This window comes from Planococcus citri, chromosome 4, assembly GCF_950023065.1.
Source record: "Planococcus citri chromosome 4, ihPlaCitr1.1, whole genome shotgun sequence".
Taxonomy (NCBI): domain Eukaryota; kingdom Metazoa; phylum Arthropoda; class Insecta; order Hemiptera; family Pseudococcidae; genus Planococcus; species Planococcus citri.
The window spans coordinates 14,874,400-16,009,491 of NC_088680.1; the positions used below are offsets into that span (position 1 = coordinate 14,874,400).

The window sequence follows — 1,135,092 nt, forward strand, 5'->3', positions numbered from 1 at the left end:
TGTATGATTACCTAAGTCTCGTTTTGAGAACGTTTGAAGCAAGCTGAAACCCATTGTTCGCGGATTTACTTCCAAATTATGGAATCGGTACTTCGATGCTACTAAATAGAAAAATTCCATCACTAACTTGGCTCAATAAACTAAAAGAATTTGGTGAACTGCTGCTACAGGGTATCCAACAATTCTGCTTACACTGTTTTTTTTTTTTTTTTTGTTTTTTTTGTATGTCAAAATTGACAACAAGTAGATACTTTTTTTTGACAAAATTACATGAGAGTTTTGCTGTTTTCTTCTGTTTCAATCAAACTTTAAAAATCTTCCATTTATTTTCTCATCTTTTCAGAATTTTGAGGTTTTTTTTTCATTTTTTATAGTCCTTCTCGTAAAACATAAATTTTTATTGGGAAGATGTTGACTCGCATTCATTTTTACCCGATACCCTTCCCCTCCTCCTCCTCCTCCATTTTCATAATGCTAAGCGATGTTTTGGCACCAAATTCGAGAAAGTTACCTGCACAGTTGTTTCCTTCAATGATGATTTGAAATTTTTAAAGTGATGCCAATTGCCAAATGTCCAAGGTGAGATCATGTTGATTATGCTATCAAAAGTTATTTCTAGTTGAATGTTCTAATTTACAAGAAATTTATTCGACTGCATTTTAATGAAAGTTGTACCTACCTAGGTTGTACTTACAATTTTATAGAATAAAAAAGATCAAGAAATGAGAAATCAGCTTCAAGTTGATATTTATACCTAACCTAAGTGAAATTACTAGTGTAGCAACCAATGCAACCGTCATTCAATATGGTAAAAGAAAATGCAAAAACTGTCTTGCAATCAGCGAATAGCTGCGATAAGCGATTGTTTTTTTCAAGTTTTTTGAGGTTATATAGTTCTTAAAAAATGAAAAAAATCAACTGAAAAATTGCGACTCGAATAAATTCTAATCCGGAAAAACATCCAGGTTTTTCATTTCCATAACTGTGTCGATATTGCCAGAAAATCACTTTTTCTGCTAAAACTTCAGTATGGTTTTGCTTTATATGTATTACATTTTTCATTCAGAACTTTCATTCAATCATTCTACCTTTTCTAGTTCCTAATTCAAAATAGGATAATTTCGATTTGAAATAATCTCGACTCGGATGAATTTCGAATTACGCCCCCACCCCACTTCCCATCCATTGAAACATAATTTCAAAAAAATTGTCGTTTTTAGCCAAAACTGTCCGAATAAGGGCTTGCTTTGTTCTCTATAAATCTTGGGAAAATCTCAATTTTTCTCTAAAATTGTAACGAAGTCCAATGAAGAATTCAGACAAATCAATTTTTGAATTGATGGTAAATGTCTAAGGGTAGATTATGTTGATCATGCCATCAAGATTTGTTGAAGAAACATTTCAAAGAATAAGTCAAGTTACCTTAAGCATTACAGCAGCCAATAAGCAAAAGGCAATTAATGCAAAAACTCTCTTGTAATCAGCGAATAGTTGATGGTCTATTTTTTTTTAAATAAGTGCTACTAATAATTTGATTTGAAAATAATAATCTTGATTTTTATGAATTTTTTTCTGATAAAGAGGTTTTAGTTTTCATTATTTTCCAAAAGTTGCGGGAATAATTTGAGAATTATTTGTTTCATCTTGATTAAAATGGTCGCGAAAGAGTAACTTTTTCGTTCAGAAACGACCTGTGTGACTGTTAAAAAAGAAACAACAACGATCTTACCTTTTCGAACTTGTGAAAAAGTTGTCGGAGAATGATTTGCCCAATCGGAGTCGAATATACATACCTACTTAATCATTTTCGAGCGATTGATAATTTTCTTGAAAATACACATATAGGTATTTTGAACAAGTGATTCGAGTTTTTCTGATCGAACAACTTGTGAAATGAATCACTAAATTAACAGATGACCAAACTGATCCGCGAAGAGTTCTATCAATGATTTGAATATAGAACTTCTACGTGGGAGTCTTTATCAGAAGTTCCTGGAAGTCATTTGAGGGCGTTTACATTTCAATTTTTTTGTTCAGGAACGACTGAACCTGAGCCAAATTGATCACTTGAGAACATCTGTGGAAGTTTTGAAAAAAAACTTACCTTTTTTAAATGTACACCAAAATGACCCTTCTTTGGCATTCATCACAGTGACATACTAATAGGTACCTGGTATGATCACTAAAATACCTAGAAAAATCGTTGGATCTACTTTCTATATTATCGTATTATTGGTAAATATACTTAACTACCTACTTATTGTTGCTAATTTGAACGATAGTCATACAACTGGTCCCGAATCATCAGCAAGAATTCTGAATCATTTTTTTAAATTCGACAAAATTCGTACCAGAAAACATATTTTTCAAAAGGAACCATTAGTCTGTGTTTTAACGAAACGACTTACTGAAAAAAAAAAGTTTGACAGGAGCAGTGTAACTTACCTACTCTCTTCTCTATCACATCATTGGATCTGCAGCGCTTCTTTTATCTTCAATTCAATTGATGAAAGTTCATTCGAAGCAGATACAATAATAGTAGTCAATCGTGTCCTTGACATTAAGCTTGAGTGAATCAAAATTGAAGATCTGGCAATTTTCCTTATCATAAGGCATCCCTCCAAGATTACAAAACGAAAAAAAAAATCGTCTCTCAAAAAATGTTCACTTCAAAAAAAAAAATTACCTACACGTTTTTCTAGTATCAAATAGGTATGCAAACATTTTTTTTTTTCTTTCCGAAGTGGAAATTTTTTAGAGATGGTTTTTTTCCATTTTGTAACTTTGGAGTGATGCCTCCATGATGAAATCATCAGATGTTTAATTTGAGTTTGCTCAAATTATGAGAACCTTGTAAGGGTTAAATGGTATCATGATTGTTTAAAAAGTGAGACATTTTACGACTTTTCCCCCACAATCTAGGATAAATTTTGACACGTCCAATTATTCAGTGGGAAATACCTATATGTTCGAGGTTGATGAAATTTTTGTTCGAGAACGACTGATTCAGAGTCGAAGCAACCGTTTAGGAACTTCTGTACCTACCAGAATTTGAAAAAAAAAAACTTACCTTTGTAGTAATAAACCATATGGTGATCTTTTAAAAGTTGCGAATATATATTTTTGCGAAGGATTTGTTTCTGCTTAAAATGTGAATGTTCGCGCGAGTGGATGAAATTTTAGTTGAAGAACGACTGATTCAGAGTCGAAGAAATCGCTGAAGAACTTTTGTACCAGATTTGAAAAGAAAACTTACCTTTGTTGGGCTTAACCGTGAGAATCTTTGCTCATGAGGCTGGAATGCAGTCTGCAGCCTTACCTACCTATTTTTGCGAGAAAAAAAATAAGTTCACTATAAATTCCGGTTTCATGCTCTGGCGTCTGAGTCAGATGCTGAAAGATCATTCGCGAATGACCGAAATGATTCGCAAAGGCTTCGAATGAAATTTCCCTGAGGTGATGGTATTTTTAGAGGCTGAGTAAATTATTTGTGAACAATTTGTAAAATCGAATGATACGAGTATTGTAGCTTGCGAATGATGATTCAGAGTCGAGGTGATTACTTGGGAATGTCTTTGGTAGATCTGAGAAGCAAACTTACCCTTCCAAGATTTAATGTTGATAGTCTTAGTTTCTTACCAATATTATGATGATATTTTCTTAGAAGTTGTGGAGATATTTTTGCAAATGATTTGTTTCTGTTTAATGCGGATGTTCGCCAGTGAATGAAATTTTAGTTCGAGAACGACTGATTCAGAGTCGAAGTAATCGCTGTATCATATTTGAAAAAAAAATCTTACCTTTGTAGGGGTAACCCGTGATCAGTGTTCTATCGGATTAAACAGTTGTCTATGCGGCGCTTATTGAACGATTGAATCAGGTCAATGAGAATCGTTATTTTTTCCTCGAACGACTGGAACGATCTGCTGCCTTCGGGCCAAAATTCCATTTGAAATTATGTTTTAAAGTTGGGGCAATGATTTGCAAACCATTGGCCTCAGCTAGTTTTGAATTTTCGCGCCTATAAGTACTGAATGAACCTTTTGTTCAAGAACGACTGATTCAAATTTAAATCAATATCCAACTTGGGAACGGCAATACTAGTTTTGAAAAAACAGCTCACCTACCTATTTTTGTGAGGAAAAAAAACAAGTTCATTCCGTTGATTGACATCAATGTTTCGAGCGGGAACGAACGTCTGAATTAGTATGCTAAAGGATCATTCGCAAACGACTCGAGTGATTCGTCGAGAAGTGTTCGAGGCTTCGAATGAAAATCCCATGCGAAGATGATATTTTTTAAGAGGCTGAGGAAATTATTTGTGAACGATTTGCAAGACCGAATGAAATTATAGCTTGAGAACGACTGATTCAGAGTCAAAGTGATTACATCTGAAAAAAACTTACCTTTTCCTAGAGTAATCCTTGTGCAGTAACAGTAGAGTAATTGTATCACTTACTTCATTGATGGGTTGATCTTGATCGTATAGGTACCTATTTAATTGGTTCACAACCTAGAACATTTTCTTCACTTGAACAACTGAATTGGATTTATGAGAATCGTTTCTTGAACGACCAAAAAAAATTTGCGTTCGCGAGAAAATTCTATGTACCTATCTACCATTCGATAAGTTTGAGAGCTGTTGCATTAATTCGCGATTCGGATCAACGACTTGAGAACAACGGTAGTTTTGAAAAAGAAACTTATTTCCTATAAGTTTTGCGAGAAAAAAAAGAAGTTCTGTGGGTTTATGTTGTTTTATGCTCGAACGTCTGAATCTGTGGAAGATCTGAAAAAAAACTTACCTTTCCAAGAGTACCAAATCGTTCATGCCCGAATTCTTTCTTTGGGATTGCTTGCGATTTTACTCGCGAATGATGAAATCAGTAGATACCTACCTCGATGCTACTAAATAGAAAAATTCCAACACTAATGGCTCAATAAACTAAAAGAGTAATTCTTTTGACCTGGTACAGAGTGTCCCAACAGTCTTGCTTAATGCTTATACTTTTTTTTCAAAATTGACAACTGAGAAAGATTTCTCTCAAGTAGGTAGGTACCTTACTTACTGTCTTTTTTTTTAGAACAAATTTTAATTTGGTTTTTCATAGATATCATCCTTTTCTTTTCCTTATCCATTTCTGCTTTGCACATATGCGAACCTAGGTACAATTTTATAGAATAAAAAAGATCAAGAAATGAGAAATCAGCTTCAAGTGTTGATATTTAGAAAGCGAACTTACCTGTGTAGCAACTACTGCAACCATATACCAATACAGTGAAAGCAAATGCAAAAGCTATCTTGCAATTACCTATTCCCTTCCATTGAAGAATTTCAAAAAATCTCGCTTTTGGCCAAAACTGTCATTTTTTGAATTCAATTTGATAGAAGTTGGGCCTCTATGTCTATCAACAAGACATGAAATGACAAATTCAAAAAATTCAAATTTTGAATTAATGGATGTTGATCATGCCATCAAGATTAATTGTTGAAGAAACATTTATTTTCAAAGAATATGTTACCTTAAGCATTAAAGCAGCCAATAAGCAATAGGGAAATGCAAAAACTCTCTTGTAATCAGCGAATAGCTGATGGCCTGTTTTTTTTTCAAAAGTTAGCTAGCTTTAATAAATGATTTGATAAGAAATGATCTTGATTTTTATGGATTTTGACCCCACCAAACCCTTCTCTTCCTCTTCCTCCCTCATTGAAGTATTCTGAAACCTTATATCTTAAACTACAACACTCACCGAAAACTATGGACTCATTTTACCTTTCACGTATCAGAATACTCTGAATTTGTCGTGGTGTATGTTCATGCATTGGTATTTATTTGAAGGGGATGTGATTTTATTGTAGGGGAGATTGTTGTACCAGGGACCGATTTTTCGTTTTTTGGGAATGGACTCCACCCATTAATTATTTTTGAAAATGTGAATAGGGTGCATCAAAGAATTGTCTTTTACAAAAAAAAACGAGATATTCACATTTGTTCAAAACTCATTCCCCTCCCCTCCAGAATTTTTTGAAAAAGTCACTTTTTTTTGGTCCATGGTACAACGGGTCGTGTACCAAGGACCAAAAGGAAATTTACCCTGGCAAATGCCTAAAAGTTGGCCGTGAAGGCATAAAGTTCACGTATGGATCATAGACATTCATTATACATATTTACTTTTTACAATAAGATCATATAAAATTTTGCAGAATTTTTTTTTTTAAATTTCATAAGTTTGTCATGTTGTACCACGGACCATAGATTTTTCCTCAAATTTCCACCAATTTCAAATAAATTTTGAAACGTTTTCAGATGCTACAATGTAAAAACTGTGTAAAGGGCATCCTGGCATCTGAAAAAGTATCAAAATTCGTGAAAATTAGATGAAAAAATTGCGGTCCGTGGTACACGATGAAATTTGGTCCCAGGTACAAGACCTCCCAAAATTTAGAAAAAAATTTCTACAAAATTTCACACAATATTTTTCCAAAAAGTGAATATGTGTACTTACACTTGGATGGTGTAGCTACACGTTGCACTAATTGCTTTGACAAATTTCAAATAAACAACAGGTCAAAATGAGTTCACAAAACATGGCAAAATGTAACTTTTCGTTTTAAAACCTGATAATCGTGTGCAAAATTTTCAAATGAAAACTTTATCGCCTATAGTTCATTTTGTGGCATACCCTAGTGATGCTTTAAAACGTAGTGGGGTCCGAATTCCGCAAGTGGCGTTAGTGAGGGAAAGGTCCCTGGTACAACAGGTCCGGGGTACAACAATCTCCCCTATCATTACCAACTGTATCTAATGTCCAGTGAACAATGTTACTGCATTAGGAATGCGCCATAATTTTACAAGATATCAGTAAATCATTTCGTACTACCTGGCTTGGTGGAACCAGGGCTAAACAATTTCACTTTGGGAGCGGCGCAATAAGAAGGTAAATTGTCAGACACTTACATTGTGTTAAATTTTCTGGCTATAACGACGGATTGCCTTTTGCCAGTGATAGGAAATTTGATAAAAATTCAGATGAAATAAACTCACCGAAAATTATGGAATCATTTTACCTGGTAAACAATGGTACAAGGAGCTTTTCTCAAAATCATACTACGGCGACCCAACTTTTAAACGACATTTTAAAAAAAATCAAAATGACCTGAGGCGTGTCGTTTGACAGGTCTTTGTGTTATGGTGAAATTGAACATCAAATTTCATTTCTGGATCTGGTTTTTATTGCCATATTGAAAGAGCAGATTGCTGATGGATTGGGAAAGCTTGGATATGGAAAATGAATTGAGATTGGAACTGCAGATGGCTTCTAAATACGTCAAAGAATGAAGCATCTTTGTATTGTTTACAACGTCAATGCTTTTCAGTATTTTTCGTCTCTTACTAAAATTTTGAACAGACATAACCACCATGGCTCTCTCTTTCTCTTCATGGGCATCCCGTTGCTCTGGCTAATTGTGATCATCTCTAATTGATTAGGATCTCTTTCCTTTCTGAGAACATGAATTGATTATTGAATGAATTAATTAATCAATGTGCAGAAATGAGCTTTTATTTTGTTGTGAAAGCACATACCTATCTACTGTACAAATGGGTTACCAAAAAATGAAAATTTACCATCCCTGAGCTTGTGAAAGTAAACATAAATCATAAAATGAATATGGTGTTAGTTTTCAATGTCAATTTGTCGATATGACAATTTGAACGATGGAGATTTGGAGAAGGTAGATCCTTAGAATGACATCTAAGCATGTTTGTGTAAACTTTTAGGATCTTTCATCATTTCCCATTTTTTCCCCGAGTATTTTCGAAAACTTGATTGATCAAGTTTTTCTTCTCTCATCGCGTTCGCTTCGTCATCCACAAATTCGAGATGGAATTTGCTTTAAACAGTTTTATAGCGCTGTATTCCTAGAGGTATTTTTATTATTTTCTAAAATGAAAGATAATACTAGCTGAGCTGGTTTTAAGAAGAAGAGGGGTATAAATGGGGACGCGCAGGTGGGGAATATAAGTGTGGGAAAGTTCACTCTTTTTTAGTGCAGTGTGCGAGACTTGGATTGCCGGATTTTCGCAGTTCTAGGAGCGTTTCAGCTCTTTGTGCTGAAAATCGTTCAGAAATTTGAAATATTGGTAAAAGTTAAAACTAGTAGGTATTTTTGGACATCTTGTTTTGGAGAGAAGTGATATTATTTTCACCTAATTTTTATCTACCTTATTTGAACTTTTTGTCAAAAAATAAATATATCCCGTTATGATGCCAGATTCCATTCTATTTGTTGATTTAAGCTGAGCAATCTTATCCAGAAGTAATAACGTCACTGTTTCTGTAAAGTTAGTAATGATTAACATAAGACCTCGTTACATCAGTACACTAGCACTAGCAGTGTATAAGCAATGAGAATGATTCATGAATAGCTTACTTATTATCGGGAACTATGTAACCATTGAATTTGGATCAATATAACGTCTTTTGGTTGGTATTTATAGCCGCCAATAATCTATATATAGTTTGAAGTTACAGATAGAACTTCTATTACTATGATAATATTTTTTAGAAGTTGTGGGGATATTTTTGCAAATGATTGCTTCTGCTTAATGCGAATGTTCGCGAGTGAATGAAATTTTTGTTCGAGAACGACTGATTCAGAGTCGTAGTAATCGTTCAGGAACTTCTGTTCCAGATTTGAAAAAAAAAACTTACCTGCGGTTATTTACACGATTTGTTTTGTCTTTCCCGGGTGGCTTAAGGCACTTTTTCAAACGAACGACTGAATCAGATCCATGAGAATCGTTCCTCAAACGACTGGAACGATCTGCATCCTTCGAGTCAAAATACCATCTGAAATTATATTTGAAAGTTATGGCAATTATTTGCGAACAAAAGGACAAAAGGCCCCAGCTAGCTTAAAATTTTCCTACCTAAATGAATTTTTTGTTCAAGAACGACTGATTCAAATTCGAATCATAATGACTTGAGAACGATAGCGGCAGTTTTGGAAAAAAAAACTTATTCTTGTGGGGGGAAAAACAATGTTCGTTGATTTATTACTTATTGTTTAATGCTCGAACGTCTGAATCAGATGCTGAAGGATCATTCGCGAAAGACCGAAATTATTCGTAAAGTATTTGAGGCTTCGAATCAAATTTCCCTGCGATAATAATATTTTTTAGGGGTTGAGGAAATTATTTGTGAACAATTTGTTTGACCGAATGGCAAATGAAATTCTAGTTTGAGAACGACTGATTCAGAGTCAACGTGATTGCAGTTGGGAATGTCTGTGGTAGATCTGAAAAAAAAACTTACCCTTGAGACCCATGTGCAGTAATTAAGCATTTGTGTATTGTGTTTTTCGTAAGTTGTTGATTGTATTAATTGTAAATTTGAATCAATGACTTGAGAACAAAAATGGTACATAGTTTTGAAAAAAAAACAACTTATTTTTGCGAAAAAAAAGTAAGTTCTGTTGATTTATTACGGTTTTATACTCGGAACGTCTGAATCAGATGCTGTGAATTACGATCATTCGCGAACGACCGAAATGATTCGCGAAGTGTTTGAGGCTTCGAATAGAATTTCCCCGCGATGATAATAAATTGTTCAGGGGTTTAGGAAATAATTTTTGAACAATTTGTTCAACCGGATGAAATGTTAGTCGTGTTTTCTTTCTGTTTCACTGTAAAAATTAACATCAAGTACTTTTTTGACAAAATTACATGAGCGTTTTGCTGTTTTCTATTTGTTTCAATCAAACTTCAAAACCTTCTATTTATTTTCTTATCTTTTCAAAATTTGGAATTTTTTTCATTTTTTATAGTTCTTTTCGTGAACGAGAAATTTGTACCAGAAAAATGTTGACTCGCATTAATTTTTACCTCTTCCCTCCTCCTCCTCCTCCACCTCCTCCTCCTCCTCCTCTTAAAAACCTGGAACATTTTAAAATTTTCGTTCATGCCATCAAGCGTTGTTGAAGAAATACTAAGTTATGGTACCTGAAACGCATTAAAGCAGCCAATAAGCAAAAGGCAAATGCAAAAACTCTCTTGCAATCAGCGAATAGCTGCATACGATGGCTTGTTTGATTTTCGATACTTCACATGGATTTTTATGGATTTTGACTCAATCGAACCTCTCCAGTCCTCTTTCTCCACCATCGAAATATTCTAAAATCTAAAACATTCGCAATTGAAAATCCTTCTTTTTGGTCAAAATTGTCGAGAAACTATGCTTTTTGTCAGAATTATCAAAAAGCGTCAACTTTTTGTTGAAATTACAAGGAATACCTAGATCTGCTTTTTCTTTTTTTAAGTATGTCTAGATACCTTACTTACTGTCTTTTTTTAGAACCAATTTTCATTTTTTTTTTCATAGATATATTTTTTTCTGTGTTAGTAGTTCTCTTTGATAATGAAAAATTGTAACCCCCTTCCTTTCCCTTATCAATGTCTGTTTTGCACTGTGTATCTGCTTCCCGAAATTCAGCGGAATTTCTTATCATCGCGCCCCCTCCCCGAAATCGTATTTTTTAAACTACAACACACCGAAAACTATAGAATCATTTTTACCTTTCACGTATCAGAATTTTCTGAACTTGAGAAATACAATTTCATTAGTACTTATAGTATTATTAATTAAAGGGGGTGTAATTTTATTATGCCGTAGCTATGTTGTGAACAATGTTGTGCATTAGGAGTACGGCTATAATTTTACAAGATATCAGCAAATCATTTCAGACTAACTGGCTTGGTGGAACAAGGACTAAAAAATTTCACTGAGTGGAGCAATGAGAAGATAATTGTCAGACACTTACATGCGTTAATTTTCCTAGCAATAGCGAGCCTTATGCCAGTGATAGAAAATTTGATGAAAATTCAGATGAAATCAACTCGCTGGAAATTATGGAATAATTTTACCTACCTGGCAAAAATCAGAAGATGGGTCGCTAAAAAATGAACATTCACCTTATCTCTTACACTTGAAACATCATGATGTTCAATAGATACCCATTACATTCTTGTATAGGTTGGTTATTCTGATTTTGAAAGCCGTTTGACAGCTCGAATTAGAAATTTAGCTCCCCAGAAGGACTGTTTTGGGCGCCAGGCCCCATTCTGAGGGTTCAGTTTACATTTTAAGGACGATCATGGTTATCAAATCGAGAATCAGCGTCTCTGAAAGCTGGGAATCTGACACCTACGAGCATATTGCATTTTTCAACATTTTGGGCCCCATTTTCATCTCCACCAACTCCCTCATCTAGTGGCTTTCTTCAAATTTTGGTATGAAACTGTTTCCAAAATCGAAATGAAACGCAACGTTTTCAAAAACATATTATAATTTGATACTCACATCACTTTTTTCGACATTTTGAAACGATTTCGTTCTCCTCCTCGTCTCTTTGGAGAGTCAATTTTTCGAAAATACGCAGAAAAATGCGAAATAGGATAAAGGATCTTTTAGTGAAGGATTTTAATTTTCAAAATAGGTATATATTTCGAGATGTAATCCTGGGGCACTCACTGAGTGAACTAGTGAAGCCAGGAGAAACCACTGCTATTCAACTTTTTGGCACCCCCTCCCCCTTCCACCAAATCTGGTCCAATTTTGAAAAAGAATACTATCGATGAGGGTATACCCCTCGGAATATAAAATTTCCGATTTAGTGGAAATTAATAATAGGTATGTAAAATACCTAAAAATGAATAAACTTACTTACAATTATTTCTCATGTTTTTTTTGATCATACGCTTCATACATTGTTTTTGTTTTCTTCTCCCGAAGAAGAGGAACTCGTCAATAATGTTTCTACCGGATAATTCAGTTGTATTTTTCCCACGACATATTACAGTTTTGTGGACTTTTTTTTACACCTCCTGTCTGCATTTTTTTATTTAATCCTTTGGAGGTTCTCTAGATTTCCATGCTGGCGAAACAATATAAATTGCTTTTAAAAGTGTAATAAGGTATATTTTGCCCCATTGTCCGAATCACAAAGATGTGAGCTTTCAAAGAGAAATCATTTTGGAAAATTAAGATTTTGATGAAGTTAAAAATGCTCCACACTTCCAACAAAACAAATGAATACCTATAAGTTAGAAATATTTTTCAAAAATAATTCAATAATAATATGATTAAAGAACATTAGTCAAAAGCACTTTCTGAAAACATTTTAAAAAAATTAATAAGAAAAAAAATCATACCTAATGTCGATTGTTAAAAGGGTCATCTGACAATTTCCATCGAGTTGAGCAAAAGTAAAAACTTGGTGAGAAAAATGCCTTTGTCCAAAAAATAAAGAAAACAAATTTCAGACCCCAAAGAGAGAATTTTTTCATCAATTCATAAAATCTTGTTGGAAATTGGACTCAATGACTTGATTAAAAATTCTCTCTTTAAGGCCTGGATTTTTACATATTTTCTTCATTTTTCGGACAAGGGCATTTCTTTCACCAAATTTTTATTTTTGCTCAACTTGAAAAATTCCAGCCATTTTATTGTTGAAAAATATTTTCTGAAAGTGCTTTTGACTCAAGTTCTTCAACTTGGCCCTACGTTGTTGAATTAATTTTGAAACAATTTGCCAACTGATTCATTTTGTTTTGTTGCAGAAATGAAGCATTTGAGCTTTATCAATACTTTCATTTTCCAAAATGATTCTTATTCGATAGCTCAACTTTTTTGTGAATTGGATAATTGAGCAGGGTGCCCTATTCCACCCTTCAAAGCAATTTGTTTCTAACATGGAAACCCAGAGACCCTCCAAATGGTCAACGAAATGAGATTCTCCCCAGGAGAATTTTCTTCATACCCTTAATTTCAAAGAAAAAGTGAATGTGGTGTGAATTTTTGATAAATTCGTCGTATTTGTATTGTACGAAGTGTGAAAAGCCAAACTGATAAACCTCATAAAGCACCTTCGAAATGAATCGACTTCATTTATAAATAAAATTCACTTCCTCACTATGTTTGAATAAACATCGGAATAATTCGAATAGAACCGTCGAATTCGTTCTTACTTTTTTTATGTACCTACATATTTTTTTATTACTCAAAGAAAAGGTAAAAAAACAGCTCACATGCGAATTTTACGTATCCGCATTCATTCCGTATGGACTTCATCTGGGGGCGCCAAGACGTAGGTAGTATTTAAATCATCGAAAAATAAAATATGAAAAAAACGACGAATTCCCCTTCTCCTCCCCTCGTTTTCCTTCCTCTCAAAAATACTCTCGATTGTGACAATGACAACACAGTCGAACGATTCGAGCTCACAAAATGAAACAGAAGAGGGGATGGAAAATCAGGGCACACCTGTACAAAAAGCAAGGAATTTTTCTATATGAAATACTTACTTAGAAATAACGAATTACACATACGTACGATTCAATGACGCGAAAAATAAGTGAAAGAATTTTTTTCTTAAAACGAGAGAAAAAAAAAGCACGAGAATGTTGTTTTGAAAATAAATACAAAATACGAACGTGAAAAATATGTTCTTTTTTTCTCTTTCTGTTCCTATATATGTACCTTACCTACCTACAGCTATAGCTTATAGTCGTCCTTCATGCCTCTTTACCTTATAGTACATATAGATGTAGATACATATGTAGGTAGTAGGTACATCATTGTTGAGCGTGCGAAATTTCATTCGTCAAAAATTTACTATACCCAGAGACGTTTTGAATATTACCCCAGTGAAAGCTGGAGAAAAGGGAAGGAGCGAAATGTACATAAAAAGATACAGGATACACGAAGAAAGAAAAAAGAGAAAAGATCCAAGCAGCCTACAATGCAACGTAGCTTCTACATAACCTATTCGTATTTGTAATAATAATAAAAATTCGAAGGGTAAATTTTCTCAATATATTTTATACTTCTGTGCTCCCTCTTCGCTGAGCTGCGTAGAGAGATACTACCTACCTACCTTTTTTTTTCCATCGTAACTCATAAAAAAACGTGCTCTAGGTACGTAGGTACTTTTGTACCCAATCCATGGCTATAGAGAAGTATAAGAGAGGAAAAGGCTGGCGAATAAATTTTCTCAACTGGTAATTACCCATTTTATATAATAACGCCGGTCATTCTTCTGCTTTATGCTGGGTATCCACGTAGCTGGTTTTATTCGACCATAAATCGTAAACATTTTATGCATTTTCCCTATTGACAATTTCAAGTGGCAGAATGCTAGCAACAGTGCTAGCATGACCATGCTAGCACTGGTTGCACCATTTTGAACACCTTTCCTAGCATATCTGCTAGCAAATTGTTGCTAGCACAATGCTAGGAAAATGGTACTAGCACCACGCTAGCAGCATTTTTCTAGCATTATGCTAGCGATGGTTTGCTAGCAGATATGCTAGTACAGGTGTTCAAAATGGTGCCATTGGTGCTAGCATAGTCATGCTAGCATATTTCTAGCATATGCTGGCATACAATTGGCATAATTCTAGCAGGGGGACTAGCATTATGCTAGCGTCAGTTTGCTAGCAGATATGCTAGTGCAGGTGTTCAAAATGGTGCTACTGGTGCTAGCATGATCTTGCTAGCTTTTTGCTAGCATATGCTAGCATGAGTATAATAAGTATAATGCTAGAAGAGTAGGTATTAATTTCTTTATAAAAGAATAGGGTAAGTATTTTTAATTAATGGTAAGTTTCCCAAAAATATCGAGCAATTGCCCCACAATGCTAGTTTAGAACTAGCATTGCACTAGCATCTTGTGCTAGTATAAACTGAGTGATTAGTTTGCCAACTTCACTCTTCTTAATTTAAACAGGAAACTGTATTGAGCTTATATTCGATTTGACTACATACTTCATCTAAGAGAAGTTAAATGTATCATGATAAAGAACAACGCTAGCAATTTGCTAGCATTATGCTAGCACTTGACTGCTAGCACCTGGATAATAATGTCTTTTAACAAAAATCCAGCACCATGCTAGTACTTTGACTGCTAGCTTTACCAAGGTTAGAATAGCGCTAGCAGTAGACTAGTGCAAGTTTACCTGTGATTGTATTTCTAGCATGTAACTAGCAGATTGCTAGCATGCCTTCTGCTAGTTCCACTCATGCTAGCACCATTACAGGGTGCTAGCAATGCACTAGCAATATGCTAGTAGTGACTGCTAGCTTTACTCGGTGGTTATGCTCCTAGCATGTAACCAGCAAATTGCTGGCCTGTCTTTTGCTAGTTCACCGCATGCTAGCATCATACCAGTTCTATGCTAGGATGAATTTTCCAATAAAATGTCTGCTGGCAAAGTGCTAAGTGCTAACACCATTCTAACTGGTAATCTGCTAGTTGATTGCATGCTAGCATTCTGCTAGTAAAATTGTTGATAAGATAATTATTCTGCTAGGATTAATTAGTGTATGGCTAGTGTACTTTTTACTAGCTCATAACATGCTAGCAACATGGTAGCTTTATGCTAGGAGAAACTGCCAGCATCGGTCGGTAATTATGATGATAGGATATAACTAGCATGTTGCTAGCATACATTGTGCTAGATCATCTCAGGCTAGTATTATGGTAGAATTTTGCTAGCAGGAGCTACTGGGATTACTTGATAATTATGGTGCTGGGTTTCAACTAGCATATCCCTGGCATACATTTTGCTAGATAATCTCACATTAGCGATATGATAGCATAATGCTAGCAGGGACAGCTAGCATTACTAGGTAATTATGAGGCAAGGGTTTGATTAGCACATTGCTCGCATACATTTTGCTAGCTCACCCCATGCTAGCGATATGATAGCATCATGCTAGTATGAACTGCTAGCATCACTTGGTAATTAAGGGGCAATGGTTTAACTAGCATATCGCTAGCATGCATTGTGCTAGCTCACCTCATACTAGATATATGATAGCATTTTGCTAGCGGGAAATGGTAGCTTCATTCGGTAGTTATGTTGCTAGCATGTAGCTAGCTCATTGCTAACATACCTCTTGCTAGTTTGTATCATGCTAGTAATAAGCTGGCATTTTGCTAGCATGTTATGCTAGTTCATTTCATGCTAGCATAACGCTAGTATCATGCTAGTTTCCTGCTACTCATGCTAGGTGGGTGCTACTAATGCTAGCATTCTGCTAGTAAAATTGTCAATAGGGTTTATACGCAAATAGATAGAGGTATCCTTACTAAGTACCTTTATCAGATGTACAAGTGGAAATTCTTCGCCAAATATGGCGTCTCTCTCGTTGATTTCATCGTTTTCATCGCCTGCAGACAAACTTACCTATCTACACTTATAATAAGAGTGTCTTTATTATTTGATAGTTTTTTTTCTTCTCCTATTCGTCGACTTTCTGTTTCGAAATATTGTGAAATATTGTACATAGAGCTTGTGAAAATGTAGGTACTCTTAAGTAGAGATAGGTACCTAGATTTCTCGTCTTTGTAGAATGATACTTAAATTTTCGTCGACTCGAATACAAGTACAACGACGCGACGAGGTCTCTGTCCCCTTCTCGTTGTGTTGTTTTTTATAATTAAAAAATTAAAACGTTTCGCGTTTCACAGACGACTTTTCTGCAGGTGCTTTTAGTTACTATATAGGTATTAAATACCGATGAGACTCGTGACTGCTGGAAATTACTCGTAGTAGATGGCGAAAAGAGATACTACCAGATGACTGTGTATAAGGTGACGGAAAAAAACAACAAGAAGGAGATGAATAATTCTCGCGATGAATATTACGTTTCCACTTGCTAACTGTATCGTTTTTCAATTAACGTTTCGTTGAGTGCGAATTTAATGTATCAAAAAAGTTTTAAACTCGATGAAGAGAGTTTAAAAATTTACCTGATATTCACAAAATTCAACAGAATTTATTGTTGTCCTCTTCTCGGGATGGTCTTGAAATTGGGGAATTTCGTAAATAAAATTTATGTAAGTACAGGACCATCGAAAGCTCATTCGAACCCATATTTGCCCCCCTCCCAATTTCTAGGGACGAAACCGTAATGTTTTTTTTTGAGAACTGGAGGTGGAGGGGGTGGGAATTCGTCTAAAAATTTCCAGACTAATATGGGGGAAAATACCAATTTCGCCGATTGATATCATAGATATTTATTTGTTCGTTATGACTTGTGAAAATTTTAATTTTCAGTTTTAGATTTTTGGGAGCTCAAATGCGAATTTTTCTATTTTAAAACAAGAAAAAAATTGTCTCGAACGAACCAGGGGCGAAAGTTTTTGAAAAATTGATTTCGAGAGGTCTGAAAACGATGGATTTTTTTAGGAAATTTATTTTGAAAAGAGAGAAGACGAGCTCAAGTGAACCTAGGACGAAAGCTTCCAAAAATTTACGTTCTGAGAGAACCAAAAACAATGTTTTTCTATTTGAGAAGTTTATTTTTTGACTTTGGAAATTTTAGAATTTGAAAGATTTTTTTCAGGATGTTAATTTTGAAAAAGGAAAGAGAACAAGCCCAAGAAATGAAGTTAAAAGCTCTTGAAAATTTGAATTTCTAGAGGCATAAAAACGATGCTTTTTAAACGAAAAATTCATTTTTTTTCACCTTCAAACTTTGAAAAATTGAATGAGATTTTTTATGAGATTTCCATTTTGAAAAAGAAAAAAATACAAGCCCGAGGAAGCGATGGCAGAAGCTTTCGAAAATTTGTGTTTTGACAAGTTAAAAAAGGGTATTTTTTTCATCACCGACCCTTTTTTTGGCGAGCTCTCGAAGCAAACTGCCCCTCTCCTCCCCCCAAAAGACTCTGAGACAACATGATTCCATCACTGATGCTAGTGTGATGCTCAATTTTATGGTAATTCAAACAAATTGTATATTGTTTTTCTTTAGGGAAAAATTTGCTACAAACATGAAGAACATTTGATACGACTCCCCCCCTCATTGCCCCCTCCCCTCAGGATGACCCTGGCCACATGATTTCATCACCGATGCTCAATTTTGTGGTAGGTAATTCGAACAGATGGTAATGTTTTTCTTGGGAAAAAAAATTTGCTACGAACAGAAGAATATGTGATACGAGTACGACTCCCCTTGCTCCTGTCTTCCTGCCATAATATGTACTTACAAATTGGTATAGTTTTCAATTATTTCATTTTTTCTTGAAACAATTTTTGGTTTGAATAATTCAATTTTTTGTAGATACCTATTTCAAACTACAGATGATGGAAAGGTAAAAAAATGAGAACTTTTTTCAAATTTTACTGAAATTTCGTCAATCTTTGCCTTCATTACATACTTGACAAAAATGCAAAAACTCTGTTGCAATCAGCGAATAGCTGAATGGATGGTTGGTTTATGGTACTGACGCGAATCTATTCCTATGATATTAGAATAACACGTGATACGACACTCCTCTCTTCTCTTCCTGCCATAAAACTTACAATCTGTATAATTTTTAATTTAAAAAAAAAACAATTTTTAGTTGAATAAAATTTAATTTTTCATAATTTGAACTACAAATAGTTAGGTAGAAAGGTAAAAAAAAAATGGTAATTTTTTGTTCCAATTTTACTGAAATTTTATCAGTTTTTGCCTTCAGTTAGTACTTATTGTCAAATGCAAAAACTCGCTCGCAATCAGCGAATGACTTTGGGAAATTCAAAATATTGTATTGCGTAAGACGAACTTTATTTTTTGGCCACGGTTAAAAAAGTTGTCGTCTTGCTACAGTGAAATAAAAACGAGCAAAATTGATGGCTTACCTGTTACCTAGTGACTGAAATTTTTTTCCCGCTGAGCTTCAATCAACTGGTGGCTGACCTAATGCTTGATAGCTGACAATTTCTTATGACCTGTGTCAAACATTGCTGCGCATGATTCGGTATCATTTGAGCTTTTTTCTCGACCCAAATGAATGAATGTTGCGAATTGTATGACGATTGTTGATATTTGCCTTTGAAAACTATTAAGGATGATTCCAACTTATTGTGGAATATTTTCAGCGAACCCTTGCATATGCAAAATCTCTCTCAGTTGGAGATTGAAACTTCCTTTCTTCCACTCATTCTCATCTTATGTCGTTAAATCTCGAGTTGTGTGAAATTTAGTGGATTGGTTGTGAGAAAAACACTCAGAGAGTTAACTCTTTCATTTTTTTTTTTTTGGTTCAAGAAACAATTTTTGGTTTGAAGAATTTAATTTTTTATGTTTCAAACTATATACAGATAGAAGGGTAAAAAAGGCAAGAACATTTTTCAAATTTTACTGAAATTTTATCAGTTTTTGCCTTCACTACATGGCAAATGCAAAAACTCTCTTGCAATCAGCAAATTAAGCAAATAGCTGATGGATGGTTGGTTCACGAAATTCGTGAGATTTCATTAGGGGTGCTCAATTTTTTGGTTGATAATTCAAACAGATTATATTGTGTCTTTTGGGAGGGGGGTCTGGGGGAAGGATTTGTTGCAAACAGAAGAGCATGTGACACGTCCACCTCCCTCTTCTCTTCCAGCCAAAAGACTTACAATCGGTATAATTTCCAAATTCTTTTTTTTTGGGGGGAGGGAACAATTTTTGATTTGAATAATTTAATTTTTTTTACATTTCAAACTACAGGTAGGTAGAAGGGTAAAAAAGTGGTAATTTTTTTTCCTTCAAATTTCTCTGAAAATTTCATCAGTTTTTGATTTCAGTAGGTACTTTGGCAAATGCCAAAACTCGCTTGCAATCAGCGATTAGCTTATGGCTTGTTTGTACATCGCAGCGCCTTTTTTTCATGGGTACGTCTTCTTCTGAAGTACTTTATGAAATTTTTGAACCATATTGGGAAATTCAAATATTACAGAATGAGGAATTTATCAATTTTGAAGACGAATTTTATTTTTTGGCTACCCATAATGGGTTGTCATCATGTCACAGTGAAATGAAAATGAGCAAAATTTGTGGCTTACCTGGTATCATAGAGACTGAAATTTTTTTTTCGTGCTTGAGTTTCCATTTTGAAAACTACGAGTATTAAGGATGATTCAAACTGATTGTGGAATATTTTGAGATCGAAACTTCCTTTCTTCCACACATTTCATCTTTATACTATATATCTTCAAGTAAATCTCAAGTTATGTGAAATTTAGTGAATTGGTTGAGAGAAAAACACCTCAGAGTTATTTCAACTCTTGATCTCATTGTCAGTGTGTTTATGAAGAGCAGAATATAAAACTCTTGTTTGCAAAACATTAAAAAAAATCATTATTAATTTTGGATTTTTATTTAAGTAGTAAAAATCACGCATCTTTTCACCGAGAAGTGAAAAATCAGTTTTTCAAAAATGAATGCCAAAATATGTGAAGTTATTTTGATCATGTTATTCGGAGTTGTCTGAAGAAAAATTTAAAACCATATAGAGCATTTAAACACCCAATAAGCGAAAAGCAAATGCTAATGTAAAAACTCTCTTGCAATCAATTTTAATTGATTTAAATGTTTTTTTAGTGTCCTGGTAACGTTTTTGTACAAATTGTTGTATGTGTAAAGTTGCCATAAAAATTGTATCACTTGAAAATGTTTTCGATTCCCTCATCGTCTTCAATTTTTTCAGAATAGACAAATGAGAAATTTGAAACAACATTTTCATTTATTTATTTTTTTCATTTTGGGCAGCTTCGACCACTCACCAGGTTAAATTATTACATCATCATGACAAAATTGGAAGGAAACGAAGTCAGATGTCAAGGGAGTTTTTTATTTTGAAAACATTTCGATTCGGAATTATTGAAATTTTAATCGAAGCTTACAAATTTGTATTATTTCAATGTATTTTTTCTTCATTTCAAAATCTAGAAACTAAATAATATATGTACTCTAAATCGAAACCTCCTCGACATTTGATCTCATTTAATTCCAACTTTGATCATGTTCTGACCTCATGCTCCTGTCTTCCTATCATAATAATATGTAGGTACCTACTTACAATCGGTATAATAGTTTTCAATTTTTTCATTTTTTTTTCTACGGTTTTTGGTCTGAATAATTTAATTTTTTATATTTTCAACTACAGATAGAACCTAGGGTAAAAAAGGCGAGAATTTTTCCAAAATACTAAAACCTCATCAGTTTTTGCCTTCACTACTTACTTGGCAAATTCAAAAACTCTTTTGAAATCAGCGAATAGCAGATGGATGGTTTTGATTATAACGACAGCAGATTCAATATTTCAATTAAGTATGTAGGCAGTAGGCACGAGTACGTTCTTTTGTTGATTTGAAAATCTTGGAAAGCAAAATGTACACAATTTTGATTTCAAAGATAACTTTTTTCTGAAAACTTCAGAAAGAGTTTTTAATCTGCTGTATTATGAACCAAACACATTTGACCGTACTGTAAATTAAAAGAACGTAGGTAATCTTATCAATGAGGGGAAAAAATCGCTTCCATGTGTTCATTGGGATGGTCAACTTCGATTAGCTATTTCAACACTGGCCGTCGGATTTTCATCACACCAGCAGATTTATACTCAAACATCTCCACCGGTGATTTTTTTAAATGAGTAGAATTTTCATTCTCACTATGTACCTAATTAGGTACTTTAAAAATCTTTGAAAAAAATGGCCACAAGTCTGGTATACTGATGGTCAGTTGAGCAAGAAAATGCTGAATATAATTTTAGTGTCCTATATCGTGGAGACATTTAGTCGAAATTCTACTTGAGAATATGTAGGTAATCTATGGCTGAAGAGAAAAAATCGCTTCCATCTGATGATGTACTTAATAATTTGAATTATTACCAAGGTTCTTTACGACCCCGACCTTCCTAACATCGTATGAATCAGCTTCAGAAATTGCTGACGTATCTTTTTCAATTCCCCTATCTCATCCTAGTTTCAATCGCCAGCGATTTGCTGTCATTTAATAGGATGCAATTCAAGACGGTTTGAATAGCTGTAGTTTTCCCACCTCTCGAGCCTTATCGCCAGCATTACAGCCAAAAGCCATACTTTTTGCAAGAGTGCTTGATACTTTTTCGTTTTCTATGCTGGATGTAAGCATCGGTAGGTAGTAGGTACTTCCAGCTTCAGAATTCAATGAGCGATGAGCAAAAACCTATTTGCAATCAGAGAAACTCATCGGTAATTTTTTACTGTAATCTAAAATGTATTGTTTGCAGCTTATCGTTACTTTAAAAAAGGGGGCTAGCTCGATAGCAGTAGTGGGTTATCATGATAAATAAGTATTCACGATAAAAAAGAGAATAGCACGATAGAAAAATGTAGGTATTTCACAACAACAAAATGTATTGCACGATTTGATAAAAAACGAACGATAAATTATTATAGGTGGTATCCACGATATATTACATAGAAAGAACAATAAAAAGTGAACAATTTCCACAAGAAGTTTTTGACAGAATAAACAATAATTAAGTGATGTCCACAATAAATCAAAATAAATGAACGATTAATGATCGATAAAAAAAAACCACTTTCAGAGTTGGAATTTGGTAAAATTTTAACCTGAGCCTAATACTAAATTTTTTTTTTTTTACCTATTCGATGGCGTTTGCATCCCCTTTCTGGGGCTCCATTCAGATTTCGAACCAAAATAACGTCAAAAGTGAATTCTGGAGCCCAAAAAACGTACATATACATTTAAACATCCAATAAGCGAAAAGCGAATGTAAAAATTCTCTTGCAATCAAATTTAATTGATATGGGTGCTTTTCTTTTCAATAGGGTATTAATAATTTCGTCAGTTTTTAGCACAATTTCGTTTCTTTTTTGTTTTCTAGATCTTGAGTGATTTTTATGGTTTTTTTTTTTTTTGTATCTGAATCATTTTAGTGATTTTCTGGGTATTTTTTGCAAGAAGTGCTAAGTTTAGTAAAATTTTACTTTTCGAAAATTTTCATGCGAGAATTGGATTATAATATTTAAAAATGAATTGGATTCGAGTCATGACTCAATGTGGGAATGAAGGGTTTCCTCAGTTCCCTCAAAACGATCAAGGTGATTTTCAAAGATAAATTATTGGAAAAATTGTAAAAAAGTTGCCATAAAATTGTATTACTTGAAAATTTTTCCAATTCCCTCTTCGTAATTTTTTTTTCAGAACAGACAAAATGAGACATTAGAAACATCGTTTAAATCATTTATTTTTTCATTTTGGGAAAGCTTTCACCACTCATAAACAGGAAAAATTATCACACGATGACAAAATTAGAAGGAAACGAATTCACATGTCGTGGGGGGGGGGGTTGATTTTGAAAACATTTCGTTTCGGAATTATTGAAATTTTGGTCGAAGCATATATGTAAATTTCTATTATTTCTATGATTTTTTTCCTCATTTCAAAATCTAAAAACTAAATAAGGTACTCGCGTATATGCTCGAAATCAAAACCACCTCGATATTTGACCTCATTTCATTTCAACTTTGATCGTGATGTGACCCAGCTGCTTCTTTCTTTTCTGCCATAATATTTACAATCGGTGTAGTTTTCAATTTTTTCATTTTTTTTTTTTTTAATTCAAATGCGAAAACTCTCTTGCAATTAGAGAAGCTGCTTCTGTCTTCCTGCCTTAATAAACAAATTGGCTTAGCTTTCAATTTTTTCATTTTTTTTTTTTGTTAAAATGCGAAAATTCTCTTGCAATTAGCGAATATGCTAAATTGATGGTTGGTTTAATTAAACTGGTAATGGACGGTCCGATTTTGTCACGGATGCTCAATTTTGTGGTGGATAATTCAAACAGATTGTATTGTTTTTCTTGGGGAAAACATTTTTTGGAAACAGAAGAACGTACGTGATAGGACCTCACCCCCGTCCTCTGTTCCTGCCATAAAACTTAAAATCGGTATAGTTTTTAAATTTTTTAAATTGTTGGTTTGAATAATTTTATTTTTTATATTTTAAACTACAGATAAAAGGATAAAAAAGTGGATATTTTTTTCAAATTTTACTGTAATTTCATCAGTTTTTGCCTTCGGTACTTGGCTATAATGCAAAAACTCTCTTGCAATCAGCGAATAGCGTGCTGATGGCTTGTCTTATATAAAATACATCATGTTATCGCCTTTTGTATGTACCTCCTCTTCTGCAATATTTATGAAATTTTTGAACAATTTTGGAAAATTCAAAATATTATAGAATGATGAATTTATCGATTTTGAAGACGGATTTTATTTTTTGGCCACCCCTTATGGGTTCTCATCATGCTACTGTGAAATAAAAATGAGCAAAATTGGTAGCTTACCTGTTGGTGGCTCACATAATACTTGATAACTGACTATTTCTTATGATCTGCGTCGAACATTGCTGCGCATGATTCGGTATCGAAGTCACAAGTCGACGGGGTTTTTGATTTTGAAAACTTTTCGTTTCGGAATTATTGAAATTTCGGTCGAAGCATATAAATTGTATTTCTATTATATTTCTATAAATTTCTTCCTCATTTCAAAATCTAAAAACTAAATATACTCGAAATCGAAACTACCTAGATATTATGTAGGTATTTGACCTCATATCATTTCAACATTGATTGTGATGTGACCCAGCTGCTCCTGCTTTCCTGAAAAATACTTACAGTCGGAACAGTTCTCTTTTTTTTTTTTTTTTTGTTCAAGAAACAATTTTTGGTTTGAATAATTGAATTTTTTATATTTTTAACTACAGATAAAAGGGTAAAAGAGGTGAGATTTTTTTTCAAATTTTACTGAATTCGCCTTCACTGCTTGACAAATGCAAAAACTCTCTTGCAATCAGCAAATAGCTGATGGATAGTTGGTTTACAGGCTTTTAAAAAAAAACCATCATTGCATTTTCTCCACTGATGCTCAATTTTGTGGTACATTGATAATTCAAACAGATTGTACTGTTTTTCTTGGGGAAAAAATTGGTTGCAAACAGAATAACAAGTGATACGATCCTCCTCCTCCTCTGTTCCGGCCATAAAACTTACAATCGGTATAGTTTTTCAATTTTTTCATTTTTCTATTGAAAAAACTTTTGTTTTGAATAATTTAATTTTTTATAGATATGTATATATTTTAAATTACAAATAGGTACCTAACCTACATAGAAGAGTAAAAAAGTAGAATTTTTTTCAAATTTTACTGAAATTCCATCAGTTTTTGCCTGTTGATACTTGGCAAATGGAAAAACTCCCTTGCAATCAGCGAATAGCTGATGGCTTGTTTTGTACTTGAATGAAAGTGATACCATACGATTTTTTGATTACTTCTTCTGCATGGTACCTACTTACGAAATTAATGAACGATTTCGTGAAATTAAAAACATTCTAGAATGATGAATTTATCAATTTTGAAAACGAATTTCATTTTTTGACCACTTCTCATGAGTTCTCATCGTGCTACAATGGAATAAATATTAAAAAATTAGGGACTCACCTTATCTAGTGATCGAAAGTTTTTTCCGCTGGTAAATACTTTTTCTTCCGAGCGAAACTATCTGCGACGAACACTGCTGCGCGTGATTCAGTAGGTATTATTTGAGCTTTTTTCGCAATCCAAATGAATGAATTTTGCAAATTGTATGACGAGTGTTGATTTTTGCCTTTGAAAACTATATTAAATATGATTCTTGCCAAAATACTCACAGTCGGTAATTGCAGTTTTCAATTTTTTTGATTTTTTTTTTGCTGTTGTTGTTGTTCAAGAAACAATTTTTGGTTTGAATAATAATTTTTTATATTTTATACTATACATAAAAGGGTAAAAAAAGCAAGAATTTTTTTCAGATTTCACTGAAATTTCATCAGTTTTTCCCTTCACTACTTGGCGAATGCAAAAACTCTCTTGCAATCAGCGAATTGCTGATAAATGGTTGGTTTACATTCGCGTGAATTACCATCATAAAAATAATTTAAACAGATTGTACTGTTTTGGCTTTGATATTTTATTTGAACCATTTTCGATGATTTTTATAATTTTTGAAAAATTGATTTTCGCCGGTTCTTAAAAAACATTTGAATTTGGAATTTTTTTCGAAGCAGGTACATATTTCGGAAATGTTATACCTAGGCGTAATAAGACGTGGTTATATGAAACGAAAACATTTATATTGGACTTATCAGTTGTTGTACTTCGCTCTTTTCGGTTTGTGTACTGTGATGCTGTAATGTTCACATTTTCGTGTTTAGAAACATCAGAAATGGTACCACCGATGAAAAAAAAAATGGACAGAAACTTTCTTGCAATCATTCAGTTCCGGTGAGATTATTTAAGAGTGAATATTTGTCTGGATAAAGAATCTTTAATCTAATCGAACAAATTGCAAATCTCAAGTTCATTTTAGGATTTTTGGTAAGCTGAATTTCGGAAAATTGCGGCAGATAATTCAAACAGATTGTAGGTAGGTACTGTTTTTCTTAGAGGAAAAATTTGTTGCAAACAGAAGAACTACGACCTTCTGTTCCTGCCATAAACTTACAATCGGTATAGTTTTTTCATTTTCTTTTTGAAAACATTTTTGGTTTCAGTAATTTAATTTTTTATACACACAGTAAGGTACTTATTTTAAACTACAAATAGGTACCTACGTAGAACTCTCTTGCAATCAGCGCATATTTAGCTGATGACTTGTTTTATACATACATGAATGTACCGATTTTTTATTACTTACCTTTTCTGCAATCTTACTTACGAAATCTTTGGACGATTTCGTGAAATTCAAAACATTCTAGAATGATGAATTTAACCATTTTGAAGACGAATTTTTATTTTTTTGGACACCCTTTATGTGTTCTCATCATACTACAGTGAAATAAAAATGAACAAAATTGGTGGCTTACCTGTTTCCTAGTGATCGAAATGTTTTTACAACCGCATTTTCTGAGAGCAGATGCTTGGAAAATCTCTCTCAGTTGGAGATTGAGACACTTCCTTTTTACCACACATTCTCATCTTATATCGTTAAATCTGAAGTTGTGTGTGAAATTTAGTGGATTTGTTGTGAGAAAAACACTTCAAAAAATTATTTCAAATCTTGATCTCAGTGTGTTTATGAGGAGCAGAATACAAGTAAAACTTGCTCGCGAAACATGAAAAAAATCATCATTTTTGTAAGCTCATCCTACTTATATATGCCTGTATAAAAATCAGGCATTTTTTTCTACCGAAAGTGAAAGATCAGTTTTTAAAAAATGAATGCCAAACGCGTGGAGTTATTTTGATCAAATTATAGTAAGTATATTGAATGTTGTCTGAAGAAAAATTTGAAAGTAGGTATACAGCATTAAAACAACCAATAAGCAAAAAGAAAATGTGTAAAAACTCTCTTGCAATCAATTTTAATTGATTTAAATGATTTTTTCTTCGACGTACAATAATGAATCGGATTCGAATCATCACTCACTTAAGAAAAAAAGGATTCCCTCAATCCCCTCAGAAAGATCAAGGTGATTTCCGAACACGACGTTTTATGTACTTACAATTGGTACAGTTTTCAATTTTTTAATTTTTTGTTTGAAACAATGTTCGATGGTTTGAATAATTTAATTTTTTATATTTTAAACTACAGATAGAAGGGTAAAAAATGTGAGAATTTTTTTCAAATTCTACTAAAATTTCATCAGTTTTTGCCATCATTACCTTGGCAAATGCCAAAACTCTCTCGCAATCAGAGAATAGCTGATGGATGGTTGATTAATTACGGACCATGTGTTTTTTTTCAGAAGAGAATAAGTCATGGCTTTGGAATTTTTGCGAAGCATGCTTGAATAAGTTGAAGCGTGTAGGAAGTATGTACTTAAGTATTAACTGAAAATTGAAAAAATTCTGAAACAAAGATTTGTTTTCCCAGATAGTAGAACTGTTCCTGGTCTTATAATGAAAAAGATGACGATGATATGTTATTTGAACCATTTTTGGTGATTTTTTACAATTTTTGAATATGTAATTGATTTTTGCTGAGTTTTGAAAACATTTGAGTTTGGAATTTTTTTCGAAGCAAGTATTTCGAAGACGTGTTTATGAAAACAAAACATTTTATGTTCTGCTGGTGATTATTTTTCTTGGGAATATTAGACTTATCAGTTGTACTTCGCTCTTTTTGGTTTGTGTACTGTGATGCTGTAATGTTCACATTTTCATGCTTAGAAACGTCTTCTTATCTTAAACTCCAGAAATGATACCACAAATGAAAAAAATGGACAGAAACTCTCTTGCAATCAGCCAGTGTCCAAAAAAGATATCTACTGTCTTTTTGTCAAAAGGTGCTGTTTTTTTTTATCAAAATCAGGTACATAGCCTATCTCGAAGTCTTACTTTTTGCCAAAATTGTTAAAGGTCGAAAACTCGCTGGAGGCCGTAGAATCACTAAAAAGTAACCGGTTAGATTATATCAAGTTAGGGGAATATCGATGTGAATTTTTCAATTCCACGTCGTTCGTTTCATTGAAGGACAATATTATTTCATGGAAAAAGTTGACAAAATTCGCCATGATTGAAATGTTTTTTTTTGAATTTTTTTTTCAAAAATTCAGCTTGCCAAAAATCCTAAACTGAACTCGAGCCTTGCAAATTGTTTGTTTAGTTCGAGTACATATAGATATAAATGATAATTTGAACTACTTTTCGATCAAATGTGAAAATTTCAGCTTCAAAGTTTCTTTATCAATCTAGACAAATATTCACTCTCAAAGATATGTAGCTATTTCTGAAGTTCTTTGCAGGTCTAGGTACGAGTTTATAAATTTTTGAGTGCCTTTACAATTCACTTGGAAATTTGATTTCAATCATTTGGTGGAAATTCTTGTTATTATTGAAAATGAAAAATCATTTAGAAAAAAAAATTAACAACTTACTTGTAAACTTATAAGTATTATTATTTTGATAATACGTTTCACGAAGTGTTCAGTAGTTAAGCTTTCGCTAAACCAAACAAATTGCGTGAACACGCAATCAAGTACCTACTTGATTTTAATCATTCCAATTTGATAACCAATCTTTTGAACAATTTTCAAACCTCTTGCAAGTTTTCAATTTTCCTGTGTAAATTTCACACTGCTTTGGAAGACCTGATAATGTTGGATTGGTTAATGAAACTTACCTTTGAATTGGCACACTTAAAAGTTCACAGTAATGCACCATTGAAAAAAAAAAAAAAAAAAAACTTGCAAAACACTCGAGCAAAATGTAAGGAAGCGCCAGCAAGAAATTATATATGGGTGCTGAAGGCAGTTTTGGCTCATATTGTATAAAATATGTACTACATATTATAAGTCTCTGTGGTGTGCTCAATTTGAAATTTCAAAATTTCAAAAGCGCCCAGCTTCAGCATTCAATGAGTGATGAGCAAAAGCCTATTTGCAATCAGAGAAACTTATCGCCAATTTTTTACCTGGATTTAAAGTAATTTGATTTGGAAATTTTACACTAAATTAATCAAGTTGAACCATTTTCCATTCCGATGGTTTTTCAAATTCAATAATTCGCTATAACGCATCAGCGCATGATTTCAGGCTTCCTTAGAATTTTCCAATGACTTGATATTTGTAAATTTCTAAAAAATTGAGTTTTTAAGAAAAATCTATTCTGTGGCGTTGATATGTATTTTTATGTAAAAGTGATTTTGGACTTCTTTGAGGTGAGGAGGAGTTGAAACCTCCTGAGTATAAGAATTTGTTCAGAAATCATTCCTCTCTCGTACCTACTTAATTTTAAGAGGATTGATAATCGGAGCAAAGAAACTGTCATTTTCATAAGCCTCAAAAAACTGGGTTAAAAAAGAAGAATTTGTGGTGTAAAGTTTTTTAGAACAATTTACTGTGCAGAAGTATCCAGAGTGCGATAATTTCTGCGACGTTAGGTCGTAAACGGTTCAAAATTTCGCATCTATGACTTTAACGTCCTCCTTCCACCCATCAAAAAAAGAAAAAGGCCACGGATTGCCATCTTGAGACAGCATTTTCAGATGGTCAATAAAAGGCGAGACAGCGTGTTTGGCGCGCCGTTAAATCAAGAATGCTGATCCAAAATGAATATCTTAACCTACTTACTTAAGACCTAGGTAGATATTTGTAATGAAGTATAGATATTTAATCCGAAATAAATTTCACAGTTGCCACCTCCAAAGAACTCAGCAGAACAAGATATATAAAGGACCAAACCTATATATGATATAAATTTGTTCCGCCTGATGTAGTCTTGAAGAATATTCAGGAGGAGGGATTGTAGAAATATTAGGCGATAAGATTTCATCACGAAGTTTTATCAACTTGGTCTTCGTTTCCTTCTGCATCTTGAAATTGATCTTTGAAAATCAACATATGATTGTTTTGAGAAAATTGATGTCATTCTGAATTTTTAAAGTGTGCGAATGATGACTCTCGAATTCAATCTTTTTTCAAATTTTATAACCTGATTTTCAGTCCAACTTTTCACATGAAAAGTATCGAAAGTTTTCCGTTGAATTATCTACATTGAGGCATTAGAGGGTTCAGAATTTGAGTATTCGAACTTGGAAGGGTGCTTAAACATTCCAAGCTGGAAAATATCCGGTTGCAAAGTGATTAAAATTGGAAAATTCTGAACGTGAAATCACATTTTGATCTCACTAAAAGGCATAGAGAAAACACGAGAGCTAAGAATTTTCATCAATGAGTTTTTAATAACAGCAGAATCAGTTTCCATGCTCCCATTATACGTTCTTCTGTTGATTTGAAAATCTTCGAAAGCAAAATGTAGGTAGGTAACTTGGTATACAGTTTTTATGCCTTCAAAGATGACTTTTTATGACACTCTGCCTCTGAAAACATTTGGCCGCAATGTAATTAAAACAACGTATAGGTAATCTTATGGATGAAGGAAAAAAATCGCTTCCATGTGTTCATTTGGATGGTCAACTCTAAGCACAGGGTAGTGGTTCTTGGTCAAGTTGTAATACCTACGGTATACTTAATAAGAACATGTAATCTACGGCTGAAGAAAAAAAATCACTTTCAGATAAATAGTACCTACTTAATAATTTGAATTATATCTGATCCAGCCGTTGATAATTTTGTATTAGGTACAATTCACTTCTCTCGTCCTGATTTTAATCGCGAGCGAATTGCTTTTATTCATAGGACGAAATTCAAGACGGTTTGAGTACGGGTTTCAATGTGTACAATAGATGACCCCACAATTTTTCTCCTTTTTTTTTTAGCTCATTCAAAATCGAGCTTGGAATTTGAATGCAAAAAATAATGTTTTTCAAAACCCTTAAAAATCGTCAAAATCAGCTGAAATTTGTCGACTTGACCAGAAATGATGAATTATGACTTTTTAATAGGAGAATTCATAGCTTTGAAATGTTTGTGAAGCATGCTTGAATAAGTTGAAGTGTTTAGGAAGTAGGTAAGTAAGTACTTATACATGTTTACTAAAAATTTAAGAAATTTCGATACAATGATTCGTTTTCCCAAGAAAGTAGAACTTTTCTGGGTCTTATAATGAAGAAGATGGCTTTGATATTTTATTTGAACCATTTTTGGTGAGTTTTACAATTTTTGAAAAATTGATTTTGGTCGATTTTTGAAAACATGGAATTTGGAACTTTTTTCAAAGCAGGTATTTCGGAAATACCTAGCACAAGTGGGATAAGACGTGGTTATGAAACCAAAACATTTACCTATGTTTTGCTGATAATTTTTTTGAGAATATTAGACTAGTCTTACTAGTTGTACTTTGCTCTTTTTGGTTTGTGCACTGTGATGTCTGTGTAAAGTTCACATTTTCATGTTTAGAAACATCTTCAATTCCAGAAATGGTACCACCGATGGAAAAATAAGGCAGAAACTCTCTTGCAATCAGCCAGTGTTCATTGCATCAGTGAGAATTGGTTATACTATGTTTTCTTTGTTCTCAAAATGAAAAATATTGGAGAAAAAGTCCAGCTTTTGCTCGAAATAACCCCAAAAAAAGATATCTACTATATCTATTGTTTTATGTTGAAAAGTGCTGTTTTTTATCAAAATTATCTCGAAGTCTTACTTTTTTGCCAAAATTGTCAAAGGTCGAGAACTCGCCGGAGGCCCTAACATTACCAAAAAGTGGCTGTTATCAAATTTGGGGAGTATCGATATGAATTTTTAATTTCATGTGATTCGTTTCGTTGGAGGACAAGATTATTTCATGGAAAAAGTTGAAAAAATTCGCCTTAATTGAAATGTTTAATTGAAATGTTTTTTTTTTAATTTTACAAATTTTCAAAAATTTAGCTTGCTAAAAATCCTAAAATGAACTTGAGCCTTGCAATTTGTTCGTTTAGTTCGAGTAAATGGTAATTTGAACTATACCTTCTGTTCAAATGTGAAGATTACAATTTCAAAGTTTCTATATCAAGACTAATAATCACTCTCGAAAATATGTAGGTACCTCTGAAGTTCTTTGCACGTCTAGATATGCATTTATAATTTTTTGAGTGCTTTTAAAATTCTCTTGGAAATTTGATTTCAATCATTTGGTGGAAATTCTTGTTATTATTTGAGTTCCCTGATTGAAAATGAAAAACCATTCACAAAAAAAATTAACAACTTACTTGCAAAATTATATTATTATTATGATATGTTGTGTTGTCTGCATAATGAAATTGAATATATCGGAAAGATGTGCTGTGGATCTCAGATGTCTCAAGAGTTGAAGGTATGAAATTTTAGGCTTGTTTCTTCAAGGCCAATTGGCCACATTAAAACATGCATTTTTTCAATTAAATTAAAAAACTAGACAGCTGCAAAGTGTGCGTAGCTAGCTGCCTTTCAACAGCTAACTCAACCATGTCACAGTGATGAGAAATAATAATATTTTCAGAATTTTGCATTGCTGCTGAGTTATGAAATTTCCAATCAATTTTTATCTGTAACGTCAAAATGAACATCAAGTTCCGAACAAGTTGGGTGAACACTCAATTAAGTAGGTAGGTACTTGATTTCAATCTTCCCAATTCGAAAACCAATCTTTTAAAAACAAATTTGAAACCTCTTACATGTTTTTGATTTCCCTATGTAAATTTCATATTGCTTTGGAAGATTTGATAGGCAATGTTTGGTTGGTTGATGAAACGTACCCTTGAATTGGCACACTTGAAAGTTCACAGAAATGCACCATTAAAAAAAAACAAAACAAAACTTGAAAAAACACTGTAACACTCGAGAAAAATGTAAGGAACCGCCAGAAAGAAGTTGTAGGTGCTGAAGGCAGTCTTGGCTCATCCAGAGTAATGCATAAGATATGTATACCTAAGTGTCTGTGGTGTGCTTATTTAGAATTTGAAATTTAATAATCTCAAAAACGCCCAGCTTCAGCATTCAATTAGGGATGAGCAAAAACCTATTTGCAATCAGAGAAACTTATCTCTAATTTTTTACCTTAATTACATTGATACGTTCACTCGATTTGGAAATTTTACACTAAATTAATCAAGTTAAACCATTTTCCATTCCGATGTTTTTTCAAATTCAACAATTCGCTGTAACGCATCAGCGCATGATTTCAGGCTTCCTTGGAATTTCCCAATGACTTGATCCTTATAGGTAAATTTCTGAAAAATTGAGGTTTTAAAAAAAATCTACTGTGAGGTGTTGATATTTTTATGCAAAATTAACTTTGGACTTGAAGATTAGGAGGAGTTGAACCCTTCTGAATACAATAAGAATTTCTTCAGAAATAATTTCTCTCTCATACCTACTTAATTTTAAGAGGAATGATAATCAGAGCAAAGAACCTGACACTTTCATAAACCTCAAAAAACTGTAATAAAAGGGAAGAACATGGTGTAAAAATTTTTAGAACAATCCATTTTTATGGGTAGAAGTATCCAGAGTGTGATAATTTCTGCGACATTAGGTTGTAAACAGTTTGGCAATTTGCTTCTATGTCCTTTACTATCCTCTTCCCACCCATCAGAAATAGAAAAGGGCCACAGATTGCCATCTTGAGACAGTATTTTTGGTCAAAAATAATTGAAGATGGTCAATAAAAGGCTGTGCGTGCTCGGAATGCTGATCCAAAATGAATATCTCAACTTACCTACTTATGTACTTGAAGTGCATCTGTTATTACGGTAGTTTATCACACTTGTTCTGCCTTAATAAATTTTATATTGCCCAGAGAACGGCGTAAATATCGTCCTCTTTTTTTTCGGAATCCTTCAACAAAACATGTGTCATAAGTAAATACTTGATTACAAATATCTATATTTTGTACATACGATATTCTTCTATATTAGGTACATACTAAAATTTCATTTTATCCGATATTCGTTGATGAAAATGGCGGGTCTTGATTAGTTTTATCGTGGAAAACATCATGCTGATCTCAAATGAATATCTTCACTTTCTTACTTAATTATTGTGTCTGCCCATACTCATACGTAAATTATTCATGGAATAGTGAGCTGTGCTCCGTTGTGTCGACTTCAAATAATTTTTTCCTCTGGAGGAAAAACACCTGTTGAAAAAAAAACCTTCAGAACAACCAGAGATTTTGAAACTTAGTTTTTCACCGTATTTCAAACCCATAAAGTGAATATTGAATACATATTTTTGAAAGATATTTGATATTTCATGAACTACCTAAGTCATATCTTGGTGTGTAAAATAACGCGAAAGTTGTTCGAAAGGTCTAAAAAAAAAAAATTCTAAATTAATACTTTACCAATTATTTCTGAGAATTTTGGCAGTTTTTGAGTTAATTTTAGGTAAATACAAAACAGAATACTTGATGAGCATTATTCCCTTTTTTTTGGGAGGCTTGAATTTGTACTTAGTTGAGTTGAAAATGGACATCTTACATTTTTGATTCAACTCATTTGTTTTGAAGCTTTGGTGAGATAAAATCAGGAAATGATAAGCAGAGGAAGATACTTGGTTATGGAACTAAAAAAATATTATGCTTGTAGGAAATGTATCCCTTTATTTTTGGGAATATTTAGCTCCTTTATAGTTGAATTTGGCTCTCATTTTTAATTTATGTACCTAGACTGATGAGCTGCACGGTTCAAGTTTGATCTTTAGAAGCACTATTGCCTTGTGCAATGGTACCATCATTGAAAAAAACAAAACAAAACCTCTCTTGCAATCTGTGAACTGGCTGGCTTTTATTGAATTAAGTTTCAACACTTATTCGTCGTGAATTCTTTTTCTTCTCTAAAATATGTTCGATTGTGCATTAAAATTAGTCAAGAAAAATTGCATTAAACAACAATAAAAGTTATAGTTATACGAGCTAAAACTCGCTTTCAATCCTTCTGGGGAAATTTTAGATTTTGCTGAAAAAGATTGAAATCTCACCAGAAACACTATCACCTTGCGCAATGGTACTACCATTGAGAAAAAAGCAAAACATCTCTTGCAATCAGCCAAGTGGCTTACCTATATGTATTGTTTGGATTTACAAGCTTGGCCGGCATCCGGAGTTGCCAGCGGGGCGGTCAGCAGAGCCCTGTTTCTGCTCGTACATAGTACTGCGAAATTGATAATCAAGTACCTGCTCGTAGCAAAATCATGTTCCAAAATTTCACTTGAAAAGAAAAGCTGAGAAAAATTCCAAAATGAAACCTTTTTAGAATCAAAAACCCCAACGATATTTTGTCCCTGTTTTATTGCAACTTGAAAAAAAATGGATGCTATGCTATTGTTTTCGAAGCATAAGTAAATTTTTTCTGAGAGAATTGAAAAATTCTCAAGCTATGAAATTTTATAGCAAATAGATCAATTATACTTTTGGAAATCCGTGTAAGTAGGTAGGATGAGTACTCGATTTGTGGAATCTTCCATTTTCCAAAAGTGAGGGATGACTGAAATTCATAATTTTTTTTTTCAAAATATTACAATCTGATTTTTCAAAACATTCGCACGAAATTTTTCTAATTCATATGTTGAACTTTTCAAGATGTTGAAAGGTTAGAGGAGAGAATTCTGGAGGTATTTTGAATCTTTTTTGCCTTTTTAAGACATTTGGTCTTGATTAGGAACCTGAAGTCTTATTGCTGAAAGAAAGCAATCACTTGCACGCATTTTGATTTGATCATTTAAGTACGATTTAGGTGTGTTTAGCATTCGGGTTTGTTTTGTAGTTTCCAAACGATAATAAAAATACTGGTATATGCTTTTTATGCTGCTTTAAGTATAAAGTGAGGAAATATGTATTTTCAATTGAGTTTTGGAAAAAAAATATTTTGAGGAAAATTTCAAAATGAAATTTTTTAAAAATAGAACCAGCGATAGGCTTATTTGTCCCTCTTTCATCCCAAGAAAGAAAACTTGAAAAAACGCTCAAGAAAGATGTAAGAATGCGCCAGCAAGAAGTTGTAGGTGCTGAAGGCAGTCTTGGCTCATCCAGAGTAATGCATAAAATAAGTCTCTGTGGTGTGCCTAATTTGGAATTTGAAATTTAATAATCTCAAAAGCACCCAGCTTGAGCATTCAATGAGCGATGAGCAAAACCCTATCTGCAATCAGAGAAACTAATTGATAATTATTTTAGTTTGTTTTTAATGTTCTCATTTTCCTTATAACGCATTTGGAAATTTACTCTAAATTAATCAACATAAACAATTTTCCATTCCAATGCTTTTTCAAATTCAATAATTCGCTGTAACGCATCAGCGCATGATTTCAGGCTTCCTTATAGAATTTTCCAGTGATATTATTGATCTTTGTAAATTTCTGAAAAGTTGAGTTTTCAAAAGGACTTGGAGACAAGGGGGAGTTAAAACCTCCAGAACATGAGAATTTCTTCAGAAATAATTTTTCTCTCATAATACTTACCTACTTAATTTTTAGAGGATTGATAATCGGAGCAAAGAAATTATCATTTTCATAAGCTTTAAGAAACTGGGTTTAAAGGGAAGAATATGGGGTGTTCAAAATTTCCAGAACAAATTTTTCTGGGTAGGAAGTATCCAGAGTGTGATAATTTCTGCGACATTAGTTCATAACAGTTTATCAATTCACATCTAACTATATCCTTCACATCCTCCTTCCACCCATCCAAAAAAATAAGTACGACTGATCTACATGTTTCGACAGCATTTTCAGTTAAGAATGATTGAAGATGATCAATAAAAGGCAAGACAGTGTGCTTGGCGCACTGTTAAACAAGAATGCTGATCCAAAATGAATGTCTTAACCTACTTACTTGTTACTGCATGATTATCTTATTATTAACATCTATGTCTTTAAGTTTGTCTGAGCAGGCAACCTGTGGTGTCGATCTCGAGTAATTTTTTCCTTCGGAGGAAAACACTTGCTGGAAAAAAACATTTAAGAGCTGCAGGAGATTTTGAAGTACAACCGGAGAAACTACCGCTTATAACTGGTAGTTTTTCATTGATATTCAATCCCATGAAGTGAATGCTGAATACATACGTATATTTTTGAAACATATTTCACGGACTACGTCATTATGATGTGTAAAATAACGCTAAAGTTGTTCCAGATGTTAAAAAAAATTTGCTAAATCAATCTTGGCTAATTTTTTCTGAGAATTTTGGCACTTTTCGTGTTATTTTTAGGTAAAAATTGATAAAATAGTTTTTCCTTCTGGTACTTTCGATGCAAAAGTACCTCAAATTTTTTGAATTAGGTATTGGGTCAAAGCAAACCATCGGGTTGGGTCAGTTTTTGAGGAATATTATTTTGTGTGATCGTAATCAAAACAGAATATCTTGATAAGCATCGCCCTGTGTTTTGGGAGGCTTGAAGCTTGAGTGAAATGAAATCCGGAAATGATGAACAGAAGAAGGTATGTACTTACCTGGTTATGAAACTTGAAAAAGTATTATCATTTTCAATTTATGTGTCTATTGAGAGCTGCGAGGTTCACGTTTTGGTCTTTGGAAGCACTATCATAAATGATGAAATGGTACCATCATTGAAAAAAAAAAGCAAAACCTCTCTTGCAATCAGTGAACTGGCTAACTTTGATTGAAATTGTTAATAATTTTTTTTCTCGTCTGACACCCTTCTTCTTCTCTCAAACATGTTCGATTACGCATAAAAATTATTCAAGAAAATTTGCAATAAGCAACAATAAAAGTTATAGTTTATATGAGCTAAAGCTCGCTTTCAATCCTTCTGGGGAAGTTTTAGAACTGATGAAAGAGATTGAAATCTCACCAGAGACACTATTTCCTTTTGCAATGGTAGCACCATTGAAAAAAAAGCGAAACATCTCACGCAATCAGCGAAGTGGCTTTACCTTATTTGTGTTCTCCAGATTCTGTCATTTCATAATTATGATGCCGATTTATCAATGCCTAAATCAGTCAAGAGAACTTGCGGTAAACAACAATTTTGAAGTTACATAGGAGCCAAAGTCCTCTTTCAGTCCTTCCAGGGCAATTTCAGAACTCCTGGAAAATGATTGAAAACTCTGTACAGGTTTATAGAATAATCAAAAATCGGTTTGCTTTCAAGTTTCATTTCATCTCACTCAACTGGTCAGGGTTGAGCTGAAGTGTGTATAGGTTTGAGTAGCTCCTTCGATGGGAATTTTTTAATATGGCTCAGATGAAAAAAACAAAGTACAAACTCCCTCGCAATCAATCTTACTTAATGAACGAGGTTAATACTTAAACCGGTTGTAAAGCTCGTGGATCGCTTAATTGAAAAGAGGGTTAGGGTTCAGGGGTTTCCAAAATGAAACAATTAAATTTTTCAAATAAAAATCACAAAATATGAAAAAAATTGACGTCGTCGGTTCAATTTCAGATTGGCGCATATTGGTGGTGTAGTTATAGGCGTTTTTCATGATAAGTATAATTATTATGAGAGATGAATATTTGTATTTCAACCAAAGTTGACCTTTTTGAGCCGGAGAAATCGTGCAAAAAATTAGTTTCTTGCATTTTTAAAAAGTCTCTCACCTGTATAAAAACTGCTGGAAAAAAATAGACTTTGTTGATACAGATTTGTCATAATAGGTTCGTATCTGCAATGATTTCCTAGAATATTCGCGTGGAAATTTTTCATACTTACTCATCTGTTGAACTTTTTAAGATGTTGAAGGGTTAGGTGAGAAAATTCTGAAAATGTTTTGAATCTATTTTGCCTTCAAGACATTTGTCTTAATTAAGAACCTGTAGTCTTATGGCTGAAGGAAAACAATCACTTATACGCATTTTGATTTGATCATTTACAATTATTAATATAACTTCAATATTGGATTGTATGCTGCTTTAAGTACATATGTAATTGTCGATGAAAAAACTGAAACTACTTAAGTACCACATAGGTATAGAAGGAAGTCCCATCTACGTAATGAAGGTTAGTACCTATGTAAATTTCTGAATAGGTAGGTCTCAGTCTCAATTTTCTCTGATTGCACAGTTCAAAAAATCCAATCAAACTACTCAATAGTTGAACAAATTGACAACCCGGAGTAAAATATATACTCTGAAAAATCTACTGACTAACCATCTAGAATTTACCCGAGGAATTTTTTTTCACCGGCTTTGCCAAAAAGCACCTTTTAGCCTTCTTATTTCTTGTTTTCACCTTCAATGTACATAGCTATGCTGATCCAAAATGAATATCTCAACTTACTTACTTATACCTTACTTACTTGTTAGTGCATGCCCTTCATTAATCTCTACCATTTTAAGCTAAAATGAAAAAAAAAAAAAATTAAAAAAAGAAAATTTGAAATCGAGATTCAAGACTGTTTTTGATTTTGGACTACTTTTCTAAATTCAAACAAATTCGACGCAATGACATGCAAAATTTTCAATTGAACACTGTGATTTAAAAAGTATAACCAATCCTGCAACTCAAAGAAGTGCTGCATGAAAAGGGCCCCAGGTGAATTGAAAATCATCACACTTAATAATTTCATGTACATACATACCTAGACCTAGTATCAAAACAGCCATGCTATTTCAAGCGATGGTGTGGTTAAAAATTATCAATAGTAATTCGTTGATGAAAATGGCAAGTCTTGGTGACTTTTATCATGAAAAACATGCTGATCTTAATTGAATATCTTCACTTTCTCTTGCTTAATTTTTTCTGCTCATACTCGAATTTTTAAATTAGGGATTATTATTTTTCCTGAGTTCAGCTGACAAAGAAAACCATCAGGTTGGGTCAGCTTTTGAGAAGTATTATTTTGTGCGTTCGTACACTGAAAACCTGAAACTGAACATCAAAACAGAATACTTGATGAGCATCGCTCCCTTTTTTGGGAGGCTTGAATTTGAACATAATGGAATTGAAAATGGGCCATCTTCTTACATTTTTGATTCAACTCATTTGTTTTGAAGCTTTGGTGAAATGAAATCAGAAAATGATAAGCAGAAGAAGATACCTGGTTATGGAAGTAAAAAAATATTATGCTTGTTGGAAATTTTTTCCTTTATATGGGAATATTTTAGCTCCTTTATAGTTGAATTTGGCTCTCAGTTTCAATTTATGTGCCTACAGAGAGCTGCGAGGTTCACGTTTCGGTCTTGAGAAGCATCAGCTATCGCCTTGTGCATTGGTACCACTACCACCATTGAAAAAAAAGCAAAACCTGCCTTGCAATCAGTGAACTGGCTGACTTTAATTGAATTAAGTAAAATTTACAGTTATTAGGTATACGAGCTAAAACTCGTTTTCAATCCTTCTGGAGAAATTTCAGAATTGCTGAAAGAGACTGAAAAAAAAGCAAAACATCTCTTGCAATCAGCGAAGTGGCTTACCTAATGTATTCTACTTACAGATGACAAGAGGTCGGTAAAATATTCGCAAGATGGATGTTTATCAATGCCTAAATCAATCAACAAAACTCGCGGTAAACAACAAATAAAGATACATGGGATCTCAATTGTCCTTTTTCAGTCCTTCCAGAGCAATTTCAGAACTTCCAGAGAAGATTGAAAACTCACTAGAGGTTCATAGAATGTTCGAAAAATGGTTTTCTTTTCAGTTTCTTTTCGTCCCAACCAATCTGGTTTGAACTGAAGTGTGTAGGTTTGCGTGGCTCCCTCGATGGGAATTTTCTAATACGGCTCAAATTGAAAAAAAAAATAAAAAAAACAAGCTCAAACTCTCTCGCAATCAATCTTAATGAACGTTAGCATTTCCAAATTCCAATAACAGTTTATCAATGACATATGTACACAGTAGGTATGCACTTCCATTTGGACGACATCGGGAATTTGTTTTGCATGATACAAGTATTTATATTGTGAGATGAATTTGTATTTCGACCAAAGTTGGCCTTTTTAGCCAAGAAAAATTCTGCAGAAAATTAGTTTTTTGTATTTTTAAATTTTGCCAACTTCCAAAATGTCCAGGGCGCAGAACACCCTGCCCTTGATTTTGGAAATTTTTTCTTTTTGGGAATATTTAGCTCCCTTATAGTTGAATTTGGCTCTCATTTTCAATTCGTGTACCGAGAGCTGCGAAGTTCAAGTTTTGATATTTATAAGCACTATCACATTGTGCAATGGTACCATCACTGAAAAAACAAAAGCAAAACCTCTCTTGCAATCAGTGAAGTGGCCTAATTCCTGTATGTAAGTTGTTTATCAAACATTTTCTGAACTACTGGATGAGATTAAAAACTCACTAGAGGTTCATAGACTAGTTGAAAAAATATATTTTTTTCTGTTTCTTTTCATCTCAACCAATCTGGTTTGAATAATTGAAGTGTGTATGTTTGAGTAGCTCCCTCGATGGGAATTTTCCAATACGAGTATTATGCTACTCAAAATGTTTCCAAAATTCCATTCGAGAGGGTCTTTGTTCTCATTTCTGCAATCAAGATCTGCAGTTGCCCAAATTTGGAGTTCCTAGATCCTAGCACGTGAATCAATGTGTTTGTACTGTTCATAAAAAGAAATCGAGCATGATCTAAACTAAATATTTTGCTTGCTTACTTGAATAGTCGTGAATTTTCTCAAATGTTAATTCCATTCAAAAGTTTTTCCATTTCCCTCCTGAATTTTTTTCACAAGAAAAAATAAATATTCACCATTAAACCTAGATTTGAAATGAAACTAGGTCAAATGCGGAGGAAGGGGGTTGGTTTGGAAAATTTTCAAATTGGAATTTTAAAATTAACAAAAGTGGTAAAAGAAATGAAATTTTAAAACATATTTCAACCATTAACACAATTTTGACGTTTTTGAAATTGAAAAAATTTCCATTTTGGTTAAAATAAAAATTTGTTCACAGAGCATGAAAAGTGTAAAAATTTTGAAAATTTGGAAATTTTTCGTGGACTTGAAAGGAATTGAGAAGTCATCAAATTTTCAAAATCAAATTTCAAAAAAAAAAAAGTTGTTAGGCAGCTGAACTTGTAATGATGAAAATAAAATTGTCAAGAGGGATCACCTTGGATTATTTACTCCTGAAGGTTACCACCTTCCAGAGATCCTCTTACCAATGATTTTTATGAAAGGTCCACATTCTACTGTGCAAAAAAATTACAGTTTGGCTTGTTTTATCGCTTGGGGTTGATTTCATCTACCGCCAAAATAGCTCAGTACTGTTTTGTTCTTCACTCAATCCGTCTTTGTTGTTTAAGACAGCTTTAAGTTCTACATTATGACAATCAAGAGAGGAGATATTTTTTTATTGTGTTTCGAAGAAAAAAAAAGGTTTGGGGAAAAATTCCAAAATGATACCTTACCTTTTTAAAATCGAAAACCCAGCGATGTATTTTTTTTCTGTCTTCATTCTAATCAAGCTTTCCTTGTGACCAAAAAAAAAAAAAAAAAAAAAAATGGATGCAATGCTATCGTTTTTGGAGCATGAGTAAATTTTTTCTAAAAGAATCGAAAAAATTCTCAAGCTATGAGATTTTTATAGCAAATGCATCAATTTGAACTGTAGTTCCCATTTGAATTTTTGTGTAGGTAGGATGAGTACTCGGTTTGTGGAATATTCTATTTTCCAAAACTGATGAGTGATGACAAAAATTTATATTTTTTCTCCCTTCAAAATATCATAATCTGATTTTTTAGAATAATTCTTACGAAAATTTTTCAATTTCATCTATTGAACCTTTCAAGATGAAGGGTTAAGTGAGAAAATTCTGAAGGTATTTTGAATCTCTTTTGCCTCTTCAATGCATTTGTCTTAATTAAGAACCTATAATCTTATGGCTAGGCTGAAGGAAAACAATCACTTGCACGCATTCTTGGTTTGGTCATTTTACTACTTTACATTGTCTTTTACTGGTACAATGGGTTTTGTAGTTTCCGAACAATAATGAGAATATTACCTATGTGCTTTTTATGCTTCTTCAAGAATAAAGAAACAGAGAGGAGAATTTTATATTGAATTTTGACCAAAAAAAAACGGTTCTGAGGAAAATTCCAAAATGAAAATTTTTAAAAATCGAACCAGCGATATTTGTCCCGGTTTCATTCCAATTTTATTTTGCTATGTAAATTTTTTCTTATGAGTATTCCATGTCACCCCCCCCCCCCACCCCCAAGAAAACATTGATGCAATACTATTGTTTTCTGAACATAAGTAAATTTTTTCTAAAAGAATCGAAAAAATTCTCAAGCCATGAAATTTTATAGCAAATGGATCAATTGTAACTTTTGTTCCCATTTGAATTTTTGAATTTACTGTTGGCAATCTGTGTTGGTAGGGTGAGTACTCGGTTTGTGGAATCTTCAATTTTCCAAAAGTGATGATGACTAAAATTTATAATTTTGGTTCTTCAAAATACCATATTAATCTGACGTTTTAGAATCCCCATTCGCAAGAAAATTTTTCAAATTCATCTGTTGAACCTTTCAAGATGTTGAAGATGAGAAAATTCTGAAAATATTTCGAATATCTGTTACCATCTAGACATTTAGTCTCAATTGAAAACCATGTAGGGTAGTCTTATGATTGAAGAAAAAAAATCACTGACATGCATTTTTGGTTTTGTCTTTGCTGACGACTTTTTTTACAGCTATGAAATTTTATACCTTGCAAATGCATCAATTGGAACTTTCGTTCCCATCTGAACTGAATCTTTGAATTTACTTTTGGAAATCCACGTAGGTAGCGAGTCTTCAATTTTCCCAAAGTGAATGATAACTAAAATAATTTAATTTTTTTTTCTCCAAAATATCACAATCTGAATTTTTAGACTATTCGTACTAAAAATTTTCAAATTCATGTAGCTAGATGAGTTATAGGTGAGAAAATTCAGAAGGTATTTTGAATCTGTTTTGCCTTCTCGAGACATTTGGTCCTAATTAAGAACATGTAGTCTTATGGCTGAAGGAAAAAAATCACTCGCACGGGGAATCATTTTTAATTTTGTCATTTAAAATAATAAGTCTTGCGTTTCAATCTCATCCTGGTTTCATTTACGAGCGATTCGCTATTATCTAACAGGATGAAATTTCGAAAGTGGTTCAAACTCCTCTCTCGAGCCCTCTCTCTCCCTTTCACCGATAGGTACCTACTTGAACATCTCGTTACTCTCATCATTTTAGAAGTATAACCATATTTCTTACAAGAGTAGGTATAATTGACACCTTTTTTGTTTTCTATGCTACTTTGAGTACCATTGCCGACGAAAAAACTAAAACTACTTACTACGTATTTATAAATTTTCGGATTGGTTGTTGGCATTACTTTTATCTGATTGTACGATTCGAAAAATCCAATCGAACGACTCAAAAAAATTGTCGAACAAATTTACAACCGGAGTAAGTAAAATTTATACTCTGACAAGATCGACCGATTAGTCTAGAGTTTACACGAAGAATTTTTTCTCAGCGGCTTTGCCAAAAGCATTTTTCAGCCTTCTTATTTCTTATTTTCACCTTCAATGTAACTAGGTATTCATATAATATCTAACGTTTGTATAAACACTACGCTCCGGAATTTAGCAGTGACAAGGGAGGGGGGAGGGGAAGGGAAAAAGAAAATTTTCCGAGGTAATTTTTAATAATTTCACACGCTAAAGCCATATCTATATAGCTACATATAGGAGACCAAAGCTCGAAGCTCGACGTTCGCGTTTCTGCCTAAGTCAAAAAAGAAAAAAACAGAAAGGAAAAAACGTGATGGATTAATGTAATAAAACCTTCTTTCGTTCGTCGTCTTTACCCGTCGTCGTCGTCATAGTCGAAAGGGGGCAATAGGGGGGCAGGCAAGGGAGTAACGACGATGATATTTTCGATAAAATTTTCAACGTGCGTAGCATCGAGCCCGACACCTTGTTCGTTTTAAAATATTGCTCGTAAAAATAAATCCAAAGTAAATGCTGGTACCTATACAACGGTATACGGTTGGAATGGATCCGTCCGTCGCCGTTGCTTGGGGGTTGGCGAAGAAGAAGAACACCACCAGCATCATGGTTATAGGCTTCGGGGAACGATATCATAAAAAGCGACCTTTAATACGTGTTAAATTGTCACTTAGAGCTGGCTTTTTTTGTTTTTTCAACCAACAAGGCGAAGCGAGGGCCACAAGGGGGACGATGAGCGTAAGGGATGTTATTACTCGCGTATTATAGGTACTCGTACATCAGTAGGTATATAGGTATGATTTTACTCTAGCACGATTTTGCTCGCGTGAAACGAGAAGATCCCAAAAAGGTATATACGAGTTATACTAGTGTAATATTCGTAGAATTCAATTTTCTTTTATGGCTTTTAAAACGTCGTAAATTAATAACCAGTGTTTAGGGAAAAGAAGGAAGATGATGTTTGTGGTACTTACACGAGACGATGTAAGTTTTTATTTCGTAATTTGTGATGTACGAGTACGACGAGTATATATGTAGGTTGGAGAGAAGGTCTACGTACCTTGAATGAATGTATGCGAATTTGCATTTAAAAGTACAATACACGAGACATGTTCGCTTATTTGTCGTCGTCGTCATTGTGCAAGTATTAATATTAAATACGTCGAGTGGTATAACCTCAGGATGTACTGGGTTTACTGCATTCGACTGCTGTGTTGTATTTTTTACCCATTATTTTTCCTCTCGGTGTGTTTCATTATTTACTACAAACATGACATACGTGGTATCTCTTAGATGGATGAATAGACTGCCACGTCTTGACTTAGCAGTAGCCCAGGTCGTTTGAATTTTTTACACGTGTATTTTCTCGTTGTTTTTTTTTTTTGGCTGGAGAAATATTGAGCAGTTGAAGTCGAATCGAGGTTTTACGAACTGAATTGGATTCTAGATTGAAATAAGTTGGAGGACTGCGAACACGATTTATGATTTAATTTTTTGTTCTACAATTAGCTCCGAATTCTGGACAAGAGTTAGTTGTCTGCTTACGTTTCAGAGATCAGAATTTCGGCTGAAAAATAAAATTTCATAAAGATCGATTTTGATTCGTGTTTTTTGAAAGGTTAAGGTCAAAAAATATAATGATTGCCTACTCACAAATGAAGCATACGAAACCATTTCATCCATTATAAATTTTTTTTTTTTTTGATTTACTCATTTGTATAATAGTAGTATCGTTTTGAGAGTCATCAATTTCAAATTTGACCAAAAAAATCATACCTATGGGTGGGGTGTGGGTGGAGGGTAAATTCAAAATTTGATTGTATGTTTCGAGGGTCATAAATTTCGAATTTGACCAACAAAAATCCTTAGAAGTGTACTACATTTAATGAAGTATGAGAGGGAATCTCCACCTCCTATTTGGCTGAAATTTGACCCTTTGAAAGTTCATTTCACCCTCACCTCAGTACCAAAATTTTAGCTATGTTGATTTTATGAATTTTGGCGAATTTTTAGGAATGGTTGAAATAACCCTATTCGTTGATAAGGTTTTTCATAAAAATGATAAATCACGACTCTTGTAAACCATCGGATTGGGTCAGCTTTCAAGGAATATTATTTTGTGTGATCACACCGAATACCTATAACTGAAAATCAAAAATAGATGGGCATCAGCCTCTTTTTGAGGAGGCGTTAACTGAACATTGTGGAGTTGAAAATTGGATATCTTCTTACTTTTTTGATTCTACTCATTTGTTATAATTATAATATGAAGCTTTGGTGAAATGAAATTGAGAAATGATAAGCAGAAGAAGATACCTTACCAACTCAAAGTTTGAGTGCCTTCCACTTCTTCACAGTACAAAATTTATTATTGGCACAGTTTTTTAATTCACGTTTTCAGATACCTAATTGGCTAAAGAGTGACATATCTTTTTTTCAAAAACATATCTCATTGGATACATGATCAAAAACCAGGAAGGAACTAGCCATATTGAGAAAAAAAACTAAAGTGGATCACAATAGTGAACACAACAGAGAAGCTAAAAATTGAATATTCAAAAAAAAAAAAAAAAGTACTTACTTACTTTTTTGAGAGTCACCAAAAGAATAATCTTGTGGTCAAAAAGGAGGAAGGAACTAGCCATATTGAGAAAAAAAACTAAAATGGATCACAATCTTGAACACAACAGAGAAGCTAAAAATTAATTATTCAATAAAAAAGTACTTACTTGCTTTTTTGAGAGTCACCAAAAGAATAATCATTGTCAAGATATACAGCAGTACTGATTTGCTGGGTCCTCCATTGAGCTGTTAAGTAAGGTATACTTTTCTGATGTACGTACCAATGAACTGTCCCTTGGAAGTTTTTGATGATACTCAAATAAAAAAGTCCAAGCAGTAGCCCTTGAGCTACATGTTACACCACCAAAATCTCAGATGCCACTTTTGAGTTTGAGATCTCTGGTAAGTAAAACAAACCATTGTTGGCAATTTTGAAACCAAAAAATGGTAAAAATTTTCACATGAAAAAAATGATTTATATCTCTAGACTTCTCAAGTCAAAACATGTTCCATTCAATTTTTAATGATTTGCAAAAAAAAAGTCTATGTAATATTTTTTATTGGGTAATATTTTGACTTGAGAAATTCATCAGAGGTGGTTACTTTTTTGTAAGCATCAAAAGTTGGATTTTTTTGTGTTGCATATGATTTGAAAATTACCAAATTACATGTAAATAGGTAAGTTTACTTTTGCTGAAGACATTGAATTCAGAACATGTTTATGAAATTTTGGGGGCATATAATAATTATGTTCATGGCTCGATGGCATTTTACATCAAAATCCCCAGTGGACAATTCAACAGGTTTCCAGTTAGGTCTACTTTTATTTCTTCTGAAAAATTTATGATTTAGAAGAAGAGGTTAACAATGAGTAGCCAACATTTCCAAATATGTATTATCAAACAATGAATTTTTCAGCACAGTTTCTAGAACAATTTTTTTGGTACAGATAAGTAAGCAGAAAAAATAGAAAGGCTCCATCATTTGAAGTTGTGGCACTATCACTCTCACTAATGATATTGGTTGTTTTTACATGATGTATTTTGTTTGAACATTCATCTACTCGTAAAAGAATATCAATCTGTTGCAAGTATTTCACCAATTTGTATGCCTACCAGACCACCTTAACGTATGACTTCCTGAGCAACGTTTTTACAAACTTGATATTCCACAATAAACTAGCCCCACCCACGAGACACTGGGACTAGGAAACCCACAAAAAAAAAAAAAAAAAAAAAGGTCTTACTTGGTTTGCTGTTATGACAGGAGTGTTTTCCAAGTCATCTACCCTTTGTTTGAGTCTTGTTGAGTTCATGGCAGATACAAAGGTATCATAACCTGGAAGCGTGTCGTTAGCAGTTTGGAAAGCAGCGGTGCCTGAAACACAAAATACTTACAAGCAGTTAGGTATAGGCTGTCTAGCCTACTGCTGAAAAACATTTCATTTATTACAATTAATTTAGTTATGGTGTATTCTATTTCTTTGTTTTCTGCAAAATATAAAGAAATATTAAAACATAGGTTGTAAAAATACCTACGAGTATATTAGGCAAGCCTTTTCCTTCGGATTGCGATCTTACCCTTAATTTCTGAAGTGAGGTTATTGAACATATCTACAATGCTCTGCAGTTTACTGTACAGACTAGAGTAATCTTGATTTTACATTTTGCCATGTCCACTTGTTTCAGCTCAAAAGACAGCAGGCTTTGTAAATTTTCACTGAGTTCACCTCCCCAAAACACAATGAAATTTTATTTGTTATCACATGGCAATAAAGTTGATATCCCCCTCAGTATATCAACTATACATGGGTACTTTATAATAATACAAATACAATTGATAAAATCATGATGAACTACTATGTAAGTAACAAAAACAAACACAAAATTACTTTTAGTATTAGACATATTATAAAAATGGGTAAACGTTCTAGTAGGTACTACATAATCCTACAATCTAGTTTCTCATGCAGATAACACCAGAACTCAAGGTTGGGGGAATACCTATAGCCAAAACTTATCAGTTTTAACTTTGATGAATTTGGTTTCAACAAATGTTGCCAGAATCATCCTCCCAACACTTTCAAATCTTCAATTAACGCAACAATAAGTTCTTTTTGAGTTCTTGGGTGGCCAAAGATGGGCAATTTCACCCAATGCTTACCTCTTAGCTTTGAAATCTCTTGATAAGCATAATCCCAGGTAATTACTAACTTACTTACTCGTGGATTTTTGCATAGAAGTTATATTTTGAAATGTATCATCTTTCTCCTATCACTGTTCTGGTGGAAGGTAGATGAAGAATTGCTGAATTTGAAAATGTTGCCATTTTTTGGGCTGGTTTTAAGTTTCTGAAAATAATAAGTACTAGATTGGTATGGTACATTTTTTCCAGTATTTTTTTCTTTCTGTTTGAGAAAATACTGATCAAGAGCTGTTTGTACCAAATAAGACTGTTTTTGAGAAATTCCTACCTTCGTCCTTTTTTATTCAGGGCACTTGAATATGTCTTGATTTTGTTACTTTGTTCACTGGAAAAATACCGACAAAGTGGAAAATTGGTGAAAAAGTGTCTTATCATGAGAGATGATTAACTGAGGTCATCTCTCCATGGGTTCTCATGTACAGATGTGTTGATAACATAATTGGCATTTTTCTTTGTTATCTCTGCTATATTTGACTACACTCAAGGACTCCAGGTCTTTATGTATCTTACCTGTTAACTTTGTACAACTTTGCGAATGAATACCTACTAAAACTGGGAATCTCATGAAGTGTCCTCTAGGGATTTGAATGAGAAGTGGTCTCAGTACCATTAAAATTTCAGCTTCCAGTTTTGAGTTGAACTCCCACAGTAAAACTTTGATTTTTAAAATTGTCAAAAATCGCTACCCCGACGCACAGGGGTTTTCCACGGTGTTATCGTGGGAAAATTCTGACCCACGCGCTTGTTCAGGAGACTTCTTTCATTTTCCCATTCAACTAAATTTTTCATATTAGGTACATCTTTTAAGGATTAATTCAAATTTTAATCAAAAATAAATAACTTGAATAATCTTCGAAAAATATAACGTGAAAAAAGTTGAAAGGCAAAATAAAACATACCTTTTGGTGGAGCGCGTGGGTTAGAATTTTCCCACGATAACGCCGTGGAAAATAAACCGAGCGTCGGGGTAGCAGTTTTTGAAAATGTAAAAATTCAAAATTTTACTGTGAAAGCTAAATTTAAAACTGGCTGATAAAATTTTAATGGTGTGGTGCTTGGGCCAAGGGTTAGCACAGAGACCACTTTCCATCCAAATTCTTGTGGAATACTTTATGAGGTTCACTAATTGACATTACACAAAAACACTCGAGTCTTGGGCAGAATTCAAACCTGTGGGTTCTGCGTATGTGGCTCTGGCTCAACCACTCGAGGTAATTAAAAGGTAACATGATACCATTGATACCAATACCTTCATATCCATAATTTGCTGTCTCAATATTTTTAAAACCCTCGTAAATATAATTTAAAAATATGAAACTAAGAGGTGAAATAATTAGACTCAAATATTTTCAAAAATTTCAACTTTTCGTTTCGATTTTCTACCTCGAAATTTTAGGTGTTCAAATTTTTGAGATTTTTGATAAATACTTACCTCTCTTGCAGTATACTTTCATGATTCACGCTGGAGTTACCGTAACCCTACATCTCCTTCTCTTTCCCCCATAACACCTGTTATCGTATTACGAGACCTGTATCTCTGTATAGGTAGGTACTCTCTGGGGGATAATTCGTATACGTACATTACATTACGTATCCCCTTATAATACGCGTACAATATTATATGTATTCTCGAGCATATACGTATAATGCTTTCACAAGTATAGGTACCTACAGAGCTGACTTCGTATGCTACATACGTCATTAGGAAAACATATCTGCTCCTGAACGTACCTCTAACCTACCTTTCCTCGTACTTTGGTCGTCCCCATCTGCACCTACATAAAACATCATCTCGTTTGTACAGCGATTATCTCGCATAATCGTTAATATTAACGCACGAGTGTGATAAATCATTTTCATGTCCCTTGCACCTCCTCTCTGGAGGGATTTTCTGGTGACAGGGATATCATATACTTACCTAGATATGCATACAAGTTTATACCTACTTACACTACTTCGTTCGAGTGATTTCCTTTTCACCTTCTTTCTGTATGTTACTTGGGGGGGGGGATGCAGACGAATTAATTCTCACTCTCGAAGCAATGATCGATTAAAATTTTAATACCTCATTTTGAGAGAGGAGAGGAGAGGCCCCTCTTCCGAATATTTATTTATGGCAAACTGACTAATAACACCATTAAGTAGTTCTCAAGTTTCTTTCGAATCTTAAACGAAAGAAAAAATTACACCAAATGACGCATCCGACTCGATGTCGTGTACCTACTTTACTTTGCGAACTAACGAAAGCTTTCAACTTTTTTTTTTTTGCTACAACTGCTACAAGCGACGAGTTCTGAATTCAACAGGTAGATATATCACGATTCAGCTGTAGTTAGGTACGTTGTATTCTGTGTGGCATCAATTACAACAGTATCTTTGGCTGGTTTCCTCCTCCATTAACCCTGGTCCTGGGTAAACGACAAACGTTTGTCGACGTTTCGAGTACCTACCCACCTATTTGACGATCCATTTACTACCAGTCTGACGACGAAAAGGGTTGCGTTATTTAGTAGCATTTATTTTATATTACGTATACAAACGTAGGTACCAATATTATTATGTACAACAAACAAAACACAACCCACCCTGCTCTAAGAGCTCTGTCATTTACACCCTTGTACCTATATCGTGTAAAAGCTTCCTTTTGATCAAAAGCTACCCCGCATGTAGCTTACAAGTGGTAGGATGAGGATGTGAGGGTGAAGATGGCGTCATTCAAAGTCGTCTGCGTCGCGTCATTCGAACGATTTTTTTGAAATTTATTTTCGTCCATCCATTGACATCCCTTTTTGCTGCTCTCTTCCCCCTCTCTATAACGTTGTTGTTGTTATTTTTATATGAGAACGTGCGTCGTGGTGTCGCGACTGCTTGTTTTTTTCATTGACGTAACATGCCGGTATCGTCAAAGAGATATAATAACTATGGACCCCTTCCCCTACCCCATTTAGCAGGTGTGCTTGACCAGAGTTCGTTTTTTTCGAACGATTGAAAAAAAAATTAGGTGATGTACTACGTTGGGATTCGATTGGGAGGAAGGGGGTAATTTGGATGTCATTGTGGGCAATTCGATCTTTGGATGTGAGTGGAGCATGGGAGGGAGAGGTAAAATGGCTTTAGGAACATTGGACGGTTGGAAAAAAGTCGTCACTGTCGTCCGCTGAATGGACTATAGTGTTGAATTTTATTTAGGAGGGGACAGAGAAAAAAAAGGCAGAAATTTGATAGGAAAAAAATCTACACAATACATTTTTCAGCTTGGGTTCTGGCATTATTTTTTTTTGAACTCAAAATGACCCCGTCATTGAAGTCATGGCACTATCACTTTCTTTGTTGATGTTGTCATATCTGTTCACTGGAACTTCTCTTGTACTGCTAACCTGCTAACATTAATATCTACTGAATAAGGTGAATTTTAGGTACCCCTGAGAAATGTAAAGGTAGTGTAGCCTGCTGAAAATATTTTTTCTGAGATGTGTGGTTACTGGTGGATAAACTACTTGTAGGTACTTGAACTGATTTGTTTTCAACATTTATGAGGTTCATCTTCTCGTAGGTTCAGTTGAAGAAGTTTGTGTTCTTATGGCGAACTGAGTGTGCAGTTTTATTAACACTGCCAACAATTGCAAAATATAAGTTTCTGAACGTACATTAGGGTGGAACACCCCTTCCCCCCCAAAAAAAGTCTGCGGATTTTGACCAAATTCAGTAGAAAACCTTCATTTTGAGATGAAACTTGCTCCAATGGGGGGGGGGAGGTGTTCCTAGAAGGGATATATGAGCTCTCAAAAAGGGGTCATTTTTGAAAGAATTATGCTTTTCTCGCTTGCCAATTTAAGTTTTACATTCCAAATTTTTTGAATTTTTTTTTCCATGTTGAGATGAAATGAAAAATTGTGTTAATTGAAAAAATATGTTACAATTGAAGAAAACTTACTCCTTATAAGCTAAAATGTAATACCCCTGATGTCGCGATGCAGCGTATTCCATCACTATACATACCTTAGGTACATTATAATGATTAAAATATTCCCCTTGACCTGATCTGTTCTCGATGTAAGATTCATCTTCTCGTTAGTTCAGTTTCGAAGAAGTTTGCGTTTTTACAGCAAACTAGGATGGATACCGTCCAAAAAAAAGTCTGAGGATTTTGACCAAATTCAGCAGAATCCTCTCCGGGTGGCCCTGGAGGGCATACGGGATATACGAGCTTTCAAAGAGGAGTCATTTTCAAAGAATTCATGCTTTTCTAGTTTGACAATTTCAAATACTATAGTTTTCTGAAAAAATTTGCTCTATTGTTTTGTTTATAAATGTAGGTATCTACTGATTTCACAAGGGAACTTTTTTAAAAAAATTGGTACGAAATATGCTCAAATTGCAAATCCAACTACCATACTTCAGAAAAAATTAATGATATCCTCCAAAAAATTACCTCACTGTAAAAAAAAATGGGTTTGAAAAAGAACACGGGAGAAAGGCTCGTCATCTCTTTTGAAAATCTTATTTCAAAATATCTCTTCCCAAAAAATGTATATGTAATTGAGTACATTAGGGTGAATATCCCCCACTCGCTCACTCCAAAAAAAAGTCTGCGTATTTTCACTAAATTCAGCAGGGGACCTTCATTTTGAGATGAAACTACATACTACATACATAGTTCTGGAGGTGGGAGTGACCCTGAAAGTGATACACAAGCTCTCGAAGAAGGGTTATTTTCGAGAATAAAATTGTGATTCTTTTGATTGCCAATTTTTAAAAAAATCAAGAACCTTACATCCAAAAATGTATGAAATTTTTTTCTTGTCAAGTATGTTGATAAGTAGGTAAAAATATGAAATGAAAAATTGAATAAATTGAAAAAAATATATGTTGCAAATTGATGAAAACTTACTCCTTATAAGCAAATGTGAATTCGAATTCGCGAGAGAGTTGTGATCGAATGTAGCATAAAATTAACTTTCATATGGTTTTAAGGTTTTTGATTGACGTTTGACTGACCATTACATCGAAGAGATTACAAGGTGTAAGAGTTAAAGCTCTCAAACAGGGGTCATTTTCGAAAAAAATGTGATTTTTTGCTTGCCAATTTGAAAAAATTAAGCATCTTACATCCAAAAACTTACAATTTTTTTTGGTATGTTGAGATGAAATAAAAAATTGAGTAAATTGAAAAAATATGTTACAATATTGAAGAAAACTTACTCCTTATATAAGCAAAAATCTAAATTCGAATTCACGGGGTTTCACAGTTGATTTCAGCGTTAATTAACGTCCACGTGTTTTTAAGGTTCTTGGTCGATGTAACCATTACATTGAAGAGATTACGAGGCATATGAGTTGGCAGTTAATGTAATGGGTAGTTCAGCACATTGTTACCAATCCTATCAAACAATCATGTTTTTTGAAATAACATTTACATAATATGGTTGCTCTGACAATGGAGTTTGTTGATATTTGTTGTAAAGTAAAAATATTTTACTTTCTCGAAGGTTGTTTGTACGGGGAGGCGGTTGGAAAAAATCAGGAAAATATGTGGATGAGTGGAGGTTCAAATCTAATCCAACACTCAACATTTTTTACCCCAGTTTTTGCGTTTTGTTTGCTGATTTCATTCAAACAAAGTAGGTACCTACTACCTACGTAGAAATTAACCAAAAAAACAGTGATCTGTAACATTTGAGAATTTTATAAAAATACTTTTCAATGCAGTTTTTCACCATTTGAACGTGGTTTTCTGAAAAAATTTGCCCTTGCTTTGTTAATAGAGACTGTTTTCACGAAGGAACTTTTTTTAAAAATTGGTATACAAAATATGCTCAAATTGCAAATCCAACTGGCACATTTCCGAAAAAAGTTGGTGATATACTCCTAAAAATTACCGATCAGTAAGAAGAGGGAGTTTTGAAAAAGAACACACGAGAAAGGCTCGTCATCTTTTTTAAATATCTTATTTCAAAATTTCTCCACCTAAAAAATTTATATAATTGTGTACTTTAGGGTGGAACCCCCGCCCCCATCCAAAAAACTGCGGATTTTGACCAAATTCAGCAGGGGACCTTCATTTTGAGATGATACTACATAGCTCTGGAGATGGGAGTGGCCCTGAAGGGGATATATGAGCTCTCAAAGAGAAAACATTTTCAAAAAAATTGTGCTTTTTTAGCTTGCCAATTTAAAAAAAAATCAAGAAACTTATGAAATATTTTTTTTGTTATGTTAAGATAAAATTAAAAATTGAGTACCTAAATTTAAAAAATAGTTTACAATTGAAGAAAACTTACTCCTTATAAGCAAAAATGTAAATTCAAATTTACAAAGTCTTTATTTGAATTAAGATTTATGGTCGATGTAACCATTACATCGTAGAGATTACATTTATGAGTTCTCAAAGAGGGGTCATTTTTGAAAAAAATCGTGCTTTTTTTGCTTGCCAATTTTGAAAAATCAAGAATTCCTCATCCAAAAACTTGTGGATTTTTTTAGTATAATTGCAGAGCACCTGAAGGTAAAACCTCCCTATAAGAAAAAACGTAAGTTCGAATCTATGAGTGTTTGAGTGTAGCTTAATCCAACGTCCTTATCTGTTCAGGGTTTTTGGTCGATGTGACCATTGCATGGAGGGGATTACGAGGCGTATGAGTTGGCAGTTAACATTGGTTCCAATCCTATCAAACAATCATATTTTTTAAAAAATATTTACACAATATGGTTGCTCTGACAATGGGATTTGTTGTTATTTGTTGTGAAGTAAAGGTTGGTTAGGCTGGATGTTCAAAATATAATCCAACACTCAACATTTTTTACCCCTCTGAGATTAAACTACATACCTCTGGAGGAGGGAATATACAATTTAATCTCTCAAAGGAGGGTCATTTGCAAAAAAATCATGCTTTTTTTGCTTGCCAATTTAAAAAAAAAATCAAGAACTTTGCTTCAAAAACGTATGAAATATTTTTTTGTTATGTTGAGATGAAATTAAAGATTGAAAATTGAGTATCTAAATTTTAAAAATATTTTACAATATTGAAGAAAACTCACTCCTTATAAGCAAAAATGTAAATTTGAATTTGCTAGACATCGTAATTCAATGTTGCGTTAATTGATATCCATGTGTTTTTAAGGATTTTGGTCGATGTGACCTCAGAGATTACGAGGTGTATGAGTTGACAATCAATGTAGGTAATGGGTAATGTAGCATTGGTGCCAATCCTATCAAACCATGTCGTTTTTTGAAATAACGTTTACACCTTATCATGGTTGCTCTAACAATGGGATTTGTTTTAAAGCAAAATTCTTTGATTGGTTAAAATATGCTTGAACTGAAAATTCAACTTGCACACTATAGAAAAAATTAGCGATACACCCCAAAGTACCTCGTGGTAAAAAAAAGGATTTTAAAAAATAACACAGGAGGGATGCCTGTTACTTTTTTTAATTTCAAAATATCCTCCCTCCCAAAAAATTTCCGTAATTGAAAAACAAAGGTCATAAACAGTAAGTATTCCAAAACAAAATGTTACTGATATCTTGGTAAGTACACACATACTTTGCAGGAAGTTGAAAAAACGATTGGCTAGTGAAAAAAAATCCCAACTTCTGATTGCTTTCTCAGATATGAATTATCCAACATTTATGAAAATATTCATAATCAAAGATTAGTCATGATTGGAAAGTGATTTGAAGTTAGGAATTTTTGTTTCATTTGTCAATCATTTTTCAACTCCCTGCAAAGTACCTATATACTTACCTAGATATCAGGAACTTTTTGTTTTGTGATACTGTTTCATGATTTTTTTTTCAATTACCTATGGAGATATTTTGGGATTAGATAAGTATTTTGAAATAAGATTTTTTCTAAAGAATGACCCAAGTCTCCTCCGCGTGTTCTCTTTCATTTTAATTTCAGGAAATGGGTGTAACTATAGGCAAACAAACGTAAAATTGTCGGACATGGAATTTTCGGAGAAAAAAAAACACCTGTGCCAATAAATGGCGCCAAATAATGTTGAGATACGGTTCCATAATTTGACACAGGTGTTTTTTTTCCTTTAAAAATACATATTCATACACTGTTATGGCAGGGGTGCGTTTTTTCAGTGGTCTGTGCAGGGTTAGTTTTTTCGAAATGTTCCTGAGGAAAAAAATTTGCTCTTTTCAAACTTCAATTTTGAATAATGCTCCTAATTATGTTAGGAAATGTCAGGAGATCCTTAACTTTTGACTTGTATAAGATACTTACCATTGACGAGATTTGTGGCATTAAGAAAGTAATTTTTTTTCAAGGAACTTAAATACTTAATATTAGCTCATGATGACAAGTTTTTTAAAAAAAATGGCTGGCAAAAATATTATCACAAAGATCTAAGACTTTTGAACACATCTTTCTCTCTATTTCTTCAGCTCTGTGCCTCCCACTACACATACGAGAGCAAACTATCATATCCAAAACAATTTAGACAAAATGCACTATTCCTTTTATAATGATTAATTGATCTGCTATGAATTGGGCAATGGGCAGATGACTGTAACCGAAGAGTAGTAGGTATAAGAAAACAAAAAATTGGTCCAAAAACAATACTGTTGCAAAAACATTTCAATAACATTGAGGAAACAAATCAAATTATCCATTATCCTTTAGGAAAACTAGGTCTTAGTGTACATATCATTAGTTCAGTGTACATAAGATAGAATTATTCACTTACCTACGTTTTGTATAGGTAATGCATAATATTCCATGCTGATATCTTTTTTTTTTTTGAGTTGGAGGAGGAGGAAGAAGAGAAAGCTCTTTTAACGTGCGCAAATAACATACAAATATTTACTTACTCAAGAATCAAGTTATTTGAAATAAATCATAGAGATTTGCAGGTTATAGGCATACGAATTGTCGTATTGTTCTAGTAATCTTATTAGTGGAACTGATTGCTTCAAAGCTCCCATTTAATTTTTTCAGATGATGAAAACAAACCATAATGTTTCACCTTCCCCTAATCTCATTTTAATAAACACTTCTTGACAACAAACCGGGTATGCTGGCTTTCAAGCTGCCATGCCACAAGTGTGTCGAACCATTCGGATAAAATACCCCTTCTCCCAGTATTTCCACCCTTCCCAAGCAGCAAATCTATCGCGTTCAATTTCCATCAGGTAGGTAGGTAGGTACTGCAGTACAGAAAATAGAAATATCGTTAATAAAACTAGCGGATTTCGTGCTTTCTCTCTCTGCTTCCTCTCTGGTTTACTTTTGTGGAGTAATTCGATACAGATTGAATTTTTATATCGTTTATTTTTTGCTATAGGTACTCTTGTATGTACTTACTATCAAGATTGCTAAAATTCTATAACCTTTCCTTATACTCTGAATTACTATACCATCTGGATGGATATGCGGTGGGTTTCATTTTTACGAGCCTCTCTCTCTACCCGCTCACGCAAATGCTCTTATGGTATAATACAGTAACCCTATACCTGGTTTTGATTGAACCGAAGATACCGCAAGCGACGACCAACGACGATGGCTAAATCATGATATCGTTACATTTTTCTTTGCCCCTTGCTTTGTTTCCTTTATATTCTGTATAAAAGTGTAGTTAATTGGAAAAGTTCAGTCTGCAAACGGTACCTATATCCGACGCTGGTGTACTTATGAATTGAAACTAAAAGGATACATAGGCGTTGACCTATGACCAAGACGACGTCTTGATGATCGAGTAACACGTAATTTGAACATTTCTCAGGTTTGTATCGACCTAGACCTTGTTAGTGAACGGCAAGTTTATCATAATTATAGAGTTTATGCGATCATGCTATGTATGTACATACTCTACTTAGGCATTTAATGGAGTAGGAAAATAGGCCATTGTGTTGGGGTGAAATTATTAATCGAATTTTTCAACAAAATTCGACACAATGTCTCGATTCAGGAATATTTATAGGTTCTCTCAGAAATTTGGATTTTCTAATTTTGTCAGTAGATGGTGTGCTTGCGTCTTTGCTGATAGAGATGAAGTGGTGATTCTTTGATGTTTTGGGCAGTTAGAGAAAATAATGAAACGAATGTTCGTCGAGTCGAGTCGGTATTCGATTTTTTCTTCGCATTTCCGAATTTGAGACTGCATAGCGAGATTTGAGCACAGGACTTGGTTAGCTTAGCATATGAAGCTCGTGACTTTACCCCTAAGAAAGAAACCAGTGAACTGGAACTTTGAATGTCATAAATCTTTTTAGCTGCATAGAAATGTACAATATATATTGAAAATAGATCGAATATATAGGGCTCATACTCGATTACTTTATTTACCAAAGTTTATGAAAGTAACTTGTAGCCGTTTCAACTTAGCCAATCAGCGAACAGTATTTCAATAAATAGCCAATCAGCGAATATCATTTCAATAAAGCCAATTAGAGATTAGGATTTTATTGCATATAATGCTTAGCAATATTTTGGCGCCAAATAATTCTCAGAAATAACCAGCAGTTGTTTGCGTCCGTGATGATTAGAATTTTGTTACTATATCCATCAAAAATTTCTACGTATTTTTTAAATGGCAATAAACTCATGAATTTCCAGCTTATATCCAATCAACAAACAGTATTTCAACATGAAGGCAATCAGAAATTACTGTTTATCAAAACCAAATTTGAGACTTATTTGGAATTCAATTTTCAATATTTTTTTATTCGTGTACGAATGATTTTATTTACTTAGTTGAATCACGAACGTTCTAATTTACAAATTTATTTGACTTCATTTTAATAAAAGTAGTAGGTCTAAGTACATTCTACTTTATAAATTATTTTTAAAAAGTCAAGACACGAAAAATCAGCTTTATGCTTCAAGTTGATATTTAAAAGCAAACTTGGCAACTAATGCAACCATCAATCAACCAATATGGTGAAAGCAAATGCAAAAACTATCTTGCAATCAGCGCATAGCTGATGGCTTGTATAACATTATGATAGGTACTATTATTGTCGTTTTTTCTTTTCAAAAAATTATGAAAATATTCAAATTTTATTACTTCTAAAATCACCCAAAAGAATCGCATTAGCAAAAAATGGTCAAAAAGTCTCATTTTTCTTACAAAAATATTATAAATAATTATTTTTTTGGCCAAGAAGTCCTACTTTTCCTAAAATTGTCAAAGTCTTGCTTTTTGGCAAAAAAACTTGAATCAAATATCTCCTTTTCTTTCTAAAAATGCCCAAAATTCTCGCTTTTTCGACCCAAATTGCAAAAAACCATCTTTCGTCAACAACTGCTCAATTGTCATAAAATCCAGTTTTTTGCTAAAATTGTTCAAGTCTCGCTTCTTGCAAAAAAATAACAAAAATTTTGGTAGCAAAATTGATAAAAAAAATATATTTTTTCCCAAAAATTCCGAAAAGTCTCCATCTTTTTTGAAGAAATTTTCCAAAAATTTGGCTTTTTCTACTGAAATTGCCAAAAATACTTTTCTTTGCTAAAATTGTCAAGTCTTGCTTTTTGCCTAAAACTGTCAAAAATTCTCATTTTTTGAAAAATTAATACTTACGAATTGTTGCTTTTTTAAGAACACGGCTGAAAATTATCTTTGTTTGCGGGGAATTCTAAAAAGTTTCGATTTTTTTCAACATTGTTCAAAATTCTCACTTTTTTGACAACTCTCCCCCCGCCCACCAAAAAAAAATGATAGATATAAAATCCTGCTTCTTACTAAAATTGTCAAAATCTTAATTTTTGTAAAAATGCTAAAATTGTTCACTTTTTCGCAAAAATTTCTAAAATTCGCTTTTTTTTGAAAAGGAATAGTCCAAAAGTTTGGCTTTTCGCCAAAAATTATCAAAAATCTTTTCCTTTGCTGAGAAATTTTTGCTTCTGAGCCAGCCAAAAAGGGCTAAAAATGTTGATCTTTTTACAGAAAATTTCATATAAAATATCTCAGTTTTCCAAAAATTGTCCAGTTTCATTTTTTTGACCTGAACTGTGAAAAAATATTGTTCTTGTCCCCCAATTATCTAATTAAAGTTTTTTTTTTCAAAAGTTGTCAAGTCTTGCTTTTTTCAACAGTTGACAAAATAATAACTTTTTCAAAATTTTTGAAAAAACTAGGTATCGCTTTTTAGAAAAATGGAAAAAAATTACCTAGGTATATTATTATTTTTTTGCTGAATATTCCAAAAGATCCAATTCTTTATCCAAAAGTGTCCTAAATTTTCGCTTTTTCAACCCAAATTGAGAAGTACATCCCCCCCCTCAATAATTATGATGAAGTCCTGTTTCTTGCTAATAAAATTGTCAAAATCTTGCTTTTTGCAAAAAAATTGACAAAGTTTGAAAAATGACAAAAATGTATACTTTTTAGCAAAATGGCTGAATTTTTGGGAAATAATTTTAAAAATTCACATTTTTTGAAAGATTGTCCAAAACTGTGGGCTTTTTTGACAGAAATTTCAAAAATGTTGGTATCAATTTCTGGTGTCTCAATGCCTAACAAAACTACAAAAGTTATACTGCCCTTTTCTAAAAATTTGTCAAAGTCTTGCTTTTTTACAAACATTTTTACGTTTTAACAAAATTGCTAAAGAGGTCTTTTTTTTTCAAGAAATCAGCCAAACTTGTGGTTTTTTGCCAGAATCACTTTTTTATCAATTTTCCAAGAAGTCTTGCTTTTTTGTCAGAAATGTCCAAAAATCCGTTCCTTTGGCTAAAATTGTCCAAGTCTTGATTTTTGGCAGTTTTTTTGCTTTTCAGATACTGTAAAAATTTGTTCTTAGTTGTCAAAAATTGCCAAAACGTAACGCTTTCTCTTTCAAAAATTTGCAAAATACTTAGTGCAACTTTTAAAAACATTTCAATTTAAAACGTTCTGGTTTTTTTTGTGGGGGGGGGGTCATTTTTCTCTACATTAGGTACCTACCTAAAACTTTTTTTTTCACGTTTTGTCACTTTTTTAGAGATTTTTTAATTACCTACATGTTAATTTTTTTTTGGAAAGAATTACAATTTGAGTATGAGCCTTGCGAATGTGATCGCAATCATGTTGCAGATCTATAAAATCATTTAAAAAGCTGTTCTTGTCATTTTTATCCATTTTCAAAATTAAAGGACCTAGTTAAAATTAGGTAACTAAAATTTTCAAGGTGCTCTAATATCACCTTAAATTTTGGTGCTTTAAGAAAAGGTTGCGTACCTATTCCTATTCATATTTTGCCAGTTTTGAAAATTCCAGGTGGTAGAACACTTTGAAAACTTCAATCAGCTCCGAGGATCCAACTAGATTTTTCGTCAAAGGATAAAAGGATTGACCAAAATATTTTAGATAAAGTTTTGGTAACTGATATTGTAAAAAAAAATACCTACCTATGTGAATACTACTGGAAAAGATATACGAGACTTTCTATTAATAAATAAAAAACGTAAATTAATAGTTCAAATTCAGATTTTTTTTTCTAATTGATACTTTTTAAGCAAAATTTTAGAAGCATCAACCAATATGGTGGAAGCCAAATGCAAAAATTATTTTGCAATCAGTGATTAGCTGATGATGGCTTGTTATGGTTATGTTTTGCAGCTCTTTACGACACAAAATTGTATAAATTTATAGTTTAAATTATTATGTACCTATTTGTGAACTCACGAAATAACCTAAAAGGTTGAAGTGAGTATAATTTCAAATAAATAAACAAACAATATGATGCAATCACATTCAATCTAAAGTACTTTCAAAATTCAAACACTCGGACAAATTCCCAAAATCGAAAACAAACGCCTTTCAACTCTGCCCCTTCAACTTCCCAAATAGGCAACCTAATTCACACCCGAGTAGTTCAAATCACCTTATTTCAGGTGAACTATTCGACACCTCAAACAGAACACCCAGTATATATTGCAGAAAGTGTAAACTTTCACGCTCGTTTGGTTAGTCTAAATATCCTCCAAAGAGGAGTAAAGTAAACGGTTGAGCTACATTACTCATCGAAATGATGGCGTTCATCCGGGGCACGAATACAGAGAAAGGCGAAACTTGTATATTGTATAATATGTCGCCCTTTACCCTTCGCTATATTATATAAGACAGCACCTTATAGTATGTATAGTGATGGTAGGTATGCTCGTCGTCGTGTAAAAATATGAATCTTATAAATTGCCTCGTCTTTATAATTGTTCTAGTTTATATATATAAGACATTGGCTCCGGTACCAAGCACAACATTGCTAAAGATTTTAACCATCATTTACGCACGTACCAAGTTACCCCCCCCCCCGCCACCTCATCCCTTCTTTGTTCGTCGACGAACACTGTTCCTCATCCATATACTATGTAACATCTTCCTTCTTACCCCGCAGATGCCAGGCAGGCGAGCAGGAGGTAAATTTATCATCGAAATCCTTTATAAAATATTAACTCAATTTCACCCTCGCCCTGGTTGCCTATTTTCGTCTCGCGAGGAGTCGCGACTCGCGAAAGCGCCATTTAACCGCCAAATTAAATCTCGATTTTTCCCCTGTTCGAGAAGTGCTCGCGAAAAGAGTATATTTTTCTTTCTCATTTTCGTGTTCTCCATTTAATATACGCGGTATATAAGATAATTATCGTTGTTATATAAAGGCGTGAGCGAGATAAATCAGCAGGAATAAGGAAAAATTGAGAAATATTTTTTTCCTCGGGTATTTTGTTAGTATTATTGTTGTTGTTGTTGTTTTTTTGGTGGTACATTATTATTATTTGTATAAAATGCAGCGACAAACGAAGCGCGAATTCAATTATACGAAACATTGTTACGAGCCACTGGTTAGGTACTCTTCTCTGCGATTCTCGCCCTCTCTTTTTTTTCTGCAGGTTTCGTTGATTCTATTTTCAGACCGAAATAATTCCATTATCTCGGAATGGAAAAAATTTTCATTCGATGAAAAACATCGTGGGCTAATAATAATAATGATGACGATGGTATTGTAAATTCACGATGAAAGGAAGTTTTGAAGCGAAGAGAAAGGGCTGGTATTGTCCCTATGTTGATAAGGTACATATGTATTAAAAAATTGGTATTTTTCCAGATGTACCTACGTCTATCTGGACATTTTGAATGTTGGATTAATGAATGAGAACGTGCGTGAGGTTTATTGTTGCATTCTTTCACAAATGAGGGTGAAAAAAAATGCAATATTGTAAGTTGTGAATTTGAGCCCTTTAGATGAAGGGGGAGGTGATCTAGAAAATTTTGAAGACGAAAAAACGCGATAATTAGTCTAAAAATAGACTTTTCTAGCTTTGTAAAAGAGTCAAATGAATTTGAAAGATTAAAAACTACGTATAAAAGGGGCCCCTGTTGCACGTTCGCTTTGTTTGTGCCAGATTTGGACTGTCTAAAATCAATTTGTGGTGTTTTGGAGTGGAAACTAGAAGGAAATCAAGTTGTTCCTTCTTGAATATGTGTAGAGTGAGGATGATCTATACCGAAATTAGGATGTTGGCTACAGTGAAAGTATTTACTTACATATTTATGGCTTTATTTTTGACCATTCAGTATTCGCTTTGGCTTTTACTCTGCGCTTCAAGGGTGAAATATGGACCTTAAAACAATCCCATTCATCGATTTCGACCGCTTTCGAACCATCAGAACAGGCGCCAGGTCATGAAACGCAGTAATCTTGAGTGGAAGGAATGAAATACATTATAATAGGTGTAACATGAAATGTGATGAACAGAGAAATATCGAAATTTCGAAGCATTCCTTCTCCCAATCCTCTCTTGAAAGATACAATTTTGAGCATCTTTGAAGAGAATAGTAGTGTATTTGACCTTTTAAGGGAAAAATGGTCTGATTTAGCGTTGACCTAGGCCATTTTTATCAAAATCCAAGACCACTTAATTACGATTCTACTGAGCGTTTGAAAATTTGCAAATCGCTTATTTCAGAATGAATTTGTGTTTTGAAATTATTATTTTTTTAATATTTCGCATGTATTGGGCAAAAAAATTGAAAAATATCATTTTTGAAACATTTGGCATTAGCGTTGGTTAGGCGATTGAAAATTAGGTATAAGAGGGACCTCTGTGAGACATACTCGTTGACTGCGCCAGATTTGGAATTTTTAAATCAATTTGGGGTGTTTTGAGGGCTGAAAACTAGAAGGAAATGTAAGTTTTTCCTCCTTGATTGGAGTGGGGATGACCAGAAATGCCGAAATTAGGATGTTGGCTACAGTGAAAGGATGTACTTACTTATTCATAGCTTAATTTTTTGACCATTACAGGTAGAAAGTTTTCCTCTTCTGTGTGTATTTTCTGTACCTTTCAACTTCGACTCTATCTACTTCAGGGCCAAATCTGGATCTCAAAACGATCCCATTCTTCGATTTAGACCACTTTTGAATTATTAGAACAGGCCTCAGGTCGTGAAAGACACGATTTTTAAACAAAAAAAAATGTTAGTTGAAAAAATTGATGCAATTCCAAATGATATTGGAGTAAGTTGAAGTCTTTCATTAAAAGTTGATTAATCATTTTCTTTTTTGTATCGGAACCACACCTTGTTGTGTTTCAAAAACGTCGGATGACGTAAAAAAAATTGGAGGAATTTGACAAAAGTTAGTAACCTTCATTTTGAGTTGAAAGTGACCCTGAAAGATTTTCATCTCGGGGGGTGCTCCTGATGGGGAGATATTGGTCTTCAAAGAGGGGGCATTTTCGAAAAAATGATATTTTTCGCTTTACCCCTACCGAATCTTTTTTCTGTAAAATGGTCCGGTGTACGGTGGTTTTGAAAAAAGAAAACAACTTACCTTTTTAACTACGCGTATAAGCCATTTAATGTTTAGATGTTATCGTTTTCGGAGCTGCCTGGGTAATCCGAGAGCCAAAATTTAGCCTTAGGTGCTTGGCCACAATTTGAATATCAATCCAGGATGACAGTTTTTAAAAGTTGCATCAGACTTTGGTAGTGGAAGCAGTGAAACCTAGTAGATTCTGCCTACCACCAATGCAGGTGGCTTCTTACTTTCAAAATCTGAAAAATTGCAAAATGAGTCATAATTTTGAAAAATAAACACCAGTTGGAAAGAGCACGCAATCGAGTTTATCATTTTTTTTAAATGATTGGTTTTCTTTTTGAAAAAAAAAATATTTCCATTTTCTAACTTTTTCGTTCAGGAACGACTGAATTGAGCCAAATTTGTCACTTGAGAACATCTGTGGAAGTTTTGATGAAAAAACTTACCTTTTTTCAAATGTACGCCAAGTGACTTGATTTAGCATATTTTCCAATTGCGACTTATTCGTGGCGGACGAGAGTCGCTTGAATCATTCGCAAACAGTTTGAATAAATTGATTCATTTCGCATCAATTGAGTGAGCAAAATCATCGAAAAATATCACTCTTGATTCTTGAACCGTCACGAAATATTTTGAAAAGCAGTGGTCCCAAGATTTTGGACGATTATTGCGAATTTTAAAAAAATTTGGAAAAATATCCAAAAACTTACTATGGTCATACTGATCAAAAATAGGCACCACTGCATTCTAAAATACGAATAGCCCAGTTTTAGGAATGATACTTCATGTTTCAGTGTTTTGGGTCGAATGTGAAATACTTCTTTCAAAAGGATATATTTTCAAAACACGAATTTGTACAAAAATAAGTGATTTGAAAATTTTCATCCGCTCAGTAGAACCTTAAAATTGGTCTTGAATTTTGATTTCAATAGTCTAGATCGACGCAGAATCTCAAATACTATCTTTTGGAACCGGGAAACTGGGCAATTTTTTCTAAAACAGGTTGGGTCAGCGCTGGAGCGAAAAAACTTCGATTTTTTTTGATAATATTTTCTCTTTGAAGACCCTTATCTCCCCTACAGCAGTAGAAAGAATTTTTCAGAGTAACTTTCAACTCAACATGAAGGTTTTCACTTCGATCCATAACCTAATAAATATCTTTACTTGCTCACTTTTTATCTCCTTATGGGGTCGATATCAGGGTGTGCGATGTCATTTGCCAACGAAAAATTATATTGTTGAACGCAAATCAGAATCCCCAATATTATTGATATATTCCTCACGATGACATCGATATTATGGCGGAAATACTGTGTGCCACACTCAAGAAATTTAAACGTTCCTGAAAACAAAATACCAGCATTATGTTAGCCTATATACCTGAGATTGTCTTTCGACTCATGGAGTCATCTCACCCAATTTTTAGAATTTGTCTGAATTAATTACTTGAGAACATGTGACAGTTTTGAAAAAAAAAACAAAAAACAACAACTTACCTCTTCAATTAAGATCCATTATGTTTAATATAAATCGCTCCGTGTTATTGATTCGCCAGTCTTCAGAGTTCGTTCAAGCCTTCAAATGGGATGATCTAAAAAAAAAAAAATGTTTTAAAACTTGTGAAAGTTGTCTGAGAATGATTCGCCCAAGGTTGTTTCTTTCGTTCGGGAATGACTGAATCTGAGTCGAATATAATAAATTAAGATTAATTGATAATTTACTTGAAAATATATAATTATATTTTGAACAAGTGCAGATGAGTCACTGCTTGGTCACAATTTGAGTATCAACCCAGGATGGCAGTTTTTCAGATCGGCATCAGATTTTGGTAGTGGAGGTAGTAGAACCTAATAGATTCTACCTACCACCAACGCAGGTGGCTTCTTAATTTCAAAATTTGAAAATATCTCACGAAATCTCCGGTTAAGGTCAACATCTGGATGCGTTAATTTGTTGCGTTTGTCAACGAAAAATTTCATCGTTGAACGCAAATCAGATTCCTCTTAACATTATTGATATCGAGCATTTGAAAATTTGGAAATCACTAATTTCTGAATGAATTCGTGTTTTGAATTTTTTTTCTCCTGAAATATTTTGCATCATTTGAGCAAAAACATCAAAAAATATAATTTTTGAAACCATCAGGAAATATTTTGGATAGCAGAGGTCTCAAGATTTTGGGCATTATTGCAAATTTTTAAAAAAGTTGAGAAAAATATCCAACAACTCGATAAAGCTAGGTTTTATGCTGTTTTGAAATTGGCCATACCTAGTGATCAAAAAATAGGCTCCATCGCATTCTAAAATAGTAACCCAGTTTTAGGAATGGTACTGTATGTTTCGATGTTTTGGTTTGAATGTGAAATATTTCAAAAATATAAATAAACTTTTGAAACACGAATTTTCTCAAAAATCCAAGTGTTTTGAGAACTTTTAACCGCTCAGTAGAACCCTAAAATCGGTCTTGGAATGTGATTGCAATGCAGATCGACGCAAAATTTCAAATACCTACTAGTATCTTTTGGAACCGGGAAACCGGCGGGTTTTTTCCAAAACAGGTTGGGTCAGCGCTGCATGGAACGAAATAAACTCGATTTTTTCGAAAATGCTTCTTCTTTGAGGACTCTTATCTACCCTTCAAGAGTACCGTGAGATTAAAATTTTCCTGGGTAACTTTCAACTCAACATGAAGGTTTTCATTGGACTTGATCAAAATACTCGTACATTTTTTTTTGCGATCCATAACCTAATAAATATCTTTACTTGCTTACTTTTCATCTCTGTATTATGGTCGATGCCTGGGTGGGCGTTATCGTTGCTTCGTGGCGCTCGCTAACGAAAAATAGTTCAGTGGCAAAATGTATATTTTGGGCGATAAACGGCAAATTATGATGAACAAGGATACCAAAAGAAAATTTTTAAGCCCGGGAGGCAATCGCCAAGTCCCATAGGAGAGAAATGGGTGATTTGGGGGAGGGTTCAACCCCCCATTTTTCCAAATGGGGCTAACGGGGCGATATTGGTGTCAATTCCATATGATTGAACCCCGCTGAGTTCGAAAATACCATTACTTTTAAAATCTGAGGAAGAGGCATGCCTCAAATTTGAGATTTTCTGAGTAAAGTTTTTGAATTTTTCTCAAAAATACCCCAAAATTACAGTTCTTTTTGGGAGTCTTTATAGGCAGTAGAACCTAGTAGATTGTGCCTACCATCAACGCAGGTGGCTTCTTATTTTCAAAATCTGAAAACTTACAAAATGAGTCATAGTTTAAAAAAATAAACACCAATCAGACAAAGCAATCGAGTTTTGTATTTTTTTCAAAAAATGATTGGTTTTCTTTTTTTTTTTTAAGCTAGAGGGTACCATTTTCTAACTTTTTTGTTCAAGAGAACATTTGTGGAAGTTTTGAAAAAAAAAAAACTTACCTTTTGTAATGTACGTCAACACCGAGTGAATTTCAAATACGGGGTAGCTTTCAATTTCGTCTTTTTTGTGGTGGACGAGAGTCGCTTGAATCATTCGCAAACGGTTTGAATAAATTGATTCAAACGTTCGCGACTGATAGAATTTTGCAATTCAGGTCTTGGAATTTGATTGCAATGTAGATCGATGCAGAATCTCAAATACTATCTTTTGGAGCCGGGGAACCAGACAATTTTTTCCAAAACAGGTTGGGTCAAGCTGTAGCGAAAAAAAACTCGATTTTTTCGAAAACATGCTTCTTCTTTGAAAGCTCCTATCTATCCTCCAGGAGTCGTCGTCGTCGTAGTCGCGCTCCTTTACAGGAGACAGCGTATATGTCCATCTATATTAGCCGGTATCTAGCGTATCTAATTGTTTCTTTCAGGGTCTTGCAGGGGGAGTTGGCCGGTGAGTTTGTTGTTAACAGTTCCGATCGTTTCCTCCCTCTCGTCGATCTTCCTTGGATTTTCCCCTGTACCGCTAGCATGAAAATACCGTTTTCTCGTATTTTATGAGCTAAATACTTTAGCTTTCTGTTTTTGATGTCTTCAACTACGACTTTCCGCTCCTCTCCTATTCTTGCTAGTACTTCCTTGTTGGTAACGAAGTCCTTCCATGAGATCCGTAGTAGCCTTCGATAGCACCACATCTCAAAAGCGGATACTTTCTTCTCGCATTCTGCACTCATGGTCCATGTTTCGCAGGAATACTTCAGAACGGTCCATACGTAGCATCGCATAATTCTCTTCCTCAGATCAATACTCATCGTTCGATTTCCCAGCACATTGGCAAGGTTGTTGAAAGCAGTCTTTGCCATTCCAATCCGTGATTTGATTTCTTTATGATCTCTAGCATCGTTGTTTATCAGTGCTCCAAGGTACCTGAATTGCTTTACATTTTCAATTTCTTGTGATCCGATGTTGATTTTGACCTCTTTATCATCTCCTTTCGTAAATCTCATCACCTTGGTCTTGCCTGCATTTATTTTCATTCCATATTTTAATCCAGCACTGTTGATTTGGTTGATCATTTTCTGCATCTGCGCCTCTGTCTCAGCAAGGATCACTTTGTCGTCTGCATAACTTATTTCATTTATTCTCTTGCCGTTGATCTTGAATCCCATTCGTTCGATTCGCGCTTCTCTCATTATTTCTTCTGCGTACACGTTGAACAACCTGGGTGAGAGGGGGCATCCTTGCCTCACACCTCTCTTTATTCCACATCCGTTCTCCGAGTACTCAGTTCCAATCTTGATGTTAGCGCTTTGCTCCCAGTACAGGTTCTTGATTATTTGCAGGTCTTTGTTATCGATATTGTATTTTTCCAGGATCTCCAACATCTTCTCATGGTTGACACGATCAAATGCTTTTTCATAATCGACGAAGCATTCTGCTCTCCAAGTGCGTATCTCCCTGCAACTTGGCTGCCATGATCCTTCCCAACTTTGGCATTGAAGTCTCCCATCAAAAACACAACATCATTGTTTTTCGAGCATCTCATCACTTCTTCTAGGTCGTTGTAGAAGTTGTTGATTTCTGCTGTACTGCTTTCCGCTGTTGGCGCATAAACTTGAATTATCACCATTGGTTTTGGCTTGACCTCCAATCTCACGAGTAGTATCCTCTCTGATTTTGGAATTATGGCACTGATTTTATCGCTGATTCTGGTATGTATTAATATACCCACACCTTGTTCGTGTGTGTCTTTCCCAGCGAAGATCATTTCATAATTCTCATCTACCCGGTATCTACCGTTTCCAGTCCATCGGGTCTCACTTACTCCTAACACGTCGATTTGCAATCTCCTGGCTTCTTTAATTACACTAGCAAGTTGTCCAATTTTATACAAAGTTTGTACATTCCAGGTTGCGACGTTGATGTTGTTCCGCCTTGTTTTAACTCCGCGTATTCTTAGCACCCTATCCGGCTGCCTTGGCGGATGAGGATCAGCCTGACGGAGACTTAGGGCCATTGCTAAATTGATGTCCATATAATTCTAGGGAAATATAATGGTGTTGGTTTCCCGTTGCCTTCCACCATGATTTTCTGTTGGGGTTTACTCCCTTAGCCGAATTTGCCAGTTTTTAGGCGCTGGTATTCGCCTACTCACTCTGAAGCTCTTGCGCTTCCCTGGGGCTGGAACGAGTGAGTTGTTGGTGTTCTGCAGCTCTTATGCATTCTTGTTTGTAATCCGGATTTATGTAGAGGCTTGGCCTTCGACTTGCCACTCCTCCCCGTCGTTCCACCAACTGGAGAATTCTGCTTTAGCCATGTTTATCGATTCCGAGTCCATCGAACAGCAACATGTTACCACTCCGCACGACGTGGACGCGCAGAATACCCCTGGTGTTGTCTTCGCCTTCTCATCTGTCCTGGGGGACTGGCTCCTCTTGATGATCCGAGCTACTACCTAGAGACTACCTCTAGCGACAACAACCTGTGCCCTCGCGGAGCCCTCCAGGAGTACCCTCAGAGATTAAAATTTTCCTGAGTAACTTTCAACTCGACATGAAGGACTCCAGTGAAGTTAGTTAAAATGCTCCAACATTTTTTCCCCCATAACTTAATAAATATCTTTACTTACTTATTTTTTACATTTCTCGCGATGTCATTTTATTGCGCAGCTCTCAGAAAGTTCAATGGTCCTGAAAACAAAATACTATCATTATGTTATATTTCTGAGGTTTTATTTCGACTCATGGAGCCATCTGACACAAATTTTTGAATCGGATTAGAAAGCGTAAACACAGAAGAAAAATATGCTCGGACTTGGATAAATACTCGTAACTTGTAAGGTATCTACAATATTATACTTGAATACAAGGTAAATTTAAAAATAAAAAAATTCAATTTCTCAAGAAACTTCCAATCATTGTACATAGAAGTTTTTCGGTACTTCAGAAAAAAAGATCAATATTGTCGTTTTTTAAATGAGGTTATTTAGAAAGATTTTTTTCAATTTGGTCGCATGACGTAAAAAAATGAAGAAATTTGACCAAATTTGCAAATTGGCAAATCGCTTATTTCTGATTGAATTCGTGTTTTGAATTTTTTTTCCAAATATTTCGCATAAATTGGCCAAAAGTATCAAAAAATATCATTTTTTAAACTTCTAGAAAAATTTTGGACGTTTTAAGACCAAAAAACGCGATAAGTAGTCTAAAAATAGACTTATTTATCAGTTATCTTTGTAAAAGTGCCAAATAATTAAGGTTAGAAAATTAAAATTTACGTTGTAATAGGGACCTCAGTGGGATGTACTCATTGATTGGGCCAGATTTGGACTGCATAAATCAATTTGGGGTGTTTCGAGAGCTGAAAACTAGAAAGAAATTAGGTTTTTCCTTCTTGAATAGAACGCTGAGGATGACCTGAAATGCTGAAATTAGGATGTTGGCTACAGCGAAAGTATCTACTTACTTGTTGACTAGGGAAATATCGAAATTTCGGACATTTTCTTCTTTCGCCTCCCCCCGAAAGACACAATTTTTAAAAAAAATGTTAGTTGAAAAAATTGATGAAATCCAGACGAGATTGGTTTGCGTTGAAATTTTTCATTAAAAGTTTATAAATCATTTTTCATGTAATAAAACTTTATGAAAAAAAAAAAACAAAAAAACAATAAGCGTCGAAAAAAGGAATGAAATTTTCGTGATACGATATTTACATTGACAAAATTGGTCTTAAAAAAAATTGCAGGAATTTGAACAAATTTAGTAGACACCTTTATTTTGAGTTGAAAGTGACTCTGAAAAATTTTTATCTCTGGGGGTGCTCCTGATGGGGAGATATTAGTCTTCAAAGAGGGAGCATTTTCGAAAAAATTGTATTTTTCGCTCTACTCCTATGTACAGAATCTTTTTCGGGGAAAATGGTCCGATTTTGCGTTGACCTAGATCATTGCCATCAAAATCCAAGACCACTTTGTCTGAATTAATCACTTGAGAACATGTGTGACAGTTTTGAAAAAAAAAACAACTTACCTTTTCAATTCAAGCTTATCTTTTTTACTGCTACCCGGCATTGTGAGAGCCAACATTTGGCCTTCGCTGTTTGGCCTTAATTTGAGTATCAATCCAGGATGCGTCAGTTTTTAAAAGCGGTATCAGACTTTGGTATAGTGGAGGCAGTATATAGAACCTAGTAGATTCTACCTACCATCAACGCAGGTGGCTTCTTATTTTCAAAATCTGAAAAATTACGAAATGAGTCATAATTTAAAATGAAACACCAATCAAAAAAAGTAATCGAGTTTTTTATTTTTTTCAAAAAAAAACAATTGTTTTTTTTTTTTAAAAAAAGGATACTTATACCATTTTCTTACTTTTTCGTTCAGAAACGACTGAACCTGAGCCAAATTGATCACTTCAGAACATCTGTTGAAGTTTTGAAAAAAAAACTTACGTTTCTTAATGTACGCCAAGTGACTGAAGTGAACTTTCAGGAAGTACATATCTTTCATTTTGTCTTTTTTTGGTGGACGAGAGTAGCTTGAATCATTCGCAAACGGTTTGAATTCTTGAAACATCGTGAAATACTTTGGAAAGCAGTGGTTGGGGTCCCAAGATTTTGAGGATTATTACGAATTTTTATAAAATTGAAAAAAAAAAATATCCAAAAACTTACTAAGGACTTATGGTGTTTTGAAATTTGTCATAATGATAAAAAAATGTGCACCACTGCATTCTAAAATTTTAAACCAGTTTTAGGAATGAGACTGATACATATGTCGATGTTTTGGCTTGACTGTGAAATATTTCTAAAGGATATATTTCCAGGTCACGAATTTGCCCAAAAATATAAGTGTTTTGAAAACTTTCAACAGCTGAGTAGAACCATAAAATTGGTATTGGAAGTTGATAGCAATGTAGATCAACGCAGAATCTCAAATACTATTCTTTTGGAACCGGGCAACTGGGTAATTTTTTCCAAAACAGGTTGGGTCAGCGCTAGAGCGAAAAAAACTCGATTTTTTTCGAAAACATGCTTCTTCTTAAGGACTCTCATCTATCCTCCAGGAGTACCCTCAGAAATAAAAATTCTCCTGAGTAACTTTGAACTCAATATGAAGATCTTCACTGAACTTTTGGTCAAAATAGTCCAACTTTTTTTTTGGCGATCGATAAGCTGATAAATATCTTTACTTACTTACTTTTCATCTCCGTATGGGGTCGATGTTCGGATGTGCAAAGTCGTTGCGATCGCCAACGAAAAATTCAATTTTTGAACGCAAATCAGAATCCCAAATATTATTGATAGGTACCTATCTATTCTTCGCGATAACGTCTTATTGCGGAAATACTGTGCCACACTCAAAAAATTTAAACGTTCCTGTAAATAATAATATACCAACATTGCGTTATATCCCTGAGATTGTCTTTCGACTCATGGAGCGACCTGACCCTATTTTTAGAATCAGATTACGGATTAGAAATCGTAAACATAAAAGAAAAATGTGCACGGACCGCCGGATGGTACTAAAAATGAAAAATTGGAAGAATTTGACCAAATTTAGTAAAAACCTTCATTTTGAGTTGAAACCAACTCTGCAAAAATGTTATCTGCGGAGGTGCTCCTGATGGAGAAATATGTATTGATCTTCACAGAGGGAGAATTGTTGAAAAAATAGTATTCGTCGCTCTACCCCTACCGAACCATTTTTTCGGGAAAATATACTGATTTACCGTTGACCTAGATACATAGATCATTTCTATCAAAATCCGAGACCACTTTGTTTGAATTAATCACTTGAAAACATGTGACAGTTTTGAAAAAAAAAAAAAAAAAACAACTTACTTTTTCAATTATGAGCTCAGTGTTCAATGTTGAACGATTCGTCAATCTCAGTGTCTATACTTGGAGATCGTTCGAGCCTTCAAATGGGATCTAAAAGAAAATAGTTTTTAGAACTTGTGAAAGTTTTCTGAGAATGATGTGTCCAAGGTATGTTTCTTTCGTTCGGGAATCACTGAATCTGAGTCGAATACAATAGTTTGCGAACGATTGATAATTTTCTTGAAAAATACACATATTTTGAACAAGGGCAGATTCGAGTTTTGTTGATCGAACAACTTGTGAAATGAATCACTGAATCAACGAACGACCAAAATGATCCGTGAAGAGTTCGTTCAAAGATTTAAATAGAACTTCTTTGATGGGAGTCTTTATCAGAAGTTCCTGAAAGTCATTTGAGAGCGATTTATACCGAAAAAGGAATGATGAGAGTATGAGCTTATCTTTCTTGTTACTTCCGGGCAATATGAGAGCCAAAATTTGTCCTTTGATGCTTGGTCACAATTTGAGTATCAATCCATGATGGCACTTTTTCAAAGCCGCATCAGACTTTGGTAGTGGAGGAAGTAGAACCTAGTAGATTCTACCTACGACCAACGCAGGTGGCTTCTTATTTTCAAAATCTGAAAAATTACAAAATGAGTCATAATTTTTAAAAATGAACAGCAATCAGACAAACCAATCAAGTTTTTTATTTTTTTCAAAAAAACGATTGGTTTTCTTTTTTTATAAAAAAAAAGGTGGCATTTTCTAACTTTTTCGTTCAAGAATGACTAAACCTGAGCCAAATTGATCGCTAGAGAACATTTGTGGAAGTTTTTTTAAAAAAAACTTACCTTGTGTCATGTACGCCAACGCCAAGTGAATTTCTAATAGGTGGACGAGAGTCGCTTGAATCATTCGCAAACGGTTCGAATAAATTGATTCAAACGTTCGCGACTGATAGAATTTTGCAATTCAGGTCTTGGAATTTTATTTCTGGGATTGTTTACAAGTATAGACCAATACTGTCGTTTTTTTTTTTTTTTTTAATGAGGTTATTTAGCAGGATTTTTTTTCAATTCGGTCGCATGACGTAAAAAAAAGTTAGAGAAATTTGACCAAATTTGAAAATAATTTGCAAATCGATTTTTTCTCAAATATTTCGCATAAATTGAGCAAAAGTACCGAAAAGTATCATTTTTGAAACATTTGGGAAAATTTAGGATTTTGTAAGACTAAAAAACGTGATAAGTAGTCCAAAAATAGACTTACCTATTTAGCTTTGTACACATAAAAGAGCCAGATAAGGTTAGATCTGAAATGCCGAAATTAGGATGTTGGCTACAGCGAAAGTATCTACTTACTTGTTCATACCTTCATTTTTGATCATTATTTAGGCGTTCAAAACTTATGTTTTGTAATATACGCCAAGTGACTTTATTAGAACAAACTTCCATTTCGTTTTTTTTTGTGGTGGACGAGAGTCGCTTGAATCATTCGCAAACGGTTTGAATAAATTGATTCGAACGTTTGCGACTGATTAAATTTTGCAATTTAGGTCTTGGAATTTGATTGCAGTGCAGATCGATGCAGAATCTCAAATACTATCTTTTGGAACTGGAGGAACTGGAAAATTTTTTCCCAAACATACTAGCTAGGTCAGCGCTGGAGCGAAAAAACTCAATTTTTTTGAAAACATGCTTCTTTTTTGAGGACTCTTATCTATCCTCCAGGAGTACCCTCAGAGATTAGAATTTTCCTGAGTAACTTTCAACTCGATGTGAAGGTTTCTTTAAACGTGGTCAAATACTCAACTTTTTTTTTTCGCGATCCATAAGCTGATAAATATCTTTACTTGCTTACTTTTTACATCTGACGAAATCTCGGATTAAACGAACAATTTTATCGTTGAACGCAGATCAGATTCCTTAACATTATTGATAGGTATCGAGCATTTGAAAATTTGGAAATCACTAAATTCTGAGTGAATTCGTGTTTTGAAAATTTTTTTCTTTTGAAATATTTTGCATCAATTGGGGAAAAGCATCGAAAAATATCATTTTTGAAGCATCGAGATGTATTTTAGAAAGATGTGATCCCAAGAGTTTGGGCATTATTGCAAATTTTTAAAAAATCGAGAAAAATATCTCAAAAATGACTACTTAAGGTTTTATGAAAAAGTTGGAGAAATTTGACCAAATTTGAAAATTTGCAAATCGCTTATTTCTGAAAGAATTCGTGTTTTGAATTTTTTTTTCAAATATTTCGCATAAATTGGGCAAAAGTATCGACAAATATCATTTTTGAAACATAAGGAAAAATTTTGGATGTTTCAAGACCAAAAAAACACGATAAGTAGTCTAAAAATAGACTTACTTATAGATTTGTAAAAGGGCCAAATAAGGTTAAAAGATTGAAAACTACGTACATAAGAGGGACCTCTGTGGGACGTATTCATTGTCTGCGCCAGATTTGGAATTTCTAAATCAATTTGAGGTGTTTTGAGGGCTGAAAACTAGAAGGAAATTGAGTTTTTCCTCCTTGATTAGAACGAGGATGACCTGAAATGCAGAAATTAGGATGTTGGCTACAGTGAAAGTATCTACTTACTTGTTCATAGTAGGTTCATATTTGACCATAAACGATGCCATTCTTCGTATTAGATTACTTCTGAGGAATTAGAACGCGCCTGAGGACGTGACATGCAGTAATCGTGAATTGAAGGAACTAAAAATCATAATTATATGCATAGATGTCATATGAAATGTGACCCGAAAAATGTCCGATTTTGAACTCATAATGTAGGGAAATATCGAAGTATCAAAATTTTGCACTACTCTTCCCCTCTCTCCCTATTTTTAAACAAAAAAAAAAATATTATACTGAAAAAATTGATACAAATTCCAAATGAGATTGGATTAAGTTAAAGTGTTTCATTAAAAGTTTATTAATAATCTTCTTTTGTATCAAAACTATATACCTTATTATGTCAGAAAACTTTGTGAAAAGAGCGTCGAAAAAGGGAATGAAATTTTCGTGGTAAGATATCTGCATTGATAAAATTGGTCCACGAGTGTGAATTATGGTGGATGGTGTAAAAAATTTTTGGAGGAATTTGGCTAAATTTAGTAGAGACCTTCATTTTGAGTTGAAAGTCACTCTGTAAAATTTCTATCTCCGGGGGTGCTCTTGATGGGGAGATATTAGTCTTCAAAAAGGAGGCATTTTTGAAAAAATAGTATTTTTGCTCCACTCCTACCGACTCTTTTTTCGTGGGAAATGGTCCGATTTGATTTAGCGTTGACCTAGATCGTGGCCATCGAAATCCAAGACCACTTTTTATGAATTAATTGATTGAGAACGTATGGCGGTTTTGAAAAAAAAAAAAAAACAACTTACCTTTTTAACTATAAGCCAAATGTTTATATTTATCGTTTTTGGCGCTTCCTGGTAATATGAGAGCCAAAATTTGGCCTTCGGTGCTTGGCCACAATTTGAGTATCAATCCAGGGTGGCATTCGAAACCTGGCAACCGCGTAATTTTTTCCAAAACAGGTTGGATCAGCTCTGGAGCGAAAAAACGTCGATTTTTTTTTTGATAATGCTTTCTCTTTGAAGACCCTATCTCCCTTGCAGCAGTATGTACCCCCAAGTTGAAAATTTTTCAGAGTAACTTTCAACTCAACATGAAGGTTTTCACTGAACTTGGTCAAAATACTCGTACATTTTTTTTTTTGCGATCCATACTTACCCTAATAAATATCTTTACTTACTTTCTTTTTATCCCCGTATGGAGTCGATGTCTGGATGCGCTATGTCGGTGTGCTCGTCAAAGAAAAATTCGATTCTTGAACGCCAATCAGAATCCCCAGTATTATTGATATCTATTCCTCGCGATGACATCTTATTGCGGAAATACTGAACCACACTCAAGACATTTAAACGTTCCACAAAACAAAATACCCGCATTATGTTATATCCCTGAGATTGTCTTTCGACTCATGGAGCCATCTGATTCAATTTTCAGAATCGGATTACGGACTAGAAAGCGTAAACACAAAAGAAAAATTTGCACGGACCACCGGATGACGTATTAAAAATAAAAAAATTGGAGGAATTTTACCAAATTAAGTAGGGTCCTTAATTTTGAGTTGAAACTAACTCTGTAAAATTTCTATCTCCGGAGGTGCTCCTGATGGAGAGATATTGGTCTTCAAAGATGGAGCATTTTTTTAAAAAAAATAGGTACCTAGTATTTTTCGCTCTACCCCTACCGAATCTTTTTTCGGGAAAAATGGTCGGATTTAGCGTTAACCCAGATCATCGCCATCAAAATCCAAGACCACTTTTTATGAATTAATCACTTGAGAACATGTGACAGCTTTGAAAAAAAAAAACAACTTACTTTTTCAATTACGAGCCATATGTTCAAAGTATCCGGTGATTTTGACAGAAGAACTTGAGAAAGTTGTCCAAGGTTGTTTCTTTCGTTCTGGAATGATTGAATCTGAGTTGAAAATGATAATTTGCGAACGATTGATACTAATTTTATTGAAAATTACTCATATTTTGAACAAGTGCAGATTCGATTTTTGTTGATCGAACAACTTGTGAAATGATCATCAGTGTGAATCAACGGAACGACCAAAATGATTCGCGAAGAGTTCGTTCAATGATTTGAATACATCGAACTTCATTGTGGAAGTCTTTATCAGAAGTTCCTGAAAGTCATTTGAGAGTGATTTATACTGAAAAAAGAATGATGAGTGTATGAGCTCATCTTTTTTGGTACCTACTGCAGAGCAATATGAGAGCCAAAATTTGGCCTTCGGTGTTTGGCCACAATTTGAGTATCAATCCAGGATGGCAGTTTTTAAAATCGGAATCAGACTTTGGTAGTGGAGGCAGTAGAACCTAGGAGTGTTGTAGATTATACCTACCTACCTACCTACCTACCTACCTACCTACCTACCTACCTACCTACCTACCTACCTACCTACCTACCTACCTACCACCAACGCAGGTGCTTCTTATTTTTAAAATCTGAAAAATTACAAAATGAGTCGTAGTTTTAAAAAATTAACACCAATCAGACAAAGCAATCTTTTTTTTCAAAAATATGATTGGTTTTTTTTTTTTTAAATGTGCCATTTTCTAACTTTTTTGTGTTGAGGAACGACTGAACCTGAGCCAAATTCATCACTTGAGAACATCAGTGGAAGTTTTGAAAAAAAACTTACCTTTTATTAATGTACCCCAAGTGACTTTTTGAGCATATGTCTTTGATTGAGATTTTTTCGTGGCGGACGAGAGTGGCTTGAATCATTCACAAACGGTTCGAATAAATTGATTCATATGTTCGCGACTGATAGAATTTTGCGATTCAGGTCTTGGAATTTGATTGCAATGTAGATCGACGCAGAATCTCAAATACTATATCTTTTGGATCCGGGCAACCGGGCAATTTTTTCGAAAACAGATTGGATCAGCCCTGGAGCGAAACAACTCGGATTTTTTCGAAAACATGCTTCTTTATTGAGGACTCTTATCTATTCTCCAGGAGTAATATAGGTTCCCTTAGAGATGAAAAATTTTTCTGAGTAACTTTCAAATCAGACAACGTGAAGGTTTTCTTTAAACGTGGTCATAATACTCAACATTTTTTTTTGCGATCCATAACCTGATAAATATTTTTACTTGCTTACTTTTTACTTACCTATCAAACGAAATCTCAGGATGAGCTACATGGTTTCGAATTAGATTCCTTAACATTATTGATATCGAGCATTTGAATGTTTGCAAATCACTAATTTCTAAATGAATTCGTGTTTTGAAATTTTTTTTCTTCTGAAATATTTTGCCTCATTTGAGCAAAAGTATCGAAAAATATCATTTTTGAAACCATCAGGAAATATTTTGGATAGCGGAGGTCTCAAAGTTTTTGGCATTATTGCAAATTTCAAAAAAAGTCAAGAAAAATATCCAAAAATTCAATAAAGCTAGGTTTTATGGTGTTTTGAAATTGGCCATATTTTTTTTGAAAATGCTCCCTCTTTGAGGACCCATATCATGTCCTCCAGAAGTATCACGGGGGTTAAAAAAATATCTGAGCAACTTTCAACTCAATGTGAAGGAACTTCCAACTTTTTTTTTTTTTGCAATCCATATCCTAATAAATATCTTTACTTGCTTACTTTTTACATTCCTCGCGATGGCATTTTACTCTCCGACAGCTAAGAAGTTGAAACGATCCTGAAAAAAAAAATCCAGCATTATGTTATATCCCTGAGGTTGTTGTATTTCGACTCATGGAGCTATCTGACCCAATTTTTAGAATCGAATTAGAAAGCGTAAACATGAAAGAAAAATATGCTCGGAATTCGATAAATACTCGTACTATCTAAGATTATATGTATGTAGCCTACTTGAATACCTACTAGGTAAATTGAAAAATAATAAAAATTTAATTTTTGAAGTTCAAGTACCTATCTAGGTAGACCAATATTTTCGGTTTTTAAACATGATTCGAGGAATTTTTTCATTTTGAGTTGAAAGTAACTCTGTAAAATTTTCATCTCCGGAGATGCTCCTGATGAGGAGATATTGGTCTTCAAAGAAGGACCATTTTCAAAAAAAATGTTTTTTTCGCTCTACCCCTACCAAACCTTTTTTCGAGAAAAATGATCTAATTTGACGTTGATCTAGATCATTGTCATCAAACTCCAAAGCAACCTTTTGGATTCAACAGAGCGTTCGAAAATTGTTCATATCGTTTATTTCTGAATGAATTCGTGTTTTTAAATTTTTTTCTTCTCAAATATGTCGCATCAATTGAGCAGAAGCATTGAAAATTAACCCTATCATTTTTGAAACCATCGGGAAATATTTTGGAAAGCAGAGGTCACAAGATTTTGGGCATTATTGCAAATCTTAAAAAAATCAAGAGTAATATCCAAAAACTTACTACGGTCTTATAGTGTTTTGAAATTGGCAATAATGATCAAAAAATAAGCTCCTCTGCATTCTAAAATCTTAATCCAGTTTCAGAAATGATACATTGATACATAGATACTTATGTTTCGATATTTTTGCTTGAATGTGATATAAGTTTTTTGAAAATTTTCAAACGCTCAGTAGAACCCTTACATTGATCTTGAATTTTGATTGCAATTGCCTAGATCGACGTATAATCTCAAATAGGTATGTCTACTATCTTTTGGAACCAGGCAACCGAGGAATCTTTTCCAAAACAGGTTGAGTCAGCGCTGAAGCGAAAAATTCGGATTTTTTTCGAAAATGCTACTTCTTTCAGGACTCTTATCTATCCTCCAGGAGTACTCTCAGAGCTTAAACATTTTTCTGAGTAACTTTAAATTCTATATGAAGGTCACTTTTAAAGTTGGTCAAAATGCTCCAACTTTTTTTTTGCGATTCATAACCTTTTTTTTTAAAAAATAAATATTTTAACTTTACTTTTTACATATTTTGTATCTGACGAAATTATATGAAAAGTTTATTTCGTTTTTTCAAATGTTTTATGAAGTCTTTTCAGAAATTCGATTTTCAGATAAATCTAATGGTATTCTCCTCGCTAGCATTACTGTCAAGCCTATGAAATATGATTCTAGTTGAAATGTGACCACAAGCGATGTTATTCTTGAATAATAATAATTTTCAATTAGTTTTTTTTTCATGCCCTTTCTGCAGCTTATTTAAGTTAGTACCAATGCAATTTTCGATTTTTTTCAGGAAATTTAAAACGCTATAGAATGACGAATTTTATTTTCTGGTCTCGTTATGGGTTCTCATTATGCTACAGTAAAATAAAATTGAGCAAAATTGATGTCTTACCTTTCACCTGGATTATTTGCTTTTGTATTGTGTGAAAAGTCGACATCCGTATATTCATTATACAAGTACATTTACCTACTAAATTAACAACTATGTACGCTGATACAATGATATGGTAACTACAATGTTGCTACATGTACGTAGATAATGACGGGCGGGGATTTACGGATACTATAGTAAGATTCTTTCCATAATTATTATTAACCTATCTTCAAATTTCAAATTTTGTAAAAAAGTGGATTGGTTGTAAGATAACTGAAGGAAATTGTCCTCTTACATTGGCATTGGTTGGGAGAATTGGGCACTTGATGTCCAGGTAATTCAAAAATTTTGTTTAAAAAATCAGAAAAGTGAAAAAATTGAAATAGGTAGGTACCTAATTTTTGATCCTGTAAAAAAGAGCAACCCTGTTCGACAAGTAAATAGGCTATTAGGTAGACCTACGAGTATTTACTGGGTGAAAATAGGTCATGAAAAAGTCATGACTCATGATTTTTTCTCTGGGAGTTTTGTTAGACATCCTAATTGAGTTTTGAGAATTTTATGGTGAGTTTCAAGTCTTGCTTTTTTAAAAACTATTACGGATGATTGTAACTTATTGTTAAACATTTTTTTTTTGCGATCCATAACATAAATATCGTTACTTACTTACTTTTCACATATCTCACGAAATCAGGCTATGCGTTACTCGGTGGCAGGTCTATTTTTTCCGTTTCAACTTTTGATCATTCAGCTTCATGTATGTAGTTTCATTCTTGAAAATTTATTCATTCGATTAATATGTGCCTTGTATCTGCCCTAGATAGACGCTACAAAATCTTAACAAGTTTTCGATTTTTTTTCTTTCTTTCTGAATACTGTGTGGTTAAACTTGAACTTGAGAGACGATTTCTTAGTGTTGAGAAAATGTGATTGTTTGCTTTAATTTGGTTCTTGCCTCTGGCTAATTTACCTATACGAGTTCCCTTTCTGTAACAGAAATTCCTGAAAAGCTGTGGTTCGAAATTTTAATTTTAATTTCTCACATCAAGACTGCAGGTTTTATTTCATTTTTTAAATCGAAATCCAATATTTTTGAAGATGAAAAAAATAGCTTGAGAAGTGGAGAAATTCCAGAAATTAGGCCAAATCAATAACTTACTTGTTTTTTCGAAAATGTAAAGGTATTCCGAGCGATTTGATCTGGCGCGTCGGGATTTTTTAAAAAAATTGTTGAGGTGGATTTTTTATTTTAAAATTTAAAAAAAAATAAGCAAAATAAAAATCAGACTGACAAAAGAGGAATTTTTTGGAGAACGAGAAAGAGGGGCAGAAATGTTCGTTCTGCCCGAGTTGTCCAAAGGTGCAAAAATGAGAAATCCGCTCAAATCTCTATCCATTTCTGTCGGTTGTTGCGATTTTTGGATGACTTTAAGGTAACCTTCATCTGAATTCTGATCTTCTAAACCATTTCATTGAAAATTACAGTACCAAATTTAAAAATTGACCCAGAAAATCGATACTGATTTGAAAAAAGAAATTTCTACAACTTTTTACAGGACATGATTCCAAACAGTTATTAACATTTTGACCATCGAAAAATTTCTGTTTGGGCAGCTATTAAATTTTCCATTATCTTCGAAGATGAAAAAAAGGAGAAATTCCAGAAATTAGGTCAAATCAATAACTTACTTGTTGTTTTTTTTTTCAAAAATGTGAGCGAATTCAGAGGAAGGGCTTTTCTCATCGTTTGTGATAGGTAGGGGTAACGGCCCAGTTTTTTTTACCCTCTCTAGTTTTTTTTACCCCCAAGAATTTTCTGAAAAATAAGCCTCCAAAGTCATGAATCAATTCGGAAACCATATTAACATGTTTCGTGCTTCTTTTGGAACACAGTGCCCTTGAAAAGCTGCATTTTCCATTCAATGTTCATGGTTCAGGAGACTTTGAAAAATGTGATGTGAGTTTTGGTCGATTTTCTTAACAAAATTTTAAGAAAGTGTATTTTGATTTTAAGGATTGGACGCGATAATTTCCACCAAAATGAGTTTGTGAGTACATCGCTGAATTCTATACACTCTGGTCTATTAGATGAGCTAGTTATTTTTCATCATAATGGTTTTCTAAAAAATTTTAGAGGGGGTAAAAAAATAGGGAATGATTCAAGCCCAGTTTTCTATTTTTTTTACCGGGTAAAAAAATAGAAAATCCATATTAATTTTTGTTCTCTAATTTGTTTACCCCCCTCAATTTTCAGAATTTTTGCTCGTTGACGACCTTTTAAAGGCGTGATATAAATCTTATTAATTTTTGGGGAAGTATTCGAATGTACGGCTCTGAACTTATGTAAATAATATCATCCAAAAAGCACTTTCTACAGTTGATTACATCAATGTAAAAAATCAACCAAAAAAATTGAATAAATGAACGATACCCCTCTAACATAGGTTTTCTATGAAAGCAAACAAAACAAAAACGGGTATCAAATTTGAAGACCTTGAATATAGCATTAACATGAAAACAGAAAATTGGAGCAGGAACTTTCACAGTAATTTTTTACCACCAATATCTGCAAAAAATTCCCAAAAAATAGCTTCTTGTGAAAAACAAAGCGTTCATCTGGTGGTCCAGGAATTTTAAAGCCCAAAAATATGTGTATTGAATTTTTTTGTTGAAAATTTGCTCAAATAATCTTTATAAATTTTCAGTTTTATTTTCAATTACGTTTTCAAGCAATGAATACACTAATGATTACGGAAAGGACAATTTTTGGCATGGTTAATTAATAATTTGTCAGGAAACGTCGAATTATGTTGTTACAATTGAAAACACAAAAAAATTGGGGGGTAAAAAAAATAGCGAATGGGGGTAAACGAAATATCGAACGGGGGTAAAAAAAATTGTGAACTCGTTTTTTTGCAAAAAATATTTTTTTTTAGCGAACGTAATGAAATTAAACTTTTGGCAAACACTGAATCTTGTCAACGAATGTTTGCTGATTTCAATGCGCTTTTCAGTTTTTCTCTAGCTTCATTAGGTCAAAAGAAATTGCAAGATATGTCCTTAGGGGGGTAAAAATATAGGGCCGTTACCCCTACATACTTCGGATGCTGATAACTTTGTAAATTTTAATCATTGGAAAAAAGTTGAAGTTGTAATTAGTAGTAAAATATGTTCACTTTTTTAATAAGAAAGTCCACTCTCCATAATGCTCTTAGCTCCTCGAATTTGCAAACTGGGCAATAACTAATTATGCAGATTCTGTTCACTTCTGTGGTTTTGTTTTGCAAATGTTGCTACCGTTTTTGGGCATAAAATCTGCAGCTAGTCAGCAAAAATTACTTTAAGCAGACCTTCGAAGATTTCACGGAATAGTGACCTGAGCAAATGCTGATCCAAAATAAAATATCTTTGCTTACCTAAGTACTAACCTGTATTTCCAGAGTATTTGAATGTGTATAGATAATTCATTATTTTGGTTACATAATACATACATAGGTACTAACTCCATTTGCGAATAATATCTCTGGTAGCTCTATTATTTTTTCATTGCAAAATTTAAAAAAAAATAATACGTTTGAAATGTTTTCACTTTTTTCAATAATTTTACCTTCTTTACATCACTTTTAAGTAGATAGAATGTTTTGATCTGAAATAAATACTTAATCTTTAATTACTCAGTTTTTTACTTCAGCGTATTTTTTCGATATTCTAGTATGGTATCTATAGGTATGATTACTCGTGAACTTTTCTTCTTTTCAAAAAAACTGTATTCCTAGAAGGTGCTATTTTCTGCGCTAATGTTAATTAGGTTTTGAAACATCATTTTAATTGAAATGTGACTAGAGACGACGTTTTTTCTTGAATAAAAATTGGTCATCTGATTTATTTTAAACCTTACCTGCAATATTTTTATCTATAATACTTATACAATTTTTGGGTCAGTTTTGGCAAGTCTGAAATAGGATGCTCGATGTTTTAATCTGGTGTATGATTTTTTTCACGTTCATTTATGGGTTCCATATTCCCCACCATGCTATGGTGAAATATGTAAAAAAAAAAATGAAGAACGAAAGTGATTACTTACTCGTACCTCTAAGAAAGGGATGTACATACGTCTTCAAATAGAGACGAATTTAATTCATCATTTGCTGGTTGTAAGAAAACTTGAGAAAATTATCCACTTGCATGTGCACACAGACAATTTTTACCAATTAATAACCGCGGGGTGACACATTTTCTACTATTGTCTTCATGTCAAAAAAATCGCAACTTCTGAGTACGGTATCCGCAGAAAATTGAGTAAACAAATTGAATATTTCAATGAATCCCCATTGAAAAATGCCAATCGAATGTGCTACTCATTTTGAAAATGAACCGGCTGCAGTCAGTTATAAAGGAAATCATTAAAATGAATTTCCAATCGCAAGAGTGGGTAATACTCGTAAATGGAAAAACAAAGTTTAATCGAGTGAACTTTTAAAAAAATTGACAGTAGGTACTTTTAAAAAGTGAGCCAGAAAATGGATCGTAGGTATTTTGAAAAGTGTAGTATAAATTTCACGCTTACAAATTTTTGTCCAAGATTCCTTATCAAGATGAAGACGTTATTATTATCAACGATTGAACTTTGTGGGTTTGTGAATCCAACCATCTCGGTTTTGACACCTACTTCTGACAGCAATTTAGTACAAATTTAAGTCTGAGGCTAAGATTTGTAGCAATGAAGATTGTTCAATTTTTATACCTATTATTTATTTCTCTGGTCATATCTTTTAAATTAGGCGACGATATTCTTTTACCTAAATTTATTCATAGTTCCGCCAATTTGAAGATTGCACGGAAATTTATCTAGGTACCTAATCTTTTGCTCACTTGGTTTGGCAAATGGAACTAGCCTCATTTTTGGATGAGCAAATCTGCAGCTAATCGGTGAAAATTACTTTTTCTTGGTAGAACTTTAAAAAATATTGGCAATTCGTGACCTGAGAAAGTAGCTATATATACCTATACTGATCCAGAATAAATATCTTCACTTACTCATTTTTTACAAGTAGACCAATACTGCCGAAGTATACGTATTTTAAAAAGGAGTAATTATTTTCAATTTGGTCAGATGAAGTTAGAAAAAATTGAAGGGAATTTGACCAAATTTGGTAGAAATCTTCATTTTGAGTTGAAAGTAACGGTATAAAATTTTTATCTCCGGAGGTGCTCCTGATGGGAAAATATTGGTCTTCAAATTTTTTTTGAAAATGCTTTTCTTTGAGGACCCACATCTCCCCTGCAGGAGTACCCCCCCCCCCGCCAGCTTGAAATATTTCTGAGTAACTCTTGAACTCAACATGTAGATCACTGAAGTTAGTCAAAATGCTCCAACATTTTTTTTTTTTTTTTATTTACTTTTTTCATATCTCATGAAATCAGGCTACGTGATAACGATAATGCATTGCCAGGGGGGCAATGCATTGCCCTCCGTCCTCCCATGGTTTAAAACGCAACGTTATTAGATTGTGATCGGATTCAGATTCTCTGTAAGTATAGGTAAACTAAATTTCCTCCTCGAGAAGTTTTGTGCATTTTTTCAAAGTTTCATAAAGTTCTTTGAGGAGTCGGATTTTCAGATACTTACCTAATGGTATTTTCCTCGTCAGCATCACTAGCAAGCCTTATTGAAACACGATTCTAGTTGAAATATGACCTCGGGCGATGTCTTGTTCAATAATAAATTGCAATTCGATATTTTTTAATGCCCCTTCTGCAATATTTACCTATGCAATTTTTGAGTAATTTTTTTAGGAAATTCGATACGCAGTGGAATGATGAGTTTTATTTTCTGGTTATGTTATGGCCTCTTGTTATGTTACAGTGAAATTAAAAATTGAGCAAAACTGATGTCTTACCTAGATTTGCTTTTGTAAGAGTTGTTTCCAGTGCGCATAGTTTTTGACGACAACCCCGTTCGACAAGTAAGTAGGCAATACAGATGTACCTGTTTACTGGGTAAAAATGTGAATTTTTTAAAATATAGAACTTACAAAATTTTGATAGTAAAAATTAACAAAAAAAAGACAGCAATTTTATTAAATTAAAATTTAAGAAAAAAAATTACCAAACATTGATTTTTTATAATCTCCACAGTCCACATTCTGGTTGAATTTCTCACTTCAGTTTCGCCGTTGCTTAAATGCAGTTGGATTTGGGTCCAAGTTGGAAACAATTTCGTAAATGTAATTGGTTTTTTTTTCATTTCCAACTGGGCGTTGGTGATGATGCCAAATTCTAACAAACTGTATGGTAGTCCAAATGTCAGATTATTGATGAAAATATTCGTAGGTCATGAAAAAGTCATGATTTTTTGTCTGGGAGCTTTGACAGACACTCTGATTGAGTTTTGAGAATTTGATGGTGAGTTTCAATTCTTGTTTTTTTAAAAGACTATTAGGGATTCTACTTATAACTTATTGTTAAACATTGTAAAAACTACCTACATGTAGAATTTCTCAGTTGGAGATAGCTTTACAAAATGAAACGTAGGTACTTGAAACTTCCAATCTCTCATGAGAGATCCATCTTATCTTAAAATTTCAAGTTTTGTGAAAAGTGGATTGGTTGTGAGAAAACTGAAGGAAATTGACCACTTTCATGGACATGGGTAGGACATTACGTTTACGTATTCTTATTCGGTTGGAAACATCTAGTTGTTTCGATACAACAAGTTATAATTTGCACATGCTTCGTGTGGAATACAGTACAGCTGTAAATTGTAAAACGAATCACATATTCGTCGCTAATTCCATTTTATTGTGTGTTTGAAGATCGATATTTTCTTTTTCAACTTTTTATCATTCAGCAATACACACTGAAAAATTTATTTTTTCGTTCAATACCTAGATAATTATGTAGATCCTACAAATCTTCAAAAGGTTATGTTTACTTTCTTTCTTTTCGAATACCGTGTTTGAACTTGAACTTGAGAAACGATTAGTGTTGAAAAAATGTGATTAGTTGCTTTAATTTCGTCCTTGCCTCTAGCTAATTTGCATACCAATTCCCTTTTAGTAATAGAAATTCCTGTAGAGCTGTGGTTCGAAATTTTAATTTTAATTTTTCTCACATCGAGACTGATTTGATTACTTACATTTTTTAAATCAAAAAGTTTCTGTTTGTGCAGCTATTAATAAATTTTCAAATATTTTTGAAGATGAAAAAAATGGCTTGAGAAGTGGAGAAATTCCAGAAATTAGGCCAAATCAATAACTTACTTACTTTATTTTTCTTTTTCGAAAATGAATACAATATCGGTATTGTTCCAAAAATTTGGTATGGCGCGTTGTGATTTTTTTTTTAAATTGTTGGGATGGATTTCTGATTTTAAAATTAAAAAAAAAAAAAGTAAGTAAATAAAAATCAGGCTGACAAAAGAGGAGTTTTTTAGAGTCGAAGGAGAAAGAGGGGCAGAAATTTTCATTCTGCCCGAGTCCAAAAGGTACAATAATGAGAAATCCGCTCAAATCCCTATCCATTACTGTCAGTTTTTGCGACTTTTGGATGACTTTAATGTACCTCTACCTATTAACCTTCATCTCAATTCTGATGTTCTGACTCCAGGAATACCATCAGAGCTTAACATTTTTCTGAGTAACTTTCAACTGTACACGAAGGTCTCTATTGAAGTTGCTCAAAATGCTTCAACTTTTTTTCCTCGATCCATAACCGTTTCTTTTTAAAATAAATATCTTTACTTACTTACTTTTTACATACCTCACGAAATTATCAGTAATTCAGTATTCAGGCTTTTTTTGAATTTCTTTTCTGAGGGGGACGCTAAATAGAAGTTGCAAGTTCCTAATTTTCATACACCCCCCCTCACCGCACTGTAAGTACATAATTTGAATTTTATACTTACCTACTCAATTTTAGAATTCTTAAAATGCCTGAAAGTAGCATTTTGAATAGCCCGAGCGAAGCGAGGGCTAAAGCATTAGAATACTTCTAATTCGAAAAGTAGAAAAACATCAATTTTAATGAAAGGATTCGATTTTTCTGATCCCAACATTTTTCAAAATTGATGGAATAACTTCAATTTTTCAGAGATTTTTGGATTCTTTGGAAATTTTCTTGCTTTTCGAAGGAATTTCTATACTACATATTTTCTTGCTTTCTTGCTACTTTCTTGCCAGTAGACACTCTGATACTGAGGTACAAACTTGAATGCTAAATTTTAGATTCAGAGAAATTGTTGAAAAATATGATTTTCGGCGATTCCAGGAAAGAGCACTTCACGTGAAAATACTTATAGGTACCTACAACATTAATATTAATCTACCCTAAATTTCCTATTGAAAAAGTCTTATGAATTTTTTCGACACTTCATACTGTCTTTTGAAAAATGAGGTTTACTTACTGATTTAATACTATAATTACTTGCCATTTTTTATACTCCTGGAATATTTTTGCAAGTTTTGAGCAGTTTCGGAAATTCAAACCTCATAGAATGATCAATTTTTCGATTTGTGGGATGATTTTTTTTCGAGCACGTTATGGGTTTCCCTTCATGCCACAGTAAATTGAAGATGAGCGAAATCGATGGCTTACCAATTCTATGTACATCTGACATAGGTAAGAAATTGTTAGTGGAGTATCGCCGCGTGTACCGTGACCATTGAGACCATGTCTGGGTGCTTTTCTTAATTCTTCCATCAGATCCAGTATCTCCTGTATCATCCGTGGTTTATGTGTTCTTTTTCCTTTGACTGGAATAGCCCTCTTTGCTGCTGTTTTCACCTTTCGCTGTCATGATTGCCACTTTTCTTCGATACCCTGCTGTTCATCTACCTCATCTTCATTTTGGTTTTCCAGTTCTACTTGGAATTTCTTCTTCACATGAGTGGATTTGATTTTTGAAATGTACAGCTGTGTTATTATTGGTATTGTTCTTTGGCCTTGTTTTTTTTTGCTTTCAAGACTATCTGGTATTTTGCAACCAGTAGTTTATGGTCAGAGTTATATACAATTAGTACCAGGATAAGTGAGACAGTTCTTAGCTGCATTCATATATCTCTTTGTTTATGGGTAAGTATATAATCCAACTCGTTTCTAACTCGGTCACCAGGACTGACCCACGTGTATAATCTTATTTTATGTTGTTGGAACCATGGTATTGCATATCATTAAGATTATGTTTTTCAGCAAAATCTATGAGCATTTCACCTCTCTCGTTCTGCTCCCAGATTGCGTATCTCCCCATCTACTTTGCTACCACGATTGTTGCCAACTTTGGCGTTGAAATCTCCCATCACAAATATAACATCGCTGTTTTCTGGGCATCTTATTACCTCTTCAAGGTCTCTGTAGGACTCGTTAATTTCCTCTGTACTGTACTTTCTGCTGTTGGAGCATATAACAAATGATTATGGTACACCACATATTTATTTTTATAAAATTTTGGGCTGTCCATCTGCCTCCTCTCCAACTCACTTTTTTAGGTGTAGGATGCTGGAACGAAAACTCAAAAATGTACTCGGTAGTTACCCATAGAGAGAAAGTTTTGAGCATTTTTTAGATTTTAAAATGGAGCTGAGAGAACCGAATAGAAGCTCAACTTCAAAGTTTTTTTTCATAAAAGCTCGGGATTTTTTCGAGCTTTTTTTTCGATGATGTCATTAGCAGCTTAACATCGCTGTTTGGGAATTATAGACTCTCAGAATTTGATAATTTCGCATTGGAAATCAACATAAAAAAATTACCTACTTACAAGCTCAAAATCGAACTAAAAATTACGTACTTGAAAGATAGTAGGTAGGTATCTATTTTAAGACACATGCGATGATTATCGAATATGTGCTTTTCCATCTTTTAAGAATGCGTCCCCAAGTATAGAAATCTTCCATCTGGTGTAAGCTCTTCTAAGATCTGATTGTACCATTTCTCTGATCAACATCGATTGAGATGGCATTGGCGCCGTGAAATCGCCGATTTAGCAGCACAGAAAGGTGTCCTAAGGGGCGTGAGGGGGAACAGGTAATCTAAAACGACGTATTTAAGGCTATAAATTTCGTCAAAAGCCTACAAGGTAGGTATACTGTACACAGAAGAGTACACACGTAGGAATGTTTATCTTGGCTAACTTTCAGCCTGTTGTGTGCCTGCCTCTATATATATATTCCATCGCAAAGGCCAATATGACGAGAGAAGGTGTCGGGGGGTCGTCCTCGTGTACGACAAGAGTCGTCTAAAGGTGAAAACTTTCTCTTTTTTTACGAGAAACTCTACTAGATTGGTACCTTATGCGTCTCGGTACCGCATATAGAGGAGCCTAAAGCTGCATGTGTCGTTTTACTCACGTGTGTAATATAATAAATAGGTTCAAAAGTACCTACCTAACCCAACCTACCTACCTGCTGCATAAGTAAAACGAAGCAAATAAACAATTAATCGTGTAATATGTATAGCAAAGAGAGAGAGAGAAAGAGTGATAGAGAGTGTGTGTGTGTCGAGTACTTGTATTATATGTGGCAACTTGAGCACTTCGTACAAGGACGCCATTAACCGAAAGATACCTACGTATTAACCCAGATATTATAGCGTTTGTTATTTTATAAAATGGGCTAAGAAAATCGCGAAACTTGGTGTCGTTGAAGCAAAATCGACCTTTTAATTACAATGAAGTATCAAACTAGATACTGTAGAGATAAATTAAAAAGGTGATAACAAGTTTTACGATACTCACCGTGTACGAGTATCGCAGAATTTCGCGAATAAATCCGGGCCAATGAGGTAAGCAAATGATGATGAAAGTTCAAAGGTTACTTACTCAAATGTATTAGTATCCAGAACGAATTTTAAGTTCTTTTGTTTGAATGGTAGACGTGTTTTCATTATAGTATTTGCATCTGCAAAGTCTGCCTATTTATGTGTGAGCTATTTCATTTTGTACTCGTACAATATCTATTTTTTTCACACAGCTTTTTTGAGTTTAAAAGCTTGAAAAGAAATTCTACCGAATGTTTTGATCGCATGAGTAGGTAAGCACGTATGTAGCATAAATATCGCCATACATGATGCTTATGTGTTTGTACTCGTATGTGTGCCCTGCTTAGCTTATGCTGAAATATTTTTCTGCCTATATTATGCATACTATACGTAGATAGAGAATATACTCGCCATAATATGTATACAGTAGATATTTGCCATACCTGCACACTTTTTTCCCCAACAACACAAATATGCGTACTTACATAATATTATTTTTTTACGTAATTTTTTTTTTATCTTTGTAAACTGAACCGTTGAGAAGTGATGGTCGAGATCAAAGCGAACTGTGTTGTAATTTGTCTTTTCATCGCCGAGCTTTAGAATGTACCTACACTATACGAGTATATCAAATATTCAACCTGCTGGCTAAACGAAAGAGTAAACGGCGTGAGAGAAGTTCGCGTCGTCGAGCGAAAATGAAATGATAGTAATAAAATTTTTTTCAAGCCTTTTCTTTTTCTTTTATTTCTCTGTTACGGTTAACTTTTTAATTTGGTTTTTTTAGTTTTTAGTTTTTTCGAATAAATGAAATGAAAAAAAAAAAAAAGGAAAAAGGAAAAAGAAGAGAGAAAAAAGCTCGACGGCGAGTTTATTTGGTTTAGAATACGTGCGACTGTGGCGTTTATATTATAAATGTGGAGAAAGACAAGGGGGTACGGAAGGGAGGAAATGGAGTGAATTATAATTTTTTTGAAAAAAAAAGAAAAGGTGAAGTACTTTTTAAATATTATTCATCGGTGTGTTTATTTTTAGACGGATTTGTACCGGAGAAGTGGTAAAATTGCCCTACCCCCCTCCCCCCGAATTGATATTTCTGATTGAGACATTATTTTTTTGAAGTACTCCTAATTTAAAACAAATGAGTACCTAGTTGCTAATGAAATGAAATAAAAATTAAATGAAAAACGAACACTTACCTACCTATTATTTTATGAAATGAAATAAACAGGGAAAACGGTAGTTATACTGGTGGTCTTGCTATCGCTGCTACTGGCAGGCAAAGGATCCTTATCTTCTTTCTTTAGAAGATTTGGCATTTTGAGTTCGTCAGCCAAGTTGAGAAAATTGCTCAAACGTGTGGCAGTGATTTCTGATTTCATAATGATGATTTTGGCGGTTAATTGTTTTAAAATTATACCAGATTTGCTAAAAATACATTATTAACGCTTTGGAAGTTCTCTAGGATTCCATATTGGGGAACAAATTACTCTGAAGAGTGTAATAGGGTACGGCGCCTAATTGATATACTTAAATCACAAAAAAGTTGAACTTTCCAAGAAAAATCATTTTGGAAATGAAAGATTTGAGCTTTTTTAAAACATCCACTTTCCTAAAAATGATTTTTCTTTAAAAAACTCAACTTTTTTGTGATTCGGTTAACTGGGCAGGGTACTCTATTTACACCCATGAAGCAATTTGTCTCCTCAACATGGAAACCTAGAGAACCTTCATAAAGGGTAATTGGACCAAAACTCATCAAAAATAATGCAGAAGGCATTGCAAGAAGTGAAACGTCACTTAAATTTTGCATTTCTTGGATTTTTATAGGAGATCATGGGGGTTAGGGTAGGGGAAGGAGGGGTTGGAGGGGTTCTATCAAGAAAATGAGCCGATATTTGAACTCGCCGTAGTCAAAAACATAACAAACGATATGTTACACGACATATTTATTTTCATAAAATTTTGATACGTGCATCACCCCCCCCCCCTCCTCACCCTAATTTTTTCAGGTCCAGGATGATGGAACGAAAACTATAGATACTCGTTAGTTACCCATAAAGAAAATCATTTTGAGAATTTTTCAGATTTTTAAATGGAACCGAGAGAGATTTTTAATAATGTTGAAAGTTACCATTTTCACGAAAAAACTCAACTTTCAAATTTTTGATTTTTTCTTTGTAAACAGCTCGGGATTTCTTTCGAGGTTTTTTTCGATGACGTCATTAGCAGCTCAATATTGCTGTTTGAGAACTTTAGAGTATAGACTCTCAAAATTGGATAGTTTTGTTGGAAATCAACGTAAAAAAAAACAAGCTCGAAATCAAACTTTTGAGGCGAAAGCTCAACTTTTTGTGATGAGTAAGTAACTACGAAAGTTGAAAGGTCTGGATTGAAAAATTGAAAAATTACTTACTGTAAAGATCCAAGTATTCTGAGGTGCTACGTTCTAAGTTTGTGGATTTTTGGACTTTTGAAGGGGTGAAGGGGAGCTAGAGCTTTCAATTTTGGCCAAAATTCGAAAAAATGTTCAAAGTCAAGTGACATATCGATTATTACTAACTCGACGACGCTGAGTTCGAATACGATCGTATTTTGCGGATCCAGTGCTTCTAAACCCCTCCCCTCCCTCACCGATGACCTTGAGCTGATCAATGGTATTGGCAAAAAATGGAAAATCAGATCTGATGTGTCATTTTCCTAATGTTTCTGAGCGTATTGAGATCGAATTTTCTCTCATTTTGCAGAAACGACTCTTCAGTGCCTTTCCACCCCCCTCCCCCTCTATTTTGAATGAAAATTTGAAATTATCAAAATTTCATGTGACATATCGATTGTTACTAATTCGATGACGCTGAGTTTAAATATGGCTTTATTTTTTCGATCCAGTGCCTCTGAACACCTCTTTCTCTGCCACCAGTGGCCTCGAGTTGATTATAAAATGGTGAAAATTACTTCTGACCTGACGTGTTGTTTGTAGAGATTTCAAGGACAGACGAGTTCAAATTTTTGAGTATTTTTGGATTTGACTCTTGAGGTGCCTTATTTCTCCTACCTCTTTTCCCAATTGGACATTCGGGCTCTTAGGGGAAAATATGACAATTGGGCGCGCATCCTTATCTTACTCGAGGGCAAATTCTTATCAAAACGTGTTGTGAGCAAATGAAATTAGACTTTCTTTTTTTCATTTTCCTCGGAAAGAAATTAGTTTGGTTGAATTTTTATTGATAGGTACCTGATTTAAATAGTATTTATATTTCCTATCAACTGCAGGCGTAAGATTTTGTGAATTTCGTGAACTAAATAAAAGTTTTATCGAACATTTTCCCTAATGGATTTTTCTGTACGTTAACTTTGAATGAAATTGACTCAGAATTTCGAGCGAATCTATTGATGTTTCATAATACAAAATACTTATTCAGAATTTTATTATTTTCAATATGGTTTGCAATTTGCAATCGTTCAACCACTCAATAGAACCCCAAAAGTGGTCTGAACCTCAAATACCTACTATTTCTTGGAATTGGGGCATTTTTTCTAAAAACAGTTGGGGTAGAGATTAGAGATGATGAACCAGGATTTTTTCGAAAATGCCCCTTAGGAAATGCTCTCCTACGGTTTAGGTGCATTTACTTTTCGAACAATAAATTTAATTAACTTGCTTATTTTCATTTTTAATAACCAAGTATGGCTATAGGGCATAGTCTGTAGGTGATGTATTTTCGGATTGTGACGACAAACTCACCGTCCCAACTCGAACACTCACATCCGGACTGTTACGACTAGGGCAAGCTTTATTCTTCCTTTTTTTACATCTTGCAATCAATACGATGACAACAATCAAACAATTTTTTTCGAAAACTGGGGAAATTGAAAATCTGCTCGAGGCTACAGAATGGCTCGAAAATTTCGACTATGTCAATTTGGTTACATTTTGATTTCCTCCCCCCCCCCCAATTTTTTGCCACAATATTAATACACCAATAATAGTTTAACTTGAAATTTGAGTGATTTTTATTCAAACTTGATCTAAACAATAAAAAATCCAGGAATGAAAATTTTGGTAAAACCTCCATCAGGGTATGAAATTCACAAAACATTACACCAATCGATAGGAAATTTTAATATACTTTCAATTCACGTCTACATGAAAATTCAAGCCCAACTCGTTCTTTTTCGAGAAAAATGAAAAAAACTAAGAAATTTTATGTGTTTACTATGAGAATTTGCCCTCCAGTGAGATAAATTTGTAGTGGGGGGAATGCTGTTCCCCTACAAGTTCAAATGTCCAATTTTTAATCAGAATTTCTATTAATTTCTTGATTTTGACCCCTCACTGTCCCCTCAGCTTCCTGTGATTAAAACAACGAGGGACTGGAGAGGGACGTTGGGATATTACGTGCAGGTCTTCAGTCGACCTTCTGAATATAAAATTTACTTTTGGCCAAAAATTATTCTCAATTTTAAATATTTGTTCTTATGCTTTTGGTAGGTACCTAATTATTTACGTATTATTTTTTGATTTGAAGTAAGGAAGCTGATGTGTTATCTCAAATCGCTGAAGTTTATTTTTTTTCTCTCTTAACCCTCCCCCTCCTCCTCACAGTACCATTTTTCTGCTGTGGAGAAAGAATTGATAACTTACTATTTCTTAATTTGAAACTGATTGTTACGTATCTTGAGGTCTTCTTCTTAAATTATTCATTGAAAATTTTGACAATTGTTTCAAGTTTTATTACATATCATGAAAAATATTCCACAAGTGGCTAAAAATCCATTGAAAATATGGTTAAAAAGACGTTTATTTCGATAAATTGACCGCATTACGAGGTATTTTCAAAGAATTCAATGTAATTTTTGCTGTTTGATAAAAGTGGAACCCTGACGGAAAAATATTCAAAAGTAACCAATTAGAAAAAAGTGTCGACCTTCTTGCAATCAACATCGCCGTCTTTCTGGATGATGAAAAAATAGTAGATCGCATTCGCATCTGTCTGCAAAGGTTGATTAGGTAGATGTACGGATGGTAACTAACGTTTAAACTACTGCGAGAAAAAAGATTATCTACTCGATTTAATAATTCACAAATTTACATACCTAGGTAGGTACTAGGTACCTCTACCTATGAGGATGAAAAAGAATAGCTCGACGAATCACTTCTCAACGTAGTTAGATTATACTTTCGTACAAAATATGCATTTTTTTTTCAATTTTCATTTCGTTGGTACTTACGTAACCAACGGACGAAGGTATGTAGCCATTTCTGGTATTATATATGGTGCTATTTTGTCACGATGCGCAGAAATGTCGATGTTTTTCTTCCGTCTACACAACCTGCGAAGAGAAGAGGAAAAGAAACGAAGGAGGAAAAAAGGAGGAAGCGGTCAGTTGACCAGAGATCCGAGTCCGTTGACCTTGGCGCCGAGTAGATTATTCGAAAAATCACCTGTTACGCCTTCAGATAGCTTGGACGAAATCGCTCTACAAATTCCCAGGTTTTTTGAATCATTTTTTTCCCTCATTTGTTGGCTTATTTTTATTACGGTGTTGGTGGTTAACTACATACGTATTTATATACTCGTAGGTAGCTTTATAATAATGTATGTATTTTTGGGCGCTTGATTTCGTAAGTACGTAACTTATCATCACTGATACGCTGAGTCGAGTAATTTTGAGACCAAAGTCGTCCTATTCGTTCTGGAAGAATAATGGTGTTACGTGTGGAAGGAATGAGGGGGGGAGGGTCGTCGAAGAGGATAGGTATTTTATTTATTCTACGAAAGGGAGCTATAGACAAGGACCGTCTGATAATCGTAATAAAATCAAGGTTGTTTTTTAAAGCTCGAAGCTCGAAGCTCGACTTCTCGACGACAATTTTTTTTCAGTGTGAACGAAAGTGTACGTGAGATTCGTTTCACACCTGCTCGAATTCTCCTATAAATGTGTCTTGCTATATATTGGAAGAATTTTTTCCAACTGCTGGTTCACTTCGACTCCGATTTCTACCTCTATCTACCTTTTTCCCGATTTTTTTGTTCGTATTGTTTGGAAAAATATTCGTTAATGCGACGTCGTTGGTCGAAAAAAAAAACTCCATTTAGTCTCGGTCAAAGTTTCCATGTTTACCTACAACATTTCGAGTATGCAAATGAAAGTACCTTTTACCTACCTACCTATACCTATATAGATAAAGAGGTACCTTTTGTGGAAGAGAAATTGAACCGATTAAAAAAAATGGGAAGGGGACGACGAGGGAGTCAGAGAAAATCTGGAATTTCCATTAGAATATAACACAACGACGACGTTGCCTAGATGTCCCTTATGATAACGATGTGACGAGATCGACGTATATGGTGAAAACTCGACTCGACGACGACGACGACGACGGCGTTAATTTTTATTGACATTTGAGATATAATTTTTAATACGACGACGAAGAGAATTTATAATGAAATATTCAATCCTTTGTGACAGGTTTTTCTCTACTGTTTTTTAACGAAATGAACGAACGAATGTAAATAGAGAAAGTTTTCTATCGGTTGGATTTTTCTAGATGATTTATAGGGTTTAAAAAGTAGTATCCGAACTGGGTCTATAGGGAGGATTAAAAGGAAAATTTGATGGGGGGAGGGGGAGGGAGGGAAGAAAGAAATGATGATGGAACTGTATTCACTTCGGGTTTGTGTGACAAGTTTTTTTTTTTTGGAAATATTAATTAATCGTTTCATGAATTTCGTTATGTGCATTTTGAAGGTTTTTAATTGAGCGATTCGTTCTCGAACGACTGAATCGTCTCGAAGTTGAGTGCGTGATGAAATCATTTGGCTGATGAGATATATTTACGGTGATAATGAATCATTTAGAAAAGGTTATTTCGAGTCGATTTCTTAAATAAATTCGTTCAGTTTTGTTCATTTTGAAGGGTCTTTGAGCATTTCGTTCTCGAATGACTGAATCATCGTGAGAGTTCGGACATCTGTCTGTCAACAAGAAATGGAATTGAAAAATCAAAAAAATCAGAAAAATCAAATTTTTAAAATGATGCTTAATGTCTAAGGTGAGACACAGCTGTTGATTTATGTCATCAAAAGTTGTTTAGTTGAATGTTCCAATTTACTAGAAATTTATTCGACTTCATTTTAATAAAAGTAGTCGGTAAGGCATTCTACTGAATAAATTATAAACAAGATCAAGAAATGAGAAATCAGCTTCAAGTTGATTTTTAAAATTAAAAGTGAATTTAGCAACCAATACTTAATATGGTGAAAGCAAATGCGAAAACTATCTTGCAATCAGCGAATACCTATGACTTTCGTTGGATTATTCTCAACCTCAATTCGGGCTTCGATGCTTTTTAGAAATAGTCGTTCGCAAACGTCTGAATCGTCGTGAATGTAAATATAATTATGAATTTCGACCAGATGATAAGAATCGTTCGCGAACATCTGAATCGTCAGGAGTTGAGGGTACGGATGACCTTATATAGATTTATGTTGCTAATTCGAGTGAATCGTATCGAACTTTGATTATATTTTTCGAACAAATCGTTCGCGAACGACCAAACGACCAAACGACCAAATGATGATCTTGAATTGAATTATTTTGGAATAAAATTGATTAAAATATGTAGGAAAATAGTCAATGCAGTAAACAACGATCTTGGTCTAAAATTTGATTCTTTCGTTCGCTGACGAACGATTTGATACGATGATTCATTGTTGTGAAATGTGAACGATTAATCAGTGATCAAAAATGGGAATTACTTTTGAAAAATGGTGATTTTGGACGATTTTTTTTAAATCACGTATTTGTCGAATTAGCAGAGATTTTCAAACCGCACGATTCAGTCGTTCGCGAACGAGTGGTCTGTTTGCTGTTGTCAATTCATGACAAATTTGCCTTTGTAGAGTGAGTTGCGCCTGTCTGAGAAAATTACCTGATTAGGTATTTGAAATCACCTCAATTTTTGGTGATGTGTTCTGAAATGATTCATTCGTTCGCGAACGATTTTTTCCATCAACGAATTATTTTACAATTCGCCTTTGAAAACGTTCGTTTTTCTGTCCAACTTACTTTAGTGAAAGTCACAAATTGTTTTAAAGTTAAGTTAATGATGATTCGGTTCATCTAAATTTGAATCGTTCGAGAACGACTTATCTTCTAAATAATTGATACAAATGGCGAAAATTGAAAATTATCTGCAAGAGACCGAGTGCCTATTTTTAAAGAAAATGATCATATTTTCGAGAAAAAGATTCGTTCATTTTGTTAATAGACCAGACGTTCGCGAACGATTCGATTGATTCATTCTGGAGATAATTTTAAAATTTCAATTATTATTGCATTTTTTTGATGAAAATTACTTGATAAGTATTTGAGAATAATATCTCAGTTTTTGGTGATGTCAGTGATGTGTTCTGAAAAGATTCATTCGTTCGCGAACGATTTTTTCCATCAACGGATCATTTTAAAATTTGTCTTGAGAAACGATCGTTTCCGTCCAACTTACTTTCGTGAAAGTCGCGAATTGTCTTGAAGTTAAGTTAATGATTCGGTTCATCTAAATTTGAATCGTTCGAGAACGATTAATTTTTTTAAATCATTGGTAAAAAAAAATGGTGGTAAGTGAAAATTATCTGAGGAAGATCGCATGTGCCTATTTTGAAAGAGAACGATCTTATTTTCGAGAAAGATTCGTTCATTTTGTTTATAGACCAGACGTTCGCGAACGACTCGATTGATTCATTCTGGAGGTAATTTTGAAATTTCAATAATTATTGGGTGTATTGATGATCGGGGAATAATTTCTGATCGATGAGAATCGTTCGAGAAATTCTGAAGTTCGCGAATGATTCACTTTCGCAGAACTTTGAATCGTTCGCGAACGATCACGTTCTCTAGCAATTCATTGATGGCAAAAAAACTGTTTTTCGGAAAACTAATGCTCAGTTCGAAAAAATACACGTTATGATTTTAAAAAAGTCAAAAATTCGTCCATTTTGTTTAAAGAAGTTCGCGAATGATTCGATTGATTCATATTCATTCCGGCGATTATTGTTGGACTCAGTTGACAATGTGAAGAATTGTGACTATTTCTGATCGGTGAATGGTTTGAACAGTGAATAGTTCGAGAACGATTGAATTTTTGAACAATTGAATAAGTATCTAATAATTGGTAAAAACCAAACAGATGATTTGTTGGAAGAAAATAATTTTCAATCGTTGAGGTATCTACGTAGATTAGATTCGTTCATTTTGTTCAGAAATTAGCGAACGACTGTATTGATTGAATTATTATTATTTTTTTTTAATAGAGTGATTATTTTTGAGCTTGATTAACAATCGGAAATTTCTGGCTGAGAAATGATTTCTGTGATATGATTTTTCAAAAAAAAGGTTCCTTCATGAATCGAGAAAAATCCTAAACTCTGAAGATCAAATATCTACTTACATTTTGGATTTTCGCATTCAGGAAGTAATGATCCAATTGTTGTCACTATTCTTCTCGTTCTGATTCAATTCCAGTGATTGTTTTTGAACTTGATTATAACGATCGGAAATTTATGACTGGGAAATGATTTCTGTGATATAATTCTTCAAAAAGAAGGTTCCTTCGTGAATCGAGAAAAAACCTAAACTCTGAAGATCAAATATCTACTTACATTTTTGATTTTTGCACTTGGGAAGTAATGATTTTACATCACAATTTGTATTCATGATTCAATTCCTGTGATTATTTTTGAGCTTCATTAACGATCAGTAATTTATGACTGGGAAATGATTTCTGTGATACAAGGTTCCTTCATAAATCGAGAAAAAACCTAAAATCTGAGGATCAAATAACTTACATTTTTGATTTTAATATTTGGGAAGTAATGATTTACCTACGTCACTATTTTCATTCAGATTCAATTCCAGTGATTGTTTTTGAGCTTGATTAACGATCGGAAATGATTTCTGTGATATGATTTTTCAAAAAGAAGGTTCCTTCATGAATCGAGAAAAAACCTAAAATTATCTCATTTCAACTCCACAATTTGACAACCATACCAGTTTCAAGCCATTTTGGGGCCTCCAGCGAGTCCTCAAATCTCTATAGAAATTTCAAATTGCACTGGAAGTGCCAAAAACTCTGAAGATCAAATATCTACTTACATTTTGGATTTTCGCATTAGGGAAGTAATGAATTGCGACACTATTCTTCTCGTTCTGATTCAATTCCAGTGATTGTTTTTCAGCTTGAATAACCATTGGAAATTTGTGACTGGGAAATTATTTCTGTTACCTATATGATTTTTGAAAAAGAAGGTCCAGATCGAGAAAAAACCTAAACTCTGAAGATCAAATATCTACTTACATTTTTTATTTTCCCATTCGGGTGATTAGGGAAGTAACAAATTGTGATGTCACTATTCTTCTCGTTGCGTTCAGATTCAATTCCAGCGATTGTTTTTGAACTTGATTAACGATCGGAAATTTGTGGCTGAGAAATTATTTCTGTGATATGATTTTTCAAAAAGAAGGTTCTTTAATCGAGTCGAGAAAAAACCTAAACTCTGAAGATCAAAATACCTACTTACATTCTTGATTTTAGCATTTGGGAGGTACTGGGTTCGGTATTTCGATTTCAAATGGTTCCTAAACGAAAACATTCGGTTTATTCTTCTCGTGGACGATTTTCTCCCATGCAGTAATCGATTCATTACGTCCACGAATCGTTTCCAATAGGAACGAAATAAATTTCGTTCCTATTCGATATTTTTAATACCTATTAATAAAAGTCAACCCACACACATTACCTAACGTTTGCAGGTATGTAAAATTCAATTTAAAAAAATTTCACCGACGAGAATTTGAATTATGATTCTAACAGCAATATTACCCACCCCCTTTGGCACGACTGCGACTCGTATGTCGATGTCGCGTCACTCGTATTACACTTTCATTCGGTTGAATTATGTATGGAAATTTCATTTGGACGTCATAAAAACGAGCAGCACCGAGTACGATGCGACGATGCTCGGATAAGAGTAATTTCACAAATACCTACGATTCGAAGCTCTGGAGACATTTTTAGGTCGTGGTCGTTTCGTTTCAAACGATGTTGGTTCATTCGTATAGGTAGAGGTGGGTACGTATTACCTACCTACGTATATCATTATTGTGTGAATACCTACTGTTGAGGTAGGGCAGGTGGATGAAGGAGAAAGTTGAGGGGGTGGGCGATGGGCAGGTATATGTATTTATAAAGGACGTTTGAAACGATGAACAGAACGTGAAAATTGATTTGTTTAAATTTAACTACCGCTTAGCGACTGATACATTCTGAAACGTGAATATCAAATTTAGCCTTCGCTTGGTGTTGGTTGATATTCGAAAAGTGAGCCATCTTTAACCATACGACTTTTTAAAGTACACATTGCCATTATGCCATATTTTCTCTTTCCTTGTGCTGACGAAGGTTTCGTGTACAAATTTGGATGGTCACTGGTCAGTATTTTACTCTTTCACTGGACGGCCATCGACTGTGCTGGGATTTTTTTGAGGGGGAAAATGCTGACATTAAAAGTGATTATACGTATTTGGAAAGTACATGAAAGAAGCTGCACAATTTGACTGTACTTTTCTGCTACATGCTGCTCAAGTGGGTTTAACAAAACAGGAATGGTTCATAAAACATCAGGAGACCCAAATTGACCACAAATATTTTTTTTTAAAATTTATTTAGGTGCATCAATTTTTTTATCTGCTAAAATAGTACAATATCTGGTGATCCCGGAGCACAGAAATATTATATATTATTTTAATACTAAATAAAATTGATGCACCTGAAAAAAAATTAAAAAAATTGTTATGGTCAATTTCTTCGACCTTTGGCATACATGGGTCCTGTTTTATGTGCCTTCTTCGTTTTGTCAGACCTCTTCCTTGGTCATAATAATGTGGCAGCTATGTTGCATCCAAGTGCAGTCAACTTGCAGATTTTTTCAACTACTTTTCGAATATACTGAACTCACAATCTTTGAATGACTAGGTACTTTATTAAATAATACACTTTTGACAGTAGGTAATCCTCTTTCTAGATTCGGCGATCCCTGTATAATAAGTTACTTACATAGAATCGCAATTTTTTGTGAATTCCTCGTGATATACCATATCTGGTGCACTGCAACTGTTGCAAATGCAGATATCGAGTGTTACTTTGGTATAACCACTTTTACATTTTTAAAATTACTGTATTTATGGCTAGACTGTGTAGGTCTAAGTACATTCAGTTGTGCTGTGCACCTTTTCATAACTTTAATATTGATACATAAAATGACCCTTTGCGTTTACCTAATTCCTCGACGCGTTTTCGTTGAAAGAAGTATCGCAGCGTATTTGAAACTTTCTTCATCATTTGTAATAAGGTTGATAGTTTCGAGTCTTCGATTCATACGTGAATAAGCTTACTTCCTTTTTTGGGTCTTTAATTTGTTGATCATTATATTCCTACAACTTTGGGGATGTGGAATGCTGAAAATCATTTTCATTCGTATTGTCGCATAAAATTAACCTTAATTTCTTAAAATAATTACTTTTATAATGAATTAATGATGCTGACAAAATGCTTCAATTTCGCTGTCACTTGATTTTTATAAATTTTTTACCTTTTAATTTTTTTAAATTAAATTTTTATCAATTTTTCAAAGCTTTTCGCCGTTTTGTGATGAATTTTTACTATATGAATGAAAATATTATTTAATTTATCTTCGAAAGTTTTTACATAAATGGTTTTCATTTTCTACGTTTCAGGCATTATATTTGTCAAAAATTCATTAAATTTTTCTGATTTCAACAGAGATCTTTTTCTGTAGGTACTTCTCATTACTTATTGAAATAGTCATTTTCAAAATTTTCATCCTCTTTTTGTTTTTGGCAGTTTATTGATGGTAAAAAAAAAAATACTTGCTAATGCGATATGAATGTACGTAATTCCTGTGCGGAACTTTGGTTATCGTGGTGTGTAAGCAGTCTTTCCTTAAATTTTTTTGGATTTTTCCCACAATATATTGAGATAAGTTGGAAGAATGAAAATCGCCCCGACACCGACAGCCTTTGAAAACGTGAGAAGTGTTAAAAAAAAAAACTATTAAAAAACCTGAATTATCAAAAATTTGCGATAAAGGGGTAAATAATACTCGTATTTTGAGAAGTTTCTCTAACATTTTTACTTTTTTTGAAGACTGGTGTGTGGTTTTTATCAATTTCGAGTTCAAATAGGTACCTACCTACAGGCTACATACAAAGTATTGAGTTGAAAAACGAAGTAACAAATTTTTTAAAACAAATCAGGAATTTCTTCTTCTTTTGAATTTTGGAGTTGGTTGAGTTTTTAGATAGGTATCAAAAAGTTGGTAATCTGAAATGATTAGCTCGTCCATTAAAAGCCTCCGTTTAGCCGCCATTCAGATCACTATACTTTTTCGATATTCGGAGCTGAGAGCTGGCAAATGGTTTTACTCATTTTTAGCCCAATCAATCATATGATCGTAAAAATGGGAAAAAATGGAAAAATATATTAAAGATGGTCTATTTTTTGAAATTTCTAGTAGCCATAGATCCTTATCTTTGTATTGTTACGGGTTGGAAGGTTTCGATACCTATATTTATTTGAGCGTGTTTGGCTATACTACTAAGCCTGCTACTTTCTCGAAATCCGATAAAAACACTCAAAAAAAAGTACTTACTTACCCCATAATATTTTCTCACATTTTCCTTTTAGTTTTTTGTCTTCAATTTTCATCTTTTTATCACTTTTGTGAAGGCGATTTTTCTTTTTAATACTTTCTCTTGGTCCGTGGTTCAATTATTAATACCAAAAATTTGAACGGAACCAAACTAGATCGAAATAAAGAGCATACTCTAAAGCCTCAGTAGACAAAATTTTAAAAACTCAGATACATTTTTGGATATTTTGCAACAATTTTGTAAAAATCTTGAAGAAAATGTGTTTTTTGGTGATTTTTCTCAACTTTTTTGTAGAATTTTTATTTCTTATTCATTTAATTTTATTTCTAATTCATTTAATTTTATTTCTAATTCATTTAATTTTATTTCTAATTCATTTAATTTTATTTCTATAGCGAATCAGGGTGATTTATCACTTCACTTCAATCGCTCTTCCCCTCCCTTCCACGGGTACGAAACCTTGTTCAAATGTTTAAGTTTGCTCTGGAAGGTCGCATCAGCCTCCAGAATGACCGAAAACTGATTGGGTTTCCAGACACCATGGGGGGATGGGGTGTGAGGAGGCGATTAGAATGGTGTGATTTACTTAAGTTGATGATTTTGAAATACAGAAACGTATTCTTTAAAAAGTTTCAGAGAGTCGTCCTTAGAATGGTATTTTTAAATTTTTTTTTTTTTTCAAAATTTCGCCAAAATAACAAAAATGAACTCGAACGATTAAAATTTTGTGTACTGAGGTTTGACAACGTGTTGTATCGATTCGTAGTTCGGTTTCGTCTAAATCATAGAATGTCAGTTCAAAAAGCTCCCTTGTTAGGAGTAGTCGTTTTTGCCTTTTTTTCCCCCCAAAATGTTATGAAAACGAGGATGTCTCTACAGTGGTGGTAAAATTGACTCAAATCAGAGTGCTGAAAATTTCAGACTTTCAATCCTTACAGATTGAAAGATTCAAGAATTCTGATTTTTTTAAATGGAAAAAAAAGAAGTGCTTACTCCAGTCTACAGAAATATTTGAACAGTTCGAATCAACGGGGAAAATCAGTTGCATTCCATGAAATCCCTATAGTGCAGTTCTTGGGACCACTGAGTGCAGTTTTTCTGAGTTTTTTGGTCGTTAATTTTTTCTCGCACGGTTGAGGCTTGGTTTTTATTTATTTTTATAACGTCATTTCGCTGTTACGTAATTTTTATAAAATTGTCAAGCTTTTTGCAGGTTTTTCGATGTTTATTATAGTTTTTCATCGTCTGATTTTCAACTTGTAACCAATTGCACTTCAAAATTACAAATTATTGAATTTTTTATATAAATTCAGTTATGACAGCAGAATACGATGACAGCGAAATAAGGAAAAAACTGTCTTGCAATCAGCAATTAGCCGATGCGATGGTTTGTTTGAAACATACGCATGACATTTTTTAGGCAATAGTTTATTCGGCTGAGAGAGAAAAAGTGTTTTTACGACGATTTGGAGGTTTATTGCCCGAGTGAAGCGAGGCAAATAAATCAAAATTTTCCAAAATCATTTTTGCCCCTGAGTTGGATACATTTTTTTTCGTTATGAGGGAGAAAAATGCCAATATTGACTTCCAAACGATCAGTAAAGCGGAAAATAAAGTGCACAGCTTTTTTTCCCTTGGAACCAAAATTTCATTTTACGTATTTTGATTTTGAATATTTTTTCAATTTTTGTTTTGCTTTTTATGTTTTGTTTTTTCAAGTATCTGGGTTCGTTTTTTAAAAATTGATTATAATTTTTGTGATTTCAACTGAGACTGTTCTCTGCTTTTTGATTCATTCGAATACTTATTTTCCAAATTTTCAATACTATTTCTGTTTACTTAATAAGTTTATCAATAGCAAAAAAAAAAAAAAAATACCTACTGATGATTTACATAGGTAAATAAGTTTGATGGAGAAATCTTATATTCATCGTAAAGTCGCTAATTTTCGAATTTTTTCTTCTAATTGAGTCGGACAGGAAAAAACCACCTATAGTAACCCTTTAGAAAAAAAATGAGAAGTGTTGAAAACTTCCAAAAAAACTGCATTATTAAAATTTGCTTCTCGATTGGGTAAATCATCATACTCGTATTTCGAGAGTCCACAGATTGTAGTTTTTTTGAAATTTTGAATAAAAAGATTGGAAATTTGAAATGATTGGCGCATTCATTTAACGCTCGTTTAGCCGCCATTGTGACCACTAAGTACTTTTTTCGAAATTCTAAAAAAAAATGCAAATAAGGCTCACATCCTGGTGCATTTTTTGATTTAAGCAGGTAGGTACCTACATAATTATATGTTCTTTGAATTATATTTTCTTCAAGTTTCTGGAATTTTTCCCCTTTCAATAATTACTTCTACTCTCTAAATTTAAAGCAGTCAAATTTCACTGCTTAGCAGTCACGACATTTTGCCTTTTTAAAGCAGTAGTTTTTTTTACTGCAAAACAGTGAAAAATTACTGAATTGGTCAGTTAAAATGATTTTTTACTGACCAATTCAGTAATTTTTCACTGTTTTGCAGTAAAAAAAACTACTGCTTTAAAAAGGCAAAATGTCGTGACTGCTAAGCAGTGAAATTGACTGTTTCAAATTTAGAGAGTACATTTTTTTGCATCTAAATTATTCGAAGTAGTTGGTAACAATTAAATTCCATCGCAATCGCTTCTCGTTATTTTTTAGAGCTTTGAAAGAAATAATCGATCAGTGAATAGAAAGACCATAAACCTTATTGCAATCAGCAAATGAAGTGATATTTAGGATTTAGCTGGGGTTCTTGAATTTATTGGCTTCTTTAATTCATACTGCGAGAGATTGCAGAATTTTGTTTCGTCGTATTTGACTTTTTTCGATTCAATAATATCGTCCAAGTTCACCATATTAGATTCGGATCCAGACGAATTACGTCTAATGATGTTAGTAGATTCGATCAGGCTCGATTCTGAAAGACCGTCAAACTGATCAGGGAACTCCATAAAGTATCCCCGAAGGATCTGGATAGAAATTGGTCTCAATGGTAGCCCTATAGGCCTAAGTACCACACCATTAAAATTTTAGCTGCCAGTTTTGATTTGAGCTCACACAGTAAAATTTTGGAGTTTTAAAATTTTCAAAAACTGATACCTACCCCGAAGCTCAGATTTTTCCAACGGTATTGTCGTGGGAAAATTCTGACCCACGCGCTTGCACAAGAGACTTCTTTCATTTCCCTATTCAACTAAATTTTTCATATTCCATCTTTCGAAGATTATTCAAATTTTCATCCAAAATGAAGAATTGGAATAATCTTTGAAAACTATAATACAAAAAATCCAGTTGAAAGGGAAAATACGGTAAGTCATGTCCCTTGGTCAAGCGCGCGAGTCAAAATTTTCCCACGGCGTTGTCGTGGGAAAAATCCGAGCGTCGGGGTAGCGATTTTTGAAAATTTTAAAATCCAAAATTATTTTACTACGGGATCTGATCTTACAACTGGTAACTAGCTAAAATTTTAATGGTGTAGTTCTTGGGTCAAAGGCTACCACTTGAGACCAATATCTATCCAAATCCCCGGAGGACACTTCTAGTGAGACATGTATCGAATCGGTATGAATAATCGCTTCGTTTCAACCATCCAGGCTCCATCCCTTCCTTCCCTTCCTCCCCCCTCTCGGCACGAAAACTTACAGTTTCAGGCTACCTTTCCTGGAATCTCTAGCGAGCATTCTATTTTGTTCAGAAGGTTCAAAGTCTCCAGAATGACCTAATAAAACTGATGGTCTTTCCAAGGAGGGGGGATGAGGAGGCGATTAGAATGTAGTCACTGACTGTATAGGTACTTTAGTTTTATTTTTTTGAAAAAAAGTACCTATTTTATGAACATTTTTGAAAAGTTGTCATAAAAATGAGATTTTAGAATTTTTAAAATGTTCAAGAATTCAAAAATGAACTCAAGTCGTTAAAATTTTGGTTATTGAGGTTTTTTGGCGTGTTATATTTATACCTAAGTACATGTAGATAACATGGTTTCATTCAAATCAGAAAGTGTTGGTTCGAAATGTTTCCTTGCTAAAAGAAGTTGTTTGTGCCTTTTTTAATTCCTCCACGTAGTCCACGTAGACGGTCATGATTGAGTCTCAGTGGTGGTGTAATAGACTCGAATTCGAGTTCTAAAAATTTTCAGACCACCAATCCTTACAGGTTGAAGGATTTGAGAATTCTGGATATTTTTTTTTCTATTTAAGAAAAAATGAGTTTTAGTTTGGTACTTTTTTAAGTCACATTATTTGCGCTTGAAATGAATAAAAACCATTCTACAGTCTTGAGAAAAGTTTGAAAAGTCGAATCAACTCGAGAAAATTGCATTTATTGGAAATTTTCTGCATTCGTCGATTGACTCATGCGTGTATTTTTGGAACCACTGAGCGCAGTTTTTTATGAGCTTTATGGTCTTTCGTACTATTCAGAAAGTCCGAGCTTGGTTTTTATTCGTTTTGTTATTTTGAAAATTTGAAAAAAAAAAGAATTGGAAACCCCAAAAATGCGATAGTTTTGTTAATTTTTTAAGCTGGGGATCATTAGCTTCTTAAATCGTTTAAGACCAGATACAAGTCTTTAGTATGCTCTTTTGAGTGTGAGTCTATTTGGTCGCCAATGTTACCATTAATGAAGCTACTTTTTCAAAACTCTGAAAAATAAATGAAAAACGACACCCTCTTGATACTAAAATGTTTGTAAAGCAATATGTGAAGAGCTAAAACTCTCTTGCAATTAGCGAAGTTTGAGTAGGTACTAGTTAAACATTCGTTTAACACGTCTTATAGCTTGAGTGCTTGCAATCGTTTTTTTGAGGCTCCAGATTTTGACATTATGTTTTGTATATTTGTGCAATACATATCCTTGAACATTCATGTAAACATTTTTTCATACCAAACAGATTCATTCATCCATTCATTCATTCATTCTTAGAACTTCAGTGGTAGGTATAAAAACTGAAATTAATAGTTGTAATTAAGTCTCAAAATACATGGTGCTGCAAAAATTTAACCGAAATGTACTCGAGGAGACGAACAAAAAACGTTATTACGACAAGTTGCTTATCTTGTAAATTGAAGGAGCCATGTGCTTTGCAAAACTCAAAATTTACTATAATTTTGAAGAAAAAATAAATCATCGAGAATAAGAAAATGTTTGAATCATTCAAATGATGCCCACAACTCATAGTATTCGAGTCGACGAACAAAAAATGTTATTATGACAGATTGACCATCTCCAAAATAGAAGGGGTAAACTTGATTCAAAATTTCCAAATTTATCGTGTTCTAGATTTTGAAAATTTTGAATTTTCAAATTGTATTTGCGCCTTCAATTTTGAAGAGAGGCAATTTGTCATAAAAACGTTTTTTATTCTCCTACTCAAGTCAAATACTATGAGTTAGTGAAGTCACTTAAAGGATCCAGACATTTTCTCATTTTTGATAATTTTTTTCAAAATGAGTAAATTTTGAGTTTTGCGAAGCACGAGGCTCCTTCAATTCACAAGATAGGCAACAAGTCATAATAAAGTTTTTTGTTTGTCTTCTCAAGTACTATTTGCTATTGAATTTTGGCAGACAACTTCTGGAACACCCTGTATTTGAAAAAATTACTCTCCTTCTACTTCCCTTTTTGCTGAAATATTTATAATTTTTCACCTAATTCCCCACTTACTAAAAAAAATATACCTTCGAAACAAGAAACACACCCCAAAAAAAAAACCTTTTCAAGCAGCGAGTAGCAAAGTAGTGAACCGCAAGACACGAATCAATATTACATATAAAAAATATATTATTCAACTCCTCCTCCCTCCTCCTCTTCATCCCCCTCTATCCTCCATCACATCGCCATTTCCTCGTCAATTCGGTTCTTTTTTTTCCAAATTCATTCATCGAAACGACGACAACACCGCAAGACTGACGTGTCAAATTCGTCACAATAATATTAAATACACGATCGACGGGGTGGCATGGCAGGTATAGTTATAAGTGGTACCTCTGCTAGCCTCATTTCGCCTTCATGCTCTCGCTGGGCGTGAATGAAAAAAAAATGTCAACATAGACGTGTATTGCGGATATAGGAATAGGATATAAGAGAGAAAAAAGCGTTCGAGTGAAGCCAAAGCCTCTTTCAGTGAGCTTTGGAATGAGACCCACCACCACCACGAATTGGTGAAAATTTATCATTACGAGAAGAAAGAGTCGTATTGTGCGATAAGATCAACAAGCCACACAGATTACGAGTTCGCTGGTTTTTAAAAGAAAACGACGACTCGTTAATACGACATCGACAGACAGACGATGAGATGAATAAAGGCAGCAGACGAGGAAAAATACACGTCGAAAATACCTACAAAAAACAATATCGAAGAATCGGAATGCAAAATTAATAGGGGGTGCAAAAGCAGAACACAAGCAAAGCACCCTCGATCGTATTATTTTCACGTAATTGAAAAGCATAATAAAAGTCACGAAAAAGAATAAAGGCGGAAAAAAGATGAAGAATCAAAGGAAAAGAGGACTGATTTAATGCGAAAATTCGACTCAACTCGATTCGAGCTTTTCAGATACATAGTAAAAAGACTCTTTTGTATGTATTTACCTGCAATACCACTAAATAACTCCCCATAAATAACTATATAGCCTGACATAATGTAAGTAAAATTATCATGTTGTTGTTGTTGTTGTTTTTTTTCAACAACGACCACTTTGACATGCGAGAAAATCGAATTTCCATCATGTACATGAAATTCGTATTCATTGCCAGCGTAGTTATAGCTTTGATGGTCAAACATACGATTATCCACTGTCCAGCTATTAGGGTGGACTAATGAACGTGTACAAAAGATCAGTGATATAGACAAACGATATTACCTAATAGAGGAGGGGGGTCAAGGAGGCTTGTATGTGTCAGACAGGCGCATTTATACACATGCTGGTGGATTGCTCGAAGGGTACAAGGGAGGAAATTTCACCCAATGGAGGAAAATTCGCTTACAGAGTCGCTATCTTGGCTCGATACGTTGAACTAAAAGAAAATATTGTGACTGCGTCGATGTGGATGTTTTCAAATAGGGAGGAAAAAGAGTTTACGTTCTCGTAGGTATGTACATATGTAAGGAAGAAAATCCCAACGTGTGGTTTTCAGAGATGGTTGCTGCGGTGGTGGTTTTGACAGTGAACCTATAACACCTCCCCCTGTATCTCATGCCTCGTCATTTTCATCGCACATATTCTCTCGTACCTATACCTTTGCTCTTGCGACGACGAAGACGAAGACGACGACGACGATGAGAAAAAAGCAATATAAAAATATGGTTTTATACTAAACGAGTTTTCCGTATTTTCTTACAGTAGACATTACGTGCGTGTGTGTAATGTGTGTGTGTGTATTTGTATGTATGTGTAGTTTTGAAAGACGCCGACAACACCGACACAGACGACTCGACGTTTTCGCGCTTCATTTATTTTCATTGTTCGAGATGAGGTTTTTAAGATGAGAAAGAGAATAACTCCGAGATGCGAGAAGATGAAGCTGCTCTTATATTGCTCTGTGCGTGAAAACTCGAAAACTTACCGTAAATTACCATCAGTCGTTTGTAAACGAGATACGTGTGCGGAGTGTGTAATTTGTTACAGGAGTGAGAAGAGGAAGGTTGGTGCGGGGAGATGGAGACTGGAAAATGCGTGGGAAAGGTGTGGGTAGTTTAAAGTGTATGATGGAAAGGTTTAGAGTGAGGTGTTAATAGAGTCGATGGGGTGGGAGTAACATCGAGTAGGGTGTTTTGTAGCAATTAAGGGTGTATCTAGTTTAGATTTCAAGTACAGAATTTATCAAGTTACCTGTAATTTACGACCAAAAATTACCGGAAATCTGGCATGGATTACTAGTATTGTCCAAAAATTTCCTTGCTATGCAATGTTATCTCAATGAATAAATTAAATACTAACTTAATCTAGTTTGACAGGTATTACCAGTAATTTTCCCAAAATTACCAAAAATTTATGTAGATTGCCGGAAGTTACCAGTATGTACCAGTAATTTACTGGAAATTACTGATAATTTACTAGAAATTACTGGAAATTTACTAGAAATTACTGGTAATTTACTAAAAATGAATGGTAATTTACCAGAAATTACCAGTAATTTACTGAACTGTACCAGAAATTACCAGTAATTTACCAAAAATTACCAGTAATTTACTAAAAATTACCAGTAATTTACCAGAAATTACCAGCAATTTACCAGCAATTTACCAGAAATTACCAGTAATTTACCAGTAATTTACCAGAAATTTACATGAAATTGTTGGGTATTTCACACAAAATTATCGAATTATTTGATTTCACCATTTCGAGATCAAAATACTCGTATCAATTTTTTTTTGAGACGACCAAAAATTCATTCCAACGATTATTTATCAATTTTTCCTCTGATTCCATGAAAATTGAAAAACTGTCTCGACTATTCGAACAAGCGTGAAAAACTCTAATTTTAAAAAATTACTTACATGCATAGATAACTCTACTTTATAATTCTTGAAACGTTGTTTCTTTTGAATGTGAAATCTCAACTCAAATTATTTTGAATTCAGATTCGACGGATCAATTCATTTTTCAAACAAATCGAATTATTAATATCCCAGTAAGCATGCTGTGGCATCAATATCACAGTGATGTAATTTTGTGATGTGTATAGGGACATTATAAAGCAATATTCTTGTGCTTAGAGCATATAGCATAGCTATACTATGTATAACGTACATAGAGGAATCAAGGTATAGGAATTTCCACTCGTTTCCCGGCCAAACATCTGATATCAGTGAGTGAGTAGTATTTCAGATATAAGCCAATCAGCGAGTAGATTTTTAATAATTGGCTACGTTTACATTTGTTTCTAAATTCCAAATTTAGAAATTATCAATAAAATCCGTTATCAAAAAAACTAAATTAATTCCGAATGTTTTAGACATAGATAGGTATAAATAACACAGTCAAATATTTCTGTTGAATGTACCTACATGAATGTCAACACTTGATCAATCAGCCAATTCCAAGACTGATTTAAAATTCAATTTTTCATTTTTCAGTATTAATGGCTTGTTGATGTCAAATGATTAAATATACCTAATATACCTATACCTTATATTAAGAAATTGATTCGATACCGTACCTACAAGACGTATTTAATATTTTGATAAAAATATTGTGTCCTATAAGTAAATTACAAATTATGTAAAACAATTCGAAAAATGCATAATAAGTAATTGAAATTAATTTAGAGTGTTTAAAGAAACGCAAAAACTCTCTTGCAATCAGCGATTAGCTGATGGCTTGTTATATTTGGCAGAATTTCGGCTAACTAAGTTCATAGTATAGCCTATGTCCTGCATTTTCAGCCCTACAAATCGATTAGTGGTGGTTTTGTTTGAACCCTTTCAGAGCCTCCAGTTGATTTTCAAATTTTCTAGACTTTTATTTTGGAAAAATTACATCGTGAATAAAGGCTCGAAATGAACTTCACACAGTATTTTCAATTCCAACGCAGCAAACTCCACGGATCTGCTGCTGAATGCTTCTATGAAATTACTCGAAATCACAATCAATTTATTCAAGAGGCTCGATCAAAAATGATCTAAACGAAATTTCCGCCTCGTGCTGTCTCAATTTTATCAAATTTTGTTACAAGGAAAAATAAATTAAAATTTTTTTAAAGTCACCAAAAATTCAAAAATCCAGGAAATTCTGCACCTGAAAGCGTGCCTTGATGGTTTAGTGGTACAGGACGAGTTTATATGCTCTTTCAATTTTGTTTCGGTTCAATTGAAAAAATTTCTGTTGACTTTGATTAATTTTTTGTGAAGGAAGAGTGGCTTACTAAAATTTACTTGATATTCTGTTGAAAAGTCCACATTTTTATTTTTACGAATATTATTGAGCGTTGAACTCTAAAGGGAAAAAGGCACGAAGCGAAAATCTTTTTGCAATCAGGGCCACCCTCACACAATACTATTGCTGTGTTCTGCGTTGCGATGAGGTCTTCGGGGTCTTCCACTTTTTTTCAATTTTGAACTCAATTTACCTACATTTGATGATATGAATCGTTTCTCATGCAATTTTATTGCTTCGTTTTTGTAACTTTATCTTTTTTTTTCAATTTTCAGTTTATTATACTCACCTACCTCTATTTTGATTGTTTCATTTGTTTTTCATTTGTCTATAATATGTACAAGGTTTTTCACAAATTGACAAGATTTTTGAATTGGATAAACTGTTGTCGGTTTCATGAAAATATTTGAAGCGCACAAACACCTTCCAATTGTAGTTACCGAGGTCAGTTTATTATTCTCCAAGGTCTAAAAGAAAACAGGAGAACAATAATTATTGGGGCAAAATAAATGTACGAGTAACATACATCCAATTTATAGAAGCTTCCTTCTCGCTGATTCAACTGAGTTTGTACGAAACTATCCCACAAGTTGGCATTTCTCATCTAGTGCTGATTTCAAAAATTTGCCTCGTAGCAAGGACTTCTGTAGTTCCTCTGGTGTCCTGTGATTCTTGATTGACTATGTTAAGGAACTAACAATGTCCTAAAAACAGAAACCTCCGTTCTCAAAAACCTGTGGATGTAACATTAAATGAAATAAATCACTTACTACAAATCTTATCCCTATCATTATTATCTCTTCAGGTATAAGATTGCCATTCTGCTCTTTGGTGATGAAACTATCCCACAATTTGGCATCTCTCGGTGCTGATTTCAAAAATTCGTCATGTAGTAGAGACATCTGTAAGCTTTCTAGCGTCTTGAAGGTTTTAAGTGACAATGTCCTAAAAACAGATACCTCCGACTCCGTTCTCAGAAACCTGTGAATGTAACATCACATGAAATAAAATCACTTACCTAGTAATCTTATATTTTCCGTGGGATACGTTCCATTCCTCGAAAGTTCTTGGGAGGTGAATGGATTTTTTTTTTGTAAATCGATGCGGAACGGTCGTATAATGAAATTACTTGTAAGTTCCCACAACTTCTCAATCTTGTGGATGGAAGCATTCCGGGGTACCTATTCTAAAATGTTCGGGGCTACTGAATACCTGTAGCCTGTATGATGTCCTACACTTTCAGTCTTGCAAATCGATTAGTGGTGGATTTGAACTCTTTTAAAGCTTCCATTAGATTTTCACATCTTCTGAATTTTTTTTGTTGGAATAATTGTTGTAACAAAGACGGTTTGAGAATGAACTTTACAGTATTTCCAATTTCAACTCAGCAAAATCCACGGATCTGCTGGAGTCTCTATGAAATGACTCAAAATAAAGAAAAGTAAATTTAAATGTTTTTAAAGTCACCAAAAATGCAAAAAAGAAAGTACAGTATCTGAAACTTGGCTTGCGCATGGTTGTTTAGTGGACAGGGCGAGTTTGTATGCTTTTTCAATTTTGTTTCGGTTTGATCGAAAAAATTCCTGTTCTTTGTGATATCTTTTTGTGGAGAAGGGGGAGTGGTTTACTAAAATTTACCTGATACTTATTCTGTTAAAAAGTCCATGTTTTTATTTCTACAAATATTGGGCATTGAGCACTAAGGGAAAAAAGGCACAACGCGAAAGTTGTCTTGCAATCAGGGAAACATGCAAATGTCTGAAAAGTAGGTCATTATCGAACTTTTAGCGTCTTGTTAAGTACTAGTTCTTGAATCACAATGTCCTAAAAAAAAGATACGTGGGTTCTCAAACACCTGTGAATGTAACATGACATGAAATAAAATCACTTACCTACTAATCTTATTTGCAATCCCTCTTCGTCTTATCAATGATTTTGTGTAAGAGCGGTTCTTTAAAATCCCTATGCGAGCATCTGCTTGCAACTCATTTAATGAAAGTTGGTAATACTCACATAAATTAAATTAAGACAAGTTATTCGTGGGTTAAAATTAGGGAATTGAAAAATAATGTTAAATCTAATGTTCTATCAAGTATAGGTATGTAATTTAAACGAGTATAGTGCCTTTTTAGCTTTGCTCGGCCTCCCTCTTTTCCCCTTCTGTCCAAGAGGCACATTTTTCGCTTCAATAGGCGCCATCACTTTCTGACGTTTTACTTCCATTCCTAATGTGTGCTTACACATCACATTTTTAGCGAAAAATGGGCAAGCACACTTCGAGATATCGGAACGAACATTCGTCGGGCATTCCCTTTTTCGCGACGTGAATTTTTCATGTTTGTCGATCAAGGTCTGTCGTTCAATGTTGTCGTTTTAACAACCAAAACAGTCGTTGAATCGCATGTCGTTCAAAAACCATCATTTTGTCGAGGGGTTGTCCTGTCGTGCAATTCACTTATTCTGTCGTTCAATTAAAGTTTTCCCATTATTATTGACTAAAGATAATTATATGTTCTATGTTTTTTTTTTCCATCGAGATTGTAACTTTTAGATACCTACAGTTCAAAATTTTTTCAAGTTTGAAGTTACAAAAAGTGAGCAAATCACAAGAATGTAGGTAAACAAGAGACATACTTTCACTTGGATCAGTCACTTTTCATGACATGATTTTGATCTGCAATTACTTTTGAACGGTAAAGCTATGTATAGAGTTTTGAGTAAAAAATTAAAGTAAAAGAGAACAAAATTGCGAATAAGTATTCATCTTTTTAGAAACGCTTACCAGCTCGCTGGAAATTTCTAGTAATTCCAATTCAAAATTCGATTTTTGTCAGCATTACTGGTTTTCACAATTTTGAGCTTTATTGACTTTCGAACAGTAGGTAAGTAAATGCTGACGTTTTGGGTGAAAGCTCCTTTTGTACCTACAGGATAAAACTGTAAACATTTTGATAAGTATTTTGAAAAATTTATGTGCTCACCAAAAATGTTGAGAAATTTCAATCCACATAACAGTCTGTTAATGACACTGGAAATTTCATTTTTTCAAAGAAAAAAGTCTTCGTCAAAATTTACGTAAATTCGCTTATTTCTACTTGAAAGTCGAAAAAAGAATAGGTATCTCCAGTATAACCAAGAACTTTGAAATGAAAACTGAAAAAAAATAAATAAAAAAATTCACTTACATGCAATGTATTTTGTTATCGTATCTTCAGGTAAAGATAGACATATTCTGCGTCTTTGATCACGAAACTATCCCACAAGTTGGCATCTCTCATCTAGTACGGATTTCAAAAATTCACCTTGTAGCAGGGACTTCTGTAGCTCTCTAGTGTATTAAGATTCTTGATTGACAATTGTCCTAAAAACAGATACTTCCGTTCTCAAAAACCTGTGGATGTAACATTAAATGAAATAAATCACTTACTAATCTTACCCCCATAGGTTCCTTCAGCCTCGATCAAATACAGTACAACTCCTCATTTCTTTGGGTAAAGCTAGCCATTCTTCGTCTTTGGCGACGAAACTATCCCACAATTTGGCATCTCTCGTTGCTAATTTCAAAAACTCGCCTTGTAGCAGGGACTTCTGTAAGCTTTCTAGGGTCTTGTAGTTTTTGTGTGACAATGACCTAAATACAGATACCTGATCCGTTCTCAGAAACCTGTGAATGTAACATGACATGAAATAAAATCACTTACGTACTAATTTTATTTGCAATCTCTCTTCTGCTGGAGTTTAATTACAGAGGGATCGGCTTCTTTCTGACTGAGCTGGTTCATTAGAATATTGACTTCCGAGTTTTATTTACTTGAAAAATTCAAGTCAATATTTTCAGTTGTAAATGCTTGGAGTAAGTACGGGCAGATCTGCCTTTTTCTAGGCTTTCCATTCACTTTGATGAAGGCGATCAAATGGCGCCAAAATTTTGGAATTCGGTTCTTATTTTTTCCATTTTCAAACTTTTTTTCATAGCGTTGACTTCTCCAGCTTGGATCTTGGAAGGGAGTAAAGTGCCATGAAAATTTTGAAAATATACATATACAAATCGAAAAGATTTTTAAATTGGATAGGTAAACTTTCGTTCGTTTTCAAAAAATATTTGAAACGTACGTCCTTCATCTCTAATCTTCTTTTGTCAACATTTAGCCAATCAGCGAGTAGTATTTTCAAAAAAAGTTACCGGCAGTTGTTATCTCATCGTCAATGAAATAATTTGAACTTTTTTGGATCGGGATTCATATCTAATATAAATGGTATGTGCATGCGATAAATTATAATCAGATATTCAAAAGCGAGCTTGGCAATCAATGCGATCATCAACCAGTAAGTAGGTACATGATTATGATGAAAGCAAATGCAAAAACCATCTTGTAATCAGCATCAGCGAATAGCTGATGGCTTGTTTTTTATCTCGATAACCGTTGGGTACGTACGTTCTGGACTTGGAAGGCAGATGGCAGATAGTTCGAATCCAAGGTCGTTGAATGTACATTATAAGAAGTTCAAACATGGTAGGTAGTCTGAAAGTTGGACTTTCTAAGTTGAAAGTCCCTTCTCGCTGATTCAACCAAGTTTTTTATTATTATTATGTACCTATTAATTTTGATTCTTAAACTCGAAAGCAACCGTTTTTCGATCATTCTGGAGCTTGAAACGAGCTTTAAATGTTCTCCAGGACTTTAAAATCTACTTTGAAGGAGCTGAAGTAAACTTCACGACAGATTTGATTGTACAAACCTCCTCGAATTTTTCAACGATTAGGTTATTTCCAAAATTTGTATTATAGGTTACTAAGCTTTTTCATGCCTGGGTTAGTAAGCTTTTTCATACCTATCACTACCTTTACTATTATTTTTACAACACCTGGAGCAATTTTGAAGTCCCAGTAAAAATCGACGAAAACTTGCTTGAATCTCCTGGTTGAAAAACGTAATCGTTTTTGAATTGATACACGTTTTGTGAAAAATTGAGAATGAAATATCACAAATTATGATTTTTAAAATTAAAAAATTGAAAGATTTACTTACTTAGAACGAACTTTTCATGAATGCATTTGTGTGGTTGCGGTTCTACTAGCAGTACTTGCTCATGCTGGTTGTTTCTGAGTGCTCAAATGCACTTCTTAAAACGATCTTCAAAATCTGGAATTTCCCCAACATGGCTGAAGACATCAGAACGGCTTGAACTCATCTCTAATCTACTTAACATGTTGAAATTGGAATTTTAAAGTCAATTTCAGCTTGACAGCATCGTCGGGTAAAATTTTGAAGGAATTTTAAATTGAAAAAAATTTCTGTTGAAGTTTCCAGAACTAGATTCTCAAAACTGTTCTAAAACCATTTCCAAACGATTTGAGGAGTCGAATATAAAATACCTACTTATTACTCGTATAATTTTCAGTTCTCGAGGTCAATATGATGAAATTTAAATTTTCCCGCCATAAGCTAGCCATTTTGCGTCCTTCGTGACAAAACTAGGTATTACATAGGTTGGCGTCTCGGAGGGCTGATTTGAATATCTCGCCTTGGAGCAAGGACTTCCGTACCTCTCCAGCGTCTTGTACTAGTTCTTGAATCACAATGTGCTAAAAAAAAAGATACGTACGTTCTCAAAAACCTGTGAATGTAACATGACATGAAATAAAATCATTTACCTACTAATCTTATTTGCAATCCCTCTTCGTCTCCTGCAAAATTTCGTAATATAGCAGCGGTTCTTAATATCCCTATGCGAGCATCTGCTTGCAACTCATTTAATGAAAGTTGGTAATACTCACATGAATTAAATTAAGGCAAGTTATTCGTGGGTTAAAATTGAAGAGCACAGGGAAAGAACGATGTAAGTGGTATTTTGCAAATTTTACAGGAGAGCGTTTTAAAGATTGAAATGTTTCTCAGTTTGAAAATAATTATTATTTGGCGTGAGTTTTGTTTCAGATATATTTCTAAAGTCTATTAGAACAATTCTGAGCATGAAAATATCATTCACGAGTCATCAGAATACAATGAGAGCATTTTTAAACTAACGCGCAAGCAACGTTTTGCTCCGAAAACCACTTACTTACATCGTTCTTTCCCTGTACGCGGCCCACTTACGTCGTTCTTTCCCTGTAAACAGCCAGGTTATGTCGTTCTTTCCCTGTATTTGCTTTTTGTGCAATTTTCAAGTCGTTATTCTGAGTGAAATAGAACAAATGTGCATTTTTCATGAACATTGGGTGAAAGTGCTTAGCTCAATGAATAAAATAACACCGAGAAAAAAAAAATTAAAAATTTTATGTTATAATTTTTTTCACCTCAAACTTTCGATTTTTCATCTCTTACAATTTTTTGTTTTTTGAGCAAAATAGTGCCGATAAAAATACTATCAACATAAACTACGTACACTACATGAAAGAGCATTCCTCAATGAACAAAATTTCACTAAAAAAAAAAAATTGAAAAAAATCAAGTTACATCGTTCTTTCCCTGTGCTCTTCAATTAGGGAATTGAAAAATAATGTTAAATCTTATGTTCATGTTCTATCAAGTAGGTATGTAATTTAAACGAGTAGTGCCTTTTTAGCTCTGCTCGGCCTCCCTGTTTTCCTCTTCTGCCCAAGAGGCACATTTTTCGCTTCAGTCGGCGCCATCACTTTCTAAAGTTTTACTTCCATTCCTAATGTGTGCTTACATAAATCACATTTTTAGCGAAAAATGGGCTAGTACACTTCGAGATATTGGAACGAACATTCATCGGGCATTCCCTTTTTCGCGACGTGAATTTTTCATATTTGTCGATCAAGGCTTTAGATCAAGGTCTGTCGTTCAATGTTGCCGTTTTAACAACCAAAACAGTCGTTGAATCGCATGTCGTTCAAAAACCATTATTTTGTCGTGGGGTTGTCCTGTCGTGCAATTCACTTATTCTGTCGTTCAAATTAAAGTTTTCCCATTATTATTGACTAAAGATAATCAGTACCTTGTTAGGACTTAGGATTGCATCTTGACCGGAATTAGAGCTCCTTTATGAGCCAGTGTTTACTGTTTATTTAGTTCACCGTTCGAAAGTTGTAAAAACCATGGGATTCGGAGAGAAAATCGAACTATGAATTGAAATTACTTACTTGAAATTTTCAGTGAACACGAATAAAGCAATAAGTATAAGTATGCGAAATTTTGTCCTCATTGCTATGTTTTTTTTTTTTCATCGAGATTGTAACTCTTAAGTATCGTTCAAAAATTCTTAAAGTTTGAAGTTGCAAAAAGTGAGCAAATCACAAGAATGTAGGTACACTGAGAGAACTGTTTAGTAGAAATTACTGTAAAATTTAGTAAAGTGGCCCTCTGGTCACCCTTTTTGTAAAATTTACTACATTTTCTTAGTACATACTACTAAAAAATGTAGTAGAAAAAGTAATTTTTACTATATTTCTTAGTAGTACATGACCAGAGGTCTCCTCTACTACGTTTTCCAGGAATTTTTACTAAAGTGATTTTTCTCAGTGTAGGTAAACTAGAGACATACTTTCACTTGGAGCAGCCATTTTTTATGACGTTGAACTGCAATTACTTTTGAACGATGAAGCTATAGAGTGTTGTGTGAAAAATTAGAGTAAAAGAGAACAAAATTGCGAATACCTATTCATCTTTTTTGAAAAGCTTACCAGCTCGCTGGAATTATCAAGTTATTCCAATTCAAAATTCGATGTTTACTCCGCATTGCTGGTTTTCACAACTTTCAGCTTTATTGACTTTTGAACGGTAAATGCTGATGTTTTGGGTGAAATCCCATTTTGTACCTACAGGATAAAACTGTGAACATTTTGGTAAGTATTTTGAAACATTTTCATGTGCTCATTAAAAATGTTGAGGAATTTCAACCCACATAACAATCCGTGAATGAAACTACGAGTAGGTAATCCGCTCGAAAACAAAAGAAATTGATACTATACGACGTGAAATTTCATTTTTACAAAAAAAAAGGTCCTCGTCAAAATTTACGTTAAATTCGCTTATTTCTACTAAAAAGTCGAAAAACAGAATTTCTCCGGTTTCTAAGAATTTGGAAATTAAAACTGAAAAAAAATTACTTACTGCAATCTGCAATTTATTTTGCCATCAGTTGATCTTTGTTAATAACTCTTGTATATCTTCATTTTGTGTGCTTTAAATGTGGAATTTTTTCATATTCCATGACTAAAAATAGTAGACAGGCCAGCTGGTCATTTTATTCAATTTGTTCAATACTGATGTTTCCCATCATTGGTTTCTATTCTTGTTATAACGGTATTCCCTTCCCTGAGGAAGGTCAAAAGTGGTGCCACTTCACCAAAACAAAATCTAATCATCTTGATTCATGAGCTTCGATTACTGGATGAGTCCACTGGTTCCTTCCATGGTAGTTTGATTTGAATAAAGTTCCTCGTGTCTTCTGGTAGGTAAGTAAAGCTAGCCATTCTGCGTTTTGGGTCACAAAACTATCCCATAATTTGGCATCTCTCATCTAGTGCTGATTTCAAAAATTCTACTTGTACAATAGCACGGACTTCCGTAGCTCTCTAATGTCTCGTGATTTTTGAGTGACAATTGTAATAAAAACAGAAATGAAATTTCTGTTCTCAAAAACCTGTGAATGTAACATTAAATGAAATAAATCACTTACTAATCTGATCCCTTCCATTAAGCTTCGATTAGACAAGAATTCCGCGTCTATTCCGGTAAAGCTAGCCATTCTGCGTCCTTGGCGTTGAAACTATCCCACAATTTGGCATCTCTCAGTGCTGATTTCAAAAACGCACTTTGTACTCGTAGCAGGGATTTCTGTAAGCTTTCTAGCGTCTTGTAGTTTTTGTGTGACAATGTCCCGAGTACAGATACCTCCGTTCTCAGAAACCTTTGAATGTAACATGACATGAAATAAAATCACTTACGTACTAATCTTATTTGCAATCCCTCTTCTGCTACTGGGTTAATTGACTTTTGAATTTTATTTATACTTAAAAAATTAAAGTCAAGGTTTTAATTGTAAGTACAATGTACATACATAAAGTAAGTATAGGCGGATCTGCATTGTTCGAGGCATTCAGTTGCCTTTGATAAAGGCAATTAAATAGCACAAAAAAAATTGGAATTCAGTTTTTATTTTTTCCATTTTTCAACTTTTTTTATAGCGTTGACTTTTCCTGCTTGGATCTAAAGAAGGAAGTAACGTGTCGTGAAAATTTTGAAAATTTACAAATCGAAAAGATTTTTGGATTGGATAAAGTTTTGTTGGTTTTCAAAAAACGTTTTAAACGCACGAACCCCCTTTCGTCATTGTCAACATTACTGATAGCTTGTTTTTATAGCATTGACTTTTTCCTATTTATCTACCTTGGTTTGGGCCTAAAGAAGGGATTAACGTGTCGTGAAAATTTTGATGATTTACTAATCGAAAAGACTTTTGAGTTGGGTAAACTTTTGTCGTTTTTATAAAAAAATTTGAAGCGCACATCCCTCTCTAGTCGACTTTTCCAAAGGTCAGTAGTTCAAATCCAAGTTGTTGACTGTACGTAGGTACAAACTAGAAGTCTGAAAGTTGGACTTGTTTTTTGAAAATTCAGATTTGAAAATATTGAACTCAAAGTTCGAAGTTCACTTACAAGCTAGCTGGAAATTTCAAGTAATTCCAATTTAAAATTCGATTTTAACTCAGCATTGCTGGTTATCACAACATTGAGCTTTATTGACTTTTGAACGGTACTTACCTAAATGCTGAAGTTTTGGGTGAAAACCCATTTTGTACCGACAGAATAAAACGGTAAGCGATTTGGTAAGTACTGTGATAGGTACATTTATGTGATCACTAAAATTTTTGAGAAATTTCAAAATAGGCAACTGCTCGAAAAAAAAAATGATACTTACCATAGTTACCTACGTCGAAAAATTTAATTTTTTCAAAGAAGAGTCCTCGTTAAAATTTACTTTGAATTCGCTTATTTCTTCTAAAAAGTTGAAAAACAGAATTTCTCCAGTTTCCAAGAATTTGGAAATGATAACTGAAAAAAAAACCATTTTACTTACAGCAATTTATTTTGTTATTGGTTGATTTATTGAAATAAATTTTCTTGAAAATTTCAAATTCAATGAACAAAAACTTCATTTTTTGTGTGCTTCAAATGTGGAATTTTTTCATATTCCATGACTAAAAATAGTAGCCAGGCAGACTGGTCATGATATTCAATTTGTTCAATATACCTACTAATGTTTCCCATTTGGTTTCTATTCTTGTTATAACGGTATTCCTTGAGGAATAAGGTCAAAAGCGGTGCCACCTCATCAAAACGAATCTAATAATCTTGATTCTGAGCTTCGATTACGGTTCTTCCATTGAAGTTTGATTCGAAAAAGTTTCTCATGTCCTCGAATCGGTAAAAGCTAGCCATTCTGCGTCTTGGTCATCTTGGGTCATGAAACTATCCCACAAGTTGGCATCTCTCATCTAATACTGATTTCAAAAATTAGCCTCGTAGCAGGGACTTCTGTAGTTCCTCTGGTGTCCTGTGATTCTTGATTGACAATGTCCTAAAAACAGAAACCTCTGTTCTAAAAAACCTGTGGATGTAACATTAAATGAAATAAATCACTTACTAATCGTACCCCTTTGGCGATGAAACTATCCCACAATTGGGCGTCTCTCAGTGCTGATTTCAAAAACTCGCCTTGTAGCAGGGACTTCTGTAAGCTTTCTAGCGTCTTGAAGGTTTTGAGTGACAATGTCCTAAATACGGATACCTGATCCGTTCTGAGAAGCCTGTGAATGTAACATGACATGAAATAAAATCACTTACGTACTAATCTTATTTGCAATCCCTCTGTCACTAGGATGTTCCGTGCTCGCGATTAGATAGGTGCAGGGAGCGTTTTTTTTTTTCTGACAGAGCATGGTTCGTTGAAATACTGACTTACGAGTTTTATGTAGGTAGGTACATACCTACTTGAAAAATTCAAGTCAATGTTTTTAATTGTAAGTACTTGGAGTAAGTATGGGGCAGATCTGCCTTTTTCGAGGCAATCTATTCACTTTGATAAAGGAGATCAGATCAAATGGCGTCTAATATTTTTGAATTCAGTTTTTATTCTTCCATTTTCAAACTTTTTTTTATATCGTTGACTTTTCCAGCTTGGATCTTAGGAAAGTGTTGTGAAAATTTTGAAAATATACAAATCGAAAAGATTTTTAAATTGGATAGGTAAACTTTTGGTGGTTTTCAAAAAATATTTGAAACGTACGTCCTTCATCTCTAATCTTATTTTGTCAACATTTAGCCAATCAGCGAGTATTATTTTAATAATGCTCAGCAATAATACATATGTATTTTGGCGCCAAATTCGAAAAAGCTACGGGCAGTTGTTATCTCGTCAATGAAATGATTTGAAATTTTGGAGTGGGATTCTTGTAAGTACTCATAAATGGTACAATAAATTATAATCAGATATTTAAAAGCGAACTTAGGCAACTTAGCAACCGCAATGCAATCATCAACCAGTAAGTACGTAGGTACATGATTATGATGAAAGCAAAATGCAAAAACTATCTTGTAATCAGCGAATAGCTGATGGCAATTGTTTTTTACATTCTGGTCATAGGGCGTGGAAGACAGGTGGCTGATAGTTCGAATCCGAGGTCGCTGAATGTACATTAAAAGAAGTTCAAAACTGATAGTCTTAAAGTTGGACTTTTTTATTGAAAGTTTATCTTTGTAAATATTAAACTCAAGTTCGAAGTTTGAAATTTAAACAATTATAGATTTATCGCTAGTTCGAAAATATCGTGCTTCTGAAATGGCCCGTTTTCTATTGGTGGGAATAACTTCCTCTCCTAAAAGAACAGACGAAAAATTGGGACAAAAATGTGACACTCATCCAATTCATAGAAGCTCCCTTCTCGCTAATTCAACCATTATGTATTAATTTTGATTCTTCAACTCGAAAGCAACCGTTTTTCGATCATTCTGGAGCTTGAAACGAGCTATAAAATGTTCTCCGGGAATTTAAAATCTACTTCGAAGAGGTCAAAATAAATCTCCTGGTCGAAAAACGTAATCGTTTTTGAGTTGAGTTGAGATGTTACAATGAAGAAAATTGATTTTCTTCATTGGTTTATTTTGTCGAAGAAAAAATCCACGTTTTGTTGAAAATTGAGAATGAGAATGAAATACTTATCACAAATTATGATTTTTAAATTGAAAAAATTGAAATAGTTACTTACTTAGAATGAACTTTTCATAAATACGTTGCTGCTCTTAGTTGAGGCTCCTGTATGCTTGTTCATGCCAGTTATTTCTGAGTGCTAAAGTGCACTTCTTAAAACAATCTTCAAATGTTTGAAAACATTTTTCGGAAATTTGGAATTTTCTCAACATGACTGAAGACATCAGAACGGCTTGAACCCATCTCCAATCGACTCAACATGTTGAAATTGGAGCTTAAAGTCAATTTCAGCTTGACAGCTTCGTCGCGTAAAATTTTGAAGAAATTTCAAATTCAAGAAATCTGTTGGAATTTCCAGAACTAGTTTCTCAAAACTGTTCGAAAACCGTTTCCAAACGGTTTGAGGAGTCGAATATAAAATATGTACCTAGTTACTATAATTTTCAGCTTTCGAGGTCAATTTGGTTACATTTAAATTTTCCCGCCATTTTTGTCCCAAATTTGATTTTCCGAAATTTGTCAAAAAATCAAAAAAGTTAGAATGCTTTTTCGATGTAGCTTCGTCTACTTCTGAAATTATTCTACCAGTTGGGATAGTTACGTTCCTCCTTGGAAGTTTTTGGGAGGTGAATGGATTTTTTGTCAATTGATATGGAACAGTTCATATTTGAAAAAAAAAAAAAAATCAAAAGATATGAAATTACTTACAATATTCTCAGTGTTAATGTTTTTTCTGATGTCGCATCAACTCGATTTTGATGTACTTACACAGACGTACCTGCATCCACCTACGTAGGTATCCAAATGGAAATGATTTCAATTAAAATTTTAATCGTCGCGTCTATAAACTGAACTTCGAAGCGAATGTTATGTTGAGGCGAGATTTTCCATAGGTGAACGGGTCAGGGAACTGAACCGAACTTTTGGTAGCTACCTAATATGTCCATTCGATGAGTAGATACCACAGGTGATGACAATTGTTGAAATGTCTCAACCATTCGAACAAGCGTGAAAAACTATGTTAAAAAATTTACTTACAGGGTGCCCAGAAATATCGAGTACCCCTAAGAAAAAGTTTCAATAAAAATATAGGTTGGCAACGTGAAATAGATGCATATGATTGGTGGAATGTTATCTCTCCAGTCCAACAACCAATCATGTGCTATCATTATTATCATTCACTGTGACCAACCGAAGTATTTTAGTGGAAAACTTTTTTAGGGGTACGAAATCTCAACTAGAATTATTTTGAATTCAAATTCGACGATCAATTCATTTCTCAAGCAAATCGAATTAATAACGTCGATAAAATAACGAAAACGAATTACATAACGAGAGCTCTGTTTTATTTCACAATTATTTAGATTTTGTAACTTGGCAAAATTCATATAACAAATAAACTTAGTGAAGTTCATCTACGAAAATTTCCAAAATGAAAAATACATGAGAGAATTCGATTCGCTGCAGAAACTAGAACAATAATATTAAATATCGAACACTGCCGAATCATATGTGTTTAAACCTGACGTGGTACTCATAATGTGCATCATTTTACAGAATGGAACAAAATGATCGAATGAAAATTGTATTTTATAACCTCAAAAAACATCAATCGTTTTGAAAAACAGAATGTACATACCTACCTATATTTTAAAATGAATCAAAATTTCTAAAAAATTCCTAAAACATTCGAAAATACATATATTTAAATTCGGAAGTACAAAAATTGATCAACCGAAAATTTTGTAGAAATAAATTTAAATCAGTTTTTCAAATTTCATGTCTTCAAAAATAAATTGCAATGCGTATTTTCAACTCGTTATACTTAGATAAATACACATGAAAAGTGGTATTACGCAGCCCATAGTAGATAAACCTCAGACTTTTTGCAGCCCATCTCGACTTTTTGCAGCCCAGTACCGGGCTGCAAAAAGTCTATTCTATTTTCACTCGCTACAGGCAATCAAAATCAAGCCAACCCAGTGTGTATATGAGGCAGAATACCACTAATGACCTGCATTATCCGATTTTATGAACTTGGCGTTACATGCACGAGCTATTCGAGTTCCTCACCTCTCTGGAAGTGAATGAAAACATTTTTTTGATGGTGGAAAAAGTCTGGGGAATATCTAAAAAACATACACTTGAGTGGGGAGCCCTCCCTAAAAATTGAAAATTGAATTACAAGCCTAAATATAAGTCTTTCTCCAACCTGATGGAGTATATATCTTCTTTTCATGGCCCAGCAGTGAGCTGCTTTGAGAACACATGGAAAAAATCAAGCGAGCTCCTGCTATTGCAAACCAAACATTGGTCCGCAAAAAGTCAGTGAAATGTCATGGGCTGCGTAATGTATGGGGGCAATCTATATATATACTTAGACTTACTTACCTACTCCAAAAAAACAAAACGTGATGATGTCACTGCATGGTAGTTTGCATTGGCACCGTAAAGTTTCTTGAAAATTTCAGCTGGAAAAATTAATTTTGACTTGTGGCTCAAGTCATTAGTACCACATGTGGATCACTTTATGGCCCCAAGCAGGCAATTCAAAGATAGGTATCTAGTACCTACTACCTACCCTGTGTTGAAAAAAGTTGGATTTTTTGTTGTTGTTGAATATCAACCCCAAAAAGTCTACTTACATATTCAGAGAGTAGAAAAATTTATTCAAGAGATGATTAAGTATGAAAAATTGAAAAACCAACAAAAAATTTGAAAAATTCAAAAGAAACTGATTACGATATCGATGATTACCTCGACGATTGCTGAATATTTTTATAAAAATATTTTTTCAATTACAAGAATATGAATTTTAAACTTATTTCTTATTAGGTCTACTAACGTTATCACTTAATTGAACCAGATTTTTTATTACCTATCTATGGATCCATCCAGATCCAATCCACTCCAACCGGATATCCGAGCATATTTTCACTCCTTTTCGATAAAGGGGAGAAATTAATTTCCTTCTTGAAAATTGTAAAATTGAATACTCATGTGAAAAATGGTCGTTTGAGTGATTCTTTCAATGATATATGTGATAATCTTTCGTTTTGCATTGAAACAATAACTCAAAAGTACATTATTTCAATTTTATATTCAATTTTTCAATTTTGACTTGTGTTTGTTTGAATCTTCCGTTCTGGAAATTCTTTTACCGTTTTCAATCTAAACCCCTTGCTGACAGTGATCGTTCATCAACGTTGCCATATTTCCAAAAGCTTCTTTCATATGATATTCGAAATCATATTTCATGTTGTTTTCAATTTTTTAAGTTTCAACATAAAGATTTTCCAAAAATTCCCAAAACAATCAGAAATATTTAGAAATATTTTTGATGAACTATATGAAATATGTGGCAATTAAACCACAATATTCTAATAGCAATTCAATATGTAAAAATGTACATTTTAAGGCATTCGAAACTATTCGAAATGTATGTAGTTAGGTAGGTATGAATAAATGATTACAATTTGACGATCAATCTTTGGTCAAAGATATCCAGGTACATAAACTGATCAAACGAAAACTTTGTATTAATAAATTTAATTCAGTTTTTCAAATTTCATATCTTCAAAAAATAAATTGCACTGCATATGGTTAACTCGTTACAAATAAATATACTTACCTACTTATGTACTCCAAAAAAACAAAACGTTGTTTTGGTTTTGTATTTTTTTTTTATGATGTACATATTACTTACCTTCTGTTCTTTATTTCTGTTACAGGTAAATATTATAGAGATCGTATTCCTACCAGATTTGTATCTTATCAAAAAAATCCGTCAATTTTATAAAAATGTAACGTAAGTCATTAAAATCTTAATTTTAAACGCGCTTATAATCAGCACATTGCAATGTCACAGGGGGCAGGGGGGCTCAATAATTTAGAAAAGGAAGAAAATGCAGAGAACAGTAACCTTCTTGCAATCAGAAAATAATACTACTGGTGTCATGTAAATCGCACTAGTGGACCCTACTATTTGGGTAGTTATTAGCCATGGCCTCATTGAAAATCCTAGTAAAAGTAGCCACAGAGCTTGATTATTGAACCTATATGTAAACAAAACCAAGGAACTTTTGCCTCTAGCTGGTAGAGTAGACATTCTTGGAAGTTCTTTCATTCTCAATCACCTCAAACACATCATTATTTTTCATAACATGATTTTATAGTCTGATATTTGAACAAAGTTCTTCATATTTGGTATTTCATATTTTTTGAAAACTTGATTTAACCCTTAAAAGACCCAGGCTAATCCTGAGATGTTGTGTGAAAATGCTTTCAATTTCCTGAATTAGATCATCACAAGCATCACTTTAACCCACAGTTTGCCCCCCAGCCCCTTAAAGCCGTCTCGTAAAAGCCGTACCAATTTATTTAATTTTCCTTGAAAACCGAGAAAGCAAAAACCCCAATGAGGTCAATCATGGAACTGAATGATATAGTATCATTAGGTGTACTGAATGAGTGAAAGCATATCCCCAAAGAACACCCCACCCCTTTTTGGTACATCTTGAAAATTGCTTGAGCAGAATTCGTTGTTTCCAATCATAATATTTCATGATGTTGAACTACACTATCAATGATCGAGGAGGGATAGTGACTTCTTCATGAATGCTTCAACATTATGAAATGCCAGAGACAGCTGCAATTTGACAGTGTAAAGCTTTTCAAAGTGGTAGATAAGCCTATTTTGATACTTCTGTAGAATGTGTGAAAATGCTTTCAATTTCCTGAATTAGATCATGACAAGCATCACTTTAACCCACAGTTTGCCCCCCAGCCCCTTAAAGCCGTCTCGTAAAAGCCGTACCAATTTATTTAATTTTCCTTGAAAACCGAGAAAGCAAAAACCCCAATGAGGTCAATCATGGAACTGAATGATATAGTATCATTAGGTGTACTGAATGAGTGAAAGCATATCCCCAAAGAACACCCCACCCCTTTTTGGTACATCTTGAAAATTGCTTGAGCAGAATTCGTTGTTTCCAATCATAATATTTCATGATGTTGAACTACACTATCAATGATCGAGGAGGGATAGTGACTTCTTCATGAATGCTTCAACATTATGAAATGCCAGAGACAGCTGCAATTTGACAGTGTAAAGCTTTTCAAAGTGGTAGATAAGCCTATTTTGATACTTCTGTAGAAAAACAATCGTACCACTAACCTTTTGCAGGATGTAACTATTTGTTGACAAATATCGAGAAAGAATATCAACTTCAGCAGGAATTTCTCAAAACATTCAAAAGTTCAGAGTTGTGGTTGAACAACAGTTGAAAGCTTTTTACTGAATCTCAAATCCCCTGAATCCTGTAGTCATAAGCTAGACACAATCTCATGATTGTAAACGACGACTTCTGCTCGTGCAATTTTCATGATGTAGAACTACATTATCTATGATCGGGAAGGGATAGTGACTTCTTCATGAATGCTTGAACATTATGAAATGCCAGGGAGTGCTGCAATTTGACTGTGTAAAGCTTTTCAAAGTGGTTGATAAACCTATTTCGATATTTCTGCAGAAAAACAATCGTACTGCTAACCTTTGTAGGATGTAACTATTTGGTGACAAATATCGAGAAAGAATATCCACGGAGTGATAAACAGATTTGATGGGTGGATTGTAGATTATCTGAACTTATGTGCTGTTAAAAGCATCTGTGTTCCTTTCAATTCTTGTTTCTGTCATTTCAAGCCTACTTGATAATATTTCCCATATTATGTACTTTGCGTATTCATGCTCTGTTTTTTCGGGTTTTTATCAAGACAAGCGAATCAAATTTTCAAAAAATCGCTCCGGTCCACCATTTTCACACCTTTCATGATTTCATTTTGTGAAGGGTCTACCATCAATATGTTTATCCAAAAATGGAGCATGGGTCCAATTTTTTTATCCCAACTTTTTTGAAAATTTGCCCCCCAAAAAGGGGTGGGGTGTTCTTTGGGGATATGCTTTCACTCATTCAGTACACCTAATGATACTATATCATTCAGTTCCATGATTGACCTCATTGGGGTTTTTGCTTTCTCGGTTTTCAAGGAAAATTAAATAAATTGGTACGGCTTTTACGAGACGGCTTTAAGGGGCTGGGGGGCAAACTGTGGGTTAAAGTGATGCTTGTGATGATCTAATTCAGGAAATTGAAAGCATTTTCACACAACATCTCAGGATTAGCCTGGGTCTTTAAGGGTTAAACTATCCCATTTCTCAATTCTCACAATTTTTATCGCTGCTCATCTCTTTAATACATGGAACAATAGGCTCAATGTGCTAATCTGCTACCCCGCTCCAGGCCAGGATTCCATTACTGAATGACTAAATGATATAATGCGTAATCAATTTTTATCATTGAGTTTCTCAAAAAAAAATCATTCGGGGAAATCTGAAGAGAGAAGTAGGCAGTTCCACATAAATAGCAAAATCACTCTATTTAATCAAATTTTATAATCATCCAATTTACTGAATTGTGAAATAATTTTTATTTGCTACCGGTACCTCAGAAAATCTGCTCGAATGTATACATAGTTAAGCCCTTTAAACAGGTCGACAATACGTCACAATTTGATGTCCAGCTTCTACGTCCCGGATCCATTTTGTGGCACTGGTCTGAAATTTATTCTTCAATGGGATGTGGTAGGAAGGGATAGGTACAGTGATTCAAAACTTTTCCATCGATTAGGCGGTCAAGTCTTGGGAATTTTCTTCAGCTTGGCGACTAAAAAGGTAGCATTTTTCATTAGGTAGTACTTACATGAATGACTCGGTAACAGTTGTCTATCCTGTACGAATTGAAAGAGTCACGTGCTTCGCAAAACTTCAAATTTACTAATTTTGAAAACTGAAACATCAAGAAGAATGAAAATTTTTCTGAATTATTCAGAAAACAGTAACACCAAAAATGGCATATTTTTGTCGATTTTTCAAGCTTGGGGATTTCAGCTTCTTGAATACCTAGTTTAAGACCAGAAATCTTCAACATTCTCTTTTGAGTATGTTTGGTCACCAATGTCACTATTGGCAGCTAGGTACTTTTTCAAAACTCGAAAAAAGAAATGAAAAACCGATACCCATCTGATCAAGCGAAGAGCAACATGTGAAGAGCACAAATTCTTTTGCAATTGGCGAAGTTTGAGTTATAGTGAAGCATACAGAGGTAATGATTTCTTGTTGTGATTCATTGCTTAACTCGACCATCTTGTTCTTGAGGCTACAGATTTCGACATTATTTTTAATATCTGTAGGGTCACGGGTGGTTAGTTGTCAAAAAAAATGTTTTTTGAAGTTTCTGAATCCATTATATGAATATTTCTTTGCGGTTAGGGCTCATTTGAAAGCTTGATTCTTTGCGCGTTTTTTCTTTTTTAAAAATTGAATTTTGGTTCATGTGATGAATAGTTGATGGTGGATTTAGTGAGGTACTTTTTTGTGACAACTAACAACCACCCCTGTTGTAAGTTGTCAAACACGCATTCACTATTGATTAAAAAAACTTACAATTCAATTTTCGAAAATTTTCTAAAAAGAAAACACGTGAGAAGGACTAAACTATCAGATAAGACCAAAAACTTGAAAAAATATCCATAAACGACTTCAAAATCATCAAAAAACTTTTTTGTTTGACTGGTCATTCTTTGAATTTTTTCTTGCGTAGGTAAATCGATCAATTCAACTTTTTTATTCGTTATATAGAATGAAAAGCAGAAAAAAAAATATTCAATAATGCAATAGATAATTTTCTGAAAATATTTTTCTACTTTATGATGCATATATTTGTAAACTGTCTCATTGACAACTAACAATATTCCCTTTTTTGACAACTAGCAACTTCTCGTTTTTTCAGTTTGTACCAAAAAATTTTATTCATTTCGAAATTTTTTGTAATTGAACATGTGATTACTGAATCGGTGATAAAATTTCCTTTAAATTGATGTATAATTTATTTTTACCTTTGACAAATTTTTGATGTTTAAAATCGAAAAGTTCCAATTTAACAAGTGTAACTTCGCACCTGTAAAATCACTTTTTTCAAAACTGTATCCCCAAATAAAAAGCTATGTTGCCAATTTTGTATGTTGGAACATTAGTAGGTAGGTATAGCATGAAGTTATTACGAAGGTTTCGTTTGGATAGCGTTCATGTATCTTTTTAAAAACGCAATTTGACAACTAACAATTATGGACAACTAACTACCCGTGACCCTAATCGTTTTTGAGTTGAGATGTTACAAAGAAGAAATTTTCTTCATTGGTTTATTTTGTCGAAGAAAAAAATACACGTTTCATGGAAAATTAAGAAATACACTAATTATCACAAATTATGATTTTTAAAATGATAAAATTGAAATATTTACTTACTTAGAATGAACTTTCGCGTTGTCGCGGTTGCTCTTCTAATTGCTCTATCTTGGTTGTTTCTGATCTGAGTGCTCAAATGCACTTCTTAAAACAATCTTCAAATGTTTGAAAAATTTTTTCGAAAATTTGGAATTTCCTCAACATGGCTGAAGACAGAACGGCTTGAACACATCTCCAATCGACTCGACATGTTGAAATTGGAGCTTAAAGTCAATTTCAGCTACAGACAGCTTCGTCGAGTAAAATTTTGAAGAGATTTTAAATTTAAAAAATCTGTTGGAATCTCCAGAATACATATTAGATTATCAAAACTGTTCGAAAACCGTTTCCAAACGATTTGAGGAGTCGAATATAAAATACTTACTATAATTTTCAGCTTTCGAGGTCAATTTGGTGAAATTTATATTTTCCCGCCATTTTTGTCCCAAATTTGATTTTCAGAAACTTGTCAAAAATTAAGAAAGTTAGCATGCTTTTTCGATGTAGGTTCGTCTAATTCTGGAATATTTCTACCAGTTGGGATAGTTACGTTCCTCCTTGGAAATTTTTGGGAGGTGAATGGATTTTTTTGTCAATTAACCCTTAAAGACCCAGGCTAATCCTGAGATGTTGGGTGAAAATGCTTTCAATTTCCTGAATTAGATCATCACAAGCATCACTTTAACCCACAGTTTGCCCCCCAGCCCCTTAAAGCCGTCTCGTAAAAGCCGTACCGATTTATTTAATTTTCCTTGAAAACCAAGAAAGCAAAAACCCCAATGAGGTCAATCATGGAACTGAATGATATCCCACGCGAAACAGTACCAGTGGTCACCAATGGTAATGTATGGTAGACCAGTGGTACTTCACTGGTACCACTGGTATCGAAAATCACCACTGGTATACTAAGTGGTTTTTACCAGTCGCATATTTTCACCACTGGTACCAGTGGTATTGCTATTGGTGATACCATTGGTACCAGTGGTGAAAATATGCCACTGGTAAAAACCACTTATTATTCCACTGGTGATTTTCAACAGGGATCGCGGAGCGGAGTGGAGGTGGAGGGTAGGAGCCCCCGGAGGGTACCTGTTTTTGGACTTGCTCCGGGAGCCGGAGGTGGAGGTGGAGGCACTTACAAAAAAAAACCGGAGCCGGAGGTATTTTTTTTCAAATAGCCGGAGGGGAAGGCTCTAACCCCCCCTCCCTCCACGACCTCCGGAGGCGGAGGTGGAGGGCAGAAGCCCCCCGGAGGGTACCCTTTTTTGGCCTTGCTCTGGGAGCCGGAGCCGGTGCAAGAGGTATTTGAAATTTTTCAAGTGGAGCCGGAGGTGGAGGTGGAGGTACTTATAAAAAAGCTCCGGAGCTGGAGGTATTTTTTTTTCAAATTTGGGAGCCGGAGCTGGAGGTGGAGGCACTGACCCCCCTCCCTCCATGATCCCTGATTTTCGGTACCAGTGGGTACCAGTGAAGTATTAACTAGTCTACCATACATTACGAGTCTGGTGTCTGGTGATATTGGTATTTATCATGCTGGATATTTCCAATGTAATTAATGAGAAACAGAAAAATTTAGAAAGGGAATAAATCAAATGCATATTCACAAAGCCCCTAATCATACTTCAAGAAATTTCTTTCAAATTTAAAATTTAGGATAATAAAAAAAATTGTATGTTTTAAAGTGATTTTTTTTATGTAACACATGCGATTTTTTGTAATGAAGTAAAAAAATTACCTACCGACCTTCAAAATTTGGCCTCATATTCGAAAAATTTAATTACGTGTACACTGTACAGGCAGTTTTTATTTGGTAAAATCATCTAACTTGAAATTTTTATTAAGTCCAGAATGCTGAAAAGCGCATATAAACGCTTTAAACACATAATTACTTCAACTTCTCCAGTGGCTCAATGGGTAAGGCAGGTGACTACAGAACTAGGGGATCTGGGTTCGAATCCTCCCTCAGGCATAAAATTTTTTTTAACGTTTTAAATTTTTTTTAGGAAGAATCCTTTGTGATAGGAGGGTCTGCAATGAAAAACAATACCCGGGTTGCCGTAAATATATTTTCAAAACAATTCGCAATCCAAAAAATGGTGACATTACCAATGGTGATATTACCATTGGTAACCAGTGGTAACCAGTGGAAATGTCACCAGTGGTTCTTGACGAAAGTACCAGTGGTAATATCCTTTGGTAAATACCACTGGTACTGTTTCGCGTGGGATAGTATCATTAGGTGTACTGAATGAGTGAAAGCATATTGCCAAAGAACACCCCACCCCTTTTTGGAGGGCAAATTTTCAAAAAAGTTGGGATAAAAAAATTGGACCCATGCTCCATTTTTGGATAAACATATTGATGGTAGACCCTTCACAAAATGAAATCATGAAAGGTGTGAAAATGGTGGACCAGAGCGATTTTTTGAAAATTTGATTCGCTTGTCTTGATAAAAACCCGAAAAAACAGAGCATGAATACGCAAAGTACATAATATGGGAAATATTATCAAGTAGGCTTGAAATGACAGAAACAAGAATTGAAAGGAACACAGATGCTTTTAACAGCACATAAGTTCAGATAATCTACAATCCACCCATCAAATCTGTTTATCACTCTGTGGATATTCTTTCTCGATATTTGTCACCAAATAGTTACATCCTACAAAGGTTAGCAGTACGATTGTTTTTCTGCAGAAATATTGAAATAGGTTTATCTACCACTTTGAAAAGCTTTACACAGTCAAATTGCAGCACTCCCTGGCATTTCATAATGTTCAAGCATGATTGGAAACAACAAATTCTGCTCAAGCAATTTTCAAGATGTACAACTTCACTATCAATGATTGAGGAGGGATAGTGACTTCTTCATGAATGCTTCAACATTATGAAATGCCAGAAACAGCTGCAATTTGACAGTGTAAAGCTTTTCAAAGTGGTAGATAAGCCTATTTCGATACTTCTGCAGAAAAACAATCGTACCACTAACCTTTTGCGGGATGTAACTATTTGTTGACAAATATCGAGAAAGAATATCTACTTCAGCAGGAATTTCTCAAAACATTCAAAAGTTCAGAGTTGTGGTTGAACAACAGTTGAAAGCTTTTTACTGAATCTCAAATCCCCTGAATCCTGTAGTCATAAGCTAGACACAATCTCATGATTATAAACGACGACTTCTGCTCGTGCAATTTTCATGATGTAGAACTACATTATCTATGATCGAGGAGGGATAGTGACTTCTTCATGAATGCTTGAACATTATGAAATGCCAGGGAGTGCTGCAATTTGACTGTGTAAAGCTTTTCAAAGTGGTAGATAAACCTATTTTAATATTTCTGCAGAAAAACAATCGTACTGCTAACCTTTGTAGGATGTAACTATTTGGTGACAAATATCGAGAACGAATATCCACAGAGTGATAAACAGATTTGATGGGTGGATTGTAGATTATCTGAACTTATGTGCTGTTAAAAGCATCTGTGTTCCTTTCAATTCTTGTTTCTGTCATTTCAAGCCTACTTGATAATATTTCCCATATTATGTACTTTGCGTATTCATGCTCTGTTTTTTCGGGTTTTTATCAAGACAAGCGAATCAAATTTTCAAAAAATCGCTTTGGTCCACCATTTTCACACCTTTCATGATTTCATTTTGTGAAGGGTCTACCATCAATATGTTTATCCAAAAATGGAGCATGGGTCCAATTTTTTTATCCCAACTTTTTTGAAAATTTGCCCCCCAAAAAGGGGTGGGGTGTTCTTTGGCGATATGCTTTCACTCATTCAGTACACCTAATGATACTATATCATTCAGTTCCATGATTGACCTCATTGGGGTTTTTGCTTTCTCGGTTTTCAAGGAAAATTAAATAAATCGGTACGGCTTTTACGAGACGGCTTTAAGGGGCTGGGGGGCAAACTGTGGGTTAAAGTGATGCTTGTGATGATCTAATTCAGGAAATTGAAAGCATTTTCACCCAACATCTCAGGATTAGCCTTGGTCTTTAAGGGTTAATATGGAACTGTTCATAGGTATTTGAAAAAAAAAATCAAAAGATATGAAATTACTTACAATATTCTCAGTGTTAATGTTTTTTTGTTGTATCCGTATTTACCCGATATCCCCAGCAATAAGTAAAAAATTGAAGTCTGTAAGGTTTTTTTCTCGGATAGGTATTGTTGATTTTTGGTTCAAATCCTTCGAAGTAGTTCTGTACGAAATTGAAATTTTCTTACATCATTAGACAGGAAATTTTGCGGAGCGAAAAATAATCTAACTTTGAATTGAAATTATTTGAAATTTTCAGCGAGTATGTAAGTAGCTTTTTTAATAAAGCAAAATTTGCAAAATGTTGTCCTATTTACTTTGTTTGTCTGTTTTTTTTTTTTCATCGAGATTGTAACTTTTACCATTCAAAAATTGCTTACAAGTTTGAATAAAATTGCAATAAGTGAGCAAATCACAAGCATGTAAACAAGAGAAATACTATCAGTTGGATTGGATCAACTACTTATAATGATTTTGAACTGCCATCAGGTAGAGGTACCTACTTTTGAATGGTAAAAGCTATAGGTACAGTAAAAAACTAAAGTAAAGAGAACCAAATTGCGAGTACCTATTTACTTTTTTTAAAAACGCTTACAAGATCATTGGAAATTTCAAGTGTAGGTATATAGGTAATTCCAATTCAAAGTTTACTTAATTTTTTTACTCCGAATCACTAATTTTCACAACTTCGAGCTTTATTGACTTTTGAACGGTAAACGCTGTAACGCTTTTGGTCAAAAACCATTTTGTACGGGATAAAATTGTGAACATTTTGGTAATCGTATTTTTAAACATTTGTGTTCTCTAGAAATGTTGAGAAATTTTAGATTTAAAAAAATTCCCAAATGAAATACTTACTATTTCATAAAATCGAAATGTTTTTGCGCGAAAACAAAAAGAATTTACACCCTTTTCAACAGGAAATTTCACTTTTCAAAAGAAACTTCCTCATCAAAGTTGATGTAAATTCACTAACTTCTAAAAAGTCGAAAAATAGAATTTCTCCCATGTAACCAAGAACTTGGAAATGCAAATAGTAATAAAAAAAAAATTATCTACTTACTTACAGCAGTTTACTTTGTTATCAGTGGAACCGATTTCTTCATTTATATTTTTCAGATAATCATATTTCAAGTTCGATCGAAGCGATGGCAATATTTTCTGGAAAAATTTTAATTCAAGGCATGAAAGTGAAATTTTTCATATTCCATGACTAAAATAGTAGCCTCACTGATTAACTCTGTCCCGCACAAAATCAACGGTGGCGTGCAGTACTAATTCCACCTCGCCAAAACAAATCAAATCATTTTGATTTTGAGCTTCGATGACCAGATGAGCCTTCCTGACTCCTTCTATCGAGCTTCGATTTACCGTAGTTGCGCATCTGTGAAGGTAAAAGCTATAGCCATTCTGCGTCCTTCATGACAAAACTATTCCATAGGTTGACGTCATCTCTCGGAAGGCTGATTTGAATAACTCGCCTTGGAGCAGGGACTTCTGTAGCTCTCTAGCGTCTTGTACTAGTTCTTGAGTGACAATGTCCTAAAAACATATAGGTACCTCCGTTCTCAAAAACCTGTGAATGTAACATCACATGAAATAAAATCACTTACCTACTAATCTTTGCAATCCATCTTCTTCATCCACGAGTCGGTTTTTTTCTGAATGAGCTAGTTCGTTAAAATATTGACTTCCGAGTTTTAACTTACTTGAAAAATTGAAGTCCATGTTTTTGATTGTGAGTACCTACTTGGAGTAAGTACCTATAGACAGATCTGGTTTTTTTTTCGAGTCATTTTATTCACTTTAATAAAGGCGATCAAATGGCGCCAAAATTCTGGAAAATTCAGTCTTTATTTTTCGTTTTCCAACTTTTTATAGTTTTTGTGCGATGCGCGAAAAAGCTATAGATATTGTTTTCACTTTCTCATCGGCGGTTTTCAACTTCTAGCCAATCAGCGAACAGTATTTCAATGAATAGCCAATCAGAGAATAGCATTTCATAAAGCCAATTAGAGTTTAGGATTTTATTAGGTATAATGCTTAGCAATATTTTGGCGTCAAATTCAAAGAATTAACCAGCAGTTGTTTGCATCCGTCATGATTAGAATTTTAGCACTGTATCCATCAGAAATGTCTGAGTAACTTTGGCAATAAATTTATGAATTTTCAGTTTATACTTACGTATGCCAATCAACAAACAGCGACTAATTTGAAATTAACGTAGGTGAATTTAATATTTATTAAAGTAACCAAAAACCCAAAAAAAAAGAATTCAGTACCAACCTGAAATTTGGCTTGATAGTTTAGTGGTACAGGACGAGTTTGTACGCTCTTTCAATTTTGTTTCGGTTCGATTGAAAACATTTCCGTTGGTTGTGATCTATTTTTTTTGTAGAAGGGGAAGTGGCTTACTAAAATTTACTTACCTAATATTCTGCTGAAAAGTTCACGTTTTCATCTTTACGAATACCTACACCTATTATTGTGCATTAGCATCATGGGGAGAAAAGGCACGAAGCGAATAATATGTTCTTGCAATCAAAGAACCATGCGACGAATATTGCAACTTCGCGAGGGCATATTCAATGAACAAAAACTTCATTCTTGATGCATTAAAAGTGAAATTTTTCATATTCCATGACTACAATTCAATTTATTCAATACTTATTTTGATTTCTATTCTTGTTACATATTAACATGTACCTATTCCCTGAGGAAGGTCAAAAGTGGTGCCACTTTACCAAAACGAATCGAATCATCTTGATTCTGAGCTTCGATTACCGGATGAGCCCACTGGTTCCTTCCATTGAAGTTTGATTCGACAAAGTTCCTCATATCTTCGGGTAAAGCTAGTCATTCTGCGTCTTGGGCCACGAAACTATCCTACAAGTTGACATCTCTCATCTGGTGCTGATTTCAAAAATTCGCCTTGTAGCAGGGACTTCAGCTGTAGCTCTCTAGTGTCTTGTGATTCTTGATTAATAATTCTCCTAAAACCCCATGTTTTCAAGAACCTGTGGATGTACTTACCTAACACTAAATGAAATAAATCACTTACTAAACTCCGCAATTCTGCATCTCTTTTGATTCTGCGTCTTCGGTCACAAAGCTATCCCACAAGTTGGCATCTCTCAGTGCGGATTTCAAAAACTCGCCTTGTAGCAATGACTTCTGTAAAAGTTTTCTAGCATCTTGTAGTTTTTGTGTGACTCATGTCCTAAATACAGATACCTCCGTTCTCAGAAACCTGCAATGTAACATGACATGAAATAAAATCACTTACCTACTAATCTTATTTGCAATGCTGAGCGTTGACTTTTCCAGCTTGGATTTTAGGAAGGTAGTAAAATACCATAAAAATTTTGAAAATATAAAAATTGAAAAGATTTTTTAATTGGATTAACTTTACTTTTGTTACTCTCCAAGGTCTGAAAAACAGACAAAGAATTGGGGTAAAATAAATGTAACACTCATTCAATTCATAGAAGCTCCCTCCTCCCTGATTCAACTGAGTTTGTTTGCCTTTATTGTTAACTTTGATCCTATGAACTCAAAAGCAACCTTTTTTCGATCATTCTAGAGCTTGAAACGAGCTTTAAATGTTCTTCGGGAATTTAAAATTAACTTTGAAGGATGGAAGGAGCTAAAGTTAAACCTCATGACAGATTTGATTGTATGTTGGAAAACCTCCTCGAATTTGTCAAAAATTGAGTCATTACCAAAATTTGTATTACGGATTACTAAGCTTTTTCATACCTATCTACACTTATTTTTGCAACATCTGGAGCAATTTTGAAATCCCATTAAAAATCGACGAAAACTTTTTCGAATCTCCTGGTCAAAAAACGTAATCGTTTTTGAGTTTAGATGTTACAATGAAGAAATTTTCTTCATTGGTTTATTTTGTCATAGAAAAAAATACACGGTTTGCGGAAAATTTAGAAATAATTATCATAAATTGGGATTTTTAAAATTAAAAAATTGAAATATTTACTTACTTAGAATGAACTTTTCACAAAACGCGTTCTGGCGGTAGTTGTTGTTGAAATTTACTGAATGATTATTGGTCACTTGGCAATCTTAAGCCACTCCTCCAGACATCGATGATATTCATACCTACTAATTTTACTTCTTAATCACGATTATGTTTTTAGTTCTCAATATACTATTGAATGAAACTGTGTTCAATTATTCAACAGTTGTTTCTGAGTTCTCAAATGCACTTCTTAAAATGATCTTCGAATGTTTGAAAATATTTTTCGAAAATTTGGCATTTCCTCAACATGGCTGAAAACATCAGAACTGCTTGAACCAATCTCCAATCGACTCGACGTGTTGAAATTGGAGTTTAAAGTGAATTTCAGCATAACACCTTCGTTGGGTAAAATTTTGAAGAAATTTAAAAAATCTGTTGGGGTTCTCAAAACTTTGCGAAACTGTTTCCAATCGATTTGAGGAGTTGAAAATAAAATGCTTACTAATTTTCAAATTTCTTGCTCAATTTAGTAAAATTTAAATTTTCCCGTAATTTTTGTCCCGAATTTAATTTTCAGAAATTCGTCAAAAATCGAAAATGTTAGCATTTGCTTTTTCATAATGTAGCTTATTCACCTAATTCTGAAATATTTCTACCTATTGGGATACGTTCCTTCCTTGAAAGTTGTTGGACGGTGAATGGAATTCTTTTGTGAATTGATGTGGAACGGTCCATATAAAAAAAAGATCAAAAGTTATGAAATTACTTACTTACTCGTATAATGAAATTAAGTACTCACATTTCCTCGATCTTGTGGATGGAAGCATTCCGGGGTATTCTAAAATGATCGGGGCTATACTGAATTCCTATTTCATTCTCTGACTATTGCCTACGATGTCCTACACTTTCAGTCTTGTAAATCGATTAGTGGTGATTTTGAATTCTGTTAGAGCTTCCATTAGATTTTCAAATCTTCTTAGCTTTTCTTTGGGGGGAAAATTGTTGTAAAAAAGGCGGCTTGAAATGAACTCCGCAGAATTTTCAATTTCAACGCAGCAAAATCCACGGATTTGCTGGAGGCAAGCTATGAAACGACTCGAAATCACCACCAATTTATTCAAGATGTCCAAAACTGATCTAAACGAAATTTTCGCCCGGTGCTCTCTCGATTTTATTAAATGTTGCCGCAAATAAAAGTAAATTTAAATATTGATAAAGTTACTAAAAATTCAAAAAAGGAAATACAGTACCTGAAACTTGGCTTGATGGTTTAGTGAACAGGGTGAGTTTGGTTCGATTCGATCGAAAAAATTCCTGTTGGTTGTGATATATTTTTTGTGTAGAAGAGGAGCGGCTTACTAAATGCGAAAATCTTCTTGCAATCAGGGAAACATGCGAATGTCTGAAAAGTACTTTCCAAAATGATTCGTTTTTCTCTGTTTCGTTTTGCCTAAAGCACAACTTTCATTTCATTCATAATTTCATACACATGCATATATATTTTTTGTAATTGTTATTTACTAAAGATGGATCAGTTTTTTTAGGAGTGCATTTTGTCCGGAATTGGAACTCCTTATTACCTGTAATGATGACGTCATGACACTATTTCTCACTGCTTTTTCCAGAGTTTTCATTTTCAATTTTTTTTATTCATGTGTCAGTGTTTATTTACTTTTTAATTTTTGAATAAGTAAATTTACCTAAATTTTGATGAGAACTGTTCTTAAAGAAAATTAAATTTCCTGTCTAATGATGTAAAAAAATTTCAATTTCGTGCAGAACCAACAATTTTATGAAGTATTTTCATTCGAGGATTGTTTTGTATTGTACACGTTGAGTTGAAATTACTTACTTGAAACTTTTGGTGAATGCATAGGATGTTTTAAAATATCAAGATGTGCAGAATTTTATCCTGCATGAAATGGTTTTTTACCCAAAGCGCTAGAATTTACGAAAACAAAAAAAATTTACACCCTTCGACGGGAAATTTCATTTTTCAAAAATATAACTTCCTCATCAAAATTTACGTATAAATTCACTTATTTCTACTAATTATAAAGAGTAGAAAAACAGAATTTCTCCCGTAGGTATAACCAAGAACTTGGAAATGCAAATTTAAAAAAAATTATCTACTTGAAGCAATTTACTTTATCTCTTCATTTACTACTGGCATTTTTTCAAATAGGTTGTTATATTTCAAGTTCGAACGAAGCGATGGCAAAATTTCCTTTGAAAATTTTAAATTCAATGCGCATAAACTTCATTTTTTCATGAAAAGTGAAATTTTTCATATTCTATGATTAAAATAGCAGGTAGCCTTACAGATTGACGCCGTCACCACACGAAATCGACGGTGACATGCAGCACTAATGCCACCTTGCCAAAACAAATCAAATCATTTTGATTTTGAGCTTCGATGACCAGATGAGCCTCCCTGGCTCCTTCTATTGAGCTTCGATTCAACAAAGTTGCGCATCTGTGAAGGTAAAGCTAGCCATTCTGCGTCCTTCATGACAAAACTATTCCATAGGTTGGCGTCTCGGAAGGCTGATTTGAATAACTCGCCTTGGAGCAGGGACTTCTGTAGCTCTCTAGCGTCTTGTACTAGTTCTTGAGTGACAATGTCCTAAAAAATAAACCTCCGTTCTCAAAAGCTGTGAATGTAACATCACATGAAATGAAATCACTTACCTATTAATCTTATTTGCAATCCCTCTTTTCCACCCCCATGACAGTTCCAGGTCGGTTTCTATCTGACTGAGCTAGTTCGTTGAAATACATATTGACTTCCGAGAAAAATTGAAGTCAAATTTTTTTGATTGTGAGTACCCACTTGGAGTAAGTTTAGGCTGATCTGATTTTTTCGAGAAATTCTATTCACTTTGATAAAGGCGATCAAATGGTGCTGAAATTCTGAAATTCGGTTTTTAGTCTTCCATTTTCAAACTTTTTTTTTATAGCGTTGACTTTTCCATCTTGGATAGGGTGTGAAATGCTGTGAAAATTTTGAAAATGTACAAATCGAAAAGATTTTTAAATTGGATAAACTTTTGTCGGTTTTAAAAAAATGTTTGAAGTGCATGAACCCCCTCTAATCGTATTTTCTCAAGTCAGCTTATTATTCTCCAAGGTACAATTTTTGTTTTGTTTTGATGTGTACATAGAAATAAATACGCAGGTAGTTGTAGCCTTGGAAGGCAGTAGTTCGAATCCAAGGTCGTTGAATATACAGACAAAAAATATGGCCAAAAATGTGACACTCGTCCAATTCATAGAGCTCCTTTCTCGCTGATTCAACTGAGTTTGTTTTTCTTTATTTCTAACTTTAATCATATGAACTTGAAAGCAACCGTATTTCCAATCATTCTGGAGCTTGAAACAACGAGCTTTAAATGTTCTGCAAGAATTTAAAATCCACTTTGAAGGAGCTATACCTAGTAAACTTCACGACAGATTGGATTGTGTATTGGAAAACGTCCTCGAATTTTTCATCAATTGAGTTATGTATTTCCAAAATTTGTATTACGGATTACTAAGCTTTTTCATACCTTTCTACACTTATTTTTGCAACATCTGCAGCAATTTTGAAAATCCCAGAAAAATCTATGAAAACTTGCTTGAAGCTCTTGGTCAAAAAAGGTAGTTGTTTTTGAGTTGAGATGTTCGAATGAAGAAATTTTCTTCATTGGTTTATTTTGCCGAAGAAAAAAATACACGTTTTGTGGAAAATTAAGAAAGGTAAAGTACCAGTTGTGGTTATACTTTTTTCAACATGCTCTGAGAAGCCCAAATTTCAACTTTTTTCAAATTTTTTTGATTTTGTTGTGTAGTGTAACTGTTGAACTACATAATACTTGGGAGGAAAAAAAAAATCAAGAATATTTCATTTCTTAGTAGAGAATCTTAAAAACTTCCAATTATCCGCTAACCGGGCCCCCTGGCCCGGTTGCGGACAAAGACTGCTCTAAATAGTACTAAATGAAATCAAAAATTCTCAAAAATATGCAGAGGTGGTTATTTCATCTTATTACTATCCAAAAACTTCCGCAGTTATGAAAAATTACATATTTGACTCGCTTTTCTCCATCATTGAAATTTTCCTTCTAAAAAATTTTAAAATCTGCATTTTTATCATTTTGAAACTTCAATGCTTTTGTACATAGACTTCATGGGTGAATTTTCATGTTGTCATGAATGCAAGGAAATGATTAAATGTTACAGAAAAAGATATGAGCGATAATTTTTTTTTTTAGCCCATAGGAACGATTATCCACAACCGGGACCCCTATCCACAACTGGTACTTTACCTAAATAATTATCACAAATTATGATTTTTAAAATGAAAAAATTGAAAGATTTACTTACTTGGAATGAACTTTTCATAAACGAGTTGCTGTCGAGCTGTTCTTCATTCTATTGCTCATGCATGGTTGTTTCTGAGTGCTCAAATGCACTTCTTAAAATGATCTTCAAATGTTTGAAAACATTTATCGAAAATCTGGAATTTTCCCAACATGGCTGAAGACATCAGAACGGCTTGAACCAATCTCCAATTGACTCAACATGTGTAAATAATTGGAGTTCAAGAGTGAATTTCAGCTTAGGTAATACATAGCTTCGTTGGGTAAAATTTTGAAGAAATTTTAAATTAAAAAAATCTGTTGGAGTCTCCTGAACTAGGTTCTCAAAACTGCTTGAAACCGTTTCCAATCGATTTGAGGAGTCGAATATAAAATACTTACCAAATTTTCAGGAATATAGCTCACTTTGGTGACATTTAAATTTTCCCGCCGTTTTTGTACCAAATTGGTTTCTGGAAATTCGTCAAAAATTTAAAAAGTTAGCACAAATGCTTTTTCGATGTAGCTTCGTCTAAGTCTGAAATATTTCTACCTATTGGGATACGTTCCTTCCTGTAAAGTTGTTGCGCGGTGAATGGATTTTTTTTGTGATTTTTGATATGGAACTGTCCATATTTGAAAAAAAAAAATCAAAAGCTATGAAATTACTTACTTACATATTATGAAATTAGGTACTCATAACTAAAGCATATGTTGGTGGGTGAACTCGTTCCGGGGTATTCTAAAATGATCAGGGTAACAATTTTATAAGTCGATAGGTGAGGCACCATTGTGATATGTACTTGCTAGATAAAATACATTAAAATTTATAAAGAATCAGCCTAATTTTAATCATAATCTACATAATTTTTCCTCTGGTGACCAAGATGAGGGTAAACAAAATCATTTTAAATAGAAAATTTTTACGAAGGTGTGACTGAAAAAAAAAAAAGGCCATCGTTCTAAACTCCTCGCTTCATCGTACTATTCTGGCCACAGAGACTGAAAAATTTCCACAGCACGAATCTAAGTATGTATAAGGGAGGGTTGATAATAAAGGCAAAAGAATAACCGAGTGATGGGGGGGGGGGGCAGGATCTTCAGAAGGAAGAAAATTTTTCGAAGCATCAACTTATTTTACCAACTTGTGTAGGTAAGGTACCTACTACCTACAAAAAGGTATAAATATTTAATATTTTAATTAGAAAGTAATAATTTAAGACGAGATGTTTGTCACGAAATATACCTCGCGTTTCCATTAAGGCGCCTTCGATGTCACCGCGTGTTATGCCTTATGCCTCCTTATATACCCTGCTATTTGGCTTACTCCTATATTGCTATTTCCACGTAGTTGAACACGCGACAACGACGACGTCGAGTGAAAAGTAACCCCAATAAAGGAAGGGTTTCCTTTCCTCGACGAAGATGCTTCGTAGATTGTATACCTAATACGTATAAAACGCCTTTCTTAATAATGTTAATTGAAGTCAACAACAACGTCGGAATTGAAATCATCTTTGCTGCAGATCGCTATACATATAGACTGCTTACAGCTTCGAGAGACCGAATTTCGTTAATTTGATTCGATTATCTCGAGAAAGAAAATGGATTGGTAACACTGATTGAATTCCCACGAGTGATTGTTCGAGATTGATGATTCGTTTGGAGGCAATTGACTCGCGCCGTTCTTGTTACTTTTATCATCGATTCGAAGGATCGATGCAGGAATTTTATATCAAGTGTGTTGTTTGTTTGAGTTTTTCATTTCTTTTGGGCCTTTCGTTGAATTCTTCTGGGCGCGGAGGATATCTTGTACGTTGAACTCGATTTTCATTGAAAGATTTACGAATCGTTCGCGAACAATTCTTCCAAAATGGATCGTTCGTTGTGTAATCTGCATGATCGTTCAATTTTTTGATTTTTGAACTCTGTAAACGAAAATCATTTCGTTCGCGAACGATTCATAATATTGTGTGAGTGGTTCATTTATCTAATGTTGATCACGCGAACCTCCTCATGAAATATTATTGTTTCCTGGACAGGGTTGAAAACAGATTTTTCGAGTAGTTCGCGAACGATTTCTTCTGAAAATGAATCATTCGTTCAATATTGTCATAATTTGCGCATGTAATTGGGATAAAAATTATTGAAAAATCGTTTTGAAATGTCTGGAATACAATTTTAACTGAATTACTTGCGATTCGTTCGCGAAAGATTTATTGATGTGAATGATTCAATTCAGTTATTGAAAGCTGGCTCGCTCGAGTGATGTAGCTGGAAAAATTGATATAATTATATTTTGTGATCAGTGATCATGGGAAGTGTTGGGATTTAAAATTCTTCTCGTGATCTCAATAGCGATCTGTTCTTCTTTCATTTCATTCTCATCATCATGATCTAATGGGGGTTTTCTTTGGTCAAGTGGCCTGCTCGACTCTTTCTCTACGACGATACCTGCTACACCACTAGGTTTGCCCCCCCCCTGTAAAGGGACCGGAATTACGTCAGTTGGGAACTAGCCCAACTATTTTTCTGATCTCTACCACACTAGCAGTTCAATATCCCACGGCTCCCAATCGACTCTCGAGGGCATAAATAAGTATTCCTACTAAGACGAGTATTATGGGTCCTGACTTACCCTTATTTTCTAATTTGTTTTTCATTTGTGCCAAAGCCCAACATTCATTCACTTCTTCTGAAAAAAAAAAGAAAAAATATTTTCGATCAATGAATACCTACCTATTTGTGCTACTTGAAAGTTGAAATTTAAATTAATAATCTTACTGCGTTCAACTATTAGGCACTTAAATTGCTCATTCGCTTCTGGCGCACCATTTCCTCAATTCCCTCATAAATTATTTTTTCTTCAAAAAAAAATGATATATATTTAGAGGAGGGGAGGTGGGAAGGAATATATATTTTTATGGCCGAAATGGGTGGGACTTTGGAGGAAATTGACTCGCGTTGTTCTTGTTAGGTACATAGTTTTATCATCGATTCGAAGGATCAAGGATCAATAGGTACAAGAAGTAATAGTAGGTAAATGAGTTGTTTGTTTGAGTTTTTCATTTCTTTTGGGTCTTTCGTCTGGAAGGGACTTAATTCGGGCTGAGCACGAAGCATGGTGCGCCAATTTTTGTACATAAAGCAGGGAGACCCCTTGAAATTTTACGTTTTTTCTTAAAAGCATTTTAATTTTCTCAATTAATTTTTGAAACATGTAAATTTCAAACAAATTTTGCCTAGAAATTATTTTTCTTCGTTAAATAATGTAAAATTTCAAGTGCTCTCCCGCTTGAGTCCCGCTTGCCTTATCACCATGCTCAGTCCGAATATCGTTCGCGAACGTCTTGAATGCAATTTTGATCGAAATATTTACGAATCGTTCGCGAACGATTCTTCTTATTTGAACGGATTGTTTGTTGAGTAAATCTGATCGTTCAATTTTCAAACTCTTTGAGCGGAAATCATTTCGTTCGCGAACGATTCATAATGCGTGAATGATTCATTTATCTAAGAACCAAATAAGAATGTTGATCACGCGAACCTCCTCATGAAATGTTATTGTTTTCCGAACAGGGTTGAAAACTGATTTTTCGAGTAGTTCGCGAACGATTTGTTCTGAAAATGAATCAGTCTTTCAATATTGTCATGATTTGTGCATGTAAAAGAATCGTTTTTGGAATTTCTGGAATACAATTTTACCAGATTTACTTGCAATTTGTTCGCCAAAGATCTATATTGATGTGACTGATTCAGTTATATTAGGAACTGGCTGGTTAGAGTGATGTAGGAAAAATTAATATTAAGTATACCTTTGTGATCAGTGATCATGGGAAGTGTTGGGAATTGAAATTCATCTCATGATCTCCATGACGATCTGTTCCTCATCCGTTTTATTTTCATCATTATGGTTAAATTTAACCTAAAATTGAAATTTAAATTAATAATCTTACTACGCTTAAGTATACTTGAATTGACAATCCTCTTTGGTATGGCCTCCTGGGAAAAAATGGATTAGATCTAATTATATAAAATGGTTAGATCTAACTAGATATGGAAAATGTCTCTATCTAGATAGATCTAACTGTATATAATTTGATCTAATTATATCTAGTTAGATCTAACCATGTTATTGGTCAATGTTCAGTTTTACTCATTTACAATAAGAAGTGTTTTAGTATAATTTGGATCCTCGCCCTTTAATATGTTGTCTCCAAAAAATGGGTAGATCAAATAATAATAATGAAAATTATAATTCTCAACAGAAATGTTCTACTCGATCAATTTTACTTAGATGGAACCATGAAAAGTTAATGTGAAAGTAGGGCGTGAAAAATTACATAATTTTGTTCAATTACACATACTTTGAAAACCGGTTCATTAGTTCACATTTAGCAACCAGTTTCTGACAATTACCTAAAAATTGAAGATAGAGAAAAAAGCTTGAAACAAAACTTGCAGAGCGTGAAAAACTGAAATATTTTTGCTAATCGGATTTTGAAACTGACTAATTAATTTGCAGCTAGTTATCAAAAGTTACCTGATTGCAAATTAATTGGCTGGTTTTAATTGTCAAAAACTGGTTGCCAAATGCGAACCAATGAACCGGTTTCAAAATGTGATTAGACAGAATTGTGTAAGTACCAGTATACTTGCATGTCAAAAATGAGCCGGATCCGGCTCCTACAACGCTCTACGTAGCAAAAAGAGTTGAATTTTCCATGGAAAAGATGAAGAAAGTCTCTGTTTAACTTGAATGGGTTCTTTTTGACTGATTTTGCTGAAATTTGGTGTGTGAGTATAGTATCTCTTCCTCCCCCAATATATCCCCCAGTTTTATTTTTCTATGGAAAAATAATAATTTATTAAGAAATTAAGGTAGTGGTACACTTTAGGTAGGTACACCTAGTTCCCTCCTGTGATTAGATGGACACTATATATTTATTATTTACATTCATTCATTCATTCATTCATTCATCATGGTTTGACGCTAAACTTGAAAAGAGTCGTTTTCTCATTTCTCAAGTCGTTTGCGAATGATTCACTCGAAAATGAATCGTACATTTGATTCAAACTGAGCGGATTATTTTATTTTAGAGTTTGTTTGAGCCTTGAGGTTGAATGTGAAAAAAGTCATTTTTTGATTCGTTCGCGAATGATTTGCTATAAAATTAATGAACTTACTTACTGCTCAGATCGTGCAGATTATGATCATGGTTAATTGATGCTGCTAAATGTGACAAGAGTCATAATTATTTCGATTCGTTTGCGAATGATTCATTCGAAAGTGAATTGGAGACTCGATCTAGACAAAGTTTATTATTTTTATTTTACAGTGTTGAACGTGAAAAGAGCGATTTTTCGATTCGTTCACGAATTACTCGTTTTTACTTACCAAGAAATACGTTGGACATTATTTCAAGTAAATTTTTCAAATCAATTGATTCGGGTTGTTTTTAGAACCATTATGTACTTTTGTACTTGTACCTACTTATCTGAAAACAGATCGGTTCGTTCGCGAACGATTGCTTTTTGCGAATAGAATTCAGTCAGTAGGTCATTTCTAAAGAATTAATTTTGTATCCGTGTGTCGTTTTTCTTTTCACGAATGAGTCTTATATTTTTAAAAATGTCATCGTTCATTGAATGATTCGTTTGAGAAGTATTTGAATCGATCTCGGTAGAATTTGTGCTATTTTTTGGGGGAGTGGGGGATAATATCGTCACATTGTCACTGAAAGAATCATTGCTGAAGAGAGATTTTTTCGAATCGTTCGCGAATGATTTTTTCCATGGGAAATGAATCGGTCATTCTGAATCGGTTAAATGAATGAGCTTACTTACGTTTGCTATGTGGAATCTGATTACATAGTCTTGCAAATTTGCACCTGTGCCAAAAATGAACCGGATCTGGCCCATACAACGCTTCTAACAAGACATGAATTTCCCTCTACCTACTAAATTCACCAATAATTCGATTTTTTTTTCAACAACATGAAATTTAAGAAAAATTGAGGGAGTAGTACAACTTTGAGTACACTTTAGCTTGTATACTCGTAGATAGGTATTAGGTATCTACGAGTATAGTCCATGCATAGGTACATATTATAAAGATATGCTCGCGACAGCGAGTGAGGCCTTTTTAATAAAAATTTTTCGGCTCAGAAAAGAAGGAAATTGAATTTTTGATTATAAGAATATAAAAAGGTTATTGGCAAGGTATAAGATCAATTTATTTAATACTTTTACTCACATGTTCATAATTCCGTATCGAAGTCGAAAGTTTAATATCTGTTCTTCCTTTTACTTTTATTTCCTTATTTTTTCCTCTTCTCCTTTTAGTTCCATATACCTAACTTGAGTATAAAAAGAATTACTACGAAAATCTTATCGAAAATATCAGTCATATATTACCTACCAACTCTAGCTCAATAAACCTATAATTGTAAAGTAAACGCGGAATATCCTACCACAAGCGTTTGTATTTGGCGAAAAGTTATACCTACTTGCAGGAATTCGTACTAAAATTTTATTATTATTTTTTTCTGTTCGAACGAAAGGCAAAGTACAGTGGGTACGTGCTGTAATGTAAAGTTCAGACGTTTTGATGGTGAAAATTTGCTCGAAAGAGATAGAATAATATAGTAACTTTCTCGAGTTAATTCGAAAGGATTAAATTTTGTTTTTTCATTTCCTAGAATGGTAGGTAGCTGCAGTGCGTGCTCTACTTTCGATTGCGGATTGAGCTAGCACAGTTTGGAAGTGAAGAGATGAAGAACGAGGTTAAATGGTTGTTTTACGAATAGAAATACTTTGCTGTGAAGAGAAGAGTGACTCAACCTGGTGTTCTATGTCTAGGCTTCGCTAGAGCCGAATTATTGCACTCTTGACGATATACGACGACGTATGTAGTTACTTACGTGGTAATCCGTTGCGGTGATAAATTTTATCGTGTGTTTTGCCTGATAATATAAACTAGGCTCTTTTCTAACTGCTGAGAATAGAGATGGAGACGACGAGAGACGAATATATATAGCTGTCGTGATGTTTGAATGTTACTTAGGTACTGTATTTATTATGACTGGCTGCCTTTCTTCTGAATTGAAGGAGCAACGTACTTTGCAAAACTCGAAATTGACTCAATACTTTCTTACTATCTGTGAATTGAAGTTACACCATTTTTGGAAAAAAATTTACCAGTTTTGAAAAATTCGTCAAAAATGAGAAAATGTTTAGATCATTCCAGTGACTTCAGCAACTCATAGTATTTGGAAGGGCAAACAAAAAAAGTTATTAAACAAATTCTCCATCTAAAAACTTGAAACGGTAGACACAATTTGAAAATTCAAAATTTTTAAAATTAAGTGCACCACAAATTTGGAAACTTTAAATCAAGTTTGCCCCTTCAATTTTGAAGATGGGCAATTTTTCATAATAACATTTTTTGTTCGTGCATTCCAGTACTATGGGTTGTGGACTACATTGGAATGGTTCGAAGATTTCCATATTTTTGATGATTTTTTTTTTTCAAAATTGGTAAAAAGCGTTTGTGAAAAAATTGATGTTTACTTACTATATGACAAAGTGATTTCCTGTCATCTGATAATTTCCCAGAATTTTGTCGCCTGTATGGGTATATTTCAATAGGGTCACATCCAGTGAAGCACAACTTCACCTTTTTTAAAATTACCGTGCTTTCCTCTACTTTCCTCCGGGGATGCTCTAAGGAGTAAACCCACGTAGGGGCAAATGTAAGGGGACAGTATGCCTTTACTGGCTAGACAGGGACACTTATCGTATTTCTATCAGTGTGAAAAAGGTGGAATTTTAAGATTTTTCCAGTTTTTGTGTATTTCAGGTACACACAGGACAAATGATTTAGATTAAATTTTGTTCGGAAAAAATAGTTCTAATTTCGAGAACTTTGGGACAAACGTGTAGGTTAAATTTCTACAGTTTTTTGATAATTTTTCAAGTATTATTGTTTGTTTGGAAAAAAGAGAAAAATCGTATCGTATATTATCAGTGCTCAAAACTAAATCACAAGTTTTTGTGTATTTTTGTATACACTTACACAGGGCAAATGTTTGTTCTCAAATTTTATCATTGAATTGGATTTTTAATTTTTTACTGAACAAAGTTGGGTCATGGAATATTGGATTTTTTTCGAAATAGATAAAAATACTTTTACTTTGGGATTTTACTGTGAATCGTAATAAAACGTTGAATTTCTTCATATTTTAATATTAGATACACAATCAATTTTAGGCTTGATTTTTTGAAGCGAATCTGACGGATTTTCACCATTGTTTCTGGGTATTACGTTCACGTTCAAAACGTTCGATTTTTCCGAATTTTGATTATTCATAAATTGAATTTTTTGAAAAGAATTTTGTTGGAAAATTAAACTATTCACTTTAGATAAACAGAATTTTTTCGTTTTCCACTTTTCGTTCGATTTTTAATGTCTATCAGAAAAGGTTGGGGTAAATTGTAATTTCTAAAGTGCTATTCGGTTTAGGCAATCTCAATAAAATATTTCAACCTTTTAGCTACGTGGGGTCAGGTTTTTACTTTGTACTTGAAAAAACGAGAGGTTTTTAGGCTTAAGAGCTTTCAAAAATTGTGGTTACTGAGTTGCAAAAAATCCAGCCATCTGGGATTTGTTGAATTTTTAAAGGTGCTGATTCAGAAAATCAATCACCAGCTAACTCTTAAAGTGAGAGTCTTCTGGGCTTGACAATATTTGTGTGAGTGAGTGGTCACTTCCTTGCAATCTGTTTTGAATGACGAAGCTAACTACATAATATACTTACAAATTCTCAATCAAATCACGGTCTTAAGTATTTGAAAAAATGCATTCTTTATCTCTTTAAGAATCGTGTTATTCTTTAGATTTTTTCATTGTTATGGACGTTAGTATACGAATGGGGGAGGGATCGAATGAAAAAATGAAACATCCAGCCGTTAAGAAGGGCAAATTGGCCTTCAGCAGGGATTTTGAAATTAACCATTGGTAGTATGTACTTGAATTTCAGATGGTTACATCACACCTAACCCCTATCAAGAAGAGTGAAATTGACGTTTCTGTTGAAAATTTCCATCTTTGGCATTTTCAAACAAATTTTTTCAAACTTTTACAGATGCTTTTGACATAACCAAGGGTAATTAATGGTAAATTCTTGACATCTTTTCAACTTATCTTCTTGGTAAAGCGTAATTTTTTAGTTTTCCAATGGCAGTTTTGGTAATTTACTCCAGAGGTGCAACTTAAAAAAATAAACAATTTTCTCAGATTTTTTTTACACATGTGCTTGACCTTAAAAATGCATAAAAAACCTCATTTTTCGCGAGTTTTCCCGCCTAAATTCGTTGATTTTAGTTGAAATATTTTCTTCTCAAAATATCTATATCATGAAATACCACAAACTGTATCATTATGGAAATAGAAATTTTAGCTGATATTGATCAACGAAAAAAATTACTTGCTGGAATAAATATTATCAAACGATTGTAAGTGTAAATGTACCGTTATTTCAAGTGATAATGTTTTAAATTAGAGTATTCTATACTTGACAATAATAGTAACTATATTGATGCTTATTTGTGTGGGTAGTCACTTCCTTGCAATCGGTTTTAAAAGACGAAACTAACTACATTCGAATGGTTCTGCGTATCGGATGTCTTATGTATTTGAAAAAATGCATTACCTATCTATTTCTTTAAAAATCATGTTTAGGCATTCTTTTGAATTTTATTGTGGTGGACGTTATTATGAGAAGGGAGAGAGATCGAATGAAAACATGAATTCTATGGAACATTCAGCTGTTAAGAAGGGCAAATTGGCCTTCTGTTGGGATTTTGAAATTAACCAATGGTAGTATGTCCTTTAATTTCAGATCGTTACATCACCTCTAACCCCCTTCAAGAAGGATAAATAAATTGACGTTTCTATTTAAAATTTCCATCTTTGGAATTTTCAACTGAATTTTTTCAAACTTGTAAAGATGCTTGAAATAACCATTGGTTGAGAATGCATTTTTAGTTCTTCAATGGCAGTTTTGGAAGCTTCCTCCAGAGGTACAATTTCAAAGAAAAAATTATCGTGTAGGTAATTATCTTACCAAATGTACACAATATATTTTTTCAGAATTTTTTTATGCAGGTGTCTATGCATTCTTTATCAGCTCTTTAAAAATCATGTTATTCTTTCAAATTTTATTGTAATGGACATTATTATGAGAAGGGGGAGGGATCAAATGAAAAAATGTTTTCGATAGAACATTCAGCTGTTAAGAAGGGCAAATTGGCCCTCAACTGGGACTTGGAAATTAACCAATGGTAATGTGTCCTTGAATTACAGATTGTTACATTGCTCCTAATAAACACCTTCAAAAAGGGTGAAATTGACGTTTCTGTTGAAAATTGCCATCTTTGGCATTTTCAATCAAATTTTTTCAAACTTGTAGAGATGCTAAAGACATAACCAAGATGATTATTGGGAATTCTTTTGAACTTTTTAAAACCCATCTTCTTGGTCGAGGGTGTATTTTTAGTTCTCCAATGGCAGTTTTGGTAGCTTCCTCCAGAGGTGCATACTTGAGTATTTTTTCAGAACTTTTCATACTATCTTAATTTGAAACAGTCAAATTTCACTGCTTAGCAGTCACGACATTTTGCCTTTTTAAAAGCAGTAGATTTTTCACTGTTTTGCAGGAAAAAACTACATGCTTTTAAAAAGGCAAAATGTTGTGACTGCTAAGCAGTGAAATTTGACTGTTTCAAATTTATAGAGTACAGATGCTTGACCTTGAAAATGCAAAAAAAAAGTATTTTTCACGAGTTTTCTCTCCTAAATTCGTTCATTTTGGTTGAGATATTTTTTTCTGAAAATATGCCATGAAAGCCAAACTGCATCATCATGGAAATAGAAATTTTAGTTGATATTGATCAATAAAAGAAATTACTTGCTGGAAGAAGAATATCAAACGATTTTAAGTAAATATCTAGTTTGAATCCATGTTTTGTTGAATTTTTAAAGGTGCTGATTTAGAAAATCAATCACCAGATAACTTTTTAAATGAGATTCATTCTTCCAAGCTTGACAATAGTATCGATATTGATGCTTATTTGTGTGAGCGAGTGGTCACTTCCTTGCAATCTGCTTTCAAAGACAAAGCAACTCAAAATATACATAGGGATTATAACAATTACTTAGGCTAATGGTTAACATGTAATATTTATCACAAAAACGCACTGGTATCTCAGTACATACTACATACATCATATTTTAAGGCAAAACTTGTAATTTTACAGACAATTAACCCCTCAACACCTATCAGAAACAAATTACTTAAAAGAATTATTTATTATTTTGTCATGATTTCAAAAAATGAATACCTATCTAGAGAATGATTGTTGATACATTTTGGAAATTTGTTCATTTCCAAATACATTTAGGACATGGTAACACTTTGTTTGAAATTCCTATCTTTAAATCCAATTCTTCCAGACCCTAGATGTCTTCCAATCGCTTGCTAAAAAAATTCTCTCAGTTCGGCCATCTATATATCTTGCTTGTTCCATTCATCTTCAATTCCTTTTAATTATGATTTCGCCAAACACTTCAGAAACGTCACCAATAAGAAATAGCTATACTTAGCACCATTTTTTTCGAGAGCAGAAAGGGAGAAAAATCAAATTATAGAAATTTTAGCTGATAATAATCAATGAAAAAAAATACTTACTGGAAGGAATAATATCAAACGATTGTAAGTTAACCCTATCGACGATATTTCATACGCGAATTCGCTGGCGTACCAGTCTCAGAAAGTCGCCTATATTTTGCTGACGAAACGCCATGCATTCGTTTCGCCCAGATTCAGTACGTAGCGCATTACTCGCGAATTCGCTTACGAATGATTGTCGAACCGCTAGCGAACTGTTGACAAATCACCAGTGATTCGCGAACACTTCGCTTTCGTTTAGCTAGGAAAAATTCCCCCAAAATTACGTTTTTTTTCATTTTTTTCATTTTATTAAAAATCACCAACCACTACAATCTATACCACACAGGTAGGTACACATCACACTAACCTCACGCAATCCCTCAGTCCAACTCACAAGCACTTGTCCCACTCAAACCAAAAATTTTCAAAGTCCTGACCTTGCCTTTAAATACCTGAAAACCCAGAGGAATTCCATAAAGGGTGTAGGGAAGCCACTGGCCCAGGGAGGAGGTGCCATGGCAAAACGTTTATTCTGTGAGTAGATAATTGGGGGAAAACATGTAGGTCTATGCACAATTTCATTTTTTTTGTCAAAAATTACTTTCACTACACACTTTTACACCACACATTTGCACTACACTTTTACACCATAGCACAGTACACTGAGTCTGATTTAAATACAAACAAAAAATCAACACTTGTATCCGAAAATCATATTTTTTAACACGCGTTCGCATCAACTCAACTTCAGAACTGACCACTGGATGTTCGTCACAACTACTGTAAAACTAGTTCGACACATCGACAGTTGGGTAATCAGTTGAAGAATGCGAAGTTATTTATAGATTATCGGTAACACCAGCGACCAACCGGATGTTGACGTCACTTCGCATCTCAAATATTGACGAATACTTGCGACGAATACATGGCGAATCGCTGCGAGATAATTTTATTGTTAAATCAGCAATAAAAAACAAGTTGGCGATCGCGAATTTTTGACTATTTGCTGCCGCCGCTAACAAAGCCATTGCGAATCGTCTACATTTCGTTAGCGCCTAACTGGTTCAGACTTCAGCGTAGCGAAAACGTTGCTTTTCGCTGCAATCAAGGCGGAAAGATGGCGAAAATGTTGGCGAAAGCGTATGCATCGTCGATAGGGAAGTAGCAAGATTTCTTATTATTTCAAGTTCCAAAAAATCCATCCATCTGTGGTTTGTTGAGTTTTTAAAGGTGCTGATTCAGAAAATCAATCACCAGCCAACTTTTAGAGTGAGAGTCTTCTAGACCTGACAATAGTTTCGATATTGATGCTTATTTAAGTGAGTGGTCACTTCCTTGCAATCTGTTTTAAATGACAAAGCCAACTACATCAGCATAATGTCCTTCCAATATTCTGCATTGCGTAGGTACCTATTTGAAAAAATGTATTAGGTAGGTATCTATCTCTTTAAGAATCATATTATTATTCTTTTGAATTTTATTGTGATGGACGTTATTATAAAAAGAAATTGTCTTCATGACCACACTTTTTCACGCTTTTATTCGATAAATATTACAAAAATACCGTACGTTTCGGCAATCTAGTTGCCTTCATCAGCGGCTAAACATGACTGAATAAAAATTACGTACAAGAATATGCAGTACAGAGATGAAAATACATACAACGATAAAATAGATAAAAACGAGATAGTAAAGACATGATAGAAAACGCATTACCTTAACCTATGACCAGACGGTAAATTTCGTTGAAATTGGATAAATCCGTTCTAAAATTGATAGCTTTTTTAGTTTTATTTATGTAAATACATTCTAGAATTCGCCTTTTTAGGGTATTTTTCTCAAAGGCTAAAATTTTGGTATTCTCAAAATCGAAAATATGCCCTGTAGTTTTGGAGTGTTCACATAGAGCAGTGGAAGTTTTTGAATTTTTAACATCATATTTATGCCTATACAGACGATTTTTTAAATAGGTACCTGTCTCACCTATATATACACTATCACATTGCTTGCAATTTATAGAGTACACAACATTGCTGCATTTTAATATTTCGTTTCTGTCCTTGAGCCTACTATAAAATTTAAATTTGTTATTTTTACAATTTTTGGCAGCAATTTTGGTACAATCAGTATTAACGATTTGTTTTATCCGTTCAAAGTAGACCCCAGTGTATGGTATAGAGAAGTATTTTATGTTTGGTTTTTCATTACTATTGTCAATATTATCGATGGCAGCATTATGGTTAAAATTATGGTACACACAGTCAAAAATTTGTTCAATTTTGGCTTTAGGAAAATTATTACCTACATTTTAGAATTTTGAAAAACTCAGCTTTTATATCAGTATAAAATTTCGGAGATGTAAGATTCAACATACGTATGAGGAGATTTTTGGCAGTGTTTTCTTTGTAATGCTTTGGTTGGAATGACAGATAATTTATCATCCGACATGATTTAGTGGGTTTTCTGTAATATCTGGTCAAAATTTTATTGTCTTCTACGTTTTTGTAGACAGTAAAATCCAAAAAATTGATACAGTCATCCTGCTCAGTTTCTAAAGTAAATTTAACACGCGTATGTACAGAATTTAAGAAATCAGAGACACAGTTGATTTCATTTTCCTCAATAATCATAAAACTATCGTCAACATATTTGGTACAGTATTTTATATGGTGTTTAAAATTGTCATATAGCTTAATAAAAATATCATCTAATACAAATTCAGCTAATATAGGAGACAAGGGGCTACCCATAGGCAAACCATTGATTTGAATGTATATCTTGTTTTGGAAACTGAAATAGCTGCCTTCATAACACAATTCGACAAGGGTGAGAAACTGATCTGCTGTGAGGTCACATATTTTGGAAATATCCTCCCATCTGTTTTTTATAGATGCAGTGACCAAGGTTTTGGGAATTGAAGTAAACAGAGATACCACATCGAATGATACCATCTTATCTGATGTTTCCAACGTCAAATCTTTGAGCTTTTTGACGACTTCGTTAGAATTTTTGCAATTCCACCTAGGGTCTCGTACATTACTCAATATTTCAGCTAGAAATTTAGCTAGATTGTATGTAGGCGAGTCGTTGAACGCAACAATACGACGCAAGGGAGTATTGTGTTTATGAATTTTGGGCAAACCATAGATTTTTGGCACTACTGCATTGGTGGTAGTTAAAAATTTTCTACGATCATCGTTTATGACTCCTGCCTTTTTTAATTCACTGGCCAGATTGGTGATTTTTCGTTGAATACGTTCTGTGGGGTCCTTATTTGACAGATTGTATGTTTCCGTGTCACTGATGAGTGTGGACATTTTTTCTACATACTCAGTGTGTCTCATAACTACACATTTTGCCGACTTGTCTGCCTCCAAGATGCATAAATCAGAATGAGTTTCCAAAAACTCTTGAGTAATTTTGGAACATTCCTTCAAGTAGGCATGAAAGACACTGTGATTAGTTGGAAGTTTGTAGTATTTTTTAATCAGGTCCGTAACTTTGTGTTTTTCATCCTCATTCCCTGTGGATCTCGTTTTCCGGAAAAAATACTCAACATCAGTAATCATCCGTTCCTTTTTTATGCGTTCACTTTCAAATGTAAATTTGGGTCCAAAATGTAACAAGTATTCAGTCTCCTTAGGTAGTTTTATGTCTGTCAGATTAGCTACATTGTAGTTTTTAACTACAGGAATCCACTTTCGGATGAGTTTTTTCAATTTGCGATCTTTTTGTATTTTCAATCTGGTTTTAGTCTTCACAGTCACATGATCTAGGTATTGCATTATAAACCTGAATAAAGTGTTGCTGGTTACCTTTTGGGAGATTTCATTTAATAGAGTTCTTCTAGCAAGATAGAGGGAATGCTTCTCATTTCCTTTGTGTCTGATCACTTTGAGTAGAAGTTTACGTTGCTGTGTGCTGAGGAATGAAGCACTACTTTGTGGACGTTATTATGAAAGGGATGTTTTCAACAGAACATTCAGGTGTTAAGAAGGGCAAATTGGCCTTCAGCTGGGACTTTGAAATTAACCGATAGTAATGTGTCCTTGAATTACTTATCGTTACATTACCCCTGATAACCCGTTTAAAAAGGGTGAAATTGGCGTTTCTGTTGGAAATTTCCATCTTTGGCATTTTCAACCAAATTCATTTCAAACTTGTAGAGATGCTTGAAATAACCAAGGTAATTATTGGGAATTTTTTTGAAATTTTTGAAACCCACCTTCTTGGTAGAGGGTTTATTTTTAGAGTTCTCCAATGGCAGTTTTGGTAGTAGGTATACTTCAGAGCTGCAATTTCAAAAAAAAAAATTTCAGAATTTTTTATACAGGGCCTGACTTTGAAAATGCAAAGAAACTCATTTTTCGCGAGATTTCTTGCCTAAATTCGTTATTTTTGACAAAGGTAAAAAGAACCTTTTAGCGAGAAGTTTGTTAGATTAGGAAGAAATAACTCTTGCTTCTCAGTTTTTACTATTTATTAGTGCAAAGCTTTTCAAACACCAAGTGTTCATCATCAGGCTTAAATCACTATTTAAGCCTGATGATGAACACTTGGTGTTTGAAAAGCTTTGCACTAATAAATAGTAAAAACTGAGAAGCAAGAGTTATTTCTTCCTAATCGTTATTTTTGGTTGAAATATATTTTTCTGAAAATATATCATGAAAGCCAAACTGCATCATCATGGAAATAGAAATTTTAGCTGATATTGATCAATAAAAAAAAAAAATACTTGACTGGAAGCAATTATATCAAACAATTGTGAGTAAGGTCAAATTTTTGATTATTTTGAGTTGCAAAAAATCCAGCAAACCTGTAGGTTGTTGAATTTTTGAAGGTGCTGATTCAGAAAATCAATCACCAGCTAAATTTTAAAGTGAGAGTCTTCTAGACTTGACAATAGTGTTGATGTTGATGTTTATTTGTGTGAGTGAGTGGTCACTTCCTTGCAATCTGTTTTAAAAGACGAAGCTAACTATTCAGGGTTTAATTGGTTTTCCTCAGCTTCTGTCTTGCGTGCCTATTTGAAAAAAAATGCAATATCTATCTCTTTAAGAATCATGTTATTCTTTTGAATCTTATTGTTATGGATGTTATTATGAGAAGAGGGAGGGATCGAATGAAAAAATGTTTTCAACAGAACATTCAGCTGTTACAAAAGGCAAGTTTGCCTTCAGCTAGGATTTTGAAATTAACCAGTTGTAGTGTGTCCTTGAATTTCAGATCGTTACATCACCCCCAACCCCTTCAATAATAGTGGAATTGACATTTCTGTTGACAATATCCATCTTTCGCATTCTCAACCAAATTTTTTCAAACTTGTAGAGATACTTAAGATATCCAAGGTGATTATTGGGAATTTTTTGAAAATTTTAAACCCCATCTTCTTGGTCGAGGGTGCACTTTTAGTTCTCCGGTGGCAGTTTTGGTAGCTTCCTCCACAGGTCCAATTAAAAAATAAGTAAATTTTTACAGATTTTTTAACACATGTGCTTGACCTTAAAAATGCAAAAGAAAAACTCATTTTTCGCGAATTTTTGCGCCTTAATTTGTTGATTTTGGTTGAAATATTTTTTTCTCGAAATGTATCACGAAATACGCCAAACTGCATCATCATGGAAATAGAAATTTTTATCTGATATTGATCAATGAAAAAAATTACTTGCAGGAAGGAATAATATCAAACGATTGTACAAATAGGTACAGTTTATTACATTTCTTATTAGGTACATATTTCAAGTCGCAAAAAATCAAGCTATCTGTGGTTTGTTGAATTTTTAAAGTTGCTGATTCAGAAAATAAATCACCAAATAACGTTTTAAATTAGAGTCTTCTAGACTTGACAATAATATCTCGGTATATTGATGCATATTTGTGTGAGTAGTCACTTCCTTGCAATCTGTTTTAAAAAACGAAGCTAACTACATACAATCACACTTCTTCATTGTGGCTGTCTTGGGTTTTTGAAAAAATGTATTACATACCTATTTCTTTAAGAATCACGTTGGGTATTCTTTTGAATTTTATTGTGATGGGCAGTATTATGAGAAGGGGGGGGGGGGGTCGAATAAAAAAAAATGTTTTTGACAGAACATTCAGCTGTTAAGAAAGGCAAATTGGCCTTCAGCTGGGATTATGAAATTAGCCAATAGTAGTATGTCCTTGAATTTCATCAGATCGTTACATCATTCACGCCTAACCCCTTCAATAAGAAGGGTGAAATTGACGTTTCTGTTGAAAATTTCCATCTTTGGCATTTTCAACTGATTTTTTTCCAACTTGTAAAGATGCTTGAAATAACCACACATGTTTTCAGAATTTTTTATACAGATGCCTGAACTTGAAAATGCGAAAAAAAAACTTATTTTTCGTGAGTTTTCCCACCTAAATTCGTCAGTTTTAGTTGAAATATTTTTTTTTCTCGAAATATATCACGGAATACACCTAACTACAAGTACATCATCAATCTGAATTTTGACCATAATCGTAAATTTTTTCCATATTAAAAAAAAAAATTGAATCACATCATTTTGGGAATCCCTGTCTCCCTTATCGTGTGACCCACACTGGGCTGAAATCTAAAATATCAACTCGAAATACATCACGTATGGCAATTTCAGCAGAATTGAACATCTTTAGAGTTTTCCTACTTGTAGTGGGTAGGATTATTTTTGCGGAAATAACTGTGCAATTATTGGAACCTATTACTAAAAGAAAAAAAAAAACTCACTTATTGTTGTCCGCCACGATTTCGATTATCAGAATATCAAATTTATTTTGATCACAATTGGATTACCACCTCAACTGTGGAACATTTTTAAAATATTGCACAATTTAAACGAAATATAAGCGATTTTTTAAATTGATTCTTAGCTCTATTACTATTATCGGTTATTCGAACCATTTTTTTTAAATCGATGAATGGGGATATCTGAGCGTATTTTCTCTCCTTTCCTTTTTGATAAAGGAGAGAAAATTCCCTTCTTGAAAATTGTAAAATCGAATTAACATATGAAAAATGGTTGTTCGAGTGATTATTTCAATAAAATGTGAGAATCTTTCGTCTTGCATTAAAACAATAACTCTAAAGTAGGTAGGTATATTACTTTGACTTTTATTCAATTTTTCAATTTTTACTTGTGCTTTTTTGAATCTTCAATTCCTCAGCCGTAAGTTGATCATTTTGAGAATTTTCGATAAGCTTCTGATCAAATTTTTCATTCATTACAAATCTTTATTTTGTGCTTTTATGCCATTTTAACGTGTTCAAAAAAACACATTTTTTATCCACTTTTTGTTAAATTTTGCTAAATTTCCGTGATTTTCTCCAGCTTTTGAAGATTAGTCAATTCTATTAACCGAACTCAATGCTCCTTTTCACTACAATAAGCGATAAAATTTACATGTAATAAGATGCAAGCGTTCAGTCCCAGCCTATTTTGATTTCATTATCCACATTATTCTATTAACCGTGACTACATTAAGCGGGGACTACTGTACCTAGCTAGGTACCTACATTTTTTTTTCAAAAGTTTTGATGATTCTTGAAATTATAAAATACAATTTTCACTTGAGCAGTTCGTTCTATTTTGCAAATACCTACTTAGTGTGTGTATTTCAGGAAATAAAACTCAACGATACAGCAATTTTTGTAATTTTACCTAGAATAAGAACATATTTTGGGCTGCCCTACGACTATTTATTAGGTACTAAAATCTTCTCTTCCCACAAATTTTTGTATTGCCCTAATAATAATATCTACAAGGACAGCCCAAAATAATATGCTCGTATTTGAGGTAAAATATTCAATATATTTATTTGGTTATTTGGGATGGAATATTGCTGAAATATTTGAGGATCTACCCACCCTAAAAATATTTGAAACTATGAGAATTCAATATACCTACTTAGGTAGGTATCGTTTTACTCGTCTTGCCCAGCATTACCCGAAAATTACTACACCATTGAGTTAAATTTTCTGAAACAGTTCCTATGCATGTAAGGTGCATCATTTTACAAAATGGAACAAAATGATCGAATGAAAATTGTATTTTTATAACCTCAAAAAACATCAATCGTTTTGAAAAATAGAATGTATACCTATTTTAAAATGAATCAAAATTTCTCAAAACATTCGAAAATATTTAAATACGGAGATACAAAAATTGATCAACCGAAAACTTTGTAGAAATAGATTTAATTCAGTTTTTCAAATGTCATGTCTTCAAAAATAAATTGCACTGCATATTTTCAACTCGTTATAAATAAATATACTTACTTACCTATTCCAAAAAAACAAAACGTGATGAACAATAACTCAAAAGTACATTATTTCGATTTTATATTCAATTTTTCAATTTTGACTTGTGATTGTTTGAATCTTCCATTCTAGAAATTTTTTGGCCATTTTCAATCTGAACCCCTTGCTGACAGTGACCATTCATCAACGTTGCCATATTTCCAAAAGCTTCTTTCATATGATATTCGAAATAATATTTCATGTTTTTTTCAATTTTTTAAGTTTCAACATAAAGATTTCCCAAAAATTCCCAAAACAATCAGAAATATTTAAAAATATTTTCGATGAACTATGAAATATGTGGCAATTATAGACCACAATATTCTAATAGCAATCAAATATGTAAAAATGTGCATTTTAAGGCAGAATGTTCGAAAATATTTGAAATGAAGTTAGGTATGAATAAATGATCACAATTGACGATCAATCTTTGGTCAAAGATATTCTGATACATAAATTGATCAAACGAAAACTTTGTATAAATAAATTTAATTCAATTTTTCAAATTTCATAACTATCTTCAAAAATAAATTTGCACTGCATATTGTTAACTCGTTACAAATAAATATACTTACTTACTCCAAAAAATGGTTTTGTAATATTTATAAATGATGTATTAACCTTCTGTTCTTTATTTCTGTTACAGGTAAATATAGTGATCGTATTCCTACAAGATTTTTATTGTATCAAAAAAAATTTGTCAATTTGATAAAAATCTCACGTAAGTCATTAAAATCTTAATTTTAAACGCGCTTATAATCCGCACATTGCAATGTCACGAGGGGGGGGCTCAATAATTTAGAAAAGAAGGAAGAAAATGCAGAGAACAGTAACCTTCTTGCAATCAGAAAATAATACTACTGGTGTCATGTAAATCGCCCTAGTACACCCTACTATTTGGGTAGTTATTAGCCATGGCCTCATTGAAAATCCTAGGAAAAGTAGCCACGGAACTTGATTATTGAACCTATAGGTATGTAAACAAAACCAAGGAAAAAGTCCGTCGCAATCTAGGGAAGGCAACAACACAGAGTCTACCTTATCGGTCCACCTAGGAGAAAAAGGTTGCTCCCTGTAAAACCGGTATTTACTATTTGTATTTCTTTTTTGTGCATTATTTAAGGAGGAGGTGCGGATTAATTCTATTGAAATCGTTTTTTACAGACGAAAATAAGAACATTTTGCGATGAAAGAATAAAGAATGACGAATTATTCATTATCTCAGAAGTTTGCAATAATTTAAACAAATACTCTTGCACTTGGCAATGTAGGTAGAGGAGATTGAAAAAAAATTTACAGGTGAAAAATTGCAGAAGTTTGCATTTTTCTCGAAATTCATCTCGAGGACCCTATCATTTTTTTACACCATAAGAAAGGAAATTTCATTCTCTTTCCAGTGATATAATTATTTTTAAAATCCGCATACGGGATCGCGTTGAAAAAAAGGAACTTTGAGACGAAAATTGCATAGGAGAAAAAGGTTGCCAATCAGGTGGATCGCGAGGTAGACTGAGAACTTGATTCGAGTTTTTCTCAAAATCCATCTCGCGGACCCTATCATTTTTTTACACCATAAGAAAGGAAATTTCATTCTCTTTCCAGTGATATAATTATTTTTAAAATCCGCATACACGATCGCATTGAAAAAAAGGAACTTTGAGACGAAAATTGTTTAGGAGAAAAAGGTTGCCAGCCAGGTGGACCTCTAGGTAGACTCAGAAATCGATTTGAGTTTTACTCGAAACCCACCTCGAGGAACCCACAATTTTTTCACGTCATATTATAGCAATTTTTATGCTCTTTTCAACGGTGTAATTTTTTTTGAAATCCTCAAACGCAATCGTGCTTAAAAACGTGAAAAACTGTTTAATTTTGAGGGAAAAAAAGTGGTTTGAGATGAATTAAACAATTTTTTCTCAAAATTCACCTCGACGAGCCCAACATTTTTTTACACCATATTAAAGCATTTTTTATCCTCTTTCCAGTGATACGATTTTTTTTAACATCCTCGGACACGAACAAGCTTAAAAACACCAACTTAAGAGCAGAAAACTGTGTAGGAGAAAAAAGTTGCCAGCCAGGTGGACCATCCTAGTAGACTCAGAGATATATTTGAGGTTTGCTCGAAAACCATCTCGAGGAGACCTCAATTTTTTACGTCATATTAAAGCAATTTTTCTCCTCTTTCCAGTGGTATCATTTTTTTCAAAATCCTCACAATTTTTCATCTCGTAAATTGCATATTTACGAGATGAAAAAGGATAAAAAGGGGCCAAATGGCCATTATTTTGAATAAAATTTAGTAAAATTCATTTTTAAGGGTACTGCCTGGTAGAAAATTTTTAGCACCATGCAATGGTACCAAAATGAAAAAAATCCACCAAATTGTAGTTCGCTCAAAACTGCAATTTTTCTATCTGAGCGCTGCATTTTTCATGAAAAAATTCAACTAGGTTTTAGCTAGAAATTGAAGAGCTCAGGTAGGAAAATTTGCAGTTTTCAACGAACCATTCGGCGGATTTTTATTATTTTGGTATCATTGTGTGGTGCTGAACTTTTTCTACCATCCTTATGCTCAAAAATGAATTTTGGTGAATTTTATTCAAAATAATGGCCATTTGGCCCCTTTTTATCCTTTTTCATCTCGTAAATATGCAATTTACAAGATGAAAAATTGTGAGGATTTTGAAAAAAATGATACCACTGGAAAGAGGAGAAAAATTGCTTTAATATGACGTAAAAAAATTGAGGTCTCCTCGAGATGGTTTTCGAGCAAACCTCAAATCTATTTCTGAGTCTACCAGGATAGTCCACCTGGCTGGCAACTTTTTTCTCCTACACTGTTTTCTGCTCTATGTTGGTGTTTTAAAGCTTGTTCGTGTCCGATGATTTTGAAAAAATTTATACCAATCGAAAGAGGATGAAAATTCCTTTCTTATGATGTAAAAAAATTGTAGGGTCCGCCAGATGAATTTTGAGGAAAATGGCTCAATTCATCACTGGCAACCTTTTTCTCCTATAATAGTGAACGCAGGTTTTAGGTGAAAAAATCCTTTTTTCAAGCAGGACCGCGTATGCGGATTTAAAAAAAATGTATACCAATGGAAAGAGGATAAAATTTCCTTTCATATGGTGTAATAAAATGATAGGGTCCGCGAGATGGATTTTGAGAAAAACTCAAATCAAGTTCTCAGTCTACCTCGCGATCCACCTGATTGGCAACCTTTTTCTCCTATGCAATTTTCGTCTCAAAGTTCCTTTTTTTCAACGCGATCCCGTATGCGGATTTTAAAAATAATTATATCACTGGAAAGAGAATGAAATTTCCTTTCTTATGGTGTAAAAAAATGATAGGGTCCTCGAGATGAATTTCGAGAAAAATGCAAACTTCTGCAATTTTTCACCTGTAAATTTTTTTTCAATCTCCTCTACCTACATTGCCAAGTGCAAGAGTATTTGTTTAAATTATTGCAAACTTCTGAGATAATGAATAATTCGTCATTCTTTATTCTTTCATCGCAAAATGTTCTTATTTCGTCTGTAAAAAACGATTTCAATAGAATTAATCCGCACCTCCTCCTTAAATAATGCACAAAAAAGAAATACAAATAGTAAATACCGGTTTTACAGGGAGCAACCTTTTTCTCCTAGGTGGACCGATAAGGTAGACTCTGTGTTGTTGCCTTCCCTATATTGCGACGGACTTGGAATTTTTGCCTCTATAGCTGGCGGGGTTAGGCCTTCCTGGAAGTTCTTTCATTCTCAATCACCTCGAACACATTCTTATTTTTCATAACATGGTTTACAGCCTGATATTTGAGCAAAGTTCTTAATATTTGGTTTTTCATATTATTTGAAAACTTGATTTGAACTATCCCATTTCTAACGTCTCACAATTTCTTTCACTGCCCATCTCTTTAATAGAGCAGTAGTCTGAGAAACGTGCTGATCTGCTATCTCGCTCCAGATCAGGATTCCATACTGAATGATCGGATGGTACATATAATGCGTAATCAATTTTTATCATTGAGTTTTTCAAAAAGTCATTAAGGTAAATCTGAAGAGAGAAGTAGGCAGAATAGCAAAATCACTATGCGATCAAATCAACGCGTCTAATTTTCCTACGGAATTGTGAAATAATTTTTATTTGCTTTTTTGATAAAAAAGATAATCACTGTGCGTCTATATGATCTTATGGTTTCGAGGGCTGAAGAAATTGGGCCAAATGTGCAGAATAAATACTTCATTCAATGAGTCGAGAATACGCCACAATGCAATGTTCAGCTCCCCAAATTCACTTCCACGTATCTTCGAGAAATTTTCAAGTTTCGTGGAAACCGAAAAAGAATGTTTCGAAATGGTGAAATTCGCATGTAGATGAAATAGATGGGTTGGCTTCAGACTCGATTCAGCCATGAATATTCTGAATCTGATCTAAAAAACGCACTGGAGGAGTCTGCCTGGAAATCTACTCAAATGTGGTTAAGCCCTTTTAAAAGGTTGACAATTTAGTATATCAGAATTTATCTATTTTGTGGTATCGGTGTGAATTCATTCTTCAAGGGGGATGTGGTGGGAGGGGATACAGTGATTCAAAACTTTTCCTTCAATTTGGTGGCCACGTCTTAGGAATTTTCTTCAGCTTGGCGACTAAAATGGTACCTAGCGTTTTTCATTACTATACATGACTTGGGGTAACACGAGGAGATGAACAAAAAACGTTATCATGACTGGTTGCCTATCTTGTACGAATTGAAGGGGCCACGTGCTTCGCAGAACTCCAAATTTACTAATTTTGAAAAAGAAACATCAAGATTAAGGATTAAGGAAATTGTTGAATTATTCAGAAAACACCAAACATGACATATTTTTGTCAATTTGTCAAGCTATAGGGATCTTAGCTTCTTGAATAGTTCCAGACCAGGAATCTTTAGCATGCTCTTTTGAGTGTATTTGGTTGCCAATGTCACCATTGAGGCAGTTATTTTTTCAAAACTCGAAAAAAGAATTGAAAAAACGGTACCCACCTGATCAAGCGAAGAGCAACATATTGTGAAGAGCACAAATTCTCTTGCAATTAGTGACGTTTGAGTTGTTATGAAGTATGACTGTGGTACATCGCGGTGGTTCATTTCTACCTATGTATACAATATTGTTCTTGAGGCTCCAGATGATGGCTTATAATCATAAAGCATACTGGACTCTTGTTAGAAATTCCAATCTTGAATCCAATTTATTCCAGACTCTTGACGTCTTCCAATCGCTTGCAAAGAAAAAATTCTCTCAGTTCGACCATCTGTACATATCTTGCTTGTTCTGTTCATCCTCAATTCCCTTCAATTCTGATTTGATTTCATCAAACATTTGAGAAACGTCAGCAATAAGAGGATAGTTATAGCACAATTTTTTTGAGAGTAGAAAGGGCAAAAAAATCAAAATATAGACATTTTAGCTGATATTGAATATTGATCAATGAAAAAAATTACTTGCTGAAAGAAGAATATTATAATCAAACGTACCAACGTACGTGGTCAAATTCGTGATTCTTTCAAGTTCCTTCAAGATCATTTTAGAAATCTTTCAATAATTTATAATCAACATTTTTCATCTGGGGCCATTTCATTTTTTTGGGGGTAGTAAATTTGAAATCTTTCAATTTTTATTTCGCATCAAAAATTAGATAGGCAGGTATACCTATACTGATATTTTGTAGAAATAAATTTGACTCAGTTTTTCAAATATCATGTCTTCAAAAATAAATCGCACTGCATTATTTTCAACTCGTTATAAATAAATATACTCACTTACTCCATAAAAAAAAAATATGTGATTAAGATTTCATTTATACAATATTGATGGTGGGCAAGCTTCTGGTTATTCTCTAGTAGTTCTCCCTCCACCCCTACCCACCAATAAAAAATCACCTCAGAAAGACATGATACATTACAACTAACGTATCTAAGAAATGTAAAAATCTGGAAGGGTTCAGGGTTCACCTGGTCGTAATTAATTGCCTATATGAGCAGCTGAATTTTTTTATCAACTTCTTGATCATCTTCTTGATAACTTTCTGACAACTCTATGGAGGTCCATCCATGCAAGTGTAGTAATCCTTCTGTGCGTTGTTTTAATTTTCTCACGAACAACCAAGCTGGTTGATTCCTGAACACCATCAAAAGACGTTCTTCACAAAATTTTTGACATGCGATAATAAATTAATAATGTATGATCTCCATAATTCATCAGTCTTTTCAAGGAAAATAGTGTCGTCTATAATACTTTTATGTGTGCAATTTTTAGAAGCACTTTTTTTTCAAATTGAAACATAAAACAGAGCAACATGATCAGAGATTGCAGGTGTCGTCAAAGTCATTCCTCTTTTAGATCTGCTTGTCCCTGAATGATCAGTAAGATCGTTACTTAACCCTTTGGAATGTTTCCATGTTCAGGAAACAAATCGCTTTGAATGGTGTAATATGTAGGGTATCCCCTGACTAATTGTCCAAATCACAAAAAAGTAGAGCTTTCAATGAGAAATCATTTTGAAAAATTAAAGTTTTTAAAACGCTCAAATTCTTGCATTTTCCACAAAACAAATGATAATTGAACATTTTTTTAAAGCCCAACTTGTATAATATTTGCTTTGTAGGAAATAAAGGATTTGAACTTTATCAAAACTTTCATATCCCAAAATGATTTTTCGTTGAAGCTCAATTTTTTTATGATTTGCACAATTGGGCAGGGTACATCCTATTGCAAGTCATGAAAGCAATTCGTTTCCTCAGCATGGAAACCTAGAGAACCTGCAAAGGGTTGAAAATGGATACGAAATACATCACTATGACACTTACCTAAGAAACATCATCTTGTCATAATAATGAAACGGCTCAAAATCCTTTGTTATGATGCCACCCCAAAAAGGTGGAAAATGCACTGGGATTCTTCGTTTCATGGAATTTGGACTTTAGCCTGTTGCCTCATGTGCCTCATTCATCACCTGTATGTAGGCCAAAGCCATGAGATGAAAAAAAAAAGAAACAGATTACTTACTTCCTCGATAGGTATTTTTGGTATTTTAAGTGTCCTTAAAGCGGAATCACTCTATGCAATCAAATCAACGTGTAATTAACTGAATTATGAAATATTTTTCATTTACTACCTCAGGTGTTGTCAGAAAAAAAAAAAGTTTAAAGGATACGACGTCATTATTTTTCGATCCATTCTGTGAATTTAGCCAAACTTTTTAGTCGCCATTCAATGTTAAATCGGACGGTTTCAAGGGCTGAGGAACCTACTGAAGCGTCCGCCTAGAAACTGGGCCAAATGTTCAAAATAAACTCGTTCAATAGGTCGAGAACAAGTCACAATGCAACCTTTCGATCCATTCCTTGAATTCATCAAGAATATTAAGGAAATGTTTGATGGAATCATTCAGAAAACACCAAAAAAAGGCATCTTTTTGTCAATTTTTCAATCTGGGGATCTTAGCTTCTTGAATTCAGCTACCTATTTGAAGACCAGAAATCTTTAGCATGCTCTTTTGAGTCTATTTGGCCGCCAATATCATCATTGAGGCAGCTACTTTTTCAAAACTTAAAAAAAGAAATGAAAAAAACGATACCTACCCACCTGATCAAGCGCAGAGCAACATGTAAAGAGCGAAAATTCTCTTGCAATTAGCGAAGTTTGAGTTGTAGTGAAGCATATAATTCAATGTTTAGTTATACTGCATTGTCCTTGAGGTTCCAGATTTCAACATTATTTTTCATACTGTGTACATATGTTCCTATTTATGCATTCTTGAACATTCATGTCAAGATTATTTTATACCTAATAAATTCGTTCAATCATTCTAAGAACTTACTTAAGTACCTATATGGTATAAAAACTGACATTAGTTCACGCAGATAGTACTCGAGGAGACAAACTAAAAGCGTTATTATGACTGGTTGCCTATCTTGTGCACTGAAGGAGCCACGTGCTTTGCAAAACTAATTTTTGAAAAAAAAAACATCAAAAATAAGAAACTGTTTCATTCAAATGATGCCCATAACCCATAGCACTTGAAAAAGTGAACAAAAATGTTATTATGGCAAATAGCCCATCTTCAAAATTGAAGGAGCAAACTTGATTCAAAATTGCCAAATTTCTCGTGCCCTAGATTTTGAAATTTTTGAATTGTGTTTGCACCTTTAATTTTGAAGAAAGGCAATTTGTCATAATAACGTTTGTTTGCCCACTCAAAAACTATGAGTTGGTGAAGTCACTTGAACAATCCAGACATTTTCTCACTTTTGGCGAACTTTTCAAAATTGGTGAATTCGACTTGAATAATCCATAGTGCTTTAATGGGCGAACAAAAAAAGTTATTATGACAAATAGCCCATCTTCAAAATTAAAGGTGCAAACACAATTTGAAAATTTTAAATCCTCGAAATTTGATGAATCTCAAAATTAAAAATTTTCTACCAAGTATAATAAATGATGAATTTTTTTATACTCGCATGGGTATTAAAAAGTAACATTACTTACAAACAATCAATACAAAATTACATACGTAGGCAGGATAGGAAACCCTTCTACTTCTGATTTTATTTTTTTTATCAGTATGCCAAGCCCACGAGAAGGACGCTTTAGGGTATAAAGTCGAATGTACACACCAATGTCCAATTAACGGGGGGAGGCGAAAATCTCACAACCAAAATGTAAAATGTGTAGAGGCAGAGAATGATCCTTGCCTGAACCAAAAAAAAAAAAAAAATCGCGAAAAACTCGAGGAATTTGCTATTTAGTTACACGAATTTCATCATTTTCTGAGAACTACCCGGCTGGAAATGGTGAAATTCTGTTCGTGAGCGTTTATATCAGTTTCAGGGCTAATTTTCATTATTTTTCCGAATAATAATGTGCGAATCGCTAAATACGGTGAATATTTTGGATTTTCGAAAATCCTCCAAAACTCGAAAAATCAAATTGGACAGCTGGAATTTTGGTAATGGGGTTCTGGACCTTGCTCCTTCCGAAAATTGCAGTTTTGTTTGAATCGGATCCGAACGCCTGGAGAGGTTACCTACCTTGTGAGTAAGAAGGGGAAAATACACGAGAAAGGTTGAAAATTAATAATTTACTCATACTCATTCTCCAATAAACAGGTACGTTTATTGCATGGCTTACTTCAAAAATCTGCGCCAGCGGAGTCTGCGTTCGTCTGATGGTAACACTGATTGCGCTAATAATAGGAACTATCAACCATACCCCTTCACTGTCCCCTAACCTGATTTTTCTACATTCCCCACTTGTATAGTTTTAGTGTTTTTGAAAATTTGCTGCCGCAAAAATGTTGATAGTTTTGAAATTTAATAAGGAAAATGTGATGAAAAGTGAAAATATGAATGTCTTTGTATGTAACCATATCTTATTTGAGTTTGAAATTTAAACCAAAAATGAAGGGAAAATCAAAATTTTACCAAATTGACCAAGAAACCTGAAATTTGGGATACATGTACCCTATTTTCAATGAGCCAAATCAAATGGAAACTGTTTCAAACCGTTTTGAGCAGTTTTGGAGTCTCCAGCAGATTTTTGAAACTCGAAATTCCCACAAAATTTCATCAAATGGAGTTGGAAAGCCGAAATTTTCTCTGCACTCCAATTTTTACACCTTCTGAAGACCACTTCAGGTGGGTTCAAGTCATTTTGGAGCCACCAGCGACTTTTTGAAAATAACTGGAGTCTCTACCAGATTTTTGAAACTTGAAATTCCCACAACATCTTATCAAATGGAGTTAGCAAGCTGAAATTTACTTCGCAAACTAATTTCAATACGATAAGTAGTCGACTGTATGGTGGTTTCAAATAGTTTTGAAGCTTCCAGCTACTTTTTGGAAATTTTAATTTTCCACAAAACGGCATTCAACCTTTCGAAAAGTCGCTGGAGGCTCCAAAACGACTTGAAATCCACCTGCAGTTGACTTCGTAGCGTATTGAAATTAGTTTGCAGAGTAAATTTCGTCTTTCCAACTCCATTTTGATGAAAATTTGTGGGAATTTCGATTTTCAAAAATCTACTGGAGGCTCCAGAACTACTCAAAACGGTTTGAAACAGTTTCCAATCAATTTGGCGTGTTGAAAATAGGGTATATCCCAAATTTCAGCTTTCTTGGTCAATTTGGTAAAATTTTGATTTTTTCCCTCATTTTTGGCCTAAATTTGATTTTTGAAAATTCACCAAAAATCGAAATAGGCACATTAGCTCTTGAAATTTTGATAGGTGATAAATTTTTGACTGATCTTTCGATCTACCTTTGTACGGTTTAAAAAATTTCGTGCAAGTCCTATGTTGGAACGCAAAATCTGCAATTTCGGCTGACCTGTCAAATAAAATGGCCGCCATTTTGTAGGTAGGGCCACTTTTTTTTTGAGTACAAGGGCTAGAAATGTTCCTTAGGACTCATCACCCTTTGAGAAAAAAGTTATCCCGGAGGATCGACGAGGGAGGGTGCAATATCCTTAAGCAGGCTCCCCGACTATATATAATCACACGACAAAAAAGTGAAATTACATATATCATGTCCCACATTCAATATCCATCGCCGTGGCGCATTATTTTCGTGATTAGGCCTGATATTTTCACCTGAAAACAAATAAAATATATTCGATGGTCAAGTATCTGTATCAATACATGGAACTTTTCCAGAAAACGTTTTCTAGTTTCCAACTTTCCATATTTCAAAGATATTCAAACATTTTTCCCACACTGGTGTTGTCCTCGCCGCGGGCATTTTATAGCCACGACGAGGACAATGAAGGTGTAGAAAATTTTAAAAATGTGATGTTAGGAAATATTTTCTGATGAATTTCCATGTTAGTCATCGAATGTATTTTCTTTGCTATCAAGTCAAAATATCAGTTCTGAAAGCAAAAAAAAAAAAAAAAAAAAAATGCACCACGACGATGGAAATTCTTACTCCAGTGTCCCAAAATCTTTGAACCATATCCCCCCTCCCTTCGGGAGATTATTTGAGGCCAATATCAAAAATTGAGTCTACATTTTGAAAAAAATTATTTCTTTTTTTTGTTTTTTATTAGCATTGACTCATGGCAAAGTGACACTCTCGCTTGAAAATTTTTATAAAGCGTTTTTTCGAATGCTGAACATTTCTTTTTTTTGGTATTTATTAAACGAAATTTTTTAAACCGCACACAGGTAGATCGACAGATTAAACAATAGTTCATCACCTGTCAAAATTTTAAATGCTGAAGTGCCTTTTTCGGTTTTTTTGTGAATTTTTGAGAATCGAATTTAGGCCAAAAATGAGGGAAAAATCAAAATTTTACCAAATTGATCAATAAAGCTGAAATTTGGGATATACCCTATTTTTAACAAGCCAAGTCGATTGGAAACTGTTTCAAACCGTTTTGAGCAGTTCTGGAGCCTCCAGTAGATTTTTGAAACTCGAAATTCCCACAAAATTTCATTAAATGGAGTTGGGAAGCCGAAATTTACTCCGCAAACTAATTTCAATACGCTATGAAGTCAACTGCAGGTGGATTTCAAGTCGTTTTGGAGCCTCCAGCGACTTTTTGAAAAATTACTGGAGCCTTCAGCAGATTTTTGAAACTTGAAATTTCCCACATTGAATGGAGATGAAAAGCCGAAATTCATTCTGCTCAAGTCGTTTTGGAGCCTGTATAGCGACTTTTTGAAGGTTTAATGGCTTTTTTTGGAAACTTGAAATTTCCAAAAAGTAGCTGGAAGCTTAAAAACCATTTGAAACCACCATACAGTCGATTTTATATTGTATTGAAATTAGTTTTCGAAGTCAATTTCAGCTTGCTAAATCCATTTGATAAAATGTTGTGAGAATTTCAAGTTTCAAAAATCTGGTGGAGACTCCAGTAATTTTCAAAAAGTCGCCGGAGGCTCTAAAATGACTTGAACCCACCTGAAGTCGTTTTCAGTGGGTGTTAAAATTAGAGTGCAGAGAAAATTTCGGCTTTCCATCTCCGTTTGAGAGTTTCAAGTTCATCTTACCCGAATTTTACAATTTTCTGAGAATTATACCCGTATGAAAATGGTAAAATTCTGTTCGTAAGCCTTGATATCAGTTTCGGGGCTAATTTTCATCATTTTTCCGAATAAAAGTGTGCGAATCGCTTGAAACGGTGAATATTTTGGATTTTCAAAAATCCTCCAAAACTCGAAAAATCAAATTGGGCAGTTGGAATATTGGTAATGGGGTTTCAGATCAGGCTTTATTTTGAAAATTGCAGTTTTGTTCAAATCGGAGCCAAATGTCTGGCTTGTAAGCATTATAAGAATGAGACATGAGAGAGATTTAAAATTAATAATTTACTCGTGTAAAAATATCTACTCTCGAGCTGTAATGGTCTTCGTCTTCACTTTTAAATTAGGTACTTAGTGTAATGTTGAACGGATTTTAAAAAAGAAAAACAAAACGGCAGAAATATTATCTACGATTTTGATTTTAAAAAACTCACCATAGGTACCTCAAGATTCAAGAACGACTAAAAATTGAACGAAAAACAATCGAGAATATAACGAAAAAAATTGAACGAAAAAGGAGGAAACTAGGTGTACCGGTAGGCGAGTCATAGTATGGGTGGATCTAGATCGGATGAGGAACTGTGGGGGGCGGTACGCGAACACCACAGATGGGAAAATTGCGCCGCGGAGGAGTGAGAGAGTAAGAGTTCGAGTGAGTGGTACCCCTCGCCGATGAAACGGCGCAGAACAGAGTCGAACGGCGATAAAAAGAGCGAGTGAGACAGAGCCGGGGGGTAAGAAGGCTATACGTAGACATTGACGACTAACTGTGTGTACGATACTGTGTAGTGTAGCGTCGTGTATATACGATACGATGACGAAAACGATGCGACGATGTAACCGAATGTACAAATATTTAGTATATACGGTGTGTTATGTCGAATACGGTAGCGCCTTCAACTCGTCGCGTATACTTACGTAAATTCACGTGGTATAAAAACGTACTTACGTAAAATAACTCGTACTTACTCGTTGTTGTAGGTACTTTTTTGTGTACAGTGCCCTTGAGTAAAAACGTGTTTTTTGGGCTGAGGGGGGCCTTTTTTAGTGAACGATGAAGCACGCATTCGCGTACCACGACGATGGACGTGGACGATAGTCGAAAGTGGTATCGGGAGGCCTTCTACGTCTACCTACGAGTACTCCTCATCGATGTCGATGCGGTCGTCGTCGTTGTTGTGGTTCTGCTGTTATTCGTCTCGAACGTGTGTGGTGTATTGTGTGTTGCCTTCGCCTTCGCGTGGTGTTTTGCTCTCTGATGAACTCAGGCGGTTATTACGACGACCACCGCCGGACGACGCCGCCGCCGATCACAACGACGACGACAGTAATAGCCGTGGCCGACGTAAATTCGGACGTGCTTGATACGCGGCCACGCGCCCCACAAAATCGTGCTCGTCGTGTCGAGGACGTGTCGCGTGTGCCGGCCGTGCCACCCGCTACTCTCGATTTAAAGCTATACTCGACCACAGCTGCAGCCACCTGCACCGTAGTCGCAGCATCCGGTACGGGGACCGTTGCCCCGGCCCCAATCCCAGCCACCGGTCTCGCCGCCGTACCCGGTACTAATATCGTGTTCGCGAACGTACCCTTGAATTCGGTGATAAGCAGGGGGACCGCTTTTGCCAACGCTGCCGCCGCCACCACTACCACAGTTAACTCGAATTTGGCCCCGTTGTGTTGTTCGTTTCCAATGGGATCGACGAGCCGGTACAGCTCGTATAATTGTCTCACCAGTTGGGATAGCTACGATCGTATACCAAGGTATAGTGAATTTTTTGATCATTTTTTTTAAATTCCTGGATATATGCACTTTTTCCCGCCAAATTTTATTCGCTGTTTTGGCCGATCCGGATTTGGATTTTTATACGTTTGGGGTTTTAGATGAATTTTTTTTTTTGCTGAGTCGAGTCTCAGTTGGCTATATTTGTTGGAGTTAGGAAAAAATTATCATTTTGTGAGCTTTTTTGGTGAAAAACTGAATGAATATTTTGAGAGAACGATCTGGTTCGTGTTCATTTGTGTATTTCTACAAAAATATACTGATTTTGGTGACCTGACCTTGAAGTGTTCAATGCTTGAACGAAGGTAGAGTCATGAATCTGAAGAAAAATTCATTTGTCAGAATATGATTTCCATTGGGGAAAAAAAGGAAAATACTGCTTTACCGTTTACTCAATTTAAGAGAGACAATAACTGGAAATTCTGGCCTGGGCTACTGTAAATTCAAGACGTTTGTCAAATACGAGTATAGTTGTTTTTCATAATGGAATACCTTCTTTTTTGTGAGTCTTGGAGGCAAATGTGAACTTGGTGGCATCACCGCGTAACCAATTTTCAAGGTTTATATTTATTCTACGAATAGGACCCTTAAAATTGTAATTTTCAAAGTCAAGTATATTTTAATTTCGTTCGATTTTTTTCACGCAAGATCTACTCATGGGATCACTGAGAAATACATTAATATATTTTTGAAAAATGTAAGCACTGATCGCGGTGACCTTGAAATGTTCACCATGTGGACGTGGAATGAGCCATCATCAAAATGTAATTCGTCGACAGTTGAATTTCACTAGGCAGATGATGGTGTTTTTGGCAAAGAAAAAAAAATACTGTCTTACCATTTTTTGAAGGCCTGTCGCGTTCATGAGTCATCGTCAATATAATATGTGAATAATGTCAATTTATTCAATTCAACTTTCACTCATAAACGACTTCTATTTGTATGTACTGAAATTGGTTTTCTATACTTTTTCATAGTGATTTGGAATTTTTAAAGGAAATTGAAAAATCGCTGGAGGCTTCAGTGTGGTCTCAAACTTATGTAGTATTTAGTTGATGTGCTGGAAAAATTAAAAGATATACTTAAGGTAGAGTGGGGTAATTGCAAAGCACTTTTTGATTAGTGACACTTTGAGAGGGCGCTGTGAGAAGACTATTGCACGGATGAAGCTGAAATTTGTGCCATTTATACTTCAGGGGGTTCTCTATCAATGGTAAAATTTTGGTGCAATTTTGTCCACAAATCGTGGAGAAAATTGCAATGGGGTAAATGCAAAAGTGGGCAATATTTTATTTTTTTTTATTTTTTTGCCTTTTCAACACACTCACTGTATTCTACGTGTCATTTGCTAACTTTTGATGTATTTGTGGTCTTGATTCGGTAAAAAATTCGATAACTTTTTCACTTCCCAAAAAAATTTTTTAGGGGAGTGAAAAAATGTTGAAAAATTATTTTTTTAAAAACTCGCTAAAATGAACAAAAAATCTACTATTGATCATTTCTGATATTTCTTATGTAAAAAACTCGTCATAGAAATACATTTTTCGTCAAATATATTAGTAAAACATTAAAAAAGAGCAATAATTTAAAAATTCAGTAAAACTGTTAATCACTTCTCTAACGTGTAACTCATCGTGTGACCGTGGAAGTTTATTTTTTTTTGTAATTTCGAACCATTTTCAAGTTATTTAGGGCAAAAAAATATTTGTAGTAAGTGCAAAAATGAAAAAAAAAATCGTTTTTGCAATTACCCCGAGTCGATTTTTTATGGAGGAATTGCAAAAACGCAATTTACGGTCAAAATGAAAAAAAAATTTCGAATTGCGATATCTTACCTTAAACTTCAATCCTTCATGACCCTAAATAGTGAAAATTCCAGATAAATCGACAGTTTTTTCTATTTCACATGCATTTTTTAAAAAAACACCTCTCACTTTACTTATGAGTGGTTTCAACATACTTTGATATAAGTGTTTGCTACGGAGCGACAAGTTGAACCCTGCGAGTTGTGACCAGGTGAATATTTCGGTAAAGGTTGTTGCTTCGACACCCCCTAGTTGGCATAACCAGAAAATTGATATTTGTTTGCATGAGGTCACAATTTTGCAATTACCTACCCCGTTTTTGCAATTAGCCCACTCTACCTTACATGAAAAATGAAAATTTCTTGTGGATTTTTTTGAAAAAAGTAACAGATTTTGACTATATTTAAAACAAAATTCACAAATTTCAGAGTTGTCAGTTCATCATTGAACATTCAAATTTGCCAACTCGCCAAACTTGTCACTCAAAATTGCCAATTTTTACCAACTCCAATATTACTGGGGGAGGACAAAGCCCCCCACCCCCTCGGTCGTCGCTCCTGCATTCAAAGCATCCAAACGTAATTTTTGAAGATTTGTCACTCTGGTCTAATGGTGGGGATGAGAGGAACAGGAAGAGGCAACAATATTTAAAGTAGAAGACCACTTACTACAGACCAGTGATGACTCATAGGAAACTCATCTTATGGTTTCTGAAATTTCACTTTTCATTAATTCGCGAATTTTTTCCGCCATTTTGTTTGTATTTTTCGGGATGGAGCCTTATTTAATAGATAAGGACCTACTTACATTCAAATTCAAATTCAAATTATTGCTATAGGAATTGGCTTTTTGCATTTGGGTTTTTTGATGTTGGCTATTTGTCGAGTTTTGGGATAAATTGCCATTTTGTGTGTTTTTTTTTTTTTGGGTGAAAAACTGAATGAATATTTCGAGAGGAACGATCTGGTTCGTATTGTTTGCGTATTTCTGAAAAATTTACTGATTTGGGTGACCTGACCTTGAACTGTTCAGTCAGTTTGAAGGAAATTCAATTTTCAGAACACGAGTTTCATTTGAAAAAAAAAATATAATAATACTGCTTTACTTACCGTTTATTCAAGTTGAGGGAGACTACGGTTAAAACGCGAAGTTGTTCCATTTTTTTTTTTTTTTTTTTTTTACCCCAAACATAATTCTTTTACCACCTAAGTTTTTCTTAAAAAATAAGCTAAAAACACATTTTTGAGATCATGCATTTTCTCGTGTTTCGAAACCTGATTTTTGAGAAAGTTTCCACTTGGTATTTTACGATTAATTAACGATTTTTATTCTAAAACTATGTATTATTGTTTGTGGGTTAAAATCGTAGACGTCTTTCAGAGAAAAAAGAAGTAAAAAAATTATGATATGGGGGTAAAAAAATTAAGTTACTCTAGTTTCAAGCAAAACAATAAACTTTACAAAATATCGAATTGATGAAAAATGAACGACTGATTTCAACGAGCTACCCAGTTTTTCTCTACAAGGTGATGAGTTATTTTGAAAATGAAAAATGTCCTTCCCGCCATATTTTATTCTAAGTTTTTACCAACTCAGATTTGGATTTTTCTTATGTTTGGGTTTTTCGATGAATTTTTATTTCTGAGTCGAGTTTTCGTTGGCTATTTGTTGGGTTCTGGAGAAAATAATTGCGATTTTGTATGAAAAACTAAATGAATATTTCGAGAGAATGATCTTGGTTCGTATTGATTCGTGTATTTCTAAATAATATGTGTATACTCTGATTATGGTGACCTGACCTTGAACTGTTGTTCCTTGCTATGGAGAATTTCGCTGTCACTTTTGTCATTATTCGCACCCAAAATTTATACTCTGATGTATTTTCTCGAAAAATGAAGTTAATTTTACCTAGATTAATAACCGCTTACATCTATTCTGCCGATTTTCCCTACAAATTGGCGATAGTCTATCCACATTGGTTGATCAAAAACTGCTGTTTCCTTCGTTTCTTCTCCAATTGTCAATTTGATTAACTAAAAGCATAAGTTTAAGATGCATTACGAGATAACCTTGTACGAAATATTTCAAAAGAAAAAAAAATTGAGATAAACGTGTTTTTGACCTTGGGAGTGAGTAGTACATTCATTGGGAGATAAACAAGTTTTGTCATTATGAATTTTTGCCCAACTTTGAAATTTGAAAGAGCCAGAAATATTTTGAAAGAAAAATAATATATTTTAAAACAAACAAATCTTTCTGACTACTTGAATTTCAAAGTTGGGCAAAAATTCGTAATGACAAAATTTGTTAATTTTCCAAATTACCTTACTAGTTACCCCATTCCTAAGGTTAAAAAACTTTTTTTCTTTTAAAATATTTCTAGCTCCTTCAATTTCAAGGCATTGAAAAAAATAATTTCTTCCTCTCCATCGAGTTTCGTTGTCCCCAATTCCGTTGCTCAAGTTTGACGACATCTAATTTTTGAAACATGGATGATTTTTGGGCAACTGTAAAATTTGAGTCGTTTGTCAAATAGTTGTTTTCCATAATGGAATATGTACCTTATTTTTTGTGAGTCTTGAACGGAAATGTGAACTTTGTGGCATCACCATAACCCATTTCCAAGATATTTTTTGTGCTGTCGTAGGGTGATTTCATTCTACATACGAATTCGATCCCTAAAAAAGGAATTTTCAAAGTCAAGAATTCGATTTCGCTCGACTTTTCTTACGCAAGATCTACTCATCAGATCACTGAGAAAAAATTAGTACATTTTCTAAAAATTTAGGCACTGATCACGATGACCTTGAAATGTTCAGCATGTGAACGTGGAAACAGCCATCATCAAATCTAATTCGTAGAAAGTTGAATTTCACAAGGCAGATGATGATGTCCTTGGAAAAGAAAAAAAAAAAATACTGTCTTACCGTTTTTTCGAATGCTCAAGTCGCGTTCTTCCTCAGCTTTTCTGCATGGTCTGTAGGTACCTACATATTTTATTATATTTTTGTTTTTTTGATGTAGGTACCTTGATTATGTATTTGTATATTTCCATAATTGTAAGATGTTCCCAAAAACTTCATTTGAAATATTTTAAAAATCAAAGGACACTACGAGAACTTGATTTTTTTTTGGATGGTGGTGGGGAGGGATTTGACGACATTGTCGCTGTAAGAAATTTTAGTTTGGGAGCACAAAAAAGCCCATAAGCTTTCTGGATTCTAGTAGACAGACACCCTGATTTGTGTATTTCTATAAAATATGAAATTGTACTGAGTATGGTGACCTTGAAGTGTTCAATATGTGAGCAAAGAAAGAGTCACGAATCTGAAAGAAATTCATTTGTCAGAAAATGATTTTATTTAAAAGAGAAAAAAGAAAAATACATTTGGACAGATGCAAGATATGAGAATGAATTTTATGTTTCTTTTTCGAGCTCCTGGAATCATGAAGATTTTTTTCTTTTAAAGAAACATGTCGGTTGTTATGAATTTTTTCAACGCTTATGTTTATTTTCTCTGATACTTACTTTCTATTTTTCCTTTCTCATGAAACGTACCAAGGAATCATTCAAGATGTGACGTCAGGCTCCAATTTCACTAAAGTTTGAACTTTTTGATAGTGTGTTCCAAAGTTCCTAAGCAATGTTTAAATTGCTTAATGATTGTTGAAGAATTTTTTGAAGTTTTGAAAATCGTCATTTTTCTTCGTCGAGAGGATTTTTTTGGAGAAAAGAAAGTATTTTTAAACTTGGTTAAATTTTTTACCTTAATGAGTAGGTACTTATGTATTGTTTGAAATTGTGAGAAAATAGAAGTAGGTTAGAAAATGACAAAAATGTTGGAGATTAGAAGACCACTTACTAGTTTGCCTACTGATAAGGCAATATACCAAATGGTCTAGTTTTATCAGTAATCAGTTTGATTAAAAGCATCGTGAAAAAATAATTTCTTCATCTCCAGCAAGCTTCGTTGTTCTTAATTCCGTCGCTCAAGTTTGACGAAATGACGTCTAATTTTTAAAACTTGGACAATTTTCGGGCGACTATGAAATTCGAGTCGTTTGTCAAACAGTTGTTTTTCATACGTATAATGGAATAAGTACACTTTTCGAGTCTTGGAGGGAAATGTGTGAACATCGTGGCATCACCGTAACCAATTTTAAAGATGTATTTTTTTTGTGTTCTCGACTTCTCGTAGGGTGATTTCATTCTACGAATTCGATCCCTAAAAAAGGAATTTTCAAAGTCGATGTCATTCGATTTCGCTCGATTTTGCTTACACAAGATCTACGTAGGTACTCGTTGGGTCACTGAGAAAAACATTGATAGGTATGTATATTTTTTAAAAATGTAGGCACTGATCACGGTGACCTTGAAATGTTCACCATGTGAACGTGGAAAGAGCCATCATCAAATCTAATTCGTAGAAAGTTGAATTTCACGAGGCAAATGACGATGTCCTTGGAAAAGAAAAAAAATACTGTCTTACCGTTTTTTCGAAGGCCTGTCATATTCATAGGTCATCATGCATTCGGTTTATTGGTTTTTTTTTCAGTTTCTTTTTAGATTTTTTGGTTAAAAATTTTTGATGTTTCAAAAACGTACCCATTTGTATATTTTCATCATTGTAAGATTTTCCGAGACCCCTTATTTTTTTATGCTGGGAGATTTAAAAAAAATTATTTTTGGGCTGTTTTTGAAAGTAAAATTGAGCCTTATGGGTTAATCCTGCATTTTGCCTGAAAATGAATGGGTTTGACAAGATCAGGAACGTTTTGAAATGGAACTCTTCGATTTAAACGAAACCAAGCTAGATTAAAAGAGCATGTCTTGAAAACATCGTGAACAAAATTTCAAGTGCTTAAGTTCATTTTTGGATTTTTGAAAATTTTAAAAATTCAAATAACCAGTTTTGTATGTGGTTTTTAAACATTTTTACGAATTACAAATTTATTTGAGCTACTAAGTGAACCAATGTGAATAATTTCAATTTCTTCAATTTAACTTCAACTCATAAACGAGTTCTATTTGTATGTACTGAAATTGGTTTTCTACCTTTTCATAGTGATTTGGAATTTTTAAAGGAAATTGAAAAATCGCTGGAGGCTTCAGTGTGGTCTCAAACTTTGTAATGATTGTTGATGTGCTGGAAAAATTGAAAGATATACTTACATGAAAAATGAAAATTTCTTGTGGAATTTTTTAAAGAAAGTACTTACTTAATTAGTTTTTGACTATTTAAAACAAAATTCACAAATTTCAGAGTTGTCAGTTCATCATTGAACATTCAAAGTTGCCAACTCGCTAAACTTGTCACTCAAAATTGCCAATTTTTACCAACTCCAAAATTACGGGGGGGGGGGGGGAGGACAAAGCCCTCCACTCCCTTCGGTCTCTTCGCCCCTGCATTCAAAGCATCCAAACGTAATTTTTGAAGATTTGTCGTTCAGGTCTAATGGTGGGGACGAGAGGAACAGAAGAGGCAAAAATATTTAAAATAGAAGACCATCTTACTACAGACCAGTGATGACTCATAGGAAACTCATCTTTTGGTTTGTGAAATTTCAATTTTCATTAATTCGCGTACTTTTTCCGCCATTTTGTTTGTATTTTTCGGGTTGGAGCCTTATTTAATAGATTTACTTACTTACTTTCAAATTCAAATTCAAATTATTGCTAGGAATTGGCTGTACCAACTTACTTACTCGTTCTAAAATGAATAATTGAATAAAGTATAGAAAAACGAAAATGTTTTCAAATTGCTCGCCAAAACCGTAGCTAACCTGATGTCGTTCTATGATACAAGTTTTGGAAATATAAAACCTACTCAACAACAATTTTTTCGAGTTAAGTTTCGCAAAGTTTCAGAGAAACTGAGATTTTGATTCGATTTAACAAACATCCTATTGGGGGAAAATACGTTTGTTCAGATGATTTAAAGAAAATACATTTTTCAGAACACGAGTTTCATTTGAAAAAAAAACTAGACAGCTAAGCAAAAGTGTGCGTAGCTAGCTGCCTTTTCTACAGCTATAACCGCTATTACATATCTAGGTAGTGCATAAGTGACTCAACCATGTCACAGTGATGAGAAATAATAATATTTTCGAAACTCTCATTGCTTCAAAATAATACTTAATTGTTTTTCAGTGTTTTCATATCTTCCAAATTACAATACCTACTTCAGAATAATTTCTAAGCTTGCATTGTTTCTAAATTAAGAAATTTCTGGTTGTTTTTCATAGCTTGCATTGTTTTAAAATTTACAAAATTTCAAATCAATTTCCCGAATTCCCCATTGCTACAATTTCATAAAGTTTTCAATAAATTTTCAGAATTTTGCATTGCTGCTGAGTTAGGAAACTTCCAATCAATTTTTAGAATTCACATTGCCTCTAAACGACCAAATTTTGAATAATTTTTCAGAATTCTTATTGTCTTCAAATTACAAAATTTCAAATTCAATTTTCAAGTTCAATTTAAAATACATAGAAGACCATACTACAGACCAGTGATGACTCATAGGAAACTCATCTTGTGGTGTGTGACATTTCAGTTGTCATTAATTCGCGTATTTTTTCCGCCATTTTGTTTGTATTTTTCGGGATGGAGCCTTATTTAATAGATATACCTACTTACTTTCAAATTCAAATTCAAATTATTGCTAAGAATCGGCTTTTTGCATTTGGGTTTTTTGATGTTGGCTATTTAATTGAGTTTTGGAAAAAAATTGCAATTTTGTGTGCTTTTTTGGGTGAAAAATTGAATGAATATTTCGAGAGAAACGATCTGGTTCGTATTGATTTGTGTATTTGTGAAAAATTCACTGATTTGGGTGACCTGACCTTGAACTGTTCAATGAGTGAGCGAAAGTAGATTCGTGAATTTGAAGAAAATTCATTTTTCAGAACACGAGTTTCACTTAAAAAAAAAATAATAATACTGCTTTACTGTTTACTCAAGTTGAGGGAGACAATAAAGTAACCGCCGCGCTGGATGACTTACAGTTGTATCAGGTTTTTTTTTACCCCAAACATATAATTCTTCTACCACCTAAGTTTTTCTTAAAAAATGAGCTAATAACATACTCGTATTTTTGATATCTGACAACACAGTGAGGGTCACTTATATGTAGACTTTGCAAAACACGATGAAGTGAAAAAACCACACTTTAGAATATTTGTCTCAAATTGGTAGAATTAAAATAATATGTTTCCATTTTCCCTTATTAAATTCGTAAAAAAAATTGAATCGCGTTGCTAAGGTTTTTCCAAAATACTTTTCATCGAATAACTTTTGTAAATATGTATATCATTCGATTCTAGAGCCTTTCCTCTATTCGCTGAACTATAGTCGTTTTCTAATATTAAAACCTTTTCTATAAGTTTTTATAGGGGGTAGAAACAGTACGTCACTTTCTCCAATCAATATCTTAATTTTTTTACCAGATAGAATATAACTTAAAAACAACTGTTGACCCCCTGAAAAAGTCATAAAAAAGGTTTCAACGGTAAACTAACGATCAAAATGTGTAAGAAAATACCAAAATATTGGCATTTTTTGACGGTACGAGGGGGAGGGGGAAGCTGCATATGATCTGATATATTTTCTCAAACTATGAAGTTCATAGGTAGGTACTCCTAGTTACATAGAAATTTTTCAAGTAACAGTATTGAAAATTTTAAAATATGATTTTGCAAAAACATGACTGGTGTAGGTAGATCAAAGTACTTTATTGTGCATTTTCTTATGTTTCGAAACCTGATTTTCGAGAAATTTTCCCTTGGTATTTTATGATTAATTAACAATTTTTATTCTAAAATGATTATTAATTGTGGGTTAAAATCGTAGACATCTTTCAAAAAAAAAAGAAGGGGGGAAGTAAGTGAAAAAATTATGATATGGGGGTACAAGATTTCGACGAGCTACTCAGTTTTTCTCTACAAGGTGATGAGTTATTTTGATAAATGCCCTTAGGGGGTAAAAAAAACTTACTTTTATGACCACTTTGGTCAACATTCTGCTGCAGGTGATTTTTCAAATGATGATTTGTGTTAAAAGCTTACGATCTCTGGTCAAAAAATCATCTTGATTGGCAGACCAATACTACATACTTCGTTGAGGCATCGAGCGACGTTTGGGGTTTTCGATGAATTTTTACTTCTGAGTCGAGTCTTCGTTGGCTATTTGTTGGGTTTTGGAGCAAATTTCGATTTTGTGTGCTTTTTTGGGTGAAAAACCGAATGAATATTTTTCGAGAGAATGATCTGGTTCGTATTGATTCGTGTACCTATTTCTGAATAATATACTGATTATGGTGACCTGACCTTGAACTGTTCAATGGGAGAACGAAGGTAGAGTCATAATGTTGAGAAAATTCATTTTTCAGAGCACGATTTCATTTGAAAAAATAAAAATACTGCTTTACCGTTTACTTATGTTGTGGGAGACAACGATTTCAGTTTTTCAACATTGCCAGTGTCTAACCGGTACATAAAATGCACGAAAGCTCGAAAATACGAGTAGTATAGTCTTCAGAAAATAAGCACGAAAATTTCAATAAAAATAATTGGCGCCATTACCAAAACTGTTGTTGTTTCCAATTTTTATTCAATTTCATTATTAGTTCCGTAGCCTACTTTTTGAGTTATTTTTCAAAAGAATTTGCCCTCGTTTCGCTCGGGCTACTTCTGTCTTTTTTTCGAAATAAATTTTCTGGAAAACCATGTCCTTCGAATACGAAAAGTTCAAGTCTAAAAAACCGATTCTCGTGTCGAATGATGTTTTTTAGAATTATTTTTCGACTAGTGTGCCTTATGAGCTAAAACTTGAAGCGTCAAAAACTTGGAGAATGAATTTTGAATTTGAAATCTATTTGCTTTTGTGTCGAGGAAAAATTATGTAATTAAGGAACTACATAATTATGTAAATAACAAACGTACGTACGTATTTTGTAACTTCAAAACTTGGAAATTTGCTGAGAGTGGAATCAAAATAAATTTGTTACCTACCATTCCTTTTTAAAAATTGATTTTTTTTATCTACTAAGTATATATGACACAAAATGTGAAAAAATTATGGTAAGATTCGCCACTTTGAATATGTTGTGCATTTTTTTCACTAATTTTTTGAAATTCAAAACTGTTTTGCAAATTCAACAGTTGTTTACTAAAGTTGTAAAAAAGATGCACAATTCATCCAAAATTGCGAATCCCCCCCATTTTCTCGAATTTTTTGCCATTTACAGTGATTCGAGAAAATACAGGAAAACGTTTTTCAAATCACGAGTTTTCTTTTGCCCTCGTTTCGCTCGAGCCACTTGGATTTTTTTCAAATAAATTCGCATTGGGACCGCCGAAAATCCAAAATATAACATGAAAATTTTTGTAAAGTCATATTAGTACATATGTTATCAATTGGCAAAATCGATATTTTCCCCTGGGCCCGAATTGGCTCTGAACGGATTTGCCTTTCCCCCCTCCCTCCTCCCGATGGTCTTGGTTGAAGGCCTCGAACGGGATCGACAAGTCAGTATCACTTTGAATATGTAGATACACTTCATCTCATCAATTTAAAACGTTCAGGTAGCTAAAGTTAATTATTGTGGATTACTAACCGCTTACTATACCTACATCACAATAAAATAAATTTCCCAAGAAAACAGGCTAGCCAATTAGGATAGGTAGAGGTACTTCTCACTTTCAAATCAGTCCCCAGCTAAGTATACCAAGTAAAATGTGTCAATAATCAATATTAACGCATTTTTACCATTTCTTTGGAACTGTTTCGAGAGTGATAAGTACCCCAACTCCCATAGGAATTGCACCAGCATGAAATTTTGATTTTAAAGTACGTTGTAAGAAATTGTTGTAAAATAATAATGTTGCTCGATTTCAAAACTTAATAGAAAATTTATAATTTAGTGTACCTATTGAACGATACCTATTAATTTTAATGCGAGGAGTTCATTTTTTCTATACCCATCGTTGGAGTTTTTCGATGTGGAGAAATAATTTTCTAGAAAGTCTCAAATTGTAAAAATATAAAAAGAAACTGGCTCGAGCAAGAAAAGGGCGAAAGGACTCAAAAAGTGTATGCCTTCTCGAAATTTCGTTTTCAATAGGATCGACGAGTTAGTGCAATTTGCACAGCAGTGTCTTATTACTAGTTAAGATAGCTGTGCTCACTTACCATATTTGATTTGACAGGTAAATGGTATACATTATTGATATATGTATAATTGATATTTACTTATTTGTTCCGACATATTTTATGGAGTTCCTAAAATTGTGAATTAAAAAATAAAATAAAATAAAATCAATCGTTATGAATTAAGATTTTACTCGTGGTATATATTTCTTTCTTCACATAAATGCTTATTTTCAATAAATCTTCCCATTTTCCTTTCTCTTGCAGTGTTTTTTTAAGCATACAAAGGGATCATTCAGGAATGTAACGTCAGCAAGATCCAATTTCAGTATAAAGTTGAATTTTCTTGAAATTAGTGTGCTCCAAAATCACCAAACAATGTCTAAATTGAATGATGATTGTTAACGAATTCTCAGAAATTCAAAAATTGTATAATTTTCTTTGTAAAGAGTCGAATTAAAAAAAAATTGTTACCTAACTGAGTATTGTTTGAAATGTAAGAGAATAGAAGTAGGTACGTCGGTTAGAAAGCAATGAAAGTACAAAATATAAACGTTCAGAATGAGCATTGAAATTTCTTCTAAATGTAATTTTTAAAGATTTTTTGTCCAATACGTAGGTAGGTACCTAGGTCTACTGGTTGAAGACTAGAAGACCATAAAGTACATAGGTAGTATAGGCAAAATATCAAAAATAGAAAACCACTTACTTATTATAATTTTGTCTATTTCTGTTTTAAGGAAACGGGGATCATGTACACTTTACCTTGCAGTAGAAGGCGTCGTTACTGGTATTTTTAGGAGTCACAAAACGGCTAAAAAAAAACCATCGAATTTTGGATTTCAGTACCAAGTTTCTAGCATCCCTGTTGAAAATGCATTCTTTCATTCAGATTGTATTCATCGTAAAATGAAAGGGGAATACCTATACCTACAATGAGAGAAACGTTTCAACTAGAAGAAGTAATTTTGTGGAGGAAACTTTTTGTGAAGGAATATTGCGAATTCATTCATCATGTTTCTTGCGATGAATGTGAAGAATTGACTCTCTTGCAATCAGTGAACCACTTGAAAATTCTGTATGCATTGCTGAATATTGAATATTGATGTGGTCATGTTTTCAAGAGCCAATAAAAAATCTGAAATTTAATTCAGTTTAAAAAATTCAAAAGTCAAAACCATCAATGTGTCCTTTACCTTTATATTAAGTTACTGTAAGAAGATATCGAGACATTCACTGTTGTGGAACATTTTGACAGATGCAAGATATGGGAGTGAATTTTATATGTTAATTTATCGAGCTCATGGAATTATGAAGGTTTTTTTTTTTAGAAATATGTCGGTTGTTATGAATTTTTTTCAACACATATGTTTATTTTCTCTGATATCTTCTAATTTTCCTTTCCCATGAAACGTACCAAGGAATCGTTCAAGATGTGACGTCAAGCTCCAATTTCACCAAAGTTTGAACTTTTTGATAGAGTGTGTTCCGAAGTACCTAAGCAAAGCCTAAATTGTTTTTTTTTTTTGATAAAAGTGCAGTTTTTTAAAAATTATTCTTTGTTACTTTAATGAGTTGGTAGGTATTGTTTGAAATTGTGAGAAAGTTGAAGTATAGATTAGAAAATGATGTAAATTTTTAGCATCCCAATGCAGTTTTGAAGATTTCTGCCCCAATACGGGGGGGGGGGGGGTCTAGAGTCTAGAGTCTAGAGGAGCAGAAATTAACAAAAATGTTGGAGATAGAAGACCACTTACTACTTTGCCTTCTGATGAGGCAATATACGTAGGTAGACTAAACTATATTAATTGATTAAGAATATTGTGAAAAAAATAATTTCTTCTTTCTTCTTCTCCAGCAAGCTTTTTTGTTGTTCTCAATTCCGTCGCTCAAGTTGGACGACCTCTAATTTTCAAAACTTGGATGATTCTCGGGCAACTGTAAAATTTGAGACGTTTGTCAAATAGTTGTTTTTCATATAATGGAATACCTTATTTTTTGAGTCTTGGAGGGAAATGTGAACTTCGTGGCATCACCGCGTAACCCATTTTCACGAGGTACATATTTTTTGTGATCTCATGGGGTCATTTATTCTACGAATTCGACCCCTAAAATTGTAATTTTCAAAGTCAAGTATATTTCAATTTCAATCAATTTTTTTCACGCGAGATCTACTCAATGGGATCACTGACAAATACATTAATATATTTTTGAAAAATGTAAGCACTGATCACGGTGACCTTGAAATGTTCACCATGTGGACGTGGAATGAGCCATCATCAAAATGTAATTCGTGGAAAGTTGAATTTCATTAGGCAGATGATGATGTTTTTGGCAAAGAAAAAAAAAATACTGCCTTACCGTTTTTTTGAAGGCCGGAGCAGAAATTAACAACAATGTTGCGGATAGAAGACCACTTACTACTTTGCCTTCTGATGAGACAATATACATAAACCAAACTGTTTTTTCTTCTTCTCCAGCAAAAGCTTCATTGTTCTCAATTCCGTCGCTCAAGTTGGATGACCTCTTATTTTTTACAACTTGGATGATTTTCGGGCAATTGTAAAATTTTAGACGTTTGTCAAATAGTTGCTTTTCATATAATGGAATACCTTATTTTTTGAGTCTTGGAGGGAAGTGTGAACATCGTGGCAATACCGTAACCCATTTCCAAGATGTTTATTTCTTGTGTTCTTGTAGGGTGATTTCATTCTACGAATTCGATCCCTAAAGAAGGAATTTTCAAAGTCAAGTCTTTCGATTTCGCTCGACTTTTCTTACGCAAGATCTACGTACTCATCGGATCACTTAAGAAAAACAATAATATATTTTTGAAAAATGTAGACAACTAGACACTGATCACAGTGACCTTGAAATGTTCACTATGCGGACATGGAAAGATCCATAGTCAAATCCAATTCGTAGAAAGTTGAATTTCACAAGGCAGATGATGCGATGTCCTTGGAAAAGAAAAAAAATACTGTCTTACCATTTTTCGTAGGCCTGGGGCGGTTTTTGAAAGTGCCATCCACAGAGCTTATCGGTCAATCCAGCATTATGCCTGAAAATGAATGGGTTTGACAAGATGAGGAACGCTTTGAAGTGGAACTTTTCGATTTAAACGAAACCAAGCTAGATTGAAAGAGCATGTCTTGAAAACACCACGAACAAAATTTCAGGCGCTTAAGTTCATTTTTGAATTTTTGGTGAATTTTTGAAAATTTTGAAAATTTGAATAGGCTGTTTTGAGAGTGGTTTTCAAAAATTTTTACGAATTACAAATTTTTTGAGCTAAGTGAACCAATGTGAATAATAATAATAATAATCCTTTATTAGCGAAGTAATGATAAAAATTCTTAGAACTAGGTTTACAAAAGATCGAGTAACTATAATTAAATAGAACCCAACTCCGCTAGGCCCAGAACTGGGCATAGGATTCTTGCAGTCTCTCCCACTCAATTCTATCTTGTGCAACTCTATGGAACAGTTTATGAGTTAAAAACTCATCAAGCTCATCTGTCCACCTAGCCTTCTGTTTTCCTCTTTTTCGTACTTTGTGCCCCAAAAACCAAAAAGTTGTTTTATATGTCCACCTATTGTCAGTCATCCTACTCACATGCCCTGCCCATTTCCATTTATTTCTTCTGACCCAATGTTTGAAATTTAAATTATTTTTTAGTTTTTTCTTAATTGTTCTTATTCTTATTTTGTCATATTTCTTAAAATTTAGCATGGACCTTTCTATAGAGTTTTGGGTTGTCTCAATTTTTTTGATAATTTTTCTTGTTAAAGTCCATGTTTGAGATCCATAAGCCAATGTAGGAAGTATGCATGCATTAAAAATCTGACTTTTTAGGTGGTTTTGAAAAGGTCCTTTAAAAATATTTCGAAGTGACCAGTATTTTTTCCAAGTTAGAGTTATTCGTCTGTTTACCTCCCTTTTTGTACTGTTTTCAAAAGATATAATCTGACCAAGATATATTGTTTCCCTTACTATTTCTATATTTTGATCTTCAATTTTTATTTCTTTTTCAGCACCTTTTGATAGAATTTTGGTTTTGTTATAGTTAATTTTCAACCCTGCAGTTTCTGCCGACTTGCTCAATTCTATAATCATTTGTTCAAGTTCTTCCATGCTATTGGCAAACAGTACTACATCATCCGCAAATCTTAGGTGACTTAGACGTTCCCCATTGATTATAATTCCCTTATCCTTCCAGTCATTTAGACCAAAAACTCTTTCTAGCCCAGAATTGAAAAGGATTGCAGAGAGGGGGTCTCCCTGCTTTACACCTCTCTCTATATCGAAATACTCCCCTACTACATCAGTAATTATTCTTGCCTTTAGATTTTTATACATTTCCTTGATTATTTTAACCATAGACTCTGGGACACCCTGTTCAAGGAGAGCTTTTTGCAGGAAGTTGTGTCTCAAGGAGTCAAAGGCCTTGGCAAAATCTATGAAGGCCAGGTGGATGTTGAGTTGGTATTCGTTGCTTTTTTGGATTATCATATTAACTGCATGTAGATGATCGATTGTCGAGAAATTTCTTCTAAAACCTGCCTGTTCGCGTTTTTGCTGTTGATTTAGTACATTTCTTATTCTGTTTTCTATGGCTTTTGAGAAAATTTTTGACATTGTAGTACTCAGAGATATTGGTCTATAGTTATTTACATCGTGTTTATCGCCTTTTTTATACAGAAGAATAATGTCAGAAAGTTTGAAGTCTACTGGTATGGTCTGGGTTTCTAGAATATTGTTGAAGTATTCTGTTAGCTTATTAGCCAAAATTTTCCCCCCAAATTTGAAATGTTCGTTAGATATTTGATCATGACCAGTTGCTTTTTTGTTTTTTAAATCTTTGATAATTTTTTCAATTTCTTCCACCATAAACTCTGGTTCTTTTTCACTTGGAACCCAAATGATTGTCTCTTCTTTTTCTGTTTTGTCCGAGTATAGCTGCCTATAAAAATCTGTTGCAATTTCGTTTATTTTCCTTCTATTGTACTGTTTTGAACCATTTTTATCAGTTAGAAAAATTGTCCATGTTTTACCCAACATTAGACTTTTTTTGATTGTTTTTGTACTTTTTGTTGATTCCAAAATACTACTTATTAAATCAATTTTTTTCTTATAGTTGTATTCTCTTATGGATTTTTTAATTAATTTACAGAGTACATTTAGTTCTATTTTATCTTGGAGTGTTTTCTTCCTTATACATTTCATTTTTTCTCTGTTTTTGATCATTTCTTTGATAGTTGTTGGTAATCCCTTATTGCTTTGGTTCTTTGGTTCTTGGATCATATTCTTGCTTACATTTTGGATAATTTCTGTAATATTTTTTGTAGGGTTATTGAGTATTTGAGTGTTTATTTCCGTTTGGTAAGCCGAAGCATTTTCATTTGTTACTTTATAATTTCGTTTAGGATTACAACGTTTAAATTTTTTTGTTTTTTGTAGTTTCAGTGTACAGGTAACTACTCTGTGGTCTGAGTAGCAACTAAAATTTTTTGCCTCGCAATTCGTTATGTAATTAATATCATTTGTGGTTAAAATGTAATCAATCTGAGCTTTGAACTCTTGATTAGGCGACATCCAGGTCCACAAGCGCCCTTCTCTTTTTTTGTAGAAAGTGTTCATTATTTTTAAATTGAATTCTTCACAGAACCTCAACAACCTCCATCCCCTCTTATTTCTTTTACCATACCCATATCTTCCAATTACACATTCGTCTTCGTTTTTGCCCTTACCTACCTGACTGTTGAAGTCACCCATAACAAAAATATCTTTCAAAAATTCCCCTTGTTGCATTAATAGTTCGCTTAATTTTTCATAGAAAAGTTCAGAATCTGATTCTGTTGCAGCTGAAGTAGGTGCGTATACTTGAATAATTCTAATTTCCTTTCCCCAAAAATTTATACTTAGTAGAGCAATTCGATCAGAAATTGGTCTAAATTCATTTACATCATATATCAAGTTTCTGTGTACTAGAAAGCCAACTCCTCTCTGTCCATTTTCGCAGCTTGAGTGTGCCAGAAGATGGTTATTTTTGGTTATTTGTAAAGTTTCGGTTGCGCGTCTCACCTCTGATAGCCCTAACACCTGGATGTCCCCCTCTTCAAAAGCCCCTTCCAATTCCATCAAGTTATCTTCTGATTTGAGTGTACGTACGTTAAATGTTGCTAATTTAATGGAGAGACTTGCTGCATCATCCTTACCCTTGGTGACTAGCCGTTCTGGGTAAGCGGAGTCCAGCCTCTAACTTCCTGAGTGCGTTCTAGATCTATTTCCAGATCTATTTCTCCCTCCCCTCCCTCGGTTAGACTTTGCACTGAGTTGCGACAATGTCAGTATCTTGTTGGATCGTAAGCGTTGCTTCACTGGAACTTCATTCACATTAGATGATGATTTAGGTTGCTCGTTTTCCTCCTGGTCAGGCAAACTCAGTTGGGAGAGGTTTGTAATCTTAGTGAAAGTACCGTTTTCCTCTTCTTGCACCAGTACCTTTCCCTCCTTCACATGGACTCTTGTTAAAACCTTCAATTTTTTAAGGTGTAGAGCTTGTCTATGGATTGCCATGTTACTTGAGGTTAAATGTTCGTTCACAAAGATGGGAGCTGCTGGCATCAGATTTATATCTTTACTATTTATTCTCAGCTTACGTGAATTTATTACGAGCTCCGACTTCTTATCTCTGTTGTTCAGGCGAACGATAATGGCAGGTATCCTATCTGGTTTACTAGGTAGGCGATGAGCTGTTGATATGTCGCATTCGTGTAGAGTTACGTTCAATTTTTCAGCTACTAACGTGACTACTTGGCGTATATTTTCGTCATCTTTTTGTGGAATCCCATTTATTATAACGTTTTCTATACGACTATATTGATCAAGATCATTTACCTTGTCTTGCAAATTATCACACGTTTTTTTCAGCTCTTTGTTTTGGCTTTCCACCTCATCCATTCTCTTTGTAAATCCAGCTAACTTCGCATCAGTATTGTTGACCGTGGTTTTAATTTCCTTGACATCTTTCATCATGGATTTGAGCTCTGCAATAAATTCATCGTCCATATTGACCAATTAAACTGGTAACAGCGACAAAACTATTCTGAGAACGAAAGCACTTCAATATGTTCGATCGGATGCGATAATAATTGATAACACTTGCAACACGAAATTATCTAATATGTGAACGCATGAACACGTAAACGCATAAACACACGTCTAGTATCTAACATAGATGTAACCGAACTCCTAATGTGAATAATTTCAATTTATTCAATTTTACTTTCACTCATCAACCACTCCCAGGTGCTGAAGTTGATTTTCTACCTTTTCATAGTGATTTGGAATTTTTAAAGAAAATTGAAAAATCTCTGGAGGTTTTAGAATGGCCTCAAAACTACGTAATTGTTGATGTGCAGGAGTTGAATTGAAGAAATTACCTACTCATGTTGGTTCATTTTTCTCAAAACAATTTACGTTTCACGAAAAAGTCCAATATTGCCTTTGAAACTGATTTTTTGAAGTTTTCAAATTTTTCAAAAATTCGCCAATAATCCGAAAATGAACTTTAAAACTTTGAATTTTGGTTACGAGGGTCTTAAGACATGCTCTTTCAATCTAGTATGGGGTTCGTTCAAATAGGAGAGTACCAGTTCTGAATATTCCATTGCGAATGTTGTTTAAAATTGTGAGGAAGCATGTTGGAATTGGGTTGCAAAGATAATGTCAACTTTCAGAATGGGCATTCAAACAGGGGCAAAGCAAACCGATTTTACTAGGGAGGGGGACACAGATCTTGAAAACGCCAACTACAAAATTGCAAATTTTCCAACAACTTGACTATTGTTACTGCTTTTATAACCAACTGAGTTGAATTCAACTTATTTTTTATTAAAAAGTTGAAAAAATTGAAAGATAACTATACTTACACGAAAAATAAAAATTTCTTGAGGAATTTTGTTTAAAAAGTAAGTAGTATCTAGTTTTTGACCATTTAAAACAAAATTCACAAATTTCAGAGTTGTCAGTTCATCATCGAACATTTAAAATTGCCAACTCGCCAAACTTGTCACTCAAAATTGCCAACTTTTACCAACTCCAAAATTACTGGGGGAGGACAAAGCCCCCCACTCCCTTCGGTCGCTTCGCCCCTCCATTCAAAGCATCCAAACGTAATTTTTGAAGATTTGTCGCTCAGGTCTAATGGTGGGGATGAGAGGAACAGGAAGAGGCAACAATATTTAAAATAGAAGACCACTTACTACAGACCAGTGATGACTCATAGGAAACTCATCGTATCGTTTCTGAAATGTCACTTTTCATTAATTCGCGTATTTTTTACGCCATTTTGTTTGTATTTTTCGGGTTGGCGCTTTTTTTAATGGATGATATACCCACTTACTTTCAAATTCAAATTCAAATTATTGCCATGGAATTGGGAGTACCAACTTACTTACTCGTTCTAAAATGAATTGAATAAAGTAATTATAGGTGGAGCATAAAACCTAATACTCAACAACAATTTTTTCGAGTTAGGTTTTGCAAAATTTCAGAGAAACTGAGATTTTAATTCGATTTAACAAACATCCTATTGGGGAAAAATACGTTTGTTCAGATGATTTAATCTCTTTGCCGAAGTGGCGAAAATTTAAGGTCGATGACTTTTTTCAATATTGAAAATATTACGACACGATATTGTTGTGATGATTTGCAAAAAGGTCGATTTTCAGATGACATATTATACCTATAATCGTGTTAAGAGTTTGAAAAAATGGAGAAAGGAATTGGTATAGATGACTTTCAATGGCCATAATCAGGATTTTTGGTTGGTCGTGTGATATCCATCTCTTGCTCAATTTTATAGTAAAATTATTGAAAATTTGTTGCCTTACTGAGTGGACATTGTTTTAAATTGTGAGAAAGCAAAAGTACATACTTACTTAGGTTAGAAAATGATGTACGAGTAAATTTCAAGAATAAATGCGTTCAACGTATCACAATGTAACTTTGAAGATTTCTGCCCAATACAGGAGAACTAGAGGAGTAGAAATGAACTGGAAATAGAAGACCACTTACTACATAGCCCTATGAATTATGAGGCAATGAAATAATGAATAACACAGTATGAATTTCACGGTAGACGATATATGTATTGTATGTACAATTGTACATGCATTTAATTAGAAAATATTTCGTTAATATTACACAGATTTTTCGATGATATATGTAATTTAAAATAATTTAATTTGATGGAAAATATTTCGCTGAAACATCGATAAGGCGATGTCCTTGGGAAAGGAAAAAAAATACTGTCTTACCGTTTTTCGAATGCTCAGGTCGCGTTACTGTTTTTTATCGTATTTTCAGCTTTATTTGTTGGAAATTTTTGATATTTCAAAAATGTTGCCAGTTTACAATATATTATTTCTATCGTTGTAAGATCTCCCCAAAAATTTTGGTGTTTAATGCTGGGAGATTTTTTTTAAATCATTTTTGGACTGTTTTTGATAGTAAATCGAACACCCTGAGTCCATCCAGCATTCTGGCTGAAAATGAATACGCTTTGAAGTGGAACTCTTCGATTTAAACGAAACCAAGCTAGATCGAAAGAGCATAATTATCTTAAAAACACCATGACCAAAGTGTCAAGTCTTGAGTAGACGGTTCACTGCAAATATACTTCTGAAAACTAAGTGTTGAATTAGCATAGGTAATTATGTTTTCTCCTAAAAATTTCAATTTTTCATTGTTGCTTCTTGATTGTTGAATAAGTAGGTACTAGAAAAACATTCATTTTTCTCCATCTCCAATTCTCTATGGAATTTTCTCCACGCAATTTTTCAACAATATTTGGAATTCCTAGGTAGTAAGTACTTCTTATTGGAATTCGACGATTTAGTGACCCACATGCTCCATGAAACTTAAAAAAAAAAAACAGGGTATGAGTGAAATAGGTAAAAAAAAAATGAATTACTTACTTAATTTCATTGAAATTCAGTCTACAGCTTGGTATTCCATAATATCATCCTCCGGCGGCGTCGTCACTAGACTTGTAAATTTGGAGAGGCACAAAAATCGAGGCGTTGGGGGCTGATTTATAAGAAAATGCTGTTCGGTGATAGAAAGATCCAAGGGGGGAGGGGTTAGGAAGGGGGCTAGTTTTTTTTTAACGAATTATTTAAAAATGAATACTCTTTGTAATTTTATACTCCTTCTATAACAGTTGAGAAAGGACTACGTACCTATAGGTAAAAAATAATAGGAAATAGAAACCTTCTTAATAGTTGAAAGAGTACAACATACTAACTTTAGGTCGTGTACTGTAAAAATGAAGTTTTTGACTAGAATTTCAAAAATATCAAAAATAATCCAAAAAAAGCCAATCTTTCTCACGAAAAAAAAAGTTGTTTTACTTCTGGATTCCCACATTTTCCAAAATTTCTACCTCGCTGGGCTCAAGGTCGATTTTATTTTCTATTCCGGAATTTAAATTTCTAAAAAAATTATTGTTCCAATTGAAAAAATGTCAAAGCTGAAAAAAATGAACTTATATAGTTACTAGTTAAGTATATCGCATCAAAAATCTTGAATTATTTTTTGAATTAGGTACCTGCTTACACTATAGGCAACTATTTTGAACTTTTTTTGGTGTTTGGGTTGAAAATGGGCTTAATCGATAGTGTAGATCCTAAAACAAAAAACGGAGTGAGTTTTTAAAATTTGAGTTGTTTTTGTGGTCAGGAGAGACTGTCAAAAAATTGGGGAAAAGATCAAAGACCTTTATTGTGCATTTTCTTATGTTTCGAAACCTGATTTTTGAGAAAGTTTTCACTTGGTACCATATTTTATAATTAAATAACGATTTTTGTTCTAAAATTATTATTAATTTATTGTGGTTAAAATCGTAGACGTCTTTCAGAAAAAAATAGGAAGTAAAAAAATTATGATGTGGGTATAAACAAATTAGTACCTAATAAAGAGTAAAAAAAAAAATGAAAGTCAAGTACGTAGTTTCAAGCAACAATCGACTTGACAAATATCAAATTGATGAAAAATGAACGCTGATTTCAACGAGTTACTCAGTTTCTCTCTTCAAAGTGATGAGTTACAAAATGTCCTTGAGGGGTAAAAAAAAACTACTGTATTACCCCTACTTACTTTTTCCGCCATATTTTATTCGCAATTTTCACCAACTATGATTTGGATTTTTATTACGTTTGGGGTTTTCGATGAATTTTTACTTCTGATTGTGAGTCGAGTTTTCGTTGGCCATTTGTTGGGTTTTGGAGAAAATTTCGATTCTGTGTGCTTTTTTGGGTGAAAAACTGAATGAATATTTCGAAATAATGATCTGGTTCGTATTGATTCGTGTACTCGTATTTCTAAATAATACACGTCTTATTATGGTGACCTGACCTTGACCTGTTCAATGAGAGAGTGAAGGTAGAGTCATTCATACTTAATGTTGAGAAAATTCATTTTTTAGAACATGATTTCATTTGAAAAAAAATAAAAAAAATACTGCTTTACCCTTTACTAATGTTATGGGAGACAACGATTCGTTTATTGTTCGTATGATGTGCTCGGCTCGGCTTACAACATTCTCCTAGGTCGTTGCATAGGTCGACATTTTTCAACATTATCACAGTGTGTACCTACCGGTACGAAAAATGCACGAAAATTAAAAAAAAAAAATTGCAGTCGTTTTATAAACTATTGTTGTTTCCTCTTGAATTATAGGTACCTAAATTTTCAAAAGAATTTGCCATCGTTTCTCTCTGTCTTTTTTTTCGAATTGAATTTTCCAAGTAAAAAACTACATCCTTCGAACATGGAAAATTCAAGTCTAAAATACGTAGGTACCGATTCTCGTGCGAAAAATAATGTTTTTTGGAATTATTTTTCGATCAGTGTACCAGAACCTATAAGGAAAGAAATTAAAATTTTGTTGGTCTCATTTCATCGAATTTTTTTTAATTAGAAAAATTAGTCCGAAAATCACAAAAATGTCTTGACTCGACAGGATTTCAATGAACTGTGCAGACCTTGTTAGCGGTTGCGTGAAATTTTGTTGACAATTCTCTCGTTCTTTTGAATAAAATGTTGGAAGTGGCAAAGAGAGGCGCGGGGAAGAGGATGATGAATCTTGAAATCGTATCAGTGGCGCAGCAAAGAGGGAGGCTAGAGAGATTGCACCTCCCTTTAGGGTTGAAAATTCAAAATATAATTATCTAATATGCAAAAATGGGTATTTTTTTCTTTTTTTTAAGCAATTTTTTTGTAAAATTTTCATGCCTAAAAATCAACTTTCGCCCCATTCTTGGTAAAATCCTGGCTATGGCTTTGAATCTTATGTGCCTTCGTGGAGAAAAATATCAAAAAAATCTCCCGTTCAAAATATTTTAAAAATCTGGAGACACTTTGAAGTTTGAAGACTTGTTTTTTAGGGGGGATGGAAGGGGATGGGAGGGGAGGGGAGGGGAGGGGGTGACTACGGATATATTTGACGAAATTTTCGCAGAGCGAGATTTAATTTTGAGAGTACGAATAAAGGCATTAAAAAGCACTGATTTAGCTTTCTGGTGATTATCTTTGATAAAGACCTTGAAGTACCTAGTTGAAGTGTTCAATATGTGAGCGAAGGGAGAGTCATATATCTGAAAGGAATTCATTTGTCAGAACATGATTTTCATTTCAAAAAAAGAAAAAAAAATACTGCTTTACCGTTTAATTCAAGTGCTCGTCTAATACTCAGAACTTCCTTGTGAGAGGGGTTTATGCAATTAAGTAGGTAACAAACAAAATTCGGAATTTTAAATGAATTATTGAATTGTGCATGTTTTTTACTACTTTCTTCGCTGCCAACTTTTCAAATTATAATTTTTTTTTTTTGCAAACTCAATAATTGGCTACAAAAGTTGTAAAAAAGATGCGAAATTTATGTACAAAATTGCGATTTTTCTCTCTGGTTTTCCCAAATTTTTTGCCATGGTGGTTCAAAAAAATACAGAAAACACCTTTTTAACATCACGAGTTTTCTGTTAGTTTTGCTTCGCTAGGGCCACTTGGCCTTTTTTCAAACTTTCTGAAAAATGATTGTTCAAAAACAATTGAGATAGGTAATACCTAGTTCTATAAAATCTTGAGTAAGAAAGAAATATAAATTTTGTAAGACTTATTGTTTCTATTTTTTTTCATAATTCAAAAAAGTAGCCCAAAAAGCACGAAAATGTCTTCACTCGACATGTGTTCAACGAACTGTACAAACCTTGTTGTTGGTTGCGTGAAATTTTTTGATGAAGTTTTGTTGCTGAGTCGAGTCTTACTTGCCTATTTGTTGCGTTTAGGAAAAAATTGCAATTTTGTGTGTTTTTTTGGGCGAAAAACTGACTGAATATTTCGAGAGAATGATCTGGTTCGTATTCATTTTTGAACTGTTCAAAGTGAGAGCGAAGGTAGAGTCATGAAGATGGGAAAATTCATCTTTCAGAACATGATTTCATTTTTTTAAAAAAACTACTGCTTTACCGTTTACTTATGTTGAGGGAGACAACGATGGGCTCATGCTAAAAAAGATGCGCAATTCATCCAAAATTGCGAATACCTCCCCCCCTGATTTTTTCGATTTTTTTCCACAATGGTTCAAGAAAATAGAGAAAACCCATTTTCAAATCGCGAGTTTTCTTTTGCCCTCGCTTCGCTTGGGTCACTTGGCTTTTTTTCCAAATTTTTTGAAAAATGATTGTTCAAAAACAATGAGATAATTTTTCAAAATCCCGAGTACATAAGGAAAGAAATAAATATTTTATAGGTCTCATTGCATCCAATTTTTCTCAATTCCAACCACTAGTCCGGGAATCACAAAAATGTCTTGACTCGACAGAATTTAAATGAACAGTACAAACCTTGTTAATATTGGTGTGTGAATTTTTTTTCTGACAATTGTCTCGTTCTTTTGAATAAAATGATGAAAGGGGCAAAGAGAGGCAGGGAGAAGGAGTTGAATCTTGAAATCCTATCAGTGGCGTAGCGAAGGGAGAGACATGGAACGATTGCTCCCCCTTGCGGTTAAACATTTAAAATGAAACATACAAAAATGGGCGTGTTTTTGTTTTTTGAACTAATTTTTTCGAATAAATTTTCATGTCTCGAAATCAGGTTTCGCCCTCCTCCTTGATAAAATCCTGGCCACTGAATCTAATGTATTAGGTAGAGGTACCTTCATGGAGAGAAATATCAAAAAAATCTTCTATTTAAAATATGCACTTTAAAAATCTGGGGACACTTTGAAGACGTGGTTTTTTAGGGCGGGGGGGGGGAGATTTGACGACATTGTCGCGGTAAGAAATTTCATTTTGGGAGTACGAAAAAGGCCACAAAAAAGCACGAATTTAGATGTCTGGATTTCAGTCTCTAGACAGACGCCCTGATTTGTGTATTTCTATAAAATATGTACTGATTATAGTGACCTTGAAGTGTTCAATACTCGTATGTGTGCGAAGGAAGAGTCATGAATCTGAAAGAAATTCATTTGTCGGACTATGATTTTCATTTCAAAAAAAGAAGAATAATACTGCTTTACCGTTTATTCGAGTGCTCAGAAACAGTATACTTTCTCCTTGACGAATGTGGTTTCTGCAATGTTCATAGAAACTGATTATACCTATGGCTCGGCTCGTTTGCAAAATTTTCTCTTGGACCATTGCATTGGTCACCTATTTTAACATCTCCTAACCCACGAATTAAAATTTTTTGCGATGTGATTTGTAAATTATTTATGTCGAAGGTAATACGCGTATTTTAATCGAATTTAAATCATCATTCTGAAATTTTTTACCTACTCGAGAAATTACACGGTATTGTTTTTAGTTCCAGGATCTCATTTTTTGTGTTGTTTAAACTGCAGAGCCATCGAGAGCCGATGCAGGCCTGGAGCAAATATCATGTTGGGTACCATTTCGAAAGCAAAAGCAATATTGAGATTTTTGAGGCGTGGGGGGGGGGGGTGTCGACTGATATGGAGAAAAATATCAATTTTGCCAATTGAAGGTATAATATTATTCATATTATGACTTATGAAAATATTTAAGTACCTATTTTAATTTTTTGATTTTTGTAGACCTTGAATGTGGAATTTGTTTGCTCTAAAACGAAAAAAACAAAGTGAGTGTGAAAGATTTTGAAAATTTTCATTTCGAGATGCCTGAAAACGAGTTTTTTTATGCGAAGACGAGGAATTTATTTTTTGGCAGTCAAAAATTTAGAATTTGAATCCTAATTTTTTTTTTGAAGGAAGCTGATTTTGAAAAAGAAAACAGAACAGATCTGTGATGAAAGAAACCCCTGTTTTTTTACTTCCCAAAACACAAATTTTCGATAGCTTTTGCCCCAGCGAATCATTTCTTTTTCAAAATTGAAATTGTTAACGAAAATATCATTCAACTTTTCAAGTTTTAAAGCGAAAAAATGAACTTATCGCGTAAAACGTATCGTTTTTATCGCTCTCATTATTGGACCTGTTCTCTTTTCTTTTTCAAAAATTAATATCCTAAAAAAAACTACTTTCAAATTCTAAAATTTTAAAAGCCAAAAAATAAACTCCTCGTATTAAAAAAAAAAACATCGTTTTTAGGCCTCTCGAAATCAAATTTTCCGAAACTTTCGCCTTGACATCGCTCCAGCTGATTTGTGTCTTGTTTTAAAATTTGAAGAAATCGCATTTGGTCCACCAAAAATCCAAAATATAAAATGAATTTTTAAAAAAAAGTCATATGAGTATGTTATAAATCGGCGAAGTTGATATTTCCTCCCCCTCACCCTATAACAGTCATCAAGTTTTCAGTCGAACCCCTCCTTCCTCCTTCTCTCGAAAAAACTCTCCAGTTTCGTTCCTAGAAATGGGACCAAATTATATTTTTACGCTGGGGCCAACATTGCCTGTGAACGGCTCTATGCCCTTTCCCCCTCCCCTCTCCCGACGGTCTTGGTTTAAACCCTCGAACGGGTTCGACGGGTCAGTTCCTACACTTTGAATGTACAGGTATATTTATGTATTTTGTCTCATCAATTTAAAGTAGGTAGCTGAAGTTATGTAATTTGTAGATTAATAACCGCTTACCATCATTTATTCGTCCGATTTTCTCGATATATGACGGTAGTCCATCCAAATTCGCTGGTCAAAACCTACTGTTTCCTTCGTTTCTTCTCATACTTATATAAGCATATGTTCAAGATACATACGAGATAACCTTGTACGTAATATTTCAAAAGAAAAAAATTGAGAAAAACTTGTTTTTGATCTTTGGAGTGAGTAGTACTTTGGAAAATGAACAAATTTTGTCATTATGAATTTTTGCCCAACTTTGAAATTGAAGGAGCCAGAAATATTTTGAGAGAAAAATATACCTATTTTAAAAGTAACAAATACGTATTTCTGACTCCTCAAATTTCAAAGTTGAGCAAAAATTCGCAATGACAAAATTTATTAATTTTCCAAAGTTTTGCCCATTCCCAAGTTCAAAAATACGTTTTTATAATTTTTATTTCAAAGCTCGCTTGTCCCTTAGTGATTGTAAATTTTTTAAAATGTTCTTCGATTTTAATTTTTTTTAGAAAATTTATAATACAGTGTACTTAACTAGGTACTTATTAACCAATAGGTGTGAGTTCATTTTTTCTATGCATATCGTTAAAGTTTTTCGAACTGGAGAAATCATTTTCTTGAAGTATCAACTTTTAAATAGAAAAAGAAACTGGCTCGAGCAAGAAAAGGGCAAAAGGACTCAAAAAGTGTATGCCTTACTTGATTCTCAAGAAATAGAACAAATTATTTTTAATCGAAGAAGTTGACTTTTCCGGCTTCAGTAAGTTATTTTCAAATTTGAACCGCAATATTTTTTTTTAGAAATTTCATATTATTAGAAAATAAAATTATAATTCGATCCGAGCAAAGGGAGAACAAAAGTTCTCAAATTTCGTTTCCAATAGGATCTTCGAGTGAGTGCGATTTGCACAACAGTACCTTACTAGTTAAGATGGCTGCGATCACTTACCATTAAAAAAAAATCAAGATTTTGTTGATTTTCTCGTGGTATTATTTTCTTTCTTCATACAAATATAAATATGTTTATTTTCAATAAATTTTCCCACTTTCCTTTCTCTTGCAGTGTTTTTTTAAACATACGAAGGGATCATTCAAGATGTAACGTCAAATCCAATTTCACTGTAAAGTTTAATTTTCTAGAAATACGTAGTATGTCCCAAAATCACTAAACAATGTCTAAATTGACTGGTAGTGTTGTTGAAGAATTCTCAAAAATTCTTGTGAAGAGTCAAATTTAAAAAAAAATTTGTTACATAAGTGAATTAATCTGTTATTTGAAACAAGTAATGGAGTAGAAGTAGGTTGATAAGAAAGCAATGAAAGTAGGTAAACTTTCATAATGAGCATTGAAATTACATACTTCTGAACGTAGTTTTTGAAGATTAGTTGAAGGGTTCCTTTCCAAGTCGGCCTAAGTCCATTTTTATCATTTTTGAGTTAGCAGCGCCATCTGCTGGTACAGGTCGGTTAACACCTTTATCACCTTGTCCCAACACCTAGCGTTACTTTTTTCGCTCAGGAGCGCTGTTTTGCCGGCTCGAAAAAACAGCTGATTATTCCAAAGTGGCCTAAATCATACATTTTTTAAGAATTTGTATACAAGTGCGGTTGTGCCGGTTTTTTTTCAAGTTTTTCAACGATTTTCGAGAGACGAAATTTGAAGGTGCTTCGAATGAAATTGTTTCAGAAATGTATTAAATTAATGATTCGTAAATTTTTTTTGAAAAAACGCGTTTTTCAGCTCTTTTTCGAAATTTTTAACATCAGATAATTCCAAATGGGCCTAAGTCCACTTTTTCTGACTGTTTGACGCGCTCTGGAGCTGAAAATACGCAAAATTAAAAAAATACCAATACGGTACTTTAAAGCAGAAAGATCAAGCTTCACAACCATATAATCACATCATTTATTATTGAAGCGGAAGGGCGAGAAAAACACTTATTTGTGTTTTTCTCGAAACGAAAAAAATGGACTTAGGCCGACTTGGAAAGGAACCCTTCAGTTGTTTAATTAGGTCTATAATAGTTGAAGACTATAGAGGAGTGGGAAGTAGCAAAATATTAAAAATTGAAAACCACTTTTACTGATTATAGAATATTGTGCTTTTATCAATACTCGTATGGTTGACAGACATTTTTTCGTTGGGAAAATTCCGAATACGCAACGACAAGAAAAATTTATTCGTGAATTCTCAAGTTATTTTCAAATTTGAACCGCAATTTTTTTTAGAAATTTTATACATATTACATATTAGAAAAGAAAGCCGATTCGACCCGAGCAAAGGGAGAGCAAAAGTTCTCGAAATGTAGTTTCCAATAGGATTGACGAGTTGGTGCAGTCTGCACAAGAGTGCCTTACCAGTTATAAGATGGATGGAATCACTTACCATATTTTGTAGACTATTATTTGACAGGGATTGTTTAGTGGACTGTAATTTAAATCGCGATATGGTAAAAACCAATCATAGTTAGAAAAAATAACGCCATTTAACGCGATTTCGCGCAATCACATCGATTTATTTACACATTAAAAACTTTACAGAAACAAGAGAGTGCATACTGCACCATAACGAGAGAGAGACTTATCAAAAACGAGATAAAAAAGACCTATTTACAATGTAGGCTTAACTTGCGCGAATAAAAGCGAAAATACACGAATATGTACATTATTTATACAATGTATTCGGAAAAGTATCCGAACAGGGATTGAAGGTAGTTGCTTCGTTTATTCTTTTTCGAGTTTCAAAAATTGCAAATTTAAAAAAAAAGATTTCAATCGTTATGAATTATGATTTTACTCATATATTTTCTTTCTTCAATAAACTAATTCAATAATTTTCTCGTTTTCTATTCTCTTGCAGTGTTTTTTAAATATACGAAGGGATCATACAATTTCGCTATGAAGTTGCATTTTTTTGAAATAGTGTGCTCCAAAATTACTACCAAACAATGTCTAAATTGACTGATGATTGTTAAAAAATTCTCAAAAATTCAAAAATTGTCGTTTTTCTAAGTGGTAAAGAATGCGACTTCGGGCTCCAATTTCACTCAAAGTTGAACTTTTTATGATAGAGTGTGTTGCAAAATCCTCAAGCAATGTCTAAATTGATTGATGATTGTTGCAGAATTCTATTGAGAACATTTGAGAATCGTTATTTTTCTTCGTCAAGAGGAAATTTTTTTTTCGTTTTAACGACAAATAAAATTAATTCGATCCGACCAAAGGGAGAACAAAAGTTCTCGAATTTCGTTTCCAATAGGATCGACGAGTACCTAAGTGCAATTTGCACAACAGTACCTTACTAGTTAAGATGGCTGCGATCACTTACCATATTGATTTGACATAACACAGAATTGAAATAAAACACAGGATTGAAATAAAACACAGAATTGAATTGGTAAATTGTAGTAATCGATTTTCAGTTATTTCGCCATCTTTTATAGAGTTCCAAAAAATTGTGAATGGAAAAAAATCAATCGTTATGAATTAGGATTTTACTCGTGGTATATATTTTCTGTCTTTCACATAAATGCTTATTTTCAATAAATTTTCCCTTTTTCCTTTCTTTTGCAGTGTTCTTTCAACATACGAAGGCGATCATTGAAGATGTAACGTCAAATCCAATTTCACTATAAAGTTGAATTTTCTTGAAATAGTGTGTCCCAAAATCACTAAACAATGTCTAAAAAGAAAAAACTTTCTTGCAATTAGTGAACCACTTGAAAATCACGAGTATGAGGGTTATTCTTCTTTTTCTCCTTTGTTTTCTTCAATATTTTCAGACTGAGGATTTGAGGGAAACGAACAGTTTGCAAAAATTGATTGGCTAATTCTCAAGAGCCAATAAAGAACTCTGAAATTAAGTAGGTACAGTTTCAATCCTATCGCTCCAATAAGTTGCGAAATTATCAACTGGACTAATTCTTGCACAATTTCTGATTTCTCCTGAAAAATGCAATACCATCAATGTGTTTTGACCTTTCATCGTGGGTAGATATCCTGACATTTTTTTCAAATAATTTTTCACTGTTGTAGATCATTTCGAGTTCTTGGAATTATGAAGATTTTTTTTAGAAACAATCATGTCGTCAGTTGTTATGATATAATGATAATTACTCGTGATATAATATTTCTCAATGCGTATGTTTATTTTCTCTGGAATCTATTTTTCCTTTCTCAATGAAACGTACTAAGGAATCATTCCCAAGATGCGACTTCAGAGTCCAATTTCATTCAAGATTGAACTCTTTTTATGATAAGAGTGTGTTGCAAAATCCTCAAGCAATGTATAAATTGATTGATAATTGTTGCAGAACTTTATTGAAAACATTTGAGAATCGTTATTTTTCTTCGTCAAGAGGAAATTTTTTTCCGGAAAAAGGCGGTGGTTTTTAAATTGCTCAATTTTCTAGTAAAATTATTGAACATTTGTTACCTTACTGGAAGTGGATATTGTTTGAAATATTGTAATAAAGTAGAAATACTTAGGTTGGAAAATGATGTAAATTTTCAGAATAAATGCTTTCAACGCATTCCAATGTAACTTTGAAGATTTCTGCCCAATACAGGTGGGCTAGAGGGGCAGAAATTGACAAAAATGTTGGAAATAGAAGACCTCTTACTTAATTTATCTACTGATAAGACAGTATTATATTAATGCACATGGTTCTGGAATAGCTATATGTATTTTTAGGTATATCTGAGCAGACAGGTTTCATTCTGAAAAGTGGGTCAGTTGGAGGAACTCTGACGCAGCGTGATATTGTAAATTTTTAAAAATGATTTTCGATTTTAAAACTTTTTAGAAAATTTATAATTCAGTGTATTACCTACATGTTAAACGATATTAATTTTAATGCGAGGAGTTCATTTTTTCTATATCGTTGGAGTTTCTCGAACTGCGAAGAAATAATTTTCTGGAAATCTCAACTTAGAAATAGAAAAAAGAAACTGGCTCGAGCAATAAGAAAAGGACAAAAGTACCTACTCAAAAAGTTTATTCCTTACTTGATTCTCGAGAAATAGAACGAATATTTTTAATCGGAGAAGTTGCGATTTTTCCGCCTTCAGTAAGTTATTTTCAGATTTGAATCGCAATATATATATTTTTTTTAGAAATTTTATATTATTAAAAAATAAAATTGAATCGATCCGACCAAAGTGAGAACAAAAGTTCTCGATTTTCGTTTCCAATAGGATAGACGAGTAAGTGCAATTTGCACAACAGTACCTTACTAGTTAAGAAGGCTGCGATCACTTACCATATATATGATTTGACAGCTGTAAATGGTGCTAATTGATTTTTAGTCGTTTCGTCATCTTTTATAGAGTTCCAAAAATTGTGAATTTAAAAACAAAAAAAATAAATCGTTACGGATTATGATTTTACTCGTGGTATATATTTGCTTTCTTCACATAAATGCTTATTTTCAATAAATTTTCCCATTTTCCTTTCTCTTGCAGTGTTTTTAAACATACGAAGGGATCATTCAAGATGCAAAGTCAAGATCCAATTTCATTACAAAGTTGAATTTTCTTGAAATAGTGTGCTCCAAAATCACCAAACAATGTCTAAATTGACTGATGATTGTTGAAAAATTCTCAAAAATTCAAAAATTGTCATTTTTCTTTGTAAAGAGTCGAATTGAAAAAAAATTTGTTACCTAACTGAGTATTGTTTGAAATTGTAAGGGAGTAGAAGTAGGTCGGTTAGAAAGCAATGAAAGTATAATCTTTCAGAATGAGCATTGAAATAATTTCTTTTGAATACAGTTTTTGAAGATTCATTGTCTAATTAGGTCTAAAACGTATAATGGTTGAAGGCTTTAGAGGAGCAGAAAGTAGCGAAATATTAAAAATAGAAAGCCACTTACTTATTATAATTTTGTAGGTACATTTGTGTTGGGTGTATTGAATTTTGGGTTGCCTAACTTACAGAATAGGGAGTTGTTAGTGGTTTTTTAGGAGTCACAAAACGGCTAAAAAAAAACATCGAATTTTGGATTTCAGTATCAAGTATCTACCAACCCTGTTAAAAGTGTATTCTTTCATTCAGATTGTATTCATCGTAAAATGAAGGGGGAATACAATAAGAGAAACGTTTCAATCAGAAGAAGTGATGTTGTGAGGAAAATTTTTGTGAAGGAATAATTATTTCGAATTCATTCATCATGCTTCTTGCGATGAACGTGAAGAATTGTAATACCAAAAACTGTAATTTATCGAATTTTAATCAGCATAGGTAATAGGTATTTATATCGGAGCAACAAACAAGTAAAGAAAAAAAAACTCTCTTGCAATCAGTGAACCACTTGAAAATTCTGTGTATATAGTAGATATCTATTGATGGGTACTTGATTGTCATGGCCAGCTTTCAAGAGCCAATAAAAAATCTGAAATTTAGTTCAGTTGCAAAAATTCAAAACCATCATGTGTCCTTGACCTTTCATTGTAGGAAGATATCGAGACATTTTTTTCAAATAATTTTTCACTGTTGTAGATGATTTCAAAACACCCCAAAAAAAAAAAAAAAAAAAAAAAAAATTTCGACAGATGCAAGATATGGGAATGAATTTTATATGTTTCTTTTTCAAGCTCCTGGAATCATGAAGATTTTTTTTTAGAAACATTTCAGTTATTATGAATTTTTTTCAAAGCATACGTTATGTTTATTTTCTCTAATATTTTCTGTTTTTCCTTTCTCATGAAACGTACCATGGAATCATTCAAAATGTGACGTCAGGCTTCAATTTCACTAAACTTTGAACTTTTTGATAGTGTGTTCGAAAGTTCCTAAGCAATGTCTAAATTTATTGATCATTGTTGAAGAATTTTTTGATGTTATGAAAATCGTTATTTTTCTTCCTCGAGAGGATTTTTTTTTTGAAAAAAGGCAGTATTTTTTAAAATTGCTCAAATTTGTTACCTTAATGTGTACCTACCTACTTAGATATTGTTTGAAATTGTGAGAAAGTAGAAGTAGATTAGAAAATGATGTAAATTTTCAGCATTCCAATGCAGCTTTGAAGATTTCTACCCCAATACAGGGGGACTAGAGTCTAGAGGAGCAGAAATGAACAAAAATGTTGGAGATAGAAGACCACTTACTAGTTTGCCTACTGATGAGGCAATATAAACGGAGAAGACCTTACTAGTCTGTCTTCTGATGAGGCAATATAAACTGACTGAATAATTTGAGTAAGACCATAGTGAAAAAAATAATTTCTTCTTCTCCAGCAAAGCTTCGTTGTTCTCAATTCCGTCGCTCAATTTGGACGACATTTAACCTTAATTTTTAAAACTTGGATGATTTTAGGGCACCTGTAAAATTCGAGTCATTTGTCATATAGTTGTGTTTCATAATGGAATACCTTATTTTTTGTGAGTCTAAAACGGAACTGTGAACTTCGTGGCATCACCATAACCCATTTCCAAGATATTTTTTGTGTTCTCGTAGAGTGATTTCGAAAAGTAATGGAATTATTACGCGTGACGAAGTGAAATATTGAAAAAAACTACAACACATGTCGATTTTTCACGTGAAAAATCGACATGTGTTGTAGTTTTTTTCAGTAGAGTGATTTCATTCTACATACAAATTCGATCCCTAAAAAAGGAATTTTCAAAGTCAAGTCTTTGATTTCGCTCGACTTTTCTTACACAAGATCTACTCATCGGATCACTGAGAAAAACATTAGTATATTTTTGAAAAATTTAGGCATTGATCACGATGACCTTGAAATGTTCAACATGTGAACGTGGAAACAGCCATCATCAAATCTAATTCGTAGAAAGTTGAATTTCACTATGCAGATGATGATGTCATTAGAAAAGAAAAAAAATACTGTCTTACCGTTTTTTCGAATGCTCAAGTCGCGTTAAATATAAAATGAAAATGTTTGTGCAAAGGGAGAGCAAAATTCTCAAAATTTCGTCTCCAATAGGATCGACGAGTTAGAGCAGTTTGCATAACAGTGCCTTACCAGTTAAGATGACTGCAATCTCTTACCATATTTGTGGACTATTATTTGACAGGTCGGTGTCTGTCCTTAATTGTTCGTGTTTCTTTTTCAAATTTCAAAAATTTCGAATTAAAAAAAAAAGATTTCAATTGTTGAATTAGGTATGTTTTACTCGTGGTATATATTTTATTTTTTCACATATTATGCTTATTATTTTCAATAAATTTTATCATTTTGTTTTTTAAACATACGAAGGGATCGTACAATTTCATTTTAAAGTTGAATTTTTTTGAAATAGTGTGTTCCTAAATCACTAAACAATATGTCTGAATTGACTATTAATTGTTGAAGAATTTTTAAAAATTCAAAAATTGCCGTTTTTCTTGGTAAAAAGTCATTTTTTCCAACAAAAATGTAATATATAGGGTCACGGGTGGTTAGTTGTCAATAATTGTTAGTTGTCAAATTGCGTTTTTAAAAGGATACATGAACGCTATCTCCACGAAACCTTCATAATAACTTCATGCTATACCTACTAATGTTCCAACATGCAAAATTGGCTACATAGCTTTTTATTTGAGGATACAGTTTTGAAAAAAGTGATTTTACAGGTGCGAAGTTACACATGTTAAATTTTAACTTTTCGTTTTTAAACATCAAAAATATGTCAAAAGTAAATAAATAATACATCAATTTAAAGGAAATTTTACCACGGATTCGGTAATCACATGTTCAATTACAAAAAATTTCGAAATAAATAAAATTTTTTGGTACAAAGATGAAAAACGAGAAGTTGTTAGTTGTCAAAAAAGGGAGTATTGTTAGTTGTCAATGAGATAGTTTACCAAAATATGCATCAAAGTGGGAAAATATTTTTAGAAAATTATCTATTGCATTATTGAATCACTTTTTTTCTGCCTTTCATTCTATAAAACAAAACAAAAATTACATTGATCGATTTACCTACACAAACAAAAATTCAAAGAATGACCAGTCAATTTTTGAGTCGTTTTTGGATATTTTTTCAAGTTTTTGGGTTTATCTAAAAGTTTAGTCCTTCTCACGTGTTATCTTTTTGAAAATTTTCGAAAATTGAATTGTAAGTTTTTTTTTAATCAATAGTGAATGCGTGTTTGACAACTTACAACAGGGGTGGTTGTTAGTTGTCACAAAAAAGTATCTCACTAAATCCACCATTAACTATTCATCACATGAACCAAAATTCAATTTTAAAAAAAGAAAACATGCGCAAAGAATCAAGCTTTCAAATGAGCCCAAAACCGCAAAAAAATATTCATAAATGGCTTCAGAAACTTCAAAAAACTTTTTTTATTGACAATTAACCACCCGTGACCCTACAGCTATGATAAGAATGTTTTTTTAGAAAATTTTTTCGAAAAATTTGTTACCCAACTGAGTATTGTTTGAAATTGTAAGGGAGTAAAAATACATAGATCAGTTAAGAAAGCAATGAGTTAACTTTCAGAATGGAGCATTGAAATTTCTTCTAAATGCAGTTTTTGAAGATTTGTTGTATCGGAGCAAAAAACAAGTAAGAAGAAAATACTCTCTTGCAATCAGTGAACCACTTGAAAATTCTGTACGTAACTTGGACTTGTGTTGGCCATTTTTTGAGAGTCAATAAAAAATCTGAAATTTAGTTCAGTTTCAAAAATTCAAAACCACCAATGTGTCCTTGACCTTTCATTGTAGAAAGATATCGAGACATTTTTTTCAAATAATTTTTCACTTTCTTTTTCGAGCTCCTGGAATCATGATGATTTTTTTTAGAAACATTTCGGTTATTATGAATTTTTTTCAAAGCATACATAATATGTTTATTTTCTCTAATATTTTCTGTTTTTCCTTTCTCATGAAACGTACTATGGAATCATTCAAAATGTGACGTCATGCTCCAATAAAGTTTGAACTTTTTGATAGGTAGTGTGTTCCAAAGTTCCTAAGCAATGTGCAAATTGATTGATCATTGTTGAAGAATTTTTTGATGTTTTGAAAATCGTTATTTTTCTTTGTCGAGTGGATTTTTTTTTCGGAAAAAAGGCAGTACCTTCAATTTCTCAAATTTGTTACATTGTAAGAGTAGGTAAAGGTATACTCAAGTATTATTTGAAATTGTGAGAATGTACATAGAAGTATATTAGAAAATGATGTGAATTTTTAAAATTCCAATGCAATTTTGAAGATTTCTGTCCCAATACAGGGGTTCTAGAGTCTAGAGGAGCAGAAATGAACAAAAATGTTGGAGATAGAAGACCACTTACGACCACTTACTATATAGTTCACCTACTAATACGGCAAAATATACTGGCTGGCCTAAACAATAATTTTAATTTCTTCTTCTCCAGCAATCTTCGTTGTTCTTAATTCCGTTGCTCAAGTTGGACGACATCTAATTTTTAAAACTTGAACGATTTTTGGGCAGCTGTAAAATTCGAGTCGTTTGTCGAATAGTTGTTTTTCATAATACGTTATTTTTAATGAGTCTTGGAGGGAAATGTGAACTTCGTGGCATCACGGCGTAACCCATTTTCAAGATATATATCTTTTGTGTCTACGTGGGGTCATTTATTCTACGAATTCGACCCCCAAAATTGTAATTTTCAAAGTCAAGTATTTCAATTTCGTTTGATTTTTTTCCTTGCAAGATCTACTCGTGGGATCACTGACAAATACATTAATATATTTTTGAAAAATGTAGACACTGATCACGGTGACCTTGAAATGTTCACCACATGAATGTGGAAAGATCCATAGTCAAATTCAGTTCGTAGAAAGTTGTTCACTAGGCAGAAGACGATGTATGTACTTGGAAAAGAAGAAAAATACTGTCTTACCGTTTTTTAGAATGCTCAGGTCACGATTCTTCAGGAACGTTGATACAATTTCCCAAAACCTTCAGTTTTTTTATGCTGGAACTCTTCGAGTTAAGCTAAACCATGCTAGATCGAAATAGCATATCTTGAAAGCACCATGACTGAAATTTCAAGTCCTTAAGTTCATTTTCGGATTCTTAATAAAGTTTTGAAAACTAAAAAAATTTTAAAAAGCTGTTTTGAGATTGATTTTTAAATATTTTCACGAAATATAAATTTTTTTGAGCCAAGTGAACCAATGTGAATACTTACTTCCAATTTCTTCAATTCAACTTTCACTCATAAACAACTATACTAGGTACTGAAGTTCATTTTCAGTCGTTCCAAAGTGATTTGAAATTTTTGGAGAGTTGAAAAATTGCTAAAGGCTTAAGAATGACCTCAAAACTGGTAATATGTAATTGTTGTTGATGTGCGAAAGTTGAATTGAACGAATTACTCAGATTGGTTCACTTTCCTGAAAAATTTCAATATCGCCATTGAAACAGATTTTTTGAATTTTTCAAATTTTCAAAAATTCGTCAAATTTCTGAAAATTAACTTTAGGACTTGAAATTTTGGTTACGAAGGTTTTAAAAGATGTTATTTCGATCTAGCTTGATTTCGTTCATGAACATTAGAACATTCCATTACGAGTGTTGTTTTAAATCGTGAGAAAGCTCGTTGGAATTGAGTTGGAAAGATAACGTTTGACTTTCAGAATGGGAATTCAAAGCATCCAAACGTAATTTTCAAAGATTTGTCTCTCAGGTCTGATGGAGGGGACGGACGAGAGAGGAACCGATAGAGGCAAACATATTTAAAATAGAAGACAACTTACTATAGATCAGTGATCAGTAACTTATTTAATGCGCTTTTCAATAATTTTTTTAATTATAGCTATTCGGTTCGCTGCAAATATACTTCTAAAAACTAAAGTTGAATTAGTATGTTTTCTCCTAAAAATTTCAATTTTCATTGTTGCTTCTTGATACATATGACGAAGTACTAGAAAAACATTAATTTTTCTCCTTCTCCTCCTCCATGGAATTTTCTCCTCACAATTTTTCATCGGTGTTTAGAATTCCTACTTGTTGGAATGCGACAATTTAGTGACCTACATTTTTCATGAAATTTTTAGAAAAATACGGTATGAGTGAATAGATCGAACAAATATATTAATTACTTACTACTTTCAAATTCAAATTCATTTCCTACTCTCGAACATGTTGTCTTATATTCATCACGAACAGACATCACGAACAGACATCACGAAAAATCGAACTAATAAGTTATTTGAAAAATAATTACATAATTTGCGAATCATTTCAAAATCCTCGTCGTCACTTTTGTATTTTACGAATACGATTTATTTACATATAAAATATGTACATCAAAGTTCACTACATACATACATTGTACATAGCTATCATTACGTAGTTAACGTAATGTATGGTAGTAGGTACAATAGGAGCGACACTACATGAACCATATTTTTTTGTGAACTATCCTTAAATGTGAGGTGAGGGTAGATCGTTTGAAAAATTTAAAAAAACTTACCTACTAATCTGGATATCTTTCAATGACAGTAGTCTTGGCGGTTGAACAAATCTGTCGCTGAAGTTTAATGACAACAATCTATTCAAAACTTGGGCAACTGGAAAATTCGAGCTGTTCGTTTGATTTCAATAGAATTTCCATTATCGATCCATTATTACACTGAATTATGATGCATTAATAGGTAACCAACTTATTTTTAAGTGAAGTCTTGTGATTTTGCTAGATTTTTTCCATGCAAGATCTACTCAAATCTTATCACTGAAAAAAACTCTGATATATTTTTCACGGTGACCTTGAAATGCTCACCAGCATATCGCACCTCGGGAGTTATAAGGTCACATCTCAAAAAAGTGAAATTTTACAGGAGAGTGATTTTCTTTTTTTTTTAAACTTGATTCATTATTTTCATCAACTTATAATCAATTGTGAGGAATGAATAGCATGTCATTTTGAAGATTGGGTATCCTACCTTCATTTAGCATAAGAATATTTTGAAAAATAAAATCTTAAAGAGGAAATATTTCAATGTTTGGAAAACATTTTGAGTTATAACCTTTCATAAAAAGTGATCTGGAGGCGAAAAAAAGCGTCCAAAAAAATTTTCATGATAACAAAATTGTAGAGAATTAAATTTCCAATCGACGTAATGTCGTTAGTTTTTTTCTAGAGTGCTTAGTTTTTGAGTTTTTCCCAAAAAACTAAAATTTTAATATATATGCAAATTAATTTTTCTGAAAAATGTTCTATTTTAAAAATTTTTTGTTTTGGAACAAACCTACAAAAAATACACTCCTTGTGATTATTTTACATCTTAAAAACATTCAACACTATCGAAACTGGTTTCTGACACTTTGTATATGCAAATTTTACTCAAAGAAAGAGGAGTTTTTTGAGATGTGACCTTATAACTCCTAACAACTTGCAATGTTGTAGAAATTTTGAGTTAGGCCCTTTGCATTTTTTACATGATCTAAGCAGCATACCCGACTCAAAGTGTTATTTTTGGTTGCAGGGGGTCATGCAAACCCCAAAAATGCAAAAACATCAAAATCGATTTTTTTTGAGATGTGACCTTATAACTCCCGAGGTGCGATATGTGAACGTGAAAAAGAGCCATCATAAAATCCAAATCGTAGAACGTTGATTTCACATGACAGAATGATGATGCATGTCCATGGAAAGAAAAAAAATACTGCTTTACCATTTTTTCTGAAGTCTGTCGCGTTTAATATTTATTATCTCGATATTCTACGCGTTTTACATGATGATGAACTATATTTTTCGTGGAGTCTCCTAAAATGTGGTGTGAGGGTAAATTGTTCAAAAAATCGAAAGAAACTTACTTACTTACCTGCATATCTTTCAATGACAGTAATCTTCGCAGTTGAGCTAATTTTTTGATGCTGGGAGATTTTTTTTTCATTTTTGGCTTGTGTTTCCTTGGGTCAATCAAGCATTATTCTGCCTGAAAATAAATGGGAATAAAATTGTGAAGCCCAAAGTGTTACCTAATTAACAAGAATACGTTATGAAGTGGAACTCTTTGATTTGAGCAAAACCAAGATAGATCGAAAGAGTATGTCTTGAAAACGCCACAACCAATATTTCAGGTTCTGAAGTTTATTTTTTGATTTTTGGTGAGTTTTTGCAAATTTTAAAAATTTTAGAAAGCTGTTTTGAGAGTGATTTTTAAATATTTTCACGAGAATTACCTACAAATTTTTTCAAGCTAATTGAACCAATGTGAATAAGTACTTCCAATTTCTTTAATTCAACTTTCACTCATCAACAACTACTAGTTGCGAAAGAGTTCATTTTCAACCTTTTCAAAGTGATTTGAAATTTTTGGAGAGAATTGAAAAATCACTGGAGGCTTTAAGAATGGCCTCGAAACTAGTGATTGTTGATGTACGGGAGTGGAATTGAAAAAATTGCTCATATTTTCATTTTGCTTAAAAAATTTATGTTTCATGAAAAAGTGTAATACCTATCGCTCTTGAAACAGATTTTTTGATTTTTTCAAATTTTCAAAAATTCGCCAATAATCCGAAAATGAACTTTAGAACTTGGAATTTTGGTTACAAGGATCTAAAGACATCTCTTTCGATCTAGCTTGGTTTTGTTCAAATACTTACCTACATAGGAGAGTATCAGTTCTGTACATTTCATTGCGAGTGTTGTTTAAAATCGTGAGGATGCATGTTGGAATTGGGCTGGAAAGGTAATGTCCACTTTCAGAATGGGCATTCAAAGTATCTAAACGCAATTTTTGAAGATTTGTCGCTCAGGTCTAATGGTGGAGACGAGAGGAATAGAGAGAGGCAAACACATTTAAAATGGAAGACGACTTTGTCGTCTTTTGGAGGATTCTTTGAGAACCATGGATCTTTTATAAAAGTATTTAACACCATGTAATAAATGACGACGGCATTTTCTACCGTTTTATTTACGAATTTAACGAGAGAACATTTCTGTTTTACAAAATCACAGCCATTGCTAAAATTACGTTTTGCTATATTTACAATAAAACGAACCGTGAATGTATCTTACTAAATTAACAACTGAACGACTCGAAGTAATATTGCAATTCGACTCACCGCACAACACTTCCCTTCAAATTTTGCTCATTATTATAATTATAAATTTAAACAGAAGGTGAATTAATTAATAACTAAGACAATGGGGACAACGCTAACATAATAGAATATAAAACCAGCGAATACATCGAATAGATAAAATATCACAGTAAAAAGAAAATAGATAAAATACGCTGAACATTGGCAAAAATACAAATGCATAGGGTGCATATGGCAATAAAACAGATTAAAACACATCGACCTTCGATAAATAAATACATACAATACATTCTATTAAAATAGAAAACAGATGGAAAAACTAACAAGAACAACGCATACGACATCCAAAAAACAACATACAAAACATCTGACACATCTGAAAGATACTACAAATACATAACTATGCATCCGAATATAAAATGATACATTACATCGAAGTTTAACAAACATAGCCTACGGTGGCAAGTTCGGGGGAGGGCCAGATTGATGAGATTGACCATGCGAATTACCACCAGTACCTTGGCCTTGGGATTGAAGACATAGTCGACATGTGGCTATTTCATGGTCATATTTATGACAATAGCCGCACCTTACACAATCACCTGGTCCTGGATACTTCAGACACAATTTGGCGATGTGGCCAGCTTCCTGGCAACGAAAACAAACGACAGACGAAGTTAGCTTTCCACTAGCCACGAGAGCAGAAGATCTTAATATGACAAGTTTCTCTTCAACAATAGGCATAGGTGTTATCTCTTGGACTAACAATTCACAAGCTTTATTCAGCATTACTTTTGTGACTTTGTCTTCGGTATTTAACAATGATGTGATTGAGGCGCGAGCTGCTGCATTCTCTTTCAGTCTTTAGTTTTTTGTGCTAGAAGATTTTATAAAATTTTTATCCTATTGCTCTTGAAACAGATTTTTAAAATTTTTAAAATTTTCAAAAATTTGACAAAATTCCAAAAATTAATTTTAGGACTTATTCATATAGGAAAATATCCATTCTGAACATTCCATTACGAGTGTTGTTTGAAATTGCGAGGAATTGCACGTTGGAAGTGACGTTTGACTTTTAGAATGGGGATTCAAAGCATTCAAACGTAATTTTTAAAGATTTGTCACTCAGGTCTGATTGTCGGGATGAAAGAACAAATAGAGGCAAAAATATTTAAAATAGAAGACAACTTACTATCTAGATCAGTGATCAGTCATAGGTAACTCATATCTTGAGCATAAGTTTTCGTTTCTCTTATAGCTATGTATTCTGTTCTCTGCAAATATACTTTTCACTAAAAACTAAAGTTGAGTTGGCATAATTATGTTTTCTCCTAAGAATTTCAATTTTCATTGTTGCTCCTTGATTGTTGAAGTACCTACTACAAAAACATTAATTTTTCTCATTCTCTGTGGAATTTTCTCCACACAATTTTTCATCGATATTTATGAATTCCTACTTGTTCGAATGCAACAATTTAGTGACCTACATTTTTCATGAAACTTTTAGAAAAATATGTTATGATTATGAGTGAATAGCTAGATCGAGAAAATATATCAATTAAGTACCTACTTACTTACTTTTGCTTCTTAATAGCATGTAATTGTACTTTTAAATTCAAATTCGTTTCACTTCTTGAAAATGGGTGTTCCGGCTTTCTTTACCTACTTGTTTTAAAATAAATCGAATAAGTAGAAAAAACAAAAAAAAAATCAATTTTCAACTTGAAAAAAAACAGATGCTGGTTTTCCTCAAAGTAGGAGACGTGTTTAAAAACTGTCCTGAATTTTACAATTCACAAAAACATTGCACAGTTTTCAAATTTTGTTTGCCAAAATTATTGTTTGCTTGATGTCATTCTACATATGATACAGGCTTTGGGAATATGATAGTTACCTAGGTACTTTATAACAATTTATTCATCCCAAAATTTCAATGAAACTGAGATTTTAATGTCGATGAATTTTTTCAAAAATGAAAATATTATGACGATATTATTGTGATGATTTGCAAAGAAGTCGATTTTCAGATGACATTATCGAGAAGAATTTGAAATAATGGAGAAAGGACTTTGTAGATGACTTTCAAAGTCCAAAATCAGGATTTGTGGTAGGTCGTGTGATATCGATCTCCTATGATTTGGAAATAGGTACATTATTTAGAAGATTATAACACAAAATGTGATCGATTTGGAGGGGAAAAAACTACGGAAATGGGAGAAACCATGAATGATGTAAGTAAATGTATACAGCTCACATTTCTGAGAAAGGTTAGGAAAATAACGATTTCATTTTCAGGATTTGGTTTCAAACACCACAATGGCCAACTAATATTCGGAACATATTCCTGGCGATGAGTAATCGTTTCCAATCTTTAGACACGAGCTTTTGAATTTCTGTGGGTTTGCAAGAGATTGCGAACACATGAAAACGGAGAGAAAGAAGTTCACTGAAACTGGTCTGTAAGGTGAAAACAACTGTTCTTACCTACTGGGATAATATTAGTTGAGAGTTTTCTCAATGTAATTTTTACTCAATACTTAGCTGTTTGCGAAAGTACTCGTACTTTGAAGATGATGAAGTATAGTTTTTGTGGACTCTCCTATAAAATGTGGGATGAGGGTAAATCGTTCAAAAAATCGAAAAAAAAAACTTACTTACTTGTCCGGATACATCTTTCAATGACAGCTTACACGTTGTGATGACATCTACCTATTCTTCAAAACTTGGGCAACTGGAAAATTTGAGATGTTTGTCTGATTTCAATAGAATTTCCATTATCAATTCAACACTCATTGCACCATGATGCATTGATCGGTACCTAGCTCATAAGTCAAGTCTTTCAATTTCACTTGATTTTTCTCACATGAGATCTAGGTACTCATCCTATCACTGAGAAAAACTTTTGATATATTTTTCACGGCGACCTTGAAATTCTCACCAGCATGTAAACGTGGAAAAGAGCCGTCATAATTATAAAATCCAAGTCGTAGATCGCTTCGTTAGTCGCCGTCGCGGATTCGTCTTCAGATTCGGATATCTCAAAATTAGAAAATTAGCTCCAGTCGTTTAAAATATCGTCATATAAGTGAAATAAATATTCGGCGAACTCAAATATCTCGGAAGTAGCGATAACTGTTTGATTTTGTTGATTGTGAGAACTTCTGATGAAAGTAATGAATCAGATTTATTCGAGCGATGATGTACTGAATCTGATGAAATTTTCAACGAATAATTGACAAATGAACTAGACTCGTTGATCTGAATACTTACTTGCGAGAAAATCAGTAGCAAACAGATTTGGAATAGTGAGATTGGTGTATCTAATTCGCTGCTAAATTCTATAATCTATATCAGGATTCACAGGATCAGGGATTGTTGAATTCTGATCAGAACTGGATACAAATTCAATGACAGTTGAATATCCAAATCCTTTTCGGAAACAATTTTTCAAATTCGAAAATAAACTTCTTCTTCGATTCGCAAATTTTCCAAACTATGTTGATTTTCACTATAAACAGAAATAACTTCTTGGAAAGGTTTCTTCTAGGATTCTTTGTAGAAATCTGCAGTTATTTTTGCAGCACAGGCTCGGCCACTTTTGGCGTTGATTTCTGCTTTGGGAATTGAAAATTCACATTACGAGGTTGTTTGCAATAATTACCTATTATTAGGTACTTATTCATTCACTGATAACAAATGAATTTCACTCAATAAAAAATTCAAAATTTCATGAAAAACGCACGAATGTGCCTATATAGATACCCGTTTTAAATGAAGACTGATGGCTAATATGTACTCAAAATTTGGTTCAGGTATGTTTTTCGAAAAATACACAAAATATTGACAATGTTGAAACGCATGAAAACAAATTGCTGGGATAAAAAAAGGATCGCAAATAACACAGTTGGGCGCCAGGATAAGAATATTATTCAATTTTGGCGGCAAAAATGCATTTTCATGAACTATTCATCTAATTTCTAATAACTAATGCTAAAAAGATTTTTTCACTAGTTCACTGAGACCGGTATTTTGAGTGAAAATAACTGCAATACTAGGATAATATTAGTTGAGAAATTTCTCCATGTAATTTTTTCACGATACTTAGCTGTTTGCAAAAGTACATCGAAAGCGATGATGACGATGCATGAATCATATTTTTTGTGGAGTCTCCTAAAATGTGGGGTGAAGGTAAATCGTTCAAAAAATCGAAAAAAACTTACTTATCTGGATATCTTAAAGGCCAGTCTTTCGATTCCACTCGATTTTCCCGCCCGAAATGTGCTCATCAGCTATCACTGAAAAAAATACTACATATAATGTTTTTGACCATGAATTTTAAATTTTCACCATGTGTAAGTGGAAAGAGCCACCATTAAATCCAAGTAGTAGAAAGTTGAATTTCACTTGACAGAATGATGATGCATGTCTATGGAAAAGAAACCTAGGTGCTAAAGTTGATTTTCTACATTTTTATAGTGATTTGGAATTTTTGAAGAAAATTGAAAAATCACTGGAGGCTTCAAAATGGACTCAATTTGTATCGCCCTTGAAACGGATTTTTTGGAATTTTTCAAATTTTCAAAAATTCGCCAATAATCCGAAAATCAACTTTAGAACTTGAAATTTTGGTTACGAGGGTCTCAAGACATGCTCTTTCGATCTAGCTTGGTTTCGTTTAAAATAGGAGAGTGATAGTTTTGAACATTCCATTGCGAGTGTTGTTTGAAATCGTGAGGATGCATGTTTGAATTGGGGTGGAAAGATGGGGCCTGCCAGGGCCCTAAAGAGTCGTATGTCATACTTGAAAGGTTGAGGAGAGGAGGAGGTTCGTGGACATCAAATTGAAAAATGAGCCTATATATTCAAATCTGGTCGTATGATGTGAACTCCCAATTCCAATTTTGATCGAATCCGAAGAGAATTTATCCAAGTTTGAAAATTCATTCGTCAGAATGTTCACCTTGTGAACGTGGAAAGAGCCAACGTTAAATCCAAGTCGTAAGAAGTTGAACTTCACTTGGCAGAATGATGATGTCCTTGGAAAAGGAAAAATACTGTCTTACCGTTTTTTGAATGATCATATCGATTTGAGTCTGCCGAATAAAATCGTAAGGCCTAAAATTGTTACTTACTTAATTAACAAGTTGAGGGGCGCTTTGTAATGGAACTCTTTGCCTCAAAAGAAAAACCAAGCTAAATCGAAAGAGCATGTCTTGAAAACACCATGACCAAAATCTCAGGTACCATTAATTTATTTTTGCATTTTTTCAAAAAAGCAGGTTTGAGAATGATTTTTAAATATTTTTAATTTCTATGAAGTGTAAATTTTTTTGACCCGAGTGAAGCAATGTGAATACTTTCAATCTCTTCACTTCAACTTGCAAACATCAAATTGCTATTAGGTTCTGAAGTTCATTTTCGACCTTTCCATAATGATTTTGCATTTTAAAAGAAAATTGAAAAATCGCAGGAGGCTTCAAAGTGGCTTTAAAACTATAGTAGCTTGGTAATGTGCGAAAGTTTAATTGAAGAAATTACTCAAACTGGTTCACTTTGCTCAAAAAATTTTAATATTGCCCTTGAAACAGTGTTTTTGGATTTTGAAAATTTTCAAAAGTTCGTAATACATATATCCGAAACTGAACTTGCGGAGTTGAAATTTTGATTACGAGGGTCTTAACGACATATCATTTGATCTAGCTCGGTATCGTTTAAATAGGAGAGAATCAGTTCTAAATATTCCATTCCGAGTGTTGTTTGAAATCGGAAGCATGTTGGAATTGTGTTTGACAGATAACTTCAATGTTCAGAATAGGCATTCAAAGCATCCGAACGCAATTTTTGGAGATTTGTCACTCAGATGTGACGGTGGTGACGAGAGGAACAGATAGAGGCAGAAATATTTAATATAGAAGACGACTTACTATTTTGATCAATGCTTACTCCCAGGTTCTGTTCGTGTATTAGTATTATGTGACTCAATTTGATTTTTAAATTCAAATCGTTCCACCGATTCCCAAAGAATGTCCATTGTCCACCTTCGATTTTGCTCCCTTTATGATCACAGAATGTATGTAAATTGTACGTAAGTGCTGGGTTGAAATTCATTTGTTTGAAAAACAGGTCAAGTGTGGATTAGGTAATTCATATAACCTGGATGATTTTCACTTTTAATTGCACAAATATCTAAAGCTCAAAAGAAAAACCAGGCCAGATCGAAAGAGCATGTCTTGAAAACATCATAACTAAAAACTCAGGTACCATATAGTTCATTTTTAGGTTTTTGGCAAATTTTTGAAAATTTGAAAAATTCAAATAAGCGGTTTTGGGAATGATTTTTAAATATTTTAAATTTTTATAAAGTGTAAATTTTTTTGACCCGAGTGAAGCGATGTGAATACTTTCAGTCTCTTCACTTCAACTGGCACACATCAACTACTATTGGGTTCTGAAGGTCATTTTTAACTTAGTGATATTCATTTTTGAAAAAAAATTAAAAATCGCTGGGGGCTTCAGGGTAATTGTTAATGTACGAGCTGCGAGAGTTTAATTGAAAAAATTACTCAAACTGGTTCTATGTTTTCATGAAAAAATTTCAATATCGCCCTTGAAACAGATTTTTCAAATTTTCAAAAATTCGTAAAAAAAATCCGAAAATAAACTTTAAAACTTGAGATTTTGATTACGAGGATCTTGATACATCTCTTTCGATATAGCTTATTGGTTACGTTGAAATAGGAGAGTATCAATTCTGAGCTGTCCATCGCGAGTTTTGTTTGAAATCGTGAGAAAACAGGTTGGAATTGGGTTGGACTGATAACGTCGACTTTCAGAGTAGACATTCGAAGCATCCAAACTTAATTATTGAAGATTTTTCGCTCAGGTCTAGAATAGACGAAAGGAATAGAGAGAGGCAAGCATATTTAAAATAGAAGACGACTTACTATTTTGATCAGTGATCACTCACTGGTAACAGCTAGATTCAATTGTAATCTTTTTTTGGATTCATTTAAAAATACGTCTCTACAACCTATTGAATAATGATTTTTTTGTGATGTATGGCTCCATTTCATGTGTTCTATGAGAGCCGACCAAAAAATTGAAGAAAACTTCCGCCCACATGTGAATGTGATGGAATTTTATCATAGTGTTTTTCGCGATCAACATGAAAAATCTCATCAAAATAATCACGATATGAATTTTATGGATTTTAAATAGCATTTTTCTACGTCGAAACAACCAACTTGCAATGAGCAAAAGGCAAAAACCGTCTTGCGATCAGAGAATGCGTGTAGGTAGCTGGTGGCTTTTGAATTGCGCTTTAAATTGGCACTCGCAAGCATGTAGCCATTCTAATATTTTTTAAGGAAATAAATATAGCACCTACATAATATGTAACATCCACATCGTGTTGAGCTTATTTATAATTTCTCTCTGGTTATCACTTTTGTGGGGTATTACCCAATCGTTTAAATAGGTAGGTAAATATTTGTGCAATTTGCATTAAATATTTTATAGGGATCGAAGAGGACTGAAAGGACAAAGTTTTCCTCACCCAACTATACACAGTTCGCAGAAGTCGATTGGTTGATTGATTTACAAGAGAGGAAGGGAGAATCATAAAATGAATGAAAGACGAGAATTGATCGTTTTTGCTCAAATTAGTGCCACTGTGGTGATGATTTATTTTTGAAAATGATTATAAGTATTATACAGTTTTACTCTCTTTAAAATTATAATACTCTCAAAATCGAGAATATCATTGGCAATTTCGACGACCGCAATTATACACACGAGAACTCATTCATTTAAACAAAAATTATTTATTGCTTAGGTAATAAGTTCTCAGGTTGAGTAATGAAAATGAATATTTTTATTCACTGAAGTTCGATGACATTATCTTTTTGAAACATGGATAATGTGCAAGTTTTAAATTCAAACCATTCCACCGGTTTCAAAAGAATTTCCACTTTCGATTTTGCTCCCTTCGCTGACCACAGAATGGGATGAATTTCTCAACCAAGTACATGTCTATAGAATTCATTCGTTTGAAAAAATAGATCCAAGTGTGGATTAATTCTTAGGTATAACCTTGATGATGAATTTTCTTCCTGCTAAAGTTGCGGTACATTAATAACTTACTTTTATTAAATTAAAAAAAAAAATACCTATGTAACTATAAGGGATGTGTTCTAAGACTGAGGATAGATCATTCCAGAATGATCATATTGCTGATATTTTGCCGAAAAGTTGTCTCATTTGTTTTTATTTTTCCTTCAGCATCTTTGATTTTCACAACGATCACATCTTCTTTTTAAATTCAATGAATTTTTTCAAAAATAAAAATATTACAACGGTATTGTGATGAATTGCAAAAACCATTATTTACCTACTCAAGGTCGTTTTTTAGAAGATTACCTACGTAGTTAATCGTGAAAATTTTGAAAAAATGTACATAGAAAGAAATTTGTATGCATGTAGATTATTTTCAAAGGCCAAAATCAAGATTGATTTGGAGGATAATAATAATAATGTAAAAAAACAACAACGGAAATGGGAGAAATCATAAGTGAGGTAATAAAATATACAGCTGACCTTTCTGAGAAAAATTAGGGAAATAACGATTTTATTTAGGGTGTGGTTTGAAAATTTCCGTCATTGTAAATAATATTTTCTCGAGAACATTATTTTTGATGGTGGCAGATTTTTAAAATCATTTCTGAACTGTTTTTGAAAATAAAATCGAGCTCCATGGTTCAATAAAGCATTCTGCATTATCAGAATAAAATTGTGAGTCCAATGACAAGCGGAGGGACGCTTTGAAGTGGAACTCTTTGATTTAAACGAAACCAAGCTAGATCGAAAGATTACCTCTATGTCTTAAAAACACCATGACCAAAATCTCAGGTGCCACTAGTTCATTTTTGGATTGTTGGCGAATTTTTAAAAATTCAAAAAATTTAGAGAAGCGGTTATGAAAATGATTTTTAAATACATATTTTCAATTTTTGTGATGTGTAAATTTTTTTGACCTACCTAAGTGAAGCAATGTGAATACTTTCAGTCTCTTCACTTCAACTTCCACACATTAACGGCTATTATGTGCTGAAGTTCATTTTTGACCTTTCCATAACCAGTGATTTTGCATTTTTGAAGAAAATTGAAAAATCGCTGTAGGCTTCAGAGTAATTGTTAATATGCGGGAGTTTAATTGAAGAAGTTACTCAAACTGATTCACTTTACAAAAAAAAAGGTATGCTTAGCAAAAAATTTTTATATCACCCTTGAAACAAATTTTTTGGATTTTTCAAATTTTCAAAAATTCGTTTAAAAAATCCGAAAATAAACTTAAGAACTTGAAATTTTGGCCTCAGGTCTAATGGTGGGGATGAAAGGAGTAGAGAGAGGCAAAAATATTTAAAATAGAAGACGACTTACTATTTTGATCAATGATCACTCAGAGGTACTTGCGGTCGCGATTCAACATTTTTGGACTGATTCATTTAATATCTCTAACTTATTGAATAATGATTTCTTGTGATGTATGACTCCATTTGATTCATTCTATGAGAGCCATTGTCGAAAAAGGACGAGAAAAATGTAGGAAATTTCCCCCAACATGCATTGTATGTGACAGAATTTTGTCATAGTGTTTCTCGCGATCAATACGAAAAACCTCATCAAAAAAATCACCACATAAGTTTTATGAATTTTAACTAGGTATCGTTTTTCTACGCCGAAACAACCATCTAAAAATTAGCAAAAGGCAAAAACCGCCTTGCGATCAGAAAATGCGAGTAGATAGCTGGTGGCTCGTTGTTTGATCATGCGTGGATTTATAGACAGGAAGCGAAGCCATTCTAATATTTCAAGAGAACTATAGCACCTAGCATCGTGCTGAGCTTATTTATGATTTATCTCTGGCTATCATCATTTTTGTGGAGAATTACCTAGTCGTTTGTACATATGTATTATGCATAAATATTTGAGAAAAGAACCGAAAGAACATATAAAGGTACCCTCACCATAACTATCCACAGTTTGCAGAAGTCGATTGGTTTGATAGATTCACCGAGGGGGGGGGAGGGGAGAATCATGAAAGAAATGGAAGACGAGAATTTTTCATATTGAAATATTGGATGAAGTCGCGTGACCACTTCTTTTAATATTTCACGGTGCCAGCCATAACTGTAGTAGGATAATATTAGTTGAGAGTTTTTTCAACGTAATTTTTCCTCGATACTTAGCTTGCAAAAGTACTTCGATGATGATGAACCCTTATTTTTCATCTCCTCTGTACTAAAAAAATGTTGGGCGGGGGTAAATCGTTCAAAAAATTCGAAAAAAAGCTTAGGTAGGTACTTACTCATCTGGATCTTCCAATGACTCGTGCATTGCATCTTTGTTTTCTTTCGGTCGTGTTCATATTTTTTCAGGAAGGTACCATTGGATACGTAGTGAGGGATCGAATCCAAGAAATAAATCGAGTTTGTAAAAGTCTACAAGTTGCAATACGCTTTTGTACGTATGTAATTTTCCTAGACTTTTTTGTAATGGGGCAGGATCGTGGTGGGCCCCTACGGAGTCGTATGTCATAACTCATTATTAAGGCAAGAGCCATCATCAAATCTAAGTCGTATAAAGTTGAATTTCACTTGGCAGAATGACGATTTGGCTTTTTCAAATTTTCAAAAATTCGTACAAAATCCGAAAATAAACTTGAGAATTTCAAATTTTGGTTTAGAGGATCTTAAGATATCTCTATCGTGAGGAAGCAGGTTGGAATTGGGTTGGAAAGATAACGTCAACTTTTAGAATGGGCATTCAAAGCATCCGAATGCAATTTTTGGAGATTTGTCGCTCAGGTCTAATGATGAGGATGAAAGGTGTAGAGAGAGAAAAACATATTTAAAATAAAAGACGACTTACTACATATTTTGATCAATGATCACTCACTGGTAGTTTATTATTATCCTTTTCTTAGTTTTCATTTAATATGTCTTTAACCTATTGAATAATGATTTTTTGTGATGTATGACTCCATTTGATTCATTCTATGAGAGCCATTGTCAAAAAAGATGAGAAAATTGTAGGAAATTTCCGCCAACGTGCATTGTATGTGATGAAATATCATAGTGTTTCCCGCGAGCAATATGAAAAATCTCATCAAAATAATCACAATGTGAATTTTATGAATTTTAAATAGCATTTTTCTGCGTCGAAACAACCAACTTGCAATGAGCAAAAGGCAAAAACCATCTTGCGATCAGAGAATGCCACTACCACTAACTACTATGCAATGCAAAAAACTAGTACTAAATCTTAGAACTTGTAGTAATTCTTTGAGGCAGTGATGTACCACTACAAGTGAAAAAATATCACTAGTGGTTTTTATAAATTACTGCTAGGAATCCACTTCATACCAGTAGTGTTGTTTGAAAAGCTACTAGTAATTTTGAAAAACCTGTAGTATTTTCGCAAAAACTACTAGTAAATTTGAAGAACTAGTGTTTTTTTTTACATGGGGGCTATTAAATCAAGGGTGTATTGCCAGAGGTGTAGCCATTCTAGGTATTTCAAGAAAACTATAGCAACTACATAGCATTGTGCTAAGCCTATTTATAATTTCTCTCTGGCTATCATAATTTTTGTGGAGAATTACCTAGTCGTTTAAATAGGTAAATATTTGTGCAATGTGCATTACATATTTTATAGGGAAGTGGACTGAAAGTACAAAGGTACCCTCACCTAAATATCCACACTTCACAGAAGTCGATTGGTTGATAGATTTACAAGGGGGGAGGGAGGACTATCAAATAAATGAAAGACGAGAATTTCTCTTGGTGACTGGTTGATCATATTTTTGCTCAAATTAGTGCCACTGTGGTGATGATTTATTTTTAAAAATGAATATCATTATGTATTATACAGTTTTATTCTCTTTAAAATTATGAAAGTATCAAAAAACCATTCCACTGGTTTCAAAAGAATTTCTTCCTTCTATTTTGCTCCCGTCTGATCACAGAATGGGATGAATTTCTCAACCAAGTAGATACATATCTATAGAATTCATTCGTTTGAAAATAGATCCTATTGTGGATTAATTCATAAATAACCTCCATGGATGAAGAATTTTCTTCCTTCTAAAGTTATGGTATATTAATAACTTACTTTTATTAAATTTTAAAAAAATATGTATAATATCCGCATTTTCTACGGGGTTATTCATTAACATTGGTAGATCATTCCAGAATGATCATTGCCGAAAAGTTGTCTCTTTGTTTTTATTTTTCCTTCAGCGTCTTTGATTTTCACAACGATCACATCTTCATTTTATATTCAGTGAATTTTTTCAAAAATAAAAATATTACAAGAGTTTTTTCAATGTTATTTTTTCCTCGATGCTTAGCTATTGCAAAAGTACCTACCTCTACCTACATTGATGATGATGAGTCATATTTTTCACGGACTCTACTTAAATGTGGGGTGAAGGTATAAATCGTTCGAAAAATTGGAAAGAAGCTTACTTACTTATCTGGATATAATTATTTCAATAACACTACATTAACATGCTTAGATTTACGGATTTGTTGTTTTGTGTGTGGCCTTTGCATTGGCCCATCCTCGATCATTCATACTATTTGTTCAGAAAGAGAACTCGGATAAGTAGTGAGGGATCTAATAAAAAAAAAAAAAAATTGAGTTTTTGAAGCTCTACAATTTGCAATACGGTTTTGTACCTATGTAATTTTTCATGTTTTTTTTTTTGCAATGAGGTAGGGGCCTGCTAGGGCCCTAGGGAGTCGTATGACATACTTATAAGAAATGGAGGGTGGGTTAGGGGAAATCAAATTGAAAAATAAGCCCATATAATATACTTATTCGAATCCGGCGTCATGAAATGAAATTTATTTCAATTCTGATCGAATTTGGTGACCTTTCATGCACCCTTTCTCCCAATTCCAATTTTGTTCGAATCCAAAGTGAATTCATCCAATTTTGAAAATTCATTCGTCAGAATGTTCACCATGTGAACGTGGAAAGAGCCATCATCAAATCCAAGTCGTACGAAAGTTGAATTTCACTTGAAAGAATGATGATATCCTTGGAAAAGAAAAAAAATAATGTCTTATCGTTTTTTCAAATGATCATTGATCAGTTTGTGGCATGTGAATTTCGATCAGTATAGTTCGTTTTTTTTGTTTTTTTTTTTATCAGAAATTCTTGATATTTCAAAAATGCACCTACCTACTTATTTGTATATTTTCCGTCATTGTAAGTAATATTTTCTCAAGAACATTATTTTTTGATGGTGGGAGATTTTTAAAATAATTTCTGAACTGTTTTTGAAAGTAAAATCGAGCTCCCTGGTTCAATCGAGCATTCTGCGTTATCGGAATAAAATTGTGAGACCAAAAATTGTAACCTAATTGACAAGATGAGGGACGCTTTGAATGTGGAACTCTTCATTGATTTAAACGAAACCAAGCTAGATCGAAAGAGCATGTCTTGAAAACACCACCACCAAAATTTCAGTGCCATAGGTTTTTTTTTTAGGGATGTTAGGTGAATTTCTGAAAATTGAAAAAAAAATCAAGAAAGCGGTTTTGAGAGTGATTTTTGAATATTTTCAATTTTTATGAAGTATAAATTTTTTTGACCTGAGTGATGCAATGTGAATACTTACAGTCTCTTCACTTGAGCGTGGATTAATTCATGTGCTCATATTTTTTCAGAAAGGTGCCTTGGATAAATAGTGAGGTATCGAGTCCAAAAAATAAGTCGAGTTTGTAAAAGTCTACAGGTTTGCAATACATTGTTGTATGTAATTTTCCAAGACTTTTTTCGTAATGGAGCCAGGGCCTGGTAGGGCCCTACGGAGTGGTAATGTCATAATTCATTATTAGGGCAAGAGCCATCATCGAATCCAAGTTGTATAAAAATGAATTTCACTTGGCAGAATGACGATCCCCTTGAAAAAGAAAAAAAAATACTGTCTTACCGTTTTTGTTTTTTTTTTTAATGATTTATAGATTACAGTAATAATTTTTGATATTTTAAAAATGTACCTATTTGTACATTTCCATCGTTGTAAATAATATTTTCCCAAGAACTTTATTCTTTGATGGTGTGAGATGTTTTAAATCATTTTTGAACTGTTTTTGAAAGTAAATCGAGCTCCCTGGTTCAATTATAATCATTCTGCCCAATTGCAATAAAATTGTGAGACCTACAATTGTTACCTAAATGTCTAGATGAGGGACGCTTTGAAGTAGAACTCTTTAATTTAAACGAAACCAAGCTAGATCAAATGAGCATGTCTTTGAAACACCACGATCAAAATCTCACTTGCCCTAGTTCATTTGTGGATGTTTGGTGAATTTTTTAAAATTCAAAAAAGCGGTTTTGAGAGTGATTTTTGAATATTTTCAATTTTTATGAAGTGTAAATTTTTGTGACTGGAATGAAGCGATGTGAATACTTTCACTCTCTTCACTTCAACTTGCACACATCAACTGCTATTAGGTTCTGAAGGTCATTTTCAATCTTTCTGTAATGATATGCATTTTTGAAAAATACCTATTTAAAAATCGCTGGAGGCTTCAAAGTAATTGTAATGTGCGGGAGTTTAATTGAAGAAATTACTCAAACTGATTGACTTTGCTCACAAAAATCTATGTTTCATAAAAAATTTCAACATCGCCCTTGAAACAGATTTTTTTAATTTTTCAAATTTTCAAAAATTCTCCAAAAATCCGAAAATAAACTTTAAAACTTGAGATTTTGATTACGAGGATCTTAAGACATCTCTTTCGATCCAGCTTGGTTTCGTTCAAAATAGGAGAGTATCAGTTCTGAATATTCCATTGCGAGTGTTGTTTGAAATCTTATGGAAGCATGTTGGAATTTGGTTGGAAAGATAATGTCAACTTTCAAAATGGGCATTCAAAGAATCCGAATGCAATTTTTGGAGATTTGTCACTCAGGTCTAATGGTGGGGATGAGAGGAATAGAGAGAGGCAAACATATTTAGAATAGAAGACGACTTACTATATTATTTTGATCAGTGATCACTCTCGTGTGGTTGCTCTGGTTCTTGGTACGAGTATGACTCCAGTTTATTCGTTCTATGAGAGCCACTGTCGAAAAAGATGAAAAAGTTGTAAAAAATTTCCGCCAACATGTGATGGAATTTTATCATAGCGTTTTCTCTCGATCAAAATGAAAACCTCATCAAAATAATCACAATAATTATGAGTTTTATGAATTTTAAATATATAGGTATCGTTTTTCTACGTCGAAACAACCAACTAACAACGAGCAAAAGGCAAAAACCCGCTTTGCGATCAGAGAATGCCAGTAGGTAGCTGGTGGCTTGCATGTACTACGTTATTTAAATAATTTATCTCTAGCTATCATAATTTTTGTTGAGAATTACCTAGTCGTTTACATAAATATTTTGTGCAATATGCAATAAATATTTTAGGGACTACCCGAAAAAGGATCGAAGGGAGAAAGGTACCTACCCATCCACAGTTCGCAGAAGTCGATTGGTTGATACATACATTTACAGGGGGGGGATCATGAAAGAAATGGAAGAGACGAGAAGTTTTCCTTTTGAAATATTGGATGAAGTCACGTGATCACTTGTTTTTATAATTCCACGGTGCCTGCTGCCTCGTTGAACATTGTGGCACACTTTGTTGCTGAAGTTCGATGACATTATCTTTTTGAAAGATGGATTATGAGATACCTAGTTTTAAATTCAAACCATTCCACTGGTTTCAAAAGAATTTCCACCTGCAATTTTGTTCCCTTTCTGATCACAGAATATATGTACATTTGTAAGTACTGGGTTGAGAAATTCATTCGTTTAAAAAATATAGATCAAGTGTGGATTAATTTATATATTCTGGATGATGTAGGTATTATCTTCCTGCTAAGTTGGGGTACATTAATAACTTACTCTCATTACACTGAAAAAGAAATATGTTATCCTGTCTTGCAAAATTTTGCTTGTTTTCAAATTCAATGAATTTCTTTAAAAATAAAAATGATTACGACGATATTGTGATGAATTACAAAAACCATTATGTACTCAAGTCGATTTTTAGATTACATAATCGTAAAAAATTTGAAAAAAATGGAAAAAGTAATTTGTGGATGACTTTTAAAGGTCAGAATCAGGATCGATTTGGAGAATTGAAAAAAAAAAAAAAAAAAAAACAACGGAAATGGGAGAAATCATGATTGAGATAATTTTTTACATGTATCATAAAAGGTCGAGCTTTCACCTTATTGAAAGCTCGATTTTGTAATTTTGTCATTTCAATCACTTATTTTGAATCTTTGGCCTGTTTTCTTGAAAGCCACATAATCACATTTGCTCGCGAAGTTCAATCAATCTTGAAACAGGAGCTTGTAAAGTTCCGCTGGTTCGCAAGAGATCGAAAATAATTTATTACCTAATTATCAAGAGGGTTCTTCGATTTAAACGAAACCAAGCTAGATCGAAAGAGTATGTCTTGAAAACACGATGACCAAAATTTCTAGAGCCATAGTTCATTTTTGGATTTTTGGTGAATTTTTGAAAATTTAAAAAAATTGAAAAAACTGTTTTGAGAGAGGTTTTTAAACATTTTCACGAATTGCAATTTTTTTTTGAGCTAGGTGAACCAATGTAAATACTTCCATTTCTTCAATTCAACATTCACTCATAAACAACTACCAGGTGCTGAAGTTCATTTTTGACTCCCTGGAGGCTTCAGAACTAGTACCTTGGTGATGTGCGGGAGTTTAATAATTGAAGAAATTACTCAAGCTGGTTCACTTTGCTCGAAAAAATTCATGTTTCTTGAAAAAGTGGTAATATCCGTCCTTGAAAGAGAAATTTTGTATTTTTTTAATTTTCAAAAATTCGTAAAAAATCCGAAAATGAACTTTAGAACTTGAAATTTTGTTTACGAGGCTCTTGAGACATCTCTTTCGATCTAGCTTGGTTTCGTTTAAATAGAAGGGTCTGAACAGTCTATTGCGATTCTTATTTAAAATCGTGAGGAAGCGCACGTTGGATTGGGTTAGAAAGATAACGTCGACTTTCAGAATGGGTATTCAAAGCATCCAAACGCAATTGTTGAAGATTTGTCGCTCAGGTCTATTGGTTGAGACGAGAGGAACAGAGAGAGGCAAACATATTTAAAATAGAAGACGACTTACTATATTTTGATCGGTGATCACTTTTAAGTAGGTTCGAAGTTGCACGCTGCAGTCACTTATTATACATTTTTGGTATTCATTTAATATGTGTCTCTAACGTATTGAATAATGGTTTTTTGTGATGTATGACTCCATTTGATTCGTTCTATGAGAGCCACTGTCGAAAAAGACGAAAAAATTGAGGAAAATATCCGCCAGCGTGTGATGAAATTTTATCGTAGTGTTTCCCACGATCAACATGAAAAATCTCGTCAAAATAATCACAATACGAATTTTGTGAATTTTAAATATGAGCATTTACCCATATTGCTTAATAATTTTAGACTTTCAGCTTGAGTGATGAAAAGGAACATTTTTATGCACCATATTTCCCAACATAAAGATGATTTTTCCGAACAAATTAAGAGCAGTACGAAACAATTGCCATCAAGGGGATTACAGAAAATATATTTATTTAATAGAAGGCTTCATTGTGGCACACTATGTTGCTGAAGTTCGATGACATTATCTTTTCAAAACACGGATTATGAGCAATTTTTAAATTCAATTCGTTCTACTGGTTTCAAAAAAATTTTCATTTTCGGTTTTGCTCTCTTCTGATCACAAAATGCATGTACTTGGTTGATTTTGAAGCTTTGGCATGTTTTCTTGAAAGTCACATTAATCATATTTGCTCGAAGTTCAATCTATTTTGAAACACGAGCTTGTGAAGTTCCGCTGGTTTGCAATAGATCGAAAATGCGTGAAAACGAGGAGGGAGTAGTTCAGTGAAAATAACTGTAGTGAGATAATATTTAGTTGAGAGTTATCTCAACGTAATTTTTCCAATTTTCCTTGATACTTAGCTACCTATTGCAAAAGTACATTGATAATGATGAACCATATTTTTCATAGACTGCTAAAATGTGAGGTGAAGGTAAATCGTTCAAAAAATTCTAAAGAAACTTACTTACTTATCTGGATTTTCAGTGACTGAGTCTAAATCTTTCTATTTTTCGATGTACTTACGTCGTTTTTGTAATGGGACAGGAGCCTGGTAGGGCCCTACGGAGTCGTATGTCATAATTCATTAATTGGGCCCAGCACTTTTGAATTCATTATCGTCGGAATTTTTTTGATATTGTGACCATGTTTGAGGGCGCTGATGGAAAGGTAAAGAGGGGGTTCGGAGACATGAAATTGAAAAATAAACCTTTATATTCGAATTCGGCGTTATAGGGTGAAATTTATTTCAATTCTGATCAAATTTGGTGATCTTGTGCCCTCTTTCTTAATTCCAATTTTGATCAAATCCAAAGTGAATCTATCCAATTTTTAAAATTCGTTTATCAGAAAAACTGCAAAAAATCTTCATTTTTGGTCCGAATTGATGCAAATTTGAGTGAATTACGAATTCAAAAAGTCTTAGAATTTTTATCGAATTTGGTAGAAAACTTAATTTTGAGTTGATAGTCACTCAGAAAAATGTTTAGCTTCGGAGGTGCTTCTGAAGGGAAAATATGGAGTTTCAAAGAGAGAGCATTTTCGAAAAAATATAGTGTTTTTACGCATTACATTCTACTTAACCTGGTTAGGAAAAAATGGCCCTGTTCCAAAAGATAGTACTTGAGATTCTGCATCGACCTAGGCTATTTTTAGGAGTCTGTTGATGAGCGGTTGAAAATTTGCAAATTGCAATTATTTTTTGGCAACTTGGCGATTTGCAAATTTTAAACCACTCAGTAGTACCCCGAAAATGGTTCGCCTGGATCAACGCAGAATCTGAGATACTATATTTGGAACTGATCCATTTTTCCCCAAACAGGTTGAGTAGAGGCAAGAGCAAAAAAAAAACACGATTTTCTTGAAAATTCTTCCGGTTGAGATTGAAATATACTATGTCTCCCTCTCCAGCAGGCTTCGTTGTTCTTAAATCCGTCGCTGAATTTCGATGACATCTATTTTTCAAAACTTGAGCAACTGTGAAATTCGACTCGTTTGTCGATTTCAATGGAATTTCCATTATCGATAATCGATTCATAATCACACTGAATTATTGGTGCATCGTCGCGTAACCCATTTTCAAGCTGTAAGTATATTTTTTGTATTCTCGTAGGGTCATTTCATTCTAGGAATTCGACATTTAAAAATGTTAATTGCAAAATTAAGTCTTTCAATCTCGCTCGATTCTTTTCACGTAAGATCTACTTACTTACTCGTCTTATCACTGAGAAAAACACCAATATATTTTGGACGGTGCTTTGAAATGATTACTTACCATGTGAACGTGGAAACTGGAAAGAGCCATCACCAAATTCAAGTCGTACAAAGTTGAATTTCACTTGGCAGAATGATGATGTCCTCGGAAAAGAAAAAAATAATGTCTTACCCTTGTATTTCAGTGATTTGGAATTTTTGGAGGAACTTGAAAAATGGCTGCAGGCTTCAGAATGGTCTCAAAACTACGTAGGAATTGTTGATGTGCGGGAGTTGAATTGAAGGAATTGCTCATACTAGTTCACTTTCCCGAAAAAAAAAAAGGTTGAACCTATCGCTCTTGAAACAGATTTTTTGAATTTTTCAAATGTTCAAAAATTCAATTCGAAAATGAACTTAAGAACTTGAAATTTTTAGTTACGAGGATCTTAAGACATCTCTTTCGATCCAGCTTGGTTTCGTTCGAATAGGAGAGTCCTAACCCACCGCAACTCGTGGTGTGAGAATTATTTATCTGAAATTAAAAAATTACTTACTCCTTTTGTCTCATGACGTAGTGCAACCTTCATATTAGGTAGCTCCGCGAATAACTGAAAGAAAATAAATTCGAATATACATATACTTAAATTGAAAACTAAACATTATACTTACTTATATTGTACAGGGTGTTCCAGAATAACCTTTCACATTTTGGTGAGCACTGATCTGCGTTCAAATGGTGTTAGGGGAATGGTAAAAGCGGTTCCAGGTAGCCAACACATGCCGAATTATGTTTCAGTATTAATTTTTTACCATGGAGAAGTGGGCGGCTGTGCAGCGCGCTTTTATTGTAAAGGCCTTTTTCAAAAATAATGACTCTTACATTAGTGCAATTCGTGCCTTCCGCAAACATTTTAAACTTACCGGTAAAAGTGAAGTGCCATTGAGGCCAACAGTGAAATTATGGGTAAAAAACTTCGAGAAAACCGCTCATGCTTGTAAAAATAAGCCTACAGGTCGGAAAAGATCAGTAAGAACGCCAGAAACAACGGACCGAGTAAGGCATTCAGTACAGACTACCCCTACCACTTCAATACGTAAACGAGCGTTAAATTTAAAAATCAAACCAACTTCTCTGCAACGAATTTTATCTGAAGACCTCAGTTTCCATCCATATAAGATTTTAATCATTCAAAAGTTACAAAAAACTGATTTTGTGAGAAGAAAATCATTTGCCGAGGATATGCTTACAAGAATTGATACTGGTGAGATTCCATTGAACTCGTTACTCTTTACTGATGAAGCTCATTTTTATCTAAACGGTGATGTGAATAAACAAAATATGCGCTACTGGTCGACAGAGAATCCGATGATAATACACGAGAAACCTCTACACTCCGCTAAGTTGACTGTTTGGATGGGCGTGGCTAAATTCGGTATAGTGGGACCGTATGTGTTTGATGAAACGGTGAACGGTGAGAGGTATCGCAAAATGTTAAACGAGTTTCTCATTCCTGAATTGAAACGCAGACACAAGTATAGAGTTACTTGGTTCCAACAGGATGGCGCTACCTGTCATTCCGCAACGGACACGATTTCTTTATTGCGTGAGCATTTTGGTCATCGAATAATTTCGCTGAACACAGAAATTTCATGGCCACCTCGATCCCCTGATTTTTCAGCATGTGATTTTTTTTTATGGGGTTACCTCAAGTCAAAAGTATATCAAGATGATCCTAGGACTCTGAAACAGCTCCTAGATAATATTATTCGTGAATCAAGACTGATTAGAAGAGAAATGCTCAACAAAGTGTTCAATAATTTTAAAAAACGTTTGGTCGATTGTGTCAAAAATGATGGAAAACATCTTGGTGGAATAATTTTTAAAACTTAATTTATAATGAAAACTCAAATATATGGTCTAAAAACGGCACATTTCTACTTCATTTTGGTTATAAAAAAATTTCCGTAACCATTTTTCTCTCAGAGCTACTAATAAAACAAAAGTGAAAGGTTATTCTGGAACACCCTGTATGAACATTAAATATGAACTTTAAAACTATCCGAATAGAACCGAATGGAAACAAAAACATTTTTGATCAGTGATCACTCTGAGGTAGGGTAGTTGTTCTGGTTTATCATACGCTAATCGTTTTTTGGTATTCATTTAATGTGCCTCTAACCTATTGAATAATGGTTTTTTGTGATGTATGCCTTCATTTGATTCGTTTTATGAGAGCCATTTGTTGAAAAAGACGAAAAAAATTAAAGGAAATTCCCGAAAACATGTGCTGGACATAAAAAATCCAATCAAAATAATCACATTTTGATTTTATGAATTTTATGAATTTTAAATACCATATCATTTTTCTACGTTGAAACAACCAACTAACAAAGAGCAAAAGACAAAAACCGCCTTGCGATCAGAGATTGCGAGTAGGTATATAGCTGGTGGCTTGATTCTAATGGTGACATCGACTGCTTGTTGAGCTTATTTATAATTTCTTTTTGGCTATCATCATTTTTGTGGAGAATTATCTTATCTAATCGTTTACATAGGTAAATATTTTCTGCTTTCGATGTTTTTTTAGTCGGATTTGCAAATCCGGCTCAAAGAGACAGATCTACTTTAATGTTGAGTAGGTTAATTTCGAAATGATTTTAAATCATCTAATCAACTTTGTACTATTTTTTCATGTTCCAGGTGAGTAAGAATTTATCTCGTTGAATTAAAGAAAATGCCCAAAAGTACGTGGCTGGGTAAGTTATTTTTCTGCTTGAAGTGTAATTTAGTCGTCCTCGTTGCTTTTTCGAGGCAAAGTAGATACCATAGAATTCTTTGCTTTTTTGGGCAACAGGAGGAGATGGGAGCAATTTGGAGGATCGAAAATTTCACCAGAGAGTTTTTAAACACACTTTCAGGCAGTTTTAACGAAAACTGAGATTTTTTGACAGTTATTTTGGCAAAAAAAAAAAACGAGATTTTTTGATAGCTTCAATGAAGAGGAAAAGATTTTTTGGTGATTTGACCAAATAATTAGAAGCGATTCATGAAATTCTGAATCCATGTGCAAAAGCTGGTGGCTTGCTTCTATAATGATTATTGACAGCTTGACGAGCTTTATAATTTCTTTCTGGCTGTCATCATTTTTGTGGAGAATTGCCTAGTTGTTTACATAGGTAGGTAAATATTTTGTGCAATTTTCATTAAATACTTATTTTTGGGAAGAAAACTGAAAAGAGAAAGATACCCTCACCTAACTATATCCACAGTTCGCAGAAGTCGATTGGTTGATAGATTTACAAAGGGGAGAGAGAATCATAAACTTTTAAAGTCAAATCGTTCCACTGGTTTCAACAGAATTTCCGCCTTCGATTCTGCTCCCTTTCTGATCACTGCAGAATGTATGAACTGGGTTGAGAAATTATTCATTCGTGTAAAAAATATAGATCAAGTGTGGATTTATTCATATAACCTGGATGATGAATTTTCTTCCTGCTAAAGTTGAGGTACATTAATAACTTACTTTATTTATTACATTGAAAAAAAAAATACGATAACCTGAAAAATCTTTATTTGCATTTTTCCTTCAACATCTTTGATTTTCATAATGATTAAATCTTCTTTTTGAACTCAAGGTCGATTTTTATATCACGTGTACTTAAGTAGGGAACTGATACTTTATCGTGAAAATTTTGAAAAAATGGGTCAAGGAATTTGTATTTGGCTGGTTTTCTTGAAAGCCGCATACTTAATCACATTTGCCCAAAGTTCGATCAATCTTAAGACACACAAGCTTGTGAAGTTTCGTGGGTTCGCAAAAGATCGCAAATACGTGAAAACGGGGAGGGGCAAGTTTAGTGAAAATAACTGTAGTAGGATAATAGTAGGTGAGAGTTTTCTCATCGTATTTTTTCCTCGATACTTAGCTATTGCAAAAGTAAATCGAGGATGATGAATCATATTTTTTCATCGACTCTACATATCGTTCACAAAATTATAAAGATTAAAGAAATTTACTTACTTATCTGAGTATGTTTCAAAGACTTGCGTTTGGAGTCTTCAAATAAAACCATTCTTTCTGAGACTTTTTTGTGGTAGGGCCCTACTGAGTCGTATGTCATAATTCATTAATTGGGCCCAGCATGCATCTGAATTCAGTATCGTCTAAAACCTATGAATAAAAGCGACACGCGTTTTTATTTTTATTTATTTTGTTTTGATATTGTGACCATAATTCAACGCACTGTTGGGAAGGTAAAGAGAGGGTTCGGGCACATCGAATTGAAAAATAATTGCCTATATATTCGAATTCGGCGTTATAAGGTGAAATTTATTTCAATTCTGATCAAATTTGGTGATCTTGCGCCCTCTTTCCCAATTCCGATTTATGATCAAATCCAAATGAATCTATCCCCAACATTGAAAAAATCATTCGTCAGAAAAACCGGATAAAAAATCTTCATTTTTTATCCAAATATTGTTACCGATTCGGGTGAATTACGAGTACGAATGAAAAAAAGGTGAGATGATTTTGATCCAATGTATTCAAAAACTTGATTTTGACTACCCATTCAGTCACGCAGAAAAATGTTTAACTGAGGAGGTGCTTCTGAAAGGGAAATATGGAGTTTCAAAGAGAGGACATTTTTGAAAAAATCGTTTTTTTTGCATTAACTTCTACTTGATCTGGTTTGGAAAAAATGGCCCCGTTCCAAAATATGGCACTTGAGATTAAAGTTTCTTTAGAAGGTGTGGAAATTAATTTGGGATCGAATTGTGGGTTTTCAGAAATGTACATTCAGTTTCAGGAAGTTGATCACTCTCAAAATCAATTTTCAGCAATTAAAAAACAAAAAAATCTTTGAAAGTGGCCAATCTTGAATTATTTTAAACACAAAAAGCTGAAATCTGGGTATAGAGGCACAGCTGACTTATGCTCTTTCCAAAAATTGTGGCCCGTTCCAGTGGGAGGTGGTCACCTCGAAAGCCCCCCTCGGAAGTACATGTAATATGAAAACCCAACTTTTACTGCAATTTACCGCACATTGACTGCACTATTTAATGAATTTAATTTAACATACATCATCTCGCATAACAAACTAATTTCAATGCGCTACGAAGTTGACTGCAGGTGGATTTCAAGTGGTTTTGGAGCTTCTAGCGACGTTTTGAAAATCACTGAAGCCTCCAGTAGATTTCTGAAACTTGAAATTTCAACAAAATTTCATCAAATGCAGATGGAAAGTCGAAATTTACTTACTTTTGTAAAAAAAGGACCACTTGTGATGCTTTGTATGTACAATTATCCGTCTTCACTTTATGCAGTGTGCATGGTATTCAATTTCAGATGATTCACTAATACTTAGTAATGGATGATAATAAATTGTGTGCGGATACTTATAGTGGTATGACGAATACGTAATCACGAAAGAAAAAAATGTCTTATTTGACCAGAGGAACGTTTTGAAGTGAAACTCTTTCATTCGAACAAAACCAAGCTAGATCGAAAGAGCATGTCTTGAAAACACCATGACCAAAATTTAAGGTGCCATATTATAGGTACTTAGTTGATTTTTGAATTTTAGGCGATTCTTTAAAAATTCAAAAAAGTGGTTTTGAGAGTGGTTTGCAAACATTTTCATTTTTTGACCTAAGCGATCCAACGTGAAAACTTACTTTCAGTTTATTCGCTTCAACTTCCACACATCAACTACTTACCATTGTGCTGAAGTTCATTTTTGACCATTCCATAGTGATTTCGTATAAGTTGAAGAAAACTGAAAAAATGCTCGAGGCTTCAAAATGGCCTCAGAACTAGTAATTCTTGATGTGCGGAAGTTGAATTGAAGTAATTACTCATATTAGTTCACTTTTCTCAAAAAAAAATGTTAATATTGCCCTTGAAACAGATTTTTCAAATTTTTCAAATTTTCAAAAAAACTCCAAAAATCTAAAAATAAACTTTTAAACTTGAAATTTGGTTACGAGGATATTAAGACATGTCATTCGATCTAGGTTGGTTTCGTTCAAATACGAGAGTATCCATTCTGAACATTCCATCACGAGTGTTGTTTGAAATCGCGAGGAAGCATTTTGGAATTGGGCTGGAAAGATAATGTCTACTTTCAGAATGGGCATTCAACGCATCCTAATGTAATTTTTCAAGATTTTTCGCTCAGTTATAATGGTGGGGATGAAAGGAACAGAGAGACGCAAAAATATTTAAAATAGAAGACAACTTACCTCTCTGATCAGACGATCATTTTAATTAACCGCTGGTTTTTTTTTTAATAATGTATATTTTTACAAGCTCTGCAAACCGATTTGCTCAAAAAAGTTGAGCCTGTTTTGAGAAACGAGCCCTCAAAATTTTGGCAATTTCGCAAGAGGTCGAAAATGCGTGAAAATAGCCAAGTTCGTTTCTTCCTCCATCCATCACCTCTTGCTGATGTGAGGTGCATGCAACTGTGCTAATTTTATCGGACCATCAGAAACGATATTCGTAAAAAATATGAGTTGAATGGTCCGAATTCATGCAAAGAGGGAATCGCGAATGAAAAAATTTCACAGGATTTTGATCGAATCCGATGAAAAACTAAATTTCGAGTTGATAGTTACTCAGAACAATTTCCAGCCTCGGAGGTGCTCCTGAAGGATAGATATGGAATTTCGTAGAGAGTGCATTTTCGAAAAAATTTTTTTGCATTAATTTCTACTCAACATGGTTTGGAAAAAATGGTCTCACTTCAAAAGATGGCATTTGAGATTTAAGTTTCTTTAGAAAGCGTGGAAATTTAGTTGGGAAGCTACAAATCGAGTTGTAGTTTTTTCAGGAATGTACATTTAGTTTCAGGAAGTTGATAATGATATATAACTCTCAGGACCAATTTCCAGCAATTAAAAAACAAAAAAAAATCTTTGAAAGTTGTCGATCTTGAATTATTTTAAATACAAAAATTCGCCAAAAATGAATAAACCCATTTGGGCAACTGAAATCTGGGTATGGAGGTATAGGACTTATGCTCTTTCCAAAAATTGTGGCCCTGTTCCAATAAGAGGTGGACACCTCGAAAGCCCCCCTTTGAAAGTACAAGTAATTTAAAACCCAACTTTTACTGCAATTTACCGCACATTGACTGCACTATTTAATGAATTAAATTTAACGCATAATGCAAACTAATTTCGATGCCCTACAAAGTTGACTGCAGCTGGATTTCAAGTAGTTTTGGAGCCTCCGGCGACGTTTTGAAAATCACTGGAACCTCCGGTAGATTTCTGAAATTTGAAATTTCAACAAAATTTCATCAACTGCAGATGGAAAGCTGAAATTTACTTACTTTTAAAAAAGGATCACTTGAAGTGCATAAATGACAACTTACTTCAACAGCGCAACGTTTTGAAGTGGAAATCTCATGTGCCACAGTTAATTTTTGGATTTTAGGCGAATTTTTGAAAGCTCAAAAAATTCAAGAAAGTGGTTTTGAGAGTGGGGCTGGAAAGATAATGTTCACTTTCAGAATGGGCATTCAAAGCATCCAAACGTAATTTTTGAAGATTAGTCACTCAATTATAATGGTGGGGACGAGAGGAACAGGGAGACGCAAAAATATTTAAAATAGAAGACAACTTACTTCTCTGATCAGATGATCATTTAAATTTCAGATCCAATTATCTTTTGAAAGCGTGGAAATTTATTTGGGAAGCTACAAATCGAGTTGTAGTTTTTCCAGGAATGTACATTTAGTTTCAGGAAGTTGATAATGATATCATTCTCAAAATCAATTTTCAGCAATTAAAAAAAAAATCGTTGAAAGTGGTCAATCTTGAATTTTAAATACCTACAAGAATTCGCCAAAAATGAATAAATCCATTTGGGTGCTCTTTCCAAAAATTGTGGCCCTGCTCCAATGAGAGGTGGACACCTCGAAAGCCCCCCCCCCCCCCCCGAAAGTACATGTAATTTAAAACCCAACTTTTACTGCAATTTACCGCACATTGACTGCACTATTTAAATAGGTACGGATCAATTCAACATAGTTTCGGTATCGTTATTGCCAATTTTTAAAAAATCGTAAAAATTTTGATAAGTAGATAAGTACCTATTACCTAAGTAAGTAAGTTTTTGGCTATTTTTCTCAACTTCTTGAAATTTAAAATAATGACCAGAAAATTGGCATCACTGCAAATTCCAAAATGTTTTCGCGGTTTTAGAAACTGCCATTATCTTTTTATGTTTTGGCATAATTAATAGGAAGTACTTATTGGGAAAGAAAAATATTTTCAAAACGCTAATTTACCCAAAAATAAGTGATTTGCAAATTTTCAACCGCTTAGTAGAACCTTGAAAGTGGTCCTGGATTTTGATGACTGTGACCTAGATTGACCCAGAATCTCAGATACTATTTTTAGAACTGGGCAATTTCTTCCAAAACAGGTTGGGTAGAGGCAAAGAGCGAAAAAAAAACACAATTTTCTTGAAAATGTTTCAGATTGAGAACTCAATACATATCTCTTCATCTGCGGTTACCTACAGAGCTAAAATTTTATTTGAGTGAGTTTCAACTCAACATAATGTTATCCTTGAATTTGATCAAAGTTCTTCGTTTTTTTTTTTTTTTAGCAATTCGGCTTGATAAAGATATATACTTAAAAGCCTGAATTTTAAGAATTTCATTCGGCTTGATGAAGATATCTACTTACCTAAAAGTCTGAATTTGAAGAATTTCGATCAGTCTTGTGGTTGAGGAAAATCTTTGTCTGAAGAACTTGAAAAACATTTTTTCAAATCATTCTTAAATTGGGAAATTTCCTGATCGGTAATAAATAATTTTACTTACTTCTTGATAACGTTGGATCAGAAAGATGTCTTAACCAGAATTATTTTGAGACACGAATTTGGGTTGTTACATGGATGTTGGGATACTTACTCCGTTTTCTTCCGCCTTCTGATTTGTGGTCTTCTTCTGTTATTTCTGAAGGTAACACTGTAAATTAACTAAATTTATAGAAAGTAAAAATATTTGAAGGGGAGACAGGAGGCCTACTTACGATTAGTGTTCTCCTGCTCACAAGTAAAATTGAAGCTCCAGTTTTCTGTGCCTGCATTTAGCGTACTTGTGGTTACTATGTTTTGTTTGTTTCCAAACTCCAAAGTACAAGTACGTTGATTAGTATTAGCGAGCAACTCTGAAAAAAAAATTAAAATAGAAAAAAAATAATAAAAAAAAAACACGTGAACAAAACTGCTTACTCAGGGCTTCGCAATCGTTTTCAAACTGATCACAGTGCTTGCCGTTACGACGGATGCGTTATCGTATACAAACATTAAAAATATTACGTGCAGCGGATACAGTCGGATGTTTTTGATCTGCAAAAAATATCTGTGATTACCACCCCAAAGTGCTATTCCGTAGCTCAGATTAGAATGAAATAGGCTGAAATATGCAAGTTTTAGAGTACATATTGTAATTTCACGGAGTTGTCATATCAAGTAGGTATAGGTGGAGAGTTTTTTGATTAAATGATCCACTTGGATATTCCATTTCAAGCCAGAGTCTATTATGACACCTAAAAATTTAGTTGATTCAATAGACCCATTCGCGTACGAGTGTTGTGTGAATATAGTGGGTGTCTATGTCTAAGCATTGTTTTTCTTATGCAAAAGTTGTCCCGGTGAACCCGGTCACACCGGCACAATAAAAGAAGAGAACCCTTCGACTACGAAATATTAGTTAAATTCACGCCGCGCCGTACCACCCATACACTTATTAAAACCGAATATCTCACCATGAACCGGTCTATTATACTGTAAGTTTCAGTTATAGAGGAAGGTACCTTCCCAAATCCCATGTAATGTGTTTTATTCAAGTTGAGAATCATTTTGTTTGCTGAAAACCAAGCTATCAAACCATTATGATGCCTTGAATCTGATCACTATCAACACGTTCATTAATTTCTAGAAGAGCTGTTGTATCATCAGCAAATTGTGTGAGACTGTATCCAAAATAAGGTGGTAAGTCATTGATATAAATAATGAAAAACAGTGGGCCTGATATAGATCCTTGAAGTACCCCTTGTTTAATAGGTTCCACATCAGAAAATGTGCTATTGTTGATTTTTACAATTTAGACTCTATCAGATAGGTAGCTTTTGACCCAATCTAGTAGTATTCCTCTAACACCATATCTCTCCAGTTTTTCTATCAGGATTTTGTGGTCAACCCTATCAAAGGCCTTGGACAAGTCACATAGAATTGCCAATAAACTTTTCTTATGTTGGAGACCATTCAATATCTCATGAACAAATTTATAGATTGCAGAAGTAGTAAGCCAAACTGGGATGGGTGGAGTAAGTTGTGTTTTTCAAAGAAACTGGGGTAATTGATATTGGTCTGTAATTATACCATTTTCAATGGATTCATTGAAGAGTGTAGCAAGGGGGTAAGCAACAAAAGGGGCAGAGAGCTTCAATGTGTTAACATCAATACTATAAATGTGATATGTTCATTTCTGCTCTTTCCTCATGTAAGAGTAAGTAGCAGTTTCAACTTTACGAAAATTGGAAAAATGTTGCCCACCATAAAAATCATCTTCCCTCAGTAAACAACCCCCCCCCCTTTAAAAAAAAACTATCAACTTCTCTTCCATCTAGAATCATTTTAGGAACTCCTTCGTTCGAACAAATAATACACGTAGGTACGAAAAGGCAAATAATGGGTATTTTAAATAGGGCGTAATTCAGCGAGTAATAATTTTCACTATGAGCTTTAGAAAGTGTAGGGTAATTCCTTCCATTGTTATTTTTTACTACAATTTAATCGTATACGATGATAATGATGTCGTTCCCTTGTACCTCGCATTACCCCTCCACCTTTCTCCTTCCACTATTATCTACGTCTGTCACACGTTTCAATGTCGTCCTCATCGTCCAGCTCATTTCCAAAGTAGGTATATGCGTGACCATTTTTTTTTGTTTTTCGTTCACCAAACCACGAGTATTACGATAGGTATACGAAAAAGTATCCGGTACATTGTGCAAACAACTCAGCACACGATTGTTAATGAAAAATTTTAATTAAAAAAAAAAAAAGCAAGAAAGAAAAATTCGTTCGCAGCACGTTAGGTATATTTACCTAAGCGTAATTATTATTCTATGGGAAACCAAATTCGAGAGATTAAAAAAGCACAACTCGTAGTAGGCAAATCTTTAACTTAACTCGGTTTTGGAGAAAGAAAAAAGCGTTACAAAAGAATGAAGAGAAAAAAACAAGTCGGAGATGTTTTCAAGACGAAAAAGTTGTAAAAAGTTGCGAAAAAATGCGGCCAATTACTCGGAAAATGCTATTTTTCTCGCTCCGTTTATTTCGTCGGTTGTTTTTCCGGCTGAAGGAGGCGAGATGATGATGATGATGATGGGAGAAACGAACGGAGGAGAGAACATGTTGATGGTGTATTTGCTAAAGTACGGAATGTTCGAGCTATTACACAGGGTGTTTCGTAAACGAGGATTTATGGAATTTTATCGTAGCGTTTATGACTACCTATATGAAAGTATACGAGTAAAAACATCGTGTTATGGGTTATATCTGGTTTAAAATTTCAAGAAGTGGAATTGGCATAATGATTGTAAAGGGTTTTCGGGGGGAGGGGAGGGGGTGTTTTAGAAGTGGCGTTGAACTTGAAATTTTTAAAGAGTGGATTGAGAACTGTAACTTTTGAAAATTTTATATTTTTTGAGAGATTCCATGTGTGTTGACCATTTTGAAATTCGAAAAGGGAAGCGATAAGAGTAACCTTACGAGGATCAGAGAAACGTTCGTGTTTTAAAAATTTTATTTTTAAGCAGAATGAAGTAATTTTTTGGGTAAAATTCGTCGTCAACCGAACGAAACAGTCTTGAATTGCTCAATCACGATGAAATTTGGATACGTATATGGCTTGAAAATTATCTGCCAATTACGTGCCCCATTCTCGCCTATTTTGTGGGCCGAATTATAACATTTTGGGTGTTTTGAATCCAGAATTGAGTACCTATTCGAAGAGATCTTGAATACCTGGGTATATTCTAAAACAAGGCCCTACCCCTCGGCTCCTCCCACTACTAGAAAAAAAGTTTTCCTTTTTTTAAATCGAAAAACATATAAATAACCTTGCTTACCTAAGATTCGGCGGGACGTACGGTTGTACACCGGGTGCTCATCCTTTGCAATGTGAATGTATACCTAGATGTGTAGTACTTACTTCGCCGAATTTCTTTTTTGGTAATTTACAAACTTCAAAATTAAACTTTTTTTTTGCCAATGTCTATCTTATAATTATCAAATGTGTGTCAAACTCAGGTGCGTGCAGCGTGCACTTGCACTCAAACTTTTGAAAAAAATTAAAGTTTCACATGTAAGGGGTTGGAAGGTCGAAACCGGCAAAAGGCACTTCGGGAACATCCTCTCATTGTACTGTGAAAATTTGGACCCTCTAGGTCAATTTGGAGGGCCTGTAGGCTTTCTTATACGTTCAAAAACACATTTGACCTTGGAAATGGGTCAAATAGGGATGGAAGGTTGAAACCTGCAAAATGCACTTTGGGTACATCCTCCCATTGTACTGTGAAAATTTGGACCCTCTAGGTCAATTTGGAGGGGCTGTATAGGCTTTCTGAAATGTCGAAAAACGCGTAAAATAGACCAAAAATCCATTTTTTGTGATCCTGGAGAGAGGTCAAATAGGGTTAAAAGGTTGAAACCTTCAATAAATACTCATGGGGCACCCTCCTATTGTATGCTGAAGATTTGGACCCCCTAGATAAATTTTAGGGGTGAGGGGGTCAAAAATAGGGGTCAAATGTGAGTTTTCCCACCTTAAATGGGGTGGGGATAACCTAGGAAGCTAAAATTTGGATATGTTGATCACAATGGTGGTGATGACGAATGGTATGATTTTGGACCATGTTCGCCCATTTGGGGCCATATTGTGCCCCTCCAAAGAAATGACCTTTCTGTAATTTTTAACTTTGACCCTCTTCACTGTAGGGGTCAACTTTAGGTCCCAGAAGAACCCCATTCCCTAAGTTTGACTTCATTTGATTGATTAGAACAGGTTCCATGGCATATAATGTAAAAATCACCATTGTGCTGAAACTTATGAATACTTAAGTACAAACTTATCTCGTTTGGCGCCATACGTCTTATCGTGATCAGCACACTTCAATTCGTCAAGAAAATCCACCCCACCCAAATCCTGAACCTTCATGACAAATACAATACCTGACTTTTCTCATGGAAAAGTTGGTAATTCAGCTTCATAGGCCGACAATTTGAATCTGTGAAAAAAAAAACACATTAATACTTCCCTACCTACAAATAATTAATTAGAAAACAAGAAATGACTGTACTGCTTTACCTTTTTTATTTCTTCCTTTATTTGTTTTAAAAATTCTTCTCTCATCTCTAAACATTTTTCGGGGTCCATCGAAATAAAATCAGATTCCAGACATGCCCAAAAGTTGGCAACCGCACTCCAATCTGAAAAAAAAAGAAAAAAAAACTTAAAAAAGTGATTTTGGCATAAAAGTTGAAGAGAATCAACTTTCTGCTGAGATACTCAAACTTGCATCTTTTTCATCTTGTTGTTTTCGTTTTTCTTCAAACTCTTTTTCAAAAGTTGCGTTCACTGTACAAGTTTAAAAGAGTATTTTAATTTTAGAGGGACATATCACAAGGAATCAAAAAAAATTCTTTTCTTGAGTTAATTACAATTTGTGTTCTGCAAATCAACGCACATTCCTAGAAGCGTGTCTGATTCTGGTGCTAAGTGTATAGACGACCCGGATGGCATAAATCCAATATCGAAATTTTCACCTACTACACAGTATATATTTACATAAAAAATTGATCAAATACGTAAATTAAAAAAAGAAATAAAATTACAAACAAAAATTCTTACTCGCAACTTACAGTAATTCTCTTCCGAATAAGATCGGACCATTGTAGATGCTAAAGATTGCGGGATGATGTAGATGCCACTGGGGAAAAAAGTTGAGATTAAATTGTAGTTTCTGTTGGTGGAGGAGTTAACTCTCTGATGATGATGGGAATCATGATCACTATCAGCTAATTCAGAATGATGAAATACTTCTAGTATGTTGGCAAGATGGGCTGATGAAATCGCAGTGATCAATTGTACAGTTGGCCCCTCATTCAGTATTGAGAATTTGAAGCTGTGCCAATGATTTCCTCTAGATATGACTTTTGCTTTGGAATTTGAGCGGTTACAACGCCCAAATGAGGGTTTGAGCATTAAAATCTCCTAACACATTTACAACCTTTAAAAAATAAATCATAATTTTTCAAAATTGAACAATAGGAAAGGTTTTCACAGCCTATTGTGTTCGCTTCTTTACCTCTTTTAGAATACGAACCACCACAATATTGATAAATTTGAAAAAGCGGCAATAAATCAGTCTTACAAGAAAATAACATTTGAATTTTCACTTTTTAAAATACATAGAGGCAATAAGCGAACACAATGGGTTGTAAAAACCTTTGCAATTGTTCAGTTTTGAAAATTCAAAATTTATTGTCTAAAGGTTGTAAATCAATAAAACCGATCATCCTATCAAGAAACATATTAAAGTCCTTAGGATTCTGAAAAAGGAAAAAATTATTGATTACTTACATCCGTCCTATAGCGTAGACATGAGCTTGCGTAGGGCGTTGAACCTTTCTTTCCATTTTTCAATTTTTTAGTGTTTTTGTGATATAATCTTATTAATTTTTTTGAGCTCCATTCATCTTGAAAATTGAAAACACAAATTTTTTAATAGGTATTCTACGGCGTCTACGGCCATGAAGTCGACTGCAGGTAGATTTCAAGTCGTTTCGGCGCCTCCCAACAACTTTTAGAAAATCACTGGACCACTTGTGATGCCTGAGTTGTGTATCTCTAGCGTAAAAAACGTTACTAAAGACTCGTACGACGTGTTATCTTTTTCACATACCGTATAGTATTCGGATAATTCATTATTATTACGAATGGTACTGGATGATCCTAAATTATGTGTGGATAATTAGTGGTCTAACGAATACGTTCGCTTCTGATAAGACCCTTTTCCCCATCCTTTTTTTGGTACAAATTTTCATAATTAATTGTAATTAGGTATACTCGAAAAGCTACTTGAGTAATTGCATTTAGGTATACCTACGTAATTACCTACAGCATTCCATGTCTCATGTTGTGCCACGTCTACTTATCAGATACGTATGTAATATGTATGTATTTCAACAAAAAAAATTGATCCATTCAGTGTAAAAGAACATTCGAGTCAATTAATTTTGCCAACTTTCGGACTGAAAGTAATACTGTGGCCTGTGGCTACGTACTTACACTAAAAACAATAAAGAACAACAACGAACCAATTTTCAGGGTCTCATATCAAAAAAGTAACTTACCTGTGATGAAATTTGAAATTACCCAAACTGATCAAAGAAACAAAGAACTGGAAATCACAAAAACTTCAATTTTCTTGAAATTAGGGACATATATTGTGGGGGAATGGGGTCTACTATTCTTATTTCGAAAAAATGAGTCGAATTTTGATACTGTATGGGCAAATCTAATACCCTGAGAACCCAATGAGTTCCTCGAAGTATTCAAATTTTTGAAATTTGAGGCTCATTTTATCAATTTACTTTTAATTTCAAAGTTTGACTTTGACGGAAAGAAAAAAAAACCTTTCAAATGTGATCCTGTCATGTTACAGAACCTTGAAAAGAACACAAAAAAAGGTCAATTTCCATATCAATTTCAGTCTAGTTTCAAAATTGCAATAAGTAGTTGAAATTGATCATAATTTTTAAAACATTTTAACGCTTTCTTTTTTTGATTCTGATGAAATATGAAAAGTACCTACTTACTATTTTTATGTAGCATAAAGTTCTACGTATAGTTAGTGTTATTTTGAAATTTATGTCGTGTGCAAGTATGAGAATTGAAGAGAACTTTTTTTGTGCTCCTTCTCACGCTCGGCCACTAGGCAGTCAACAGTTGTGCAACCTTGAAGCATCTACACTCAAACCTCACAATTCAGTTTCGAGAATTACCAACAAATTCACCCACTTTCAGATTTACTCATTTGCTTACCTCATCAGCCAAACCTCCTGTTTACCAGTTGACGCGTAAAGTAAAATGAACGAGTTGATTGGTGACGCTTTCAAACCATTCTGAAGCCTCTAGCAGATTTTTGCGTTCTCCAGTTTTTCAAAAAAAAAAAAATACTGTAATAAGCAGGATGAAATGAAATTCAGCACCAGTATTAAACTCGTATTTACCACATTTATGACAATTTCGAACTATTTATGCGAATTTTTCGAAATTTTTTTGTGCTGGTTTAAATCCAAAATTTTCTTCAATAATTATTTTTGAAAAAAAAAAATCATCTTTCGCAAATTATTTCTCTATGTGCTTAAATTGATCGAAGAAAATACGAGTTTTCAAGTGCTAGATTTCATTTTCATCGCACTTGATTTTTTTTTTTGAAATTGGAGAATGCGAAAGTTGTTGAAGGCTTCATAACAGTTCTAAACCATCCTTAATCAGCGATCGGGAGGTTGAAAATACGATGGAAATAATATTTCAGCTTTCTAGTTCAATTTGCTGGTCTTTTGATAAAGGCATTGAAAACACATTGATTAACACGAATAAATTGGGGAAAAAGTAGGTTAAAAATAACGATTGTCTGCGTAAGGTCATTTTGCGCGTAAAAATGGTAAGTTCGGAATGTGGTGTCAAAAGTATCGCACAGCGCCCTCTAGCGGTTTTTCTGGATAACCTAAAGGGTTCGGTATGCGCTCATTTTGAAGCTCAAGTCGACTGCAGGTAGGTTCAAGTCATTTTTGGAGCCTCCAGCAATTTTTTGTAAATTCTTAGAGCCTGCAGCAAATTTCTGAAACTTGAAATCTCTTCAAAAATGCATCAAGTGAAGTTAGAAAGCTGAAATCCACTCTGCCAATACTAATGTTCAATCCGCTATGAAGTCGACTGCAGGTTATCTCAAGTCGTTTTAGAGCCTCCTGGAGCTTTTAAGGAACTTCTGTTTAAAAAAAAAAATACCACGCAATGTGTCCGAATTAAACTCGAGCACATACTATGCAGAGTAAATTTCGTTTTTTTTTTACTCCATTTGATGAAATTTTGTTGAAATTTCAAGTTTCAAAAATTTACCTGAGGCTTCAGTAATTTCCAAGAATTCGCAGGAGACTTCAAAACTACTTTAAATCTACTTGCAGTTGACTTCATAGTGTATTGAAATTAGTTTACACTTTTACAGAATGAATTTTTATAGTTTGTCAATGAGATAACAGCAAATAATAATTAGTCTATACCTAAACATAAAGCTAATTGAGTTAATTTCGTAGAATAAACGTGGTAGGTCTACGTACCTTTCATGGTCTGATCATCAAAAGATGAGATAGGTGAACCAAGGCTGGAGGGGAACTGTGCACATTACCAGTGTGGCCATATTCTACCTCTCACAATATGCCCCTCTATACTTTTCATCTGATGTTTTTAGGAGATACTACTAGAGGAAAGCACAGCAAATATTGAAATGAGATCAACAAATCACAATATGATCAGAATGATGGTAAAGTTGAGCATATAATCAATTGAAAAATATTACGAGTACTTACTACGAAACCCAAAAAGTAACACGAAAATAAGAACAGAAAATAGCATTATAATAAAAATTACGAAAATTCTTTCCAAATAGGTATAGGTATAACATGGGAGTATCACCAAAAGTCAAAATACGTAACAAAAATAGCAAGCATAATGGGGACAATTACCTAAACAAACACATCATGAAAATATATTGGGGTAAAAAATCAAAGAAAAATGAATGTTGACAAATTTCAATAAAGTAGGTATCAACAACCTTTTGTAACAAATTCAAAAATGAAAAAAAATCAACAAAATGTAGAAAAAATGCAACGTGTAAGTATCAGCAAAACTGCATGTAAAAAACATCATAAAAAATATCAACAATAGATAAGTAACATATCAAACATTTTTACAAGTTGAAATTTTAAGTGCTAAAGTTCATTTTTCGATTTTTGGTGAATTTTTAAAAAGCAAATTCAGACCAAAAAAGAGGAAAAAAATCAAAATTTTACTCAATTGACCTAGAACGCTGACGTTTGTGATATTATACTAAGTCTACTTTCAACCTGTCAAATCAATAGAAAACAGTTTAAACCCATTTTGAGCAGTTTTGAAATTTCCCCAAAATTTCATCTGATGACGTTGGAAATCCGAAATTCACCTTGCCCTTCAACTTGAAACGCTATTAATGCAACTGTTGCTGGATAATAAATTTGAATTGAATTGAATTGAATTTTGGAGACTCCAGCGACTTGTTGTAAATTACTGGAGCCTCCAGCAGATTTTTTAAGGCTCGAAAATTTCCATAAAATTTTACCAAACGGAACTGGATTGAAATCCAAAATTTATTCTGCTCTCCAATTTAAACACGCTGGCAAGTCGGCTGCATATGGATTCAAATCATTTTGGAGGCTCCAGCAACTTTTTGAAAATTTTTAGTCGAGCCTCCAGCAGATTTTTGAGACTTGAAATTTCCACAGAATTTCATCAAATGAGGAGAGAAGGCTTTCCAGCTCCATTTTTGATAAAATTTTGTTGAAATTTCAAGTTTAGAAAATTTACCGGAGGCTGTAGTAATTTTCGAGAAATTGCTAAAGGCTTCAGAACGACCTGAAATCTACCTGCTATGTATTGAAATTAGTTTACGGAATGAATTTTGGCTTTCCTACAGCATTTGATGAAATTTTATGGAAATTTCAGGTTTCAAAAATCTACTGGAGGCTCTAAGAATTTTCTAAAAAGTCGTTGAAGGCTCCAGAATGAGAGCTTTTCTTTTCTTAATGCATCGTACTTACTGTTTTTCAAAGTTCTTTGGCAGTGAAAAACCTATAACTCCATTGGCTTTGGCATCACAAATTTTATTTGCAGCTCTTCTTATCCCCATAGGCTCCTAAGCGTCTCTAATGGGTCGTCTACAGGAATTTTATTGTCGATTATTTTAGTCATTGTGTCAACTGTGGAGTCTGTACATATAATGTTCTGTCTAGTTTTCTGATGCTTGTCAGAATGATTTTTCATCTGTCGGAGTTTTTAGCGAACCCGGTAACTCTCTGAAAATGTGACAGCGCATAGGTATGGTTGATTATTGTACCTACTATTCAAAAAAATGAATACACCTACTTACTTTTAGATGATTATTCTACTCACATAAGTCTTCGACTATGACTGCTAATGTTCTTGTGCTAACGTTAGCTCTTACTTTCATGTGCATTCTTCTGATACCTACCTACATTTGATAGATGCGATCAGTTTTTTTTACTGTCGTGAAGAACAAATTTCGAGTCAACTGGCAAATTAAAGTTTGTGTCAAATCTTCTCTTGACCCTTTCATTTTTGAGAATTGGCGAACAAATGCATACTTATGTCATTTTTATTGCTTTATTAATACTAACATTAAGGCAATTATTTCGCAGTTCTTTCAGAACACCCGGTATGTTGTTGATAATTATGACACTTCGCTGGCTGAATAAAAATCAACAAATTCTCTTTTTTTCTTTCTGAAAACAATTGATCAGCAGTTTAAAATAATCATTACTTAGTCCAATCTCGATTGATTGCTCATTTATTCCTTTATGTTTTTCGTTTCAAATTAAAAAAAATAAATAAATACACCTACTTACTTTTAGTGGTTCATCTTGTTTAATTTTTGTAACGTTTTGGTGAGAACTAACATAGCAGGATCTCGCTTCACGTTAGATCATCCACGCGTATTTTTATCCATCTGCAATATTGTAAAAGTTGTGTGAAGCACCTACTCAGCTATAGCACCTGAAAATTACAGAATATGTACTAGGTATATACTTATTAATAATGGGTATTTGTACAGTTTGAATATCAATGTACCTATATTTAAATAGAATGAAACTAGGCTCATTAAACGATCCTGAAAGAATACCAAAACGATCTTCCAGCAGGAAGAGTTTGCGTTCGGTTATTAAAATATCGTCATAAATAACTCTGGATGCTTCTGCGTTTCGTTCATTCATTTATTAAGTTGTCAGTGTAAATGTAGAATAAAATGAACATCCTGATGGTTTGAAAAATGAAGAAGTAAGATGGAAACACATACCTACCTACGATACGCGTGTAGTTTATAGCTACACTAATTAATCGATTGCAGTGAGAGAGTCAGGTGTGTATTTGTATAAGCGAATCGACTCAAATACGATGGAATTTTCCTACAAACTTGAAACTATACATTATACTTGTAGGTATACCTACTATTTGCTACACAGAAGCCAGAAGATAGGTAAAGGTATTTATAAACAGAACGTACATATGAAAACATACCAAACGAGTATCGAGAGAGAGATGAGTAAAGTATATACCTACTGCGAAGATGAATGCAGAAGAAAAGGGGTAATACACCCTCGATGAATTGTGATGCGATGGCTGCAGACACTTATCAAGCTCTTGCTGCCAGCGCTGGTGTGTTTAGATAGGCGAACGTACGTGACGAACAAGAATACGTCGAGTCGACTGAGCTGATAAGAATAAGAAGCGAGATGTGAGCTGCCAAGCTGCTGCCTATAGGCTGCCTGACGGACGGTCAAGTACTCCTAGCTAAAGATGCGCGAGAGAAAGCGGTGAAAATAATTAAATATTTGTGTTTGTTATTAATTAAGACTAAGAAAAGCTCATCGTACCAGAGTTGTAGGCGGATCTAAACATAAGTATGTGAGACGAAGAGGTGTGAGTAGAGAGGATAAATTCTCAACCGAAATGCTCCAAATTAGTATACATAGTAGCAACTACACGTGTGTGTGCTTTAACCATGAGTTTTTAAAATTCCTTGAGAGAATTTTTTTGGGGAATTTTTGATGTGATTGTGTTTGGAAAATAAGGTGTCTGGTGCTTTGGAAATATAGCAAATACGAAATATGTTATCGTGACTGATATTATTTCACAATTTATAAAGTGTGTAGGATTTTTTATCGCAACGAAGTGGAATTCGATGTGAATTTTTTATATTCGGCGCGAATTTACTCTTCGTGTTTGATCTCATTCGAGACATCAACATTAAGTCTATTTTTTATATTGCATATTGCATTGCCTTACGCGTGGGATTTGCCATTTCTATGTAAAAAAGCGTGGACGTAAGTGTGAGAAATGATTAAGCTCTGTGATTATGCTGAAAAGTGTACAGTAAATTTAAACTGGCGATTGGCTGAGAAAAATGACTACTTCCATATTTACATTTCTACAAAACACAGCTTGATTTGGTACATCTTATTCGCAGAGTGTTCGGTATGTGCGGTTTCATATAAAAATCAGTACAACTTCTTTCTCCCTCCCTCTCTAAAATTAATAATCAGTCGAGTTCCCTATAGTTTTTGAAATGAACCTACTCATGCAGTAAAGAAGTAAATTCATTACGAATTAACTGGAACCATAATTAAAGTTGGGTTTTATAATTTCTCCACTTGATATAGGGCATACTGCCTCCATCGCCTACAGGGGGATGATTTTATGAACCCCTTAAACTGAAAAGTTTGAGAACGTGTTATTTACGAAGGGTAAAATAGTTAGCAATTTGTCATCAATTAAATGACAGATTTATGATGACAAGTTAGGTCTTTGTATCGAGCTTGCGACTGCGAGTCGATTATTTAAATAGGGAAAAATGCCGACAAAGATCTTAGCCTTTGGTCACGTGACTATCTTAAAAAATTATATATACAAGTAGTCCGCGGCATTTTCTCCACTTAGTTCCGTTGCCTGCAGTAAGATGGTTCTTCGTCATTTAGTAATAAGTTTTTATTTGTTAACACCTCGCGTGTGAAATTTATATAATTTGATTTAGACAATCAATTGATCCGATGATCAATTGTATTGGAGTTCTTTTCGGTAGTTTGAGGTGTAACCGGTCACCTGTAAATTGTGCGAAGTGTTACGTGAAATCTCGTTTAGTTAAGGTGCCATCGTCGTCCTTAGTATTGGTAGGACCCCTGATAGAGATGGTCAATGTGGACAGTTTTCAGGTAAATGTTAAAGCGCATTTATCATCAAGGTAATTGGCTTATTACTAATTATTGTTATAGGTAGGTATGTGGAATCGGAGAATTCCATGCCTACCTAATTTTTATTAATGGTGTTTTGCATGACTTCATCGTGTATTTTTGTGTATAGGTTTCTTATTTTTCTACTTGTTAGCAATCCCTAAATAGGAGGATTGTTACGAGGAAATTAATTAAGTGCACTCAGTACTAGTTATAAATTATGCATTATACTTCCTTATGACGGATCGTAGTAGACGTAGGCTACCGATTGGTAGAACCGAAGTCCTATGTATAAATACGTTATAATAAATTCTTTAAATCCCTATCGACGATATTTGATGAGCGAATTCGCTGGCGTACCAGTCTCACAAAGTCGCCTATGTTTTGCCAGCTAAACGCCTTGTATTCGTTTCGCCAATCTCTTGGCGAAATGGTTCATAGCGAATTAATCGCGAATCGGTGACAAATACTCGATGAAATGCTCGCGATTTGTTGACAATTCGGCAGCAAATTGCCAACATTTCGCTTGCTTTTTTTTACCCTGGTAAAATTCCTAAAAATTGTTTTTTTTCTCAAGTTGAAAGTTGAAATCAGCTGCCACCACACTTTTTCACTCACTCTTTCACACTACACACTAACCTCACTTGATCCCTCAGCCCACCTCATGCACACTTCCTCTTATCAAACCCAAAGATTTGCAAAATTTCAACCCTCAACCTTGCCAAAGAGGTGAAATCCCAACGACATGAAGTGCTATGAAGCTACTGGCCCAAGGAGGGGGTGCCAGAGCTAAACATTTATTCAATTTTTTAAAAGCACTTGACAAAAAAAAAATCACGGTCACAAATTCGATTTTTGAAAACTTTACTTTTACACTGCCACAGCACATTTACACTACACTATTACCTACCTACGCCAAATAATTTTTTTTAAAAACACGAATCACCATAAGTATTTCCAAAATACATTGTTATAAGTCTACAGCACACGATTATTACTTAAAAAACGCGGACAACTGAACGTTTGTGATAGCTAACGTGAGTAACTGGTTCGTCTTCGACTGTTTGGCATTTAATCAGTATAGCTATTAATAGATTTTAACGTCCATCTCCCACAACTGCAACGGCCAAAATTGTGATTCCAAACTTATCCGATAAATTTTCCAATTTTTCGAGGCATTCGCGAATTTTCTCAATAATATTTGGCCGCGCTCGGTTTTTTGATTTTTGTTTATGTACTCGCTAAAAGTTTGTCTTTTTTTTTTCCATTCCTTTTCAATTCGTTGGTTCGTCAATGTACTTTATAATTTTTTTATGTACTTACGCAAATTCGCGAAATTTATATAATGTCTATTTGTTTCATGTACTTTTCATGTTTTCTTTATAAATGAATTTATCTAATGACGATTTCTACTTTTCGTATCGTCATGTTGGTTACATAAATGGGGGCCCGTCCGGGATAGAAACGAAACGGTTTGTAATTTCGTTTTACATATTATTTTGTTTTTAACTGTTTAAAAAAAATGTTTGATCCAAGAAGTGATTTGGTTGAAATTTTATACCAAAATATAAACATCTGTATCGTCTGTACGTATCTACAACTACTATCTACAACTACGTTTTCTCTGCGGAGTTTGAATATGCCGAATGCGTCGACCTTGATATTACGTCACTACCTCCGATTTCTATCAAATGAGTCTGCATAATTTGCCAAATTCGTTCAATTTTCTGCAATTATCGATGTCGTTTTTTCTCAACCTGAACTGCCAGCAACTTGTGTCAATTGATTGGTAATAATACTTCGCTGTTTTCGTTTATTTCGTTCAGCTCATCACCACTCAGGTCATCACATCATTGTTTTCATTTGGTATTCAAGTATACATGGTATTTATGTTTTGAAAAAAAAATACGTTTTTGTAATTTTTATGTATTCGTGATGATTTATTCGATAAATCACCAATTTATTTTCGCATATTTAAAACCCACAATATTTTGTAATTAATTACCTATCTTATGCTATTTTTTTAAAAAAATTGATTGATCAAGGTAAGAAATGGAGGAATTTTCAAATAATCCAAAATTGTTCAATTGTCTCCTTACATTAACTAAAACTCTGATAAGACTTCATAATCATCTAGATTTATCAGAAGGTAACAATATCCAAAATGCAAATCAGTTAAATTTCTTGAAAAGGTTTTATTACTCTGGTTTGTTAGCCCAAAACAATGAAAAAGGTTTTTGTCAGCCTTTTCCTCATCAATTACCTCAAATACCTGTGTCAAATTTTATAGAAACATTTAAAGGTAATGTTAATTTGTCTTCGAATAATGCAACCGATAATTATGATTCTACAAGCTCAATTCAAATTTATGAACAGAGTTATGGAAATTATCTCAATTTCAGTGATACAAAAAGATGTCTTTCCGAAAATAAGGAAATTAATGATTTTATTGAACCAAAAATTGTACCTGTTTCTCAAGTTTACGAACAAACTTATGGAAATTATCTTGATTTAAGCCATGTAGGTACGAGATTTTCTAATTTTCACAAAAAACCAGATCACGTAATTATCGATATGTCTTTTATGGATGATTTTTGTGAGGCAAAAGTTTCGAGCAAATCTTTGGAACTTGTGAATGAAAATACAAATAATTTCCAACTTGAAATTTTGAACTCAGACAAAAATCACGCATGTGATTTCACTCATAATTCTTTGAAAATGGAATTTAAAATCATTGATGATTTTCCCAAAGCAGAAAACTCAAATAATTTTTGTCCTGATTTTTCACCAAAGTTTGAAACTCGTGAGATCAAAATATCTGAAAAGGCTCATTCAGTTGAGAATTTTTCGGAGATTGAAAATATTAACATAGTTGAGGTATCTGAACCCCCAATTTTATCTCAAGTTTGTTGTGATTCAGAAAACTATGTTTTCAGTTCAAGTTTTTCTGAGTTTGATTTGTTAAAACTAGAAAATGAAATATTTTTTGAGCCAATCATGTTTGAGTCGTCTTCAAATAGTGTTACTAGACCACAAACTTCAAACTTGATAAATTTAGGATCACAAATTCCAAAAGTTCATGATAAACTAGTTTTAGATGTAACTATAAGTGAGAACTCTCACAAATCCAACGTGTCTGAAGATCTTGAAGTTGAAATCAAACTTATAAATCCTTTTTTCAAACTTGTCAATAATTTTGATACAAAATTTATAATCATCAGTATAACAAAACGTTATTTAAAAATGATTTTTGATAAAACCTATCTCTCTTATTTTACTGCATTTTCTCATGCAGGGGGCAAGTCTGTATCTTTTGTAAAACCTTTGCAGGATCATAATTTTTGTGGATATAATAAAATGTTCGATGATCAATTGATTTTGAAATTTATTTTGATTTCCCTGAAACGCAAAAGGAAAAAACGTTTTTTAGATCTTTATGGTTCGCTTTCCTCTGTAAATTTATTCGCTCAAACTGCTCGAAGATATTGATTTTTCTGATCAATTAATTTTTATTCTTGAAATGAAAATGATAAATTTTTTCTGATTTAGTGGCATTTCTATGCACATCTTTGTGATCAAATTTTCCAACTTTCCAGTTTTTCTTCCTATTTTTTCCTACTTATCTTTTTGTTTTCCTTTGTTTTCCTTTCCTACTCTCTGGAATGGGGTGAGGGACTTTTGTCCAAGCCTTACATTCCAGAGAAGGTGACAGACCATGGTGCAGGCTTGTTGTTTTCCACCTACGCAAGTCTCACGTTGGTGTCACTCTCTTCTCCTATTTTTTTATTTTTCCATGATGTCTCCCAATTTTTGTCTCTTTTTCCTCATACTTAATTATTGTCCTATATATTTTTTGTTTTTTTTTTTAATTTATTGTTTTGTTTAATTTACAACGCGATAAAATTAATTTAGGTAATTTTTGATTGTTTATTATTATTTCACAATTTTGTTATTTTCATCTATGTTCAATTCAATTTTCTCCAAGCTTGCTTTGAGAAATTTGAATTAGCCAGGGGGCATATGCAACGGCCAAAATTGTGATTCCAAACTTATCCGATAAATTTTCCAATTTTTCGAGGCATTCGCGAATTTTCTCAATAATATTTGGCCGCGCTCGGTTTTTTGATTTTTGTTTATGTACTCGCTAAAAGTTTGTCTTTTTTTTTTCCATTCCTTTTCAATTCGTTGGTTCGTCAATGTACTTTATAATTTTTTTATGTACTTACGCAAATTCGCGAAATTTATATAATGTCTATTTGTTTCATGTACTTTTCATGTTTTCTTTATAAATGAATTTATCTAATGACGATTTCTACTTTTCGTATCGTCATGTTGGTTACACAACCAACCGGATGTTGACGTCATAACATCTCAACATTTTTCGAGTGTCCGCAAATATGTAAGACGAATACAGGGCGATTCGCTTAGATATGATTTTTTCTGTTGGACAGTAGCGAATTTTAAAATTTTCGTTCATAATTCGCCACCGCCAAACAGATTTTGAAATTGGCGTAGCGAAAACTTCACTTTTCGCTACCATCATGGCGTTTTATGAGCGAAAATGTTGGCGAAAGCGTATGAATCGTCGATAGGGATTGTACTGTAGGTTGTTTTTATTTCAACGTTCATTACAAAGATTTTGCGTAGTTAAGTCAGGTTATTGGTTAGATAGAGAGTCTTGAGCTATATCCAGGCAAATAGGGAAATATTCACCCCTAAGGTGATATTTCTAAAACTCACTAGCATAGGAAAACAAATAATTCCTCCTCTCCTTCTTCGCAGTAATTCCTGGATTAACTATGTCACACTCATTTTTTTTTTATGACTTCTCCTTCGATGATCTCGTAAAATTACTGATATGGTTTCTTCGACAGTTTCCCGAGGGTGGGGGGGGGGGCACTGGGTGAATAAGAAGTTCCTAATTTCCACGTACTAATATTGGCGATTTTTTACAAAACAGTCGAACTTTGAAGCTTCCTTATTTCGAGGTCTCGTTTTTCAATACTTCCGACCTCGTAAACTTTGTTGTCGGATTTTATGAGGAAAAGTATTCCATATTTTTCTAATTTTTACACATGTCCAAAAAACCTGTTTCGGAAGCTTCCCAAAGTTGAAATAAAACCCAGCAATGGTGCTTTCGCAGCGATTTCAGGTATGTTTGTAATGTTTAGGGATGATAAATTTCCAGAAATGTATACTTTGGATACTTTTGGAAACTTTTCAGAAAGTTTGTGCAAATTTATAGCTCTTCAAAATATGAGGTAGGCCATACTGTCTTACTTGTACATATTTTGAAAAAATGTCAGTTTGAAAATGCCATTCATCAACTACACTAATAAATTTCTAATTATTTCCAAATTTTTGAAATTTTATTTTATTTTATCTTAAACAAGTTTATAGGTTTATATTTTGAAGGAATTGAACGGTTGTTTTTTTTTTAATTTTCTTACTATTTACAACCATTTTTTTTTCTCATAAATTTCACAAAAATTAGGTAAAATTTCGGTGGAAATTTATCAATAGATTTTAAAGTATCCAAAAATTTTCCCGGAAAATTTCCTATCATCTGTAGTAATGTTTGTATGATTTTTTATCCATTTTTCATCATGCTTAAATTTCCAGAAAGTCTAATTCATTCTTACTACATTACATCCATCAGTAGAGTTATAGTTTTTGAAATGAATACTTCTAACTTCATGCAGTAAAGAAGTAAATTATTCCACATGAACTCTGACCATAATTAAAATTGGGTTCCACAATTTCACCTTCGATTTATTTTTTTCACGACTTGCTTCGATGATCTGGCGTTTTTTCGACAGTTTCCCGAGGGTGGGGGGAGGGGGGGGTGAATACTAAGAGGTTCCTAATTTCCACGACATACTAATATTTAAACCTCCTTCCGTTCCTTCAGAACAATTTTTACCTTCGTGTTTAAAGCCCCTCGATATTATTGAAATAATCGAATAAAACACGGGATGAATTTTTCTCGTTGATGAGAAAAGTCTCAAATCGTGAATGCTTTTCGCTTGATTTTCACTGGATAAATATTGTAGATGACAACTCTGCAGAATTCTTCCCAGTTTTTTAAAGCCCAAAAAAGAAAATGTGAAAAGTGATTTTTTGAGAGTTTGATATAATTTCAGTGATTTATTGATTCCTCTCTTTTTGAGAACAGAGTACGATTTTCTGAAACTCTGAAGTGCTTTTGTACAAAAAGGGCCGATGATCACACGATGTTTGGAGGACCAGAGGAGGTTATTTCCCATCATGAGAGTACTAGGTAGTCTAGGTACATAAGCCAACGAAAGAGTTTAATAAACGAAATATTGAATTTCATTTTACCAATTTGTACCGGAGGGAAGTGGTCTGATTGAGAGTTCAAATATACATGATACGTGGTCAGTGATTGATTCCTCTCCCTCCCCCTCCCACTTCAAGTTCCTGTATTGTGAATGGTACTTATTCCAAGAAAATGTCTTACGTGGATTGCGTTTCTCACAATAATATTCGGGCAGCACACATACCGAACCATCTTTATTGGAGGCTTCTCTGTGCGTTAATTTCAATTCCCAATTAACGTGGTCGAGATTTTCGAATAAATTTTACAAAAAACTTGTAAGTTTTAGAAATCATAATCTTGATTATCTGCTTTCGAAGTAATTTTTATGTATGTAGCTGAATCGCGACAAAAAATTGTATTTGAAAATTCCAAAATTGCGTAGACAGATTGTTTTGAAAATTTTGGAACTATGAGGGTAGTTTTTTTCTTTAAAGGGAAGACTCCTTAATTTTATTACCTACTAGGAATGAGAGATTAGGGCATAATAATAAATCGCTCTTCAGCAACCAGACATTTACAACAATTTTTCATTTTGCTTCTAATTTTATTTAATGTGAAGCGAGGTTTGGAATCTCTATGACTGATTCTTTCATTATTTTTCCAAATAAGCTCATTTTTTGAGATAACTCGTCTCCCATTTCCCCAGAAACCTTACATAGATATAAAGTTGTGAAAATCAACAAAATAAAATATGTACCTAAATACTTAGAAGCAGTGTCGGTGAATATTTTGAAAAATTTTCTGCGATGTAACTCCCTTGAGGCGAAACCGCCTTTATATCTCATTTCTCCAAGTATAGTGTTTGCCCCCTTCGTAAAAACATTAGGCCTAAAAAAATTGGAAGAAGTCAAAAATAGACAAGAAAAAAGTTTCAATAACCGAAAATTGGAGTTTCATCTTACCTTCACTCATTGTCATTAAATTAATAATATATGATGGTTGAAGCATACGTAGTTCGCCGTCGAAGCAATAAGTAGGACGGATTCCTACACATCGTTTCCTCGACAGTTTTCCGAGGGGTGGGGAGATGAATAGGAGGTTCCCTATTGGCGATTTTTTTACAAAACAGTCGAACTTTGAAGCTTCGCGCCCTTATTTCGAGGTCTCGTTTTTCAATACTTCCAATCCAACCTCATGAAATTGTTGTCGGATTTTATGAGGAAAATTATTCAATATTATTTTTAAAATTTTTACCTGCGTGTCTACAAAACCTGTTTCGAAGCTTCCCGAAGTTGAAATAAAACTCGGAAACTGTGCTTTCGCGGCGATTTCAGTGATGCTTGTAATGTGCAGGGATGATAAATTTCCAGAACTTTATATTTTGGAAACTTTCGGAAACTTTCCAGACAACAATTCTTTTTTTTCATAAATTTCACAAAAATTACGTAAAATTTCCATGAAAATTTATCAATGGATTTAAAAGTGTCCAGAATTTTCCCGAAAAATTTCCTTACATCTGTAAGTAGTAATGTTTGTATGATTTTTTACCCATTTTTCATCACGCTTAAATTTCCAGAAAGAGTGATGCATTCTTACAACATCACTCTTACTATTTACAACAATTTTCTTTCATGATATCTATAAAATTTGAAAGTTTCCAGAAAGTTTCTCTTGAAAATTTCCTATCATCTCTAACAGTGTTTGTATGATTTTTTACCCATTTTTCATCATGCTTAAATTTCTAGAAAGTCTAATTCATTCTTACTACATCCCGTTTATTTGGAAAAAATATTATCTTTTTCTGCCGGGTGAAGTTGCGTGAATTTTCAACAAAAAAATTCTCAATTTTTGCGTCATAGTTTTTCCAAGCAACCCTTAATTTCCATAGGAAAACCCCTCCCAGTCTCCCATGCAATGTTGGTTCTTCAAACAGAGCCACCAAAAAAGTCAGTGAACGTTTTAAAAAATGTCTGCATCGTAATTAATCTAATTGGCCTAGGCAAATTGAAAAAAAAAAACAAAAAACAAAAAGCAGGACAGAATTAATTTTTAAAAACATAATAGTTTCTGTGCCATAAAATTGCTTCAAAGTATCCCCATTTCAAATGAATAAACCTCCTTCCGGTCCTTCAAAACAATTTTTATCTTCGTGTTTAAAGCCCCTCGATATTGAGATAATCGATGAATTTTCTCGTCGAGAAAAGTCTCAAATCGTGAATGCTTTTCGCTTGATTTTTACTTGATAAATATTGCAGATGACAACTCTGCAGGATTCTTTTTGGTTTTTTAAAGCCCGAAAAAGAAAATGTAAAAAGTGATTTTTCGAGATTTTTGTATAATCTCCGGTAGTTTATTGATTCCTTCTTACACCACCCCCCCCCCCCCCACCACCACCAGATCCTAAAAGCATACTTGATATCTAAAAATGTGCTTGAAAATGTAACTTGAAGTGTCAACATTTTGAAAGTCTGACGAAATGATGTGAAAGTACTAAAGTAGTAACTCTCTAAAAATTATCAGTATGTAGTAATATTTTTCAAATAATTTACAAAAAGTACTGGTAATTTACGATAAATTACAATTTTTTCGTAAATTACTTGCGGCTGAATTTCTTGTAAATTACTAGCAATGTTGGACTAATTATGTGCTTAGATATTTTTTAGGTAAATTAGCAACATTTTTTGGTGAATCTTCATCAAAGTGAAAGCACAGGGATACACTAAACAGTAAAACAACATTGGTAATAAAATTGATTTGTAGGACTTGTATTTTATATTTTGCACAAGTTTTGGAGCAAAATTAATTTACGAGTAAAATTTAAAAATTCCAAGTTTTCAGAGATAAAAAAATTAAAACGTGATAAGAAACCTTACCTAGTAATTTTTTTGATGCATATCGTTTGCTGAAGTGGGTCCGTATTTTCTTAAAGGTGTTTATAATATCAAGAATACTAGTATCTAAAATAGATAAAAAACTGCACGAACATTTTATTTGATGTTTTCTGCAGTATTTTTTGAAAAAAATGACTTTTTTCCATATCCGAACAGCTGCATTTATAATTTTTCAATAGCTCTTTTTGAGAACAGAGTACAATTCACTAAACATTGGTCAAATTTTTAGAAAATCATTGTTTTTTCAGTTATTCTGCGATTACTAAATAAAACAGTCACAAAAATGACTGATTCGAATTTAGAGAGTTCTATCGGTGAAATTCCTGTTTTTGATGGAAAAATTCTGTCGTGCATTGCCTTATATAGCAGTTGAAAGTAGATAATAAAATGTCGTGAATTTTTTGATTCGTCGTTTGATACATTATTTTGTCGTTGGAGTACCTTTTATGTCGGGGTAAGCTTTTTACTGTCGGGAATTTCCATTTTAGTCGTGGTAATGATTTTTCTAGCGTGAAAGTGCCTATGCTTGTCGTGCTGACGCCCTTTTTTGTCGTGGTATTAAATCACACCCATAAAAAAATCAAAACATTGATAATAAACCTTACCCATTCTCCACATCATTTTTGGAGTCGATGAACTTATTAATTCGACGACACAATTCCCCAATCTCAAATCTAACCGAATGGTGCTCCATGTCACCATATTTTTTCTTAATTACGTACCTACTTATTTGATTTTCTAATTCGAAACGTTGGCATTTCGTATTCAGAGGTACCCTCCCTTTTTTTGGGGAAAACTCGTAGGGATTGATCCAAAAACAGAACACAAAATATAGATGTACTTATAGTGTCGGTGAGTATTTGGAAAAATTGTTTGTGGCGTAACTCCCCTATGAATAACCTGTTCTTCAGACCGTCTTCTATGCCTCATTCCTCCAAGTAATGTTTGCCCACTTCGTACAAACTTTCACAAAATGGGAAGAAGTTGAAAAAATAGCAAAGAAAAGAGCATAAAAATCGAAAATTGGGGTTTCATCTTACCTCTACTAATTTACAATAAGTCATATTGAAATCGTAATACATATAAATGTTCTCTCCTGTGATTTTTTTCATGACTTCTCCTTCGATGATCTGGTAAATTTACTGATATCGTTTCCTCAACAGTTTCCCGAGGAAGGGAGATGAATAGGAGGTTCCTAATTTGCACGTACTAATATACTTAGGTGATTCTTTACAAAACAGTCGAACTTTGAAAGCTTCCTTATTTTGAAGTTTCGTTTTTCAATGCTTCCGACCTCATGAAATTGTTGTCGGATTTTATGATGAAAATTATTCCATATTTTTCAAATTTTCACCTGTGTCCAAGAAACCTGTTTCGGAAGCTTTCCAAAGTTGTTATAAAACCCAACAGTGATACTTTCGCAGCAATTTCAGTTGCCTATAGGTATGTTTGTATGTTTTTTTACCCGTTTTTCATCATGCTTAAATTTCCAGAAAGTCTAATTCATTCTTACCACGTTCTGTTTATTTGGAAGAAAAAAATATACATATTGGACATGTTAGTGTATATAAGATTGTTTACTCATATTCACGAGTAAAATACGTGGTTTTGATTTTTCAGGTCTTATCCGAATCACCCTGTATACCTACTTGGGTATTTTTTGGTAAATTACCAATTTTTTTTGGCGAATCTTCAATCTTCATCAAAGTGAAAGCACAAGGGTAGGCCAAGCAGTAAAATGAAATACATAATAAATCGATCTATAGCACTTGTATTTTATATTTTGCACCAAGTTTTGGGGCAAAATTAACGTAAGTACGAGTAAAATTTGAAAATCCCAAGTTTTTATTGATGAAAAAATGTAAACATTGATAAGAAACCTTATTAACCTTACCATGTAATGTTTTGATGCGTTAGCCTATTTGGTTTTGTTTGAGAATCGTTGGTAATTTTTTTTAGGATTCTTATATTATCAAGAATACTATAGCACCTAAAATGAATAAAAAAGTGCATGAACATTTTATTTGACGTTTTCTACAGTATTTTTTGAAAAAAAATGACTTTTTTTTCATATCCGAACAGCTGCATTTATAATTTCTTAACAACTCGTTTTGAGAAGAGAGTACGATTTTCTATAAAACTCCGAGGAGCTTTATACAAAAAGGGCCCACGATCACACGATGTTTGGAGGACCAGAGGAGGTTATTTCTCATCATAAGAGTATACTAGGTAGGTACATAAGTCAACGCAAGAGTCTAATAAACGAAAGATTGAATTTCATCTTACTAATGTGTACAGGGGGAAGTGGTCTAAAGGTAGCAACGAATGGTTGTTTTTTGCTTGATTTTTTCTTGAAAAATATCGTATACCTACCTATAGCAACTCCTACATGCAGCCATACAGGATTCTTTCTAGGTTTTAAAAACCCGAGAAAAAACACGTCGAAAATGATTCTTTGAGAGTTTGAAAATAATTTCAATGATTTATTGATTCCTCTCCCTCCCCCTTCCACTTCAAGTTCCCGTAGGTCATACCTGATATCTAAAAATATACAAAATTGTACTGTAAAATCGCATACTTGCGTACAGATTGCGTTTTACAAATTTTGGAACTTGAGGGTGAGTGTTTTTTAAAGGGAAGATTTTCCAATTATTACCTATTAGGTATGGGAGATTAGGGCATAATATCACTCTTCAGCAGAAAGATCATTTGCAACGATTTTCCATTTTGATTCTAATTTTATTTTTAGATAATATGAAGCGAGGTTTGGAATCTCTACAACCAACTCTACCAATAATTTTTCTAACCTTAACTCATTTTGTTTGCAAAACTCGTATCCCAAAAACAAAACATAAAATAGAAGTAGGTATAGTGTCGGTGAATATTTGGAAAAATTGTCTGCGGAGTAACTCATCCCCTTAATAACCTCTTTTTCAGAACATCTTCTATAGGTACCTCATTCCTCCAAGTGATGTTTGCCCACTTCGTATAAACTTTCAAAAAATTGGAAGAATTCAAAATATGGCCAAGAAAAAAGTCTAATAATCGAAAATTGGGGTTTCATCTTACCTCTACTATTTTATTGGCAATTTTTTACAAAAGAAACAGTGATAGTTATTCAGTTTTTTAATACTAGTACTTCCGACCTCATGAAATTGTAGTCAGATTTTAAGTAGATATATGAGAGACAGTATTCCCTATTTTTAAAATTTTTATCTGTGTCCAAAAAACCTGTTTCGGAAGCTATCCAAAGTTGATATAAAACCCAACAGTGGTGCTTTCTCAGTGATTTCAGTTATGCTTGTATGTTTTTTTACACGTTTTTTATCATGCTTAAATTTCCAGAAAGTGTAATTCATTCTTACCACATTCCATTCATTTGAGGAAAAAAATTATTGGCGTTTGTTGTCAGCTTAATAGTTCCCCGAGGCGGGGGGGGGGGTGATTAGGAGGTTCCTAATTTTCACATAGGCTAATAATACTGACAATTTTTTGCAAAACACCTAAATTTCGAAGCTTCCTTTCTTTGAGGTCTCGTTCTTCAATACTTCCGACCTCATGAAATTTTTGCCTAAAACCCAACAGCGGTGTTTTCGCAGCGATTTCAGTTATGTCTGATTGTCTACAATGTTTTTTTACTCGTTTTTCTCATCAAAATTTCCAGGAAGTCTAATTCATTCTTACCTTGTCCCATTTATTTGGGAAAAATCTATTTCGGAAGGAATGTATATCATTCCATGTTGTCTGACTTTGGTAAAAATTCTAGTTTTTTTCGCGATTCAATCCAATTTACATAGGTAGGTACTTATATGTAATGTTTTCAATGTATGTTCTTACTAACTCACATTGAAATTTAGTGTTTCTCGCCAAAAAGAAATGTTTCTGATACCTAAGTACTTTTGAGTTACTGCATTTCGTAATAACGCGAATTTTCAAAAAAGTTCTCAATTTTTGCGTCTGGTTTTTTCAAAAAACTCCTAATTTCTATAGGAAAACCTTTTCAAGTCTTCAATGCAATGTTGGTTCTTCAAACAGAGCCTCAAAAAGTGGTGTAAGTCTAATAAAACTTTTTAACAACTCACACTCTCCTTAGTTCCTCCAAAATAATGTTGGGTCCCCTTTATAGTGCCTCAAATACAAATTGAAGGACAACAAAATGTAGGATGAAACTAATTTTTAAAAATATGATAGGTAGTTTCTGTGCAATAAAATTGCTCTGAAGTATTCCCATTTCAAATGAATAAACTTACCTCCAGTCCCTTCAAAACAATTTTGATCTTCTTGTTTAAAGCCCCTCGATATTGAGAAAATAGAATAGAACATGGTGTGAATTTTTCTCATGATTCATCTAAAAAGCCTAATTTTCAGAACGACTGTCTTCTTTACTTTTCTTCAGATAATGTTAGGTGCCCTTTATAGTGCCTCAAAAGGATAATTGAAAGTAAACAAAAAGTAGGACGGAACTAATTTTTAAAAATATTTTAATCTTCCTAAAAGCTCCTCGATGTTTAGAAAATTGAATGGAAAACAGTAAGTGATTTTTTTTCATCGAGGACGAAAGTTTCAAATCATGGATGTTTTTTGTTTGATTTTTACTTGGAAAATATCGTATACGGCAACTCTACAGCCTACAGGATTCTTTCTAGGTTTTAAAAGCCAAGAAAAAAATTTCAAAAATGATTTTTTGAGAGTTCGAAAAAATTTCAGTGATTTATTGATTCCTCTCCCTACCCTCCGTCCATCTCTTCATTCACGTTTCCTTTAAGTCATCCTTTATACTTATAAAAATGTGCTTAAATGTAACTCGAAGTGTCAACTTTTTGAATACCTAAGTCTAACGAAATAGTGTGAAAGTAGCGATTCTCTAAAAAATTATCGGTAGTAATTTTTCAAACATTGCCAGTAATTCACAAAAACGTATGTACCTACTACCTACCGGTAATTTACGATAAATTACAATTTTTCATAAATTATTTGCAGCAGAATTTCTTATAAATTACTAGTAATGTTTGACTAATACAATATATTTAGGTATTTATTTTGGTAAATCACCACACTTTTTTTGGTGAATCTTCATCAAAATGAAAGCAAAAGGGTACACCAAGCAGTGAAACAACATAGGTACCTAATTGATCTACGAGTATAAGATTTTTATTTTGTATTTTGGACATATTTTGGGGCAAAATTAAAGTAAAATTTGAAAATTCCAAGCATTGAAGCATTGATAAGAAACCTTATCTAGTAATTTTTTGATATGTGCATTGTTTTGAAAATTGTTGGTATTGGTGATTTTTTTTATTTTCCCAAACTCTGAAGTGTTTTGTACAAAAAGACTCATGATCAATTGATCACACAATATTTTGAAGGGCCAAAAGAGGTTATTCTCATAATAACTCATAATAGTACTACTACATAAGTCAACGAAAGAGTCCAATAAACGAAAAATTAAATTTCATCATACCAATGTATTAGAGGGGAAGTGGTCTCTGTATGGTTTGCATTAACGTATTTCTTATCTGTTCTGCTGTATGACACTTTGGGAAATCAAATAACAATAAAAAATTGTACATAGGTACTCAAAAATCCCAAAATTGCGCAGGTACAGATTGTTTTAGAAAATTTAGAACTTGAGGGTAGGTTTTTTTGAATAGGAAGACTCCATTATCACTCTTCAGCAGCAAGACAATATGCAACGATTTTTCATTTTTGCTTCATAATTTAATTTAATATGAAGCGAGGTTTGGAATCTCTACGACTAACTCTTCTATAATTTTTCTAAATAACTCCCTTTTTTTTGGCAAAACTCGTATCCCAAAAACAAAACAGGAAATAGAAGTAGTGTCGGTGAGTATTTGGAAAAATTTTGTACGACATAACTTCCCAAAATAACCTCTTTTTTAGAACATCTTCTATAGGTAATTACCTCATTCCTCCAAGTAATGTTGGTCCCCTTCGCATAAACTTTCACAAAATTAGAAGAAGTCAAAAAAATAGCCAAGAAAAAAGTCTAATAATCGAAAATTTGGGCTTCATTTTATGTAAGCCTCATATAAGGAGACGAAGACTTTGAGAGACCAACATAGTAAGTATCTTATTTTACAAAAAAAAATAGCATTAGATAATTTTGTGTGTTGTGTATTGTTTCATCACCTGTTGGGATATTTTTTCTAATTGGTCAATTTTTAACATTTAGTGGAGACCAGAGAGGTTTTTTTCATCATAATAGTACTACCTACATGAATCAACAATAGAATCTAATAACCGAAATTTTGAAATTCATCTTACCAATATCTTCTATGTAGGTAGCTATAATGTTATAATTTAATTAATTTTTTTCCAATTTGGATATAGATTTTTTTGTCTAGCATGGTGTCTCAGGAAATTAAAAATCCGCATGGCAGCCTTTTTACAATAGACCAGTAGTTTACGAGAAAAAAATACCAGTAATTTTGTATGTTTCATTGTTTTATTACTTGAGAATTTTTTTTCCTTCTAATTGGTCAATTTTCAGCTCTTAGTGGAGATCGGAGAGGTTTTTTTTCATCATAATAGTATTGCACGAATCAAAAATGGAGTCTAATAACCAAAATTTTGAATTTCATCTTACCAATTATCCTGTTCATAAAACCCCAATTTTTGATCGTTTTTTATGTATATGTTGGTTTCTGAGTTTAGAAATGAAACTACTTACCCGTGTTAAAAAGTGTTTCCAAATTTTTCAAGTTCTGGATGCTCTTATTTCAGCAGAGGTTCTAAAACACCGTAGGCTACCTTGGTTTGTGATACTGAAATGGATACCTAGAGACCTACGAGTACTGATGTGAGCGTAGCTTAATGTTGAAAGAACTTCGTGTTTTTCAACACTTTCTTTAATATGTAGTTGGATTATTTCAACTTGCAAATTCAATCTAATGTAGGTAAAAAATTAACCCTTTCCTTTTTTCAAAAATCTTGACTGTGCCGCTAAAGCACATGCTACAGAATTATGGCAGAAATCAGTAAGGCGGTATATTCTTTGAGTGGGGGATCATCCAGAAAAATCGTGAGCTTCTCAGTCGTAAGGAAAATGTACCATGGATATCCATGTTACGGTAGAATAATTTTTGAAAGTATCTAGTCCTCTAACAGTGTTTTCATGATGGATAGATCACAAAAAAGACTAATCTTATTTTTATCAATTTTTTTGAAATTATTGAAAAAGTGGCGCTGGATTTAATGTGCATAAAACATGAAAAACAAAATCTAGCCTTTCTAGATGCGAAATTCGAAAGGTTTTACTTAGATATACATTAAAAATTGCGACGGATCGATCCTGTATGAGAAACGGCGAAAAGATGATGTGGCAGGTGTGGGCATTTTGCCTGGAACCAAACGAAAAATTAAACGTAAGCTATATGAATTGGAAAATGATCATTTTTGGTAAATCTGTGGTAGATTTTTTTTGTTGGAATTACTGGTCATTTTTTTTGTTGGTAAATTACTGGTCATTTTTTTTTGGTAAATTAGTGGTAATTTTTTTTGGTAAATTGCTGGTCATTTTTTTGGTAAATTACTGGTAATTTTTTTGGTAAATTGCTGGTAATTTTTTTGGTAAATTACTGGTATTTTTTTTGGTAAATTACTGGTAATTTTTCGGTCAATTAGTGGGTTTTTTTCAGTCTATCTGAAAAAGAGGTCATTAAGTAACATTGAAAATTATCTAGTGTGTCTATTTTTTTTTCAATTTCAAAGTTGACAAATTTCAACACAAGAAAATTCTAATTCTCTAAGTTGAAATTCGTATTTTCAAACGACACCATTAATTCTGTAAAATTTCAAATGATCATATTTTTGGCAAGAACAAAATCGCCAAGAACTTCGGTTTGTATCATCTGTCGTCGTTTGATGACCACAGTCTACGCACATGCAAAATATAACAAAAAAAAATCGATGACTCATCGGGCACGTTTTGTTTGAATTGACATGAAATTTCCCAAAAATGTTTTTCCATCCTTGACAACCTTCTGAGCTCAGTTTTGTTTAAGAAGGTATCACTCAAGAGCCGATTCGACAATCGTGACCTTCGACATTTATAATATCGTGCATTTTATTCTTTTTTTTTTTTCAACTCTATGGTGATTTATATGAAAGGTTTTTATGTACCTAATTTATTATGAGGGAGGCAGTTTCTTTGAAAAATTGATTTGTATAGCGCGGTTTTTATTGACCTACTTTATTTATTTTTTTCTAAATCTTTTGAGTTTTGTACAGGGTGGAGGAAGGGGGGGGGGTCAACATTGCTTGAAGATTTGAAAGAGATGGATGTAAAGAATGATTATATTTAAATGAATAATGAAGTATTAAAGTATCCAATAAGCAGCAAGCCAAAAGCAAGTATCCTATTGTAATCAGTGGATAGTTTTCGCTTTGAATACCTATCTACGCTTGACGCTTTACTTAAATCTGGTTTCTCACACTAATCGAGAAGGTTTCTCCGGAGAGGAGAAAAACGAGTTGAGTTGGTTCAAGAATTCGCCGGATGTGAAGCTTTTAATTTATGAAATCACAAAAGCAGTGGAAAAATTTCCTTGAAAAATTGGTTACCTTGAGTCGTTATTATGATTTTTTTAAATTGAAAAACACATTTTCCGAAGTATAGGCACAATTCATTACAGTCTTAAAAAGAGAGAAATGATTTCTATTTCAGCGGAGATATTAGTTGAGACCAATAAATTTTTTTATTAAAAAAAAAGTACGATGAACGACTCACATCGTCGGATTATGAAACACTGGTTCGCCTGATGCTGACATTAGATGATATTATATGTCTAAGTTTTGAGGCTGAAGAAGATGTCAAATTCTCGACAATTTATCAAGATCTTAAAAACATTAGAAAAAAATGATAAATTTTTCAACTTTTGATTCATGCCTATACCAAAATGGACTTTTAAGTTTGAGATACATTATCAAGTCTTGGAACTCTTAAGAACTTGGAAAAAAAGTAAGTAAGTGAAATAAGACCAAAGTTGGGAATATAAAACTCTTTAAAAATTACTTTTTGACATTCTGTTGTACATACTTAAGAAAGATTGGAAAAAGAAAAATTGCTAGGGAGGCTCTCTCAAAATTTTTGATAAATTACTGATCATTTTTGGTAGATATGTTGGTGAGATTGAAAATTTTCAAGCGCGTCTAAATGTTTTTCCACTCCGAAGTCAATAAAACAAATTCCAACTCAATAAAACTCGAGATCTCCCGAGTTGAAATTTTAATTTTCAAACGACTCTATTGAATTATTCGATTTTTTTTTGTTATCGTTAGTAGATAAGTAATTCAACTCTGGGGTGCTTTGTACGATAAGGCCCACGATCGCACTAGGTTTGGAGGGCCATATGATGTTATTTTCGAGAGGTCTGTCTTATCATAAAAGTACGACATAAGCCAACGAAAGAGTCTGATAACCAAAAATTTGAATTTCATCTTACCAATGTGTATTAGGGTGGGTGGCACATTATACGAGTAACTAAAAGCCAATCGCGAAATTTTCAGTTTTATTACTTACTTACGTTTTTTTGAAATCTTGATAGTAAATATATTGTCAATATTTCTTATGGCAGGTGTTTGGTTTTGGAAGCTGACGCTGTGAGCTGAATTATTGTTTTGTTGATTTTTCCCCCTGCATCATTTACAAAACTTGCAATTTTTTCTTCATTCGTTTTTGTGAAGATAAAAAATTAAAATTGCACCTCATCCACCCACGAGCTGAAAAATAGACTCCGTTGAGTTTGTGAGTGGATGTCAATACTTCAGATTTGGACACAACCTGGTATACTATGTACTAAAAAAAATGTTATGTGAAGGTGTGGCGGCCATTTTGAAAATTAAAAGGGGTAAAATCCAATTTTGACCATGGTAGTCACCCCCGAGTCGGTAGTACTTTGAAAAATGAACAAAATATATCTATCATGACTTTTAGCACAATTTGCAAATTGAAGGGTCTACAAATGGTTTTTAATTTCAAAAAAAACGCGATGAAAAAATAAAATCGGAAGTGAATATTGCGTTAAAAAATAAAAAATTTTGTCATGATCATTTTTTTCTTATTCTAACACTTAAAAAGTTTTATCAAATTTACAATTTTTGAGCTTAGAAAACTTTTTAAATTTTAGACTAAGAAAAAAAAGATCATAACAAAATTTGTTTATTATTTGACGTTGTATTCATTTGCATTTATTTTTTGATCACGATTTTTTGAAATTTAAAATCATTTGTAACCCTTTCAATTTACAAATTGGGCAAAAGGTCATAAAGTACTATCGACTCGGGGGCGATCACTCCCCTGGTCAAAATTGAATTTTGGCTCTAGGATTTTGAAAACGTATTTTGTCCCTTCAATTTTTAAGATAGGACACACCTTGACTTGACTTTTTTTCTTAGTCGTATTCGGTTGTAATATAGCCAAGGCAACAACATAAACCACTGAATGACGTGTAAGATGTATTTATGGGGAACGATGGCGTTACGAGAATCGTGTATCTAATAATTTAAGTACACATTTTATTACAATTTTTATTTTATTCAAAACGGTTTCCAATAATACATCACATAGCTATTTGTAGTGTAATCATACCTAATAATAGGTAACCTGTAATTTGCGTGGTAAAAGTGAATATAGTGTGCAAAGAAAAACACCATGGATAGAGAAAAGAAGAGCGTAATTACCCACGACGATGACCAATGAAAACGACAGGGTTGTCGTCAAGCAACCAACGACGTCCACCATCGTCTTCTTCTTGTGGTGTAGTCGTCCCACGTTATTTTCTTATTATAATATAAATAAACGTGCGGTGTAGGTCTTCCATATAATAGTTTAGTTGTACTATATTTGACTATACGAGTATTTTACTAATTTAGTGGATATTAGAGTTGTGTAAAATAACGAGTTAAAAATAGAACGATATGAATAAAAAATATATTGGTGGATGAATTAGGTAGGTAGTAGGTAACTCATCGTCTGGCTCTGTGGCCTTATTACTCGCTATAATGGTGTTCATTTTACCCTTCTTTTTTTTTTTTTTGCATGTCTCGTCTTTTAATTTGAGTTCGAAGGGTTGGAATGAAAAAATTATGAATGAAAAATTGATACGAGTGAACAATTATCATCATTTGCTAATGCTGTAGACTTACAAATATTTTGGCATACAAAGTCGTGACTCTTATCACTGTGCTACTGAATATCATGAATGTTCCGTTGATCAGAGTAAACAAAAACACGATAAATTGAAATAATGTAGTATAGGTACCTACCAAATGAAACGATTTGATCAAAATTTTGGATTTCGAGTTCCATTTTCAAATAATCGAGAAACTGAAAAAACAACCAAAATCTTTTCCAATTATTTCATTTTTTTTCTTCAAATTGGCAATTATTACCAAAAAATTAGCATCTTTCTATTCCAAAATATTTTCTCAGTTTCAAAAATAATATCATGGTGAAATATTTGAAAAGTGAAAGTATTTTCAAAATACAAATTAGCCTCCCCCTCCTCCAAAAAAAGCAAATGCAAATTGTCAACCGCTCAGTAGAGCCCTAAAAGAGGTCTGAGATTCTGATGACATTGGCATAGGTCGATGCAGAATCCCAAATGCCATCTTTTGATACTGAGCTATTTTTTCCTTAAGAAGTTAAAGTAGGGTGTAGAGCGAAAAAACACATTTTTTTTTGAAAATGGTCCCTTTTTCAGGGCCCATAATGTCCTTCCAGATACAACTCCAGAGATGAAAAATTTTCTGGACGACTGTCATCTTGAAATAAAGGTCTTGCCCGAATTTGGTAAAAATTTACAGATTTTTGTACATTTTTAAATACATATTGAATTTGAATTGAAGAACTTACCACCTGAAATTCGCGAGATGGTGGAATATTATGGTCATATTGTTTTCATGTTCATTGTTCAATTATTCTACATTTATTAAGACGTAAATACTGCGCGATTGTCTCGATTTTCTTAAAAAATACATTGAAAATAATAACGTTTCCTTCTGTTCTTTATTTCTGTTACAGGTAAATATGCATAGAGATCTTACGCAAGATTATTAATTTTTATGAGATCCAAGAATTCTGCCAATTTGGCGCTAGCATTACGTAAGTTATTAAAATTATGTATTTCGAACGCGATATTGAAATATTTAAGGATTTTTCATTTTCAGAGGTTTTGCTTCGAAACTGCATGAACCTATATATTGAAATGCCCTTTTCTCATTTTTAATATTTTTTTTATTCAAGTACCCAACAGTCAATCAGTCCAATCTAAAATCAGTTTTGATAAACTTTTCTAGCTCTATTTAGGAAGAAATCGCCGATTTGTCTAATCGGGGATTAATTCTGATAAAACTACTCGAGCAACTTCTGGTGTCATTAGTGAACTTCAGCAATAGAAAATTCAGTCTCGAAAAAGTCGACTTCTGTTGGAGCCTACGGGTTGGCTCAAAAGTGATTTCAATAAGTATTTTTGAGAGAAAGAGAAAGTCAATACGTTCTTAATCAGAGAGTACAAATATACAAACATAGGATGTAATTTTGACGGAAATTTACGCAGAAAAATTACAGCTTTTTAGGAACATTGTGATCATTTGAACCATAAATGAAATGAGAAATAAGATGGCGAAAACCCTCTTGCAATCATAACTCATGGTTCTATTCCGGAAATTATATGGGTTTCGTTTTTAATAATGCTCACTTTCTAAAGTTATGCCTAATGGAAACATGAGGTTTTTTTTTGGATTGAACTCAGAAAAATTGCGAGAGATGCCATACATCCACCAGCACAAATTTCAGCCTCTAAAATTCATTTCTCAACTAATTTTAGCAAATTTTGCGAAATTTCAAAATTGGCCAATTCCCCGTGAAAAACGCATCAAAATTATATTAAATTAACACGAGAGGCTAACAAATTGAGGTTATACCTATTTTCGATCACCCGAATCGATTAGTGATGATTTCAAGCTTTTTTGGAGCCTCCAGCAAAATCTAGGATACTCCAGTTTTCAAAAAAAATCCACCAGCAGACTCACAATGAAATTGATCATCCGATAAACTCTGATTTAACGTCTTCGTAATCGTGTTGATCAATTTTAGCACGTATTATCAAAATTCGTTTGTATGTGATTCAAATGCTAAATTTACTCCAGCGAAAAATCTGCAACTCACGTAGGTATAATGAGTGAATGAGGAAAGCAGAAAGTTGATTTATATCGTATTTTTGACCTTTTGACAACGAGTCGATCATTGGCGATAGTTTCGAGGTGATTCTAGCCAACAAATTTTTGGTTTTTGGTTTCTGCAGTTTTCAAAAAAAAAAGCTCACTCGAAAAAGTAATGTACGAACAAAATTCACCAATGAAGAACATTTTACATTTGAAACGAATGAACGGATTTTGTAAATATGTGCCTTAAATTGACTAAAATAAGGGTTAGAAAGACAATCTGATTTTATAGATGCTGAATCATTACATTCTGACTCCGTTCATGGCATGTTTTCCAAAACTAGCGAATTAAGTAATTCTCTAGACACTACAGAACTGCTCAAAACCATTACCCAAGGACATGGGAAATCGAGAACACGATATAAAAAAATTTCTGCATTTTATATCAACTTGATCAAATCTTGATTCGTGTAAAATGTGTCTCTGAAGTGTTGAAAAATGGTCAAAAATTGAGAAATTGGTTGTATGTACAAGTTATTATTTTGTTGGTGGTGTGAGTATTTCAGAGTTCTCATACAAATTGTCTCTGTTTGATGCGAAATATTTTGTGCTATACTTGAGATGTTTGGGAACTGGGAAGAAAAAGACAAAATTTAAATGAAACTGAAAACAAAAAATCTAATTGAAATTTATCAATTCAAAGCAAGTTAATAAAAATGTAGGTACCACAATGAATAAAATTTGTTGGAAAATATGACACATTGACTAAGAGTAAAGTTACCTATCACAATAAGACATAAATAAAATAGATAACTTACATACTTGCTTTGAGAAATGGTCAACATTGACAAAGTGAAAGCTGAAGTTTTGTCTTACTGTTTCGAATACAAATACATAAATAGGTATCACAATACATGAATAAAATAACTTACTTACTTGGAAAAATGAACAAAAACAAAGATTTCTGGATGAATTTGAGGATTTTTTGACATGTGGAATGGGTAATGTAAATATGGAATGTGCTGGTAACATTGGAATAAACTCGCTTCCATTTTTGCCTTTTATGAAATGTAATGCAAACTTGCTTCCATTTTTGTCTTTTATTCGTCCTCTGATTCCTGCGATTCAGCCAAAGAATACAACTTGTAATCTGGAAACACTTCGTTGGTATGGTGGGGTCCACGTTTGATCATAAATTTTGTTTACTCCACATATTTGGATACACTATGTGAAATACAAAGTAATAGTGTACTTACACTACGTGACTATATACTCGTAGTTTCATTTTGCACATTTGACAGATACAAAATGACAGTACCTACTTACACTATACAGTTTCATTTGGCAAATTCACAATTGAAAAATGTTTATTTGGTCATCAATAATGCCTTCACTTTCTGACTCAGATTCTCAGGATTTTGATTTCTTTCTCATTTTTGATCCCAATTTGTTTTTTTTTTTTAAATTCAGCAAAAATTGAAAGAAGTATACTTGAATCTTGATCTATCCAGGAGAGATCCTATGTAAAAAAGTTATCCTCTACTCAAGAGAGGTCAGATGATGTAATGAAGAATAATGATTGCTTACTCCTTCGGTTTACTATGTTAGGTATTGATTTGTAAATAAAAAGACAGGACATCTGGAGTGACCACAAGGAGGTAGATATCATGCACTCCATACATATTTATACTTAATCAATTAAGTGTGACAGCTTATAGGTATCTGTACATAAATACAATGTTCACGAGTCTTGATATTAATATTTTTTCTTAGACAAACGTTATAATATTATTATTTATGCTTAAAAATACCATCTTATAGATATGAATAAAGATCATATTCGCGAGTCTTAACATGGACTTTGTCATGTTTGGGACTACCTATGTGTATTTCTGACTTCTTCATCCGACGAATTATCAGAGTTATGCTGTGCAACTTTACTTAATGTTGAACTATCAGCTGATGTACTGTGCATAACTGCGTCTTCATTTAAGAGATCAGGGGATGTACTAGCTTCACTTGTTGAACTACCAGCAGATGTACTCTGTATAGCTACGTTTACTTAAGGAATCACACGACGATGTACTTGGTATTTCCTGTTCACGAGTGAGGGTGGGCGGGTGCAGATCAGTTTGATGTTTGCTTTAAATATATGTGCCTACTTACTACGTTCTTTACCTACTTACCACGTTCTTGTTTTCTTCTTTGTACTATTCTTTGGCCAGTTCTGTGAATTATTTTGTTTACTTGTATTTCTGGGGACTCAGTTGAAAATAATACCTATAATTAAACAACATTGGAATTTTTAGAAATTGATTTCTAGAATTTAACACATGTGAAGTAAGTATTAAAAATAAACATTAATCATTATAGGTTACCTGAAGTAGTTTGTCCTTCTGTGTTAGATGTTTCTGGAATTTGATGGAACTCCATCTGTGTCATGTGGATTGAATGTGACTGTATCTTGCAGATTGAATGGCGGTGTCGTCGTATCTTTCAGTTTGTGTGATGTTACTGTAGGTATCTCCTTGTTTGATTTCTTCATAGTAAGAATATTCTTCAATGAATTCTTCTTAGGATGGTGATGGAGTTTTTATTCAGTGAGGCGACCATTTATTGAGGACATTTCCTTTGCAGCTGCAATCCCACTTGTGGAAGGTTTACTTGATTTGAACGCAGAAATTGAAATAGAGTTAGAAAAGCTATCTTCATATAGATATGTGTACTTATGCGTATAAATATTGTGTTTTTGCAAAAACCTAACTGCATACCTGATGTTGCATTACATCTTAATTTTGCAAAATTCAACATTAACGCATCTCTTCACATCACTTTCATAAGACTGCCAACAAGTTTGTCAAAAAATCACGCGTGGCTTTCAAAATTTGCATAACCTGATTTTCTTGAATACTTTACACAGAAGTATAAATTGCAATTACTTTATTAGAGGAGTGGTCTTGTTACCACTGATACTAATGTTGGTCCTAGGTATGTCTTCTTCCAAAAGGTAGGTATACAAAAATATATACCTGTCTTCTCCACAGGTAGGTAATTCTGGGTTCTACCTCTTCACATGCTGGTAAAACTGGTCTTTTGACACAATTCTGGAACAGAAAATCAGCAAACCAGTTCTATTACTTATAGGGATGTGGTTTACATTGGGTTTTGGTTTTAGACAACTCTCAACCCTCATATCATAAGAGGAAGCATCCAGCCCTACTGCGTAGTAACCTCTGCACCTGCTATTCTGTTACGATAAGGAGTTAATCTGGTTAGGACAACTAAGAGAACTTGATGGAAGAAACCAGAGACTGTGCTGGGACAATGAGGGCTGTTAATTTTCCAGAATAGAGACAAGGATGTGTCAGAGAGGAAGGCACCAATTGCTCAATACATTATTCCTCTACTGTATGATCCACCCATTCCCTATTAATTTTCTAGGCCACGTCTGGCTTAGTCGTATCTAAGAATCTGGAAAAAACTACAATTACCTACTGAATGAAATCACCGTTTGTGAACACTTACTCCAGTAGTCGAACATTGTTATCATTGGTGATGATTCGTCTGTCATCAGTTTCAAGTTGTTACCTCAGGTGAGAAAATAATTCCCTATTTTTTATTTTTATCCTACCTGAAACAAAAGTGATGCCGGTGAGCCCTCAATTTGAGAAAATAACATGAAAAAATCAAAGTATCACACAAAATAGCATTGACAAAGTGAAAGGGAAAGGTTTGTTTTACTATTCTGAATACCTACATAATAATGTCGATGATAATACTTAAGGAGTGGAGGCTTTATGACTCATGTCCGGACTCTGTGATAGGAACCAAAGAATTACAGTGGGACGATTTGGGCTGTCAATTTTCAAGACTAGAGGTAGAGATGTGAGTTAGAGAAAGACCAATCACTTGAAATCCTAACCTCTACCGTATGATTCAACCAGGCCCTATCAACTTTTTGGATCACAAATACACGTCCTAAGGACATACATGTCTTTTTCATCTGCCTCAGTTTCATCCAATTGTAAGAATCTGAAAAAAATTAAAATTACCTACTAAATTGAAAATTATTTGCTTTTTGGTTATGCTGCGTTGTTGTGTCCTTCACTATTCATTATCATCTCTTTGTAAGATTTTTTTCTCTTTTTCGATCTTGACGTTCAATTTCCAATCTTCTTCCTCAATTTTTGCCTTTCACTCCCTGATTTTATCTTCGATTTAAATACCAGAAAATTTTTAAATGTTCTCAATATCATTGGCTATTTTGCTTGTTAAAGCGGAACAGTAGTCCTTTGGAAAAGCATTTTTTTCAATTTTTAAAATGATTTTTCATCAACTTATGGAATCTTTAATGATAATACGATTGTGATATGATACAAATTTCAAAAAAATAAAAATTAAAAAAAAATACATACTTAACAGAAATGATACAAGATCAATTACATGATATAGGGGAGAGCTGCCTAAGATGTCATAGTGTCTAAGATGGCATAGTGACGATTACTCGAAAACTACAAACTGAAAAAAAAAAGGTTTTCACTTAGAATGTTGTCAACACTGTGAACATTGAATCCCGGTATGTGACAAATTTTTTAATGGTGAAAGTAGAAAAAAAAACGACAAACAATATTTTGGGGGTTGTGATTTTTAAATTTCTGCTACTTTGGAATGAGATATTGGTTCGAAAAATATTTTGTTGGAAAAAAGTGGTTGCGAATACAAAAAGTATAAGAAAAAAGGTAAGTGATGAGCTAATAGTTATAATAATTGCATCACCTTATATGCTTCTAATATCACTCTGAAATTATCAATGTGTTTGCCCAAGATGGCATAGCATTTTTTGCCCAAGATGGCACCTAGGTACCAATAACATTGTATTTTCATAAAAATGTTCAAATTAGTTTTTTCTTCATTTTTGAAATATTTTTATTGGTATTTCAGCTTTTGTACTTGAATTTCGTAATAAAAGTCACTTTTAATCAATTTTTTCTTCATTTTTGAAATATTTTCATAGGTATTAAAACTTTTGCAATAAAACCCACTTTCCTTCGAGTTTTTCTTCATTTTTGAATTATTCTCATACACATTTCAGCTTTTGTACTTGAATTTCGTTATAAAAACAGCTTTAAATCGACTTTTTCTTCTTTTTTGAAAAATTTTTATAGGTATGCCATCTTATCCATACCTGTGTCCAAGATGGCACATTTGGAACTTTTTTTAAAAAGGCAAATTACAGGTACTAAAAATGAGTAAAATTTTAAAACCAGGGGGGGGGATTTGTAGCCAAATGTTCAAAGTATCAGATGGTGTATTCATTTTTTTCGGATAATTCATTATAGCGCCTTCCAGATCGCAAAATGTGCGAAGTATGCCATCTTAGGCGGCTCTCCCCTACATAAAAAGTAACTTCAGAATTGAGAAGTAGGTGACGTGTTTTTCCAATAAGCTAAATTTTAGATCAACCAGAATTGACGATTGTGAGTAATTTTGGTGTGCTGGTTTGAACTCTCCAAGAAATGGGCTAACTTTCCTTACTCGTCAGTATCGATATCGAAAACTCGTCTTATCGTGATCTCCGACAGATCCGATTTTTCCAGTATGGATGAAAACAAAGCATATTTGAATTCAATACCTTCAAATTAATTGATTCCTTGAAAAAAAAAAAAAAAAAACTCACTGAGGTTGTGAGATCTCTTAGCAGCTTCTTCTAGTTTAGCAATTTGCTGTTCATCCTGAAACAGAAAATTTTAGAATGATTGCCTATTAAGGAGCTTCAATGAAGTGACTGCAGGTAGTCTCAAGTCGTTTTGAAGCAGGGATGGAAAGCTGAAAGATAAAACTTTTGGCTTCAGGTTTTCAAATTCGTAAAGCTTTTTAACAGCTAGCTTTTAGCTTCCAAAAGTCATTTACGGGATGATTTCAAGTTATGGGTATAGTTATTAAGCATCTATTGAAAAAAAAAACATGTTTTGTTGTTGTTTCTTTTAACACCGATCTTCATAGAACTCATCGAGAAAAAAATCTGAATGTGAATTGTTTGTTTTTGAATTCATGGACCAGTTTTTTGATGATCTCTCAAAATTTCAGAATTGGCCAAAATTACCCATTTAAAAAAATGATCAAATTTACGTAAAATGCTGAGATTAAATTTGGTTTTCACTCTATTTTTGATCTTTCAAGCCCATTGATGACGGCTTCAAGCCTTGTATTCTCTACTTTGAAAAAAAAAAATGCAATTAAAAGAGTTAAAATAAAATTCAGCACCGATTTAACTCGGATTTACCGTCTCGTGTGACCCTGTCAATGAATTTTGGCACATATTTCCAAATTTTTTGTATCTTTTACTCGAAGTTTTTGAAAAAATACTTACCAATTGGGTCAAAATTAATCCAGAAGTTTTCTTTATGGGATATATTATCCGTTATCCTCTCACCAGGTTGAAAATAGGCTGCGAACAAAATTTCAGTGGTTTTTGTTCATAAACAGAATTTCTCATTTAAAAAGAAATATGTTGTAGTTAATAGGTACCTACTTGATAATTGCTTCAGAAAGTTTTGGATTTGAACCAGCCTGACTGGATTTTAAAAATGTGTGCTTTTGTCAAAAAAAGTCAGAAAGATGATAAATGCGAGCTTATTACGTGCCGAATTTCATTCGGACCTCATTTCTCGACAACTGGAGAAACCCAAATCCTGCGGTAGGATCCAGAATGGCTTGAAACTATCATCAATTAACTTGAAAGGTTGAAAATAGAAAATCCAGTTACACAACTTTTCACGTTGATTTGATTGAATTTTGATTTTTTTCTCAGTGGAAACAGTATTTCAAAAAATAGCCAATCAGCGAATAGCAGCTCAAAATGATTGAAAAATTGTTGGCTGTTTTCGTTTTCGTTTTCCCCTGGCCCTATTAATTTTCTAGTGTACGTCTGGCTTAGCCTTATCTAAGAATCGGGAAAAAACTACAAATTACTTACTGAATTGAAGATTACCAACTTTGGGGATGATTTCCCAAATGCTTCTTTCTCATTGGCTGGTTACTTTTAACATCTACATATGTCCATTTTTTTCACATCACTTGCAATTACGAGGTCATCATTTTTGTAATTTTGTAATTTTTTTTACTACTTCACGCAAATTATCTTTGATTTTGATCGACACTCATCATCAAAAAATGCAAATGCTATTGATTCTGGATTCAAGTACAATAAATAAGGTGTAAATGTTTTCAAAGCCACACCCGAAAGAATTTATTCAAAATCAAAATTTGGCGCTTTTTACTGTAATGGGAGCAGTAAACCAGGCTGTGGCATAGATATAAATAGTTACTTAGAGTTGAACTGATGAAAAACAAACATCTTAGAATCATGTTTTATCTCACATGCAGTCAACTTGAATTCACTTCGAAAGATGAATATTTTTAGTGAGTAATAAAACTCCACATTTTCAATGAAAATCAGCAAATTCAAGTCATCCAGGGGTGGGCTAACCCTTATTGATTTTAATCGAGTATAAGGACCGAATTGGAGTGTATATGCTTTCATTTTTTTAAAGTTTCCCTGATACTTAGGTATTTATACCTTGATATTTTTTTATATTATGGGAAAATTGAGGGGCCTACCGGAATCACTTTTTTCACCAAGGGGGAACAAATTTTTAGTGTATCATTTTCTGACCTGAGGTGACATTTTTGAGGAGTATGAGCGAAAAAAATAAATGAAAAATAAAAAAAAATTCATCATGAGTAAAATAAGGTACATCCTAATTAAGAAAATAAATAGTTCAAGGCGTGAAGACTTTATGACTCCTGAGCAGACTCTGTGATAAGAACCAATGAATTACTGTGGAACGATTAGGGCTGCCAATTTTCCAGGCTAGAGGCAGAGATGTGAGTTTGAGAAAGACCAATGACTCAGTATCCAAACCTCTACCGTCTGATCCAGCCAGGCCCTGTCCATTTTCTGGGTCACACACACACACGTCCCAAGGACATAACAGGTCTTTTTCATCTGCCTCAGTTTCATCTATTGTAAGAATCTGAAAAAAAAAAAATTAAAATTACCTACTGAAAATGACAAACACATTCCTATCAATGCTCATTTCGGATTTCGGTGAGTTGAATTTTGTTAGATGCTACTCCACAAGAACTGCAACCACCCGGAGGTATTTTTTCGATTTTTAGGATGATTTCAAGCTGGGTAATTGGACAATTTTAGGTATTGGGAAAAAAACATTATGTTGTTTCTTTTTTTTTTCAAACTCAGATCTCCACATAACTCATAAAAAAAATGTCTGAGTAGTTCAAGGTTTTACCAAAGTGTAGAAAAAATTCAAGTTTTTAAGGATTTTTCTGCGAAGAATAATTTTACATTATCTTATTGGATTCATAGATGAATCGAAAACAATAAAAAGCAGAAACCTTCTTGCAACAGGCCACTTCTTGTGACTAGTTTTTTTTATGACATAAAAATCCGATCTAGATAAGTCTTTATTATGACGAAAATCTTTGCACCAAATGGGGAATAGAAAAAACATTCTAAAATACACCATCAGCGCAAATTTCATCAGCTGGAATTCATTTTTTGATTTTTGAAGAGCTTTCAAAATTTCAGAATTGGCTGATTCCACATTTAAAAAGTGATCAAATTTACATAAAATGCCGAAATTTGGTTTTTACTCTATTTTTGATCGTCCGAGTCCATTGATGATGGTTTCAAGCCGATTCTGGCACCTCCAGAAGATTTTTGTATTCTCTATAGTTTAAAAAAAAAAATGCAAATCAAAGAGCCAAAATAAAATTCAGCACTGATTAACTCGGATTTACCGTCTCATGTGACCTTGTCAATGAATTTTGACACATATTTTCAAATCCGTTTGGGTTGGTTCAAATCCAAAATTTTCCCAGGCAATTAGGTATTCACATAATTATTTTGAAGAAAATGAAAAATTCAAGGTTGGTGAACGAGTAAATTAAGAAATCTGAAATTTAGTTTGTGTCTCATTATTTGACCTTCTGAAACCATTTCTGATGATTTCGAGGTGTTCCAGAACATACAGCGGGTTTTTGTATCTTTTACTCGTAGTTTTTGAAAAAATACTTACCAATGGGCTCAAAATTAATCCATAACTTCAAAGCTTGGATCAAACATTTTACAATTCGCCAGGTTGAAAATAGACTAACGAACAAAATTTCAGTGTTTTTCGTTCACGAACCGTGAATTTATCGTTTTAAAAAAAATGCACAGGTTACAGAAAATTTTGAATTCAAACTAAGCTGACTGGATTTTGAAAATGTGTACCTTTGTCAAAAAATTTAGAAGGACGATAAATCCGAATTTATACCTGCCGAATTTCATTCTGACCTCATTTCTCGACAACTAGAGAAACCGAAAATTCTGGAAGGTTCCAGAACGGCTTGAAACTATCATCAATGTACTTGAAAGGTTGAAAACAGAGTATAAATCCAGTTACAGCTTTTCACGTTGACTTGATTGAATTTTGATTTTTTCAGTGGAATGCCAAATTAGAAATTTACAAAATTCTTCAAAAATGAATAAATTAATTTCAGCAGCTGCAGCTGAAATGCGTCGGTGTTGTATTTTTGAATACTCTGTCGATTTCCTTCTATGTCTGACACAGACAATTTTGTATTACGATTAGAGTAGGTATCTCATCTCTATGATTGGTACATAAATACAAACTTACAGATTTGAAACTGTGATTCCACTTGGGTTCGAATCTTCTTTTTTTTACTTGTGTTTTGTACATTTTTATTTCGAGTTCCCGGACCTACCATTTTTCGAACTCAAATATAAGATCTTAAATTTGGAATTTCAGCTGATAAGCTTTCATAATCGTGGAACAATTCTCGCAGTCATTTGCCTCCTTCACCCCTCCTCCATTCCCTTACTCTTCTCCAACACTCGAGGACTTTTCTTTACGCGAGAATATTCAAGTAACTCATCACGAAAGAAAGAGGCGCAAAATTCGAAAAAATCACGTTTCAAAAACGCAAGCTTACGTAAATACAAATAACTGCGTTTTTCGTACCTACTTACAACAGAGACTGAGAGAAGTAAAAGCGAAGCTAAAACGAGTGACTTACAGCTTTTGACGTCACATTCGCGGCTCGACGAAAAGGTATAGCGACGAGATGAGTCAGCAGGGGATGAAAATAACAAGATGAAGGGAGGAGAGTGGGGAGGGGAGAGGAGAGCTCGAACGTGTAAAATCGCGATATTTTTTCCATTCGATTAGTCATATTTAGACGTGAAAGATGGCAGATTAATGATACCTACTACGTCTTTATTCGCTCACACAACGAGCGAATAAAAGGAGAAGAATTTGTCGGATTAAGTTTGTATTGTGTATTCGTTAAAATGTTGCTAGCTCTAGCTACTATACGAGTAATACAGTATAACGAGCCAAGCTCGACGATATTGTTAATGAAGCCAGCAGCAGCGAGCAGAGCAAATTCACCCGCGGTGACGGTAATTGCGTCCCGATATGACGGGCTAAGTTAATACCTCGACGTGGAAAGTAGGTACCTACTCTTTAAGAGTGAAAGAGAAAGAGGAAAAAAACATTGTGCTGTGTAGAAAGGAAGAAAAATAAGAGTGAGAGATGTGTGAGGGGTATCAGAAGTGAAAAATGTATCGTTACGAGAAGTCTCGAATGACGAGATGAGAGTCGAGTTTCGACGTTGCAGAATGTGCGATGGTTTTACACATTTTTTTATTCGTGGGTCGTTGAAATGTTTACATGCCCTATCCTTGATCAAAATGATAGGCAGGGGCTCCTTTTGAAATCAATTTCGAGTGACTTGAATGAGAGCTGGTCATCTTCAGGAACACCTCCGTGGCTAAAAATTTTTCGATTGATTTTCTACTTACTTACTCAAAATAAAGATGACCATGGGCACTGAATCAGAGTTGCCAACCATAGTGATTTGTCGCTAAATGAAGTGAATTTTAGCCATCGAAAAAAGTACATATGAAGTGATTTTTCAATTTTCAGACAAAATCATAAATGTATTGTGATTTTAATAATTTTTTAACAGTGTTGTTGTTTTCGATTGGTAAAATTATTCAATCAAAAATTCGAAAATCACAAAAGAATTTGTTTTTTATAGTTTTTTTATTTTTTCATCAACGTTGTTTTCAACTTAAAGGCAATCAGCGAATAGCATTTCAATAAAGCCAATTAGGAAGTTTCAGCACGATCGAGATTTTTACATTTTATGACCTGGAACCTGCTCTAATTGATCAAATCAACTCAAACTTAGGGAATAAGGGTTTTATAAGACCTAAAATTGACCCCTGCAGTTTGAAGGGTCAAAGTTGAAAATTACAGAAAAGTCAATTTTTTGGAGGGGCATAATAAGGCTCCAAATGAACGAAAAAAGTCCAAAATTATACCACAGGTCAGTACCTCCATTGTGATTAACATATCCAAATTTCAGCTTTCTAGGTCATTCCCACCCCATTTTAGGTGGGAAAACCCACATTTTACCCCTAGTTTTGACGACCTGGGTGGTCCAAATTGTCAACATACAATGAGAGGGTGCCCCTTAAGTGCTTTTTGCAGGATTCAACCTTCCAACCCCATTTGACCTCTCTCCAGGGTCAAAAAAGTGGATTTTTTCATCCATTGACATTTAGCCAAGCCTACAGCCCCTCCAAATTGACCTAGAGGATCCGAATTTTCACAGTACAATGGGAAAAGATACCCGAAGTGCCTTTTGCAGGTTTCAACCTTCCAACCCTATTTGATCCTTTTCCAGGGTCAAATGTGTTTTTTTGACGTTTAGGAATGCCTACAGCCCCTCCTAATTGACCTAGAAGGTTCAAATTTTCACAGTACAATGGGAGGATGTACCTGAAGTGCCTTTTTCCGGTTTCAACCTTCCAACCCCATTTGACCTGTTTCAGGGTCAAGACAGGTTTGTTACCACATTTTTTGAAGGAGGAAGAAGAGAGTTGGGCAAAGCCCGAAGGGGGGGGTCAGGGGGACTCCGTCCCCCCGCGAATATAAGAAGGAAACAGTGGAAGGAGAGAGTTGGGCGAAGCCCAAGGGGGCGGGGGGACAAAGTCCCCCCCCCCAAATACAGGCGAAACACAAGAGCAAAGCGAGAGTGCGAGTGGTTCAAGAGCCCTTAATGTTTCATGGCACAAAAATTTGGCTCTTACGTAGCGGCAGACTGCTACGACTTTTTTATTCATGTACGAATAATTTTATTCAATTGAATGTTCTAATTTACGAGAAATTTATTTGGATTCATTTTAATAAAAGTACCTAGTGAGTCTAGGTACATTCAATTTTATGAATTATAAAAAAAAAAACAAGAAATGAAAAATCAGCTTCCATCCGCTAGTTGATATTTAAAAGCATACTTAGCAACCAATGCAACCATCAACTGATATAGTATGTACTTAGTGAAAGGAAATGTAAAAACTATCTTGCAATCAGCGAATAGTTGATGGCTTGTTTTATTTTGAAAAAGCTTTATAAAACATAAGATTTCATTTTTTGGTTTTTTATCAGGTATTTTACGAAATGAATGAACGACATCGTAGTCCATTTTCTGAAAACTCTTTATAAACATACATAGGTATGTTCATTTACGTCATGTTTATTATTCATTTCATGGAAAATAAAAGAACATGAAATTATCGTTAAAGCGAAGCAAGAGCAAACATTTTTCTGAAAAACGAAAAAAACGCCCTTTCAACATGTTTTGCAGGAAAAATGATGAAAATATTGAATAACAAATACTGAGCAAATTTATTTTATTTTTCAAATTCGTAAAATAGGTAGATGGATTTCTAAAAACGAACAACAACGACTGACTAATCTTCCTTCGCTCAACCAGTGCCTAAACTTACTTAAGTACTTTACATACTTTACATACATGCTTCTACAGTGTTGTCTGGATACATGGTTCAAAGATAAGAAGAATGAGCGAAGCGAGGGCGAAGATTTTGAGAAAATTGTCTTCAAAACCGCCCAAAAATGCTTCAAAAAACAGAATAATGTGGGATAAAGTGAGAAATCTGAAACCGCCCAATTGGCGCAATTACGCCCAATCTGGCAACACTGAATTTTCTTTAGGCATCACTATACTGGAAAATGGTGTTGGTGATTTTAAATATCAGACTTGAAAAACTAATTTTTCTGGCAGGTCTGACATTTTTTGGAAAATTTATCATGTTTTCCATCGATTGCAATAATTTCAAGTTTGCTTGAATTGAAACTTGACTATGTGAAGTACTTTTGAAGTATTTTATAATAAAGGTTACTTATGTACATTACAAGAAATGAGAAACAACGCGCAGTAGATATGTTCAATGTTGAAAGAAAATAAGTAATACCTACCTCCCTATTGACAATTTTACTAGCAGAATGCTAGCATTAGTAGCACCCACCTAGCATGAGTAGCAGGAAACTAGCATGATACTAGCGTTATGCTAGCATGAAATGAACTGGCATAACATGCTAGCAAAATGCCAGCTTATTACTATCACGATACAAACTAGCAAGAAGTATGCTAGCAATGAGCTAGCTACACGCTAGCAACATAACTACCGAATGAAGCTAGCATTTCCTGCTAGCAAAATGCTATCATATATCTAGTATGAGATGAGCTAGCACAATGCATGCTAGCAATATGCTAGTTAAACCCTTGCCCCTTAATTACCAAGTGATGCTAGCAGTTCATACTAGCATGATGCTATCATATCGCTAGCATGGGGTGAGCTAGCAAAATGTATGCGAGCAATGTGCTAGTTAAATCCTTGCCTCATAATTACCTAATAATGCCAGTTGTCCCTGCTAGCATGATGCTATCATATTGCTAATGTGAGATTATCTAGCAAAATGTACATATGCTAGGGATATGCTAGTTAAAACCCAGCACCATAATTATCGAGTGATCCCAGCAGTTCCTACTAGCAAAATTCTACCATAATACTAGCCTGAGATGAGCTAGCACAATGTATGCTAGCAACATGCTAGTTATATCCTAGCGTCATAATTACCGAGCGATGCTGGCAGTTTCTCCTAGCATTAAGCTACCATGTTGCTAGCATGATATGAGCTAGTAAAAAGTACGCTAGCCAGACACTAGTTAATCCTAGCAGAATACTAGCATGGTGCTAGCATGGAATCAACTAGCAGATTACCAGTTAGAATGGTGTTAGCACTTTGCCAGCAGACATTTTATTGAAAAATTCATCCTAGCATAGAACTGGTATGGTGCTAGCATAAGGTGAAGTGGTGAACTAGCAAAAGACAGGCCAGAAATTTGCTGGTTTCATGCTAGCAGCATAACCACCGAGTAAAGCTAGCAGTCACTACTAGCATGTTTCTAGTGCATTGCTAGCACCCTGTAATGGTGCTAGCATGAGGTGAACTAGCAAAAGGCATGCTAGCAATCTGCTAGTTACATGCTAGAAAGACAATCACTGGTAAACTTGCACTAGTCTACTGCTAGCGCTATTCTCACCTTGGTAAAGCTAGCAGTCAAAGTACTGGCATGGTGCTGGATTTTTGTTAAACGACTTCTTATCCAGGTGCTAGCAGTCAAGTGCTAGCATAATGCTAGCAACTTGCTAGCGTTGTTCTTTATCATGATACATTTAACTTCTCTTAGATGAAGTATGTAGTCAAATCGAATATAAGCTCAATGCAGTTTCTTGTTTAAATTAAGAAGAGTGAAGTTGGCAAACTAATCACTCAGTTTATACTAGCACAAGATGCTAGTGCAATGCTAGTTCTAAACTAGCATTGTAGGGCAATTGCCCATTTTTGGATATTTTTGGGAAACATACCATAATTAAAAATACCCTATTCTTTTATAAAGAAATTAATACACTTCTAGCATTATACTTATTATACACATGCTAGCATAAGCTAGCAAAAAGCTAGCAAGATCATGCTAGCACCAGTAGCACCATTTTGAACACCTGCACTAGCATATCCGCTAGCAAACCGATGCTAGCATAATGCTGGTCCTCCTGCTTGAATTATGCCAATTGTATGCCAGCATATGCTAGAAATATGCTAGCATGACTATGCTAGCACCAATAGCACCATTTTGAACACCTCTACTAGCATATCTGCTAGCAAACCGTCGCTAGCATAATGCTAGAAAAATGCTGCTAGCGTGGTGCTAGTACCATTTTCCTAGCATTGTGCTAGCAACAGTTTGCTAGCAGATATGCTAGGAAAGGTGTTCAAAATGGTGCAACCAGTGCTAGCATGGCCATGCTAGCACTGTTGCTAGCATTCTGCCACTTGAAATTGTCAATAGGGCTATACTTGAAACGTTGAAAAATTTGCAATCAACAGTATAAGCTAAAACTGTCTTGCAATCATCGGTTAGCTAATGGAGGTAGTATTTATCTGAAAAATAAAATTGTTTAAAAATGTTGATAATCTCAAAAGAAAAAAAATGATTATATACATATAAGATTTTTTCACTTTTTGGGATTTATTTTGAAGCCCTAACCCTGCATTTCAAAAACACCACACAGGTTTGTGTGCAGTAGAAGTCAAAGCAGTCACCACATAAGATGTGTATTTTTCATTGGTTTTTGTTGTTGTTGTACAAAGTTGTACCTTCTTACTTACCAAAAAAATGAAATTTGAAAAAAATTTGTAATTTCTTGAGAACTTGATTAGGTAGGTATTTGTAATTTTTTGAGAAATTTTCATGTAATTTTTTGAGAAACGAAACTTGGAAAGTTTGCAATCAACAATAAGCCAAAACTGTCTTGCAATCATCGGTTAGCTGATGGAGGTAGTATTTTATCATTTCGACAGAATTAATTAATTGCTTTAGAATATTGATAATCTCAAAAAAAAAAGTAAATGTGTTCAATGTTGAAAAAAATACTTAGAATTTGAAAAGGTTGCAATCAACAATAAGCCAAAACCGTCTTGCAATCATCGGTTAGCTGATGATGGTAGTATTTAAATAAAATGAGGTCTTGGTGATTAGAATACCTGTCATCAAAAAATGTCGCCATCATAGGTTACATTTACTTTGGAAATCAAAATCGGGCATTCACGATTTTAAATTGGAAATTAGACTTGAAAAGAGCATTCGCCAATCAGATTTTTTTGTCCTTCAAAAGGTGAATGGCTGATGGCTTTGTTTATAAAAATCCAATTTCCATTTTTCCAATTTGAAATCTCGTATGTCCGATTTATTCGATTTCTAAACTTCTAAAGTGAACACAGCCCTGGTCCCCTGGTGTTGAATATTTTAACTAACGGAAAATGGGACGAAATCGGTGCTTTTTAGTAGAGGTGACAGTTGTGCATGATTTATCGCTAGCCGAATAAGAATAACCCCACCCCTCACACTTGTTGCGGGTGGTTTGAATGTCTTATCTTATTGTAGTTTTTATCGCACCGTTGAAATTCGAATCGGTTCTAAATCTAAATTTTTTACTATTTCGTCATCATGAATTTACTCGAATGATGTGTTCGTTCACGTAGAGGTATTTACTTCAACGTTCGGTGTCTGTGAATCAGAGTCTCATACATTTCAAAGAATTTTACTCGGGTGCGTTTGCATTGCCTATTATTCAGTTATACCGTAAGCATTTATTTCTACATTTCAACTATAACTACCTGCTGTGATAATTCTCGATCCATTTTTCTCGCATGTTTACTCGTATAAGCGATGATACAAATTCGTAATTCAACTGTCGTTACTGCAAATGCTTCAATTTCAATGCTACTCTGTGTTATTCGCGTGTGCTGATTAATGATTCTTTTCTGACGGAGATTATAAATAAGGTATGTTTGCTTCGAATTTACATATATACCACGTGTATTTTATTTGAAACACAATTGTTGCTGTTGTTAATAAGATAATACTCATGGAGGAAAAATAACCGCTTACAAACTTTGATTAAACTAAAATTTGGCATAAAGTAATTTTTAACAAGTTAAGTACTTACATGAGAATTTGTACCTACTACCTAGATACTTAATATGTATTGTTGAAATATCATTGTCTTCAAAAACTCAAGTCAGAATCCTCCAGACATTTGCTCTCACGATCTGTGCTGTCTTGTTTTTTTATTATGGTTTGAAATTGAGCCTCATTTGACTACCTACTCTAACTGTCAACGAGTCTCAGAAGACCGTATTATGATGTAAAATAATGAAATTAGCCAGGATCGATCGCGTTCGCATGCATGGTTCAATGTAATAGAATTTTACACATGTTAGTTAGTACTCAATCAATACCTACCTACATACATGAGATAGAATCGTTCATTTACCGGATTTTTATGACTGGCGGTTTCATTTTATATTCATTACCTTTCGGCGTTCTTTCACATTCATGAAAATCAATTGCCATATCGTATTATGATTTCTCATTTTGTGTTATCAGCATTTAGTGTTTTGGTAGTCCATTTTGGCTTGCAGATTCAGAAGTAAGTAAATTGAATCACCGACCAATAACAAATTTCCGTTAGTCCCCATCCTTACTGTTTTTTTTTCTGAATTGAAAATCGATTTAAATCCAAGTTTGCTTGAAAATCCTAAACGTGGATTGGATATACTCGCATCGCATTCTCATCCCCCCTCTCTCTCATCTCTACATTATTTCTCACATAACTAATTAGTAACTACATTGTACAAATATTACTTAAATACATTAAATTTAAATAAGATAGAGTTGAGTGTTATTCAAACCGAAGAAATGTAAAAATAAAATGCGTTTTCCTAGAACGTATTTGAAATTGGGACTTTTGGGTAAGGGACGTGAAAAATGATGAAAATACAATATAAATATCATTCCTTATAGGTTTTTATTGAGTTTTTTTTTCAAACCTGAAGGGTTAATTAATTATTTCTCAATAAAATTCTTGTATAATAGTCAAACAAGTATGTGGGGGGGGGGGTAGAAGCATGTTCGTCGTTCGATTATAAAGGGTAAGATGATGGAAAATGACATTCTTTCTTCTACAAAAATGGAGATGGAGTTCTTTCTGAAAAAGGAGGGAACTCTGCAGCATTTTCACATCTTCAAAAGTCGAAACTCGGCTGCATTTTTCCAAGTTTTCAAAAACCAGACAAAATGTTGGAAAGTCATTTTTACAGATTTTGACGTCATTCTTAATGTTTTTTCCAAGTTCTCGGGTGTGGTACTTGATATCTAGAAGTTTACTTACTTGAAGTGTTTAAAACTGGGACATTTTCTTGTAGTGCCATTTTTCTGTGATCAAGCATTCTTTATTCGAAATTCATTGAATTTTTATCCAAAAGTTATTAAAAACCGGACGTAATATTGGGAATTCAAACATCCCCCCTCCAAGTTCCTCAAGGCTCCCAGTAATGTGATTTGACTAACCGTTTACATCCTTAAAAGGTGACGAAAAAACTGTAAGATTTTTTACTAACAATAACTGACAAGAAATTTCTGCGAGGAGGGTAAGAGCGACAATTTTTTTAAAAAAGGGGTCAAAAAACAAAAAACTGCTTTTTTTTACATGTTTTGCAGGGAAAGTGATGAAAAATAAATGAATAGATTGTAAACTGTTGAAAATACCTTATCGGGTGAGTTTTCGTTGAAATCATTATAAGTTTCGAAACTCTGAATATTCGGCTTTGGATTCGGCTTTGGATTCGATTTTTTTTCAAATTAGCCTATTCGGAAACTTAATAATTATTCGATCAGCAACAACCCTGATTTTTACAGACAGAAAGATGATTTTTTGGTGAATTTTAGCACCTACTGAAAAGTGATGTTGGTAATTTTAAATATCAGCCTTAAAAAAAAAATTTCTGACAAGTCTGATATTTTTTGCAAAATTTATCATGTTTTCCATCGATAACAACAATTTTAAGTTTGCTTGAATTGAAACTTGACTCGACTATGTGAAGTACATTCATGGACTAAAAAATAACCACTTACAAATTTTGATTAAACGAAAATTCGGCATATTATTTACGTTGATGTGTAAAACGGTTTGTTGTTGAAGTACCATTTCTTCAAAAACCCAAGGAAAAGAGCTAAATCTTGGTCAAAGAGGGGTTAAACTTTGACCAAATTCTTATCATTGGCCTCCGTCGAAGATCATCGAAATTTTGCATCATTGCAGATAGGTTTTGTTTTATGAAACTTGGGGGGGGGCATTTTGTAATGCAGTGATGCCCATTTTTAGATTATCATTGTCATCATCGATTCCAAACAATCGAGAAGAACGCCAAAAACTCATCAAATTTTTTCAAGTTTTTGGAATTGACAATAATGACTTATTATTGTCGATTCCAAAAACTTGGAAAAATCTGATGAAGTTTTTATTTGTTTTCTCAATTTTTTGGAATCGATGATACTCGTAGGTAACGATAATAACCCAAAAATGAGTACCATTGCGTTAAAAAAATATTTCACGTGTTTCAAAAACGATATATCTTACGATGTTTTGACATTCCTAAGAACACATTTTTCGAAACACAAATTTCACCAGAAATACACGAATTGTATAAACTTACACCTATTTCAACCACTCAGCATAACCCTGAAAGTGGGATCTTCCTTCCAGGAATTATCTCCGACTTCTCCGAGACTTCAGGTTTTTTTGTTTCATTATGGTTTGAAATTGAGTCTCATTTGACTACTCTAACTGTCAACGAGTCTGAGCAGACTGTATTCGGAACCCATGAAATTGATGTAAAATAATGAAATTCGCCAGGATCGATCGCATTCGTGAGCAAAGAACAATTTAAAAGAATTTTGCACTTTTGTTAGTTAGTTCAGTACTCAATCAATACATCAGATAGAATCGTTCATTTACCAAATTTTTATGACTGGTGGTTCCATAAATGAGAGCTGCCTGGTTCCCAATTTGGTTACAGATTCAGAAGTACATCGAATCACGCAACCAATACAAATTTCCATTATCCCTCTTGCACGTGTTTTATTTTTCTCAATTAAAAATTGATTGAAGCTTAAAATTAGATAGCATTAGTTTGAAAATCCTAATCGTGGATTGGATAGTCACATCGCATTCTCATCATTTTTTCCTATTCTTGATAGAACTTCCCTCTCTTCTCTTCACATCGTTTTTTCCATAACTAGTATTTCAATATATACATTGAATAGGTATAAGATTAAGTTGAGAGTTATATTCAAACCGTAGAAACAAAAATAAGTAAATACATTCAGGATATTGTGTTTGAAATTGGTACTTTAATATGTATGAGGGGGTGAAAGAGGGAGGATAGAAGGGTATAAGGAAGGTGAAAAATGATGAAAATACAGTACGAATATCATTCCTAATAGGTTTTTGAGGATACTTTTTCCAAACCTGAACGATTAATTTCTCAATCAAATTCTTGCATGCTATAGTAGTCAAAAAAAGTGTGTGTGGGGGGAGAAGGGTAGAAGCTGCGGAGTATTAATCATGTCACTTTCGTCTTCGGTTATTGGTTGGATGGAAATACTTTAAAATTTTTGTATGTAAGTATTTGATTATCCTGAAACAGAAAATTTTAGAATTGCCTATTAAGTAGCTTCAACGAAGTTGACAGCAGTTGGTCTCAAGTCGTTTTGAAGCAGTGATGGAAAGCTGAGAGTAAAACTTTTGGCATTAGCTTATTGCTTCTTAAAAAATTATGAATCTTGAGCTTTAACATTTGGCTTATCAAATTCGTAAAGCTTTCTAACAGTTAGCTTTTAGTTAGCTTCCAAAAATCCGTTAGCTTTTGGATTTCATCTTGAATTTTTTTAATGAGGTGAATTCAAAGGAAAATAAAAATTCACAACCACAACGACAAAAATACGAGTCCGTATATGTATTACCTGTATCTTTCCAAAAATTACTGGCAGTAACTCACCGAAAATTACCTCTACTTTACTCAAAATTACCAATAATTGTACCAAAAACTTCAAGAACCTTACAAAAAAATCTCCTGCAATTGACGAAAAAATACCGGTAATTTCCAGTTAGTTTCCTAAAGTTTATCTAAAAATACCTACCTGTCATATTTATATAATACCTATTGTAATTTAATCAACCGCGATTCGATTAGTGATTACTCTGAATAGCTGATTCACATCAATACCTATTACAAGTACCTAATAATTCATCATGAATTATCAGGTAATAATTCACCAATGAAATAGGTACTGGTAATTTACTGAATTGTAATTTACCAATAATAGTTTTAGCCTACTGGTAATTCACGACAATTATCTGTAATTTTTTGAGAAATTTTCATGTAATTTTTTTAGAAATTTACATGTAATTTTTTGAGAAATTTACCTGTAGGTAATTTTTTTATAAATTTGCAATATGTAATTTTTTGAGAAATAACCTGTAATTTACAAAAAGTTACTTGTTATTCACGAAAAATTGTCTGTAATTTACGAGAAAATTTCTGGTAATTTTCGTAAATTTCCTGTAATTTTTGAAAAATTACCAATAACGTACAAAAGGTTACCAGTTTATTCCTACATAATGGAAATTGACAAAAATTTTCACAAGTTTTTGAAAATCTGAAAAAATATTGAGAATTTATCTGATTGAAACGATTTTACTTAGGTACAGAGTTTGACATAATTTTTGTTATTCATTGTTTTTTCCAAGTTCTCAGATGTGGTACTTGATATCTAGACGTTTACTTACTTACTTGAAATGTTCAAAACTGGGAAATTTTCCTGTAGCGTCATGTTTTCTGTTCGAATAGGATCCTGGAGCAGATTTTTAAAATCTGATATTTCCATAAAATTTTACACCCGATGAAGTTTAGATTCGAAATTTATTGAATTTTTATCCAAAAGTTATTATAAAAACCGGACGTGATATTGGGAATTCAAACATCCCTCCCCCCAACTTCCTAAAGGCTTCCAGTAATTTATGTAGAATTACATGTAAATTACGTAGATTAGTAGCAAACTACCTATCAGAAATGAAAAATTATCATTAGTTCACGAAAAATTACCAGTATGCCGAAAACTGCTGGTAATTTACTGAATGGTTACCTGCGTCGTAATATTTTAAAGACTATCAGTATGGTAATATTGCCCAAGATTACCTGTATTTTTCCAAACATTACTGGCAGTAACTCACCGAAAATTACCTCCATTTTACCCAAAATTCCTGATAATTTTTCCAAAAACTTCAAGAAACTTACAAACAAATCTCCTGCAATTAACGAAAAAATACGGATAATTTCCAGCTAGTTTCCTATAGTTTATCTAAAAATACCTACCTGTCATATTTATAGAATATTGTAATTTAATAACGATCCGATCCATAATTGGAGTTTATTGCTGATTCAGCTCAATACCTGTTACAAGTAAGTAATAATTCATCAAGAATTACCAGGTAATAATTCACCAATTTACTGAATTGTAATTTACCAATAATAGTATTAGCCTATTGGTAATTCACGACAATACGTAGATATTAGTACTTACTACTTATGTAGTAATTCATCAAAGTTTACCAGTAATTTTTCTAAAATTATCAATAATTTACCAATTTTGACACCCCCTAGCAGCCTTTAAAAAGGACTAGAGGGCTACGATTTGCGTCATTGTCCATCCCTTCGGAAGGTCATTCCACAGGAAAAATTTCAAAAAAATCGCTGACCCTCTCCCTTTCCACTTCTTGGTCGAATTGACGTGGAATGACCTTTTATGGAAGTGAAAAGAAGATAAAATTATCGTTCAAGCGAAGCAAGAGCGAAAATTTTTCCAAAAAAGGGGTCAAAAATTGAAAAACCGTTTTTTTACGTATTTTTCTAGGAAAGTGATGAAAAATAAATGAAAGAATACTTGAAACTTGAAAAGTTTGCAATCAACAATATACCTAATAGTTCAGTGGCAAACCGTAAGTAAACGGCAAATTATGATAAAGCTTTGAAATTTGGTATGGTGAACAAGGACACCAAAAGAAAATTGTTAAGCCCGGGAGGCAGTCGCCAAGTCCCATAGGAGGGAAATGGGGGTGATTTGGGGGATGGTTCGACCCCCCATTTTTTCAAATGGGGCTAACGGGGCGATATTGGTGTCAATTCCACATGATTGAACCCCACTGAGTTCGAAAATACCATTACTTTCAAAATCTGAGGAAGAGGCATGCCTCAAATTTGAGATTTTCTGAGTAAAGTTTTTGCATTTTTCTCAAAAATACCCCAAAATTACAGTTTTTCAACCCTAGACGACATGCTGACCTTCCATCGACTTTTTTATGGTCATTTTCGGATTCTACGGGTCAATTACAATGAGAATCGACCATTAATACTTTCGCATACCTCTACTCTGGGTGTACAGAGGGGTCTAAAGGGGTTAAAAAATGGCGTTATTTCGGTATTTTCTTGCAAAAATCTGAGTTTTTGAACTGTGCACCAGATACAATTTGCGGGAGAAGGTTATAATGTCGATTTTCGAATACTACAAAGCAAATTCCATCGAATAAGACTCGGAGGCACTTTTTACACCCCTCCTGGGAGGTAGTAGAAGGGGTCAAATTTGACCCTTATCTTGCTTAATGTTGAATCAATTTTAGAAATGTAATCAACGTAAGAGTACATTTTCTTACTACCGAAATAATGATGTTTGTATCAATGTTTTTTGTACCGTAGAACCCAAATTTCCAATAATTTTTTCGATTCCAGGGGGTGCAGTATCATCCCCTTAGCTTCGACCAAAATGAAAAACTGATAGCATTTCTGAAATCAGCGTCCTTGAAAACCTACATTTCGATATACATGTCGATTTTTTGTGAAAAATAGACCTACTCCCCCATATGGTCTCACCCCCCCCCCCCTGGAATCGAAAAAATTATTGGAAATTTGGGTTCTACGGTACAAAAAACATTGATACAAACATCATTATTTCGGTAGTAAGAAAATGTACTCTTACGTTGATTACATTTCTAAAATTGATTCAACATTAAGCAAGATAAGGGTCAAATTTGACCCCTTCTACTACCTCCCAGGAGGGGTGTAAAAAGTGCCTCCGAGTCTTATTCGATGGAATTTGCTTTGTAGTATTCGAAAATCGACATTAGAACCTTCTCCCGCAAATTGTATCTGGTGCACAGTTCAAAAACTCAGATTTTTGCAAGAAAATACCGAAATAACGCCATTTTTTAACCCCTTTAGACCCCTCTGTACACCCAGAGTAGAGGTATGCGAAAGTATTAATGGTCGATTCTCATTGTAATTGACCCGTAGAATCCGAAAATGACCATAAAAAAGTCGATGGAAGGTCAGCATGTCGTCTAGGGTTGAAAAACTGTAATTTTGGGGTATTTTTGAGAAAAATGCAAAAACTTTACTCAGAAAATCTCAAATTTGAGGCATGCCTCTTCCTCAGATTTTGAAAGTAATGGTATTTTCGAACTCAGTGGGGTTCAATCATGTGGAATTGACACCAATATCGCCCCGTTAGCCCCATTTGGAAAAATGGGGGGTCGAACCATCCCCCAAATCACCCCCATTTCCCTCCTATGGGACTTGGCGACTGCCTCCCGGGCTTAACAATTTTCTTTTGGTGTCCTTGTTCACCATACCAAATTTCAAAGCTTTATCATAATTTGCCGTTTATCGCCCAAAAAATACATTTTGCCACTGAAGTATAAGCCAAAACCATCTTGCAATCATCGGTTAGCTGATGAAGGTGGTATTTATAATACATAGAAGGTGTTATCTAGTATATCTACACAAAATACTTTAGAATATTGATAATCTCAAAAAAAAAATGATTTTGAGATTTTTTCACTTTTTGGGGTCCAACGACCCTGCATTTCAAGAACACCACATAGGTTTGTGTGCAGTTAAAGTCGAATCAGTCACTATAGAATGTGTATTTTTCATTGGTTTGTTGATTATATTCATTGTTGTATGTACATACAAAGTACCTTCTTACCAAAAAATTCAAAAATTGAATAGGTACTGTTTAGAAAAGTACAACTTGTCCATAGGTATCATAAAATTTTTGTTTCATGCGAGTAGCTTAAGTACATATCTCCAAAACCAAAACTGCTCATTCAAGGAAAACCACTTACTTTTTTATCAGTAATATCACAACAATATCAACACCACAAACTACAAAGACAAAAATGCAAGAATTTATTTCATTTTTCGAATGAATGACGTTTTAACGTTGGTTTAGTAAAGCCAAACCTGAACCATTGATGTGCAACACTACAAATGTTAAACCGTGGTTCAGAGTTGAACTTGGATTAGCTAAACCTTAACTTGAACCAATAATATAGTGCAACTTGCTTCGAGTGTAGTAATAGCGTCGACCGTATATAATGGACGAATAATTCAACGGTGAAAAAATGACAAAATGTGAAGCCTAGATTTTGGATGCAGAATCCTGGAAATCTTCTGCTCATGCGCCAAACATGACGCTTACGGTGCTGGTGGAGAGAGAGACGGTTTACTGGTTGAACGTGGGTTGAACCAGGGAACCGTCTCTCTCTCCGCCAGCACCGTAAGCATCATGTTTGGCGCATGTGCAGAACGTTTCCAGGATTCTGCATCCAAAATGTGGGCGTCATTTCCTGCCATTTGAATTATTCGTCCATTATATACGGTCGACGAGTAATAGAGAAAAATCACTATACTTTTTGGCCAAAAAAAGTGTTACCACAGGAAATTACCTGTAACTTTTTTGAGAAAGTACCTGTAATTTTTTGAAAAGTTACTTGTAACTTTTTGAGAAATTACCCGTCATTTTTTGAGAAATTACCTGTATTTTTTTGAGAAATTACCTGTAATTTTTTTGAGACATTACCTGTAATTTTTTTTGAGAAATTACCTGTAATTTTTTTTGAGAAATTACCTGTATTTTTTCTGAGAAATTACCTGTAATTTTTCTGAGAAATTACCTGTAATTTTTTTTGAGAAATTACCTATACCTGTATTTTTTTTGAGTAATTATCTGTAATTTTTTTTAGAAATTGCTTGAAATTTTTTTGAGAAATAACGTGTAATTTTACGATAACGACAAAAATGCTGGTGATTTTTGGAGATGACCTGTTTATTCCTGCATACTGGATATTGACCAACTTTTTTCAAGTTTTTGAAAGTGACATAATAGGTATTGAGAACTTATATCTGCCGGAAACGATTTTACCAAAAATAAATACTACTTTGTGTTTCATCTCTGCCCCCTGCCCCCTTCATCCCATATCTTCATATTGTGTGGAGTGAGGGAAGATGTTATTTCACTCTTGGATCAGCATACAATACGAATCAACCGAATAGAAATGGATTTATTTCTCACCAGGCAGTTGAAAGCGAGAGTGGGGGGGGGGGGGTAGAAAAAAGAGGAGGGATGATGTCGCTGATTTCAAATCCGGTGTTATTAGCCAAATTTTTGTAAAAAATGATGGCTATTGCAGTAGGCCCAACTTTGGATAAAAAGGTCGGGGATGAAAAATTTTGATAGTTCTCAACGTTTTAAGATAAAACTAGACGATTCCCGGTGTGTCAGTTTTTATATATATATATTTGCTTGCGACCAGACATGTCAACTATGCTTGGCATATATGCAGAAAAGTGAACAAAATTTTAAAATTGGTATAATTTCTGTTCTAAATCACTTATTAAAATTTTATTTGCACATTCAGTCTAATATTAAAAAAATGTATGTTTTGAAAAAGGTAATCAGATTTTTAGGCTAAATTTTGAAGAAAATTTTTGAAAATAGAGTCAAAGTAATTTGAATTTTTAGAAAGTTAAGACATCAAAAGAAAGCTTAAACAGCATAAAAATTTTTGATGTTTTTAAATTTTCCATAGGCCAATAAAATACTGAAAAATTGCAAGTCAAATTTGTTGTCGTGTACACTCAGGATCGATGTATTTGCATACATCTCCACCATCACATCACATTCTACTCACTACAAATTGACTTTAGAGCCTGCGTTCGTCCTTGCACCTTGATTTCTAAGCCATGCGCCCTTTGGTGGAAGTTTCTGAAAACTCATAGTTGACTTGTATAGTAAAATTAACCCATGACTTGTCAACTATAGTTGAGAAGTTGGTCAGTCCACTTGTATAGTAAAATTAACCCATTCAATAGTTGACATGTCTGGATACTAATACCTATATATATTTATTTATATATTTATTTATATAGATATAAGTTTCACCGAAACTTGAATTTTTACATTTTATGACCTGGAACGTGTTCTAATTGATCAAATAAGGTCAAACTTGGGAAATGGGGTTCATTTAGGACCTAGAATTGACCTCCGAAGTTTCAAGGGTCAAAGTTGAAAATTACAGAAAGGTCAATTTTTTGGAGGGGCATAATATGACTCCAAATGAACGAAAAAGGTCCAAAATCATACCATAGGTCAATATCTCCATTGTGATCAACATATCCAAATTTCAGCTTCCTAGGTCATCCCCACCCCATTTCAAGTGAGAAAAACCACATTTTACCCCTATTTTTGACCCCCTCACCCCTAAAATTGAGCTAGGGGGTCCAAATTCTCAGCATACAATAAGAGGGTGCCCCTTGAATGCTTTTTGCAGGATTCAACCTTCCAACCCCATTTGACCCCTCTCCAGGGTCAAAAAAGTGGATTTTTGCGTGTTTTTTGACGTTTAGCCAGACCTACAGCCCCTCCAAATTGACCTAGAGGGTCCAAATTTTCACAGTACATTGGGAGGGTGTACCCGAAGTGCCTTTTGCAGGTTTGAACCTTCCAACGCCATTTGACTTCTCTCCAGGGTCAAAAAAGTGGATTTTTTCATCGATTTTACGTGTTTTTTGAAAATTTTGACCTTTAGCCAAGCCTACAGCCCCTCCAAATTGACCTAGAGGGTCCAAATTTTCACAATACATTGGGAGGATGTATCGGAAGTGCCTTTTGCAGGTTTCAACCTTCCAACCCCATTTGACCCCTCTCCAGGGTCAAAAAAGTGGATTTTTGCGTGTTTTTTGACGTTTAGCCAGACCTACAGCCCCTCCAAATTGACCTAGAGGGTCCAAATTTTCACAGTACATTGGGAGGGTGTACCCGAAGTGCCTTTTGCAGGTTTGAACCTTCCAACCCCATTTGACTCCTCTCCACGGTCAAAAAAGTGGATTTTTTCATCGATTTTACGTGTTTTTTGAAAATTTTGACCTTTAGCCAAGCCTACAGCCCCTCCAAATTGACCTAGAGGGTCCAAATTTTCACAGTACATTGGGAGGATGTATCGGAAGTGCCTTTTGCAGGTTTCAACCTTCCAACCCCATTTGACCTCTTTCTAGGGTCAAATGTGTTTTTTTGACATTTAGGAAAGCCTATAGCCCCTCCAAATTGACCTAGATGGCTCAAATTTTCACAGTACATTTGGAGGATGTACCCGAAGTGCCTTTTGCCAGTTTCAACCTTCCACCCCCATTTGACCTGTTTCAGGGTCAAGACAGGTTTGTTACCACATTTTTTGAAGGAGGAAGATAGGAAGAAGAGAGAGTTGGGCGAAGCCCGAGGGGGGTGCAGGGGGGACGGAGTCCCCCCGCTAACATAAGAAAGAAATCGCGGAAGGAGTGATTTGGGCGAAGCCCATAGGGGGTGTAGGGGGGACAACGTCCCCCCAAACGCAGGCGAAGCACAGGAGCGAAGCGAGGGTGCGAGTAGTTCAAGGCGTCTTCAAGTGAAGCGCAGAACACGAAAAAAAGACAGCAGCAGGAGGTAATTGGGCGAAGCCCAAGGGGGGTGAAGGGGGGACAAAGTCCCCCCGCTAACACTAGAAAGAAAGCGCGGAAGGAGTGATTTGGGCGAAGCCCATAGGGGGTGTAGGGGGGACAACGTCCCCCCAAATGCAGGCGAAGCACAGGAGCGAAGCGAGGGTGCGAGTAGTTCAAGCGAAGCGCAGAATACGAAAAAAAGACAGCAGCAGGAGGTAATTAGGCGAAGCCCAAGGGGGGTGAAGGGGGGACAAAGTCCCCCCGCTAACACAAGAAAGAAATTGCGGAAGGAGTGATTTGGGCGAAGCCCATGGGGGGTGTAGGGGGGACAAAGTCCCCCCAAACACAGGCGAAGCACAGGAGCGAAGCGAGGGTGCGAGTAGTTCAAGCGAAGCGCAGAACACGAAAAAAAGACATTATGAGGAGGTAGTTGGGCGAAGCCCAAGGGGGATGCAGGGGGGATAAAGTCCCCCCAAACACAGGCGAAGCACAGGAGCGAAGCGAGGGTGCGAGTAGTTCAGGAGCCCTCAATGTTTCTAGCACAAAAATTTGGCTCTTACGTAGCGGCAGACTGCTACGACTTTTTTTTGATTGGTCTGTAGCATTTCTGTCAAGAGAAGGATGGCGTGAAAGTCTGATGAATGGGATAACCCGAATATTTTTTTGTAGCGTTCCGATCAGAAATGCAATGAAATCATTTTACCTTTCAGAAAATTTCCAATCAGATAAGCCCAACTTCATTTTGAATATTTTCAAATATTTTGCCCTAAAATGCATATTTTTACATATTATTTGATTGCGATTAGGCTATTTGAATATTTTTGTCTAAAGCGAGCTTAGCATCAACCAATCTGGTGAAAGCAAATGCAGAAGTTTTCTTGCAATCAGCGAATTGCTGATGGCTTGTTTGAATTTTCCATTTAGATCTTTTATTTTATGTGCGTTTACGTATCTGTAGCAGATTCTCATCTTATACGACTTCACCAAGAGGAATCGAGTAGGAAATATGACGCGAATCTGGAATAAATTATTAGGTCACGCGAACGTTATACTCAACCCTACCTATATGCAATATTTCGCCACAAGTTGGCGGCTACGATGACGACTTTGCTCGCTTGTTTCCACAATATTTTCTAGCATGATGAAAGTCTGAAAAGCGTCATTATTATTACGTGGGCTGTAGGTACGTCCGTCGTCTCAGTCTCGGCGAGGTGGTGGCGGTTATAGTACGTCGACGATGATGATAATTTGGAGCTATGACGTGACGAAGCAAGAGGTCCTGGTATAGAGGGTAGGAAAGAAGATATATAGAACGGAGGATCGAAGGCGAAATTTCATTTAAAGCGCACCTGTTTTCGCGATATTCCAGCGTATTCTCGTCGTATAAAAGTTGGCCGGCTTTAATAGAGAAAATTGTTGTTGGTGAAAAGTTTACTGCTCCCTGCGCCGCCCTATAGGATGATGAGGGGCTTATTCGACTATCTACGATAACGTGGTGGTGTGCTGCTGTGTGTGAAAATGGCATGGTGACTGAATGATGGAAGGAAGGAAGATTGCATCGAGTCGAGTCGAGTTTCCGGTTTGACTTGGCGTGTTTTAAATGAATGCATTTTATGCATAAGAGAGAAAGAAACAGACTTCGTTTGGGATGCTGACATCGTCGTGAGGAATTAATTTTTGCTTCTGGTTTTTACATTTGGACGATTGAGAAGGGGTAAGGGGAGAGGAGATGAGGGGATGGGAAAAGTTTAAAATTAACGAGACGAGAACGATGCAGGATGAAGGAGTGTAGCAATTCGTAATTCACATCACTCGGTGTACGAATTTCAACATTTCATTGCCAGCTTTGAAAGGAGGAATACCTACCTATAGCTAAGTATTTGGAGCGAATACCTAACCTGGCTGGTACCTTTTGGTATACCACCGCAACAATTTGAGGTGACCTAATGTATTATTTTATGCATATATGCGCGGAGATTGTGGTACATGTAGGATGTAGGAGTGAGCAGGTCGAATGTGTAATTTTTCTCTCGGACCACAATAGCCATAGCCGCGTATACAGACCGCGAATATACCGCAGTAATTAAATTCTCCAAAGGCGGTGATTTTTTTTCTCCTCGGTTTGAATCCCCTGCTGGTGTGTTTTAGGATGAGCTGCGGAAGAGAAGGAGGCAGCGAAGGATGTTTTAAAGGAATGCTTAAAGTATTAGATGTACTTTATCAACGTACCGTTTGTCGAATTGTTTTCTACTTGAAATTGAGTAATGTTTTTCGTAGGCAGCCGCTGCCATGCTGTACCTTTCTGTACGTTTATAAAAGGCTCGACTCTTTTTAAAGATTAAATTTCAGAGCGAACGAGGCGTCGAGCCAGACATTTATTTAGGCTTTAATAATTACATTTCGCGTATTTTACGATACGTATAAGGTAAGGTGATTTCCGGCCCTTTGCCTCCCCTTAACACGCTACTTAGCCTTTTTGCCTTTGGTCTTCTGCAGCGTACCTATTGTTGTGTAGCTAGGCGTCGTAATTAGTGTAGAACGAGCGAATGAGCGATTTTTTTCCTGCAGGGTTTTGTATTTTCGAAGCGTAGCTGTGTTTTTGTGTTTTTTTGATTTGAAAATACGGTACGATGAGATTCGATAAGGTTCGATTGAGTTAGAGAATAATGAGAAATGGGTGAAATTGAGGAAAGTGAAGAACGGAGGGTTTGATGAGGGGCTGTTTGAATGGATTTTTGATGTTGTGGTTGATTGTGTTTTATTCGATAGGTATAGCTAATTTGAAGTTTTTTATTTCTCAGCATGTGAGGTGGTCACTTGTGGATGACTTTTATGCATTATGGTGTTGAATTAATCAGAGGAAAAAAATTACTTCCTGGTTTGAAATGATTCGTTTTCATGTTTTCAACCACTATAAACCTTCTTCCGTTCTTTGATTCATGGGTCTTTGATTTTATTAAATTTTGGACTGCCTATGTTAGGGATCATATTGTTTTGGGGTGGAGGGGATAGCTCAGAACGTTCAGATCGAAAAGGTGAACCAACATTCGAAATAAATATGCAGCTGACGCTGACTTTTAAATATTTCGTTCAAAGATCAAAAATTGTTAATCGATGACTTTCGAAAAATTGCATAAATTATCGAATAAGTCAAATGACCAATTTTTATTAAAGAAGGACATTTCAGATCACGTTTGAATATCATGATCTTATTTAGGAAGGCCAATTTTGATTCTGGAAATATATTTTTGGGCCATATTTTAATTTCCGAAACGTACGTTTTGGGTCCATTTTAATATCTTCAATAATGAGCTGTTGAGCCAACACAATTCTATAAGTCCTCTTTTTAGGTCTTGCGCATATTTTATCTACAGCTGTACTTTCTATGTGAGTGAAAAAAAGTGATCATAGGATTTTTTTGGGGAAAAATGCTCTTGAAATTTCCAAAAATGTGCAATTGGACAGCAAATCTTCTTTCTAGGCTACATATTGAAATTTTTGCAAATTGGCCAAAAAATAAGGAAATATCAGTAAAACTCAATAATATTGAGCAGAACTTGCTTTTTCTGAACTTGAGTATAAAAGAATTAAAAGCCCTGTAAATTATCAATAAAACTGACAGCGTGTTTGTCCAAATTTGGCAAGAATCGCATGATAAAGTGTTGGAAACATGCTAAAATAATACCTACTTAAAAAGACGCCAACAAAAATAAAAAAAACGAACAAAATGATGAATATTACCAAACAGGTGATGAAATTTCGTAAAAATTGCCTGATAAAATGTTTAAAACATTTTGATGACTTAGATAAATTGATAAAGCATCTGCATCCATGAAAACGTACATCTTGTAATACTTGATGAAACTTTGATGAAAGTTTGCAAAAATTGCACGAAGAATTGTTAAAATTGCGGGTATATGAAAACAACGAAAGAAATCAAAAATAATAAAAATTACCTACTTGCCAAAAATAATAAAAATTTCCCACTATGTTCTGCATCATCTCCTTGTTCAGAATGAATAATACTTGGCTGGGACTGCTTCTAATTTTGTCGAATACGATTCCATATAAAGAGTACGCATATTAGATCACAAGGGAATCAATCTAGTCCGAAAGAGCATGTATTAAGAGCCTCGTATAACCAAAATTTCAAACACCCACCTACTCTAGAAATCTCAAAATATGCGATTGTACAGCTAAAGCCGTGAAATTTTTGTCTCCGAGTCATATTTCAAATTACTGATACGTTTTGAGGGCCTGCACGTTCAAGATGAGTGATAAAAACGTTTCTGAGCTGAAATTTTTTAAAAAAATGGACCGAAATTTCGAAAATGTGCGATTGAGCAGATACAACTTCAGAAATATTCTTTCTTGGTGTTGTTTCCAAACACCAATGCGTTTTCAGGATCTCTTTTTGGAAGAAAGGCGTTTAAAATAGTGTTTTTTGACATTTTACGTTTTTTTAAAAATGTTGCCAGCTAAAAATACCTACTGCATTTTTTCCTGAGCCTGAAAACCCAAACGAAAAATAATTAAAATTGTTAACCAGCTTTAGCTCAAAAATCTGAGCTCAGCGAATCTAAGCCAATTTTAGATTTCCGAATAAATCAGTTTTTTGTTATTCCTGAAAACTGCGAAAATGGACTTGGCTCCTTTCTGTTCTCACCGATTCCAGTAAGTAGCTAGTTTGTAGTTTTTCATTTCTCAGCATGTGAGGAGGTCACTTGGGAATGAATTTTATGCATTGTGGTGTTGAACTAATCAGAGGAAAAAAATTACTTCCTGGTTTGAACCGATTCGTTTTCAACTAAATGCCAATGAATCATTGCTGCAGGGTGAGAGGGGATGGCTCAAAACGTTCAGATTGAAAAGGTAAACCAACACTCGAATTGATGAGGGGTTGTTCGAATGGATTTTGATGTTGTGGTTGAATTTATTTTATAAGTAGGTAGCTACTTTGAAGTTTTTCATTTCTCATCATGTGAGATGGTCACTTGAGAACGACTTTTTTGCGTTGTGGTGTTGAACTAATCAGAGGAAAAATTACTTTCTTGATGGTTTGAAAACTAACATTCGAAATAAATATCCAGCTGCGACTTTTTAATGTTTCTTTCAAAGATAAAAAATTGTTAATCGATGACTTTCAAAAAATTGCATAAATTATCGAATAAATCAAATGATCAATTTTTATTAAAGAAGAACATATTTCAGATCACGTTTGAATATTATGATGTTTTGATGTTACTTAGGGAATCTAATTTTGATTCTGGAAATCTATTTTTGGGACATATTTCAACTTCCGCAATACGTTTTGGGCCCATTTTAATATCTTCAATAATGAGCTATTGAGTCAACACAGCTCTATAAGTCTTATTTTTAGGTCATGCGCATATTTTATTTACAGCTGTGCTTTTTAGGGTCAATTTTGACCTGTGAGTGAAAAAAAGTTGATCTATATTTTTTAGCGAAGTAACTTTTTTTCAAAGAAATGCTCTTTGTAAATTTCCAAAAATGTGCAATTGGACAGAAAATCTTTTTTCTGGGTCATTTTACCGCTACCAACGCATTTTGAGAACTACTTTCGATATCAGTGAAGGAGTGTGCATTTTTTGTCCATTGCTTCTTTGTTTGTTTCCTTTTTTTTAAAAAAATCCTATTATGGATTTTTTTTCTGTAAAAAATAGCACTTTCTTGAAAATAGGGGAATGAAGCGAAATTTGAACGTAATTTTCGTTCTCACCGATCTAAAAACAGTAGGGTGGTTCAAAAAACAATAGAAAAAACTTTATGCTTTAATTTTTTGGGCTTACCCCCTAGAAGTGTTCCATTTGGTTAGAAAACACTTCACAAAAAATTTCAGGGCAAAAAAATAATATTTAGAGGTCGCGCAGGAGAGTTTAAGGTTGAGTAGGTATGAGCGCGTCACACGAAAACTTCCCACGGTTGCGCGCCGGGGAATGCAGCGTTGCGTTCCCTAGTTGAATCGAAGCAGTATTACACAACGTTATCCCCTCTACAATTTATAATAAGTAAGGCCAGTCATTTGTGTGCTTTTCAAGATGTTATTAATGAAGAGTCAATGACAATTTTTCAAATCTGAAGCTCACTGAAGGAGGAAATACAAATGATTTCAAAGGTAAAGAAAAAAGTATGAATTTAAGGTTGTATTGCTACCTATTCTGTTCTACTTGGTAATCGAAGGGAAAAAATGTACATATAGGATAAATTTACGTTCAAATATGAATATTTCATAAGGTTCAGCACTTCAAGTTGATGTTTTATTGACTATTATTAATTTTAAAGCTGTTACTTTATGAAAATGGAATTTTTCAATTGATAAATTTCAAATTCAGGTTCAAATGAATTCTATAGCCAAAAAATCATAATAAATACTTTGGAATGGTTGTTGTAAAAGTCCAAGAAAAATTAGTGTCACATAATAAGTTGTGGTGGGGATGTCACTCTCAGTATAGTTGCGCCAAATCAACCCCGTCAAGCTTTGTTGCGTTTCCCACGGCGCCGTCGTGGGAAGTATTCTGCTTGCGCGCGCTCGTTGCTCTCAACATTCAACGCTTGTGCGCGACCTCTAAATATCAATATTTTTCAACAAAAATTTTATGGTGTCTTTTTTTCATCAAAAGGAACAAACTTAGGGGGTAAGACATCGAGATTTCAAAAAAAATGTTACATGAACCACCCTAAAAAACAGTTATAAAATGTTTTAAGAGATGCAATTTATTGAAAACAATTTTTCGACTCAAGTGGCGGAAATCTCACACCGGAAACGAATTTCTCAAACTGTTTTTGGTGAAGTATACGTATTAAAATTTCTGAAAATCGACCAAAACGAGGGGGGTTATCAGTAAAACTCCACAACATTGAGCAAAACTGGATTTTTCTGAACTTGAGTACGTACATATAAAAGCTCATGAAAAGCCTTGTAAATTATCAATAAAACTGACAGCATTTTTATCGGAATTTGGCAAGAATTGCATGATTAAGTGTTGGAAACATGGTAAAATAATATTAAAAGACACCAAAAAAATAAAAAACTTACAAAATGGCGAATATTATTACTAAAAACATGATGAAATTTCGCAAAAATTGCCTGATAAAATGTTAAAAACCTTTGATAACGTACAGATAGGCTAAATCGATAAAGCATCAGTAGGTATCTATGAAAACATCTTTTAGTATGTGCTTGATGAAACTTAGATGAAAGCTTACAAAAATTGCACGAAGAATTTTTAAAATTGTGTGTATGAAAACAACGAAAGAAATCAAAAATAATAAAAATTATGTACTTACTTGCCAAAAGGTGATGATTGCCTTTGTACATTCCTTTTGAACTACCGCTCTTCGATATGAATGAAATCAAGCTAGATCGAAAGAGAATGTCTTAAAAGCTTCGTACCTATATTTCTAAAATTTCAAGTGCTTTTGGAATCTGAAACTATGCGATTGGGCAGCTAATGCTGCGGAATTTTTGTTTTCGAGACATACACATATGTATTTCAATTACTGATACGTTTTGAGGCTTGCACGTTCAAGATGAGCGATAAAAACTTTTCTGAGCTGAAATTTCTTCAAAAAAAAAAAAAAAAAAACTCGAAATTCCGAAATTACGCTATTGGGCAGCTATATAACTTCGGGAATATTCTTTCTTGGTGTTGTTTACAAACACCAATGCGTTTTCGGGGTCTCTTTTTGGAAGAAAAAAGTTGAAAAAATGTTTTTTGATATTTCAGAACTTTTTTGAAAAAATTATGCCTGCTAAAAATAACTACTACATACATTTTTTCCTGAGCCTGAAAACCCAAACGAAAAATAACCAGAATTATCAGCCAGCCTTAGCTGAAAAATCTGAGCTCAGCGAATTTAAGCCCAAAGAAGCTTAACTTAACGAAACCAAGTCTAACGACTTATAAAATCGAGCCCAACGGAACTAAGTTTATCAACCTAAGCTCAGGTAAAAGTATTAATCAACACTTTACAAAACGTAAGGCCAAAGAAACTGAGCCCAATGAAACCGAAAAATTAAACCCAGCCAACTTAAGCTCAGAAATGAGAACCTAACAAAATCTAAGCGAACAACTCCAAGCCGGAAAATCTGAGCTCGAAAAAACTGATCCGAATAAAACTTAGCCCAACAAAACCAAATCTTCCCAAGCTAAGAAAGTTATATAAAGCCAACAAACTCAAGTTGGAAAATTTAATCATAACAAAAAACGACTTTTCTACTCTAACCCAAAAAAAATGGCTTACCTAGTAGTACCTGAGCCCAACGAACCGAAGTTAGAATAAGAGACTTCATGCCTGACAAAACAGCCCAAAAAATCTTGCCACAACAAAACTCAGCCTAAAGAAACCAATAACCGGCGGGCCTCAACGAAACTAACAAGCAACTGGCAGAACATTTTTTTAATTGGGAGAAGCTAAAAATCTAAAGAGCAGCCGAAATTTCAGATGGTTGAGTACATTTTTCCATTTTTGGGGAATTTTTAAAAATTAAATTTGAGCCAAAAATTCGAAAAATCAAAGTTTTACCAAATTAATCGAGAAAGCTAAAATTTAGTACGAGTCCCATTTTTGACACCTCGAATCGATTGAAAATAATTGTGAACCGTTTTTTAGCAACATTGGAGCCTCCTACAGATTTCTGAAAATTAAAATGTCCACCAAAATTTTACCCGCAATGGAGTTGCAAAGCTATGGAATAAATACTCTAATTTCAACGTGCTGAGTCGATTAGCGGTGTTTTTCAAGAGACATATTTTGGAAATTCTAGATTTTTCAAAAATGCTAAATACAAATTTTTCAGATTAACTTTGGCACAAATAAACTTGATTGGTGCTTGTTAATGATCTAGGTACATATGTACAATTATTGACCTATATCGAACATTATTTTTCCGAAATCGGTTTCTATCGATTTCTGATTCGTATCTTTTTTTTCAGCGATTTCATGAATAGATCTACGAAAATTTTTGGGTTCTGATCCGACAGAATCCAATTTTGGAAAAATTGTGAGTGATTAGTCAAGTGGATCACTGACTAGCGATCATCACATTTACGTGCCAAAATGATTCGGAAAGTAATTTTTCAAAGGCACATTCTGAAAATATTGGAGTTTTTGAAGTATAATTTGAGGCTCCAGAACAGATCTAAAATACCTCCAATATGAAATACCTCCTTTCCATCTTCATTGGGTGAAATTTTATGAAAATTTCAACTTTCAAAAATCTACTGAAGACAGCAGAATTACTCAAAGCGGTTTGAAATTGTTTTTAATCGATTCAGGAGGTTGAAAATACGGTACATGCCAAATTTTTGGTTTCTATTAGGTCAACATGACGAAGTTTTGATTTTTTTCCTATTTTTTTTTCTCTTTGATTTTAAAAAATTTATCACAAATCGAAAGTGCTCATTAGTTCCTGAAAAAGTTTAGCTAAAGGTGTATTTTTGCATGTTGTTTCGATTCAGTTTTGTCTATAAGCAGTTCAAAATTTTTGGTTAATATTATGATAGGCGCCTCCCTCGTAGATTATCGAAACGAGGCAGTACAATATTTTAGGGCAAGAATTATCATCCATAATTTGAAGCTTTTCTCGAAGAGGAGACTTTACACCCGTATTTTTTTCCCATCGGTTTTCGTAATTTTCAGACAATTTTAGAAAATTCAAAATCTATGATGGAACCTCGAATTTTCCATGTGAAGAAAAAAATGAACAAATTCGGTGTCTGAGTCTCCAAGAGGTTTTGTACCATAGAGCAATAAAAGTATAAAAGATGTGAAAAATAGTGACTTTGGCCATTTATTTCAATAAAAAGCAAAAATTTAGAAAAAAAATATTACTTACTTATCAAACATGATTGGCTCGGGAATTTGTAATTAAACTTCTTAACGAGAGCCAGTAGCTGATCGTCGTTTCTGAGACTGGCTTCACATTATAAACGCACTCACTCAAAATTTGAATTTGCTTTTCGAAGTTACGACGTTTGTAGAAGGGGAAAATCCCACCTGTTTTCCCTCTACGAACCCCTTAACCAAGTAGGTGTTTTATGTCGTGAATCCCTCAACCTACCGGTGTGAGGAAGATCGGGAGAGTAATGGAATGGAAAAAGGGCAATTTTATGACCCTGATAACATCAGAACGTGACATAATATGTACTTAATGGGCTTCGGCAAGTAACAAAATAAACTAATAAACAATGATGAGTCAGAATGTATATGTAATTTGAGTTCTGACCTGCCTATTAAGATGAAGAGGGAAGGAGTCAGGAAAATTCAGAATTGAATTTGAATCACTTTTGTAGGCTGGAGAAAGGTTTTTAAAGATGAGATGAAATCAAAATAGTGGAAAAAGATGACGAGTAGAAGTAAATGGTGATTGCCAAAGGGAAAAATATCCCTCAAAATACCATGTCCTTTGAAATGATTCAGATTTAAAGTAGTGTGTTCGAAATTCGAGTAATACTTAAATGTTTTTCTTTTTTCTGTTACAGGTAATTATACATACTAGATCTTATAAGAGATTTTTCTATTGATCAGAAAATCCGCGAATTCAATCGAAATGTCACGTAAGTTACCTTAGAATTACGAGTTTAATCGAAAAATTGAAATATATCTTACCTACGATTGTCCATTTCTCGTGAAGTACAAGGAAGTACTACTACTTCTTCTAAGATTTGAAATCAACATTATTTAGATTTCATGTCAATAATTGGGGTATTTCGTGTGATTTTAAATTGAATTATGGAAAGTCGAGTCTTGAGTCAAAATATGGATTGTTTTAGAAGATTTTTTCCGCTTTCTTTTTCATTCAAGTTTAAATTAAATTAACCATATCTCGCGAACGATTCGACATCACATGAAAGAAATCCAACCTTGGCTCTCATCCGACAAGAGATTAACGTATGTTGGTCAAAAAAACACACTCGAAGTGTCCGCCTGGAAATCGAGCCAAATGCTGGAAATCGAGCCAAATGCAGGAAATCTTCTTAAATAGGTCGACAACAAGTTACGATTTCATTTTTAGCTGCCCAAATTGATTTCTACTACGCCTTCTGGAGAAATTTTAAAATTCTGGAGAAATCGAAAATTACGATGAAGGTTCCAGAATGAATCGAAATAGTGAGTTTGGTTTTAAAAAGGATGAATAAATTCGTGCAAATTTCAAAAACTTTCTTTCAAACAGATGATTTTTGATTTTTAAAATTTTTTTCTCATAAATATTCTGGCTACTATTCGATTTTAAGCTGCATAAGTAAATTTTTTCGTCTTCTACAAAAATTTTGAAATTCTAGAGAAATCTAATATTACGCCGGAGGTTCCAGAATGACCAAAAATAGTGAAATTCGGTTCGTGGGGGTTATTATTAGTTTCAGAACAAATTTCACTTTTACTGTATAATTTTTTTTGTTTTTTGTTTTCAAAAAAGCATAAATTTTTTGAAAATAGTCAATTTTGAATTTTCAAAAATTCACCACAAATTGAAAAATCAATTCGAGAGGGTTTCTAGACGACACTCTTTCCAAAAATTACATTAGGAAGTACCCTTCGAAGCAGAGGCAAACGCCTCGATAGATTCTCTTATTGTAATCCACATTTCCTTCGAACTTCAGGACAGCCAACCTCTTTATTCTTGAATTTATTCTTCTCACAATTGATTTCACACCCAAATCTGACGAAATAATGTGGCTTACATTTGATGAGGTACCCTGCAAATAAGCGATTTTTGAAGACTAGCAGAAAATACAGACTTAACGAATCTCGTTAAACATGAGCTATAATAACTTGTTTATAGTCGAGATATTTGGAAGGCAGCTCTAGTCGTCGAATTCGACTTGGGTTTCGCGTTGTTGGTAAATTAATTAAAATTTCTAACAGATTTCGACTCGAGCGAATACTCGAACTCGTATTTAGTATACTTTCAATTTTGAGCAAGATTGACGATTGCTTCCCTTTTATTACCCAGCCTCTAATTCATGCCTTAGATTTACACTATTGGCTTCCCTCCTCACCTTTTTTTTTCGTTGTTCCTATTTCATTTGTTCTCTTTCTCAAGATATCCTACATCGTAGGTATAGGTAAAGTATGCTATATACACGCCACAACAACACGACGAAAGGAATTAATTGGATTTGAACTCTCGAAGATGTCGGTTTTAAACACACCATCGTAAGCTACCTACTCGTTTAACGTTCGCGTCTGTCTGTTGTTTCCCCTTTTGTTTTTGCTGAACTTAAACTTCTTAAAACATAATAGCGAATTGCTTATAGGCTATAAGGGTGAGAAAACGAGAGAAGACTGCCTGTATATGTTTGTCGTCTTCAGTATTCATCGTTGTAGCAGGTCTCGAATCTGCTTATCGAATTTCATTCAAGATTCTTCTTCGTTTTACGACGACGACGACATGACACTAATCGACTGTATATAACTTTGATAATTGAATTAATGCCTCGGTATCATCAACCTTTAACCGATTTCGATAGATTTACGTGGCATAAGCTAATGAGGAATTATTCGTATTTCGTTCTGGAAATCGAATACGAATTTTTGGGTCGATTAAGGTGACACGTTGAAGGATTTGTGGGATCCAGATTTTTGGCCATGTGTGTAAAAAACGTTTGCAAATCATTTATATTGCAGCGTTTGATATATATTGAGCAGACTTCTCCCTCCTCCTCTTCCACTGCAGTGCGAATGAAAAATTCAGCCATTCTCAGCTAATTTGCGGCCCCTAATGTAATATTTGAATTTTTTCGCTGAATTTTTTTGGAATGGTGTTCAGAGGCTTGGAAAATTGATGTGGATTGATCGTAATATTTTTTGCTTGCTCCAATCTGTATAATGTAAAAAACGATATAGGCGGCTATCTGCGAAATTCCAGGCCAGTCTTTCTAGAACACAAGTGCAAAAAATAATTCCGGCTTTAATGCTTTATCAATAGACCATTGTGAAAAAATGAGAACGAATGAATCAAATTTCAGCCTTTGGAATAGACTGAAGGAGGAGGCGATGGGGAGGATTTTAAGGCTCTGGAATTTTTTCAGCATTTTCGGGGCTCAAGTACAACTTTTCTATAAAGCTGAAAAAGTTGACGTGCCAACTACTTTTGATGAAAATCAACGAAGTAGGTAGGTTCTGATTTTTCTAGTTTTGGAGTACCTATTTAAAATTCTTCCTGCCTGGCGTTTCGGTTTCATCATGGGTCTCACGTGTTATCTATTTCTTGCAAATTATTCAAGTATGAGTTCGAAACGTTTACAAAATCTTGAAAATTGAATCGAGTTGGTCTAAATATTACTTGCTTCATTTTTGAACAAAAAAGTACTACATAACTATCTCTTGTTCCTTAGCTTCGTTTGCGTTGATGCGCTTTTTAATAAATATACTCCCATTGACGCATGATGGGCTTGGGATTGGTTGTAAAGGGGAGGGGGTGAAATGTTCTTCAATTTTTCAACATTTTTAGGGCTTGGTGTAGGTAACTTCTTTATTAAGCTGAAAAAGTTTACGTCGTACGTACAACGTGTTTGATGTAAATGAACAATGAAGTAGGTTAGGTTCTGATTTTTCAAGTTTTGGTGTATTTAAAACCTATCTTGACTGTCGTTCCTGCTTCATGGTGGGTCTCAAATACCCCTATCATATTTCCTCCAGATTATTCGTTTGGAAATTCGAATTGTTTTCAAATGCTTGGAAATTGATTTGAACTGGTCTACATATTATTACTTGCTTCATTTTTGAACAAAAATGTGTACTTTGGCGTGATGATTTTCCTTCGCACTAGACATTTTGAACCAGACAAAGCTTAATCGGAAGAGCATGCAAAACACATCGTTTGTCAAAATTTCAGGTGGCAAAAAGCATTTTTCAAGTTTCTCTGAATTTCTGAAAATCAAAAGGCCAAAAATGTGAAAAAGGCAGAATCTTACCAAATTGTCCTGGAGTGCTGAAATTCACTATATGCTCTATTTTCGACTCACTGAATCGATTGAAAACGTTTTCTAACTGGTTTGGGCCGTTTTGAAGTCTCCAGCTGAATTTAGAAAATTGGAATTTTCACATTTCCCCCAAATGATGTTGGAAAACTGAAATTTACCATAACATCCCAATTTATACAATAAGTATAACAATCTACTGGAAGCTGAAAAATTGCTGAAAATGGTTCAAATTTCTTTCCAATCGATTCGGGGTGTCAAAAATAGTGTAAGTTGCCTACATACCGAATTTCAGTTTTCTAGATCAATTTGGTAAAATTTTGATTTTTCAGTATTTTTGGCTCAACTTTTTATGAAATGAAGCTGAAAAAGTTGACGTCGTACTAAAAACGTTTGATGTAAATGAACATATGAAGTAGATTCTGATTTTTCAAGTTTTGGTGTATTTCAAACTCATCTTGACTGTGTCGTTCCAGCTTCATTGTGGGTCTCAAATATCCCTAAGGTTATCATATTTCCTCTTGATTATTTGTGTATGATTTCGAATTGTTTTCAGCTTGGACATTGATTTGAATTGACCAAAATATTACTTGCTTCATCTTTGAACAAAAAAGTGTACTACGAACTTGTGGGTATAATCTTCATCAGGAGTAGGCATTTTCAGCCGGACAAAGCGAAATCGGAAGAGCATGCAAAACACATCGTTTGTCAAAATTTCAGATGATGAAAAGCATGTTTCGATTTTCTGTGAATTTTTGAAATTATAGAAAGGCCAAAAATGCGAAAAAGTCAAAATTTTACCAAATTGACCTGCAATGCTGAAATTTGTTATGAGCCGCTCTATTTTAGATACCCCGAATTGATTGAAAACGTTTTCTAACCGATTTGAGCAGTTTTGGAGTATTCAGCTGATTTTTGAAAGTTGAAATTTCCACTTGACTAAAAATCATACAAATCCATTTCCAATCAATTTGGGGTGTCCAAAATAGGGTAACTTACACACCGAATTTCAGCTTTAATTATTCTAGGTCAATTTGGTAGAATTTTGATTTTTCATCATTTTTGGCTCAAAGATTTTCAAAAATTTCTCCAAAAAAATATCGAAAAATGCACTTGGGCATTTGAAAATTTGGCTGGCGATTTGATTTTGCTAGATTTTTCAACCTAGCTACGTCAGTTTCAAAAAATTTTCTGCTAGTTGGAAGCACATATTTCTCTTCTTGGAAGTTCCTCTACCTCCTGAGGCCGATGCCGCATTTCAGCTGCGAGCATTTCAGAATCGATTTGGAACTATGTGAAAATGTCAAAGTTGATTGCTACCTCTCCAAATAATCGATTCAAGTGTGCTGAAGAAATTTTTACTTTTGCTAGATGTTCCAGTAGGTAAGAATCGAAAGCTGTCGCAAATGACTCTTCACCAAAATTCAGACCAAAATATTAAAAAGTATTTAAAGACAAAAACTCTCTTGCAATCAGTGCATAACTAATGATTTATTGCGATTAAAAGGGCTGTTCTAATGTTTTAGTCAACTGGCAACTGCTCCTATTTTTTGCGGCGTTTCTGATCATCTTTAGGAACGCGAAAAGTTACTACTTCACAATTTTTTTTTGGAAAACTAGAAAAATTCGTTCAATTCGAGAACTTTTGATTTTTGAATTGAAATATGTAATTCAGTATGAGGCACGATGGGCTTGGAATAAGCTTCGAGATGGGAGGAGAGGGTTTAAATGTTCTTGAATTTTTTCAACATTTTCAGGACTCAGTGTAAGCTTTTTATAAAAGCTGAAGAAGTTGACGTGTCCACAATTTTTGATGATAATGAACGAAGTAGTTGATTTTTCAAGTGTTGAAGTATTTAAGATCCGTGCTTCCTGTCGTTTCGGCTTCATCATAGGTCCATATATATTTCCTGCAGATTATTCATAGGTATATCAGTTCGAATCGTTTACAAAAGCTTGGAAATTGATTTGAATTGGTTAAAATATTACTTGCTTCATTTAAAAGTTGACGTGCCAACAACTTTCGATAAAAATGAACAAAGTAGGTTCTAATTTTTCAAATTTGGGAGTAGGTAGGTATTTAAAATTCTTCCTGCCTGTCGTCTCGGCTTCATCATGGGTCTCGAATGTCCATATCTATTTCTCTGCAGATTATTCGGGTAATCGGGTATGAGTTCGAATTGTTTGCAAAAGCTTTGAAATTTACTTGAGTTAGTCAAAATATTACTTGCTTTATTTTTGAACTAAAAAGTACCAAACATAATAACCATATCTTTATACTTCGTTTGCTTTCTTGTTTCCTTTAATTAATACCTACTCAAATTGACGCATAATCGGCTTGGGATTGATTGTAGAGGGGAGAGGGTGAAATGTTTTTCAATTTTTTCAACATTTTTAGGGATCGGTGTAGGTAATCTTTTTATGAAGCTGAAAAAGTTGACGTAGCTAATAACAACGTGTTTAATTCTGATTTTTCATGTTTTGGTGTATTTAAATCCCATCATTCGACTGTCATTCCAACTTTATCGTGGGGATCAAATTTCCCTATCATAATTCGTCCAGATTATTCATTGTTTTCAGAAGCTTGAAAATTGATTTGAATTTGTCTAAATATTACTTGCTTCATTTTGGAGCAAAAAAATGTAGGTACTTCTATATTCAGAATATGTCGGCATGCGTTTTGAGCCGGACAAACCTTAATCAGGGAAGAGCAGGCAAATTCTAAATGTTGAATAGCATTTTTTGATTTTCTGGGATTTTTAAAAAATCAGAAGGCCAAAAATGCGAAAAATTCAAAATTTTACCAAAGTGACCTGTAAAACTGAAACTTGCAGTGTCCTATATTTGACACCCCTAATCTATTGAAAACGTTTTCGAACCGGTTTGAGCAGTTCTGGAATCTCCAGTAGATTTTTGATCGTTTAAATTTTCACAAGATATCACCCAATGATGTAGGAAAACTGAAATTTACCGTACCACCCCGATTTCTACACTATAAAATCTGTACGATGCTGCAATATTACTCAAAATGGTTTAAATTCGTTTCCAATCGATTCGGGGTGTCGAATATAGGGTAACTTGCATACCAAATTACAGCTTTCTAGGTCAATTTGGTACCTAAAATTTTGATATTTTTGGCTTAATTCATTTGAATTTTTAAAATTCGCCAAAAAAAAACGTAAAATGCACATTGGCATCTGAAAATTTGGCTGGCCATTTGGTTATGCTAGCTTTTCCAATCTATAGCGATGTCAGTTCCAAAAAACTTTTTGCTGGTTGAAAATATCTCATTTGTTAGAAAGTTCCTGTACCTCCCTAAGTCGGTCCCACATTTCGGCTATGACTATTTTATAATTGATTTGGAACCGTGTGAAAATATCAAAGTTGATTGCTGCGTCTTCAATGAGCGATTCAAGTGTGCTGAAGAAATTTTTTACTTTCGCTGGATGTTCCAGTAGGTAGCTAGGTACGAATCGAAAGCGGTCGCAAATGATTCTTCACCAAAATTCTGACCAAAAAATTTAAAAAGTTTGTAAAGACAAAAACTCTCTTGCAATCAGTGCATGACTAATGGTTTATTGCGATTATTCACATATGGAGAAGGAATTTTATTGGTAGCCTTGAAAAGGGCCGTTTTAATGTTGGTCAACTGACAACTGCTCCAATTGTTTCTACAAGAGGCTACAAAATTACTCGAAATGGTTCAAATCCCTTTTCCAATCGATTCAGGGTGTCAAAAATAGGGTAACTTACATACCGAATTTAAGCTTTCCAGGTCAATTGAGAGTAGAACTTTGATTTTTTAGCATTTTTGGCTCAAATTTAATTTTCAAAAATTCACAAAAAAAAATAGGTACTTACTAGCTAGTCTATGACAGTTCCACAAAATTTATGGCTTGTTGGAAGTGTGTAGATAATTATTTCTCTTGTTAGAAGTTCCTCTACCTCCTGAAGGTGATCCCGCACTTCGGCTGCGACCATTTTAGAACCGATTTGGAACCATGTGAAAATAACGAAGTTGATTGCTACGTCTTCATTGAGCGATTCAAGTGTGCTGAAGAAATTTTTTAATTTTTCTGAATGTTCCTGTAGGTACGAATCGAAAGCGGTCGCAAATGATTCTTCCTCAATAAAATTCTGACCTAAAAATAGAAATATGTGTACTCATGGTTTTTAAATGGTTTTCTACGAAGCAATTTTGTATCTTTTGTATAGTATCACTGTTCTTATTGAAGTCGTAAATGTATTTTAAAAAAATACATACGTTAAGACAAAAACTCTCTTGCAATCAGTGCATGATTTGCGATAAATCACATTGTGAATACAGTAAATTACATATGCAGCCCTGGAAAGGTTTGTTTTTATTTTATTCAACAACTGGTAACTCGACCTATCTAAGTTACTTATTGTTTCAAAACCTTTTTTTTTGATACCTTAACTACAAAAATTTGTCCAATTTGAGAACTTTTGATTTTTGAATTGAAATAAATGATCCAATATGAGGCAAGATGGGCTTGGAATAAGCTTTAAGGGGAGAGGTGAGGGTTTAAATGCTCTTGAATTTTTTCAACATTTTCAGAGCTCAGTGTAACCTTAGTTTTAAAACTGAAAAAGTTTACATTCCAACAACTTTTGATGAAAATGAACGAAGTTAGGCTCTGATTTTTCATGTTTTTAAGTAGGTACCTATTTAAAATTCATCCTGCCTGTCGTTTCGACTTCATCATACATATGTCTCAAATGTACATAGGTATCTATTTCTTGCAGATAATTCAGTTGAGAGTTCTAATTGTTAGCAAAAGCTTGGAAATTGACTTGAGTTGGTCAAAATATTACTTGCTCATTTTTGAACAAAAAAGTACTACATACAGATCGTTCTCATTTGCGTTAACGTTCTCTTTATTAAATACTCCAATTCACGCATGATGGGTTTGTGATTGGTTGTAGTGGAGAAGGGGGTGAAATAAAAATAGGGTAACATACATACCGAATTCAAGCTTTCTAGGTCAATTGAGTGGAACTTTGATTTTTCAATTTGATTTTCAAAAATTCACCAAAAAAAAAATCGAAAAGTGCACTATGGAATCTGAAAAGTTGGCTGGCGATTTGGTTTTGCTATAAAGTTTTCAACCTAGCTATGTCAATTTCAAAAAATGTTCTGCTAGTTGGAAATATCTCCCTTATTGTTAGAAGTTCTTCTACCTCCTAAAATTGATCCCGCATTTCGGCTGCGACCATTTCAGAATCGATTTGGAACCAGGTGAAAATATCAAAGTTGATTGCTACATCTTCAATGAGCGATTCAAGTGTGTTGAAGAAATTTTTACTTTTGCTTGATGTTCCAGTAGGTACGAATCGAAAGCGGTCGCAAATGATTCTTCACCAAAATTCTTACCAAAAAATTTAAAAATGTATGTAAAGACAAAAACTCTCTTGTAATCAGTGCATGACTAATGGTGTAAGTATTGCAATTACTCAGGTACTATGGTGAACAAATTTTATTGGTCGCCCTGAAAAGGTCCGTTTTAATGTTAGTCAACTGGCAACTGCTGTAATTTCTTGCGGCGTTTCTGATCATCGTCAGGAACATGAGAAGTTTTTGTTTCGAAAATTTTTTTTGGAAACTACAAAAATTCATACAATTTGAGAACTTTTGATTTTTGAATTAAAATAAATAATTCAATATGAGGCACGATGGGCTGGAATAGGTAAGCTTTGAGAGGAAAGGAGAGGGTTGAAATGTTCTTGAATTTTTTCAACATTTTCAGGACTCAGTGTAACCTTTTTATACTTGAAAGCTGTAAAAGTTGACGTTCCAACAACTTTTGATGAAAATGAAAGAAGTGAGTTTTGATTTTTCAAGTTTTGAAATACCTACCCTATTGACAATTTTACTAGCAGAATGCTAGCATTAGTAGCACCCACCTAGCGTGAGTAGCAGGAAACTAGCATGATACTAGCGTTATGCTAGCATGAAATGAACTAGCATAACATGCTAGCAAAATGCCAGCTTATTACTAGCATGATACAAACTAGCAAGAAGTATGTTAGCTATGAGCTAGCTACATGCTAGCAACATAAGTATACCGAATGAAGCTAACATTTCCCGCTAGCAAAATGCTATCATATACATATCTAGTATGAGATGAGCTAGCACAATGCATGCTAGCAATATGCTAGTTAAACCCTTGCCCCTTAATTACCAAGTGATGCTAGCAGTTCATACTAGCATGATGCTATCATATTGCTAGCATGGGGCGAGCTAGCAAAATGTATGCTAGGGATATGCTAGTTAAAACCCAGCACCATAATTATCAAGTGATCCCAGCAGCTCCTGCTAGCAAAATTCTACCATAATACTAGCCTGAGATGAGCTAGCACAATGTATGCTAGCAACATGCTAGTTATATCCTAGCATCATAATTACCAAGCGATGCTGGCAGTTTCTCCTAGCATAAAGCTACCATGTTGCTAGCATGATATGAGCTAGTAAAAAGTACACTAGCCATACACTTGTTAATCCTAGCAGAATAATTATCTTATCAACAAATTTACTAGCAGAATGCTAGCATTAGTAGCAGAATACTAGCACGGTGCTAGCATGGAATCAACTAGCAGATTACCTGTTAGAATGGTGTTAGCACTTAGCACTTTGCCAGCAGACATTTTATTAGAAAATTCATCCTAGCATAGAACTTTCATTTTTGAACCAAAAAGTACAACATTTATTCTTTATTAGATCAATCTTATTTTACGCGGTATGCCCTTTAATAAATACTCCAATTGACGCATGATGGGCTTGGGATTGGTTGTAGTATGGAGAGGGTGCAATTTTCTTCAATTTCTCAACATTTTTAGGGCTCGGTGTAGGTAAGCTTTTTATGAAGTTGAAAAAGTTGACGTGCTAACAAAGTTTGATGTAGTTGACAAAGTATAGGTTCTGATTTTTCATGTCTTGGTGTATTAAAAACCCATCTTGACTGTCGTTCCGGCTTCTTCGTGGGTCTCAAATGCCCCAATCATATTTTCTCCAGATTATTCGTGTAAGATTTCGAATTGTTTTCAAATGCTTGGAAATTGATTTGAATTAGTCAAAATGTTACTTGCTTCATTTATTTATAACAAAGGGATGTACACTTTGAAATTTCCGAATTATTAGTACAAGTTTTGAGCCGGACAAAGCTTAATTGGAAAAGCATGCAAAACAAATCGTTTGTCAAAATCTGTGGTAGAAAAAAACATGAAAAAGTCAGAATTTTACCAAATGCACCTGAAATGCTGAAATTTGCCACGTGCTCTATTTTCGACACACCGAATCGATTGAAAACGTTTTCTTACCAGTTTGGGCCGTTCTGAAGTCTGCAGCTGAATTTTTGAAGTTGGAATTTCCACAAGATTCCCCCCAATGATGTTGGAAAACTGAAATTCATCATACCACCCCAATTAAACACTATAAAATCTACTGGAGGCTGCAAAATACTTGAAATGGTCGAGCATGCAAAACACATTGTTTGTCAAAATTTCAGGTGGTTAAAAACATGTTTCGATTTTCTGTGAACTTTTGAAAAATGAAAGGCCAAAAGTGTTGAAAAATCAACATTTTGCCGAATTGACCTGGAAAGCTGAAATTTGCTGTGTCTTATTTTCGACATTCCGAATTGATTGAAAACGTTTTGCGAACCGGTTTCAGCAGTTACGGAGTCTCCAGCTGATGATTCTTCGCCAAAATTCTGACCACAAAATAGAAAATATGTACTTTATGGTTTTTAAATGGTTTTCTACGAAGAACTTTTGTATCTTTTATATCATCGCCCTTCTTATTGAAGTCATAATTGAATAAAAAAGTACGTAAAAACAAAAGTTCTCTTGCAATCAGTGCATGTTTATTGACTAATTCACGTAGGTTCGTCGTGTTCGAATATCCATGGCATCTATTTAGATGATAATTACAGATGGATACATAGGTCTTGTGCGCCTTACGTCGAATATCGATTCATTTTGTGCATTTTTTGCTCCTTCGACCGCATCGAGGAAGCGTCGAGTGTTCCTTTTCGTCATCAAAACGGATAGGCAGCGTGTCTGACAGTTGTATTTTTTGAATCAGTGAACATAATTCTAATATTTTATCAAAGAATTTTTCAATTTTGAGAATCGAAGAAGATACTTAATTCACGAGAAGTTATGTTTCAATTTTTATTTTTTATTTTTTTTTGAAAACTACGAAAATACGTTCAATTGAAAATTTTTTGATTTTTTAATTGAAATAAGTAATCCAATATGAGGCACGATTGGCTAGGAATAAGTTTTAAGAGAGTAGTAGAGAGTTTAAATGCTCTTGAATTTTTTTAAAACATTTTCAGGGTTTAGTGTAACCTTTTTATAGAGCTGAAAACGTTGACGTGCCAACAATTTTAATGAAAATCAACGAAGTAGGTAGGTTGGTTCTGATTTTTCATGATTTAGAGTAGGTACCTACCTATTTAAAAACTCATCTTGACTGTCGTTCCGGCATCATCGTGGGTGTCAAATGTCCATATCTATTTCCTGCAGATTATTTAGGTATGAGTTCGAATCGTTTACAAAAGCTTGGAAATTGACTAGAGTTAGTCAAAATATTACTTGCTTCATTTTTAAACAAAAAAGTACTACTTATAGTTTGATGCTACATCGGTGTTGATGTGCCCTTTAATAAATACATACTCCAATTGACGCATGATGGGCTTGGGAGATTGGTTGTAGAGTGGAGGGGGTAAAATGTTCTTCAATTTTTTCAACATTTCACTAGGGCTTGGTGTAGGTAACCTTTTTATGAATTCCTTTAGAATATTCGAGTAAGCTATCAAATTGTTTTCAAATGCTTGGAAATTGATTTGAATTGGTCAAAATATTACTTGCTTCATTTTTGAACAAAGAAGTGTGAAAATATTACGGATCCTCGTCAGCAGCATTAGACATTTTTGAGCTGGACAAAGCTTAATCGGAAGAGCATGCAAAACAGATCGTTTGTAAAAATTTCTGGTGGTAAAAATCCCTTCCAATTTTATACACTATGAAATCTACTTTCCAATCAATTCGGGGTGTCAAAAATGGGGTAAATTACATATCGAATTTCAGCTTTCTAGGTCAGTTTTGATAGAATTGTAATTTTTTAGCATTTTTGGCTCAAATTTGATTTTCAAAAATTCACAAAAAAAAATCGAAAAATGCACTTTGGCATCTCAGAATTGATTTGGAACCATGTGAAAATATCTCAAGTTGATTGCTACGTTTTCAATGATCGATTCAAGTGTGCTGAAGAAGTTTTTTACTTTTCCAGGATGTTCCAGTGGTATACGACAAATAGAGATATGTACGTTGTACATACATTATGGTTTTAGAATGGTTATATCTACAAAGCACTTTTTTATCTTTTATAGTATCACTGTTCTTATTGCGTCAAAAATCAATAACAAAGTATGTAAAGACAAAAACTCTCTTGCAATCAGCGCATGACTAATGGTTTATTTGTGTATCTACTTGCCGTGTGAATGCTGTCTTCAATAAAATTATTATTATATGTATTATATTATATTATTGCGATAAAACACATTTGAATGTGGTATAGAAAACAGATTTGTGTCCCTGATGAAAAAAGCTGTTTTAATGTTATTCAACAACTGAACTGGTAACTCCTATTTTCTGCGGTGTTTCTGTTTCTGATCATCTTCAGGATCATGAGAAGTTATTGTTTGAAAATTTGTTTTTGAAAACTACAAAAATTTGTCCAATTTGAGAACTTTTGATTTTTGAATTGAAACGAATAATCCAATATGAGGCAGGATGAGCTTGGAGTAAGCTTTAAGAGGAGAGGGGAGGGTTTAAATGCTCTTGAATTTTTTCAACAGGATCTGATTCTTCAATTTTTTAAGCACCTACCTGTTTAAAATTTTACCATGCCTGTCGTTTTGGCTTCATCGTGGGTCTCTTATGTCCGTATCTACTTCCAACAGATTATCCAGGTATGAGTTGGAATGGTTTACAAAAGCTTGAAAATTGACTTGAATTGGTCAAAATATTACTTGCTTCATTTTTGAACAAAACAGTACTACATAATAAATTTTCGTCTTCATCCCTTGGTTGCGCATGTGCACTTTATTAATCCTCCAATATGACGCATTATGGGCTTGTGATGAGCTTATTCTGAGAGGGGGAGGAATGTTCTTCGATTTTTTTTTCAAAATTTTTCAGGGCTCGGTGTAACCTTTTTATAGCGCTGAAAATGTTAACGTAATAACAACGTGTTTGATGTAAATGAACAATAAATAAGGTTCTGATTTTTCAAGTTTCGGTGTATTTAAAACCCATCTTGACTGCCGTTCCGACTTCATCGTGTGGGTATCAAATATTCCTGTCATAATTTCTCTGAATTATTCGAATTGTTTTCAAATGCTTGGAAATTGATTTGAATTGGTCAAAATATTACTTGCTTCATTTTTGAGCAAAAAAATGTATGTACTACTATTGGGGTAGGTGTTCTTAGCCGGACAAACCTTGATTGGAAGAGCACGCAAAACACATCGTTTGTCAAAATTTCAGGTGGTAAAATACATGTTTCGATTTTCTGTGAATTTTGGAAAATCGAAAGGCCAGAAATGTTGAAATATCAAAATTTTGCCGAATTGACCTGGAGAGCTGAAATTTTCGGTGTCTTATTTTCGACATCCCGAATTGATTGAAACCTTTTGCGAACCAGTTTGAGCAGTTACGGTGTCTCCAGCTGATGCTTCTTCGCCAAAATTTCTGACCAGAAAATAGAAAATATGTACCTTATGGTTTTTAAATGGATTTCTATGAAGAACTTTTGTATCTTTTATACTTAGTTTCACTGTTCTTATTGCTGTCATTAATGAATAAAAAAGTATACAAAAACAAAAACTCTTTTGCAATTAGTGCATGACTATTGATTAATTCACGTTCTTCTCTAGCTGGCATTATCCGTTGCATCTATGTAGGTAGTTGATAATTACAGATGGATACAAAGATCTGGTGCACCTTACGTCGTATATCGATTCATTTTGTGCATTTTTTGCTGCTTCGACAGCATTGAGGAAGCGTCGAGTGTTCCTTTCGTCATCAAAACGGATAGGCAGCGTGCCTGACAGTAGTATTTTTTGAAATCAGTGAACGTTTTTCTAATATTTTATCAAAGAATTTTTCAATTTTGAGAATTAAAGAAGATAGGTACCTAATTCACGAGAAGTTATGTTTCAATTTTTATTTATTCTTTTTTTTTTTTTTTTGAAAACTACAAAAATTCGTTCAATTGGGGTATTTTTGATTTTTGAATTGAAATAAATAATCCAATATGAGGCACGATGGGCTTAATAAGAGGAGAGGGTTCAAATAATCTTGAATTTTTTTCAACATTTTCGGGGTTTAGTGTAACCTTTTTATTGAGCGGAAAAAATTAACTTGTCAACAACTTTTGATGAAAATGAACGAAGTATCTGAGATAAGTTTTGATTTATCAAGTTGTGGGGTATTTAAAAATTCTTCCTGTCTGTCGTTTCAGCTTCATCATGGGCCTCAATTGTTCAAAATAAGTTCAAATCGTTCACAAATGTTTGGAAATTGACTTGAGTTGGTCAAAACATTACTTGCTTCATTTTTGAGGAAAAAAGTACTAGCTATCGTACATCCTACATCGCTTGATTATTCCTTCGCGTTGATGTGCCCTTTAATAAATACTCCGATTGACGCAAGATGGGCTTGGGATTGGTTGGAGAGGGGAGCGGTTGAAATGTTCTTCAATTTTTGCAACATTTTTAGTGCTCAGTGTAGCCAACTTTTTTTATGAATCTGAAGAAGTTGACGTCGTACCTACTTACAACGTTTGATGTAAATGAACAATGAAGTATAGGTTCTGATTTTTCAAGTTTTGGTGGATTTGAAACCCATCTTGACTTTGGCATCTGAAAATTTGACTGGCGATTTGGTTCTGCTAGCTTTTTCAACCTATTAGGTTGTAGATATGTCAGTTTCAAAAAATCATAATTATAGTAGGTAAACGTGCTCCAGTTTTGGCATTATAGTCGAAATTACTATTTAAAGTATAGTAAATGAAATCACTATAATTATGGTAATATTTACTATATTATAGTATTTTTTATCATAATTATAGTATTTCATTTATGTATATAGTAATTTCGACTATAATGCCAAAACTGGGGCACGTTTACTATAAATTTATTGTAATTTATACTATACATTTTTCTCAGCGTTCATTGAACGATTCAAATGTTCTTCATTTTTTTTCAACATTTTAGGGCTCAGTGTACCTAGGTAACTTTTTGATGAAGCTGAAAAAGTTGATGTGATGCTAACAACGTTCAATGTAAATGAAGAATAATGTAGGTTAGGTATGAATTATCAAGTTTTGGTGTATTTGAAACCCATCTTGACTGTCGTTCCGGCTTCATCGTCGGTCTCAAATGCCCCTATCATATTTCTTCCAGATTATTCCTGTAGGATTTCGAATTGTTTTCAAATGCTTGGAAATTGATTTGAATTGGTCAAAATATTACTTGCTTCATTTTTGAGAGAAAAAGTGTACTTTAGAAGTTGTATTGTACGTACGTGTACGGGTTCATCGGAAGATCATGCATAACATTGTCAAAATCTCTGGTAGAAAAAAACATGAAAAAGGTCAGAATTTTACCAAATGCACCTGAAATGCTGAAATTTGCTACGTGCTCTATTTTCGACACACCGAATCGATTGAAAACGTTTTCTTACCGGTTTGGGCCGTTCTGAAGTCTGCAGCTGAATTTTTGAAGTTGGAATTTCCACAAGATTTGATGTTGGAAAACTGAAATTTATCATACCACCCCAATTAAACACTATAAAATCTACTGGAGGCTGCAAAATTACTTGAAATGGTCGAGCATGCAAAACACATCGTTTGTCAAAATTTCAGGTGGTAAAAAGCATGTTTCGATTTTCTGTGAATTTTCGAAAAATGAAGGGCCAAAAATGTGGAAAAATCAACATTTTGCCGAATTGACCTGGAAATCTTAAATTTGCAGTGTCTTATTTTCGACATCCCGAATCGATTGAAAACGTTTTGTGAACCGGTTTGAGCAGTTACGGTGTCTCCAGCTGATGATCCCTCGCCAATATTCTGACCACAAAATAGAAAATATGTACTTTATGGTTTTTAAATGGTTTTCTACGAAGTACTTTTGTATCTTTTATAGCGTCACCGTTCTTATTGAAGTCATAATTGAATAAAAAAGTAACCTACGTAAAAACAAAAGGTCTCTTGCAATCAGTGCATGACTATTGACTAATTCACGTTTTGTGAATCCGTCTCATCTATTTGGTTGATAATTACCTACAGATGCATACAAATTCATTTTGTGCATTATTTGCTCCTTCGACAGCATTGAGGAAGCGTCGAGTGTTCCTTTCGTCATCAAAACGGATAGGCAGTGTGCTTTGACAGTTGTATTTCTTGAAATCAGTGAACATTTTTCCAATATTTTATCAAAGAATTTTTCAATTTTGAGAATTATTGAAGAAGATATCTGCTAAATTCACAAGAAGTTACGTTTCAATTTTTATTTGTTCTTTTTTTTTTTTTTTGAAAACTACAAAAATTCATTCAATTGGGGATTTTTCGATTTTTTAATTGAAATAAGTAATCCAATATGAGGCACGATTGGCTAGGAATAAGTTTTAAGAGAGTAGGAGAGAGTTTAAATGCTCTTGAATTTTTTTCAACATTTCCAGGGTTCAGTATAACCTTTTAATAAAGCTGAAAAAGTTGACGTGCCAACAATTTTAATGAAAATCAACGAAGTAGGTAGGTTGGTTCTGATTTCTCACGATTTTGAGTACCTACCTATTTAAAATTCTTCCATCTATTTCCTGCAGATTATTTAGGTATGAGTTCGAATCGTTTACAAAAGCTTGGAAATTGACTTGAGTTGGTCAAAATATTACTTACTTCATTTTTAAACAAAAAAGTACTACTTATAACTTCATGCTTAATCGGTGTTGATGTGCCCTTTAATAAATACATACTCCAATTGACGCATGATGGGCTTGGGATGGGTTGTAGAGTGGAGGGGGTAAAATGTTCTTCAATTTTTTCATCATTTTAAGGGCTGGGTGTAGGTAACCTTTTTATGAATTCCTTTAGATTATTCGAGTAAGATTTCGAATTGTTTTCAGATGCTTGGAAATTGATTTGAATTGGTCAAAATATGACTTGCTTCATTTTTGAACAAAAAAGTGCGAAAATATGATTTATTCTCGTCAGCAGCATTACACATTTTTGAACCAGACAAAGCTTAATCGGAAGAGCATGCAAAACACATCGTTTGTCAAAATTATTTCAAGTGGTAAAAATCATTTTTTTATTTTCTGTGAATTTTGAAAACTGGAAGGCCAAAAATGTGGAAAAATCAAAACTTAGCAAATTGATCTGAATAGCTGAAATTTGCAGTGTATGTACTATTTTCGACACCTCTAATCGATTGAAAACGTTTTCGAACCGGTTTGAGCAGTTCTGGAGTCTCCAGCTGATTTTTGAACACGGAAATTTCCATAAGATTTCAGCCAATGATGTAGAAAAACTTAAATTTACCGTACCTCTCCAATTTTATACATTATAGAATCTACTGTAGGCTAAAAAATTACTCAAACTAGTTTTTTTCAAGTTTTGGTGTATTTAAACCCCATCTTGACTGCCGTTCCGACTTCATCGTGAGGGTATCAAATACGTATCCGTATCATAATTTCTCCAAATTATTCGTGAAGGTTTTCAAATTGTTTTCAAAAGCTTGGAAATTGATTTGAATTGGTCAAAATATTACACTTGCTTCATTTTTGAACAAACAAGTGTGAGTTATCACAACTAGATACTAAGAAAGTATTGGTATAGACCCCAAACATAGTCGGATGAGCATGCAAAACACATCGATTGTCAAAATTTCTGGCAGAAAAAAGCATTTTTCAATTTTCTGTGAATTTTTGAATGTCGAAAAGCCAAAAATGCGAACAAATCAGAATTTTACCAAATTAACCTGGAATGCTGAAATTTAGTCTTTATGTCCTATTTTCGACACCTCTATAATAGACTGAAATGGTTTTCGAACCAGTTTGCGCAGTTACGGATTCCCCAGCTGATCGTTGAAAGTTGAAATTTCCACAAAATGTTACTCAATGATGTTGCAAAACTGAAACTTACCGTACCAACCCAATTTATACACTATAACAATCTTCTGGAGGCTGCAGAATTACTGGAAATGTTTCAAATCCGTTTCCAGTCGATTCGAGGTGTCAAAAATAGGGTAACTTATGAATACGGAATTTCAGCTTTCTATGAGGTCAAATTGAGTAGAATTTGATTTTTAAGAATTTTTTGGCTCATATTTGATTTTCTAAAATTCACAAAAAAATCAAAAATGCACTTTGGCATCTGAAAATTTAGCTGGCGATTTGGTTCGGCTAGCTTTTTCAACCTACCTAGCTAGTCTATGCCAGTTTCACAAAATTTCTTGCTGGTATGGAAGTATCTCTCTTGGCACAAGTTCCTCTACCTCCTGAAGTTGATCCCGCATTTCAGCTGCGACCATTTCAGAATCAATTTGGAACCATGTGAAAATATCGAAGTTTATTGCTACGTCTTCAATGAGCGATTCAAGTGTGCTGAGGAAATTTTTCACTTTTGCTGGAACTGGATGTTCCAGTAGGTACGAATCGAAAATGGTCGCAAATGATTCTTCACCAAAATTCTGTCCAAAAAATAGAAATATGTCCATTATGTTTTTTAAATGGAATGCTCATGAATTTTATCAACATTTTCAAGGCTCAGTGTAACCTTAGTTATATGAAGCTGAAAAAGTTAACGTTCCAACAAGTTTTTATGAAAATGAACGAAGTAGGTTTTGATTTTTCAAGTTTTGGAGTATTTAAAATTCTTCCTGCCTGTCGTTTCGGCTTTATCATGGGTCTCGAATGTCCATTTCTATTTCCTGCATATGATATGAAGTTGAGAGTTCTAATTGTTTGCAAAACCTCGGAAATTGACTTGAGTTGGTCAAAATATTACTTGCTTCATTTTTGAACATACGTACATACTATCTCTAACATTTCATTTGCGTTGATGTACCCTTTATTAAATACTCCAATGGACGCTTGATACTCTTGGGATTGGTTGTTGAGACGAGGGAATGAAATGTTCTTCAATTTTTTCAACATTTTTAGGGCTTGGTGTAGGTAAGCTTTTTATGAAGTTGAAAAAGTTGACGTAGCTACTAACAAAGTGTTTGATTTGAATGAACAATGAAGTAGGTATAGGTTCTAATTTTTCAAGTTTTGGTGGATTTAAAACCCATCTTGACTGTCGTTCCGGCTTCATCGTGGGTCTCAAATGCCCCTATCATATTCCCTCCAGATTATTCCTGTAGGATTTCGAATTCGAATTGTTTTCAAATGCTTGGAAATTGATTTGAATTGGTCAAAATATTACTTGCTTCACTTTTTAACAAAAAAATGTACTTCGAAATGGAGAATTCATAAATGTATGAAAAAAGCAGGTAAAGACAAAAACTCTCTTGCAATCAGTGCTTGATTGCGATAAATCTTATTAAGAAGAAATTATTAGTTGGCCCTAAAAATAGCAGTTTTAATGTTATTCAACAACTGGTAACTCCTATTTTCTGTGGTGTTTCTGTTTCTGATCTTCTTTAGGACCATGAGAAGTTATTGTTTTTCGAACTTTTTTTTTTTTTGGATAACTACAAAAATTTGTCCAATTCGAGAACTTATTTGATTTTTGAAATGAAACAAATGATCTACTGTAATATGAGATACAAGATAAGCTTGGAATAAGCTTTGAGAAAGGAGCGGGAGGATTTAAATTCTATTGAATTTTTCCAACATTTTCAGGGCTCAGTAAGTATAACCGTTTTATAAAGCAGATAAAGTTGACATGCCAAACAATTTTTGATGAAAATGAACGAAGTATGGTTCTGATTTTTCAAGTTTTGGAGCATTTAAAATTATTGCTGCTGTCGTTTCGGCTTCAGCATAGGTCTCAAATATCCACATCTATTTCCTCCAAATTACTCAGGTATGAGTTCGAATTGCTTGCAAAAACTTGGAAGTTGACTTGAGTTGGTCAAAATATTACTTGCTTCATTTTTGAACAAAAAGTGTACCATAAAGCATTTTCATTTCCAGCTGTTTATTTACGCTGGACAGAACTTAATCGGAAGAGCTTGCAAAACAAATCGTTTGTCAAGATTTCAGGTAGTAAAAAGCATTTTTCAAGTTTCTGTGAATTTTTGAAAATCAAAAGTCCAAAAATCAAAAATGTGAAAAATTCAAAATCTTACCAAATTGACCAGGAATGCTGAAATTTGCTATGTGCCCTATTTTTGGGACGCCGAATCGATTGAAAACGTTTTCGAACCGGTTTGAGCAGTTCTGGAGCCTCCAGATGATTTTTGAAAGCAGGAATTTCCACAAAATTTCTCTCAATGATGTAGGAAAACTGAAATTTATCATACTACACCAATTTTATACACTATAAGATCTACGGGGCTGCAAAAAAATTCGTCCAATTTGAGAACTTTTGATTTTTGAATTGAAATAAATTATCCAATATGAGGCAAGATGAGCTTGGAATAAGCTCTAAGAGGAGAGCAGAGGGTTTGAAATGCTCTTGAATTTTTTCAACATTTTCAGAGCTCAGTGAAACCTTAGTTTAAAGCTGAAAAAGTTTACGTTCCAATAACTTTTGATGAAAACGAACGAAGTTAGGCTCTTATTTTTCAAGTTTTTGAGTATTTAAAATTCTTCCTGCCTGATTCGTTTCGGCTTCATCATAGGTCTCAAATGTACATATCTATTTCTTGCAGATTATTCAGTTGAGAGTTCTAATTGTTTGCAGAAGCTTGGAAATTGATTTGAGTTGGTCAAAATATTATTACTTGCTCATTTTTTGAACGAAAAAGTCTTCTTCGGTTGCATCAGGGCTTAAAACCGCCAAAACCAAAACCAAATAAAACCACCACAACCATTGTTTTCAATTGGTTTTAACCACTACTACAACCATTTCAACTTCTTTCTGTACATTTCAAAAACAACAACAACAAAAAACCAATATGTTGGAAAAAAAATTGGATTGAAAAAACCAAAACCACCAAATAGTCGTGTTCTTTGGAGAAAACCACAACCACAAGAACCATTTCAATTTTCAAATGTAACCATAACCAATAACAACCAATTCATGAAATGGTTCTTTTTGGTTTCTGCAATTTTTTTCAATTTTTTCAGACCAGTGATGGAAATTTTCTGTTTTTTGGTCTCAAATCAGACAATACTCGTACCTTAATTTGTTTTTTGCTAAATTTATTTGAAAATTCAAAAATTTTTTGATATTAAAACCACCACAACCACAAAAACCATTTGAAAATTTGAAATGGTTTTTCATATCAAAAACCACCACTACCTCAAAAAAAAAGTATTATTACAAAACCAAAACCACAACCACACCATATTAAAAAAAAATTGAAACCATTTCAAAACCAGAACCAGAAAAACTGTGATTGAAAAACCAATTCAGAAACCATAACCAAAAACCAATATTTTTGAGTCCTTTAAAAACCACCTACCACAACAACCAATAAAATCCAAATTAATGGTTTTAAGCCCTGGTTTGCGTTGATGTGCTCGATCTATACTCCAATTGACGGATGATGGGTTTGGGATCGGTTGTAGAGGGGAGGAGGTGAAATGTTCTTCAATTTTTTCACCATTTCTAGAGCTCGGTGTGGGTAACCTTTTTATGAAGCTGAAAAAGTTGACATAACGTGTTTGATGTAAATCAATGAACAATGAATAAGTATAGGTTTTATATGATTGTTCAAGTTTTGGTGTATTTAAAACCCATCTTGACTGCCGTTATCCCGACTTCATTGTGGGTCTCAAATGAACCTATATGTATTATATTTCCTATAGATTATTCGTGTAAGATTTCGAATTGTTTTCAAAAGCTTGAAAATTGATTTAAATTGGTGAAAATATTGCTTGCTTCATTTTTGAACAAAAAGTGTACAATTAAACATCTCCAATACCAGCTGTTTTAATCCGGACAGAGCTTAATCGGAAGAGCTTTCAAAACAAATCGTTTGTCAAGATTTCAGGTAGTAAAAAGCATTTTTCAAAATTTTACCAAATTGACCCGGAATGCTGAAATTTTCTATGTGCACTATTTTTGGGACGCCGAATCGATTGAAAACGTTTTCGAATCGGTTTGAGTACTTCTGGAGTCTCCAGCTGATTTTTGAAAACTGGAATTTCCACAAAATTTCCCCCAATGATGTAGGAAAACTGAAATCTACCGTACCACCCCAATTTATATACTATAACAATCTACTGGAGGCTGCAAAATTACACAAAACTGTTCTAATTTGTTTCCAATCGATTCGGGTGGTCAAAAATATGGTAACTTACATACTGAATTTCAGCTTTCTAGGTCAATTTGGTAGAATTTTGATTTTTTTAGTATTTTTGGTTCAAATTTGATTTTTAAAAATTCACAAAAAAAAAAACAAAAAAAAACATGTTGGCATCTAAAAATTTGGCAGGCGATTTTGTTCTGCTAGCTATTTCAACCTAACTAGCTATAGTCTATGCCAGTTTCACAAAATTTCTTACTGGTTGGAAGTATATAAGTATGTCTTGTTACAAGTTCCTCTACCTGTTGATCCCGCACTTCGGTTGCGACTATTTCAAAATCAATTTGGAACCATGTGAAAATATCAAAATTGATTGCTACGTCTTCAATGAACGATTCAAGCAAAATTTTTTACTTTTGCTGGAGCTGGATGTTCCAGTAGGTACCAATCGAAAGCGGTCGCAAATGATTCTTCACCAAAATTCTGACCAAAAAATGGATATTATGTACATTATGTTTTTTAAATGGTTATCTACAAAGCACTATCTTATCTTTTATAGTATCACTGTTCTTATTGCCATCATAAATGAATTTAAAAAAGTATGTAAAGACAAAACTCTCTTGCAATCAGGGCTTGACTTGACTTATGGTTTATTGCAATAAATCACATGGTGGAATATTAAATATTGGGGCCTGAAACGGGCTGTTGTAATGTTATTCAAAAACTGGTAGTTACTGTAACTCATATTTTCTGCGGCGTTTCTGTATCTGATAATCATTTTTATAGGGTCATGAGAAGTTATTGTTTCAACATTTTTTTTGTTGAGAACTACAAAAATTCGTCCAATTCGAGAACTCTTGATTTTTTAATTGAAATAAATAATCCAATATGAGGCACGATGAACTTGGAATAAGCTTTAAGATGGGAGGTGGGGTTGGATTCTCTTGAATTTTTTCAACATTTTCAGGGCCCAGTGTAACCGTAATTATAAAGCTGAAAAAGTTGACGTGCCAACAACTTTTTGTGAAAATGAACGAAGTAAGTTTTGATTTTTCAAGTTTTGGAGCATTTAAAATTCTTCCTGCCTGTCGTTTCGGCTTTATCATGGGTCCCGAATGTCCATATTTATTTACTGCATATTATTCATTCAAGAGTTCTATGTAATTGTTTGCAAAAGTTCGGAAATTAACTTGAGTTGGTCAAAATATTGCTTGCTTCATTTTTTGAACAAAAAAGTACCACATTTCATTCGGGTAGCTTGATCCTTCGTTTGCGTTGATGTGCCCTTTAACAAAATACTCCAATGGACGCATGATGGGCTTGGAATTATGGTTGTAGAGAGGAGGGGGTGAAATGTTCTTCAATTTTTTCAACATTTTTAGGGCTCGGTGTAGGTAACCTTTTTATGAAGCTGAAAAAGTTGACACAGCTACTACGCAATAACGTGTTTGATATAAATGAACAATGAAGTAGGTTCTAATTTTTCAAGTTTTGGTGTATTTAAAACCCATCTTGACTGTGCTTCCGGCTTCATCGTGGGTACCTATCAAATATCCCTATCATAATTCCTCCAAATTATTCGTGAACGTTTTCGAATTGTTTTCAAATGCTTGGAAATTGATTTGAATAGGTCAAAATATTACTTGCTTCACTTTTTAGCAAAAAAAAAGTACTTCGAAGTGTAGAAGTCATAAATGTAAAAAAAAAAGCAGGAAAGACAAAAACTCTCTTGCAATCAGTGCTTGGTTGCGATAAATCTTATTTAGAAGAAATTAAGTTTTGGCCCTAAGAAGCGCTTTTTTAATGTTATTCAACAACTGGTAACTCCTATTTTCTGTTGTGTTTCTGTTTCTGATCTTCTTTAGGATCATGAGAAGTTATTGTTTCAATTTTTTTTTTTTGGATACCTAACTACAAAAAATCGTCCAATTTGAGAACTTTTGATTTTTAAATTGAAATAAATGATCCAATATGGGGCAAGATGGACTTGGAATAAAGTGATTTAAATTCTCTTGAATTTTTTCAACATTTTCAGAGCTCAGTGTAAAGCTTTTATAAAGCAGAAAAGGTTAACATGCCAACAACTTTTGATGAAAATTAACGAAGTAGGTTCTGATTTTTCAAGTTTTCAAGTATTTATAATTCTTCCTGCTTGTCGTTTCAGCTTTAAGTATATGTGTAATGGGTCTAGAATGACCATTTCTATTTCCTGCATATTATTCAGTTAAGAGCTTTAATTGTTTGCAAAAGCTCGGAAGTTGACTCGAGTTTTGGTCAAAATATTACTTGCTTCTTTTTTTTAACAAAAAATTACCTACTACATTTTATTTTCGTAGCATGATCCCTCGTTTGCATTGATGTGCCCTTTAATAAATACTCCAATGGACGCACGATGGGCTTGGGATTGGTTGCAGAGAGGAGGGGGTGAAATGTTCTTCAATTTTTTCAACATTTTTCGGGCTCGGTGTAGTTAGGTAACGTTTTAGTGAAGCTGAAAATGTTGACGTAGCTACTAACAAAGTGTATGATTTGAATTAACAATGAAGTACCTAGGTATAGGTTCTAATTTTTCAAGTTTTGGTGTATTTAAACCCCATCTTGATTGTTGTTCCGGCTTCATCGTGGGTCACAAATGCCCCTATCATATTTTCTTCAGATTATTCCTGTAGGATTTCGAATTCGAATTGTTTTCAAATGCTTGGAAATTGATTTGAATAGGTCAAAATATTACTTGCTTCACTTTTTAACAAAAAAATGTACTTTGAAATGGAGAAGTCATAAATGTATGAAAAAAAAAAACAGTTAAAGACAAAAACTCTCTTGCAATCAGTGCCTGGTTGCGATAAATCTTATTTAGAAGAAATTAATGTTGGCTCTAAAAAAGCTGTTTTAATGTTATTCAACAACTGGTAACTCCATATTTTCTGTGGTGTTTCTGTTTCTGATTTTCTTTAGGACCATGAGAAGTTATTGTTTTTCGAACTTTTTTTTTTTTGATAACTACAAAAATTCGCCCAATTCGAGAACTTATTTGATTTTTGAATTGAAACAAATGATCTAATATGAGACAAGATATGCTTGGAATAAGCTTTGAAAAAAGAGCGGGAGGATTCAAATTCGGTTGAATTTTTTCAACATTTTCAGGGCTCAGTGTAAGCTTTTTATAAAGCAGAAAAAGTTAACATGCCAAACAATTTTTGATGAAAATGAACGAAGTATGTAGGTTCTGATTTTTCAAGTTTCGGAACATTTAAAATTATTGCTGCATGACGTTTCGGCTTCAGCATAAGTCTCAAATATCCACATCTATTTCCTCCAAATTACTCAGGTATGAGTTCGAATTGCTTGCAAAAGCTTGAAAGTTAACTTCTGAGTTGGTCAAAATGTTACTTGCTTCATTTTTGAACAAAAATATACTACATATTAACTCTTCACTTGATCCATCATTTGTGCCGCGCTGTGCTTTTTAGAATACAATAAAACGCATGATGGGCTCGGGATGAGCTTCAGAAGTAAAATGTTTTTCAATTTTTTCACCATTTCTAGAGCTCGGTGTGGGTAACCTTTTTATTAAGCTGAAAAAGTTGACGTCGTACTAACAACATTTTTTGTAAATGAACATATGAAGTAGATTCTGATTTTTCAATCTTGACTGTCGTTCCGGCTTCATCATGGGTCTCAAATGCCCCTATCATATTTCCTCCAGATTATTCGTGTAAGATTTCGAATTGTTTTCAAAGGCTTGGAAATTAATTTGAATTGGTCAAAATATTATTTGCTTCAGTTTTGAATAAAAATGTGTACCTACTTTGCGAAATTTTCAAATCGTCTGTAGAAGTTTTGAGCCGGACAAAGCTTAATCGGAAGAGCATGCAAAACACATCGATTGTCCAGATTTCTGGTAGAAAAAAACATTTTTGATTTTTTGTGAATTTTTGAAAATCGAAATACCAAATATGCGAAAAAGTCAGAATTTTACCAAATGGACCTGAAATACTGAAATTGGCTACTTGCTCTATTTTCGACACACCGAATCGATTGAAAACGTTTTCTTACCGGTTTGGGCCGTTCTGAAGTCTCCATCTGAATTCTTGAAGTTGGAATTTCCACAAAATTTCCCCCAATGATGTTGGAAAACTGAAATTTCCCGTACCACCCCAATTAAACACTATTTATAACAATCTACTGGAGGCTGAAAAATTGCACAAAATTGTAGAAAATCCGTTTTCTATAGATTCAGGGTGTCAAAAATTGGGGTAACTTACATGCCGAATTTCAGCTTTCTAGGTAAATTTGATAGAATTTTGATTTTTTATCATTTTTGACTCAAATTTGGTTTTTAAAAACTCCCCCCCCCAAAAAAAAATATCGAAAAATGCACTTGGGCATCCGAAAATTTGGCTGACGATGAGTTTTGGCTTGCTCTTTCAATTTAACTATGTCAGTTTCAAAAAATTTTCTGTTGGTTGGAAATATCTCTCCTGTTAGAAGTTCCTCTACCTCCTTAAAGTGATCCCGCATTTCAGCCTCGACCATTTTAGAATCGATTTGGAACCATGTGAAAATGTCAAAGTTGATTTCTACATCTTAATTGAGCAATTCATGGTTATCTACAAAGCACTTGTATACCTTATATATTGCCGTCATAAGTGAATTAAAGAGTATCTATGCAAAGACAAAAACTCTCTTGCAATCAGTGCTTGGTTTATTGCGATAAATCTTTAGAAGAAAATATAGTTGGGTGGCCCTAAAAAAAGCTGTTTTAATGTTATTCAACAACTGGTAACTCCTATTTTCTGCGGTGTTTCTGTTTCGTACCTTCTTTAGAGGATCATCAGAAGTTATTGTTTCAATTTTTTTTTTTTGGAAAACTACAAAAAATCGTTCAATTCGAGAACTTTTGATTTTTGAATTGAAATAAATGATCCAATGTGAGACAAGATGGGCTTGGAGTAAGGTAAGCTTTAAGAGGAGAAGAGGGATTTAAATTATCTTGAATTTTTTCAACATTTTCAGAGCTCAGTGTAACCCTTTTATAAAGCAGAAAAAGTTAACATGCCAACAATTGTTGATGAAAATGAACGAAGTAGGTTCTGCTTCAATTTTGAACAAAAAAGTACTACATAATCTTGCCCTGTTCCTTCGTTTGCGCTGTGCTCTTTAAAATGCAATATGAGGCATGATGGGCTTGAGATGAGCTTCAGAAGGAGAAAGGTGTGTAAAATGTTCTTCAATTTTTTCAATATCGTAGGGCTCAGTGTAGGTAACGTTTCTATGAAGCTGAAAAAGTTGACGTGCTGACAACGTTTAATGTAAATGAAGAATAAAGTAGGTTATTCGGATTTTTCAAGTTTTGGTGTATTTAAAATCCATCTTGACCGTCGTTCTGACTTCAGCGTGGGTCACAAATGAACCTATTAGCCCTATCACCGTGATATATCTGGCATGGCTGGTAACCAAGTCAGACGAAAATCAACCTCACTCAAAACTCACAAACAACACAAAACGGATGGAAAAGAAACAAGATTGAAGGTGTACAATACCCTAGCAATACCAATGATGACGTATGGAAGCGAGGTATGGGCACTGAAGAAATCTGATAAAAGAAGAATAACGGCAGCAGAGATGAAGTTCATGAGGAGAACGGCAGGGGTGACTCTCAGAGACAGAGTCCCATCCGAGAAAATAACAGCAGATCTCGGAGTGAAGCCAGTCATGAAGAAGATAAAACAGTATAGGAAAGATTGGAGAAATCATGTCAAAAGGATGGAGGAAACAAGATCACCAAAACAGGTCCTCCAATATACACCAACGGGGAAGAGAAGCAGAGGGAGACCAAGGAGGAAACTCACGGATACCTCAGGCTCATCCTCAACAGGTTCCACACCGCAGCAGACAGGCCAATAGGCCTACCGCTTATAAGGAAACGACGATATTTCCTTCAGATTATTCCTGTAAAATTTCGGATTGTTTTCAAATGCTTGGAAATTGATTTGAATTGGTCAAAATATTACTTGCTTAGTTTTTGAACGAAAAAGTGTACTTGGAAATTTCCGCATTTTCAGCCGGGCAAAGCCTAGTCGGAAGAGCATGCAAACCACATCGATTTTCAAAATTTCAGGTACATAGAATAAAGCATTTTTCGATTTTCTGTGAGTTTCTGAAAATCGAAAGGCCAAAAATGTGAAAAAATCAAAATTTTACCAAATTGACCTGAAAAGCTGAAATTCGAAGTGTCCAATTTGCGACACCCCGAATAGATTGAAAACGTTTTCGAACCAGGTAACCGTGTTTGGGCCCTTCTGAAGTCTCCAGCTCATTTTTGAACGTTGCTCACCCAATGATTTCCCCCAATGATGTTGGAAAACTGAAATTTACCGCACCATCCCAATTTTTATACACTAAAAAATCCACTGGAGACTGTAAAATTACTCAAAATTGTTCAAATCCGTTTCCAATGGATTCAGGATGCCAAAAATGGAGTAACTTACACACCTAATTTCAGCTTTCTGGGTCAATGTGGTAAAATTTTGATTTTTTTAGCTTTTCTGGCTCAAATTTGATTTTCAAAAATTCACAAAAAAAAGCGAAATATGCACTTTGGCATCTGAAAATTTGGTTGGCGATTTGGTTCTGCTAGCTTTTCTTAGAAATATATCCTTTGTTAGAAGTTCCTCTACCTCCTTAAATCGATTCCGAACTTCGGCTAGGACCATTTTAGAATCGATTTGGAACCGTGTAAAATTATCGAAGTTGATTTCGACGTCTTCAATGAACGATTCAAGTGTGCTGAAGAAATTATTCATTTTTGCTGGATGCTCCAGTACGGATCGAAAACGGTTACAAATGATTCGTTCACCAAGTAGGCCAAGGTACCTCATGGATTTTAAATGACTTTCTACGAAGCACTTTTGTATCTTTTATAGTGTCACTGTTCTTATTGAAGTCATAAATGTATAAAAAAGATACGTCGTCAAGACGAAAACTCTCTTGCAATCAGTGCATGACTAATGGTTTAGAGAAATTGTTTGGTCAATAAATTTTATTGAAATCAGTGAACGTTTTTCTAATACCTTATCAAAGAGTTTTTCAAACTTGAGAATTGAAGAAGATACTTCAATCACGAGAAGTTATGTTTCAAATATATTTTTTTGAAAACTGTAAAAATTTGTCCAGTTCGAGATTTTTTGATTTTTATGAATTGAAATGGATACTCCAATATGAGGCTTGATGGGCTTGGGATTGGCAGAAAGAGGAGAAGGAGGTTAAAATGTTCTTGAGTTTTTTCAATATTTTCAGGGCTTAGTGTAACCATGTTATAAATCTGAAAAAGTTGACGTGCCAACAACTTTTGATGAAAATGAACGAAGTAGAGGTTCTGATTTTTCAAGTTTTGAAGTACCTGTTTGAAATTCTTCCTGTCTGATGTTTCGGCTTCATCATGGGTCTCAAATGTCCATATCTATTTTCTGCAGATTATTCAGGTATGAGTTCGAATCGTTTATAACAGCTTGGAAATTGACTTGAGTTGGTTAAAATATTACTTGCTTCATGTCTGAACAAAAAAGTACTACATAACTGACGCATAAGATCACGTGGTTATTGATTTGCGTTGATGTGCCCTTTAATAAACACTTCAATTGACGCATGATGGGCTTGGAATTGATTGTAGAGGGGAGGGGTCGAAATGTTCTTTAATTTTTTCAACATTTTTAAGGTTCGGTGTAGATAAGCTTTTTATGAAGCTGAAAAAGTTGACGCGCTAACAACGTTTGCTGTAAATGAACAATAAAGTAGGTTTTCTAATTTTTAAAGTTTTGGTGTATTTGAAACCCATCTTGACTGCTGTTACGACTTCATCGTGAATCTCAAATGAACCTATTATATTTCTTTCATATTATTCGTGTAAGATTTCGAATTGTTTTCAAATGCTTGGAAATTGATTTGAATTGGTCAAAATATTACTTGCTTGAGGTTTCGGCGAACTTACAGGCATTTCGTAATCCAATTCGTCTAGGCTCTCTGGGAACTCATACGATTCTCCGCGTTCGGCAAGCAGAAGGAGCTCCTCCTGCTCAGGTGTAGGGTCGAAAACCAAATCGTTACTTTCTGCACGTATAAAGGCTTCGAGTTCTTCAGCCATTTTTAATAGATTTTTCAATGATTTTTCGACGACGAGAGAGCGAAAATTACTCACGTATTTCAAAGACAGAAACAACGACGACAAAATAAAATATTTCGAAGAGGTATTTTATTTAAAAAAATTTTTCCAAAATTAACACCGTTTGCTGCTAGTTGCACACGCTAGAAATTGCACGAACGTATATGCTGCTCATACAAGAAACGTAGAACAAATGGTACGTTGCCGCATCTCGATATCATACGTGTTCAACTCGTTTGCTTGCTTATTGTTCGACCAGGTCGTTGATGGGGGAAACCTCCGATAGATAGGTACCTATCTTGTAAATTTCTGTAGCGTTTTTCTTTTGTCTAATTTTTTTCTACCTCTGCTATCATTTATTTTATTTTTATCAAGTACATGACCCTGACCTTTAGGATCATGAGAAGTGTTATTGTTTCATTTTTTTTTTTTTTTGGATAGCTACAAAAATTCATCCAATTCGAGAACTTTTGATTTTTGAATTGAAACAAATGATCTAATATGAGACAAGATAGGCTTGGAATAAGCTTTGAGAGGGAGCGGGGGGATTTAAATTCTATTGAATTTTTTGAACGTTTTCAGGGCTCCGTAAAACCTTTTTATAAAACAGAAGAAGTTAACATGCCAACAATTGTTGATGAAAATGAACGAAGTATAGGTTCTGATTTTTCAAGTTTTGGAGTAGGTATTTAAAATTATTGCTGCATGTTGTTTTGGCTTCAGCATAGGTCTCAAATATCCACCTCTATTTCCTCCAAATTACTCAGGTATGAGTTCGAATTGCTTGCAAAAGCTTGGAAATTGATTTGAATTGGTCAAAATATTACTTGCTTGATTTTTTTAGCAAAAAAGTGTACTTCACAGGTCCTGTTTGGAATAGTATACACATCGGAAGAGCATGCAAAACACATCGTGTGTCAAAATTTCAGGTGGCAAAAAAACATTTTTAAAGTTTCTGTGTACTTTTGAAAATCGAAAGGCCAAAAATGCGAAAAAATCAGAATTTTGCCAAATTGACTTGGAATGCTGAAATTTGCTATGTGCTGCTCCATTTGTGACACCCCGAATTGATTGAAAACGTTTGGTTACTGGTTTGGTCCGTTCTGAGTCCCCAGCTGAATTTTGAAAGTTGGAATTTCCACAAAATTTCCCCCAATGATGCGGGAAAACTTGAATTTACCGTACTACCTCAATTTGTATGCTATAAAATCTACTGGAGGCTATAAAATTACTCAAAATAGTTCAAATTTGTTTCCAATCGATTCGGGGTGTGAAAAATAGAGTAGGTAACTTACGTATTAGGTACCGAATTTCGGCTTTCTAGACCCATTTGATAGAATTTTGATTTGTTAGCATTTTCGGCTCAAATTTGATTTTCAAATTCCCTCCATAAAATTGAGAAATGCACTTTGGAATCTGAAAATTTTCCTGGCGATTCGGTTCTGCTAGCTTCTTCAACCTAGCTTTGCCAGTTTCAAAAAATTTTTTGCTGGTTGAAAATATCGTCCTTGTTATGAGCGATTCAAGTCTTTTATAGTTTCACTGTTCTTAACTGCCATCATGAATGAATAAAAAAGTATGTAAAAACAAAAACTGTTTTGCAATCAGTGCATGACTAATGTTTTATTGCGAAGAGAGAAATTATATGCAAGAAATATCCATTTTCTGCAAGATAATTCAGGTATGACTTCGAATCGTTTACAAAAGCTTGGACAATTGACTCGAGTTGGTCAAAAAGTACATATTTTCTTTGATTCTAAGAGGAATGCTGTGGTTTTTGAACTAAATAAGCCATAAAAGTTGAACGTGTGTGTCAAAAAGAAAAAATTCCAAAATACTCTACTTTCGCAGAAATTACTCCGGCGCGGCGTTTGTTTGTGACACACTTAATCGATGAAACATCAATTTCACAAATTTGGTTTCTACCGCGATTCTCTGATTCTGAAGCGTATATTTTTCAAACTATAATAAGTAATCAAATCGCCAAAAAATATACGAGTTGGAATTTGTGAAAATCGTATCTTGAAAAAATCTGCCAGAGGCTGCGAAATTACTCAAAAAGGTTCAAATTTGTATCCCATCGTTTTAGGGTGATGAAAATAGGGCACATTACATAGGTACCAAATTTCAGATTTCTAGTACACTTTGATTGAATTTTAATTGTTCAGCATTTTTGGCTGAAATTTAATTTTCGAAAATTCACAAAAAATCGAAAAATGCACTTTGGCATTGGAAAATTTAGCTGGCCTCTGCTTCCTAAAATTGATCCCGCACTTTGGCTGCGACCATTTCAGAATCGATTTGAAACCATGTAAAAATATCAAAGTTGATTTCTACGTAGGTATTCAATGAGCGATTCAAGTGTGCTGTAGAATTTTTTTACTTTCGCTGGATGTTCTAGTAGGTACGAATCGAAATCGGTCGCTAATACTTGATTCTTCACCAAAATTGGGACCAAAAACTTTTCGTAGCACTTTTGTGTCTTTTATAGCGTCACTGTTCTTATTGAAGTCATAAATGTACAAACAAAAGTACATAAAGACAAAAACTCTCTTGCAATCATTGCATAACTATTCACTAATGGTTTACACGTTTTGGGAATCCGTGGAAATTTTTCTAATACCTTAATTTTATCAAAGAATTTTTCAGACTTTAGAATTGAAGAAGATACTTCAATCACGAGAAGTTATGTGTCAAATTTTGTTTAAAAACAACAAAAATTCGTCCAATTCGAGAACTTTTGATTTATGAATTTAAATAAATAATATAATACTTATGAGGCACGAGGGGCTTTGGAAAAGGCTTTTGGAGGAGAAGGGGTTTAAATTCTCTTGAATTTTTTCAACATTTTGGGGGCTCAAAATGTGACCTTTTTATAAAGCTGAATGTTTTTGAAATCAGTGAACATTTTTCTAATACCTTATCAAAGAATTTTTCAAGCTTGAGAATTGGAGAAGATGCTTCAATCATGGGAAGTATGTAATGTGTACTTTTTTTTTTTTTTTTTTGAAAACTACAAAAATTCGTCCAATTCGAGTATATTTTTGATTTAAAAGGGTTGGTTTAGGTATTTAAAACCCATCTTTACTGCCGTTTCGACCTCAACGTGGATCTCAAAAATGTCCCTATTATTGATTTCCTCCAGATTATTCCTGTAAGATTTCGAATTGTTTTCAAAAGCTTGGAAATTGATTTGAATTGGTCAAAATATTACTTGCTTCATTTTTGAACAAAAAGTGTACCATAAAACGTTATCATTTCCAGTAGTAAAAAGCATTTTTCAAGTTTCTGTGAATTTTTGAAAATCAAAATGCCAAAAATGTGGAAAATTCAAAATCTTACCAAATTGACCTGGAATGCTGAAATTTGCTATGTGCCCTATTTTTGAGACGCCGAATCGATTGAAAACGTTTTCGAACCGGTTTGAGCAGTTCTGGAGTCTCCAGCTGATTTTTGAAAGCTGGAATTTCCACAAAATTTTCCCCAATGATGTAGGAAAACTGAAATTTATCATACCACACCAATTTTATACACATATAAGATCTATTGGATGCTGCAAAGTTACTCAAAATGGTTCAAATCAGTTTCCAATCGATTCGGGGTGTTACAAATAGGGTAACTTAGGTACATACCGAATTTCAGCTTTCTAGGTCAATTTGATAGAATTTTGATTGTTTAGTATTTTTGGCTCAAATTTGATTTTCAAAATTTCACAAGAAAAAATCGAAAAATGCACTTTGGCATCTGAAAATTTGGCTGGCGATTTGGTTTTGCTAGATTTTTCAACCTACCTATAGCTAGTCTATGCCAGTTTCACAAAATTTCTTGCTGGTTGGAAGTATATATCCTCTTGTTAGAAGTTCCCCTGCCTCCTAAAATTATCCCGCACTTCGGCATGCGACCATTTCAGATTCGATTGAAACCATGTAAAAATATCAACGTTGATTTCTACGTATTCAATGAGCGATTTAAGTGTGCTGCAGTATTTTTTTTTTCGCTGGATGTTCCAATATAGGTACGAATCGAAAGTGGTCGCAAATGATTCTTCACCAAAATTTTGTCCAACAAATAGAAAATGTACATTATGGTTTTTAAATAGCTATCTAAAAAGCAGTTCTTTATCCTTATTGCCGTCATAAATGAATGAAAAAGTATGTAAAAACAAAAACTCTGTTGCAATCAGTGCACGACTAAAGATAAATCACTATACGTATACTGGGAAGAAATATTTTGTGGTCCTGAAAAGTACTGTTTTAATGTTATTCAACAACTGGTAACTCCTGTTTTCTGCAGCGTTTCTGTTTCTGATCTTCTTTAGGATCATGAGAAGTTTGTTATTATTTCAAAACTTTTTTTTTTTGAAAACTACAAAAATTTGTAAAATTCGAGAACTTTTGATTCTTGAATTTAAAATGAATAATCCAATATGAAGCACTATGGGCTTGGAATAAGCGTTTAGAGGAGGAGTAGAGGGTTTAAATGCTCTTCAATTTTTTAAACATTTTCAGGGCGCTGTGAAACCTTTGTTATAAAGCTGAAAAATTTAAATGATCGAAGTTAGGCTCTGATTTTTCAAGTTTTGAAGTATTTAAAATTCTTCCTGCCTGTCGTTTCATCTGTATCATGGGTCCTGAATGTCCATATCTATTTCTTTGTTTGCAAAAGCTTGGAAATTGACTTGAGTTGGTCAAAAAATTACTTGCTTCATTTTTGAACAAATAAGTACTTCATAATTGAGTAATTATGTATATTGTATTGATCTTTCTTTTGCACTGCACCCTTTAATAAATGCTCCAATTGACGCATGATGGGATTAGCATGGGATGTAGAGGGGGGGGGGTGAAATGTTTTTCGATTTTTCCAACATTTCTAGGGCTCGGTGTTAGTAACCTTTTTATGAAGCTGAAAAAGTTGAGACAGCTACTTCGTAATAACGTGTTTGATGTAAATGAAGAATGAAGTAGGTTCTGATTTTTCAAGGTTTGGTGTATTTAAAACCCATCTTGTTTGTCGTTCCGGCTTCATTGTGGGTCTCAAATGCCCCTATTATATTTCCTCCACATTATTTCTGTAAGAGTTCGAATTGTTTTCAAACGCTTGGAAATTGATTTGAATTGGTCAAAATATTACTTGCTTGATTTTTGAGCAAAAACGTTCACTTGGTACCTAATCAGAACATACTATTATCTGTAGGTATGCATTTGAGCCGGACAAGGCTTAATCAGAAGTGCATGCAAAACACGTCAGTTGTCAAAATTTCTGGGCGAAAAAAGAATTTTTCGATTTTCTGTGAATTTTTGAAAATCAAAAGTCCAAAAAATGTGGAAAAATCAAAATTTTACCAAATTGACTTGAAAAGCTGAAATTTGCAGTGTCCTATTTTCGACACCCCTAATTGATTGAAAACATTTTCGAACCGTTTTGAGCAGTTTTGTAATCTCCAGCTGATTTTTCGAAGTTGAAATCTCCACAATATTTTACCCGATGATGTTGGAAAACTGAAATTCACCGTACAACCACAATTCAAACGAAAATCCGGTATTTTTGAAAATATGCTTGATGGCTCCAGAACGGCTTAAAACCTTCCTCAATCTTCTCAGCATGTTGGAATCGCAGTGTCGAGAAAATTTTAGTTTTGCAATTTCATCGAGTAAAATTTTTTTTGAAACTTCAACCCGAAAAAATCTGGCAGAGGCTGGAAAATTACTCATAATGACTCAAATTCGTTTCCAATCGATTTAGGGTGTTGAAAATTGGCACATTATATTTTTTAGCATTTTTGGCTCAAATTTTTATTTTTTGAAGATTACCAAAAAATCGAAAAATACAATTTTGGCATCTGAAAATTTTACTGACGATGTGTTTCTGCTTACTCTTTCAATTTAACTATGTCAGATTCATATAGAATTTTCTGCCAGATGAAAATATGTAGGTATTGCCATTGTCAAAACTTCCTTCACCTCCTAAAGTCTATCGTACGCTTGGGCTAGAACTATTTTAGAATCGATTCAGAACCATTTAAAAATATCAAAAAAATTTTCACTTTTGCTGGATGCTCCAGTAAGTACGAATCGAAAGCAGTCGAAAATGATTTTTCACCAAAATTCTGACCGAAAAATATACATAAATGGTTTTTATATTATGATTTTCTACGAAGCACTTTTGTAAGTATCTGTAACAGCATAATTGTGCTTATCAAGGTCATAAATGAATAAAAAAAAACAGTAGGTACGTGAAGACAAAAACTATCTTGCAATCGGTGCATGGCTAGTGGTTTATGGCAAATTTGCGCCAGTTAATTTTGGTCTGCGAGAGCTTCGTTCATGGGAATTGTAAATTCATATTCGTTTTTTCAAATTTTCATTCTTATTAATCAAATTAAAATTCAATTTCTAGTCCACGAAAATTACCTACACAGAAGAACAAACAAGATAATGTGTATTCACATGCTGCAGAATATTTCTATAATCAAGTAACTGCGAGAAAACATCCCTTAGTACCTGATCACTTCATCCTTGACCATAATAATACAGAATATAATGTACAAGGTCGTCGAATCACACTGTGAAAAGGCCAAAAGGTCCCCAAGCTACACTGTTGTGACCCATTCGACGCTCGTTAGGCATCGAAAACCGCCGACAGTGCGTTTTAACGCCTTTGTATGTATGTCTATGTATACTCTACTCGTGCTTCTGTTTCTACACAGTATACATGTCTCCTATAAGGTATAGAGTTCTTTTAAAACGTTTCTCGTGTTTCGTTTTCGTTGATATTATTACTCGATGAGACATAGGACACAGAGGTTACTATAATGTACCTACTTCTGGTACCCATATTCTTTATCACCTTATAATACTCGTACATAAGAGAAACACAAGCGAGATACCGTTGGTTGTGCTATGTCAGTAAAATGCGTACATTGGCATTATTTCAGTCCAAGGTCTATAAGCTTTGATGCTGATAGGATCTCAACTTGCAGCCAGTGTTACTCTGATCACCTAAAAGTATAAATAGGTACCTACCTACCTATACCTTCACTCGTAGAAATACACCTTAAAATAATATGGTTTTTATGCCATTATACCTTCCACACTCCTCCTCTTACTCGTGTAAACCCTCTTTATTTGTTGCCAAAGGTGGTTCAGTGGTCAAGTTGAAGTGTTTTTTCATCACTTTTCATCTAATAGCCAATCACTGAACAGTATCTATTTTAACATATAACCAATTAGCGATTAGTATTGCAATTAAAGCCAATCACAGATGAGGACATTATTGTAATGCTTAGTCAATAATATTTTGGCGCCAAATTTGAAGCAGTAATGTGTTCGTGATTATTAAAAATTTTAGCACTATATTCATGAAAAACTTCTACGCAATTTATAAATCGTAATAAATCATTTTTTGATTTGCTAATTCTACATAAATTAGGCATAGTTATTTCTATCAACAAGAAATGAAACGGTAAATTCGGAAAATCTATTTTCGAATTGATGGCAAATGTCTGAGGTGAGATTATGTTGATCATGCTATCAAGAGTTGTTGAAGAAACATTTTTAAAACTATAAAACAAATCGAAGCACTCAATTAGCTAAGGCAAATGCAAAAACTCTCTTGCAATCAGTGAGCTGATGGCTTGTTTTCTGAGTTATAATGTGATTAAAATCATTTTTCAGCTTTTTCGGACTTTTTCGTTGACTGGTGTGTTTTTTAGTTAGTTTATAATGTAACAAGAGGAATATTGTGTTTCTCATTTTTTTCGATCGATAGATAATGAGTAACTTTGCTTACTATTTATTTTATAATTTAGACTGAACGTGTGTTTTAAGTAAATAAACACTTCATCACTACTTCAGCCTCTAGCCAGTAAGTTGCAGTATGTATATGGCTCATTAAATAAAATAATAATAATAAGTAATAAAAAAAAAAAAAAACTAGAGAAGTACCTACTTTGAACGCTTGCCTTGAAAAATTTTCAGCAGTGGCCCATAAATTTTATTTCGCTATCGGATGTAAAATTTCACGCCCGGTCAAATGGTGTAAACAGTTTCTTAAATCCGACCACCTTTTCCCCTTCAAATTGAAGATTTTTGAAGGTAAGTAGCTGGGGAAAAGAGGAAAATGAGAAAAGCATAAATTTAGAGGAGAAAATTTTAAAATTAACTGAGGAATGTTGACCACTTACTCTGATGATCTGATTTACAATTTCAATTTTATGCCTTTCTCAACGGTGGTACCGGTTTTCAGATCTGATCGACTGTTCTCATAAAACTTACAAGTTTGCTGTTTACATAATAATTTTAATTTTGAAAAATTGTAACAAATTTTTACAAAAATCCTCAATTTTAAGGGGAGGGGTCGAATTAAAAAACTGTTTATATTTTTGTCAACTTAATTTTATTGATTTTTAATAAACTCTCAATCGCAAGTTTCAAAACATTTTTTAAAAATGTTTCATACTTAGGAACATATTTCAAGTTGAAGTACTTTTAACAATTAACAGAAAATTATACAACACGCTCAGTTGAAAAAAAAATCAGTGTTGTATGTAACAAAAAATTTTTGTTACGAAATTAAGATTTTTAGTATTATTACGTTGTTTGCTAAAATGAAACACAAAGCCAGGCAAAAACTATCTTGCAATCAGTAGCTTAGGACTTGATTGAATCACTCAGTTGATCAAAAAGAGAGGCACATGTAACTAGTAACTAGTAACTACTAACATGTCAACTTTATGAACATCTTGACACTTGGTTTTTTAGTTAGTTTTTAATGGAACAAGAAGAATACGTTTCTCATTTTTTTCGATCGAAAGATAATGAGTTCCTAATGAATAACTTTGCTTACTTACTATTTTATAATTTAGACTGAACGAAACACTACATTACACAGAGAAGGTATCTACTATGAAAATTTTCAGCAATGGCCCATAAATTATTCCGACCACCTCTTCCCCCCTCAAATCGAAGAAAGATTTTTGTGGCCAAGTAGCTGGGGAAAAGAGGAAATCGGGAAAAGCATAAATTAACAGGAGAAAATTTTTAAAATTAACTGAGGAATGTTGACCACTTACTCTGATAATCTGATTTACAATTTCAATTTCACGCCCTTTTTCCAACGGCGGTATCGGTTTTCACATCTGATTGGCTGTTCTGATAAAATTTACAAGTTAACTGTTGAGGTAATAATTTTGATTTTGAAAAACTGTAACAAATTTATACAAAAGCCTCAATTTGAGAGGCAGGGGGGTCGGATTTAAAAACCGTTTATTTTTTTGTCAATTTAGCTAATTTTATTGATTTTTAATAAACTCTCAATCGCAAGTTTCAAAACATTTTTTGCTTTTATGCTTACGTATAGAAACATTTTTCAAGTTGAAGTACTTACAACAATTAACAGAAAATTTTACAACACACTCAGTTGAAAAAAAATTCAGTGTTGTGCATAACAAAACTTTTTATTTTCATTTTGAAATTTCGTTGATGTTTCGAAATTGAGATTTTTAGTGCTTATTATTTTCGCTAAAATAAAACACAAAGCCAGGCAAAAACCATCTTGCAATTAAAAGCTTGAAAAAGCGACTAAAAATATGTGATGTAGCGTCGCTTCATTTTTTACTCCAAAGTTAATTTGATCAATTATAGGTATAATTTAATGAACTGCAAATTTCAGCAAATATGACTTGATTGCTATCATCCGAATCGCCCAGTTTATCAAAAACAGAGGCACACCTGGTAACTGGAACTGCTAACATGTGAACTTTATGAACATCTTGACAATTGTCAAGATACACGTTTATGAATACAGCCCTAAGTATACCTACGTCGATAAATTGAATAGTATGGCCATTTGTTCGAATTAATGTGAAAACATCATTACGTGATAGTATCTCCACTAATACCTAGAATCGTGCAGCACCTCATGTCTCAGATTCAGTGGTTCATTTATTCAGAGATTGAGCGATTCACAAAAAAATTAATCTGATTTAAAATCAGCGGTTCAATGTTGCTATTTTTGCTCTACTGTTGACCTGAAATAAAAATTTGACATAATACTAAAATTATAAAATATTTCGGACAGATTTTGTGTGGCATTGTTTGAAAAACAGAAAATTGTATTTTTTTTTAAAATGGCAAAACGAAGCTCAATTCAGAAGTAATTTTCGTGCTTAACGTCAACGATCTCATTGCAGTCATAAAACGTCTTTCAAGACATGCAGCTTATTAAAAACACAATTTTTTGGTCCTAGTTTGAGCTTCGAAGTACCTAGATTACTTCCAATGCGAGGGAGCACAATGGTGGAAATCTCACACCAAAAACAATTTCTCAAAATGTGTTTGCTAAAGTAGTTTCATCCCGGAACCGAAACAATTTTTTCAATCCCAAAACGAATCCCGAAACCGAAATGAAAATTCAAGATGAATGAATCCAATCAAAAATCTGACGTCATATTCGTGTTCAGCGTCACCAAAAACGTGCTATTCCATGTGTCGCAAGAACAAAACACTTTTTTGAACTTTTACCCTTTTTGGGGAGGTGCTGGGGGCCATGGATTATCAAAAATCTGACGTCATATTCGTGTTCAGCGTCACTAAAAACATACAATTCGATATATCACATGCCCCAGATTTTCTTTCGAAAGTTTCAACCAAAATTGGGGGTGGGAGTGCTCCCCCCAATCAAGAGATCCCATCTCGAAACTTGAATGTTTCGAAAAAGCATCGAAAGGTACATCTATGGAAATTTTTTCAAAATTTTAAATGGTAGCTCCCACTCACAGCGCCATTTTGAAATTTGAACTTTCAATTAGAAAGTTCAACTTTCAACTATTGAAAATTTCAAAATGCTTAAAAAGTTTCAAATGCAATGCCCATTCGAACAGTGAAATCAGTTTTGATCAAAGTATCATAGTTTTGGAGGAATGGGCTGCTGAAGTTGAGTACCTCGAAACAATGTGAAAATAATGGAAGCCCCCCTCCCACCCACCCCCTGAGGGGGCTGGGACCGAACTAATTGCGGGGTTCTTACTTACTGGATGGATATATATTGTAAACATTTGAGCGTAATCTAAAGACATGACTCAGAAACGTTGGTTGAGTTGACATGGAATGACCCTTTTGTTAGTTGCAGAGAAGTTTCTAAAGATGAGATGAAATTAAAATAGGCTGGAAAAAGATCGCGAGTAGAAGTAGGTAGATGATGATTGCTACAGGGAAAAAAATCCCTTAAAATACCATGTCCTTTAAAATGATTCAGATTTAAAGTAGTGTGTTCAAAATTCGAGTAATACTTGAATGTTTTTCTTTTTTTCTGTTACAGGTAATTAGATCTTATACGAGATTTTTCTATTGATCAGAAAATTCGCGAATTCAATCGAAATGTCACGTTAAGTTACCTTAGAATCACGAATTTAATCGAGAAATCAAAATACATCTTACCTGCGATTTTCCATTTCTCGTGTAAGTATTACATACCTATAATTTGTATCAGGAAATCCAATATTTTCATGCTTTGAAATTAACGTATTTCGTGTGATTTTAAATTGAATTGTGGAAAGTTGAGTCTTGAGTCAGAGTATGGATTAAATAAAAAATTTAATCGAGAAATCAAAATACATCTTACCTACGGTTATCCATTTTCTTGTGTACCTACTTGTGACTTGTAACGAGATCAGTGTTGCTCTGTTGCTGGATGAAATTTTTGTTCAATGTTAGATTAAAGGAAAATGTATGCAAAATTATGCCCGAAAGCAAAAATAATTATGCTAGATTCATTACCTATGCTAAAAAATTTTCCATTCCTTACCAGTCTATATATTTAAAAATTAGCTCCTATCACACGCCATTTTTTGCAAATTTTCGCATCTTTTAGGATAAAAATTTATAAAAAGGAATGATGCTAACCGTCATGCTAAATTCTAAATTCGAAAATCATGGAAAATCTCAATGCTAAAATGTGAACTTGATTTGTGCTAAAACTTAGCATAATTATGCCAAAATGGCAACACTGAACAATTGAGATTCAAGAAAACCTATTTTTTCATGCAAGCATCAGTATTTTATAAAAAACATTTTCTAGTACTCGATGAAAATTTTATGAAATTTTACAAAAATGAGTATACTTAGGTATGAAAGACAGCGAAAGAATTCAAAAATAATAAAAATTACCTACTTACCAAAAAGTGATGAAATTTTGCAAAAATTCTTGATTGTGGATAATATATGCTGAAATCCGCACTTTCATCGATTTCGACGAAAATCACTCAAAATGTTAGTCTTGATGTAAGACCATCCCAAAAATTATTTGAGTTGACCATCCCATGCAACGCGAACAATGTGCCTATATGTGTTCAAAATTCAACATTTTCGTTCTCTGGGAGCCGGGTGGTCCAAAAATTTTGAATTTTTCACAAAAATAGTCACTACCCAAGTAAGTACTTACATATCTGCGCGTGTGAAATTTTTTTCAAAAAAAGTTCTCATATTTGGGGATGTTTTGAAGGGTTGAAAATTTCAAGAATCCGTGAAAAAAAACGGGGAATAAGGGGCCCTCCGCAAATTTTTTCAGAAATTTATAGTTGCACCCCAAAGTACCTTTAACATTATGTACTTATATTTTTTATAGATCTAAAAAATCAGTGCAACAAACTGAAAAATCATTTTTTTCCTAGTTTGGACACGAAAATGGCTATTTTTCATTTTTGGGCCTCAAACGTAATGTAAAAACAAAATAGCTATAGTCCAGTGGTAAATAGCAAGTGAACTGCACTCCATGATAGAATTACTTTCACCTCTCTCCTCCTCATTCTTCTTTTGGAAAGTTAATCTTCTTCGCTAGGTTATAACCGAACCAGGTTTTTAAAGCTTATTTTCAAAATTCACCTACCTCGAGTTGATTTATTTTGAACCACTCTCTCTGCAAAGCATTGGTATCCAGTGTCCAGCTAACAAAGGCTGCATCATTTGAACTGACACGGTCAGATTTGCATGAAATCGAAGTAGATTAATATAGAAAATCTAGAATAACCTCTCTTTATTAGAATTTTAAGTGCTGGAAGGAATTTTCGGATTCTTGGCAAATTTTTAACAATAATTCGAGATATGTATTTAAGGAAGCTGTCATATAATGACAATTTTTCAATTTTCAAATACCTACCTAGGTAAGTGGAACGCTGTTGAAAGGGTCTAAATTTTGTAAAATGAAACGAAAATTTTTCTAAACCATTTCATATTTTTTCGAAGCATAATCTCAGGTACAATTTTGGGCTGTTTTGTATGGATTTTTTGATGTTTTGGATATTCTATCTCTCTTTTATAATTCGTTATTTATGAGATGTTTTTTGTTTGTTGGGAAAGAATGTACCTACTTAGGGAATTAGGTACCTACATAAGAAGATATAATTATTCTCTCTCATTTTTTTTGCTCGGAATATTTATCAATTACCTTGCTTACTACCGAAGACTGAATACAAGTCATTTTTCGTGGGCTACATGTTTTGCAGTAGGTACCCTTTGTCTCACCGAAGGCGGTATCGTAATCACTAACAATTTTTTCAGACCGAGCTTAAAAATCTAAAGGGCATGCGAAATACAAGACCCCTTTTTTGACAATTTTACCAAAATCTGAAATAAGTACTCGTACGCGTATATCTAGACTAATAATCTGCGGGAGCTTCGAAAAGAGCTCAAAACTGTCTTCAATCTATATGTACCGAAGAAGATTAAATTCTGTCTTATAAATTTCTTCTTGGAAAATGGATCGTTAGAATGTTCTAAAATTAATCAAAAATCTAAAAATGAAAGTCAACTGGTAAAATTTTGTTTAGGGGTGTATTTTTGGATGTTCTTTCAGTTTTTCTTTCCTTTTTTTCATAGGACAACACTGCTTTTGATTTTCGCAACATTTTACTCGAATTTTGAGATGCTTTTATCATTTATGAAATTTATGAACTGATCTTCTAATTAAGGCCAGGTTCACTTCAATTTTACCTATCAAGTAATTTTTGGTTTAAAAAAAACACACTGTTTTATTGTGCTCTTTTCAATTCAAATAAGTGTTAATGATGTTTTGAGCCATTTTTGAAATGTTTTGCGCAATTACTTACTTACTCTGAAATTACATCAAATTTTTGGCAAGTTTTCAAAATGATTTTTATACCAATTTTACGGTTTTTGTGATTATTAATGTTATTTTTTCCTCAGTTTTATTCAACTCTGATGATATTTGATCGAATTTTCCTGATTTTCAGCGATTTATTTACTTATCAATTTAAACTGTTTTTATATCATTTTAACAACTTTTTAAGTAACTTTCGCAAAATTTCCCTAAGTCACGATGCTTTTATTTATCAATTTACCTATGGTAATGATATCAAATCGGATTCAATTTTGATCTCTACTTGTCTATGTTTTGTTTGAAGTGCACTGCATAAAAAAGAGAAAATTACAAAAGCTGGGTAAAACCAGACACGGAAATATCATACGTAAGTACACGAATGGCTAAAATAATTTTGGAAAAAGTATCCCTACAGAAATTTAAAAAAAAAAAAATCTACTTTTTTTAACAAATTATTCATATTACCTATGTTTCAATTTTTCCAATTTTTAGAAAGTTTTATTAATCTAACGAGGGAACTTTCTAAACGAACGATCTCCGATCTGAACGAAATCTACCTAGATTGAAATGAGCATGTCTTAAAACCCTCGTATAGTCAAAATTCCAAGTGCCAAAGTTCATTTTTGGATTCTTGGCGAATTTTTTTAGAATTTTAAAAACTTCAAAAAAGCTGTTTCAAGAGTGAGTTCAAACTTTTTCATGAAATAGGTATACAGATCTGTTTCAGCGAAGTGAACCGATGTGAATTTTTCTCCAGAAATTTCAAATCATGGACTGAAAACTAGAGTAGGTACTGGGAGTTGAATTGAAGGAATTATTCAAATCGGTTCGCCTTCGTTCGAAAAATTATAAATTATTTCAGAGGAAAATTTGATAATCGCTCTTGAAACATTTTTTGGGTTTTTAAAATTCTTAAAAATTCCCTAAGACTTCAAAAGTGAACTTGAGCGCATGAAATTTTGGTCATGTGGATTTTAGAACATATGATCTTCCGATTTAGCTTTGTTTCTTTCAAATAGAAGAGTGTCTTGTTTATAAGGTTCCTTAACTAAGCAATCACTTGCTGGAATAGGTAGCTGAAGGCACTAGAATGGTTTCAAAATCGAGTTGGAGTTCTTGAATAAAATGATTACTTATCAGCTTTGAATTCTTCCTTTTTTCAACGTTGGAAACCCATCCACAGGCAGTTTTAGGTATGTCGATTGTCGATGTTCGAGATTCTCGTTCTTTTATTCCAACTTGTACTGATCCAAAATAAATATATTTTGCTTGCTTCCTGCAAATCGTCTAATAAATGAAGTACATTGATGATACTATCAGTGTTTTTGCCTGCGGACTTATTCTTCTTCTTGCAATTCAGCAAAGGTTGAATAGTCAAAAAATTTTAATACTCATATCACTCTCGATTTTTCCCTACTCATTTTCATCAGTGATGTAATTATTTTCCAATTCGTGAAAATGCACCAAAATTAAGTGGAAAAGCCCCAAAATGTTCAATTTGCTCAACATAATCATCTTTCAAAAATCAAATCTCAGGCATCTCCCTACTCCTGTGAATTTTTTTTCAACATTTCATCTCCTTGTACCTGCCTAAATATAACCTTACAGCAGACATTTGGCACCTATATTCGATCGGTCCTCTTTATTACTTATACAAAACAATACACCAAAAACCAGGGTCAAACATACGTACTTAGTACGAGCTCATTTTAAATTTATAACGAATTACGTAGGTACCTATCAAAGCTGACGTACTAAAACATACCCATCAGATCACTAGCGAAGCCAGCACCAAAATCCGGGTTTTTTTCTTTATGTATACGTATTGATGGATCGATACGACGCAGATGATTTTTACGATGCAGGTTATTTGCATTTCGAGGTGTATAAAAAGTATAAAAAGCCAGTACACCGGAGGTAGGTAGAAGGATAATGATGGTTTGGGGCGAAAGTTGAACGTTATCGAGGAAACAGTGAAGGGATGAAGAGTCTATGGAGGGGAAGAGAAGAGTGATAGACTCGACTACGAATTTGCCAAACAAAGTTAAACATTTTAACGAAATTTCACCCCCCCCCCTGTCAGCCCTTTCAAATTTCAGTTTCAGCCAATAAAGCACTCTTCGTCATGACCGTTCTGCTGCTGCTGATGCGTTTCGGTGGTTATGGTTACGGGTACGGTTATTTTTACGTATTTTTCTGACACAGCTGCAGCGGCGGCGGCGCGTTTATGTGTGTACTCGATTGTGAGCGAAAAACTAAACGATACGCAAAATACGTCAACTTGTTAAAAAAGTTTCGACTTTATTATTATTACGAGTACGAAACGTGGTGCAGAGCTTGTTGGCCGGCGATCTTCTCCTCATCTTGCTCTGCGGCTCGGTTCCTGCCTTGATTCGTTGTGTATTTTCAGTCATCGCACGTCTCTGTCTCTCTCTCTTTCTGTGTGTGTATTTGACCTATCAAGTAAACTATAATCTGATGGTCGTTTGTTGGAAAAACGTTTTTTTGTCATTTAACTTGATTTTTGCAGCGTTCTCGCTGGACGATGCAATGTGCATATGATACCTGTCATAGGCGTTAGATTCCTGCCTCATCCAGTCTACTGGTGAGATATGTGAGGCTGTGTACTGACTGATTGCAGCGAGGATGTCGCTGTCGGTGTGTAGGTGTCACTAGGGCAAGATAGGGCATATTGTGGTGTTTTCATGTTGTTATAAATTTATGACAGGAGATGGTTTATGTATACAGGGTGTCACTATATGGCTCGTTGATTGCTGTTTTCAATCTCTAGGGTAGATTTGTGGTAGTTTCAAATCGTTTTGGAGGAAATAGGTTTGACGTGTTAGGTACTGAAAATTTTTGAAAACGTGTGCCTGAATTGATAGAAAGGGTCACAAATATGGTAAATCCGAGTTTATAGTTGCTGAATTTCAGTTTCGCTCTACAGTGATGTTTTTTTTTCGAAAACTGGAGAATTCGAAAATTTACTGGAGGCTCCAGAACGGTTCGAAACCATCACCAATCAACTCAGCTAGTTGGAAACAGGGTTCAAACCAAATTTCAGCTTTCTAGGTCAATTTGGTAAAATTTTGATTTTTTTGTCATTTTTGGATCCAAATTTGAATTTTTAAGAATTTTCCAAAAATCAAAACTGGAGGATTAAAAAATCCACTGGAGACTCCAGAACGGTTCGAAACCATCACCAATCATCTCAGAATGTCGAAAATATGGTTCATACCAAATTTCAGATTTCCGAGTCGATTTGGAAAAATTTCAATTCATAGATAAGTATTTTTATTTCGGGCCCAAATTTAAATTTTCAAGAATTCGCCAAAACCCAAAACTGCAGAATCTGAAAATCCACTGGAGGCTCCAAAACGGTTCCAAACGATCATCAATCGACTCAGCAGGTTGAAAATCGGGTTAAAACCAAATTTCAGCTTTCTAGGTCAATTTGGTAAAATTTTGATTTTTTTCTTATTTTTGAGCCCAAATAGCCTATGAATTTTCATGAATGAATAGGTACATAATACACGAGCTGATTTTTTTCAACAAAACAATAGAACACAAAAACTATCTTGCAATCAGCGAAAAATTGTTGGATTATTTATACTCGTCGTCGTTACCTAATTTTACTGTCGCCAATAGTTACTCGGTAACTAAGATTAGCGAAATTTTTACATGCTCTTTGTTTTTGAGCTTCTCCAGTACGCTGGAAATTTGAGTAAAGATGTCGTCGTTGAACGGAATATTTCTATGTTGGCAGTCTTAGGAGCTTGTTTTTAGTGTTGTTCGAAATACTTAACTGATATCTGTGCATACGTACCACAATAATTGTTACAGATTTGACCTTTTTTTTTCATGTTGAATTTTGCGTCACTGATTTTGTTTCACACACATTACTAAATGTCCGATTTTTTTGCATTCATCACAGGTCGCAGATTTGTATTTACAGTCAACGCCGGCATGACTTTTATAGCAACATAGATGACATTTAGTTTTGGTTTGTGCTCTTCAGTTTGGGAATCACTTTTCGAGTTTGAATATATTTTATTCTTCATAATTTTGCCAATTTTAGCTGATTGCTTGTTGATTGAAGTGTTTCTGACACCACCAGAGCTTTGGAAAATATTTGCTTGTTTTACTGCTTCGCCAGACATCAGTGTTGCATCTGGCAACAATGCAGTTTTTCACCGATTTCCGAGTCGTTTATGCCGCAAATAAATTAGGTATGGAGATGTGTTTCAAGCGTCGACTGATCACAATGTGGACATTTTAAATCACACTTTAGAACGCACCTGTACTTGAAATTACTTACTTCTTGGAATCGGAAACAATTAAGCTATGTATCTATAGTCACTATCAGCCATCAGGTCAAAAATAGAATTCAAACCAAATTTCAGCTATCGTGGGCAATTTGGAAAATTTTGATTTTTTCTCATTTTTGGGACCAAATTTGAATTTTTAAGAATTTGCAAAAAACTGAAAAATGAATCTGAAATGTTAGTCAAATGGTGTATTTTGGAAGCATCTATTAATTCCTTTTAGTTCGTGAAAATTTTTAAACGGTTTAGATATGTATTACTTACATTGTCAATGCCCCAACTGCCCCATACCCCCAATTTTGAAAAATTTGAAAAAATTATGGAAATGTGGTGTAACATATCGATTTTTACTAATTAGAGGTCGCTGAGTTCGGATATCTGCTCAGTTTTTGGATTCAATCACAGATTCCGTCCCCTTCCTCCAGTTCGAAAAATTTCAAAAAAAAAATCACGATGAAAGATATGATGTAACATGTCGATTTCTACTAATTCCTAGTTGTTGCTTGCAAATATCTATTTATTTTTTGGATTCGACCCCTCATGTCATCTGGTCACCCTTCTCTATCTTGTTTACGATGGTAGATATGAAGCTTGACACCAATGATGATGATGATAGTGATTTAATAAAAGATAACATTTTAGAATACCTACGTTTTAACGAACTTTTAACTGAAAAATTTACATAATACACAATTGCCTTTTTTCAAAGAAAAAAAGGTCAAAAGTTTTTGCTTTTTCAAAAATGACTACAATTTTTTATTTTTGGCTAAACTGCTGATAATTGTGTAACAGTCGATACGGATATTTTGGAAATATCGATAATATCACATTTTTGTAATTACAAGTAGTAAAAGTACCTATCAAAAAAAAAGAAGCAAAAACTATCTTGCAATCAGCGCTTTTTCGGCTCATAAAATTAACATTTTCGATATGAATCTCTATAATATGGCTCCATAAAATCCTATAATGGTCCTTGAGATGGTTCAAATGTTGTGACTGGTCAAAGTGTTAAGGAGGTTATCACTTTTAGTGTTTTGCATAATGACGAAATAAAGATCACTTTTACTATAAAAACACTATATTTATTACGAGAACTGCGACGGCCGTTTCGGTACGACACGTACCATCTTCAAGGCATGAGAACAGACTGATAAATTATTACATAATATTCGTATAGAGCTTAAAAGTTACGCGTAGTGCTTAGGATTTAGGGAGGGGGGTAGGTACATTCGTTTGTGTAGGTGGAAAGCTGTGCAGTAGGTTACGTTGGATGCTGGTTGGAGCTTTTACTACTTCGTTGAGAACATTGTAATTGTTTTTGATATGTTTGAATACTTCAAAATCCTCAAGCGCATCCAGCCGTTTACCTTTATTTTCCACATGGAGGATTTTGAAGTTAAAGTTGGAGGAGTGGTTTTCGGAGAGTAGGTGGTCAGCAAATGTAGAGATTCCTGGCTTTTTATTTTTCCAAGCTACGAGATGTTCGTTGATGCGGACTTTAAAAGCTCTACCAGTCTGCCCAATGTAGATAGCCTTACATGTACTGCATTCAAGCTTATAGACTCCACTTTTCCGATCACTAGGTATTTTGTCCTTATTATTACAGAGTAAATTAGCAACAGTGTTCTTACATTTAAAGGCAAACTTTACAGGCTTTTCGAGATTTAAGTGCTTAAGTTTATTGTTTAAGGAGTTTGTAAGCTTACAGGTGGTAGGACCATTATAGTTAAATTTTTTCCATACTATATTACTATTATCATCGCGGAAAGTCGTCACCTTAGCCTTAAATAGCGCATTTTTTCTCCTATACAGAAGTTTTCGGACCATTTTAGGGGGGTAGCCGTTATTTTTAGCGATTTCGCAAATGGTATGAAGTTCTTTGTGAAAATTAGGCTTAGACAGGGGTATACTGAGAAGGCGATCCACAAGGTAGCGAAGCCCAGCTTGCTTGTGGTTAGAATGGTGTACAGAACTGCTGTTGATGAGTATCTCCGAGTATGTGGGCTTCCGAAATATGTCAAAATTGAATTTTCCATGGTCTATAGATATAGTTATGTCTAGAAAGTTGATACTAGCACCGCCTACTTCCAAAGTGAACTTTATGGGGTCAAATATTGAGTTTATATACGTGTGGAATTCGTTCAACTGTGATATGGTGCCTGTCCATAAGCCTAACGTATCATCTACATAACGATGCCAGAAAGTGAGGAAGGAGGAGAGGGGGTGTGTCATGATTATGGATTCTACATGTGCCATGAAAGTTTCAGCCATATGAGGAGCGATAGGCGATCCCATTTGGAAACCATTGGGAAATTGGTAGAAGATATCATTAAATTTACAGATGTTATTGTGCATAACGAAGGATACGAGCTTTTTGAGTTGGTCAGATGTATTATGGTCTAATTCGGATGCGTCTATGAGATTGTAAACTATTTCTTCGCATTTGTCTAAAGGTATTTTTGAATACAAAGAAACAACGTCGAATGAGAAGAGTATAGCATCGTTAGGTATAGGAACGTGAATGATTTTACTGAGCAGTTCAGACGTGCTTTTGACCTGATAGGGAGAGATGAATGGAACATTCACTTTCAACATTTTATCAATGAACCTAGCGAGATTATAGAGCGGCGTGTTAATGTATGAAACAACTGGGCGAATTGGCATGGTAGGTTTGTGTATTTTTAAAAGACCATACAAGCGGGGGGGTTGGGGGTTCATCTCTATGAGGTATTTATGCCTATCTGAAGGTATCAGGTGAGAGGACTCTTTGATGATACGCTTAGTTTTAGCTACAATGTAGTTCATAGGATCTCTAATAATAACAGCGTGATTATCGTTTAGGAAGTCATTTACTTTAGCCGTGTATTCGTCTTTACGTATTATAGCGATGGTATTACCTTTATCAGCTTTCTTATAGGAGAAAAAATGCGCTATTTAAGGCTAAGGTGACGACTTTCCGCGATGATAATAGTAATATAGTATGGAAAAAATTTAACTATAATGGTCCTACCACCTGTAAGCTTACAAACTCCTTAAACAATAAACTTAAGCACTTAAATCTCGAAAAGCCTGTAAAGTTTGCCTTTAAATGTAAGAACACTGTTGCTAATTTACTCTGTAATAATAAGGACAAAATACCTAGTGATCGGAAAAGTGGAGTCTATAAGCTTGAATGCAGTACATGTAAGGCTATCTACATTGGGCAGACTGGTAGAGCTTTTAAAGTCCGCATCAACGAACATCTCGCAGCTTGGAAAAATAAAAAGCCAGGAATCTCTACATTTGCTGACCACCTACTCTCCGAAAACCACTCCTCCAACTTTAACTTCAAAATCCTCCATGTGGAAAATAAAGGTAAACGGCTGGATGCGCTTGAGGATTTTGAAGTATTCAAACATATCAAAAACAATTACAATGTTCTCAACGAAGTAGTAAAAGCTCCAACCAGCATCCAACGTAACCTACTGCACAGCTTTCCACCTACACAAACGAATGTACCTACCCCCCTCCCTAAATCCTAAGCACTACGCGTAACTTTTAAGCTCTATACGAATATTATGTAATAATTTATCAGTCTGTTCTCATGCCTTGAAGATGGTACGTGTCGTACCGAAACGGCCGTCGCAGTTCTCGTAATAAACCTAGTGTTTTTATAGTAAAAGTGATCTTTATTTTGTCACTGGTCAAAGTTTAGATTATGCTTAATATTGGATCAAGTAAATAGTCACTAGCAGGTCGAAAATAGGATGCAAACCAAATTTCAGTTTTCTATATCAATTTGGTAAAATTTTAATTTTTTTTTCATTTTTGGCCCCAAATTTAAATTTATAAGAATTTGCCAAAAACCCAAAAATGAATCTGAAATTTCAGCCAGATAGTGTATTTTGAAACCCTCTATTGATTCCTTTTAGTTCGTGAAAATTGTTGACCGGTTTAGATATGTACTTTCTTGTCAGTGCCCCAACTGTCCCATGCCCCCAATTTTGAAAAATTTGAAAAAATCATGGAAATGTGTAATATATCGATTTTTACTAATTCGAAGTCGCAAAGTTCGAATATCTGGTCAGTTTTTGGATCCAACCACTCAGATTCCGTCTCCTTCCTCCAGTTCGAAAAATTTCAAAAAAATCACGATGAAAGATATGATGTAACATATCGATTTATTCTAATTCGAGGTTGTTGCTTGCAAATCTCTATTTATTTTTTGGATTCGACCCCTCATGTCACCCCTTCATCACTATTCTTGTTTATGATGATAGATATGATGCTTGACACCGATAATGATGATGATTTAATAAAAGATAACATTTTAAAATACGTTTCAACGAACGTTTAATTGAAAAATTTACATAATACACAACTGCTTTTAAAAAAAGTAAACAATTTTTGCTTTTTCAAAAATGACTAAGGTGCACCGGGGTAAGTTAGAAAACTTGCTCTAGCGCCTAGAGGTTTATATCTGGCGAAGTGCCACTAAAGGTGACTTGAGGGTACTACCCCTACTTCATCACTGCATAAAAATTTTCGCGATTCAGTTTCATTTTAGATGTCTTTGGTTCAATTGTATTTTGTTGTTGTTTTGAACTTATTTTGAATTTGGTCTAAAATACAGACTTTCTATTTCTTAGTTTTTCGCATATAGCGGACGAACCATGCGTCCTAGTGAAAATCTGATGAGAGTAATCTCAAAGAGAATTAAATTCTCTACAATTTTGTTTCTATGCAATTTTTCTAGGACGCTCGGTTTGTGATCTACGCCTCTGCAAAGTTTAGCATGTTCTGACTTCCCCCAATTGGGGTAAGTCAGGACAGTTTATATTTTATTCCACTGAGCGAAAGCTACTGTGTCAATCGCGCTCAAATTTTTACCATAGGTTAAGAACCCTTATGGGAACCTACATAATAAATTTCATCCATATTGGTTCATTAGAAGGGGAGTAACAGCTGGTCAAAGTTGAAATTGTGAAAAATCATTCTGACTTGCCCCAGTGCACCTTACAATTTTTTTTTTTTTTTTGCTAAATTAGGTACCTATGTACTGAAAATTGTGAAACAGTCGATATGGATATTTTGACAATATCGATAATACCAGATCACTGTAATTAGTAAAAGTATAAAAAAAAAAACAAAAACTATCTTGCAATCAGCGAAAAATTGTTGGATTGTTTGTATTGTTCGTAGCATATTTCTCTTTAATAATAATTAATGTTTGGTATTTTTCAATTAGGTTCCTTATTCTTGAACAAGTACTGAACTCAGCATTTTATCCACGGTCCAATCTATTTTCAAATTGTTTATTCGATTTTTTTTTATCAATATAATCGATGCCAATACTCGATACCTATATTTGGGAAATTTTAACATGCTCTTTGTTTTTGAGCTTGTCCAGTGCGCTGAAGATTCGCGTAAAGATGTCATCGTCTGGAATATTCCTATTTTGGCAGTCTTAGGAGCTTGTTTTTAGTGTTGTTCGAAGTATGTACCTGATAGGCTGATACATATACCTACATTTATCACAATTGTCAAAAATGGCATCGTTATCAATCACGTTTAGTAGGTATACCTATGCATAGATTTTACTGCTCATTTTCCTTGCCAATTTTAGGTGATTGGTTGTTGTTTGAACTGTTTCTGACACTATGAGAGCTTTGAGAAATATTTGCCTGTTTTACTGCTTCATCAGGATATCACTGATGTCATTGTTGCACCTGGCAACAGTTTTTCACAGATTTCCGAGTCGTTTATGCCGAAAATAAATTGGGTACAGAGGTGCATGTGTTTCAAGCGTCGATTGATCACAGTGTGGACATTTGAAATCACACTTTTCCGCAACTTGCCCCGATCTGCCAATAAAATCGCTAAAACTTTCATTTTCTTTCAGCGGGAACTTTGTAAATTTGTACTATTCTGCAACATGATTCGGCTAAGGTTCATGATGAGCTTTTAAAACAGAAGTCCAGCCTGCCGTAGCTTTTATCCTTCGGCAATCTTGGTTGAACCAAGGTTTTTAAATAATGCTTTGGTGATAAAGAATTGATGAATACTGTGGCTATTATCTGTTTCTGGAATTTCTCGATATGAGATATGGTTTTCTAACCTTTCCAAATACGAAGAAAACGTTTCATCTGCTTGTTTAAATGGTTGAAAATTGAAAAGGTACCTAGTATAGTCCCAGTGACTGGTTTTCTGCTGAATTCCGTCTTCATGGTACTTGCATGTTCGGTTTTCCTAAGATAGGAGAAAATACTTAATCGATTCTCGTATACTTTCGTAGGTACAGGTTCTTTGAAGGCTGCTTATTCACGACATCACGAGTTATTATTCATGTAAATAGGTATGTTTTAAATTTTGTCCAGAACGCACCTGTACTTGAAATTACTTACTTACTTCTTTGATCGTTAACCGAGCTTTATAAAGGATGGTCTAGTATTATTCAACGGTTGTTATAATGGCCCTGAATCTGAAACAAGCCGATGATTCACGATAGTTGGTCTTAATTTTCAGATCATTGATTGATAATTTATAGCAGGTTAGCTTGACCAAGCAGAGGCACCTTGTAATATACCTACTCGTACTCGTACATACAATAAATATGTACCTACTTGTAAAATGGAATAGATTTCCTGGCCTTCGGCTCTCCTCAATGCATTCGTATAACCAGTCAATTGGGTATACCTACAGTGGAAATATGAAGTGAAAAATAGGTACACAACCGACGATGACGACTTCAATTCACGTACCTATCCCACATGTAGACGTTTATCTATCGATAGTAATTGAGTCGGACGTAACCATGTACATATTTAACCAACCTTACCATGTACCCGTCGATATCGTATAGAGATGGTGTATGATTTAATAATGATGATGGAATTTCCACATATCGTCGTGTAGTCAGAACTGCCGCGAAATTACCCGCACGTATATAGAGCTTAATTCGATGCTGTTGTCAGTGTCGCCATCGTCATCGTCGTTGTCGAGATTGTTGTGTCAAAAACCAAAACCGAAATTTGACACGAAACTTGAACCGTTTTATTGTTTATTCAACGAGTCGAGTCGGGTTTTATACCGTTAACCCTTTTATGCTGTCTGATTGCGAGTATTATACCGGGTGTCCTCGTCGTAAGATATCGAGTAATTCACTTGGTAATTATTCATTCTAATTCACGAGAGTGTAAATTGGTTTTCTGAGTGTTGAAAATGAAAGAGCAAAGTTGCACGATTTTTTTGAGGGTTGCATTTGGGGATGAACGTTGAAAGATGCACAAAAATGGTCCTTCTCAATGATTGATCTAATTTCAAAATTAAAGGAGCTGCAGAGTTAATGAAATTTTTGAAATGCTTTAGCACCTTGAACCTTGAATATAGGAAACAAAAATGATCATTATATGTATCAATGTGGATCACCTGGAAGGGGGGGGGCTTGAAAATTTGATAACTGGAAAGAAAATCAAACGGTCAAATTGATGAAATGTATTGCTATGTTGTATCACTATCAACTCCAAGATGAGTTTATTTCTTGAACTGAATTTGGGATTTTACCAAACTGAAAAATTCTCACGAAACATTGTCAACGTACTTAATTCGATTCACTTCGCGATTGCTTGATGTCTATATCTGTTCTCTTTCTTCTTGCCCTTAGTGCTTCGTCTCTTGGCCTGTTTACAAGGTGTGCCTAGCTCTTGAGAATAACTGCCACACATTTTCGTGATAAATGATCAACGCTTTTCTACCCGAATAAGGCGGTAATTTCTCAAATTCGGAGTCATTTTTTTCAGGTTGACCTGACCAGACTCAGTGGAGCAAATGGCTGAGTTTCAATAGAGTATTATATGAGAGTCTGCGTCCACCTGGATCTTCCGAAATTTTTTTTTTTTGGCTTCTACCCTATTTCATGGAGAGGACTTTCTATCAGAATTCGTGGAATAAAATTAATTTTTATTTTTCCGAATTTCAAGATTAAGTATTTCAAGGGCACATATAATTTTCATTTATTTTTCATCGCTTTAGTGTACTTAAAAAACAACGTTCTGATCAGAAATAAATACTTATGCTTTCTTACTTATAGGTATCTACCTCTACCTACCTACGACTATTAGGTTTCCTTCTTTCCTTGATGATAGTCTAGCGTTTTGGGTAGACTTTGAGTTATGAAAATAACAGAAAATCTCAAATTTTCTCGAAGGCTCCAGAATCACACGAAAGCATCACGAGTTGAATTAGATCATGGTCAAAAATGCAATGTTGATCCATTTTCAGAGTTTTTGCGCGAAACACGAAGATTTCTTTTGCAATCACCTGTTCAATTTCATGGTACTTTTTAGAAGATCCAATCAGTGAACAGCGTTTTGATCAAGCCAATCAGCGATAAGAATTTAAAGAAAACAAATAGGTACCTACTAAGTTAATTTGGGTTTTGGAAATGAAAAATTGTCGTCGTGATTGAATTTTTTTTCCTTTATTATTTTTATAGCAATTAGGCATCTTCCAGATTAAGAAATGATAAACTACCTACCTAACGAATTAAGTGAAATAATTTTTATATCAGCTGAAAATTCAGTTCTTTGTAAAAAGTATGGGCTAGAGTAGTGAAAAGCTATCAATTAGCTGAAATGAAAGCAAAAATTTTTTTGCAATCATGTAGACGTCCCTTAAGCACTCTTTCAAAGATTAATCCGCGGACCTTAATTTTTTTAAAATCAAAAATCCGTATTTTTATGATAAAGAGAAAAACAAGAGCAAGTTTTAAATTTTTTGTGTCTTGAAGATGACTTTTTTTGTAAAATAATGTAGTTTGCCTAGTGTATGTTTGTAATTGAAGTCAATTATCAAATAAAATTACCTACTTATGTACTGTTTTGTCAACTTTGCACTTATTGACCGTCTACCACCGGCCGTGGGTATTAAACCATCCTTGAGGACACCATTTTGTATGGTACTATACGATGACGGATTTTATCCTCTTTCTAAAACCACCGACTGAATTTTTTTAAATCCACAAAAAATCTTCTGGAAGAAAATGTCAATTTCATGAGCTGAAAAAGGTGCACAGATTCGTGTCAATTTTTTTGCACTCTTGAATAGAACTCAACTTTCGACTTGCCATAACTTTTATACCATCTCGTGAACCGTGCTTTTTTGAAGTCAAATCACCTCAAATTTTATTGAGATTGAATGTTCTTTCAAATGATCTAAAATTTATGGACGTTCAACGTTCACTCAGTATAGAGGTGTTCAGTTAAATGAATTGTGAAACAAATTGTGGAAATGGCCCTCGAATTTTGTGGAAAATTAATTAAACTGAATTTTCAATTGAAATGTGATGTATTTTCAAATGGTCTCAAATGTATGGACATCTGTTTAGTCTTTCTTCCAAAATTGATGTGTTCGGTTGACTGAAAATGTATTTTTTAAAAATGAGACAAGAAAAATTCAATGCACCTTAAAAAGGTACCCTTGATAATTTATTTTTACTCAATTTTCCTACAAAATGAGGTTCAGTTCCAGAAATTTTTTCACATGTCATTTTACCGAACACCTCAAATCTGAGTGAAAAAACAAAACAGATGCTCATAAAGTTTAAATCGCGATCGTTTGAAAGAACAGTCAAATCACAATAAAATTTGAGCCTATTTTTGATCCCAAAAAAGCATGGTTCACGAGATGGTATAAATAAGTTATGGCAAACTCGTAGTTCTCTTCAAGTGTACAAAAAAATGACGCGAATCTCTCTATGTACGATCTACCCTTTTCGGTTCATATAGGTAATTGGCATTTTCTCTCGAAAGACTTTTGCGGATTTTAAAATTTTGGATCAAATGAATAGTCACTAGCACGTCAAAAATAGGATTCAAACCAAATTTCAGCATTCTAGGTCAATTTGGTAAAATTTTGATTTTTTTACTCATTTTTTGGGCCCAAATTTAAATTTTCAAGAATTTGCCAAAAACCGAAAAATGAATCTAAAATTTTTGCTGATGGTGTATTTTGGAACCTTCTATTATCGATTCTGGTTCTAATTTATGAAATGCTTTAACATCTTGAACTTTGAATATAGGAAAAAAATGATTATTTTTATGTATCAATGTAGATCACCAGAGAGGGGGGGGGGTGCTAAAATTTGATTTCTGGAAAGAAAATCAAATGGTCAAATTGATGAAAAGGTAAATTGCGATGTGGTACACTATCAACTCCAAGACGAGTTGATTTCTTGAAGTGAATTTGGGATCTTACTATAAACTGAAAAATTCGCACGAAACATTGTCAACATACTTAATTCGATCCACTTTGCTGTTTGTAGTGTTTGTGGATGTCTATATCTGCTATTTGCGCATGTCTATATCTGTTTCTTTTCCGCACCGCCGCTTTTCAACCGGAACAAGGCGGTAATTTCTCAAATTCGGAGTCATAATATTTTTCAAGTTGACCTGACCAAACTCAGAGGAGACCTTCATTTTGAGTTGAAAGGTACTGAGAAAAATTGTCAGCTCCGGAGGTGACCCTTAAGGGAAGATATGAGATCTCAAAGAGAGGGTATTTTTGAAGAAAATCCATGGCTCAGTTTCAAAAGAGTATTGTATGAGAATCTGCGTCCACCTATCCTACTATTGCCATTCGAAATCCAATACCACTTTTGGGGTTCTACCAAGCGGTTGAAAATTTGCAAACCGCTTTATTTTAGGGCAGATGAATTCGTATTTTGAACATTTTTTTTTCACAAGTATTTTGTATCAATAAAGCCAAAATATCGAAAGATATCGTATCTGAAACTTGAGAAATATTTTGGAACGCAGTACTGTCAATTTTTTGTCACTGTTGCCAATTTCAAAAAATAAGAAAAAAATTTGTAAGTTTTTGGCTATTTTTTCTTGATTTTTTGAAAACTGGTGCTGAAAAAAAATTGGCACCACTGGCGCATTACAGAATGATTTCTTTCATTTTTAGAAATGCAGAAAACCTTTGGAGATGTTTTGGTGTAATCATTGCAAAATATTTGTGAGGAAAATTTTTCGAAACACGAATTGACCCAAAAATAATCAATTTACAGATTTTCAGCTGCTCGGTAGAATTGTAAAAGTGGTCTTGGATTTTGATGTCAATGGCCTAGGTCGACGCAGGATCTTAAGTAGAATCTTTTAGGGCTGGACTATTTCTTCCAAAAAGGGTTCCCCTTTCAGAGGCACCCATACTGAGCTAAATTTTTTTGAGTGCTTTTCAACTCGAAATTAAGTAACACCCTTGAATATTTCGTCAGGATCTTCCGACATTTCTTTTTGTCTTCTACCGTATTTCATGGAGAGGACCTTCTATCATAATTCGTGGAATAAAATTAATTTTTATTTTTCCGAATTTCAAAATTAAGTACCTATTTCAAGGGCACATATATTTTTCATCGTTTTAGTGTAGAAAACAACGTTCTGATCAGAAATAAATACTTATGCTTTCTTACTTACCTACGACTCTCGCCAAGTTTTTGTTTCCTAGGCGGTTCGACGGTTGTACAGCAATTATTTTTTTTACGGGTTTGTGCCTTGTTGTGAGACATTAGGCATATTTCAGATTAAGAAATGATAAACTACCCAACGAATCAAGTACCTACCTAAAATAATTTTTATATTGGATAAAAATTCAGTTCAAGTAGGAGTAAAAAGCTGTCAATTAGCAAAAAAGAAAGCAGAAAATCTGTTGCAATCAGCAAATAAGCTTCAAGCTTGTTCTTTTCATAATTCGGATAATACAATTTGAGCTTGTTTTCCCCTTCAAGAATTCTTTCAATGATTTTTCCTGAGAGATGATAACTAATGAGAAATGGTGTGTACAAAACCTCCTTCCATTTCGCGGTTACGTGTTTAGCAACATTGAAAATTTCAACAAGGTTGTTCTAAAAATAATAATTTAATGAAAGCTGGACTTCTTATACTTTTGCACGAAGCATATCTCAATATAATATCTGTGCTGGTGAGAAATTTCACGCCATATAATTCTGATTGCCCATATTCATCAAAAATCAATTTTTTTATGATAAGAAAAAAACAAGAGTAAGTTTTAAATTTTTAGTGTCTTGAAGATAACCTTTTTTTTGTAAAATAGTTTGCTTATGTTTGTAATTGAAGTCAATTATCAAATAAAATTACCTACTTTATGTGTTGTCTTGTCAACTTTGCACTTCTGAATTCGGTTGATTAAAATAAATTTTTAAAAAATAAGGTGAGGAAAATTTAGTAAACTTCTTAGAGCGTAATAATTCAATTCAATGCACCTTAAAAAAGTACCATTGAAAATTTATTTTTACTCAATTTTCCACAAAATGAGGTTCAATTCCAGAAATTTTTTCACATTTCAGTTTACTGAACATCTCAAAACTGAGTGAAAAAACAAAACAGGTGCTCATAATGTTTGGATGTTTGAAAGAACAGTCAAATCACAATGAAATTTTAGCCTATTTGACCCCAAAAATGCATGGTTCACGAGATGGTATAAATAAGTTATGGCAACTCGTAGTTCTCTTCAAGTGTTCAAAAAAATGACACAAATCTCTCTATGTAAGTACCTACCCTTTTCGGTTCATATAGGTAATTGGCATTTTCTCTCGAAAGACTTTTGCGGATTTTCAAATTTTGGATCAAATGAATAGTCACTAGCACGTCAAAAATAGGATTCAAACCAAATTTCAGCATTCCGGGTCAATTTGGTAAAATTTTGATTTTTTTTTTACTCATTTTTGGGCCCAAATTTAAATTTTCAAGAATTTGCCAAAAACCGAAAAATGAATCTAAAATTTTTGCTGATGGTGTATTTTGGAACCTTCTATTATTGATTCTTGTTCTGGACTATTTTGTATTTTTTCTAAAATAAGCCTCCCTTCCAGGGGCATCTACAGAGCTAAATTTTTTTGAGTGCTTTTCAACTCGAAATCGAGTAACCCCCTCGAAAATTTGTCAGGATCCTCCGACATTTTTTTTGACGACCCACCCTATTGATTATATTGCCTAAAAAATTTAATTTTGGTGCTCTTCGTATTCAATTGGTGACGAATTCGGGCCGTTGGAGTCTTCAATGGTACCTCTATTTTAGGTTTCAATGTAGTTTTGGACGATTAAGTATTACACTCTTGCACAATATCATTTTAATCGTTTTTGTGTAGCAAGCAACGTTCTGATCAGAAATAAATATGCTTTCTTACTTATGACATGTCTCTCGCAAAAGTTTTCGTCTCCTTGTTTTTTTGGCGAGGTGTACTTACCTAGGCGTATTTGGTAGACTTTGACTTTTGAAAATACTCGTAATAGAAAATCTGAAATTTTCCCGAATGCTCCAGATTCACTCGAAAATACGAGTTGAATTTGATGGTCAAAAATGCATGGCCAATTTTCTGAGTTTTTGCGCGAAACACAAAGAACTCTTTTACCATCGCTTTTTTCAATTTCATGATACTTTTTGGAAGATCCAATCACTGGGCAGCATTTTGATCAAGCTGCAATCAACGATATGTATTTATCAAAAATAAATAGGTACCTACGACGTTAATTATTTGAATACAGGTAGTTATATTGTTGATATTTTAATTTGTATTTTCAAATGCGTTCATCAGTGGAATATTAGATAATTATTCTTACTTATTTCGTGTACTGTGTTCTATGAACAAAAAATGAAATGATATAGTGAATTAAAATTCCACGTTGCTTTCTGCAAAAAGTGACATTTGATGTAAAGACAAGCATGCAAAATTATTGTCGTGATTGAGTTTTTTATTATTATTATTACCTATTATTATTTTAAATACCTATCGGTGCAAATGTGAGAATATTCTTACTTTATGCCTGTTATTGTAATATAATAAATCACTACTTCAAAGGGGAGAACTAAGAAATACTCCAAGGAGAATAACTTACCTGGCTAGCTCAGCAGGATGGCGTTATAAGAATAGACCACAAGTTGTGGATTAAATCGACACATTTGCATACACAAAAGGCATTTAATCCGATTAAACAGTGTCCCATTGGACGATTAACACAAAATAAGAACAAATTAACACAAGATTCACATAATTAACAAAGATTCACAGATTACAATGACGGTTGGTCTGAGAATATAACTATCAGCGCAATGAAGCGACCTATTTAACATGATAGTCCATCTCTCCGGCCAAAAGAAACAGAACTACACCGATCCACACGCTCGTAGCTGCGTCTAGGGTGCAGCTCCGAGTAGGACAACGCAGTGTTACCATAGGGAGTAATACATAATAGTACTACAAAGGCAGGTTAGGCATATGCGGATATAACACAAATAGATTTTGTTGCGGGTTTGTGGTGAGAAATTATGCATCTTTCAGATTAGAAAATAATAAACTAGCTACAGAACGAATTAAGTAAAATCATTTTTATATTAACTAAAAATTCAGTTCAAAGTTGTTCAAAAATCCCTGGATAGAGGAGTAAAAAAAGCTACCAATTAGCAAAAATGAAAACAAAAATTCTCTTGCAATCAGCAAAATCTGCAGGCTTGTTGTTTTTACAGTATATTGGCCTATGTCTGTATTCCGGATCAAGAATTCTTTCAATGGTTTTTCCTGAGAGATGATAATGATGAGAAATTGTGTGTATAAAACTTCATTCTCTCTCGCAGTTACATGTTTAGCAACATTGAAAATTTCAACAAGATGGTATCAGGCGACGCGGTAGCGTTGCCACCCCGCCCTCCCACGGTTCCAAACGCGCACGGAGCTATATTCTGTAACTATTTCGTAATGCAATTTCCCCGAGTTTCAAACGCAATTTTCTCAAAAACTATGCGTTCATTCAAAAAACGCATAGATACTTTTTTTCTTATTTTTCAAAGACCTTTCAGAATACTTATATAAGAATAATTTTTGTACGATAAAAATTCAAAAAGTTTCAAGTACCTTGTTTTTTGTCATTTTGGTAAAATTCTTCTTCAAGTTCCACTCAAAGTTAGAAGGATTGGCCGAACCAATTTTGATGAAATTTGGAATATAGCTTTGATTTGTCAACCATTACTGACTAAAAGCAAAAAATTGTAAATTTCTTGAAAATTGACCCTGCACCCCCCCCTTTTTGGGCCCCAAAAATTTTCAAAATTGACCCGAAATACCAAAAGGCACTTCTCCACCACAAACTTGATGTTCATGCAAAAATTGAGCTTTGTAGCCCAATTACATCAAGCTTGAGTGGAGTCTAAAGATGCTGAAAAATGACAAATTTTGAAAAAATGACTAGTATATTTATTAAAAGTGCAACCAAACAAAAGCTGAGATGGGTGTACGTGCATCAAAAGGCACTTCTATGATGTTCAAAGTATATTTGAACAAAATTTCAGCCTGATTTGTGTTCTATTCATAGCTGTAGCTTTGTCTAAAGAAACAGTTATTTTGTAATACTAATTTTCGCCATTTTTGCTTCTTTAGACAAAGCTACAGCTTCAAATAAGGCACCAATAATGCTGAAATTTCGTTCAAATATGCTTTGAACATCGTAGAAGTGCCTTTCAATACTTTCAAAATAATCAAAGCTTTGGTTTTATGCGCAATAATAATTATTATTGTGCATAAACGCTTAATATTAAAATGACGGTTGAATTTAAAGCACAACACGTGTTGGAGTTACAACCAGTGTTGTATACAGTTGAAATGCGCCCTTCCCAAGCAGCCGATGTGGCTGCATGGTGTAAGCTGCGGCTCGCCACACAGGAGTCCGTGGTCCGAACCCCACCGGAACTGAAAATTTTTTTTTTCATTTTTTGAGTCAATTTTTTTGAAGCGATTTTTATTTGCCAGTGTTGACCATTAAAATACCATTTCAACCTTTCTACCTAACTTTTGCATTATCTTTTATTTTGAACTTAAAATGTTTAATTAGAATTAGAAAAGTAAGTACATACCTACTTGTACCTATCCTTGTTACAGGTATTCAATTTCCAAAAATAAATTGTCAAGTCAAAAAAATATGTCTCATCACAAAAAAACGTTTTTCACTTATTAAAATACAAATTTTCTCTTGCCCTAGCTTGGTTTGGGCCTCTTGTGTTTTTTTTTCAAAGTGAACATCAAAAAAATTCCGTTACTCAAATTTTAAAAAAATATTTAAAACAAAATAATAAGATACACTTTTCACCTGCAAAAATTTTGTTTTTTTATTTTTCGAAATAACGTTTTGCCCTCACTTTGCTCAGGTTTGTTCGGCTTTCATTTTCAAAATTTAAATTTTTTAAACTTGACATGTAAATTCTAAAATTTGGAAGCCAAAAAAATGAACAAATTTCTGAAAATTACACAGATTTTCACCTCTTCAATTTTTGAACGTTTTTGCACTCACTTCACTTCGCTATTTTTTTTATCCCTTTCCTAAACTAAAAAATTCCATTTTGAATTTGAAATAACAATTTTTTATCAATTCGTATTCATCATTTTATTTAACGAAATTGGATTTTTTTCTTTTACTGATCACCAAATTTTTGATCACCCTTCCTTCCCCCACCTCCCTTGAAACCCCACTTGTTTCATTCCAGTCAGTTCAATGAAAAATGTCTGGTGATCTTTCAACTCTTAGAATGCTCCTACCTCCAATGCTATTTTCATTCATTGGATTAAACACTTCATCACAACATAGAAAAAAAAAGTACTGATATCCTCCCAAAAAAAACTCTTCAAAAAAGAATTACACCCCGCCCTCTCCCCGATTCCTAATGAACTTAACTTACTCCATAACCATAAACAAGAGGTAAAAATTTCAGTAAGAAAATGTTATGATATCATGGTGGAATCCGCCCCTGAGAAAAAATACCTACCTCTTCACCAACTTCATCAGATGGTATGAGACAAACTACATATGAAACAGCTAATGAGCCAAAAATTTGGGGCGGACAGATCCCTCAAATAAGTTTAATAATTTAACCTAACCCTGGAGTCTGGAAGATTTGTCAGCCCCCAAATTTTTGGCTCATTAGCTGTTTCATAGTTTGTCTCATACCATCTGGTGAAGTTGGTGAAGAGGTAGGTATTTTTTCTCAGGGACGGATTCCACCATGATATCATAACATTTTCTTACTGAAATTTTTACCTCTTGTTTATGGTTATGGAGTAAGTTAATACAATATACATAGGTACATACATCAAGATTCCAAAAATAATAATCAAATGAGAGCTGAGCTTTTACAACTTTTGCAGGAAGCATATACCTATCTCAAAATCAAATCTGTGCTAGTGAGAAATTTCATGCTCTGCAATGTTGATTGCTCAAAAGACCATTCGTTTACATAAGAAAAAACAAAAGCCTGTTTTAAATTTTCCGTCGTCGAAGTACTCTAGTGCCTTGAAAATAACTTTTTTTGTAAAATAGTTCAAGTGTGTTTGAAATTAAAGTCAACTATCAAATAAAATTACCTACTATTTCTGCGTAAATGATTATTCGTCAATTTTTTGTGGTATTCTTTCCCGAGCTTACATTTTGCCTGGCTCAGACAGTTTTTTTTGCCTGTATTTGCAATTTCAGGCGATTTTCTCACCTGAGTCAGGCTAATGACAAAAATATGTAAATCAGCTCGTAGGTATTTGATTTTTTCAAGTACCTTACACAGCAGGGGTGCTACCATGAATACGGAGATGTTGTTAACTTTTTAGTTTTGCAAATAGATGGCGCTAAAGTTTGACGCTAATTCGCCAGTTTTCGCCTGAACCAGGTGACTTTTTTGCCTGAAATTAAAGATTTAGGGTCCCTGAGCCAGGTAAAACGATGTCAGCTCGGGTTGTTTGAGGCTTTGGCCAGAACCTTGAGGACCCCATTCCTTTATGGTACCATGTTACAAAAACTTGTATCATTTTTCCAATAGTATTAGATGATAAATTTTTTGAGATCTGCAACAGTCTTCTGGGAGAAAATGTCAATGTTATGAGCCGAAAAAGGTAGAGAGATTTGTGTCATTTTTTTGTGCGCAAAAAGCGACATTCGATATAAAGACATTGTCGTTATTGAGTTTTTTTCCCTTTATTATTATTTTTTTTAAAATGTAGATCTTGTTAAGGGTATGTGCCTTGTGGTGGGACATTAAGCATATTTCAGATTAAGAATAATGATAAACTACTCGTACCTAACGAATTAAGTATACCTACCTAAAATAATTTTTATATTGGCTAAAAATTCAGTTCAAGTAGGAGTGAAAAGCTATCAATTAGCAAAAATGAAATCAGAAAATCTGTTGCAATCAGCAAATAAGCTTCAGGCTTAATTGTTGTTTTCATAGTTTAATAGATAATCCTTTGAGCCCGTTTTCCCCTTCAAGAATTCTTTCAATGATTTTTCCTGAGAGATAATAATGAGAAATGGTGTGTATTAAAACCTCCTTCTCTCTCACAGTTAAGGTACATATTTAGCAGCATTGAAAATTTCAACTTTTGCATGACGATCATATCTCAAAATCAAATCTGTGCTGGTGAGAAATTTCACGCTTTATACCTTAATTTTGATTGCCCATAAGACCGTTCGTTTTTTTTTTTCATAAAAAATCAATTTTTTTATGATAAAAGAAAAAAACAAGAGCAAGTTTTAAATTTTTAGTGTCTTGAAGATGACTTTTCTTGTAAAATAGTTTGCCTATGTTTGAAATTGAAGTCAATTATCAAAAAAAATTACTTACTTTATGTACTTACTGTCTTGTCAACTTTGCACTGCCGACTGTAGATATTACGAGTAAACCATCCTTGAGGACACCATTTTGTATGGTACTATACGATGTAGAATTTTATCCTCTTTCTAATACCACCTACTGATTTTTTTTTAGTCCGCAAAAAATCTTCGGGAAAAAAATGTCAATTTTATGAGCTGAAAAATGTGCAGAGAGATTCGTGTCAATTTTTTTGTACTCTTATATAGAACTTTCGACTTGCCATAACTTTTATACCATCTCGTGAACCGTGCTTTTTTGAAGTCAAATTGCCCCAAATTTTATTGAGATGAATGTTCTTTCAAAAGATCTAAAAATTTATGGGCTTTCACTCAGTTTTGAGGTGTTCAGTTAAATGAAATGTGAAACAAATTGTGAAAATGATGGCCATCGAACTTTGTGGAAAATTAATTAAACTGAATTTTCAATTGAAATGTGATGTATTTTCAAATGGTCTCGAATGTATGGACATCCGTTTAGTCTTTCTTCCAGTATTGATGTGTTCGGTTGACCGAAAATGTATTTTAAAAAATGAGATGAGGTGAGGAAAATTTAGTAAAGTTCTTAGAGCGTAATAATTCAATTCAATGCAACTTAGGTACCCTTGAAAATTTATTTTTACTCAATTTTCCACAAAATGAAGTTCAATTCCAGAAATTTTTTCACATGTCAGTTTACTATGAACATCTCAAAACTGAGTGAAAAAACAAAAGAGATGCTCATAAAGTTTAGATCGTTTGAAAGAACAGTCAAATCACAATAACATTTGAGCCTATTTGATCCCAAAAAAGCATGGTTCACGAGATGGTATAAATAAATTATGGCAACTCGTAGTTCTCTTCAAGTGTACAAACGAATTTTTCCAACAATTTTTATTTTTCCGAATTTCAAGATTATAAGTATTACACCCTTGCACATATCATTTTCATCGTTTTAGTGTAGCAAGCAACGTGCTGATCAGAAATAAATATGCTTTCTTACTTATGACATCTCTCTCTCCTAAGTTTTCGTTTCTTGCTTTAATGGAGGTGTAGGCGTATTTGGTAGACTTTGACTTTTGAAAATACTCATAATAGAAAATTCTGAGTTTTTGCGTAAAACACAAAGAACTCTTTTATGTACCATCGCTTTTTCAATTTCATGATACTTTTTGGAAGATCCAATCAGTAAACAGCGTTTTGATCAAGCCGCAATCAACGATAAGTATTTATCGAAAACAAATAGACGTTAATTATTTGAATACCTATTGTTATATGTATTTTTGATACTTTAATTTGTATTTTCAAATGTGTTCATCGGTAGAATATTAGGTAATTATTCGTACTTACTTCCCGTATTGTGTTCTATGAACAAAAAAAAATATGAAATGAGATAGTAAATTAAAAATTCACGTTGCTTTCTGCAAAAAGCTATATTCGATATAAAGATAAGCATGCAAAATTATTGTCGTAATTGAGTTTTTTTTTAAAATTATTATTACTTAGATATTATTTTTAAAATACCTAGATACAAATGGATTTTTTTCCGGTTTGTAGTGACAAATTAGACATCTTTCAGATTACGAATAATTAAGTAAAATCATTTTTATATTAACTAAAAGTTCAGTTCAAAGTGGTTAGAAATAGGGAGCTATCAATTATCAAAAATGAAAACAGAAATTCTCTTGCAATCAGCAAAATCTGCAGCTTGTTGTTTTTACTAAGGCAGTTGTCCGCGTTAGGCATTCCTTCACTGAGTTTTCCTGAGGGATGATAATGATGAGAAATTGTGTGCATAAAACCTCATTCTCTCTCGTAGTTACATAGGTATGTTTAGAAACATTGAAAATCTTCGACAAGATGGTATACTATTTACATACTTACATCAAGATTCCAAAAATAATAATTAAATGAAAGCTGAGCTTTTACAATTTTTTCAGGAAGCATATACCTATCTCAAAATCAAATATGTGCTAGTGAGAAAAGAAATTTCATGCTCTACAATGTATGATTGCTCAAAAGACCCTTCGTTTTTTTTTTCATCAAAAATCTTATTTTTTTATGATACTTACATAAGAAAAAAACAAAAGCAGGTTTTAAATTTCCCATCGTCGAAGTACTCTAGTGCCTTGAAGATAACTTTTTTTGTAAAATAGTTCAAGTGTGTGTTTGAAATTAAAGTCAATTATCAAATAAAATTACCTACTTATTTCTACGTAAATGATTAATCGTCAATTACTTCTGTAATACTTCTTGTTTTGAGGCTTTGGCCAGAACCTTGAGGACCCCATTCCTTCATGGTAGGTACCGTGTTACAAAAATTTTTATCGTTTTTCCAATAGTATTAGGTGCTAAATTTTTTGAGATCTGCAACAGTCTTCTGGGAGAAAATGTCAATGTTATGAGCCGAAAAAGGTAGAGAGATATGTGTCATTTTTTTGTGCGCTTAAATAGGTATATTGAAATATTGTGCGATGATTCGCCCCAAACGTTTTTAATTTTAGGTGATTGTATACATCTTCAAGCTGAGTACGAGTCCAAGCTAGGGGGGGAGGTGTAATGATGACGTTTTGGATCGTTCATCTGTTTTCCTTCTTTCCACATGTTCAAGTGGAAGACTGGTCGGCTGATTGTCAACTTCAGGTTACCTTGGACCCCTTTCTCACCGACAAACCTAACCGTATCTGGCTCCTGACGATGGTATAAAGAGTAGGTACCTAGTGAACGCGAAGAATCCCAAGAAATTGGGTTAACTTTCTGTGGATGCTTACCACTAAAAAAATTTTAAAAAATAATGTTCCAAAACGCGCTTTGTCCATTTTTATTGAAATTTTTTTAGCAGTATTTAGTGGATGAAATGTATACCTACACTCCTACATCATAAATCCACCCAAATAAAGTGCTAAACTCGCCTAAAAAGCCAATTTACCCGTTTAAAGGGAAACTGTTTTTCCTCTCTCCTGAAAAGTTGTGAAAATGGACAAAGCGAGTTTTGGAATATCACTCTTCATATTCAAAATCAGCCTTAATTTTTTACAAATAACTTACCTTTTAAATGTTGTAAAAAATTATGTTAATTTAGTGTTGGTTCTAGTTTCGCCGCTCTTGATCGTGTTCTGTTCAAAAAAATTTCAACTATACACTTTGAGCTTTTAAAATTCAGTTTATAATAAAAAATATCTATTTTCCTTGAAAATGTGGCAAGTTCTGTTCCCAGAAGAGGGAGGAAGATGGATACTTTCCTTAGTTTTCTTTCTCTATACCCGTGTTTCAAATCTTCCTCAATTGAAACTTGTGCTGCCCGAATTGATTATTCAATTTTTCGTGAATTTTTGGAGATTAATTTTCAACCTAGTAAAAAAAATATAATTTTGGGTGAATTTTTTCAGGAAAATTTACTGATTTTTCAGAATACCAGACCTACAGAATACAGAATATATGTTTAAGATTCATTATAGGCCCATAATTTTTTTCACGAATTTAAAACTTTCGGTTTTGTACAAAATACCTAATAAGCAATTCAATCATTTCAAAATTTCATTACTTAATAAAATTTTTCGAATTTTGAAACCCAGAGACGAGGAGGAAGGTAGGGAGCAAACAATTTTTCACTTGAAACAAAACGATCATTTTGAGCGAATTTTCTGCAGTTTTTTCACAAAATTTCGCATACAAATTTCTCCATTCTCGATTTTTTAATTTTGTATTTTTGTACTTACAAAATATGAGGTATACCTACCTAGTATGATTAATTAAATTCCAAAAATGCTCACTCCGTGAAATTCCAAGAATTTGTCCATTTTGAAGTTCACTAGGGAGGGGAGAAAGGAAGGGATGGACGCGCCTCTTCAATTTCGTTCCTCTCAAACTGCGTTTCTTGTAGCTTTGCGTTCGACTGAAAAATCAGCTCCCTAAATAAATTCAGACGTATTTATTTTCGAGGATATTTTTGGAAATTTATTTTGCTATCAAAAATTATTATTTTGGGTGAATTTTCCTAGTTCGTTTTTTTTTCAAGTCTAATTTGCTGATATCTCACAAAATTTTACCAATTTTTTTTTCAATTTTGTACGAAATCTTGGGCATTCATTTTTCTAAAATTTGCCCACTTGTTTGAAGTCCTCATAATTAAGACGATTTTCACATTTTTGGAAGAGAAGGAGGAGGAGGAGGAGGAGGAAGATGAAAAGGAGGTGGAAAATGAGGAATTGAGGAGAGTATATTAAAATCGACTTTAAGAATTAAAAATAGATAAATTTGCAAAATTTGAAAATTTACCTATAGGGATATAATATTGATTTTTGAAAAATTGATGGATAAAATTACATTTTTTTTTGGAAAATTGAAGTTGAAAAAAGACATATGATTAAATCGAAAAAAATTGTAAAATGAGGAGAGTCGATGTATTAAAATCGACTTTAAACATTAAAAATGGATGAATTTGCAAAATTTGAAAATTTACCTAGCCTACCGCAATTTTATTTATTTTTTTTTGAAGAAATGTTGTAATCTTGTAATATAGAATGTTGAAACGTTCATGTTTGGGGTATTAAAATTACGTTTATTTTTTAGAAAATTGAAGTTGAAAAAAGAGACATAGGTACCTAAGTATGATTAAACCGAAAAAAAATTTAATACGTTTTTCGAGGTGGTTTGAAGTGAATACGTCACCTAATTTTCACATCGAATCAAGCTGTTCTATTTCGTGATCGTCGCAATTGACACGTATACCAAAGGTACATATGTATAAAAGCCTCTTTACAAATAGGTGTAATTTTCACGCTTCACAAAAGTGATGAAAGCTAAATTGCTCGTAACTTAGTCGATATTACCTATATATGTGGTAATAAATTGCGATCTGCATCGCTGGGTAACAGATTACCTCTACGTATAGGGGAGAAAAAACCATTGTGGTACTCTTTTCAGACTTATAGGTATCAATCACGTACCTATACTATTTCTATTTACGATTGAGTGTTTCTTTCTTGAGACTTTGCATGGGTATTTGACGCAGGAAGGAACTCGTAACAACAGGTTAGGTTTAATCTCCCCCTTTCCTCTTCATCTTAGGCTATGCCAAAGTACAAAATACCCAAGTTTTTTTTTTAGACTTAGCATTCAGGCTTAGTTTTATCATTGTCAACACATGGCCAAATTTTTAAGATTTCTTCTAATTAGAGTTTTTGGGAGAAAACAATGCAACCATCAACATTAATAAGTATAATAGTGAAAGCAAATGCAAAAACTATCTTGCAATCAGCGAATAGCTGATGGCTTGTTCACCTATTATCCTTGCTTGATGATGGATGGTTTTGCACTCGAAACAATAATTTTCTGTTTCGCCAGTGAAGATGACTGGAATTTCATATTTTTAAGTGTGATTTTATTGGGTCACGTTCTCGTAGGCCATTTTCTCGTACATGCAAATCGATAGCATGTACACCTGTGTACGAATAGAAAAGCCTGCTGGTGAGTTTTCAGTTGGTTGCCTCGATCTGTGAGCTGGAAAAAACATACGTGACGTAATCGCTGCAGAGTGGCCTGAGGCGAAAGGCATAATTTTCGCTTCATTGTGTACGTGGATGGCGAAAAAAAGGTCGGTTTTGGTTGGTTTGGATGGTTCGTTGTGGTTGTCGCTTTGATGTGTGTAGATACAGGATACTTGATATGTAAGCTATATCGATGACGTATTCCATTTTCTGTGTGCTTATTTTACGTGAAAGTGAAGAAAAAATGTGCCAAGTCAGGATATGATATACTTACTTGATTATCGAATTAAAATATGTCCATTGAAGTAGCTTTCCTTTTTGTGTTCCTGGGACTCCTACTCGAGCACAAAATAAAAAAAAATAGAGAGCACTGTGGACAAAAACCTCGATCAGAGAGCAACGACAACGTCGAACGAACTCCTTAACCGATCCGTCAGACTAAAAGACCGTCACTTTGCTTTAGTTCAGCCTTAGAGAAAAGTTGCCATTCTTTTTCCATAGCCTCTTATACGTCGTATTAGCTCAGCACACGAATTGATCTGTCTTATTGCTGGAAAAGTACCCACGTAGAGCGAGCACCGAAAAAGAAAAGCCAAAGCTAGCCGGCGCGATTCGTTGTTTAAATTACATTTGGGATATGAGCGAAAGCATTACACGATGACGACGACCGAGACCGACCATGCTAGGCTAGCTCGTCTCTTATGACCTGTAGTATGTTTTTTTCGGTTTATTTTAAATTATTGTTGCCCCTTGTGTACGTAATGTATGTATGTAGATAGAGATGGTGGGTACGAGTACGAGTAGGTAGTATGTCTATATGACTGTGTACTGTGTAGTTTTCAAATACCTATATACCTACTTGAGGCTGTGCAGTTAGCCTCTTCCTCCTTTTTGCTGACCCCTTTGAGACTGTCAGTGTCTATCATTTGGCCAATCTAAGGTAAATTGGTATATGTCTGTGTAGGTACTTTTACCTACGCGAAGACAAGTTGGTATTTTAGTACTTGCACATCTTGTCTATACCTACCTACACAATTGGTATGGTGCTGTATTATGGTTTAGTTTGGTATTGGTACTTGCCATCAATCTCTTGGGAATTTCGTACTCGTATTATCGATTTTATAGGTGGATTGATGTGTACGGGTTCCTGTGTCTTATTTACTCCTGTTTTCTTCGTCCGGCTTGAATTTTATCTTTCCCTCCCTCTCTACGTGAAGTAATTCGTGGCGAATTTTCCCAAGTATATTGCATTCAGAGACAGTAAAGATATCACATTGGCACGCTATTTCTATTGTTTGTTCTTCCCTTGTAGATATAATATGATGAAAAAAATAGAGACAGGAAGTAAACTGTCTACAAAGTGCAAAATTCGGATTACCGATCGTGAGGCTTGAAAGAACACTGTGATAAAAAAAAAAAGAAAATTTATGGGGTTCTGAAAAATTTGAAAAAAGCTTGATTTATCATATGTAGTTTAATGAATGTTGTCAGTGTTTTGTTATTGAAAGGTCTACAGAAAAAAATTATTTACTTATTCTTCAGCTATTCCTCTGAAATTGGTATTGGTCGTAAGGATAATTGCGTGTGGCAATTCTAGCGCCTGCCTAAAAACTCTAAAATTACCTTCAGGGGATCCAAAATAAAATAAAATAAAAAATAAGTAAAAAAAACACAGTTGATCCTCAGCCCACTTTTATTAAGACAGAGAGAGAAATTTCAATCACTGCCTAGACAAAGAAAGGGTTTTTCAGTGAATCCGCCATTACATAGGTAATCTCGACAGATGCTACTTAACTAATCTCCTTGAATAATGTTGGAAAATCGTCAAGGTACTCAGATTGCTCATGAACTCGTGCCAAAAAGGCCATAAAATATAGGTCTTCCAAAATAGCACACCCATACTATGCTGGATACCTTCACACTCCCAGATTCATGGTAATGAGTTGGCTGATAAAATAGCTAAGCAAGCACACCTGCACCTCCCCCTTGCCAACATTCCAATCCCTCTATCAGACCTAAAGCTCCATTCAAAAACTTTAATGCATGAAGTGTTTCAATCTTCATGGTCTCTAATCCCAAGCTCAAATAAACTAAAAAGAATAAAAAACACTACATCTTTGTGGAAAACTTCTGAACAACTTCAGCGTAGATCTGAAGTTCTTCTCACCAGACTCAGAACTGGTCACTCTCTTCTTACTCACCAATTCATATTCCTCAAACAGCCTCCCCCATCATGCCCAGAATGCAACATCCCTTTAAACATTGCTCATCTACTAATAGACTGTCCTTCCTACCAAAATGAACGCTCCAGACTTCTAAATTCCAACCAACTTCAAGTCCTCCTTTCTAATGACCCCACTCATATAGACAATGTCATCAAATTTCTTTACTCTACTAAATTAGATAAAAAAATTTAAAAACCCAGGTAGCCCATTTCTTTGTACTGATTGTAACTTTATTTCTAGATATGTATATACCCTAATCATAAGTTTGTCTTAATATAGGGCCCCCTAGCCTAAGTTGCTGTAAATGGCTCTTAATAAATAAAATAAAAAAATATTGCTTCTTCACTAAAAGTGGTGCGAAGCCATGGCTCTACCTCTTTGGTTTAAAGTTCATCAACGTTTCTTTGTAAATTGTACCGGTTTATGTATGTACCTAATTATTGTTTCGTTTCTAGGGAGAGAATCTGCCACATTATCTCCAGTTCGCTAATTACTCGGTGGACAAACTAGAAATTCTCTCCCTAAATAACAAAAAATATATTATCCAACTGGTGATAGGTAAAAAATTTTCAACGATTTTGAATTACTTCCCTCTCTTTGCTGGGGAAATAACCTTCAAGATTAGGGCACTATAACAGAGGAGGAGTGTTGGTCAGCCTTTTTCTTGTGACAGCATATTTCTTATATACCTAACTCAAAAACTGTGACATTTACAAACATTTTTCAAGAGCCCTTTTTTGTAAGAAATGAAAACATATGACCAATTTCGCAAAAATTTTGAAATTTCATGCGGTATCTAGAACTTAAAATGTTGAAAAAAATAGAAAAAAATTATTAAAATTTTTTTTTTACATTTTTAAAAAATATTTCAAGTTTTATGGCCTAAAATTTCTAGATTTTTGCAGAATTGGTCAAAATGCTCTGGTTGGTTGGTTTATAACTGGTTTGAATCTCGCGAACTCCAATCAGCAAATCAGATGCTAGTGGTAAAATTTAGTTTCACTCCAGGCCGCTAGGAGGATAAAACACAATTTTATTTGTTAAGAGTCAGGTTACCTCCCTACCTACTTGAATAAAAAAAAAGAGTAAGAATTCAGTTGATTTAGTTTTTTAAAATTGTAATCGAAGACAAAATTTTTCAAAATCTTACTTGATTACCTTACTTGGAAATTTTATTTTTTTTTTACCAAAAAAAAAAACAAAACAAAAAAACGCCTTTCCTTCATTGAAACTCCAGAATTTGAAATACGGATAAGTTGTATACTGAATTTTGACTATTCGATCCGGAATTTGGAATACTGATTACATTTGCAGCAGAAATTGTTTTTACATACCTTACCTATTACTAGGCTAATAAGTAAGTTTACTTTTAAGAACAGAGTAGTTTTCAGCAAAAAAAAATACAGTTTCAAACACGCAAAAAAAAATCAAAACAAGTAGCTACCTTATGTTACTTCTTGTCAAAGAAAAAATAATTGGGCATATAGGTTACCAATTTTTTTTCAATAAATGAAAATTTAAAGAATGACGGAAATTATGTTTTAAGAAGATCCAAAATATTGAAATCAAGTAAACAAAATTTCTTTCTGGAGTATTAATTTCATAAAAGTCATTTCGGCATTTTAGATACATAGAATTAAAAAGGACGAGTTCCAAAAAAATTAAATTACTTACCTATGCGAAATGCATGGATAAAGTGATATATCAAGTAAAATTTCTGGATCAGAATTCTTCCAAACCTGTTGTGGTCCTCCAAACAACGCTGGTCTTCTCGTACAGAGCCCTCATTGTTGAAAAAAAAATCAAATAAAACAAAAAATTAGTTGACCTTCTTCTGAATAATTTTTCATTCAAGTGTTATAATTCCTCCAAGTGAAGAATTGACTAAAATATTCAAACACAATTCATCTAAAAAAAATTACAATTACTTACTCTAAAAAATGATTGAATAAAAAAACTCGGTATCAGGGCGGTTTTTAAAAATCTTTCAGGTGCAGATGATTCCCTTTTCAAGGTTTGTGAACGAATGGGTTGGAAAATTGAGGGCTGCAATGGAATTTTGAAATACATACGATCGAATAGGTATTGAATTTAGCTTTGTGTGTTCTGTTGAGGAGTGATTTAGTGTGCATGGGGTCGTTTGATCTGAATAAGGGAACACCTCAGTGAAAAAAAACTTTGATAGCTCTACAGTTCTTACCATGTACTAGTGGAAGAATTTTTGACAATTTTTTTAGCTGCAAAATTAATACTTAAGTGTTTGAGTAGAATTTATTTTTTTTAATTTTTTTTTTAAATTTTGATCCCAAGCATTAGCTAAACTAGAAAATTTCCCTCTACGTGCGATGGAGAGATAGAAGTATGGAAGTTGAATTTTATTAAATTTGGCACAACTCACTTCCCAGACTATACATCAGAGTTGTATAGCAAAAAGGCATCATTGCATCTTGACCATTCTAAGGATACTACATACGAGTATTTCACTATTTTTTTAATCACTCCAGTTCGCGAAGTCGTTGCTCTACTACTTTGCATCTTGACCATTTTAAATAATGCAAGTTCACCGATGAGGGTCATACTTTCTTTAAACCAACACAATTGATTTCTTTTGACCAATGGATTAATTCTATAGGTTGTATGTAAAACACTGAAAAAAATATTAATATTGAATAGCAAATACAATAACTTTATTGTGAATTATTTACAATGATTCATTACCTTTATAATTGCTCCAATGCTTTCATGTTTGTTGTCAACAACTAGCAATAATGTCATCGCATCACAGTAAAACTCATCCTAATAATGCCTAATTGGCAGAAACTGATCGTAGAACTGTGAGGTGCTCTCTAAATTTGACACAGTGAAATTTCACTGCTTAGCAGTCACGGCATTTTGCCTTTTTAAAAGCAGCAGTTTTTTACTGCAAAACAGTAGAAAATCTACTGAATTAGTCAGTCAAATGATTTTTTACTGACCAAGTTCAGTAGATTTTTCACTGTTTTGCAGTAAAAAACCACTGCTTTCAAAAAGGCAAAACGTCGCGAATGCTAAGCAGTGAAATTTGACTGCTTCAAATTTAGAGAGTGGCTGACTGAATACCATCAAGTTTCATGACTTTCAGCTAAAATTTTAGCAGCTCAAGTTCATGTGATGGGGAGACACTGCCAATTTTTGAATTCACGCATGTTAGCTAAACTAGAAAATTGCCCTCCGCTGGTCCAAGAAAAGAAACCCATTCTTATGTTTTCACTCTATCTGTAGGAACGTGATGAAGAGATGGAGTTGAATTTTGTTAAAGGCAAAACTTTCTCCCTGGACAACGCATTGATCTGTAGCTAAAGCCATTATTGCATCTTGACCGTTCTAAGGATGCTACAATTTCATTATTTTTTCAACGACTCCAGTTTGAGAAGTCATTGCTCTACTACTACTACCATGATATTCGTCTAAAAACCATTTAAAAACCAATTAAAACTCATTTGACTAGAAATTAATAACGCAACGAAAAATAACGAACATCTTTATTTGTAGAATACATAATACATAATAAAGTACAAAAGGGAAAATCTAAAAGTACAGCTTAGAGAAAAGCTAAAGTCGTACCTAAATTAAGTTCGATAACAGTACCATAACAAAAACGATATATAACGTTATAAGTACCTACAATCTTAAAACTAGCCTATTTACAGTTGGGCGTAATTACCCAGTAAATTACCTAAACTCTTAACACACCTCCAAATTTATTTTTTATGAACTAGAAAAAGAAATTTTCATTGTAGCGTTGGAGGTATATGGTAACACTGATTTTACACGAACTAGCTTACACGTACAACAAAACCAATAAAATTTTCTCAAGTAAACAATCGCAAAAGTTCGTTATTGCATCTTGACCATTCTACATACAGTTTTGCCGCTACACACAGGACAATTAGGCTTTCTTTAAACCAGCAAAAAATGGACGTCTGTAATATGTTTTATTTGAAATGATTTTCTGGAATCGTTCCAACTTTTGACCACTGGATTCATTCTGTAGGTTGTAAAACCTTGAACAAAATATTAATAGTGAACAAAAATACATACTATAATATCTTGATTGAGAATTACTTACAACAATTCATTACCTACCTTTTTTATTGCTCAAATGCTTTCGTTTTGTGTTTGTTGTCAATAAGTAGGTAGCAATATAGTAGTCACATAGTGGTAAACTTATTCAAATAATATTGGTTGGCAGCGACTGATCACAGAACTTTATTGTGACTGACAAAATAGGTACCATTACATTTTATGATTTTCAGCAAAAATTCCAGCTTCTCAAGTTCAAGTGGAGGGAAGACACTGCCATTTTTCAAGTTCACTCATATTAGCCAAACTAGAAAATTGCCCTCTGCAGGTCCAAGGAAATAATCCATTCTTATTTTTTCACTCAATTGTAGGAACGCGATGGAGAGATGGAGTTGAAGTTTGTAAAATTTTGCGCAACTTCCTCTCTGGATGGTATACATCGGTCTGTAGCAAAACCAATTATTGTATCTTGACCATTCTAAGGTTGCTACAATTTCATTATTTTTTTTAACGACTCCAGTTTGCAAAGTCGTTGCTTTACTACTTGTTGCATTTTGACCAATGCAGCTTAACTCAGGAGCTGTTGGACGTTTTCTTCAAACCGGCACAAACTTATGGACGCTGTCATATTTGAAATGATTTTCTGAAATTGTTCCAACTTTTGATCACTGGATTCATTCTATGGGTTGTAAAACTTTGAAAAAAATAGTAATATTGAACAACAAATAAGTACCATAACTTGATTGAGAATTACTCACCACAATTCATTACCTTTTTGATTGCTGGACTGTTTTTGTGTACCTAGTTGTCAAGAAATAGCAATAATGTCACCGCATCGCCATAACTGATCCCAATAATGTCAGTTGGCAGAGACTGATTGTAAAATTTCAAAGCGACTGATGAAATACCATCAAGTTTTGTGGCTTTCGGCTGAAATTTCAGCTGTTCAAGTTCATGTGGTGTGGATATACTGTAATTTTTCAAATTCACAAATATTGTCTAAACTAGAAAATTTCCCTCTGCAGGTCTAAGAAAAGAAGCCCATTTTCATTTTCTCACTTGTATGTATATGTAGGAGCGCAATGGGGAGACCGAGTTGAATTTTGTAAAATTTGGCGCAAATTCCTCCCCAGACAATATATTGGTCTGTAGCAAAACCATTATTGTATCTTAACCATTCTAAGGATGCTATTTCACTACTTTTTGAATGACTCCACTTCACGAAGTCGTTGCTCTACTACTTATTTATTGCATCTTGACTATTCTTAAGGAAGCTGCCTCGCAAATTTCTGTTATGCTTTCTTTAAACCAACACAAATTGATGGACACTGCCATATTTGAAATAATTTTCTGGTGTTGTGGCAACTTTTGACCATTGGATTCATTCTATAGTTTGTAAGTATGTAAAACCTTTAAAAAAATATTTATAGGTACATAAAAATAAACAGAAATACCATAACTTGATTGAGAATTAGGTACTTACATATGTACTTAACTACTTACAACAATTCATTACCTTTTTGATTGTGGGAATGCTTTCCTGTTTGTTGTCAACAACTAGGTAGCAATAATGTTGTTCATAACTCATCCCAGTAATATCCGTTGGCAGAGAGCCAGAGACTGATTGTAGAATTTTAAAGTGGCTGACGAAATATGATCATGTTTCATGGCTTTCGGCCTAAATTTCAGCTGTCAGATTCCTGCGCACTCATGGCAAATACCGGATGCTCTTGAGTCAACGGTTGTGGCAGAACCATCATTGCAAGGATGCTATATTATTCTATTTCACTACTTCTTTAACAACTCCAGTTTGCGAAATCACTGCTCTACTACTTATTGCAGTTTGACCATTTTAATTGGCTTCGGGTAATTTCCAGCATGCTCTTCAAACCAACACAAATTTATGGACACTGCCATATTTGAACTGATTCTCTAGAATTGTGTGAACTTTTGACCACTGGATTCATTTTATTGAGGTTTTCTTGCTGACAGAGGTTGGATTGGGGTTCTTTTGTTGTGTACATGTGAAGAGTCTAGATTTAACATTGTTTTTAAATTTGAAAGCTTGAATCAAGTTCAGATACTACTGCCATACTTTCAAAGTGAAATGTGCACCACTCAACATAGGTAAGGTAAGATTCATTTTTCAGAATTTTATATACCTACTTAAGAATGGAATCAGTTGCTTGGCAAGGAAGCTCTGAGCCTTTCATAACCCTTGTAGGTGTGATTATGGGGACATCTCAATAAAATAAGGAAACTTTGATAGCACCTAGTGTTGTTATTACTTCTAGTGGAAGAATTTTTCACAATTAATTTTGATTCCAAGCATTAGCTAAACTAGAGAATTGCCCTCTGCGGGTCTGAGAAAAGAAGCCCATCCTTATTTTGTCACTGCATATCTGTAGGAGCACAATGGAGAGACAGAGTTGAATTTTGTTAAATTTGGCTCAACTCCCTCCCCAGGCTGTACAACGGTTGTAGCAAAACCATTATTGTTTCTTGACAAACTGACCATTCTAAGAATGCCATTATTTCATTATTTTATTAACGACTCCAGTTCACGAAGTCGTTGCTCTACTACTTTATTGCATCTTAACTATTTTAAATTGTATGGTGCTTCTCTCTTTGGACCATGGTTTCTTTAAACCAACACAAACTTATAGACACTGCAATATTTGAAATGATTTTCTGAAATTGTGTCAACTTTTGACCACTGGATTTATTCCATTGAGGTGCCAGTCCAAGTTTCATTCCAATTGGAGATTATCATGTTGATGGAGGGGGTGAGGTTCCTTTGTTGGATATATGCGAAGAGTACAGATTTAAAATTGTTTTCAAATTTGAACGCTTGCATTAAATTCTGAAACTACTGCTATACATTCAAGTAAACTGTGCTCCACACAACATAGGTAGGTAGGAGGTATATTTTTTCAGAATTTTTTATACAGGTGCATTGTGCAAGACCATCAAAAATGCAAAGAACAGAATTTTTTGCGATTGTCTCCCCTGAAGCTGTGAAATACAGACAGTACTTTTCCTGGCAATATCTCATGAAAGATGCCTTAGCTACGCCATCAAACTGAATTAAGACCACATATTATCAATATGTTTTGAGAAAATTGAATTACGCTATTTTGAGACCCCCTGACCTCTTTTTCAATTTGCAATTTCAGAGAAATCAGAAATCTTAGATTTTTTTCTGTTCATTTTCATCACATGTCAGATTTTAATATTTTTCAATTTGGAGTATCAAGTACATGCCTGATGCGCCTGCTGTGTGTAGGAAAAAAAGTTGAAGACTTTTAATTTCTCTGAAATTGCAGTAAAACGATGTACATATTAATTTGGCTTTTGGGATTTTGCATGACGACGGTTTTACGACATGCTGTTTTGATCAATCTTCACTTCATTAAAATTTGGAAGTGAGTTCAAAAGGTTCTCTTGTCGGAAAAGGAATTGTGATGAAAATGGTACCTACTGATAGGAAAAGAAATGAAAAAATAGAATCAACTTTTGCTTCTGATGTAAAAAATTTGCAATACGCTCAGTTTGCATCTTGATTTGGTATTCTAAAGATGCTGTTTCACAGTCGTGAAGTCGTTGCTCTACTACTTATAGCATCTTGACCATTTTAAATGATGCACTCTCGCAAATTTGTATGAAGCTTTGTTCTATAAACCAACACAAATTTGGACACTGTCATATTTGAAATGTTTTTCTGGGATTGTGCCAACTTTTGACCACTGGATTCATTCTATGTACTTTTGTAGGTTGTAAAACCTTGAACAAAATATTAATAATAAACAAAAATAGGTACTATAACTTGACTGAGAATTACTTACAACTATTTATTACCTTTTTGATAGCTGGAATGCTTCTATGTTTGTTGACAACAACCAGTAGTGTTGCCAAACAACTGGGTCACCCGGTTGCACCATAAAATCTGCACCCAGTTGGTTGAGCAACCAGGCACCATGAAATTTCATTGAAAAAGTAAATAAATGTTGTGAAAATAGGAATGTCCGCGATTTTTATCAGAATCCAATATTCACTAAGAAAACCATTTATTCGACATTTCAGCAGTAGTTAATAATGTTAGATTCACGTCGTCTTTAAATTAAAATATCAACACTTCGCTAAATTTGGCTGAAAAATCTCCATTTTTCTTGATTTTTTTCATTTTTCATCAATTTTAGAGTTCGGACCCGGTTGTGGTCCGGGGACCTGGATCGTGTTATCAAAACATCCGGGTGCCCAAAAACCCAGTTGTTTGGAAACACTAGAACCGGCAATAATGTCGTCACATCGTCACAACTCATCCCAATGTCAGTCAGCATGCTCTTCAGCAGAGACTGATTGTAGAATCCCAAAGTGGCTGACAAAGTACCATCAAGTTTCTTGGCTTTCAGGCAAAATTTCAGCTGCTCAGTGCTCAAGTTCATGTGGTGAGCAGACACTGCCATTTTTTAAATTCACAAATATTAGCTAAACTAGAAAATTGCCCTCTGCAGGTCCAAGAAAATAATTCCATTCTTATTTTTTCGCTCGTTCTGTAAGAGCGTAATGAAGAGGCAGACAGAGTTGAATTTTGTTAAATTTGGCGCAACTTCCTCATTGGACAATACACCAGTCTGTAACCAAAAACATTATTGTATCTGGACCATTCTAAGGATGCCATTTCATTATTTTTTTAACAACTCCAGTTCCCGAAGTCGTTGCTCTACTACTTATTGCATCTTGACTATTTTAAGTGATGCCGCTTCCCCGATTTCAATTAGGCTTTCTTTAAACCAACACAAATTTATGGTCAATTGGACACTGTAATATTTGAAATGATTTTCCGGAATCGTGCCACCTTTTGACCACTGGATTCATTCTATTAAGGGCCTCTTTCTGGCAGTCCAAGTTTCATTCCAATTGGAGATTATCATGTCGATGGAGGGGGTGGGGCTCCTTTGTTGGATATATGCGAAGAGTGTAGATTTAACATTGGTTTTTTTGAAAGTTTGTATCGAATTCAGAAACAACTGCTATTCTTCCAAGTAAAATCTGCACCACGCAACATGGATATCTATCTCTTTTCAGAATTTTTTATACAGGTGCAAGATCTTCAAAAATGCAAAAAACTGGATTTTTCACGATTTTCCCCCTTTAAGCTGTTAATTTTGGCCGATTTTTTTACTCGCAATATCTCATGAAAGATGAAATCATTGTCAAAGAAAAAATAATTGGGCATACTTAAGTTACCAATTTTTTTTTCAACAAATGAAAATTTAATAAAGGTTGTTCTGATTTTTTAAGATCAGATTGAAAATATTGTGTTGAAAAAAAATCAAATAAAACAAGAAATCAGCTGACCTTTTCAATAATTTTTTTCATTCAAGTGTTATAATTCCTCTAAATGAAAAATTGACTAAAATATTCAAACACAAATTATCTTGAAAAATTACAATTACTTACTCAATAATCGAACAATAAAGAACATAATACCCAGCTCTAGTCATCTGCGCGATTTCTGGTTAGAAAATTGACGACAGCAATGGAATTTGGAAATACGATCGAATGTTCAATTTATCTATTTGTCAACTTTGAAACAAATCCTGATTCAGAAAATTGAATGAGTAAAGCTGTACATACTTACCTACTTCAAGAAAACTGACAATTTATTTCTTGTACGAGGAACCTTCCAAAACCACAGTAGCCGATTTGAACGATCCCGAGGCAGGTTGAAACGGTATGTCTTAAAATCCTCGGAACAAAAATTTCAGACGCAGAAATTCATTTTTGGAGAATTTTAGAAAATTTAAGAATTAAAAAAAAAAGTTTTTTGGAGGCGATTTTTATAAACTTTTTCATGAAAAATGATTTTTTCTGAAATCGCCTTCAAAACAGCTTTTTTTGAACTTTCAAAATATTTGACAAAAGTTTGAAAATGGTAACTCTGAGCCATGGGGTCCTATGATCCAAGGGGACATCTCAGTAAAAAGAAAAGAAACTTTGATAGCACCTATAGTGTTGTTCTTACTGCTAATGGAAGACTTTTTGACAATAAATTGCCCTCTGCGGGTCCAAGAAAAGAAGCCCGTTCTTATTTTCTCACTTTATTTGTTGGGGCGCGATGGAGAGATGGAGTTGAATTTTGTAAGATTTGGCGCAACTTCCTCCCTGGACAATACATCAGTCTGTAGCCAAAAACATTATTGTATCTCGACCATTCTAAGGATGCCATTTCATCATTTTTTTAACAACTCCAGTTTGCGAAGTTGTTGCTCTACTACTTATTGCATCTTGGCCATTTTAAATGACGTGCCTTCGCAGATGTACATCAGGCTTTCTTTAAATCAACACATATTCATGGACAATTGGACACTCTAATATTTGAAATGATTTTTTGGAATGGTGCTAACTTTTGACCACTGGATTCATTCTATTGAAGTCCTCTATCTGCCAGTCCAAATTTCATTCCAAAATAGAGATTATCATGTTGGGGGAGGAGGAGGAGGCATTCCTTGTTTTTAAATTTGAAAGCATGAATCAAATTCAGAAACTACTGCTTTATACTTTCAAGTAAGTATGTACGTATGTAAAATGTGCACCCAACAGCATTGGTATTTTTTTTCAAAAATTTTTATGCAGGTACCATATACCTTTGAAAATGCAAAAAACTGATTTCTTTTGCGATTGTCTGCCCTGAAGACTACAGCTTTTTCTGAACTTCTTGAATATCCAAAAATTTACCAAACATTCAAAATTGAAATTTGACTTTTGGAATTTTGCGTCACGAGGGTTTTACAACATGCTGTTTTGATCAATCTTCGCTTCGTTAAAATTCGGAAGTGAGTTCAAAAGGTTCTCTTGTTGGAAAAGGAATATGATGAAAATGGTACATACTGATAGGAAAATAAATGAAAAAATAGAATAAACTTTTGCTTCTGATGTAAGAATTTGCAATAAGTACATTGGTTTGTAGCAAAGCTATTATTGCATCTTGATTATTGATGCTGTTTCACAGTGGCGAAGTCGTTGCTCTACTACTTACCATATTGCATCTTGACCTTTCTAACGATGCGACTTCACCAGGGACGAAACTAGACATTTTCTGAGGGGGGGGGGGTATTCGACCAAAAATTTGCCGACTGATATGACAAAAAAATACCTATTTTGCCGACTAAAACAGTGAGTTTTTTAATGTGAAATAAAATCTGATGAGAAGAAAAGTTTGCCAATTGATATACTCAACACATATGTGGGTATTAGGTTATATTCATAGCCTATTAAGTATTATGACATAAAAATTTGCATGTTCATTTTTCAATTTATAAAAATGAAAATAAATAAACAAATTGACCCGAGCGTAGCGAGGGCAAAAGCTTTTGAAAATTTTTATTTTTATAAGTAAAAAAACAATGATTTTTCATGGGAGGAGGTTGATTTTTTCGGTTTGAAATTTCCAGGATTTGATTGATTTTTTTTTTTAGAAATTTCAGCTTCAAAAAAGAAAAGCAAAAGGTCCAAACGGAGCGAGGGCAAAGCTCTCGAAACTTCGTATTTCGAGAAGTAAAAATACATTTTTTTCTCTACGTGAGGAGTTTATTTTTGGATTCAAACATTTTTTAAAAGTTTGAATACATATTATGTAGTTGATTTTTAGATAGTTTGAATTTGAATAAAAAAACAACCCGCCTGAGCGAAGCGAGGGCTGAAGTATTTGAAAATTCATAATTTAAGTACTTAGTAAGTATACGTAAATTATTACTCTCTCACAAAAAGTTAATTTTTTAATCACCTACATTCCACATTCTTAATATTTAGAAGAGTACCTCTACCTAGAACCAATTTTTGCCCAGGTACAAAAATTTAGAAACAGAATAGTATTCAGCCCGAGCGAAGCGAGGGCAAAAATTTTTAAAATATTGTACTATTCCAAGTTCCATAAAAGTCGGCAAATAAGCCTCTTTATTAGGACAAACAATTTTTAAAACTTATCGACTTTGTCAAGTCTCAGCAAAGTCGGCAAATTTTGGCAAAGTCGACCAATTGTTGCCGAATTTGCCGACTATCCATAATGACTGGGGTGGGGGGGTGTTACAACCCCCCCACACCCCCCCTTAGTTTCGTTCCTGGACTTCACTAAAGTCTAGCATACTTACATCCTTTAAACCAACTCAAATTCATGAACGTTGCCATATGTGAAATGATTTTCTGGAATTCTGCAAACTTTTGACCACTGAATTCATTCTATGAGTTGTAAAACCTCGAAAAAAATATTAATGTTGAACAAAAGTACCATAACTTGATTGAAAATTATTTGCAACAATTCATTTTCTTTACAATCATAACTCATCCAAATAATGTCAGTTGGCTTGGCAGAGACATGATTGCAGAACTTAAAAGTGGTGGATGAAATACCATCAAGTTTCGTGGCTTTCAGCTGAAATTTTAGCTGCGCAAGTTCGTATGGATAAAGAGAAACTATCATTTTTTAAATATCACGCATATTAGCTAAACTAGAAAATTGCCCTCTGCGGGCCCAAGAAAAGCCCATTCTGCATCGGTCTGTAGCAACACCATTATTGTATCTTGACCATTCTAAGGATGCCATTTCATTTCTTTTTCAACAACTCCGGTTCACGAAGTCGTTGCTCTACTACTTATTTCGTCTTGACCCATTTTAAATGGGCAGCCGCCTCGCCGATTTTTATTCTGCTTTCTTTAAACCAACACAAATGTGTGGACGCTGCTATATTTGAAATGATTCTCATGAATCGTGCCAACTTTTGACCACTGCATTCATTCTATTGAAGTCTTCTTTCTGCCAGTCCAAGTTTCATTCCAATTGGAGATTATCATGTCGGGGGGAGGGGGGAACTCCTTTGTTGGAAGAGCGAAGAGTGTAGATTTAACTTTATTTTAAATTTGAAAGCTTGAATCAAATTCAGAAACCTGCTGTACCTTCAAGTAAAATGTGCACCATGCAACATGTGAGGTATATTTTTTTCAGAATATTTTATACAGGTGCAAGACCTTCAAAAATGCAAAAAAACTGATTTTTTTCACGATTTTCTCCTCTAAAGCCGTTAATTTTGGCCGATTTTTTTCTCGCAATATCTCATGAAAGAGGCCTTATAGCTACACTATTAAACTGAATTTAGTCCACACATTCGTCAATAGGCTTTGAGAAAAGTGAATATTTGTTTCTGCTCATTTTAGGGAACTATAACAGAGGGGTAATACTGGTCAGTGTTTTTCTTGCAAAAGCGTAGGTATTTTTTTATAATTGAAAAACTATGACATTTTCAAATATTTTACAAGACTTCTTTTATGTAGAAAATAAAAAAAATATCACCAATTCTTCTAAAATCATAAAATTTCATGCAATACATAAATGTAGAACCCAACATATTGAAAAAATTTTAAAAAAGGAAAACATTTTTTGTTTTTACATTTTTATAGATATCTTGAGCTCTACAGTATAAAATTTCTAGATTTTTGCAAAATCTGTCATGTTTTTTCATATTATACGAAAAAAGCAGTGTTGCAAGAGTGGAGTAAGAGTAGGAGTAAGGAGTGCAAGGAGTGAGAATTTTTGAAAGGAGTAGGAGTGGAGTTGGAGTGTTGTCAAATCAAAACTCTTTACTCCTCTGTTTTTCCCTAATTTTGTGACTAAATTACATCAAAATGTTGCTGTTACTCACGTATTTTCAGTATTTTCAATTTTTTTAGTTGTTTATTTTACTGTTTTTCTCATTATTATCATCAATGATACTATTTTATCAATTATTGATATACTTTTACCATCTTACACCTTTAATTTATGGATATAATCAATCACTCAATATCTGTAGAGTCAAAATTCCTGAAAAATAATGAAAAACAATGGGAGTAAGGAGTGGAGTAGGAGTGGAGTAAGAGTGTTGACATTTCCTTTGGAGTGAGTAAGGAGTGAGAGTAGTGCTGAAACCACCACTCTTGCAACACTGGAAAAAAGACTCTTTGTAATTTTTGTAAACGTAATAGTTTTTGAGCAATAAAAAATACCTACGTTATTGCTAGAATATGGCGGATCAGCATATCCTGCTCAAAATTTGTTAAAGATCACATTACCTGCGTAGTTGAATACTAATTTCATTTCGCGAAAATTATTAGGTACCTATTTAAATTTCTCAAGGAGGTAAAAAATTTAACCATATTGTAACTTGGAACAAAATTACCTCCTCAAATTCAAATCAGCTTAATTTCTCAGTGAACATTCTTCAGTAAAAAAATCTAAAAATTCAATTGAATTTATGTACTTGCTTACTTGGAAAAGTTCATTTTTCATTTTACAAAAAAGAAAAAAAAACACCTCTCCATTACTTTTTTTATAAGAAACTTCGGTTCTATACAGAAATTAAAAAGAAACCAGTATGTTACTTTTTGTCAAAGAAAAAAATAATTGGGCATTGGTTAAATGCCAACGTTTTTCAACAAATGAAAATTTAAAAAGTTATGAAACTTATTTTCTAAGAATATCGAAAATATTTAAATCAAGCGAATAACATTTTCCTTTAGTATTAATTTCATACAAGTCGTTTTAGCATTTTAGATCGAATTAAAAATGACGAGTTTTTGGAAAATCAAATTACAAACATACCAATGCGAAAATGCGTGGATAAAGTAGATAAATGTATCAAGTAAAATTTCTGGATTAAAATTCTTCCAAACCTCTTGTGGTCCTCCAAACAATTTTGGTCTAAAAAAATCAAATAAGTAAAACAAAAAAATCAGCTCACTTTCTTTTCAATAATTTTTCATTCAAGTGTTATAGTGTTCCACCAAGTGAAAAATTGACTGAAATATTCAAACACAAATGATCTTGAAAAATTACAATTACTTACTCAAAAAAAAATATTATCGAAACGTAATATACTTCACTGTACGCGATTTTAGCCCTCTGTGTTGAAAAAAATCAAATAAGTAAAACAAAAAAATCAGCTCACCTTTTTTTAAATAATTTTTCATTCAAGTGTTATAGTGTTCCACCAAGTGAAAAATTGACTGAAATAATCAAACACAAATTATCTTGAAAAATTACGATTACTTACTCAAAAAAAAATTATCGAAACGTAATATAATATCCTTCACTGTACGCGATTTTAGATTAGAAAATTGACAGCAGCAATAGAATTTAGAAATACGATCGAATGTTCAATTTATCTATTTGTCAATTTTGAAACAATAATCCTGATTCAGAAAATTGAATGAGTAAAGTTGTACTTCAAGAAAACTGTGAATTTATTTCTTGTACGAGGAACCTTCCAAAATCACAGTAGCCGATTTGAACGAAACTGAGGGAGGACAATACAGCATGTTTTAATATCCTCGTAACAAAAATTTCGGATGCAGAAATTCATTTTTGGAGAATTTTAGAAAATTTAAAAAGTTTTTAAAAATTTTTTGGAGGCGATTTTTATAAACTTTTTCATGAAAAATAATTTTTTCTGAAATTGACTTCAAAACATCTTTTTTGAATCTTATAAATAACTATCAATCAAAAACTTGCCAAAAATTTAAAAATGGTATTTGGCTTTTGGAATTTTGCGTGACAATGGTTCTTACGACATACTGTTTTGATCAATCTTCACTTCGTTAAAATTCGGAAGTGAGTTCAAAAGGTTCTCTTGTTGGAAAAGAAATACATACATATAATGAAAATGGTAGGTACCTACTACCTACTGATAGGAAAAGAAATGAAAAAATAGAATCAACTGTTGCTTCTGATATAGGAATTTGCAATAGGTACATCGGTTTGTAGCAAAGCCATTATTGCATCTTGAGTATTCTAAAAATGCTGTTTCACAGTCGTGAAGTCGTTGCTCTACTAAGTATTTCAAATTCAAATTCAAATTCAAATTTATTATTGTAAGGTACCACAAGCGGCATTTACATAGTCATTTACATCGATAGAGCCTACAGAGCAACTTTACAATGATTAACAATACAATAAAATGAAATGAATGATATAAAACAAAACAAAACAAAATATAATAAATAAAGTAATAAATATAAAAATGATTCAATAGAGGGTTATAGTTTGCCCAAGAACTCATCCACACAATAAAATGCCTCCTTGATTAGCCATTTTTGAAGGAATTTTTTAAATAACTTAGTATTATGAACATCTCTGATTTGAGGAGGGAGACTATTAAAGATTTTGACTGCCATAGTATCTATTCCTTCCCTGTTGACTTTAGTCCTCATCTGATCTGCAAAGATTGAGTTTATCCCTCGGGTATTATAGTTATGGGTCAGTACTGAAGGCTGAATAATATTCTTTTTTATCATTATTGATACCTGCAGTATATATAGGGATGGTGTTGTAATAATTTTTTCATCAATGAAGGTTTGTTTACAGGATTGGGTAGGGGCTAAGTTGAACATTGTCCTAATTATTCTCTTTTGGATAAGGAATGTCCTATCTAGAAGCGTTTTATTTCCTCCCCAGAATGCAAGTCCATATGACATATTAGAGTAAAACAACCCATAGTAAACTACTTTTAGTGTAGCAATTGATGCTGTTCTTTTCAATTGATAGAGAAGGTAGTTGTAAGATGATAGTTTTTTTGTAAGCTTATCTACATGGCTAGTCCACTTCAAGTTACTTTCTACAGTAATGCCCAAAAATTTTGCAGTGTCCCTGAATTCTGGTAAAGAGGAATTTCTAGGATTGTCCAAAGTGTGCTGTATGCCAGAGGTGAAGGGGACTATTACAGTTTTCTGTAGGTTCAGGGCCATTTTATTCATTTCAAACCATGAGGTGAGATCAGTTTCCATTCTATAAACTAACACAAATTCATGAACACTGTCCTATTTGAAATGATTTTCTGGTATCCTGCCAACTTTTGACCACTGGAATCATTCTATGTGTTTTTGTAAAACCTTGAAAAAAATATTAATGTTGAACAAAAGTACCATAACTTGATTGAGAATTATTTGCAACAATTCATTTCCTTTACAGTCATAACTCATCTAAATAATGTCAGTTGGCAAAGACTGATTGCAGAACTTTAAAGTGGTGGATGGAATACCATCAAGTTTCATGGCTTTCAACTGAAATTTCAGCTGCTCAAGTTCATGTGGATAAAAAGAAACTGCCATTTTTCAAATATCACGCATATCATAGCTAAACTAGAAAATTGCCCTCTGCGGGTCCAAGAAAAAAGCCCATTCTACATCGGTCTGTAGCAACACCATTATTGTATCTTGACCATTCTAAGGATGCCATTTCATTAATTTTTTAACGACTCCAGTTCACGAAGTCGTTGCTCTACTACTCATTTCGTCTTGACAATTTTAAATGAGCCGCAGCCTCTCCGATTTTGATTGTGCTTTCTTTAAATCAACACAAATGTATGGACGCTGCTATATTTGAAATGATTTTCTTGAATCGTGCCAACTTTTGACCACTGGATTCATTCTATTGAACTTTGAAGTCCTCTTTCTGCCAGTCGAAGTATCATTCCAATTAGAGATTATCATGTCGAGGGGACGGGGGAATTCCTTTGTTGGAAGAGCGAAGAGTGTAGATCTAACTTTATTTTAAATTTGAAAGCTTTGAATCAAATTCAGAAACTACTGCTTTACCTTCGAGTAAAATGTGCACCATGCAACACAATTTGTGGGTATCTTTTTTTTTCAGAATAATTATTTTATACAGGTGCAAGACCTTCAAAAATGCAGAAAACTGATTTTTTTTGCAATTGTCTCCCCTGAAGCTGTCAATTTTTGACCATATTTTTCCTCGCAATATCTCATGAAAGATGCCTTAGCTACGCCAATAAACTGAATTTAGACCACACATTCATCAATAAGCTTTGAGAAAATTGAATCGTGCCATTTTGAGACCCACTGACTCATCAATTTCAGAGAAATCAGAAATCTCTGATTTTTTTTCTACTCATTTTCATCATACATCAGATTTGAATATTTTTCAATTTGGAGTATCAAGTATGTACATACCTAATGCTCCTGCTGTGAATAGGAAAAAAAGTTGAAGACTTAATTTCTCTGAAATTGAAATAAAACGATCGTCAGGGGCTCCCAAAATCGCGCAATTAAATTAATTTAATTTAAATCAGGTAGATAAGTATAAAACAAAACAAAATATTGTGAGAAAACAAACTCGACCAAATTTGACGACTTTGAGGGAAGAAAATCGTGAAAAGTTCAGGTTTTTTGCATTTCTGAAGATCTTGCACCTTCGTATGTGAAAAATTCTGAAAAAATCTAAATATTAATTGCGCAAGTGGTACCTCTTTTGTACCGCTTATGGGAGTTGGGGATGATATTGCGATCTGAAAATTGTGTCACAGGGCTTCAGACCTCTATTAAGATCAACTCTCCGCGGGTTGCATGGTTTAAAAATATCAGCAGGTGACTTATTTACCATTTTTTACCAGCCATGTTCTCTGATTGAAAAAACTCACTCTGTTGCTTTGCATGAAAACTCTTCCTTTCTAAAAAAAATAAATAATCAATAGAATTTAAAACAGAATAAATGAATTTATTTACCCAGACACTTGTTTTTGTATTTCAAAACATTTGATTTAAAAAAAAAGTATCTGTTGTTTTGCAAGAAAACTCTGAATTTATTTACAAAAAATCATTTTCCGATCTCTGTCGTTTTATGAATGATTGGTTTTCTGATACCATGTAAAACATCTGTAGGTGCATTTACCTAATGATCCTCCAAAATGCACATATCTCCCAAAAGGAAAAATTCACTTTATTGAGCTGTAGTAAAAGTTCACTTTTTTTTGCTGATTTTGACAACACTCAACTCAGCAGAATTCGTAAAACAATTTTTGCCTGAAGATGTCCTTTCTGTGTTGGACCAATATGAGTTCTTCTCATGTGATTGAAGAAGGTACCTATCTCAAATTTGGTGAGATTGTACAAAAGTGAGAAAAAGATAATTGCACGAGTTTTATTCTAGATTAAAATAATGTGTTTCAGAACACTCAACTTTTCGTTCGTCTACGTATTAAAAATTACTCCACTTTGAGGATCTGTGATTCTACCCCTTCTTCCACATTCAACCCTAATTTTCAAGTTTTATCGGTGATGAAGGATATTTACTGGGATTACCTACTTGACTAATTTCAATTCAAAATAAATTTCCTTCGTAAAGGAAATTAAAATCCTGGATCTCGTCTCTGCTAGAGAAATTACTTAGAAGTTTCACAATGGAAAACCCTGTGTTACCTTTAGATATGGTCTATGAATTAAAAAAAAAATGCCTCCTTAACGAACTCAATTCCTCAAGCCAAGCCAGTTATTTCGTTATTTACTTCGTCTTATTCGCATAACTCCAGCCATACTCGAATTCTGAATAAATACTTACGAACGACATGTCGACATTACCGATTAACGAGAGTACCTAAAACTCATTGCGACCGAGACCTATCTTACTCCATCTACATTTATATATGCAATGCACTGTATAAGTGTATAATTAAAACGCCAATTTCCATATCAAATTGTTAATTGATTTTATACATCCGCCAACACGATATCCGTATTAACGACCGTCATCATCGTTCTCGTCGAACGACTCGAACCAAGCTCCATGATGATGATGAAGCCTGAACCGTCAAAATACATAAGTACCTACCTATAGCTATAAACAGCCTATTGGAAAAGCTCATCCGATTCTAGTGCTATATTTGACGTTTATCTTTCGGCGAAGGGGTGCAGGAGGGGGGGTTGTGGTGGTGTATTTTTCGAGTATAGGTACGTCGACCTCTTCTGTGTTATTGTTTGGCGTTTAAACGTCTGTGAAAGATGAATTTAGTAGGCTTAATCGAGTCTGTCATCTTGTAAGATGCGTAGTCAGGGTTGAGAAATTGAATGGAGCGTTGATAGGAGACAGTATTTTATAATAAAGTCATCTTCGGTGTGGTTTTGCTGCTTGGAAATGTGCTCTGTGGGTGAGAATTTTTGATGATATGAAATACATACTTACGTAGGGCTGTTTTTAGTTTGGATGAGATCATGATTTTTCAAATGAAAGGCATTTCTTTTTCCGAAAGGATCAATTCTAGAGAAATTTTACCCCGCAGTTTCACCATTTTAGTCTTTTATCCAAAATTGCTATTTTTTTCGTCATTGTGCCCAAATGTCTGCAGTCGAGTAATTAGCCGGAGTTTTGATTTAGAAATAGCGGGCAATAATTGTCTCTAGGGTATCTAGTACCTATTTTTTTTTCCGATTCGATAAAAGTTTCACATGGGCCCGGTCACTCGATAATTATAGTAATTTAGAAAATACGCCAGCTTGGTGATAGGTATTCGTAATTATCAGTAATTAAGCTGAAATTTCTACCTAAAATCAAACTCATTGCTGAACTTTTCCTTATAATTTCGGTGGAAAAAAACAACGTTATTATGTAGGTAACTACATCGATTAGTAGACTGAGCAGGAAAACCCAGCGTTGCGAAAACGTTATTTTATCGAAAATGAAAAACGAAACCAAACGATATTTTTTAAGTTTATCGAAACATAACGTTAAACAAAAACTTTGTTCTAATTTGCTTTCATTTTAATAAAAGTAGTAGGTACATTCTACTATATGTACGTTCTTATTTAAAAGCAAACGTAATAGCAACCAATGCAACCATCACCCTATATGGCCAAAGCAAAATGCAAAAACTATCTTACAATCAGTGAGTAGCTGATGGCTTGTTATACATTGCGAAGTCTGAAGAAGTTCGTGATTTTATGGAAACCTTAACTTGATGATTTATTATGTGATTTGAGTACCTATGGTGTTTTTGAGGATTTTGAGTGTTGGAATATCGCCTCATCTTTTCAATCCCTCTTCGCCTGATTTTCCTACCGGTAGTTGGGAAACTGAAATTCGTTTTATTCCATAATTTCTACATTCTGAGTCGATCGAAGGTGAGCTCATACCATATTGGGGCCTCCAGACATACTTTATTAGGAAATTCCAGATTTCCAAAAAGTGTCATGAAAACTGCCCAAATGAATTTTAGCACATATGAATGCGATTGATGCTTGTTAGTGACTCACTTGACGGAGTATGCCGTATTTTTTCCGAAATCAGTTTCTGTAGTTGAAATTTCCAATAGAATCTCTGGAAATAATTCGGCAGAAACCAATTTTGGAAAAAATTGGGGTCAATTGGTCATGTAGTAGACCATTAACAGGCACAAATCTTTCAGAGTGTTTTTTTCAAAAACTGGAATTTCCTAGAAATTGCTGGAGCCTTGATACCTGCTCAAAACCATCTCTAATTGACTCAACTTGTAAAAAATAGAGCATAAGAAAATAAATTTCAGCTTTTCAACTTGAGTGGGTCAAAGTTTATGGAAATTTCAACTTCAAAAAATTTGCTAATGAGGTTTTAGGTTAACTCAAATCAGATCTAAACCGTTTTCAATCGATTTGGAAGGACATAGATCAATCTGGCAAAATTCTGATTGATCTACATTTTTTGACATTTAATTTTCAAAAATTCCCCAAAATTTATATGTTTTTTTTGTTTTTGTTTTTGTTTTTGTTTTTATAAGCATCTGAATTTCTGAATAATTTTGGTTTGCGATGTGTTCTCGTATGCTCTTCCGATTCAGTTCTTACCGGTTTGATAAGGCTTTTGCCAGTTGGGATACACCTACTTCGTAGAGTTTAATTTCAGAGATTTTGAATCACATGGAAGAGAAGGGTAAGAGAGAGGAGGTGATTGGAGTTCTTACGAGTAAATGTCATGAAGAATTCCAGAAACGATTTGAAAAGCTACATCATTTTAATTTGATTTTTGTGTTTTTATTACCAAATTCTCTCCGATTTTCTGAATTGGAGGCTGTTGCATTTTTTCAACATCATTTTCCCCTATTGGCAATTTTACTAGCATAATAACCAAATTCTCTCCGACGGAAGCTGATGCGTTTACTTCATTGTTCGCAAGTTCAGTCGTGAAGTAGTGTTATCAAGGTATAGTGTTCGAGTAGTCCAATACTATACCCATACCTATGAAAAAATTAGGTATTGGGAAAAAATCAAAATACATAGGTAGGTACTTATACCCAACCTCAAATTTCACAATGAAAAGTGGCTGTGGCTTTTATAGTGCAGGCTTAACAACAATTAGCCAGAAATTTTCAATTGTTCGAAAATCTTCTTGTAGAAGTAGTCGTCAGCGAAAAACGACGGAGAGAAATTTTCTGTTCTCTTGTCGATGTTTTTTTTTTTTCATCTTTCAAAACCTAATAGGTTGCTATTGATAAGTTCAGGTTATTATGTATTGGAACGTTATTGCGGTGTTATGAGACATTAATTATGAAACAAAAAACAAAAACCCTCTTGCATATCAGTGAGTGACAGTGACTGATAAAATTGGTCAGTAACAAAAACCTTAGTCGTATTTCTTGGAGCTTTAATAACAAAATGAGAAAATGAAAAAAGTAGTGACAAAATTTAATTGGCTTTGATAGTCCTGTTGAGATGACCATGACCAATGTATTTGAAATATTTTCAATTTTTTCCTACCTTAGTTGGTGCCATTGTTCAATTTTTTTTTTTGAATTAAAAGTATCTCATCGTAATTTAATTTGAGAGCCTCGAGGGAAGATCAATGTAAGTTAGGGTGGATTGCCCCGAAAAAAATCAGCAGATTTTGATCAAGTTTAGCAGAAACTTTCGCACTGAGTTGAGAGTCTTTCAGAGAATATATTTCAGCTCCAGAGGTGCTCTTGAAGGAGATAAATAGACTTTCAAAGAGGATGCATTTTCAAAAAAATCCGTATTTTTTTACACTCCTATCGCTACCCAACCTGTTTTGGGAGAAATGGTCCAGTCACAAATGGAAGTATGTACCTACCTTATGTGAGATTCTGTGTCGATCTATGATATTGCCGTTAAAATCCAAAACCACTTTTAGAGTTGTACTTTAGGCAGTTAAAAATTTGCAACTCGCTCAATTTTTGATAAATTCGTGTTTTGGTCATTTTTTCTTCGCAAACATTTCGCATTAGGTAATTTGAAGAAAATATTGAAAGACACCAGTCCTGAAAATCTGGAAATATTTTTCAACTGAGTGGTTCCATTTTATTGGATGGAAAGCTGATGCGTTAACGACCAGGTTGTCCACTCAGGTTGTCCACTGGTTTAAATAGATACTTATGTTTTTTTTTTGTTTTTTTTTTTTAGTTAAACCTCGTCTTCTATTTTAATATGAGTCTCAAGGGAAAAGCAATGTAGGTTAAGGTGTGATGGACGATGGAAGATTCTTTTAGGCCCGTGGATATTTCGAAAAGTATTTACACCATTCAGAAAAACGAATACGACATTTTCTACTATTTTATTCGACAATAACGAGAGAACATTTTCTATTTTACAAATCACAGCCAATACAGAAAGATACATTTTGCTAAAAGCACAATAAAACGATCCTAGAATGGATCTTACTAAAATTACAACAAACGACTCAAAAGTGATGAGCCAATTCAACTCACCGCCCAACACTTCCCCATGAATTAGCTCATCATAAAATTAAAAAGTACAAGTTTAAAACAAACGGCGAATTAATTAATAACTAAAATAACAGCGACCAGGGGCGCCTACAGGGATAAAGAGGTCGGGCCGTGGCCCGACCTGCTGTGGGGGTGGTGTGGTCTAGCGGCAGTGGTAAGTGTCCTAGAAGTTACGAGTTGAATGATGAAAATTTGGGGGCAAAATCATATCGAAAGCAGAAGGAAAAAATTCAAATACTATTAGATTACTGTGTAGCCATTTCCTATGGGTAGGGTAGGATGTAGGTAAAGGTATACTCGTTATGTAAACACTCTGAAATGTGCTGTGTTGCAAAATCAAGAAATAAAATCGTCGCTCGATTCTGATAATTTAAGATTGAGTGAGTCATAGATAAGACATAAGGCACCAGTGACCAGTGGTAGAGAGCCTGAGTGCACCTGCTTAGTAAACGTTTATATATAAAAAAAAAAAAAACATATTCCAGCTATCAGCAGTCGATTTATTGATATTTCTACGATGGTCTTTGGCTATTTGCCTTCGGACATTTAATCCATTTGATTGAATACTTCATTGCGTTTTGGTGTTGCTTGAAGTGAGGAGCTCGTGAAAAAATACATTTATTAAAATATAATGCGATCAAATGCTTTGGTGTTCGTGTTTATGAAGTAATTAGTCAGTGATTTTCACATTTTAATGTTAACATTTTGAAATGGCCCCAACGAAGTGTTCGTACTGCGACAAAGTTAGAGGTAGGTTTGATAATCATACAAATTGGACCAGACATGTTGATGCGTGTAAGAAAAAATCACAAAATCCGCCAAAAAAACAGAAGAAAAAATTTTTAATTTCCATTTGTGGGAGGGGGTAAGGGTCTTTCGGGGGGGTGCACTGACCAAGGGGGTGTGTCGCCGCCCGACCTGTACAAGTTTTCTGTAGGCGCCCCTGACAGCGACAACGCTAACCTAATAAGATAAAAGAGTATAAACCAGCGAATACATCGAATAAATAAAGTATCACAGTAAAAACAATAGATAAAATACATCAGTAAAAATACAAGAACATACGGTGCATACGCAACAAACCACATTATCAATTTAAAATTAAAACTTACGCATTCGATTAAAACGATAAAAACACTTCGACATCGATAAAATACAATATAAAACGGACGGAAAAACTAAATCTAACTAGAACAATGGAACAACGCATACGACATCCGAACTCCGAAATACACCATACGAAACATCCGACAAAGACCTCCGACAAATCCGAAAAACACTACGATTACATAAGTATACATTCGAATACAAAAAACACTGATGATTACAAAAGGATACATTACATCTGAGTAAATTTAGGTTGATAATTATCAGGTACGCGCCCCTGAGGAGGTAAACCACTCGAATTCGAATTGACACTGGAACTTTGACCTTGACTCTGCTGATAAAGTCGGCATGTGGCTATTTCATGGCCATATTTTTGACAATGACCACACTGCACGCGATCTCCTGGAAACTTCAAACAGTATTTTGCTATGTGGCCAGCCTCCTGGCAACGAAAACAAACGACAGAGGATGTTGGCACACCACTAGCCAAGAACGCAGATGATTTGACCACTGGTTTCTCTTTGACAGTTGGCTTAGGCTCAGGCAAAATTTCTTGAACCAGCAATTCGCAAGCCTTATTTAGCATTACCTTCAACACTACGGCTTCCGTATTTAATAAAGCGTTCACTGAGGCGTGAGCTGCTGCGTTCTCCTTCGGTATTCCATTTAGCAGCCAGGCTAAGTGCTCCTCCAGTGAAATGGCGCTACAAGGGGGCAAACTCAAATTAAGCTCCATAATAATGCAACTGACTTCTTCGATGAATTTCTTCGGATCGTTTCCACAACCTTTCATAGACGTATTCATAAGTTTTACACGAAGCGAGATGCGTTTAACAGATGTAGAAGCACAATAAATTAGTGTTGGCCTGAGAATATTCTCAATGCGCATAATCTGAGAATATTCGCGAATATTCGCGAATATTCTCGAATGCTTGGAGAATATTCTCTCAAAAAAATAAAAATCATGTCTTTTTTCAAAAAATTTGAAGATTTTTCTACAATTTTCCACAGTTTACAAGTTTTACCACTACTTTTCTTTAAAAATTTCCAATTTTCCTTGATAATTTGAAACTTTTTCATGGAAAGTTTCCTATTATCTCTAAACTAAGCAATTATGTTCTATTTTTTGAAAAGAATCTGGGGAATATGCGCAAGAAAATGCGCATATTCTTGCGCATGCGCAAGCAAAAAAAGAATATTCGCGAATTTGCCCAACACTACAATAAATCGATTGTAATTTTGTCATCAAACCATACAGTTCAGTCTCCTCCAACACATGACGAATAGGATCTCTTCCTATCATTGAGACGATAATTTCCATCACTTTCTTTTTATTATCCGGAGAGGCATTGTTATCCTCGATTGTTTTTTCGACCTTAGCTGCTTGTAGGCGCATTTTTACTCGAAACTGCCATTCCAGAAAATCTTTGCCTTCGAAGATCATATGGGATCCGATCACACCAAACTGCTGAGCCATGACGACGGCAAAGTGAAACAATACAAGGATCAGAAGACGAATTACAGCGATATGAGATCAATCAACGACTACTACGACAAGCCACAACAAAATTACAGCATATAAATCTTCGAAAACGGAAACAGCATCACGTGTTTCATCAAAATACAGCGGACATGGACGGATACCTTTACCTCATCGCACTATCTTCGATACTTTTCTCAAAACCGACGCGATGCTACCATGATGGACAATGGAAGATTCTTTTAGGCCCGTGGATATTTTGAAAAGTATTTACACCATTCAGAAAAACGAATACGACATTTTCTACTATTTTATTCGACAATAACGAGAGAACATTTTCTATTTTACAAATCACAGCCAATACAGAAAGATACATTTTGCTAAAAGCACAATAAAACGATCCTCGAATGGATCTTACTAAAATTACAACGAACAACTCGAAAGTGATGAGCCAATTTAACTCACCACCCAACAAGGTGGATTGCCAAAAAAAATCAGCAAATGTTGACAAAATTCAGCATAAACCTTCACTTTGAGTTGAAAGTCACCCAGAAAACATTTTAGCTCCGGAGATGCCCCTGGAGGACATAAATAGACTCTCAAAGAGCAGACATTTTTCAAAAAAGTCGTGTTTTTTTACAATCATGTCACTACCCAACCTGTTGTCAGAGAAATGGTTCAGTCTCAAATGGAAGCATTTGAGATTCTATTCTGCGTCTATCTATGCTATTGCTGTCAAAATCCAAGACCACTTTTAGGGTTGTTCTAAGCAGTTGAGAATTTGTAACTCTCTCAATTTTTGATAAATTCGTGTTTTGATAATTTTTTCTTCGCAAACATTTGGCATTAGGCAGTTGAGAGAAAATATTGAAAGACATCAGTCCTGAAAATTCGGAGATATTTTACAACGGAGTGGTTCCATTTTTTGGATCATAAATGTCAATTTAAAAAATTCGAGAAAAAATATCTAGATACCTACTTGTAAGAAAATTTGATTTTTTGAAATTTTCAATACTGACTGAAAAATTGGCACCATTGCGTCCAAAATATTTCCTCAGTTTCAGAAATATACATTTCGACATTTTAGCTTAAGCATTGCGAAATATTGCAGAAGAAAAAAATTTTCAAAAAACGAATACTTAATTCATCCTAAAATAAGCGATTTGTAAATTTTCAACTGCCCAGTATACAACCCTAAAAGTTCCAAAACAGGTTGGGTAGTGCCAGGAGAGGAAAAAACCCCAAGACTTTTTCAAAGTTGTCCACTCTTTGAGGGCCAATTTTTCTTCTCCAGAGGCACCTCCAGAGCTGAAAATTCTGCTGAGTAATTACAGAATAAAAGTCTTTGCCGGATTTGTTCAAAATCTGCTGAATTTTTTTTGGAAGGGGGGAGGTGACCCACTCTAATGTGAGTATTTACGAGATGCTGTCGGTGTTAATAATGTACAAGTTTGAGAACCCCTGCTTTCCAAAAGCGCCAACGAGGCAACGATGAAAGCCGATCAGAGGTTGATTACACGAGTTTGGGAAAAAAATGTTGAACTAAATGAAGTAGGTACTGGTACACAACTCGTGAGCGAAAGTTGGATGAATTTATAGTAGAATGACCCTGTGGTTAAATGCCAAAATACTGGTACTTCCGGTACACGGGCGTATATGATTTTCCACCATTTCCGGGGACAGTTTCCGTTCTATTAGCATCGCAAATAAACCGTCATTGGATGATATATCGCCTTTGGTTATTTACTATCGTTAGATATATAGTCATCATTTTGTGTAAAAATATCGAATATTTAGATACAGATAGTTATAATCTCTCTGTCTCGGTCTCTTTGTCGTCTCTTTTTCATTCATCTCAGACTCCTCAGTTCTGTTGTTAATTTTTTTTTTTAGTCTATCTCTGGTAAAAAAAAAAGTACGGATTGTTGAATTTTTTGAACTTCCTTTCAGTCAAAATGAATTTCAGTACTCAAATGCCTTACGTGATGTTTTATTGAAATTGGGCCAAAAACCAGTAAGATGAAATCGAGAGAAGGAATGTCCAACGAAAAAAGTTACTTACTTAGTATGCCTAAAAAAATAGTCATGTAATATGTACTTATACGTTGAAAGTTGATGTACGCATTAAAAAAATGCCTACTCTCGCGTAAGTACCACATTATTAGAGCAAAGATTCAAACTGGAATGAAAAAGAAAAGGGGCCATGAAAAAGTAACAGAGAATAATAACATCTCTCTATTGTGTACCTATTATATAAAAATAGATACACACTACACCCAGTGATAAGCTTTTGTTGCAATGTTACGGCTTACTACGGTTATAAAAAATAATATAAAAGTGGCTGGATTTTTTCTTTCATTTCTGCTTCAAACCATAGACTGAAAAAATAAGCTCTTATTAGATGCTTATTTTTCTACGTATGTAACTATAAAGGGGCTCATTACACTAGCGAATTGAAAAAAATATGAACTTTGAGTCTAATCCAGGTTGGCAAACTATACAAATACGAATATCTCTGCAGTCTATTTTTGTTGGAGATTTTTTTGTTTTGGATTCTGAACAAGGTGTGTAAAAATAAACAGTAGATAACATCAAAGTCCCTCCCTACTTCTCGTTGTTTTTTTTACTGCAACAACGACGCTTAAAATTTACTCTCGCGAAAAGCGAAAATTGATCCGCGTGAAATTCGCGCAATATATAAGGCGAGGAGCGAGGATAGCGTAGTCGTTAAATGACGAATTCGAGTAACGTCTTTTTCGGCAGCACGAGTACGATGAAGGCGATTATGGGCGCAATAAAAAAGGCAACTCGGGTACCGCCGATGTTCGATGAGCGACGAAAAGCAACTCGAATATTAATTCGGGTTTTAATTCGCTATCGCTTGCTATACCTAAGAAATGAAGAGCAGGAAGTTACCTTACCTTCATCGCTGTATAAGTTATTTGGAAAACTTGGTCGCGCGTCAACAAATAGCTTTACGAATGACGCGTAATATTTGAAATGATTTTCTGAAATTGTGTCAACTTTTGACCACTGGATTTATTCCATTGAGGTGCCAGTCCAAGTTTCATTCCAATTGGAGATTATCATGTTGATGGAGGGGGTGAGGTTCCTTTGTTGGATATATGCGAAGAGTACAGATTTAAAATTGTTTTCAAATTTGAACGCTTGCATTAAATTCTGAAACTACTGCTATACATTCAAGTAAACTGTGCTCCACACAACATAGGTAGGTAGGAGGTATATTTTTTCAGAATTTTTTATACAGGTGCATTGTGCAAGACCATCAAAAATGCAAAGAACAGAATTTTTTGCGATTGTCTCCCCTGAAGCTGTGAAATACAGACAGTACTTTTCCTGGCAATATCTCATGAAAGATGCCTTAGCTACGCCATCAAACTGAATTAAGACCACATATTATCAATATGTTTTGAGAAAATTGAATTACGCTATTTTGAGACCCCCTGACCTCTTTTTCAATTTGCAATTTCAGAGAAATCAGAAATCTTAGATTTTTTTCTGTTCATTTTCATCACATGTCAGATTTTAATATTTTTCAATTTGGAGTATCAAGTACATGCCTGATGCGCCTGCTGTGTGTAGGAAAAAAAGTTGAAGACTTTTAATTTCTCTGAAATTGCAGTAAAACGATGTACATATTAATTTGGCTTTTGGGATTTTGCATGACGACGGTTTTACGACATGCTGTTTTGATCAATCTTCACTTCATTAAAATTTGGAAGTGAGTTCAAAAGGTTCTCTTGTCGGAAAAGGAATTGTGATGAAAATGGTACCTACTGATAGGAAAAGAAATGAAAAAATAGAATCAACTTTTGCTTCTGATGTAAAAAATTTGCAATACGCTCAGTTTGCATCTTGATTTGGTATTCTAAAGATGCTGTTTCACAGTCGTGAAGTCGTTGCTCTACTACTTATAGCATCTTGACCATTTTAAATGATGCACTCTCGCAAATTTGTATGAAGCTTTGTTCTATAAACCAACACAAATTTGGACACTGTCATATTTGAAATGTTTTTCTGGGATTGTGCCAACTTTTGACCACTGGATTCATTCTATGTACTTTTGTAGGTTGTAAAACCTTGAACAAAATATTAATAATAAACAAAAATAGGTACTATAACTTGACTGAGAATTACTTACAACTATTTATTACCTTTTTGATAGCTGGAATGCTTCTATGTTTGTTGACAACAACCAGTAGTGTTGCCAAACAACTGGGTCACCCGGTTGCACCATAAAATCTGCACCCAGTTGGTTGAGCAACCAGGCACCATGAAATTTCATTGAAAAAGTAAATAAATGTTGTGAAAATAGGAATGTCCGCGATTTTTATCAGAATCCAATATTCACTAAGAAAACCATTTATTCGACATTTCAGCAGTAGTTAATAATGTTAGATTCACGTCGTCTTTAAATTAAAATATCAACACTTCGCTAAATTTGGCTGAAAAATCTCCATTTTTCTTGATTTTTTTCATTTTTCATCAATTTTAGAGTTCGGACCCGGTTGTGGTCCGGGGACCTGGATCGTGTTATCAAAACATCCGGGTGCCCAAAAACCCAGTTGTTTGGAAACACTAGAACCGGCAATAATGTCGTCACATCGTCACAACTCATCCCAATGTCAGTCAGCATGCTCTTCAGCAGAGACTGATTGTAGAATCCCAAAGTGGCTGACAAAGTACCATCAAGTTTCTTGGCTTTCAGGCAAAATTTCAGCTGCTCAGTGCTCAAGTTCATGTGGTGAGCAGACACTGCCATTTTTTAAATTCACAAATATTAGCTAAACTAGAAAATTGCCCTCTGCAGGTCCAAGAAAATAATTCCATTCTTATTTTTTCGCTCGTTCTGTAAGAGCGTAATGAAGAGGCAGACAGAGTTGAATTTTGTTAAATTTGGCGCAACTTCCTCATTGGACAATACACCAGTCTGTAACCAAAAACATTATTGTATCTGGACCATTCTAAGGATGCCATTTCATTATTTTTTTAACAACTCCAGTTCCCGAAGTCGTTGCTCTACTACTTATTGCATCTTGACTATTTTAAGTGATGCCGCTTCCCCGATTTCAATTAGGCTTTCTTTAAACCAACACAAATTTATGGTCAATTGGACACTGTAATATTTGAAATGATTTTCCGGAATCGTGCCACCTTTTGACCACTGGATTCATTCTATTAAGGGCCTCTTTCTGGCAGTCCAAGTTTCATTCCAATTGGAGATTATCATGTCGATGGAGGGGGTGGGGCTCCTTTGTTGGATATATGCGAAGAGTGTAGATTTAACATTGGTTTTTTTGAAAGTTTGTATCGAATTCAGAAACAACTGCTATTCTTCCAAGTAAAATCTGCACCACGCAACATGGATATCTATCTCTTTTCAGAATTTTTTATACAGGTGCAAGATCTTCAAAAATGCAAAAAACTGGATTTTTCACGATTTTCCCCCTTTAAGCTGTTAATTTTGGCCGATTTTTTTACTCGCAATATCTCATGAAAGATGAAATCATTGTCAAAGAAAAAATAATTGGGCATACTTAAGTTACCAATTTTTTTTTCAACAAATGAAAATTTAATAAAGGTTGTTCTGATTTTTTAAGATCAGATTGAAAATATTGTGTTGAAAAAAAATCAAATAAAACAAGAAATCAGCTGACCTTTTCAATAATTTTTTTCATTCAAGTGTTATAATTCCTCTAAATGAAAAATTGACTAAAATATTCAAACACAAATTATCTTGAAAAATTACAATTACTTACTCAATAATCGAACAATAAAGAACATAATACCCAGCTCTAGTCATCTGCGCGATTTCTGGTTAGAAAATTGACGACAGCAATGGAATTTGGAAATACGATCGAATGTTCAATTTATCTATTTGTCAACTTTGAAACAAATCCTGATTCAGAAAATTGAATGAGTAAAGCTGTACATACTTACCTACTTCAAGAAAACTGACAATTTATTTCTTGTACGAGGAACCTTCCAAAACCACAGTAGCCGATTTGAACGATCCCGAGGCAGGTTGAAACGGTATGTCTTAAAATCCTCGGAACAAAAATTTCAGACGCAGAAATTCATTTTTGGAGAATTTTAGAAAATTTAAGAATTAAAAAAAAAAGTTTTTTGGAGGCGATTTTTATAAACTTTTTCATGAAAAATGATTTTTTCTGAAATCGCCTTCAAAACAGCTTTTTTTGAACTTTCAAAATATTTGACAAAAGTTTGAAAATGGTAACTCTGAGCCATGGGGTCCTATGATCCAAGGGGACATCTCAGTAAAAAGAAAAGAAACTTTGATAGCACCTATAGTGTTGTTCTTACTGCTAATGGAAGACTTTTTGACAATAAATTGCCCTCTGCGGGTCCAAGAAAAGAAGCCCGTTCTTATTTTCTCACTTTATTTGTTGGGGCGCGATGGAGAGATGGAGTTGAATTTTGTAAGATTTGGCGCAACTTCCTCCCTGGACAATACATCAGTCTGTAGCCAAAAACATTATTGTATCTCGACCATTCTAAGGATGCCATTTCATCATTTTTTTAACAACTCCAGTTTGCGAAGTTGTTGCTCTACTACTTATTGCATCTTGGCCATTTTAAATGACGTGCCTTCGCAGATGTACATCAGGCTTTCTTTAAATCAACACATATTCATGGACAATTGGACACTCTAATATTTGAAATGATTTTTTGGAATGGTGCTAACTTTTGACCACTGGATTCATTCTATTGAAGTCCTCTATCTGCCAGTCCAAATTTCATTCCAAAATAGAGATTATCATGTTGGGGGAGGAGGAGGAGGCATTCCTTGTTTTTAAATTTGAAAGCATGAATCAAATTCAGAAACTACTGCTTTATACTTTCAAGTAAGTATGTACGTATGTAAAATGTGCACCCAACAGCATTGGTATTTTTTTTCAAAAATTTTTATGCAGGTACCATATACCTTTGAAAATGCAAAAAACTGATTTCTTTTGCGATTGTCTGCCCTGAAGACTACAGCTTTTTCTGAACTTCTTGAATATCCAAAAATTTACCAAACATTCAAAATTGAAATTTGACTTTTGGAATTTTGCGTCACGAGGGTTTTACAACATGCTGTTTTGATCAATCTTCGCTTCGTTAAAATTCGGAAGTGAGTTCAAAAGGTTCTCTTGTTGGAAAAGGAATATGATGAAAATGGTACATACTGATAGGAAAATAAATGAAAAAATAGAATAAACTTTTGCTTCTGATGTAAGAATTTGCAATAAGTACATTGGTTTGTAGCAAAGCTATTATTGCATCTTGATTATTGATGCTGTTTCACAGTGGCGAAGTCGTTGCTCTACTACTTACCATATTGCATCTTGACCTTTCTAACGATGCGACTTCACCAGGGACGAAACTAGACATTTTCTGAGGGGGGGGGGGTATTCGACCAAAAATTTGCCGACTGATATGACAAAAAAATACCTATTTTGCCGACTAAAACAGTGAGTTTTTTAATGTGAAATAAAATCTGATGAGAAGAAAAGTTTGCCAATTGATATACTCAACACATATGTGGGTATTAGGTTATATTCATAGCCTATTAAGTATTATGACATAAAAATTTGCATGTTCATTTTTCAATTTATAAAAATGAAAATAAATAAACAAATTGACCCGAGCGTAGCGAGGGCAAAAGCTTTTGAAAATTTTTATTTTTATAAGTAAAAAAACAATGATTTTTCATGGGAGGAGGTTGATTTTTTCGGTTTGAAATTTCCAGGATTTGATTGATTTTTTTTTTTAGAAATTTCAGCTTCAAAAAAGAAAAGCAAAAGGTCCAAACGGAGCGAGGGCAAAGCTCTCGAAACTTCGTATTTCGAGAAGTAAAAATACATTTTTTTCTCTACGTGAGGAGTTTATTTTTGGATTCAAACATTTTTTAAAAGTTTGAATACATATTATGTAGTTGATTTTTAGATAGTTTGAATTTGAATAAAAAAACAACCCGCCTGAGCGAAGCGAGGGCTGAAGTATTTGAAAATTCATAATTTAAGTACTTAGTAAGTATACGTAAATTATTACTCTCTCACAAAAAGTTAATTTTTTAATCACCTACATTCCACATTCTTAATATTTAGAAGAGTACCTCTACCTAGAACCAATTTTTGCCCAGGTACAAAAATTTAGAAACAGAATAGTATTCAGCCCGAGCGAAGCGAGGGCAAAAATTTTTAAAATATTGTACTATTCCAAGTTCCATAAAAGTCGGCAAATAAGCCTCTTTATTAGGACAAACAATTTTTAAAACTTATCGACTTTGTCAAGTCTCAGCAAAGTCGGCAAATTTTGGCAAAGTCGACCAATTGTTGCCGAATTTGCCGACTATCCATAATGACTGGGGTGGGGGGGTGTTACAACCCCCCCACACCCCCCCTTAGTTTCGTTCCTGGACTTCACTAAAGTCTAGCATACTTACATCCTTTAAACCAACTCAAATTCATGAACGTTGCCATATGTGAAATGATTTTCTGGAATTCTGCAAACTTTTGACCACTGAATTCATTCTATGAGTTGTAAAACCTCGAAAAAAATATTAATGTTGAACAAAAGTACCATAACTTGATTGAAAATTATTTGCAACAATTCATTTTCTTTACAATCATAACTCATCCAAATAATGTCAGTTGGCTTGGCAGAGACATGATTGCAGAACTTAAAAGTGGTGGATGAAATACCATCAAGTTTCGTGGCTTTCAGCTGAAATTTTAGCTGCGCAAGTTCGTATGGATAAAGAGAAACTATCATTTTTTAAATATCACGCATATTAGCTAAACTAGAAAATTGCCCTCTGCGGGCCCAAGAAAAGCCCATTCTGCATCGGTCTGTAGCAACACCATTATTGTATCTTGACCATTCTAAGGATGCCATTTCATTTCTTTTTCAACAACTCCGGTTCACGAAGTCGTTGCTCTACTACTTATTTCGTCTTGACCCATTTTAAATGGGCAGCCGCCTCGCCGATTTTTATTCTGCTTTCTTTAAACCAACACAAATGTGTGGACGCTGCTATATTTGAAATGATTCTCATGAATCGTGCCAACTTTTGACCACTGCATTCATTCTATTGAAGTCTTCTTTCTGCCAGTCCAAGTTTCATTCCAATTGGAGATTATCATGTCGGGGGGAGGGGGGAACTCCTTTGTTGGAAGAGCGAAGAGTGTAGATTTAACTTTATTTTAAATTTGAAAGCTTGAATCAAATTCAGAAACCTGCTGTACCTTCAAGTAAAATGTGCACCATGCAACATGTGAGGTATATTTTTTTCAGAATATTTTATACAGGTGCAAGACCTTCAAAAATGCAAAAAAACTGATTTTTTTCACGATTTTCTCCTCTAAAGCCGTTAATTTTGGCCGATTTTTTTCTCGCAATATCTCATGAAAGAGGCCTTATAGCTACACTATTAAACTGAATTTAGTCCACACATTCGTCAATAGGCTTTGAGAAAAGTGAATATTTGTTTCTGCTCATTTTAGGGAACTATAACAGAGGGGTAATACTGGTCAGTGTTTTTCTTGCAAAAGCGTAGGTATTTTTTTATAATTGAAAAACTATGACATTTTCAAATATTTTACAAGACTTCTTTTATGTAGAAAATAAAAAAAATATCACCAATTCTTCTAAAATCATAAAATTTCATGCAATACATAAATGTAGAACCCAACATATTGAAAAAATTTTAAAAAAGGAAAACATTTTTTGTTTTTACATTTTTATAGATATCTTGAGCTCTACAGTATAAAATTTCTAGATTTTTGCAAAATCTGTCATGTTTTTTCATATTATACGAAAAAAGCAGTGTTGCAAGAGTGGAGTAAGAGTAGGAGTAAGGAGTGCAAGGAGTGAGAATTTTTGAAAGGAGTAGGAGTGGAGTTGGAGTGTTGTCAAATCAAAACTCTTTACTCCTCTGTTTTTCCCTAATTTTGTGACTAAATTACATCAAAATGTTGCTGTTACTCACGTATTTTCAGTATTTTCAATTTTTTTAGTTGTTTATTTTACTGTTTTTCTCATTATTATCATCAATGATACTATTTTATCAATTATTGATATACTTTTACCATCTTACACCTTTAATTTATGGATATAATCAATCACTCAATATCTGTAGAGTCAAAATTCCTGAAAAATAATGAAAAACAATGGGAGTAAGGAGTGGAGTAGGAGTGGAGTAAGAGTGTTGACATTTCCTTTGGAGTGAGTAAGGAGTGAGAGTAGTGCTGAAACCACCACTCTTGCAACACTGGAAAAAAGACTCTTTGTAATTTTTGTAAACGTAATAGTTTTTGAGCAATAAAAAATACCTACGTTATTGCTAGAATATGGCGGATCAGCATATCCTGCTCAAAATTTGTTAAAGATCACATTACCTGCGTAGTTGAATACTAATTTCATTTCGCGAAAATTATTAGGTACCTATTTAAATTTCTCAAGGAGGTAAAAAATTTAACCATATTGTAACTTGGAACAAAATTACCTCCTCAAATTCAAATCAGCTTAATTTCTCAGTGAACATTCTTCAGTAAAAAAATCTAAAAATTCAATTGAATTTATGTACTTGCTTACTTGGAAAAGTTCATTTTTCATTTTACAAAAAAGAAAAAAAAACACCTCTCCATTACTTTTTTTATAAGAAACTTCGGTTCTATACAGAAATTAAAAAGAAACCAGTATGTTACTTTTTGTCAAAGAAAAAAATAATTGGGCATTGGTTAAATGCCAACGTTTTTCAACAAATGAAAATTTAAAAAGTTATGAAACTTATTTTCTAAGAATATCGAAAATATTTAAATCAAGCGAATAACATTTTCCTTTAGTATTAATTTCATACAAGTCGTTTTAGCATTTTAGATCGAATTAAAAATGACGAGTTTTTGGAAAATCAAATTACAAACATACCAATGCGAAAATGCGTGGATAAAGTAGATAAATGTATCAAGTAAAATTTCTGGATTAAAATTCTTCCAAACCTCTTGTGGTCCTCCAAACAATTTTGGTCTAAAAAAATCAAATAAGTAAAACAAAAAAATCAGCTCACTTTCTTTTCAATAATTTTTCATTCAAGTGTTATAGTGTTCCACCAAGTGAAAAATTGACTGAAATATTCAAACACAAATGATCTTGAAAAATTACAATTACTTACTCAAAAAAAAATATTATCGAAACGTAATATACTTCACTGTACGCGATTTTAGCCCTCTGTGTTGAAAAAAATCAAATAAGTAAAACAAAAAAATCAGCTCACCTTTTTTTAAATAATTTTTCATTCAAGTGTTATAGTGTTCCACCAAGTGAAAAATTGACTGAAATAATCAAACACAAATTATCTTGAAAAATTACGATTACTTACTCAAAAAAAAATTATCGAAACGTAATATAATATCCTTCACTGTACGCGATTTTAGATTAGAAAATTGACAGCAGCAATAGAATTTAGAAATACGATCGAATGTTCAATTTATCTATTTGTCAATTTTGAAACAATAATCCTGATTCAGAAAATTGAATGAGTAAAGTTGTACTTCAAGAAAACTGTGAATTTATTTCTTGTACGAGGAACCTTCCAAAATCACAGTAGCCGATTTGAACGAAACTGAGGGAGGACAATACAGCATGTTTTAATATCCTCGTAACAAAAATTTCGGATGCAGAAATTCATTTTTGGAGAATTTTAGAAAATTTAAAAAGTTTTTAAAAATTTTTTGGAGGCGATTTTTATAAACTTTTTCATGAAAAATAATTTTTTCTGAAATTGACTTCAAAACATCTTTTTTGAATCTTATAAATAACTATCAATCAAAAACTTGCCAAAAATTTAAAAATGGTATTTGGCTTTTGGAATTTTGCGTGACAATGGTTCTTACGACATACTGTTTTGATCAATCTTCACTTCGTTAAAATTCGGAAGTGAGTTCAAAAGGTTCTCTTGTTGGAAAAGAAATACATACATATAATGAAAATGGTAGGTACCTACTACCTACTGATAGGAAAAGAAATGAAAAAATAGAATCAACTGTTGCTTCTGATATAGGAATTTGCAATAGGTACATCGGTTTGTAGCAAAGCCATTATTGCATCTTGAGTATTCTAAAAATGCTGTTTCACAGTCGTGAAGTCGTTGCTCTACTAAGTATTTCAAATTCAAATTCAAATTCAAATTTATTATTGTAAGGTACCACAAGCGGCATTTACATAGTCATTTACATCGATAGAGCCTACAGAGCAACTTTACAATGATTAACAATACAATAAAATGAAATGAATGATATAAAACAAAACAAAACAAAATATAATAAATAAAGTAATAAATATAAAAATGATTCAATAGAGGGTTATAGTTTGCCCAAGAACTCATCCACACAATAAAATGCCTCCTTGATTAGCCATTTTTGAAGGAATTTTTTAAATAACTTAGTATTATGAACATCTCTGATTTGAGGAGGGAGACTATTAAAGATTTTGACTGCCATAGTATCTATTCCTTCCCTGTTGACTTTAGTCCTCATCTGATCTGCAAAGATTGAGTTTATCCCTCGGGTATTATAGTTATGGGTCAGTACTGAAGGCTGAATAATATTCTTTTTTATCATTATTGATACCTGCAGTATATATAGGGATGGTGTTGTAATAATTTTTTCATCAATGAAGGTTTGTTTACAGGATTGGGTAGGGGCTAAGTTGAACATTGTCCTAATTATTCTCTTTTGGATAAGGAATGTCCTATCTAGAAGCGTTTTATTTCCTCCCCAGAATGCAAGTCCATATGACATATTAGAGTAAAACAACCCATAGTAAACTACTTTTAGTGTAGCAATTGATGCTGTTCTTTTCAATTGATAGAGAAGGTAGTTGTAAGATGATAGTTTTTTTGTAAGCTTATCTACATGGCTAGTCCACTTCAAGTTACTTTCTACAGTAATGCCCAAAAATTTTGCAGTGTCCCTGAATTCTGGTAAAGAGGAATTTCTAGGATTGTCCAAAGTGTGCTGTATGCCAGAGGTGAAGGGGACTATTACAGTTTTCTGTAGGTTCAGGGCCATTTTATTCATTTCAAACCATGAGGTGAGATCAGTTTCCATTCTATAAACTAACACAAATTCATGAACACTGTCCTATTTGAAATGATTTTCTGGTATCCTGCCAACTTTTGACCACTGGAATCATTCTATGTGTTTTTGTAAAACCTTGAAAAAAATATTAATGTTGAACAAAAGTACCATAACTTGATTGAGAATTATTTGCAACAATTCATTTCCTTTACAGTCATAACTCATCTAAATAATGTCAGTTGGCAAAGACTGATTGCAGAACTTTAAAGTGGTGGATGGAATACCATCAAGTTTCATGGCTTTCAACTGAAATTTCAGCTGCTCAAGTTCATGTGGATAAAAAGAAACTGCCATTTTTCAAATATCACGCATATCATAGCTAAACTAGAAAATTGCCCTCTGCGGGTCCAAGAAAAAAGCCCATTCTACATCGGTCTGTAGCAACACCATTATTGTATCTTGACCATTCTAAGGATGCCATTTCATTAATTTTTTAACGACTCCAGTTCACGAAGTCGTTGCTCTACTACTCATTTCGTCTTGACAATTTTAAATGAGCCGCAGCCTCTCCGATTTTGATTGTGCTTTCTTTAAATCAACACAAATGTATGGACGCTGCTATATTTGAAATGATTTTCTTGAATCGTGCCAACTTTTGACCACTGGATTCATTCTATTGAACTTTGAAGTCCTCTTTCTGCCAGTCGAAGTATCATTCCAATTAGAGATTATCATGTCGAGGGGACGGGGGAATTCCTTTGTTGGAAGAGCGAAGAGTGTAGATCTAACTTTATTTTAAATTTGAAAGCTTTGAATCAAATTCAGAAACTACTGCTTTACCTTCGAGTAAAATGTGCACCATGCAACACAATTTGTGGGTATCTTTTTTTTTCAGAATAATTATTTTATACAGGTGCAAGACCTTCAAAAATGCAGAAAACTGATTTTTTTTGCAATTGTCTCCCCTGAAGCTGTCAATTTTTGACCATATTTTTCCTCGCAATATCTCATGAAAGATGCCTTAGCTACGCCAATAAACTGAATTTAGACCACACATTCATCAATAAGCTTTGAGAAAATTGAATCGTGCCATTTTGAGACCCACTGACTCATCAATTTCAGAGAAATCAGAAATCTCTGATTTTTTTTCTACTCATTTTCATCATACATCAGATTTGAATATTTTTCAATTTGGAGTATCAAGTATGTACATACCTAATGCTCCTGCTGTGAATAGGAAAAAAAGTTGAAGACTTAATTTCTCTGAAATTGAAATAAAACGATCGTCAGGGGCTCCCAAAATCGCGCAATTAAATTAATTTAATTTAAATCAGGTAGATAAGTATAAAACAAAACAAAATATTGTGAGAAAACAAACTCGACCAAATTTGACGACTTTGAGGGAAGAAAATCGTGAAAAGTTCAGGTTTTTTGCATTTCTGAAGATCTTGCACCTTCGTATGTGAAAAATTCTGAAAAAATCTAAATATTAATTGCGCAAGTGGTACCTCTTTTGTACCGCTTATGGGAGTTGGGGATGATATTGCGATCTGAAAATTGTGTCACAGGGCTTCAGACCTCTATTAAGATCAACTCTCCGCGGGTTGCATGGTTTAAAAATATCAGCAGGTGACTTATTTACCATTTTTTACCAGCCATGTTCTCTGATTGAAAAAACTCACTCTGTTGCTTTGCATGAAAACTCTTCCTTTCTAAAAAAAATAAATAATCAATAGAATTTAAAACAGAATAAATGAATTTATTTACCCAGACACTTGTTTTTGTATTTCAAAACATTTGATTTAAAAAAAAAGTATCTGTTGTTTTGCAAGAAAACTCTGAATTTATTTACAAAAAATCATTTTCCGATCTCTGTCGTTTTATGAATGATTGGTTTTCTGATACCATGTAAAACATCTGTAGGTGCATTTACCTAATGATCCTCCAAAATGCACATATCTCCCAAAAGGAAAAATTCACTTTATTGAGCTGTAGTAAAAGTTCACTTTTTTTTGCTGATTTTGACAACACTCAACTCAGCAGAATTCGTAAAACAATTTTTGCCTGAAGATGTCCTTTCTGTGTTGGACCAATATGAGTTCTTCTCATGTGATTGAAGAAGGTACCTATCTCAAATTTGGTGAGATTGTACAAAAGTGAGAAAAAGATAATTGCACGAGTTTTATTCTAGATTAAAATAATGTGTTTCAGAACACTCAACTTTTCGTTCGTCTACGTATTAAAAATTACTCCACTTTGAGGATCTGTGATTCTACCCCTTCTTCCACATTCAACCCTAATTTTCAAGTTTTATCGGTGATGAAGGATATTTACTGGGATTACCTACTTGACTAATTTCAATTCAAAATAAATTTCCTTCGTAAAGGAAATTAAAATCCTGGATCTCGTCTCTGCTAGAGAAATTACTTAGAAGTTTCACAATGGAAAACCCTGTGTTACCTTTAGATATGGTCTATGAATTAAAAAAAAAATGCCTCCTTAACGAACTCAATTCCTCAAGCCAAGCCAGTTATTTCGTTATTTACTTCGTCTTATTCGCATAACTCCAGCCATACTCGAATTCTGAATAAATACTTACGAACGACATGTCGACATTACCGATTAACGAGAGTACCTAAAACTCATTGCGACCGAGACCTATCTTACTCCATCTACATTTATATATGCAATGCACTGTATAAGTGTATAATTAAAACGCCAATTTCCATATCAAATTGTTAATTGATTTTATACATCCGCCAACACGATATCCGTATTAACGACCGTCATCATCGTTCTCGTCGAACGACTCGAACCAAGCTCCATGATGATGATGAAGCCTGAACCGTCAAAATACATAAGTACCTACCTATAGCTATAAACAGCCTATTGGAAAAGCTCATCCGATTCTAGTGCTATATTTGACGTTTATCTTTCGGCGAAGGGGTGCAGGAGGGGGGGTTGTGGTGGTGTATTTTTCGAGTATAGGTACGTCGACCTCTTCTGTGTTATTGTTTGGCGTTTAAACGTCTGTGAAAGATGAATTTAGTAGGCTTAATCGAGTCTGTCATCTTGTAAGATGCGTAGTCAGGGTTGAGAAATTGAATGGAGCGTTGATAGGAGACAGTATTTTATAATAAAGTCATCTTCGGTGTGGTTTTGCTGCTTGGAAATGTGCTCTGTGGGTGAGAATTTTTGATGATATGAAATACATACTTACGTAGGGCTGTTTTTAGTTTGGATGAGATCATGATTTTTCAAATGAAAGGCATTTCTTTTTCCGAAAGGATCAATTCTAGAGAAATTTTACCCCGCAGTTTCACCATTTTAGTCTTTTATCCAAAATTGCTATTTTTTTCGTCATTGTGCCCAAATGTCTGCAGTCGAGTAATTAGCCGGAGTTTTGATTTAGAAATAGCGGGCAATAATTGTCTCTAGGGTATCTAGTACCTATTTTTTTTTCCGATTCGATAAAAGTTTCACATGGGCCCGGTCACTCGATAATTATAGTAATTTAGAAAATACGCCAGCTTGGTGATAGGTATTCGTAATTATCAGTAATTAAGCTGAAATTTCTACCTAAAATCAAACTCATTGCTGAACTTTTCCTTATAATTTCGGTGGAAAAAAACAACGTTATTATGTAGGTAACTACATCGATTAGTAGACTGAGCAGGAAAACCCAGCGTTGCGAAAACGTTATTTTATCGAAAATGAAAAACGAAACCAAACGATATTTTTTAAGTTTATCGAAACATAACGTTAAACAAAAACTTTGTTCTAATTTGCTTTCATTTTAATAAAAGTAGTAGGTACATTCTACTATATGTACGTTCTTATTTAAAAGCAAACGTAATAGCAACCAATGCAACCATCACCCTATATGGCCAAAGCAAAATGCAAAAACTATCTTACAATCAGTGAGTAGCTGATGGCTTGTTATACATTGCGAAGTCTGAAGAAGTTCGTGATTTTATGGAAACCTTAACTTGATGATTTATTATGTGATTTGAGTACCTATGGTGTTTTTGAGGATTTTGAGTGTTGGAATATCGCCTCATCTTTTCAATCCCTCTTCGCCTGATTTTCCTACCGGTAGTTGGGAAACTGAAATTCGTTTTATTCCATAATTTCTACATTCTGAGTCGATCGAAGGTGAGCTCATACCATATTGGGGCCTCCAGACATACTTTATTAGGAAATTCCAGATTTCCAAAAAGTGTCATGAAAACTGCCCAAATGAATTTTAGCACATATGAATGCGATTGATGCTTGTTAGTGACTCACTTGACGGAGTATGCCGTATTTTTTCCGAAATCAGTTTCTGTAGTTGAAATTTCCAATAGAATCTCTGGAAATAATTCGGCAGAAACCAATTTTGGAAAAAATTGGGGTCAATTGGTCATGTAGTAGACCATTAACAGGCACAAATCTTTCAGAGTGTTTTTTTCAAAAACTGGAATTTCCTAGAAATTGCTGGAGCCTTGATACCTGCTCAAAACCATCTCTAATTGACTCAACTTGTAAAAAATAGAGCATAAGAAAATAAATTTCAGCTTTTCAACTTGAGTGGGTCAAAGTTTATGGAAATTTCAACTTCAAAAAATTTGCTAATGAGGTTTTAGGTTAACTCAAATCAGATCTAAACCGTTTTCAATCGATTTGGAAGGACATAGATCAATCTGGCAAAATTCTGATTGATCTACATTTTTTGACATTTAATTTTCAAAAATTCCCCAAAATTTATATGTTTTTTTTGTTTTTGTTTTTGTTTTTGTTTTTATAAGCATCTGAATTTCTGAATAATTTTGGTTTGCGATGTGTTCTCGTATGCTCTTCCGATTCAGTTCTTACCGGTTTGATAAGGCTTTTGCCAGTTGGGATACACCTACTTCGTAGAGTTTAATTTCAGAGATTTTGAATCACATGGAAGAGAAGGGTAAGAGAGAGGAGGTGATTGGAGTTCTTACGAGTAAATGTCATGAAGAATTCCAGAAACGATTTGAAAAGCTACATCATTTTAATTTGATTTTTGTGTTTTTATTACCAAATTCTCTCCGATTTTCTGAATTGGAGGCTGTTGCATTTTTTCAACATCATTTTCCCCTATTGGCAATTTTACTAGCATAATAACCAAATTCTCTCCGACGGAAGCTGATGCGTTTACTTCATTGTTCGCAAGTTCAGTCGTGAAGTAGTGTTATCAAGGTATAGTGTTCGAGTAGTCCAATACTATACCCATACCTATGAAAAAATTAGGTATTGGGAAAAAATCAAAATACATAGGTAGGTACTTATACCCAACCTCAAATTTCACAATGAAAAGTGGCTGTGGCTTTTATAGTGCAGGCTTAACAACAATTAGCCAGAAATTTTCAATTGTTCGAAAATCTTCTTGTAGAAGTAGTCGTCAGCGAAAAACGACGGAGAGAAATTTTCTGTTCTCTTGTCGATGTTTTTTTTTTTTCATCTTTCAAAACCTAATAGGTTGCTATTGATAAGTTCAGGTTATTATGTATTGGAACGTTATTGCGGTGTTATGAGACATTAATTATGAAACAAAAAACAAAAACCCTCTTGCATATCAGTGAGTGACAGTGACTGATAAAATTGGTCAGTAACAAAAACCTTAGTCGTATTTCTTGGAGCTTTAATAACAAAATGAGAAAATGAAAAAAGTAGTGACAAAATTTAATTGGCTTTGATAGTCCTGTTGAGATGACCATGACCAATGTATTTGAAATATTTTCAATTTTTTCCTACCTTAGTTGGTGCCATTGTTCAATTTTTTTTTTTGAATTAAAAGTATCTCATCGTAATTTAATTTGAGAGCCTCGAGGGAAGATCAATGTAAGTTAGGGTGGATTGCCCCGAAAAAAATCAGCAGATTTTGATCAAGTTTAGCAGAAACTTTCGCACTGAGTTGAGAGTCTTTCAGAGAATATATTTCAGCTCCAGAGGTGCTCTTGAAGGAGATAAATAGACTTTCAAAGAGGATGCATTTTCAAAAAAATCCGTATTTTTTTACACTCCTATCGCTACCCAACCTGTTTTGGGAGAAATGGTCCAGTCACAAATGGAAGTATGTACCTACCTTATGTGAGATTCTGTGTCGATCTATGATATTGCCGTTAAAATCCAAAACCACTTTTAGAGTTGTACTTTAGGCAGTTAAAAATTTGCAACTCGCTCAATTTTTGATAAATTCGTGTTTTGGTCATTTTTTCTTCGCAAACATTTCGCATTAGGTAATTTGAAGAAAATATTGAAAGACACCAGTCCTGAAAATCTGGAAATATTTTTCAACTGAGTGGTTCCATTTTATTGGATGGAAAGCTGATGCGTTAACGACCAGGTTGTCCACTCAGGTTGTCCACTGGTTTAAATAGATACTTATGTTTTTTTTTTGTTTTTTTTTTTTAGTTAAACCTCGTCTTCTATTTTAATATGAGTCTCAAGGGAAAAGCAATGTAGGTTAAGGTGTGATGGACGATGGAAGATTCTTTTAGGCCCGTGGATATTTCGAAAAGTATTTACACCATTCAGAAAAACGAATACGACATTTTCTACTATTTTATTCGACAATAACGAGAGAACATTTTCTATTTTACAAATCACAGCCAATACAGAAAGATACATTTTGCTAAAAGCACAATAAAACGATCCTAGAATGGATCTTACTAAAATTACAACAAACGACTCAAAAGTGATGAGCCAATTCAACTCACCGCCCAACACTTCCCCATGAATTAGCTCATCATAAAATTAAAAAGTACAAGTTTAAAACAAACGGCGAATTAATTAATAACTAAAATAACAGCGACCAGGGGCGCCTACAGGGATAAAGAGGTCGGGCCGTGGCCCGACCTGCTGTGGGGGTGGTGTGGTCTAGCGGCAGTGGTAAGTGTCCTAGAAGTTACGAGTTGAATGATGAAAATTTGGGGGCAAAATCATATCGAAAGCAGAAGGAAAAAATTCAAATACTATTAGATTACTGTGTAGCCATTTCCTATGGGTAGGGTAGGATGTAGGTAAAGGTATACTCGTTATGTAAACACTCTGAAATGTGCTGTGTTGCAAAATCAAGAAATAAAATCGTCGCTCGATTCTGATAATTTAAGATTGAGTGAGTCATAGATAAGACATAAGGCACCAGTGACCAGTGGTAGAGAGCCTGAGTGCACCTGCTTAGTAAACGTTTATATATAAAAAAAAAAAAAACATATTCCAGCTATCAGCAGTCGATTTATTGATATTTCTACGATGGTCTTTGGCTATTTGCCTTCGGACATTTAATCCATTTGATTGAATACTTCATTGCGTTTTGGTGTTGCTTGAAGTGAGGAGCTCGTGAAAAAATACATTTATTAAAATATAATGCGATCAAATGCTTTGGTGTTCGTGTTTATGAAGTAATTAGTCAGTGATTTTCACATTTTAATGTTAACATTTTGAAATGGCCCCAACGAAGTGTTCGTACTGCGACAAAGTTAGAGGTAGGTTTGATAATCATACAAATTGGACCAGACATGTTGATGCGTGTAAGAAAAAATCACAAAATCCGCCAAAAAAACAGAAGAAAAAATTTTTAATTTCCATTTGTGGGAGGGGGTAAGGGTCTTTCGGGGGGGTGCACTGACCAAGGGGGTGTGTCGCCGCCCGACCTGTACAAGTTTTCTGTAGGCGCCCCTGACAGCGACAACGCTAACCTAATAAGATAAAAGAGTATAAACCAGCGAATACATCGAATAAATAAAGTATCACAGTAAAAACAATAGATAAAATACATCAGTAAAAATACAAGAACATACGGTGCATACGCAACAAACCACATTATCAATTTAAAATTAAAACTTACGCATTCGATTAAAACGATAAAAACACTTCGACATCGATAAAATACAATATAAAACGGACGGAAAAACTAAATCTAACTAGAACAATGGAACAACGCATACGACATCCGAACTCCGAAATACACCATACGAAACATCCGACAAAGACCTCCGACAAATCCGAAAAACACTACGATTACATAAGTATACATTCGAATACAAAAAACACTGATGATTACAAAAGGATACATTACATCTGAGTAAATTTAGGTTGATAATTATCAGGTACGCGCCCCTGAGGAGGTAAACCACTCGAATTCGAATTGACACTGGAACTTTGACCTTGACTCTGCTGATAAAGTCGGCATGTGGCTATTTCATGGCCATATTTTTGACAATGACCACACTGCACGCGATCTCCTGGAAACTTCAAACAGTATTTTGCTATGTGGCCAGCCTCCTGGCAACGAAAACAAACGACAGAGGATGTTGGCACACCACTAGCCAAGAACGCAGATGATTTGACCACTGGTTTCTCTTTGACAGTTGGCTTAGGCTCAGGCAAAATTTCTTGAACCAGCAATTCGCAAGCCTTATTTAGCATTACCTTCAACACTACGGCTTCCGTATTTAATAAAGCGTTCACTGAGGCGTGAGCTGCTGCGTTCTCCTTCGGTATTCCATTTAGCAGCCAGGCTAAGTGCTCCTCCAGTGAAATGGCGCTACAAGGGGGCAAACTCAAATTAAGCTCCATAATAATGCAACTGACTTCTTCGATGAATTTCTTCGGATCGTTTCCACAACCTTTCATAGACGTATTCATAAGTTTTACACGAAGCGAGATGCGTTTAACAGATGTAGAAGCACAATAAATTAGTGTTGGCCTGAGAATATTCTCAATGCGCATAATCTGAGAATATTCGCGAATATTCGCGAATATTCTCGAATGCTTGGAGAATATTCTCTCAAAAAAATAAAAATCATGTCTTTTTTCAAAAAATTTGAAGATTTTTCTACAATTTTCCACAGTTTACAAGTTTTACCACTACTTTTCTTTAAAAATTTCCAATTTTCCTTGATAATTTGAAACTTTTTCATGGAAAGTTTCCTATTATCTCTAAACTAAGCAATTATGTTCTATTTTTTGAAAAGAATCTGGGGAATATGCGCAAGAAAATGCGCATATTCTTGCGCATGCGCAAGCAAAAAAAGAATATTCGCGAATTTGCCCAACACTACAATAAATCGATTGTAATTTTGTCATCAAACCATACAGTTCAGTCTCCTCCAACACATGACGAATAGGATCTCTTCCTATCATTGAGACGATAATTTCCATCACTTTCTTTTTATTATCCGGAGAGGCATTGTTATCCTCGATTGTTTTTTCGACCTTAGCTGCTTGTAGGCGCATTTTTACTCGAAACTGCCATTCCAGAAAATCTTTGCCTTCGAAGATCATATGGGATCCGATCACACCAAACTGCTGAGCCATGACGACGGCAAAGTGAAACAATACAAGGATCAGAAGACGAATTACAGCGATATGAGATCAATCAACGACTACTACGACAAGCCACAACAAAATTACAGCATATAAATCTTCGAAAACGGAAACAGCATCACGTGTTTCATCAAAATACAGCGGACATGGACGGATACCTTTACCTCATCGCACTATCTTCGATACTTTTCTCAAAACCGACGCGATGCTACCATGATGGACAATGGAAGATTCTTTTAGGCCCGTGGATATTTTGAAAAGTATTTACACCATTCAGAAAAACGAATACGACATTTTCTACTATTTTATTCGACAATAACGAGAGAACATTTTCTATTTTACAAATCACAGCCAATACAGAAAGATACATTTTGCTAAAAGCACAATAAAACGATCCTCGAATGGATCTTACTAAAATTACAACGAACAACTCGAAAGTGATGAGCCAATTTAACTCACCACCCAACAAGGTGGATTGCCAAAAAAAATCAGCAAATGTTGACAAAATTCAGCATAAACCTTCACTTTGAGTTGAAAGTCACCCAGAAAACATTTTAGCTCCGGAGATGCCCCTGGAGGACATAAATAGACTCTCAAAGAGCAGACATTTTTCAAAAAAGTCGTGTTTTTTTACAATCATGTCACTACCCAACCTGTTGTCAGAGAAATGGTTCAGTCTCAAATGGAAGCATTTGAGATTCTATTCTGCGTCTATCTATGCTATTGCTGTCAAAATCCAAGACCACTTTTAGGGTTGTTCTAAGCAGTTGAGAATTTGTAACTCTCTCAATTTTTGATAAATTCGTGTTTTGATAATTTTTTCTTCGCAAACATTTGGCATTAGGCAGTTGAGAGAAAATATTGAAAGACATCAGTCCTGAAAATTCGGAGATATTTTACAACGGAGTGGTTCCATTTTTTGGATCATAAATGTCAATTTAAAAAATTCGAGAAAAAATATCTAGATACCTACTTGTAAGAAAATTTGATTTTTTGAAATTTTCAATACTGACTGAAAAATTGGCACCATTGCGTCCAAAATATTTCCTCAGTTTCAGAAATATACATTTCGACATTTTAGCTTAAGCATTGCGAAATATTGCAGAAGAAAAAAATTTTCAAAAAACGAATACTTAATTCATCCTAAAATAAGCGATTTGTAAATTTTCAACTGCCCAGTATACAACCCTAAAAGTTCCAAAACAGGTTGGGTAGTGCCAGGAGAGGAAAAAACCCCAAGACTTTTTCAAAGTTGTCCACTCTTTGAGGGCCAATTTTTCTTCTCCAGAGGCACCTCCAGAGCTGAAAATTCTGCTGAGTAATTACAGAATAAAAGTCTTTGCCGGATTTGTTCAAAATCTGCTGAATTTTTTTTGGAAGGGGGGAGGTGACCCACTCTAATGTGAGTATTTACGAGATGCTGTCGGTGTTAATAATGTACAAGTTTGAGAACCCCTGCTTTCCAAAAGCGCCAACGAGGCAACGATGAAAGCCGATCAGAGGTTGATTACACGAGTTTGGGAAAAAAATGTTGAACTAAATGAAGTAGGTACTGGTACACAACTCGTGAGCGAAAGTTGGATGAATTTATAGTAGAATGACCCTGTGGTTAAATGCCAAAATACTGGTACTTCCGGTACACGGGCGTATATGATTTTCCACCATTTCCGGGGACAGTTTCCGTTCTATTAGCATCGCAAATAAACCGTCATTGGATGATATATCGCCTTTGGTTATTTACTATCGTTAGATATATAGTCATCATTTTGTGTAAAAATATCGAATATTTAGATACAGATAGTTATAATCTCTCTGTCTCGGTCTCTTTGTCGTCTCTTTTTCATTCATCTCAGACTCCTCAGTTCTGTTGTTAATTTTTTTTTTTAGTCTATCTCTGGTAAAAAAAAAAGTACGGATTGTTGAATTTTTTGAACTTCCTTTCAGTCAAAATGAATTTCAGTACTCAAATGCCTTACGTGATGTTTTATTGAAATTGGGCCAAAAACCAGTAAGATGAAATCGAGAGAAGGAATGTCCAACGAAAAAAGTTACTTACTTAGTATGCCTAAAAAAATAGTCATGTAATATGTACTTATACGTTGAAAGTTGATGTACGCATTAAAAAAATGCCTACTCTCGCGTAAGTACCACATTATTAGAGCAAAGATTCAAACTGGAATGAAAAAGAAAAGGGGCCATGAAAAAGTAACAGAGAATAATAACATCTCTCTATTGTGTACCTATTATATAAAAATAGATACACACTACACCCAGTGATAAGCTTTTGTTGCAATGTTACGGCTTACTACGGTTATAAAAAATAATATAAAAGTGGCTGGATTTTTTCTTTCATTTCTGCTTCAAACCATAGACTGAAAAAATAAGCTCTTATTAGATGCTTATTTTTCTACGTATGTAACTATAAAGGGGCTCATTACACTAGCGAATTGAAAAAAATATGAACTTTGAGTCTAATCCAGGTTGGCAAACTATACAAATACGAATATCTCTGCAGTCTATTTTTGTTGGAGATTTTTTTGTTTTGGATTCTGAACAAGGTGTGTAAAAATAAACAGTAGATAACATCAAAGTCCCTCCCTACTTCTCGTTGTTTTTTTTACTGCAACAACGACGCTTAAAATTTACTCTCGCGAAAAGCGAAAATTGATCCGCGTGAAATTCGCGCAATATATAAGGCGAGGAGCGAGGATAGCGTAGTCGTTAAATGACGAATTCGAGTAACGTCTTTTTCGGCAGCACGAGTACGATGAAGGCGATTATGGGCGCAATAAAAAAGGCAACTCGGGTACCGCCGATGTTCGATGAGCGACGAAAAGCAACTCGAATATTAATTCGGGTTTTAATTCGCTATCGCTTGCTATACCTAAGAAATGAAGAGCAGGAAGTTACCTTACCTTCATCGCTGTATAAGTTATTTGGAAAACTTGGTCGCGCGTCAACAAATAGCTTTACGAATGACGCGTAAAATTTTCACGACTTTGAAAAGAAGCTTTTCGCGTCGTAAACGTGAACGACTAAACCTAAACGTGAAAAGGAAATGGCGAATGGATTCTATTGGCTGATGAGGGTAATTTTCGTCATCGCCAAAGGTTATACGTACGTATTTTGTACGAGAGATGAGAAAGAAAGGAGACAGGAGGAGGAGGAGAGAAGAGAACGAATTGTTTTCTAGATGTGTGGGGGTTTTTCGAGACGAGTTTTGTGGCGATTTTTGTTGTCGAAAGGGTTTTTGGTGGTTCTCTGATGGAGATTTACTTCGAAATGTGGTATTATTTGGAAGTTTTGGATTCTGACGAATACATCACTTTGAAATCTTAAAAACCGTGAAAGTGGAATTTGTTTTACAATCCCTAAAAATTACTTACTGAAAAAAAAACGAATTTTGAGTTTTATACGGCCAGTGAAACTTTGACGGAAATGTGCGAAAAAATATACCTACTCATACTCAAAACCCAATAGAATGCCATGAACAGAATTATTCATTCATTTATACAGTCAGGAAAATACCACGTGTCATCATCTGGAAGTTTTCAAGTTGTAATTAACGTTGAAATCTTGTTAAAATTACACATATTCGCTGCAGATTTTCAGAAAATTGAATAAAGTCGAGTAAAATGGGGCAAAAATTGAAACAAAAGTTAAAATAATTAATGATTATTGAAATTTCACAAAAAAGATTCACGCTCAAAAATTAGTAAAAATGCAGTAATTTGAACAATACATAAAACCAGTTTAGGAATTATGATTCTTGCTGTAGCTAATGTTTCCTATAAAAATGCCCCAAATGATCGAACATATTGTGTACTTGAAAACCCATCTTATGAGTGATGTCTTTTCATACAGGTAACGTTGTTTTTCAAAAAACTCGTCAAATAAATCTGCATAAATTTTGAAAACCACCTTATCTGTTACGGCCCACTTGACAATAGATTCGCCGCCCGAAAAAGCCGGTGAAAAAGCCGGCCCAAAAATGACAGTAAATTTGCCGGTAAAAAAACGCCAGCCAAAAGCGGCTGTTCAAAGTGGCTGATTAATTCATTAAAACGCCGAAAAATCTACCAAGCTACAAAAAATTTCTAGCCCAAGGTAGGATCGAACCCGCGACTCCTGCGTGGAAGTCCAGAGCGCTCACCATTCAGCTATCACAGCAACAATAAAATGTTCGTTTTCAAGTGGTATACATGTACCGCACTTCGTACTTTCCTTTAAATTTTTTGAAAATGAGTTCTGAACACAGGTTGCGCATGTGCATTGTAATCGGCAAATCAACAAAATAAAAAACTGCTGCTTAAAACGCCGGCTCAAAAGCGGCTGTTTTTCTAAAAGTGGCGGAAAGCGGCTGATTTAAATGGCTGATTTTATAAACTAGCCGCTTCTAGCTGGCGTTTTTTCACCGGCAAATTTACTGTCATTTTTGAGCGCCTTTTAAGTGGCAGATTTACAAAAATCAGCCGGCGTTTCGGCTTAAAGCGGCGAATCTATTGTCAAGTGGGGGGTTTCTATGCACCAAATGGTCGCATTAATTTAAAAAACCACTCTATGAGTTCCTATTCTCCCTATAGCTAAAATTGTTTTTCAAAAAATTACTCAAATAAACAAAAATCCAGAAAACCACCTTACGTGTTATGATTCTTCGTGTAACTAACATTGTTTTTCAAAAAACTCGCAATACCCAATAAATCTGTAAGTTTGAAAACCACCTTATGCGCTATGGTTTTCTATCCAGCTGACGCCGTTTCTCAAAATGATATTCTGAAGATGCTCATTTTTCAAAGCCCAGCTTAAAAGTCATGATTTTCCATCCAGGTAACATTGTGTATCAAAAATTACATAAAATAAATCTGCATATTTTGAAAACCACCTTACCTCTTATGGTTTTCTATCTGGGTAACATTTTTACCCAGAAATGCACCAAATGGTTGCATTAATTTGAAAAACTGCTCTTATGAGAACCTGTTCACCATATATCTAACATGTTTTTCAAAAAATAACTCAAACAAACAAAAAGTCAAAAAACAACGTTACAAGTTATGATTCTCCATGTAACTAACACTGTTTTTGAAAAATCATACAATACCAAATATATTTGTAAGTTTGAAAACCATTATATGCTTTATGGTTTTATATCCAGATAACGCTGTTTCTCAAAATAATATTCCAAAAATGCTAATTTTTCAAAGCCCAGCGTAAAAGTCATGATTTTTTTTATCCAAGTAACATTGTTTTTCAAGAAATACACCAAATAAATCTGTATACATATTTTGAAAGCCACATTATCTCTTATGGTTTTCTATCTAGGTAACATTGTTATTCAAAAAATGCACAAAATGGTCGCATAAATTTGAAAAACCACTCTATGAGTTCCTATTTTCCATATACTTAGCTAAAATTGTTTCTTTAAAAAAAACACGAATGAACTAAAATTCAAAAAACCACGTTATAATTGTGAGTTGTGATTCTCCATGTAACTAACGCTGTTTTTCAAAAAACTCACAATACCAAATAAATTTGTAAGTTTGAAAACCACCTTATGCGTTATGATTCTCCAACCAATTAATGTTGTTTCTCAAAATAATGTTCCAAAGATGCTATTTTTTTGAAGCCCAGCTTAAAAGCCAAGATTTTCCATCTGGTTAACTTTGTTTTTTTTTTTTTTTTTTTAATCACTCAAATTGACACATATATGTATTTGAGAAAACCACCTTATGAGTTGAGATTCCTCATCTTGTGAACGTTGTTTTTCAAAAAACTTTCAAAATACTCATCTGGCGGTTTTTTCAAAACATACATATTTAATAAAAAGGGAGTATTTTTGTAAAACAACGTTAGCTAGATGCAGAATCATAACTCATCAAGTGGTTTTACAAATATAATGCTTTTTCAGATCGTTTTTGAAAAACATCGTTAGCTAAAGTGATAGTCGTTTCTCTTTTAAGCTGGTTTTAATTCATTTGGAAGGTTTTTGAAAAACCGGTGGTATCTAGATTGAGAATTTCATGAGGTGGTTTTTCAGATATTATGCTTCATTAGGATTGTGTTTCTCTGTTCTTTTATTTTGAATAACAACGTTAGCTAAATAGAGAATCACTATTTGTATGGTGGGTTTTCAAATATTCGTGTTTTTGGGTGTTACAATTTTTCAAAAAAAAATCGTTTAGGTATCTACATAAAAAAAATCATAATTCGTGAAGTGGTATTTTTTGTTCAAATCGTTGGATATTTTTAGTGTTTTTCGTGGCTTTTTGATACTTTTTGAACATTTTAATCGATTTTAACAATCTTTTTTCGGTTTTTGTTGAACTTTGTTCGATTTTACTGAATTTTCGTCAATATTTCCTCTGCATATTTTCTGCAATGTTACAGCCTTTATTTCACTTTGTGTAATTTTTGCATTGTTTTATTTTAGCGTTGACGATACTTTTACCTACTTTTTGATCAATTTTTCTTTTTCATAATCTTTGATCATTTTTTTCTCATTCGAGGCAATTTTGCAAGATTTTTTTCGACTTTTGCTATGTTCAATCGACTTTCTATATTTTTTAAAATTGTTTTCAATTACGTTCTCATTGACTGATTAAATAATTTTTTTGGGGAGGATTTTGTTGACTTTGGTTCAACTTTTTAAAAATTGAATGAATTTTTCACCAATTTTCTGTGATTCTCATCCAAATTTTATGGTTTTTATTTCAAATTAAGCAATTTTCGCAGTGTTTCATTTGGTGTTGAAATGTTGATAATATTATCAATTTTTTATCATTTTTTTTTCTCATTTTAGGAATTTTTTTCAAACTTGCAATAGGTAATTTTCAATCATGCTCAAATCATTTTTTCGCAGATTTTTGAGCAATTTTTGAAAAATTTTACTATATATTTTTGTCATTGTTTTCATAAATGTTGCGCTAACTTTCAGTGATTTTAATGGCTCTGTCGTAGTCATTTTTGATTCAAGTATGCAATACTTGTAAAATAAAATTCATTCTGATACGAGTACATACGTAAGTTACCTTACTTACTCAAGTATTTGATTTTTGTATATCTAACATTACGTACAAATGCTTTTTGGAAACGACCTGCCACAACTTAAAACCCTTAAGAAACACATCTCCTTCCTTCAAGATGTGAATAAAACTCAGCTTATGCGTTTGAAAATCTTTAAAGTGTCATAAAAATCAAATGCTGAGTCAAATGCAAAGTGCCTACAGGGTGTTCCGTTCGTCGTATCGAATCATTCGCCTGATAATTCAGCAACTCCGTTTGCCGTGGCGGGGGGGGGGGATTTCGCCGATATTAAATTGCACTGATTTAATAGTTGTAAATGTAATTGTGCTCGATGGCCCATGAATATAAAAACTTGTGATCTTTTTTTTCTGCATTATCCCAGGAATTTTACCTTGACCTGTGGATTTTTTAACGAGGGTCTGGTGGCATCGGTGACTTCTGTATGCGATTTGGGGTGTAGGGGGTACACTTGAGAGTATTTGGTATTGATTCTTCAAACCTCAAGTTTGCATAGCCCTTTGAACATTGACGATGGGTCGATCTGAGGTGCTTTTCAATTTTGGTCTGAATTCATAATTAAAGAGAATATGATACATTGAAGCCAGAGCTGTTTAGAAATTTTAATCAAAAATTGTTTCAGTGTGACAGTTTTCTACCCTGCTCTCCTTCTCATCGCAGTCATAAACAGATTCTTTTCATTGAAGTGGAAGGAGGTGATGTCTTCTCAGTCGTATAATGCATCGCATTCTAGAAAAAAAGAAGATTACTTACCTTGCCATTTTTACAAGCAACAGAACTTCTTAGTCTGGTAGCGCGACTCATGTTGGTGGCGCTGCACTGCGCTTTATTGCGCATACCCTCTAGCTAATGTATCGTTTCCTCTCCTTTTTCACTCTTTTACACCCTTAACCATGCTTTGTTCCTTCGGTAGATTTTTGAAAATTTTCCATCATCGCTGGTTACTTCAATATCAATTACGAGACTATCATTTCTATCATGTACCATATTATTATTACTACTACACGATGTTATAAAATTCACCTACCTACCTTTTCTGCGGAGGTAGGGGAAGGTGGGGGGGTTGCGATATGCAATATTTTCACATTGACGTAAACCACCACCGACACCGGCGCGTAATCGAACCGAACGTGCTGCGGATACTTATCATCGCCCGAGACAGAGAGGTGTGACATTTTGTAAAATTAGAGAATTATTTCGACGTTTCGACATAGTCGAGGTATCAGGCTGGAAATAAACGATAAAGCTGCCAAGCGTATCTCGATTCGCGATCCACGTACCATACCATACCGTACCCGTCGTAATACAGAAACTCGTGTATCTGTGAAACAGGCCAAAGAGAGAAGAGAGTGAGAGGACGAAGAGGAGATGAAGAGACAGCGCGAAAGAGGATATTGTTATCTACGATATGCTTGGGGAAAAGTGCGGTCAGGCGCGATGTTACGCCTGCTCTGATGCCTGCACTACTGGGACTATTACGGGCGACTAAATAAACGCGCTAGAAAATCATCCCTCGGCCTTCATCATGGTTACGCGGACGGACGCAGCGTGAGAACCGACAATGGTGCGGATACACGAGAGAGAGTTGTGTTTGAAAACGAAATGTGTGTGTACGCGTAATGTTTTTGGATAGGATATATATATACAGGGTGTTTTGGACAAAATGTGGCATAATTCGCCTTGTGAGGCTGCAACCCAATGTACATAAGTGTAGATTGGTATGTTGATTGATGAAAATGAAGGGGGAAAAATAACTTGCCAGGGGAGTAACCGGTGTGTGTATTATTGGTGTTGAAGACAGCGGAATCAAAACAGATCTCCAAAATATTTCCGGTAGTGAAATTCATTTTTCGATTTTGTCGGTCAATTTTTGAAAATTCAAATTTGGGGCAAAAGAGAGAAAATTGAAAATTTGAACAATTTGATGTAGAAAGCTGAAAATTTGCTTTGTGTGCTGTTTTTGACCACCCGAGCCGATTTGTGGTGGTTTCAAAACGTTCGGATCGAGCCTCAAATCAATTTTCAAATTCATCAATATATATATAGAAAAAAAAACCAGTCGAGTGTGAAAATGAAATTTAGCGCCTGTAAATTCTAATTCACCATTTTTGTGACCCAATGAATCAAATTTAGGCAGCGTTTTCAGAATCTTTCTGTGCCTGTTCAAATCCCAAATTTCCCTATTGACAATTTTACTAGCAGAATGCTAGCATTAGTAGCACCCACCTAGCATGAGTAGCAGGAAACTAGCATGATACTAGCGTTATGCTAGCATGAAATGAACTGGCATAACATGCTGGCAAAATTCCAGCTTATTACTAGCACGATGCAAACTAGCAAGAAGTATGCTAGCAATGAGCTAGCTACACGCTAGCAACATAACTACCGAATGAAGCTAGCATTTCCCGCTAGCAAAATGCTAGCATATATCTAATATGAGATGAGCTAGCACAATGCATGCTAGCAATATGCTAGTTAAACCCTTGCCCCTTAATTACCAAGTGATGCTAGCAGTTCATACTAGCATGATGCTATCATATCGCTAGCATGGGGTGAGCTAGCAAAATGTGTGCGAGCAATGTGCTAGTTAAACCCTTGCCTCATAATTACCTAGTAATGCCAGTTGTCCCTGCTAGCATGATGCTATCATATTGCTAATGTGAGATTATCTAGCAAAATGTATGCTAGGGATATGCTAGTTAAAACCCAGCACCATAATTATCGAGTGATCCCAGCAGTTCCTGCTAGCAAAATTCTACCATAATACTAGCCTGAGATGAGCTAGCACAATGTATTCTAGCAACATGCTAGTTATATCCTAGCGTCATAATTACCGAGCGATGCTGGCAGTTTCTCCTAGCATTAAGCTACCATGTTGCTAGCATGATATGAGCTAGTAAAAAGTACGCTAGCCAGACACTAGTTAATCCTAGCAGAATACTAGCATGGTGCTAGCATGGAATCAACTAGCAGATTACCAGTTAGAATGGTGTTAGCACTTTGCCAGCAGACATTTTATTGAAAAATTCATCCTAGCATAGAACTGGTATGGTGCTAGCATGAGGTGAAGTGGTGAACTAGCAAAAGACAGGCCAGCAATTTGCTGGTTTCATGCTAGCAGCATAACCACTGAGTAAAGCTAGCAGTCACTACTAGCATATTTCTAGTGCATTGCTAGCACCCTGTAATGGTGCTAGTATGAGGTGAACTAGCAAAAGGCATGCTAGCAATCTGCTAGTTACATGCTAGAAAGACAATCACTGGTAAACTTGCACTAGTCTACTGCTAGCGCTATTCTCACCTTGGTAAAGCTAGCAGTCAAAGTACTGGCATGGTGCTGGATTTTTGTTAAACGACTTCTTATCCAGGTGCTAGCAGTCAAGTGCTAGCATAATGCTAGCAAGTTGCTAGCGTTGTTCTTTATCATGATACATTTAACTTCTCTTAGATGAAGTATGTAGTCAAATCGAATATAAGCTCAATGCAGTTTCTTGTTTAAATTAAGAAGAGTGAAGTTGGCAAACTAATCACTCAGTTTATACTAGCACAAGATGCTAGTGCAATGCTAGTTCTAAACTAGCATTGTAGGGCAATTGACCAATTGCCCATTTTTGGATATCTTTGGGAAACATACCATAATTAAAAATACCCTATTCTTTTATAAAGAAATTAATACACTTCTAGCATTATACTTATTATACACATGCTAGCATAAGCTAGCAAAAAGCTAGCAAGATCATGCTAGCACCAGTAGCACCATTTTGAACACCTGCACTAGCATATCTGCTAGCAAACGGATGCTAGCGTAATGCTGGTCCTCCTGCTTGAATTATGCCAATTGTATGCCAGCATATGCTAGAAATATGCTAGCATGACTATGCTAGCACCAATAGCACCATTTTGAACACCTCTACTAGCATATCTGCTAGCAAACCGTCGCTAGCATAATGCTAGAAAAATGCTGCTAGCGTGGTGCTAGTACCATTTTCCTAGCATTGTGCTGGCAACAGTTTGCTAGCAGATATGCTAGGAAAGGTGTTCAAAATGGTGCAACCAGTGCTAGCATGGCCATGCTAGCACTGTTGCTAGCATTCTGCCACTTGAAATTGTCAATAGGGTTACTCCTGGATTTGTTTTTTTTTTTTTTTTGAAAAATTGAAAAAAAAAATAGAAATCTGCCAGTGGCTTTTGAAAGGTTTGAAACCTTCATAAATTCAAATTTCTTTATTGTGTAGCTGACAGCTTTCGCTGTATTACAATGTCAGGGCAAGCTTGAACAAAAAAAAAACCTGTATTAATAGACAGAAATAAAGTACAGGCCATTTTATAAATATGTTATAAGCCCAGTGTGCTCCTTACACCATAGGAGTAGGTTGTATGATGTGACCATTTAGCAAGAAGTTTTCGAGAAGTACTAGACTTGACTTAAGTATTTATATTCAGGTCCCCTCCAATTACCAAGTTTCCCCCAAATTTTGAGAGTGAAATATTGCCTCTTCCATTTTATTAAAGAAGACATGCAAATTTTATGTAGGTGGCCTATACACAGAGAGTATATTAATACCACTACCTACTGGTGAGATTTATCCCACAGATTTCAATGTCTTCCCTCCCCATCCAAAGAGCTGACATACTTGATCTAGATTTTTGTTGGCAGTTCCAAGAAGAGACCAAGCTAAATTTCAGCTTTGTCGGTCAATTGATTTGAAACAACCCCGAATCTGTTAATTCATTTTTTTTTTAATGATAAGGGTAAAAATAAAAAGTCCTGAAATCAATTCTGGTTTTATCAATAAATTTGACTGTATACTATGTGGTCTCCTATCTATCAAAAAAAAACAAAAAACAATAATACCTTACCTTAGAATAACAATAAGAGAAAATTTATATGAAATGACTAGGGCTAGGATTTTTATGTGCTAAAAAACTAAAAATATACGCAATAAATATGCGCTAAAAAAAGGCCAAAATATGCGATAATATGCGCTATAAAACCCCATCGCATCATCAGGGGTATAAAAATATAGGATTTTTGAAGTGCTGTAAAAAAAGCAATTTGTTTAAACTTTTTTTTACTAATAAAAAACAACAACAACAATAATAATGCCTTACCTTTGATGGTGGATTAGATAGTAATACTAACATGAATACATAAGTAAAAAAAAAATCTGTGGTAAGATGAGAAATTTACTTACTTTATTGATTTTCTTTTGCAGGGGTTAAATTTTAATTTATCATATGATTGTAGTTTTATTTTGATGTACTGAAAGTGATTCAATATTCGGCTAGGTTAGAAACACATTAAATGATTACAACAAGAACAAAAAAACAACATGGATAGATCAACGTATGTAACAGGTAGTGAAAGAAGTGAAAGTAGTGAAAAAGTAGTGAATTTAGTCAAAAAGGTAATGAACAAATGAACTAATGGGTTCATTTGTATTGTTTTTTTAAAATAATTTTGATTGCGAAATTGAAAAATGCTTTCACATACCTACACAAATTTTCTTCCAATTTCACTTTTTTTGAAAATTTTCCCATGAAAAATTCGACTTTGTTGATTTTTTTGTATGTTAAGTGGGGGGAGGGGTGGTCGAGTGGAGAGCTTACTGAAAATTAGTTTTTAAAAAAATTCCCTTACTAGATACCATCATCAATTTCTGGTAATTTTCAATTATTGGGGAGGGGGGGATTTGACAAATTTTGTGACACTTTCTGCAGTTTTCATTCAATATTTGCCATGTCTGGGATTCCACTGATATTATCGATTGTTAATTGATTAATTTTTCCAAATTATTGAGATTATTGTGATATCACAATACCAACAACTTGCCATCTTTTCTGCAAGGATCACTATTGTGCAATGAGAAATTCACACTAAAAACTGGGGGGAGTGGGAGGCTGTTGTGTTTTGGAAGTAAGCTTCACCCACAGTTTTGACATGTGCAGTGTCCAATTTTTCATATTCACTTTAGCCATCATTGCGGAAAATATCGCAAGTTGTTACTATCGTGATATCATGATAATTGTGATAGCTCATTCATTCAATCAATCAATTCAATTATTGTGATATTTAATATCATCAGCATCCCTGTTTCATGCTGAAAACCGAATAGATAGTTCTTTTATAATTAAATATGAAACTCAACTCAAACGCTGTAAATTTCTTGCTTTTAGCTATAATCAAATTTGAGAGAAAAAAAGGAGAAGAAAATTAGCAAAAAGCAAGAACCATCTTGCAATCAGACATACGCCATACATACACACTTTTTCACATGAGGATTATGACAGGCTAAAACTCTCACTCAGGGTTGTTATGCTCTCACCAAAACAAATGTTGAGGAGCTTGCCTGGCTCCGATCTAAAGTACATATTGAACAAATAAATTTATAATAGGAAAAAAATTGAAAAAACACTAAAACAAAACTTACCTTCGGAATTCTACATTTATTGTAGATAATCTTGATCTTCTACATGGTTTATACAGCTATCTTTGTCTTTTTTTTCATACCCATATGGACAAATATTCATCGCCAACAAGTTTTCTGCGTTTTTCAGGTCTATAGATAGGCAGTGAAACAGTTTTACAGAAATGAGACGACCATGAATTTTTTTCAATTTTACCTTTTACCTACAGAAATAAGTAGAAAACATTGAAAAAAATCATACCATTTTCAGATGCAAAAAGGACATCTTTTGTGGGTGTTTGATATTCCAAACGCAAAATTTGATATGTATTAAAAATCAGCCAAAAATCTGAAAATGAATTTCAGCTTTTAAAATTTTGGTTGGTAGTGTATTTTGGGCTTCTCATCGATTTCCCTTTGTCTAGTTTTCACCAATCAGAGCTCCTTTAATTGTGATGTTAGGCTAAAATTGTTGAACCCCTTTTTTGTCATTTGGATGAGAATGGTGAAAATTCATTGTAATTTTTTTTTCATTGCTAATTCAAGTCGCTAAGCAGCATCTTCTTTCAGTCAGTTATTTTTTAACACTTGGGTAATATGACTATTCGGTAAAAATGATGTGGGTAACTACATACTTACAGGGTGTGTGCTAAATGAAGATTGTTCTTTCCGTCACTAAAGTGTGAGTTTCTTATGACAGTGTGCTTCACTTGTGCAGATGAGAGTGAATTTTTCTACCTACTTCACACAGAGGATTGTCCTTCGTACACACTGGATCTGGGATATTTGAAATTGTTCCAATCTCCAAAATATATTTGATTATTATTCATTGCATGCAAGTTAAAAATACGAAAATAAATTAGATTTCAACTCGTCCGTAACCTGAATTTGGTAAAACTGTGATTTTTTTCATAGCAAACGAATTGCTGCCTGGTCGAATCTTAATTTTTCTCAAAAATTCACCAAAATTCGACAATTTGAATTCAGTGTTTTGAATTTTGCTCGTTGGCGTGTTTAGATGATGATCTGATTTTACCTCATCCTGTCCAAAGATTTCTCTTGATTAGGCTACCTTATCCTTGTTCAGAGGGTACTGTACTTTGACTGGCACAATGGTCACCTTCCTTTGAAGATTTCACTGACGCTATAAAATTAGATTTTTGGAGGATTTTTCATTTTTATATAATGTTAAATACATACTTGGGTATCATTGAGAAGATGATGAGTCATGTTTGAATATTTCATTCCTTCTGAGTAAATGAGCATTTACATTTAGAATAAGAAAATTAGTTTAAAAAATGAAGTTGATAGTGTAGAGTATCAAAAACAGTCGGCAAAAGTCAAGAGAAAGTCTAGGAAATTACAGCGAGGGAGCTGGGAAAATTTTATCACATTTCTGGAGCGTGACACATACAGGATGGCCAAAGGTGTACATATAAGATCATAAGGAGAATTGACACAAATTTTAATGAAAAAGTGGGTTTGCCAAAAATAAAAATCCATAATGCAAAGGAATATTGTGAAGAACTCTGGAACTAGTGATGAAAATGCACAATATACCAAAAAAGAAGTTGAAAAAGGAGAAACAGAAGACAGAATATCATTTAAAGAGCTACAAGAAGCTCTGAAAACAGCGAAAAATGCAAAAGCTCCAGGAGAAGATGGCATACCAACAGAATTGTACAAATACGCAAGTGGAGAATTTAAGAGAAGACTGCTCGAATTCCTAAATAGGATGTATGTAGTCGTAAGTACCAAAAGAAGAAAAGGTACCTAAAGAATTGAAAACAGCAATTGTAATACCACTGTTCAAGAAAGGCGATGTCTAAATTCAACTTTCTTATTACTGTAAGTACATACTTATTCTCTTCAAAATCTCTCAACAAATTTTTTGCAAATTCAACCAGTCTTGAGATAAATGAGCGTTCAAAGTTTGGCAGTTTTGCAAGAAATCTCAAATGCACGACAATCATAAGTCTCCCTCCCCCCTCAACATCCTGAAAAGTCTTATCAGAAATGATAATGAGAACAATAGAAATTTGATAGCATCTTTTTCAGTAAAATTGGTCGATCCTACTTCACGTTTATTTCTTATCAATATGGAATGCACCCCCCCCCCCTCCCTACTCCTAGTGAATTCTCGAATGTCAATGCAATGATGACTTGTTTGGTGTTAATAGATTTGCATACCTGGTTCGCCGTATATACGTGAAAACGATCGAGTGGCTTCAATTTTCCTTATATCAACTCAAAAAAGATGAGAAGTCTGGTTCCTCGATTTTACTCAATTTTTTTATAATTTTGATTTCAACGGTGCAGGAAAAGTATCGTAATTTGCATAATATTTCAGTGTGGTGGAAAGGAATTTTGTTTCAACTTTCAATATTTTTGCGAAAACTAGTTTTTGAAATGGAATCTATTTTTTACCATTTTGACAACACTGGTGATTTTTTTTCGTCATAAGCTTTACAAAAATTGCCAAATGAAGCCAACTTTTGCACTTTACTCGAATGAGATGATGGCTCTGTGGACTTCGAATGCTTTCGTCACCTGGTGTGAAAATCGAAAACATCGAGTCGAAGCGTAGGTGGGATTTAAATGATCGACATTGACGTACAAAGTCTTGGTTCTATACACTACTTGTATGCATTATTGAGCGGTTTTTGTTTATAGATATTAAATTGAGTTTTCGTGATTTTGTAGAGGGTAAATTGAATATTCAAACTCAGTAATCATTTTATGAAGTTCAGGATTGAACTCTCATAGCCGAAGATGAAATTTCAATGTTGAATACAAATGTAAATTTTTAGAAAAATTACAATAAGACTCGTTGTTTCCCTCTTCTCATTAAATTGCTTTTCAAATTGTGATCTAAACATTGCTTAGAGTGAAGGGGATCTAAATTATGATCGAAATTCAAAGAGATTTTTATAGTGAAGTGTCGTTTTGATTGTACCATAACTCATTTGGAAACGCTGAGTTTGAATATTGGTTTATTTTTTTGATCCGACTTTTGGGAAATGGAAAACTGTATCTAAATATCTAATGTGAAGGAGTAAAGATGCCATAATTCTACACCTGTATTTTTAATTTTTCTACCATTTTTTGATGAAATTTGAACTCACGACTCTGACGTGCAAATCTATGGCTTCACCACTCTGTTAGCCTACTGAGCACTCACATGAGCTGGAGCTATTGTTGAATGTTGAGCTTGGGTCTTTCGGTGGTTTGAAAGCTCAAGTTTCCACACTGTGGAATTTCAGGAGGTAGGTATATGTCAACGCATAACTGAACACGATGGAGGCATATTTAAAATTTCAAATATATTCTGGAGGTCAAAAAATCTTTTTGAAAAATTCTAAAAATTGGGTTATGCACATTTGTTTTGAAAATCTGCACTTACATGACAGATTTCGTACCATTTGACCAAAAAATTTCCAAGATGGAGCTACATGCTAGTAGTGCAAAAATTTTCTTTTTTGGGGGGGGGGATATCACGCTTTGTAGGGAGGTACAAACTTTCTAAATCTGGAAGAGTTAAATTTCATTACTTGAAGAAGGCAAACTGTCATCACTATAGGATAAATAGTGAAAAGGTACTTACTGCTTAAATCAGTTATTTAAAATTTTAAATGGCTGTCCACATTGGTTTTTGATTGATCTATACAGTAAATAATTCATTTTTGACTGATTAATTCAGTGAATAATTCACTTTTTGACAGATCAGTTTAGTCAACTAAGAAGTATTACTAAAAATCCACTCAAAAAGTATTGTTTCAGCGGTAGTGATTCGACGACATTTTGGCTTAATACTTAATTGGCTCAGAAGTCATCTCATACCCTTGTAAATAATTTTTAAAAAATTTCGTAATTTTTTCATTTTACAAACAGGTTGAAAATTCACTTTAATTTGAACTCACACTCCTAGTTTTTTTTTTTGGTCACCATCTGAAACAGTTGAGAGATTATCCAATACATTCTAATCAATTTTGCAGAGACTGAAGGTCATTTTTAGCTCATTTAGAGCAACTTGCATTTCCAGAAAAAATTGTATAACCTCGCTGAAGGCTGCAGATGGCTTAAAACTTATTGTTCTCTAATGTTGAGTAATAATTTAACGAGTTTATTCTGTTAATATTTTAATAATTTTATTTTCAAAAACTTGAAAAATTGCCATGAAAAGTTTTTTTGAATTTTTAAATTTCCAAAAGTTTGCCAAATATCAAAAAATGAACTTCATCAACTAACATTTTGGTCAAGTGGTGAGTTTTAAGAATAGTGATTTTTCAATCGAATAGTTTCGTTTGAACTGAATGAGTCAGTTCAAAAGGTTCCCTTGTTAGATGGAATTTGAACATATAACTCTGACGCGCAATGTTGTGCCTCTACCTCTTATGCTACCGAACACTCTCAAGCATTAATTCTTCACCTGGTGGCTTCTCTACTTAAGCCTCAACTTGAACCTGCAAGTTCCGCAGTTTGTCAGCTTTTCAAATACGATCTTATGATCCACTCATCGTTTCAAAAGACATCTTAATATCAAGACAAGCTGCACTCACTAAAAAAATCTTACCAACCTGCTGTGTTATTTGCTCATCCGTAGCTGGCGTTTCGTATATCTATTTTGAATTATTGGTAATTTCTCGTGAACTGCTACCTATGAAGTAATGTTTAATAAATTACTGGTAATTTCTCGTAAATTACTACCTAGTGATTTTCTTTGCTGGTAATTTCTTCTAATTTACTGCATTTGTTCGTTGGTGAACAACTGATAATTTTTTTGAAAATTACTGGTAATAATTGACTTTTCTGGTATTTTCTTCCAATTCATTGGTAAGTAATTAATTTCTAGTCAATTATACGATATCTATTTTTTTGTGACTTTCACGGTAATTTTATTTAACGGTAAATTCTTATAATATACTGGCAAGTAATTTCTCATAGGTGAGTGAATAATTATTGGTAATTTTTTGTAAATTACTTACTGATATTTCTCATTAACTTACCTATGTTTTTTGTTACTGGTAATTTTTTATTCCTTGATTTCTTTGAATTAGGAATTTTTTAATAGGCACTGCTAATCTTCTCATTATTATCCAATTTACTGGTAATTTCCAGTAAATTTCTAGTAATTAATTTTTTGGTAAATTCTTAGTAATTTTTCAGACTGGTAAACTTTTTAAACTGGTGATTTTTTTGGTTAATTACTGGTTATCATTCGATAAATTAATGGTAATTTTTCGGTAAACTACTGATAATTTTTTTCGTTAATTACTGGTAATTTCTGGTAAATTATTGGTAATTTCTGGTATATTATTGGTAATTTTTGGTAAACTACTGGTAATTCCTGGTAATTTCTGGTAAATTACTGGTAATTTCTGGTAAATTACTGGTAATTTCTGGTAAATTACTGGTAATTTCTGGTAAATACCTGGTAATTTTTGGTAAATTACTGGTAATTTCTGGTAAATTATTGGTAATTTCTGGTAAACTACTGGTAATTCCTGGTGAATTACTGATAATTTCTGATGATTTCTGGTAAATTTCTGGTAATTTCTGGTAAATTACTGGTAATTTCTGGTAAATTACTGGTAATTTCTGGTAAATTATTGGTAATTTCTGGTAAATTATTGGTAATTTCTGGTAAATTATTGGTAATTTCTGGTAAATTATTGGTAATTTCTGGTAAATTTTTAGTAATTTTTCAGTAAATTGCTGGTAATTTCTCGTAGAAAAAAAAACAGCGCCAAGAGAGTGAAAATCAAAACTCAAAAATACAACGATATTGTCACTTAGCATACTATTGCGATGAAATATGGGTCATTGGACGATAATGTAAGGAACGAATCTCGTTTCTCACCCTCTATTGTCGTCTTCTACCAGCGTAAGATTTATTACAACGTGATAGCGTCAAGCTATCGTGCATATGCGATAATGTTGAACGCTATACGATTTCTCCCCTTCCTCTCTCCCTCGTCTGTCTTTTCGAGCTCGCCATCATCTGCTTCGCGAAGCTTTTACATACTGTATTATAACTTCCGACGTGTGGTTTACCGCGTATATACACAGAATGTTCGTATATAGCATGATAATAGTATGTTCATGGGAAAGAAAGAAAGAAACACCTCCAAAAAATGGAAATGTTCGAGAGAGGGTTGATAAAATTCCATTCCAGTCACGCGGATTCGACTGATGCTGCGTAAGAAGAGCCGAAGGAGCTGCCAAGAGGGAAAGAGTGGACATCACGTAGGTACTAGGTATATTGTGTATGTAGATTGTGGACGATGGTTTCGAGACATCGACCTAGTAAAGTAGCAAAAGGGGAGGGAGCTCGTTAGATTTATACGACGTGCTCTCGTATTATTATATGGTGTAGTGGCTTAGGTTTGTTTATCTCATTTTTTTGATACGTTTCAGATACCAAATGGTTCAGTAATATACGAATTTTGGAAAGAAAAAAAATATCTTGCTTGATTTTTCTTTTTTTCATTGATAGGTATGTTTTGAGTTAAGTATAGATGACGGTTTGATCATTTTTCCTCCACTTGTTCGATTTTGAGCCTCGAATGAGTGTGTAACTTATCCATCGTGGTGAGATTTTAAAAAGAACCAGGCACGTGGACTCGGATGTAAAACGAAACCATCCACGAGGTAGATTTTTAATTACCATCTTGGTAAATTATCGGCGTAATTTTTTATTTTAATAATATCTACTTTTTTTTTCGAACGTAGTATTCGACGATGGCGAACGTTCGGCGAAGTTTATTCGAGTGGAATAATTTTTTTAATTATTTTCCACCAGGTTGAGTATTATAAACGAGTAATCCGACAGTTATTAGTATTCGTAGAGTAAGTGAGCATGGTGGAAATATCTCGAGAACTTTCTATTATTTTTTTTCACATCGAAAGATGGTCAAGGTCGAATAGTTTCACTATAGGTAAGCCAACGGTTTTAAAATCTGAACGAATTCGGAGAAGTCTTGAAGAAGGGGGTAGAAGGGGATAGAAGGGTTATTGGATGTCATTTCGACGAACTTTTTTGATTTCGATGAAATTATTGTGTTTCCTGGTTCTACCTACAATTACCGAATGATGAGCCATTTTCTGATCTTCAGATTTTGGTAGGTGGGTAAGGGGAGGAGCTGAGAAATGTTTGGAATTAGTTTAACTAAGCTGGGCGATTTTTTTGTCCAAGTGTAGGTATGAATTGAAAGATTTCAAGGAGAGATGGATTTTCAAAAATACTCCAGGGTGTGGAACTGTGACTTTGCCACTTCTCGTGTATTATGTTTATGATAGATTCTGTTTAGTCTCTCTGTAGTTTTAACCAGCTGGAGCAGCGTTTGCCTCAGCTCTTTACTTTAAATTACGTATTTCGAAATTATTTCTACTAATTTGTCCGTGTTATTGTATCTTACTCGTACTTTGTTGGTAAACAGCGACCATACTATATTTTTCTTATACCTACCTTTACCTGCCTATTATTTGTATCGTGCTTTGTATACTTTTTAAATAAAAATACGCTTCCAGCTCTGTACGAGAAATCGTTATAAAAGAAACTTACAGTCTGGGTAAATTAAAATCGGCCTCGAATAAATTGGATTTTCTGAATCGATGAGTTTATAATTTCGTTAATTTTTGTTTTCGTATTTCTTTGAAGACGAAAAATAAGGCATTCGCGAAAGTTTATGAAAGGAAATAGTTCTTTTGCGTAGAAAAAGCGTGGACAAAATGATCGTCAAGAGTTTCATTTTTCAATTTAAGGGAACTTTTTGAATTGACGCCCCATTCTCCTGTCCCTCGAATTGTGGTACAAAATCAAGCAGCAAGCTAGATCGAAAAAAAAACATGTTCTGAATCCACCACGACGACAATTTTAAGATCAAAAGTTCATTTTTGTATTTAAAAAAAAAAAATTTAAAAAGCTGTTTTTAGGGTGATTTTTTTAAACGTGTTCAAAAAAATTATTTTCTCAAATTATACCCGTCATTCAAACCTCCAGCCCCCTTCTCCCTTACCCTGTACGAAAACTATCGATTTTTGGACATTCTGGAGCCTCCAGTGAGTTTTCAAATTTTTTCTGGGAATTTCAAGTCGCTCTGAAAGGACTTGAAATGAACTTCAGCATTATAACTTTGGTTGTTGCGCCCTGGATACCATCTCACTATTAATTTTAGGCCATTTTAGAGCCTCCAGTAGGTCTCCAATATTCTCCAGAAATTTCAAACTGCTCTGGAAGGGCCTGAAATGAACTTGAACACTTATAAATTTGATTGAATGATTATTGAACACTCTCTTGGCCGTTTTAGGAGAGTATTGTGAAATCCTGAATGTGTGAGTTTAGAAGTAAATTTTTAATAATTTTGTGATTTTCGAAAAAAAAATATAAAAAATCAAATTAAAAAAAAATATATACGAGTGTTTTTTTTAGATAATGTGTAATCCGATCAGGTACATAATCGTTCAACTGGAAAACAATTTCTTTCAAAAGCATTTTGAAGCTTTCCAGGGCGTTTTGAAATTTCTGGAGAGAAATTGAAATCGCTCTAGAGGCTCCAAAATGAAGTAAACGTTTTTGTTTTTGAGTTGAGCAATCATTCAATCATTCAACCAATAGGTAAATTATTCTTTTATTTTCGAAAAAAAAACACTCGTGATATGTCTTTTTTTGAAAACATGAATTTTTCTGGAATTTTACTGACGAATTACTTAGGTATAGGTACATACTTGGCACTCCTGGAATTCCGTGATAATCGTCTAGAATGGTCTTAAGGGTGCCCTATGAGCAGCTAGTGGACTTTTGGCCCTTCCAGAGATGATTTGAAATTTCTAGAGAATATAGAAGGTTCGCTGGAGACTCCAGAAGAGCCTCAAATTGGCAGATAATCTGTGAAATGGTTGCAGGAGAAGTTTGAACTGACGTCATTATTGCAGTGGTTGATTTTCCTATTTTAATGTGAGTAATGTTGGAAAATCGTCATAAAAACCGGTTTTGTGAAATTTTCAAATTTTCTAGAATTGGCCTAATATTCAAAAATGAACTTTAAGGCTTGTTATTTTTCTTTGGTTACGAGATTTGTATGACTTGATCGTTCGATATAGCTTGCTCCCTTGTTGGTTGAAATTTACTCGTGATTCTGGCGTGCAATGCTGTGGCTTTACCCCTCTGGTGTGCTGTACAGCATGAATGCTACATGAAAAGACGGTAAAAATATTTGGAAATGGCGATCTTAGTCTTTATTAGTTTCATATTTTAAATGTTCAAATGTTATTTTACTGGTATTTACCTAATAAAAATCAAGCCCACCAGTTTATTTCGTGACTCAAAAATTAGACCACACAGATTTTGTTTGCAAGAAATGTTTTACCTCAAGTAGGTATATATATACCTATGAGTAGCCAGAATGAGAAAAAATTACTTACTTCATCAAAGCACTAAGCAGCTCTTTCATTTCTAGGTTTTGAATATGAGTAGCCAAAATGTAAGAATATTACTTACTTTATCAAAGCAGCTCTCTGGTTTCTATGTTTTGAGTCCCCCATCCCATTACATCAATATGGCAAAGGATCTAAGAATAATATTATCAAAAGAGATCTGAATATCTGCTCGTTGAGGACTCTAACTAGACCCCTTTAGCATTACATCAATATGGCATTGGGTTATAAAGTAATATCTAATCTTAATGAGGATTGCATGAAATGGATTCATGCAGTTGGATTGGATTTATTTTAAGAATGGTACACTCTCAAAAGAGATATGAATATTGCTAGTTGAGGACTCTAACTTGACTCCCTTAGCATTACATCAATATGGCATAGGAGTAATTTAATGTTTAATCTTAATGATCATTCCGTTGCATGAAATGGATTCAGTTGGATTAGATTGGATGCAAGAATAATATCATCAAAAGGGACCTTAATATCTGCTCGTTGAGGACTCCAACTATGGACTTCGAAAATCAATCATAATCGATAATCGATCAATAAAACTATAAATTTGATGTATTTGAGATTAAAGACCCCATCCATCAAATTGTAGGTAGGTAATTTGCAATTTTTCAAGTTCAATTTCATTGTGATAGTGTGATACAAAATTAAGCATATTTCAATTTAACAATAGGAACGAGAAATGAAAAATATTTCGCATCCATGTAAAAATATGAAACTTGAAACTTCGAACTTTTGAAGGAAAAAATTCAGAAGAGACCATTAAACACGAACAGAGAGCAAAAATCCTTTTGTAATCAGCAAAATTACGTCAATATGGTGAAGGGTAACTTAAACGGATAAAGTATAATACGTATCTACTTAATCCTACAATGATCAGTCTGTTGCATGAAATAGATTATTCAGTTGGATTAGATTGGATCTAAGAATAGTATTATGAGAAGAGATCTGAATATCTGCTCATTGTGGACTTCAACTACCTGTAGAGAAACTTCAATAATTAAAAATGATCGAAAATCGATCAATAAAACCTCTATAATCGATCTAACTATTTGCGATTAAAGACCCCATCGACCATATTGTGAGTAATTTGCGATTTTTCAAGTTCAAATTTATTGTGCTGTAAAATTAGCTACTGCTACACATCTTTCAATTTAATGATGAAAACGTGAAATGAAAAATATTCCGCATCGTGTTTAAATATGAAACTTGAAACTTTGAACTTTTGAAGGAAAAAATTCGGAAGCTACCATTAAACACGAAGAGAAAGCAAAAATCCTTTTGTAATCAGCAAATAAGTAGGTAGCTTGGAGATTAATTTCTTGTATCTCGGGTGGCGTGTAAATTCAAAAATTACTGGAATTTTTGAATTTGAATTTTCGTCGAATTTATTGGTGAATTTTTTAATTCGATGGTTTGTTGGTTCTATTTTTCGCTTCGTTTAATTTGCATTACCTACATCAATATGGCAATAAGTTTGATTTAAAAGTAATAAAGTAATAATCTCAATGATCATTTTGTTGTGCAAAATGGATTCAGTAATCAGTTGGATTAGATTGGTTTTAAGAATGGTATTACTTATCAAAATAGATTGAATATTTCTGCTCGTTGAAGGGACTCTAACATGGACTTGAAAAATCAATTATGATCGAAAATCGATAAATAAAACACCAACATCTAATGGGTCTATTTGCGATATGCGAATTAGTAAGTGATTTTGTGATATCTGAGTCGTCTGTTATAAGCAAAAATTGTCTTGCAATCAGGGAACATTCCAGAGCGATGTTGAGTATAAACTCGAAAAACCTCTTTTGTCAATTGTTTGCTTTTTTTTCTGCCCATAATTTTTTTTTTCTTCCGAGATTTTTCCATTTTTGAAGACACCACTTTCGAAAAACGTTGACAAAGTCGAGAAAAACCTCTCATATTTTGCTCCTCGAATGGACTCGAGTCATTGATAATATTACATCCAGTGTCTAAATCCATTACTTTGAAATGTCCAACTTGAAATTCACTGAAAAGTGGCAATGTTGAAAAACCAAAGGTTACCTACTTTCCGATTGTCAACTGTAGACTGCATTATAGCTTGGGTTTATGCACATACTTGGTTTTTTTTTTTGTCAAGCCCTTTTTGTCAATGTAGGTAGGTACTGACTTTTTCAAGGTAGGTACTGTGAAATCCCGGATGTGCAGGCTCAGAAATAAATTTTCATTCATTTTGTGATTCTCGAAAAAAAATGTATAAAAAATGAAATTTTCAAAAAAAGTATACCCAAGCAGTTTTTTTTAGATAATGTTTAATGTGACTACATAACCGTTGAAATAGAAAACAATCTCTTTCGAAAGCATATTATTGAAGCCTTTCAGAGCGTTTTGAAATTTCTGGAGAAAATTGAAATCACTCTGGAGGCTCCAAAATGATGTAAAGGTTTTTGTTTTCGAGTTGAGCAATCATTCAAACAACCAATAAACCATTATTTTATTTTCGAAAAAAATACTCGTGATATGGCTTTTTTTGAAAACTTGAATTTTTCATGAATTTTACTGACGAATTATACTTACGATTAAAAATTAATTATTCACCATTCTATCCTGGAATTCCGTGATAACCGTCTAGAATGGTCTTAAGGATGCCCAATAAGCAACTAGTTGATTTTAGGAACTTCCAGAGTTGATTATAAATTTCTAGAGAATAAGTATTGAAAGTTCGCTGGAGACTCCAGGAGATCCTCAAATTGACAGATAATCTGTGAAATGGATGCAGAAGGGGTTGAATTGAAGTAATCATTGCAGTGGTTGATTTTCCTATTTTAATGTTGGTAAATGGTGAAAAATCGTCATAAAAACAGGTTTTGTAAAATTTGTAGAATTTTTGAAAAATTTTCAAATATCCAAAAAAATGAGCTTTAACGATTGAAATTTTGCCTTGGTTACAAGAGTTGGCTTCGTCGTTCAATCTAGCTTCTGTTTTACTCAAATTGAAGAATGCCAGCTCGAAGTGCTCCCTTATATTGTTGGTTGAAATTTACTCGTGACTCTGACGTGAAATGCTGTGGCTTTACCCCTCTTGTATGCCATACTACATGAACGATACACGATAGGCGGACGTGACGATACCAAAAAAAGAGTTGAAAATGATGATCTTATATAATCGCTTTATTATTTTCATATTTAAAATGTTCAAATGTTATTTTTTACGTACCTAATAAAAATCAAGCACAGTTCAACGGATCTAATTTTTTATTAAGTAGTATTTATTTCAAATTCGCATTTTTATGTCATACCTAATTACTTTAATATTTACCTCAATAAGAGTCAAGCACAGTTCAACGGATTCAATTTTTTATTATTTATTTTAAATTTACATTTTTATGTCATAATTATTTTTCTGAATTGGTAAAAAACACTAAGTAGTAATGGGTTATCTTACGAGTTTATTTCGTGACTCAAAAATTAGACCTCACAGACTTTTTTTTCAAACTGTTTTACCCCAAGTATACCTATGATGAGTAATTTGCGATTTTTCAAGTTCAATAAATGTTATTGTAGTGCAAAATTAGCTACACATCTTTCAATTTAATGATGAAAACGTGAAATGAAAAATATTCCGCATCGTGTTTAAATAATTATGAAACTTTAAACTTTGAACTTTCGAAGGAAAAAATTCAGAAGCAACACTTAAACAGGAACAGAAGCGAAAATCCTTTTGTAATCAGCAAATAAGTAGGTAGCTGGGAAGTTTAATTCCTGTATCTCCGTGGGTGATGTGTAAATTCAAAAATTGCTAGAATTTTTGAAATTTGAATTTTCGTCGAATCTTTGGTGAATTTTTTCATTTGATGGTTTGTCGGTTCTATTTTTCGCTTGGTTTATAATTTACATTACCTACATCAATATGGCAAAGGTTAATTTGTAATAATCTCAATGATCATTTTGTTGCACGAAATGGGATTTTTCAAGTTCAATTTCACTGTAATGCAAAATTAAACATTTTTCAATTCAAATGATAGGAACGAGAAATGAAAAATATTCCGCATCGTGTTGAAATATGAAACTTGAAACTTTGAACTTTTGAAGGAAAAAAATTCAGAAGGGACCAATACACGAACAAAAAGCAAAAATCCTTCTGTAATCACTGAAATCAGCAAATAAGTTAGCTGATATGTACTTTGATTCCATGACAGAAGGTGTTATTTCACTAAGGGAGTTCAATCTCAACTAATCTGTTATGTTATTTTATCTGTTTCAGGTAATTACGAATTTTTGTCGTTAAATATTAAGAGATGATAGATCTAATATTGTGCGTCACTGCGTCCACGTTACGTATGCGAATTAGTAAGTGATTTTATGATATCTGAGTCGTCTGTTATAAGCAGATATTGTCTTGTAAACAGGGAACATTCCAGAGCGACGTTGAGTACATATAAACCCTATAAGAACTTCTTTTGTCAATTGTTTGCTTTTTGTTTCCGACCGTAGTTTTTTTTTCTTCTGAGATTCTTCAATTTTTGAAGACGCCACTTTTGAAAAATGTTGATCAAGTCGAGAAAAACCTCTCATTTTGCTCTCGAATGGACTCAAGTTATTGATGATATTATATCCAGTGTCTAAAGCCTTACTTTGAAATGTCCAACTTGAAATTCACTGGAAAGTGACAATGTTGAAAAACCAAAGGTTACCTACTTTCCGATTGTCAACTGTACACTGCATTGGAATTTCGGTTTTTGCGTACCGTTTATTCTTTTTTGTGTAGCCCTTTTTGTCAATGTAGGTTCTGACTTTTTCAAGGTACTGTGAAATCCCGGATGTATTGGTTCAGAAATAAATTTTCAATCATTTTGTGATTTTCGAAAAAAAATTATAAAAAAATCATACTTTCAAAAAAAATATAGGTACACGAGCAGTTTTTTTAAAAATAATATTGTGTAGTGTGACTACAGCCTGACTGTTTAAATGGAAAACAATCTCTTTTGAAAGAATTTTGAAGCCTTTTAGGGCGTTTTGAAATTTCTGGAGGAAATTGAAATCCCTCTGGAGGCTCCAAAATGAAGTTAAGACTTTTGTTTTTGTGTTGAGCAGTCATTAAAACAACCAATAAACCATTACTCTATCTTTGAAAAAAACACTCGTGAAATGCCTTTTTTTTTGAAAACTTGAATTTTTCTGTGATTTTACTGACGAAATAGTTACTTACTTGGCACTCCTGGAATTCCGTGATAACTGTCAAGCACGGTTGTAAGGTTGCCCAATGAGCAGCTAGTTGATTTTAGGCACTTCCAGATTTGATTATAAATTTCTAGAGAATATTTAAAGTTCGCTGGAGACCCCAGTAGAGCCTCAAAATTAGCAGATAATCTGTGAAATGGTTGCAGGAGGGGTTTGAACTGAAGTAATTATTGCAGTGGTTGATTTTCCTATTTTAATGTAAATGTTGGAAAATCGTCATAAACACGGGCGTTGTGAAATTTTCAAATTTTCAAAAATTTGCCAAATACCTATCCAAAAATGAACTTTAACAATTGAAATTTTGCCTTGGTTACAAGAGTTGGCTTGATCGTTCAATCTAGCTCTTGTTTTGCTCAAATCGAAGAATGCCCGCTCAAAATGCTCCCTTGTTGTTTGAAATTTACTCGAGACTCTTACATGCAATGCTGTGGCTTTACCACTCTTGGGTGCTGTACAACATGAAGGATATATCATAAATAAGACCGATGATACAATACGAAGAAAAGAGTTGAAAATTGCGATCTTATATAATTGCTTTATTATTTTCATATTTAAAATGTTTAAATATTATTTTACTGATATTTCGTCGTCATCGCCGTCATAGTCAAACTCCTTTACAGGAGACAGCATATATTTTCATCTATATTAACCGGTTTCTAGCGTATCTCTTTCAGGGTTTTACAGGGAGAGTTGGCCGGTGAGTTTGTTGTTAACAGCTCTGATTGTTTCCTCCCGGTCGTCAATTTTCCTTGGATTTTCTCCTGTACCGCTAGCATGAAAATACCGTTTTCTCGTATTTTATCAGATAGATACTTCAGCTTTCTGTTTTTGATATCTTCAACTACAACTTCCTGCCCCTCTCCTATTCTTACTAGTACTTCCTTGTTGGTAATGAAGTCCTTCCATGAGATCTGTAGCAGCCTTCAATAGCATCACATCTCAAAAGCGGATACTTTCTTCTTGCATTCTGCACTCATGGTCCGTGTTTTACAGGAATACTTCAGAACAGTCCATACGTAGCATCGCATATCGTTTGATTCCCCAGCACATTGGCAAGGTTGTTGAAAGCGGTTTTTGCCATTCCAATCCGTGATTTAATGTTTTAAACTTGAATTATCAGTATGTATTAACATACCCACAACTAGTTTGCAAGTGTCTTTCCCAGCGTAGATCATTTCATAGTCTTCATCTACCTGGTTTCTACCATTTCCAGTCCATCGGGTCTCGCTTATTCCTAATAAGTCTATTGTAATCTCCTGGCTTCCGTAATCACATTAGCAATGTTGTACAATTTCATACAAAGTTCTACATTCCAGGTTGCGACGTTGATGTTGTTCCACCTTGTTTTGACTTTGTGTATTCTTAGCACCCTATCTGGCTACCTTGGCGGATGAGGATCAGCCTGACGGAGACTTATAACCATTGCTAAATTGATGTCCATGTAATTCTAGGGAAATGTAATGGTATTGGTTTCCCGTTGCCTTCCACCATAATTTTCTGTTGGGGTTTACTCCCTTAGCTGAATTTGCCATTTTTTAGGCACTGGTATTCGCCTTCTAACTCAGAAGCTCTTGCGCTTCCCTGGGGCTGGACCCAGTGAGTTGTTCATGTTCTGCAGCTCTTATGCATTCTTGTTTGTAATCTGTATTTATGTAGAGGCTTGGCCTTCGACTTGCCACTCCTCTCCATTGTTCCACCAACTGCAGAGTTCTGCTTTAGCCATGTTTATCAATTCCAAGTCCATCAAACAACAACATGTTACCACCCCCCCACCCCACAACGTGGACACGCAGAATAACCCTGGTATTGTCTTCACCTTCTCATCTGTCCTGGAGGACTAGCTCCTCTTGATGATCCGAGCTACTACCTAGAGACTACCTACCTCTAGTGACAACAACCTGTGCCCTCGTGGGGCACTGATATTTACATACCTAATGAGAATCAAGCACAGTTCAACGGGTCTAATTTTTCATTAGTATTTATTTGAAATTTGCATTTTCATGTCATAATTACTTTTCTGAATTGGTAAAAAGCACCAGAATATAGGGGGTTATTTTACCAGTTTATTTTGTGACTCAAAAATTAGAACCCATAATTTTTTTTTCAAAAACTGTTTTACCTCAAGTATACCTATGGCCTATATAGATAGCCATAATGAGAAAAAATTACTTACTAATCAAAGCAGCTCTTTGGTTTTTAAGTTTTGACTTTTTTATAACAGGTTTTACATTACACCAATATGGCAAATGGTATGATTCAAATGTAATAACTGATACTTTACATCAAGTACTTACATATAGGTATGAGTAGCCAAAATGTAAAAAAATTACTTACTTAATTAAAGCAGCTCCTTGGTTTCTATGTTTAGTTCATTCTGTACCTATATAGTGTTTTGCATTATTATGAAATGAAAATCACGTTTACAAAAAAAAACACTAGGTACATACATGTGTTTTTTTGTAAACGTGATTTTCATTTCATAATTTTGGTCATTCAGTTGGATTAGATTGGATCTAAGAATAATATTATCAAAAGAGATCTAAATATCTGCTCTTTGAGGACTCTAACTAGACCCCCTTAGCATTACATCAATATGGCATAGGGGTAATTTAAACGTAATTATAAAGTTTGAGTAATATCCGATCTTAATGATCATTCCGTTGCATGAAATGCATTCAATTGGATTAGGTAGATTAGATCTAAGAATATTCTTACATCCAATCTACCTATTAAGTATCAAAAGAGATTTGGATACCTGCTCGTTGAGGACTCTAAACTATAGACTTCAAAAATCAATCATGATCGAAAATCGATCAATAAAACCCCAAAAATTGATCTATTTGTAACTGTTGATCCCATCGATCATATTGTAGGTAATTTGCAATTTTTCAAATTCAATCTCATTGTAGTGCAAAATTATCTAAACATTTTTCAATTTAATGATACGAATAGAAATGAGAAATGGAAAATATTCCGCATCATGTCGAAATATAAAACCTGAAATTTTGAACTTTCGATGGAAAAAATTCAGAAGCGACCATTAAACGTGAACAGAAAGCAAAAATCCTTTTGTAATCAGAAAATGAAGATTTCAACACTGCAGTATAAATGACTGTTTAAAATTTTTTTTGAATCTTTGAAATTTGGATTTTTCGTTTTTTTGGTGAATTTTTTCAATTGGTGGTTTATTTTGGTTCTATTTGCAGCTCTTTGATTTCTATGATTTAAACCTATAGTACGAGTGTTACTGATACTTTACGTCAAGTAATTATATGAGTAACCAAATGTAAGAATATTACTTACTTAATCAAAGCAGCTCTTTGGTTTCTATGTTTTGAGTCCCCCTTCCCATTACATCAATATTGCAAAGGGTAATTTAAACGCATTATGTATGTAAAAGTAATATCTAATCTTAATTATCATTCCGTTTCATGAAATGGATTCAGTTGGATTGGATTGGATCTAAGAATAGTATCATCAAAAGATACCTGAATATTCTGCTCGTTGAGGACTCTAATTACGAGGACTTCAAAAATCAATAATTATCGAAAATCGATCAATAAAACTCCAAAAATTGATCTATTTGCAATTGTTGATCCCATCGATCATACTTTAGGTAATTTTCAATTTTACAAGTTCAATTTCATTGTAGTGCAAAATTATTAAACATTTTTCAATTTAATGATACAAGCAGAAACGAGAAATGAAAAATATTCCGCATCATGTCGAAATATGAAACTTGAAACTTCGAACTTTCGATGGAAACACTTCAGAAGCGACCATAATTAAACGTGAATAGAAAGCAAAAATCCTTTTGTAATCAGAAAATAGGCAAGTGCCTAAAGATTTAAACACTGGACGAGACAAAAATTGCTGGAATCTTTGAAATTTGGATTTTTTGTCAAATTTTTGGTGAATTTGTTTATTTGGTGGTTTATATTTTGCTTGGTTTGATTTGCATCAGATACATCAAAGTGCCCAAAGTGGCAAAGAATAATTTAAAAATTAAACGTATAAAAAAATAGGTACCTATCTAGTAATCTTAATGATGATTCCGTTGCATGAAATGGATTCAGTTGGATTAGATTGGTTTTAAGAATGGCACTATAAAAAAGAGATGTAAATATCTGCTCGTTATAGGGACTCCAACTGGACTTCAAAAATCTATCATGATAGAAAATCTATCAATAAAAGTCTAAAAATCAATATACTTGCGATTATTGATCCCATCGATCATATTATTGTAGGTAATTCGGGATTTTTCAAGCTCAATTTCATTGCAGTACAAAATTGAACATATTATTTAAATTTGATGAACAATATTCCGCAATAAATGTCAATTTATGAAACTTGAAACATTGAACTTTTGAAGTAAAAAATTCAGAATTGATCATTAAACACAAAAAGAAAGCCAAAATCCTTTTGTAATCAGCAAATATGTAGCTGACATCTAGTTTTCGGGAGGATATAATTTAGTATGTTTTGTGCGTTCACATTACGTTTGCAAATTAGGTATGCAGTAATTGATTTTATGATATCTGAGTCGTCTGTTATGAGCAAAAATTGTCTTGCAATCAGGGGAACATTCCAGAGCAACGCTGTGTACGGATGTAGTAAATATTTTTGTCCATTTGTTTGCTTTTTGTACCCGCCCATAATTTTTTTCTTCTGAGATTCTTCCATTTTTGAAAACACCACTTTCAAAAAACGTTGACCAAGTTGAGAAAAGCTTGCTCCTCGAATGGGCTCGAGTTATTGATAATAAATCATCCAGTGTCTAAAGCCTTACTTTGAAATGTCCACCTTGAAATTCACTGGAAAAGGGCAATGTTGAAAAACCAAAGGTTACCTACTTTTCGATTGTCAACTGTACACTGCATCATAACAAACTTCTTCTTTTGTACATACCTACAGTTATTTTTTTTTTGTAAGCTTTTTTTTGTCAGTATAATTTCTGACTTTTTTCAAGGTACTGTGAAATCCCGGACGTATTGGTTCAGAAATAAATTTTTGAGAAAAAAAATATATAAAAAATCAAATTCTCCAAAAAAGCATACACAAGCAGTTTTTTTAGATAATGTGTAATGTGGCTACATAACCGTTCAAATGGAAAGCAATCTCTTTCAAAAACATTTTGAAGCCTTTCAGGGCGTTTTGAAATTTCTGGAGAAAATTGAAATCGCTCTAGAGGCTCCAAAATGAAGAAAGTTTTTTTGTTTTCGATTTGAGCAATCATTTAAACAATCAATAAACCATTATTTTATTTTTGAAAAAAAAAACACTCGTGATATGTTTTTTTTTTTGAAAACTTGAATTTTTCTGGAATTTTACTGACGAATTACTTACATCCTCGCACTTGGCACTCCTAGAATTCCGTGATAACCGTCTAGAATGGTTTTATATAAGGATGCCCAATAAGCAACTAGTTGATTTAAGGCCCTTCCAGAGTTGATTTGAAATTTCTAGAGAATATCGAAAGTTCGCTGGAGACTCCAGAAGAGCCTCAAATTGGCAGATAATCTGTGACGAAATGGTTGCAAGCAGAGGTTCGAACTAAAGTAATTATTGCTGTGGTTGATTTTCCTATTTTAATGTAAATTGATGTTGAAAAATCGTCATAAACACGAGTTTTGTAAAATTTTCAAATTTTCAAAAACTTGCCAAAAATTCAAAAATGAACTTTAACGATTGAAATTTTGCCTTGGTTACAAGAGTTGGCTTGATCGTTCAATCAAGCTTTTTTGTTCTGCTCAAATCGAAAAATTTCAGCTCAGAATGCTCCCTTGTTGGTTGAAATTTACTCGTGACTCTGACGTGCAATGCTGTGGCCTTACCACTCTTGTGTGCTTTACAACATGAACGAATAACGATACACGATGCGCAGACGTGACGATACCACAAATGAGTTGAAAATGGTGATCTTAATCTTTATTATTTTTATATTTAAAATGTTCAAAATTCAAATGTTATTTTACGGATATTTACCTACCTATTTAATAAAAATCAAGCACAGTTCAACTGATTCAATTTTGTTATTATTTAAATTCACATTTTTATGTGATAATTATTTTTCAGAATTGGTAAAAAGCACCAGTAATACATGGGATTATCTAGTAGATATACCTATGAGTAGCCAGAATGAGAAATTACTTCCTTCATCAGATCAGCTCTTTGGTTTCTAAATTTGAATGTATGACTGATAATTTACGTCAGGTATAATAAGTACATAATATGATTAGTCAAAATGTAAGAATATTACTTACTTAATCAAAGCAGTTCTTTGGTTTCTATGTTTTGAGTCCCCTTCCCATCACATCAATATGGGCAAAGCGTAATTTAAACGTATAAAGTAATAATAAGTATTAATGATCATTCCATTGCATGAAATGGATTCAGTTGGATTAGATTGGTTTTATGAATGGTACCTACTCTCAAAAGAGATATGAATATCGCTAGTTGAGGACTCTAACTAGACCTCCTTAGCATTACACCAATATGGCATAGGGGTAATTTAAACAAATAAAGTATGAGTAACAGGTATCCAATCTTAATCATCATTCCGTTGCATGAAATGGATTCATTTGGATTAGATCGGATCCAAGAATAATATTATCAAAAGATACATACTTATCTAAATATCTGCTCGTTGAGGACTCTTAACTATGGACTTCAAAAATCAATCATGATCAAAAATCTATCAATAAAACTCCAACAATCTATCTATGTTTATGATTAAAGATCTCATCGATCTGATTGTAGGTAATTTGCGAGTTTTCAAATTCAATTTCATTGTAGGGCAAAATTAAACATCTTTCAATTTAATGTTCGGACCGAGAAATGAAAAATATTCCGCATCGTGTCGAAATATGAAACTTGAAACTTTGAACATTTGAACAAAAAAATTTAGAAGCGACTGTTAGACACAAAAAACAAAAATTCTTTTGCAATCAGCAAATAGGTACGTACTTATGTAGCTTTGGAATTTTAACCGTTGTTGTGCTATCAGTTTAAAAATTTCTGTTTTTTTTTTTGAAATTTGGATTTTTCGTCGAATTTTTGGCGAATTTTTTCGTTTAGTGGTTTGTTGGTTCTATTTTTCGCTTCGTTTGATTTGCATTATGGTAAAGGGTAATTTAAACGTATAAAGTAATCATCTCAATGATCATTTTGTTGCATGAAATGGATTCAGTTGGATTCGATTGGTTTTAAGAATGGTACTATCAAAACAGATCTGAATATCTGCTCGTTGAGGACTCTAACATAGGTATACCTACACATCAATAATCAATCATGATCGAAAATCGATCAATAAAATTCCAAAAATTGATCCATTTGCGATTATTGATCCCATCGATCATTTTGTAGGTACTAATTTTTGAGTTTTCGAAAAATTCAATTTCATTGTAGTGCAAAATTAAACATTTTTGAATTTAATGGTAGGAACAAGAAATGAAAAATAGGCCTATTCCGCATCATGTCTAAATATGAAACTTGAAACTTTGAACTTTCAAAGGAAAAAATTCAGAAGTGATCCTTAAACACGAACAGAATGCAAAAATCGTTTTGTAATCAGCAAATAGCTGATGTCTTGTTTCCTACATATTAGGTATACGTAATGAAGATGTTATCTATGTATTTCACTAAGGGAGATCAATCTGAGCTAATCTGTTGTGTTATTTTATCTGTTTCAGGTAATTGCGAATTTTCGTCGTTAAATTAAGATATGATAGACCTAATATTGTACGTCCACGTTATGTATGCGAATTAGTAAGTGATTTTATTATACCTATCTGAGTTGTCTGTTAAGTATAAGCAAAACTTATCTTGCAATCAGGGAAACGTTCCAGAGGGACGTTGAGTATACATTTTGTAATGCTGTTTTGTCCCAATTGTTTGCTTTTTGTATCTGCTCAGTGCTCATAAATGTTTTTTCTTAGATTCTTCTATTTTTGTAGACACCACTTTCCAAAAACGTAGCCCAAGATGAGAAAAACACTATCATTTTGCTCCTCAAAATGGACACTCGAGTCATTGATGATATTATCCAGTGGCTAAAGCCTCACTCTGAAAATGCCCTATGTAAAATTCACTGGAAAGTAGCAGAGTTGAAAAACCAAGGTTACCTACTTTACGATTGTCAACTCTACACTGCATTATAATAAAGGCTTGACTGGTGATAGTAGGTTTGGGCAAAGAAGGAAATTAGATAGGAAATTTTACATTGAAGGATTACCTATGAATTTTATTTCAGGAAGGTAACTGAGTAATAAGAGGCATAAGAAAGGTAGGTGGGATCGGAAATATGGATATAGATAAATGGAAATATGAAAACATGGATGAGATCGGGGGTAGGTAGGAAAATAGGTAACCTACTATATCATTAATATTTAAAATTAATGATCTTAAAAAATTACTTACTTTCATTTCAAGATCAAAAACGAAAATAAAGAATGGACTTACTCAATTTACAAGATAAGCTATGTAAACCAAAAGGTCTGAAATTACAACCAAAGTAGGAGAGACTTGTTCCTAGCCCAGTGTGCTTTTTAGATCAGAATTTATAATTTAAAAAGGAATAAAAATAAAACGAATTAATTTCTAATTACATAACTTCATAATCAAAAGTAATATTTGTACCGAATCTACGTAGAGGTTTCCAAAATTCTCCAGAAATTTCCAGTTGCTCCGAAAAAGAGCCTGAAATGAACTTGAGTACTTATAAATTTGATTAGTGCTTATTGAACACTCCCTTATTGACCGTTTTAGGAGGTTACCGTGAAATCTCGGGTGTGTTGGTTTAAAAGTAAATTTTTGATAATTTTGTACGATCTTCAAAAAAATTAAAATTAAAATTAAATTTTCCAAAAAAGTATGCATGAGTGATTTTTTAAAGATTACCTGTAATGTGTCTACCCTACTGCCTACATAACCGTTCAAATGGAGAACAATTTCTTTCAAAAGCATTTTGAAGCCTTCCAGGGTATTTTGAAATTTCGGAAGAAAATTGAAATCGCTCTGGAGATCCAAAAATAAAGTAAACGTTTTTGTTTTCGAGTTGAGCAGTCATTCAAACATCCAATGAACCATTATTTTATTTTTGAAAAAAAAACTCTTGATAACATGTTTTTTTGAAGACTTGAGTTTTTCTGGAATTTTACTGACGAATTATAATTAGGTACGATTAAGAATTCATCCCAATCAGCAGCTAGTTGATTTAAGGCCCTTCCAGAGTTAATTTGAAATTTCTAGAGAATATTGAAAGTTCGCTGGAGACTCCAGAATAGCCTCAAATTGGCAGATATGATCTGCGAAATGGATGCAGGAGGAGTTGAATTGAAGTAATTATTGCGGTGTTGATTTTCCTCATTTAATGTAAATGTTGGAAAATCCAAAATCGTCTTAAAAATGGGTTTTGTGAAATTTTCAAATTTTCAAAAATTTGCCAAATATCCAAAAATAAACTTTGAACAATTGAAATTTTGCCTTGTTATGAGATTTGTATTACTAGATCTTTCGATCAACGTAGTTTTGCTTTGTTCAAATCGAAGAGTGTCAGTTCAGAATGCTTCTTTGTTGGTTGAAATTTACCTACTCGTGAAGTCGTGACTCTGACGTGCAATGCTTGGCTTTACCCCTCTTGCGCTCCATGATGAGAAAAACATATTAAATATTATCGGGATCGAAAATGAATCAACTTTGAAGTCTTTGGCATAAGTTGGATGCTGGGATACTAACCAATTGAGGGAAAATAAACAAGTAAAATAAAAACCTAATTACACATGATTTTTACATACTTATATGTACATAGAGGATCATTAAAGATAATTGTTTTGCAAATTCGTAGGTACCTACCTATCTAAATTATTTTTACATTTTACGCAGAATTAAGCCAATTAATTGGTTTATATGTATATAATTAGATGGAATTTGAGCGTACAACTCTGACGCGTAATGTTGTGCCTCTACCTCTTATGCTACCAAGCACTCTCAATCACTTTTTGTTCAACTCTATTACATGTAGGTACCTTTATGTGCTCATCCGCAGCTTGCTCAGTAGATCTATTTTAAATTATTGGTAATTTCTCGTAAGCTGCTAGTAATGTTTCATAAAATAACGTAACTTATAGTAAATTACTACATAGTGATTTTTCTTTATTGGTAATTTCTCCTAATTTACTGCTGTTTGCTCGTTGGTGAACAATTGATAATTTTTTTGAAAGTTACTGGCAATTTTTTCTAAATCATTGGTAATATTTCGTCAATCAACTTTTTTTTTTGTGATTTTACTGGTAATTTCCATTAATGGTAAATTCTTATAATTTACTGGTAATCTCTCATAGGTAGGTAAACTATTGGTAATTTTTTGTAAATTATTGGTAACTTTTTGGTAAATTTCTGGTAATTTTTGGTAAATTTTTGGTAAATTTTTGGTGGTAAATAACTGGTATTTTTTTGGTAAATTACTTGTAATTTTTTTTTGTGGTAAATCACTGGTAATTTACTAATTTTTTCCTCAATTACTGGTAATTAATTTTTTGTAATTTCATGGTAATTTACGGGAAATTCCTGGTAATTTTACATTTACTGGTAAATTTTGGAAAATTTTTGGTACTTTTTTGGTAAATCACTGGTAATTTTTTGAAAAGTAATTAATGGTCATTTTTGGTAAATTGCTGGTAATTTGTTTAATCGTGCCTGAAATGTTGTCTTGGTTATGAGAGTTGAATGAGTGACTCTGGACGTGCAATGTTGTGGCTTTACCTCTCTTGTGTGCTGTACAGTGTACAACATAATCATTGCACGATGAAGAGGAACACAATAAGACCAACGATACGAGATACGACGAAAATAGTTGAAATTGGCGATCTTAATCTTCTATTATTTTCATATTTAAAATGTTCAAATATTATTCTACTGATATGTGGGTAATTCTCAGAAAAAGGGTCGATTTTGATATGCATAATTTTGAAAAACGAAAATCATTTTTTTGGAAAATTTCAAGTGGGAATCATTTGTATATGTGTCCCAGATCCCTTTTCTAGTGTTGGCCTCAATTCAATCCCCCCCACTGTGGACCCCGGCCCCCCTAAAACGGCGATAATTAGAATTCGACCCTCATCGATGTGTAATATGTCGATTGACATGTTTTCAAGGTCGTAGAATTCGAATCTGGAGTTATTTTTTTTGTATAGGTGGAGGGTGAGGCGTGGAGAGGGGAAAATGTCAAATTTTGCTTATATTATCGTGTAATATGTCGATTTATGTTTTTCAGGCCGCAGAGTTCGAATCTGGACTTATTTTTTTGGTAGGGGTAGAGGTGAAGTGTGGGGAGGGAGAAAATGTAAAATTTTGCTTGTATTATCATGTAATATGCCGACTAGCGCGATAAAAGTACAGCTGTCTGAAATTTGGCCAAGTCGAAGGACAAATGGGCGTTGGACAAGCCGAAGGACAATCTCAACGTTTTTTCGTTTCTAGCCTTACCTACTGGACATTATTCGATTTTTAACACGTAATAAATGTGTACTTATCATGTAGAATAACTTCCCGTGCTCAATTATTGGTTTTGGCGGGTTCATTGGCGTAAATGAAAACACCAAGCCGAAGGACACAGATTTTGCGAAATATCAAAACTTCACATATAAGTACGATCAGAACGAGCTGTAATGTAGTTTTTAAAAAGAACGGTGCGGGGTAACATTTCTATGAGAACAGTGAACCAGTGCAGCCACTCACCAGAAAAAAATGTTGGATTGGGAAGCTACCAAAAATAATTGAAAATTGCTCGAAAATTTGCGCAAAAAGTGTGTGACAGTTTTCAAATGTGAATTGTGAGCTTCCTATAGACTTATTGCAATTGCAATTTGCACAATAAGAGACCTTCATGTTCTATGATAATGAGAATGTGTCAATTTTTCCAAAAAAAAATGAAGTTCATGACACTTTATAACATTCATTTTCAAAAACATGATGTGTGACAGCCAAGTCGAAGGACATTTGGGGTATAAAATCAAATGTACACCAATGAAAGGAGGGTCTAAAAACCTCAATACCATGTGTGAAATGTGTGCGGGGTCATTCTTGAATGGACCAAAAAAAAAAAAAAAAAATTCATGCTAAAACCGTTGAGAAATTTGCCATGTACACGAATTTTACCTTTTTCTGAGAATTACCCTCTTACCGAATAAAAATCAAGTACAGTTCAACGTATCCAATTTTTTAGCATTTAGGTAGTTTAAATTCACATTTTTATAAGATAATTATTTTTCAGAATTAGTAAAAAGTACTAGATAGGAGGTTATTTCACCGGTTGATTTTGTGACTCAAAAATTGGCCCCTGATTTTGTTTTCAAAAACTGTTTTAAATTACTTACTTAATTGAAGCAGCCCTTTGATTGCTATGTATTAAGTCCCTCTATGCATTATATCAATATGGCAATAGGTATAATTTAAACGTACGAGAAAACTGATACTTCACCTCAAGTAGGTATATGAGTAGCCAAAATGAGAGAAAATTACTTACTTAATCAAAGCAGCTCTTTGGTTTCTTAATTCTAAGGTATTTGAGAAAACCCCGATCATTTTGCTCCTCAAAATGGACACCCAAGTCATTGATGATATTGTCCTGCGCCTAAAGCCTCATTTTGAAATGTCCAACTTGAAATTCACTAGAAAGTAGCAATGTTGAAAAACCAAAGTTTAGGTACTTTCCGATTATCAACTGTACACTGCATAATTAATAGTAAATTGTTGGACTGGTGATAATTGGTTTATGCAAAGAAGGAAATGAGATGTGAAATTTTGCATTGAAGGATTATAAATTTTATTTCAGGAAGGTAACTGAGCAAAGAGACATAAGAAAGGTTGGTAGGATCGGAAATATGGATAGATATGGAAATACGAAAACATGGATGAGAAGGAGGGTAGGTCGGTAGGAAAATATGTACTTAACCTATAGTATGCCACTAATATTCAAAATTAATGATCTCAAAAAATTACTTACTTTCATTTCAAGATCAAAAACGAAAATATAAAGGGATGATTAATCACAATTAAACTTCACAATCAATAAGAAAGTAATGTTTCTACTGAATCTAGATCAATTTCATCGATCATAAAGGCTCATGTCTGAAGATTGATTAAACTTTCTTTGTGCAAATATTCAAAATCAGTCACTTTAAATTGAAAATATGGAAAATTGATATTTTAAGGTGACAGCTGAACTACGTACCTATTCATTTAAATACTTGAAAAAAAATCACTGCAAATACTTTTTGCACGTACTTTTAGTGAACTTATTCTCATACTCTCTTTATACATACCAAACACATAGATTGACTTGTAAAATGCATGTATAGGCGGATTCCTTCTAGTTTTTACTTGTTGTGTTGAGTGGAACAATTTTTTTTTATTTTTGCTGAAATTAAATTAGAAAAATAAAATTAAGCCTTTGGAATAGTTTCAAAAATATATTTTTTTGATGTTTTTTTATCCATGTTGTTTGCTTTTTACATCTGCCTGTGAATTTTTTGCTTTGAGGTTATCCTCAATTTTTGAAACTATAACTTTCTAAAAATGCTGCTCAAATGGAAAAATTCGCAAAAAATTCGCCGTTTGAAATGGACTAGAGTCATTGATACGAGTATAATGTACAGTGGCTGAAACCTGATTCTGCAATGTGCAACTCGAAATTCACTGGAAAGGTGCTATGTTGAAAGACCAAAGGTTACTTACTTCCAAATTATTGTTAGGTGTTTCCCTAAGAGTTCATTCGAAATATTTTTACAAGTTTCTTTCAACGATGTAGGGGTCCTATTCCTCCAGAAGGTTTTGCGATTTTCATTCTGAAACTTTATCTGTAACTTTAAATGCTCATATCCTAAGTGATTGACCTTCGAGAATATTCATTTGCTGGGTTTTTGAGAGAATTGAAAACCGATTTGAAATCAGTCGATTGAAATTGAAAACCTCAAAATTGATTTTTAATGTGCCCACAGCTCAACTTTTCATGATAATATTTGAAAAAATCTCTTCAAATATTTGTTTAATGGTCTTTTTCAGTAAACTCATTTTGATTCTCTAATTGACTCGTAAAAAATAAATTTATCTAGGCAGATTTCCAATATGGTTTTTATCTGCTTGCTTAAATAAGGTTTTCACTTCTTTTCCATATTGCTGTAATTGTGTTTTGTGTAGAAAGATGTACACATGAAATGAAACTTGTTGGTATGACCTTTTTTTTTCAAGTTCATAATTATTTTATTGAAGAAAAAATTGACCATATTTCAATCAAGTAACAAAAAATTTGTTGAAAAATAAATAAGGTAAATAAATGCGAAGCAAAAACCTGTTTGCAATCAGCTAGCAGCAGCATTACTTTATGTCTACCTATAGAGATCAAAATAATTTCATGTACGATGTTCTTTCTCACTTTTAAGAAACAAATTGAGAATTGGATTTCAACACCTCTGAGGGTTTCCATTGACGTCCTAATTTTTGCCAAGTGATTCGAAGGCCTCTCTTTGACTCTTCCTGCCCCTCCCCTTTTGAATGCTCCTAAAAATAATCGAATTAAAGCCAATGAGTTCGAATATCCATTATTTTTTGTATGCCAACCTATGATCTCTCAGGGAGTTGGAATGAAGAAATTATTCACGTTGGTTCACTTTGCTCAAAAATAAATTTAGATTTTATGAAAAAGTTTGAAAATTGCCCTTGAAACAGTTATTTCAAACTTTTAAGATGTTCACAAATTCGTCAAAAAAAAATCCAAAAATGAACGTATACTCATGAAGTTTTGCTTACAAAAGTCTTAGAACATGCTTTTTCGATCTCATTTAGTTTAATTCAAATCGAAGAGTGTTACTTCAAAATGTTCTCTTGTGAGATGAAATTTGAGATATAGAATTTGGCTTTTGAAATGGTTTCTGAAACGTATTTTTTTATGTATTTTCTTTTGCTATTTCTTGGCTTTTTAGCAATGTGCCAATGAATTTGGTGATTTCATTTTCTAAAAATCCAAAAATTTCGCTCTTTGAAATGAACTCGAGTCATTGATAATTTTTCATTATGGCTAAAGCCTCACATTTGAAACTTCCAAAGTCAAAATTTACTCGAAAGTACACAGCAGCAATATGAAAAAAATCAACGATTACTTACTTTCGATTGTCAACTGTATCTCCAACTTGATTTTTTCCGTTCTGTCATGCGAAAGTTGTTTTCATCCCACATCAGTACTGGAATCAAAAATGAAGTCTGTTCATTCGATTTCACTTAAATTTTTATTCACAAGTTTCTTTCAACGATGTAGGTTCCACCCTTCGAAAAAATGTTGTGATTTTCATTCTGAAACTGTCTAGCTTGAAAGGCTCGTATCTTGAGAGTGATTACCTTCACGAGTTATTTTTCAATGATGTAGGTATTTGTGAGTCCTAACCCTCTATAGAGGTTTTGCGATTTATGTATCGAATAAAACTGTCAAACTTTTGAAGATTCATATTTACCTGAAAACTGGTTGAACCTTTACTAAATTCAATACATTCATGCCAAGTGATCTTTCAAGTTTACAATTTTTCTAATTTATCTGAGATGAATGAGATGATGTTTTTTTTTCAAAGAGATGGAGAGGAATGAATTTAAAAATTATAGGCACGGATTGTGTGGGTGTTTTAAGGCCCACATGATTGGTTCTTTTTATTTTTAATTTCATGAATTTGATTTCACTGTAGAGAAAATTGAACATTTTGTAATCCAATACCTAAAAATGCTCCTTTTCTTGATTGAACACAGTTTTTCTGAAGCTATATTTGTGATTTTTGTAATGAAGAAAAATTCTAACAAGTGAGTGGATAAGCGAAAAACAAAAAGCAGAAACCCTTTTGCAATCAGTGAATGAGCAGCCGATAGGTAGGCTAATAGGTGTCGATGATACGTTTTGCGATTGATTGCGCTTTCAAGGGTGTAATTATATCAGAACGCTTTTTCAAATTTTAAGGGATTCTCATCGCGTCTGAGGGTATTGATGAGGGTTTTAAAGAGATCAGATAAAAAAGTAAGCTATTACTTGAACTTGGAGGGATTTCGAATTATGCACTTAGTAATAAGAAACAATCGATGTATCACTCTTTTTTTAAAAATTTTGTATGAATTTCGATCTGAATTGGAGACTTATTAGGGTGCCTCCCAGAAAAGCTGAGATTTGGTTTTGGAAATTAAGTTGTCATTTTTTTCGCCATTTCTCAAATTATAGAATTTAGCGACTGTTGATTTCGAGAGAATATTTTACGTTGAAAAAGGTAGACTAGTAATTTACTGTGCCCTCGCCGAAACTATACGATTACGATCTGTTTAACGTGAGATTCTGCCGAGATGTTGAAATTTTTCCTTGTGAGCTGTCGAAGTTGTCAAAAAAATCACCCAAATGAAATGTTATGTTGTGAAGGATTGAATTTTTCCTTTACAGGTTCTATAAAAGAACTGAAGAGGAAAGCGAAAAAATTGCAAATGATGTTTATTGCTAATTTTCATCAATTTAATCCTTTGTTTTCATTTGCATATTTGAGTTTGGCTTTGAAAATCATCATTCTTGTTTCAAAGAATAGGTACTCTGTTTTCAAGCAAGTGATGACTCGAATTAAATTTTTTTTCAAATACCTACTTAATAAGTGGAACTGTTTTTTTGATTTTTGCTGAAATGAAACTTGAAAAATAAAATTTAGCTTTTGAAATAGGTAGTTTTAAAAGTGTATTTTTTTTTATCCAGTTGTTTCGCTTTTTAGATCTGCCTGTGAATTTTTTGCTTTTGAGGTTATCCTCAATTTTTGAGAATATAATTTTCAAAAAAGGCTGCTCAAGCCGAGAAAATACCCAAAAAATTTGCCCTTTGAAATGGACTAGAGAGTTGAGACCTGATTCTGAAATGTGCAACTCGAAATTCACTGGAAAGTTGCTATGTTGAAAGACCAAAGGTTACTTACTTCCGATTATTGTTAGGTGTATCTCTAAGTTAAAAACTGGTTAAGATAGTGGGGTATTATTTGTACATATTTTCGAGTTCATTCTTACTTAATTTTTCTACAATTTTCTTTCAACAGTGTAGGTCCTATTCCTCCAGAAGATTTTGTGATTTTCATTCTGAAACTATATGTGTAACCTTAAATGCTCATATCCCAAGTGATTGGACTTTGAGAAAATTTATTTACAGGGTTTCGAGAAAATAGAAAATTGATTCGAAATCATTTGGTTGAAATATTGAAAATCTCAAAATTGATATATAAATGTGATGTCTTAACTTTTCGTGATATTTGAAAAATAAAATAGGTATACCAAAAATTTCGCTGTTTGAAATGTACTCGAGTTATTGAGAATTTTTTCCTGTGGCTAAAGCCTCACATTTGAAATATCCAACGAACAAAATTTTCTCAAATGTACACAGCAATGTGAAAAAAATCAATGATTACCTACTTTTGATTATCAGCAATATCTAACTCTATATTATGCTTCATTGTCTGGTAGTTTGTTTTCATTCCACATCAACTCAAACAAAAAATGAAGTCTGTTCCTTCAAATTTAATTTCACTTCAATTTTTATTTACAAATTTTTATCAACGATGTGGGTTCCACCCTTCGAAGAGGATTCTGGTTTTGTGATTTTCATTCTGAAACTATCTATCTTTAGAGGCCCATATCTCGAGACTGATTGAATTAGGAGTAAAACCATCTGTGGATTTTTAGAAAGAATTAAAAAAAGATTTGAAATCGGTTTCATTAAATTGAATCTTTCAAAATTGATCTTTCTTAATGGAAGGAAGGTAAGTGGATGTGGTTGTAATTTTTACATTATATTAATTTTAATTTTTTCAATAATATTTTACTACATTAGTCGAGAGAGGAGTTCAATAACGGATGCGTTCAAATTGAAATTGACAACATTGACTAAAATGGAACACATATTTTATGTTGAAAAAGATAGGTAGACTAGCAACCTACTGTGTCCTAGCCACAACTATTATTCTTTCCAAATAGCAAAATCTTCTTTGTGCGATTTCGAAGTTGTCAAAAAAAAATTAAATGAAATGTTATGCTGTGAGGGATTGAATTTTTCCTTTATAGGTTCTATAAAACAACTGAGGAGGAAAGTGAAAAAAAAATTGCAAATGATGAAATTTTATTTCAAATTTTCAAAAATGTAATCTTTTGTTTTCATTTGCATGTTTGAATTTGGTTTTGAAAATCTTGATTCTTGCTTCCAAGAATCTTCAGTTTCTGAGCAAGTGATGACTCAAATTCAATGTTTTTTCTGATGAAAATTTATAATCTAGTTTTTCACTTTTAGTCATCCACACATTACTTTATAGTGCCACTAGCAAAAAGTGTTCAGTTGGTTGGCATTTTTGTGACACAAGAAATTCAGCTTACACTCCCGCTCCCCTTACTTCAAACTTAGACAAATGGCTGAAGCCTTACTTCGAAATGATTGGTGTTAAATTTCAATGTAAAGTAGCAATGTCGAAAAACCCAAGGATTACTTTCGATTGGCAGCTGTAAAGTTGAAATTCATCTTACCTACCATTATTTGCCCTTTTGATTAAAATTGCAATAGCTCCTTCAATTTAGTTAAATAAATTTTGAGATGAAAATGTTACTCCTAGCGCAGAACTTCCCAGAGAAAAATCATCCAGTGTGATGTCGAAGCTCAGTGATAAACTATGGTCTATAGTTTAGACACCTCGAAATTCACTGGAAATTTTGCTATGTTGCAGAAAGACCAAAGATTACTTCCTTCCAATTATTGTCAGGTGTTTCTCTAACTTAAAAGTACAATATATACCTATTACTTCTGAGTTTATTCTAAATTTTTTTGCAAGTTTCTATCAACGATGTAGGAACCTACTATTCCTCCAGAAGGTTTTGCGATTTCCATTCTGAAACTTTATCTGTAACTTCAAATGCTCATAAATCCCAAGTGATTGACCTTCAAGAAAATCCATTTGCAGGGTTTTCGAGAAAATTGAAACCCGATTCAAAATCAGTCGATTGAAATTGGAAATCTCAAAATTGATTTTTAATGTGCCCACAGCTCAGCTTTTCATGATAATAAATATTTGAAAAAATTATTTCCATTTCTGGAAATATCACTTTTCTGAAAACGCTTGCCAAGTTTGGAAAAAAATCCACAAATTTTGCTCTTTGAAATGGACTCGAGTCATTGGTAAAAGCCTCACATTTGAAATTTCCAACGTCAAAATTTACTCAAAAGTACACAGCAATGTGAAAAAAAAATCAATGATTACCTACTTTCGATTATCAGCAATATCTCTACCTACCTGGAGACGTCTCGTCTGTCCGTTGTTGTTCTTCTGTCTGGAAGTTGTTTTCATTCCACATCCACTCGAACAAAAAATGAATTCTTGTTCCTTCGAATTCAATTTCACTTAAATTTTTAAGTATTTACAATTTTTTTTTCAACTCCAACGATATAAGCTTATAAGCTCCTGTAAGTTTGCTGAAGAGGGTTTTGAGGCATGCTTTTTCGATCTAACTTGGTTTAGTTCAAATCGAAGAAAGTGAGTTCAGAATGTTCTCTTGTGAGATGGAATTTTAAAAATAGAATATTAGCCTTTGAACTGGTTTCTAAAACGTATTTTTTAATGTTGACGTTGATCGTTTTCGATTTTTTGTTTTTTTTTAAAGCTGGTAAATCATTTCTGGAAATATCACTTTTCTAAGAATCGTTGGCCAAGTTGGAAAAAAATCCAAAAATTTCGTTCTTTGAAATGGACTTGAGTCTGTGATAATTTTTTCCTGTGGCTAAAGCCTCACACACTTGAAGTTACCAACGTCAAAATTTACTCAAAAGTATACAGCAATGTGAAAAAAAAATCAATGATTACCTACTTTAGATTATCTGCTATATCCTAACTGGGTGAGGATGTACTTGGCGGATGTTCGTTTTATTCCACATCAACTCGAATCAAAAATGAAGTCTGTTCATTCGATTTTGCTTCAAATTTCTTTCAACGATGTGGATTATGGGTTCTACCCTTCGAAGAGGTTTTGTGATTTTCATTCTGAAACTATCTAGCTTTAAAGGCTCATATCTTGAGACTGATTGAATTTGGAGCAAAACCATCTGCGAAGTTTTAGAGAGAATCTGAAAACAGATTCTGCATCGGTTGCATTAAATTAAATCATTCAAAATTTATCTGTCAGATATCTTTCTACGATATACAATTATACATATGAATATTTACTTGATTACTTGTACAATTCATCGAAGCAGGTTATCTCCATATAGTTTTTCACTTGTTTTGTTGAGGTTTTCATCCCCCCCCCATGATGCTGTAATTACTTATTGTGTTTCGTGTACTTGTAGAGAGATGGACATAAATGAAGTGAAACTTTGTTGTCATGACATGAGTATTTTTTGAGAATATTGGTGATTTTTTTTTCAAATTTTCATAAATTCAATTTTATTGAAAAAAAAATTACCATCTCCATTAACGATTCGATGATAATGGTGAATTTGTAGCTTGTATATGCTCATTGCATCGTAATAAAAACTCTGAACTACTAATAAGCACCTACCTTGCGTAAAAAACAAAAATCAAAAACCTTTTTGCAATCAGCAAACAACTGCAAAAAATGAGAAATCATTCAAACCGGGGTATTACGATGTTATTTTTCACAGATTCGAGAAACTGTAGTTGAAATTTTTCATCTTATTTTTTTTAATTCGAGCATTGGTGGCCCTTGAAACAGTTTTTTCTTTCGAGTTTGAGAGGATTTTAACCATGCTACAAGGTACCTACTGGTAAAGTTTTGAGAGAGATTACATTAGAAAATAGGCCATTTCCAAACTCGGAAGCATTGATGTAGTGTGCACTATCAATGTGTGGCTCTCTTTTTAATAATATGAATTTTGATTCAAGTTGGATGCCCAAGGTGTCAATCAGAGAAGTTAAGATCCTATTTTGAACATTATAATTTATTGAAAAAACAGAGGTTCAGAAAGATCAGGTAAAAAAATAAGCTATTAAGCTTACTTACTCGAACTCAGCAGCATTGAATTGGCAATAATTACTCCTCCAATCTATATTCTCAATGAATAAAATAACAAATTTCTGCCATTTTTTCCACTTTTTAGATTTTTTTTTCCCAAACATATACTTACTTACTTTCATGGCTTATTTTAAGTATTTTATTTGAGTTTCAAGTCACCGTGCAAAACTATTCAAGCCAGCTGGCTTAATTTTTTGAATTATAGATCAATTTTTAAAGGTTTTTTGATGCTTTGTTTGAAATCTATAAAAATTGATTAAATTTTGTTTTGAAATGTTCTGAAATCTGTAGCAGATTCTCTGATTTTCCAGCTAGATATGGTTGAAATTTCAAAAAATCATTGTACTCAGATGTAGATTTTCAAAACAATTCGAAACCATCACCAGCACTTTCTATCTCAACGAAATGGATTAAATTTTGGTTCATACGAGTACAATTCCTAAAGTATAATTGGAAAATTCTGATGAGCCTGTTTGAATTTTTTGTTCCTTTTTTATTTTTTTTTTTGGCATTAACCTGTGAATTTTTTGCATTTGAGATTTTTCCTCTCTTGACCATCCCATTTTTTAAATATTTTGCCAAGAAATTCGAGAAAAAAAATCGAAAATTTCGTGCTTCGAAATTGCCTGAAGTTGCTGAAGAAATTGTCTGCTGGCTGAAACGTCAAAATTCAGTATAAAGTAGCAACGATGTGAAATCAAAGATTACTTACTTTAATTTGTCAGTTTGTACGTATCTTCAAGCACCCAAGTTTTGGATAATGTTGTTTTCTTGGTTTCCGTCCCGCATCTTTGAAATGTTCTGAAATCTGTACCCAACTGATTTTCTGATTCTTCAGCTAGATTGTTAGATATGGTTGGCAATACAAAGAAACGTCGTAGACATAGATTTTCAAAACAATTCAAAACCGTCACAGTTGCCAGTCGATTCAAGTGAGCGAAACTCGCAAGCTAATGAAATTTTACCACTTTCTATCTCAATCAAATAGATTAAACTTTGGTGCATTTATAATCCAGTAGAATTGGAAAAATTATATTGAGCTTTTTTGAATGTTTCGTTCCCTTTTTGTTTTTTCCATCAGCAGCTGTATGATTTTCTGCATCTGAGACTTTTTCTTCTTGAAAATCTTACTTCTTGAATATGTTGCCAACAAAGCCAAGAAAAAAATCGAAAATTTTGTTCCTCTAAATTTGCTCAAGTTGCTGAAGAAATTGTCTAGTAGCTGAAGCCCCACTTCGGAATGCTCAAAACGTAAAAATTTAGTACCTAGGTTTGAAGTAGCAATGTTGAAAACCAAAGATTACTTACTTTTGATTGTCAGTTGTACATATCTTCAAGTTACACATTTATCTTCAATTAAAGCATGTGTTTCCAAAACGCACTAAGTCCATTTTCAAAGATTCTGAGGTTGCAAGGCCATCTAGCATAAAGTTGCGGCCCAAAATGGCTGATTTTTTGATATGTTGTGTCTAAGGGTCTTGGCTAGAACATATCAAAAAATCAGCCAATTTGGTCCACTTCTACGTTTCCAAATTGTACTAAGTTCCATGAATTTCTTATCAATATTTGTTTGGACTTAGTGCGTTTTGGAAACACATGCTTCATTTGCATTACACTCCATGCGCACTAAACTTTCTAAGGCTCATACTTACCTGTACACTAGTTGAAGTTTGACTAAATTCAATACATTCATGACAAGAGTGATCTTTCAAGTTGCAATTTTTCTAATTTTTCTGAGATGAATGAGATAATGTTTTTTTCAGAGAGATGGACAAGAATGAAGTGAAACTTATTGGCATGAAGTGTATGGATGTTTTAAGGCAGTACACGATTGGTACTTTTTATTTTTAATTTCATGAATTTGATTTCACTGCAGAAAAAATTGAGCATTTTGTAATCCAATACCCAAAAATGCTCTTTTTCTTGATAGAACGCAATTTTTCTGAAGCTTTTGTGATTTTTGTAATGAAGAAAAATAATTCTAACAAGTGAGTGACGAGCAAAAAAACAAAAAGCAGAAGCCCTTTTGCAATCAAACGCTTTTTCATGGAAGGATTTGTAATTATTAATTGGTAATAATAAACAATCGATGTATCACTCTTCTTTTTAATTTTCCACAAATTTAGATAAGTTGTCATTTTTTTCTCCATAATATCTCAAATGATAGAATTTATCACCTTTTGATTTCGAGATTTTTGATGATGAGTCATCAATTTTTAATCTACTATTTGTGGTCTTTGAAATCCAGTGAACAGATTCACTGAAAGTTATGTACAGTACAATACGTTTCGAGACAATGAGCCTGGAAATCTAGACAGTCGTTTTTATATGTACTTCCTTGAGTGTGAATTTTTCAAAAAAATTTCACGCGTGCTTTGTTAGGGTGAAATTGGTAGTAGTCATTTTACGAATATGCTTTCTTAACGGAAAGGAAGGCGAGTGGAAGGGGTTGTTGAATTCTTACATTGCGTTAATTTGAATTTTTTTAGTGACATTTTACCACATTAGATGAGAGAGAAGTTTTAAAAACTGATGCGTTCGAACTGAAATTGATAACATTGAATAAAATGGAATATTTTACATTGAAAAAGGTAGACTAGTAATTTACTGTGTCCTCGCCTTAATTACCTACCATCATTAATTCAATCTGCGCAGTTGTTTTGTCGAGACGTTGAAATTTTTCCTAGTGAGCTACCTATTGAAGTTGTTAAAAAAAATTACCTAAATGAAATGTTACATGTTGTGAGGGATCGAATTTTTCCTTCACCGGTTCTATAAAAGAACTGAGGGGAAAGTGAAAAAAATTGCAAATGATGTTTATTGCCAATTTTTTTTTTCAAGTTCATGAATTTTATTTTATTGAAGAAAAAATTGACCATCTTCAAGTGATGAGCATTTTTTTAAAAAAATAAATAAATATCTGCAAAGCAAAAACCCGCTTACAATCAGCTAACAGCTTAGTATGTCTGTTATTACGTTGCCTATTTTTTAAAAACCAAACCAGGTAAGTTAGCCTTATTTTTAAAAATTAGATTCCAACGCTTTTGAGGATTTCCATTGACATATTATTAATTTTTGCCAAGTTATTTGAAAGCGTCTCTTTGACTATTTCTTCGGATCCTCTTTTGATTACTCCTAAAAATAATCAAATTAAAGTCAATGAGTTCGAAAATCCCTATTTTTTATGTAGCAATCTGCGATCTCTCAGGATGATTTCTTTTCTTCAGCCATTAAAAAACAATGAAAAATGATTGAATAAAAAATAATATAAGATACGATGTGTCGATTCTCACTGATTCGCGAGAACACCAAGTCGAGATTTTTTCACATTTTTCTAGAATTTACCAATCGGTAAAAAATTCATTTTCAAACTTACCTTCCTGAAATTTGGAAATGACAAAATCGCATTCAACAGGGTGCCTAATAAGTTTGTACTGGCCAAAATCCAGAGCTTTTCTAAAAGAATTTCAGAGAAAATGAAAAAATTAGTGAAGGTTTCATAATGGCCTAAGACGTATTAGTTGCGGATGTGTGAAAGTTGTAGTGAAGAAATTATTCATGTTGGTTCACTTTGCTCAAAAATAAAAGATTTTAGGAAAAAACTTGAAAATTGCTCTTTGAAACAGCCTTTTCAAACTTTTTAATTTTTGTAAAAATTCGCCAAAAATCCAAAAAATGAACTTAAACTCGTGAAATGAAGGTTTTGAGGGTTTTAGAACATGTGTTCTTTCGATCTAATTTACGTTAGTTTTGTTCAAGTCGAAGAGTGTGAGTTCAGAATGTTCTCTTGTGAGATGGAATTTAAAAAATAGAAGTTAGCCTTTGAAATGGTTTCTAAAACGTATTTTTTGATGTTTTTCGTTTTCGATTTTTGTAGCTTTTTACAGGGGCCAATGCCAATGAGTTTAGTGATTTCAAGATTTTTCCATTTCTGGATATGTTACTTTTTCAAACACTTTGTCCAAGTTAAGAAAAAAATCCAAAAATTTCGCTCTCTGACATGGACTCGAGTCATTGAGAAATTTTTCCTGCTGCTAAAGCCTCACATTTAAAATTTCCAACGTCAAAATTTGCTCAAAAGTACACAGCAATGTGAAAAAAATCAATGATTACCTACTTTCGATTATCAGCAATATCTCTACCTAAAATCGAATTTTGGATGGGTGCCTGGAAATGGTTTACATTCCACATCCACTTGAATCAAAAATGAAGTCTGTTCATTCGATTTCGCTTCAATTTTTATTTACAAGTTTCTTTCAACGATGTAGGTTCTACCCTTCGAAGAGGTTTTGTGATGTTCATTTTGAAACTGTCTAGCTTTAAAGGCTTGTACCTATCTTGAGACTGATTGAATTTGGAGCAAAACTATCTGCGGATTTTCAGAAAGAATTGAAAACAGATTCGAAATCGGTTTCATTAAATTGAATGTTTTAAAATTTATCTTTCAGTGTCTTTCTACAATAAACGTATGTATATTGTATATTTACTCGTAAAATTCATCGAAGCAGGTTAGGTACCTATCTATAGGTTTTCAACTTGTTTTGTTGGGGGTTTTCATTTCTTACCTCGTGATGCTGTAATTGTGTGTTTTATGTACTCGTAGAAATAAGTACACAAATGAAGTGAAACGTGTTGTCATGACGATGGCGTGAGTATTTTTTGGGGATATTGGTGATTTTTTTCAAATTTATTTTCATAAATTTAATTTTATCTCAAAAAAAAAAAAAAATACCATCTCCATTAACGATTTAGTGATGTAGCTGAATTTGTAGCTTTTATTTTTACTCATTGTAATAAAAATTCTAAACTACAAATATTTAGGTATTTTATACTTACCTACCTTGCGTTAAAAACAAAAAGTGAAAACTCTTTTGCAATCAGCGAACAGCTGCAGAATTTGAACCAGGTCTGATAATGCCGCAGTAGCACTTGAATTGGCAATAAATGCCCTATCTCCATCACAAACAAAATGACAAACTGCCATTTTTTCCACTTTTTAGATTTTTTTTTTCAAAATAATAATAATATATTCTTTTATGTGGCCGATATAATTTTATTTGAGTTTCAAAGTCACTAAGTATGCAAAACTGTTTTGGGACTTGTAATGAAGAAAAATTCAAACCGGTGAGTGATGAGCGAAAAACAAAAAGCAGAAGTGCTTTTGCAATCAGTGAGCAGCCGATAGTATACTTCAAATTCCTCAGAGCACGTTTTCAAATTTCATGGGATTCTGATCACGTTTGAGGGTCTTGGTGAGGGCTTGAAAGAGATCAAATCAGAAAACAATGCCCTTTTGATTAGAATTTGAACGGGTTCAACGATGTTTTCATGAGTTTATTGTTGAAAATGTTACTCCTGGCGCAGAACTTCCCAGAGAAAAATCGTTCAGTGTGATGTGGAAGCTCAGTGACAAACTATGAACAAGTTTAGGCACCTGGCTTCATGTTGAGAATAGACAATTCAGGAAGTTACGACTGCCTCGCTAATTTCTTTATCAATTTTTTTGGTGAAAATGTGACTCCAGGTGCAGAACCCTCCCAGGGAAATCGATTATTCCATCCGATGTTAAAGTACATACATACAATGATGAACAGTGGTCACATTTTAGCACCTATCGAAATCTAGGCACCTGATCTTAAAATTTATGTGAACGATTGTGTTAATTTATCAGCGATATTTCACCAAACAAGTCCAGAAAGGAGATATTTTAGTAACTGCGAATTTTGAATTTCATCTTCCCTTTACAGATCATTTTTTTTCTGATAACATTATAGTAATTTTTGATCGGTTCTTTAAGTTATGATAATTTTTAAAAATCACCCAAATGTTGAGTCACTAAATTTAAAAAATGCTCAAAAGAATTTCAATGGAAATTCATTTTTCCGTAAAATTTTAACCCATTTTTGTGCATAGTATGACAACTTTTTTTAAACAATCATAACCCACTTTTCGGCTCAAAATTTTTCAAACTTGCTCGAAAACTATTTTTGACAAAATATTTGAATTTCTCGCGAAATTTCAAGCTACTTTGATAGGTCGCAAGGTCTGCACATTTCAATAATTCTACAATATTTCACTTTTACCCACTCCAAACTGGAGAGGCGTGCACCACTTACAAAATTTGTCAGAGTGGGTAATAATGAACTATCTTTGAATTCTTGAATAGTGACCTTGCGACATATCAAAATGGGTTAAAATTTCGCGAGAAATTCAAATATTTAAGGGAAAAAGTACATAATTATGTATTTGAGCAAGTTTGAAAAATTTTGAGCCAGAAATTGAATTTTATACCTAATATTTTGGTTTTTCAAAAAAGTTGTCGTACGACCAATCAAAATGAGTTAAAATTTCACGAGAAAACCAAAAACTTCTATTGAAATTACTTTGAGCTGCTAGTCATTTTTCAGGTAGGTTACCTAACTACGTTAGACGCAATGTGCGTAAAATATCAACTTTTTTATGCTATTGATATGATTTTTTTGTGTTAAATTTTCCTAAAAATTGCTCTTAAGAGGTACTCTTGAGTATGTACTTTGATATAATCCGTTGTTTTCATTCGCGTACCTATTTGAATTCGGCTTTGAAAATCTTCATTCTTGTTTCGAAGAATCATTTTTTTAAAAGCAAGTGAAGGCTCGAACTCAATTTTTTCCAAATACATACATAATATTACTATAGGTAATGTCATAATTTTTTACTTTTGGTCTACATACATGCACTCTACAGTCCCACTGGAAAAAAGTGTTCAGTTGGTTGGAATTTTTGTGACATATAAAATTCAGCTGACACTCCCACTCCCCTCTTTTCGACTAATGGCTAAAGCCGTACTTCCAAATGGTCAGTGTTAAATTACAATGTAAAGTAGAAATGTCGAATAACCCAAGGATTACTTTCGATTGGCAGCTGTAAAGTTGAAATCCATCTTACCCATTGATCTTTTGATTAAAATTAATTGACAGCTTCTTCGTTATCTTACGGCGCTATTCCTAGCGTAAAACTTCCCAGAAAAAAAATTGTCGTGTATAGTGTTAGAGCTCAGTGATTAACTATGGTCAAGTTTAGGCACCTGGCCTCATGTAGACAATAGACAATTCAGGAAGTCACCACCGCCTCGCTAATTTTGAATCAATTTTTCTGGTGAAATTGTGACTCCTGGCGCAGAACCCCTCCAGGACAAGCAATCATTCTATCCGATGTTATAAAGTACATAGAATGATGTACAGTGGTCACGTTTTACTACCCCTCAAAATCTAATCTGACCTTAAGATAATAACGGTTAATTGAGTAAATTTTTCATCGATATTTTACTGAACAAGTCCAGAAAGGAGTTAAGTAACTGAGAATTTTCAAATTTCATCTTCCCTATGCTCACAGTTAACTTTTTTCCTATCTTTGACCATCGATTTTTAAACGAATTTTTAAAAATTGACCAAAAATGTCAAGTCACCATTTTTCATAAGTGCTCAAAGAAATATCAATGGAATATTTTCTTGAATCTTGGTCATTTGCGAAACTTCTCAAATACTTTTGACCCATCTGGCTATAAAATTTGCATCCAAATGTTGATCCCAGTCGAACCTATTTTTCCAGCAATCCTGAATACATCATCGTAATTTTAAAATCGAAGAATTAAAGTATCCCAAAAGACCATAAATTTTCTTGTGAAATTTTAGCCCATTTTGATGGGTCTTATGACAACTTTTTCAGAAACCAAGAAATCATGCCTCAATTTATGTCTCAAAATTCTTCAAACTGGCTTGAAAAACATTTTTACTGAAATATTTGAATTTTTCGCAAAATTTTAACCTATTTTGATGGGTTGCAAGGTCACATTTCAGTAATTCTACAATGGTTCACTTTTACCTGTCCTAAAACTGAAGGTGCGCCACTTCAAAAACTATCCGTCAAATTCTATTAATTGGCAAATTATTGTAACGTGACCTTGCAACCTATCATAATGGGTTAAAATTTCGCGAAAAATTCGAATCTTTCAGCAAAAATGTTTTTCGAGTAAGTTTGAAGAATTTTGAGCCCGAAATTGGGTTATGATTTCTTGATTTTTCTAAAAAGTTGTCATACAACCAATCAAAATGAGTTGAAATTTCACAAAAAAATAAAAAACTTGCATTGAAATCATTTTGAGTATTTGGGTCATTTTTCAGGTAGGCTACTTACATTAGACTCAATGGGCGTAAAATAAACTTTTTATGCTGTTGATATGAATTTTTTGTGTTAAATTTTCCTAAAAATCGCTTTTAGGAGGCACTTTTGAGTAATTAATGTAATCCTTTGTTTTCACTTGCATATTTGAATTTGGCTTTGAAAATATCTTCATTCTTGTTTCGAAAAATCATTTTTATTTAAAGCAATTGTGATGACTCGAATTCAATTTTTTTCAAATATTGCTATTGGTAGGGTCACGGGTGGTTAGTTGTCAAAAAAAAATGTTTTTTGAAGTTTCTGAAGCCATTTATGAATATTTTTTTGCGGGATTGGGCTCATTTGAAAGCTTGATTCTTTGCGCGTGTTTTCTTTTTTTAAAATTGAATTTTGGTTCATGTGATGAATAGTTAATGGTGGATTTAGTGAGATACTTTTTTGTGACAACTAACAACCACCCCTGTTGTAAGTTGTCAAACACGCATTCACTATTGATAAAAAAAAAACTTACAAATCAATTTTCGAACATTTTCAAAAAGATAACACGTGAGAAGAACTATACTTTTAGATAAACCCAAAAACTTGAAAAAATATCCATAAACGACTTAAAAATTGACTGGTCATTCTTTGAATTTTTTTTTGCGTAGGTAAATCGATCAAGTCAACTTTTTATTCGTTTTATAGGATGAAAGGCAGAAAAAAATGATTCAATAATGCAATAGATAATTTTCTAAAAATATTTTTCCACTTTGATGCATATTTTGGTAAACTACATATCTCATTGACAACTAACAATATTCCCTTTTTTGACAACTAACAACTTCTCGTTTTTCATCTTTGTACCAAAAAATTTTATTCATTTCAAAATTTTTTGTAATTGAACATGTGATTACTGAATCCGTGATAAAATTTCCTTTAAATTGATGCATAATTTATTTACTTTTGACAAATTTTTGATGTTTAAAAACGAAAAGTTCCAATTTAACATGTGTAACTTCGCACCTATAAAATCACTTTTTTCAAAACTGTATCCCCAAATAAAAAGCTATGTTGCCAATTTTGCATGTTGGAACAAGGTATAGCATGAAGCTATTATGAAGGTTTCGTGGAGATAGCGTTCATGTATCCTTTTAAAAACGCAATTTGACAACTAACAATTATTGACAACTAACCACCCGTGACCCTACTTAATCTAATAATTGTTTACGTTTTGTCTACACTCTACTCTATAGCCTCATTGGCAAAAAGTGTTCTGTTGGTTGGCATTTTGCTCCTCTCACTTCGACTTGTGGCTAAAGCCTCACTTTGAAATGATCGGTGTTAAATTTCATTGTAAAGTAGCTATGTCGAAAACCCCAAGGATTACTTTTAATTGGCAGCTGAAAAGTTGAAATCCATCTTACCATTAATTGCTCTTTTGATAAGAATTATCTACTGACTTCTGTAATTTTTAGACTGCTGGTGGTACTTCCCAGAGAAAAATCGTCCAGTGTGATGTCGGAGCACGGTGATAAACTATGGTCCAGTTTAGGCTCCTGCCTTCATTATCATAAATATACATACAACTCAGAAAATCACAACTGCGTCGCTAATGTTTTAATCAATTTCACTGGAGAAAATGTGACTCCTGCCGCAGAACCCCCCCCCCCTCGCCCCACCCCTCTGGGGAAAGCAATTATTCCATCCGATGTTAAAGTACAAACAATGATGAAACATTGGTCACGTACTTTTAGCACGTCTCAGAATTAAGGTCCCTGACCTTAAGATAAGAACGGTTAATTGTGTTAATTTTTCATCGATATTTTACCAAACAAGTATAGAAAGGAGTTGAGTAACTGAAAATTTTCAAATTTCATCTTCCCTATACTCACAGTTAATTTTTTTCTCGCATAGTAATTGCATTTAGTCTTGGTTTCATCATTACAGCTTCTCATACGTACCGTTGTCGTTTATTTATCAAATTTGAGCCATCTTAAATCTCCTTATAAATTTTCTCGCGAAATTTTAAACCCATCCAAAAAATCATAACCCAATTTGGACTCAAAATTTGTCCAACTGACTAGGAAAACATTTTTGCTGGAATATTTGAATTTTTCGCAAAATTTTAACTTATTTTGATAGGTCGGAAGGTCACATTTCAATAATTCTACAATAGTTCACTTTTATCCCCTGTGAAACTGGAGGTGCACCACTTCTAAAATTTTAGTAAAATTTTTGAATTGGCGAATTATCGAAATGTGACCTTGCGACGTATCAAATTGGGTTAAAATTTCGCGAGAAATTCAAATATTTCAGTGAAAATGTGTTTTGAGCAAGTTTGAAGAATTTTGAGTCCAAAATTGGGTTCTGATTTTTTGGATTTTTAAAAAAATTGTTATGCGACTGATCAAAATGAGTTGAAATTTCACAAGAAAATGAAAAACTTGCATAGACATCATTTTGAGCAGTTAGTCATTTTTCGTGTAGGCCACTTACATTAGACTCAATGGGCGTAGAATGAACATTTTTTATGCTTTCCATTAAAAAAATTTGTGTTAAATATCCGGTATCACTAAAAATTGTTCTTAGGAGGCACTTTTGTGTACTTAATATAATCCCTTTGTTTTCATTTGCATATTTGCATTTGGCTCCGAAAATATCAGTTGGTTGGCATTTTTGAGACGCAAAAAATTCAGCTGACACTGCACCCCTCACTTGAACTGATGGCTAAAGCCTCACTTCGAAATGATCGGTGTTAAATTTCAGTGTAAAGTAGCAATGTCGAAAACCTCAAGGATTACTTTCGATTGGCAGCTGTAAAGTTGAAATCCATCTTACCATTTGCCTTTTTAATTGGAATTAATTGGCAGCATTTTTATTTGTATTAGGTATGTGTTACTCTTAGAGCAGAACTTCCCAGAAAAAAATCGCCCAGTGTGGTGTTTGAGCTCAGTGATTAACTATGGTCAAGTTTGGGCACCTGGCCTCATGTAGAGAATAGGCAATTCAGGAAGTCACAACCGCCTCGCCAATTTTCAATCAATTTTTCTGGCGAAAATGTGACTCCTGACTCAGAACCCCTCCAGGACAAGCAATCATTCTATCCAATATTAAAGTGCATACAATGATGTACAGTGGTCATGTTTTACAACCCCTCAAAATCTAATCTGATCTTAAGATAATAACGGTCGTCAATTGAGTAAATTTTTCATCGATATTTTACCGAACATATTGTCCAGAAAGGAGTTGAGTAACTGAGAATTGAATTTCATCTTCCCTATACTCACAGTCACAGTCAATTTTTTTCCAAGGTAAATCCTGTATTTATATTTTCGGCAAGTTTTTAAAAATTGACCAGAAATGTCTAGTCACCATTTTTCATATACGCTCAAAAAAATGTCAATGGAAAATTTTCGTGAATCTTGGTCATTTGCGAAACTTCTTGAATAATTTTGATCCATCTGGCTACAAAATTGCATCCAAATGTTGATCCCAGTCAAATCTATTTTTCCAGCAATGCTGGATAAATAATCCTAATTTTAAAATCGGAGGATTAATGTATCCTAAAGGACCATACATTTTCTCATGAAGTTTTAACCCATTTTAGGGGGTCTTATGACAACTTTTTTTCAGAAACTAACAATAATAACTCAATTTTAGGCTTGAAATTCTTCAAACTGGCTCAAAAAACATTTTTGCCAAAATATTTGAATTTTTCGCGAAATTTTAACCTATTTTGATAGGTCGCAAGGTCACATTTAAATAATTCTTGAAATTGGAGGTGCACCACTTCAAAAACTGTGTCGAATTTTATTAATTGGTGAATTATTGAAATGTGACCTTGCGACCTATCAAAATAGGTTAAAATTTCGCGAAAAATTCAAATATTTCAGCGAAAATGCGTTTCAAGCAAGTTTGAAGAATTTCAAGACCAAAATTGGGTTCTGATTTTTTGGTTTTTAAAAAAAAAAATTGTCATACGACCATCAAATTAACTTCTTCCGGGCCATAAGGTCAAAAATATTGCTCCAGCGAGCTCACAGGTATATATTTACGGAAGAATTCGCTCTATAAATAAGTGATAACCATATCGATTTAAGTAAATAATATTTTCCATAATCGGTTTGTGAAATAGTATATTACACCATAAGGGGCGAAAGTGGACGTTTTAACGACGAGTATTGTTCACTGAGCGAGCCGAAGGCGAGTGAAGTGGACGAGTTTACTGAACGAACCGAAGGTGAGGGAAGTAACTGCTACCGAACGAGCGAAGCGAGTGAGGTAGCAAAAGTTTGCTGATCGAGCCGAAGGCGAGTGAAGCAAAATTTACTCGTCGTTAAAAAGTTCACTCTCACACCTTATAATGTAAGATATTTTACATTACGAATTATAAGAAAGTATACGCATTCGTCGCTGCTAGTATGTGGGGACCATGGTATTCAGTTGAGTCTTGAGTCTCTGCAGAATGCAGAGTATAATATTGTGCAAGTTATTAATTTTAATTACATGGGTAATGAAATATGTAAGATAAATAAATCGTTATTCAAACAAAATTCGAACAAACACAGCACATGCACATGACGAAAGAACTGACCATAACCACACACTTTTGACTTCACAAACAACAAAATAATTCAATGCTTGATTAACGCAAAACCCAGAAAAATCTCAATAATCTCATAACAATGTGTTACTCATGTAAGCCTACTCGCGTTTGTTATCTTTTCGATAGGTTTCGGCTTGTGTTTGGTTAACGCGGGTGGAAAACTTCTGTACGTGTTTAGTTGACGCGGGTCGAAAGTGCCGGGATGAAAAGAGGGCTTTTCGCCCCGCATAGAAGGGGCGAAAGTGTGTACTTTCTTATCATGAGTAATGTAAAAAAAAAATAAAAGCCTTTCATTTCGGTTCAACCATTACCGACCTTGGCTCGCGTTTGGTCTTCCATTCTACTCCCCCGTTGCTCACCCGAGCTCACTTTTCCTTATCGTTCTGTCTAATCGCGATTTCATCAAATATTTTTCGTTTTATATGTACTACAACACTATAGGTATACCATACCTATCTATATACCTACCTGTTGGTTTATATAAATTCAAATTATTACAATACACGATACGCCGAGCACACGAGTCTGCGAAACGAAAACGCCGCACGACGCACGAGCTGTCGCGCGATTGAAAACATTATATTCCAAGGTTTCTATATGTTAGTGTATTTTTTTGTTTAACGGCTTAATAAATTATGTGTCTATCGATTGCCTCCTCTTGCGAATCCCTTCTGCCTGCTTTTTACAGCTGTACTCGTATACAAGGTGGCATATGCTATACACGTGCTCAACCTGTACAAGTACAAGCCTCATCGTCGTCCTCGTCAGTACACCGCAACTCGGCAGATGTTACCGAACAAGCGGAAAAAATCGTTTACCTATATCGTAAAAAAAGCTCGAAACTAACCAATTTTTTCGTTTTATGAACCTCCCCCCTCCTCGTGCAAAAAATACCGGTGCTTGAAAGTATAGGTAGCCAAAGACAAGACGGTGGTGGGGGCGTCGATTAAATTATTTAAATGAATGCTCGATAATGAAAAGTATACACAATAAGAGTCAGCACCTCCGCATCCATCGGTATCGCCTTCTTCGCAGCCAAGCAAGGTTTATAAATTATGCAATCTAAACGAGCCTGCGCCTACCACCACCTGCCTGCATCGTCAATTTCGACCAATAGCGAGACGTCTGATGAGCTTCGGTTCGGCATCGCATACGATTATAATAAACTTTTTTGGCACTCGGCTGCGTCGTCGTTTGTGTTTTGTCTCGAGCTTCGAGTCGTCTCCTTCTGTCTTGGACCTCTCTCTCTCTTTCGCTTTCTCTTTCTTCGATCCTGCTTTACCTGATGGGTTTCTTTTGTTATAATATATTTTTGAATGGCACTGACAGCCGATTACCTAAATAAATAATAACCATCTAGAGACGTCGACAGATCAATTCTATACGAGCAACAGGGTGTTCAGGAAATCATATGTCAAAATTGAACTGTCCCGGTAACATTAGTTACCAATGAAGTCGAGTAGAGAAAAATGTAGCCCAAACCTACCCAAATTAATTCAATTCCCAATTTAGTTAGAATTTGAGTGTAATTTTGTCACCAACAACCAACATTGTTTTAAACTTGAGTATCTTGTGAAAATAACCCATTTGAGAGATCTCATTTTCGTGTGGCCATCTATGTTTGCATCTTGAAATAAGTAATCACATTGGATCTTTTTTTGGGTCGTCTCTTTTCACTGTCGGATGAGCTATGCGATTTCCTTCACACAACAGCTTCTCGATTTCTGTCCTAGTTTCGAATAGAATTTTATGTTTTCGTATAACCTATATACTTAGGTAACTTGAAGCACCTAAAACTTGGAGAATGAATTTTTAAACTTATTTACTTTTGTGTTGAGGAAAAATAATGCAATGATTGAAGGGCTCGAATTTTTTAGAAAACTGCATCCTTCAAATTTGGAAAATTTAAGTATGAAAAACCGATTTTCGTGTCAAAAACAATGTTTCTTTAGAAATACTTTTCGACTAGTGTACCGTATAAGGTATATACCTACCTAGGTAACTTGAAGCACCTAAAACTTGGAGAATGAATTTTTAAACCTGAGGAAAAATAATGCAATTAATTGACGCCAACAAACGAGAACCGCAAATTTTTCATAATTATTCATGGAAAATTTCCGATTTTGAATGGATTGTACAATGTACATCTTTCTCACTATTTTAGGAACCAACTTTGAAATTCAAAAATTTTCTGCGAATTCAATTGCAATTGCTGTTGGTTGCTGAAGTTGTAAAAAAGATGCTGTATTCATCCAAAATTGCAAATTTCCCCCCAGTTTCTCTCTAATTTTTTGCCATAATGGTTCGAGAAAGTACAGAAATTTTTTTGTTCAAGTCACGAGTTTTCTTTTGATCTTGCTTGGCTCGGGGCACTTGGACTTTTTTTCAAATTTCTAAAAAGTGATTGTTTAAAAACAATGAGATATTTTTACAAAATATTGAGCAAAGACAGAATTTGAAAATTTTGCAGGTCGTTGCATCGAATTTTTTTTTTAATTCTAAAAATTAGTCCAAAAATGACAAAAGAGTCTTGACTCTGGATTTCAATGAAATGTACGAACTACGAACCTTGTTAGAGGTTGTGTGAAATTTTTTGACAATTCCCTCGTCATTCTGAATTAAAATGATGAAATGGGCGGGGAGAAGAGGGTGAATTTGAAATATTTTGTACCTTCGTGGAGAAAAATATCAAAGAAATCACCTATTAGAATATTTTTAAAATCTGGGGATACCTTGAAGACTTGTTTTGTGTGTGTGTGGGGGGGGGGGTATATACCTATCTATGGATTGAGTTGAAAAAATTGGCGAGTTATGAAATTTCATCTTGAGAGTACGAAAAAGGCACGAAAAAAACATAGCGAAGTGGTTTTGCTGGGGCGGGGGGGAAAAACCATAAAATTCCCAACTTTACACTGAAAATTCCTGAGAAGGGTGAAAAAGGGGGTAATTTAGTTACAAGGCAGGGGGTAGTATCACGATATTTTGACGACAAAAAATTGTATCTTTGCTGACCATTAATAAAACATTTTAAATCTGCTAGAAAAAAAATTAAGAACTTACATTTTTGAATTTTCCTGTTTGATTATCATTTATTCTTGAAATTTTTGGAAGTAGTATTTTGAATGGCCTGAGCGAAGTGAGGGCAAAAGGTTTTGAAAATTTGTAATTTCAAGAAGCAAAACAGGAGTAATTTTGACGTGAAAAGTTACAATTTGGCCCGAGCAAAAGCGAGGGCTAACGTTTTTGAAAAAAAGGTAAGATTTTTGAGAATATATCGGAGATTTTGTCAGTAAATTAGCGATTTTGGCATTTCCAATTTTTACCAGGTGTTTTCTTGGTTGGCGATGTGGATTACATTTTAGACATTCTTCCAGATTTCCAACTATTTTAATATCAAAAGTTGGGAAAATCATATGTAGATACAGATTACGGACACAGATTTGGCTTCAAAATGTTTGAAAAGTTGCTCGTAATATATCGTAGTGATTGCTTTGATAAATAAACTTTGATGATCGTAAAAAAATGAAAATTTTTGAAAACTCCAAAACTAAAATATTGTTGGAATTTTTGTATTTTTGCAACTTTTTTGAATTTCTCACAATTTCCCAACTTTTCTCAATTTTTGCTGGACCCTGAGGGAGGCAGGCTGTCCCCTAGCCCCCCTCGCTTCGTCCCTGGACCCTGTTATTATAACTGGTTGCCTATCTTGTTAATTAAAGGAGCCAAGTGCTTCGCAAATCTCGAAATTTACATAATTGTTTGAAAAAAAAGAAAGAAAATTTTTGTTTGAATCATTTGAATGATGCCCATAACCCATTTAGTACTCGAGTGGACGAACAAAAAATATGTTATTATACTAACAAATTACACATCTCCAAAATTTTGAAGGGGCTAACTTGATTAGAAATTTCCAAATTCGGGATGCTTCGAATTTCGAGGATTTCAAATTTTCAAATTGTGTTTGCCCTTTCAATTTTGAAGATAGGCAATTTGTCACGATGACATTCTTTGTTCGTCCATTTCAGCAATATGGGTTATTTAAGTCATTTTAGTGATACAAATATTTTCCGACTACATAATTTGTAAATTGATGAAGTTACAGCATTTTTGGGCAAAAATTTGTCAATTTTGAAAAATTTGCCAAAAATGAGTATCTATCTATAAATGTTTGGATCATTTAAGTGACTTCACCAACTAATAGTATTTGGGTGAACGAACAAAAAAAGTTATTATGACAAAATGCCTGTCTTCAAAATTGAAGGGGCAGACACAATTTGAAAATACAAAATTTTCAAAATCTAGGACACAAAGACTTTGGAAATTTTGAGTCAAGTTTGCCCCTTCAATTTTAAAAATAGGCAATTTGTCATAATAACATTGTTCATTCGACCACGATTCAAACATTTTATCATTTTTGATGATTTTTTTTTTCAAAATTAGTAAATTTCGAGTTTTGTCAAGCACGTGGCTCCTTCAACCCACAAGATGGGCAACCAGTCATAATAACTTTTTTTTGATTGTCTCCTCGAGTACTCATATTTATCTACAGTGGAATTATTTTAGCGAATGATTTTCGGAGCACCCTGTATATGGTACAGCCGAAAAGAGAGAATTTTCGTAATGGGTAATGGTAGGTATATTCGTATTGTCATTCGCGTCGAACTTGTCGAGTCTCTCATTTCCATGCAATTGACCAAATTCTTGGCTTATCGCGAGGTGTTTTTCTCGTTTGAATTTTTTTTTCACTTTACCTACCTCTAAAAGTGTGTAGCTTGCTTTTTCAGCTGCGAGTTGAAGGCTACGTATGGCTGTGGAAAATATCAACACGGCTCGGATATCTATCTGGCGCTTGATATGGCTGGTGGTGTATTATTAATCGTTATTTATACGCGATTCGGCTCGCTTTACGTGGCCCTGAATGCTTTAAAATCTGAAATGTGGACGATTTGAGTAGCTCTAGGTATATGAAACTATGCGCGGCGAAGGTATATTACCGAGCATCGTCTTACCTATACCTGAAAGTAGGATTTATTTGGAAAGTTGAACCGTTACGAGAATTTCGCGGTCGCAGTCGCTCGTAACCTGCAGTCGAGTCCCGACAAAATTTTATAAATATGGAGTAAATTATCTTATTTATCGTATGTGTATTGCGACGAGTCGTCCTTGAACTCGGTTAATTCTATAGTCTCTGGCCTGTATTTTTGCAGTATCTCGGTCAAAAAGTTTGCTGGGATTGTTTTTTGATGCGGTGAACGATGAATAAGTATTGGAAAGTATTGGTGTGGGGGGGGGGGGTTAGTCCTTAATAAAGGTTCATTTGAGATCGAAAAAATTACGAATTTGGGTTAAATGTACGATTTAATATTAATTACCTACCAACTGCAGATAAGTATTTTTACGGTAATTTACCAGTAATTCCTAATTGATTTACTGGTCATTTACCGCAAATACGGGTAATTTACCAAGATAACGTAATTACTACAATTACTATAAATGTACATAGTTTTTCAGGTCGATACATAACATAGTGTTGGGGGGTAAGACAGTTTTACCTGCCCTGGGGGCCCTCCTTCGTCCTACACTCACGAGGGCACCACTAGCTTTGAGGCATTAACAGGCGCAAGGTGGCTTTAGGCCCTATACTGTTGCCCAACCAGGTACCCCTATACCAAACACCACAATGAAGAGCCAATGGTACTGTTCACAACGTATATTTGATATAGGTGCACAACCGTCAGCCGTATGTACGTCTGACCAATACAATACAAGGTATTATTCTACTGTGTGAGCGTTTTACCTAAGGCCTTGGCACCAGTGGTGATCATGCTATGCCATATGTCAAGATAAAACTGCACAGAGGTAGGGACCTTTGGCTGCGGCTACCTCTGGATGGAACTAATCCACCAGAGGGCACCGATCCAATCAGTGTAGCCTCCGCCTGGGCATAAATTCCCAACTAGATGGGTAACCGGGAGTCCCTAGTCCCCACTACAATAGTGCAATTTGTTCACGGTTTAGTCACATTGTTTGTAATTTCAACAGTTTACCAGAATTTCGACGTAATTACCGCATAATTTACTACATACCATCTTTATTACTAAATTATCATCAGAAGTAGAATATTGAATTTGAAGAGCATTAGGTATTCATTATTCTACAGTAAGATGAACAAAAATCATACCTTACCATGTGTCCAGCTAAAAAATCATCATTTAAGTATATCTGGTGTTCAAATTTGTCACCTTTAAGACGAATCCATGTATTCGAAGAGCATTAGGTATTCATTATTCTACAGTAAGATGAACAAAAATCATACCTTATTCAATACTCATGCATGTCCACTCATCATTGATTTCTTGTGCTCATTTTTGTGAACTTGTTACCTTGAAGGCAAATCCGTGTGTGTCCATGAAAAAAGTATGATTTTACACATCACTGATAAAGTTTGGATATGCTCGGAAAGGTTCGTTGAGTCCTGAAATTCTGATTGAACATTGGTTAGCTTTGTGCATTTTCTGTGACACACTTTTACTGCACCCAGATGCAAACTTTTCCATTCTGGTCATCCTAAAGTTTTATCAGTGACGCACAAAGATGATTTTCTTGTATGGACTTTTAAACATTTTAGGTAGGTACTATCAAAGTCGAGAAAAAAATCGAAAATTTTGTTCTTCAAAATTGACTCCAAGTTGCTGAAGAAATTGTGTGGTGGCTGAAGCCCCACTTCGAAATACCTAAAACATACCTACCAAAATTCAGTGTCAATCAAGTAAGTACAATAAGTACATAGCAATGATGAGAAATCAAAGATTACTAACTCTTGATGTCAGTTGTACATATGTATCTTCAACAAGTAATACTGTCCGTCAGAATGTTTTTCTTGGTTTCAGTAGGGACTTTCTAATTACATCCCACATCTTTACAATGTTCTAAAATTGGTTGCAGATTTTCTGATTTTTCGTCTAGATATGGTTAAAACTACAAAAAAACGTAGTACCTAGATATAAGTATGTAGATTTTCAAAACAATTCTAAACCCACACTATTGGCAGTCGATTCTAGAGAGGGAAAATTACATATTATAAGCTAATGATCTTTCAGCAATTTCTATCTCAATCAAATGGATCAAACTTTGATGCATATAATTCCCAAAGTAAAATTGGGAAAATTATATTGAGCTTTTTTGTATGTTTTTTTCAAGTTTTTTTTTTTTTGTTTTTTGTATCAGCATACACATTTTTTGCATTTGAGATGTGTTATTTCTTGAAAATTTCACTTTTTATACAATTTTCTTACAAAGTTGAGAAAAAATTGAAAATTTTGTTCTTCAAAATTGACTCAAGTTGCTGAAGAAATTATCTGGTGGCTGAAGCCCCACTTCTAAATACCTAAAACGTCAAAATTCAGCATCAATCACGTAGCAATGATGAGAAATCAAAGATTACTTACTCTTGTCAGTTGCTTCTTCAACTACTCGTATTAATTAGGGTTGTCCATTTAAAGTGGTTTTTTTTTGGTTTCAGTAGGTACTTTCTAATTCCATCCTACCTCTTTGAAATGTTCTGAAATCTGTTGAAGATTTTCTGATTTTTTCAGCTAGATATGGTTGAAAATACAAAAAAAACGTTGCAAGTATAAATTTTCAAAGCAATTCAAAACCGTGACCATTACCAGTTGATTCGAGTGAGCAAAACTCAGAAGCTAATGAACTTTCAGAGCTTTCTATTTCAATCAAATAGATCAAACTTTGGTGCAAATATGTAATTCCTAAAGTAGAATTGGAAAAATTACAGATTGAGCTTTTTTGAATGTTTTTTTTTTTTGTTTTTTGCATCAGTGTATGAATTTTTTGCATTTGAGATAAGGTGCACCAGGGTAAGTGAGAATGGGGTTTCCACAATTTCAACTTTGACCAGCTGTTACTCTCCTAAAAATGAACCAATATGGATCAAATTTATTATGTAGGTTCCCATGGATGTTTTCTTCAGAGAGATTGACAGGAATGAAGTGAAACTTACTGGCATGAAGTGCTTGGTGTTTTGAGGCAGTAAGTACATGATTGGTTCTTTTTATTTTCAATTTCATGAATTTGATTTCACTGCAGAAAAAATTGGGCATTTTGAAATCCAATACCTAAAAATGCTATTTTTTTATTTAAACACAATTTTTCTGAAGCTGAATTTGTGACTTGTAATGAAGAAAAATTCAAACTAGTGACAGTGAGTGATGAGAAAAAACAAAAAGCAGCAGCCCTTTTGCAATCAGTGAATGAATAGCCGATAGTCTATGAATTGATAATGAAATATCGTCAACTCCTACTGATGAATAATTATGTTATACGACATCGATATAAGTCCAAATAGGTCCCTATAATTAGACACTTAAGGCTCGTTTATACTGGCCGCGGAAGAACTTGGATCCGTTCCGCGGATTTTCAAAAATAATTGAAAATCCATAAGAAACTACGGAACGGTGTCCGTAGCCACTATAAACGACTACGTTACAACTCCCAGCTTTGATTTTCCGCGGAAAGTTTACGGTCTCATTCCGCGGCCAGTATAAACGAGCCTTTAGCTCGCGAATGGTTTCGAAGAGACCTATTTACTTGTTATTCTATCTCAGACGCGAAGTAACGGAAATAAAAGTACCACATTACAGATAAACTGTATATTGTTGACCAGAATTTACACGATATACAACGCACAACTTATTAACATAACGCGAATTCACATAGAAAGGTATCGTTAATACAATTCCTACCAATTAACCTAAACTATAAATTCAGACACCTATTTACGTTCCTAATCCGCCTATACCCTACCTCACTGTAAAGCATACATTGACGAACTAGGCTGATTTCATGCTGGACTGGTCCACAGATAGAAAACATTACGTTAACCAGAGATCCCCTCCTAGTAGTAGTTTCCCTTCCTCCTACCTCGGAATATGGGCCACATTTACTATTACAGAATCGATGATTATTTTTTCCTCCCTTTTATTAATTGAGTCTTCAAGAGTATCTTATAGCAAAACGCTTTCTTGAAATTTTACAGAATTCTCATCAAGCCTGGGGGTATTGGTGAGGATTTTAAAGAGATCGGATCAAAACACAAGCTATTAAGTAATTGAACTTGTAGGGATTGCGAATTAGTAATTTTATAAACAGTCGATGTATCGCTCTCTTTTTTAAACTTCTATGAATTTCAACCTGAATTGGAGACTCAAGATGGCTTCCAGAAAGGCTGAGATTACATTTTGGAAATTAAGTTGTCATTTTTTTCTCCATTTCTCAAGTGATAGAATAGTGTAAAGTAGCAATGTTGAAAACCCCACAGATTACATACTTTCAATTGGTAGCTGTAAAGTTAAAATCCATCTTACCATTAATTGCCCTGTTGATTATTTTTAATTTTTGGAATGAAGAACATGGCAGTGTGCTAGTCCCAGCAGAATGGCCATGTAGTCATTAATATAGCTACATAAGTGGTGTGAATGTTGTCTACAATGTAGAATTATATCCAAAGATATTTTATTTGATAGATTCAGAATGTACTAAATTCAAGGTGATCAAGGTAATGGTAATGATTAAAATACTTACTCGTATATGTTACTGAAGATGTAATTCAAGAAAGAATTGATAAAATAGAATATTGAAATTTGAAGATATTCAATGAATTGATTAAGCTGAATTACAATTTTCAATGGTCATCTTTATTCTTTCAAATGAGTTATTTCTTGGAAGTTGGTTTTAACTTATCTGTTATCACACGCCAAGTTTCTGTAGGTAACACTTCTTTACATATCAGAAAAACAAGATGATTACAAAATATAAAAACTACCGCTTTCTTCGAACATCAAAACCATATTACAAGTGAACTAGGTAGCCTAGATGCAAAAATCAACTCCTCACTCTTGCAAAATTTCGTCAATTCTCATCAGAGACTTATATCTTGAATTGGTTTTGCCTATTTCTACTACAGTTAGGCAACCATACTTACCAACTAGACATATAAATCTTCCCCGACTAAGGACAAAATTTTGCGAAAGTTTTGAAAATAAAAACATAAACAAAATACAAAATAAAACATAAAAGGAACAAAACAAATGAAATACCGTATCATTCTCTTTGGAAATAATTAGTTCTTGGGATTTTTGGAAAAGCAAGACGAAAACCCTCTTGCAATCAGCATTCAATCAAAATTTGCTCCTCCCAAAATACAGGTTTTGCTCAGAGAATGTGGAGAAGTGGGAATTGGGCATAGGTAATGTAGTGCTGAGGCAAACTTGAATAAGAGTTTTTCAAAATACTGCAGAAATACATATTTGTCATTTGACTTGTTTTTCGTTTTTAAAGATCGGCAAAATTTAGAACCAAGCATTTGGTTTTAATACTTACTTAGGCAGATTTTTAAAACAATTTGAAACCGTCATCATCGCCAGTCAATTAGAGTGAGCAAAACTCATAAGCTAATGAACTTTTAGCGCTTTCTATCTCAATCAAATGGATCAAACTTTGGTGCATATAATTCCAAAAGTAGAGTTGGAAAAATTACAGTGAGCTTTTTTTGAATGTTTTTTTTGTTTTTTGTATCAGCGTATGAATTTTTTGAGTTTGAGATGTGTTCTTTCTTGAAAATTTCACTTTTTAAACATTTTGCTGACAAAGTCGAGAAAAAAATCAAAAATTTTGCTCTAGGACATTGATTCAATTGTTGATGAAAAAAATTGTTAAGTGGCTGAAGCGCCACATTGAAATGCCCAAAACGTCAAAATTCAATACATATTGTATTATGTTCAAAGTAGCAATGTTGAGAAACCAAAGATAACTTACTTTTGACAGTCAGTTGTATCTTCAACTATTGATGATCCAATCGCAATTGGTTTAGGAATGTAGTAGGTACTTTCCAATTCCATCCCACATCAAATTGAACCAAAAATAATGTCTGGCTCTGGTCTTACAATTTCACTCCAAATTAATCTTCACGAGTTACTTTCAATGATGTATTTGTGAGTCCAAACTCTCTATGAGATTTCGCGATTTATGTATCGTACTTGTATGAAACTATCAAACTTTGAAGGCTCATATTTACCTGAAGACTAGTTGAACATTGACTAAATTCAATACATTCATAACAAGTGATCTATCAAGTTTGCAATTTTTTCTAATTTTTTTGAGATGAATTAGAGGATGTTTTCTTCAGAGAGATGGACAGGAATGAACTGGAACTTATTGGCATGAAGTGTGTAGGTGTTCTAAGGCAGTACGTGATTGGTTGTTTTCATTTTTAATTTCAAGAATTTGATTTCACCGCAGAAAAAAATGAGCATTTTGTAATCCAATACCTAAAAATGCTCTTTTTTACATACTTACTTACTTATTTAAACACAATTTTTCTGAAGCTGAATTTGTGACTTGTAACGAAGAAAAATTCAAACTAGTGAGTGAAGAGCGAAAAACAAAAAGCAGAAGCCCTTTTGCAATCAGGATGATTATTTTTCCCCTCGTTTTATCAATGGAGTCTTCATGCACGAGTCTCTTTATAGCAGAGCTCTTTTTTAAAATTTTACAGAATTCTCGTCAAATCTGAGGGTGTTGGTGAGGGTAAAGAGATCAGATCAAAAAATAAGCTAATACTCAAACTTGGAGGGATTGCGGATTAGTAATAATAAACAATCGATGTATCACTCAATTTTTTATACCTGAATTGGAGACTCGGGATGGCTTCCAGAAAGGCTGAGATTCTTTCTCCATTTCTCAAGTGATAGAATTTAACCAATTTTGATTTTGAGATTTTTGAATTTCGATTATCGATTTTCGATCTGTTATTCGAGACAATGAAAAGTTGCGATTAATTTAATCAAAATTATTTACCTGGGTATAGCCGTTCTTATATGTCATTGAATGTAAATTTTTCAAAGCAACTTCACTCGTGTTTTTTTTAGTCTACACTCTACTTTAAAGTCCTACTGGCAAAAATTGTTCAGTTGGTTGGCATTCTTGCAACACAAAAAATTCAGCCAACACTCCCGTTCCCTTCACTTCGACTGATGGCTAAAGCCTCTCTTCAAAATGATCGGTGTTACATTTTAGTGTTAAGTTACAATGTCGAAAACCCCACAGATTACTTTCGATAAGCAGCTGTGAAGTTTAAATCCATCCTACCAGTAATCGCCCTGTTGGTCAAGGTTTTCACGATCACACTTTTTTGAGCCGGATGACGAATCATGTCCAAAAAAGTGATCCGGATCACGGATCACATTCTGCGGATCATTTTTAAAATTTTTGTTACTGTTTAGAAAAATGTCTAAAATTTGTTGTTTTTTGGTAGAAAATTCGCCAAAATGTCCCACTTTTCTCGAAAATTGACCATGAGCCTTGCTTTTTTGAGAAAAATTGACACAAAGTGACAAAATACGGATCATTTACTTTTTAGAAAAATTGATAGCGATAGTGAAGCTCACGTTTTCCCCAAAAATCATCCAAACGAAACGTCTTGGTTTTTTTTTCTAAGACAAAAGTTACAAAGTTTCGGTTTCTTTTTGGTGAATGAAGATCATCGTGGTGTAGAAATCATCTTACAGCAGTGTGCTAGTCCTAGAATGACCAATGAGGTCGTTAATAGCGACAGAAATGGTGTGAATGTGATGTAAGACTAACTATCTAAGAAAACTTGAAACAAAAAGAGGACTTTAAGCACGCAAGGCAAAAATCAGAGCTTTTTGGACGTTTTGACAAAAAAAGCACAAATTTCTTAGCAATTTTGGTCAAAATTACGACCATTTGACCACTTTATTAAAAAACTACCTTCCAAGAATTTTGACCAAAAAACATTAAAATTTTTCGTCAACTCGCCAAAAATTGATCTTCTGATAATTTTGATAAAAAACGGGATTTTTTTGACAATGTTAACAAAAACAGGATTTTTTGAGCAATCTTTGCAAGAACAGGACTGTTTGATAATTTTGGCAAAAACATTGGCCCGTTTTGACAATTTTACCAGAAATGGACGATTTTTGAACATGTTGACAAAAATGGATACTTTTTGGCTATTTTGTCTAAAATTGTCGCTTTTTGACAGTTTTTCCCAAAAGTTGAAACTTTTTGGACGAATTTTCCAAAAATTGACACCTTTCGACTTTGGAAATTTGGCAACAAAAAAAAACAACAGAACTTTGAAAGTAAATTTGGCAAAAAACAGGACTTTTGTTTTGCAATTTTAGAACAGAAAGAGGACTTTTCAACGCGAAAATCAATTTTTTTTGATATTTTGGGTCGGGAGAGGGGACATAAAATTATGGACAAACAACTTTTCAGGATTAGTGTGCCCTTGTGCGCCCTTAAAACAGAAGTGACCCAAAAAAGACCTGCTTATCTCACAGATAAATTTGTTTAGCAAACGCCTTCTTATATCAATGAATTTCTCTTTTTAGAAAAGCAAGACAAAAACCCTCTTGCAATCAGCATTTTATAACAATCCACATTTTAGCAATCCATTGATACCGTAACGATTTGGATGAAATTCGCCATTAAAGTGTTTCAGTTTGCTATCGTGACATCCTCACAATTTTTTTTTCAAATCTCATTCTCGATAATTCTTTGTCATTTACTGTAACCTGCGGTAATTGATTACTTATATGTTGCTTAAAACTTTTGGAAAGTGTAAGAAATTTTTTGGGTATCTATTTAATTACGAGCAACTATTGCAAATTTCAGTCACTTGCTGTAATTGACTGTAATTTGGGGTAATTAATCAAAATTCTTGGGTAATTTTAGGGATTCTCTGTAACTTATCGTAATTTAGGGTAATTACTCTCAATTTTCGAGAAATTTGAGTAATTCATTGTAATTTTTGGTTATCGATTAGTATTCTCAAAAAAAAAATGGAGGGCAAAAATTTAAACTAACAAAATCCAAAAACCAAAAGGAAGGACATTGATTCCCTCCTTCCCCCTCTCCCCCTCCCCTCAAATTCATTTTCACAAAATTTCCAAAAAAAAGCTTTAAAAATTTAAGTATAATTTTTAAATGAAACAAAAAAATAATCAAGAAAATTCATCAAATGATGGAAATAATATAAACAATTGGTTTTTATTGACAAAATAAAAGAAACATAGGTAATAACAATAGTATCATCAATGTTTGAAAACTAGGTACTTATACTTACATAGGTAATTGAAACAATATCAAAATCAAATCCATTTCTCTAACTTCAGAGTAACGATTTAGCACGATATCGCTAGCAGGGTTGCCACTTACAATTTTTCAAATATGGTGGCAACTTGTTTATTTAGATAATAATTCAATCATTATTTCGACGTTGAAAAAATTAAAAATTCTGAAAAAATTGAGTTTTCATTTTTCGCTCGATTTTGATTAAATCACAGAATTATTTGGAAATTTGGAAAAAAGAAACACATTCGCGGGTAAAAAGAAGGACCCATAGGCAAAAAGACAAACTATTGCTGACCTTCTGGATTGGAAGGACAGTTGGACACCCTGGAGACGATTTCGAAAAATTACTACAACTCAGATATGGTAAAGGATTTTCGGGAATGGAAGTAATTCTACAGCAACCATGATTTGTGGTAACTGGTAATGGCTTCCAATGGGGGGAGGGGGGATTTGTCATGTTTCAATGCCATCAAGTGATTAGTGGTCGTATTTTTGGTCTAATCATCACAAGATAGTACCTACGTACAATTTATTTAAATGAAAAATGCTAGAGAATTTTTCGCCTATGAATAATTGTATGCATTTACGATGTCGTAACTAAATGGTCGACTAAACTGGGAATGGTCGAAAAAAGCTCAAAAACTAAGCAAAAGCCCCCTTGCAATCAGCAAGCAATCGATTGTTGTGTCAATTTGATATATTGAAATAATATTTAGTGGTGCAGATAATTGTGTGATATTTTTGAAAATCTTAGGTAGGCAATGTAAGATTTACTTAATGAGTGAACAACAAAAATCAGAAGCCCTTTTGCAATCAGTGAACAGCTTGGATAGTTGGAAATTAAACTCGATTTAATCTTTTTGTAGCAGTAGCTGGATAACGGGATGTTGACTGTGTTTCCCATATTGTTGCAAATATTTTTTTACTTGTCAGTTGTAAAAAAATGTTCATCTATGATATAAAAGCTCAATTTATGGCTATTTGCTGATGCTTAGAATTTTTTGCAAAATTTTGTCAAATCGTACAAATTCACTGATTTTGAACTTTTTTGGTCATTTACAGTATAAAAAACGAACAACAACTTAGGTGATTTGCACGATTTGTAGATATCCCTACATAGAAAGAACGACAAAAATGTTTAAAATCCCACAATGTAAATGAAAAATGAAGTTGTCTGTCAAAAATTAAAACAAAAAAATAGCTTTTTAGGCATGCAAGTCAAAAAATAGGGCTTTTTGGATTTTTTGGCAAAAAAAGCACAAATTTCGTATAGCAATTTTGGTAAAAATTACAAACATTTGACTAAATTTTATCAAAAAACTACTTTCTAAGAATTTTGACCGAAAAACATTAGCCTACCTACAATTTTTTGTCAACTCGCCAAAAATTGACCTTCGAATAATTTTGATAAAAGGCAGGATTTCTTTGAAAATTTCAACAAAAACAGGATTTTTTGAGCAATCTTTGCAAGAACAGGACTGTGATAATTTTGGCATACATAAATTGGCCCGTTTTGACAATCTACCAGAAATGGACACTTTTTGAAAATGTTGACAAAACTGGACACTTTTTAGTCAATTGTACCAAAAATGGACCCTTCTCGACAATTTTGCCAAAAGTTGACACTTTTTGATAGTTTTTCCCAAAAGTTGAAACTCTTTGAGAACTGTTCCAAAGATTGACAGGTTTTGACTTATGGGCAAATTTGGCACAAAAAAAAACAGAACCTTATAAGCAAATTTGGCAAACGACTTGTTTTGCAATTTTGGAACAGAAAGATAGTACGGGTACCACAGCGATTGTTGACTACAAGTGAACTTTTAAGATAGTATACTATGTATGTAGCCACAATCCACGTCCCCCTCCCATCCCCTCTCCACTGTAAAGCTATAATAACCACTCTTCAACCTGAAATTGCTTTTCTTATGAAGTTATGCTGTTAATTTGTGCACTCCAAGAATCCACCCCCTCCTACTACGCCCCCCCCCCCCATTATGATGAAAAGTACATTATGGTCGTGTCGTTGAATTTTATCCCAAAAATCGCCTGAAAGCCTTGCTTTTTAGCAGGACATTGCCTGGTGGTGATGCTACTTTATTTCGTTATTGTGTACCCCAAGAGGAACTTGAGCTGAAATTTTCAAAAAATTTCTAAGCATGGGAGGGAGGAATAGCATTTAAAGTAGAAAAATGTCAATTTGAACAAAAAATCACCACATTTCGATTTTAAACGTCCCCCTCTCCCCTCCTATGCATTGAAAATTTTATGGTAGGTTCCTCTCGAGGTATACCATAACACAGCATCGCCACCTTCACTTTTTGCCGAAAATCAACAAAAATTCTCGCTTTTTACTCAACTAATAAGAAATCTTTCTAAAATCGAAAAATTGCAAAAAAAAACTTACCATTTGGCTAAAAATTGCTACAATGTTTCACATTATGGCCATACGCCAAAAATCACTAAAAGCTGTCGCTGTATTGCAAAAATTAATCGCTTATTACGACTTTTGTTTTTTTGCCAAAAAAAGCTCTACATTTCACCTAGATAGTGGAAGTCTTGCTTTAATATCAAAAAGTTGCCACAGTCTTACTTTTTTCGCAAAAATTGGGAACAAGTGAAATTTGTTGACTAATGCCCAGAAAATGCTTTTTCATCTTACTTTTTAAATGAAAAGATCCGCCTTTTTGTGATTCAAAAAAAAAATGTTTTTCTCGCATCATTGTAACTTTTTTCATTAGGTACTTTTCAGTTATTTTTTTGAACGTTTGTGGTTACTATAGTTCATTTTTGTGGAAAAAAGTAGTGTATGATCCTTACCAGAGGGTTTTCTCAGGGAAAGGGAGAAGCGTCGAACCAAAATTTGCCGATAAACATGTGAAAAAAATGTTAATTTTTTTTGTAAAAATATAACAACTTCCGGAATTCTTTAGTAGCTACATATTATTTTTCCATATTACGTGTAGAAGGAGTGAAGGGATGGGAGAATGAATAGTGGCTACATGCATTACTTACTATCACAAGTTGACCAAATTCAACAATTCAAAGACAGAACCTCGTACAAGCTCAAGAATGGGTGAAGTTTTTTTTTGCAATTTTTCAATTTTAGACGCAATTTTTGGGATAAAATTCAACGATACGACCATAATGTACTTTTCATCATAATGGGGGGGGGGCGTAGTAGGAGGGGGAGGAAAACGTGGATTGTGGCTACATACATAGCGGACTATCTCAAAAGTTCACTTGGAGTCAACAATGTCACAGAATAACCTCATTAGAAAAGAAATTTCCAGATTCAAGAGCGCATTTTTCCAGTTTTCGTGAGGGGGGTGGGGCGTGGGGAAAGTGGATGGTGGCGGCATGTATCGAGAACAATCTCAACAATCTCAAGTTCGGTTGAAGTCAACAGTTCAATAGCTCAAAACTTTGTAAGAAATGCAAATTCAGGTTCAAATGAAATCTTGCTACATCGCATTTTTTTGACGTTCCACCCCCCTTATCACAACCCCTATCGATGCTAAAAATAAAGATGACACATTTTTGAAATTATCATGAAATTCCGCGACTTTTTTATTTGAAATATTTTTCGATTGCAAAATTTATTCACCGACAATATTCGTTTGAATGCGTGACTTGAGAAGCTTGAAATTTAAAAGTTCAACTTTGGGAACCACTGAAATGTTGAGTATCACTCAATGAGAAAGGTCGTGGGTAGATATTTCAAGAGTGATCCAATACGAGTTATTTGAGACCACAATCAGCCGTCTACTCCCATTTCGTCAGGATTTATTGACTGAAATAGATGACAACAGAGGTGCTCAATTTTCACTACTTTGGGAACCCCTGAATCGGTTTTGCAATTCGATCTCAAAATTGTAATGGTGGTTTTGGGGTCGGGAAATGGTCCCCTTTCGAGGGAATATCGCGAAAATTCTATATCTTTTGGGTTGCACTCTTTTGCAATTTTGAAACGATAGACCGACTTGGTACCCGTACTAAGAAGAATTTTCAACGCGAAAATAATTTTTTTTTGAATATTTAGGTTGGGAAGGGGATACAAAAAATTATGAACTAATAACTTTCGAGAATTAGTGTGCCCACAACTGCTTATCTGACAGAGAAATTTGTAGTGCAAACGCCTTCTTTTAATCAATGAAAAAAAATATCGTGCCAACACCTTTTTGTATCGTTTAAAAAATGCTGTGCTTGCCATCTAAATTGTCGTTCTTAAACTAAGTACTTCTTATCATTCACACGACTATCGTGCAAACCATTTTTTTATCGTTCAATTATATATTTCCGTTTTTGGAAAAGCAAGACGAAAACCCTCTTGCAATCAGCCTTCAGCAATCCACTGATACAATTGCCTTGGATCGAAAAATTCTGATATTGTGGTTCGGTTTGCTATCGTGACGTTCTCACAATTTTTTTCACATCTCGTTCTCGATAATTCTTTGTAATTTACCGTAACCTTCGGTAATTAATTATGCATAACTCAAAACTTTTAGAAATTGAGTGAGAAATGTTGGAAATTTACCGTGATTTGCGGGTAATTAAAAGCAACTATTGCAAATTTCAGTCACTTGCTGTAATTGACCGTTATTTGGGGTAATTACTCGAAATTTTTGGGAAATTTTAGTGATTCTCATTAACTTATCGTAATTTAGGGCAAATATTAGTAGGTACTCTCAATTTTCGGGAAATGTAGGTCTACGTAATTCTTTGCAATTTTTAGTTATCGATTAAAAATTAGAATTCGCAAAAAAAAAAAATTGAGAGCAAAGACCGAAATGGAGAGACAATCTCGACAAATTACTAATGGTTGATCAAACTGGGAAAGGTCAAAAAAAGCTCAAAAACGAAGCAAAAGCTCTCTTGCAATCAGCAAACAACCAATTGCCCGTGTCAATTCTATTGTCGTCGAGAGACTGGTGCGTACGTTTACCATAATTTTTTGTGCAGATAATTGAGTAAACTTTTTGAAAATCTTGAGTAGGCTACCTAATGTAAGATTTATTGCAATTTGAATTGGTTTTTTGAAATTATTTGTTATTCCGGTAACAGTATAAAATTAATAAAATGACATCGATTCCTCCTCATTATCTCAGACATAGGTATTTTTGTTTCGACAATGACACATTTTACTCCACAAGGGTGTATTTTGGGGGGGGGGAGTTTCTTACGAGATAGATGAGAAAGTCCGCATACTTATTGGAGATATTTTTTTCGATGTCTGAAGAAGAAAACAAGCCCCAAATAGTTCTGTATAGATATATTCTGGTATAGGATGAAGTACCGAGGTGTGATTCTTATCACCATTACATGGTGTTTGTCAAAACACGCCAACGCAGTCGACAGTCCACAAGAAGAAGAGAGATCTTAATAGATAGCAGTTGTAGGTGTATCTATGGTATAGAAAGAGCCATAGAGCTGGCATTACACACTTTACCGATAACGTTACGGAAACACGCGGAAACGAATCGCAACAGTCACGTTGCTGGTATTGTGGAGAAGTTTCGATACTCGATGGAAACGGAAATCAAAAAGAAAAGCTGTTCGCGGTGGTTGATATGGTAAATTAAGTGTACCTACCTTCCTACTACCTACAATATAGTATATAGAGAGAAACTGGAGCTAATTTTTTTCCAAACGATTTCTGGCGTGTTCGCGTAAAGTTTCGATTTTTATTCATTAAAGCGAAAGAAAAACTGCCACAGAAGAGGGAGAAAAAAACACCGTGAAATGAAACAGAATGAGAGTAACTATGGCTGTGCACGAGCGAAGTGTCGACGTTGACGGATGTTCCCAGTTAGATATATATATAAGGCGTGTTTTCCACCAGCATAAAGAGCGAGTAAGAGTATGAGGTTCGCGAAAAAATATACGACGATGTCTCGTATCTGCAGCGAATATTCTCCCGTGGGAAGTAAACTGAAATGATGTTGGAGTAAGAAGTGAGCTCAGGGTGAAGGTTAAATTTGGTAGAATTCTTTTTTTTTTTAATTTCATTCGTCGTCGCGATGTAACTGCAAGATACAATCAGTGAGTGTTTTTGGACTTGGAAACGTATAATGGCGATAGCTTTGACGAACGCCAACGTACCTAGTACCTACTCGTCGTGTTTTTTTTCCTTCTTGAGTTTGTGGGTGGATTGTGAATTCATGTTCTGTTTTTTTTTTTTTTTTTTTTTGGTGCTGGGTCGGGTTTGAAGGGAATTGTTGAAATACAAGATCATTTTTAGGTTTTGCAGAGTGGTTGAAAATTGGCAAATGGTTCATTTTTGGATTGATTTGGGTTTTGAAAATTTTTTTCGCGAATATTCCGCGTTAATTTAACAAAAATATTGAAAGATGTCATTCCTGAAAGTAGAGAAATATTTTGGAACGTATTACAAAAGCAAATGCAGAAACTATCTTGCGATCAACGGATAGCTGATGGGATATTTTAAATAACATCCTGGAAAAACGTCATTCAATACCTACAAAGATAGGTACTTACTTAATACTTAGTTTAGGTCAATTTTTTCCAAACAAGAAATAAGGACGAATTGGAAGAGATGGATCAGTACATAGGAGTGTAAACGAAATCGAGAATAAAAAATTGTGTTTCAAGAAATCGATATTTGACCAAAAAAAAAAAAAAAAGTAATTTTGGTCAGAAAGTTGATAATTTTCAAGATGATCGATCATTTTTGAGAGGAAATGTCGGAAATCAATTGATTTTCAGTATTCTATTCATCCTCAAATAATTGATTTTTGATCAAGACTTGAGAGATCCACAGGTCTGTTTTTGAGACTGAGATTGATTATTAATTTGAAACATGATTGATCGTTTCTATGTGATTACGAAAATCGCAAATGAGGCGGATTTTCAATGTTCGATTTATCGATTCTCGATCATGATGGAATTTTTGTCAAGACTTGAAAATCCTATGTATTCTTGAGACTAAAATTGGGCTTTCATTTTGAACATTATCAATCGTATAAGATCGAAAATTGCAATTAATTGAATTTTGGGCTTCGATTAATTGATTTTTGATTACGATGACGGATTATTGATTTTGAACTCGAGAGATCTATAAATTTCTCAGTAAAAGTCCAAGATTGATTTTTTTTCTTTGAAACAGGGTTGATCATATGGGATCGAAAATCGCAAATTATTCGATTTTCAGGGTTCGATTAATCGGTTTTGGATCGTGATGATTGTATATTTTTTGATTAGGACTTCAGAGATCTATTTTTGAGACCGATGCCTGTTTTTTATTTTGAACATGATCCATCGAGATCAAAAACCACAGATTAATCGATTTCTAGAGTTCGATTCATCGATTTTTTTATCACGATGAATTTTTGATCAGGACTCGGAATGGTCTGTGTTTGAAGCTACGAGTATGATTGATTTTTCATTTTGATTTTTTCCCGTATGAACTCGAAGACGAATTTGAAGAGATTTATCGTCTACCCTTCCTCCTCCCTCCATGAACGGAGTCGAAAATCAAGAAATTAATAATAAGGCCTTATCGATTTTTAAAGTACTTCGATTATTGTTCTTTGATCAAATCAATCTTTGGCGTGACTGTCTATTTTTGATGCTAAAATTAATTTTATTTCTATTCAAAAATAATCGATCATTAATTGAGGTCTAAAATCAAAATTAACAAAAATTTTGTGATTCGATTAATTGATTTTCAATAAAATGGTCGATTTTTGATCGAGAAGTCTGATTTAGACTGGCAGAAAAGTTTCAGAAATGAACTCAGTTAAATTGAAAGACCGTACAAAAATACATCCTGTCAAAATTTCAGGGTTTTTAGTGCATTTTTTGATCTTTGGTGAATTTTTAAAAATCAAATTTGAGTCAAAAATGAAAAAAAAATCGAAATTTCATCCAAAAAAAATTGATGAAGAAAGTTGAAATTTAGTACCATGTAAACTTCATTTTCAACTCTTCAAATCCGATTGGAAACGGTTTCTAACTGTTTTTAGCAGTTCTGGAGTCTCCAGCTGATTTTTGAGAGTTTGAATTTCCAAAAAGTTTTACTCAATGAAGTTGGAGACTGAAATTTGCTTTTATTAATTTGAGCATACTAAATTGATTAGAGATAGTTTCAAGCCATTTTGGAGCCTCTGATAACCGTATTTGGAAATTCCAGATCCAGATTTTCAAGTAGTGCCATAAAATATAAACACCGTCCAAAGCAAACCAACGTCAACACCACTTGATCGATTACACAATATTTTTCCAAAATCGATTTCTGACATTTCGAAATGGTATATTTCTCCAGCGGTTTCATGATTGAAAATTTTGGAAATGTACAATTTTGTACTGGCAGAAACCAATTTTGGAAAACTGACGAGTGATTAGTCAAATAGGTCGCTGACATGTAATAAACGCTTTAATAGGTTCTAAAATTCATTTCGACGGTTCTCAAGACCCTTTTTTAGGAAACTGAAATTTCTAAAATATGGATGGAGGCTCCAGAACGGCTTCAAAACTATCTCCAATCGATTCAGCATGTTAAAGTTACGGTTTAAAGTTCCTTTTTTAGTATCCCAACTTTATTTGGTCAAATTTTGTGGAAATTTCAGTTTTCAAAAATGTGCTGGAGACTCCAGAACTACTCGAAATGGTTTAAAACTGGTTCAAAAATGGCTCCAGGGTGTTGAAAAAAGGCCATCATTACGAGTTCGAGCTTTCTAGGTAAATATGGTAAAATTTCGATGGTTTTGTATTTTTGGCCAACATTTTATTTTTAAAAATTCACCAAAATTCTAAAAATGCACTTGAGTGCCTGAGGTTTTGGCTAATGATGTATTTTTGTAAGCTCTTTCTATTTAACTGTATTCAGCTCAAAAATTTCCGAGTTTTGAAATATTGTAACATCATTTACCCATGAAGGTGTTTTTTCTTACACTTCTAAAATGATATTTAAATGTCGTATCGAATTAATTCTATTCTCAACATAATTACCTCAGAATGGTCGACTAAAACGAGTAAAATAAATAAAATAAAAGTAATTGCATTCAATGTACTCGTACATGAAAAAAAAAACAACTCGTCACGAAAATCTCTTGATACCTATTACCTACTCGTTCTGTTTCCTGTTCCTGTTCATTCTCGTTCTGTAACGAGACGAGTCGACGACGAAGCTGACGTTGGCTCTTTGTTGCTAAATCAAAGAGAGAGTGACTTTTTGCTCTTTAAGCATGGCATAAGCGCAGGGACAGGGCACAGAGCACTAACCTCGACCTATCTCTCTCTTCACCTCATCTTTCGTATTTTCGTATCTATTAATTGAATTACGCTGAGAGCCTGCGATCTCGTGTTTCTCGAATATACGAGGTAGGTTATGTATAAGTATCTTTATCTACATTTTCATATCGTGCAATATGCCTCACCTATACCATAGCTACACTTGGTAAAGGCAGATATTCGTTCTACGCAATTATAATAAATTTATCAACGATGATTTTTTTTCTGTTCGTTACCTATTCCTCTCTCATCTTGCCTTTCAACGTAGGTAGGTCGCGGTTGAAAATGCTTTGAAACCCATGTAAAAGGAGGACGATGAACAGCGCACATAATACCCTTACGTCATCGTCATAAAACGTTTCCAGACTCTCTTTTCATCACTGTGGCATTAATTGACTTTATGTTGTGCTCGGCACGAAGAACAGCAGCATTTCCTTTACTCTAATAAAAGAATAATGGTTGACAAAAAAAAAATGGAAGAGGAAAAAGTAACCGAGTTGATGGTTTTTCTCTTTTCTCTCTTTCTTTATTCTGGGTAATTTTATTTTATTCCTCGTGTTTTCTTTTCCTCCGAAGCAATTGTCCTCGAGCTAGGGTAATACCCTGCTCAGTTTCTCGATCACCCTGTACCCCTCTTTGTATCCTGACTGGATGCTGGGGGAAGGGGATGTAAACGTATGTATAGTGTAGAATACGTAGTATAATAGAGAGAAGCCGAACGAACACATCGCGATATGTAAATTCAACTTATATTGTATTCGTATACTATACTTATTGAGATTCATTTTTAAACGATTTCAATTCAGAGCTTTCTGCAGTCTGGGCGAATTATATTATTTTCGTTCTATTCTTCGCGTAAAAGAATCGGTAGTGTTTTTCATATGTTCGTTTGTGTGTTTTAAAATAGGTAATCCTTGCAGATTGAGAAGGAAATCTGGAGATGAGGGGTAATAAGAAGTAAGTGGATGAGTGGAGTATTGGGACTTTTTTTTTGTAGGTATGTTGTGTGTGAAATTTGATTCGTGTGAAAGATATGAACAAGGAAAATTAAAATTCATCTTATCCCAAAATGTCAATGTCAAATTGCATTTTGGAATATGATACGCCGTTGATGATTCAAGTTGTGCCGCGCAAAAAAAAAATGAAAGAGCATTCAAAAATGTAAACCAGTGGACCAAATGTCTGATGTTGAAATTTTATTCTTTGATTTTTGGCAAACTTTTGAAAATTTCAATTTTCTCCCAGTTCTATGAAAAAATTGAAATTCGATCAAATCTAGGTGGAAAGCTGGGATTTGATTCATATCCTGTTTTCGTGGATTTTTTGGATTGTCTAGTCTTGATAAAATTATTGCCATTAAAAAAGAACCAAAATGAATTTCAGCAGCTATAAACTCAAATATGTGTAGGTACCCAATATTTTAGTGATCCTTTCGATCAATTTATTGCAAACATTTTCAAAATCTAATTCTGCCATTTCTAATTCAAAATTTTCTCTTGTGAGTTTTTTCATTTTTTGAAAAAAAGAAAGATATTTTTTTGTTTAACATGATTTATACCCTAGATTTTGGGTCCAAAAATCAATTTCTGGTTGTTTTGAGTCGTTCTGGAACCTCTGGTAGAATGTCAGAACTTTCATTTCTCCAGAAAAACGATTATAATGGAGCTTTGAATTTGAAGTGGCTGGAGCCAGATATTGAAAACCTGTACCAATAAATCGATCTGTGGGATTGCAAACTACATAAATTCGACTTCATAAGTACTGAATATCATTTGTGGTTTTTTTTTAATCGCGGTTTTTTTCAAAATAGAAAATCTAAGAGTCCCCTGAAAGACAGAGCCATAAAAATGTTAAGCTTCGTGCTCCTTTTTAAATTGAATTCGGAGTCAAATGTTCAAAACTGTACCTGTTCTCTTTTAATTTTAAAGTTCAATGTTGATTTTTTTTGCAAAAATTTAATTTTTGAATGTGAATGTCAAATCGGAGGACTACGTCTTACTGTTTGACAGTTTTTTTTTAAATTCTAAGCAGAATTTTTAAAAAAGTAAAATATTCCAGGAAAACTGAAAAAACATAACAAAAAATTTTGTGTTTCCCTACTAACTTGAGCAGGAAATTATATCGGGTGTTTCGATTTTGCATAGGTATTTCATGCTCCTTCCTCCCCTGGGATGTGGATGTGGGCGACCATCAGCTGAACTATCACTGTGAAAGCTGATTTTTTTAAAAATTAATAATATGTACAAAAGTTGAATCTTTTGAAAAATTTAAAAAAGTTACTCACTGTGAAGATACTTTGTTGTTCTGCTTTCTAGATATTGATTTTTAAAGTTGCCAGTGTTGCCGATTCAAGTAAAAAATGTAAATAAAATTCTTCCAGCTCTTTTGGAAAATATTTTTACTGATAAATTAATCCATTAGGGTTGCAAAGACACTACCTACATATATTTGAGTTCATACCTTAACTGCTGAATTTTATTTTATCTCTTTTTAATGTTAATTTTTTTTAAGGAACTTGAAAATCAAAGACCACTGAAGGCTCCACAATAGTTCAAAATTCAAAACCATTAAGTATCTACCAACATGATCTTATTGAGAGTTAAAAATAGGCGGTACAAACAAGATTTCAGCTTAATGTTTGGATTTGAATGATTTAATCAAATTTTGAGCATAGTGATTAAAATTATTTTCTTGGTAATTTTGAGAGCCCAATGTTGAGCTATCTGAAAAAATTGAATTTTTGAATGTTATAAGGTCAAATCAGAAGTCTACTTACTATTTTGAAGTTCATAAAAAAAGTAGGTATGTGATTAAACATTACTGGGACAACCCATTCTAGTTTCAAGTAACTATAAGTTTCTAATTACGATCTCAATGCCCCTTAATAGGTATTCAAGGGTCTGCAGTTCTAATAAAAGTTGGAGGGGGAACTGAAATCAAGTGCACATTGAATGTTATCAATTTACGCCTTAGGAGTTTAAATATCTATCTACTTGCTTATTTTCTAGTTTCAATCATTGTTATCCCCTTTTCTTCTACTTTCCGCTCGTGGCCCAAATTCGGTAAAAAATCAAAATGTTATAATGTTGAAATGTAATGTGGCCTACCTAAGTGTTCTTTGAAGCTGCTGAGTTTGAAAATCTATACTGTTTTGATTGGATTATAAGACTGTATGGCACCCTTCCAATACGTTTGTACAAGTGTCCTCGACATGGTAAAAATCAAAATAATTGAGTGGGCATGTACAATATCCTCTTGAAAAAATTGATGAAATTTTGTAAAATGACAAGTACATCTTTGAACTGGTTGAAAATTATGAAAGATATTTACTTACATACATGAAGAATATTTCATGATTATGTTAATTAGAGACGGATTGGATGTTCTCACAAGCAACTCAATGAAACTTCACTTGTGTAACAAATAATTGAATGGGACTCTTTTATTGCACAATCTGTTTGAGAATTCTTCTTTTTCAAAAGAAGAGGGAGAGTTACCGCTACTTGCATTGCAATGATCTTCATGAGAGAATTTAGTATGGTCACATATTCCTATAGTAGAGTCCTCCAGCTTGTATGGTGAGGTATTTCTCATTACTATAGCTGATTGTGAGCTTTGTCATGTTTTGGAACAATCCAGTTTTGCAGTTTATCTCCTGCATAGGCGCTCAAACCTATAATTTTGGGGTATGAAGATGTGGCTCTACCACTATTCCACTCAGTGCTCAATAATATGTCAAAATTCTTGAGGTATAATTCTGATACAAAGTATAGAGGGGTTTGCAAAAACAAATTGAAACAAAGAAATGCAAGATGCAGATACTTCATTTTTGAAAAAAAAAAAAACAAAAAACAAAATGTGATTTTCTGTAGAAAAATACTTGTGGTCTTGGAACAGACCATAACACAGGATTATCATGTTCCTACCTAGCACCTGTGCAAAAATAAGCAGAATACAAAAAAAACAGCAATATAAATATGAATTCAAGTGTTTTGCATGATAAATGCTTTCCGGTATCCATGTTCGTTTCTAGATGTTCTGTTATGGTGCTATGCGAATGTTGCTCAAATGAAGAAAATTACTTACTTGGGTTGCAACACAATCAATGCCAACCAACTCTGACTCAGTTATTACTTCCTAAAATCTCTACTATTTTATGTGTATATGCCTAATACCTACCCATTAAATGGTACATCATCTACTTGGTGTTCAATAACAGGTATCAAATAATTTGCCTGGTAATACCTCAAACCAATCTACATAAGTGTGAAGGCTTTCCCCGACTCTGGAAATTGAAGGAAGGAGTTATGGGAGTGTATTCTGCAGATGGGTTAGATATGATTTACCTATAGGTACATACACTACACTGAACATAGAGAAAAGAAACAAAATGTTCTTTTCAATTTCATCTCAGCTGCAAAATTAAAAGAGCTATGATCAATTGAAATGTTCCATGTGCTCTACCACCTTTAGCTTTGAACAGGTAAAAACAAAATTTGAATATAATCGCCTTGAAGCTTTATAACCAAATCATTTTAATTTCTTGCCTGTGGCCAAAATGGAAAGACCCAGAGCTCTTTGAAAACTTCAATCCATCATGTGCAGTCGTAGCTCCTTCAAAGTTGGTCCAAAATTGATCAGGACCTTTTTTGTTCCCCCTTTCAACATTCTGCAACATGTCATAATCAACCTATCTGTAGAAATTTCTGTAGTTATGCTTATGCAGCTTCAAAAACTCAACCATACCCTGAAACTTTCACCCTTCATTCTCTATTATCTGCAAACCAATCAACATTTGTGTTATTTGAGTTGCCATATTATTAGCAGGTGAATTATTCATCACCTTACAACTGAACACCTCGTATAATATCACACCTTTTTCAAATAATTCAAGTGCAATATCAAAGATGAAATAATTATCCACCAGCATGTATATATGAGATATGCAAGATTACTTACTGAATCAACTCCTTGCTCAGATGCTATTGATACAGTTCTGATTGCGGTTTTGTGTACTGTACTTATTACATTGCAGGTGTAGGTATATCGACTAAAAAGCACGAAAAAAATATGTATATCCTACAGTCTAACCCCGTCATTACACGAACAAACAAACCCATTCGTTGTGATGGTCGTCGTAGTGTAGTCATTTTACTAAACAATTCGATCCGATTGAAGGGTACTATTAAGTGTAAAAAAATTGACAGGTCGACTATAGCATATCATAAATACATATACGCGACCACGATACCTAATTACCCTTGTTAATGAAAGAACTCCCCTATTAAAAGGGTACTATAATGGAAATACCTACCACCAGCACGCATACACGAATAGGTAGATACATTTACACGAGCTTTATTATACAGGGTGTTATGTAAAGAGTAACCCTCCTGTAAATTGGTGAGTAGGCGATATATTCCGAGTACAAGTATGTATGCTTGCCTGTGCTGGAATTCCAAGGGGTTGAGTTATGTTTACACAATATGAAAAAAATGTCGATTTTCAAATATTTTCCTATTCTTCATTTTAAGAAGTTTTTACGGTATTTTCATCAACTTTCACTTACTTCATTTTCAGAATGTTTTCTACAAGTTCCATTTCCATAAATTTCCCAGAATTTCTGCTTCATTTTATCTTCAAATCATATAAAATTCTACCTGCCGTAATACTTGACGTTACAATTAATCTATCCACAGAAATCGCATGATGATTCGTTTGCGAACGATTCTCTCAGAAACGATGAATCGTACCTACTTAATTGCACATGAGAACGGCTGAATTACCTGAAAACCAAATCAAGTAGGTAGATGATGCACAGCAATTCAAAACGATAAATTCTTCAATCTTTCAAAATTATAATATTGTAAATGATTCGTTCGCAAACGATCTGTCCACAGAAAAAAAATTGTTCACGAACGAATGATTTACTGAACAATCAAGTACAGTACGGAATGACGAAACTTCACCATTATAATCTACTATCAAAAATGATTGGACTCAAATCGTTCGCGAACGATTTTCTCAGAATCGCAAATCATTCGTCAAAATGATTGAATCACATTTAAATCGAGTTCGGTGAAAGAGAACGAGGCCAAACTCTTCAAAAATTAAACAACATTTTCATGAATTGTCCACTTTGAGATGAAGAAATCAATTCAATCAGATACAAGATTTTATCATCATAATACTCTACTTATCGACAAAACTTGGAATTTGAACACTTGGAAACCAAGGTAGTCAATATTAATAAATACACGACAAAACAAAACACAAAACAAAACCTTGTTCAATCCATCAATCAACATTTTGACTGATTCGGTCGAGAATGATTCGTTCACAAATGATTTTGTCTCTAGACAAAACTTCGGTAAAAATGAATGTGACTCCCCTCCTTTCCCATCCGTCGCTGTAATGGCAGCATCTCCTGTCCTTTTTACGCTTAAAAACTAAAATGAAATAAAATGAAAAGAAAATACCTTACCAAAAGGTGGAAATACAAGCCAAATTCATCATTGATATGAGGTGTTAAGTACCTTTGGATTTTGGGATTTTCGTAGGGTGCACCTACGCGCAGTTGAGTGAAAGTAGTGAAACTGGTTTGAGAAAATGGGTTGAAAAATTAACCGAGAACACGAACGTCGAACAACAACATAAAAACACAGAAACTGACATATTTCTTAAAATAATGGTATTTTTTGATAAATTAACAATAATTTTTTTTGCAAATTACTGGTAATTTTTTTGGTAAATTACCAGTAATTTTTTGGTGAATTACCAGTAATTTTTTGGTAAATTGCCAGTAATTTTTTTGGTAAATTTCCAGTAATTTTTTTGATAAATTACCAGTAATTTTTTTGGTAAATTATCAGTATTTTTTTTGGTAAATTATCAGTAATTTTTTTGGTAAATTACCCGTAATTTTTTTGGTAAATTACCCGTAATTTTTTTGGTAAATTACCAGTAATTTTTTTGGTAAATTACCAGTAATTTTGTTGGTAAATTACCAGTAATTTTTTGGTAAATTACCAGTAATTTTTTTGGTAAATTACCAGTAATTTTTTTGGTAAATTACCAGTAATTTTTTTGGTAAATTACCAGTAACTTTTTTGGTAAATTACCAGTAACATTTTTGGTAAATTACCAGTATATTTTTTGATAAATTACCAGTAATTTTTTTTGTGAATTACTAGTATTTTTTTGGCTAATGGCCCGCATTTTGTTCATAAATTACCAGTAATTTTTTTGGTAAATTACCGGTAATTTTTTGGTAAAAGATCAGTATTTTTTGGTAAATTACCAGCATTTTTTTTTGTAAATCACCAGTATTTTTTTGGCAATTTGTTGGTAAATTACCAGTAATTTTTTAGGTAAAACACCAATAATTGTTTTTAGTAAATTATCAGTAATTTTTTGGTAAGTAAATAAGCAGTATTTTTTTTTTGAATTGCACTTTTTTTTGGTAAATTACTCGTAAAATTACTGTTTATTTATACCTCTTTCCCCTTTTCCTGTTATAACACTTGGCCTCCGCAAATCCCAAGCTATAGGCAAACACACATTCTTGTTTTCATAAGCATTGTGTTGCATGCTCACTTATTTGAAGCCGGGTTATTATTCGTTACCATACACCCTGTACCTACAAAAATGACTACATCAAAGTATAAACATGATATTGATATCCACATTCTACTGCTTTGACCCTTCAACCGCGTAGTAGATCCATCAAAAACAATAACAAGAAAAATAATACCGCGTTAAATACACTCTCCTCCTTTTCACTCTCACCCCTCCATTCATCAATGATTATTAACTCGCCATTTTATAATAAAAATCCAGGTAGCTTTTTTTGAGAAAAAATCATTCTTCTTGAAAATGTTGATCTGTGTGAACGAAGGTCTAACCAGAGTTTCGTGACCTTTACGTCCTTTACACAGTCAAATAGGCAACGTTTACTAAGGTGTAGGAGAAAAGAGAAGGTGGAGGAGACTCTTTTCATATTTTCTTCTGTTCTTAACTCGGCGTGAACTGGAAATTGCTGTTGGAATTTTTCTTTTCACGTTGTTTTTATATTCGGCGTCTTCCGACAAGCGGGCAACTTTTAACGATATTTCTTCTTTTGCTTTTTTTCAGTTTTTTTTTTTATTTTTTATTTTTGCCTCAGCTCAGCAGCAGCGAAATAATAACGACTTTAATACAATAAGAAATAAGGATGCGATTCGACCTCCCCTTTACCCACTACCTCATTTTGTACCGCGAATAACGAAGGCTATACGCCCACCACCACCACCACAACCAAACGCATCTAACAGCGTGAACTAGAGAAAGAGAAGGAAAAAAATGAATATAATTTTAAAGCTCTACTCTGCACTCTGCCCCCTCTGCCTCTTTCCTCTTGCCCCTCGCAACATCGCCTTGAAAAGTACACGTAAATTAAGTTGAAGTCGTTTGTTAATACGTAGCCTCGACAAATTATTCCGTTTAACGTGATTAAAACCAGCGCGGCGGTCGAGTCGGCGTTTTTTCCCATCCCTCTTGAACCCCCCCCCCTCCTCCTCCTCCGTTCTTCGCTTTCTGGTTACATTTTTCCATTATTATAATCGTCGCCGAGTGGAAAGGAGAGGAAGGAAAAATTACGACCGGGTATTTGGCGAAATTGTATATTTTGTTAATCCTTTTGAAGTTTAGCGTCGCTTTTGTCACGTATAAATATGTACGATAATCCACCTCTTCTTTCTCGTTCCCATCCCTTGAAGAGGGCTGCTTCTCGTTGCTCGTACTTTATACTGTAAAGTTCACACATACACAGCACGAGTTCGCGAAGTTGTGAGGAAACTACAGTATGGTTCGAAAATCGTGTCGTAGGTATACCTAAATGTAGAAGTTTTTAATTCGATAGAAGAACAGTAAGTAGGTAAGTAGTTCGTTTCGTCTAATGAAATATTTATGGCAGTCTAAGTCGTCGTCGTTGTTGTTGCCATCACTGTGCTGCGGGCTGTGCGCTGTTGTTGTCACTGACGTAATCGTATATAAGCTAAAAGGTCGCTGGATGAATTTCGTCAACGTGTTTAATATTTTATTGGAAAGCATATGCAATTTTAAACTCGAATAATGTCTTGGCGCAATAAAAGTTGACCGTTGAAGCACGTCTTCGTCGCACGTCAAGGAAAGTTTTTTTATATTTTAAAGCCAACAAATCATTGTAGGTACGAGTTCCTAGCCTCGATTGTACGGAACCGTTTATACTCAAGACTAATAAAAAAGTCACATTTATGAGTTGTGTTGCATTATTTGTGAATATATTGAAGATAGCGAGTTTGAAAATTTTTTTATCGGGGACGAGAGTACGTGTGATGGTTTTGAAATATGCGATATTGTGGTTGTGATGTATTATGTAGAGAGATTGGGGTTGTTTTTTTTGAGTGAATTTTTTCCAGGTTTGGATGAGAAAATATTTTGATGGGAAATTTATTTTTGGTTTTGAGGTGGGGAGCGTTTTAATTAAGGTATCTCCGATTGGATATTTCATGAAAATCCCAAATTTCAAGTGCTGAAGTGCATTTTTTTGATTTTTGGTGAATTTTTGAAAACTTATGCCAAAAAAGCGAAAAAAATCAAAATTTTACCAAATTGATTTGAAAAGCTGAAATTTGGGATATACCGGGTCATTCCATGCCAAATCGGCGGATTTTTGCACGAGGGTTCTTCGATTTTTTTCAAAATCAGATCTTGTGTAGAGGTCATCAAACGACGACGAATGACGCAAACCGGACATTTTTTCTATTTTTTTTGACGGAGCTGTGGCGCTTCAAAGTTCTCCAAAATAGTCCAGGAAAATTAGATGAAAAAAAAGGGTCATTGGGAAAAATGGGGGAGAAAGCTGAATTTTGGTATACTGGTCCATTTTTTTGTGCTGAACACGAATCCGATGAGTCCCCGGTCGTCCCTGGTGTGCGTTCTCCCCTATTGTGGATCTAAGCCCCCCAAAACCAGTTTTTTGCAATTTTCTCCCCCGCATTGCATTTTAGCGAGAAATAGGTGGTCGGATAAGAATCTACGTCAAATTTCCGATCTAGTGATATATCAACTTTCTTTCTACCCCCAAGGGGGGTGGAACCACAACCATTCAAAAAAGGGGGTTCCCCAAAAAATACATAAGGGCTGTAGGCGCCTAAGAGCGGTGAAATGGTCCCCAAAAGCGTTTAACATGAAAGGTGGGTACCATAGAGAAACCTCTGCGCAAAAAATTTCAGATCCACACCCCCTACCCTTTTTGCGGAGCCCCCCTTTTTGAAATTTCAGTAGCACTTTTCTCAGCCCCATTTCAACCGATTTTGAAAATTTTTCTGGAAGTTATGTATATCCTTGATAGGTATTCACACAAAAATTTTCAACCCCCTCCCCTCAAATTTACCCCTCAAAATGGCGTTTTTTCCATTTTTTTATGCCTATTAACAATCAAGATTGCGAGGTACAATTTTGTAAACACGTTTTTTGGATGTATTTTTGGCCCCCAAACATCATATACTATATTAGAAATTTTTGCTGTGGTGCGCCGTGGTGAAAACTTGGAATAATGTATCGTTGGGGGGTGGGGGGTGAAATGGGAATTTTGGAAAAAATAACTTTCAATGAGTAGGGTATCGTTTTCATATGATTCGATACCGCTGAGCACGAATATGACCTCAGATTTTCTGCTACACTCACCTACCCCTCTCCAGAGCCCCTCATCCCCCCTCAATTTTCACGATTTTCGAAATATAGTTATTTTGATGATGTTGGTGTCGTTTTCATATGATTCGATACCGCTGAGCACGAATATGACCTCTGATTTTCTGCTACAATCACTTACCCCTCTCCAGAGCCCCTCAGCTCCCTCAATTTTCACAATTTTCGAAATAAAGTTATTTTCGTGATGTTGGTTTCATTGCTATGGGAAAATTACATAAGTTCATTGTTATTGTACATAAAATTTCTCGTAGAATCAGCTACAGCACATGGCTCCCCCTCGAGGGGGGTGGATCCTTCAATTTTTTTCCACGCAGAAAACGCAACAAATCTGTATGTGTACTGGACTGTATAGGTCTGCGGAGCATATGTGGCATTATAATTATTCATGATAACTGTAACTTGAGTAGGTATGTATGAGTATGTATTTTATAATTCAATGACTACCTACATAAAAAATCACAAGAAAAAAATATGGTAACGAGACCACAGTGCAGTACACATACAGATTTGTTGCGTTTTCTGCGTGGAAAAAAATTGAAGGATCCACCCCCCTCGAGGGGGAGCCATGTGCTGTAGCTGATTCTACGAGAAATTTTATGTACAATAACAATGAACTTATGTAATTTTCCCATAGCAATGAAACCAACATCACGAAAATAACTTTATTTCGAAAATTGTGAAAATTGAGGGAGCTGAGGGGCTCTGGAGAGGGGTAAGTGATTGTAGCAGAAAATCAGAGGTCATATTCGTGCTCAGCGGTATCGAATCATATGAAAACGACACCAACATCATCAAAATAACTATATTTCGAAAATCGTGAAAATTGAGGGGGGATGAGGGGCTCTGGAGAGGGGTAGGTGAGTGTAGCAGAAAATCTGAGGTCATATTCGTGCTCAGCGGTATCGAATCATATGAAAACGATACCCTACTCATTGAAAGTTATTTTTTCCAAAATTCCCATTTCACCCCCCACCCCCCAACGATACATTATTCCAAGTTTTCACCACGGCGCACCACAGCAAAAATTTCTAATATAGTATATGATGTTTGGGGGCCAAAAATACATCCAAAAAACGTGTTTACAAAATTGTACCTCGCAATCTTGATTGTTAATAGGCATAAAAAAATGGAAAAAACGCCATTTTGAGGGGTAAATTTGAGGGGAGGGGGTTGAAAATTTTTGTGTGAATACCTATCAAGGATATACATAACTTCCAGAAAAATTTTCAAAATCGGTTGAAATGGGGCTGAGAAAAGTGCTACTGAAATTTCAAAAAGGGGGGCTCCGCAAAAAGGGTAGGGGGTGTGGATCTGAAATTTTTTGCGCAGAGGTTTCTCTATGGTACCCACCTTTCATGTTAAACGCTTTTGGGGACCATTTCACCGCTCTTAGGCGCCTACAGCCCTTATGTATTTTTTGGGGAACCCCCTTTTTTGAATGGTTGTGGTTCCACCCCCCTTGGGGGTAGAAAGAAAGTTGATATATCACTAGATCGGAAATTTGACGTAGATTCTTATCCGACCACCTATTTCTCGCTAAAATGCAATGCGGGGGAGAAAATTGCAAAAAACTGGTTTTGGGGGGCTTAGATCCACAATAGGGGAGAACGCACACCAGGGACGACCGGGGACTCATCGGATTCGTGTTCAGCACAAAAAAATGGACCAGTATACCAAAATTCAGCTTTCTCCCCCATTTTTCCCAATGGAATGCTATTTTTCCTGGACTAAAATGGCCGAAAATGGAAAATTTCAGTTGCGAATTGCTCCAGTTGTACCTGGTATAGAATTTTGAACTTTTTTTCAAATTGTAGTACTTTGAGAGGGTAATCGACGAATTATGTCAAAATCAGTGTTGCCACTTTCTGAAACCTAAAAAACTCGATTTGAAAACTTATAATTTAAATATAACAACGATGTCCACCAGTAAAAATTCTGAAAAAATTCTCAGTTTTAGTCCTTTTTATGTAGAATAACATATCAAAAAATTGGAGGGGCATCTTTTTTCATTTTCGAGAAAATGAGCTTCTATGTATATCAAAAATTTTGGTTAGAGGAGTTCTAGGTAAAGCATGGACTCTGGATTGAACTTACCTACATCAGAGAATTTTTCAAACCATAAAACTCTCCAATTTGTATGAAACACAAGCTAGATCGAAACAATATGTTCTAAAATCTTCTTAACCACAATTTCAAATCGTGAAGTTTGTTTTTGGATTATTAGCGAATTTTTGAAAAAATGGATGACGACCCATAAGCAATGAGTATTTAAATATGTACAAATAAAAACCAAAATCTCTCTTGCAATCAGTTAATAAAATTTAAAAATCAATGGTTAAGTTTTTACTTGGACAAAAAAATCGTAGAAATAACTTCCTCAAATTGTATCTGCTTGTGGACGTGTTCGGATTTTCTGTCAGGGTTAGCAATGCCAGAGAGCTTTCAACCCTGAAACATTTCCAAAGACTTTGTTTATAAAAATATACAAAGTTAGCATACCAAATTTTATTTTCAAAAAATCGTCAAAAATCGAAAAACGCACATTTAGCACTTGAGATTTTGACTGGTAATTAATTTTTGCATACTCTTTTGCTCTAGCTTTGTCCAGCTCCAAAAATTTCGTGCGAGTTCTATATTGGAAGGCAAAATCTGCGATTTTGTCTGACCTTTCAATCAAAATGGCCGCCGTTTTGTTGATAGGGTCAATTTTTTTTGTTGGAACATTTGCTTTAAAGTTTAAACTGTTTTTTATAGGATATCCCCTTTAAGAAAAAAGTCGTTCCAAGCAGATCGGAGGGGGAGGGGATGCAATTATTCCCATTGTTATAGTTTTATCTTAAATCATGAATGAAATTAAAGTACATATTTTTTCTCTTAGATTTTATTGAGTTTTTGTTATGGTAGCAGAGCGTGGTTTGGGACTTCGTGTGGATATTTTGTCTTCGGATGAATTTTTGTTCTGCTCTCTTTTGTAAGAAGGAAACCTATAGAGAACTTCCAAAATTGTCAATTCTAAAGGAAAATCGAAGACTTGCCAAGTGCTCCAGGATGGATCAAAGTTTTTTTGTTTTTTTTTTTCATGTCAATATGGCTGCAACAAAATAGTTCTTATAAATGTCGTTTTGTTTGAGAGCATGGCTGCAGCTTTTTTGAATTTTTAAATTTACCAAAAATCCGGATAAATGAGCTTTTATATCAAAAATTTTGGTTGGAGGTATGGACTCTCGATTGAACTTACCTACATACATCAAAGAACTTTTCAAACTGTAAAACCCTCCCAATTTGAATGAAACCCGAGCTGGATCAAAAGGGTACATGTTCTAAAATGTTCTCAAAAAAAATTCAAATCATGAATTTCGTTTTTGGATTTTTAGGAAATTTTTGAAAAAATGGTCAACGACCCATAAGCAATGAGTAGGTACAAGTACTCAAGTATAAATAAAAACCAAAATCTCTCTTACAATCAGTTTTCTTTTTTCATTATTTACGTACCTACATGGCATTTTTGGTAATATTATTATAGGATTTTCACTTTTTTACATTTAAATCATAGCATAATAAACTAAAATCAGTTAAATATGAAAATCAAACTTTTTAATGAAAAATAGAATCCAAAAATGATCGTGTGGTGCGTTAGTCGCCACCGCAAGTTTCTTTGTTTTAAAATAAGAGCTACTTCTGTATGAGACTTCCACTACCAGGGTCTACTACTGGTCTCCGGTTACTTTGTGATAATCGTGAAGTTCGTTTTTGGATTTTTAGGGAATTTTTGAAAAAATTGATAACGACTCATAAGCAATAAATACTTCAGTACAAATAAAAACCAAAATCTCTCTTGCAATCAGTAAATTCCTGATAACAATTAATGCCTACTTACTGCGTTTGCGAAATTTTGCTTGTATTTTAATCTTTGAATGAGCTTTATTTAAGTGTATCAAAAATTCTAGTTGAAGGAGTTCTTGTAAGTACGTATAAGGCAATGGTCTCTCGATTGAATTTACACAAGAGAATTCATCGAACTATGAAACCCGCCAATTTGAATGCAACCGAGCCATATCGAAAGGGTATGTTCTAAAATCTTCCTAATCACAATTTCAGATCGTGAAGTTCGTTTTTGGATTTTTAGTGAATTTTTGAAAAGATGGATAACGACTCATAAGCAATATGTACAAGTACTCAAGTCTTAAGTACAGATAAAAACCAAAATCTCTCTTGCAATCAGTCAATTCCTGATAAAAAGTAATGCCATTAAGATTGTTTTGCAAAATTGCTAGATATTCACGGCGTCCCAGTTATGCAATTTTACTAACACGTATTACGTTGCACCCTCCTCTTCACCACCGCGCGATGCGTCGAGTCGTGTCATTAGGAAAATCGAAGACTTGCCGAGGGCTCCAGAAGGGATCAAATTTTGTTTTTTCTTTTCATGTAAAGAGGGCTGATGTAAAATAATTTTTCCGTCGTTTCGTTTGGGAACATGGTAACTTTTTTGAATTTTTAAATTTACCGAAAATCCGTAACATGAGCTTTCATATCAGAATTTCAGTTAGAGGAGTTCTAGGTAAAGCATGAACTCTCGATTGAACTTACCTATACATCAGAGAACTTTTCAAACTATAAGACCCTCCAATTTGAATGAAACCCGAGCTAGATCAAAAGGGTATGTTCTAAAATGTTCTCAACTAAAATTTCAAATCGTGAAGTTCATTTTTGGATTTTTAAGAAATTTTTGAAAAAATGGATGATGACCCATAAGCAATAAGTACAAGTACCTACTCAAGTACAAATAAAAACCAAAATCTCTCTTGCAATCAGTTTTTTTTTTTTTTTAATTCAAATAGGCAGTTAATTTACTTTGAAATGAAGTGCTTTTTCTGTATGAGACTTCCACTACTAGGGTCAACTACTGGTCTCGGGTTACCTTGTGATAACAGGAATATTTGAACCCTCCCCATCCTCTCCGATCCTCTGGGACAGCATTTCTCTCAAAGGGACATCCTAAGAAACATCCTAAAGCAAATTTGCCAAAAAAATGACGCCCACTAAAAAAATGGCGGCCATTTTGATTGACAGGTCAGCCGAAATCGCAGATTTTTCTTTCCACCATTAGTACTCGCTCGAAATTTTTTGAGCTGGATAAAGCTGGATCGAAGGAGCACGCAAAAATTCATCACCAACCAGAATTTCAAGTGCTAAAGTGCATTCATTGATTTTTAGTGAATTTTTGAATATCAATTTATTATGCCAAAAAAGTGAAAAAAAACAAAATTTTACGAAATTGACTTAGAAAGCGGAAATTTGAGACAAACCTTATTTTCGACCTGCTAAATGGATTGGAAACAGTTTCAAACCATTTTGAGCAGTTCTGGAGTCTCCAGCAAATTTTCAAAACTTGAAATTTTCGCAAAATTTTATCAAATGAAGTTGGAAATCCGAAATTTACGCTGCACTCCAACTTAAACACGATATTAAGTCGACTTCTGGTAAGTTTGAGTGATTTTGGAGCTTCCAGCGACTTTCTGAAAATTCTTGGAGCCTCTAGTATAGATTTTTGAGCCACGTTAGCATTTTTGAAGCCATATACAAAAAAAATTTCCATTGTATATCTACTTTCATCATATATGTGTAAAGACTTTACTTATATTAAATGAGGGAAGACGATATGATCCATAATAAACACCTATAGAAAATATAATAATCTTGGGGTGCCAATGTAAAGATCCTATAATCTGATGGAGAATAAATGCCTGGATAGACTCAATCGGAATTTCATTTAGTATAAATAAGCTTCACATGATTCCGTCTATGATCTGTCCAAGGACCTATCATAGGGGTGTATTATACCTATTTAGGGGTCAGAACTCTAATAATTCACCTATCTATATTTATTCATTGAGCGCCAGATAAACAAATTAAAAGAATAATAACACCTAATTAGATACCTCCGTGTATTCGATATAATTGTAATACACACCTTATAATTACTGCACAAATAATTGGTAAAGCTAATTATTTGTATCTTAAACTAACAGGTAAATAAATTCATATATGACATATTATTATGGAAGAAGATGAATACTTACGACCATTGATGTTGTAGTTTTCGGGACGAATATAACGAAACGCGAATAATACAACGAGTGTTTTATCCCGAGGGTAGTATACCCGTACGGAAAAATACTATGGCGAACTATAGTATTTTCGCGAACTATAGTTAACTATGGTAACCATGAATTTTTTTTTCAATATTTTGGGCAATTTATTGGCTTACAATGCCTGAAAACACACAATTTATCAGTGCAATGATAAATTGTGTGTTTTCAGGAATTATAAGCCAATAAATTGTCCAAAATATTGAAAAAAAAATTCATGGTTACTATAGTTAACTATAGTTCGCGAAAATACTATAGTTCGCCATAGTATTTTTCCGTACGGGTATGACAATTAATCGAGAAAAGGATTAAGAATTATTCAATTAACGAATATTCTTGATTAATGACAATAAATACACTTTGACAATTATCGAAGCTGGGTTTTAACGCGAGATGATCAGACTCGACATGTGAGATGAATATAAGATTCAAGCTCACCCACGACGACGCGGACAATTCTGTACACCTTAGCAAAGTAGGATCTAGAACCGAGAGTCTAGAAGACAGAATTCTAAGTCATGAGAGCGGCTTGATCTCGATGGCTCGATGCTACATCTTGCCATCTCTTAATTAATCACATCATTCCCACCTCAAGTAGGGGAATCTCATATAGGAGTAACTCTACACATAGACAGATAGGGGAATAGGAAATATGGCAACACGTAATGTCGCAAGGCATGATGTCCCTTCACATATGTATACGTATTGTATGTTCGTTATTTTATACAATTTGATTTAGAATTCAATTTTTGATTTTATTTTATTACTGTGGGAATGAATTCATTTATTTCGATGGCCAATGTTCTAATTTACAAGAAATTTATTTGAATTTATTTTTATAAGAGTGGTACCTATGTACAGTAGACTTCCGATTATCCGAACTAATTGGGGAATTAGGTTGTCCGGATAATCGAAAATCCGGATAATACGGATTAATATTTTTTTGGTTGAATTTTGGTAGAAAATGACTGTTTTTTTTATGATAATGGTGTATTTTTTTAATTTTTTATAAAAAGTGCAAAGGATAAATTTTATTTCTTCACAAAATGGAGAAAAACAAACAAAAAACAAAGATTACAAAAATTTTTGACTATGTACTTGTAAATAATTTGTGTATGTTTGTCCGGATAATACGGATTTTGTTCGGATAATCAGAAAAAACGGATAATAGGGAGAATTTTTTTTCGTTCGGATAATACGGCTGTTCGGATAATCGGAGGTCGGATAATCGGAAGTCTACTGTACATAGGAACGTGCTATGTATGTACCTTCAAAACATAATATTTTAAGCAAAAAATACAATACAACCGTCAACCAATATGGTGAACGCAAATGCAAAAACTCTCTTGCAATCAACAACTAGCTGATGGCTTGTTATTCATATCTTCTCTGAACGTGTCGAATGATGTCAACTTAAGGGATATTTAATTTTATAATCTCAGCGGTCTATTCATAGTGTTGATTCCTGAGGAAAATCGAAGACTTTCTGAGGGCTCCAGAATGGATCAAAAGTTGTTTTTTTTTTTCATCTCAAGAGAGCTGAAATAAAAATAATTCTTCCATCGTTTCGTTCGGGAACATGGCAGCTAGTTGAATTTTAAGATTACCAAAAATCCATAAAATGAGCTTTTGTATCAAAAATTTTGGTTAGGGGAGTGCTAGGTAAGGCATGGACTCTCGATTGAACTTACCTACATCAGAGAACTTTTAAAACTATGAAACCCTCCAATTTGAATGAAACCCTAGCTAGATTAAAAGGGTACGATCTAAAATCTTCTCAACTAAAATTTCAAATCGTGAAGTTCGTTTTTAGATTTTAAGCGAATTTTTGAAAAAATGCATAGCGACCCACAAGCAATAAGTACTCAAGTACTTAGAAATAAAAACCAAAATCTCTCTTGCAATCAGTAACTTCCTGATGAAAATTAACGCCTAATTGTCCGTCTAAACACTTTTCCAAATTTTTTTGGTTTTCAAAATTGTTTAGAAAGTAAAAATTATTGGCTATGTATTTTTTGCTTGTTTATTTATGGCTGATTGGCTGAAAAAAGATTTATTGAAAAAAATCAAGATAAGAGCAAATCAATTTGGGAAACACTTCTCTTCCATACACATAAAAAACAAAATTGAAATAACGAGAAACGAAGAGTAGTCGGCAAGTTCGTTTTTGGATTTTTAGCGAATTTTTGATAAAATGGAAAACGATCCATAAGCAACAAGTACTGTAAGTAGCTATGTACCTACAAATGAAACCAAAATCTCTCTTGCAATCAGTTAATTCCTGATAAAAATTAATGCTACCTTACACGTTTTTCTAGAAATAATGGCATTTATTTTATTATTATGCGTATTCACGGCGTCCCGGCTATGCAATTTTATTAACACGTGTTACGTTTCACCCTCCTCTTCCCCGCCACGAGGGCCGTCCAGTCGTGTCGTCAACATTTGCGTTATCGCGTACCGAGCCCAACTTATGTATTTACGGCAAACTGAATATGCAATTTTATTAACACGTAGGCATGGATATTCAATATTATGGCGTTGGATGTTCGTTTCTTGTGTGTAATTTGTACTGGGTACCTTACCTACATATTTCGTATCGTACTCGCGTCTAGATATGGGTATTAAATAAATGAACATACTTACATTGTATGAAGCTAACGTAGAATTCTATATCTAATCAACGACGACTTTGGCCTTAAATTAGTGTACCTACTATTACTCGTAGGTATATTAATTCGACATTCTGGTTGATTTTTTTTGTTATAGAGTCAGAGTGGAATATTACGTAAACGAAAACACGTTGAAAGAACGCTTACAAATATATTTTATCAAAAACCAGCGCTCAAGTGAGTACTTTTTAACCTACGTATTTACAAAATAGGTATTATAGTAGTAAGTAAAGTACATACAAGTAGACGCAAATATTATGCATTGAATCGGATGTTTATGCAACACATAATATCATGTAGGTACTCGTATTGTGCATTTACGTACATATATTGGCAGATAGAATTATGCCAGTTCTATAGCGTAACACTACTCCGAGCTTATTTCGATACAATGGGATTGCATACACACAAATATGTATGGGGTGCTTTTTCGCTATTTGTGAAAAATTTGAGGGAAAAAGAATTTCTGAACAAGACACACCGACAACTGTACGTAATTCGTGTGTGTAAGTGATTTGAATGGGGGAAAAAAATGTAGAATGTAATAAGAAAAAGGGTTATCTAAGTATATTTTTGTTTTTTTTACCACCCTCTGTAGACCTACAATGCGTTCTAAAAAGTTCTGCATGACACCACAAGTTGGAAAAAAAGAAAAAGAGTACTTACATTTTCAAATTGTACGTATTCGCCAGTAACTCTGGTCAAAAATTTTTGTTCGGTCGTTCATCTGGGTAATCATTCAGCCAGCTTTGAACTTTCGAAGCATGATGACGATGACGATGACGAAATGTCAGGCTATGTAGTAAGTAGTCTAGTTGTGAAATTTTAAATTTGATCAAAATTGTTTCAAACGTTTCTGAGAAATTCGATTTTAAATGAATTTTTGCTGTGCCAATTCATCACATGTGGATTTTTAAATAAACTTGAAAGCTATAAAGTTTTGGATTATGATGATGGTTGTAGATTTTAGAAACTAGGGAGACCAGATATGAGATTTTAAGTTTGATCAAAACTGGTTCGATCGTTTTCTACGTACCGGTAATGATAATTTTAAATCGATTTTTTTTTCCTTTAAATGTTGTCATTTAATAAACTTGAAAGCTTTGAAATTTTTGAATTTACTAGAGAGGAGAATGTAAGTAGTTGAAATTCACCTCAATATTAGTAATTTTTGGGATTTGCTTTTTTAAACTGCTATAATATGTACTTATCTGAAGTGAATTTGCTTAGGTAGGTAATAACTAATAAGTATTTATTTATTAATCGTTCACGCAAACTGAATAATTTCATGCTGTTGAAAAAATCAAACAGTTTTCATCATTTTCATTCAAGTTGAAACTTCAACTATTTAAAGAAAACAGATTTGAAAGCAACCAATAATCAAAAAGCAAAAACTTTCTTTGTAATCAGTAATGAGCAGATAGCAAATGGCTTTAACTGCGTCCGTCTGGCATTTATTGAGATCAAGTTGAAGGGGAATTGTAAAATTCGATCTATAAAAGTCATTTAGAAAACTCTCTAGCTGTGGAGGTGCCCTTGGAAAAAAATATCGGTTCTAAAAAAAGATCCATTTTTGAAAAAGTTGTGGTTTTATCGCTCCAGCCACTAGGAACTTGTTTCCAGATGTTATTCGAAATTTTGCGTCAACTTAGATCAATCCCATCAAAATCCAAGACCATTTTTAAGCTTCTGGATCAATGGGTCCTCAAAAAAAAATTCCTCCAGCCCATACCTAACTTGTTTTGGGAGAAATGGCCCATGTTACTTCATTGTAAAAATACTAAAAAACGAATTGAAAAAATAAATATTACCTACTACCGTCTCCAAAAATTTTACTGTTTCCGGTAAGTGCATCCGGCTCGGAGGACCATTGTTACTTCATTGTAAAAATACTTAAAAACGAACTCAAAGAATACACCGACAAATCAATGAAAAATATGCTACATATAATTATCAAAACGACATGACGTAGGTAGTGTACACAGTAGATAAAAAGTATTAGTAACTGACCACGCCAACACACCTAAAACCGAATTGGCACGAATATTTGCGGATTACATACGAATTAAAAATTAATTATTATTTATTACGTCAACAGTCCGGTTCTAAAAGATGGGTAATATTTGAAATTCTACGTCGACTCCTTAGGCAATTGCCACCAACATCCAAGACCATTTTGAGGCTCTACTTAGTGATTACAAATTTGAAAATCGCTTATTTTAGGGAAAATTCGAGCTTTAAAAGTAAGTATTTTTTTCTCAAACATTTTGTGTTAATTACCCCAAAACATCGAAAGGGGTCGTTTCGGAAACTGAGGAAACATTTTGGAATGCAGTGGTGCTAATTGTATGATGATTATTGTGAATTTCAAAAAGCCAAAAATATAGATGGGTAAATATCCAAGTTTGCGGATGTTTTTCTTGGTTTTTTTAAATTGGCAATAGGTAGTATTATAGAATTGGCTCTTCTGTATTCCAGAATATTTCCTTAGTTTCGGAAACGATATCTTCTGACGTTTTAACGTAATTAATAATTCTCAACTGCTCGGTAGAACTCTAAAAATGATATCCTGGATTTTGATGAAGTGAAACTGAAAAATTAGAAAAATAAAATTTTTAAATTGATGCTAAATGTCTAATGTGAGATTGTGTTGATTATGCCATCAAAAGTTGTTTTGGTGAATGTTCTAATTTACGAGACATTTTTTCGACATTCTAAATTGTAAATTATAAAAAAGATCCAGAAATGAGATATCAGCTTCAAGTTGCGATACATATGTATTTGGAAGCAAACTTAGCAACCAATGCAATCATCAACCAAAATGGCGAAAGCAAAATGCAAAAACAATCTTGCAATCAGTGAATAGCTGTGGTCGTTCGTCTAGTTCCACATCATCTTGCATACAACTTTATTAAATTATTGAAAAGAAAAATTTTCACGGTCGATGTTGTAATTTCACCTCAGCATTGATAATTTTTGAGATTTGCTTTTTTTAACTGCTAAGTAGGTACTTATCTATGAATTTGTTTAGGCAGGTAAGTATTTATTTATTTTATTAATCGTTCATCATGCAAACTGAATAATTTCATACTGTAGTAATCAAACATTTTTCATCAAATGATTCGTTTTAAAAATCATCATCATTTTTCATTCAAGTTGAAACTTCAACTGTTTGAAGAAAACAATTTGAAAGCAATCAATAATCAAAAAGCAAAAACCTTCTTTGTAATCAGTAATGAGCAGATAGCAAATGGCTTTAAATATCCGTCCGTCATTTTTTCAACTTGTTTTCAGTACTTAGGTATCATAATATTCCAGAACCTTGTACTTTTGGCCCGGTGCGGTGGGCTGTTCAGCCCGTCTGGGAAACTGTAGAAGAATTGCTCGCTGATGTATCATCGAGTTTTTTCTTCAGTCTTCCTCTGCTCCTCCTGCCAGTTGGAGTGTATTCTTTGACTTTTCGAAGTGTTCATATGTTTAAAGAAAACAATTTGAAAGTAACCAATAATCATAAAGCAAAAACATTCTTTGCAATCAGTAATGAGCAGATAGAAAATGGCATGAATCGTTTACCTTTTTTAATTCCAGGTCAAATTGAAGGGGAATTGTTTTATCGAACGTATTGTTGAATAAATTTTAAAGTGACCAATAGTATTCTTTATAAAAGTCGATCTGTAAAAGTTGTTCAAAAAACTCTCCAACTATGGAGGTGCCCTTAGAGACAAAATATAGGTTTTCAAAAAGTATCCATGGCCTGCTTCGACGCAGAATCTCAACGGAATATGAAAGTTGAAACTCTGAAGGTACGAACAAATTATTCATATAGTTGACCAATAAGCTATAGCATGAACAATTTTGCAATCAACGAATTCAGTTGAAGAATCGTTTTAGCATTGATAAATTGACCGATTTTTCCAAATCGACGCGGAGCAACATAGAACAGTGTAATGAATGTTCATACTAAGTAGAAAAATACAAGTGAAGAATAGAATTCTTTCTGCAGACTCGATATTTTCTTCACTCTCCTTCTCCATATTTTCAAACTTTTTTCAAATTGAACTTTTTATGTTACAAGCGGATATATTTTCTGTTCCATAGGTATTTTGAACTTGAGTCAGAATTGGGGACATCCTCCTCCCCCCTCCTCCTGCCGGATTTGAAAATCCCAGAATTGAAGGATAGTATAGTTCAACATGGTCAAGAAAAACGCAATAAATTTTTAGCATTTTCTTAAAGGATATTTTTTAATTTTTCATTGAAAGGGGACGAGATTCGTGTTCAGCGTGTCAAAATACCCCAATTATTACACTTTTCACGATCATAGCCCTCAACATTCAATTGAGTCTATCTCCGCAACGATTCATTCCACACGAAAAGTGATGACAATTTTTTTGTCACTAATTTCATGTAGAACGATTTTTGAAATTACTATTTTTCTCCTCATAGGTGTCGTATTTTCCTAGATAAATGCAAAAAATCGATTTTGGGGGAGTTTCACCCCCCCTCCCCTCCTCCCTGGGACGCTCATCACCAAGGGGGTTGTGACTTTTAGTATGTTGTTCATGAAAGTATTCCCTACATTTTTTTAAAAAGTATCCGAAAAACATTTTATGTTAATTGCTCCAGATGCCATAACATCGTAAGATGTCGTTTCGGAGACTGAGGAAACATTTCGGAGTGCAGCGGTGCCAATTTTAAAAGGCCAAAAAATAGATAGGTAAATATCCAAGTTTGGGGCTGTTTTTCTTGGTTTTTCAAAATTGGCAATAGGTAGGTACTATAGAATTGGCACTTCTGTATTCCAGAATATTTCCTTAGTTTCGGAAACGATATCTTCGGACGTTTTGACGTAATTAGGTAATAATTTTCAACTGCTCGGTAGAACTCTAAAAATGATCTATCCTGGATTTTGATTGCATTGTTTCAGGGCTACACAGAATCGAGAATATTATTTACAAATATTTTATTTTTATTTTTTTGGTGATCCACATTACCTAACATACGAATACAAGTAATTATTGCATTTGGTTTCTCATGTTTTTGTGCCTTGCTGAGATCAAAGTTTGAAATATTTTTTAAATTGATTCGCTTTAAATGAATCGAAAAGTAATATGCAAAAGCTTCCTTGCAATTAGTAGGTATGGCTTTTTCTTTCTTTCTTACAGTTTGCCTGATCCACGGATTATTAGGTGAGAGAAAAATATGTAGCCATGTTGACAGAATGTTGATCATCAACAAGACATTTATTCAACATCTCATTTTTATTGATTATAGCTATTTAAAAGAAGAAAATCTAGTTTTGTTGATCGGATGTTGCAAAGAGATATTGACGATCAACACGTTGTTGTTGATTGTTGTATTTTGGTCGACTGTTGGAAGAAAAAAATCTGATCTTGTTGACAAAATGTTGCTTGGAAATGTTGACGATCAACATGTTGTTGATTTCAAAGGTTGTATGCATTAGTATCAATATTCAGTCGGAAAATGAAGGAAAGCACGCAGTATGTTGAGGGATGAAATTTGAAATCTTGAACATTTGAAGAATAAATTTCAATGCAAAAAGCAAAAACCATCTTGCAATATGAGACTGTGGCATCAAAATTCGAGTATGTTCCGGTGTAATTGTGATATGAGGAAATATGCCCTGATCGCCTTAGCGATGATTAAATTAATCCCTTCGTACGTTTACTCGTAATATTCTTCGTTAGCTTAGGCGTATAAGATTTACTTATACTGGAAGTATGGCAACGTGAGAACTACGCATATAGGGGAAATGATTTATTTGTCCGGTGGCTCGTAGATCGAGGGAAAACTCGAGGGTACGAGCATCGGATTTCCAGCCACAAACCTCACTTGGAATAAGCTACTCACAATGGCTGGTTCTTGGTCACAAATAGACGTATAGGCAATGAAGGCCTTAAAACCTTCATCCCTCTTAACTGTTTTCGCCCACTATCACTGTGGATAATTTGTTTAATAATGTGAATTAATTAAATACGTTCATTTAAATTAACCATTTTACGGATATTTCTCCGATCCGGTACCTATCGGGAAATATGAAACAAAATAACCCAATTCTGTCGCCGATCTTGGTATGAGTGGATCACAGGAGAGGCAGAAAATAAGCACAGTGTCGTAAGTTGTGAAATAGACTTATCAGTTAAATAATAATATTTTCGAGGGACGTAACACACCTAGTCTAATTAAATGATATGTAATTGCATCGCCAAGTAGTGTTAATTAAGCTTAAACTTAATTATATTACGAGTCTCTATTTTATACGAGATGTCAAGTAGATGTTGAGTCCACTATCGAACATAAAATAATGCTGATTATGTTACATTTTCCTAAATCCTAACGTGTATTTTGTTGGGCTAAAATATTAATGAATTGCTTTTAAGAATATTTCTGCGATCTTGAGTACTTTCTTGGTATTTTAGTATAATTTTTGTGTATATGGTGGATTGGTTTTACATAAGGTCTTTTCTCTCAGAGCTATCCTGGTACGAGTAATTATTCACTCTCTAGGGAATAATTCTTGACTTCACCCCTTAACCAATTCAAATGATTCTAAATCCCTAAGTAAGTAATTCCTATTCTCACTATATCAATTGGATTGACCAATGTGTAGGTTGATTGGTTATTGAAATGTTTTATGAAATGTTTTGTTGATGAAATATTGTTGATCATCAATTCATCATTTTCACTTGAAACATAGAACTTATTGGTTTCTCAAGTATTAATGAGAACAACTGGTTTCGTTTACCCAATGTTGTAAAGAGATGTTGAAGATCAACATGTTGTTGTTGATTTTTTGTATTTTGGTCGACTGTTGGAAGAAAAAATCTGATGTTGTTGACAAAATGTTGCTCGCAAATGTTGACAATCAACATGTTGTTGATTTCAAAGGTTGTATTGTATTACCTAGTTTCAATATTCAATCGGAAAATGGGAAAAGCACGCAGTAAGTTGAGGGATGAAATTTGAAATCTTGAACATTTGAAGAATAAATTTCGACGCAAAAAGCAAAAACCCACTTGCAAATTGAGGCTTCGACATTCACATTGACTGATTGTTGATCACGGGAAAATGTGCTATCATGTAGACAGAATGTTGTTGAGCAACAAGACATTGATTCAACATCTCATTTTTATTGATTAGGTAGGTAGTTATTGGAAAGAAGAAAATCTAGTTTTGTTGACCTAATGTTGCAAAGTGATTTTGACGATCAACATGTTGTATAATTACATAAATGTATTGTAGTTTCAATGATTCAATCGGAAAATGAAAGAAGGCATGCAGTATGTTGAGAAATGAAATTTCTTATCTTGAATGTTTGAAGAAACGAAACAACTTCAACGCAAAAAGCAAAAACCGTCTTGCAATTTGAGACAATACAATGGCATCAAACATTCATGTTCGTTTTGATTGCGTAGGTTGATTGGTTATTGAAATGATTTGTTGATAAAATATTGTTGATCATCAATTTATCATGTTTACTTGAAGCGTAGAATTAATTGGTTTCTCAAGTATTAAATGAGGACAACTGGTTTTGTTGATGGAATGTTTGACAATCACCAGATGCTTATTGAAGGTCTTCTATTTTTTTGGAGTTTTATTGAAGTGAAAAAAATTCAGCTTTGTTGACGGTATGTTGCTTAAAAGTATTGGCCATCAACATGTGATTGATTTCAATGTTGTATTAGTTAGTTGATTTACTATATAGAGGAAAATGTGGTTTTTGAATTTCATCGAATTGAAATTCTGCTTTTGTGGTGCACTATACGAACAAATTTTGATTTGTTGCCAGAATGTTTTTGGAATTGATGAATGATGACCCACATTTTTATTTGAAATGTTTCGTTGGTTGGTTGATTGTCTGTTGACAAAATTTTACTTAGTAATCAACGTGTTTTGATTGTGAATTGTGAAATGTTGCAAAAGTAGGTATATCTTTGTTAATTGTTGAAAGGAAAAATGTTCACTGTCGATATGCAATGATTCACCTCAATCAATGAAATGTGACAATATTAATAATTTTTTGGATTTAGTTTTTTAAATTGCTGTTTGTATTTGTTTATTTATTTATTAATCGTTTAGCTGACTGAATTTCATGCGGCATCGGCATTAATCAAACATTTCTCATCAAATGATTCATTTTAGAAATCAGCATCATCATTTTCATTCAAGTTGAAACTTTGAATGTTGGAACAAAACAATTTGATAACAACCAATAATTGAAAAGCAAAAACCTTTCTTGTAATCAGTAATGACCGATAACAAAGTTTACATAATTAAATCGATCGTTCTTGTTGATCGGTTGAGCTTGAAGGAAATTGTTTTATCGAACGTATTGTTGAATAAATTTTAAAACAAGCAATATGTAGTTTTTTTTTTTAGAAATTCGATCAGCGAAAGTCATCCAGAAAAATTTTTTAGCTGTGAAGGTGCCTCTAGAGAGGAATAAATTAGGCAAGTTCTCAAAAGGAGGCAATTTTGAAAAAATTGTGGTAGGTACCTAATCAGTTTTTGTAAAAATAGCCCAGTTCCAAAAATTGTTATTCGAGATTCTGTGTCAACGTTAACTTAGATCACTTCCATCAAAATCCAAGATTAGGTACTTTTAGGCTTCTACTAAGTGGTTGAAAATGGTTGTAAATCGTCTCAAATTTTTCTCGAAATAAGCAATTGGCAATTTTTCAACTGCTCAGTAGAACCCCAAACATGGTCTCGGAGTTTGATTGAAATGGCCTACTTCGACGCAGGATCTCAATGGAATATGAAAGCTGAAACTCTGGAAGTACGAGAAAATTATTCACAGTTGACGAATAAGCTATAGCTGAACAAAAGGCAAAAAACTTTTTGCAATCAACGAATTCAATTCACCTAAATTGATTCATTGGTTGTTTTGTATAGGTACGGAAATTCTGTTATTCAATTTTTTAACCCTGAAAAAGGAATTACGTGCCTTGCAACATATTCTGTCGTTTTAAATTTCAGTGTCAATCGGAAACCCATGATACGTTTCCGAATCTTCTCCCTTCCTTCCTCCTCAGGGACTTGAAGATCCTAGAATGGAAATTAAACGTGATGTTCGCAGAAAAATACAAGTGAAGAATTCTTTCTGCGGACTCGATATTTTCTCCGCTCCACTTCTCCATATTTTCATATTTTTTTCAAATTGAACTTTATATTATGTTGCTAGCGGATGTATTTTCTGTTATTTTGAACCTGAGTCAGAATTGGGGACGTCCCCCTCCCCCTTCCTCCTGCAGGATCTGAAAATCCCAGAATTAAAGAATATATGAGTTCAACATGGTCATGAAAAACGCAATAAACTTTTAGTGTTTTTTTAAAGGAGATTTTTAAAATTATTTTTGAGAGTTCTTCCCGCTCTTTCCTTTACCTACTTTACATTCACTTTCGAGTTGAACTTTTTAACTTCAGATGGACTTATTTTTTGTTATTTTTCGCGAGAAAAAAAAAATGAAATGTTGACCAAATTCATTTTAGACTTTCTTTATGAGTTGAAAGTTACCTGGAGAAAATGTCAGCTTCGGAGGTGCCCTTGGAGGTGAAATATATGTCCTCTATGATGACGGAGCATTATTGAAAAATAAACAAAAGGTTGAGAAAAAAATCAAAATCAGCCATCAAGCAATAGACAAAAAGTTGAAATCTTCTTGCAATCAGTTTCTTGAACTGTCTCTTAGATTTTTCTGCAGAAATTGAATTTTGGTACACTTTTCTATATTTTTTTAATATGCATTTTTGTCAGTGGCCAAAATCAAAAAATGAGGGTGGGGATGTATACTTGTAAATCAATACGTCATATAGTTATTTGATTTTCTGTCTCACAAAAAAATCAAAGAAATGGCTCTGACGTGTCTCCCAATATTATTGTTCTGTCGTTTTCAATTTTAATGTGAATTAGACGCTCATGATCCTCACCCCTGCATCCTGCCCTCCTCTTGCATACCCTACCCAGAGACTTGGAGATCTTATGCAATGGAAATCGAACGTGATGAATGGTCATAGAAAAACGCAAGTGGAGAATTTTTTCCACAGACTTTATTTTTCACTCTCCTCCGCATCCTCACGATTTTTAACAATTCTTCTAATTAGAGTTTTCACGCGAAGCGCGAAAGAACTGTATTGTGATTGCTTTTACATCGTTGCCAACACATAGCCAATCGGCGAGTGGTACTGGTATTTTCAAAAATTTCCAATTAAAGAGTAGTATTTTTGTGCTAAACAATTACATTTTGGCGCCACATTTGAAAAAGTTACCTGCAGTTGTTTTTGTCAATGATGATTTGAAATTTTGGCACAGGATTCATAAAAAAAAACTACCAAGTCATTTTTAAATGGTATAATGAATTATTTTTTGAATTCAATTTTATAAAAATCTGACATCTTTCTATCAACAAGAAGTGGAACTGAAAAATCAGAAATATAAAAGTTTTAAATTAATGCTAAATGTCTAAGGTGTGATCGTGTTGCTTATGCCATCAAAAATTGTTTTGTTGAATGTTCTAATTTATGAGAAATTTGAAGAAAACAATTTGAAAGCAACCAGCAATAATCAAAAAGCAAAAACCTTTTTTGTAATCTGTAATGAGCCCTTAAATCAACGTTTGTTTGATCGGTTGAGTTTGAAGGGAATTGTTTCATTCAACAGCTGTGGTGGTGTCCCTAGAGAAGAAATATACGAGTTCTCAAAATGGAGACAATATCGAAAAAATTGTGGTTTTTTCGCTTCAGCCATTACCAATCTGTTTTTGGAAAAATGGCCCAGTTCCTAAAATTGTTATTTGAGATTCTGCGTTCTCACTTGGACCACTTCCATCAAAATCCAAGACTACTTTTAGGCTTCTACTAAGTGGTTGAAAATGTTTGCAAATTGCCTCGAATTTTCCTCAAAATAAGCCATTGACAAATTTTCACCTGCTCAGTAGAATCCCAAAAATGGTCTCGGATTTTGATGAAAATGGTCTATTCGACACGCAGAATCTCAACGGAATATGAAAGTAGAAACTTATTCATAGTTGACCAATAAGCTACAGCTGAACAAAAAGCAAAAATCGTCTTGCAATCAACAAATTCAATTTGCCTAAATCGATTTTGCGATTGTATATGCGTTCTCAGAGGGTTTCACTGTCATTCTATTTTTTAACCCTGCTGTCGTTTTAAATTCTATTAGTGTCAATCGGAAACCCATGATGCCTTCCCGTATCTTCTCCTCTCCTTTCCCTCTGCAGGGACTTGAAGATCCTAGAATGGAAATTAAACGTGATGAATGTTTGTAGAAAAACACAAGTGACGAATTCTTTCTGCATACTTGATAGTTTCTCCCCTCCACTTCTCCATCTTTTCAAACTTTGTTCAAATAGAACTTTATTTTATGTTAGTGGCGGATGTAAGTATTTTCTGTTATTTTGAACTCATGTCAGAATTGGCAACGTCCCCCTCCCACTCCTCCAGCAGGATTTTAAAATCCCAGAAATAAAAGTTCAACATGGTCATAAAAAACGCAATAAATTTTTAACAATGATTTGAAATTTTTGTGTGGGATTCATAAAAAATTGCACAGTAATTCTTAAATAGTTTGGTAAATTATTTTTTTGAATTCAATTTTATAAAAATCAGTCATCTTTCTATCAACAAGAAGTGGAACTGAAAAATCAGAAAAATGCAATTTTTAAATTGATGCTAAATGTTCAAGGTGAGATCGTGTTGATTATGCCATAAAAAGTTTTATTGTTGAATGTTCTAATTTATGAGACATTTTTTCGACTTTGTATTTTTTAAAATAAAAGTAGTAGGTACATTCTACAGGGTGCCCAGAAATATCAAGTACCCCTAAAAAAGTTTTCTACCAAAATACTTTGGTTGGTCACAGTGAATGATAATAATGATAGCACATGATTGGTTGTTGGACTGGAGAGATAACATTTCACCAATCATATGCATCTACTGTATTTCACGTTGCCAACCAATATTTTTAATGAAAACTCGATATTTCTGGGCACCCTGTACATTGTAAATTATAAAAAAGATCAAGAAATGATAGGTATATCAGCTTCAAGTTGATGAGTATGTACATATTTGGAAGGGAACTGAGCAACCAATGCAATCATCAACCAAAATGGTGAAAGCAAAATACAAAAACAATCTTGCAATCAGCGAATATCCGATGGCTCGTTTCAGTTGTAACACAAGAACTTTATGCTCGTTCGTCTCGTTCCACATCATCTTCATTAGTCCTGATGTCTTTTAGCTTTGGTAGGAAAATATGCGCCCTCCTACTCCCTCTCTCTTCTTACCAGAAAGACTTTAATTCCTCAGAATGAGAATTAAACCTGACACATGTATGATAGCATGTATGACGAAAAGAATGTAAGATTTTGACCAAATTTGTTGGGACTTTCATTATGAGTTGAAAGTTACCTGGAGAAAATTTCAATTTTCAGGTCCAGAGATGCCCTTGGAGGTGAAATGTAGGTCCTCTGTGACGGAGCATTTTCAAAAAAGAAACAAAAGTGAAATTTTCTTGCAATCAGTGATTGTGTTATCGGTTGTTTTCATTTTTTTACGATTTCGTTTGCGGTTGTTCATCCTCAACAGCCACAGCTAATCTGGATTACCTTTTGGTGTGGCCTTGTCTGTCAATCACTTGGCTATGCAAAAACTACCTTGCAATCAGTTAATAAATGAAGTTATGGATTGCTTACATCGAGGTTAAAACAAATTGGTTTCTTGCCAGATTGACTGATTATTGATCATGGAAAAATGTGCTATCATGTTGACAGAAAGTTGATTGGCAACAAGACATTGATTCAACATCTCATTTTTATTGCTTGTAGGTAGGTAGGTAGTTACTTTGTTATTAGAAAGAAGAAAATCTAGTTTTGTTGACCTAATGTTGCAAAGAGATTTTAACGATCAACATGTTGTTGTTAATTGTTTGTATTTTGGTCAAATGTTGGAAGAAAAATAATCTGATTTTGTTGACAAAATGTTGCTTGGAAATGTTGACTATCAACTTGTTGATATCAAAGATTGTATCTATTAGTTTTGATGGATTCAATCGGGAAATGAAAGAAAGCATTCAGTATGTTGAGAGATGAATGTTCTTATCTTGAACGTTTGAAAAAACAATTTCAACGCAAAAAGAAAAAACCCTCTTGCAATTTGAGACTGTGGCATGAATCATTCGAGTTCGATTTTAATCTTGCTTTATTGACCATTGTGTAGGTTGATTGGTTATTGAAATGTTTTGTTGATGAAATATTGTTGATTATCAATTTATCATGTTCACTTGAAATGTATTGCCAGATGCTCATTGAAGGGTTTCTTTTTTTTCGAGTTTTTATTGAAGTGAAAAAATTTGTCTTTGTTGACGGTGAGTTGCTTAATAATGTTGACCATCAACATGTGGTTGATTTTATAGTTGTCGTGGTTAGTTGATTTACTGTAGAGGAAACTGTACCTATGTTTTTATTGCATTTTATCGAATTGAAATGCTGCATTGACCAGTGGTGCACCCTGCACTGTAGGAACAAATTTTGATTTGTTTTCAGAATGTTTGTGGAATTATTATTGATGACAACATTTTTATTTGAAATGTTTCGTTGATTGGTTGATTGTCTATTGATAAAATTCTACTTGGAATTGTTGAAGGGAAAATTCATCCTGATCAATAAAAAGTAGCAACATTAGGTATTCATTATTGGGATTGGCTTTTTTAAATTGCTATATGTATTTGTTTCTTCATTTATTAATCGTTTATGCAAACTGAATTTCATGCGGCATTAATCAAACATTTTTCATAAAATGATTCATTGTAGAAATCATCATCATTATTTTCATTCAAGTTGAAACTCCGAATCTTTGAAGAAAACAATTTGAAAGCAACCAATAATCAAAAAGCAAAAACCTTTCTTGTAATCAGTAATGATCCGATACCAAATGGATAGATTTTCCGGCATTCCCTTTTGAGTTTGAGTGGAATTGTTTTATCGAACGTATATTGTTGAATAAATTTTAAAGCAAGCAAGAGGTAGTTTTTTTTTTTAATTCGGTGAGCGAAAATCATTCAGAAAAATTTTTTGGCTGTGGATGTGCCCCCAGAGATGAAATATATAGGTTCTCAAAATGGAGGCAATTTCAAAAAAATTGTGTATTGTGGTTTTTTTTTGCTCCAGCCACTACCAACCTGTTATTGGGAAAATGGTCCTGTTCCAAAAAATATTATTTATGAGATTCTGCGTCAACTTAGATCACTTCCATCAAAATTCAAGACTACTTTTAGGCTTCTATTAAGTGGTTGAAAATGTTTGCAAATTGTCTCGAATTGTCCTCAAAATAAGCGATTGACAAATTTTCACCTGCTTACTATAGAATCCCAAAAATGGTCTCGGATTTTGATGGAAATGGTCTACTTTGATGCACAGTATCTCAACAAAATATGAAAATTGAAATTGTGAAAGTACGAAAAACTTTTTCATCCTCATAGTATGGCCAATAAGCTATAGCTAAACTAGAAGCAAAAATCTTTTTGCAATCAGCAAATTCAATTTGCCTAAACTGATTTAATCTCCGAGTTGAATGGAGTGCTTTGCGGTCATTCATTTTTTTAACCCTGATGCTGAAAAAGAATTTGCGTGCCTCGCAACACGTTCTGTGGTTTTAAATTTTAGTGTCAATCGGAAACCCGTGATGCCTTTCCGTATCTTCTCCTCTCCTTCCCTCTGCAGGGACTTGAAGGTCCTAGAATGGAAATTAAACGTGATGAATGTTCGTAGAAAAACACAAGTGACGAATTCTTTCTGCCGACTCGATAGTTTCTCCCCTCCACTTCTCCATCTTTTCAAACTTTGTTCAAATTGAACTTTATTTTATGTTGCTGGCGGATGTATTTTCTGTTATTTTGAAATCGAGTCAGAATTGGCAACGTCCCCCTCCTCCTTCTCCTGCAGGATTTGAAAATCCCAGAAATAAAAGTTCAACATGGTCGTAAAAAATGTAATAAATTTTGAGCGATGATTTGAAATTTTGGTGTGGGATTCATAAAAAATTGCCCTGTAACTTTTAAATGGTATAAGTAAACTATTTTTTTGAATTCAATTTTACAAAAATCAGTCATCTTTCTATCAACAAGAAGTGGGACTAAAAAATCAGAAAAATATAATTTTTAAATTGATGCTAAATGTTTAAGGTGAGATCATGTTGATTATGCCATCAAAAGTTGTTTTGTTGAATGTTCTAATTTACGAGAAATTTTTTCTACTTCGTATTTTTTTAAATAAAAGTAAGTAGTAGGTACATTCTACATTGTAAATTATAAAAAAGATCAAGAAATGAGATATCAGCTTCAAGTTGATAAGTATGTAGGTACATATTTGGAAGTGAACTTAGCAACTAATGCAATCATCAACCAAAATGATGAATCAAAATGCAAAAACAATCTTGCAATCAGCGAATTCATTAGTTCTGATGTATTTCAGGTTTGGTAAGAAAGTATGCACCCTTCTTCTTCTCCCTCCCTATTCCCACCAAAAAGACTTTAATTCCTCAGAATGAGAATTATACCTACCTCGCGCATGTACGATAGGGCTTATCACGAAAAAAATATAATATTTTGTCCAAATTTGTTGGAGACCTTCAGTTGAAAGTTAGGTACTTGGAGAAAATTTCAATTTTCAGGAGCATTTTCAAAAATGAAAGAAAAGTTTGAAAAAAAAATCTAAATCGGCCACTAAAAGGTGAAATCTTCTTGCAATCTTGCAATCTTGCCAGATTGACTGATTGTTTGATCTCTGGAAAATGTGCTATGATGTTGACAGAATGTTGATTAGCAACAATATATGAAGAGTGATATTCCAAAACTCGCTTTGTCCATTTTTATCAAAGTTGGGTTTTCAGTGGTACCTGGTAGATGAAGTATTAACTCACATTCCTACATCATCAACCTACCAAAATGAGGTGTTAAACTCACCTAAATAGCCAATTCAGTAAAAATTTTAAAAAAAATAATGTTCCAAAACGAGCTTTGTCCATTTTTATTGAAATTTTTTTCAGCAGTATTTAGTGGATGAAATGTATACCTACACTCCTACATCATAAATCCACCCAACTAAAGTGCTAAACTCGCCTAAAAAGCCAATTTACCCGTTTAAAGGGAAACTGTTTTTCCTCTCTCCTGAAAAGTTGTGAAAATGGACAAAGCGAGTTTTGGAATATCACTCTTCATATTGATTCAACATCTCATTTTTATTGATTAGGTATGGTAGTTTAATATTAGAAAGAAGAAAATCTAGTTTTGTTGACCTAATGTTGCAAAGAGATTTTGACGATCAACATGTTGTTATCGATTAATTTGTATTTTGGTCAAAAATGTTGGAAGAAAAATAATCTGATTTTGTTGACAAAATGTTGCTTGGAAATGTTGACGATCAACTTGTTGTTGATTTCAAAGATTGTATCGATTAGTTTCGATGACTAAATAATTGTTACCTTGAACGTTTGAAGAAAAAATTACAACACAAAAAGCAAAAACCCTCTTGCAATTTGTGACTGTCAAACATTCGAGTTTGTGGTATGTGTAGGTTGATTAGTTACTGAAATATGCATAGAATTTATTGATTTCTCAAGGACTCAAGGTATCATAGGAGAACCACTGGTTTTGTTGATGGAATGTTTGACAATCATCACATGCTCTTTGAAGGTCTTCTATTTTTTGGAGTTTTTATTGAAGTGAAAAAATCAGCTTTGTTGATGGTATGTTGCTTAAAATCGTTGACCATCAACATGTGATTGATTTCAATGTTGTATTTGTTAGCTGATTTACTTGCTACAGAGGAAACTGTAGTTTTTATTGTATGTTATCGAATTGAAATGCTGCATTGACTAGTGGTGCACTATACGAACAAATTTCGATTTGTTGCGAGAATGTTTTTGAAATTGATGAATGATGACCAACATTTTTATTTAAAATATTTCATTGGTTGGTTGATTGTCTATTGATAAAATTTTACTTGGGTAGTTATCAACATGTTTTTATTTTGAATTGTGAAATGTTGCACATAAATTTATTGATTGTTGAAGAGAAACATTTTCACGATCTATGTTATGATTCACCACGATCAATGAAAAGTGACAACCTAAATAATTTTTGGGACTTGTTTTTTTAAATTATTGCTATCTAAAGATGTATTTATTTATTTATTTATTTATTTATTTATATTTTGTTAATACTGAATTTCATGCGGCATAAATCAAACATTTTTCATCAAATGATTCATTTTAGAAATCACCATCAATAATTTTCATTCAAGTTGAAACTTCGAATGTTTGAGGAAAAATCAGTAATGAGCCGATAGCAAATGGCTGGTTTTTGAAACGCGTTTCGTAAATCAGGATTGGTTATGGTCTGCAAATTGGAATACATATCTCGTTGATCGGTCGAGTTAGAGGTAAATTGTTTTATTGAACGTATTATTGTTGAATGAATGTTAAAGCAAGCAATAGGTAATTTTTGGAAATTCGATCAGCGAAAGTCATTCAGAAGAAAATTTGAGGTGCGGAGGTGTCCTTTAGACAGGAAAATATAGGTTCTCAAAATGGATTCATTTCGAAAAAAATGTGTTTTTTTTTCTCCGACCACTTACCAATCTGTTTTCGGAAAAATGGCCCAGTTTCAAAAAATATAATTTACTTGTACGAGATTCTACACCAACTTAGATCATTTCCATCAAAATCCAAGACTACTTTTAGACTTCTACTAAGTGGATGAAAATTTTTGCAAATCGTCTCGAATTCTCCTCAAAATAAGCAATTGGCAAATTTTCAACAGCTCAGTAAAATCACGAAAATGGTCATGAATTCTGATGGAAATGGCCTGCTTCGACGCAGAATCTCAACGGAATATGAAAATTGAAACTCTGAAAGCACGAAAAAATTATTCATAGTTGACAAATAAGCTATAGCTGAACAAAAAGCAAAAAACTTTTTGCAATCAACGAATTCAATTCGCCTAAATTGATTTTGCTTTGAGTTAAAAGGGTTTCGAGCTGTCCTTATACTTTTTAACCCTGAAAAAGAAATTGCGTGCCTCGCAACACGTTCTGTCGTTTTAAATTTTATGTTAGTGTCAATCGGAAACCCATGATCCGTTTCCATATCTTCTCCCCTCCTTCCCTCCCCAGGGACTTGAAGGTAGATCCTAGAATGGAAATTGAACGTGATGAATGTTTGTAGAAAAATACTTACAAACGACGAATTCTCCATCTTTTCAAACTTTGTTCAAATTGAACTTTATTATTTATGTTGCTGGCGGATGTATTTTCTGTCATTTTGAACTTGAGTCGGAATTGGGAACATCCCCCTCCGGCCTCCCCCTCCTCCTGCGTGATTTGAAAATCCCAGAATTAAAGAATAAAAGTTCAACATGGTCATCGAGAAAAACGCCATCAATTTTGAGAATTTTTTAAGGAGATTTTTAAAACTAACCATTGAGATTTCTCCCCACCTTTTCTTTCACTTCACATTCACCTTTAAGTTGAACTTTTTAACTTCGAATGGACAAATTTTTTGTCATTTTTTATGGGAAAAAAGGGAAATTTTGACTAAATTAATTTTAGACCTTCATTCAGATCTGGAGGTGAAATATAGGTCGTCTTATGACGGAGCATTTTCGAAAAAGAAACAAAAGATTGAAAAAAAAGTCAAAATCGGCCCTCAAGTAATAGACAAAAGGTTGGAATCTTCTTGCAATCAGTATCCAATGCTTTGTGTTATTTACTTTAATGCAAATGCGAAATTTTTTCCTGCACAGATTTTATTTTTCACCTTCCCTCGCATCATCCACATTTTGAACATTTTTTCTAATTGAAGTTTTTGCGCAGAGCGTGAAAAAAACTCAATTTGCAATTGCTTTTTCATCATTGTCAATAGCCAATCAGCAAGTAGTATTTTTATAATGCTGGCCTGTAATATTTTGGCGCCAAATTCAAAAAAGTTACCTGCATTAAATTGTTTTACACGTCAATGATGATATGATTTGAAATTTTTGGGGTGGGGTTCATAAAAAATTGCCAAGCAATTTTTAAATTTAATTTTATAAAAATCAGACATTTCTTTATCAACAAGAAATGGAACTGAAAAATCAGAAAAATACAATTTTTAAATTGATGCTAAATGTTTAAGGTTATGTTTATTTGCCATCAAAAGTTGTTTAGTTGAATGTTCTAATTTACGATAAATTTATTTGACTTCATTTCGCACCTCGGGAGTAATAAGGTGACATCTCAAAAAAGTGAAATTATACAGGAGAGTGATTTTCTTTTTTTTTAAAACTTGATTCATTATTTTTATCAACTTATAATTAATTGTGAGGAATGATTAGCACCTCATTTTAAAGATCTGGTATCCTACCTTCATTTAGCGTAAGAACACTTTGAAAAATAAAATCTTAAAGAGGAAATATTTCAATGTTTGGAAAACATTTTGAGTTAGCACCTTTCATTAAAGTTGATGTGGAGGCGAAAAGAAGCGTCCAAAAAAATTTCATGTTAACAAAGTTGTAGAGAATTAAATTTCCAATCGACATAATGTCGTTAGTTTTTTTCTAGAGTGCTTAGTTTTTGAGTTTTTCTCAAAAAACTAAAATTTCATTATATGTGCAAATTCATTTTTCTGAAAAGTGGCCAATTTAAAAATTTTTTTCCATTTGGTACAAACCAATAAAAAATGCACTCCTTGTGACTATTTCTAACTGACGAACATTCAAAACAATCAAAACTGTTTGTTAACACTTTGTATGTACAAAATTTGCTCAAGAAAGGTGTAGTTTTTTGAGATGTCACCTTGTAACTCCAAACAACTTGCAATGTTGTTGGGATTTTGAGTTAGGCCATTTGGGTTTTTTACATGATCTAGATAATGTACCCAACTCAAAGTGTTATTTTTGGTTGAGGTGGGTCATACAAACCACAAAAATGCAAAAACATCAAAATCAATTTTTTTTGAGATGTCACCTTATTACTCCCGAGGTGCGATTTTAAGAAGAGTAGTAGGTTTACACTAGTTTATAAATTATTTTAAAAAAATCAAAAAATGGGAAATCAGTGTCTCAAGTTGATATTTAAAAGTGAACTTAGCAATCGATGCAACCTTCAACCAATATAGTAAAAGCAAATGCAAAAACTATCTCGCAATCAGAATAGCTGATGGTTTGTTTCAGTTTTGAGTAATTCTGGCCATTCATCTTCTCGTTCCACATCATCTTCATTATGATGTAGATATTTTAGCTGGAGTTGGAATGTATGCGCCCTTCTTCTCCCTCTCTCTTCCTTCCAGAAAGATTTCAATTCCTCAGAATGAATATTAAACTTAACGAATGTATGATAGGGTGTATCATGAAAAAAAAATAGGTAAAATTTTGATCAAATTCATTGGAGACCTTCATTATGAGTTGAAAGTTACCTGGAGAAAATTTCAGCTCTAGAGATGTTCCTGGAGGGGAAATGTAGGTCTTCTATGACGAAGCACTTCCTAAAAAGAAACAAAAGTTTGAAAACAAATCAAAATTGGTCATTAACAAGGAATACCTAGGCAAAAAGTGGAAATCTTCTTGCAATCAGAAAATCTGATGCTTTGTCTTGACTTATCCTTAAAGTGTAACGACACTTTGGGTGTTCGGGTGCATTCGGTGATGCACGTTGATAGTCAAAGTGTACTTGTAATTATTTCATGTACTCGTTCAATAATTTTTGCGATTGTGATTGATGGCGATATCTCGTTTAACTGTGTTTCTGTTGTTTTCAATATGAATTAGACACTCATGACCCTTTCCCCTGCATCATCCTCTTCTTTCCCATACCCTCCCCAGGGACTTGGAGATCAAATTGAACGTGATGAATGTTCATAGAAAAATGCAAGAGGGGAATTATTCCCGCAGACTTTATTTTTCATCCCCTCCATCCTCGTATTTTCATCTTTTTTTCTAATTGAATTTATTATGATATATTACTGGCGGATTCATTTCCTGTTATTCTGAATTCAAGTCAGAATTGGAAGCATTTTGCCCCCTCCCTTACTTTAGAACTTAAGATTGAAAGTTCAACGTGGTTGAGAAAAACGTAATAAATTTTCAGTACGTATTTTTTTTAGGGCAAGATTTTTAAATTGTGCCCTTGAGATCCGTTCGAGAAAAAAAAAGCAAAATCGGTCATCAAGCAAATGGACAAAAAGTTGAAATCTTCTTGCAATCAGCATCTGATGCTTTGTTTTAGTTTTATTGGGTTCTTAAGCATCGGAGATGTCTCTAAAAAACAATTATGAGTCATCGAAGGGAGGTCATTTTGTTTTTTTTATTTGGAATACCGTATTTTTTTGCTCTAGATTTTACTCAACCTCGACAAACTTATCCAGATCTTCAGGCGTAACAATTTTTTGGTCTAAATCTCCTTATTCGATCTTCGCACAAAAACATTTTCATTGAACGTCCACGTTGACAGTTTTTTGCCTTCATTTTTCAAAACTTTGCATTTTCTCAAAATATCAGTTAAATTTTCACTTAGGATGGTCACTTATAATAGACGTTGACGTTCTCACGATAATCGAGTGATTTTGAGGTTAGTCTCGTTTGCTTTGATTCACGAATAAATGAAGATTTACACCGTGACCGTACCGAGTGGCTGCGTCTGAGGGGAGGGGGGCCTTCACCCATAACATGATCCTACGAGTAGAAGTACGAGTAGGAATGAGTTTTTTGTCAATTGTTTTCAAGTGATGTTGTTCTTCTTTTTTACTTGCTATGATACTGTAATTACCTGGTTCTTATACCGAAGGCAAATACCTATTATTCCATAAGTAGGTATATTAATCAACCTATTTTGGAAAAAAAAACTATACAGTCTTAAAAGGTAGTAGATCTAGATACTGTATTTGAGATTATGCGACGATCTATGCCTTCGTCATCAAAATCCAAGATCGGTTTTAGGGTTCTACAAAGTGGCTGAAAAATTAAAAGTTATACTTACTTTTGGGTGAATTCATGTTTTGAAAAATGTGTCCCCTCAAATATATCGCATTAATTTAGCCAAAACAAAACATCAAAAGACATCATTTCTGAAACAGAGAAATTATTTTTGAGTAGACATACATAGTAGTCCTAACTTTTTGTTCATTATTGCCAATTTTAAAAAAAAGAAGAATAAACCGAATTTTTTGGCTATTATTCAGATTTTCTGAAATTGGTAACAATTACAAAATTAGGACCTCTGTATTCTAGAATATTTCTGCAGTTTCAGAAATAATATCGTTCGACGTTTTTGCCTTGATTAATTACTTAAGTATGCGAAATATTTAGGAAGAAAAATTTTTCGAAACACGAATTAACCCAAAAATAAACGATTTGTAAATTTTCAATCGCTCGGTAGAACCTTAAAAGTGGTATTGAGATTGGAAAGCAGCCAATTCGGATCATTTATTAAGAAATAGGTTGGGTAAAAATTGGAGCGAAATAACCGAAGATTTTTTCGAAAATGCCTCATCTCCTTTGAAGGCCATATAAATCTTTTTCTGAGTGACTTTCAACTCAAAATAAAGTAAATTTATTCTCCCACAATTTTTTTCGCGATCCATCTTATTGTATAAGTAAGTACCTAAGTAGTTGGTATTTTTAGCCAAATTTTTTGTAAAGTATGGACGTACCTACATACTACTCGTACATATTCAATAAGTTTCAACCCAACATTTTTTGACTTGGAACCTGCTCTAATTGATCAAATAGAGTCAAACTTGGGGAATAGGGTTTACTCGGAAATCATATTTGACCCCTGGAGTGGGGAGGGTCAAAGTTGAAAATTACAAAAAGGTCATTTTTTTGGAGGAGCATATTTTGGCTTCCAATGGATGAAAAGGGTCCAAAATTGTACCATTGATTACTACTACTCCTGCAATCAACATATCCAAATTTCAGCTTCCTAGGTCATTCCCATCACATTTAAGATGGAATTAAGGTGGAAAAAATCTTATTTTACCCCCATTATTGACCCCCCCCCCTTTCTAAAATTGACCTTGGGGCCCAAATTTTCATTATACAATGGAAGAGTGCCACTCGAGTGATTTTCGCCCGATTTAAACCTTCCAGCTCTATTTGACATATTTCTGTGGTCAAAAAAGTGGATTTTTGGGATATTTTACGTGTTTTTTGACCTTTATTAGGAAAACCTGCAGCTCCTCCAAATTCACCCAGAGGGTCCAAAATTTTCACAGTACTATGAGAGGATGTACCTGAAGTGTCTTTTGTAGGTTTCAACCGTTCGACCCGATTTGATCCCTATGGCATCAAACTTTCAAGTTTTGAAGATTGTTCTAATAGGTATAAGTTCTCAAAAGGAGACAATTTTGAAAAAATTGTGCTAATTTGGCTTTCGGAAAAATGGCCCAGCCCCAAAAATTGTTATTTGAGATTCTGTGTTAACTTAGATCACTTCCATCAAAATCCAAGACTACTTTTAGGCTTCTACTAAGTGGTTGAAAATTTTTGCAAAAATCGTCTTGGAGTTTCCTGAAAATAAGAAATTGGCAAATTTTCAACTGCTCAGTAGAACCCCAAAAATAGTCTCGGATTTTGATGAAAATGGCCTGCTTTGACGCGCAAAATCTCAACGGAATATGAAAGTTGAAACTCTGAAAGCACGAAAAAATTATTCATAGTTGACCAATAAGCTATAGCTAAACAGAAAGCAAAAATCTTATTGCAATCAACGAATTCAATTTGCCTAAATTGATTCTGCTGCTGGATTAAGGGGTTTCTGCCGTTTTAAATTTTAGTGTTAATCGGAAACCCATGATCCCTTTCCGTATCTTCTCCCCTCCTTCCCTCCCCAGGGATTTGAAGATAGATCTTATTAGAATGGAAATAAAACGTAATGAATGTTCGTATTGTTCGTAGAAAAATATGTACTAGTGAAGAATTCTTTCTGCGGGTTCGATATTTTCTCCACTCCATTCTCCATCTTTTCAAACTTTGTTCAAATTGAACTTTATTATTCATGTTGCTGACGGATGTATTTTCTATTATTTTGAACTTGAGTCAGAATTAGGGACGTCCCCCTCCCCTCCTCCTGCAAGATTTGAAAATCCCAGAATTAGAGAATAAAAGTTCAACATGGTCAAGAAAAACGCAATAAATTTTTAGTGTTTCTTTTTTTAAAGGATATTTTTAAAATTACCCTTGAGACTGTTCTCACCACCCTTTCTTTCACTTCACATCCACCTTCGAATTGAACTTTCTGACTTCAGATAGACTTATTTTTTGTTTTTTTCACGAAAAGAATGTCGTAATTTTTGGCCTTATCTATAAATTGAAAGTTACGAGGAGAAAACTTCAGCTCCGGAGGTGCAGCTGGAGGTGAAATAATATAGGTCCTCTAAGGCGGAGCATTTTTGTAAAAGAAACAAAAGTTTGAAAAAAAAATCAAAAATGGCCATCAAGCAATATAGACAAAAAGTTTAAAATCTTCTTGCAATCAGCATCTCATGCTTTATTTTACTTATTGTAAGGTATCGTCCTCAATTGGTCTCTGATGCTTTGTTTAATTTTTTTTCATTCCATATTTCTTAAATTATTTTTTAGACTGTTTTGATTATTAATATCAAAATTGAGTAGGTAGGTACCTACAAGTATACGTATTGCTGGGTAATTCTCAGAAAAAGGTAAAATTCGTGTACATGGCAAATTTCTCAACGGTTTTAGCATGAATTTTTTTTTTTTTTTTTGGTCCATTCAAGAATGACCCCGCACACATTTCACACATGGTATTGAGGTTTTTAGACCCTCCTTTCATTGGTGTACATTTGATTTTATACCCCAAATGTCCTTCGACTTGGCTGTCACACATCATGTTTTTGAAAATGAATGTTATAAAGTGTCATGAACTTCATTTTTTTTGGAAAAATTGACACATTCTCATTATCATAGAACATGAAGGTCTCTTATTGTGCAAATTGCAATTGCAATAAGTCTATAGGAAGCTCACAATTCACATTTGAAAACTGTCACACACTTTTTGCACAAATTTTCGAGCAATTTTCAATTATTTTTGGTAGCTTCCCAATCCAACATTTTTTTCTGGTGAGTGGCTGCACTGGTTCACTGTTCTCATAGAAATGTTACCCCGCACCGTTCTTTTTAAAAACTACATTGCAGCTCGTTCTGATCGTACTTATCTGTGAAGTTTTGATATTTCGCAAAATCTGTGTCCTTCGGCTTGGTGTTTTCATTTACGCCAATGAACCCGCCAAAACCAATAATTGAGCACGGGAAGTTATTCTACATGATAAGTACACATTTATTACGTGATAAAAATCGAATAATGTCCAGTAGGTAAGGCTAGAAACGAAAAAACGTTGAGATTGTCCTTCGGCTTGTCCAGCGCCCATTTGTCCTTCGACTTGGCCAAATTTCAGACAGCTGTACTTTTATCGCGCTAGTCGGCATATTACACGATAATACAAGCAAAATTTTACATTTTCTCCCTCCCCACACTTCACCTCTACCCCTACCAAAAAAATAAGTCCAGATTCGAACTCTGCGGCCTGAAAAACATAAATCGACATATTACACGACAATATAAGCAAAATTTGACATTTTCCCCCTCCCCACGCCTCACCCTCCACCTCTACAAAAAAATAACTCCAGATTCGAATTCTACGACCTTGAAAACATGTCAATCGACATATTACACATCGATGAGGGTCGAATTCCAATTATCGCCGTTTTAGGGGGGCCGGGGTCCACAGTGGGGGGGATTGAATTGAGGCCAACACTAGAAAAGGAATCTGGGACACATATACAAATGATTCCCACTTGAAATTTTCCAAAAAAATGATTTTCGTTTTTCAAAATTATGCATATCAAAATCGACCCTTTTTCTGAGAATTACCCTGCTACACTATTCTATAATTTTTTTTACATTTTTGTCGAAATCAAAAAATGGGAATAAGGATGTAGGTACTTACTCGTGAAACAAGAAGTTATTATGTAGGTACTGGTACATTATTTTGATTTCTTGCCTTACAAAAAAAAAATCGAAGAAACGACACTGTGTCTCTCAACATGTTTTGCCGTTTTTAATTTTAGTGTGAATTAGATACCCCTGCGACCCTTTCCCTTGCATCCTCCGCTCTCTTATACGTACAATGAACGTGATGAATGTTTATAGAAAAATGCAACCATCAACCAATATGGTGAAAGCAAATGCAAAATCTATCTTGCAATCAAAATAGCTGATGGTTTGTTTCAGTTTAGGTGTTGGAAAGTATTCGCTTTTCTTCTTCTCGCTCATCTTCTTTCCAGGAAGATTTCAATTCCTCAGAATGAAAATTAGACCCAACTAATGTATGACAGGGTGTATCATGAAAAAAAAAATTGGTAAAATTTTTATCAAATGTTGGAGACCTTCGTCATGAGTTGAAGGTTACCTGGAGAAAATTTCAGTTCTCGAGGTGTTTCTGGAGGTGAAATGTGGTAGTCTTCTATGACGAAGCATTTTCAAAAAAGAAACAAAAAGTTTGAAAAAAAAAATCAAAATTGCCCACTAACAAGCAGTACTTAGACAAAAAGTTGAAATATTCTTGCAATCAGCGAATCTGATGCTTTGTCTTGGTTGCCAAGTCGTTCAACATATTATTTTTGTAGTTTTAAATTTTAGTGTGAATTAGACACTCATGAACCTTTCCCCTGCATCCTCCTCTCCTTTCCCATGCCCTCCCGAGGGACTTGGAGATCAAATTGAACGTGATAGATGTTCATAGAAAAATTCGAGTGAGGAATTATTTTCGCAGATTTTATTTTTCATCCTCTCCCCTCCCCCCACATCCGCCTCCAACATATTTTCGACATTTCTTCTAATTGCACTTATTATAATCTATTACTGGCGAATTTATTTTCTGTTATTATTCTGAATTCAAGTCAGAATTAGGAGCAGTTTGCCACCCCCCCCCCTTCTTCAGAATTTTTAAAATCTAAGAATTATGTAGAATAAACGCTCAACGTGGTCGAGAAAAACGAGATAAATTTTCAGTATGTGCGTATTTTTTTTTAGAGCAAGATTTTTAAATTGTGCCCTTGAGATCCGTTTGTGAGTAAAAAAACAAAATCTCGGCCATCAAGCAATAGACAAATTAGTTGAAATCTTCTTGCAATCAGCATCTGATGCTTTGCTTTAGTTTTGAAAACAATCATTGATTGCGAAACATCTCTGCAACATTTTTAGATACGTTCAAAAAGAAAGCAACTATTCAGAACTTTTGCAACATACTGTAGGTCTTTTACCTCTCGCCTCTCCGCTTGAAAAAGAAAAATATCGCGTAGACGTGTAGAGCAAAGCCAGGGATGTACTACATCTCGTAAAACTATTGGCAGAAATACCCACATACTCGATCACATCTCGTCGAAGTAAAATGTGGAGGAATTTTTCGCCTTATTTCTTCTTCGAGCCGAGTACCTAAAAAAAAAAAATACATACGTGAAAGTAAATTAGTATCTTTTATCATTTGCACACGCGAGCTCTCGAAGGCTTTTTGGCGAAAAAACGCGATGAAAAAATTCAAACAAGTGCGATGGTGTGGTAAAGCATGATGGTGCTGAATGGGGAGGGGAAAAGGGGAGGTTTTCGAATGATTGATGGGTGGAGTACATGCTGCAAAATACGAGTATACGCGTATACTTATAGTATGTTGTAGTTGTGTCGTTAAATTATCCTCATCGTTGGCGTGTGTGTATTTTTTTCCCTCAAACATACCGTACCACAAAAAGGATAAACCACCAACCTATGCCAGTTTCAAGTTTGAATTTGATCCCAGCTTTAGTGGAGGAGAGGAGAAAGGGGGATTTAGACGAATGGCTGATGGCGCTAGTCGATAATCTTTCAATACGTGTGTGGAAAAAAAGGCAGCAAGAGGAAAGAGGATGAAAAATTTTAACAGAGATGAGAGATTTTCATGATGGAACGATGTTCGTCTTTTCGGTTTAGTTTTATATTCGTGTGTATTATTTCGCTTTTCGCGGGGGCTCATTTTTCAAACCTGAATATGAACGAGCTTCGATAGTACCTACCATAAAATTATTACATTGCTCGTCTCGTCGTCGAAGCGAAAGTTGTTCAACGATTTGTGCTATACTACGAGCAGCTAAGAAATCTTTATCTAGAGCAGGATGCTGAGAGGCGAAGGTACGAGATTTGAAAGATATATCGTCGCTGTCATCGTCATCGTTTCGCGAATTGATTATAGAAATCGAGAGCGTGAGACGAAAAAAAATGCCAATTTCGAGTAATAACTTTTTCTCTCGAAAGATGAGAGGTGGAGATGTTTGTGTTATAAGCAGAGAAGTCGAGTTTATCGTTGTCGTGGAGCGAGATGAACCACAGAGGGCATAGGATGAGATGACGATATGTTATGATGGCACACGTAAGGTTGATTTTATTAGTTTTTTCAGCGTATCAGGGAAAGGTACGACTATGTTTGTGGTATTAACGTCGAAATAAGAGAGCAGGGAGCAGAGAGCTCGACTGCGACAATATACATAGACAGAGAGAACGAGTCGAGCAAATACTACTATGTAGTATACGTACCAATACCACGATGGAAAGTTGTCACGATGTGAGGCAGAGCGACGACGACGATGACGAAGGCACGGTTAAATGATGAGGAAACGAGTTAGAGTAGAATGAGAGACGAAAGAAACGAACGAGAGGGTACAACGTTTGTTCATATTTCACGGCCAAATGGGAATTTGAAAAATGAACTTTACTTTTTCACCAAAATACTACACGTTAGGCTGTGAAAATGTACGATAGACTGAAAGAGAAAACCATAAACGCAGACGGAGTAAAAGAGAAAGAGAAAGGAAGGGGAGAGGAGGTCGTGGTGGCGTCATCAACATCGTGTGTATAGTATACGATGTGCTGAAATTCAAACTGCGAGCGAAAAACGAGTCTAAAAATTAACACTGACGACCTACGAGCGAATTCTCGCCGGAGAATTGTATATTATGAGTGTGTAGTTTCAGTTTGGAAAGGTTGAAATTTCATACGATTCGAATGTTGCTGTGCTGTTTGATGGCTCGAAGTCAAAGAACTACAGTCTTGGTTGCTGTTTTATTTTTCATTTTGTCGAAATTCGTGGAAATGTAGGTCTATACCTACTTCGAGAATCAGATTTGTTGAGGATTAAAAGAAAGAGACGTATCACTGTATCAGAAAGAACTTTTGATAATACACACCTAAAGATACCTACACGTACCATTGCTCCATTTGCTGAAAAAGAAGAGAAACAGGAGAGGAAACAAACGAGATTTTTTTCCTCGTAAATTTAAAGAGTTTATCTCGTAACTCGCGAGCTCTGAGAGAAAAAAAAAGTAGGTAGGTAGTTTAATACGAGAAATATTCGTCGAAAAGGTGAAATACTATAGTATAGTTTATCAAAACGTTTAAATTGTTTTCGCCTTTTTAAAACTTGGTGGAAATTTTTTTCTCGAGCAAAAAAGTATTTTACGAAATGAAAAGTTTTGAAATTTTTTCACTTTTAGCGAGTTTTCTGTCTTTTTTTTCTTTTATATTTTTTTTAAAAAAGAATTATACGCGTGAAACGTGAGTAAAGGTTAAACGTATAGATAAAGTTGTGTAACAAAGATACCCAGTCTGAAATACTATTAGTATTATCCTTTCTAAAGACAAACAAATAATTTTACCAAGCCTCGATTACAGGTCTGGAATAGTGGAAGTTTTTTTTTTCAATAGTTTTGGCAACATTATGAAGAAAAAAAGTAGACGTAGACGTCAGTCAATATATTTCAACATTCCTTTTTATTTTGTTATGAATTGTGAAGACACTAGACAGTGGGAAAATATCGCCAAAAAAATACAAATTTTTTGTTCCTTGCGACAAGTATCAACTTCGTTGACAAAATGTTGAGTGAAATGTTGACTATCAACACATTGATTTCAAACGTTGCATCGTTTTTATTAATAGGTACTTGCTCACATCTTATAGGTAGATTTTATTGAGTAGGTACCTACCTAAATATTCATGAGAATTGTACAATTCAGCATATTTTGCTGCATGAAGTGCTGTGCAGATCGATAAAAAGTGAAGTACATATTCACTTTGTTGACGAAATGTTGCTGAGAAACGTTGACAATCAACTTGTTGATTTGAAATATTGCATTGGTTGATGTTGAAGAAAAAATATCAACTTGGTTCACAGAATGTTGGCGATCATGGTGTTGATTTCAGACTTTGCATTGGTTGATTTATTATTATAATGAGAAAATTCGGGTTTGTTGATAAAACATTGATGTGAATTTTCAACAATCATGTTGATGTATTTGCTGTGATAATTGATGCTAAAATTGTCACATCTTGGACTCAAAACTAAACGCTGCTCTCAATCATCATCAGTAAAAGAACGGACATCAACAAAAAGTACAAACTGGAAAATATTAATAGTATTCATTTGCCATCTTTTTATATGCATATCTAACTTATTTGCGTGAAATTGAATTTCATTTTAAGGAAAAATCAGACATTTTTCATGCAATGATTTCAATTAACAAACAAGTAAAAAAGCAGAAAGCAGAAAACCCCTTGCAATTAGTCGCTCTTAATCGAAAGGTTAAATTCAGTTGATTCCAGTTCAGTTTCATCGTAGTAAAGCAAATGTAGGTACTTATAAGCCTAATGCATGGTGTATTCTCTTGATAATATTACGAGTGGACCGACCCCCCCCCCCAGGTTGAATTTCGTTGATCGTTTAGGTGTTAAATTCACTTTGTTGGTGGGTTTTACTTTGTTGACAGAATTTTGATCATCAACATGATGTTGATCTAGAGAAAGAATGTTAATGATCAATAGTTTGTTGATATAGTTTTAATGATATACATTTTGTTGACGGAATATTGATCATCAACATTACGTTGATGGAATATTGATCATCAACATTATGTTGATGGAATATTTATAATCAACATTTTGTTGATAGATTGTTGATGGTCAGTGTTTTGTTGGTGGAATGTTGATTTTATGTTGATGAAATGTTGATGATCAACATTTTGTTGATGGATTGTTGTAGAACAATGTTTGGTTGGCGGAATGTTGATGTTTGACATTTTGTTGATAGAATGTTAATAATCAACATATCAACATTCTGTTGATGAAATGTTGATGATCAACATTTTGTGGTAGGAATGTTGAATGTTTCAGTTTGGCCGATCGGATGTTGTTTATTAACATTTTGTCGATCTTGTCGTGTTGATAATCAACGTTTTGTTATGCTGGATTGATAGTGGGCTTGTCTCATTGATGACTGAAATTTTCTTGCATTGAATGGTCAACATTTTTATTGTAAATGTTGCATTGATCATGTTGTGTGTTGAAACGTAAAAATATTGCTTTCTTTTGGCGAAAAGTTGTCGATGTTGCATTGGTTGATTAATTGTTACAATGGGAAAATTTAGTTTTGTTGATAAAACATTGTTGCGAATTTTCAACGATCGTGTAAGTACATATTAGCTGTGATAATTGATGCTAAAATTTTCACATCTTGAACTCGAAACTGAACGCTGCTCTCAAGCTTCTTTGGGCTTGTGCTTCATCAGTAAAAGAAAGGCTGTTGAGGAAAAGTGCAAACCTAAAAATATTAATATTGATTCGCCATTGTCATCTTTTTATTTTATTTTCGTGTTATCTAATTTAATTTTAAGAAAAAATCGGACATCTTTCATGCAATAATTTCTATACCTTAATTAATAAACAAATAAAAAAGCAGAAAGCAGAAAACCCCTTGCAATTAGTCTCCCATCACTCATACAGACTTATAACGTTAGCGTCATTGTCATTAGCGGTTTAGAAATTTCCGATTGTATAACTTATCATCCTATTCAAGCGTTGAAGGAATACCTAGCAAAAATGTGTTGTTGATTTGAATTTATTTGTTTGATCAGTTGCATATCATGAAAAAAAATGTTACTATTCTGTTTACAGAAAGTTGTCGATCAATGGTTTGTTGAATTTTACACATTGCGAACAACAGTTGAGTATTATTAAAAGTAATGAAGTTGGTTTTGTTGATTGAATTTTTCTTCAAAATGTTAATCATCAATATTCAATATGTTGATTGGCAATGTTTTATCAATAGGTTGATTGTATAGAGGAAAAATTGGCTTTGTTAATGAATTATGTTTTGTTGACAGAATTTTGATTCTCAACAGTGATGATGTTGATCTGAAATTTGAAATTTTTACAGTATGTTTCCAAGAAATGTTGATCAACATTTCACCCTTGATTATCTTGAGAAAAAATTTCAATACTTAATGTTTTTTTGCAACGGGAAGCAACATGTTGATGATCAAGATTTTGTTGATGCAGTGTTGACGATCAACATTCTGTTTATAAAATGTTGATGGTGAATAATTTATTTATAAAATGTTGAAGATCAACATTTAGTTGATGGAACGTTGATGATCAACATTTTGTGGTAAAAAATGTTGAAGGTTATAGTTTTGCTGATTGAATGTTGTTAATCGATATTTTGTTGCGGGAGTGTTGAAAAATCAATGATCAACATCTGGTAGTGTTGATGATCAACGTTTTGTTATGTTGGATTGTTGGTGGTCAACATTTTCTTGTGTTGATGGTCGATGATCGCGACATCTTGTCTCATTGATGATGAACGTTTTTTTGAGTTGATGGGTCAACATTTTGTTCATTTTAAATGTTTCATGGATCATGTTGTGTGTTGAAAGGTAAAAATCTACTTACTTACTTTTTGCAAAAAGTTGTCAGAATATGTCACGAATAGATGTGTAGTTTATTGTTTTGCTGATTGAATGTTGTTAATCAACATTTTGTTGAGGGAGTGTTGGAAAATCAATGATCAACATCTGGTAGTGTTGATGATCAACGTTTTTCTATGTTGGATTGTTGGTGGTCAACATTTCGTTGTGTTGAATATGACCAAAAAAAGGCAAAAAAATACAAACTTCTTGTTCGTTGTGACAAGTATAAACATTGTTGACAAAATGTTGAGTGAAATGTTGACTATCAACTCATTGATTTGAAATGTTGCATCGTTTTTATTAATAGGTACTTACATATTGTAATAGGTGAAGATGTGGATTTTATTGAGTAGGTACCTAAATATTCATGAGAATTGTACAGTTCAGCATATTTTGCTATATGAATTGTTGTGCAGATTGATAAAAAGTGAAGTACATGTTCACTTTGTTGACGAAATGTTGCTGAGAAACGTTGACCATCAACTTGTAGATTTGAAATATTGCATTGGTTTATGTTGAAGAAAAAACATCAACTTGATTCACAGAATGTTGGCGATCATAGTGTTGATTTCAGATGTTGCATTGGTTGATTTACGTATTATTACAATGAGAAAATTTGGTTTTGTTGATAAAACATTGATGTGAATTTTCAACGATCATGTATTAGCTGTGATAAATGATGCTAAAATTTTTACATCTTGGACTCAAAACTGAACACTGCTCTCAATCATCATCAGTAAGAGAACGGCTATCAACAAAAAGATGTACAAACTTGAAAATATTAATAGTATTTATTTGCCATCTTTTTATATCTATTACTTATTTACGTGAAATTGAATTTCATTTTAAGGAAAAATCAGACATCTTTCAGGCAATGATTTCAATCAATGAACAAGTAAAACAGCAGAAAGCAGAAAACCTCCTGCAATTAGTCACTTAGCCTCAATCGATAGGTAAAATTTGGAAATTAGATTTTTAAGTGGATTTTGTTTTGTTGACAGAATTTTGATCATCAACATGATGTTGATCTAGAGAAAGAATGTTGATGATCAATAGTTAGTTGATGGAATGTTGATGACCTACATTTTGTTGATGGAATATTAATTATCAACATTTCGTTGATGGAATATTGATGGTCAACATTTTGTTAATGGAATATTGATGATCAACATTTTGGTGATAGATTGTTGATAATCAGTGTTTTGTTGGTGGAATGTTGATGGTTAACACTTTTTGATAAAATGTTGAAAAATCAACATTCTGTTGATGAAATGTTGATGATCAACATTTTGTTGATGATCAATGTTTTGTTGGTGGCATGTTGATGGTAAACATTTTGCTGATGGAATGTTGATAATCATCGTAGGAATGTTGAATGTCTCAGTTTGGCTGATTGGATTTTGTTTATCAACATTTTGTCAATCTTGTCGATCTTGTCGCGTTGATAATCAACGTTTTGTTGTGTTGGATTGTTAGTGGGCTTGTCTCATTGATGATAAACATTTTCTTGCGTTGTGGTCCACATTTTGTTCATTTTAAATGTTGCATTGATCATGTTGTGTGTTGAAACGTGAAAATCTGAGTTTCGATGTTGCATTGGTTGATTTATATTATTACAATGAGAAAATGCAGTGTTGTTGAGAAAACATTGATACGAATTTTCAACAATCTAGTTGATACTAAAATTACATCTTGAATTGAAAACTAAATGCTGCTCTCAATCTTCTGTGGGCTTGTACTTTATCGATAAAAGAGCGGTTATCAACTAAAAGTACAAACTTGAAAATATTAACATTATTCATTCCTCATCTTTTTATTTTATTTTCGTGTAATTTAATTTCATTTCAAGAGAAAATCAGCCATTTTTCATGCACTGATTTCAATCAATGAACAAGTAAAAAAGCAGAAAGCAGAAACCCCCTTGCAATTAAGTAGTCTCCGATCACTGGAACAGACAATTATTTCTGGTACAGATTGGGATTGAACAAAATTATGTATTATCCTATTCATGTGTTGCAGGAATGGCAGCATTGGCAGCGATGTGTTATTGATTTGTTATTTTTGTCTGATCAGTAGCACTAGCATCTAATGAAAAAAAAGGTTATTCTGTTTACAGAAAATTGTGGATTAATAGTTTGTTGAATTGACACTTTGCATACATCAGTTGACTATTATTAAAAGGAATAAAGTTGGTTTTGTTGCAAAATGTTGATTACCAATATGATGATTGACAATGTTTTATCAATGGGTTGATTGTTTAGGAAACAAAATTGGTTTTGTTTTATTGAGATAATTTTGATTCTCAACATGATGTTGATTCGAAATTTCAAATTTTTTACAGTACCTATGTTGCCATGAAATGTTGATCAACATTTCCCCTGTTGATTATCTGGAGAAAGAACTTTAACAATCAACATTTTTTGCAACAGGAAACATATTGTTGATGATCAACATTTTGTTGGTGAGATGTTGACTATCAACACTTTGTTTATGAAATGTTGATAATCGACACATTGCTTATGAAATGTTGATGATCGACACTTTGTTTATGAAATGTTGATGATCGACACTTTATTTATGAAATGTTTATGACTGACATTTTGTTGACGGAATATTGATGATCAGTGTTTTGTGGTACATAGGAATGTTGAAGGTTATAGTTTTGGTGATTGGATGTTGGTAATAGACATTTTGTGGAAGGAGTGTTGAATAATCGATGATTAACATCTGGTTGTGTTGATGATCAACGTTCTGTTACGTTGGATTGTTGATGGTCAACATTCCATTGTGTTGATGGTCGATGATCAACATCTTGTCTCATTGATGATGAAAATTTTGTTGCGTTGATGGTCAACATTTTGTTCATTTTAAATGTTGCATGGATCATGTTGTGTGTTGAAAGGTAAAAATCTACTTACTGGTGAAATGTTGTCAGAAAACGTTCTTAGTATTTCTTCAACCACATTTTGGCTTGATTGCTGATGATCGATGCCAAGTCGGTTGTATTCGGTTGGTGTAAAATTGATTGAGATCTTCGGTCAATCTTGATGAAACATGCACAATTTCTGTATAGTTAATACTGTTGATTCAGAATTTGATCCGAATGTTGACTCTACATTATACGTATTGTATCTACACATTATAACCTGAAGTATCCAGTACTGTTTGAAGCAACTTGATTTACTGCTACAGAGATCTACTCAACTTCATAGGCTCAGATTTCGAGATTTGTTGAATTTTGGGAAACTCTGGTCGTAGGGTTTTCAACTTTTCAAGGATTAGGTATAATTAGGAGATTTAAAATCTATAATCAAAATTTTGAAAACTCAAGACTGAACTTTCACAATGTACGTACAAAACTATGGCTCAATTTTTCGAAATCAACACAAGCCACAATGAGTTGAAAGCTGCCATTGAAGAAAATGTTATGAAATATTTTTTTATTTATTTTTTTAATCTATTCAAGGCTTAAAATGGGATCTCACAACCCTTAGGGGCTCGAGGGCTCCTTCATTTTCACCACAATTTTAATCAAATTTTAATCACGGTGTGACGTATTTGATTAGTATCAATTTGAATGCTCTGAGTTTGAATAATAGCTTACCATAAATGTCTTTAAAAAGGGTCAAGATGTATTACAAGTCGGTAATATACATATTATGTACAAAATATCGTGTGACGTCTCGTTTGTCAGGTAGGTATTCAAAGGTGATCAATTCAAATATCTGTTCATTTTCTGGAGACAACCCCTCGGTACTCTTCCAACACCCTTCTCCAATTTTGAAAAAAAAATGTTCGCCAAATTGTAAAAATGTTGTGTGACAAATCGTCTCTCTTTAATTTTTATGAGCTCTGCAAGTTCGATAATTTAACCTAAATTAATTTCGAATTTTATATTCGAATATTTCTCGATAATAATTTCGAATTTCGTATTTATCTGTTTCAGGTTTAAGAATACGTATAGCGAATTTATTTTTCAAACTTTTAACATGCTTCCTGTATATTTTAAGAGTAATAACAGATACAAATCCGACCTTCGCTACTTGGTGAGTATAACATAGTCGTATTTTTATTCGAAACAAAATGATGGAAAGAATTGAATGTACCTACGTCTTGCAAGTGGTACTTTTTCTCTATACCAAAGAAGCTAAGCTGTGGTACGAGGTGCTAAAGGGGGAGGAATAACTTTGCATATAAGATGGTTATCTACGTGTAAATTTCCCACGAGGAATTTTACGCGTTTTTCGGAGTTGTTTTTTTTTTTTAGAACTGGTAATTCAGTTAGTTCGACACGTATAGAAAATAATTTCAAAGAATGCGAGATTGGTATTGTTTGTTGACGTGTCGGAGCTTTTTTTTTTGAAGCGTAGGGTGTTACAAAAATGAATCAGTGGGTTTTTATTCCTTGGTTAAATTTAAAAAACACGTTGAATGTGACGAGGAGTAAATAGAGGTTGAAGAAATGCGTATGAATTGGAGGATAAAAAAGAAACGTTATTTCATTAGTTATAGGTAGCTATGATTAATGCAAACCTACATTCGTTATTTTCTCACATTGTGAAATTCGTAGTTACAATTGCACTGTCGGGGACAAGACGGAGTTCCTGGTATCGCACAATCTGACGGAGGAAGAATTTCAAGAAAATCCTAGAATTAATTGGGACGCTATCATATGGGTGAACCGTCCTCTTGAGCTTTGGTTCTTACAGTTTATTTTGGCTGTTATTAGTTTAAGTGAAACTCTTCTCTTGGCGTATCTCGGATACAAGGTTTGTTCACTTCATACCTATCTATGTACCTACCTTTATTTATACTCGTATGAAAGTCGCTCGTCGTGTACCAACCTATATATTTGATGTAATCATGTACAAAGTAATGATTAATATTTCGCTCCTCGCGTCTCTAATCGAATTTCAGACACTTTTTTCTTTTCCCCCTCTCCCCTCCCTTTCCTTAAAACTTTCACCTTTTTCAAAGGAAGGAATGTTTTTGGCCAATACGAGGAGTGAGATGAGGCGTTCTCGAACAATGAAGCTTTAAATTAACTTTAAACGGTATACGCGGCGAATTCTGATGGTAAAATATTCCTGAGGGAAATTTAAAAACAAGATAGTCGTCTTACGTCGCTCGTATCGTTTTTGGATCGGCGGCTCGGTTCGGCTCACAGCACAGCTTCGCTCAACCAGACCATATTCTCTATACTGCGTGATAATAATTTATCGCGCTTCGTCGGTCGTAGATCGTAAAACGATTATTTTTCCCGAAGCTCGCGAAATTCGACAATGAAATTTACTCGCGATGAAGACAGAAAGGGAAATTTTACACGAGTTGGAGGTCGATGAACGTGTACGTGTTGAATGCGTGGGTGAGTTTGAAAAATTGTTAGAGATTTGTGAGAAATCGGAATTTCGTTTGTCTTGCTTACGTCAGAAGGTGCTTGTGGTATCGAATTCTCATCGTGAGCGTTTCAACTTAGTCTAGAAAGTGAAAAAAATATTATTATACTGTGTGACATATCGTTTGTTAGGTTTTTGGGGGTTGCAAGTCCGAATTTCAATCTAGTTTTCTATTCTGGCCCTCCGAATCTTAGCCATGAGCATTTCAATTTGATCTAAAGATGATTTTTTTTCAAAATGAATATCTAAATTGAAGATCATGCGGCGGCGCCATAATCAAAATTTAGAAAAAAAATTATTGTTTCAAAAATAAAAGTTTTTAGTATGAAATTATTTTGATACTACCTATATTATGTAGGTAGTCTAGTTTAGTAATGACGTAGGTAAAGGTGTTCAAAATGCAAGACTAGAAATCGACTCGAAGCAAAAATCTGCTTGCAATCAGCGAATAACTGATAGATGAACATCTGAATTAAATATCATTCGGATGTTACCTATCAAAATTTTGAAAAAGATTATTGTTTCAAAAATGAAGCTTTTTTGAATGAAATCATTGTGATACTATTCATATTGTGTGGTCTAGTTAATGATGATGTAGGTAGGTAAAGGTATTCACAATGCAAGACCAACAATCAACTCGAAGCAAAAATCTGGTTGCAATCAGCGAATAACTGATAGTTTTTAAGTACTTACTTGAAAGCAGTAAATGTTTAATATTTATGAAACATTTTCTCCGTTAAAGTAGAAAAGCTCCATAATTTTCACTCATTAAGATGCATATCTACATATTTATGTATCATATTGACTTTTTGATTTTTTGGAATTTCACACATTAAAATTACGTTATCAAGAGAATTAGGTATCCCAATCGACTGAAAGATGAATCAAAACAGCATGCAAAAATATATCACCAATCAAAACTTCATGTGTCAATTTTTTCGATTTTTGGTAAATTTTTTAAAATGAAATTTTGGTCAAAAATTTAAAAAAAAACAAGAAAATTTCACAAAATTGACCTAGAAAGCATAAATTTGGCATGAATCATATTTTTGACCCCCACAAACGATTGGAAACGATTTCAAACCATTTTGAGCCATTCTGGAGGCTCCTGCCGATTTTTGAAAATTCAAATTTTCACAAAATTTCACCCAATGAAGGTGAGCAGCAAAAATTTATTTTCCACCCTAATTTCAGCATGCTGAATCGACTGCAGGCAGTTTCCAACGGTTCTAGAGCCTTTAGCCATATTTTGAAAATTCCAGATTTTCAAAACATCATTTTTTTTGAACTTTTAGAATATTGTTAGAGGCTCCAATAGGTCTTGAAACCACATTCGAATTGACTCAGTAAGTGAAATTAGGGTATGTATAAAGTAAAGGCCATATCACAGGACGTTACTTATACTTACAATTTTGCTTGAGACATCGTAGGACCAATTTTCGACATTTTGTGTGAAAAATTTAATTCTGTTGGCGAATTTGTGATTTGTTTACATATTAAATTTTATGCGAAGTTTATGAACGGACCTCTCGAAGTCTCAAGCAAAATTGTAAGCATAAGTAACGTCCTGTGATATGGCCCTAAGTTTTACGTAGCTTTCCTAGTCCATTGAGCAAGTTTTATAAAAATATGTGCCTGCTGGCTGCTTTTAAAAATTTGCTATGTGCTCTAGATTTGCTCAAAAAACGGTTGGAAGCTGCTTTTAATCGATAAAGAGAGGGAGAGGAAAATAAGAAATATACCTACCAAGTTTCATCTTCCTAGGTCGGTTCATTGAATTTTTTTAAAATATTTTTTGCCCAAAGATTTTTGAAAATTCATCAAAAAATTAAATTTTTATTTTAGCATGTTAATTTTGTCTGATGATGTATTTTTGTATAATTTTTCTATTCAGCTTTGTCCGGCTAAACCATTTTTCAACTGTTGGGAGACCTCCTTTGTAAGTTGAATCGAAAAAATGATGATGAAAATTAAGGTTTGAATGGCCCATTCGAATGGACTTACTTCATTTAAAAAGACTCTCTTCGAACTCGAAATCTGTAGCGTTCGCCTCTTTTTTATTCCTTCTATGCGCAATATCAGGATTTCTAGTGAATATTAGTATGTAATTTTTTAAGGGCCATGACACCTTCAATTTTTACATTTACGAGGAACTAGAAGAAAGACAAAGAATGAGAATCCAAAAAAACACATCAATTTATCAACTGGCCAAAATTTCGGGTGCTAAATTCCATTCTTGACAAGTTGACATTTGAAGAAAAAAGTCCTTACTTTTTGGAGCATTTTCCACGAAAAACAATAAAAATTTGTTGAAATTGAGAAAATGAGGTAAAAAGCCACAATTTGATTTCTTTTCCAAGATATTTTCTATCACCTATCTCTCGAATCTATTGACGATGATCCGACCTATTTTGGAGACTCCTTGCGTTTGATTGCATTCCCTAGTTCTGAAAAGATAAATATGATTTTTATTTCGTTGATAATAAGTAGGTTTTCAAAACTGGGAAATCCAAAAATCAGCCGCAGGCTCCATAATAGCTTGAAATACCTACACGCCAATTGATTTGGTAGGTCGAAGATAGATTGTAAACCAAATTTCAGCTCTTATTAGCTCACTTTTATCAAATTTTGACTTATTTTGTCGCCTAGATTTAAATTTTCAAAAAAAATTGACCAAAAATCGAAAAATAAGATTTGGTGATGAGTTTTGTGTGTTACTATAAATTCTCTTTCGAATTTTCTTATCGATTAGAAATTTTTTCTGGTTGTTTAGAAACATCGCTCGTCAGCATTGAAAAATTTATACCGAAAATATTAATGTTACAAAAGAAAATGTGAAAGTTTGCTTACTCCCATGTATGTATGTACACGAGAGGTATGTTCACTCTTCGACAGGAAAAATACAAATGAACGATTCAATGGCAAGTTACTATGGAGGTTGACACCCCTGGGGGGGTGAAGCTCTGTTATGAGGGCACAGGTGTGTGAATGTTGAGGTTTAAAGACCTTGTGAAGGGTTTAGAGGGCTCATCCCTATCGAAAAAGCGAGTCAAAATTCAAAATCAGCATGAAAACCCAACAAACCAAAGGTCACACGAATTTTTCGGGTTCGGTATAGAGCTGGGGCGAGAAGGGAGCTCGTAAAAATTTTCAAAATTGTTGGATTTTGGAACCTAATAAAGGGTTTAAAAATCTCCCATTAAAAACTGATTCAAAATTCGAATTCAGCAACTCTGAAAACGAACCATAGGTCACACAAATTTCCCAATTTTTTTCCAATTTTGGGAGTCTAGTATGAGGCTTAATGAGCTCGTATCAAAATAGGATTCAAAATTCAAAATCACTTTTTCTGAAACCCAATAAACTGCAGGTCGCTCAAATTTTCCTATTTTTTTGAATTTTGGAAGGTCTGGTATGAGGGTTAAAGGACTCTCAAGTGAGTCGAAATTCAAATTCATGCATCTTTGAAAACCTAAAAAAAAACCAGGCCAGACAAATATACGTAGCTCAAGGGGCCAAAGCGCCATAACAGGGGGTATGCTTATTCGCCATTTTCTTCCTTGGGCGTAGAGGAGAAGGTACAATTATGGACCCAGGTACAAATATGGACCACCCATGGTTTAGTGTACAACTACTAGCGCTATGGTCATGCTGGGTACTAAAAATTATACTAGTAGTGTAGTATTGATGATCCAAGTACTTATTTTGGATCCATGCAAACTTGGGTGTCTCTCATTTTTTTGCGCATTATTTTCTTCCCAATGGAAAATTTTACAAGTTTTTCATTCGGTAATTCATCAACTTCAAATAACGTTTGGAAAAAAAATTATTAGCGAAGTAAGTAGCTTACAATGTGTACTTTCAAAATATATTTTCATATTTGTCTTCACTTTAACTGGTTTTCATAATATTTTTCATTTTTCATAAACTGAACCGATTTTTTGCATGGGTATAAAATTTAGGGGTCCATATTTAATATGATGGGACCATGATTTTTTCATTTTTCACAAAATTAGCCAATTTTTTGCATGGATATTAATATGAACCCCTAAATTTTTTTTCATCTAATGTTGATTCAATGGTTTTCAGAATACAGAGAAAAGAAGACAAGTCCAAAGCATCGAAAAACATCTTTAAATGAATTTTTGTACAATTTTCTGAAATATTTATTCATTTTTTGAGAAGGTCCATATTTGTACCCGAGTCCATATTTGTACCACTTTATGTCACTTTTCTAAATTTCAAATTTCTCCGTGAGTTTTCAACAACAAAAAAAAAATTACACAATATACTAGAGTCTTTGGCCTTTTGAGTGGTATATTTGAAAAAAAATTTTGATAATTTTTTCTACCCTTTAAAGCTAAAAAACATCTTGCGCAGTAGGCAAGATTAACCGACTTTGCTCTGTTATACAGGAAAATAAATAAATTTACCGAAATTTACAGATTTACCAAAATTTACCAATTTACCAAAATTTAGCTATTTACCAAAATTTACCAATTTACTGAAATTTACCAATTTACCAAAATTTACCAATTTACCGAAATTTACCAATTTACCGAAATTTACCAATTTACCAAAATTTACCAATTTACTGAAATTTACCAATTTACCGAAATTTACCAATTTACCAAAATTTACCAATTTACCGAAATTTACCAATTTACCAATTTACGGAAATTTACCAATTTACCGAAATTTACCAATTTACTGAAATTTACCAATTTACCAAAATTTACCAATTTACCCAAATTTACGGATTTACTCAAATTTACGGATTTACCAAAGTTTACCGATTTACCAAAGTTTACCAATTTACCAAAATTTATCAATTTACCAAAATTTACCAATTTACCAAAATTTACCTCAGCAATTTACTAACATTTACCTCAGTAATTTACCAGACATTACCCAATAATTTACCAATTTTACCGACTTTTTCAATTTTACCAAAAATTACCCCAGCAATTTACCAACATTCACCTCAGTAATTTACCAACATTCACCTCAGTAATTTACCAGACATTTCCTCACTAATTTACCAATTTTTTACCGAATTTTAATCACCCCAGTAATTTACTGCCAAAGGTTTTTACCAATTTACCAAAAATTACCCAAGCAATTTACCAAAATTTTCGACCAACTTTAATTACGAGTAATTCACCAAAAATATCTAATCATTTTATTTACTAAAAATTATCTACTATTAATTAACAAAAAAAAAAACAAAATTAAATTATCAAAATTTACTGGCTATTTACCAAAAACTTAATGTTTTTTGTTAAAACAAAAATTACACTAGAAATTTTTGAAAAATTTTGTTTTTTTATGGCAAAAAAATTTTGGACGGATAAAATTAACAAAAAAATTAACAAAAAAATCAATAAAAAATTTTCTCCTCTTGACTCGCGCGGGATTCGAACACCCGACCTCCGGCGCACCGATCTGCATCCTACACACCATAACCACCCCATCTGTTTGTTGGGGGTGAGCCGTTTGCGAGATATAAGGGTTTACACAAATTTCTGCTTATCCATAACGTTGAAACACACTTAAACGTTCATATCTCGTAAACGGCTGAATCGATTTCGACCAAATTAAAAATTTCTCTAGTTCAGTATCAAAGCAATATTTTGCCATCATCAGTTTCGACTTAAAGTTCGGAGCTTTTGAGTTCAGCGTGACACAAATTTATACATAAATTGATATATAAATAAATATATAAATAAATAAATATATAAATACAGGCTTGCTACAGCTTATACAGGCCCGTTTCTGGAAGTGACATCGACTATCCGAGACCCGACGCGACGTTCCGAGGCCCGTTAGCGGGTCTCGGAACGTTTTCCTATTAAAAACTATATTTTCATGATGTACACACTTCAGGGATGCTATAGACAAATTTTTGTCTGGGACTCACAAAGTAGGTATCATATCTACAGTATATACAGCTTACCTTACTTCACCCCACGCAGAAACTTCATACTCGCGTCATTCCTGTATAAATCACTCTTTAGAGATCGCACCAACGGCTCTAGACCTGGCTTGATAGCCGCTAGCAAGGCGCATGCGCGAACGAATTTACCAGGCGCTCTTTAAAATTTTTCTAAGTGTCAAAGACGCGGGCCTCGGATCGTCAGTACGATGTACCGGGTCTCGGATAGTAAGCAAGTTCCATATAGATAAATATATATGTAAACTTATCTCGTTTTGCGCCATATGTCTTATCGTGATCAGCACACTCCAAAACGTCAAGAAAACCCACCCCCACCCAAATCCTCAACCATCATGACAAATACAATACCTTACTTTTCCGTTTCACGGCAAAGTCGGTAAAAGCTAGAGGGGGTCCATATTTGAACCTTCTCCTCTAGTTTCAAAAATGAAGCGTTTTTGATTGAAATCGTTTTGATACTAAGTATCCATGTTATGTAGGTATTCACAATGCTAGACTAACAATCGACTCGAAGCAAAAATCCGATTGCAATCAGCGAATAACTGATAGTTTTCAAGTACTTACTTGAAAGCAGATTATGTTTAATATTTATGAAACATTTTCTCCGTGAATGTAGAAAAGCTCCATCATTATTTTCACTCATAAAGTACATAATATCGATGTGTACCTATGTGTTATTTCTCTAGGGTACCTATTGACTTCTTGATTCCAATTTCAGGGGTTCTCAAAGTTTGGAAATTTTGCTAGTACGAGTATGTTTGCGCAAAGTCGTTCTTTTATGGCGTTGATATTGGATTACTGTGCGGAAGGTACGCAGATCGATTGAGACCTCCTGCAGAAAATTTTTTCAATTTTTTTTTATTTCTATTTTTTCCGAGTTGATTTTTTGCAAAAAATATAATTTAATTTGTGTTTTTTTTTTTTTTTTTTTTTAAATGAATAATGAATTTTTATGCAAAATTTACGAAACCATAGCGGTCTCCCCTTGGTGAGTCCAGATGGAGGATTACCATTACCGTGTATGTAGACAGTACCTACGAGAGTATATTTTTAAAAAAATGCTCCCCTTGGTGAGATCAGACGGATTAGGTATGTTAGGTACGTAATAAAAATAATTCGTTCGTTCGTTCATCAGTTTGTATCTGTTAATTCTTTCAATTTTGGGAACACATTCGGAATTTTAAACAACCGAAAAGCGCAAGTGGGTAAGAATTAATGCTTCTACTAAAAAGCGCATCTGACCAAAAAAAAATCGAAAAAATAGGGGAAAAGCGCATCTGGTATAGAGCCAAATTTTAGATCACGAAATTTTTCAATTTTGTTAAAATTTGGGACTTCACTTACGGGCTTACGGGGCTTGGGAGACCTCCACGAAAAAATCAAATAAACACTCGAACTTAGCATAGAAATTTGTTCTTATTATTGAGCAACATCGCTCGTTTAGCATGGAAATATTTATATCGAAGCTGGTTTTTGCATAATTATTTATAATGTATTACCTACCTACCTACCTATGTGTATGTTACAAAAGAAAATGTGAAAGTTTGCTTACTCCCATATGCTTTAAAATTATGTGAATTAAACAAATTGCGAATTCGAAGTAAAGGTTTGAGTATGGCCAGTTATCTGTCCTCTCCTTCCTCTTCTGAAAAAGTTAATTGATGTTCAAATTAAGCGCCTTTAAAAGTCCATCAACAAATTTTAGGTCACGAATTTTTCAATTTTGTTGAAATCAGGGACCTCACTTATGGGGCTAAACAGACTTCTATAACGAAAAAATTAAATAAAAACTGGAACTTAGCACCTCTTGAAACATAAAAAACCATAGGCTACTTAAATTTTGTGATGTTTTTGTTAGAAATTCGAGAGATTAATGTTAGGGTATAGGAAGCCCATCACAAAAAATTGATTGTGAGTTTAAATTTGATTCTGAAATATCAAAAAACCATAGGTCACTCGAATTCCCGATTTTTTTTTTGGATTTTAAAGACCTGATAAAGGGCTTAAAGTGCTCGTCATTATCAAAAAAAAAAAAAAAAAAATGAGCCAAAATTCAAAATCAGCGAGAAAACCCAACAAATCATAGGTCACACGAATTTGCCTATTTTTCGAAGTTTTGGGGATCTGGTGTGAAGGTTGAAGGACAAGGACTCTCATCAAGTGAGTCAAAAATCGAATTCTGACCTTTGAAAACCTAAAAAACCATAGGTCTCATAATTTTTTTACCTTTTTGACATTTTAGAGGCCTCAATATGTAGCTCAAGGTGCTAGGGCACTATAACAGGGGATATACTGGTCCGCCATTTTCTTCCTTGAGTGTATTTTTCATAGTAACTCGGAAACTATGACATTTTAAAAAATTTTACAAGAGTCCTTTTTTGTAGAAAATGAAAAAATATGACAAATTTTGCAAAAATCATGAAATTTTATGCAGTAAAACTTGAAATAGGTGAGGTGTTAAAGAAATAAAAAAATTGGGAAAAATAAAATTTGATTTTTTGTTTTCGCATTTTTTTTTTTTAGATTTCTCAGGTTTTACAGCATAAAATTTCAAGATTTTTGTAAAATTGGTCAAATTTTTTTAATTTTTTACAAAAAAGAACTCTTGTAAAATGTTTGTAAATGTCGTAGTTTTCGAGTTATTTTAAAAAATGCGTTTACCTAAGGAAGAAAATGGTGGACCATCATACCTCCAAAGGAGTTCATGCTTATCAAAAAAATGATTCAACATTTAAAATCAGTGTCTTTAAAATTAAAAGTCTAAGAAACGGGGTGCTCACTGGAGGCTCGTATGAAAAAAAAGGAATCAAAATTCAATAATCAGCACATCTAAAAACCCTTTAAACCATAAATCACACAATTTTTTTTATTTTAATTTTTTTTTTTTGAAAATTTGGAGCCCCAATTTGAGGCTCAAGGGTCTCCTATCTGAAAAGTAAGCCAAAATTTGAAATTAGCGCTATCGAAAACCTTACAAACGATATGTAACATGATGCTTGATTTTTCCCTTCAAAATTTGGTCAAAATAGGAGCGAATGTCCCCCCCCCCTCCTTCAAGACAGCGAACTTTCAAAAAAGAACACGGGTACCTATTCAGATCTATTCCACGTTAAAAGATGTTCATGTAGAATTTTTTCCAAATTTTAAAATGCTATTCTCCAAGTTTGATGTGCATTTTTGAAAAGTGAACTTTCACTAGAAAGCTGACTGAAATTTAAACTTTCGAAGTTTTTAAAAAATAAATGTGATTTTTTTAAAACTTTTTTCAAAACTGTTCAAACCCATTCGCCCAACTTCAAAAATGAGCTTCATTGTTGAATACTTACATAAAAAATAGAGCATTTACTTACAAAACATTGAGAACTTTCCCTCAACCATGTAGATTCTGTGGGGGGGTTGTGAGGACAGGAGGGAAGTGATAATGATTCTCCAAGCTACCCGACAGTTGGTAAGAAAATGTTGGAACAATTCAAAAAAATAAATCCACCATTTTTTATACTGAATCGTAATGTTGTATTTACTGCAAACTAGTTATGCAAATCTATTAACATCTTACAGGGTGTCTCAAAAATCACGATACATGTTTTTTTTAATCTAAAAAAAAAATCAAATATTTCGAAAACAAAATGTTGGAAAAATATTCAAATGCAAACATTCGACCATTCCGGTCCCTCAATCTCGTGGATACGGGTGGGGTGGAGGGGGTGAGGTCCAGAGTAAAAATTCTCCAAACTACCCAACAAACGCCCCGTTTGGACTAGACGTTAAAGTGCACTAGTTTTTTTTTCCGGTGCAAAAACTCGGAAGCCGTCGGGTATTGTCGGCGGTACTTCGTTCAACTTGTATTTATCATTTGATCGTCAATAAATCAATAATCTTCCCTGACACTGGTTATTCAAATTCAAATTTTTGATGTCAAGTATTTTTCGGTTTCTTTTTCCAAAACTAAAGCCTAATACTAATGATGTTCATATAAACTTACTTGATAGTTGATGTTGATTGAAAAACCACTGTCGTCACTACGTACAGAGGTGAAGATTATTGACAAAATCACCGCGAACATAGAAAGAAAATATGAAAAAACAGTAAACAAGTTGAATTAAGTAGATTATTACGTATTTCCGAGCTTCTGACAATTGTTTTTCAACTCATATATTCCAAATTTGCGTACATAATATGTTTCGTGGAGTATGTTCAGTTGATGAATGATATGTATCAACACTATCAGGCTTAACTTTATTGATAAGTGATCTATATAAAGATTAATATTATGGAAAATGCATGCTGAATAAGTAATCATATTACGTAGTTCATAATGGTATTTTATATTTTCTGATTTTCACCTTTACAAAGCAGAACAGAGTTAAGAGTTATCAGTTATCACACTAGAGAAATAGAACAAGTCGAACGAAGTATTTCCGACTGTACCCGATGGCTTCCGAGTTTTTGCACCGGAAAAAAAAACTAGTGCACTTTAACGTCTAGTCCCGTTTGGAAGTATTGAGCAATTCGAAAAAATAAATCCGCCATTGTTTATCCTGAATCGCAATCTTGTATTTACGGCAAACTAGTTATGCAAATCTATTAACATCATATAGGGTGTCTCAAAAATCACGATACATGTTTTTCAAATCTACAAAAAAAATCAAATATTTCGAAAACAAAATGTTGAAAAAATGTTCTAACGCAAAAATTCGACCATTTCGGTCCCTCAATCTCGTGGATTCGGGCGGGGTGGAGGGGGTGAGGCCACGAGTAGCTACCCAACAAACGCCCCTTTTGGGAATATTGAGCAATTCGAAAAAATAAATCCACCATTGTTTATCCTGAATCGTAATGTTGTATTTACGGCAAACTAGTTATGCAAATCTATTAACATCATACAGGGTGTCTCAAAAATCACGACACGTGTTTTTTTAATCTAAAAGAAAAAAATCAAATATTTCTACAAAAAAACGTTGAAAAAATATTCTAACGCAAATATTCGACCATTTTGGTGTTCTAAAGGCCAAGCAAATTCCGACCCCCCCCCCTCTTCCTCCCCACCACTCTACTCATTATTCCAATCCTTCTACACTCGGTGTTTTTCCCAAGTCGACCGCGATTACGATTCGTACGCGAGATAAGACGACAAATTATACGCCCAAATGGTAAGACAAAAATACAATGATCGGTATCGCGATACGAGAATGTTTTTTTTTCACTCTCGACTCAGACGAGATGAGAATATAGAGTATCAAAAGCTGCGTCGAGAGCACACGTGCGCGGGACCGGAGAGAAGAGATACACTCGACTCGTATAGTCGTATACTCATTTTTGAAATTTAAACACGAATTACGACGAGAGAAAGACAGAGAGAGAGATCGAGATCGGCTACGGCGACGTTTGTTATTCGCTTTTATCGTCGTGTACCGCGTACTGTATTTTATCGTATTATCGTTTAAATTAGCATGTTAAAGGAATCGTACGAGTATATAGTATATTTAGAATGTATATACGGCGATAGCGTAAATATTAATGTAATTATTATTCGCTTAAAGTGTCTTCCTCCCTGCTCGCCCGTCCCTGTCTGGGATGTATAAATGTGTCGGTAGATTTTGCTAAATTGAATTATTATTGTATGTATTTCGAGCTATAGCGAATGAACGAACGAACGAACGATGAACGAACCAGAGCGAGGTTTAATATTGAAATTGGCAATTTTACTGACGAAATTACCGTACTAATGGCGCGTGAAATTTTTTAATATGCGGAATTTTTTCAATTCACGTCGAACCCGTTGTTATGTTTTGTTGCAGGGAAACGTGATGCAAACGTTACTTTCATTTCATTTTATCGTAGAACTCGTAACTACTGTTCCATTTTTATTAACTGTAAGTATCGACGTGGTTTGGTTAAATGTAGATATTTTTCTAGTAAAAAAAAAGAGAGAAAAAAAACACGAACACGAATTGTTAGTTTACTGTTGTACGTAATACATTTTTTTGTATTCATTTTGCAGCTTTTTTGGCGGCCTTTAGTCAATTTATTTATTCCAGTATTTTTAAACTGTTGGTTGGCGAAGAAATCGTTAGAAAATATGTTTGTGAGTATCCTCTCCTACAAAGGTGGTATAGAAAGATGATTCCAAGATGGCGACGTATGGTATTAATTAGTGTAATTTTTGATATGATTTTTTTTCGGTTTTTTTGCAGAACGACTTACATAGAGCTATGCAAAAATCACAATCGGCGTTATCGCAACAATTAATGATATTATCAGCGACTTTATTATGTTTAGTTTTTACAAGGTAAGTAGGTAGTTACATAGATAAGCAAATTCGAGCAATTTTTTCCAAATGTGTTAGCTGTTGATTAAATTTATTACCTACGTATAGATGGGTAGTTTATTTTCCAGCTAAATGACCAACCGAAATAATCCCTAGCTCTGCGTATACCTACATATAAATCGTTGTATACGCAGATTTAATTTAATTATTAATCTATAAATTATTCCGGGCCAAAGGATCAGCCATAATTATATTAGGGCTATAGCGACGAACCCGAACCTACCTAATCTATTGAGTTTAATGTCGTTGATGTTCATCGTATGTATGATGAGAGCTGGTAATGAAAGGTGCGTATGTGTTGTACATTTTGCAGCGTATGCGGTATTCAACATTTTCAAAGAGCCGGCCACAGACATTTGAATTTGTTTCAAGCGACGTATTACGTGGTGGTGACATTTTCGACGGTCGGGTATGGAGACTTTGTGCCGGATATTTGGCCATCGCAGTTGTATATGGTGCTTATGATTTGTATCGCTTTGATCGTGTTACCAACTCAGGTAAGATTTTCTTCGGTTAGGTATGAAAATATTTTAAAGGTTCGATGTACCTACGTCTATTTGACTGGGGAATTAGGAGTGGCGGGGGAGGTAAGAAATCCTATCTGCTAGAAAATTTTTTGAACCGGGAAAGCTGTATCAAGAGAGCCTGCATCAGCCAAAAAAACAGCTGCTGAAATGCATTTTTAAATTTTTGGTTTATTTTTTGAAAATCTTTGGGTCAAAAATGAAAAAAAAATCAAAATTTTACCAAATTGACCTAGAAAGCTGAAATTTGGTATTTAACCTCTCATCGACCCCTAAAATCGATTGGAAATGGCTTTGAACTGTTTCAAGCAATCCTAGAGTCTCCAGCAGATTTTTAAATGTTGAGATTTTCATAAAATTTCACTTAATGAAGTTGAAAACCTGAAATTCACTTCATATTTCTCAATTTAAATCTGATGAGTCGATTTTAGAAGGTTTCGAGTAGTTCAGAAGCCTCCAGCTGTATTCTGGAAATTATAAATTTTACTCACGCTGGTTTTTTTCAACTGGAAGGAATCAATTTTGAAAAAAAAAATGGTTTTTTAGTGGTCATTGTGACGTCACCATACAAGCTCTGATTGCGTTTATTTGAGCCAAAGTTGATTTTGGTGTTTTTTATGGCACCTTTTGAGAATCTGAAATTTCCAAAATCGCAACTGAAGGCTCTAGAATGGCTTGCAATGACCTCTAATCGACTCAGTGTGCTGAAATTGGAGTGTGAAGTAGATGTATTTTAGCTTTTCAGTCTCATTAGGTAAAATTTTGTGAAATTTTTAACATTCAGTAATGCTCTGGAGGCTTCACAAGTGCCTAAATCGGTTCGAAACCGTTTCCAATTGTTGATTTGGTGGGTAGAAAATAGGGCATATCATAATTTCAATTTCCATGTCAATTTGGTAAACTTTTAATTTTTCTCCATTTTTGGCTCTTTAATTTTCAAAAACTCGCAATAATCGACAATTTATGCTTCAGCACTTGGAATTTTAGCTGATGGTGTACTTTTGCATGCTCGTTCGGCCAGTCAATGTAAGGGACAGCTTTTCAAATTCATTGCCACTGGTATGGAGAATGAGAAACCCTCCATAACCCATCTTTGGTCTCAAAATGAAGTTGGGGTAGAACTTCTTTTGAAAAAACTGTGATTTATTCCAGTTTTTGGCCAATTCATCAGAATAGAAAACCTGCAAAAGTGGTCTAAACAAACTTTGTACAGAATCAAGATACGATTATGCCCAATTTTCGTGACGGAATTTTTCTTCGAGTGATCAATTAATCTAAAATTAGCAATAACAAAAAAATTAACTAAACCTCAAAAACATTCATTCGAATTGACAAAAAAAATTTTTAACTAAATTTCAAAATAAAGTTTAAAATCACCGTTGGAAAATTTATATTAAAAATAACGAAAGAAACAATTTATAAGAAATCACCTTGAAAAATCTCATTTGAAATCTTGAAAGAATTCCAAATTAGATACTTACCTATACCTATAAATAGCCACCAAAAAATTGATATTTTTCAACGCCACAATAAAATGCAACTATGTATACTTACCATGTTGGAAAATATCACTAAAAAATTGAAAAATTCAACATCAAAAATTTACTTACTTGCAAACAACTCTACAATACTTACGTATTTAATAGTCAAAAGGGAAAATTATTACGTACATACAAAAAATTATTTAAATTCAATCCGAATAAATTCATTCAAGATCAACAAAAACTTCATTTTAAATTGGGTAGACACTGCAAAGAAATTGAGAATTTTATTTAAAATGGTCATGAAGAAATGAGCTTCTACCTTAAGCTAATTGTGAATGCCATATAAAATCTCAAGAAAATTGATTTGGAATCGCCAAAAAATAAAATTCATTTGAAATCATCAACTTTGGGACAGGATGAAAAAATTGAAAATTGAGGGAAAAAATGAAATTATTCACTTTTTTTCCTCTGTCCAATTTCCACTTTAGTTTTTTCCCCTGAATTTTTTTCATTGCAAAAATGTGTTCGTATCCCCTTCAATTTTTCAAATTGGGCAAAAATTTGTAAGGGCAAAATTTGCTCAGTCTTTAAAGTACACCATTTCCATAATCAAAAATGTAATTTTACCTATTTTTAGCAAAAAAAAATTGCCCCTTTCAAACTCAAGATAGGCAACATATTCATCGAACTTTTTTTACTGGTACCCAGTTATATCCATATGTGAAGCCGGACATCCTGTATAAAAGGCAATACATACTTAACACAATGGAGAGTAAAAACGATTAGGAATAAAATTTCAACAAAAGAAATGTTCCGAATTCTCAAAACACGTAATGAAAATTACTTATTCTTAACTCAATAGAATCTTTACGAAATTCACATCACAATGGGAATTTGTTTTAAATGTATAAAAAAATATCCAGATATTCGAACACAATGGACCATAAAACCCCTCCTAGCTCCGGCTTCCAGGGCCGAAAGGAAGAAGGGCGAAGGGGGCAAAGTAACTCGTTAAGTTGTTGGAAAATTAGCGATTTTGTAGTTGACATTTTCAAGACCTGTTACCTCCCCCCCCCCGTGAAAGTGGTTCGAGCCATGAACTGTGAATATGGTGCAAGTGATGGATGACTTTCCACAGAAAAAGACTATAGAAAAAAAAAACATTTTTAATGATACGAGTTACCTACTTTATATTGTAATAGTGTCTATTTTTTTGATTATTTTATACAAATAAATACCTTTTTTTAAACGTACTGGATTGAGGGGAGGGGGATAAAAATGTTTCATGGAGCCCTCATTTTTTGCACCAGGCCCATGCTGGCTCTCTACGGCCCTGTTGTCGGCTTCCCGAATTTATTTTCAATGACCACCTTGTAGACGGATAGTTTAGGAAAGAACGAACGAATGAATGGCGAATTCGTCGAATTTATTCACGTTTCGATAATCACGTTGGCGAAATATGTATTACGTTCCGTTTTTCTTTTTCCTCTTATTTTTTCTGCTTTCGTTTCTTCGGACGAGTTTGTAGGTATTTTATTATACGAGTAGACGATATTGTTGGAGGAAAAAAGAAACAGGCAGAAATAGTGTGCAAATGTGTAGGTACGAGAAACACACGAGAATAACTATAAGGAAAATAAAAGCGTAGAATTTGACCGATTTACTCGTAGCGTCGCTATCTAGGAGAAGTTTGGTTCCCTTTACATACCTACATATTTTTATGAAAAGTTAAATGTATCGGAAAATATATTCCAGTGGTTTTTTTTTATTTCAATGTTGCAAACTTCTGGGTATAAAAAATACGTTGATTGTAGCAAATGTCTCGAATTTGTTGCGATAATAAACATTTTACACGCGTTATAAGCGTTATGTTTCGCTATACATAGATTTATTATTACTCGTAAATAGATGTAATAGTAAATTTGTGGAGAATTTTATATAGGTACATTTGTGTATTTTTACAGTTCGAACAATTGGCGTTCACGTGGATGGAAAGACAGAAGCTGGGCGGATCGTATTCATCTCACAGGGCGCAATCCGAGAAACACGTGGTCGTTTGCAGTACAACTTTGCACGCAGATACGATAATGGATTTTTTAAACGAATTCTACGCTCATCCATTACTTCAGGTGAGAACGAAGAAATTTCGAATTTTGCTCGATTTTTACGAAATAATTCGAGCCATCCGAAGGAACGAGAAAAATATAACGTGTGTTTGAAGCACGATTGTCGTGAGTACTGAACCCATCGCCAAAAGGGTTCGAAATACGAGAAGAGAAACTGTCTGTGTGAACGCGCAATGTAGCCATATCGAGACGACTGAAAAGGGAAAAGTGTCCATCTAACATAGTAAAACAAAGAGTCGTTGTGATTTTTTTTTATTTATTCATTTTTTTTTTTTTTTTTTTTTTTGGATTACAGGATTACTTTGTTGTTTTGCTGTCGCCTATGGAGCTGGATACCACAATGAGGATGATATTGCAGGTACCGATTTGGGCTCAGAGAGTTATCTACATACAAGGTTCGTGTTTGAAAGATGGAGATTTGTGTAGAGCTCGTATGAGCGAAGCCGAAGCTTGTTTTATTCTCGCTGCCAGAAATTACGCTGATAAAACTGCCGCGGTGAGTGTCTGTTTAATATTGGTTTACCTGTAGGATGATCCGTAAATATAAGGGAGGGAAAAGTAAATCATTCGATGATGGAATTTTTGGATTTTTGCTTGAAATAGCGTGAAGAAAATAGAAAAAATCATCCTAGAAAAAAAAATAATTACTTACTCGGTAATGTTGGTGGAAAATTTTAGAATTTTATGGCCTGCAGTTTTTATTGTTCTTTTCATTTTTATCGCAGGACTTCTGGTTTTTACAAGTCACAATAATGTGTTTTTTTTTTTCAGTAAATCAATTTTTAAGAAAAACTGTAGATTTTGGGTGAATAAAAAAAACGCGATCTAAAAATTGTAGAGCATGAAATTCCCTATCTGAAAAGTGTATGAACTTGATGCATTTTTTCTATAGAATGTTTTTTTTAATGTTCAATTAAAATACAAAAAGGTGAGCTTAAATTTATTTTTTGTGAGGATGAAAAAAAATCAGAAGTTTTTCAATTTTTTTCATCCTTACAAAAAATTAATTTTTGCAAAAAACAAAACAAAACAAACATACTGGGGAAAAGTTGAAATAAACCAAAATTGTGAAACGTAAAGTTCCCATCAACAAAATGTGATGCATATTGGGAGGGGGAGGGGAGTTAGCAAGTTTAAGCTATATAAACATTTTTTTGAAATTTTTTGTTAGGAAAGAAAATTTTGAATTTTTCTTAATTCGATCCTTTATCATAAAAAATTAATTTTTGAAAAAAAAAATATAAAAACATAGAATTCTTGAGGAATAATGAAATAAGCTAAGATTTGTAAAGCATGTAATTAGTCAAACAGCAAAGTGTAAGTAATGAATTTCTTGTGAGAAGTTTTTAATGAAAGTATAATGAAAACATCCAAAATTCTTCCAACTTTTTCATCACAAACAGAATGTCTAGTATCCACGAAATCTGAAAAATCGACAAAATTCCGAAAATTTTCACGTTATGGAGAGATCAAAGGCAAAATGTTAGAAAACATTATTGCAATTTGATTGATAACTTTGTATAGTAATTCAGATAAATGCTATCAACCCCCCTCCCGTGTGATCCTTCTTTCTCGTCTTGTGCTAATTTGGCTTTCAACTTCTAAATTTTTTTCATCCTGCGAAAGCTAAAAAAGTCGAAGTGATTGCAAATTGTTTGAAAGTGAATAAAATGCTTACTCTTCCAACTCAACATAGGTCTTTATGGGTCTTAAATATTTCTTTTGTATCGCCAAATTTTCAATTTTAATTTTTTGTTCAAAAAAATTGTCCAATCAGACGAATTTTTCACTGATCAAAAAAAAATGTGGAAATAAATTCCCTCAAACAGGCTATGATTGTGCGGTCAAAATTGTCCTCTGAGATGTTTTACCCATTTTATATTTTTTGGGTAGTGGGTCAGAGAGGTTGGTATTTTCAATGTTTATCCCCTCCTTCTGCTACTCCTCTTCCTCACTCCCCTCCTCAATCCGTCTCAAGATGCTGGTAGGTATGCACTAAGAATTTTTTTTAATCAAAAAAATCTCAAAATAAAACTATTCTGCTGTGGGGGAGGAGGAGATTAAGATTCAAACTTTGGAGATGAAAGTCAACTAAATGTAGCCCCTCGCCCAATTCTTGCTTCACAATGGAGTTTGAGAGAATTTGACATCCCCCCTCACCTCCTACCCTCTCCTGTAGGTCATTATTGTGTAATTTGGAGCCTGAATATTTAAAAAGTTGAAAAATTATCCTGGAAAAATTATTTCATGAATATTTTCTTAGAAACAATTGAGGGGTTACAGGGAAAAAGGGCCTTTGTGAATTTTTTTGTTTTTCTGATTTTTAAAAATAATTCTGAATAAGTTCAAAATTTTCCTTTTTAATAATTCCATTTGGCGACAAAAGTTTTCTTCTGTGAGAAAAAACAAATTGAAAAAAGTTTGCTTATGGAAAAAAAAGGCCTAAGTCACTGACTTTTTAACCTGTACTGAAAAATTGAAACTATTTTGGTAAACAAAATATGTACCTATTGAAAATATTTTCAATTTTTCAACACATAAAATCAATTCAATTTGAGCTAAGATAGATAATGTTGCTTTTTTCCGGAGGGAAATCTTATGCTCCACAATTTTAGTTCTCATAGGGCCACTTGTACCACTCTCGTTCAACTCTCGTTCAAGAGAAGTTTAACTCGTCAAAAACAATGAGTTAAACTTAGTTCAGATTTGAACGAGAGTCGTACAATCCGCCCTTAATTTTTTTCGCACGATCCTCGGTTTTTCCGAAAAATTGATTCAAAATTTTTTATTACAAAAATAGATTTTTTGGATAAAATAAGAGTTCTATTTTTGAAAAATCAAAAGAACTGAAATTGGAGATAATAATGATTTCTTTCGTACCAGTAAAATGCACCTAATTATTTTTGTCCAGTAAGCCTTGAATGTTGAGATTTTTGAACGAAAGTTGAAAATTTCAAGTTGGGTATTTTTTTTTTTTTGTGATGAACAAATCAAAATTTGTTTAATCATTTCGAAAAAAAAGAGAGAAAAACAACGAATTTTTGGGGAAGGAGATGAAAATACCAAAATTGTAGAGCATCGAATTTTTCACCAGCAAAATGGGATATAATTTTTCATGAAAGTGTTGATTTGAGCAAAAATTGAAAACTTCAACTTAAATCCACGTCTTTTTGATGGAAATTTACATTTTTTTTTTTTTTTTTGGAAAAACCAGGAAAAAATTTAGAAAAACTGAAATTGTAGATCTTGAACTTTTTCCACATGAAGAATGTAATACACATTTCCCTGCCGACTATTTACTTTCTGAAACATTTCAATGTTTGAAGGTTCAAATTCCATGAAATTTCGCTGATGAAAAATTTGAAATTTTTCAAATTTTCGCATTATTCAGGAAATTGATTTTCTAGCAAATCAATGAGCCCTCCCCTAGGGGGGTGGGGGTAAAATGACATGAACCAAAATTATAGAGAAAAAACTTACCATATCAGAAAAGCCTGATGCTTTTTTACGTGGCTTAATTTTTGAAAAAATTTTAAACGAAAATTGGAAAGCTCAATTATTGAATAATTTATTTTTTGTGATGAAAAATTTAATATTTTCTCAATTCTTTTCGTCGTAAGAAATCATTTTTTGAGAAAAACTACATCTGGGTAAAATTAATGGAGGAAATCAAAATTGTAAAGATGAACAGGAAATTTCCCACCAGATGAAGTGTGTGTTACATTTCTTCCAGACGATTTTAGCTGAATTTAGAATGTTTTTGAAATGAATTTTAGGTACAGTAGACTCCGAATAATCCAACTCCGAATTATCCGACTTACTTTTCGCATTATCCGACTCACCAAGGTCGGATAATCCAAAAAAAACTAATTTTTGATTTTGGAGTGTAAATAATAATGCAGTATGCAGGATTTTGTATTCTAATGGTGTTATTTTCCTTGAAATTGATCCAACTTATCTCAAAAAATTATAATTGGAGTCAGTATTTCATTGTCTTTTGTGTACAAAAGTATATTATTTTTATTTATTCGTTATTTTTTCGATTCTTTGTTCCTGTTTTGAGCCAAAACTTGATTTTCTGAATGAAAAATAAAATTGTCGTCTCAAGCTTATGCAATATGCACTTCATTTCTACGCTAAAAACATCCATTTTGGATTATCCGACTTTTTTGGTATCGACCCACCTTACCCACCCACCCCCCCCCCCCCGGATTAGGTCGGATAATGGAGAGTCTACTGTATGTTGTGAAATTTTTTCAATTTTTTCATCTTAAAAATCTATTTTTGTGAATGATTAAGAGTTTTTCGAAAAAATGAAGAAAAGCGAAATTGTGCAGCTTGAAAATTTTCTGTCTAGATAAAATAATTTTTGTCCTAGGTTTTGTTATTCAGATATTCTGAGTTGAAATACGTATCAGAAAGCTCAATTTTATATCAAACGATTTATTTTTTGGAACCTTCCTCACATTGTACAAAAACCAACTATGAACTTACTAATCGAATGAATTGCATTTTACAGGACGAACACACAATCCTGAGATCCTGGGCGGTCAAAGATTTCGCTCCGGATGTCGCTCAATACGTTCAGATATTCAGGCCGGAGAACAAGCTGCATGTGAAATTCGCCGAACACGTGGTTTGCGAAGATGAGCTGAAGTATGCATTGTTGGCCAACAATTGCACGTGTCCTGGCGCCTCGACACTGGTCACTTTACTTCTGCATACGAGTAGAGGACAGTAAGTAATCGAGCCTCAGCCTGTATTTTGTTATTTAATGTTGCATTGTTGCATAATATTTCTGTTGAATGAAACTCGAATGTTCCTCATTCGTTTAATTTATATTTAGGTAGATCTGGTTTATTTAAATCATTTGTTCATTTGAAAAAAATAAAAAAAATGAAAAATAATGTGAAAAAAATCTGTTTTTTTCTCAGGGAAGGCTCAACATCTACTGAAGAGTGGCACAGACTGTACGGCAGATGCTCAGGGAACGAGATTTATCACATAAGACTCGGTGACAGCAGGTTTTTTGGAGAATACGAAGGAAAAAGTTTCACTTACGCTAGTTTCCATTCGCATAGAAAGTAAGTCTGAGATGTTTGTATTACTGATGATGAAATTTGAACAGAATAATCCCTGCTGAACAGAGTCTTATCCTTATTCGATACTCTAATTTGATAAATTTTGCCTCAGGTATGGTGTAGCTTTAGTCGGAGTACGTCCTGCCGAGTTACCGGAATTCTACGAAGATACCATATTGCTGAATCCAGGCCCGAGGCATATCATGAAAAAGACAGACATATGTTATTACTTGAGTATAACGAAAGAAGAAAATTCTGCTTTTATAGTCGCCTCAAATCAAAACAACAATAGCCTACCTGACCAACCAAAGACTGAAGGTAAACCTCCTCCCATTTAACTGAGCTATACCTAATTTCGATTATTCTCAATGTCATTTTAATTTTAATTTTCTGCCCTAGAAACCGAAATGCATCACCAAGAAAAAAAAGAAACCGCCATAAGCATGACTGAAACGACCACGTTGACCGGTAATCACCTAGGTATTCCTAAAGCAAACGAAACGAATCCGAATCTGCTCAGTCCGGAAATACTGAATCAAAGAAGAGGTAAGCAGCATCAACCGTACTCATTTTTATATTTTCTCCTTTCGAATTCGAACCAACGATCGATCATACTTGTATAATCCACACACCTGTCGCTCGAATAAGACAACACCGACTCGACCAAAACGGCGACGGCGGACGTTTAAAAATTCAAATTCGTCCTATAGGTAGGTAGGTATGTATAGATAGGTAATTGATGGTGTAAATAAAACGACGACGACGATGAAGCTCGCGTAGAGTTAATCAAATAAAAGACCGGAGCGGTTAAAAAGACAGGCCTTTAGTCGAATCGAATACGCGACCGACCGTTTTAGGTAAACATGTCTGCTGGCGAAACGGTGATTTCAAATACCGAATAGAAGGTATACACTATACAGTAATGGTAATGGCTGCTTGGCAAAAGGGAAAGGAGAAAATAGCTTGACATTTGGGAGAAAATTATCGCACGATATCGTAATAGGATTTCCAGGTTGACGTGTCCATTCGAGTCGAGTCGAGTCGTTTCAATTTAGCAGTTTAAATACCTACCTATGCGATTGAAACGGTGGATGGTTTTTTCCACGCGACGTTTCGAAGTACGAGTATTGGATTTTTTTGAATTTGAAATGTTTCGCTTGTAATATTGTATTTGAAAATTAAATGAAGACTGGGTGGGATAAATGGGTGGAGGAGATTCACGTCATAGTCGTCGGTTTGTTTGTTACGATGCTAGGGGATGGTGGATTATTGTGATGGGCGAACGAGACTTGTTTACGATAAGTACCTACCTTGTATTTGAAATGATATGTATTATGGGGATGAGAGGATAAAAATATATATCAGATTTTAAATGATGTGTGTGTGTGGGGGGGGGGGCAAAATAAATGAAAATTATCTGGAAGAATGGATAAAAATAGTGGGAAATGACCTAATCTGAGTTTTATAGTTCTATTGTTCCCATTTTTTTATTCTTAAATCTTGATAGGTACTTTGAAATAAAACTTATCCTTTTTCCCTCCTTCGACGGCTCCTAAAATGCCCGAAATTTGAAATAAATTTGTGTTTTAGGAGCACAGCTTCTTTTTCGGGAGCATGAATTAAGTTATGTTCGCAAATATTCAAAACTAAAAGTGCTAGACGAGGTTAGAGATTTTTTATTTTTGGCCAAAAAAATGACCATTGTGGCAGGAAATGATCACTTTTAAACAAGACGCGATCTTTTTGGCAAAAATGAAAAAATGACCACTTGTGCTAAAAATACTTGTGTATTTTCACAAAAAATTACTTTTGCATGCGTACAAAAAAAAGATTACCTACTTATTTAAGAAGTTTGTATTTATTCTTAAGAACGCGACGTGGCCATTCTGGGCGGAAATCAGATTTTTGGCAAAAAATTATCTTTCTTGTCAAATAATGAGACTTTTTCTCAAACAGTGAGTTTTTTTTCGCAAATATGAACCCTTGAACTTCTTGTCCAAAAATGAACGTTTTTTTTTCTTAAAAAATTAGTCTTCTTCAGCAGAAACTTTTTTTTTATTTTGTCTGAATTTAAGTTTTCTGTTCAAAAATTGTTCAAAAAATATTATTTTCATCCAAAATAAATGGGCTGTTTTTTTAAAAAATGAGTTTTTTAGTCCAAAATGACTCAATTTTTACGAAAAAGTTAATTTCAAATGAGTTTTTTTTTTGACAATAATATGGATTTTAAGGAACGTGCATTTATCGTAAAAAAATGATGAACTTTTCAAAATCAAAAAAGAACTTTTAGGCAGAGATGAGCTTCTTGTCCAAAAAAAGAGTACCTATTCTCTCCAAAATTAGAAAAAAAAATATTTTGTGTAATTGATTAACATTTTGGCAGGAATGAGCAATTTCTCAAAAATGAGGTTTTGGTCCAGTCCAAAACGAGTGTTTTTCTAAAAGTAACAAAAAAAAGTGAAAAATGGAAAAAAAGTTATCAAAAAATGTGCTTTTCTGTTTGAGAACTAAGCTATTAATGATCCTTCTTGCTTGAAATGAGCAAAATGTACTTTTAGTCAAAAAATAAGAACTTTTTTTAAAAATAGGTTCTTTTTCAAAAACGATCTTCCTGTCAGGAATCAGCAATCAGCTTTTTGGCAGAGAATGCAGCTTTTTTGTTTTAAAAAAATGAGTTTTTTGTAAATAATGAGCTTTTTTGCAGAGATGAGATTCGTGTGCAAAAATGATACCAATGAGTGGAGTTTTTCTCAAAAAAGAGGATTTTAATTTTAAAAATATGCATTTTTTGGTGTAGAAAATAAGCTGATCTATTCTTCGTCAAAAATGAGCTAGAAACTTTAAAAATCAAGAATCAGTTTTTATTGAATTTCATAAATAAAAAATAATAACTTTTTCAGTCGAAATTGAGCTTTTTAAAATCGCCAAAATGAGCTTTTGGGCAGGAATAAACTTATTATTCGATAATGAATGTTGCTCTCAAAAATGAAATTTACGTTCAAAATGAGTTTTTTTTTTGTTCAATATTGAGAATTTTGTCCAAAATTTTAAAGCCTGTGTCAAAATGAGCTTGTTATGAGCTTTTCAACTCAAACATTCATTTTTTTAAGAGTAGCAATGAGCTTTTTGTACAAAAATGATCATTTTTTTCAACTTTCTGTCAGGAATGAGCTTTTTGGCAAACTTTTGGCAAAAAATGAGCGATTTTTTGGAAAATATTTTGTTTTTAAATAAATTTTTTTGCTTACAAGTTTGAGTTTTTTCAAATCAAAAATGAGCGTTTATGGAGAAATGAGTTTTTTGGTCAATATTGAGAATTTTTCCAAAAATTTAAGCCTTCTCGGCCAAAGTGAGCTTATTATGAGCTTTTCAACTTGGAAACGCGTTTTTCAGCAGAAATGAGCTTTTTGTCCAAAAATGAACATTTTATTAAACTTTCTGTCAGGATTGAGCTTTTTGGCAAAAAATGAGCAATTTTTTGAAAATAATTTTTTTTTCAAAAATAAACTTTTTAAACAAGTTTGAGTTTTTTTAAATTAAAAATAAACTTTTTGTTCAATATTGAAAATTCTTCCAAAAATTCAAGACATCTGTCAAAATAAGCTTGCTATGAGCTTTTTAAACTCAAAAATGCGTTTTTTCAGCAGAAATGACTTTTTTGTCCAAAAATGAGCATTTTTCAGCTTTCTTGCAGGAGTGAGCTTTTTGGCGAAAAATGCGAAAAATGAGCAATTTTTGGGGATATATATTTTTTTTTTCAAAAATAAACTTTTTAAGCAAAGCAAGTTTGAGTTTTTTTCAATAAAAAATGAACTACCTATTATGGAAAAATGAGCTTTTTGTTCAATTCAATATTGAAAATTTTTCCAAAAATTTAAGCCCTCTGTCAAAATGAGCTTGTTATAAGCTTTCAAACTCAAAAATATGGGGTTTTCAGCAGAAATGAGCTTTTTGTCCAAAAATGAGCATTTTTGCAGCTTTCTTGCAGGAATGAGCTTTTTGGCAAAAAAACACAATTTTTTGGGAAACATATTTCATTTCAAAAATATTCTTTTTAAGCAAGTTTGAGTTTTTTAAAATAAAAAATGAGCTTTTTGTTCAATTAAATATTGAAAATTTTTCCAAAAATTTATGCCCTCGTCCAAAGACTCAAAACTACGTTGTTTTTTTTTGCAGAAATGAGCTTTTTGTCCAAAATAGATCATTTTTTCATCTTTCTATCAGAAATGAGCTTTTTGGCAAGAAATGAGCAATTTTTTGGGAAATGAGTTTTTTTTTCAGAAATAAACTTTTCAAACAAGTTTGAGTTTTTTCAAATCAAAATTTAGCTTTTAGATGTGGAAAAATGAACTTTTTGTTCAATATTGAGAATTTTTTCCAAAAATTTAAGCCCTCTGTCAAAATGAGCTTATTTTGTTTCAGAAAAAAAATTGTAAATAGGTAGGTAATGATTTTTAGCAGGAAAGAGCTCCTTTGTCTCAAAATGCAAAGAATTAGTCGTTTGTCTTAAATTAAGCTCTTTGATTATAATTAAAAAATTTTTTTTTTTTCAAGAATGTTTGTTCTCTCAACATGAGCATTTTTGGTCGAAAATGAGAATTTTAAATGTAAAATGAGCATTCTTTTTTCCCACTCCTCTTCCGCTGTATTCTGAAACAAATTGATGCTCAATTTTGTAGAAAGAATTTTCAATTTGATTCAATTCATGGGCAATTTCATTGTCTGAGTTCCCATCTGTGTGTGGATTTTTGAACGAAAGGGGGAGGGGGTAGTTCTTGATGAATTTGGTAAACGATTTTCGGACAGTAGAAGATTTATCAATTTTCAGCTATTTCCAACAACGCTTGTGATGTTGTGACTTGATAATTGGATTTCATGTACATTTCTTACTTCATTTTGGTCCCTTTTGCATAGAATTTTTTAAGTACCTGATCATCTAATCCATAATTTAATCACCCGATTATTAATTTTGTCAACGCAGGAAGTCGCAGACCGAGTATATTACCAGTACCAGACATGTTCACCAGCTCATCTTTGAATATCTCCGGCGTAGCTCAGGACGAAGGCGACGAAAGCGAAGACGAGCTCGAAGACGAAGTCCCTTGGAGATCACCTAGCGAAAAAATAGCGTAAGTTTTTCCATTTTCCACCTCCGTTTGCCTCTCTATCTAAAAGCGAGTTTTATGCGATTTAATGGTGATTTTTTTCTGAAACGCTTATCTACATTTATATCTAAACACTTACAAATTTACGAATTCCTTTTTTTTTTACGAAGCCAAAAAAATAAGCAGACTCGATCACGTTTTGGCCAATCTGAGAAGAAAAAAATTGAGGAAAAAGCGAAGAGTTTCGAATACTTCGAAATATACCTTGATTTTTGTTGGTTGTTTTTTTTTTGATACGTTGTGAAAATAGCTTAGTTTTTTGATTTTAACGATTGTGCTTTTATTTATGGTATGGTACCTTCCCAGTTGACCAAATGCTAGCAAATTTTGTGCTAGCGTAAATGGTGCCGGAATTTGAGACACTTTTTTAAAAAAATGCTAGCAAATCAGTTGCGATTAGGTCGCATTAGAGTAGCAGAATTGCGCACAAATAGCTAGCACGTAGCTGGCACAAAGCTAGCAAAAAGCTAGCATTTTGTTGGCACTTTGCTCTGCATTCTGCTACGTACATGCAACTAAATCGCGACTGATTTGCTAGCAATTTTTGCAAAAAGTGTCTCATATTCCGGCACCATTTACGCTAGCGCAAATTATGCTAGCAAGAAGCTAGCATTTTGCTAGCGTAGAAAAACTTTGATCAGTAAAGTAATTACTATTAATTAATTTTTAAAAATTCTGGGTGTTTACCTTTAACAGGTGGTAGTTTTCCAGGAAATTCCAAAAATTAGGCGACTGTCCCAGCTCAGAGGTAGCATAACGCTAGCATCTTGGGATAGTATAAGAAGAGTGATGTCACTCTTCTTACTTTTCAACAAGATACCACCTTGAGCTTATATTCAACTTGATGACACACTTTATCTAAGAGTAGCAAACTATACCATGAGAGAGATCGACGCTAGCAATTCGCTAGCATTATGCTAGCGCTTATGTTGAAAAATCTCTTTATTAAATAAAAAATGAAGTTTTTTTTTTTAAATAGAAAAATTGTCAAAATTTAAAATTTGAAAATGAAGTATCAAACAAACCATGAAAAGGAAAAATTTCAAAATTTTTGAACAACATTTTAGTCCACGGCAATGGGAGTAATTGCACCCCCTGCCGATCCTCCGGGACAACTTTTTCCTCAAAGGGGACATCCTAAGGAACATTTTAAAGCAAACTTGCTGAAAAAAAAATTGGCCTTACTTACAAAATGGCGGCAATTTTGATTGAAAGGTCAGCCGAAATCGCAGAATTCGCGTTTCAACATAGGACGTGCACGAAATTTTTCAAACCTTACAAACGTAGATCGAAAGATCATGCAAAAATTCATCACCTGTCAAAATTTCAAGTGGTAAAGTACCTTTTTCGATTTTCGGTGAATTTTCAAAAATCAAATTTTGGCCAAAATGTGAGAAAAAATCAAAATTTTACCAAATTGACCAAGAAACCTGACATTTGGGATATACCCTATTTTCGACATGCCAAATCGATGGGAAACGGTTTCAACTTGTTTTGAGCAGTTCTGTATCCTCCAGCAGATTTTTGAAACTCAAATTGAAGTTGTAAAGCTCAAATTTATTCTGAAAACTAATTTCAATACGCTACGAAGTACTGCAGGTGAATTTCAAGTCGTTTTGGAGCCTCCAGCAGATTTTTGAAACTTTAAATTTTCACAAAATTTCATCAAACTGAGATGGAGAGTCGAAATTCATTCTGCAAACTAATTTTAATACGCTACGAAGTCGACTGCTTGTGGATTTCAAGTCGTTTTGGAGCCTCCAGCGAATTTTCGAAGGTTGTATGGCGTTTTTTGGAAAATTGGAATTTCCTAAAAGTAGCTGGAAGCTTCAAAACCATTTGAAACCTGCGAAGTAAATTTCAGCTTGCCAACTCCAATTGATTAATTAATGTTGTGGGAATTTCAAGTTTCAAAAGCCTACTGGAGGCTCTAAAATGACTTGAACCCACCTGAAGTCGTCTTCAGAGGGTGTTAAAATTGGAGTGTAGAGTAAACTACAGCTTTCCATGTCCATTTGATGAAATTTTGTTGTCCCCTTTAAGAAAAAAGTTGCCCCGGAAGATCGGCGGGGGGGGGGGGTGCAATTACTCCTATTGTCATATGCAGGAATATTTTTAATGATTTTTGTATGCGCGCTGAGGGATGGAAAAGATACTTGCTCGCATTTGCTACAATAAATAACGCAGAAAAAGGTTTATTGGTGAGAAATGCGTAAGATCTGGTAGCACGTTCCTATCATTTGACTATAAAGAAAACGCCAAGTCACCAGATGCAGAAACTAGAGATATGCTTACATTTTTCTAGAGCCAGATGGCTAAGTAAATGCTAGCTCAGAGATGCAAGAATATTACCTGAAGTTTCCTATCATAAAACTGTGAGCAGGTACATATTAGTCAGTGATACGCTGGCATTAAGCGAGCAGGTATAGATTGAGGCAAAAGCTAGCTGAGATATGCGAGAATATTGCTTGAACTTTCTTGGCATAGAATTGCAAGCAAGTATCCATCAGTGATACGCTAGCATCAGGCAAGCATGTATGAAGTGAAGTAAAAGCTAGCTGAGATATGCGAGAATATTGCTTGAACTGTCCTAGCATAGAATTGCGAGCAAGTATCCGCTAGTAATACGCTAGCATAAGGCGAGCAAGTTAAAGTGAAGTAAAAGCTAGCTGAGAGTCGCTGGAAAACAGCTCGAAAATTGCTAGAATTGAATTTGCTAGCGAAAAACTGCAAGAAAATCGCTTACTTTTAGCGAGATAATTATTGCTGGCCACAAAAAGCGAGTAAATTGCTAGCAACTTATCAAAACGCGAATAAAACGCTAGCTTTTTGCTAGCATGTGGTCAACTGGGTTTAATGATTTGTATTTTTCGAGTGAAAACTAAAACACACTACTCGTGGTTATATTTCTGATTGTGTGAATGTTGGCAACACTTCTCTATGAAAACGAGACGCAGCATTCATCTCAACAGGTGGCTGTACCACGGAATCGGCTTTCCTTTTTCCTTCTGTTCTCGCTCGTCCAACACAGACACGTTCTCTTTATCTATACTCGCGTATTTACGTAATAATCACACGCACCAAAGGATTTATAAACACATCGTCTAAGCTATTTAGGTGTTTTTTTTCCTTTTTTTTTTCATTGTTCTTTGGAGTTTATTTATTTTTTTTCGTTGTTCTATCATCGGTATATTTAGCTTTGTTTTTTATTTGTTGTGGAGCATGTTTTTTAAATCGGTGTTTCGCTTGTATCTTCTTTTGTGTTCAGATTTCACATATCGTCGGCGGGAGATGAATCTTATATCCCGCCTGTTTGGCACGCCGAATGGGCCAGGTAAGTTGAATTCAGCGTTCACGAGTATTTTACGATAGTTGTTGGTTGTTGTTGTAGGTGTATTGATTAATTTTCAGACAGCTTTTGTAGTACGAATATCTACTCGTAGGTAGGATAAAATTCGATGCAAAGATGAATACAAGGTAGAGATCGCTATGTTTGTGTGTAGGCCTTTTAGAGAGCTTTACTATTTTCAGTTCGCTTTTCGTAGGTATAATATTGGACGTGATGCGATCGATGATTTCTGAAGTAGTCGAAACTCGTTTTAATATAATAAAATTTAATCAAAATCTACGTGTAGTCCGGCTACGTAGGGATTATTATGCCTGCCTTGGCTGAGGCTATTGTAACGTGTACCTTCTTTCATTTTATGTAATCTTACGTGTATTAGCTGTTATTACCTTACGAGTATTTAGTTTTATGTCCAAGTCGTGTAATGAACGAATGGTGAACTGTACAGATCGTGGCCTATAGCTTGTAGTACTTACTAGGTACATATATGTTGTAGAAGGCAAAAGTTTATGGAAGTTTTGAAGAGTTGAAAGTGATACGATAGGGAATGGTTTATTCAAAGAAGTCTCATGATTATTTTCATATGTATAAGATCTTCCTCCTCATGATAGGGATGGAATGAGCTCGTTTCGAAATGTTTAAAAAATGATACTTACTTATGTTCTGTATAGGTAATGCATTATTCGATTACTGGCTTGATTGTACCTGAAGGCTGAAAGAGTGTCTTTTGTAATATTCTATATTTCTATCGCTTGTGTACGTGTATAAAGCGTCCTAATAGCTCCTAGATGTCGTATTTTTTTTTATTTATTCATTTTTTTAAATTGTAAATATCGCATAGATGGGCTATCTTTTTTACCATTCTGTGTACACTATGTTCTGCATTCTGTATATTATAGTGTACATAAATACTTTATATACGGCTGATTTAGCGAGCTGTGCTGCTGAAATACCCGGTATATATTCGCGTAGTGGTTTAATTTTCCAACGCAGCCATCTTCTTGTTTCGTTTATTCGCGCCAAAATGTCCAGTTGTGTAAAATGTCCTCTTATTTGCATGTAGGCTGCCTGAGTACTTTATATGTGCAGTGATTCTCTCCCCCTCCCCTTAGGGAGACGAAGTTGGTTCATAGCTCATCTGACAGGAAATTTGATTTAGAACAACTTTTATTGACCCCCATTTTTGGGCTAGGACCTTCATTCAGGAACATAAGGGCGAAAAACCTCATTTGGGGGGCTAAAATCCACAATTGGGGTAGAAGCTCGCTAGGGACAGGTGGGTACTCCATGAATTTGTGTTCTGGGTACAAAAATGGGCTAGTATACCGAAATTCAGCTTGTACGGCAGCGTTTCCCTATGACCCCCTTTTTTTGGCTAATTCTCTTAGGCTACTAGTGAAAGAAAGGTTTTTAGTGCAAAAATGTCGCCCATTGTTTTTTTGAGAGGTTTTGTGCCCTTCGAAATCGATTTTAAAATCAACTTCTGGGTAAGTATGCCCATTCTGTATGCCCGGACAAAAATATTTTTTTACGAATTCAGTATTATCAATTCCCTCAAAATGACCGTACTGTTTTGGTAATTACGAGTAATTTTCTAGTAATTACAAGTAATTTTTTGGCAAATAAAAATATTTTTCTGGTAATTACGGGTAATTTTCTGGTAATTACGGGTAATTTTCTGGTAATTACACGTAATTTTAGGTTAATTTTCTGGTAACTACAAGTAATTTTCTAGTAACCAAAGTAATTTTCTGGTAATTGAAAGTAATTTTCTGGTAATTACAAGTGATTTTTTGGTGAATGCGAATAATTTTCTGGTAATTACAGGTAATTTTTGGGTAATTCTCTGGTAACTAAAAGTAACTTTCTGGTATAAACAAGTAATTTGTGGGTAATTAAAAGGAATTTTTGGGTAATTAAAAGTAATGTTCTGGCAATTACAAGTAATTTTCTAGTAATTACGAGTAATTTTCTAGTAATTCTGAGTGATTTTTTTGGCGAAGAAGAATAATTTTCTGGTAATCACAGGTGATTTTTTGGTAATTACGAGTGACTTTCTGGTAATTACAAGTAATTTTCTCGTAATTATGGGTAATTTTTCGGTAATTACGGGTAATTTTTTGGTATTAACTGGTAATTTTCTGATAATTACAGATAATTTTTGGGTAATTCTCTGGTAACTAAAAGTAACTTTCTGGTATAAACAAGTAATTTGTGGGTAAATAAAAGTAATTTTCTGGTAATCACGCGTAATTTTCTAGTAATCACGAGTAATTTTCTAGTAATTATGGGTGATTTTTTTGGCAAATAAGAATAATTTTCTGGTAATTACGGGTAATTTTTTGGTAATTACGAGTGCCTTTCTGGTGATTACGGGTAATTTTTTGGTAATTACAAGTGACTTTCTGGTAATTACGAGTAATTTTCTGGTAATTACGAGTAATTTTCTGGTAATTACGAGTAATTTTCTGGTAATGACATGTATATTTCTGGTAATTACAAGTGTTTTTCTGGTAATGACGAGTAATTGTCTGGTAATGACAAGTAATTTTCTGGTAATGACAAGTAATTTTCTGGTAATGACAAGTAATTTTCTGGTACTTACAAGTAATTTTATGATGATTATTGATTACAAAGAATTTTCTGGTGAATTACAGGTTATTTTTGGAATCTAGGATGTAATTTTTTTATCAGAACAATAAGTCTGATAATTTTGAGAATTTTTTGAAACTATGGGATTTTTTGGTACATACTTACAGTAATTTTATGGCGGTTAAAAAATTTTGTCTGTCTTTAGGGATAACTGTTTTATCAAAACAAGTGATTATTGCGTTATCCTGAGAATTTTTGGAAACTACGAGTCATTATCTGGTAATTACAAAGAATTTGTGGAAATTAATAATGATTTTTTTGGTCTATATCGGTCATTTTTTGGTTACTAAGTATAACGAGTTTTTTTTTTGGCGATTTCAAGTTTTTTAAATAAAAATAATAGATAGGTGGCGACTTGAAACGACATTTTGAAGCCTCAAAATTTTGATAAGATTTTATTCTCGAAACTGTTGGTTTTTTTGTGGGGAATTCGCTGAATTTTGTTCGTGACATATTTCTGTGTGCTCTATCTTTCTTCAACTTTTTTTCCCCTATACTTAGGTACTTATTCCAGAAAAAAAAAGACTACTGATTTTTTACTCGTGGTTTTCTCGAGCTGTGTATCAAATTTTTAAAATGCCTACGATGAGACGAAGTCAAATTACCTTGTATTATACTACCTACCTATTTAGATGAATGATGGCTAATTGTAGGTACTTCTATGAGGCCTGTATAGTAAAGCTTATTTAGTTTTTTTCTTAGGAAGGAGCATACAAAAGGGATGTATTCCTACTTAGATAGTCTCTTTTACATATTATAGGTACATAGGTACTTTATAGTTCGCGTGCATCTACATATGTGACGCTCTGAGCGATACCATACCATATGTCGGCAAAATTTTTTTTCGTTTTATTGTGGTTTCTGGTAGTGCTTTTCTTCCTCTTTTCAATGGTGCAAACAGATTTTCAAAATATTAAAATCTGACAAATTTGCAACATTTCAAAGTTGCGTATTTTTTGAAATTCAAAAACCAAAATTTTGAGAAAAACGTTTTTGAAAGTTTGGGTTATTTTTGTAACATTTTTAAAAACCAGTGAACAGTAATTTTTTTTTTTTTTTTGATTTTCTTCATCTTTTAATGGTTTTACATCATAATATTGACACGCCGACTTATGGTATGATTTCGGTTAAAAAGCACTTTCGCAAAAACCAGTTTTTCACCACTAAAACGACATGTTTGAGATCGGTGGGTACACCCATTCCAAAGTATAGGCTTCATAGTATATGAATCGACAAAAAATTTTTTTTTGATATTTTCTGACTTTTTCCATGAAAACGCGATTATCTCAAAAAAAAGTTTTCCGACTTATGGTATGGTATCGCTCAGAGCGTCACATATTTCGTCTAATTAATGTAAAATTAGTGTGCCCTTTATAGTGGCGCTGAAAAAGAATGGAATTGAGGGAGCTGTAAAAATTAAAACATACCTTAGATAGAGTTAATAGTTGGGTACCTATCTGTATACCTATATGTATTTCCTGTGCACTAGTTGTTATGTCCTTGATCTCATGATGACATTTTATAATAATCATGAAGATAATATTGAATGTCATAAAGAGAGAAAATGTTTCCTCAAATGTCTCAAATTTTTTAAGTAGCTAATAACACGTGTGTATTTTGTTTTGAAATTTTCAGGATAGTAAAAGGCTTTCCTCCAGTTTCACCTTATATCGGTGTCAGTCCAACGTTATGTTATTTACTTAAAGAGAAGAAACCACTGTGCTGTTTACAATTGGCTCAGGTAAAGAGTCAATTCACTAGAAGAAGAGAAGCGAGACAGCTTTTGGACTAATGAAATAATGAAATGAAGAGTGATATTCCAAAACTCGCTTTGTCCATTTTCACAACTTTTCAGGAAAGAGGAAAAACCGTTTCCCTTTAAATTAGTAAATTGGCTTTTTAGGCGAGTTTAGCACTTTATTTGGGTGGATTTATGATGTAGGAGTGTAGGTATGCACTTCATCCACTAACTACTGCTGAAAAAAATTCCAATTAAAATGGACTAAGCGCGTTTTGGAACTCTATTTTTTTTTAAATTTTTAGTGAATTGGCTATTTAGGTGAGTTTAACGCCTCATTTTGGTAGGTTGATGATGTAGGAATGTGAGTTAATACTTCATCTACCAGGTACCGCTGAAAACCCAACTTCGATAAAAATGGACAAAGCGAGTTTTGGAATATCACTCTTCAAATGTTTTTTTTTTTTTTAATTTTAGGTTTGCGAGCATTGCAGTTACCGGAACGCGAACGACTACAATTGGCAAAACGGTACGATAATTTTGGCTGCTGATTACGCGTCGAACGGCATATACAACTTTATCATCCCGTTGAGAGCTCATTTTCATACGAAAACCACCCTTAATCCGATCATCATATTGTTAGAGAGAAGACCGGATATCGCATTTCTGGACGCCATTTCGTATTTTCCGTTGGTTTACTGGATGCTTGGATCCATCGACTGGTAAGTTAGGGCAGTTTTCTGCAGTTGGTTTATTATGGATTGAATAAAAATGGTTGCTGATGACATGACATTTTACAGCTTGGATGACTTGTTGAGAGCTGGAATAACTTTAGCTGAGAATGTGGTTGTGGTCAACAAAGAACTGAGTAATTCGGCCGAAGAAGATACGCTGGCTGATTGTAATACTATTGTAGCTGTTCAAACTATGTTCAAGTGAGTTCATAGATGAAATTTTAGGTAGGCTTAGAGATTGCTCTAGGGAAGATGTTAATTGCGTATTTTTGTTTTGCAGATTTTTTCCGAATATTCGTAGCATAACGGAGCTGTCGCAGTCTTCGAATATGAGATTTATGCAGTTCAGAGCTCACGATAAATACGCGTTGCATTTATCTAAAATGGAAAAGGTGAGTATTTCGAATTCCTTTCCATTCTAGGAATAGTTAAATTTAATGCAAAGAATTCCTTGCTTTTTTGGAGTTATTTTGTGTTTCATTAGTGATTTACGATTCGTTCAATAAATTTTCAAGACGTTTACGACGAATGATTCGTTCAAGAATTCGAGATAATTGACCTGTGTGCCTTGACTCACAAGGTCACTGACCTACCTGTCTAGACTCTAACTCTTAAACGTCGTATGCCTGCTTGTCTGGCTTCTAAGGTCATTGACCTGATTATCCGGCCGCTCAAGGCCATCTGCGTGACTGCCCGGCATATCAAGGTCATCTGAGTGTCTTTCTGGTTGTTTGGCTAGATTCTTAAGGTCATTGACTTGTCTGTCTGACCTCTCAAAGTTATGTGTTTCTGGTTTGACCTATTAAGGTCAATGACCTATTATTATGGTATTCTCAATGTTGTCTGTTTGGCTATCTGGCCTCTCAAGGTCTTTACCAGTGTGTGACCTCTCAAGGTCATTGACCTTCCTGATTGACCATTGAAGGTCACTGATGTATTGTATTGGTATAGTATTCTCAATTTTGTCTGTTTGCCTGTCTGGCCTCTCAAGGTATTTACCAGTGTGATTGGCCTCTCAAGGTCATTGACCTTCCTGATTGACCCTTGAAGGTCACTGATGTATTGTATTGGTATAGTATTCTCAATTTTGTCTGTTTGCCTGTCTGGCCTCTCAAGGTCTTTACCAGTGTGATTGGCCTCTCACAGTATTTGACCAGTCTGATTGACCCATAAAGGTCACTGACCTATTAGTACGTGGTTTTCTCAATTTTATCTGTTTGCCTGTCTGGCCTCTCAAAGTCTTTACCACTGTGATTGACCTCTCAGGATCATTGACCTCTCAAGTCAAGGTTATTGTCCTCTGAAGACCATTGACATCCAAAGGTCATTGACCTGTCTGATTGACCCCTAAGGTTACTTACTCATTAGTATGGTTTTCTCAATTCTGTCTGTTTGCCTGCCTGACCTCTCAAGGTCTTTACCAGTGTGATTGACCTCTCAGGACCATTGACCTCCCAAGGTCATTGACCTCTCAAGAGTATTGACCTGCCTGATTGACCCCTAATGTTACTTACTCATTAGTATGGTTTTTCTCAATTCTGTCTGTTTGCCTGTCGGGCCTCTCAAGGTCTTCACCGGTGTGATTAACCTATCAAGGTCATTGAACTGTCTAATTGACCCCTCAAGGTCAGTCACTGACCTATTAGTATGGTTTTCTCAATTCGGTCTGATTGTTTGTCTGTCTGGCCTCTCAAGGTCTTTACTAGGGTGATTGACCCCTCAAGGTCATTGACTAGCCCAATTGACTTTATTAGGTCACTAGACTCACTGACTGACCTCGTAAGGTCACTGACCTATCTTTATAGCGGCTCATGAGTCTCATGGATGTTTTTCTGTCTGACCCCTCCAAGTCGTTCCAAGGAGATCATTGACCTGTCTAGTGTCTGTATGGCCTCTCAAGGTCGTCTGTATTTCTGTCTGATCTCTTAAGGTTATTGACTCGTTTGCGTGGACTTTAAGGCCATTGACTTACCTGCCTAGCTTCTCAAAATTATCTGCCTGCCTGTCTGACCCTGGCTCTGGCCTCTGTGATCCATTTCCTTCATTTCTTGATATTTTTGGAGCCGTTCCCGAACGATAAAAAGTGATTTATGGAAGTTATGGATGGTCCATTCATCTCCTCAAAAATGTCTCTAGTTCTTTGAGAATGATTCCTTCAATATTTTCAAATCGTTCGCGAACGATTTTTTTAAAAATTAGTCAACTGAGTCATGATCCACTTCTTCAAAGATGTTCAACCCGTTTGCAAATGATTCGCTCCATAATTTTGAAACGTTCGCGATCGATTCGTGCTCAAAATCACCTTCAAATTGAGTTTTTTGACCATTTACTCGTTCGTATTATTGCTGCAAATTGTAATTTTTTGAAAATTTTTGCGTTTTTTTTTTCACAGCACGAGAAAGAAAGAGGATCTCATATATCGTACATGTTTCGATTACCATTCGCTGCCGGTTCAGTATTCAGCGCCAGCATGTTGGATACACTGTTGTATCAAGCTTTTGTCAAAGATTACGTGATCACTTTCGTTAGACTGCTTCTGGGAGTCGATCAAGCTCCAGGATCCGGTTTTCTAACTTCGGTACCTATAGTTTTTCATTACCAACCTATTTTTACAAAACCTCACAAATTTCCCCTTCTGATATTCTTAAATTAATTTATCAATATCCAGATGAGAATCACCAAAGACGATATGTGGATCAGAACGTACGGTCGTTTGTATCAAAAGCTTTGCTCGACCACTTGTGAAATCCCCATTGGAATTTATCGTACTCAAGACATATCAGCGTTGGATTCGCCTCATGTAAGATAATATTGTAACACACGTATCAGTAAATCATCTTATATATACGCTACGCCGCCTATCTACTTACATTTTTACATCTTATGCATGTTTTTCTTTTTTTGAGAAAGAAAACCCAAAAAGTAATAATATTTTTGTTTTTTTTTTCATTCCACTTTGAGAAAAAAAATCTATTCGTCCTTTTCATACACATACGTAATTCTTTTAAAAGATCCTGCGTAGGTATCTCGTAGACTCTTGTGTAAAAAGTTGATGAGTAGTTAATACCTATTTTTTTCCATTACTTGAAGCTTTTACATAATGTGTTTTTTTCATCTACTTTTACCTATTTACATCTTCTTCTATCTGGTAGTTAGATAGTTGGATTTTGATTTATCTTTTGACACTCACACTCACACACATTTGAATATATAAACACAATTGGTATTTTGATTATTTTTTTTTCTATTAACGAATCGGAAGATATTTCAAGGTTCTCGAAACAGTTGCAAAAGAAATTAGGGTTTTTATATTGTTAATACTCAGTTGTTTTTTTTTTTTTTACTCGTTGAGATAATTATCTATAATTTTGTAATTATTTTAATATTATTTTTCATTAGTGTGTGCAAGACGAAGATGGAAATACAACGAAACATTCTGAGGTATGAGAATAATTACTCGTATTACGAATCGTAGAAATACGTTTTAGTATGGGGGAGATTTTCACCTATTTTTTTGTATTGGAAAAAATATTTACTCGAGAATACCTATTTATTTTTATCTACATATCTAGACTCTAGAATTCTATTAGTTGATGAGACGCAGATAACCTTTGAAATACGCCGATAATGGTTCTCTTTTTTTTTATTTATTTTTTTATTTCATTATTTTGACTGCGTTATATACGAAGCTTTTAATTAGATTTTTTTCTATTAGGTGTAAGATTTTTTTTTTTGAGAAATTTTATTAATCAAACGTGTTTATTTTTTCTTTTAACGGCACATTTGTGTTTTTCTTTTCTTTTTTTAAAGCATGGTATTCTTGTAATCTTTCTTCTATATTTCGAAGAGTTGATTAGTTAAAAGTATACTCTTATACCTTTTACTTACTTTTTCAATACCTCTCTATGATTTTTTTTTACCTAATTCGAAAACAACGAGTTGTTTTAATTGGAAGAAATAACCATATACCTACCTAACCTTACGTTTATCATTTTTATTTTTATTTTTATTTTTTTGTTATTATTTAAATTCCATCTAGTAGCTGTACTTTCGAGTAGTTTCTATGCATGTGTTGTTTTTATTAGGATTCGGACGTTGATACGTACATGCCTATACCTACTAACTGCCTTCCAAGTTGCCATCGAAATCATAGCTCTGTGGTGAGTTTTGTTGGTGCTTTTAACATTCGTACATAAATCTTCTGTATTCATCGCTATATTAAGCGTGAGCAAGGAGTGAATTTCGAGTGCTTTGTGCTCGTATTTGAGTAGAATCGTTGCGTAGTTTGAAAAAAAAGGCTGTGCTGCTTTAAAATTTTGCTTTTTGATCATCTTTACGATGATTTGGAAAGTGAAGTTGTGAAAGTGAAGCTTTCGAGCAGAGTTTTTAGTTTCGAGAGTAGTTTTGATTGATTCGGAATGAGGTAGTGAGAGAGGAGCTCGGTCTAGAATTCGTTTTTATTTGGAGTGAAATTGTGACGTTTTTGATGTGCGAGTTCGTAGATTGGATTTTGACAATGAAAATGCCTAAAAAGAGCCCAATTGCGACGAAGGTAGTTGTAAGGCATTGGAGATAGGAGTCTGTTCTTTGGAAATCTCTTTGAGTTTGGGAAAAAGTCCTCCAAATTGATGGAAAAATATTCTCCAATTCTGGGGGGGGGGGGGACTTGAATATACTGCATGAAATTGTAATCTTTTATTTTCCTATGCTATTACGTTTCCGTTTCGGTTATTTTTCTCATTCTAAAATGCATTTTCATTACTTGAATGTCTCATTATTTCTTCTGCTCTTGACCTACCTGCCTATTTGTAGTATTTTACATTGTTAAATGGTAGGTAGCATCCTTTTGCATGAATTCTCCCTTTCCCCTCTTCATCAAAAAATGTGAAGAGCATCGCATGAGGGCTCTTTTTCATGGCTGCGTACAAGTGTCAGTCTGTGGTGTGTGTTTTTGTGTTTGTCCTTGTGAATTTGGTCATCGTATCACTCATTGATTGTGAGTCGAATACCTACCTATACAGGTACGTGGATCGTTGTGTTTTTCTAATTTTTGTCATGTGTTTGATTTTTCACGCAGTTTTCCATCAATATGCACGACGACGCGCGAGACAATCATTGCCAAATGATCGAACGAGCCGAAATCGCGAACTTGGTCAGAAGTCGAATGGATAGTCTGAATTTGCCGCCGATCGACTACGATGACGTGAGCGAGAAACGTAGCAGCCTATCGTACGTGATTATAAATCCTAGCTGTGATCTGAAATTGGAAGAAGGTGACATCATGTAAGTGTTGTTTGATGTTTATTTCTTCGATTTTATGGAAAAAATACTGGGATGGGGCATAATCGATTGATGGAGAAGGTGTCGATTCGAAAGATATTGATGAAATTATGTGTTTTATGAATCGGGTGGTCTATCCCTTTGCTGATTTTCACCAGGTCAAATCAATTTTGAAAATTAATCGACAGAATCAAAATTCTGCCAAAGGTTTCAAATCATAAAGAAGAGAAGGTATTCATTTTTTTTAAAATTTGGTTTTCATCAATTTTCTTAAAAATAATTCTTTATCGACTTTTTAATAAGTTTAATTTTTATCGATTTTACTGTTGAGTTCAGAATTTTCTCTTTAACTTCTTCAATTACAACTGGATTAGGGTTTATTTTTGATAATGATTGGCTTGCCTTCCTTGATGGAACTAGAAATTTTAACGGCTTTCTTGGATTTACAAAAACTTCCAGCTAGGACATCCTTGAGCACAGTCATCATTTCAGCCTTCTTCTTTTTGGCAATTTCGTGAATTTCATCTTTACTAGGCATAATAAAAAATCAGAGTAGTTGTTGACAGCTCGGCGTTTAAAAGCAAACTATTGGGAATTGAATTACCTACCTAATAATTTTTATCAACCTTGCTAAAACTTCAGTTTTTATTGATTTTTTGAAAAAATTCAATTTTTATTAGCTTTTTTTAAAAAATCAAGTTCTATCAATTTTTCAGAAAATCTAATTTTCTTAGACTTCCTCAAAATTTCTTGTTGCAGATGTCTTATCAATTTTTCCAAAAGGTTGATTTGTAGGTATCCATTTTTTTAAGAAGTAGATATCTACCTACCTAGATTAATTTTTTTTCAAATAGTTTTTAATCAGTCTTGCTAAAAATTCTATTTTTATTAATTTTTTTGAAAGTTACCACTAGAATTTTAACATTGCTTCTTATGTAAAATTACAGATTTTGTTCCATTTTTAATAAAATGCTGAAGAATAGTGTTATTTCAGCTAATTTGAGTAGAAATTTTGTATTCCTTATGAAATTTACTACTAGAATATGAAAGTACTTACTTCTTTGATTAGTTTGTTATCTTATGTGATGTGAAATTGTGAATTATCGCTCGTGATTCGTGATGGGGTAAGGTTGCCAAAATTGCACCAGCGCCCAAATAATCAGACCACCCCCCCCCCTCTATCACAGAAACTATCCGCAAATAGCACTTTCTACTGATAAAATATGTTACCACCTTGCATTTCAAGATCCCTGATACCAATATCAGGCACATTGAATCATTCGTTTTTTAAGTAAAATAATTGCGACAAAACAATTTTGAAAAGCTAATAAGGTTATGTTTAATCCTCTCCAAAGTACATAATATTACCTACATTTAGATATATTTATGAAAAAATTTCATCAACAGCAACCTGAGTGAGAGAAGATTGATGTTAAAAAAATGTGAGTTGCTTAAATCATACTTGTTGATGGTTGCTCAAATCATACCATGATTTCAATATAGATATGTAATGTCATCGAACGTTGAGAAGAAAAAATATGGAAAATGGTCTGTGGAAGATATGGAAGGGCCCGAAGGGCTCTTTGGAGGAATATGGTGAAAATGAAATTGGTTTGAACAAGTGCTGCTGTAAATATGAAGTACCCGAGCCCACCTTTCTTTGACATTTTAGAGGCATTGTAAAAGGGGATCAGATGAAGGAATAGAGGTCAAAGGGTGGGGGAAAACATTATATGGCCACATAAGGAAGATTAAAATTTGATTTTGAGGTGGTGGGAGGTCACAGAGCTTTATTTCTATCAATTTCTATGTACAATTTGAGAAACTGGTGGTACGATTTAGTTGAGCAACTAGGTCCCTAAATTGTACCTTTGAGACCTTCACGCGGATTTGCTATTTGAGATGCAATTTTCGTTTTCGCGTTCAAAGGTAGGCAAAAGACCAAGGTACAATTTGGTGCATGAATGGTTTCCAAAATATATTAGAGTGCGGTCCATGTTGAAAAAACTAAAAAGTAGTACGATTTGGGCAACCTTGCCCTATTATTAGACTTTTATCACCATTTTTTCATCACATTTATGATCAAAGAAACATTCAGAGCCCATTAAATTACAATTACAATACATCATTTTAATGGTAATTTCACGAGGAAAACAAAAATTCAGATCATTTTCTCTCAAAAATGAACACTTTTGAAGATTTTATTGAAAAACGTACATATCAAAAACAAGCTCCTTCCATAACAGACAATGTTAGAAATTCAGCACCTATACCGCTTGTTGTAGTTCTTCATTATTTCCGCTAGGGACGACTCTTGTCATGCACAGCACAGTCCGAATTGGTACAATACCAATATCAATACCAGTTCCCGAAAACAAAATCTACAAAATAATAAAATAAAATACCAATACAATTTTAGGAACTGTACTTCGGTATGCAGCCCTGTCCCACATTACCATACTTTCAGTACAAATGGATATATTAGGTAATTTAATAACTGTGCTAAGAGTGCTAAGGCAATTAACGCATATTTCCTCATATCAAATTCAATCTTTATAAATTTTACCAAAAAGCAATGTCGTATCAATTTTTCCAAAAATTTAACTTTTAAGTAAGTAAGTATTGAATTTTTTAAAATTTCATCTCCATCAATTTTTTTAAAAAATCATTTGCTTTCAATCCCACTAAAAAACAAAAAAAAACAATTTTTATTAATTTTTCATGGTATTGGATTCTTATTAAATTTTCTAAAAATTCTCTTCCAATCAATTTTTATAAATTTTTCCATAGAGTTTTTATTTCAATCAGTTTTAGTAAACATTTATATTGTATCAATTTTTCCAAAAATTCAAATTTACAGTTTATCAATGCTAACGATTTTTTTGTGAGAAAAAAATCAATTTGTGGTGTAATTTTTCGATTTCTTGAGATAAATTTTAGATCATTATCAATTTTTGATTTGGAAGTCTACTTTTGGGGCTAAAATTGATTCTTTATTTCGAACGTGATTGATCATAAATTGTGATAGGTATGGAAAATTCCGAGTAGGTAATCGATTTTTGAAGTTCAAGTAGAGCTATGGCCCGTACCAGACGATGTTTTTTCAATTTAAATGGATGTCGATTCATATAGGTACTGAATGTCATCGGTAAAACGATAAAAGAGGTCTCACATTTTCTGAATATTTTAAGTACTCGAATTTTTTTGCTAAAAAATCAATTTCGAATCGAATCGAATCGATTATATTTCCAGCTCAATATCGATTTATTCGAATTTTACGAATAGGCAGCAATGATCGATAAAGCCTGTCAGATCGAATCCTGTTGCGCTGATTTATGGGATAGGCTATTTGATGCGATCGCTTAACTTTGTTAATGATATGTGCTTCTGATAGTCAAAAATAACATATTTTATTGCATCAAATTAATTTAACTTTTTATTCATTTGTTGCACAGATACATCGTTCGACCAAGTCCTTTCTCCGCTCAGAAGACCTTCGAAAGGCACAACAGCCGGCGAAAATCAAACATCAGCTTTTGCTCGCAAACTCAGGCGTTTGGTTCGAGACGAGGTTCAGGACTCGGATTCCCCTCACCCTTGAACAGACCTCCTCCACTGGTCACCACTAAATCAAACTCGCTTTCATTGCCAGATAGTCCAACGGTCGCATCATCTCTTCGAGGCAGATCGAATTCGTTGAGGGTCATCGACGATATACTACTGAGGAGATCGAATTCACTCAGACAAGGGTTGTGTTCCACTCCTCGGAAGAGCAGCTTGGAGGAGTTGGGTGTGTCTCATTATCCACTCAGTATGATGGCTGAAAGGAGACCTAGTATACAGGTGAGTGTCCTGAGATGAGGCATTCCTTCGTCTTCAACCATTTATTGTAACTTAATGAGCTTTGAGCCTCATCCTGATGGTTGATTTTTTTCTGGTTATGTTTCAGTTACAATCGAGCGACTCGAATTCCATCAAGATCGCCTTAAACGGTAGCATCGATTTGAAAGTAACACCTCCCGAAGAAGTAGGCAGTCCGAGTATATCGAGTAATACAGGCTTAGTGGTGGTACCACCGCCTCTATCGGCTGCCCAAATGCCTCCACATTCGCATCACCCCTCACCTTCGTCGCCAGTCGCTGTAAGCTCGAGTACTGATCAGTTACAGGGCACGATAGTATGATATCATCTAATGTGGGGCCGAAGGCGTAGTAGTGTTGCTCGTAAGTAATCTAGTTCTTCGCCCCACATTCTCGTCATCACCGTGCATTTCTCTCTACCTTTTCTCGTCTTTAATAATTTTATCGTTGTTTCTCGCTCTCATCAACACCTTACCTACCTTTTCCCTTTCCTTTTTTTCTATTCTCTCTGTTGTCACCTCTTTCCCCTCCGTGTCTTTTTATTTTCGTTTTAGAATACTTACACAAATTACCCATTCTAGTCGGTCCGTTCGAATACACGAAATCGCCTATTTTTACTCCAAGTTCGATACACTTTTCTGTATTTTCTCGAGTTTTCTGGGTGTTTTATCCGACTTTTAAAGGTCATTTTATGTATTCTGGTGTTTCAAATGGATTCCCATCGCTTAAACAAGTTTCTCAACATTTTTACTCGTACGGAATATTTTTGTACTTACTTTTTTACTTCGGCTCGACTCAAGGTCATGTATAAAAAGTGTCATAACCATATCATGCGACCTATCGATTTCTAGGTATTTTCGAGCGCCGAACTCGATTCTGAGGTTATTTCAACGATTTAACCACTTCTACAACCTGTAGCTGTGGTAATTGATTTTTTTCTCGTTACATCTACCTCGAACGGACCACTATATTGTAATTTTTAGTCATAGTAACGTTCTCTCGCGAGTCCTTGGGCACTTGATCGCACAACGGGCTGTTCTCTTAGAAGAAAAGAGCTTAAAAGCCTCGAGTTTAATCGCTACTACTACCAATTTAATAAAAAATAAAATGAAAAAAAGTTACCATGTAAATATATGTAAAGTTTGAAGGAAAAAAAATCGGCGTTTTTAAACCAATATCTACCTATTTGTGTTTTTAAAAAAGTATTTAAAAAATGGCTAACAGCGTGTTAGTGAATTCTCTTGCGTTTACCTGTGGTATTTACGAAAGTTTTTAGAGCGTTTTTGTTTTATTTTTTGTTCTGTTTCTCTATGATTTTTTTGTTTTCTAGTCAACTGTGGGATCAATTTCTTTATACCTCTTTGTATATCACTTAAAAATGTGTACCTATTTAACTCATGGTTTCTCGTTGTTTGTGTAATAATTTTGTGTTTGATTGTATTTTATTCTTTTTTGGCGTTCTTTTTTTTTTTTTTTTTAATCGTTCGTGATACCAAAATTAATACATATTTTTGAAATAATGTAACATATCAGATGTTTTTGTTTTTTGTCAAAGAAATAGAAAATGTTACCTACCTAATATGAAAATGCTTTCGTGTATTTTTTTTCACTGGCTACACTGTTGAAGACCATTTAAAACTAAAGACATTACCATGATACAATTTCTTAACAAAAAGATTCGTGTACATAAAAAAAAATAAAATGTTCTTAATTAAATAGACAATAAAGTACGGAGCAATTAAAACTCGTATCTAGAAATGCGCGAACTTTTTTTTTTTTTTAGGTGTTGTAAGGAAATTGAATCGCAAATGAAAAAAAAAATGGTGCTTAAAATAACTAAACCAGTTTTGTTTTAATTGTTATTTCTGATTATACCTACGTGTAGCTGATGATGTTTTGATTGTACTCTCTACTTACCTAATACTTATTTTTTTACGACGCCAGGAAGATTTGTTGTAATTGTTGAAGTAGTTGGTTAGATTAATTTTGTATCAGTGGCTTGAATGAAATTCTGAAAATTTTTATTTTTAACCGAACAATTTGATGTTGTGATCATAGTATTAACATTTTTTTGTAGATTATCTTTTTGATTTCTGTTGTAAATTTATACAAATAAAATTTGTTTCCTATGATGTTGATGTTTTCCTTTATGAAAAGGAAAGAATCGAGGACGGCGAATTCATTTCCGGCGTCAGATTTTTACCAGAGTGCACCATTCCTTCGGAAACGAGCTTTTTTTGAGCACAAAAATGACCCGAGAAATAGTTGTGGAATTTTGAATTTTTTATGACGGATTCTGACTAATTCGAGGTGGCTGATTTCGAATACAACCAATACCACCTCGATACAACGTCAAAATTATTGATGCATGCTTTTTTGGTTCCGAGATAGGCGTCAATTTTAATCCATTACAGAACAATGCACTGATTAAAAATAATTTTTAAAAAAATCAGCCATAAATATCTGCAGGGTGATCCTAAAGTCCTCAATTTCTCATCAGTAGGAAAAAATTTCTGATTTGAAGACAATCAGAAAAAATTTCAACAAGTGACTAATTTTCTTGGAAATTTCAGGTCCATGCTCAGGGAGTCCCACAAATCATGAAACGTCAAAAAGCACAGTTCATTTTATTGAGAAATGTTGTAGTTGAATAGGCATACCTTCGTTTCTTTTTTTGCACGAACTAAAACAATCCCAACAAACCTAGAATTTTGGGTCCAGTCCATGTACAGGGTGTCCCAAAACACACAAAACAAGTACCTGTTTTCTTCAGAGATGAAAAACATTTTGTGATTCTGCTTTTAAATATTACAAACTTTGAGCAATTTCCAATAACAAAAAATTTAAGACCTATACACAGGGTGTTCTAAAAATCATGGAATGTACATTATTTTTACCTGTACCTACTAATGATAAAAAAAAACAATCTGTGATTCTGTTTCAAAATGTTACGAAATGGTGAAAATCATACAAATTTAGGTCTTGGCCTTACAAAACAGTATGTTCCAAAAATAATGAAATGTATTTGTACCATTTTTTTTTTTTTGTTGAAAAATTTCAATAAAAAATCACGTTTTAATTTTAATTGTGCAAAGTGAGAAATGCCAGTAAAAAAACATACAAAATTGCCGAGCCTACGTACAAACAGGGTGTCTAAAAGATCACAATACTTTTTTATATTAGAAAAATCGGTGAAAAATTAAAATAAAAAGTTGTTCTCAGATCCTCTTTTTGAATAGCGCGGACTCGAGCAGTTCTGAAAAATCAAGCAAAAATTCTAATCCTATACACAGGGTGTTCCAAAAATTTTAGAAAGGTACATTTTTTGAAAAAATTTGAACAAAAAAGCCACACTTTGTTCCTTTTTTTAAATCCTACACATTAGAGCAGTTCTAATATCAATCATACAAAACACAGGGTGTCCAAAAATTGACAAAACATTTTTTCCCTTGAAAAATTCCAATGAAAAGAGGACATTTTGATTCTTTTTCTCGTATTTCGAAATTGAGCAGTGCTAATGAGTACGAAATTTTCATTTTTGAATACAGGGTGTTCATAAAATCTCAGCAACACATCCATTTTTTAGAACATTCAAATTGAAGAAAAAAACACTTATTAATTATTTTTATAGACAGTTCTCATGAATAATTATACAAAATTCTGAGCCTATATACAGGGTGTCCAAAAAAATCACAAAACATTTTTTTTTCTTCGAAAAATTCTAATGAAATAAAAACTAATATTTTATCTATTAAAATTATTAGAAATCAATGATTCTGAAAAGGGGACATTTTGATTATTTTTCAAATATTATTTCAAATTTTAGCAGTATTCTAATAAGTAGTATCGAAATTTTCATTATTTTTTAAATACAGGGTGCCCATAAAATCTCAACACATCAATTTTTTACAACATTCAAATAAAAAAAAAACATTGCAGTTTCAGAAGGGGTGTCCGTAAGTGCGACTTGGCACGCGGGAAGCAACGGTTTTGGACTAATTTTATAACGAATGACATTTAAAAACACACAACAGAGGTACCTAGGTATATTACGTGGAAACACCAGTCTTAACAACGATTAGTAAAAATTAAAAATTAAATAATACTCAATAATAATTGACAAAGTTTGTAAACAATTATCTAAGTACCTAGGTAAATATTGTCATTGAAAACGTAATATCAATATGAGACAACGGATAGTATGATCAATAATGCATGGCATCAGGTACCAGTTTCTGTACCTCTGATAATCCTAAATCGATCATATCATCGGCAAACGAATTTCTCTCAAAAAAACGTGTTTTCCACGCTTCCTTAGGTAAAAGTCGACTCAATCCTTCTCTTAAAGGCAACACTTTGTATTTCTCATCTTCAAAATAAGTCTTGAACACACCGAGCATGTAGTAAACACTATTCACAGCATGGTTATGCGTTTTTCCTCGCCAAAAAGCTTCTTTCCCTTCATTTTTGCTTATCTTGTCTTTATCTATTACGTGCCAAAACGATAAATCTAGAATATATAAACATGGTTTTTGATCATGAGCAGCATAAAGATAGTCATCTTCCACTAAGATGGCATCCAATAATGTTTCGCCGTCCCGAATAACTACTTTTAGATCTTTTACATAGGCTGCTTCGTCGGCAACAGTTCGTTCACGTAAATGTTCCTTGGAAAAAATATCGAACTGTCCTTCGGCTTTCATAGATTCAAATTTCTCACTACCCCAGAAAGATGTAAGTAGTTCTGAAATGACTTTGAGATTTCTTCCCTTGAAACCAGCAGAAAAGAAAACGATTCGTACGCCTTGCTCTAATAAGTAATCGAATAAAATCTTCAGGTGAGGTAGAAATACATAGGGATGTCTGTCAACGAATCCGTGCAAACCGTACCGATTGTATTCAATAATTGGACATTCCGGAAAGCTCTTCCTAATGATTTCTTCTTTATCCTTAGAATAGCAATTAAAACAAAGTGTATCGTCGATATCGAAGACTACAACACGGTTTCTAGTTGATGGAGATGTAACAGCATCTGATGATCCTGGTTTAACATTCGTATAAAAAAAGCAACAAAAATTTGACTGTTAGAAATTTTTTGTACTTGTGAATAGGTACCTATTTTAAGAGTACAGATAGACCCAGTGAAAAATAATTCGATCTGGTCTGGCTCGATCAACCTATCTCTACCCTTCTTAGATCTAGGTACTCTCGTCGAAACGTAATCGTAATCTTACCTTCATCTGATGAATTTATATTCCACTTCAAAACTGGCGAGCACAGTTCATCACCATGAAAATGTTTACACGTGACATCATCGACAGAAACGGCAGTATTTCTTTTAGTGACATCAGTTTCAGAGTTGGGTTTTGGTGTGAATTGAGCAGGTTCGTCGTTACTGTTTCCCATCTCAAGAGCTTCGCTGATGCTGATCATATTATCTTCTTTTGGAGTATTAACTTCAGGGCTGGGGTTCGATGTGAATTGGTCAGCGTTATCGTTACTGCTATAATTACTATAGAAGTGACCGGTTGTGTTGACAGGCTGCAATATATACCGCTGTACGAGTGTACGTAAATGAACAGGTACCATATAAGATGTCATATGAAAACGGAACATAACATGAATATGTGAGTGATTGGTAGGTATATACGATGCAATTTGCAACAATGCTTATTACTTTGCGAAGAGAACTAATCAGAGGAACAAACACATTGTATGATTTCACTTCAAATATAGATTTAGAATGGAAACTCAACCTGTAAGGATGCTGAAACTGAAACATGCTCTTCTCTAAAACTTCCAAAACACCAAAAGTAAGATAAAGGAAAGGCTAGAAATCAGCGTTGCCAACCCAAAAGTGCTAAAATTCTTGACTCTTGAGGTCACTTGTCCAAAAATCTTGGGATTCTTGGGATTTTCTTTTGATCATATTTGGTATTGTTTTAAAGGGATTTCTAAGCTCTAAGTATTCAGTACACCCTGTTGTAATGTTATGGAATTGCGCTTATTCAAACATTTCAAACCTTCAACTAGTTTAGGACAAACTTTTGTATGTATCAAGCGTCAAAATATACACGTTTCCTTTAAATAAAGTGCATTACGAAAAAAAATTTCTTTTTTCCTCTTTCCCCATCCTACCTAGTTTTTAATGAAAAAATGTACGAAGTTACAAGAACTGGAAAAAGCAGGTGAACGAATATGTAAAATGACAAATGAGCTTTAATGCTTGAAATGAAATTTTCTCTAAAAAGGATACCTAGACCTACCTATGACCGAAAAAAATCTCAAGAATCTCAAGATTTTTGTAGTTTTGTAGTGCATAAACAGGAAATTAATTTTGAAAAATTGAACAATTCTTGAGATTTTCTTTATCGAAGTATTTATACTTTATACCTACTTTTAATTTTTATACAATTTTAAATTTTTCAATGCATTTTTGAAAAAATTGGAAAATTCTTGGGATTTTTCAGAATTTTTCTTGGAACTTTACGATTTTTCTTAAGATTTCTTGGGATTTCATGGAATCTTGGGACTTTCTTGAGCAAGGGTTGAAAAATCTTGCAATCTCAAGAAAATTCTTGGGTACTGGCAACACTGGGCTAGATGAAGAATGTTATCAGTGTTTGGCCTTGGAGGGATAAAAATGCAGCTTCAGAGGTATAGGGACATGGCAAAAGATGGCCGCGCCCTGGCTCCCTTATCAATTTGGAGGTAAGAAACCAAAAGCAAAAGTTTGATTGGCTGAATGAAGCTGACGTCATGTGAACGCTTGAATATCATTGGCGACAAGTTACCTCCAAATTGATAACAATAAAGTGGCAGGCTCGTAGCCATCTTTTGCCATGTCCCTATTTCAGAGGCTAATCTGCAGGGATGGCAAACTGAAACTGAAACTGAAACTGAAAAGTGAAAACTGAAATTAACTGGAACTAAAATGAAAAAACTGGAACTGGAACTAAAAAACTAAAAAAGTGAAAACTAAAAACTGAAAACCGAAACTGGAACTAAGTAGCGCCGCTTAATGTGATCGGGTTGGGACGGGGTAGTTGCTATTCTATTAACCGAATTATTCGAATTATTCCAATAAGCAAAAAATTTAAAAAAGGCGATTTATTGAAATTGTATACTGTACATAATTATAAAAAGGTGGAAAATTTTTGGCAAAAAGCAAGAATGACAATTTTAGCAAAAAGCAGGTACTTTTCTACAATTTCAGAAAAATGAGCGAGGCTTAAGCAAAAATGTGGCAATTTTGGGAATTATTGGTAAAAAAATTACACTTTTTCGTAATTTTTTTGAAAAAGTGAAAATTTTTTGCTTTTTTTGGCGATTTTAAGTTGAAAAAAAAAGCTTAAAAGATGGACTTTTTTTGGTAAAATGCAAGATTTTTGAAAAATTTTTGGAATAAATTAGGTCTTGTTGGAACTTTTTGCGAAAAGTCAATAATTTTGACAATTTTAGCAAAATAGGAGACTTTTTTTGCAATCATTGTCAGGAAATTACCTTTTCGCAATTTCCGTTGAGAATGGGAGTTTTTTTTTTCAATTTTTCAGTTAAAAAACGAGACTTTTTGTTTGATTGTTTGCTTTTTTCGACAAAAAGTATTCCTATTGTAAATGTGAGTTGAAAAAATGAAAACAAAAACCAGTACAAATTTCTACCATTTACTTTACTCAAACACATAAGAACAAAAATACAAAATCTGACTCCATTGAAAACTAACTTCTAACAAAATGATACACGCATGTAACTGCTACATGATATGCTGAATCTAAGACCATACAAAGACGACATGACTAAATTAATACACGTAAGAAAAAATCACTCTAACTCTGACTACGTGACTGTACAAATATGAAAAAAGGGGAACTGTCAACGTCGCAACGTTGCTAACTCTATACATCCTCATATACGGCGGAGGCGGTGAGAAAAACGGAAATACCAGCGTCTGCCTGTATCAGCTCACTGGAACATCGAATCTAAAAATAGCACCAAGAAGCGAGATGTAGGGCGATCATACGAATGTACAAAATCGTATTTAGTCGCGCCTCGCATCTACACTTCTATTTCTATCAAGGAGTATATTACTGACGTATCCAGCCAGTATCTATACTCGTTACAGTGCATGAGTGCAAGGTACTGTGAGAACTCCAAGACAAAAATGCGCGCCTAGGAGGCTAGGAGTTCGTCACCTACCTACTTACCTGTGAAACCTATCTTAACCTTAACACCTATTTCATTGATTTTTGTCGCTTTTTGAAAACTTTCCCATTCCATTAACTGACTTCATTCACCTTCAATTACCACATTAAGAAAAATTCTTTCAATGTAAAAAGATAACGACTTTCCATTCTATTAAGCGAATTATTTTAATAAGCGCAATGATAATAAGCGGCGCACACTGTAATTGGAATTTCAGTTTTTTTTTCAGTTTTCAACTTTTTTTTTTCTTTAGACTTTGCTCTTAGAGTCTTAACTTCAGCCTTTTTTTTATATTATAATGACCATAGCGTTTCACGTTTTTTTCTGTGGCAAAAATTTCAAAGTGCTTTTTTTAAGGCAAACTAGTGCATTCTCATTTTGATTTGAAATTTTGCCAGAGGCCAGACCCTTAGGGCCTCACAGCCTCAGCCTCAGAGAAAGGATTACATAAAATGAAGATGAGCATTCCAAAACGTGCTTATAGTCCAATTGAAAAAACTGAAAAAAGTGATTAGCTTCTTTACATCCATAATGATGTGTGAAATGTCAAAATGTATGTTTTTGAGGGTGTAGATCACGAATTTGACCATATTTTTACCGTAGGGGTGAAGAAGGTGAAAAATTCAAAATTTGACTACAATAATGTGTGGTATGTCGAAATGTACTTTTTCGAGTGTGTAGACACCCTATTTTCGACATGACAAATCGATTGGAAACTGTTTCAAACCGGTTCGAGCAGTTCTGGAGCCTCCAGCAGATTTTTGAAACTCGAAATTCCCACAAAATGTCACCAACATGGAGTTGGAAAGCTGCAATTTATTCTGTAAACTAATTTCAATGCGCCACGAAGTACTGCAGATGAATTTCAAGTCGTTTTGGAGCCTCCGGCGACTTTTTGATTATTCCTGAAGCCTCCATCAGATTTTTGAAAATTTAAATTTTTACAAAATTTCATCAAATGGCGATGGAAAGCTTAAATTTACACTACACTCCAATTTTAACATCCTCTGAAGACGACTTCAAGTGGGTCCAAATCATTTTGGAGCCTCCCAACGACTTTTTGAAAATTACTGGAGCCTCCAGTAGATTTTTGAAACTTGAAATTCCCGAAACATTTTACCAAATGGAGTTGGCAAGCTGAAATTTACTTCGCAAACTAATTTCAATACGATATGCGAAGTCGACTACATGGTGGTTTCAAATGGTTTTAAATGATTTTGAAGCTTCCAGCTACTTTTTGGAAATTTCAATTTTCCAAAAAACACCACATGACCTCTCAAAAATTCGCTGGAGGCCCCAAAACGTCTTGAAATCCACCAGCAGACGACTTCGTAGCGTATTGAAATTAGTTTGCAGAATGAATTTTGACTTTCCATCTCCTTTTGATAAAATTTTTAGGAAATTTATAAAGTTTCAAAAATCTGATGGAGGCTCCAGTAATTTTCATAAAGTCGCCGGAGGCTCCAAAACGACTTAAAATCCCCCTGCAGTTGACTTCGTAGCGTATTAGAATTAGTTTGCAGAGTAAATTTCGGCTATCCAACTCCATTTGATGAAATTTTGTGGGAATTTCGAGTTTCAAAAATCTGCTGGAGGCTCCAGAACTGCTCGAAACGGTTTGAAACAGTTTCCAATCGATTGGCATGTCGAAAATAGGGTGTATCCCAAATTTCAGCTTTCTTGGTCTATTTGGCGAAATTTTGATTTTTCCTCTCATTTTTGGCCTAAATTTGATTTTCAGAAATTCGCCAAAAATCGAAAAACGTACTTTAACACCTGAAATGTTGACAGGTAATGAATTTTTGCTTGATCTTTCGATCTACCTTTGTACAGTTTGAAAAATTTTGTGCAAGCCCTATGTTGGAACGCAAAATCTGCGATTTCGACTGACCTGTCAATCAAAATGGCCACCATTTTGTAAGTAGGGCCACTTTTTTTTTGAGTACAAGGGCAAGAAATGTTCCTTAGGACTCCCCCTTTAAGAAAAAAGTTGCCCCGGAGGATCGACCGGGGGGTGCAATTTATCCTTAAGTGGGCTCCCCGACTATAATCTAATTTGCTACTTGGCAACAGAAACTTCATACCTATTTCAAATTCAAACATTTCAAACTCAAAAATTAAGTATGAATAAATAAAATCCTGGCCTGGGGGCTGAAAAAAAGACAAGTTAATGGTATGCTACTTGGAAGGAGGATTGTATCGTCCTTTTGCCGACAATAAATTGTTATTCTGCCACAATAATCAAAATTTTATAATTAACGTGCTGAGCAGTGAGCACTGTAGTATCAAAAAACTTTGAAAATCCAGTAGTTCAGTTCATCAGTTCTGATCAGAAAAAGTGAAAAATTTGCATTTTTTGTATACTTACAAGTAGCATCTAGAATGGCCCCAGCAAAGCAAGGCCAAAAGTTTTCAGTTGTGGAAAATTTGTGATTTAAAAAGTAGAACAATATAAATTTTAATGAAAAAATTAGGTTTTTCTGATCTCAACATTTTTCAAATTCAATATAGGTTTTTTGAAATTGTAACCCTGAGAAGAGAATCAAATTGACAATGACAATTGACATTTGACCCAGGCTGGCAACTCGATGAGGGCAAAAGATTGGATAATTTGTTGTTCAAAAATTAGAACAATATAAAATATCAATTTTATTGGGAGAATTCGCCACTCGGTTTTTCTGAATTCAACTTTTTCTAAATTTCATCAATGGTTCTTTCAAACTCTGACTTCTGACTCTTACCGGAAAGAAGGGGTTCAATTCAAATTGGCCCGAGCGAAGCGAGGGCAAAAGCTTTTGAAAAAAATGAAAATTTTAAAAATAGATTGATGATTTTGTCGACAAAATTCAGTAGATGTGTTCTTTTTACACGGATTTTGGCAGATTTTCGAGAATCTGGATTTTGGCAGATTTATAAATCCACAAGAATCTGCTTGGGTAGCAGCTTTTGAAAATGGATTTTGGATTTTAGTTAGTTAAAGAAGACTTAAGGTGTTCAAAGATTGGTGAAAGTATTCTCAGAAATGTTTAAAAAAAGAGATTTAAAAAAAACGTCCAAAATTCAGATTCTCGAAAATCTGTCAAAATCCGTGCTAAAAGAACACACCTATTGAATGGCAAAACTTTTAAATTTCAGTTCAAGTTTTTAGTTTTTAGTTTCAGTTTTATTTTTTTCAATTTCAGTTCAAGTTTTTAGTTTTCAGTTTCAGTTTTATTTTTTTCAGTTCAAGTTTTTAGTTTTCAGTTTCAGTTTTATTTTTTTCAGTTCAAGTTTTCAGTTTTCAGTTCAAGTTTTTCTCATTTCAGTTTCAGTTTTTCATCACTGACGAGGAGTGAAGAGCTGAAGACTGAAGAGTCATCACTCCCTTCACTCCTCGTCACCCGAATTCTCTTGTTTGAGTGAGCGAATGACCACGTTCTGCGCGCTCTATAGGTAAAACCATACATTATGCGATGCGAAAAACCTATCCGTAAACCATCGTAAACATAATTCCTTATCCCTTAGATAGCGTTACTGTCTCGTTTTTCAAATTAGCCATTAGCCAAGCCAAGTGTGATGCAACAACAATCATTCATTTCATTATCTTATCTCATTGTAACCCGCTTCCGCTAACCCTCTTGTGAAAGTTGAAACTTGAAACGAAACTCTTTTCATTTTCATCTCGTGTGTCGTCTGTCGTGTAAAATATTGCAACAGTTTGCTAGTAACAAGAAATTGAATTATTCTCTTTCGAAATATCAAGTAAGTGTTTTACTTTCAATTACTTATTGAAAGAGTCCCAATCATACTCTAAACAGGAAGCTATACACGATAAAGGACCACATTTACTGAAATCATTTACTTATTTTCCCGTAGGAAAGTTCCTGAAAAACCATGAGTTCCGGAGACAATTCAGAAGTACCGGTTGATCACCAAAAAACCAAAAAGCTGGTGAAGAGTCAATATTACGATGTCATGGTCAAAGTGGATGCCGACGTTTATTGTTTAGATAGATTACAACTGGCCTGGAAATCGGACTTTTTTGAGAAATTATTTAACGAGCAGTCTGACCAAAAAGAATGCAGTTTGATAGAGCTGTCGGTAATGGATACCAACACCTTCTCTGCCATCGTTGATATAATATACGGACGACCGTTGACATCTGTCTTGAACCACAACAATTGCGTTGCTTTGTTAATGGCCATGAATCACTTGCAAATGGAGATCGATGTGGAAACTTACGCAAGTTTCATTGAGAAAAATTCCGTCGTAGATGTTGAACTATTCAAATTACTCAACTTCTTGCAGAAAAATGCGAATTTGCAGTACTTGTTACCGGCAGTTTTCATATCTCTATCTGTTCGTTTGGTGAAAATCCAACATAATAAAGATTTCTTACGTTTACCGCTTGACGATATTTTCAGAATAATTATAAGCGGAGGATGCGCCATAGATATGCGTACCATGTGTCAAATTTGCTCACAATGGATCCATCACGATTTGCGAAGCAGACTTGCTCACTTCGCAAAGCTCGTTAATGCTGTCAAACGAAGACTTGGTTATGTAACCGATATAAAGGATGAAGATTTCAAGACTGTATTAACTGATGGTATCGCCGACGAGGAAATAAATCCGGAAATGACGAAGAAACTATTCTACAAACGTTTGATTTGCAATGGAGAAATAGATTCGAGTACTTGGGGTGTAATTTATGGTAAGTAATAGTAAAAATGATCTCATTGTTAGTTTTATTCAAGTTTAAAATATCGCATTATTTTGGTTGTAAGATGTTGATGAATTGATCACGAGTCGAAAAGACTACGTAAGCTTAGTTAAAAGCTAGATTGAGATTCTGAATGATATTAATTATACGTATCTACTCTTTTTCTTTTTTGCAGCTCCTCAGAAATCGTTGAAAGATGAAAAAAAACAAGTTTCGAATGAAGAAAAAAACAAACAAGTGTTGGAAAGCTTAAAAAATAATGATGCCTACGATATCGTTGTGCCTTTTATTACTGTACAAAAACAAGTTCCGATTTATTCTACAGAAAACGAACGAAGAAAGTTGAAAACACTTGTAGAAAACCATCGTTTCCACGATATCGTTGTGACTACTGGAGAAAAAGCTTACAAACTTCATCGATTCGTGTTGAATTCAGCGTCTGGCTATTTTGCTGAAATTTTTTCCGCCAAGCAATCCAACGTAGACGCTCAATTTGCACAAGCATCAACTCTGCAACAGATTAAAACAAACGAGTATTCACTTGTTGGTGTTGATCAAGCGACATGTGACATGATCTTCGAATACATCTATTTCGATGAATTGCGATTGTCATCTGAAACGATAATTCCTGTATTCAAAGCTGCCAATACTTTGAAAATGAAAAAATTACTCGCTAAATGTGTAGCGTGGATGAAGATGAATATCGAAGAAATTTGTGCGAAGGTTCTCATCGCTGATAAAAGTATTTGTAGATCGTGGATTATAAGGAATATTGCTGAAATTTTTTCAAAACTTATCAGCGAACCTGCTACAGCCGATACGTTGCCTCTCTGTTTCATTTCTTTCGATATGTTGGAGGATTTACTTTTGTCATCGTTTCATTGCTGTAGTGATCCGCATAGGATTTTAGACACGTGTTCGAAATGGGTTTTCTACGATGTGAAGAATCGATATCACCTGATACCGAAAATCGCCCTCGCTATTAATCGCAATTGCATTACGAAGTACCAAGAATATAAAATAGAACTGCCTGAAGATTCGAACAACTGCTCGGAGGAATCAATTCGAATTGAATTATTGAAAACGTTGAATGCTACTTCGTTGATTCCCTCTGCTGAAAACATGCTCCAGAACAATGAAAAGAAATCGGAAGAAATGCCCGTGTTTATCTCATGGACCCGGGAAACGTCAACTATTTATGTTTTGAACGCCAACTTGGAACAAATTGCCACATTGCGCCTTTCATTTGATTCACAAAAGCCAAGTTACGGCGATTCCATAACTGCGACTTTAATAGATGACAATTTATTCATTATGTTATCGTTGAGGACTGATGATCTTGGCGCTGTTTCTCTGTTCAACGTATATAATTTATCTTCGAAAAAGTTCATCTCATTGAATAGCAGCGTAAGTTTGAAAGGAGGCTGGTATTCCGAGTGTACTCTGCTGAATTGTCGTGGCCAAGTTTACTGTTGTTTTGAAAAAGGCCACGTATTGAAATATTCGATCGAATTAAATCGATGGATGATATTTTTGAAGAGCCCAGGAGAGGGACGTTCTGATGAAAACCGAATATGTATTGGACGTGTTGGACCATTTCGGTTTACAAGTGATGGAGATAAGTTGTACAGATTGTCGTTGTATTCTAAGGCTTGTTCTGAGGAGTCATCGTCGAATTCAGAATGCAAATACGTTATGGAGTTGTTCACATTGTCTTTAAATTCTAAGGCTTCTGCTGAGGGGTTGTCGTCGAATTCAGAATGCGAATACGTTGTGGACGAATTCAATTTTCAACAAAATGCGTGGTTGCCTTTGCCACATTTGTCGTTTTTACGGTCTGGCATGATATCTGTAGATAAACCCCCTAAGACTGATGGCATTATCTTTATTCGTAATAGTACTTCACCATCTGACAAGGTAGAAAATCTCACCATCACTAATGGCAGTATGCTTACTGTAATATTACCATCATCCTTCATGTCATTTGACCAAAATTCAGAACAGTGGCAAGCGTTTTCCATGGCGGACAATACTCCTACGCAGATTCATTTGAAATCTTTCGCTGTGGTTCAGTTTGAAAATGAACTTTTACACGTGTGCCTCAACAAACTGTATCAGTGGTCTGAAAGAAATCAAACCTGGGACTTGAAGAAAGAACTCCCGTTAAGATTGGGATCTGAATCATCCGATGAAAGAAATCAAACCTGGGACTTGACGAAAGAACTCCCGTTATTAAGATTGGGATCTGAATTATCCGATGGTTCAAAAAATCGTGGCCCTTATGACTGCATTTCTGCCATTCATAGGCGCAGTGTTCGCACCGATTAATGTAGTGTAATGTAACCTTATGATAAAGTAGCGATATTAATTTTTGTTTTGTTTACAATTTTAGAAGTTATTGATTTAATTATACCTTTCGATTATTAAACTTTCTCTATTGTAATTTGTTCATTTCACCTTTTCGGAAAAGGCAAAGTGTTGAGTCTTGATCAGTGAAGATGGGCGAGGTATCAAAAAACGAGAAAAATTCATTGCTATGGTATTTTTTTCGAGCTCGAAACTCGAATGAAAATCAAATGGATTTGGAAAAAAATAATAACGCGTTCTTACCTACTTACTGAACAATTTTCAAAAAAATGTTCGAGATACGGTATAGAACTTTAAAAATAGGTAATGATTTTTTGTCCATTTCTCTTTAAAGAGGTATTTGTGTTTGAAAGGTTTTCATTGGCTAATGAATTGACGAAATTGTTCAGGTCATTTTCAAAGACTGTATTCATTTTTCAAGTACTTATTGGATCTGTAGGTAAGCATAATAAATCTGTGATCCTTGGATTTCATTTTCAATGAACTGAGTAGGTACTAGGTACATGGGTAGATGCATCGACGTACGTCGTACGTATGTTTATTCTCCAGTGTTTAATATTCAGTTGCCAGCTCTCCCAAAAACAAATTACCTACCTACTACTTCCTCAGCTCGTCCAAGCCTCCAAGTAAGAAGTGCTTTTTTGGTGAATAACTCGTTCAAAATTTTGCAAGAGATTGGAATTTAAAAATATCAAAACAAAAATTTCAAACTGAAGGATCATTTTTCATCATCACTCGTGAGTTATTCTTTCGTCAAAAAATACCCAACAGTCTCTAATTTTTGGTAAAAAATTACTTAAAATTCACTTTTTGCAAAAAAAAATTCAAAAAGTTTCTTCTTCTGCTCAAACTAGCAGATCTCGTTGTTAAAATTGCCAAATAAAACTCTCAAAAGTGCTTTAAATCGTGTTCTTTTGCAAAAAAAAAATCCAAAATTTGCACTTTTTTTTACAAAAATTTGTCTCAGGTAAAAATTGCCAAAATCTTGTTTTTTTTTCGAGAATTTGCAAAAGAGCATTTGTACAAAACTGTACCAAAAATTTGACTAAAATTTCTCATTGTTTGTCAAAATTGCAGAATAGTCACACTTTTTTTTACGAACATGAAAAAACTGCCAAAAAGTCTCACGTTTTTTTTTTTTTTTTTTTTTTTTTGTTAAGAATAATTCTTAGCTATTAGGTATCAGAAGGTTTACTCGTCAGTTGAAATAAAAATTTTTAAAAAGCTTCATCTTATGCTAAAATTTTCAAAGTCTCACTTTTTGCCAAAAATATCAGCTCTCGACGTCTTTATAGTTGAATTGCCAAAAATTCGTTTTTTTTTTCAAAAAAAAAATCTAAAAAAAGTTTCTCATTCTGCCCAAAATAGCAGATCTCATGTTAAAAATTGCCAAAAGCTCTCAAAAAAAGTGCTAAAAATCGTGTCCTTTTGCGAAAAAATCCTTAATTTACATTTTTTTTTTTTTTTTACAAATATTGTCTCATTAAAAATTCTCATTACTTTTGGTAAAAAATTGCCAAAATTTTGTTGTTTTTTTTTCTCAAGAATTTGCGAAAGAATCTTAATGGAAAAACTGTCAAAAAGTCTCAATTTTTTAGTGGTGTTTTATTCGTTGAATATAATTTTCAGCTAATAAGTAGGTATAAGTATCAGAAGTTTTGCTCGTTACTTGAAATACAAATTTTTAAAAAATCTTCATCTTTTGCTAAAATGTCCAAAGTTTTGCTTTTTGCCAAAAATAGCAAATCTTAACGTTTTTAATTAAAATTGCCAAAAACTCGTTTTTTTTTCAAAAAAAAAAAATATATGTAGCTAAAAATAGAAATGAAAATTAGATTCTCGCTTTTTAGCAAAGAATTCTAGTAAGACCGAAGACGTCTCTCTTTTTTCGAAAAATTGTATGAAGTCCCGCTTTTTGCCAGAAATTGCCTGAAATTCTCATTTTTTTCGGCCAAAGAAATCATCGCGCATCGACCAAAAAGTTCAAGTTTTTCAACGTTACTAAAAATTCACACCAAAAATGAACTGAAAATTCTCGTTATTTTCTTACAAAAATTAAAACAGGCAAAAATAGTTAGTTTCAATTTTTTTTTTACAAAAAAAATGCCACAAAGTAACAAGTAGGCAAGGTATTATCATTTTTAGCCAAATTTTTGTAAAAAATGATGGCTATTACGGTAGGCCCAACTTTGGATAAAAAGGTCGGGGGTCAAAAATTTTGATAGTTCTCGACGTTTTGAGCTCAAACTAGACGATTCCCGGTGTGTCAGATTTTATATATATTTATAAGTTGCAGCAGGGTGGCCATTTTTACATTTTTGATTTTATGACCTGGAATCTGCTCTAATTGATCAAATCAACTCAAACTCAGGGAATGGGGTTCTTTTATGATCTAGAATTGACCCCCGAAGTTTGAAGGGTCAAAGTTGAAAATTACAGAACGGTCATTTTTTTGGAGGGGCATAATATGGCCCCAAATGAACGAAAAGGGTCCAAAATCATACCATAGATTAGTACCTTCATTGTGATCGACATATCCAAATTTCAGCTTCCTAGGTCATCCCCACCACATTTTAGGTGGGACAAACCACATTTTACCCCTATTTTTGACCCCCTCACCCCTAAAATTAACCTGTGAGGTCCAAATTTTCAGAATACAATGAGAGGGTGCCCCTTGAGTGTTTTTTGCAGGTTTCAACCTTCCAACCCCATTTGACCCTTCTCCAGGGTCAAAAAAGTGGATTTTTGCGTGTTTTTTGACGTTTAGCCAAACCTACAGCCCCTCCAAATTGACCTAGAGGATTCAAATTATCACAGTACATTGGGAGGATGTACCGGAAGTGCCTTTTGCAGGTTTCAACCTTCCAACCCCATTTGACCTCTCTCCAGGGTGAAAAAAGTGGATTTTTTCATCCATTTTACGTGTTTTTTGAAAATTTCAACATTTAGCCAAGCCTACAGCCCCTCCAAATTGACCTAAAGGGTCCAAATTTTCACAGTACATTGGGAGAGTAGTCTAAAACAGTAAAACGTCTAAAACGTCTCACTTTTTAGTTTTTATCCAAGTTTTTGCCACAAATGACCCTAAAAATTTCATTTTCATTTTTTTTTGCGAAAAAAAAAAAATGCTAAAATGGTCTTGTTTTTTTTACTAATAGGCCAGAAGTTGCAAATTGTCTCACTTCTCAGGCGAAAATTGCAGAAAATGAAAACCCTTTTTTGTCAAATTCAAAAATTGACCAAAAATTATTTAAAATTTTTTTTTAACCAAAATAAATTATTGAAAATAAAAAATATGAAAAATTATGTTAAAATAAGGTCTAGTGTTTTTTTGAGGGAAGTGGGTGGCAGCCTTGGTCCCTTCCCTTTTAGCTTTTAGTCCCTTTTCATGTTGAAATCTGCTATCTGCTATAGTCACTGCTACTCGTTCATCTCATCATTGAATTAGCGTTTGAGGAAGTCTTGGAGTTTCTTGTGCGTTGGAACTTTCATAACACAGCTCGCCAAAGCAAAATGAAATGAGTTTCTTCAAATTTTAACTTCTTCAAATAAATGATAATATGAGCTGACACAATCTCGAAAATCAATCATAAACTGGTGACATTTGAAAAGAGCAATTAATAATTGAAATTCTCTCTCGAAATGGATCCTACAACATACCTATAACTTTGAATCAGCAGTAAAATTATCTGCTGGACATCGAATAATCACGAATGGCATTATACACGCAACAGAGGTAGGTATATTACGTGGAAATATCAGTCTTATAACAATGATTCGTAAAAAAAAATAAAACTCAATAATAATTGACAAAATTTGTAAACAATTATCATAGGTAAATATTGTCACTGAAAACGTAATATCAATAGAGACAAAGCGGATAGTATGATCAGTAATACATGGCATCAGGTACCAGTTTCTGTACCTCTGATAATCCTAAATCGATCATATCATCGGCAAACGAATCTTTCACAAAAAAAAGTGTATCGCATGCTTTCTTAGGTAAAAATTCATTCAAGCCTTCTCTTAAAGGCAACACTTTGTATTTCTCATGTTCAAAATAGGTCTTGAACACACCGAGCATGTAGTAAACACTATTCAAAGGAAAATTACCAGTTTTTCCACACCAAAAATCATCTTTCTCTTCATTTTTTCTTATCTCGTCTTTATCTATTACGTGCCAATGAATAAGTCTATTATATATAAACATGGTTTCTGATCATGAGCAGCATAACGATAGTCATCCTCCACTAAGATGGCATCCAATAATGTTTCGCCGTCCCGAATAACTACTTTTAAATCTTTTACAAAGGCTTTTCCTTCACCAATATATTCTTCGGAAAAAATATCGAACTGTCCTTCGGCTTTCAGAGATTCAAATTTCTCACTACCCCAGAAGGATGTAAGTAATTCTGGAATAACTGTTAGATTTCTTTCCTTGGGGGCAGCAGAAAAAAAAACGATTCGTACGCAGGGTTGCCAAATCCAAATTTTGGAATTACCGAACACCAAATTGAAAAGCAAAAAAAAAAAAAAAAAAGAAAGTCTACGAAATTTGTTGCTTGAAAAACCCATAAAAAAGTAAAAAGTATGAAAAATAAAGTGCTGACTAATGAAAGAACGCCACAAAAAGTGCTTTTTGGGTGCTTTTTTTGATGAGAATACCGAATATATTTCTCAAATTTCCTTTTTTTGAAGGGTTTTCTCGATTTTTTTGAAAATACCGAACTTTTCTATTGTTCGGTAAGGGTTGATTAATCTTACTGAACAAATCAGGGAAATACCGAACTGTTCGGTAAAATACCGAACGTTTGGCAACCCTGTTCGTACGCCTTGCTCCAATAAGTAATCGAATAAAATTTTCAGGTGAGGTAGAAATACAAACAGATACCTATCTGACAATGAATCCGTCGAAACCACACCGATTCCAGACAATAATTGGGCATTCCGGAAAGCTCTTCCTAATGATGTCTTCGCTATCCTTACACAAGCAATGATAACAAAGTGTATTATCGATATCGAAGACTACAACACGGTTTCTAGTTGATGGAGATGGAACAGCATCTGATGATCCTGGTTTAACATTCGTATAAAAAAATCAACAAAAAGTTGACTGTTAGGAATTTGTTGTACTTGTAAATAGCTATTTCAAGAGTACAGATAGACACAGTGAAAAATGATTGGATCTGCTCAGGCTCGATCAAATCTATCTCTACCCTTCTTAGATCTATAGGTATACTTCTCGTCGAAACGTAATCGTAATCTTACCTTCATCTGATGAATTTTTACTCCTCTTTAAATCTGGCGAGCACTGCTCATCATCATGAGAATGTTTACACGTAGCATCATCGACAGAAACGGCAGTATTTATTTTAGTGTCATCAGTTTCAGAGCTGGGTTTTGGTGTGAATTGAGCAGGTTCGTCGTTACAGATTCCTATTTTGAGAGCTTCGCTCATCATATTTTCTTTTGGAGTATCAACTTCAGGGCTGGGTTTCGATGTGAATTGGTCAGAGTTATCGTTACTGCTGTCCATACTAGAAGTGACCGGTTGTGTTCACGTTGACAGGCTGCAATATACCGCTGTACGTAAATCAACAGGTATACCTATAAGATGACATATGAAAATGAAAAATAACATGAATATTGAGTGATTGGTAAATACCATGCAATTAGCTACAATGCTTATTATTACTTTACAAAGAGAACTAATCAAAGGAACAAGAACAACCACACTGTATGATTTCACTTCAAATGTAGGTAGATTTAGAATGGAAACTCCGGTTGTAATTTTTCATTTATCGTCGATTCTCCATTCAAACTTCGAAGCACATGAATTAGTTGTCGACTTCTTCAAACTTCGACGAAGAGAGGATCATTTTCCATTACAGGGAAACTAAATAAAAGCTATAAAACACCCTTTGAAAATTGTTCAAAATACTGATAAGAATGCCCACCAAATTGATAACGTTCAGGCAAACCGATAGGCAACCCACTAGTTCATAAATCGAAACAATCTCATATTTTTTCAAGAAGAGGCATTATTTTGAGATCCTCTTGAAGCTTCTTATGCTTTGGAACCATCACGACACAACTTGCCAAAGCAAAATGAAATGAGTTTTCTTCAAATAAATTATATGAACTGACAAAAAAGCAATTACATATCAATTGAAATTTTCCCTCAAAATGCATCCTACAACTTCCAACTTAGAATCAACAGTAAAATTATCCGCTGGTCTTCGAATAATTACAAATGGTATTTAAAAACACACAACAGAGGTAGGTATATTACGTGGAAACATCAATCTTAACAATGATTAGTAAAAATTAAAAATTAAAAAAATAATACTCAATAATAATTGACACAGTTTGTAAAAGATTAGGTAAAAATTGTCATTGAAACGTGATATCAATAGTGACACATTCCAGTAATCAGTTCGAAATGACGCTGGCGCTATTGGCTAAATTCACTTGGCCTTTCAGTACTTTTCTTTGGAGTTTCTATTGAACAAAAAAAAAAAAAAATTGAAACGAATTAAGAATTTTCTATACTTACCAAAATATTTAAGTAAATTTTCAAACATCTTACCTTGGTGAATACTTTAGCCATAATTTGATTACGACGATTATTTTCTCTCTTCCTTTGCTCCAATTTTTTCGCCAATACTTCCGGTAACTGTTTGTATTTCTTTTCGGTTTGTTCACGAAGGGCTCTGTCATTGAAAATTCTCATAACAGCTGCAAAAAATATCATCACATCGATCAGTCAAGAAGCAAGGTACAAGGATTGTACTCAAATTTTTCTCAAAAAAAGTAACTTTAGTAACCAAAAAGTAACCAAAAAAATGTTAATGTAAAAAAAGTGGTAACCAAAAAAATTCAATGCATACAAAACATTACATTTATAATTTTAGATTACAAAAAAAAAAAAAAAAAAAAAAACGTAATGACAATTTTGATAGCAGTTTTTTCAAAAAACACAGGGAAAAAATTAAAATTCAAATATCAACCATTTTTGGAAAAAAAAATAGCACAAGTTCAAAACAGATAATAATTATTAACATTTTCAAAAGTAAACTATACTCGTAGATTAAAATAGAAAAAGAACGCATGAAAAAAATATTGGATTGCAGAAACATAATCGAAAAATGTGTTAACTACCGAAAAAATTGCAAAATAGGGGGAAGTCTACCGAAACAGGGAGGAACGAAATCTAATCTTTCATTCAAAATCAATTCAAAAAATCAAACACAAAAATTACAATTGTAAAATAGCAGAAATATTAACATGAGCGAGGATTTGACGAGAAAAAAAATATTCGAGTGTTGAGAAATAATAAACAATAATTTGTAAAAAAAAAAAAAAATCGCATAATTAAGAAAACTCATTTTAAAACGAGAAACTTATTATAATATTATCAGGAAAAGGCGACGGGGGAGGAGAGGGGGAGATTGCAATCCAAATTTGGAAAAAAAAGTGATTGTGGAAATCATTTTAAAAATTCGAATACAAATAAATGTACGTTGCTTCAAAAAGAAAAAAAAAACTCCATCAAAACTGTCAAAAATTGACACGATTCAAAAAACATGGAAAAAGGCGACAAAATTATTGAAATTGAGAGAAAATAACCAAATGAGGAAGCACAGCAAAGATCATCAAGATCTGGAGAAAAAAATAATAGTCAATGAATAATGTTGAAAAATCTCTTGGTGATCTTCTTTTGATAAATCAAAATTGAAAACCGAGTTTTGCAAAAATTCAAAAAGTTGAAAAAAATCACGAGGATTCCAGAAAAAAAATTCGGTTAGAAGTAGAAAAACTCCACCGAAAAAATTAAGGTAAAAAGCGCTAAAATTTAAGAAAAAACATCGCAAGAATTGAAAAAAAAACTCACAAAATTCAACGATAAAATTGCGAAAACTTCACAAAAATTTAGACGCGAAAGAAAACACGACAATTCGAGGAAAATCGTCGAAAAATTGGAAAATAAAATCTACGAGAATTCGAAAGAACAAAACTTGAATAAAAATCAAGAAATCCTCAAAAAAATCCAAATAAAATCATCTAGTCTCAAGTCCAAAAAAACTCTCAAAAACTCGAAAAAAAATCTGTAAACAGGGGAATTCTGCAAAAATTTAGGCAGAAAATTTTTTTAAGATTCTGGGCTAAATTAGGAAAAAATTTTATAAAAATCTCGAAAATTCTAGAAAAAAGGTTTCGTCGAAATTAAGAACAAAAATTTAGGCAGAAAAACGAATCGATAAAATTCAAAACAAAATTATGGAAATGATGAAAATGGAAAACTTTCGCAAATTCAGTTCTGCAAAAATCATTAAGAATTCAGACCAGAGAACTCGCGAGAATTAAAATTAGGTATACGTTCGGAAATAAATCGAAAATTTTTTGAGGAAAATCGTCGAAAAATTTCTAGTAAAACTAAAGACGATTCAACAGAGAAAAATAAAATTCGAACTTGAAAAAAAAAAGTTCAAAGAGAGAGAGAGATTAACGAATGAAAAAGAAGCTTCCCTCCCTTCTCGAGAAAAAAAAGATGAAAATGTAAAGGAAATTATGATTTTTGGAATAAGAAAAATCACAATTCCACAAAAATGAGAGCAAAAAAAAATCACTTGTTTTTTAAAGCACGAAACTTAAAAAAAACTGTTGAAATAAAAAAAAATGCAGTCAAAATTTAGCCAAAAAAGTCAAAAAACTTGAAAAAAGAGAACTGGCGAAAATTCAAAAAAATCATACACGTCAAAACAGGAAAAAATCTACAAAAATTCGAAAGAAAACTAACCAAATCGGCGAAGAAAAAACTTCACAAAATTCAAAAAAAGCCATCGAACCCAAATAAGGAGAAATTCCAACTATTTGAGCAATAAAATCACACAAGCTCGAGGGAAAATTTTTATGAAAAAATGACGAGAATTCAAGGTGATAAAATTCGGGCGAAAAAAATCATCAAAATTCAGAGCAAAATCGTGGAAAAATTACTTTGGAAAAAAATCACCACCAAAAATTCCAAGATGTGAAAATCAATCAAAACAGGAGAAAATCCACTAAAAACCATCGAGAAATTCAAAAATAATAATACCTATCGAAATTAATAATCCCCTTCTACATTTCAAAAGAAAAATCATCATCACTGAAAAAATATAATTCGTAACGCTGAAAAAGCAGTGATGCCATTTAAATAAAAGCAATGTTTTTTTCAAGGAATTTTGGATAAAATTTTCGAAAAAAAAAGAAACTTGTGAAAAAACTCGGAAAAAGTAACTTTTAGTGACCAACAACCGAGTACAATCCCAGAATTTAGATACATAAATTATGCAACGTAAATAACGCCTAAATCAATGCCTTACTCAAAGGAGCTGGTGGTAAATGTCTACGAACGGTATTGATATCACTTTCGTCCGAATTCGTAATCAACGACATCAGTTCATTTTTACTTTTATCTCGTAATTCACGTAATTGAGCTATTTCATAGAGGCACTGCCTTCTGAATTCGGCTCTGTCCACATATTCTGGTTTATTCTTCAATAAATACTCCTATCGAACAAATTTTACAAATTAATAGATCAAAATACGATTAATTTTCACCAGAAAAAGCATCGAACTGGCAAACCTGCAATGATGGACACGGATCGGTTACATCGTTCGGTTTCAATTCGATCTCCGGCGTCACTGTACGAGTCCTACTGCTAAAATGGATCACTTTATCGAAAGCTTTCTCTTTGGCGGGTTCTTTATGGCACTTATTGTCTTCCAGACAAGGCGTCTTGTCAAAAAGCACCGTATAACTGATCGGTTTCTTGACAGTTTTCGGTACGTTTTGTTCGATATTCTCTTTATTCTCGGATACGTGTTTTTCACCAGATAAACAAGGACAATGATTACACGGTGATTTCTTGTCGCGATATTTCTTACAGTATCTTTTGACGATTAGCTTCTTGGTCGAGACGGTGTTTTTATTCGACGATTCGAAACGATTCGTAAGTACTCTGGAAGTTTGAATCGGAATCAGGGGCGATTCGTTGTTTAAATCCGAAGTCGACGTTTGGATTGATTTACTCTTTGGTGTACGTTTCACGTTACGAGACTCCGAATGAGGTTGTTTGAGTTTAGGGTGCCTGAGAAACAAATCACGGATGAGAATCGAAACATGTTCGAGTTTTTTAAAAGATTAAAGGTGTTTACTAACAGTGATTCGGATTCTGATAGGTTGATTTTCGAGCTGGTAGCTCGTTTGTGGAATACTAGATCTTTGCGAAGGATTTTCTGGCTTTCGTATAATCTGAAACCAAAAAAGTACGTTAGAAAAATCTGTAAGACAGTGTTAACTTGGTGAAGAACGAAAGTCTGTACTTTTTCAAATTATTCAAATGATCTATTCCGCTTCGAATCCAGAGTAACTGAGCTTCGCGTTCTTTCGCCAAGTACTTCTTCAACGAATACACGTTCGGATCATCTAGAAACAAAATAAACTCGATCAATAAACATTCTGCGTACATTATTATTCCTAATTCTTCGAAATAGCTCACCTTTGCTCGAGTTTTCGGTACCAGAAGCAGCATACGAGTTTGTATCGTTGGTATAAGTTGGCATAGACTTGCAAGACGACGTACTTTTGGAGAAATCCGAGCTTTCCAATATTCTAGATTTATTTCCTTGGGTTATCTGTCTTCTGGAAGCCTTTCGAAGATTAGGATGATCAACCGAGTCGCTAGTTTTAGCACCTTCGATCGATGTGCTTTCGAATTTCGACGTCGTACTGCTTTTATCACCATCGTCAGTCCGGTCAGGTTTCTGTATAGGTTGAAAAACCGTATTACTGTTGATTAGCAGTTGACTAGGAGTATCGACTCGATGAAGAGGTACAACTGCATTCGAAGCTGTGGGTAAAATAACTTCTTTCAAGCTGTTATCATCTGATGCTTGCTGAGATCTTGGTTCGATTTGACTCAGCAATGATTTAGCTACTTTTTTTAGAACTTTGTTTTTATTCGATACGTTCAAATTATTCACGTACTGGGTGACTAAATCCACACCGTCGATAACTTCATTACAAAGGGTGTGAATGCCACCGGAAGACGTAGAATCGCAATAGTTGGATTCGGAAGCCTGTTTCGAGTTGTATTGCGATCCTCGAACGTATTCGAAACTACCTCCATCCACTGATTCGGAATTACTCTCGGTTAATCTCGATTTACTCCTATCCGAACTACTATGTTTCGACGAATTAATCGTATACGTTGAACAATTATCGTGCTTGGCATCTGCTAGCATTCGAAACAATTCCGCTAACGAGTTCTCATCAACCTGGATACTCTTGTTGGATACTTGGCGATGTAACTCTTGAGGAATAACCGTAGCAACGGACGAAGAAGAGGCGAATTTTTTATGATGTTTGTCACCGGACGAAGACAAGTTCTGCGAGCTGCTACTCTTCGTGGCTCGTCCATTCAGGGTGTGAGATCGTCTGATATGTCTCAAATCCTCTAATGATTTACTGATTTCTGATAAGCTCTTGATAGGATCCGATCTGGTGACGAGGATACTTTGATCTTCGAACGATTGATCATCGCTGATGGTGTAATCGACCAGAGGTTTACGTACATCGATATCTTTAGTTTGAGAACTCGATCCACTGGGAACTTTGATGAAAGGTGAAGATTCAGCTAAAGGGTTACCTATGCTTTGAGATTTATTATACGTAGATGATTCTGGGCCTGTTTTGAATAAGTTGCTGGATCCGTTTTGTAAAGCTATTCGTTCTACGGTACTTAAATGCGGATGTGATGGATTCTGGTATCCGATATCAGCTCCGCTGTCCCATTCTAATGGTCGGATCGAATGTACACTGGAAGTGGAGCCAGGAGATGGAATACGTTGTTCGGATTTACCTTTTTCCGGTGTTTGATTCGGGTCCATTGTAACGTAAGCACGACTAATCACACATAGTTCTGTAACCAAACGATAATTATGATTAAAAACACCCGAAAATAAGTGGAAAACTTCGAAACACGATCAAAATAACCGAAATCTTTGCAAAGATAATTTTCGAGCAGTGTTACCATTTTCTAAAAAAATAGCCAAAATCTTGTTTACAAAAGTTTTGGAGTGTTCTCAAATCAAAATCAGAAATAAAATTCCCAAAGAATTTTTTGAATCCTAAAAAAATGAAAAAAAAAATGAAAACTTCAAAATCAGAATCTATCAGAATTTTTAAATTTTCCTTTTCTTGAAATTGAAAACCTCAACTGAACCTCGTGAACAAAACGAGAGTTGATCAGAACAGAAACAAGAAAAAACAAGACAAACCATTTTGAATCATTTTGATAATATAGAAAAGTTTTTAAAAAACTACAAAAATAACAAACAATAAACATGGAACAAATAAAAATCACAATCATAATATTTGTAGAAAATCTTACGTAATAAAAAGAAAACAGGACGAATTAGAGCACATAAGATGTTAGATTAGATGATTAGAAACGCAGTATTCAGGCTCAGTCAAGAACTGGAAGTTTTCAAACCAGTTTTATTCTCGATCCGAATTAAATCACTGATCCATGCTTCTATAAGCAGTATATCCATTGGGCGAAATCATCAACGGAACGTGATGCGTTTCGCGAAGACCCTTGATTTGAAAACTAATCTCAATAAAGGGGAAATACGATTCCAAATTCTGCTGTTCGAAATACGCGCCAACATCGTAATGCAACTTGTACAATCCAATCGAAAAACAAATTCCGTTCTTGTGATACAAATCACACCTGCCTACATCATTAGTGACACTGGAACAATAATAACAACAAAAATGATACATAAATTCAGATTTTTCTATGTATACGTTTACAAACAGAATATCCGAATACCTTTGACCCATCGATTCCCATCTGCCTCCAGTCAACATGTACAATGTTACAGTCAAATTCGCAACAGATATTCCGCGGGAATAATCGGTAACGCGAGTGGAAACTTGCAAAGGACACGTGGTTTTATTAGCAACGCTGGGAGTCACCGGTTCGATTGTTTTATTATTAATGAGAGTAGCGGTGCATACGATCGTTTGAGGAGTATTGTTTTTCGTAACGTATCCTGGGTTGAAACTGATTGCTTGAGGAGTAACGGGCATACCTGGAAGTATTTCGGATACTCCAGTTTCTAAGCTTATTGTAGTCGTTGCTACGTCTTGGGCTGTCAGTTGAGGTAGTTGAGCTTCCTACGAACAATGAAATAACATATAGTTCTCTTTCAAATTCATACATTACATTTTCGTTTGCTGAAAATTGCTCGATGACCGAAGAAATAAGCTAAGAATAAGAAACACGTAGAGAGAGAAAGAGGGATCTCAAAGGAGCACATTCGAGGTAACCACGAATGCAGAGGACGTTCTCAAAAATCAAAATGATCCATCTGGAATTCTCTCTCACAATTTTAAGGGTAGTAGTTTTGAACTAGTCTTTTCAGGAAGGATTCAAATGACTGACTTTTTACCAATGAAGCTTCTTCGTTTATTCAACAGCAATTTCCAGCAGATTGAACTTTTCGGAGCTAATTTCTTGCAAACTAAGATGTACTCACGTCATCAGTCAGATCCACTAAATTTTGGAAAATATTCACAGCATTGTTGCCATCATCCTGAGAGGTCTCTTTTGTAATAAGCTCTCTGGCTTCGGTTTCTATCACATTGTTCCTTTCTTCAGTTACTGAATTGTTCTGAAAATAGGTAGAAATTACATCGAGAACTAAATTTTATACAGGAAGACATTGAATATGTACCGATTGGATCTTTTTGGCAGCAGGATTACAAAACAAATCATACTTTTTCAAATGCTTGGCTGAGCTGGCGTGTTTCAGAAGAGAGAGCCGATGAGCTAGCATCTCTCTATTACAAGCGATGCATTTGGCTTTGAATTTATCGCGGGCTACGGGTGACAGCCAATCTGCAAAATGATCGTTGAATGAGTATTCACACAAGAGATGAAGATACAAATGTAATTACCTTTAAATAACTGAACTTTTTCCCAATCTTTTCTATAAATCTGTTTGTACAAACGTTTGCTTTCTGTCTGGCTGTGGACCGGAGATGGAATGGAGTTGGTATTATTATTGGTTTTATTTTTCGGAATACTGGGTTTCATGATGTGAGATACTGAAAATTGAAAAACTGTATCAACTTCTCAGTCAAAGTACTCGAGGAAAGGTTTCCTTGAGAGGTGTTGGAAATTATGAAAGACGAAAGACTTACCTATGAACTGCTGCAGATAAATTTTTCCTACAGAAATAACTTTCTTTAATTCTTTATACGCTCATTTTTTCAAAATCAGAAATTCAAATCCGAAAAATTGATAAGAGATTATTTTTCAAAACAAAAACACAACTTTCATCGGAGAGAAAATACGATTATCACAATGGTAACACTGTTTCAATGTTGTTTTTTTTTCAAAACGCTCAAAAAGCCAAAAAAAAGTTTGTTTTGTAATCAAAACAAAAAAAATTGATTTTTCGATAAAAGAAAAATTTCGAGCTTTCGCAATTTGCAGTAAAGTTATCGTATTAAATAAATGCTCGAGTGTTTAAATAAACACCCAACTCTAGTAAAAAGATGTCCGCAGCCCCTGTGGACAAAATCAAAGCTCTAGACGAGATAGAAAAGGATATAATTACATGTCTACAAAGCGCAGGTAATCATCTCTTCGATCTACTTTATCTCGGTTTCTTCTCTGATTAACTCTAATTTTCTTCAGGTCAAGCATTTCTAGAGCTGAGTAAAGAAAAATCTAGCCTGAAACAAGTCGAAAGTCACACCAACCAGTTCCTAAAAACGTTGGGTAACGTGGAAGCCAAACTCACCGATCAAATCAACTACCTCACTCAAGTATCGACCGGTGAGCTTATACCCTTTATTAATTTTACAAAATCTAAGTTCATCTCGACTTACGTGAACTTATTCAACAGGGCAACCACACGAAGGCTCCGGATACGCCTCGCAGAAAGTATTACAAATGGCTTGGCATCGACTGGAACATGCCAAAAGTAGAGTCAACGAATTGGATCGAATTAAGAATAAACATTTGCACGACAGAGTTACGAATAAAAAACCGAGAAAATTCGAGTAACTTGTCGTAAAATGATACTTTAACCAAAGAATTGCCTACGCATAAGTTTCGTATGCGTTATTTTTTTTATAAGTTCGGGGATTGGATTGATTTATTGGAGGTTAATAATTTTGTTGGACGAGTGAATTATTTCGGATACTGTAAATCCTTTAACTATACCTATCCTAATTATTGTGTTGAATTAAGTAGTATGTATTTAAGTGGCCCAATTTTAATGTATCTTTGAGTATATTTTTTGTAATCGTCATTGCAAATGTGTGATTAATCAAAAGATTTTTACGTATCTGTTCGTAGTCTTCTTTTTAATTGAAAGAATGATCTGTTCAGTGCATCATTTCAGTATGATTTCATTTTTGGTAAACGAGATTTTGGAATTATATCATTTGAAATAGGAGCTTTGATAATTTTCCTGTCGCCATCATCATCCAAAAAATTTCGAGACATCTATTCTGCTCCAGCTAAACTTTGATAAAATTCTAATCCCAAGCCATTCTACCATACTGAATGAAAGCTGTCATCGACTTCCACAATCCTAACGTATTAAAAAGTTCCCAAAAGTGCTTCATAAGCAAATGCCTCTCTTGCAGAAACCAGAAAGTTCAAGCTTACGAAGAACTTACGACTCGAAGTTCTGTTCAAATCAAAACACACCGGAGATAAATTTTGAATCATTCAAACAGCAACACTGCTTACGCCAACGATCAAAGTGTTTCAACTCGCAAGTCAACAAAAAAACAACATTGTTTGATAATCAAAATAAAACACCGAAAATCCGAAATCCTTCCGCGAAATTTACCAATTTTTCGAATAAACTGTCTAAAATTAATGTTCGAATACTTTAATAAAATCGCAAACCTGGAGAGAAAATGTCGAACAACGACCTCGTCGTACCTCCCGCCCTGCTGGAAAAAATCAAAGCTCTCGACGACATAGAAAAAGATATCATAACATGTTTACAAAGCGCAGGTAATCATCTTTCACTTATTCTTCTATCTCTACAACCGTACCTAAATCGTGAAAAACCCACAGGTCAAGCATTCAACGAACTGAGTAAAGAGAAAACCAGTCAGAAACAAGTTGAAAACCACACGAACAATTTCTTAAAAGTATTGGGAAACGTAGAAACCAAACTCACCGATCAAATCAACTACCTTATTCAAGGATCTACCGGTAAGTTAATCATATTTTCCATCCATCTTTCCTCCGTCTAATCCGATTCATGTTTTACGATAGGTCAACCTCACGAAGGCTCTGTATATGGCACAGAAAGAGTGCGAAAAATGCTCCTTCAAAGACTGGAACACGCCGAAAGAAGAGTAACCGAATTAGAACGAATAAGGAGTAAACATTTATACGAACGAGTTACGAATAAAAAACCGAGAAAAATGGAATAATTTATTACAGTAAAAAAGAGAGATAAAAACCATACGAATAGTTGCCAATGTCGATGGTTCGTTATCCTATACTCGTTAGCTTAGGGAAAGGGTCGATTTTACTCAATACGAGTTTTTGATGACTCAACGAAATATATCCTTTAACTTTACCCTCGTGGATTAAATTAGCTAAAATACAATGCGTCTCATCTAGATCGATTTCCGGGTCTTCGAATATTTGTAAAGTAACCATTAAAACGTTCATATCGATGAGGGGATTTTTATGCAACAGGAATCTAGAAAAAAAACACGAGAGCTCGAAAATTTCGGTAAAATAGTCGTAAATTTGAATAAAAAGGTAACTTACACTTTCTTGAACATATTTCGATAGGTAATCATACGTAATTTTTCGACAACCGTGTAGATTCGATATTTACATAAGAGAGCTTGGTACGTCGACATGACTTGCACGAGTTCGTTCACTCTGCCTCTTTTTACAGCGTTTGCAATATCCCACATTGGCAACAGGTCGTATTTCTCTAGGACTTCTCTGGTTGGCATGTAACCCTAGGAGAAGATACGTTTGTAAATATTTATGTTTTTTTTTTATAGTTCGTTTGTATTATCTTTTTTTTATACCGTCTATTTTCTTACCAATAAAATCCTGATTGGAATTAAGTAAATTAATATGTGTTGTTTATTTCTTTTCGATGATTTCTCGCATCGTTCGAATGCAAACGTAAGGTATTGATTGGCTAAAAGAAAAATCAACACCACGATTAATATCATCATTGAAATTACGTAGTTGATGAAAAATACCATCTTATATACCTGATTTATAATCTTCATCCATCATAGCTTTAAGACCAGCGTAATATTTATACGTAACTTGTTGACTAATTGAAAATTTACTCTTGAAAGGAGACGAATCAATAGCTCTGATTAAAGGCTTCATTAAATGCAACTGGCTCATTTTAAAATACACTTTGAATAATTGATTGGCAAACAGCATCATACCCCAACGTTTAGTTTCTTGTTCACCTGACCGACTGAAACCATTATTGAAACCGATAAATACACAATATGATCTAATTTCCAAACGAAATGTCCAAAAATACACTTACTTATCAGCAGCACAAACTCGAAAAGCGCCCATGATTGCTTCGGCGGTGTTTTCTAGAGCTTCTCGAGGCTTAACTACACCGGTTTTTAATTGCGATTGAGTCAATTCGGAGTTGACGTTGTATGTGAGCATTCTGAGATCCAAGCAAACCGTATAGATGACTGGTATTAGCCAATTGTCGTTTTTCAGGTTTTGAAATATTTTCACGAAAGCTTGCATCACAGCCAGCTGATTATTATAAGCTTCGGTGAAGTTTTTATCTTTTAGACAAGCGATACATCTGCGAAAAAAAACACACAAGTGTTTAATTCACAAATTGTCAGAGGGATGAATCGATGATTAGGAACTTACCTTAGATGGGGAGCAATCACGTCGACTACGGTAGTTTCAACGTACATGTCAGCATTATCGGGATTAAAATGATACAAATTGTTATTCACGATATGAGGATCTTTCAATGAGAAGAATCCCTGCAAAAAGTGTACCAAAAAATTGAACTATACGTTGAATGATTCGTATACAAACCAGCATCGTACAAATACAGGTGGATAAACACTTACTGAGACAAGATTCGCATCTCTTCTTCTCCAAGCGAGTTGAAGCTATTAAAACAAAATAAAACGAAAGAAATTATCGAAAAATTGCAAATCGAAATTTGATTCCAAAGATATCAATTCTCACCTGGTTTAAAAACTGTTGGACTGTTTGATTGTAAGACATGGTCGATGAAGTGGATGCAATATACAAACGTGGATTTATATTCGTATCATTGGTTTCATTCTTGAAGCAATCTTCAAAGTTTAAAAGCTCATAAATTAGCGTCAAAATTATTCAAAACTGGAAAAGTTCAAAAAAATTCAACTTTGTTGCTGAAATTATTTTTTTTTTATTGGATTACCGAAAATTACAATAACATTTCAGGCAGCACAAATCAAAAATATACCTACTCGTTTACCTACTTATTTTGTTTTTTTTTGTCAAAAATGTTGGTAACACTGGCACAAAAACACGTGAATGTCCTTGAACTTTAAAAATTTCCCATTTTGATTTTTCCGCGAGAAAACACACCGAAGATCGGAGCGATTTCGAATTTTCCAAGACTTTCTCATCATTTAACTGGACACAGATAGAAAAATTTATTAAATAATTCGACTTAAATACATATCACAATTACAAAATTGAGAAAATAGCGTATTTCAATACTCGATGTAGAAAAAAAAAACACAATATGAAAGAATGAAAACAAAACGAACGATTATTTTACGAATTAACATACACGATAATAGGAACTGAACCACGAATCATTTCTTCTTCTTCGGGTTTAATATCGATAATATAAATTTAAACGAGATCTCTTCAGTTAACAGTACACAATTGACACCGAGTTTCTGCACATCTCTGATGTTTCTACCATCGTTATCGAAGAATATGATATCTTTATAATCGACGTTGGATTTCGCCCTTAGTCTAGAAAAGAAAAACATACCGCATTTCTAGAATATTTCACCAGTACATATCGAGTCGAATTGTGATCGAATCTCAATGACTTACACTGTGAAATGCTGAACTTTACTACCGGGATAGATTTCTTTATACCTAAAATAGTCTGCTATTCCGAACAACTGTAGAAGTTGATAAGAGCCGCAAATATTCTCTGCTCTGGATGCGATAGCTATGGTGTAATTCTTCTTCTTGAGAAAACTCAGTATTTTAAGTGTATCCGAATACAGATAACAAACACGGCCAAAGTTGTCCATTACAGCTCGATTTTGTCTGAAAGAAACACATTGAGTTTTATTATCACCATGATCCATAGTCTCTGCACGCTATTACAGCTACAGAAGTGGAAATACTTACTGGTTTGTGGAAAAAGGGGTAGCACATTCGTCTACGTGTAACGGCCATAACGTATAATCTACAAAATTCACATAGTTATCAAAACTTTACTCGAAACAACGTCGAATTACGTTCAAAATGAAACACAAGGTTGAGGATACGATACCTAAATCGAACACAATAAGTTTTTCGTTGTAACTCATGAATACTACGTTGTGATGAACTCGATGGTGAAATAATATAAAATATATGATTTTAGACGAACTGAACCGAACATAATCACTATTTTGAGCAGATATTCCGCTGAAAATGTTCTAAATTCGAACAATTCCGTTGAATATCAGTAGCCGAATTCAAAAACAAGTACTTGCAGGAATGTAAACAATAATAAACAATGTTGCCAACGTTATCAATAGTTGGGAACTTGGGAAAAAAGGAAAAAAAAAACTATCTTCAAAATTAAAATTACCTACTTGACATTTTAATTTTTAATTGATCGTTGACCTTAAAATCAAAACCTAGTCTCACTCTCATGGTCTATAATCTAATGAGTCAAACCCTCAGAACTCAGAAGTTTAGATTAGGCGTACCTAGTTGGAGAACTTTCGCTAATCAAAGTTGAACTTTTCACCACCATCAAATTTCAGCAAAGTTCAAGGTGAACAGCTCAAAGCTCGAGTACCATGTCTTTTCGTGTTGAACATATAAATTGAAAGCTGAAACTTAAAAGCACTGAAAACTGTTAAGTGCTAGGTAAAGTATTTTGAAAATTTCAAGTAGGTAGGTAGTGGGTACCTTACTATAGTGCGTTTTTCAAAAATGAAAAAATCAAAATTTTACCAAATTGACCAAGAAAATTGAAATATGTAGCATTAATAGGTACCTTATTTTCAACCTGCAAAATTGATTCGAAACAATTTCAACCCGTTTTGACAGTTCTGGAGACTCTAGCAGATTTTTGAAACTTGAAATTTCACGCTACACTCCAACTTAAGCACGCTATCAAGTCGACTACTGGTAGGTTCAAGTCATTTTGGAGACTCCAACAACTTTTTTGGAAATTCTTGGAGCCTCCAGTTCATTTATGAAACTAGAAAGTAGATGAAAGTGGAACTATAACTATCTACGGATTCGCTTACAGCTCGGTACCTACCCCTGTAACTACAGATTACATTGCTGTATTGGATATTTGTACATGAGTCATGCATGGTAACTTGGCATGTAATTTACTAATTTCACTTCAAATCAAATCCTGGTGACTTCTCGTGTATCAGTCACTGAGATTCGCCAGAAGTCACCAGGGAATAAAATATGACATTTCTATGATTTGGTGAATACTGGTGACTTCTGGTGAATCCATCACCGAGATTCACCAGAAGTCACAAGGTTTATAAAATCGCTCAAATATGGCCACTGCCTGGTGGATATGTCACCAAGAACTGCAAGAAGTCACCAGGATATAAAATAGGACTTCTCTATGATTTAGTGAATCCTGGTAACTTCTGGTGACAGATTCACCAGAATTCACCAGAAGTCACAAACAGCGTTTTTGACATTCTTTGTGGTGACTTTTAGTTTTATGATGAAAAAATCATGAGAATCTCCTCAGAACCATTGAAAACATTTTTGAGAGTCTGGTGAATCCTGGTGACTTCATGGTGAATCAGTCACCAAGATTCACCTGAAGTCACCAGGTTTATAAAATCGCTCAAATATGGCTACTGCTTGGTGGATATGTGACCAAGAAGTCACCAGGGTATTCAATATGACTTTTCTATGTTCTGGTGTATCCTGGTGACTTCTGGTGAATCAGTCACCAAGATTCACCAGAAGTCACCAGGCGTATAAAATCGCTCAAATATGGCCAGTTGCCAGTTCCTGTTAAATTAGGCACCAAAAAGTCGGCAGGGTATAAAATATGACTTTTCTATGTTCTGGTGAATTCTGGTGAAGTAGTCACCAAGATTCACCAGAAGTCACCAGATGTATAGAATCGCTGAAATATGGCCAGTTCTTGTTAAATTTGGCAAGAAAAAGTCGCCAGTGTATAAAATAGGACTTACCGATGTTTTGGTGAATTTCGGTGGATCAGTCACCAAGATTCACCAGAAGCAGTGTTGCAAGAGTGGAGTAAGAGTAGGAGTAAGGAGTGCAAGGAGTGAGATTTTTGGAGGAGTATATGCTTGGAGTAAGAGCATTCCATGCTGTAGTGTGGAGCCATACTCCTATGCTGGAGTAGGTACTCCCACTCACTGTTTCAAAAAGGAGTAGGAGTGGAGTTGGAGTGTTGCTAAATCAAAACTCCTTACTCCTCTTTTTTCCCCAAATTTTGTGGCTAATTACATCAAAATGTTGCAATTACTCGCGTATTTTTAAGTTTTTAACTCTTATTTGGCTATTTTACCATTTTGCTCATTAGTTATTGCCAATTATGTTATTTGTTATTTTATTGATTATTGATATACTTTTACCATCTTACACCTTCACTTCACGAATAAGTATAATCAATCACTCAACATATGTAGTAGGAGCGTTGAAAGTTTGGTTGGAGTGAGTAAGGAGTGAGTATTATGAGTAAATTTTAAAACTAGGAGTGAAGAGTGGAGTTGGAGTATGGAGTATGATGAAAATGTTTGGAGTAAAAACCACTCCTCCGGAGTGCTGAAACCAGCACTCTAGCAGCACTGACCAAAAGTCACCAAGTGTATAAAATTGCTGAAATATGGACAGTTCTTGTTGAATTTGGCACCAAAAAGTCGCCAGTGTATGAAATATGACTTTTCTATGTTCTGGTGAATTCTGGTGAATCAGTTACTGAGATTCGCCAGAAGTCACCAGGTGTATAAGATTCGCTCAATTATCGCCAGTTCTCTGGTAAATTTGGCCCAAAAAGTCGCCAGTGTATAAAATATGGCCTTTCTATTTTCTGGTGAATTCTGGTGAATCAGTCACCAAAATTCACCAGAAGTCACCAAGTGTATAAAATCGCTCAAATATGGCCAGTTCCTGTTAAATTGGGCACCAAAAAGTCGGCAGGGTATAAAATATGACTTTTCTATGTTCTGGTGTATCCTGGTGAATTTGTCACCAAGATTCACCAGAAGTCACCAAATGTAAGTATAGAATCGCTCAAACATGGTCAATTCTTGTTAAATTTGGCACGAAAAAGTCGCCAGTGTATGAAATATGACTTTTCTATGTTCTGGTGAATTCTGGTGAATCAGTCACCAAAATTCACCAGAAGTCACCAAGTGTATAAAATCGCTCAAATATGGCCAGCTCTTGTTAAATTTGGCACAAAAAAGTCGCCAGTGTATGAAATAGGACTTTTCAATGTTCCGGTACTATGATGGAAAATTTTGAAAAAAATTCTGTTGAGAGGCCCATGCTTCCCCTATACATTCCACGTGGTACCAGAATTTTTTCCCCACTACTCATGGATACAGAATTTTTCGCCCAAAAACACGTTTTTTAGCTATATTGTCCAAGAGTGGTGGGTTGAGGTGCGGAAATTCCGTTCGAAAATTTTTTTGGGGGTACCCAACAATAGTCTATCATAATTTTTCAAACCTGGGAACATGGCCATTTCGTCTATCTTACCTGGGAATACCTATCCTTTTGGCTACTGGGGTTGTTTCAGCACATATGCTCTTTCGATCTAGTTCGGTTTTATTCCAATTGAACTTCAATTTGGTCCTACTAATTTCAAAAATTTGCCCCAAGCTTTAGAAAGACTCGACCACCATCAGAAGGCCAAACGTTGAATGTAAACCTTTCAGTTTCAAACTCGAAATTTTAATTAAATTATGTATGTTTTATTTTTATACACCAGTATGGCTATAGGATATTTGCGCACACCTATTGTTTGAAAGAGAAAATTGCAGGACATTTGCCCACAGTTTTATAACGATAGGACGAGATATGATTAAATGGGATTTTTTTCGGAAAACAGGATATTTGCGCACAATGCTCATTTTATGTCAGGGGGTTTCCAAAATGTTGACGAAAATAACCACCCAACTACTAATCAAACCACCATTGATTGGTCTTCATTCTTCAACCCTCCCCAGTGATTGGTTGCGGGAGGGGGGGTGCTTGATTTTTCAAGTAACACACAACTGAATCATAATACATATACCGGGTGACCGAAAAGTAGTTCCGGTACGGAAATGCTTGTCAAAAATTCCCTAATTAACTTATCTAAAAAATCCAAATTGCTATGTCACTCTTGGTCCATTACCGTTCAAACACCAACCATCTTTAAAAATTGCAATTGTTTTAAAATTTATGACGAGACAATAATTTACTCACTAATTTGAACACTGAAATCCGAATCATTGCCCCTTCAAATTTCAAGTTAGGCAAAAAGTTTATATGAGGTTTTTTGTTTCTTTCATCAACCTCTACCAGCTCCATGGACTACTTTTAAAATATTTCATCATTTTAAAATTTCCCGAAATTCGCTAAAATTTCACGTTTTTAAGTTGGCAGCCCTGCGTTCCAAAAACAAGCCTTGATTCGGAGGAAACGAAGACGTCGCGTGTGGAGCTCCTAAACGTACTGCATGTATGCAACCCTCCGAACTTCTCACTGTGCTTATTACTCTTTGAAACGAAAATACTGATTTTTTACTTCAACTATTTTTCGGTCACCCGGATATGATAAACGAATTTGGACGTGCGATATATCAAATAGTATGTTTTCGAGGTCACTGAATAAAAATAAGATGAACTTATTTTCTGGTTCTAACGCCTCAAAGCCACTCAGTGTCCCAAAAAGAGGTTCAAAATCTTGAAAAATTGTGAAAAGTTGTGTGATACTATGGAATGGTAGGCAGGGCCGGCGGAAGCCCAGGTGCAAGCGTGCGCTTGATTTTCACCAGGTGCAACGCACCTGGCGAAAATTTCAAAAAATAAACCTATTTTTTGTATACCTACAAATTTTAAAACAAATCAAAATCTCTCAAATTTAAAAATTAGGTATATAAATTAAAAAAAAAAAAAAATGGAATTTTTATTTCTGTTGCATACAAGTACATAGATTGTGCAGCGACCACTCTGTCATGTAAGGAAAAAGTAAAAAAAATATCCTGAATTTTGACAAAAAATTGGCGACGAAGTTTACTAAGAGGGAGATTACTCAGAAAATCAGATCTTTAGTGTTAAAAAAATACTTATGTCTTTATACAAACCCCTTCTCAAAAAAAAGGGCCAAGACTGAATATGATGAATTGAATTATATTTTTTTGGTTACGTAAATAGGTATCCCTGTATTGTTGTATTGTTTTCAACAATTTGTTTCCTCAAAAATAATAAATTTTAAGCATTTTGGCGCTTTTAAAGTGATGGATGAGAGGTCAGTTTTCATCATTGTATTCTTTTAAACATCATTCAATTCTTGTTGAAAATTGAATGGTTCCATCAGAAAAGGGCCTAACTTCAGTTAGGCCCTTTCATAATAAATCGCAAAAATGGATTCTACAGTGGAAATTACACCTACCACACTTCATTACATAGCGCAACCTATAGTCAGGCCGCCACAACTGAATGCCAAAGTCGGACACCTCCGCCGATTTCTCACCAAATTGTCTCTGGGAGTCTGGTGGTTTGCGATAATTACTATGTTTTGCGCTTGATTTTCATAACTTATCAGTGGTACGCCATTTTTTACAGAAAAAAGTAACTTTTTCGTAATTTTTCAGTGATGCGGAATTTCTTAAGGAAAAAATAAATTTCTACAAAATAGTTGTTGAGAACGTTTAAATGACCTATTTTAACCCAACTTCGTTATAATGTTATAAAATATTGCCTTTTACATAATAAAATTACGCGATTCAGCACATTTTTTCATCGAAAAAGTAGGTTCACAAGAAAGGGCCTAATTGTCCACTTTGTATTTTCAGTGTTTTCTTTGTATTTTATTGCAGAAAAGTAAAAGTAAAGAATGAGTTTGAATCTTCAATGTATGCGGAATGAAAAAAAATAATAAGTTGCATGTTGTTCCAATATTTTCTATATGATATTCATATTCAAACTTTAAAATGCGTTTTTCTCGAATCGCCATCTTTTCAGTTAGGCCCTTTTCTGGTGGAACCATTCAATTGACCCTACATGTCCCTGCCGATTGAATTTTCTCAAACTTGGAAAAACCTATCGAATGAAATCTTATCTAATTGAGCAATTTTTTATATTTTTGGAACATGCCTCATGCATACTTGAAAAAGCTGTGAAAAAATTAAGTCGATCTCAAAAACCTGTCCATTTTGGAAGATAGAAAATTTGAAATTATATTTTGTATTGAATAATTCCAAAGGGGGAAAAACTGATTTTTTTAAAAGCAGTTGATTATTGATTCAGAATATGTATTTGAATATTTCTAACCTTCAAAGACCTAATCATTTCAAGATGTTTCAAAAACTAACTAAAAATTAAGGAATCAATAGCTTTTTTTAGCTAAAAAAATCCGGACTTCAATTTGAAAAATCAATTCAATTGAAACATTTTCAGTTTTCTTTCCAGCTCTGCGTTTGTATAGACAATGCAGTGCTGATTGCTGCAATCTCACCACCTTTTTTTACCCCCCCCCCCCCCCCCCCCGCCGCAAAAAATTATTCACACTTTTCACCAAATTACAATAATTTAGAGTTTGCACCTGGCGGGAAATTGAAAAAGTGCCGGCCCTGATGGTAGGTATGTTTTCGAGGTTGCTGAGAACGAATATGAATGAACTTATTTTTTGGGTCCAACCCCTCAATGTCCCTCTGTGCCCCAAAAAGGGAGCCACATTTTGAAAAGTCGAGTGATACCTATATCGAATGGTATGTTTTCGAGGTCGCTGAGTACGAATATCGACTTATTTTTTTTATTTTAATGCTCGCTTAAATAAAATATTTCTTCGTTTGGGAACTACTGACGAAAATTCATCAAGCGTGCGCAAATGTCCTTTTACCACCAGTATATTACCTAGGTACAAAATTGTTCGGTTGGGACTGGTTGAATGCTGAATTTTAAAATTGAAAAATAAACTTGACCACTCGAAATACCAATCAAGTCTAGTGATGTAGGCATTTTAATGGTGATATGAGAATATAACCAATTCATTTACGAAAATGTAGTGTTTAAAAAATTGTTGTATACTTCAGTTGATTTTACCTCATACACTACACATTGTAACTATACTTACGTACTGCATAGTACGAGTATACATACATACATAGTAGGTAACTACATACAGGGTGTCTTTTTTATGACGCAACCCAGGGCAACACTGACACGCATGCGCAAAATACGTGGTAAGAAGCAGGTCTAACTAGTCAGCGGGAAGAAGGGAGATCATAGAAACACAACCGGCGCGGCGGTATCGTTGGTGAGACGCTTCGGTAGTCGGTACACGAGTTGATACGCAACGTGGTGGGGATATGTTTACTGCAGAACAGCATTATTTTCGTTCTGTATCATATAAAAAAATTATTGAAAGGTTTCAAACCAAGTTTTTGGAAGTGAGGGTGTCAAATAATACTACAACTAAACGTTTGGTGGATAATTTTCGCGAAAAAAATTTCCAACGATTGAAGTCCTCATACAACGAATTACTGAAAAAATCAACGCTATCACTACAGATCAGCTAAAACTTGTATTTCAAAACTTTATGAAGCGGGTGGTTCTATGCAGAGGGCAGACGGCGTATCATTTCCAACAGTTTTTACAAGATTTCAAGTAGATATATGCGTTTTAAAAATTTTTAGTTTTTTTAGGTTGCGTCATAAAAAAGACACTCTGTACATGTAGTTACTAGGTACCTTGAAGTAAATTCAATACGATGTGTAAACATTTTCGTCTTGTAAAAATCAATGTATGCTCAAGTGTATCGCTTACGATCGAATAACAACTTGCAAAATCCGAACCACGGTATTACGTACATTATAATATGTACACAAACATGAAACAATAATTTGTTCGCCTGGTGTGAGACTTCGACGTTAAGAAACGTGTGTGCGAATAAACAAATACCCAAACACACTATACAAACAATAACGACACGATTTTTCAAATTTGAGGAAAACAACTTGCGTACAAAATCGAAACCCTACACCTGTGGCGATCAATTTTTTCGACTATAAAATGAGAAAACCCATACAGCTTTTTAATCTAACCTAGTTGACTCGTCTCGTTTGGTCGTTTCATTCGGAACATATAGTAACAAGAGTTTTTCTAAGTCCATAGGCCATAATACGTAGGCTACTGTACAAATTTTTTTCAAGACAGGATTCATTTTTTAAATATTCAATAATGCATATTCGCGTTTTCATAACATGTTCACTCGTTTTTTCGGTGATATCGCTCGTGTATGGCAAATCAACGATAAGAATTAATTCGAGTTATTTTGTTTCAATTAAGGGGTAAGTCGTCTTTCTACGGATACGAAAAAGAAGTTACTGAAAAATTTGCAAACTGTCAAAAACCTTGTACTCGTATATGTAAAACACACACATCATGCAGAAAATTTTGCTGCTGAATTGAAGTGAAAATTTGTTAGACTTTTCCACAATCCTTACCTTTTACTCTCAAAATCGCGGCATGATATGACAGACAATTAAAAATTTGAAAAATACATTCTACACGAAGAGAAACAAATAAAAATGTCATTACTAAAATCTTTGTTTTGAAAAAAATTTGAATCAAAACTGGTGACATTTTTCGTCAGCTTTCTAATCAGCGTCCCAAATTTTAAAATCAATTTTGGTGGTCAGAAAAGAAACGAAATCCAAAAAAATCCATTATTTATAGGCATACCTACCGAATAACCTTCACTTGATATACCTACTAAATTTCGTACCATTTGACTAAAAAATGTCCAAGTTCGAGTTAACATTATAATGAAAATGCTTCGGTATTTCGAAATCCCTCCTCCTTTCTTTGAAGAAGATCGAGATATTTATGTAATTTTCAAAATGTTTCAACAAATTTTTCAATGCCAATTTTTTCAATTTAGAAGTTTTTTCAAGACGTTCCGACAACTTTGACTCATTACAAAAGCACTTCCATAACACTTTCAATTTCAGTAGAAATTAATATGTAGGTACCTCCACCTACGTACTGCGAAAACTATTCACTCACCCATAGATACATACCTATACATACATATATACCTACATACTTAATTTCTCAAGTTTCAAATATCTCATTTTATTTTTTTTATTTTTTTTTTAAATTAAAAACTCATTTAACTGAAGTGGATTTTCAATTTTTTTTTTTTTTTTTTTTTTAATAGTAAATTACCTACCTCAAGTGACTTGAGGTAATTTACTAATGTTGTTCCTCATTCGAGAAGAATTAAAGTTTTTTCACAGGCGACGAGAGAATTCCACAACGAAAAATCAAAATGAACATAGGAAAATTTTTGAATTTCAAAATAATTAATACAGACATGTTACATGTTATTTTACAGAAGCGCGATTTGTGACTGGAGCGACGCAGACAAGGTAGCAGCCTGTAATTTGATACCAAATCTTTACAATCCTGAAGCCGAGTGCCAAAACACGAAAATTCAATTCGTCGATACGACTGTTTCACATGATATTTTAATATGCACCGATGATGGTGGAAGTATCTGGGGTTGTGCTTACAACATGTATAATAATGCTGTAATTACTGATTACGCTGCTTTTACACAGAGCTGTGAGTAATGGAAACCCGGCATGTGACGTTTTTTCACTTTTCTCTTTTTAAAACATCACATTTCAAAATTTTACATTTTTTTGCATATCTATTTTTGGGAAAATTTTCTCGTTTCTCGTTGATGAAAATCTTTCCTTCGGATTTGTCGATCTAGACTACCTACCTATTAAAATGAGTCTTTTTTTCCTTTCATTTGTTTTTGGTGACCATTTTTTTGCAATATACATATATACAAAGAATTTTTTTACAAACACTTTACAAAGGTTTTGGTATTTTTCTCCGATTTCAACGCTTTCTTTCGTGTTTCAATCGCATTATTTTATCGTGTTTTCAACACTTTTCTGCACAATTTTCTACATAAGTACATATTTTACTGAAATTATTATTTTAAAAAAAATTTGGTAGGTTACCGTCCTATTATTTTCCGCAGCAATTTTGATACTTTTTTCAGTGTTTTACAAGTGACGTATCATTTTAACAGGTTTCCAATGAAATGCTCAACGTAGGTACAATTTCTAATACGTTTTGTGAAATTTTACGAACTGAAATTTTTATTAACTTGGTTCTGGTAATTTTCATTGATTCTAATGTGTGTTTTTTTTGTGTTCTTGCATAATTTGGTGTTCTTTTTAACACATTTTTTTTGTCGAATAATCACTTTTTTAAGTAATTTTCAACATATTTTGCGATTTGCGACCACTTGTTTACTTTACTAATTGTATAATTATACTATTATCTATCTGAGAATATTGTGTTTTTTGTAAATTTCTACGACTCAAGTCTAACGAGTTATATAATGAGCGTCTCCTATTGGTAGTCGCAACAAATGTCGATCCTATATGTGTTGTAGTTAAAACAAAGGGGAGAATTTCAACATTATTCCAACAGCTCGTGAACGATTCTTCTGAAATTCGCGAGTTCCACATATCAGATAATTTTGTCAAGCATAATGCATATACCTACTGCTGCTCAAAAATTTTCTGTTCCCTGTTTCTTAAAGGTAGGTAGAGGTACTTACAGTGAGCTCACTTTCGGGACTTTCAGAATAACGACCTTGCCCAATTTTTCCCCCATTTTCCAATCACAAACATAGGGATATTGGAAACACACAAAATGGCAAAAGGAGGGATCACATTTTTTCACTCTTCTTGCCTCTTCATCAGCGACGAATTTATCTATAGGATCACGAGAGAAAGTTGGAAATGACTTTTAGAAATTCGAACGAGAATGACCTCAAATACCCTTGACCAAGATTTCAAATTCTAAGGTTCACTCTTGGATTTTCGGGGAATTTTTAAAAATTTTTAAAATTCAAAAAAAAAACTGTTTTAAAGACTTTATTATGAAATGTAAATTTCTGGAGCAAAGTGAACCACTATAAAATGATTCTATCAATTCAACACCAACAAAATAACAACCGAATGCAGTCTTCAGTAATTTTTCGATTTTCATTAGAAACTACAAATCACTTCAATAGTGAATTTTTGACCATTTTGTAAATTCCAGAAAAAGCTTTTTCATCCTTCAGCGAGTTCTCGTTCTCCAAAAATTTCAAATGGCTTCGAAAGAGTCAAAAATGACAAATTTTTGGCCAATTTTTAGGTAAATTGCAAAAAATGTGAAAAATATCAAACGGTTATTTTGAAATTGCTCGAGAAATTCGAAAACACTCTGGAGGCTCGAAAAAGGTCAAAATACGATCGTCTTCGAATCAGCTGGGTTTTTGTAGACGCCCTACAAAAAATTACTCACATACAGTTTCAAAACAATTTTGGAAAATATTGTTTTTAAAAATTTATAGAATTTCCAAAATCTGGCTAAACGCTCCTGAACAGCTTGAAATTAATTAGGTACTTTCTCAATCTACTCAGCGTGGTGAAATTTGGGTAGGTATAGGTAATGTAAATTTTACCATTCCAACTCAATGAGTAAATTTTGTGAAAATGATAAGTCCCACAAATCTGCTGGAAGCTCCAGAACAACTCAAAACTGTTGGAAACTGTTTCTGATCGATTCGTGTGGTCGAAAATAGGATAAGTACCTACGTACATATGTACAAGATTTAAGAGTTCTGGGTCAGTAGGTACAAAGATTATTGAACATTCACCTGTGAATAATGCTTTTTAAACACGCTATTAAATCGACTGCATGCTGGTAGGTTCGAGTCATTTTAGAGACGCCAGCGATTTTTTGAAAATTCTTAGAGCCTTCAGTCGATTTTCGAAACTTGAAATTTCCACAGAATTTCGCCAAATGGAGTTAAAAAGCAAAAATTCACTCTGTAAATTAATTTCCTTACGCTATGATGTCGACTGCAGGTGGTTTCAAGTTGTTTTCAAGCTTCCAGTTACTTTTTGGACCTTATAGAGGCCAATAAGGTACCCGTGATTTTTTTCAAAATCGCTTTATTCCAGTGTAACAGTGGGAACTGGAATAATTCACTCAGACGAGTATAATAAGAATAAATGCCATGAAGGGGGGGATGAAAAATACTCCTAAGGGGGGTGAATATTTTTCTGCTTTATCGGATAGCTCATACATCTTAATAAAGCACTCCTGATCTCACATTTGAGTACTTTAGAGTCAAACCCAGAATTCTCCACTTTTCGTCATTTTGAGAAAAACGCAAAAAACTGATAGAAGGTTGGTATCAGTAGTTGCAGTTTTCTAATCTCGCCTATAAATAGTGCCTCGGGTAACAATCGAATTGACAAAAAAAAAAATTTTTTTCAAGTCTTTCCATAGCAGTAATTCACGATACCATTTTGGAGAATTCTGGTTTTGACTCCAAGTCTGTAAAAAATTTTTAAAAATGTCAAAAATACATGATAAAATGAGGGATAATTCTACATTCAAGTCTGTTGAAAGTATCTCAAGGTTGTTTACAGTCGACTGGAATGAAAAAAATCATCTTTTTTGAAGTATTTTTTTCAGAGTTTGACTCAAACCCGGTACTTTGGACCCCCTAACCATCATGATATCGGATGGGGTAAAATGTAGAATGGCAATTGATGCGTACCTACTAACTGTACCCAAAACGACCATAATCTCATTTTTGAAAATTTTTGACATTTTTCGGAATTGGACTCGGACCCGGTACTTTGGACCTCGCTGACTGCGTCATTGTGTCAGATAGGTAAAAACGGAGAATGGCAATCGATGCATACCTACTAACTGTACCCAAAACGATCATAACCTCATTTTTGAAAAATTTGGAGAATTCTGGGTTTGACTCTAAGGTACTCATTTGTACTCGCACCTTATTTACTCACACTAAATAAATAAGGAAAAGAGTAAAATTATTGTTACGATATACCTAATTGTAATTGAATAGAATACAACATAATTAGCACAATAATTCAGAACGTTGAAGCCAAGTGCGCCATTGTAGGGTGGCTCATTGATCACAGTACTACTTTTTTAAGGTAGTCCTTATACCACATAAATGGTAGGTAACGAAAAGACAACTGAAAACACTTTCTATACATCTTAAAGAAAAGTTAGGAAAATATAATGGTTCTCAGGGCCATTATACAATGAGAATTAATTGACAACTGCGAGGTGTGCAGTGGCAATTAATTCGATCGAAGGGGGCGAATGGGAGGACTCACGGTACGAAAGCTCAGCTATTAATCACATTAACTACCTCTCATACATCCCCTAATACTAAGACGGGTCGGTAGCTCTAGCTTGAAAGTACACTTTTTACTGGTTGACTTACCTCAACTTCCGGATTCGTTGGGTAGTTCCTTGCATGATTAATTGATTGAAAATACCATAACTCCACTGCGATCACACGAACTTATGTGGAGAAATGTTAAATTATATAAAAAATATAAATTTAACGGATCAAAGACAGTACGATAAATGTTTAAAGATCGAGGGGTCTCGGGCCCTGGGGTTCTAAGACATTGCCACGGCTGGCCAATCCACGAAGCAAGTGATGAGATAGCAAAGACGATCCTCCGATCACACCTCGGATTGTCTTGAGATTTACTCAGGTTACCCCTTCCGTATGGTAGGGGAGAGAGAACCAGTTTCCCCTCTTGAGATGGGTACCATATTTCCTCACTACGTGATGAGTACAATATGGACCACCTCAAGGTCATATTACTAAAATATTCCCTAAGGTGGTCAGGCCATAACTGCTCCTTACACTAGTCTAAAACATATTTTTTGTCCTACAATTTCATATTTTTTTGAAAATTTGAAAAATTACTCTTCCGCCTTCTTTGAGGTAGAAAGATGAAATTCGGTTTACACCCTACTTTTAACATTATTCCGAGATGGATTGCAGGCAGTCTCAATCTGTTTTGGAGCTTCCAGCGGCGGTCCTTCAGAAACTTCTGTTCTTCAAAAAAGCCCATCAAATCTATCCCAATTAACTTTAGCACGTACTGTGCAGAGTGAATTTCAAGGTCAAATTATGAATTTCAAACTACAATGAAATTGAAAAAAAAAACACAAACAAAAAATATACCACAATTTTCTGCGTCGATTTTCGGACTTCTTCCCTTATTTGCGGATGACCAAATTTTGGCTTTAAAAATTCTCAAAAATAATTTAAATCAAGATGGGTTTTTTTCTTCGAGCAAAAGCATAAATCAAGGTGCATGTCCACGGCCCCCCACCCCCATGGATTGACTTCAAACACATGCCATTCGTATGTGCTACGTTTGTGCTGGTTTGTGCTGAAAAGTTTTTCGTTTTTGCTGCCCCACCCCTTCCCAAGGTATTTGAAAAAACTTTTGGGGGGGCTGTAGACACGAGAGCCCCCCCCTACACTTTTAGCTAGGAGGTCCAAAATGGTGTCAATCGTTTGTGCTACGTTTGTGCTGGTTCGTGCCGAAAAGATTTCCGTTTGTGCTGCTCCTCTTCCTGTGGTGGCGAGGGGTTATTTGTGGAGGGGGGCAGTAGACATGAATTTTAAAAAAGGGGTTAAACGAAAGTTTGAAAAGAGAAAAAATTATGTATCTATTGTGCTGAGGGCTGTTAAATTACCGTAATTTATTCGCTGGTAAAATACGGTATTTTACGGTATTTATGGTACTTTACTAATTTGGATATGAAGAGCTTTTTTTTTTGTAGTTCGACTTCGAAGTTCCGAACTTCTGACCTGCCTCTGAAGTAAATTTTCATCTGTTTTAGGTGTTATTAAAGATTATACATAGAACCATCTATCAAGATTTTCAAAAAAATTGAAAGATCTACGCCTCCTAGAGGCCTGAAATTTTGCCCAGCCGTTCCTGAAGGTTTGAGCGGACGACTCGAATTTTCGACCTCAAAATTCAAATTTAGCCCCCCCCGGTCCACATTAAAGAATCCTTCTATTTAAACCTCGAGGGACGCTTCTACCAATTTTAAGATTTTTTCAACAATTTTTTGAAATTTCGTAATTGGTCAAATACCTATAGTTTGAAATCTCTCCAACTCAGACTCGATTTTTTTTTAAATTTGAAAAAAACTAAATTTGATATAGGTACACCTCCTAGAGGGCTGAAATTTTGCACAGCTGTTCTTGAGGGTCTGAGCAGACGACTCGATTTTTTTCGGCCCCAAAATTCAAATTCAACCCATTCATGAGGGGTACTACAAATTTGGACCCCCTCCCCCATTCAGGGGTCCGCTCGAAGAGGAACTCAAAATACACCACCAGCAAAAATGTCTACAGCTGAAATTCGCACTTCGATTCTTGGCGAATTTTTAAGAATTCAAATGTGGCCCATTTTTTATGAAAAAAAAAAAACAAAATTTGGTTACATTGACGTAAAATAAAGCTGAAATTTGGTTAGATTTCCTAATTTGAACCTAACGAGTCGATTGTTGATGATTTGAAAACCGATCTAGGCGAATTTTCAGATTCTCCAATTTTCGAAAAAAAAAAAATTATGTATTTCAACTCGACTACATTGAACAATATTGAATATTTCAAAATCAAGGAATAATAACGATGTCGATAGGTACCTTACCTACCTGCATATACGATGTGCAGAGCACAGCTCGTTTCTACCAAGTTTTACAAAAATTGCGTTTAATTTATCGACGGTATAACAAAACACCTGACGATGATATATGTATTTATTTACACAGAAGGTTTTTTTTTTACTTTTATTACGTAAGATCCTATACTACATACATTTGTAATTCAACAGGTAGGTTAGATATGAAAAAAATAATTCAATTCTCATGACGCGTTTACATAGGTAGAGGTACAAAGGTACTGAACAATGTTCGAATAAAATTCGAATTCTTTTCGTATACTTATCACCTTATTCACCTAACGGCTAACATAGAACACAGCGCCTATAATATGTATAATTGTGATACTTATTACCGTCTTTATAGGCTCCTGTGATTGATTTAGGCACCAACTTTCAAAATTGTATTCAACGATTATCACAAATAAGTTGACATGAAAAGTTATGAAAAAAGCAAGATGTACCTTCTCCTTACGAAATGAACTCAACGGGGTCAAAATTAGATTCGAATGTTCAAGTTATATAATCAAAAAAGACAATGAGGCCAGAATTTACTCATGCACGACGTTTTTCTTATATTGGATTCAGTTTTTTGGGCCTCAGTTCTACCTTCCAACAACTTAGGTATGGGGTTTTGAACATTAAAGCAAAAACAGTCTTTTTACTGTATGGCAGCAACAAAAATCGATTTTTCGAAATATGAGCCACCCTATACCTCTGAGAAAAGTTTTTCAAAACTTCCAAAAACCGAATTGTGATTTTTTGGTCATGTACAGAACTTTTAGACAATTTTGACCAGAAAAAAAGGACTTTTGAACAGTTTTGACAAAACGCAGGATTTTTAAACAATTTTGACAAAAATGACAACTTTTCAACCAAATTGACCCGAAAACATGACTTCCAGAAAAGAAGGAATATCGATAAGGCCATTTTTTGGCACCAGACAGTTATCGACTGAACCACTCTTAAAATGTTATAATAAATTCCCCAAATACGAATCCGTAGTTAGTTAACTCAAAATGACCATTTTTTTGGGGCTCCAGGGGTCCCCAAAGTGCCGAATAAAAAAAAAATTTTTGGAACCACTGAGTATTATTTTCAAAAACTTTTTAGCGTAAAATATTCGTTTGAACCTAGTAAACATTATACGAGGCCATTTTTCTATTTTCGACCCTCGGGGGTAGAAATTGAAGGGTTTTAATTTTTGGAAAATTTTGGAACCACCATTTTGAACCTACCCCTTTGAACACCGCTAAACAGCTTTATACAGTTTATTAGTATTCAAAAGACCTCCATCCTACCAAATTTTGAGCTTAATAAAATTTTGCGCTTGTACTCAAAAATCCAATTTTCCAATTTTTCGTAATTTCAATATTTTCGGAACCCCTGGAAGACTGGAAACCTGAGATTTGCGCCAAACGTAACGTTTTGAGACATATATTTAAGTATCAAGGTGAAAAGGTTTAATTAAGCTTCCTGTATATTCGTAATTTTGAACCCTCTTTTTAGAGCCCCCCACTTTGGGCACCCCTGAATATGGCGTTTATGCATATTTTCTCAAATAAATTGAAGAATTTCCATTTGAAACACACTAGCAAGTGCTCGATAATTTTTCATTCAATTTTTCCTGTAACTTTCATCTTTGAGCCATTTTGTGCCGAATTCTGAGATTTTTACTCTTCCAAAAAACGTTAAAGTCACGTTTTCACGATTTAAATGAAGTAAAATCTCATAATTTGACCCAAAAAACCTTAATTATTATGAAAGTTACAGGAAAAATTGAATGAAAAATTATCGAGCACTTGCTAGTGTGCTTCAAATGGAAATTCTTCAATTTATTTGAAAAAATATGCATAAACACCTTTTTTAGGGGTGACCAAAGTGGGGGGGTTCTAAACAAAGTGTTCAAAATTACGAATATACAGGGAGCTTAATTAAACTTTTTCAACTAGGTAATTGAATATATGTCTCAAAACGTTGCGTTTGGCGCAAATCGCAGGGTTCCAGTTTTCCAGGGGTTCCCAAAATATCGAAATTACAAAAAATTGAAAAATTGGATTTTTGAGTACTTACCAGCGCAAAATTTTATTGAGCTGAAAATTTGGTAGGATGGAGATTGGAGGTCTCTTGAATACTAATAAACTGTAAAAAGATTTTTAGCGGGGTTCAAAGGAGTAGGTTCAAAATGGTGGTTCCAAAATTTTCGAAAAATTAACCCCCTCCCCTCACCCCTATTTCTACCTCCGAGGGTCGAAAATAGAAAGATTGCCTCGTATAATGTTTATCAGGTACAAACAGGTATTTTATGCTTAAAAAGTTTTTGAAAATAATACTCAGTGGTTCCAAAAAATATTCTTTTTTTATTCGCCACTTTGGAGACCCTTGGAGCCCAAAAAATGGTCATTTTGGGTTAACTAACCACGGATTTGTATTTGGGAAATTAATTACAACACTTTAAAAGTGGTTCAGTCGAGAACTGCCTGGTGCCAAAAAATGGCCTTATCGATACTCCTCCTTTAGACAAAAAACAGACTTTATAGACAATTTTGAAAAAATTACTCCTGTGAGACAATTTTGACAACAATTGAAACTTTTTGACAATTTTGGTAAAAAAAAGGACTTTTGGACAGTTTTGACATAATTATACCTAAAGTACCTAATACCTAAAACAGAACTTTTAGGACAATTTTGACAAAAAAGATGATTTTCTGACATTTTGACAAAAATGACAACTTTTCAACAATATTTACCAAAAACATGACATTTGGAAAATTTAGACAAAAAACAGACTTTATAGAGAATTTTGACAACAGTTGACAGTTTCTGACAATTGCGGTAAAAAAAGTACTTTTCGACAGTTTTGATGTAAAACAGAACTTTTGGACGATTTTTACAAAAAAGGGAATTTTTTGACAATTTTGATCGAAAAAAAACGTTTGCACAGTGCTGACAAAACGCAGGATTTTTAGACAATTTTGACAAAAATGACAACTTTTCAACAACATTGACCAAAAACATGACTTCCGACAAAAAACAGACTTGATAGATAATTTTGAAAAAATTACGTCTTTTAGACAATTTTGAAAAACTTTTTGACAATTTTGGTAAAAAAAAAAGGACATTTGGACAGTTTTGACATAAAACAGAACTTTTGGACAATTTTTACAAAAAAGAGAATTTTTTGACAGTTTTTACCAAAAAAAAAAAGACTTTTGGATAGTTCTGATAAAACGCAGGATTTTTAGACAATTTCGACAAAAATGACAACTTTTCAACAACATTGACCAAGAACATGACTTTTGACAAAAAACAGACTTGATAGACAATTTTGAAAAAATTACGTCTTTTAGACAAATTCTGAGGCACTCAAAAAACACGCGTTACAATTCCAGTTCTTTTAGACAAATTTGACAACTATTGAAACTTTTTGATAATTTTGGTTTAAAAAAAGGACTTTTGAATGGTTTTGACATAAAACAGAACTTTCAGACAATTTTTACCAAAAAGAGAATTTTTCGACAGTTTTGACCAAAAAAAAAAAAAAGACTTTTGGATAGTTCTGACAAAACACAGGATTTTTAGACAATTTTGACAAATGACAACTTTTCAACAATATTGACCAAAAACATGACTTTTGAAAAATTTAGACCAAAAACAGACTTTATAGACAATTTTGACAAAATTCAAACCTTTGAGACAATTTTGACAACAAATGAAACTTTTTGACAATGTAGGTGTATACCCTGATGAACATTCAGCAGATACGAGACGTTTTTCAAAATGAATTCACGTTTGGTACGTATATGTAGATATCAGTTTGCTCGTGAAAAATTTGCTGAATTCAAACTACAATTTGCGTAGGTATCTACATTGTTTACTTGAAAATTGACACAGAGACAAATACACGCGCACACAACATTAAACAAACAGTTACAACGCGATTCCTTCAAATTTAGGGAAAAAATATGGCTACAAAATCCAAACGCTACACTTGTGGCAACCAAAATGAATCACCTTAGTCGCAGAAATTTTTTTCTATAAAATAAGCCAAAACTTGGAGCTAAATCACAGTCGTTGTTCTTTCGTCTAGCACCTACGTATTAAGTACCTACGTCGTTTTATTTGCTAGTTTGCTACACAAAACTCGCAGAATTTTTCTATTGTAAAATATCGAGCAAAAAATTGTGGATTTTTAATGATAGTCGATGTTTATGGTTTCTCGTAGAGCACCGTACTTTTGTTTGGAAGATTGTAATATTACAATAAGTAGATCCCTACCTACCTTACAAGTTCTTTACACAGAGAAAATTACTTTTTAATTAGAAAGAAATGGATATTCGCGTTTTAGTAACTTGTTTGCTAGGTTTTTCGGTTATATCATTCGTAAGTTCAGCAAATAAAGTACGAATTACTAAGCAAGATTTTACTGACCTTGGCGGGTAAGTCATTTACGTTAGTGAAAACAAAAAATCGTCAGAAAATTTTCGCTCTTGAAAAACTTGCAAAAAAGGTACACCTCCACGGTGCAGAAAATTTTGCTTGATAGGAAATTGCAGTCAGAATTTTTCATGTTTTTTCTTTGATATTTTGCTCTCACACCTACAAGAAATTCAAAATTTTGGTTAAAGGTCGCGGTTAAAATTATTTATTTTTCAAACTTTACTGTTAAGGTTCGGGTTATGGTTATTGGTGACCATTTTTTCAAATAATGGTCAAGGTTAAGGCTACAGTTTTCCAGTTGAGGTTAAAATTTCAGTTGGTGGTTAAATTTACAGTTGAAAAATTTGAAAATTTCTAAAACATTTCTCTGAGTTTGAAATTTTGAAGTTTGAAAATTGAAAAACTGGTAACATTTAAATTCAAAATTTGACAAGGAATCTCTTATCATTAAAATATCATTCAAGATCGAGCCTTAATCGTTTAATGACTAATGAGTATGATGTACTTATATGATGTAAAACTTTTTGAACTTATTTTCATCTTTGATCATTTTTTGATTGAAATTTCAAATCACCACAAATCATAAGTATTGAAAAAACCGCAGATAAAAAGAAATAAAAAAACAGCACTTTTAATTTTTTTTTATTTTTAACTGGTTTTTTTCTAAAAAAATTTTGTTGGAAATGGTTACGGTTATGATTTATTTTAATCTCAGAAAATAGTTAAGGTTATGCTTAATGATAGGTAGGTATTTCCAAAAAAATATTTCTGGTCAGGGTTATTTATTTTTTATTTTTTTTTTGTCAATTTACCAGTCTATTTACGTTTACAATTAATGGTTAAAAACCGGCTAACAAGCCTGAAATTTTCAAGTTCACATTGTCTACAAAATGCAAAATTTTTAATCAGTTTTTGGAATTCATATTATATTGTCTATAAATGGTAAATTTCAAATTGATCGATTTTTCAGAATTTCCAAGGTCTTTAAATTTGCAGAATTCTTAATCAATTTTCAGAGTTCTGTCTTGATTGCGAATGTAGGAATTTTGCAATTAATTTTTCAAAATTCGCACTGCTTAGAAATGGCAATTTTTAAAACATTTTTCAAAATTCTCATAGTCTTTGTACTACAAAATTTGAAATATATTTTCGAGGTCACATTGTCCGCAAATTGTGAAACATTAATTAAATCAAAAAGCTATTTTCCGAAGCAAGGATGGAAACCGAAATGCAAAAAAAATATTGGTTATTTTTTTCAAAATTATTTACTTATTACGGTTACGATTAAAGATTAAGTTACAGTTATGACCCAAAAAAATAAAGGTTATGGTTAAAAATAAAGGTTACGGTTTTCTTTCATTTATCAAAAATTAATTGCACTTCTGTGTCAAAAAAGTGTGCCTGCGGCCAAAAAAACGAAAAAAAAACCGCAATTTCACAGCCATTTTTTGAGTTTGAAGAAAATTTTAGACAAATTGAGCCCTTTTTTCTCAAAAATCATAATAAATGTCATATTTTACATGAAAAAAATGAGATTTTTACTCAAAAAAAAAATAACCGTTATGTATTTAATAGTGATGGGATATTATCGATATTTTGGGATATCGATATCGTCAAAATATCGGAGGTTTCATATCGATAATATCGATATGAAACCAAAGACCATAAAACAGCTGATTTTTGATGAAAAGAGAAACTGAGTCATCTCTAAGCTGTTTCTATTCCTTACTTTTTGCTTTTTCAGTATCTAGCTACCTATTTGGCGCTTTTTAAAATATTGATGACATTGATGACATTGATGACATAATGTCTACATTTCATCATTCTACATATATGGCCCATGGCTACCATTAATAGCTGTGATAATCACTATTTTACACTAACAGAGTCTGAAAATGCTCAAAAAGAGCAAAAAAACACCTTGCACAATTTATTTACGGGATATTTGCATAATTTTTAAAAATTTTCCGGTAATTGATTATCGGATTTAAAATATATATACTGTCTTATAGTACATTGCGAGATCCGACATATACACAGGCATTGCGAGATCCACCCCAAAAAATTTCGAAAAATGCTAAAAACTCAAATAATAACCCTACAACTTCGTTCGAACGCATGTTCCAGTGTGTAAACAGTGCCTTTCTATGCATTGCCGCCATCAATTTCGCGATCCGCATAAACCGAGATCCACCAATGGCCTAAACCTGATTTGGGGGTGGATCTCGCAAGATGCATCGTTTATCTATTTTCAAAAATTGTATATAAGTATATGAATAGTAGGCAAAACGAGATCCGGCTGAAAATGTGTGTACAGGGTCCTCCGGATCTCACAAGTACCATGGCATATGAGAGAACTTGCGAGATCCGGCAAAAGGATCTCAGGATCTCGCAATGCCCGATTTTATATAAAACGGATCTCGTAATGTATGGTTTTTACATGTACCTATCGATATATATCGACGGCGGCAAATATCGATATATATTGATAAATATCGATAATATCCCACCACTAGTATTTAACCAAAACAAAAAAATAAATCAGTCACATAAAATTTCAAATCAATTATCTCGGTTATGGTTACGGTTACAGTTTTTGCCTCATTATAGCGGTTAAAATTCATTTTGGTTAAAAATTTTGGTTACGGTTTCCATCCCTGTTCCAAAGTGACCTAAGTCATTCGGTTTCGGTTTTCCACGTTGAAAAAGGCAACCAGTTCTGGGAAGTCCTCATTGTTGTAGTCACACTCCTGTACAGGAGATAGCGTATATTCCCATCTATATTAGCCAGGTTCTAGAGTATCTGATAGTTTCTTTCAGGGTCTTACAGGGAGAGTTGGCTGGTGAGTTTGTTGTTAACAGCTCCGATCGTTTCCTCCCTCTCATTGTTCTTCCTTGGATTTTCCCCTGTACTGCTAGCATGAAAATACTGTTTTCTCATATTTTATGAGCTAAATACTACAGCTGTCTGTTTTTGATATCTTCAACCACAACTTTCAGCTCCTCTCCTATTCTTGCTAATACATTCCTTGTTGATAATGAAGTTCTTCCATGAGATCTGTAGTAGCCTTTGATGGCACCACATCTCAAAAGCGGATACTTCTTCTTACATTCCGTACTCATGGTCCATGTTTTGCAGGAATACTTCAGAACGGTCCATACGTAGCATCACATAATTCTCTCCCTCAGACCTATACTCATCCTTCAATTTTCCAGCACATTGGCAAGGTTGTTGAAAATGCTTTTTACCATTCCAATTCATGATTTAATTTCTTTATTATCTCTACCATTGTTATTTATCAGAGCTCCAAGGTATCTGATTTGGTTTACATGTTCAATTTCTTGTGTTCTGACTTCTGATGTTGATTTTGACCTCTTTATGTCTCCTTTTGTAAATCTCATCACCTTGGTCTTACCTGCATTTATTTTCATTCCATATTTTAACACTGCACTGTTAATTTGGTTGATCATCTTCTGCATCTGTACTTTGGTCCCAGCAAGGATCACCTTGTCATCTGCATAACTTATTTCATTTATTCTTTTGCCATTGATCTTGAATCCCATTTGTTCGATTCACGCTTCTCTCATTATTTCTTCTGTGTACACATTGAACAACCAAGGTAAGAGGGGGCATCCTTGCCTCACACCTCTCTTTGTAGCACATCTGTTCTTCAAGTACTCAGTTCCAATCTTGATGTTTGCACTCTGCTCCCAGTACAGGTTCTTGATTATGTGCAGGTCTTTGTCATCAATATTGTATTTTTTCAGGATCTCCAAAGTCTTCTCATGGTTGACACGATCAAATGCTTTCTCATAATTGACAAAGCAAGCATGATTTCCCTATTTGCATTCAGTGCTCTTTGAATGATCACTTTCAGCAGGGCGATTGCGTCTTTCGTCCCTTTTTTTTTGCTACAAAGCCATAGGTATTGCATTTCACTAAGATTTTCGTCTATCTTCTTTTCAATTCTGGCATTTATGATGGAGAGTAGTAGCTTCAGTGCGTGGCTCATTAATGCGATGGTTCTATAATTATGTAAAGCAAAATTTCTACATTACCTCCCTAGGGCGGAAACTTTTTGTTTGTTAGTCTCAACATGGACAAAAAAATGACTTGCGTCACTTTGGTAAAGAGCTCTTCAATTCATATTGCCTGTAAGTGGCAAAATTTCGTGTAGGTAGTTAATTTTTCAGAATTCCCATCGTCTTTAAATTTAGAAAATTTTAAATCAATTTTCAGAATTCTGTACCTATTGATTCTAAATTACTAAATTTTAACATAAATTTTCAAGTTCACATTGTCTGCAAATTGCAAAACTTTAAATCAGTTTTTGGAATTCATAATTATTGCCTGTAAGGGCTGTAAATGGCAAATTACATGCATTTAATTTTTCAGAATTCCCATTGTCTTTTTTAGAAAATTTACTTAGGTATACTGACTGTCTCCAAATTACAAAGTGCAGTCTATGATCTGTGCCACAACATATTGGCTTTTGGCACTACTTACCAATATCTACTACGTAGTGATGGAGCAGTTTGTCTTATCCGAGATCTTCCCGCATTATTTTAACAAATACCTAATAGGCATATGACAAATATTTTGATAACGATGTTTGTTTGAGATGTTGAATGCTTTATTCATTCGCTCGAATCATCTTCAAAATAATTTTTTTTTCATGGTTGTTCAACTGTGTACGAATTTTAAAAGTTGTGTTATTTTACAGAAGCGACATTTGTGGGTGGACCGCGGCACAAAAAGCCTCGACTTGTGGAAGAATACCAGGAATTGGTGATCACCCAACAGGCGATTGTCAAAATACGAAAATTCAATTCACCGATGGGGATGCGTTTTATGATATATTAATATGCGAAGATGATGGAGGAACTATCTTTGGATGCGCTTACAGCGCTCACGGTGGCTATGTACTTGTTGATTATGTTGCCGCATTTAAGGCTTGTACATGATTCATGGTAACTTGGCGTGTAGGTAGAGGTACCTAGGTAATTTTCTTCAAATCAATTTCAAACTTTTTTTCCCATATCAGATTTCAAAACTTCCTCTGTTTTCCCATATTTTCTGAATTGCAATTAAAACCTGTTGTTGTAAATACCTAACTTGTCGCCACCACAGCTTTTATTGTCGTTTGCTGGTGTCGCTCAAATGCCCTTTTCTGTCCTGCAATTATATTATATTTCCCATTAAAAATGCTTCTTTTTTAGTGAAATAAGTATTTTTGGAAAAATTCACGTAGCACCATAGTATCTATTCATTGTGGGGAGTACAAAACCAAATTCATTAAACCTTTTTTCAATGTTTTATTTACTTCCGAAAAAAGGTACTATTCTAAAAAATAACACACAAAAGTTCTTCGATTTCATAAACTTTTGATAGGTACACCCCATATCCATATACATAGTATATATATATTTTTAATTATGTACGTTGCTATTTTGTTTTGTAATGATAGATCTTGGTTTTTTCCTGTCTAGTGACCAACAGGTTTTTTTCACTGAGATCTGTCAATCTAGGCTACCTACCTATTAAAATAACCTATACCTATTTTTCGTTTGTTTTGGGCATATTTTTTTGTAATAAATAACGATTTTTTTCAACATGATATCTTGTTTTTGTTGTGGTTTCATTTAATTTTTTTTCAAAATGTTGACGAAGTGCTAAAATTAGTTTTTGGGGCATATCTCAGTCCCTATAAAATCAAATCGGTTCAAATTATGGATTTGAAATTGAAACAAAATTGGTAGAGGGAGGGATTGCGCCAATTTCCGTTGCTTGGGCGATAGAAATTATTCTTCTGCCATTAGCAAAGCTACATTTCAGTTATGAAAACACGCTATCTAGCAGATTAGTTCAAATGAACTCTGAGCCACGCTGCCTTCCTGAAAAGGGGATTGTGTAGAACAATTCTAACGTAAAAATGAGATATTATCAAAATTTTCTCCTCATTGGGCCATTCCACGTCAATTCAACCAAGAAGTGGTGAGGAGGGTTGGCAATTTTTTTTTGAAATTTTTCCTGTGGAAAGATCTTTTGAAAGGATAACTAATGGCACAAATCACAGCCCTCTAGCCCTTTTTTAGAGGCTGCTACTGCTAGGAGGTGTCAAAGTTTTCAGTGAACTTGAATATCATCCATTTCAGCAGTGGATTACTCGGTGGATATATGTACGTACTATGGTGAATACCATGTTGTATACAAGTCATAGATTAAAACACGTAAACCACTGGTATACCATGCAAATTACAACTGGTTTGGAAATGCAAGTCTAGCCCTTTATATTGTTTTAAAAGGCTTGAAATGCACATTGCGTGTACAGAATAGCAAGAGTTAATGTTGAAAATGCTACCTAAAAAAAATTTTAAAATTGAAAAATTTGTGACCTGGATGGGGATTGACCCTGGTACCACCATATTTCCGCTTACTTCCGCAGTCCGCACTGCAGTGACAACTAAGCTACTGTGTTCAGTGATGGGAATGGTGTTATATGGGTTTATATGTTTGGTAAATTTGGACTTATTCAAATTTTGGAGATGTGATGATTTTATTTTTATTTATTTTCTTTCATTTTTTGCAAAAATATTTTATGGGGTGATATTTTACAGATGATACCAGATTGCACACTATTGTTTTACTGACTTCTTTTATGAGGATATAGGTGATGAGGTGCCCATTTTTTCACTGAAACTGGGTAGTTTGTAGTTTATATAGGGTAGGAAGACATGAATCTAGTATATTCTACTTGAAGTCTTGAAAAAATATCATTTGAAAATCAGAAAAACACCTGAAAACCTTGATAATAAATTTGTTCATGAAAAATATTTGATATTATATCTTACCAATCCCCAAGAAATATTTATTTTTCTGAATGGATGACATTATTTTGTAATTCTAATGTTTTTTGTAGATTTCTACAAAGTGATGTTACGTTTTTGAGTACTTTTTCTAATTTTTTCCCCAATAAAATACCTACTATAAATTATCTAGTACTGAATTTTAGAACGTACGAGTTAAAAAACTTCGAAGTTGATGAAAAAATTGCATAAAAATTGTGAATAACCTACAAAGTTTGGACTTAATAACTTTATCCTTCAGCAAATCAAACGACGCTTTGCTTGGTATAACCAATGGTAAAATTTACCTCCTTAGTGTCTGTCACTACAACTGGTTTTAAACAGTGTCTGTCACTATCACTGGTTTTAAACATTGTCTGTCACTACCACTGGTTTTAAACATTGTCTGTCACTGCCACTGGTTTTAAACAGTGTCTGTCACTACTACTGGTTTTGAACAAGTGTCTGTCACTACCACTGGTTTTGAACAGTGCCTGTCACTACCACTGGTTTTAAACAGTGTCTGTGACTGCCACTGGTTTTAAACAGTGTCTGTTACTACCACTGCTTTTAAACCGTGTCTGTTTCAAACACTGATTCTAAACAGTGTCTTTCACTACAACCAGTTTTGAACCATGTCTGTCACTACAACTGGTTTCAAACATTGTCTGTCCCTACCACTGGTTTTGAACAGTGTCTGTCACTGCCACTGGTTTTAAACAGTGTCTGTCACTACCACTCATTTTGAACAAGTGTCTGTCACTACCACTGGTTTTGAACAGTGTCTGTCACTACCAGTGGTTTTAAACAGTGTCTGTCACTGCCACTGGTTTCAAACAGTGTCTATCACAAACACTGGTTTTGAACAGTGTCTATCACAAACACTGGTTTTGAACAGTGTCTGTCACTATCACTGGTTTTAAACATTGTCTGTCACTACCACTGGTTTTAAACATTGTCTGTCACTACCACTGGTTTTAAACGGTGTCTGTCACTGCCACTGGTTTTAAACAGTGTCTGTCACTACTACTGGTTTTGAACAAGTGTCTGTCACTACCACTGGTTTTGAACAGTGTCTGTCACTACCACTGCTTTTAAACAGTGTCTGGTACTGCCACTGGTTTTAAACAGTGTCTGTCACTACCACTGGTTTTGAACAAGTGTCTGTCACTACCACTGGTTTTAAACAGTGTCTGTCACTGCCACTGGTTTTAAACAGTGTCTGTCACTAACACTGGTTCTAAACAGTGTCTGTTACTACTAACCTGCTTTTAAACAGTGTCTGTTTCAAACACTGCTTTTAAACAGTGTCTGTTTCAAACACTGCTTCTAAACAGTGTTTGTCACTAACACTGGTTCTAAACAGTGTCTGTCACCACCACTGGTTTTAAACAGTGCTGTCACTGCCACTGGTTTTGAACTGTGTCTGTCACTACCACTCATTTTGAACAAGTGTCTGTCACTACCACTGGTTTTGAACAGTGTCTGTCACTACCAGTGGTTTTAAACAGTGTCTGTCACTGCCACTGGTTTTAAACAATGTCTGTCACTGCCACTGGTTTTAAACAGTGTCTGTCACTACAACTGGTTTTAAACAGTGTCGGTCACTACCACTGGTTTTAAACAATGTCAATCACCAGCACTGATTTTCAACAGTGTCTGTCACTACCACTTGTTTTAAACAGTATATGTCACAACTGGCTATCTGTCACAGGGAAGCCACCAGAGAGTAAAATATCAATTTTCGACAGTTTGGTGACTTCTTAGTGACAGATTAACCAGGAGTCACTAAAATTAACCAAAAGTCACCATATGCAGGTACCAAATCGATCACATATGGTCACTATACTTGGTGAATCTGTCACCAAGAAGTCACTAGAGAGTCACCATCCGATATTCGAAATCAATTTCTAGGGCCATTAGGGCATTTAGGTGAATTTTTCACTAGATATTCCAAATTAATTTGTAGGGTCATTAGGGCATTCTGGTGTATTTTTCAAAATAAATTCAGCTGGAAATAAGTCTGAAAAAAACTCACCTTGTTGCATCTGGTGAATCATTCAACAGAAGTCACCAGGAATCTCCAAGGAATCATCGAACACTTAAACAAATTTTCAAAGGCTCCGTGGACATTCTCGTGATTTTTTTCACCTTGAATTCACCTTTGAAAAAGTCGAAAGACATTCGAAATCAATTTCTACTTTCTAAATTTGAAACAGTGAAATTTCACTGCTTAGCAATCGCGACATTTTGCCTTTTTAAAAGCAGTAGTTTTTTTACTACAAAACAGTAGAAAATCTACTGAATTGGTCAGTCAAAATGATTTTTTACTGGTCAATTCAGTAGATTTTTCACTGTTTTGCAGTAAAAAACTACTGCTTTTAAAAAAAAGCAAAATGTGGTGACTGCTAAGCAGTGAAATTTTACTGTTTCAAATTTAGAGAGTAGGGTCATTAGGGCATTCTGGTGATTTTTCACTAAGCACCCCTTTGCCATTCGAATTTGGAAAAAAAATCAATGTTTCAGAAAAATTATTGACGTTTCAACTGTCGAACGCCTGTGATATAAACGCTGATATTTCAAAAAAAAAAAAAAAAAAAAATGAAATCGAGTCATCGCTCACTCTGGAAAATGAAGATTTTCTCGAAACAATTATCTGTGTAAATGTCAATGTCAAATTCGAGGATGGGAGACAAAAAAAAACAAGTTAATGAAAATTTGCTATAAAATTTATCGATTTAAGTATTTTTTCATTTTTACAGCAGGAATCTCAAAAAAAAATTATCTAATATTTTCATACCTCGAAAAAATTGATATAATATGCATGTTCTTTTAAATTTTGATATGTTGGGAATTCGCACTGGTCTAAAAACACATTCACAAAATTCCAAATATGAAATGCAAAATTTGGAAAAAAAAATTTTACACGTCGAAGTTGGCGGATAAGACGTTATGCAAAAAAAATAATTATGTAGGCTAGGTAGGTAACTATAGGTGCGTGCTTACATTATGAGGTCTGCAAATATTTTAATCATAGGAATCGTAGGCATTTCATTACGTAAATCACTGTTTCGTTTCGACTCGTATCGAAGGCGCTAAATTTATCCGAAAAAATGTGTTAAGCGATATCGTAATGATCGAACGTGCTGCCAGAAAGACGTTTTTATTTGATCAACATACACATTTACCGCACGATTCTCCAAAATTAAAAATAACGAAACATTTATCGCATATCGAACCATAAACCTGTGAAAATCATCGTATTCTTTATGTACCGATGTGTCATAAATCTCAAAAACCCATCAACCAGTAGCGCAGAAATCATTAAAAGGAACATATTGATGACAAAAATATACGAGATTTATAACATAAATCAAGCTGACGTAAGTTCTGTTAGTCAGAAAATTGTATCTATAAAATAATGCAAAAGTGTCGCCATTTCATCATAATCTCAATTCAATCGCCTAACGCTCGTTCCAAATTGTAATACCTATTTTGATAAATTTCAATATGAATAGTCGCGTTATTTCAATAATTTCACTGCTTTTGGCGATTATGTCACTCGTGCATGGCAGAGGCACAATAAAAATCAAGTCAACAGATTTCGTTAGAATTGGCGGGTAAGTACCTAAGTAAATATTTCTATGTCGAGAAAAGGCTGCGCCTTCGGATTCGATTACCTACATTTTTTTAAAACTCCATGTGTGATTTCAAACAGTGAAATTGACCCGGTGAAATTTTAAATGACCCTTTTCTCGTCATTAGTCTACGGTCCGATTTGTGAAAAGTGTTCAAAAAATTAAATTTCCTCAAAAAAATTCTCTCATCTTTGGTACTGTAGATAATATGATATTTTAGATTTTGCAGCTGCACAATGAATCTGAAAAAATTTAATTTTCAAAATTGCTCTGATCCCTATCGCCTCTATTGAAATAGTTTTAAATTTTTCGAGAAATTCTTGCGTTTTGACGGAAACATTTCTTCAGCATTTTGGAATAATTTTGATATCAAAATCGAATTAGGATTTATTCTGCGAGTTCAAAATGTCAGACGATTTGTCAAAGGACAATAATCTCTATTAAAACTATTACGTAGCATTTTTTTGAAAATTTTAAGCTCAAAATTGGATCATGATTTTTGCGTTTTTTTTTTTTTTTTTGAAAAAACAGTCATTATAAAATGGGTTAAAACTTTGGCAGAAAATCCTAAATTTCGCTCAATGGTACCTATTTTGAGCATTTCTAAAAAATTTTGAAAAATGTGTGATGTGACCTGTCAGTGATTTTTTTGCTAAATAGCGCCCCATTGGGCAACCGGAAAGCAGAAGAAATATATATTCGGACTCGGAGTGAAGGGAGTGCCCAGTACATTACATAGTAGGGGGGTCCTTATTTTATCAAAGTTGGAATTTTCTTGCTCCCACCCCCCAAAGTTGTTCCATTTGATGAAAAAATAAATCCTACGAAGTTTCAACCCCCTACGTAAAAAAAAGTGGTGCCGAATGCCCCCTAATTTTTCAAAAAATTGAAAAATGGAAAATGATGCAATTTTTTTAAATTTTTGATTGTTTTCAATCTATTGCACCTCCATATTCCCCCTTTGAACCAAAACAGCCCCCAGAAATTTTTTATCCCCTCCCCTGTGAGAAAACAGTAATTTGCTATTTTGCCATACCTAGGTATTGGGGCGGAGTGGAAAAATGTATAGTCTCAATTTTGCTGAAATTGAAGTATGTTGGAGATTGTGAGTTGAAATGACCCTGAAAAAATTTTCAGCCCCCCCACGTGCCCCTGCGGTGGAACTGTGGCTCCCAAAGTAGGGCCATTTTGGGGGAAAACCCTGTTTTTTGAATTCAAAAGTACTAATACCCATTTTTTCCGAAAACAAGTAGTATTCAAAAGGTGCGATTTGAAATGATGAATCGAATGGCGTAATCGGTTTTTTGATTTGACCCCCGCTAACCCCTCCAAAAAACGCTTGAAAAGTCGAAAATCGGCGGTTTTTTGCTATTTTAATTGAATTTTAAAAAGTAGAAGAGATCTTTTTTCAAATATTTCGATAGTTAGGGGAGGGAGAAAGGCGGGTAAGAAAGGGGATTAGAATTCATTCAAGTTGGAATTTTTCAGGTCCACAATCCTCATTTTCAGAGACAACTAATTGCAAAAAAACAAAAATCTGAGAAAAAATGGAAGAAAAATTTGAAAATTCAATTTAAAAAAATAAGCACCTTGTTTCATTTTTGGGAACAAATTACAGCTTTTTTTTTGAAGGCACATAACATAATTTTGGCAAAAGAAATTGTGGCTCTTAAAAAAAATAACATATTTTATGGCACTTTTGCTAAAAAAGCAGGATTTTTTTGCAATTTTAACATTGAGTGACATTTTTTTACGATTCTGGCAAAAGAACAAGCATCTTGACCAAAGGTCAAATTTTATAGATGTTCTGTCAGAAAAGCAAGATTTATGAGAATTTTCGCAAATCAAGTGAGAATTTTAGACAATTCTGGCAAATAGGGGAAACAGTTTTGGCAATTTTGACCAAAGGCAAAATTTTATGGCAGCAAAAAGTAAAAAATGAAAAAAACATTATTTTTTGAACTTTTTTTTGGAAATTGTTTTTGGGAATCTGGGGCCCAAGGGTAGCGCCAAATGAAATTTTTGTAAGAACCAAAATTTAGAAAATTCTCCAAGAAACAACTTTTATTCCATGATTTTTCTTGTTGGAATTTATGGTGGTAGGGAAGTTTTGAATGTGAGGGGTGCCTTCAAGAAAAGGGGAGAAGTGGAAATTGGAATACGAGCTAAATTCATGCCATCATGTGTTTCAATGTGAAAAGTAATAAACAGTCATAAAATTACGTTAAAAGTCAAGATCGACTGTATTATTTTTTTCAATTAAAATAGCAGAAAACCGCCGATTTGCGACTTTTCAAGCGTTTTTTGGAGGGGGTAGCGGGGGTCAAATCAAAAAACCGATTACGCCATTCGATTCATCATCTCAAATCGCACCTTTTGAATGCTACTCTTGTTTTCGGAAAAAATGGGTATTAGTACTTTTGAATTCAAAAAACAGGGTTTTCCCCCAAAATGGCCCTACTTTGGGAGTCACAGTTCCACCGCAGGGGCACGTGGGGGGCTGAAAATTTTTTCAGGGTCATTTCAACTCACAATCTCCAACATACTTCAATTTCAGCGAAATTGAGACTATACATTTTTCCACTCCACCCCAATACCTAGGTATGGCAAAATAGCAAATTACTGTTTTCTCACAGGGGAGGGGATAAAAAATTTCTGGGGGCTGTTTTGGTTCAAAGGGGGAATATGGAGGTGCAATAGATTGAAAACAATCAAAAATTTAAAAAAATTGCATCATTTTCCATTTTTCAATTTTTTGAAAAATTAGGGGGCATTCGGCACCACTTTTTTTTTACGTAGGGGGTTGAAACTTCGTAGGATTTATTTTTTCATCAAATGGAACAACTTTGGGGGGTGGGAGCAAGAAAATTCCAACTTCGATAAAATAAGGACCACCCTATTACATAGGTACCAACTTGTAACGAAAATTCTTGCGTCGTCGTTTCTGGATTTTCAGAAATTTGTCAAAATTTGAAAATGAATTTGGGTGGGTAGTAGGTACCTGATATTTTGAATATGGCAGCTTTAGATTATGCTCTTCGTATCAATGTTCAAATCTGAGGCCTCCTAAGAAACAATTTTAAGATTGCCTATAACTATTACCTACTACTTACTCCTAAAGGTAGAGTAATTTTTAAATTTCCGAAACATTTTATTTCATTTTTTCCCCTCAATTCGGAGAAAACATAATTTTTTTCATAATTGTTTTTTGCGAGCGAAGTTTGCAGGAAAAGATCGGAAATAAAATAAGAATTGTTATGGATTTTAAAAGTAGGTACTACATAAATTGTGTTATATTACAGAAGCGCCATTTGTGGCTGGACCGATGAGCAGAAAGTCGAAGCTTGTGAGCTAATACCAGGACTTTCCAACCCAGGACACAGCTGCCCAAACAAGAAAATTGAATTCACCGATGGGACGAAACAGTATAATATCTTGTTATGTGAAGATGACGGCGGCACTCCCTACGGATGCGTTTATAGCAATAATGGCAATGCTGTAGTCACTGATTACGCCGCCTTCATAGATACTTGTGTGTGATAGGACCCGATAAGTAGTAATTTTTTCCCTCAAACCAACTCCGAATTTGATTTTTTTTTCTACAACAGGTTTCAAAATTCACCTCATGTATCTGATCTACCTCCCATATTGAAAAATGTTCTTACTCGTATTTCGCATTTTGTGAAAAAATTTCACCCTTTTTGTGAGAATAAAATTTATTTTTCTAGTTTATTTATGTATATTTTTTTTTTTTTGTAACAGCTATAGTAGTTTTTAAGTTAGTAGATGTGTTTGTGTTATGATATGACAGATCTTCATTTATTTTTTCTATGTTTGTTTTTACTGATTGTGACATTTGTCCATTCAGGCTAGTTTTCTGTTTGTTTTTGGTTATTTTTTTGTCAGAATATATAAATTTTCTCCCAGATTCAATTGTTTTTATTTCACAAGGGATTCTCAAAGAAGAGGCATTTTCGAAAAAACCGTGGTTTTTTCGCTGTAGACCTCGTCCATCCTATTTTGAGGAGAATATTTCAGTTTTGAAAGGTATCCAAAATGGCGCGATTCGACTTTTTTGATAAAAACCATGAAAAATGGAAAAAATCGACGAATTTGGTGTAAAATAGGTTAAGGATGTAGTTCGGCGGCTTTGATAAATTATGCCGAAGAAAAAACTTTTCGCCCAAAATTGGCCAATTTAGGTTGCATTTTTCGAATGGTTTTAATGGATCACCAACGTTAATTTGGACAGATTTTATGCCAATTTTCAACTTTGACTCTCCCCACTCCAGAGGTCAACTCTAGCTCCCAAAAGAATCCCATTCCCCAAGTTTGACTTCATTTTATCAATTAGAACAGGTTACAAGTCCCAAATCATGAAATGTAAAATTATTGAAATCACATCACTTTGAGGGGTCGTAGCGCCACCCCCCTTGAGGCTAAGGCGTTGGCCGATAGCTCATTTGATAGGTATTGGAGAGCAGATGAAATGATCACTGGGCTCTTTTTACTTAAAATTCGATATTTCAGGACTTCTTGATGAAAAACTGATTTGGGGGGCCTTTGATCCACTGTGGGGGGGGGTGGCTCGTGGGGTTGGGGCGGGGACTTTTAGTATGTTATTCAGCACACCACCCTAGACAATATTCACCAAAAAAACCTTTCTTTGTAATTATGTTTGGGTCAAATTGCATATTGACTGGGCTACAAATGGAATTTTTCTTGAAAATGTAATTATCTAACAAGGGAACTACCTGAACCGGCAGAAACGAAAATGAACGAATCAAAGCTAGATCGAAAGGGGACCACCTCAGGACCCCAAATCCAAAATTTCAAGTGCTAAAGTTGATTTCTCGATTTTTGGTGAATTTTTGAAAATTGAAAAATCCGAAAAATTATCAATTAATACCAAAAATGAAAAATATTGATGAAAAATGGAATTTTCTCGGGAAGTGGCTCAGATGGTGTCCCTAACTCATTTACGACTATCGAAATTCGTAAAACCTCCATTTCGACCATTCTGGAGCTTCCAGCGATTTTTTTATAATTTCTCCAGAATCTTGAAATTGCTGTGGAACGGCTAAAAATCAACTTTAGCACAAATAACTTTATTTGGGGCCTATGTGGGTTGCCTTTAACCATTTTTTGAGGTTGTCGCGAAAATCGGCGTCTGCCGGTTCAGATGTGTATTTTTGACCACTGGAAAAAAAGACAAAATTTGAAAATGTTGAATATTCAATCTTTTGCGATGCTATCTATCCGAAATCGAACTCTGACCTATTTTCGACGTTCCGAATAGGTGAAACCTCCATTTCGACCATTCTGGAGCCTCCAGCGATTTTTTATCATTTCTCCAGAAACTTGAAATTGCTGTGGAATGGCTAAAAATCAACTTTAGCACAAATAACTTAATTTGGGGACTATGTGGGTTGCCTTCAACCATTTTTTGCGGTTGTCGCGAAAATCGGCGTCTGCCGGTTCAGATGTGTATTTTTGACCACTGGAAAAAAAGACAAAATTTGAAAATGTTGAATATTCAATCTTTTGCGATGCTATCTATCCGAAATCGAACTCTGACCTATTTTCGACGTTCCGAATAGGCAAAACCTCCATTTCGACCATTCTGGAGCATCCAGCGATTTTTTATCATTTCTCCAGAAACTTGAAATTGCTGTGGGATGGCTAAAAATCAACTTTAACACAAATAACTTAATTTGGGGACTATGTGGGTTGCCTTCAACCATTTTTTGCGGTTGTCGCGAAAATCGGCGTCTGCCGGTTCAGATGTGTATTTTTGGCCACTGGGAAAAAATTACAAAATTTGAATATTTTAATGGATGCTCCAGAATGGTCGAAATGGAGGTTTTACGAATTTCGATAGTCGTAAATGAGTTAGGGACACCATCTGAGCCACTTCCCGAGAAAATTCCATTTTTCATCAATATTTTTCATTTTTGGTATTAATTGATAATTTTTCGGATTTTTCAATTTTCAAAAATTCACCAAAAATCGAGAAATCAACTTTAGCACTTGAAATTTTGGATTTGGGGTCCTGAGGTGGTCCCCTTTCGATCTAGCTTTGATTCGTTCATTTTCGTTTCTGCCGGTTCAGGTAGTTCCCTTGTAAGATTACTCTGTCCAGAAATGAAACATTTTCAAAATAATTGTACTGATACCAATTTTTGATTTTTTTTTTTTTAATTTCTATCGACTTTAAAATGGGCTTTGAAGCAATATCATTTGGGAGACCGAGGGAAGGTATTTTTGAAAAAGTGCTCATTCAGAATTATTCTGCTCATAAATGAAACATTTTCAAAAATTTCTATAGACGTGAATTTTTCAATTTTTTTTTTTTTACTTTTTTCAAATTTGGAAAGCTCAGTAGAAGAGAGCCAATATCATTTGGAGGTCCAACAAAGGTTTTTTCTTAGAAAGTGGGTTGTGTAGTAGAACAAATTCTAAACTGAAAATGAGAATTTTCAAAAAATTTCCTTGATTTTGAATTATTTTCGTTTTTTCTGATTTTTCAACTTTGAGGGGCTCCTAACTAGGGCGCCAATATGGTTTTAAAGGCCGGGAAACTGTTTTTGGACGTTTTGGCAACAAAGCAAAAATGAAGCAAAACTTTTTGATCAACTTTGGCAACAGTTACCTACGACTATTTTGAATATTTTATCAAAAAATTACTTCCTGAGAATTTTGACGAAAAATTACCTATGCAAGTCTGGCAAAAGAAAGAAGTTTTGGAACAAAAAGAAAACTTTTTAAACGGATAAGGCAAAAATCAATTATTTTTAGTGGGGAGAACCAATGGAGGGGTTATCTTGAAAATGTGCTCAATGCTCATCTATAAAAATTCTGCTCATTGAATTTTTTTTAAATTTCTACAGACATCAATTTTTTATTGTTTTTTTATTTTTCCAAATGGGGGGGGGGCTCCATACAAGAGAGCAAACATCATATGGGAGTCTAAGGAAAGTTTTTTCTTGAAAAAAGGGTTACCTATGTAGAACAATTCTATAATGTAAAAATGGATTATTTTCAAAATTTTCCCCTAGCTGATTTTGATTTATTCTCATTTTTTGTGATTTTTTTCAAATTGGCGGAGATCCTTATCAGGGGCTTAATATGGTGGGCCGGAGAAAATTCTTCCTTGAAAATGGGATTATTTAGAAAAAATTTCCTTTTTAAAAAAATAAATAATACCTATATTTATTGCTTTTACTGTTTTAAAAAAAAATATAAAGCGTAGTATTGATTACCTACATATAAAAATTGTAACTGACGCAGAGACAAAAAATGTTCATAAGTTCATTTTTTTCATTAAATTTTTTTTCAAGGGGTGGGGGTGCTAACTTTTTTGCAGACAGGGAGAGATTTTTTAAATTATTTATTTCTGTTTCTAACCTAAAAAGGTTATTTACATACAAGTTCATTGATTTTTAAAAGCTTAGATCAAAAACTTGGATCTATAAGAAATAGAGAATTATTTTCACACCCGAAGTACAAACTTTGGTGGGATGGGAGGAGTAAAATACCTACTTTACAAAATAAGATACACCATAGTAAACCTGCAAAGAGCAACAATACCCACTGGAATAAAAACTCCTTTTAAAACGAATCATTTTTTAAATATTCTCATGTACAAAAAAAAAATACAAGGATCATTTTACACACAAAAAAATAATAAAATAATAAAAATTCATTGGTAACTGTACAAACAACAAAGTAAAAATACTACCACTTTACATCACTCTTAAGACGTCTTAAAAGCTAAATAATCTACTAACAAAACGGTTCACAAAGACACAATATAATAAAGGACGAAAACGGGAGCAAAAAAATCGGGTGGGGGGAGGGACTTGGAACAAGGACATAATAAAATAAAATACACAACAAAAATATGGCATTTTTTAAATATAATTAGAATGTACGGTAGCATCTTCGATAAAATACCTCTGAGGCTGTCTTCTAATCGGCGGCCTTAGGTTTTCGGAATTCCACACAACTGTGGTCTGTCCGACCATTTCGTACATGCCTTGGGCCGATATATCCGAATAGTAGGCGCTGCTAGGAGCCGACGATACGGGCTCGTTATCGGTTTCGATCATATATCCGCTATTTTGATAGGCTGGCGAAGGTATACGATCTAATTCGGTGTACACAGCCTCGTTAATAGACGTATACGCTTCCTCCATGGTATAGTGATTGGTAGCTGGGGCGGATTTCACACTGGTGGTTAACTGGACCGGGGTGGTTTTTCGGGCACGGTTTAGCATCAGCCAAGGCTGCCGGATTTTAGGCGTACCGGATCCGGTGTATTGTTCGTCGACGTCTTTGTTGTTCTGTAGGCTAATTCCGTTATTTGCGACGGTCACTCGGGGCCTGTCATATCTTCTTCTACCCAAACAGAAAAATGTTCCTGAAACAAATTAATAGATAGATATTATTAATCGCGAATCGTCTAATTTATTATCATCACTCGCACATGGCAAAAACACAATAAAAATTACTTCAACACAATTCGTTAACAATGGCGGGTAAGTAAATACTTATTTCTATTTCGAGAAAATGCTGTCCTTTCGAATTCAGTCAAACTTTTTTTTTCATCTCAAGAGTCATTTGATCTAGGTATCGAAATCGGTTAAAATGTTGACAGAAAATCAAAATTTTCAATCAAAACTACCTATCTTGAGCATTTCTGAAAAATTTTGAGCCCAAGATTGCATGAGCGATGATTTCTGGGATTATTGAAAAAGATGCGATGTAATTCTGTCAAAATGGGTTAAAATTTCGCGAAAAAATTCAAATAGGTATTTCGACGGAAATGAGAGTCACTATTTTAGGAGAAAATCTAAAATAATAATTTTAATCAAGACTTTTTTGAGATTTTTCGAATAATTGCAGCTTTAAAGGCGGATTTTTATAAACTATGTACCTATCCAAGAACGATCATCAAAGTAGGTAGAAATTATTTGAGAAAACCAATTTACGTATAGGTACATTTAAAATGCTTCGAGATATTCTTAAAATTAATAAAGCACAAAAAAGAGTTTTGATAGAATTTTGAAAAATTCCAAGATATTTTGATAGATCGCATGATACTCGTATCTTTGTTTTGTTGAAAACCTCAAAAGATCACGACCCCTATTTTGGGTTCAAAATTCTTCAGAACTCAGAAGTGCTTGAAAAAAGTTTTGATAGAAATTTTTAGTTTTCAGTCAAATTCTCAAGTAGGTATTACTAGATCGCATGACATTTTTTTCAAAACACTGAAAAATCATAAAATTTTCCAAAAATATACTCAAACATCATTTCCATTGAAATTTTTGAATTTCTAGCAGAATTTGAATCCATTTCGACGAATCTGATACACCTTCATTTAAAAATTGCAAAAATCATAATCCAGTTTTGAGCTCAAAATTCTTCAGAAGAGCTTAAAACAAGTTTTAATGGAAATTTTTGATAATTGACACATTGTCAAAGTTTTAACCCTTTTTGATAAGCCACATGACATCATTTCCAGTTTCGAGTTCACAATTCTTCAATAATTTTTTTCCTCAATTTGGAAAAGATAAACTCGTAATTTTTTTCACAATTGTTTTCTGCGAGAGATTTATTGACAAGAAAAGACCAGAAAGACCTAAAAATTGTTATGGATTCCTACACATTTTGTTATCTTACAGAAGTGCCATTTGTCGCTGGACCGACGCACAGAAGGTCGAAGCTTGTGAGCTAATACCAGGACTTTCCAACCCAGAACACAGCTGTCAAAACAAGAAAATTCAATTCACTGATAAGGATGCATCCTACGAGATATTGATATGCGACGATGACGGAGGTACTACCTACGGATGTGTTTATAGTAATAGAGGTAATGCTGTAGTCACTGATTACGCTGGCACAATAGATACCTGTGTATGATAAGACTTGACGAGTACCATAATATATACCTAACTAATTTTTCCCCTCAAACCAACTCCTTCTTTCCTACAACAAATTTCAAAATTGACCTCATGTAGGTAATAGGTATATTGAAAAATGTTCTTATTTCGCATTTTCTGGACAATTTTCCTCCCTTTCCATGAAATATTTTTGTAATAGAACACTTATTTTTCATGTTTAGAACTTATGTTTTTATTGTTGTTGTTGTTGTTTTTTTTTTTTTTTTCAATCAGCTATCCATGGTACCTATCTAGTTTCAAATTAATAGGTACTTATGTAATGTAACGATGGATCTTCGTTTTTTTCTGATCGACAGTTTTGCTTTTACTGATTGTAAGATTTGTCCATTCCGGCTAGTTTTAACTGTTTGTTTTTGTCATTATTATTTGTCAGAATACATTATTGATTTTCTCTCAGCTTCGATTGTTTTCATTTCACAAGGGTTTTTCTCAATGAGGGGGTATTTTCGAAAAAATCGTGGGGTTTTCACTGTAGTCCTCGTCCGTCCTGTTTTGAGAAACATAGGTACAGTTTCAAAATATGTATATCAAAACTAGCGCGATTCTACTTTTTTGATAAAAGTCGTGAAAACTGGGGAAAAGCGACAGTGGAGTGGCAAACAGCTGAAATACAGCAGAAAACGACATTTGATGAAAGAAGCGTGAATTTTGGTATGAAGAATTTTAGGGCCAAAATGAAGTTTTTCAGACCGGGAGCCATTCGGGCTCCCCGCCTCCTTCGAGGGGTGGTGGACCCTACAATTTTGAAATAAGTCCTGTCGATCGAGTTATGGTCAGAAATCAATTATTATGGTGTCCGCTGTTAGGTATTGATCAGCACTTTCTGTTTTCACCATTGAAGCGATCGTCCCTCCTCTCCCCCCGGCGTGGGACTCAGCCCCCTAAATTGTGGATTTGGAAGACGTTGAGACTCGGAAATTTAATTAATGTGAAAATATCCTTCAAAAAGTGTACAAGTAATTTTGATGGTTCATTTCTTGGTTCCCTCCCCCTTCTGCCCCCTGTGGCACCTCAAAACTTGAAAAACGCGCAAAATTGCCGCTTTAATGACAAAACATGGTGGAAACGGTGAGCGAAATGCTAATTCTTCTTGAAACTGGTAAGAAACATTTATTGAAAGCAGTACGTAACGTCAAAAATAATGACTCTCCCCTTTACGCACCCCCATCAACCCCTAATTGCAAAAACAAATATACTGGTCAAAATTCCATCAGAATTGAAATATTCAGGGCCAGTAGCACAATGCAGGTTTAAACCAGAGTTGTAGGTTAACTCTGGTTTAACTAAAATGCAGTGTAGCACAATGGACAATCAAACTGTTTTTACAGTTTAAACCAGGTTTTACTTAACTCAACAATTTTCGGAGGTTAACCTAGGATTATAAATTGGTGCGTGTTCATAAGCCAGTTACTGTTCAATATTGATCGATACTTTCCGCTATTTTGGCCCTAAAATTCTTCATACCAAAATTCACGCTTCTTTCATCAAATGCCTTTTTTTTTCAGTTGCCACTTCACTAATAACGTTACATCTCAAAAAAGTGAAATTTTACAGAAGAGTGATTTTCCTTTTCTTTTTTAACTTTATTTTCATCAACTTATAATTAAGTAATTGTGAGGAATGAATAGCACCTCATTTTAAAGATCTGATATCGTACCTTCATTTAGCATTAGAACACTGAAAAATAAAATCTTAAAGAGGAAATATTTCAATGTTTGGAAAACATTTTGAGTTATAACCTTTCAATAAAATTGATCTAGAGGCGAAAGGAAGCGTCCAAAAAAATTTCATGTGAACAAAGTTGTAGAGAATTAAATTTCCAATGGACATAATGTCGTTAGTTCTTTTTCTAGAGTGCTTAGTTTTTGAGTTTTACTCAAAAAACTAAAAATTCATTACATGTGCAAATTCATTTTTCTGAAAAGTGATCAATAAAAAATTATTTTCCATTTGGTACAAACCAATAAAAAATACACTTTTTGTGACTATTTCTATCTGACAAACATTAAAAACAATGAAAACTGTTTTTTAATACTTTGTATACCTACATATGTAAGAAATTTACTCAAAAAAGGCGGAGTTTTTTGAGATGTACCCTTATAACTCCAAACAACTTGAAATGTTGTTGGGATTTTGAGTTAGTCCATTTGCGTTCTGACAAGATCTAGATAATGTACCCAACTCAAAGTGTTATTTTTGGTTGAGAGAGGTAATACAAACCCAGAAGACAGGTTACAAAAAGGGTCTGTCACTACCACTGCTTTTAAACAGTGTCTGTTTCAAACACAGCATCTAAACAGTGTCTGTCACAAACACTGGTTTTCTGTTTGAAACACTGGTTTTAAACAGTGCGTGTCAGTACCACTGCTTTTAAACAGTGTCTGTCACAAACACTGGTTTTGAACAGTGTCTGTCACTAACACTGGTTCTAAACGGTGTCTGTCACTACCACTGCCGCCACTCGTTTTAAACATTGTCTGTCACTACCACTGGTTTTAAACAGTGTCTGTCACTAACACTGGTTCTAAACAGTGTCTGTTACTACTACTGCTTTCAAACAGTGTCTGTTTCAAACACTGATTCTAAACAGTGTCTGTTTCAAACACTGATTCTAAACAGTGTCTTTCACTACAACCAGTTTTGAACCATGTCTGTCGCTACAACTGGTTTTAAACAGTGGCTGTCACTGACACTGGTTTTAAACAGTGTCTGTCACTACCACTGCTTTTAAGCATTGTCAGTCACTACCACTGGTTTTGAACAGGGTCTGTCACAACCACTGGTTTTGAACAGGGTCTGTCACTACCACTGGTTTTAAACAGTGTCTGTCACAAACACTGGTTTTAAACAGTGTCTGTCAACACCACTGGGTTTAAACAGTGTGTGTTACTACCACTGGTTTTAAACAGTATGTGTTACTACCACTTGTTTCAAACGGTGTCGGTCACTACCATTGCTTTCAAACAGTGTCTGTCACAAACACTGGTTTTCTGTTTGAAACACTGCTTTTAAACCGTGTCTGTCACTACCACTTGTTTTAAACAGTGTCAGTCACTGCCACTGCTTTCAAACAGTGTCTGTTTCAAACACTGATTCTAAACGTCGGTTTTGCACAATGAAAAGTACCAAAAACACCACTTACGCGCATCGCCCGTGATAATGAACGTCATATTCGAAATCAGCAACCCGAAATTAGTCCAAAACCGCTGCTTCCAGCGTGCAAAGTCGCTACTCGCGCGGCCCCATCAAAAATTGCAAATTGGAAGGTCTTTTCAAGAATCGAATTCCCGCAAAAGAGTCAGGAATGGGTTCCAGGGGGGTTTTCGAGGTCGGGGAATTCATTGCAACAATCGGTAGCTTGCTACAGTTCGATTGGAAGCCTGTGGGGCGGTTTTGCACAATGAAGAGTACCAAAAATGCAACTTATGCGCATCTCCCAAGAAAATGAAGGTCATATTCGGAATCAGCGACCCAAAATTAGTCCTAAAGCGTCTTTGTTGTGGACCAGTAGCTCACTTATCTCCATTCCATTTTGGATTCCACCATTGCCTACTAGGGAGTAGGCAGGAGGGGACAAAGAAAACCCTGGAGAAAATGTCGCCCAAACGAGCTGAAAATTTGGGCCTGGGGGTTTTTTGGGACGGCGAATTCAATGCCGCATTTTTTTTTTTTTTTTTTCTACTCAAAAGAGAGAGAGAGAGATAATTTTTATTTTAAGCAATCTGTTACATAAGTACATAAGTATTTGTAACATTTAGCTGGTGCACAAGATTGAGGATTTTCAACCTCTAAATTTAGGATTTAGATAAATCTAGATTTTAAATCATTTATGTGAAATCTATTTAGTCTATAAGTATCATTAGGATTAATTAATTCTAGCCGCAGCTCATGAAACCTCATTGATCTCCTGGAAACTGGGTTTGAATTCGCTAGAAAGATGAAATTTCAAGTTTTTTGACAAAAATGTGATTTTTTCAAGGACAAGAATGGTTTCCAGGGGGGTTTTCAGGGTCGAGGAATTCATTGCGATGATCGGTAGCCTGCTACAGTTCGATTGGAAGCCTGTGGGGCGGTTTTGCACAATGAAAAGTACCAAAAATGCCACTTATGCGCATCTCCCAAGAAAATGAAGGTCATATTCGAAATCAGCGACCCAAAATAAGTCCAAAAGCGTCTTTGTTGTGGACCAGTAGCTCACTTTTCTCCATTCCATTTTGGATTCCACCATTGCCCACTAGGGGGTGGGCAGAAGGGGACAAAAAACCACTGGAGAAAATGTCGCTCAAACGAGCTGATAATTTGGGCCTGGGGGTTTTTTGGGACAGCGAATTCAATGCCGCAAACCGCTGCTCATGAAACCACATTGTTCTCCTGGAAACTGGGTTTGAATTCGCTAGAAAGATGAAATTTCAAGTTTTTGACAAAAATGTGATTTTTTCAAGGACAAGAATGGTTTCCAGGGGGGTTTTCAGGGTCGAGGAATTCATTGCGATGATCGGTAGCCTGCTACAGTTCGATTGGAAGCCTGTGGAGCGGTTTTGCACAATGAAAAGTACCAAAAATGCAAACTTATGCGCATCTCCCAAGAAAATGAAGGTCATATTCGAAATCAGCGACCTAAAATTAGTCCAAAATCGTCTTTGTTGTGGACCAGTAGCTCACTTTTCTCCATTCCATTTTGGATTCCACCATTGCGTACTAGGGAGTAGGCAGAAGGTGTCTTTCACTACAACCAGTTTTGAACCATGTCTGTCACTACAACTGGTTTCAAACAGTGGCTGTCACTGCCACTGGTTTTAAACAGTGTCTGTCACTACCACTGGTTTTAAACAGTGTCTGTCACTACCACTGCTTTTAAACAGTGTCTGTCACAAACACTGGTTTTGAACAGTGTCTGTCACTAACACTGGTTCTTAACAGTGTCTGTCACTACCACTGGTTTTAAACAGTGTCTGTCACCACCTACCACTGGTTTTGAACAGTGTCTGTCACTAACACTGGTTCTAAACAGTGTCCGTTACTACCACTGCTTTTAAACAGTGTCTGTTTCAAACACTGCTTCTATACAGTGTCTGTCACTACAACTGGTTTTAAACAGTGTTAGTCACTACCACTGGTTTTAAACAATGTCAATCACCAGCACTGGTTTTGAACAGTGTCTGTCACTACCACTTGTTTTAAACAGTATATGTCACAAACACTGGCTATCTGTCACAGGGAAGCCACCAGAGAGTAAAATATAAATTTTTGACAGTTTGGTGACTTCTTAGTGACAGATTAACCAGGAGTCACTAAAATTAACCAAAGTCACCATCCTATATTCGAAATCAATTTCTGGAGTCATTAGGGCATTTAGGTGAATTTTTCACTAGATATTCCAAATTAATTTGTAGGGTCATTAGGGCATTCTGGTGTATTTTTCAAAATAAATTCAGCTGGAAATAAGTCTGAAAAAAACTCACCTAGTTGCATCTGGTGAATCATTCAACAGAAGTCACCAGGAATCTCCAAGGAATCATCGAACACTTAAACAAATTTTCAAAGGCTCCATGGACATTCTCGTGATTTTTTTCACCTTGAATTCACCTTTGAAAAAGTCGAAAGACATTCGAAATCAATTTCTACTTTCTAAATTTGAAACAGTGAAATTTCACTGCTTAGCAATCGCGACATTTTGCCTTTTTAAAAGCAGTAGTTTTTTTACTACAAAACAGTAGAAAATCTACTGAATTGGTCAGTCAAAATGATTTTTTACTGGTCAATTCAGTAGATTTTTCACTGTTTTGCAGTAAAAAAACTACTGCTTTTAAAAAAAGGCAAAATGTGGAGACTGCTAAGCAGTGAAATTTTACTGTTTCAAATTTAGAGAGTAGGATCATTAGGGCATTCTGGTGATTTTTCACTAAGCACCCCTTTGCCATTCGAATTTGGAAAAAAAATCAATGTTTCAGAAAAATTATTGACGTTTCAACTGTCGAACGCCTGTGATATAAAAGCTGATATTTCAAAAAAAAAAAAAAAAATGAAATCGAGTCATCGCTCACTCTGGAAAATGAAGATTTTCTCGAAACAATTATCTGTGTAAATGTCAATGTCAAATTCGAGGATGGGAAACAAAAAAAAACAAGTTAATGAAAATTTGCTATAAAATTTATCGATTTAAGTATTTTTTCATTTTTACAGCAGGAATCTCAAAAAAAAAATTATCTAATATTTTCATACCTCGAAAAAATTGATATAATATGTATGTTCTTTTAAATTTTGATATGTTGGGAATTCGCACTGGTCTAAAAACACATTCACAAAATTCCAAATATGAAATGCAAAATTTGGAAAAAAAATTTTACACGTCGAAGTTGGCGGATAAGACGTTATGCAAAAAAAATAATTATGTAGGCTAGGTAGGTAACTATAGGCGCGTGCTTACATTATGAGGTCTGCAAATATTTTAATCATAGGAATCGTAGGCATTTCATTACGTAAATCACTGTTTCGTTTCGACTCGTATCGAAGGCGCTAAATTTATCCGAAAAAATGTGTTAAGCGATATCGTAATGATCGAACGTGCTGCCAGAAAGACGTTTTTATTTGATCAACATACACATTTACCGCACGATTCTCCAAAATTAAAAATAACGAAACATTTATCGCATATCGAACCATAAACCTGTGAAAATCATCGTATTCTTTATGTACTGATGTGTCATAAATCTCAAAAACCCATCAACCAGTAGCGCAGAAATCATTAAAAGGAACATATTGGTGACAAAAATATACGAGATTTATAACATAAATCAAGCTGACGTAAGTTCTGTTAGTCAGAAAATTGTATCTATAAAATAATGCAAAAGTGTCGCCATTTCATCATAATCTCAATTCAATCGCCTAACGCTCGTTCCAAATTGTAATACCTATTTTGATAAATTTCAATATGAATAGTCGCGTTATTTCAATAATTTCACTGCTTTTGGCGATTATGTCACTCGTGCATGGCAGAGGCACAATAAAAATCAAGTCAACAGATTTCGTTAGAATAGGCGGGTAAGTACCTAAGTAAATATTTCTATGTCGAGATAAGGCTGCGCCTTCGGATTCGATTACCTACATTTTTTTAAAACTCCATGTGTGATTTCAAACAGTGAAATTGACCCGGTGAAATTTTAAATGACCCTTTTCTCGTCATTAGTCTACGGTCCGATTTGTGAAAAGTGTTCAAGAAATCAAATTTTCTCAAAAAAAATTCTCTCATCTTTGGTACTGTAGATATGATATTTTAGATTTTGCAGCTGCACAATGAATCTGAAAAAATTTAATTTTCAAAATTGCTTTGATCCCTATCGCCTCTATTGAAATAGTTTTAAATTTTTCGAGAAATTCTTGCGTTTTGACGAAAACATTTCTTCAGCATTTTGGAATAATTTTGATATCAAAATCGAATTAGGATTTATTCTGCGAGTTCAAAATGTCAGACGATTTGTCAAAGGACAATAATCTCTATTAAAACTATTACGTAGCATTTTTTTGAAAATTTTAAGCTCAAAATTGGATCATGATTTTTGCGTTTTTTTTTTTTTTTTTTTGAAAAAACAGTCATTATAAAATGGGTTAAAACTTTGGCAGAAAATCCTAAATTTCGCTCAATGGTACCTATTTTGAGCATTTCTAAAAAATTTTGAAAAATGTGTGATGTGACCTGTCAATGATTTTTTTGCTAAATAGCGCCCCATTGGGCAACCGGAAAGCAGAAGAAATATATATTCGGACTCGGAGTGAAGGGAGTGCCCAGTACATTACATAGGTACCAACTTGTAACGAAAATTCTTGCGTCGTCGTTTCTGGATTTTCAGAAATTTGTCAAAATTTGAAAATGAATTTGGGTCGGTAGTAGGTACCTGATATTTTGAATATGGCAGCTTTAGATTATGCTCTTCGTATCAATGTTCAAATCTGAGGCCTCCTAAGAAACAATTTTAAGATTGCCTATAACTATTACCTACTACTTACTCCTAAAGGTAGAGTAATTTTTAAATTTCCGAAACATTTTATTTCATTTTTTCCCCTCAATTCGGAGAAAACATAATTTTTTTCATAATTGTTTTTTGCGAGCGAAGTTTGCAGGAAAAGATCGGAAATAAAATAAGAATTGTTATGGATTTTAAAAGTAGGTACTACATAAATTGTGTTATATTACAGAAGCGCCATTTGTGGCTGGACCGATGAGCAGAAAGTCGAAGCTTGTGAGCTAATACCAGGACTTTCCAACCCAGGACACAGCTGCCCAAACAAGAAAATTGAATTCACCGATGGGACGAAACAGTATAATATCTTGTTATGTGAAGATGACGGCGGCACTCCCTACGGATGCGTTTATAGCAATAATGGCAATGCTGTAGTCACTGATTACGCCGCCACAATAGATACTTGTGTGTGATAGGACCCGATAAGTAGTAATTTTTTCCCTCAAACCAACTCCGAATTTGATTTTTTTTCCTACAACAGGTTTCAAAATTCACCTCATTGTATCTAATCTACCTCCCATATTGAAAAATGTTCTTACTCGTATTTCGCATTTTGTGAAAAAAAATCCCCTTTTTTGTGAGAATAAAATTTATTTTTCTAGTTTATTTATGTATATATTTTTTTTTTTTGTAACAGCTATAGTAGTTTTTAAGTTAGTAGATGTGTTTGTGTTATGATATGACAGATCTTCATTTATTTTTTCTATGTTTGTTTTTACTGATTGTGACATTTGTCCATTCAGGCTAGTTTTCTGTTTGTTTTTGGTTATTTTTTTGTCAGAATATATAAATTTTCTCCCAGATTCAATTGTTTTTATTTCACAAGGGATTCTCAAAGAAGAGGCATTTTCGAAAAAACCGTGGTTTTTTCGCTGTAGACCTCGTCCATCCTATTTTGAGGAGAATATTTCAGTTTTGAAAGGTATCCAAAATGGCGCGATTCAACTTTTTTGATAAAAACCATGAAAAATGGAAAAAATCGACGAATTTGGTGTAAAATAGGTTAAGGATGTAGTTCGGTGGCTTTGATAAATTATGCCGAAGAAAAAACTTTTCGCCCTAAATTTGCCTCTTTGGGTAGGAAAAAAATGCATTTTTCGAATGGTTTTATTATGATCATGGAGCAGCGGCCACCGCTCGAAATATTCTGAAAAGATTACCAGCGCGGTGGCAGAAGTTAGAAGGAAAAATGTCAAAATGATTTTTTTGGGATTTTTTCCAGAGTTTAGACTCATCTGCGCATTGATTTCAACGTTTCAAAGTAAAGGGTACCGATACCCCCATTAAAATGGTCAAAAATAGGATACAAACTGAATTTCAGTATATCAGGTCATGTGCAGAAGAAATATTGGATTTTTTTCAAATTTTAAACTATGAAATCGCCGGACAAAAATAAAGAGTTCGAACTGGGACACATCGATTTTGGAAAAATGGAGTTGAATCGGTCAAATGGATCACCAACGTTAATTTGGACAGATTTTATGTCATTTTGTTAAACAACTGAAATTTCCAAAAATTCGCTGGAGGCTCCAAAACGACATGAAACCACCTCCAGTCGACTAGGTACCTACCTATGTTGAAATTAAAGTGCATAGTGAATTTCAGCTTGACTTGAAACTTTTCTCGCAGAAAAGACTTTACTTTCATTTTTTCCCAAAACTTTGGAGATCTTTATATGTAGGTGACCAGAATTGTTGGGGGGGAGGGGAGTTGAGAAAAAAATTTCTTGAATAAAGAACCATTTAGAAATACGTATTCTGCTCAAAGATGAAAAATTTTCAAATCATTTGTAAGATTTTTCATCTTTTTTGATATTTTTCAACTTTGAAGGCTTAATGAAAGACCAGCATCATTTGGAGGACCAAAGGCGATTTTTCTTGAAAATGTGCTTATCTAAAATTATTACTCGGTTTAGAAATGAAACATTTTCAAAAAAATTGTACTGATATCAATTTTTCATTTTTTTAATTTTTTTTATTTCTTTATTTGACTTTAAAAATGGGTTTTGAACCAACATCATTTGGGAGATCGAGGGAAAGCTTTTTTTTGTGAAAAAGTGCTCATTCAGAATTATTCTTCTCATAAATGAAACATTTTAAAAAAATTTCTACAGATGTCAATTTTTCAGGTTTCCCCCCCCCCCATTTTGGAGGCTCAAAACAAGAGAGTCAATATCATTTGGAGGTCCAACAATCGTTTTTTTCTTGAAAAGCGGGCTGTGTAAAACAATTCTAACATGAAAATCAGATATTTTCAAAAAAAATCTTCAATTTTGATTTATTTTAATTTTTGATAAATTTTGGCAAAAATTACGGCCATTTGACTATTTTATTAAAAAATAATTTCCTGAGAATTTTGACGAAAAAACATTAATAACTTTTTGTCAACTCGCCAAAAATGACTTTCTCTGACAATTTTGACAAAAAAAGACATTTTTTGACAATTTTGGCGAAAATTGACCTCTATGACAATTTTACTAAGAATGGACACTTCTCGACAATTTTGACAAAAATTGACGCTTCTTAAAGATTTTTGACTTGAGCAGCGGAGGTTATAGTATTGTGATGCACGTATTTTGCTGTGTTCATGGCAGCACATTAGGGTGCGTCATGTTACATTTTTTTTGAAATCTTTTGGTCTTACCCGCTAATGTTGTTCCTTTTGATGAAAAAATAACACTCTAAAATTTTTGTTGAAAAATATTAATATTTAGAGGTCGCGCACCAGCGTTGAATGTTGAGAAATGCGAGCGCGCCCAAGCACAATATTTCCCACGACGGCGCCGCGGGAAACGCAACGTAGCTTACCGGGGTTGATTGTGCAGAACTATACTGAGAGCGGCATCCCCACTACAACTTATCAAGTGATACCAATCTTTCTTGGATTTTTAAAACAACCACAAAAAAGTACTGATTATGATTTTTCGGCTCTAGAATTCATTTAAACCCAAATTATGGAATTTAGAAACTGAAACATTCCATTTAACTAAGTAGCAGCTTTAAAATTAACAATAGTCGTTAAAATATCAACTTGAAGTGCTGAATCTTATAAAATATTTACATTTCAACGTAAATTTATCGCATACATTTTTTTCCTACGATTGCCAAGTAGAATAGAATAATACAACCTCGAATTTGTACTTTTTTCTTTACTTTTCAAAACTTTCATATTTCCACCCACGATGAGCTTTGGAATTGAAAAATTGTAATAGAATCTTCATTAAGAACATCTTAGAAATCCTATCAAGGACTAGGCTTACTTATCATGCATTTTAGGGGGCATAACGTTTTGTAAAATTGCTTCGATTTTACGAGGGAGCGCAACGTTGCATTCCCCGCCGCGCAACCGTGGAAAGTTTCCGCTCGACGCGCTCGTACCTTCTCAACATTCAACTCTAATGCGCGACCTCTAAATATAATTTTTTTGACCTAAAATTTTGTATGTGGTATTTTTTGACCAAATGGAACACTTTTAGGGGGTAAGCTACCAAAATTGTAAAAAAAAGTGTTTTCTATTGTTCTTTTGACGCACCCTACAGCACATATGCATAGGAAACGATTTACAATTTACCTATTCGAGTGTTTTTATTTGTAAACAATTAAAATACTGCGCGTCGGGAATGTAAATAGTGAATGTGAACTATAATGGGTATGAACGATGGCAATCCCACGTACAACCAGCTAACAGCCATTGTGAAACAAAATAAACTTCAACAAAAACAGTAAGAAGAACAGCGGAGGCAAATCAACCACTTACGAGAAGTAGTAGCTCACTATCAAGCCAAGTCAAAAGAGGATGAAAACCATCTCTCAGCGAACAAAAATCATCAACAGACGAGTCAGAGGAAAATCATAGCAATATGACAATAGACAGCATTAAAAAGAAACTTACAGTGAAAAACTCAAAAAGAAACGTATTCCACCTATTTACGTAAGTGGAATTAAAAATATTAGGTACTGAATTTACTGCAATGTTGGAAAGCATGGAAGAGTGTGAAACCCCTACAATGCAAACCCTCTCTAATGGAGATGTTAAAATAGCATGCTCAAATGAGCAAAGCTTTAGAGCAGTGTATAGGGCACTGGAGGCTATAAGGAAGAATCCTAGTCACAAAATGTAGGTATGGAATTGGGCACCATACATATCAGTTGAAACAAAATAAACCCTATCAGGTAGTTATAAGAGGACTACACCCCTCCACATCACCCGAGGATATCAAATTAGAATTAATTAAAATCTGACATGATGCCATTAATGTCACCAATGTAATTATTAAAAAAACAGAGGTGAAAAAAGATGTGTCTGGAGAAATTGTGAGCAAGAAATCATATAAGGTGGCATTACCACTCTTTTATGTATATCTCAGCCCAAAAGAAAACAATAAGACCATTTATGAAATGGGGTTCTTGTTGCACACTAAAGTGAAGGTAGAACCTCCAGCAAAAAAGAGGGAGCTACCTCAATGTAAAAACTGCCAGCAGGTTGGTCATACCAAAACATACTGTGCAAGGAAACCCAAATGCGTTAAGTGTGGATTAGACCATGAAACAAAGCAATGTAGAAAGAAGACCTAGCCAAGTGTGCTAATTGTGATGGTGATCATACAGCCAAATGGGGAGGGTGTCCAGTATATCAAGCAAAAATTGCTGCTATATCTAAACCAAAGATGACAGTAATTAATCGTGTAAAGCAAAGGACCACTCAAAGCCAGGAGCAGATAACAACTCAGAAACCTGAACAAGCCAAAATAGTCGAAAGAAACCTTCCAAAGAATAACACAGATGAATCGGATGAACCAGTGGAACTAGAAGAGCAGGCGAGCTTAAAAGACATTTGGGAACTGCTTAAAAAAATGGATAAAAGAATGTCTCAAGTTGAAAACACACAAAACAAGATCAAAGCAAAGAAACATCCATCAGTTAAAACCTCACGACTTAGTCATAGATATTATAAAAAATGAATAGAGTACTCTCACTGGAGAGAACCCTGCACATGTCATGTAACTAACTTGTTCAAAGTCAGAAACATTACTTATTTAAGGTCTCCTTGAGATTGTAATAAACCTTGAGCAATTTTGGCAGAAAAAAATCAGAACCTCATAATACACATAAGCAAGATTGGCAAAAGAAACAGCTTTTGGAACAAAAAGAAGACTTTTTAAACGGATAAGGCAAAAATCAATTATTTTTGGTGGGGAGGGGTGGGGAGAGGGTTATAAAAAATTATGGACTTTTGGAGGACCAAGGGAGAAGTTATCTTGAAAATGTGCTACCTAATTTATAAAAATTCTGCTCATTGAATTTTTATAAAAATTTCTACAGACATCAATTTTTTAATTGTTTTTTTATTTTTCCAAATGGGGGGGGGGCGGGGGGCTCTATACAAGAGAGCCAACAGCATTTGGGTGTCCAAGGAAGGTTTTTTCTTGAAAAAGGGGTTATGTAGAACAATTCTAATGTAAAAAAGGAATATTTTCAAAATTTTCCCCTGATTTTGATTTATTCTCATTTTTTGTGATTTTTTCAACTTGGCGGAGATCCTTATTAGGGGGTTAATATGGTTTGCTGAATGGGCCGGAGAAAATTCTTCCTTGAAAATGGGATTATTTAGAAAAAATTTCCTTTTTTAAAAAATAAATAATATATTTATTGCTTTTACTGTTAAAAAAAATCTAAAGCGTAGTATTGATCATAGAAATTTTAACTGAAGCAGAAACAAAAAAATGTTCACAAGTTCATTTTTTTTAATTAATTTTTTTTCAAGGGGGGGGGGCTGCCAACTTTTTTGCAGACAGGGAGTGATTTTTTTAAATTATTTATTTCTGTTTCTAACCTAAAAATGTTATTTACATACAAGTTCATTGATTTTTAAAACCTTAGATCAAAAACTTGGATCTATGAAAAATAGAGAATTATTTTCACACTCGAAGTAAAAACTTTGGTAGTGTGGGAGGAGTAAAATACGTACCTACTATACAAAATAAGATACACCATAGTAAACCTGCAAAGAGCAACAATACCGACTGGAATAAAAACTCCCCTTTAAAACGAATCATTTTTAAATATTCTCATGTACAAAAAAAAATACAAGGATCATTTTTACACACAAAAAAAAATAATAAAATAATAAAAATTCATTGGTAACTGTACAAACAACTAATTAAAAATACTACCACTTTACATCACTCTTAAGGCGTCTTAAAAGCTAAATAATCTACTAACAAAACGGTTCACAAAGACAAAATAATAAAGGACGAAAACGGGAGCAAAAAAGTTGTGGGTGGGGGGACTTGGGACAAGGACACAATACTAAAATAAAATACACAACAAAAATATGGCATTTTTTAAATATAATTAGAATGTACGGTAGCATCTTCGATAAAATGCCTCTGAGGCTGTCTTCTAATCGGCGGCCTTAGGTTTTCGGAATTCCACACAACTGTGGTCTGTCCGACCATTTCGTACGTGCCTTGGGCCGATATATCCGAATAGTAGGCGCTGCTAGGAGCCGACGATACGGGCTCGTTATCGGTTTCGATCATATATCCGCTATTTTGATAGGCTGGCGAAGGTATACGATCTAATTCGGTGTACACAGCCTCGTTAATAGACGTATACGCTTCCTCCATGGTATAGTGATTGGTAGCTGGGGCGGATTTCACACTGGTGGTTAACTGGACCGGGGTGGTTTTTCGGGCACGGTTTAGCATCAGCCAAGGCTGCCGGATTTTAGGCGTACCGGATCCGGTGTATTGTTCGTCGACGTCTTTGTTGTTCTGTAGGCTAATTCCGTTATTTGCGACGGTCACTCGGGGCCTGTCGTATCTTCTTCTACCCAAACAGAAAAATGTTCCTGAAACAAATTAATAGATATTATTATTAATCGCGAATCGGCGTCTAATTTATTATCATCTCTCGTTCGCGTATTATGTACTAATACACAGCTTTTCTACGCAGAGTGCAGTGCAGACCATCAAACAGGCTATTAATAACAGAGCGTCGGGGTCGGGGTGGTGGTCGCCGCCTCGGCAGAAAAACTTTGTATTTTTTACCGAATACTTACTGTGAGATCCAGCTGGGTTGAACCGGCTGCAACACAAAACAAACAATCTTCCATTAATAATCGAACTATACTCTGTTCGCCATACATAGGTAAATAAAAAATACTATATCGGAATTACATGCATTATTAAAACCATGGTACTGCAGTACATTACATATAAGAGCTATTATAATATTACATATAGGTATAGAGAGGTACCTTAGGTCGTACTATGTATGTAGTATAAACCAGCGACACGCATTATATAGAGTGTGTGTGTGTGTATCTCTTACCAATTCCAATATACACTATGAAGGTATTGAGAACGTACGTAGGTATAGGTAAGGTATAAGATACTGTACCTTACGTATATTAAGTATTATACACATCGAACGTTTGTGATCATTAAAAACCGCTGCTAGCCATTATTTTGACAAGTACATGTTGTTTAGTCGGCTCGTTCTCTCTTTCTATCATCGCTCGACGTTTCTCTCTCTCTCTTTCACCATTCCATAAATAATATTACATACACTGTTTTCATTGCTCCGGAGACTCCATAAGTTTAGGTACATACTGTAGCTGAGATGCTGGTGTACTGTATACGAGTATACTATGTCGAATCAGGCATTTTATTATGGCTCGCGCGACCGTCCGCGTAATTACTTTCATCGGTACATAGTTATAAAGCAGCTATATGGTCGTAATTACCTTGTATTAAGCGAGTAGTATGAGTCATATATTTATCAACGAAGTGTTCCTAACAAGTGAAGGAAGGTGGGAGGGAGAAAGGAAGGGGTAAAAATGTGTTTCTGGTGGTTCTTCTCACTGACGCTCTTTTTGTGCAATATTTTTGAGCATCTTTAATTTATTTCATCGTCTTAAATTGGCAGCATTGCAATAGAAAACAGATGAAGGGGATAAGTAAGTGCAGCTGTTGCGTGAGGATGAAGATCAAGAAAAATTCCTACTCCGAGGCTTTCGGATAATTTTTTTGAGTCCAATTTCATTAGAAATTTATGATGAAAAGGTTTTCCTCGAAGAAGGGCCTCCAGAAGGATAGGCCCTTTTTCAACCGAACTGACTTTTCGTACTCAAATTTCATTAGAAATTGATGATGAAAAGTTTTTCCTTGAATAAGGACCTCCAGACGAATATGCCCGTTTTCCACAGAACAGACTTTTCGTACTCAAATTTCATTAGAGAGATGAAAACTTTTTCCTCGAATAAGGACCTCCAGACGGATAGGCCCTTGGTCCACAGAACTGACTTTTCGTACTCAAATTTCATTAGAAATTGGTGATGAAAAATTTTTCCTCGAATAAGGACTTCCGTACGGATAGGCCCTTATTCCACAGAACTGACTTTTCGTACTCAAATTTCATTAAAAATTGATGATGAAAAGTTTTTCCTCGAATAAGGGCCTCCAGATGGATAGGCCCTTTTCCAACGGAACTGACTTTACGTACTCGAACCTCAAATTTAGGATTTTTTTCGGAGCTACACAACGCAAACTGAAATTTTTTGATATTTATTTTAAAGGACCCCCCTCACCCCTCGAAAAAATTAATGCAAATTTTTTATAAGAAAGAGAAGGAAATGGTGGAATCATAATTTTGATAATTTAGGATTCGTATACAGGGATCTACTGACACCGTAGTATAGATTTTTCTAAAGAAGGGAGTCTAAAATTTGCTACCATGAAATTGAATTTTTTGGGGATAAAAGTCAAAAATTTTCACTTGAAATTGTTTTTCATCAGTATGAAAACGAAGATGAAAATAATAGTACCTACACTATTTTTTACAAAACGTCAGTTTAATATTTTGCACTCGCAAATTTCAGATTTCTGGCCAATAAAATTATAGCAATTCAGAGGTGTCTATTTGAATCCAGAAACGAGACTTTGACAATTATAGCAAAGAGGTAAGGCTTTTTTTGGCAATTTCTGGCAACAAAGCAAGACTTTTCAGCAATTTTTGAAAAAAAGTTAAACATTTGAAATTTGTTGCAAACAATAAGCAACAATGTTTACCCAATTAGTTTCAACAAGAAACATTGCCTTTTAACGAGCTTCTAACAGAAACCAAGAATTTTTTCCATTTCCAACAGACAGCATGAATTTATTTGACTATTTTAGCCAAATGCAAGGATTCGTAACAGTAACGCTAAAAAAGCAGTGTAACCAGTTCGGAAAGAATATAAAAATGAAAATCAATTCTGTTGATATATATATACAAGTTATCATCATCATCGAGTCGTATAACCGCTCGTGGTGGTATCGCGTACAAATCAACGCGTACCCTTATGCCGAATTGGGTATTTGGGCTAACATCCTTTATGTTGGTGTTGCCTCTATCGCGTTGATGACGTATCTCATGGGAATTTATTTTTGAGCTTCCACTAGTAGTTTCCCGTTGCTTACTAGTGACATCTACACAAGCACCTTGGAGCTAGCCGGGTAGTTTAGAGACCCTGAGCTCCTCAGTGTTGACCTCTATAGACGCTCGAACCAGTTTCAGCTTTTTGATTCTGCTAACAGATGGCGTGCATTATCTGTTAGCTCGGCTAATAACTGGTAGTCCCCCAGTACTTGGCGTGTAATGTTGATAATTGCACGAAAGATTTTTAATTACACGCACAAGCTTGCCTCTGTAGCTGGGTTTGAACCCGGTACCTCGTGAACGGAGGTCCGCGGCTCTACCTACTACGCCACCGAGGGACTTATACAAGTTATACTATATATATAATCAACAGTAGGACCTTTTTCAAGCACTTCGCGACTTCTGAGGGGTGGGGGGGGGGTAAAAGGTTCAATCAATAGTCAAAATTTCATAATTATGCTAAAGGACTTTTTTGTGAATTTTTCTAGACCAAATTTGGACTCAAAATTTTACCAAATTGGCCAACAAAGCTGAAATTTGACATAATTAATTATACTACTCGTAGATATATTTTGGACCCATTGAATCGATTGGAAACGGTTTCGAACTATTTTCAACAGCTCTGGAGCAGTGGAGCCTCAAGTAGGGCGATTTCTGGAAAACAGGAGTGTCCAAAATGTCGCTGGAAGCTCCAGAACAGCTTAAAACCACCTCTAGTCGACTGAGCATGTTGAATTTTAGCTTTCCAACTTCATTTGGTAAAATTTTGTGAAAATTTCAATTTTTTGAAAATTTTCTGAAGGTTTTAGAACTGCTTAAAACAGTATCCAATCGATTTGGCGGTTCGAAACTGAAGGGTAAATCAAATTTCAGCTTTCTAGACAATTTGGTAAAATTTCAATTTTTTTACATTTCTGGCCCCATGACTTTTGAAAAAATTTACTTACAAAGGTTTGCATTTTTGGCTCGATTTTTAAAAATTCAAAAATTTCAAGTTTGACTTAAAAATGTAGAAAAATGTAAGACTTTGGAAATTTCCAATCAATTTGACAAGTTGAAAATAGGTTACCAACATATCAAATTTCAGGTTTCTAGTCACCTTGGTAAATTTCTGATTGTTTTTACTTTTTTGGCCTTTTAATTTTCAAAAATTCACAAAACATAAGATTCTGTAATATACCACCAAATTCTAGTCTTATTTCCAGGGATTTCGTAATGTTGTGGAATAGTCTGGTCTCCAGTATTTCGCAACATTACGAAATGTTGGTTACCTACCTTTAAATAGGAACCAAATCACCCCTGTTCTTTTACTGATATATGAACACCTGCCCCAAACCCTCTGGATGAGCCTACATTGTCTAAATCCAGCTTTTAGCAAAATTTCATTCAAACTAAATGTTAAATAATTGACTTTTACGAGGCAATAAAATTACTTAGAAGTTAATTTCGAAGGGGGAAACAAGCGGAGCTATTTATTCCTACTGGCACACGAACAATTATTTCTGATCAAAAATAATAAACTCAAAAAGCAGTAAAATCTTATAATAAAGAGATACTTCCGTAAATTTTTTAATGTTTAGCAGATGATCGTGATTTTCTAAAGTAAAATTAATGTCTAACGGAAAAATTTGAAAAGAGACTCATAAAAGTCAACAACCCCTTTAAACTGAATGAAAATTATGTTTAAAATCTCTTGTCTTGTGGGCCATTTTCAATAGCTATTGGAACCCATTAATTGACTATTGAAAATGACCCAAAAGACAAGATGGTCATCCAGGTGCCCAAAGTCTCCCTCTTATTTGTATTGTCTAATTTTGCCAATTTTTATATAAATACAAGTAAAGGAGGGACTTTTGGTCAGTTCATTTTCGGATTTTCAAGAGTTCATTTTCAAATTTTCAAGTGTGTACTAATTCTTGTTAAAGCACAGTTCATTTTCCGAAATTTCGTGTGTGTTTATTTCTCTTATTTTCTCAAAGTTATTTTTATCAATATTTTAAAGTACTATTTTAAAATACTTCGCGAATCAGTCTGATTTTGAATTTCATCTATTTTATCATTTTTTAACTTGAATTTCATCTTATTTTCATTTTAATTTAATTTAATCTCGAATTCGTGAATTTATTGTGAGTCATTTGGAGCAACAGAGCAAATTGTCCAACTGTAAGTTTTTAATTATATTTTTCTTTACTTAATTTATTTTAGTATTTTCCTCTGAATTTTCTTGGAATAATTTTATTTTAAATTCTTATAATTTTTATAATTTAATAATTTTTATTTAAATATTTTCGTAAATTATTAATTGTATGATTTTATGATTTTTGCTTTTTTTGTATAATACACCAAAATTTTAAATTTATAAAACTCTTGAGTTGTTTTTTTTATTAGGGAATATAACAATTCTGATCTTATTCTGTATTTTTGACCCAACTTCCATTACCTATCAAAAAATTCACAAAAATTAAAGTTTGATTAAAAAATGGAAAAAAATAAGACTTTTTGGAAATTTTGACAAAAACGCAGAAAAAAGCAGGATTTTTTCTGAAGGCTCTAGAACTGCTCGAAATCGTTCGAAATCGTTTCCAATCAATTCGACAGGTTGAAAATATCGAATTTCCCCTACATTTTTCTACATTTTTGGTCCTTTGGATTTTCAAAAATTCACAAAAGTAAAATTTTGATTTTTTGCATTTTTGACCTAAATTTGATATCTACTTATTCTAAAATTCACAAAAATCCAAGTTTATTTAAAAATTTCTTAAGTTTGATTTAAAAAATGAAAAAAAACGAGACTTTAGGGAAATTTTGACAAAAACGCGAGAAAAAATGAGGATTTATACTGAAGGCTCCAGAACTGACCGAAATGGTTCGAAATAGTTTCCAACCAGTTCGACAGGTCAAAAACATCAAATTTCCGCCTTCTAGTCGATTTGATAAAATTTTGATTTTTCTACATTATAGGTCCTTTTGATTTTCAAAAATTCACAAAGGTAAAATTTATATTCTCTTGCATTTTTGGCCCAAATTTGATTTTCAAAAATTCACAAAAATCGGAGTTTGATTAAAAAATTAGAAAAAAAGCAAGCCATTTTAAAAATTTTGACAAAAAACTAGAAAAAAGTATAGGATTTTCAGCGCAAAATTTCATACTCCAATTTTCAGAAAAAAGAGGCTCAAAGTTTCTTGAAAGAAAATGTTTCCCAAATGCAAAAATATTTTCATATCTTTCTTTTAAACTAAAAGAAAAAAATGAAACAAAAAAAAGAAAAAAGAGAAGAAATGGAAAATTTCAAAAATTGAAACAAAAAATAGAAAAAAGAGAACCTTTTTTGATAATTTTGGCAAAAACAAAACTAGACAAAAGCAGAATCTTAATCCCTCACGACCTTTTCAGAATTTCTGCAAGACCTTATCACAGTGTTCCTGAGATCCCCTCTATCCCCCCTCCCCAAAAAATGTTGTCTCAGCATTTTGTAAGTTTTTCACAGGGCCATAAAATTACCAGACATGCTAAATGCAAAAGCAACGTTTTGATCATTCAATCATTTATTTTGCTCATTTTCTCATAAAAGAATGAAAACCTAAAGAAAAAGTTCTCAAAACAAATTCAGTTCCGCAAGCAAAAAATTGAGAGTTCGGAGCCTAAAATTTTTCAAAGTGGTCCAAAAATTGCATAAATTGATGAAAAAAACAAACGATCAGGTTATCAGTCCATGAAAAACACATTTTTGGTAACGTCTGAATTACACAATCACATTCTGGAGGCTCAGTTTTGAGATAAGTAAACATTTATTAAGACTTTATAAGGGCATAATTTTTCAAAAAAAAAAAAAAAAATTCAAAAAAATCCCAAAATGTACAACTGAACGAAATTCTTTTTGGATCGTAATTCATATTTCCAACAATCAAAAGCGTTTTGAAAGCTTCTTTCCACATGAAAGAAAAAATAGTGTTTTTTTTAGGGCTTCGATTTTTTCAAAAAATACTCCATATTTCGAAACGTGCAACTGGTCATGATACAGGTCCCATTCCGGAGATTATTTTTCTAGGTCGTATTTCAACTATCAGGTAAGTACACGTATTTCAAAGACTCTTTCGACATAAATGAGGAAAAAGTGTAGGTAAATATTTTTCGAGTTTAATTTTTTCAAAAAAAAAATATATATAATCCTAAAATCTAAAAATATGAGATTGGGCAACTCAACTCCGGAAAATTTCCTTCATCATCGTGTTTTTAAGACTAATTTATTTCACATAAGCAAAAACATAGACTTTTCCCCACTTTTTTTCAAATTTGGGTCGCCAATAAACTGGACTGTAATTCAAACGTGACTAAAATATTGCGGGTTCTCGGGATCAACATAAATGGCCATTCGATTTTTTCATCAGTTAATTGAAATTTTTGGGAGATTTTCATGCAATTTTGTAAACTTGAAAAAATTGTCAGATTCTTAATTTTTTATTTGGTGGTTAATTTTAATGTGGGGAGGAGTAAGGAGGTATTAAGATATCAGTTCAAAGATAACCACAAGATTTAAAAAATTTTCCATTTACAGAAAAACTTGTATTTTTTTTTTTTTTTAAATAGGAAAACATTGGAAATGAGTGAAAAATTTGGAGAAAAACTTCATTTTTAGAGGAGGGGATAACTAAAATTATAATTCTAGTTGATAAATTAAATTCAAAGTTGGCTACGTTCACTTTTGTGTACCTTCAGGAAACTATCGATTTGTCAGCTCTCGAGTTTGTTCCAAAACAACCTTTTGACACTCTTCAAATCATTTTCAAATATTTTCATTAAAATTTGGTGACAATCATTTACATCAAATTTGCTTTACATTTAAAATTGACCCAATTTTTTTGTCATCGATAAAAAGTTACAACTGAATTGCAGCTCAATTGAACGTACATACCTCCTCATTGAATGCGTGTCCCTGATTTACCATTAAATTATCTATATTTCTATAAACTCGATCTGATCTGAGCTCATCTTACCTTTTACAATTTAATAATACAATCATAATCACAGCTCCTAGTAAAGCGGACAGTATAGACACAATGGTAAGCGTTACCACCAAATTATGAGGAAATGTGAGTCCGGTATCTGAAACACATAAATAAACACCACATTTATCATACACCATTTATACTACCTATGTAAGTACAAATACAAAACTAACGTAATACCAAAATACATGCATCGTAATAAGTCTCGAAAAAAAGAAGAAAAAAATCTCCAGAAAACCAGAACGTACACAAACAAGACGATTGTGCTCTAGAGAGTGAGAGAGAGAAGGGATGGGAAAAAGAAACCCAAAGATAGAAAGAGAAAGAGAGAGAAAAAAAATACATCATACATAAAACATCTCAATATCATTGCTCATTGGTGCTATAGGTAGGTATAGTTATATCTTTTACCTACACATGTACATTTATACAAGCACGTATATTACAATCGACATAATTTATTACGAACGCGTTATTAGTAACGAAAACTAAATTAACCGCAGGCACGAAAATGTCGATGCTTTTTTTTCTCTTCTCCATGTATATAGTACCTTATTTCTCTTTCTCTCTGTTTCCAGCTCCAGCTCGAGCTCGATCGCACATAGCATCTCACCTTCTCCTCTCCCATCTATCTATCCTTTCACACAACAATTATTATTACAACAAGTACCCAGAAAAATATTCACGTTGCAGACGGCAATGGTCAGTTTATCACTATAAAGAACACGACGCAAGATAGATTAAAACTGATATTAAAATTAATAACCTGTCAAAAAGCGCGCGCCTCGTACTCGTAATAACTAAATTAACTTTTCAAACAGTTTTTTCTTCACCCTCCACTTCTTCTTTCTTTTCTACATACGTATACGCAAGTGTATTTTCATTTTCTAATTTTTTTTTCTTTCATTTCCTAAGAATCTCTTCTCTTACTCGTATATTTCCCTTCATGCTTTTGTTTTTCGACGCGATGATCGTCTCTTGATCTTTGCTTTCTACAGGCCCTATTCAGTGTGTTCGTTTATTGTATGTAGTTAAGACATTCGCAAAAGGGGGCGTTCGAATATGTTACGCGTCCCTCCAGGGTGCAGACTTTCTTCCAAGTTCTCCAGCACACGAGCCGCCATATTGTGGCCTGTCACACCTCTGCGCATATACAAATGTTCGAGTACACACATCGCGGCGGCGATTAATTTACGACGAGTATTTTTCATTAACTCGTTCGATTGTCTACGCCAAAATACATATACATAGGTTTGATATTCGTATATAAATAATTAACAGATCGAGCAGCCGACACATCGCACCGCACTGCGAACTCGAATTTCAATTTATTTATTAAAATAATACCTAATATATAGGACCACGAACGAACGGACGTCCATTACAACTTATAGTATGTAGAACCGACCGACGAATATCTCTTCCAATTTATTAAGTCCTAATTTAAATTAGTCTAGTCGTCGGGGTAATTGGTAGCCGCCGGATACGGATCTGGATTAGTTTGAAAAAAAAACAACAAGAAAACTGGCCCGACTCTGAAGAAGAAAAAAAAGGTCGTAACCTGAGTTGTAAACATTATTCGACCATCGCCGATATACCTATGTTCCTAAACCTATACATATATGGGAGCATTCGAATACACAAATATTCGCCGAAAAAAATAAGTTATACATAAACATAGGAAATACTGACTGGTATCTGCTTATTTTTACGGACCGTTATCTGCCTACCGCGTATCGTTCTCCAAATGTTAACACCCTCTTTTCATACGAGCATTATTATTATTATAAATGCTGAGATCTGTAGCCAAACCGCTAATTTGTGATTTAACGCTGTGGTTTTCACTTGACAGCTATATCGTCTTTATTAAGTGATGGTTAAGCAACACCCTCCCCTCCCCTCCCTTACTATCAAACTAGCTTCCTGGGCATAATTTTCTTCCACTTTTAAGTGACTTGATTATGTACAGGGTGTCCACTCATTTCTGGAAATTATTTTCCCTGACTTTTCCAGGGTTTTCAGATCAATTTCTCTAATTTTCCAGATTCTTGAAAAATGAATTACACATGCGATCAGGAGGGAGCGGATTGAACACCATGAGCTTCAAATATCGGTAATAGATCTACAGTTGTGCCCCTTTTTTTTTCAAGCATGACTGTGTGCTCAATAGAGTGGCCCTCATTTAAACTTGGTGAGAAAATTTTTTTTGGGTTATTAGTGGAAAATACAGTATCTTTAATGTGCTGACCTCATTACTCAATCAATGGTATTGACATTTAAAAAGGGAGGCACTGTGTTATTTTTATTTGAATCCCTTCAACATTTTTCATTGGAACTTGAAACGAATGATGAACTGAACAGAATTCTGAGAATATTTAACTGAACTGAACTGAAATGAATGCTGAACTAAATACTGAACTGAAATTTTATTTTATTTTATTTCAATACTGAAATTTTATTTCATTTCATTTTATGTTTTTATTACAGTGGAGTCTCGATAACTCAAACTCCGTTAACTCGAAAACTCCGATAACTCAAAGCAAAGTCTGTTTCCCTTCAACTCTCCATATGACTCAATGTAAAATTCACTTCTTTAACTCAAAGTAAAAAGTCCAAAAACTCTGGTAACTCGAAGTAAAATTTTTGAAAAAGACAAGAAAAAACCTCTGTAAGTCAAATGTTGCCAACGTTTTGCCTCAATAACTCGAATTTCTAGTTGAAAACACTTGTAAATTCGGATCTCATTGATACAAAACTCTTTCACATTCACATATCGGTTATCTTCAATGGTACCTATTGGCCATTGTGCATTCTCATTCCATACTTTAATCTTTTTGACCAGGTATAATACGTGTTTCCATTTCATTCTAGTAAAAAAGAACACTCATCTAATTCAAAACTTTGTTAACTCGAAATATACCAAAATTAACCTCTATAACTCGAACTCCGATAACTCGAAAACACCGATAACTCGAAGTCAACTCCTTCTCCCTTCAGCTTCGAGTTATCGAGACTCCACTGTAATTCACTTTTTTCTTACATCCAGTCTCTCTGTCTTTCCATCCTTCCTGTCATTACATCTTTCCATCTTTCCATCTTACCGTCTTTTTGTCTTTTTGTCTTTTTGTCTTTTTGTCTTTTTGTCTTTTTGTCTTTTTGTCTTTTTGTCTTTTCGTCTTTTCGTCTTTTCGTCTTTTCGTCTTTTCGTCTTTTCGTCTTTTCGTCTTTTCGTCTTTTCGTCTTTTCGTCTTTTCGTCTTTTCGTCTTTTCGTCTTTTCGTCTTTTCGTCTTTTCGTCTTTTCGTCTTTTCGTCTTTTCGTCTTTTCGTCTTTTCGTCTTTTCGTCTTTTCGTCTTTTCGTCTTTTCGTCTTTTCGTCTTTTCGTCTTTTCGTCTTTTCGTCTTTCTTTTCGTCTTTCTGTCTTTTTTTCGTCTTTTCGTCTTTCTGTCTTTTTTTTGTCTTTTTGTCTTTCTGTCTTTTTTTCGTCTTTTCGTCTTTTCGTGTTTTTGTATTTTTGTACTTTGGTGACCTCAAAAAAATACCATTTGAATTTTGATATCCCATGACTTTTTGATAATTTTTTGAAATTGTGGCCCCCCTGCTAGGGCTTAGAGGGACATTGGAGAGTGGGATCCAAGAAATAAGTTCATGTTCGTACTCAGCGACCCCAAAACCATACCATTCGATATATCACTCGATTTTTCACAATTTTTCAAAATTTTAACCCCTTTTTTGGGGCACAAAGGGGTTTTGAGGAGTTGGATCCAGAAAATAAGTTCGTATTCGTATTCAACGACCTCAGAAACATACTATTCGATACATCGCATGTCCAGATTCGTTTTTCAAACGTATGATTCAGTTGTGTGTTACTTGAAAAATCAAGCACCCCCCCCCCACTCACCCCAAGGAGGGTTGAAGACCAATCAATGGTGGTGTAATTAGTAGTTGGGTGAGCAGACTTTGTAAAAAAAAATTGAGCGAAAACGAATGAATTTATTGAACTGACCTTTTTTGAAACACCTACTCTTTCCACCCCTTTTTTAGACACCCCTCTTAAGGGATGGGTATTGAGCGTAGTATCAAATTGTCGAGAATTTGAAGGGGAACATTTTTAGTCATGGTAGTTTTTTTCGTAAACCTAATATTTTCGGAGTAAATTGCAAAAAACGTGAATCAGAACCGGTTTTATCTCCCTAAAAAAATTAGCTCCAGAAATTTCCAAAAAGTATCACTTTTCAGCATAATTATAATTTCCCAAATGTTCTGCTTTTTGCTAAAATCGTCGAAGGTTTGCTTTTTGCCAAAAATTATTTAATAATTCTTGCTTTGCAACAAAGTTATTAAAAATTTTCGTTTTTTTTCGAAAAATTCTGAAAAGTTTCACTATTTTCTAAAAGTTGTCCAAAAGTCTTGCTTTTTGGTGGGTTGGCCAAAATTGTTGGTTTTGTTTTTTTTTTGCTAGAAACAGCTGACATTTTCACGTTGTTGCCCAGAATAGATCAATTATTAGTCTCGTTTTTTCACCTAAATGTTTTAAAGTTCAACTTTTTAAAAACATTTCCATTTTCAATGTTCAATCCTTTTTGTTTTTTTTTGCCTGAATTGATATGTTTTGCAATTAACTCGTGTTTTGTTACTTTTTCGAGCTTTTTTGTTTACTTACTGAAGTTGTTTGAGAGATCTGGTCAAAACCGGTTCATGTTGGAATTAGAATTGTCCAAATTCAAAAATGCCATCACTAAATCGAAAACTTTTCATGAAATAGACTGAACTGTTTGCAACCGGTTTACAGTGATTTTAAACCTGTAAAAATCCGAATTTTATTCAAAAACTATTTTCCTGTACTTTTTAGAGTGCAAATCACAATTTCAAGCTTTAAAAACTTTTTTGATTATTAAAGGTGAAACCAGTTGCAATCGATTTTTAACGGATCAAGATTTGAGTACATTCGAATATTTTATTACAAAATCCCATTTGTGTATTCCAATTTCTGTCGTGCAAACTAAATTTTTTTTCAATTTCAGAACTGGTTGGGAAAAGTAACCGGTTGCAACTGGTTCAAAATTACAAATTTGAAACCTGTTCAGATTCTGAATTGTAATTCAAAACCACATTTATTCGTACAATATTTTCAACCAGAACCTGCAAGCAGCATTTTTCTAGATTTCAGAATTTTCAAGTAATAGAGTTGAACCGGTTTCAAACAATTTAGTGATGGTTCAAAACCAGTCACACGTTCAAAAATTGTATTGGAAATAACATTTACTCCCATTTTTTTGTCTCAAAGACGCAATTTTTTACAATTTTTGAACTTTTTTGCAGAATAAGAACCGGTTGCAACTGGTTTATATGTAGTAATGGAACTTGTGCTTTGGGAAAATGATTTTAAAAATTCATTTATTCCAATTTTAGACTCCAGTTGTATTGATTTTCAATTTTGATAAATAAACGAAACCGGTTCTAACCGGTTTCAAATCTGTTTCAATACTCTAATTGAGCAAACATTTAAACCTTTTTGTGCATTTGCACTAGTTTTATTAATTTTTGACACAGAAGATGAATGGCATTCCACCACAAATATTGATAACCGGTTGAAACCGGTTCCAAGCTGTTGATCTTTCAGATTTTTCACAAATGAGCATATTTTTTCATAGAAAAAAACAAAAATTAATCGAGCTGAATGACAAATCATCAATTTTTTGTACGATACAAAAATCAGTCAAGCTGAGGTCAGTTTGATGAGTGCTTCCAATTGGTTGAAACCGGTTTCTCATGCTTTTCGTGTTCTAGAATTTGAAAATTTTCATTCAAAAGTCCCATTACCACTTTAACTAATTAAGAAAACGTAAATTTCCATAACTTTGATCATTTCAAACCAGTTCCAACCAGTTATACGTAAACCATTCAGAAACCAAAAAAACATGAAAAATATTGTACAACTACTCGTTTCTTCGACAAATAATACTCGGCATCGATTCGAAGCAAATTTACGACAACGATGTGACGTCTCTCAGCTGTAAGTATTGAAACGAGGTGGGATGAAATTTACAACATAATTAAACCGGTATCCAGCAATTGACACGAAATCAAATTACATTATAATCGCGCGGCTACGATCCTATCCAATGCAAATAAAATTACCTGGTGGCATGTTTCTAGCCTGCGAGGGGTAACAGCTCAAAAAGAAGCTAAGATTATCGTACGACGTACCAGAGTATAGAAAAAGGCTATTTTATTATCCTTTAATAATAGCTTTCACGGCGCGATGATAGGTGCAAATAAGATACCCTTGTCAAACAGCAGGGGTTGGCTAGATTGGAGGAGTTATGGGTCGTATGTAGGTACAAGTCCGAGTTTAATTTTCACTTCTACGAGTATTCGAAACACCAACACGATCATTGCTCTCTCCTCTCACCCCTGCACCTTCCAGCCACTCGAAACACTCGCGAACTAGATTTATTAATTAAGTTGTTCGTAGGTATTGCTGCCAAGGTACGTAATACTCACATTATATGAGAGTATCTCAAAGCGGAGGATTTTTTGCAGTCTCCTTGGCGGGATACTTGTTGCATATACATGTCTCCATCTCTATACCCGTGCCACTTCTGCAGTATCACATCGAGAGAGAGTGAGGTAATACACTACCTTATACCTTTTGAATCGAAGGGGTAAAATAGTACCTACTCGTATATGGTGAAACTATGCATACAAAACAGGCTATACAAAGCGTTTAATTGGATCGGTAGCGCGGCGGTGCGGTTTTTATTGGCCAATGCTTTGTGTTAGAGAATTATTAACTCGCTGCTGGAAGTAACCAGCGTCAATTTATGTACAAGCATAACGTTAATGAAATGAGAAATTATATCCTTATAGTATGTTGTATGTTTCTGTTATGTACCCTTTTTTTTTTTTTCAAATATCATTATAATTTACACGGTGATATTTTTTTTTTCTAATGGAAGCCGCCGCCGCCTTCGTAATTTTTATACAATAGAATACGAGAATGAAAAACGAATCCGAGTAAATATTTGGCTATAATTATTATTATACGCGTGTTTTATTATTATTGTTATTGCTAAAACACGTTTACAACCAATTGAGAATATTTAAAAGAAGAAATTAGCGTACATTTGAATGGCGATGTATATCTTATTTAGGTACCTACTTAATGTATTATTCGTCACCTGTTCGAAAATAATGTTTTGGGAACCGGATTTTGAGCGAAATTAATCCCGTGCGGAGACGATGTTGATTTAGGATCGCAGAGTGTGTGGTTTTTTAAACCGTTAATTCGAAAATAACAAGCTTTGTTTATTTTGAGAAATATCTTGGTTTCACGTATACAGTTTTGCAACCGGTTTGAAATAATTTGAAAACCATACTGTTGGATAAATTGAGCTAAATGGCTGAGATTTACTTGGTTAAAATTTTTGAAATTGAATTGAAAAATCGCCAAAAATTTAATAAAACAGATGCAATGCATTAAAAAGTTTAAATGGTGGCTCAATCAGAGCTTTGAAACAGATTCGAAACCGGTTAGAACCAGTTTCATTGATTTATCGGAATTGAAAATTGATATAACTGGAGTCTAAAATTGGAATGCATGAATTTTTTTTAAATCATTTTTCCAAATCACAAGTTTCCTTAGGACATATAAACCAGTTGCAACCGGTTGGAACTGGTTTCGTTTATTCATCAAAATTGAAAATTGATACAACTTGAGTCCTAAATTAGAATAAATGAATTTTTAAAATCATTTTTCCAAATCACAAGTTTCATTAGGACATATGAACCAGTTGGAACCGGTTGAAACCAGTTTCGTTTATTTATCAAAATTGAAAATTGATACAACTTGAGTCTAAAATTGGAATACATGAATTTTTAAAAATCATTTTTCCAAATCACAAGTTTCATTAGGACACATAATCCAGTTGCAACCGGTTGGAACCAGTTTCATTTATTCATCAAAATTGAAAATTGATACAACTTGAGTCTAAAATTGGAATAAATCAATTTTTAAAATCATTTTTCCAAAGAACAAACTTCATTAATACATATAAACCAGTTGCAACCGGTTCTTTTTTTGCAAAAAGTTCAAAAATTGTGAAAAATTGGTCTTTGAGACAAAAAAGTGGGAATAAATGTTGTTTCCAAAACAATTTTTGATCGTGGACTGGTTTTAAACCATCAATAATTTGTTTGAAACCGGTTCAACTTGATTACTTGAAAATTCTGAAACCTGGAAAATTGCTGCTTGCAGGTTGAAGATATTGTACGAATGGATGTGGTTTGCAGTTCAGAATTTTAATTGGTTTCAATTATGTAATTATAAACCAGTTGCAACCAGTTACTTTTCCCAACTAGTTCTGAAATTTAAAAAATTTTAGTTTGCACGTCAGAAATTGGAATACTTGAATGCGATTTTGTAATAAAATATTTGAATGCACTCAAGTCTTGATCCGGTAAACATCAATTGCAACCGGTTTCACCTTTAATAATCAATGAAGTTTTTGAAGCTTGAAATTGTGATTTGCACTCTAAAAAGTACAGGAAAATTGTTTTTGAATAAAATTCAGATTTTTACAGGTTTAAAATCATTGTAAACCGGTTGCAAACAGTCCAGCCTGTTTCCTGAAAAGTTTTTGATTTAGTGGAGGCATTTCTGAATTTGGACAATTTCAATTCCATCATGAACCGGTTTTGACCAGATCTCTTCATAGTTCACATGTTCAGGGATCGTACTCATTTTTTTCAAAACACAAATAACTTCAGTGAACAAAAAAGCTCGAAAAAGTAACAAAACACTTGTTAATTCCAAAACATATCAATTCAGGCAAAAAAACAAAAAGGATTGGACATTAAAAATGAAAATGTTTTGGTTTTTAATCTTGAAAAATTGAACTTTGAAACATTTAGGTGAAAAAACTAGACTAATAATTGATCTATTTTGGGCAACAACGTAACAATTCCTGCAATTTCTGGCAAAAAAAAAACAACAACTTCAATTTATAACAATCTACCAAAAAAGCAAGGCTTTTGGACAAATTTTGAAAAAAATGAGACTTTTTTGGATTTTTTTGCAAAAAAACGACAATTTTCAATAATTTTGTTACAAAGCGAGAATTTTAAATAATTGTTGACAATTTTAGCAAAAAGCAGGACATTTAGGAAATAATTGTCTGAAAAGAGACACTTTTTGATAATTTCTGGCAAAAAAAGCGAGATTTTTGGACAGTTTTTGTAAAAAAAAAAAGGTGAGTTTTAATCAAAAAGCAAAAAATTGACAATTTCAGCAAAAGTCAGCAGTTTTTGGGAATGAGATATTGACAAAAAAATTTCGTGATTTTGCAATTTTTTTTTTTTGGAAAAGCGAGACTTTTTTGGCAGTTTTTAGGCAAAAATGGGGGTCAAGTCTCCTCTTCAAGAAAAATTTTAAATCATAATTTTTTCAAAGTTATTAGGTATATCTGGATTTTTTCCAAGACGTTCTTAAAGGTCAGACAAAAGACTAGAAACTCTGATATGATTATTGTAATGTGAGAAATTGGTCATTTTTTTCAGAGTTTATCGTGAAATCGTGATTTTTTTGTAATCATGTTTTTAAAAGTCGGACAAAATTTGAGTCTCAAATAAAATGAAACCGGTTGAAACCAGTTTTCAATTTGAGGTTTCTTAAAATATTGTTCAGAAACAATGCGACGTTTCAAATATGTATTCAAGTACAAGAAATTTTTAGTGAAATTCACCTCGAGGTCGTTTTTTAAAACAAGAAACCAGTTTTAAACCGGTTTCAAAAAATTAATTAACGAACTTGGAGCATTGAGTGAATTGCAAAATTGATGAAAATAGGGAGAAAATAGCAAATTTCTAATGCTAGCTTCATCGATACTCAGTAACCTAGCAAAAAACCAGTTCAAAATAATTCCCAAAGAAAACACTGCAATTTTGTACCCGTAGTTAAGTACATTTTTCGAAACCGGTTGCTTTTTCATATTTTGCTCTTGTAAATCATTTCATGATGCGAAATTTTGAGTACCCAAGATTCTATTTTTTTATATCATTATTTCTGGTGGTTGTAGTGTTCTTCAACTGTTGATTTATTTTCTAAACCTGTTGCAACCGATTTGATAAATTCGTTTGGCGTCCAATCCGGCTTGAATTCGATAGGACATTATTGACAACAGTTTGATTCAATATCCTACAAGGGGTCGACCTCGATGATTAAAGACTAAGGAATTTTGAAATTTTTTGAGAAAATGTCATATTTTGGCTAAAAAATTGTAACTATAGCTGTATAGGTTTAATCTTGTTCGTAACGTACATACGTACGTATAGGTATTTTATTCGAATTGTACTCGCTAGTACTAGATAAATTATCATTTATTCTCCCCCCCCTCCTCCTCGAAGTTGTTATATTTTATCTTGTTACCACGTAACTTTGTTACTTTGTACATATTTTTTCTACGTTAATAATAAAAATACAGTCCACTAGGAAGCATGTACGATTTCGTGTTTTATTTCGTCGTACCATAATTAACATTGGTCCTGATCGGGCCGGATATTTTTATCCGGCGCTGTGCGCGATAATTCGTGATGGTTTTCGCATTTTTTTCGCGTTTTTTCGCGGATGATGTATTTTTTTTTGATATATGATGTACTTGTTTAGTTTTAAAAGTACCTAGTTCGTTTAAAGGTGATGATTTTCGTGTTCGTAAAGGAAATAAAAGTACTGAAAGTTTGTATTCGAATGTATTTCGTTTGGTAAAGTAATTCGTTTCAAGGTACACTCTTGTTTTAAAGTGTTCGTTTCTCATTCGTGAGGTAAAGGTAATTCATCATGGGTACAGAAGGTGAAGAATATGATAATTTGGAACGTAAAAAACGTCGTCTAATTCATTCTATGACCTCCGATAAAGCAACCATCGTTTCGTTGCTAGAACAAACAGTGTCCAATGATGTTATCAACTTAATCGCTGCCAATTTAGACACATGGGCTCGTTGTCTCGATGAACTAGAGCAAGTTGATGAAGGTTTGATGCAGTATATTGACTACTCTAAGACAGGTGCTTTAAAGGAAGAAGAAAAGCTCTCCGCAGATTATGCTTCGTTTCGTAAGGAATTAACAATGTATACTGGTAAATTTAAAACGGTAAAAGATACTCTGCTCCCCCCTCCATCGCCGGCAGGTCGTGGTAGGCAATCCATGATGAACTCGTCGTTTTTCGAAGCTCATTTGATCAATCCGCTAATTAAATTGCAAGATATCCCAGTACCCAAATTCGATGGGACCATGGAAAAATTTCTGGATTGGTTTGCCGAATTCGAAAATGTAGTTGAGAAAAATGAAGGTCTGGATGACTTTCAAAAGCTGTATTTGTTACGAAGATGTTTTGTTGGTAAAGCTGAAAGGTGTTTGATCGATTTTGGAACGAAAGGGGAGTATTATCGACCTGCTTTAGACTATATTCAACGAAAGTTCAATAATAGACGTCGTATTATAGCTGAGCACTTCCATCAGTTGTATCACTTACCAGTAATGAAAGCTGCCAATATGAGAGATACACTCGATGATGTGCAACGAATTCTCCGAGGCTTGAAAGTCTGTGGAATTCAAACTCAGGCGTTTTCTCCATTCATAACCTACCTTGTATCGTTGAAACTTCCGGATAAGCTGAGAATCGAATGGGAAAGCTCTCAACGCGACTTTTCCTGTTATCCAGAGTTTGAAACAATGTATTCGTTTTTAATCGACAAATGTTTTGCTTACGAGACTGCTCCCAATCGTGATAAGGATTCGTCAAGTGAATCTAAGCCTGCTGCTGGTTCACCTACCAAGGCCAAAAATCCAACTACAAAATCGTCGTCGGTTCCGGAGAAAAAATTGTTTGCTGGTGTTAAAAATCAAACACCAAAATCGCCGAATGTGTCAGCACCCCTCCCCCCTCCCTGTGTTGGATGCGGTGATTGTCATTACTTGGATACCTGTAAGTTGTTTATGAACAAATCTGTTAATGAACGTTTTGAATTTGTGAAAAGTAATCGCTTATGCCTGAAATGTTTTAAAAGTAATCATACTGTTTCGAATTGTAAACGTTTTAATTGTCGTTTGTGTAATGGTCATCATCATTACTTACTTCATCGCGAAGTAATAATAGGTAGCAATGGACAAGCCTCTGGTACTTCTGCTAATTCCAGTGGTGGCCAAAATTCTCAAGGTAGTGGTCAAAGTGGTAATTCGAATGGTACAGGAGGTAGTAATTCTAGTTCTGGTTCAGGTCAACCTCACTCTAGTTTATGTTCGTTGGCTAATAACAAGTCCGTTTTTCTGTCAACTGCAGTGGTAAAAGTTCAAGGGTCAGCTGGTACTGAGCTTGGTAGGATCCTATTCGATCAAGGTTCTGAAGTCACTGTTGTGACAAGGGAATTTTGCCAACGGGCTAAACTTCAAATTTTACCAAGTAAATATCCCTCGTCGTTGATTGGATTGAATGAAACTCCAGTACCATTGAATGGTTGTGTGAAGTTCGTTTTGAAGTCTCGTTTTTCGAGTGATTCTATTGCTATTGAGGCTGAGGTAATTTCGAAGATACCTTACTTTGTGAATCGTAATAGTTTTACAAAAACTGTGTCAAATATTTCGTTGAATTTGGCAGAAAGTTTGGAACTGCCCTATTATGATGTTGATATTATGTTAGGTTCGGAGTATGTGGAATTCGTTTTTCGTGAAAATCGGATATTTTATGAGAATTTATGTTTACGTGACTCGATTTTCGGATATGTTCTTTCAGGTTCAAGTAGGGTTTCATCGTTTATGACACAACAATTTTGTGGTTTGTCAAATGTGCAGCTTTCTGAGCAATTTAGTCGTTTTTTTGATCATGTTGTGGAGCCTGAGAACAATCAGAAAGAAGCTGTGTATGAACACAAGTTGTTCAATGATCATTTTGAAAGTACTTATCAAATTGATAAGGAGACAAATAGGTTTCTAATTCGATTACCTGTCAAAGATTCGATTAATGTTCTGAATGGATCATTTGGAAAAGTTTGTACAATGTTGTATAATTCGGAAAAGCGAAGAAAGCCTTTTCATCACGAAATTTATTGTAAAGTTTTTCAAGAGTATGAAAATCTTGGTCATATGACCAAATTGAAAGGTTCGCCAAATTTTGATGCCTATTTCATACCTCATCATCTCGTTTTTAAGGAGAAAGACCCTGATTCGTCTCACATTGTTTTCAATGCCTCGTTTAATGATAATTCTGGAACTAGTTTGAATAGCCATTTGTTAGAAGGTCCGGTTCTCCAACCTGATTTATTCACCCATGTTGTTCGTTTTCGGAACTATCCAGTAGCATTTAGTGCTGACATTTTTCGGATGTATAGGTCTATTTTGGCGAATCCAGTTGATCGAAAATATCAACACATTTTGTTTAGGTACGATTACAATCAGCCAGTTGAAGAATGCGAGTTGAACACTCTCGTTAATGGTGTTGGTCCAGCTTCTTCTATTGCGACCAAATGTCTCGATAAAGTTGGTGAATTCGTTGAAAAGTATGATAAAATTGCTGCTGGTGTAATTCGTAAGCATTTTTATATGGATAATGGTATGACTGGTGCAAATTCGGTGAAAGAAGCTATTTCGATTCAGAAAACGATTCATTCTGCTTTGGGAAAGTATGGCTTCAATTTGTGTAAATATCAAAGTAATTCTGAGGAATTTTTGTCGTTGTTGGATACTAAGTTGATTGAGAAATTGAAAACTCGCATCCTGGGTGGTGTCGAGAATGAATTCGTATATTTATTGGGTCTAGTTTGGACACCTGGATCGGATAAATTGAGTGTTGTTGTTCCAAAGGAAAACGTACCAGAAAAGGTAACGAAACGTGTAATGTTATCCTTGACCTCGAAGTTGTATGATATTTTGGGTATATTGAGTCCTGTGTCGATTAGAGCCAAGATTTTATTGCAAGAGTTGTGGCGTGAAGGTCGTAATTGGGATGAAGAAGTGTCTTCGGAGTTGAAGTTGGAATTTACAAATTATGTGTTAGACCTCGCCAAGTTGGCAAATTTTTCGATTGATCGTTGTTATTTTTCTAGTATATTTGAAACGAGAGATTTGATTGGTTTTTGTGATGCAAGTACAAAGGCCTATTGTGCTGTGGTTTATGTGCGATCTTTTGATAGTAAAGGTAATATTTCAGTTTCGTTTGTTTGCTCCAAGACAAGAATAGCTCCGAAGAAACCTGTTGATATTCATCGTCTAGAACTAATGGCTACTGAGCTATTAGCTAATTTAGCTGAGAAAATTTGCACAATTTTGAGGGTTACAGAAGTTCATTATTTTTCTGACTCTCAAGTTGCTCTGTGTTGGCTAAAAATAGATCCATCTAAATTGAAGTTATTTGTATCTAATCGTGTTTCGAAGGTTACGAAGTTGACAAAGGTTGATCGTTGGTATCATGTTGAAGGTGAGCAGAATCCTGCTGACCTGGGTACTAGAGGTTTATCTGCAAACACCTTTCTCTCGAATTCAATGTGGTATGAAGGTCCAAGCTGGTTAAAGGATAAGAATGTGTTTGATAAGTATGTTAGTAATGTACCTCCAATGTTGGACAACGTTCCTGAAATAAAGATTGAAAGGACAAGTTTGTTGGTTTTTTCCTACTTACCTGTTTCACACATTGTGGAAAAATATTATTCGTTGTATAAAATCCTTACGGTTATTGGATATTGGTTACGTTTTATGCGAATATTGAAAGGTCTTGTTGATCGTAAACGTAATGTAAATTTGGCTGTCGATAGTTCTCTAGATAAGAACAGGAAATTCTTATCGGTGGGTGAGAGAAAGCAAGCGATGTATACTATTATTCGATTTGTTCAGAAAGAAAAATTTGGTCTTGAATTGCAATGTTTGCGTAATAAAGTTGAATTTCCTCGTCAAAGTCGATTGAAATCTCTCAACGTCTTCCTAGATGACAATGGGTTAATGAGAGTAGGTGGTAGATTGGAAAATTCTAATTTATCGTATGATGTAAAATATCCGATCATTTTGCCATCAAATTGTAGATTCACAGAACGGTATGTGACGTTTGTGCATGAAAAGCATGCTCATGCACGTAGATCATTCTTGTACCATCACATGCGATCTCGTTTTTGGGTAATTGGAAATATTTTTGCTGTTTTTAAGAAAGTTTTTCGTTTTTGTGTGCCTTGTGGTAAAAGCAATGGTAAGCTTGGCCAACAATTTATGGGGAATCTCCCTAAAGAACGTGTGTCAGTTCAACGACCCTTTTCAGTGGTAGGTGTTGACCTCACTGGAGCAGTAACGATTAAATGTACAAATCATCGTACTTATAAAAATGTGAAAGTGTATCTGGTTTTCTTCGTTTGTTTCGCAATTCGTGCAGTGCACATTGAAATTGCTGAAGACTTGAGTACTGAAGCTTTTTTGAGTGTCCTTGAACGTTTTTCGGCTCGGAGAGGTTTGCCTAGAATTGTCTATAGCGATAATGCTACCAATTTTATTGGTACAAAAAATGTTTTGTTGAATGATCCTTCGATTAATCGATTTTTGGGTGAAAACGGTATTGATTGGCGTACGATTGCCCCTCATTCTCCACACCAAGGTGGTCTGTGGGAGAGTGCTGTTAAGGCTGGTAAATCTTACCTCATTCGATCTATTGGTAATCAGGTTTTGAACCTGTTCGAATTGTCTACGGTAGCAGCCAAAGTTGAGTCAATTTTGAACTCTAGGCCTTTGTGCTACCAACGCATTAATGAGTTCGTGTCTCCAATTTCGCCAGGCCATTTCTTAATTGGCACTGATTTTCTCGAAGTACCTTTGTCTGAAGATAGTTTAGGTAATGTAAAGTCTCGATATCGATTGTGGCGTCAGGTAGTTGATTCCTTTTGGGTCTCCTGGCGTCAAAACTATTTAAATGAGCTCCAAGTTCGCCATAAGTGGCAAAGTCAGGAGAAAAATCTCGAAGTCAATGATGTGGTTTTGGTCTCGGATAAAAATGTTCCAATTCTGAAGTGGCCTATGGCTATTGTCGAAGAAGTTTTCCCAGATTCTGCTGGTATGGTTCGTAATGTGGTCATTAGAATGGCCAATGGTTCAAAAAAGAAAACTTCTATTCAGAAGTTAGCCTATTTACCTGTGAATGTTGACTTAAATTAATTCGTAATTTTATTTCGCCTCGAAATTGACTTTTTACGTGTAAAATTGTCAAATTACGTTTTGCTTGATTATGTAAACTTATTATGGTATTTTTTTTCTCGATTGTGTCAACCTATTTGATGGTATTTTTTTTTCCTCTCGATTATGTAATGTTTTATTCAAATTTGGATGTTTTTCAAATTTGTACTCATTTATGTTTTATTTTTTTCATGTATTTGTAGTTATGTACATGCATTTTGTTTGTTTTTTTTTTTTGGCTTATTTTTAAGTTTAGCAGTTCTATTTTTTTTTTGATTTTTTGGAAAGTTAGTGACCTACCTTTCGGTGGGTGTATGTATAGGTTTAATCTTGTTCGTAACGTACATACGTACGTATAGGTATTTTATTCGAATTGTACTCGCTAGTACTAGATAAATTATCATTTATTCTCCCCCCCCTCCTCCTCGAAGTTGTTATATTTTATCTTGTTACCACGTAACTTTGTTACTTTGTACATATTTTTTCTACGTTAATAATAAAAATACAGTCCACTAGGAAGCATGTACGATTTCGTGTTTTATTTCGTCGTACCATAATTAACAATAGCTTTAAAAACTGTACTCAGTACAAGTTTTGGACCATCTCATGGGAGGAATTGTAAAACAGCTCTAGCACTTTCCCTTTCATCGATCTTTCAGTTTTCAACGCAGTCAATTTCAGACCACGAACCGGTTATCAAAAACTGACAACATATATTTTTTGACATCTCTCTCTATAAAATGTCAAATGCCAATATCAATGAGGAAAAAAATCCTGACAAATACAACTTTGGCAAAAAAAAAAAAATCAGTTCCTCTGTCTTTTAAAGACCCTCATCGACGACACCTTCAATTATTATTACGAGAGTACGTACACTACACGGACGCAACAACCGGTTAATTACAACATTACACAGACATGCTCAGTGGTATCCGGTACATGAGCATTTTACACGGCTCTTGAACACACGTTCGAATTACTGGCCGGGCAATTCGCCGCCGCGTACACCTTCTTTAATCCACTATGAGGATTTTTTTTCGCACACAAGGTGGACAATAGCATAAGTATACGACATTCCAAATAGCGATCGGCGGTCGGCGGCTTAGCATTGGCGTGTATTACCACCTGTAGCGCATATCGCTATGTGAAAATTCACGTTATCGGAATTCCGCCGATACATGTCTCTCTCCACAGAGTACACACTGTACAGATACAATCGCCTCGTATTCCTAAGTATACTTCGTACACAAAATTGATGCGAGTAAAATTTATCGACTGGTTCATTTCGTACATATATATACGCTAAATACACACAAGAAGAAGCAGCATAGCGTAGAAAACAAACAAACGAAACAAAACAACGATTACATCCAAAGACTAGGTATAGCCAAACAGGAGGATGCTGCGGAGAGAAGATTTTCGCAGATGAGCGAAAAAAAAATCACTCGCAGTCGCACACAAACACTATACGGAGTTTAAAAAGAAATCGATATTATCTAGAACGAATAAATCAACCAATACGTGAACGAACGTACGAATACCGAATGCAACTTCAAGTTGGCAAACTACTCGTATCTATGTGGCTGAAGATGCGGCGCGAGCTTTCAACGCCCGGTTTCCAACATATCGGCGCTACGATCGTTTCTTTTAATCTGGTCGTTTTAAATCTCTTCTTCGCCCGTTTTGCAGACTACAGCCACACAAATATAAGCGCTTCTTCGCGAGACCCGAGATAACGCCGAGAAGATGCACAGCGTCGTCGTCGTCGTCGTCTGCCATGCCATGGCTTTCCTTCTTTCTCGCGAGATGCGAAACTTGTCGTCTTCCTCGTCTTCTTAAGGGCAACGAGAGAAGAGCGCTTGTTTCGGATAAAAATCTATACGTAAACGACAAAGAATCTGTTGCTCGGCTCACCAAAGAGCTTTAATGCTGTATGGGCGACGAACAATAGGACCATTATTTTCACACGCCGCAATACCTGCTTGGCTCTTCTTCTCTATACAAGCTACTATACGTATTCGCGCATGCCTGCCTGGCCCCTCGCTCGCTCTCTCTCTCTATCGTGAACACACTTGGGTGACAAAGGTTCATACGTGTTTTCTGCCAGGTTGTAGTATGGAGCGAAGAGAGGAAAAAACACCTAGAAGTGAGAAAATTCCGCACCACTGCAAACATATTTGATCACACAAGGTACAGGCATCTTTGAATGCGAAGCAACCGATATTTAATGAGTTGAGTCACATCTGAGTAGTGACTCGTCGGCGAGAAATACTTCAAATTTGATAAAAATTCGTGGTACATATATCAATTTTCATGAATTTTTGAAACCGGTTCAAACCGGTTAACGAAGATGTTTCAGTTAAAAAAAACGTCAAAGGAAGAAATTTTCGATTTTGCAACAAAATCCTGTTTAATTGTAAATATACACACAGAGTAGTTCATAGATTGGAAGAGGGGGGGGGGGGGGGGGAGATAAAGGCTCAAACTGAAACTTTGGATAGGACGGAGTTGCTACCACTAAAGAAAACTTCAGATGAACATGGTGAATTTTTTGAAGATAGAAACAACACTTCTTGCGCTGATTTTGATAACTGGTTTGAACTGGTTCCAATTGGTTTTTACTATTATTTTCATTTCAACTTGCGAGCAAATTCTAAAATTTACAAAATCTCATTTACCTGCTCCAACTTTTCTCACGCAAACCACACAAAATAGGAGCTTTTTACCAACCAGTTCAAACCGGTTGCAACCACTTCATATTGATGTGAAATTGGCAAAAATTCAAAAATTCAACGTATTTCAAAATTACAATCATACTAGGAGTAATTTACAGCTTACAAACCACAATATCCAAAATTGTCGACTTTTTTAGAGAAAGAGTCAAACTGGTTGCAACTGGTTCATAATTGTTTCAAAACTATACAAATGCAAAAATTTATTTTAAAAACACATTTACTCATTTTTGAGATTCTGGACCTATTCAGTGAAAGTTGAGTAAAAATAGAACCGGTTGCAACTGGTTCATAATAAATTGAACTTGGTGCAAATTCAAAAAAAATTGATCGTAAAGTGACATTCATTTCAATTTTTAGCACGCAAACAACAATTCTCAAAGTTTTGGACTTTCCTGAATAACTAGTTAAACCAGTTGCAATTGGTTTGTAAAGAATTAAAATAATTTGAATCCTGAGGGGAGAATTTAAAAATTCATTTTAAAATCAAATTTACTCCAATTCTTACCACAAAAAATACATTTTCAAGATTCTAGAATCTTTCCATAAAAATTGAACCAGTTGCAACCAGTTTGTAGTGAATTAAAATTTTAACCCAGGGGCCAGAATTCAAAAATTTGATCACGGTATGAAATCACATCCATTCCAATTTACAACTTATAAACTTCAATTCTAAAAATTTTGAAACTCTCTGGAGAAAAAAATTGAACTGGTTGAAACTGGTTCATAATGTTTTGAAACAAGCGCAAATTTCAAAAATTTATTAAAAAGTTAAATCTACTCCAATTCTTACCACGCAACCCAAATTTTTGAGATTCTAGACCTTTTCAGCAAAAGTTGAACCGGTTGCAACAGGTTCATAATAAATTGAAACTGGTACAAATTCAAAAAATTGATCATAAAATGACATGAATTTCAATTGTTTACAGTTTACACACACCACAATTCTCAAGTTTTTAGAATTTTTTGGACAACAAGTTGAACTCGTTGTAACTGGTTTATAACAAATTGAAATTTGCATTGAACCGGATACTTAAATTCAAAAATTCTATTGTGGCATAAAATCACATCCATTGTAGTTTAAAACTCACAAAACTCAATTCTCAAAATTTTGAAACTTTTCACAGAGAGAGAGTTGAACTGGTTTATATTGGTTTTAAACTGGTTTCGAATTCAAACATTCACTATAAAGTCATATTTACTCAAATTTTTGGTTGGTTGAACAGGTTGCAACTGGTTTAGATTTACATAAAACTGTCAAAAAGTCAAAAATTTGTTGAATCCGCATTCATTTGAAATTTCAGCGCACCTACCAATGACAATTCACAAAATTTTGTAATTTTTTGGGGAACGAGTCTGTTTGCAGAATTTCAAAAAAAAAAGTTGAATTGCAAAATGTTGAGAAAAAAATTTGAACTGATTGAAAACAGTTTACATTGATTTTAATCCAATCGCAAATTCAAAAATTCCCTTCAAAATTTATTTACCTACTTCAATTTTTAGCTTGCACCCCACGTTTTCAAGATTCCAGAACTTTTCAGTGACAATTGAACCAGTTGCAACCAGTTCAGATTCATAAGAAACTGGTGAAATTCAAAAAATTGACAGAATTCCACATCTGTTTTAAATTACAGCCTACCAATGACAATTCACAAAATTTTGCAACTTTTTGGGAGAAGAAGTTGAACTGGTTGGAACTGGTTCATATTGATTTTGAACCAGTTGCGACTTCAGAAATTCACTTCAAAAATCACATTTACTCCAACATTTAGCTTGCAAACCACATTTTCAAGATTCCAGAACTTTTTCTAGTAAAAATTCAAAAATTTGAATATATTCTACATCCATTCTAAATTGCAGCGTACTAAAGACAATTCACAAAATTTTTGTAATTTTTTGGTGTATAAGTTGAATAACTGGTTGCAACTGGTTCATAATGATTTGACACAAAGAGTTAAATTCAAAATATCGATTGCAAAATCACATTTATTTTTATCCTTTTTTTAGCTCATAAGCCACATTTTTGAAATTTCAAACTTTGTTATCATTATGTTGAACCAGTTGCAACTGGTTCATGATGATCTAAAATCTGGCGAATTCGAATAATCGATTGGATACAAAATGATATTTATTCTAATTTTCATAGTACAATCTCACAGTTCTCTCGAAACTTTTGGGAAATCAAGTTAAACCGGTTGCAAAACATTATTTTTCAGGAATTAGAAATATTTTTCTTTTCAGAACAACCAGTTTTGAACATTTTAAGCCCAGAGATCAACATTATTTGAAATTCGAATTCTGGAAAATTTAGTACCAATTTTAACCGGTTTCGTTGATTTCTGACTTTAACATAATTTTTTTATGGCTAAAAAAATGATGAAACTTCAAAATGAAGTTTAAACCCAAGTGAGCAAAAAAATGCAAAATTCTCGACAATTTCAAAAATCATTTTTCAACCATTAGAAATTTTTTTTGAAAGGTAATCCAGAAAAATAGTTCCCCGAGCAACCAACTCATTTAAATTTTCTAAAAATCAAAAAATCTACAATAATTCTCAACCTTAAACCCAAAAGTATTTCAAGTTCAAATTTTCGTAAACTCCACGCAACCAGTTCAAAAAAACCACTATACCAAAGAAACACCTACACTCAAACGGCTCTCCAAACGGTGGAAAAAATCAGTTGCTTTCAATTACCAATACCATATTCTCGTTCTAAAATCATCTAAAACCACACCACATTCTCACAGTTCAACTCACCGGATTGTGAAATAGTAGAACGGCATAAATAAAAATAAAAATATACCGTTTGTACATAATATCATCCCATCGATATATCAACACAACTGGGTACAAGACAATAAATCGATAAAAGCAATTTAAACCAGTTGATATCTGTCATTTAGTATACATTATATGCTCACTACAAGCTTATCCGTTCACCATCCATTATTTCCATTCATACATATAGAAAGATCTCCACAAAAGCGAGCATCGCCAGATCCGAAGAAGGCTTTAACGATCATCTTTTCCTCTAACTTTTTCTCCACAAATACTCGTACATCGCTCTACATACGTATATATTTTCCGTATAAAATATACGTAGAAAAATGGCTCATTTGCCGTTACAAGCTTTCTCCGCACACGATCAGAATACAGTCACTTGGTATACGATGACTGGGTCATTAAAAAAATAACCTTATGAAAAATTACCTCCTAGAACACATCTTACAAGACCATTCGTAGTGAAGTGAAGCAAATGTCCTGTCTTCTGTATACTCGTATAATCCGAATTCCGATACTGACTCGAATTCCCAACCCATATATCGACTGATGTTAGCCATAAAATCGTAAATCATGAAAAATCTTGGTCGTATTTGCACACACGACGACGACGAAGACGACATTTCAACATCTCTGGACAACTTATCATTGATAATCTCGATCGCGTTTCAGTAGAACACCAGAGCAGCCACCCTGTGCCCATATATCACCAATATTTCCAATACATTAGCATATAAATTGTTTCCTCGAGTAGATATAAATTGGCGGCGAACTATACGAATTTATCGTCAGATAAAACGCATCCAGATCTTCGAATAAATTTCGGTTGCGTCTATTTTCCCCCCGTTCTGTTCGTGTGTTTTGGTTTCATCCGAAATCCAGAGCCAGACCTATTGTGCTATAATTTGGGATCATGCAAGGAGTCCACAAGACAGGAGACGGAGAGAGGCAATCCGGTAGCAAATTAAATCGGACATTCGGACAACCTACGACATACTCGACGGGGGTAATTAGAGACGTGCACGCGAAACATCCCGAGCCCAATATCTCGCCCTGAGCCGCATATGGTCGTGCAATCGACGACTCTGTGGTAAAATATGGCATTTTGCGAATACATTCCGTGAGTTGGGATTATAATCGGCGTGTACGAGATATCTACTCGTATAGAGGAGACCTACCTCGATATACTCGTAAGTCGACAAAGAGCCAGCAGCATCCTCTTTTCACAAACATTTATTAACACCCACCTCACAGGAGTACACAGCATATCTGTGTACGGTGAATCCTAATCAAGTACGACGATGCCATAGAGACATAGGTAAAGTCAAACAACCGAATATCTGTAGTGGGTATTGCCAGCGCAAGTTCAAGTCCAAGGGTGCAACCGTATTTACGGTGCCTGGGTTCGCTTTGTCTCTGTCTCCGTCTCTCTCTCTGTATGTCTCCCATAATGCAACAGTCGCAATCTGCGTATGCATAAGAGATGACTATCAACTGGTTGCCTTATTCTCTTCAACCGGTATAATAAATTCCATTCAGCCTACATCTCGCGCGATAAACTATTCGCCATGGTCTTACATTTCCTCTCACTATCTCTACATATATGCGATGTGCATCTAGTACTTCAATTATTATCGATTAAACTGATTCTAGATACGTATTGCCAACCACTCGTCGTACTATTTTTCCCCCAAAACTTAGCTTAGGAAACTCGATCTTATGGTTTGGTAAAAAATAAATAGTCTCGAGAAAAAAAAAACAAACAAGACTTACCCGAATGTGGTTTCGATTCCGAATACCGTTCTAATGCCCACGAACATAGATCACAAGTGGTAAGTCCGTCTGGCGAAATTTGATCCTCCAGGTAAGGCGGTCTGGGCGGCGGTGGTAAGAAGGCCCCAGACCAAAACGTCGAATCTGCTCGTAATAAATCGGACGATGATACTTCCGCCGTATCTTCTTCAATTGCCTCTGGCCATATCCACGTCGTATCATCGATATCTTCGGCGACCGAGCCCGAACCAACGCTCATATCAAACGATATCCTCCTCCTGCCAATACACGACCAAAAGTTAATCACTACTCCCAAGTCTAGTATCATCACAAAAAATGTCAAATTTATCAAAATTATCACTTCAAGGGCCGAAATTAATCCACATTATCAAAAAAATACGCGCAATTTTCGTGAAAAAAAAATAGTAAATAGAGACGTCAACGAAATTATACGTGTATAACATCAGCAGGTGTTATAATATTTTATACAAGCCACACAGCACAGAACAGCACAGCACCACGACCACTACACGACTTCGAGACATCTAACAACCAAATGATATTATTCGTTCCGCAGCCTGCTTGTTCCCTGTTCGATCCTTTTTTCGATCGTTTACCGATTTCGAACACAACAAACCGATTTAGGGTGTTTTTAGGTAGTATACCTTTTTGGAGAACCCTTATATGGCTACCTCTATCTCTCCTCCTAGGCTCTCGTTTGCCTTGATCTTGGCGCGATGAAGGACGCGGACGATGGGTCTCAGGATACATCCTAAGAAGCGATCCCTGCCTTGCACACTCTTATATATGTAGCAGTGTGGCAGTGTACGATTATGGAAAAACTCAGCGGGAACCTACCTCAACGTTGTACCCATTGTATGCGCCATCAATTTATACACATTTATATACAACTATCTTGTTAAAAACTACTAGAAATTGTACCCACCGTAGGTCGTCTCTTCGCCCATATCATATGAGGAGAAGAAGACGATGAAGACGAACCACAACTGACTGCAGTTCGCGTGCTGCTTGCTGCCGATCTATTCGATGATGGTAACATCTTCATTAACGCGAGACGCGACCCATCTCGTCCTATTTTATTCTTTTCATCTGCTGCATATTATACATTATAGGTATACCGTATCATTTATTCTCGCCCTCGTGTATAGATATCCTTTGCAATACTTCGGCGAGATGGGTTAATTTTTTGATTAAATATTTATTTTATAGCTTTGTTGATCGAGTATTTGATTGATTTTCGAATGGATTTGGGCTGAGGGGAAGGGTAGGTATTGTCAATTTTTTTCTAGTGAAATTGCCTCACTCTTCGGGCAACCATTTGAATGGGTTAGGAATTGACCGATAAAGTTAAATAATTGTCTATACTTTTATTCGAAATATTTTCAAAAACAGAGCTCCTTACAAGGGTAATATCAATCTAAACCAGTTGAAAATGTTGAAACCGAGCAAATTTTAAAAAATTCAAATTTGAGCGAAAAATTGGAAAAAATTGAAATTTTATCAAGTCAACTTAAGAGGCTGGAATTTGGTTTATATTTTGTTTTCGACCTCCCGAGTATATTGGTAATGGTTGCAAACAGTTCTTGAATCTTAAGCAGATTTTTATTTATTTTTTTCTTCATAAAGACCTAATTTCTTACTGGAGACAACTTTGGGTTTGAACTGACACAAGAAAATATTGAACATATGTGCCTGAATTGATCAAATGGGTCACAGAGATGGTAATTCCGAGTTTGCAGGTGCTGAATTTCATTTTCATGGAAAACTGGAGAATCCGAGAATCCGCTGGAGGCTCCAGAACTATTTGAAACCATCACCAATCGACTCACAATCAGGACTCAGAAAGTAGAAAAAATGTTCGCATATGAGTATTTTTTTCTCTCTTTTTTTCAAAAATAATCACTGCAGAAAATTTTGGATTTGAACCGGTACTCATCGACACAAAAGATTTGAAATTTCATTTTTTTTCATTTTTTTTCAGGAATTCACCAACTGGTCAAATTGGAAGTGTCATTCCTGAAATTTTGCAATAAGGACTTAATTTGTAGGCATTAAAATTTATTTTTGGCCCCTTGACAGCAATTTGAAATAATTTCTGGAGACTTATTAAGATATTGAAAAATTGCTGGCGGATCTAGAATTGCCAAAAACTCGCAATTGAATAAATTAATTGCATTATAGTTCACTTTGCAGAAAACATTTTGTATTTCGTGAAAACAATTGAAAATTGAAAAGTGCCTGTTCAAAAGGTGCTCTTGTGAGCAAAATTCAACTAAAATCTGATGTTTTGAAATTTTTTTAATTTTTTGTACTTACTTGATAAAAAAATTGATTTATAGAAGAATTGAACGTTCCACGAATAAGTAAAGAGAAACAAAATTACAGAAAATAAAATTCTACATCAGATGAGTGTGATTTGTTTCTGTACAGGTGTTTTTTTCCTTACAAATTTTCTCAGTAAAATTCAACAAAACATTGATTTCTTTTTTTTGCAGAGGTAATAAAGAATTTTTTTGACGTTTAAACAAGTGTAACAGATTTTGAAAAATAAAAAATGGATATTTTTCATTACTTTTCACAAAAAATTTTTTCAATTTCGCTCACAAAATCAGCTCATTGTCCTCAAGTTTGAACAAAATTTTCCAATTTTCAATTTTGTAAGATAGGTACTTTTAAAGCAAATCTTGATCAGGGGTGCCAAAAGTCGATCAATAATGGGAGGTCAACATTTGACACTTGCCGATCTATATTTTTCACTTTGCCTCTTTCCAACCTTTTAGGCAGTCTTTTTTCATACATATTCCTTCGATTTATCTCAACTTGAAAAAATCCTTGCTTTGTTAAACAGTTCAATTTTTAGGGAAGGAAAAGGGTAGGTATTCTTTTAATTAGAATTTCTCAAAAATAAAATCATGTTTTCCATTTCACTTTTCAACTTTAGAAGTTACAAAGTCTTTTAACAAAATCAACTGAGGTTTGTGATTGTTGACCCCCCCCCCTCTTTCCCTCCAGCACCTCAGCAACATTCTATATCGATCTTTCCGTAGCCCAAAAAAAGCAAGCAGATGAGGAGGGGTGAAAGGGATGTTCCTTGACATGTCAAATAACTTTTTTGACATTACATGTCAAATAACTATTACGTGTCAAATAACATGTAAAATTACATTTGAGAATGTAAAATAATTCAGCCAATCACAGACAAGGAAAATTCACTGATAACAACTGATAACTCAGTAATTTTTCAGCTTAAGAATGAATTATGAATGATTACGAGTCAAAATTCGTTTCAAAATGGAAAAATTTTAAATAAATTACCACCAGTAAGGCTGTAAAGAGTAACACTTTCATTTCATCTCATGAAATAACGTTAAAAACACAAAATCACAGTCGAGTCAATGAAAATTTATTCATTAATATCATTATTCGGATTTGTTTTCACAATCATTGTTCTTCCAACAGTACCCTTTGGTCTCATCTCATTCCTTTTCACATTTATTTTCACAAAACTTTCAAATCTAATTATACTCAAATTTCAAATCAACGCAAATGAGTTCAAACTAAGTTCAGTTCAACATCAAAGAAAAGAAACTTCAAAGTTCAAAATTTCAATCAAATACTGAAATACTTGACACTTGTTAATTGGCTTGTGAGAATTCGATTTTGAGCATTTTTGTGTTTTTTTTTACATTTTTTAGTTATTTGACATGTGTCAAATAATTCGCGTTATTTGACAATGTAAAATTACGTTATTTTACACGGTTATTTTACTGTAAAATAACTCGTGTTATTTGACGGAACATCCCTGGCGCGGGGGGGCGGGGCTGGCCGTGAAACTTCGACTGAACGTCGGTTTTTCATCACAATTTCGCCCCCTCCCCTCACCTACCTCTACCACTCACCCCTCACAATTTGCTCAAATCTTGAATTGGCAACATATTCCAAACCAACGTCCTCGAAACCCATGATTTCGTTATGTATGTCGATTTTTCATCAAAAATCCCCACATCATATTCGAGACCGACGCTCTCGAACCTATGACTTCGATATGCGTATCGATTTTAAGTCAAAATTTCATCCCCCTCATCCCTTTGAATTTGACAAGGGTAGTGAACATTTCGACCCGTGTATTTTTGAAAACCCATGAAATTTATGCAGAACCCCCCTCTCCTCCTCACCCTCACTGAACTCTCAAGATAAGGGTATGAGAGGCTACAATAGATCCTAAAACATTAAACATGAGCCGTAGAATCCGAAAATTGCTATTATAATCTCGTCCAAAGAAAGGTAAGTCATGTAAGCCCGAAAAACTGCATTTTTGGGATATTTTTGAGGAAAAAGCAGTGTTGTCAGTTTAAAACGATACCATACGTTTAAAACGTTTAAAACACTGTTTTAAACGTCGAGAAAAAAACCGACAGTGTTTAAAACAAAATTCTGTTTAAAATGTTTTTTTTTTGTTTTAAACAAGTTTTTTTTCAACTCAAATTTTCTAAAAAAACACGTTTTTTTTTTAATTTCTCGTTGAAAAAGTAGTGAAATTGAAGGAACTGAATTTTTAGATTTTCATTCTTCTTCCTATACTTTTTTTTTGAAGGCAAATTTTGTGTTTTGATTTAAATTTTTTGATATTTCTTGAGCCATATAGCTATTTTATGACGTCTCATCTCAAAAGTTGATGACTGGATAACGTATATTTGAAAAATTGAATCCAAAACGAATGAATTTGTGTTAAAAACTTGTTTAAAACACATGAGAATCCAGCAGTTTAAAAAAACAACGTTTGTTTTGTCTTTAAAAAAAAAAAAAAAAAAAAAAAAAAACGTTTTTTTTCAACACTGGGAAAAAGTCAAAATCCTCAGCTGGAAAATCTCAAATTTGAGACACTCCCTCCCCCTCGGATCTTGAAAGTAATGGCATTTTTAAATTCAGCGGAGTTCAATTATATGAAAATGACCCCGAGGATCAGCCAGACTGCCAGATGACCACATTTTGAAAAATGAAAGGCTGGACCCCCCTTTTGAACCCCCTATGCCCCTCTTATGGGGGTTGGCGAATGTCTCCCGTGCTTGAAAATTTTTTAGACAGTAGGTACATACATTAGGTATGCATATTTTTTTGTTCACTTGCTTGGCTTGAGAGCTTCAAAAACTGATTCGTAAGCATATTTTGTTGTAACAACTTCTTCGAACCCTATAATGAGTGGATAACTTGTAAATAACACAACCGAACAATCAAAGCAGCTCATTTTAAATCGAGAATTCGCACACATTGCAAACCTCACGAATAAGTAATAAAACTACCGTAATACGAGACCAATAATGAGGCAAAAATTATGATCGATCTACCGATCAATCATCTCACCACACCGAATGTTTCTGGCCAAAATGTCGAACTACCAACAGTATCTGCGAATATCACCTACACAACACACATCTGCCACATCAAAGGGCAAAAGAACGGATATCTTTGCCATTTATTATCAACATTTATACCTATTATAGATGCACTTTGTACATATCTTGTAGGTACATACGACTACACGTTTACAGTCAAGGATCCGCCTTTCTCGATCCTTTTCTCTCTTTTCAGTTCACCCACAATTGCTTTATTCCAATACGTGTTCTATCTTTAGGCGATCAATGTACAAATAGTCGAAGATGCCGAAAACCTTTACGTACAAAAAAGGTTACAAGTAAAATTTAATCATTCTTTTGTCCGTAACATTAGCAAGTCGAGTCTAAAATGACCATACACGATACACTAGGCTTTCACCCTTTCACCGGGATGTCTTTTCATACCTTTGGGCCTTTGTCGCCTATGTTGTATCGACAATATTGATGATGTCTCCGAAGGGAATGTCACTTTTTTGATTTCCTTTATCCTAGCAGAGCGTACAGTGTGCATATTTCAGATCGAATAAATCCACTTATAAATATACCTGCGCGCTTTCGCTGGTTCTTTATGCTTACTCTAAGAGTTAGCCTAATCTCTCGTGACAAGTTGGAAATATCGGAATTCCACAACCGGGCCCATTTAGCGTTCAGTACTAACTATAAGATCACCGCATCAAAAACAATAGATCTCGTATAGCACATAGATGGACAAAGAGATGAGAGATGAAGGCGAAGGCGAAACATCACACACACGCAGCAGATGTAACAGCCTAATATGCGGTAGCCATTACTTGAAAAGATACCCTAATTCTACACACACAATATGTTTAATGACGCGAGCAGCATCTTGTACATGTGAGAGAAAATAAAGTTATTATCGCGTCTCTGTAGCATGTTGCGAAGAAGAGACTGAAGGCATAGGCGGCGCGCCGAGTAGTGCAGGATCCGGTATAATTAGACTAACGAGGCGAAGGCGTTAGGGTCTTTGATTACATTTAATGATAATGCGGTTACTCTACTCTTTTTTTTTTTTACCCATTTTTATTCTATTTATCGGTATCTTTCTCACTCGATCGCTCTGTTATTCTTCCAAGAACCACTATTTTAAATCACAGCGATGTTCGCCGCGCTCGGCTACGTGCTGCGATCGACTGAACGACCGACCGACCCGTTAATCATGTAAACAATTCGATTATCGATATGTAACCGAGTATATTATGGGAACGTAAATATAACTCACCGAAAATCCGACCGAAATTTCTTAACAGGTTTATAATTAATGGATAGAGTGGACTGGACCGATGATGTGAGGACGTGATCTGCTACAAGGTGGTGCGATTTTTCGCTCGCCCTTATCATCTTAATTCATCGGGTTCACTGTGTATTTCAACTAGGCTGATTAATGTCGGCGCCGAACGCCTTGATTTTACCTAACGACATATTTATTCTTTACGAGTGTTTTGTTCGTCACGTCAGGTGTTAGAAGAAGGGAGGAGGAGACCTTTTTTGAAAGTTTAAGAATTGCAGAGATGCGAAATTCCTCGTTTGGAACGATGAAGGCAGAACTGAATTGAAAATTGAAAAAAAGTTATGAGACGATGTCATATGGACATGGGAAAAATTCTGAGTCCTTCTCCTGAGCCAGTTCGCCCTCCAAGTAGGACTCAAAATACTCTATTCGTAATTTAACGAGATTTCAAGGAAATTTGAGAACCCATAAAAATGCAAAAAAGGTTCAGGGAATATCTCAAGTTTTCTGATGTGAAAAATCAAACTCCTGGTGTGGAATCAAATTGAACATCTGTAATAAGTCGATTTGAAGCACATTTAAAAACGGTCTACATCCATAAAAATATGGGCTAAATCGTAGAAATCTCTCCCCCCCCAACGATGCTTATCGTCAAAACAAACAAAATTTTTATCAAATAGTAAGTTTTTTGAAAATCAGAAAATTTCAAGTCTCACGTACCTAAGCGACGATCCACCAAAGACTCAATCCAGGTACCAAAAATTGAGAGAATTGTAAAGTTCAACTGTCAAAGTTTGCCCTACTCCCCCTCCCCTCCCCACAGAAAATAAAACCAAAAACCAAGGCAATATTTCGAATAAAAATATCGAGCAATTTTTATTTTTTTTGGAATTTTATTTTGAAAATAAACCAGAAAACTGGACATAGGTATATTTTTTTATTCATTAAAAATGGTACCTGCAATTTTGGACGTGGGATTTTCACTTTTCCACAAAAGTTCATCAAACAGGACGACTTGAAAAAGCAGCACAAAAACAAAACTTTTAGCAAGAATTTTTCTAAAACATACTTCAGTTTCTTAAGAGTGCGGTGGGAGGGGGGATTGGATCAAAAATTCTGTTCAGGTCAGAAAATTAAAAGAAAAAACGAAATTCCAAAAGAAAAAGAGGATAAATGAAAAATTATAAAATTCAATTTAAAAAATTGGGAAATCAAAAATCTTTCACAATTTTTGGAAAAATGAGACATATTTGGAAAAAAGGAAGATTTTTTGACAATTTTGACAATGAGCAAGGCTTTTGAATTTTGTTAGATTAAAAATTTCATTCTTGTTAACATTTTCTAATTTTCAAAAAAAAAAAAAAAAAAAAAAACAAGAATGAATAAATTCTGAAAAAAGATTTTATTTACAGGCTCAAAAAAAGAAAAAAACCAGGACCTTCCTGTAAATTTTGTAAGAGAACGAGACTTTTGACACAAATTTTTTTATGTTTTGAGAAGAAGAGCGGTTGAGTCAAATTTTGATCAAGTTGAAATTTTTTTGGGTAATGTTTATCTATTTTCAAAAAAAACTGAAATAAACAAAGTTCTAAAAGTTAAAAAAAAACAAGGTGAATAGAAAATTTTAAATGTTTTATTCGTTTGAAAATACAACTTTTTTAAATTTTTGTGAAGAAACGAGATTTTTGGCCATTTTAGAAAAAAAAGAAACTGTTTGACAATTTTGGCCGAAAATAAGATTTTTTGGCAAATCAGGGCTTTTGACAAGATTTTTTGAATTTTTAAAAAGAGGAAGCGGCAGGGTCAAAATTTATTTTAGTTAAGTCAAATGTCTATGTTTCAATTTTTCTGTTTTCAAACAGACCAGAAAAAGCAAAATTCTGAAAAAAATCGCCGATTTGTAAAAATAAAAAAAAACAGCACCTTTTTGCAATTTTGGTAAAAAAAGCGATACTTTTTGACAATTTATACATACCAGAATAGAAGGGCTTTTGAAAGGAATTTTTTTGAATGATTCAATGGAAAATCAAATTTTGACCACCCTTCTTCAAATTTATGTAAAAATGATTAAAAGCTCCTAAAGTTGTGTCAACAACAAAATTTGAAACTGGTTGCAACCGGTTGCATATTGGTTTTGAATGAATTTCCTCACGTTTTTAATTTTTAAAAGTCAAATTTTGGCCACTCTGCTTCAAAAATTTATGTGAAAAAGATTAGAAGCTCCTAAAGTTATGTCAACAAAAATTTTTTAAACTGGTTCCAACCGGTTGCATATTGGTTTTGAATGAATTTCCTCACGTTTTCAATTTTTTCAAGTCAAATTTTGGCCGCTCTGCTTCAAATTTATGTAAAAATGATTGGAGCTCCTAAAAGTCATGTTGACACAAAAATAAGAAACTGGTTTCAACCGGTTGGGTTGCATATTGGGTTTGAATGATCCTCACGTTTTTAATTTTTGAAAGTCAAATTTTAGCCACTCTGCTTCAAATTTATGTGAAAATGATTAGAAGCTCCTAAAGTCATGTTAACACAAAAATAAGAAACTGGTTCGAACCAGTTGCATGTTGCTTTTGAATGAATTTCCTGACGTTTTTAATTTTTAAAAGTCAAATTTTGACCACCCTTCTTCAAATATATGTAAAAATGATTAGAAGCTCCTAAAGTCATGTCATACAAAAATAAGAAACTGGTTTCAACCGGTTGCATATTGGTTTTGAATGAATTTCCTCGTGTTTTTATTTTTTGAAAGTCAAATTTTGGCTGCTCTGCTTCAAATTTATGTGAAAATGATTGGAGCTCCTAAAAGGCATATTGACACAAAAATGAGAAACTGGTTTCAACCGGTTGCATATTGGTTTTGAATGAATTTCATCACGTTTGGTCTTTATGGATTCGAAGTTTTCAATTTTCGAAAGTCAAATTTTTACCACCCTGCTTCAAATTCATGTAAAAATGATTAGAAGCTCTCAAAGTCACGTCAACACATAAATAATATGAAACTGGTTCAAACGGTTGCATACACAATCTCTATAGAATTTCCTGCCGTTTGATATTTGAGATTCCAATTTTTTCATTTTTCAAAGTCAAATTTTGAATGGAGATTTTCAAAACACGTTTCAGAGGATTTTTGGTCAATTTTCTTCACCAATCAGGATGGAAACAGTCAATGAAACTGGTTTAAAGCCACTTTTTATCGTAAGTACCTAAAATAATTTTTTTATGAGTGCTCTCGTTTCATTGACCAATCATTATTGGCCTAAACTTGAGAAAAATGGTGGCAACATCCATTTAAAACCAGCTCTGAAAAGTTTGCATGCAACCGCTTCGAACCAGTTTATTTTAATGCTGTATTAGCTTTTAGTGTATCTAATCATTTCTAAATGAATTTCGATCCTTAATTTCACTCAAAGGCTTTCACAAAATATCATTTTATGCGAAGATAATTGGTTTGAAGCGGTTGCATTGTCCTGTTTTGCTTTAAAAATTTGAGAAACCAACAAAAAATTCATTCAGAATGATTCACTTTAAATTTTTGATCTGCAGCGATCACTCCTGCCTTTTCCATCATTATGGAAACCTAAAAGTACATATATCCCATCTAAAATTTGGTCACTTATTGCCCGGACACCCTGTACTGTATGGACATGACGTTGAGGAAATAGCAGCGTATCTTTTTAGCATTTTACTCTTCTTCGGACGTGTTGGTCTCTCGGTACGTGCGGTAATTAATGACCGATAATATATCAATGCTGTATTATCGTCGTCGTTTGGTGCCTCAACCTCTATAAAGCGACGCATATTCTCTAACGGGTCTCCTTTAGTCGTCCGAGAGTTAAGAAGTATACGTATTTATCAAAACGAATGGGATTTTTCTTGCATTAGAGCTAGACGAGCATCGCAGACAGAGATTTATCGCGCAACGTTTACTTTTGTTTTGTTTCGGCGTTCGCCCTCTCGGACCTCTCTTTACACTTTCACGTTAATTAGCGCGTGTTCAAGTTATTCAAATATGTCATCGGGGGTCCTTGGGGGAGCTCTAACATAGATACTACGAATCTCACGAGCTCAGGTGCGTCTGATTCATCATCGATCTCTCTACATGTGTAGTGCTATAAGATTAACCTGATCGCTCGCGATGGATATGTTTAGGTGACAGATGGTACAACTCGCGTATACGATGACTGTAAGGCGAGATCATCGATTCGTGTCTAATTTAGCGAGAATAGAACGAGCCGAGCCAGGGTTTCTTTCGTATGTATAAGAGTAAAGAAACCCATTCTGTCTTAGCGAATCGATGAAGCGTAATTTGCAATATCTCTAATAGTACTGTTCATGGAGAGCCAAATCGACCAGGGCAGCGAGACAGGAAGTGAGGAATTTTTAGCTTCGATGATCAACCATAGCATATGGTCGCTTCAAAGCCTGTGCTGACGGGCGGGGACAGAGTACAGCGGCAGCTTCTGTGTATTTACCTGCTGCGGTGTATCTTCGAAGGTGGTAACTAGCCGTGGTGACGTTTTAATTAATCCACCGTCGAGTATACTACACGTATACCTACAATATACATGTGCGTTGTGTACCCAGACCTACGTATATAATCAAATTTCGTGGAAACTGGTTACACCCAGTCCCTTTTTTACCGGTTCGTTCCATCTAACATGAAGCGATGATTTATACATTGACCGAAAACAGTTTTAAGAAAGGTTAGGTAAGAAAAAACGAGAAGAAAAAGATCAGAGGTAGTGGAATATCTCGCGAAAGCCGATTTAGGTAAGATCACATGTTCACTGATGTATTTGGAATGATGAATGGGCGAGAGTGTGGAAAATTTTCATTAGAAAAATTCCAGGTACAGCGAGGCTTTGGCTTCAACGGAGCAAATGAATGATTTATTTTGTGGGTACTTTTTCCATTTTACGTTTAATCCTGGTTTTTTCTACCAAAACTGCCAAAAAATCCAAATTTTTCAATTTCTTTGAACACATTTTGAAAACGTGAGGAAATTCATTCAAAACCAATATGCAACCGGTTGGAACCGGTTTCTTAATTTAGTGTTAACATTTTTTTAGGCGTTTCTACACATTTTTACATAAATCTGAAGCAGGGTGGTCAAAATTTTACTTTCAAAAAATAAAAACGCGAGGAAATTCATTCAAAACTCATATGCAACCGGTTGAAACCAGTTTCAAATTTTTTTGACACAACTTTAGGAGCTTACAATCATCTTCACATGAATTTGAAGCAGGTTAGTCAAAATTTGATTTTCAAAAATTGAAAACTTCGAATCCTTGAAGACCGAACGGGAGGAAATTCATTCAAAACCAATGCAACCAGTTCAAACCAGTTTCTGATTTTTGGTTGACATAACTTTCAGAAAGTAGGATCATTTTCAAATAAATTTGAAGCAAGGTGGTCAAAATTTGACTTTTGGAAATTGAAAACTTCGAATCCATAAAGACCAAGCGTGAGAAAATCAATATGCAACTGGTTTGAACCAGTTTCTAATTTTTTTGTTAACATGACTTGAGGAGCTTCTAAACATTTTCACATAAATTTAAAGCAGGGTGGTCGAAATTTGATTTTTGGAAATTGAAAACGCGAGGAAAATTTAAAACCAATGTGCAACCAGTTCGAACCAGTTTCTAATTTTTTTGTCAACATGACTTTAGGAGCTTCTGATCATATTCTCATAAGTTTTAAGAAGGGTGGTCAAAATTGGACTTTTTAAAATTGAAAACGCAAAGAAATTCATTCAAAACCAATATTCAACCGGTTTGAACTGGTTTCTAATTTTTTTGTCAACATGACTTTAGGAGCTTCTGATCATATTCTCATAGGTTTGAAGCAGGGTGGTCGAAATTTAGCTTTTGAAAATTGAAAACGTGCAGAAATTCATTCAAAACCAATATGCAACCAGTTTGAACTGGTTTCTTATTTTTTTGTTAACATGACTTTAGGAGCTTCAAAACATTTTTACATGAATTTGATGCAGGGTGGCCAAAATTTGACTTTCAAAAATTGAAAACGCGAGGAAATTTATTCAAAACCAATATGCAACCAGTTCGAACCAGTTCTAATTTTTTTGTCAACATGACTTTAGGAGCTTCTGATCATATTCTCATAAGTTTGAAGCAGGGTGGTCAAAATTTGACTTTTGAAAATTGAAAACCTGAATTCATTCAAAACCAATATGCAACCAGTTTGAACTGGTTTCTTATTTTTGTGTTGACATGACTTTAGGAGCTTCAAAACATTTTCAAATGAATTTGAAGCATGGTGGTCAAAATTTTACTTTCAAAAATTGAAAATGGGAGGAAATTCATTCAAACCCAATATGCAACCGGTTCGAACCAGTTTCTCATTTTTGTGTTAACGTGACTTTAAAAGCTTCTAATCATTTTCACATGCATTTGAAGCAGAGTGGTCAAAATCCAACTTCAAAAAATTAAAAACTTTGAATCCACAAACCTCAAACATGAGGAAAACCATTCAAAACCAACATGCCACCGGTTCAAACCAGTTTCGAATTTTTTCGTTGACATGATTTTAAGAGCTCCGAATCATGTTCACATAAATTTGAAGCAGCATGGTCATAATTTTAAATTTTCGAAAAATTGCCAAAAATCCAAAAATGAACTTTAGCACCTGAGATTTTGGTTAGGCTTGAGGCTTTTCGAACATGCGTTTTCGAAACATAATTTCGTTCAAATTTTAGAGTGTCAGTTATGAAGATTCTCTTCGTTATAGTGGTACCCGGATACTTCAAACTCAAATTGCCCCCCCCCCCTCAGACACCCAGTATGGCTGAACCAAAAGGTCGACTCATATTAATGGAATTTCGAATGTGCGGATATGTAGTTCTTTTAGCAGAATATCTATGTAGGGGGCGGTGGCGGGGCAATCTGTGCATATCGTTAGCTACCGGTTTGCATTCCACTCTGTGATATTTTCTCGAACCTATTGGAAATTGTCAACGATTTCGTGACTGTCGGCCTGAACCTGACCCGAAAGCTCTCATTTTTTCCACTTAAGGATAAGTGTACTATAAAGTGTAGTTGATTTTTTTTGTATATAGGCGTGTGTGTGCGAAGAATTACCATTTGTTAATCGATGATTAATATATCAAGCGTGTACCAGTATCACGGCTCATGGACTTTCTCATGTAATACTCTGTTTCGTATAGCTTAAGGAGCGAATGTGAGCTATAGAAAGAGTGAGGGAGATTTAATGCATCGCCGACGACCGAGGCTTTTATATTAATAACGCTATTTTGAGAGATACAAAAGAGAGAGAAAGAGAGCGAAAAGAGCAAGATGGAGATAAAACTCGACGACAGGTCGAGAGAATGTACGTGTACGTATGCGCGACCGAGAAGTATATGTATCTACTAGAGTATTGAAAAAAAAATACTATATGATGATGTACGATACATATAGAGAGGAACACGCGGGTACATATATCAAAATAGTGTGTACGCGCCGAAAGAATGTAACCTATACGAAGCTTAGGCAGTCTCCCTCGGTCGGTATACCTTTCGTGATAGCTGCGACTAACTCTAAGAGTATACGTAGATATTTACGTGAGGCAAAAACACGCCTTTAATTAAGACATTTGTTTATTTGTCGGTACCAGTACACACTCTACGGTGGAGCTATAGAGCCTGCACCTCGCACGAAAGACGAGGATGAACATCGATCTTAGGCCAAATTATACAAATTACCCAATGAAAACGTACACACTAATAGTACCGAGTCGGTGGATTTATAATACACGGTACCTATACGATAAAGCGAGGTAATTAAGCTTACACACATTTGTACCAGTCGAAGAATACGTTTCGAGAGTAACCGGTTCATTTGCGATGCGAGTTTTTACCTATCGGAGTATTTAAAATAAAAGGGGGAAAAATTTAATTTTTATACTATTTCGAACGCTTAACGCAGCATCGATTCCGAGAATAAAATCAGTCCATTTTTCACCATCGACACCTCGTATTTCAATTTGTTTCGAGAGAAAAAAAAAATATTGTGAAACCGGTTCAAAAACCTAAGTAATGGAAGACATTAATACCGCAGGATAGATGAAGTGTCATTATCGAAGTTTTAATTCGTTCGAATTAATGTATCATCGCGTAAAAGTTTAAAAAATCAATTTAGAATATAATTTTTTATAAAATGAAGTTTTTATATTAATACGCGATGATTGGGCGTGCGATGAAATTAGTCATAATACGGCTTGCAGCTTACTACTGAATACGATTGCAAATACTCGTAATAACTAATTGAACTGATTCCAAATGAAATCCACAGGCAAACATCAATCTTTTTCACTCCTTTTCAAAAATTAACTAATAAATAACTTTTTTTTATAAATTCACTTTCCAAAAATGTTGGAGAAAAACAAAAAATAAAATCGCAAACCTCCATTTTACGTCAATAAAATGGGCTTGAACCAGTTTTATAGGATGACCTCACCCCAAACAAAGAAATGAATGACAAAAATTTAACCCAAACCAGTTTTAATCAATTTTCACATGTACATAATATGTTTTAAAATGAAAATAATGGATCTTCAAAGATGAAAAGGCGATGTGCAACCGGTTTCAACCAGTTTGCTCCTGAAAGAGTTTTTGTAATGAAATGAATTTAAAAGGTCTTAGACCATAATTCTACAAAAAAAATAATAATATATTGCAAAAAAACACAAAAAGTTAGTTTGAACCAGTTTTATTAGAATTTTTATCTCACAAGTGCGGAAAAAGTTGATGAAAATTTATTCGAAACCAGTTTTAACAAGTTTTCATTAAAATTGATCTTACAAATGTGAAAACCTACAATTTTCCAAATAACGAACTCATTAAAATTCATTGAAAACCTAGATGCAAACCGGTTTGAACCAGTTTCTTTTTGAAGATTTTTACTTTGAAGTTAAACTTTCAACACACTTGAATACACTCAAAAAATGCCATATTATGCAAAGAAAACCAGTTCAAACCAGTTTCATCAATTTTTTAATGGCAAAAATAAAAATTCATCTGAAACTGATTTTGACACTTGAAACCCCCTCAGTAATGGTTGAACACAAAAATCAAAAAAAATTACTAGAAAGCAATAACTATGGAACCAATTTGAACCGGGTTCTGTTCTTTTCATTATTTTCATCAATAATGATTTTTAAAACATTTAATCATTTCTGCAAAAATTTGAAACCTTCATCAAATTAAAATGCACTCACAAGAAATCACATAACTCAAAAAAAAAAAAATGTTTGAACCAGTTTGATCAGATATTTTTATGCTGTATGCTGGAAAATTGGCATAAACAACAATACACAATCCGGAGTAAATTGTCACAATTTTGAAAATTGGACCCCAAAAAATATAAACCTAGAATCCTCAATCATTCGGTGAAATGCATTTACAAAATCATTTTCATGTGTAAAGAAAATTGGTCTGAACCAGTTTTATCACTCATTTCTACCTTAAACTTGAGATAAACTGTTGAAAAAGTCATCTGAAACCAGTTCTAACCACTTTTCATCAAAATTTGCTCACTACATTTTTCACTCATCAAATACACTTCAATTCATTAAAAATTGAGTGCAACTGGTTCTTACCAGTTTAAATCCTGAAAAGTTTTTAATCAAAATTTGACTCTTGAAAGCCGGTCTGAACCGGTTCATTTTGGATAATTTTTGAGTTGGCGCAACTTCTGAAGCATTTGATCATTTTTTTAAAAATTCAAAAATAATTTCACAAAAATACCATTTTGTACAAAAGAAATTAGTTTGAACTGGTTTCATCAATATAATCATTTTTACTCCAAACACTTGTAAGATTGACAAAAAAATTCATCTAAAACTGGTTCTGACGAGTTTTCATTGAAATTTGATGTTGGAAAATAAATACCAAGAATCCTTACAACATCAAGTAAATTGACAGTACTGACACTCATTAAATACCAAGATGCAACCGGTTTGAACCAGTAGATATATCAACCATTTTCATCCCAGGTATTCAAGAAAATCAACAAATTTCTAAAAAACTTTGTCAAAAATGAAAACCTGCAATCTTAAAATATGAAAAACTCTGATATTAAATGAAAGCTGGGATCCAACCGGTTCGAACCAGTTTTTTTCAAGGCTGTTTTCACTTTAAAATGACTTTCAAAGCACCTAATCATTTTGAAATTGACTTTCAACTTTCATTATTTCAAAATACACACTTACATATACAACAACACTTCATTTACAGAAAACTGGTTGAAACCAGTTTCATCAACTTTTTCAATCAAAAGCTGGAAAAGTCCACAAAAAATTCATCTGAAACCAGTTTTGACAAACGGAGATGGAAATCAGAAATCTTCAAACATCAAGGATATTGAAACTCATTAAAAATTGATATAAAACCGGTTCAAACCGGTTCATTTTTCAATCATTTTTGCAATAAGATTTTTTTAAAAGCATTATATCAGTTCTAAATAAATTTTAAACTTTCATAACTTCAAAATACGCTCAAAAAAATGTCATTTCATGAGAAGAAAGTCGCTTCTAACCAGTTTCAAAGATCATTTTCATCCTGAAAACTACCAACATTGACTAAGAATTCTTTAAAACCAGTTTTGATGAGTTTTCATCAAAATTTGATCTTTAAAAATAAAAACCTGAAATCTTCAAACACCTCATAAATCAAAACTCGATAAAAACCGATCCGCAACTGGTTTGAACCGGTTTCTTTTTCAGTAATTGAAGGGTTCCTTTCCAAGTCGGCCTAAGTCCATTTTTTTCGTTTCGAGAAAAACACTTATTTGAGTTTTTCTCGCCCTTCCGCTTCAATAATAAATGATGTGATTATATGGTTGTGAAGCTTGATCTTTCTGCTTTAAAGTACCGTATTGGTATTTTTTTAATTTTGCGTATTTTCAGCTCCAGAGCGCGTCAAACAGTCAGAAAAAGTGGACTTAGGCCCATTTGGAATTATCTGATGTTAAAAATTTCGAAAAAGAGCTGAAAAACGCGTTTTTTCAAAAAAAAATTCACGAATCATTAATTTAATACATTTCTGAAACAATTTCATTCGAAGCACCTTCAAATTTCGTCTCTCGAAAATCGTTGAAAAACTTGAAAAAAAAAACCGGCACAACCGCACTTGTATACAAATTCTTAAAAAATGTATGATTTAGGCCACTTTGGAATAATCAGCTGTTTTTTCGAGCCGGCAAAACAGCGCTCCTGAGCGAAAAAAGTAACGCCAGGTGTTGGGACAAGGTGATAAAGGTGTTAACCGACCTGTACCAGCAGATGGCGCTGCTAACTCAAAAATGATAAAAATGGACTTAGGCCGACTTGGAAAGGAACCCTTCAATTTTTAAGATAAAATCGCTTTTGGAGTATCCAATCGTTTCCAAATGAATTTCTAATAATTTTTATCACTATAAAATTTGCTTATAACATAATATGTAAGTATTATTGCATAGGAAGAAAGTTGGTTTAAACCAGTTTCATCGCTCATTTCCAACTTTGAAAACTGGAAAAATTAACCAAAAAACTATCTGAAACAAATTCTGACGAATTTTCACCAAAATTTGACCTTGGATAACAAAAACTCAAAATCCTCAAACATCAAACAAATTGAAATTCACTGAAAACCAATTTACAACCAGTTAGAACCAGTTTCTTTTCCGGCAATTTTTCCACACTTAGATAACTTTTAGAGCACCTAATCACTTCAACATGAATGTAAAACTTTCGTTCAGCTTCATACCTCACCCAATCTCACCTCCCTACCATCTTCCATTCATCCATGTCAAATACCACCATCACATAGACCGGCGTTCGCGGTAGCTAATTTGTTATTCTAAACACTAGAAGGAGCGCGATGTTCGGCGGCAAAATAGCTCGTCAAAACGCGACCATCTTATCGAAAGGTAATTAGGCGACCGTTGGCGGGAGGCTCTCTCATTAATCATAATTACAGCTTGGAAAAACACATCGCCGAATTAATGGTAGGTTAAATTAAGTTACATACGCTTTGACGGCGGCGGCGATATGCGCGGTGTTATTCCTTAACGTTTTCTCGCCCGTCGTCCAAGCAGAGCTTTACGATCACCATGTGTGATGTATTAGATCGTTAAGACACACGTTAAAACAGCGCGTTAACAATAAAACAATGGACTATACGAAGAAAAAAATACTACTCGTTCGGCGAACTCTCTGGTCGAGCTGTCCGAAAAGATTTATATCGCTGTTGGCTTGAATATTCGAGTATTTTCTCTCTATCTGACCATAATACATAGGTACTCTTGTGTGTAGTTAGGTATACAAGAGGAGAAAAAAAATGATTAAATTAAACGCGACCGGCGGCTTCGAAATAATATGGAACGTGCGCGTATAAATCGTACTATATTTTCGAACATCGAAAAAAAAGAGCAAAAGAAAAAAGAAAACCGGTAATAATGAATTTTTAATTTAGTACTCTCTATACGAATACAAACACACGCTTCTTATGGCTTTATTATGGTATCCTATGGTACCTCGATATCCTTGTGATAAATTTATTGGGTTATTTTGAACGCTGATAAGGGTTGACCGATACATCGTTAAATTCAGTTTCCTTACACCCCTGCTCCCCTCCCCTCCAATGATTTCGAGAAAGTGCAAAAAAAGGCAGCAACTCGATCGCCATTTGTGGTCAATTTCTACGCGTTAACATCGATCGTGACGTAATTAAAATCTCAACTAGGTCTTAATTACGCGAACGTAAAACGTACCTAACCAAACACACGACTCCAAACTAAGAGAACTTATAGGTCACGATTGACCATCGAATATCGTCTATCGAATGCGATGCAGCTCACTAGTCAGCAGAGAGCATTTCGGAGTCGAATTACACACACCGTAGCTGTCATCTTATCGTTAAAACTTTTACGACTAGAGAACCCGAAACCGTCACCTTTTAGTAATAATAAATCGATAAAAAGAACACAGGGGGAAAAAACATACATCAAAGGGCATATTTCCGTTTTTAGGACATCAGAAGTCGTTGTCACGTTGGCTGGCCATCTTCATGCGGTCTTCACGCATGCAGGTACACCTTCTTATCTGTATAATTTGTGAGGTCGAATTATACATAACACATAACTATAGAGGTTTTGTAAAAACCGAAGAAAATAAAAGGGGGAAAAACACAGAGAACTGTCGCTGTCGCATACACAGTCTGCTGTGGTACGAGCTAAAAGGTAATTTTTCAGACTTGTGCGAACAATACGACAGGATCTCCAACTGTCCAGTCGGATAAGGGGACAGGCGATGTAACAACCGATGTCATCGGCTACTAAACCGAAACACGTCCACCGTCGTCTGACAATCTGACACTCATTAGAGTGTTCGTTTATCTGTCTTTATCGTCTCTTTTCATCCTACCCTCTCTGGTCTTGTCTCCATCGTCGTTCAGCTGACTGGCGAGTTAATCTGACAAATGCACGACGACCGATGTTGTAATCGTGATATTCAAATCATCGTGTCACTTGTTCTATATACTGTAACAAGCACGAGAGTGGCGCTACAAAAATCCAGGTATTTGTTTTCTCGTAATATATCGAATTTACGACAGAATGTTGTTAATGCTTGTTTCATTGGTTGGTTGGTGTTGAAAATATTGAAAAAAGGGATTAAAATTATCAAATTAAGCGGATGATATTGTAAACAGGTAAGGAAAATCGAGCTAGAACTAGAAGCAACAAGAATGAGGAATTTGTTTTTTTTAAGCCCAAGGCAGACAATTGGAATAATTTTGGTCTACGAGTATTTTAATCTTCTTCGTACCAATTCGAGCAATTTCAAAGAAATTTCATCAATTTTGTTAATTCCATTTCAAAAATTGTAGAAATTGAGATGCGGGCTGAGAATCAAGAGGGGCATGGGTGAGTATGGAACCAAATCTGAAGTCATATTCGTGTTCAGAAGGATCGATTCATACAAAAACGACACCAATATTAGATTAATGTCATTTTATTTCAAAAACTGTAGGAACTGAAGAGGAAGCTAAGGCTTAGGAGGGGGCAGGGTGAGTGTAGCATAAAATCTGACGTCATATTCGAAATCAGGAGGTTCGATTCATATGAAAAAGACACACCATTCGCCAACAAACACATTTTCCACAAAAACCATCTTACCCCCACTATGTTTTTTCAACTTTTTGAGCACGACCCACCCCAAATTTTTGTTGAAACATCATTCGTCAAAAAACACACTTTCCACAAAAACCATCTTACCCCCCCCCCACCATTTTTGTCGAAACATCATTCATTCGTCAAAAAACACATTTTCCACAAAAATCATCTTAACCCCTACCATTGTTTTTTCAAAATTTTTGTTGAAACATCATTTGTAAAAAACACATTTTTCACAAAAATCATCTTACCCCCTACCATGGTTTTTCAATTTCTTGAGCACAACCCATCCCAAATTTTTGTTGAAACATACCTAGATACTAATTTGTCAAAAAACACATTTTCCACAAAAACCATCTTACCCCGAACCATTTTTTTAACATTTTTTGAGCACAATCCACCCCAAATTTTTGTTCAAACATAATTTTGTCAAAACACACATTTTCCACAGAAACTATCTTACACCCTACCATTTTTTTCAATTTTTTGAGCACAACCCACCCCAAATTTTTGTTGAAACATCATTTGTCAAAAACCACATTTTCCACAAAAACCATCTTACCCTCACCATTTTTGTTGATACATCATTCGTCAAAAAACTTATTTTTCACAAAAATCATCTTACCCCCAAACCATGTTTTTTCAAAATTTTTGTTGAAGAAAAAAATACATTTTTCATAAAAATCATCTTACCCCCTACCATGGTTTTTCAATTTTTTGAGCACAACCCATCCCAAATTTTTGTTGAAACGTACCTACTAATTTGTCAAAAAACACATTTTCCACAAAAACCATCTTACCCCCAACCATTTTTTAAAATTTTTTGAGCACAACCCACCCCAAATTTTTTTTCAAACATCATTTGTCAAAACACACATTTTCCACAGAAACCATCTTACCCCCTACCATTTTTTTCAATTTTTTGAGCACAACCCACCCCACATTTTTGTTGAAACATCATTTGTCAAAAAACACATTTTCCACAAAAACCAATAAAATCATCTTACCCCCTACTATTTTCTTCAATTTTTTGAGCACGACCCATCCCAAATTTTTGTTGAAAAAAATGCCTACCTTTTTAGGGGTCAAAAACAAACTCAAAAATTTCATTTCCATCTTTGAGCAAAAACATTTTCATCCACAAGAAAATGAAGTAAATATAAACAAAGTTAAAAATAACGATTTTGAAGTTGAAAATCGGGGGGGGGGGAGGTGCCAAAGGTTATGGAGATATCTCAAGAAGAGTCTTCACAAAATACTAAAAAACTAGACCAAATAGGCTCTCATGGGACTAAATTTTTTTTTTCAAAATCAGTTTAGAGAAAGGGGAATATCTCAAAAACTGGGGGAGGGGGTGAGGATGTTGAATATTCCGGACAGAGGGTTTTCGATGGTGAGCATATTCCGTGCAAACAACAACACCAGCAACGTCATGAGGCAGATTTGCCTTTCTGACCCACCTGTGACCTTTGGTGAAAATCCCCCCCCTCCTCATCTATTAATGTGGGTAAATAGGTAGGAAAATACTTTTTAACATCCAAAATCAATAGGTAGTTCAACACAGCAAAACTTCAATACATATAAGTAATGAATCAAATCGATTTCCTAGGATGGTGAGTTTACCCCCCCCCCCACCTCACCAATTCTTCATCCCATCCCTTGAACCTTTCCAGGCAACTCTACAACACTCAATCTTTCCAACTAACACTTCTGCTTTGGAGACTTGAATGCTGGTACAAGCTCCAAGTCGAATTTAAAATCATCCCAGCTCATTTCGTATTCGTAAAAAGCTTCACTATTTCGAACATTTAAAGGCCCAGGTCATCGTTACCAACTCTATCGACTTGATACGTCGAACTATAGGTGCACGATTATTTGACCTGCTGGAATAGAGCATTGGGCATTGCGCGCGTCTATAGATTGCAGACGCTTGAGCGGCGGCTCGCCGACAATTTAATACCAGGGTAGACGTCGTAAGCTGTTATTGTCACGGCCATGCGTCACATGTCTTTCTACAGCTCAGCAATTACACCGCTCTGTGTTCAAAGTTGGATATCGGTGTACTCGTACGTATATAGTCTACTTCATCATCATCTTTGACTCTTCTGTTACTCCTCTTTTTTTTCTATAACGTCTTCTTCTTCTACGCGTTGTTCTTTCGGACTCTTCAACAATAAAATGATAATGGTACGTAGTACACGCGATCGAATTATGTAGGTACTTGTAGGTATTATTGTGTGCGAGAGATGGTCGCGGAACGTGGATGTAGCGAGAATTGTTGAAATGTTTGGAGTGTTTTTTCTCCTTCTTTTTACGTTATTTCTATGTTGAGGAAGAGTGGTAAGTATATGAATTGGTACGAAAGTATTTGCTATTTGGTCAAAATAGAGATTCTGTGGTAAGTAGAGGTAATATTTATTTCATTGATTCGTTTAGATGACTCAATTTTGTGACGATGATTTTTTTCACCAGATGAGAACTACATAGAAAGAAGCAGATTCGAATCAGATGAGAAACGAAGAATTATTGAGCAGGAATTATCAAGTTTTTGAAGGGATGAGAGACCATCTGCAAAAGTCCAGTGCCCTTCAATTAACATTTCACACGAATAAATATTCAACAAGAATCCCTTTAAAAAAATGCATAATACAAATAGTTTGATTTGTAGAGTAACATTCAAGGAGAAATTTTTATTTTCCTGCTCAAACTCAGTACGTTAATCTCTCCCCATTCTTTTAAGTGAACAAATTTGAATATTTGAATGGAGCAATCTCAGAAAAATTCTACCTACTCAACACTCCCTTCCATTTCCAAAAAAAAAAAAAAAAACACTAAAAGAATTTGAAAAATGAAATTTACAAAGATTGGACCCAAAATAATTTTTTTCGAGTTTTCCGGTGTAAAAAATTTTCTATTTTTGATATTTTTGAAAAATCTGGAATTTTCTTCTAAAATTTCAATTTTTAAAAATCTGCTGGAGGCTCCAGAACTGCTCAAAACGATTCAAAACCATTTTGAACCCACTCAGAAGGTCAAAAATGAAGCATACAAAGTTTAAGATTCCTAGGTCAATTTGGTGAAATTTTGATTTTCTCTCATTTCTGCCCAATGATTTTATCCGCCCTTCCTTTTCAGTAGACAGATTTGGAGGATTCGAATAGAGCATTATCTTGAAAAAATTCTACCTCCTTGACACCCCTTTTCATTTCCAAAAAAATACTAGAAGAATTTTAAAATGAGATTCACAAAAACTAGACCAAATGGATTTTTTTTTTACAGTTTTCCAGGGTGAAAAATTTTTGATTTTTGATGATTTTTAAAAAATATTTTGGAATTTTCCTTATTCAAAGTTTTATATTTGTTCTTTTATGAGGTATTCCAATAAACAAATTTTGAGTAGTCGAAATAATAAATGTACAAAAATTATCAAAGTATCAATATTCAAGATTTTTGCGGTGTTTTGTATAATTTTTCAACTATTTTCACAGGACTTCGGCCAAAATTGAAATATTTTCACCAGATCGACAAAATTTCCAGGATTCTATTGACCTTAAAACAGATTTTTCGATATTTGATAAATTTTCATAAAACTTCACCATGCTTTTTGATCATCTTATTTCTGCGTTTTACTTGGTTCCTTTCAAAAATAAAGTTCAAGGTTTTTTCATGGGTAAGCAATGCACAAGAGCAAAGTATGTACCTAATCAAATTACGATATTTAAATAAATTTCAATTTAAAAAAAAATTCAACCCATTGAAAAAAGTTTTTGACTTTGTCATCTAAATTTTAGATGAAACTTCTGCACCTGAAAGGACACTCAAATGTATCCTCAAAAAAATACATAATATTGAATTATTATGTTCATTCTTCAATTTTTCCAAAATTGAAAACAATACTCAGCAGGTATACTTATTCAACTTTTTTTTGTAGTGAAAATTAGAAGCTTATTTCTTTTGTAACACTGAGCCCCCTCCCTGCCCCCATTTTGAATATCTTCGAGCTATTCTGATGTCTTTATTAACACTTCATTTCGTTCACGAATGATTCCCCGTGTAGAAAAAACGAGATATTTACTACACGTTTACCACAAAGTAGGTGGTATATCACTGATTTACTCTTGATATACCATCAAATTGTGGTATACCACTAGTAAATGTAAAAATTAAAATTTACTACTGGTATATAATTTCCTGAAAATGTAAATGCAAAAGTTTACTACTGGTTTACCATTTAGTAAATTTAACTACATGGTAAACCAATGGTAAATGAAAGATGTAAAATTTACCACATGTTTACTATATTTTGATAATGTTTTACTATCTAAAAAGTGAAACGCATGTTGTAATACCACTGGTAAATGTAAGGAGGTAAATTTTACCATTGCTTATACTAAGCAAAGCATTGTTTGATTCGCTGAAGGATAAAGTTATTCATGTCCAAACTTTATAGGTTATTCACAATTTTTTTTAACTTTTTTCATCAAGTTTGAAGTTTTTTAAGCACATGCGTTCTAAAATTCAGTTCTAGATAATTTATATGGTATTTTATTGGGGAAAAAATTAGAAAAAGCACTCAGAAACGTAACATTACTTTGTAGAAATCTTCAAAAAACATTATAATTACAAAATAATGTCATCCATTCAGAAAAATAAATATTTCTTGGGGACTGGTAAGATATAATATCAAATATTTTTCATGAACAAATTTTTTATCAAGGTTTTTCACGTGTTTTTCTGATTTTCAGATGATATTTTTTCAAAACTTCAAGTAGGATATACTAGATTCATGTAATTGTATTCCTACCCTATATAAACTACAAACTATACCCATTTTTAGTGAAAAAATGTGCACTTCATCACATATATCCTCATAAAAAAGTCAGTAAAACAAAGTGTGCAATCTGGTATCATCTGTAAAATATCACCCTATAAAATATTTTTGCAAAAAATGAAAGAAAATAAATAAAAATAAAATCATCACATCTCCAAAATTTGACTAAGTCCAAATTTACCAAACATATAAACCCATATAACACCATTCCTATCACCGCACACAGTAGCCTAGTTGTCAGTGCAGAGTGGAAATAAGCGGAGGTGTGGAGGTCCCAGGTTCGATCCCCACCCAGGTCACAAATTTTTTTATTTAAAAAAATTTTTTAGGTAGCATTTCAACATTAACTCTTGCTATTCTGTACACGCAATGTGCATTTCAAGCCTTTTAAAACAATATAAAGGGCTAGACTTGCATTTCCAAACCAGTTGTAATTTGCATGGTATACCAGTGGTTTACGTGTTTCAATTGATGACTTGTATACTACATAGTATTTAACATAGTAATACATCCTAGTTAACTACGTGGTATACATCTGGTTTTTTTTACACGGGTCACTAAAAAATACAGCTCGTTCGCGAATGATTCACCAAAAATTATTCAATTTGTTCACCAAAAATTATTCAATTCTTTTGCAAATGAAATGATTCACCAAAAATTATGTTCAGTTCAATTCGTTCGCGAATGATTCACTAAAAAATTCAATTATGATTCACCAAAAATGATTCAATTTGTTTGCAAATGATTAACCAAAACTTATTCAATTCGTTCGCGAATGATTCATTAAAAATTTCAGTTCATTCGCGAATAATTCACCAAAAATTATTCAATTCGTTTGCAAATGATTCACCAAAAATTATTCAATTCGTTCGCGAATGATTCGCTAAAAAATTCAATTTGTTCGCGAATGATTTACCAAAAATTGTTCAATTCGTTTGCAAATGATTCACTAAAAAATTCAATTATGATTCACCAGAAATGATTCAATTTGTTTGCAAATGATTCACCAAAATTATTCAATTCGTTCGCGAATGATTCACTAAAAAATTCAATTATGATTCACCAAAAATGATTCAATTTGTTTGCAAATGATTCACCAAAACTTATTCGATTCGTTCGCGAATGATTCACCAAAAGTTATGTTCAGTTCAATTCGTTCGCGAGTGATTCACCTAGAAATTAATCAATTTGTCAAATGACCATTTTCAAATCCATTACGTTGGGTATCCAAAAACAAGGATTTATGAAGATGTGGATTTCATTTTTGACATTATTTTGAGTCGAAACTTGAAAGAAGAGCGTGCTTACCAATTGCAAATGTGTTTTCCAGTTGAATTTTCCCAGGATAGTCCCCTTGTATGAGATCCTCCCAGCTGAAAGACCCTTTTCCCGAAGAACTTCAATTTATGATCACAATAATTCATCGAAACACTGGTTATTTATGTGGAAAAATGAAATCGTCGTAATTTACACGTTCGTTATTAGTTACGTATGTTACAATATTACCATACGCAGCAAATTGAATCATCACTTTTATAACGAGTAAGTATGTAAGACCTAAGTACACCTGCTATACATACATATAATAGTTCAGCATTTCAAAAAAAAAAAAAAATTAAAATGCACAAGAAATGGAAAAGAACGCTTAAAAACTCGTGTAAATTAAAGAAATAAATAACTCGTTCGATATTAAATCTACGAGTATGTAATATTATTATCGTATATTCATCGTGCGTGCTCGTTCGTCGCATGAGAGTGCCCCGCGTTCATATCTTCATTCTGGTTATACCGAAAAGAATTCCAAGACGACGTGAAATTAATTACATGTTTGTTTTTTCCATCTCTTTCTCACTCTCTCGACTCGAGATATAGGTACATCGAAATATTGAGCATTTTTCGACCGAATTTTCTCATATAAGTCTTAATTCGTATTTCGTTCTTTCGTCGTCTTCATTTATTATTTTTTTCCAGGCTATACGATTTTAATAAGAAATGAATAAAAAAAAACTTCACAAATGTCGAAAAACATTCTCGATGTGTTCAAATTTATTCAAAATTCGTAATTATAACACGTTGTTTTTAAATACGTAATGTAATATGTACGATTCACATGGAGAGGAAGAGAAGAGAGGTTGAGAAGAAAAATGCCAATTTGATAGATAAATATCACACAAACGACGACGTCCAACTCCAAACAGATGACTAAATTTAAATCGAGTCAGCTAAACGCGTTAATTAGAGACTCTTGGGCGCACGAGTATCGAGTGGGTCGCTCGTACATAATTATTTAATCCAGGTTGTCGTAAAAATCATCTTCGAAACCTATAGGGTCGAGAGATGGACGATGGACGATGCAAAAATTACACCAAGAGAGGATCGAGTGAGTATAGGGTAATAAATGAAACTAATTTGTGAAATGACTCCGATAACACGTCGCAGAGGTTACCTGTCTTCTGTCTTCCCATCATCATCTCTTTCTCTTTCATTCGCGCTCAGGCTGAGTCCATTAAACGCGATAACCATGAAATGAGCCGGAAAATGGTACCCACTACCCAGGCCCAGACGCAGGGAGGTGGCGGTAAATGTGTGAGATCCACTATTTTCGTCTACCTGTGTTTATTTTTTTCTGGCACCTTTTACGATATATTATAAATGGAAAAAAAGAAATAGAGACGAAAGTATTTAGCGCGATAGTTAAAAAGCGATAATGCCCGATACCGGGCGTCATCGACTACGCTCGGTTTATGTTTTCATAATTTTTTTTTACGAGTTTACGATTGGCTATTAAAATGAAACGGGTAATCGCGGCCGATGAGGATGTGCGGAGTACGGAGTGGTCGTGTGATTTCTCTCTACCGTGAGCATTGAGGAGTAGTAAGGATTTCGTCCCTGTGTATATCTATGGGGCCTACCGCTAAGTTATTTTTTAGCTGAATGAAGAGAAATGCGTGCTTTGGGTAGGTAGAGGTATTTTGATGATGATTCGATTTGTGGTTGAAATGGATACATCGTGGAGTCTTAATTATTGCTTTATTACTCGAGACTCGAGCTATAAATTTATTAGAGACGCTAATGTAATAAAATTTATCTCGGTGGAGTATTCTTACGGGTACGGGGTGTTGGTTTGAGGAATGAAGTAGGCATAATTGTGAGATTTGGGCGCACCCTGGGATCACTAATCGAAAAAAATGTTAGATGAACGAGTTGTCTATCTGTTAAATGGAAGGGGTTGATAGATATTGAAAAAAATTCCACGATTGGCGATTGGACAAATTCATAAATTTCTAAGTGAATCATTTGCGAACGAATTGAATTTTCAAGTGAATCACTCGCGAACGAATTGAATAATTTTTGGTGAATTATTCGCGAACAAATTGAATTTTTTGGTGAATCATTCGCGAACGATTTGAATTTTTTAGCGAATCATTCGCGAACGATTTGAATTTTTTAGCGAATCATTCGCGAACGCATTGAATTTTTCTGTGAATCATTCGCGAACGAATTGAATAATTTTTGGTGAATCATTCGTGAACGAATAGAATAATTTTTGGCGAATCATTCGCGAACGAATTGATTAATTTTTAGTGAATGATTCGCGAACGAATAGAATTTTTCTGTGAATCATTCGCAAACGAATTGAATAATTTTTGGCGAATCGTTCGCGAACGAATTGAATAATTTTTGATGAATCATTCGCAAACGAATTGAATGACTTTTGGTGAATCATTTGCGAACGAATTGAATAATTTTTGGTGATTCATTCGTGAATGAACAGAATAATTTTTGGTGAATCATTCGCGAACGAATTGAATTTTTCTGTGAATCATTCGCAAACGAATTGAATAATTTTTGATGAATCATTCGCAAACGAACTGAATGACTTTTGGTGAATCATTTGCGAACGAATTGAATAATTTTTGATGATTCATTCGTGAATGAACAGAATAATTTTTGGTAAATCATTCGCGAACGAATTGAATTTTTCTGTGAATCATTCGCAAACGAATTGAATAATTTTTGGCGAATCATTCGTGAACGAATTGTATAATTTTTGGTGAATCATTCGCGAACGAATTGAATGACTTTTGGTGAATCATTCGCGAACGAATTGAATAATTTTTGGTGAATCATTCGCGAACTAATTGAATAATTTTTAGTGAATCATTCGCGAACGAATTGAATCATTTTTGGCGAATCATTCGCGAACGAATTGAATAATTTTTGGTGAATCATTCGTGAACGAATAGAATGATTTTTGGTGAATCATTCGCGAACGAATTGAACTTTCTAGTGAATCATTCGCGAACGAATTGAATTATTTTTGGCGAATCATTTGCGAACGAATTGAATAATTTTTGGTGAATCATTCGCAAACGAATTGAATGACTTTAGGTGAATCATTCGCGAACGAATTGAATAAGCAGATTTTTATTATTTTATACTTTTCCTTGATGAAAAAATGTTAAATTTCATTTTGTCCTCTTTTTCAGGACTTTTTCAAAACTGGACCAGTGAACCGTCTAAAGATTATGCTAAAAGAGTGAAAGAGGCTCCAAAAATTGATTCCAGAGATTAACCAAAACCTAAATTTTATCAAATTTTGATATTTTTTCACTTAAGAAATAGTCCAAGTATTATTTGAATTTTCAAAAATTCGTCAAACATCGAAAAATGAAACTCGACCGCCCTTTCAATGAGAAACCCCACGACTGTGACAATATTGAGCCAATACTATTGATGGTAGAGGTAAAAAGTCATATTGAGGGTATACGAGTCAATAATTTCAAATCAACTGAATAAGTAATCCTTTTTGCTGTTCCTCTAGTTCAATTCATTGGGCTAATTTTTACCTATTTTTATAGCCACTCGTACAAACTCATGAAAATTTAAGAAATGTGAGCAAACGTCGTATAATTATTTATGGAAGGCTCATTAATTATGTTTGCTTTCTCAAATTTTCCGCCAGAACTGAAAATCTCTACTGATTGAATTACAATGTACTATTGTATTCGTACTTTTTTTTAGCCAAATTTTGGGAATCTGTTCTTATTGATCAAATAAAGTGAAACTTGGGAAATAAGGTTTTCTCGTGAGGTATATTTGACCCCTAGAGTTGGAAGGGTCAAAATTGAATGTCTTTGAATTCAGAGTATTCACCATCAAATTTAACACGAAATCTCCTTTCTGATAGATATGATTCTAATAAGATGAGTAATTTTGTGGGTAAATGAGGTTTTAGTTTCATGAAAATTACAGAAAGGTCATTTTTTTGAAGAAGCATAATTTGGTCCCAAATAGATGAAAATGGTCCAAAATCATACCACTGATCAGTATCGCCATTGTAATCAACATATCTAAATTTCAGATTCCTAGATCATCCCCACCCCATTTAAGGTGGAAAAAACCTTATTTTAGCCCTATTTTACCCAATTTTTGACCCCACCTCACCCCTAAAAATGACCTAGGGAGCCCCCAATGTCCAGCATACATTGGGATGGTGCCACTTGAGTGCTTTTTGCTTGTTTCAACCTTCCAACCCAATTGACTTTTTTCCAGGGTAAAAAAAGTCGAATTTTCGGCCATTTTCACGTGTTTTTCGACTTTTAGAACAGCCTGTAGCCTTGCTAAATTGATCTGGAGGGTTCAAATTTTCACAGTACAATGGAAGGATGTGCCTCAAGTGCCTTTTGCAGGTTTCGATCTTCCAACTCGATCTGACCTCATTTCGACTTTTAGAACAGCCTGTAGCCCCTCCTCTAATCCATTTCACTAAATTCTCATTAGTCATTACTTTTTGACCATTTTCAAAAATTTCAATGTTTTTTTGCGGGTTTTTACATTATTTAAACGCGTTTTTAATACAAATTTTGCCAAAATTTACTAAAATTTCATAGTCTTAGGTAACTTTCAGTACTTCTTCTCACATTTTTTGCATATTTCACCAACATTTTAATTGTATTTTTTTATCTTTTGGTGATTTTCATCATTTTGAGGTCTTCTTCAAATCGATCAATTTTGCTGCCTTTATACTCACATTTTTCAAAATAACACGTGAGGAAAACCCACAGTAACACATTATTACATAATACATCCCTTTTGAAAAGAAAACGTAGTTAGGTATCATATTCGCATAATGAAAAAGCCACATCACCAAGTTCGTCCCCCTGTATGAAATTACATACAAACCGAAAACCAAACACAATCGTCACCACCCTCAACCCTCGAGCGAAATCCGACTCCGAAATAACAAGTTATCAATTCTGAAATCAGACCGCTAAAGAAAAAATCCGCCAAAGTGAAAAGACGAAACCGCACTAGAGGAAATCTTCATAATTCAATCAAACGTATTACCGCATCAGAGAAAGGAAAAAACACACCTCCGAGGGTTCGATCAAACACACAATCCTTTTTTTTCTTCTTCTTCTTCGGCGTATTACTAACACGTTTGATCAAAAAGATGCGGGACAATGTGGCGTTGAAAATGCAGAAGAAAAAGAATAGGCAGCAAATGTTCAAATCATCACGCTTTTTTACACCCTCATCCGCTACCGAAGTTCAATTCATGGAATACTCGTATACAGTTATATGGTCGTTTAAGAGGTGCGACTTCCTTTTGCCTTTGCCTTTTTTTTTCATCCCCTAGCTCATGGAGTGATATGCTCGTACACGTAGGTCTAGGTACTGCATAAGAAGACGCCAAGACCAACCTGACACATGAAGGTACATGGCACTACAATATGCAACCATGGCAACATGAAAAACACCGAAAAAAACACAGGATCGTTTTGATAAAGAGCTGCCCAATCCAAATACGAAGACGAAGGTAAGGTATACGAGAGAAAGATGTACGTAAGTATCAATCCATGAGCATAGTGTACCTCTATATCGTATTTTCTGACACGAAACACGCCGCCAAGCCGCAGTCATCTTTACCATGTACCTACGTAAATCGATACCTGAACGTAATACCAAGAGTTATGGTTTGGTGGGCATGCAAAAGGAGACTCGAATACCGATACCCGTGTACCATAGCCAAGAGGTGTGAGAGGTTGCTCGTTTCCCAGAATACACGTTCGGTTCTTTCGTTCGGTTCGGTCGTCGTCGTGCGAAGAACCACTGAGAAGGTTAGAAAAGTACGCCCTTAGCCATCAGCTGCCATGTTGATATCTTCATCGACAATTTAAAACATTGGAAATTTTTTCCTACCCCCCACAGGAGGTACGTAAACATAAAGTGTACCGACACCAATCAGGCGATTCTTTGGTAACGGTCTTCGTACCTATTTAAGGCGCAGAGGATCTGCTGTAGTGCTGTGTGACCCGACGACGACGTCTCTAAGCGTTAATTTCTTTTACCAATTTTCTGGTCAGTTTTATTACGCGGTAACTGTTTTTTCGGGTCGTTAAGATTTTGTGCACTGAGAATGTGTTGGCATAGATAGGTACGTAAGTATAATGGGTACCTATGCATAAGTCTGCAGGCTCGTTAATGGGCATGGACCATTGGTACATTTCTCCAAGTTCCAGTCGGGTGTCTTCAACACTTAAAATAATAGAGTACGTAGGTATATGCATGTGCACATAATTTACCAAAACTGTGAGCAGCCTGAAGTGCGCAACCGAGTAAGTGAGATGTTAAATATACTGTAAATATTTTCGCCTTCGTTAAAATCCCATAAACTGACTACTCGTTAACGAGTCGAGTGCTCAATGCTCAGTATGCTGTGCTGTGCTCTGTGCTGTATACAGGACGAGTATAATAATAACGCGTAACCGAGTAACCAGTAACTACCTATGTACTCGTATAATGCTTTTGCATCGTTCACCTTTTTCAAATACGAAATACGAGAGAGAAAAACTAACATTGAACTCGAAACTCCGAGTATAAATGTAGTAATTATAGAAATTCCGCGAGTGTATAGCTGTAGACTCGTGGCTTACCTTATGTGGTAATAGCTCGTAAACGGAATTCTTCAGCGTTGTCTGGTCATAGTTGCTGAATTGGTCGAAGATTTCGATTTTCTGACGCGCATTCCGAGCAGCTTTGCTGTTTCTGGAAGTAAAAGAAAAGTTTTAAATTAGACACAAGCTGCAAAAAAACGAAGCATAGAGGAATGGAGAGAATATTTCAGAAAATATACAAATACATATTCTAGAATTTAAAATTAATTCCATCAATTTTAGAGTTGTATCCAAAAAGTTCAGTATTCGCACCCATAAATTCATTACTCTACTGATAACTTGACTTGACCAAATGCTTGACAGAAGGTTGTAAGTACCTCGAGATTTAACTTGAAAAATATTCATCATCGCAGGAAAATGGATTGTACCTCCAGAAAACTCACTCTTAGTGACCTATCAAAAGATTACGTGAATTGCCAAAAATTAGAAAGCCAAGAATCACTTAAAAATATGTACCTACAGTTAATTACTCGAAAATAGATAATTGATTGCTAGAAGAGCCAAAGACCAGAAAATTGCTCATCGCTACCCAAAAATTACTGTCAGACCATTTTTGGATAATTACTCATTGTTGACTTGTAATTTGCAAGTAAGTAGCCCAAATTTCTGGGAAATTGTTCATGATAGCCTAAGAAGTAAGGATTACTTAGTTATAATTGAATCGGTCAGTGCAGAAAGGTAACAAGTCACATTTTTGAAAAAAAATTTTTTGCGGAAATGGGGGTTTCAAAGTATGGCGGATCGACTGGTGATGTCAGATTTCCGCAAAACTGCCGGGAAAGTGGTATTTGGGCGCAGAAAAAGGGCGGATCCGCATTTATGACTTTTTTGTAAAATTTTTTAAATTCCTTGAAAAATTACTAGCATTTTTGAGAAGACCATTTTTTGAAATTTAAGTTAATCTCTGAACTGAAAAAGGATGAAAAAATCAACAACTTCGACAAAAAGTCTTAGAACTCAAGGGGTTTTTGGTCAATTTAAACGGGATAGCAGTCTAAATGATGTACTTAGATGTAGAATCAAGCCCCATTCGTGCCCGAGAAATTTCGAAAGAAATTTTGTCAATTCAGTGCAGAAAGGGTCTAAGTCCCATTTGTTTAGGCATATCGTAATACAATGTCAACAACAAGAATAAAAGAAAGAAAATCAAGGATCACGTATGGAGGCTAAATCACGAATAGTTTATTTACAGGAAAAGAATAAATAGAATCAATATAAATAGGATCGTAGTACGTAACCATGTATTACTGAAGTTTGATTAATATATAAAAGTTGATCTCAGCCAACAATATTCCAACAGCCTCTCTTAATCAAACATAAGGTAAATCTAGGTAAATCTCTTATCAAAAATTTGCTGATATCTGAAAACAAAGCATCATTAATAAATTAAACCAAGTTCGGATCTGAGTCTTTCAAAAATTACTCTACTGGTTAATTTCGTAAAAATATCTGCTACATTTGCAGAAGTTGAAACGTATTTCAAATCAATTATATTATTTTTAATTTCGTTTCGAATAAAATGATATCTGATATCAATATGTTTCGTTCGTTTAAAATTCACTGGATTTATAGCAATTTTAATTGCACTCATATTGTCTCCATAAATCGTAATTGGCAAGTTTTCAGGTAATACTTTTAGATTTTTAAGCACAGAAATTAAAAATTTAGCCTCTTTTATCGTTTCAGTCAATGCAATATATTCAGCTTCAGTGGACGAAAGTGCCACACAATTTTGTTTTCTAGTGACCCAAGAAATAGTATTACCGAATAATTTAAAAATAAATCCAGAAGTAGATTTTCGATCAATTACATTACTTGCCCAATCTGAATCACTATATCCGAGTAAAATATCATTAACATTAGACTTTTTAAAAGTCAACTTCAAATCTAAGGTGCCTTTCACGTATCTTAAAACATGTTTTATACATTGCCACAAATATTCATTATTCTTTGACTGAAATCTACTCAAAATATTTACGGATACAGATAAATCGGGTCTAGTTGCTAACATTGCATACATAAGACATCCAATTGCTTGGTGACAAGGTAAATTTGAATTTTCATCGTTTTTATTAATTTCATTTAAATCAACACCAACATCCAGTGGAATTGAAACAGATCGGCAATCATTCATATTAAATTTTTTCAAGACTTTCTCTAAATACGATTTTTGAGAGAGAACAATTTCATTTTCATGTTTTTCAACGTGTATGCCGAGATAATATTTTACCTCTCCCATATCGGACATTTCAAACTTGCTTTTGAAAATATTTTTAATTTTATTCAAAATTTCTAGATTTTTGCAAGCAATTATAATATCATCAACGTATAATAATAAATAAATACAATTTTCTGGATTTTCATCAATTTTCACGTAAAGGCAATATTCATTTTCAAAATTAACAAAACCAAGTGATTTAAGAAAAATATCGAATTTTTGATACCAACATCTTGGTGCTTGCTTTAAACCATAAAGACTTTTATTTAATTTACATACCATATCATAGTTTTGTGTAAACCCTTCAGGGATTTCCATAAATATTTCTTCTAACAGATCTCCGTTTAAAAAGGCAGTTTTGACATCAAGTTGATGTATATGAAAACCAAATTGCACAGATATCGCTAATAAAATTCTAAACGAGGATAATCGTGCTACCGGAGAAAATATTTCGTCATAATCAATTCCAAATTTTTGTGCATATCCTAATGCAACTAATCTAGCTTTATATCGAGAAATTATTCCAAATTCATTTGTTTTGATAACAAATACCCATTTACTGCCAATAATATTTTTATTTTTGGGTCTAGGAACCAAAGTCCAAGTTTTGTTTTCTTTTAAAGCACCAGCTTCGACTTTTATAGCTTCTAACCAATTAATTTTATCTGATCTATATTCAATTTCACTAAAACATTTTGGAACATCGTCATAAATTGCATCTACTGCTAAAGAATAATACTCAAAAATATTTGGCTGCTTGTTTTCAACTTTATCAACTTCTAAAACGTTTTTGTTTTGATTATTTACGATAACATTGGGTACAATTTTATTATCTTCAAATTTCGTAATATTAAATTCGTTGTAATCGTCAATATTATTTGATTGAACCGTATGAAAATTATATTCATTAAATCTGACATCTCTAGCAAAAATAATTCGTTTGTTTTCCAAATTATATAATTTAAAACCATTATGAGTATATCCGAGAAACATGCAACGAGTAGCTCTGGGTTCAAGTTTACCATTAAGCGATTTTATCAGAGCATAAGCAAGACAACCAAAAACTTTAAAATAAGAAATATCAGGTATTTTATTATAGAGCTTCTCATAAGGTGTCATATTAATTGCTCTACTTGGCGATCTATTAATTATATGAACAGCTGTCAAGACTGCTTCAGCCCAAAAACCTTTCGAAAATTTTCCATTGATAAGCAAAGCTCGAACTTTATTTAAAATTGTCAAATTCATTCTTTCACTTTTACCATTTTGCTCAGGTGTGTAACAATTAGTATTATGAATTTCAATACCAACATTTTCACAATACGTTTTAAATTCGTTGGATAAATACTCTTTACCATTATCACAATAAAATTTCGAAATTTCACTTTTAAATTGATTGTTTACCATATTTCTAAAAATTTTAAATTTTTCAAAAACTTCAGATTTCGATTTTAAAATATACACATAAGTGAAATGACTATAATCATCGATAAATGTCACGTAATATTTTTCACAATTTATAGAGTTTTGAAATGGACCACATACGTCAGAATGTATTACTTCGAAAATTTGATTTGATCTATTTTCTTTTTCTTTATTAAATGGTAATTTACACATTTTACTCAAGACACATGTTTCACAGTTTTCGTCAATATTATTTTTCAATTCTGGTATACCAATCACTAAATTTTTATTCGTCAGAAGTTTCAAATTATCTTTACTTATATGGCCTAATCTTTGATGCCAAATATTTACGTCTGCAGTTATAGATAGAATTTTAGGATTTTCCAAAATTTCATTTTGCAAATAAAAATCAAATTTATATAAAGTACCATCGAAATAACCTTTCGCAATCGAATTTCCATTTTTCAGTATTAAAACTTCATCTCTATCGAAGATTATTCTAAGTCCATTTAAAATTAATTTTCTAACAGACAATAAATTGTGTCTCAGTTCAGGTACGTATAAAATTTCATTAATTTTCACTTTCAAATTCTGATTACTAAATACTGTTAAATTTCCGAATTCTGATGCCATAATATTCACACCATTTTTAGCGACGTTAAATTTAATCGGAGTTTTTAAATTTTTAATATCTTCTAAATTTGATTTATCATTCATAATATGGTCAGTTGAACCAGAATCTAAATAAAAACTCACAGTTTTCGAAGCATCAGATTTGGTAGTGGACATACAGCTATGTTCATTTCGTTCGATCAAATTCACATTTCCATTCGAATTAGAAGAACCATCATTTTTGTGATCGGAGTCAGTTCTGTTGTCTTTTGAATAACGATTGAATCAGCCTCGACCGCCTCGACGATACGGATGATACGAATTACGATTATGATGATAGTAGCCTCGGTGACCATGATTTTGATGACCATTATTTTGATGACCGTTATTTTGACTTCGATGACCACCATTCTGATCATTATTTTGATCACGATCGTTGTAGCGAGAATTAGAATAATCACAGTCAGGATATCGATGCTGAGAGTACGAATTACGAAAAAAGTTGCCACCACGACGTCTGCCTCTACTGCCTCTACCGCGATAAGAATTCGAATTAGAATTACCTCTACCGTTTACATACATTACTGAGTTTTTGGAGTTTTCGTCGACGTCATTTTTGGTTTCGGACAGTTTTTGATAGAAATCTAATAATTTTGATTTGACCTCCTCCATTTCGAGAACAGTAGAATTTGCTTCCAACGCTGCTACAATTACTGAATAACTGGTAGGCAAGGTGCCGAGCAGAAAACATGGCCAATAACTGTCGTCCCAATCGATTCCGGCATTTTTACAGTCTCGTACGAGGTTTTCAAAAACAAGAATATGATTATTTAAATCCGAATTATCGGGCATTTTTAAATTAGTTAATTTCCGAATGAGCATCATTTTAGAAACAGCGGTTTTACGTTCATACCTTTTAAGAAGTACATTCCACATATCACGCGCATTTTCTTGATCTTTAAGCGATTGAAGATTTTCGTCATTAACGTGATTCGCGATTTGCAACTTCGTTAAAATGTTACCTTTCTTCCAAGCGGCAGTAGGATTTTCTGGCACAGGTTCGTCGATATATTTTTTAAGCTCTAAATTCGCGAGGTGTAGGTTCATTCGAAATTTAAAATCATCAAATCTCGTTCCGTCAAAAATAAATGAGGGTTTGTCCTTTTCCATTTTTAATTCAGTCCAAAAAAAATATTTATATTTTTAAAAAAAATTAATGAACTGGGCTCATAACCTATCGTAATACAATGTCAACAACAAGAATAAAAGAAAGAAAATCAAGGATCACGTATGGAGGCTAAATCACGAATAGTTTATTTACAGGAAAAGAATAAATAGAATCAATATAAATAGGATCGTAGTACGTAACCATGTATTACTGAAGTTTGATTAATATATAAAAGTTGATCTCAGCCAACAATATTCCAACAAGGCAGCAACAGCACTGGCGCACGTGAATATTTTTTTTGGAAACTGCGCTAAAAGTTGTGTCTTGGGGTCCTCTTTCAATGACCTTAAGCATGTTTACTGAAATTTTTTGATTTTTGAATGAATCAGTTTTTTGTTATTCCTGAAAAACGCAAAAATGGACTTATGCCCTTTCTGCACTGACCGATTCAATTAATCACCAAAAAATTGCTATAGTAATTACCCGAGAATTACTCTTAATTACTTGAAAATTTACTAATTATAATTAATCACCAAAAAATTGCTATAGTAATTACCCGAGAGTTACTCGTAATTACTTGAAAATTTACTAACAAAGAGCAGAAAAATTCCCCAAAAATTAACACAAAATTACTCATAAAATTACATAAAAATAACTACTAATGTAAATACCGGAAAATTACTCGTAAATATGTACCAAAAACTACTCGTAAGTATCAGAAAATCACTTAAGGGATCACAAGAAAATGACTCAAAAAATTACGGGAAAATTACTCAAAATTACCAGAAAATTATTCGTGACGTATATACTAAAAATTTACTCGTAAATACCAGAAAATTACTCGTGAATATGTAAATATGTACATACCACAAAATTACCAAAATAAATGATTAGCAAAGCTAAAAACATGGAAAAAACCCTCGTAATTACCTGAAAATTACTCATAATAACCAGAAAATTACCTGTAATGTAAATATCAGAAAATACTCGTAATTACCAAAAAATTACGAGTAATTAGGTACATAATTACCAAAAAATTGCCCTAAATACAAGAAAATTGCTCATAAATATGTACTAGAAAATAGTATACTCGAAATTACCACAAAAAAATGACTCGTAATTACCAAAAATATACTTGTAATTACCAGAAAATTATGAGTAATTACCAAAAAATTCTCCTAAATGCTAGAAAATTACTCATAAATACCAGAAATGCTCGTAATTACAAAAAAAATTACTCGTAATTACCAGAAAATTACTCGTAATTACCAGAAAATTTTGAGTAATTACCAAAAAATCACCCTAAAATCTAAATGCTAGAAAATTATTCATAAATACCAGAAAATAAAATACTCGTATTTACCAAAAAAATCACTCCTAATTACTAGAAAATTACGAGTCACTACACCAGAAAATGAAATTACGAGTAAGTAATTACCAAAAAATTAGCCTAAATCCTAGAAAATTACTCATAAATTATTATCAAAAAAAAAATCGTATTTACCAAAAAAATTACTCGTAACTACCAGAAAATTACGAGTAATTACCAGAAAATTACGAGTAATTACCAAAAAATTACAAGTTATTACCAGAAAATTACAAGTAATTACCAGGAAATTACGAGTAATCATCAGAAAATTACGAGTAATTACCAAAAAAGTACTCTAAATCCTAGAAAATTACTCATAAATACCAGAAATGCTCGTAATTACAAAAAAAATTACACGTAATTACCAGAAAATTTCGAGTAATTACCAAAAAATTATCCTATATGCTAGAAAATTATTCATAAAAACCAGAAAGTAAAATACTCGTATTTACCAAAAAAATCACTCGTAATTACTAGAAAATTACGAGTCATTACCAGAAAATTACGAGTAATTACCAAAAAATCACCCTAAATCCTAGAAAATTACACATAAATTATTATCAAAAAATAATCGTATTTACCAAAAAAATTACTCGTAATTTTCCAAAAAAATTACTCGTAATTTTCCAAAAAAATTACAAGTAATTACCAGAAAATTACGAGTAATCACCAAAAAAGTACCCTAAATCCTAGAAAACTACTCATAAATAAATTAAATTAATATCAAAAAATACTCGTAATTACCAAAAACAATTACTTGTAAATACCAAATAAAAAATTACTCGTAATTGCCAAAAAAATACTCATAGTTTTCAAAAAATTTAAATTATGAGCAATTTTCAAAAAATCACCCATACAAAAAATAGAAAATAACTTTATAAATACCAGAAATTGACTTGTAATTACCAGTAAATTACATTTTACTCGAACTTTCAAGTAAGTACCTATTTTTTTCAAACGATTTTTGCCAAGTTTACCTCAATTTTTACAGTCATTCATGATTCATGCAACTTTTACCAAATTTTATTCAACTTTGATTACATTATTGAAAATCAACGCCATTTTTTCAAAAAATTTCAATTCTGAAATATTTTATCAATTTTTTTATCCACTTTCAATAGTTTTATGCAATTTCAACAAATTTTAACGTCATTTTATGCAGTTTTTTGAAATTTTTGAATAATTTAATAAAATTTCATCACTTGTTAATTTTTTTTAAAAATGACCCAATTTGAAAATTTTAAGCAATTTTGGCTCCTATGGAAAAATTTTATCAGTTTTTGGTAAATTTTTATTGTCAACATTTTATCAAAATGCTATGGACAAATTTTCAAAAATTTCGCTCAATTTTTCTGAAACCCCGCCAGGTTTTGGTAATTTTGAATAATTTAAACGTTTCTTTAGCATGTTAGCATGTTCTTGTCATATGTATTTTGTAATAAAGTTCAACCATAATTTCATCAAGTTTATGCAAAATATTGACAAAATTTATCAACTATAGGCAAAATCCAATAATTTTAGTTCTCTTAATATTGAAACGTTTTTACCACTATAAAACACTTTCATTTTTCACAATATTTTATGCAATAATTATTTCTGTTAAATTTGGCCAAATTCCATCATTTTTGATCATTTTAATGCTTCTTTTCAAGTTCGCTAAGTTTTGTGAAATTTTCACTAAATTTTATCACTTTTTTCTAAAATTGAATCAGTATTTGTATTTTGTAATATTTTCACAATTTTAATGCTTTTTCCTCAATTACTTAAAGATAATTTCAATGCATTTCCAATATTTTCATTTTTCTTAACCGTGTTTTAATGACGTTTTACGTAATTTTTTGAAAAATTTGATGAAATCTTATCACTTTTTGATAATTTGAAATGATTTTGATGCTTTTAAAAGCATTTTTATGTATTTTCAACGTTTTAAAATAATTTTTTATGCAATTTTCACTAAATTTCACCAAATTTTGCTGAAATTTTTTTGTTTACAGCGGTTCAGATTGCACATTTTCAACGATTATATGTACATGAAAATATTCTGTATCTCCTTTTTAGAATCAATGATACGTGAAAATGAATCGAATCGTTTTTTTTGGAACAGTTACTCGTATCCATGATTCGTAATTCGATTCATATTTTGCGTTATTTTATCCAATCCTGATGTATTACATCATGGATCAATGTGGACAAAGAACATATTGGACGTTACATGATTCTTATTTCGCAATCCTATAAAAGCGAAAATTGCACGTAATTTACATCAAGTAACTATGGCTGAAACTTTCGTCTCGGGTGGTTTATTTCCCACTTTATTGATATTTCCAACTTTACAACATCAAATTGTACAACTTTCCAGTACCTACTCTACTCGTAATTTATTCACTAAACGCAGACGATACATAAGCAGCAACTCAACAACTACCGGTACACTGCAATGATGAAATTCATTAATACATCACGATCCTGCCCAGGCAGCCAATAAAGCTCAATAAACGCGAATGTTTTTACGACTTAAATTCACCCAGAAATGAATAAATTTTCGGGAAAGTTTACGTTTACCACTACCTGAACCTCTGTGGAATGATCACAAATGGACGATGAAGCAAATCCTCGAATTCCACAACAGTCCAGACATACGAGTCATCAGCATTAAAGAAAAATCACGTTTCTCAAGACGATTAAAAAGTATGCTCGGTAGGTACTCGTAGGTAAAATGTATTAGCAAGAGTGAAAAAAAAATCGAAAATCACGGAATATACGCGCGAAACCAACAACTACCAGGAGGTAGTCACTATATAGATAGTCAGACGATTGAGAATCCATAGATGAGGAGCAGGAGAGGAGAGGAAGGAGCTAGCCCGCATGCATGTACTACACCGATACAATTTATATCTCAATCTCGCATCCGAGAAGAGAATAAATTAACACATTAATAAATTACGCAACACTATCGGCGGATGGGATCGCTGCGTGGGCGTGAAATTCCCTTCGGTCTTCGTACAAGTATAGTATACAGCACCATACCAAAAAATTTCAATCGTGACTAGATACGAGTACCTCGGTATAAGTATATTAAGAAAGATGTTAGGGAAAAATACTCGTACGAAGGGAACCCTTCTATTGTAACGTTTAATTAGTGGCTAACGCCTCGTTTAATCATCATTTTTAAGGGCGACTTTTTAATTACCGCAAATGATTCCGGCTACGGGTCCGCTCTATGCTCGATTCCTCCAGCTCCACTCCAGCAGATCCACATAGCGTTACAAATAACTCTATCAAGAGCTGCGGGACGTCTATTTCGTTACGTTGGTTTTTTTTTCTTATTCCTTCCTTCAACTCTTTCATTATTCTCTCTTTTTATATACATAATCAGACAGTGTTAAATATTGACTTTTTTCTTCTTCTTCTTCGTTCAATATAAGGCTCTAGGTAGGTATACGAGAACGATATCATAATGGTATAGAGGAGGAGATGAGGCAAGCTCAGGAAGGAGCGGCGGTGCGCGGTGTCCAGAAGACGATACGGATAAAGATGTTACCACGAAACATGAGAAAACTAGCGGCGGAAACCGAGCCAAATGAAAAGGTAACCGAAAAGAATACACGACGGTGGAGAGAATTACTCCTCTGTTCGAGGTAAGTATCCCATCTATACCTACTCGGCGAGTTGTTAAAATCATTAGTAACGCCGGCCTAAAGATAACGCGATTCGTGTCTGACCCAATACCGCGTTATTGATACCTTTCGACAAGAAGAAAAACAAGACAGAGATGGAGAGATTGGTGAAGGCATCGAATGTACCGTGAATTTTTCTAATATGTTGTATGGTTATGTATACGAACGAACGACCGAGAGATGCTCGGTTGGCAGCAAGTTCTATACAAAATAATTCAGATTAATACGTGATATATTGTCCACACTTAAACAGGAACTGGTGGTAATAATAATGAATCTTGTATTTCGATATTTTTTTTCTCAGTATTTTTATATAAGTAGGTAAAGGTGATATTTCGTGGAAAAACTATCCTTATGATATCCATTTAGCTTACATTACACCGAATTCAAATTCAAAGTATAAAAATTGATGTTTTTTTTTGCTCCTTTTAGACATTGGATCTGCTCTCTTCAGTAGGTAAATGAAGATTAAAATGGCTCAAAGTAAGTATCATAAAAATTAAGGAACTAATACACAGCTGATGATAATCGTACAAAATACTTTTCTGGCTGCTTAAAATATGATCAAAATTGTTCAAAAGTTGATGAGGGTTCGAATTATTGCCCACTTATGTAGTTCTCACTCAGAATTTGATACTGAAGTGTTGCTCAAGTTGCTTGCAAGGCTTAATAAAGAGAATAGAATAAATATTCACAATCATTAATTAAAATTTTAGAAGCTCAATGCATCTCTGAGGGCCCTCTCAAGCTCTCAATTTTGAAAAAAGTTTACTGCTGAATGACTCTAAAGGTCGCAACCAAAAACTAAGCAAATATTTGAACTCAGCGATTTCGAATTAGTGAGAGTAGACATGCTACATCGTATTTTCATTAAAATTCCGATTTTTTTCGAAATCGGGGCCCCTGGAGGAGCACTGCAGGGTCCTATCTAAAAAATAAGTACATATTCGAACTCGGCACCCTCGAAATTCTGGCAAATGACACGTCACACACTATTTTCAATTTAATGGTATTTTGACTAGGTTTGAAGATCCTCGAGGGGGGGGGGGGATTCGGAGTGTTCAGGCTGAAAAAATTGACCAATATTCGAATTTTGAACTCAGTAGATGTGTTCTTTTTGTACGGATTTCAGAACATTTTCGAAAATCTGGATTTCTGATATTTTTAGAATCTCTTTTTTCAACACTTTTTAGATTTCATTCGCCAACTTTCAAAATTTTTAAAGTCTTCTTTTTTTAAGCAGAATCAAAAATCAGTTTTCAAATTAACAACACTGTGATCATTATGCTAGGTACTTGACCGTATTTTTTTTCAAATTTGGATCAAAATGGGATGCGGGATGCGGGATGGGTGGGAGCTTGTGTTTCCGGGAAGATGGGGATCCCTTATTAAATGTGGCGTTTTTGAAAAAATAATACCTTTTTCGAGTGTTGAGAAAGAATAAACCATAATTTGTAAAAAAAAAAATTCCATAAATAAGAAGAATTATTTTAGAACGGGGAAACTTAATAAAATCAACAGGAGAGGGCAGCAGGGGAGGGGGAGAGATTGCAATCCAAATTTGGAAAAAAAGTGATTTGTGAAAATAATTTTAAAAATTCGAATACAAAAAAAATGTACCTTGCTTCAAAAAGAAAAAAAACTCCTCCATCAAAATTGTCAAAAATTGACACGATTCAAAAAAATGGAAAAAAGCTAAAAAATTATTGAAATTGAGAGAAAATAACCAAAACAAGAAACAGAGCAGAGATCAAGATCTGGAGAGAAAAAAAATAGTCAAAAAATAATGTTGAAAAACCTCTTTGTGATCTTCTTTTGATAAATTAAAATCATAAGTCCCTAAAAATAAAACTCAAGAACGAAATTCAAAATGAACCAAAAAACAGAGTATTGTCAAAATTTTAAAAAAACTCCACCGAAAAAATTAAGGTAAAAAGTAAAAAGCACTAAAATTTAAGAAAAAACATTGCAAGAATTGAAAAAAAACTTACGATATTTAAAAATAAAATTGCGAAAATTTCACAAGAATTTAGACACCAAAAAAACATGAAAATTCGGGGAAAATCGTCGAAAAATTGAAAAACAAAAACTATGAGAATTCAAAAGAATGAAACTTGAAAAAAAATCAAGAAATTCTAAAAAAAATTCTAAATAAAACCATGAAGTCTCAAAGTTTAAAAAAACTCTCAAAAACTCGAAAAAATCTGTAAACAGAGGAATTCCAAAAAAATTTATGCAGAAAAAATTACTAAATTTTGAGGCTGAATAAGAAAATTTTATAAAAAATCTCAAGAAAAAAGGTTTTGCCGAAATTAAGAACAAAAATTTAGGCAGAAAAACGAATCAATAAAATTCAAAATAAAATTTTAGGAAATTATGAAAATGGAAAACTCTCTAAAATTCAGTTCAGCAAAAATCATTAAGAATTCAGAACAGAGGACTCACGAGAATTAAAATCGGGTATAAATTCAGAAATTATTCAAAAAAGTTTTTAAAAAATCACGGAAAAATTTCTTTCGCATACTAGAATAAGAGTACGAATTGGAAATAAACTCTCAGAACAAGCAGAAATAAATAGAGGAGTTCGCCAGGGATGCCCACTGTCTTGTGTTTTATTCAACATGTACATGGATCACATGGTAAAAGAATGGCAGAAAATGAAGCCAAAAGGAATCAAGACAGACAGAAGACAAGAAATATCAACAGTATTATTCGCAGATGATCAAGCAGTACTAGCCGAAACAGAAGATGACCTACAGAGATCAATGTATAATTTAACAAAGACATCAGAAAAGTATGATATGAGAATATCTTCAGAGAAAACAAAAACAATGGCCTTCAAAGGAAAGGAGCCAGTAAGAAGCAAGATTGTAATAAATGGAAAAATCATTGAACAGGTCAACAATTTCAAATACCTGGGAAACACGATATCATACCAGGGAGAAGTAGATGTTGGTGGAAAGATTGCAAAGTTCCTGAGAGTCACAGGACTGATAAATAGGACCCTGAGAAGCAGTAAGGTGCGAAAAGAAACAAGATTGAAGGTGTACAATACCCTAGCAATACCAATGATGACGTATGGAAGCGAGGTATGGGCACTGAAGAAATCTGATAAAAGAAGAATAACGGCAGCAGAGATGAAGTTCATGAGGAGAACGGCAGGGGTGACTCTCAGAGACAGAGTCCCATCCGAGAAAATAACAGCAGATCTCGGAGTGAAGCCAGTCATGAAGAAGATAAAACAGTATAGGAAAGATTGGAGAAATCATGTCAAAAGGATGGAGGAAACAAGATCACCAAAACAGGTCCTCCAATATACACCAACGGGGAAGAGAAGCAGAGGGAGACCAAGGAGGAAACTCACGGATACCTCAGGCTCATCCTCAACAGGTTCCACACCGCAGCAGACAGGCCAATAGGCCTACCGCTTATAAGGAAACGACGACGACGACGACGGAAAAATTTCTAACAAAACTCAAGAAGATTCAACAGAGAAAAATAATTCGAACTTGAAAAAAGAATTGTTCAAAGAGAGAGGAAATCCGAAGTACCTTCCCTCATAACTGGAAGGGAAGAGGAAAAGAGAGAGAGGGATCGACGAATGAAAGATATCAAGATGCAAAAAAATCCACCACAAAAAGTGAAAATTAAAAAAAAAAACAGTCATCAAATCTTGAAGAAGCTCCCTCCCTTCTTGAAAAAAAATCAAAATTTGAAAATCATGATTTTTGGAAGAAAAAAAAGCACAATTCTACAAAAATGCAAACAAAAAAAATCACTTATTTTTTAATGCACGAAACTCAAAAAAAAAAACAGTTGAAATGAAAAAAATGCAGTCATTTAGGCCAAAAAAATAACCACAATTTAGAACTAAACTGTAGAATCGTGAAAATTCAAAGTTGAAAAAGTCTGTCAAAACTGGAGAAACTTCCGCCAAAATTTAAAAAGAGAACTCGCGAAAATTCAAAAAAATCATACCTACTTGTCAGAATAAGGAAAAATCTACAGAAAACTCACCAAACCGGCGAAGAAAAAAGTTCACTAAATCCTAAAAATGCCATCGAACCGAAGGAGAAACCCCAAATTTTTGAGCAATAAAATCACACTAGCTCAAGGGAAAATTTTTATGAAAAAAACACGAGAATTCAAGGTGATAAAATTTGAAAAAAATTCAGGCGAAAAAAAATCATCAAAATTCAGACAAAATCATGTAGATAATAATTATTTTGAAAAAAAATCACCATCAAAATTCAACAAATAAAAATCAATCAAAACAGGAGAAAATCCACTAAAAACCATTGAGAAATTCAAAAATAATCATACCTGTTAAAATTAGAAAACCCCTAAGAACATTTCAAAACTGAAAAAATAAGATTATTGTAACGCTGAAAAAGCAGTGATGCGGATGCGACACCATTTAAATGAAAGTGATGGGCAAAAATAAGGCTCAAAAAGGGAATAAGATAGGGAGATGCCCTTTCACCTAAATTGTTCACAGCCACACTCTATAACAGCATTAGAGATATATTATGGGAAGAAGGAGGACTGGAGATCTCTGGAGAAAAATTGACCCATTTGCTATATGCTGACAGCACAGGATATGGACAAACTTCAGGGAATGCTGGACAAGGTGAGAGATGCATGTCTAGAAGTAGGACTGAAAATTAATAAAGGGAAGACCAAGACGATGTGCAATGGGTTTGTAACTGATAAAAAATGTGTCCAGCTAGTGGATGATGAAATTGAAATGGTTGATGGATTTGTGTACCTGGCCCAACATATGACAATGAATAACGATTTCAACAGAGAGATATCCAGGAGAATAAAGGAATCATGGGCAGCATACTCAAGGCTGCTAGGAATAATCAGAGAGAAGTCAACACTGATATGTCTGAGAAGGAAGGTAGATAATCAATGCATCATCCCAGTGACCTCATATGCTAGTGAGACATGGGCATTGACGAAGGGGCTGGAAGATTGAATTGTCAAGATGCAGAAGCGTATGGAGCAATCAATGCTGGGTATAACGCTGCGAGACAAATGGACAGTGGAGACAATTTGGGAGACCATAGGAATGACTGACATTATGGAGACAGCTCAGCGGAGTAAGTGGCGCTGGTCTAGTCATGTTGCAAGAAGTGAGAGTCAAAGATGGGTGGTAAAGACTACTCAGCGGAGACCAGACAGAAAACGGGCACTGGGGAGACCAAAACGGAGATGGGAAGATGAGATACAGACATGTGATGGAGAATGATGGAGTACAGCCCAAAACCGGAGCTCGTGGAAAGAAGTTGGAGGCCTTCATCCAGCAGCGGATTGAGAAAAATAGGGCTTGAAAACCGGATAGGTATCACTCCCGGTTTTGGTTTCGGTTTTATATTTTGTGAAAAAGTAAAGGTTTTGGTTTTGGTTTTGGTTTAGGTTTCCTAAAATATTATCTCTCTCGTTCCAGTTTTGCTTAAATGGTTTGATTTCAAAGGAATCGATTTTGGTTTCGGTTTTTTCCTTTTTTCTCCATTTTTTAAAGGGAAGAAACTAAGAAAGCCAAGAAAGTGATCACTTTTTCAAATATTTTGTGTATGTGACTAGAAATCGGCACTTTGGCAGTGCCAAATTTGTCAACTTTTTTAGTTTTCAGGCCTATTCACCTTTAGCATCAGTTTTTACTTTCTTTTTACCAAAAATGCAGTATTAATTAGGCTAATTACCTGAAAAATTCCAGAACCAAAACCAATTCAATTTTCAATCGGTTAAGCTCTCGGTTTCGGTTTTGAATTTGAGAAAATAACGCTCCCGGTTTCGGTTTTGGTTTTAGTTGTGGGAAAATAACGCTCCTGGTTTCGGTTTTGAGCAATTTTGATCGGTTTTTGGGGGTTTTGGTTTCGGTTTTGGTTTGCAAGCCCTGCGAAAAAGGGCTAAAACAAAAGAAAGAAAATTTTTTTTTTTCAAAGAATTTTAAATGAAATTTTGAAAATAAAAAAAGGAAATTTGTGAAAAAACTTGGAAAAAGGAACTTTTAGCAACTAACATTTTAAAATAGTAACTTTAGTTAGTAACCCAGTACAATCGCTGTCTTTTTGTGTACTTAATTTGAATCTATCATTTTGAAACTCTCCAACGTACTCGTAGCTAATTTCTTGCAATTTTTTCCATATTTCTTTCCCAATAGGTTCATTTCTCACGACATAATCCTACATACTTAATTTGCTAACTCGTACGTAAACCTATCGCAGACGAATTCGTCTCCCCTCCCCCTCCCCGTCCCGATGAACAAAAAACAGAATGCAGGCGACCGTATGCACTTTACTTATACCTACTCTGCAGCCGTAAAAATATTTATCGCTTAAAAAATAATAAACAACGTTGTAAACCGTAAACGGGCCGACTATTATAACGATATCGTGCTACAGATATGCAATTCTAAAACTGATTTACATGCCTTAGGATGCAAATTAAAAACGCATCTAAGGAGACGCGGAATGAGCTTGCGAGTGAGATAGACGTATAGACGGAGAGGCCTGTTTTATAATGGAATTACAATTCTCTCGCATAATACGTTGCTCGCACAGTCTTATCTATGTAATATCGCCTTTTCTCTCTCATCTTACGGGCTTTTCTGGCTTCTTTCTCGCACCAAATGTCACATTCTGCGATAATGTAGTTATACACCGCGTCGCGTCCGCGTCGGTCGAGTCGCAGCTATGGATATGAGGCCACCATAAGCTGTATAAGTAGAGGTACTACATAAGTATCTTAGTTACGGAATAGGTGCACCTAGTACCTATAAGACCCCTTTGCTCTCGACTCTCTCACGTTTTTAATACGCGCTCATATACGATACGAGTACATGAACCAATACTACCAGCTTGAGATTGCGAGCTGTGTAAGTTGTTTTTTCTCTACTTTTTTTCACAACAAGATGAACTTATCACCAGCGAAGCGGCGTGCAAACGCGATAATCTACACGTTTATTACATGAGCATAGTTATGCGCGCACGACGACGATGCTGCGCTCCTATGCTTTTCGCCTTCATCTCTCTGCCTGCCTCCTTGCTGTAAAGGTATTTTTTACTCCATTCTCGATGGCATTCGCAAAGGTACACACTACACAGAGCCATAGAGAGTATATACGAAAACGATACTTCCAATATTACGATTTATAACTGCTAATTTTTTTCCATCTCTTTCTCGTATGTACCTATAATAGTCAGAGCCGCGATCAGGCCTGCGTGTTAATAACGACGACGCGTATATTAAACGTGTTAAAAGGTATTACGATATACAGACTCGATGAAAGAACGAGATAAAACCAGCGATAAATAAAGACCGAGAGAGTACACACAGGTACCTCGTACTATTGAGTGTACATATACGAGTAGGTACTTCAAGGTATATACCAACAACGACCACTTTAATCGTCCAGCAGTCTAACTCTCTTAAATGCGCGATTGAAGAAGTAAAGAAAAAAAAACCGCACCGCAACCTGCAGTGGAGTCTCTCACACATACACCGTCCAGCAGTATCGCGATTAATCTGTATAGCGTGGCGAGATTAGCTACATAGGTTGCGGAGTTGTTACGCACATTTGCGACGATCTCAAGCACTGATAGAACTTACGATCGAAGCTTACCTTACCTTACCTTACCTTACCTTAACCACCTAGACCTCTATCTGTGAAGCGAAAAGTGAACGGCTCCTTGAGAGGAATTTTAAAACGACAGCCAGCCATGGGTGCTATTTTTTGCTTCCCTATCTGTCTTTCAATAAAATACGTAGATACTTATAATATAACTCCCAGTGTACATAAATTACATTACGTCGTCGTGTTACGTGTACGCATACTTTGCCTTTGCAAGCGGAGAAAAACAGATTCGAATCGAATTATCGATCTTTTATATAGCGAAAGTGAGGTCGAAGTAAACCTGTAATAGGTAAAGTGTCAATGCTGCAGTGGGTAGTGTCGTTGTAACTAGTAACGAATGCATTTACTATAGAATTACCGAATAATTACCGAAATTAGTTTTCGTTTTGCATGAATATTGCCAATTTACTGCGATTGTCAGCATAATCTTAATGCTAGCGCGAGCATAATTCATCAATGATGGTTGAAATTAGATGTCGTATAAAGCAATACGTCGAATTCACTGTAATTACCATCAAAACACCACAATTACCGGTTATTTCCCATATTTACCGAATTTTACCGTAATTACCGTTGTAATTTCGGTACGAGTTTGGTCATAATTTGCACGTAATATGGCAGCATTAACGCAATTTACCATTTAATTATCAAAATTACCAGATACTTTTGGTATTTACTCAGATCTACCGGAAATTTACCGTAATTACCGCTGTAATTTAGGTACGAGTCTGATCATAATTTGCACATAATATGACAGATTTACCGCAATTACCATTTAATTATCAAAATTACCAAATATTTTTGGTATTTACTCAGATTTACCGGAAATTTACCGTAATTACCGCAGTAATTTAGGTACGAGTCTGATCATAATTTTCACGTAATATGGCAGATTTACCGCAATTACCGTTTAATTATCAAAATTACTAGATATTTTTGATAATTACTCAGATTTACCATAATTACCGATGTAATTTCGGAACAAGTTTTTGCAGCTATATTTGAACTAATTATTGTGAACATTACCTACTTGTCATAAGACACCATGACGTGGTGCATCACATTTCCTGTAATTTCAATTTCAGACTTCAGTGTAGAATCGAGCGCAATTTTTGCATTTTCTCTTATTTACCATAAATAACCAGAGTAATTTTGGTAAAAGTTTGAGCATAATTGATGACATTATTGCTGAAATCATTTTTAACATGATGAAATACGCCATATTTATAGTAATTACCATTTCAACATCAAAATTACATAAGGTGCACTGTGGTAAGTCCGAATGGGGTTTTCACAATTTCAACTTTGACTGGCTGTTACTCACCTACATACAAATGAACCAATATGGCTGAAATTTATTATGTAGGTTCCCATAAGGGTTCTTCACTCTGTGGTTTCACTGTTTCAGATTCAGTTTTTTGTTTTTTTTTTCAGACTTTTTTGGGACTTGGTAACTTTGTTTGATTTTATTGTTCTTGTTCAATCAAAAAATGTAAATAAAATTCAAAAAGTACATTGCCTTTGGGTACCTATGTTTTATAAGTACGTTTGACAGATATCAAATAAGTGATTTAAAGCATGTTTTTTTTACACAGATCTTACATACTTAATCTATGTAGATTATAAATTTTCAAAAACTGTTTTTTTTCACAAAAAACAATATAAAACCAGTTTTTGAAAATCCGGTAGTTTTTTTACCGGATTGTAAACAGATTAAAATTGAAAATCCATAATCTACTGGGGCAGTACATTATAGGAATGGATTTTAGATTTTACTTTATCAGAAATGGACTGACAATCCAGCCGGAGTCCCAGAATTCAGATTATGGATTCTTGTAAAATTCTTGTAAAAAAAACATGATCATTTTTTAAAATTTCTCGATAATTCTATGGTCAAAAATCTCGAAATTATTGAAAAAAAAAAACAAGTTTTAAACAACCAACACTGGTTTGGAGTCAAGTCAGAACAGGCTAAACTTTGCAGATGTGTGGTTCAAGAACAGAGCGTCCTAAAAAACTTTTATGTTAACAAGATTGTAAAGAATTTAATTCTCTTTGAGGTCACTCTCATCAGATTTTCACTAGGATGTACACTGTACAGTTAGTCTGGTAAATGCGAAAAACTAAAATACAGAAAATCTATATTTGAAAACAAATTCAAAACAACAACAAAATACAATTAAACCAAAAACATCTGAAATGCAACTGCATTCCAAATTATATCGGTTCCAGGATCAAGAAAAATAATGTTTTCTGTTTCGGGATTGGTTTTGGGATTTGTTTTGAATCTGGATTCAATCAGTTCCGGTTGGAGGATCGTTTTGGACCCACAGCTCTGTGTGTGGGGTGGTAACATGTTGCTGTTTGATTGATTGGAATCAATAAACATGGCTAAAGCAGAATTTTCCAGTTGGAGGAACAGTGGAGAGGAATCACAACTGGGAAGCCAAGGGTCAAGCCTTTATAAATACCGCTCACAATTAATCATCTACACAAGAACTGTAGAATACCAACAACCAGGGCTGCTACCCATATAAATACCAAAATACCAATACCGGCAATACCCGGAAATTTTGATAAAATTTACAAATACCGTTTTACCAATACCAATTAGCAGACAGATGAAGTACCAATTTACAAAATACCAATACAGTTGTTGAAACGGTATTTATACCAATCTTCAATGGTTATTATTTTGATACCTATTTTGAATTTTCATATTGAAAAACGTGTCATCTAACTCCAAAATCAAGGTGTTTAAAAATGAAAATAATTGTAAGTCCCAAAAAAAAGGAAAAAATTTTGAAGTTTTTGATTTATTCATTATTTTGTATTGAATTTTCAGCCTTAACTTCCTTAAGTATTGCACCTAGGCAGGCGATACGGTCAATTTTGGCTAAAAAAAAACACTATTCAATTCGGTATAATATTGGTACATACAATACCAATACCAATGCCGGATACCAAAAAAAAATCCACAAAATAATAAAATATCAAAATATGTACCAAAATTATCTGTATCACAGAATACCGAAATACTAATACCATTTTGGATACTGCTTGCTGAATACCAATACCAGATACCAATACTGTTTATGTTTATATGTGACGCGACCAGCGATACCATACCATATGTCGGCAAAAATTTTTTTCGTTTTATTGTGGTTTCTGGTAGTGTTTTTCTTCCTCTTTTCAATGGTGCAAACAGATTTTCAAAATATTAAAATCTGACAAATTTGCAAAATTTCAAAGTTGCGTATTTTTTGAAATTCAAAAACCAAATTCTGAGAAAAACGTTTTTGAAAGTTTGGGTTATTTTTGAAAAAATTTTTAAAAACCAGTGAACAGTATTTTTTTTTTTGATTTTCTTCATCTTTTAATGGTTTTACATCATAATATTTTTTTTTTTTTTGACATTTTTTTATGAAAAGCACTTTTGTAAAACCGGTTTTTCACCACTAAAACGACGTGTTTGAGATCGGTGGGTACACCCATTCCAAAGTATAGGCTTCATAGTATACTTATGAATCGACAAAAAAATTTTTTTTGATATTTTCTGACTTTTTCCATGAAAACGCGATTACCTATCTCAAAAAAAAGTTTTCCGACTTATGGTATGGTATCGCTGGTCGCGTCACATATGCAGCCTTGCCAACAACTCACTCACTCCGGCTCCAGGTAAGCAAATGCTTCAGAGAGAGAAGGTGAATAATACTGAATACCAGCGCTTAAACTGGTAAGTTTGGCTAAGGAAGTAAACCCCTACAGAAAACCATGGTGAAAGGCAATGGGAAACCACTACCATTATATGTATTCTCTAGAGTTATATGTAATAGACATCAATATATGATGGTCCTAAGTCTCCATCAGACTGATCCTGATCCGCCCAGTCAGCCAAATAGGGCGCAAAGAATATGTGGAGTCAAAACAAGGTGGAACATCATCAACGTCGCAACCTGGAATGTAAGAAAGCTGTCTGTAGGTATCAGATAGGAAAACTCGCAAAATGTTGTTTTGCGGAAGCCAGGAAATTACAGATCAATATAATAGGAATAAGGGAAACCTGATGAACTGGAAATGGCAGAATTTGGGTAAATAAAGATTATGAAGTGATTTTCTCTGAAAAGGACAAACATGAACACGGTGTTGGTATACTGATATATACCAGAATCAGCAATAAAATCAGTGCCATAATTCCGATATCAAAGAGCATATGTAATATGCGTGAGATTATATAGTGGCACTAACTCACAATCAATCATTGACTCCTTAACCCCTTCTAAGTGCAGGAGGGGCGGTTTTTTCATTGATTGAAATTTCTCGTTGTAATGCCCATTTTTGGAGTCAGATTGCTCGGGACTACTGACACTTGGAGAAACTCCATCTGCGTGTTTTAAAAGGTAATTTGGGAGTAGTTTCAAGAATATTTGCCAAAAACTTCAAAAGCTCAAAGTTTGGTTTTTTGTGAGCTTAATTTCCAAAAATTTGCAAAGATTACAAACTGCATGCTAGGTATTTGAAGATTTTAAAAAATCCAGAAATCACACATTTTCATAATGAAAACGTTTTTCAGATTTTGCTGCCCTTCATCCGGAATGTAAAGGTGGAAAAAAATATCGTTATATAAGTACCTACGTACAATTTCAACATCCTATAAAAAGCCAAGAATAAGTACCGGTGGTCTTAAGAGTACATCACGTCTATGCTGACACTTCATAACTACATTTTATCCTTTTTTTTTTCATGCCACCAAAGCACCATAAGACTCTAGCACCGCCGGTGCAAGAATCAGGATATAATCTTACAGTGTAATTTTTCACACGATAGTAACAATTTTATTTTTTCATCATCTCTTCATCCGAAGCTTTCCCATACTCGTATCGTAGGCTTTAAGTGGATCGATTTATTAATTTTATATCTTCATAAACGATCCGTATAGTGCTTTGGTCACTCACCTCCGTCCTCCGCCTCATCTCTCACAAGTCATTTTTAAACGATAAAACCATCTCGTCCGTACGAATCTCTGCACATAGTACTCATACATCTATCGTTCGTAATACATTATAGAGCTGAATCGACTACCAGAGCAGTTAACACGTATATACAAGGTGCATTGTAGGTGCGCTTAACCTGTTGTAACTCGAGCTTGGACAAGGGCTCTGTGACTCTACACTCTACGCAGATAGGATACCTATACAGACTCCGCGAGTTGTATATTAATTTACATTATTGCTACGTCTCCAGCATCACCCCTGCCGCCTTCGCTAGTACATTCTAAACAGCTCGTATTTTAGCTAGATTATGGTAAAGCTAGCCGGTCATCGCAAATTCTCGGTAATACGCTCGTAAAACGGGTAAATTCGGGTAATTTTGCCCTATACGAGATGGCTTTTTACGCGAAGACATATTTTACATCTAAATTTACAACTGGAAGGAAGAAAGAATCTCACGATAACGACAGTTGGTTATTTGCAACACAAAGTGGCGAAAAATCGTTGACGCGAAAATAATTGCATAGCTGCATCGTGCAATCTATTATGCTATTTAAACACATACCCTGCGTATAATAACGTGGCCGGATCCCGAATTTAAATACCCAGTTATGGTCTGGTTTGGCGGCTAATAACTTACATTAATCGAGCCCGAACACGGAATATATTTCGCTGAACTCCAGCCGCGATAAACAGGCTCGTAAAATGCATCTTTATTACGAAATACACGTAAGCGAACGTACCACTCTAACTATCTAGTATGTGTCGTCCATATCATCGCGATTAATTCTTCTTTTTTTCTCGTCTATATATGAGTTAGTTGTATAGGTACCTACATACATACATTTCTAGGAGATTTAGACTTGGAGATGGCCAAAAGATCAAATTAATGACGTGTGGTCCAAGTAGTATAGTCCACACTTCATAATAGAAGTACAATGTTTTCGTTGAAATATGACACAGTAGGTATGTTTCAATTTGAGGATTCGCCTTTGAAAGGAATGTTGGCTCTCTCGTATAGAACTCCCCAAATTTGAAAAAAATTCAAAAAATTGATAAACATACGGGCCATTCCATGCCAAATCGGCGGATTTTTGGACGAAGGGTCTTCGATTTTTTTTTCAAAATCAGATCATGTGTAGAGGTCATCAAACGATGGCGAATGACGCAAACCGGACACTTTTTCGATTTTTTTGACGGAGCTGTGGGGCCAAAGTTCTGCAAAATGACCGAAAATGGAAAATATCAGTTGCAAATTGCTCCGGTTGTACGTAGTATAGAATTTTGAACTTTTTTAAAAAAATTGCAGTACTTTGAGAGGGTAATTGACGAATGATGTCAAAATCAGCGTTGCCACTTTCAAAAACCTAAAAAAATCGATTTAAAAACTTATAATTTAAATACATATAACCATTCTGAAAAAATTCTCAGTTTTAGTCTTTTTTATGGCGTAGAATACCATATCAAAAAATTGGACTGGCATTTTTTTTAATTTTCGAGAAAAAAAACTACAAGTTTTACAATTATGGCAAAAATACTTCAGAAATCCAAAAAATGAAAATTTTTGCATCTTTGAGATATTTTACCAAAGTGTATATGAACATGTGAAACCCCCCCCCCCACAATTTGTCAACGAATGACAAGAAATACCATTTTTCTTGCTATAATTTTAAGAGCGAAACAAATTGAAAAAATTTCGCCGTCATTTTAAACAAAAGCAGGAACCTAAAAAATGAATATTTTTGCATTTTTGAAATATTTCACCAATATGTAGACATTGTAGACGGACATGTAAAAAAAATCTCCCCTCCACCCTCCCCCCATTTTGTACAAATTATTTGAAAATTTTTCATTTCTGAGCAGAATAGGTACTTCTAAAAACAGGCCTCTTTTTTCACTTCGTTTTTGGCACCACAACTCTCGAATGTTATCTACATAATTTTTTATACATTTTCTCCCTACCCAAATTTTGATAAATTTTTCAACTTTTAATGTTATTTTTAATAATATGCTTCATTTTTTTGTTCAATGTCGGTGATAATTAGTGTGATGGAGGTACGAAAGACTGATTGTGAGATATTCGAAATCTGTATCATCGAAAACGTAACAAAGCATACGTCACACAATGTCATGCGTTTAATACATTTTTATGAGAATGAGGGAGGAGGGGGATCCGTGGAAGGCGTGGAAAAGATTTAATTCCAAAAATAATGTGATATTCGAACTTGGCGTCATCGAAAACATAACAAATGACATGTTACACAGTCCATTCATTTTTCCCAATTTTGCCAAAATTCGAGGCAGGGCATCCTTTTTACCCTTCAATCCACTTTATCCTCCCCCTCCAAACGAGAAAATTACACCAAAATCTTAATCCTCAGGGTTGAAGAATGCACACATAATGAGATTTTGTCAACTTTGATGAAATGCATTTCATAAAATGCTTTCTTGATAATGCTCGTTTGAGGGGGAAGCCTCCAAGACCAATGAAAGCCCTTCCCATTTTGGTCAAATTTTTGAGAAAAAAAAATTAAAAATCGTGTTACTTATCAATTTGTATGTTTTCGATCATGCTGAAATCGAATTTCACCTTATTTTCTCAATATGAGACCTCTCAGCCTCACAATAGGCACCTCAATTTCAAAAAAATTGAAAAATTCGAGTGACTGGAGGTTTGTTGGAGTTTTAAGGGTGCAAATTTCGAAATACGACTTATTTTTTTGATACGAGATTTTTTAAACTTCACAATGAGGCCTAAATTTTTTTTTAAAGTGGGAAAATTTTAGTGACCTATGGATTGCTATTTTCAAAAAAGTAGATCATTTCGAGATACAATTTTTTTTTACAGTGCACCTCCTCCCCTCACACAATAATCCAAAAAATTGAAAAAAATTGAAAATTCGAGTAACATATAATTTTCTGGGCAATTGAGAGAGCAACTTTTCGAATTCCAGCTCGATTTTTCGATAGTAGACCCCCCTTCCTTCCATCTCTCACAGCAGCCAATATTTCAAAAAAAGAAAAAAAAATTGGAAAATTTGAGTGACTGATGGTTTACTGGATTGTCAAGAAAGCCAATTTTGAATTTAAACTCAATTTTCTGATTGGGAAACCCCCTCCCTCTCCTCACATCTCACAATAGACTATCAAATTTTTTTTTTAATTTGAAAATTCGAGTAACATATAATTTTCTGGGCAATTGAGAGAGCAACTTTTCGAATTCCAGCTCGATTTTTCGATAGTAGACCCCCCTTCCTTCCATCTCTCACAGCAGCCAATATTTCAAAAAAAGAAAAAAAAATTGGAAAATTTGAGTGACTGATGGTTTACTGGATTGTCAAGAAAGCCAATTTTGAATTTAAACTCAATTTTCTGATTGGGAAACCCCCTCCCTCTCCTCACATCTCACAATAGACTATCAAATTTTTTTTAAATTTGAAAATTCGAGTAACATATAATTTTTGGGGCAATTGAGAGAGCAACTTCTCGAATTCCAGCTCGATTTTTCGATAGTAGACCACCCTCCCTTTCATTTCTCACAGCAGCCAATATTTCAAAAAAAAAAAAAAATGGGAAAATTTGAGTGACTGATGGTTTACTGGATTGTCAAGAAAGCCAATTTTGGATTTAAACTCAATTTTCTGATTGGGAAACCCCCTCCCTCTCCTCACATCTCACAATAGACTATCAGATTATTTTTTTAAATTTGAAAATTCGAGTAACATATAATTTTCTGGGCAATTGAGAGAGCAACTTTTCGAATTCCAGCTCGATTTTTCGATAGTAGACCCCCCTCCCCCTCCATCACTTACAACAGCCAATATTTCAAAAAAAAGTGGGAAAATTTGAGTAACTGATGGTTTAGGAACTGGATTGTCAAGAAAACCAATTTTGAATTTAAACTCAATTTTCTGATTGGGAAACCCCCTCCCTCTGTCCACATCTCACAATAGGCTATCAAATTTCAAAAAAAAAATGGAAAATTCGAGTGCTCTATGCTTTGCTGGGTTCTTAAAACTGCAGATTTCGAATTTTGGCTTACTTTTTTTATCGTGAGATCCCTCTCATCTCATAATAAGACCTCAAAATTTCAAAAGAGTTGAAAATTTGAGTGACTAATCGTATTCTAGGTTTTCAAGGATGCATATTTCGAATTTCAATTCTTACTTTCTTGATATGCGACCCCCTTCGCTTCACAAAAAGCCTCTTAGTTGAAAAAAAAAATTGGCCAATTTGAGTGACCTATAATTTTTTTGGCTTTCGATGGTGCTGACCTCGAATTTCAGTTTACTTTTTTAATACGAGCTTCCCAAAGTCCAAAATGAGTCTCTAAATTCTACAAATGTCAATAACGAAAGAGCTTTTTAAAGTAATTAGCGAAATAATCAGTAAATTACCAATAATTTGACCATTTTGAAAATATTTCAACCACTTTCTCAAGCTTCATAAATTCATAATCAATAAATTTGGCATTAAAAACAATTCAAATTAACTTAAACCACCTCAAACTGAATAATTCTACTTCGGACAGCCAATATACGCAACTCTTCACATCAATTATCACAACCACTCCTCTACATTTAAAAACCGATTGTCCGTGTAATCAGAGCATTCACTTCGTAAACCACCAATACGCAAAAATAACCTCAAAACGCATCCTAGCTTTAAAAAAAGAAAAAAACCCACTAAATAAATATACCTCCAAAACCAAACAAACAAATCTTCTAATCGAATCGCAATCAGGTCAGCACACCGGTTGCCTACTAAATATTCAAACCTGAACCTAACTAGAGCTAGACACAGGCAAACAGTGTGGAATTGATCTTCAATCGTCATAAAGCCAAAACAATTGTCCGGTTTAATAAATTAGACATTCGTGTAGTTAATTTATATGTACGTTCAGCTTATACGAGTAGGTATATTTCCCCTAACAGATGAGATATCCATTTCGGCTGCATTGTTACGAGTACCTATACGATAATACACTATAAACAATTCGTAGGTACGAATAGTACTTCTGCTAAATACGCAGACAACCAGGCATAATAATTACATACGTTTAATTTTATTGTCCGGTTCCGTAGCTACGTTTCAAGCCATTAATTAAGTAAGTAAAAGTAAGGGCAACAGAGCCTCGTGTTCGGAACATAGAATGAAAAAAAAATCATTTAAAAAAGGAGTAATTTTCTTATTACCAAATGCGAATATTACATACGTTTATATTTAACTCGACGCGACGCGTATAATTTATCATCTCTCTGTACATAAGGCAAAGAGGACGAAGAGGGGTGAAATCTAAACGAACGAGATCATATTATACTACGTATAGACCTGTTTATGCGGTAAGTAAAAAAAAAAGTCAACCCACACGTCTGAAAAAGTTGAAAAAAAAGTAGATCGAAGAGTATTCGTACTTCTTACCACAAATGCACATGAAACGAAGGGGTACACCTAATCCTATACCTATAGTCTGTGAGCTGAAAGTACACTCGAGAAAGAAAGGCTACATCTCGTACACTCGGAGCAAAATATACGAGTAGGTAAGTAATAGCTGCAGTATTTTGTACGTAATAAAATTCATTATTATAGCTATTTCAACAAATAAAACGTCTACTTCGGTGCCTCTCATACAACAAGTGAACAACTACCACAAACACAAAATGCATACCTAGATCTTTACCTATCTTGCAGCTTGCTATATACGTACACAAGGAGCAAACCGAACAAATAAACAAACAAACAAAAAATCAAAGAGTAGAGAATTTCACCTCGTATAAGAAAAAATTTTTCAACTGATCACTTATCTGGCTTAAAGCGAAGAAGCAAAATACAGAAACAGTCCCATACTTCCTCACATTCCGTGTACTAGGACGACGACGACTATAAGCAATAGTACCTATAGCTAAAACGACGACTATAAATTAAGTCAAAATAATGCCCGAGATGCGATTATAAACGCCGAGATGTTACCGGTTTACTTCTAAGCACAGATAATCTATCTTACAATTTTACGTCTTAATTAAAACCAGCTTCTCTATATACGCGATACACACAGAAGGAAGAAGAAGAAGCATCGAGTGAAAGAAAAAAAAATACATATCAACCTGAGTCGAGAGGATAGAGCTGCATAGTACACGACATCACACACAATAAAGGATCACACACAAGCTAACCGAAATGCCACCATTTCATATAAAAAATATAAAAAAAAAACTAGCATTTATCGAGCAGGATTCTAGAGCTCTTCTTAGGCTATAAAACATGAAACCGTATGTGTATGTGTCATTAGTCAACGGGTGACCGCAGCTTCCATCGATGACCGAGGGGGCAAGGGAGACGAACGTATACATATTTTGTGTGTGAGGTGTTGAAGTACCGGCCTATTATGGTTATAAAGATGACACCGTTTAGTCATTCTAATTAGCGCCCGGCTCGAGTATCTGTGAAATAAGGCAAATAGGTATAGGTAAACCCTACATGTTATTTAGTATACATGGCGGAATGGGGAATTAAACTGGTCTGATATACATTTATATAGTAGGTACGTATACGAACATGGTGACATGTCGAAGAGATAACAAGACGGTTACAGAAGCCAGATGGGAGGTCGAGAAGATACCTATTTTCTTATTTCTTCGTATAGACTATGGTTTGGGCCTCACAGTGAGCTCTGCTGTGGAATGAGAAATAAAGATATAAGAATAAGGGGAAGTGACGGCGAAGAAGTGGTGAAATTATGTTAAACCAAACCGTAGAAGAAAAATTTCGGAATTTTTCGGCGATTGTGTTGAAACTGGAATATTGAAAATCCAATTAGGTAAACGTCATAATCATCTGGGTAGGTGTTGAAGCATACAGCATGAGAAGTAATTCTATTAGTTGATGAATTAACGCGAGATTCTTCCATGAATGATGAAATTACTTATTCATTATGAATTATGATACTCGGGAACATAATAACAAACGACGAAACTTCGTACTCACCTGAAACAAACAAAAAAACACAAATATGGATTAGTTGATTTGAATTACATAATTGCCCTACAATTCAATTTAATTAGAAAATTTTTTAAAATCTATCTCAGCCAGAGCTAAACATTGACAAAAAAACATCTTGCGCAGTTCGCAAGATCAACCGACTTTGCTCTAAATATACCTCAGTAATTTACCAACATTTATCTCAGTAATTTACCAGACATTACTTAAAAATTTACAAATTTATCAAAATGCGCGGAAGTACCCAAATTTACCGATTTAATGAATACGAAAAGTCGAAAACATCGACAAAATAAAAAATAGTCAATCATAAGTAGCCATCATATTACACTTTTATGAAATTGATTTTCAAATAAAAATTAGCGTATCTACTTATGAAGACGTAACCGTCATATTACAAGTGAAGAGTGATATTCCAAAACTCGCTTTGTCCATTTTTATCAAAGTTGGGTTTTCAGCAGTACCTGGTAGATGAAGTATTAACTCACATTCCTACATCATCAACCTACCAAAATGAGGTGTTAAACTCACCTAAATAGCCAATTCACTAAAAATTAAAAAAAAAATAATGTTCCAAAACGCGCTTTGTCCATTTTTATTGACATTTTTTTCAGCAGTATTTAGTGGATGAAGTGTATACCTACACTCCTACATCATAAATCCACCCAAATAAAGTGCTAAACTCGCCTAAAAAGTCAATTTACCCGTTTAAAGGGAAACTGTTTTTCCTCTTTCCTGAAAAGTTGTGAAAATGGACAAAGCGAGTTTTGGAATATCACTCTTCAAGTGGAATAATATATCAGGAAAATTGTTGACAAAAAACAAAATTATTACCGAAATTTACCAATTTACCGAAATTTAGCTATTTACCAAAATTTACCAATTTACCTATTTACCGAAATTTACCTATTTACTGAAATTTACCTATTTACTGAAATTTACCTATTTACTCAAATTTACCTATTTACTAAAATTTACCTTTTTACCAAAATTTACCTATTTACCGAAATTTACCAATTTACCAATTTACCATAATTTACCAATTTACCAAAATTTACCAATTTACCAAAATTTACCAATTTACCAAAATTTACCAATTTACCAAAATTTACCAATTTACCAAAATTTACCAATTTACCAAAATTTACCAATTTACCAAAATTTACCTATTTACCAAAATTTACCTATTTACCAAAATTTACCTATTTACCAAAATTTACCTATTTACCAAAATTTACCTGTTTACCTAAATTTACCAATTTACCAAAATTTACCTATTTACCAAAATTTACCAATTTACCAACATTTATGAATTTACCAAAAATTACCCTATCAATTTACTAACATTTACCTCAGTAATTTACCAGACATTACCCACTAATTTACCAATTTTCCAATTTATCAAAAATTTCCCCAGCAATTTACCAACATTCACCTCAGTAATTTACCAGACATTTCCCCCAATAATTTACCAATTTTTTACCGAATTTTTACCGACTTTTACCGACTTTGTTTTTAGTTACCCCAGTAATTTACTGCCAAAGGTTTTTTTTTTACCAATTTACCAAACTTTACCAATTTATCAAAAATAACCCCAGCAATTTACGAAAATTTACCAATTGGAATACCAATTTACCAATAAAAATTACGCCATTAATTTACCGAAATAAAAATTACCTAAGCAATTTACCAAAATTTTCAACCAACTTTAATTACGAGTAATATTCACCAAAAATAACTAATCATTTTATTTACTAAAAATTACTATTAATTCACCAAAAAAAAACAAAATTATCAAAATTTACTGGCTATTTACCAAAAAATTATTTTTTTTGTTGAAACAAAAATTACACTAGAAATTTTTGAAAAATTTTGATTTTTTATAGCAAAAAAATTTTGGACTGATAAAATTAACAAAAAAAATAACAAAAAAATCAACAAAAAATTTTCTCCTCTTGACTCGCGCGGGATTCGAACTCCCGACCTCCGGCGCACCAATCCGTAACCTACACACCCTAACCACCCCATCTGTTTGTTGGGGGTGAGCCATTTGCGAGATATAAGGGTTTACACAAATTTCTGCTTATCCATAACGTTGAAACACGCTTAAACGTTCATATCTCGTAAACGGCTGAACCGATTTCGACCAAATTAAAAATTTCTCTAGTTCAGTATCAAAGCAATATTTTGCCATCATCAGGTTCCACTTAAAGTTCGGAGCTTTTGAGTTCAGCGTGACACAAATTTATACATAAATTGATATATAAATAAATAAATATATAAATAAATAAATATATATATAAACTTATCTCGTTTTGCGCCATATGTCTTATCGTGATCAGCACACTCCAAAACGTCAAGAAAACCCACCCCCACCCAAATCCTCAACCATCATGACAAATACAATACCTTACTTTTCCGTTTCACGGCAAAGTCGGTAAAAATATGTACCTAAGTGTCGAAATTAACACGTGTTGAATAGTGGCGTAGACAAGGTGGGCAACTGGAGTTATAGCCCCTCCCCCCTTGAGGATGAAAATTTGAAATAAAACATACATATAAAAATTGTTGTTTTTTGGACCAACTTTTCGAAAAAAATTTCACTCTCGTTTCGCTTAAGAAGTAATTACTTCAATTTTCATGAAATAATTTCACATTATTAAGGGTTTTCGAAAATCGATTTTTCGTGCTCAAAAGTTTGGTCAACCCTCCCTCCCCCCCTCACAAATGTAAAATTCTGCTTACGCCACTGACGTTGAAATGCATGCAATCATTTACAAGAACTAAGTTCAAAAAGTGGAATTCTTGACATAATTGTTTTTTTCTCAATTTTTCGAGCATTACTACTTCTTGATCCCAGATCTGAGAGAAAAGACACAGTCACGTCAGCTGAATGCTACAGAAGGACCCAAGTTCAAAAACTGTAATTTTGTTTTCATCTATCCCCTCCGCCCACCCTTCATGCATTTTTAAAAAAATAATTAAGTAAATATAAATTTTAATATTTTTTTAGAACTTTTTTTACAAATTAAAATTTTATTCAATAATTTTATTTCATTTTTTTTTTATTAATATAAATTAATCTCATGTTGTTTTCACCCAAACATAGAAATTTTTTCAATTGATTTGGATTCAAATTATAGAATCTTTAAAGAACGGTATTCACTTGGTAATTTCGTTAAAACAAAAAAAAAAACAAAAAATTGGACGCCTGAGAGAAGCGAGAGCAAAAGCTTAGGTACATAAGGTAATTGTCATTAATTCTTGAAATATAATTTCGAATTCACAAAATTGCACGAAACATTATGAAAACACCATAAAATTACTCAAAAAACATTTAAATCATTAAAAATCATCAAAAAATAATAACATTATTGAAAAAAAATGTGACAAAATTCAACGATAATTGCAAAACTGTCATTAAAGCGTGTTGAAAATATCATAAAAATATTTAAAAGTCTTAAAATTATTGGACTTCACAAAAAACCGAAAAAATGTGAGCAAAATTTGGTGAGATGAAGTAAAAATTGTACACAAAATCGTTACTTACCACAAGTTGAATAACTGTTGAAAATGACATTAAAGCTCTAAAAAATCATTAAAACCATTCAAAATAACCATCCCAGTGATGAAATTTATCAACTGTTTCTTGCAAAAAATTGCATAAAAGATTGTTAAAATATGTTCATTTCAACAATTATGCAATTTTGCTATCTTTGCTCAATTTTAATCAGTTTTTGATAAATTTTAATTTTTTTTTAAATGCCTTTTCAAAGTGTTTTTTTTAATTTAATGTATTTTTAATGATATTTGATGCAATTTTTACCAAGTTTACCAAATTTTATACTTTTAGTTTTTGGTAATTTTCAATGATCTTAAATTTTAATGTTTCTGGGGGGGGGGGGGGGTTCTAACGTCATTTTTAGCTTAATATGTTTTTACGTTGGTTTTTTTTCAGTTTTTTAAAAATCATTTTTAATGATATTATTTCTTGTTTTTCAAGTATACTCTTATGCCATTTTTTATACTTTTTAATTGACTCTCATGCAATTTTAACAAAACTTTGCCGAATTTTTCTAAAATTACATCAATTTCTTGTGGAATTTTTAATGGTTTCAATCTGTCTTTGAGCATTTTTACACTATTTCAACATGTAATTTGCTGAGTTTTGAAACAATTTCATCAGTTTTTGGAAGTTTTTATGATTTAAATTTTTTTTTAGAATATTTTTAGCCAATTTCAACATGTTAAAAATTCAAAAAGCAATAAAATCATGAAAAATTATGTAAATTTGATGGAATTTCATCAAAATTGAAAATGAAATAGGTAAAATGCCCCTGTCCTAGGGATTTTTTGAAATTTTGATGATAACATTGGGTCATTCCATGCCAAATCGGCGGATTTTTGCACGAGGGTTCTTCGATTTTTTTCAAAATCAGATCTTGTGTAGAGGTCATCAAACGATGACGAATGACGCAAACCGGACATTTTTTCGATTTTTTTTGACGGAGCTGTGGCGCTTCAAAGTTCTCCAAAATGGCCAAAAATGGAAAATTTCAGTTGCAAATTGCTCCGGTTGTACGTGGTATAGAATTTTGAACTTTTTTTCAAATTGTAGTACTTTGAGAGGGTAATTGACGAATTATGTCAAAATCAGTGTTGCCACTTTCTGAAACCTAAAAAACTCGATTTGAAAACTTATAATTTAAATATAACCACGATGTCCACCAGTAAAAATTCTGAAAAAATTCTCAGTTTTAGTCCTTTTTATGTAGAATAACATATCAAAAAATTGGAGGGGCATTTGTTTTCATTTTCGAGAAAAAAAAAATTACAAGTTTTATTTTCATTGCAAAAGTACCATCAGAAACCTAAAAAATGAAAATTTTTGCATTTTTGAAATATTTTATCAATGTGTAGACGAATATGTAAAAAAAATCCCCCTCACCCCAATTTGTCAACGAATTGACATTTTTCGTGCTACAATTTTATTTTAAGAGTGAAATGTATTGAAAAAATATCGTCGCCGTTAAAAAATTGGGGTGACGGGGATTTTTTTCACACATTCGTCCACACATTGATAAAATATTTCAAAAATGTAAAAATTTTCATTTTTTAGGTTTCTGATGGTACTTTTGCAATGAAAATAAAACTTGTAATTTTTTTTTTCTCGAAAATGAAAACAAATGCCCCTCCAATTTTTTGATATGTTATTCTACATAAAAAGGACTAAAACTGAGAATTTTTTCAGAATTTTTACTGGTGGACATCGTGGTTATATTTAAATTATAAGTTTTCAAATCGAGTTTTTTAGGTTTCAGAAAGTGGCAACACTGATTTTGACATAATTCGTCGATTACCCTCTCAAAGTACTACAATTTGAAAAAAAGTTCAAAATTTTATACCACGTACAACCGGAGCAATTTGCAACTGAAATTTTCCATTTTTGGCCATTTTGGAGAACTTTGAAGCGCCACAGCTCCGTCAAAAAAAATCGAAAAAATGTCCGGTTTGCGTCATTCGTCATCGTTTGATGACCTCTACACAAGATCTGATTTTGAAAAAAATCGAAGAACCCTCGTGCAAGAATCCGCCGATTTGGCATGGAATGACCCATTGTTCATTTTTGGATACCATTTTATGCAATGATTTCAACATGCTTGAAAGACATTTTATGAAATTTTTTGTAAAAATCTTTCCAAACTTGGAAAAAACTTCATCAATTTTTCATAATTTATATCTAATAATTTTAATGCTTTTTCGAGTATTTAAATATAAATGCAATTTTAACAAGCCTGAAAGACATTTTATGGCCTTTTTTTTTGCGAATTTTGACAAATTTTGATAAAAGTTCATCAGTTTGTAATTGTTTTAAATAGTCAAATTCTTCTTAAATTACCTAATTTTATGCAATTTTACGATGTTTTAACATTGTTTTATACAATTTTTTGTGAACTTTGCGAAATTTCAACAGAGTTTTATAAATTTTTGGTAACTAATTTGGAATAATATTAATACTATTCTAAAATTGTTTTCATGTCATTTTCAACATGTTTTCAAATTAAGTACTGCAATATTTTAACTGAATTTCGTCAATTAATCTTGTTAAAATTTTATCACTTTTTTTGATTAACATTTTTTTGAAAATCCAAAATTGATCAATTACCATTTTCTGAGATTAGTGTAGAAAAAAAAGTATAAACTATGGAAAATAGTTCTGAAAATAACATAATTAAATTCCTACCGATCAAATTTCACCATTTTCGGCCTCTCTGGAGCCTACACCTTAAATTTCGATTTCCCAAAAATGTTTGGATTTCTTCAAAATGGGGGGAAATTAATTAGGGGAAATAGAAATGCAATTTTGGCATATTCTCGACCTGTTTGAACATAATCAAAACACACTCGAAATTCCCATCTGATAATTGACTAAAAAGAGAATAAACTCGTTGAAGAGGTTGAGAATACGCCACAATTCGATTTTCAGCTGACTAAATTGAATTCCAGGCCTTCTGGAGAAATTTAAAAATACTGAAGAAATTGAAAATTGCTCTAAAGGCCTCAGAAAGGCTAGAAAATGGCGAAATTCGGATTCAGGGACATGCAACCGGAAGGAGATTGGGTTTCTGACAAAATATTATAGAGCATTCGTGCAAATTTAAAACATTTTCCTATACGAATAGAAAATTTTCGATTTTTTTCATCCCCCTCCCCTCCATCGAAGTGCTGGTCAAAAAAACACACTCGAGGTGTTTGCTTGAAGATCCACTCAAATGTGGGTAAACTCGTGAAACAGGTCGAGGATAAGCCACGACTCAATTTTCAGCCACCTAAATTGATTTTCACATCTTCTGGAGAAATTAAAACATTCTGGAGAAATCAAAAATCACGCTGGAGGCTCCACAATGGTCCAAAACGATGAAATTCGACTCGTGAAGTTGATATCAGTTTGAGGACTATTTTTCATCAATCTTATAACCTAAATGATTTGGGTAAACTGAAAAATGGTCAATAATTTTGGATTTTCAAAAATTTGCCAAAAATGCTGAAATATGGTTAGGGTGATTTTAGACCCTGCTCTTTCCAAAAGCATAGTCCCGCGTAAATTGGAGGTTGACACCTCGAAAAGTTTGCTAGTATAGCCTTGCTCATGCTGACGTAGTTTATTTTGAGAATATCATTGCTCAATGTGTCTTTTTTCGTTTCCCCATAAAAATTGATTTCCACTTCCAGAAATTGGTGGTAAATCAGCTTCAAAATATTTCTCAATTAAGATAGTATTACTCATCATATCTCATAAATTATTAGTCTCATTTACCCAATTTCTTGTCTCACAGCCCTCACAGGTGAAATGCACCCTTCTCTCAAAACACCGACGACATCACCAATCTGAATCCTCCTTACCTTGTCGTACACTATACTCCCTCAGTACATCGCAATCAATTATATTTTCAACCTGTTCGAGCATTCGCCATTCTGTGTAATGGTGGCAGAAAAGTAGACAGTATAAATAAGTATAAGAAAAGAACCGGCTATTTAAAATGAATAAGAAGGAGGTAAAGAAAAAAAAAAACCTTACACGATAGATTTTCGTGTAGCTAAAGATAAATTACAAGTATAAAAACAAAAGGTAGGAATGTTATCGGGTATTTTTTCCGCTATCGGTTTACCGGATGCTGGAATAAACAAGATTTATATGGTCATTTTAAAAGCAAACTGGTCAGCCAGCCATGGATGGAATAATTCATCTATCGCGATAGAGAGACTCTTTTTCAGCGCGAGCGAGTATACGCCAAGTACTCGTATCGAAGTCGTCCGAGCCGATGCATAAGAGTCAGAGAGTCGTTGATACATCGTCGTCATCACTGACCACTGACCAAAGAGCTCTATTTCTGTCTCTTTTCTCTATGCAGTATGCAATATCAGTTCTGTCGCGTCATTCACTTTCTTCGCTGTGTGTATATGTGTGTGTGCTGGCTGTAACACCAAAACTAATTGTAAATCAATTTTTTTCTTCTGTTTTAACTACGACTACGACGAACCCTGTATAGTTTGCCGTGTGCCCTTGTGGACATGACGAAGCTCTCTTGCAGTTGTATACGAGCTCTTATAAACTATGCCGTTCGCGTCTTTTTTTTTCCTCTGATGGTCCGTTGAAACGACGACGCCGAGCAGATTTTGTAATTTTCTCTTGAGTAAACTTGATTTAGTGAGCGGTCAGCCGTGTACGAGTATTGCGGCTCGCGAGCGAGACCTTTATTATACTGATTTTTTCCCTTTCTTCCAGTTCCAGATACGCTGCGCTGTGTTTGCGATGACTTGAATGATCAACCTTAATTCAAAGCAGATTGGCGAGTGAACCATGTGGTTCTTGTTTCGCGATGTGCAGAGGAAGTAAATCATCGGCGAGGTGATGGAATTTGCTCCTCGAGATGTTGATGGTTTGAAGGTCAGTCTGGCAAGTGTGTGGTGTTGATTGAGGTGAGATGCGTTTTCGTTGCTGGGCTCACAATTTTTTTTCTGGAAAAGTGAGTTTTGTGGGTGGGGGGGGGGTTGTCATTGCTACAATTTTTTCTAAATCATATTAGGTATAGTGAGGGCAGATTTATTTTCATCCGAGGTCATGGTTTTTCTTTTTGGTAGATCATTCAACTAGAATATCTGCTTTCAGTCAGAATACAATATGAATACAATTGCAGCACCCTATATCTCACAAGGGAACCTTGACAACCCATCAGCCTAAATTGTCCTGAAATTTTTCTTTACAGGAAAATCATAATGCACATTTCAAAACCAAATTTTGAGCTGTTGGAGTCATTTTTTTGGTTTCAAGTGAATTTTTGAACATGAGGAAATCAATTCTACAGGTGAATTAATTCTCTACAGAAAGAAGGAATCTTGAAATGAAAATCTCAAAATCGATTTCTAAGCAAAAGTTGTAACAGCTTGAATCAATTGCCATCATTTTTGAACCAAAATAGGATCTCCAATGAAAGTTGACTTGCTTCTATGTAGTAATTTCAAATGACTTTCAGAATTGAATATCCCACCAAAACAAGTGGGTTTTGTACCAGGAAGAGACACAAGAGAGCAAATCCTAAATGTGCGCCAAGTGATCAAAAAACAAGAGAATTCAACCAGCCAGTGTACATGTGCTTCATTGACTAGAAGAAGGCATTTGACAATTCGGACCAGGCACTCATGTAGAGGGTGCTAGTGAGCTGGCAAATGTTTACATTTTTCAGACAGGGCTTTTCTTATCAGCGTTTACGAAAGCATTTAATTTCAAGGGTGAAAACTGAAAAAATAATTCGATGTATGTACATTATTTTTACGATTATTATTGCATATTAATCATGACCGAATCATATTTTCATTTTTAACTCGTAAATCCAACGTTTTGGTAAAATACAATTGATAAGAAAAGCCTCGTCCCAAACTGTCTGAAGAAGCTGGAACAATGGGCACACTAGCGCCCTCTATGTGAGAGACCGGTCTGAATGTTGAGTGGAAGATCCTGTGGCAAAACCTCAAAAACCTTGGAGTACCAGCACACCTTGTCAGTCTCATGAAGAGCTTGTGAGAGGACAACGTTGTGCAGGTGAGGTGAGAGTAGAAGGAGAGCTCAACAATCATTTCTATACAGCAAAAGGAGGGTCCAATTCTCTTCAACTCATACGGAGAATGGGTAATGAGAACAGCCCTAGAGAATTGGGGAAAAGGAGTCATAAGATTGGAGGAAAGAAAATATCAAACCACGGTATGAGGATGATATCACCTTGCTAGTGGTGACAGCAGATGAGCAGAGGGAAATGCTCCAGAAGATTGAAAAAGACAGCAACGAGGCATGTCTGAAGGTCAACAAAGGAAGAACAGAAATAATAATAATCAGTAGGGATGGGGGCGCAAGAACAGACCTGAAATTTTGGAGATTGATGGCATAGAAGTAGTGTAGGACTTTGTGTACCTTGGTTCATTGATAAAAAATCAGGGAAGCACAGCTGGAGAAATAAGGAGAAGTTCAGCCACAGCCATCAATCTTTTATTCTCTTTATCTGGACCACTATTCCAAAGGGACATTTTGATGCGAACCTTCCAAATCAAGTTTGTAAAGAATGCTTCTGCGCATTGTGTGAACTTGTCTCTTAGCTTACCCCTGTATAATCAAATGTGAAAGTTATCACCTTCCACATGTGATTATACATGGGTTGGGTAACCACACATTGAGGGTGCCATTTAATTCTTCACAAGCTTGATTTGAAAGGTTTGCACCAAATATTTGCTTGATTTCTGATTGGAATAGCAGTCCACATAAGGAGAATAAAAGATCAATGGCCATAGCAAAGGCAGTGGTGGGAAATCTCAATCAGATCTGGAAAAGCCAAGTCATCATGATGGTCACAAAACTCAGAATTGTAAAAACGTTAGTCTTCTCCATCTTTTTGGATGCGTCAGAATGCTTGACAATACGCAAGGCAGATCAAGACAAAATCGGCGCATTTGAAATGTACTGCTACAGGCACATGCTGAGGATATTATGGGTCCAGAAAAGAACAAACGCGTCAATATTCAAATAATTGAGAGTAAAGGAGAGACTCGGCACAGTCATCCAGAGACAAATATTATGCTATTTTGGACATATAGTGAGACAGGACAGCCTGGAAAAGCTGACAGTCCAAGACCACATAGAAGGCAAGAGGGGAAAGGGAAGATCACTCACTCAATACACGGACTTGATCAAGAAAAAACTGCCAAAATGTCAGTGGGAGAACGCACAAGGAGGGCCGCAGACAGAGATAGCTGGAGGGAGCTGGTTGCCAGTATGTCATAGTTGCAGTGTCCGAATGTGGGCAAGTGAGAAAGAAGAAGAGTTCAAAAATTAACTCCCCCTTCCAATCCAAAATTTTAGCTGATAATTCAAATTTATCAATTTTTGACAACTTTTTACAAAAAATGTCAAAATTAGATTTTCAAAACAGCGAATTTGAAATCCATTTTTATTGCACTGAGTTTGAAAATCAACCCCCCCCCCCCATCCAAAATTTCAGCTGTCCAATTGAATTGTTCGGTTTTTGGTGAATTTTTCAAAATGTCAAATGCCTATTATAGATTTTTGAGATTTTGAATTTGAAAATCTGGCAAAAATAACCCTTTCGAATCTAGTTTTAGGCAAATTCCAAATGTTCTGGAGCCTCCCTCTGAAAATTAGTTTTCTCCAGGAATTTCAGGTATCACCACGAACGACTAAATATCAACTTGAGCGGCTAAAAATTTGGTTCGAATTCACAACTTCAATCGAAAAATGCACACTTCCAGAAAATTCCAGGAAGAAGATTCGAATTTGTTTTTTCAGGCTATTGTATAATTAGATACGTTAAAATAAGGAAATTTTGAGTTTCATCGACGACGTTGGAGGAATATGGAGCACGTTCAAGTGAATTTTCGATGCTCAAGTCAATATCCAGTTATTCTGAAGAGATTTGTAATTTCCTGGAGGAATCTGTTTTTGCACTGGAGACGCTCCAGAACATCTGGAATTTACGAAAAGTTGATTCGGGAGATTCATACATTAGCTAGAAACCAAAATTTCAGTTTTTCAGCACAATCGTAACGCAATTTCAAAAATTTAATTTTGCATCAATTTTTGGGTCAAGCATTTTGACATTTTCAAAAATTCGTCAAGAGTCGAAAATGAACTTGGGCAGCTGAAGTTTCGGATTTGAGAGTTTTTTGACAGATACCCTCTCTAAATAATAATCTAGAAATTTTAAATAGAAAAAAAATAGACATAATTTTGAGAAAATGGAACGAAAAGGGCCATCTTACACATTTTGATGAAAAAGGCATAATTACGAAGAAATAGGTATGTATTGAAGGGAGGAGGGGGAGGGGAGAAATCACCCAACAACAGTAATATTATTCGGTTGCAATTCAAAGGTAAAAGAATGAGACATTTTCTAATATTAGTATTTTGAAAAATTATATGTCTTTAAAGTTTCAAGATAACTAAATATTCTGCACATGAATCACAATACATAATATTATTGGATCAAACACAGGACTCTCGACAGTGAAAAATATTGCAGACTAATTTCTGTTTAAACTAGGGAGACAAAATCCTCACCCCCTTCCCTCACATTCCATTTTTTATTCAAAAATATGGTTTTATTCGAGTTCAAAAAATTTCTTTAAAATACATACCAAAAGGAACTCGTATTTTTGATCACTCGCGAATAAAATTTTAAAAGGGGAAATTTTTCGATTATTTTTGAACCCTTCCTTCCTCCCTCCCCTCCCCCTCCGCACAGTTCATTTTCTATTCAAATTCAAATGGTTTTGTTTGAGTCTAAAAAATCCTAAACAATTTCAAAATGGACTCGTATTTTTAATAACCTGCGAATAAAATTCAAAAGGGATAAATTTTTCAATTATTTTCTGGACTCTCCTCAGAATCCATAGCTCATTTTTTATCCAAATTTAGATGGGTTTGTCCAAGCTTTAGAAAATTAAGAAAAAAAATCCCAAAAAGAACGTTTTTGTTTTTGGTAGGTAACCAGCAAATAAAATTCAAGAGGGGCCGATTTTCCCATCAATTTTGAATCTCCTTCCAATGTTTGGTTCATTTTTATTCAAATTCGAATGGCTTTATTCAAACCTAAACACATTCTGGAAAATTCCGAGAGGAATTCGTATTTTTGATAACCAGCAAATAAAATTCAAAAAGGGTAAATTTTTCGATTTTTTCTTTGTCTTTTGAAATAATACTGCAAGCATTTCAACTAAATAAAGGAGCATTTTTTTTTTTTAAATAAGTAAGTGCAGATTAACTTTATTTTAAAACTTTGGAAACTCCACTTTGATTTTTTTTAGGAGTTTTCCTATCAATTTAAAATGAACGAGGAAGATACAGATGGAAATTATTTTATGACAACTGACAAGTTGAAACTTACAAAATCTCAAAATCAAAAACAAGGACCTCAGGGGAATCTGTAAAAAGAGATTTACAAGATGAACGAGCCTATACTACCCCATTCCCCCTCCTCTCAAAAATACATCATTTTACAAAATCACCCAAATAAATTCCACTTGAAACCTTTTTCTGACGGAAATTTCCTATGCATCGAGAACAAAAACAAGATTTCCTAACCAAATAACTCATCTGGAAGCGTTGGACAACAGTCATGTTCTTGTCACTAGATGAGATAAACGAGTTCGACGAGATGCAAACTGTTTCCACGATTATTGACACTGATAAGTGCACAACGAAATCACATGCGAAGGTATACAAGTACAAATATTCAAATTGTACAGTCACACGAATGGCAATTTGAAGGAAAAAAACGAATCGATATTCGATACATTTATATGTAGTACAGGTACACACGAGTCAGCTCAGCATCCTATTACGCCATGCCATACTAATTCGATGAGTCGTTCATTTCATTCGGTATCGTTGAGATCGATCTCTCATAATCTCATGCCAGATCATCTCGAGGAACATCCAAAAATCATCTGCATCACTTTCCGGCTCACACCAAACATATAAAATCACAAAAAGAAAAACACGTGAAAATTCAACGTACCATGATCTAGGCTAATTCTTGGTTCTTATCATCTCAGCAATCACTATCGTATATATGTCGATTAAAGTTGCATAAATAGATGAACCGGTACTCTTATAAATTTACCACGACCACCATTCACAACACCTACACTTCAGCACTGGGACCGTATCGTAATTAGAGAATTTTTATCGAACGCGAAAAAAATTACAAATATTCACTAGAAAATTTTCCGATAATTTCGTAGGTACTCGTACGACGACGCAGAGAAAAACTATAGCATCAGAGAGCGTCACAATAGGGGGAACCGGTTTACACGCTGTTGACGTTAAGACTGTTGGAGTATATCGCGAAAGATCACACGCCTAAAGTTTATTAGAGCGCGCAACAACTCCGGGACTCCGGGGAGAAGTTCTCCAGCACCAGCAGGAACCGGTACCCGTTCAACCAACCACAGACTAGTTTCGAATTTACCTTCGAATACCAAAGAGCCTTCAAGGTGGCCCTAAACCTCCCAAGAGTCGTGATACGTTAACCCTAGATATACTGCCTGGTGCCTCGGAGATGATGCTTTACCCGCAAAAAAAAAATTACGAGGTGAAAAAATTCTGGTATAAATTTAAAATGGTGTCAAATTGAGCAACTTATAAATTTTTTAAGCACTTGATAAATTTCTGGCTCGTGTTTTTCAGCATTTCTTACTGCTCAGTGCTCACACTGCTCACTCCACAGTTTTTTTAAAACAAACCTGCATCAGCTTTTCGAGTGTTTAGAGATGAATTTAGGACCATTTGGATGGAGGGGGAGGGGTGAAGTCGTAATTTTTAGGAATTTACGATTTTTGGCGAATAGCCAAACTTTTGAAAGTTTAATTTCTCAAGAGTAGTTGAACTTTGAGTGAATTTGTTTTCTAGGTTTCAAAGAAAATAAATTGGAGATTTTGAGGTAAGCGATTAAAATGTGAAAAGTTTAAAATTGAACTTCCCAGGTGAAAGCTCAATTTGTCATGAAGAAAATGAAGGTCGAAAATTATGGTTAAAAATGTTTAAAAAGTATACATAAGACCATTTTTTATTCCCTGTTTAAGAAAAGAAATTTTAACACGGTGACTTATCGACCTCGAGAAGGGCACAAGTGCTCTCAATATGGATCAAAATTTGATCATAAATTTTATTGGTTTATTTTTTCTCACTGAGAGCCTCAAAACACCAAAATATTTGCCCTTCCAGAATTCAATTTTGAAAGAAAACGTCGAAAAATTATGGAAATGTGGTGTGACATGTTAATTTGGAATTCACTAGACTAGGATGGAAACAGTATAAAAACTGGACATTTGGGAAATTTTCAAAAATTAAATTGGGACCATTGGACCATTGAGACGAAAAACCAAAATTTTACCCAATTGAGTCAGAAAGCTGAAATTTGATGTGTTCCTATTTTAACGCCCCCCCCCTCCTCTCTCATCGAATAAGAATAGTTTTGCATCATTTTGGGAACTTCTGAAAGCCTCCAGAAAATGTTTAAAAATTAACATTTTACAAAATTTTACTCAACCAAGTTGGAAAGCTGAAGTTTGGTTCACAATGTATCCAATTTTCGAAGTGCTGAGTCAATTAGAGCTCTTTTCAGCCGTTCTAAAGCCTTCAAAGTTCAAAAACGTTTTACAAATTCAAATTTTCAAAAAAATGTTCTAAAATCTGTCAGAATGTTATTAGTTGACTCAAAATGTGTCTAAAATAAGGTAAAACCTAATTTTAACTAACAAACTCGTGCATGAAAAAATTAAAAAAAAAAAAAACTCGACAGGGTAAAAATTTATTGAAGTTTTACTGACTTTTCCAACAAAAAAACAGGCTGGTTACCAAAAATTTTTGATTTTCAAATAGATCAGTTTTTTGTTATTCCTGAAAATCGCGAAAATGGACTTGTTCCCTTTCTGCACCCACCGATTCAACTGCACAAAATGGCTTGAAACCATTTTCAATTGACTCGTGGGAATGAGAGATGGGGGGGGGGGTAAGGGGTTATAAAAATATAGAGCACCCACAAAATTTTAGATTTCAAGCCTGTTTAGATAAAATTTTGATTTTTGGCTCTCCAAAAATGAATTTTAGCAGCTACAATTTTAGATGGTAGAGTCATTTTGCATGCTCTTTTGATCTAGCTTGGTCAAGTTTGAACCATTTTCTGCTCCTGGGATACCTCACCTTCCTCGTTGGAGTCCCCACCGCCAGTTACTGATTTTTTTTATTCAAAATCGAGGCAGGCCAGAGAGACAGGGATCGAAATTCAAAAAATAAAAATAGTTTGACCAACATTAGGTAAGTCAATTTTCAAAAAAGAAATTTTTATTTCAAAACAATGTTGAAATTATTTTTTGAAGGAGAGGGGGGGTTACAATGTTTTTTTCAAGATGACCAGCAAGTGGAATTTTTACCAAAAGTGCCAAATACGGTTGTAAAAAACAAGATTTGTACCAAAAAAATTAATAATGGAACTTCTACGTCAGTTCTTGACTTTCAAAAATTTGTACCCCTCGCCCTTCCCCTCCCCTGTCCCTCTTTCCTTTACAAAAATTGTTTAAATATGGTCAATGTGAGGATTCTCTCCTTTCCTCAAATCCCCAGAAACCGAAGCGATGATAAAATTTCTAAAAATTACAGTTTTAAGAACAAAAACATTGAATTTTTGATTAAAAAAGTTCAACTTTTTTGGAAAAATTGAATTTTGAAATTTTGAAACTCCTATTTTGTACATTTTTATTTTACTACGTGTTTCTCGACCCATTTTGAGGATCCTCACCTTCCCTTCAATCCCCAGAAACCAAGGAGATGATAAAATTTCTAAAAATTACAGTTTTGAGAACAAAAACATTGAATTTTTGAATAAAAAAGTTAAAAATTGGATTTTGAAATTTTGAAAATCCTATTTTGTGCACATTTATCTTTATTATTTTTTTTCTTACTATGTATTTTCTTGACCCATTTTGAATATCTCGACTTGTTCAATCTCGTGCACATCCAAAAAATAAGATATTGTGAGTTCAAAAGTTCATCAAAGATGCTCCAATTAAAAAAATTTTCATTGGTTCAATTTTTTCTTCTGAATGAATAGCTGTAAATTTTAAAACAAAGGGGATTTCGGTAGTTTGAGGCAAAAATCAAATTATTTAGGGACTAGAAAAACCCTCAAAATTTTTAAACATTTCGCCAACGTACAGAAAGTGATCCAAACAGTTCAAAACTTGATAATTTTATATTCTGTTCGCTGGAAGTTGTATTTTAAAAGCTGAAGATTTTACTTCTGATTCTATCTCTTTCCTCATTTTTCCACCCAAAAATCTACTATTCTGGAAAAATTCTAATTCAACACTTCAAATTCTCAACTTCAATTTTTGGTACATTTCAAATTTCACAGTTCTCAAAATTCAAACAGAAGAGATACCTATCTGGCTCAAATACGTTGAAATGATGAATTCTTGGATTAGACACACATTTCTTAGCCAAATTAAATTCATTTTCAAGCCCTGAGGATAAAATTCGGAATTAGCTCAGAAAAATCGAAATCTTACAGGATGCTTTAGATCAGCTGAATATGACGAAATTTGGATTCAAGACACTGAAACCAGGCTGGAAAAAATTTTTCGTCAGTTTTACTGGAAAAGTACCAATTCTAATTTCAAACTACATAAACCTTCACGAACCAAAAAAAAGATAGAAAAATTAAAACATCTAGATTAAAAATTTCAACCCTGTCAACCAATTTGGTCCACTGAGATAATCTGTCCTCCGAGATCTACTCAGCTGTCTACGAAATCGTTCTACGAATCTGCGTATAATTGATTGTCAAATGAGAAAAACCTGTTAACAAGTACCAAGTACCGCTCCGGCAGCTTAAGAATATGTAGATGATTAGTGATGATAATTTTTTTCTCTTTTCAAACTCGAACGTTCGATTTTTATATATTTATACGGGTTTTATTAATACACAAGCGCTAAACAAGACGCACCGCACCGCGATGATGCATTCCCGCATCCGCCTATAGAGTTACACACGTTAACAGAGGTAATATTGCATTTTTCCTATTCACATTCATCTTGGCCGGCTAAACTTAATTTTTTTTTCTCTCATTTCTCTATTTCAACACCACAAACACACGCTCGACGCGACGGGATGTGGTATTTTCAACTTGTCATTACCATCGAATACCCTACAAGTTACAGCTGCGAAGATTCGAAGGGTGTTAATAAAGTTGCATATGAATGCGAGTGAAGGCGAAATGAAGTTTACATAAAAAATACGATGAAATCAGGTTCGTGAATCTGACAATAAGTACCTTTATAATCGTTTACTGCAACTATCCCCTTTCTCTTTCGAATTAGCGATTCGACATCCAAACTGGAACGCTCGTTTTGGAAAAGAAGCACATTGTCTTAAGCCCAATTTCATCGCAGCTAATCTCAGTAATAGCTTATCTCCAGTTCCAGGAGGAAACGATACAGGATTACATCTATCGGAACGTTTTAAATAAGTGATCAGTCGAATGATACAATTTGTACGTAGGAATTTATGAATAGAAATTACTTTTGCCATGGAACCAAGTCTGCTAAGAATGATACGATGTTTTCGTCCAGAAAAGGGAACCTAGGTTGGCGACCGTGATCACTGGCTATTCGATCATCTCGTCCTAGATTTCGTTTGGATATTTCGATGGTTTCTTTGATCAACTGAATGCCCAAGTCGTTCCAGCCAGTTCGTTTGAGAAGGTTTCGGTGACGAGTGTATCCTCCTAGTTGTTCATCGGCTCCGTTACCGAGCAATATTATCTGTTGGTTAAAATATATACGATGAAATAATTGGTGATATTTCATCAAAATTATTCTAAAATTGAAAAAAATCTTGCCTTCGATGAAGATGTGTAGGGTACATTATCGATATGTCCTTCTCCTCGACTTGCGAACCATAAAGCACTGCCTAAACTTTCATCTAAGATCGTTTTCAAAGGATGGATCAAATGAGTAATGTGTGTTTGTTGCTTCTCAGCCAGTTCTTTTCGAGAAATATCGATCTAAACAAAATTTAATATTAAAAAAAATTGAATAAAATTCGCATATATCGATTAAATAGAAACACACCTCGATAAAATTCCATCGACGATTAGGACACAACGAACGTATCTCGTCCAAAGATAACAAGCCCGTTTTACGATCAGGCACACTGAACGATCCTTTCTGATCGAAAGCCACGTTCATCAAATCAATAGGCTCCTCTTCCGGTACAAATTTATCCGCGAGGTAAGCTAAAATCGTAGAATCAATACCTCCTGAGAAAAGTACTCCGACTTTTGCATGGTCAATGGAGCACTGATCCGGAGCACAATTCCGGCAAATATTTCTTCGAACTGTGACTCGTTTCTGGACGGAATTCGTTAATAAATTGATCAATTTACTGACTTGTTCGAGAATAACTGGATTATCGAGCAGATTATCCATCGTATGTGAAGAATTTTCCGAACATTCTGCGTTAAAAAAATCGTACGTTTTGGATTCGATCCATTTCGGAGTGAAATCAAAGTAATCCAGAGTAGTATCAGAGATTACAACGGTGGCTGGTAAATCCCATGAAATTTTATCGAAATGAGACCACGGATAGAGTAAAATATCTGTAAAAGAATACTAATATTAGTGATTTGAAATATTACAAGTAATGTTTAGAATGCATTTCTGGTGAATTTACTCGTTATAGAATCATTTCCAAATTCAAAACAGAACACTCCTGCAGCAGGAACTTCGAGCAACGTGTTCATATCTTTATGACCAACCGAACATATTAAAAGTGAGATATCGTTAACATCCCAAAGTAAACTATGACGACCGAGTGCATCTCGACTGATCCATAAAAGCCTTCGTTTCATATCGAAATAAATAAAAGAATACGGTCCTCGAATCATTTTGATCATTTTTAACACATCGCCGGAATTGTTTTCCAGCCAACGAATCAATATCGAAGTATCAGACTGGTGACGAACGTTATCAGTAATCTGTAAATGTAAACGAAACACATTTTGAGTAATTGTTCTCTTCGAACTCCAGCTGATAGGGATTATTTTTACTCACTAGAGAACCGTCGAAAACATCACCGTTCCATAAGAGTAAACTATCGGACGAGTAAACTGGCTGAGGAGTTAGATCTGACCCTTGAGTATGCAGGACAGTTCCATAAAATGAACCTTTCCAGGTATCGAATGAGATTGAGCGTTCGTCAGAGCAATCTGGGCCTCTTCTCTTCAATGATTCTTTCACAATATTGTCAACCTGTTAGAAGAATCGAAGTACGAATTGATTACCGGCTTTTTGGTTCCAAAAGTGACTGATAAGAAGAATACAAACTGTTGAAGAAGTCTTCTCTGGACTATTTTGACAGCATAATACACAAGCTATTCCACACATTGTATTGAACGAAATATTTTAATAATTTAACAAAATATTCATTCATTTTTTACAAGAACATAAAAATTAAAACGAATTTGAGTTGAGATTGAGAACCGAACCATTCCACCACCATTCCACGTGATTTTTTGTTATCATCAAAACACGAAAAACGTAAATAATAAACTTCCAGCGTCTAAATCGCGTAATAAGAGTAAGTTCTTATTGGTTTCGGATAATTTCGATGAACTTCGGGCTCACTTCGACGCAGAATTTTAAATTCCGGCGATGCCGCCACAGGTTGATCAACAAGTTTTTTCAATTTTTAATATACCAATTCACATACATTTGTCTAAATCACTATTCACTAGTGAGGTATATTATTGAAATATTCCGCATTACTCATTCAACTATTTAGCACTGCCTTTGGGTGTTTCTGTTTGGTGTTATAAATTTTTCATCTAACTATTTACAGATGTTTTCACTTCCCTGCCTATTTCCATATCATCAAGTCATGCCTGAATCACAAAGTTCAACAGATAATCATAAAACCACAAACATATTTGTATTAGTTCAACGTAGATTCGTAGAAAGTACTTAACTAAACTACCTATATCAGTGCCGAATTACCCATTAGTTCCAATAGTTCCAGAACTAGGGCCCACGAAGGTTTTGGGGGCCCACGAAGCTGACGAGCTTTTTTTTGCTCTCTCTCTAAAAAAAAATGAAAAAAGAAGAAAAAAGACGCGAAGTATATTTTCATTTCCAAATCTTAATATTATAGGTACGGTAACATGTGACAGGCACAGGCATCGTAGCGTGTCACTTTTTTCATGAAAAGTCACTTTTGGTTACTTTTTTCATCAAAAGGTCACTATTGATTACTTTTCTTCCAAAAAAGTCACTTTTTATCGTTTTTCATCCAATTTATCTTATTTTTCACTAATTTTCAAAGGATTTTATGCAAATTTTCTTCATTAAACAAATTTTAGAATTTTATAAAAAAAACACAAATTTTTACTTTTTGAAACATCGTTTTTCGAGAGCTATTTCCCTCGCTTCGCTCGGGCTTTTTCTTTTTCACAATCAAGATGAAAATTTTTTTTTTAAAAATAAAGTTTTAAAGTCAAAAAATAAACTTACAAAAAAACATTGTTTTTATGCTTCCTCTCAAAATTCAAAATAATATAAAATTTTAATTAAAAGTAAAAAAATTGAACTACGTACTCGTTCTCACATTTAAGAAAAAAAACGGATTTTCCTGTGGGGCTGGGAAGAACAAAGTAAGGTTTTCACTTTTCAGGTCATATAAATGTATATTAGCTCGGTTCGTGATTTAATTGAATAGGTACAATACCGATTTCTTATTGAACGTTTTTTACTTTTGTTTTTCGATTTTTTGCTCTCCTGAACGCTGGAATACAGAAAAAATTGGTCACTTTTTTGGTTAGTTTTTTCGCTGCTGAAAGTAACTAAAAGTGACTTTTTTTAAGAAAAATTTTGCTACGATGCCTGCAGGCACTGAAAGTTAGTAAAAATGTGAAAGGAACAAAATTATTAGCAAATAAGCAACGAATGCTAAAAAAATTGGATTAAAATTTGTTTGTTGGATTGTTTCTTTTGAGGGGAGAGGGACACAAAAATTTTGGAATTACGGGTTAGAGCATAGGGCCTACCAGGGGTTAGGAACTAGGGCCCACGAAACCCTTAATGCGGCACTGACCTATATTATGAATTTTTCATTTAGTGTTTCAATAACAGTGACTGAGCATCCATCTCATCATCTCATCTTAACGAACAGGAAAAAAAATGTTGAGAAAGCATCAGGTAAGCTTACCATCAGATCAGATTGAAATATATTCTACATCTATTCTTACAGCACTCTAACACCTTGATCATATTTTTGTAGTTCGATAAGAACGGTTATGCAATCATCGAAGATTTCTTAACCGAAGAAGAAATCAACGAATTGAAATCTGCAGGAGAAAAATTCAGCGTAGATGCAAGCTGTAAGTCAAATCAGGTTGGAATATTTGATGCAGTTTCCAGTCCTCAAGTGAGCTTCCATTTCTCGATAATAACTCAGCTATGATCTCAATTCTATAGACCTACTTGATTCTTTCAGAGCTCAGACCGATATTTTCTAGATAGCGGAGACAAAATCAGCTACTTTTACGAATCTGGTGTTCGTAATGAAGATGGAACTCTGAAAGTAGACCCGAAAATTGCTCTGAACAAGGTTGGCCATGCGTTGCATTGGCTTCATCCGACGTTCAAAAAAATAACTTTTCATGAAAAAGTTCAAACAAGTTTGTCGGGATTTGGATTTGATGAAACCTGCTATTGTACAGAGCATGTACATTTATAAGAATCCTAGAGTAGGCAGCGAAGGTTAGTAATTAGGTAATTCCAGTACAGTGTAGTGCTATTTTATTCGTAGGATACAGAATAATTTAGCTTTACCAGTAACTGAGAATATTTATCTTTCATTTCTTCGACAGTAAACCCACATCAAGATGCATCCTATTTGTACACCGAGCCACCAAAACTATACGGATTTTGGTTCGCATTGCACGATGCCACAGAAGAAAATGGTTGTTTACAGTTTATACCTGGATCTCATCACGAAGAAGTTACTTACCTATCGATTTATCAGGAACCCCGATCCGAATTCCGCACAGCTTTGCATTTCTACTAGTATCCAGAATATGAATACTTACGATGATAGCCAATTTAAATTCGAGCCTGTGAAGAAAGGTACCTAATATTAGTACAGATGAAATTTACATTAGTTTCATAGTTTCTTTGAAACTTCACTATAAGTATGAATAAGTTTATCCAAAAAATTATTCTATTGCTATTCAGGTTCCTGTGTACTAATCCATGGACAAGTGGTTCATAGAAGTTTCCATAATTCATCTGATGAACCTCGACATGCTTATACATTCCATGTAATCGATACCTACTCATCAAAGTGAATATTCGTCACAGAACTGGTTACAAGCTGAGTTCCATTCTTTGTATGAGAATTGATTGAATTCAAATCAATTCCACGATTTACAATGTAATGCACGTAGAAGAACGTACCTATTTCATAATGTCAAAAATAAATTCAAATACTTGATTATAATTTTCTAGGTACATATAAGTATTGAGGTACTTACCTACCTATTGCTTGTACGTTGTAACTTGTAATCCATGATGAATCGTGTTTTTCATTTTTTTTACATAGCTTTTTTATTATAACTTGCATAATAATTTGTGTTTTTTCTTAAAACTGAAACTGATTTGAATTTTGAACTGGTTATTGATTCGAATTTTGAACTGATTATTGATTCGAATTTGTCACTTTCAGAAGAACAGCATTACAGTTAATCGATTCGACAATTTTTTCCCAGTGTTGGAACTTTGATTTGATCCATAATTCGATCGAGTAAAGAGTTGAAGACGTAAATTCTTTTGTCAGCTCCCCAGATCAAATTTCTACCATTTTTTGGGCTAAATTATTGCATTAATAGGGTAGATGCAGCTACTTCGTCTGATCTGAAAAGTGGAGATTTTGAAATGTTTAGTCTTGTCTCATTTAACGTGAGGGGCACTACCTACCGGCTACCATTACTTACAAAGTACAAACCATAATGATTTTATTTAATAATCATCGCGATTTGTGAGAGTAATTTCAAATTTCAATTTGATTTGTTTCGGGAGAATCGTTTGAAGCTGAAAATACGTAAATCAATCATTAAATTATAAAATCCCAATCACTTATCAAGTTTCTGTTGTGACCTTCTGACAGTTGATGAATTATTAGAAATAATTAATTAATTATTTCGAGTTGAAAGTTGAATGAATAATTTTTTTCATTTTTTTTAATTGAGTCTAGTGAATTTTGATTGTAGCAGGTTGGCAGCATTGCATTGTCAGCTCGATATTTCTTAGTTTTTCATAATAATTAGCGAAATATTAGAGAAAAATAATTAAGAAAATTCTCAAACTTCAACTGTACAAGTATTTTATCTTAATATTTTCTCTAATTTACGTTCCGAAAATGTTTCGATGTCTGTTTTCGATTTTAGTTACCAATTACAAAGGGCGAAAAAAAAATGGCACCAATTTTTCACTCGGGAAATAGTTTCAACATTTTAATGAGCAAATTAACGACTAAATGAACGTTATTCTTACTACAGTTTGTTTGAATTTCGATTAAATTATTAATTTTAATTAAAAACTTGATTCTATTTCCGATTTCGTATAAGTTTTCTTCCATTTTGAAAATCATTTTTTGTTCGGTACTCGTGGTCGCCATGACTTTTGAAACTAAAACAGTTTTTTTTTAACAGGCGACCGTTATGCAATTCTTTTGTCTCGTGTGTTTTCGAAGTTAGCGTGTTTGTGAAAATCAGGTAAAATTTGAGTTATTTAATTAATTATTATTTAATATTGTGTTACATTCTGAGATTTCTGAGACAGAAATGAAATGGAATAAGTTGCAGCTGAAATCGGGCTTGTTTGATTTATGTTTTTGCGTAATTTCCATTAGCTCTTTATGGCGTCGAAACCGAGCCACCGAGCGTTGCATTATGACATTTGGCGGGTACGTGAGTTGAGAATTGAAATGAATCATTTTATTGTCAAAATCTCGATGTATTACGCTTGTCAGTGAATAAGAGAGCTTCTGATGGTATTTTCCGGTGTTTCTACGTTCGTTTACTTTACTTTCGTTAGTGGAAAGTTGTACTTGAATTTTGAAAACTTGGTCAGAGGCAAGGAAGCCTCGGCCGGTAAAATTTTCACGATCCTTTATCCGGTATCTCAGTATCTGCTAGCAGGTAAATAGTAATAGCTTTACATATTTCTACATACGGATCTGTACCGAAACCGGCGGTTTGCGGTTTGCGACTTCTTATTGCAATGTGCCTAAATGCCGTCGACCGTATATAATGGACGAATAATTCAACGGTGAAAAAAAGACAAAATGTGACGGCTAGATTTTGGATGCAGAATCCAGGAAACCTTCTACTCATGCGCCAAACATGATGCTTACGGTGCTGGTGGAGAGAGAGACGGTTCACTGGTTCAACCCACATTCAACCAGTAAACCGTCTCTCTCTCCACCAGCACCATAAGCAAGCGTCATGTTTGGCGCATGAGCAGAAGGTTTCCTGGATTCTGCATCCAAAATCTAGCCGTCATTTCCTGCGATTTGAATTATTCGTCCATTATATACGGTCGACGCTAAATGCGGAATACTAGAAGGAGAACGAAGAATAGTATGCTTTGAGTCATTTGAGTGGCTAGAGTTCGATTATCTGTGTATCAGATCAGTAGCAGCTGATCGTGAGTACACCCTACACGAGCTTATATCGTATCGTATTGTATTGTTCTCATTATCTCATTCTTATAGTATCCGTATTGCTACTTGATAGTTGATACCTTTCGTTGAAACGCTTACGTCACTATAAGCACGTGATTATCTTCAGGTTTTGTCTTATTTTTATCAATTTGCTATTGCTAGTCACAGTAACTCACTTTCGATAGTTTTTCGCTCAGAATGCATCTTTAAAATGTCATAAGTGTTCAATTTTAGTACATCGTGTGTTTGTGTGGTTATTTATGCGTATGCTGGGAAAACTGTACGACTGTTTCAGATTTCTGTGAAAGATCCGAATATTGGAGATATCTACGGGCTGGTCGATCAATTCCTGAGCGAATATCCATTTGAAATATGCGAAAGATCCGAATATTGGAGATGTCTACGGGCTGGTCGTTCATATGCACGAAGATGAAGCTGCTGTTGTGTTTCGCGTTTGGTTCGTTTTTTGAGTAATTTGTGCTACCCGGCGTAGCTTATCCTTTTCAAAGTTTGTGTTGTGGTTCGTGATACTCGATGAAGTGTCTGCTGTCTGCGATGTCCAGTATATCTGTAGCGGTTCTGATTGGTTTCCGTTTCCACTGCCCACGAGTTTAAATTCCACTGAGAAGTCTTATTCAAGATATTGGATTGTATGCTGTCCACGATGTCCAAATTCCGCCAAGAAGAATTATCTAAACTAAATAGCAGTTTTTACTGCTCATTATTTCTTCCACAATATGTGTGTTCGACATTATTGAAGTCCAAAACGGCTCAATAATGTTGAATTTTGCAATATCGTGTTAACACGTTGCTATTTCTTCTTCAATCGTTCTTCAACTCATGTATCTGTAGCGGTTTTGATTGGTTTCCGTTTTCACTGCCCACGACATTCGAATTCCACTGAGAAGAATCATTGATACGGTGTTCAAGATATTGGTTTGATGCTGTCGAAGATGTCCGAATTCCGCCAAGAAGAATTATCTAAAAATAGCAGTTTTTACTGCTCATTATTTCTTCCACAATATGTGTGTTCGACATTATTGAAGTCAAAAATGGCTCAATAATGTTGAATTTTACAATATCGTGTTAACACGTTGCTATTTCTTCTTCAATCGTTCTTCAACTCGTGTATCTGTAGCGGTTTTGATTGGTTTCCGTTTTCACTGCCCACGACGTTCGAATTCCACTGAGAAGAATCATTGATACGGTGTTCAAGATATTGGTTTGATGCTGTCCAAGATGTCCGAATTCCGCCAAGAAGAATTATCTAAACTAAATAGCAGTTTTTACTGCTCATTATTTCTTCCACAATATGTGTGTTCGACATTATTGAAGTCCAAAACGGCTCAATAATGTTGAATTTTGCAATATCGTGTTAACACTTTGCTATTTCTTCTTCAATCGTTCTTCTACTTATTCGACATTATGAAACCTTATGGTTACAATGGTGTTGAATGTTTGTGATTATCTTCACATTAACGTAAGTACCTAGGTACGTTCCTATTATTTCTTCACCAATTTCGCCAATATAGAAAAGAAAAGCTCCAACTGAGAAGATGAAGAAAGGTTCCTTCGGTTACGAATCGATTGCTGAGTTCGTCCAAACGATTCGATTACCTACCTAATCCAAATCCAAAGCTGCTAATTTTTGATCAGTTTGATTTCAACCGCAGGAGCAGTGCCTGAATGAATACGAGAAATGGATTCAAGATTTGTCATCAAGTATCACTTTTTCTTATTTCTAGTTTTGATATTTTTTAATACCAGTTTTTTAATTTAGGTATAATACATATTTTGTGTATTACTCATCTTCAACGTTCAATGGAACCGAAAACATTTCGAAACACGAAATTCTGTGTCGATTTTGAAAGAAGATTAGAAGATCCATCGAGATCTGATTATCACGTACCTATCATTTTCTTAAATTTTCTGTTTGAATTTTTTTTAAGCTTAGTTCAGCATATTGCGTTTATTGAATTAATGTCTACATTTTACCTATTCTAATTGAATGCTGTTTGTTGAAAACCTCTCACAGATGATTTAATTTTGTTCCGAATCCGATGCTGTCGAAAGATTAACTGGTTATTTCAGGTATCCAATGAATTATATTTACTTAATTTAAGCATTTTTGTTATGTTTTATGCTCCTTGTTTAAATTTTAATATTTCATTTTTCCGGTAGCCATTTCTTATGTTAGTAGTTGAGTGTTTGGTATATATTTCAGTTGCAGCATATCTTACTACCATTCGCTGTTGTAGCTGTTAGGTACCTACCTCATTCAAGTAAAGGGATAAAGAATTAGAAATGTTACGATTCCGATGACACATGGCGCCAAATTGAACCATATTTCAACACTGTTGAAGAATACCTATATGGATTCGATTAAGAAGGTATATTTTGAGTATCGAATAACCTAGGTAAACTTTGTTCTATATTTGTTGTGTTTTCGCCGATGCGATTTCTGTTGCATTGTTGATGATTATTTTTGTTGCTGTTTTTTATCGTAAATTAAGTAAAATTGTGGCGATTCCTATTGTACTTCCAATACCTGCCACTGGAATCTGGAGAATTATGCTGAAAGTTGAAGATCCTTATACTATGTTCGCGTTTCATTTGTTGAATGTGATTGATTATCCAAGTACCTGTTTACACCATGACGATGTGAAATTTTTGCTGAATCCAATGTCATCAAAGGTGTATGATAACGCCTATGTTTTAACGAATTTATTCCTAAGGTGGGTTGTCTTATGGTATAGATTGTTGAATATTTTTTCAATTTCTTTATTTTGTTTTAAATGGTCGTTTCTTTATTTAGGATTCGGTGAGTAAGTAGTAACCTACTTGCATATTTTTAATTTTTATTTTAACCTATTATGTTTATCGAATAGATAGGTAGAAATACTGACAGCGTTGTGCTTCTTATATTTTAGGTAATCATGCGATGTGTACCACAGAAGAGAATGATGTCGAATAATTCGAGAAAAATTATCAAAAAAAAAAAAAACACGAACGATTTGAATCCTCGAGTATTTTTGACTGTATTCGATCGAGTATCCGCCCAAACCATGAAACCATGAGTACCTACCTATATTATTGTTTAACTATGTATTTATCGCATGTTTATGTTTTGTGGAATGTCTTCGCATGATTTTTGCATGTTGTTTGTGATCATGTGTATTTATGTAGGTCGTAGGTATAGTTTTTTTTTGTCTTCTCTTACCTTCTATTTTTCTATTCTATAATTCATTCTTAATTTTCATTTCTGTTTCTTTCATCTGAAGGCAACAAACATGGTAGGTAAGATATATTTTTTTTTTTTCATTTCATCAAAGTGTAGATTTAGGGAAGCAGGTGAGTTGCCAATGTACTTTCTAAGGTGAGTTTTATTTGGCTTCATTGTACGGTAGGTATATCAGAAGTTTTAATTTCCAATAATGTAAGTCATTTCTCAAAAGGTAAGTAATTTCTGGTAAAGTACTAGCACATATTTTCTCGAAAAGTAAGTGAGTATTTCTGGAGACGTAAGTAAGTATTTCTGGAGAGGTAAGTATTTTCTCAAAAGGTAAGTAATTTTTCGGCAGATAAATAATTTGTCATCTAATTTTCTAAATTTTTTAATTCTGTGTATTTTTAATAACTTTTTTTCATTTTAGATGAACGAAACGGGTAGGTATTGTTCAACATTAATGTTTTAAATTTATTTATTAATTACTAAAATATTTTTCTCCTATTTAGTTGTAACTCGAATTCATACATAGAACGACATACTGTGACGGAGTGAAGAGATGCAGTAGATCTCGTATTTTTGTTCGCCCAAAAACATCAGATTTCCGCACGACATCAACAGGTAGATTTTACGTACCTATCAAGAAAAGAGCAGCCTACAGTGAGTTGTTTTATGATCCAATATTGTTATCAATATCAACCCTTTCATGTCTTTCTACGAGTGCTTCTCTTTGAATTTGGTTTCCGCGTGTTGTTTATGGTTATGTGTGCATGTGTACTTTTTTACTTCCTCCTCTGTTGTTTTTCTATTCTGTATTCTTTCTTTCTTTTCTTCTTTCTTCTCTTTCTTTATTGTTGCTGATGATGAAAATCAAAAATAAGTATGTGATATTATTGGTAAAGAATTTCTGAAGGCAACAGTATTGGTGTAGGTCTATAGGTAGGTGTATTGTTTAAAATGTTAAACTTTGTTTGTATATTTCAAAATACTGTTAACATTCTATAGTTACTTAGGTAGTGTACCTAACTACCTACCTACATTTTTTGAAAACTGTCAAATACCTAATGTATTGATAATTCTAACGAAGCTTCATAGGTAAGTATAGCTCCTATAGATTATTTGATATTTGAATTGGAAAAGTAACTCGTATTCTTTTCAGGGCGAGTGCATCACGACATATTATTTCACCGTATTTTTCGAAGATTTGATTCGTGAGAAAAAAAAATCAGAATGTTCGAATCGCTTGACATTTGAAAATTGTGAACTTATGACTTCAAATTGGGTATTATCTGTTCAATTCCTTTTTTTCCTGCACCGCATGCGAGTAAACAACGCATGGATTGCTTGTATCTAACTACCTATTGTATTTACCTACTTTAGGAATGATTCGTGAATGTATTTTATGTATTGGTGTTGGTATTGATACGTAAATAACTTTAAATCTGTGCCACTTCTGTTTTATTTGTCTGCTCCCCATGATCCTTGTCTTGCTAATGATCATCTACCTAATGATGGGATTTTAAAATATGTTAGCTACCTACTTAAAAATACAAAAGTTTTAGTTTGTTCTTGTGTGAGTAAGCTTATTAGCTCAAACACATAATTTTCACTTACCTGTAAATGTGTTTTAGTAAACTGATAACTGTTTTTGATTTTTAGCAGATGAGAATCTTCTGTTTTTCGTTATGAATTCACAACTTGATGTGATGCTGGTGCCGCCGTTACTACTTTCAATTTCAAAATTATCGTTGTAGAAAAGTGTTCAAAAGAAGCCCATCGATGACATGATTTTCACCACGGTGCTGTTGAGAAGATTCGATAAAACCATAGTTTCAATATCTAGGAGCAAAATTTGCTCTCGAAATGAACACGTAACGTCCAGAAAAGCAAATACATACGTGTGGTTTTATTGAAGAGTTAGCTTACCTATTTACTTCTGGAGATGAACGTGTTGAATTCAAGTTCTCTTATCAATTATCTTTTCTATCAAAATGAGCGTAGATTTTAAATCAAGAAAAGCGTTAGGTGAGATGTACATATTATGAGATGACCATTTTCTCTATATTTAGGTACCTACTTTTCAACATTCGTATTTTAGTGTAGGTTATTTTATTTTGTTAATTGAATTCTTATATGTATTCTCAGGTGTTGTCATGTGCTGAGGCGAAGCTGCTGAGCACAAATATTACGTTCAAAATGATTAATCATGCAAGAAACAATTTTAAGCTTATTTATTGAGAACCTACTGATGAATGTTACATACATCTGTCAAATTGCATTCGCGTGTGATCAGAACATCTTATGCGTATTATTTGTCCTATGTTGTGGATATTGATTTTCTCTTTTGGCGTAAGTTTTTTTCTCCATAATTATTACTTTTTAGTTTCGTACATTTTCTCTTCCCTCGTGTGTACCGCTGTTAATGATTAAACCCAAGAAGAGTGCTGCGCATGGCATTGTAGATACCTATTTTGGAAGCGACATGCCAGGACAGCCTGTGTAGGTGATGGTACCTATATGATGTGATGTGTAGAATTCAACAATAATTCAGTAAATTTTCTCCAGTTCTCCGATACATAAATAACCTCTATTCGTTCGCTGTATGTTTTGAAATGGATTAAGTTAGGTAATCTTTTTTCTTCAGAATCTGAGTATCGACTCCTCTATTCACCTACAAGATTCAATATGCGAGAAAATGGCACGGAAATGATTGGCGGCCGGCGACGGATTCATAAAGTTATATTTCTGGAAATATGAATTATTTATCTACAATGGTTGATAGACTGACGGTGCTCCAATAGATACCTAATCCGAAATGAGTAGACTGGATTCGTGTACGATTATTATGTGTGTTAGATTAGCAAAAATGTGACAATTTATAATGTACTCATGTGCTTTGGTGTTGAATTATTATGTAAATGGTATCCGGATACTTTCAATTTGTTTTGTATATTCTATTCCCATATTGATGTAATTTAATCTGTAATCAGTACCGATGTTTTGGCAATAAGGTACCATGTAGATATTTGTTTTGGTGTTATGTTAGTGTGTAAAATTATCCGGATACTTTGAATTTGTTGCTTTTAAGTTATGTACCTATCTATAAGCCTATGTATCTTGTGCTCAGCTAATGAAGATCTACCCAAATGTGGACTCGGAGATTTGAGCAAGTAGCAACGAGGTAAGTGAGTGTTGAAATACGTATAGTAAAGTTTCCCTAATTTTACGTGATAGAAAAAGCAAAATACTTACTTTGCTAAAAATGAAAATTAGTGTCATTTGGCCACAGCGAAGTTGACTTGAATTTGACTTTCGTCGTAAAACTGAAGTTTATCTAGATGAAGAATCGGCTCAGTCCCAGTACGTTTGTCGACTGACGTTACGAATTTTTTGAATATCGAACATTTCATACAGGGCTTCAAACCCGTACCCGTACCCGAATACCCGAACAAAAATCCAACAATTTCTGTACCCGTACCCCGAAAAATGAAATGAGGAATACCCGAACCTGTACCCGTACCCGATAGAGACTATTTTGAAACCAAATACCCGAACCCGTACCTGTACCCGAACGTTTAAAATTTTCATACCCGTACCCGATCCTCTTAGAAATAAATCTGTACCCGTACCCGAAAACGTTCGGGTTTGAAGCCCTGATTTCATATGAGTGAGTACAGTGATAAAATTATTAATAAATGTGTAGTCATTAACGATCTTGCTTCTGTGCGCATTTAGTAATTTTGATAAACCGGTTTGAACTATGATAAGAGATGGTAAAATTTTAAATGAATGCGTTTTCTGCCCAACAATTGAAATCATGTTTCTGATAGGTAAGGCAAACCCAGCAAAATAGCATGCTTTTTGGGAATCAAGTTCGCATAGAATCAAGAATGATGAAAATATGATGGTTGTCGATCCAAAATTCGTCGATGTATAGCTTTCAGTGCTAGTTGAACGGAAGTTCATTCCAAAAACTAATTTACAACCGTTAAGTTGTTTTGATGACTAGGTAAGGTAGATTTTATTGAATTGTTCCTTTCATTAGAGTATATCGAATAACTTGGTCAAAATCACTTTTTGTCGTTTCAAGTAATTTGAGTTGAATCTTTTTGATTTATCGAGGTTGAAAAGAGGAAGGCTACGTTATCAGTGAATTATCAATTAACCCTAGATTTTCATATGTAATGATGTAATATCCTGGCGCTACAGTGAAGTCATCAGTGAGCAGTAGTTGATGGATTTACCTCTGATGAAATGATACTTCAACTTTGTTCCAGTACCAAAGCTCATCACTTCCTTCATAAAATACCTACCTACCTAGGTAAATTGGAATAGCTTCAACTGTCAAGCCGCATCACCTGCAATTGATAGATTTTCGAAACTTGTCCTCTTCCTGTAATATCAACATACCGGTAGGTACATAGATGTACATTTCAATTTTGCATTTCTCTGAAACAAAATCGCGATAGTTGGAAATATTTTTTGTAATTTCAGTACTGAACTGTCAGTTCATGATAGTGATGAATAACTGAACTTTTACCTGCTCGTATTTACTCTCCATTACTTAATTATTATTCAAGTGTATAATAGATAGATACCAACTATAACAAATTCGCGTGTCAGTACCCAAATGTTGGTGATTTTTTACATTTGATTTCAATTTCGTTTCGGAGGCACTATTGTTTATATCCCAGCTTCTCACTGAATATGTTGTTGAAGTTCGAAATTGAGAACAATGTTATGTTTGTGTTTCGTTTCTGAAAAGAAAATGAGAATTTCGATACTGAGTGCATGCGAATCATTTTAATGGTGATGATAACGTATAGGCATGTTCCCTATTTTATTTTATCGTTCAGTTTCTTCATGAGCTCGATCTGAATTGAATGCATCCAGAGGCCAGACTCATCTATTACTTTCCTCTTCAACTTTAATTCATTATTATAAGTTCAAGAAACAACAGAAGGTGGTTACGACAAATTGTGCAACAGCTATATTTTATTGGATCACTTTTTCGGTGAGTGTTTTTCAGTCATCAAAGTTTAAATTAAGTTTTCAATCCTATCAAGTTCGCATGCAAAGGTGTGAAAGTTGGATAACATTTTCGAGCAATAGGTATTGTGGTCCTGTTCTGCCTTTTCATACATTACGTTGATAAATTTCAATTTTCATTACATAAGTAGTAGGACGTGAGAGTGATCGAGGCAGTTACAGCAATTGAATTTGATATTGATAAATCTAGATAAAGTCTCAATTTCATAATCGATGATAGTAAATGAATATTCCAACACCATTATTCGGTATTTCTGCGTTAGTTCGAGTTTCCGTCGTATTGTACCGAACAAATTAGGTACCTCATTGTTATTTCATTACGCGAGATATGTAATGAACAAGTGCATAGTCTGATTAAATTGAACGAGCATTCATTGCTCCGATCGCTGCTTAAAGAAGGTTCATTTCATTTTCCATCAACGGTCAACTTCATAAACCTGTGAAGCCTCGGAAAATTACAGTAGCCAGTAGGTAAGTAGTTGCAGATATCTACTGGAAATGATAGAAAATTCATAGAATCATAGATGAATGAATTTTACGTTTACAACAAGAATAAGCGATTAAAGCATTCATTAAAATCAAATTATTAAATAATTTAGGCAGACAGTCATTTCGTAAATAAAAATTTTTTCAACATTCGAAAGGAAAAAATTTATAAGTAGGTACGCTGACATCAGCGTGTTGTAAATTTTACACTCGTACGAAGTGATAACTGACCTGTCTGCGGGGTCAGCTATATACCTTGGCTTGAGGATTAAGTTTAGCCTATCCCGCAGTGTTGGCGCTATGGTCGAATGCCTGAAACTCATGAACATTAAACAGCACTGCCCGTGGTCCAGTAATCGTGTATAGTATAGTAATATTCGAGCTGAACGTAGGTACATGTGTGTTTGCTCTTTCCTTTATTTGCGGGTTTCATGAAACAGAGATTACCAATTTTCTAGCTCGAAAGATCAGTAATCTAATTGCTATCAACCCACGATGATACGTTAACGGAGTAATCTGTTATGACATTCGTATCATGATTGATGAACGAATGCTTGTCTTATTCATATCTAGGAAATATGAAATTATTGGTCAGGTAAAATAGAATTGTTTACTGTGAAAACAATATTTTACACACCTCAGTGAAGAATGAATTTGCTATTTCTCTCAAAGTCAAAGACTGCATCAGCAATCGGTTTGTTAAGTTTGTTTGTACGTTTGTTAACTGTTATCGATCATTCTTCAAAACGTATTGAACTTACTATAATGATCAATTTTTATTATTGTATTATAATTATTATTCATCTTTCTCTTCGATTCTCGAAAAATTCAATGGCTGAAAAAATAATTAATAAAACTAATCCATGAAAGGAATTAGGTACATTAGGACTACGTCAAAATTAAATTCGAAATCGAAACGACAAAGAATGAATGAAAACATTTTTCAAGTACAACTAGCGCTCCTTAGAAATTCTTAGAAAAAAGCTCGAAAACCTTGATAAAATAACGAACAGCCAATCAGAAGCAAGGTTTTAGACTTTCGAACGTTGAACCATAGAGGACGCAGGATTGTCACATGTGACCGGTTCATCGACTCATCGTTGTTTATGTGCGATGAACCGAACCGATGTGCCGATGACTTGAGTTCATTCGTCATTCGTGATTCATTCCTTCCTATTCATTTGCTCATTTTCATGTTGGTGGTTGAAAAGCTGAACTGTTTTCTTCTCTCGATCTCGTCACTCGTGCGTTGATGAGTTATTTTTTTCATAATTTCGGTATTTATTTTACGACATTATTGCATTTTAATCATCGACACTCTAATTGTAAGTATTTTATTGTACTTTATTATTAAATTGTTGCCAAATGCGAAGAATTTCCTATCGAATAACGTGAAATACTTACTGTTCTGTGAATATTACACTCGAGTACGAGTAGACATAGTTCAATTCAATCGTTCACGTCCTAGATTGATTTGTGTTACGTATAGTATGTTATTCCTTGTTAGTCAGGTATTTCTCGAGTGAATCTAATTATTATATTATTCGATTATTACTTAATTACTCGGCTAGTTGATCGTGAACGTTACAGTTTAATGCAAAAGTAGGAATCAGGCTTCGTTATTTCTTGCTCAAGGGTTCAGATTTGAGTATGTAGGTAGAGGTACGAAGGTACTGTGAATTTTTCTTATTTAATCGTCCTTCCGATTAATAATCTTTAATTTACTAATTAGTATCTTGTAAAGTACTGAAATATAAGTATCATGTTGCGAATTGAAACTTGAATTATGAAAAGAATGTAGTGTGTGTGTGTGTGAGAGAGAGAGAGCGTCATGTCTTCTTTGTTTTCTTTTTTCGTTGCTGTCTGTACTGCTGCTTTTTCTACGTGATTTCGGTTGGAGTTTTTTAATTCTCATAATTAATTCGGTTACATTTTTAGAATGTTTACGAAGTACGAATTTTATATTAGCAATAACTTTTATTTAAGGACTACAAGTGAAAGCTTTTTCATGCTACAAATTCCGCCGGAAATGTTCGTTAGATACCTATCTCAAACACACCCTGTCTCAAAAGTAGTGTTATTATTTACGTTTTACGTTACTGAATGTTTATTTCAGACGCTCCCAGGATTACGGTGATTTTCCACTTTCGAATTCGATTGAAGATGAAAATAATGGTTGACGATTAATTGAAGACGAATACGAGTATTTCCTCCTACGATCGTTGCAGTGCTGCTGAGTCAGTTGGTGAGTTTTATTTTCATTTTGTACTATTTTTGAAAATTATTTGATCTTTCAACGAAAGTTTCATCGAAGATGTGTTTTTAAATTGGATTCTCGAACAAAAAGAAAACTGTGAGTAAGCTAAATTGTTATCCGGTGCCTGAATAAACTATTGGTCGATTTATCTATTACCTATAGGTACCTGTTTAGTGTTTATTTCGTGCAGTTATTTTCCGATACTTACGCTTATACAAACAAGTGTTATTATTTACGATATTGATTCTGAATGTTTTTTTCAGACACGTCTTTTATTCCGGTGATTTTCTACTTTCGATTGAAGATGATGATACCTAATGGTTAACGATGAATTGAAAACTAATACGAGTGTTTCCTGCTGTCGTTGCAGTGCTGCTGAGTCAGAGATGGTGAGTTGTATTTTTATTTTGTGCTATTTAAATTATTTGATCTCGCGACGAAAGTTTCATCGAAGATGTGTTTGTGTTTTTATAATTCTCGAACAAAAAAGAAAAGTATGAATGGCTAGATTGTTATATTGTCCGGTGCCTGAATGAGCTATTGGTCGATTTATGTAGGTATTAGGTACAGGGTGGCCAGAAATATCGGGTACCCCTAAAAAAGTTTTCTAACTAAATACTTCGGTTGGTCACAGTGAATGATAATAATGATAACACATGATTGGTTGTTGGACTGGAGAGATAACATTCCACCAATCATATGCATCCATTTCACGTTGCCAACCTATATTTTTAATGAAAAACTTTCTTAGGGGTACCCGATATTTCTGGCCACCCTGTACCTACACACCTACTTACCTGTTTATTTCGTGCAGTTATTTTCCGTTGATTTATATCGAAAACATAATACGCTTTATTCAAACAAGTGTTATTATTTATGATATTAATTCTGAATGTTGTTTTTCATTTTCAGACACTTCTCGAATTCCGGTGATTTTCTACATTCGATTGCAGATGACGATGATAGTTGAGGATGAATTGAAAACGAATACGAGTGTTTCCTGCTGTTGTTGCAGTGCTGCTGAGTCAGATGGTGAGTTTTACGTTTATTTTGTATTATTTTTTGAAAATCATTTGATCTTTCAACGGAAGTTTCATCGAAGATGTGTTTTTAAATCGGTTATTTTTCGGTTTCGACTTGGTGTAATATTTTGTACGAAACATGGCCTTTTTTTCGAACAAAGGGTTAAGTATAAGTAAGCTAGGTTGTTATACGATGCCTGAATGAACAATTGGTCGATTTACGTGTTACCTACCTGCTTACGAGTAATTCGTGGATTCATTTTCCGGTGATTTTTACCGAAAACATACGCTTTATGTGATAGTCCGGCATATGACAATAGGAGTAATTGCACCCCCCCCCCCCGCCGATCCTCCGGGACAATTTTTTTCTTAAAGGGGACATCCTAAGGAACATTTTTAAGCAAACTTGCCAAAAAAAAAGTTGGCCTTACTTACAAAATGGCGGCCATTTTGATTGACAGGTCAGCCAAAATCGCAGATTTTGCGTTTTAACATAGGACTTGCACGAACTTTTTCAAACTTTACAAAGAAGAAGGTAGATCGAAAGATCATGCAAAAATTTATCACCTGACAAAATTTCAAGTGCTAAAGTGGGTTTTTCGATTTTTGGTGAATTTTTGAAAATCGAATTTAGGACAAAAATGAGGGGAAAAATCAAAATTTTACCAAATTGACCAAGAAAGCTGAAATTTGTGATATACCCTATTTTCGCCATGCCAAATCGATTGGAAACGGTTTCAACCCGTTTTGAGCAGTTATGGAGCCTCCAGCAAATTTTTGAATCTCGAAATTCCAACAAAATTCCATCAAATTGGAGTTGTAAAGCTAAAATTTATTCTAAAAACTAATTTCAATACGCTACGAAGTACTGCAGGTGAATTTCAGGTCGTTTTGGATCCTACATCGACTTTTTTAAAATTCCTGAAGCCTCCAGCAGATTTTTGAAACTTTAAATTTTCACAAAATTTCATCAAATGGAGATGGAAAGTTAAAATATACTCTACACTCCAATTTTAACACCCTCTGAAGATGACTTCAGGTGGGTTCAAGTAATTTTAGGGCCTCCAGCGACTTTCTTTGAAAATTACTGGAGGCTCCAGCAGATTTTTGAATCTTTAAATTTTCACAAAATTTCATCAAATGGAGATGGAAAGCTGAAATTTACTCTACACTCCAATTTTAACACCCTCTGAAGACGACTTCAGGTGAGTTCTAGTCATTTTAGGGCCTCCAGCGACTTTTTTTGAAAATTGCTGGAGGCTCCAGCAGATTTTTGAATCTTTAAATTTTCACAAAATTTTATCAAATGTAGATGAAAAGCTGAAATTTACGCTACACTCCAATTTTAACACCCTCTGAAGACGACTTTAGGTGGGTTCAAGTCATTTAGGGCCTCCAGAGACTTTTTTGAAAATTACTGGAGCCTCCAGTAGATTTCTGAAACTTGAAATTTCCCCAACATCAATTTATCAAATGGAGTTGGCCAGCTGAAATTTACTTCGCAGACTACATGGTGGTTTCAAAATATGGTTTTGAAGCTTCCAGCTACTTTTATAGGAAATTTTAATTTTCCAAAAAAACGTCATACAACATTTTCAAAAATTCACCAAAAATCGAAAAACCCACTTTAGCACTTGAAATTTTGACAGGTGATAAATTTTTGCATGATCTTTCGATCTACCTTTGTAAAGTTTGAAAAAGTTCGTGCAAGTCCTATGTTAAAACGCAAAATCTGCGATTTTGGCTGACCTGTCAATCAAAATGGCCGCCATTTTGTAAGTAAGGCCAACTTTTTTTTTGGCAAGTTTGCTTTAAAATGTTCCTTAGGATGTCCCCTTTAAGAAAAAAATTGTCCCGGAGGATCGGCGGGGGGGGGGTGCAATTACTCCTATTGTCATATGCCAGACTAATACGCTTTATGTGATTTGTGACCGTAGTTTTATTCGTGATGCTGATTTTGTGTGTTATTTTCAGATTCAGGTGTCATTTTTTTGTTGAGTTTCGAAACAACACGTTGAAGATCCTTTTGAAGTTGATGATCGGATGGATATTCTTGATTACGTATCGTAGCTGTGCTGTATAATTAGACAGAATGGTGCGTTTTGTTTTATTTCGATGTTTGTTTACTTACTTCTTGAATTGATACATATGTGAACTGATGATTCTGTTTATGGAAATGTTCAAGTTTTAGTAATTTGATATTGGTAAAGCTTTAATTTTTTTTGAGGAAATTCAAAAATTTTGGTATCTAATGTTGTGATCCTGATCACTAATTTTGTGCTTTATTTACAGATGCTGATTTTTTTTTTGTCAATTTACGAAGAAACATGATAACGATCCCGTGTCTGGTTGAACATATACCTACTTAACGAACAATCTTGACTAACCTTGCTGAGCTGCATAGATCGGATGGTGGGTTTTGTTTTATATTATATATATATATGCTCGTTGTTTATTTTATTTAGATAGATATTTTCGTAAATTGGTTCTCTCAACGGACGTACGAGTCTTTGTCATTCGATGTTGTTGAAATTCCAGTTTTTGTGGAGGAAATGTTGGATTTCATGTACCTCTATCAAGCTGCTGTTTTGAGGAATGCGCCGTAGACTTTTAGCTTTACTGAATTTTTTAGAAGTAGAAGAATAGAAATTGATGAAATATGCACTTACCTGTTATAAATTATTGTTTATTTTCGAAATTATTTTGTTTCGATTTTCGGATTGCTTGATTCACTGTTCCGGTTACATTTTTTGGTTTTTACATTTTCGGTTTCAATTATCAGTTTCTGAAATGCCGGTGACGGTTGATGATTTTAAATATTGGGTTTTTATTCATTTATTTTTTATTTTCCATGTTGGTTTGTTAATTTTTTCATTTTTATCGGTACATATCACACTCAGTTCTTGACATTTTAATGAATTCTTTTTTTTTTTTTTTTTTGAAGTTTTTAAATTAGTTATTGCATGTTTTATTCGTTTGTCGCGTTTTGAAAGTGGAATCTTCAATATTCGTGCGGTTTTAATTAATTCATTTGAAACAATATTTTAAAAAGATGTTCGCTGATGAAAAAAATCAGTGTTGTGAAAATTTTATTTTTTGTGTTTTCATCTTTTTCGGTCAAATTCCCGAGCTTTTTTCCAACTTTTTGTCCTTTTCAATTGTTTTTAATCAACATGCCAGTTTAGTGTATTTCGTGGCACTTTTTTTCAAGTTTAAGAATGGGGAATTGGGGACTGATTGGAGAAGCTATACGGCAGAACACAGGGAAATGTTTATTTTGGGGAAATTTTTACTTGGTATTACTTACTGTACATATAAGTTAAGTTAGTTATATTTATGATTTTTAAATGTAATAATCTTTCTCATCTTCTGTTGCTTAGGGTACGCGAGATATTTCCCCTCCCTCCGAAGATGAATTCGACGCGATTTTTGGAATTTCTGCTAGGATTGGATTGGATCGGGTATTGTCTTGGCAGTTATAGGCGAATTAGCGGTTGTCATTGTCCGTCGATGATGGCCACTAATTGAAGTGCCTCCGCATGATTGTGGATGACGGATATGAGCCGGATGATTGGTCAACGTGGCGACTTACTCAGATGGACTTCCTGACACGAATTGTGCTTCCGTGCTGGTGGATGCTGATTTCGTTGCGTATCCGAGCCGTGACGAGATCACTAAAGGTATTCCACCTGGCCATTCTCCTATCCGGTCAGCTTGGGTACGGTCGGAGAGAAAGTCTGCTATATGGTCTGTGTTAGTTGGGGTTGAAATTTAAGTGTTTTTTCTGTTGAAAATTTCTAAATTTTGTCTTGCTTTTTTATTTTTTATTTATTTATTATTATTTTTTTTTCAATTCAATCATTATTTTTGGCTTCATATTTTCTCACATTCTTCTCCCGTCTCTATAAAAGGTGTAAACAATTTTTACAGGTTGGTTTCAATATAAGGCAAGTATGGCGTGCTATGAGTTTTCTATGTAAATTTCATTTTTTCCAATTTTTTTTTTTATTTTTTTTTTTATCAAAGTTGTCCCTGTGCATAACTTATGTCCAACTTTACCAGATCGTCTCGGTGGCCCAAGGGAATTGTCGCCGGCGGGCCTGTGGAGTACTGGTAATGCAAAATTACATTTTTTTTCTGCACATTCTCTTGATTTTCGCGAAAAGATCGCAACTTTCGGGTGGAGGAGTTGCGCAACCGGCTCATGTCTTGGACGTTATGGCGTAGCCTCCGCGTGTCCCATGAGATCCCACTCCCTCAGCAGCAACAGTCTGGATAAGCCAACTTTACCGCTTCGCAATGCCATTAATCGGGTTGGCGGTACTGCAAAAAGCTGCACTTTAGGTTTTTGGACCGCGCGTAAAGATCGCTACGCTCGAGGGAAGACGTAGCGCAGGTTCTCCTGGACGTACCCGGTATCGATACTGGCGCGGGTTCCTTGAGAAATCCTCTTCCCTCAACCCATTCTCAGTCCTTTGGGTGGGGTATTCTTATTCATGATGATGCGTGAAGGGGTAAAGTAGGACGGACTTACTTTGCCAAGATGGAGAGAATGTGGTCTTCTAATTGAATGCAACAAAAAAATGAACGTACGTGAATGATGCTCGTCGAAGGATTTCACAAAGTAATTGTCGAAGATGGAAGCAGTTTTCTCTGGTAAGTTACATATTTCAATAAGTTATTCAATTGATAGCAACTTGAAGACGAGGTGTTTTTCATTGTACTCGTATACCTATTTTTGTATGTTTCCATCTGTGATCTTTCATTTTATTCGAAGATGAAAAACTTATCTGGTGTTTGTGTTTACAGAACATGTGACAAGAAAAAAATGCTGGCAATAATTGCAAAGGAAATGAAAAAATGAATAGATTTGTAAAAGATGCTCGTCAAAGGATTTTACAACGTAGTTGTCGAAGATGGAATCAGTTTCCCAATTGCTGGTGAGTTATTTCAATATTCAATTGATATTGATTGAAACTTGAAGTTTTTCCCGAATTTATATGTACTTTTAATTTTTGTAAGTTCTCTGTTCTGAATTTTCGATTTTCATAATTTCCATGATTTTATGTTGAATTTTATTGAGTAGTTTTTCGGCTTTTTGCTCTTGATTTCGGCAAAACTTATTTCTTGAATTTTCGTGATTTTTATCAAATTTTCTCTTAAAATTTTGCCCCCAGATTTTGGTAATTTTTTCAGCTTGAATTTCTATGTGAATCACCTTCTTACTCATTTTTGATTTTTTTTTTTTTTTTTTTTTTGGTCTTCAAGAATCGATGGTTTTATTTCGAATTAATTTTTTCGTGAATTCTCACAGATTCTATTTCCCAATTTTTCGATATTTTTATCGTGAATTTTTTTCAATTTTTACTATGCTTTTTCTTATATTTTTGCGCGTTTTAAGCTCTTTAATTTTTTCGTAGGAGGTTTTCTAATTATTATGTAGGTAATCAAATTTTTATTCTGGAATCTTCGTAATTTTTTTCAACTTTTTAAATTTTAGCAGAATTTCTCTTATTTTTGGAGGCTTTTTTTCATTTTGAATTTCGTTTTTTGAGTTTTATTCTCGAGCACCCAATTTTCATCGTTTCCATGATTTTGTGTTGAATTTTATTGAGTCGTTTTTCTGCCTCTATTTTTGCTCTTGATTTCGGCGAAATCTATTTCTTGAATTTTCGTGGTTTTCATGAAATTTTCTCCCAATTTTAATTTTTTCTGCTGAAAAATTCCCCTTTTTACAGAATCTTTCTATTTTATTTTTTTTTGCTGTTTTAAGACTTTTTTTTTCGAATTTTTTTTTTTTTGGGCTTTCTTATTTTTATTGTTATGGTTGCTTTTGTGCCTAAATTTTTGTGAAGTTTTATTCACAATTTTATTTTATCGTGAATTCTCGCGAGTTTTTGTCTAATTTAAACATTTTTTTTTCAATTTTTGTGCTTTTTACTTGGATTAATTTTTGCCAGTTTTTGATGTCTTTTGGATTACAAGCGCTCCCCCTCCCTGCCTATTGCGTACCTTTGATTTGAATAAGTTTTCCTTTCCAAAATGATTCTTCTGATGTAATTTTTTGCCATCATAATAAGATGATCAATTTAGATGGTCAAAATTTCGCGAAAACGTTTTTTGAAAAATACTTACCAATCCCAAATTTGGATCATGATTTTTGAGATTTTTGAAAAAGTTTCCTGTAACCTATACGCATAAATGAGTTAAAATTTCGCGTGTAATTCGAATATTTTATAGAAAACACTTTTTGAGAATTTTTGAAGAATGTTGCTCCTTGAATTGAGTCACAGTTTTGAGATTATCGAAAAAATGTCATTGTAATATGACCTATGTATTGTGCGGACACATTCTCGTTTGGAAATCGAATCATACGTAGATGGCTGAATAGTGAAGATTTGGGAACGATGTCATATGAGTTGCCTACTCCAGGTGCTAGTAGGCGGACCGCTCGAGTTACAGTAGCCGTCCAATAAATGGGTTAAAATTTATCGAAAAATTCGATATCGCAACGAAAGTAACCTTTTTGAACATTTTTGAAGAATTGCGAGCTCAAGATTGGGCATGATTTTGTTTTACTCGTATTTATTTTTCTGAAGAAGTGTCATGTGACCTCTATCTGTAAATGGGTTAATTTGGCGCGAGAAATAATTCAAATATTTCGACCGAAATGTTTCTCGATTATTTTTGACGAATTTTTGTCTGATTTTGAGGATTTTTGAATGGGTTTTCACCATTTTTTAGTGAATTTTGAAAATATTTCGCGAGGAGTTCGATATTGCTTCGACTTGAAGACTTTTGAGCATTTTTTGCAGAATTCTAGGAGACAAGATTAGGTGTGATTTTTGGAGTTTTTTGAAGAAGTGTCATGCGACCCGTGTCCCAAAAAGGGGACAAAAATTTTGAAAAATCGTGAAAAGTCGAGTGATTTATTTAACGGTATGTTTTCAAAGTCGCTGAGTACGAATATGAACTTATTTTTTGGGCGCAACTCTTCTAAAAAGCCCATCTGTGGCCCAAAAAGGGGGCGGGGGTCAAAATTTTGAAAAGTCGAGTGATATATCGAATGGTATGTTTTCGTGGTCGCTGATTACGAATATGAACTTATTTTCTGGGTGCAACCCCTCAATGCCCCTCTGTGACCCAAAAAGAGGGTCAAAATGTTGAAAAATCGTGAAAAAGTCGTGTGATATATCGAGGTGGTATGTTTTTGGGCTCGCTGAATACAAATGTAAACTTATTTTCCAAGTCCAACCCCTCAAAGCCACTCTGTCCCAAAAAGAGGGAGGGGGGGTCAAAATTTTGAAAAGTTGTGAAAAGTCGTGTGATATATCGAATGGTATGTTTTCGTGGTCGCTGAGTACGAATATGAACTTATTTTTTTGCTCCTACCCCTCAATGCCCCTGTGGGACCCAAAAAGAGGGTCACTCAATGTACCTCTTTGTCCCTAAAAGGGGTCCAAAATTTTGAAAAATCATGAAAAGTCGTGTGATATATCGAATAGTATGTTTTCAGACTCGCTGAATACGAATATGAACTTATTTTTTGGGTTCAACCCCTCAAAGCATCTCTGTGCCCCAAAAATGTGTCAAAATTTTGAAAAATTGTGAAAAGTCGTGTGATATATCGAATGGTATGATTTCGGCTCGCTGAATACGATTATGAACTTATTTTTTAGGTTCAACCCCTCAATCGGCTCAATGTCCCTCTATCCCTCTGTGCCCTAAGAATAGGAGGGGGGGGGGATTTCGAAAAATTGAGTGATATATCGAATGGTATGTTTTTGAGGTCGCTGAGTACGAATATGAACTTGTTTTTTGGCACCAACCGCTCAATGTACCTCTGTGTCGACTGTGGTCCCTAAAAGGGGTCCAAAATTTTGAAAAATCATGAAAAGTCGTGTGATATATCGAATAGTATGTTTTCAGACTCGCTGAATACGAATATGAACTTATTTTTTGGGTTCAACCCCTCGAAGCATCTCTGTGCCCCAAAAATGTGTCAAAATTTTGAAAAATTGTGAAAAGTCGTGTGATGTATCGAATGGTATGATTTCGGCTCGCTGAATACGATTATGAACTTATTTTTTAGGTTCAACCCCTCAATCGGCTCAATGTCCCTCTATCCCTCTGTGCCCTAAGAATAGGAGAGGGAGGGAGGGGGGGGGATTTCGAAAAATTGAGTGATATATCGAATGGTATGTTTTTGAGGTCGCTGAGTACGAATGTGAACTTGTTTTTTGGCACCAACCGCTCAATGTACCTCTGTGTCGACTGTGTCCCTAAAAGGGGCCCAAAATTTTGAAAAATTATGAATAGTCGTGTGATATATCGAATGGCATGTTTTCGGACTCGCTGAACTCGAATATGAACTTTGTTTCTGCTTACGATTCCTCAAACCCCCCCTTATGCCCCTCTAAATGGGATAAAATTTTGAAAAATCACAAAAATCGTGTAATTTTATCGAAAAGTATGTCTTCAAGATCGCTGAATACAAGACTATGGACTCATTTCACTCTTTACGCGTCCCACTAATGCATTGCAGGATTTTATTGTTGTATTAGCTGGCGAAGCTACCTATATCTAGATAAATAGAAGTTAAACGATTTTAAACTCTTTTTTTTGGATGAAATATTAAAATATTGTTCCATTAAGTAATGGTTTTAGTTATTCAAAATTCTAATCAACTTGTGTTGATTTTTTTTGTTTTGTTTTAGATCTAAAAATGGAATTCAGATGCAGATTCTGTCTACGTACGTGTGATATCATCAGCTCCAGAATATTCTCCAGCTTCGAACGTGCGACACCTAACTGATATTTCTCGCCTCCCTCCTGCCTGTCCAGTTTCAATTTTACGTGATCAGCTTTTAACGGAATAACCAGCGCAGCGTGTGGCGATTTTATTCGGCGGAACCGCGGAATTCTAGCGAGCTTCGAGAAGCACTTTTCCGTATGTACGTACAATGTTTGTAAATTGAACTTGTCGCCCTCCCCCTCTCCCTTCATCGGAGCATGTGGCGCGTTGGCTTATGAGCTTTACATATACCTACCTACGATGGACGCGATACAGCGCGGAATAATTATTGAAGAGACTTACCAGTTCGCTGAACGATATTCTGACGTGCAATTTTCATCACGTGCGAATTTTTTGATTGGTCAATGGTCATCGTTGCTCTCACTGACGTGAGCTATATTTTTGAACGCAGCACTTGAGCGTGATAATTTTAGCTGCTACGATTATTCCAGTTTGAAGAACTGTATTTTACGCATGCGAATATTTGTAAATGTGATTATGCCCTCACCTGGCTCACCTGCTATTTGGATTGAAATGATTTTATTGGAAAAGCTGTAGATTAATCCCTGATGATTGAATAGTTCTTCTATGTTGAGAACTTGCTTGAACGTTCGCTGATTTGATTATGTAGTACTTTCCTATACTTGTACCGCTACTTATCGATTTTATGGATTATTCGAGCGGATATTTTGACGTTTTATTCACGATGAGCTCCTTTTTTTTCCAATTGATGGATGAATATCCAAGGGCAATCTTATGAAGGTTTGATGAGTTAGGTGATGCTTTTCTCTAGTCTAGTTTTTTTTCTGAGTAGAGTTTAGGGATAATGGGATATAGAAAAGTATTTTTTTTTCAACTGTCTGTCTTAATGATAGGGTGAATATTAGTTGGGATGTTATTTTATAGGATAGGAATGCAACAACAATATTCATTTCGGACGATTATTTTTGGCTGTAGTTTTTCAAGACTTTAATCAAATCATGCTGTTTTTTTTTTTTTTTTTTTTTGAAAATTGGATATGTACTACAATATTTTTGATCAAAATTGAAAAAATTTTGGGCGGTTTGTATTTGGCTATTTTCAAAATTTTGTTGTAAGTGACGCGCCGATGTTGGTATCTGGTCAACCTGGAGACCTCACAACATCGGAAGAGACCCGGAGGGTTTTGCGATGCCTACTGCGATCGTCCCCGGCATCCGGGATACCAAGGCGGCATGGTAGGGTCGCATTAAACGAAGGGTAATGAGGGATGGTAGATTTTACACGTTTAACTAGATATCTAACATTGTTCGAATCGCAGGTCGAAAGGTCTTTATTTGATCGTCGGTGGCGTTCTTTGTGGTACCTCGTGTGTGCGACTTTTTCCTTCAAAAACACACTCGCCGTGTGATTTTTGGAGCGAACGAGTCGTATACGAGTTCTCCAAGGCGTCGTCGTCGGGCGATTTGTGGTGCGTGAAAGTGCGTGTATTGAAGCTGCGGGTGAGTGTAGGGAATTGAGATACTGTTCCGGAGAGTTGGGCCCGACAAAGGGTTCGATTGTCTGGACTGTTGAGAGTGCGAGAAGAGCGGATGTCGATCTGGATTTTTATGCTTTGTTAGAATCTAGTCAAGGGTGTAAGGTCTTTCCGTCATCGTATGGGTAGAGAAATAATCGAAAATTGAACTATTAAAATGATTAGCATCGAACTTTCTAGGAATGTGTTTTAGTCATCGTTGGTCGGATGGGAGATGACTGGGGTTCGATTTTTTGGTACTGTGTAAGGAGTCAGGTACAGGTGAGTCGTTACTATGTTACGTATTATAAGTTAGTTTACACGAGTCGATTCAGGTGAGTCGTTATTTAATTACTTATGTACTTAAGATTACTTTATTTGCGTCAAACTAAGACGAGTTGACGAACAAAATTGTCGATCATTCGAGCTGGTTTTCGATGAAATTTGTCGAGAAATTGAGATTAGGACCCCCCGCCCATTTACTTTTTATGTATATCATGTTGATGTTGTATCATTTCTGTTTGTGTATTTTTTTATTTTTTTTTTTTTTTTTGAAAATTTGTATCAATTACAATTGTTATTATTATTCGTGTAATTTTGTAATGACCAATCATGGTTTTTCACTGTCGAGCGGCCGGCAGTGTTTTTTACTCCAGATTGGTCAACGTGTTGTAGAATTAAGTTTGTATTGATTTCTTTGCCGTTGAAAAGTTGAAACGAGTTTCGTTTTGTGTTGTTTTGTTTCATTTCATTTTGTGTTTCGAAAGTTGACGAATTCGTAGAATAGACGAACAGTATGGCTATTTTTCATTGAACCTCACCCCCCCCCCCTCCGAAGACCATTTTTGGGGGTCTTGTCAAAATAATATCAAATTTGTACTCAGGCGACTCTAAAACATTATTTTGATGTGCAGTATGATATTTGGGCCTATTTTTGATTTTTGAACCTCCCTCTCAGAAGCCCATTTTTGGGAGTTTTGCCAAAATAATATGAAATTTGTTCTCGGGAGCTCAAAAAAATTAATTTCGATGCGTCACGGAATATTCGAGCCTTTTTTTCAAGTTTTTATCTTCCCCTTCAAATGCCCGTTCTGGGGTTTCCGCCAAAATGATATGAATTCGTGTTTGAGAGCATCAAAAACGAATATTTCGATATGTCACGTGATATTTAGCCTATTTAGGGTAATTTTGGAATTTTGAACCTCCTCCTTACAGGCTTCTTTTAGGGGTTACTCCGAAATGATATCAAAATTCCTACTTAGGAGCCTCGAAAACGTACATTTTGATATGCCACTTGAAATTTGGGTCAATTTTCAAGTTTTGGACCTCTATATCAAAAGTCCACTTTGGGGCTAACGCCAAAATGATAGCAAATTCGTACTCGAGAACTTCGAAACCATACATTTTGATGTGACACTTGAAATTTGGGGTAATTTTTGAGTTTTGAACCTCCCCTTCAGAAGCCCAATTTAGGGATTTTTGCCAAAATTGTATCAAATTCGTGTTTAGGAACGTCAAAAACATCTATTTCGATATGTCGCGTGATATTCAGGCCAATTTTGGAATTTTGAACCTCCTTTGATACCTCGCAAAACGTTCAAGCTCGTTATTCTAAATTTGGACCCTCCCTCTTGAAGCCCCCCTTCGATTTTATCGACTATCGACGAAATAATATCAAAATTGGCTCTGACGAAGTTCAAAAAACGTATCATTAGGTGCACTACAGAACTTTTGGGCTCATTCTACAAATTTGGCCCCTCTTCTTTGAAGCTGTTTTTCATTTTAGCGCCGAAATAATATCAAATTCGTACTCGGAAGGTCCAGAAACATATATTTTGATATCTAACACGATGATTGAGCTAGTTTCAAAATTTTGGACCCTCCTCATCGAAGCCCTATTTGGTTTAAGCGCTGAAATAATCTAAAATTCGTATTCACGAGGTCCAGAAACATACATTTTGATACCTCACACAGCATTCAATCTCGGTTCTTCAAATTTGGACCCTCCCCTTCAAGCCCATCTTGATTTTAGCGCCGAAATAATGCGAAATTCGTACTCAGGAGGTTCGAAAACATACATTTTGATATCTCGTACAACGTTGAAGTTCATTTTTCAAATTAACGCCTCATTAAAATATCGTAATTGCCTCAAATTCGTAAGTAGCGTCCTCAAATTAGCTAAGACTTCTTTAAAATGCAAAAATAACATCAAAATCGCAATCAGCGACCTCAAATTAGTAAGTATTCATTGATTTTTTAATAAAATACGCGTATTTTAATCAATTTGCTGGTGAAAAATCAATCTTGTCCCTGCAAAAAATCACGGTAGGCAACTACTTCGACAATGGCTGAAAATTGGCAACATCTGGTTCGAATTTTCAACGGACACGCAGCGCTATCTATCGGAATAGAATAGAAGCTTCGTTCTGTTTATTTAAAAATCGAAGTTATAAATTTCGGAAATGAAAGCTAGATATGCGCGTGGCGCTATCTCTCGGAATATTTCGGAACTACGTCAAATTCGAGAAATTGAAACTGTTTTTCGATGTTCTCTCTGGGGTAGTTCCGTAATATTCCGAGAGATAGCGCCACGCGCATATCTAGTTTTCATTTCGTGAAATTTATAAACTCGATTTTTAAAGAAACAGAACAAAGTTTCCGTTTTAGTCCGATAGATAGCGCTGTGTGTCCGTTGAAAATTCGAACTAAATTTTTTTATTTTTGATCTTTACTCACGGTTAAAATGGTTGCCTATCGTGATTTTTGCAGGCATTTCACGATTTACGAAGGGAAATTGACCCAACTAAAGCTCAAAATAGGTGATCCTTGACACGAGGAATTCAATGGTGTGATTATTTTCACGTTATTATGGATATTTCTTGGAGAAATCGACGTTTTAAATTCAAATTCGTCGTTTTTTTGATACTTTTATTTTTCACGAGCTTGGAAATTAATTACTTTATGGTTATTAGGTCGAAATTGGTTGAGCAGAAGTTCAATTTAATCGAATTAATCGATTTATCATTCATAATTTTTACATAATTTCACAAAAACGAAGGAATAAAGTCGAGTAAACTTGAAAAAATAATAAAATGAAACAGTTCTACAATCATAATAAGTAATTTACTTTGGTAAAAAATCAAAATCGAAAAAAAAAATCACAAACAATATGAAAAAATAAGTACTTTTAGAATAAGTATGAAAAAAAAAATTCAAATCAAAACAGAAACACGTCATAATCATAATATTATCTACACTGGTAAAAATAATTAAACACACGAAAAATTAGACGTAAAATAATTTTTAAAAAAATATACACAGTATGTTCATAAAACTATACCTACGTACAACATTTTTATACATCATAAATAAATAAAATAAATACAAACCTTCGGACTATCTACTTTTCTAAAATACATTTAAATAGTAGGGCAGACATTATGCATAACGCTTCCAAAGGTCGTGAATGAAGAAAAGTCGTAATTTTGTCCGTTTATCTGCAAATTCCTCATGCATCCGACATATTGGACGTTTGTTTCGATACCTCTAGCGTTAGATAAATCTGGAGGATATCCACCCACGTATAATGGGTTATTGGTGTTGGTTAATTTGATACCATTTGGCTCGGTACCGAATTCGGTTCCGTTTCCGTCCACTGTCAGGATTACCAAACTTTTGGATTTCAGAGCTGAAAAATACGAATGAAAAAGGATCATAATCGTGGATCAAAATAATTACAAATAACGATGGATAAATAAAATTATTGAATTTAAATTTAATACCGAATTTACATACCTTTAATCGAATGCCAACGGTCATCGCAGAAGTAATCCGAGGTCTGAGGTTTGAAAATGGTGTAAAATGGTCCGTTACCGCTGTCCACGGTTAATTTCACGGCTCCGTTGATCATTTGCAAAACTAAGAAGTATTTTTTCGCGTGTACGCCCAATAGAACGCCGCTAATGTTACGTGGTTTTATATCCAAGTTGATCTCGAGGTCTTTGCCAACTTTGAACTGGTCGACTGTAAAATAATAAATTCATTATTAGATAATTGAATATCTTATCATATAAATAGAGCTAAAAAAATCAAGCAGCTCAAAAAATTCAGTTTTGAATGCATTAAGACTGTTTTTAAAAAATTTTGAGCTAAAAATCCAGTCATTTTTTTGGAATTTTTGAAGAATGTGTTTCGCAACAAATCAAAACAGATTGAAATTTTGCAAAAAATTCAAATATTTCAACGAAAATGTTTTCCAAGTATTTTTGAAGAATTTTAAAATGTTTTTCAAGAGTTTTAGAAGAATTTTAAGTCCAAAAGTTAGATCACAATTTACAGAATTTGAAAAATAAATCCAAGAAACTGAGCAGAAATATGTCAAAATTTTGGAAAAAAAATCAAATTTGAACACTTTTTGAGAATTTTTATCCCGAAATTACACTTGAAAATTTCAAAAACCAAAAACTAAATAAGTAAGCAAATCAAAAATTCCTTTCAAAATTTTTGTGAGCTGCATTTTTGAAAAAATTTGAACCCAAAATTGAATTAGGTGGTACTCTTGAGATTTTGTAAAGAGTGTCATGGGAATAGACAAAATTTTTGGAGAAATTAAAATGTTTCAGCTAAAACGTTTCTTTTGGGCATTTTTGAAGAATTTTCAACACCAAAATTGAATCGTTAATTTGGAATTTTTGAAAAAAGTGCCATGCGACTCATCAAAATGAGTTCAAAATTTTCCAACAATTTCAAAAAAAATAATTGAGCAATTTTGAATAATTTTGACCATAATTTCAATCAAAAATTTTTGAGAGCAATTTTGAAAAGTTTCAAAGTCTAAGATAGGTTCATTTTTAAAGATATTTTTGAAAAAAAAAATGTCAAAAGTTTCATCATAACCGGGTATAATTTTGATAAGAATTCAAATATCCCGACGAAAATCTTTTTTGAGCATTTTTAAAGAATTTTGAGCCGGAAAATGAGTCACGATTTTTGGAATTTTTGAAAAACGTGTCATGCAACCTACCAGAATGGGTTCAAAGGTTACAGCAAATTCAAAAATTTCAAAGAAACATTTTTTTGAGCAATTTTAAACAATTTTGATCTCAAAATGGGGTCACTTTTCAACAGAAAATCAAGAATTTGTATCATTTTTGAAGAATTTTAGGCCCAAAATTATGAGATTTTTGAAAAAATTACCACAAGACCTACCAAAATGGACCAAAACTTGAGGAAAATTTCAAATATGACAACGAAAATCTATTTTGAGCATTTTTGAACAAGCCCAAAAATGAGTCATGGGTTAAAATTTTGTCAGAAAATCAATAATTTCATCAAAAACTTTTTTTGAGTGCTTCAGAAGAAGTTTGATCCCAAAATTTGATGAATTGTCCACGTTGTTACAAAAAAGTACCCCTCAACTCATTAAAATGAGTTAAAATTTCAGCAAAAAAATCAAAATTTCTGATCAAAACTTTATTTGAGCATTTTTGAAGAATTTTGACTCCAAAATTGAGCCATGATTCTTGTATTTTAATTTTTTCCATCACAAATTTTTTCAAGCTAGTCCCTTTTTTTGAGACATTTCATTAATTTTCAATCCCCCCCCCCCAACCCTCAAAAAAGCTCTTCGTTGAAATATTTGAATTACTCTCGAAATTTTAGCCTTTTTTTGACAAGTCACATGACACTGTTTCAAAAATCACAAAAATAACGACTCAATTTGAAACCAAAATTCACAAAAATCCTCAAATAAAATTTTGTTGGAAATTTTCGATTTAGCCCATTACAATTTGGACGATCGATACTTTTTTCAAAAATATCGAAAATGATACCCCCCCCCCCCCTCGCTCCTAAATTTCGGACTCAAAATTCTCGAAATTCGCTCAAAACCCATTTTGGTGCAAATATTTGAATTTCTCGCAAAATTTCAGCCTATTTTGACAAATCGCAAAACTTTTTTCAAAAAATTACAAAATAGTAACTCGATCTTAAAATATTTCAAAAAATAGGTACTACAAAAAAATTAAAAAATTTGATCGAAAAGAATTTTTTGCTAAATTTCAACCACCTCCCAATTAAATTTCAAAATCTAGGTTACTTACAAGCTTTCAAATACCCTCCAGTCGCCGGGAAAAAGGTACCAGCTTCGACTTTACTCGAACAAGGTACAACTCCAATGGACAAAGTAGGTTTCTCGTATTCGACGCTGTTCGCCGTGAACTTCCTCAAGCAACCGACGAAAGTTCGATTGAATCCTTGCAAATGTGTCATAACGCTGGTATTCATCGTGGGAACATCAACTCCACCGAGATAATAAGGAGCTGCGATGTTGAAGGACGAGCAACCGATGCTGGTGGTTTGAGTTTGTTGGTCGACCTTCAATAAACCTCGATTTTGATCAATGGTGAACTCGATTGTGTGCCATTCTCCTTCGTTTACTAATGCTTCGGATGTGACTGAAGCAGAACTCGAGCCGCAGACGAACGAGAAGTGTAACTGAAACGAGAACGATACACATGTAGATTAATCAGATACCTATATTGAGAAGTGTGTGGAGGAGGAGTGGGAGCCAAGAGGGATGAGGGCAACACTTACTTTGGATTCCTTGAGGTACAAGGTGACGTAGTCTTTGTGCGTGGGTTCGGTTACGTAGAAAATTATACCATCTGTGGATGCTGTTTTCAATTCCAGCATGTATTCGATCTTTCCTCTTAGTTTCGATTGGTCGAATTCGTAGGTTACGAAACTGCCTTGAGTAGTTCCTACAAAAAAAAATGAAATATCATCAAATAAATTTTTTTATACATATTAACAAATTTCTCTCCAAAAGCGAAGAAAGCATACTCACCGAACCGATTGCCACTCTCTTTAGTGATATCAGGATCATTAGCTGGAATCAAAGGTAGGCAACCAGGAGCAACGGTGACCGCAGAAGGCGGTGTTGTAGTCACTGGAGGCGGTGTTGACGTCCCTGTTGATGGTCCTGTTGACGCAACTATAACAAAAATAGAAGTTAGTTTCCAAAATTATTGTTATTTCAAACAAAATTATAGAACTCAGATTATTCAATATGGTTGATGGGAGAAAGAGTCTACAATCAGACTGGCAGAAAGTGGCTAGAAATCGAATTCGACTGGCATTTTTGGCACAACACATTAAAAAGAGACGGTTTTTTGTAGACATGGATCAGAAAAAAAAATCAGATTTGAATTTTGAGTTAAAAAAATAAAAGAAGGGGTTTGTTCAAAAGTGACTTGGTGACCTGTCAAAATGGGTTATATTTCGACAAAAATGTTTTTTGGACAATTTTAAAGAATTTTGAGCCTAAAATTGAGTCATATTTTTGAGGTTTTCAAAAGATGTCATGTGACCTATCAAAATGAATAAAATTCTTTGATAAATTTGAATAATTCAATGAAAAAGTTTTTTTGAACAATTTTGAAGAAAATTTGAGCTCGAAATGAGGTCACGAGTGTTTCAATTTTTGAAGGTGAGAAACTCAAATAAGTACATATTCATCCTGTATTATAGACAAAATGTTTTTCAAGTGACTTTAAAGAATTTTCAGCCCAAAATTGGGTCAAAATGGGTCAAAATTTCAGCCCAAAATCGAAAATTCTCATCTATACTTTTTTAAGCACTTCTCAAAAATCTGGAGCCCAAAAAATTGAGCAAACTTTCCAAATAATTATGATAATTTCTGAAAATCAACTAAATTTCAAGCCTGCAAATTTTTAAAAATGCTCAAAAAATGTTCAACGAAAATTTTTGAAAATTTCATTTGGTCGCAAAATTTGCATTTTTCACGAAATTTTATTCGGCTTTGATGAGTCAAAAATAACTTCTTTTTTTTTTTCAAAACTGTCAAAAATCATGACCCTTATTTTAGACTTGGAATTTTTCAAAATTGCTCAAAAGCAATTTTATCGAATAATTTTAGTTTTTCTGAAAATTTTTACTCATTTTAACAAGTTACATCGACTTTTTTCAAAATACCAAAAATCTGAGGACAATTAAGAGCTCAAAATTCAGGTTTCAGACTCAAAATTTTCCAAAATTACTCAAAAAAATGGCCCAAAATAATTTTTTTTCAAACTTTCAAAAATCATGGTCTCATTTTAGACATGCAATTTTTCAAAATTATTCAAAAAATATTTATGGATCAATAATTTTAGTTTTTCTCAAAATTTTACCTCATTTTAACAAGTTACATTGTTTTTTTTCAAAAAATCTGAGGACAATCAAGAGCCCAAAATTAAGTCCAGATTTTAAACTCAAAATTTTCCAAAATTGCTCAAAAAAATTTTGGTCGAAATATTACTAAATTTTTCACTAAGTTTTAACCCATTTGGATATATGTTGCATGACACCTTTACAAATTCCCAAAAATTTCTAAACGATTTTGATGCAATTTGGTCACAATGTCACAAAGTTTGAATTTCTCGAGGATTTTTTCCCCTTTTACCCCATTTTGATGGGTGGTTGCATAACTTTTACAAAAGTACCAAAAATCATGAGCCAATTTGGGCTCAAAATTTTTCAAAATTGCTCAAAAAAAATTTTGTTTGAAATATTTAAATTTTTTGTAAAATTTTAACCCTTACAAAACCCTAAATATCTCGAAACGATTTTGAGCCCAAAACTGGGTCAAGATTTTAGAGCTTAAAACTCTTCAAAAAGGCTCCAAAAACATTTTTTTTATCGCAATGTTTGATTTTTTTCGAAATTTTATCTCATTTTGATAGATTGTATGAAACGGTTTCAAAAATGCCGAAAGTCAAAAAACTAATTCAAGCACCAAAATTCTTATAAAAATTTTAAAAAACATTTTTTTAAAAAATATTTGAATTTCTTACAAAATATTAACCCATTTTAGTTGGTGATAAGACACTTTTTCAAAAATCCTAAGATCTCAACTCAATTTGAAGTTTTTAACCAAATATTGAGTCAAGATTTTGGGCTCAAAATTCTAAATTATGTCAAAAATCATAAAACAATTTTGAGATTAAGATTCTTCAAAGGTGCTCAAAAAACATTTTGGTCGAAATATTTGAATTCTTCACAAAATTTTAACCCATTCAAGGTCGCAAGACACTGTTTTAAAAATTCCAAAATCTCAACCCAATCCGAGCCTTGGCTCAAAATCTTTCAAAGTCGTTCAAACAATATTTTGGTCGCAATATTTTCTCATAAAATTTTATACTAGGTACATATTTTGATAGACTGCATGAAATGGTTTCAAAAATGCTAAAAATCATACCCTTATTTTGGGCTCAACATTTTTAAAAATTACTCAAAAAACAGTGTTGTCGAAATATTTAAATTTCTTGCATAAATTTAACCCAACTCAATTCAAATCCAAAATTGAGTCACGATTTCGGGCTCAAAATTCTGAAATTTGTTGAAAATCATAATCCAATTTTGGGATGAATATTCAAAAATGCTCAAAAAACATTTTTGTCGAAATATTTTAATTCCTCTCAAAATTTTAACCCATTAAAAGTCTCAATACACTTTTTTAAAAATTCTAAAATCTCAACTCAATCAGAGCTCGAAAATCAAAGTCAAGATTTATGGCTCAAAATTCTTCAAACTCACTCAAAAAATATTTTGGTCACAAATTGGAATTTCTCAGAAAATTTCATCTAATTTTGACATGTCATATGAAATGATTTCAAAAATGCTAAAAATCATACCCTAATTTTGGTCTCAAAAATTTTCAAAAATTACTCAAAAAACTTTTTTGTCTAAATATTTGAATTTCTTGCGTAAATTTAACCCATTTTGATAGGTCGCATGAAACCGTTTCAAATACCAAAAATCATGACTCAATTTTGGGCTCAAAATTCACCAAAAGTGCTCAAAAAATATTTTTATTGAAATACTCGAATTTCTCGCAACAATTTAACCCTCTTTGATGGATCGAAAGGTCACTTTAGAATATTTCTAAAATATTGTTCATTTTTACTCGAAATTGGAGATGGAAGGTGAATTTTTTTTTGGGTCTAATTTCTAGAGCATTTTGTGAAGGACCAAAATAACATTCGATTTTGAATAGATTTTCAGGTAATAAATCTACAAATACGAGTACACCTTACCTGTAGTACTTGGCACCATATTCTGTGGTTCTTTATCCTTATCCCTATCGTAAGCTCTATCCAGATTGATAACAATTCCATTCAACGTGGCATCGCCCAAAGATCCAACAAATTGACGTTCGATCGCAGCTGTAGCGTCGATATCCGACGGTACACTGCCAAAGTACACGTTTCCTCTCATATACGTAATAGGTGACGGAGCGATTTCCGATCTAGAAAAACCAATTACATATTCGATCAGTACATTAAAATGATTTCAAAAAAATCAAAAACTCAATTTAGAAGACTTAAGCTATGCTTACTTGAACGTATCGAAATCATCTATAATCAAATGCAAAGCGTAGCCATCATGCAAAGCCATCACAGAATGCCACCGGTCATCGTTGTATTTCATGTTCGGTCCAGTGGTGACTTCCGGTTTGCTTCCGATTTTGAATACGAGACTACCGTTACTCAAAGTCAAAGCGAACGAATTCTTGCCATCGGTTCCGTAAGCGATTAATCCGTATCTGGTCAGCGTTTTGATTCTTAATGAGAAACTGAGCGGGTACTCGGTGGACCAATCGTCGGGCGCGACGTTTGTACTAGGCCAGCGGATGTATTTGCGAGAGCCTTCTTCGAATGAGACGAATCGAGTGAACTGAAAAATAACACAATAAGAGGACATTATAATTTTTGCAACATTTCCCAAAAAAAAATGAATAAAAAGCAAACATAGACCTTTTCATTAAAAAACCGACCAAGAACAAACGTCGATTAATTGAACCCCAAAACTCGATGGATATTTCAATCAGAAATTTATTGATCATGATTGAAAAACCCACAGGAATCGACTTATTTGCGACATTTCGAAACCATAATACTTATGATCGATTATATTTGGAATGAAAAATTGATTTTTTTTCAAAGGGTCAAAACTGTACTTTACCTACCTACTTTACAAATTCATCAAAAATTGATCGTGATCAAAAATCAATTGATCGAACCCCAAAAATCGATTCATTTGCGATTTTCGATTCCCACGTGATCGATCATCTTCGAAATAAAAAATCAATTTTAACCCCGAAAATAAATTATATGATCGAAAATCGATAGATCGAACCGAAAAACTCGATTTATTAGCGATTTTCGATTTCATATTATTCGATCACAATCGAAAAGAAAAATCAACTTCGGCCTTAGAATGGATTTTTCGATCAAAAATTGATCATGATTGAAAATTGATTGATGAGACCACAGAAATCGATTCATTTGCGACTTTCGATTCCATAATATGATCGATTATATTCGGAATAAAAAATCGATTTTTCAAGGTCAAAAATATATCTACTATCTACTCAACAAATTCATCAAAAAGTGATCACGAGCAAAAATTGATTGATCAAACCCCAAAAATCGATTTATTTGCGATTTTTTTACCCTCAAAAATACATTTTTTGATCGAAAATCGATAGATTGAACCCTAAAAATCGATTTATTTGCGATTTTCGATTCCATATTATTCGATCACAATTGAAAAGAAGAATTACTTAATTTCGGCTTCAAATGGATTTTTTAATAAAAAATTGATCAAGATAGAAAATCGATTGATAAGACCACAGATATCGATTCAATTGCGACTATCGATTCCATATGATCGATTACATTCAGAATAAAAAATCGATTTTTTTTAGGGTAAAAAATATATTTACTATCTACTTAACAAATTCATCAAAAATCGATCATGATCAAAAATCGATTGATGAAACCCTAAAAATCGATTTGAGTGCGACTTTCGATTTCATATGATCGATTATATTTGGAATGAAAAAATCAATTTTCAGTCTCAAAAATATATCTGCTTCGCAAATTCATTAAAAAATAATCATGACCGAAAATCGATTTATTTACGATTTTCGATCCCATAGGTTTCCCTGATCAAAAGTCGATTATTCAGATCCCACAAATCGATTTAGTTATAATCTTCGATTCCACAAGATAGATTATCTTCGAAATGAAAAAACAATTTCAACCTTTAAAATATATTTCCTGATCAAAAATCGATTGATCAAACCCTTTAAATCGATTTTTCATTGGCGATTTTCGGTTCCATATTATTCTATCGCGTTCGAATAGAAAAATGGATTTCTCAACCAAAAATTGATCATGATTAAAAACCGATTGATCGAACCCTAAGAATCGATTTATTTACGATTTTCGATCCCATACCACGTTCGAAATGAAAAACAGTTTTGGCCCCCAAGTGGATTTCCTTGATCAAAAATCGATAAATCAAATCCCACAAATCGATTTATTTGCGGTTTTCGATTCGACATGATCGATCATCTTCGAAATGAAAAATCAATTTCAACTTCACAAATATATATTTCCTGACCAGAAATCGATTGATCGAATTGAACAAATCGATTTATTTACGATTTTTGATCCCATATTATTCAACCACATTCGAAATGAAAAACAATTTCGGCCTCCAAGAAGATTTCCTTGATCAAAAATTGATCATGATCGAAAATCGATAAACCAAATCCCACAAATCGATTTATTTGCGATTTTCGATTCGACATGATCGATTATCTTCGAAAAGGAAAAATCAATTCTAATTTCAAAACTATATATTTCCTGACCAGAAATCGATTGATCGAATCCTACAAATCGATTTATTCACGATTTTCGATCCCATATCGTCCAACTGATCCAAGCACGTTCAAAATTAAACACAATTTTCATTTTCATTTCCAAGTAAATTTCTCCGATCAAAAATTGATCGTGATCGAAAATCGATTGATCAGATCCCACAAATCGATTTATTTGCGATTTTCGATTCCATAATTATTTTTCGATCATGTTTGAAATGAAAAATCAATTTCGGTCTCAAAATAGATTTTTCAATCAAAATTGAAAATCGATTAATCGGACACCACAAATCGATTTGTTTGCGATTTTCGATTTGAAATGATCGATCATCTTCGAAATTGAAAATCAATTTCAGCTTCAAAAAAAATATTTTCTGATCAAAAACTGATCATGATCGAAAATCGATTCATTTGCGATTTTCGATTCCATATTATTCGACCACGTTCGAAATGATAAATTGATCATGATTGAAAATCGATTAATTAGACACCATATACCTAATCGACTTATTTGCGATTTTATGTGATCGGTCATCTTTTGGTTCCAAAAATATGTTTTCTGATCGAAAACTGATCATGATCGAAAATTGATTGATCGAACTCCAAAAATCGATTTATTTGCGATTTCAAATTCCATATGATCGATCAGCCTTCAATTCAAAAATCGATCAATCAACCTCAAAAAATCGATTCATTTTCGAATTTCGATTTGATACAATCGATCACGCTACAACTGGTGGGAAGGTGAAGGGAGGAGAGAAGAGGGGAAAATATAAGGTGGGTTAATCTGCTTAGAGACACTATGCCAATAAGATCGACAACCGTTGAAACAAAATACTTATCCTAATTACCTTATCAGGGCATCCGGAAATAATTCCATGACTATTCAGGTTATTATTGAGATCCATCATGACGTCATTGATTTGCAAAATGTCGATACATCCTTCGAATCGGTCCTTGACCACATCGCTGAGTTTGTGATCTCCGGGATAACCTCCGACATAGAAGTAATCAGTGGTCTGCAATCCGAGGGAAAAAACATTAACCATAACATATTATAAGATAGGTATTAGGTACCTATCGAGATTCACCGCATCTCTGTCAATATTCAACATTACTCACTTGTAACTGTCCTGGACGATCGTCTGATGTCTCACTACGAATAACTACATCGTCAATAATCAAATCTCCTTTATTATTTCTTCTGTTAGCTGAGATTTTATGCCATTGGTCGTCATTATATTGGGTAGGAGTGTGGAACGATTTCAAACCATTTCCAATATTAAACTGAAAAATAAAGAAAATTTAGTAAAACTGCTTCTTATTCCATTATAATTGATGTAGGTACTAAAAATTCCATACTTGGAAGTAAATAAATCCTAAACGTATATCGATCGATATAAATGCGGTATCTTTATAAGCCAAAAATATCAATCCGTTCAGAGCAGTGGTTTTAAAACTGAGCAATATTTCCGACTTATCCAACAAAGATATACCAGTTGGCTGAAGTACTACGTAACCATCACTGAAACGACATCCTTTCGATACTGAGGTTGGCAGGAGAACATCTCTGTAACACGTTAAACAGTCAATTCCAGTTCAAATTCTGTACCATAAAAAAAAAATACAGAAACGAATCAATTTTTACCTTTCAATGGCTCCATTAATCAGCGAGTTGATCGGAACATTGGGCAAACCACCAGATACAGAAACGAAATTCCATAATCCGACTGGAACTCCGTCGACGGTTAATTCTTCGACTTGTCCGCTAAATGTGGGCGTTTTGATGGCTTTGGGAGCTTCGAAGGTGGACGGTAATCCACCGATGTAGAATTTCGAGTGATCCTTGTCTAAATTCAAGACAGAACTTTGACCAGGATAGTAACCGGTTTCTGAGATACTGAATATTCGATCAGATTTCGGGCTTTCTTGTACAGTCAACGTCAAATTCACTCGTTTACCGATTCTGCAATAAAGTACGTAAAATTTTAAAATAATTTAATAGACTATAAAAACATTTACTTTCTCATAGCACAATAATTAATTAATTATACCTCATTATTTCCACCTTGTACCATCTATTATCGGCGACGAATGTTCGATTATGGACTAAATTCGTGATAAACCTTTCTCCCAGGCTCGATGTCAACAGCAAGTATCCGTTTTCGATCTCCAAAGCTAAGAAATCCTCCTAAACAAATGGATCGATTTTTTCATCAATTATTATTTGTCCATCTCCAGGAATCTCAAAAAAAAAAAAAAAAAAGTAAATTCCAAACAAAACTCACAGTTTTTGGTCTTCGGATTTTCTGGGTATCTCGTTTCCTTCTTGAATTGGCTTCGTTGCCGACATAAAGCAACAAACCGTTTCGCTGACCACTCTTGAAGTACAAAGATAACACGTTACTGGATCCTTGATCCAGCATGCTGGGTGGTATTGGAAGCTCTACGGCTGTGTTACGATTCAGTGACATTCCTACTTTGATCCTGTGAAGAAGAAGGAAAAAAAAAATAGGTCAAGAAAAATTCGATAGATACCTAAGCAAATGATGAGAGAGGGGAGAGAATTCTTACTTGGCTGCCAAGTCTCCTGTGATGGTGATTTTCTGTTTCAAGGTCTTCAGCAGTTCTTCGATCGTTGCTTCTTTAACTTTCAATTCATCCGGTTTGGTTTTCAATTTGTTCATAAGAGTTAATATTTCCGGATCTTGTTTTTCGATTTGATTCACTGAAATGAAAAGAAAACAAATGTTATTCGAAATTATACAATAGAACGTAGCGTGGTTAATTAATTTGAATCGTTCGAACGTGATCGGGTTATTTTTACCCTCTCATTGCCTCCTGCCCCACAAATCGAGGGGCTAAAGAGATACTGAGGGATCGAATACGAAAAATAAGTAAATATTCGAACTGAGCAATATAGAATCACAGGAAATCGATACATCACACTTCATTTTCAGAACTTGTAATTTTTTTCCAAAATTGCGGGGAGAAGAGGGGGTTTGGGGGGCACCCGTGAGTCGTATCCAGAAAATAAGTGGATATTCGATTTTAGCACCTTCGAAAACCTAACAAACGATATGCTACACGTCATTTTCAAATTTTGAACCTCTTACACCCCAATAAAACAGCACCTGAGGAGGAAGGAGAGGGGGATGAAGGCGTCTGATCGAAAAAATAAGCGGATATTCGAACTCAGCATCATCGACTCATCAACAATCGATATGTCACACCATTTCAAAAAATTTTCGAATTATGATCAAAATTGGAAACACACGACCGAAATGATTCACACACAAAAGATGGCCCGGTTCCGGTAGCCTACTTCGGGAGTTACACTACTTTGGAAATTTCCTTCCAGAAAAAGAGGACGAGGTCTGAAGCTGAACAAAATTAGAGCGGAATCATGCGACCACAGACCACTCGTTCGCGAACGATTCAAATGACTCGCGCGAAAAATCATCAATGAAGGACCTCAGCAAAAAACGATCTACTCGTTCAAATAATTGCGAACGACTGAATCATATTTTTTTTCTTCCTCAGGCTTGAAGCAAAAATACTACAATCGTTCACGAATGAACGATTCGTCGTGGACTTCGTTCGTGAATGATTCTAATGATTCATTTAAAACCGAAACAGTTCGCGAACGATTCATTCACTAAGAAATTCGTTCGTGAATGATTTCAAAGAGTCACTACTCAAAATTGAAAATTTAGGAGAAAAACTGTCCCAGAATTATCAGAATGATTCACCAAAACTCGACAGACAAATCGTTTCTGAATACAACCAGTCGTTCACGAACGATTCGAATAACTCGCTTGAAAGATGATCAGCAAACGACCTCAGCACAGAACGATTTAGTCGTTCATTCGTTCACTCACAAACAAATATTCGTATTTTTTCAAGCAATCGAACTTGAATCGTTCGCGAACGATTGATTACTTGAAAAACTCGTTCGTGAATGATTCGAACAAATTATACATGAAAACACTGCTGCCTGCTGGCGAACAAATTGAGTTGAAATGAAATAATGAATCACTCACAGCTCACAAAGCGGATATTCCAAAACGTGATCAGTCGTTCGCGAACGATTTGAAAATCAACCATAAAAGACCTATAGTCGTTGGTAAACGACTGAAACAACAGAACTCAACTCGTTCGCTAAGGAACGGTTCATTAAGAAATTTATTCGTACAAGATTTTAAAACAGACTTCTTTATGAAAATCTGAACTAGTTCGCGAACGATTTTAATTTAAATAATTGGTTCAGAAAAAGGATGTTTTTCAAACGGCCTTAGAATAACACAAATGAATCGTTCACAGAAAGAATGAACAGTATTAACTCAACTCTCGAGTAACCGAACTCACGCGAACGTCCCGAACGACTGATTCATTCTAAATTCGTTCGCAAATGATTCGATCGATTTTCGTTCAAAATATTCTGTTCGCGAGCAAATTTAGGTGGAAACGTGATTATGAAAAAAATAAATATTTGATTCATCCACAACAAAGTCATAAAAATATGATGAGGCGTTCGCGAATGATTCGATTTCGATTTTCGAATAACTCAAGCAGATAAGATCATTCGTAAACGTCCTCAACATGAAGCTATCTAGTCCTAGTCGTTCACGAATTACTCAATAGCATTTTAGAATGAAACAACGCCACATCAGTGCTGGAGTCGTTCGCGAACGAACGATTTGACAAGAAATTCGTTCATGAACAATTCGATAGATTCACTTGGGAAATTTTGAAGAAAAAAAAAGTTGAAGAACAATCCAAATGATGCATTAATATTACCAGCAGGGAAATATCACTCAAATCGAACCAGTCGTTCGCGAACGATTTGAATTTAAATAATCGACCCGGTACAGAAAAATGATGATTTTCAAACGGCCTCAGAATAACTCAAATGAATCGTTCGCAGAAAGAATGAACAGTATTATGTCAACTCTCAAGTAATCAAACTCACGCAAACGACTGATTCATTCTAAATTCGTTCGCGAATGATTCGAACGATTTTCATTCAAAATATTCTGTTAACAAGCAATAATTCAGATGGAAACGTGATTATGAAATATGAATCATTTCACAACAAAATCATAAAAATATGCTCAGCCGTTCGCGAACGATTCGAATAACTCGAGCAGATAAGATCATTCGTAAACGTCCTCAACATGAAGTGATCTAGTCTTTCACCAAATTACTGAATAATATTTCAGTATGATACAACGCCACATCAGTACTGGAGTCGTTCGCGAACGAACGATTCAAAGGGAAATTCGTTCATGAATAATTCGAAAGATTCACTTGTGAAAATTTGAAAAAAAAAATGTTGAAGAACAAATTCAAATGATACATCATTGCATCAATATCATCAACAAAGAAACAGTACTCAAATCCAACCAGTCGTTCGCGAACGATTTGAATAATTTGTTTGAAAAAATTGATAATAAATGACCTTAGCACACGAAACGATTCAGTCGTTCATGAACGAACAATTAATAGTATTTTTTTCAGGCAATCAAACTTGAATCGTTCGTGAATGACTCGAAAGATTCATTCAGATTCAGACGATACAAATATATGTAAAATGAATCATCCAAAAAAAGTCCTTCCAAAAGGCGAACAATCGTTCGCGAACGATTCGAGTACCTCGTGTCAAAAAAAAAATTGTAAACGACCTCAACAGTACTAGTCGTTTGCAGACGAACGATTCACGAATACGAGCAACACTCACGATGTACTTTTAAACGCTCGCGAACGACTGAATCTTTTTTTTTAATTGAAAAAATAACTAGTGATAAACGATAAATATTTTGATAGGTACTTTAATTTTATAATTTTTCAATTTTTTCCTTAATAAGACCAATTCGAATTATATTTGAGTAGTGATGAACGACTGATTCACTTTCTGAAACTGTTCATTCCAAATTTCTGACGCATCTCCTCTTAAAATAAATTATTAATCGAAGTAGGTACCTATCTACTTACGATAACTTCCAATCTGTTGAGCAGACTTCCTCGTATCGTCCAATTTACTATACAACTCCTTAGCCTGAGTCAACTTTCCAGGTAATTCTTCGGCAATATTTTTCGTATCCTTCATCATATTCGTAGCTTTATTCGTCGCATCATCGGCATTCAAATTTTTCACCTCTTTACCTTCAGCTTTCTGTTTCTCGATAGACCTAATAAAAAATCATTATTTATAACCCCGATTTCCAAAAAAATACTGCTACATAAATCCGCAACATTCTTACTTTTTCAAATTATCAACTTTCTCGACGGTTTGATTGATACTTTTAGAGACAGCTCCCTGTTTCTGTAATACATCCGTCAACTCGGGAGACAATTTCTGTTGCACGTCAGCCAGCGTCGTTCTAGCGCTCTCGAGTAAATCACTAGATTTTTCGTTGGAATTACGCACTTTGGTATCGATACCTTGCAGCTGTTGACAGACAATTCAAAAAATCAAAATCCTCACTCCAAGACTAGAGTCTTTATAATTTTGCATTAAAATCCCAATATTACTTTATCTTCGGTTGAATTGGCTGCAGTCTGGGCATCGGTAGCGTTTTGCAAAGATGCACCCAGAGCATTTGCGATATCCTTGTACGAGTTTGCAGCTAAAACGGCGTGATCTGAGACATTTCTTTTGATAATCGAGTTGAGAGTTGCCGCCTGTGTAACAAAACCCGAAACATGAACAAATCTGTTTCAGGTAATCTGCGAAAAAAACAAATCAAAGACTCACTTGGCGCTCCAAGTCTTCAGCGTGAGTTCTGGCATTAAAGACTGGCGCTCTGTTCAAATTTATACCATCGCCTAATGTCTTCAGGCTTCGCTCTACTTCCTCTTTGGCTTCTTTCAATTTCATGAAGTTTTGAGCTACAAAATTGAAAAATATAAAAATATAGGTCCCTCCATCGCGAACAGGTGATTTCAAGTACGTAATTTTAAATCATCAGAAACTTACATAATTCTTCGTAATTTGGTTTACTTTTACTCAAAGCTTGGGTAACGTTTTCAATTTGTTTACTCGCATCGTTGATTACTTGCTCAGCTTCCGAGGTCGCAGCTTTCAGACTATTAATTCTTTCAAGGAGTTTTGCTTTCCTACAAAACATTCTTCATTAGTACCTCATCCTGACAACCTTAGGCATCTCGAATATTAAGAAATACATTTCTGAAAGACTTACTTATCCGCTTGATTATCATTGGACGCTTTCACAGCCAAACTCTGAGCTTGTTCGGTGTAATTCTGCAACTCTTCCAATTTGTTTAGTAATTTTTCCACACTTTTCTTGGCAATTTCTAGATTTGCAGCTGATTTATTCATCGGAGCACCGAATTCGCCAACTTTGGCTAAGAGTTCGATGGCCTTTTGTTGAGCGGTCTCAGCATCGGTTCGTATTTGATCATCTATATCGATATCTAGTATCCGTTGCAAGATCATTTTACCTTCGGTGATCGCGTAATTTGTTTGAGGTCCTGGAAAAATAACGATTTGATACGAAATTCTACAGATAGGTAATCGAGAATATATTTATTGTATTTTGATGATAGATACCTGTGCCAGTATCCAAGTTATAGAATAAGCTTTCGATATCGTGAACGGTCATTCGAGATCTATCTTCGACTCGGTACACTAGGAATTCCACATCGAGGGCGTTCATCTTGGCGTCGTTGATTTTTTTCGTCGATGAGGCCAAATCATTGTAAATTGATTGAATCTGCGATCAAATACAAAATCATTAGAAAATAGGTACCTATAGCCTAAGCTTGAAAATAGAACAGATGTGACGTTTCACAAAATTATACGTACCTTTCGCAGAGAAGTATCCTTCTCTCTTTTAACGCTGTTTATTTTGTTTTCATACGGAGTCAGATCGAATTGAGTGCGAACCACGTCGCTGACATTCGGAGTCAACGCACCAACTATATCGTTGATGTAAGTCAAACGAACCGAGGTGAAAAAGCCTTCAGCTATGGTCTGGAAAATCAGAAAAATCGTTATTGCTTCAAAGTAAACAGTTCAAAAAGTTGGTGGTAAATATTGAGACAAGAAGATCTCCTCAAAGGTCTAGGAATTCGGAGGGCAAAGGGGCTCTTACCACCGCAGGAAGGGGGATCCAGAGTACTTTTGTGGTAAAACAGGCGATCAACCAATTTTTCCTTTTTTGAAAATATTGATTTTTTGGAGTCCAGGATTCTCAACAGAAAACCACAAAATTCTCTACAGAGTGTTCAATTTAAATTATTCAAAGAAATTATTTTCTCTTCGAATTTTTTTTCAGTTTTCAAGGGATTTTTTTTCAAATTTCACAGATTTTTCAAATATCAACAAACAAACTTATTAAGTAGCTCGTAGTTGTTTATAAAGCTAGAATCAGGAAGTAGGTTAGCAGGAACTTTTTTTGATAGTTCGAATTTTACCACCTCTTCAATAAATTGTTCCAATTTCCTAGAATTTTATTGCTAAAAAACAATAATACCATTTTTCGGGGGGGGAGGGGGGAGAAGGATTTATAAGCACGAAACCTTGTGAAAATGGCAAAAAATCGTTCAATTCGGTAATTTTATTTGGTAAAAATTTGTAATGAATAATCTGGAGACAGTAGGGATATTGGGACCAACGATGAGACAAGGAGGGAGGAAGAGGGGGGAGGGGGTTAAGATGTATCAAAATTTGAAAATGAAGCACTGATTTTTCAAACGTTTTATTCTCATTGGCTTTTCCAGCTCTAAAAGCACAATCAACTCACTAATGAGCTACTCCCCCTCCCCCCCACCCACCCAAAAAAAAATTGAAAAATTTGGGAGCGTTTACACCTCCTTCCCGAGCATATTTCAAGTTTCTCATGTCCCAAATTTGAGTATTTTTTTCAATTCATAAAGCAAAAAATTATTGAACAAGGCGAACAAACATAAAAAACGTTGAAAATCATACAAAACTAGGTAAAATATACACCTACCTATAAAAATATCTGCTCAAAATGCAGAAAAAATGTTCAAAATATTATAACAAAAAAGTACTTAACATTGAAATTTGAAAAAAATACCGAAAAATTGCTTAAAATTAGGAAAAAAATCAGCAAAAATGGCACAAGTCAAAAAAATGATTAATAAAAACAAAGAGAAATTTTGATTTAAATTGCGAAAAATTTTACAAATTTTCAAAATGTACCATGTACCTATGCAAACGATTAATAAAACATTGCTGAAATATTACGAAAATGTCTGAAAAAGAAGTGAAACTGGATAAATACCATCAAACAACGTAAAAATTACCCTATAGAAAACACAGTAAAAAGTATTCAAAATGCACCAAAATTTGCGAACAATAAAATGATTTGAAAATTATTGAAAATCGTGTCAAAATAGATAAAATGTCAAAATTTTAATTAGAATTACACAGAATAGGTATTAAAAACCTCAATTTGAAAGTAAAAAAAAAAAAAAACTCAAATTGCTAAACTTTCGTACAAACTGAAAGAAATTAAGGAAATGTTGATACATTTTTTAAAATTAGTACCAATGCAACAGAAAATTGGACAAAATGGCAAAATTTACAATACATTTTTTCAAAAATGTTAAAAATATGATCAAAACAAATGAAAAACGGTGCTAAATTTGTTCAAAAAAGAGATAGTGATTAAATTCAACTCGAAACCTATGTAAAATATTTGAAAAAATCTTCAAAAAATCGACACTGACTTGCAAAATTTGATTAAATTTTTTTGCAAAAGACGATAAAATAACACACTTCTGCTCGAACTTTATAAAAATATTGAAAAAATTGGGGGAAAATCGCCAATAGGGAATCAACATCTAAATGGCAAAACTTACTCAATTTAAAAAATTTTGAAAAACATCACAAAATAATGTAAAATAGAGTAATTTTGTTGAAATCTGGTGAAATATTGAAAAAGATGCAGGATGCACCATTAATGCGAAAAAAAATCCTAATATCAAAATTTGAATCAACAAATTTTAAAAAACGACATTCTGGTGAAATATTGAAAAAGATTCACCATTACCTAATTCAAAAAAAATCCCAAAAACAAACAACAAAATTTGGTTTAAAACACTTTAAAATACGACAAAAAAACATTTACAAGGTTGCCTGCAGATGCAATAAAACAAATTATGTAAAATCCGATACAAAACGTTGAAATGAAGAACAAAAATAGAATACTGACAAAATTTTGCAAAAATAATCAAAACTTGGCGAAAAATTATCAAAATTTGCATAAAAATAGTCAAGAACAACTCAAAATTGAAAAATTTATGCAGAAATTCTGTACATACTCAATTGCAAAAAAAGCTCTTTTTTCAATACGTATTTTGTGCAACTTTTAACCATACTCGTCGAAATTTAAGATCTAATTTCTCGATTTATTACGTTACTTTCAATTTTTTGGAAAATTCAACCTACGTATTTTTAGCAGATTTTTGGGCTATTTGTTTAATTTTATGTCCTTTCAAAGATATTCCATCAACTGTTTTTAATTCCTTAAAAATATGAGAAAGTTGAGAAAAATTCAATACAATAGTGGGAGAGGGGGAGGGGGGAAAGAAGAATGTATCAAAATTTGAAAAAACGACATTCGAGGTAATTTTCGCTATTCCCAAAAATAAACGATGTGAGCCACTCTTTGCCTTCACAAAAAAATTAAAAACAAATGATCCAGTATTACCACTCACCGGGAATTTGGTATAAACCGGTTCGAAATCCTTGTGAAGCTGATCGGTAACGTCTAAAAGACCATGAGTACAATTATCGCACGTGAAGCATCCTTCATTCTGTATTAAAACTGAACGATATGGACACGTGTCACATTTATCGCCAACAACTCCAGGTAAACATTGACATAGACCAGTTGTGGTATTGCATCCGACTCCTATACTGTATCCGATATTGCAACCGCAAGCTGTAAAATGATGAACACATTTTTTAAAAAAAAATAATAATTCTTAAATTCCCAATTAAGCTGAGGGGTTTTCAATTGTGACGTGTTTTTAAACGTATTACTGCGGATAGCCCAACTTACATGTACATCCATTTTCAGTGTATTTCCAATATCCGGCCGTGCATCGATCGCAAGTCTGCCCAACGACTCCATCTTTACATCGACAATATCCTGTCAAGTCATCACACTGCGAACTCAAACTGGCATTGGCGCAGTTACACGCTCTGCATCCCTAAAAACAGATCAAAAAATTACACCAACGATCAAAAAAATCTGAGCACAAGAAAATATGATCTAAAAGAAAAAAAAAATAATAATCAATATGCCTACAGCGCAAGTAGTGAAACCGTAGTGATTATCAGCACATCTGTCGCATTTCTCGCCAACGATGTTTTCGTAACATGTGCATTGTCCGGTACGATGATCGCATTCTTTCGTTCCACAGGTATCGCAATTGCAAACTGAACAATAAAATAGCAAAGGTCAGGACATGATCGTAAAAATTAACTCACTAATCAGTGAGAAATGAGAATTCAATTGTGAAGTTCATATTTACGTTGGCAATCTTTGGCTTTGAGAGCATCTCCGTAGTAACCAGGAGCACATCTTTCGCAAGAGTCACCAGACGTGTTATTTAAACATTTCAGACATTGGCCAGTAATTGGGTGGCAAGAGTTCACTTCGGATGCGTTGATATTTCCGTTACATTGGCAAGGAACGCATCGAGATCCTGCAGTAAGAATATTAATTTAACTCTTGGATTTCTTCAAAAAAAAAATTTCCCCTTTCGAGACAACATCAAGGTGGAAGATGAAGACAAATTTGTAGGAAAAAAAATGACTCACCACTTTCAGAGGGGTTGCCATAATACCCAGGTGCGCATCTATCGCAACGATCTCCGGTGTACCCTTCGACACAATCGCAAATGATTCGATCGCCTGATTCGCTGATATCACAACCGGTTGCAAAACTGAAACAAAAAATCATCATCGAGTTACTATTTATGTTTGAAAAATCGTTCAGAATTAAATAAATATTGAATAATCATATGTAACTTGATGGATGAAATCAATATCATGAGTTCTTTATAATGAACGTTAACCATAATCTGGGCAGGACAGAAAAATCGATAGGTAGGGTGCATCTGAGCTGATTTGACGTGCGCGTATTACCCAGGGATGTAAGAGAACACATCAGATTGAATCAGATCAGACCGGTTTAAATCTGTGATAGGGGGAAAAAGAGAAAAAATTCACAAAGAGCCTTCCCCTATGAGATGGGTGAAATGGCCTTTGATCCATAATGAGTAGGAAGTGGTCGAAAAAGTCACCCTTGATGTAAAGACTCTTCATTCAAATTTTCGACTTCCCACCCCCTCCCTTTTCGAAGAAACCGTTCCCTAAACATAAAAAACTCAAAGTTTTGTTTTCTGGAGGAGGAAGGAGGAGGGGGGGGGGTGATTAAAATTTTTGAAATTTTCACAGATTATGTACACTGTATCTACATCATGTAGGGGTACACACAGTAATTTTTTGAATTTTTTTCTCCCTCCATTTTCTTAGTTATTTAGGGGGTTGAAACTTTGAACCTTTTTTTAAAAAAATTTTGAGGAAGGTACATGTACATGGATAAATTTTTTTTCACAACTTGATGATACCCCAAAGTATAACATATTATTTTCCCAAGGTCCCAAGAGGGGGGGGGGGTGCAACATGATCAAAAAAAGTAAGTTTGAAAAAAACATGTACTTATCTCCCGCACCACCGCGCGTTTTGTCAACTCAGTTCCACGGCACCACCGTGAGAAAACTTCAGCTATCGCGCGCTCTCAAACTTGGATTTCTTTTTGAGAACCCTATTGAAATACCATAAATTGCCATCAACGTTTTTTTTTGGTGAATATCTATTAGGGTTTTCTTTTTTTTTTGACCATGTTGCAACCCCCTTTGGGATCTTGGGAAAATTATATGTTATACTTAAGGGTATTATTAAGTTTTGAAAAAAAAATTCAGCCACGTACCCACCTCAAAATTTTTTTAAAAAAAGGTTCAACGTTTTCAACCCCCTGAAAACCTAACAATATGGAAGGGAAAAAGCTATAGGTGGATAAGTATGGTGAATTTTCCCCCGGGAGCTTCAGGGTTGATATTTGCATGGAAGGTGGGTACCCTTGAGCACCTTCCGTCAGGAAAGTTTCAGACCCCCGCCCACCCGTTTTTGAGAACCCCCCCCCCCTTTTCTGAAATTACAACAAACATTTTCTTCTCATCCCCATGTGAACATTGTGAACCGATTTTTTCAATTTTTTGGTATGTTGTAAACATCCATAAGAGGTATCCCCATAAAAAATTTCAATCCCCCATATTTTCCCCTCAAAATGGTGTTTTTTAGTTTTGTTTGCCTGTTTTAGCAATTATCATCATTCGGCACAAAAATGCGAATAGCATTTTCAAGTGTGTTTTTAACCCCTAAAAAACATATATTTTTTTCAAAAAAAAATTTTTGGTGGGCAGTGGTCAAAAATTGAAAAAACCAACAGAGGGGGGTTAAAAATGGATTCTGGTGTAAATTATTGTTTTTGGTAAACGAGGTGTCGTTTCCATATGAATCGAACCCCCCGAACACGAATATGACGTCCAATTTTGTATTACCTTCATCCACACCCCTCCAGTGCCCCTGCCCCATCTCAATTTTTACTATATTAAGAGTTGAGCTATTTTCATAATGTTGGTGTCGTTTCCATATGAAACGAACACCCCGAAAACGAATATGAAGTCCAACTTTATGCTACCCGCATCCACATACCTCCAGTGCCTCTGCCCCCAACTCAATTTTCATTATAATGAAAGTTTCGGTATTTTCATAATGTTGGTGTCGTTTCCATATGAATCGAACATCCCAAACACGAATATGACGTCCAATTTTATATTACCCTCATCCACACCCCTACATAAACAATGAATTTTTTTACCAACTCCGATCAATCTTCTACACCAATAATTACATGGGTTGTTATTACAATGACCTTTTAAAAGAAATAGAAAAACTGATTAAGCCATTTCAAAATCTAACGACAACCAAGTGAACTTTTCATCTATTAATAGCTATCTCGCGTGCTGTAGATACGAGTACATATTTGTAAAATAGAACTGGTTAAGCATATTAGAGAAGAGAGTACGGAGAAGACTTTCAGAATATACAGCTCTAGGTTCTCTAGGTTTGACCACAGCCACAATTTGTTTACCATTTGTTTGTGAAATTTGGAGTTGGCAAGAAATGCAACATATCACAAAAAAAAAAAAAAAAAAAACCAACACATCACTGTAAAAATGTATTATAATATATAGCAAAGGCAACTAAAAATAAAGTATAAATGGCCCGAAATGGGGTTCATAAACCATTGAAAAACGCACCATCAATTTCATGAAAATGACTTTAAAACGTAATAAAAACTAAAATATACACAAACTTAAAAATATAATTATATAAGTCGAAAATGTAAAAAAGTTACAAGAGTAACAAATTTGTGAACTGATCTGAATTCCCCAGGTATGCACATACCTACTCAAAATTATTTTTTTCGAAGATTTTTTTCAAAAAACGCCTTCCAAGAACAGTTTCCACTGCCAAATTAGACCAGAGAAAATTTATCAATTTGTAACTGTTATTATCAGTAAACCAAACTAATATATCTCGAAGTATTTCATCGTTTTCCAAATTCAACAACATTTTAATCGCCTCACTATTCTCGTAATCCATCAGTCTATCATACTTGAAATTCTTCGCATTCGCAATTACCACACCTTTACTATCTCTAAAATACCACCTTAGAAGACCATCAATCGAAAGAAAAGAAACAGACCAGTACGAATTACGACATTTCACAACAGGGGTATCCCGACAATCCGCGAACAACTTGTGCATGCTGACAAGAAAATGATCGAACAAATCACGTATCGCGAGTGAATGCCTCAAACGATTTACAATTTCAACACTCGACGTACACCATAGTAAAAAATCCTCCCAATCCTGTACAAAAAATGAATTGAAATCGCCAGACATTAAAACATGCTGGCATCGTTCGTAAAAAAATCGCTTCAATTCGATTACACGTTGATCGGGAAATTCGAAATAACGCAGTGCTTTGGTAAAAATACTCAATCCGCCATTGTCGCATAAAATGCACATAAATAACAGATTTGCTTCTTTATCTTGAAACTCCCAATTCAACACCTCGGCTAAATCTGCTGACGAGACAGAATCGTAGAAAAACTGCAAAAACTTACAAAAAACCGTGTCCGAATCACAATTAGTAATCCGATCAAAATATTCGAGAGCGAGATTTCTTCTTACCTCGCTCACAAATTTTTCATCGACATCATCGGAGCAACAAAATTTCAAATAGTCAATCAATTCGTCAAAAAGTTCGCCCTCGATGAATTCCGTGAAAATATCTCGCAATTCGTCGTAATCCAACATAGAATTTTTTTTAAACCGAACAATATCGTCTGCATTATCGAAACATAAAGTCATTAATTCAAGTATATCTGAGACTCGGGCAAGAAGAAAGAAGTTACGCCAGTAAGACTGCCAAATATGTTGCCTAATTTCAAAACTAACATCACTCAAAAGTTCAATGAAGAAACCAACATCGCGACCGAATGATCCGATACCTACACATACCAAACTCCGCTTGAATAATATTTCAAAACGAGAAGGATCGCTCAAGACGTAATTCTTAAAATCAATTGAAGCAGACAGCCACATTTCTTTAAGTAAACTCGAAATATGCGAAATATGACACCAATAATTATTTGAACTCTCAAACGCCATTTCTGATAAACTGAGCCAAGTTTCGTAAAAGGTGGATTTATCTTCGACAATTAATTTCTTTACGTTCACGTAGCTCCAAAGTTGTAACGCATATTCATCACATAATTCATCTTGGGCGAGAATTTCAAATACCGAGTTCAGTTCAGATGTCGTAAAATTTCCGAGCATCACGTCATCCAATTTCAGTATCAGATGTTTTGTAAATTTTGGATCTAATAAAAGCGTTGATACTCGTACAAAGGAAATTCGTTCTTCGCGGTTCAATTTGTTCCAGAAATATTCGACTTGCGCCCAGTTGGTAATATTCGTACGCCAGTGATTTGAAAGCACAAACCATTCGGGCGATCTTTCCTGCTCTTCGTTCGCTTTTTTATAAAATTCTCGCAATTCGCCTCTCATTTTTGAACACCAATAATCCATGGCTCCGACGTAGTCTAAGTCTAACGATACCACGCCAAAACCTTTCGATGGGTCATCAAAATTGTGATTATTGTTCTTTGATAAAACCCACAAACGCTCGACATCTTCCTCGAAGCAGTATTTACACGCGATTTCGAATTGTTCCATTAAACTGAGTGGTGGATTCGCTGTTAGTAAATTTTTGGCTGTTCTTTTATAGCAAATATCGCCAGCAGGGTTCAACACGAAACAATTCACGATAACTCCGGGATGTAATTTGAGACATGGATGATCACCGTACCAATTCTTATGCTCTTTTCCAATCAGTCGCATTTTATGATTGATTAAAGACCTGACACCGACCGGAAAAGGTGCGACATCAGCGCAATTGAATGAGCTGTGCTCCCAAAACCAATCAGCGCCCTGAATCTTATCCGAGTCGATGTTTTTCGTTATTACTACATTTCGCCAGCAAATGAACGCGCATTTCGTTGCTGCCATCTCTTGTAATGTCCGTGGTGAGAGATGAAAAACAGGAAGGGGTTCTTGCAAGTGCCTGGATTCCATTCTGAATTAAATTTCTAACGCAAATGGCAAGATTCCACTATAAATTCACTTCAGTTCTGTTCACTTTTTAAAGCGTCGAGCGATTGTAGGTACACCTAAAAAAAAACGATCGTATTATAGATATTACACAATGTAGAATTTTATTGTAGATTATTCACCGCCGATCCTCCAGGACAACTTTTTTCTTAAAGGGGACATCCTAAGGAACATTTTAAAGCAAACTTGCCAAAAAAAAAGTTGGCCTTACTTACAAAATGGCGGCCATTTCGATTGACGGGTCAGCCGAAATCGCAGATTTTGCGTTTCAACATAGGACTTGCACGAACTTTTTCAAACTTTACAAAGGTAGGTCGAAAGATCATGCAAAAATTTATCACCTGTCAAAATTTCAAGTGCTAAAGTGGGTTTTTCGATTTTTGGTGAATTTTTGAAAATCGAATTTAGGCCAAATATGAGGGAAAAAATCAAAATTTTACCAAATTGACCAAGAAAGCTGAAATTTAAGATATACCCTATTTTCGACATGCCAAATCGATTGGAAACCGTTTCAACCCGTTTTGAGCAGTTCTGGAGCCTCCAGCAGATTTTTGAAACTCGAAATTCCCACGAAATTCCATGAAATTGGAGTTGTAAAGCTGAAATTTATTCTAAAAACTAATTTCAATACGCTACGAAATACTGCAGGTGAATTTCAAGTCGTTTTGGAGCCTCCAGCGACTTTTTTGAAAATTCCTGAAACCTCCAGCAGATTTTTGAAACTTTAAATTTTCACAAAATTTCATCTAATGGAGATGGAAAGCTGAAATTTACTCTACACTCCAATTTTAACACCCTCTGAAGACGACTTCAGGTGGGTTCAAGTCATTTTAGGGCCTCCAGCGACTTTTTTTGAAAATTACTGGAGCCTCCAGCAGATTTTTGAAACTTTAAATTTTCACAAAATTTCATCAAATAGAGAGGGAAAACTGAAATTTACTCTACACTCCAATTTTAACACCCTCTGAAGACGACTTCAGGTGGGTTCAAGTAATTTTAGGGCCTCCAGCGACTTTTTTGAAAATTACTGGAGCCTCCAGTAGCCAACATTAATTTATCAAATGGAGTTGGTAAGCTGAAATTTACTTCGCAGACTACATGGTGGTTTCAAATGGTTTTGAAGCTTCCAGCTACTTCTTGGAAATTTCAATTTTTCAAAAAAACGGCATACAACCTTTCAAAAAGCTGCTGGAGGTTCCAAAACGGCTTGAAATTCACCAGCAGTCAACTTCGTAGCGTATTGAAATTAGTTTGCAGAATGAATTTCGACTCTCCATCTTAGTTACATCAGATTTTGGGGAAATTTCCAGTTTCAAAAATTTACTGGAGGCTCCGGTAATTTTCAAAAAAAATCGCTGGAGGCCCTGAAATTACTTGAACCCACCTGAAGTTTAAAATTGGAGTGTAGAGTAAATTTCAGCTTTCCATCTCCATTTGATGAAATTTTGTGAAAATTTGAAGTTTCAAAAATCTGCTGGAGGCTCCAGTAATTTTCAAAAAAGTCGTTGGAGGCCCTAAAATTACTTGAATCCACCTGAAGTCGTCTTCAAAGGGTGTAAAAATAGGAGTGTAGAGTAAATTTCAGCTTTCCATCTCCATTTGATGAAATTTTGTGAAAATTTAATGTTTCAGAAATCTGCTGGAGGCTCCAGTAATTTTCAAAAAAAATCGCTGGAGGCCCTGAAATTACTTGAACCCACCTGAAGTTTAAAATTGGAGTGTAGAGTAAATTTCAGCTTTCCATCTCCATTTGATGAAATTTTGTGAAAATTTCAAGTTTCAAAAATCTGCTGGATGCTCCAGTAATTTTCAAAAAAGTCGCTGGAGGCCCTAAAATTACTTTAATCCACCTGAAGTTTAAAATTGGAGTGTAGAGTAAATTTCAGCTTTCCATCTCCATTTGATGAAATTTTGTGAACATTCAAAGTTTCAAAAATCTGCTGGAGGCTCCAGTAATTTTCAAAAAAGTCGCTGGAGGCCCTAAAATTACTTTAATCCACCTGAAGTTTAAAATTGGAGTGTAGAGTAAATTTCAGCTTTCCATCTCCATTTAATGAAATTTTGTGAAAACTAGAAGTTTCAAAAATCTGCTGGAGGCTCCAGTAATTTACAAAAAAAAAATCGCTGGAGGCCCTAAAATTACTTGAATCCGCCTGAAGTCGTCTTCAAAGGGTGTTAAAATAGGATTGTAGAGTAAATTTCAGCTTTCCATCTCCATTTGATAAAATTTTGTGAAAATTTAAAGTTTCAAAAATCTGCTGGAAGCAATTTTCAAAAAGTCGCTGGAGGCTTCAAAACGACTTGAAATTCACCTGCAGTATTTCGTAGCGTATTGAAATTAGTTTTTAGAATAAATTTCAGCTTTCCAACTCCAATTTCATGGAATTTGGTGGGAATTTCGAGTTTCAAAGAGGCTCCAGAACTGCTCAAAACGGGTTGAAACCATTTCCAATCGATTTGGCGTGTCAAAAATAGGGTATATCCCAAATTTCAGCTTTCTTGGTCAATTTGGTAAAATTTTGATTTTTTCCCTCATTTTTGGCCTAAATTCGATTTTCAAAAAGGGTATGATTTATCGTTACGACAAAAATAAGGGGTCTAAGCGACAGAAAAAATAAATACCACGACCCACAAAAAACACGACAGAAAAATTACTTCAACGACAGGCATTCTATATTGCACAGTAAAAAAATACATTCAACGACAAATTATTGTTTTACACGACAACCGGATAAGTGAAATTCGCGACACAATAATATCTAAGAACGACTAATTTTATGATTAAAAAACGGAAATTTACCCAATTAAAAAGAAACTACACCGACTACACATTTGCAAATTGATAGAAAAAAAAAGTTTCATTGCACCAATACCCTTTTGGATTTACCTGGCCTCCTTGGCCGAAGGGAACGGATTTCGCCTGGGGGGGAGCCTGAACCCATTTCTGACAACTTTTCATTCCAAGTACATGTTTACATGTTGTTCTTTTCATGAAATAAGGGCATGAGCAAGTTGATAATTCCACATTGTTTGATACAATGCTGATTTTCCAAATTGCATGCGTGAGTTTGAGGAATTCGTCGAAAGTTTTCCAATGTGTGTCTGCAGATTTGAAGGTTTTGATAAATTTGGGAATAATTGAGTGTTTGGCTGTGCTGGAGGTGGTGAAAAAAAAGGAAGCAGCGCTGGAATCACTTGGAATTTGAATCGCTTTTTTGTTTTGAGCAGCCCATTGATACCCAGAGATCCACTCCTTTAAAGACACATCTGGAGAAGTAGCAAAATGTAGACAGTTTTGAATTACAACTTCATCATATTCCATTGTACCAACTATGTGCAGCTCAATCACTATACCCAAGTACAGATGTAGTTGTCGCTGAAAATCATACTTTGTCGTTCTAACACTCATATCTGTTGGGAGAAGTAGTCGTGATTCATAAACAAAAATAGTCGTGATGACGACCTGTTTAGTCGTTTAAAAACTTCTGTTTTTGGTACCTAATTTGTCGTTAATACCCCTCTTATTGTCGTTAGACTTGCCTGTCGTTCAAACCACCTTTTTTGTCGTTCAATTAAATATTTCCCTTTCAAAAATTCACCAAAAATCGAAAAACCCACTTTAGCACTTGAAATTTTGACAGGTGATAAATTTTTGCATGATCTTTCGACCTAACTTTGTAAAGTTTGAAAAAGTTCGTGCAAGTCCTATGTTGAAACGCAAAATCTGCGATTTCGGCTGACCCGTCAATCAAAATGGCCGCCATATTGTAAGTAAGGCCAACTTTTTTTTTTGGCAAGTTTGCTTTAAAATGTTCCTTAGGATGTCCCCTTTAAGAAAAAAGTTGTCCTGGATAAGGAACTAAATACCAGGTATGGAAATGCGCCATCTTTGGTTATAGAAAAAAATTTTTAAGGACTCAATATTTTATTAACAATACCGCCAATTTACGTTATTTTTTTACTTCATATTCATTTTAATCCACAAAATAAACATTTTCCCACCATTTTTTTGATTCCATTTCATTATACGACTGAAATGAAAAAATCACATCACCATAAAAACTACGAAATCTATAACCGAAAATGGCGTATTTCCATACCTGGTATTTAGTTCCTTAGTCCTGGAGGATCGGCAGGGGGGTGCAATTACTCCTATTGTCATATGCCGGACTATATGTACATTACCTACACTACAAGAGAACTTAATATCAATATCAAACTCAGTAACATCGATCCAAATTAAATTACCTAACCTTATGCGGCTATAGGCCTACAGCCTCCTCAAATGAAAAATTGACACTTAAAAAAAGTCGTGGTTGGCTGTTTTTAGCGAAAACTTCACGTGAAAAGTTCATCATTCGTATGTACTTGGTATGTATTTAAATACCTACTCGTACTTATTTCGCAATAAATTCCACAAATCTCAACTCGAACCAATAGCCTACCATTCTTTCCAAATTTCAACACATCATAACATTTTAAAAATTATTTTACGACTTCAGCCATTTTCGAAACCGATGATACTTTTTGAACTAATTTATGTTTTTTCCCAATCTTTTAAACCCAACTGACATAATTTTCGAAAAAACAGATTTTTGATCACCAAAAATAAGAACGGAGGCGATAAACATGTTGCTTAAAAATTTATATAATGTATTTTACGTAGCGTAGAATCAATCCACAAATCGAATACCTATATACTTATAGCTTGTAAGTAGGTACAATATTCACTTACCAGAAATGAGATTTAACCGAAATTGTCTGATGCAGATGAACTATACTCAATTGATGCTGGAAAAAGCAACGTAACACTTGACTTGACCGTTCAATTCAACTATTAATGAATCGAGATACAATGACACAAATGCACAAAACACTGTACGTGAAGTATTTGATCGCGACTGCCAACTGCCAAACAATGAAATGAAACAAACGCCTTTCATCGAAACCTTATAACCATACGACGAAAATCACGAAGGAGTAGTATCAGTTGCTTTGCTATACCACTCTTTAGTGTTGGAATGTAGGGTACTTTACTTTGGTATTTCAGAGAAGTGCCTGCCGGTGCGTAGTTAGAAGGGACTGTGTGGTGTTTGAGTGTGACGAATTGAAGGGTAATAAAAATATAGGTAACATATGTGTAGTTTTAAAGTTTAAGATTTGGTTAGGTACTGGTACATGGACAAATATTTGTACTATGAATCTTAGTATTGTAAAAAATATAGAGACCTAACAAGATGTAGTTGTTTTTCTCTCGTTTTGCCGAACAGAATATGCCTCTCGAAACTTCAAAACACCGAAAATTCGTTTGATTTAAACATTTTTTAATTAAAAAATTAAAATGCGTGATCCGGCACTTCTAGTAGATTGATAGGGAGAAGATGGGATTTTAAATGTTTCAATATTCGAAAAATCAACAAAAGCGAGCCTTTCTGGCAATAAAAAGTTAGCGAAAAGCAAGACATTGATAATTCAGCAAAAGAAAGAGCTCTTTGGTATACTTTCTGGAAAAACAACAATACTTTTTTTCTAGAAAGCTCAAATTATTATAACTTAAATTGAAAAAACGAAAATTTCGGACATACTTCGACAATTTTAGCAACAAGCAGGAATTGGTAAAACGATACATTAGCCACTTTCTGACAAACAAGAGAAACTTTTAGATAACTTTGGAAAAAGAAATAAAAATCTTTGGAAATTTTGAAAAAGCCAGAATTTGGCAATTGAAGCAGAAAGAAAGAGAATTAAAAAAACCGGATTTCTTGGCAATTTTGCTGAAAAAAGGCGGGAATTTTTTACCATTAAAAATTGCATAATGCGAGACTTTGACAATAAATTCTTGAAAAAGTAGGCATTTTTTGGAATTATTGGCATAAAAACACAAAAAAAGCGAAGCTTCTGCGTAATTTTGCTGAAAATCGAGAATTTTTGATTAAGAAAAATAACTTAAAACAATTTTAGCAAAAACCAAGGTAAAAAAGTTTTTTTCCGCAATTTAATTTTCTGCGAAACCCCTTAATTTTTGGATACTCAACTTTAGAGGAAAAGCGATTTTTTAGCAATTTAGTCAAAAAGTAAGATGTTTTGTCAATTTTTTTACAAAAAAACGATTTTTAAAATTTTAGCAAAAAGCAGGACTTTTTAGCAATGATTGGCAAAAAAGGGATACTTTTTTGCAATTTCTGTCAATTTTTAGCTAAAAAGCGAGAATTTAGGGTACCTATTTTTTAAGAAAAAAAAACACGAAACTTTTTGGAAATTTTTTCAAAAGAGAAATCACAACTTTTAGCGAGAAACGAGGTTTTTTGGCAACCTAAAAAAGATGGGATTATTTTTGACAAAAAGCAAAGCTGACAATTTTTCAAATCACTTCGGCGACCAAAATGCTCAAAAAAGTAACTTGTAATCGAATACTGTAGCTTTGTACATTTTGTGCATACGTTGTAACAAATTTTTACTTCAGTTCAGGAATTTTCACGAACTCCAAAAAGTGACATTAATTTTATAACAAAGGAGGAGTTGCGACAAGGCCGTTTGTTTTCGACTGAACCACTCTTAAAATGTTGATAAATGCCCCAAATACGACTCCGTGGTTAGTTAACCCAAAATGACCATTTTTTGAGCTCCATGGGTTCCCAAAGTTGTGAATAAAACAAGAATTTTAGGAACCACTGAGTATTATTTTCAAAAACTTTTTTAGCGTAAAACATCTATTTGAACCCGATAAACGTTATGCGAGGCGATTTTCTTATTTTCGACCCTCGGGGCAGAAATTGGGGGGGTTTTGATTTTTTGAACATTTTGAACCTACCCCTTTGAACCCCGCTAAAAAGCTTTTTACGGTTTATTGGTACCTGAAAGACCTCCATCCTACCAAATTTTGAGCGCAATAAAAGTTTCCGCTGGTAAGTACTCAAAAAGTCAATTTTCCAATTTTTCGTAATTTCGATATTTTGGGAACCCCTGTAAAACTAGGAACCTGCGATTTGGGTGGGATTTTCCTCGCATAGGTAGGTATTACATAGATACATAAATGCTCTACTTTCCAGAAATGAACTTGAACGGCCTGTATAAAATAAGTAGGTACCAAATTCATACTCCTATTTGGAAAATCTTATACTCGTACGCATTGTAATTAATTTTCAAGATGGGCCACATGCTCATATTATTCTTTGGCGATACTCATTACACTCCAAGTTTTCAATTGATCACTCACGCATCACACAGCACGTTTAGGTTTCCAAATTATGGACGAAAATTGAAAACAACAAAAAAATGATAATAACATTACTTACTCGTTAGTCGTTTCGACTTACACATAACATAGAATCATTATGCAGAAAGTATTAATATCAGAAACTCACCTGAAACAAAAGAACAAAACGAATTTCGGATTAAATAATTGCCAAATCTAATAACGTTAATAAATTAATAATCAATGTTAAAACAACCACGATGAAAAATAATAATACACATGGACGATTTAATCAGGGTTGAAAAACTATTTGAAGGGCTCTTTCATCTATAAAATAAGAATTTTCATCAGTTTTGATTTTCCAGCTCAAGCACGGACATTTTTTTCACATGGAAAATCGAGCCGGATATATCCACCTCAGTGAGGAAATATGCCAAATCACAAATTTTAGGGAAATTTCATGTCCTGCCTCAGTGTGCCACCATACCAAATACATATAGGTAAGTAGTATTTTTTGAAAATTTTCAATAAAAAATTACAAGTTCTTTGAAAATTACTTTTGAAAGAGGGAAGTGCTGGAAGCAGTTTTGAAAAAGTTTCAGCTTAGAACATCGGAACAGCGTTTTTATGGTACTTTTTCAACAAATTTAATTTAAAAAAAAAAAAACGATCTTGTTCTTTAAAAACAGGCCTTGTACTCATTTCCTTTTTTTTTCAGAAAAAAAAAACAACTTTAGCACCAACGTCCAACCTAACCAAAAAAGCTCGAAAAACTGGAAAAAGCAACCGAAAAGTAACCAAAAAAGCAGGTACCTAGCCAAAAACAGACAAAACATGAGCAAAACACTTTAATGCAGAAAATAAATCAAAATCACCAAAAAAAAAACCAGGGAAATTTTCATGTTTATTTAAAATTTTAAAATGGAAAGAACTCGAAACAAACTTCTGCAATTGTAACAAAAATAAGGACTTGGTAATTGGTGCCAAAACAGTTATATTTTTTCGTAAAAAAAGTTTGATTTTGCAATTTTCTGATTGAATAAAATCAAGATTTTTTGGAAATTTCAAGTGACTTTTTGAAATTTTTTTCAAAAAAAAAGAGTAACTTTGGTAATGTGGTCAAATACACGAAGTGAGAATTTTGCAATTTACGACAAAAAAGCGAAACTTTTTGGAATTTTTGACAGAAAACAAACACTTTGAACATTATTTTAGCAAAAGGCAGGGCTTTTTAGCAATTTGTAGCATTCGACAGTGCAAAATACAAGAATTCTACAATTTTTGCAAAAAGCAGCACTTTTTGGGAATTATTGTCAAAAAATGAAACTTTTTGACAATTTCCGGTAAAAAGCTTAACGTTTAGGTGATTTTTGGCAGAAAAGTTCAACTTTGCAGTGCTCAATTTTTAATGGGAAAAATGTGATTTTTCAGCGATTTCGTTAAAGAGCGATATGTTATTAACCCTTATAAAGACCCAGGCAAATCCTGAGATGTTATGAAAAATGCTTTCAATTTCCTGAATAAGATCATCACAAGTATCAGCTAGCTACGCACACTTTGCAGCTTTTAGCAGTCTAGTTTTTGTTTTTTTCTTACATTTTTATTGCTTTTTTATAGTGCTTAAAACGTGTTTGATAGCGCTTCAAAATCCTACCCCTAATCATCACACTTAATTTAGCATGGAATTGGGTAGGGAAGGAACTAGGAAGACTGTAGTACTTTAAAGAATTCGAAATTCGACATTCGAGTACCGTTCAACTCCGATAGTAATGTTTTGACCTCGTGGGAAATTCGCTACACATGCTCCGATAATCAGACCACCTATCAGTTCATCGTTAGCAATCATTTGTGCAATAGATTACACAAAAAAAGAAAACAACATCACGAATCACATCATAGTACATAAATGTATTATCGTAAATGCAACTGAAAATGAAGGTATAAATAGGTACGTATGTATTAATGATTCATTGAAAACTCACCATCATTACAAAAATTATTTTGAAAACTAAAAACAAAACTAAAATATACAAAAACTTGAAAATAGATATATTATGTAGAAAAGGTGAAAAAATTACAAACGTAAAAAAATAAAGAACTAATCTAATATAGTGAGCTCATCTTATAAATCAAGACTTTTAATTACATTCCAAAGTTCCGTCGAAATTTAATACTCTTTACCGAAATGGACGAGAAAATTTTTCAATTCGCATTTCTTATTATCGAAAAACCAAAGCAAAACATCTCCAAGAATTTGATAGTTTTCCATACATAACAAAACTTGAATAGCCATACTATTCTCGTAATTTTTCAACTTGCCCAGAAATAGTCGGATCTTCATTACCTCCAAAGTACCTCCTTAACAGAGAATCAATCGAATTGAAAACATGCTTGCGAGAATTACGATATTTCACAGCAGGAGTATCCCGACAATCCATGAAAAACTTGTACATAACAGATTTGCTTCTTTATCTCGAAACTCCCAATTTAGCAGCTCGGTTAAATCTGCTGACGAGACAGAATCGTAGAAAAACCGCAAAAACTTACAAAAAACCGGCTCCGAATCACTTCGAATACCTAATCCGGATCGAAATTTGCAAAGGCGAATTTTCTTCTTATATAACGTACCAGTTTTTCATCGTGCTCATCGGAACAACAAAATTTCAAATACTCGGTTAATTTATCATAAAATCCCCACTCGACGAATTTCGTGAAAATATCACGCAATTCGTCGTAATCCAACATGGAATTTTTTTTAAACTGGACAATATCGTCTGCATTCTTGAAACATACCTTCATTAATTCCAGTACATCTGAGACTTGGCCGAGAAGAAAAAATTTACGCCACCAACGTTGCCAAATATGTCGCCTAATTTCGAAACTGGCACATCTTAAAAGTTCAATAAAGAAACCAACATCGCAACCGAATGATTGGATACTTATGTACTGTAAACTCCGCTCGAATAATTCTTCAAAATGAACAGGTTCACTCAAGACGTAACTCTTAAAATCAATTGAAGCAGAGAGCCACATTTCTTTAAGTAAACTCGAAATATGAAAACCATAAGATTTTGGATTTCGAAACGCCATTTCCGATAAACTTACCACAGTTTCGTAAAACGAGGATTTATCTTCGACGATTATATTCTTCACATTCACGTAGCTCCAAAGTTGTAACGCAGATTCATAGCATAATTCATCCTTGGCGAGATCTTCGAATACCGAATTAAGGTCAGATCTTGAAAGATTTCTCAGCATCACGTCGTCTAATTTCTGTATCAGATGTTTCATAAATCGTTGATTATACGAAGCATCGCGTACAATGGAGCTTTGCTCTTCCCGGTTCAATTTACGCCAGAAATATTCAACTTGTGCCCAGTTGGTAATATTCGTACGTTCGCGATTTGAAAGCACACACCATTCGGGCGATCTTTCCTGCTCTTCATTCGCTTTTTTATACAATTCTCGCAATTCGCCTCTCATTTTCGAAACCCAATAATCCACGGCTCCGACGAAGTTCAACGATACAGCGCCAAAACCTCTTGATATGTAATAAAAATTGTAATCGTTGTTCTTTAATAGAAACCATAAACGCTCGACATCTTCCTCGAAGCAGTATTTACACGCGATTTCGAATTGTTCTATTAAACTGAATGTTAGATTCGCAGTTAGTAAATTCTTGGCTGTTCTTTTATAGCAAATATCGCCTGCTAGGTTCAATACGAAGCAATTCACCGTAACTCCAGCAGATAATCTGACGAATAAATGATCATGGCACCATTTTTTAAGCTCTTTTCCAATCAGTCGTATTTTACGATTGATCAGAGACATGACACCTACTGGAACTACTGGAAATGGCGCAATATCAGCGCAACTGAATGAGCTGTGCTTCCTTGTCCATTCGTCACTACAAATTTTATCCGAGTCATAGTTTTTCATTATTATTACATTTCGCCAGCAATCGATCGCGCATTTAGTTGCAGCCATCTCCTGTAATGTCCGGGGTGAGTGATGAAAAACAGGAAGGGTTTCTTGCAAGTGGCTGGATTCCATTTTGAATTCAATTTCTAATGCAAATGACAAGATTCCACTTCACATTCACTTCAGTTCTGTTTTCTGTTCACTTTTCGAAGCGTCAAGCGATTGTACACCTAAAAAAAAAAGATCGTATTATAGATATTACGCAATGTAGAATTTTATTGTAGATTATTCAAAATATGCGTATTTTCCATACCTACGTAACACTACACGAGAGCTAATTATCGAACCCAGCACCATCGATCCAAATAAAGTTACCTAACCCTATGCCTACAGCCTCCTCAAATGAGAAATACATATTGACACTTCAAAAAATGTTAGTTGGCTGTTTTTAGCAAATATTTCACGTGCTCGTACTTATTTCGCGAAAAATTCCATAAATTCTCGAACCAATAGGTAGGTAAGTAAGTAGTTAGGTACCATTCTTTCCAAATTTCAACACTTCATCTCTAACTTTTTAAAAATTATTTTTTATTATTTTACGACTTCAGCCATTTTCGAAACCGATGATACGAGTACCTACACACTTATTCAACTTATTGATGTTTTTTTACAACAACAACAATCTTTTAAACCCATTCTGACATAATTTTAGAAAACCCCAGATTTTTTATCATCAAAAATTAGAATGGAGGCGATCGCTTAAAATTTATACCTACGTATTCCACGAAGAAACAATCCACAAATCGAATATACATATGTATAAATAACTTGTAAGTATAGGTTAGTAAGTACAATATTCACTTACCAAAAATCAGATTTAACTGAAATTGCCCGATGCAGATGAACTACGATACTGGAAAAAGCAACGTAACACTTGACCGATGAAAAAACTGTAATTCAACTACCAATGAATGGAGACGACATGTTAAAAATAAAATAATTTGATGGAAATTCACTCTCGCCGTACGTGAAGTGTCCAGGCGTTACCGGTTACTGTCAAACACTGAAACAACGCATTCCATTGAAACCAACGGCGAAAATCACGAAGAAGTACACTGTTGCTTTGCTACCGCTCCTTCCCTATCAAATAATACAGACAAAAATCTCATAAAACTCGTCGCTAAGTGAGTCATTTTCTAGGAAAAATAACGCAACACGTCATCGTAGACGAAGTAGATCAAGTCCAATTAGCGGAGAATCGGGACATTTCGAGAAAAAGTATTAGGCTCAGGTGAAAATTTACCAAATTTCAACTCTCCTTTAGCAGAAAAATCCGTCCCATTGGGTTAAAAACATAAACGAGGCCGTCCGGCGTTATCTCGTAAAGCATTATTGAAATAGGTACCTTACCTACAAGAACAGTTCATTTTTTAGTCACTCGCGAAAATCTTATACTTTTTGTCTTTAATTTATCCTTATTTATCGTGGGCATCACTTATTAATCGTTCATTCTGTCAAAAACTTCTCGTGAAAATTGTTAATTTTTTTATTACATATTCTTAATATCTACTATCGTGACCATCTAAGGGTACCCCCGGATAAGATAGGCAAAATGCCCTTAACCTCGGATTTTGATGAAGCTCACAGGGTGTGTTTAGTACCCCCAAAAAATAATTTTGGGCCCATAGCCCCCTCCCCACCGCACCCCCCTCAGCCAGGGGGGGCCAAAAAAACGCGTTTTTCAGGGGGAAAATTCTGTATCAGCGCGTAATTAAGATAAATTTATTCTGTAAACGAATATAGTTAGAGGGTACATGGGGGTACCTCCCTGAATTTTTTCAGAATTTTTCATCGCATGGGGGGAGAAGGGCGGACAAAAGAAAACTTTAAATCGACATTACTCCGGAATGAAAAAACATACCTAAACGATTTTTTCGTCAAATATGTATCTTTAGGTCTACTTTCTATAGAAGTCATCAGCCGGCCATTTGGAGTGGTGGGTCAAGCTCAAAAGCTCAAAAAACTCTCAAAAAACCACGTTTTTTACGTTTTTCTCCAAAAATATGGACAAATGGCGGAAATCGAAGAGAACCAAGTTGTTCAGTGTGAAATTTTACCTCAGAATTGTGTAATTGAAAATTCATTTACACCGCGTGATCGTAAAACTACACGTGCAGAAGTATTTGTGCTTACATAGGTATATCAAGATAGCTTGAAGGGTAGGTATTCCTGGGTAAAATAGGTGAAATGCCCCTGTCCTCGGATTTCTGAAATTTTAATGAAACATTGTTGGGTACCATTAAAAAAAAATGTCGGAGCCAAAAAATTCCCCCCACCCCACCTACCTTGCTCACAATAGCGGAAAACGCCTTTTTCAGGGGGGAAAAAATCATGCTTCAACGAGTTTTGAAAAAAAATCTGTATTCACTCAAAATATGTATATGGAGGAGACTGTATAATGAAAGTACATAAGTATTAGAGATTCTGCGTCGATCTATGCTATTGCTGTCAAAATCCAAGGCCACTTTTAGGGTTCTACTGAGCGATTGAAAATTTGTTAATCTTTTTTTATTTGGGGGGGGGGGGGGTAGTATTACTGTGTAGTTGGTGTTTTGAAAATATTTTCTTCGCAAAAGTTTCGCTATAACGACGAAAAAATATTGAAAGAAGATATATTTCTGAAATTGAGGAAATACTTTGGATCGCAGTGATGCCAATATTTTAGGTTTCAAAGAATCGAGAAAGATTGGCAAAAATTCCTAAATTTTTGCTGATTTCAAAATTGGCAATAACAGTTAAAATTTAAAAATAATAGCATGAAATAGACGCAGAATCTCAAATACATTCATTTAGGACTGGGTCGTCATTTTTCTCAAAACAACTTGGGTACAAGGGCTACAGTGAAAAAATCATGTTTTTTTCGAAAATACCCCAACTTTGAGGGCCCATGTTTTCGCTTTAGGGGCGCGTCTGGAGCTAGAATTTCTCTGTACAACTTCCAACTCAAAATGACAGTTGTTCAGAACTCCTGAGCATGGGGTAGGAGCAGGTATACATTTCGTTCTTTAGAACCCCTGCTGTTCATTGTCTGTGGATACTTTCTACCTGCCATAGGCAGGTGCCGCCAAATCTAATGATAACAATGGCTGATTTATAGCTCATTGCACCCTGTTTAACCCCCAGTCCTTCCAACACCTGCAGGTTAGGGGTTTGCATAAATAACACCTGCATGGTTAATGATTGGTTGAGGTGGAACTAGTAGTCCCCTCCCACTTTTATTGGTTACTTTGAGACCTTCAGTGGCTCTCAAAGTCAGTTTGGTTCTACACTCGGAAGAGTTAACATCTCCTGAACATTATTACATTGGCTTGTGGCCAATTATATACATTCACAACCATACCCTTGACAAAGTTAAGTGGATTACCTGGTGCATGATCCCATGCCTTCAATTCAGTACAGTTTAGAGCCATTGGGTTGTGAACATGGTCCTCCGAGCCGGATAGCATTGGCATATGCTATATTAGCTGTGCTGAATATAATCATTAGTGAGTTAAACATTATGGTTATCACTCACTTATGATGTAAGCTTAGCTTATTTTAATTATTGGTGTTTTAATTCAACTGCAGTTTATGGATTCAAGTTACAGGTATGTTTAGTATGCATTTAATTATTTTTTACATTTAATTTCCAAGTGTTAATAATTAATGTGAAGTAAAACTAATGAGTATTGTGCATGTGTTTTTAAATACTCATTTAGTTAAAATTCTATGTTGATCACATGCTATTATTATTTGTTTTAGTGGTGCTTTGCTCATTTATTTGGTTAATAATTAATTACACCTTCACTTTAGTGAATCAATGAGCATTGCCCTATTCCTTTGTTTGAATTTACACTCACATTCCAGTGAGTTAAGGTTGAGTACAAGTTACTCAAACCTGAATTGTTTTCACTCGCAATTAAATGAGTTAAGGTTGAGTACAAGTTACTCAAACCTGAATTGTTTTCACTCATATCAAGTGAGTTAAGGTTAAGTACAAGTTACTTAAACCTGCATCATTTATACTCACATTCCAGTGAGTTAAGGCCGAGTTGAAGCCACTTGAACATCCATTTGTTTACACTCCCATCAAAGTGAGTTGTTATTATGTACTGTTAAGGTACTCAAAAAATATTTATTTTTATATTTTACACTAATTTAAGTGAGTTAAAACTGAATTATACACTCATATTCCAGTGAGTTTAAGGTTGAGTATTGGTCACTCAAACACTGTTTACTCCGAATATATTCCACTCTGTTTCAAGTGAGTTATAATACTTGACTATTATGTTCTCAAAAGATCACAAAGTTGATTTTCACTCCTAGTGAGTTGACTTAGTGAGTATTCATTCACTCATATTGTTATTGCTTACTCATTTGAGTTATCCTTGAGTATTCACAACTCAAGCCTTCAAATTCCTCTCCTTGATGAAAGTCCTTTTATTTATTTTATTATTCTCCTCTAGTGATGAATATTGAGTTGAGTTAACCTCTTCTTCATCATCTATTGAGAGATTTGAGGACAATTTCTAGTTTATTCTTAAAGTAAAGAAGATAAGAGAATCTTTACATTAGTGATCCTGAATATAAGTTTTAGAAGTTGATATATTTTTCACTCACATCTAAGTGAGTTACCACTTGAGCATTGTCTCAAGTTATTATTAATTACTTACCTCCTAATGAGTTATTGAAGAGTATTATTTACTCAGGTGATAATAAAATTTACTCACACTTGTGTGAGTTGATACTGAGTAGTGTTTCTCAAGATTATTTATATTTACTCAATGTCAATGAGTTATACTGAGTACTACTCAAATTCATTCATCATTTACTCACATTCCAACCAAGTGTTCTTACTAAGTTATACTCTTGAGTTGAGCTTATTTCACTTTCAAGTGAGTTATATTGGTTGAGTATTATCTTCTTCAAATTATTGTTCAACTTCTCAGTGAGTTGAAGCTTATGGGTAATCTATCACTCACTCTCCAGTGAGTTATTGCTGAGTATCAGTTTCTCTAATTGTAATTATTGATTTACTCACTACCAAGTGAGTCATGATTATTCACTCATTATTATGAGTTATGTTGATTGACAAATTGTTACTCATGTAATATGAGTAATTTAAATATTTAATCACTTAGGTTGAGGTGAATTACTCATTTACAAGTGAGCTACTTTGGAGTACTTATTAGGTACTTGAGTTCATTTTTTTTAATATACTTTACATTCGAGTGAATCACTCACATTCTCTTTTTGTCAATGTAAGTGAGTTATTTTAGAGTGTTTGCTCACACTCCAGGAGCATTTTATTGGTTACTCAAAAATTTGGTTTACTCACGTTAAACTGAGATACATACTTCTGATTGTGAGTATCAAATCAATTTTCTCATTGAGATATTCTTATTCCTGGGAAGCTAATTAAAGCTTATATCATTCAATTCATTATTGGCACCAAGAGAGGGGGATGGTTCTCTCTCTCAAGTGAAATAATTGAATACTTCACAGGAGCAGTTGTGGTTAAATGCCCTGGTATAATAACTGAGCCTGAAGGCAATACGTTGAGTTGATGGACCACTCACTCAAGTAATTGCATTTCAAGAGTTGAGTATACCACATACTTGAATTACACAGCTGCATTTGTAGTTAATTGCACTGTTATGATAATTACTGAAGCTGAGTAAATATTCCACTCGCTCTCTATTCCACTTTATAATTCATTTTATTATATTAGCACTGAAGTTGCAATTTTGAAAGATTGAGCTTTGAAAGTTTATACAGCTCATTCTTTTTTGGATAATTATCAATATTGTGTCTCAAGCATTCACAGCAGTGAATTAAAAATTCATTTTAATAACTACTCACATGAGCATCTTTGGTTTTATATACAGTCCACTTCCATTTCTATTGGTTAAAGCTCATTGAGTTATTTGAGATCAAGATGTACTGAGCATACATCAGGACACACTCTGTAAAGTGTTATAAAATAATAATCAGCTCATTATATAAAATTCATAAAGGAATAGTCCTGTCTTATATTGGAATTCAAATTTTATGCTTGATACTTAATAGTCAATCTATTCAGTTACATGAAAGAATTAAAAACTTGGATTCACAGGTTTCCAATACACAATAGTGTAATTCATATCTTTGTAGTCACCTTTTTGAAACAATTACACATTTGGGATACATACCTTCCATCATTACATAGAGCCCTGGCCAAGTTCTGAAATTTAATTCATGATGAGGTTAAGTGTGTAAAAAAGGGTTGATTCAGAGTATTATTGAGAAACCCCGGATTTATTTTGAGTTGAATTGTCAGTATTCTAAGCATTATCATCTTCTTTGAAGAAGAAATTCAGGACTCAAGATATCATGAGCTGGCCAACTGATTAAGTTTCAACATGTACATCAGTTTGGTTAAAATATTGGTCTTTGATTTGGTTAATGACGTTCTTACTTGGTTAAGGTTTGGTCTGTGGCTTTTATATGGTTTGGTAGGAATTTAGCCCTGAAACAATAGACAAACCAATTCACAGCAATTTGGAGATGGCGGAAACTGAATAATTGCATACCCCTCAGGAAAATTATGATTTGTCATTCTGATAAGTTTGGTAGAACAAATGACATTTCAATGTACTGAATCAGTGTATGACTAGTTATTGGTTGGATTTGAAATTTCACCTTTATAGGTTATATCTGTCAACACTGAGAAACAAATCCTCAAGAGCAATTGGAAAGACAACTGTAAAATCCTGCTAATTCTGGAGCTCAGGTTGCATCCTTAATTAAAATTGGTACCAAATTATTCGGACTGCATTGGCCCAGTGCATATTGAGCTCATTAAATTCAACTACATATTTCACAGGTGGGTCTTTGACTCAGCTTCGTAGTGGGCCTGCGAAGTTATCCTGGGAATGCAACCACTAACAACAGTCTGTCAAAATATGTACTTATTTGGGTAATTCATTCTTTATTGCTTGGCATTTGTTTCATAAATTTGAAAACCTGTTAAATAATTCTATGTTGAGATAATTCAGCATTATCTCCAGGGGGGAGCATGTTCAGAACTCCTGAGCATGGGGTAGGAGCAGGTATACATTTCGTTCTTTAGAACCCCTGCTGTTCATTGTCTGTGGATACTTTCTACCTGCCATAGGCAGGTGCCGCCAAATCTAATGATAACAATGGCTGATTTATAGCTCATTGCACCCTGTTTAACCCCCAGTCCTTCCAACACCTGCAGGTTAGGGGTTTGCATAAATAACACCTGCATGGTTAATGATTGGTTGAGGTGGAACTAGTAGTCCCCTCCCACTTTTATTGGTTACTTTGAGACCTTCAGTGGCTCTCAAAGTCAGTTTGGTTCTACACTCGGAAGAGTTAACATCTCCTGAACATTATTACATTGGCTTGTGGCCAATTATATACATTCACAACCATACCCTTGACAAAGTTAAGTGGATTACCTGGTGCATGATCCCATGCCTTCAATTCAGTACAGTTTAGAGCCATTGGGTTGTGAACACCTTGCTCACAATAGCGAAAAAACGTTTTTTTGGGAGAGGGATGTTTTGAAAAAAAAAAAAAATGTTTTGAATTCACTCAAAATATGTACTTGAAGACGATATGATTCTAACAACGTACATTTTTTCAAAAATTGTTGGCTCCCCAGGGGGAAGATATTGACAAAAGAAAATTTGAAACTGCCGTATCTTCATACCTAATTCAAGCACATAATTTTTTTTTTTTCAAAAATATATCAGCATGAGTACTATAATTGGCATTTTTTTTTAAAATTTTCCCTCCAGTTGGGCCATCTTCAAAAACTCAATTGGGTCACGGCACCACCAAAAAAAATCGGATCTGTAATTTTGCATTCTGGTCTCCAAAAACAATAGAAAACCAACTACCTTCTTGAAACTCCAATTTTGGCCTTTGGGGCCATAGGCATATCCTCTCACAAATTTTGCGGCGAAAGTAGATTGACAATATGGGTATCGTTATCATATGAATCGAACTCGCTGAACACGAATATGAAGTTTGATTTGCAGTTGTATCCTTCTAACGGTCATATTGTGGAGAGAGGTTGCCCAAAAATGAGATTTTTTGTGAAAAATGCTTGATTATAAGTTATAGCGCAATTAACGCCATGCAACTTCTTAATCAAGATTTTCTTGAATTACAAGTATTTTTCAAGTCCATAGTATCTAACTCAATAAAACTATCAGAAAGGTTTTTTATTGGTGTCGACCATTAAATTTTTATGTGAGATTTTACCTACAAAGTACATTGAAAACACAATAAGTATTCCTACCCAGTAGATTGGGTGGATCGCGAAATAATGGGGGAAAAACTGTGAATTTTCATCAATTACAGCAAAAACCGTCATTTTGAGTTGAAAGTTGTATAGAAAAATTGTAGCTCTAGAAGTGCCCCTAAAAGGAAAAAATGGACCCTCAATGTTGTGGGTATTTTCGAAAAAAACGTGTTTTTTCACTGTAACCCCTGTACCCAATTTGTTTTGAGAAAAATGACGACCCAGTCCCAAATGAAATTATTTGAGATTCTGCGTCCATTCTATGCTATTATTTTTAATTATTGTTATTGCCAATTTCGAAAAATTACCCCACAATTAGGAATTTTTTGCAATTTTTCTCGATTTTTTGAAACCTAAAATATTGGCGTCACTGCGTTCCAAAATATTTCCTCAGTTTCAGAAATATATATTTCAATGTTTCCCATTTGCGAAGAAAATATTTTCAAAACACCAACTACTAATACCCCCCCCCCTAAAAATACGATTTGCAAATTTTCAATCGCTCAGTAGAACTCTAAAAGTGCACTTGGATTTTGACGGCAATAGCATAGATCGACGCAGAACCTTAAATATGTATGTACTTTCATTATACTGTCTCCACCATATACTTATTTTGAGTGAATTCAAAACATTTTTTTTTTTTTTCAAAACTCGTTGAAGTATGATCCCTCCCCCAAAAAAACGTTTTTTCGCTATTGTGAGCAAGGGAGGTGGGGTGGGGGAATTTTTTTTGGCTCCCAACATTTTTTTTAAAGCTACCCAACGATTGTAGTTTTACCGTACGATCGCGCGGTATAAATGAATTTTCAATTACTTACACATTCTGAGGTAAAATTTCACGCTGAACAACTTGGTTCTCTTCGATTTCGGCCATTTGTCCACATTTTTGGAGAAAAACGTAAAAAACGTGGTTTTTTGAGCTTTTGAGCTTGACCCACCACTCCAAATGGCCGGGTGATGATTTCTATAGAAAGTAGACTCGAAAATACATATTTGACGAAAAAATCGTTTTGGTATGTTTTTTCGTTTCGGAGTAATGTCGATTTAAATTTTTCTTTTGACCCTCTTTCTCCCCCCATGCGATGGAAAATTCTGAACAAATTCAGGGAGGTACCCCCATGTATCCTCTAACTATATTCGTTTACAGAATAAATTTATCTCAATTACTCGCTGATGCAGAATTTTCCCCCTGAAAAACGCGTTTTTTGGCCTCCCTGCCTGGTGGGGGTGGGGTGGGGAGCGGGTTATGGGCCCAAAATTATTTTTTGGGTGTACTAAACATACTCTGTGAGTTTCATCGAAATCCGAGGTTAAGGGCATTTTGCCTATCTTATCCGGGGGTACCCTTTGCGCGAATCGTAGGTAGTATATTGTCATGAACTAACCCCACGAGGGCGAATTTCGCCATTTCCGGCCATCCTGGAGCCTCCAGCGCGATTTTTCAACTTCTCCAGGATTTTTAATTTGCTCCAGAAGACGTGAACATGATGTTTTGGGCAGCTAAAAATTGAGTTGTGTGTTATACACTCGACCTGTTTAACAAATTTATTCACATTTGAGCCGATTCTGTAGGGGACACCTCAAGAATGGTTTTTTGACCGGCTTTTTTCAAAATAAAAAAATATCCAAAAATCAAAAATTTCTCGTTTGCGAGAAAATTATCAGAATATGCGCGAATCGCTGAATTTCGTCACTAATCAAGCTCACGAGGGTGAATTTCCCCATTTCCAGACTTTCTGGAGCCCCTGGAGAAATTAAAAAATCGCGCTGGAGGCTCCGGAATGGCTGGAAATGGCGAGATTCGCTCTCGTGGGGTTAGTTCATGACAAAATACTGCGATTCGCGCAAATTTCCAAAATTTTCTCGTAAACTGGAAAATTTTGGTTTTTGGATATTTTTATTTTGAAAAAAAACTGGTCAAAAACCCACTCTTGAGGTGTCCTCTCCAGAATCGGCTGAAATGTGGATAAATTCGTTAAACAGGTCGAGTATGACACACAACTCGATTTTCAGCTGCCCAACTTCATATTCACGTCTTCTGGAGCAAATTGAAAATTCTGGAGAAATTGAAAAATCGCGTTGGGGGCTCCAGAATGGCCAGAAATGCAGGGATTCGGTATGTGGAAGTCGATATTAATTTCAGGACTAATTATCATCGTTTTTTACTTTTTTCTCAAGTAGCTCGATCTGGCCACTGGAGACCTATATGTCTCTCCTAATTTCCAGAAAAACAATAAAACAAGCTACTATGATCACATCTTATTTAGCATGGAGCTGGATAAGGAATGGGCTAGGAAGACTGGCAGTACTTCAAAGAATAAGTACGAGTACCTCTCAACTTGGCTTGGCTATAGTGATGTCTTGACCTCGTGAGAGGTTCACTACACATGCTCTGGCAATGAATCAGACCACTTATCAATTCATCATCGGCAACCATTTGTTCCTGAAATTCGGCAGGTAATGCAAATTATCACAAAAAAAATTTCAACATCATAAATCACATCATAGTAAGTAAAATGTATTATCGCAAATGCAAATAAAAATGAAGTATAAATTCTAACGAATCAATGAAAAACACACCATCAATATGAAAATTATTTTGAAAAATTTAGGTAGGTACTTAAAACTAGAATAAATACTAAAACTTGAAAAAAAAAGATAGATTGACAGCGATAAAAAATTACAAGAGTAACAAAAACTGATTTGCATTAACCAGGTATGCAAATACTCAAAATGTTCTTTTTTAACAATTTAAAAAAATATAATATAGTTAGCTCATCTTATCCAAAACTTTGAGTAAGATTCCAAAGTACATTCCGAGGAAAAATTTTAATGCCAAAGGCGACCAGAAAATTTCTCAATTCGGGTATCTCATTATCGAAAAACCAAAGTAAAACACGCCGAAGAATTTCCTCGTTTACCATACTCAACAACATTTTAATCGCCTCACTATTCTCGTAACCCATCACTTTACCATACTTGAACTGCCTCACAGCAGTCGCAACTTCGTCATCTCTAAAATACCACCCTAAAAGACGATCAATCGAATCGAAAACACGCACGTGAGCGTAACGATATTTCGCAACAAATGAATCTCGACTACCTAAGAAAAACTTGCGCATGTTGATAAGTAGATTTTCGAACAGATCATCTATCGCGATCGAATCTCTCAAACGATTTACATTTTCAACACTGGAGGAACACCATAATAAGAAACCCTCCCAATCTTGCACAAAAAATGAATTGAAATCGCCAGACATTAAAACATACTGGCATCGTTCGTAGAAAAACTGCTTCAATTCGATTACACGTTGATCGGGAAACTTGAAACAACGCAGTGCTTTGTTAAAAATATGCAATTCGCCGGAGTCGTATAAAATACACAAAGATAACATATTTGCTTCTCTATCCTGAAACTGCCAATTTAGCAGCTCAACTAAATCTGCTGACGAGAATGAATCGAGGACAAATTGCAAAAACTTACAAGAAATCGGCTCCAGATCACCAAAGTTTTCAAGGACGAGTTTTTTTCTTGCCTCGCGTACAAATTTTTCATCCTCATCATCCGAACAACAAAATTTCAAATGCTCGACTAATTCATCAAAAACTCGGCCTTCGATTAATTCCGTGAAAATATCACTCAATTTGTCGAAATCCAACATGTATTTTTTCTTAAACTGAACAATATCGTCTGCATTATTGAAACATAATGTCATTATTTTAAGTATATCCGAGACTTGGGCAAGAAGAAAAAATTCACGCCACCAACATTCCCAAATTCGTTGCCTTCTTCGGATCCCGACTCCACTTAACAGTTCGATAAAGAAAGCAACATCGCAACCGAATGATCGGCTATCTAGGTCTCCAAAACTCTCCACGAATAAATCTTCCAGATTACACAAGACGTAATCCTTAAAATCGGCTGAAGCAGAGAGCCATATTTCTTTGAGTAAACTCGAGACATTTTTAACCTTCAGATGACGCGATAAACTGTACAAAGTTTTGTAAAAGGAGTATTTATCTTCTTCAATTATAATCTTCACATTCGCGTAGCTCCAAACTTGTAACGCATATTCATGGCATGATTCATCTTCGGCGAGAATTTCAACCACCCGACACAGTTGAGATATCGAAAGATCGCCAAGCATCGTTTCATCCAATTTCAGCATGAAATGTTTCGTAAATTTTTCCAGCAACAAAATAATGCCTACGAGGGAATTTTGTTCTTCCGGGTTCAATTGATGCCAGAAATATTCAACTTGTGGCCATTTGGCGATACCTGTACGAGGATATCGGCAATTTGAAAGCACCCACCATTCAGGCGTTCTTGCCTTTTCATCATAATTTCCATAAAATTTTAGTAATTCGCCTCTCATTTTTGAACACCAATAATCCACTGCTCCGACAGCGAGAACCGATTTCTGAAAACCGCACGAGGAATAGAAATCACGGTTCTCCAATAATAACCACAAACGCTCGACTTCTTCCTCGAAGCAGTATTCACACGCGATTTCGAATTGATCTTTCAAACGGAATGCTGGATTCGCTGTTGGTAAATTCTTGGCTGTTTTTTTGTAGCATATATCGCCAGCTGCGGGGTTCAACACGACACAATTCACCACAACTGCGGGTGATAATTCGAGGAATGGATGATCCCTGAACCAATTGTGAAGCGCTTTTCCAATCGGTCGTATTTTATGATCGATTAGAGACCTGACACCTGCTGGAAAAGGTGCAATATCAGTGCAACTGAATGAGCTGAGATGCTCCCTTAACCAGTTTTCACTACAAATCTCATCCAAGCCGATGTTTCTCATTATTATTACATTATGCCAGCAATCGAGCGCACATTGGGATGCAGCCAACTCCTGCAATGTCCGGGGGGAGATATGAAAAACAGGAAGGGTTTCTTGCAAGTGTCTGGATTCCATTTTGAATAAAATTTTAAACGCAAATGACAATATTCCGTTTTCAATTCAACTCACGTTCGGTTCTGTTAACTTTTCAATGAGTCGAGCGAATACACCTAGAAAAAAAAACGATCATATTGTCACACAATACAGAATTGTACATAGATTATTCAAAATAATATTATGCGTATTTTATTTTCTATACATGACAAGAGAATTTAGTGAATCCAGTACCATCGATCCAAATAAAATTACACGCCCTATGAGAAATGAATTGACACTTAAAACGCGGAATTTCTGACAATTTGAGCAAAAGAAAAAGTTTTTGTCTGCAATTTCTCACAAAAAGCAACACCTTATGATAATTTTTGAAGAATATGAGACTTTTTGGAATTTAAAAAAAGAACGTGGCCATTTTCGGCAAAAAAAAACAACTGATTTCTTGACAATTTTTCTGAAAAATGAGCGGGAATTTTTGACAATAAATTTGTATAATAGTCCAGTCATTTTAGAAAAATTTTTAGTCGAACCTCGAAAAAATTGGCGGGAAAGCTGAATTTCACATTATTTGTTCAGATTGGTCTCTAAAACAACTCATCAAAAGTTGCACCCCGCAAGAGGTCATTAACCTTTGCCGAAACATGTTTTTCGGCTTTATCGCCGAAATGAAGGGTCCGCGGGGGAAAATGTTCAAATAAATTAATATTATTCTACGTTAAATTTCCTATTACCATGAACAGTTCAGTTTTTCCCAAAATGGCGATTTCACCCTTACTAAGGAGGGGGTAAAGTTGTCAATTTTATGAAAATTGTTTTAAAAAATGAAAATCGACCATTTAGAACGTGAACTCGATTCACGGTACACTCGAAAATATTTTGAGCTGGAGGCGCCAAAATGACTTGAACCAAAACCTGCAGTCGACTTGATAACGTATTGAAATTGGAATATACTGTGAATTTTGGATTTCCAACTCTGTTTGGTTAATTTTTATAAAAATTTCGAGCATTGAAATATCTGCTGGAGGCTCCAGTAATTTCCAAAAAATTGCTGGAGGCTCCAAATCGACTTGAAATCTACTTGCAGTCGACTCCCTAGAGTATATAAATCACTTTACAAAATAAATTTTAGCTCTCCAACTGCTTTTGATGAAATTTTGTGGAAATTGCAAGTTTCAAAAATCTACTGGAGGCTCCAAGAATTTTCAAAAGGTTGCATGACTCACACCCACCAGAAGTCGACTTAATAGCGTGTATAAATTGGATTACAGCGTGAATTTCCGCTTTCCAGCTTCATTTGATTAAATTTTGTGGGAATTTCAAGTTTCGAAAATGTGCTGGAGGCTCCAGAACTGCTCAAAACGGTTTGAAATAGTTTCCAACCGATTTGGCAGGTCAAAAATAGGGTATGTCCCAAATTTCAGCTTTTTATCTCAATTTGGTAAAATTTTGATTTTTTCCTCATTTTTGGCCTAAATTTGATTTTCAAAAATTCACCAAAAATCGAAAAATATGTAGGTATATTTCAACTGAACTGGTCATGCTTATAGGAAATTTGCCGTAGAATAATTTTAGCCCAATAACTTTTTTCCTACGACCCTTTATTTCGGCGATATATCCAAAAAACGTAGATTGACAAAGGTTAATGACCTCTTGGGGGGGGGGGGGTAGCATACAGGTTGCGGTGTGCAACTTTGGTCAAAATATTTTCGAGTGTGCCGTGAATCGAGTTCACGTTCTAAATGGTCGATTTTCATTTTTTATAACAATTTTCATAAAATTGACAACTTTACCCCCTCCTTAGTAAGGGTGAAATCGCCATTTTGGGAAAAACTGAACTGGTCATGGTAATAGGAAATTTAACGTAGAATAATATTTATTTGAACATTTTCCCTCTCGGACCCTTCATTTCGGCGATAAAGCCGAAAAACATGTTTCGGCAAAGGTTAATGACCTCTTGCGGGGGTAGCGGTCAAGTTGCGGGGTGCAACTTTTGATGGGTTGTTTTAGAGACCAATCTGAACAAATAATGTGAAATTCAGCTTCCCCCCCCAATTTTTTCGAGGTTCGACTAAAAATTTTGCTGAAATGACTGGACTATAATGCCAGACTTTGGCAATTTTTGCAAAAAGTAGGACTCTTTTGGAATTATTTGCATTAAAAGACACTTTCTGAAATATTTGGCAAAAAAAGCAAAACTTCTGCGTGATTTAGCTAAAAACAAAAACTTTTGTTAAAAAAAAGAAAACTTCAATAATTTTAGCAAAAAGCAAGACTGTTTGGTAATAAGGAAAACGCCTATTGTGAAAAAAGTCAGGCTATATTGCAACTTTTTAGGAATAAGTTGGACGTTTTGGTAAATTTCTGCGAAAAACCCCTAATTTTTGAGGGTAGGTTAAGTGAGATTTTTTTTTAGCAATTTAGTGGAAAAGCAAAATGTTTCATCATTTTTTTTTTGTGCAAAAAACAAGATTTTTACCATTTTTAGGGTATTTACAGGAATTTGTTGACTGAAAATCACTATACCTTTCCACTACTTTTTCACATCACTACTTTTCAAAAAAAAAAAAGTCATCACCTTCCAAAATATTTTCAACACCTCTCCCCCCCAACATCGATTTTTTTCCTTCTTTTTTTTCAGGGTGTCTACTGTCTACAACAAAATTTCAAAATAAAAAAAAATCAAGACTTGAAGCAGGACTTATAGCAGGACATTTTCAACATTTTTGGAATTTTTCAAGAGGGGAGGGGAGTGGACGAGGCAAAATTTTACCTTCAAATTTTTCGCTTTTCTAATGTCTTTAAACATCCCACGGATGTCGAAAATATACTTTTGTTATTTCAATTTTTCATTTTATTTTTACTTTGGTTCTTATTCTTAGCTAGATGTAATAAAATTGGGCGAAAAAAAACTTTTTACAACATGACAAATTTTTTAAAAATATATACAAAAATTTAATGCAAAATTTGAACGATTTTTGTGTTAAAAAAAAATAAATTTCCAATTTTTTGAAATAAAACGACGAGTTTTAGAGTAAAACATAAGTAAGAGATACGTACTTAATTTTGTCATTTGAAAGGTACATATAATTCTGACCAATATTCATATAACGTATAAAAATTTTGATTTCTCCTTCAAGTCTGGAATTTTTTTCATCATGGAAAACAGAAACAAACTGGCCCTGGCGAAGCGAGGGCAAAAGCTCTCGAAAATCAGTACTTCCAGAGGCATAAAAATCTTGTTTTTTTGTGAGATAAGTTACCTATTATAAGAAGTTCATTATTTTTCTTCAAAATTATGTATAAAATTTGAATGATGATTTTTATTTTGAAAAAATTTGAAATTGAAAAAAAAGCAAACGAGCTCGGCTAGCGAACCGAGGCTAAAATAAGCTATCGAAAATTAGTGTTTCGAGAGGTATAAAAACGATGTTTTCTTGTGTAATAAATGAAAAAGTTCATTATTTTTGCTTCAAAATTTCAAAATTTAAATGATGATTTGAAAAAAAAATTCAAAGAAAAAGAAAAGCAAACGAAGCCGAATGAAGCGAGGCCAAAATCGTTCAAAAATTCATGTTTTTGCGAAGTAAAAAAAAGTTTATTTATACAAGGGAGGAGTTTAATTCTCTGATTCAAACATTGAACATTTCTTGAATTTGACCAATAAGCTTTTCATTAGGAAAACGAAGAGCAAATAGCAAAATTGCTGAAAATCACTACTTTTTCACTAATTTCACTACCTTTTCACTACTTTCACTACCCTGTAGAGACCCTGATTTTAGTAAAAAGCACGAATTTTTAGCAATTATTGGCAAAAATGAGATACTTTTTCGCAATTGTTGACAATTTTTGGCAAAAAACCGAAACTTTTAGGTATTTTTTGAAGAAAAAAAACGAGACTTTTAGAATTTTTTTGGTGGGAGAAAGCACAACTCTTAGCAAGAACCGAGGCTTTTTGGCAAGTTTTAAAAAGGTGGGATTACTTACAAATTTTAAGAAAACGCGAGGGCTATGAAAAGTTTTCGAAAATTGGAAAAAAAGTTGCTTTGGTAACCAAGCGTTTACTAGCTCTACACATTTTTTACATCCATTGCTAGTTGCTACAATTAATTTTTAATTCGGGAATTTTCACCAACTCCAAAAAATACTATCAATTTCATCACAACATTAATCGATAGGGAATTTCATTGTCTTTAATTTGAGACTACGCAAAAGTTCACCCAAACCCGCGAACAATAAAAAAAAAAAATCATTTTTCAGAATTGAAAAATTACATGCCTTCTTTTTCTTACAGAGTTTCTATGCTCTGGCAGTTATTCTCGCAAGAAAATGGCGGACCAGCATACTCTCTGTTATAGTGCCCTATTGCTAACACGAGATTGGGTAGCCTTGGTAGCCTGCATCCCTACACACAAGACAAGGGGTAGAGAGGGCTAACATCACACCGACGTTGCCTTCTCTCTCATTCTAACTCTTACGTGAGAGTGAGAAAGAAAGAACATAACCCTGCAAACACATGTGCAAATCGTCAAAAAGACACCTTCACAATTACCAAGGGTAGGCTACACATAATTACTCTGGTAACATTCTTATACGTAATCTACATGAAAAAATATAATATGTATTTACTTACCAGTAATCACGTTCGACTGAAATCACTCCATTTACTCGGCAAACTATCTTACTCAATTGATATTAGAAAAAGCACGGTAACACTAATTGACCGATGAAAAAAAACTACAATTCAACTATAGTCAATTAAGACACAACTGCACAAAGTTGAAATAAATTGCTGGAAATTTACATCTCACTTCAAGTGTTTTGGTGTCATTGTCGAACGATGGAACGATGCATTTCATTGATAAAATCAACGAGTAAAATCACAAAGTGATAAGGATACGCAACCGGTAAGACCTTTTTCAGTTTAGCGTAAAGGCAGGATCTAGCTCTAGCTCTAATGACGTCATTACGCGTTAAAACGATGGTTTCGGCAAGCTGCTCTAGTGGCGCAGTGATCGAGTCGATACATCGGTAAAATCCGACAATCCGTGGAACACAACTTGTGAATTCAAATCTCATCGAGCCCATTTTTTAAATGATGATTCGATGTTTTTTTTGGTCTGGTTTTGGTGGATTTTTTTTTTAATACAATAAAATGTGAACACGACGCTGCTTTTTTTCAATTTTTAAAAATGAATTATAAGTAATTTACTTATAACAAGTTTTTATAAGAAATTTAATTTTTTTAAATTATACCTACATAGGTACTTATTATTTTTCAGCCGAATATCTCACCAATGTGTGATTATATTAAATGGGGGTCTGGCGAAATATTACTGTCCAAAAAGAAAAAATTGAACAAAATAGCATCATTGAAGCAAAAATTAATTAATAAAACAGCAATGTAGGCTAGGTAACATTTAAATCGCTGATGAGCGTAAGACAATTAGTCGGGGAGCCCACTAAGGATAAATTGCACCCCCCCCCCCCCGTCGATCCTCTGGGGCAACTTCTTTCTTAAAGGGGGAGTCCTAAGGAACATCTCTAGCCCTTGTACTAAAAAAAAAAAGTGGCCGTACGTACTTACAAAATGGCGGCCATTTAAATTCACAGGTCATGCCGAAATCGCAGATTTTGCGTTCCAACATAGGATTTGTACAACATTTTTCAAACTGTACAAAGGTAGATCGAAAGAACAAGCAAAAATTTATCACCTGTCAAAATTTCAAGTGCTAAAGTGCATTTTTCGATTTTTGGCGAATTTTTTGAAAATCAAATTTAGGCTAAAAATGAGGGAAAAAATCAAAACTTTACCAAATTGACCAAGAAAGCTGAAATTTGGGATACACTCTATTTTTGACATGCCAAATCGATTGAAAACTGTTTCAAACTGTTTTGAGCAGTTCTGGAGCCTCCAGCAGATTTTTAAAACTCGAAATTCCCACAAAATTTCATCAAATGGAGTTGGATAGCCGAAATTTACTCTGCAAACTAATTTCAATACGCTACGAAGTCAACTGCAGGGAAATTTCAAGTTGTTTTGATGCATCCAGCGATTTTTTGAAAATTACTGGAGCCTCCAGGAGATTTTTGAAACTCTAAATTTCCTAAAAATTTCATCAAAAGGAGATGGAAAATCAAAATTCATTCTGCAAACTAATTTCAATACGCTACGAAGTCGTCTGCTGGTGGATTTCAAGTCGTTTTGGAGCCTCCAGAAACTTTTTGAGAGGTCATGTGGTGTTTTTTTGGAAAATTTAAATTTCCAAAAAGTAGTTGGAAGCTTCAAAATCATTTAAAACCATTTGAAACCACCATGTAGTCGACTTCATATCGTATTGAAATTAGTTTCCGAAGTAAATTTCAGCTTGCCAACTCCATTTGGTAAAATGTTGCGGGAATTTCAAATTTCAAAAATCTACTGGAGGCTCCAGTAATTTTCAAAAAGTTGCTGGAGGCTCCAAAATGATTTGAACCCACTTGAAGTCGTCTTCAGAAGATGTTAAAATTGGAGTGTACAGTAAATTTCAGCTTTCCATCGCCATTTGAAGAAATTTTGTGAAAATTTAAAGTATCAAAAATCTGATGGAGGCTCCAGGAATTATCAAAAAGTCGCCGGAGGCTACAAAGCGACTTGAAATTCACTTGCAGTACTTCGTAGCGCATTGAAATTAGTTTACAGAATAAATGTCATCTTTCCAACTCCATTTTGGTGAAATTTTGTGGGAATTTTGAGTTTCAAAAATCTGCTGGAGGCTCCAGAACTTCTCAAAACAGTTTGAAACAGTTTTCAATCGATTTGGCATGTAAAAAATAGGGTGTATCCCAAATTTCAGCTTTCTTGGTCAATTTGGTAAAATTTTGATTTTTTCCCTCATTTTTGGCCTAAATTTGATTTTCAAAAAATTCGCCAAAAAACGAAAAACGCACTTTAGCACTTGAAATTTTGACAGGTGATAAATTGTTGCTTGTTCTTTCGATCTACCTTTGTACAGTTTGAAAAATGTTGTACAAATCCTATGTTGGAACGCAAAATCTGCGATTTTGGCATGACCTGTAAATCAAAATGGCCGCCATTTTGTAAGTAGGGCCACTTTTTTTTTTGAGTACAAGGACTAGAAATGTTCCTTAGGACTCCCCCTTTAAGAAAAAAGTTGCCCCAGATGATCGACGGGGGGGGGGGGTGCAATTTATCTTTAAGTGGGCTCCCCGACTAAATGACGACGTAACCAGAGCCAGATCCTATCTTCACCTGGAAAAAATGACGCGATAGTCGACAAATCATTAATGCAGGACTTTCCAGTTTCCAGAATATCTATTTATAAAGTATTCTTACACCCAAATTATTTTCAGTCAGCAAGTTTAGGTTTCCAAATAATGGACGAAAATTAACCCAAAAAAATGATAATACTTGTAACATTACTTACTCGTTTCGATTTACACATAACATGGAATCATTATGTAGTAAGTAAAAATATCAGAAACTCACCTGAAACAAAAGAACAAAACGAATTTCTGATTAAATAATTGCCAAAAGATGATATCATAAAATAACTTGAAAAAAGTAAGTCAAATCTGCTTAAAACATCACATAATGTTAATCAAAATTAATAGGTACCTCAGGGGACACCCTAGTACCTATACCTAATCAATGTTTAAAAAAACAATACGCAAAGGTATGACCTGAATGAATTAATAAAGCTTAAAAAAACTATTTGAGGTGACTGTTCTTTCATCAATAAAATAAGAATTTTCATCAGTTTTGATTTTCCTGCAGCAGAAGCATGGGCATTTTTCTCATGAAAAATCTAGCCGGATACTTATATTCACCTCAGTCAAGAAATACAAATAATTTATGGCCCAATAATATTGTAAACTTTAGAAAAATTTCAAAATTCACCGAAAAAACGAGAAATTTTCGATTTTACTTAAAATTTCAAAATGGAAAAACTTCTACAATTGTAACAAAAATTAGAACCTGAAAAAATTGGTGCCAATTGCGAAAAAAGGTATATTTTTCCAAAAAAAGGATGATTTTGCAATTTTCTGATTGAAAAAAAAATCAAGATTTCTTATGAATTTAAAGTGAAACTTCTTGAAATTTTTTTTCAAAAAAAACTTTATGAATTGAAAGTTGCGAGTTTCCAAATTCAAATTTGGAATTTTGCAATGATTTTTTTCAAAATAACTACAAAGAGACGATTTTTGTACTCCTCAATTTCCTCTTCTTCAAAAAAAATATACACAACAAAAAGTTATACAAGAAACTAAACAACAATGAAATTTATTTTCAAAAAATCCAAAAATTCTGCTTCTTCAGCAATATTTATACAAACATAAAAATTCTGTATCTGTGTTGAAATTCTCAACAAAATAAAAATAATATAACCATAAAACAGATCCACTCAAATTGCGTAAAATTTAAAATAATAAAATTACTCTAAATATGTTGCATAATTTTTTTGAAATTGAAAAAAAACAAAACAAAAAATACGTCATGCGCAGAAAAATTACAAAAATTGGTCCAATTTTTTGTTTTCTAAAAATTACCATTTTATCTGCTCTCAAAAACAATTTAATCGCCTCACTGTTCCCATATTCTCGTGATCATTCATTTTACGCCATTTGAACTCCCTCGCAGCTTGTTCACTGCCGAAATACCACCGTAAAAACCCATCCATCGATTTAAAAGCAATCTTTTCGAAACATAAAGCGACAAAAGAGTCCCGACAGTTCTTCCAAACCACCGACAACTTGTACACGAACACCTTGATCAGAAAATTTTTCCACAGATTATCTATCTGAATGTTACATCTCAATTCAGAGAATTCTTCTGGACTGAATTCGCACCATTTCAGAAAATTATCCCAATCGTCCACGGGTAATGAATTAAAATTACCTAACGTAAAAACATGCCGACATCTTTGCTTGAAAAATCGCTTCAATTCCATCAATCGTTGATCAGAAAACTTCAAACAACGCAGTATTCTGCCAAATGATTCAAAACAGCTGAATGAAATCCACAATGTCAACAGACCGGTTTCTTTATCTGGAAGGGGGCATTCTAGCAATACGGCTGCTTCTTCCATCGTAAAACAACCATCGAAAAATTGAAAAATTTTACTCAAATGGAAATCAGACTTGTGTCCAATGATCCAGTCAATGTTTTGAAAAATTATTCTCATCCTAACAACACGAGCTCGTTTTTCATCGTCAGCATCCGAACAACAAAACATCAGGTACTCGGATAGTTCCTCGGATAATTCCGAATGCACGAAATTCTCGAAATTATGTCGCATTATTTGGTAATCCAACATATTGGTTTTTTTAAACTTGACAATATCGTTTACATTGTCAAAACACAACGTCATCAATTCTTGTAGATCTGAGACTTTGGCGAGAAGAGTGAATTTTAGCCACCAATTGAACCACACTTGTTGCCTGATTCGAAAGCTGGCACCTTTTAGTAGTTCGATCAAAAAATCAAAATCGCCACCAACAGACCGACTACCTGCTTCTTGTAAACATTGGTTGAACAAGCTTGCAACGCGATCGTCCTCATCCCAAGTAACGTAATTTCTCAAATGACCCGGAGCAGAAAGCCATATTTCTTTCAGTATGGTGTTCACATACTTATATTCGCTTTTAAATGCCACATTCGATAAACAAAACAAAATATTGTAGAAGGTGGCACCCTCAACGATTGAACTCTTTCCGTAGTTCCAAAGCTGTAAAGCATATTGGCAATAGACGTCATCTATGACAAAATGTCCAATTAATAGGAAACATTTCGATCTCACAAGGTTGTTCAGCACCGTATCATTCGAGTTTACTATCATACGAGATGTGTGTTTTGTAGGATCTTGCTTGATCCAAATTTTGTCTATGAGGGAACTTTTCTCTTGTGTGTTCAACTTAGTCCAAAAGTACTCGATTTCTGTCCAGTTTTTCACATGAAACTCAGAAAGCAGCCCGGACAGCACGTACCATTCTGGCGATTTTGCTTTCGGTCCGTAGACTTCCTTCAATTCGCCCCTCATACGACAACACCAATAGTCCATTACGTCGACGCCATGAAAACGATGAGGGACGCCAATTTGGCATTTAAGGAATCGCTCATCATCTTTGACCGACGGCCACAAACGTTCAATATCGTCCTCGATGCAATACGAACAAGCGATCTCGAACTGTTTCTCCGAATCGAATCCTAGCAAATCCGACTTGAACAAATTTCTGACAGTTCTTCTAGAGCAAATACCACCAGATGAATTGAAAGCTGCACAGTTGATCATAACTTCACGAGGTATATCGCCGATGAAAAGTTTAGAATTATTCCAATTTCTGATCTCTTTACTAATCGATTGGATTTTATCATTGATCATCGACCGGATACGTGGTGGAATGTGCGAAAGATCGCTGGAATTACACCAACTAATGAACGCGTATTTTGATGCTGCTATATCCTGCAGAGTCCGTGGAGTGAAGTGGAAATCTGGAAGGGATTCTTGCGAATGGTTGGATTCCATTTCCAGTTCGATTCAATCTAATACAATTTTCAAAAACCCTAGAAAATATCGATCTTCTTAATAACAGGTAAGTAGGCATATTTTTCATAATTGAGGAGGTGGATAGCAAAACGCAATAACTCCATTTTTGTTTTTTTTGGGAAATTAGGAAAAATTGTCAGGAGGGGAAGGGTGGGAGGTCGAGTTCCGAAATTGGTGTCAAATGAAAGGGGAAGGTGCCACAAATAAAATTTCCACTCATTTTCAAAATTTCGGTCACCTGGGTAAGCACAGTGAGGAAAAGAAAAAAAAGTTATTGCGTTTTGAACGCAAATTTTTTTTTTGGTATTTTTTATTTGAAAAAATTGAAAAATTATAGAAAAAAAACTGATGTTTGATCGAGAATTTTCGATAAAAAACAATTAAAAAACTGGAATGCGAAATTCAAACAATTCCTGTGTGTGATATGGCATTCAGAGAGTGGCAACAAAAGCACCATTTTTTAAAGTAACTCCTACCCATCAATTTTCAGTACCCACCCGATGAAAAAAAACAGTGTTACCACATCTGCGCAACTGAAATGTATAAAAAGTAGTGGAGTTATTGCGTTTTGCAAACAAAATCTCATTTTTTAATGCATTTAGCTCTAAAATCAGACTTGTTTTCCTCGATTGCGCTATGATATTCAACTGATGGACAAAATCTGACACCGGGAATAGATTCCCCGTTGAATTTTACATAAGGATGGATATCAAACTCAATTTTCGTAATTTTGGAGTTATTGCGTTTTGCTATCCACCTCCTCAATTTGTATCTAACACTCACTAGGGAGGGAACCTTTTGATTCTGGAATCTCCTATTGGAACGAAACTGGAATAAGTTGGAAGTCTCAATTTTTAGCTCCTAAAGTTGATTTTTTCGATTTTTGTCGAATTTTTGAAGTTTTCATTTCACAGGAATGTCAAATGCTATTTTTAACATGTGATCGTAAAATTCAAGAAACCCCATCTACAGCCCCCAACAATTTTTTTTACTTATTGGGGAGGTTCTGGGGGCCATGGGTGAGATCAATTTGAAAAACTAAGGCTATATTCGTGTTCAGCGATATCGAAAACATGGTATTTCATGTGTTACACGAATGAAACCATTTGTTTTTTACTTTTACCCCCTTTGGGGAGGTGCTAGGGGCCGTGGATGGGTCCAATCAAAAATCTAACGTCATATTCGTGTTCAGCGCCACCAGAAACATACTATTTCATGTATCGCACGAACAATAACACTATTTTGAACTTTTACCCCATTTGGGGAGGTGCTAGGGGCCGTGGATAAGGTCCAATCAAAAAGCTGACGTCATATTCGTGTTCAGCGTCATCAAAAACATATAATTCGATATATCGCATGCCCCAGCTTTCTTTTTGAAAGTTTGGCCCAAATTTGGGGGAGGAGGTGCTCCTTCACCATTAAAAGATCCCATCTCGAAAATTGAATACTTCGAAAAAGCATCAAAAGGTACATCCACGGAAATTTTTTCAGAATTTTAAACGGTAATCTCCACTCACAGCGCCATTTTGAAATTTAAACTTTCAATTTGAAAGTCCAACTTTCAACTTTTGAAAATTTCAAAATGCTTAAAAAGATCAAAATGCAATGTCCTTTCGAACTGTGAAATCAGTTTTGATCAAAGTATCATAGCTTTGGACTAATGCGCTGCTGAAGTTAAGAGACAATGTGAAAATATGCAGTTGAAGCCCCCCCCCCCGTCTCTCGACGGGGCTGGGACCAAACTGATTGCGGGTTTCTTACTTATTGGGTGCGTAGACATTGCAAACAAAATTTTAGCGAAATCGAAAGACATTACTCAAAAACGTTGCTTGAGTTGAGGTGGAATCAATCACCCAGAAATAAAAGAAATTTCAGTATCGAGCAAGGAAAAAATCGTCCAAATGAAGCAAAACTTTGAAATTATGCAATTGATTGTTTTTTTTAAATTCCAGCGATTTTGCCTAAAAATTACGAAATTCCCTGACTTTTCCAAATTTGCAGAGTTTCGTTCTATTTAATTTTCGTTCCGATCGGAGCAGCAGGATGACAGGTACGAATTCAAACAAAAACTAAGGTACTTCTAGGTAGGTACCTAGTACCTATGTACTTACCAACGATGAACTTTCAATTATTCATTAAAATCACACAATTCGGATAGGTAATTCATTAGATAATGAAACCAACACATTACCGATGCAAAAAATACATTACGTAACTTGCTGGTCAACAACACAATAAGCAAACCGAACTCGAATTATTCGCACGAAATTCTTATCAAGTAAGTATAACAAAACATGAGATGGTTTTCTGATAATTTATCCTACTATCAAAATCAAACATCAATCACTACGGAGCTTGTATTATTTCCCTAACTAAAGCCTGAGCGAATGGAGAGAATAATTTAATCAGGCTTGAAAATTAAATGCAATCTCGTTCTTCGAAAACAAGGCCTGAACTTTTTCTTTCAAACCGAAAAAGCTCGAAAAAACAACCAATAAAGAACAAAACACGAGCAAAACTTTGAATGCAGAAAAAAAAGATCACCGAAAAAACCAGAAATTTTTATTTTTATTTAAAAAGTTATTTCTAATAATATTGTAACAAAAAACAGGACTTTTTGGTAATTTACTTAGTGTTAAAAAAGTGATACTTTTTCGCAATTTTTGCAAAAAAAGTGATTTTGCAATTTTTTGAAAAAAAATCAAGGTTTTTTTGGAAAATTGGGGAAAAGTGAGAATTTTTCAATTTCCGGCAAAAAGCGAAACTCCTGACATTCAGATAAAGAAAACACTTCTTAACAATATTTCAGGTGAAAAAATTACACAATGGAACAATTTTTTGTACAAAAGCAACTTTATTTTTTGCATAGAAAAACGTTTGCAATTTTTGAAAAAAAAGAGAATTTTTGGCAATATAAAGCTATACTTGGTACAACTTTTACAAAAAGCAGCACTTTTTGGAAATCAAAAGTGATACTTTTTGGAAATTTTCGGTGAAAAGCGGAATGTTTTGGTGATTTTTGGCAAGAAAGTTCAACTTTGGGTACTGAGTTTTTGAGGAAAGAAGTGTTATTTCACAACAATTTCTCTCGAGAGCGATATGTTATCAATTTTTTGCAAAAAAAATAAGACTTTTTGGCAATTTTTGTCCATAAAGCATAACTTTTTTGACAATCCAATCAAAAAAGCAAAACTTTTCGGATCTTTTTTTTTGGAAAAAAAGACTTTCTAGAATTTTTTTAGCAAGAAACGTGGCTTTTAGGCAAAGATTTGAAAACAGTGGGATTTATAACTTTGTCAAGAAATGCAATAAATCCCGATAACAAATAATGTAAGCAGCATAGGAAATAATTGATGACAAAATAAAAATATATTCATACAAATAAATCGATTCAAATTGCGTAAAGTTGAAATAATCATTTCAAATGTTGCAGGTTTTTATTTGAATAATTGAAAAAAAAACAAACAAAAAATACGTTACTCGATCATTAAAAAAAATACAAAACTTGATCGAATTGATTTCTTTTAAAAAATTCTATACCTATTATATATTCCAAGAAAACACAAAGAAAATTCTACTATAAAAAATAATCTGAAAATGAACAATCTTCTTGAACCATAAAAAAATATAGCTACACATTTAGGTACGACACTTATTTTACAAATAGATACGGGCGTACAGTACTTCATCAAAATAATTGTCAGAAGAGACAGCATAGTCTAAACCAACGATCAAAATTTAATCGAACTTTTTCATCTGCTTTCAAAAACAATTTCATCGCCTTGCTATTCTTGTAATCATTCCTTTTACGCGATTTGTACTTCTGCGCAGCTTGTTCACTTCCGAAATACCAACGTAAAAATCCATTGATCGAATAAAAACCAATCTCTTCAAAACACACAGCGACAAAAGAATGACGACAGTTCCGCCTAGCCACCCACAACATGTACATGCCGATCAGAAAATTTTCGAACAGATTATCCATCTGAATGTTACATCTCAATTCAGATAATTCTTTTGGACTAAAGTCACACCATTTCAGAAATTTATCCCAATCGTCCACGGATAATGCTTTAAAATTACCGAACGTCAAAACATGCCGGACTCTTTCCTTGAAAAACCGCTTCAATTCCATCAATCGTTGATCAGAAAACTTCAAACAACACAGTAATCTTTCGAACGCTTTAAAACTGCTGAATGAAATCCAAAACGACAACAGACCGGTCTCTTTATCTGGAAGGTGACATTCTAACAATTCGGCTGCTTCTTCCATCGTAAAACAACCATCCAAAAATTGAAACCATTTACTTAAAATGAGTTCAGAGTTACGCTGAATGGTCCATGTCAAGTTTCGATTAATTATTTTTGTTCTTACAATACGTGCTTGCTTTTTGTCGTCAGCATCTGTACAACAAAACATCAGGTACTCGGATAGCTCTTCGAACAATTCCGAATGCACGAAATCAACGAAATTATGTCGCATTATTTGGTAATCCAACATATTGGTTTTTTTAAACTTGACAATATCGTTTACATTGCCGAAACACAGAGGCATCAGTTGACGTAAATCTGAGACTTTGGCGAGACGAGTCAAATCTACCCACCGATTGCTCCACATTTTTTGTCCGATTCCATTGCCAGCATCTTTTAGTAGTTCGATCAAAAAACCAAAATCGCGACCAAAAGAGGGAAAATCTGCGTCATCTAAACATGCTGCGAACAAGTTTTCAACGTGATCATCTGAACTACTAACATAATCTTTCAAATGATCCGGAGCAGAAAGCCATATTTCTTTGAGTATGATCGCCGCATACCTCGAATATTCGCACTTATATGCCACTTTCGATAAAGGTAATAAAATTTCATACAAGAAGGTGGCACCCTCAACGATTGAACTTTTTCCGTAGTTCCAAAGCTGTAAAGCATCATGGCAATAGACGTCATCTATGGCAAAATATACAATAAATAGAAACCATTTTGATCTCACAAAATTTTTCAGTACCGTATCATTCGAGTTCATTATTATTAAACGAGATGTGTGTTTTGTAGGATCTTCCTCCATCAAACCTTCGTATCTGAAGTGACATTTTTCTTGCGCAATCCAAATTTTGTCTAGGAGGGAACTTTTTTCTGGAGCGTTAAGCTTATTCCAAAAGTACTCGATTTCTGACCAGTTTCTCACATAAAACTCAATGTCAGAAAGCAGGTTGGAAAGCGTATACCATTCGGGTGATTTTTGTTCCGGTCCATAGACTTTCTTCAATTCGCCTCTCATACGAGAACACCAATAATCCACTAAATCGACGTCATCAAAACGATCAGGGACACTAAAATGGCGTTTACGGAATCGCTTACTATCTTTGACCGACGGCCACAAATGTTCAATATATTCCTCGATGCAATACGAACAAGCGATTTCAAACTGTCTTTCTTGGAATCCCAGCAAATTCGACATGAGTAAATTTTTGACTGTTCTTCTAGAGCAAATACCGCCAGCTGAGTCGAAAGCTACAAAGTTGATCAGAACTTGACGATCACGAGGTGGTATATTGTTTATGAACAATCCAGAATTTTCAATCCATTTTTTGATCTCTTTACTAATCGATTGGATTTTATCATTGATCATCGACCGAATACTTGGTGGAATGTGCGAAAGGTCGCTGGAATTACACTAGACAATGAACGCGTATTTTGACGCCGCTATATCCTGCAGAGTCCGCGGAATGAAATGGAAATCTGGAAAGGATTCTTGCGAATGATCGGATTCCATTTTGAGTTGGCCAATTTTCAAAAAGAACTGCGGATGAAAACCCTGGAAATGATTAATCTTCTTAAAAACGGATAGGTTTCATAACACGTTCCCAACACTCGCTAGGAAGGGAAAGTCTTGATTCCGAAATCTCCGATTGGAACGAATTATGGAAAGGTAGATTAAAAAGGACATTAAAAAAAATCGACCTATCTAATTTTCGTTCCGGTCGGAGTTTCTGAGTGGAAGACATTCCCTTATCAGTAGGATGATAGATCCAAATGCAAACAAAAAATTAGGTATGTTCTTCTTAATTACTTACCAGTGATAAACTTTCAATTCATTAAAAAATACAGTATGTAACTAACTGTTCAAAGGCACAATATCTACGCAAACCGAACTCGAATTATTCGCACGAAATTCTCATCACGCGTAACAAAACATGAGATTTCTTCTGATATCCTATTATCTTAATCAAAAATAAAACTGAAACACTACCGAACATTCGAGCTTTGAAGTTGCAGGTTTTATTTCCGTTATTAGTATTCTCATGAAGAGACGTGTGGTTAACTTTACTCACTACAGGATGCGCAATTGAATCGAGTCGGGTAACATTTCCCATACAAGAAGTACACAACACACATGTCACCCAATTACTTGGTCATTCCAATACAATATTGCTACGGAAATGACCGTTCAGCGAAAATTAGTGCAATCGATTCGATTCTCGCACTGATAATTTTTTTTATGAAAAATTGATTTAATCTGAATAAATTGGTAGGTAGTTGATCGAATATGCAATCGACATGAGACGATAAAGTTAGGTCATTTTTGATTTTAAATAGACATACTTATACCTGCATATTTTTCATGCAATTCACGCAAGACTCGTAATTAAATTATCAAAAAATCTCGAAAAAGGTGACCAAAAAAGTAACAGAACATTTCAATGCGAAAAAAAAACTTTTCGTTTTCAAAATGTTCCATTTGAAAAATCATTAAGTAATCGACTTCTTCAGTTTTGAAGAATCAGACCCCTTCTCCAGGAACTTTTCGAAATGATTCGCCTCCGATTTGAACGAGACCACGATTCTAGGGGAAAACATGCTCAAACCCTCATAATCAAAATTTTAGCTGGTCATCCAATTGTTTTTTTTTTTTTTAGAAATTTTGGTGAATTTTTTTCAAATTCAAAAGTGATTACTTTCGGCAACTTGTGTTTCTTTTTTTTTTTGAAAACAAAAACGTTGAGTTATTCAGAAAATTATGGAAATTTTAGTTCTGAAACTAATTCTGGAACCTCTGGTGCAATTGTCAATTTTTCAAGAATTTTAAAATTCCTCTGCCAGACGTGGAAATCAATTTGGGCACCTAAAAATCAAGCAGTGGCTTATTATCGACAAATTTTAAGGATTAATCCGTATATTTGAGTCGATTTTCAGTCGGACACGTCCAGTGCATTTATATTGACCAAAATATTTCCAAGAGAAAAATTCAAAAAATCAAAATGAGGAATATAGGAAATAAGCAGGTACATAATTTAAAAGATAAAAACTTTTCAATTCGAAAGAAAATTCTTGAAATTTGTACAAATGGCTCCAAGCCCTCGAATTCGAATTTCACCTTTACGTGCCATTCTGGAGCCTTCAGCGGGATTTTTGATTTCTCCAGTTTCAAAATTTTTCCAGACAGTGTGGAAATTGATTGGAACAGCTAAAAATCGAGCTGTGGCTCATGCTCCGACCTGTTCAGCGAGTTTATCAGCATTCTTGCCAATTTCCCGACCAATACCTCAAGTGCGTTTTTTGAACCAGCTTCATTGATTGAAAAACACATTCGAGGTGCAGGTGTCCGTCTGGACATTATATGGCTCAAACGTGCATAACATCTTCAAACGGGTAGAGATAAAGCCAGAACCTGATTTTTAGCGACCTAAATTAATTTTTCACGCGTTCTGGAAAAACGCGAAAATTCTAGACAAATCAAGAATTTCACTGTAGGCTCCAGAATGACCAGAAATGCAGGGATTCGGTATATGGAAGTGGGTATTAATTTCAGGACTAATTTCAATCATTTTTTTCTAAATAAGTAGCTCGATATGGCCACAGGGGACCTATGCCTCGCCTGATTTCCAGAAAAACAATAAAACAAGCTACTATGATCACAACTTATTTAGCAAGGAACTGGGTAAGGAATGGACTAAGAAGACTGTAGCACTTTAAAGAATAAGTACAAGTACTTTTCAACTTTGCGACAAGTTAGCATCCCAATTTTTTAACATGTTGTTCAGCATGAACAGTTGTCCATAATATTTATTTTTTTCAGAATTTTTGAGAGTCGGAACGATATGAAAACTTCGTTTTGAAACTTTTCGAGCTAATTTTTTGTACGAAAAAAAGTGGCACCACTGATTTTCATGATATCACCAAGAAGCCTTTCAAAACTCCTAACTATGGGGAAAAGTTCCATTTTGGTAGGTATCGCGGTTATCGAGTAATCCACTGCTGAAATGTATGATATTTTACGTTCACTGAAAACTTTGACACCCCCTGTCTGCCGTTAAAAATGGTCTAGAGGGCTGCGATTTGCGCCATTGGTTATCCCTTTGGAAAGTCTTTCCACAGGAAAAATTTCAAAAAAATCGCCGAACCCACCTACCACTTCTTGGTCCAATTGACGTGGAATGCCAGGATGTTAAGATTAAGAATGGGCTCGTATAAAATAAGAACCAAATTCTGAATGATCTCATACGTAATTAATTTTAAAGATGGGCCACATGCTCATCTAAAGTATCCTTTGGCGATACTCATGGACAAAAATTAACCCAAAAAATGATAATAATAATAACATTAGGTACATACTCGTTTCGATTTACACGTAACATAGAATCATTATGTAGAAAGTATAAGAATATCAGAAACTCACCTGAAACAAAAGAACAAAACGTATTTCTGATTAAATAATTGCCAAAGATGACATAAAATAACTTGAAAAAAGTGAGTCAAATCTGCTCAGAGCATCAAATAACGTTAATCAGTTAATAATCATTAATCAATGTTGAAACAACGACGATGAAAAATAATACAGGAGCAGTAGCGTAACTCGACACGCCTCGGGGGGGGGGGGGTTGAAATCAAGATACAAGATTATTATACAAAAAAAAGTATATTTTTACGCGACGGCAAATTCATTTTTTCAGGGTGTCTGGGGTTTTTTTGTCGCCAACCCCCCTACCGTATTTACGCCACTGTACAGGAAGGTATCAACACCTGAGCGAATGGCGCGGCGTGAGGACGATTTATTCAGATATAAAAAACTATACCTACTTGGGATGTTCTTTCATCAATAAAACGTGTAAGAATTTTCATCAGTTTCAATTTTCCAGCTGAAGTATGGGCATTTTCTTCATAGAAAATCAAACCGGACTGCCGGATATATTCACCTCAAATTTTAGGGAAATTTCATGTCCTGCCTCAGCGTCTCGTCATACCAAATAAGTATGTAGTATTTTTTGAATACTCTCAATAAAAAATTGCAAGCGCTTGGAAAATTACTTTTGAAAGGGGGAAGTGTTGGAAGAGAACAGCGTTTTCATGATACATACAGTTTCAACGGATTAATTTTTTTAAAAATGCAATCTTGTTCTTCAAAAATTGGGCTTGTACTCATTTTGTTTAAAACAAAAAAAAAAAAAAAAAAACGTTTAGTACTTACCTAACTAAAAAAGCTCGAAAAAGCTACCAAAAAGTAACCAAAAAAGAGACAAAACATGAGCAAAACATGTTTTAATACAGAAAAAAAATCACTGAAAAACCAGAAATTTTCGTTTTAAAAGTTAGTGCCGATCGCAATTTTTGCAAAAAAAAAAAAAAAAAAAACATTTCATTTTGGAGCTTATGTTGCAAATTTTTAGGAAGAAATGAAATGAGACTTATTTTTTGAGGGGAACGTGGCTAAAAAGTTTTGAAAAATGTGGGATTTGTTATATTATTTTAGTATTTCTAACAAAAAGCAAGGCATGTTTCTTCACAAAGTAGAGTCGAGATTTGGAAAAATTGGATTTTGGAAATCTTTAAAAAAAAAGAGTAACTTTAGTAACGTGGTTAAGTACTTAAAAATCAACTGAGTACGAAACCTGCGAAAACAACAAAGCAACGTGTTTCTGCCCAAGGAGCGAAACTAGATCGGGAAACTTTTGGAAACTTTTTGCTATTTTCTACTTGCGAATGGAAAGACTTGAAAAGTTTAGAAAATATGAATCAAAGTTGAGTTTTCAAAAATTGAGAATTTCGCAATAAATTTTTTCAAAATACTACGAAGGAAGGATTTTCGTATTTCCCAATTTCCTCCTCCTCCTCCTCAAAAAAAAAAGGCATTTGTTACAAAAAGTTACTCAAGAAACCATACAAATTTATTTACGATAAATCCAAAAATTCTGCTCCATCAGCAATATTTTACAACCTTAAAAATTCTGTAAGTATTTGCGTTGAAAACAATTAATCGCGCGGATAATAAATTCAAAATATTATACCTAACCTATCTATTCAAACAAATGTAAGGCAGCCTACGAAATAATAAACAAAATAAAAATATAATCATATAAATAAATCGATTCAAATTGCGTAAAACTAAAATAGTTATACTTATTTCAAATGTTTCAGATTCTTTTTTGAATTAAAACAAAAAAAAAGAACAATGAAACAAAATGCTGAAAAGATTACAGAAATTGGTGGAATTTTATTCTTTCAAAAAAAAAAAAAAAACACAAGAAAATTCTACTAAAAAATGATCTGAAAATGATCAACATCTCATTAAATTGAATAACTCAATGACAAATAAAAATTGTAGCTACGTATTTACGACACGTATTTTACTTTTACATCATTTTTCAAATATGTACTTACATCCTGTCTAAACCAACTATCAAATAATAAACGAACCATTTTATCTGTTTTCAAAAATTTCATCGCCTCGCTATTCTCGAGATCATTCCTTTTACGCGATTTGTACTCCTGCACAGCTTGTTCACTCCCGAAATACCAAAGTAAAAATCCATCAATCGAATGGAAACTAATCCCTTCAAAACACACAGCAACAAAAGAATCATCACCGTTCCGCCTAGCCACCAAAAACTTGTACACGTTGGTCAGCAAATTTTCCAAGAGATTATCTATCTGAATACTACATCTTAATTCGGATAATTCTTTCTGACTGAAGTCACACCATTTCAGAAAATTATTCCAATCGTCCACGCATAATAAATGAAAATTACCCAACGTCAAAACATGCCGACATCTTTCCTTGAAAAATCGCTTCAATTCCATCAATCGTTGATCAGAAAACATCAAACAACGCAGTAATCTTTCGAATGTTTCAAAACAGCTGAATGAAATCCAAAATGACAACAGACCGGTCTCTTTATCTGGAAGGTGACATTCCAGCAATTCGGCTACTTCTTCCAATGTAAAACAACCATCGAAAAATTGAAAACATTTACTCAAATTAAAATCAGGCTTACGCCCAATGATCCAGCTCAAGTTTCGATTAATTATTCTTGTTCTTACAATACGTGCTTGTTTATCGTCGTCAGCATCTGAACAACAAAACGTCAGGTACTCAGATAGCTCTTCGAACGATTCAGATTCCAAGAATTCCTCGAAACTATGTCGCATTAATCCGTAATTTAACATTTCAGTTTTTTTAAACTTGACAATATCGTTTACACTGTCAAAACACAACGGCATCAATTCACACAGATCTGAGGTCTTGGCGAGACGAATCAAAGTTAGCCACCAATTGCTCCACATTTTTTGCCCGATTCCATAGTCAGCATATTTTAGTAGTTCTATCAAAAAACCAAAATCGCGACCAAAATGGGGACAATATGCATTACCTAAACATGCTGCGAACAAGTTTTTAACATGATCGTAGTCCTCGTCTGAAGTAACATACTCTTTCAAATGATCCGGAGCAGAAAGCCATATTTCTTTGAGTATGATCGCCGCATACCTCGAATATTCGCACTTATATGCCACTTTCGATAAAGGCAATAAAATTTCGTACGAGAACGTGGCACCCTCGACGATTGAACTTTTTCCGTAGTTCCAAAGCTGTAAAGCATATTGGCAGTAGACGTCATCTATGGCAAAATATACAATAAATAGAAACCATTTTGATCTCACAAAATTTCTCAGCACCGTATCATTCGAGTTCATTATTATTAAACGAGATGTGTGTTTTGTAGGATCTTGCTTCATCCAACTTTCGTATTCAAAGTGATATTTTTCTTGCTCAATCCAAATTTGGTCTACGAGGGAACTTTTTTCTTGCGTGTTCAACTTACTCCAAAAGTACTCAATTTCTAACCAGTTTCTCACATAAAACTCAACGTCAGAAAGCAGACCGGAAAGCGTATACCATTCGGGAGATTTTTGTTCCGGTCCGTAGACTTTCTTCAATTCGCCTCTCATGCGGGAACACCAATAATTCATCAAATCGACGCGTTGATATTGATAACGATCAGTTACGCTAAATTGGCATTCACGGAATCGCTCTTTGACCGACGGCCACAAACGCTCAATATCTTCCTCAATGCAATACGAACAAGCGATGTGGAACTGTCTCTCTAAATCGAATCGCCGCACATTCGACATGAGTAAATTTTTCACTGTTCTTCTAGAGCAAATACCGCCAGCGGAATCGAAAGCTACAAAGTTGATCATAACTTCAGGAGGTGGTTTCTCGCCTATGAACAATCTAGAATCCTTAATCCATTTTTTGATCTCATTACTAATTGATTGGATCTTATCCTTGATCATCGACCGAATGCTCGCCGGGATATGATGTGAAAGGTTGCTGGAATTACACCAACTAATGAACGCGTATTTTGATGCAGCTATGTCTTGCAGAGTCCGTGGAATGAAATGGAAAACTGGAAAGGATTCTTGCGACTGGTCGGATTCCATTTTGAGTTCGCCAATTTTCAAAAAGAACTGCGAATGAAAACCCTGGAAATGAAATGATTGATCTTCTTAATAACGGATGGGTAAATTTTTCATACTTAACTCGTATCCAACACTCACTAGTAAGGAAAACTCTTGATTCCGGAATCTCCGATTGGAACAAATTTTCGGATAGAATAGATTTAAAAAGACCTGTAAAAATCGATCTATCTAACTTTCGTGCCGATCGGAGTTTCCTGAGTCAGAGAAATTTCCTCATCAGTAGGATGATGGATCCAAATCCGAACAAAAAATAAGGTACTTTTACTTACCAATGATAAACTTATCAATTCATTGAAAAATACAGTATGTAACTAGCTATTTAAAGGCACAAAATGTCTATGCAAACCGAACTCGAATTATTCGCACGAAATTCTTATCATAATATCCTACTATCGAAATCAAACACTACCGAGCATAGTATTCGAGCTTCGCCTGCGAAGCCGGTTTCATTTTTCGGCTGAAGACGAAGAGACGTGATGTGGTTCTCTTTACTCACTACAGGATGCGCATTGCGCATTGAATCGGCCTCTGGTAACATTCCACTCGTCCAGGCGTCCAGCAAAAATTAGTGCTATTGATTCAATTCCATAAATTTTTTTAATGAAAAATTGATTCAGCCGAATGAAGATTGAAGTGGTAGTTGGTTGATCGAATCAATGGAATCGACTTGGGACGATAAAAACTACGTACCTCCTTGAAAGGATTATAGCCTAAGAAAATTAGCCAAAAAAAGGGGGTTCATAGGGAAACGCTGCCATACAAGCTGAATTTTGGTATACTAGCCCATTTTTGTACCCAGAACACGAATCCGTGGAGTCCCCACCTGTCCCTAGCGAGCTTCTCCCCCAATTGTGGATTTTAGCCCCCAATGAGGTTTTTCGCCCCTATGTCCCCAAATTATGGTCCTAGCCCAAAAATGGGACCTATAAAAGTTGTTCTAAATCAAATTTCCTATCAGATGAGCTATGAACCAACTTCGTCCCCCCAAGGGGGGTGGAGCTAGACTCAATCAAATACAGGGGGTTTTTGAATATGAGTCATAGTTAGGTTCTTCACATCAGTTTTGACCTCACAAAACCGTACAAAAATAAATTATGACCTCAAAAGATTCGAGTGGGGGTGCCCCGAACCCTCCTACTTACTATTTCATCCCTATCAAATGTATTATCAATGACTCATATTCAAAAACCCACCTATATTTGACTGAGTCTAGCTCCACCCCCCTTGGGGGACGAAGTTGGTTCATAGGTCAACTGATTGGAAATTTGACGTAGAACAACTTTTACGCCTTGTTTTTGGGCTAGGACCGCAATTTGGGGTGGTAGGGGTGAAAAACGTCAGAAAACTTTCATTTGGGGGGCTAAAATACACAATTGGGGGAAACTTCACTTGGGACAGGTCGGGACTCCACGGATTCGTGTTCAGGGTACAAAAAAAAGCCAGTATACCAAAATTCAGCTTACCCCCGCGCATTTCCCCCTTCAATGCTAATTTTCTTATTATGGACTGTAGGTCCACCCCCCTTGGGGGGACGAAGTTGGTTCATAGCTCATGTGATAGGAAATTTGATTTAGAACAACTTTTATAAACCCCATTTTTGGGCTAGGACAGGACCATAATTTGGGGACATAGGGGCGAAAAACCTCATTTGGGGGGCTAAAATCCACAATTGGGGAGAAGCTCGCTAGGGACAGGTGGGGACTCCACGGATTCGTGTTCTGGGTACAAAAATGGGCTAGTATACCAAAATTTAGCTTGTACAGCAGCGTTTCCCTATTCAATGCTAATTTTCTTAGGCTATTATAATGGTCATTCCATATCCATGCCAATTCGGCGGATTTTTACATGAGGAGTCTCAAATTATAGTACGTACTTTGAGAGTTGGAAAAGAAAAAACTCTCCTTATTTTTAAGCTTTATATTGCAAAGATCTTTTCAAAAAGTACAACTTTTCATCATCAGGCAAGAGCAAAATGAAAAATATTCGCGGATGCGTGTAAATTTTTTTATTTGTATGATACAATAACATTTTATTTCATTTTTTTGAAACTGTATCCCAAAGTATAAATATTATTAATTTTAAAATGTCAGCTCTCTGCGTCAATTTGGTCTGTTAATCAGTAGCGATGAAAAAAACCATAAATATGTCGGCGAGAAAAATTCATTTAAAAAATTCCAGTTTGGTTCAGGCCTTTAGGGAAATTTGCGTCCCTTGCGTGCTCTTGCCTGATGATGAAAAGTTGTACTTTTTGAAAAGATCTTTGCAATATAAAGCATTAAAGCTTAAAAATAAGGAGAGAGTTTTTTTTCCAATTATTGGACTCCTTAGTTTTGGTTCATCCTTTACGTACTTTTAGTGTTGCCACTTTCAAAAACTTGAAAAAATCGACTCAAAAACTTATAATTTGAATATAATCACGATGTTTGCGAGTAAAAATTCCCAAAAAATTCTCAGTTCTAGTCCTTTTCATGTATAGAATAACATCAAAAAATTGGACTGGCATTTTTTTTCATTTTCGCGAAAAAAAAGTACAAGTATGGCATTTATTGCAAAAATACCATCAGAAACTTGAAAAATTAAATTTTCTGCATTTTTGAAGTAGGTACTAGGTACATATCGACGGACATACATATGAAAAATTCTCCCTCCCCCTAATTTGTCTGTGAATTTACGAGAAATACCATTTTTCTGGCTATGATTTTGCAAGTAATACATACCTATTGGAAAAATTTTGCCACTGAACGAAAATTGTGACTACCTGTTTCAACTTTGAGACGCCGTAAATATTTTGTTGAGTAGTCCAATCCTTAGTTAGGCTACAAAACAGAATTTTTTTTTGAACCAACTTTTTTCGTTCCACTTGACCCGATGATGTGTTCCAGTGGAACAGACGGATGGGTCAAGTGGGACCAGGAGTTTCCCATTAGAAAATGGTAGAAAATTAACGTATGATTCTGAATTTTTAATATGTTATTCACCTCAACGAGAGCTCTAATTTGATATTTTTACAAGATTTTTACGGTGAAAAATAACGTAGACAGAAATATCCGAAATTGGCATTTTGAGGCAATTTTTGAAATCACAAATGTTCGTGTCAAGAGAAAACTATTAAACCGATATATATATATATGAGTTCAATTTTGTACATCAGTGGTGTAAATTGGCGTGTTATTTCGAAATATAATGCCATTTTATAAAAAAATCATTTTTGATCTCCTTTTTCTTAATTTGAAAATTTCTTTCCCTCATAACCTCCCCCCCCCATTAAAATTTTTCGTTGTACCATAAAAAGGGTCATTTACATCATGATTGCTATTACTGTGCGAAATCTCAAGAAAATCGGTTCATTCGAAGAGGCTGTAGCCTTGTCAACGATTTCAGCATGAAAATTCATCGTCAATTTGTTGAGAAATTGCGAGGGAGGGAAATTTTTTTCAAAATGTTCACCTACACTTTGGTAAAAGATCTCAAAACTGCAAAAATTTTCATTATTTAGGTTTCTGATTCTGATGGTACTTTTTCAATAAGTGCCAAACTTGTGATCTTTTCTCTCGAAAATGAAAAAAAAAATGCCAGTTTAATTTTTTGATCTGTTATTCTACATGACAAGGACTAAAACTGAGAATTTTTTCAGAATTTTCACTTGGGGGGACATCACGGTTATATTTAAATTATAAGTTTTTAAATCGATTTTTTTAGGTTTTTGAAAGTGGCAACACTGATTTTGACATGATTCGTCGATTACCTAAACCTCTTTACAATTACCCTCTCAAAGTACATGCAATTTGAAAAAAAGTTCAAAATTCTATACCACGTACAACCGGAGCAATTTGCAATCGAAATTTTCCATTTTCGGCCATTTTAGAGAACTTTGAAACTCCACAGCTCCGCCAAAAAAAATCGAAAAATGTCCGGTTTTCATCATTCGTCATCGTTTGATGACTTCTAAACATGATCTAATTTTGAAAAAAATCGAAGTCCCCTCGTGCAAAAATCCGCCGATTTGGCGTGGAATAACCCACAACTATTTGTACAAAAAAAAGTGAAACTTGTTGGAATTTTTTTCAAAAAAAAACTTGAGCAATTCAAGCAATTGACAAAAAATGAGACTTTTTGGCAATCTGCGCAAAAGGCGATACTTTTTGATACTTTTGGCAGAAGACAAAGTCTTTGACGATAATTTTAGCGAAAGGCAGGCCTTGTTAGCAATTTTTAGCATTCGACAGCAAATTTGCGAAATCCAAAACGTCTTTAATTTTTACAAAAAGCAGTACCTTTTGAGAAATTATTGTTGAAGTGCGATACATTGGTAATTTTTGGTAAAAATTGAACGTTTTGGTGATTTTTGGCAAAAAAGTTTTTGCATGCTTAAGTTTGGGATGAAGAACTATGATTTTTCAGCAATTTCGCAAGAGCGATATGTAGTTAATTTTTTGCAAAAAGTTGAATTTTTTAGCAATTTTTGTACGAAGCGATACTTTTTTGTAATTTTGGTAGTCTTTGACGATTCAGTCAGGAAAGCGAGACTTTTCCAATCTTATTTTCAGAAGAAATGAGACGTTTCAGAATTTATTGCGAGAACCCGCAATTTTTAAAAAGAAAGGTGGCTTTTGGGCAAAGTTTTGAAAAATGTGGGATTAGTTATACTTACTATTTTGGTATTTCTAGCCAAAAGCAAGACATGTTTTTTCACGAATTAGGGTCGAGATTTGGAAAGATTGGATTTTGAAATTAAAAAAAAAAAAAAAAAGAAACTTTAGCAATGTGGTTAAGTACTTGAAAATTACCTGAGTAGGAGACCTGCGAAAACTACAAAGGAACGAGTTTCTTCCCAATTTGGTTTGATATTTTCCCTTTGGGAATGAAAAGTCTTGAAAAGTTAGAAAATATGAATCAAAGTTGCCAGTTTCCAAATTGGGAATTTCGCAATGAATTTTTTCAAAATACTACGAAGAATGAATTTTCGTATTCCCCAATTTCCTCCTCTTCAAAAAAAGGGCGTTTATTACAAAAAGATACAAAATTGAAACCATATAAATTTATTTACGATAAATCCAAAAATTCTGCTCCTTCAGCAATATTTTACAACCTTAAAAATTATGTACGTATCTGCGTTGAAAACAAATCGCGATAATAAATTCAAAATATTATACCTAACCTATCTATGTATTCAAACAAATGTAAGGCAGCCTACGAAATGATACAACAAAATAAAAATACAATCATAGATACAAATAAATTGATTCAAATTGCGAAAAACTAAAATAATTATTTTAAATGTTGCAGATTCTTTTTGAATTTAGAAAAAAAACAACAATGAAAAAAAATGCTGAAAAAATTACAGAAATTGGTAGATTCAAAAAACACAAGAAAATTCTACCTACTAAAAAATGATCTGAACATGAACAATATCTCAATAAATTGAATATCTCAATGACAAAAAAAAATTGTAGCCACATATCAACGACACTTATTTTACTTTTACATCGTTTTTCAAATTTATATCAATTCCGTACATCCGTACTTACTTTATCAAAATAATTAGCAGACGAGACAGCTCACGAACTACAACTGGGTAAACCAACAATCAAAATATAATCGATCCTTTTTATCTGCTTTCAAAAACAATTTCATCGCCTCGCTATTCCGGTGATCATTCCTTTTACGCGATTTATACTCCTGCGCAGCTTGTTCACTTCCAAAATACCAACGTAAAAATCCTTCGATCGAATGAAAACCAATTTCTTCAAAACACACAGCGACAAAAGAATCAGGGCACTTCTGCCAAGCCACCCAAAATTTGTACATATTGATCAGAAAATTTTCGAACAGATTATCCATCCGAATGTTACATCTCAATTCAGATAATTCTTTTGGACTAAAGTCACACCATTTCAGAAATTTATCCCAATCGTCCACGGATAATGCTTTGAAATTACCGAACGTCAAAACATGCCGGACTCTTTCCTTGAAAAATCGCTTCAATTCCATCAATCGTTGATCAGGAAACTTCAAACAACGCAGTAATCTGTCGAATATTTCAAAACAGCTGAATGAAATCCAAAATGACAACAGACCGGTCTCTTTATCAGGAAGGTGACATTCTAGCAATTCGGCTGCTTCTTCCAATGTAAAACAACCATCGAAAAATTGAAAACATTTACTTAAATAGAAATCAGACTTACGCCCAATGATCCAGCTCAAGTTTCGATTAATTATTCTTGTTCTTACAATACGTGCTTGTTTATCGTCGTCAGCATCCGAACAACAAAACATCAGGTACTCGGACAGCTCTTCGAACAATTCCGATTTCAAGAAATCCGCGAAATTATGTCGCATTAATCCGTAATCTAACATTTCGTTTGTTTTAAACTTGACAACATCGTTTACATTGTTAAAACACAACGGCATCAATTCATGCAGATCTGAGGTCTTGGCGAGACGAGTCAAAGTTAGCCACCATTCGCGCCACATTTTTTGCCCAATTCCATAGTTAGCATCTTTTAGTAGTTCGATCAAGAAACCAAAATCGCGACCAAAAAGGGGACCATACGCATTATCTAAACATGCTGCGAACAAATTCACAACATGATCGTCGTCCTCTTCCGAAGTAATGTAATCTTTCAAATGATCAGGAGCAGAAAGCCATATTTCTTTGAGTATGATCGCTGCATACCTCGAATATTCGCACTTATAAGCCACTTTCGATAACGGCAATAAAATTTCGTACGAAAACGTGGCACCCTCAACGATTGAATTCTTTCCGTAGTTCCAAAGCTGTAAAGCATACTGGCAGTAGACGTCATCTATGGCAAAATATACAATAAATAGAAACCATTTTGATCTCACGAAATTTTTCAGCACCGTATCATTCGAGTTCATTATTATTAAACGAGATGTGTGTTTTGTAGGATCTTCCTTCATCCATCTTTCGTATTCGAAGTGACATTTTTCTTGCGCAATCCAAATTTTGTCTAGGAGGGAACTTTTTTCTTGCGTGTTCAACTTACTCCAAAAGTACTCGATTTCTAACCAGTTTCTCACATAAAACTCAATGTCAGAAAGCAGGCTGGAAAGCGTATACCATTCAGGCGATTTTTGTTCCGGTCCGTAACCTTTCTTCAATTCGCCTCTCATACGAGAACACCAATAATCCATCAAATCGACGCGCTGATAATGATCAGGGACGCTAAAACTGCGTTTACGGAATCGCTTATCATCTTTGACCGACGGCCACAAATGTTCAATATACTCCTCGATGCAATACGAACAAGCGATTTCGAACTTTCTCTCTAAATCGAATCGGCGCAAATTCGACATGAGTAAATTTTTGATTGTTCTTCTAGAGCAAATACCGCCAGCGGAATCGAAAGCTACAAAGTTGATCATAACTTCAGGAGGTGGTTTCTCGCCTATGAACAATCTAGAATCGTGAATCCATTTTTTGATCTCTTTACTAATTGATTGGATCTTATCATTGATCATCGATCGAATACTCGCTGGGAGGATGAGCGGAAGGTCGCTGGAATTACACCAGGTAATGAACGCGTATTTTGATGCCGCTATATCCTGCAGAGTCCGGGGAATGAAATGGAAATCTGGGAAGGATTCTTGCGACTGGTCGGATTCCATTTCAAGTTCGCCAATTTTCAAAAGGAACTGATGAAAACCCTGGAAATGATCGATCATCTTAATAACGGATAGGTTTCATAACTCGTATCCAGCACTCACTAGTAAGGGAAACTCTTGATTCCGGAATCCCCGATTGGAACGAAACTTGGATAGATTAAAAAGGACCTTTAAAAATCGACCAATCTAATTTTCATTCCGATCGGAGTTTCTCGAGCCGAAGAAATTCCCTTATCAGTAGGATGATGGAATCAAATCCAAACAAAAAAAATAAGGTATGTACTTAATTCTACTTACCAGTGATAACTTTTAATCCATTTAGAAAATACAGTATGTAACTAGCTATTTAAAGGCACAATACCTTTGCAAACCGAACTCGAACTATTCGGACAAAATTTTCACAACATGTAACAAAACATGAGATTTCTTCTATGATATCCTAACTACATATCAAAATCAAAAATCAAACATCAAACACTATCGAGCATTCGAGTTTCGGAGCCGGTTTTATTTCCGGTATTCTCATGAAGAGACGCGTGGTTATCTTTACCCACTACAGGATGCGCAATACGCAATTGAATCGAGTAAATAAAATAGGTATCGCGGTTATCGAGTAATCTACTGCTGAAATGGGATTATTTCAAGTTCACTAAAAACTTTGACACGCCCTAACACCTAACAGCCTTTAAAAAAGGGCTTGAGGGATGCGATTTGGGCCATGGGTCATCCCTTCGGGAGGTCAATTTCCACAAGAAAAATTTCAAAAAATCGCCGACCTCACCCCCCCCCCCACCACTTCTTGCTCGAATTGACATGGAATGACCCATGATTAAGTCGTTTTTGATTTTAAATAGACATATTATGTACCTACATATTTTTCATGCAATTCACACAGGGCTCGTAATTAACTTTAGCAATCAAAAAAGTATCTAAAAAAGTGACAAACATGGTCAGAACATTTCAATGCAGAAAAAAATCACCGAAAAAACCAGAACTTTTCGTTTTAAATAAAAATCAAAAAATTCAACTCGATAGAAACTTGTTACAATAATTTCAGCAAAAGCAGGACTTTTTGGTAATTAGTGCCAAAAAAATTATACTTTTTTGCAATTTTTGCCAAACACTTGATTTTACAACTTTTTAGTTCGAAAAAATCTTTGCAATTCGAGGCAACAAAGAGAGAATTTCGCAATTTCTGGCAAAAAGAAAAAAACCACACATCAGCACAAACTTTTGAAGATGAGTAAAACTTTTTGGACTTTTTTTTTTGCAAAAAAGTACAACTTTTAGCAATTTTTGGCAAAAGGCGAAATTTGTTAGACTTCGACAATAATTTTAGCAGAGGCAGAGCTTGGGTTTCTTGAATTTTTTTTGGAAATTTTGCTATTAGACAGTAAATATTTTTCAAAACGCAAGACTTTCACAATTTTCGCATAAAGCAGTACTTTTTTTGGACATTTTCGGCAAAAAGAAGCGGGACTTTCGGGAAATTTTTGGCAAATTGACAAAAAAATAATATTTTTCTCGCAAATTTTTGTCAAAAGAGCTGGACCATGTTGCAACTTTTCGCGAAAAGCGGGACGTTTCTTTTGGAAAAAAAAGCTCGCAGCTTTAGAGTACTCAATTTTTAAAAAAATAAAGCAAGACTTACAAAATTGTAGCAAAAAAAAATTAATTCTTGGCGATTTTTGACAGTCCTCTCAAAAAAGTAAGACTTTTGTGATTTTTTGAAGAAAAAAACAAGAGACTCTGGAGTTTTTTTTTACGAGAAATCAGAGTTAACTTGAATTTTTAGCAATAAACTAAGCTTTTTGATAACTTCGAAATTGACGGTATTTGTCACTATTTTAGTAGATATTTTTAACAAAACGCGAGACATTTTTTTTTGTTTTCTTCGCAAAATATAGGATCATGACATTACATGGGAAAACTGAATTTCGGAAATTTTTTCTTAAAAATTAACTTCAGCATCTAACTAAAATTTTGAAAGAATCAAGTAAAAGTTACAAAGTTACTTCAATTACCTAATATCATCGGGTTAGTACCGTTTTCTATCGTTTACAAAATGTCGTTTTAATTAACTAAATCGCCATTGGTATGCCACTTTTATTAGTACAAATGACTACCGTGCAAACCACCTTTTCTATGTCGGTATCTTTCACATTGTATATTTTTCATTTAAAAAATAACAAAAAAAAGTTCACCAAGTAGGCAATAAAAACAAATACCTTTATTTTTTTGCCGTAGTAGGCGACAAAACCTTACATAAAAAATTATAAAATGACAAAGAAATAAATGGGCAACTAGATCATCTTACATAAGAACAATACTAATTAAACGGTGGAAAAAACTGAGAAAAAACTTGTGCACGTTGAACAGAAATGAAACTCGAATCAAAATCCAAAAATCATTAAAAATCACAAAAAAATTCAAATAACAAAAATTTTACAAATTTAGTCTCGAAATCTACACAAAATAGAATTGATTCGAACATAAGTACTCGTAAATAAAAAAAATTGCAACTTAATCTGAAAATCGATTCCGATTCCACAAGTTGATCGAAAATCCACCAATAAAATACAACGAATCAATTCGAATTCCAAAATAATATCTAAAAACACATCCCAACGGAGTAAAAATGCATGCAATCAAGTAAGCCACTTTATTATGAAGCCCAAGCCACGAATTATCCTTTCCCAGAAACCGTAGTATCTTTCTACTCTCGAATCATCATTCCTGTCTCTGCCGCGATATTGTTGATTCATCTCTGAGGCAATATTTCGTTTCAATTCTTCCATTTCTTTCTTCAAATTCAAAAATTCTTCTCTATGGTCTAATTTGTCGTTTCTAAGATATGTGGAAACTTCATCGATGCTTTGTTTCTTCACCTCTGCAGCGATATTCCGCTTCCAGTCTAGGTATTCTTCTTGGCGGTCTAGTTTGTCTTGTCTTAGATGTTGTTTCGTCTCCGAATCAATACTTCGTTTCCAGTCCTCCATTTCTTTCTTTAAATTCACAAGTTCTTTTTCGCGCTCCAATCTGTTTTCTTGCATGACAGCTAACATGATGAATATTCCAGCACCAAACGCGATTTTCGTCCACATTTCGAATACACGATATCAAAATTTAAACACAGCAGATAGCAGATTAGAAAAGCTAATCAAAGCGAACGTTCGACGTGATACACAAAACCGATTTAAGTCTTAACTTCGCCGAATTACACACAACCACAATAACACTACAGAATGCGAAACCGATTTCTGTACCACTTTGTAAACGCGATAGTACAATCTTAAAACGCGTATCGGAATGCAATATTGATACGAAACCGCCACAGGAAACGGAAAATATTTTTACAGACTGCACAGAACTCAGAACGGCCAATGAAATGACCATTCGTTCTGTACTAAACTAACAACACGATAAAGACCAATGAGTCAGCTATTTAGGCAGCTGTAGAGCTGACCACTTAAAATAATCTCTACTCGCATACACACACACTCTACCTAGTACCTACGTTTCAATAAAATACGCGCAAGAGTAAAATTTCAGGTGCCCAACAAGCAGTACAACATGCAAAAGCAGTACTTCCAGTCAGCAATTTTTGCAAAATTCTCCTAAAGGACGAAAGAGTTGAGAGAATAACATGGTAAATCTCAAGTTTGATTCCAAATCTTTCAAGAGTGGGAAGGAGGAATTCATGCAAGTTGACATTCTTTCATTTTAAAGAAGATTTATAGGAAAATGAAAAAATAAAAAATTTTAAAGAAAGAATACAGGAAATCAAAAATTTTAACATAGTTTGAAAAAAATGACGTCTTTAAATGGAAGGTTTATATTGAGGGGGTGGGGAGAGGGGTGAAGTGTTCAATTTTAAATAAAAAGAAAAATCTGACAAAATGTCGGAACATCATTTATGAAAGTTTGTTGTATTCACTGTTTTGGTCCAAGTTCTCAAAGCCAGCGAAATTTCATACTTAAACTGAAACTTTATTCTAAAAATTGTTCACTTTTTTCCAGGTTTTAATTCATGAACTTTTTTTTCAAGTTCTCAAAAGTCTGACCAAGTGTAACATAATTTCAAAATGCCAGAAAACGTTCATAATTTTCCAATATTTTTTAAAAATCTGATATACTTATACCTACTCTTAATATCAAAAATTCATCGTGATTTTTTTTTTTTTTAATTTGACATAATGCAAGTTGATAATTTTTTTTTTCAATTTTCAAAAAACTCGTTCGATCTTCTTTCAAATTTTCAAAAAACTCGTTCGATCTTCTTTCAAATTTTCAAAAAACTCGTTCGATCTTCTTTCAAATTTTCAAAAGCCTGAAATACCTACCTAAAGTCAAAAAGTCAAATGATTTTTTTTTCGAGTTTTAAAAAGTCAGCGTCACACAAATTTCAGAATCCATCGGCGCGGCGCAAAAAACACATTTTGGTTAATAATTTTAAAATTTTGGACTATTTTTGCAACTTTTTAGCAATTTTTGGCAACGAAGTGAATTTTTGCAATTTCGGTCAAAAAGCTAATTTTTGACCAAAATACGTTTTAGCAATTTCTGACCAAAAAAACCAAGACATTTGGGCGTCTCTTGAAATAAAAAATACTTTTGGCAATTTTGGTGAAAAAGTGAGAATTTCGTACGAAAGCAAGAGCAACAGTGCAAGACTACGGCAATTTCAGAAAAAAGTAGGACCATTTTTACTAGTTAATTATCTAATTGAGGGCCAAAAAATACATATTCTTTTCAAAATTTCTGTCAAAAAAGCAGTATTTGGACAATTTTTGAAAAAATGTGAGACTTTTTGAAATTTTTTCAAAAAAATTGACCTTTTTGCTGAAACGCGAAAATTTTTTGTAAATTTTGATCGAAAAAGTAACCATTTTGGAGAATTATTGGCAGAACTCAAGATTTTGACAATTTCAGCAAAAGGAAAGGCATTTGGCGATTTTCGGCCAAAAAGCTAGGATTTTAGACAAAATTTGTCAAAACAGGGAGACTTTTTGGAAAGTTTGAAAAACAGGTGACATTTTGCAACAATTTTACGCGAGTTTTCGTCAATTTTTGCAAGAAGCACGATTTTGATAATTTTAGCAGGAATCAAGATTTTATGGCAATTTTTTTGCAGTTTTGGTGGAAAAAGTAAGAATTTCTGATAACTTTGGAAGAAACAGAGGGATATTTTGGAATTTTTTGAAAAAAGTGACAATCATTGGCAATTTTTCTAAAAAGCGAAAATTTTTGTAAATTTTTGACAAAAGCAACACTTGAATAAATGGAAAAAAATTGAAATTTCAGCAAAAGAAAAGTTTTTTTTGGCAATTTTAGAAAAAAAAAGCGTCGGGACTTTTAGGGAATTTTTGAAAAAAAAATAAAATTAGACCGAGAAAGCGAGATTTTGTCAATTTTTGGCAAAAAGCAAGACTTTGACAATTCGAATGAATTACATAGTACATAGTTGATCGAAGTCAATGGAATCAACTTGAGACGATAAAATCTAGTTAAACTGATTGAGCCAATTTCGATTTTGAATTGAAGCTACCTATAGTGGTACATTTTGAGAATAAGGAGCATTCTCTGAGAACAAAAATCAGCCTCAAAATATTTCATTTTCTTTATCCATGTCTGAAGTACATAAATGCTTGAAAACACGTCGATAAATTAATACTTATAATGTGATGTAGAAAGAATTATCTCAAAATAAAAGCTGTCCAATGGCCCATATCACAATTTTAGGACTTTTTTTGTGGCGAAAATTGGGCCCAAAAATATATTTTAAAAAAATATTATGCAAACCGCAATTCTCCGGGAAAGGGGGAAGGGGTGGTCTAAAAAAAGGCACATAGCGCACATAGCCCTTCACAATTTCGATTCACTCGATATAAACTGCTAATACGAAAAAATTCGTCAGAGCTGGTAACACTGAATACATCATAGTATTGAGTTTCCTTCCCCCAAAAATAAGCATGCTCGAAAAAAATAAATTTCAAAAAAGACTCACTTGTTGGAATGTATCGGCAAAGGACACGCGCAGATCAAACAATCATTCGGCGATCCGACCGTAGAATTTCCGTAATATCCCATTTCGCACTTCTCGCAATGATCTCCTTTGGTATTATGTTTACAATCCTGAAAAAAACAACAATCACCACGATTATTGATCCAATTTCATAATAATACTCAACTCGGTGACAACTGACATGAAAAACACTGGTATAATACTCACAATGCAAACTCCAGTCGCTTTATCGCAAGTGGCAGCGTGTCCGTTGCATTGGCAAGGTATACAATTACCACCAAAAAGACCGGTGGAAGATCTGTAATACCCGTCAGCACATTCTTCGCAACTCAATCCGACGTAGTTGGAAGGACAATGACACTGCTCCACCGCCAAGGCTATTCCAGAAGAAGGACTATATTCAGGTACACCGATTTCGAAAGATATTCCAACCAGTCTATGGGAAAATACACATAAATTAATATTTTCCATCATCCCGAAGTTTAAAAAATAACATAGATAAGAATGAAGAAAAATAAATAAATAAATGAAACATACTCGGTGATATCTCCTCTTTCAACGTACGAAGCCTTGACAAAAATAGCCGTCAAATTCTGCAAAATTAGCATAAAATCTTCACGGCTAACTGGTTCGGAAGCCGGATTCAAGAATTCGGTTTCGACCATTTTCACCGAAATCGGGAAATACGCGTTGCTATCCGGTTGGGCAACCGATGTATACTGAATAAAAGTATTAGCATCACTGAATAAAATCAAATCAGGACCAGCGATGGCGCTTCCTACAAAAAAAATTATCCATTTTCAATTTATTTCATTCCTCATCGTTAAATCATATTCGTGGGAGAAAATTGCTTACTATCGGGAGTGCTGGTATAATGTACGGTATAGTTGAAACTTCCTCCATAAGCAGATAGCTTATTACCGACAAAAGCTTCAGGAGCGATGAAATACGAAGGGGTTTCCAAAATGTAACCCATGTTTACAGATATTCCGCCGTTTTTCACGTCAACTGGTGTCGGTAGTTTGGTGAATTCCAACGTTTTCTCAATATTCACATTCGCCAGAGTCCAGTTTTCGTACGAAATTATCTAAATTGGACAAAACAAAACGTATTCGTTAAATCGAGTATTGATTTCGAGGGCTCAAATAACGAGTGAATTTATGATATATTTACGGCGGATAAGAACAATGTTGAGCTGGAGCATCGGGACGTTCGACCAAAACAGAAACATTTCGTGCATCCGGCGGGATCGTCGCGTTGTAAATTGAACGTACCATCTTTGCAAAGGTCGCAAGCTGCCCCTTGAACGTTCAATTTACACAAACAGGCTGCGTTCGTCTAAAAAGCAAATAAACAATGTAAATCGACATCGTCGAACCTCGAATTTCAAGAGATGAACAGCAAATGGACTCACTTGATTACAAATCTCATCAGTGGTTCCTCTTAAATCGCAGGTACATTTTACACAATGTGGGTAAGCGTAGAATCCGGCCACACATCTGTCGCAAGTTCTTCCTTCGATATTCTTCATACATCTGGCGATAAAATAAATACGAAGGTGTAAAGAATAGACAATCATAGCAGAATTCTACTCAATACACATGATTAGCTATAACGAATCTTACTTGCAAGCTCCAGTAAACAAATCGCACTGCAAATTATTATTTTCGACACCCTGATACGCGCAATTACAATCTTCGCAACCGATAATTGGATCAAAACCGTACGTGTAAGCTTGACATTGATTGCATTTCTCGCCGATTACATTTTGAGGACAAATACAGTCACCTGGAACACGATTAAATTTAAATTCCAACTCAATCGATAGTATCAGAATTACATGGATGAGTCATCTTACCGGTATTTGGATCACAGACAGCGGTAGAAGAACAATTACACGATCTGCAATTGGGAAAACCAAAGTAACCAGTTTTGCAGTTATCGCATCGTTTTCCTATCACGTTATCTCGACAAGGGCACTGGCCACCAAATTTCTCGCATTCGAAACTCAACGATCCGTCCCAATCGCAGCGACAGGCCAATGCTCCGTGATTATATTTAGAAGTCAGTGAGAATGTGGCTTCTTTGCAAAAACCTATAAAGAAATAAGGGGTTGATTAAAAAACTCTTTGATTAAAAATAGTTGCATTTCGAAGAGGAAGCACTTGAAGATTTTCAACTTTGATAAGAAAAAAAAATCAAAAGAATGCATTGTGAACCCATCAAACCCATGTTAGTTAAAATTGAAGCTACTCGAGTAGATGATTCAATTTTTAAAGAATTTTGATCCATTTAAAAAAAATGTTTCATTTGAAAAATGTTTCTAGCTAGTTTTGGTTCCTAAACATCAGATTTCATAACAATCTTCGTAAACCCATGGAAAGGAAGTTGTAGCCAGGCTGTTATCAAATAATTGAGTTTGAACTTGATAAGGAGGTAAGAGGTACTGAAGGGGATGACTCTATGCTCTATATTGTTCATTTCAAATTTTTTTGATCACAACAATGACCTTGAGTTCCACTTTGAAAAGTTCAAATCACCATAGATCGCTTTTGAAGCATTTCTTGAGGAACTTTTCTTAATTTTTGCTTAGTTTCATCGTCCTTCATTCACTTTAAACTGTTTTAATGACGTTTCAACAAATTCTCCATCAATTTTAAATTTTGCCGAATTTTTTTTGCATCAACTTTTTCGCAACTTTTGACAGCATATTTTGCAGATTTTTTCATAATTTTTGCAATACTTGATTGATTTTCAACTATTTCATAGCGTATGACTTGGCTTGTAACCAATTTTTCAGCATTTTTTTGGATTTAGGCCAAAAATGAGGGGAAAAAATCAAAATTTTACCAAATTGACCAAGAAAGCTGAAATTTAGGATATACCCTATTTCCGACCTGCCAAACCGGTTGAAAACGGTTTCAAACCGTTGTGAGCAGTTCTGGAGCCTCCAGCAGATGTTTGAAACTCGAAATTCCCACAAAATTTCATCAATATGGAGTTGGAAAGCTGAAATTTATTCTCCAAACTGATTTCAATGCGCTACGAAGTACTGCAGGTGAATTTCAAGTCGTTTTTGAGTCTCTAGCAACTTTTTGAAAATTCTTGGAGCCTCCGGCAGATTTTTGAAACTTTAAATTTTCATAAAATTTCATCAAATGGAGATGGAAAGCTGAAATTTAATCTACACTCCAATTTTAACACCTTCTGAAGACGACTTCACGTGAGTTCTAGTCATTTTGGAGCCTTCAGCGACTTTTTTAAAATTACTGTGAAGCCTCCAGTAGATTTTGAAACTTGAAATTCCCGCAACATTTTACCAAATGGAGTTGGCAAGTTGAAATTTACTTCGCAAACTAATTTCAATACGATAAGAAGTCAACTACGTCGTGGTTTCAAATGGTTTTGAAGCGTCCAGCTACTTTTTGGAAATTTCAATTTTCCAAAAAACGACATACGACCTTTCAAAAAGTCGCTGGAGGCTCCAAAACGACTTTAAACCCACCAGCAGTCGACTACGTAGCGTATTGAAATTAGTTTGCAGAATGAATTTTGACTTTCCACCTCCGTTTGATGAAATTTTGGGAAAATTTCGAGTTTCAAAAAACTACTGGAGGTTTCAGTAATTTTCAAAAAATTACTGGAGGCTCCAAAACGACGTGAAAATTCCCTGCAGTTGAATATGTAGCGTATTAAAATTAGTTTGCAGAGTAAATTTCGACTATCCAACTCCATTTGATGAAATTTTGAGGAAATTACGAGTTTCAAAAATCTGCTGGAGCCTCCAGAACTGCTCAATAGGGTTTGAAACCGTTTCCAATCGATTGGGCAGGTCAAAAATAGGGTATATCCCAAATTTCAGCTTTCTTGGTCAATTTGGTAAAATTTTGATTTTTTCCACTCATTTTTGGCTTAAATTTCATTTTCAAAAATTCACCAAAAATCGAAAAACGCACTTTAGCACTTGAAATTTTGACAGGTGATAAATTTTTGCCTAATCTTTCGATCTACATACCTTTGTACGGTTTGAAAAATTTTGTGCAAGTCCTATGTTGGAATGCAAAATCTGCGATTTCGGCTGACCTGTAAATCAAAATGGCCGCCATTTTGTAAGTAGGGCCACTTTTTTTTTGAGTACAAGGGCTAGAAATGTTCCTTAGGACTCCCACTGTAAGAAAAAAGTTGTCCCGTAGGGTCGACGGGAAGGGGGGTGCAATAGATCCTTAAGTGAGCTTCCGGACTATAATTTTTTCATTTTTTGCTACTTACCAATTTTTTTTTATTTTTGCGGATTTTGTCATTTTTAGCAGATATTGCTATTTTTTTTCATTTTTAGTAAATTTTACCAAATTTTTTCATTTTTTATAATTTTTCGATTTTTTAAAATATTTTTTAGCCGATTTTAACACATTTTTTTTCATTTTATTGCAAATTTTACCAAATTTTCTCATTTTTTGCAAATCTTACCCAATTTTTTCATTTTGAAAAATTTTGCCAAATTTTCACATTATTTTTTTGACAATTTTACCAAATTTGAGTCCAGACAGGCAGACAGCCATGAGAGGCTCGACAGGTAGGTCAGTGACCTCAAGATGGCGGTCAGACGGGTCAATGACCTTAAGAGACCAGCCAAGCAGATAGACGACCTTGGGAAGCTAAAATGAAAAGGCCAGACAACCTTGGGAGCCTAGACAGGTAGGTCAGTGGCCTTTAAGAGTCCGGACAAAGGGGTCCATGACCTTAAAATGCAAAATAGCTGACCTTGGAAAGCCAAACAGGCAAGTCAATAGCTTAAAAACCTGGTCCGGATCAACAGACGAGACTGCGGAAGATCTCAGCAAAGCTCACAGTCAGGCTTTGTCCGGATCAGGCTGAAGACCTCCTCCGGATGATCACTTCTGATCGAGCATCAAGTCAACTTCACCAAAAAACATATCCATGATTCAAAACTTTCCTCTGAGAGAAGACTCAACATCAATTTTTTCATGGCGTGATGGCGTTTCAGAAATTTAACAATTATTATTTATTTTTCTCATATTTTTGCACAATTTTTCCCATCATTTTATCAACTCTTTCGCAACTTCCAACAATTTTTCAAAATTTTATGTTCCATCAACTTCTGACCGTTTTTAAACAACCTACGTTTTGTAACAATTAAAATGTACGAGTCGCTCTAGATTATTATTTTCTAGTCTTCGAAAAGACTTATGAAAAATTTAAAAATCAGCAAGTGGTGAAATTTATGTACACAGAAATTTTACAAGCTTTTTCCAAAAATTCAACTTTTGTCAAAATCAAAACCGCACAACTTGCAAGTTTTCTTTAATAATAAATTACCTAACCAAAATAGTCCATTTAAATAATTCAAATTTTACCTTCTTGCGACGTATCCAGATGGAAATGATTTTGACCACATTTTGAAATAAACATCACCGTTTGATCAAAAGGTAATTCGGTAGTGATTTCGTCGGTATACCGATCGCTTGGTATGAGCAATATATACTGAACCCATACGCCTTTACGAGCCTGCAAAAAGAAAATTCAATTCACAACCCAACGTTCATCGAAAGACTCACAGCCCATAGGCTTAAAAAAAACAACTACTCACCGTTAAAGAAAATACAAAATTCTCGGTCAATTGGAAAACATTATTTCCATTCTGTTGTTTGACCACAGATCTGCAACCAGAAACACCTGGGCAATGATGCAAGCGTACTTTTGTATCGTACATTTGACCATTGTGAATAACACCAGTTCCATCGAAATCTAAATTTAGACAAAAAAACGTACAATAAACACCAATCGTTCACAATAAATTATCTTTTTCATTATAATCGTAATCTCACCTGGATGATCGGGTTGATAATAATGCACAATAAAGGTATACGGTCCTGGTTTGGGTACCTTGCCGGTGATATCGACCGTCGAATCTTTATCGTCTAAATACACGAGCTCGGTATTGTTATCGAGAACAGTGCTGGGTAAAATTTTACTAATTCTCTTCTCGTTGCCAACTTTGAAATCGAACTGAAAAAAAAATTCAAATCAATTCAACCGTTCATTAGATATAATTTTTTCCACTAATTTTAAAACCCATCTTACCTGTTTGGAATCCGGAGGCAATTGATAAATAGAAGGAACACATCTGGTATCGTTTATCACACACGAAGGTTTCGGTTTAACGTAATCCAATGACCATTGCTCCAGTGGAATTGCAACCAACGAATCGATACCAATACCTTCTCCAACACCCTGCAATTTTCGTTGACATAATTTAATAGGTACCTACCTAGTTAAAATCTCTCTGTGCAAGCTGTCGAAGCTCGAGAAACCCACCTTCAGTATCAAATTAACGTTATTCGAGTCCAATTCCCATACAGCTACTCTTCCATCTTTATCTGACACTACTTGACGACACAGGGTACGATATCGGCAAGGGTACACGGTCACGATACCTTTATTTCCACTTCTTTGCGTACTGCCTTGAACTTGAACCTGGGTCGTGTCTTGATTGGCTACTGTACCGTAATTTACGACGAATACGTATTTACCAGGTCGGGCTAGGATCAGATTAAAGTACAATTCTTGCTGAGTTCTGGATATCTTTGGCATTTTAGGTATTCCCAATGGTTTCTGGAATGAAAAAAAAACAAGCGTTCAATATTCACGAGTTCGAATTTACGAGCGATTTACCTATAAATACGAATCTTACTTCTAATTCGTCGTAATATTCTTGTACAGGTGATCGATTATCGTTGGCGCTGATAAAGGCGGCAGCTCCTTTAACTTGATCGAACGAGGATATATTTGGATACAGGTACATTCTGCAAAGGTCAGTTTTTTCCAATGTACAAGGAGTGGTTACGTTCGAGACTAGAGTACTTCCTTCGTAATATTCGGCCGGAAGTAATACGAAGTAATCCTGTTAATAAAGGTAAACATTACATTAGATCACTTGCAGGTAAACATCGATAAGATCGCTGAAGATCCTCACCAAGAATAAATTCTTCTCGGTTTTAATTTTAATAATCCAAGGACCCGGATTGAGCACAAATGGCGAAGGCATATTGCCACTGATTCCAGCAACAGTCACAAAAGCAGGAACAGTGGTCGGTTTGAGAACAACCTGAAATCGAATCCAATTGAAAACATGTAATAATATTCCATCAATTTTACAGAAAGCTGCAATATCAAGATGAGATCGTATTTACTTGGAATTTCTGTTCGACGTCGATATTACTGTTATATTCGGGTACAGCTGAAATAGTTCCAGTGACAGCTTGAGGATTAAAATTGATATAACGTAATACGATTCGATACAAGGAAGATTTGTCGATGACGATTGGATGAATTGTTTCGTTCTAAAATCATACAAGGTCGTTAGAATGATCTCGTAATTGATTCAAACTGATTGAAGGGTGAGTTCAAAAGCTTACTTGTAAATGAGAATACACAGCGTATCCTTTCCACGAATATCCTGGGAATACTTTTTCATCAAAACCATACCGAACTGGAGTATAAGCCGGAGTTCTTCCATCTTCGACTTCGAATTGATACTGATACAGGGTGGGGAAGTAATGCATGGCGATAGGTTCTTTACAATTTCGGCCACCGATACGAGGCAGACAAGCGCACTGACCTGTCTGTTTGTTGCAAACATTGGATTGAGATCCGCCAGAATCGCAGTTACAGTCTGTACAGAAACAAAAATACCGAAATCAATGAAAAAAATATATCAAAAAGAGATGAAGCAGGAAGAACAGGGGATTCACAAAAAAAAAAAGGGGTGACGATTATTCATACCCGTGCATCCGAATAAGTTTCCATCGGTCAAATTGTACCATCCGTCTGAGCACTGGTCACATTTTCTAGACGATACTGATGACTTACACGTGCACTGTCCGCTCTTCATATCACAAACACCAAGCCGACCGAGAGTTCCACTTCGGTTGCAATTACATTCTGCGAAATAAAAATTCCAAAATTAACCGATATCGATTTTCATATAAATATTTATAACTAAGCTTGATATCGGAAATTCATGCTATAAAAGGAAAGAAGTTGGCTTCTACAAAATTTTGTATTTTTTTTTCTTACTTCTACAAGGAGGGGGAACATTTCAAATCATCGAAGAAAAGTCAAATATAGGTACCAAAGTTCAAGTCTTCGGAAAAATTGGTTCCGACTCTGAAACCCATTTGATCCAAAAACCAAAACTGAGCCTTCCAGAAGATGACTTGGGACCCAAAATTTTGAAAAATGCAATATAGATATCGAATTCTAGATTTCTGATTCCGAAATCAGTTTGATCCAAAAATCAAAAGTGAGCTCCCCACAGCCAGAGTGGAGAACTTTTATTCAAAATTTCCAAATGGGCTTCCTCATTTAAGCGTGAGGCTAAAAATTCCGGAAAATGCGACGAGTACTGAATTGGAAATTTTCAAAGGCACTGATTCTGATTCTGAAATTTGTATGATCTCATAATGAAAATCAAGTCTTCTATAACTTCGGCTCAAAATTTCAAAAAAAATATAAAGGTACCTTTCAAAAACTTTAGAGGAGAGATTTAATTCAAAATTTGAGAATTGAGCCTCTAAAGAAGGCATTGCGGCCAAAAATGTCGAACAATGCAATATAAGTATTGAATTAGAAGCTTCAAAAAGCGCTGATTCAGATTCTGAAATTCGTTTGACAAGATAATTAAGCCTCTCAGAATCCCATGGAATGACTTGGGGCCCACAATTTTGTAAAATGAGCTCTTCAAAGCCCTACAGAACAGCTTAGATTCAAAATTTCGAGAATTGCGCCCCTCTAACGGAGGTCTAGAGGTTCAAAAATTTTCGAAAAACCGATAGGTATTGAGTTGGAAGATTTTGAAGACGTTGATTCTGTAATTCGTGGGAGACAATGGGATCTACAATTCCGAAAAATGCAATGCATCAGAAGAGAGCTGAGTTTCAAAATTTCAAAAATTGAGCCCTTTACAGAATGGCAAAAAATTTTAGAAATACCATACCGGTATTGAATTAGAACTTTTCAAATGCATTGATTCTGATTTTCGATTGACCTCGATATCAAAATGAAATCTCTCAAGGCCTCAAAAGATGATTTGGGGTCTACAATTTTGAAAAATGCAAATTCTACATTTCTAAAAAGAGCTGATTCTGTTTTTGAAATCCATTTGTTCCCTAAAATCAAAACTAACTTCATCTGTGCCTTTTTCGATTTTTGGTGAATTTTTAAAAATCAAATTTAGGCCAAAAATGAGGGGAAAAAATCAAAATTTTACCACATTGACCAGGAAAGCTGAAATTTGGGATATACCCTATTTTCCACATGCCAAATCGATTGGAAACTGTTTCAAACCGTTTTGAGCAGTTCTGGAGCCTCTAGCAGATTTTTGAAACTCGAAATTCCCACAAAATTTCATAAAATGGAGTTGGAAAGCCGAAATTCATTCTGCAAACTAATTTCAATACACTACGAAGTCAACCGCAGGTAGATTTTAAGTCGTTTTGGAGCTTCCAGCGACTTTTCGAAAATTACTGGAGCCTCCAGCAGATTTTCGAAACTTGAAATTTCCCAAAATTTTATCAAACGGAGATGGAACGCCGAAATTTACTCTGCACTACAATTTTAACAGCCTCTGAAGACGACTTCAGATGGGTTCAAGCCATTTTGTAGCCTCCAGCGACTTTTTGAAAATTACTGGAGTCTCCACCAGATTCTTGAAACTTGAAACTCCCACAACAGTTTATCAAAATGGAATTAGCAAGCTGAAATTTACTTCGCAAACTACGTAATTTCAATACGATATGAAGTCGACTGCATTATAGCAACCTTGTGGAAATTTCAATTTTCCAAAAAACGCCATACAACCTTTCAAAAAGTTGCTGGAGGCTCCAAAACGACTTGAAATCCACTAGCAGGCGACTTCGTAGTGTATTGAAATTAGTTCGCAGAATGAATTTCGGCTTTCCATCTCCACTAGATGAAATTTTGGAAAATTTCAAATTTCGAAAATCTACTGGAGGCTCCAATAATTTTCAAAAAGTCGCTGGAGGCTTCAAAACCACTTTAAATCCTCTTGCAGTCGACTTCGTAGCGTATTGAAATTAGTTAGCAGAATGAATTTCGGCTTTCCAACTCCATTTTATGAAATTTTGTGGGAATTTCGAGTTTCAAAAATCTGCTGGAGGCTCCAGAACTTCTCAAAACGGTTTGAAACAGTTTCCAATCGACTTGTCATGTCGAAAATAGGGTATATTCCAAATTTCAGCTTTCTTGATCAATTAGGTAAAATTTTGATTTTTTCCCTCATTGTTGGCCTAAAGATTTTTAAAAATTCACCAAAAATCGAAAAAGGCACTTTAGCACTTGAAATTTTGACAGGTGATAAATTTTTGCCTGATCTTTCGATCTACCTTTGTACGGTTAAAAAAATGTCGTGCAAGTCCTATTTTGGAATGCAAAATCTGCAATTTCGGCTGACCGGTCAATCAAAATGACCACCATTTTGTAAGTAGGGCCACCTTTTTTTTTTAGGTCAAGGGCTTGAAATGTTCCTTAGGATTCCTCCTTTAAGAAAAACGTTGTCCCGGAGGATCGACCGGGGGGGGGGGGGTCAATAGATCCTTATGCGGGCTTCCCGAGTAATACAGATTAAAATTTTCAAGGTATCCGGAATTTGCCCAATTCCACAATTTTTTCTGACAAAAAATTGAAACGAATAATGTGAAGAAGGGACGTCAATACACGATAAAGCGGAGAAAGAGGGGGGCATTGAAATGTGCCAAAAATCTCTAAAATCAACTTCACATTCATTTTCAAACATTTTATTGTCGTGTTAACTTTTTAAGCTTCAAATGCGACGCCTCCAAAAATGTTGAAAAAATAAAGAGCACATTCAAACCTTTTTCCTCACCCCATTTTAGATTCTGTCATGCCCCAAATCGGGTTATTAATTAGAATTCATCAATTAAAAATTCTTGAATTAATCAAATTTGAAAAAAAAATTACTAAGCCTTCTCATTCAAATTTACAGCTCAAACAGTCTACACAGCAATAAAATGTTAATTTTTGAGGGGCATTCAACTCCTCCATTTATTCCCCGCCCACCATCGGTCCTCTTAAAGTAAATTGCGACAATTTTTTTTCAAATCAACCAATCAAAAAAATGTCAACTCACCTTCACATCCGAGCGTATTCTCAGCTCTCAAATTCCAATACAAATCTTTACAAGTATTACAAATCTTTCCTTCTACGTTAGTTTTACATTCGATACGCTTTGTTTCGCCAACCAAGTCTCTACATCCGGTAAACGTCGATGTTACTCCAGCTGGATCAAAATTACATTCTGCAAATAATGCAAATAAAAATCACAAATTTGTCAAAAAAAAACAAGAAAAATATTTGTAGTCTACAATTGCTTATAACACAAAAATGATAATACCTTCGCAAACAGGGTAATTATAATACCCATCCTTACACCGGTTACATTTCTGCCCATCAAAGTTATTCTTACATAAACAATTTCCATCAGTATCGCAACTAGCGCCATTCGTTCCGTACGGATCGCAATTACAACCTGTAATACATAATATTATTGCGAATATAGTTTCAAAGCTCGTAAAATTTTCTCATCACCAAATCTGCTATTCGATTACTACATACTCAGACACTGAGGCGCCAAGTAGTATCCGGGGGAACACTGATCGCAAAGCTTGCCGGCGAATCGATTCAAACACGTGCATTTGCCGTAAATATCGCACGTAGGAAAAGCACTCCCAGTAGTCGAGCAATTACACGGTTTGCAATCCGGAAAACCAGTATAACCAGCTAGACACTGGTCGCATCTGGGTCCACCGTATCCAGGTTTACACAAACACTGACCGTTGGCCTTATTACATATTCCAGGTAACGTTCCTATGACGTCGCAGTTGCAATCTGAAATGATCGAAATAGGTACACTCAATTTTAGCAACAAGCATATGGATCAAAAACATCTTATCGAGGGATCATTCTGCTTACATAGACAACTAGGGAACTGATAGTATCCGTCATTACACTGATCGCAAGTTCTTCCACCAAAATTGCTTTTACATTTGCAGTCGCCACTTTCGACATTGCAGACATTCGATAACGATCCGACCGAGTTACAATCACAAGCTGAAAGAACAAAAAAATTCATAAAATTACATATTTGTAACGCTTTCACGAAATCTTGAATCTATACGAGTGATTACTTTTGCACTCTGGGAAGCTGTAAAATCCGTCGGAACAATTTCGGCACAAATCTCCACCGTAATTAGGTTTACAGAAACATCTTCCATTATCCGGACTACACTGCGAAGTGTAGGTACCATTCGTATAACATTCGCAAGCTCTGCAAAGTGGGTATCCGTAATGACCGAAGCTACAACTGTCGCAATTCGGTTTCGTGTACTCTGGTTTACATTCGCATTTTCCGGTACCATCATCGCAATTACCGGTCGAGTAAACGTAATCGCAACGACAAGCTAAACAAAAAAAGTAAAGAAAATAATAAACAACTCTCACGAAAAGTCACAATTTGTAGAAAAACAAATCAAGATAACTCACGTTGACAAGCATCAGTCTCATTGGGATATTTTCCATAAGGTCGGAAGTAACCGTGAATACACTTATGGCAGTTGATACCTTCGGTAAAATGTTGACAATTTGAACAAACGCCACCACCTTCGTAGTTTCCATGAATATCCAAAGAAAGGCCTAGCTGATCTACCGTCTCGTTGTACTGACACTGATCCGAATGCCCGAAACAATTACACCCTGCGAAGAAAAAATTCCAGATCTTATCTATGTACAAGTAAAGAGTTCAGGATCACAGGATTAAATTTTTTGACAGGCTTACTTTCGCAAACGAATTTCTTGTTAGTTTTAGATTGACTCCATTTCTTTTGCTCGAAACCAGGACAGCACATTTCGCAATTATGACCGCAGGTGTTATCTTTACAGTCGCAGATTAATTTATACGGGTCGTTTTCGTCGGTTTCTGTGCACGTTTCGGCGTGTCCGTTACATCTGCATCGGCCTCCGATACTGATATCTTTGATCGAGTAGAAGTACTGGAAATTACAGAATAGAAATGCATATACATTAGATGAGATATTTTATCTATCTACTTAAGCAGAAGAACACATTAAATTAGTTAATTCTTCACAAAAAAAAAAAAAACCTAATTTCCTATCTTTTACTAAAAAATCCAAATTCAATGCCCCATGAAGGCTGAAGCCAAAATTTTGGTTGAAATGATGTCAGAAGGGTCCAACAAAATTTCGAAACCGAGAAAACACGATCTTGGCAGGATCTCGATACAATTTCTCAAGTTGAAAAATCCCATAATTACGTAGGTAAGCATATTAGATTAATTAAAAAATGAGTTTGGAAAACAAAAAAGCAAGGTGGTCATATTAATAAATTTTCAAACATTTTGGAGTTCAATCTTTCTTTGACACCCCCCCCCCCGGAGGAAAAAAATTAAGTAACTTGAAACTGCGAGGAAATCGAACAGGGTTGCCATTTTTTACAGGGCCAAAAATTAGGTACTTCGGTTTTTTTCATTTTTCTAATTTTTTGAACAAATTTTTTATTTTTTCATTTCATGGGCTTTTTAAAAAAAATTTCAAGTGTGTTTCGAGCAAAATTCATGACTTTAACGATCACCTACCAAAATTCAAGACTTTTTCATGACATTCATGACCCTTAAACACCGTGTCTCAACAAAAAATGATGGCTTTTTACGACTTTTTAAAGTCACTTCTCGAATCAAAATTCGATTTCTCGAAGAAATAGCCCAAAACAGTCAAATTTAATCCCTCTGACCCGCCCCCCCACCCATCGAAAATCATAATTTTTATTGCTCCAACCAAAAGAACTTTTTTAGGCAGAGGTGGTAAGACCAGATTGGAGGGGTGAGGGGGGGTTGAAATGTCCCAATTGAAAATCTAAAAAGTGTTCATCAACTGAACAAATTGCAGGATGCTGACGTATCTAGGATTGGAAAAGAGATCAGGATGGCTCTTATTTTGAAATTTTACCCCCCCCCCACCCCGCCCCAAATAGGAAAATTGTTTCCTTTCAACAAATTTCCTGACTGAAAAATTAAAGTATCTGCCTTGTAATAAGAAGGTTCAAGTGCCCTGAAAATTTTAAAAATTGATAACTCAGTACTTTTTGCACATTTTTAAATCGCAATGTCTTCTTTGACCCAAAAATCAACAAATTTATGAGAGAGAAAAAAAGATAAAAATAGTTCAAATACTACACGAATTCATTTAACTATAAAAAACTGCTCAAACTGAACGAAAACTTGAAAAAAATTGTAAGAAAATTACTGAAAATGAAAAAAAAAAACACTTGAAAATTGATAAAATAATATGGAACATTAGCTTGAAATTGCGAAAAAAATTATTTAAAACAGAAAAAAATTTGATAAAATTTTGTAATCTTCTAAAATCTACAAAAATTATCAATACAAAATTGCCAAAACATCGGAAAAATTGTTGAAAACAGATGAAAATCTAATAAAACATCATCAAAACGTAACTAAGCAATAAAAAAATTACCTACCAAAAAATTGAAATATTGCACAAATTACTCACAAATCACGATATAGCAAAAATTTGCCAAATAATAAAATTTCTTGAAAATCATGTCAAAATAAGAAGTCAAGAAATTATGGGAAACAATAATGTCAATTCAATAAAAAGGTAAAAAAAACCAGCTGAACATCAATGGAAAAATTAACAAACTGATGAAAATCATAGAATTTATGAAAAAAAATCATTAAAATACCATCAAACCATGAATACTTAGAGCCAAAAGTGCTTAAATTCAGAAGAATTACTAAAAATTGGTTATCTGAAAACCAATAAGAAGTTGATGATTAAGAAATTTTATAAAAATGTCTAGTTGTGTACTGAAAAAATTGCACAAAATATCAAAAAACTAAAAAGTTGTAAAAAAAATCAACACCAAACGACGAAATCTGATCAAACAATTTTGAAAAACGCGACAAAATTATATAATTTTTCTAGCATTTGGAAAAATATACTTTAAAACGAAGTTAAAAATTGACAGCAAATGGCAAAATTTGATCAAAATTTTAGAAAAATACGAAAAAATGATGCAATTTTTGTAACCTACTTATTGAACAATTTGCAAAACAAAATATATTGACATTGACAAAGTTATCGATACAAAATTTCAAAAATAACGAAAAAAAGTTATGAAATAAGTAAAGATAAAATTGTGTGAAAATACTCAAAATTTTACGAAAAAATGAAAACAATCATTAACTGACAATTGGACACTGAAATTACGTGAACAGGTACTTGGCTGCAAAAATTGCTCCAAATATCTAAAAAATGACCCATTAGATAATAACGAATTTTTTCAATATTTTGCGTCAATTTTGCAATTTACTGATCAAAACATGGACAATTTTTTTCAATTTTTTCAAGCAAACTTTTGGCTTATTTTTACCCAAAATCATTTAAATAAAAATACAAAAAAAAATCAAAATTATTCTACAACACGAATAGCGGTAAGGGGAGGAAAGGGGAGGGAGGCTCTGATCTTGAAGTCAAATAAAATTTTCAATTTTATGCCTACCTATCTGTTCAATTGTATCATCGAAATTTCCTGATTTTAGAATGAAAATTGCATAATTCCTCGATTTATCCAGAAGAACAAAATTTTCCCATTATTTTCCAGTTTTCCAGAAACTTGGACAATTTATCAGTATCCCATAAATTATCAAAATTTGCTCCTCTCCAAAAAAAAAATCCACGATGAGAACAAATTTCACCATTGAATTTGTGATTTCTTTTTCATTCAAACGAATTCGTACATTTTATCTCATCGTGTAGTCGTATACCATTAATCATTACACCGGTTTACGTTGCCCTTTACCGAAAAATCATTTATAATTAGTAAAACGTTGACCGCATCGAGCTCGATATCAGTCCGTTTACCGACACGAGTGATAAATGTATTCCGAGAGCCCATTAAACCTAATTATAATCCGATAAATTGGCATCTTCGTTGAACAAAACATATGGAGATAAAAATTATTACATAAAATGTAAGTACATCTACATCTATGTAAGTATACGTGATTATATGAATCAAGTATAGATATTCCACGTAAGCGAGCGATACATACCCGTCTCGTAGTGGTCGGATCTTGTCTAGCGACAGACATCAAATGACCTAAGAGATTTTTCACTCGTAACAGCCTGAAACGCACGTTGGTAGCTCTGGTCCATTCTTGAAGGATGGTAGAGTTGAAGAAATCGCTGGCCGAGGGTCGATTTTGCACCAACGGAACCACGATCTAGTTGCAAAATTTTCGATTAATTTAATGAATGAGACCTGAGAGGGGGAAGAGGGTAAAAGAGATGGTATCTCGAGGGTACACTTACTTCTCCTCCTTCCAGAGGCACGATTTTAGAATACTGGGTGTCGCAGATGACAGAATCATCGGCGGTAATCGAGGTAGTAATATTACCGAAATATTTCATGCATTCGCTGTAAAGTGAAAAAAAAAAGAAGAAAAGTGTCAAAAATGGAAAACTGCAGCGAAAATTAGTTCAATCCCATCGTACGAGTATTTTTCCAATTACCCTTGATTATCGGCGAAGTATTGCCAGGGAAAATAGTTGACTCCGTTATCGTTTGATCTTTCCAACGCCCATACTCCAGGTCTTGGCGAATTGCCCATTTTTATAATCACGTAAGCCACGTGAAATTCCTAAAATAAAAACCATAATTACTCCACATGTATGTGTACAGTACATTATGTGATGTGTAACTCTCCTATACACACGATGCGGTTTTTTCAGTGATTAATTGGGATCAATTCTCGGAATTCGATAATCACCGCAGTGATTTTCAAAATATACTATCGAAATTTTTCACGCATCTGACACTTTCCCAATGTTTGATTAGCCTAAGTTAGCGAATGCCGATAATTATTTTCTCTCGGTTTAAACCATACAGAGATACCGGACTAGTTCAAAGGCTACCAAACTCTCTATACTCGAGTTGAATAATTGAACAAATAATCGATATCACAAATCTTGTGTTTGTTTCCTGTAAACTGCGATAACGCATCCGTTTGAAGGCGAATAAAAATTATCAACGAGCCGAGCCAAGTGTCACGAATGTAGAATGTAGAATATTGAAACCGACAAATTATACGATTGTGTTTCAATTACAATTTACACATTATTTTAGCGATGAATGAGATCGAGAAATAATTTTAATTCTGCTAACCTGTCCCAAGTCGATGGTTAAATTCACTTGATTGTATTTCATGCCTCGCGATAAAGGCGGACTTTGCCACCACGTTTCACGACCATCCACCGCGAACTGGGCTGGATGCTTCTTGCTATCATTTCTCGGATCGCAATGGTCGCAAACCTGTTGGAAAAAAATTCAAAAAAGGGTTAAAAGAAAATATTGGCAATTTTTATGACATTGAAGATAATACAGAGAAGTGAGGGGAAGGGAAGGGGAAATACTGTGAAGACTCTTGATTGGATCATACGATAAAAACTTCATTTTGAAATCGATGAAATTCAATTTAATAAAAATCATTTCAATTTAAAACTGTGATTTTTATGAAAAGTGCTATTGATTGAAGAATTTTAATATCGAAGAACTAGGAAGCGAAGAAAAAGAGCTATCAACTTTCTATACAAAGTTAGGAAGGAGGGATGTCGTGTTATAAGTTGAAAAATATTTTTCAAAAACACCTTTGGTGGCTTAGACATCACTCAAAAGGGAAAAAGGTCTATAAAGGGGAAGTAGATTACCATTAAAAAAAAAAAAAAAAAAAAACAGAACAAAAATCCAATAGTGCCAGATCCTCTCTCATCCAAAAAAATTATAAAATTGAAAAATGCGACAAAAAATTACTTGTAAATCAATTTATGCCCCAGAATTCTTGGAAATGGTTTCTGTACACCCCCTCCCCTCCACTCTCCTCCCCACCACTCTTAGTGAAAGAAATCTGAATGACATACAAATTTTATTGGTGAAAATTGTTGGTAATTGCCATAAATATTTCAAGAAACAAATGTTCTCAATGCTCATGAGCCACAAACAGTAGATTTTTTTTCAATGACGATTTTTGTCTTATTTCTGTTCTAAAAATAGTCTAAAAATCAACTTCGTACGACAAAACTTTTCCCAGATCCCTTAAACAATGCTGGCCTTCCTGCACAGAGCCCCACAGTTGACAAAAAAATAATAATGAACATGAAATTTAAAAAAAATAAAAACTTGGACGCCAGAAAAAGAGTTTTTTTTTTGAAAGTTGGATAATTTAAAACAATTTCAACACAAAAAAAAACTCTGGAAATTATTCTGCTAGAAAAGATGAAAATTTTTTATCGAATTTTTTCCAACTAAAGAAACAGGAAAAATCTCAAATTCAAAATGAAGACCACTCAAGTGACGACAATGAATTGATCATCAGAAAAAATAAAATCGTACCGCACAGGCCGAAAAACTGAAAAATATTGTGCTTAAACATGTTCAGAAATTCATTTCAAATTAAAAACAAAACAGAAAGAATGGATAAATAATCCTGAAATTTTCATTCAAAATGATCGAGAAAGAATGGATAAATAATCCTGAAATTTCTATTCAAAATGATCGAGATAAGTACTAGTTAATTCAACTACAGTAGGCTTCAAAAATATTTCAGTCCTATTTCTCGTAAAATTAAAATAAATATTAAAAAAATGAATTTGGAAAATGCTACTGAGAAAAATCTTAAAAACTGTCCAAAATGTTTCTCGTCTGTCAAAAATTAAAAAATATTGTTTTCAAAGCAAAAACACGTTGAATTCGTTAAGACAAAACTGACCTCAAAACGTTTAAGCCACATTTTCAATAAAAATCGAGTGTTTTCCTCGAAATAGTACAAAAAGCTCCATCGTAACTTCTCACATTTTACAAAATTGGGAGGGGAAAGGGGCTGGAAGATTCAGAGAAGTGGAATTCAAAAAAATAAAACATTGTATTCGAACTCAGGGTGCCTTAAAATTAGTGCAAATCAGCACGTCACATCATATTTCTATCATTTCTGAACTTTTTCCGAGGGGAGGGGGGCTGAAGGGCATTCAAGGGGTCGTGTCTAAAAAAAAATGAGCAAAAATTTGAGCTCAGTGCCTTCGAGAACTCAACTAACGACACGTCACAAGTCATTTCCAATTCTTTGGCATATGCAATGGCATAAAAGTTGGTTATGAGGTAGTGGTGAGGTGATTGGGGGGAAGGGAGGGGGGTCAACGGAATCTATTCGAAAAATGAACCAAAATTTGAACTCAGTGACCAAGTCACCAAAATACGAAAAATCGACACTTCAATTTTTTTCCCAAAATGAGGGGTAGGGGGAAGGGTTAAAGAAGCATTCGAGAGTCGAAACTAGAAAATGGGCCAAAAATACAAACATTTGAACTTAGCACCTCTGAAAAATTGGAAACTCAACGTACCAAACATCACTTTCAATTTTTTGGAATTTTGGCCGCCCCGTTTAGAGACACAAACTCGAGGGGAGGGAGGCGGGCGTCCAGCCAGGTCCAATTGAAAAAATAACTCAAAATTCGAAATCAGCGCTTTTGAATCAGTAACAATCGATATGTCACAACACTTTTCCAATTTTCTTCAAAGTTTGACCAAAATTAGGAACTTTAAAAAACCATTTTGAAAACTTCAAGAAATAAGATTAAAAAAATCTTTATTAGGATTTTCACAAATTTTTTAATGATAGCTTTATATTTTTCTCTATTTATGAAAAAATGAGCTTTCTCTAATAAAGTTTGATTCAGAGTTTTTCGAATTTTGATACAGACCTACCTAAAAAAATGTTTAACTTTCTTTTTACATTTTTTTTTTTTTTTTTTTGAAAATGCTCATAAACAGATTTGCTTGAAATGAACTATTAATGTTAGTTGAAATAGACTACAATTTAAATACATACATTAAAATAACGATTACGTTAACCTCTTAGATGATAAGTAAAGAGAAGGGAATCTCTTCGTTTCATTGTAATATCGACTTCATTATTTTATCATTTTTCTTATCTCTCTTGTTAAAAGTTCACACGGTTCATTGAGTAGGTGACGCGGAGAGAAGGGGGTAACGGTCGTTCTCGTTGATTTTTTCGAAACTAGAATCTTGGAAATCTACGAGTATTCTAATTATGCCTTTTAGAGATGAAACTTTTTTTTTTTAATGTCCTTGAAATGTTAAAAGAAGGAATTCGATATTATGATGGAAGAAAGAATAGGATCGTCGCCCTTTTATCTTCAGTGGAAACCTTTGACGGATTAAAACGTTTTCACTCACGAAGACAGGAAATTTAAGGAGTTATCTCAATTTTTGGTTTACGGTTACGGCATCGATTGTCTTGAAGTTTTTTTCTAGTTTTCACTTTTCAACTCTACTTGACTCTACTTTAAAATTTTTCATGGAGGAAAGAAAGAAAAAGTTTAGACAAACTCACACGCTCAACGCTGAATACATATTACACGTAGGCTCATTTTCCAATTTTTTTTTTTTTTTTTTTGGTTCAAAACTTATGAGAACAATTGACTGAATTTTAAGGTGGGTAATTAGTACATATGTAAATCGGGTTAGGTAAAAATGGGCAAAATAAGTCCAAAAACTAACTACCCAAATCGAAATTTCACCATTTCCCGTTGTTCTGGAGCCTCCAGCGCGATTTTTCAATTTCTCCAGAATTTTGAATTTGCTCCAGAAGGCGTGAATATGAAGCTGGGCAGCTAAAAATCGAGTTGTGTATTATACTCGACCTGTTTAACGAATTTATCTACATTTGAGCCGATTTTGAGTGTGACACCTCAAAAGTGGTTTTTTGACCAGTTTTTTTCAAAATTTGAAAAATTAAAAAAATCAAAAGTTTATCGTTTGTGAGGTGTATAAACTCGTTAACAGGTGGAGTATAATACACAAATCAATTTTTAGCTGCCTAACTTCATATTCACACCTTCTTGATGCAATTTCAAAATTCTGGAGAAATTGAAAAATCACGCTGGAGGATCAAAAACGGTTGGAAATAGTAGAATTTGCTCTAGGGAGGTTAGTTCTTGAAGAAATACAGCGATTCGAACAAAATTTCAAAAATTTTCAGGCAAATGGTAAACTTTTGATTTATTTGATTTTTCAAATTTTGAAAAAAGCTGGTCAAAAAACCACTTTTGAGGTGTCATACTCAAAATCGGCTCAAATGTGGGTAAACTCGTTAACAGGTCGAGTGTAATGCACAACTCGAGTTTTAGGCACCCAACTTAATATTCACGCCTTATTCTGGAGCAAATTCAAAATTCTGGAGAAATTGAAAAATCGCGCTAGAGGCTCCAAAATGGCTGAAAATGGTGAAATTTCGATTTGGGAGGGGGTCAGTTTTGGACAAAATACAGCGATTCGCGCGAATTTCGAAAATTCCCACCCAAAAGGAAACTTTCGATTTTTTGGATTTTTCAATTTTGAAAAAAGATGGTCAAAAAACCTTTCTTGAGGTGTCACTTCCAAATTCGGCTCAAATGTGGATAAATTCGTTAAACAGGTCGTGCGTAATACACAACTTGCTTTTAGCTGCCCAATTTCATATTCACGCCAAATTCATGGAGAAATTTAAAAATCACGCTGGAGGCTCCAGAACGGCTGGAAATGGCGAAATTTCGATTTGGATACTTATGTTTATATTAGTTTTTGAACTTGTTTTTCCCATTTTAACTGATCAAGTAAGTAGGTACTTTTTTTTAAAAAAGCATAAATCGCCATAAACAGTCAATTTTGAATTTTCAAACGTTCGCCAAAAATCAAAATTGACTGTATTTGGTGATTTATGTTTTTTTTTTTTAAAGTACGTACTTGATCAGTAAAAATGGTCAAAATAAGTCCCAAAACTAATATTAATTACCCAAATCCAAATTTTACCATTCCCGGCCATTCTGGAGCTTCCAGCGCGATTTTTCAACTTCTCCAGAATTTTGAATTTGCTCCAGAAGGCGTGAATATGAAGTTGGGCAGCTAAAAATCGAGTTGTGTATTATACTCGACCAGTTTAACGAGTTTATCTACATTTGAGCCGATTTTGGGAGTGACACCTCAAGAGTGCTTTTTTGACCAGCTTTTCTCAAAATTAAAAAATCAAAAAAATCAAAAGTTTCCCGTTTGTGTGGAAATTTGTGAAATTTACGCGAATCGCTGTGTTTTGTCTAAAACTAACCTCCTGAGGCCGAATTCCGCCATTTCCAGCCATTATGGAGGCTCCAGCGCGATTTTTCAATTTCTCCAGAAGGCGTGAGTATGAAGTTGGGCAGCTAAAAATCGAGTTGTATGTTATACTCGACCTGTTTAACGAATTCATCCACATTTGAGCCGATTCTGGAGCGGACACCTCAAGAGTAGTTTTTTGACTAGCTTTTTTCGAAATTAAAAAATCAAAAAAATCAAAAAGTTTCCCGTTTGCAATTTTTTTTTTGAAATTTGCACGAATCGCTGTATTTTGAACACAACAAACACCCTGAGGTCGATTTCCGCCATTTCCGGCCATTCTGGAGGCTCCAGTGCCATTTTTCATTTTCTCCATGAATCTTCAATTTGCTCCAGAAGGCGTGAATATGAAGCTGGGCAGCTAAAAATCGAGTTTTGTGTTATACTAGAACTGTTTAACGAATTTATTCACATTTGAGCCGATTCTGGAGCGGACACCTCAAGAGTGGGTTTTGACCAGCTTTTTTCATAATAAAAATATCCAAAAATTAAAGGGAGTCCCAAGAAAGGCTGGAAATGGCGAAATTCGCTCTCGTGTGGTTAATTAATGACAAAATACAGCGATTCGCGCAAATTTCAAAAATTTTCTCACAAACGAGGAATTTTCGGTTTTTGGATATTTTTATTTTGAAAAAAAGCTGGTCAAAAGTCAAAACACCACTCTTGAGGTGTCCGCTCCAGAATCGGCTCAAATGTGGATAAATTTGTTAGAAAGGTCGAGTATAACACACAACTCGATTTTTAGCTGTCCAACTTCATATTCACGCCTTCTGGAGAAAATTCAAAATTCTGGAGAAATTGAAAAATCGCGCTGGAGCCTCCAGAATGGCTGGAAATGGCGAAATTAGGATTTGGGGGTTAATATCAGTTTTAGGACTTATTTTGAACATTTTTATTGATCATGTATGTACTTTTTTAAAAAAAGCATAAATCACCAAAATAGTCAATTTTTGATTTTCAAAAATTCGCCAAGAATCGAAAAATGAACTTGGGCAGCTGAAAATTTGGATTCGGGGGTTTTAGAACATGCTCTTTCTAAAAATCACGGCCCCGTTCAAATCGGAGGCGGACACCTCAAGAAGTTCCCTTGTAAGTACAAAATTTGAAAAAAAAATGCATTCCCAAAAACTTATTCCGAATTTAGAACCAACGCGTCTCATTAAAACCGCATTTAAAATACCGAAAAATTTGAAAATAACACGAAGAAGCAACTTATTTTGAACTTCCAATCAGCTCATTTGTAGGTAAGTATTCATTCTGAGAAAGCAAAAAGGTGCGAGTAGGTAAGGTACCTATTAGGAACTCATGACTTATCGCAAGCTTTAAAAAAATTGAAATCCACAAGTACTAAAACAACAAACACCTACACTTCAACCTATTCCACCGATTAAAAAAATTTTCAAAATTCATCTCCACTCACCTGCCCTTGAATGAGCACGTTTTCACCCTCGGCATTGGCTCCGACCAATTTGCAAAACAGTTCCGGTTCCGGTACATCTTCTCCACACGTAGACGAAGCGGCGATTCGCCTACCTTGGGCTAGATTGAAATACGGAGGTGTTAGAACTTGTCCATAACAGCACTGGAGCGTACACAGGAGCACGAAAATTGGGAAAATCGTCCGACTAAGCAGCCTATTTGATAAACGAAACATAATGACTAGAATTAAACACTCGAACACATTTGGTAATACTCGCGAACTCGCGCCTAAATCTCGAGTGGATTTTTCTTCCACAAGCAACCGCACAGTGTCGAATAGAATACTTAGACCATAAAATTAAAAAAAATTAACGTTCGCGCGCGATGTTACATTTTAATATTCGTCTTAACCATCATAACGACGACACATCGATACATAATATATTTAAAAAATGATAATAAAACCCGAAGTGTAGGACGACGCGACGCTACACGAGTCCTAATCTACGCTACTAACGAAGTAAAGCTCAACAGTCAACATTACATTATCACCACACCACCACCGAACCGAACGGAAACTGTATTTAGATATATCTTGAAAGAGGAAAAGAAAAAAAATACACCGATATCAGCGAAAAGTAATAATAGTATTTCGGAAAAAATGCTCTCATTTACTTCGTATAGTCGTACGCGACGTAAGGAGTTCCCAATACAGAATGGTTTACATTACATTGACGAATGGTTTTAGCTTCAGACGTTCATTGATTAGGCCGATCACAAAAGTAATTCACGATTATCTACGTTAACGATAACAAAACAACAATCAAATTACGACCTTTGAATAACACAACCCTCGTAAACACGACGACGATGAACCTGTTGAATAGATACATATTTGTACAAGGTACCTACATATATTTCCGAACCACTTACCGGCATTATCGCATAGGGTAACAGATGTTGCACAGTGCACGTAGGCGGGGTGCTCTTTCAAGTACACAGATTTCAAAGATATACAGCAACGCAACAGATGTCAAGGAGGGAATGCCATCTTCCCTTAAAGTATTTACAAAAATAGACGCTATTATCAGTACGGCACCGAATACAGTTACTACTTCTTTCACGCTTTACGAAAAACCAGTTAAGGTGCTTCTTATTATGTCTTTAGTCGGAATGAATGCCTGCGACAGACCACATACTGCATAAATCACCGCATCTGGAACAGATTAGTACTGTAGTAGGTTTTTGTTTGCTTTTTCGCATCGGTATATGTATTATGGTGTTGACCTTTCGAACAAATGCTAAATCAAAGCGAATACGATGACTTACTGGAGTGTTTGCGTATTGGGTGGTTTACGGTGAAACTAGATTCGTAAATTCGTTCGTAATAGGTATCAAAATAATCCATCGAAGCGTCCAACTCGAATTACTCCAGTGCATTGGTCGAATTGTCACAATTAGTGTGAGAATCGCATCGTCAGCGATTAATTAATTCAACCTGAAACAGAAGTTTCAAATTACCGCTTGTTGCTCGAACTCGGTGGAATGTTTCCAATTTCTACGTCGCGAACTCCTAAGTAAAATACTTACCGGAGAAAAATATACCGGCTTTGCAAAAATCGCCGTTGATGCTTCATAATTTTGCCTCGAATTGTTCCTGAACGTCGAAAATCTCTGACTAAGGAAACACGAAAACACTGAGGTTGCCTCTTGCCTGGAAAACCCATAACAGAAGCTGAAATTGAAGATTTCCGCAGCATTCAAAATACAACTGTAACAAAATTATACCATATTGCATATTTTTTTCAAAAAAAAATAAAAAATCGATCAAAAAGGTAATTCTGCATGAATATTCGATGGATTCGTTTACAAATTTCTGATTACCGAGCAATGAAAACTCACCTTTGAAATTCATCATTCGGTTATTTGACCTCTCTCAAGAGAAACTGCATCTGAAACTTTTCAATAAACGAACTAAAATTGAATTTTTTTGAATGAATAAAATTCAAAAACTTATTGGAAAACTAAATGGAAAAAGAAAAAGAAAAAGAAAATGGCGATGAAAAAATGGCAACCCTGATGAAAGAAATGAATTTATTTTCTCTGAACTGGCAACATTTGTTTACTTTTTCTAACGACTTTAACGCTCCATGAGAATAATTTCAGAACTACATGTGACGAAAAAACTTCACATTCACACACTTGGCTTGGCTAACAACGTTGGTGGTTATCTGCAAAAATAATAATTATTTTTGATTTCTTTTTTGGAAAAAATAAGAGTAATCACTCTGAAAACTGAACTTTGAGGCTATAAATAAAATCGAAAAGGTGATCAGAAACGAATATTGAAATGTATGAAGACTTTGCTGTACAAAAACTTCATGGTTGAATTCATTTCAACCCAAAATTTAGTGGAATTCTTAAACTTTTGATAAGACATCTTACCCCACTTCACCACTTCATCTACATTTCAGTTGATGATAAGCCGGATAAACACAAAATTTTACTCCAGAAAATTCAAACTTCCAGCACATTCTTCATGAAGAATTACACAAATCGATGAGTAAATAATGAAAAAGCAATATGTAACGTTGAATTTAGAAAATATCAACAGAGTTCCAGTATTACAACACCGTTCATCTCATCGCAAAAGTTTATGGCGAGTGAGTACCTACATTTGATACTTGTATCAACAACTCGACAAATCAGCTTGATTATAATTATTGTACGTGTGATTTCTGCAGGCATGGAGGCAGCTGTCAAGACTACAGAAAAATCTAATCGTCACACTGTGGTGCAGTATTATTCTCGTTATCTTTTACTGGGTCATATTCAACTCGCAAAGAGGTCTAGATGACGTAAAATCTGATAAGCATATCAAAGAACCTGACGAAGATGGTCAAAAGGTCCACGAAGATGTAAGTAATAAGTATAAATGAAAGCTCGTTTATAATGATGGTTGATACATATTCCGAGAAATATTACAAAAATTTCAATTACTGATTATAAACGGTTTCATTGAAAAACGATAGATGAACTTTTCAATTATTTTATTTTATGTTTTTCAATTATCATTATAAACGAGCCTTGAGTTGAAACTCTTAACTCATTCAGTGTTATGTGTTTTCATTCACAATGTCGTATTACTCTTCGTTGTTTCTTATTACCATTATAGTCATCTATGCAAAGGTATACATTCTGTTATAATTTTTCTAACGATACATTTCATCAAATTATATTCCTTAGGTTGACGAAACATTCCAAAAAATACCAGAAATCGATTCCAAAGTAGTCGTAGATAAATTATTCGTCGAAGAGCCAGTCAATAAGAAACCAATCCAGATTGATGAAACTCGTAAAGCTCAACCATTCGTACCAAAGCCACAGGAAACTATTACAGTACGACAAAGAGCAGTTGTAAATGCTGTAAAACACGCTTGGACCGGGTACAAGAAATATGCCTGGGGACACGACCATCTTCGTCCGATTAGTCTCGGGTATCAAGATTGGTTTCATTTAGGAATGACCATCGTGGACTCGTTGGATACCTTGTACATCATGAATTTGACCAAAGGTATGCTCATTTCATCCTCATATAGTCTTCAGACTCCTACGAATCGTTTCCATATACTGATTCATATTTTACAGAATTCGGCGAAGCTCGCGAATGGGTTGAAAAATCGTTCATATTCGATCACCGTAACGATGACGTGAACTTATTCGAAGTAACTATACGTATCCTGGGCGGATTACTATCAGCATATCATTTCTCAAACGACGGTCTGTTTTTGGAAAAAGCGGTACGTTTTCGAATCATCGTAACCGTAACCCAACTTTGAACGAATGCCATATATTTCATCGTTCCATTTTGCAGGCAGATTTAGGTGAACGACTACTCCCGTGTTTTGAAAAATCACCGACAGCTATTCCATTCTCAGACGTGAATCTAGTCTCCCATACCGCTCGTGTTCCTCGATGGAGTTCAGATTCCAGTATAGCTGAAGTGAGCACACTTCAGCTCGAATTCAGAGACCTGTCTCGTTGCACAAAGGAACCTAAATTTGAAGTAATTTATTCCTTAACCTACAAATTGTGCATTTTTTTCGATATTTTACTAATTCTGTGATGGATTTCGGTAGAAAGCAGCTTTCGCTGTCAGCGAGCATATTCACAAGCTTCGTAAACCAGATGGTCTCGTTCCTATATTTATTAACCCGAATACTGGTAATTTTAATTTCGATTCTGAAATTAAACTGGGTGCCAGAGGAGACAGCTATTACGAATATTTACTTAAACAGTGGATTCAGACTGGAAAAACAGTAGACTTGTACGTATCATTACTTCTCGCACACATTTAATATCAGTGAAAACCAAATTGATTGATTTGTTATCGATTTATTTTTCCACAGTCTTAAACAAGATTACATCGAAGCCATCGACGGTATCATGAAAACTCTCACCAAAACAACACCGAAACGAAAATTGACTTTTATCGGCGAATTGAAATCTAAATCGAGAACATTTTCTCCCAAAATGGTACAGATTTCCATTCCATTTCTTCGATACAATTTCGAACTGTTCGATTAATCGTTATTTTTCCTTCAGGATCATCTAACTTGTTATTTACCTGGAACCTTGGCACTGGGTGTTCACAATGGTATGCCAAATAAGCATATGAAGTTTGCTGAACAGCTCATGGAAACGTGTTATTACATGTATAAAGATCAGCCTACTGGATTGGCACCGGAAATCGTTTATTTCAATTACGAACCGGTCAGTTGAATGACTTTCTTCTTCAATCAATAGAATTCAGCATATTCTAACAGGGCTTGTGCTCAGTTACTTTTTACTAAATTTAGATGAAGTACTAAAAGTTACTTTTTTTAAAAATTAAAAATTCTATTTTTCCAAATTTTGGTTTGACTCCTTAAAGAAAAAAAAAGAAAAAAAAAAGAAAAAATTCAATTTTCACAAATCTTGACCTTACTTTTTGAACAAAATGCTTTTAAATAAAATTGTTGAATTGTTAAATTGTCATTAATCGCAAACAATTCCAATTTTTTTCAAAAATTCTCAAAAAAAAATTGGGCTTTGCAAAAAAAGTTGGCTTTGCAAGAAAAGTTACAAACCTGTCTCACTTTTTCGACAAAAATTACGAAAAATGTTCACTTTTTTGCCAATAAATGTCAAAAAAGACTTGCTTTGTGCCAGAATTTTAGACTTGTTTATTGCCAAAAAAAATTTATCAAAGATTTTCCAAAAACCTCACTTTTTTTGCAAAAAGTTTCGTTTTTTGTGCTAAAATGTCCAAAAAGTCATGCCCTTTGTTAAAATCATAAAGTTTCGCTTTCAAATAAAAATGACAAAAATTCCCGTATTTGTCAAAATTGCCAAAAAGTTTTGTTTTTGTCAAAAATTGCCTGAAATTTTCAGTTTTTGGCAACAAAATTCCCAAGTCTCACAAAAAGTCTTGTTTTTCCGCAGACATTTGCCAAAATGCATGCCCCATCTTTCGGTATAATTTTCGAAGTTTTAATTGTTTCCAAAAAAAAAATCAATAATTCTAATTTTGCAAAAACTGACCAAAATATTGTTTTTTTGCCAAAAAGTTCAAAAACGTCTCAATTTTTTCACAAAAAATGCAACAATGTCTCTTTTTAGCTGAAAATTTTCTATGGGCCTCACTTTTTTAAGAAAAGTAGCTAAAAGAATTTCACCTCCTTTTTTTAAAACCAAAAATCACTAAAATATTCTGCTCTTCTCTGAACTTGTCAAAGTCTTGATTTAAAACAAAAATAGCAAAAATCAAAAATATTTCGCTTTTTTCACTGAAAATTTGTAAGAAGTCCTAATTTTTGCTTTAGTTTTTAATGTCTTGCTTTCAAAACAAAAATCACAAAAACTTGTATTTTGTCAATTTTGCCAAACGTTTTTGTAAAATTGTTTCAATTCTCTTTTTGATAAGGAAAAAATTCCAAAAGTTTTGCCATTTTTTTTTCTTTTCAAATAAAAGATCTTGATTTTTTACTAAAATTTTTAAATGTTCCACTTTTTGACAAAATTTTCAAAATTTTAATTTTCGGAAAAATTGCCTAAAATTTTGGCTTATTGGCAAAAAATTTCCAAAAGTCTCACAAAAAGTCTTGCCAAAATGCATGCCCCATCTTTCGGTAAAATTTCCAAAATTTTAATTGTCGCCAAAAAAATAATGAATTCTAATTTTGCAAAAACTTACCAAAATATTGTTTTTTTTTTGCCAAAAAGCTCAAAAACGTCTCTATTTTTTCACAAAAAGTGCAACAATGTCTCTTCTGAGCTAAAAATTTTCTATTGGCATCACTTTGTTAAGAAAAGTAGCTAAAAAATTTCACCTTTTTTTTAAACCAAGAATTAATCACTAAAAAATTCTGCTCTTCTCTGAACTTGTCAAAGTCTTGATTTAAGTAAAACAAAAATAGCAAAAATCAAAAATGTTTCGCTTTTTTCACTGAAAATTTCTAAAAAGTCCTGATTTTTGCTTTAGTTTTTAATATCTTGCTTTCAAAACAAAAATCACAAAAACTTGTATTTTGTCAATTTTTCCAAAAAATCTCGTTTTTGTAAAATTGTTTCAATTCTCTTTTATTCTCTTTTTGATAAAAAAAAAATTTCCAAAAGTCTTGCTATTTTTTTTTTTTTTTTTTTTTTTTTTTTCAAATAAAAAATCTCGGTTTTTTACAGAAATTTTTAAGTGTTCCACTTTTTGACAAAAATTGTCTAAAATTTTCGCTTTTTGGCAAAAAAATCCCAAGTCTTACTTTTTCTGAAAAATGTTCAAAAAATCCTTTCTTCTGCTAAAATTGTTTATCTTGCTTTCTGTCTAAAATCGCCAAATATTCTCATTTTCGGCAAGAAAAACGAGAATTTTTACCAAAATGTTACAAAATAAATCTTACTTTTTTGCCAAAAATGGCTAAAAAAAAAAAACTTCTGGCAACAATTTAAAAAGTCTTATTTTTTTCAAAAGCTGCTCAAGACTCATTTTTCTGCCAGAAATTAACAAGTTATCAAAAAGTCTCGCTTATTTCCAAAAATCCAATTTCATCACAAAAATTGCAACAAAGCAGTATTTTTTTGCCAAAAATTTACAAAAAGTCCTCTTTTCTGTTCAAATTGTCTATCTCGATCAAGTTTTTTCAATGATTTTTTCTTGCAAATTTTTTTACTCGCGTTTTGCAACATTTTTGATTTGTTTTTGTGGACTTTTTCGAGCTTTTCTGATCACTGAAGTTACTTTTTTTTGGGGGGGGAAGGGGGGGGGAATAAATCGAGTACGAGCCTTGTTCTCGTCTGACATTTCCCCATTATTAATAATTCCAATCAACTAAATCATCATCAAATTAAATTCCAGGAGAAAGGAGGAGTAGACATGTACGTCCACTCGCAAGATACCCATAATCTTCTTCGACCAGAATTCATCGAAAGTCTCTGGGCCATGTACTCGATCACCGGAAACGAAACCTATCAACAATGGGGCTGGGAGATATTCCAAGTAAGATCTCAACATCACCATCCAGCTAAATTTTACCTCACACTCACCCTCTAATTTATCAAAACTTTTTTCCAGGCGTTGGAAAAATACACCAAAGTTGCCAACGGATACACCTGCATAAACAACGTACTAGACCCGGAAAACACCAAACCACGTGACTTCATGGAATCCTATTTCATGAGCGAGACGTTAAAATACCTGTACTTGTTGTTTAGTCCAAATCGACGACTAATCGACATCGATAAACTCGTAATGAACAGCGAAGCTCATCCTCTACCTATTTATTCCTATTAATGTGATACCGAGAACCTCCCTTCTTCCTCACACCTCGTCGTATCAAGAGTCATTACGACGCTAAAAATTATAAATTCCTGAAAAAACCTGAATGGTTGTTTATATGTACGAACCACGTGTACGAGACACGTGTGCTGATCTCTGTTATGTAAATTATTAAAGACGACGACGAAGGTATAAATTAATATTGGCATTTGGTTCGTCGTAATACTGCTCAAGTGCTAATTGATCATTTTTACCCTCTCGATGGCTGTGCAAGTCGGTGGATTCGTCCCTCGCGAGTGTTTTATTTATTATAACACAAGTTGTTGTGTACCTAATTCGTATGTTATCTATTTTATTTACTTATTACTTATGTATCTTCGATTGTTGAAAGTTATCAATTGTCCAATGGTTGTTTATTCATCTAGTTGATCCCCTCACACCCCCTACGTTGAAATATTAAATACACAAACTGATAGAGAACTCAGTGCTCGATCTTTAGCCCAGACATATTTTTAAATTATGTGGAATTTTTTTTGTTTTTTATTTATTTACCTACCTGTTTATTTAATTAATTAAATAGAATTATTGTATTCGAAACGATGCTTACCTGCGAACTGAGATGTGCTGCTGGCCGACGATTTAACCGTATATCGACGTATTTTTCATCTTGCTGTGATAAATTATCTGTACGTGTACCGAATATTGTACTAAGTAATCGCGCAATTTAGTCGTTCTTCGCATTTAAATACTTATTCTTAACTGTATTCAATTAATAAATACAAACAAAAAAATCGTTGTGAATTATTATTCGGTCGTTGAAATAAATATTACGATATCACATCGTCGCGAAATAACTCACCTTTGCATTTTTTTATTTTTATTCTCGAGTCATCGACACTAATCTATAATCTTCATCGGTGCATCTTCATTACAGTATCTCTTCGTCTGCGTACTCGAAGCCATCTTATGTATATCTACGAGTACGTATAGTTTACCTGTCGAGATGCATTTTGTAAGCATATAGTACAAAAAAAAACATAGTATTTATTGCCAATAAATTCACACACAAAAATTTATCACAAATTAAGATCTTACGAGTATATTCGAGAGGAATGACGATATCACTGGAGGTTGCACTATAAAACAAAGAATAAGAAAAAATTTTATGCGTGACATAAAAAAAAGAAAATAATATTATTATAGCTGGGTACGTAGAGTAGTACGTTTTTTTTTCATCGTACATGAGTAAGTAATTATCTGAGTTTCTCGTATTGTTTTGCTTTCTTCTTCTTCTTCTTTTTCTTGTTCAATATCTTCAAGATATATGACAACATTCGCAAATTTGTAAAGTTGTTAAACAACATTTGACGCAACAAGTGTCTTGTTCTTTATCAATATCTGTGTATTTCTCATCGTCGATTATTTTGGGTTTGGGTTTATCGAGATTCATTTGGTAGACGACTTTATTGGTTGCGTTATCGGTTGTATCAGTAGTTTTATCATGTTTCAGGGTCTCACTCATGTCCAGCGATTCGCAGGAGATATCATCGGCCGAGCTTCGACATTCGTTGATGATCACGTTTATGTGGTCCAATTCGCGAGATGAGTCTTCGCCGTGGTGGGTTCCGTTTGGTTGGCGGGAGGCTGCGGCTAATGATACGGATAGTGTGTCTTTAGACGTACTCTGTAAGGGAAAAGAGGAAACGAGTGGATTAGTGATGTTTTATTTTAGCGAAGCGAATTAATATGAAGTTAAATTCTTCAATCTTACATAATTTAATTAAAATTGAATGGTGCTTTTCAAGAAGGTCCTATCGACAAAAAACTGGTTTTGAGAAAAACGCATTTTTATATTTCAGTGTTTTGCCATTTTGGTTTAAAATGATATAGCGAGCTCCGGTTTTTTTTTGTTGAATAGAAGCATCTTTCCACTATTTATTTCCTGCGTAGTAATTTTTTTTCCACCGCCCACATTTCCATGGGAGCGCTTTACAAAAGAGACCTCGATAGGACCTTCTTGAAACGACAGGACCTTCTTGCGGTTATTCACCTAAAAATCGATTTTATTCCTTCTCAAACCCACCAAAAACATGAAATAGTCACTCTTGAGTAGTAATTTTCAACGCAGAATTCAAATTTTGAGTCAATTTTGCCCCTCGACCCCCAGGGGGGTGGTACCAAATGAAAATTTGGGGAAAATGTGAAAAAATCGAGTATAGTGTCAAAATCTTGATACTTTGGGTTAAAAACCACGATTTTTGAGTCAATTTCCCTCGTAGCTTCCCAGGAGGGGTGGTACCAAATGAAAATTTGAAGAAAATGTGAAAAAATCGAGTATAGTGTCAAAATCTTGATACTTTGGGTCAAAAACCACGATTTTTGAGTCAATTTCCCTCGTAGCCCCCCCGGGGGGTGGTATCAAATAAAAATGCGAAAAAATCGAGTATAGTGTCGAAATCTTGGTACATTTGGGCTAAAAACCCGATTTTCGAGTCAATTTTGTCCCTCGGCTTCCGGGGGGAAGGGAGCGTGGTACCTAATCAAAATTTAGGATAAAAGTGAAAAAATTGAGTACTTTAATGTAATATCTTTAATACTGTAGGGCAGAAGTTTCTTCCGCCAGCATCCGCCAAAACGACGAATATGAAAAATTATGCATTTTAGTGTATGTAAAACAACTGCGATCGATTTACCTGCGGAAATCTGTATCATCTCATACTTTAGCCATGCATGTGTGAGTGCGCACTCGATTTTTTCACTGTCTTCCCCAAATTTCGATTTGGTACCACCCCCTTCCTCCCTGGCGTGCAAAGGACAAAATTGACTCGAAAATCGGGGTTTCAGCCCAAATGTACCAAGATTTCGATACTATACTCGATTTTTTCGCATTTTTATTTGATAGCACCCCCCCTGGGGGGCTACGAGGTAAATTGACTCAAAAATCGTGGTTTTTAGCCTAAAGTATCAAGATTTCGACACTATACTCGATTTTTTCACATTTTCCCCAAATTTTCATTTGGTACCACCCCCCCCTTGGGGTCGAGGGGCAAAATTGACTCAAAATTTGAATTCTGCGTTGAAAATTACTACCTAATTACGAATTTTGGTGTAGTCGTGATTGACCATTTTGGAGAAGAAGGTAATGCGCGCATTTTCCAGTTGCGTGGCCTAGCCAACTTCATATAGCTGCTGTTTGTGAACAACACCACATGGAGCGCTGCGGTTTGCACCATCTTGTGTAGAAAACATCAGAGATTCAAATTTCATGAACTCCTCAAAAAGGTCATATCGGTCGATAGGACCTTCTTGAAAAGCACCATTCAATTGACATATTTTTTTTAAAAAATGACCAAAGTTGCAATACAAAAAAAAATGGAAATTTTCAACAACAAAAAATAAAATAAAATTGGAAAGCAAATGGAACGTCAATATCAAAAGATGATGTTTGAAGGGGAAAAAAGAAATAAATCGAGAAAAAACGTGACATTTTAACAAAACTAAACCAAAAAAATTGTCAACATTACAACAAGCAATTTTCTTCAAAAATTGATTAAACAAATGAAAATTAGGTAAAAAAACTTGATGGCGAAAGGTGATAATGACTGACAAAATAATGTTGAAAAATTATAGTCTGAGTTTCATAAAAATGTAGAATTAAAAAAAATTAAATAAAATGTAAAGAACAAAATTTTCAAAAAATTGATTAAAAAAATTTTCTTGCTTGGAAAGATGAAACTCAAAACAAGGCAAAAAAAAGACTAAAATTTGACAATGCAAAAAATGAAAATTTCAGCAAGCAATTAATTCAAGCCATCTTTCCGTTTCTTTCTTCCCTTCACATCAAGCACCCACCTTGAGTATCGGTTTAAAATAAGGGAATGTCTTATCATAATTTTTTTGAGCTCCAGATATAAACTCAAAAAAAATTAAACGATAAAAATCACAGTTTTATACTGAATTATAGGGGAAAAAAATCAGGTCCTCACCAAAGATAATTTCCAAAATGTGCATCAGTAATTTCTTGAGAAAAAGAGGAAGGGGGAGATCGGATTCTATGTACTTATCAAAACAGATTTCGGTGATTTTTCAGGTTGCCATCATGCCATGTGTTATTTTCTAAATGAGCATAAGTAAATAATTCTAGGAGGGAAGAAGGGTAGGTGATGATGCAAGTTATCCAAAATTTCGATATATTTTTCAGGTTCCTTCCAAATTTTATTTTTCAAAAAACGAGTCGAAAATTTCCGGGGAGGGGGGGGGGTTACCTCAGATAATAAAATTATAAAATTTTGATGGATAATTCTATTTTTCGAAACATGCATTCATAATTTTAGAGGTAGAGGGGAGCAGCATTTATTTGACCATAGATTTTGATGATTTTTCACAGTCAACTTTATTTCCCAAAATGTCCATTAAAACTTCTTGCAGCAAGGAGGAGAGGGGGAATCAACTCCTATACCACCATGAGTCCTGACTTCTGATCTCTTTTCAGGATATATGTAAATTAAATTTTCTAAAATGCAAATAAATGTACAAAGTTTCAGAGGGAGGAAAAATATAGCTTTTATATGATCATTAATTTTTTATGATTTTTCTAAATTCCATTTCCCAAAATGTCCATCAAAAATGATTGAAGACAGGGCTCATGCATTCTTTCAAAAAAAAAAGTGACTTTAACCAAAAAAACTGGAAAAAGTGTCATAAAAAGTTACAAGACGTGAGCAAAACATCAATTTAATGGTAGAAAAAAATTACCAAAAAAAAAATATCTCCATCAAAGATGTGAAAAAAACGAAGCAACAAAGCAGGATTTTTTGGCAATTACTGGCAAAAATTTTAAAAATTACAATTTTTCCAAAAAAAGAACAAGAATTTTCGACATGACTGTGAGAATTTTCGGAAATTTCTTTAGAATACAAAAGAAAAATTTAGACTTTTAAATTGTTTTGTGAAAAAGCGACAATTCCAAAGTTTTTTAACAAAAGATAAGGGACTTTTCAGCAATTTCTAGAATTTTCAACGAAGAGAGCAAGGTTTTTTCAGCAATTTGGTAAAAAAGCTAGAATTTTTATCAATTTTTGACAAAAAAAAAGACCTTATGGAACTTATTGACAAATAATGTGATGTGATGTGATACTTTTTTGCAATTTTTGCCATTTGCAACATTTTTTTGGAAAAAAGTGACTTTTTTGAAAAGTGTTGGCAAAAAGCGAGACTTGGATAATTTTTGGAAACGCAAAGCGAGACTATTGAGCAAATTTTTGAAAATGTGAGGAATTTAAAATTTTTTGCAAACAAGCGATAAATTTTTAGCATTAGCAAGAAACAATGCTTTCTCACTCGTTGATATTACAAATTTACACATTTTCATTTTTTTCTTCAAGAAGTACAGTTTTTGAATACCTATTTTTTTTTGTAAGTAACACTAGGGAGCCCACTTAAGGATCTATTGCACCCCCCTCCCATACTCATCGACCCTACGGGACAGCTTTTTTTTAAAAGGGGAAGTCTTAAGGAACATTTCAAGCCCTTGTACTAAAAAAAAGTGGCCCTACTCACAAAATGGCGGCCATTTTGATTGACAGGTCAGCCGAAATCGCAGATTTTGCGTTCCAACATAGGACTCGCACACAATTTTTCAAACCGTACAAGGGTAGATCAAAAGATCAGGCAAAAATTTATCACCTGTCAAAATTTCAAGAGCTAAAGTGCGTTTTTCGATTTTTAGTGAATTTTTGAAAATCAAATTCAGGCCAAAAATGAGGGAAAAAATCAAAATTTTACCAAGTTGACCAAGAAAGCTGAAATTTGGGTTATACCCTATTTTCGACATGCCAAATCGATGGGAAACTGTTTCAAACCGTTTTGAGCAGTTCTGGAGCCTCCAGCAGAATTTTGAAACTCGAAATTTCCACAAAATTTCATCAAAATGGAGTTGGAAAGCTGCAATTTATTTTGCAAACTAATTTCAATGTGCTACGAAGTACTGCAGGTAAATTTCAAGTCGTTTTGGAGCCTCCAGCAATTTTTTGAAAATTATTGGAGGCTCCAGCAGATTTTTTAAACTTTAAATTTTCACAAAATTTCATCAAATGGCGATGGAAAGCTGATATTTACTCTACACTCCAATTTTAACACCCTCTGAAGACGACTTCAGGTGGGTTCAAGTCATTTTGGAGACTCCAGCAACTTTTTGAAAATTTATGGAGCCTCTAGTAGATTTTTGAAACTTGAAATTCCCGCAACATTTTACCAAATGAAGTTGGCAAGCTGAAATTTACTTCGCAAACTAATTTCAATACGATATGAAGTCGACCACAAGATGGTTTCAAATGGTTTTGAAGCTTCCAGCTACTTTTTGGAAATCTCAATTTTCCAAAAAAACGCCATACGACCTTTCAAAAAGTCGCTGGAGGCTCCAAAAGATCCTTAAGCGGGCTCCCCGACTACTATTTTAGCGATCAATCAAAATTTAGAAAAACGAGCCCTGTGACGAGGAGAGAAGTCCACACCATCAACATTTCAATAATTCTAAATTTTATTTTTCAAAATATTCACCAGAAGTTGGGATTATTCTAGTTTTTACATTATTATCGCAGATTTTGATAACTTGTCTTATTTTCTTAAATGTGCATCAATAATTTTGGAGGAGGGGAAGGAGGGAGTACAGTAAGAGCAGAATTTTCGAATCATTAGGTACACAATCCGACGATTTTCTCATTACACGGGGAAGGGAATGGTTTGGGGGGGGGGGATTGAGGAAGAAATTATCCATACTAGTTATCATTAGATTTTGATGATATTTCAAATTCTGAATTTTACTATCTAAAAAGTTCATCAATTTCAAAGTGACGTCCATATTACATCGGTTTCGGATTTTTTTCCCGTCATTATCAGCAGAAATTCAAAACTAATTCTTGCAAAAAGATTTTATTTTTCCACCAAAACATAGAGACTCATTGGTGTAGCATGCAAAAAAAAACCAAAAAAAAACCATTTTAGCAGTCCATTTATGAAGTTTAAAAATTTATGAAATAGCTAAAAAAGGGAGAGTTATTATTCTAGAAAACTTCATTTTTATCCACTTCAATTTTGACATAGGTAGGTAGCGGAAAAAAATCGTATTTAAAACAGCCCAGAATTTAAACAAAAAAAAAAAACGTTCTAAATGTCAAAATTACAATTGAAAAGACAATTCTCAGGATGACAAAGCTGTCAATCGCACATTTTTAGATTTTAGAACTTTTTTTTTTTTTTGAAAAAATTAAGACCCAAAAATACACTTTTACTCATTCATGTCGAAAGAGGCCCTCGCCAAAATGCATTGGTACTTGGAATATGACCTAGAAAGACGATACTCAGAGCTGCAGGTAGGTGTCCAATCATACATTTGGCGATTGGAGAATATTTTCAACATTGAAAAAAATTAGACCTAAAAACACATTTTTTTTCCACTTCATTGAATCAGATTCTCAAATTACATCGGTAGTCGAAGATGTAGGTACATATAATTTAGAAAAAAAATTCCCAACGTTATTGTATAGGTAGTTGCTTTAAGTATATCGTGCATTTTGAGATTTTTTTTTTTTTTTTTTTTGAAAAATCGGCGTCTTAAAAAATTCTTCTAAAAAAATTGAAATAAAACCAGAAATGTGTTTTTTGATATGATCAGTAGCTATTTCACTTTTTCCCGTCAATTTACACAATTTTTTTCGAAAAATTCAACATCACTGTGAGATTTTCCATTTTTCACTTGGTGGGCAGAACAATTTTCAGGAAGCTGCGTTCATAAATCCTCACTTCTCAATGATTTTTTGAAAAAAAATTGACCAATTTGGTGAATAATGAGTGACCAAGAAGTTTCCCCATTGCATTTTTTTTTGCCAAAATAATTCCTAATAAACAAAAAAAAAAAAAAAAAAAAAATTGAAAAACACGATTAAAGAACGATTTTGAAAGCTAAAAAGAGGAGAACCACGAAGTTTAGTTAAGAAAATGCTTTCTTAATCTGAAATAGGTACCATAAACGAGGATAAATTTTTGCCATGAATTATTATGACTTTTTATGATAAATTGCAGTTACAACTTATCAAATACTTTCTCACCATAGAAAAAATCAAATAACTTTCAGGGAACTAAAAAGTTCATCAAATATATAAGCCAAAACAATTAACACTCAATATAGAGGTCAAATGAGAAACAAGACTGGCTATTTTCAATTTTAACATTCTAACTAAGTACTTAATTCAAAAAACGAACCAGAACTTTGATAAGGAAACACCCACACTCTCATCATACTTTCCTCCTCAACCATTTCTCAACACATTAGGTAGGTTACCTAATTTCAATTTACTTATATTACGGTCAAAATCATCAAGAAAATAGGTACACACGATTACATATTATTGTTTCAGCAATATTGGAAACTGCTTACCGTGCTATGTACATTATCATTGCTCACGCTGTCTACGGAATTCGGACTGTACACGATAACATCATCGGTCTGGCATTGTTTATCGGCTATTCTCTGATCAGCAGACATTTTTGGTAAACTGGAAGAACGCGCATTTCTATTATACTGATAAGGTGTTCTGCGATGTAAACAAACCAAAACAATACCACCAAAAAATTACTACTAATCGAAGAAAAAACAACACAACAAGTTACATAGTAGTACTTAGGTACTTATAGTCTTACTCTTTACACGTATAGGTTTAGGTACACAGTACACACTTACACAGCACAGTACATATTTTTATGCAAGCGTAATCGTATTCATTCGCGTTTTTTTTTTCTTCAACAGGTAACCGAATATATTTACTACTCGTACGTGTACTTGGCATATAATACACATTCTCTCTCGCAGCAGTAAAGTCGACTCTACTACGTACACTGACGATACATTAAAAACACCTTCTCTCATACTCATACCTACCTATATATAATGAATACTTTAAAGTACACTTGTTCTTGTACCGTACTTGTTGTACCAATACATATATATACAAGAGGAAGGCATCGTACAAAGTGAGGTACTTGTACTTATAACTTACCCATTTGGCGTATTGTCTAAAGTAAAAACCGTAGGTCTAAGGGCAACAGCGTCGTGAGGAGGAGGCGTAATTCGTACGGTTTCTTTGGTACATGATGTGACTTCTTGAAGTTCATTCGTATAGAAAGCAGTGGGAGTAGGTTTGAATTTACTGTACGATGAAGAGGACGTGCTGAGTTGCGTATCCGACGACGAGGACATTGTCAGCCTGCCAAACAAACAAAATGCAATTTTAATTTTCAACGTGCTATTTTACGAGTAACTCAAGTTCAAGGTATCATTTTAGGTACTAAGAGTAATTCGAAGATCGAAAAGCACGTTTAACGAGTAAACCTACTTACTTAAAATACAAATAAACTATACAAACTAGGTATAAATCTAATCAACCTGTTCTGAAAAGCTGCATAATAATACGACACGCTGAAGAACAAATCGGTGTAAAAATCAGCGATTTTACGATTAATGAAATTTAAAAACGCGAAAATCTCCATAGCTCGATCTTGTAAAAAAAAAAAAAACTCAACCACGATTGAATCAGTCTGTTTAGCTGTTAGAATATCGAGTAACTGACTGGTTGAATTCGACGATCGACGATCGACGACTTTTGCAGCGGTCTCTCTACGCTCATTTGTTCGACTTGTGTTTTATTTTTAAATAATGCTGAGACATTTTTTTATTCCATCGATCGAGCTAAGCTTAGATAAGGTAAAAACGATAAGAATTTTTTTTCTTTCAAACACCGCACTAGTTCTATTCGATGGAAGGTATGTTTCGTTCCATAAAGCTGATTCCATATGTTCTCATATCGATTCGTAGACTATAAACAATTAAAATTTAGTAACTCTACGATACACGAGTGTGAGGAATGAGCAATCATATTGGGTACTCGTAATTTGCTCGAGCAACAGGTGAACAATCGTGAAATTGGCTCCCTCTTCTCCTACAAAACTTTGATAGGTACCGATTATTTTATGTAGGTACCTACTTCTTAACTAAAGATAACCAATCAGTCTAAACGAAGAAACATAAAATTCCATAGCTCATTAGCCACTTGATAAGATATAACAATAAACACAGCGAAGATAATTTAAAATGCACCTTTCCAATCGTAGAATAAAATCACCACAACAAACCATTACATCGATAAATATTTAATACTTTTGGATTTAAAACAATAACATACTAAATAATAAAATGCATATCAAAATGAATGTAGGTAAGGTAGGTACATACGAACGAGGGATGCTAAAAAATACACTGGTATCAATAATCGATCAAATTGCATATTTCATTCGGTATGGTTATTTTTGAATTTGATAATCTTTCATTTTCTCCATTACAGCTTTCTTCACCTGGGCTTCCACCTCTTCGGCGATGATCCCTTTCGCTTTCCTTTTCTCCAAAGCTTTCTTCAACTGGGTTTCCACCTCTTCGGCGATGATATCTTTCGTCTCGAGTAATACTGTTTCTCTCAATTGCTGCTGTTTGAAATCGTGCAAATGACACGATAATTTAGCAAGAGCATAACCGATGCATCCGGCAGAAGCGTACAGGGTGACTCCCAAGAATTTCAAAGACATTTTGCACGTACGAAATTACGACGAAATACTCGACGAACAAGTAGCAAAATATACGCTACACTTATGAGAAAAATCACAATAATTCGATAAGCGAGATCCGCTTATGGAGATAAACTTTATCTTTTGCTTCGAATATCTATATTAATTAAACACAAACTATAAGTAGGTAGATCTTTCGCGTACAAAAACCTCGGTTCGAATGGGATGGTTCGATATATTGTAACTCGGTGTCGCACTGACCTAAAAACATGTCGATGTTGCATGATTTTGGAATGAATTCTTCCAGATAGGTATACTGATGTAATGAAAATATTCATTTTCAACAGACATGTGAAAAAAGCATCGGAACGAAAACATTTCGTCACGTTTCGTTTCCTGTTATCATGATGAAATTATTTTTACAATTTCTTTCTCAAAAGGAGATGAAAATTGATCAAAAAACTGCAAGTGAAGTTACCTATTTGAGTATCCACTCAGATGGGTAACTCGAGTGAAAAATTTCAAATTTGTAAAAACAAATCCTACCTAACTTAGCAGGCACGTAAATGAAAAATCGATCAAAAATTCAAGTCTCGTGCTCAATTTTTTTTGGGGAAAAAAGTAACTTTAGAAGCCGAAACAGCTCGAAAAAGGTGACCAAAAAAGTGACATTTGAGCAAAATATTTCAATTTAGAAAAAAGTTACAAAAAAAAAGAACATTAGAAATTGAAATGTTCTGGTTTTTTATTTAAAAAAATTAAACTGGGTACCTATTTATTTTACCGACTTCACTGTATTTGTTGCGGTAGTGAGAGTTGGGCCAGGGAGTGACTTTTCTTTACGTTTTGAGGGCCTGAGATCACGATACGCTCTTTCCCGCAATTTCAGGTTTCCTTATACAATGTTTATTTTTTTGGGGGAATTCTCGATTTAATTCGAAAGCTGCAAACTTTTTGATCGTGGTGATAATTTTGGTTTGTAGGGATGGTAGAGGTCTAGTGATATTTCAAAGTTTCATCGAAATTGGTTCAGCCGTTTTCTAGATAATGAATTTTGAAAAATTTTGACGAAAAAGTTTAAAGTTCAATAACCTCGAAAGCTTTGAACTTTTGGAACATGATGATGATGATGTCGAAAAATCCGGGTAGTAACCTAGTTGTAAGGTAATAAATTTGATCGAAATCGGTTGAGCCGTTCCTGAGAAATTTCATTTTTAATGAATTTTGTCATTTGTGCAAAGTCACCCCATGACAATTTGCAAATTTTGTCGCTCGATAAACGCGAAAGCTGTGAACTTTTGAAACAAGGGGTGAAATTTTCAATTTCATCAAAACCGATTAATCGAGTTATTCGATTCGTTCGCGAATGATTTAATTAACAATTGATTAATTTGTTCGTCAATTCGTTCGCGAATGATTCACGAAAAATTAATACAATGAATGATTCATTGACAATTGATTAATAGGTTCGTCAATTCGTTCGACGTTCGTGAACAATTCAGCAAAAATAAATTGAATAAATCGAGTCGTTCGCGAATGATTCACGAAAAATAATTCAATGAATCGAGTCATTCGCGAATAATTCATCAACAATATTCGTTCGCGAATGATTTACCAAAAATTAATCATATGAATCAATTCGTTCGCTAATGATTCATTATTTATAAATCAATTCGTTCGCGAATAATTCTCAAAAAATAATTCAATTTTATTCATTCGTGAATGATTCGCCAAAAATTGAGTGAATGAATCGATTCGTTCGCGAACGAGCCACTTATACGAATCAATTCGTCTGCGAATGATTCACTAAAAATTATTCAATTTGTTTGCGAATGATTCATCAGAAATTGAGTAAATGAATCGATTCGTTCGCGAACGAGTTACTCATAAGAATCAATTCGTTCGCGAATGATTCATCAAAAATTCAGTAAATGAATCAATTCGTTCACGAACGAGTCACTTATACGAATCAATTCGTTTGCGAATAATTCATCAAAAATTGAGTAAATGAATCGATTCGTTTTCGAAAGAGTCACTCATTTCGTTCGCGAACGAGTCACTTATACGAATCGATTCGTTCGCGAACGAGTTACTCATAAGAATCAATTCGTTCGCGAATGATTCATCAAAAATTGAGTAAATGAATCAATTCGTTCACGAACGAGTCACTTATACGAATCAATTCGTTTGCGAATAATTCATCAAAAATTGAGTAAATGAATCGATTCGTTTTCGAAAGAGTCACTCATTTCGTTCGCGAACGAGTCACTTATACGAATCAATTCGTTCGCGAATGATTCAGTAACTATAATGATCAATTCGTTCGCGAATGATTCATCTAGAAATCAATCAATTTGTTCAATCGCCAAATACTTGATTGGTAATAAAGTGACACTTTTTAAAAATTTGACAAAAAATTACTTCCATCAATTTTGCTAAAAAGCAAAAATTTGAAAATTTGAGCAAAAAACAGCAATTTTTCAAAATTGTAGGGAAAAAATTCATTTTTGAAATTTTTTTTAAAAAGTGATAGTTTTTTCACTTTTTTAGGAGAAAAAAACCGACATGTGATAAAAAATTGTTGGAAATTTTTTCTTTCAGGGCAGGTACTCAATTTTGACAAGAAAACAACAACAACAACAACAACAACAACAACAACAACTTCCGTAATCCCAAAAGCTCGAGAAAGTGACCAAAATGTGTCAAAATGCAAGCAAAACACTTCAATGAAGAAAAAATGATAGAAAAAAAAGAACCATTAGAAATTGAAATGTTTTGGAACTTTTTGATAAAAAAGCGAGACTTTTATTTGGCAATATTTGGGAACAAAGTGAAAACTTGTGCAATTCATGGCAGAAAAACAAATTTTTTGTAAAATGAAGCCATACTTCGACAAGTTTAACAGAAGGAAGAGCTTTTTTGCAATTTCTGGAAAAATAACAATACTTTTGAATAATTTTTGAAAAAAATGAAACATTTTGGAATTTTTTGCAAAAAACCGAGAATTTTTGACAATTTTCGGCGAACGAATGACAGATTGAGTAAGAAACGGAACTTTTTGTAGGTAAATTATTGACAAAAAATTGGCAATTTCTGGCAAAAAGAGAGGTTTCTTCATAATTTTTGATTAAAAAAAAAGAAAATCTTCTCGATTTGCAGGAATTTTTTCAAAAAGCAAAAATTTCACAATTTCAGCAGAAATGAGCAATTCTCCGGAAATATTGGCAAAAAGAAATATTTTTTTGCAATATTTGTTGAAAATGATTTGCCTACTTTTTTTCAATTTATCAATAAAAAAAATGCGAGACTTTATGGAATTTTCTGGTAAAAAAAAAAACAAGATTTTTGGACAACTGAAAGTCAAACAGTAGTTCAAATTCACCAAAAAATTACCCCAATATCATTCTGAAAAATTTTCAAATTCTACAGAAATTTGTGTAAAACTTATCACACATTTTCTTTTTTTTTTTTAAATCAATAAATCAACCTACAATTGTCAAGATGTTTAAAAAAAATCGATTTTCATTTTTGATACTTTCCTGTTCATTTTCATCACACGTTTGAAAACCTCGATCGAAAAAAAAAAAATAAAAAACAAACTAGAATTCAATTCAGTGTTACCGAATAAATATTTTGAGAGATCGAAGTGCTCAAAGCAAAGGGTAAAAAAATCATCACTTAAGAAACTGCAAAATGAAAAAATGCGCAACTAAAATACGTACCTATCTATAAAAATAGACTTGAAAAAAAAATCATCCAAAAATAGCTCAAAAACTGGTTGTAAGTAAGTGATGATTTTCTCAAAGATTTAGCACGAAGTTTTCTCAAAACCCAAAACCTACACACGAATAACGTAAAAAATAAACATCAATTCGAATCCAACGTTTATTTAACAATGTAACTTATTAATTAGCTTATAACTAATCCACATAACAAATGCGCAACGTCCAAGTCGTACACAGAAACTAATACAAGCTAGTGCAATTCTTCCTACAGCTGCTATTGCAATGTCTTTGCAATCTTCTTGAAGCTCTGCTACCACTGTTTTTTTCAATTCTTCCAAAACTTCGGTCGCAATCGCTGGCTGTTGTACAATCTTGGGCGAAAATTTGTAGAAATAACCCGCAGCACATCCGATTAACAATGTAGAAGAATGGGACGCGAACATTGTGAATTTGCTGACGATCCACATTTTGAAAAAAAAAAGTTTATCGAAACGTACTTTCGAAGAGATTTCCAATCACAATGTTCAAGTTTCGCAGTTCACTGGTGAACACAAAATTACAACACGAGGTCGATTTCTCTAAAAGCGAGCGACAGTGTCAGAGATGAATAGCAAATGCTGGAATCGACTGATTCGAGACTCTAGTCTCTTGCTATCGTTTGTGTTGTCCATACAAACACATTCAACCCCCCCCCCCTCACCTGGCATTCCAGCTTGCACATCAACAATAGATCATTTTTGGTGTCTACCTTTGTACTGATAATTATTCTTCATAGTTCATCCTCTGCACTGTCTGCACCACCATCTAAGCAGTGTCTTGCTATGTCTGTGTCCTTTCTTTCATCTGTCGACTGTCGGTCTTCTGTTCACTTATACCAGTTTCAACCCATCATCATGCTGTCTCAATTTTTAAAAAGTCCAACTGGTGGCTATTTAGCTTCATAATAAATTAAAAATATTGCGAAAAATTTTGAGCAAAATCGTAAATGCTGAACTCAAAGTCACAAACAAAATGATTCAACATTATACCCAGGGCTCATCGCTCATACTCAATTTTTTCCAATAAATGGTAGGTAACTTTACCCTACGTGGGTATTTATGGAAAATAACGCAAAGGGTACACGGTGGTGAATTTCACCACCATATAAAAAACACTAGCAAAATTAATTTGAGATGGGTGGCATAGCCGTTGTTGGTATAGACGTGTGCCTTGGACCTTACTGAACACAACGCACCACCTACAAGTCTCCTCCTTTCATTATATTTGGAAAAATTACGGTTTATTGATTATTAAAAAAATTTAATAGAATAATTTCACCTTAAGGAGGCGTTTTTCCCTGATCGTATCAATGGAAATCAATACGAAGAAGACACCTTAAGGTGAATTCCTGTGTTTTTAAACTATCCAATATTTTAAAAAAATAAATAAAAAAACGTAATAGGTTCATGTAGGCAACCACACATACATCCATGCGTAGCGCCCCAATCGTTGAACCAAACAACAACATTGCTCTGCCCAGCTGAACAAAAACCGGTATTGGTGGTGAATTTCACCACCGTGTACCCTTGGAGCGTTTAGTGACCGAAGAAATTTTTAAAAAAAAACAAGATTTCGACAATTTATTGTAGTGAAGGGTAAAGCTTTTTTTGACATTTTTTTTTTAGCAAAAAAACAGGACTTTGAGTATTTTTGAAAAAAACATTGTGATATTTTTGGAATTTTTGTGCGAAAAAACGAAACTTTTTAGCAATTTTTCTTTCTAGTAATTTTTGTCATGTTTGGGCAAAAAAGCAAGATTTTTCAGCAATGTAGTAAGTAAAAAGCGAGAAATTTTGACAATTTTTGACAAAAAAGCAATGTTTACTTTTTTAAAACTTTTTGGCATAAAAGTAAGGTTTTTGGCAATTGCTGCCAAAAAAGCAAAATTTTGACAATTTTAGAAAAAGACATAAATTTTTTGCAATTTTTAACAAAAAGGGTAAATTTAAACCATTTTTTGAAAAAATGGATTTTTTTTTGCATAAAAACATCAATTTTCAATGTTTTTTTTTGCATCAAAGTGAAGTTTTTTAGAAATTTTTTTAGCAAAAAGTAAGATTTTTTGCATTTTTTGGCATTTTTAAGACAAAAAGTAGGTAGAGGTCTTTAAATTCATGACAAAAGTCGAGACTTTTTTGAAATTACTACCGAATGACGATATTTTTGGGCACTTTTTGCCGAAAAAATCATACTTTTCAGCAAATTTTCTGGTAAAAAAAAGGCTTCTATGGAAAATGTTGCCACAAACTGAAACTTTAAAAACGTTGGTAAAAAAATTAGGGCTTTTAGGCAATTTTTGCCAAAAAAGCGAGACTTTTGAACAAATTTTGGGGAAAAAGTAGGACATTGGTAAGAAACAAGACTTTTTTTGTAATTACGACAAAAAGTGAGACCTTTTTACTATTTCTGGTAGACAACGAGATTTTGACAATTTTAGCCAAAGACAGGGCTTGGTATGGTAACCATAACACTGAAAAGGAAGTGCAACTAGTCAGAAAAGTGTAAAAAAGTAACTATTTTCGCCAATTATTCACTTGTAGTTGTTGATATCATTACCATATTTTTTTTCTTTGAAAAAATAGAGTCAAGATTTGAAAAAATTGAATTTTTGAAAATTGAAAAAAAAAATACCAAATCTTGGAATTCATAAATTTGAAAAAGTTATCAAAATTTACTTACGTAATTTAAAAAACAAAAAAAGATCATCGTTCAAAAATTCTTGGAAACACACTTTCTCTATTCAGCTCGTTTTACTCTTCAATAGTGTCAATTTATAATTTTGTCTCAAAATCTACGAAAAATTTACTCAAAATCGAAACATTATCCCAAAATTGCCACACGATTGTTGCAAAATCAAACCAAAATTTAATTGAAACCGGAAAATCATTAAAAAAAATCAGATGAAAATTGATTAAAAATCGTCTTAAAATCATTTTAAAATCCAAAAAAAGTTACCCAAGAAATTCGCTGCAGAAATCTAACCTTCCAAATCTAAATTTCACCATTTCAAGTCATTCTGGAGCCTCCAGCGCGATTTTCAATTTCTCCAGAATTTTGAATTTGTTCCAGAAGGCGTGAATATGAAGTTGGGCAGTTAAAAATCGAGTTGTATATTACACTCGACCTGTTTAATGAGTTTATCCACATTTGAGTCGATCGATCGAAACGAAGTATAGGTACGATACTATCGACGTGATTTTCGCAGCTAAAACTAACGCAGCTGAACGCGAAATTAGTACAAAAGGTGAGAAAGACTTTTCAAGTAAAATTCGTACAGGCAAATGATGAAGATGCGCTGTGATGAATACTCAGGCAGGTACATAGAATCCGTACATTGATACTGTTTCCTCGGTATCTTGCTGTTGCTCTTGCTCTATTGTCTGTTCACGTTTTAACAATCTCTTATAACCACTAACTGTCTTTCACCCTCACCCCCGCGCCTGCACTTTACCCTTACTAAATAAATCAAATGCTAGTTCTCCTTTCCTTTCTGTTGCACATTCATTCCAACTTATTTTACAATCTTTCTCCTAAACGATTGACAACTCTCCCTCTGCCTCATAATTTTTTTGGTCAAAATGTGAGAAAAAATCAAAATTTTACCAAATTGACCTAGAAAGCTGAATTTTGGGATACACCCCTTTTTCGACCTACCAAATCGATTGGAAACTGTTTCAAACCGTTTTGAGCAGTTCTGGAGCCTCCAGCAGATTTTTGAAACTCGAATCCTCACAAAATTTCATCAAATGGAGTTAGAAAGCCGAAATTAATTCTGTAAACTAATTTCAATACGCTATGAAGTCGACTACAGGTGAATTTCAAGTTGTTTTGGAGCCTCCAGCGTTTTTTTGAAAATTACTGGAGCCTCCAGTAGCTTTTTGAAACTCGAAATTCCCACAAAATTTCATCAAAATGGAGTTAGAAAGCCGAAATTAATTCTGCAAACTAATTTCAATACGCAATGAAGTCAACTACAGGTAAATTTCAAGTTGTTTTGGAGCCTCCAGCGATTTTTTGAAAATTACTGGAGCCTCCAGTAGATTTTTGAAACTTGAAATTTTCCCAAAATTTCATCAAATGGGGTTAGCAAGTCGAAATTTACTCTGCAAACTAATTTCAATGCAATAATAATATGAAGTCGACTGCATGGTGGTTTCAAGTGGTTTTGAAGCTTCCAGCTACTTTTTGGAAATTTCAATTCTCCTAAAAACGCCATTACACCTCTCAAAAAATCACTGGAGGCTCCAAAATTACTTAAACCAACCTGAAGTCGTCTTCAAAGGGTGTTAATATTGGAGTGCATAATTTTCAGCTTTCCATCTCCATTTGATGAATTTTTGGGGAAATTTCAAGTTTCCAAAATTTATTGGAGCCTCCAGCAATTTCCAAAAAGTTGCTGGAGGCTTCAAAACGACTTGAAATTTACCTGCAGTCGACTTCATAGTGTATTGAAATTAGTTTGCAAAATTAATTTTGGCTTTCCAACTCCATTTGATGAAATTTTGTGAGAATTTCGAGTTTAAAAAATCTGCTGGAGGCTCCAGAACTGCTCAAAACGGTTTGAAACCGTTTCCAATCGATTTGGCATGTCGAAAATAGGGTGTATCCCAAAATTCAGCTTTCTAGGTCAATTTGGTAAAATTTTGATTTTTTCTCACATTTTGGCCAAAATTTGATTTTTGAAAATTCACCAAAAATTGGGTCCTTATGCAGGCCTCCGACTAAGAGGTCATCAAACGATGACGAATGATGCAAACCGGATATTTTTGAGATTTTTTTGGGGGAATTAAGGGGCTTCAAAGATCCCCAAAATGACCGAAAATGAAAAATTTCATTTTCAAATATCTCCGGTTATAAGTGGCATGGAATTTTGAACTTTTTTTCAAATTGTAGTACTTTGAGAGGTTTAATCGACGAATGATGTCAAAATCAGTGTTGCCACTTTTAAAAATCTAAAAAAAATCTACTTAGATAGATACCCTGTATTTTGGAAAAAAAATAATGCTTGAGTAAATTTGAACAGTTTTTAGACCACTGTTTAGAAAATCTGAAATTTCCAAAATATACCCGAAGACTCCACAGACCAGCATGATACCACCTCCAATCGACTCTCAGCATATTAAAAATGGGGTACGAAGTAAATTTCATATTTTCAACAACTCAATTGGATATAAAATATTGTGGAAATTTCAATTTTCAAAATTCTGCTAGGGTGCTCCAGAACTACCACTCAATATGGTTCGAAACCGTTTCCAATCGATTTGAAGGGTCGAAAACAGGGCACACACCAAATTTCAGCTTTCTTGGTTCATTAGGTGAAATTTTTATAATTTTTTTCCATTTTTGACCCGAGTTTAATTTTTCAAAAATTCATTAAAAATCAAATTCGTTTGTGAACTCAAAAATTTGATCTACGGATTCCAAATTCGTATTCGGAAAATCAGAACACCTCGATTCAAATCTGATAGACAAATTATTTCAGCTGATTTTCAAATTTCGTGATTTTAGAACTTTTTTTTTGATTCGTCATTGAAAATAAAAGAACACTGGTGTAGAAGTGACTCACGTAACCTTTTCTCATAAGGATTATAAAATTACTTACTTATTCTCATATACGCGAGTTCATATTTTATCATTTTTGGAAGGAAATATGTACTCACCTGAAACAAAGAAAAAATAAGGTGGATTAGTTATTTATAAAATTATTGACCAATCAACACATCAACAGATATATAAAACAATAAAGGTCGAAGGCTGAAGTAAAAATTCTGACAATCTCGACGTCCATAATAAAGAACCAGAAATAAATTACTCGTATTCACAAAGAAAGTACCTATCGTAAAAATTGTAAAATTGATTGTGAAAATCACTCAAAAATACCCAAAAATTGATAGACTAGCAAAAAACGGCCAAAATTTATTGAAAATGATTTCAAAATTGCTTTAAAAAATATCGTTGTGTATTTTAGTAAGCGATGATTTGCTCGAAGATTTAGATAAAGTTTTCATAAAACCAACTTACACACACACGAGTAAAATGAAACAAATTATCAATTCGAATCCAAACGTTTATTTAAGGCAATACTTCATAAAAGATAATAACAAAGAAAACCAAGAAATATGTGACATCCAACATAACAAGAGAAACAAACACAAGCTAGTACAAGTCTTCCAAAAATTTTTACTGTCATATTGGTGCACTTTTCTGCAAGCTCTGCTACCACAGTACTTTTCAACTCTTCCAAAACTTCAGTCGTAATTGCTGGCTGTTGCGCAATCTTGGGCGAAAATTTGAAGAAATTACTAGCTGCATATCCGATTATCAATGTAGATGAATGGGACGCGAACGTTGCGAATTTGCTGACGATCCACATTTTGAAAAAAAAAAGTTTATCGAAACGTACTTTCGAAGAGATTTCTAATCACAATTTTGCAAGTTGTACTGGTGAACACAAAATTACAACACGAGATCGATTTTTCTAAAAGTGAGCAACATTGGCAAAGATGAATAGCAAATGCTGGATGCGACTGAGTCGAGACACGAGTCTCTTGCTGTTCTTTGTGTTATCTATACAAACACTTTCAACCCGCCCCCTCACCTGGCATTCTAGCTTGCACATTAACAATAGATCATTTCCGGTGTCTGTCTCTGTACTGTTGATTATTCTTCATAGTTCATCGTTCATCCCCTGCACTGGCTGCACCACCCTTTAAGCAGTGTCTTGCAATGTCTGTGCCCTTTCTTTCATCTGTCGACTGTCGGTCTCCTATTCACTTATACTTGCTTCAATTTCGCTATACAATCAATTGAAAATATTGCGGAATATGTTAAACAAAATCATAAATGCTGAACTCAAAGTCATAACCAAAATTATTCAAACATTACTCAGGGCTCATACTCAATTTTTTCCAACCAAAGGTAACTTTAGTAACTGAAAAAGTTCAAAAAAGTAACCAAAAAAGTTACGAGACTCGATAAAAAGCATTTTATAATGTAGGTAAGTACATGAAAAAAATTAGAACATTACATCAAAAAATGTAAAAAAAATTTGGCAATACCTACTACCTGCATACTTTCAAAAAAAAGATTGTTCCAAATTTTTTGTGAAAAAACTGAAAACATCACGTTACTTTTTGGTAATAGGTAAAGCAAGACTTTTCGGCAATTTCTAGCAAAAAAACAAGATTCCAACAATCTTGATAGAGAGTAGAGGTTTTTTAAAGGTAGCAATTTTTTTTAGCGAAAAAACAAGACCTACTCAGTAATTTTTTTGTGCAAAAAAATGACACTTTTTTGCAATTTTTTTGGACTTTTGGTTGATTTTTGTCATGTTTAGGTAGAAAAAAAAGAAAGATTTTTCAGCAATTTAGTAGAAAGCGTATTTTGTCAATTTTTGACATACAAATATGGCTATTTTTTGAAAATTTTTGTCATAAAAGATTTTTGACCAATTCTGTCAAAAAAGCAAAACTTTAAACTATTTTTTTAAAAAAGGCGATTTTTCGAAATTTTTTGCATAAAAACATCAATTTTTAGTAGTTTTTTTTGGCACAAAAATGAAGTTTTTTTCAGCTATTTTTTTTAGCAAAAACGTAAGACTTTTTTCGCATTTTCAGGAGAAAAAGCAAGATTTTTTAGAAATTCGGTAAAGAGACAGAGCTTTTTTAATTTTTGACAAAAAACGAGACTTCTTTGAAATTACTACCAAATGGAGATAATTTTTTCTAATTTTTAACGAAAAGTGAGATTTTTCCGCGAATTTTTTTAGTAAAAAGTGACTTTTTTGGTAGAAAGTGACTTTTTTTTGGTAAAAAGTGACTTTTTCGGCAAAAGTGACTTTTTTGGTAAAAAAGTGCCTTTCTTGGTAAAAAAATGGCATTTTTTGGTAAAAAAATGGCATTTTTTGGTAAAAAATGGCTTTTTGTAAAAAGTGACTTTTGATAAAAAGTGACTTTTTTAGTTTTTTGGTAGAAAGTGACTTTTTTTTTTAGTAAAAAGTGCCTTTCTTGGTAAAACATGACTTTTTTTTGGTAAAAAGTGGCTTTTTTGGCAAATAGTTACTGTCTGATAAAACATGACTTTTTTTTGGAAATTAGTGACTTTTATGTTGGTAAAAAGTGACTTTTATGTTGGTAAAAAGTGACTTTTATGTTGGTAAAAAGTGACTTTTATGTTGGTAAAAAATGGCTTTTTTGGCAAAAGGGACTTTTTTTTGGCAAAAAGTGACTCTTTCGGTAAAAACTGTAAAAAGTGTTCTTGGTAAAAAATGACTGTTTTTGGTTAGAAGTGACTTTTTTGGCAAAAAGTCCTTTTTTTGGTAAAAAGTGCCTTTCTTTGTAAAAAAAATGACTTATTTTGGTAAAAAGTGTTTTTTTTTTGGCAAAAAGTGACTTTATGATGAAACATGACTTTTTTTTTGGAAATTAGTGACTTTTATGTTGGTAAAAAGTGGCTTTTTTGGCAAGAGGGGCTTTTTTGGCAAGAGGGGCTTTTTTTGGCAAAAAGTGACTCTTTTGGTAAAAAGTGTTTTTCTTGGTAAAAAATGACTGTTTTTGGGAAAAAGTCCTTTTTTTGGTAAAAAATGGCTTTTTTGGTAAAAAGTGGCTTTTTTGGTAACAAAAATGACTTATTTTGGTAAAAAGTGTTTTTTTTTTGGCAAAAAGTGACTTTCTGATAAAACATGACTTTTTTCTCGGTAAGAGGTGACTTTTTTAACAAAAGTGACTTTTTTTGGATAACACATGACTTTTTTTGGCATAAAAATGACTTTTTTAAAGTAAAAAGTGACTTTTTTGGAAAATGTTGGCAAAAAGCGAAACATTGGAAACCTTGGTAAAGAAGTAGAGTTTTTTAGCAATTTTTGGCAACAAAAGAATTTTGGACAATTTTTAGCGGAAAAAAGTAAGACATTGGCAAGAAACGAAACTTTTTGGTAATTCTGACAAAAACTAAAACTTTCTTACTAATTTTAGTAGAGGACGAGATTTTTACCATTTTAGCCATGCTCTTTTCATCTCACGTTGTACAACAGACATTTCCTCGACGATGAAAATGATATTGTGGAAGAGTTAAAATCATGCTGGAGGATCTAAATCGGTTGGAAATCCTTAAAACGTGATTCTGGGAGGTCGATACTGATTGGAGAACCAATTTTTATTCATTTTAAAGGAATAGCGAATTGAATTAAAAAATTTTCTCGTTTTTGTTAAATTGAATAGGTAAAAAATCACAAAAATTTCCCAAAAATGTATTGCGGCAGTTCGTTAGGCGTTTTGAAATATTTTCATGAAAAATTCACGATGGATAAATCAACTCTCATATTTTGTTATACTCGTGTTATAAATTTTCAAAATGGCTCGAGCTCGAGCCCAACATTTTTTTTACAAGTTCGTATTGGTACATATCAAAAATAAAAAACAAAAATCACTTTCTAAAAAAAAACTAAAATATACTTAGGTAAATCGATTTTTAAAAAAAATATGAAAATTATTACGAAATTTCTAAAAACCTGGTAATACTGGTAAGTGACGAATTGCTGATTTGCTCGACGAATTAGATAAAGTTTTCATAAACCCAACACAACCAGGCTTGTTAACCAAAAAAAAAATATTTCCGGTTAAGGTTACGGTTAAAAATTAAACAAGAAATTCAAAATTTCGGTTAAAGGTTACGGTTAAGGTTATTCATTTTTTAAAGTTACGGTTAAGGTTCAGGTTACGGTTATTAATGACCATTTTTTTCGGTTAATGGTTAAGGTTAAGGTTACAGTTTTTGGTGGTAATTTTTCCAGTTGAGCTTAAAATTTCGGTTAATGGTTAAAATTACACTTGAAAATTTAAAAATTTCCAAAAATTCATTCGGAGTTTGAAATTTTGAAGTTTAAAAAATTGGAAAACTGGTAATATTTTATCTTTTGATCATTTTTTTGATTAAAATTTAAAATCACTACAAATCACATTGAAAAAAAACTCAGATAAAAAGAAGTGAATTTTAAAATTTTGTAACCGGTTTTTTTCTAAACATTTTTTGGTCAAGGTTATGGTTACGGTTTATTTTGATCTCAGAAAACGGTTACGGTTATGGTTATGGTTAGTGATATTTCAAAAAAAAAAGGTTTTTTGGTTACGGTTAATTTTTTTTTGGTTAATTTACCGGTTAATTTGCGGTTATGGTTAATGGTTAAAAACCGGTTAACAAGCCTGAACACAACACACGAGTAAAATAAAACAAGTACACCAATTCGAATCTAAACTTTTATTCAAAGCAATATTTCAAAAATTACACCAAAGAAGAAAACCAAGGAACACGCAAGATCCAACACAGAAAGTGAAACATAAACTAGCTAGTACAATTTTTCCTACAGTTTTTACTGCGAAGTCGGCGCACTTTTCTGCAAACTCTGCTACCACTGTATTATTCAATTCTTCCAAAATTTCAGCCGTAATTGCTGGCTGTGCCTGTTGCACAATCTTAGACGAAGATTTGAAGAAACTATTCGCTGCATATCCCATTAACAATGCGGAAGAATGGGACGCGAACATCGTGAATTTGCTGACGATCCACATTTTGAAAAAAAAGTTTATCCAAACGTACTTTCGAAGAGATTTCCAATCACAATTTTTCAAGCTGCACTGCTGAACACAAAATCACTCGTCGTAGGTCCAACGCGAATTCGATTTTTCTAAAACTAAACAACATTGACAAAGATGAACAGTGAATGCTGGATTCGAAACAGGATGAGTCTCTCGCTGTCGCTTGTGTTGTCTTTCAACTCCCCCCCCTCTCCGCATTACACCTTGCGCATTATCAATAGATCATTCTGGAAGTCCGTCTCGCTGTACCGTTGATTATTCTTCATCCCCTGCACTGGCTGCACCACCCTGTATGTAGTGTCTTACTGTGTCTGTGTCCTTTCTTTCATCATCTATTTTTGTCTTTGTATTCTGTTCAAACCTACTCGTACTTCTGCTCTTCACCATGCAGTCTTACAACCTCTTCGTAGATCTTTTTGTATACTTTTTTCTTACTTGTTAGCCCAGAGTCCAGAGTCCAGAGGAGTGAGAAGATAGGATTTCGAGAACAAATCGATTTTTCGTGAAAATGAAAGAACTATAGGAGGGCTTTAATTTTTGTCGTATTCTGACATGTTTTATCACAACTCATCGAAAAGTGTCGAATTCGTCGAAATTTTGCATCTTTTAAACACCTTATCTTCGAAAAATAAATCAAATTTTCGGGAGAAAAAATTGCAATTTTAGTCGGTGTAAAATTTCAAAAATCCAAAAGTGGTCACTTGAAAAATAAAGATCAAAACTTCTTGAAATATAAATATCAAAACTTCACCAAAAAAAACTCGACTCGAGTAACTGAAAAAGTAGAAAAACGTGAGCAAAACAATATTTAACGTTGAAAAAAATTCAGTGAAAATCTGGCAAAAAACTCCAATTTTTGGTAAACAAAAAAAAAACAAAACTTAGACAATTATTGAAAAAAAATGTAACTTTTTGGAATTTTGTTGTAAAAAAAAACACACAATTTTTCGTAGTTTTATTCGAAACGCGAGAATTTTTTAATAATTTTTGGTAAAAATTAGCATTTTGACAATTTATGTATTATCAGACATGAGAATCAAAAAAGCAACGGTTTTGAATAACTTTTTGAAAAAAGGTGAAAATCATTGCTTGAAAACAAGAATTTTTTCAAAAAGCTACAATAATTCAATTTAGTCATTTTGGCTGATTTCATCAAAAAAAAAAAGCAGCGTTCTATCAAAAAAAAAGTAGTGATTTAACAACAGGCATAGTAGTCCGGCATATGACAATACGAGTAATTGCACCCCCCCCCCGCCGATCCTCCGGGACAACTTTTTTCTTAAAGGGGACATCCTAAGGAACAATTTAAAGCAAACTTGCCAAAAAAAAGTTGGCTTTACTTACAAAATGGCGGCCATTTTGATTGACCGGTCAACCGAAATCGCAGATTTTGCGTTTTAACATAGGACTTGCACGAACTTTTTCAAACTTTACAAAGGTAGATCGAAAGATCATGCAAAAATTTATCACCTGTCAAAATTTCAAGTGCTAAAGTGCGTTTTTCGATTTTTGGTGAATTTTTGAAAATCGAATTTAGGCCAAGAAATGAGGTAAAAAATCAAAATTTCACCATATTGACCAAGAAAGCTGAAATTTGGGATATACCCTATTTTCGACATGCCAAATCGATTGGAAACGGTTTCAACCCGTTTTGAGCAGTTCTGGAGCCTCCAGCAGATTTTTGGAACTCGAAAATCCCACAAAATTCCATCAAATTGGAGTTGTAAAGCTAAAATTTATTCTAAAAACTAATTTCAATACGCTACGAAGTACTGCAGGAGAATTTCAAGTCGTTTTGGATCCTCCAGCGACTTTTTGAGAATTCCTGAAGCCTCCAGCAGATTTTCGAAACTTTAAATTTTCACAAAATTTCATTAAATGGAGATGGAAAGCTGAAATTTACACTACACTCCAATTTTAACACCCTCTGAAAACGACTTCTGGTGGATTTCAAGTCATTTTAGGGCCTCCAGCGACTTTTTTGAAAATTACTGGAGCCTCCAGTAGATTTTTTAACCTTGAAATTTCCCCAAAATTTTATCAAACCAAGATGGAGAGTCGAAATTCATTCTGCAAACTAATTTCAATACGCTATGAAGTTGACTGCTGGTGAATTTCAAGTCGTTTTGGAGCCTCCAGCAACTTTTTGAAAGGTTGTATGACTTTTTTTGAAAAATTGAAATTTCCTAAAAGTAGCTGGAAGCTTCAAAACCATTTGAAATCGCCATGTAGTCTGCGAAGTAAATTTCAGCTTGCCAACTCCATTTGATAAATTAATGTTGGGGAAATTTCAAGTTCCAAAAATGTACTGGAGGCTACAGTAATTTTTTAAAAAGTCGCTGGAGGCCCTAAAATGACTTGAACCCACCTGAAGTCGTCTTCAGAGGGTGTTAAAATTGGAGTGTAGAGTAAATTTCAGCTTTACATCTCCATTTGATAAAATTTTGTGAAAATTTAAAGTTTTAAAAATCTGCTGGAGGCTCCAGTAATTTTCAAAAAAAGTCGCTGGAGGCCCTAAAATTACTTGAACTTACCTGAAGTCGTCTTCAGAGGGTGTTAAAATTGGAGTGTAGACGTAGAGTGAATTTCAGCTTTCCATCTCCATTTGATGAAATTTTGTGAAAATTTAAAGTTTAAAAAATCTGCTGGAGGCTCCAGAACTGCTCAAAACGGGTTGAAACCGTTTCCAATCGATTTGGCATGTCGAAAATAGGGTATATCTCAAATTTCAGCTTTCTTGGTCAATTTGGTGAAATTTTGATTTTTTACCACATTTTTGGCCTAAATTCGATTTTCAAAAATTCACCAAAAATCGAAAAACGCACTTTAGCACTTGAAATTTTGACAGATGATAAATTTGATCTACCTTTGTAAAGTTTGAAAAAGTTCGTGCAAGTCCTATGTTAAAATGCAAAATCTGCGATTTCGGCTGACCTGTCAATCAAAATGGCCGCCATTTTGTAAGTAAGGCCAACTTTTTTTTTGGCAAGTTTGCTTTAAAATGTTCCTTAGGATGTCCCCTTCAAGAAAAAAGTTGTCCCGGAGGATCGGCGGGGGGGGGGGTGCAATTACTCGTATTGTCATATGCCGGACTATAGCTGTTGTTAAATCGCTATTTTTTTTGATAAAATCAGCCAAAATGACTAAATTGAATGAAAGTATCGCATTCGCATATTATATTGGTTAAACACATGTACCTATTTAAGACCATTTCAGCTCAAAGTTTGAAAAAGTTGACTTTAGAACTTTTTTCAGGGGTTCTCAAAGTTCGCCACCCCCGAAAGTGATCTGCAAAGATGAAGTCGAAAATTGACTTGAAATAAAAATTCAAGCATGCCAGTCGATTAAAAAGTAAAATGCAACATCTTTGCCGCAAACCGGACCTCGACAGCTTTTCATGGTTTCCCAAAATATGGACCTCAAAAAAAAATCAAAAATTGAATTTTTTGATATGAGCCAAGTTGTTGAGGGGGTTGCACATGATATCAATTGAACTTACTACTAGTAGCAATAAACCATGAAAAGGACATTAGCGGGGCTCGACGGGAAGGGTCAAAAAAGGGGGTTCCAAAATTTTCAAAAATAGAAATACCCCCACCACAACCCCCAAAAAGGTCAAAAATGAAAAAAGCGTTACGTGCTGCATTGCTTACCTTTAAAGCAACACATATTCGCTACTTTTAATTTTTTACATTTTCGAGCAGTGGTTCTAAAATTTTTTGAAATTTTCGACTTTGGGGCCACCCCACAGCCCCCCTATGGGTTCTCCTGGGAAAATATCACCCGATATTAATAATAGGGACCATCCCCTATAAGAAAAAGCCATTCAAGTCTCGATGTAGCTAGGGGCACGAAAATGGCCATAATGGACCCTCCTTCTTTGATGATTTTAGCAAAAAGCAGCGCTTTTGGAGGCATTGGCGAAGAAGTATCGCATTGTTTGCAATTTTTTTCAAAAAGTTTAGCTTTTTTTCACTTTTTTAGGTTTTTTAACAGCCTGCTGAAAAGCTAGCAATTTGACAATTTCTAGTAAAAAGCAAACCGTTAAGACAATTTTTGAAAAAAAAAACAAAAATTTGTAAATTTTTCAAAAAACGAGATTTTTTGACAATTTTTGGAAAAAAAATCCTGGACTTCTTTTATGATTCATCATTCATACCAATCTTTGCTGAAAATGAGAGACTAAGTATAGACTATTTTTTTTTCTGGCTAAAAAGTAGCACTTTTTTGGCGAAAAATTTAAATTTTGAAAACTTGAAAAAAGTAACCGAGAGACTTTGAGGGTTACTTACTCCAAAAAATAAAATGAAAAAAATCGTTCTTAAAATTTTAAAAAATCGAGTTTGAAAGAAAATCGATTCGAAAATCTAAAAATTATTTTTCATTTAAAAGCTTAAAAATCAATTCGAAATTAAAAAATTAGACAAAAATCGTCTGGAAAGTCAGCAATAGTCCAAAACTACAGAAATTGATACCTTGATCATTTTCAAATACATATTTGAGAAATCAATCAAAAAAGTGGAAAAACACGATTGAAAATTTATACCTAACAATACTTCACAATAATTAAAACCCATGATTTATTTTGAAAAAATGAAAATTATCTCAAAATTACCCATAGTACTGGTTTCTCAACTTTCACGTGATAAATGATTCAGTAAACTCAAGTAAAACAAAACAAATCAATTTAAAATTCGAACATTTATTCAACGTTTTGCTTTACGATCACACTCGTCTAAATATATCAATCCGATACACATCACAATAGCACCTACACATACTGTTCCTCTCATGATAATACTAGAGCAATGCTCTTTTGCTTCTTCTACCATCGCATCTGGAATCGTCTGTTGTACAACTTTAACCGGCCATTTGAAGAAATTACCCGCAATACATCCGATTAATAATGTGGAAGAAGAGGTCGCCAATACCACGAATTTCGAATACATTTTGATGAACGATACCGTATGTAGGTAGGTACTTAGAACGAACACAATGATGAGAAAAAATTATCGAAACTAGATTTCAAAGTGATATCTGAAGTCACTACTTTCACAGATGAACACAAAATGGTTTGATTTTTTCACGGTAAGGGACACTTTGCCTATACCATTGTACATTAGCAACGATACACTGAATAAGACAATAAGTGAATACTGGACCACTGGGGATGGAAAGTTCGAGAGAGTCTCGTCGATAAACTACCTGATATTCTTCTATACAAATAAACGTCTCCCAACACCCGCCATTCCACCTTGCATCTTATACTATAAATAGATCATTGTATGTACTTTTTACTGTTTATCATCTCCTTGTACTACTCTTTTATTATGGAGTGTCCTGCAGTCTGTTTCCTTTCCAGTCTCCATGATCTATACGTAAATAATTATGTTCACTTATACTGTCTTCAACCCCTCATTATGCTGTCAATTTTTAAAAAGTCCAACTTCCTCATTGGGTGACTTATTCCTTTATACATAGACATGCATATGTACAGTGAAATCGTACATTTCAAATTTGATCCCTCAAACCTCCTTTAATCATCCAAAAAATGAAATTAGAGATTCAAAGTAAGCTTAATTAATATTTTTTCACTTTGAAAAAAAAATAAGAGGGATATTTGAAATCGAGGCCTTTGAAGTCTAGCCCAGTCAAAATACAATTTTACTCAAAAATAATTGCGATCAAAGTTTTTTTTTTTGTGAATATTGTCTAGGATGGTGTGATAAAAAACATACTGAAAGTCCTCGCCCGTACCTCTGAAGCTGCCCCCCCCACCCACACACGCACAGTGGATCAAAGCTTCCCAAAATCAGGTTTTTGGTCAAAAACTTTTAAAATATCAACTTTCGAGTAAAATGAGTTCAGCGATCATATCAGCTCCCCTCCAATACCCATCAAATGATTTATCGAACAACCCCTTAGCCCCAAGTGAGGTGGCGCTACGACCCCTCAAAATGACGTGATTTTAATAATTTTACTTTTCATGATTTGGGACTATGGAACCTGTTCTAATTGATCAAATCAAGTCAAAATTGGAGAATGGGATTCTTTTGGGAGCTAGAATTGACCTCTGAAGTGGGGACTGGGGAGGGTCAAAGTTGAAAATCACAGAAAGGTAATTTTTTGGTAGTGGGATAATATGGCCCCAAATGGATGAAAAGGGTCAAAAATAATATCAAAAAAAATTAAAACTTTTAGCAAGTTTTACAACTTTTTAGCAATTTTTGTCATATTTAAGTAAAAAAAAGCAAGATTTTTCAGCATTTTGGAAAAAATGAGAATGTTTGTCAATTTTTGACAAAAAACGATGCCTTATACTTTTTGGAAACTTTTGGCATAAAATTGAGAATTTTTCGGAAATTGCTGAAAAAAATCAAGACATGGATAATATTGAAAAAAATGAGACTTTTTGAAATTTTTTGCAAAAAAAAACCTGCAATTTTGTTTGAAAAGGGAGCATTTTTTACAATTTTAGGTAAAAATTATGACTCAAACAATGACTTTTTGGGAATTATTTTTGTATAAAAAGTGATACCTTTTGATATTTTCTGGCAAAAAGCAACGGTTTTGAATAATTTTTGAAGTGTTACGATAAAAAAATAGAATTAATTTTGGACACGAGGTTGTCAGCTTCATTTCTGAGCAAGTATCAAAAGTTAGTAGGTAGGAAAATAGGTATCAAAAGGAGAATTTCTACACAGGTAGGTAGGATCAAATTATGTAGGAAATAAGAAATAATAAACCCTAACACACCACATAAGCTTCTAGATAATAACAAAATTCATTCTCGAATAAGAAACTAAAAATTCTTCTCCTTAAAATAATTTAGAGCAAAGCCAAGAAGGAGACGAGATAGAAGATCTCATCTATGTAAATTTGTTCACAAAATCCAAAAATTCAAACTCAAAAGAAAAACGAATTTATCTCACACAAACCAAATCATCTTGGTAATTCGAAGATAGGTAAAAAGTAAAATCTCATATGTGACGTGACGCGACAAAATCGACCTTCGAGCCGAAAATAAGTTTTTGAGTTATGGGGGGGTTAAAGTTTTCAGTCCAGTTCTGCTCATTTAGTGGAAGCACTTACGTTCTAATCAGGTTCTCCAGCTAAACTGAGCGAAACATAGTCTTGGATAACGTTTCTTGCCTGTTTTGTGTGAACATCACTGAGTAAAATGGTTATTTATTACATTGATACAGGGGGCTCAGCCGTGATTGCGCTCATTTTTTCAATTTTTTTTTTCATTTTTTCATCTTTTCAATTTTGAAATTGACCTGGAGGCAAAACAAAGCGTTCTACGAGAAAAATACATCAAGGAAAGTTGTAGAGAATTAAATTTCCAAAAACCTATAAGAGGTTTATTTTTCTCCAAAATGCATAGTTTTTCCGTTTTTCTCAAAAAACAGAAATTTTATGGTAATCATCATGAGGTTTTAGTTTTTTGAGAAAAACGGAAAAACTATGCATTTTGGAGAAAAATAAACCTCTTATAGGTTTTTGGAAATTTAATTCTCTACAACTTTGCTCAATGTATTATTCTCGTAGAACGCTTTGTTTCGCCTCCAGGTCGATTTAAAAGTTAAAATAATGAAAAAATCGAAAAAAAAATCAAAAAAATCAAAAAAATGAGCACACTTCTGACTGGATTACCATATATATGGAGCTATGCAAATCATAGGGACTTCTGGGTGGTTTTAAATGTTTTTTGAATGTCCAAGTACCAAAAATCCGTCAAAAAGTGAAAAATAATTTTTTTGGTCTGAAGGTCGATTTTGTCCCGTCACGTCGTCACACCACATATGTCGAGATATATCATTAAATTTGGAAAAAATTAACTCTATTCATAATTGAACCATTTCAATTTATAAAGCAAATAAAAAGCTAGTGTTGAGTCCTATTTGACTATTTATCATACTATACAAAATATACATTAAAACCATATAATCATGGTATATCTTACGGGACGTTTATTAGCTCACCTACTTAGGTCATGGCAGAGCCATGCCTACACCAGCACCCTCGGTGCAGCAACTTAGGCTTCCATAGTTAGCCTGATGAGCACTTTGAATAATATTTAAAAATCACAAAACTCCGAACACAATTAAATTCTCGATTCAAATCATAATAGTTTTAATCCTCCTCAAAACATAACATCAAAAATCATATAAAAATAGGAAAAATCGAACACATATAAAAGACCGCACGCGTCTTTCTCGAAGCGTGGTCAAAATATAAGTTATCGAGAATATAGAAGTTTATCTCGAACTCTATATATTTTTCCCGTTACCTCCTCCATTTATAGAGAATAACATCTTATCTGTGAAATACAAAATTACAAGGTAATAAGCATTTTACAACAATCATTGCTTAGAATTTTTTTTGAAACGCTATATTTTTGAAAGACATTGGCGAAGAAATAAATTTTTTTCGCATTTTCTTTCAAAAAGTGAAACTACTTCTAAGAAAAAAGAGAGAATTTTATCAAAAAAAAATATACCTATTTGACAATTTTAGCCAAAAGCAGCGATTTTTGAGACATTGTCGAAAAAATTTGTATTTTTCGCAATTGCCTATTTTTTGGAATCTTTTTTTTAACAAAAAAAAAAAACGAGACTTTGAACCAACTTTGAAAAAAAATGGTGACTCTTCTTTTGGAATTTTTTACATAAAAACAACAATTTGAACCTGTGTAGTGGTTTTTTAGGCAACAAGAGAACTTTTTCAGCAATTTTTAACAAAAAAGTAAACTTTTTGGAAATTTTAGGAACAAATAGCAAGATTTTTCAGGAATTCTGTAAAAAGCGAAAATTTTTACAATTTCTGACAAAAATCGAGACTACTCGTACTTTGAAATAATCACCAAAATAGTGATATTTTTTGCAAAGGAGGAGTCCGGATAAGACCATCTTTTGGCACAAGACACTAGACAGTTATCGACTCGACCACTCATAAAATGTTGCAAAATGACCCAAATACAAATCCGTGATTAGTTAACCCAAAATTACCATTTTTTGGGGCTCCCAAAGTTGTGTGAATAAAAAATATAATTTTGGAACCATTGAGAATTATTTTCAATAACTTTTTTAGCGTAAAATATCTGTTTGAACCCGATAAATGTTATGCGATGTGATTCTTCCATTTTTGACCTTCGGGGCAAAAATTGGAGGGCGGGGGGAGTGATTTTTGGAAAATTTTTGAACCACTCTTTGTAAACCTATACCCCTTTGAACCCTGCTAAAAAGAATTTTACCAGTTCATTAGTATCTGAAAGACCTCCATCCTATAGCAGATTTTAAGCTCAATAGAATTTTGCTCTAATTTTTCGTAATTTTGATCTTTTGGGAACCCCTGGACAACTGGAAACCAACGATTTGCGCCCAACGTGACGTTTTGAGGTATATATTCAATTATCTAGATGAAAAAGTCCAATTAAGCTCCCTCTATATTCGTAATTTTGAACTATTTTTTCAGAGCCCCCCCCCCACTTTAGGCACCCCTAAGAAAAGCATTTATGCATACCTATTCGAGATTAGTTCGTCGAGTATTTTCAGATCTTTTCAATTTTTCGACAACTGAAAGATATTTATTACCCATTTTTATTCATTTTCCAACACAAATATAATTTTAAAAACTGAAAAAGTACCTATCTATTAAAAAAAACTCATTTTAAAGACGCACTTAGGTCTCAGATAGTGCCTTACTTACAAGAATTAACGATCTGAAATTTTTGGCACGTTTACTTGAGCCTTCGTGACCAACACTGGAACCCCTATCTTTTTAAAAATTTGATCATATTGTACCTAACTCATTCAAAATGGTCGAAAAATGAATCAGAGAACAGGTGTTGAATTCATTCAAAATTTCAAAAAAAAACACATGGAAATCGATGTGAAATCAAAATTCATAATTATGAGCTAGAACTCGTTATAATTTTTAAACTACTCCTGCTCAACATTTTTAAAAAACGAGTTTAGAAGAAAATCAATTCAAAAATCTAAACATTATTCGAGATTTCTTTTAAAAGCCTAAAAATCAATTCGAAATTAAAAAATAAAACCAATTTCAAATTCGAACATTTATTCAACGTATGACTCTTTATTTACGATCACTCTGATGAAGTAAAAAACATACAACTCCGATACACCCCAAACCAACACTAAAACCTAGTACAGTATATACACAATTTGATATTGTTTTAGTCACTAGATTATCACAATCTGCACGGATTTTCGCTACCACCGCTGATCTCAATTCTTGTAAAACTGCATCCGGAACTGTCTGTTGTACTTGTATCACTTTAATTGGCCATTTGAAGAAATTACCAGTAATACATCCCATTATAAATGAGGAAGAAGAGGTCGCCAATAATACCACGAATTTCGAATACATTTCGAACGATTCCGTATGTACTTCGAACGAACACAATAATGAGAAAAAATTATCGAAACTAGCTTTCAAAGTGATATTTGAAGTCACAACTTCCACAGATGAGCACAAAAAGAAACAGCCAGGTTGATTTTTTCACTGTAAGCGACACTTTGTCTACACCATCGTACATCAGCAACGATGAACACTGAATACTGGACCACTGGAAATGGAACCTTCGAGAGAGTCCAGTCGATAAACTACCTGATATTTTTCTATAGGTACACGTCTTCCAACACCCACCATTCCACCTGGCACATTATAAAATAGATCCTTCTCTGCATCTGTATTTTTTACTGTTCATCGTCCCCTGTACTAGCCTTTTATTATACAGCGTCATGCAGTATCTTGCAGTGCCTAGATCTTTTCCCAGTATCCATGATCTATATACGTAAATATTCTGTTAATTTATACTGCCTTCGATCCCTCATCATGCTGTCAGTATTTAAAAAGTTCAACTTTCTCATTTGATGGGTTATTTTAGAACTTAGACATGCATATGCAGTAAAATACTAAGCTCCTTTAATTATTCGAAAAATAAAATTAGAGATTCGAAGGAAGCTTACATTTTTTTTTCAATTTGAAAAGCTCGTACTCAATTTCAAACAGTTCCCGACTTTTCTTTAAATAAAAATTTTTTACGAACGAATTGATTCACTTTTTTTGAAACATTTGTACAGCAATTGATCTGTTTACAATCGAATCGAATCGAATGATTTACGAACTATTGGCGATTAAAAAAGTTGATTGATTTCTTGGCGAATCATTCGCAAACGGATCAACTACATAATTTACGATTACTATTGTATGAGAATTGATCTGTTTTCAAGCGAAGTGAATCAAATCGAATAAAATAGAATCGAATCGAGTCGTTCTGGTCGTTCATAACTGATTGGCGATTGAACGAACTGATTGATTTCTAGGTGAATCATTCGCGAACAAAGTAACTATTCAATTTTTAGCGAATCATTCGCAAACGAATTGAATAATTACGAATTTATTCGTATGAATCACTCGTTCGCAAACGAGTCGATTCATGTACTTAATTTTTGCTGAATCTCTCGCGAACGAATTGAATAATTTTTGGCGAATCATTCGCGAACGAATTGAATAATTTTTAGCGAATCATTCGCGAACAAATTGAATAATTTTTGACGAATCATTCGCGAACGAATTGAATAATTTTTGACGAATCATTCGCGAACGAATTGAGCAATTTAATTTAATAATTTTTGGTGAATCATCCGCGAACGAATTGAATAATTTTTGCTGAATCATTCGCGAACGAATGGATTTGTATAAATAAATGACTCGTTCGCGAACGAATCGATTCATTTACTTAATTTTTGGTGAATCATTCGCGAACGAATTGATTTGTATAAATGACTCATTCGCGAACGAATCGATTCATTTACTCAATTTTCGATGAATCATTCGCGAACGAATTGAATAATTTTGGGTGAATCATGCTCTCATTCACGAACGAATTGATTCGTATAAGTGACTCGTTTGCGAACGAATCGATTCATTTACTTAATTTTTGGTGAATCATTACGCGAACGGATTGAATAATTTTTGGTGAATCATTCACGAACGAATCGATTCTTATAACTGACTCGTTCGCAAACGAATCGATTCATTTAGTCAATTTTCGATGAATCATTCGCGAACAAATTGAATAATTTTGGGTGAATCATTCATGAACGAATCGATTCGTATAAGTGACTCGTTTGCGAACGAATCGATTCATTTAATCAATTTTTGATGAATTAGGTATTCGTGAACGAATTGATTCGTATAAGTGACTCGTTCGCGAACGAATCGATTCATTTACTCAATTTTTTATGAATCATTCGCGAACGAATCGATTCGTATAAGTAACTCATACCGTCATACGAATCGATTCGTTCAAGTGACTCAATCGCGAACGAATCGATTCGCTCAAGTGACTCGTTCTCGAACGAATCGATTCGTATGAGTGACTCATTTGCGAACGAATTGATTCATAAATTGAAGGATTGATCAAATCGTTGGCGTTTGGCGAATGGTTATTTCAAAAAATTGATCAATTCGTTCGTGAATGATTCATCAAAAAATTGAGGGTCAGATAAGTACGAGTACTTTGTAGGAATCGTGCAAGTCTTCATTTCTGATAAAATTGTCAAAAGAGGCTGATTTTTGCAAAAATTGTCTATTACCTAGTCCTATTATATGCCAAGACTGCTCAAAAAATCCTGTCTTTGCCAAAATTGCAAAAAAAATTCTCGTTTTTCATCAAAATTATCAGACAGTGTCAAATTTTGGCAAATGATGTGAAAAAAAGAGAATTTTTGTCAATATCTACTGCTGACAAAAAAATGATACTAGTTCCTTTATTTTTCATCAGAAAAGTAAGACCATTTCGCAACTTTTTGGCAGACATTTCGGCAATTTCTGACCAAAAAAAAAAAACGTTTGGCTTCTTAAAACTTGATTTTTTTGGAAATTTCCATCTTAATCTTGAAAAAGAGAAGAAAACAAGCCCGATCGAAGCGAAGCCAAAAGATTTCAAAAATTTGTGTTTGGAGAAGTAAAAAAAACAATGTTTATCCCAATATTTGTTGAAAATGGGAGATAAGATTTCTTTTCAATTTTCTGGCTAAAAAGCAGTACTTTTTGGTAGGTATTTTTTGACACAAAAAAAAAAACATGAAAAAAATTAAAATTTCGAAAACTTGAAAAAAGTAACCAAGAGACTCTGAGGGTTGCTTACTCCAAAATAAAGTAAAAAAATCGTTCTTAAAATTTTTAAAAATCGAATTCATAATAAAATCGATTTGAAAATCTACACTATAAATTATTCGAACTTTCATTCAAAAGCTTAGAAATTAATTCGAAATGAAAAAAAATTACACAAAAATCCTCTGGAAAATCAACAATAGTCTAAAACTATAGAAATCAATACCTTGATCATTCGCAAATATTCGAGAAATGAATCAAAAAAGTGGAAAAAACATAATTGAAAATTTGTAACCCTACTTCACAAATAAAATCCATGAAAATCCAATTTAAATTCGAAGAAACGTAAATTAGGTACCTCAAAATTATCCAAATATTGGTTTCAACTTTCAAGTGATGAATGATTCAGTAAACGTAAAGTAAAACAAAACAAATCAATTTCAAATTCGAACATTTATTCAACGTATAATGTTTTTAAATTTACGATCAACTAAGTCATGCAAACAACCGATGCACATCCCAAAAATAGTACAACCTAATAACCAAAATATTACTGTTCTTTTCGCCATTTCATCGCACTTCGCGTTGATTTTCGTCACCACTGCTCTTCCCAATTGATGTAAAACTGCATTCGGAACTGTCTGTTGTACTTGTACAACTTTAACTGGCCATTTGAAGAAATTACCCGCAACACATCCGATTAATAATGAGGAAGAAGAGGTCGCCAATACCACGAATTTCGAATACATTTCGAACGATACCGTATGTATGTACTTAGAACGAACACAATAATGAGAAAAAATTATCGAAACGAGCTTTCAAAGTGATTTCTGAAGTCGTAACTTCCACAGATGAACACAAACAGAAACCGATAGTATGATTTTTTCACCGTAAGCGAAACTTACACCCTCGTACGTACACCGTCAATAAACTAGGTACCTAATATTCTTCTACCTATATACCTGCACTTCCAAAACCCACAAATTATTCCACTTTGCACCTTATAAATTATTAGATCCTTCTCTGCACCTGTATTTTTTATTGTTCATCATCCCCTGTACTACTTTTTTCATTATGCAGCGTCATGCAGTGTCTTACAGTGCCTGTATTCTTTCTAATATACACGATCCACATGTAAATACTCTGTTCATTTATATTCCCTTCGACCCCTCCACCCCTCATCATGCTGGGTCATTCCACGTCAATTAGATCAAGAAGTGATAAGGGGGTTCGGCGATTTTTTTGAAATTTTTCCTGTGAAAAGACCTTCCAAAGAGATGACCAATGGCGCATATCGCAGCCCTCTAGCCCATTTTTAAAGGCAGCCAGGGGGTGTCAAAGTTTTCAGTGAACCTAAAACATCATCCATTTCAGCAGTGGATTACTCGATAACCGCGATACCTACCAAAATGGAACATTTTCCCATAGTTAGGGGTTTTGAAAGGCTTTTTTGTGATATCATAAAAATCAGTGTTGCCACTTTTTTTCGTACAAAAAATTTGCTCAAAATGTTTCAAAACGTAGTTTTCATATCGTTCCGACTCTCAAAAATTCCGAAAAAAATATATTATGGACAATTTTTCATGCTGAACAACATATCAAAAAAATTGGAATGGTAACATGTTGCAAAGTTGATTTAAAAAAATTGAAAGTTTGCGAAAAAATGCGATTTTTTGATTTAAAACATGAAAAAAAGTTTTGATAGGTGAAGTTGACCCATTTGACCCCTATTTTTACGTATCTGTTGAAAAAGTTGAAAAAACTCTTTTACTCGAATTCTCGATGAAATGAACTCCTCACAAAAAAATCAAAATTCGAAAAGATTCAAAAAGTGAACGAATTTTTATTTTTTTGTTGCGAGTGTAATTTTTATTAACTTTTTCATGAAATACGTCAGAAAGAGGTCAAAATAAGACAACATGAATAAATTTAAACTTTTTTTGATGTTTGAAATTGAAAATTCAATTGTTTCGATTTTTGGCAATTTTTTTCAAGTAAAACTTTCGCATTTAAAAAAAAAATAATTGTAATATTTTTTGAATTTTTTTCAAAAAAAAACAAGTTTTATAGTTTTTAGTATAAATAAAACTTTTTAGCAAGTTTTGATCCAGATTTTTCGGCAAAATTTTTGGCATAAAAATGGGAATGTTTGGCAATTTCTGGCAAAAAAGCATGATTTTGATTTTAGAAAATGGCAAACATTTTTGGAAATTTTCAATAAGAAAGCAAGACTAAGTAGCTTTTGAAAAAAAAATGACGACTCTTTTGGAATTTTTTGCATAAAAACAACAATTTTTTGTAGTTTTTTAGCATAATAGTGAAGTTTTTCAACAATTTTTATCAAAAAAGTAACCCTTCTTCACATTTTATGGCACTTTCGAGGAAAAAAGCAAGATCTTTCAAAAATTTGACTAAAAGTGAAAATTTTTTAAATTTATGAAAAAAACGAGACTTTTTAAAAATTACTAGGTACCTAGAAGTGACATTTTTTCGCAATTTTTGTCGAAAAAGGGAGACTTCTTGCAATTTTTTTGGTGAAAAGTGACGTGGAAATTTTGAGAGGACAAGCTAGACATTGGCAAGAAACAAGAATTTTTGGAATTCGAGCAAAAACTGAGACTTTTTACCATTTTTGGCCGTCAGCGAGATTTCAACAATATTGTACCCAAAAGCAGATTTTTAAACATTTAAGAAAAAAATACCAAACCTTGGGAATTATAATTTTGGAACACTAATCAAAAATTACTCACGTACATAATTTAAAAACCAAAACAAGGTCGTTGTTCAAAAAATCTTTGAATAACAATATGGGTTTTTGAAAAATATTGGGAATTTTCTATTCGGCTCGTTTTAGTCTTCGAGGAGTGGAAATTCAGATCAACCACAAGCCTCAAAATTGGAACCGAAATTAAACATTCCCCCCTCCCCCTTCTCTCGGAAAATCACTATATTTTCATCAGAAAAACTTCGAAGCAACTTCTCATTTGGAAGTTCCAAAAATGTACTTAATTCGTCTCAATTTTTCGAGAACTGTAAGGATTAAGTACCAGTTTTTACTTATTTTTCAACACAAATATGATTTGAAAAATTAAATATGTATGAACAGAAAAATATTTTATTAAAATTGTGAAGATACAGGTCTCAGCTCTTATAGGGATTGGGGGTCTGAAATTTTTGGCAAGTTCGCTCGACTCTTTGTGGCCACCACTAGAACTACAAACTTTGGTTTTGAACAACTGAACATAATACTTGATGATTGATAATTCCAGATAGGTATACACCTATAGGTACATTAGTCAACTATATTATAGTAAATTAATTTGACACCTTTTTCTAGTAAAATAACGTGTTTATTGGTTTCATAAATACATATATTTACAGGTATACAAATTCGTTCAAAAATTCATTCTAAAATAAATTTCGAAAATACTCAACCTAAACGTAGCGAATCACAAAAAAGAATTCAATTTGTTTGAAAACGAGTATCCAAGAATTCAAACGGCGACATGATTCGTATCACTCTTTTTTTATACAGATGATTAATTACTTGTGCTCCAAGATAACCGAAAGCATAACCAACAATAATAAAATACAATACAAAAAAAGTAAAAGCCATCAAACACGTAAGAAAATATAGGATAGAGTCGATAGTGGAGACATTAGGACTACGAGTATAATAAATAGTTGATCCCTCACTCCAACCAGTGAGTATGAGGCATCGTTGTTCTAGTTCAGCAATACGTGCTTCCAAAGTTTTCAGCGCATCTTGTTTGAATATTTCAATTAAATTCTCGTATTCATCAGCGCGTTTCATTTTGTGAAAATCTTCGAAAATGTCCCAAGCTCCGTATCCAACATAAGCAACGACAGCCACAATAAAAACATCCCTCACTAACCAATACATTTTCCAATATATCGCACTAAACGCGCAAAATGTGCAGAAAAACTGATCTAAACGAACCGTATTCGAGTGATTTTCATCTAAAACTAACGACAATGCAGCTGCCAGCTGATGCTGAGCTAAACGCGTAACTAAAAAGGGCGAGGACTTCTCATAGTAAGGTACAAAGGCATATTAATAAATAAGTTTCCCTTTCCCATAATTTGGAAACCACTTGGTGGAAAAAATCGCACCAACCCTCGATAAACAAGTAGGTACTACTCCTACCATCAGCTCTAGAAGTTAGAACACGTGCACAGAAGATCAGCTCGATCAGTTCCATGTTGTGTGTCATACGCTTGTAAACATGTCTGCCTCTTTACCAAAATGCTCCAAGTTGGAGCAACACACACTTCTACTGAACCAGAATGGTCAAAACTTTGATACGTTGTGCCCAAGGGTAGGGTCTTTGGCTACAAAATGTCAAAAACCCAGCCAATTTGGTCCATTGGTTCCCAACTTATAGGGAAGAGGAACTTACTCGTTGATATGCCCTTGTCAAATTCGTACTGGCAAATTACTCGTATAAAGATTACCCCCCCCCCCCTTAACAATTTTTAGCAAAAAAGGAAGACTTTTTTGGGAAATTTTAGGGAAAACACCATTCTTTTTCAGAAATTTGTTTAAAAACGAAAATTTTTTCAATTTTTGACAAAAAGCGAAACTTTTTCGAAATGACAACCAAATGGTGATTTTTTTTGAAATTTTTGTCCAAAAAGTGAGACTTTTCCAAACTTTTTTGGTAAAAAGTGGATTTTTTGGAAAAAATTGTCCAAAAGCGAAACGTCTACAATTTTGACAAAAAATTAAAACTTTTGTCTTGAAATCTCAAAATGAAAAAAACTGGAATTTTTTGAAAATTTAACAACGTAAAATCTCAATAACTTTTTCTAGTGGAATAACACGTATTTATTGGCTTCATAAATATATAAACTTAGCCTACAGCCTGTACTTTACGCGTGTAAAAAATCATTCAAAAATCTATTCTAATTAAATTTTGAAAATTCTTACCCTAAGCATTACAAATCACAATGTAAATTATCAAAGCACAAAAAGCCACCACTTTCATAAGAAATATAGCGATCGATTCGATAGAGAAATTATTACAACAAAACAAAGTTGATCCCTCACTCTGAGGAGCAGCGAGTGTCCTGTATTGTCGTTCTAATTTGGTCAAACGTGGTTCCAAGGTTCTCAACACATCTAGTTTGAGTATTTTCATCATATTCTCATATTCATCTGTGCCGCTCATTTTGTGAAAATCTTCGAAAATATCGCACTAAACGCACAAAATGTGAAAAAATTGATCGAAACGAACTATTATAAGTACTCTCGACGTGATTTTCGCAGCTAAAACTAACGCAGCTGAACGCGAAACTATATAAAAGGTGAGAATGACTTTTCAGATAAAATTCGTACAGGTAAATGATGAAGATGCGCTGGGATGAATACTGAGGTAGGTCTAGGTACATCTCGAGTCTTTTGATTATCGAAGTACATACTCTATAATCAAAGATCTAGTTCCATACATATTGATAATTGTTTCCTCAGCGTCTTGTTGTCGGCTCTATTGTCTGTTCGCCTTTGAAAACGCTTAGAACCTCTTACAATATAGAAAACCTTAACATCCCTTATCACGCTATTTTACAACTCATAAACAGGTGCTTCTCGTTGCTAATATATTAACTGTCTTTCATCCTCCTGGACTACCCTCATTATCAAATAAAGAAAATGATAGCTTTCCATTCCGTTGCATGCTCACTTTCAACTTTTTGACGATCCTTCTCCTAACGATTGACAGCTCTCCCTCCCCTGCTCACCTTTTCAAATATCGTAGATATTCATCCATCAGTTTCGACTTCTGCGAGGAAATTTTTCCAAAATGATCCAATATTTCACTGTGTAAAAATAAATTAGGTAGGTACACATTCAGAGTACCTATTCTAGAATTAGGTACCTATTCAAAACTGACCTTGCAACCTATCAAAATGAGCTAAAATTTTGAAAATTTTTCAGATATTTCGACAAAATGTTTTTTGAACATTTTTTAAGAACTTGGAGCCCAAAATTTTGAGTCATCATTTGCGGAATTTTTGAAAAAATGCCATCTGACCTATCAAAATAGTTTAAAATTTTGCGAAAAATCCAGATATTTCAACAAAAATCTTTTTTGAGCATTTTAGAAGAATCTAGAGCCTAAAATTGGGTCATTATTTGCGAAATTTTTGAAAAAGTGCCATGCGACCGATCAAAATAGTGAGAAATTCAACTACGTACCTATTATTTTAAGAAAAATATTTTTGAAGAATTTTGAGCCCAAATTGTGTCATGAGTTTTAGAGTTTTTGAAAAAGTGCCATGTGACCTATCAGAATAGTTCAAACTTTTTTAGAAATTCGAATACATATTTCAACAAAAATGTTTTTCGAGCATTTTAAAAGAATCTCGAGCCCAAAATTAGGTCATTATTTGCGGAATTTTTGAAAAAGTGCCATCTAACCGATCAAAATGGTTTAAAATTTTGTGAAAAAAATTCAGATACTTACGTAGTTATTTTAAGAAAAATGTTTTTGAAGAATTTTGAGCCCAAATTGTATCATGAGATTCGGAATTTTTTCTGAAAAAGTGCCATGTGACCTATCAAAATAGTTTAGAACTTCGCGAGAAATCCATATTATCTCAACAAAAATGATTTTGGAGCATTTTTGAAACATTTTTAGCTTTAAAATGGTCATGGATTCTGGGATTTCTGAATAAGTGTCATGTAATCTGGCAAAATGGGTTAAAATTTTTTTACGAGAAATTCGAATGATTCTACGAAAATGTTTTAAAAGAAATTAGAGCCCAAAATTGGGTCGTGGATTTTGGGATTTTAAAAAAGTGCCATGTAGGTAATCGAAATGGGTTAAAATTTTCTCAAGAAATTCAAATATTTCAACGACCGTCTTTTTGGAGCGTTTTGAGCCCAAAAATGGGACCATGGACTGTGGGTTTTCGAGAATGTGTCACGTGGATCTGTCAAAATGGCATCAAATTTCGTGAGAAATTCAAGTACCTGCCTATTTTAACAAAAAAACTGGAAAAATAACGTAAAAAAGCGAGGGGAAAAAGGAAAAACATTGTCACATCAATTTTTTCTTCGGGAATGTGTTCAGATGAACCCCCTGAAATACCAAAAATAAAAACCAACCCTCTTAACCCAGGAGCTAATGGGGGGGGGGGGGGTAAACCGGTTCCGATTCACGTTTTTTGCGATTTACTCCAAAAATACTAGGTTTACGAGAAAAACTACCATGACTAAAAATGTTCCCCTTGAAATTCTCGACAATTTGATACTAAGTTCGATACCCATCCCTCAAGAGGGGTGTGTAAAAAAAGGGGTGGAAAGAGTAGGTGTTTCAAAAAAAGTCAGTCCAATAAATTGATCAAAGTTACTTACCACTTAGTATCATTTGTTTTCGCTCAAATTTGTTTACAAAATCTACTCACGAACTATTAATCACGCCACGATTGACTGGTCTTCAACCCTCCCAAGGGGTTGGTGGGGGATGCTTGATTTTTCAAGTAACACACAACTGAATCATATATTTGAAAAACGAATCTGGACATGCAATATCTCAAATAGTATGTTTTCCAGGTCACTAAATACGAATAACAACTTATTTTCTGGGCCGAACTCCTCAAAGCCCCTCTGTGCCCCAAAAAGGGGTTAGAATTTTGAAAAATCGTGAAAAGTCGAGTGATATATCGAATGGTATGTTTTCGAGGTCGCTGAGTACGAATATGAACTTATTTTTTGTGTCCCAACCCCCAATGTCCCTCTGTGCCCCAACAAGGGGGCCAAAATTTCAAAAAATTCATCAAAAAGTTGAGTGATATATCAAATGGAATGTTTTTGAGGTCGCCAAGCACGAATATGAACTTAGTTTTTGCTTACCACCCCACAATGTCCCTCTGTGCCCCAAAAAACTTATTCTTCGAGGGTTGGAGCATTGTTTCATTCAATTATCAGCACAAGCATGATTACCTATAAAAAATTTTAAAATTAAAAGTGTCAAAAAAGCACTATCTTTGAAATTTTACGAGTCTCAAATTTTTGATACGTTCATTTGAGCGCTTTTTAACCACCACTGAAACTCCTACTTTCAATTGAAAAAAAAACACATGTACTTATCCAAAGCGGTCAGCAGATCGATCTCAGCAGATGCAGGTTTCAATTTCACTCAAAAATCTCATGGAAATAAGATTCGAAATTCAATGTGTGATCTACGAGCAGGCAATTGTGATTTTAAAATAATTTAGTTCTCTTTGTAGCTCCATATGTATTCTCTGTTAATCTTACCCTCATATCCCTCACCATACTAATGATTGTTAATTCTAGGTATACCTTTACTTTTACATTATTTAGCAACAATGTAGACAATCAATGTGACACTTTTTCCAGCAAAAAAACATGTTTATTATAAGCATTTACAAATGTACAGGTATAAACTAAGCTTATGGCCTATAACTAGGTACCTATCTTTTTTTCATCCATCAATAGCATCAATAATCTTCAGATACATTGTAGAGTTTTTAAAAGTAGAGCCATAAAATAGAGAAATAATTCGTCTAAAAATAAACTGAAAACTAAATGACTTTTTTTTAAAAATACTTAATAAATTATAAAATGAACTAAACTTTCTGCAAGATAAATTTTGAGAATTTTTAACCTAAGCACTGCGAATTACAAAACGTAATGATAGAAAAATAAATGCGATTCGTTTAAAAATGAGAATTCCTGAACTTGAGTGGCGATATGACGTTCACGATTACTTTTGAATACAGTTCTTGAAGTAAAAATACCACAACACTAACCAAAATATAAAAAGATACTAGAAAACAAATTAATGAAACAAAAACATAACCCCAATAAAAAAGAAAGAATACAATATCGTCGTTTACTAATGTAGTAATAATACTATAACCACGATGATGTGAATTTGATTTTTCAACCTGATCTGCGAGTCTCTTCAAGTGTTCTTCTAACTTGGCGAAACGTGGCTCGAAGGCATTCAACATACCTTCATCAGATATTTTCACAGGATCCGAAGACGTACGATCTTTGATTATTTTCATAAATTCTTCGTAATCTGAATACGATCTCTCATTCTGATCTGCTAGTCTCTTGAAGTTTTCTACTACCTTGACTACAATTGGTTCCAATGCATTTAACACATATTTATCGGATATTTTCGCGGTAGCCGACGTATGATCGTTGATTATTTTCATATGTTTCCCTGACCATGCATCTGATCTCTCAATCTTAGTAGCGAGTTTCTTGAATTGATCTTCTAGCTCGACAAAACGTGGTTCCAAAGTATTCAACGTGGTACCTGGATTAGCTCTGGATTGTTCTTCTAGTTTGGCGAAACGTGGCTCCAAGACGTTCAACATTTCTTGATTGGATATGTTCACGCTAGACCACGTATGATTTTGAATTATTTTAACCGATTTCTCGTATTCTTCTACGCAATTACTTTTATTTAGAATCTCACGCTTGAATTGGGAAAAAAACAATATTCCATATCCTATGTTACCAATTGCACTGCCAATAAAAAAAGCCGCCGGCCACCACATTTTAAATAAGAATATATCGAACTGAACACGTAAAATGTGAAAATTTTATCGAAACGAACTATCGAATTGAGAAATTCAGCTAAAATTAACGCAGTTGAAGAACACGTGAAACTATACTAAACGTAAGGATGACTTCTCATGGTAAAGCTCGTACAAAGAAAAGGATGAAAATCAGCCTGATGAACGCATGAATCGAGTCTGCAAGAAACTGGATTGTATTGTTTCCTTGTTTCTGCGTCTTGCTGTCGTCTGTATTGTTCATTTGCCTATGTACAAATTATTATTGTACATCGCTCATCATTTCACAATATATTTTTCTTAGTACTGTCGAATGTCTTTCAATTCACCCCCCCCCCTCCTACAGTCCTGAACTATACCTCCGTGTTTCTAATGTACAACGTTTACATTACCTATTCATTTACTTTCTTACACATTTGATTTTTCGAAGATCTTTTTTCGCAGGTAGTTTTTTGAATACCTTCTCGGTTATGGCTCATGATTTTGCTCTCGCCAACTCATGTTGTTTCCACCTCCAATTTTTACACCTCCCCCCCCCCCACGATTTCATCAATTTTTGACGATCTCATCCGTGACATTTTAATTTTTGTACATTTTTTGCAATGCTCTATAATTTTTACAAAACTTTATTTAATTTTTACGAAATTTTGATTGATTTTTCCCCACTCGTTTTATTCAAGTTTTTTCATATTTTAGGTATTTTCTGTTCCATTTTTTTCATAAATTTCATCGCATGCTTCCTCAATTTCAAGCCATTTTAAACGTTTTCACGATGTTTGAACAAATTTTTTCGATTCATTTGCCAATTTCATAGTTTTTTGCAATATTTTTGGTGAATTTCAATCAATTTCAACAAGTAGTCAATTTTTCAGAATTTCTATCTATCAATTTTTCTCGCAAGTTTTAGACATTTTAGTACACATTTTTCATAAATTTTACATAAGTAAGTACTTTTGACGAAATTCCATTCAATTTGAATGTTATGTGATCAAGTTTTCTGAATTTTTAGAAATTCGTTATTTTGTTTGAATTTTGACGTATTTCCTCAATTTTCAGCTATTTTCAAACTTTTCCATGATGTTTAAACAAACTTTTGAGCAACTTTCGTTGAAATCCTCTCAATTTCACTGACATTTTTATCAATTTTTGGCGATTTTCGTGATTTTTTTAGCCGATTTTACCCAAGGTTTTTTACATGAGATTTTTCATAGTTTCGATCAGATCGATTTTTTGGAATTTTCATCGGTTCTTTCCAATGTGTGTTTCAATTGCTTGTTGCCTTATTTTGCTTAAACTTAGGAACCCCCGCCCCCCCAAAAAAAAATTATTGCTCGGAAATAAAATGAATGATTCCCCGTCGAAATTCCAGAAAAATAACTCATTTTAATACAATAAAAAAATCTGTGGCAATAAATACTTAATAAATTTTATAAATGAGAAGAAGTCCTTCGCATTTTTTCAAAAAACTCTTTTTTAAAGGTGAATTCGAAAAAGTTATGCTTACATAAAAATTTTATTTCTTGTACAAATTGCCAAAAGTTGTGAAAAAGTTTTGTTCTTTTGGTCAAAATTTTCAAAAATTGTCGAAAAGTCTTTCTTTCTTCCAGAATTAATTATTTACCAAATAAATTTTGCTTTTCACACCAAAAGGATCTCGCTTTCATCGAAACTATCAAAAAATCTTGGTTTTTTTGCCAAAAAAAGTGATCAAAAAGTACCCATTTAAAAAAGTCGCATTTTTGTTTAAAAAACTAAAAAAAGAACTTTTTTCAATTACTGGCAAAAAGTGATACCTAATTTTTCCAAATTTTTGCCATAAATGTGAACTATTATAATTCGCAACATTTTGATAATAAAGCAGGACTTTTCAGCAATCTTTAACATGAAATAGATTTTTTTTTCAATTTCTCATAAGAAAGCAACATTTTGACAATTTTGGCGAAAAAGTGAAACTTTTAAGCAATTTTTGGAAGAAAAACGAGGCTTTTTGGAATTTTTAATCGTTTTCATCAAAATAAATTAAACTTTTCTGCATGTTACTAGTTATTTAAAAAATGAGACTTTTTGGCAATTTTCGACATTATTTTTTTTGGAAAAAAATTCCAAATTTTAGCTGAATTTTTTCAAAAGTGCAAAATCCAAACTGCAAGAGCCAAAGTCAAAAAGAAAAAAACTCTTACACATTTAGCATGTGAGAAGACCGACTTTTCTTCAAAGAAAAATCTTTTACGAACGAATTGATTCACTTTTTTTGAAATATTTGTACAGCAGTTGATCTATTTACAATCGAATCGAATCATTTGCGAACGATTAGTGATTAAAAAAAATGATTGATTTCTTGGAGAATCATTCGCGAACGGATCAACTACATAATTTACTATTAATTCTGTTTTTATGAAACTATTGTATGGGAATTGATCTGTTTTCAAGCGAAGTGAATCAAATCGAATCGAATCGAGTCGTTCACAACTGATTGGCGATTGATTGATTTCTAGGTGAATCATTCGCGAACAAAGTATTCAATTTTTAGTGAATCATTCGCGAACAAATTGAATAATTTTTGGTGAATCATTCGCGAACGAATTTATTCGTATGAATGGCTAGATCGTGAACGAATCGATTCATTTACTTAATTTTTGGTGAATCATTCACGAACGAATTTATTTGTATAAATGACTCGTTCGCGAACGAATCGATTCATTTACTCAATTTTTGGTGAATCATTCGCAAACGAATTGATTCGTATAAGTGACTCGTTCGCGAACGAATCGATTCATTTACTTAATTTTTGTTTAATCATTTCGCGAACGAATTGAATAATTTTTGGTGAATCATTCACGAACGAATCGATTCGTATAAGTGACGCGTACGTTCGCGAATGAATCGATTCATTTACTCAATTTTTGATGAATCATTCACGAACGAATTGAATAATTTTCAGTTAATCATTCGAGAACAAAATTGGTTCGTATGTATAAGTGACTCATTCAGTCGTTCGCGAACAAATCGGTTCATTTACTCAACTTTTGGTGAATCATTCACGAACGAATTGAATCATTTTTTGTGAATCATTCGCGAATGAATTGATTCGTATAAATGACTCGTTCGCAAACGAATCGATTCATTTACTCAATTTTTAGTGAATCATTTCGCGAATGAATTGAATAATTTTTGGTGAATCATTCGCGAACGAATTCATTCGTATAAGTGACTCGTTCGCGAACGAATTGATTCGTATAAGTGACTCGTTCGCGAACGAATTCATTCGTATAAGTGACTCGTTCGCGAACGAATTGATTCGTATAAGTGACTCGTTCGCGAACGAATCGATTCATTCGCTTAATTTTTGTTGAATCATTTCGCGAACAAATTGAATAATTTTTGGTGAATCATTCACGAACGAATCGATTCGTATAAGTGACTCGTTCGCGAATGAATCGATTCATTTACTCAATTTTTGATGAATCATTCACGAACGAATTGAATAATTTTTAGTTAATCATTCGAGAACAAAATTGGTTCGTATGTATAAGTGACTCGTTCAGTCGTTCGCGAACGAATTGGTTCATTCACTCAATTTTTAGTGAATCATTTCGCGAAAGAGTTGAATAATTTTTTGTGAATCATTCGCGAACGAATTGATTTGTATAAGTGACTCATTCGCGAACGAATCGATTCATTTACTCAATTTTAGGTGAATCGTTCACGAACGAATTGAATAATTTTTAGTCAATCATTCGGGAACAAATTGGTTTGTATGTATAAGTGACTCGTTCAGTCGTTCGCGAACGAATCGGTTCATTTAGTCAATTTTTAGCGAATCATTCACGACCAAATTGAATCATTTTCCGGGAATCATTCGCGAACGAATTGATTCATAAACGAAAAGTCGGTAAAAGTTGAAAATACAGAAATAGGTAGTTCCAATATTAAAATAATTTCGGTATTGGTTCTCGGTAAGTAGTTTGTACCTACATATTTTGAAAGTTTAATTGGTATTTTGTAAATCGGTTTTTCATTTGTCAACTTATTGGTAAATATTACTGGTTTTCGTTTTTTTTTTAATTTGGCAGATTGTAAGACGAATAGAAGAAAAATCAACTTTAAGTATTAGATTTATTAAACTAAGTACAATTAGCTCATTTTTGATTCTTAATTTGTTTTATTATTTTTTTCATTAAAGAACTATACGAAATGTGTAGAGCTACACCTGAGAATAATCCCTACTAAAAAGGAGACATTGCCAATCCTTGTGTCCTTCGCAGATACATCCAAACTTCCGAAGCAATATCAAAATCTATTAAAATTGAAAATAAAATCATCAAAACTAAAAATTTATTCGAAATTCACCTGACAATCGACCCAAAAAACTGAAAAACTTCAAAACAACTGCATTCAGTAGTTCCAAAACTGTATAAATTATTTATCAAGGTACTTAAGGCAAAGTTTCGAAATATGTAATTTTTTTCAGATACATATTTCTTATTCTTTGAGGGCTGCAGGATTGTCTCATTCAATTATCAGCACAGGTATGATTTGAAAAATTAAAAAAAATGCCAAAAAAGCTCTATTTTTGAAATTTTTTTGGACTCAAATTTTTGATGCGTACATTCGAGGCCTTTTTAGCCGCCACTGAAACTCGTACTTTCAATTTGAAAAAAAAAGCCAACACGATTCACCATAATGTGCTTATCCAAAGTGGTTAGAAAATTGATCTCAGCAGACAGGTTTCAAATTCACTCAAAAATCTCATAGAAATGTGATTCGAAATTCAATGTGTGATCTACGAATAGGTACCTAATTGTTATTTTAAAATAATTCAGTTCTCCCTCACCATACGAATGATTGTTAATCCTACGTACCTATATACCTTTACCTTTGGCAACTATGAGAGTAATCAATTTGACACTTTTTCCAAAAAAACAAAAAAAAAACATGTTTATTAATTATAGTTAGGTAGGTACTTTCAAATATAGAGGTATAAACTTAGCTTATGGCTTAAAACTACGTAGGTAGGTACCTAGTTTTCATCTATCCATACTCTTTAGATACAACAGCACTAATTTACTGAATATTACTACGAAATCTCCATCAACATTGTCTAATTGTAAAGTTCAGAGTCATAAAATAAAAAAGTAATTCGTCTAAAAATAAATTAAAAGCTAAGTAAATGACTGTTTTAAAAAAAATAATGCAATCAACTGAATTTTCTTCAAAATACATTTTGAATACTTTTAAACCTAATAAGCACTGGGAATCACAAACATCATGATAAGGAAATAAATTAGATTCGTTTAAAAATGAGAATTCTCGAACTGGAGTCGGGATCTGATGTTCACGATTACATTTAAATACACTAGTTGCAGTAAAAATACCACAACAACAATCAAAGCAGAAAAGCATACTAAATTACAAATTATTAAAATACAAACATACAACCAATAAAAAAGAGCGTGTACGATATCCGTATCTTCTAATTTAGTATAACTAGTATTACGATGACCCGAATTTGATTTTTCAACCCGAGCTGCGAGCATCTCTTCCAGCTTGGCGAAACGTGGCTCCAAAGCATTCAATACATCTGTACTGGATATTTTCACAGGATCCGAAGACGTACGATCTTTGATTATTTTCATGAATTCCTCGTTATCTGAATTTGATCTCTGATTCTGATCTGCGAGTCTCATCAAGTGTTCTTCTAGCTTGGCGAAACGTGGCTCCAAAGCATTCGACATATCTGTACTGGATATTTTCACAGGATCCGAAGACGTACGATCTTTGATTATTTTCAAAAATTTCTCATAATCTGAATTCGATCTCTCGTTCTGAACTGCGAGTCTCTTGAATTGGTCCAATAGCCTGACAAAACTCGGTTCCAATTTTTTCAGGTCATCAATGTGACTGCTGATTGTTTTCGTATATTTCCCATACTCTGAATTTGATCTCTCGATCTCAGCTGCGAGTATCTTTAATTGTTCTGCTACCGCCAAAGTATTCAACATATCTGGATTAGCGCTGGATTGTACTTGTTCTAGCTTTGCGAAACGTGGCTCCAAGACTTTCAACATTTCTTGATTGGATAGGTTCACACTAGACCACGTATTATGGTGGATTGCTTGAATCAACCTCTGGTATTCTCCTTCGCGATCTTTACTCACACAAAGGTTCATTATTTGAACTCCTGCATTAAAACTTGTGAAAACTACAGTCACTATAGCGAAAAATGCCGACCACAACATTTTTAAAAATTAAATCGCAACGAACGAGCAAAATGTGAAAAGTTAATCGAAACGAACTGTCAAATTGAGAAATTCGGCTAAAATTAACGCTGCAGTTGAACACGAAACTGTACTAAACGCGAGAATGACTTCTCAGCTAAAACTGGTACATACGAGGAAAGGATGAAAATGAGCCTGACGAACTCTCGAATAGAGTCTGCGAGAAACTGGATTGTATTGTTTCCTTGTTTCTGCGTCGTCTTGCCGTCATCTGTATTGTGCGTTTGCCTATGTTCAATATAATTGTATGTACATCCCTCATCCCTCATCATTGTTAAAAATCTTTCTTCGAACAAATTATCAACTCTTTCCCCTCCTTCCACTACCCCTTTCGAGTATCGCATTTTTTTCCCAGTTTCAACTTCCAGTAAAATTAATTAAACGTAGTCACGTCTTCTTCACTTTTTGGCATTTCAGTAGTTTCAGTCCATGCCATTTTTCCCCCTTTAAAATAGGTATAGACAATGGCAAGAGCAAACGTAAGCTAAAATTTGATATCATACAAATTGTTTCATTTTGAAATAATATTAAAAATTGTCTAGAAATTTATTAAAGGCAGCGAATATGTTCGCAACTAAGTAGTATGAAAATGTATCCAACATGGTGTATTTAAGAATTTATTGAAAAACAAGAATTTGTTTAGGAAAGTTTTCGAATCTGAAGTAAGAGTAGGTAATTTGAAAATCGCTTCTAAATTATCAAAAAACGTTCCCAAATATTTTATAAATCCTTCCAAAGGTCAATTCCCAATTCGTGAATGCTCATTTTACTTTTGGCATCAGCAAATCACTTCGGAGGGGGGGGGGGGTCGCAACTGAAACGATTCCAGGGTGAAATTGAGTTTAGGACTATTGGAAGAGATTATGACAACAGGAGTACATAATTGCACCCCCCCCCCCGCCGATCCTCCGGGAGAACTTTTTTCTTAAAGGGGATATCCTAAGGAACATTTTAAAGCAAACTTGCCAAAAAAAAAGTTGGCCTTACATACAAAATGGCGGCCATTTTGATTGACAGGTCAGCCGAAATCGCAGATTTTGCGTTTTAACATAGGACTTGCACGAACTTTTTCAAACTTTACAAAGGTAGATCGAAAGATCATGCAAAAATTTATCACCTGTCAAAATTTCAAGTGCTAAAGTGCGTTTTTCGATTTTTGGTGAATTTTTGAAAATCGAATTTAGGCCAAAAATGAGGGAAAAAATCAAAATTTTACCAAATTGACCGAGAAAGCTGAAATTTGGGATATACCCTATTTTCGACATGCCAAATCGATTGGAAACGGTTTCGACCCGTTTTGAGCAGTTCTGGAGCCTCCAGCCGATTTTTGAACCTCGAAATTCCCACAAAATTCCATCGAATTGGAGTTGTAAAGCTAAAATTTATTCTAAAAACTAATTTCAATACGCTACGAAGTACCGCAGGTGAATTTCAAGTCGTTTTGGAGCCTCCTGCGACTTTTTGAAAATTCCTAAAACCTCCAGCAGATTTTTGAAACTTTAAATTTTCACAAAATTTCATCAAATGGAGATGGAAAGCTGAAATTTACTCTACACTCCAATTTTAACACCCTCTGAAGACGACTTCAGGTGGGTTTGAGTCATTTTAGAGCCTCCAGCGACTTTTTTGAAAATTACTGGAACCTCCAGCCTCCAATAGAATTTTTGATACTTGAAATTCCCGCAACATTAATTTATGAAATGGATTTGGCTAGCTGAAATTTACTTCACAGACTACATCGTGGTTTCAAATGGTTTTGAAGCTTCCAGCTACTTTTAGGAAATTTCAATTTTCAAAAAAAACGCCATATAACTTTAATAAACTGATTGATTTCTAGGTGAATCATTCGCGAACAAAGTATTCAATTTTTAGTGAATCATTCGCAAACGAATTAATTATTTGACGATTGTTGGTGAATCATTCGCGAACAAATTGAATAATTTTAATTTATTAATTTTTTGGTGAATCATTCGCGAACGAATAAAATTGAATAATTTTTTGTGAATCATTCGCGAACGAATTTATTTGTATGAATGACTCGTTCGCGAACGAATCGATTCATTTACTTAATTTTGGGTGAATCATTCGCGAACGAATTTAATAATTTAATAATTTTCGCGAACGAATTGATTCGTATAAATGACTCGTTCGCGAACGAATCAATTCATTTACTTAATTTTTGGTGAATCATTTCGCGAACGAATTGAATAACTTTTGGTGAATCATTCGCGAACGAATTGATTCATAAACGAAAAGTCGGTAAATTTTTTTTTTCATTAAAAAACTTTTGAAGAAGTGAGTAAATATTTTTGGAACCATACAAAATGTGCTGAGCTACACCTGAGAATAATCCTTGCTAAAAAGGAGACATTGTCAATCCTTGTGTCGATCCTTCGCAGATCCATCCAAACTTTCGAAGCAATATCAAAATCTACTAAAATTGAAAATAAAATCATCAAAACTAAAAATTTATTCGAAATTCACCTGACAATCGACCCAAAAAGCTGAAAAACTTCAAAACAACTGTATTCAGTGGTTCCAAAAATATATAAATTATTTATCAAGATAAGGCAAATTTTCGAAATATGCATTTTTTTCCCAGATATTTCTTATTCTTTGAGAGCTGGAGCATCGTCTCATTCAATTATATATTATACGTATCAGCATAGGTATGATTTGAAAAATACTAAAAAATGCCAAAAAAGCTCCATTTTTGAATTTTTTTTGGTCTCAAATTTTTGATGCGTTCATTTGAGCCCTTTTTAGCCGCCACTAAAACTCCTACTTTCAATTAAAAAAAAAAAAAAAAAAAAAAAAAAACACGATAGGTAGGTACAACCCAATGTGCTTATCCAAAGGGGTTAGAAAATTTATCTCAGCAGACAGGTTTCAAATTCACTCAAAAATCTCATAGAAATGTGATTCGAAATTCAATGTGAGATCTACGAATAGGTATGTAATTGTGATTTTAAAATAATTCAGTTCTCTTGTTAATTCTAGGTACCTATATACCTTTACCTTTGGCAACTACGAGGGCAATCAATGTGACACTTTTTCCAGAAAAAAAAACATATTTATTAATTATAGTTAGGTACTTTCAAATGTAGAGGTATAAACTTAGCCTATGGCTTAAAACTACGTAGGTACCTATTTATCATCAATCCATACTCATTAAATACAACAGGACTTATTTACTGAATATTACTACGAAATCTCCATCAACATTGTCTAATTGTACCTAAAGTTCAGAATCATAAAATAAAAAAATAATTCGTCTAAAAATAAATTAAAAGCTAAATGACTTTTTTAAAAAAAATAATGCAATCAACTGAATTTTCTTCAAAATAAATTTTGAATACTTTTAACCTAAGCACTGCGAATCACAAACATCACGATAGGGAAATAAATTTTGATTCGTTTAAAAATGAGAATTCTCGAACTGGAGTGGGGATCTGATGTTCACGATTACTTTGAAATACACTAGTAGCAGTAAAAATACCGCAACAACAATTAAAGCTGAAAAACATATTAAATTACAATAAATTATTAAAGAAAAACATTACACCAATAGAGAAGAGTGTATAGGATATCTGTGTCTGCTAATTCGTAGTATAACTACGATGACCTGAATTTGATTTCTCAACCCGAGCTGCGAGCATCTCTTCCAGCTTGGCGAATAGTGGCTCCAAAGCATTCAATATATCTGTACTGGATATTTTCACAGGATCCGAAGACGTACAATCTTTGATTATTTTCATAAATTCCTCGTAATCTGAATTCGATCTCTGATTCTGATCTGCGAGTTTCTTCAAGTATTCTTCTAGCTTGGCGAAACGTGGCTCCAAAGCATTCAAAATATCTGTACTGGATATTTTCACAGGATCCGAAGACGTATGAACTTTGATTATTTTCAACAAATTTTCGTAATCTGCTGCGAGTGTTTTGAATTGTTCTGCTAGCGGTGCCAAAGTATTCAACATATCTGGATTAGCGCTGGATTGTACTTGTTCTAGCTTTGCGAAACGTGGCTCCAAGACTTTCAACATTTCTTGATTGGATATGTTCACACTAGACCACGCATTATGGTGGATTATTTGTATCAACCTCTGGCATTCTCCTTCGCGATTGCTATTATCAAAACCCACAAAAAGGTTCGTCATTTGAACCCCTAAATTAAAACTTGTGATAACTACCGCCACCATAGAGAAAAAAAATACCCACGGCGGCCACGGCCAAGACATTTTTAAAAAGTAAATCACACCGAACGAGCAAAATGTGAAAAGTTAATCGCAACGAACTGTCAAATTGAGAAATTCAGCTAAAATTAACGCTGCAGTTGAACACGAAACTGTACTAAACGTGAGAATGACTTCTCAGCTAAAACTGGTACACAGGTACATACAAGGAAAGGATGAAAATGAACCTGACGATCCCTCGAATCGAGTCGGCAAGAAACTGGATTGTATTGTTTCCTTATTTCTGCGTCTTGCCGCCACCTGTATTGTACGTTTGCCTATGTACAATATTATTGTACATCCATCATCCCTAATCATTGTCAAAAATCTTTCTTCGAACAAATTATCAACTCTTTCCCCTCCTTCCTCTACTCCTTTCGAGTATCGCATTTTTTCCCAGTTTCAACTTCCAGTAAAATTAATTAAACGTAGTCACGACTGTTAATGTTATTTCATTTTTTGGCATTTCGGTAGTTTCAGTCAATGCCATTTTTTCCCCTTCAAAATAGGTATAGGCAATATCAAGAGCAAACGTAAGCTAAAATTTGAAATCATAAAAATTGTTTCATTTTGAAATAATATTAAAAATTGTCTAGAAATTTATTAAAGGCTGCGAATATGTTCGCAACTAGTATGAAAATGTATCCAAAATGATGTATCTAAGAATTTATTGAAAAACAAGAATTTGTTTAGGAAAGTTTTCGAATTTGAAGTCAAAGTAGGTAATTTGAAAATCGCTGCTAAATTATCAAAAAAACGTTCCCAAATATTTTATAAATCCTTCCAAAGGTCAATTCCCAATTCGTGAATGCTCATTTTACTTTTGGCATTAGCAAATCACTTCGGAGGGGGGGGGTCGCAACTGGAACGATTCCCGGGTGAAATTGAGTTTAGGAATACATCGGAAGAGATTATGACAATAGGAGTAATTGTACCCCCCCGGCCGATCCCCCGGGACAACTTTTTTCTTAAAGGGGATATCCTAAGCAACATTTTAAAGCAAACTTGCCAAAAAAAAAGTTGGCCTTACATACAAAATGGCGGCCATTTTGATTGACAGGTCAGCAGAAATCGCAGATTTTGCGTTTTAACATAGGACTTGCACGAACTTTTTCAAACTTTACAAACGTAGATCGAAAGATCATGCAAAAATTTATCACCTGTCAAAATTTCAAGTGCTAAAGTGCGTTTTTCGATTTTTGGTGAATTTTTGAAAATCGAATTTAGGCCAAAAATGAAGGAAAAAATCAAAATTTTAACAAATTGACCGAGAAAGCTGAAATTTGGGATACACCCTATTTTCGACATGCCAAATCGATTGGAAACGGTTTCGACCCGTTTTGAGCAGTTCTGGAGCCTCCAGCCGATTTTTGAAACTCGAAATTCCCACAAAATTTCATCAAATGGAGTTGGATAGCCGAAATTTGCTCTGCAAACTAATTTCAATACGCTACGAAGTACTGCAGGTGAATTTCAAGTCGTTTTGGAGCCTCCAGCGACTTTTTGAAAATTCCTAAAACCTCCAGCAGATTTTTGAAACTTAAAATTTTCACAAAATTTCATCAAAAAATGGAGATGGAAAGCTGAAATTTACTCTACACTTCAGTTTTAACACCCTCTGAAGTCGACTTCAGGTGGTTTCAAGTCATTTTAGGGTCACCAGCGATTTTTTTGAAAATTACTGGAGCCTCCAGTAGATTTTTGAAACTTGAAATTTCCCCAACATTAATTTATCAAACGGAGTTGGTAAGCTCAAATTTACTTCGCAGACTACATGGTGGTTTCAAATGGTTTTGAAGCTTCCAGCTACTTTTAGGAAATTTCAATTTTCCAAAAAAACATCATACAACCTTTTAAAAAGTTGCTGGAGGCTCCAAAATGACTTGAAATTCACCGGCAGTCAACTTCGTAGCGTATTGAAATTAGTTTGCAGAATAAATTTCGATTTTCCATCTCAGTTTGATGAAATTTTGGGGAAATTTCAAGTTTAAAAAATCTACTGGATGCTCCAGTAATTTTCAAAAAAGTCGCTGGAGGCCCTAAAATTACTTGAACCCTCCTGAAGTCGTCTTCAGAAGGTGTTAAAATTGGAGTGTAGAGTCAATTTCAGCTTTCCATCTCCATTTTTGATGAAATTTTGTGAAAATTTAAAGTTTCAAAAATCTGCTGGAGGTTTTAGGAATTTTCAAAAAGTTGCTGGAGGCTCCAAAACGACTTGAAATTCACCTGCAGTACTTCGTAGCGTATTGAAATTAGTTTTTAGAATAGATTTTAGCTTTACAACTCCAATTTCATGGAATTTTGTAGGATGAATTTCGAGTTTCAAAAATCTGCTGGAGGCTCCAGTACCGCTCAAAACGGGTTGAAACCGTTTCCAATCGATTTGGCATGTCGAAAATAGGGTATATCCCAAATTTCAGCTTTCTCGGTCAATTTGGTAAGATTTTGATTTTTTCCTTCATTTTTGGCCTAAATTCGATTTTCAAAAATTCACCAAAAATCGAAAAACGCACTTTAGCACTTGAAATTTTGACAGGTGATAAATTTTTGCATGATCTTTCGATCTACGTTTGTAAAGTTTGAAAAAGTTCGTGCAAGTCCTATGTTAAAACGCAAAATCTGCGATTTCTGCTGACCTGTCAATCAAAATGGCCGCCATTTTGTATGTAAGGCCAACTTTTTTTTTGGCAAGTTTGCTTTAAAATGTTCCTTAGGATGTCCCCTTTAAGAAAAAAGTTGTCCCGGAGGATCGGCGGGGGGGGGTTCAATTACTCCTATTGTCATATGCCGGACTATAAAGTTAATACGAATCTAGTCGATAATTGTTTTCCAATACCATGAATTCAAGAATTGAAAATTAGATTCTAGCGTAAATTATAATTATAAAAGAAATCACTCACTTGACATCATATTCTCTAACTCATAGGACAAGAAATCGTACTCACCTGAAACAAAATAAATTAAATTATGGATTAATTGTCATCTAAAAGAACACATGATTTATCATAGGTACTCGTAAAGGGCAATTCTAACATGCACAGGTAAAGCCTCCACCAATTCGACACATATGTTATGTTGTTATGTATAACAAAAGAAGGTCTGGTTGATCTTTTTAAACGAGTTGTGAGTGTAATCAACACGTTTTTCAAAACTACTCGTATTGAATCTAAACTCATTCGAAGAGTGTTTCAGCTAAGAAAAAATCGCCCAGTCACAAGATTTGTTTGTTTCTGGGCTAATTTCAGATCTAGAACGAGTAAATTACTTATTGGAAACTCTCATTCGACGGATCGAATGCTGAATCGAGGTTGCCAATTCGTTTTAAAAAGATTCAAAATTGCCACAGAAATGAACAAATGCTCATAAGTCATATCATTCAACAACAAAGCGATTAAATAATACAGATAATAATATGTGTAGTTAGGTATTGAAAATCTTTTTGTAATTGTGTAAAAATATAGCTCTAAATTTAAACATTCATTCGCAAACAGAAAGTGAAATTTTTCTGAAATCATAAACTCTTCAGAAACTGTCGAGTAGGTAATCCACCGAAAATTGTTGAAAAACTCCTTTTGAAGAAAAATAAATATTGAGCCTAAAATTGAATCTTGATTTTCAACACTTTTGAGGAAAGTGTCTCGTAACCAATCAAAACAAGTTGAAATGGCAGGAAATTGGAAATCCTCATTAATTTTTTTCTTGGAGCTTGAAAAGAAATCAATGGAAACTTACAATTAAGTCAATTTTTTGGGCCAGCGGTTATGCTAATTCCCAAAGATTAAACAAAATTTCAAGCCAAGATTTTTCAAAAATATTCAAAAAAAGTTTTGATGGAAATTTTCGATTTTCAGTAAGTACATATGACACTTTTTCAAAAATTCCGAAAAACTTGACCTGATTTTAGTCTAAAACTCCTTCAAAAATTACTTTAAAAAGGTATACTTATTATTAAAAAACACCTTTTACAATACGAAACTTTAATGAGAATAAATTCTAAATTAATACATGAGCGTGAGACGCGTTTCGGTCTGCTCGGAGACCATTTTCAATCACGAATGAGGTTACGTAACATACAGAAGATAAACAAGAAAGATGCGTCGTATGGAACAAGTAGAGGGGAGATCAACAAATGTACAAGAGTCAAAAAATTGCGTCGTAAATTTAATATACAGGTAGGGGGTGATTTAGAATAGGTAGAAGCGAATCAATTGCACTGTTTGGCGAAACATCGTTGACCATATTGAACTCTGTGGATTTCTCATGACGTTTTATTTCTACAAGCTCAAGGGTGTTGAGGCGATGCCCTTTTTCGGCAATATGTAGAATTTGTATTCCTGAGTCAGGTAAAAAGTTGTGGCCAGAATTAATGAGATGATCAGCAAAGTTACTTTTTCCCAGATGATTATTTCTCCAAGCAGCTAAGTGTTCGTTTAACCTAATTTTGAAGCTTCTCCCTGTTTGCCCAATATAGGTAGCTGAGCAATTGTTGCAGGATAGTCTATAAACATCACTTTTTTCATCTTGGGGATTTTATCCTTGGCATTACAGAATAGCGACCCTAGGGAATTTTTTGAAGAGTAGGCAATCTGAATGTCATCGTCATCATTATGTTTGAACACCTGAACCAATTTTGATGTTGAATTTGCATGATGGTCTCCGAGCAGACCGAAACGCGTCTCACGCTCATGTATTAATTTAGAATTTATTCTCATTAAAGTTTCGTATTGTAAAAGGTGTTTTTTAATAATCAAAAATGTGCGAAAAAGGTGAAAACTACACGCGAAGGTATACTTAGTCAAAAATCGTAAAAATCATGGCTCAAAATTCTTCAGAAATTCTCAAAAAACAATTTAATTTCAATATTTGATTTTCTTACGAAATTTTAACCCATTTTGATACGTTGCACAACACAATACTTCTTCAAAAATTCCAAAAATCATTACCCAATTATTTTTGGCTGAATTTCTTCAAACCCCCCCCCTGTCCTCTCCAAATACATTTTTATTGAAGAATTGGGATTTTTTGAGAAATTTCAACCCATTTTTGACAAGTCACGTGGCATTTTTTTCAATTCCAAAAATTGTGACACAATTTTGAGTTTAAAATTCTTCGAAATTGCTCAAAAAACATTTTTGTCGCCGTATTTGAATTCCTTACCAAATTTTAACTCATTTTGATAGGTCACATGACACTTCTTTTAAAATCCCAGAATCCACGACCCAATTTTGGGTCCATAATTCTTCAAAAATGCTCAAAAATACGAAAATTGGTTGAATTTCTTGCAAAATATTAACCCATTTTGATAGATTGTATGAAAATATTTCACAATAATCTCAAAACTCATGACCCAATTTCGGTGTAAAAATTCTTCGAAATAGTTTTAATAACATTTTCGTCGAAATATTCAAACTCCTCGTAAACTTTTAACCCACTTTAATAAGTCCTATATTACTTTTTCAAAAATTCCAAAAATCACGACTCAGTTTTTGGCTCAAAATTCTTCAGAAATTTTCAAAAAATCATTTCATTTCAATAATGCCAAAAATCGAGAGACAATTTTGAGTTTAAAATTCTTCAAAATTGTTCAAAAAACACTTTTATTGACATATTTGAATTTTTCGTAAAATTTTAACCCATTTTGATAACACATGTTCGAAAATACCGAAATACATGACCCAATATTGGGCTCAAAATTTCTCAAAACTGCTCAAAAAATATTTTCGTTGAAATTTTTTGAATTTTTTGCAAAGTTTTGACCCATTTTGATAGTTTGCATAAGATTTTTTCGAAAATCCCAAACCCAAGACCCAATTTTGGCTTCAGAATTCTTCAAAAATGCTCAAAAAACGTTTTAGTTGAAATATTTGCATTTCTCACGAAATTTGAATCCATTTTGATAGGTCGCACGACACTTTTTCAAAACTCTCCAAAAACCATGTGACATGTCCCAATTTTAGACTCAGAATTCTTCAAAATTGCTTTAAAAACATTTTCGTTTTTTTGTTGCAATAATTATTCGAATTTCTCATGAAATGTGAACCCATTTTGATAAGTCACAAGACATGTATTCAAAAATCCCAAAACCAGTGCCTCCATTTCGAGCTCAAAATTCTTCAAAATTGCTCAAATACACTTTTGTTGTAATATTCGAATTTCTCGCGAAATTTGTAACTTTTGAATAACTCCACAGCGGTTCATTATTACTCGTAATTGAAGGAGGGGGGGGGGGAAACTTGATTGGATATTGATTAAAAATCGAAAACTCGTTTGGAATTCGCTTTGCAATCCATCTAATCCAACATTGCACATATTTTGATAGGTCAAATAACACCTTTTCAAAAATTTTGAAAACCATGCAGGTTAAAAGGTACGTATCCGAAAAAACACGTCGACTGAGATTAAGGTAAAGTTTTAAAAAACGAACTTTCAACTCCAACGTACCTGTAGCTAATTTTCAAGTCTGAAATTTAACCCACGAACACAAAAACACCACAACACGAGAGTGATTTCCCCAAGAAATACTGCTTGGACACTCGTGGTATTAGCAAAATGAACAGTAAAACAACACAATCGAATCGAGACTCTGGTCCAGTCAATAAATTAACTGATATTGTTCCTCTGCTTGTGTGTCTTACTGTCGTCTCTATTGTCTATTTATTTACACCAACCCCTACCTGTTTTCATTCCATTTAGCAACTTATAGGTAGTCTATAAATCAATAGATCTTTCTTCGTATTTTTAACTGTTCTTCAACTTCACCCTCTGTAGTGAACCACCCTGTAGCGTATTTCCTTGCTCATTTGTATAGCTGGTATGTAGCTCGTACATCCATCTTTCACCATAGATATTATACTGTATGTAGGTTTGACTGTTCCCCTCCCTTACCCGCACGTCCATTTATCTTCGGATTCCAAGAGACACCAGATGAACAACAACTGAATATGCAAACCTGCTAATACAAAACAAACTCTACCTGCTCATTTCATTTGGCACTTCGTAGCCTTACGTCTCATTTTTTTTTTTTTGAAATAAATAAATAACAGATGATGATTCTTTGATTCTATCCTTCAGAGTGTTAGAACTTGCAAAGCTCAAATTTTCATATCGATCATACGAGTCGAAAGCTTTAAATCGTCTAAGTGATGCTGAAAAGGCAGTGTATCTAGTTGGTAAAAAATAAAACAGCGCATACTTTCGTAAATCATTCATTTATTAATAAGCATATGGTAGGTAATTGATATTTTTGAAAACTCGAAAAAAAATTATCGGTTGATTAAATTAATTTTAAAATAACCTACAATTAATGTTTTTTAAAAAAGAAAGAAAAATCAATCTAAAATGTCATTCATAAATCACTCAAATGTTACCAAGTAGGTATATTTATAAAAAGATAAATAATACAAAAAAAATACATAAAAGTCCGAAAATAAACGACAACTGCATTTTACTTGAGAATTTACTATTCGTAGTACGATGAGACGAAGTTGATTCTCGTATCTCGTTCGCAGCCATTTTGCATTGGTTTTCTACTTCGGCCAAACGTGGTTCCAATTTTTTCAATACTTCTTCAGCAGATTTCTTTATTAATTCCTCCGCGATACTCTGAAGAGTTTTCTCAGCTATTTCTATTTTGCTATCAATTTTCTCTTGAGAAGGAAAACAATTCCAGAGAAGGTATCCGAAAGCAGGTATCATAACACCAAAATATAATGTTTCTAACCACATTTTGAAAGGATAGAAAAAGATACACCGAGTACGTAAATATTTCGAAAGGCACCACCGACGTGATTTTATTCAGTTTGAACTGTTGCAAGTAAACGAGAGTCTGATCTCTTTTCACTAAACTAAACTAACAAATGAACAAATGACCATTCTAATGAAATGAGGAACGTGCACTATGCACACAGACTGTAGGTATTTCGTCTTCTGTCTTCTATCTATGTGTCTTGCTGTCGTCTCCTTTTTCTACATTTCCAACCCCCACCAGCCATCATTTATTCCATCTAGCAACATTTCAATAGATCCTTCTTCATTCCTAATTTTACTTGTATTTCCATCCTTCATAGACTGGTATGTACCTATTTAATGTTTCTGCGTAATTTTGCTCGTCTTCAAGTTCCACGAGGCAGGTATAGGTACCTTAATCTGATCAAAACTCTGCTCTGATCATGTCTGATCAGATTTGTTCTGATCAGATTTGTTCTGATCAGATTTGTTCTGATCTTAAATTTCCTGAGAGATTTCAAGCCGTTTTGAAACGTTACACGCTACTTTTTCAGAAATGCTGAAAATTGTGACACAGTTTTGGACTCGGAAATTTTTTAAAATTGCTCGAAAAACATTTTCATCGCTATATTAAATTAAGCGCAAAATTTTATCCAATTTTTATTGGTCGAATGCCTTTTTTTCCAACAAGGCTGAAAATTATGACCTTACTTTGAGCTCAAAATTCCTCAAAAAAGGCTCAAAAAAATTTTAGTCGCAATATTCGAATTTATTGTGAAATTTTGATCTACTTTAACAGGTCGTAAGCCACTTTTTCGAAAATGTGAAAAGTCATGATTCAATTTTGGGATTAAAGTTTTTCAAAAAAGCTCAGAAAACATTTTCGTCGGAATAATTGGATTTTTCACGAAATTTCAACCCATATTGATAGGTCGCATGCCGTTTTTTCAAAAATGTTGAAAATCGTTTAATTTTATAGGCTCAAAATTCCTCACAAATTCTGGAAAAACGTGTTTGTCAAAATATTAGAATTTCTTGCAAAATTTCAACGTATGTCAATTCTTTAAAAATTCTGAGAATTATCGCTCAACTTTGGGCTCAAAAAAATGGTCAAAAAAGTGAAGTCATGTTTCAAATTTGGGCTTAAAATTTTCCAAAAAAGCTTAGAAAACATTTTCGTTGAAATAATTGAATTTCTCACGAAATTTCAACCCATATTGAAAGGTCGTATGGCATTTTTTTCAAAAATGTTGAAAATCGTTTAATTTTATAGGCTCAAAATTCCTCACAAATTCTGGAAAAACGTGTTTGTCAAAATATTAGAATTTCTTGCAAAATTTCAACGCATGTCAATTCTTTAAAAATTCTGAGAATTATCGCTCAACTTTGGGCTCAAAAAAATGGTCAAAAAAGTGAAGTCGTGTTTCAAATTTTGGCTTAAAATTTTCCAAAAAAGCATAGAAAACATTTTCGTTGAAATGATTGAATTTCTCACGAAATTTCAACCCATATTGAAAGGTCGTATGGCATTTTTTTCAAAAATGTTGAGAATCGCTAAATTTTGGGCTCAAAATGCTTCAAAAATTCTGGAAAAACTGAAACATGTTCGTCAAAATATTGCAATTTCTCGCACAATTTCAACCCTTGTCAATTCTTTAAAACTTCTGAAAATTATGGGCTCAAAAATTCCTTAAAAATGCACGAAAAACTTTGTCGAAATATTGAATTTATCGCGAAATTCAAACCCATATTAATATACTTATAGTTTGTAGGAAAATTCTTTAAGAATTTTGAGAATCGTTACCCAATTTTGGCCTCAAAATTGTTCAAAAAATATTACCTATCATAAAAATATTTGAATTTCTCGCAAAATTGAATTATTTTTTGGCGAACCATTCGCGAACAAATACGAGTAGATTTATTTTTAGCAAATCATTCGCCCAAGAATTGATCAATTCTTTAATTTATGAATCAATTCATTCGCGAAGGATTTATTTATAAGAATCAACTCGTTCGCGAATGATTCACTAAAAATTATTCAATTCGTTCGCGAATAATTGACCGAAAATTAGTCAATTCGTTCGCGAATGATTCACCAAAAATTATTCAATTCGTTCGAGAATGATTCACCAAAAATTATTCAATTCGTTCGCGAATGATTCACCAAAAATTATTCGATTCGTTCGCGAATGATTCACCAGAAATTACTCAATTCGTTCGCGAATGATTCACCAGAAATTAACGATTCACCAGAAATTATTCAATTCGTTCGCGAATGATTCGCCAGAAATTATTCAATTCGTTCGCGAATGATTCACCAGAAATTATTCAATTCGTTCGCGAATGATTCGCCAAAAATGATTCGATTCGTTCGCGAATAATTCACCAAAAATTATTCAATTCGTTCGTGAATGATTCACCAAAAATTCAGTAAATCATAAATAAATCGATTTTTTCGTGAACGAGTCACTTATACAAATCAATTCGTTTGCGAATGATTCACTAAAAATTATTCAATTCGTTCGCGAATAATTCACCGAAAATTATTCAATTCGTTCGCGAATGATTCACCAAAAATTATTCGATTCGTTCGCGAATGATTCACCAGAAATTACTCAATTCGTTCGCGAATGATTCACCAGAAATTAACGATTCACCAGAAATTATTCAATTCGTTCGCAAATGATTCGCCAGAAATTATTCAATTCGTTCGCGAATGATTCACCAGAAATTATTCAATTCGTTCGCGAATGATTCGCCAAAAATGATTCAATTCGTTCGAGAATGATTCACCAAAAATTATTCAATTCGTTCGCGAATGATTCACCAAAAATTATTTGATTCGTTCGCGAGTAATTTATCAAAAATTATTCAATTTGTTCGTGAATGATTCACCAAAAATTCAGTAAATGAATCGATTTGTTCGTGAACGAGTCACTTATACAAATCAATTCGTTCGCGAATGATTCACCAAAAATTATTCGATTCGTTCGCGAATGATTCACCAGAAATTACTCAATTCGTTCGCGAATGATTCACCAGAAATTAACGATTCACCAGAAATTATTCAATTCGTTCGCAAATGATTCGCCAGAAATTATTCAATTCGTTCGCGAATGATTCACCAGAAATTATTCAATTCGTTCGCGAATGATTCGCCAAAAATGATTCAATTCGTTCGAGAATGATTCACCAAAAATTATTCAATTCGTTCGCGAATGATTCACCAAAAATTATTTGATTCGTTCGCGAGTAATTTATCAAAAATTATTCAATTTGTTCGTGAATGATTCACCAAAAATTCAGTAAATGAATCGATTTGTTCGTGAACGAGTCACTTATACAAATCAATTCGTTCGCGAATGATTCACCAAAAATTATTCGATTCGTTCGCGAATGATTCACCAGAAATTACTCAATTCGTTCGCGAATGATTCACCAGAAATTAACGATTCACCAGAAATTATTCAATTCGTTCGCAAATGATTCGCCAGAAATTATTCAATTCGTTCGCGAATGATTCACCAGAAATTATTCAATTCGTTCGCGAATGATTCGCCAAAAATGATTCAATTCGTTCGAGAATGATTCACCAAAAATTATTCAATTCGTTCGCGAATGATTCACCAAAAATTATTTGATTCGTTCGCGAGTAATTTATCAAAAATTATTCAATTTGTTCGTGAATGATTCACCAAAAATTCAGTAAATGAATCGATTTGTTCGTGAACGAGTCACTTATACAAATCAATTCGTTCGCGAATGATTCACCAGAAATTATTCAATTCGTTCGCGAATGATTCGCCAAAAATAATTCGATTCGTTCGCGAATAATTCACCAAAAATTATTCAATTCGTTCGTGAATGATTCACCAAAAATTCAGTAAATCATAAATAAATCGATTTTTTCGTGAACGAGTCACTTATACAAATCAATTCGTTCGCGAATGATTCACCAAAAATTATTCAATTCGTTCGCGAATGATTCACTAAAAAATTATTCAAATAGTTCGCGAATGATTCGCTAAAAAATTATTCAATTCGTTCGCGAATGATTCACCAAAAATTATTCAATTCGTTCGCGAATGATTCAATAAAAAATTATACAAATTCGTTTGCGAATGATTCCTAAAAAAATATTCAATTCGTTTGCGAATGATTCACTAAAAATTTGAATACTTCGTTCGCGAATGATCCACCTAGAAATCAATTAATTTAGTTAATCACCAATCTATCCTAGTAGATTCTCGTGGATTTTAAATCTGCCAAAATCCGTGTAAAAAAAAAACAAACCTACTATGTATTTGGAATCAAAACGTCTACTTTTGCAAGAAGCTCCTGTAAATGTAAAATTCCTCAAGTTCTCACTCAATCAAAATTACTCAACAGCTAAAATTCGTTTCAACGAAGAACTGAAGAAGAATAACAAAGAGCCTATTATATAAACACAGTGTTGAAGAATAAAATGACATTTTTGAAAAACTGATTTATCTAATACACATAAATGATCGTATCTTATGTTTATGTATTTCAGTTCTCACTGTTACTTTGTTATCTAGTTTGTTGTAAGAATAAGTACCTAACTACCTACCAAATTTATCAATTGTTTGGACTTTTGATTCCAAATAATTTATGTTTATCTAATTAGATATAGGTACCGATTTATTACTATGTTTTCTTTCAGTATAATATAATTTAAAAACTAAACGATCGTCAATCACGATTCATTTTTATTTTTATTTGAGTCCAAAATTTTTACAAGTCCAAAGTGTAAACAAACAACAACAACAATACCTATGGGAATTTGTGGAGGAGCTTCAGGAGGTAGCAGACACTATAGTTACAAAACTACCCATTCAAAAAAAGTGAATCAATTCGTTCGTAAAAGAGTTTTATTTGAAGGCATCTGGGTTGAAGTTTTTTAATGTTCACATGAACGAACAAAAAATCGTTTTATGACAAATTCCTTATCTTCAAAATCGAAGGTGCAAACTCAATTTGAAAATTCAATAATTTCAAAATCCAGGGGTTCAACAAATTTGGAAATTTTGAATCTCAAGTTTGTCCCTTTAATCTTGAAGAGAGTTTTGCGAAGCACGTTGACGTAATTCTTTCATTTCGCAAGGTAGGCAACCACTCATAAACTATCAACAGACGAATTTTGGCAGACGATTCCCGGAAAACCCTGTATTTCCAGCAGTCTTTACCTTCTGCATGGAGAATGATTTGTTGATGAGTTGTCCAGTGGCATGGAAACGAAGGTTCGTGTAAGCGTGTATAGGTATTCAGTATTGCTCAGGAAATGTGTGTTTCAGTCAGCGCGGTAAAGTTCAAGCTAAAAATCACGTTGAACGTTTTTTTTTTCGATAAACTTTCCTCGGATACATTTTTGTGTCTATTTCGATACCTACAATGAAAATGTGGATGAATTTTACGGTTCGCGTCGCAGTGTTATTTCTTGTATATGCTGATAAATTTGACGCCAAAGAAGAATATCAAGGTTTGAAAAAACATATCACAGATTTGAGACGTGGTCCAGTCGTCGTCGAGAGAGAACAAAAACAATACGAAAAAGATACGAGGCGTTACAGACGAGCTTCTGAATCGGATTGTGGAGTAGAATGTCAGAATTTGAAGAAAGAAATAGCAGATTTGAAACAAAACCTTGCCGATGAGATTGTTGAAAAAAAATTATACAAAGAAACGGTGACACTTTTACGTGAAAATGTATACAAAATAGAATACGAGAGTTTGAAAAATGAAATGAAAGACATGAAACAATATCTCGACAAAACACTCACCCTTCGTGAGTTTTTTTTGATTAGCGTTATATGTTCGGTAATCAACTTTATAATTTTGTTGTTACTTAGCATACTTGCTAAAACAAAACCAGAACAACTTGTAGGTGTAGCACCACACCGCAAATAGCTTGATTTTTCGTAAAGAATTTTGTAAGCAATTAGGCATATCTGTTACCCTGTTGAGAGCATTCTGAAATTGTTACGTGTAAAAACTAACCTACATAATCAATGGAGGTCTTGTTGACCGTTGTAATTTTCGGGTGAATAAATAATAAAAATGATTTCAAGGCTTTTACATAGGTAATCAGTTTTCTGACAGTTGAATGACAATTTTCTTGTTTTTATAATATTTTGAGTGAATTTTTGACAACTTTGAAAATGTTCAGAAGATTTTGAGAGGAATTTTCTGTATTTTGAATTGAGTTTTAAGTATCTGGAAAACCGAAAAAAATAGCGAATTTTGCACTCCTGAAAAAATCGTAGAAATGTGATGGAATTATCGTTTTTTTTATGTGGGTACGAATTACTTTAGAAAAAACCTTGAGCACAAATTTGTAGTACTATCCATTTTTTTGGTCAATTTTTCAATTGTAATAGTTTTTTGTCAGCATTTTTCGGACAGTCTACCTATTGCGTGAAAATCATCTGCTGAGGGGCCAGCTGGTGAATGTTTGGCAGCCAAATGGCGTTGTAAGGGATGCAATTGTGAGTGAACTAACAATAAAGAATGATCATCAAACTATAAAAGGGGGGAGCGAACCTTTTCTAATCAACTAGGTACCTACTATACTTACGTACAGTAGACACGATTCGAGTGTTCATTTGATCTTTGCAAGTGGTTCGCGTAAGTTAGTAGATGTTTCTGTAGCTCAGGAAATATATATTTTGGTTTCGCGTGTGTCAGTCGGTGGCGAAGTTTAGAAAAAAAAATCGCGTTGAACGTTTGTTTCGATAAACTTTCCTCATATACATTTTGTGTCTACAGATATTTCGATACTTACAATGAAAACTTGGATGAATCTCGACGTTTTCGTCGCAGTGTTATTTCTCGTATATGCTGATAAAATTGACGGCAAAGAAGAGGATCAGGATTTGAAAAAACAAATCAAATATTTCGGACGTGGTCCTGCCCTAGAGAGAGAACAACAACAAATCGAACAAGTTACGAGTCGTCGTCACAGACGAGCTTCTGAATCGGATTGTGGAGTAGAAAGTCAGAATTTGAAAAAAGAAATAGAAGATTTGAAACGAAACCTTTCCAATGAGATCGATGAAAAAAGATCATGCAAGGAAACAGTGACAGTTCTACGGGAAAATGAACCCAAAAGAGGATCGTATGTGTATTTGGAAAGAGAAATGGAACAATTGAAACGCGATCTTGACAAAACACTTACTATTCATGACTTCTTCTTGTATTTCCTTTTACCTACAGTAGTCGTAATTATGTTTTTCGTATTAATTGGTGCAATGTATGATACAAATGGAAAGTATGTCTTAAAGTAGTTGATTTGGTGATTATAGATGGATTTCCGATTAGGTACTTACCCACTTTTTTTGGATTTAGACTATGTTTATCGATGATTTTTTTAAATTTTTAATCTAGTCTCTGAGAAACATTGCTCTGTAGAAATTATATTTGTAAGTTCATTCATATATTCATAAAGTGTTTCGTGATTTCAAGGCTTGTAAAGTAGGTTTTCCGATATTTTTGTGATAATTTATTGCATTTTAAAATTTTACTTTTGGGAAATTTCTTTTTTAAAATATTTACAAGATTTTGGATGAAGTTTTAAAATGACTTTTGAATTTTGAATTGATAAGTTTTCAGTTTCTGGGAAACTGTAAAAAGTCGAGAAATTTAGCATTCATGAAAAAGTCACGGAATCTTAAATTTTTGCTTCTATCAGGAAATTTTTGTTTGTGAAATAAATTGTAAGATATTTGATTATAGTTCTTCGTTTCTGAAATCATTCGAACAGATTTCTCATGTTATTCTTGTTAGAAAATTTGCCTCATCAGCAGAAGAGAAAGTATACATAAATAGTAACATTCTTTATTTTTAAAAAATTGTACAATTCAGATTTATTATTTATTTCTATTGTATTATGTATTGAATTCTTTTCAAATCATAAATCCTGAGAGGCTGAGAGACTGACTGTCGTTGTTTTTCTTTATATGGTGGCTCCACTGAATAGTGCAGGAGAATAATTATCATTTTATGTGGAAAAGTCACTTGATGAAAACAATGAAGTTGTGTTTTTTCAAGTTTACTATCCTGTATTGAAAGTTCAATTACATAGTATCAATAATGGTTGATTTTATATAATTTCAACCACATCCTCCTGAAAAATGAACTTTTGAATATCACAGATGTGAGCTTTTATTCGCCCTTCCAGAGTTATTTTAAAATTTCTGGAGAAATTTGAAATCTAGCTGGAGGCCTCAAAAAAAACAAATCGAGAAAAATAGCCCACAACTTACACAAATTTTTTAGATTTTTTCAAGTTGGCAGTAATGACTAAAAAATTGGTACCACTACGTTCCGAAATATTTCCCTATAGTTTCGAGAATGATATCTTTGAATATTTTGACTAAATTTATGCGATAATAATTGTGCGAAGAAAAAATGTTCAAAATACAATAACTTAGCTGCAGGAACGAAAAAAACCACTATTTTTTTCGAAAATGTTCTCTTTGGGCTTAAAAAAAAATTCTAAGTATTTGCAACTTTCAACTCAAAATGAATAAGAACTTCACCGAATTACCCTACCGCAGATTAGGGTGGATCGATAAAAAACACATATCTCATCGTCAGATTTTGACCAAGCTCGGCGAAGAAGTTTTCTTTGAATGGAAGACTTTCCTCATCAATTTTGAGCACCCTAGCAATTCAGGTAACTGAGCCAGAAATCCCCAAATGGGGATCAATTTTGAAAAAATCATGGTTTTTTGCTATTTTTGGTTTGTAAAACATGTGCAGTTTCTCAGTCACCCCCTCAATAGTTGCGAATTGAGTTTTTGAACATCCTTGAACCAATGAATTCAAAATTTAATAGCATTTTTAGCCAGCTACCAAATACTTGAAGATTATGGCGGATCGTAAAAATTACAATTTCTTATCAACTTTATAGCACCAGGGTGTCCTAACATTTCTTCCGGTACAGAAGCTCGTGCTCAGACAAAGTTTGCCTTTTTGCCTATGGTTCCTCCGTTTTGCTGAATTTTCCATTAATTTTATCATTCAATCAAAACCAAGCAAAAAATGAAAACAGAATTTTTCCTGAATTTTTTATTTTTTAAACGTCAAAATAATTAAGTAGATATAAATTAATATATTTTGTTAATGAAACCCAATTGATTACATATTTTCATTGTTTGGTGTATTTTCTTGATGATTTTTTTATTTCTTTGAATTTTTTTTGACAATAATTTTGTGAATTTTGAATGCCTAAGGGAATCTCTTGAGAAGAGCATGGTCTAAAATCCCCAAAACCAAATTTTCAGCTGCGCAACTTCATACCTCGATATTTAGCGAACGTTTGAAAATTCAAACTCGACTGTTTTTGGTGATTTATATTTATGTTCTTTTTTTAAAAAAGTACGTATTGTTTGATCAGTAAAAATGATCAAAATAAGTCCTAAAACTGATATTGAGGGGGAGGGGGTTCGTTCTGGACGAAATACAGCGATTTGCGCGACTTAAAAATTTGACGATTTTTTTGAAAATTTAGTCAATTATTAAACATTCTTCTCCACATTTGGGCAATTTCTCAAAATTTTGGCAAAACTTGGTCAAAATCACGAAACTTGACGATTTATTGGCGCGATCAGTCACCGAGTTCAAAACCATATTTTTGGTGTGAGGCTAATTGAAAATTTGGAAAATTGGAATTTCCAAAATACTGCTGGAGCCTCTAAATAGGTTCGAAAGCACCTCCAGTCGACTCGGCCCTCGGCGATTTACAATTATGGTATAGAGTGAATTTCAGCTTTCCTTCTTAGACCACAATCCATACACGAAAAAGTGCTCTAGAAGTTGATTTTGTATTTTTTTTTCGGGAACCAGAAAAACGCGCTGCCAAAATGAAGGTACTATGTGGCCCATTCAGAAAAATGCAATTTTGAAAATTTTCCCTTGCACAAATGGGGGGTGGACCCTCAAAAAGGTGATTTTGGGGACATGGTCGGAACCACAAAAACTCGACGGGGTTGTGTTGGGGGACTTCTCCCGATACCAAATATGTGATTTTTTTCCGTGGCACCCTGCACAACTGCATACTGTGGCACTTTTAATGCGATTTTTATGCATTTTTGGCCGATTTTGACGATAAAACGGCTCTGATGACCAGAGTATGGCCTGGAACCAATGGATTCTTGGACGTGTGTTGAACGGGGATATTTGAAGCCCAACTACGCAAACACGGTGGAAAAATACTTGCACAACGCGATTTTATGTGCACTAATAGGTTTGTTACCACTCCCCTCCCCCCGGTATTCAATAATGCATTGTCTATTTGATAATATCGATGCGACCCATCAAAGTGATATGAAATTTTGCGATGAACTCAAAAATCGTAATCATTTTCGATTCTGACCCCCCCGCGGTGGAGTTTTGACTCCCAAACTGAATATAACGACGATATTAAACAAGTTTACCACATTACACGTCGATACTGAGGATTTATGTGTACGCAATAAGAATTATTTCTAATATTCGTTGCTGGGAATATTTTTGCTTCAAAAGTTTTCATTCAATCTGCACCCCCTCCCCTCCCCTTCCAAGACTATGTTTGAACATGGATTTGAAAACTTGAACATGACCTATCAAAGTGGTATAAAATTTCGCACTGAGCTCGAAAATTGCATTCATTTTTCATTTGCACCCCCTCGGTGGAGTTTTGCCCCCCTCCGACCATAAATCTAACTACGAAAATGAACACGTTGCACATTACGTGTCTGTACATGAGGATTCATAAAAAAAATATTAAGTAGTGGAAAAAAATACAAAAATGAAAGAAAAGACAGAAAAATGAGAAAAACAAGAAAAAAAACAAAAAAAATGGAAAATACAAAAAAGAAAAAAGAAAAAAAGGAGACGAAATGAAAAAAAAAACAGAAAAATAAGCACGAGAAAAAAATTCAATGAAATGAGAAAATTGAAACAAAAAATAAAAACAAATCAGGTAATGAAATAAGAAAAAAAGAAATAATGAGAAAAAATACAAACAAGAAAAATGGAACAACAATGACAGATACAAAAAATGTAAATGAAAAAAAAGAGATGAAATGAAAAAAAAAAAAAAAAAAAAAAAAAAAACAGAAATACACGAAAATGTTTTCTCGAGCTTCGTCGTTTCCAAACTTCGATTCAGTCATGAGAAACAACAATCGATCGACTGTAGGGAGAGCGGGAGGAGTCAAAATGAAAAATGAATGAGATTTTCGAGATCAGCGCTAAATTTTATATCATTTTGACGGGTCGCGTCAAGTTTTCAAACCCATAAGGTAGGGGGACGGAGATGGGATGAGAAATTTTGAAACAGAAACATGCCCAGATCACAAATGTGAGAATCATTTGAAATACGTACCTACACATAAATCCTCATTTATACAGACACGTAATGTGCAACGTGTTCATTTTCGTAGTTAGATTTATGGTCGGAGGGGGGCAAAACTCCACCGAGGGGGTGCAAATGAAAAATGAATGCAATTTTCGAGCTCAGCGCGAAATTTTATACCACTTTGATAGGTCATGTTCAAGTTTTCAAATCCATGTTCAAACATAGTCTTGGAAGGGGAGGGGAGGGGGTGCAGATTGAATGAAAACTTTTGAAGCAAAAATATTCCCAGCAACGAATATTAGAAATAATTCTTATTGCGTACACATAAATCCTCAGTATCGACGTGTAATGTGGTAAACTTGTTTAATATCGTCGTTATATTCAGTTTGGGAGTCAAAACTCCACCGCGGGGGGGTCAGAATCGAAAATGATTACGATTTTTGAGTTCATCGCAAAATTTCATATCACTTTGATGGGTCGCATCGATATTATCAAATAGACAATGCATTATTGAATACCGGGGGGAGGGGAGTGGTAACAAACCTATTAGTGCACATAAAATCGCGTTGTGCAAGTATTTTTCCACCGTGTTTGCGTAGTTGGGCTTCAAATATCCCCGTTCAACACACGTCCAAGAATCCATTGGTTCCAGGCCATACTCTGGTCATCAGAGCCGTTTTATCGTCAAAATCGGCCAAAAATGCATAAAAATCGCATTAAAAGTGCCACAGTATGCAGTTGTGCAGGGTGCCACGGAAAAAAATCACATATTTGGTATCGGGAGAAGTCCCCCAACACAACCCCGTCGAGTTTTTGTGGTTCCGACCATGTCCCCAAAATCACCTTTTTGAGGGTCCACCCCCCATTTGTGCAAGGGAAAATTTTCAAAATTGCATTTTTCTGAATGGGCCACATAGTACCTTCATTTTGGCAGCGCGTTTTTCTGGTTCCCGAAAAAAAAATACAAAATCAACTTCTAGAGCACTTTTTCGTGTATGGATTGTGGTCTATCTGTTCTTCATTTATAATGTTGAAATTTATAGAAATTTCAAATTTCAAAAATTTCCTAGACGTTCCAGAACTGCTGAAAATGGCTCAAACTCACTTCATAGTCGTTTCGACGAGTCATAAATAAAGTATACAAACAAAATTTCAGCTTTCTAGGTAAATTTGGTGAAATTTTGCTTTTCATTTTTTCATTTTCGGCCCAAATTTGACTTTCAAAAATTCACCAAAAATCGAAAGATGCACTTCTGTACTTTTCAGTGCTGGTATTTTTGCAATTTGCGTGTTCTTTAGACTTAGCTACCTTCAAGATTGTCTGCCTTACCTATATATTTTTTTTTTCACTTCCTGAATGGAAAGCGCCATCTTTCTCACTAGAAATGAAGTAGGTATGTAGCATCCGAACATTTTTTTGTCAGATTCAGCCACCGTAGCGCGGCATAAAGGCTGTTGCTTTTGTGTACCATTTCATTTCATTGATTATCTGATATCTGTAGTGTATTGTGTACACATATAAAAATAAATAAGTGTTTCCTGTGGCTGAATCAGTCAGCGGTAACGGTTAGGCTAAAACTAACGTTGAACGTTCGTTTCGATAATCTTAAACTTTAAACTTTAAACTTTCCTCGGGTACATTTTGTGTTGCGTCATATTTCGAAACAATGAAAATGTGGATGAATTTCGCGATTCGCGTCGCAGTGTTATTTCTCGTATATGGTGATAAAATTGACGGCAAAGAAGAATATCCTGATTTGAAAAAACATATCACAGATTTGACGAGACGTGGTCCAGGTGGTCCAGCCGTTGAGAAAGAACAACAACGGTACGAAGAAGATACGAGACGTTACAAACGAGATGCTGAATCGAATTCGAATTGTGGAGTAGAATGTCAGAATTTGAAGAAAGAAATAGAAGATTTGAAACGAAACCTTGCCGATGAGATTGTTGAAAAAAGATCATGCAAAGAAACGGTGACAATTTTACGCGAAAATAAATACAAAACGGAATACGAAAGTTTGAAAGGAGAAATCGAAGTGTTGAAACTAAATCTTGACAAAACACTCACCCTTCGTGACTATATATTGTTGACCTTTATGTGTTCAGCATTCTACTTTATGTTTTTGTTGTTCCTTAACGTAGTTTCCAATGGAAGATCAAATCCACTCAACTTAGGAGGATCGAAATAAAAATTTTATGGTCATAAAAATTCGAAAAGTGGTGTTGAGAATGGAGGAGCGTGATCAGAGTGTTGAAAAATACCACCCATTCATTTTTTGCCTCCCTCCCCCCGTCCCTCTGGGTCTACGAAATGAAAGTACATATTATATATTAATTAACCAACAGATAACAGAGACGACTGCAAGGCGAACTTCTTCATACATAGGCCTATAGCTAGAGACAAAAAAAGCAGGTATTTTTTGGTAATTTTCCGAACAAGCAATAAAATAGACTTTATTTACAATAATTTTAGTCAGGAAAGATGAACTTTATCAGCTATAATTTTAACAAGCAGCACAATTTTTTGAACCATGTTTTCATAAAAATCTGACATTCATGCAAATCACATTTTTTTATATCGTTCAATTGCACTTTTCTAATATTTTAATGGATTTTTAAATCGATTTATTTCCTTTCGATTTTAAATGAATTTTCAGTACAGTTTTTGGCTAAATCTAATTTTTTTAGTCAATTTTTACATTTTTGGCTGATGATTTTGATTGAATTTGTATTTTTGGTTGATTTTTTGATTGATTTTGTTCAATGTTGTAATTTTATTCTAATTTCTAGTTGGGTCATTCCACGTCAATTGGACCAAAAAGTGGTAGGTGGGTTCGGCGATTTTTTTGAAATTTTTCCTGTGGAAAGACCTTCCGAAGGGATGACCAATGGCGCAAATCGCAGCCCTCTAGCCCATTTTTAACGGCAGCCAGGGGGTGTCAAAGTTTTCAGTGAACCTAAAATATCATCCGTTTCAGCAGTGGATTGCTCGATAACCGCGATACCTACCGAAATGGAACTTTTCCCAATAATTAGGGGTTTTGAAAGGCTTTTTGGTGATATCATAAAAATCAGTGTTGCCACTTTTTTTCGTACAAAAAATTAGCTCAAAAAGTTTCAAAACGTAGTTTTTATATCGTTCCGACTCTCAAAAATTCTAAAAAAAATATATTATGGACAACTGTTCATGCTGAACAACATATTAAAAAATTGGGATGGTAACTTGTAACAAAGTCGATTTAAAATAATTTAAACTTTGCGAAAAAATGCGATTTTTTGATTTAAAACATGAAAAAAAGTTTTAATAGGTAAAGTTGACCCATTTGACCCCTATTTTTACATATCTGTTGAAAAAGTTGAAAAACCCCTTTTCACTCAATAAAATGAAGCCATCACAAAAAAATCAAAATTCGAAAAAATTCAATTTTCAATTTCAAACATCAAAAAAAGTTTAAATTTATTCAGTTGTCTTATTTTGACCACTTTCTGACGTATTTCATGAAAAAGTTGATAAAAATCTCACTCACAGCAAAAAAATAAAATTTGCTTTTTTTTTAATTTTTTTTAATTTTGATTTTTTGTGATGAGTTAATTTCACCGAGTGAAGGGGGTTTTTCAACTTTTTCAACAGATACGTAAAAATAGGGGTCAAATGGGTCAACTTTACCTATTAAAACTTTTTTTCATGTTTTAAATCAAAAAATCGCATTTTTTTGCAAAGTTTAAATTTTTTTAAATCGACTTTGTTACAAGTTACCATCCCAATTTTTTAATATGTTGTTCAGCATGAACAGTTGTCCATAATATATATTTTTTAGAATTTTTGAGAGTCGGAACGATATGAAAACTACGTTTTGAAACTTTTTGAGCTAATTTTTCGTACGAAAAAAAGTGGCAACACTGATTTTTATGATATCACCAAAAAGCCTTTCAAAACCCCTAACTATTGGGAAAAGTTCCATTTCGGGAGGTATCGCGGTTATCGAGCAATCCACTGCTGAAACGGATGATATTTTAGGTTCACTGAAAACTTTGACACCCCCTGGCTGCCGTTAAAAATGGGCTAGAGGGCTGCGATTTGCGCCATTGGTCATCCCTTCGGAAGGTCTTCCCACAAGAAAAATTTCAAAAAAATCGCCGAACCCACCTACCACTTTTTGGTCCAATTGACGTGGAATGACCCAGTTGTAATAAATCAAGTTTCATGTTAGTTTTCTACGAATTTTCGATTTTTAATCACTTTTTTTTAAATGGAGTTCCAGATAACTGTAAATGATTTTTTTTTCAAGTTTATGATATATTTTTTAATGATTCTTTTAATAAGTTTTCGTATTCTTACATATCTTTGTGAATTCTATTCGTACGGATCAGTATAAAAGTTGTATCTAGAAACTATTGATTGGTTGTAAGCAAATTGTAAAAAAAAAATAAAAATACCTAATGCGAAGTCCTTTCTGTATTCTTTTTCTAAAAATTAATTTTTTAAGTCTGATTTAAGCACCTTTGGAATGCAAGGTCCGAAGGACCCTTAATTTTAATCCTTAGTACCTCATGGTAAAAATACGAGTAGGTATCAATGAAATAGACGCTTGCGTATCTTCGTAATTTTTGAGGAATTTTCCTGCCATAAAATTGTGCCATGATTCTCTACATTTGTGAAAAAGTGACATGAGACATGTCAAAAAATTCGAACATTCCAATAAAAATGTTTCTCGAGCACTTTCGAGAAATTTGGAGCCCGAAACAGGCCATGAACCTCAGTATTTTCCGAACAAGTGGCAAGGAACCTATCAAAATGAGTTGAAAGTTCACATACTAAAAATGTGACTTATGGCGATGAACCCATTTTTTGAATAATTTTAAAACAGTTTGAGCCCAAAATTGTGTCATGATTCTCAGCGTTTTTGAAAATCAAAATGGGTAAAATTTCGAGTTTTGCGAAGCACGTTACTCCTTCAATTCACAAGATAGACAACCACTCGTAATAACGTTTTTTGTTCGTCTCTTCGAGTACCATCAGCTGCAAATTGGATTTTTGGCAGGCGATTTCCGGAACACCCTGTTGACCCTGTTGTAGGTATATTCATCACAGATGAGAAAAACGAAAATACTAAATGCGTGTTGCGTGCTATTAGGTGGTGCGTATGCGTGCCCCTGCTATGTAGTAGTCGGTCTTACCTTGTTTGAGGATAGTTCGAGGGGTGAACGATGAAAAAAAAGTCAACAGTACACAGAAACATACCTGGAAGGTGGAGCGATAATGAACGATAATGGTTCAGTGACATAAGTAGAGATAGATAGTGATATGTACATAGAAGGATTTACACCTGTAGATAAGCTCCATTCCATTTGGCTGATACATCATTTCATCATTTGCTTTGGCGCAATGATCATATTGCACGAGAAAGGGAATTCATGATTCATGTTTTATACGTAGTTATGTGTTCAACTGTTGAAAACTCATTTACGGTTTGTTTCGATAAATAATTATTCAGAATGTGGTCATTGTGTAATGCAAAAGTAGAGGTAGCAAAAGTGAGCTGAGCAAGTGGAAAAGTGGGAGGGGGGAATGTGGAAACTCTTGACTTTTGAAAAACTTCAAAAAATGTGGAAACTCTTGACTTTTAATATGGGTTCTTGAAGAGTAGGTACCTATCTGTAATTAAATGAAAAAATTACCCAATTTCGGGTTGAAATTTATCAATTTTGAAAAATTCGCCAAAAATGTGAACAAACAGTTGTAGGGCGTGAAAAATTAGATACACAATTTTGTCAATTCACATTTTGCAACTGGTTCATTGCTTTGCATTTGGCAACCAATTTTTGGCAGCCGCCTAAAAATTACTGGTAGAAAAGAATCTTGAAACAGAAATTGTTCAGCGTGAAAAATTGAACTATTTTGGCTGGTGGAACTTTGAAATCGGTTCAATAATTTGCAACTAGTCAATTCAAAATTGGAAACTGGTTCGTTAGTTTGCATTTAGCGAAAAACTATAAGTAGAGATGAAATCTTGAAACAGCAGTTGTTCAGCGTGAAAAATTGATTCATTTTCACTGGTCGAACTTTGAAACCGGTTTATTAATTTGCAACCAGTTATCAAAAATTTCCTAAAAAAATGGAGATGGAGAAAAAAATTATTGAAAAAGAAGTTGTTGATCGTGAAAAATTGAACTATTTTCACTGGTCAGATTTTGCAACCGGTTTATTAATTTGCAACCAGTTATCGAAAATTTTCCAAAAATTGAAGATAGAGAAAAAAACGTGAACAAAAAGTTGTAGGGTGTGAAAAATTAGATACACAATATTATGATCCATCACATTTTGAAACCGATTCATTGGGTCGCCTTTAGCAACCAGTTTTTGGCAATCACCTAAAAATTATAGGTAGAGAAGAAATCTTGAAACAGAAGTGGTTGAGCGTGAAAAATTCAACTATTTTAGCTAATTGGATTTTGAAACCGGTTCATTAATTTGCAACCAATCATCAAAAATTTCCTAAAAATTGGAGATAGAGAAAAAAACTTGAAGAAAAAGTTGTAGGGTGTGAAAAATTGGATACACAATTCTGTCAAATCACATTTTGAAACCGGTTCATTGAATCGCATTTAGCAACCAGTTTCTGACAATCACCTAAAAATTATAGGTAGAGAAGAAATCTTGAAACAGAAACTGTTCAGCGTGAAAAATTGAACCATTCTCACTGGTCGAACTTTGAAACTGGTTCAATAATTTACAACCTGTTATCAAAAGTTACCTAAAAATTGGAGACGGAGAAAAAAGCTCAAAACTAAAGTTGTGGGAGTTGTGGGGCGTTAAAAATTAAAAGTGGTGGGGTGTGAAAAATTACACAATTCTGTCAAATCACATTTTGAAACTGGTTCATTGGGTCGCATTTAGCAACCAGTTTTTGGCAATCACCTGAAAATTATAAGTAGAGAAGAAATCTTGAAACTGAAGTTGTTGAGCGTGAAAAATTGATTCATTTTCAATAGTCAGATTTTGAAACTGGTTCATTCATTTGCAATTTGCAACCAAGTAATTTTTGATAACTGGTTGCAAATTAATGAACTGGTTTCAAAATCTGATTTGCAAAAACAGTTTTTCTCTATCGCCAACTTTTAGGTAATTTTTCAATAACTGGTTTTAGTTTAATGAAAGAAATTGAAATCGTACGAATGAAGAAAAACAGCACCAATTATTCTCTCAGGGTTTATGATTTGAAAAATTCAATAATAGTATGTACAACACAAATAAAAACTAAATCCGAAATGATGGTACAATTTTTTAATAATAAAGAAAAACTTTAAATTAAACTAGAACTATAAAGATGAAAGAAGAATCGTGTTACTACTTTTTTTTGGCTGACAAATCAAATTTTGGGACAAGAAAAACAGAAAAATCTGTTCGAATGATTGCAGAAATTCAGAGATATGGTATCCAATATCTAACAGTCAATTTTACAAATAAAAATCCCTGACTGAAGCAAAAATTGAAAGATTCCATCGCATTTCCATTACTTTTTCACAAGTGGTAAATTTCTTGACTTTTAAAATTCAAAAGTTATTTTGAAGCTTCATTCAAAATCTTGTAATGTATTTTAGAATTTAAGAAATTGAGCGGTTCCATGGAAAAGGGGCTCTAGCCATTTTTTTAAACTGATTTTTACATGTTCAAGTAGACTTACTGAATATGGTAAAAAAAAAACAAAAAAAAATGACTAGGGCCCTTTTTCCATGGAACCTCTTGATTGTGCAAAAATAAAATTTAAAAACGCAATAAGTAAATTATAACAAAATTGTCTAAATTTTCAAAAAATTTCTCCCCTTGGGCCTCGCTTCGTCTGATCTGATCTAATTCTAGTTGTGCATAAAAAAATTTCCAACTTTTCAATTTTTTAAAAATCACTTTTGCCACACCCTTTATTTGCATTTTTAAGTACTTTAAAATACACAAAAAAACAGGTAATTTCAAGACGAAAATTGTATTTTTTGTCAGCGCACCGCCATTCGTGCTAAAGGCCTAAGTCGCTGTAGTTTTGTTTCAGTAGCTGTTTGAATTAACTGCCAAATTAGAGTTGAGACTGCCGAACTTGCAAGGTTAATCAATAAATATTCACGAAAGGTGATTGTTTTGTAAAGATATAGTTTGAACGCTTCCATTTCTCTTTCCAACCTCTCGTATTCTGTTTTGTCTTCATTTTCCTGTAAAAGTGTCACCTCTTCTTTGCACGATCTTTTTTTAACAATCTCATCGGCAAAGTTTCGTTTCAAATCTCCTATTTCTCTCTTCAAATTCTGACATTCTACTCCACAATCGGATTCAGCAGCTCGTCTGTAACGCCTCGTATCTTCTTCGTATCGTTGTTGTTCTTTCTCTATGGCAGGATCACGTTTCAAATCTTCGATATGTTTTTTCAAATCAAGATATTCTTCTTTGCCGTCAATTTCATCACCATAGACAAGAAATAACACTGTGACGCGAACCGCAAAATTCGTCCACATTTTCATTTTATCGAAATAGACATAAAATGTACTCGAGGTAAGTTTATTGAAACAAACGTAGCCTGAACTTTTCCGCTGACTTAAACACGCGAAACCAAATTTTCTGAGCAACATCAACACCTACTGGCTTACATGAACCACGTACAATGATGAAAAGGACCACTCTGTTTACGCATGATTTCATCCGTTACCATGCCACTGCCTGGGCAACTCATCAACAAATCATTCACCATGCATTAGGTAGGTAGGTGGATTGCTGAAAATATGGGTTGTTCCGGGATTACGGAAATCGTCTGCCAAAATTCAACTGTAGATGATAGCACTCGAGGAGACGAACAAAAAACGGTATTAATATTATTACTGGTTGCCTACTCTTCAAATAGAAGGAGCTATGTCCTGTGAAAAACTCGAAATTCACTCATAGTAAAACTAATTTTTAAAAATAATAGTTTAGCCTGAATCAATTCTCACAAGTTTTTCATTGAAATGGAATATTTTTTCATAGGAGGTAAACCAACCAATGAAGTACGTACTTCCTGTTTTTAGCATACTTACCATACAGTGAATATATAAAATTACCAGAATCTGTATGTTCAACTTATAAAGTTTTTAAAGGTATTTCATTCCAAAAATTAACCCTTCTTTTTGTGATTGATTTGCTAGTTTTTGGTAAGGTAAGGTAGCCATGCTCTGTAGTATTGATGTGGATAGTTTTCCTATCCAGTTTTATGAATTCATGTACCTCAATTTCAACATTTTCATATTTTAAGGAAAATATATCACATGGAGAAGTAGCCATTATCAATGAGATGTAGAATTGGATGACCCTATCTATACAATTTTTTAAAGGTGATGAGGGTAGCCCCGAAAAGGGCTGTTTAAAATTCGTCATCACAAATAGCACAATACCTTAATAAGAACTTGATACCATTCATGGAATGGTCACCATACACACACATGAAGACATCCTAATCCTCATCATCAAAAACGAAACTCAAATGTAAAACTGACATACTATTCCAAAAGTCTAATTTTCTTTGTGTAATGTGTATTATAACGTTCATTCTGATTCTCAGGTAATTTACAACTAAAATATCGGGTGTTAATTACCATGGAATTATTGTACCCCTGTTCAAATTTTTCAATCTTATAGTCTACATGTTCTTCGCAAGGTAATTCAGAAATTTCCAGAAGGGGGTAGGATTACCACTGTCATAGTGAAAATGTAAATTGTAACCTTCAAAGCACACTTTCACACCAACCCGAGTTCTTCCAGAAGTTAATTTTTAGTCAACTTACGCATAATAGTTTTCGTCAAAAATAACAGTTGAACCGGCTATTGTTAAAAGGTTTCCTTCATTCTATCTCTCCGGGCAGCGGGCCCGGTCCCTTGGCTTCTGGTGTTATTCGGGGTTACGCATCATCAAACCAGTGTGTCAGTCGACAGAGTCTGTCTTCGGGTTTCACACTGTTTGCCATTCGCGTCCTGATGGCATGCGGATACGCAACAGAGGTCACTGCGGATTGGGACTCGTCGCTGTCCAAGGCTCATAGGCGGCCATTGCGGGGTTTAGGGAAGTCTCTCATTCTTGAAGCCTCTTGTTGTTTTAGGTGAAGCCTCTCTGCCTCTTGTTGTTTCTAAGTCTCTCGTTGTTTTTGAAGTCTCTAGTTGTCTTTGAGGCTTTTGTTGTTTTTGAAGTCTCTTGTTGTTTTTGTAAATATGTTATACATTACGTTATGTTTACATTATGTTATATGTTATGTTTATGTGCTAAATACTCAATCTGCTGTTGGAACTGTTCTAGGTAGAACCACACTCCGCTGTAAACCTTGCTGTCTGGAGGCAAGACACCATTCGTCGGTAGCCACCGAGTTTGGCCCGCTGCTGGGTGCCTCTACCAAGGGGCAGAACATAAAATAAATAAATAAATAAATTGAAATTCTCGGCACCTTCTCCCGGGGCCGAGGATCCCTTGTGCGAGTTGTCCCGCATGAGTTGTGGTTTTCAGGTTTTTGGGCTTGGGACTTTCGGCCATGTTGGGTGAAGTGAGCATGAGGTGGTCTGAGCGGCTGGTGAGGTTGGTGTTTAGGAGAAACGAGCAGTTTTGAAGTGCAGTATGATAGGAAAACTACAAAAAAAAAAAAAAAAAAAAAAAGGTAACCGTTCCACTAAAAGTGGTTCTGAGATAATCGAAAAAAACTGTCTCATTCTTCACAGCATCAACCAAATTTGATGAAATTTTAACCATAGATAGATTTCAACATCCTTCAACCACTACCGATATCAAATTTTCCCTGATCCCCCCTCAAAAAGCACCAGCCCCCCTCAAAAATCGGGAATGGTGCCCTTTTAACACTCAACGAAAAAAAAAATGTGTTTTTTTCATCAGAAAAATTGAAATAAACATCCATTGTTATATTCAATCCGAAAGTTCATGACATGTTACTGAAAGGAAATTTCATCCTCTACAATTTTGTTCATGACCATTTTTATTGTAGAATGTACCATTTGCCCAGAAAATCAACTTTATTGTCAAAAGATGAGAAAATCAACTTTTTTGCAAATATGAGTTTTGAATTCACATTTTTTGACATTAAAGTTGATTTTCTGGGCGAACGGTACATTCTACAATAAAAATGGTTATGAACGAAATTGTAGAGAATGAAATTTCCTTCCAGTAAGATGTCACAAATCTTTGGAATGAATACCTTTTAACACTAACTGCATATTTCGATCGCCCATAAACCATAGAAAAAATTGTGGATTGAGTACTTTCTATAGTTCCTCAGATGTGTCTACCCTTCAAGAATATGACCTAGTGCATAACTCATATACCTCAAAAAAGTGGAATGATGCCCTTTTAACAATAGCAGGTTCAGTTATTCTTTCAGTCAATGAGACTTCACAGTTTTCAAGTTTTTACTTGAGGTTGTGTGCATGAATCTTGGAAATAATTATATGGTTGAAAAGAGGAAAAAATTTCCTTTCCAACGATGTAATAACATTTCACATTACTCGTCGTAGTTATTGAGAAAAAACAGTTAAAAATTCAACCAATGAGAAAACGCCATTCACCCAGCTTATTTTTTCATTACACTGTATAGTTTTCTGCCTTTTTACTCGAAATCTCTATATGTGATTTTGATAAATGATTATACATTTGGAAAGAGAAAAAAATTCCTTTCTAATTGTATAAACACATCGTAGATTCCTCGTGATAGTTTTCAAGAAAAAACTGTTGCGAATTCAGCCAATGAGGAGGCTCCATTCACCCAGCTTATTTATTCATAATCATAACACTGCATAGTTTTGAAATTTTTTTACTTGAGATCTGTATAGGTACTCAATTTTAAAAAATGATTATATCATTGGAAAGAGGAAAAAATTTCCTTTCCAATGGTATAAAAACATTGTTATAGGTTTCCTATGCTAATTTTTATGTAATAACGTTTTAATTTTCAACCAATCACAGGGCTCCATTCATTATAACTACTTACTACAAATGATCTTTCTACTGAAAAAACGATCTCTTTTCTCTGAACACTGTTTTTTTAATACTGAGATTATATTTGTAGATCTTAAAAAATATTCTGGGTAAAATAACCTTTATTATGGTATCAAATTCCCTATAAATCATAGCAACTTGAATAACATTTTGATAAAACAACAGTAAGGCTATTAAACAACACCAACGCTAAAACTGGTTCTCCAGTAGTTAGATCTGCACTTTCACTACTTTTAAGTGAGTTTTACTATAAATATAACAGGCTCCACATTTTACTGATCACTTGCTACAGAAGACTTGACTTCTCCAGAGTTCCTGTTTTTGTACGTTGCTGTTAAGATGTTATCCAGATTTGCTGTGTTTACTAAAGAAGTGAAAGACGCTGGCTGTGCATTTGCTATGAAAATAGAAGAAGCTTGGCAGAAAATGGTTCAAGGCAAAAAAGAAAAAGAAAACCTTCCTCTAGAAGGAGAGGATCTTGTTCATTTCAATGAGTTGGTGGCCCATTATGAGAATTCGCGAGCTGAAGTGAGAAGAAAACCCAAGTTTTATAAAAAAAACTTAGCTTTGGCTGAAACCCTGGATATATTCATTGAAAACAAAGAGTCTTCCTACCAATAATAAGACTTTTAAAATGAGGATCTTTCCACCTAGTGGAGACCAAGACTACATTCGTGAAATGGATTTGAAAATATTGTACCTTTTCTACCTTGATCCTGAAAAAGCATATCAACAATATGTCAGAATGGTAGATATTGTTCTGACCTTGTAAATCACTTGAAACGGCCCTTTTCAGGGCCAACAAAAATATTTCTTCTCAATATTGTGGTTAAACACTGCTGCCTTGGGGTGGCTTTTTAAAAATTAAAAAAGGTAATCGGACAAAAATGTCTATTAAAAAATCCTCCCAAAGAAATATATGAAAAGTCCAAAATTTTTTCCAAGTTTTAAATCACTCGTGATCGCCAAATAAGTGTACCCAAGTGCCCCATATACTACTACTACTGCCTCTTCATGGTCAAATTTTGAACACCAGCATCGAAAAGCTGTAACTGGTTTGAGCACCTATGTGACCCACTCTGACAAAACTGACAATTTCGACAAAATTTCAAAGAATGTTTTTTTCTCAAAAATCTAATATTTGAATAACCCTTAAAATTTATTTTAAACATCATTTTTTTTGGAAACTTTTTTTTTGTCAAAATGGTTGGTTTTGTCAAAGCGAGTTACCTATAGGTGGCTGAATATTGAAATCAGGATTGTAAAAACCCAGCTAGCAATGTATCAGCTACTCTATAGATAGTGTAGAAAGCAATGGGAAACTACTATTGTGTAGGTTATTTTTCCCGCCCTGCAACTTTTGGTTCAAGATTTTTTCAGTATAAGTATTTCAATTTTTAGGTAGTTTTTGATAACTGGTTACAAATTAATGAACCGGTTTCAAAAAATTCATATCACGTTTTTGTCGCCTTAGTGTGTAAAGAATGCATTGCGCCAGTAAAAGCCGGGTCGAACTTTTCGACCAAACCAGGTTTTCAATTTGTGGACACCCTGAGCATATAGAGATGAAATTTTCAAAATTTTGCTACTCAACATCGCTTCATTCATCTTGCTAGCTCTTTCCACTTATAGGTACATTAAAGCCACCAGGGAATACTCTCAATGTCATAATGGTATTAACCTTTGGTATCGTAATCGTATTTCATTATTGTAATAATGAAGAAAAACAACAGCAATTTATTCTCCAGGGTTCATGATTTGAAAAATTCAATAATACAAAACAAATAAAAACTAAATCCGAAAATAATTGTGCAATACTTTTTAAAAAATAAGAAAAACATGAATTTACAAAAGAGTAATTTTTGTAACCACATTTTTTTTTGCTGATGAGGCAAATTTTGGAAAAAGAAAAACAGAAAAATCTGTTCGAATTATTGCAAAAATGCAGAGCCATCAAATTTATAATAAGTAATAATTTTGCAAATTAAAATCCCTGATTGAAACAAAAATTTAAAAATTCCATTACATTTCCATGACTTTTCAAGAATGCTAAATTTTTAGACTTTTTACAGTTTTCCAGAGACTGAAAAGTTGTCAATTTTAGATTGAAAAGTTGATTTGAAGCGTCATCCAAAATCTAGTACAATTCAAGAAATTGCCCAAAAATAAAATTTGAACGTGCAATAAATTAAATTATCACAAAATTGTCGGAAACTGACATAAAAGCGTTGAATTCACGAAAGTCTTCATAGTAAAATACTTAGTATAATAAAATTTTCCATAAAGCAATTCTTTTCAAATTCCTGAAAAAATATTAAAAATAAAAAAAATCATCAAGAAATCGATTCTAAATCCAAAAAATATACCTAATCGAAAATCCACTAACGATGTTCTAATGAATGAATTATACCTCCAGCAATTAAACCAATACACAGGAAAAATATAAACGCGGCTATTGCAATTGCAAGTTGATACAACAGATATTCACGAAGGGTGAGTGTTTTGTCAAGATATTTTTTCATCATTTCCATTTCATTCTCCAAGTACGCATACGATCCTTTTTTGTGTTCATTTTCCCGTAAACGTGTCAGAGTTTCTTTGCAGGATTTTCTTTCAACAATCTCATCGGCAAGGTTTCGTTTCAAATCTGCTATTTCTTTTTTCAAATTCTGACATTCTACTCCACAATTCGATTCAGTAGCTCTTTTATATCGCCTCGTATTTTCTTCGGCTCGTTGTTGTTCTGTCTCTACGGTAGTACCACGTCCCAAATATTTGATTTGGTTTTTCAAATTAGCATATTCTTCTTTGACGTTAATTTTATCACCGTGTACAAGATATAATACTGCGACGCAAACCGCAAAATTCATCCACATTTTCATTATAGGTATCGAAATACGAGTAGACACAAAATGTATCTGAAGAAAGTTTATAAAAACAACGTTCGAAGTGATTTTTAGCCCAAACTTTACCACTGTCTGAAAAACGCGAAAGCAAATTTACAGAGCAACAGCAATACCTATGTATTTGTTTAAGCGAACCACTTGCAATGATGAAATTAACACTTAAATCGTGTCTACATGTACCTGTACTGTAGGTAGGTACCTTTGTTGATTACAAAAGGTTATTACCCCTGTATACATTTTGCTGCTGACATCATTCTCAGTTGTTTGTTCATTCATAATTCCATCCCTTACAATGCCACTTGACATCTCATCAATAAATCATTATCCTTATCGCTGACAAACATTCACCTAGTGAGCCCCTAAACTACTTTATAACTTCTCAGCACATCGTTTTCCATGCAGTGGGCAGACTGCCGGAAATATTCTGACAGAAAACTATCGCAATTCAAGATTTTGTACGTAGTTTCACAATTTTTTAGAAATTTTTTCATCGTCTTTGAGCATTGATGACTTCTTAAACTGTTTTACGCAAGAAAATGAACGCACTTCATTTTTTCCAAACAAAAATAACTTAAGTAACCAAAAAAGCTACAAAACGCGAGCAAAAAATTACAGCACAGAAAAAAAATCCCCAAAAATGCAGACAATTACAAATTAAAATATTCGGATTTTCAATTTTAAAAAGTTGATCTATTTCATATTTTTGATAAAAAAAAAGCGAGACACTTTTCTGTCGTTTTGGCTACAAAAAGGAAATTTTTGAAGTTTCTGGCAAAAAAAAAAACAATTTTTGGCAAAAAGTGAGACTTCAAAAATTTTGAACAAAAAGAAGGGATTTTTGACAAATTGTTGGTCAGAAAGAGTGAGACTTTGCAAAATAACGTCAAATTTTCGCAATTTTGAGCAAAAGCGAGAATTTTTGATCAAAAAGCAAGAGACGTTTGACAATTTCAGCAAAATAAATGCAGAACTTTTTTAGAAATTTTTGGCAAAAAGGCGATATTATTGGATGTATTATTTTGTGGAAAAAAGTGAAAATCATTAACAGCAATAATTTAAGAAAATTGTTGGGCATTATTTGCAAAGAATTTTTTTTGAAAAGCAAAACATTTTTGCAGCTTTTATGTGAAAAAACAGACTTTGTGGTATTTTTTTTGGGGCAATTTTATGCAATTTTGGACCCCTTTGGCAATTTTTCTAAGAAACGACAATTTTGAAAAATTGAGAATTATTGAGTATTTTCAACAAAATGCAAGACTGAAAATTTTAGCAAAAAGCTTTCAAATGGGACACCGTTTTCAATTACTTATTCTTATACAAGTTCAACTGATTTTTCACGATTTTCAGAAAATTCTTTACATCATGTAATGCAAATTTTATAATATTTCATCGAATTTTTTCGTCAACTTTTTCATCAATATGAGTGATTTTCAACCATTTTAACTAATTTTCGTCGATTTTCAATCATTTGGAAGTCAATTTTGCACAATTTGTCAGGAATCACTAGAAAAAAATCGTCCTCAAAATTGCAAAATTATCAATTTTTTTAATCAAAATTATTAAAAAATATCATCTTTTTGTTCAAAGCAGCAAAAAATATCATCTTTTTGTTCAAAGCAGCAAAAAATTCTTCTTTTTAGGCAAAAACTGTAAAAAAAGAGTAGAAAGTGGGTAGACACATGTTTTGTTAAAACTGCCAAAAAATGTTTTTTCGCCAGAATCGCAGGGAAATATTTTTTTGCTCGAGATTTCCCAAAAAGTTTTGCTTTTTTTCCTAAACAGCTAAACTGCAATATGAGTCACACTTTTTTGTAAGAATTGCAAAAAAAATCATTTTTTGTGCACACAAATTTTTAAAAAAATTATGTTTTTTTGTAAAAATTGTCAGAAAGTTTAGTTTTTTTTAGCCAAAATACCAAATTTCTCATCATATTTTGCCTTAATGTCTCATTTTTTAGTTCGTTAAAATTTGGGGGGAAAAACATTACAGTACTTTTTCATTTACCAAAATTGCAGGTGTTTTGTTACCGAAATTGCAAAAAATCCCGTATCCTTTCAAGCCATTTATAAGATAATGTTGTATGTAGTTTTTTATGTGATTTTTTCACGTACGTATTCATTTTATTTTCTAATTTTTTTTTCATAATTCAACATTTTGCAGATATTTTGTTCGATTTTGAAATAGGTACTTCATCGATTTTCATTCAATTTGAACCATTTTTATGACATTTCAAAAAAATTTAAGCAATTTTATCAAAATTTTTGTTCAACTACGCGGATTTCTTCATCCATTTATCGTAATTTTAGGCTGGGAGGGTCAATTTTGCAATTTTTTATATGTAATAAATTAAATAAATTTTCCATTTTTGACAATTATCATTCGAGACAAGTTTCGGTTGTTTAATTGGGATGAAATAAAGTAAAAATAAAAAAAAGGTTGAAAAATAATGAAAATAAACTCAAAATCAAATTCTTTTTTCAGGAGTACAAAATTCACTTTTTTTCGGTTTATTCTCAAATACTGAAAACTCGATCAGTTCAAAATGCAGAAAATTCTATCTAAAAATCTTCAAAACATTCAAAAATCAACTCAAAATGTGATAAAAACTAGAAAATTATCATGACATTGCCAGAAAACTGATTTTACCTATAACTGATTCTTTCAACTTATTCTCTTTAAAATTACCGCGGCCACAAAGCCTCCATCAATTGGGTTAATTTTAACAAAATGACAATTTTAAAATACTCCCAACTGGGTAATCATTGCTTATAAAATTCTCTATAAAAATAGAATTAAAATGAAAAAAAAAAACACTTGATTATTTCAATAAAGCAATTTTTTAATTTTTAAAAATATCTACATTTATCTAAAAACATCCAAAATACAATAATTATAAATCCATTAAAAATAGTCAAATATGTACCTCACGTCATGATATTTTGTTAAAATGAAAATAGGTAATCATTTCAATTCAACAGCCTCAATGGCTTATGCAACCATGGATATGCAAAAGAATATCACAACAATCCCCGATGAGAATAAAATAAATCCGTATAAACTATTAATTAACGTGTTACGAATATCGATGATTTCTTTGCGAAAATTCAGTTTCCAGTGCTCTGCTTCTTTTCTCAAATTCTGATTTTCTTCAACGTACCTCGATTCACTCGCTTGTAGACGTATCGCAGCTTCCTTCCAGTCTTCTTTTGTCTTAGTCTCTTCGGCAAGGTTTCTTTTCAAATCTTCAACTTCTATTTTCAACTTCTCATATCTATTTCTGTGGTGAATCACGAGTATACCCGATTCTTCGAGAAATACCAATATTAATAGTATAGCAATAAGCGATAAAATCCCCCTCATTTCTATTGTCTCAGAATTAACACAAAATATGTACAAACGTTCGACGTGGTTTTTTAGCCAAAAATTCACCACTGACTACAACTACGAGTACAAAACGCGAAACCAATTTGCAGAGCAACACGTGTAAGTGTACATTCGAACCACTTGTAATATAGAAATGAACACACGAATCGTGTCTATATAAAAAGTAAGTTGTAGACTACCTATGTAGATTAGAAACGTCTTGCTGGAGTCGTATTTTTCTATTGTCTGCTCACTCATACTTTCATCATAATAGACCCTTCTCGCAAAATACTACACATATATCCTGTACCCACCACCCCCTCCCCTAGCCTTAAATATGTGTATAGCGTCTTCCTGTTCTTTATATTATCTGACCATTCATTTGCATCCCACATGGTGCCAACTTTATAACTTCAGGACTTTCTTCATGCTCAAGACTGCTTCCTCCACAATGCTTTCAGGCATTCGTCTTCAGATTCCACCACCAAATCAACATTTTTGCAGATATTCGCATCTTTTGATGAAAATTTTCTAAAAATGTTTAATAATAACGTAAGAAGCATTTATCTGAAAAAGTGAAAATTCTGCATATCGATTAAGAATCAGAAAATGGTGTCAAGCGTATCTGAGAATAGATTTTGTAATATCCTAAAATCATTATAAAATCATGTGAAAATATGTACTTAGATTTGAAATTACATCTTTACTTACGTCTTTATCGATTCGAAATCTTCAAGTCATTTCGAAACTTCCAAAACTTCGCAAAAATGTCAGAACTACCGACACGTTGTCTCAAAATTTAGAAAAACCCAAAACATTACAAATTGAACTGCTTTGGCTTTCAATTTTAAATAATTTGTAGTTGAACTATTTCAAGTTTTTGATAAAAAAGCGAGACTTTTCGGCAATTTTTGGAAACAAAAAGGGAATTTCTGCAGTGCCTGGCAAAAAGCGAGGTTTCGACAATTTTCAACATAAAAAGAAGGGATTTTTTTTGGCAATTTTTGGTCATAAAGTGAGATTATGCAAAATAACGTCAACTTTCAGCAATTTTGTGCAAACCGATCGTTTTAGAAATTCTTGGCAAGAAAGGTAAGTACGTGAGTATACTTTTTGGTAATTTTTGGAAAAACGTGAAAATCTTTAGCAGCAAAAAATTATTTTTTATAAGATGTTTAAAGCGAAACTTTTTCGTAGTTTTTATGTAAAAAAAAAGACTTGTGGGCCACTTTAGGCAAAAAAAGTGAGAATTTTCAATATCTAAAAAGTTTGGATTTTTGGAAATTTTTGGCAAAAAGCGACACTTTTCAGCAATGTGGAAAAACACAAGACTTCTTGAAGTTTTCCCCCTTCCCCATAAAAACAACAATTTTTGGCAGTTTCGAAAAATGGAGAATTTTTGAAAATTTTAGCAAAACGCAAGATTGAAAATTTTAGCTTTGCTTTCAAATGAGACATTATTTTCAATCATTCTCAAACCAGTTCGCCTGATTTTTCATGATTTTCAGCAAATTTTTTGCATCACGTTATGCAATCTAAACTTTTCTAATATCAGTGATTTTCAACCATATTTGGATTAATTTCGCCATTTTATCTCATTCTCCTCAATTTCCAATCATTTATAAGTCAGTTTTGGACAATTTGTCAAAATCATTAAAATTTGTATTTTTATAGAAATTGCCAAAAATAATTTTTTTTCCAGAATTTCATCTAAACAAAAATTTTTTTGGTGAAATTTCCTGAAAGTTTCAGTTTTATGCCGCAATAAAATCTGTGTTTTTTCTTAGGCAAAAATGCAAAAAATCAGTTATTCATCATATCAAAAAATTCTTCTTTTTAGGCAAACCTGTTAAATAAAGTAGATACGTAGGTATTAGGTACATGTTTTGACAAAATTGCCAAAAAGTGTTTTTTCGGCTGTTTTTAGTCGAAATTTCCAGAAACCCTGGCTTTTTTGTCTCGAAAAATTCTGATTTTTTTTCCAAAATTGTAATAAATCCTGCAAAAAAATCATTTTTTGTTTAGTTTTTAGCTAAAATCCCAAAAAGATTTTTTTTCTCGTCATAATTTGGCTAAAATATGTCCTATTGTTTTGTTTGCCAAAATTTGGAAAAAAAACTTACTTCTGTAGGTATCAGAATTGCAAAAAAGACTGGTTTGTTTGTCAAAATTTACCCATTCAGTCAAAAATTCACAAATTATTGCAACTACAAAACGGATCCTTCTGGCAAAGTACTGTTGACTATCCTTCACCCCCTGCACTTGTCTTGCCTTAAATACATGTATAACATCTCGCTGTTCTTTATATTATGTTATGTATCATCTGGTCATTCGTTTGCATCCCTCACGAAACCATCTTTTCAACTTCAGGACTTTCTTCATGCTCTGGACTGCTTCCTCCACAATACTTATTGGCATTCATCTTCAGATTCCACCACCAAATCAACATTCACAGATGTTCGTATCTTTTAACGAAAATTTCCCACAAAATAAATCCGATCAATGAATAAATGATTTGAAACTTGGAAATTTTGCAAAAATGTTTAATAATAACGCAGCCTAAGAAGCAATTATCTGAAAATTCTGCATATCGAATAAAAATCATAAAATGGTGTTTAGCGTAACTGAGAATAGATTTTTAAAATCTTAAAAATCATGTTTCAAAACCTATAAATTGTCTAAAAATTTGGAAAAACCAAAACATTACAAATTGAACTGCTTTCGTTTTCAATTTAAAATAATATGTAGGTAGTTGAACTACTTATTTCAACAACAAAAAAAAGGAATTTTTGGGGAAATTTTTGATCAAAAAGTAAGACTTTGCAAAATAACGTCAACTTTTAGCAATTTTGTACCAAAGCGAGAACCTTTGACAATTTTTTATAAAAAGCAGCAAGAGACGTTTGACAATTTTATAGCAAAATAAATGTAGAAATATTTGGCAATTTGTGTCAAAAAAGCGAGATTTTTGGAAAAAAGTAAAAATTTGAGAAAATTTATTTATTTATCAAGAGTCATTTACAGCAACTTAGGCTAGGGGCCCTATATTAAGACAAGCTTATGATTAGGGTATATACATATCTAGAAATAAAGTTACAATCAATACAAAGAAATAGGCTACCTGGGTTTCTGAGTTTTAAGTTTTAAATTTTTTTATCTAATTTAGTAGAGTAAAGAAATTTGATGACAAAAACTTTTTGCAGTTTTAAAATAAAAAAATAGGCTTTGTAGTATTTTTTTCGGCAATGTTGAGTAAAACACAACATTTTTTAGAGTTAACGACAACTTTTGGCAATTTTTCTAAGAAACGACAATTTTGAAAAATTGAGAATTTTTAAGTATTTTCGACAAAATGCAAAACTGATAATTTTAACGAAAGGCTTTCAAATGGGACACCGTTTTCAATTATTCTTATGCTAGATCAACTGATTTTTCATGAAAATTTTCGCATTTGTTGTGCGAATTTCATGACGTATTATCAAAATTTTACGTCAACATTACCAATGTGAGTGATTTTCAACCATTTTTGGATTATTTGGCCATTTTAACTCATTTACCTCAATTTTAAATCATTCATGAATGAGGTTGTCAAAAATGGTCAAAATCGCTAAAAAAAATATGTTTTCAAAACTTAGAAATTACCAAAAAAAATGTTGGCCAGAATTGCAGGTAAAAAAAACTTTTTTATGCAAAATTTCCAGGAAGTTTCGATTTTTTGTCGCAATCGCAGATGTTTTTTATTTTGGTCAAAATTGCAAAAAAATCGTTTCTATAAAATCAATAAATTACATCTTTTTCTCCAAATTGCCAAAAAATGTTTTTTTCAGTAGAATCGTAGGAAAATATTTTTTTTTTGCTTAGAATTTGCCAAAAGTCTTTGCTTTTTTTTGCCAAAATTGCAATAAATCCTACATTTTTGTAAAAATTGCAAAAAAAAACTATTTTTTGTACAAATTTTCAAAAAAATCCTGTTTTAACAAAAAAGTTTAGTTTTTTTTAGCCAAGATCCACAGAAAAATTTTTTCTCATTATAATTTGCTTCAATTCCTTATTTTTTGTTTGACAAAATTTGAAAAAAAAATCATTACTTCTTTAAGAAAATTGCACGTGTTTTGTTACCAAAATTGCAAAAAATCCTGATTCCTTTCAAGTCATTTATACGAGTGTCGAGTATACGATAATTTTGTAGTTCTTTATACGATTTTTTCACGTATTCGTTTCACTTCAAGAATTGATCAAGTTTTCCTAATTTCTATTTTTTGTTTCATTATTTAGCATTTTTTCGATATTTTGTTCGATTCTTACAATGCTTTATCGAGTTCCATTCAATCTTAAACCTTTGTCAAAGAAATTTTAGGCAATTTTCGCAACATTTTTTCTCAACTACAGTGATTTTTCCCATCCATTAATAGTAATTTCCAACTGGAAGGGTAATTTAACAATTTTTTAGAATAAGTTTTGCATTTTTGAAAAAATTATCATCCAAGGTAAGTTTATTGGCTGTTCAATTGGGATTAAATGAAGCAAAACAACTGCGATTTTTCAAAGTTTATGAATATTGTAAGTTTATTACAAAATTTGCTGGATTTTTTCAGCTTTTCAGATATACTAAAAATTCAACTCAAAATAAGAAAATTCCATCTAGAAATCGTCTAAACATTATACAATAATTTGAAAAATTACTCAAAAATTCACTAAAAATATGACAAAAACCGAAAAAAATTTTAATTTGGTTAATTTTAACAAAATAACAATAATATTAGAATACTCCCAACAGAGTAAGCTGAGATCATTTTTTCATTGCTTACAAAATTCTCTATAAATAGAATTATTAAAATGACAAAAATCACTTGATAATTTATCAACGAAGCAAATTTTTTGATTTTATATCTACGTACATTTATCTAAAAACACAGAATTTAGGTACATCCGAAATATAATTATAAATCTATCAAAAATAGTCAAATACCTCATGTCGTGATATTTTGTTAAAATGAAAATACATAAGTAATCATTTCAATTCAACGGCCTGAAAGGTTTCTGAAAATAATTATGCAAAAGTATATAAAAGCAATGCCTGATGCTATTATAATAAATACGTATAAACCATTGAATAACGCGTTACGAATATCGATGATTTCTTTGTGAAAATTCCGTCTCTCCTGTTCTGATTCTTCTTTCAAATTCTGAATTTCTTTTTTCAAATTCTGATTTTCTTTTCTCAAATCCTGATTTTCTTTATCGCATCTCGATTCACTCGCTTGTAGAAGCATCGCAGCTTCCTTCCAGCCTTGTTTTGTCTTAGTCTCTAGGGCCAGTTTTCGTTTCAAATATAGTATTTCTTTTTTCAAATAATTCTGAAATTCTCCTTCACGGTTGGATTCGTCATCTTGTAATTCTCTATGATAGGTCATGACTTCCTCCTTGCAATCTTGTCGTACCTCTGCGGCGATATTTCGTCTTAAATCTTCAACTTCTTCTTTCAGCTTGCTATATCTATCTCTGTACTGAACTCCATCCTCCTCAAATAATACCAATATAAGTAATATACCACAAAGCGTTACAATCCACCACATTTCTATATTGTCTGAGAAAAAAAACACGAAATATACAAACGATCGGTAAGACGTTTTTAGCCAAAAATTCACAACTGATTGCAACTTCAAAACGCGAAACACTAATTTGCTGAGCAACACGTGTACAGGTGCATTCGAACTCCTATTAGCTGTTTTCTTTTCGCATGCTCCGAGCAAGGAGTAAAAACGCACGGAGTAAACTGGAATTGTCTTATTTACTCCTAAAGTGCGTGTTCGAAAAGAACGCTTGCGAGTGTGTAAAGTAACATTTTTGATAGCAATTAGTTCAGGCGAGATGAAAATTGCTTTTAAAAATTAGAATTGAAAATTTATAATGCATTCAGTTGACCTTTTTCTGATTATTGCGAGTTGAAAATATAAAATAAATTATAAAATCCAAGGAAAGACTAATTTTAATACAAAAAATTATTATTCAAACATTTGAAAACGATAATATTGTACACAAAACAGCACATTTGAACTTTATTTAGTGAAATAAAAATAACTTGTCATCACAAATGTGCTTTTCAAAATCATTTTCTATTCAAATGTCCATTTTTCCAAATTTATTTGTACATTTTTTACATAAAACCACTATAATTTCAAAATACCCGCCATTTTAATTTGAATCCAAACAAAACATAACGTTCCGTTGCTACTTTACTCCTTTTACTACTACTTTTCAGAACGAGCAAAAATAACCGGTTCTTTTTACTCGGAGCAACGAAAAGAACGCCAGCGCAGAGTAAAAAGGAAGTGATTATTTTGCGAAAAGAACGCTCTATTTTACTCGGAGTTACTCGGAGCTACTCGGAGCATGCGAAAAGAAAACAGCTATTGTAACACGAATCGTGTCTACATGTGAGAATAATAGACTAATGTAGATTAGAAACGTCTTGCTGGAGGAGTCGTATTTTCCATTGTCTGCTCACTCATGCTTTCATGATTTCATCTTTCATAATAGATCCTTCTCGCAGGTACTACACAGTCATGTATCCTGCAACCCCCCTCACCCACAATAGCCTTAAATATACAGCATCTCGCTGTTCTATATATTACCTGGTTATTCATTTGTATCCCTCAAGGTGCCATCTTTATAATTGCAGGACTTTCTTCATGCTTTAGACTGCCTCCTCCACAATGCTTTTTGGCATTTATCTTCGCAGATTCCACCACCAAAAAAACATTTGCAGATATTTGTATCTTTTAATGAAAATTTTCCAAAAAATAAATTCGGTCGATAAAATAATAATATAATTAAGGGTTAGTGATTAATTTTCGGAAAATCGATTCGAAATCTGAAAATTATTTCGAAACCTCCAAAACTGCCTAAAAATGTCAGAACTAACAATAAATTGTCTCAAAATTTGAAAAAAAAACAAAACACTAAAAATTGAACTGATTTGGTTTTCAATTTTTAATCGATAGAAAATCGAGTCTTTTCGGCAATTTTTGGTAACAAAAAGGGAATTTTACAGTTTATGGCAAAAAGCGAGGTTTTGACAATTTTCAACAAAAAGAAGGGATTTTTTGGTAGTTTTCGGTCAAAAAGTAAGACTTTGCAAAATAACGTCAAATTTTGACAATTTTGTACAAAAAGCGAGAATTTCTAACAATTTTCTACAAAAAGCAAGACTTTAGCAAAAAACAGAACGTAGGTATTGGTAATTTTTGTCAAAAACGCGAGATTTTTGGATAATTTTTGGAAAAACGCGAAAATTTCAGCAGCAAAAATTTGTGAAAATGATTGGAAATTAATTTAAAATAAAAAGCGAAATTTTTTGTAGTTTTTATAGAAAAAAAAGAGACTTTTGGGCAACTTTGGGGGAGGGAGACGAGAATTTTCGATAGCTAAATGCTCGAATTTTTGGGACTTTTGGGCAATTTTTTTCAAAAACACGAGAATTTTTGATTTTTTTTTTTTAACGGAATTGTTTGGCAATTTTGCTGAAAAATAACAATTTTGACGGTTTCGAAAATCGAGAATTTTTGGACAATTTTTGGCAAACCGCAACCATTTTTGGATTAATTTTACCATCTTATCTCGTTTTCCTCAAATAATCATTTAATTTCACACAATTTGTCAAAATCACTAAAAAAATTTGCGTTTGCATCAAATTGCGAGTAAAAAATTTTTTTTGATGAAATTTCCTGAAAGTTTATAACATTTGTGTTTTGTTTTTGGTCAAAATTGCAACAAATAACCGTTTTTTATCAAAATTATCAAACAATTCTTCTTATTAAGCAAAAACTGAAAAAAAAGAGTAAGTATCTAGATACCTATAGATTGAGTGAATTTTAAGAGAATCATTCATGAACGAATTGGTTAGTTTTTTGAAAGAACCATTCGCGAACGAATTAATCAATTCTTCAATTTATAAATCAATTCGTTCGCGAATGATTCATTAAAAATTATTCAATTCGTTAGCGAATGATTCACTAAAAATTATTCAATTCGTTCGCGAATGATTCACCAAAAATCATTCGATTCGTTTGCGAATGATTCGCCAAAAATTATTCAATTTGTTCGCGAATTAGTGTTGGGCAAATTCGCGAATATTCTTTTTTTGCTTGCGCATGCGCAAGAATATGCGCAGATTCTTGCGCATATTCCGCAGATTCTTTTCAAAAAATTAGAACATTATTGCTTAGTTTAGAGATAATCGGAAACTTTCCAAATTTCCATTGAAAAGGTTTCAAATTATTAAGGAAAATTGGAAATTTATAAAGAAAAGTTGATGTAAAACTTGTAAATTGTGGAAAATTGTAGAAAAATCTTCAAATTTTTTGAAAAAAGTCATGATTTTTATTTTTTTGAGAGAATATTCTCCAAGCATTTGAGAATATTCGCGAATATTCGCGAATATTCTCAGATTATGCGCATTGAGAATATTCTCAGGCCAACACTATCGCGAATGATTCATCAAAAATTATTCAATTCGTTTGCGAATGATTCGCCAAAAATTATTCGATTCGTTTGCGAATGATTCACCAAAAGTTATTCAATTCGTTCGCGAATGATTCACTAAAAATTATTTAATTCGTTCGCGAATGATTCACCAAAAATTATTCAATTCGTTCGGGAATGATTCATAAAAAATTATTCAATTCGTTCGCGAATGATTCACTAAAAAATTTAATTCGTTCGCGAATGATTCACCAAAAATTATTCAATTCGTTCGCGAATGATTCATAAAAAATTATTCAATTCATTCGCGAATGATTCACCAAAAATCATTCGATTCGTTTGCGAATGATTCGCCAAAAATTATTCAATTTGTTCGCGAATGATTCATCAAAAATTATTCAATTCGTTTGCGAATGATTCGCCAAAAATTATTCGATTCGTTTGCGAATGATTCACCAAAAGTTATTCAATTCGTTCGCGAATGATTCACTAAAAATTATTTAATTCGTTCGCGAATGATTCACTAAAAAATTTAATTCGTTCGCGAATGATTCACTAAAAAATTTAATTCGTTCGCGAATGATTCACTAAAAAATTTAATTCGTTCGCGAATGATTCACCAAAAATTATTCGATTCGTTTGCGAATGATTCACCAAAAATTATTCGATTCGTTTGCGAATGATTCACCAAAAATTATTCAATTCGTTCGCTAATGATTCACCAAAAATTATTCGATTCGTTTGCGAATGATTCACCAAAAATTATTCAATTTGTTCGCGAATGATTCACTAAAAAATTTAATTCGTTTGCGAATGATTCGCCAAAAATTATTCAATTTGTTCGCGAATGATTCACCAAAAAATTCAATTCGTTCGCAAGTGATTCACCTAGAAATTAATCATTCGATTCACTTCGCTCGAAAACAGATCGATTCCTATAAGTACAATAGTTTCACAAAAACCGAATCAAGAATCAATCGTAAATTATTTGATCTGTTCGTGCTTTGCGAATGATTCACCGAGGAATAAATAAATTTATTCAATCACCAATCGTTCGTAAATGATTCGATTCGATTGTAAATACCTACAGATCAAATGTTTCCAAAAAAAAAAATGATTCAATTCGCTCGCCAAAATTCGGGAAAAAATCTACCTTCTTAATCAAAATTGCAAAAATTTTGTAATTCTTTCTTCTTCGTGTGATTTTATTCACATTTTCATTTCGTTTCAAAAATTGGTCAATTTTTTTCCTCACAATTTAACACGTTTGCGATATTTTGTTGAATTTTTACAATGCTTTATCTATTTTCATTTAATTTAAATGATTTTGATGATGGTATTCTGAAAAAATGTCAAGCAATTTTCATAAATTTTCGTTCAACTACGCAGATTTTTTCATCCATTTATGGCAACTTTCACCTGGGTGGGAGGTTGATTTTGCAATTTTTTTAGAAAAAGTTTTGCAACGACTTTTTTAGGAGTACAAAATTCGCTGATTTTCTTTTCGGGTTTCCAGTGACTGAAAACTCAATTCAAAATACAGAAAATTCCATTTAAAAATCTTCTGAACATTTTCAAATTTAAGAAATTACCCAAAAACTCACTCAAAATGTGATAAAAACAAAAAAATTATCATCAAATTGTCAGAAAACTGATTTTAAAAGTCTCGAAATCAATTTTTTATTTAATTGAGTTACTATTACTAATTAGTTTAATTATTACACGTAACAATTTCAGAATGCCCTCAACAGGGTAATTTGTCAAAATCACTAAAAAAAATTGCGTTTGCATCAAATTGCGAGTAAAAAAAATTTTTTGATGAAATCTCCTGAAAGTTTATAACATTTGTGTTTTGTTTTTGGTCAAAATTGCAAAAAAAAGTCCGTTTTTTATCAAAATTATCAAACAATTCTTCTTTTTAAGCAAAAACTGAAAAAAAAGAGTAGATAGTATCGGTACCTGTTTTGTCAAAATTGCCAAAAAGTGTTTTTTCGACAGAATTTCAGGAATTTTTTTTCTTTAGTCAAAAATGTCAGAAATTCTTGCTTTTTTCGCAGAAAATTCTGATTTTTTGGCCAAAATTGCAATAAATCCTGCAAAAAATCATATTTTTTTCTCGTAATAATTTCCACGTATAAATATGTCTTAATTTTTGTAGGTAAAATTTGGAAAAAAATTTAACTTCTTCATCAAAATTGCAAAAAAAAAACTCGTTCGTTTGTCAAAATTACCCAAAAAATTTGTTTTCTTACAGAAATTGCAAGATATCCGAAATCCTTTTAAGTGATTTATACAATAATTTAGTAGTTCTTCATGTGATTTTTTCACGTTTTCATTTCATTTCAAGAATTGATCAATTTTTCCAATTTCTCATCTTTTTTTATACGAGAAATTTAACATTTTTGTGATTTTGTTCAATTTTTACAATGCTTTATCGATTTTCATTCAATTTCAACCAATTTTTATGACATTTCAAAAATCTTAAAAGAATTTTTCGCAAATTTTTGCTCAACTAAGCTGATTTTTCTTATCCATTTATAGTAACTTTCAACTTGGAGGTTAATTTTGCAATTTTTTTACAAAGTTTTGCTTTTTTGACAAATTATCATTCGAGGCAAGTTTCGTCGGTAGTTCAAAAACATTTCATTATTGGGATTAAATGAGGAAAAACAGCTGCGATTTTCAAAAATTTATAATTATTTTGTTATGTACTCGTATAAATACTGCGCATTTGAAGGACTCGAAAATAAAAAAAAAAAAACAATAGGTTCAAAACTAAAAATAAACTCAAAATAAAATCTTCATTATAAAGATGAAAATTTCATCACATTTCTAAAACGTATTCAGCAGTACAAAATTCGCTGATTTTTTTTCGTGTTTCCAGTGACTGAAAACTCACTTCAAAACACAGAAAATTAAATCTAAAATCTTCTAGAAACATTTTAAGACTCAATCAGTCGCCCACAAATTCACTCGAAATATGATAAAAACAAGTAGGTAAATTATCATCAAATTGTCAAAAAACTGATTTTAAAAGTCTCGAAATCACTTTTTTTAATTCATTATCCTTAAATTTACCACACGTACGAGGCTTAATTGATTACTAATTAGGCTAATTATTACACGTAACAATTTCAGAATGCCCCAGCAGGACGATAAACTGATCGCTGCTAACAAAATTCTCTATAAATAGAATCAAAATGAAAGAAAAATCACTCATGTTTAAAAAATATCTACATATCTAAAAATAGATTTTAAATCTGAAATATGATCAATTGATCATAAATCCATCATAAATAGTCAAATACCTCGTGTCATGATATTTTGTAATAAATTGAAAATAATCAATTAAATTCAACGGCATGAATAGCCCGTGCAAAGGCATACGCTAAGGACTATCACAACAAGCCACGATACGAGTAAAAGTAATAGAAGTGTCGGGAATACATTGTTGACGTCTTTTTGAAAAGATGCCGCAGCGTCCTTGCATTCTTGTTTTGCCTTAGTCTCTTCGGTAAGGTTTCGTTTCAAATCTTCTATTTTTATTTTCAAATTCTGAACTTCTTCTTCACGGCCTGATTCGTATACGATTCTTTGATGGTAGTTCAAATAATCAGTGATCGATTGTTGTCGTATCTTTTCGGCGATATTATGACTCGAATCTTCAACTTTTTTTTCCAGCTGATTCAATTTGTCTTTGACTCTGCTGCGAGATATATGCTCATGTACAAAAAATAACAACGGTACTGCAGCACACAGCGAGAATTTCGCCCACATTGGCCACATTTTCATTGAAAGCATCGCGATCGTCGGAATAAACACAAAATACAAACGTTCGATTCGAGGTGTTTTTTAGCCAAAAATTCACAACTGATTGCAATTAAAAAACGCGAAATTCATTTGCTGAACGACACTTGTACCTGCACATTCGAACCACTGAGTAGAGCACTGATGAAAATGAACAGAAAAGGTATAGACCGTAAGGTATTGTAGTTGATCTGTCTCAACTCTCGTATGTCTCCTGGCGTCGTCGTCTTTCTTTATTCAAATACATGCCTACATTAAAGGATCCTTCTGGCAAAGTACCGTTGACTATCCTTCACCCCCTGCACTAGCCTTAAATACATGTACAGCTTCTCGCTGTTCTTTATATGTATGTATCATCTGATCATTCGTTTGCATCCCTCACGGTGCCATCTTCACAACTTCTGGGCTTTCTTCATGCTCTCGACTGCTTACTGCACAATGCTTTCAGGCATTCATCTTCAGAGTTAAGATTCCACCTCTTAACATTTTTAAATTTAAGAAATTACCCAAAAATTCACTCGAAATGTGATAAAAACCAAGAAAATTATCATCAAACTGTCAGAAAACTAATTTTTAAAGTCTTGAAATCATTTTTTTAATTTTATTCTCCTTAAAATTACCACAGAAATTAAGTTAATTATTACAGGTAACCAAATTCGGAATGCCCCAATAGGGTAAACTGATTATTGCTTTCAAAATCTAACTATTAATACACAAAACTTGGAGCCATTTGGTACCTTTTGCGCCGATTGTACGGCCGTTTTTGGTTTTTGCGAATTAATTTTGACGTTTAGAAACCTCCTTACCTGAGCGAATGCCCTCGAATCTTTTTGAAAATTCACATTTTTCCAAAAAAATTGTAATTAAAAAATGTTTGGATTTTGGAAATATGAGAATGTTTTGGTTTTCGATCACGAAAATAGATCCGCAGTACCTCTATCATTTTAAAGTCTTGGAAACATCCATAAAACTTCTGAAACCTTGGTTGATATTTGTGTGACGTCATACAAAGACATTTTTAGCCAAATTTTTCAAATTTTTGTAATTTTCATTTTTGAAAACATGAAAAGATGATTGAAGATGAAGAGTCAAGAGTGAGTTGTGCTGATTGATAAAAAGATTGATGAGATTTTGTTGAACGAGACAGAGACTTCTATTAAATTGATTTGATTTGTTCGCACGGTCGCACCCCTGGTTCAGCCTACACTCCTACAGAAAATAAAAATTCATATTTTTTTCGTGCATTTTTTTTCATTTAGGATTTACCTAATACGTAATTGATTAGAAAAATTTTTAAAATAAAAAACCAACGAATTCATGAGAGAAAACGCTGATTAAAAAAATAAAATACCAATTGTTTCAAAAATACCCTATGATATTTTCATTTGAAACCATAGAAACGATGGCGATAAAAAAAAAAACCATCAACTTCTCTGTAACTGGACAACAGGAAAGAATTGACAATTGACCCATTTAAGCTCGGGTTAAGGGATGCAGATCTTAAAAAAAATTATATGTATCAATGGAAAGAAGATAAAATTTCTTTATTATGGTATAAAAAAATAAAAAAGTTACGGGGTCCAGCATCCAGCTATAGATGGATTTTGAGTGAAAAAATGAAACTTCTGCAGTTCTTCACTTGTAGTCCGGCATATGACAATAGGAGTAATTGCACCCCCCCGCCGATCCTCCGGGACAACTTTTTTCTTGAAGGGGACATCCTAAGGAACATTTTAAAGCAAAGTTGCCAAAAAAAAAGTTGGCCTTACTTACAAAATGGCGGCCACTTTGATTGACAGGTCAGCCGAAATCGCAGATTTTGCGTTTTAACATAGGACTTGCACGAACTTTTTCAAACTTTACAAAGGTAGATCGAAAGATCATGCAAAAATTCATCACCTGTCAAAATTTCAAGTGCTAAAGTGCGTTTTTCGATTTTTGGTGAATTTTTGAAAATCGAATTTAGGTCAAAAATGAGAGAAAAAATCAAAATCTTACCAAATTGACCAAAAAAGCTGAAATTTGGGGTATACCCTATTTTCGACATGCCAAATTGATTGGAAACGGTTTCAACCCGTTTTGAGCAGTTCTGGAGCCTCCAGCAGATTTTTGAAACTCGAAATTCCCACAAAATTCCATCAAATTGGAGTTGTAAAGCTAAAATTTATTCTAAAAACTAATTTCAATACGCAACGAAGTACTGCAGGAGAATTTCAAGTCGTTTTGGAGCCTCCAGCGACTTTTTGAAAATTTTTGAAACCTCCAGCAGATTTTTGAAACTGGAAATTTTCACAAAATTTCATCAAAATGGAGATGGAAAGCTGACATTTACTCTACACTCCAATATTAACACCCTCTGAAGACGACTTCAAGTGAGTTCAAGTCATTTTAGGGCCTCCAACGACTTTTTTGAAAACTACTGGAGCCTCCAGTAGATTTTTGAAACTTGAAATTTCCCCAAAATTTTATCAAACCAAGATGGAGAGTCGAAATTCATTCTGCAAACTAATTTCAATACGCTATGAAGTTGACTGTTGGTGGATTTCAAGTCGTTTTGGAGCCTCCAGCAACTTTTTGAAAGGTTGTATGACTTTTTTTGGAAAATTGAAATTCCCTAAAAGTAGCTGGAAGCTTCAAAACCATTTGAAACCACCATGTAGTCTGCGGAGTAAATTTCAGCTTGCCAACTCCATTTGATAAATTAATGTTGGAAAAATTTAAAGTTTCAAAAATCTACTGGAGGCTCCAGTAATTTTCAAAAAAGTCGCTGGAGGCCCTAAAATGACTTGAACTCACTTGAAGTCGTCTTCAGAGGGTGTTAAAATTGGAGTGTAGAGTAAATTTCAGCTTTCCATCTCCTTTTGATGAAATTTTGTGAAAATTTCAAGTTTCAAAAATCTGCTGGAGGTTTCAGGAATTTTCAAAAAGTCGCTGGAGGCTCCAAAACGACTTGAAATTCTCCTGCAGTACTTCGTTGCGTATTGAAATTAGTTTTTAGAATAAATTTTAGCTTTACAACTCCAATTTGATGGAATTTTGTGGGAATTTCGAGTTTCAAAAATCTGCTGGAGGCTCCAGAACTGCTCAAAACGGGTTGAAACCGTTTCCAATCAATTTGGCATGTCGAAAATAGGGTATACCCCAAATTTCAGCTTTTTTGGTCAATTTGGTAAGATTTTGATTTTTTCTCTCATTTTTGACCTAAATTCGATTTTCAAAAATTCACCAAAAATCGAAAAACGCACTTTAGCACTTGAAATTTTGACAGGTGATGAATTTTTGCATGATCTTTCGATCTACCTTTGTAAAGTTTGAAAAAGTTCGTGCAAGTCCTATGTTAAAACGCAAAATCTGCGATTTCGGCTGACCTGTCAATCAAAGTGGCCGCCATTTTGTAAGTAAGGCCAACTTTTTTTTTGGCAACTTTGCTTTAAAATGTTCCTTAGGATGTCCCCTTCAAGAAAAAAGTTGTCCCGGAGGATCGGCGGGGGGGTGCAATTACTCCTATTGTCATATGCCGGACTATTGGAAATTTTTCATCCATTATTCTCCTGCATATATGATATAGCCAAGTTCAAGTGTATTTTGTTTTTGAATTAAATTATTGAAATTAACTTAACTTCTAACAAATAATGGAGAATAATATTGATTGACACGAAATTCATTATTTTTTACAATGACGTCATGTACATTTTATGTAGACCTAGAATTTGTTGCGGAATTCTCCGCAACTGATCGACTTGTTCTCTTTTAATGAAAAAAAAATCACTTGATAATTTCAACGAAGAAAATTTTTTAAAAATATCTATGTACATACACAATTTTCTAAAAATAGATTTTAAATCAAAAATACATTATAGGTATTAGGTAATCATAAATCCATCAGAAATAGTTAAATACCTCGTGTGTCATGATGGCCTATGCAAAGGCCTGTGCAAAGGCCTATACGCCTAACAACAATCCACGAATTCCTTCACTTCAGGGTTATTATGATTTGAAAAATTCAATAATACATATGTACAACACAAACAAAAACTAAATCCTTTGGCCAAGGCATATGACAAAAACTAACACAATAATCCCTGCTATGATTAAAATACATATTTCCTTGCCCATGGTATCGATCCTTTTTTGTAGGCATATCGCACAACCGTTCCAGTATTGTTTTGCCTTAGTCTCTTCGGCAAGGTTTCGCTTCAGATCTTCTATTTCTGTTCTCAAATTCTGAAATTCTTCTTCACGGCCTGATTCGTACGCGTTTCTTTGAGAATTCATATTATTCGTGCATTCTTGTCGTACCTCATCTGCGGCCATATTATGTCTCAAATCTTCAACTTCTTTTTTCAGCTCCTTGTATTCGTCTTTGATTCTGCTAAGAAATATATCCTCGTGTACAAAAAATAACAACAGTAATGCAGCACAAAGCGAGATTTTCGCCCACATTCCTATCGAAAGCATCGTCGAAACGTTCGATGTGTTTTTTTAGCCAAAAATTCTCAACTACAAAACGCGAAACCAATTTTCTGAGCAACACTTTTACGCGTACATTTGAACCACTATGCAGGAGCATCTAATGAAAATGAACAGGAAAGATAGGTAAGGTATTGTAGTTAATCTGTCTCAACTCTCTCTGTAGGTATGTCTTTGCTGGCGTCTTCTTTCTTTATTCAAATACATTAATAGATCCCTCTGGCAAAGTACTTTTGACTATCCTTCACCCCCTGCAATTAAATGTATAGGCAGCATCTCGCTGTTCTTTATGAGTATAATTATCTAGTCATTCATATTTTATCCGGTCGAAATCTATGCAAAATAAATAAACAATTTGAAACAACAAAATTTCGATTTTTTTCAATAATCAAGACTTTGAATACTTTTAGCAAAAAACACAACGTTTTGGAAAATCTTGACAATCGAAAGTAATACTTACTTTTTGGCAACTTCATTCAAAAAAATCGAGATTTTTGGATAATTTTTGCAAAAACAACTTATTCGCATTTTATGCAAAGGCACACGATAAGGAGAATGACCAACACAACAGCCCACAATACGCTTACAACAGATGCATAGTCCCTGCCCAAATCATCATTGCTTTTTCGTACTTCGGCCAGGTTTCTTCTCAAATCTTCTATTTCTGTTGTCATATTATCCACGCATTCTTGTCGTACTTCTGCGGCGATTCTCATATGTTCAACTTCATTTTTCAGATGCTTAAATTTGTCTTCGACTCGGCTGTGAAATACATTCTCATGTACAATAAATAACAACAGTAGTGCTGCACAAAGCGAGATTTTCGCCCACATTTCTATCGAAGGCATCGCGATCGTCGGAATAAACACAAAATAATTATGTACAAACGTTTGATTCGAGGTGTTTTTTAGCCAAAAATTAACAAATGATTACTACTACAAAACGCGAAACCAACCAATTTCGAACCACTATAGTATGTCGTATAGCACTAATGAAAATGAACAGAAAACTGAAAAAGTAAATAGGTATTGTAGTTAATCTGTCGATACTCTTTATGTCTTGCTGTAGTCTCCTTTTCTATTGTCTACTCACTCGTGCTTTCATCATACAAAGGCTAACCGGAACAAGGTGAGACTCATTGTGGTGAGACTGACTTCGGAGCAGAGTTGACAACGCTGCGTATGGTCAAAACAACTACAGGACATTTTGCTTTCCAACATACGACTCGCACGAAATTATTGCTGGAACTGGGAAAAGCTAGATCGAAAGAGCATGCAAAATTTATCACCAGCCAAAATTTCAAGCGTTAAAGTGCAATTTTAGATTTTTGGTGAATTTTTGAAAATTGAATTCAAGCTGAAAATGGGAAGAAAAATCAAAATTTTTTCAAATTGACCTAGAAAGCTATTTGAGGTATACCGTTTTTCGACCTGCCAAATCGATTGGAAACGGTTTCAAACTGTTTTGGGCAGTTCTGGAGCCTCCAGCAGATTTTTGAAACTTGAAATGTCCACAAAATTTCTGTCATCAAATGGAGCTGGAAATCCAAAATTCACGAATGAAGGTCCAAAAAGTAGCTGGAAGCTTCAAAACTATTTTGAAGCCACCTACACTCCATAGCGATTTGAAAGTATGTAGTTTGCAGAGTGAATCTTGTCTTTCTAACTCGATTATTTGGTAAAATTTTGTGGAAATTTCAAGTTTCAAAAATATGGCGAAGGCTCTAAGAATTTCCAAAAAATCGCTGGAGGCTCCAAAATGACTAGAACCTCCTGGAAGTCTACCTGATAACGTGTTGAAATTGGAGTGCAGAGTAAATTTTGGATCTCCAGCTCTGTTAGGTGAAATTTTGAGCATTGAAAAATCTGCTGGAGGCTCCAGTAATTTCCAAAAAGTCACTGGAGGCTTCAGTAATTTCTAAAAAGTCACTGGAGGCTCCAAAACAAAGTTTCAAAAATCTATTGAAGGCCCCAAGAATTTTCAAAAAGTCGCTGGAGGCTCCAAAATGACTAGAACCTCCCGGAAGTCTACTCGATAGCGTGTCAAAATTGTAGTGCAGAGTAAATTTTGGATTTCTATCTCTGATAGGTAAAATTCCGAGCACTGAAAAATCTTCTGGAGGCTCCAGCAATTTCCAAAACGCCACTGGAGGCTCCAAAACGACTTGAAATTTACCTGTAATCACTTCATAGGGTATTAAAATTAGTTTGCAGAATGAATTATGGCTTTCCAACTGCATTCGATGAAATTTTGAGGAAATTTAAAATTTCAAAAATCTACGGAAGCTCCAAGAAATTTCAAAAAGTCGCTGGAGGCTCCAAAATGACTTAAACTCACCAGCAGTCGAATTAATAGCGTGTATAAGTTGGAGTGCAGCGTGAATTTTGGATTTCCAACTTCATTTGATAAAATTTGGTGGAAATTTCAAGTTTCAAAAATCTGCTGGAGGCTCCAGAACTACTCAAAACGGTTTGAAACCGATTCCAATCAATTTTGCAGATTGAAAATAGGGTATATCCCAAATTTCAGCTTTCTAGGTCAATTTTGTATAATCTTGATTTTTTTCTTATTTTTGGCCTGAATTTGATTTTTTAAAATGACCATTAATTTACGAAAAATGACCAGTATTTACTTACCAAAAATTGCTAATAATTTACTGAAGATTACCAGTAATTTACAAAAATTTACCAGGGGTCGAGTTCTTAGATCTCAGTCAAAACATAAAACCAAAATATTATTTTATTGATCAAATTTCTAAAATTCCGACATAAAGTATTAAAAATAATGAAGAATTCGAAATTTTTTTTCAAGTTTTCAACGTAAGCGTGACGTGTATTTGGACAGGCCCTCGGTATAAAAAACATAAGTACATATTATATTCTCATCAAAAAATAGAAAATCACCATAAAATTGCCAGATAACCTACTTGAATTATTCTATTTTCAATATAAATGATTGCTTTGCTTTGCTCGTTAGTTAGGTTTCACATCAGCATCCTCAGTTCACTCACATCAGAAAAATTTGAAATAACATGGTTGACTCTATGGTCAAAGGTGAGAAGAAGCTAAAAATGATGAAGTGAGAGTGATTTAAGTATAGAAATTATAAACCGGAATTTACCAGACTCGGAAATGTAACCCAAATGATTATCTAACCAGTTGAACCAGTTTCTCACGTGTTGGTGGGTGCTCCTTAAATTATTCATTTGAATGCTCAATTTTCAAAAAAAAAAAAAATTAACTTGGAAAAATGAATTGTCAGCATAACACAGTGTCCTGGAATGAGACGTAAGCGCTTGGGTAAGCTAAAATTTGAAATGACCAAGGTAAATATTTATGTTCCTGATTCTCAGATCTGAGAATACGAGAACTTCAACAAAGACATCGTTTACAAATTGCGAACTTTCCGTTTTCTTGAAAGCTTTTCTTATCGATACATTGACCTGACCTTAGCAAAAATACTCGTAATTTCGTTTTAAAAAACGAAAACATGATGAACTTTTGACATCAAGTTCACATTGTTATCAAAACATTACTATGTAAGTATTTGAATTCGCTTTCTATTTATGCGTAAATGAAGCATGAAGCGATTCGTTATAAATACAATATTATGAAGAGGGTATTTCTGTTCTGTCTGGGAAAATCTTACAAAAAATGTATTGTTTCTATGTTCTAAAAAAATTCACAATCGAGAAACGTAGGTATCTGCGTTAGAACAGTAAGTAGGTATGTTCATAAAGAACTGCGACCGTTTTTAGGTGATTTTCTCTATTGATAAACTCAACTCAACTACCTACTTTCTTTCATTTTAATTTCATTTCCACTTTCTTTCCATGATAGAATTTTCAGGTTCCAGACGCGAGAAGATTCAAATAATACTCAATCCGGCAGATAATTCGCCTTACTCCAGCTTCCAGCATCGTTACAAATGAAAAAAATTCAAAATTACCTACGACGTGAATAACTCATCTATCATGCGCATGAAGATAGATGGGCACAAGTTTAAAAATATTGTACATGCGTTTAAAATTTTGAAAATGAAATAAGTATATTATGAGCGTTATACTCAAGTTCATAATCGAATCGAAAATAGATAACCACACATATTAAGATCATTTCGTAATTTTTATCAAAACACTCGTAACATTGAAGATATAAACAGCGATAAATTATTTAAAAAATTGCAACCGTCATCTCAAAAGATATACATAAATTAATTTGGCGGCAAGAAAATGAAATCATCCGGGAGGAATTTTTTATGCGTAGGTAATTTCAATTTCAACCTATTACTCGTAGGTACATCATCAAAGTTCACAGAAATGAATGACACGACCGACCAAGTAAGTAACTAATCTACGAGTTCGAACTTCGAATGCGACCACTCGACCAGATAGTCCCCCCCCCCCACCCAGGTACTTATTCGCGGATAAGTCGTATACTTATTTAAACGAATTTTAAATAGATTTAAATTATCAATTACCGTTTCATTGTTATCTGTAAGAAAATGTAAATCGAGTCTACGTGAAGTATTTATTAGCGACGAGGTTTGTAAAACGTAAAGCGAACGTTTCAGTTGAAATTTTTATAATGAGTAATTATACCTAGAGCTAGACCTACGTATGCTTATTTAGTAGATAGGTATTAGACCGACACCTGCATAGGTAAAGGTAGGTAAATAAATGTGAATATTACGTCAAGTAAAATATTAATGAATACGAAAATAGATTAAAAATTAAAGACGATGGTACTGATAAATTTGAAGAAAAAGAAACTATTATTAGAGCAAATTGGTAAACAAAAATTCAGTAATTTGAGACCCAGGAACGCCATTCCATGCTGTAGAAACTTCAAACTTACTACCGAACCTCATGAAGTATCCCCCAGGGATTTGGATGGCATAAATTAAAATTGGGGTAGGTACTACATAAGTAAATTTCATTTCAACAACTCAATTGGGTACTTAGGTAAAATGTTGTGGAAATTTTAATTTTCAAAAATCTGTTAGGGTGCTCCAGAATCCAGAACTACTACTCAAAATAATTCGAAACCGTTTCCAATCGATTTGTAAGGTCGGAAACAGGGTACACACCAAATTTCAGCTTTTTTGGTCTATTTGGTAAAATTTTAATTTTTTTTTCATTTTTGATCCGAGTCTAATTTTTTAAAAATTTATTACAAATCAAAATCGCTTGTGAACTCGAAAATTTGATCTAATGTTTCTAAATTTGTACTTGGAAAATCAAATCACCTCGATTCAGTGATGGACAATAATTATTTTAGCTAATTTTCAAATTCTGTGATTTCAGAATTTTTTTTTTGCTTTGCCATTGAAAATTAAAGGGACACAGGTGTAGAAGTGGCTTACGTAACTTTTCTCATAAGGATTATAAAATCACTTACTTATTCTCGTACGCGAGTTCATATTCTATCATTATTTTTGGAAGGAAATTTGTACTCACCTGAAACAAAGAAAAATCAATGTGGATTAGTTATATGTATGTAGTTATAGTCATAAAATTATTGATCAATCAACAGATAATATGAAATAGTAATGGTCGAAAGCCGAAGTAAAAATTCTGACGATCTCGACGTAATAATAAAGAACCAGAAATGAATATTCGCAAAGAAAGTATCATAAAAATTGTAAAATTGATTCTGAAAATCACTTAAAAATATCAAAAATTGATGGACTAGCAGAAAAGCACCAAAATTTGAGAAAATGCCTCATTTGGGTTAAATTTTACACAGACTGCTTAGATTATTGAAAAATACCAAGAATTAATCGGAGATTCTCAAAATTGAATGATGATCTTGCAAAACTGCAGAAAGTGCCATAAAAATTGAAAATTACCAGAAATTACTTTTTTCCTCCAGGTTTTTAGAAAGCTCTCGACTCGACCACCCCCTCCCCACACACACAAAAAAATTAACAAAGTCAAATTTTTCACAGGAAAATTTCCAAAAAAATTGAAATTTGAAGAAAATTTAAATATAAAGTATTTTTTAATTTCAATTAAAATTATTTTCAAGAAAACAATAAAAATGAACGCATTATTGAATTTAAAAAAAAAATTTTTCATTGCCTTTTTGACTGAATTCACTACTTTCACTACCCAAAAGACTGAAATAATTTTGTTCAAATTCAGTGACCACCTTTACTTCGAGTTGAAAACAACTCAGAAAAAGTAATGGCTCTAGAGATACCCCTGAAGGGCAAACATGGACCCTCAAAAGAGGGAGAATTTTTGAAGAAATCGTTTTTTTTCGCTTTATCCCCTAAGCTAATGCTTAGAAAATAATAGCCTTGTTCTAAAAGATGACATTTGAAATTCTACATAGACCAAGACCATTGCCATCAAATCCCAAGACCACTTTCAGGATTCTACTGGGCGGTTAAAAATTTGCGAATCAATTATTTTCGAGCAGATTCCTGTTTTGAACATTTTTTCTTATCAAATACATAGGGGTAACGGCCCTATTTTTTACCCCCCCCCCCAGGACATATCTTGAAATTTCTTTTGACCTAATGAAGCTAGAGAAAAACTGAAAACCTCTTTGAAATCAGCAAACATTCGTTGACAAGATTCAGTGTTTGCCAAAAGTTTAATTTCATTAGGTTCGCCAGAAAAAAATTTTTCCGCAAAAAAACGAGTTCGCAATTTTTTTACCCCCCCCCCATTTTTTCTGTGTTTTCAATAATAACAACGTAGATTCAACGTTTCCTGACAAATTATTAATTAATTATGCAAAAAACTGCCCTTTCCGTTATCATTAGTGTATTCATTGCTTGAAAACATAATTGAGAATAAAATTGAGAATTTATAAAGATTATTTGTGCAAGTTTTCAACAAAAAAATTTAATACATGTATTTTTGGACTCTAAAATTCCTGGACCACCAGATGAACGCATTTTTTTCACAAGAAACTATTTTTTGGAAATTTTTTGCGGATATAGATGGTAAAAAAAATGCTGTGAAAGTTCCTGCTCCTATATTTTCTGTTTCCATGTTACTGTTATACTTAAGGTCTTCAATTTTGTACCCGTTTTTGTTTCGTTTGCTTTCATAGACAACCTATATTAGAGGGGTATCAATCATTTATTCAATTTTTTTGGTTGATTGTTTACATTGATGTAATCAACCGTAGAAAGTGTTTTTTGGAGAATATTATTTACAAAAGTTCAGAGCCGTACATTCAAAACTTCCCCAAAAATGAATAAAATTGGTATCATGCCTTTAAACGGTCTTCAGAGAGCAAAAATTCTGAAAATAGTGGGGGGTAAAAAATTAGAGAACAAAAATTAATATGGATTTTCTATTTTTTTACCCGGTAAAAAAAATAGAAAACTGGGCTCGAATCGTTCCCTATTTTTCTACCCCCTGTAAAAATATTTAGAAAACAATTTCGATGTAAAATAACTAGCTCATCTAATAGACCAGAGTGTGTAGAATTCAGCGATGTACTCACGAACTCATTTTGATGGAAATTAGTGCGTCCAATCCTTCAAATCAAAACACACTTTTTAAAATTTTTTTAAAGAAAATCGACTAAAATTCATATCACATTTTTCAAAGTCCCCTGAACCATAAAGATTGAATGGAAAATGCAGTTTTTCAAGGGCATTGTGTTCCAAAAGAACCACAAAACATGTTGATATGGTTTTCAAATCGATTCATGACTTTGGTTGGCTTATTTTTCAGAAAATTCTTGGAGGGTAAAAAAAACTAGAGAGGGTAAAAAAAAACTGGGCCGTTACCCCTATTTGATTTCTGTGTATCATTTCTGAAACTAAAGGAATATTTTGAAAGTAAGAAGTGCAAATTTTCTTGATCATTATTGCCAGTTTCAAAAAAATCAAGAAAAATAGCCGAAAACTTAGCTCAGTTCTTTGAAATTAGCAATAGTGACCAACAAATTGAAACTACTGAATTCCAAAATACTTCCAAGATTTTAGAATATGATATCTTTCTATGTTTTAACATAGGTAATTAGCAAAGTATCGAAGAAGAACACAAGTTTTTAACACAAGAATTTACCCAAAAATATTTTTTCTTGTTTTCACGAAAATTGGAGCTGTATAGGGTACAAAAAAACATTGAGAACCTTGAAAATTTCAAAACAGCATGAAATATTTTTTGAGTACTTTTTTTTAAATACTTAAGCACTGGATTTTACGAAATTTTTGTCTTTTTTTTACTATCTATTATTCGAACTCACTTTCATTTTGCAAGAAATATTATTTCCTTTCTCTAATTCCAAAGAAAAGATGGTAAGACTGAATAAGATTATTTTACTTCCTTCACACAACATCAAATATATACACACTTAAGAAATTCGTATACAAAATTTTAAGCTCCTTATGAAAATTCAAAAGCGTGACGAAGTGATGTTTCGGGGGGGGGGGGGAGGGGGAGGGGTGAGACTGAAATTCTTCCAACTTTCTGTGACTAGATTTTTCCACCTTTTTACTCTAGATCCCCCCTCCCCTCCTCCAGGATTTTTCCAGCTAATTAGCCAGATGAGAGGTTCGAACCAATTTTGGAAGGGGAAGTTGGAAAAAAAATGTTGAAAAATATTTCAAAAACGAACATTTGAATTGTTCTATTGCAAGGTTGGTAGTACTGAAATCCTAAATAAAAAATTCGCACCTTTTTCATTTTTTTTTTTTTTAGATTTTTGGCTTTTGAAAATTAAATTTAAAAAGAGAACAGAAAATTACTCAGTCCAAGGGAAGCGAGAGCGCAAAATTTTTAGATTTTGTCCGAGCGAAAGCTTTAGAAAATACCTATGTTTCTTGAATTTCTGAAATTGATTTTTCATTCCTGAAAATATGTATTTGGAAAAATGTGCAGTAGAATTCAAATCTTTGAAAAATCTGAATATTTAGAAAAGTAAAATAACTGATGCAAAAAGTTGATTTTTGTACAGTTTGTTTCAATATTTTGAAATTTTTTTTCAAAAATAAGAATAAAGACCCGACCTAAACGAGTGCAAAAGCTTTCAAAAATTGAAAAGTTTTCAAAAATAAAACAATGTACGTATTATTCTTGATGTAAGAAGTGAATTTTTCAACCCTCCAACTTTGATCAGAGAAAAGAAAAGGCGAGAGGTGTGAAAAATTGATCAATTGAAACAGAAAACGACATCATTGTTGAATTCTTGATGATGCAAAAAATTGGTTTTCATGACTTGATTATTTTTATTTTTCAGAAAATTATAGTTATTTATATATTTTTAAAAATATGAATAAGTAAGACTTGAGCAGGCGAGGGCAAAAGCTCTCAAAAATTCATAATTCATCATTTTTTTTAGGAATTCAGGACATAATTTTTATATTTTCAAAAAGAATCAATTTTGGAAAAAATTAAAAACTGTTTTCAAATTTTCAGCAAAAAATAAAAGGGCACTTTTTGACATTTTTTTAAATCAGAAATTGGGACTTTCTGGCAGTTTTGACTGAAATGCTTCAAAAGATCTTTTTTGGAAAATTTCAAGTTGATATGAGGGAATATGCCCTGATCGCCTTAGCGATAATTAAATTAATCCCTTCGTACATTTAATCATAATATTCTTCGTTAGCGTAGGCGTATAAGATTTACTTATACCAGAGGTATGGCAACGTGAGAACTACGCATATAGGGGAAAGTATTTATACATCCTAGGGGAAATGATTTATTGTGTCCGGTGGCTCGTAGATCGAGGGAAACTCGAGGGTACGAGCATCGGATCTCCAGCCACGAACTTCACTTGGAATAAGCTACTCGCGATGGCTGGTTCTTGGTCACAAAAGACGTATAGGCAATGATGGTCTAAAAAACCATCATCCCTCTTAACTGTTTTCGCCCACTACCACTGTGGATAATTTGTTCAAAAATGTGAATTAATTAAATACGTTCATTGAAATAATTTAAATTACCCATTTTACGGATATTTCTCCGAATCGGATCCATTCGGGAAATATGTAATAATATAACCCAATTCTGTAGCCGATCTTAGTATGAGTGGATCACAGGAGAGGCAGAAAATAAGCACAGTGTCGTAAGTTGTGAAATAGACTTATTAGTTAAATAATAATATTATGAGGGACGTAACACACCTAGTCTAATTAAATAATACGTAGTTTGCATCGCCAAGTAATCTTAATTTTAAGCTTAAACTTAATTATGTTACGAGTCGATATTTTATGCGAGATGTCAAGTAGATGTTGAGTCCACTATCAAACATAAAATAATGCTGATTATGTTACATTGCCCTATGAATCCTAAAGTGTATTTTGTTGTGCTAAAATATTAATAAATTGCTTTTAAGAATATTTCTGCGATCTTGAGTACTTTATTGGTAGTTTAGTATGATTTTTGTGTATATGGTAGAATGGTTTTACATAAGGTGTTTTCTCTACGAGCTATCCAGGTACGAGTAATTATTCACTCTCTAGGGAATAATTCTTGACTTCACCCTTTAACCTATTCTAATAATTCCAATTCCCTAAGTCAGTAATTCCTATTCTCACTATATCAAAGTGAAATAGCATAAAATTAAAAATTGTTTTCGAATTTTCAGCGAAAAATAAGACACTTTTTGACATTTTTTTTTTAGCAGAAAATGGGGCTTTCTGGCAATTTTGACTAAAATGCTTGGAAAGGCATTTTTTTGGTGGAAAATTTCAAGTGAAACGACATTATCGTATTTGATATGAGAAGTCAATGTTTCTAATTTTCAACTTTGGTCAGAGAAAGAAAAAGGAAAACTTTCAAAAATTCATAATTCGTGAAATAAAAACCCATGGTTTTTGATAATTCTTTGACTTTCCTTGAATTACTCAACCTTTTCCCAACTTTCCCCAAATTCCCCAAATTTTTCCAACCAACCAAAATTTCCTCAAAGTTCTCAACTTTTTACCAACATTTTTCTGTCTGGAAAAACGAGACATCTCCCCCCCCCCTCTCCAAGCACGCCTCTGTCAAGATTTCATCGAATTACCACTCAAAAAATTACCCTCAAATTAAAAACAGTTGTCAAAAATATGGAAAAATCTATCTCTCAAAAACTTATCCAAGCTCGAAAAACTCAGATCTCTGAAAAAATCTCTCAGCAAAAAGAAAAGAGCACACAAGTCAGGAGGCAAAAAATCTCCATCAACTAATCACACAACCACAAAAAACCAATTTGAACATTCCAATTCCAAATCCAAATCCAAAAAAAAATCATCACAGAAAAAAATCTCCTCACCTTATCGGCGTCCACATTAGCGACATATTTGCGTCGTTTCGCAGCCAACTCCGCACCCGATAAATATATCTAATATTAAGTATGCGCGATAAACAAACGAAAAAAAATATTTTAATGGGTTTTTTATTCCACTTGTCACGCCAACACCACCACCAGACCAATCAACAGGTACGCGAACTGTTGCTATATTCACAGTTTCACACCATTACGACTTACGAGAGCCCGTCGCGTCGTGTCAGTTTCGTCGCGAAATCACAGGTAGAATATTCGTCGTATTCTCGTGAATAATTATTCGTACTCTCGTACAGCACACAACAAAACGAACGAACAGCACAGCTTGACGCGAATAGTTACAAGTTGGTACTACCAATAATACCACACACCGGTTAATAAAACCTCATTTTGTGATACATTAATTAGGCTAATAAATCTTTATCTTATATTCTCTCTCTCGTGTGTAGTGTTTTTATCGCGACGACCGACGATATTATTTTTTTTTCAAGCACATACGAGTAGCAACAAGTGTATGAATTTTCACGTACACCTAAGTTCTTCGTAATCACATCTTATTCTACGAAAATTTTTTCGAAAAAATTCACTTATGGGTTGCAAATTTTCCTCGAGATGAGTTGAAATCGAGAGGAAGAGGACGACGAGCCATGGTCCTCTCATATCTGGTCATCTTCATCACTCTCGTACAGTACGAACGTACAATTAAAGACAATCAAACGAATTGAAACGGGTCGAAATCCTTGAACTTTCAAGAACCGTGTCATTTCTAATTAATTTTTAATTTCTCGAAGAATAAAAAAAAAAAAGAGAAATAATAATAATATACTACGGTATAAGTATAAGCTATTTATGATGACGCCGCATTCGGATCAGTGCAATGGAAAAATATGTGCAGGGATATGGACTCGAACGAGTATACGTATATCGAGTAAACAATACACTTAAACTTACCACCACTGACCACTGGCCATTCGATTATATCCAAAGACGGTGGCGATGGTGATGGCGGCGACCTTTGCCAGCACAATACGAAAAAATTTTCAATGCACTAGACGTACTCGTATACTCTACGTGTATCCATATCTCTATCTATGGACACATATGGTCGTCAACATCGTCAACATCGTCATCGTCAACCTCACAGCATCACATAACCCCACTGGCCATCGATTATAAGGTAAAAAAATAACACATCTACTACCACAACAATCGAGAAAACCACACCATGGACTGCTTCGTACTTCGTTGTATTTGTAGTTGTCGTCGATCGATCGATTACATTTTCCAAGTATTATTCTCCGCATTAGTTACGGAATTAAATGACTAGGTAATTGTAGAGCCTGCTGCAGGTACCTCTACCTAGTACCTCTCCTAGGCTGTTGTAAGACGCGACCATAAGCGACAGCAACTACAGCAGCCTCAGCCCCCAGTCCCCCGTCTCAATGATGCTGATTTTTATGGTTTGTAAAGTACGAGTACCTACATAGATAGAGCTAGGTAGGATAGAGTTATCATAATGTGGTTTAGGTTTTGGTTTAGTTTCATATTTTTTTTTTTTACTCGCCTCCATTAGGTGTTTATAAATACATGAGCGAGGTACAGAGGCTACAGGTACTTTCACAAATGGTTTTGTCCACTCTTCGCAGTCTTCGGTGTGTATACTTTGTAAATGAAAAGAATGGGAATTGGGATGGAGGAGCTGACCGAGACAGGAGAAGGGTAATGGAGCAGTAGAGACTGCGACTAGAGGAGACCGCCAACAGCTCGTGGAGTATCGTTGTCGTCTCGTTATGGATAAATGAGTCTATTAACGAGTCTACGAAAATATTCGACGACTACGAGACTACGACCAATGTCCCAAATATTTTTTTTTTACTTCGAATAACTCGTAGGTAGGTGAATATTTTAAGAACGTGAAGCACGTGTTTATAGTGCATTCTGTTGCGAGTTTTTTGAATATTTATATCGATGGGAAATTTTCATTAAGACATTTTTAATTTCATTCATCCTTCGTTCTCATGTACAAATACAATAGATGAAGATTTTGTCAAAAGCCTCGTACCTCAAAAATACATTCAGATTGCCCATTAAATTCACTACAAAAAATTCAAAAATCCTCAATTGAAGCCAATTTTGCAATTTTTAACATTTTTGGACCTAAAAACACCTTCTATAGATGTACTCAAAGTGAAAGTCTTAATCATTGAATCCATGTTTCACTTCTGTAAGAACCTCTAGTAGTAGTTTCAGAGTTGAAAAAGTCAAAGTCACAAAAAAGTGTAAAAATAAAAACAATACCTATGATTTAAAAATGTGCAAGGATTCGACCCCCCTTTTCTTCTTCTCGGTCGCTCATGTCGTGAAAGACAAGACTCACGTCATGTCCAAAATTTGGAAAGTATTCGCTTCATTTTTTATCCAAAAAAATATGTATGTACTTGACCAGACGGATTTTCACAGTTTTTGAAAACTTCCTCCATTCCCTTCTCAAAGGGCGTCAATAAGATCAAATTCTCCGCACTTTACTGTTCATGTACCTGTACCTATTTTTCATTTTTCACGAAGACAAAATTCGCGAAAATAATTATTGTAAATGAAGGCGTTCAACCCCCGCCCCCCCACGATCTGTTCCAAAACCCTATTAACCTACCCAAATACGTATATATTGATAATTCATGTATTCACTCCAATTTTCTATTGAACTTTTTTTTTAATTGGACAAATTTTCATGATTTTTAGATTTAAAAAAGAACTCATTGAAAAGCGATACCCTCACTTCCAAAACTTCAAGTATTTACTTCTATTTTTAGCAACATTTCTTTTCAATTAGAAGGATTTTCATTGTTTCTGAAAACTTTAGGGCACATGCCCCCCCCCCCAATCCACAGGCTTCAATAAGATTTAGGTTTTATGAGCTTTGCTGTTAATGTACATAGTACTTTATTCCAGTTTCTGAATTCACAAAAAATGCTAATTTCAAATGAAAGCATTCCATTCTTTTGTTCCTTCATTTTTAGCGAATCATTCGCCAACGAATTGATTATTTCATTAATTTGTGAATCAATTCGTTCGCGAAGGAGTCACTTGAACGAACCAATTCGTTCGTGAATGATTCACCAAAAATTGATCAAATGAATCGATTCGTTCGCAAACGAGTCACTTATACGAACTAATTCGTTCGCGAATGATTCGCCAAAATTATTCAATTCGTTCGTGAATGATTCACCAAAAATAAATAATCGATTCGTTCGCGAACGAGTCACTTATAAAAATCAATTCGTTCGCGAATGATTCACCAAAAATTACTCAATTCGTTCGCGAATGATTCACCAAAAATTACTCAATTCGTTCGTGAATGATTCATTAAAAAAATGAATTAAATAAATCGATTCGTTCGCGAATGATTCATCAAAAATTATACAATTTGTTCGCGAATAATGCACCAAAAATTATTCAATTCGTTCGTGAATGATTCACCAAAAATTGATAAAATTAATCAATTCGTTCGCGAATGATGCTTCAAAAATGATTGAATTCGTTCGCGAATGATCCATTAAAAATTATACTGATCCATCAAAAATTATACAATTTATTCGCGAAAGATGCACCAAAAATGAATTAATTGAACCAATTCGTTCGCGAACGAGTCACTTATAAGAATCAATTCATTCGCGAATGATTCACCAAAAATTATTGAATTCGTTCGCGAATGATAAACCAAAAATTATTCAGTTCGTTCGTGAATGATTCACCCAAAATTATTAAAATTAATCAATTCGTTCGCGAACGAGTTATTTATATGAATCAATTCGTTCGCGAATGATTCACCAAAAATTATTGAATTCGTTCGCGAATAATTCACCAAAAATTATTCAACTCGTTCGTGAATGATTCACCCAAAATTATTGAAATGAATCAATTCGTTCGCGAAAGAGTCACTTATATGAATCAATTCGTTCGCGAATGATTCACCAAAAATTATTCAATTCGTTCGTGAATGATTCACCCAAAATTATTAAATGAATCAATTCGTTCGCGAACGAGTCACTTATATGAATCAATTCGTTCGCGAATGATTCCCCAAAAATTATTCAATTCGTTCGTGAATGATTCACCAGAAATGAATTAAATGAAATTCGTTCGCCAATGATTCACCAAAAATTATTGAATTCGTTTGTGAATGATTCTCTAAAAATTATTCAATTCGTTCGTGAATGATTCACCTAGAAATCAATCCAAAACCCCCATACTACGGGCGTAATAATCTTATAATTATAAACATCCTTCCCCCCACCCCACCAAAAAAAAGGATTTATTTGTACTCCAATTCTTTTTAAATTGGACCGATTTTTACGATTTTGAAATTTTGTGGGCATTTTCTGTTTGTATTATTATTTCTGTTATTTTTTTTTTTTTGTTTTTTGTGAGAGAAAACAGAGTCAAATTCTGATTTTTAACTGCTCTCTAACCCACCCTTCTCCAAGGGTCCTTTTGAGATCAAAATTATTCCTCTATTTTTTTTTTTTTTTTATTCAGCTTTAGGGTGAAAAATAGTCAAAGAAACTACATTTATGTAGTAGAGATAAAATTTTAGCAAGAAAGATTTTTTTTCAGTTTGACCTCAATTTTGAAGGCTAATTAATTTTTAGACTACAAAAAAGTAATTTCGGAATTCTTTAGCTAAGAAAAACCTGTTTTATTAGTACCACAAGTGATTTCCACCAGAATTGAGGCATCTACTGAAATTAATTCCTCAAGTCCAAGTTTCATGCGAGGGGGTGGGTTCCAGAAAGTCCCAACGTGTTGGTTTGATGGTAGGATATTTTTCCACAGACCAAAAAAAAAATGAAATTATAAACATTTTATGAAAATATGCTCACAAAAAATCGTCTCTCCTTCCATCTCTCAAGCTATAAAAAGAACACAAGAGAGGGCAATATGGAATCATTTGATACACAGAACAATGAACATGGTAATGGTATATCAGCTGATATGGCTTCCAGAAAGAAAGCAAGCTCGAGGGTTGGGGATCTACATTCTACACCCACGTTTATACTCTAAATTGACGTAGAATTCAATTCCCCAGACACACATGGACTGGAGACCTTTCAAATATTATGTTAATGATATTTTATTCGTATATGTACATACTTCGTACGCGGAGATTATTATGGCAAACAATAGCCCGACCCTAAAATTCGGCGTACGAGGGTGGGAGTCCCTTAGCCCTTACACCCTTCTGGTTCAATTCGAACGAAAGTAGGATTTTGCGAATAAAAGCTATAAGTATCTAACGTCGATACGTTTCTTCTCTTTTCGAACACTTGTAAATTTTTAAAAAAACTTTCAAAATTAATTAGCACAATTTTTTTTAAAAATTTATTAGCAGATCTTTACATCATGTGATGAAATAAGTGATGACCAATTTTAATGAAAAACTAGCGAAACGTATCATTGAAAGTCGAATATTTTATCAGTAAATAGATAGGTCGGTACCACAAAATTAAAAATTGATATAATCTACTACTACTACTGTTGATAAGTCTGCATTCTAAATTGATGTAATAATATTCACTAGGTAGGTACACTTTTACATAAACTCTTCGCAAATTTCCATGAAATTTCATTACCTTTTCCCTAATTTTCAATAATTTTTACTTATTTTTAAACATTTTTACATCATTTTAACACGTTTTTGTTTTTTCATGGATTTTAATCAATTTTTACTGAAATTTTATCATATTTTTATAGCGATTTACAGTGTTTTTTTAATGATTTTTTTGGTGTTTTCACATCACTTTAGACTACTTTTTCTGCAAAATTTTTCATGTGTTTTGGGGAAATTTCATTGAAATAAATTTTTGCACTATTTCAACATAATTTTTAAACTTTTACGCGGATTTTTAAACAAATTTTATCATTTTTAAATGATTGCATGCAGCATTTTAAATTATTTTCATGATTTTTTTTTTTTACTTCGCTTTAGCACTATTTTCACTCTTTTTTTTACACATTTTGGCAAGTTTCGCAGAAAATTTAAATGCTTTTTTGAGCAATTTTACATAATTTTAACAATATTGTTTTCAACCATCATGTTCGTGCATTTTTGACTACTGAAATTTCACTGTTTTTGACCAATTTATGGAGTTTTTGAATGCTTCAGTGAGTGTTTTCTCATCATTTAAGCATAATTTTTACACTTTTTTTGGGGGCTTTCTTGATGCATTTTTTAAAAATTGTGTCAATTTTAACTATACTCTAATATCTTTTTCTGCGATTTTAGATCAGTTTAACAAGTTTTTACTGCTTTTGAGAGCACTTTTGCCAAATTTCAATCATCAATGAAATTTCATCATTATTTTTTACTAAAATTTGAGAGAGTAATACTAATAAAATGTTCATTTTTTTTTGTATGTATCTTCACATTATTTTAGAACAATTTTCACTTTTTAAGCATGTTTGTGGATTTTGTTGAAATTTTGTCATTTTTTATCATCAACGTTTTTTTGTACATTTTTAAAAAGTGTCACTACTTCTCGTTAATTTTCAGTTTTTTAATGTTTTAAATTTTTCATCATTTTGACACATTTTCATCACTTTTTCGCACATTTTTGACTTTCACTGAAATTCTATCATTTGTCAACAATTTACAGAAAATTTTAAAAGCTTGTATGCGTCTTCTTATTTTTATTTTTATTTTTATTTTTTTTTCAAATTTCGCGTTCGTAGAAATATTTTGATACTTAATATCTAGTTTTTTAATGCTCTTGAGGTAACTTTACAATATTTTAGCAATTTTCAGACACTTTTTCGAGCATTTTTAGCCAATTTCATTCAAATTTCACTTCCCACTTCTTGTAATTTTCTGTTACCTATTTTAGGTTTTTTTCTTATTATTTTTTAAAAAACTCCAGTTTTTGTCAAAGTTTGTTATTTTTTGTCAATTTTTAGTAATTTTAGTTCTGTTTAGCTTCATTTCATATCATTTCAACACATTTACAACACTTTTGGAAAATTTTACTGATGTTTCATCAATATTTCGATGATTTACAGTGTTTTTGAATAATCAGTGAGGGTCAATACGAGCAGATTTTATTTTTCAATAATAATACACATCAAAATGGAAGGAAATTTCTTTTTCTTTTTAAATGTTTTGTGCAACTTACAAATTGAATTAGCTAAGCAGCTAATTTTCAAATAAAAATGATTACGTCTTGAATATTAATTTATTTAATTTATTTAACCACGCCGTGTACAGCCGTTTGGCTAGAGACGTGGAGACAATTTGGAGTTAGATTTTGTTGTACAGATCGATTTCTTTCAGGAAGGTAAGGAGTCTAAGGTTTTGAGTATTACTGTCAGACAGTAGAGATTCAAGAGTGGGGTTTGGAATTAGGCGATTTCTTTCAGAATGGAATTTTGGGCATTCGGTTATTAGGTGGTTAATTGAGATAGGGATATTGCAGATTTCGCACAATGGTTTAGGTAATTTATTTAGGATATGGCCATGAGAAAGTAAGGAGTGGCCTGTTCGAAGTCTGAACAAAATGACTTCATCTTTTCGAGATGTTTGGAATTCTAAGCAAAAAATTGTCAGAATAAAATTTGTTCAATTTTCTAACAAGCTTCCCATTTTATTGATCATTTCAAAAACTGTGATCAATTTGAAAAATTTACGCAAGCCTCCATTAAATTATGAGTTGAGCAAAAAATCAAAAAATTTAATTTTGTCCGTTTTTCAATGAGCGTTGTCATTTGTCAACCACCAATATTACATATTTTGAAAAAGTGCAATCTGCTCCTTCAGTTTTAACGATAGGCAACACCTTAATCAAACGTTTTTTTTTCTTGTCATTGGTGGTACCCTAACCCCTACGCAGTATTTGACGACCATTCCAAGACAAGTGCACAAGTGGACTCTCTTTAGAGCAAAAGTAAGAAAGCTAGGTATATATTTTGGAACAATTTCAATTCAATTCTCATATGCAAAAGATATTCGATACATTATATTTTAGGTACGTGATTTATCTCGACACTTTATTGATTTTCAATCACTTACGAGTTAGTCAAACTTTCCTTCGGATAATTTCTAAATCAATTAAAAAAAAAAAAAAAACATTGAATATTTATCCATATTCATATTCGATTATTTCAATTCCACGAATAAAAACACATACCTATCTTTACCGATGATTCAATCATTCAACTCAACTCGTCTCAAAATTATCATCACACGTAATAAACATCATAGGTATTTACATTATTATCCTCAAATTCATTTCCGATCACCCAAGTATTTCAACCACTACGTAATCTTACCTTCCTACCACTATCATTTCACTTTCTATAAACGATACCCCAATAAGATAATCCACCACAACAATCAGGTAGGTAGATCTAGGTAACAAAACACAATTCAACTTACCCTTGAAGTTTACTCGCATGTCCCATACCAGGCATATTTGATAATTCCACTCGACTCGAACTCTCGAACCAAATATACAAAAAGACAGAAACACTCGAAACCCAGACGGAAGTCTACGGCACTCGATTAATAATACGAAGATCAACGACAATACATCCAGCACCGTATACCGCACTATAAGGTAGTATATAACTCGATAAACGCAGCTAGGATGCCACTCAGCGTGCTCAGCAGTCAGCACTCAATATGCACAAAAAAAACCGAGCCATTTAGTTAATAAGTAGAAGTAGAAGTACTCGTAAATTGCGCTAATAATGCAATAAGAATTGGCGGCGGCTGTGGCGGTTCCAGTCACGTAATCGGTGAAATATGATACTATCGAATAAGCAATTTTGGAATCACTGTTTATAAACAGAGTATCCGGTTCGAGAATATTTTATTATATAAAAGAATGAAAAAAAAAGAGTAAAAAAGATAGCTAGGTAATTCCAAGTTGAATTTTCTAACCGATAGACGTTCTGTATTAGACACGGTGACGCTGAGACGCAAACACTGGGCTAAATTAGTCTACCTGAGCTGCTGTGCTGAGCACGTGTTCTGGCATCGAACTGCATCGATTAACTTGGGATAGGTTTTATAGCTCATAGCTCGTGGTGTAGTCGCAAAATCATCGCCCGACTCGACCCGATGCAATCCAGACTCCGATTTCCGTTAAATAAACCCTTATTAGGATTTAATAAAAATGGCCGACGAACGTAGCCCTACATGCACATAGAGAGAGAGAGTGAACCACCGCTATGCATAAGGGTTGCAGCTACAAGCTACAAAGCTACCGGCTACGATACGATACGATGCATATTGTAGTGAATTTCATACATGGAATTATAAAATCGTAAGTCTAGGTATCGAAAAACATAGTAATAGGTAATACGATCACTCACCATTCGTGTTTATTGCTGTGGTGATACTTCATCGATGATCGAATCAAATTACTACGATCTCTGGAGTCTCGAGTTGTATAGTTGTATACGATTTTAAAACACGTAAACCAACGTTATCCGCGTAAGAAGCTGCAAAAGGCACCGGGCACGATCACAACAATGGTACTTGTAGAATCTTCATTCTTCTCATCCGAAGTTCCGACAACAATGAGTCATTGTACCGTTCATTGTTGTGGGTTAGTTATTCGTACTATACGATGAGGTGGATGAGGTGAGATGTGTGAGATCTTTTTCAGTATTTTTGTTTACATCGTCTTCGTTCGGGTTCGGGAACGATTCGTGTTTCACGTGGTGGGATACGTATTCGGATGCTGGATACACCTGAAGGGTAGATTCGTTCGTGTTACGTAATCAGCTGATGAGATTTTGGGAAGGTAAAGATCGGAATTAGGATACCTGGCGACTGGCATGGTTCTCTGGTTCTGCTGTGTGTGGTATGACTTGCTATGTGTGCCTCTACGATGAATTGAATGTGTGCCTTCTTTTTTTATTCGTCATTTCTGTAATTAAACGTTAAATTGGTCTTTTTATGGTGCATTTATAACTGGATCTGGTTCGTTTGATTTAATTATTTTAACGAGCTTTACCTGAGTATAATACGTATGAGGTGTAGAGTGTAGAGTGCAGATGAGATTGAGATATCCACTGCAGATGAAGATGGAAGGAAGCATGAAGGAAGTATTCTAAATGGTCGAGTGGTGAATTTTATCGTATGTACGTTTTGTTTTGTCGGTCAGTCTGCACATTTACGTAGAATTTTTCTGAAAATAAATTTGTTAAAAATATGGTAATTGCGATTTGTTAACATTTCAGTGTCATTAAATCGTCGATAATTTGAACACGTGTGTTTGATTTACTATATTTGGATGGGTTTAGAATGTTTGGACAATGGTAAGTATTATTTTAGCCTAGTTTTTATTTTTTCTCTTCTGAGAACTTCTATAATTATGCTGATTGAGAATATGTTCACTTACTATGCGATTATTAATCCGAGCATCCAGTTTTTGAATTGAAACGACCACTAGAAATGAACGATACGGTGGAAAGCTGAAGTTCAATTCTCGATCAGATGGATACAGGTGTGCTTTTTTGGACTGGAGGTGAACTTTTGTGAAAAAAAGAGAACAAAGTAATAGAAATGATTATAAAGCACGATATTCAATGATTTTGACTTAATCGTAAAATACTATTTTTTGATGTCAAACTGCTCTCACCTTCAGCTCTATACGCTTGGAAACGCATCAACATCTCAACAATTATCCAAACGATATTCAAGACTATGGGTTCATTCCAAAATTCCTGAAAATCAGCTCAAAACGCTAAAATTGTTGGAAAATCGACAAATCTTTCAATAATATTGATCAAAAATTGTAAAATTTCGTTCAAAAAATCAATTAAAAATCATAAATAAAATTAGGTATCTACAACTACTGAAGAATGATGAAAATTTGATAATTGAAAATTACACTGAACTTGAAACATTTTGAAAATCACCTTGAAATCAATCAAAAAGAAGAGAAAATTATTCCAAAAAAAAATTCAAAATCAAAAAGTTGACCAAAATCAGCTTTATAAAACGATGGAACATTTTCTAAAAATCAATTTAAAGATTGGAAAATTATTCCAAAATTGATTTACATAAAAAATGCAGAACTTTTTTGAAATTATCACCGGATCAATTCAAAATTAGAAATTCGTCAAATACATACAATCTTCAAAAAACGATTTAAAAATACAAATTTCAAAATCTCTTGAAAAATGATGAAAAATTTGAAAATCAATTGATTAAAAATTGCAGAATGATGCTTAAATCGATCGAAAATCGATTTAAAATCGAAAGCAACTAAAATCATCTGATTTAAAATTGTAGAACAATTCTGAAATTGTTCAAAAATGATTCAAAAGTGTTCCAAATCAAAAGGAAGCTCTATTGAAATCTCCATAAAGTTACCAAAATTACGAATTTATTCCAAAATATGCGAAAAAGTTGATCAAAAATTGGACTATCATTCAAAAAATGATCAATAAAATTGATTAAAAAGTATGCAATGGTTCTAAAATAGTTTGAAAATGAATCAAAATAAAAACTGGTCACAAACCATCTGATTTTAAATTGTAAAACGATTTTAAAATTGTTCAAAAAATGGATTAAAAATTGAACCATTTTTGATGGAAATTTTGCAGTAAATAGGTAATTTTTAATCATTTTCTTAAAAAAAGCAAATCTTGATGAATTTTTAATTTTGCTCGAAGTGCACAATTAGAATCATTTTGCAGTTTTTAAATTAATCCTGAAGTTATTTTACAATTTTTGGTGAATTTGTTCGGAAATTTTGCAATCAACGGTTTTCACTTTTTCATTAGATCATTTTTCAATTTTTGAAATCCATAATTTGGATAATTTTGAATAAACTTCAAACAATTTAATCGAGTTTCAAAGTAATTTCTAAATTTTTTTTGATTAAGTATGGTTTACAAGAATTTTTGAAGTAATTTTTCTATTTTATTATTTTTTTGTGGATTATTTTAGACGAGTTGTCAATGTTGAATAAATTTTTGATCATTCTTAGAGCCCCTTTGTAATTTTTCTGATCGATTTTTTGCATGTTTTGGAAAATTGCAATTTTGACAAATTGAGTTCTCGGTTTTGAATCACTTTTTGAAAAATTTTAGAATCAGAGTCATTCTGTGATTTTTAATCAATTTATATAGATGTTTTTTGGACGATCTTCCATTTTTCGATCAATTTTTAGCATGTTTTGGGAGATTGCAATTTCAATAATTTCATTACAATTTCAAATGAATTTTCAAAAATTGAAAAACACCTTCAAATATTATAGATACTAAAAAAAATTGCAAAATGATTCTAAAATTGTTCAAAAATTGACTCAAAATTTCAAAATCACTTCAAAACTGACTCAAAATTACAAGTATTGGAGAATTATTTCAAAATTTAACAAAAATAACTCATAACTGCGAACCTACGAGTATTCAAAAAATTGACCAAAATTGGAAAATGATCTTAAAATTAATTAAAACTTGCGTTATGATTCTTTGGAAGGAAAATGAATTTGGAATATCTTCGAAATCGCGAAATTGTTCAAAAACTGACACAAAATTTCCAAAATTATCTTACAATTGACTCAAAATTGCAAAAAAGTCCAAAAAAATTCCCAAAAATTATTCAAAAATTGGAAAATTATCACAAAATTGAGCAAAAGTTACAAAATGATCAAAAACTGATTTCAAAATTCCCAGAATCGTGTGTAATGTGACTCAAAATTTAGAATTTACTCAAAAAAAATGAATCAAAAATTGGACTGGGTGATTCTTATATTTGGAGTGATAAACTCATCTGAAATCATCTCAAAAATGATTTTAAATCACGAATCTATTCCAAAACATTTTGAAAACTGATCTAGAATAAGGAATTTATCCAAAAATGAGTTTGAAGATCTGAAATTTACTTATTTCACATTGAAAATCCATTCCAAAACATCTAAAAAGTAGATAAATAAACTCATCTAAAACCATCTTTAGATTAATGAATCAAAATTGAATATTTTCAAATCTCTTGAATATATCAATCAATTAAAATTGGAAAATCATATTAAAAGTTTCCCAAAAATTGATTAAAAACTCCAGAAATATTCTGAAATTTTCGACAAAAGAAAAATTACAAAGTGAAAACTTGCCAGAAATGATTTTCAAAATTACTCAAAATTGAAGACTCGATTTAATCCTCGAAAAATCAATTGAAAAATGAAAAAATTACTCGAAAATTATCCTACATAATTATTTTATAAGTAAAGTATTGATGAAAAATTCCACAATCATTCTACAAACCATCAGAAAGTCAATCTGAAACATTGGATGGAAATTTTTGAATTAATTCGTCTGAAAATGGTCAAAAAATAATTTAAGAATCAAATCGAAAAGTTGTCAAAATTATTTTTAAAATGATTAAGAATTATTAATTTTTTTCCAAAATTATCCAAAAACAAAATACATAATATAAAATTAGAACATTTTTCAAAATTAACTGAACATTGATTCAAAAATTGAAAGTTCAAAATATATTTTTAAAATTTCTTGAGAACTTATTCAAAAAAACTGGCTGGATATTCATTCCAAATTAAAAATTCATCTCAACAGGACTTCACTCAGTCACAGAGTAAAATAATTTTCTCCTTTTCCCAAAATTTCATGGAAGTGATCAAACAATTGTCGGTCAAGTTCCAAAAAAATCCGCCAAAAAGCATTCCTCCCGGTCCAGATGTGAGAAAATTTTCAATAATATTCTAGATTCCCTGAGAAGTTCAAAATCTGAACTATTTCAAAAAAAAAAAAAAAAAAAAAAAAAACCAGAATCTTTCAATAATTAGTTCTGTTTTTTTTTTTTTTTTTTTTTTTTTTTTAATTTCAATTCACCAGTCCTTGAAATGCAAAACAGCTACGATTATACTTACACTACCACTACCTATCATTTATCATAACCTACCTACGATGATAAAAATTACCTACAAGGGAATTACCATTGAGAAGGGGGTGGAGAGGCGGCAAGAGCAATCGCTACTTGTGCCACTGTTGTTACTATCGCGCTGCCTATGCTTCCCCTGCCAGCCAAAGGGCAACTGACAGGGTCAGTATTGCGCTCCTATATTTTCAAACTAC

The 1,135,092-nt window shown here is 33.9% G+C and overlaps 23 protein-coding genes, 4 long non-coding RNA genes and 1 pseudogene across 36 annotated transcripts; 10 read left to right on the forward strand and 18 right to left on the reverse strand.

The window, feature by feature from the left end:
* Nucleotides 1-183,416: 183,416 nt before the first annotated feature.
* Nucleotides 183,417-644,514, forward strand: SLO2 (slowpoke 2). The gene is given in 27 exon segments (XM_065361503.1): nucleotides 183,417-184,345; nucleotides 559,958-560,037; nucleotides 596,659-596,758; nucleotides 597,283-597,481; nucleotides 609,863-609,937; nucleotides 610,066-610,149; nucleotides 610,259-610,353; nucleotides 610,706-610,889; nucleotides 614,365-614,529; nucleotides 614,822-615,022; nucleotides 619,046-619,263; nucleotides 619,461-619,610; nucleotides 619,720-619,925; nucleotides 620,007-620,153; nucleotides 624,589-624,736; nucleotides 628,041-628,106; nucleotides 632,406-632,511; nucleotides 632,986-633,230; nucleotides 633,309-633,443; nucleotides 633,523-633,634; nucleotides 635,635-635,820; nucleotides 635,911-636,042; nucleotides 636,642-636,683; nucleotides 637,328-637,402; nucleotides 638,320-638,525; nucleotides 641,978-642,365; nucleotides 642,472-644,514. Coding segments are annotated over 27 exon segments (4,533 nt in total). The 5' UTR covers nucleotides 183,417-183,839; the 3' UTR covers nucleotides 642,754-644,514.
* Nucleotides 644,515-645,507: 993 nt separating this feature from the next.
* Nucleotides 645,508-649,483, reverse strand: LOC135845840 (uncharacterized). Its single transcript, XM_065364685.1, has 2 exons — nucleotides 647,617-649,483; nucleotides 645,508-647,423 (listed from the first exon to the last, which is right to left on the reverse strand). Exons 1-2 carry the CDS (start codon nucleotides 647,996-647,998, stop codon nucleotides 646,588-646,590), a joined length of 1,218 nt encoding a protein of 405 aa, XP_065220757.1. The 5' UTR covers nucleotides 647,999-649,483; the 3' UTR covers nucleotides 645,508-646,587.
* Nucleotides 649,484-654,112: 4,629 nt separating this feature from the next.
* On the forward strand, nucleotides 654,113-657,729 carry LOC135842909 (uncharacterized). The gene is made up of 3 exons (XM_065360597.1): nucleotides 654,113-654,325; nucleotides 654,440-655,277; nucleotides 655,462-657,729. The coding sequence occupies exons 2-3, from the start codon at nucleotides 654,458-654,460 to the stop codon at nucleotides 657,612-657,614; spliced, it is 2,973 nt and encodes a 990-aa protein (XP_065216669.1). The 5' UTR covers nucleotides 654,113-654,325; nucleotides 654,440-654,457; the 3' UTR covers nucleotides 657,615-657,729.
* Nucleotides 657,730-661,227: 3,498 nt separating this feature from the next.
* On the reverse strand, nucleotides 661,228-663,647 carry LOC135845846 (uncharacterized). The gene is made up of 3 exons (XM_065364692.1): nucleotides 663,349-663,647; nucleotides 662,922-663,260; nucleotides 661,228-662,726 (listed from the first exon to the last, which is right to left on the reverse strand). The coding sequence occupies exons 2-3, from the start codon at nucleotides 663,187-663,189 to the stop codon at nucleotides 662,545-662,547; spliced, it is 450 nt and encodes a 149-aa protein (XP_065220764.1). The 5' UTR covers nucleotides 663,190-663,260; nucleotides 663,349-663,647; the 3' UTR covers nucleotides 661,228-662,544.
* A 263-nt stretch (nucleotides 663,648-663,910) lies between these two features.
* Nucleotides 663,911-669,722, reverse strand: LOC135845841 (uncharacterized). Its single transcript, XM_065364686.1, has 7 exons — nucleotides 668,198-669,722; nucleotides 668,022-668,124; nucleotides 667,858-667,950; nucleotides 667,282-667,786; nucleotides 667,019-667,205; nucleotides 664,243-664,391; nucleotides 663,911-664,154 (listed from the first exon to the last, which is right to left on the reverse strand). Exons 1-7 carry the CDS (start codon nucleotides 669,585-669,587, stop codon nucleotides 664,086-664,088), a joined length of 2,496 nt encoding a protein of 831 aa, XP_065220758.1. The 5' UTR covers nucleotides 669,588-669,722; the 3' UTR covers nucleotides 663,911-664,085.
* Nucleotides 669,723-670,003: 281 nt separating this feature from the next.
* LOC135845843 (uncharacterized) lies at nucleotides 670,004-672,017 on the reverse strand. Of its 2 annotated transcripts, XM_065364689.1 has the most exons (6): nucleotides 671,911-672,017; nucleotides 671,665-671,814; nucleotides 671,442-671,605; nucleotides 671,244-671,378; nucleotides 670,535-670,881; nucleotides 670,004-670,453 (listed from the first exon to the last, which is right to left on the reverse strand). In XM_065364689.1, exons 2-6 carry the CDS (start codon nucleotides 671,801-671,803, stop codon nucleotides 670,219-670,221), a joined length of 1,020 nt encoding a protein of 339 aa, XP_065220761.1. In that variant the 5' UTR covers nucleotides 671,804-671,814; nucleotides 671,911-672,017; the 3' UTR covers nucleotides 670,004-670,218. The 2 variants fall into 2 exon arrangements, with proteins under 2 accessions (XP_065220761.1, XP_065220760.1); XM_065364688.1 differs by lacking the exon at nucleotides 671,911-672,017 and having other exon boundaries at nucleotides 671,665-671,898.
* A 133-nt stretch (nucleotides 672,018-672,150) lies between these two features.
* On the forward strand, nucleotides 672,151-673,064 carry LOC135845848 (mediator of RNA polymerase II transcription subunit 11-like). Its single transcript, XM_065364695.1, has 3 exons — nucleotides 672,151-672,346; nucleotides 672,410-672,550; nucleotides 672,621-673,064. Exons 1-3 carry the CDS (start codon nucleotides 672,268-672,270, stop codon nucleotides 672,779-672,781), a joined length of 381 nt encoding a protein of 126 aa, XP_065220767.1. The 5' UTR covers nucleotides 672,151-672,267; the 3' UTR covers nucleotides 672,782-673,064.
* Nucleotides 673,065-673,503: 439 nt separating this feature from the next.
* LOC135845847 (mediator of RNA polymerase II transcription subunit 11-like) lies at nucleotides 673,504-674,722 on the forward strand. The gene is made up of 3 exons (XM_065364694.1): nucleotides 673,504-673,747; nucleotides 673,811-673,951; nucleotides 674,015-674,722. Exons 1-3 carry the CDS (start codon nucleotides 673,648-673,650, stop codon nucleotides 674,173-674,175), a joined length of 402 nt encoding a protein of 133 aa, XP_065220766.1. The 5' UTR covers nucleotides 673,504-673,647; the 3' UTR covers nucleotides 674,176-674,722.
* On the reverse strand, nucleotides 674,163-676,157 carry PCID2 (PCI domain-containing protein 2). The gene is made up of 8 exons (XM_065364687.1): nucleotides 675,959-676,157; nucleotides 675,838-675,879; nucleotides 675,629-675,747; nucleotides 675,279-675,557; nucleotides 674,986-675,203; nucleotides 674,809-674,909; nucleotides 674,522-674,721; nucleotides 674,163-674,450 (listed from the first exon to the last, which is right to left on the reverse strand). The coding sequence occupies exons 1-8, from the start codon at nucleotides 675,995-675,997 to the stop codon at nucleotides 674,237-674,239; spliced, it is 1,212 nt and encodes a 403-aa protein (XP_065220759.1). The 5' UTR covers nucleotides 675,998-676,157; the 3' UTR covers nucleotides 674,163-674,236.
* A 241-nt stretch (nucleotides 676,158-676,398) lies between these two features.
* Nucleotides 676,399-677,541, reverse strand: LOC135845845 (magnesium-dependent phosphatase 1-like). Of its 2 annotated transcripts, none has more exons than XM_065364691.1 (4): nucleotides 677,280-677,541; nucleotides 677,135-677,192; nucleotides 676,874-677,050; nucleotides 676,399-676,744 (listed from the first exon to the last, which is right to left on the reverse strand). In XM_065364691.1, exons 1-4 carry the CDS (start codon nucleotides 677,314-677,316, stop codon nucleotides 676,579-676,581), a joined length of 438 nt encoding a protein of 145 aa, XP_065220763.1. In that variant the 5' UTR covers nucleotides 677,317-677,541; the 3' UTR covers nucleotides 676,399-676,578. The 2 variants fall into 2 exon arrangements, with proteins under 2 accessions (XP_065220763.1, XP_065220762.1); XM_065364690.1 differs by having other exon boundaries at nucleotides 676,829-677,050; nucleotides 677,280-677,531.
* A 7,394-nt stretch (nucleotides 677,542-684,935) lies between these two features.
* On the forward strand, nucleotides 684,936-687,537 carry LOC135844587 (uncharacterized). The gene is made up of 2 exons (XR_010558573.1): nucleotides 684,936-685,511; nucleotides 686,561-687,537. It is a non-coding gene; the product is annotated as an uncharacterized LOC135844587 (long non-coding RNA).
* A 9,316-nt stretch (nucleotides 687,538-696,853) lies between these two features.
* LOC135844542 (uncharacterized) lies at nucleotides 696,854-702,826 on the forward strand. The gene is made up of 2 exons (XR_010558559.1): nucleotides 696,854-697,207; nucleotides 701,933-702,826. It is a non-coding gene; the product is annotated as an uncharacterized LOC135844542 (long non-coding RNA).
* A 12,549-nt stretch (nucleotides 702,827-715,375) lies between these two features.
* LOC135843839 (uncharacterized) lies at nucleotides 715,376-716,108 on the reverse strand. Its single transcript, XM_065361868.1, has one exon. The coding sequence runs from the start codon at nucleotides 715,969-715,971 to the stop codon at nucleotides 715,606-715,608; it is 366 nt and encodes a 121-aa protein (XP_065217940.1). The 5' UTR covers nucleotides 715,972-716,108; the 3' UTR covers nucleotides 715,376-715,605.
* An 8,343-nt stretch (nucleotides 716,109-724,451) lies between these two features.
* LOC135844021 (uncharacterized) lies at nucleotides 724,452-726,478 on the forward strand. Its single transcript, XR_010558438.1, has 2 exons — nucleotides 724,452-724,698; nucleotides 725,851-726,478. It is a non-coding gene; the product is annotated as an uncharacterized LOC135844021 (long non-coding RNA).
* A 5,237-nt stretch (nucleotides 726,479-731,715) lies between these two features.
* On the reverse strand, nucleotides 731,716-841,210 carry LOC135842507 (uncharacterized). Of its 2 annotated transcripts, XM_065359999.1 has the most exons (6): nucleotides 840,872-841,210; nucleotides 797,191-797,302; nucleotides 763,589-763,866; nucleotides 740,093-740,201; nucleotides 732,738-732,763; nucleotides 731,716-732,527 (listed from the first exon to the last, which is right to left on the reverse strand). In XM_065359999.1, the coding sequence occupies exons 3-6, from the start codon at nucleotides 763,845-763,847 to the stop codon at nucleotides 732,019-732,021; spliced, it is 903 nt and encodes a 300-aa protein (XP_065216071.1). In that variant the 5' UTR covers nucleotides 763,848-763,866; nucleotides 797,191-797,302; nucleotides 840,872-841,210; the 3' UTR covers nucleotides 731,716-732,018. The 2 variants fall into 2 exon arrangements, with proteins under 2 accessions (XP_065216071.1, XP_065216070.1); XM_065359998.1 differs by lacking the exons at nucleotides 797,191-797,302; nucleotides 840,872-841,210 and having other exon boundaries at nucleotides 763,589-764,210.
* On the reverse strand, nucleotides 825,531-847,389 carry LOC135842506 (asparagine synthetase domain-containing protein 1-like). Its single transcript, XM_065359997.1, has 8 exons — nucleotides 847,240-847,389; nucleotides 846,967-847,164; nucleotides 846,587-846,890; nucleotides 845,986-846,512; nucleotides 845,754-845,918; nucleotides 845,435-845,676; nucleotides 845,187-845,360; nucleotides 825,531-827,276 (listed from the first exon to the last, which is right to left on the reverse strand). Exons 1-7 carry the CDS (start codon nucleotides 847,297-847,299, stop codon nucleotides 845,189-845,191), a joined length of 1,668 nt encoding a protein of 555 aa, XP_065216069.1. The 5' UTR covers nucleotides 847,300-847,389; the 3' UTR covers nucleotides 825,531-827,276; nucleotides 845,187-845,188.
* Nucleotides 847,390-849,087: 1,698 nt separating this feature from the next.
* LOC135845114 (phytanoyl-CoA dioxygenase domain-containing protein 1-like) lies at nucleotides 849,088-850,536 on the forward strand (annotated as a pseudogene).
* Nucleotides 850,537-868,035: 17,499 nt separating this feature from the next.
* LOC135843424 (uncharacterized) lies at nucleotides 868,036-875,694 on the forward strand. The gene is made up of 3 exons (XR_010558316.1): nucleotides 868,036-869,327; nucleotides 869,481-869,611; nucleotides 873,389-875,694. It is a non-coding gene; the product is annotated as an uncharacterized LOC135843424 (long non-coding RNA).
* A 2,367-nt stretch (nucleotides 875,695-878,061) lies between these two features.
* On the reverse strand, nucleotides 878,062-990,376 carry LanA (laminin subunit alpha). Its single transcript, XM_065362157.1, has 57 exons — nucleotides 989,610-990,376; nucleotides 983,153-983,299; nucleotides 982,501-982,628; nucleotides 982,300-982,405; nucleotides 982,041-982,211; nucleotides 978,726-978,939; nucleotides 978,434-978,643; nucleotides 978,079-978,351; nucleotides 977,864-978,001; nucleotides 977,507-977,779; nucleotides 977,286-977,420; nucleotides 977,022-977,189; nucleotides 973,637-973,795; nucleotides 973,270-973,526; nucleotides 973,045-973,194; nucleotides 972,828-972,959; nucleotides 972,546-972,755; nucleotides 972,170-972,466; nucleotides 971,936-972,085; nucleotides 971,680-971,860; nucleotides 971,442-971,599; nucleotides 971,209-971,359; nucleotides 967,692-967,928; nucleotides 967,459-967,621; nucleotides 967,248-967,368; nucleotides 967,007-967,171; nucleotides 966,689-966,920; nucleotides 966,371-966,611; nucleotides 966,041-966,269; nucleotides 965,816-965,943; nucleotides 899,512-899,636; nucleotides 899,223-899,396; nucleotides 898,997-899,127; nucleotides 898,748-898,898; nucleotides 898,401-898,627; nucleotides 895,519-895,686; nucleotides 895,264-895,426; nucleotides 894,893-895,184; nucleotides 894,670-894,809; nucleotides 894,448-894,581; nucleotides 894,225-894,374; nucleotides 893,954-894,141; nucleotides 893,685-893,881; nucleotides 890,265-890,418; nucleotides 889,979-890,177; nucleotides 889,745-889,881; nucleotides 889,339-889,656; nucleotides 889,053-889,260; nucleotides 888,813-888,977; nucleotides 888,542-888,709; nucleotides 885,360-885,697; nucleotides 885,058-885,269; nucleotides 881,808-881,954; nucleotides 881,555-881,721; nucleotides 881,062-881,455; nucleotides 878,756-878,983; nucleotides 878,062-878,648 (listed from the first exon to the last, which is right to left on the reverse strand). Exons 1-57 carry the CDS (start codon nucleotides 989,841-989,843, stop codon nucleotides 878,380-878,382), a joined length of 10,902 nt encoding a protein of 3,633 aa, XP_065218229.1. The 5' UTR covers nucleotides 989,844-990,376; the 3' UTR covers nucleotides 878,062-878,379.
* On the reverse strand, nucleotides 901,986-909,462 carry LOC135844060 (uncharacterized). The gene is made up of 2 exons (XM_065362158.1): nucleotides 909,236-909,462; nucleotides 901,986-904,559 (listed from the first exon to the last, which is right to left on the reverse strand). Exon 2 carries the CDS (start codon nucleotides 904,462-904,464, stop codon nucleotides 902,227-902,229), a length of 2,238 nt encoding a protein of 745 aa, XP_065218230.1. The 5' UTR covers nucleotides 904,465-904,559; nucleotides 909,236-909,462; the 3' UTR covers nucleotides 901,986-902,226.
* Nucleotides 913,278-916,852, reverse strand: LOC135844067 (uncharacterized). The gene is made up of 2 exons (XM_065362165.1): nucleotides 916,482-916,852; nucleotides 913,278-915,846 (listed from the first exon to the last, which is right to left on the reverse strand). Exon 2 carries the CDS (start codon nucleotides 915,746-915,748, stop codon nucleotides 914,273-914,275), a length of 1,476 nt encoding a protein of 491 aa, XP_065218237.1. The 5' UTR covers nucleotides 915,749-915,846; nucleotides 916,482-916,852; the 3' UTR covers nucleotides 913,278-914,272.
* Nucleotides 926,569-933,796, reverse strand: LOC135844061 (uncharacterized). The gene is made up of 2 exons (XM_065362159.1): nucleotides 933,513-933,796; nucleotides 926,569-928,998 (listed from the first exon to the last, which is right to left on the reverse strand). The coding sequence occupies exon 2, from the start codon at nucleotides 928,901-928,903 to the stop codon at nucleotides 926,753-926,755; it is 2,151 nt and encodes a 716-aa protein (XP_065218231.1). The 5' UTR covers nucleotides 928,904-928,998; nucleotides 933,513-933,796; the 3' UTR covers nucleotides 926,569-926,752.
* On the reverse strand, nucleotides 937,154-941,778 carry LOC135844065 (uncharacterized). Its single transcript, XM_065362162.1, has 2 exons — nucleotides 941,538-941,778; nucleotides 937,154-939,443 (listed from the first exon to the last, which is right to left on the reverse strand). The coding sequence occupies exon 2, from the start codon at nucleotides 939,403-939,405 to the stop codon at nucleotides 937,444-937,446; it is 1,962 nt and encodes a 653-aa protein (XP_065218234.1). The 5' UTR covers nucleotides 939,406-939,443; nucleotides 941,538-941,778; the 3' UTR covers nucleotides 937,154-937,443.
* On the reverse strand, nucleotides 942,845-945,882 carry LOC135844066 (uncharacterized). The gene is made up of 2 exons (XM_065362164.1): nucleotides 945,498-945,882; nucleotides 942,845-945,238 (listed from the first exon to the last, which is right to left on the reverse strand). Exon 2 carries the CDS (start codon nucleotides 945,050-945,052, stop codon nucleotides 943,127-943,129), a length of 1,926 nt encoding a protein of 641 aa, XP_065218236.1. The 5' UTR covers nucleotides 945,053-945,238; nucleotides 945,498-945,882; the 3' UTR covers nucleotides 942,845-943,126.
* LOC135844063 (uncharacterized) lies at nucleotides 949,565-952,703 on the reverse strand. The gene is made up of 2 exons (XM_065362160.1): nucleotides 952,449-952,703; nucleotides 949,565-952,182 (listed from the first exon to the last, which is right to left on the reverse strand). The coding sequence occupies exon 2, from the start codon at nucleotides 952,138-952,140 to the stop codon at nucleotides 950,032-950,034; it is 2,109 nt and encodes a 702-aa protein (XP_065218232.1). The 5' UTR covers nucleotides 952,141-952,182; nucleotides 952,449-952,703; the 3' UTR covers nucleotides 949,565-950,031.
* Nucleotides 957,203-960,399, reverse strand: LOC135844064 (uncharacterized). The gene is made up of 2 exons (XM_065362161.1): nucleotides 960,106-960,399; nucleotides 957,203-959,850 (listed from the first exon to the last, which is right to left on the reverse strand). The coding sequence occupies exon 2, from the start codon at nucleotides 959,809-959,811 to the stop codon at nucleotides 957,745-957,747; it is 2,067 nt and encodes a 688-aa protein (XP_065218233.1). The 5' UTR covers nucleotides 959,812-959,850; nucleotides 960,106-960,399; the 3' UTR covers nucleotides 957,203-957,744.
* A 1,473-nt stretch (nucleotides 990,377-991,849) lies between the features above and the next one.
* Nucleotides 991,850-998,211, forward strand: LOC135842453 (endoplasmic reticulum mannosyl-oligosaccharide 1,2-alpha-mannosidase-like). 2 transcript variants are annotated; one of them, XM_065359920.1, is made up of 10 exons: nucleotides 991,850-992,271; nucleotides 992,353-992,526; nucleotides 992,855-993,182; nucleotides 993,257-993,408; nucleotides 993,483-993,674; nucleotides 993,748-993,935; nucleotides 994,018-994,144; nucleotides 994,214-994,381; nucleotides 996,999-997,139; nucleotides 997,215-998,211. In XM_065359920.1, the coding sequence occupies exons 1-10, from the start codon at nucleotides 992,179-992,181 to the stop codon at nucleotides 997,431-997,433; spliced, it is 1,782 nt and encodes a 593-aa protein (XP_065215992.1). In that variant the 5' UTR covers nucleotides 991,850-992,178; the 3' UTR covers nucleotides 997,434-998,211. The 2 variants fall into 2 exon arrangements, with proteins under 2 accessions (XP_065215992.1, XP_065215993.1); XM_065359921.1 differs by lacking the exons at nucleotides 991,850-992,271; nucleotides 992,353-992,526 and adding an exon at nucleotides 992,600-992,797.
* Nucleotides 998,212-998,439: 228 nt separating this feature from the next.
* LOC135842454 (uncharacterized) lies at nucleotides 998,440-1,130,560 on the reverse strand. Of its 6 annotated transcripts, none has more exons than XM_065359924.1 (4): nucleotides 1,130,359-1,130,560; nucleotides 1,006,472-1,006,678; nucleotides 1,005,853-1,006,009; nucleotides 998,440-999,102 (listed from the first exon to the last, which is right to left on the reverse strand). In XM_065359924.1, exons 1-4 carry the CDS (start codon nucleotides 1,130,388-1,130,390, stop codon nucleotides 998,734-998,736), a joined length of 765 nt encoding a protein of 254 aa, XP_065215996.1. In that variant the 5' UTR covers nucleotides 1,130,391-1,130,560; the 3' UTR covers nucleotides 998,440-998,733. The 6 variants fall into 6 exon arrangements, with proteins under 6 accessions (XP_065215996.1, XP_065215995.1, XP_065215998.1 ...); XM_065359923.1 differs by lacking the exon at nucleotides 1,130,359-1,130,560 and adding an exon at nucleotides 1,129,418-1,129,654; XM_065359926.1 differs by lacking the exon at nucleotides 1,130,359-1,130,560 and adding an exon at nucleotides 1,121,944-1,122,085.
* Between the last annotated feature and the right edge of the window lie 4,532 nt (nucleotides 1,130,561-1,135,092).

Bases quoted from the DNA above. Each gene is read 5' to 3' on its own strand.
- LOC135842506 (XM_065359997.1), bottom strand. From the start codon at position 847,299: ATGTGTGGAATAGCTTGTGTATTATGCTGTCAAAATAGTCCAGAGAAG. The intron at 847,165-847,239 runs GTTTGTATTCTT...TTCTTCTAACAG, and splicing joins CAGAGAAGACTTCTTCAACA to GTTGACAATATTGTGAAAGA. The intron at 845,919-845,985 runs GTGTGTTTCTAT...AATTTTGTTTAG, and splicing joins GTCGATGGAATTTTATCGAG to ATCGATATTTCTCGAAAAGA.
- LOC135843839 (XM_065361868.1), bottom strand. From the start codon at position 715,971: ATGCTAAACCGTGCCCGAAAAACCACCCCGGTCCAGTTAACCACCAGT.
- LOC135842454 (XM_065359922.1), bottom strand. From the start codon at position 1,006,961: ATGGAGATTTTCGCGTTTTTAAATTTCATTAATCGTAAAATCGCTGAT. The intron at 1,006,010-1,006,471 runs GTAAGTTATAAG...TTTACATCGCAG, and splicing joins TTAGACAATACGCCAAATGG to AACACCTTATCAGTATAATA. The intron at 999,103-1,005,852 runs GTAAGCAGTTTC...TTTCCCTTACAG, and splicing joins ATGATAATGTACATAGCACG to AGTACGTCTAAAGACACACT.
- LOC135842453 (XM_065359920.1), top strand. From the start codon at position 992,179: ATGAAAAAGCAATATGTAACGTTGAATTTAGAAAATATCAACAGAGTT. The intron at 993,409-993,482 runs GTACGTTTTCGA...TCCATTTTGCAG, and splicing joins GTCTGTTTTTGGAAAAAGCG to GCAGATTTAGGTGAACGACT. The intron at 994,382-996,998 runs GTCAGTTGAATG...ATTAAATTCCAG, and splicing joins TTTATTTCAATTACGAACCG to GAGAAAGGAGGAGTAGACAT.
- LOC135844067 (XM_065362165.1), bottom strand. From the start codon at position 915,748: ATGGAATCCAGCCACTTGCAAGAAACCCTTCCTGTTTTTCATCACTCA.
- LOC135844065 (XM_065362162.1), bottom strand. From the start codon at position 939,405: ATGGAATCCAACCATTCGCAAGAATCCCTTCCAGATTTCCACTTCACT.
- LOC135845845 (XM_065364690.1), bottom strand. From the start codon at position 677,316: ATGAGTTACAACGAAAAACTTATTGTGTTCGATTTAG. The intron at 677,193-677,279 runs GTATCGTATCCT...TGAATTTTGTAG, and splicing joins ACTTATTGTGTTCGATTTAG to ATTATACGTTATGGCCGTTA. The intron at 676,745-676,828 runs GTAAGTCATTGA...TTTCTTTTCTAG, and splicing joins AAAGTTCAGCATTTCACAGT to ACTAAGGGCGAAATCCAACG.
- LOC135844063 (XM_065362160.1), bottom strand. From the start codon at position 952,140: ATGGAATCCGACCAGTCGCAAGAATCCTTTCCAGTTTTCCATTTCATT.
- LOC135845846 (XM_065364692.1), bottom strand. From the start codon at position 663,189: ATGGACAGCAGTAACGATAACTCTGACCAATTCACATCGAAACCCAGC. The intron at 662,727-662,921 runs GTAAGATTACGA...ATGTTAAACCAG, and splicing joins TAAAAATTCATCAGATGAAG to GATCATCAGATGCTGTTCCA.
- LOC135844060 (XM_065362158.1), bottom strand. From the start codon at position 904,464: ATGGAATCCAGGCACTTGCAAGAACCCCTTCCTGTTTTTCATCTCTCA.
- LOC135844064 (XM_065362161.1), bottom strand. From the start codon at position 959,811: ATGGAATCCGACCAGTCGCAAGAATCCTTCCCAGATTTCCATTTCATT.
- LOC135845840 (XM_065364685.1), bottom strand. From the start codon at position 647,998: ATGTTCCGTTTTCATATGACATCTTATATGGTACCTGTTCATTTACGT. The intron at 647,424-647,616 runs GTAAGATTACGA...ATGTTAAACCAG, and splicing joins TATAAATTCATCAGATGAAG to GATCATCAGATGCTGTTACA.
- PCID2 (XM_065364687.1), bottom strand. From the start codon at position 675,997: ATGTCTTACAATCAAACAGTCCAACAGTTTTTAAACCAG. The intron at 675,748-675,837 runs GTAAGTGTTTAT...CACTTTTTGCAG, and splicing joins GAGATGCGAATCTTGTCTCA to GGATTCTTCTCATTGAAAGA. The intron at 674,722-674,808 runs GTAAGAAAATAG...ATCTTCTCCTAG, and splicing joins TTCCAATCAGGATTTTATTG to GGTTACATGCCAACCAGAGA.
- LOC135845843 (XM_065364689.1), bottom strand. From the start codon at position 671,803: ATGAAACCCAGTATTCCGAAAAATAAAACCAATAATAATACCAACTCC. The intron at 671,606-671,664 runs GTAATTACATTT...ATCATTTTGCAG, and splicing joins AAAAGTTCAGTTATTTAAAG to ATTGGCTGTCACCCGTAGCC. The intron at 670,882-671,243 runs GTGAGTACATCT...CATTGTTCGTAG, and splicing joins TAGTGGATCTGACTGATGAC to GAAGCTCAACTACCTCAACT.
- LanA (XM_065362157.1), bottom strand. From the start codon at position 989,843: ATGTTTCGTTTATCAAATAGGCTGCTTAGTCGGACGATTTTCCCAATT. The intron at 895,427-895,518 runs GTACGTATAATT...ATTTGATCGCAG, and splicing joins AGGATACTTCTCTGCGAAAG to ATTCAATCAATTTACAATGA. The intron at 881,955-885,057 runs GTAAGGTGTACT...TTTTTGTTATAG, and splicing joins TATGGTGCCAAGTACTACAG to TTGCGTCAACAGGACCATCA.
- LOC135845848 (XM_065364695.1), top strand. From the start codon at position 672,268: ATGTCCGCAGCCCCTGTGGACAAAATCAAAGCTCTAGACGAGATAGAA. The intron at 672,347-672,409 runs GTAATCATCTCT...AATTTTCTTCAG, and splicing joins TACATGTCTACAAAGCGCAG to GTCAAGCATTTCTAGAGCTG. The intron at 672,551-672,620 runs GTGAGCTTATAC...CTTATTCAACAG, and splicing joins CCTCACTCAAGTATCGACCG to GGCAACCACACGAAGGCTCC.
- LOC135842909 (XM_065360597.1), top strand. From the start codon at position 654,458: ATGAGTTCCGGAGACAATTCAGAAGTACCGGTTGATCACCAAAAAACC. The intron at 655,278-655,461 runs GTAAGTAATAGT...TCTTTTTTGCAG, and splicing joins TACTTGGGGTGTAATTTATG to CTCCTCAGAAATCGTTGAAA.
- LOC135844066 (XM_065362164.1), bottom strand. From the start codon at position 945,052: ATGATCAATGATAAAATCCAATCGATTAGTAAAGAGATCAAAAAATGG.
- LOC135845847 (XM_065364694.1), top strand. From the start codon at position 673,648: ATGTCGAACAACGACCTCGTCGTACCTCCCGCCCTGCTGGAAAAAATC. The intron at 673,748-673,810 runs GTAATCATCTTT...AAAAACCCACAG, and splicing joins AACATGTTTACAAAGCGCAG to GTCAAGCATTCAACGAACTG. The intron at 673,952-674,014 runs GTAAGTTAATCA...GTTTTACGATAG, and splicing joins CCTTATTCAAGGATCTACCG to GTCAACCTCACGAAGGCTCT.
- LOC135844061 (XM_065362159.1), bottom strand. From the start codon at position 928,903: ATGGAATCCAGACACTTGCAAGAAACCCTTCCTGTTTTTCATATCTCC.
- LOC135842507 (XM_065359998.1), bottom strand. From the start codon at position 763,916: ATGATACTAGACTTGGGAGTAGTGATTAACTTTTGGTCGTGTATTGGC. The intron at 740,202-763,588 runs GTAAGTCTTGTT...TATGTGTTTCAG, and splicing joins GGAATCGAAACCACATTCGG to ATACCGGACTCACATTTCCT. The intron at 732,528-732,737 runs GTAAGTATTCGG...AATTTGTTTCAG, and splicing joins CAACCCAGCTGGATCTCACA to GAACATTTTTCTGTTTGGGT.
- LOC135845841 (XM_065364686.1), bottom strand. From the start codon at position 669,587: ATGGACCCGAATCAAACACCGGAAAAAGGTAAATCCGAACAACGTATT. The intron at 667,951-668,021 runs GTACAGACTTTC...TTTTGGTTTCAG, and splicing joins CATTTGAATAATTTGAAAAA to ATTATACGAAAGCCAGAAAA. The intron at 664,155-664,242 runs GTAAGATGTTTG...TTTGTTCAATAG, and splicing joins TGGCTAAAGTATTCACCAAG to AAACTCCAAAGAAAAGTACT.